Source organism: Geotrypetes seraphini, chromosome 2, assembly GCF_902459505.1.
Source record: "Geotrypetes seraphini chromosome 2, aGeoSer1.1, whole genome shotgun sequence".
Lineage (NCBI taxonomy): Eukaryota > Metazoa > Chordata > Amphibia > Gymnophiona > Dermophiidae > Geotrypetes > Geotrypetes seraphini.
This window is the reverse complement of record NC_047085.1, coordinates 154170127-155323559: the sequence shown is the minus strand read 5'-3', so window position 1 is coordinate 155323559 and position 1153433 is coordinate 154170127. Positions and strand designations below refer to the sequence as shown.

Genomic DNA, 1153433 nt, shown 5'->3' with positions numbered 1-1153433 from the left:
ATTTTTTTTTTTCTTTTGCAAGCGAATTATATTGTATTCAGTAATTCTGTTCAGTTTTTTTGAATTTGCTCAATGCAAGACTTGGAAATTTGGAAAAAAAAGAGTAACTTTTGAACAGGGGTAGCTCTATTAAGTGTATAATGCTGCAAGGTATACCAGAGTGCTTTGTTCATGGAGTTCTGAAGAATGAAGGTCCAGAAATAAGAGTCTTCATCAAGATCTCTAATTGTCTTATATGATCTCTAGTAAAAGTAGGTTTGAGAGGAGGAAAATGATTTAAAAAAAGAAAGATTGTGATTGGTCCGTGAAAAGGTAAAAGAATGGATATCAGAAATACCAGTAAAGATCATCAATGATGTAATTAATAGGAAAGATTATATACTGAAATAGACATACTTCAGATAAAAAGCCAACAAAATCACAGGTGATGGTATCGAAAAGAAGATTGAAATCACCAGAAAGAATAAGAGGAGACGAGTCAAGAAGATATGAAAAAACAACATCATATAAAGCTTGAAGAGAGTTATGAGAAATAGATGGAGGTAAGTAGATCAAAAGTGGTTAGAAGAATGGAATGTGAAAAGACAACCCTTTCGAATAGGGAGACGAATAAGAATGAAGGGGTAATGCGTTTAGGGCCATATTCTACTGATGCCTAAAAAATTGGAGCCAAAAGGATGACGCATAGCGTGATTCTATAAGATGTCTCCAAAGTTAGGCACAGTTTAAAAGAATCATGTGTACCGCCCATGCTTGGGACAAACATTTAGGCCCAACCATTTGGGCCAGTGAAAACCAGGTCTAAATTCCTGAGACTACATTGTGCATAGAATGGGCATTTTTTTTTTTTTTTTTTAAATAAAAGTGTGCCTAACTTTTAGGAATGCCCACAACTTGCCTATACTCATCCCCTGACCTTGCCCCCTTTTGAGATCCACATACTTGAATTTATTTGTAGCACTTTATAGACTATGCATACTTAGAAAGTTGTATGCATAAATTCTATTTAGTGCTAATTACTACTCGTTAATTGCCAATTATTAGCACTGAATGGCGTATTAAACAATTAAGTTGCACATGCAAATTGGCAATACGCACAGATTTGTGTACATAGCTTTGGTTGCATTATACAGAATCTGGCCCTTATTGTGGAAGAGACAATATCAGCAACTCTTGCACCATATTTAGACACACAATTAGAGTGGAAATAGTCACAATATAGAAAACAAAATTGATGACGATAATAAAGGTCTGAATCAGACAGCCAAAGCTCAGTTAGTCCAAATATATGAAACTTCTGATCTACAATAAGATTATGTACCAAATGAGTCTTCTGGCACAAAGTACTTAAATTCAATATGCCAAAAGAGAGAGTTAGAGATGAGTGAGAGACAAAATATAGAAGACAATATAGAAGACAGCTTAGCAGGGCAGCTCAATAAGAAAATGGGATCTTACCTTGAATCCTAGATAGCGTAGGGCCCAGTTGAAACGTCAGGGCAGTCATTGGGCAGGAATATGAAAGCCAGCATCCAGGAATAAGTTACTTAAAATTAAAGTACTAGAAATAGAAAGCCAGAGAGACAAGGTAGGCACCCAAAGGAGCAACGTAAGAGAAGGGCTGTACAGGAGAGCACAATTCAGCACCTAGAACGAAACACAGATATAGTTAGTCGCTCCTGCCCTGTCAGCCTAGGCCTTGTTTTGGTTTTTTTTTAATCTTTATTGAGTTTCCAAAACTAACAAAAATGCAATACAATATCCATACAAATAATAGTAATCATATATGCACTTATAATCAATCAGTATCAATAAAAAAATAAAACCCCCTCACCCAACCCCCATTTCCACCTAGGCCTAATTATCCTTCATATAATTTGCTGTGGAGAAAGTAATTAGTGGAGGGCTAGCACCAGAGACAGGAAATATAGTGGAATGGTTAGGAAGCCAAGGAAAGAAATAGTATTGGCCTAGAATTATAAACACTAATAGCTGCTTTTTACTTTTCCACCCTCTAATTGTCTATTGAAGTAAACCAGTTGAAGGGGCGGATAGCTAAGACTCTAAATAGCTACTGCCCAGCTAATGCTGACGTGGAATTTTCACATTCTATTTTCTTTTACCCTACAAGAGTAGTATCTCTAAACTGGTGTGGTTTATCAGGCTTATCATGTTCCAATCAATCCTGATTAAAACTGAAAGGAAAGTTATCATTCTAGCAAACCTCAAAGCCTAAGACAGCATGGTTTGGTTTCCAGCAGAGCTGCTATACTTGCAGATTATCGAGTAAAGCAAGAAAGTAGATTCCTCACATCGTATGACTTTACAGTTCCATCCCTCCCACCATTTCAGTGCATTGGGAATTTTGTAATATTAGCTAGGTCACAGATAGCATGCAATGAGTCTGCTATATTCAGAGCTGGCATTGGCTTTATCTCCAGATATTCAGAATTTTTCCATCTCCGACTTTTTTTAATGTAAACTTGGATTGTGTGGCTCTGTGATGCAGCTTCTCCTTAGGACATGCTGGGTCAGATAATTGTTACAAACTTCAAGTACCTTAGTATTATGATTGAGTCATCTTTATCACTGGCTGTAGGCTGAAACCTAGGAGTATTAGCGACTTCTGCCTTTTCCCTGTCACACATTTTATTATCTATAAAGGTAATTCTGTAAGCTTGCTCCCAATATTAGATACCAAATGCACATATAGGATATAGAAAACTAGAACTTTCATGTATCATTATGCCAATAATTGGCATTTATGTGTAAGTAAAAATTGTTAGCACGTAACTGTGAGGGGGCATATGCATGGGTGAAACTGGGCAGGACGTGGGTGTGTTGCCAAGCGGCACATACAACTTATAGAATACTATCAGTTGTGTATTGCATAATGCTCTTTGGCACGCTTGCACTAACCATTGACCTGCCATAGTGGGAGTGCCTATATTTTAATGCACCAACATGGCTTTGCACAAGCATTCTGAAGCTGTTATAGAATTGGCGGTAAGCATACCCCATTATGATGCATATATCTTGGCAACAAGTTAAAATAATTTCCCTTTATGTTTGTCCTTGTGTGTGCCACCCAGCCTCCGCCATAACTTCACATGCCTTTTGCCTTCCAACAAAATATGTGCCATCATATTAGGGTTACCAGACGTCCGGGAAGACCTGGATAGACTTTCCAAACCTGGCGGTTTGTCTAGGTTTTGGAAAGCTTCGCTGCGTCTGGAGGGCCTCTGAGCATGCACAGATGATGTCACATGACACGCATCTGCATATGCTCGGAATGCTCGGGTGCCCTCCACACTCAGCAGGAAAGAAGAGATGAGGCTGTGTGGGGGTAGGTCTGAGGGGCAGAATGGGGTGGGGCAGGAGACAGAACAGGGTGGGGCCTTGCTTCCGGGATTTTACCATTTCAAATATGGTAACCCTACACTGGGGAGAGTGTGGTGCAGTGGTTAAAGCTACACCCTCACCACCCTGAGGTTGTGGGTTCAAACCCATGCTACTCCTTGTGACCCTGGGCAAGTCACTAAAGCCCCAGGTACATTAGATAGTTTGTGAGCCTGCTGGGATAGACAGGGAAAAACTGCTTGAGTACCTGAATAAATATATGTAAACCGTTCTGAGCTCCCCTGGGAGAACGGTATAGAAAAGTAAATAAAAATACATCATACCAAACCATATACGGTACTTTTATGCTTGTTGATACTTGTATTTGATAAGAGGCCATTTGCATCTGTACAAGTGAAGACTTTATAAAATTCATTCTAAAATGTTCTATTTTATAGTGGTTCCATTTAGGTCAGTATGCATGCACTTAGGTGTCCCATACAAAATTACTATCTTTTGAGGCAAAATAAAGAATAACATCAGCTGTTTAAATACAGATATTTGGAGATGAGCCGAGGAATTCTTGTGCTATGCATCTGTTCTCCACAGGCTCATTGCTTACCTCTTCTTTGAGGGTTTTATACAGGAGGTCATACTCTCATGCAACTTGTCACACAGTTGGAAGATGAAAGCACTATCAGCCTCAATCTACTGAGGAGCTCTTTGACCGAAACTGCTCCACTAGATATACCCTGGACTGAAAATTATGATCTCCTTCAATGTACGTACATAAAAGAGTAGATACATTCTTTGAGCCACTAAATTATAGCTCATATACATTGGCTTTGCCAAATGGGAAGGAAAGCTCATCTCATTTTCTTTTTTCAAATTTTTATTAAATTTTCAACACAAATACAAAAGGAATCTTAACCAATAAGAAATAAACAACAGTAATAAGAACAAGCAGCTGCATTCCTAGCTGTTACATAGCTCAACTTGTTGTAGAAATTAATATCAAAGTAAAATTATATATAATATGGAGTAATTTCACAAATGTTATAAAAGGGTAGCCTTGTCTAATGGGCTGATCAAGATTGGGAACAACACGTATCTAGAATGCTCCAACCTCTAAGAAATGACGATATGTGATTGTGCCTTAACACAATAATTTCTTCATATTTTCTATAAGCATGTGAATGTATTCCACCATTCATGGTAGGGAAAGTTTTTTTCCCAATAAGTGACAATAATATGCAAGGCTAAAGCAATCATAAAATAAAATAATCTAGAGTAGGTAGGATTTAAATCAAGATTGGGGTCAGACAATCGAAGTATAAGTGTTCTCATTTTTAAAGAGATGGGAAATATTTTTAAAGGGTGTTTTTGAGTTGTGCCATGCAAGCACAGACATGGCCCACTTCTTGTAAATCAGTTAGTTAGCTCTGTCTCTTACCAGCAGTTTAGGAAATTATTGAAAACCTACTTATTTAAGAAATTTTTGTAATTTCTAGATCTTTTTGTTTTTATTGCCACTGTTTCAATTTTTTTTTTATAAACCTCATAGAACTCCTAAGGTACTGCGGTATATAAATACATTTTTATGTTATGTTATGTCAGCAGGAGGAATCAGAGAGCAGTGCCATTTCCTCATTTGCTGGTCGTCTTCTACGGTCAGAACCAAGGAGTGCCCTAATTTGTTGGACAATTAAAATATATTTATATTTCAAGGGGCCCAATGTGTTTGTTTGCCTAGGGCCCCCTATTGGGTTAATCCTGCTCTGCTCATCACCAGGGATAATTATCTCCATAATACTCAGATCTTCTATATACCATCTCAGGAACTGGGTCGCAACCTCCACACGCTGCTGCTTGCGCAGATCAATAAAGCTGTTTGGGAGCCCATTGTGCGCAGACTTTCCTGTATCCTAAAGACATCATGCAAATGCAGATCCATAGCTAATATCCAAATTTGCAGCCATTTCAGACACTTTATCCGTCGGTCTTCTCTAATCAAGGCATCCACCCTGTCAATGTGCTCTTGTGTGCCCAATGTTGATGGGTGACCAGAATGGCCTTTGTCAATTACATCTGTTCTTCCCACTTTAAACCTTTTAACCCACTCATAGACCTTTCGTTGATTTATGGTACTATGTCCATATTGAGTCAACATCCAATGGTGAATTTCCACAGGTTTCACTCCCTCTGCCCAAAGAAAGCGTACTACTGTATGTTGTTCTTCGATGGTACAATCTTGCAATGGAGAGTCCATGTTTCTGACCTCATGGCTGCCACACAACTTAAAAGACCGAGCACTGCACTGTGTGTGGACAAACTATCCAAATGCAATGTATGATTACCTATGTTGCATTTTGCTAGCTCTGTTCTGGTTATGACGCAATTTCATTATTGCCTTTAATTTTTGATTCACCCTCGGACAAACTTAGGACTAGTTGTACTAACCTTGTCAATGTGATTAACAGAAGTTAGGAAGTAGGCACTTTACTTCAATGTCGGAACATGCATTACATAGCGGCTATTAAGATCTAGTAGCACGTGTTAAAACATCAAGGCAGTGGTTCCTAAACTTGTCCTGGGGGAACCCCAGTCAGTCAAGTTTTCAGCAATGTTTGGGTATCACTTAGAGAATGACATGGGGACAAATTTTTCCCCATCCCCGCAAGTTCTTTTCCTGTCCCTGACCCATTCCTTAAAGCTCCGTCCTCATCTGCACAAGCCTCAAACGCTTTAAAATCATAAGTGTTCAAGGCTTGTGCAGTTAAGGCAGAGCTTACAGGGGCTGGGAGAGGGACAGTAACAAAACTCATGGGGACCGGGAAATTGAGTTCCTGTGGAGGCAGGGACAAATTTGTCCCCGTGTCATTCTCTAGAACCACTGCATCAAAAGAATACTAGTAAATCTAACTCTTACTTTACAAGCCTTCCAGGGACAGGGAATTATCTACTGTACCTGAATAAAACTCACCATGAGCTATCAATGAAAAAATATGATATGAAAAAAAATGATAGGCTGAATAGGGAATATAGCAAAACAGGCCTTAAAAAGAAAACTTGATATGCTTTTCATGATCTGCCAGAGATAAAGTAATGTTTGTTTATTTACTATACTATACAGGTTTTATATCCCACAATTTTCAACAAGGATTCAATGCGGCTAACCAAAGTCTATGTACAGCGATTAACAATAGGAACAGTTAATGAGGTAGTTTAGATCAGTTGAGACAGATAGAGTCATCTAGAAGGAGAAGACATATGTCTTTAGTATTATCTGGAAGTGGAAATAAAAAGGAATCTGTCTGAGAGATATCGGGAGGCTATTCCAAATGTATGGCGATTAGACTTTGAAAGTTGACTTGAAAAACTTTTTTCAGCAGACTTGTTGCAGAGATGCGAAGGGGACCTTGAACATTGAAGAAATACAATACAACAGAACCAGAAATACAGAAAATATAACAATCTCAAGCTCCTCATCAAAGATATCAGCAAGAAGAATACACATTACTGAAAGCATTGCCTATTAGCCCTCATAAAATGCAAATCCAGTAATAAATATACAATCTCCAGAATACTCATGAGATCTTCAGACTGATGAGCTGGAAGAAACATCAAGGGGCAATTTTCAGAAGAGCTATACTGTACATACTTTTTAACCAGAATCTTTGCCTCTATTTTAAAAGCAAAGGAACATCTATATACAGTAATGTAACTAATCATTCATACAGAATACAGTGAATCAGCTCAGTGGTTCCACACATTGTTGGATCAGTCTAATATGCCATTATTAACACTGGGCTGAGCTAGATCAACCTTGTATCGCTTTTAAGTTAAAAAAAAAAACTATTCTATTTTTCTTGGCAAATATTCATACAAAGCAGATGTTCTTATCATGATCCTCAAAGACTCTCACATCTATAGCAATCTAAAGTGAACTGGAGGCCAACCCAAAATGTTTTCAGGTGATAAGATTGTGTGCGTATATTCATGGAAGATGTGAATACTCCAAATATGTTACATCATAATCCCTATGAATTCCTTGATAGGTTATGAAAACCTGGTATGGATCAGGTAGAAACTCTTCAAAATTATTACATAGTAACATAGTAGATGACAGCAGATAAAACCGCATAGTCCATCCAAGGATGTAGCCAGACACCCAATTTTGGGTGGGGCTGCTCCCCATTTCTCCCTCTGCCACCCAGGTGTGGCAATTTGATCCCTCCCCACCTCCCTGCCGCTGCCTACCCTTTGAAGAGCAGAATTTCACCAGCACTGAACAGCATGATTGATACATGCTGCTCACGCTGGCCCCAAAGCCTTCCTTCTGACACACTCCACCTCTAGAGAAACAGGAAGTTGTAGCATAAGGAAGGCTATGGGGCTAGCACCAGCAGCTTGGGAATCCCCACCAGCTACATCATAGATGTGCTGCAACTGGGTGGGCCTGATCCCAAAGTGGGTGGGCCTAGGTTCACCCGAGTCCACCCAGTCCATCCAGTCAATGATTCCATCCAGTCTACCCAAAAAGATAAACTCCTAGTAGATCACATGTTAACATATGTATAATTGATCTTGAGCTGCCTTTGCTATTATCAGTATTATAATCAACTGAGAGAGTTTTTCCTCACAGCATTTCTCCTTCATTCACACGTGTGAATGAAGGAGAAATGCTGTGAGGAAAAACTCTCTCAGTTGATTATAATACTAATGTGGGCTTCATTCTAAGTTACTTAATAAATAGTGCTGAAAGTTACATTTTTGCTATTATCAGGGCATAAACCATAGACATATGCCTGGCACTGACTTAATTTTCAACTACTGGAATTAACATTGAAGACCATCTCAGCCCAATCAGATCTACCTAGCCATAATCTGGACACAGAGAGTAAAAGTCTGCTTGGCAGTAACCTTACTTACCTGTTAACTGGATTTGCCACTTAAGCATGGCTATGTTGTTTTGATTCCATTTTCTTTCCATTTAGAAATCCTTTGTGTTTAACCCATGCATTTTTGAATTCCATTTCCATTTTCATCTCCACCATCTGTTGCAGGAGGGCATTCAATGCAACCACCAGCCTCTCCATGAAAAAGTATTTTCTAACATTACTCCTAATGCTAAGAGGTTGGGGGGGTGGTTACCTCAATTCATGTTCTCTAGTTGCTTATCCTTTTCCAAAAAAAGGTTTGTTTCCATATTAATACCTTTCAAACATTTAAATATCTTTATTATATCACCTCTACCTCTCCTTTCTTCCAGGGTTACATATTCAGGTCCTCATACGTCTACTGGTGCAAACCTCTTATCATTTTTTTCACTTTCCTCTGAACTGATTCAAGTCTTTATATCTTTAATAAGAAATAGCTTCCATAACTGAGAACCATACTCCAAGTAGGACCTTACCAATGGCTTGAGTAGGGGCATCAACACTTCCTTTTGTATGCTGCTTATGCAGTCACATTGTTTCACACCGCCTTGAACTCCTCAGACACCATCACCCCAAGGCCATCTCTTGAACTGTGCTTATCATTCTCTGGCCTCCAAACTCATACATCTTTAGATTTCGGCAACCCAAGTGTATCACTCTGCACTTCTTCATATTAAATTTTAATTACCAAACATTAGACCACAGTTACTAGATGAAACTAATATGTTAATTTGAGTTACTTTTTTTAAATTCTTGGATATAAACAGTTGTTTCAACATTACATAAAATAATGTCAAAAGTTAGCCCGAGAGCGAGTCTCGATGGGCCCAGGTAACACGGGGCTGGATGGCCCTCGTGTCGACCCATCGGGATTGGCTCTCGATGGGCAGGAAGGAGGGTCGAGACGAATAGGGGAGGCTCGGGATTGGTGTAAGTGCTGCCCTCTGGGTCTGTGAGCCAGGGATTGGTTGGGGCAGCTGGTGGGGTGGTGTTTTTTCGTGTGTAGGAGAATGGACAGCCGCAGAGGTCGGATCTCGGCTGGACTTCAGCGGCGGTAATCCATCCATTATCAACTTATCGACAGTGCAGTGGCAAAGCATACTGCTCTTCTGCTGTTTCACGACCATCAGCAAAGACCTTGCCCATATTTGTAATGACAGTCTCTTCTGATTCAGATTAAGGATTGAGAAACATAACATAACAGCTCACTTCTATACCGCATAAACATAAATTTCCATGCGGTTTACAAAAGAAGGAATAATCAAAATAAGAATTAATTTCCTAAGAATTTGGCATATAGATATGTTTTTTTTAATGTTTCCTAAATTGCTGAAACAAACTATGATCAGCCGAGTCATTTCAAAATGAACTGAAGTCTGATTAAACCATTTGAATATCGACCCCTCAGCTTTCTCAAGCAATTCTGTATCTCAGTAGAAATTAAGACATGTTACATATTCTAAATTATGTTTTACAATAGCCAGGTATCCATACTTCAACTTTACTATCCTGTTAAGGAAGAATATGAAGGAGGCAATGATTCACTGGGTGGACTGTAGAAGCAAACTGGGTGGTATCTGAAAGAATTGCTAGCATGTAACAAATACCAGCTGCCTATAGTAACATCAAATGGTGCAGATGGTAAAACTTTGAGGTATGGACCTAATCATTGAAGAAGACTTTTGCTTTAGTCCATGTGTAATTAAAATAATATTTTAAATGCCTTAAAGGCTCTGAAAGACTGCACAAAATAAATCTGTTTTAACCAATTTTTTTACAAACAAGGAGTCTGGAAGATAAGAGGACTTCCATGGACAAAGCATTCCATAACTTAACTGTGGCATAGCTAAATGTATACTTCCTAACACTTTCAGTAGTAATAAGCTAAGAAGAGTATCCCCTCATCTAGGTAGCAGCTCAACCCCCTAAAATATGAGTACAAGTCTAACCAAGAAAAATCTTCAAAGACTTCAGCGGATCCAGAACACTGCGACTAGGTTGATCTTCGCAAAAAGCAAATTCGATCATGTTTCCCCGCTTCTGTCAAAACTTCACTGGCTTCCAGTGATTTCTAGGATTCACTTTAAATGTACCTGCCTAATTTTCAAGATCCTACATGGCATTCTTCCTCCATTAATCCCACTATCCTGGAATTCTTCGAGACCTGACATGACCAGATCCGCCCACATACTCAAGCTATTTTTCCCCTCGTTAAAAGGCATCATATATGCAGGTAAATTAGGGAAATCTCTTTTCTTCAAATTCACTGAGCTCTGGAATAACCTCCCTGCCCTGCTGCGGAACCTAGGCTCATTCCAATTATTCCGAAAGCATCTGAAAACCTGGCTTTTCTCCAAAACGTACAGCTATCTATTTAAAATGTAAAGCTAGCTATCCTCTTCATAACCTCTAATTTCTTATTATGTCCTTCCCTCATTTATTGAATTACCTGTAAACCGTGCCGAGCTCTATCTTTATGGAGATGATGTGGTATTCAAACTTAAGGTTTAGTTTAGTTTAGAAGAGCCGATACTATTCAAGGGTTTCAAAGTTAACAGCAGAATCTTAAACTGGATCCTAAAGATCACAGAGAATCAATTAAGCATTTTCTTTCTCCGATCTACTCGTGATTCCTTTCTTTATCATGCCTAACATTCTATTTGCTTTCTTTGCTGCTGCCGTGCATTGTGCTGATGGTTTCAGGGTCCTATCTATCAGTACACCCAGGTCCTTTTCTTTTTCGCTCTTATCCAGAGTTGCACCTGACATTCTATACTTGTGTTCCTTGTTCTTTCTGCCTAAATGCATTACTTTGCACTTTTCCACATTAAACTTCATCTGCCATTTCTCTAACTGACACAAGTCACTGTTCACCATTACAAGTTGTTAATGTTTGTTTCCTTGGATACCAATAAAAGTTTACATCAGTAACATTGGTTTCCACAGCCTTTTGTTTTGAGGACACTGTCCCCTTCACCTCCCTTCCTCACGTAGGAGACAGATCAGTAATTTAGTTTCTTGTCTACCCTCTTTCCCCTCTCTTGCAACCCTCACTTTAACCACACTTTCTATTGGCTTTCTCAACTATCAATCTATTCATTCCAAGTTTCCTCAGATCTTGCTTTCTAAGCTTGACTTTTTCATCCTTACTGAAACTTGATTAAAACTTGGTGAAGAAAGCTCTCTCTTATAACATCTCCCATCTGATATCTCAGCTATTTTAACTCATCCTATATCCAAACATGGTGGTAGCCTACCAATAGTTTATTCAAATTTGCTTCAAATCTCTAAAGTCACAAATTTCCCTTTTTTCATACCCTGAAGCTATGCTAGTTCAATTACATTCCAGAATTCCCTGCTACCTCTTTTACTCATAGTTGTAGCTAATCAACATCTTGCCATCTAAATGAAGAAAATGTATTTGGAAATGCTTACCTTCTTCAGCATACACACACAATAGAAAGTTTGAAGACAGGATTGTGGGGTAGATGTCATTGACACACACTGGTCAGCAGTGTTACAGCCTTGAATGGGAAGATAGTTGGTAGCTTTCCTTCAGCTTAGTTGGATCCAAAGTGCCTCCAGCTTAAAAATGAATGAAGATCATTGCTCTAGGCATCATTGCTGCATATTTCTCAAGTGCCCTCATAAGACTTTAACTGGAAATTTCCTTGTTAATTCATGTGGATTTATAATACCCTAATTGGCAAAAAGTAATTATTTTATTTATTTTATTTATTTTAATGATTTATATTCCACATATCCTATAATTCTAGGTGGATTACAAATTATTCAGGTACTCAAGCATTTTCCCTATCTGTCCTGGCAGGCTCACACTCTATCTAATGTACCTGGGGCACTGGGGGATTAAGTGACTTGCCCAGGGTCACAAGGAACAGTGCGGGATTTGAACCCACAACCCCAGCCATTCAGGGAGTGGTGCGGGGCCAGGCTGGAGCATAAAAAGCTCACTCCTGCCTTGTGCCGCAAGATATGATGATTCAAGTAGATGTCCTGTGTGTTCTGTTGAGGTATGCTGCTTAGTCCTAGGAACTGGTCTTCCTTCTATACCCTGTTTTCTCTCCAGCAGTGGTGTACCAAGGGGGGCAGGGGGTGATCCGACCCGGGTGCATGCCCCAAGGGGGTGCACAGCCGGCCACCCTCCCTATTCTGCCGCTGCTGCCTTTCCTTAACGAGCAGCAGCAGCAGTAAACAGGGGTGTCCAAGGGTCCTCACCGGTGTTGCTGAGCTTCTGGCCGGTTCCCCTGCTGAAAGCCAAGGGCATGCGATCCATGGCTGTGTCGGAAGCATTTGCTCTGATGTCACGACATCAGAGAGAAGGCTTCCGATGCAGCCACGGTTCTGTGAGGTGTAGATGCCCGTGGCTTTCAGCAGGGGAATCGGCCAGACATGCTGGGCAGGGTAGGAGGGAGGGTAGAAATGTTGGGCAGGGAAGGGGGGAGGGTAGAAATGCTGCAAACGCAAGGGGGAGACATGTTGCTGCTGCTGCACATGGAAGGGGGAGGGTAGAAATACTGCAAAGGCAAGAGGGGAGACATGCTGCTGCTGCTGCACAGGGAAGGGGGAGAAATGCTGCACAGGCAAGGGGGAGAGAAATGCTACTGCTGCACAGGCAAGGGGGGAAGAAATGCTGCACAGGCAAGGGGGAAGAAGTGCTGCTGCTGCTGCACAGGGAAGGGGGGAGAGAAATGCTGCTGCTGCTGCACCCAATTGGGGAGAGAGAGGGAAGGAAGACAAGGGAGAGGAAAGAGAGATGCCAAGTCCATGGGAGGGAGGGAAAGGAAAAAAGGAAAGGAGAAACCACACCATGGAGGGGGAGGAAGAGATGCCATGGCATGAGGGAAGGGAAGGAGATAGAGATACCACACCATGGTGTGGAGTGGGAAGGAAGGAAAGAAAGGAGAAGATTAAGAGAGAGATGCCAAAGCATAGGGGAGGGGGTGGAGACAGAAAATTGGAGAGGGGATGAAGCTGAAATGAATCATGTGCAAAGGAGAGAAGGGACCCCAGATATACAGTTTATTGAAGGGACATAGAAAGAGGGAATATGCCATATGGAAGAGAGAGAGGGTGGACAGTAGATAGAAGGGGCAGAGAGAGTGTGGGCAGTAGATGGAAGGGGTAGAGAGAGAGGGCAGAAGCTGGGTGGAAGGGGCAAAGAGAGGGCAGATGTTGCATGGAAGGGAGAGAGGACAAACGCTGTATAGAAAGAAGAGAGCAAAGAGAGGATGATTAAAGCAGAAACGACAAAAGGTAGAAAGATTTTTTGTTGCTTTACTTAGAATCAAGTAGTATTGTAACTGTATTGATAAAAGTTTATAATTAGGAAATGGAAATAAGGTAATTTTTTGGACTAAACCCCTTTCCTCAGGACAGAATACCATAACAGCAATATACTGTACTGTTCTGAAGAAAGATTTGAACTCTGAAAGCTAATTGAAAAATGGATTAGTCCAATAAAATAGTATTTTCTTATTTCTCATTATTTGTTTTATTTTTATTTGTTTATTTGTAAAATGGTGATTGTTATGTATCAGTTTTTTCAAATTTACATCTACTGTCTTTATATTTTGCACAGTATTAGAAGACACGTGTTACTGTTTTTGTGGTGTTGTGGTGTTGCATTGTATGCAGAGTCTGGTTTCTTGTCTACATATTTCCATTTTTAGTTTGTGATTATTCCATATTGAGTGAGGGTGTATCTCTGTTCTGTGTGTATGAAAAGGACATAGTTTTCAGTTGGCATTGACTACAGGATCAATTGACTGTGCGGGATCTGGCTTGTTTAGTTATACAATGAATGTGTTGGTATTCTAGTGCTCACTACAGTGTTTAAGATGTTGGCTTTTCCTAGGTACACTCTTGTTGTGTGATATGTGGATTGTTACTAAAAATAAAAATCATATTTTTAATATAGATGGGTGGGTGTCAAAAAATGATGGGCTCCGGGTGTCACATATGCTAGATACGCCACTGCTCTCCAGCTTGGGTTGGTTCAGTGGCAGCCACTGAACCAACCCAAGCTGGAGAGAAAATAGGGTATTGAAGCAAGATATGATGAGGCAGCCATCCAGCGAGGGAGGGATAGGAGTGTGGAAAGCTCATCCCTGCCGATACACTGCTGAACCACCAGAATTTAAAAAGGTACCAGGGTGTGTAAAAAATTGTTATATTTGCTCCATAAGACGCACAGACATTTCCACCCACTTTTGGGGGGAAAAAAGTGTCTTATGGAGCGAAAAATACATTAAATTCAGCTCAGAGGATTCAGGAGAGGAGTTTATCAGCACACCTGCCTCCATCAACCCTCCTGATGTAGCAATGGAAGAGCTACATCAACCCTGCTGGTAGATGATCTGAACTTCCAAGGGGAGCCGATGCAGCAAGAGCCCAGTGAGAGGAAGGCTGAAATGGGGCTAGAACTCATGGAGTGGGTCTGAGTGATATATGCTGCAACTGCAAGGCAAGAATGACTTTTAAACTATGTTTTCTTGTGGGGTTATTTTTCCCTTTTTCTTTTCTGCTCAGCCGTGCTGGCTGGGGCAGAGAGTGTTGGGGCCACTGAAAGTCGCGCCCTGTTTGAAGAGAAGTTTTTCTTTTTAACTGTGATATATGCTATTGTGGGAATTATAGTATGAGCTAATCACTGAAACTGCACACAAGTGCCTAAACCAAGGAAGGTGAATGAAGGGCATTGTGGGGATTGTGGGTTTGAACTAGTTGCTGGAGTTAGGGTTACCAGATTTTCCATCTGGAAAAACCGGACCCTAAGACCCGCCTCCAAGCCCGCCCAGTCCCACCCATTCCCACCCCGGTTCCGCCCTGTCTCGCCCCCAATCCCGCCCCAGCCCCGCCTCCAATCCCGCCCAAATCCCCGCCTCCAATTCCCGCCCCAGCTGCCTGATCCCATCAGGCAGCATGTCCTTGCATGCACAGATGATACACAATGATGTCACACGCATGTGTGACATCATCTCGTCATATCGGCACATGCGCAGATGTCCTCCTGCACAAAGGAAAGCTTTAAAACCCGGACAATGTGCCGGGTTTTGAAAAGCCGTCCAGACATGTCCTCAAAAGAAGGACATATCCGTAGAAATACGGACGTCTGGTAACCCTAGATGGGGTGATTTTCCTTTTTGAATTTAAATGAAGCATGTTTTCATCTGGAACTGAAAATCCAGCGTAAAAAGGAGAGCAATCCTGATGCGCAGTGTTGATTGACTGATGGTGCATTCTGGCAACAGTAATAATATGAAGAGCAATAAAAAGTTGATGAACTCTGACCTGTCTCTGCTCAGGTTTGTGGAAAATACAGTGACCTGCTGGCGATAGTTCATGAGGACACACTGGCAGCTGCCACAACAGATATACAGTATACATATTCCAACCAAGATTAACAAGTTTTCCAGCCAACACTGATATGAAATAAGAAAAATGTCAAGAAAAGTGTAGAATAACTTGTAAGTTTCATGGCTCCACATCATTCTCTTCATGGCTGGGCTGAGAACTTTTCATCAACCTCTCATATAAGATTGTACATAACATAACATATGTTTCCTTTTTAAATAGTTTTAGATGAATAGTAATTAAATAATAGGTTTCATGAAAATGTTCAGTGTGGGACTATACAGTTTCTTTTGGGCATTCTTTGTTACCTCTTTTCTCTGAAATTATACAATTTGCACTGTGTGGGGGCTCATTTCTACAAATGCATGTGTGCAGTTAGAAAACATACACTTACAGTAATGATTATGGGTCGAGAAAGAGAGGAGCAGCTTGCAAATCTGCTACATTGTATTTCAGAAAGAAAAAAAAAAAGAGAGAGATTTTATCTGCAGGAAAAAAAACCCACCAAGAAAATACACATAAGGGTTCTTTTACTAAGTTGCAGTAAAAATTGGCCTTAGAATGCCCTTATGTGGGTCTTTCCCACACATTAAAGCCATTTTTACCACAGCCCATAAAAATCTGTTTTGGGGTTTTTTGTATTTTTTTTTCCATTAATGGCTGTGTGCTAATGTTGCCCTTAGCATGCATCCATTTTTTTTTTTTTTAAATTACCATGGCAGCACTTACCGCCATTTATTTTGTAGACAGTAAGGGTGCCTGCATTATCCATACACTAACTAGGGGCCCCTTTTACAAAGATGCAGTAGTGAGTACCAACATGGCAAATGCAACGCAGCCCATAGGAATCTAATGTACCTGGGGCACTGAGGGATTAAGTGACTTGCCCAGGGTCACAAGGAGCAGTGCGGGATTTGAACCCACAACCCCAGCCATTCAGGGAGTGGCACGGGGCCAGGCTGGAGCAGGAAAAGCTCACTCCTGCCTTATGCCGCAAGATATGATGATCCAAGGAGATGCCCCTGTGTGTTCTGTTGAGGTATGCTGCTTAGTCCTAGGAACTGGTCTTCCTTCAATACTCTGTTTTCTCTCCAGCTCGGGTTGGTTCAGTGGCAGCTGTCCAGCGAGGGAGAAGTAGGAAGTACGGAAAGCTCATCCCTGCCAATACACTGCTGAACCACCAGAATTTAAAAAGGTACCAGCAGAGCAGGATTAATTCATCGAGGGCCCCTAGGCACACAAGTACACTGTGTGCCCCGCCCCACCCCATCATGCGCCCAGGCGTAAACAGGAAGATGCATCAGAGGGAAGCTTTGGGCAAGCAGCACCACCTGCACAATTATAGTTCCCGTTGCCTTTCTTACCCACGTTGCTTGTTTGTCATATTTTCCGTCGATGGGGGGGCACATTGCCGATCAGGGGGGGGCCCATGTTGCCGATCGATGCTGGAGGGGCTCATCGCCCTTTGGAAAAAACAATGTTAATGCCCTCCTTCATCGGACCCCCCTGACCATTTTGGGCCCTAGGATTCGGAAAAAGCCCAACTATTACATGAATATTTCTGCTCAGTCTTCACCCGAGAAGCGCCAGGGCTCAGCCCTCAGCTACAGACAAGGGTTGGCTCAGTTGACCCGTTTAGTAACTTTGAGTTTACACCCAGCAGTGTCTACGGTGAGCTGTCAAAGCTCAAGGTTAACAAAGCAATGGGGCCGGACAACCTGCACCCCAGGGTGCTTAGGGAGCTGAGTGATGTCTTGGCGGAGCCACTGTCCGCGCTCTTCAACCTCTCCCTTAGTACAGGCAGCGTCCCGTTGGACTGGAGGACGGCTAACGTCATTCCACTCCACAAGAAAGGCTCAAAGATGGAGACAGCAAACTACAGACCAGTGAGTCTAACATCGATAGTGAGCAAACTAATGGAAACTCTAATCAAACACCAATTAGATAAGATCCTGGATGAGGAGAATCTACGGGATCCCCAACAACATGGATTTACTAAGGGGAGATCCTGCCAATCCAACCTGATCAGCTTCTTTGACTGGGTAACGGGGAAGCTGGATATTGGGGAGTCCCTGGACATCGTGTACGGACTTTAGCAAAGCATTTGATAGCGTACCACACCGCAGGTTACTGAGCAAGATGAGTTCTATAGGATTAGGTAACACATTGACGAAATGGGTTGGGAGCTGGCTTGGAGGTAGGCTCCAAAGGGTGGTGGTGAACGGCACCCCCTCCGAAATGACGGAGGTGATTAGTGGAGTACCACAGGGCTCAGTCTTGGGCCCAATCCTATTCAACATCTTTATAAGAGACTTGGCAGAAGGGCTTCGAGGTAAAATAACATTATTCGCCGATGACGCCAAACTGAGTAATGTAGTGGGCAAATGCACAACAGACGAAGATTCAGTGCCCGACAACATGATGCACGACCTACTCCTACTGGAGCGATGGTCTAGGACATGGCAACTCAACTTCAATGCCAAAAAATGCAAAGTTATGCACCTGGGCAGCCAGAATCCATGCAAGTCTTATACCCTTAATGGCGAGATCCTAGCAAAAACGGTAGCAGAACGAGACTTGGGGGTAATCGTCAGTGAGGACATGAAGTCTGCCAATCAAGTGGAGCAGGCTTCGTCCAAGGCAAGACAAATCATGGGCTGCATACGAAGGGGTTTCGTCAGTCGTAAGGCGGAAGTCATTATGCCATTGTATAGATCCATGGTGAGGCCCCACCTGGAATACTGTGTGCAATTCTGGAGGCCGCATTATTGCAAGGATGTGCTGAGACTGGAGTCGGTGCAAAGAATGGCCACCCGGATGGTCTCGGGACTCAAGGATCTACCATACGAAAAACGGCTTGACAAATTACAGCTATACTCGCTCGAGGAGCGCAGAGAGAGGGGGGACATGATCGAGACGTTCAAGTATCTTACGGGCCGCATCGAGGCGGAGGAAGATATCTTCTTTTTCAAGGGTCCCACGACAATAAGAGGGCATCCGTTGAAAATCAGGGGCGGGAAACTACGAGGTGACACCAGGAAATTCTTTTTCACTGAAAGAGTGGTTGATCGCTGGAATAGTCTTCCACTACAGGTGATTGAGGCCAGCAGCGTGCCTGATTTTAAGGCCAAATGGGATCGGCACATGGGATCTATTCACAGGGCAAAGGTAGGGGAGGGACATTAAGGTGGGCAGACTAGATGGGCCGTGGGCCCTTATCTGCCGTCTATTTCTATGTTTCTATGTTTCTATGTGCCTACTTGGCCTATTGGTTAATCCTGCCCTGGGTACCAGGGGGGTGTAAAAAAATTGTTATATTCACTCCATAAGATGCACAGACATTCCCATAGGAATTGAATGGGCTGCATCATATATGCTGTACAGTACAAGAATCACTAGGAGTGGAAATGTCCTAAAAAGATGGTGGACACCATTTGATTCTAAAACATACTTTTTATTCATCCAAAAATAACTCAAAAAAACTCAATGACTCAACATGTACATGTTTCGGCCAAACTGGCCTGCCTCAGGAGTCTGGTGAGTCTTAAAACACAGAGGGCTCCTTTTATCAAGCCGCGCTAATATCGCGCTAATATCAAGCCGCGCTAATATATGCATTAGGTATGCATTAGCACCTAATGTAGCTTAGTAGAAGGACCCCATAAAGCTTTGTGCTTAGTCTCTGTTCCTTCCATCTTGCCTGGAACAAACTGCCCGAATCCCTACACTGGGCTCCATCTCTGGCAGTGTTCAAGTCCAAGTTGAAAGCCCACCTCTTTGAGGGTGCTTTCAATTCCTAACTCTTTTCACCATGGGTCCTGCATCCTCAACCCTGTATGCTATGTCTGTGTGTCCAAGTTAGGTTGTAAGCTCTTCTGTAAAGGGGCCGTCTATTAAATGTCATAATATAGAGCGCTGTGTACACCTTTCAGTGCTATATAAGTGATAAATAGTAGTAGAGAATGGGTCACAATCCATGACTTTTAATTTATGAAATCACAAAATAGTTTACTCCATTGAAAACTTAACACTGATTAGTATTCCCAATGCCCCAATTTCATGATCCAAAATCATTCTTAGTATCACCAGATAGATAAATATATATTTTGATTCATGAGAAGTTAAAATTTTGCAGGAGCAGAATCTATCATTTCTCCTAAAAAGTGAAATACTCGTAAAATTCAGAATCCAGGAAAGAGGATTTTGTTCAACTGTGCTATGGATGGGAAGACTGGATGGGCCATTTGACCTTTATCTGGAATGTGTTGCTAGAGGTTGTGATAAGAGCAGTTAATGTAGTTGGTTTTAAAAAAGGTTTGGACAAGTTCCTAGAGGAAAGTCCATATACTGCTGTTGAGACAGACATGGGAGAAGCCACTGCTTGCTCTGGATTGGTAGCACAAAAAATAAAGTCACCGATTTCTTTAGTCACTCAACAGTAATCTTATTGTGTAAGAGTTACCCCGCATATTTTGTTTGACTTGCTCTGGATTGGTGGCATGGAATGCTGCTACTATTTGGGTTTTTGCCAAGTACTTGTGACTTGGATTGGCCTCCGTGAAGATGGAATACTGGGCTAGATGGACTATTAGTCTGATCCAGTAAGGCCATTGTATTGTTCTTATATTTATATGTTTCTCTGTTTTTAATACTAGTCCTTTATACACTTCACCCCCCCCCCCCTCGTATTCACGGTTTCTGTAACTATGGATTCCCTTATTTGCGATTTTAAACCTAAAATTTCTTTTTTCGGACTATTTTAAGCCTTGTATGTCCGTCCGTCCGAGTCCCCCCCCCCCCCCTCTTAAGCCTTACCTGGTGGTCTAGCGGGTTTTCGGGGCTGGAGCGATCTTCCCACGCTTCTGCCCCATTCAGATCGCTCACAGGAAATGGCTCGAGAGACTATGGGAGCTCAAGGCAGTCATTTCCTGTGAGCAATCTGCACGGGGCAAGAGCGCTCCTGCCTGAAAACCCGCTAGACCACCAGGTAAGGCTTAAGGGGGAGCTTTCAGGGCTTAAAATAGCCAGGGGAAGCAGGGGGTAGGGGCAAACCGACCCAAATATTATTCACGTTTTTTAAATATTTGCGGGCCTAACCACCGCGAATAAGGAGGGGGAAGTGTACACCATCCTATTGCTGTATTTTGAGGTGCTAATGTAGTAGCAGCAAATCCTTACTATAGCATAGTAGATACACTCTTGGGTGTGCAAATACTAGAATGCATAAGAATGAAATCTCAGTGGAATGGTAAAATGAATAGCTCTCGAGTTAGCCCAGCATGAGAAAAATTGTCAGGGGATGGATAAACCCAGAAACTCATTCATTGTGATCACCTATTTTATTTCATATTTTTAATAATGACCATCACTTACCCCTCTTCTATGAAACTGCGCTAGCAGTTTGTAGCGCAGAGAGCCACGCTAAATGGCCCGTGCTGCTTCCGACGCTCATAGGAACTCTGAGCGTCGGGAGCAGCGCGGGCCATTCAGCGCGGCTCACTGCGCTAAAAACTGCTATCGCAGTTTCATAGAAGAGGGGTAAGTGATGGTCATTATTAAAAATATAAAAAATATGAAATAAAATAGGTGATCACAATGAATGAGTTTCTGGGTTTATCCATCCCCTGACAATTTTTCTCATGCTGGGCTAACTCGAGAGCTATTCATTTTACCATTCCACTGAGATTTCATTCTTATGCATTCTAGTATTTGCACACCCAAGAGTGTATCTACTAAGCTATAGTAAGGATTTGCTGCTACTACATGGTAATTGCCAAAATTAACATACAATGACTGCAAAACCTCTATGGTGAGGGCATTCCCAGCATGTTTCCATGTAGCTAGCACAGGAACAATTTCCTACCTTGTGTTAATTGCATGGTGGGTAGCATTCTGCATTTAGTAATACCTATTAAGGAGATCTTAACTGTACCATTTTATCTGCCATATTAAGTTATTGCATGATAACTACCTCCACTATAAGATGCAGCTTTCACCCATTCTCTACACTTTCTTGGCCCCATTCCATATTAGTTCTTAACGTGGAAATTAGGATCTGCTAACCACAAAGGCTCTGTGTTAACCATTAGCATGCATTAATTGTCACCTAAACATTTAGGGCAAGATTCCAGTAAATGGTGCTCAAAAAACAGCACTGAAAAAATCTCTGCAGAGCACTGTCCTATAAACGGTGCTCCGAGTTGGGTACTGTTTATAGAATAACACTTAGGTCTCAATTCAATAAACGTCACCTAAAACATGGGCGCTGAGGAATGCAGCGCATAGCATATGACAATTTTGAGTGGAAGCCACTGCTTGACCTGGATCGGTAGCATGGAATGTTGCTACTCTTTGGGGTTTTGCCAGGTACAGGTACTCATTGACTTACTACCTATGCAATTTATGACTGTTCGACTTTATGACACGTTTATGACAGTTTCCCACACCAGCTGTTAGCAGCGCGTCTCCCGCACTCCAAAGTCTCGCTATGCAGCAATACTACGTAGCGCAAGAGTAAGCCGGCACCAATGACTAGTCGCCTCTTTTCTGGCACCGTGTTCCCATGTGACACTCAGCAGCTAGCGAGAACATGTGCCTAAACACGAAACTTTTTAAACAAATGCACGAGCTCTGCTAGCCAATGAAATGAATGAACGGGGAAGCTGGTCTCGCACTGCCAGCTGGTCCGGGAACTTCTTCCGAAGTTTAAAAGGGGCGCAAAGTAGCTTGTTGTGATCACTCCCTTCAGTATATAAAGGGCGCGCAAGCTATCGAATCCGTTAAACATATGTGTTGGTGATGTGAGAGCGGGAATGTGTGCCTTAGGCAGAGTCTCTTGAGTACAAGGAGAGGTGGTAATGTGCTCTCCTCCTCCACTTAACCTATATATTCATAACATAGGCCGACTTACGTCACGATCAACTTTCGACCTGTCAGTCGGAACCAATTGCGGTCATAAGTCGATGAGTACCTGTACTAGTGACCTGGATTGGCCACCGTGAGAACGGGTTACTGGGCTGATGGACCATTAGTCTGTAGGCTATTCTTATGTCTCAATTCAATAAACGTCACCTAAAACATAGGTGCTGAGGAATTCAAAGTATAGCACATGTCAATTTTGGGTTTGGCATTGTTTATACAATCGCACCAAGTGGTAACTATATTGGACTTCGGCACTGGTAAGTGTCAAAATCTTAGGTGCTTCCTATTTATGCCAGGGTTTTCTTGGCCTAAATACTGGTGTCTAAGACCACTTTAGGTGCCTACACATAAAACACGCCCAAGATCTGCCCATGATCCTCCCCTAAACATACCGTCTTTCTGGTAGTTACCTTGGACTAGGTGCCTACCTGAAAGTTGTAGGCGCCTACCACCCAATTAATTTTAATTTTTGCCAATTATGAGCTCATTATCGGCAATGATTACACTTTATAAACGATTAACCCCGCTTTTACAAAAGCGTGCAAGAGGTTTTTAGCGCCGGCCAGTGCACTGAACGTTCTGTGTTGCTCCGCCAGTCATAGAGTTCCTATGAGCATTGGAGCAGCACAGAGCATTCTGTTTCCCCTTTTCTTTCTCTCATTCGCAACCCTGATTTTGTTCCTGGAGTGGGAGGCCTGGCAGATCTGATGGGATACACAGGGTGTGATACAACTATGGGTGCTGCACTAGCTCTGGGGGGAGGTTTGTTCCCTTCCTTCGCTCAAATGCAGGTGTTGTGGCATCTACCTCCCACCAATGTTTACACTTACCTCCAAATTCATCACTACTATCATTCCTTGTTGCGCGCTCACGGGGACCATTGGGGTTAACATAAGAACATAAGAACTGCCTTCTCCGGATCAGACCTTCGGTCCATCAAGTCCGGCGATCCGCACACGTGGAGGCCCTGCCAGGTGTACACCTGGCGTAATTTATATTCCACCATATCCTTATATGCCTCTCTTAAGGAGATATGCATCTAGTTTGCTCTTGAAGCCTAGGACGGTAGATTCCGCAATAATCTCCTCTGGGAGAGCATTCCAGGTGTCAACCACTCTCTGAGTGAAGCAGAACTTCCTGACATTGGTCCTGAACCTGTCCCCCCTTAGCTTCATTACATGTCCTCTAGTCCGTGTCAAATTGGACAATGTAAATAATCTTCTCTGCTCTATTTTGTCGATTCCTTTCAGTATTTTGAAGGTCTCGATCATATCCCCACGCAGTCTCCTTTTCTCAAGGGAGAACAATCCTAGTGTTATAAGTCTGTCCTCGTATTCCAGTTTCTCCATACCCTTCACCTTGGACTCGATTTTCCTCTCCACCCCCACTGCGACTAATAAAATATCCACTTGGTATGGAGAGGGGAGGGATAGAACTGAGGAGAGGTGCCTAACCGTTCTGGTGGGAGAGTGGACTACTGAACTCGAGCTGGATGTCTCCATCCATGATATCAGGCTCCTTTTCCAAACGCTCTACCTTTATGTGAAAGCGGCGACCCTGCAGGAGACACAATACAAAATTCTGCACCACTCTTACATTACACGAGCCCGGGGACACGTTATGGGGTTATGGCCTGATGATAAATGTCTTAAATGTAAAACCCATAGGGGTACTTTCATTCACTCCTTTTTTGCTTGTTGGAAACTGACTCTTTGGGATTCTGTAAAGCATTGTCTGGATGATCTCCTGCATTGCACAATGCCCTGGAATGCACCTGCTTTGTTATTAGGGGATGTCCAAGACCTTCAACACCATAGCTTGGACTTCCTCTCCCAGAAATTTATTTTACATGCGATTCTTGTGGGGAAAAAGCTTATCCTGAAATATTGGATCTCTGAGGAGGCACCCTCCTACACCCTGTGGGTAGCCATAATGAAGCAGCAAGCCCGCTTTGAGGTGGACACCTACTCGTCCCACCCACAGGAACACTGGAAGTTTTATTGTTCCCTCTGGCAGCAGCTTTTGGACACTGATGCTTAAATGCTACCGACTGTTTTCCTGTGAAGGCTTGAGTGGTTTCCCAGATCTTCCTTTTCCTTTTACTACTGTTCACCTTGCAGAGTTTTCCAGCAGAGAGAGTGTGTCTGTGTGTACGTGTTCATGAGTGTGTGAGAGTATGGTTGTGCCTCGAAGTGTATGGGTGTGTTTTGTCTGGTTCGAGTACGTTGTGTCTGGGTGATGTTTGCTTGTATTGAATTGTTTGGGGATTCTGGTTGTTTTCTCTACATTCAAAATGGACGGGGGGGGGGGGGGGGGGGGGGGGGGTGCTGGATTGCAAGTTGTTTTAACACTTCACTTTGCCCATGATGTGGTTCTGCTGTATCATTCTTGTTCCTTTGTGAGCTCCATCACTGACTGTACCACTCTGCTCCTGTATGATATACTGTTTGCTTTGTTGTCTAGTGTTTGGCTCTTGTTATCCAGTTGCCTCTTGTCTCAATAAACATGATATTAAAAAAAAACACAACTGTGTGCATCTCCCATCCCCCATTCTGCTTCCATGGCCACACCCTCTTTTGAGTTACACTCTATAACATTTGCATGCGGGTCTTTATAGAACAGCACTTAGCAAGATGCATGCGCTAATCCAAATTTGTGCCAATTAACATCAATTGATAGCACCCAATTATTGGTGATAAATGGCTCATTAGCCAATTTAACTGTACGTGCATCTCAGGAGGGTGCTCAATTTTGCATGAGAAAATTTGTGCGCCATTCATGGAATCCGGGGGTTAATGCAGCTTAGAAAACAGTTTGTTTACATAAAGTAGATAGTTCCAAGTCTAATAGATGCTGGCACTGTCATCTCGAAACTGGGACGTTGGATCATTTATTATACTATTGTCCCTTGATACTGAAATTTTGGAAATCTATTTGGATCAAGTAAAAAATTTATTGAAGAATCCAGTGGCATTATCGTATGATACCATTTTATTTGGTACATTAATGAGAGCGAAGAGTCAACTATCTGTGAGAAATAATGAAATTCTTTTTATAATGACAAGGGTTGTCATTCGGCTTATTTTAAAAAATTTGAAAAATTGTGATAGACTAAACTACACATTTTGGTGGGAATCCCTCTGTTATATTTTTAAAATGGAACGGTTCATGGCCATTCAGAAAGGAAGTTACAAGAAATTCATGGATGTTTGGGAGCCATTAACTAAGTACTATAGGGACTGATCTCTTTAAATGTTCTTTTAACATACACATCCAGGGAGGGGGCACGTTTTGGAATTGATTTAAGGGGGATGTTTAGATATTTCTTGTAGGTATCTAGTTATTGATTAACAGGAGGAAGGGTGGGGGAAATAATTTTTTGTTATAAATTCTTGTAAGTTTAACGTGCTTTAATTGTAATATTCTACGTAAATGTATTAATTGTTGTGCACAACTGTAGCTTAAAAGTGAATAAAGAATTTGGGAAAAAAAAAACCAAAAAACAGGTCTCTCAGAATCTCAGAATAAAGGCTTCTATAGTTAACAAACCAATATTAATTATTATTTTAAATGTTAGTAAATTATTTAAGTTGCATGTTAAAAGAATTGCACAACCCCTTACCATACATTACACAAAATATGGTACAGTGAAACAAATGAAAGCAAGAAAAGAAAATAATGCCACCAGTATGTTTTAGCAAAGTCTTTTAAATCATATTTAAATTGTAACATCTTTAGTAAAGAATTATGTCAAAGCCGGCTATAAGCCAACATCTGGCATTGATTGGTAAGACTGTTTTGTAAGCAGTCCATTTCCAAAAGAGCAAACAGATCTAGTCCACACAAGAAAGAATCTGAAAAGATGTACACAGTCTCTGGATGCCAGAAGGATACCCTGGGCCGTGAGTGAAAATTTTCTGTCATTTGATCTCCTAATGCAGCCAGCTGAGATGAGTTATGTTCCTCCCTGCCAAGAACCTCAAATGAATTGCTCAAGCCATTCGCTCATTCCTGCTGAATTGGAAACAAATGTCCTAGCTTGACTGTCAGGCTTTGAAATCAAATTCTTTCCAGCTCTTTTGAGGTTCCTGCAGAGGAAACAAACCCTTTTTTTCCCTGTGTCTGCCACTTTTGTCTCTGGGGATGGACCTTCTTTCCCTGCATTCCCTTGAGATGGCAATCTGTGGTTCCAAAAAGCTGCATTACAGACAAGTCCCATGTGTTACCTATCTTCTGTTTGCTGCTATAGGGATGAGCTATTGCCAGCACACATGTAGTCATCTAATTAGGTCCAGAGAGCTACAGAACAACTAGGCCACGCAAGACGACTTGTCAACTGCTTCCTCTGCATTTCTTAAAGGAAATGTCCCCCAACATTTGCCTATATACTATATTTTCCAAAGTGTGAACCCTGCAGAAAATGTGCTAGGCTGGGATTCTTAGCCATTTTTAGTTCCTACACCCCTTTATCCATCAACAAAACCCTTGCACCCCCTTCCTAAACTATATGTCCACTAGTGATCATTGATAATTACATATGTCACTGTTAGCCAATTGTGCTAAGAGCAATTGTCCTAATAACTGCCTTCACTGTAGGCCGTGAATCTCAAACTGTGTGCCGCAGCCAGATTTGAAGTGTGCCACGAGACACTGGCAAGGAAGAGTCGCTGGCACCAGCTGACTGCCTACAGGATGAGCTTTTCACGGAGAGAGGCACGTCCTGTCGATAGCCAGTGTCTCTCCTTTTCCCTGGCACCTCTACTGCTCTCCATGGCTCTCCTGTTAACACCATCACCACCACCACCACCACCGCCGGCTGAAGGCCCTGTCTGCAAGGTCTTCGCACATGCACAGACATTGACGTGATGATATCACGCATGCGTCATGAAGGTGGTCTACGTACTTCTTGGTGCCCTCGAGTCGCGGCCACCTGTTTAATGTGACGCGGCTGGAAAAAGTTTGCGAGACACTGCAGTAGAGTATGTCTACTAAAGGGGGTTAAGTCCTAAAGTATGGTTAGTACATGTAAAATGCTTACCACTAACCACACATTATTTATAGTTTTGTATTTATCAAGTATTTATTGTTTGGAGAGTGTGTGTCAGGGATGGAGAAAGGCCATAGATATGCTTTTCATAACATGCTGCCAGGTCAATTTTTTTTTTTCCAGTTTACATGCACTAATGTTGACATTAGTCCATAGCCTGAAAAACAAATACCTGAAAATGTCCTATTTTCTGGGTGTGCTGGAAATGAGCTTAGCCTGCAGGAAAGTCCCACGTTAGCATACACTTAAGGGCCAGATTCTATACATGACATCTAACTACAATCCACGTGCAACCCAAATTAGCTTGAATGGCATGGTAATTGATTGCACTCCAACCGTGGAAAGGTAATGACTCCAACAGTCTTGTTTGTCACTTTAATCCATCATGATTATCACTAACATATCATGAATGTTTTTATTTTTTTATTTTTGATGGAGTAAAAAAGACTTTAGTGAACGGGACAGACTGCAATATTGAACTTTAGCGATATCACTGACCCATATCCAGTTTCAATCATTGGTCAAAAAACCTCCCGATTAACATTAAAGCATTGTAAACTGCACCAAAAAAAACGTTTTGTTTTTCATGAATTTTTCTTTTTGTTTTCAGAACTTGACTGCGCTAAATAGAATTACATTTAAAGCCACACATTCCGAAAAAACTTTTATTAGTCATGACAGGGGTTGCCACTCAACATATTACCAATAATTGGAAAAATTACAAGAATCTTAATCACACATTCTGGTGGAATTCATTATGCCATATTTTTAAGATGGAAAGAGCAATAGCGATACAAAAAGGGACATATAATAACTTAGTAAAGATATGGGGGCCATTGGAAAGTATTGCGATAAATAGTCATCAGTTCTTTTCTTTTCCTTTTCTTTTCTTTCTTAGATGTATTTAGCACACTCAAGGGTGGAGTTGGGGAAAAATTTTATAAGATATGTTATAATATGTTATATAACATGTGTATATTCTATTTTAGTTGAAAATGTGATGAAGGGTGGGTGGGTGGGGGTTATTACACTATTAGATTTTATGTGTTAGATATTATAGTGCTATATTGGAATTACTTGTATGATGTATTTTTGTGCACTTGTTGTCTTGATTTGAAAATGAATAGACACCGTGGGTGAAACGGAGACACTCCTTAGGGATATCAGAATAGTGTTGGCTTTTTTCACACTGATTAGGTCAATTAGGTCAATTAATTAAGTTGTGCATACACATCGGCTATGCACACCAGTGTGTGCATACAACCTTAGGTGCTATATACAGAATTTGGGGGTAAGGCCATTTCCTAATGCTCTTTAGTAGACATTCCCCTTTAGAAGATTTCAATAAATTGCCTCAAATATCAAGACCCTTCTTCATATCGCTTGACCTATAACCCCCCCCCAAAATGAATATACACAAACACACTCATACACATATACATGCATATGTATATATAAACACACATATAGTTACATACATATACAATATATAAACACACACACATATACACTAACACAGGAGTAGGGAACTCCGGTCCTCAAGAGCCGTATTCCAGTCAGGTTTTCAGGATTTCCCCAATGAATATGGCATGCACTGCTTTCAATGCATATTCATTGGGGAAATCCTGAAAACCCGACTGGAATACGGCTCTCGAGGACCAGAGTTGCCTACCCCTGCACTAACATATCTATTAAGCTATCTTTTTGGGATGGGCTGTAACATATGGATCTGAAATGTCTGAGTTATCGCCCCTGTATTCCCTGCTTCCCCTTTCACCATTACCCCTTTAATCACCTGTCCCCTTACTTAATTACTTCCAAGCTCATATAACCTCATCATTATTGTAAACAATAAATAGACCACATACACTTTATTGATGGTAATAACCAGGCTGCAGGTTTGTTTATTGGGTCAAGAATAATTAAACACCTCCTGAGCTACAAACATTGCAAAACTTAAATTTGACAAAACTCAAAATCATATTCCCCTGACCCCGCCATGTCAGCAAGAGCCTAGGGTGGGCATGAACCTCCATGCCCCTATTCCAAGTCACCTGTCTCAAGGCATATTCGCTCACCTGAGCTCAGTTCCCCCTAACTGCTCTTCCCCAGATGAGTTTGGGGGTAGGGGAATCAGCATTGACCTCCATGCCCCCCCCTCTCTGGGTCACCTGACCTGTGGCACAGCCCCTCAACTGAGCTCACTACCAAATAATTGCTCATCTTCTGATGAGCCAGAACCTTGTAGCTCAGGATTACCACCGCTGCGACAACCCCAAACTCCCTCCACCCCCCAAAGGAACCTCATATAAGGGGAGGAAGGGAGAGAAAACCGCCTACGAGGAACAGGGAAAGCCTTGTACCTCAGAGGCACACATCCCCTATATCTCCCACCCATCATATTCTGCTTCTTTCCTTACATGCCATCACTTCCTGTTACCCCACATGAAGCTTACCTCCTAACATCTAACACTGCCTGCCCCCCCCCCCCCACACACACACACACACATATCCTTACTACCTCTTCCACCTACCTATGAGCTGTCTCTGCATGGGCGACCAACTTGGTCTATGCAGCCTATTGTTATAGTCGCCCATCAAGACCAGCTCTCGGGCTCTTTTTTATTGCATGTTGTTAACAAACAAACACAAACAGAGTTTTTTCATTCTCTGATAATAGTGTGCACTCTTCCTAAAGAGGATACACTTTTTGTCCCCACTAATACCTGCATATGTGTGATGGTTTGCCATGAGATGGCATGTCCATTCAGCAATATATCAAATAAAGATGAACACGAGCATTTGTGTTCTATCAGGGAAAGAGTGTACCTTCTTCAAGAAGGACATATTCTCTTTGCAATAAGCATGCACTCTTGACAATATTCATCCCTGAAAAAAAAAAAAAAAAAGAAAGAAAACAAGTTGTGATCTGGAGAATAATTTCAGTCAAATCCAACCGTTTACTGCAGAATCTTAGGTCTGAATAGTAAAACAGTGACATGAAGGAGTCCTGTTGCTATATTTTCAGTTCATAACCTCACATCAGCTTAACTTTAATACAGAGGATATTTGAGGGGTCCACTTTGTAATATGATTGGTGTCTGGAATTATTTATATCTGATTCCTGCCTCCAAAGAATCACAGTTGGTTCCTGTTAAAGTCAACAAAAGTTGACTCAGTTCTCCAATATTTAACTTGTACACAGTATCCTTTGCTGACATCTCTGCATGTGTGCTTCATTCCCAAATGTCTGAGGGTTTTTTTTTTGTTTTTTGCATACCATTAAAAGATTTACATCTTTAACCCTTCTTTGCTGCAAATCTAACATTCACCTGCTGAATAAAATAACCAATGTTTTAAATAGTCAGACATTCATATTTTCTTATTTTTGCCCAATATTTATCATTTCCTCCACAGATCAAAATAAATAGTAAATTATTAAGTTTCACAAGTTGCAATTTTGACTCACTAACACAAAATCAGACATTAGCTAACAGACTCATTCATGTTTAGCAAGTAGTAAATATCCAACTTACATAATGACAAAGAGCAAATAGATTTCACCCAGGGTTGATGCCTAGGACAACAGGTAGCTATAGTCAGATTTATCCAATCTGGTCATTTTGGAAGTGATTTTATAAGGGAGGCAACACAGTTATCATGGGTGACTTCAACTATCCAGGAATAGACTGGAACCTAGGCACCTCCGGCTGCGTTAGAGAGACCAAGTTCTTGGATGCTGTAGGCGATTGCTTTCTGGAACAACTTGTCAAGGAAAATACTAGAGGAAATGCAATTCTGGACTTAATTCTAAATGGTCTACGAGGATCAGCACAAGATGTAGAAGTAGAAGGGACGCTGGGAAACAGCGATCACAATATGATCCGCTTCGATCTGGATGCAGGGGAGAAACATCAGTCCAAAATGACAGCCACAGCACTGAACTTCCAAAAAGGGAATTACGAAGGGATGAGACTCATGGTAGGGAAGAAGATTAAGAAGAGGATAAGCACTGTAAAAACGTTTGAGCAAGCTTGGTCCCTTTTTAAGGACATAGTCACCGATGCACAAAATCTATATATACCACGTATCAACAAGGGATCAAAGAGGAAAAAAAACAAAGAATCGCCTCACTGTTGAGGTGAAGGAAGCGATAAGAGACAAGAAAAATTCATTTAAGGAATGAAAAGGGTCAAAAACGGATGAAACCTAGAACAAGCACAAACAACATCAATGCAGGTGCCATAAGGCAATAAAAGGGACCAAAAGAGACTATGAGGAAAAAATAGCCAAGGAGGCGAAGAACTTCAAGCCGTTCTTTCAATATATTAAGGGGAAACGACCCTTGAAGGAAGTGGTGGGACCATTGGATGACAATGGAATAAAGGGAGCGCTAAAGGAGGACAAAGCAATCGCCGACAAACTGTACACATTTTTTGCGTCTGTATTTACCAAAAAAGATGTACATAGCATACCGGAACCCATCAGGCTATATGCTGGAAATGAAGACGAAAAGCTGACAGGATTGACGGTCAGTCTAGAGGAGGTGTGTAGGCAGATTGATAGGCTTAAGAGCTATAAATCCCCAAGACTGGATGGCATCCATCCGAGGGTCATCAAGGAACTGAAAGGGACTATAGCTGAACTGCTTCAACTAATAGCCAATCTGTCGATCAAATCGGGAAAGATTCCAGAAGACTGGAAGGTGGCGAATGTTACGCCAATCTTCAAGAAAGGTTCGAGGGGAGATCCGGGAAACTACAGACTGGTGAGTCTAACCTCGGTACCGGGAAAGATGGTAGAGTCGCTGATAAAGGACCGCATCATTGATCACCTTGATGGACACGGGCTGATGAGGACCAGTCAGCACAGTTTTAGCAAAGGCAGATAATGTTTGACGAACTTGCAGCACTTCTTTGAGGGAGTAAACAGACAGATAGACAAGGGTGACCCAGTCAACATTGTACATCTGGATTTTCAGAAGGCGTTTGACAAGGTTCTGCAAGAATGACTACTTCAGAAAATTGCGAGCCATGGAATCGAGGGTGAGATATTCACGTGGATTAAAAACTGGCTGGATCATAGGAAACAGAGAGTGGGGGTAAATGGACAATACTCGGACTGGAAGAGCGTCACCAGTGGGGTGTCGCAGGGCTCGGTGCTTGGACCCATGCTCTTCAACATCTTTATAAATGATCTAGACATTGGTATGAGTGAGATGATTAAATTTGCGGACAATACAAAGTTATTCAGAGTAGTGAAGACACAGGGGGATTGCGAAGATCTGCAATGTGACATAATCAGGCTTGAGGAATGGGCATCAACATGGCAGATGAGGTTCAACGTGGATAAATGTAAAGTGATGCATGTAGGTAGCAAAAATCTCATGCACGAATACAGGATGTCCGGGGCGGTACTTGGAGAGACCTCCCTAGAAAGAGACTTGGGAGTTATGATCGACAAGTCAATGAAGCCGTCCACGCAATGTGCGGCGGCGGCAAAAAGGGCGAACAGAATGCTAGGAATGATAAAGAAGGGGATCACGAACAGATCAGAGAAGGTTATCATGCCGCTGTACCAGGCCATGGTGCGCCCTCACCTGGAGTACTGCGTCCAGCACTGGTCACCATACATGAAGAAGGACACGGTACTACTCGAAAGGGTCCAGAGAAGGGAGACTAAGATGGTTAAGGAGCTGGAGGAGTTGCCGTACAGTGAAAGATTGGAGAAAATGGGCCTCTTCTCCCTTGAAAAGAGGAGACTGAGAGGGGACATGATCGAAACATTCAAGGTACTGAAGGGAATAGACTTAGTAGATAAGGACAGGTTGTTCACCCTCTCCAAGGTAAGGAGAATGAGAGGGCACTCTCTAAAATTGAAAGGGGATAGATTCCATACGAATGTAAGAAAGTTCTTCTTCACTCAGAGAGTGGTAGAAAACTGGAACGCTCTTCCGGAGTCTGTCATAGGGGAAAACACCCTCCAGGGATTCAAGACAAAGTTAGACAAGTTCCTGCTGAACCAGAACTTACGCAGGTAGGGCTAGTATCAGTTAGGGCACTGGTCTTTGACCAAGGGCCGCCGCGTGAGTGGACTGCTGGGCACGATGGACCACTGGTCTGACCCAACAGTGGCAATTCTTATGTTCTTAAGACTTAAATGCCTTAAAAAGTGTTTTATATGTGTAAATCAGAGAGTACCTATAAGTAACATTTTTAGAAAAGGTACTACTTACATGTATACTGTATACTACAGCATGCAGAGAATTGAAGGTGTTTTGGGACTGCAAGAGAGCAGTGCAAACCCGCAGCACAAAGCTAATTGCCTTCACACTTGATATATCCTGAGCTTGAGTGTTGATTTCCAATGTTTCACATATGTGCTGGACCAATTCAACTCTCCCTTATTGAGCTGAATAATTTCACTAGTGCTGGAATGTCTGACTAACTGACCCCTGACACAAGCATATTGCTGAAACACGTTCTCTCAATAAATTTTGTTCCTTCACACCAATTTTTATGGCTTTTTTTCCTACAGAGATTTATAGGAGACATGTTCTGGACATAATCTAAATCGTCTTTTAACACCCCAGGTCACCTTTGCTGTTTTCTTTGTGGTCCATTAATACTGACATTATTCCATAATTTAGAATGACAACACATATACTGTATATCCCAGGGAATCTCCCCATTGGCACTTACGCCTGACTGCTTTGAATTACAAAACAATTGGGTTCCTGAGCATGATTCTTCAGCAAATTCTTCATAGGCAAGCAGCTTTATATTATGTAACATTTACCTTAAACCTATAAGGAACAACTTTGGGTTTTAAAGGGCTAATTCTATAAAGAGCCAAATCCCAAGCTGATGGTCCCTAAAAATTAAAAATGTTTTTGTTTCTACCTTTGTTGTCTTATTATCTTATTTCTTTATTCTCCATTTTTCTTGTCAGTATTCTAGGTTATTTTCAGGGTCTCCTTTTTATTTCTTCTCTCCTACTGTTGTCTTTCATTCCTCCACTACATGTCTTTGACACTATTTTCTCTTTTTCTCCATTTTTCTCATATCTCTCTCTCTACTCACTCATCACTTTAATCCCTTATTTTCCTGTTTTTGCACCTCCATCTCCATCTTTTTATCTTTCATTCACCATCTAGCTTTCCATCTCTCTCACCCCTTCTCCGGAGTTCCCATTGTCCCCTGTTTGTCTGTCCTATTCCCCTCTATATTTAATCTATTCCTTACCTTAGTCCATCATTTCCATTCTCTGTACTTACTCTCTCATTTTTCATCTGCCTTTCATCTCCTCAACAGCCCTAACTCCGTTCCTTAATCTCAATCCCATTTTTCTGCCTTTTATCCCCATCCAACTTCTCATTATTCCTCTTTCATCTTATTTGCCTCATTTCTATCCTCTCTCACTTTTTAGAGTTTTTTTCATCTTTTTTCTGCTATTTCCCCTTGTCCTTCCATATACTTACTTCTTTAATCCTTCCATGTCCACTTGTCTCTGATTACTGACTTCCAAACAATTTGTAGTTCCTTATTTCCACTCTCTATACTCATAGCCTACTCATCCTTATCCAGCTCCACCCCTCAACCCCTCATCAACCCGTTCTTCCCTGTTGCTCATCTCCTCTGCACCTACAGTCCCTTTCTTACGTTTTACCCCTTAAACAAGCTGTCATTTCCCCTCTCACTTCCTTCAAACACTTTCTCCCTTCCTTTGAATCTTACCCTCTTCATAGCTCTCTGCCTCTTTATTCTTTTTTTCCTCAACACGATTGAAGTGGAGGTGTGGAGTTATTGGGATTGAAAGTGTTGGGGGTGTTGTTGGATTCCACCTGACGATGCAAGATCAAGTACGACAGGTGGTTAAAACTTCTTTTTTTTTCAGATGCATTTGCTTAGTAAATCGAAGTCTATGTTGAGTATAGGTGATTATAGGATTGTGGTGCAGAGTTTTGTTCTATTGAGGATTCTAACTCTCCGTACCTGGGAATTTCAGCTGCTAGCTATTGTTGTTGTTAAGTGCCTTAGACTCGTGTTCGAGTTCTAGCGACTTGATGAATTGTGGATCTAAAAAGAAATTGGTTTTGTGCCAGCTATAGAGCCATACAAATTATTCAGAATTCTGCGTGAGATTGATTATTGAAGTATCCAGATTTTTCAAATATTGCCCCACTATTGAGATCATTGCACTAGCAGCTTTTCTGTCTTCTTCTCCTACTAACCTTTCCTCGGTCTCCCTTTCTGACATTGTTTTATTTTTAATTGTAAACCACTTGATTGATCTGTGAAAAGTGGTATATCAAGTCCCGATAAACAATAAATGATAAATCCAAAAATTCAGTGTCAGAGGCTGGATATGAACCAACATTGAATTTCTAGCCATAACACTGGCTGCGGTCAGTAAAACACTGAGCAGCACCAGCTGAATATCTACTCACCTTACTTTCTAAAATATGGAGTATGTGCCGATTTAGGTATCTACATGCCTAGCACATATCTTTTTGTAGGCACAGACTTTTATACATACTGGCCCATATATCTGCATATGAATATCCCTCCCTCCCCATTTTGTAAAATTGCACACAATGCATACCTTTCAACATATGTATAAATATCTAATTTCTACCCAGTATCACACAACCTTTAATTTGTAAAGTTACTCCCAATGAGAGTTATTTCCTAAAGCTTTCCACCCAGCTAAAGAGGCTATTTAAGCATTGCCCACTCTCCTGCAGCTAAAAGTATAAGTTGCTGGTTCTTGGAGCTTGTGTGGTTGTCAGGGCCTATTCTTTTGATTTCTTTATTTATGCTTTCTGTTTGACATATTCTTTCATGTCAATTTTTCTGGAGTGGCTCAGTGCTTCTATTTTTCATCAGCTCCCCCTTAGCGCCCCAAAGGCTTCTCCTCAGTGCCAACACCTCAGGTTCCTAATAGATAAGCTGGCCCAGCTTTTCATCCTGTTGACACAGCAAAATAAGAATAAAAATGCTCAGTGTCTGTTAGGGGTCTTTGGATGTGCTTAATATTGTTTTGATTCAGCAGGATGCAGAGGCCAGCCCCCTAAGCGGGCTCATTTGCAAAGCAAATCTAGGGAACTCTGGCAGCAGTGTCCACTCATAAACATTTGCATGCATTCCTTAAAGAAATGATGAATGCAAATCTGGGAAAGTTTACTCTCTTAGGATCTAGACAATTGTTTGCAGCCTATGTTCCTGGAGTGGAGTTGCATGGTTTAAAGTGTCACAAGGTGCTTCGGAACAGTTTGTGCCACAGCACAGGCTTTCAGAGAAATATGATCCCTGTCTGGTTGAAGTCTTGAAAGAGTATTGCCTCAGCTGAGAAGACAGAATCTCTCATATTTGGGGAAAATGCTTTTTAGACCTACTGTCAGGCAAAAAAATCTTTCTTTTCAACTCAATAGCCTTTTGTGGCACTTTTTGTATAACAAGAGCGCACCTGTTGATGAGGTCTTTTTCTTCTGTCTATCCATCCATCCCTATGTGTTTGTCTGTGCGCACCTGGATAGAACAAAGACATAGAGCAGGAATTAGGAGCCTCAAGAGTGGCATGCAGCACAGGTCCACTGTTGATTAGACTCAATCAGGGCACTGGTATTTGATCTAAGGGCCACCGCGTGAGTGGTCTGCTGGACATGATGGACCACTGGTCTGACCCAGCAGCGGCAAATCTTATGTTCTTATAGTGGAGATCCCTCACCGTAGTAACAAAGCCCCTCCCCCCAGCTGGTAGGCACCCAAAGCAACCTCTAGATCTCTGTTGGCAGTACCAATCTGAAACGCTAAAAAAAAACCTCCAAATATTTTATTTTGCTGTTTCCTTTTTTTTTTCATGCCTGCTACTGCAGCTGCACCAACTTTTATCAGTATCTATATTTCTATGTAGCAAGTGCAAAGTGATGCATGTGGGAAAGAGGAACCCGAACTATAGCTTTGTGATACAGGGTTCCACATTAGGAGTCACTGCCCAGGAAAAGGATCTGGTGTCATCGTTGAGGATACATTGAATCCTTCAGCTTAATTTGCAGCAGCAGCTAAGAAAGAAAATAGAATGTTAGGAATTATCAGGAAAGGAATGGAAACAAAGATGAAAATGTTATAATGCCTTTATATCGCTCTATGGTATGGCCGCAACTTGAATACTATGTGCAATTTTGGTTTCTGTATCTCAAAAAAGATATAGCGGAATTGTAAGGTACAAAAAGGGCAACGAAAATGATAAAAGGGATGGGACGACTTCCCAATGAGGAAAGGCTAAAGCAGCTAGGACTCTTCAGTGGATGATACCAAAATCTGCAATAGAGTAGACATGCTGGATGGTGTGAATAACATGAAGAAAGACTTGGCGAAACTTGAAGAATGGTCTGAAATTTGGCAGCTAAAATTTAATGCTAAGAAATGCAAGGTCAAGCTTTTGGGCTGCAAAACCTGAGGGGTGAAGAACTTATGTGCACGACAGAAAGGCAGGACTTGGGCGTGATTGTATGTGATGATCTTAAGGTGGCCAAACAGGTTGAAAAGATGATGGCGAAAGCTAGAAGGATGCTAGGTTGCATAGGAAGAGGTATGGCCAGTAGGAAAAAGGAGGTATTGATGCCTCTGTATAAGACTCTGGTGAGACCTCATTTAGAATATTGTGTACAAATCTGGAGGCCGCACCTTTAAAAAGATATAAAAAGGATAAAGTCGGTCCAGAGGAAAGCTACTAAAATGGTGTGCGGTCTTCGTGCTGTGTATGGGAATAGACTTAAAGATCTCAATCTGTATACTTTGGAGGAAAGGCAGGAGAGGGGAGATATGATAGAGTGATTTAAATACCTACATAATATAAATGTGCATGAGTCGAGTCTCTTTAATTTGAAAGGAAACTCTGCAATGAGAGGGCATAGGATGAAGTTAAGAGGCGAGAGGCTCTGGAGTAATCTGAGGAAATACTTTTTTATGGAAAGGGTGGTAGATGTGTGGAACAGTCTCCCGGAAGAGGTGGTAGAAACAGAGACTTTGTCTGAATTCAAGAGGGCCTGGGATAGGAACGTGGAATCTCTGAGAGAGAAAGAGATAATGGTTACTGTGATTGGGCAGACTAGATGGGCCATTTGGCCTTTATCTGTCATAATGTTTCTATGTTTCTATGAGAAGAGACGGCTCAGGGGTGATTGATAGAGGTCTATAAAATACTGAGTGGAGTGGAAAGGGTAGATGTGAATCACTTGTTTATTTTTTCCAAAAATACTAGGACTAGGAGGCATGTGATGAAGCTACTAAGTAGTAGATTTAAACTAGAGAAAATATGTGAAATGGTGTGGTGGCCGTGTTAGTCCACTTTCCAAGGTAGTATAAAGAAATAAAACAAAAAAACAAAGGATACCTTTTTTATTGGACTAACTCAGTGTATTTTATGACCACTGCACCAATGATTTTATGGTAAGAATACTAAAATGGAACTTTAAAACAACCCAAGAACATAAAACCTTTGAAATCAAAATGATAAGGTATTTTGACACCTATCAGACAGGAGTTAACAGAGATCTGGGCTTTCTTTCCCACTATAAAGACATTTAAAACTGTTCTGCCACCTTTCTGTCTCCTGCCCACCCCTCCCTCTTCCTATCCCCAAAATCCTTTCATGTTTTCCTTGAATATACTGATATTTGTCAACATTTGTTTTTTTCTGATTTGAAGAAGGGTTACCTTTGAAAGCTCATCATAAAATGCATTGAATTAGTCCAATAAAGAAAGTATTTCCTTTATTTTTTGTTTTATTTCTTTATACTACTTCACACAACATATAATTAGACTCTGGAATTTGTTGCTGGAGACTGTGGTGAAATCAATTAACTTAGCAGGGTTTAAAAAAGGTGTGGATAAATTCCTAAAAGGGAATTCCATATGTCATTATTGAGATGGCTTTGAGAAATGTATTGCTTATTCCTAGCATAAGCAGCTTAAAATCTGTTTTATTACTTGGGTTCTAGCTAGGTATTTGGGACCTGGGTTGGCCACTGTTGGAAACAGGATGTTGGGCTTGATGGAGCTTCGGTCTGTTCCAGTTCTTATGTTCTTAAGCCCTTTTAAGCTGCAGTAAGCATGAGCTAGTGCTTACCACAGCATAGTAACTGGAGCCTTGAGTGAATAAAAATATATGCATCCAAGATTTTAAAACTGCGGCAGAGAGGTCAAATGTTCAAAGTTGGGAAGCTGAATAATCTTGCATATGCAGGATTTTGGATGAGAGAAAAGTGGTTGGAGAGCGATAGAAGAGCACCAACATTTGTTTCAGTAGGCTCATGGGCCTCCTTCTCCTTTTTCAGGCAAACAAAGTTAAAATCACATACTCAAACTTCCATAGTGCTGTTCTTAATTTAAATATGATCTGAAACACTTGTAGGAAAAAATAGAAGAAACAACACAATTGACAAGGAGATAAGAAAATAGAGTTCATTTTTTTTAGCACTAAGAGCAGGCCAGGGGTGGAGAGTTTGCCTTGTGCTAATCAGTTAGTGCAGCTACATCACCACACGCTAACCAATTAGAGCAGTGGTCTCAAACTCAAACCCTTTGCAGGGCCACATTTTGGATTTGTAGGTACTTGGAGGGCCTCAGAAAATAATAGTTAATTTCTTATTAAAGAAATGACAATTTTGAATGAGGTAAAACTTTTCATAGTTTATAAATCTTTCCTTTTGGCTAAGTCTTAATAATAATATTGTCATTTATAGTTAAAGAGACATATGATCAAGAAACTGTTTTATTTTACTTTTGTGATTATGATAAACATACTGAGGGCCTCAAAATACTACTTGGCAGGCCACATGTGGCCCCCGGGCCGCGAGTTTGAGATCACTGAAGCAGAACTTGCAAGCCCTTAGGCCCTTTTTCTATAAAGAGCGCCTGAAGTTAGATTAGCGTGCTTAGCAGATCTAGGTACCTAACTTACCTCCCCTTTTATAAAGGCGCAGTAGCGGCTGCCACACAGCAAATGTTACAATGTCCATTGAGTCCATGTGGGCATCAGAGCGATTACCGCAGCCTGCTATGATAATTACCTTAGTGAAAGGGGACCTTAATTTTCTTAATTGAAGCCATTAATTGAAAGCAATATAAAAAAAACAATTTAATAACAATTTAAAAAATAATTAGCTGGTAGGTATAGATACTGGGCAGATTTGGAGTGGATTTTGGGCATGGTTTGACTTAGGCGCACTCATTTAGGCCAAGAAAACCCTGGCCTAAATGGCAGTGTGCCTAAGGATTCAATGCCTACTGATGCCTAAGACTGCTTATGATTCTTTAAACGGTACCTAGCGAATGGTTGACAACTGTGCTGAATAGCACCTAGGAGTTAGACGCCGTTTGTAGAATCAGGTCCTTATTGCCTACAAAAGAGGTGGTGGTAAGGCATCATATACTAATGTCCATGGACTAATTGGGAAACTAGCATATGGCCGTTAATAGAAAAAAGGGAAATTAGGGCCATTTTACCGCTGCACTAAAAGTGGCCTCAGCGTGCTGGGGATAATGCTGGCTATTTTTTAGCGCAGCTTAGAAAAAGGACCTCTTAACTCCTCTCCCTTAAACTGAAATAAGAGCGTGTGACCTCACTTTTTAAATGTCCAATGTGCACATTATGCAATTTCATAATGCACCCTAAGTTGTTTAAAATGATGTCCCAAACTTCAAATCCAATAAATCACTTATCAGAAATGAATGCAGAAAAACCTGTTCTTGGTCCAGCTAGGTGCAACATTTTGTTCTCTTCTTCATGGATTTTCCACTCGTTCTACTACTCTAACTCAGGTAAAATTGCTCTTAAAATGTGTTATTTCATGCAGCCCCCCACACAAAATTTTTTAAAGAGCAAAGAAAAAATTTCGTAATATTTACACTAAGGGCTCCTTTTACTAAGCTGCGCTAGTGTTTTTACCACATGCTAACCCCGCGCTACACAAAAAATACTAACGCCAGCTCTGGAGGCGTTAGCCTGTAGTGCACGCGGCAATGTAGCATGTGCGATGTGTGCGCTAAAACCGTTAGCGCAGCTTAGTAAAAGGAACCCAAAGCTTCCAGATTCACATATATGTGAAAATATAGCCTAGAAAAATGGCAGCAAATGAAACATATTAGCATTTTTTTTTCTCTTAATGTTGTCTAGAATTTATTTGGCAGCATATCAGCATTTCTAATGTCTATTGTATTCCCTTTACCCACGCACTTAAATTGCTCCTTATGTTCCTGGAGGAAGCGGGGGTGGGGGGGAGAGAACAGGAGAAGCAAGATAGAAGTTACTTACATCATTACATTTTGGGCAAACACAAGGATCAACCAGCAAAACAAATGGAAAGGAAGTTTTATGTACTAACTCTTGGAAGTGGTGGATTATATTTATTTTTGGATAGTTTTCAAGAGCTTGCTTCTGAATTTATGCAACAGCTCTGGTTACAAGACATAGTCTATTCACTGACAAAACCCACACGCTAAGTAAAAGGACCATCAAATTAGGCTGGCTGTATTGCAAACTAAGCAGTTTCATTCAAACCAGAAAGAAATCCTGCTGTCCAAGTTTTTACTACATGAGACATTTGTTCCTGAAAATTTGATATTTCGGAACATCAGAATCACGTGGACCCCGGACTGCTGTCCTATAATGTAGTTCAAATTTCTGCAGTTGGCTGTGGATCCACTATGCAATCAGTAGAATTGGGGTGTGGCAGTTGCAAGCCATGAACCGTGTCTTGGGTCCTGTCAGTCACAGGCCTATCTCAAGACTTCCGCTTATGGAATAAAGAGACTGTTTCCTTGCAAGCCCAACACTGTGAAGGAACAGAATTTGGGGTTTTGAATTAATAAAGAGTTCTGTTTTACCTTCTATGAATGTGTCTGGTTGTGTTTTCAGCAGCCCACACCCAACCCTTGCATGCACAATTGAAAAATGAAACAAAAAAAAGTCCAACGGATCTGCAGTGAAAATCGATCATGAACAAAAAAAGAACTGCAGCAATGATGTACAAAAGCACAGGAACTTCTTGGTGAGAAGATAGGACCCGACATAGCCAAGGTTTCGAAGACCATTCCTCAGAGGTCCAGAGCTATCAGTTTGTACATTATGTAGCAGAGTTACAGGAGCTTCAAGTTGCCTGTTCCTACCGGTTTTACGCCAGTTGGTTTCAACTTCATATGGTTCTCCTTCATTTGTGATTTCGAACACTCTGGATCCCTGAGGAAGGAGTGTTCTTCGAAACATGGACCTTGTTGGGTCCTGTCTTCTCTCCAAGAAGAATCATTCTGTTGGATCGCTACAATTTATTTACTCCAACAAAGTTCCTGTGCTTTGTACATCATTGCTGAAGTTCTTTTTTTGTTCTTGCACAATTGAAAACCCCCACGTTAGGCATTTAACACAGCTTAGTAAAAGGGCCCCTTAGTCTCTCACTCCCTATATTATTTTTCAGCAATATTTTGCTACATTAAAATCCAAGGTTATGCAGGCATCACCTCATATGCAGATCCTGAACAAAAAGGCTTGTAATAATTTATTTTTTTTGCTGTACAAGAGAGAATACTGTACATGAATGAAAAACAGTTTACAGCCTATGTACATTCATTGCTGCTTCTGAATGCAGACGTGATGTGATTGCTTTTTTCTCTTATTGATGGGTTGGTACAGAGCTTTCTGGTCATAGGGGAATATCCTTCTAGGAAGAGTGGAAAGGATATCAGAGGCAGTCAACCTATTTACTCTGGATCCAGAAACAGTTTTCAGTATGGCCACTAAGGGGCTGATTCTGGAAGCGGGGCCTGCCGCGTGTCAATCACTGATATGATACCTGAAGAGATCATATCATAGGAGAACCTTGTATGGAAGCTGCTGTGGCTTAAGGGGTAAAAGCCTTGTTCTTATCTTCCAAAAGTCATGGGTTTGAATCCCAAGTATGGTCAGCTCCCCAGCACATATTCCTATTTTATTAGTGGCATTTTACCTTCCAGGTGCACCTAGATTATCTTACTATATATATATATATATATAGTAAGATAATCTTCTCTTTTTCTGATTAAAGAGTGCTGCAATGTGCAAAGTCTTGAAAGAGCTGCTTAAGCAAGCAGGGCTCATTATATATATATATATATAATGAGCCCTGCTTGCTTAAGCAGCTCTTTCAAGACTTTGCACATTGCAGCACTCTAACAGCGGTACCTGGAGTGACCCGCTTCCTATAACACTTGACCCCCTCCCCCTTCCAGCATACCTCTTCCCAATCCCAAAGAGACAAATACACCTTAGTTGGTAAACATCTGGCCGCAGCCCTGTTTATTGAATAATAACATATTTTTAAAACAATTTAACATAATTAAATATATATAAGTTAACAGCCAAAATTAACACATTAACAATAACCCCATAACAATGGTATCACCATTGTTACCTGATCCCGAGCTACCATCAGATGTAATTGGCCCCCGACCCCGCCATCCAAGCTAGGGTCCGAGGGGTGGCATGTCCCACACATGCCCCATTATCCAGGGTCTACCGACCCACCAGGCACAGCTCCCAGCCGGCCCACCGCTCATCCCTTGATGAGCCCAGTAGCCAGTAGCTCGGGATACCGCCACAGGCCTGTAACCCGTTACAGGCCCCACCCCACAAGGAACAGAGCTGCGGCTAGGATACCAACACTCGCTCACAACAGGAGGCGAAGTCATCCAATAACAAATCCCAACCTATATCAGACAGATGGACCCGATCCCTGTAAAACAACCCCGAACAAGACACATCCACCCAGTCGTGCCTAATCTGAATACCTCCCCGAGACTCCACCCATCGTCCGACCTGCCTATTAACCTTAACGAGCCCCCTGGTCCACCGCCGAGACGCCAATCGTCTGGGTCTAGGAATAATATCAGACAAGACCAACCGCGCCCTGGGGAACCATCCCTGTGCCACTCCCAAATCCCCAATGACCATATCAATAAGATGTTTGCCACTAAGTGCATCGACATCATTGCCCCCCAGGTGAAGGAGCAATAGATCCGGACGACGAGGACACCACCGAAGATCATTCAGCAGAGGGAGCAACTGGTGCCAGCGCATGCCCCTTTGCCCCCACCAGGAGACAAACACACCGCGACGCCCGAGGCCCAAGTGTCGACCGCCGGGCCGGACCACGGCACGCTCCCCAGCCCAATGGACGAAGGAATGCCCGATAATCCAAACAGACAGGACCCGCTGCACAGCACCTGCAAGGCAAAACCCCGCAAGTAAGACACAGACCACCAATACCCGAAAGTTAGTAAAATGGGAGCCATGCAGTGACCACCCCCCAATACCCCCTGCCAAAACAATCCCCGAACAAGACAACCCACAACATTCCCCCACACCGAACACATGCCCCAACCTGCTCACTATTCCAATCCCCCTAACCGCTAATCAGTACGAGTCGAACCCGATGGGCGAATATAGCCCCGATACGCTTCCGACGACCATCTACCCAGTCGTCGAATGACCGCTTCCGGAACCCCCGCCGCGAACGCACTGGTAGCCGCCCCAATGCGAAATGAGTGAGTGCCGTAACTAGCCGGGTCCTCACCACACACACCCAAAGCTAGACGCAACACCGCCAGGAACTGATAACGCGAGAGAAGTGCACCATCTTCATGCACCAACAACGCCAAGGCAGATGAAGGACGGACCGCCATGTAGGCATCCAGCGATTGGACGGGGCATGATGTACAACCCTCCACCTGATGCAGGATCAACATACGCCCCCTGCCCAGCTGATCCGCCTTAGAACGAGCAATGAATATTCGCAATGTGGGACCGGATATACACACCTGACTACGCAGCAGGCCACGCAGACCCAGTACATCCGACGGGTGGACAAGCAGCTCGCCCACACGCAGCGCTCCAAAAAAGGATAAGGAGAAAGCAGCCCGAAACAAGCAAGCCTCAAAACCAGAGCTCGTCACTCGAGGCAAAACATTGACGAGATTAACCAACAAAGCATGAGTAATAGGCAAACGAGAGTCAGGCACCCGCGGAGCCATCCTACCCCAAGCCGCCAACATCCGACGCGGCAAAAACCCTGACGAAGGGCAAGACCACCCGAGGGCCCTGCAAAAGAATGCGAAGCCCGCAAGATGACCCGCCACCGCGCTCCGAGAGTAACCACGAAGCTGCGACGAGGCCAAGAAATCCGCCAGCTGCAACTCTGACACAGGTCCAGGGATCCATCCCCGAGACTGCAGAAAGCCGGATACCGTTACAAAACCCCTGTTGTACCGGACCCACGTAGACGGAGCTACGGAGCGTTGTAAGAAGTACCAGATCCGTTCCCCACCAGGCTCCACAAATGCTCCGGCATCTGCAATCCCACCATCTGCGCTTCCGGCGCCAGCTGACGAAACTGCAAAAAACGAAAACGAGAAAGAGCGTCAGCAAGTCTGTTTTGCACCCCAGGAACGTGCCGCGCCCAAATGAACAGGTTAAGTCGCAAACAGCGCACGACAAGCTCGCGCATCAACGCAGTCACATGTAAGCATTTCGCCTGTTGACCACTTCTACCACCCCCATATTGTCACACCAAAACACAACTCGCCTGTTTCGCAACCTATCCAGCCATAACTCACAAGCCACCAGCAACGGAAAAAGCTCAAGCAGAGTGACATTACGGGTAAGTCCCGCCTGCCGCCAGGCCTCAGGCCAAGCCACCGCGCACCAATCGCCCTGAAAGTACAGACCGAAACCAACACCCCCCGCCGTGTCAGATTGCAGCTCGAGATCCAAATTAGTAACCTCGGGCCGTTGAATGGGAAACGAACCATTGAAACACTCAAGAAAAAGGGACCACATCCGCAAATCAGCCCGAATCCCAGCCGAAATCCGCACAAAGTGTCTGCGGTCTCGAACACCGGCTGTCGACGCCGCCAAACGACGGGAAAAGGGGCGACCCATAGGCAAAACCCGACAGGCAAAATTAAGAGACCCTAATAGAGACTGTACCAATCGCAAAGTAGGCTTACGAGCACCTCGTACCCGTGACATCAATTCCAACAACTGCCGCACCTTGCCCTGCGGAAGCCGAATAACCATTGCTACGGTGTCGATCTCAATCCCCAGGAATTTGAGGCACGTGGAAGGACTCTCAGACTTATCAGCTGACAACGGAACACCAAATTCTGCAGCCATGTTCTCAAAAGTGGTCTTCAATAGCAAGCAATCATCAGAAGCCGCTCCCCCCACAAAAAGAAAATCATCCAAGTAGTGAACTACCGAGTCCCTCCCCGCACGCCGAACCGTGACCCAGTGCAAAAAGGAACTAAATAATTCAAAAAAGGCGCAGGAAACGGAGCACCCCATCGGCAGGCATCGATCAAAATAAAAGGCACCCTCAAACTTAAAACCCAACAAAGGATACGAAGACGGGTGAACCGGCAACAACCGAAAAGCTGATTCAATGTCCACCTTAGCCAACAAAGCCGAAGGGCCAACCCGACGAATGAGACTGAGGGCACTGTCAAAGGACGCATAACGTACCGAACAGAGATCACGCGGTATGCCGTCATTCACCGAACATCCAGCCGGTCTGGACAAGTTGTGAATCAAACAATATTTTCCCGGCTCCTTTTTAGGTATGATCGCCAGAGGAGAAAGCACCATCACCGGAAACGGGCGATCGAGAAAAGGCCCTGCCACCCGCCCCAGTTCGATTTCCTCCGTCAACTTCCGGCGAACCTCCTCCCGAAGATGAGACACAGAGGAAACGTTGGAAGCCTGAACATTAGCTAAAGGCAGCACACACGGTATCACAAATCCCACGCTAAACCCCCCCAATAGAACATCCGCCGCCCTCGAATCCCGATACTGAGCCAGCCACGGACGCATGGCACCCACCACAACCGGAGTGGGCAACCCACAGGGCCCCGACTCACTTAACCGGAGGAGGAGGCAAGCCGGCTCCCTTCTTGGGGCACTTGATAGCCAGGTGACCCTGGCCGCACAGGGAACAGGCATGTCGAAAACGGCAGTCGGTAAAGGAGCAGGTTGATTTATTAAACTGCCAGCATAGTCCCGGGCCCCCCCCCTGCACCAGCACCCCCGGGCGGCCAAAAGGAACGCCCCCCACCTACCGCCTGCGGAACCTTCTTACCCAAAGTTCCAGGACCCGAACCTCCCGGCTTCGCCATATGGGTGAGCCAGAGATTAATGTCCTGCGTACCCCAGGACATGTGCTGATTCTCCTCCATCTTGTCACGGAACGCTTCGTCGTAATTCAGCCACGCCCAACCCCCGAAGCGCTGGTAAGCATCTAAAACGGAATCCGCGTATGCCAACAAAAGGCCATAATCCTGAGGCCTCTCCTTCCCCCGACACTGGCTAACCGCAAAAACGCGCGCGTCCAGTTGACAATATTACGCGAAACCGCACCCATCTTGAGTTTTCCACTCTCCTTCTTACCCTTCTTCTTCCTACTGCGAACCCGACCTTCCATAAGCGCAAAGACGTCTACACAGGCCCGCCTCCTAATTTTACGTCGCAGGGACCGCAGGACCTTCTCCCACAATTCCGACAACGCCACCAATGCAGGAGCCCCCCCGATCGTCACCCTCATTAACCTGACCCCCACTCGCTACCCGCCTCTGGGACCCAGAAGAGGAAGACGACAAAGAAGAGGAAAAGGATGTTAAAGTAGAGGAAGAGGACGAAGAAGAATCCCTGTCCCTACGGCGCTTCTTACCCTTACCCTTCTTCCTCCCCCGCTTACCCCGGCTATCAACCCCAGCCCCTAGGGCCATGTTACCCATAGTCCGGTCCGCTCCCGTTCCGCGTCCGCCATCCGCAGCAACCACCATAGCAGGACGCTGAGTGGTCCGGGCAGGTTCCTCAACGCTTGTCCGCACGGCTCCAGCACGTCCCTCATGAACTGTTCCAGCAGTAGATGTTCCGGCCATGGCAACACGTCCAGCGGTGACCGCCTGTGGGGAGAAATCCGGACAGGGGCCAGCAACCTGAACAGCAGGAGGGTAAGTTAGCCCCGCAGACCCAGCAGCCCCACTATGGATCTCACCCCCCCTAAAGCCTCCCACAAAACCCGGTCCCCAAGGCGACGAAGTACCCGCGGCCGGAAATGAAGGGGGGGCCGAAGCCCACGGGCCCATAACCCAAGGAGAACCCCACATACCCCACGGGGACCAACCTCCCGCCATACCCCCTTGCGGGCCACTAGCTGCACCAGAAGTAGAAGGGAGAATGGGAGCCCCCTGAAACCCGCTCATACCGCTCACACACCCTAAAGGAGAAGCCCCAAAACCATGCCTGTCCTCAACCAGCACCTCAGACACCTCCCCCGCCTCCTGAGACACAACCCGTGGCTCCGAAGCAGCAACAGGCAAGGCAACTACCTCCGCCCTCCCAGCCGAGGCCCTGCCACGTGAGCGCGACCCAGGAAGTCGGCCCCTACCCCTGCGGGTCGAACCCACGCTCCCTTGAACCACCGGCACATCCCCCACTACCTCCAGCGCAATCGCCGTTCAGGCAGCCGAACGGGAGCGCCTGGGAGGCAAAGCCCTACCCACACTCGCAGCCGCACTTACCGGAGCTGTGTCTCCTTCGTCGAAGGAGTCTCCTGCTAAAAGGGACAGCTCCGCTTGTTCCGCGACTGCTGCAGGAGGTGCACTCGCCATCGAGCCGACAGGATACACGGACAGCAACCAACCCCGCAGCAATCCGGCACGACCCAAACCGGTAGGCCGCACACTCCAGAACAGACCCGACACGAGGTGACCAAAGCTGTCTCGGAGGACCAAAACCGTTAAGGTCCTCCAAGCACGCTTCTTTTAACCCCTCCCACCCACAATCCCCCTCGGCCGCGACAAACCCGTTTGGAGAGGAAGGGAGATCCCTCGACCATGGACCGCCCCCCCCCCCCCCGCCCCACTCTCTTCTTCCTTCTACCTATCCCGACTCCCTTTCGCCTAGCTAGCCCACGGGCGACTCAGCGGGCCACCCAGCCCCGCGTTAGGGTCGCCCGTCGAGACTAGCTCTCGGGTTTAATTATTTAATCAGAAAAAGAGAAGCTTTTTAAGTAAGCAATATAAATATATCTTTTTCATGAGCTGTGCTTATTAATATATATTTTCCTATAATTAACAAATACCATTGCTGTTTGCCAACAAAAATAGAAGATTTTGCATACAATATATCTGTATTCATGTGTCCTGTTTATATAGTGCATTTCTAAATGCATTTTGAGCTTAATAAAGTAAAAATAAAAGTCCCAATAAAGCAATAATAAAAGCTCCATAATGCATTGGAGACATCCAAAGCCCGCCTAAGTCCCGCCACCTAACTCACATCTATCGATTGCCCAAACCACGCTCAAAAGTAGACCTGCTTTAAAATGCCTATAGGACCTGGTTTTACAATTGCTATGTCACTCACTAGCTCATTCTGTGGCACACTGGTTAGACCTATAGCCTTTCACCCTGACGTTGCTGGTTTAAATCCCACTCACTCCCTGTGACAAAAGAGAAATAAAAAAAGATTTTTTTAAATCCAGTTACAAAAATAAACTATAGTGGTGCTAGCATTTCACTGCTTACAATTTTAATGAGAAACAGCATAAAATCATCATTTGGATAACATCATCATAATAAAATATTATAACGTTAAGGAGATTGGGTGGACGTCTAACTTCCGCCTAAAAAGCGATTCTCTAAAGGACTTCTAAAAATGTGGACATTTAACTGATGCTGAGCACGATTCTAGAAAGGATGTCTAACTTTTGTAGTTGGATGCCTAAATAATGCCTAACTTTAGACGTGCTATACAGAATTTGGCCCACAAAGCCCCACCTTTTTGTGACAGCGCAATATTTTAAATGATGCAATTTTATGTAATAATTACAGGATATAGACAAAAATCTCAAATGCTGCACAGGATCCTTAAAAGTCACAAAAAATAGCAGCTGTGCCTAATATCCACCCCTGAGACTACTCTTTACTGCAAACTAAATAGCTCCCACAAATCCACATAAACCTACATATAAATAATAGTGAAAACGTATCCTCAGTGTGAAGGAATAAGCATAAGGAATCAGCAACACCATTCCAACGCTTCACTCAAAAGCTGAAAAAGTGAGACAAGCTCACTTAAAGCTACACACCATCATCGGGTGCGTTATGTGGGCTTAAATTAAATGTGACTTACAAGTGCACCAAAATATATGTGTCTATAACTTGTTAAATTCAATAAGGATCTATTTAGAAATCTTTATCATAAGTTAAATAATTTATGCAGTGAGTAACTCTGAAACGGAACAGCCTCCTTTGAATCAAAAATGAAAGCTTGCAAAAAAAGCACTTGGCTGTTTCTGACAATTTTTAGCAGTTCAGCGTTGTAATAGTTGAAACTACTCCATGTGTTGGTAGACCTCGTAACGTGATTCGACCAGAGCTGGTTTCAGGAGCATAAGAGCTCCTTTCCTCAGGAACCGACACCGAACACAGAGCAATAAAAGACTGCCGCCGACAAAGAACACCAGATTCATCTGGTGTGATATAACATTAGCTGAGCTGATGTCACCTGTTGGTAATATTTATTAAATGCTGGGTGGGTAAAATGGGGGGGGGCAGAGGGTGAGGGGAATATATGAGGTGTTGTCAAGGGTCTGAAGAATAAGGATTGACAAGTTTATAAGAGGAGGTAAGAAAGGGTTAATAGACAGAACTTATAAGAAAGAAAAATGATTAGAGAGGTTTCTAAGGAGATGGGGTGGAGCAGTCATGGGATTGGTTGGATGTTGTGGCAGGCTGGAGTAAATTATGTGAGGAAAGGGGAACAGTAGAGTAGTCTCTTCAGGAAAAGATTATCCCTTCCTCCCTCCCATTTGTGCTGGTGTTATGTTTTGTGTCAGTGTTGTGGGGTGGGGTGGGGGGGGTTGTACAGGTTATATGTCAACTTGGGTGGGTTTGGTGGAATTTATGGGGTTGAGGGAAGGTGGTCGCAGCTTTGGGTGGGGCGGAAAATGGGTTTGGCCTAGTTGGATCTGGGAGATGAGCAGTTAATAAATAAATAAATGTAACACTCGTTTGCAAAACCGCTGCGAGGGGAAGCATGGCCTTGCATCACCATGGATCATGTTTGAGGGGAGGGGAGGGGAAGCATGGCCTTGCATCACCGTGGATCATGTTTCGGGGGAGGGGAGGGGAAGCATGGCCTTGCATCACCATGGGTCACGTTTGGGGGAATATTATAAGTTTAAAGACTTAACGGGAGCTAGTTTCGACACTGAATAGCTTCCTTGGTGTGTGTGAAATATGCATTGGGGGTATGTTGGTTTTTGGACACAAATTGTATTGTAAATGGAGATAATATTCAGATAGATAATAAAGCTGCGACCAAATATTTATTCCAATAAAGTTGTGTTGTGTGATTATTGATTGATAGTGATTAGCTTTCAGTTGAAGGTGATGGGAATGTAAATGCTAATGTTATTTCCAATCAGCTGGCAAGCAGAATGAAACCGAAGTTGGAAGGAGGGGGGTGAACAGAACTCATATAATTTTTATTTCTTCCAAAGTTAAAAATTTGAGCAGTGGAAAAGAAACTAGCACAAGGACAATTTATAGGATAGGAAATAAGAAAGAAAAATTCTATTGGCTTCCATGCATGGACTGCAGAGAATAAAGTTAGATATGACAGGAGAAGATGATGCTTGTTAGACAATGTGATTATTTAAAATCAAATGCAAAAAAAAAAAAAAAAAGCAGATCCTGTATGATTGATAACACATTGGAATAATGTGCACATGCATTTTACTCACACTGTATACCTTTGCACGCATTACACTAGATTTTTAGAAAAAGCTAAATAGGCATTCCAGAAATTTCAGGCACATTCCAGGTTTACCACATCAGATAGGGAACTAAATGGACCAATTAAACTGGAATTTGATATGGTATGAACAAAACCCCTTTTCCTTCTAAGATCCAGCTGTAAACACAGAACAAAGACAGTACATTTTACTGTTTAAATGAGGTTCTCTGAAGTGCCTCCTAATCAAACTTGCTGACATGTCTACCTTATTCAGGTTCTTCCTTTGACTTTTTTCAGATTGATAAATGCAAGTGTGTCTGTCTGGCATTCTAATAATTTAGTCCAATCTTGCTGAAATATGTTATAGCATGTTATCTGATTTAAAAAAAAAAAATCATATCTGTAGGGATGAAAGAAACGAATAGTCAATTCAAAGCAACACACATACACACCTGGTTTCCAAAGTGCTATGTTATCATGTGCTAAGATTTACTGATATGAGGCTCTTATGTTGCCAGCATCACATGCAAGCTGCATAAAAAGGGCTTTCATTTAAAATCCTGGCCCAGTGAACACATAGCTTTGGGTCATATAAATCACTTTGGAGGTCATTTAAGAACTGCATGTGCTGATGTTAGTATGTTACCTATTGCAGGACCCTATTGCATAAAGTGGACTGTATGGTAAATAATGTGAATTAACATTAGCAGAACCTGTTAGTAATGATCCCCTTTATGGCCAATACAGTTTAAACTGCAGCAGGATTCAGGGAAGGGAAAAACAATTATATGGAGAGCAGCAGAATTCACATAAATGAACTGCACACCTATCTTCGTGAGAGCAGAGGAAGTGGAGGAGCAGTCTAAGGGTTAGAGCAGTGGCTTGAGACCCAGATGAGCCTGGTTCAAATCTCACTTAACCTCCTTGAGATCGTGGGCAGATACAAACTTAGACTGAGTCCTCCAGAGACAGAAAGATGCTTAGTGTACCTGAATGCAGACCGCTTTGATAGTTTTCAGGCTTGTGGACTGTCTAAACATATTTCAATAGCTGAATGTATGAGGGTAAATCAAAAAGTAATGGCAAAGTACATTTATGAGGCAACAGCTTTAATAGAAGTGACGGAGCAAATTTGTTTATTTATTCAATTTTCTATACCGTTCTCCCAAGGGATTTCAGAATGGTTTACATTAATTTATTCAGGTACTCAAGCATTTTCCCTGTCTGTTCCGGTGGGATCATAATCTATCCAATGTACCTGGGGCCATGAGGGGATTAAGCGGCTTGACCAGGGTCACAAGGAACAGCATGGGTTTGAACCCACAACCCCAGGGTGCTAAGGTTGTAGCTTTTAACCACTGCGCCACACTCTCACCCGATGTATCACCTTTCCACATAGTCCCCATGCAAAATGACACATTTGTTGTATCATTCAACTAGCTTATGCATTCCTGCAGAGAAGTTTTTCGGCTGCTCCCAAAGCCAGGTGAGCACCACTTCCTTTACTTCATCATGCTTTGTGTTTTGCTCTCCAGGTCGCAGTGATGCACCCACGACCTTGTCACCGGTGACAGTTCTCTCCAGAATACTTGGATCTTCTCTATACCGTCTCAGGAACTGGGACGCATCCTCCACACGCAGTTGCTTGTGCAGATCAGTAAGCTATTTGGAAACCCATCGTGCGCAGACTTTTCCAGTACCCAAGTTGTCATGCATTATGGCAAATACAGATTCATAGCTAATATCCAGATTTGGAGTCAACTGAGACACCGTTATCTGTCGGTCTTCTCTAATCAATGTGCTCTTGTGTGCGCAATGTTGATGGGCGACCTGAATGACTTACATCAGTTACACCTGTTCTTCCCTTTTGTTGATATATGGGCTATGTCCATACTGAGTCAATACCCAGTGGTGAATTTCCACAGGTTTCACTCCCTCTGCCCAAAGAAAGCACAGTACCGCACGTTGTTCATCAATGGTGCAATCTTGCAATGGAAAGTCCATTTTTCTGACCTTGTGGCTGCCACACGACTAAAGGCTCGAGCACTGCATTGTGCGTGGATGAACTATCCAACAAGCAATGTACAAGTGCATATGTTGCATTTCACTAGCTCTGTTCTGGTAATTTAACAATTGCCTTTAATTTTTGATTCGCCCTCATGGATTTAGCTTCATACAGCTAACCACATAAAATGATGAAGTCATCATTCAGTTGAATATCTAAACATTTCTAGACAGAAGTATTTGTGGGACAGCAAGGGGAGTGAGAGAGTCAGGCAAAGTGACATTTCCATACCAGAACCATATTATATCCCTTGTCACACCCGCACTCCTGTAAGGCACAGCGAGCCCACGGGGACGTGACCAAAACCTCAGATCCAGCGTGTCCCTTACTACCAAGGGATCCTTCAGGTCTTAATGCAGGCCCGATATCTGCCTCATGAGCATGCAAGGTAAAAGAGTCCAAGTCAGAAATGGCAAAACAAAAATAGCTTTATTCCAGCCACTGGTCAACTAAACCGAAATACAGGCTTCAGTCTTGCAGTTCAGAAAACATTCATTCCATGAAATCACAAGAAACAAAAACATCAAAATCCCAAAACCAAAGTGTTCAAGTCCGCCAGCCATGGCTTATGTGTAGTCCCCTGCTTCTGGGCTTTAACAGTAAAATATAACTCAGTCCTCTTCACCAGAGCAGCTATACTTTTAGGCATGTAATGTTTTATCACACAATTCTTACAAAAATAAGGTCAGCAGTGCTTGGTTTCTCAATGAACAGGAAAAACAAACAAACTTATAATAGACTGTGCAGTGCAGCAGGTAGAAATCTCACATGGTGTTACTGTGCTATGCCCTGCATACTTTTCCTTGAAAACGTTGCTGCAGTTTCTATGCACAGCTGAGAGGGAAGGCAACGTAATTGCTCAGCTTGGTAACAATCCAGGAAAACATACATACGTTTGCTGGAAACTGACACTGCACTCTTTTAAAGAAAGCCTCCAAGTTTAGTTTTCAAAGAGGGATACTAAACTGACTTCACAGAAGGACAAAAGTTTAGCTGACAGCTCAGAGATATCAACAGCAAAAACCCAACTCTCATGCTCACTCTGTTTCCATGGCTATTGGCTGGGTCTCAGTTCCTACCCGGCTTTCCTGTACCTCCATGGATTCCTCCTCCGGCTGCTCCCAAGGTTTCCAGGTAGGAGACAACTCCTCCGCCTTTACCATGGGCCAGTCTGAGAGTAACTGACTCTCCCCAGGTTTCCACTCTCCTGTTTGCCACCCTCCTGCCTGCTCCTCTCCAGTGTGCCTCCTTCCTCCTCCTGTTCTGAGGAGCCACTCCCCCTCTGAGTAAGTGGGGGAAGGGTTTTCCACACACCAGCCTGCTTCCTATTACTACAGGCAGGTTTCTCTCTAGCACAAATCCGTAAATACAGTACTCAGAACCTATAAAGTAATTTTACTATACCATAACAGCACAAACCTTAGCTATGTAAATATTACACCAGGCTTCAGAGCACCAACACACCTACTACTGGGAAAACAGGGCAAGCTGGACTGAAATAAACCACTACGAGGTATACTAACAAAATCCTTCACCTTGTCACACAGAGTAGCCTAGCGAGGTAGGATGTGCGCTAAGCGGTGTTGCTTCCTTTGCACCCTCCTCACGCCATACTCAAGCCCTCCCTTCCCATACCCATACCTCTTTAAATCTTCACCAGCAAGAGCAGCTTCTCTAGCCTGCTGCTTGCGTCGGCATAGGCTTTTCCTCTAATGTCATTTCCTGGCCCCGCGACCCGGAAGTGATTTCAAGGGGAGCCAGGACGGCGCAAGCAGCAGGCCAGAGTAGTTGCTCACGCTGGTGGATATTTAAAGGGGGCGGGGGAGGGCCTGAGCATGGCATGGGAGAGCGGAGAGATGCCGGTGCTCCCACCAAATTGGTGCCCAGAGCGGTCCATCCCCCCTCCTATTCCCCCCCCCCCCATTTATTAAACCACTGGTCACACACACAGATGATGGACAAACCCTCACCTTATACAGAAGAAGAACATGCAAATCAGAAAAAACATTCAGGGAAAAGCTGAAATGGTATCCCACCACCCCACCTCAAAAGCTAGATTTGAGCAATGCAATCCTGGATAGAGAGAAACAAATACATTTCCTCCTGTACTTTGTAAAATACAAAAAATAGAAGAGATACACATATAGCTGGTTTTCCAATGATAGGGCTTAGGGTGACCCCCTTGAAGCAGATACAAAACAGTAAGCACAATATTCAGTCATAGTGGTCAGTGATTAAGGAAACCATCATCTGCTATAGTTTATAAAATGGATATTCCATGTCGATACCTGATTTTAGGGCCAATCTGGAAGTGTTATCTGATTAGTAGTGATGTTCAGATTGCTAACTAGAAAATAAACCAGGTAATGGATAGCCCTTTACTTTATGGCTATGTTCCCTCTAAGGACTGATGAGACGTGAGCGAAAACTTTTCTGCGTGAACAGAGCAACAGTCCAGTCTCGTTATTCATGCATTTGTGTTAATGCGGATCCAATTATGTTGGGGCGGTAATGTTACTCATTGCCACCTAAAGAGCAAATGGATTGAACAAGGAGGTGGTATAGCAGAGCATCATGCTATAGTGATTTGTTAACTGGATGTTTAGATTAAGTGGCATATGAGCATTCTTTGATTGTCTATATCCAATGAATGATACGTTGCTATGTATCACATAAACTCACGCAATATAAAGGTCTGGTTGGCGTTTTTTTGCCAGTTAGATAGAGGCTGAGCTGAGAATGTCCCTAATGTTTTCGTTAGTGTGTTATATTAATGATAGTGAAGAGTCGAGTTTAGGATAGGGACATTGATTTCATATACTCTGTTTATATACTCACTCTTCCTGATGAAGCGATGATGAAACTCTGACTGGGTTAATAAGGAAGGAAATGAGATGGATTTATTGAAAAAATTGTCAAGCACCAAGTTTTTTATGATCACCATTGGAGTTTTGATTTGTCAAGTCCGCTGGAACCTAAAATTGATGATTCCACCTTTAAAGATAAGCGAGATATTTGGTTATAATTTTTTATTTAAGATCTGGTGGTGGTGTTATGGGACCACATAATGTGCCATAATGGTTCCTGTTGAGTCCTGTGTTTCATTGTATGCGGGGGTAAAAGGGCACTGAGCATGTGATACAATATTAACAATTAATATTTTCTATGACTCATATAATATGTAACATATAAAGGAACAAAGCCTACTTCAAACAGCTTTTATCATACAGTGGTGCTCAGATTCCAAGATGGAAGATGAAAGAACTCAAAAAGGGCAACAGCCCTAAAGAGTCTTAAATGGTATCGATCATTGCACCGGATTGTAAAAGATGTTATGAAGTACTAATAAGTGGTTTGTAAAGTTCATAAATCCAAAGATTGCAAAAAGGTTTATAGTCCAATTTTTAAGCAACTTTAAATGATTGGAGCTTCAATGAAGTAAATAACTTAGCTGAGATATAAAGAGTGCATAGGTGTAACCGGGTCCTGACGCGTTTCGCCGCTATGGCTTCTTCAGAGAACCCACTCGCAATCAATATATTCACTGCTTATTTTCAGTATAAGTCCTGCAACATCAAAAAACAAAGTGCATGGAGATGTTGAAATGGATAACATTAAACTAAACCAAAAAACTTTACCAGACTCTCGACGCTGTCGGCGGGACACCTACTGTTGATTCTGTAATCTTTCAGTTTCCTGTGACGTAAGCGCTCAGCTGAGCACCCGGCATTTATACACTGAAGAAGATGTCAGTCATCTAGTGGAGGAACGCCCACCATTCTACTTCTTTATTCAGGCCAGAGGGAGTAACCGTCCTCCAATGATAGATCCAGCTTTGTTCACGTTTCCATAGCCATGCCATGTTCTCGACAGCCTAGAAAGATTACCTATGCGCAGTCCTCCAGTGGATCTAGTGGAGAAGACCCCAGCACTGATTCAAGTAGCTCAACAATGACAGGTCCAATTCAAACCCGATCTACCACTGTAAATTTTCAAGGGACGGCCTCCCACAAAACAGGAGGTCCTCGGTCCACCAGGGGGAGACGCCCTCCGAAACCCTGAATGTAGGGAATAATGTGTTCAACCTATCCAGTAGGACTTTGACGATGAGTGAGGTTGCTGTTCTTTCCAAAGGGTTGTCATTTGTTCCTTTTACAAATTACAACCCTTTGGACACTAGGATCAGTTTATTTAAACTCATTAGAAAGTGTAACTTAAAACTGTTTTTCCAAGACAAACCTTCTGAGCCCGGCCCCATAGAGTTACATAAAACTTCTACATGGAATCCTCCTGGGCCGTTGGATCCACACTTGCAAGTTTTTCAAAATCTTGTTGAGAAGGACATCTTGAATCTAGAACAGCAACCCTCTCATTGTAGACGTAATATGTCACTTGAGATGATTACAGCTTTAAGGACATTGACCAATGATTCGAACATTGTCATCAAAGCGGCTGACAAGGGAGGGGGTATCGTTGTACAAGACACTATTGCCTATGTGGCTGAAGCCCGCAGGCAACTCAGCGATAGACATTATTATTCAGCTCTGCCCTGTGATCCCACGGTGAGCATTGCTGACCTCATTCATCACATTCTTTTACAGGCTTTAGAACAGGGGACCATCACAGATAGGGAGTATCGGTTCCTTCATCAAAATCATCCCACTATCCCTGTGATATACTTCGTCCCTAAAATACACAAACACCTGACTAAGCCTCCAGGGCGCCCCATTGTTTCTGGCATTGGTTCTGTTCTAGAGCCACTGTCAGACTTTGTAGACTTCTATTTGAAACCCTTAGTATCTGGTGCTAAGTCCTATGTAAAAGACACTACATCCATGTTAGTCTGGCTCCAGGAGCCACATAGTATTCCTCCGGGAGCAGTATTAGTCACGCTTGACATCCAGGCCTTATACACTAATATTCCGCAGAGTAGTGCCATTGAGGTGGTACGCAAACATCTTGACACCCTCCAATTGTCTAAAGCCAGAGTAGATTTTTTAGTCTCTATTGCCAGCATTGCTCTCCAACATAATTACTTCATGTTTGATGCTGATTTTTACCAACAAATACAAGGAACTGCGATGGGGGCCACGATGGCCCCGTCCTTGGCATGTCTCTATGTCACAGATTTCGAGGACACTTTTGTTTATCCATCTACATATTTTCCAGAAATATACACATGGAAACGATATATAGATGATGTTTTTTTGATCTGGATTAACACTTTAGATTTATTTCATCAATTTCTACAGTGGTTGAATACATGCAACTCACATTTGCAATTTACTGCATGCACCTCATACACTCATATAGCTTTTTTGGATATTCACATTACCATCAATGAAGGCACTTTTGTCACTACCATTCACCGCAAGCCCACTGATAGAAACACGTTGTTGCACTATGGGAGTTATCACCCTCGGCATTTGAAGAACAATTTACCAGTGGGCCAATTTTTAAGACTTAGGCGCCTGTGTAGTACTAGAGAAGAATTTAAACTCCGGGCAGATGACATGTGGCAACGGTTCAGTGTACGTGGGTACCCCCACAGCATTATCAAAAAAGCTTACAAACGGGCTTTGTTTGCTCACCGTGATTACTTGTTGCAACCTTCTCTTGACCAACGCGAACCTCGATTGGTGTGCACGTTGCCTTACTCTTATCAAGCATTTCATATTAAAAAAATCATAAACACACATTGGCACATTCTTCAGGCACACCAATGTTTGGGGCAACAACCTCTTTTTGCTTATTCCAGAGGCAAAAACTTAAGGGATTTTGTATCCAAGTCTCACTTTGTTGATACATCAGGTGAAATCCTGATACCTGAGCCCAAAGGACATTTCAAGTGTGGCAATTGCACTATGTGTTCGCATGTTTTGGAAACTTCTTGTATTCACCATCCCCTGCTCCCTAAGCAACACATGTTACAGCAATTTTCGGATTGCGATACCACAGGGGTTGTTTACCTCATTCAGTGCCCATGCAATCTGTTATACATCGGACATACTATCAGAAGCATTAAAACACGAATCATAGAACATCTCAGCAAAATTAGAAGGGGCGATATCAATGCCCCTTTAGTGTCACATTGGCAGGCTATGTCGCACCAGCTTCAAGATTTACAATTCACGGTATTAGAGGTGGCTCATGGCAGTAGGGGAGGTAATACCCAGGCATGGCTATGGAAACGTGAACAAAGCTGGATCTATCATTGGAGGACGGTTACTCCCTCTGGCCTGAATAAAGAAGTAGAATGGTGGGCGTTCCTCCACTAGATGACTGACATCTTCTTCAGTGTATAAATGCCGGGTGCTCAGCTGAGCGCTTACGTCACAGGAAACTGAAAGATTACAGAATCAACAGTAGGTGTCCCGCCGACAGCGTCGAGAGTCTGGTAAAGTTTTTTGGTTTAGTTTAATGTTATCCATTTCAACATCTCCATGCACTTTGTTTTTTGATGTTGCAGGACTTATACTGAAAATAAGCAGTGAATATATTGATTGCGAGTGGGTTCTCTGAAGAAGCCATAGCGGCGAAACGCGTCAGGACCCGGTTACACCTATGCACTCTTTATATCTCAGCTAAGTTATTTACTTCATTGAAGCTCCAATCATTTAAAGTTGCTTAAAAATTGGACTATAAACCTTTTTGCAATCTTTGGATTTATGAACTTTACAAACCACTTATTAGTACTTCATAACATCTTTTACAATCCGGTGCAATGATCGATACCATTTAAGACTCTTTAGGGCTGTTGCCCTTTTTGAGTTCTTTCATCTTCCATCTTGGAATCTGAGCACCACTGTATGATAAAAGCTGTTTGAAGTAGGCTTTGTTCCTTTATATGTTATTTCAGCGTTAATGGCCCTTTAGGAACATTCTTTTTGATATTTACCCAGTTGTTTATATTGGGATTCATATAATATGTATACATAAGTAATAAGAGTTTGAATCATGTGCAAAAGTAGCAGATAAACAACCCTAGATACAGTAGAAAAATGGATGATGGATCACAAACTAAAACTAAACTCAGAAAAAACAAAATTCCTCCTGCTCGAAAAAGCCAAATCTCCTATCATCACAGAACTGATAATCAAAAATACCAAATACCCAATACAACCCGAACTAAAACTACTAGGAGTTACCATAGACAGATGTTGCACAATGCAGTCCCAAATCAACAAGACGACCCAGAAAGCTTTCCTAACCATGAGAAACCTAAGCAAAATCAGAAAATTCTCAACCAAACACAATTCAGACTAGTCGTACAATCACTAGTCTTAGGTCTGCTGGACTATTGCAACTCCCTATATCTTCCTTGTCCAGCCATTATGATAAAGCAACTCCAGACCATACAAAACACCGCCCTCAGACTGATCTACTCACTTAGAAAATATGATCACATAACAACTGCCTTCTTAGACTCCCACTGGCTACCCATACAAGCACGAATTCAATTCAAATTCCACTGCCTATTATTCAAAGCAGTACAAGGCTCTTCCCCATCCTACCTAAACAACCGCTTAAACCAGATCTCCACCACAAGACACAGAAGAACCCCGAATCCTTTTGCCTTCCCTCCACTCAAAGGCACACAACGCAAGAAAATGTTTGACAACCTTCTGGCAACACAAGCAGCAAAACTCAACCATTCCATCTCCAACCTGCTGACAACATCGGACGACTTCAAAACATTCCGTAAAGAAATCAAAACCCTGCTTTTTAAAAAATTCATCCAAAAACCTTAAACCCACTTCACCTACCTCCAGCTAAGTTCACCTACCTCCAGATAATTCACCTACCTCCACTGAATTCATCTACCACCAGATAATCCTCCCCCAAATATTACACCTAATCACCCTCCAAGTAAACAGACCCCTAAAAAAGATTGTAATCTTGCCTACTCTAACTGTATTCCATTTGCTAATATCACACAGCTAGACACTGTCAGTTTACTATCCAACCCGTAAGATCCCCTAGAAAAAAAAAAAAAAAAAAATTGTATCCTCACTGGAAAATGTCCAGTAAAATCCTCTGTAATGTGATCATCACTGGAAATGTCCAGTCAAATCTTTTGTAATCCGCCTTGAACTGCAAGGTATAGGCGGAATAGAAATCCGTAATGTAAACAACACAATTGACAAGGAGATAAGAAAATAGAGTTCATTTTTTTTAGCACTAGGAGCAGGCCAGGGGTGGAGAGTTTGCCTTGTGCTAATCAGTTAGTGCAGCTACATCACCACACGCTAACCAATTAGAGCAGTGGTCTCAAACTCAAACCCTTTGCAGGGCCACATTTTGGATTTGTAGGTTCTTGGAGGGCCGCAGAAAAAATAGTTAATGTCTTATTAAAGAAATGACAATTTTGCATGAGGGAAAACTCTTTATAGTTTATAAATCTTTCCTTTTGGCTAAGTCTTAATAATAATATTGTCATTTATAGCTAAAGAGACATATGATCAAGAAACTGTTTTATTTTACTTTTGTGATTAAGATAAGCATACCGAGGGCCTCAAAATAGTACCTGGTGGGCCGCAAGTTTGAGACCACTACCTTAGAGCATGCGTATTTCATTGATGCTTCTTTTAGTAAGGATTACAAAGAAAAAAACTTGAATATTAGCTATAGCTACAGGTTTTTGCCATTTCAGTGCCCTGACAATAAGAAACATGGCACAGTAGTCAGTCATCTCAGACAGTACTAAAATATTCTTTTGCTTCCCAAATCACTCAAGATTCCATAGAACCCAGCCTCCCATTTCACTGCTGCTCAAGTACCATTCAGGAGGTCTGTGAATGCTTGACTTTTGTGCAGGTAGTACAGTCACACAGGTCTTGATGCCTCTATGAAAACACTGCTTACAGACATGCTTGTCCGCTTAGCAGGTCATGTGTGGCAGCTGCTGCTTCAGCCTGTGCTTCATCCATTCCCATGCTTGCTGATGTGCTCTGCATCTGGTAAGACAATGACAAAGGTCATTAAGAACAGCCAGTGCATGCATGCAAAGGGAATCAAGCCAGCAATGAAGCAAATAGTCACTAGGACCAAATAGCATATACCCCATAGTTCTAAAGGAACTCAAAATTCAAATTGTAGGCTAATTACTTATAATCATTAACTTCTCATTCAAATTTGCTACTGTATGTGAGGGCTGGAGGATGACCTATGTAGCACTCTTTTGCACCAATTGCACTGGCTTTCGATTGGATACAGGATTAAGTTTAAGGTATCATGTCAAGTATATAAGGCTTTATATTGTAATACTCCAAAACAATTAACATCTCTTTTATGTATTCCAGCTAACTTTATTACTATACGGAGTAACTGTAGGTTTTAAATTCAGGGATCCTTTTACAAAGGCGTGCTAGCGGTTTAAAGCACGCGCTAAAATGCCATGCGCGCTAGCCGCTACCGCCTCCTCTTGAGCAGACGGTAGTTTTTCAGATAGCGTGCTCTAATCCGGTGCGTGCACTAAAAACGCTAGTGCACCTTTGCAAAAGGAGCCCTCAGTTTCCAACTGTTTTTAGAGTAATTAGGAAGAGTCACCTGGTACGATCGTTTTCTTATCAGGCAGTTCAGACGTGGAACAGTCTTCTGTTAGAAGTAAGAAATCTGATTTTATATATAATTATTTTTCACAAAGTTTTAAAGACCTACTTTTTTGATAAATGTTATTCTTGATATTTTATCTCTTTGTGCAATAATTTTTAAGTATACTATATGTGCGCCCCTTAATGTGAGGATCTTCTTGTTGTAATCCGCTCTGAATCTGAATTGAAAAACAGAGGAATATAAGACAACTGATTAGATTAGACACTCATTTTTAAGAAGGGCTCCAGTGAGGATCTGTGAAACTGAGATCAGTGACCAGTGTCCAGTGTCAGGCAAAATGTTAGAATCTCTCCTAAAGAGTAAAATAGCTGACTACCGTGTTTCCCCCCAAATAAGAATTATTCCTAAAATAAGCCCTAGCGTGGTTTTTAAAGGTGCTCCTAATATAAGCCCTACCCCCAAAATAAGCCCTAGTTAAGATCGACCCCCGAAGCCCCTTCTGAATTTCCCCAACACTCCCCTGACTCCATCCCTGACACAAGGGCTGCTTCGCGGTCTTCCCCACCGGGGCCGGGCCTTCCCTCTGCAGCATCATTCTATCCGTCCCTCCCATCCCCCTGTGCAGCAGAACCCCAGTGACCAATCCACCATGAGACTGACATACCTCTGTCCGAGGCCTCCCAAAATAGCAGTGGCGGCACACTCTGAACGGGCTGCTTTGTGGCCTTCCCCGCCGGGGCCTTCCCTCTGCCACGTCACTGAAGCTTTTATCCTAAGTTGACACTAAACTAAACCTTAAGTTTGTATACCACATCATCTCCATAAAGATAGAGCTCGGTATGGTTTACAGGTAAATTCAATAAATGAGGGAAGGACATAATAAGAAATTAGACATATACTAGGGTCTAATATTAATATACATAATATAGTTTGCCAGTTACAATTTGCCATAGTTATCCTTACAGTGCAAGGTTTTCAGTACAAGTTTTATCCTAATTTGACACGCAGACAGTTTTCAGGTTAGATCTGCCATAATTACAGTGCAAGATTTTACAGTACAAGTTGTCCTTATGTGACACATACTGGTTCTAGTACCAATATACATTTCAATATACAGTACATTTCACCACCAGCTTGAGCCTCATTCATAAACTAGAGTAGGTTGAGTGCAATCTCACGTTTTGGTGCAAGTCTTCCAATGTAGAGATCATAAGGAAGTCAGAGGAGGACACAAGGTGCTCCTGCAAGAAACAAAATTGTGCAAGCACAACTTGGAGACAATTCGGAAGTGATGTAAATTTCTTTGGTAACTATGGATGAATAGACTACTTCAGTAATTTCTGTTAATGAAAAGGATTTAGCCTAATTAATGCAGAAAATAGAACAGTCTAACAGCCAATATGAAAAGGCTGCAGGAGGAAATTAACAATCAAACCGATGATTTCATCAAAAGAAGACAAGTCAGGAAACTGAGAACTGTAAACTCATGGAGTCCACCCTTTTCAAAGATTTATTGTGTGACAAAGAGCACATATTGACTTTGGCTCAGACACTCAGCATTCATCTCTCCAGCCCCAAGTTCATCCAGTAACCCATGTTTAGAATTATATATGAATTTTGTTTTATATTGCACTGGGGAAAAAGTGTTTGAATTAAAAGATAAAACACTAATTTTTCACAGTTACATCAAGAGATATAACAAGGAAAAGAAAGACAAATTCAAGCATAGAAAAGAAAACTGCATGATCTAGATCCACTTTTTTTTATTTACAATAGTGGGCAAACCTTAATAACGTAGTAGAGCATAAGAATAGCCACATTATAATTAGGGTTATGTTTCTTCTTTCTTTTCCCATTAGATTCCTTGCACATCCAGAGAGGGTAGATGGGTGGGGGGTGGGAAATGTATTTTAAGGAATTAAATATTTCATTATAATACTGAAATCATATCATATGTATTAGTGTTTTAATAATTAGGGTGAAGGGGTGAAAATGATTTTTTAATAGTAATAATTGTATAGTTAACAGTGTGTTTTTGTAAAGTCTTTTTGATTTAACATTTGTATGACGCTATCAAAGTTTAAAAAAAACCAATAAAGATTTACAAAAAAATAAAAAAGAATAGCCACACTGGGTCAGACTGGTGGTCCATCTATTCTAGTGCATTATCCTGTTTCTAACAGTGGCCAATCTAGATCATAACTTCTATCAAGGCTTTCCCTGGTCTCTGTTTCTCTTTCTGTTTATGGTTCATTTTCTAATGTAACCCTTCTTAAATGTATATCTTACCCAGAGGGCTTACTGGGTTCCAGATTCCTGCTCCCATGAGCTACCTGGGAATACCTGGCATGGATTCCTTGTTAGAGCAGAGGATTATTCAACCCCAAGGCCCTTACAACAGATACAAGTCAGACATAGGAGGAGTCAGTGGCGTAGTAAATGGGGGGGAGGCGAGGGGGCGGACCACCCTGGGTGCCATCTTTGTGAAGGGTGCTGGTGTCTCTCCTCCTCTCTGACCCCACCCCCACCCCATGTACCTCTTGCTCAAGCCAATCTCAGCTCCCTTCTGATGTCACTTCCTGGTTGCAGGACCAGTGAATATCTCAAGAAGTACGTGAGGAGCAGGGAGTGCTCAAGCATTGGAGAAGGGAAGGGGGCACATGGCACAGAAATGCCAGGCACCACCACCTCAGGTGTCAACCTCCCTCGCTACGCCACTGGGAGGGGTGTTCCAGAAATTAAACCAGTCACTTTTCAAAGTGATTTAACCGGGCAGGAGAGCCTTCCTGCCTGTTTAAATTGCTTGTGCCTTCCTGTCCACTGATGCTCAGTGGCACTTACTGCCCCTGCAATTTCTGGTCAGCGCTGGAGCAGTCTGAGTAGAATGCATGGACAGAGACTGGAAGGAGCTGGTACTTAATCGATTTAGACTGCTAACTGCTTCTTAAGTGAGTTCATCTCCGAGGTGCTGAACCTCAGGCATTGTGCCGAAGGTGCATACCACTGCTCCTTTGTACACCCCTTTGCGAGCATCTTTGGACTAAGGTGCTATGCTATGGTGTCCAGTTAGCTTGGCAGCTAAAGTTGAGACAGCCTCTATGCTGTTCTAAATTTAGCTGGCAAGCTAACTGGCCATCATAGCGTAGCACCATAGCCCAAAGATGGTAACAAAGGGATGCACAAATGAGCAATGGTATGCACCTTCGGCACAATGCCTGAGGTTCAGCACATCAGAGATGGACTCACTTAAGAAGCTGGGCGAATGATATCATCAACCAGCATCCAGAAATATTTTCCTACCTCTTCCTGTAGTCCAACACAATCGTGTGCAACTGCTATTGCCTGCAACACTGCTGGATGAAAATCAGGTAGGCTGTTAGGAATGGCTGAGTTGTTCTTGCCTCAGAGATGGTCTTGCTATAGAAATTGAGTCTGATATCATCAGCCAGTGTCCATAAGCAGCTTCTCACCTCTCCTCCATAGCCAGTCAGTGTTCAATTAACTTCCAAATAGAAGTATCAGGCTTACTGATGCCCCCTTCCCATAATCATGATCCTCCTCCCTCCCACCTGTGACCTCATGAAGGTCCTACAAAGCTCCCTCAACCCTCCCTACATATCCCTGCACGTTGCACCTCCCCATACCTACCTTATAGATTCCTGGTGGTCTAGTGGAGTCCTATAGACAGGAATGGTGCCCACTCACTCCTGCCCTTCATAACTTCTTTCACAAAATGGCCACCAGGGGATGAGTGAGGAGGACTTGCTCTGACCTTCATGACATCAGAGGGGTGAGGGAAAGGGGATAAGATTGCGATCGAGGGAGGGTGAATCATAATGCACTCACCAATTCCATTCCTTATGTGGTTCCTGGCCGATATTCAGCTGTGGCCTGCATAAGTGTTTTATGCCAGTCCCAGCAATATCAGATGAGATACTTGTAAGTTCTGGTAGCCAGCATGTTTATAATTAGCCCCAGATATTCAATGCTTGTGTACTGGCCCGACATTGTACATACAGAACTAATTCTTCCCATGGTGTTTAAAAAATGCTGGCTGCCATGGGCTAAATATTGATTGCAAAGTCTTTATTGAAAAAAAATATTTTAAATTCAAAAATAATCTCTTGCTCACAGATAATATAGCAGAATTAGAAGATCTCATTTCTCTCTGAGCTTCCTGGAACCCCATGAATCCTGCATCTGGCCCTCTTCCTTCTACCTGTACCTGGCTGCACCCCCTGCCCCGCAGCCCTCTTCAGTGACGTGTCAGTGGCAGCGATCAAGACAGGCTGCCAATGTCGGGGCCTTCCCTTTGCAAGTCCCGCCTTTGCAGAAACAGGAAGTTGAAACAAAGTAGGCGGGTCTCACAGAGAAAAGGCCCCGATGTCAGCAGCCTGCCTTGATCACCGCCACTGACAAGTCGCTGAAGAGGGCCACGGAGCAGGGGTGCGGCTGGGTGCAGGTGGAAGGAAGAGGGCCAGATGGGAAGGCTGCCGGAAGAGGTATGAGCTCCGGAGCACAAAGCTAACCCCGGCTGGGATGATTTCTTTTTCAGGCTACTGCCACCGCCCCTCAAAATGGCAAAAGTGGCAAATTGAAAAATCCACCCGAATGCCCGAAGTAGTCTTCAAAAAGAGGACATGTCTGGGGAAATCTAGACAACTGGTAACCCTAATTCAATGTGATTTACAATCAAGATAATGAGTTAGTCTTTGGGTTACATTAGGATTACAGAAGACATAATAATAGTGAGGAGTTATCAATGTGGGCTATAGTGAAGATGAGCTATTTTACTGTTAACCCAAATTATTAGTAACTAGGTCTCACTTTATAAAATGAGACCTGAGCCAAAATAGCAGAAGTTAATAGTAAAATAACCCATCTTAACGGTAGTTCACATTGACAACTTCTCCCCTAAATCTCTTAAGAAGGGAGAAAAATTCACCAAACCTAATATGCAGGAAGAAAATGTTGCACGTGATTTTCAAATCTAGAAACACTGAATCAATATTTTCAGAAAACCATTGCTTTGTACTTGAAACAGAAGGTATAAAACAATCCAATTCTTGGGACACACCCAGCCAGTCTGATTTTGAGAATATTCATTAGGAATATGCACTCCCTCTTGCCCATGATCTTGTATCCCCCCTTATCTCTCAAGACTCCCACCCCCAGTATACCTTCAACTCCTAAAGTTCAAGGTTCATTTATTCTTAATATACTACTTGACAGACAGACTAGCGAAATTTTTATTGTAAACTGCTTGGGTAGCATGAATTTCAAGTGGTATATCAAGAATAAATGAACTTTGAACTCCTAGAGAGCATTGGAATTGTAACATTGCCTGTGGCCAGGCCAGGAACCATTCCTCTGCCACATGCAGCCTCGTTGAAAACATTAAGTTGAATTAGAGGGGGCAGGTACGGCAGAGGGAGAGCTCCAGGTCAACTGCATGTGTGAATTGCTGCAACTGCCAGGCTGGTACCCTTTGGGATTTTGAAGATAGACTGGGGAAAGAGATTTGAAAGCGGGGATGTCAAACCAGAGATGGAGGGGGAGATGGAAGAGAACAAAAGAGATGCCAGATCAGTGGCGTACCTGGAGCAGAGCACCCCCTCCTTTTACCAGAGCACCCCTCTCCTCCAGTCAGTTTGGTGGAGGTGTGAAGTGGTTGCAGAGCCACAGTCCACATGCACATGGCGTCAACTCTGCCATCCTCTGCCCCGGAACAGGAAGTTGATGTCATAGGGGCAGGGACCGGCAGATCTAACAGCTGCACTCATGTGGAGCACGGCTCCGTGACTGCTCTACATACTGCTCAACTGCCTGTACCTGGAGAGGACTGCCCCCACCATCCCACCCTTGGTATACTAAAGTGCCAGATCTAGGGGGCTGGGGCTAAAGGGAACAGTGATATTGGCACCCTTTATCACCAGCGATCTGAGCCACTGCCTCACCTGGTCCATAGTTTGACCCAGCCCTGGAGTGTGGGCAGTTTTCAAATAGCCTATAAGCATGGATAAATGTCTTTTGGAAACTGCTCTCTTTGGGGTTAATTTTACAGGAGACTGGAGCAGTACTTTATGTGCTCAAGTAGACTCTTAAAAAATTGTTTGGCTATATGCACACACAAAGTAAGTGCATAGAACCATAGGAAGTAAGTTTATAAGGAGCATTGTAGAGTTAGATGGTATGTACAAACAAATGCAGGTATTCTAATCATTCATACACGTATAATCCAGCTATGCACTATTCCGTAAGGACAGACATATCTTCAATAGCGTGAACTTTGCAAGTGAGCATTCACGTGCATTGAGTCAAGAGGGATTGTGGGTGGGGCACTCATTTATATGCCTAACTTTCAGAATACTAAAAGTCACATGCACATGTATTCAATCTAGGAGCAAGCATTTACACTAGCTGCATTTAAAAACATATGCATGAATATACCTGGCTATGTGAGTATCCTACTTTTCTTTGTGGAATAGGGTCCAGATAGGCTCCCCTTTGCTTGCCCTCTTACTATGAGAGTAATTATATAAAGAGGCACCTACTTATAGGCACCCAGACGGTGTCTATCTGGAACCTATTCTAGACAGGAATGTAGGGGCCTACTTTCCTTGAATGCTAGCATTGCAAGGCAAATATGCACATATATTTTAGGCAGGCCCACAGAACTGGTGTAAATGCTAACACCTAAATTGCTGGAAAAAAATAAAATGTAAATTGTAGTATTGTATCATTTGAATACCTCTTCTAATGCAACTTCATATGTCCAGTGGGGCAGCATGTGGCAGAAGGAAGGCTCCAGGGCTGGCCACAGGTTATGTGTGTGAATCGCCACCACTGTCAGCGGTCTCTAGAAGTTCAAGGTTAAAGTTTCATGTATTATTCATATAATACTTGACATTCAGGCTACAATGCCCACACTCTGTCCAGATTTTACTCGTCTGTTTGCTCACCTTCGAATTAAGGGCTCCTTTTACAAAGCCGCACTAGCAGTTTTAATGCAGGCACCGGATTGGCGCGCGCTAGCTGAAAATCTACCACCTGCTCAAAAGGAAGTGGTAGCGGCTAGCACACACAGCAATTTAGCGTGCGCAATTCCGTGTGTTAAGGCCCTAGCGCGGCTTTGTAAAAGGAGCCCTAAGTGTCATCACATTAAGGCACTGTCTTATACAGTAGCACATATGTACACATGTATGTGCTTACACACCATGATTCTGATCATTTATGAGGGTTCTTGGTACCTAAATGTTGATGGCCCTTTTTTAATAGAATTACCTACATAGCCTATTTATTTATTAAATTTTCTATACTGTTCTCCCAGGGGAGCTCAGAACGGTTTACATTAATTTATTCAGGTAGCATTTTCTCTGTCTGTCCCAGTGGGTTCACAATCTATCTAATGTACCTGGGGCAATGGGGTGACTAACAAACTCATTCTAAGAAATATCATTGCGGAAGCGGAATGCACGCCTAACCTGCGTCCAGCCACGAAAGTTGAAAGTACATTGAAAAACTACACTTAGACCAGCTATTCGCTCGTCTACATTTGCTACGCTGTTTAGACGCAATGTAGCATCTAAGTAACACCTTTGTATCACCCACCCTTAACCATGCCCATGTCACACCCACGGCTAGAAATTTAGACATGAGTACTTCTTCAATTTGCGTCTAGCCTCTTCTATCTCCCAATTAACACTTATTAAGGCCCTTAAATCGCTCATTATCCACTTTATTTGGACGTCTAAAGCACACCTAAAGTTAAGCACACTTTACAGAATCTAGGCCTAAGTGACTTGCCAAGGGTCACAAGGAGCAGCCTGGGTTTGAACCCACAACCCTAGGGTGCTGAGGCAGTAGCTTTAACCACTGCGCCACACACTCCCAAACATACATGCAAGCATAAATCTATTCAGGGTTTGAGAATAGGATCCAGTCCTGGGACAACATGGTGAGCAAGCTGGGAGAGGATATTCAGCGGCTAATTGGTTGGTGCACCAATGTAGCTACTTTAACCAATTAATACTGGGCTCACCTACTCTCCATCCCCAAAACACACCCCAGTGCTAAAAATATTTTCCAATTTTTAGCACATAGGAAGCGCATGCTGATCCCAAAACTACTACGAGATTGCCTGTACGCGCCCCATAGTAGTGGTTTTTCACATTTGTACTTACTAGAGCTTAGTAAAAGGGCCCCAAAATGATAAAAGAAAACAACAAACTTTTCTTGGTAATGCATAGAAAGGCTCCAAGAATCCTTAACTGCAATCTCTTTTATTCTTGCCTGTTCTTCATCAACAGTTATAGCAGGTTATTCAGTTTAATATGGCATCCTTTTATGACTTTATTATGTTGGAAAGCTAATACTTTGTTGTTTAACTGCACATTGTCAACAAGCCCTGTCTATAAACTGTGATGGGTTTAAGAATTGGTCTTTTGTTCATTCTTTCTAAAGACTCGTAAGTAAAGAAACAATAGATCCCGCAGGGACTCCACCAAACATTGTTATGCAATGTATAAAACAATATAATAGTGTAATAAATAAGGCTCTGCAATTATGCAATTATTAAAAGTTTGCCAAAGAGAGAGGAAGGAAATATATTTCTTGGCACTGGTATTTGCAGTTTGCTGCTGCAGGATTGAGATGTCAAGTTTAACCTATAAGACACAGTCATGTTACACACTAACAAAAAAGCTATCTGTGCTCATTAAGCCATAAAATTTACCAAACTGGGTGAGACAAAGGTCCATTGAGCTCAGTATCCTTTTTGACAATAGTTAACAATAGCTGCATCTTCCTCTTTTGTGTCCATCCTAGAAAGTCATATTTCTTTACAATTAAGAAGCAGCTTGTGAATTGGCCCTATTAAGATCCTGCACTGTGATCCTTAAACAAGTTTCTAAGTTTTCAAGTTTATTTCAGTCATGATATCCCGCCTATCATAAAATGTCTAAGCGACTTACAATGAAAAAGATAAGGAAGTGTTAAGACAAAATTAGACAGTGAACTACAATTTTAAACAGTAAAGAGGGCAAGGAAAACACAAGAGGTATTGTTCTGCACAACTGGTCATGCTTCTCTAAATATACATTCAGCTTCTCTATAAGCATCAGAAAAGAGAAATGTCTCAAGATCTTTCTTAAACTGATGTAATGATAAACTGGTGGTACATAGGCCTAGATTCTTAAAAAAAACAACAGGCTGCTATCACAGCCATTCTGGTAGCAAATTAAAACAGCAAGTCATTCTCCCCAAAAAGGTTGGTGGAAAGCAGCGAAGCCTTGCTAAATTTGCATGTGCCCATCGCAAAAAGGAAAAAAAAACCCACGACAACAGAGGGAAAGATGTTCAATCTCTCCTGCTGCCAACCAACATCCCCCCCTCAATGATAGAGATGCCCACTCTCTTCCACCACAACAACACCTCCCTGCAGCAGCGACCCCATGCAGCAGTGGGAGAGATGCCCTCTCTCTTGCTGCTGAGCGACTCTCCCCAACAGCAGCAGGATAGATGCCCATTCTCTCCCACTGCCACACAACACCCCTCCCCCTGACGCCTCTCCCCCTTACCTTGAATTAATTGGCTGACCAAAGGGATGCCTACTGCCTGAGACCAGCTGGCCTGCCTCTTCAAAATGGGTCTTCCCCTCCCCAGTGCAACCTGGAATGCACTAGAGCAGGGCCTGGGCTCTGATTGGTCCAGGTTGTTTAAGGCCTCTCCCATAGGAGGGGCTATATACAACCTGGGCCAATCAGAGCCTCAGATCCCTCCCCAGATGCACCGTGAAGGGGCCTAAGGCTCTGATTGGCCCGTATGCCCCATAGGAGGAGTCTTAGGTGTCTGGGCCAATCAGAGCCTTAGGCCCCCTTCCCGGTACAACTGGGGAGGGGAAGGCCCATTTTGAAGAGGTGGGCCAACTAACCACAGGAAGTAGGCATCCATCTGGTCAGCCAACTAATTCAAGATAAGTGGGAGAGGAGTCAGAGGCAGGGGGGTGTTGTGTGGCAGCAGGAGAGAATGGACATCTCTCCTGCTGTGGGGGTGTTGACACTATAGGGGGGTGTTATTTGTGGCAGTAGAGAATGGGCATCCCTCCCGCTGTTGGGGGAGTCGCCACTGCAGGGGGGGGTGTTGTTTGTGGTTGGAGAGAATCAGCATCTCTCCCACTGCTGGAGTGGGGGTCACCAGTGTGGGGTGGTGTTGATTGTGGTGGGAGAGAGTGGGCATCTCTCCCACTGCTGGAGGGGGTGGGGTCACAACTGCGAGAAGGGTTGTTTGTGGCAGGACAGAATGGGCATCTCTCCTGCTGCTGGGGGGTGGTTGCTGCTGCAGGGGGTATTTTTGTGGCAGTGGGAGAGAATCGGCATCTGTATGGCATGGATGAACTGGTATTTACAAATGCATGCAATATGTATGTGTAAATATTGTCATTTACATGTGGGTAGGTTTCTAAAATAATGTCCTTTATCTTAAGTTCTGAGATTAAGTAACAATTTGCTTTATCCACTCTAATAAAACCCTTAGCGCATGCACACTTCATTCTCCATGCGCAGTGATCTGTGGTACCATGCCGCGTCATGCGCAGAAGAAGGAGAGTGCAGCTATTTCGTTAGGCAGTTTCCGCATGCGTAGTAGAGCATGCAGTGGTTTCGTGTGGCGGTTTCCCCATCACAAGGAGCCTGCGGCGGCTTAAAGATTGCTTTCCCTCTGTAACGCTGTGAGCCCAGAACCACTGCAGACCATCACAAAAACCGGGAGACTTCTCCGTGTGCTACAGATTGCCTTCCTTCCACGATGCTGGACAGGGGGAGAAGGGAAGGGGTACTGCTGCACAGGGGGGAGGTAAAAGGAAGGGAGAAGGGCTACTGCTGGACAGGGGGCATAGGGAAGGGGTGCTGCTGGACAGGGGGGAGGTAAAAGGAAGGGAGAAGGGCTACTGCTGGACAGGGGGCACAGGGAAGGGGTGCTGCTAGACAGCGGGGAAGGTAAAAGGAAGGGAGAAGAGGTGCTGCTGGACAGGGGGAGCATGGAAGGGATAAGGGGTATTGCTGGACAAGGGGAGGAGGTAAAAGGAAGAGAGAAGATGGGGGAGGGAAGGAGGTCCAGAAGAGAAGCATGTAGGAGGTCCTGGAAACATAGTTAAAAGCACAGAAAAATAAAGTCACCAGACAACAAAGGTAGGTAAATGATTTTATCAATAATAAGCATGCATACGCACTTGAAACTCCATGCCTTCGAAGAAAGACAGACAGACATGGGGCAAGGGAGAGAGTCAGAAAGAAAGACAGAAAAAAAGAAATGGGAGCAGGAAGAGAGAAAGAAAAAGAGACAGAAAGCAAGAGAAAGAAAGAAAGAAAGAAACGCCTCAGCACCCCATTATGCTAAAAGTTTACACATCTATTCTAGCACCCGTTAATGTAACGGGCTTAAACACTAGTACAACCATAATATTGTAAATGAAACAAAATCACTGCCATTGTTTCCCTCTTCTTACTGACTCTCAAAATTGCCACTGTACACAGAAATGTATTGAGGGACTTTGTTTAACCTGTTCTGCTGAAACTGACTCTAAAATCTTGCCACAAACTAAGCACCCTCAGAACTGCTGAGAGGATAAAATAGCTCAAGAAAAAACAAACAACATCATAAAACAAGAAAAAAGATATCATTGTATTGTTTCTGTGCAAACTCTAGAGCTAATAATGATCATGTCCAAGGCAATGATCTAATTTCTGGCAGTCTGCCTTTTCTGGGTCTTTTTTTTTCTTCTTTTTTTGGATGGAAAATACAAAATAAACTGAATTTTAAAAGGATTCAGTTAAGAAAAAGACATGCCCATCTTAATAATAACACGTTTTAAAGCAATTCCTCTGCTCAGTTCCAACAGGTAATTATGGCTTTTAATTTTTAAAAAATCTTGCCTAACTAGTTTCCACCTTCTTTAATTGCTGGAGAACAATAAAGCTTAGTAAGACATTTTCAGGAAGCCTTATGCTACAATGGATGGTTTACATAAACATTCTCTCCCTTTCAAAAGTAATTTTGGTTCTTTTGTGAATCCTATAAACAGCTGAAGGAAAAAAACCCAAACAAAACAGAGGCAAAAACTGGACAGCAAGGCCTAACTGATTTACATCTAGAAAGCTAATTTTCTCAGAAACAGTCATCATGTTTAGTCACTGGTTACAGAGTACCAAAATGACTGCAAACTGAAACTGAATTGTACTAAATCAGAGCTGTTCTGGAAAAGGAAACCTTATGCCCCCGCAATTCAAATCAAAAAGTGTTCATAGATGTAGTGCCCCTTGCAGTAAGCCAATAAATCAGAAATTTGGAAGTTAAACACTATCCATGGAGTTGCAATTCTGAAGCAGTGTCTGGGAAGTTAAGCCACTTATTTTATAAGCGGTTATTCACATTATAGACATTAGACATTTATATATTTCATAGACATTTTAAATCCTAGTTCTGCAAGTTGGAAAATACATATCTAAAACTGAAAACTGTGCATATGACAAGAGGCAAAGTATGAACATATTTTGAGGTAGAACTAGGGCAGGCCAAAAAAAGAACACCCAAAAGATTAGCATCAGGATTTACAACTCCTGCCTGAGACATCTAGGTTTCCGAAAAGTGCCCATAGAGAGCATAGCTTCACTTGAAGAATTAGTTGAGGTCATTCTCTTAAACAGCAGGGGTTAATTTTGCCCTCAGCCCCACCCTCTAAATACAAAACTGGCGGGGTCACGTGATGTCGAGCTGCTGAGCAGACGTCGGTGGGGTAAGCTCCCGATCCCGTTCCCACCATCAGCTGTTTTTCGACCCCGGAGCGCCGCGATTTCGCCCCTGCATTTCGGCGATTACATCGCTGCCGCGTTTGTGAGGTGTTTGGAGGAGTTCGGGGCTTTATGACCAGCAGGCTGCCCCGCCGGGAGAGAGACCGCGGCCGCGTGGGTGAAGCCAAGATGGCCGACCGCGAGTCTCCACCGCCGCTCCCGGCGCCGACCGCGTGGGTGTCCGAGATTGTGGCAGAGGTGAAGCTGCTGCTGGAGGGATCCCTGACCTCAAAACTACAGCCTATCGTGGATAAATTGGACTCTGTGGACACTCGGCTGGAAACGTTGCAGGGAGAGTTTTCCTCCTACCAGCAGCGTCTCACCACTCTGGAAGATCAAGTGCAGCACTGTGAAGGGGATCACCAGCAAATGCGGGCTCAGCTTGTCGCCATGGAAGCTAAACTTGAGGACCTTGAGAACCGGTCTCGCAGGGGGAACCTGAGATTGATTGGCCTGTCTGAATCTGTGAAGGATGGTGAGCTCCATTCCTTTCTGGAAACCTGGCTGCAGCGTTCTTTAGCACTATCCACAGCGCATGGTCCCCTGAGAATTGAACGCGCGCATCGCTTGGGCCCGCTGGGTGAGCCTGGCTCGAGAGCTCGCACGGTCATACTCAAGTTATTGAACTCAGCCCATAAACAAGAAATTCTGCGAGCTATTCGTACTTCGGGACCCCTGATGTATGACAACTCCAGGGTGCTGTGTTTCCAAGATTATTCTCCTGCTTTGCAAGCCAGACGGAAGGAATTCACCCCCATTTGCTCCCAGCTGTACCAGATGAAAGTTCCTTTTGCTCTGCTGTATCCTGCCCGCTTGCGGATCAGACATGCTGGTCAGACCCGCTTCTTTACTGTGGCGGCTGAAGCTCTACGATTCCTACATTCCATGCAGGCACCAGACCCGGCTCCTTGACTGCTTTGGAGTTCGTTCTTTGTTGTAGGTTGCAATAGTTTGATGCACAGAGCTCTGGGGACTGCCTCAGCTTGTTATCTCCTGGAGGCCTTCGCACCTGCTGGCCTGCTCAGGCGGGGGCCTGATCGTTGCAGTGCCTGCTTTTTGCTGGCCTGACAGCCTTGTTCTGGAGCCTGGGGCGATGGACTGTTCTGGACTTTTGTGGGACATTTCTTTTTCTTCTTTCAGGGACTGTATGGATGGTGGGGGGGGAGAGCTTGTTGGTGTTGAAGGGGATGCTATGTTCTGTATTGGAGGGGGGGGGGGGTACGTCCTTCTTGCAGTTGTTGACCGGTTGGGGGAGTGGTGTGTATGAAGAGGATACGGGTGGGAAGGATTGCATGCGGGGTGGGTGGTTTGGGTGGCACATATGGAGGCTCGCTAGGCCACTATATACTGTTTACGAGCATTCTATTGTTCTGCCCTGTAGTGGTTTATTTTGCTGCCCAACCTGTTATTGGACATCACACGTGTTCTTGGATCGGTTTCTGTATGGGTTGGGTAGGACTCAGGGGGCTTTCATTTTGGATGTGTGGCGGTGGGATTGTTGTGAGGGGCTGGGGGGTGGTTCTTCTTGGTGTGGTTTATTGGGAGGGGGAGTTGGGAGCTGTTCCACAGGACCCTAGGACCACTAGTGGGTCACATGAGGGATGGGGAAGGGGCGGCGGGGGGAGGGGTGGGGGGGTGGATATGCTGGGGGTTTCTTCTGTTCTCTTTCTATTCTTTCCTCTTTCTCTTTCTTCTTCTTTTCTTTTTCTCCTTCCGTATTCCTGGTGCCCTGTGGCTGGCTTTTATCCTTTGGTGGATGCTCGGGTCTAGATTGAGGTTCTGGGAGCTGGTCGCGGGCTGGGACGGCCTTGCTCTCGGTTTTCTTTCTGGATTTTTGCCTGATTTTTGTCTATATCCATTTTCTTATGAAGCCTCTTAGATGTATTTCTTGGAATATAAATGGTGTCACTTCGCCTATTAAACGACATAAGATCTTGAGAGCCCTGAACCGTCAGAGAGCTGATCTGGTCTTTCTGCAGGAGACGCATCTGTCAGCAGCGGAGCATGCTAAACTACAGACCTGGTGGGTGGGTCAGCATTTGGGGGCACCTGCGAGCAATCGTAAGGCCGGGGTTTTGATTTTGATTCGGAAGGGGCTACCCTTTGTTATTCAACAGCAATGGACGGATCCTGGTGGTAGGTACATCATAGCCAAGGTACTATTTAATCATAGGCCCCTGATTCTTTGTAATGTGTATGCTCCTAACACTTATGACTCTCGATTTTTCTCCTCACTTATTCGCCTACTGGGCCAACAGTCGGATGTGCCATTGCTCGTGGGGGGAGATTTTAATTGTGTTCATGATCCCTTGCTGGATAAATCACTTCCTGCTCCCCAGGATCGGATGCAGCCTACTAAAGGTATTTCTTTACTTTGTTCCTCCTTGGACGTTATTGATGTTTGGCGGACGCTTCACCCAGGTGAGCGTGACTACACTCATTTATCTAGAGCCCATGCGTCCTTATCCCGGATTGATTACTGGCTGACCTCTAGCGCTTTGTTTTCTCAGATTGAATCGGCCTCGATTGGTTCCTTTGACGTTTCCGATCATGCCATGCTATTGTTACTCTTGCACTTGGATGTCTCCCCACCGGGTTCTTTCCGTTGGCGATTTCCGCTCCGTTTGTATCAGGACTCGAGATTTCAGGAATTCTTGCTTCAGAAATGGTCTGACTATCAACTACATAATATGGACCATCGGGCTGATTCTACGCTTTTCTGGGAGGCTGCGAAAGCGGTCCTCCGTGGTGAGATTATGGCCTATTCCAGCCATCAACGTCGTGCTCGGGATAGGGAGCTTTTGCAGTTGGAACGTAGGATTGGTAACCTCCGTCGGCTTTATAGTCTATCTCACGCTTCCTCTTTGCGTTCCCAGCTCTTAGCTTCCCAGTGTAAGCTTCAGGAATTGTTGCATGCTAGAACAGTCAAGTCACTTGCTTATTATAGATATCAATTCTTTCGCCATGGGAATCAACGAGGGGCGCTTCTGGCAAAGGTGCTCCGTCGTTCGGCGGGACGTACACATATCTTGCAACTTCGAGCGGCAGGGGGGGGTTTGGTCCGGACGGACGCCGAGATTAATGCAGTGTTTTTTGACTATTATAGGAAGCTTTATTCACAGCAATCTGATTTAATGGACGGCACGGCATATTTGGATGGCCTCTCCCTTCCATGCCTGTCTGATAGGGCGGTAGCTAAACTTAATGCCCCTGTAACGGCAGAGGAGGTGGCAGGCGTCATACAGAAGGGGTCCTTGTTAAAGGCCCCCGGACCGGATGGTTTCCGGATGGAATTTTATAAACTCTTACTTCCTACGGTGGCTCCAGTCTTAGCTGATACCTTCACAGCAGCTATTCAACGGGGTACCCTTCCGGAGTCTCTCACTTCGGCTCAAATAGTTGTGCTATTGAAACCCCATAAGGATGCAGCCCTCTCTTCTTCTTATCGCCCCATCTCGCTGCTGAATGTGGAGGCCAAGTTGTTCGCCAAGGTTTTGGCTAATCGATTGGCTTGTGTTCTTCCTGAGTTGATCGCTTCCCCTCAGGTGGGCTTTGTGCAGGGGCGTACGAGTGTGAAAAACATTAGATCTATATTGGCGTCTTTGGAATTCGTGGAGAGAACCCAACTTTCTTCTCTATTGGTCAGCTTCGATGCTGAGAAGGCCTTCGACCGGGTCTCTTGGAATTTTTTATTCGAGGTTTTAACTCGGTATGGCATTACGGGCTTTTTCCAGGATGCGATTCGGGTGCTTTATCACTCTCCTACAGCTTTTGTGTGGGCCAATGGTCTTTGTTCTCCTTCCTTCCCCATATGTCGTGGCACGCGTCAGGGCTGTCCCCTTTCACCATTGCTTTTTGCTCTGTCGTTAGACCCTTTGATCCGTGATATTCAGCTTAATGGAGCTATTCCGGGTATTCGAATTGGTTCTTCCGAATTTAAGATCTCGGCATTTGCGGACGATCTCCTGGTCCATATCTCGGAACCCGTGGTGTCTCTGTCCAATCTGATGGCCACTTTTCAAGAATATGGAGACTATTCGGGTTTTAAGCTTAACCTTGATAAATCTCTGGCGTTGGCCACATCCTCGGTCTTGCGGGATTCTTGGCCTGGATCCTTTCCCCTTCAATGGGCTTCTTCTTCGTTTCGTTATTTAGGGATTCTGCTGACGCCTCGTACTTCCGAGTTATATCGTGTTAACATTGATTCTTTATTCAGTTCTTCGGCTGAGTGTTTTGCTCGTTGGTCTCCTCTTCCTCTGTCCTTGTCGGGTAGGATCAATTTGTTTAATATGGTTCTTTTTCCAAAATGGCTTTATACTTTGCAGTTGCTCCCTTTATGGCTCTTGAAACGGGATGTTACCAAGTTACATTCTATGCTTTCTAGATTTTGTTGGGGGGGACGGCGACCAAGGGTGGCGCTGCGTTATCTGCTCGGCGCGTGGGGAGGAGGGGGACTGGGGCTACCACATTTTCGGTTATATAATGCTGCCTGTTTGATGCGTTTTTTGGGGGAGTGGCTTTCGGATCGTCGGGATTTTACTCCAAAATGTTATGAGAAAGAATTTTTTTGCACCTTGGCATATTTTGTCTTTGGTGCACGCGCCCCGTTCTGCCTTGCCGGGGGCTCTTCGGGGGAGTTTGTTGTTGCACTCGCTGCGTGTCATATGGTCTTATGTGTTGGACTCCTGGAAGGGTACTCCCTCGACTACTAGATACTTACCTATTCAGGGGAATCTGCAATTCAGCCCGGGCATGGAGACTGCTAGTTTTCGTAAATTGGCATCCCGGGACTTCACGTTACTTACCCATGTTCTTCAGGCAGATGGTTCTTTAATGTCCTGGGATGCTTTGGTCCGGTCGGGTGTTTTCTCTGTGGGAGACTTCCTTGCGTTTCGGCAACTTCAACATTATGTTCGATCCCTCCCCCGAGCCGCTTTGGTTTTTCCTATTGAGAACAAATTTGCGGCGCTGCTGGATCCCTATTTGGAGGATGGGTTTACAGTTTCGGGTCTGTATAAGGATCTCCATCGATTATTGGGTCCGGCTGATCGAGCTGTCCTACACGCCCGTTGGTGCCAGGATCTGGGGATAGCACGAGACGCTTTGGATCTCCCTTCCTTGATTGCAAGACTCCCGGGAGTTTCCGTTAATGCAGATCTACGGGAGTGTCAGTTTAGGGTTCTTCATCGGGGCTATTTTACGAAAAGTCAGTTATATTATTCGGGTTACACGGACTCTCCTTTATGCCCTAAGTGCCTCCAGCAACCCCATTCGTTTATCCATGCCTTCTGGTCTTGTGTGAAAATCAAACGTTTTTGGCGGCAGGTTGTAACATATGTGGAGAGCGTCTTTGGTACTACATTACCTTTTTCTGCCGCTGGTCTCTTGCTGGATAAGTATGAGGCCTTCCGCTTGTCTGATTCGGGTCAGCGGCAGTTTATGAGACGGGTGGGGGTCTTGGGGAAGAAAGTAATTCTATCTGTCTGGATTGGGGAACTTTCTCCATCCTTTTGGGAATGGAGGAACCGTTTGCATGCTCTGCTGCTGCTGGAGTGTAAAGATGCGTCTTATAGCTTACGACGGAGGCGACTCTTTCTTCGGATCTGGGATTCTTACCTTTTTTCACTCTCACCACGGGCTAGAAGTGACATTCTAAATTCCTTGTGACTTTTTCGGAGACCTGGGCTTGTGTTCCATCCTTGAGGGGCGCCAGGTATGCTTCTTTCTCTTTCTTTCTTCTTCTTCTTTGCTCTCTTCCTTCTTTCTTTCTGTGTTGGTGTTCCTTATTGTCTTGGGCAGTGGGCTATCTGAGTCCAAGCCTACTGCACTCACTTTTTCTCGTTTCAGACTAGGGGGTTTGGGGGGGGGGGGTGGTGTGGGTGGGATTGTTGGATCTCCTATTTTGTTTCTGCTGTTTTCCATTGTTACTGTGGTTATGACCTATTGGTCTGTTCTGTGTTATTTGATAATAATAAAAATTGATTCAACATAAATACAAAACTGGCAAGGGATATTGGACTTCATGCCAGCTTAGGAAAACTAAACATTAAAGTTTCTAAAATAGCTAAACATAAACATTTAAGTTCTGCCACATATGTGTGTATATTGGCATTTCAGAACATGCTTCTGCCATACTTAAGTGGTGCATAAATATCAACTTTTTTGTATTTTACGTAGAACAGGTTCTATGTCAGCAGACTCTTTTCTAAAAATATTAGCAGAATTGAGGTGTCCTGACCTGGACATTCCAATTATGATATGTACATCTTTTCTAAAATGATACTCACAGTCACACCTGTTGTGAGGTCAGTGTACGACTTATGCATTATCCTTTAGGGAAGCAGTTTACTCCCAGTTTTCTCATGCTAACTATAAGAAATTCTACTTCTGAAATATCAACAGTAAACTCACCACATTAAAAGGCAACACAGGCATGCAAAGGGCTGAATCTACAATCTCTTCCAATGTTGAAAAAAAATGTGCTAGATTCTAATGCAGGAGCAAAAGCAACATCTGAGGTGACATGCAGCACCTCTACTTTATCTCAGATCACCCTTTTTAGTAGACCTCAACTATTATGTAAATATCATTATAGTAGCCCATTGAATCCCAAACCCCCCACCCCTCCAAGCATTATACGTGGTGGGTCATGGAGACTCAAAATTCCCAACCCCCCCCCAACTCTGCATATATTATACCTGGTAAGAACATAAGAACATAAGCATTGCCTCTGTCGGGTCAGACCAGGGGTCCATCGTGCCCGGCAGTCCGCTCCCGCGGCGGCCCTCCAGGTCCATGACCTGAAAGTTTTCCCTACCTAACCTAAAATGTCCATACCCTATTCGCTCAATGTCCTGTAAGGTAAACCTCTATCTGTACCCTGTTATCCCCTTCGCTTCCAGGAAGTCATCCAGTCCCTTTTTGAACCCCAGAATTGTACTCTGTCTTATCACCTCTCCGGGAAGCGCATTCCAGGTGTCTACCACCCGTTGAGTGAAGAAGAACTTCCTTGCATTCGTTATGAATCTGTCTCCTCTCAGTTTTTCTGAATGACCTCTTGTTTTAGTTGTCCCTGCTAGGCTGAAGATTTGGTGCTGTCACTCAAATAGCAAGGAATAGCAAACCTTTCTTAGCCTGGAGAGTGTGCAAGAAGCATCCGATGGTATGTGCAAACATAAAAGAAAATATAAACATTTTTATATGTAAACAAAAATGTGTAGCAAGCTTATGGCCAGGAAAATGGTGAATGAGCAACGAGGGGAAAAAAAAAGAAAAAAATATATGTGAGTCTTTGCTGGACTATAAATGGAACTCAGGTATTAAAAGTTGAATTAAAAATAACTAAAATTTGTAGAGGCAGATTTAGAACTTTGTCTTAAAACCAAAGGACTTTTTACCCCCTCCCCCTTTTGTTTCCTGTCCTTAGCTCTGGGTATGTTAGCTAAGTTCAGTTTTACTGTTTTTGCTTTGTGTTGTTTCCCCTTTGCTATCATAATGTTTTATTTTTATATAATATAATTAGTTAGATCATAGAGTTAAAAGCCTTACTTATTTTATATTTTCTTTTCGTAAAAGCTACAAAGAATTGCATTGTGTGTGTGTTTAGAAATAAGGACAACAGCCTGACAGAGGCCTCTCTCATCTTTGACTGCTGGGTTTTAGCAAGAGACCCTGTATGCCATGCTAGAGAATGCAGGACTAAATTTGATGTTGAATTTCAAGGTATACTATATTGTGATCTTTTTATATTTTATTGGGTTTTTGCTGTATAATCAAACATTTAAGTTTTATTGAGTTAAGCAAGAAACTGCTGATTATTTAAATCATAAAGTAAACTTAATTGTATCATATAGAACAAACTATACGGATTATCTTATGTGGAATGGAAATGCTTTTGACTAATTGTGTGAAGCTTGGGAAATGATGTCATACAGTCATTTAACAATATATAAGAAGATGAAGTCAGAATAAAGCGGAGGACTCTGGACAGACAGTTACATGGTGAAACTCTCAGTGAGATTTCTTTGTACAAATTATATCTTTATTGGAATTTTATGGAAAGGCTTCATTTGTAATTAGTTGGCCTTTAATAAATATTGAATAACCTAATTGAAAATGGCCGGAAGATCCAAGATGGCGTTTGTCTGAGCTCGACGAGAGGACGCCTGGGAATTCATCAATAATTTACCTTTCTTTTCTTCACATTGAAGAATAACTTTTCCTGGCCATGCCGAAGAGAAGAGGCAGGAGCGCGGCTGGTGCCTCGCGGCGCTCTGGGCCGGCTGCATTCAGCAATATTGATGAACTCCTGCGGTGTATGCAGGACATCACAGCAGTGTCAGTAGATTCCCCGCTGGAGGCGCGGCAACGAGGCGAGGTGCAGGCGGTCTCCTTGGGGCTTGAAACAACACTTAATCCCGACGCTAGAGCACCTCCCCAACAACCTCACACCACTAGCTCTCCGCGGGAGGGGGTGTTGCCAGGAGACAGTGGACACTCTATACCAGAGGCCAGAGTAATAGATCCGGAGAGCAGTAGTTCAGGCTCCCATTTCCTTCAAGAGAGCCTGAACTTGGGAAATGAGGACTTAATAACAACTGGAGCAAGATCATCCCGTACGATACAGAGGCAGGAAGAATTAGCAGCTGGTGAGCAGTTTGAATTAACTTTACAACCTTTCTTGCCACAAAAACCCCATGAAGTCACACTAGATTCCCTTTGGGACTTGATATCTAATTTAGGGAAAACCTTTAACTCTCAGTTCCAACAAATAGAAGGGAAGATTAAAAATCATGATAGTGAAATTGGGAACTTGAAAAAAGAATTAGAGGTCTCAAAATCTTTAACAAATAATTTACAAGAAGATATGGGACTATCAAAGAAACTCCAAGAGACATTGATTAAAGATAATATAAATTTGAGAAAGAAAATTGAATCATTGGAGAATTTTTCTAGAAATAATAACTTGAGATTAACTTTCCAAAAGTCCCTATGATAACACCTAGAGAAATGTTGAAACAATATCTTCAAGAAACATTGGAAATTCCCGAATCGTCATTACCACCTTTTGCACAAGTTTACTACCTTCCGTCTAAGACTCGAGGCATTCAACATATGGCAAACCAAGAACCAATAGACATTTCAGTAGTATTAGAATATTCAGATAGGGAAATGTCTGTTCCAGCTACTTTATTGTTGACACTTGCACTTACCCCCGATAAGAGTTGGCTCATGAAAATGTTTTATAAATATAGGCAAAAAGAATTTCTAGGCTACAAGGTACAAATGTTTCCAGATCTGGCAAGAGAGACCCAAAGGCGCAGAAAATAATTTCTTTTGTTGAAACCTGGTGTTTTGGCTTTGGGGGCAACCTTTTTTCTTAGACACCCTTGCAAATGTGTAATTCATTATAAAACTCAGAAGTATGTTTTCTTTGAACCTCTTCAGCTGACGACTTTCCTCAATAGAATAAATGCCCTTTCTCTCTGATAGCTTATGATTTCATAAAGAATATTTTTCTTGCTTAAAAGAACTCGCTTTTGAATTACATCTTGGATCAAATTGAGGACTTGAGAAGATTTATGTTAATATATTAAAGTTTAAGTTTATTTAGTATTGCTGTTATGGTTAATTTTCTAGTCATGAATCCTCTTTCTGTACAAGTTTATCTTGACTGGATATATGAAAACTTATAAATAAATAAATTAATAGTGAATAAATATTTTTTTAATGGAAATACATATATTTGTACAAATTCTTGATTTGGAATACCTGTGGTGGGTGAGGTTTCAGCCTCCCCAGCTCATACATAGCCTAGTGGGCCTCAATATTCTAATCCCTCAACCTTTAAATATCATACTTGTTGGCCCAGTGAGCCCCAGATCCCTAGTCCTGAAAACATTACAAACTTCATTTTACAAACCCTATTCATATTTGATATGTGCATAGATGATTAAGCAAGATAAACATTTAAGTGCCCATTTAAATCCCCATTTTACAAAGCTTAGATATGCACGTAGCAATTGCAAGTGCATGCAAACAGCAAGGAAGCATATCTGGGTGTGCTATAGGTGGTACAAAGGCCTTGAAAGTTCAGAGACATTTATTCTCCATTTCAGAAGGGGACTAAACCTTTGTGTCCTAAAAAATCAACAGGAGTTATATCTGCTACCAAGCACATTTAGGGTTTGGCAAACTGCTGCTATTAAGAAGAACTCTATTGGAGGGATTGGGGAGTGTTCTCTTAATATTCTCAATAGTTTTTATCCCCTCAAATGCCAAAATGATAAGTTAAACTGATAACTGTGAAAGTGTCAGGATAATAGCACATAACTAATTATGTGCTGTATTTGAACTCATTAAAATACTATTAGAAGGGTTATTAAATGGCTCAAGAAAAGGAGCATCACTATGCGTCTATGTAGACACAAGACAGATGCCTTAAATGTAGGACTGCAAAATGCTGGCCTATATTTCGGGCATCTGACTAGAACTGTAGATGTGATTCTCTTTTGGATGCTAATGCGTGATTAATAAGCAAACAGCGACTGCTTCTTAGGTAGCTGTCAATATTGGCGTCTAAAAGAGAATCAGGCCTATAGTGTATTCTAAAGTAAGGCTCAGATTGTATAAACTCATTCAATTGGCTGAAATTTTCCTATAAGTTATACCCATCTCAACTTTAAAATTGTCTTCCAAAGATGAATACCTCTGTAGTCATTGCTAATCAAGATAGAGGGTAAATAAAAGGCAAAAATATATTTTAAAAAATGGACATTTGTGATATTCAAATGAGTTTATAATGGTGGCATTAATGTTACTATACACTTTTCATACAGCCCTTCTCTGCGAATACAATCTTCTTTGAATATAAAAAATCTGGCCACCTCTGAGACTTCATCTTACTTTCAGTATTAATGACAATCTGATATTTCTTCATGCAGAGAATATAAGAAATGGCATGGTGAGTTAGCTCAAAAGTCCATTAAATCCAGTATCCTACCTTCAACAGTAGCCAATCTGGATCACTAGGAAGTACTTTGCAAATCCCAAAGAATAAGTCCATTGCTTACAGTTCCCTCCCAGGTTTGAGCAGTAATTTTCGGAGGTCTACTTGCCTAATAATTATACATTTCTCCAAACCCTTTTTAAACCTGTCTACCTTTGATGCCTTGACCACATCCCCTGACAATATATTCCACAGCTTGATAGTTCATTGAATGAAAAAAAAATTTACTTTCACCAATATGTTTTAAATTTGCTACCTGTTATTTTGACAGTGTCCTCTAGTCCTGGTACTATTTGAAGGTATAAATAACCATTCCTTATTTACCTTCCTTCATACTGGCCACATAAGCACTATCAGCTTAATGAGTCTGCTTTCTGAATCCACAAACACTAGCTTCAAAATACCTTTAACGAAAATCAAGTCATCAAAATATTTATTCAAGCAAGCTTTTTTGAAATATAAAAAGAATTAGACAATCAAGTCCTTTGAAGGTTTGTAATTGGGTAATAGGATGGTTTTTGGCTGGGCTACCCAGAACTCCCATCCACTAATATTTGATATGAAAATAGAAGTAATATAATTTACTATCATAGGTATGCTGTTATTAAAATAAAGTGAAAGGTAAACATCGGAAGTCAAGTCAGTGTTTTATCAAATTTAGGGACCTATGTACCCCCATTTTGTATCTATGAGGAAAAGCTTCAGTAGGATGCAGGGCAGATTTGCCCTGCATCCTATTCTAGTAAAGCAAAACAGAGAAGCAGAGATCTCTTATGTCTCACAGGCAATTGAAGATAGCACATCGTACAAACACCAGCAATTTATTCTGGCAAACAGTGGATTAAAACAATGAAAAGCCTGGTAAATCATTGTGTCAGGGGCAAAAACTAGAAGAAATAGATAAGACCACCTTTTTCCCTCCAGCATAAAAATTGACCACATGCATATTCAAAATGGGTGTCTCCAGGAAAACCAAGGCAGTTCAGCATAACTCCAGATTATATACAGAATACCCCAATTTGGGTGCAGATCTCAGATCTGTTAACAATCAATAGATGATGTTAATTGACAGTCATTTTGGATTATACCTGGATCTCCCCGTACCCTATTCTACAAAGTATGCACCTAAATTTTATAGCTCAAAAGGGGGTATGGCTGTGGTAGGGACATGGGCAGGTCGGGGGCATTCTCAGGGCTTATGTGTGATATTTTAAAATGGGTCCCTAAGGAGGGAGCCCAGTTACTCCCAAGAAGAAAGTGACATGCTTGTCTTCCTGTGCCTCAAATACAGGAGGCACATAATGAGAAGGCACCACCACCTGCTCTCCTCCCCATGTCACTATAAGGGCATGGAGATAGATAAGCAGTACCCTGTACCAGTGAGTACCACAGTCTAACCACCCAGGAACACTCCAACACTCCTTAGGCCTTAAGCTCCTGGATCAATCAGGGCCTTAGGCCCCTCCCCAGTACATCCCAAGATGCACCAGGAAGGAGCAGGCCCGCCATTTGAGTGAAAGCAGGCCTGTGGTGTCTCGCGCGCGACTGACTATGAACCATAAATAATGCACACTACTTTAAAACAGTACTGTTTAACATTTCTCGGTGCTCCGCATCCAGCAGCATGTACATAGAGAACCTGATTCTACATATGGAACCTATAAAATCAGTGCCAACTAGAATGTCACTTAGTGCGATTCTACAAGGAGTACATACATTTTATAGAATTGTGTGTGTGTCGCATAACCTAGGCATGCCCATTTAGGCCAGCTAAAACCAAGCCTAAATGCATGCGCCTAAGTTGTGCACACATCATGTATATTCTGTAATAATGTGCCTAATTTTTAGGAATGCCCACAATCCACCCACGATCTGTCCCTGGCCACACACCATTTTACAAATTTGCACACTGCAATTGGCGCATGCTTTTTATAGAATCATGCTTTCTGAGTTGTGCGTGGAAGTTTTAATTAGTGCCAATTGGCATCAATTATGAGGTTTTGATTACCAATTATTGGTACTAATTACGCCAATTAATCAAGCTGTGCACGCACAATCTTAGGCACCATATACAGAATTGGGGGGATAAGCTCTTCTATGTTGCTGACTTACAAAAAGTTTATAGAAATCTTAAGGTTAGGTTTAAATATAACTGCATAAGACATTTCATCTTTCTGTGCTGTCATTTATGTTTGATGAATCATAAACACTAATTTCAAAAGATCTGTGGGCACACTTGAAAGTAACCTCCCCTGGCAAAATAAAAAGTAAATCCCTACTTTATTTATATGTATGCTGTAACCACGGTAAAGTCCCTGGAGCCATGTGTTCTCCTTGATGCTGTGGTTACAGAAATGTTGCTGTCCACATTTAAAGTTGGATGCTTTAGTAGAAGAGGATCTGGTGAGAATTTGTATATAGCTCAAGCCACAATCAGAATGTACTTGCAAACAAGTGGCTCTGTAACAGACCTCTCTAATGATACAGTGAGACAGTAAGATGTTAATTCTATAACAGGATGCCCAGTGTAGGCACTGGCTACCGTATCTGTTTTAAACTATACTACTCAATAATTGGGAATCATATAGTCAAAAATCAATTGCAATTTTTTTTTTAATATTCCTGGGTAATAGATCTATATTATTATTAAAAAAAAAATACCTATGTATTATATTTCTCACTTCATACTTGTATCTTTCTTTTTTTTTTTTTTTACTTAAAATTATAAATAATGAAACAACCAAATCTGTAAACTTATAATTTCAGAGCAAAGATTTGGTTGTTTCATTATTAAAATTTAAGGGTCACTTTTACAAAGCCACAGTAGCGATTCTCTCACCGCAAATGCACCAAAGCCCATAGGAATCTTTGGGCAGCAGCAGCAAAGAGGGGAGCCTGCTACCGCCGGCCTGCCCTGGAAGTACCTCTCTGCAAGTCCTGCCTATGCAGGAACATGAAGTTGCTGCAGAGAGGCAGCTTCTAGGGCAGGCCGGCGGTAGCAGGCTCCCCTCGTTGCTGCTGCCGCTGGCTGCCCAAATTACAGTGACCAGCTGGGAAAGCGGTAGGAGGGAGAGTCGGGAGATAGAGAGATTGTGAGGGCAAGCAGCATCGGAGTTTGGAAGAGGGAGGTGTCAATCTGACTCAGGCATGGGAATGCAGATAGACTCTGTAAGGCAGGGAGACTGTGTTAAGTTTCTCTGCCTTACAGAGTCTATCTGCATTCCCATGCCAGAGTCAGATTGATATAATTTTCCATAGGCCTCGCTGACATAAGTAATGCCAACTAAAAATGCTGAATGGTAGCAATAGCTAGGCTGACAGGAGGTTAGGGGACTGGAGAAACAGCATGGAGGGAAGGAGGGGGCTGGAGAAACAGCAGGGAGGGAGAAGGGCTGAAGAAACAGCATGGAGGGAGGAAGGAAGGCTGGAGAAGCAACATGAAGGGGGCTGGAGAAATAACATGGAGGGAGGGAGGGGGCTGAAGAAACAGCAATAGAGGGAAGGAGGCTACAGAGATAGCATGGGGGGAGGGAGCTGATGTGATTCTGCATAGAACACCGGTACCCAATTCTCAACCACTTCATAGGCAGCCGCCGAGACCAGTGTCCTGTACAGAATCAGGCCCTTGGTGCCTAACCCTTGATGCTTATTTATGAAATTGCCTTTTTATTTCTAAGAAAACACCCTCCAAGGATTCAAGACAAAGTTAGAAAAGTTTCTGTTGAACAAGAACGTGCGCTGGTAGGGCTAGTCTCAGTTAGGGTGCTGGTCTTAGACCAGAGGGCCGCTGCGTGAGAGGACTGCTGGTCATGATGGACCACTGGTCTGACTCAGCAGTGGCAATTCTTATGTTCTTATGACTCATATATGGAGTATGGAAATTGGAATACCTACTATTTGAAACTACATTGGTTGCCTATGACTACAAGGATCAAGTTTAAATTAGGCATCACTGCCTTTTAGATCCTAAGTGGGAATGCCCCCACCTACCTAACAGAGTTGGCCACCCTACTCCAGGGCACCTCGAACAGTTATTCCACCAGAAACCATTTCCACTTTAAATTCCCAGCACGCAACAATATAAAGTCTACCAGGCAAATTATTCTATCCACCCAATATAATTAGCAAAATGCTGGAGCCAACTACCGCTTATAATCTTTTGATCACTATCTCTGATTCAGAAAACTTTTAAAAGCATTTCTCTACCAAGACAGTGAGCCAACCCTGAAGTAACTGAATGGCAATTGTAAATGCCCATTTCTAAATTGTCTAATGCAACTCCTGGGATAAAACAAAGCACCAACAATGACCTGCTTGTACTTGTAACTATGTATTTGTAGCTACAACCTAATTGCATTAATAGTTGTACTGCTCTACCAGTGCTAGCAACCATATTGAATGTCTGTGTCAAACAGTCCATTGTAACTTCCTGGTTAACAGACCCAACCTCTTATAATGTAATCCGACCTTGAACTGAATAGGCAAAGGCAGAATAGAAAACCTGATTAACATAACATAAGTGCATCTCAATCATGCCTATGAATCATTGACAAAAGTATGAACTAAAACAATCTACGGAGGATACAACTCTGCATACAAAATAAAAATGCACACATGTTTAATTCAGCTCACTCTTTCCAAAGGGAATTGATTTAACCTTACTTCAGAAGAGCACGGCTCTGACTTCATTTGGTGGGGGGAGAGGGAATGGATCTTGACAAAAATGAAAAGAACACTGATACATTTTTTTCTACCATCAGTAAGGAATGCCATATGGTCTCAAAAAAGGGAGAGCAAGTTTTTCACTTCTGCTGTTTAATTCCATCAAGACCTCCAACCAACTTTTTTGGAGTTACTGCAAATATAGGCTCCAGGGGAGATGATTTGGTATCTTATTTGAAATTGTCTTATTCAACAAAATGTACCAGAAACTCAGGTATGTTCATTAGAGAATGACACGGGGAAAAAATCTGTCCCCGTCACCGCCCCGTCACCGGCCCACCATCCTCTGCACCGCCCCGTCACCGCTGATCCCTTCACCGCCCCGTCACCGTCACCGCCATCCCTTTCACCGCCCCGTCACCGCCACTGCCATCCCATTCACCGCCCCGTCACCGTCCCCGCTACATCCATATAAGCCTTTTTCCTTTCACTCCCTCCTTCCAATTTGAGCCGGGAACACTAGCGATCGCACGGTCCCCGCCGCCACTACCTGCCTGCCCGGTCGATCCTGGTGTTTGGCCGGCTCTCTCCCTTCTCCTCACCTTGGTTTGTGGGTTTTCTTTTTCGGCAACCTGCGCGCTTTCCCAGGGAGCCGCACACGCGCGGCTGCTCAGTGTTCGATCTTCTGCTCTGCTGCAACTTCCTGTTTCCGGTTGCGTCAGAGCAGAAGATCGAGGCTGAGCAGCGGCGGGTGTGCGCGGCTCTCTGGTAGCGTGCGGGTCGCCGAGGAGGAGGATCTGCGGACTGGGGTGAGGAGAGGGGAGAGAGCTGGCTGGACACTGGAATCGATTGGGTGGGCGGGTGTGAGCTGCGGGGACCGCGCGATCCTTCATGCCTCACTGCGGGGGACAAGACCATTCACCGCCCCCGCGGGCGGTGAATGGCCTTGTCCCCGTCGCCGCAGCGACTGCTAGTTTTCTTCCCCATTTTCGGCAGGTGACCCGCGGCTAAAATGCGGTGGCCGCGGGTAAACCGCCACCGTGTCATTCTCTAATGTTCATCTTCCCTACCCCAAGGACCTGTCGTTATAAGACTTTTTTGGACAGGACATTGGAGTATCAGGCAGGGAAGATGAACTCCTGGATGAGCCCATTGATTGCTCAGACTTATTCTTATTTTACATTTAGGAAATTATTAAAAACATGCTTATTTGATAAGCAAGAATATTGTTTTTTTTTTACATATTCACAGTGGCGTTTTTATATTTTAATTTTCAATTTTGTTTAATGTATTTCGATTAATGCTGTATTGACGGTTGTATGTAGTAATGTGTTTTGAAATGGTATTTTCTGCTGACTAGTCTCAGCTTTCTGTTGTGAACTGCCTAGAACTGTTGGTGGGGCGGTATACATGAAAATAAATTATTATTATTATTATAGCTCCAAACAGGTACATCGTTGTAACACTTCTTAGCTTTGCATTAAGTAGCCAGAACTTTGTAATGAAAACTTGTTTGATATTCCCTTTCTGTGCACTTTTTTTCATTATAAGAAGATTTGTGCAGGGGCACTGGAGATAATATGCTGATTCTTCACTTTGTCTAATACCTCCCATACTTGTCTTTTTAATTTTTTTTCTTTGATCTCCCACATCTCATTATGCCACACTGCGCTGGTTAAATAAACCCCCTAAATCTATCTTTTGTGTCCTTCTCGTCCTTTTATTTCCTAAGTCTTTCCTAATCCAAGGGGCTTCCTTTCATCTCTTTAACTGGCGGTTGGGTCACCACTGTTTCCTATCAACAGCTCCTTCCAAATCCCGTATGAAGTTAAAAAGCTTTCAAGTGTCTCTATGATTCTCATTAGATTCCATTCTAATTATATAACACCTGCTAAAAGCCATATTGCTAGCTTCCCCAGATGGCTCACAATTCATTGCAGTGTTAATCAGGTTACAAAAGATTGTGAACACTATCTCTTTTTATGGGATAATCCCAGCCTTCAGATTCTTACTTCTGGATTGTGTCCATTCTACTCAAGATGACTGCATAAAGGGGTGTCCTCTGTTTTGCATTTATAGGGATCCTGCATAGTAAATTCTATCAATAGTATCCTGATCACCAAAAGGGAAAGATTGTGTGCACAGAAAAAGGCTACCTGCTAGTATTTTCAGTTTTCTTAAACTGTACAATACTGTATTGTATATACCAACATTTAATCTAATCTAATCTAGTATTTATGAGTTACTCTATACCTAACTAGGTTCAAGGTGACAAACAAATAATTTTACAAGGCATTTGAACTTGTGTAAGTGCTGGTCGCTTATTTTGTTTGTGTTTTTATGTATTTTTTATTATGTATGTTTACATTGTGAGTCGCCTTGGGAAAGATGTGTTATAAAAAAAAAAAAAAAACCTCAATGAGAATAATAATAATAATAATTTTATTCTTATATACAGCCAAAGCCATGGAAGTTTGAGGTGGTTTACAACAAGAAGCGCTGGACAATCAGCGAAGAGGTCACAATCAAGTCATCAATACAATCTTACATAATGAAAGAAGTGGAAAGCTATATAGTTCTTAAGGTTACTGGTTGAATTAGCAGAGCTGTATAGATTCTTAGTTTACAAAACGATTGAACAAACTCGTTTTTACCAATTTTCCAAAATTGAAGTAGGATGAGGAGAGCGTGATAACGTTACTAAGCCAATCGTTCCATTTGCCTGCCTGGAAATACATCATGTATTGACGAACATGTAGACGGTAATTAAGAGGGAGAAAAATAGAATGAAGAGAGGATGTAAAGGGAGATTTGGGGTGACACTAGAAGTACGGATAACATTGAGTGGAGTTATAACATTCGAAAATTGTTTGACTCACGAAAGCTATATCTGTATTTGTTGGTCATGTATCCCGTCTGTGCTGGTTGCCTATGATTCTGGTTTCTGTTACTGTTTATACCAGAGGATGCTGTTTTTTGTATGTATGCTGTTTTGAGTTGACCTAAATAAAGTTTAAAAAAAAAACAACAAACATTCGTTGAAGATATTGAGCTTTCTGTCATTTGTCAATGGAGTAACATTTACACGAATTCACTTTAACACAAGCATTATATTCACATCTAATCTAATCAGGACTTCTTAATCACACTTTTCCAGTACTGGTTCAAGGAGATTTACATGTAAGAGGCCCATGTAGCGGCATGGGGAAATTTTTACAACATACAACATAGGGAAGCAAAGGGAATACTGTTTCAGAGGGAAAGATACAATACATTACAAAGAAAGATTACATTGTTGAGGGAATTAAGCGAGTAATTTCAGGTTACAGTGTTGCTGGGGGAAGGTTACAGTGTTGCAGGAATGTAGCATGCAAATTACAGTGTGGTGGATGCTGCATTGTCAAGAGGGAGCACAGAGCAAAGAGTTTGTCAAATAGGTAGGTTTTCAGTCTTTTTCTGAAGATGAGATAGTTTGGCTTGGTTCTTATGAGGATGGGAGGGAATTCCAGGTTCTTGTGGGGATGTACATGAAAAGGGTGTTGAAAATGTGCTTGTGTTTCACTCCTTTGGATGAAGGTATGATCAGTTGGTGGATGGTACTTACCATAGTTGAGGCAAAGGAGGAAGAGGAGAATAGGTGGGTGATGTGTTCTTGCATATATATTTTTCATGCATGGTGTAAAATACATGCAAGTTTAAACATGATTCAGACCTGTATAGGTAACCAGTGAAGTGTGTGTTAATATGCAAATACATGTATTTTTTTTTAAGCCGAAGATCAGCCTCATTGCAGTGTTCTGGATCAGTTGGAGCTTGTACATTTGGGTAGAGGATAAGCCTGTGTAAAGGGAGTTGCTATAGTCATGTTGAGTTAGGATTAACATTTGAACCAAGATCACAAAGTGGTTGTTGTAGAAATATGGCATGATCAGTCTCAGTTGCCTTAAGTTGTAGAAAGTTTTTTTTCCCAAAGGTTGGATATTTGGGGTGCATAGGACAGAGTGGAGTCTAGTAGAATTCCTAGCACATTGGAGATCTTTTTGTCATTTAGCGTTGCATTGGAGGGCAGAGTTAGGCGGTGGATGCTGACTGTGTGGTAGTGTGGAACCAGAGAAGCTTGGTCTTGGTATTGTTCAGTTTTAGCTTGTTGGAGGCTGCTCAGGAGTATATTTTTTTCAGTGCCTTTGGACACTTTATTGGCAGATTCTGTGGAGCAGCATAAAAAAAATCTAAGTCTGTTTTGAGCCTAGGGCGCTAGTCATCTAAAGTCCATTCTCAAAAAATACATTCAAAATATATATATATTTTTAGAATCGTCTACTTCTACGTCCAGCAGTTTGATCATCCAAAAAATCATCCAAGCCCAAAATGCCTAGAAAAAGACCTTTTGGATGTGGGAGGGGTCAGCAAAGTGATGGACTGGCCACTCAGACATGGCAACAGAGTAGTGGGGCACCTTACAGGACACTGCTGTGAACTTCACAAAAAGGGTGCCACATAAACAACTCACCACAACTCCCTTATAGGTCATGGTGAGCCACTCCCCCCCCAAAAAAAACACCTCCAAAACCCACTACACACACCTGTCTACCACCCCAATAACTCTTATGGCTGCAGGTGGCACCTATATGTTAGTACTGGAGGGTTTGTGGAGATTTTGATGGATGCACATTTTTCACCATGAATGCAGTAGTTAGAATGGCTTATGGGCCTGGATCTTCCTTTCTATGGTAGACTAGACCAGTGGTGGGCAAACTGCAGCTCTGTAGCCACTTGAGTGCGGCTCGAGGCTCATCTAGAGCAGGGGTGCCCAATCTGCATCCCTTCCCCGTAAAGAGGATGCTGAAATGCCGGGCCAACTAACCTTCACCACCCGACATCAATTCTGACGTCGGAAAGGAAGTTCTGGACCAGCCAATCACTGCCTGGCTGGCCTGGAATTTCCTCTCCGACGTTAGAATTGACGTCGGGTAGCAAAGGTTGGTCGGCCCGGTGCTTCAGCATCCTCTTTATGGGGAAAAGAAGCAGGGAAAGCTTAGAACTTGGCAGCAGCCTATTCCCCGATGGCGGCAGTGGCAGCCTATTCCCTGGTGGTGGTGGCTTGGGGGAGGGCAGGGAGAAAGAAAGAAAGGGGGGACAGGGAGACAGAAAGAAAAAAGGGAGATGGGAGACAGACAGAAAGGGGGCATGGAGAGAGAAAGAAAGACAGAAAAAAAGAGGGCATGGAGAAAGAAAGAAAGAAATGGGGCACGGAGAGAGAGAGAAAGACAGACATACAGAAATAAAGGGGACAAGGAGAGAGAAAGAAAGAAGGGGGCAGGGTGAAAGAAAGAAAAAGTTGGGGGAGGGAATGAGGTCTGGAGGAGAGGAAGCATACAGGAGACTGAAAGAAGGGAAGAAATATTGAATGCACAGTCAGAAGACTGATGAAATTACCAGACAACAAAGGTAGGAAAAATGATTGTATTTTCAATTTAGTGATCAAAATCTGTCCATTTTGAGAATTTATATCTGCTGTCTATATTTTGCACTATGGCCCCCTTTTACTAAACTGTAATAGCAGTTTTTAGTGAAGGGGGCCTTTGAGCATCAAGAGCAGCACAGGACATTCAACCGTTATCGCGATTTAGGAAAAAGGGAGGAGGTATATTTGTCTATTATTTTATAGTTGTTACTGAGGTGACATTGCATAAAGTCATCTGCCTTGACCTCTTTGAAAACCCGTGGAATATAAATGAAAATTAACATTTTCTCTGCGTACAGTGTGCTTTGTATTTTTTAAAATTTTATTGTTGGTAGATCATTTTGACTTGGCCACAAAAGTAAGGGGGAGGAAAGGAGGGAGGGGAGCTGTTGAAAGACATCTAGTAATCCTTGCAGGCTTGACTGTGCGGGGAATTATTTTTGTAAAATCATGTTTTGTTATGTGATTGGCATTATTTAGACTTTAATTTCTGTGAATGAATAGAATGAAAATGATATAAAATTGCTTATATGTTTTTATGTGCGTGCGCTGAAGGGAAGTGGAGAGAGAGTGGGTTGAGGTCGCTGAAGGGAAATGAGGAAGAGCGAGTGGGGAGAAGACACTGATTTATAAATTGACAATTGTACAGAATATTGTTTCTTTTTATACTTTAATATAATAAGTTCAGTATAAAACTATTCGAGGCTTGTGTGGATTTGTGTGGGTTTGCGGGGATGGGGACCAAGCTCGCGGGGACGGAGACAAATTTTTTCCCCATGTCATTCTCTAGGATCTGCCACGAATTGATTTTGACTATGTGTGGGCGAGTGGGGTGTCAGTCGGGTTGACATAGCCATCATAGTGCAAGCGGGCACGGGGTATGGCTCTCAAAAAAAATCTTAATCGTTGTATTGCTGATTTTGGCTCTTTTGACTAATGAGTTTGCCTACCAGTGCACTAGACCATCCCCCAGACTACTTAAGCCACCTCTGTATAGCTCTACTAGGCTTTCCGATGCCAGGTGCTGATGTTCTGGAGGCAGGTATGTACATTTTTATTCTGATATTTATGGTGGGGGGGAGGTCAGTGATCACTGGGGGGAGTGTGTGCGGGTCTGCAGTGGTTATCTGGTCACTTTGAATACCTTCTAGGCACTTAGACCTGTTTTTAAATCACCTACGTCACAACATATAAATTCCGTCTAGAATTCCCAAATAGTGGAAATCAGCTTCTGTGATGTCATCAGCAAAGACATTCTCATCATCAACATCATCGTCATCGTCATCATCATTTGGGTTCTGAACAAAGACAGGCACCTTCAAATTATATTCCCGCCAGATGAAGTCTCCACCTGCTGTAGTGATTTTTATAGTGATTTGTTTTAACTCAGGAGAACCACAAGACTTTCTCTGAAGGTCCAGAAATCCTATGTACGCTCTTCAGTTGTGAGATACGAGAAGCAAGCATATGTTTTCATACATGGATATTTTCAAACCAGAACCTGTTGCCATTTAACTATATTATGCCAATCAGTGGTACTTTGTCTTGCCATATCCATCAAATGAGATGAATTTTGATTTATAGACAGGGAAAAAGTTTAAGTGGAACTGGAGTGGTTGGCCACAGTACAGTGCTGCTTGCACAACAGTGATCTGCATGGTGGTTTCATTTGCATTACAGTAATCCAGTCTTGATGTTATCATGGCACACACAATGTAAGGAGAGAGGCTGCGTAGTTGTCGCAAATGATAGAAGTATATATGGATACAAATCTGAAATTTGCATAAATGCTACCTCTCCGTTCAATATCTGTGTCCTTAACTAAGGGCTCCTTTTACTAAGGTGCGCTAGCATTTTTAGCGCACGCAGATTGGCATGCGCTAACCCCTGTGCTACGCAGCATTGTAGCGTGTGCTACTCTGTGCGTTAATGCCTTAATGCAGCTTAGTAAAAGGAGCCCTAAATGCTAATGTGTCCATTATATTCTATTGACATGTTAGCATTTAGTACACGCAGGGCAGGATTAACCAATAGGCCAAGTAGGCACGAGCCTAGGGCCCGAAATGGTCAGGGAGGCCCGATGAAGGAGGGCATCAACATTGTTTTTTCCAAACGGCGATGGGCCCCTCCAGCATCGATCCCCCAATTGATGGAAAGTAAGACAAGCAAGCAATGCGGGTAAGAAAGGCAACGGGAACTGTAATTGTGCAAGCGGTACTGCTTGCCCAAAGCTTCCCTCTGACGCAGCTTCCTGTTTCCGCCTGGGTGCATGGTGGGGTGGGGCGGGGCAGGGGACCCAGTGTACTTCTGTGCCTAGGGGCCCTCAATGATTTAATCCTGCCCTGAGTGCACGCTAATGTTTAGCATGCGTTAAAATGGCTAGTGCGCCTTAGTAAAAGAGGGGGTAAATTTACTAATCATTTCTATAGTGCTACCAGACGCACGCAGCCCTGTATGTTAAAAATGCAAGAGATAGTCCCTACTTGAAAGCTTACAATCTAATTTTGACAGACAAACAAGACAAAACATGGCATTGTTATTTCTGATCATGCAGTAGTTTCATTATGTTTAGAGGGGTCTTTTTCACTCGCTCGATGCCCTTTGTGGCATTTTAATGCTGCTCTACTCCAGGACTTGACTTTTATAGAGCGGATTATATTGGAGTCGAGGTCTTATTTTGAGCTTAACTTGATGAATGACTATGCGCCACATATTTGGTGGGAAGCATATAAAGCAACAATCACAGATGTAATTATAACATATGCTATTGGAGATGTAAGAAAGCGGAAAGCAGACCCGAAAGCTATGGAAGCAGAACTATGTGAGCTTGAGCAGGCCTGGATGCATACTTTTCAATCTGATGTGTATGTTAAGCTCCAGAAACTGAGATATAATTTTAATACTTTACTAAGGGCTCCTTTTATCATGGTGTGGTAGGGGTTTAACACGTGGAATACCACGCGTTAAACCGCCTGGCGCGCTGGCCGCTAACGCCTCCATTGACGAGGCATTAGTATTTTGGCTTTCCGCGGGGGTTAGCGTGTGATGAAATGTCTGACGCGCTACCCACCATAGCACACCTTGATAAAAGGAGCCCTAAGTAAGGAAGCGGAATGCTCATATGAGCGTCAGAGCAGTTACCGCCGCTACCGGCGCTAAAACCCGCAGTATGCGTTCGCAAAAGAGGGGGTACATGTCTTTAGATTAATTGTTGGGTTGAATTGTATTTTATGAAATTCAATAAAGACATTTAAACTAAAAAAAGGACAAAAGGGGTGAATCAATGCACACTGCTTGGGTTGGGGACTGAAGAGGAAATGGCAAACATATAAGGGTGCTTTGCAAATGGGTTGGCGTTAGGATTTGAAAGCAGCTTCAACAAAGTGGGCTTTTAGCATGGATCTGAATATCGCCAGCCAAAACAGTAATTAGGGTAATATGTCTGTATAGTTTATTATTACTTATGACTCTCTTTCTCTCCACCCCACCCACCCCACCCTCACAGTGACCAGCTTCTTTTGATGTTACTGCACAATAACCTGGAAGCTGGGCCACTGCAGGGCCTTGAGCATCTGCGCATGCTCAAGGCTTGCAGGATGTCACCGTGGGCGTGTGGGCAGGTGGCAGGGGGTAGAGAGATACATGCTGGTTCTTGCAGCTGGAGGGGGAAGAGAATGATAATAATAATAATAACTTTATTCTTTTATACCGCCATAACCAAAAGTTCTAGGCGGTTTACACTAAAAAGAGCTGGACAATCAGTGAAATACAATAATACAGTAAAAAAATGCAAATATTTGTAAAATAGAATGTCAATAGTAATAAACTTATTGAATAAAGTGGTCTTAATTAATTTCCGAAAACTGCAATAGGATAACATAGTTTGCTGAATACATTTACCTAACCAAGATTGTTGCCTACCAGCTTGAAATGCTAGGGTCCTATCTAAGAAGGTCTTATATCTACATCCATTAATTTTTGGATAAGTAAATAAGTAGAAGTTTCTAGTTTCTCTTGATGGTCTATGCAACACAAAATGAGGAGAATGGTAAGCTGATCACTGCAGGGGGAGGGAGGAGGAACAGAAATGTGTGCCGACTCTACTATAAGCCAAGATCCCAATTTTTGGCCTTTTTTTATGCCCACAAATTTCAGCTTATAGTTGAGTAATTTTGGAAGTTATTGAAGTCTTGGATCTTTAAACAAAACCAACTGAATATTCAATCATTTGTGTTATTGAACTAATAACTTATTTGATGTATTATAATTTTCTAATGTACCCAAGAGTGTTAATTTTTGCTTACTGAATGTTGTAAACTTTTCTCAGTTACTAGCTGAAACAGTGAATAAATATTCCTATGTTTTTTTATGATATCATTTGTTGTACCGAAAAAGCTCTAAAAATTCTGGAGAACGAAGAGGTTATGATCACAAGGGGCAACCTCATCCCAAGTGATAAAATTCTGGATCCCAGCAAGCAGAGTATTGTGTAAAAAGACAAAAACGCTATGACAGCATTGATCGCAGAGGTGTCAGTCCCAAGCAATTACGCTGTGAATTGTGTAGAGAGAGAGAAAAGATCCTCAAGTACTCCAAGTATTTTCCCATAATTTGGGGTACCACAGGCTTGATTAAAAGGAAGGTTGCCTTTACATGTTACATCTTATGAACTCCAGAGGGAAGCTATCTTTGGCATAATTCAAGTAGTACAGCAAGCTTTAGCAGTAAATTAGAGAAACAGGTCATTGTCTGCATACCTTGGCTTAGGACTGAGGTTCATTACTGTAATGGTATGTGCAACACTAACCCATTTGCAGACATTCCCCTGGGAGAAAAAATTCAGTTAACATAACAATTTGGGTCATTCTTGGGTGTACAGATTAATTTTGCAGAGCACTGGCAATAACCCTGACATGTTGGAACCTAAAACTAGCCAACTGATACAAAAGAGATGTAACTGAGTACGAACCAGCAGGCAGTGAATTACAAAATGTCATTCACAAACTAGATCAGATCAGGGGTGCTGCCTATATGGGTAAAGCAGAAGGAGGATGGAATTGTTAAGAAATTTATATGGAATTCCTGCAACACAAGAATTGGATTTGCCCAATTATCACTGGACACAGATAAAGAGGGATTGGAAGTAGCTGACCTATGACTTTATAATGTGACATTCATCAATAATTGGGTTCATGAATTCCATATATGTCTGTACAGGTTTTTCCAGGGAGATTATTGATATGCCGGAGTTTCCCATATACATTTTTTAATGTTGTAAGTTTGCAAAAAGTGCAACAGATGAAGTTAGGAAGTAAGTTGCCATTCCTGCAAAAGCATGGTGGAGCATGTGTTGTCGGCTGCAGCCAGCATCAGTGTCAAAGGGCATGCCACTCCACATAGCCTCGTGGGAGCCACTTTTATGAAACTGTGTTTAAGTCCTACCCTGCCAGTTTGTAAAGCACCCATATCCGTTGTCATTCTGTCTTATTACCCTACCCCCTCTACTTCTTAAGTCACTTGTAAATCCCACCTAAGTATCATGTATACATTCACCTTTGTCATCTGTCAAAATTATTGTAAGCTCTTTCAAGCAGGGACCATCTCTTGCATGTTTAATGTACAGTGCTGCATGCATCTGGTAGCACTTTACAAATAATAAATAGTAGCACTAGTAGTAGAAGATCCTGACGACAGATTCCATCTTATTAAGCTGGGGGGGGGGGAGTGTCATTGCAATGGGCACCCAGTTTGACTGGAGCTGAGAGTGATCTGCCTGTCATTACAGGCACTGGAGAAATTCCTAGATGTCAAGGCTGTCAGGGTCTTCTCAGCGATAGCAAAGTGGTGGGACAGGAGATATAAAATAAGGGACAACAACTCAGGAAGTTGCAGCAGAGATTCTTGACTGGTTCAGACTGAGCTGGAAGCCACCAGAGAAAACTGGCAGGTCATAAAAAGGTTCTAAAAATAGTGAAAATGTTCCTTAGACTGATGATTTTAAATAATCATGTAGATATTCGCTCAGCCTTTTCATTTATTTATTATTTTTTCAGTAAACCAAAAAAGAACGAACAGATGTTGAAGCAAAACCACAAAGGGAAGTATTAGGTATGTTTCTGAGTCTCAGATAATCCTACAAAATATCTATCATAAGATCCTTGAATCTCAGCCAGCAATAATACCCTACTCTCAGCTAACTAATATTTCATTGGCAATAATGTACATTTACTCCTCCGTTAGCCTTCAGATTTTAGGTGTACACTGAGATTTTGATAACTATCCTCATCAATAGTGCTCCTCAACATCCCTCCTCCCCCTCCCCATTTGAATCCTGAAAAGCCACATAATTGGACATCCTAACAGGCTAGATTAAGAAGCCTTTTTGCTGTCAGGTTTGGGTGCTGGCCACAGAAACAAACAAATGCTTTCTTTCAGAAATGTCAGGAAGGAAAACGCTTATACGATCATGATGCAGCCAAACCTTTAAAGGGGGTGTGCTCTGGGGCAAACTGGGTGGGGCTTAAAGCTATATGTAGAGCAGTGCTATAATCTAATCATTAGACTATAACTTGAAAAATAGCAGGGATAAACTTATATAAGAATTTAACTATATAACTTTGTGTGTTTTGTTTGACTAATTCATGAAAATAAATGTGCTCATACATTTGTACAGATAATTTTCTATGTAATTTTATGGTGTTAGCTCTCCTTTACAAGTAAATACTGACCTACATATATAGCTGGGTACTGCCACTGAATCTTTCTGATAACCAATCCCTAACCGGCTAGGTTATGGGCAGTCCAAGGGCAGAGTTTAGGCGGAGCCACAACTTAGCTAGTTAGCAACGATGTTCGGTCTACTAACTATGTAGATAAAGCCAGGCAACAGGGTAGAAATGTTGCTAAAACAATTATTTAAATGTGTGAAGTTAAGAACTTTGGCCAGGATTCACTAACCTGCCCGATCAGGCCTGATCCGGGCCCGATCAGGGCAGGTCCGACGAATTCAGGAAACAAAAATATGCAGATAGGGGCGACGGAGGAACGCCCCCCATCTGCCTGCACGGCTCACGAATGCGCGATCAGTGCGCATGCGCAGACCGTGCAGACCCATCCCAGCTGTGACTTTTTAAAAAAATTTTAAACTTTTGTAGCCAGTGGATTTAACCCACTTCAGGTTAAACCCAAGGGCTTGCACAGGCAGTCGGGGCAGTTGTGTTTGGGGCAGGCAGGCATGTTCGGGCCCGACTCTCCTGCTTCCATGTGGCAGTGGCAGCCTCTTCCCTCCTTCCTTCAGTGCGAGCCCATGGGTTTAAAGGGGGGGTTGCACTGCAGCGTGCAGCCCCGCTTTAAACCTGAGGGCTCGCACTGGTGGTAAGGCGGCAGAGCCAAGGGGAGCAGAGAGGATATATCAGCCAAGCATTTGGGACAGGCAAGCCCAGGGTTGCAGGACCATGAGAGCCAGGGCAGGCAGATCGAAACAGGCAGATCAGGGCTGCAGCAGGCGTTCGGGGCTGCAGGAGATTGGGGCTGACAGGGCAGAGAGCAGGGCTTCAATAGCATAGGAGAGTCGGAAGGACGTTTTAGACTGCTCCCCAGCAGTCGCTTCTTCCGTTGATCAGCCAGCCATGAAATTTGTGTAGTGAATCGCGTCGCTTTCCAATTTGCATGCGTTTCTCCTCATTTGCATGGACGGATTCGAAGCGGATCGCAGGAGACGTAAGTGAATCAGGCCATAGGGAAATTTGCTCGTTAAGGGGTTTGCTTAGTGAATCTAGCCCTTTATGTCTGGGGCACAACCATATTGCTTCAATCCCTTAAATCAGTGTTTTTCAACCACACTAGTGTGCCGCGAGATGTTGCCTGGTGTGCCATACGGTCAGGGCCGCCATCAGGGCAGTACCACCAGTCTAGGGAGAGGGGCGGTCCGCCCCACATGGACAGGAGAGAGCTGGACGGGGGACCCGCGGAGTTCAATACATCTCGAGCCGCGAGGCTCGTCTTCTGTTCCTGCCTGCCCTGCAGCTAACATATAGCCGATCGCAAGCGTTCCCCGATGTCAGCGCTGACGTCGGAGGGAGGGCTTAAGCAAAGCATGCCATCCGACATCAGGGCTGACGTCGGAGAATACTTCCGTTCGGCTATTTGTGCGCGGCAGGGCAGGCAGGAAGCAGAAGACAAGCCTCGCGGCTTGAGCTTCGTTTTGCTGAGAAAGTTGCAAAGATGGGCTGGGAGGCAAACACGGAACACAAAAGGGGGGAGGGAGTGCGTTTTGGACACAAGGCATGAACTTGGAAGAGAGGAAGGGAGGGAAAGAGATGCTGAGGTGGGGGAGGGAATGGGTTTTTGGACACAGAAGGCATGGACTTGGGAGAGAGGAAGGGAGGGAAAGAGATGCTGAGGTGGGGGAGGGAATGCGTTTTTTGGACACAGAAGAAATGGACTTGGGAGAGAAGAAGGGAGGGAAAGAGATGCTGAGGTGGGGGAGGGAATGCGTTTTTGGACACAGAAGAAATGGACTTGGGAGAGAGGAAGGGAGGGAAAGAGATGCTGAGGTGGGGGAGGGAATGAGTGTTTGGACACAGAAGGCATGGACTTTGGAGAGAGGAAGGGAGGGAAAGAGATGGTTGTGTACACGGGGAATAGAAGAAAGGAGAATTTTTGGTCATAGGGAGGGAATGAGATACAGATAGTGGCATACCAGGGTGGGGGGGCGGTCTGCCCCACCCCGGGTTTACGTCCCAAGGGGGTGCACAGCTGGCCACCCTCCAGTGTTGTCCCTAGGCCGGCAAACTGCAGCTCTTTAGACACTTGAGTGTCACCGCCGCCAACGGTGTTGTTAGCGGTGGCAGCATTATAAAATACTTTCTTTGTGTTTATTTGATTCCTATTTTACATATATATATATATATATATATTTATATTTTATATATATATATATATAGTCAATATAGGCACAGAGTTAAATTTTTTAACATTTTCTAATGGTGGTGTGCCTCGTGATTTTTTTCATGAAACAAGTGTGCCTTTGCCCAAAAAAGGTTGAAAAACACTGCCTTAAATGATTGGCCAGCTAGTGCAGCTTACTCATCTGGAGCTCAAAGGAAACAGTTTAGGCCATCTGCCACCTCAACTCTTGCAGTACCGATTTCTTAGGAAGAGTGGGCTTATTGTAGAAGATCATCTTTCTGATGCTTTACCCCCAGAAGTGAAGGAAGCACTGAATCAAGATAACACCACCTATGTTAGTGGCATATAAACAGTTTTCAAAAAATAATGGATTTCTAGATTTCCCAATTGCAAATTTAAAGGTATTAGCTCTTACAGATTAACATGTATTAGAAGAAAAGTAAATTTATAAAAATTTAAAAATGTAGATATAACAGTGTTTAAAATATAATTTTCATTTATTTTGAAAGAAAACTATTGTTTGTCCTAAAGTTTTCTTCTCAAGAATAATTAACCTGGATGATGTATCTACTGAATGTTTACAAATTACTAAGTAGATGATTTATTTAATGGGGAAAAAAAAAGTTGGATAGCAAAACGGCTATCCTTACTATATGCAACGAGTTAACCAGGTGCTGGTTAAATTCTGGGTCAGCAGACATATCTGGTTAGAGAGTGACATGGGGGAACAAAGATTCAGCCCCGTCCCCTCATTTTCATCCCTGTCCCCACAGTGAAACACATTTTTCATTACTGTCCCCATAGTCTTAATTTTTTTTCCCTATAGCTCCCCGCTCAGTGGTGTAGTGGGCACAGTCTTCCTTGGGGTGCTGGTACCCCTCCTGCTCTCTGCCCCCTACCCACTCCTAACCCTGCCATGTACGCACCCCTATCCTTCCCCCCGTACTTTTTTAACTTTGGCACAAGCAGCCACGAACTTGCTGCTTGCGTCGGCTTCAGTGCTCTTTATCTCTGAGGTCACTTCCAGGAGGAAGTGACGTCAGAGAGTGCTGAAGCTGAACCGAGCACCAAGTTTGTGGCTGCTTGTGCTGAAGATAAAAAGGTATGGGGAAGGGGCACACGTGCGCAGCAGGGGGGTGGGGAAGGGGGCGAGAGAGAGGCGCCACACCCCCCCCCCCCCCCGCTACGCCACTGTCCCCGCTCAAAGCAGAAAGGTGATTTTATGCAATTTTATGGGCCTGACGCATTGCAAATAAATATTTTAAGCCTAGAGACAGAGAGTGTGTATGTGTGTGTGTAGACCTATGATATTTTAGTCTTACTCTCCCAAAAATGTTAGTTCTTATTCAAACAGGATTTCAACAATATTATTCAACTGAACATTCTTTAATTGGCTTGACATCCTCTGTCCTATATTTCTGGGATCATCACCAACCAGTTCTCCTTATATCCTTAGACTTATCTTCAGCTTTTGACACTATCGATCATCATCTTCTCCTGAGCAGATTAGGATCTTTGGGAATTTCAGAAGTCGCTTTCCAGTGGTTTCAGTCATTCTTCTCTTTTTTTTTTTTTAATCTTTATTCATTTTTAAACTTATAATAAGTGTGATAACATATCCATACAAATCATAAGGTAACATTCAATAACTCCTCTTCAAGTATAATTTCGACAAGCTTTGGGATCCCGCAAGGATCAATTTTATCTTCGCTATTGTTTAACATATTTTTGGCGCCTTTGTTAACCCTTAGTCAGTCAATTGGGTTTATACCATTTGCTTACGCAGATGACGTACATCTCCTGTATCCTTTAGATGTAGAAATTATATCAACTAATGAGAAACTATCTAAAATATCTAAATGGTTACAGGACAACAAATTGGCGCTTAACACATCTAAAACATAGATTATGCTATTTCCAGGAATTAGGAGCCAATATAACCATAAATACAACTACATTTAAGGTAGTCACCAAGGTGAAAATACTCAGGGTCATATTGGACCAAAAGCTTACCACGATCAAATAAGTTCATCGATAGCTGAAATGTTTAGATGCTAAACTAGGTAAAACTGGTTTAACATTGATTGTTAAATGCACTGTGCGTTTTGAGCATATGGGCCTTAGTGCTTTTTTCAGTGTAAAAGCAAACCAATAGCACATGGCTTAGTGCTTTTCTCAGTGTGAAGCAAAACCAAACAGCATAAACAGACAATTTTCATTTCCAAGCAACAAAACAAATCCAGGAAATAAAAAAAAAGAAAACTTCAATCAAGTACAGCCCTCAGAATATCACAAGCAAATAACTTAGGGCTTCTTTTACAAAGCCATGGTAGTGATACTGCCGTGTCAACACACCAAAGTTCATAGGACGTAAAGGGCTTCAGTGTGTTTACCGTGACAGCATCATGACCACAGCTTTGTAAAAGAGTGCTTTTCTCTCAGTCATTTCCAGGAACCTTGAATCCTATATAGGCAATCCTTAATATTAACTTATAGGACATGGCTTATTGCCTTTCAAGTGAGAAATCAAACAGCCCAAACAACAAAAGAATGTCAATGTCCACTATAACTGTTCAAGTTTAGCATTCAGTTTTAGAAATACTCTTGTTTCCAAGCTACTAAACAAACTGGATTATTGCAGATTGATTCTACATAGACATTCAATGCTATCAAAATAACTGACCTCTTTCACACAAACGGACCCTCACCAAGCATGGGATAAGAATCTACAAACTAAAAATAGAAATATGTAGACAAAAGTTAAACTGAACCATCAAGAAGCCAGACTCTGAATACAATGCAACAGAAACAATGACACATATTCCCTAATACTGTGCAAAATATAAAGATAGCAGATATAAATTTAACAAAAACTGACAAATAACAATCACCACTTTACAAACTGATAAAAAGAAATACAACAAAAACTGGAAAATAAGATAATGCCATTTTATTGTACTGATATATTTTTCAATAAGCTTTCAGAGGCCAAAACCTCTTTCCTCAGGTCAGTACAGTGTACTACTGTTACAATATCCTGTCCTGTCCTGAGGAAGATGGTTTTGCTCTCAAAAAGTTAGTTAAAAATGTACTAAAATTAATCCAATAAAAAGATTACCTTATTTCCATTTTCTGTTTACAAATGTTTGAAAATACAGGTACAAATACTATTTTATTCTAAAGCAACAACAAAAATATATTTTCTATTTTTTGTCATCTCTGGTTTCTGCTTTCCTCATTTCTTCACTCTCTTCTTTCCATCCAATGTCTGCCCTCTCTCTCCTTTCCATCCACTATCTGCCCTCTTTCTCTCTGCCCCTTGCATCCACTGACTGCCCTATCTCTCCCTTCCATATGGCATCTTCCCTCTTTATATTCCCCTTCCATAAACTGTCTACCCTCTTCCCTTTCCATCAAGCCTGTTCCCCTTCTCCACTTTACACATAATTCCTATCAGCTTTACCCCCCTCACCATTTTTCTCTCTCCCCTCTCTGTCTATACCCCCTATGCTCTGGCATCTCTCTCTCTCTCTCTCTCTCTTTCTTTCTTACCTTCCCCCCTCCGCCCACCCCCACCCACACATCTCTGTCTCCTTCCCTCATTTCTTTCTGGGATCTCTCTCTTCCCACACTCCATGCTCTGGTAGGCTGGCAGGCAGGCTGGCTAACAGCCATCCCTCCCTCCCTTCCTGATCTGGCATCCCTCCCTGTTCTGGTATCCATCCCTCCTTCTCTTCCTGCTTTGGCATCCTTCCTTCCTCCCTGCCCTGGCATCTCTCCATGCGCTGTCATTTATCCCTCCTTCCTTCCCTTTTCTGGCTTCCTTCCCTCCTTCCGTCTCCTGACATTCTTCCTTTCCTACCTCCTCTGCCATCCATCCCTCCTTCCCTCCCTACTCTGGTATCCATCTCCCCTGAAGAGGCCACTAGACCACCTGGAATGTTAAAAAGGTAGACTTGAGGAGGTCTGTGTTGTGTCCCCATTGCCGCAGTATTACTGTGGCAGCAATTACCATTTCCATGGAACTATTGCAGAACGGTTTACCGCTACTGCAGTAATACTGGACAAGTCAGCCCAGGGTTCCCTGTTACCATGGTAACTGTGGAATTACTACGGTAACAATTACCATGTCGCTCTCTATTGTATATTCAATGTCAAGAGCCACACATGACCTGGCATTGAATATCCAGGTTTAGTTCAGCCCATGGCTGTGAGCGGTTACTGTTGTGGGCTGAAACTTTCTCAGGACAGGGATCAGCCAATCTTGGCTTTACCTCACTGCAATTATGGACTTTGAAGTCCCGATTCAGAACTACAAGCCCATGCATGAAGTGAGGGAAAACTACACAGTTCATTCTGCCTGACCAGCAGAAAATGGAGCCAACTGATTATATGATTCATAGGCCAGCAGAGATTGATGTACTGACATAGACCGAGTCCCAGTCAGCTTCAGGATGCAAATATACCATATTCCCTAGTGTGCTGTACTCTGTGGCCTCTGTATGATTGGATTATAGAGAAAAGGGAAAAATTTGCATAGCTACAAAACATACTAATAACAAGGAAACAGGATGCCTCTGTTTCCAGATCTCAGTATACCTATTCATTCCATATTTATTGCTGTAGTCAACCCACACAGCTTGTGTTATTAAAAAGTTTTAAATTTCTATGGAAATCTTGGGCAATCTTCAAGCACCTCAGGGCAATTTGTGAAAGTAATGGAGACACTTGTGGGTATTTAGTCATCCTGCAGGAACATGCACCTTTCTAAAAGTCTTCAAAGTACAGTACAAAAAAATATATTCTTGAAATAGCAACAAAAACAGAAGGATCCCTGCAACTGGATTTATTTTCAAGTCCACTTTTTCACTCTCCAGAGTGCACAAAGAAGAGTACAGTTAAAATAACCCATCATATGCATACAAAATCATACTAATTAAACAAAACAAACATAAAACAGAACAAAACTAAAATCATAAAACAAGAACATAAGAATTGCCGCTGCTGGGTTAGACCAGCGCCCTAACTGAGACTAGCCCTACCTGAGTACGTTCTGGTTCAGCAGGAACTTGTCTAACTTTGTCTTGAATCCCTGGAGGGTGTTTTCCCCTATGAGAGCATTCCAGTTTTCTACCACTCTCTGGGTGAAGAAGAACTTCCTTACGTTCATACAAAATCTATCCCCTTTCAATTTTAGAAAGTGCCCTCTCGTTCTCCCTAACTTGGAGAGGGTGAACAACCTACCCTTATCTACTAAGTCTATTCCCTTCAGTACCTTGAATGTTTCGATCATGTCCCCTCTCAATTTCCTCTGTTCGAGGGAGAAGAGGCCCAGTTTCTCTAATCTTTCGCTGCACTGCAACTCCTCCAGCCCCTTAACCATCTTAGTCGCTTTTTTCTGGACCCTTTTGAGTAGTACCATGTCCTTCTTCATGTATGGTGATCAGTGCTGGATGCAGTACTCCAGGTGAGGGTGCACCATGGCCCGGTACAGCGGCATGATAACCTTCTCCGATCTGTTCGTGATCCTCTTCATTATCATTCCTAATATTCTGTTCGCCCTTTTCGCCGCTGCAATCACAAAGACACTGACTCGATTCAGTGCAAAGCATAATGACTATTGAGAGCTCCTTCATATAACCTTGACTGGCACTAGGAGGAAAGGTACTGTATTCAAATAAGCACACAGTAAACAGTTTAATGTAACCTTTAATTCCTGTGGCAGATTATTCCTCCATGCAGGAATTGCTTCAAAATACATTTGCATTGAAGTCACACTGAGTGAAAAGCACACAGTGGGGGAATTTTAAAATTCCCTGCTTGACTTGATAGCTGGCTGATGTCTAGTTAACCTGTCCTGTAAATGTCTAGGGTTGAGCCCATGAAAGACGTAATTTCTATAAAGAGCTTCCTAAAGCTAAGCAGTAAACAGCCATGTCATTGGTCTTCTAGTCTTTCACCTGCATAAATAGCAATGACCCAGCTACGTGCTATTCTGTAAATGTACTTACAGCTTCAATAGCACCTATTTTGCACTTGGATGTTCACCTGGGAGGAATCTGGACAGTGTATGGGCAGGGTAACATAAGAACATAAAGAACTGCCATACTGAGACAGACCAAATATCCATCAAGCCCAGTATCCTGTTGCAACCCAGGTCCCAAGTACCTAACTACAGTGGCGTACCTAGGGGGGGGGGGTGGAGGTCCACCCCAGGTGCACGCCCCAAGGGGGTGCACAGGAGAGAGCTGGACGGGGGACCCGCGGAGTTAAATACATCTCGAGCCGCGAGGCTCGTCTTCTGTTCCTACCTGCCCTGCCGCTCACATATAGCCGATCAGAAGTCTTCCCCGATGTCAGCGCTGACGTTGGAGGGAGGGCTTAAGCAAAGCCTGCCCTCCGACATCAGCACTGACGTCGGAGAATACTTCCAGTCGGCTATTTGTGCGAGGCAGGGTAGGCAGGAAACATAAGACAAGCCTCATGGCTCAAGCTCCATTTTGCTGAGAAAGTTGCAAAGATGGGCTGGGAGGCAAACGCAGAACACAAAAGGGGGGAGGGAGTGCGTTTTGGACACAAGGCATGAACTTGGGAGAAAGGAAGGGAGGGAAAGAGATGCTGAGGTGGGGGATGGAATGGGTTTTTGGACACAGAAGGCATGGACTTGGGAGAGAAGAAGGGAGGGAAAGAGATGCTGAGGTGGGGGAGGGAATGGGTTTTTGGACACAGAAGGCATGGACTTGGGAGAGAGGAAGGAAGGGAAAGAGATGCTGAGGTGGGGGAGGGAATGCGTTTTTGGACACAGAAGGCATGGACTTGAGAGAGAGGAAGGGAGGGAAAGAGATGGTTGTGTACACGGGGAATAGAAGAAAGGAGAATTTTTGGTCATAGGGAGGGAGTGAGGTACAGATAGTGGCATACCAAGGTGGGGGAGTGGGAGGGGGGCGATCCGCCCTGAGTTTACGTCCCAAAGGGGTGCACAGCTGGCCACCCTCCAGTGTTCTCCCTAGGCCGGCAAACTGCGGCTCTTTAGCCACTTGAGTGCCATCGCCACCATCGGGAACAGGCCGGTGCCGAGTTCTCCCTGCTTTTCCCTGTGGGGCCGACCAACTCTCACCACCCACGTCAATTCTGATGTCGGAGAGGACGTTCTGGGCCAGCCAATCACTGCCTGGCTGGCCTAGAATGTCCTCTCCGATGTTAGAATTGATGTCGGGTGGTGAGAGTTGGTCGGCCTCGTGGGGAAGAGAAGCAGGGCGAACTCGGCGCTAGCCTGTTCCCGATGGCGGCAGTGGCAGCCTATTCCCCAGTGGCGGTGGCAGCATTTTCTCAATGGTGGTGGCATAGGGGAGGGCAGGGAGAAAGAAAGAAAGGGGGGGACAGGGAGCCAGAAAGAAAGAAAGGGGGCAGGGTGAAACAAAGAAAAATGGGGCACGGAGAGAGAGAGAAAGACAGACATACAGAACGAAAGAGGGTATGGAGAGAGAAAGAAAGAAGGGGGCAGGGTGAAACAAAGAAAGAAATGGGGCACGAAGAGAGAGAGAAAAACAGACATACAGAAAGAAAGGGGGTATGGAGAGAGAGAAAAAGAAAGAAGGGGCAGGGTGAAACAAAGAAAAAGTTTGGGGAGGGAATGAGGTCTGGAGGAGAGGAAGCATACAGGAGGCTGAAAGAAGGGAAGAAATATTGGATGCACAGTCAGAAGAATAAAGTGCAACCAGAGACTGATGAAATTACCAAAGGTAGGAAATATGATTTTATTTTCAATTTAGTGATCAAAATGTGTCTGCTTTGAGAATTTATATATGCTGTCTATATTTTGCACTATGGCCCCCTTTTACTAAACTTCAATCGCAGTTTTTAGCGCAGGGAGCCTATGAGCGTTGAGAGCAGCGTGGGGCATTCAGCGCAGCTTCCTGCGCTAAAAACCGCTATCGCATTTTAGTAAAAAGGGAGGGGGAATATTTGTCTATTTTTGTATAGTTGTTACTGAGGTGACATTGCATAAAGTCATCTGCCTTGACCTCTTTGAAAACCTGTGGAATATAAATGATAATTAACATTTTCTCTGCATTCAGCGTGCTTTGTGTTTTTAAAATTTTATTGTTGGTAGATCATTTTGACTTGGCCACAAAGGTAAGGGGGAGGGAGGGAGGGGAGCTGCTGAAAGACATCTTGCAGGCTTGACTTTGCAGGGAATTATTTTTGTAAAATCATGTTTTGTTATGTGACTGGCATTATTTAGATTTTCATTTCTATGAATGAATAGAATGAAAATGATATAAATTACTTGCTTGTTTTTATGTGCGTGCGCTGAAGGAAAGTGGAGAGAGAGTGGGCTGAGGACGCTGAAGGGAAATGGGGAAGAGGGAGTGGGGAGAAGACGCTGATTTATAAATTGGCAATTGTACAGAATATTGTTTCTTTTTATACTTTAATATAAACAATTCAAGGCTTGTGTGGATGGAATCAGGTGGTTTGCGGGGATGGGGACCGAGCTTACGGGGATTAGTCCAATAAAATGGTATTTTTTTATTTCTCATTATTTGTTTTATTTTTATTTGTTAATTTGTAAAGTGGTGATTGTTATGTATCAGTTTTTTCAAATTTACATCTACTGTCTTTATATTTTGCACTGTATTAGAGGACTTGTGTTACTGTTTTTGTGGTGTTGTATTGTATCCAGGGTCTGGTTTCTTGGCGATTCAGTTTAACTTTTGTCTACATATTTCTATTTTTAGTTTGTGATTATTCCATATTGGGCGAGGGTGTATCTCTGTTCTGTGTGTATGAAAAGAACATAGTTTTCAGTTGGCATTGACTACAGGATCAATTGACTGTGCGGGATCTGGCTTGTTTAGTTTTACAATGTATGTGTTGGTGTTCTAGTGCTCACTGCAGTGTTTAAGATGCTGCCTTTTCCTAGGTACACTCTTGTTGTGCGATATGTGGATTGTTACTAAAAATCATATTTTTCATATAGATGGGGGGGGTGTCAAAAAATGATGGGCCCCAGGTGCCACATACCCTAGGTATGCCACTCCTAACTAGATTCCCAAGTAGTAAAAGATTTTATGCTACTTATTCTAGGAATAAGCAGTGAATTTCCCTAAGCCATCTCAATAATGGCCTATGGACTTTTCCTTTAAGAAATTAGATTACACAAGTTAGACAGTTCTAAATCTAATAGATGCTGGCAATGTATTCACAAATTTTTCAATAAAATGTTGCGGAAAAAAAAAAGAAAATCCTGAAAATCAAGGCATTCTGCTGACATTAAATTGTTATAGATATGATAGATGTGAATTACTGAACTTGTATCGGTACAGTAACATGCTTTAAGAAATGCTATGTATTAATGTTAATATATTTTATGTAAGTACATTGTAAACTGCTTAAATTTGTAGATTTGCGGTATATAAATTTTTTTTTATTAAATTTAAAATGAGAATAGGCTCCAAATAGGCTCCTCTATATAGAATTGCCTTTCGCTTGCCCAAATGGCTACACAAGCTATCTTAAACTAATGACAGCCCCTAGATCTCTGAGATGGCTCCCCAAGATCCATCTGGTAATTTCTTTTTTTTCTGCTATTCTGCCTCTCTACCCAGGTCAGTACAGAAGGGAAAAAATGAATGGTGGGGGGGGGGGGGAAAGAGCCACATGTTTGAAGAACAAAGTATTTCTCAATAGACTAAAGAGAATGCATTTGGAAATGTTCACAGCCTTGATGATACCCCACCACCACAAATGAAATTTGAAAGTGAGCTGGTGGGGATAGATGTCATTGATACACACTGGTCAACAATGTTGTGGCCCCACATGAGAATATATCGGTGGATCTCCTTCAGTTCAATAGAATCCAAAGTGGTCCCAGCTTAAAAATGAATGATATCTTTTTTGGTAACCCAACATAAATTGCCTGTATAACCATTTGAAAATCTTAAAAGCACAAAGATGCAGCTGCCATATTTGCTAAGTACAAGCCATGATTTTCTCATTACCGCAGACATCTAAAGTTAATTTTGAGTCCAAAAGGACACCTAGGCATTTTACTTCATTCTGTACATTAAGAAAAGACCCATTACCTACTGATCTCTTCAAATCTTTTGGACTAGTGACCTGGTAAATCCATAAAACCTTTGTTTTATCAACATTAATGCAGTAAAAGTTGGCCATTTTACTGCACCTTAGTTTTACCACAGGAGCCACTAATCTCTGGTATCTCAGCCTTGTAAGCTGCATTATTCATCCTGCCTAGCAGCATCTAAAAGGGACCAGCGTGTGAAAATAGAAGCTGCCCTCCTCTCCCCTTCTTTCTGAAGATATCCCCTTAACCCCAAACACAAATGTATATAGGGCCAAGCCCCGCCTCCCCCCTTCCCCACTGCAGACAAAAGCCTTTACCTCCCCTATTTCCCTGTAGGCTTGCCAGGTCTACTTAAGCACCCCTGGTAGTCTAGGGGGTTCCAGGCAGGAGTAATACCCAGTTGCTTCTGCCAGTGCCAGTTTGAAAATGGCAATGGCAACCCCTATTGGAAGTCTCACATTACTACAACTACTAGGAGTTATGCTGCCAATAATGCTCAAAGACTGCTTTATTGTTTTCTGGAACATAACACAAATTCCAATATTCATTGCAAACTGCATTATTCTATTTGCATATGAATGAACTGTTTAGCTTGCATTTGCAACTATGTTTCCCAAAGTTACATAAACTAATGTGCTTTATGGTAATATGAAATGTTATTGCTGTTTAATGCATGTTAAGGGGCAAATAATGGATAATATTACCTTATTAAACTTCAATAACTTACCCCTTAACATCAGTTAGAAGTTAGTTACTGTTCCAACACTAAGAATATTTTGTAAGCCGCCTTGAACCGCAAGGTAATGGCGGAATAGAAATCCCTAATGTAATGTAATGTAATGTAATGTAGGACAGACATGAAAGTGCCAAGAAAAGAAACCACATCGCACCTGCTAAAAAAAATTATGGATATCCAAATCATATCACAGGTTTCCCTTATGTCACAGCAGTCCCCAGGTGGCAGCACTTGAAATGAAGGGAGTAAAGCAGCCAGATATGGCAAATCCATGAGTGTACCATTGATCTCCCCTGAGTTTCAGCAAACAGCATTGTGTGTCTGCTCTGTAATCGCCTTACATTTATAGCTTGCTAACAGACTAGATCCATCAGCTCTATGTCATCCCCTGAACAGCAGAGCTAAACAAATAAGGTGCTACAATAAGACTTCACTCAAGAATGCAAGCTGCCCAGATTGTATCATCAGTTTTTCATGTTCTGGAATTAAGAACAAGGCTTTTCAAAAACATAACGAATGTTTGGTGCCAGTGATGGTTTCCGTGTTGAGCATTCAGTTTCTGTCTCTAATTTTCCAAAAGCAGAACATCAGGAAAAGCATAAGAAGCTGTTTGGCCTTCACATTTCTGACCTATTTTGGATACGGTGTGACAAAGACCTATCATGTGGTGCCCAATTTCGAAGGCTGCTGTGACCTGACACTGATTAGAATTTCTCCTCTCTACAGAATTCTTGCATTGCTAGTAAATTTACCAACATGCCAGTGGTTTGTGCCTACACTGTAATAAAGAAAGCAGGCTGTGATATTACCTTTGGGGGCAGGAAAGTTGGCATGGTGAATAAATTTGGGGAGCCTAAATGACACAACAGAGAAAGAATAACGCACAGGTTAGATGCAGAACTCCTACAGGTTGGTTGGGTGTGGAGGAGGTGATAAACAAGCTTCAGAGCTATAAAGAATAATATTGAATTTTAATGTTACAATCAGTCCCCAAAATGGAATGAACATAAAGACTGAATTGCAGAACCCGGGGTAGTAGGTACGCAATGCTCATTGGCTTAGGTTTCTTTTCATGTCATATAGCATTGATCAATCCAGAATGAGCTATAGCATTTGTTTATTTATTGATCAGCAGGTTGACAACAGCTCATAGCAGTGTGCAGGACAGGGGGGCAGAGCAAGTCTATAACTTGATGTCAACACTTATGCTCCACTTACATACATCAGAGGTGCCAAAATTGGCAGGTTCACGCATAAGTGCTCTAGGGTCCTGATTCTATCAAGTCTGCTTAAACCTAGGCACCGATATCAGCACCAATTCTATAAAACGTAGGTGCCCATTATAGAATCATGTTAAGCATTGCCTAAGCATGCATAGGCGGCACTTGGCATCCTACCATTTAGGCATTCCCAATTTATGCCCATAAGAACATAAGAATTGCCACTGCTGGGTCAGACCAGTGGTCCATCCTGCCAAGCAGTCCGCTCACGCGGAAGTCCTTAGGTCAAAGACCAGTGATCTAAATGAGTCCAGCTTCACCTGCGTACGTTCCAATTTAGCAGGAACCTGTCTAAATTTGTCTTGAATCCCTGGAGGGTGTTTTCCCCTATAACAGACTCTGGAAGAGCGTTCCGGTTTTCTACCACTCTCTGGGTGAAGAAGAACTTCCTTACATTTGTGCGGAATCTATCCCCTTTCAACTTTAGAGAGTGCCCTCTCATTCTCCCTACCTTGGAGAAGGTGAACAACCTGTCCTTATCTACTAAGTCTATCCCCTTCAGTACCTTGAATGTTTCGATCATGTCCCCTCTCAGTCTCCTCTTTTCAAGGGAGAAGAGGCCCAGTTTCTCCAATCTCTCACTGTATGGCAACTCTTCCATCCCCTTAACCATTTTAGTCGCTCTTTTCTGGACCCTTTCGAGAAGTACCGTGTCCTAATGTTAGGTGCCAATATCAGAGCCTAACAGCACCTGATTTGCAAAGAGGCACCTAACTGAAGAACATACCCATGATCCGCCTCTAACCACACCACTTTTAATATAGGCACTCTGGGCTAGGTGCCTATTTTTTAATAGAATCAAGATTTTCAAGTTAACTTTCAGTTAAGTCCAATTAAGGCTAATTGTGAGGTGTTGAGTGTCATTATCAGCACTGATTAAGCCTATTGCTCAATTAAAGTAGACACCAATATTGGTACCCAACAATAGATAGACTTTATAGAATCAGGGCCTAGGTGCCTTTCCATAAGGACATGCCAAAATGCTATAGCATGTAATTGCAAAAGGAATTTTTTATTACTATACTGTATTATTTTATAAACCACTTAGTTCTTATTTGTAGTTTAGGCGGAATAGCAAGAGTTTTAATAAACATAAACATGGCTGGAACATGGTTGTGTTTAAATTTTGGCACACTAATTTGGATTTACACTAGCACAGATGTTGAGAGTTGGCGTTCTGCATTCTGCATTGATATGAATTACTGGAGGTACCAAGTTATAGAATTACCCTCTAGGTGGTAATATCCTGTCATGTGGTATGAGTGCCAGAGGTTGGCAAACTCTGACATAAAAACTTGATAGTAACAAAAACAAATACATTTTTCACATTTTTCTTGAGAAAACATGTATCAGTAAGAGATCAGGAACAAAGGTTTTCTACATGGATAAGATCCATATAGAAAAACATAGAGGGACATTTTCAATAGGATATCTAAATCCATTTTGGGAAAACATCCAAAAATCCAGTATAGAAAAATTGCAGACAGACCTTAGGAAATTGGAAGACCGGGCGTCCAAGTGGTAGATGAAATTTAATGTGGACAAATGCAAAGTGATGCACATTGGGAAAAATAACCCAAATCACAGTTACCAGATGCTAGGGTCCAACTCGGGGGTTAGCGCCCAAGAGAAGGATTTGGGTGTCATCGTAGACAATATTATGAAACCTTCTGCCCAATTTTCAGCGGCAGCCAAAAAAGCAAAAAGCAAATGACCTCATCTGGAGTACTGCATTCAATTGTGGTCTGCTTATATCAGGAAAGATATAGCAGTGCAAGAAAAGGTTCAAAGAAGAGTGACCAAGATGATAAAAGGGGTGAAACGCCTCTCGTGTGAGGAAAGACTAAAAAGGTTAGAGCTCTTCAGCTTGGAAATGAGATGGTTAAGGGGAGATATGATTAAAGTTTACAAAATTCTGAGTGGAGTAGAACGGGTACAAGTGGATAGATTTTTCACTCCGTCAAAAATTACAAAGACTAGGGGACACAATGAAGTTACAGGGAAATACTTTTAAAACCAATAGGAAGAAATTTTTTTTCACTCAGAAGATAGTTAAGCTTTGGAACACATTACCTGAGGTTGTGGTAAGAACAGATAGCGTAGCTGGTTTTAAGAAAGGTTTGGACAATTTCCTGGAGGAAAAGTCCATAGTCTGGGGGTTTTCAAAGATGTCAAGGCAGATGACTTTAAAATATGCAATGTCACCTCAGTAACTATAGAAAAATAGACAAATATAATGCAAAATTAGACAGCAGGTATAAATTCTCAAAACGGACACATTTTGATCACTAAATTGAAAATAAAATCATTTTTCCTACCTTTGTTGTCTGGTGATTTCATGATTCTTTCACAATCCAGCCTCATCCCCTTTGGGTCCAGGTGTCTCTCTGTTTTCCCTCTGTTACCCTCCCCAGATCCAGTGTCAGTTCTTCTTTGTACCTTTGTTCCAGATCTCCCTCCTCTGTTATGATCTTACATCTCTCTGCTCTTCCTTAAGGTCTTTCCACCTCTGTCTGCACCTCGCATAGTCCTGCATCTGCCTCCTGTCTTTCCCCTTTGGTCCAGGCCTTTCTCTCTCTAGTCTTTCTTCTGCTTACAACCCCCCCTTTCTCTGCCTCTTTCTTTCCTTCCTTCCTCCCTCCTTCCTATGTACTCCTCACTGTCTTCCAGCCTTTGTCCCACCCCCTCCCCCAAGCCAGCCAGCCAACCTACTTCCTTCCCTTCCTGCCGCACCAAAGCCAGCCTGCCTGTCTGCCTCCCTCCCTCCTGCACTGAAGCCTGGCCTACCATCGATTCAACCCCTTCTCTGCCCCAACCAGCCCCCCACTGCTGCTTTCTGCAACTGAAAGAAAGGAAGGTCCAGGTGCTGGCCCACAAGCCTTCTTCCTGAAGTCAATTCTGACATCAGAGAGGAAGTTCCAGGCTAACCAATCGCTGCCTGGCTGGCCTGGAGCTTCCTTTCCGACATCAGAATTGATGTTGGGAAGAAGGTTTGTGGGCCAGCGCCTGGACCTTCCTCTCCTTCAGTTACAGCAGTGGTGGACCAGGGTGGGGGTTGAATCAGCAGTAGGCCAGGCTTCAGCACTAGAAAGAGAGAGGCAGACAGGCAGGCTAGCTTTGGCGCAGCAGGGAGGGAGGGGAGGTAATCCCCTGTCCCTTTATCCCCATGCACAGCTTTGGAACACTGTCTCTGAAAACGGGAAATTTCGGCGTCCCAAAGCTGTGCGCGGGGACAACAAGACAGGGGATCTAAAAACGGGACGGTCCCATTCAAAATGGGATGTATGGTCACATTAGTAATGAAGCCACAGTATAAATTTTAAGGAAATGCCCCCAGAGTTAACTGTTTTTCAGTTTTAAACTTTTGCCAATTTTCTGGCTGCTTGTAGCTTCTGCTAAAACCCATAACAAACAATCTACTGAATGGTTCTGATCACTCAAGACCAGATTTTCTCTGTTTCATCTGCCGCATTCCCAGCAATGAATACTCCAAAAAGAAATTAAAACTTCTGCCGTTTAGGGAAGCTGCAAGAAATCTAGTCAGTGCCAATCTCCAGGCATAGCTAATCACTTTAGGCCATGTATAAAACCCTACACTTGTGTGTTGAGCATCTAAGCCCTGGAGTTAAGTGGATTGTCCTCTGTTACAGAGAAACATTTATTCCATCGCCAGGACTATAATATGACAACATGGCATGAAGCTGACTGGAGAACCACACACACACACATAGGGTTACCATTTAGCCCAAGAAAAAGGAGGATGGATTGAGACATCTGAGTTTTACTTCTGCATATTGTAATTCTAAACACACTCACTCTCTCTATATATATATTAATATAATATACTCAATAGGATTGCCTCCTACCAGGCCCATATACAGTGACTCCAAATACAGTTTTGAGTAGAGTTACATATGGCTCCAGAAATAGGAGGATGGATCAAGACAACCAGGTTTTACGTCCATTGCTTTTTTCATTATACATTTTTCAGGCAGAACAAAAAAAGTGGAAAATCACTGGACTAAGTGCATAGCTAAGGTGACCATACATCCCATTTTTGGATCCCCTGTCCTGTTGTCCCCACACACAGCTTTGGGAAGCCAAAATGTCCCGTTTTCAGGGACTGCGTCCCAAAGCTATGCGTGGGAACGGGACAGGCGATTACTTCCTGTCCCTACTGCACCAAAAAAAAAAGGTCTCTCTCTAAGCCCGATTTAAACTCCTCCCCCCCCCCCCCCCGGTCTACTGCTGCTGCTGCTCTGCTTACCTCCCTGCTGCTAATCGTGCCCAGAAACCTTCCCGGCGTCAATTCTGACGTCAGAGAGGACGTTCCGGGCCAGCCAGGCAGCGATTGGGGGACGGGATTGATAATTAATAGGTGTCCCCTTTTGATGAAAAAAATAAATGGTCACGTTATATATAGCCAACTTTGTTGGTTGGGTTGAGAACTTTTCAGTGGCCCCCTTGTCCATCTATACCACTCAATCTCTCCTATAGGGCAAAATTTTAGAAGGGTTATAATAAGACCATAAATGCAGTTTTTCAACTTGATTATTCACTTATATTTTTCATAATGGATAAAGTAATATGGGTGCTGCAGTAGTCCAAACAAGCAAAAAAAATAAATCAAAACAAACCATGGACTGTTTTTATTTGACTGTCAGGAATGCCAGAGTAGCACAAATGACAAGGATACATTTTTGAGAAATCAGTTTTCAAGGCAGAATCTTTGGTGGGGTTGAGAGTGTTAGTGAAATTTCTGTGTTGGTGTTCTCCATGACACAAGTGTTTTTTTCTTTTTCCAAAACCATGCTAAAGGTATCATTTTGAGGGGACCACACATCTCTTTTTACAACAGCCAATATTCATCAAAAACGCCATATATTTGCTATATGAAGGTCAAAAATAATTTGGTTAAATCAAGACCACAAGGGTTTTATTTATGTTGTTTTGCTGTTTGTATGAACAGAAAGTCTAGCAGAACAGGGCAAGAGAAGCTCTAGCAAGCAGACCTGGGCCACCTTCACTGACCTCATCAAAGAAGCCTGACAGAGATCTGTAGAATTTTCCGCGGAGTACTACCATTTCACAGCTAGCTGTGCACAGTTCAATCACAGCACTGTCTGCTTTGATCAACATTCTTGCTGCATGCATCTGGATAAAGTTGCACACAGAGGAGCTTAGAAAAGAAGTTGGCCGATAGCCTGTTTCAAGTTTAAAGAATTTAAAAGGAGAAAGCAAATAATCTGTGTGGTATTCATGGTGACGAGAAAGCTGTGCTCAGACACTGGGCCAAAAAAAAGGTTATAAGAACTGTAGAGATATGCTCAAGGAAACAATCTAGGTGCCAAAGTAATATATCTGATCACATTAGGCCACAGCAGTGGCGTACCTAGGGTATGTGGCACCCGGGGCCCATCATTTTTTGACACCCCCCCCCCCCCCCTCATGTAAAATTTTTTTTTTTTTTTTTTTTTTGCAATAACCATGAAATGGAATAAATGGTCAGAATAGAAACAGGCAGTGAAAATTTTCTTTTTTTTTTTTTTTTTTTTTTCCAAAGTATTTTTATTGAGAATGGCAAAAGGTCCAGACAAGCAACCATGGTCTGTACAGAAACTTATACATTATCAAAAAGAACACAGAATGAGAGTAACAGCAACAACAAGCATGAACAAGCCTCTCCCAAGAGAAAATTGCCAATGAGAGGCATAGCAATACACAACAAAAGGCCAAAACTTGGGGCAAGCAAACAAATCCCACCCCAGAACCCACAAGAATAATAAGCCGGACTAGACCCTCAGCCATATTTTATAATGAAAAAAACCCCCACAAGCAACAACACCCAGACCGCTCACCAGACACACCAATCCGCACAACAAGCACCCAAGAAACACCCAGCCACCACCCAGACAAAACTACCAGACACACCTACCCCACCAAGCCCAGACCCAACCCCCCCTCCCCAGAGAGTGCAAGCGCAAAGTGGACCGTGAAAAGGGCAGCTGCAGAAGTGGAAAGCCCCAGATAAGTAGGTTAGCTAAAGAAAGCCCACAGATAGAAGAAATCAGGATAACAGAAGTTCCAACAAATGCTCCCACAGAAAATTTTCTTTTATTGAACCTCATTTATGTAACCATTATTCCAAACATAACATAACATAAATTATGTCTGAATTGTCATGACATCAGAAGTACATATGGAGTAGTTGCAGGTGATGCTTGGGACAGTTCTGATTATGTTAGTTTGGTTTTATGTGTTTTTTTAATAGAAGGGTTTTTATTTCTTTTTTGAAGGTTTTGTAGTCTGTGGTCAAGGTCAATAGGTTATAGAGTTGGGGGTCGAGTGTTGCAGCTCGAATGGCTAGGAGGTTGTCGAACAGTTTTTTTCTTTTGACGTTTTTGGTTGGAGGGTGTGTGAATGGTGCGTGAGTTCTCCTATGTCTGTTTGAAGTGGATTGAATTATTTAGCTGAAGAAATTAGTTACCCCCCCCATTCCACACACATTAATTCTCTTCCATTTTTGTTCCCATTATAAAAAAACACTGATAAGTTCCCAGGAAAAAAATACATTAAAATAAGAAGTGAAAACAAAGGCCCCTACAGATGAGAACATAACATAAGAATAGCCTAACTGGGTCACACCAATGGTCCATCATGCCCAGTAGCCCATTCTCATGGTAGCCAATAGTGCTGCCCGATTCAGAGAAAAATATTTCATTCGATCCGATTCACCCTGTTGAATCGATTTTTCGATTAGATTCACTGTTAATGACACCGCTTTTTAAGTTTAAACAAAGTATAACAATAAATTTCACAACAACAATAAATTTCACAAAGTACTTAAAAAAAAAAAAATCACATTTTTCCATTAAAGCAGTTCTGGAGACATTTGCTTGAACAGTCTTTTTTCCCAGTCCATAAGCAAGCAATATGAAAAAGATTTCCTTAATTATCTACTCAAACATTTTTGCTATTTACTTTCATTGTACCTATACTATTATTCAGTAGAAAAAATGGACTTAACTGTGCAGGAAATGAATCTCCTCATACACCCACCATATAGTGCAAAAATGTGCAAAGGTCTGTTTTTTTTCTTTCGATCACTACATAGCCTAATGCCACACAAGCAGCGCTGTTACAAACATATTCTGAAGGTCAATGCTAAGGTTGACAAAGTTTCCTTCCTTGGACCAGAAGGAGATACTGACAAACCACTGGAAGAGATTCTAAAACAACTACCCAGAAATAACACCCAAAGACCCACTCAGTGTGTGAACCAGTTGAGTGGAGTGGACTAACTGGGGGTGGAAATGGGCCCAGAGTTTGCTCAGCAGAATTTCCCAGACTACCTCTTCCTCTCAACACACTGACATGCTACCACCACCACCAACACTAGGAACACCTCACCGAGTATGCCAGCAATGCTTATAAACTTTATAAAACACATTATTATATTTTCTTATAAAGCATATATTTTAACTGAACTCAGCCTTGCCATTCACAAAAATAGAAAAGTTCCCATTTCAAGCTGTCTCATGTACACTTTTCAAATCTAACATATTGTAATCACAAAACAGAAAATAAAATTATTTTTTCTACCTTTTGTTCTCTGATCAATATTCAAATCTTGTTGGTCCCAGGCTCTTGTTGTCTTGCTTGCCAGGGTCTCCTTTCTCCGTGCTAACCATCCGTCTGCCATCTCTGTTCTCCCCTTCCGTTTCCCTTCCCTCTCCCGGAGATCTGGCATCTTTCCTTTTTTTTGTCTCCATCCACAGATTCACCTTTTCTCAACTCCCCACCACCCCAGGATCCACCATCTCTCCCTTTCTGTTCCCAACTATCCTCCTATCCAGTATCTCTATCCCCCCTCCACACCATCCCCTGTTTCCAAGTTCTCTCCCTTTCTGTTCCTTCCCTCCCTAAATCCCATTATGCACCATCTCTCTCCCACTCCTCTGTTTTTAGACCCATTATTTCTAACCCCCAAAGTCTGGCATATGCATGTATCTTTGAACCCCCCCTTCCCTCTCTCCCTCTGTGTACTTTTACACCAGGACCCCCCTCCCCCGAAGGTCTGTCCCCCCTCCGAAGGGCTACACCCCACCCCTGAAGGACTGCACCCCCCCCCCGAAGGCCTGCACTCCCTTGAAGGTCTGCACCCCCCCGAAGGCCTGTCCCCCCCTTGAAGGCCTGTCCCACCCCCTTGTAGGCCTGTCCCCCCTTTAAGGCCTGCCTGCCTGCCTTTCCCCCCCTTGAAGGCCTGTCTCCCCCTTGAAGGCCTGCACCCCCCCTTGAAGGCCTGTCCCCCCCCCTTGTAGGCCTGTCCCCCCCCTTGTAGGCCTGTCCCCCCCCCCTTGTAGGCCTGTCCCCCCCCTTGAAGGCCTGCCTGCCTTTCCCCCCTTGAAGGCCTGCACCCCCCCTTGAAGGCCTGTCCCCCCCCCTTGTAGGCCTGTCCCCCCCCCCTTGTAGGCCTGTCCCCCCCTTGAAGGCCTGCCTGCCTTTCCCCCCTTGAAGGTCTGCACCCCCCCCGAAGGCCTGTCCCCCCCCTTGAAGGCCTGTCCCACCCCCTTGTAGGCCTGTCCCCCCTTTAAGGCCTGCCTGCCTGCCTTTCCCCCCCTTGAAGGCCTGTCTCCCCCTTGAAGGCCTGCACCCCCCTTGAAGGCCTGCACCCCCCCTTGAAGGCCTGCACCCCCCCTTGAAGGCCTGCCTGCCTTTCCCCCCCTTGAAGGCCTGCACCCCCTTGAAGGTCTGCACCCCCCCAAAGGCCTACACCCCCCCCCCGAAGGTCTGCACCCCCCTGAAGGCCTGCCTGCCCCCCTTGAAGGCCTGCACCCCTTGAATGTCTGCACCCCCCCCCCGAAGGCCTGTCCCCCCTTGAAGGCCTGCCTGCCTGCCTGTCACCCCCTCCCCCTTGAAAGCCTGCTTGCCTGCCCGCCCGCCCCACCCTGAAGGCCTGATGCCCCGACCCACCCCGAAGGACCCGCTCGCCCCCCTGGCCTCCCCGCACCACCTATGAACAGCCGCAGCAGGATCGCGAAGTCAGCGTCGGGTACCAGCCCTAAGGGGGTGTTCCCGGCCTTGCCGTTCAGTCCCCCGCCACCCCCGAAGGACCGCTCGCCCCCCTGGCCTCCCCGCACCACCTATGAACAGCCGCAGCAGGATCGCGAAGTCAGCGTCAGCGATCCCTGCTGCTTCCTGCGCCACGGTCCCGCCCCTCCTCTGACGTCAGAGGAGGGGCGGGATCGCGTCGTAGGAAGCAGCGCAGGGATGCTGACGCTGACTTCGCGATCCTGCTGCGGCTGTTCATAGGTGGTGCGGGGAGGCCAGGGGGGCGAGCGGTCCTTCGGGGGTGGCGGGGGACTGAACGGCAAGGCCGGGAACACCCCCTTAGGGCTGGTACCCGGGGCGGCCCGCCCCCCCCGCCCCCCCCTAGGTACGCCACTGGGCCACAGCACTAGTCTTTAAGCTCTTCGTCTTTTTTAATGCCAGTTTATATTTTTAAAAAATATATATGATATGATATGAAGTTGGAGGGATGGAGGAATTACTTCATTACCAAGAAAATGGGGAATGTTGGGAAAAGCATGTCAGTAGCGATAAACAAAAGAACCATAAAATTCCTGCATGATAAAGACAGTTATAATGGACAGTACTCAATGTAAAGGAGGGAAGGCGAGTAAAAACTAACACTGACTTACAAACTGAGTAGTACCCAGGGCAGGGTTAACCAATAGGCCAAGTAGGCATGTGCCTAGGGCCTGAAATGGTCAGGGGGGCCCGATGAAGGAGGGCATCAACATTGTTTTTTCCAAACAGCGATGGGCCTCTCCAGCATTGATCGGCAATGCGGGCCCCACCCCGATCGGCAATGCAGCCCCCCCCCATCGATGGAAAGTAAGACAAACAAACAACATGTGTAAGAAAGGCAACGGGAACTGTAATTGTGCAAGCGGTGCTACTTGCCCAAAGCTTCCTTCTGACGCAGCTTCCTGTTTCCACCTGGGCGCATGGTGGGGTGGGGTGGGGCGGGGGAGTGAGCCCAGTGTACTTGTGTGCCTAGGGACCCTCTACAAATTAATCCTGCCCTGGTAGTACCTACTATTACTCAGTAGAGTTTGAGCAAGAAGTTTACTGCTCATACCTGCTGCTGTGGTACTGGCAGTGTTGTGCCGATTATTCATCAAAAGTAATTAATTACAGCTACTTTTACTTCTCAACTTAAAGTCATGAATTATGGTAATTAAATTACTCTTCTAGGGAAGTAGTTAATTACTGATTGCGGTTATCAGTTTAGAGCAAGGATGTGCACTAAATGTAATTTACTTAGATTTCAGCAAAGCCTTTGACAAAGTTCCTCATAAGAGGCTCTTAAACAAACTCCGTGGGCTAAAGTTAGGGCCCAAAGTTGTTAATTGGATTACAAGCTGGTTGACGGACAGATGCTAGAGGGTGGTGGTTAATGGAGTTCGCTTGGAGGAGGGAAAGGTACAAGTGGAGTGCCTCAGGGATCGGTGCTGGGACTGATTCTGCTTAATGTGTTTGTGAGTGACATTGCTGAAGGGTTAGAAGGTAAGATTAGCCTTTTTGCGGATGATACCAAGATTTGTAACAGAGTGGACATCCCGGACGGAGTGGAAAACATGAAAAAGGATCTGCAAAAGTTAGAATAGTCTTACGTCTGGCAACTAAAATTCAATGCGGAAAAAGTGCAGAGTGAGGCATTTGGGGGGTAGTAATCTAAGGGAACCATATTATGGTATGCAACCTATGATTGCTAGGAGTGTCCCCAGAGCAGTGCACAGTTCAAGAGCAGACACTACACAAGCAGCTCCATTTAAACCCCAAACTGTCAAGTTGGATGACTTTCCTTCTTTGACCTATAGAGGGAGCGGGAGAGCAGAGGTGCAGATTTCCCATCCCTCACACAGCCCTAGGTTAGTTCCTAGGAAATCCTTTTCACCTGAGGGTTTGGGGCGTAGCTGCAGACTGTTAACCCAGAGAGCTGTTAGAGGGACAGAAGCAGAGACAGAAACAGAGGGAGAAGGAGCAGCTAGAGGAAGGGAAGCGGTGCTCAGGGTTGAGAGCTCTGAATTGCAGCGAGCATATGAAAAGCATGGATCTGACTGAGGCTGGAGCAGAACCGCCTCTCTGCATGTCTGAAGTTCCTCAGGACATGGAGCTGGAGCCAGAGCCATGGAGGTTTGCTGTTTCAGAGGCAAGTAGTTGAAACTGCCTAAGTGAGTGGCTGAAACCTTGCTTATCTAAGCTACTTCATAGTTTTCTTTTTGGTAACCCTGAAGGAGGTGGGGTGCTTGGAGGCACCGGTGAGAACTGTGAAAAACTTGTTTAGAGTTTTTCTGTTTCCCCTGGGTGGGGGAAGGGCTGTTCCAGTCCCAGGCAGTGGGGTTCGCTCTGCGTTTTCGGTGGTAGGATTGAGGGCCTATTCTTGGCAAAGTTATTACCACGTGGAGCATACTGCCTGGCCAGCACATCAGCTGCTGGGAGGGTCAGTGCCGTAGCACTGGCTTAGGCTGAAGATATCAGCACAAGAGACTGTTTTTGCTTTGAAGCTTTACAAGTTATTGGACTGTTAAGTGGCTGGAGAGCCAGCAACAGCTTTGGGAAAGATTTGCCTTATGTGTTTGGAACTGTATTTAACTAACATTCACCCAGAGACTGTTTAACTGCATATTTTGAGTGTTTTGGGGACTATTCTTAATAATTGAACATCCTGACAAGTTGTTTTTTTCTTTTGAAGCTGATTAGTATGGAAACAAGCAAGCTGGCTTGAGTTATTTTGATTTGAAGAATAAACCCAGTTATTTCCTAAAGATTACCTACCTGGTGTGGTGGAGTTCCCTTCTGATAACATTTCTTTTTTCCTTCCTTGTGCTGCCCGCAGTGGCTCACAAGAGTTTTTCCTTGCCACCAGTGTCCTAGGACCCATTGCCCTAAGACTGCCGGTGACAGTATGTGCTGGGAGATGAGAGGCTGATAAGCACTGACAGAGAGAGGGACTTTGGGGTGATTGTGTCTGAGGATCTAAAGCAGTGTTTTTCAACCTTTTTTGGGCAAAGGCACACTTGTTTCATGAAAAAAATCACGAGGCACACCACCATTAGAAAATGTTAAAAAATTTAACTCTGTGCCTATATATAAAGTAATTCTCTTGAATAGGAATCAAATAAACACAAAGAAAGTATTTTATAGTGCTGCCACCGCCAACAACACCGTTGGCGGCGGTGGCACTCAAGTGGCTAAAGAGCCGCAGTTTGCCGGCCTAGGGACAACACTGGAGGGTGGCCAGCTGTGCACCCCCTTGGGACGTAAACCCGTGGTGGGGCAGACCGCCCCCCCCCACCCTGGTATGCCACTATCTGTACCTCACTCCCTCCCTATGACCAAAAATTCTCCTTTCTTCTATTCCCCATGTACACAACCATCTCTTTCCCTCCCTTCCTCTCTCCAAAGTCCATGCCTTCTGTGCCCAAACACTCTTTCCCTCCCCCACCTCAGCATCTCTTTCCCTCCCTTCCTCTCTCCCAAGTCCATTTCTTCTGTGTCCAAAAACGCATTCCCTCCCCCACCTCAGCATCTCTTTTCCTCCCTTCCTCTCTCCCAAGTCCATGCCTTCTGTGTCCAAAAACCCATTCCCTCCCCCACCTCAGCATCTCTTTCCCTCCCTTCCTCTCTCCCAAGTTCATGCCTTGTGTCCAAAACGCACTCCCTCCCCCCCTTTTGTGTTCCGTGTTTGCCTCCCAGCCCATCTTTGCAACTTTCTCAGCAAAACGAAGCTCAAGCCGCTAGGCTTGTCTTCTGCTTCCTGCCTGCCCTGCCGCGCACAAATAGCCGAACGGAAGTATTCTCCGACGTCAGCGCTGACGTCGGAGGGCAGGCTTTGCTTAAGCCCTCCCTCTGAAGTCAGCGCTGACATCGGGGAACGCTAGCGATCGGCTATATGTTAGCTGCAGGGCAGGCAGGAACAGAAGACGAGCCTCGCGGCTCGAGATGTATTGAACTCCGCGGGTCCCCTGTCCAGCTCTCTCCTGTCCACGTGGGGTGGACCGCCCCTCTCCCTAGACTGGTGGTACTGCCCCGATGGCGGCCCTGACCGTACGGCACACCAGGCAACATCTCGCGGCACACTAGTGTGCCGCGGAACAGCGGTTGAAAAACACTGATCTAAAGGCATCTAAACATTGTGATAAGGCTGTGGCTGTAGCCAGAAGGATGCTAGGCTGTATAGAAAGAGGAATAACCAGCAGAAGATGGGAGATGTTGATATCCCTGTATAGGTCGTTGGTGAGGCTGCACTTGGAGTATTGTGTTCAGTTTTGGAGGCCGTATCTGGTGAAGGATATAAAAAGACTTAAAGCGTTCCAGAGTAAGGCAATGAAAATGGCAAGGGGTTTGAACCAAAAGAAGTATGAGAAGAGACTGGAAGTCCTAAACATGTATACTCTGGAGGAGAGGAGGGACAGAGGAGATATGATACAGACGTTTAAATACTTGAAAGGTATTAATATAGAACCAAATCTTTTCCAGAGAAGAGAAAATGGTAAAACTAAAGGGCATAATTAGAGGTTGAAAGGAGGAAGACTCAGGAGCAATGTTAGGAAATTATTTTTCACGGAGAGGGTGGTAGATGCCTGGAATGCCCTTCCGAGGAAAGTGGTGGAGAGTAAAATGGTGATAAAATTCAAAAAAGCGTGGAATAAACATAGAGGGTCTCTAATTAGAAAACGAAGAATGTAAATTAAAGAGCTAAGGCCGATACTGGACAGACTTGCATGGTCTGTGTCCCATAAGTGATGATTTGGTGTAGGATTGGGCTGGGGAGGGCATTGATGGGAAATCCACTAACTTGGAACATGAGGATATTACTGGCCAGACTTTATGGTAGATATCCTGCAACAGGATGGTTGGAAAGGCTGGAGTAAGCTTGTACGGCAACTTCAGCATTTGGAACCTAGGACAATATAAGGTGGACTTTACAGTCTATGACCCAGAAATATCAAAGAAGAGACAAGTTAATTTAATCATGTATTTTTAATGAGTATAACTAATGGATAAAGACCGTTCAGGTCTTTATCTGCCGTCATTTACTATATTACTTTTCCTTTATTTTTGACGACATGAGTGCAGCAGTTATATTCAATTATATAAACATAAAGTCAAACCTCGGTTTGTGAGTAACGCGGTTTACGAGTGTTTTGCAAGACGAGCAAAACATTTTTGCAAATCGTGACTTGCAAACTGAGCGTTGACTCGATTTGCGAGTTCCCCTGCCCGTTAACCGTCATCGCCCCCCGTCCGCAAACACCCGATGAACCGGCATCATCCTCCCCCCAGGCGAATGCCCCCATGCGAACCGGCATCCCACTCCCGCCCGCCCAAACTGAAGGCTTGCCCCCATTTGGCACCGGCACGCAGCACCAACCCAGAGGAGGTGCCAGTGCCTGAAGATCCTGCCTCTTGTTGGACTGGGCCTTGAGCATCTGTGCATGCTCAAGGCCTTCTGGCTCTCACCTCTCTCCAAGATTCTCAGAGAGAACGAGATCCAGAAGGCCTTGAGCATGTGCAGATGCTCAAGGCCCAGTCCAACAAGAGGCAGGATCTTCGGGCACCAGCAGCATCACCTCCTGTGGGTTGGTGCTGCGTGCCGGTGCCAGATGGGGGGAAGCCTTCAGTTTGGGTGGGTGAGAGATGCCAGTTCACATGGGGGGGGGCGTTCAAGAGGGGGGGCGATGCCGGTTCACGGGGGGGTGGCGTTTGCAGGCGGGTGGTGATGCTGGTTCGTGGGGGGGATGTGGAAGTGCACCAGTGGCCTCGGGGGTGGGGAGGTCGTTTGCAGGCGGGGGGTGATGCTGGTTCATGGGGAGGATGTGGAGCAGCACCAGTGCCGGGGGGCTGAAGTGGAACCAATCAAGTGAGTTTCCCTTACTTCTTATGGGGAAACTCGCTTTGATATACGAGTAATTTGGTTTACGAGCATGCTTCTAGAACGAATTATGCTCATAAACCAAGGTTCCATTGTTTAATAAAAACAGCTTTTGTAATAAAAATGCAATTATGTCATGGATGCAACACCACATGAGGGTATATAATAAGAGACAATCATAAGATGATTGTCTATGCTGGAGCACAGTTTAATAAAACCAGAACTACCTACGAGGGGCATACAATAATTTATATACCTGACAATAAAAGAAAGTAGCAAACATGTTGAAACAAGTCTGTGCATGTTGTGACATGTCTCAAGGTTACTCATGCACAGTTGCGGCTCAGTGCGAGTCTAACATTCCAAGAGACAGGATGTCAGGAGAGTCGTTGTGCAAATCAAGAAAGAAACTGCTAGATTTGGAGTACTGTTCAGTGATAACATTTCTCACAAAAGAAGGGAAAAAGCTAAAGGAGATCTATGAATGCATGACCTCAGTTTATGGTGAGTCTGCCCCATCATCCTACAAAGTAAAATTTTGGTGCAAACAGTTTAAGTGGGGTAGAGCAATAATTAGTTAACTGGTAATTTAATTACTTTGAAAAAGTAATTAACTACTGTAATGCAGTACTAGGAACATGATACCACACAACACTGGCTATTGTACAACTATATTAAATTGTAGCTTCAAAGGTTCAAAATAGGTCACAAAGGGGAACTATTTTCCAAATCACGGTTTTGTAAACAGAGGCTCACCAAGAGGTCCTTGGGGTATTCCTGTAACCGAATATCAGCTTGGCCTGGCCAAGTTCAGGATTTAGAAAAATTTTCAAATGGAATGCTGGAATGTGGATAGGGAAGTGCAATATGAGAAGGATTGTTTTGTATTTCATGCGTCTGTATTGAGTTCTGAAGGCTCTTTTCCACCCATTACTTTATCTCCAAATTAAGCTGCAGGATCCCAGAAGTATAACTTTGTAAATATTTGGGCTGCTTGGAGTCATTCAAATAGTTCACTGATAAGTTGGAGTTGATACTAAAGTTGCATTTAGTGCCAGAAGACCACACATGGTAGAAAAGTCCTGTCTTTCCTAGACAAAAGATTTTTAGGCCTTTGTCAGGTGAAGTGGATGGTCTGATTGATCCTTTTCTAAGTCAGCTGTCAAATATTCCCAGAACATATTTGTAAGAACATAAAATGTGTCATCCTGGGTGAGACCACAGAGCCCAGCATCCTGTCTGTGTCATAATAGTCAATATAGGTCACAATAACCCTGCAGGGCTTCTTTTACTAAGGTGCTTTAAGGCCTTAACGCGTGGAATAGCGTGCTCTAAATTGCCATGCGCAATAGACCTTAACACCAGCATTGATCTGGCATTATTCTAGAAGCATACCGCGTGGTGTAGCACGTGGTAATTTCGTGCGTGCGCTAAAACTGCTAGCGCACCTTAGTAAAAGGAGCCCTATGCTTTGTTATTCTCTTCCAGGGAAAGGCAGTGGCTTTCCAAATAAAGTGTGGTTATTAATATTTTCTGGACTTTTCCTCCAGGAATTTTCTAGCCCCTTTTTAAAACCATCTAAGTTAAGCTGTGGAATTTTTTGACAGTAGGTTATCTGTACATTAAGTAAAAGAATTATTTCTCCAGTATGTTTTCAATGTCTCCTACTATTGAACTTCTAAATAAGCATTTCCTATTTATCCATTCCACCCCATTCATGGCTTTATAGACTTTTATCCTAATCTCTCTCAGCCATCTCTTCTGCAACCTGAGGAGCCTTAACCTGTTTAGCCTTTCTTCACAAGGAGAAAGCTGTTCAATCTACTTTATTAATTTTGTGACTCTTTTATGTACCTTATCTACTTCCATGATATCTTTTGGGGATGAGAAGACCAGAATTTTGTACAATATTCAAGGTTTGATCACATCATGGATCAATACCAAGGAATCATGATATTCTCTTTCTCTTTGACCTAGGTGCCGCTGCGTGAGCGGATTGCTGGGCAGGATGGACCACTGGTCTGATCCAGCAGTGGCATTCTTATGTTTCCAAATTATTTATTTTATTTCTAAAATTTATACACCGCCTATTCCTAAGCGGTTAACAGTAAACACATTCACAATACGGTAGTTCCAGACAATATACATAAACACATTTCAATTATAACATATTCCTAATATTCTTTTTATTTTTATATTTTAAATTACATATTCAAAATGCTCTTGTTCAAGCAACACAGATGCACCTTTTACAAAGGTGTGTTAGAGAGCCTTAACGCGCGGAATAGCACGCGTTAAAATGCCATGCACGCTTGTCACTACCACCTCCTTTTGAGCAGGCGGTAGTTTTTTGGGTAGCGCACGCTATAGCATGCGCTAATCCGGTGCATGCGCTAAAAACACTAGCACACCTTTCTAAAAGGAGCCCATAAATTGCATATGAACATATAATATAAACAAAATGTATAAATTGCAAATTACAATTGCATTTATATTCCGTATCCACCTTACAACTCATGGCAGATTACAATAATTTAACCAACATAATATTGGGAAATTGACAGGCCCGGATTCTCTATTGAGTAACGATAGCATAATGATGCCCTATAGAGAATTGCACCTCCATGAAAGATAGGTGCTGGAAATGCAGGCAGTAATATTGCAGGCTGGCCTGAAGGAAATTTTAATTAGACTGAGCAATCCACTTTCTGCCAGTGCTGATAATGAACACCTTTTTACAGTGCTGAAAAGTTCCCAGCCCAACCAAGATGGAAATGGTGTGGAGCCATGAAACTTACAAGTTATTCCACATATTCACCCCTAAGTTCAACACGCTTGACACATCGTGTCTGAAGTTTCTGTAACCCTTCCAAAAAATACTCTTGATATCTGGTCACTGAAATACTGCTCTACTGCTGCAATCACCTCTGAATTGCTTGAAAATTGTCACTAATTCAAGCTCTTTTTAAGGTTTGGAAACAGAAAATAATCAGATGGAGCAAGATCTGGTGAGTAGGGTGGATGGTCTATGCACTGAAACCCCAACTGCATCAAAACATCCATCATTTTCCCAGCCTTGTGAGCAGGTAGGTGCATTGTCTTGCAAAAAAAGAACTCCTTTCTGCAGCTTCCCTCTCCTTTTTTCTTTCAATGCCTCCTTTAATTGGCACAAGAATGTACAGTAGTAGTAACTGTTTAGCCTTTAGAAGAGAGTCAGTCATTACAACATCTTCCTGATCCCAAAACACTGTGGCCATGACCTTTGGGTCTTGAATTTACTTGGCCTTAGAGAAACTGAGTGCTGCCATTGCATGGACCGTTGTTTTGTCTCAGGATCATAGTGGTGTAATCATGTTTCATCAACAGTAACTAGTCATTCCAAAATGTTGGCATCAGCTTGCTGAAGATGCTGCAAAATCAACTTGGGAGTGTCCACTCGACATCATTTCTCATCAGCATTCAAACATTTGAGCACCCACTTGGCTGACAGCTTCTGTATACCCAATTGTTCATGGATTGTACACTCAACACATTCCCTGGATATCTGGGTAGTGTTTAAGCAATTGTTATAGTTGATATTTGCTGATCTGCCAAAATCAGGTCATGGACATGGTCAACAATTTCAGGAGTTGACATCTTTAAGGCCTCCCAGACCTTGCAGTATCTTCGGTCTCAAAATCTAACATAGAGAGCTGCGCTGAATGGCCCGCGCTGCTCCCAACACTCATTGAGTTCCTATGAGCGTCGGGAGCAGCGCGGGCCATTCAGCGTGGCTCCCCACACTAGAAACTGCTAGCGCGGTTTCGTAGAAGAGAAGGTGAAAGTTTGCACATCACTTCTTCACTGTGGAGTATGGTGGGCATTTGTCACTCAATGTTTGCATCATACAGTACAATTATGGATTTCCTTTGGAGTTTTCTTCTGCAGGAATAGGAACTTCATGACGGTTCGGAGTTCCACACTTAAAGATTCCACACTTTTCATTGATATGGTTCATTAATGATCTGAAACAATGTCAAAGCATAGCATGACGGTTCGGAGTTCCACACTTAAAGATTCCACACTTTTCATTGATATGGTTCATTAATGATCTGAAACAATGTCAAAGCATAGCATTACGGTTCTGCAGTTTGGCATTTTTATCATCTTGGTCGCTTTTCTTTGAACTTTTTCTAGCACTTGCTATGTCCTTCTTAGGATAAGGAAACCAGAATTGAACACAATACTCCAGATGAGGTCGCATACAGGCGTATTATAACATTCTTAGTCTTGTTAACCATCCCTTTTTTAATAATTCCTAGCATCTTGTTTGCTTTCTTGGCTGCCGCCACACATTGGGTAACCTGCAATCAGATGGCTGGACACTTTGAAAAGAACCATGGGGATGATGCTGGAGGACCTTACCGGACTAGCACAAAACCAATTTCTTTATAGATCTGTAATTCATCAAGTTGCTAGGATTCGAGCATGAGTCAATGGCACCTAAGAAGAAGGATGTTATGTACTGGTTTAACATTAATATTTAACATGCTCACATAAGAACTTAAGAGTACACATTTTGGGGGGCAGTCAGGCATTTGTACATAGCCCATTTGTATACTTGCTGAGAGGTGTTAACATACATATTAATTTTAACATACTTTTAATACATAGGCCCTACTGACAGAGTTGCTTCAGTAAAGCCAGAATACATTTACCCCCGCTTTTCCAAAAGCATAGCGTGTTTTTTTGGGGGCCAGTTGCGGCAGTAACAGCTCCGACGCTCATAGAATTCCTATGAGCGTAGAAGCTGTTACCGCCGTGGCCAGCGCTAAAAACCATGCTACACTTTTGTAAAAGGAGGGTTTAATTACCACATAGTGACTGGAACTAATATTTCAAGGCTACATTGAATACACAACAGTGACTGGCCATGTCGGTCCTGATATAATAGCAGTACCAAAGAGTAATGATTGTATAGTCATTCATAGTTATCTGATCTCTGAGCTAGTAAGAGTCTTCCTTAACATTTTTCTTTGTCTTATACATGTAATATATCCTGTAAATTTTGAAAAATCACAGTAAGATAAGTTTATTCACATAGCATATTTTTAGTCTTAAAATTTTCATACTACTTTTCAACTTTCCTAATGACCTTTCACCTCACTCACTCCCACACTAATTTATTTGTATGTTAATAAAGCCTGGTCTATGAAAGCCCATATGCCACATTTTCTAACAACCAGTGTGTACAAATGAAAGAGAAGGAGCAAATAACTATAACCACAAACACGGAGCCTATCCAAGTTACTGAAAGGTTTACCAGAGATGGAGTGAAAGCCCTAGAGGTATTTTGTGTGCTACTATTCTAAATCCAAATCTTTGCAAAATGGCATAAATTATAGTATACAACATAGGTTCTGAATCTATGTAATGCATTTTGGCAGACTTCATTTCAGACAACAGCTCCTGAATTTTTTTTAAAAAGATTGTATATTCATATGGAATTGCAAGAGAAAAAATCATATCCTTTCAGATTTACCAGCTTTAGAGAAGCCCATTAACCTTCATTAGTCTCTTGAAACTTTTCTGATTTGACATCTATTGACCCAGAACTCACGTTAATTTTATTCTACCTGAACCAGACTTTTGTTTACTTGTAAAATTCCAATAACCTTTGCTATTCCTGACCTACATTGTAATCCATGTCATTTGTGAGTTAGACCATCTTCTCACAACTGGATTTTATCAGATTTTTTTCCTGATGACCAAGAAGCAGGATGAGTCCAAAATGTGAGGCAGGATTTTATGAATTACAGTGAAGATAAAATGCAACCCTAGGACAGGTACAGAGAGTTTAAATCAGAAGAAAACAAAAGACGTAAATTTAGAATGAATGACTTGTCAGGAGAGCAGTACAATTGGTTCACCATAGTTTTATAAAAACAGAACTTAGGGTTTTGGAGCTAATATGCAGTCCTGTCAGTAAGATGCCAGATCTGAACTCCTCTAAGCCCAGATAGCACTGGTTTTCATTCATAATTGACATGGTTTCAGCAGGCTCAGTAGGTTAAAAATATAGGAAGAAGCAGCATTAGTAGTAGAAATTATTTTTCAGGGCTCGTCATATTGTTCCTTTAGAAAACTAGTTAAGACTAATTTGTTTGATGTATTTTTGACTTGACTTGACCGGTTATAATGCGGCATTTTTGTATTTTCTGTACTTTAATATTTCCTATATAACTTGTATTTTTCACTGATTGTCCAGTTCTTCTTTATGTAAACCGCCTAGAACTGCTGGTGTTGGTAGTATATAAGAATAAAGTTATTGGTAGTAGTATTAGTAGTAATTCCTCCTATGGTCCAGCATATCTGAAATAATTTACATGATTAACACTGATATAAATTGATTCACACTGTAGTGGCAGAACTAGGCTAGAAAATATAAGGACAGTTTGAAAAGTGTGGTAAAAAAAAAAAAAGTTAAATAATTTTTTAAAAGCCAATTATATTTCTCAACATGGTCTCTATCGAGGGCTGTACACTTAGAGCTCCTTTTACTAACCTGCGATAGCGGTTTTAGCGCATACTAAATTGCCATGCGCACTAGATGCTAATGCTAGCATTGAGCTGGTTTTAGTTCTAGCTGCATAGCGTGGGTTTAGCGCACGGGGCAATTCTGCGCATGCTAAAAACGCTATCGCAGCTTAGTAAAAGGAGCCCTTAGTCCAGCAAGTGTCCAGTTTTTCCATCCCGTCGAAAAAATAGGTTTTGTCAAATTGTAAATAATATTTATTTAACTTGTTTTTTTTTACCAAGCTTTTCAAACTGCCCTCATATACTTTAAAATATACTTCTTCGACGGGTGGGACCAAGATGGCTGCTACCCACTGAGTTTTCAAGGAAAAGTTATTTAAAAAGTAAAAGTCACTTCACTATTATGGAAAAAGGACACCTAAATTTTTTTTAAAACCTGATGTTTTTGAAGGAATGTCTTAAGGACTGATTCTTCAACATATCACAGGGTATTCAGTTTCATAGCTAGAATGCCATCTTGTAACCTCCTGCAGAAATACAAGATGATGGACACCTCGTGCAAGTGGATCAGCAGACCAATTCCAAACTCCTACAGTGAGCCAATGCACACAGCGCTTACACACATCACCAATACCCAGCACTCACCACCAACATCTAGAAGCCAATATTACTAACATCCACCACCACATTCAGCAGCCCCCCAACTGACAGAAACCACCATACACATAAACAGAAGCATACAGCCATTACTCAGTGAATCGTACGGAGAGAAGAAAGATTTTCAAGTACCATTAAATGCAGTCTGAGACCACGAAAATGTGACAGAAAGATACAACAATATTTTCCATTATTTGGGGTGCCTCAGGCTTGATAAAAAAAAAGCTAACTTTCAAATGCACCTGGATGAGTTTCCTTTATATGTTAAATTTTATGAACTCCAGAAAGAAGCTGCCTTTGGCACAATACATATACCATGGAGAGCATTAGCAGTAAATTTGAGAGACTGAGATAATATTCTACATGCCAAGGTTTATTCCTTAGTATGTAGAGAATTAAGTCAGTAAGGGAATTACACACACACAAAATCAATTGCACAGGGACAGAACCAGATACACTCACGCTAACGCACACTTTGATAAGCAATGGCATAGAGAGGGAGACACAGAACTTTGGGCAAATGTCAGCACACCTTTGTCGGAGCACTTTTGTCCTGCGCTCAATTGTTACGGTACCGTTTACAACATAATGTAAAATAGATTGGAATAGGAAATGGAACTTCACTATGGGCTAGATTCACTAAGCAAACTGATCATGTACCAATTGGTTTGCGACCCCGACCCATTTCACTAACCTCCTGGCCAGTCCTGTCCGCACCCGATCCGATCCGCGCATGCAAATGAGGGAAATGGCATGCAAATCTAGGAAGACAGCGATTCACCAACATTTTTCAAGCACACCAACTGGGCTGGCCGATCTGAAACCAAGCGACTGATGAGGACCAGTCGCTCACCCCTTTCCTACTCTCTCCCGCGCTGAAATACCAGCCCTGCAGCCCAGAAAAATCCCTACTCTCTGCCGCCCTGCCTGCCTCATGTGTTTAAGCAGCAAACCTGCTTCTCTGTGGGGAAAAGTGCCTCCCCGACTCTCCTACTCTCTGCCGACCTTCCCCACAATGCAGCCCCGCTTTAAAACCACGGGCTCGCACTACAGGGAAGGGCGACAGAAAGCAGGAGAGTCGAGGTGGGTTTTGTGTTCTGGCTAGGGCATCTGCATGGGTCTGCTCTTTGCTGGCCCAGCCTTGCATCCAAGTTGCCTTACCCTATCTTCTTCCATTTTGTCCCTTTTGCCTTGGATCTAGCCTCCTCGATCTCCTCTCTCCCTCCCACGCTTGTGCTGAGAGCCAACGCATGCATGGACCATCTACAGGAAAATAAGATGGTCCGCGCATGCGTCCAGATTGCTCTGCAGTGATCCATCCAGTGACTGTGGGGCGTGCCTCCGATTGCATTAATTTGCATGAGGAGGCTTGCTGAATCGATCGCCCAAGAAGACTCGGCCACTGATCGGCCACGGATTGCCCAACAAAGATAGGCTTTGTGAATCTAGCCCTATGTTTCTAAAAAGAGATAATGGTTACTGCAGATGGGCAGACTAGATGGGCCATTTGGCCTTTACTGCTGTCATGTTTCTCTGTTTCAAATAGGAAAGAAGCAACATAATAAAAAATAAAGAGGATAAGAAAGAAGGTGACAGAGGGAAGCAACACGAAAGACTGAAAACACTGAACAGCTTAGCATGCTATTGTCTGCTGCTTATGTGCTCATTCAGTCAGTGTCCCCTCCTCCAACCAGCTCTTGCAACCTTCATATAAAGTTCTTGCATTCGATGCTAACACTTTTTTTCACTGCTTACAGCTGCATACACCGCACACTTTTTCCCATTCCTCTTAATTTTTACCCCTTCTCAACAATCCCCCATCCCCACCTAGGATAATCACTAAGGCCCTGCACAAGGCCTTTCCCCAGCTTAACTGGATCCTGCCATGGTTTCTGCGCTGGGAGAGGGAAGCTTGGAGAGCTATTAAAACAGGGGTGCCCACACTGTTTTGGCTTGTGAGCTACTTTTAAAATGACCAAGTCAAAATGATCTACCAACAATAAATTTTTTAAAAACACAAAGCACAATGTATGCAGAGAAAATATTAATTATCATTTATATTTGGGGGGTTTTTCAAAGAGGTCAAAATTAGACAAATATACTCCCTCCCATTTTAATAAACCGCGATAGCAGTTTTTAGTGGAGGGAGCTGTGCTGAATGCCCCCTGCTGCTCTCGACGCTCATAGGCTCCCTGCGCTAAAATCCGCTACTTTGGGTTAGTAAAACGGAGCCATAGTGCAAGATATAGACAGCAGATATAAATTATCGAACGGGACATATTTTGATCACTAAATTTAAAATAAAATCATTTTTCCTACCTTTGTTGTCTGGTGATTTCATGAGTCTCTGTTGCACTTTCTTCTTCTGACTATGCATCCAATATTTCTTCCCTTCTTTCTGCCTCCTGCATGCTTCGTCTCCTCCAGACCTCATTTGATTCTCCAACCAACAACTCTGTCCTTCCATGAGTCCAACTTTTTCTTCCTCTCTCTCTGCCTGCCACCTGTCACCCGACACACTCCATTCCCTCCCCCTTTTCCTTTCTCTCTCCCTGCCCCCTCCCCTTTCTTTCTTTCTGTCTCTCTGCCACCCTTTCTTTCTTTTTCTCTCTGTCTCCCTGCCCCCTTTCTTACTTTCTTTCTCTCTGCTGTTTTCCTTTCTGTCTCCCTGCCCCCTTTCTTTCTTTCTGTCTCCCTGCCTCCCTTTCTTTCTTTTTCTCTCTGTCACCCTGACCCCTTTCTTACTTTCTTTCTCTCTGCTGTCTTTCTTTCTGTCTCCATGCCCCCTTTCATTCTGTCTCCCTGTCTGTCTGGCTGTCTCCCCGTTCTGCCTCCCTGTCTTTCTGTCTTCCCTTTCTTTCTCCCCAAGCCACCACTGGGACTGTCATCTGGAAACAGGCCCCCAAGCCACCGCTGACATCTGGAAAAAGGCCACCGCCGACGTCTAGGAACAGGCCCCCAAACCACTACCGCTGCCGTTGCCGTCGAGTTCTCCATTTCCCGATGCCACAACAGGCCAGGAGTCTTCCCCCAACGTCAATTTTGACATTGGAGAGGAAGTTCCAGGCTTGGAACTTCCTCTCCGATGTCAGAATTGACGTGGGGGGGGGGGGGGGAGATTGGCTTGCCCGGCGCTTATGAAGTCGCTGCTGGCCTGTTGTGGTGTCAGAGAACAGGGAGAACACAAAGGCAACGCGAGTCACGATCGACTCACATAGTCTTTGTGATCGACTGGTCAATCGCAATCGACCTTTTGGGTACCCCTGTATTAAAAGCTAAACTATGAAAAATATCTAGACACTTTAGCCATCCTTCTGGCTTCAAGACAGTAAATTTACAAATCTGTAAAGTGCTGAAAAATAAGACAGTTAACAATCCTAGTCTTCTGTCTCCTGAGCACATCTGACTGGGTTCCCCTAAACATTTGGGCCCCAGGCACATGTCTAGTTTGCCTATGCCTGAATCCAACCCAGTTACTTGCTACTAGCTGGGGGTTCAAACTATTTTGGGTAGCATTATCCATGCAGATTAAGCAGGTTTTATAACTGAATGAAATACTGAAGAGAATGCCTATCTTTTTCAAGATCTCTTAGCCCTGAAAGGTATTGGAACAGCTTGTGGTAATTTCCCTGATGCCTTGAAAGATTTTTGTTGAAAGAAAGGAAGCATACAAGAGGCTGAAAGAAGGGAAGAAATATTGGATGCACAGTCAGAAGAATAAAGTGCAACCGGAGACTCATGAAATCACCAGATAACAAAGGTAGGAAAAATGATTTTATTTTCAATTTAGTGATCAAAATGTGTCCATTTTGAGAATTTATATCTGCTGTCTATATTTTGCACTACGGCTCCCCTTTACTAAACCGCAATAGCAGTTTATAGAGCAGGGAGCCTATGAGCATCGAGAGCAGTGCAGGGCATTCAGCGCAGCTTCCTGCGTTAAAAACCACTATAGCGGTTTAGTAAAAAGGGAGGGGGGTATATTTGTCTATTTTTGTATAATTGTTACTGAGGTGACATTGCATATTTAAAGTCATCTGCCTTGACCTCTTTGAAAACCCCCCGGAATATAAATGATAATTAACATTTTTTTTCTGCGTACAGTGTGCTTTGTGGGGTTTTTTTAATTTTATTGTTGGTAGATCATTTTGACTTGGTCATTTTAAGAGTAGCTCGCAAGCCCAAAAAGTGTGGGCACCCCTGATTTAAACAAAGTCATGAAAATTTATCTCTGCAATTCTAAGACTTATTTTATGGGCAAAAAGTTTGGATTTTTCCAGACGTTAATAAAGTAACACAGGAATGAAGAAAGGCGTTTCTTGCTTACAGACAAGAGACTTTGAATTTAGGAGCTTCATTTAGGTTGTTTTATCCTTGTAAATGTTTGATATCTTTAGATGATTTAAGATATGTTTTCTTTATTCCTGAACAACTGAAAGCTTTTATAGATCTTAAGAAGATAGCTTAAGGTTCGAATGTATCTTATCAGATATTTACCCGCTCCTTTCCAAAGCCGCGGTATCGTTATTAGTGCCAGACGCCGTGGTAACAGCTTCGACGCTCATAGAATTCCTATGAACATCAGAGCTGTTACTGCGGCAGCCACTAAAAATGCTAGCGCGGCTTTGTAAAGGAGGGGGTTAGTTTGCTACTGGAGACAGTGCTAAGGCCTTGTTTGTGGTGACAAATTTTCCTTTTTGGATCTCCTTATCCTAGATGGTCAGTCCCTTTTACTTTTGGTGGTCTACTACTCTGCATAGAATTGCAGGATATGTGGAATATAAATTTTTTAAAATAAATAAATAATACTGGATATTATATATTTTTTTCTTTATTAGTAAATTTTGTAGTTTCAATTTATACCTTTTTCTTATCCACATTTCTGTAACAAGTGGATGCTTGTGAACTGTATTTCAAAATTTGATTTTAAAAAAAAGCTACCCTATGGGCTCCTTTTACTAAGGTGCACTAGCGTTTTTAGTGCACGCAGCAGATTAGCACACGCTAACCCCGCACTATGAGGCTGGAACTAATGCTAGCTCAATACTGGCATTAGCGTCTAGCAGGCGCGGCATTATAGCGTGCGCTATTCCTCGCATTAAAGCAAAAACGCAGCTTAGTAAAAGGAGCCTCATGACAGCTTACAACCATGCTAGATTTTAACATTATCGCCCTGCCAGTCCTCTCTGTCCGCTGTTGAAGCTACTGGAGCTGTGGTAGATACTTCTTCAAATCAGAAAAGTCTTTAATTGCTCAGGATCCCAGAAAACAAACATATTTCCACTAAATTTAACTATCTCAGAAATTATTTACCATCTCTTCTTCCAATGACTGGGGGCTTGTGTGGGGAAGTATTTTTGTCTTTTTCTTTTCCTTTATTGTTGATTGCGTACTGTATGTCACTGTATCCTTTGTGATTTGGTTGTATGGTTGAATGTATCTTTACTTGCGTGTCCAATAAAACTGTTTAAACATAAAAGTTTACAGTATGTTAGGATTTCTATCAGAGAGTAGACTATTTGCATTAAAATAGACCTATTATAAATGTGTTTTTTAAAGTCTATTGCTGTACTTAGTTATGGATAATGTAATTAGATACTTACACAGGTCTATGTAGACACCCATACCATACTGTGCTCTTTCGCGGGCATTTCAGCACAATCAACATGGATTTCCTGTTCCACAGTTCTTCAGAGTTCAAACAAGAGTCAGACCAGCCCAGGCTTAATCAGTCACATGCCTTATTGAATTTACTTTTGACTTAAAAAGCATTTTCTTCAAAATGAAATTTACAGTGGTTGTGTCCTATAAGAAGGATAAATTGTGTCAAGTAAATTAGAAAGTACAGGTTAGGATGCATGATCAATAATTTAGTTTGCTAAAAGTTATTCTTGATAGAAGATGGGTTCATCGTGTGCTACTATGATTTTATATCCTAAATCATTACACTTTAATGATTAAAACATATATGAAGTTTGTTGTGAAATAACATACTCGTCTTAGAGAAACAATAGAATCTTTAATTTCTGTTTTCCTATGAACGTTCCTATACTTTTCTTGCCCTCAAGTTTCCAAGTTTATTTTTCATGTAATATACCACACATCTGAGACAATGGAAGTTTATTCCACAACAAAGGGGTTACCACATAAAAATTGTAGCACAAGTACGTTCTAAGGGAAATTGATGAACCATGGGGACACAGAGCCAATCTAAGTATACACATAGTTAAAGTTAGTCTTAATAAAATGTACATCCATGAAAAGTCCAATATTTAGAATAACTCGCTTTTGTGAAATATCTCACTAAACAAGGGTAATTTTATAACAAGGTGCTTAGATAGAAAAGGCATACAGGTGCATATATTGTGCCTATTTTAAACAAACTAAGGCCCATATTCTATAAATGGCGCCTTAAGTTAGGTGCCAGAAGGCACCCTACAGGCACCTAACTTAATTGGTAAAAGCCATTTTAAAATGTCTTAAACATCTTTTTTTTGTTGTTTAAATGTAGGTGCCTAGAAAAATGGCACCTTCATCATGTCTAAGTACGGAGGTATCTTAGAATGCCTAAAGACGAAGTAGGCATGGCCTACATTTCTAGTGCCTACCTTTAATGAAAGCCATGATTCTGTAAATGGCATCATTGTACGGTTGACACACAATCGGTGGCCGTTTGTTAGGCAGCTGCCAATAATGGTGTTGTTTACAAAATCCAGCCTTAAAGGACTAGGCGGATGACAGAACAACCTTTCTTCAGGGATAATATACTCAAACACAATCAATATCCCTTACTAATTTACCCTCCCCCCCTCTTTTACTAAGTTGTGGTAGACGTTTCAACAATGGCCCGGAGCGCTGGCTAAATGCTCTGATGTTGATCTGACACTTCTATGAGCATTGGAGCTACGTCAGAGCATTTAGGGCCACAGTAGAAACCTCTACTATGGCTTAGTAAAAGAGAGCCTTAAGTTTTACTTTCAATTAGTTTGTCAGAAGGTGGGTTTAGCTGGAAAACATCAATGAGCTGTAACCACACTTTCTCATAGATCCATGATAAATGATTTAAAAAAATTTCACCTCTTTAGAATTTTCATTAATCTTTTAAAACCTTCAAATCTTCAAATATTTTAAATATTCAAAAGAAACTTATCTCCATATAAATCAAATGTTCAGGCAACCTTCCACCATGACCCATGTTTCACTATTGCTGTGTCAGGGGTTGGTTCCTGCAAGGCAAAAGCTTCCAATAGATTCAGGGCACGTAAAAATACCTGATATGAGATTGTTCAACACTTAGGGGTTCTTTTACTAAGGTGCGCTAGCCGATTTAGTGTTTAGCGTGTGCTAAATCGGCTAGCGCGCCTTAGTAAAAGAGGAGGTTGGTATCTCACATCATCCAGTAAGGCCTTTACACAATACTTGCCACATGAACATAGATTGATACATTTCAAAAACATTCTGCATCTCCAGATGTTTATGTGAAATCAATTATGCAACGACAACTCCCTTCATTGTCCTCATTATGAAAAGAGGGTTATTCTGGATCTGACAAGTCTTGACATTTCTCAGTGCAATTCCAGTGATTTGGTGTGAACAGGGAAGAAGCAAATCTTCTAGATCAGGAGTAGGGAACTCCGGTCCTCAAGAGCCATATTCCAGTCGGGTTTTCAGGATTTCCCCAATGAATGTGCATGAGATCTATTTGCATGCACTGCTTTCAATGCATATTCATTGGGGAAATCCTGAAAACCCGACTGGAATACGGCTCTCGAGGACCAGAGTTCCTACCCCTGTTCTAGATCCTTCAGGACAGCACTTCCATAATGCCAGTGCATTCACTTTTCATATGAGGGATGATGTTCCAATAAACAAAGGCTTATTGAGTCAAAAATTTGTTCAATAGGGGTGACTTCTGCATTTGGATTTAGCTCAAACCTGATTCTCTGGTAGCTCTAGGTGAGTTAAATTCAGGTACAGTAAGGGTCTGATTCTAAAAAGAGCTTTCCGATTGTAGACAGTGGTAGGTGTCCTACTTCCGTCTAATGGACCAATTGGGACGTACATTTTTTTAACAAATCAATGCAGTGAATGATGCCTACAATGTAGGCATCATTTGCGTGTGTACAGAGGAGTCTAGGCATGCCTAAGGATGCCTAATGCTGGTGTGAATGTGGATTATTATAACCAAGGTTATAATATAAATTAAATACCTGGTCTGTTTTCCTGAGGCACATGGCCATGTGTTGTATCAGATACTCTGGAGTATTTATACTAATGTTCTGCTGTAAAATATTAAACCCGCATTCAGCAGAGGTGCTGTTTAGTCGTTTCCTAATGCAGTGCTATTTGAGTAAAGATATTGATTGGAATGTTACTGTTCCTTCAAGATGACACATGCTGATAGGAAGTGGGATATAGTTCCTGTAGCTTTGATGTTGAAATGTTTTCACAGAACATTGTTTATGGAAATGTCTGTGGTTGAATTCAGTGATTTTGTTTTAAAGCTGAATACTTTGGGTGTTAAAGCAGATTCTAAACTGTAATTAGAATGTGTTGAGAATCTATGTTGATGTAAGAATGCTTCTGATTGGCTGCACAAGTCTGCAGGGACATCAACTGGCTTGAGACAGTTAGACAGACTGAGTTGGCTTTGAAGAAGAGAAATCGGTTCTGGTTTTGTTCTGTGTGTAAATGAGAGTAAGTGAGATAGGTGGTGAGGTATATGAATGAAACTTTAATAGAAATGGTGTGTATGACTAACAGATTTTTGGAACAGATTTGAGGCAAATTGTTATGTGAGAAAGGTGTGTGTTGTTTTAATGTCTGCCTAAGAAAATGGAAAAATTTAAGTGAAGAGAACTCAGTCTGTTACAATAGTTAGTTTAAGGAAAATTTTAAAAATAGTTTAGATAGAATTCTAGTTATAGAAACTATTTTTGTTTCTTTTAAACTTAGTTAGTGGAACAGTTCTTAGGTATCCTGAGCTGACAGGCAAACTTAAGATACTTATATATAGGGAGTGAGGGTATTTTTCCTCTTATTTCTATTTGATTTAGAGAGGTGTAGGGAGAAGAACAGATGAAGGAAAGAAGCCTGAAGATTGAAGAACAAAGATAAGTAAAACTCACCAAAGACAGACGTCATTTTAATTTCTACTAAGAAAACCTTTGCCTACCTGAAGTTAAGACTCTATGGGGCTCATAATCGAAAGAGAAAAACGTCCAAAAACCGGCCTAAATCGGCACTTAGACGAACATTTCTCTAAAACATCCAAGTGACGATAATCAAACCGGGTTTTGGACATATTTCTAAACGACTTAGGCCTTCATAGAGCTGCTCAACGTCCAAAGCTAAACGGGGCGTTTCGGGAGGCCTGTCGAGGGCGGGAGTTGGGCGGGACGTGGGCTGGCTTAGACTTAGTCGTACAGCATGTATAACCGAAAGTTAAACAACAGAGCCTAGAGGAAACTTGGACGTTTTGACTTAGACCATCTAAAACATGGTCTAAGTCACTAAAACCCACCTAAACTCACCAGATAATCACTGAAAAAACATAACACAGACTCCCACACACTACCCCAGTGATCACTAACACCCCCCCACCCCAATAAAATTTTAATCATAACTTGAAATTTCAGCCTCCAGATCATCATCACCTGGCTGCCTAGCATAGGAAAGCCTAGTCGTCCAGCCCAGAGGCAGCTTAAGTCATCTTGGGGGTGGGTTTGTGACCCGTAGAGAGATGGACCCATGCCCATAAGCTCCTGTAATCACTGCATTGTTACTGAAACATGTGCACTCCCCTATACACCCCCAAAACCCTTTTGTACTGGCATATAAGTGGCTCCTGCATCCATAAGGGCTATAGGGGTGGTAGATAAGTGGGTCTAGGGGATTCTGGTTTGGGGGGCTCACCATCACCTATAAGGAAGCTGTAGTGAGGAGAAGCCATGGCACCCTTTTTGTGAAGTTCACAGCAGTGCCCTGTAAGGTACCCCACTATTTAGGTGCCCTGTCTGGGTGTTCTGTCAATCACTTTGCAGACCCCTTCCCACGTCCAACAGGGCTTGTTCTAGACGTTTTTGACTTGGAAGGACATTTGTATGAAAATGGGCTATAAAGATAGATGTTTTAGATCAGATCTGCAGGACGTATAATTTGGACGATTTTCGAAAGTCAAAAGAAGTTGGACGTCTCTTTCGAAAATGTTACTTAGGCACTTTTTGACTTTGGACGACTTGCGAAATGGACGCAAACGGACTTAGACGACCCTTTTGATTATGCCCCTCCACGACTTTAAATTGCATTTATGACCCTGAGAACTGTGAAATAGAAAGAAAGGTTTCTGTACTGTAAAGGAAACACTGTTGTTCAGTCATCAGCATGTAATTGTGATAAATAGTGAATGCTGAAACACATGAGAGTATTAGAATACTGGATCCAGTTAGGCATATGTTATTAAATTATAATGATAAGCACTTTATAACTTATTAAAAGATTTTATTTGCTTTTAAACTTGTTTTTAACCATTTTAAAGACAAATTATTGAATTGGTGCAATAAATTTGTTTTTGCACCTTGCATCTAGTCTGGCTACTCATTATAATGTTTATAACCTTTGTATATTTTATCTGATTTTCAAAACATTTAATCCTAGCCAGTTCTCTTAAAATCCTAGTTAAGAGTGGCTGGTGTTCATTTTTCTTCTGACTTTCCTCCTTTTCTGGCCGGGTGTTGAGCTAAGCCCCTTGGACACCACGACTACAGTTTAGGATCCTCAGCGCTTTGGTACAGAAAAAGGAGGGGGGTTATATTATGCCACAAGTGGCCTTAGGCATCTGTAGGCTCAAGTCAGATACCTTAAACGTAAGCCTGAAAAATACTGTCCAACATTTAAGGCATCTGTACTAAAAATTGGAGCAATTCTGGATGTGGCACCTACCAGTGATTGATACGCGGTAGATGCCCGTTTTGCAGGCACCTACCGAGACAGGCGCCGTTTCCAGAATCAGGGCACAGATATGTATTTTTCTGTCCCTAGAGGCTCACAATCTAAATTTGTACCTGACACAATGAAAATCATAAGGAGCAGCAGTTTGATTTTTGAACCCTTGGCATGATACACATTTCCTAGCAGATGAATTCATTTTCACCCAAATCACAAGGGCTTAAACACATTCTCTTAGCACTGGACAACAAATTTTTCCAAAAGTTTTGCTTCCTTACCACAAACTGGTGATTATGATAGACCCCTTCAAAATAAACACAAATATAATTTCTAACTGACTGTATCACGTAGGAATTTTGAGAAATTGCTGATTTTCGTTTGTACTCAGTGTCCAGTGCATCCCATTGAAGTGTCCAACAATAGTTAGCCAGCATAGATGGATTCCAGTTGCCCTGATATCTTTTTTCCATAGTGGCAATGTCCTGGTGAAACCTTTCACCATGTTCGGCGCTGACTGCACCAAGATTTGCAGGGAAGAAGTCCAAGTATGAATGTAGAAAGTGCATCTTCAGTGACATGTTGCACTTCATGGTTTTGTATTCTCTAAGAAGTTTGTCAACCAGTTGAATATAGTTTGGCGCTTTGTAACTGCCAAGAAAAATTCTCAACGACATCCTTGAATGCTTTCCAGGCGATTTTCTCTGGCTCGACTAACAGATCTTCAAATCTCTCATCATTGATGACGTGTCTGATCTGTGGACTGACAAAAATGCCTTCCTTAATCTTGGCATCAGTTATTCTTGGAAACATCTGTCTTAGATAAAGAAAACCTTTGCCTTCCTTGTTCATCGCTTTTACGAAATTATTCATCAGTTCAAGTTTTATGTGAAGAGGAGGCAAAAATATCTTTGTCAGGTCAACAAGTGGTTCATGTACCACATTTTTCTGTGCTGGAACCAAATTCGTACAGTGTGGCCAGTTCTTTTGAATGTAATGCAACTCCTTAGCACGGCTGTCCCATTCACAAATAAAACAACAGTACTTGGTATATTCAAACTGCAATCCAAGAAGCAGAGCTACTACTTTAAGATCACCGCAGATGTTCCAGTTGTACTTTGTGTACTGGATATGTTTTAATAACAGTTCCATGTTTTCATATGTTTCTTTCGCAGCATAACCAATAGGTATCAATGGGTAGATATTGCCATTTATGTAACAAAATAGCCTTGAGGTTTAACACTGGCAAAATCAATAAAAAGACACAACTTCTGTGGGTCATGCATACAACCCAAAGCTGTGAACAATCCTTCAATGTTGGTGCAGATCAAGAGGTTTTCAACCTGTGCAAAGAAATTTGTTCAAAAGCTTCAAAAGACAGAAATTTCATACCTGGCAAAAGCAAAACCCATCCCTGCAGTCTTGAACCCAATAATTCTGCTTTTGCTTTTGACAAATCCAAGTCACTGACCAGGTTGTCTAATTCTGACTGTGTTATAAAATGAGGCTCAATTCCACCACAAAAGGATTTCAAACAATATCAATAAATACTCACTAAAAAAAAATACTGATATGAATATATATAAAAAAACAAAATATTCAGTAAATAATAATGAATAATAGTGCTCAGTCACGTAAACACCAATTAGCACCAGCAACAGTGAATCAAATAAGGTGTTGTTAGATACATCATAGCACTCCCTTCCTGCCTCCTATAATATATAAAGCAAGTCGCTTAAAAATCAAAAAGAAAGCAATTATCTTGTTAAGATTTTGGCTGTATAATTCAGTAGGAGTGCAAGCTTCGTGAGGGTAGTGCTAGAGTCATAAACAGCTGATTCCATTGTCGGAACTCACCAGAAAGTGAAACTCAGTGTCCAAACTTAATCCAAACTCAGTGTCCAATCTCAAACAGTTCAAAATTCAAACAACATCTACCAGTTTTTCCTTCTCTGCTTACACAGAGTCAAGGATCTCTGCTTCATCCCAACCTGCAGTCTCTACACCTGACAGCTTGGTATCTCTCAACATAACTCCTCTTCAGTTTTCTCAAATCTGTTTTAGACGTTTTGGAAGCTTCTAGAAAGCTTACGACTAGACAATGCTATCACCAAAAATGGACTAGATTTTCGACATGGTGTTTTACTCATCATAAGGAGCCTCAACATTCCTCCTTATTTTCTGTTTTGGACTATCTTTTGTGCTTATCTGATTCTGGCCTCAAGTCTACATCTATACGAGTCCATCTTAGTGCAATTGCGGCTTTTCATCAGCCTATTGAAGGGAAACCCCTTTCTGCTCATCCGGTGGTTTCCAGATTCATGAAAGGACTTTTCAATGTCAAACCTCCTCTCAAACTGCCTCCTGTAGTTTGGGACCTCAATGTTGTCCTTTCTCAACTCATGAAGCCTCCATTTGAACCAATTGATAAGGCTCATCTGAAGTATCTCACTTGGAAAGTGGTCTTTCTCATTGCTCTCACTTCTGCTCGATGAGTCAGTGAGCTACAAGCTTTGGTTACTGATCCACCATTCACTGTGTTTCATCACGACAAGGTGGTTCTTCGTACTCATCCCAAATTCCTACCTAAAGTGGTCTCAGAATTTAATCTCAACCAATCCATCGTACTTCCAGTGTTTTTCCCAAAGCCTCATTCTCACCCTGGAGAATCAGCTCTTCATACTCTGGACTGTAAACGTGCTTTGACCTTCTACTTGGAACGCACCAAACCACACAGAACTGCTCTTCAACTTTTTGTCTCTTTCGATCCAAATAAGTTGGGACATCCAATTTCTAAACGCACCATCTCCAATTGGATGGAGGCTTGTATCGCTTTCTGATATGCCCAGGCTGGATTACCTCTTCACAGTAAAGTCACAGCCCATAAAGTCAGAGCCAATGGCAGCTTCTGTAGCTTTCCTCAGATCTACTCCTATTGAGGAGATTTGCAAGGCTGGTACTTGGTCCTAGGTTCATACATTCACTTCTCACTGTTGTCTGGATACTTTCTCTAGACGGGATGGACAGTTTGGCCAAACAGTATTACAGAATTTATTTTCCTAAAGTTGCCAACACTCCCACTATCCCATTCTGGTTAGGTTGGAGGTCAATCAAAAATAATACAAAAAAGAGAAAGAGTAACCACAAATAACTAGATCCACGAAAGGTTAATCAACTGAGAAAAAACCCTAATTAAGATAGCTAGGATTTACTTATAACATATAAATGAAGGAAAGAATCTCAGAATTGCCACCCCAAGGATCATAATAATATCATCCATATAAGGAAAGATATCTTTCATTGATCCAAAACCTTCATAAATAACCGTGACATAATCTTATCACTATTTAACTAATAAATGTCTTCACTACTCAATGAGTTTAACATATATCTGACCTATTAAACTTATTTGAATTTTTTTCTTTATATCTTTTTTCTTTTTTCTGTTCACTATTTAAAAAACTTAGTCACTATATTTTAATAACAGAACTGTGCAAATAGCAAATCACAGAACTGTGCAAAATAGCATGTCTAAAGTGCAACCAGTAACCTTTTCTGCTTCTCACTGCCACCCTGAGTGGAATTTGCAGCTCTCTTTGCCACTTTCCAGCCCTCTGGCCTGACTTTAGCCGAGGTCAAGAAAAAAGCATGGACTTACATTGGTTCAGCATGTGTCACGTTGGGGAAATTGACTACATCCGATTCACGCAGAAACATGATAGCAAATAAAGACTAAATATCCCATCCAGCTTGCCCATCCACAGCATCTATCTCTACCTAACACAGCCCACATACGTGTCCCACGCCAAATCGTGGTTTCCAGAGCTTTTCGGTTTTCAGAATTTCAGATAAAGGATCTTGTACCTGTAATATCCTATAAGTGATCTACTATGCCTACAACTGTGATACATCCTTAGCACTGCTGACAAATAAAATTGGGTGTGAGTGGGCATGTTTTTGGAAAACTAAACAACAACAAATCATTTAAACTTTAATGGAAAATAGAATTAGTTTTGGAAATCAAATTACACAACATTCACAATAAGATATTACCAAATTAAAACTATGAAAATCTCTACCTTTGGAATGGAATAGTTCTTGTACAACAAAACTGATTTTTACTCATCATTGTCCTAGAACACAAGAAAGGTACCTGGTAGAGTTAGTCACTGAAGTAAAGAAATAAATGGATTTTTGTATTCCCGCCTAAGTCATTCCAAAGTGAATGCTTTATGCAAGCTCATACAAGGCAGTATTGACATTTGCAACCCTCCCACTTAACTAACAAGGGATGAAATACAGCAAAAATACCAATGAGGGTGAAATGGACAGAGTGCATTGTGTTCTTTCAGTTTAGTACAGTGTTTCTCAAACTGCGTACCATGGCACAATGGTGTGCCACAAGAGATTCCAGAATTTTACTTTATTTTAAAAAATTCCCTTTATAGCAGTGGTCTCAAACTCGCAGCCCGGGGACCACATGTGGCCCGCCAGGTACCATTTTGAGGCCCTCGGTATGTTTATCAGAATCACAAAAGTAAAATAAAACAGTTTCTTGATCATGTCTCTTTAGCTATAAATTACAATATTATTATTAAGACTTAGCCAAAAGGAAAGATTTATAAACTATAAAGAGTTTTACCTCATGCAAAATTGTCATTTCTTTAATAAGACATTAACTATTTTTTCTGCGGCCCTCCAAGAACCTACAAATCCAAAATGTGGCCCTGCAAAGGGTTTGAGTTTGAGACCACTGCTTTATAGGTCTGTCACCGTTATGAGGTCTGTATGTGTATGTATACAACCACCCAGACAAGCATCATTCTTTGACGTGATTGGTCCTTGAAAACTAACGGCAAATAATTTATTTTTTTTATGCAGTAGTTAATTCTAAATTGATAAACAAAGCAATTAAGGCTTTGCTACCGTTTGTATCTTCTTATCTTTGTGAACTTGGATTTTCAGCTTTGACAGAAATTAAATCTATAAAAAAAGAGAATGATTGCAGATGGTGGATGATGAAATGTGTGCTTGTTTGTCGAATATCGAGCCACATTTTGAGTTAATTTGCACTCAAAAACAAGCACATCCATCGCATCAATTAGCTATTCTATCTACTTTAGTTTCACCATTGTTACAGTTACTCATATATAGTTTAAAGAACTTTAAGGGCTCTCAAATTTAATTTTGTGTTGGTTTTTCAATTTTATAATTTCAACTATAATGTGCCACAAAAAAACATTTGCTCTGTTTAGTGTGCCAGAGCTAAAAAATAAGTTTGAGAGACACTGACTGGTTTAGTAGAACCATCATGCTAAGCATTGTTGTATCAACAACAAGGCACTTCTTTCCTTCTCTAACGCCACAGAAAATTTGCACCTTTTTCTAAGGGTCTTGAGCAAAGGCAGGGAGAGTCACAGTCTTGTCTACTCGCGCAAACCCTTAGGGCACAATGGTTTACTGTAAATTAAGACTAAGGGCTCCTTTTACAAAGGGGTGCTAGCGTTTTTAACGCACACACAAGATTAGCGCGCACTATAGCGCGTGCTAGCTGAAAAATTACCGCCTGCTTCAAAAGGAGGCGGCAGCGGCTAGCGCACATGTCATTTAGCGTGCGCTAAAACTGCTAGCACACTTTTGCAAAAGGAGCCCTAAAAATAAATAAATAAGGTGATCGTGGCCAGATGCATGTTTTAGTCATTTTCAGTTGATCAGAAGAGTGAAACCCCACATCCCACAAACATTTACTGGCATCAGATTAAGCAACATAATGCAAAAAAAAAAAAAAAAAAAAAGGAGGTTGCTCAAGTTTTTATTTATGCCAATAAACATAAACATGCATTACAGTAAATCCGCAGCGCCATTACCAATGTGATCATCTCATAATGTAAAGATGAACTGCGCCCTTAGAAAGAAGATCTGGGCAAGGAGGGGGAGGGAACAAAAGTATTTTCTTTCCATGCTTTTGTTTCTCTTTCTTTCTGTTCTAACTCTACTCTAGAGGTCTGTGTCTTAATAATTTCCCTCATAGTATACAGAAAACTGTAATGAGTTTTCAGGCAAGAAATGACAGCCAGATATGTGTGGAGCATTCATTTATGGCTTTGCTTACCAAAAATCTGGAATTTATCTACAGCCGTTTTCATGTTGCTGAATAACAGATGTTGCACTTAAAAGTGCTGGAGGACAAAATAGTTTTTGCAGCTAGTTATTAAAGTTGAAGTTAAGCTTCAATGATTTGTTACATTCAAGCAGACTCTTCCAAGAATGTTGATTAAATCTAATGTGATGTTATAATAATGTTCCTGAAATCAATATAAACAATGGACCTCTTTCATTTCGAGACAAAAGAAAGTAAACAGCATCTACAGTTTAATGAATCCAAAACAGATAGATTATCTGTCTATAAAACCTATAACTGCTGAAAAAAATAAGGGTTCATTTGTGTGGGGCATTAAATAAGGTTTTCATATAATTGAGATGGTAGAGACTTAGGGCTCCTTATATCAAGCCGCGCTCACGATTTAACACGCGTAATAAAAAGTCACGCGCGTTAACCCGCTAGCGTGAATTGATAAAAGGAGCCCTTAATCTGAGGCTTGATCAAGATGGTATAAAGGGCTCCTTTTATCAAGCCGCGCTAGCGGGGTTAACACGCGTGACTTTTCATCACGGGTTAACTCCCGCGCTGGCCAATAACTATCACCTGCTCAAGAAGAGGTGGTAGCAGCTAGTGCATCCCACAGTTTAGCGTGCGTTATTACACGCATTAAACTGCTAGCGCAACTTGATAAAAGGAGCCCAAAGTTTCCGAATCACAACTGAATTTGTCTTTTCATGACCTGAAAGGAATCAAAGCTAGACTTGACTCAGTAGGCCAACAGGTTACATTTAAAAGATGGGTTCATTTGAACAATGTACAGTAAACACACACACATGCAATGGAATAGTCTATTTCAGTTCCTTTCATTTCCAAATAAATCCAAGGGGTCCATTTACTATGGTGCGCTAACTGATTTAGCACGCGTTAAATTGAGTAGCATGTGCTAAATCAGTTAGTGTGCCTTAGTAAAAGGACCCCCAAGAAAAGATGTCAGCAAAATGTTCATCTTGTGTTGTTCTTATTTCATTTTGTTTATCATGAATGCCCATGCACCATTATACTGTATATAGTGTTTCAAGATCTTTACCTGTGATTGAATGGTGCCTCCACTTCTCTTGCTTTCTGTTTCCTGTCATAACATATGATGATCCTTTCCTTGCTTTTAATTCCCAACAGTTGTGAAATGCTTTGAGGTATTTGGAAAGGATATCTGGTAAGTAGTCACCTAGGGCTAGATTCACTAAACTCACCTATCCGATCTGATTCGTGGGTGATCCGTGGCCGAGACAACTCCCCCTGGAAAGTTCTCACCCACTAATTACCACCTGGAAAATTGCCTTCTAGGCCTATACCCCCTCAAACCAATTCCCACCCTGAGGTGTCAGATTCCCACCCACATTATTCCCCTCCCACCAATAAATTCCCACCCACGGACCATATAGGTTGTGTGACAGGGCAGAGCCAGGGCCGTATTAATGGGTAGGCCCAGTAGGCACATGCCTAGGGCCCAAAATTGTCAGGGGGGCCTGCTGAAGGAGGGCAAACAGATGACTCCCTTGCCAATTTTTTTCAAACTGCAAACGCCTCCCCCCCCCCCCCCGGCATAGACAGCAACGGGCCCCCTGCCCCACATCAACGGCAGCGCGGCCGGTTCTACTGCAGGAAGGTCCTGCAATGACTGCATCTGCCGGACCATCCCCCTCCGACGTCACTTCTTCCGGAGCAGAGCTGGCAGACATAGTCATCACAGGACCTTCCTGCAGTAGAGGCGGCCGCGTTGCCATCAATGTGGGATGACTAGTACAATCGAGTTTGCTGCAGTTGGTGGACATGCGGGTGAGTATGGATTCCAATGCTAAAGTGACTATAGGGCTTGGCCAGGACAGCCATTCCTGGAATGAGGACGACATCTTACTAACACTGTAGGAACGAGATTGCATCTCTCCACCAAAGATAGACTCTACCCTGATGGGTTGCACAGGAAGGAGCCCTGAAAGGGTGAATCCTAATGTGGTGAGGAAAGTAGTGGAAGAGATAGAGAGTTTGATACGATGCAGGACTAGCCTGAGAGGAACACGACAACCACTTCCAGAGGATCGAGTAGTGGAGGTGAAGACCTTCAGAATGAGGTAGTGAGTAACCTTGCCATTAGTACTGGGATATGGTAGGGGGAAGATGATCTGACTTATTCTGGAGAAGCTCAAGCATTCATAGCACCCCTGGAGCTGGCGCACCTATGATGTGGCTCTTTGGAAAAGAGTCCCCTTAGCAGATACAGCCCCCTCTTATTTCAAGCCAATGTACACTTACCTGACTTTAATAGGGGAGTAAGGTTTGGCTTACCTCATGAGTTGTTTTGTGTTATTTGAAATGTTAAACCTCCAGTGGCGACCTTGGGTGTATTAAGGGGGGGATTTGTTCAGAGATGTTTTGAGGCTGCATAGAAGAAAAACTACACTGGCATTGGTATGGTAATCTTTGTTATTTCTTTTGAATTTTAAAATAAAAGAAATAAAGTGGAAATAAAGAAGAAAATGGGTAAATAAATGGGGGCGGGGAAGGAGGCAGGGCATGGTAGGGGTGGGGCAGGGGGGCCCAGTGGACTTGTGTGCCTAGGGGCCCTCAATGAATTAATCCTGCCCTGGGCAGAGCTAGAGTTGAGTCCACAGAAACTCCTGCAAGAAGACGGACCAGAAGGTGGCCACTGTAATGCCCATTTTTAAAAGGGTTCCAAAGTCCAAAGCATCCAAATGCTGATTTTCAAAACCATCTTTCTGGATGTCTTGTGAGGCATCCTAGCTACTGTGCGTCCAGAACTAAAAGGGAGCATGTTGGAGGCATGTTCTGGTGGCCTTAGACTTGGACATCTTGTGGTAATAATCGAGCCTTTCCCAAGATGTCCTGGATGGAACTTAGACATTGTGAGCTAGACCTGTTTTAAAAGCATGGAAGTGCCAAAAAGGTACCCAAACTGACCAAAAGACCACTGGTGGTCACTGATACCCCTCCTACCCCTGAAAAACCTGAATGAAACAATACATACCTGTCTCTAGAAAAGCAACGCCTAGTATGGTAAAGCCTAGTACAGCATCACACAGGTGTCTTAAGTAACATAGTAAATGACAGCAGATAAAGACTTGAACGGTCCATCCAGTCTGTCCATAAGTTATACTCATTAAAAAAATACATGATTAGATTAACTTGTCTCTTTTGATATTTCTGGGCCATAGACTGTAAAGTCTGGCATTGTCCTAGGTTCCAAATGCTGAAGTTGCTGTCCAAGTTCACTCCAGCCTATCTAACCATCCCATTGTTTGCAGGACATCTACCGTAAAGTCTGGCCAGTAACATCCTCCTGTTCCATATTAGTGGAGTTCACATTGATGCCCACCCCAGTCCATCCTACACCGAATCACCATATATGAAACACAGACTGTGCAGTCCAATACCGGACTTAGTTCTTTACTTTACATTCTTCATTTTCTAATTAGAGATCCTCTATTTTTATCTCACGCTTTTTTGAATTCCATCACTATTTTGCTTCGGAAGGGCATTCCAGACATCTACCACCTTCTCCATGAAGAAGAATTTCCTAACATTGCTTCTAAGTCTTCCTCCCTGTAACCTCAAATTATGCCCTCTAGTTTTACCATTTTTTCTTTTCTAGAAAAGAGTTGGGTCTATATCAATGCCTTTCAAGTATTTAAACATCTGTATCATATCTCCTCTGTCCCTCCTCTCCTCCAGAGTATACATATTTAGGTCTTCCAGTCTCTTCTCATACTTCTTTTGGTTCAAACCTCTTATCATTTTCGTTGCCTTCCTCTGGACCACTTCAAGTCTTTTTATATCCTTTGCCAGATACGGCATCCATAACTGAACACAATACTCCAAGTGCGGCCTCACCAACGGTCTATATATTAACATACATTAGCACCTCCCTTCTTCTGCTGGTTACTCCTCTTTTTATACAGCCTAGCATCCTTCTGCCTGCACTGTTTAGATGCCTTTAGATCCTCAGAAACAATCACCCCAAGGTCCCACTCTCCATCTTTGCTTATCAGCCTCTCACCTCCCAGCACATACAGTTCCCTCGGATTTCTACCCCCCAAATGCATCTTTCTGCACTTCTTCGCATTGAATTTTAGTTGCCAGACACTAGACCATTCTTCTAACTTTTGCAGATCCTTTTTCAAGTTTTCCACTCCCCCCAGGGTGTCCATTCTGTTGCAAATCTTGGTATCATCCACAAAAAGGTTAACCTTACCTTCTAACCCTTCAGCAATGCCACTCACAAACATTGAACAGAATCGGTCCCAGCACCGAGCCTTGAGGCACTCCACTACACACCTGACCCTCCTCCGAGCGAATTCCATTTACCATTACCCTCTGTTGTCTGTCCGTCAACCAGTTTCTAATCCAGTTCACCTCTTTGGGCCCTAACTTCAGCCCATGGAGCTTGTTTAAGAGCCTCCTGTGAAGAACTGTGTCAAAGGCTTTGCTGAAATCTAAGTAAATTATATCTAGCGCACATCCTTGATCCAAGTCTCTGGCCTGGTGAGTGGGCTAGTGAGCCATTGAAAGGAGGCCCAGGCCCATAAGTCACTCTAACCACTACATTTATGGCAGAAAGTGTGAGCCCACCAAAATTCTACTATACTGTCATATAGATGCTACCTGCAGCCATAAGGGCTATTGGGGTGGTAGACAGGTGAGTATAGCAAGTTTGGGGAGAGTTTTGGAAGGCTCAGCATAAATTATAAGGGGTGCATGGCGAGATATATGTCTTGTACCCTTTATATGAAGTTCACAGCACTGGGCCCACTGCTTTATTAGTATGTCTATGTGGCCAGTCCATTACAATGCTGGCTCCTCCCATGTCCAAATGGTCTGGATTTTGACATTTTGAACTTGGACAGTTTTGTTGTTGAAAATGGCAAATAAAGTTGGATGTCCTAAGAGCTGTAGGTCCTGGCAGCCAAGACATCGAAATAGGTGATAAAAAAATATATATATATATTTGGATGTCTTGTGGTATTACCGGTTTCAGAAATGGCTGTTTGTCCTCCTCCAACTTTGGACATCTTGAAGGAAATGTCCAAAGTCAGACTTAGGCGTCCTATCAGAAATGGCCCTCCACATGTTCTTTTGTAAACTTCCAGTATATCTTCCCGGGTTGGGCCCATGTGCCTTAGGCCCCACCCACAGGAGGGATATAAGGCTCCCAGGCCTATTCTGATTGGCCCAGGCGCCTTAGGCCCCACCAGTAGGCGGGGCCTTGGTTAGGCTGGGCCAATCCGGCCCCATTCTTCGGAGGACTGCCTGCCGGACGGACGGGTTTGGCACCCATCTGTCCGACCAACCTAACAAAGGTACGGGGAAGGGGGGTGGGGGTGGGGGGGTCATGGGGTCGGCCGGGGGGTCGCTGGTTGGCTGGGGGGCTGATCGGGGGTTCTGTGGGGGGCAGACATTGGGGGAGGGGGGGTTGTCGAGGGCAGGAGGGCCTGGGATCTCTCCTGCCCATAATGTAGTGGGGGGTGGGGGTAGGGGGGGTCGCCTGGGCCCGATCGAGTCGGGGGGGTAGGGAGTTTGTCTGGGCCAAGAGGGCTTGGGCTCCCTCCTGGCCCGATCGTGTCGGGGGGGTCGCGGCTGCCGCGGGGCAAGAGGGCTTGGGCTCCCTCTTGCCCCGATGTTGTAGGGGGGGGAGTGATCCATCGTGGCAGGAGAGATGCCTCATCTCCCCTACCACGATGCCATCGCTCCTCTACCAGAACTGCCGTGGGCCACGGCAGTTCAGGTAGAGGAGTGATGGCATCGCAGTAGGGTAGATGAGGCATCTCTCCTGCCGCGATGGTTAGGTTGCCGGGCCGCTGAACTATGGCACCAGCAGCCATCAGCTCAGCGGCCCCTTTTTCGGCACTTAGACCTGGTTTTATTTCGTCTAAGTGGAAAAGGTCTTAGTGCCGACTAGGCAAACTTTAACTGTTTTGGTTATAGGTGTTGTACGCCTAGGTGTAGGTCGGCCCACCTCCCGCCCACTGCCCGCCCTTTCCCCTCCTCTAAACACACCTCTTTTCTCTCTGTGCGTTTAGAGGCAGGGGAAAGGCCTAAGTTGGTTTTAGATACGTCTAAAAACCAGCTTTGGTTATGGGTACTTGGACGATCAGGCATTTTGATCGTCCAAGTAGCCACTTAGGACACTTTTTAGACTTTTTTTTTATTATTATTATTACCCCTTAGGTTTTAACAGAGTTCCAAATAATACTATGTTTTATGAGAATGGAATTGAAGCTTCCAATATCATATTGATTTTACCCCATATAGACTTCCAAAAATTGAGTATCAAGGGACAATAGAACAACAGATGATCCAGTGTCCCTATTTCCAGATGACAGTGCCAGCATCTATTAGATTTTGAACTATTTAATTTTTGCAAATGAACTGGGGTCCAAAAAATCCTTTATAACAGAAAAAAACAAGTTTGTCTCATAGATACTGACTTTGTACATCTTATCCTCCAAGTCCAAATCGCTTCCCCATGTCTATGTCAACAGCAGACTATGGACTTTTCCTCCATTAATTTTTTTTTTTTTGTAACCCAGACATGCTAAGTGTTGTTACTACATCCTCTGGCAACGAGTTCCAGAGCCTATTCTCCGAGTGAAAAAAAAAAATTCCTCCTATTTGTTTTAAAAGTATTTCCATATAATTTCATTTAGTGTCACCTGGTCTTTGTACCTTTTTAAGAGTGAAAAATCTACTCACTTTTATCCCATTATACTCATATACCACTCAGGATTTTGTTGACCTGAATCATATCCTTCCTCAGCCGTCTCTTCCAATCTGAAAAGCCCTAACCTCTTTAGTCTTTCCTTATACGAGAGGAGTACCATCCTCTTTGTTATTTTGGTTGCCTTTTAAAACTTTTTTTCTAATTCCAGTATATCTTTTTTGAGATACGGTGACCAGAACTGAATGAGGTACTTAAGGTGAGGTTGCATGATGGAGCAAAACATGAGGAGAGCATGGCATGGTGGTTAGAGCTACAACCTCAGCACCCTGAGGTTGTGGGTTCCAACCCAGCGCTGCTCCTTGTGACCCTGGGCAAGTCACTTAAAATCCTAAACTGCCCCAGGTACATTACATAGATTCACCAAGGACAGATAGAGAAATTCTTGAAGTACCTGTATGTAAACTGCATAATAATATTCTTGGTTTTATTTTCCATCCGTTTCCTAATACTGTAATTCCTAGTATTCTATTTGTTTTTTTGGCATTTCCCCAAACACACACACACTGGGCAAAAGATTTCAGCATATTACCTTTATAGATTCCATGAACTACACCCAGTAGTGCAGTAACGCTTTTGCATAAAGTTACAGCTGCTTTAAGGCTGGTGGAAAAAAAAGTGCTTATACTTTATAAGGATATGCATATATGTTTATAAAGCACATATGCACCTCACAACTACAGGCCAACTCTGACCAGACTCCAGCCCTGGAATGCTTTTACAAACACGACACATAAAAGTACACATACAGTTAAACCTTGGTTTGCGAGCATAATTTGTTCCAGAAGCATGCTTATAATCCAAAGCACTTGTACATCAAAGCAAATTTCCCTATAGGAAATAATGGAAACTCAGACGATTCGTTACACAACCCAAAAACTTTCATACAAAATACTATACATACTCGTATTGCATGACCTTGCTCATTTAGAACAGTCACTACACTCTTACAGCGTCAGAGAGAGAAGAACCATCGGCTCAGTTGTAATGTGTGTACATTGTATGTACTTGTATTGCAAGACATTGCTTGTATATCAAGCTAAAATTTAATAAAATGTTTTGCTTGTCTTGCATAACACTTGCAAACCAAGTTACTTGCAATCCAAGGCTTTACTGTACTTTTGTTGGCACATGTGCTCAAACATGCCTATTCACCCTGTAATTTTATAGTAGCCATTTCCCATATGTAAAATATGGTTTACCTGCTCGAAATGCTTTATAAAATTTCTGTGTCCCAGGAATAGGCAGAAATTGACATTTTTTTTCTTAAATGTGAATGAAGACCACTATAGATAATGTCCATGAACTATAGAACAGAAGGCAAAACACTCACCAAAATGTACAGAGATGAGCACCATGGTGTTAATTTTCAGACTATCCTACCCAACATGCCTGCATACACACTACAAATACACTGACGCCTAGAAAGAGGCATTCTTAATATAATCTGTGATTGCCTATAGTCATACAAGTTTGTTCAATGAGAACTGCTTGAGTGGGAATCTTACGCTTTTGGGAAAAAAATCTCATTTTATATATGAGACTTTTAGCAGTTGAAGGAGTTGAAACAAGAGACGGTAGATGGCTGCCATATGATGTGGTATATTGTTAACACAGCGGTGTTGATTTTGTTTAGGGTTTTCTACCATGATCGTGAAAAGCAGAGGAAAAACACTCTCTCCTATTTTTATAGAACGTAAGATAAGAGAGGGATCACAGATATTCGGTTCTAATACCCAGATTAGAAAGGGACAATGGCTTGCCTGAAAGGGATTTATCCCTTTGCCAGTTAATCCTTTGCCACACAGACTCATTGTCACACTTACGCTCTCTTTAAATGAATAGCAGGCTTCTCTAAGGAACTACTTACTTTTCACAAAGTCCAAGGGAAAAAAAAGCCTTCATAGCAACGCCAACAGAGCTTTTCATTCAGCTGTAAGGATTTGTGATGTACTGCCTTTCCAAGAGGAAAAAAAAAAACTACTTTCCATATAAACTACATCCAAGGCACAAAAAGAGCAGTTACAATATGCTCTGGAGTGTACTATGAGCCCCTACAACTACATAGAAAACATGAGAAGTATATATTTTATGAATGGTTTCATGTGATCCCTGCCCCTTGCCCACTCCAATCCATTTTTTATAGTGGTCCACATGATCATTATAAATCCTACTTTATTTATTTGGTTTTATATTCCGTCATCCCAGGGGAGCTCAGAACTGGTTTCAAGTTTACATACAAGGGCTGTTCAAAAACTATCAGACCTTAATTTTTTTACATAAACAAATAAAGCTAGGGAGGCGTGGTTTGGTGCACGCATGCAGACGACCCTAATGCACATGCTTGAATTTTTTCCCACCTACAGAAGTCATTGGCCGACTGCCGATGAGTGAGGAAGTGTAAATGAGCGCCGTCCAATTTTCATTTTTGACAAAATGACAGAAAAAGTTGAACAGCGTTACTGCATTAAATTTTATGTAAAGCTTGGCAATTCTCAAGTGGAAACGATCCGCAAGATTCAACAGGCCTTCGGGGATGAAGCAATGGGCAGCACACAGATAAAGGAGTGGTACAACCGCTTCAGAGATGGCCACACATCAGTGGAGAGTGAAGCACATTCTGGTAGGCCCTCAACATCCAGAAATGAAATCGTCATTGACCAAGTGAGGACCCTGATCATGTAAGATCGTCGAATCACGATCAGAGAACTTGCAGACAAGGCGAGCATCAGCATTGGATCCATTCATTCCATTTTGACTAAGGATTTGGGCCTCAGGAGAATTTCAGCGAAGTTCGTGCCAAAGCTGCTAACGATCGAGCAGAAGCAACTCCATTTGGAGATAGCACAGGACATGCTGGAGACTGTGAACAATGATCCCAACTTCCTCAGCACAGTGATCACTGGCGATGAGCCCTGGGTTTATGGGTATGACCCTGAAAGGGACCAGATTTCAGTCAAGAGAAGACATCATGCAGAATGTGATGGACCAGTTGCGAGCAATCTCAAAAGAGGCATTCCAGCGCTGCTTCTAACAGTAGCAGAACCATTGGAAGAAGGGTGTGGCGGCCCAAGGGGACTACTTTGAAGGAGATTAGTATAAGATTGTTGTATTGAATACAAGTATTTCTTATGAATAAAGGTCTGATACTTTTTGAACAGCCCTCATACATATGAATATATTTTTTTATACAGGGTGTTGGCAAACATGGCATGGCAGGACATTATCTGACAGAAATGGCAAAACAGTTAAACAAAGCATGGTAAAACATAACATAACATGGTGTGAGACATAGCATGATGACCACTGTATGGCAAAACATGGCATGGCAAACATAGGGCTCCTTTTACTAAGGTGCGTTAGGGCCTTAACACGCCGAATAGCGCACGCTAAATTGCCACGCGTGCTAGACCTTAACGCCAGCATTGAGCTGGCGTTATTCTAGAAGCGTACCACGTGGTGTAGCATGTGGTAATTTTGTGCGTGCACTAAAAACACTAGCGCACCTTAGTAAAAGGAGCCCATAATATGACAAGTGTGGTTAACATAGCATGACCAACCTAGTATTATTCTTCAAAAATTGTAATAATGTTATCAGCCAGTGGTAGGTTTGCCCATAGAAAAGCACATTTAACAATATAGTGGAGAAGCCTCAAGCCATTTGCTACCAGAGCCAGCAATCAAAAAAAGATTTCTAGCCACTTGCTCTTTATCATAGGCAAAAAACCTTCACTTTTAATAATGTAATTTTCAAAAGGAACAGAGCCCACCACTGTGCACAGTGAATAATTTACAAAAATTAAAAAATTCCACTTAGCTTGAAGTGTTGGCATTTCTTATATCTCAGCATTGTCTCCTTGTAGCAGTCTGACCTCTGCTTCCAGCTACTGCAATGCCACTTTTAAAACCACCATCCGCTGCTGTGTGTGCTCCAACAAGGCACTTGTTTAGCCACAAAATGGCTACATCAGGAAGAATTTTTAATCTAGATTCGAAATCATAGCTCCGTGCACTTCCAGCCCCAAGATGAATGCCTAGATATTAAATGCCTTCAGATTTCATATCCGGTGAAATCATTTCCGGTCAAATGACATACTCCATTAGCTGTCTTCTCAAGTCCATCACATAACGCAATCCATCAGCTGTCTTCTCAAATCAACAAAAAGCAAACCATTCTAACCGTTGATTGAATCCCTTGGGCCAAATCATATCATAACAGAATATCAAATGTTGTTCATGCTGATACAGTGCTTTCTTTATATTGCTCCTTCATTGTGTCACAGGAACATGCTCAAGCACAAAACATTTAAACTTTTGTGGCTTCGTTATAGTTGTCTTTTATCTTTATTTTCTGTTGTTTTAGCACACATCCAGGGGAGGGTGGGAGGGGGTATTTCTTTTGTTTGATTTTGTTCCTTGATTGAAAACGCTGGAAGGGAAAGGGGGGTTTTATCCTTTCTGTATTGTTACTGATTGATTATAAGTGCTTATTATGATTATTAATATATGTATATACAGTGCTCCCCTGCGAATTTGCGGTCAGCAGTTCGTGGTCCCGGTCATTCACGGTATTTTCTGACCATGAATGACCAGGCAGGAGAGGGCAGCCAGAGCGCTGGCAAGGGAAGGAAATCACTCGCTGTATGCTCCGACCGCCTCTTCCTGTACTAAAGTCGGGCCTTACCAATCAGGAACTGCATGTCAAATTCCATTAGCTTGAAGTATTGGCATTTCTTATATCTCAGTGTTGTCTCCTTGTAACAGTCTGACCTCTCCTGTCTCCCCTGCCTATAAAACATATTCACAGTTTTTTGAAATTCACGGGGGTTCCTAGAACGGAACCCCCGTGAATTTCAGGGGAATACTGTATATTGTTTTGCACATTTGTTAGCTTTGAAAATTTAATAAAGATTTTTTTTTAAAACCCAAAACATTTAAACTCCTCAAATGAGTGATGTTTTTCAAAACAATGGCAGGTAAATATATCTCTCTATTTTTTTGTGAGCAATATCACAATGGTGTTCAAAGAGTTTTGTTTTTAAACTTCTTGTAGTATGACCTATATAACTTAGCTCACATGAACAGACTATAGCATAAACAGCCCCCACCGTTTCACATGTTGTAAACGATCTTACAGTCGTGTAGGCTTTCTCTAAGGAAGTGCACAATACTGCCTTCCTGCATGATCTCACAAGCTGTACAATGGCAACAACAGTAATGACCCACCCTCTGATCCCCATTACTGGACCACACATCTGATTTGCATAAACAATCACTAAGATTTGTATTGCGTGATAACGCAATTTTGCATTTTAATGATTGAAGTCCTGCTTTTGTTTGTAACATGGGCCAAAGTTGTTTAATTTTCCTGCCCAATTTCTGTGAAACGTGAGAAAATTTCATAATGCATCATCAGACTCCTTAGTCCTGTACTGTAATAACTGATCTTGAGAGTTAAATCTTGCTTTTTTAATAGCTTTAGACACCGCAGCTTTTGGATATTCTCTTTCTTGATATTTTGATTTTAGACTCTTGGCCTGAGTTAAGAACTCATCAATGGAATGACATACTTGAATACTCTAACAACATGTTCCAATCATAGGATTTTGTATATACCGTAGTCAAAAATCCCCCCCCCCCCTCAATGATCTTAATATCTAAGAACACTCTCTGACAGATGCAATTACATTTCAAATTTAATTGAAGGATGACATCCATTCAAATATATCACAAACTCTTCAAACTGTTCTTTCGTAGAGTTCCATATCACAAAGATGTCATCGATGAATCTTTTCCACAGGCCAATGTGAACATAATATTGAGACCCATACACCCACTCTTTTACAAATTTGGCCATGAATAAATTTGCTATAGAGGGTGCAAAAGAAAATTTTTTTTATCAAACAAGAAATAATTATTTGACATGGCCAGGTTAGCCAATGTTGATAAACATTCCATGGGAAATTGATGTACTATTACTACTACAGTCTGATGTGGCCATAAATATCGGATTTATAGTAACAGGCTGTGATTCTAAGCAATTAATAAATTGTGTCATGTCCAATAAAAAGGCAGGAATAGTAGGTATTAAGGGTTGGAAAAAGATATCAATGTACTTACACACCCTCTCAAGAAGGGATCCATGAGCACCCACAATGGGGCACCCTGGAAGGTTCTGGATGTCCTTATGAACTTTTGGTAAAAAAAATATATAATAGGTACTTTGAATTGCGGGAAAGTGAGGAACTTATATTCTGAATTAATTAGTACAAACCCCGAAGATCTTCCCTGATTTAACACCTGGAGTAATTCAGCAAAAATGTCATCTGACGGGTCTCCTTCTAATTGTAAATATGTTGATGTATCTTCCTGGTAGTATTTTATTTTATTCAAAATTACTATACCCCCCCTCCCTTGTCTGCTCTCCATAACATGAAAAAGGAATCTTCCTGCAGACTACACAAAGTCCTATTTTCAAGAGGGGTTAAATTGTTCTTCATTTGATGTTGCATTGTCTCCAATATAGCCAGTTTTTTATATACCAGGGCTTTAAATCCTGCTACAAGAGGATCCATATTTCCCGGGAAAGCCCATGTACTTATATCCTTAAATACAGGCCGATCAAATTTCATTTCACTTTCAAAGAAGAAAGATTTAAGTTGAAGGGTTCTAAAAAATTTTTCCAGATCAGTTATTACCGTAATTGGAAGGGGTCATATTTTTTAGCAGAATAAATGATAAACTTTTATTTAGTATAGACAATTCACTCTCCAGATTTAATACTCCATTCTTACATTCCGATTCGATCTCGTGGTCGGACCCCCTTGATATGCTTGGTTGCCAGTTCGGATCCTTGATATGCTTGGTTGCCGGTTTGTCATCTGTTACCTCTGCGTGCTTGGCCCCTTCTCCCTAAAAAAGACTTTGATGTATTTTTTTACTGGTATCATCACTGCTCCCTGAAGAATCAGAGGTAGCCATGCCTTTATGGGATCTTGTATTATCATCTGCTCTGTCATCTATGCGCATCCATTTATACACAAACCCTTCATTATAATCTTTCTCATCTATCTGAAATTTTTAAAATTTATTAAGACATAATTCTTCTTTAAATTTCTCTACTTTCATCTGCAATTCCTGAAACTGTTGCTGGTAAACTGCTTCTTTTTTTCAGTTCCTTTATTTGATTTTCAACCTGCTGAGCTTCTAATTTTTAATGTGTAGTGTTACAGCTAGTGGATTTCAAGTGCTACCATTTAATCTGATTGCTTTTGTGCTTTGATGTCCCTGTTTCCAGAGCTTATGCCCAAATCAAATTATTATTTATGGTTCTGATGTTAAAGATAATGAAGTATGATGGGGAGAAGTACAAATCCTGATGTGGAGTGTCTAACAATATTTTATTTAAAAGTAAAAGTTGTTTGGATTTGTAAAGGATTAAGCACTCTCTGTGTTCTACAGTCTATCTATTTTCAAAAGGTTTATCCCAGAGGCCAGCCCTGTAGTCAGTGATAATGCTTAATTGTCTATAATGTCTTCTACTTGCTGGTTACCTACAGAGGCCAATTTAGGTGCCTAACTCTCAAATTAGGTGCCACAGACCTTTGAAAATTGACCATTTTTTTGTCTTTGTGATTTCATCCTACTACTTTATGTTTTCAGCTCTGGAGGCATAGAGTGTACACAGCAGTGACAGCTAGAAGCCAAATCTATAACCCATGACTGAAGGGCCCTTGAAGAAGCCCCTGTCCAGCAAATAACTAGTTGCTGCACTGATAATGAATGAAAAGAGAATAGAAGATATTATTATACAGGAGATAATGGGTCTTATTATCAAAGTTTCAGACCTATTCAAATTTGTCTTTTTTGGCAAAGACATTGGAGAAAGCCGTTTTGGTACAGTTAAAATGTTTTTTTTCATCCGCATCAATCAGGTTACAGAAGTAACCATACTACCGAATCTTTGCTGTTGGATATTATTGATGGTACAGTATCTTGGGAAAAATGGGAAAAGACTTGGATGTTTTGTGGATCCAACTTGATTTAACAACCACTTTCAATACTGTTTCTCATTCTAAGTTGCTGTCCAGATTTAGGGAAGTCAGTGTTAGATCTACAGTATTTAAATGGTTCATATCTTATTTTTCTAATTGTTCTTTTTCTGCATATTGAAAAAAATCAATCATCTTCAAAGGGTACATTGAAATGTGGAGTTCTTCAGGGATTTTTGTTATCTCCAGTTCTTTTTAGATTGTACCTCATGCCTTTGGCAAAGCTATTCAACATTGGGGGTATCAGTGAAAAGGATGAAAATGTTATAATGCCCTTGTATTGCTCTATGGTACAGCCACACCTCAAATACTGTGTGCAGTTCTAGTTGCCATATCTCAAAAAAGATATAGCAAAATTAGAAAAGGTTCAAAGAAGGGTAACAAAAATGATAAAAGGGGTGAGTTGACTTCCTTATGAGGAATAGCTAAAGCGGCTAGAGCTCTTCAGCTTGGAGAAGAGACGGCTCATGGGTGATATGATAGAGGTCTATAAAACAATGAGTGGAGTGGAAAGGGTAGATGTGAATCGCTTGTTCATTCTTTCCAAAAATACTAGGACTAGAGGACATGTGATGAAGCTACTAAGTAGTAGATTTAAAACAAACCAGAGAAAATATTTCTTTACACAACGTGTAATTAAACTCTTGAATTCGTTGCCATAGAATGTGGTGAAATCAGTTAGCTTAGCGGGGTTTAAAAAAGGTTTGGATAATTTCCTAAAAGAGAAGTTCATAAGCCATTATTGAGATGGCTTGGGGAAACCCACTGCTTATTCATAGGTTAAAAAGCTTAGAATCTGTTTTGATACTGTTGGAAACTGTATACTGGGCTTGATGGACCTTCGGTCTTTCTCAGTGTGACATTTCTTATGTTCTTATGTTCAGTTTCCATTTTTTGCTGATGACATCCTGTTATCTTTTTACTTGGACGACAATCCAAAATCAGCCATAAGAGATCTTAATAGCAAATTGAGCCAACTAAACAACTGTCTGTCCAAACACAACCTGGTACTTAGGGCTCCTTTTACAAAGATGCGCTAGCAGTTTAATGTGCGTAATAGCGTGTGCTAAACCACCGGATGCACTAGCCACTACTGCCTCCTCTTGAGCAGGCAGTAGTTTTTGGCCAGCGGGGGGGGTTAGCGCATGATGAAAAGTCACGCACGTTAACCCCGCTAGCGCAGCTTTATAAAAGGAGCCCTTAATATTGATAAAACATCTGCAATATGGATCTCCCATAGTCACAAAGTGCTGAGAGCTTCTGCAGAAATTCAAGGCACAAGGTTACAATTTTCATCTAACGTGACTGTTTTGGGTGTGCACTGTGACTCTGACATAGTTTCAGTCGCAAATTAATCATATACAGTCAAGTTTTTATCAATTGCGTATGTTGCGTCAACTAAAACTAATTTTGGAATTGGAAAACCTTACAAAGTTGATGCAAACTTTCATAACATTTAGGTTGGATTACTGCAATATCCTTCTTCTCATCTTAAGGCAAGCCAATGTACATCGTTTGCAGTTGGTTCAAAATACCACTGCTAGACTTTTGACATGCACTAGAACAGGGGTAGGGCACTCCGGTCCTCGAGAACCGTATTCCAGTCAGGCTTTCAGGATTTCCCCAATGAATATGCATGAGATCTATTTGAATGCACTGCTTTCAATGCATATTCGTTGGGGAAATCCTGAAAACCTGACTGGAATACGGTTCTCGAGGACTGGAGTTCCCTACCCCCGCACTAGAAGAACAGACCATATTACTCCAGTGCTTCATAAATTGCACTGGTTGCTTGTGGACCAACACATTAAGGGGTCTTTTACTAAGGCGTGCTAACTGATTTAGCGTGCGCTAACCGATTTAGCACATGCTAATCGATTTTAGTGCACACTAAAGATTAGCGTGGGCTAAATACTAAGGTGCCCATTATATTCTATGGGTGCCTTAGCATGTAGCACACGCTAATCTTTAGTGAGTGTTAAATTGGTTAGCGCGCCTTAGTAAAAGGACCCCTAAGTTTAAATTGCTATGTATGGTGTTCAAAGCTTGGCATCTCCAATGTATTTGGCAAACAAGTTAATCAGATATTGTCCACGGAGATCTTTTATGATCCCCTCAAAAGGAGCTGTTTTTGCTACCTGGTCTTACATAAGAACATAAGAACATAAGAAATGCCTCTGCTGGGTCAGACCCGAGGTCCATCGTGCCCAGCAGTCCGCTCACGCGGCGGCCCAACAGGTCCAGGACCTGTGCAGTAATCTTCTATCTATACCCCTCTATCCCCATTTCCAGTAGGAATTTGTCCAATCCTTTCTTGAACCCCAGTACCGTACTCTGCCTTATAACGTCCTCTGGAAGCGCATTCCAGGTGTCCACCACACGTTGGGTAAAGAAGAACTTCCTAGCATTTGTCTTAGTCAGGTCAAATTAGCTTTGACAAGAAGTCAAGCTTTCTCAAATGTGGGCCCTGTTTTATGGAATTCCTTGTTTGATAAGTTCTTTGATGGCATGTCGTATTTATCTTTCAGGAAACTGTAGAAAACAGTATTGTTTCAGCAACACTATGGAACCAAAATGTTTGAATAGGGTACCATAGATCATTAAAGGGTATTGCAGACCACCAAGGGGATTTCTAATCTGTTGATTTTTAAAATTGTCATTGCTGTAATATGTTGATACACTAAATAAATAAGAAAACATCCACCAAAACAGACCCAGCATAGCAAAATGTATTATTTCATTCCACTAATTGTAGTTCAAAATTTTTTTATTGATTTAGTATTAAAAAAGTACAATAAATTAATGTTCTTTGGAACCCAACTAAGATTAAATATTTGGGTGTTTATGTGGGCCCCACTCTGGAAGACATGGAGCGGTACAACAAAGAATACATCCTAAATACCATCAAAGACTCTACTCAGAAATGGTCACCCCTGGGCCGCCTGGTCACCATTAAGATGATGCTACTTCCCAAAATAAATTATGGGCTCCTTTTACGAAGCCACGGTAGCGGCTTTAACGCGCGCGACTTTTAATCATATGCTACCCACCACGCTAGCCGAAAAACTACCACCTGCTCAAGAGGAGGCGGTAGCGACTAGCGCGGCTGGCGGTTTAGCGCACACTATTACGCTCATTAAACCGCTACCGCGGCTTCGTAAAAGGAGCCCTATATCCTGAGCACGGTCCCTTTTTTGTTTAAACGACGTACGTATCATGACATCGAAAGTTGTTTGAGTGCATTTCTATGGCAAAATAAGCGACCCCGAATTGTGCTACATAAACTGAAGCATTCCACTAATTAACTGCCACAGATAAATAGGGCTAGTATTTATTTATTTAAAAATTTATAGCCCGTTTAAACCTAAGCAATTCACAAAATACATACACAATCTTCAAAAAGACAATACAATACCAAGTAATATACATTCATCTAAAAATTCTCCAGTATGAATAAACAATCGTTCACGAAAAAGCCTCTACAAATAACGTTGTCCTCAACACCTTCTTAAATTTCTGAATATCAGAAAGAACCTAAGTGGTCCAGTTAAATTGTTCCTTAAGAGCAGTCCCGTCACTGAGATTATTGAAGCTCTTATTTTCGCATAGTGCACACTTACCAGCTCTTCACTGACTAACCGTGACATCCCCTCTGGCCTTAAATATCTAGACAGCTGATACAATTTCAGTACCTGAGTCAGATACCAAGGGATCCCTGTGGTGAATCACTTTGAAGATCAGCAAGAGAACTTTGCAAACAACACAATATTTTACTGGTAACCAGTGAAGCTGTTTCATCAGTGATGTTGCTTGATCAAATCTGCTTCCTCCATAAATGAACCGTACTGCTGCATTTTGAATAACCTGTAGGGCCTTACATCTCACAGATGCTATCGCTAAATATAAGACATTACAGTAATCTAATCTTTGGATAATAACTGTGTGAACCACAATTTGAAAATCATAGTTTGGTAACATTGTTTTTAATCTACGAAGCCCTCGCATCTGGAAGAAAGCAGATTTGATCACCACTAACACCTGTTCTTTCATACTTAGCGTGAAATTCAACCAGACCGCCAGTATTTTAAATCATTTATGTATTGAAATTTGTACATTGTTGATTTCAATGTATTGAGGCCACCTAGGACCCATACGGGTATCAATCAGAAGAATAATCCTGCTGCCCTTATACAGTCATAGGCATAAAAGCTTCCCCCAGTATATCATTTTAAAAATTTTGTTAGTGGTATCATAAATTTAACAACTAGTGTCAATAAGTTCATAAGAACAATCATCTCTGGGTAGGTGAAAAGCCACAATCCTCATGGTTCATATTTACTGTAAAACTCAAAAACCTCATTAGAACTCAAACATCTTAAGTATTTAAAAATATTAAACTTTAACGATATAGATGCCTCAGTGAAAACTGTATAAAGTGTGTCTGTTCATAATTTCGCTGCTGCTGCTAAGCTCCGACGCGGCCAGTGTTTTGCAGTGAAAAAATTACCACTACTCAGGGTACCTTCATCGCAGCAAAACATAATCGATCACTCAGACAGCAATAATCAAAAATAATAATAATAATAATAACTTTATTTTTGTATACCACAATACCACAAACAGTTCAGAGCGGTTTACAATGTAAGAGACTGTACATATATAGAAACATAGAAACATAGAAAGATGACGGCAGAAAAGGGCTACAGCCCATCAAGTCTGCCCACTCTACTGACCCACCCCATTAAGTCTGAGTGCATATGACTTAGTTCCTTAGCTCGACCTTCGTAGGGATCCCACGTGGATGTCCCATTTATTCTTAAAGTCGAGCACGCTGGTGGCCTTGATCACCTGCACCGGAAGTCCGTTCCATTGATCCACCACCCTTTCTGTGAAGAAGTACTTCCTGGTGTCACTACTAAATTTCCCTCCTCTAAGTTTAAGCGGGTGCCCCCTTGTGACCGAGGGTCCCTTGGGAACGAATATGTCGTCTTCCAGCTCTACACGACCTGTGACGTGTTTAAATGTCTCAATCATGTCACCCCTTTCCCTGCGTTCCTCTAGAGTATACAGCGAAGATACAATGTAAGGGAATGTACTGTGCAGTTGAGAGCAGTTTACAATGCAGGGGATTGTACATATTCAGCATAGGTGTTAATACAGTGGAAAACAAAGCAGATTTACAATGCAGGCGACTGTACATATACAATCCAGTTAGTGCATGGCAGTTAATAAAAAAAATTAAAAAAAAAAAACATTTTACAGCCAGAGCACAAATGGAAGGGAGTGTAAGGAAGTGTTTAGGCCACTTTTTACTGCAGCTAAGTACAAGGACCCCTTAAGTGTTTTAATTTTGAAGCTGAAGTGTTTTTAATATGTCTCAAAAAGGTTTTCTGTGTGTGATCAAACCTTGGAAAATAGGATCTCTTGTTTCTTCAGAATCCTGAAATTTCCAAGGTATCTGATCTTATTTTATTAAAATGTTATTAACATTAAAAATTAAAAATTCATCACTTAGAATCATTGAATCAAGTCTTTTTTACAAAACTTGTACTTAAATTTGTATATATATGACACAACATTTTTTGGTGAATGTGAAAAGCTCAGACCCACAACCACACTCTAGTGTATAGACACGGGCTAATTGTTAAAGAGACCATCACAGCTGATCACTGTCTCATTCCGCCGCTATCTATCAACTTATACACAGATTATAAATACTTATCTGTGGCAGTGGAGTAACTGGGATCGTCTCACAACTGCTCTGGTCAAATGATCAATATAAAATAAAGATTGCTGCTGTCTCAAAACATCCCTTGACCCTCCCCCAACTCGAGTTTCACGACTTGGAGCTTCATTAGGAGGGAACACTGCAATAAACAAACGAAAGCTAAGAAAACTACACTCAATTGAACTAAACCTACCCACCACGCTAAGGCCCATGAATGAACCTGCCTTCAAATATGTGCAACTCGTAATGTAATGTAATGTAATGTAATTTATTTCTTATATACCGCTATATCCTTTAGGTTCTAAGCGGTTTGAAGAAAATATACATTAAGATTATAAATGAGAAGTAAGAAGGTACTTTAAAAATTCCCTTACTGTCCCGAAGGCTCACAATCTAACTAAAGTACCTGGAAATTAATAAAGAAGAGAAAATAAAGATGGTTGAAAAAAGAAAAATTCTATGTGAACTTATAGGATGGAAATTAAACTGACAGTGAAGAACTGTATGTTATAATGTTATAACATCACTCAATCTGCCTTTAATACCTGAATCTTAAAGTTAATCGACTCACCCTTAGCGAGACATCCACCCGAAATGACTGTTATTGTTAAAAATGCTTTAAAATTGCAAATGTAAATTGTAATTTTACAGTATTTCTTATTATTGTGCATTTTTTGATGTAGGGAAGAGGTTTGTCCACCAATGTCTACTTGATGAAGACATATTATCTTGTGCTTTATCCTTGAAGTCGAGGTCTATAGAGAAAGCAAGCCTGGCTTGATATCAAAGACCTGTTTCACTTGGACTATACAAAGGGTTTATATCATTGGGGGGGGTATTGTTGGGAGACAGCAGACTCGAGAGAGACTTGGGTGTGCTGGTGGATGCATCACTGAAGCCATCTGCACAGTGCGCAGCAGCCTCGAAAAAAGCCAACAGGATGCTGGGAATCATAAAGAAGGGCATAGTAACCAGAACACGGGAAGTCATCATGCCATTGTATCGAGCGATGGTGCGTCCACATCTAGAATACTGCGTTCAGTATTGGTCGCCGCACCTCAAGAAGGACATGGCGGTACTTGAGAGAGTCCAAAGGAGAGCAACGAAATTGGTAAGAGGGCTGGAACACTGCTCATACGCCGAGAGGCTGGATAGGCTGGGGCTCTTCTCTCTGGAGAAAAGGAGGCTCAGGGGAGATATGATAGAGACCTTCAAGATCATGAGGGGCATAGAGAGGGTGGATAGGGACAGATTCTTCAGACTGAAGGGGACAGCAAATACGAGGGGGCATTCTGAGAAACTGAAGGGAGACAGGTTCAAAACAAATGCAAGGAAGTTTTTTTTCACCCAAAGGGTCATGGACACTTGGAATGCGCTACCGGAGGAAGTGATCGGGCAGAGTACGGTACAAGGATTCAAACAGGGATTGGATGGATTCCTGAGGGAAAAAGGGATTGTGGGATACTGAGGGAGGAGCTGGGATGTAACACAAGTATAGGAAGTTAACCAGGTAATGAGTATAAACCAACCAGGTCGTGCATGTGCAAGACCGGAGGGCTAGGACTTCGATAGGAAGGCAGGACTTAAATGGGAAACCAAGGTGGCAAGGGAGCCCCTTCTGATGATTCAGACAGGTCTTGACCTGTTTGGGCCACCGCGGGAGCGGACTGCTGGGCAGGATGGACCTGTGGTCTGACCCGGCAGAGGCACTGCTTATGTTCTTATGTTCTTATGTTCTTATCAATGTGTTTCTGGCTATGGACTGTGCCATTGCTATAGCAATCCCAGTGATGTTGCCAGGGAATTTAATATTCACTTCATAAAATATCATGCACCCGTGGGAAGTCAAAGCAATGCAAGAAATGTGCTGTGATGCATGCACTGGAGTTTCATTCAGACAATGTTTGGTACATAGCCAGCACAGGCAGAATATGATCCCAATCTAATCCAAGCCAAAATATTTGCCATTATATAGACACACATCATTCAACACACTGCATGGACCTGTGCTACGTCAATCGCACCATGATACATCATATCTAGCAACATTTCTTCTCTAGGCTGCATTGTTAGAGAATGATTGCTATACTGTGATATAACAACATATGGCTACACCTACATAGATACTGGGCTAATTCAGGCATTATTTGAATGCTACAATTTAGCCTACTTGACAACATTACCAAAAATAAACCTAAGCTCCTTTTTTAAAATTCAAGAATAAGATGGAGTTAGGGGAAGACATAGAATGAAGGCTACTCTCATGGAGCTTGTTTCTACAAAGGGGTCCTGAAAAGTTCTCAGCTGAACCAACTTTCTAGATTCTGAGCATTATTATGCCACTGTAGCCGAAGAGTGTAATTTTATTTTTCAAAGTGTCAATTTGCAGAATCATAATGCTATGTTTTTGACATTGCTTCAGATCACTGATTGAACCATGTCAACGAAAAGTGTGAAATTTTCAAGTATGGAACTCAGAGCCATCATGAAAAAAACCTCAAAGGAAATCCATGAATGTATGATGTAAATGCCCATCATACTCGACAATGAAGAAGTGGCGTGCAAACTTTTAGCGTGGAGATTTTGAGACCGAAGATGCAGCAAGGTCTGGGAGGCCCCAAACAGTGTCAACTCCTGAAATTGTTGACCATGTACATCAATTGATTTTGGCAGATGGGCGAAAATCAGCTAAAACAATTGCTGAGACATTACAGATATCCAGGGAACTTATGGGTGTATAATCCATGAGCAGCTGGGTATGTAGAAGCTGTCAGCCAAGTGGGTACTCAAATGTTTGAATGCTGACAAAAAACAACATTGAGTGGACATCGGAGTAGGACTTTCTTATTATTTCTCTGCACGCAATTGCACATTGCGTTCTCTCAATTTTCTCCCCATCCTCTATCGGGGGTATGTCAGTGGTATTTGTGACTCATGTGCGATTTGCATGACGGCTTTGCTTGAATGAACCTTGGTGCTCCAATTATTTCATAACTTTGCCACGTCCCACTAGTACCCAGTGGCTTTGGCTTACCACAATAACTCGTTGCCCACTGATGTATCCTCTAACCTAGACTGGCAGGACGGGCTACAATAACCCGGGTATTCCTCATGGCGTATTTCCCTTGGCCTAGCATTGCTAGCTTAGAAAAAAATATGCGACAAGGAGAGTTGAGTATGGGCTATAGACAGTGGGTAAGTGGTGCCTGGGATGATGACGCCCCTCCCCAACCCTCTTCACCTCCCCCTCTGCCGCATGCATGCCCCCTTCCCTTTCCTTGCACTTTTGTTTAACTTCTCCAGTGTGAGCAGCATGCCCACGTCACTGTTGGCTTGCCCTTTAACGTCACTTCCTAAGTGCGGGTCCCAGAAGTGATGCCAGAGAGCACTGATGCCAACGCGGGCAGCAACCTCGCACTGGGGAAGTAAAAAAAAGTACAGGGGAAGGGGTGCCATGCCCTTAGAAAGACCTTGCCCAGGGAGAACCGCCTCCACCCCCTGTACCCCACTTACTATGCCACTGCCCATAGATGCTAGGTTCCTCCCTTTGACTAGTGTATCACCCAAAACTTTGCTCCTTCATGTTCTTAGGGGTCCAGTCTGCACAACTTCCAGAGTCTTCAGAGCGTTCTGAATTATATAGCTCTGACACATCTTCAGATACTTCCAACAGCCGGAAGAGAAGGCACAGGAGACATCAGCGGCGTCATCGGTCACGACATTCAGCATGTTACAGGTGTAGATATGCACTCCTCACAGCAAAATCTTTTAGCAATTCTATCAATTAGACAAATAGTTTATTCATCTACTAGAGACCATTCCTTTGCAGTCATTGGTCTTCAACTTTGGAACGCTCTTCCAAATCACATTCGAATAGAACAAAATCTTGAACACTTTAAAACATTACTAAAAACCTTTCTATTTACAGACACATATGACCAATGAAACTTTAAAGATGCAGGAAACGGTTCAAACTTTGATCAGAAATAACAAGCATATAGATAGCTTTTATTTATAATTTTTAATTCTCTTTCCTTTACTGTTGAAATTGTAGTTCCATCTTTTAATGTCTTTATATATATATATATAGTAATTTTATGTAAATCGCATAGATGTTTTCCGACTGCAGTATATTAAGTGTAAAATAAACTTGGAAATATAGAAAATCGAGCTGCAAAGGTTCATCGTCACCTCGTGGCCGCAATTCTTCTAACACTTTGCATGGGAGGAAGAAAGGCCAGAGAACCGGCTTGAAGCATTCCTTGGTTCAGCTCAGTACACTCACCTTGACAAGCACGGCAAAAGGCTGCCAACAACAATCTACTAGGGAGAGATTGGCTGGTGTGGACCTACAGCAGCCACCCAACAATGTTGCCTACTCATACCAATCTGGCAATAATGCTGCTTTGCCCTGTATATCTCTCCCTTCTGTTTTTATAGGTGACTGAGACCGAGCCAACCTCCCTACCCTATCACAATGTGTCAAGCACTGTAGTATCACCACCAGCCAGCTCACTTGACACGGGACCTGAAACCTCCTCACAGGCCATCATGACACCAGGTGAACCAGATAACAACACGCAGCTTCCGAATGTGGTCATACCACAGGGCCACAATCGATCCAAAAAGCTCAAAAGAGGCAGGAAGCACAGATGCTCTGGATCTTTTTCTGGCTCCTCTACATATGCTGATTCCAGCTCCTCTACTTCCTCACCCCCACCCCCCTCCAGCCCAGTATCTTTCACCCTCTCCTCTTCCTGCATACTCCAATCATCCCTCAGCTTCTGAGTTATGGGAGACAGTACCCAAATCACTTAGGAAAAATGTTTTAAGAAGGGAATAATTTGACATTTTTATGTTACTATAAGGAATGAGAAGGAGGAACAAGGAACATAGGTCTAAGCGGGTGGGGGGGACATTTTACAATCACACAGCAAGCCAGTCTACAGAAACATTCTCAGCTGGGTCCAATCATATGCTCGGCTGATGAGAATAGTGTCCGATAGGCACCCCAAACAGTATGGCCCAATGCTATCCTACCTAGACACAATAATTAGGATATATCAAGAATATGAGGAGTTTGCATAGTTGTCTTATGATGAGTAATTTAGGGACAAAATGGAATCCAAGACCTACAAGTCATGGGGTGTTCTAGGATAGTGCCCTTTGGCTAGACAATGTCTCTGCAAAACCGAGTCAGAGTGCAGGGAAGAACAAGTATAAGGGTTTGAACCATTGAGGCCCCTCTTCTTCTAAAGAAACATGCTGGCATTTTAACAAACACAATATCCACGCACTTAACAATGTCTTGCCAGGATGCATAAATCCACTTCATCACCATTCTTCCCAGGAGCATCCGTCTTTTATAACGGCTTCAGCAGTGTCACTCAATGCTCAAAGTAAACTTTAATTGCATCAAGCTTTATACTGTACCAGCTACTTTATCAGTAAAAACATATTTTAAAAGATAAACATCTCATTTTTAGGTTTCTTGTTTGCCTGACGGGGAGTGTCCAACATGTTTTGCCAAACTGAAGCAACTTTATCAATAAGGTAGGTGAGTTAAGGTGATTGTGGAGAGTGGTGTGGTAAACGGAGATAGAAAAGACAAACAAATGTATAAGTTCTCTGCTAACAGGGGAAGTCCTTGATAAAGCCGCTTCAGTTTGGCGAAACATGTTGGACATACTCTCCCAGTCTGATGGACAGCAAACCTAAAATTGAGATAAATTTATCTTTTAAAATATGCTTCTACTGATAAAGTAGCTGGTACAGTTTAAAAAGTTGTGGTAAAGAGATAGAACACAATTTAGATTGATAAAAGGCTGATGACGAGGTGGGTGTGTAAAGCTTGATGCAATGAAAGTTTACTTTGAGCATTGAGTGACACCGCTGAACCTGTTATAAAAGATGGATGAGTGAATTCATGGGAAGCATGTAAGGTGCGCCAGGGAAGAGTGGTGGTGAAGGGCACCTGTACATTTTGCGACTGCAGATACAAACACACCTGTGCCATCTGTGCAGCAGCACACCCACTCACACAATGCCCCGGGAGCCCCCTAGCAAAACAGGTAATCGCAAAATCAGGAGGGACAGGCCCTAGAGACAGCGACACATGCAAGGTACTGCTAACTCAATTCCAAATTATGGTCGCTGAGTTCGGAGTTCCTTTGGCCCATGACAGATGACGAGACGGTAGGCCCCACGTGAATCCTGTCCTTCCTGGGCATCGAGAATGACACTATCGTCAGTGTCCCGTCTCTCTTTACAGAAAGTTATTGAATTAAAACACTGTATTGATGCCGTCCTAACAACAAAAAACTCAAACTACACCTGATTATAGATGCCGCCAGCTCACACGGCATGGGTGTGTACTTTCAAGGTGCATGGTGTGCTTCTCCATGGCCACAATCCTGGCACGACATCAAACTAGTGAGGAATATTGCCCTACTGGAACTCTTCCTGGTGGTGGTCTTGTTATACTTATGGGGCCACAAGTTAGCAAACAAAAAAGTGGTGTTCTGCTCTGACAATACAGTGGTGGTGTCGGTCATCAACGTCCTCACTTCCAAGTGCCCCGGAGTAGCAGAGCTAGTTAGGGTTTTAGTTTTGCGATGCCTCCAACTCAATGTTACAATTAGAGTGAGGCATATACCAGGAGTTGTTAACACCATAGCTGATACCTTTTAATTTCAATTGGCCTCTTTTCCAGCAGTTCGCCCCGACAGCAGATGAAGAAATGCTACAAGTTCCGGAGAACTTATGAACGATTGGAACAGCCACATAGATGCGCTTATATGTCAATCTTTCACTCCTTCCAATTGGACAACCTACCAACGGTCATTCAAGGTCACAGAAAATTTTTCATTATCCCTGGACTGGGTCCATGGCCCAGTTCCCAGTGATGGCATGCATGCTTTATTGGCTGGGCTTGGTCACAGGGATGGTCCTTCATAACAATTAAAGCACACATTGCTGGTTTCTCATTCTTTTCCAAACTAACAGGCTGGGGCCACCCCAACAATAGTTTTCTAGTAAGGTCACTACTCAAAGGCTGGCAATGGTCCACCCCTCATAGCCCAGATTTCAGAAAACCCATAACACATGACACCTTGACTCAACTGTTCAATGCCCTGCCCTTCATTTGTTCTTCACAATACGAGACCTTACTGTTTAAATCAGCCTTCTCTTTGGCGTTCTTCACAGCATTGGGTGTTGGAGAAGTCATGGCCCAGTCTCAGCTGCAGCCCAATGTGGACAGGCCTTTATACTCAGACTAGAGAATGACATAATGTCTGTTACCTGCGGCTAGCCACAGGTAACCCGCTGGAACAGGGAAAACGATTAACTGGTTGCTGCGGTTACAGGGACAAAGCCATTCACCGCCCCATGGAATGGTGAATGGCCTTGTCCCCACAGTAATAAAAGATCTACCTAGTTGCCTCCCTTCCTTCCCATCCAGATGTGCAGCTTCCCTCACAATCATGTGTCCAGCATCCCCCCTCGCGATCGCGGGTGCAGCAGAAGCCCCCCCTTCACAAGCCTAGCAGCCATCCTCCCTCCCTGTCATGAGTGGAACAGTCCCCCATCCTCATACCCAATGCGATCACCACCAGGGATTCAATTTATAAGCAGGCCCCCCTCCACTGAAGCCGACACGAGGGCTTCCTTCTGATGTCAGAGCTGACATCAGAGGGAAGCCTTTCTGGTCAGCCAGGGATCCCAGTTATCTCAATCGTCCTCCTTCCAGCTTGGCTGATCCTTCTTGTCTTCAGCGCCAGCAACACTTGTTTGCTGGGACAGCATGCAGCAGTTCTTACATGCTGCAAGTGGCTGACCCGGAAGCCGATTGCATTAATAAGTGAAAGGGAAAATCATCAAAATACAACCTGATTGATTTGTTTCCATAACATAGTAAAACATTTCTTGACCTGAGATGACATTGATAATGTTCTTCAAGATGTACGCTAAAATTTTAATGGAAGGCAATAGCAGGTATTCAATTTCATTTAAATTAAATTTTTCTTCTCCATTTTTAGATAAGGAAGCTATAAAAAGCTTAGGCCCTCTTTTATCAAGTCATAAGAACATAAGAATTGCCGCTGCTGGGTCAGACCAATGGTCCATCCTGCCTAGCAGTCCACTCACGCGGCGGCCCCATGGTCAAGACCAGTGCTCCAAATGAGTCCAGTCTCACCAGTTTAGCATGAACTTGTCCAACTTTATCTTGAAACCCTGGAGGGTGTTTTCCCCTATAACAAACTCCGGAAGAGCAGTCCAGTTTTCTACCATTCTCTGGGTGAAGAAGAATTTCCTTACGTTTGAACGGAATCTATCCCCTTTCAACTTTAGAGAGTGTCCTGTTAGGGTTTTGTTTTGTTTTTTTTTACTGCCGGCCACTGCAGTAAAAGCTCTATGAGCATCAGAGCTTTTACCGCAGCAGCCGGCAATAAAATAAACACCCTAACACAGCCTTGATAAAAGAGGGTTTTAGTTTTCTCCCTATTCAGGTTCAGTTTAAATTATGACATCCAACTTTCCACTGTTGTTAATATTCTTTTAATACTTAATAGTTCTAAAGGAGATAGCCGGAATTATTATTGTAATATCAACAGCATAACTAAAATGCTTAGCTCCTAATTTAGAAAGTTTAATGCCTAACAATGGGGTCCTTTTATTAAGGCGCGCTAACTGATTTAGCGTGTACTCAAGATTAGTACACACTAAATGCTAAGATGCCCATAGGAATATAATGGAATGTCTTAGCATTTACTGCCCACTAAATCGGTTAGCGTAAAGGACCCCAAAGAGAGACCTCAAAAACCCCTGAAACCAATGCATACTTTCCCAGGTAGACAAAAGGAATACAAACATCGAAGTAAGATATCATGGACTACCAAATCAACCCCCTCTTTTATGAACGCGTGGCGTGGGTTTTAGTGCCGGCAGCTTATAGGAATTCTATGAGCGACGGAGCAGTTACCGCCGCTGCCGGCACTAAAACCCGCACGATGCTTTGGTAAAAGAGGGGTAAATGCACTGTTTAAATCTAGTTGAATGACTAAAGCTTTTAGTCCTACTTCTACTACTTATCATTTCTATAGTTCTGAAAGGCTTACAAAGCGCTGTACATTTAATATTCAATAGACAGTCCCTGTCCAAAAGAGCTTACAATCTAATCTGGACAGACAGGGCATCTCAGTGTTGGGGAATTTCTTGGAGAAGGAATGATATAATAAGTATCTAACAGTGTGAGTAAAGAGTTGAAAGCAGCTTCAAAGCACTAGAAATGGAGCATGACATATTGACTCTGGCAGTTCTCCATTAAATAAGTGAAGCTAGAACTGAGATAAGTGAGATATTTAGAAGAAATCACTAAGCCAACAATATGAATGCAGAATAAAAATGTGCAGTGAAAATAAATGAAAAAAAATTAAAAGAAAGGAAAAAAAATTGCAAGACAAATATAAGTGAAGGAATAAAACAAGTGTATTCCTTGTATAAAGTTCTGTGACAATCCATTTAGTTAAGTAGAAATGAAAGGTAACAAATAAGTTATGCGATGATCCTCTACTGGACTTCTTTAATCCTAACTTTCTTTTTATCTTCATATAATTTCAAAATAGTAATCACAATTACATCATTGCAACACAAGGAAATATTACTATTACCAGTACATCAAACCACAAATTGAAGAAATTAACTATTTAAAGTTAAACTTTTTGACCACAATAATTGGTCCAAGATTACACTTTTAAGAAATAAGGAAATATATAGTCAAATTATTTTATCAAGATGCCTCCCACTACTAGCTTATTCTAGATATCAGTGGATTATGGTACAGATACTTGGGTCCTTGCTTCTCTTGGCACATGAAATCCGCCCCCACCCCCCTTTTACAAAACCATAAAAGTAGTTTTTAGCATAGGCCACGCATTGAATGCTCTGCGCTGCTCCTGAAACTCATAGAGATCCTATGAATATTGAGAGCAGCGCAGAGCATTCAGCATGCCGGACTGCACTAAAAACCATTTCCGCGGTTTTGTAAAAGGGGGGGAATCAACCAATTGTTGGGTTCAAAAAACATATATGACATATTCTCAAAAAATATCAACAAAAGAAAATATCAATAATAATTTCAGACCCAACATAGGGCTCCTTTTACTAAGGTGCACTAGCGTTTTTAGCGCATGCAGGAAATTACCGCACGCTTCGCTTCTAGAACTAACGCCAGTTCAATACTGGCATTAAGGTCTAGCATGCGCAGCAATGTAGCATGCATTGTTCCTTAGTAAAAGGAGCCCATAGTTTCAAGTTTATTTAGGTCTTGATATACCGCTTTTATAAACAAAGCGGTTTCCAATTTATGCAAATTATGTAAAAGTTTTTTAAAAAATATAAAATAGAGGGAACAAATTCACAATTGCAGTACAGATATAGCATGATACATATGGACAGATAGGGAGGATATATTGCTTAAAATAAAAGAAAGGGGTGGCATAATACAAAAGGAGTAAAGGGGATCTTTAAAATAAGGCTCAATGTCTGAGTTTTTTGAATGAGGAAAGCTAAGTATAAATCTCAAAAGCATCTCTAAAAAGTAATGTTTTGAGATTAGATTTAAAGTTGAAGCTGCTTTCAACTCTTTACTCACACTCACTGTTAGATTTGTACCTTTGGTCGAAGAGCCAAGAATCCCTGATGTCATATCTGGGTATTCCTTATATTTTGGCCAGGTACTAGTGACCTGGATTGGCCACCGTGAGAATAGGCTACTGAGCTTGATGGACCATTGGTCTGACCCAGTAAGGCCATTCTTATGTTCTTATCAGGATAGGGAAAACTGAGAAATGCATAATGCTGCCTAAATATGCCTTTCATACCCCCCCCTCTCTAAACTAAACTCTTCACACATTGAAACAGACCTTAAAAAATGCTGGAAGGAAACCCAGGAATTTCTACCCAGGTGCAGATGTTTCCCCAAGAGCCCTTGGAAGCTCCTTGTTCGTTTTTGGGTTGTTTTTTTTACATTAATTTGCTCATTTTATAATTAATCTGGAAAAAAAACAGCTATTGAAAACTAGTCACAATTGTACTATCCAATAAAAAATGTTTCCTATGATTGTGGTGGATCTTCATTTTCTACAATACTGGCAAACTAACATTTTAGATTGTTTCCTGGATTGCAATGAAAGTGGGGGTTTTAAGTTGTAAATACATTCAGTGTAGCTGTAAAAAGATTTCGTGAAAGAATAGGGTTTCAGAAGATGGGCTCAAGCTACTAGAGCTACCAATTTTCTTTCATCAAAGTCTTGCTGTCCAAGATGCTCTTTGTTGTCAAATGATTTAACAAGGGGATCCTAAAAGCCCTTAAGTTGCTACCTGCAGCATACCACCATGCCTGAGTGCCCTTTCGGCTATAATAAAGATTGCTTTGATGTCTGAAGAAGTTAGTGAAGGATTAGGACAACAAACATATATACTGATGAGTTTGCAGTTATAGAATTATTTTGTCTAAGAACATGTGAGGAAAATAACATCTCTATTTTTCTTTTCAAATTTCCTCTCCTCTTCAAGGTATCAAAGGATCATTTTCAGAGAAACTGTCCATCTCTTTACATGGGTAATTGGCCATTTTGACCCTCTGAGCGTACAAGTTGAATCTATGAGGAACCCTACTTTGTTTAACCATGTTGCCCATTTCCAGCCTCTTATTACTCCATAGATTCATATATTTCTGATAGGATAAGACAAGACATTTCTGGAAGTCCAGCAATAGCTATCCAGTCTCCACGTGTAATGGAAAGAAATCCCTAAACCAAGAAAGATGGCAGCAGTGTGAACACCATAGTTACTCTCAATGGAACCTGTCTCCCCACTGTGAAGTTGGCCAGCAAGAAGGATGTCCACTCCCTCCTGCTGGAACCCCCAAAGCCCTACCCCCAAAATGTCCATGACAATAGGAGTGTCCAATTCCTCCTACTGCCAGCAATACATCCCTCGCCAGGAGGGATGACTACTCCCTCCTGGCACCACCTCTGAGACATCCCCCGGCAGGAGGAATGCCCACTCCCTACTGCCACCACCCCTGAGACATCCCTGGACAGGAGGCATGCCCACTCCCCCATGGGAGTGGGCTAAGGGATCTGTCAATCAGAATCTTAGGCCACTCCCTTTGCATCCCAGAATGCACTGGGAAGGGGAAGGTCCACTATTCTGTGGAGGCAGGCCTGCTGGCAGGAGGGAATGGGCATCCCTCTTGCTGGCCATCAGAGAAAGGTACGGGGGCATTCAGGGAATGAGGGGGGACAGTGGCAGGAGGGAGTGGGCATTCCTCCTTTCCTGAGGATGTCTCAGGGGTGGCAAAAAGAATTGGGCACTCCTCATGCCGTGGACATTTGGGGGAGCATTAGGGGTTCCAGCAGGAGGGAGTGGGCATCCCTCCTTCTGGCCAACTTCGCAGGGGGGACAGGTTCCCTGCCGCAGCCGCTAAAATGATCATGGCAGGGAGATTCCCTTGCTACAATCGGCTTAGCGGCTGTATCTATTTGAAATGTAAACCAGCATTTTGCTGGCCTATATTTCAGGCGCCTATTGTGGCCCTACTTGTCCCCCTAGGATCACAAAAATGCCTACAATGTAGGCTGCCTACCTCAGGGTGTTTTGTTTTATTTTTATACATGCGTCCTGATTGGCTGGTTAGACAGCATAGGATGCCTTCCACCACCTACAATTGGGACGCTGTTTTTAGAATTTACCCCTGTGTGCCTCCAAGCACACATTAATGGCTGCTGGAAAGACATTAATGTCTGCATGGTTTAATAAGAGGAAGCCACCAACATGGATTTAGTCAAGGGAAATCTTGCCTCACCAATTTACTGCATTTCTTTGAAAGGGTGAATGAGCATGTGGATAAAGGTGAGCTGGTTGATATTGTGTATTTGGATTTTCAAAAGGCATTTGACAAAGTACACAAGTCACAGAGAAGAAGCAAATAACCCACGAAAAGCAATTTGGAATTGCTTGGTAGCAGTCATTTGGAGTGCAGCATTGCTATAAGTGTGTCTATTACAAAGCTCTTTATGTGTATGTATGATTTGACACATTGTATGACTTGAATTGAACTCCTGATGAAGGCAATTGGCCGAAACACAGCTTGTGTTGAGTCCATTATATGAAGTCATAATACAGAGCATTTTTATCTAATCACCTCTGTATGTGCCTTGCCTTGATTCCCATTTGACAAAGTACCTCATGAAAGACTTCTGAGGAAATTAGAGAGTCATGGGAATGGAGGTAATGTCCTATTATGGATTAAAAACTGGTTGAAAGACAGAAAATAGAGAGTAGGTTTAAATAGTCAATATTCTCAATGGAAAAGAGTAAATAGTGGTGTTCCCCAGGGGTCTGTGCTGGGACCGCTGCTTTTTAACATATTTATCAATGATCTAGAGATGGAAATAACTAGTGAGATAATTAAATTTGCTGATGACACAAAGTTGTTAAATTGCAAGAGGATTGTGAAAAATTGCAAAAGGACCTTCTAAGACTAGGAGACTGGGCATCAAAATGGCAGATGATATTTAATGTGAGCAAGTGTAAAGTGATGCCTGTGAGAAAGAGGAACCTAAACTATAGCTACATGATGCAGGGTTCATTGCCCAGGAAAAGGATCTAGGTGTCATCGTTGAGGATATGTTGAAACCCTCAGTTCAATTTGCTAGGGCGGCTAAGAAAGCAAATAGAATGTTAGGAATTATCAGGAAAGGAATGAAAGATGAAGATGAAAATGTTATAATGTCCATATATTGCTCTATGGTCCAGCCACACCTTGAATACTGTGTGCAGTTCTGGTCGCCATATCTCATAAAAGATGCAGTGGAATTAGAAAAGGTATAGAGGAGGGCAACAAAAATTATAAAAGGGATGGGATAACTTACCTATGAGGAAAGGCAAAAGCAGCTAGGGCTCTTCAGCTTGGAGAAGAGATGGCTCAGGGGTGATATAATAGAGGTCTATAAAATACCAAGTGGCGTGGAAAGGGTAGATGTGAATCATTTGTTTCTTTTTCCAAAAATACTAGGACTAGGGAGCATGTGATGAAATGCAGACCTCACAGACTTGACGGACTTCGCAGATCTAAAACCGCACGTCCTTAAAAATCTGAGGTCCATGCCACTTGTAGTTAGTTTCTGGCTCTGACAGACCTCGATGACAATTTAGCGCTGACGGATCCGTCTCAGTATAGGGAGGAAAAAGTATTAGGATCCGTCAGCGCTAAAATGTCATTGAGGTCTGTCAGAGCCGCGGACCTCAGATTTTTAAATGTACTGGGGCTGCAGGAAACCAGTTTACAGGATTCATTTTAGAACCGCTCGAGCAACAGTCTCTGGCTCTGACAGACCTCTATGACATTTTAGCGCCGACAGATCCTAATACTTTTCCCTCCCTATACTGAGACGGATCCGTCAGCGCTAAATTGTCATCAAGGTCTGTCAGAGCCAGAAACTAACTACAAGTGGCACGGACCTTAGATTTTTAAGGACGTGTGGTTTTAGATCCGTGAGGTCCATCAGGTCCATCAGGTCTGCGTTTTACCCCTTCCCTGAAGCTACTAAGTAGTAGATTTAAAATAGATTGGAGAAAATATTTCTTCACACAACATGTAATTAAACTCTGAAATTTGTTGCTGGAGAATGTAGTGAGAAATCAGTTAACTTAGCAGGGTTTAAAAAAGGTTTAGATAATTTCCTAAAAGAGAAGTCCATAGGCCATTTTTGAGATGTCTTGGGAAATCCACTGCTTATTCTTAGGATAAGCAGCATAAAATCAGTTTTACTACTTGGGATCTAGCTAGATACTTGGGACTTGACTTGGCCTCTGTTGGAAACAGGATGCTGGGCTTGATGGACCTTTATTCTGTCCCAATATGGCAATTCCTATGTTCTTATATACCGGCATCTAGAAATAGAAAATACTGGTCAACATTTTTGGTCTGTCTAAACCACTCCTTCTCCACACCCTAGCTATGCCTCCTTGCAATCATGTCATGGTGGGGTTCACCACAATTAGATAGTGGTTTTCTTTGATTATTTGCAAATGTAAGTAATCTATACATTTAAAAAACACTATTTACATGTGGGAATGCTTCTACAATGATGTTCATGAGCGCTTATGTGCCTATAGAATAGACTACCTATAGGTGCTGTCCTACCCTATGAACTTAGGCTTTTCCTCCTAGGAAAAAGGCAATTGGTACTGACTGAAACTGATTTCGGTTTCAGGCAGCAAACTAGATCACCAACTCTCCAATCTACTAATCGCGACCCCAGACTACAAAACTTTCAGAAAAGAAATAAAAACCCTGCTATTCCAGAAATCCATGAAGACTAACTAACACCGTATGAAACATTTCAATCCTCTGAAGCAACCCGCTCTACTTTGTAACCCCTCTGGACATGTCCAGAAATCCTCTTCTGTAATCCGCCATGAACCGCAAGGTTATGGCGGAATAAAAATCACTAATGTAATGTAATGTAATTGGATTTTCACTATACAAAACTACTAATGCAGGGAAGCTACAAATCAATAAACAAAAAAAATCCTCCACTCAATTTGAACAAACACTTTGGGCTCCTTTTTACGAAGCCGTGTTAGCGGTTTGACGCGCGTAATAGCGGGCGCTAATTGGCGGCTGCGCTAGCCGCTACTGCCTCCTCTTGAGCAGATGGTAGTTTTTTGGCTAGCGCAGGGGTTAGCACGCACTAAAAATGTGCATGCGCTAAAAACCCTAGCGCGGCTTCATAAAAGGAGTCCCTTATAAATAGAAACACACTGCTTTACAATTCTATTTTAAAAGTGTTTGTTAAAATTGTGTGGGGGATTTTTTTTATTTTTGTTTCTTATAATCTGTCATTTTTTAGCACTGGTTTTCATGGATTTTAACTGAGCCTTGGCATGGACTACACCATTGGCAATAAATATTCAATTACATACATTTTGGATATATTTCTATGATGGTGGTGTCTGGACTCTAAATTTTGCAATAAAGGATAACTGACTGCCCAAAGTATAGCCAGTAATCTTGTGTTGTTTGTGGTACGCCAGTGATATCAGGGTTTCGCTGGTAGCATTGTGCTCTGACTACCCTCTGTAACCATAACAAAAAGACTCCACTAGGAAAAAGAACAAAGAACCTCCTCACTTTTATTATGTACTATAAAAGAACAAAGCAGGAAACTCCAGAGTTGTTCTAAGTGTTTGATGTCCTTGATAAGTAAACAATCAGCGGGGGTTTCTTCAAGTGCTTATTGATTCATTGCCAAACTGTTTCTGTTTACCAAAGTACACAGGAAGTTGCTAAAAGGACCTAACAGTAGCTGGTACCTGAGTGACTTGTCCAAGGTCACAGGCAGCAGAACTTTAAAACCTGGCTTTCCTAAGAGCCAATGCAGAAAGCAATGTGTTAGAACTGTGTGCTGATGGCATGAGCATATCGCCAAAATTTTGCTCATTTATGCAATAAGCTAATCGTATGCAAATTTAAAGTGTAGTACTTGACTGCTAACCATAGCAAGGAGCTTGGTCATATGGGCATGTAGGTCATGCATTAATGGTAGCCATATTAAGGGCACCAGAATTTATTTATTTATTAGGATTTATTGTACCACTTTTTTGAAGGAGCATCATAGGGCTCCTTTTACGAAGGTGCGCCATGGGTTTTACCACACGCACCGGATTAGCACGCGTTAGCCAAAAATCTACCGCCTGCTCAAAAGGAGGCGGTAGTGGCTAGCGCACGTGGCATTTTAGAGCACGCTATTCCGCATGTTAAGGCCCTAGCGCGCCTTTGTGAAGGGAGCCCATAGTTTTATTTTGAGTCCATCAGGACAAATAGGGAAAATAGAGTACCTGAATAGAGAGAAATGTAAACTGCATTATTCCATACTTTGGAAACTGCATTATTCCATACTTTGGAAAATGCGGTATATGAAGCACTAAACCATTCACTCGGGGTGATTTACAGCAAGAGGAAGTCAAGCATAGGCAATAGGCAATTGCAGCAGTTAAAATATTCAAATAACAATAAAAGGTATGGTATAATATGCTGAATTAAAATGTCAAAAACAAAACTCTTGGGAGATTATTCAATTCAAATATGGAATTCCTAGAATGAATCAAAATTCAAAATATCCTGGAAGAAGCAAGATATGGGAAACACGATCGGTATTGAGGAAGCGGCGATTATGGATTGATTATTGGCATTTTTATGACTCTACACATTTTTATTTTTTTTATATTTTTTTCACCACGTTTTTTGGTAACGGAACTTTGATTAAACACGGACATTATCCTGGCAGCATTATATTCCAGAATGGATCATCAGATGCTCAACAGCCTGGAAGAAAGCTTGGAAGAAAAACAGCTATCTTTATAGCTTTGTTGGAGCATTTTCAGAAAGCATACTTATAGATATTAACATCTGATGATTGGTAGGCAGGTGGGTGCTATGAGTTCTAATTAACAACATCATAATACACTGCAGCCAGATGTTTTATGACTGAGCACATTCATATTATATTTATATCTTTAGTTAACAGCACTACAGAACTCCCCCGAGAACTCCTGCGAATCTTGAAAAACCGTGAATACGGTTTTCAGCAGGGGAGACAGGAGAGGGCAGCTTCTGATTGGTGAGGCCCGACTTTAGTGCAGGAAGAGGCAGTCGGAGCATACCGCGAGTGATTTCCTTCACTCGCCGGCACTACGGCTGTTCTTTCCTGCCTCTCCGGCTGCCCGGTCATTCGCGGTCGGAAAATACCGCAAATGACTGGGACCGCGAATTGCCGACCGCGAATGACCGGGGGAGCACTGTATTTTCAGAAAAGCACATATATATATATAACATTTATTTATTTTTTATTTTATGAGCATATTTAGAATTCCAGTATATTTTGAATTTTGATACAATACAATGTCAACACAATAAGCAATAAGACTTTAAAAGACAGCATGGGGTATAAGTCAAGATGGAAAATATAGATAGATAAGACAGAATAACCTGCCCTTATCTACTAAGTCTATTCCCTTCAGTATCGAAACATTCAAGGTATTGAAGGGAATAGACTTAGTAGATAAGGGCAGGTTGTTCACCCTCTCCAAGGTAGGGAGAACGAGAGGGCACTCTCTAAAATTGAAAGGGGATAGATTCCGTACAAATGTAAAGAAGTTCTTCTTCACCCAGAGAGTGGTAGAAAACTGGAACGCTCTTCCGGAGTCTGTCATAGGGGAAAACCTCCTCCAGGGATTCAAGACAAAGCTAGACAAGTTCCTGCTGAACCGGAACGTATGCAAATAAAAGAACATGCCCGAGAACAGAACTTTGAGGCACACCACTGGTAACATCCCTTTCCTCAGAGTGAGATCCATTGACCACTACCCTCTGTTGTCTTCCACTCAACCAGTTCCTGACCCAGACCATCACTTTGGAGCCCATCCCACGGCACTTAGTTTATTTATTAGAGGTCTGTGTGGAACACTGTTAAAGGCTTTGCTAAAATCTAAATACACCACATCTAGCGCACTCCCTCTATCCAATTCTCTGGTCACCGAGTCAAAAAAATTGATCAGATTTGTCTGACAAGACCTATGTCTAGTGAATCCATGCTGCCTCTGACTCTGTAATCCACCAGATTCCAGAAACTATACCGTTCTCTGTTTTAAAAGTGTTTCCATTAATTTTGCTTACCACATTGCTAGAGAATGAATGATAATTTCCTAAAAGTCCATAGACTATTAGTAAGATGAGAAAATCCACTGCTTCAACATATTATGAGAAATTGGAAAAACTATGATAGACTAAGTTATAGTTTTTGGTGGAACTCATTGTGCCATATTTTCAAAATGGAAAGATTAGTAGCCATTCAGCAAGGACATTTAAAAAAGTACAATGATGTTTGGGAGCCATTAACAAAATATTGTATGGATTGATAATAACTAATAATTTGTTTTTTCTCTTTTGTTTATTAAAGTATAGGGTGGGGGAGGGTGGGTTTATTTTAATGATATCTTGAGCTAAAGTGTTATTGATGATTATAAAGGAGGGAAGGTATTTGTTATGAATTAGTCTTTGCTGGATTAGTAAGTGATATTAAAGTGTACGTGATTGTATTTTTGTTGCACTTGTTGAAAGTTTAAAAATGAATAAAGAATTTTTTTTTAAAAAAGAAAATCCACTGCTTCTTTCTAGGATGAGCAGCAGAAAATATGTTTTTACTCTTTTGGGATCTTGCCAGGTATTTGTGACCTGGATTGGCCTCTATTGGAAAAAGGATATTGGGCTGGATGGACCTTCAGTCCATCCCAGTATGGCAATGCTTGTATTCTTATGTACTGGATTGCCACTCTTACATCAACCTTTTCATTCATAAACATGCATAGGATTTGCAGAAGATAGTACTACCAGCCCAATGCTAGAAATATTGAACAGAATTCAGAAAAAGTTTCTACATGTGAAAAAAAAATCACCTTTTCATTTTTTTGAGCATGAAGTAAATTGAAACCCCTCCTTTAAACAACTTCACCTATCTTCCTCCCCATCCTTTAGTAATCTCCAAAACTTCTTCCAGACCAGAACCAAGGTATTCATTTCATTTCTGCCTTTGTTTAAAAGTTTGATGGTATTCCAAGCAGGCCGATTGTTCTCTTGACAACAGCATACTGTATATAAACACAAACTAGAAACAGTCCTCTCTAGTTTGAAATAAACATAGATGTTTAAGTTTAAGTCCTTTCAGTGTATTTTGTTTGGTGCTTTAGTAATACGGAAGCAAAAGAGAGTCAAGTTATGCAAAAGGAATAATTGACAATTATGCCGTTTCATTCAATTGTGAGATGCTTTTCACCCAGACTGAGTTCAGTGCTTTAGTTTAGCTAGATAGTTTCAAAATTCAGAGGTTGAAACCTTTTAATTGTTTTCTCTGATTTTTTTCATACTCCTGTGATTGTCATTGGGGCAATTTTGATACTCCCTACTCCCTACTGCTGTGGGGATTCGTTCTTTCACATCCTTTGGAAAGGACACAGGATAACAAACAAACATAAAAATTTCAAAACGAAAGTGTTGCATGTTCTTTTCGAGGACCAATCTAACTCCATACCCCTAATAGGGAATAGAACCCACACTGAAGACAGCCACACATATATTTCCCCACATATGGAACTCAAGACAATTTTGAAAGGTATGCTGCTGTGATTGTCATGTGTGCATGCATGTGATGTCATCGTGTCACATCCACGCATGCGCAGATGCCCTCCAGATGTGGCCCCAAAGAGATGAGGTTTGTGTGGGACCAGAGTTTGGGGGGGTGGAGCGAGGTAAGGTTGTGGGCGGAATGGAGCGAGGCTCGGGTGGACAGGGTGGGACCAGGAGGTAAAATGGGGTGGGCCACTTGTTCTCTTTTATTAGACCAAATACCTAGTAACCCTATCTAATTCTCTTTTTGAATGCTGTCCCCTTGCTCAAGTGCTCCTTCAGGCAGTGCCCCTACCCCCCACCAGGTCTGCCCACCATCATGTAAATTCTGGCATTTGCTGCCAGTTCTTTTCCTCAGCTTACAGCAGATACTTCACATTTTCCCCCATTCTTCAGGTCTATTCCTCTTCAACAACCCCCAACCCCAGACCACTCACTAGCTCCTCTGATTTTCACCAAAGATGCTGTGCAGAAAAGGGAACATGGGCACATGCTGGATTGGGGGAAGATGATAGAGTTAGAAACTGGAAGGGGTGAGGGAAAGAGGTGGCAAGCTATAGGTAGACACAATGAAAGAGGGAAATTGATGACTCAATAGTAAGAAATAATTTAGACAGAGGAAGAAAATAAATTGAGAAGGAAGACCAGGGAAGAAAAAGAGGAAGGGAAAGGAGAGAGAGATGCCAGAGCAGGGGGGAAGGGGAGGAAATAGATACCAGACCTGGGAGGAGGAAAGGAGGAAGGAGACAGATACCAGATCTGAGTGGAGAAAAAGAGGAGAGAGAGAGATGCTACAATCTGCTGGGAGGAAGAGATGGAAGAAGACAGATGCCACACCATCTGGGGGGGAGCGGAGAGAAGTAGATTGATGCCAGACCAATGGGGGAGGGGAGAGATGGAAGGGAAAGGCAGGCAGTTTCTGGAAGAGGCATAGAAAGAGAGCAGATGCCATATGGAAGAGGCAGAGAGAGGGCAGACAGTGGATGAAAGGAAGAAAATGAGGAAAAGATGAGGAAATCAGAAACCAGACAACAAAGGTAGAAAAAAAATTCTATTTGTTTTATTTATTTATTTTTGCTTTAGGATAAAGTATTATTGTAACTGTGTTAATAATCATTTATTAATAGAAAATGGAAATAAGGTGATCCTGTTTATTGGACTAATTTTAATACATTTTTTACTAATTCAGAGACCATAACTCCTTTCCTTAGGTCAGGACAGGGATACTGTAACAGCAGTGTAGTTTACTGACCTGAAGAAAGAGGTTTTAACCTCTGAAAGCTAATTGAGAAATGTATTAGTCCAATAAAATGACGGGCACTAAATTGTCTTCCCGCCATGTCCCATGCCTCCTACCCAAATGCAAAATATAAATTGGTGGGCTTCCCAAAGCCCTGCCAGCTGAAGATCTCTTCCTCTAGGAAGGAATGGGGGATTTGTTCAGAGATATTTGGAGGTTGCATAGAAGAAAAACTGTACACTGGCACTGGTATGGTAATCTTTATTTGTTTTGAATTTTAAAATAAAAGAAATAAAGCAGTAAATAAGAAAATGGGTAAATAAATGGAGGCAGGGCAGAGGGCAGGGCATAGTGGGGTGGGGCAAGGGGCCCAGTCGACGTGTGCCTAGGGGCCCTCAATGAATTAATCCTGCCCTGGCAGCATACTAACATGAGTGCATAGAACATGCAGGCTTCAGCATCATGATTCAGTCCCTGGCAGCTAAAACAGAGTGGGTGAAGGTCCTCAAAGTGGAACATTCCAGCACATAGAGGATATGACCAGCGAGTTAATACATTATGAAAGAAAAAAGTGGTGGTTGCAGACAAAAATAGCAAAACAATGAAGGCTTTGAAAGTATTTAATTAAAAAAATGAATGTAGAATAAAATACAATGGAAAAACTTCATTATGTGTCCATTTGGCAGAGGATTAGAACGGCCATGTATGTTTCAAGTCTTATAATCAGCTTTGAGCTACGTGAGAGCAATTCTGCCCTTTAACTACCAGAGGACGTCGCCCAGTTGGGTGACTGATTCAGTCCTACCTATTGATGGAAAAAGCAAATTGTACCTCTCTCTGTCTGACAGTATGAATTTGCTTAAACTGGACAAAAGGAACTTCTACTTGTGCAGTAGGTACACTCTGGCAATGCTGGTTTTTTTGTTTTTTTTTTTTAAATCTTTGTATTTTGAGAAATCTGTTCATTAATATAAAGAATGCCATTTACAGTTGTTCCTTACATACAGCAACTGAATCCAGAACATATCTTAATTATAAACAGAGACGTGCTTTGATGTGCTGCACTGCTTATGGAACTGTTTCTTTAAAAGTAGCCGGAAACAGTTCTGGAAAAGAATCACTTTCTAAAACGGTTCCATTCCAGTGGAAAAGGATGGGATAAGAGAAAAGAGGATGCCATGGCCCAACCCTTGAAAGAGACCTGGGAGTGATGGTAGACACATCATTGAAGGCGTCAGCACAGTGCGCAACAGCCTCAAGGAAGGCGAACAGAATGTTGGGCATCATTAAGAAGGGTATCACAACCAGGACGAAGGAAGTAATCCTGCCACTGTATCGTGCAATGGTGCGTCCGCACCTGGAGTACTGTGTCCAGTACTGGTCGCCGTACCTCAAGAAGGACATGGCGGTATTTGAGAGAGTCCAGAGAAGAGCAACTAAGCTAATAAAGGGTATGGAAGACCTCTCATATACTGACAGACTGAAGAAGTTGGGGCTTTTCTCCCTGGAAAAGCGGAGACTTAGAGGAGACATGATAGAAACCTTCAAGATCATAAAGGGCATAGAAAGAGTGGACATAGACAGATTTTTCAAATTACGGGGAACCACAAGCACAAGGGGGCACTCGGAGAAACTGAAAGGGGAAAGGTTTAGAACGCCAGGAAGTTCTTTTTCACTCAGAGGGTGGTGGATACATGGAACGCGCTACCGGAGGATGTGATAAGCAGAAGCACACTACAGGGCTTCAAAGAGGGTCTGGACAGGTACCTGGAGGACAAAGGGATTGAGGGGTACAGATAGGAGTAGAGGTAGGTAATAGGGATTGAATTAGAGGATCAGAGGCAGTTACAAAATTAGTAATGGACACTGTTCAGGCAATTAGGCCTGATGGGCCGCCAAGGGAGCGGACCGCTGGGCAGGATGGACCTCTGGTCTGACTCAGCGGAGGCAACTTCTTATGTTCTTATGTTCTTATGCAGATGTTTCAGCAATTCAGACACAAGCATTTACACTAGCTTTGTGGCTGGCTGCTAGTATTGAATACAGCAGGGACAAAGCCAGAAACCTAAATTTTGGGTGGGCCTGGACCAGTTGGGTGGGCAGAAGATTCCATCTCTCCCTTTCCCACCCAGGTGAGGTGAAGCGATCCGATCTCTTCCCCTTGCTGCTGCCGCCTACCTTTCAAAAAGACAATCTTCACTGGCAGCGAGCACCGTGACTTGATACACGCTACTCATGCTGGCCCCACAGCCTTCCTTCCGACGCCCGCCATCCCTGCAGAAACAGGAAGTTACATCAGAAGGAAGGCTATGGGGCTGGTGCAAGCAGCATGGATCAGCCACACTGCTCACTGTGGCGAAGATTGGCCCTTTAAAGGTACGCAAGAGGAGAAGTTTGGGGGAGTTTTTAGCTAACAGGGCTTCGGGATCCTCCCCAGCTACCTCATAGATGTGCTGCTGCAGGATGGGCCTGAGCCCAAAGTGGGTGGGTCTGGTAACAGTTACCATGGTATAAAGGAAAGCAGGCACTGATTTTCATGGAGGAGTAACCTAGTAGATAGTGCAGCAGCCTCAGGAGCTAGGGAACTGGGTTCGATTTCCACTGCGGCCCCTTGTGACTCTGAGCAAGTCTTTTAACCCTCTATTTACCTGAGCTATAAAATAAGTTCCTGAAAATAACGCGTAAACTGACGGTAACCACAGAAAGGCAGTGTATCACGTTCCTTTCCTCTGCCTCTGGGGTATCATCGTTTTCATTAACTGGATGATGTCTTAGCACGTTCTCATCAGAAAATGCATTAAATGCTGTAGATACTTTCCCAGTGATGAATCACCTCCTACAGATGCTGCACATGTTTGCTAAGAGAATAGTCCGTTGTCAGAGTGGCATGTGATGCTTATGTTCCTTGAATAACCAGGTAGCCACTCTATTGAGCTTAAGGTACTTAGCACTTTCTAAATGCCCATGAAATCAATAATATGCAGAAACAATGAGGTACAGTACTTGACAAAGGGCTCCTTTTACTAAGGTGCGCTAGCATTTTTAGCACACGCACAAGATTAGCGCGCTCTAGCCGAAAAATTACTGCCTGCTTAAAAGGAGGCAGTAGCGGCATTTTAACGTGTGCTATTACGCGCGTTAAGGCCCCAATGCACCTTTATAAAAGGAGGCCAAAGTTTAAAGCACAGGAGAGAGAATCGGGCAATCAAGCTTCGCAGAGTTTACTGTTTCAACCTTGTTGTAGGTTTTCAGTTCTCAGGAACAGAAGCATCTACATGTTCAGGAGTCATAAACGGATGGAGGGAAGTGCATGGAAGCTAGTTTTTTGGAGAGTGATAAGCAGGACCATGAAATCCTATGATTGTTAAAGGCAGTAGGAAGTGCTGTATACCGCCCTCCTATAATCCAATCAAAGAGAGACCAGGAAATTTCATGGTCTGGAAGTCACAGTTACAATGGACTGTGAAATCAGACCTTTTTTTTTTTTTCTCTGTCTAACAAATGTCTAGCCTTATAATAAAATTCCACTCTTCTTTCTCCCCACTGGGACACACTGAGAGATTAAATTAGGAAACTGTGAGCCAGTGTAGGAGAAAACAACTCCGTAGATTATGGGCCAGACAGATCTTCCCAAAGGTCTTTGGTGTTTAGTGGGGATATTTGCATAAAACATCAAATTGGTAAACCAAATTATAAATCCATGAACCTGAGCAAAATAAATAAATTGCATTAGGAAGAGTATTGTGCCTCATTTTTCCTTCTGGATCCTTGGTCATTTGTAAGGTTCAAAACTGAAGCCAAGGTTAACTATATTTTGCATTATGGACAGTTGTGTATTGTGGGTTTCCAGCGCTTGGGTTCCGATATGTATTTGTGCCTAACACATTACCTCTAGCCTCCTGTACCCTCTCTCCCAAGATGGTTCAATCCTAATTCACAGCAGGAGAGACTTGTAGAGTTACCATATGGCTCCAGAAAAAGGAGGACGGATTGAGACATCCGGGTTTTACTTCCATTGCTTTCAGCAGAAGTAAAACCCGGATGTCTTACTCTCAATCCGTCCTCCTTTTTCTGGAGTCATATGGTAACCCTGGGAGAGAGCAACTGACAGTGTAACAGGCCTAGTGCTCCTCTATATCTGCTCTTTTGCTACTGGTACCTCCTCTACCCAACTATAGAATTGCCTCCTAAGCATCTGTCTTTCATAGAAAATTTAGGAGCATTTTTAGTCCTGCAAATTCTTCTCAAATGTTTTCTTCTGTGAATGGTGCTTTATTTCCTGCAGTTTGATAGGTACTTTTACTAGCTGTCCATGATCCTTCTCTGGGACTTTCTTCTGTGAATACTGAATTGAAGTACAAGTTTGTTGTAGCATAAATAACTGAGTGGCCTGGGTGTGGCTCCCAGAGTAATACTATACTATATACAGCTTATATTCCGCCTATTTTGGAAAGAGTATTAGACAGGCTACAGTAAGAAAAACCTCTAACAATCTGAGGGAACATTAAATAATTGAGTACAGTTCAGTACCAACAAAATTCAAAAGTATTAAAACTGTCAAATATGTTGATCATCCCTATTATTTTCTGGATAAAGGTATGTTTTTATAGCTTTATGAAACCATGAATAAGATGGCAACAATCTGATTTGTGATAGGAGATTATTCCAAATTCTAGCACCCATAAAAGTTAATAATTTCTCCAAATGATTTTTAGATTTGATATTTTTCACTGAAGGAAAACCCAGATTTAACTTTTGAACAGACCTTGAAATCAGCCAATTTGTTGGTAATACAATAACAGCGGGACCTGGAGTGACCCGCCTCTAAATAACACATTACCCCCTTCCCAACATACCTTTCACCTATCTCAATGAGACAATACACTTTGTTGGTAAAACCTGGCCGCAGCCCTGTTTATTGAATATTAACATATTCAGATAACATTTACATAAATCAATATGCAAATTAACAGCCATAAATAACACATTAACAATAACCCATAACAATGGTATCACCATTGTGACCTTGATCCCGAGCTACCATTAGATGTAATTGGCCCCCGACCCTGCCGTCTAAGCAAGGGTCCGAGGGGTGGCATGTCCCACACATGCCCCATTATCCAGGGTCATCCGACCCACCAGGCACAGCTCCCAGCCGGCCCACCGCTCATCCCTTGATGAGCCCATTAGCCAGTAGCTCGGGATACCGCCACCCTGACTACCTTACACACCCTAAAACTAGAGGGCGGGCGGGCGGGAAAGCTGCCTCGGAGGACCCAAAACTGTTCGGGTCCTCCGCGAGCCCCGCCTTTTAACCCTTCCCTCCCCCACAATTCCTTTCGGCCGCGACAGCCAATGCGATCCCTTCTTGGTGACCGCCCCCTTTTGGGCCCACTACCCCTACCCCTCCTTCGGCCTAACTAGTCCGATGGGCGATCCGGCGGGCCACCCAGCCCCGCGTTAAGTTCGCCCATCGAGACTAGCTCTTGGGCTTTTTATAACAGCGGGACCTGGAGTGACCCGCCTCTAAATAACACATTACCCCCTTCCCAACATACCTTTCACCTATCTCAATGAGACAATACACTTTGTTGGTAAAACCTGGCCGCAGCCCTGTTTATTGAATATTAACATATTCAGATAACATTTACATAAATCAATATGCAAATTAACAGCCATAAATAACACATTAACAATAACCCATAACAATGGTATCACCATTGTGACCTTGATCCCGAGCTACCATTAGATGTAATTGGCCCCCGACCCTGCCGTCTAAGCAAGGGTCCGAGGGGTGGCATGTCCCACACATGCCCCATTATCCAGGGTCATCCGACCCACCAGGCACAGCTCCCAGCCGGCCCACCGCTCATCCCTTGATGAGCCCATTAGCCAGTAGCTCGGGATACCGCCACAGGCCTGTAACGCGTTACAGGCCCCCCCCCAATAAAAGGAAAACAGGGCTGCGGCCAGACGACCAACACTCGCTCGCAACAGGAGGCAAAGTCGTCCAACAGCAAATCACAACTGCTATCCCATCATGTGGCTCAACGAAGCAGAAGCCCAGCAAGACACAACCCAGGCCAGTTGACCTCCAAGCCCAACCCCAAATCCCCCAGGACCCACCCAGAGGGCGGGACGAAACCCAGAATCGGACCCCCAAGGACGAGACCCAACCCTGCCGAAACCACCCCGTTAACAGGACGGAAAGGACCCTGCTCGCCCCACACCTCCCCCACGGAGGAACCCCCTGAACCGTCCACAAAGCCCAAGCGAGACAAATCAAGTCGACATCCCTGGACATCACCAGGACAGCCCCCTGCCCCTGAATCTCCAGACTGTAACCCAAGGCACCAACCGCCAGCATAGCAGCTTGGAAAAACTGGAGAGAAGGCGCCACATAACACAGCCGCAGGGCAATCCCCACACAGGGAGCGGATGACCCACACCCAGACACACCCCCACTGGCGTCAAGCGTAAAGAGAGCCGATCCGACCGATTGCAACCACGCCAACAAGGTGCCAGGAGAACCTGAAGAACCAGGACTAAGACCCCAAGCCCAACTCGCACTTATACACCAGAGGGGCGACAAGGAATAACACGCCCGCATCCGGCACAAATCCAGCAAAATAGTCTTGACCAAGAAGTCCCCGAAGGAACTGACTGAGACTAACCAAATCCAAAATGGGCCTCTCCCCGACACAGCTCCGCCCGAGCATGCACTGAACAACTCTACTCCAACCCAACGGGGCCACCGAATAAAACCCCCAGGTCCAAAAGGGGATGGCCATAAGCTCAGGACGGGACCCACCACCAGGTACGACCAGAAATTCCCAGAGCAATGCGAGATACTGCAGGACCCCCTAGCCCTGCCTACCCAAAACGACCCAAGACAAGCGACACGAACAGCGGCAATCCAGCCAAAGGAGGAAGGGGGGGGGGAAAGGGTCGCAGACCGAGGCACCTGGACCGCACCCTATAGCACACCGGCCCCCATACCGACTGCGCCCCAAAGAACCAGGACCACCCACTCCTACCGCCACCAGACCAACCGCAAGTCAGCGCACGACCGAAATATGAAACAACCAAGCAGGAGCCAAGCACCAGAGGAACCATGATAGCCACTCCGCCACACCCACCAACCAGCAACGAGCTCACGCAGCACCTGATCCCCAGCCCCTAAGAAACCACCAAACACCTAGTCCAACCACAACCCGCCACCGAGGCACCCTGAAACAGCCTCACGTTGTAGGACAGGGGAATAAAGTCCTTCAGCATCGGAACCAGGGCCCCTCAGCGCCACGCACTGCAGCACCCCCCACGAACCAGGAGCACCCGCTCCATCCGAGACAAGCACCAACCATCCATCACCACCCCTCGCCCTAGGGGAGGGCACTGCAAACCCATGGAACTCAGGCCGACGCCACGCACCACCAGCAGCGTGCAACCAGCACCACCCAGCCCGCACTGGAAGACCCCCAGACTGACCTAGTCCTCCCTAGGAGGTCTCTAAACCATACCCAGTCTCAATCGTGCTCTAAGGAGATCACCAGAACCTCCTCAAGCTCGCCCTATCCTTGTATACCAAAGAACCTACCCCGCTAGCCCCAAGGAAACCATCCAAACCAAGCCAGCATTAGCCCTTCCCGGGAGTCCCCAGAACCGTTGCCCGGATCCTCCCCATCGTTCCGCCCCCCCCCCCGGGGAGTCCACAGAACCACCCCGGTCCTCCCACCTCAGGGGGGCCTCCGAACCCCACCCTGGACCTGTCACCCCACAGAACCACCTCAGTCCAGCAACCCCCGTGGAGTCCACATAATCACCCCAGTCCTGCCCCCCCCGGGGAGACCACAGTACCACCCTGGTCCTGTCCCCCCGCTGGGTGTTCCCCCGAGAAGCCGCAGAACCACCCCGATCCTGCCCTCCCATGGAGGCCACAGAACCACCCTAGTCCTGCAACCCCCGGGGAGTCCACAGAATCACCCCAGTCCAGCCCCCCCCGGGGAGTCCTCAGAACCACCCTGGTCCTGCCGCCCCGGGGAGTCCACAGAACCACCCTGGGTGTTCCCCCCCGGAGAGGCCACAGAACCACCCCGGTCCTGCCCCCCCGGGGAGTCCACAGAACCACCTCGGTCCTGCCCCCCCGGGGAGTCCACAGAACCCTTAGCACTGCCCCCCCGGAGAGACCACAGAACCGCCCGGTCCTGTTCTCCCGGAGGGTCCACAGCACCAGATCAGCCCAATCCCCCCAAGGGGAAGCCAGGCCACCGACCAAGCCACATTTCGCTGCCACAGAACAACTCCATGTTCTGCAGACAGCTGGCAAAAGGGCATGCCACCGTAGCAGTGGCGCCCTCGAAGCAACCACCAGTCTCTCAGCGATCCCAAAACCAGTCTGGAAGAAAGGATGGCGCCGTTCGCCGCAACCAATGTGTCTGCTGACCCCCAGCTGTAAGCCGTGTCCTCCAGGGGCACAGTCACCAACTGCACTAACGGTCCTAGCCGTTGCTCGGCAGCGAAGCAAATAGGAATCTGGGAGGCAGTGGCGCCATCCGAAGCTACCACCAAGTCTTTGGACCCCGTCACCTGCTGGCTCCAACGTATCCAAAATTCCGTCCATGGACCACCAGTGAAGAAGAGACGATCCCCGGAGACCGCCATCACCAGACCTGAAACAAAACCAAAAGAGCAGCAGCAACTGTCCAGGAGCGCCCCAGACCCACCCCCAAGGCATCCACACCCGATAGAACACCCGCCAGTGGCCTCAGCCCCTACTGACCTCTCCACCTCCAGGCCAAGCCCCCCCCCCCCTCAATCCGGACCCCTGCCCCAGGAAAAGGAAAAGAAGGAGAAGGAGCCGACTCACCAGGAGACCGCAAGACCATAAAGAAGAGGGAACAAGGCCCCAGAGCAAGGAGCCACCAGAGTGAACTCCCCCACCTGCCACCAAGGCACCCGCACTCCAACGGAAGGACCCTGCCTCCCGCCGCACAGACACGAAGCCCGCGCATAAGAGCAGCGCCCACGTGCAAGAGCAACGGAGAGGAGCCACATGGCAGGAAACCCCCCCACAGCAGGGGCCGAGGCAGAATCTGTATCCACCACGCCCCAAGCTCCCCCCCCAGTCAGGCACCGGCTGAGGAACCTGATTCAATGAGGTTTGGTTTCGGTTTTATTTCATTTTATTTTACTTCATTTAATTTTATTATATTTATATTTTAGTATAACATATTGGTACAGATGAAAAGGAGGGGCCAACCCCGCCCCACCGCCTCACCACAAGGCCTAGCAGCCGCCCATGAGGCAGTCAAAACAGCAGCCCGGCAACCCTGTGAAGAAACAGGCAGCACACCACGAGCACCCCCACTCCTACCCCCAGTGATCTCGGATCCTTTGCTAAGGTGGCCGGGAGAGAGGCAGCAAGCAAGAGCCCCACTGCACACGCCAAGCGCCGTCCACGTACAACGCTACGAGCGCAGGGGCGCCCCGATCCGTGCCCTCTCGCGCCTGATCCTCTCCCTCTCACCGCCGACGTGACCCAGAGGAGGAAGACGAAGAAGAGGAAGAAGAGGTTGAAGGGGAGGAAGAGGAAGACGAAGAAGAATCTCTGCCCCCCCGTCTCTATTTACCCTTACCCTTTTCTTCTCCTGGTTTCCCCGAACACTAACCCCAGCCCCTAGGGCCATGTTACCCGTGATCCGGTCGTCTCCAGGTCTGTGTCCGCCTCCAGCCGCTCCCGAAGTGGTGCCTTCCGCTGCAGCCGCTGTAGCTGGACGCCGCTGGTCTCGAGCATGCTCTCCGCCACCGATCTGTGGAGTTGCAGCCGTACCTCCGCTGGACTGTCCAGTATCAGAAGTCCCCGCCATCTCGACAGGTCCCGCAGCGACGTCCTGTGGGAAGAAATCCGAACAGGGGCCAGCAACCGGCACAGCAGAAGGGTAGTAAGCCCCGTAGAACCAGCCCCACAAGAGGTCCCCCGCTACCCCCAAGCGCACCCGGTCCCCAAGGATAAGGAGGAAACGGTGGTGGGACTGACACCCAGGGGGTTCCACTCCAGGGCGCGCACCAGGGACCTGTAGACCAGGGAGCCCACCAGCCCGCTGGGCCCGTTGGCCCACCTCCCCCCATTCCTGATGTCGAGGGAGTGCCAGGAACAGCGGCAGACTCGGGCGCATTCCCCCCCAGCCCGATCTCATGGGGAACTCAGGCGCCGCCGCCGGCTCCCTCCTCGGCCCTCTACCCCCCCTGGGAGCGGGCTCATGATGGGCAGGCTCCGGGGCCACCGCCCCCGGATCTCCGACGACCGTGACCCTCCCGGCCGGCAAGGCACCCAAGCTCTGTGCCCCCCACGACGCTCCTCCCCCTTCCCGCGGCAGGGTTCCGGCTCCTGCCCCTGCGGGTAGACCCCGCACCGCGACGTGCAACCGGCGTCACCCCCACTACCTCCAGCGCTATAGCAGCCCGTGCCGATGCACGGGAGCGCCTCGGAGGCAACTGCCGCCCCCCCCCCACAGCTATACTCACCACGAGGTTTTCATCCTCGTCGGGGGAGCCGCCTGCCACGAAGGAAATCTCCACCGGGTCGGCGGCGTCAGCCTGGGAATCCACCGTGCTCGCCGCCGGACACGTGGCAGAGAGAGAAGAGAAAACAGTTTTTTTTTTTTGTTTGTTTTTTTTTTACGCTGATCCGGCCGACAGGCTCCTACGGCGACCCGACACAAGGCAAGCAGAAAGGAAGGCCCCGCCCGCGCTCTCGAACCCGGCCGGTAACTGAAAGCTGCCTCGGAGGACCCAAAACTGTTCGGGTCCTCCGCGAGCCCCGCCTTTTAACCCTTCCCTCCCCCACAATTCCTTTCGGCCGCGACAGCCAATGCGATCCCTTCTTGGTGACCGCCCCCTTTTGGGCCCACTACCCCTACCCCTCCTTCGGCCTAACTAGTCCGATGGGCGATCCGGCGGGCCACCCAGCCCCGCGTTAAGTTCGCCCATCGAGACTAGCTCTTGGGCTTTTTATTCATTCAATAAGATCCTCTGGAATAAGACCAGCGACAGCTTTGAACATTAAGCAACCTTAAAATCCACTTTCTTATGAACTGGGAGCCAATGCAATTTAGCCAATAATGGAGAAGCTCACTCAAATTTACCTTGACAAAAAAATTAACTTGGCAGCCATATTTTGTAAAAGTTGAAGCCAAGTTGAAGCCTTCTCAACAATTTTAATGAAATCAATCCATATAAAGAATTACAAAGACTGAGCAAGATTTATAAAACTATGCTTATTTAGAGATGATCTAACAACTCTAAGTTGTTGCAACTTAAAAAGAATTTTCTTTATCAAATTTTCACATGCACTTTGAAAGTTAAACTAGAATCTAGATAAACCCCCAGTACTTTGAATTTGCTTTCAATTTTTAAATTCCTGAAAAGGAATGGAATTGCAGTTCCCAAACCAAAGAACTTTGCTTTTGCCTTTATTCAGTTTCAAATAATGTTAAGGTGAACTACAACTCATGGTGGAATACGCTATGCCTTATAGTAAAATATGAAAGCGTTATAGCGGAAAAACACAAGGCCAAGAGTTCCTATACTAAAATATGGAGTCCGGTTAACTCCTATTGCAACACAGGCTGACGACATTCGGCTCATGTGCGGAAACATGACTGTCATCATTTAAACCTGGCTCTTACTGTATGGCTCATTCCCAATGTTTATGTAGGTGTATGGCTCCGGTGTCTCTCTGTATTTTGGACATTACATGTATTTTTGGCTGCGTGTTGTGCTGCTATTCTCCTCTTTCTAGATAGGCATGGGTCTGTATCACATTATGTAGATCAGTGGTTCCCAACCCTGTCTTGGAGGAACACCAGGCCAATTGGGTTTTCAGGCTAGCCCTAATGAATATGCATGAAGCAAATTTGCATGCCTATCACTTCCATCATATGCAAATCTCTCTCATGCATATTCATTAGGGCTAGCCTGAAAACCCGATTGGCCTGGTGTTCCTCCAGGACAGGGTTGGGAATCACTGATGTAGATAATTTCATGTGAATCTTGTAGTGTGCATGTTTCTTGCCTTGTTAATGTTTATTGTACTTTATATACCAAACTCAATTTTTTTAAAAATGTTTCAGTTCAAACTGTTTATTGGCATTTAAGTAGTACAATAAACAAGGAGCACAACCAACAAGGTAAGTTCAAGCAGAACAATAGTAATGCAATAACAAATTATTATCTATCAGGATAGCCAAGTACAGCCAGCGCATTACTGAAACTAAAAAAAATATATATACAAAGAGAAAAAAGATGAGAAATCATATCGTAAGCAAAAATAATAATAAATAATAAATGACCGTTCAGCTACAAAATCAAAGATATCAATCAGAATTCTTAAAAAAAATTTTGGAACTAAACAGAAATAATGCTTAGAGGTCCAGTTATGTATAGTACCTCAGTTTCTGCAAGGTCTCATCATTGGAGGCTTGTTCTGGGCATAACAAGAAAATAAAACAAAAACAAAAACTGTGGATACAGATGTTCTGGAGATAATTTATTAAACACTGGCATATAAAACCATGAAAATTCAATTTAAAAAGTACAATGATAAAAAATACTGTGATAAAAATCCAACCGGACCCTACAAAGCCATGTTTCGGCGAACACGCCTTCCTCAGGGGTCCAATGGTTTGCAAACTCACATATAAAGAATTGAACTGAAAACAGTCTATTGTCTTTAAACATGTGAGCAAAGAACACTGCAGACAAGCTGAAGTAGCAAAATAATGTCATCAGCATAAGACAACACATAAATTCTCATTTCAGTTAATATTTTACCCAGCGGACTTATACAGTATATTAAACAAACTTGGCAAGAGTAGAGAACCTGTGGAACCCCGCATTCATATCTCTAGGGCATTGATGCTTCTCCATTCTTCTTGACTCTATAAGTATGATTTTGTTTGTTGTTTGTGTTTTTTTAGAAGTTCACCAGACCTTTTCAATACAACATCTGCAATTCCCAATTAACTAAGGGGCTCATTAAAAAAAAAAAAAAACCCCAGACATCTAAAAAGTGTCATAAAGAGGCAGATGGACTTTTTTATTTTTTTATATAAATCTTTATTCATTTTCAAGACTAATACAAAGTGCCATGAAGCATACAAACATTAATAATCAACATAAGCACTTAAAATCTATAAATAACATTACAGAAGAAAAATATCCCTCCCCTTTCTTCCAACAAGTAAATGAAATAAAAACAATTATGTTGAATTAACAAATGATGTCAACGGCCCCCATACTAATTTAAATACTTTGCTATTCCCCAACATATCCGCATTCATCTTTTCATATCTTTTCAGATGGACTTTTTTCTTGCCAAATCCTTCCAATATGTTATTTTTCGAAACCTATTTTCTAGACGGCTATCTACGCTGTTCATCTGCACCTGTTCACCTTGAGATTGTCTAAATCTCAAGGGGGTGGGGGGTAGAGGCATGCGAAGGGTGGGACTAGGGCAGGCTTATGACTTAGACAATTTCTGCCATAATCAAACATTTAACACATCCAGGGTGCAATTTGGATGTTTGGGGCTAGACCTGTTTTAACAATGAATAAGTGCCAAGAAGGTGCCCAAACTGATCGGATGACCACTGGAGGGATGTAGGCATGTCCACTCCGCACCCCCAGTTGTCACTGACCCCCCCCCCTACTCCCCAAAGATGTAAATGAAAAAGTACATATCTGCCTGTATGACTGCTGCAGATGTTATGTTCAGTTCTAGTAGAGCAGCAAACAGGTCTTTGAAGTAGCCTGGCGGTCAGTGCAGTGGACTGTAGAGAAGGGGACCCAGGCCCGTATTTCACTCTAACTACTACAATTGGGTTCATAGACAGTAACGCGGAAGACAAAGGCGCGTGCCGACAACTGAGCGCAAGATGGAGGCGCGCGCCGAAGAAAAAGACTGTTTTTAGGGGCTGCGACGGGGGGTTTTGTTGGGGAGCCCCCCCCCACTTTACTTAATACATATTGCAGCGGCGTTGTGGGGGGTTTGGGGGGTTGTAACCCCCACATTTTAGTGAAAATGTAACTTTTTCCCTAAAAACAGGGAAAAAGTTAAGTTTTCAGTAAAATGTGGGGGGTTACAACCCCCCAAACCCCCCACAACGTGACACGATCTGTATTAAGTAAATTGGGGGAGTCCCCCCCCACACCCCTCGTCGTAGCCCCTAAAAACAGTCTTTTTCTTCGGCGTGCGCCTCCGCGCTGCGCTCAGTTGTCTGCTCGCGCCTTTGTCCCGGCGCGCTTTTGACCTGACACCCTACAATTGTGGTGGAAGGTGTAAGCCCACCAAAACCCTACTTTACCATCATATATATGACACCTGCAGGCATAAAGACTATTGGTGTGGTGAACAGTTGGGTACAGTAAGTATTTGGTGAGTTTGGGGGGGCTTACCATACAATATAAGGGGGGTTAAGGTGAGATGTGTACCTGGAACCTTTTATGTGAAGTTCACTGCAGTGCCCCCTGTGATGCCCTACTGCTCTGCTGGGATGTCTGTGTGGCCAGTCTATTAAAACTGCTAGGCCCTCCTATGCCCCAATGTCTTGTTTCATGTATTTTTCTTTTGGACATGTTATTTTTTTTGGGGGGGAGGGGTTCAAAAATGGTTCAAAAAGATAGATACCCATCTGAAAAAATGACCATTTTCAATAAAACAGGATAGATTTTTTTCAGTTTTGAAAATGGCCATTTTTTTTGTTCTGGATTTTTCTGCAAGTTTTGCAAAACATCCAAACTCAGATTTGGTCGTCATACCGAAAATGGCCCCCCACATCTGAGCAAAAGATCAGAATGATCAATAGCTTCAAAAGCCATTGAGATATAAAACTGAAGCAAATTTACTTTGAGAACTTCTGCTCAAATTCCTCACTTTGGATGTTATAAGAGTGTTTCCATGCTCTGCATAAATCTAAAACCATGTTGTGTATGGTGCAAGACATCATAATTAGAGAGAAACTCGATCAATTTAATTGTTAACTACAATGTCAATTAATTTAGTCATTTAGTCACGGGGGGGGACAGGGTCATTAGAGTCAATTTTTCTTCAATCAACTTAATTGTCGCTATTTTATTGCACTTGGCATATCACACACGTCTGCGGTTCTGTAACAGCAATAATCCATCCGATTCAGATAAGTACCTGGTGTATTTATTTTGTCATAAAGTTTGGATGGTATATGGGGACAGTGAAAAACTATGATGGTCCCCTATTGAACCTCAGGTGGTGTGATTACACTATTATTCACGGGTTCAGGGTCTGAGTTTTTCATAAATAATTTTGAAATGTTTTTAAAATTATAACTGTGATTATTGTTTTCATATATTACGTTAGTATCACAGAAGAAGATAGTTTTTCTCTCCAATTTTTGGTGAATTAATTTAGTCAGCCATGGAATACTCACCCCTGGCCTGAAGCTTTCTACCAAGGTCATGTCTAACCCGGCTGCATTAATAATAATAATAATAATAACTTTATTCTTATATACCGCCAACAATCTTGCGACTTCTAGGCGGTTTACAGTGAGGTGAAACTGTACAGTCAGTGAATTACAGAGTATAACAGTGACCATCTGATATTAACAACATTAATAATAACAACAGTTTATATACTGCCGGACCGGGAAGTTCCGTGCTATTTACAATGAGTTAGAAAAGTTTCATTAATTGATTGGGACATTCATAGTTTAGAGATTAGAGGTTAACAGTTTGCAAGATCAGATATGGGTGGAATTACGAAGGGGGCTATTGTCCTTGTTCGTTACCTATGTAATTCAAGAACAGGTATGTTTTTAGGTGTCTCCTAAATTCGCTATAGTTATTTGAGTGTGTGATTAGTTTTCCTAGGTCTTTGCCCCATAAGGCATTTACCCCATTAGGTATAAGAATGATACCAGTTAATTCTTCTAAATATATCCCATTTTGCAGAATAGCTTTAATAAAATAAGTGAGCTAAGACAAGGCTCTTACAAAAACAGCTTTTAACACAAAAGCTGGACATACGTCAAGCAAATACATCTTACTAATTAATCTAGGCAATAATTCAGATGTTATTTGTGTAAAAACATTCCAACTGGATTAAAAATTAGTTGACTGACAGAAAACAGAAGGTAATGGTAAATGGCATTCATTCGAATGACAGAAAGGCAAGTGCCTCAGGGCTACGTCCTGGTGCTGATTCTGTACAATCTGTGTGAGTGATATTGCCGAAAGGTGAGAAGAGAAAATCCACTTTTTTGCTGTTAAAATGAGGATCTGCGATAGAGTAGATACCCAAGAGGCAGTACGCAAATTGAGAAGTGATCTACAAAAACTAGAAGACTCATCGGATTATTGGCAGTTAAGTGCAGAGTGATACACTTGGGATGCAGAAACCCAAGGAAGAGGTTTGAAATAATAGAAGAGAATTTGGGGTGATAATATCTGAGAATCACGAAGTGGCAGAAAAATGTGACAAGGTAGTAGCCAAAGCCAGAAGCTTGCTAGGCTGCCTGGGGAGGGGCATACTCAGCAGCAAGGAGGAGGTGATAATGTCCTTGTATAAGGTACTGCTAAAACCTCTCTTGGAATATTATGTTCAGTACTAGAGGCCATATCTAGCTACATAGATAAAGAGGCTAGTCAGTGTGTAAAGGAAAGTGAACATGGAGATGACAGGTCTCCATCAAAAGATATGTGAGAAGAGACTGGAGGACCTAAATATGTGTATTCTAAAGAAAGGAGAGACAGAGGAGATATGGAGGGGCAATTTTGATATGATGTCTTAATCCAAGTTTGGATTTTTGTAGAACACATACAAAAATCCCGTAGCGAACATGACCTTTTCCAAACAGGAAACTGTCTATTTTTTTGTTTCAATAATGGCCATTTCTTAGATGTGGGAGTGCACAATGGGCCTGATTCTAAAAAAAAACCGTACATCTTCCCCTTTATGCCACTTTTTGGACATTTTTCTTTTTTGAAAATGAGTCCCATGGTACACACTTTTAAACTCTTGGCTAATGTATTTTTGTAAGTTCTGAAATACAATAAAGATTATTGAACTAAAAAACAAAAAGAGAACAAGTAAGCTTTTTTCTAGAGCTAGAGGACATGATTTCAGGCTACAAGGATTAAATATTTCTTCAAGGAAAGAGTGATAGACGCATGGAATGCCCTTCTAAAGGACTTGGTGGGGGCACAAATATTGCTGAAATTTAAAAAGGAGTTGAATAAGCATAATGAATCCCTAAATGGCAAAAGAATGGAAACAAAAAAATGGAGCACCTCAATTCAAAATAGCTATAAAATGATTGTTGTGTTTGTCCTAAAAAGCCAAGAGGAAAGTAACCTGCACTGACAACACCCCCACCCCGCTATCAAAAAAGGTACAGGGAAAGTATCCTCCCTTAAATAAAAAGAAAGACAAGGATATAACCTGCAGTGAGCAGGAGATTGGTTGCCTGACAGCCATACTGGGCAGACTGGATGGGGTCATATTGGTCTCTATCTGTTCTCATCTACTATGTTACTATATAAGTTCATTGTGTTGGTATTGTGTAAGAGACAGGCAGTTTGCACAAAAATATTATGATATTAGAACAGAGTTATTCAAGAAGATATTCTGTTCTATTGTTTTGCAAATCTGGAAAGCCTGTCTTCACTCAGAACTCTGTTACGCGTTAGTAACATATAGTAACATAGTAGATGACGGCAGATAAAGACCCGAATGGTCCATCCAGTCTGCCCAACCTGATTCAATTTAAAAATTTTTTTTTTTTTTTTTTTTTTCTTCTTAGCTATTTCTGGGCGAGAATCCAAAGCTTTACCCGGTACTGTGCTTGGGTTCCAACTGCCGAAATCTCTGTTAAGACTTACTCCAGCCCATCTACACCCTCCCAGCCATTGAAGCCCTCCCCTGCCCATCCTCCTCCAAACGGCCATACACAGACACAGACCGTACAAGTCTGCCCAGTAACTGGCCTAGTTCAATCTTTAATATTATTTTCTGATTCTAAATCTTCTGTGTTCATCCCACGCTTCTTTGAACTCAGTCACAGTTTTACTCTCCACCACCTCTCCCGGGAGCGCATTCCAGGCATCCACCACCCTCTCCGTAAAGTAGAATTTCCTAACATTGCCCCTGAATCTACCACCCCTCAACCTCAAATTATGTCCTCTGGTTTTACCATTTTCCTTTCTCTGGAAAAGATTTTGTTCTACGTTAATACCCTTTAAGTATTTGAACGTCTGAATCATATCTCCCCTGTCTCTCCTTTCCTCTAGGGTATACATATTCAGGGCTTCCAGTCTCTCCTCATATGTCTTCTGGTGCAAGCCTCCTATCATTTTCGTCGCCCTCCTCTGGACCGCCTCAAGTCTTCTTACGTCTTTCGCCAGATACGGTCTCCAAAACTGAACACAATACTCCAAGTGGGGCCTCACCAATGACCTGTACAGGGGCATCAACACCTTCTTTCTTCTACTGACTACGCCTCTCTTTATACAGCCCAGAATCCTTCTGGCAGCAGCCACTGCCTTGTCACACTGTTTTTTCGCCTTTAGATCTTCGGACACTATCACCCCGAGGTCCCTCTCCCCGTCCGTGCATATCAGCTTCTCTCCTCCCAGCATATACGGTTCCTTCCTATTATTAATCCCCAAATGCATTACTCTGCATTTCTTTGCATTGAATTTTAGTTGCCAGAGGTTGTGGTAAGAGTGGATAGCGTAACTGGTTTTAAGAAGGGTTTAGACTAATTCCTGGAGGAAAAGTCCATAGTCTGTTATCGAGAAAGACATGGGGCAAGCTGCTGCTTGCCTTGGATCGGTAGCATATAATGTTGCTACTCTTTGGGTTTTGGCCAGGTACAAGTGACCTGGATTGGCCACCATGAAAATGGGCTACTGGGCTTGATGGACCGTTGGTATGACCCAGTAAGTCTATTCTTATGTTCTTAAATTAGAGTACTGAGGATAAATCTTTCCCATAATATACTAGCTATCTAGATTTGTGCATTGATAGGAACCGACATCTGTGAGACTTCATTCATTTCCTATTTGAGGATTCTTTCTCTTAAGAGCCAGAACAACTAGTTATGAAAACCTTTTGGGGCACTAGGGCTATAGCTGCAGTGGATAAGAATGGCACCACGGGCAAATATGTTGAGCGCACAAAGAGTGCCCTTGATAGTGATTCGATAACGTTTGCACAATGTCAAGAGATGGAACCAAGCACTTCATTTTTTAATAAGGGACCAGTCATTGCAGTACAGTGCAGAAACGCCTTTTAAATTCTCAAGCAAAACTTTATTCATACTGTAATTATATATCAGATATGCATTTAGGCTCAACACACTTATTCCACACCATGGAATTACATGTTTATGAGTAAATTGCCTTGGTTACTCAACTGGTTATCCTCTGTTTCTCTGTGGTAAATGCATGCCTTGAGCAGCATGATAACAAAGAAAGGAGGCGATATGACGCAGGATATGCGTATCCACTTAGATGGGTAATGTTTCAGAAATCTTCTACCTATAATCCTTTTACATTTGCTGTTGAAAGGCTCTCTTGGCTGAAAACAAACTATCATGATATGATTCAATCACCCTTTCATATAACAGGGCTACTTTTCTCGCATGTTTTGTGTGGTAGAAATGCAATTAGCTTAAGACCCACAAAACAACTTGTAAGCGTCCCATATGGATGTAATTTAACTGTCTAAGATTACAAACTACTTGTTTTGAAGTGTTTTCTGAATCCATTATAGGCAGGGATACTTTATCTCTAATCAGACATCTAGTTCATCCAGCAAGCCAGCTGCTTTTTATTTTCTTTTTATATTTTTTCCTTTGGTAAGCATAGATCTCCTATACTTACAAAACAGAACCAGCATCTCAAATGTTTATTAAATTCAGATAGCTCTAAGAACAGCCTCTTTGTTTGCCAAGGCCCTATAATATAGATGCTTTCTTTCAGTCTTACAAAACCAAACTGTATAACATTGTAATGGGATGTTTTATAATTAAAGGCTTTGGTTGCTTATAATTAAAGGGACTTGGATCTGCCATTTACAGACTGAAGATTTTTCTTCTTTATGCGCATATTAATTGCAAACTGTTAGGTTCCATTGACTTGCGCTCGAGTCCTAGCAACTTGATGAACATAATCAAGTTTTCTTGAAGCAGATTGCTGGGCCTTTCTCCTGCGCAGTATAAATTCAATGTTGTAGCCGTTGTCGCTTCAAATGCAAGCTTCTTCCTCCAGCACTGCCCATCTGCTGCTGCTGCCCAGATAGGTTAGCCTGACATCTCCGCTGAAACCTGTCCTCCTTGGGAGGCCCTGATGTGGAAGCTCCAGTAGCACGATAAGTTCATGTACACCCCTCCGCCATCCTCACCATGCCCCCCTCTATGCTAAAAAATATTGTAACACGTGGTTTGCATGCGCAGATCCAGGAATTACCATAGGATGCCTGAGCACATCCCACAGTAAGCCATTTAAAGCTACAGTAAGCATGCACTAGAACAGTGGTCTCAAACTCAAACTCTTTGCAGGGCCACATTTTGGATTTGTAGGTACTTGGAGGGCCTCAGAAAAAATAGTTAATATCTTATTAAAAAAACTAATATTTTAGCCCGTTACATTAACGGGTGCTAGCTGTCTGTCTTTCTTTCCCCCCACTTCCCTGTGCAGCAGCCACAGCAGCATTCCCTCCCCCTCCATGTCCCTGTGCATCATTTCCCCCCACCCTACTTCCATGTACAGCAGCATTTTTATCCCCCCCACTTCCCTGTGCAGCAGCCACAGCAGCAGCATTCCCTCCCCCCACACCACTTCTCTGTGCAGCAGTAGCATTTCCCTTACCCCCCTTCCCTTCCTTTCCCGCGGTCCTGCCCTCCCCCACACACACACACTACCCTGTGCAGCAGCAGCATTTCCCGGCCTTCCCTGTGCAGAAGCAGCATTTCCACACACACACACACACTTCCCTGTGCAGCAGCAGAATTTCTCACCCTTCCCTGTGCAGCAGCAGCATTTCCCTGCCTTCCCTGTGCAGAAGCAGCATTTTCCACACACACACACACACACACACACACACACACACACACACACACACACTTTCCTGTGCAGCAGCAGCATTTCCCGGCCTTCCCTGTGCAGAAGCAGCATTTCCCCACCACACACACACACTTCCCTGTGCAGCATCAGCATTTCCCCCCCCCACACACACACACACACTTCCCTGTGCAGCAGCAGCATTTCTCTGCCTTTCCTGTGCAGCAGCAGCATTTTCTGCCGCCCCCTTCCCAGCCACCACGTTGAAATTGATAGAAAAGCGCTGCACCGCGCTACCACTGGCTTCGGCATCTTCTATCCACTGCGGCCAACCCTAGCGAAAACAGGAAGTAGTCAGAGAGGGCGGGCCACAGTGGACAGAAGACGGCAAAGCCAGCGTTAGCACGGTGCAGCGCTTTTCTCTTAATTTAAAAGCGGGTGAGCCGGCCAGAAGGAGGAGGCTTTGGCGGTGATGGTTTTGGCGGTGAGTGAGGGCGGGAGTGGAGGAGTCGCCGGCTGTGCTGTGTGTCTCCAAGTTGCCTGGCCACCGCATCCACACTCCTGCTGGCCACGGACCTACTGATCACAGATCAGAGATCACAGAAGCACGCAGGTAAGTGCGCATGCGCGACTAGGGTTTTATTATATAGGATGACAATTTTGCACAAAGTAAAACTCTTTATAGTTTATAAATCTTTCCTTTTGGCTAAGTCTTAATAATAATATTGTAATGTATAGCTAAAGAGACATATGATCAAGGAACTGTTTTATTTTACTTTTGTGATTATGATAAACATACTGAGGGTCTCAAAATAGTACCTGGCTGGCCCCATGTGCTCCCAGGCCGCGAGAAATTGAGACCACTGCACTAGAACTTACTGCAGATTAGTAAAATAATTACGATGTATGCTCCATCTTACTTATGTGTTCATTCATTTCTTTTTTCTTTTTTTTTTCAAATTATATTTATTAGCAATTGCAAAAGGTAACATTCAACTAAAAGTGAGTCAAATAGTAACAGTGCAAAACAGCAAGGTATCACAGCAAGGGGGAAAAAATGCCAACGATAATAAAAAAAAGAACAAGAAACCCTCGGTTAGATGCCCATCACAATTAGCATTTTAAGTATTAAGGAACTCCCAACCAGGCACAACCAATCCACAGCTAACCGTCCTCAAGTCTCAACATTCGCTCACCATGCACCCAGCCACTCATACCCCCCAGGGAAGAAGCAGCACCGATGTTTCATTTCTAACATTTATATTCCACAAATCTAAACAATATTGGTTCAGTGCAGTTAAGAAAAAACACACGTGAGGTATAAACAGACCAAACAAAATTTTAAAAAGACCTAACACAAAATCCCCAAACAATCAAGACTCAAGAAATGCCATCCAAAACAGACAAGGACCTTTTCACTAAATTCCAATAAACACTAGCATGTGCTTACTGTGATTTAAAAAGGCACTTCCGTGGGACACACTCAGGGGTCCCGCAGTGATCTGAGGGGGGGATGTATGGGGGTGATGAGTAGGCATGCCTTGTAATAATCAGCATGATGACATTGGCATGAACGGACCAATTAGTACAGAATTAGAGCGGGAGCCCTTACCACCTACAAAATAAGTAATGGAAAGGACCCAAGCACTAATTAGCATGTGATCACTAATAGGGGAAAAAAAGTGCCCTCAGTGCACAAGAAAAATAGTGCAGGCCACGTTTTAGTAAAAGGGCCCTATAATTTTTAACTTTCTGCTAAAACATAAAATAATCATCTTTAAGTCAAATCTATGAAAGCCAAAGTCAGGAACAGAAAAAGTGTAGCCATGAGTCATGCTAAGGCATACAGTATGAACCAATAGAACAGCTGATAATTCTGTAATGGATAACTATAACACCCTTGTTCAAGATTGTCGGATAGCCATTGACTTCATATAAACAGGGGCATCATCATACATTGTGCAGAATAACAATATTGATACCTTGAATTTTACTTACCATTTTACCAGCAACCAAGGTAATGATTTCAAATACAGTGTCATCTGATCAAAACACCTACAATCAGGGGCTTAGCCAGAACTCAAATTTTGGGTGGGCCATTGGGCAAACTGAGTGGGCACATATGGTCTTCCCAATCCATCCGCCCCAACCCACCACCCCCGGGGCATCTCAATGTAATAAAAATACCTGAGAAGATGGGGATCCCAAAGCTGCATGGGTCCGCTGGCACAAAGAGCACCTCCAGCCAGTTGTTCTGTCCCTGTGCTGCCACATAAGAACATAAGAATAGCCCTACTGGGTCAGACCAATGGTCCATCAAGCCCAGTAGACCTTTCTCAAGGTAGACAATCCAGGTCACTAGTACTTGGCCAAAACCCAAGGTGTAGCAATATTCCATGCTACCGATACAGGGCAAGCAGTGGCTTCTCCCATGTCTTTCTCAATAACAGACTATGGACTTTTCCTCCAGGAACTTGTCCAAACCTTTCTTAAAACCAGCTACGCTATCCGCTCTTAACACAACCTCTGGCAATGCCTTCCAGAGCTTAACTATTCTCTGAGTGAAAAAAATTTCCTCCTATTGGTTATAAAAGTATTTCCCTGCAACTTCGTGTCCCCTAGTATTTGTAATTTAGTTATATGTATATATTAAAAATCTGTATCATATCTCCAAATCCCTTCTCCAGTCTCTTCTCATACTTTTGACTCAAATCCACTGAGTATTATGGGCTCCTTTTACAAAGCTGTGCTACTGATTAGCGGGTACTGAATGTGAAGAAGCCCATTTTATTCCCAACGGTTTCTTTTTATTCAGTGTGCTGCTAACTGGTAGTGCAGCTTTGTAAAAGGAGCCCTATATGACTTAGAGCTAATGAGATTAAAAATGCTATCAGCTAGAATTTAAAAAAAAAAAAACACTGCACCTATAATTAAAATCTTTCCAGAATGACATAATCAAATGCTTAAATTAAAAACATCTATTTCTCTCCCCTTTCCCATCATCTGGCTTCTTCCTCACTCCTTCCCTGTTTTACTTTCCATATTACTTTTCTTTATGGCTCTTTTCCTTTCTCCAGCTTTTCCTCCCACTTCCATATCACTTCTTTCCAGCCCTGTTCCCTCCTTCAATTATTCACACATTACACCTTCTAGTGCATACAGTCATCGTTTAGCTATCCTGCCAAATTTAAACCAGATTTCACCAATGCCGATGATACATTCTAGTTGAATTCTAATTAAGGGGCCCTAGTTTTACTACATAAGTTTTCTAGAATCTGGGCATAACACATTGTAAAACAGGATTGTACCATGTGCCAAACTCAGATTTAATATAGCATCTTTTTTTTTGGGGGGGGGTTCTATTTTTTTTGCAGGTGGTGATGTTGCTATTAGTGTGTGGTTCCTGCAGAGAGTTCACATGGGAGCACTTACCACCTACTAATTAAGAGGTGCTAAGGGAGGTATTCTATAAATGGCATTTAAAAATGAAATCTTCATTAAGGGCTAGATTCACTAACCTGCCCGATCGTGACCAATCCGGGCAAGTTCGATGGATTCTTCAAGCAATAATATTCTAATGGGAGCGATCGTAGGAATGCCCCCATGCGCTGACACGGATCGCTAGTGTGCAATCCGGATGCATGCACAGACCATCTGCTTTCCCTGTAGATGGTCTGTGCATGCGTTCGTGTTCATTTTCGCTGTGGGTTTTTTGTTTGTTTTTTGGGGGGTGCCCAACTCTCCTGCTACCTACCATCAGTTTTCTTGAAGGGCGATCTCCGGCGGCAGCAGCAGCCTCTTAAAAGGCTAAAAACTCACTGGCCCTGACTCTCCTGCTCTCTGCTGCCTTCCCTGTGGTGCAAGCCCACAGGTTTAAAGCGGGGCTGCACTGCATAGTGCAGCCCCACTTTAAACATGTGGGCTCGCACTGCAGGGAAGGCGGAAGAGACCAGGAGAGTTGGAGCAGCAGAGATCAGTCTGGGCGGCAGAAAGCAGGGGGAGTTTGGGGCGGCAAAGTCAAGGCTGAAAGGCAGGAGAAGGGCAGAGAGCAGAATGGTGCAAGGAGCTAAACAATGCGGCCAACAGCCACTGCTCCCCCCCCCCCCCAAGGGTTTTTGCAGAGTAAAGGCAGCAAGATTGGGGCAGCAGAGAGCAGGGCATGCAAAGAGCAAGGCAGAGAGCAGGGCGGCAATAGAGCTGAAGAGTGGGAAAAGACGATTGTGACTGGTCACCAGCAGTCGCTTCGTGGGATGATCGGCAAGCCCAGTCAGTTTGCAAAATTTTTTTGTGAATCGTGTCCCTGCCTACTTTGTATGCCGTTCCCCTCATTTGCATGCGTGGATCAGAATCGGATCAGCAGAAAGGTAAATGAATCGGGCTGGAGTAAAATCAGGTCACAAAGGGGTCGCAAACCGATCGGTACAGGATCGGTTTGATTTGTGAATCTAGCCCTAAGGCCCAGATTCACTAAAGATAGCGACTCAATCGCTGTTGGCCGATTCCCTGGCCGATTTTCAAACAGCGATTGATTCACTATCAAGTTTGCATGCAAATGATTTGCACGGACTTCTGCTTTTTTAAAATGGGACAGATGTTCTGCGCAACTTAAACATGCACCGTCTGTCCACTAAAAAAGCCTTCAATCACACATACCCCTCGCGAACCACCGTTCCCCCACCCGCCTGAAAAAACCAGCAGGAGGGATGCCCACTCCCTCATGCTCCCAAAGATATCCGCCCACTCCCCGACCTGAGCCACCCGCCCTCCCACCCATAAAAACTGGCAGGAGGGATGCCCACTCCCTCCTGCTCCCAAAGGCGTCCACCCACTCCCTGAAAAAAAATGATAGGAGGGATGCCCCTGCCTTCCTGCTCCTGAAAAAAAAATGGCAGAACTGGGACAATAGGGAAAATACTTAGGAGTACCTGCTTACTTTTCAATATAAACCACTTAAGCAGTATATAAGAAATAAAAATAAGTAAATAAAATTACTGAAAAATTCAGCAATGCATGATTTAGTGCACAGGAAGAGGGAAACTACTGCAAAACCTCTTAAAACAGTTGCACAGTAGCCTATTTTCATGTATTGCTCTCACATTAAGGCAGGGGTAAGGAACTCCGGTCCTCGAGAGTCATATTCCAGTCGGGTTTTCAGGATTTCCCCAATGAATATGCATTGAAAACAGTACATGTAAATAGATCTCATGCATATTCATTGGGGAAATCCTGAAAACCCGACTGGAATACAGCTCTTGAGGACCGGAGTTCCCTACCCCTGCATTAAGGGCTCAGCACCCTTTAGTTAAAAGGGTCCCTAAATTTTGTATTTTAGCCTTATAATTGACTAAAACTGAATTTGCACAATGTCTTCTAGGCAGGTAAGCCAATTCATCTAATTCAGTTCACTATTAAAAAAATATATGAAGGTTGCTTTTATACCTAGTTATAATAATGACTTGGAAAGGGCATGCACTGGTCATTACCAAATGAAACCTACTAAATTCAAGGTCAGTGGGGAAAAAACAGCAATAAATGAATGTCTTTTAAGTGCTGTAACCTAAGCGATAATTTATGCACGTTGACCAGAAGCTTCATGCTTAGGTCACTGTGCTTGATGGTAACCAGACGGTAAGGTCTCATGCCTGTTGTTGTAATCGCTACTGATAATTAGGAAAGACCAAGCCTTATGTTTCCTGTATGCTCTCAATGGCTACAAAGCCATTATCAGTCAAAGGAAAAAGGAGAAGGAAGGAAAGGAGGGTTGAAGAGGAATGATCATTAAAAGCAACCATTTCTTTCTCTCTTTGATCCAAAACTGGTATAATGGACTGTTGATGTTACATCCCCACAGCTCCCAAAAGAGAAACTTCAAACAGACAAGTGGATGTAGCTTTGTGGCATATAAATTGAGTATGCAATTTTTTCCATGAATATACTATAATCATAAGTTACTCATATCTGTACTTATAATAGGTGTTTATATTCAATTTGTCCTCTGATAAAAATATTCCATGCCATTATTCTGCAACAAAAATTATATGTAAAGTAATAGATTTTCCAAATGATATTGCTTACCAATTGAATATGAACTAGGCATGTAATACCTTTCACTAAATCCTGCTTTGATTTGGAAGAAAATAAATCTAAATCAATCCAGGCCATGTATAGTGCATTTAATCCTATTGCAGGCAATTGTGAGCTGTCCTCTTTCACTCCTCCCTTTCCTGCTATCCCCATATTCTCCAGTTCCCACACACCATACCAAACAGATTAAAAGAGTCACAGCTTTATTATGTGCACCAAATAACTTATGACATCAGAACCCAAGCCAGTCCCAATCGAAACTATTCACAGTCAGGCAGTCCAAGTCTTCCCTGCCCTGTCTCCTCCTGGAAAACCAGGTGACACTTCCCTCATCTTCTTGCTATCTCATTGTTGCACATACTCATATGGTTCCTCCCTCCCTGCTGCAGTCCTCTTCACAAAGCTACAAGCAGCAGCTCCTGTACGTAGCCCATGGCTGACCCGGAAGCCTTTCATCTGACATCAACCAGGGGCCATGTTTAGGAACTACAGCCATGGATTTGTGAAAAAGAGTGCAGCTGGGAGGAGAGAGCCGGCCACAGCATGTAAACACCCATGGGAGGGAGGCACAAATTTGGGACACAGCACAGAGGGAAGGAACGACGAGGGGTGCACTGGGACACGGAAGGGAGGAAGAGGGGCACGTTGAGGGTTACCAGACATCCAGATTTCACTGGACACGTCCAGGGGTCCGGATGGCTTTTCAAAACCCAGCACTTTGTCTGGGTTTTGAAAAACTTTCTTTCGTGTAGGAGGGCATCCGCACATGCACTAATGTCCTGCCCGACGAGAGGAGGCAGTGGGGGAACGCAGCTGGGGTGGGATCGGAGGTGGGGCTTGGGCAGGCTTGGGGTTGTGACAGGGCGGAACCGGGGCGTGACGTGGCGGGGTTGGGTGGGACTGGGCAGGCCTGGGGGTGACAGAAAATCTGGTAACCCTAGGCGCATTGGGACAGAAAGGGAGAAGCAGGGTAAGGGACACAGAAGAAAGGAAGGGAGCACAAACTTTGGACAAAGGATGAAAGGAAGGCAGAATGGACACAGGGAACTTGAGACATAAGAGGGAAGAATGGAGAGAGTGAAGGAAAGAGATGCTGAGGTAGGGGAGGGAATAGAAAAGGAGAATTGGGCATGAGTGTCTGAGAGGGAAAGAGAGATGATGCAATGAAGAAAGAAAAGAATTGTTAGGCATAGGGAGGGAGAGAGAAATATTGGATATGGTGGTAGAAGAGGCATGAGATATAAATGCATGGGGATGAGAGGGAGTAATGTTGGATGTGGTAGTGGAGAGGGAACAGTGGGACAGATGAAGAACAGAAGTAAGTGTAAACTAGAGAATGACACGGTGAAAAAATTGGTCCCCGTCACCGCCCCGTCCCCATCTCACCATCCTCTGCACCGCCCCGTCACCGCCATTCCCTTCACCGCCCCGTCACCGCCATTCCCTTCACCGCCCCATCACCGCCACTGCAACCCCATTCACCGCCCCGTCACCGTCACCGCTGCATACATAAAAGCCTCAAACGGGTACGATTTTATATACTTTTCTTTATTTACGTATAAAGGAAACATTCTTTAAAACTTTAAAACTCTTCCTCTAGTTCAGCAGCCAAAGCTCTAATTTATAAAATGACAATTGTATAGAATATTGTTTCTTTTTATACTTGAATAAAATAAGTTCAGTATAAAACTATTTGAGGCTTGTTGAAATGGGATGAGATGGTTTGTTGGGTGGGATGGGGATAGGGCCCGAGCTCACGGAGACAGAGCTCACAGGGATGGGGACCAAGTTCGCGGACAAATATTTTCCCCGTGTCACTCTCTAGTTTACAGCTCAATCAAGGCTGGCTCTGATGGGCTGCAAGTCTCCCCTCCCCCCAGCGATCACGGCAGGAGGGCACCCAACCCCTCCTGTAGACCCCCCCCAACGGCCCTCCCGACAATCGCAGCAGAAGGGTACCCAACCCCTCCTGCCGGTCCTCCCAATGGCCTCCCCTAAGATCGCCGGCAGGAGGGTACCCAACCCCTCCTGCTGGACCCCCCCCCCCCCAACGAACCCTCCCACCCCGGAACCCCCTTAGTCTTACTTTCCAAGTTGGACCGGACGGCTCCTCACACGTTTACACTGTAAACCTCCTAGCTTTTCTTTCTATTTAAACTGCAGTACTTTATTTTGAGGACTCTTTCTTTAATGTTTCATGTTCTTTAATATTTTTATAGACTGTGTACTATACAGGATCCAAGATACATACAATTTCAACTTAAGAACAGTTTAAAAAATGGAACTCATTCTTAACCCGGGGCCTGCCTACACCTTAGGCAGCAGAACGCTGCTTTGTTGGGGGGGGAGGGGCAGGAGCTCTGCCCTGGCACATGTCGCCTAAACAGCTCCCGAGTCTCCCACCAACCTCCTCCTGGCACTTTAGTTAAATCTTCAGCAGCCGCCGCACAGCGTCCACAAGCAGGCCTGCCCCCAGAAGTAGAATGAAGGGTTCCAGAGCAGGCCTGCTGTCTGATGCTGCATGGCAGCTGCACAATGACTGCCCAAAGATTTAAGCAACACCCCGCAAAAAAAATGTGATTGAGAATTTTTGGGGAGGCCATGGCCTGTAATATTTTTAAAATTCAGATCATGCATTACACTTCTCCCTCTGAATCCGCGGTTTCAGTATCCGAGGATTCAGTTATTCACAATTTAAAAAAAAAAAAAAAAAAAATTAAGCTGCATTCCGGACCTTCCTCGCCTTCCTCCACTGCTCACTTCCTAGAGAGAGCTGTGCTGTCCAGAATTCTAAAAGTGACACATACAGCTCAAAATTCTTTAACCTACTGAGACCGGACACAAAGCTATGGGACTGGACAAACTACACCCCAGGGTGCTCAGGGAGTTGAGTGACGTCCTGGCGGAACCGTTATCCGCGCTCTTCAATCTTTCCCTAAGTAAAGGAAAAGTCCCGTTGGATTGGAAAATGGCTAACGTCATTTCACTTCACAAAAAGGGATGCAGGACGGAGGCTGAGAATTATAGACCGGTGAGTCTCACATCGATAGTGAGTAAACTTATGGAAACACTAATCAAACGCCAATTGGATACGATCCTGAACGAGGAGAATCTACGAGATCCCCATCAACATGGTTTTATGAAGGGAAGGTCCTGCCAATCAAATCTGATCAGCTTCTTTGACTGGGTAACAAGAAAGCTGGATATAGGGGAGTCCCTGGACGTCGTGTACTTGGACTTCAGTAAAGCGTTTGATAGCATCCCACACCGCAGGTTATTGAGCAAGATGGGTTCGATGGGACTGGGTGAAACATTAACCGCATGGGTTAGGGATTGGCTTAGAGGTAGACTTCAGAGGGTAGTGGTAAATGGTACCCTCTCCAATTCGACGGAGGTAATTAGCGGAGTGCCTTGGGCTCGATCCTATTTAACATCTTCGTAAGAGATTTGGCTGAGGGGCTTCGAGGTAAAATTACATTATTCGCCGATGACGCCAAACTATGCAACATAGTAGGCAACCACACAACAGATGAAAGCACAATGCCCGACAAAAGCTCAATGCCCGACAGTAACTAAGTTTCAATGCCAAAAAATGCAAGGTCATGCACCTTGGCGGCAAAAATCCATGCAGGACTTACACTCTAAATGGTGAGATCCTAGCAAGGACTGTAGCAGAACGTGACTTGGGGGTGATCATTAGCGAAGACATGAAGACTGCCAATCAAGTGGAGAAAGCTTCATCCAGGGATAGAAAAATCATGGGCTGTATCCGTAGAAGTTTCGTCAGCCCGAGGTCATAATGCCGTTGTACAGATCCATTGTGAGACCCCATCTGGAATACTGTGTACAATTCTGGAGGCCGCATTATCAAAAAGATGTGCGGAGAGTTGAGTCGGTTCAGCGAATGGCCACCAGGATGATCTCAGATCTCAAGGATCTCCCGTATGAGGAACGACTGGATAAGTTGCAGCTGTACTCACTCAAGGAACGCAGAGAGAGGGGAGACATGATCGAGACGTTCAAATATGTCACAGGCCGTATCGAGGTGGAAGAGGTCTCTTTTTCCTTAAAGGACCCACGGCATCAAGAGGGCCTGTTGAAAATCAGGGGTGGGAAATTTCATGGTGACACCAGAAAATATTTCTTCACCGAAAGGGTGGTTGATCGCTGGAATAATCTTCCACAACAGGTAATTGAGGCCAGCAGTGTGCCAGATTTTAAGAAAAGATGGGATTGGCATGTGGGATCTCTTCATGGAGGTAGTTAGGGGGTGGGCCATTAGTGTGGGCAGACTAGATGGGCCGTGGCCCTTTTCTGCCATCATGTTCTATGTTTCTATCTTTTTAAAAAATTTTATTTATAACCTTGGTTACAATAACATTCCTTTCAGCTACAGTGGCACCCTGAGATTGTGGGTTCATATCCTGCACTGCTCCTTGTGACCCTGGGCAAGTCACTTAGGGCAGGATTCACTAAAGTCCCGAAATCTATCCTATTCGTGTCCTATCCGTTTCTGAGTCATTGTAGCCGATCGATTCAGTAAAGCTTGTCCATGCAAATGATCCAATCGTAAACAAGCCACTAGTAGCGCTGAAACATCGATTGACGCACATGCGCACTGTATCCTTGTTGGTTTTGAAGCTGATAACGCATGCGCTAGCTCTTTCGGACTTCACTGCAAAAGAAATGGGGCGCGGTTTAATCTAGCTGGGGGAGGGATAGCTGGCCCTTAAAAGTCACATGATTTAGGATTTTTTTGTTGTTATTTGGCATTGATATTTGAAATGTACAATGCGCAAAGAGAGCACGGAGTTAATCTGTGATTTTCTCGCCATGCGCATTAAAAAGCCAAGATTCACTCCCGCATTCGCTATGCGCATTCCAAAAAAATTTTTAAAATATTTCTAACCCGCTTATTTATGTACATGAAAGTTTATATATATTTAAAAGTTTAGATATATTTTGGATTTTTGTAGGGGAAGATATATATTTTTAATGGCGTTCTTAACATGCATGCGTCAGTTGCTAGTTGCAGAAATAGTCGGCGAGGATGTAAACGACTGGTCCTCAGCAGTCATAACTTTTTGGACAGGAAAAGCCAGTTGGTTTGGACGAAATGGTTTCATGAATTGACGCGTTAAGAAATTTACATGCCTTTTTACTCATTTGCATGCGCAGATCGGATTGGGTGCGGATGGGGTCTGGAGGAAGGTTAGTGAATCGAGCTGGAGTCGGAAAGTGAGCGCAAACTGAGCGGTACACGATCGGTTTGCTTAGTGAATCTAGCCCTTAATTCCCCACTACCCCAACATTAATTAGATTGTGAGCCCACTGGGACAGATAGGGAAAATGCCTGAAGTTCCTACATGTAAACCGCTTTGGGTGTGGTTGTAAAACTGCAAAAAGTCAGTATGCAAGTCCCTATCTCTTTCCCTAGGGTTACCAGACATCCAGATTTCCCCAGACATGTCTTGAGGACTTGTCCAGGGGTCCTGATGACTTTTCAAAACCCGGCGCTTTGTCCAGGTTTAGACGTAAATGCATGCACCTAAATGTGGCACTTTTGCATGTAACTCATGGTGAAAACTTAACAAGAACTACTGCAGAAAGGGACTTGGGAGTTCTCATCCGGGAAGATATGAAAGCTGCTAATCAGGTGGAGAAAGCTTCAGCAAAGGCCTGACAAATGCTGGGTTGCATCAGAAGGAGCTTTATCAGCCGAAAGCCGGAGGTCATACTACCGTTGTACAGATCCATGGTGAGACCTCACCTGGAGTACTGTGTCCAATTTTGGAGGCCACATTATCAAAATGATGTGAAGAGAATGGAGTCGATACAGAGAATGGCCACTAGGATGGTCTCAGGACTTAAAGACATCCCATATGAAGAACGCCTGATCAGACTGCGCTTATATTCTCTCGAGGAGCACAGAGAAAGGGGGGACATGATAGAAACATTTAAATACATCATGGGTCACATCAAAGTGGAGGAGGAAATCTTTTTTCTAAAGGGTCCCACGGCGACAAGAGGGCATCCACTAAAACTTAAGGGAGGAAGATTTCATGGTGACACCAGGAAATACTTCTTCACCGAATGGGTGATTGATCAATGGAATGATCTTCCCCGCCAGGTGGTCGAGGCCAGTAGCGTGCTTGACTTCAAGAGTCGATGGGACAAACAGGTGGGAGTACTACAGAGCTATGCTCAAACGATAGATACTCCAGGAAAGAAGGGTTCTTGAGTATGCAGACTAGTTGGGAGGGAGGGTTCTTGAGTGGGCAGACTTGTTAGGCCGTCGGCCCTTTTCTGCCGTCATATTCTATGTTTCTATTCTATTTTATGTGCCTATGTGCTTCCCCCTGTGAATGCCTTCTTGTATTTGTACTCTAAAGGGTCCTTTTACTAAGGCACGCTAATAGATTTAGCATGCACTAAATGCTATGCAGCCCTTAGTTGGTGTATGCTAATTATTAATGCATGCTAAATCTGTTAATTTAACTTAGTAACAGGATCCCTAAGTGAGTTGTGTGCTTATTTATTTATTTCATTTATTTAAACATTTATTATCCACCTAAAAACTAGGCAGCTTACAATTTTAAAAAAATCCAAAATCACCAACAGACATATACAAAATTCAAAAACCATCAGTTACATCAATAAAATTAACAGAGCATCTTTAAGATTGATCTAATACACAAGTATTCTTGCACAAGACTTCTTAGATTCAATCAGCCCCTAACTTCAATGAAATCATACGTTTCTCGGATCTCAATGTACCCTCCGGGTTGTAAATCTGTAAAAGTTCACTAAATTTTATAATAATGCTGAGCACACAGCAGTAGGCATTTAGGAAAGTAACTGTAACAGTCATGCACTATACTATAATTCAGTGTATCGCAAACTGTTTGCCGCGGCGAAATTCCAAGTGTGCCGCAAGGCTCCAGTGAGGAGGCCGGCGCTGGCTGACTACATGCAGGATGTGCCTCTCGTGGCAAGAGGCACGTCTTGTAGGCAATCAGCCGATACCGGGACCTCTCCTCCTCTCGCCCCCCCCCCCCCCACACACACACACACACACAGAGGTATATTAATAGCAATAGGTTCCCATCTGGAGGATCTCTGCGTATGCACAGACATCGACGTGATGTCATAACACATGCATATGATGTCATCATGTCAATGTCCACACCCTTCAGATGTGGCCACCAGTTTAGGGCTTAAGAGGAGGCAGTAGCAGCTAGCGCATGCGGCATTTAAGTATGCACTAATCCACACGTTAAGGCCCTAATGCGCTTTTCATAAAAGAAGTCCTATATCTAAGCATGGTTTTCAGCCCTTTGGTATTCTATTTAAAAAAAAAAAATAGGTGCCTATTTTTCTTTATAGATAGGCTTAAAATAGGAGCTACAGTAGCTTTAATCAGGGAGCATAGAAACAAGAAGAAAGAAACCCCAAGAGGTAAAAATGAGGTAGAGAGAGGGGAGAGAAGCAGAGGGATCCCAGGTTCCCTTACACACCATGCCTTGAAGGGCCCTGCAGGATCACACTGCCATAGACAATTTGGCTGAACAGGACTGAGACTTGCAGATTGGACTCGGGGATGGGGGGGGTACTTATTCATGCTGCTGGCAGTGGCCCTACAGGACCATTACTCCCAGCAAAAACAAAAATGTGAGCTGGATGAAATCCATCCGAAGATATTGAAGATGCTCAGAGAGAAGAATCCTTGAAGATGGGAGCGGGTCCATGGGACTGGAGAAAAAGTGGATGTGGTCCCTCTTCACAGAAATAGCGGCAGAGAAGTAGACTGATATGGCTCGCTGTGATGCCTGGAAAAGTAATGGAGGCACTGCTGAAGTGAACTTTCTAGAAGCTAGCAGATTGCAACGTTTGAGGCTACATGGTTTTACCAAAGGTAGACCAGATCCATTCAGTGTCCATGTAGACCAAGGTGCTCATTTTCAAAGCGCATAGACACACATGCACGTACAAATTTTACCACAATTTTTTACCCTCAATTTTACCACATTGGCTTTCTCTTCTTCCATTTGCATCTTTGCTTTTCCAGCTTCTTGTAGCTTTATCAGGTATTTTTGCCTGTCTTCCTCTCTTTCTGTGATATCTTGTAATTTATGAAGGCTAACCCTTTTTATCTTACATTTAGAACCAAAGTATCCTTTTTCTTTCCCTCTTATTTATATGTACTTTTCTAACATACTAACACAGCATTTACTGCATCGAGGCCATAGAGAAAAATACCATCAAGGCTATTTAAGGGCTCCTTTTACTAAGGTGCACTAACAGATTTAGCATGGGTTAAATGCTAAGAAGCCCATAGGAATAAAATGGGCTTCTTAACATTTTAACATGTGCTAATAATGGTTATCATGCACTACATCCATTAGTGTACTTTAGTTAAAGGAGCCCTGTCAAAGAAAGAGAGAGAGACTTCCCATATTTTTGTGCTTTTTTGGCTGCTGTTACAGCTAGTTAATTCCCTTCTGAAGTCCTTGCATTGGATACCTCAATGTAATACCTACATGTGGCTCTCAATGGGCCCAGCAGAGCAGATAGCAGACTTGCTTAGATTGAAGCCAGTGGGATTCATAACCAAACAAAAAAACACCAGAATAATATTAAGTAATCTTATTGATTTTGTTTACTTTAATATGCAAAACTCTGCTCATATTGCTGCACATGGTGCGACAATATAAATCCAAGGGCACCTTTTACTAAGGTGCGCTAGAGTTTTTAGCACACGCAGCAGATTAGCGCGTGCTAACTCCGCACTATGTGGCTAGAACTAACATCAGCTCAATGCTTGCGTTAGCATCTAGCGCGGGGGGGGGGGCATTGTAGCACGTGGTATTCTGCACGTTAATGCCCTAGTAAAGCTTAGTAAAAGGAGCCCCAAGTCTTTAAAGGCAGATTTCTAACTAGAAATTTGCTGCCAAATGAACTTTCCCTGCACACTGTATGGAATAAAATCGATGGTCTTTAAAAAAAAAAAAGTGTTAACAATTTAGCCAGCAACCATGCATAATTTTGGTAACACGATATCTTTTTATATATATATATATATATATATATATATATATTTTATTCAAGCAAACAGACAGAACAAATAGAAGGTGTCAAAATACAAAGTAACAAAATACAAAATACAGAGGCATCTTCCAAAGAAGGTAAATGTCACATGCCAACAGTCAAAGCAAACACGTGAAGGGGCATAATCAAAAAAAATGTCTAAGTCCCCTTTTGGCCTAAGGCCCTAAACGTTGAAAGTAGAAGCAGGGAAAATGTCCATTATCGAAAAAAAACGTCCAAAAGGAGGGTTTTTTTTATAATGGCCTGCCTCTGCATTCAGCCGTTTAAACGCCCAGACCACCACTACGTCTAAACTTACACCATATAATCAACCCAAAAAAAAAGCCTAAGTTCAAACGCCCAAAACAAGGGCTTTTAGGCGAAGGAGGGGCCAGTACTTCGCCTAAAAGCTGGATTCTGTAACCGTTGTCTGTCATAAAAAGAACACCGGTTACAGAATCCCCCCACCCCAGCAATGATCAGGCCAGGAGGGAGCCCAAGTCCTCTTGGCCCGGCGACTGCCAACACCCCGACAATGATCAGGCCAGGAGGGAGCCCAAGCCCTCCTGGCCTGGTGACCCCCACCACGGCTGACTATGATCTGGGCAGGAGGGAGCCCAAGCCTTCCTGCTCTTGACGCACCCCCTTCCCATGATTGCCCACCCTAAACCTCCAATAGGTCCCCCACCCTCCGACCCGTGAGACACCCCCCGCCGACCCCCTTGACCCCCCCACCCCCAATCCCCCTCTCCATACCTGTAAAAATAGTTGGATGGATAGACGGGTCCCAAGCCCTTCCGTCCGGCAGGCCCGCCATCCCTCGAATGGCAGGCCTTAGGGCCTGATTGGCCCAGGCGGCTCAAACCCCGCCCACAGGTGGGGCCTGAGGCACCTGGGCCAACCAGAATCAGCCCAATAGCTTTAGGCCCCTCCTGTGGGTGGGGCCTTAGGTACATGGGCCGAGCTGGGGTGGGGGGGTCGAGGGGTTGGCAGGAGGGTCTCATGGGTCAGCGAGTGGGGGGGCCGATCAGGGGTTCAGGGAGGCGGTCGTGGGAGGGGGGTGCATCGAGGGCAGAAGGGCCTGGGATCCCTTCTGCCTGTATCTTAGTGGGGGTGGGGGGTATGGGGGTCACCTGACTAGGAGGGCTTGGGCTCCTTCCTGCCCAGATCGTAGTCGGCCGGGGTGGGGGTTGCCGGGCCCCGAGGGCTTGGGCTCCCTCCTGGCCCGATCATAGTCGCTGGGCCAGGAGGGCTTGGGCTCCCTCTTGGCCCGATCGCTGTCGGGCACCGGGGGGGGGGTCGCCGGGCCAGGAGGGCTTGGGCTCCCTCCTGGCCCAATCATAGTCAGTGGGGTGGGGGCCACCTGGGCAGGAGGGCTTGGGCTCCCTCCTGCCCGATCTTGTCGAGGTGGGGTGATGCATCGCGGCAGGAGAGATTGGCTATTTCTCCTGCCGTGATAACAATCCGAAATGCCACGGTTGACGGTACTTCGGTATTGTTATCGCAGCAGGAGAAATTGGCTATCTCCCCTGCAGCGATGCAATCACCCCTCTACCCGAACTGCCAAAAACCTTGGCAGGAGAGATTGGGCATCTCTCCTGCCACAAGTCACAGCAGTTCGGGTACAGGGGCCATGAGCCATCTCTCCTGCCGCGATGGTTGCTGTGGGGGGGTGTAGGTTGCCGGGCTGCTGAGCTGATCACGGCAGCTGCCATCAGCTCAGCGGGCCCTTTTTCGGCACTTATACCTGTTTTGATTTTGTCTAAGTCAAAACGTATAAGTGCCAACTAGGCAACCTGTCAAAATCTTTGGTTATACCTGCTGTACACTTAGGTCTAGGTCGGCCCACCTCCCACCCTTTCCCCTCCTCTAAAAATGCCTCTTTTTGCTCTATGCGTTTAGAGGCAGGGGAAAGGCCTAAGCTGGTTTTAGATTCATCTAAAACCAGCTTTGGTTATGGGTACTTGGACGATCAGGCTTTTTGATCGTCCAAGTACCCATTTAGGTCACTTTTTAGACTTTTTTTTATTATTATGAGCCCCTTAGGTTCAAAAAGAGAAAACCCCTGACAGCCATAGAATCACCCCCCTCCCCCTCACCACCACCACCACCAATAGGGTCAGCACAGATCAGAAAAGCACCTCCGTGCTCCCAAAAAGGGCACCAAGCACAACATAGTACATGATAAAAGAAGATCCATCAGTCTGCTCATTTTTGGGGTTTCCATATACAACACACCAAAAAGCAAACACTCATACGAAGCCCCCCCCCCCCCCACCTCAGCGACTGGAGGCACTGTAAAGAAAGACCTCACGAAAGATCACGATATCTTTTAAATTAGTCATGTCCTAAATATGGCAACAATAAGCCGCATACACATGTATGGCCATCATTTAAGCTGCTAGAGCAATGCTAATAAATATTTCCTTGTACTTTTTATGTACATGAGTGAGAGGGATAAAGATGAGGAGCAAAGGTTAATGTTCTTTGGGGCCTCTCTGAGTGATGCACATCCTTGATCTTTCGCCTCTTGCACAGTTCAGTCTCACCCAAGCATGCAGGTTTCCATATAATGTTGTGGTGGTGCTGATAGATAATTTCTGCACAGCTGCTTTTGTAATCAAATACTGTTTTAGAATGATTGGCCTTTTTTTTTTTCCTGTTCACCAGCCATCTATGACCTTCCCTTACTTTCTTTTGAAACAGCTGAAGAATGGCATACAGTTGGAAGTCAGATTAATATTTTGTCCCCGTCAGAAAGCAATTTACTGCTACGATTTATTATTTCTATAGCGCCATCAGATGCACGCAGTGCTGTACATTAAACATGCAAGAAGCGGTCTCTGTTTGAAAGAGCTTATAGTCTAATTATGACAGACACACAGGACACAGGGTGGATCAAATTATGCTGCTTCTGAAGAGAAATACAAAGGAATGAAGAAGTAGAGAGGGAAGGGGCTACAGAGGGAATGAGAAACAGAGATGGTGTATTACAAGTTGGAAGAGTTAGGACCTAAATGCAGCTTTGAAAGAGTGGGCCTTGAGCCTGGATTTGAATACCGCCAGAGATGTAGCCTGATGTACTGATTCAGGCAGGTTGTTCCAGGCATACTTCACAGCAAGGCAGAAGGGGGCGGAGTCGGGAGTTGGCAGTAGAGGAGAATGGTACAAACAAGAGAGGCTTACCAAAAGAATGGAGTTACCGAGGCGGGTTGTAGGGAGAGATAAGAGAGGGGAGATATTGAAGACCTGCAGCGTGAGTACACTTGTAGGTCAGTAGGTGGAGTTTGAACAGTATACAGAAGTGGACAGGGAGCCAATGAAGCGACTTGAGGAGAGGGGTAACATGAGCATAACTACCCTGGTGGAATACGTGGCGCACAGCAGAATTCTGAACAAGACTGAAGGGAAGAGAGATGGTTTAGCGCAGGGGTGTCCAATGTCGGTCCTCGAGGGCCGCAATCCAGTCGGGTTTTCAGGATTTCCCCAATGAATATGCATGAGATCTATTAGCATACAATGAAAGCAGTGCATGCAAATAGACCTCATGTATATTCATTGGGGAAATCCTGAAAATCCGACTGGACTGCGGCCCTCGAGGACCGACATTGGACACCCCTGGTTTAGCGGAACACCCATGAGAACCACGTTGCAATAATAAAGGAGAGCACTCTTGGTAGCGTGATCAGAAAGGAAACTCTGGATTTTAGCGATATTGTATAGAAGGAAGTGACAGGTTTTGGCGGTTTTAGGAGGAAAGATAAGGAATCTGTGAATTTAATTCTACAGGTCTTCCTTGCAGAGATAACATATTTGGTGAGGGGTCATAAGAGGCCTGATATAGCATGATTGCATCTTGTTTCATTTTATGCATCTTGCTCAGGAATTTCTACCTACTGATGTAATACACAGAAATTCATGCCATCATTGTCATAAAATAACCAATGCAGGAGAATAGAGTCTGAAAGGGAAGAACTCCTGTTCCTATCCATATAATAAAATATGAAAATCAATATGGATAGAAAGGACATTGGTGCAGAGGATAATGGAGAACACAGAAGGAAGATACCAGATAAGGAAAAAGATCCTGGAAAAGGAAGTAGGTAGATGAGCTGTCCAGAAGGAGAGAAATATCTCTGTTTGACAATGGAGGAGTATGAGTATAAATAAAACTGATGCAGGAAAGTTAAATTGCACATAGAGACTAGAGTAGCTATGAGTACGCTTGTGTGCAATTATCCTGCTCAAGGGGTGTAACCAGCTTGGAAGAGGAGATGGTGATGCCCCTGTACAAATCATTAGTGAGACTTCAGGGCATTAAGAACATAAGAATTGCCACACTGGGACAGAACGAAGGTCCATCAAACCCTGTATCCTGTTTCTAACAGTGGCCAACCCAGGATCCCAAGAACCTAGCTAGATCCCAAGTAGTATAACAGATTTTATGCTGCTTATCATAGGAATAAGCAGTGAATTTCCCTGAGCCATCTTAACATTGGCCTATGGACTTCTCTTTTAGGAAATTATCCAAACCTTTTTTTAAAATCCCGCTAAGCTAACTGATTTCACCACATTCTCCAGCAATGAATTCCAGAGTTTAATTACACGTTGTGTGAAGAAATATTTTCTCCAGTTTGTTTTAAATCTACTACTTAGTAGCTTCATCGTATGGCCCCTAGTCCTAGTATTTTTTGGAAAGAGTGAACAAGCGATTCACATCTACCCTTTCCACTTCACTCAGTATTTTATAGGCCTCTGTCATATCACCCCTGAGCCCTCTCTTCTCCAAGCTGAAGAACCCTAGCCACTTTAGCCGTTCCTCATAGGGAAGGCGTTCCAAACCTTTTATCATTTCCGTCACCCTTGTCTGTACCTTTTCTTATTCTGCTATATCTTTTTTGAGATACGGCAACCAGAACTGCACACAGTATTCAAGTTGCGACCATACCATAGAGCGATACAAGGGGTATTATAACATTTTCATCTTTGTTTTCCATTCCTTTCCTGATAATTCCTAATATTCTTAGCTGCCGCCTCACATGGAGCTAATGATTTCAATGTATCCTGAACAATGACACCTAGATCCTAACATAGATCACGTAGCTATAGTTCAGGTTCCACTTTCCCACGTGCATCACTTTGCACTTGCTTACATTAAACGTCATTTGCCATTTTGACGCCCAAGGTTCTCTTGCAATTTTTCACAATTCTCTTGAGATTATTGAGCATTTAAACCCACACTCTGTTTTCTGTCTTTCATCCAATTCTTAATCCATAAAAGAACATTATCTCCTATCCCATGACTTTCTAATTTCCTCAGAAGTCTTTCATGAGGTACTTTGTCAAATGCCTTTTGAAAATCCAAATACACAATATCAACTGGTTCACCTTTATCCACATGTTCATTCACCCCCTTCAAAGAAATGCAGTATATTGGTGATGCAACCATGTTGGCTTTCTCTCATTAATCCATGCTTAAGTATATGTTCTGTCATTTTGTTATTTATAATGTCTCTACCATTTTGCTCAGCACCAATTTCAGACTTACTGGTCTATAATTTCCCAGATCACCCGTGGAACCTTTTAAAAAAAATCGGCATCATGTTGGCCACCTTCCATTCCTCTGGTACTATGCTGGATTTTAAAGAAAAATTACAAATTACTAACAATAGCTCTGCAAGTTCATTTTTTCAATTCTATCAGCACTCTGGTATGTATACCATCTGTTTCAGGTGATTTGCTACTGTTCAATTTGTCAAATTGACCCATTACATCATCCAATGTTATAGAGATCTGTATGAGTTTCTCTGATTCATCAGAACTGAATACAATTTCTGATACTGGAAACTGCCCCACACCTTCCTCGGTGAAGACCAAAGCAAAGAATTTATTTAATCTCCCCACTATGGCCTTGTCTTCCCTGAGAGTTCCTTTTATCCCTCAGTCATCTAGTGGTCCAATCAATTTGAAAAGACATGAAGGAATTCAGAGGAGAGCAATCAAATGTTATGGAGTCTGAGATGAGATACTTGAAGACAATATACAGTATATACCCTAGAGGAAAGGAGGGACAGGGGAGATATGATACAAACATTAAAATATTTGAAAGGTTTTAATGAACGAACAAACCTTGTCCAAAGATAGGAAAACTGTAGAACCAGATGGCATGAAATAAAACAGAAAGGAGAAAAATTTAAACACATCAAGAAATATTTTTTCTCAGAAAGGCTTGTGGATGCTTGGAATTCCTTCCCAGTGGAGGTGGTAGGAAGAAAAATAGTGAATTATTTCAAAAAGAAAATCTGCAGTGGAATGTACAAGGTGCAGGAATTTATTCAATAAAAATCATAAAAACATGTATAACATACATAAAATCAATCTGGTCCTAGTATTCATGTGGACTGGACCCATCTCCAAGTCTTTAAAGGCATAGGGCAAACAGAGAGGATTTTTATATAGCAAGAGAATTGAATCAATGACTTTCACACTTCAAAAAAACATAGACAGTATGGAGCAGCAGTTACAACCCTAAATTAAGGCACAAAAGGAAAAGGAGCAACCTGTGCTGAGTGGCAGTTACTACCCTACCACCTTACAGAGCAGATGTGATGGACTATGCTAATCTTTATCTACTGCCATTTATTATATTAAAGAATAAAAAAGAGAAAAGGGAATTTGAGAAAAGATAGGAAATGGAGAACAGAATAGATGATATGTGGAAAAGTGGAAAACAGAAAGGGAAAGGAAGAAAAGAAAGAGGAGCATTAAAGGAGAAGATATGAGAGCAAAAGCCTGACAAACAAATAGGATTAGAAGAACAACAGATATGATGGGAAATATAATGGGATCGATTAAATTTACCTTTCTGATAGGAGACTCTTTGTATTATCGGCATGAGAAAATATTAGCAGAGGAATTAGGTGATTCCAGGAAATGTAAGGAGATTTGGGGACCATTGGAATTTTACATAAAAGATCTTTAAATAAGGTTCACATGATCCTGTCAATTTTGAAATCCCAAAGACGCATCCAGGTAAAGAGAAAGAGGGTGGAGATGGGAGGGAGGGAGGCGAAGGGACTTATTGTTTCATATATAGAATATAAGTGTTTTTCAGTATTTATTGTAATGTATTTCATGCACTTTCTGTATGATGTTTATAAAATCAATAAACAGTTGAAACATAAATATAAGAACAATGGATATTAATTTGATTAAAAGGTGTAACTGGCTGTTGATGAGTGAGCTCAAATCCCTACTCTGGTTACTGGTCCCTAAGCATTAACAATCAAACAGATGGTATAGTGGACCACCTGAGATAAAATATTCACTGGTCAGAGCTGACTAGATCCTGGCTAAGCTTCTTTGCAAGGCTTAGTCCCAGGGATTTACTATGCAGATGAATAAAAGTCTTTTATACCTCTAGTGGCAGTGTCACTTTACCGAAAACGATCAGACTGAAACTTTAGGGTTTCTCAGACAAAGGCCTAATTATCTATAATCCAACAATCTAATCCAAAGGCAATTCTCACTGAATAATACACATCTTATCACAAAAGATGATAGCAACAAAACATACATAGCCTTATATTACTTTACTATGACACTTATATCCCACATTCAGCCTCTTGAGTTCAATATGGCTTATAATTGTCAAAAATATCAGAAAAAAAATAGCTAATACAACTTCAGTGTGAACCTATAGATAATGTCAAAAATATAAAAAGATAGCTGCAAGAAATTCATCTTCTAATAATGTAACAATTAAAGAATTGTACTTGAAGAGAATAACCTACTTAATCAACTGTTTGTTTAGTTGCTTACGAAATATGGTATAGTTTTCTTGGATCCTAATTTCCATGGGTAACAAATTCCACTATTTGGTAGATTAATAAGAAAACCAAGCAAAGTAATTTGACTAATATACTATTTTCCTGCAATATTGTAAAATCATGAATTCTCTTGAGTGTAACATTAGTTTCTGGGTGGTAAATTGACTAATTCCTTCATGTAGCTCAAGCAGCATTTAGGTTCACAGTACTACTCTTCAAGCTCAGTGGTGTTTCAAAGGATAACACAACAGAGGGCTGATGTCCCTAGCCCCCTGAGCTGATCCACACCAAATGCTCTGCATCATAGATATTACTCTAAGCTCTGTCTCCACAGCAAATATCAGTTGTTCCCCAGGAAAAAAAAAAGGCATCTTCTAAAGCAGCCACTCCCAATCCAGTCCTCGGGGCATACCTATTCCCATCGGGTTTTCAGGATATCCACAACGACTATGAATGAGCGAGATTTGCATGCACTGCCTCAATTGCATGCAATTCTAATTTGTGAATGTTCATTGTGGATATCCTGAAACCCTGATGGAACTAGGTATGCCCCGAGGACTGGGTTGGGAATGACTGCTCTAAAATGCTCCACATAATCTTCCTAGAAGCAAGGTGGAAAGCCCAGTCGGGGAGATGGATGGAAAACTGCATGTCTGCTTAACTCTGGGAGCTCACCAAAGAAGGTGTTACTCTTCACTTTCCTCCTGCAGTTTGTTGCTAAACTCTTAAACAGAGACTTCTAGAGGTCTTACATTTTTAAAAAAACACTTATAAGGGCCAGATTCTATAAACGGCACCTATCTTAGTAGGCACCTAGAAAAATGGCACCTACCATATATTCAAAATATGACCCGTAAAAATTATTTTTCAGGCCAAATAATATGATCACGTTACCCCTCTTTTAAAAAAGGCATATTGGCTACCTATTTCACATCGAATAACATTTAAAATTCTCTTTCTAACCTTTAATAATAATAATTATTATTATTATTATATTCTTATATACCGCCATACCGAAAAAGTTCTAGGCGGTTCACAACAAGGTGAGCTAATACATGGGATACAGATAAAATACAAATTAGAATAATGGACTTAAAAACAGATAAAGACAGAAAGCATTTACAATATAATGCAGAAAATACCTGAATTGGAGTTGTTGCCTTCCTTCATATTTTAGATAGATTGGGCTCTCATTATCTTTTTTTGATATTTTAAGATCAACGGAACACTAAGAACATAAGGCTTGTTGCACATGAATGAAAATATTGCACATGAATGAAAGGTACTTTTCAATCATTCGCCTGCTGTCATAGATAGACTTCTAATTCCGAATACATCAAAACCTCTTCAGTCCGCCCAAGTATGTGAAAACACATGCTATCTAGGCATGACTTGAAAAAAATGTATAATGCTGGATCTTTTTATTTGTTTTCTTAGAATCACTTGTATATTTGATACGTCGCTTAAAATTGTGGATGCCAAATTTGAGCACATGCCTAATTTGCAAATGCAATTTAATTAGCAAGCCTGATAGTGCCAATCGGGCACTAACAATCAATTATTGTTGTTAGTTGGCAACAAATTGGATTTGTGCGGGCATCTTGCTGAGCTGCTATTCTATAAAGAGTTGCACGTAAATCCTTTAGCATGCTGCTAAAAAGGGGGTGTGGCTGTGAGAGGATCATGGGTAGGTCAGGGGTATTTACTTAAGATGTACCCACTATTATAGAATTTTTGAGATCTGCACCTAATTTACATTACATTACATTAGTGATTTCTATTCCGCCAATACCTTGCGGTTCAAGGCGGATTACATAAAAGTTTTCAGAAATTGCATAAAAGTTTACAGGAATAGCATAAGAGATGTCGTAAGAGTTACATATGAATTACCAAAGAGCTGTCGAGATCTTAAGGTGATAAATGATTGGGTAATAAGAATTACCAGAGAGTTGTCGAGGTCGTAAGGTGGTAAGTGTTGGGTAAATAGAGGCATTTAGCATTAGTTGGGTAGTTGGGGGCATATTAGAGTATATTAAGGGTATAGAGTGGGTAGGTGGGGTTTGGGTAGGAACTGGTCGTATTAGATAGGTTTTATGTATTTTTTGAAGAGTAGGGTTTTAGTATCTTTCTTGAAGATTTGTAGTCTGTGGTCGATGACTTATGGCAGGGTTGGTGTAAATCCTTATGCCTAAAAGTTTGGCAGTATGCATTACCTTATAAATAGTGCCCAACTCAGAACACCATTTATAGAACAGAACTCAGCATTTACTGAATTTAGGGCTCCTTTTACAAAACCGCGCTAGGGCCTTAATGCGCGGAATAGCGCGCGCTACATTGCTGCACGCGCTAGCCGCTACCGCCTCCTTTGGAGCAGGCGGTAGATTTCTGGCTAGCGTGCGCTATAGTGCGCACTAATCCGGTGCGTGCGTTAAAACCGCTAGCGTGGCTTTGTAAAAGGACCCTTAGTCTCAAATGTGCAAGTGCTTTTTTAATATAGGGTCCAATGAGTATTGAAAAGAGGGTTAGAAGATTGGGGGGGTGCTGATGGTATCTTTCACATGCTGGGATGAAGTTACGAAAATGAACCCTATAAAAAATCTGGTGCTTCCTTTATGATTAGTTTCAAAAGACTGCTTAAGGCAATGGTCTTCATTAATTTTTAAGCTGAAGCCACTTTGGATCCAACTGAGCTGAAGGAGGATCACCAACTATCTTCTCATGCAAGGCTGTGACACTGCTGACCAGTGTGTGTGAATGACATGTACCCCATCCACTTTCCTCTTTGTGTCATGAGCTTGGATAGAGAGGCAAAGAGTAGCAGAAAATAGCCACAATGATGAGGATGACCACCCCAGAGGATTTCAGGGCCTTCATTTACCCCCGAGCCCTGCATTGAAGAACATTGGCTTAAGGCATCTACCCGAAGCATCTCTTTAAAGCCAGGCAGCCTTTCACCCTCTCATGAGCAGCACTCTGACAAAGGTAAATAAATACACTTCCTAATTATTATCAACAAAGGAACCATATAGGAATACTGCTGTCATTAGTGTCTGTTTTTCACACAATCCCATGCAAGAAAGCTTCATATAAATGTAAAAACCTACTAGCACCTACCTGTTGCTCATCTAGCAGCTCTGTACACACTTTTTTTTTTTTTTTTTTAAATCAATGGGGCAAAGGATGCCTGCAATGTAGGCATTGTGTGCACACATATGGAGATGTCTAGGCACACCTATGGGCTCCTAAGGCTGGCATAGGGGTGGTTTACACTGGAAGTGGCCTTGGGCATCTGTAGATGTGCCTAGGCACTTCTTGTAGGCATAAGTCAAATGCCTTAAATTTGTATTTCTATTGCAGTGACTATTTTATTAGAAATGTAAGTGTAATTTGCAGAAGGAGGGCAACCCAAGGTCCCTGAGGATCCCTCAGTAACAAAGAAATTTGAAATACATATTACTCTCACAGATATGAGTCATTCTCCAGGAAAGTTCAATAACAGATTTCAGTTTTACTTCTAAATATGGGGAAGAAGTAAAGTCTGGCTCCAGTGTTCCAGAATGAATCAGATACTCCAAGTTTGATCAATTCTTTGGATTTAAGCGCTGAACTTATTGTCTACATGGAACTGGAAGTACTAAGTTGTCTCATTAAGGAACGTTTTCTCATAAATGATTTGTGTATCATAATGGAGGAGAAGACTGGCATACACTTACCAGAGTCACCTTTTGCCACATATGACCTGCACATTACACCTAATTTTTGAAGAAATCTATAGTTGAACCTATGAGCGAACCGTATGTTAACTTCAAGAAGTTATTAAAGACACAGTGGTTTGTGGATGCCTATATGTAATATGGAAGAAAAGTTCCCACGTTACTTTAGGTATATTACATTACATTAGTGATTTCTATTCCGCCATTACCTTGCGGTTCGAGGCGGATTACATCCAAACTAAAACAAGAATTACATTTCAACTTTGAAGTAATAGAATAAACGATGAGATAAAATTTTAAGGGAGAATTATGGGTTTTAGATAATGTTTGGTAACTAGAAAATTAGAGAGTACTAAGGGTTTATAGAGTGTTGGATGTTGGGTTAGGATTGTTGTGCTGGATAGGTTTAACGTGTTTTTTGAAGAGTATGGTTTTAATTTCTTTCTTGAAGGTTTTGTAATCTGTGGATGAAGATAACAGAGTGGTGAGTTGTTTGTCCAACTTAGCTGCTTTGGAGGCTATTAGGTTGTCATAAAGTTTTTTTCATTTGACATTTTTGGATGGTGGGTAATAGAATAGTGAATGTGTTCTTCTGTGTCTGATTGAGGATTGATTTAGTCTGTTATTCCAGTAAGTTGGGCTTTCTCCGTTGATAGCCTTGTAAAGTAAGCAGTAGAATTTGAAGTTCACTCTCGCTTCTATTGGAAGCCAATGCGAGTCATGGTATGCCTCTGTGATATGGTCATATTTTTTTTAGTGAATAGACAAGTCTCAGGGCTGTATTCTGCACCATCTGCAATTGCTTCATCATGGCCGCCATTTAGGGATGTTGTTTTTATGTCTATGTATTTTATGAAAGTTTTTATGAATGTTTAATACTGGAAACCGCTTAGATTTTAGGCGGTATATATATCTGTTAAATAAATGTCCAAAACTCACAGACACAAAATGGATTGAAAATACTTTATAACTAAAGAGTCCCAAATATGTGGAAGAACAAGTCAAGGAATGGCCAGAATCTGAGTCAGAGCCCAACACATAACGCAACACCTTCCCCTGTAAAACTGTACTTCAAACCTTGGTACCTCCCTGGTTTTTATGGGCCATGCAGTAACTCCTTTTTTTAAAGAGTTCTGGAGACTGTCTGTTGATGCTCCATTTGAAATAAAACCAGTAACACCAGAGACACCTGCTGAAGGAGCAGAAGGCAGTAACCACTCAAGATTGGAAATCATGTGCCTGTGGCATTTTGGGCTTTAATTGCATAGCTGCTTTGAAGTCCAAGAAGCCGGACGTGGAAATAGCTCATGTCTGAAATTCTGTGTTGTGGTGGGACAAAGTCTGTAAGCAAGATGATATATCTCCGCTCGTAATCACTTAAATGAAAGAGAAGAAATGAGGCATGAATTCTCTCTAAACAAAAGCATTCACAGCTTCAACCCTGTCCTAAAGAAAGAGAAGAAACGAAGAAAAGGAAAGATAAAAGGGAGAAGAAAGTCTGAAAGAACACACTTAATATGGCAAGGAAAAATCATTTTTCTCCATCACTTTATTATTCTAGTTAGAAATGCAACATTTTGGTTCACCCACAAGGTTTAATAATGAAGATAGTTGATTACAAATACTGAACCTACTTATATAGACCTGGTACCCTTTACATGCAGAGGATTTCACTTAGGGGGATGATTCACTATATCCCCCGGATTCTATATATTGCACCTAAACTTGTGTGGTGAAATTTGGGCACATGCCTGAAATTTGGGCACATGCCCAAGATGCGTACACAGTTGATTAACAAGCCCTTAATAAATGGATGCTAACAACCAATTACTGCAGTTCATTGGCTTTGATTAGACATTGTGCGCGCATTTGGCTGTGTACTATTCTAAAAGGATTAGCACCCAACTTTTCTAGTGCATATCTACAAAAATGGCATGGCCAAAGTGGTGCCAGGTTCATACCAAAATATCGCACGTAGAATTACAGAATTTGGCCTAAGACTGGGAGGAGTGTGTGGCGCAGTGGTTGGAGCTACAGCCTCAGCACCCTGGGGTTGTGGGTTCAAACCCCGCACTGCTCCTTGTGACCCTGGGAAAGTCACTTAATCCTCCATAGCCCCAGGTACGTTACATAGATTGTGAGCCCACCAGGACAGATAGGGAAAATGCTTGAGTACCTGATTGTAAACTGCTTAGATAACTTTGATAGGTGGTATATAAAATCATAATAAAGCTTGAAACTTAATCTGGGCACTGGCATTTACACCTGATTTCATAAGGCGTAAGTTCAGTGCCCAAAAGTTGGGCATAGAATCCTGCCTAAATAAGAACATAAGAATAGGCTTACTGGGTCAGCTCAATAGTCCATCAAGCCCAGTAGCCTATTCTCATGGCGGCCAATTCAGGTCACTAATACCTGGCCAAAACCCAAAGAGTAGCAACATTCCATACTACCGATGAAATTTAAAGTATGTACCATTTATAGAATAGCAATTAGCACTGAATTTTTTGGGAACTTACGTTTCAGTGCCATTAATCAAATTCCCTCCTAGACGTGCAGCTTCCATGTCACTCTTTTTATTTTTACATTGGAGACTCTCCTGGGCATAAAAAAACAAATTTGCCTCCTAATTCTGTAAAAGGTACTAAAAATTGCTTGAGCAATTTTGTTCATGTACCCAGATTGTGCATGCAATCTAATTGAGCAACAAGCTAATTAGCAAGGATAATTGGCTTTTTAACAAGCAATGATTGACATTAATTAAAATCAATTAGGGGCTATGTACATAAATTTAGGGCAGTTTTCAGATCTACAATGGTACAAGGACCATATACAATACATTGTTTACTTGCAAAGACCATGTAATACATGCATGTTATTAATATGTGCAGAAAAACACAGCATTCTTTGTTTTTTATAATTTGCAATAATCATGCTCCATAACAGATTAATATGGATCTAGCTAGTTTCTCTGTTCTAGCCAATCACTGAGTTGAACACAGATTGTTCTATAAGTTTTCCTAGAAATGGGATGTTAGATAATGGCCGATAACTTTCCAGTTTGTCCTGATCAAGGTTGTTCTTTAGGAAAGGGCACACCACTGCTCTTTTAATTTAAATGCTCTTGGTAGATGCCTATTTGAAAGAGAGGAGTTCACAATTTTTAGGATGCCTTCTATGAGGCCCCTGCTTGCCTGCTGCACTATCTTTGATGAACAGGTGCTGAGGGAGCAGGTAGCTGGTCAAAGGTCTCAGGATTTTGTCAAGGCCCCCCTGTGTCACTGGGTTAAAAGAGTCCCAAATGGCTGTGTCAGGAGAGGGGTGTTTGTGAGCTCCTGGTTATCTGACTGCAGACTGCATGGTACTGCCTGTAAATCCTAGCAGAGACTTTTAATTTTGTTGGCAAAGTATGCAGCAAAATCATCACAGTTTAGTTTTGACTGGGCAGGCTGGGCCTGTTGTGGGGGGTTGCAATAGGCTGTTTACTATGCTGAAAAGGTGCTTGGTTGAATTGGGACCCTGTTCAGTGCATTGAGAGAACTATTGTCTTTTGGCTGCTGTTAAGGCTCGGCGGTACTTTGTCATGTTCTTTCTACAAGTTAGCCTGTCCTCATCCAGGCAAAATTTGCAACATCTTCTTTCCAGGTTTCATTCTTTGCACTTAAGGGTCCAAAGATCTGGAGAAAGCCAAGGTGAGCGTTTGTAAGTGGAACATAAGATCTTTTTTTTTAGTGGTGCTGTTTTTTTTTCTAAGGTCTTAGCTAAGTGTGTATTCCAAATATCAACCTGTTCTGGTACTGCAGGTGTCATTTCATCCACATGTCCAGGACCTCTAAGAAATTCTCAGCAGTCAGCTTTTTCTTGTCTCTGATCAGGGCAGGATTAACCAATAGGCCAAGTAGGCACGTGCCTAGGGCCCGAAATGGTCAGGGGGGGCCCGATGAAGGAGGGCATCAACATTGTTTTTTACAAACGGCGATGGGCCCCTCCAGCATCGATTGGCAACGCGGGCCCTGCCCCTGCCCCCGCCCCCCCCCCCTCATCGATGGAAAGTAAGACAAGCAAGCAACGTGGGTAAGAAAGGCAATGGGAACTGTAATTGCGCGATCGGTGCTGCTTGCCCAAAGCTTCCCTCTGACACAGCTTCCTGTTTCCACCTGGGCGCATGGTGGGGTGGGGTGGGACAGGGGACCCAGTGTACTTGTGTGCCTAGGGGCCCTCGATGAATTAATCCTGCCCTGTCTCTGATCTCCTTCCAAACTCCAGGAGGTGTCATTTGTTTCAGGTGGTCACTTAGGGTAGAAGAAACAATATTAGATTTTTAAATCCCTTTCTGTCTAGTTGTCTTTACTCTGATGAATGTTCCTATAAGGAATTGAACTACTGGAATTGCTATCAGGTGTTTGTTTTTTTTTCCTTATTTCATTTAGTTTGTTTATCATACGAAGGCTGGTGTGCTTGGATCATTCTGCACTTTCAGTCTCACCCCCCAGAATATTGCATGAATCTCTTTCTCAGCCAAATTTAGGCACCCCGATGCAGCATGGTTCACACCAATTCTATAATGGCATCTGGGCACCCATATTTCATTATAGAATACTAGTGCAAATAGGCATTGACATGGCAAAATGTACATGCACCTACTTATGGCAAGTCAATGCCTGGCATAATTGGGCATGTGTATCTTAAAGATTTCTAAAAGGTGCTTATGTCGGACGGAGGCACACCCATGTTCTGCTCAAGCTCTGCCCATGTGTACTCCACCCTCACAGATGATGCCACTTACATATGCCCTTATACATTAGTGCTTAGGGTAAAGACACATATAAGGCTAAAGTTGCCAACTGGATCCTGGGTTTAACCCACTGCATGCAGGGATTTATAGTCTTGCTATTCTTAGGGAACAGAATGGGCAAATCAGAACTACAAGCCCTACAAGGAGTGTGTGGCGCAGTGGTTGGATCTACAGCCTCAGCACTCTGGGGTTGTGGGTTCAAACCCCGTGCTGCTCCTTGTGACCCTGGGTAAGTCACTTAATCCTCCATAGCCCCAGGTACATTAGATAGATTGTGAGCCCACTGGGACAGACAGGAAAAATACTTGAGTACCTGATTGTAAAAACCGCTTAGATAACCTTGATAGGCGGTATATAAAATCCTAATAAACTTGAATAAACTTTCCTCCAATGGGGTAAACTCAGGACTGGATCATCCCTGTTGGGCAAATCTGAATCCAGTTGGAAACCTTAATTAAGGCACCATTCATGCACATATGTGGCACCTAAGTGCAAATGCACAATTATAGCATTGTTTCTTGTTTTATGGGATATTTTCTTTTCTTCATGTCAGCTGGTAAAACTAAGCTTTGTTCTTTTGTCTCCACATATCAGTGACCCCCATCAACATTCTTATCAGTGATTATATGTAATAAAGGATTTTTAAAGTCGTATTTTATTTTATTTTGTGCTGCTACAGCTATATTCCAAAATGGTATTTCTCTCCCTAACCAACTGCCCATGTGAAAAAGGTTTTGGACTAAGGGCTCCTTTTACAAAGGCGCGCTAGTGGTTTTAGCGCACACTTAGCGCACGCTAAAATGCCGCACGCACTAGCCGCTACCGCCTCCTTTTAAGCAGGTGGTAATTTTTGGGCTAGCACGCACTAGCGCACCTTTGTAAAAGGAGCCCTAAGCCCTCAAAAAGCTAAACTGAATCAGAGCACATTTACTGGTATCTCACGGATTGCTTCAATAATCAGGTGCAATAAAAACAGGAAAGAGAGAGAAGGGAGACAGATGCCTGAAATGCCCTCCCGAGGGAGGTGATGGAGAGGAAAACGGTGACAGAATTAAAAAAAACAAAAGAAAACATAGGACGAACACAAAGGATCTCTAATTAGAATATGAATGGGCAGACTTTCACAGTCTGAATCTCACAAATGAGATGGTTTGGATAGGCTAGAGTGAGCTTTGATGGCAATTCCAGTAGTTGGAACCTAAGTATAGTACCAGGTGGACTTCTAAGGTCTATGGCCCAGAAATAACAAAGAAAAAAGACATTTTAATTTAATCATGAAATTGTAGAGCACGTAATTTCACGGCAGACTGGATGGTCATTTACTATATTACTATGTAGAATAAGTTGCTCCAAAGTAAGTTAAAAGTCACGCTGAACCTAAAAATCTCCTTATGTCAGCCACTAGTCTCGCCATTCCAATCTTGCAAGATAAAATATATGGTGAAAAAACAGGCTGCCTATTATTTCTGCTGTTTCCTCCAAAAGAAACACAGAAGTTTAAACTGAACACATTACCGGTACAGTATTTTGCCTGCGGGTTCTGTAGTTAATCACTCAGTAATGCTGCCAGATGCTACACTGTGGATAGTCACCGTGGTCCTGATTCTACAAATATCTTTTGGATGCCAAGAGGATATTTACAATGATCTCATTGCACTGATGTGAATAAAAACAAGAAAACACTTCAAGAGTTCGAAAATGGGCAAACTAGGTTGTGGCAAATCTCAGCACTTTTATATAACTTTGATTTCTATGGATTGCAAGCTCTGCTCCCTACTCTCTGGCTTGGAGTATATTAAATCCTCCATTAAACTGCCTCCTCTTTCTTCATCCCGTTTTAATCTTTTCACTAACAAACCCCCTCCTTTACTAAAGCGTAGCATGGGTTTTAGCACCGGCAACGGCAATAACTGCTCCGACGCTCATAGGAATTCTATGAGCATCGGAGCAGTTACCAACGCTGCCCGCACTAAAACCCGCACTACGTGTTAGTAAAAGTGGAGAAAAGTAAAGAGATTGTGTGTTGTCTTTGTCCCTCTTTCAAATCAGAAACCCCTAAACAGAATGGCATGAAAATTGACATGGAAGGGTTGGAAAGGTTATTTATTTTAAAAATTATATACTGTATATATCCAATTACGATTTACATAACACCATTCAGCACTGGTTGCTGTACATAAAGAAGGACACGGTACTACTCGAAAGGGTCAAGAGAAGAGCAACTAAGATGGTTAAAGGGTTGGAGGAGCTGCCGTACAGCGAAAGATTAGAGAAACGGCCTCTTCTCCCTCGAACAGAGGAGATTGAGAGGGGACATGATCAAAACATTCAAGGTACTGAAGGAAATAGACTTAGTAGATAAGAACAGGTTGTTCACCCTCTCCAAGGTAGGGAGAACGAGAAGGCACTCTTTAAAGTTGAAAGGGGATAGATTCCGTACAAACGTAAGGAAGTTCTTCTTCACCCAGAGAGTGGTAGAAAACTGTAACGCTCTTCCGGAGTCTGTCATAGGGGAAAACACCCGGCAGCGGCAATTCTTATGTTCTTATGTACCTACTACACAAATCTTCTGACCGAATGACAACACAAAATCAGAAAACTGATGAATCCAAGGCCTTTAGTTTAAAATGAATATAAGAGTACAGACACACATACATAAGTACAGTAAAACCTTGGTTTATGAGCATAATTCGTTCAAAAAACATGCTTGTTATCCAAAACACTTGTATATCAAAGCGAATTTCCCCATAAGAAATAATGGAAACTCAGATGATTCGTTCCACAACCCAAAAACTTTAATACATAATACTATACGTACTCATATTGCAAGACCCCATTCGTTTAGAACATTCACTACACTCCCACAGTGTCAGAGAGAGAAGAACATCGGCTCAGTTGTGATGATGTGATGCGTGTATACTGTATGTACTTGTATTGCAAGACCTTGCTTGTATATCAAGTTAAAATGTAATAAAATATTTTGCTTGTCGTGCAAAACACTTGCATACCAAGTTACTTGCAATCCAAGGTTTTACTGTATTAAGAAAATTAAGAAATTATATAAATTATGTGTACCAACAAGAAAAGCATGTGTTTGGTTTCTCTCATATATTTAGAAATTATAAAAGCTTAACTTAGCAAGATATGGTCACATAAGCTCCTCAGAATCCTCTCTTATGCTCATATCCTCTGGAATCAGAGCCCCTTCCGTCTTTTTTAATCACATCATAGGTTGCACAATTGTTTCTTTATTTAAACTTGTCTTGTGACAATTCCACTCATCACTAATTCAGTCCTTTCAAGTGCAATACTATATAAAGAAACTCCTTAGTTCTTAAGTATTCTCCATTTCCAAGATGTTACCAACAAGCTCTGATGTAATGCACATTGATTCAGCAAATCAAGGTTACTCTACATTGCAAGAATGCACACACCTTAAGGTCTAATTTACTAAGGGGCTTGATTATTAAAACATAGCAATGCTTTGCAATTACTGTGTATTAGTTGCAAAAAATTAACACACAGTAACTTCAAAGCCTGTACAGTAACTTGAAGGCATGTTCAGCATCTGCCCTAAGTTACTTCACGCTGTTTTAAAAAAAGACATCATCCCCCAGCCCCCTGCTCCACATCAGCATCTCTATCCCTTCTCCCAACCCAGATCAACATGTTCCAACCCTCTCATCCCTAACTGGCATGTTCAGTGCCCCTCCCACCCACTCCTAAAGCCCTGATCAGCACCTCTACTCATTCTCCGCATCCCAGACTCATCCCAGCATTTTCCAGGAGATGTCCCTGATGGGTTAATGACAGGGCAGTAGTGATTCCTGGATGCACCTGCCCCATTGCCAGCCCACATTCAGAATTGCAGATCAGACTCTTAGAGGTGGTCTTGCAATAGTGCTGCTAGGAATCAAGTAGTTTTATGGGTTGCATTATATTTCAGCTCTGCAGGGGAGACCTAGGATAGAGGAAAGTTATCACAAAATATATATGTTTAACCAAAAAAAATCATCACAGCCAATGTTTTGTCTACACCAAACGGTTGAAGATTTAGCACGTCATTTTAAAAGTACAGTTCAAATCATTAGACAACAAATCTGTTCAGTTGGCAGTGGAATTGGACAGAGTATAATGAAGATCCAGACAGTACCTCGATAGTTGCAATTCCACTGGATAAATTATGGAAATTGTTTCCCCCAATCAAAAAAAAAAACAAAAAAAAACAAGATTTTGTTATTACTAAATAAATTTACAAAATTACACTGGGGATTAGATACTTGCCCAGTGTTCCTTATAAAAAAAAAAATCCTCTTCCCCTTTTTTGTCATCTGGCTAATAATCTGGGTGCACAATTTAGTTTTGCTTAGTCAATTTCCAGGTTTTAAAAAAAATAAATAAATAAATAAATAACATCAGGCTAACTCCAAAATATTGGAAGATTATGTGGCTAAGCAGCTAACTGCTTATTTAAAGGTCATTTTTCCGCAGCCACTTTAGTACTGAGACGTTACTTACAGCCTTACTGGAGGAAGGAAAGAAACTTTTGGCAAAGGGCCAAAAGGCCATTATGTTACAATTTGATTTGTCATCGTCATTTGATCTTGTAAATTATTCACTGATATTAAATAAACTGAGTGAGAGGGGTGACCGCATGTTTTGGTTCGGGGTTTTGTCTGGGACATGTTTGCCCTCCGGGTGTATTGCGGTTCCCTTCATACGACGAGCTGCGTCGCACCTGGTCTTTGCCCGCCATGCCCTTTTATGCCTATCTTCAGCTGCGTCACTATTTCGACGATTATCGTCAGCGGAACCCCTCCGGCTCTAGTCTCTTAAAAGTGGACCAACTTTTTCTGTCTATACCTGCACCTCTAAACTCCATGTCTCTTTGGTATGGGATGGCTCGGGAGGAGCGGGGAGACTCTTTGCTCGTTCCATTGGCCTCTCGATGGACGTTGGAGCTGGGCGAGTCCGTTAGTGTTGACCTTCTGAAGGTTTGTTTTGCGGATATTGCTAGGGGGACCAGGACAGCTCAGTTGCAGGAAACCCAGTTTAAGTTACTACATCGTACGTATTTTACTCGGACATGAGGAGCCAGGGCGGGCTTATGGGTATCTGATTTGTGTGTAAAATGCAAGCGATTGCGGGGGACCCTTTTGCATATGTTGCTGGAATGTCCCCAGCTGCATACTTACTGGAATGGGGTGTTGGATTTCCTGGCTGGGATAGTGGGGCAGCCCATTCAGTGGTCCTATCTACTCCTTGCCCTGGGATGCGAGGGAGCGGTGCTTGATCAGGGCCTGGGGACGGACCACTGGCGCTTTCTCTATACTGCGCTGCTGGTGGCTAAGCGGGGGGTGTTCCGACAGTGGATGGACGAGTGTGCCCCTGATGTGCTGAGTTGGCATAGGTCCCTTGATGAGGTGGCCCACTGGGAACTCCGGGGCGCAGGGAGGGGGATGACAACCTCCCAGCGACTATATCGTTCTCTTTGGCAGGCAGCCTTGGAGGGAGTTCCTTCGGTGTGATGGTTTTTGCCCACATTCCTTTTCTTATTTACATTCCCTTTTTCTTTCCCTTTCTTCTTTCCAATCACCTGGGTGGGGTGGGGGGATGGGGGGATTGGGGGTGGGTCTGTGAGTGTGAGTGAGTCTGCGTGGGTGTGCTTGTGAATTGGGGATAGGCTGCGTCTGGGTGCGTTTTAATGTCTGGTCTGTATGTGTGGGGGAGGGGCTCTCTTCCTTTTCTTTTTCTCTGTTTAAAAAACTTACGGAAAATGGTGAACTGGGAGATAATTTTCTTGCCTGTTGCCTTCTGTTTGAGGGCTGATTGTTGGGGATTGGTTCTGGGGCGTGGAGATGGGGCTTTGTCCTCCGCCCCACTACTGGGGCCTCTCTGTTGTTGTTTATCTGTCTCCGATATGCGTGCCATGTTGGCCTGTTGTGTATGTTCATCCTATTTTCTGTTTAATAAAAATTATTTCAAACAAAAAAAAATAAATAAACTGAGTGAGATTGGGGGTGACAGGTTTAGTATTAAACTAGTTCCAATGTTTCTTGTCCAGCAGAATATATACAGTTAAGGTTAAAGATAGTTTATCAAATTCTTTACATAAGAACTGTGTTGCTCCAATCTTTGTTCAATATTTATATAAGATCACTAGGTAGAGCCCTAGAAAATTTGAATGTTGACTACTGCAGCTAAGCAGATATTACTTTACTTGTTCCAATAACCTCTAATACTCGTAAAATAGACTGCACTAGTATTTTAGATATTTTGATACTATGGAGAACTGGACTTCTTCACATTTTTTATAATTAAAGAGAAGACTAAACTTCTCTGGTTAGGAAGGCAGTATCAAGAATGGACGAGGAAAAGTCAGCTATTGCCAGTCTTCTTATTTTTTATGGTAAATCTTTCTTGTTGGAAAATCAATAAACATTAAAGGAGACTATACAATGTCTGCTTCTTTTTAACTTTCTAAACAAATCCAATTCCTAATTGTATCCCTTCCCTGAATTTACCCCAGTACCCCCCCCCCCCCCCCCATAGAACATTAGTATAAAGTGATTTCAGGAACAAATGAAATGTTTACACTGGAAAACCTACCATTATTTGAAATAAAAAGGAGTATCAGCTTACTGTTAGTTACATCACAGTGACATAGACATTAGTAGGAGACATAGCACAAGCTCCAACCAAAGCTGCAAACAATCGCCGAACCCAAGGAAGCACTGCATATAATCTGGGACAGCCTGCCAAAGAGACCAATCCACAACCCTGTTAAGATTAACTGAAGGCCTTTGTTAAAGACACTTTGGGCCAAATTCTATAAATGGACCCTAAGCATGCCTACATTGTAGGAGCTGCTCCATGCAGTTATCAATCAACCACTAGGCGCTGTTTATAGAATTATACCTAGCAGTGCCTAAATGAACTTAGGCATTCTAGAGGTAGGTGCAACGTTTTAGGTGGCCTAATTTATTGGCACCTAACCTGGATGCCTAGCAATGCCTAAGTCTACCACTCTTACTCTCCGCCCCTAACCATGCCTACTTTTCAGGTAGGCATCGTTAGGCATCGGAGGGCACCTGAACTTAGGTGTCGCTGGGCGCCACTCTGAGTTCCACACGGAACTCTTAATTGTTTAATTTTTTTAAAAAAAATTTCAATTAACTTTAATGGTGTAGCCAAATACCACACCGTTTAAGCTAATTACAGCAATGTGGGTTGCACACGGATGTTAGTTAGGCATTACTAGGCATCCTCAATGTCCAGTGTTGCTTAACTTCAGTGCCATTTACAGAATCTGGCCCTTTGAGCATTCACAGTAACTGTGAAATTGTGACGCATTGTTAATTGTATCGTTTGAATGACATTATTTTGATGTGTTTTAGCTCAAACATTTTTAAAACTCAAAAATCGCTACGTAGTAACACTAAAATGTCAATAACATCTACCTAGCTTAAGATAATTAAATGTTGTTAAAAATATTAAGTAAGTATGATGACTAAATAAGTGCGTGAAATTTCTCATTGAAATTCAAAGTGGTTGCTGAGAAAATGGCAAAAGCTCTAGGGGGTTATTTTTTTTGCCTAGCAGGTGCCTATAAGTGATGCCATGAAGCTCTGAAAGAATCAGGAATAACTTTTGTTTACTTTGCTCATGCTAAAAAATCTCTGAATGGCCACCATGTCCTGGAAAAAAATCAGAACAATGCCATAGGATGTCCTTTCACCAGGGTGCCTCTTCTAACATCGGAAAAAACATCCAAGGCTGTAGGCAAAGAGATTTCTGCATCACTGCCTCAGGAAAGGACAGACAAATGTTGTCCATCTCCTTTTGCCTCCAAGACAAAACATGCCCTTGAAAATTATACTCATTGCAAGTTAAATATACAAAAAACTTGTCTTTTATCCTGTATTGTGACTAGAAAATGACTCTTTCAAAAACCGGCACTCCAGTGGGAAGTGATGCATCAAATCTTGCCAAAATTTGCTCACTTTTTCTTCTCCAAGCTAACATAATAGCATCCGTAAGTTGGTGCTGATTTATTCAAAGTGTTAGTATGAAAGCCATACTAATCAGGCGTTATAGACTGGGGTTGACCAAGATGGTTTAGATTTATCTTAATTTGGGAGACTGCAATACACAGCAGATGTTTTGGTCCATCTTTAAAATGAACCTAATTAGATAAAAATTTATATTCCAAGTTCAATGTGAATTCCATGGTAACATTATCAATAAAATAATTATGACATACACACCAACCAAACGGCAATCATAAAAAATATTCCAGTCCATAATTCACAATATTTAAGTATTATAAGACAGCTGTAGAGCCTCCATTGCTAAAATTTGTCTCTAATACCCTCAGTCTCTTGATCAATAAATCCAATCCTGAATTTATGCAAAACATTTTCTAAAAAAATAATATTTAAATATATATATTTTTTTAACTGCAAAATGTCTTTTGCTTTTACCTGATGTCGTTGGATGGATATTCTATGGAGCACATCCTGTTCTGAGAGTTCCCTCCGTGCACAAGCCATAGTGAAAATACAGCAAACTGACCAATCTTACCATATCATAACAACATTAATTCCCAGGACTCAAAGACTAACAATCTTATCTGTGAAAAAAAAAATGCACTGTGGTTAGAGCAGCTGCCTCAGCACCCTAAGGTTGTGAGTTCAATACTCTTTGCAGCTCTTTGTGATGCTGGGCAAGTCACTTAACACTTCATTGCCCCAGGTACAAAATAAGTATCTGTCTAAAATATGTAAACTACTTTGATTGTAACCACACACAGGAAAAAGTGGTATATTTTGTCCCATCACCTTTATCCTTTAATACACCTAGTGAGAAAACAGAGCAGTGAGACTGCTGCAAGATTTTTACACAGACACTACATACTAGCAGAATACCACACCCTGTTTACACACACAAGATACAGACAGACCCTCAACAAATATGAAACAAGGGATCACAGGGGGGGGGAGCGGGAGGGAGGGTAATATCTTTTGTTTTGGTATTATTCCTGATGGTAATGATGGATGGGGGAGGGAATTTTTATCTTTTGTATAGATACTGATTGATTATAAGTGCTTGGTTGATTATCATTATTTGTATATAAATTGTATTGCACTTTTTGTTGGCATTAAAAACTAAATAAAGTTAAAAAAAAAAAAAAAAAAAAAGAAACAAGGGATCACAGATCGGTAATAGAGATATGAAGCCAAAAAGCAGCTGAAGACCTCAAGAAGTCACAGAAACTGAATTAGATATGTACATTTCTAATGATTGAAATTAATTCATTCCAATTAATAAATTCAGAAGGAAATACTTTTTACTACCTTTGTTGTCTGAGCATTTTATTTTTCCATTTGCTGTGGTCGCAGTGTGTCTCCTTGGCTTTTCTCTATTTTGCCTATATCTTTGCAGGGTGTCCTGTCCATTTGACCATAGACAGCGGAATGCTTTTTGGTTTGGGAAGGCCCAAAAGCTCTGCCCTAGACCTCACCCAAGCTCTGCCCCCGGACCTCCAAGCACCACACCAGACCCCCAGACCCATAATAGTACTGATTATAATGCCATTTCTTCCATTCATTCTTCATACACCCATAATATTGTGATATTGTGCTGGGAGGATGAATTTCAAGAAAATGTTGAAATGTATAAGGGAGTGAAATATTATTTTATTTTATAAGGATTAATTATAAGATGTCAGGTGTTTTTGAAAGTTAACTTATGATATGTATTTATTGTACCTGATTTAAGATTTGAAATGAATAAAGATTTCAAAACAAAAAAAAAAAGGAAAATGTTGAAAACGCAACTGTTTGTTAATGCCTTCCTGTGGTAGTTTTGTCGAAACCTGTATATGGAGCTTAAGTTGATTTGTATGAAATCTTGCAAACTACAAAGTTAATATATGGTATATACATTTTTAAATAAATAAATATAAGCACATAATTAAACTACACAAAGCACTCTGTATGCAGAGAAAATTTTAATTAACTATCATTTGTATTCTGCTCTTTTCAGAGAGGTCAAGGCAGATGACTTTAAAATATGTAGTCACCTCAGTAACTGCTAGAAAAAAAACTCCCCTTCAGTGTCATAGAAGTACATCAAGAAGTAATACAAAACCCTGCAAAGGGCATAATAATAGCAATACTGGGTCAGACCATTGGTCCATCTAGCAACACAATATCCTGTCTCCTTTTTTTTAACTATTTAATTTTAATAAACAACATACATTGCACAAACTGAGAAGTGTTGTGAGTTCTTCAATGCCAACTCTTAACACAAATCACTGCAAAAATATGACAGTAGACGGTAGGACAGTGGCCTTCACTAAATTTTAAGCTGGGACCGTTTCAAGTCTAAAAAAGCTGAAGAGCTAACAAATGTCTTCCTTCTTGGGGCGACGACACCAACCAAACTTTCTGGACGTCCATCCCCACCAAAACACCTGGCCTCAGTCTCACATGCAGAAAACAGGGGAAAAAAAACCCACAAACTAAAAGTACTATTGTACACAAATGAAACCCTAATATGCCAGACTCTGTACATGGTACACCATAAAAGAAATGCATTTATTCCTGAACAGTTCAAAATATTAAAACAACAGACGTAAATTTTCAAAATTGACATATTTCAATCAAACTGAAAAAAAAAAAAACATGTTTCCTATCTTTGTTATCTGGCAATTTTCTTTCTTTTTTTTTTTTTAAATAATATTTATTGGTAAAGCAGCCAATACAAGAATAATAACAAAAATAGCGGTACAAGGAAATCCACCAACATTATATACAACCCAGGAAGGGGAACAGGAAATTCAACACGGAACAACAATCTGGAATGAGCAGCAAATACAAGGCCCCCCAGTAGGAAAGAGTATAACAGCAGTCTGCTGATAAATCAAGGATAATGAGGAAGGTCATAAAGAAATCACCGAGAAGTCACCTTCCTGGAGGACCAATCCAGGCTGCAATAACCTGTGTTTTAAATGAGGAACCCAAAACCCCACACGCACTACCAACCATTCCGTCAGACAACATCCAGCAAACCATACCATCCTTCCCACATCAAACATACCCCTGACATATCACATGCACACCAACCACACTGGCTTGAAAGTAAGCAAACAGCGAGGATCCCCCTGGAGCCCCGTAAGGCAGAGTCACAGCCGGACAGCAGAGACAGCCATCTCATCCACTGACAGAGATGCCTGCCACAGGGACACATAAAGCCGTTTATCGCTAGATAAAGCTGAGTGACAAGTTCGAATCTCAAATGCAACTTCCTTCATTTTCTGTAGCCACTGGTGGAAGGAAGCAGGTGTCGACTCTACCCAGTGTTGTAATAAGATCTTTTTCACCAACAGGAGTGCAATGTAAAGGAACTTCCTATGTGGGAGAAGCTCCCTCTGATCCCCCAAAAGCAACAATCTATATTCCCGGGGTACCTGCCGCCCAACCAATCCATCAAGGAAGGGGAGGGCCTGGAGCCAGACAGCGGTATGAGGGCATTCCAGAAACATATGTACTAAGGTGCCATGGGCCTTCTCGCAGTGGGAGCAGGTCGCATCGTCCCAGAGCCTTTCCCTGGGCTTTAGAGATATAAGCGCAGTGGCGGATTTTAAATTGCATCTCTCTGAGGTCAGTAGCCAACCAACAGAGAAATGTTAGCAAAAAGGTCCGAAAATTGGGCTCTATTATAGTCAACGGCCAAATCCCTGGACCACAGACCTGCCACCCACTCTAAATAGGAAGTTGGAGGGGCGAGCTTAAGGACTCTGTATCACGTGGATAAAGTGTTCATCTGGGAAGGAATCAGTAACAGTTGAGCGTCTAATCTGCCAAGGGACCACTGCTCCCCCCACCGGCGTACTATGGAGGAATAATAATGTTGTAGCTGTAGATAGGCCCACAACTGTGTAACAGGGAGTTCCCATCCGGATTGTAGCTAAGAAAAAGTGGGGGAAACCGCCATATCCCCTTCAGAAAGATGCCGCAGACTGACACAGCCCCGAGACAGCTACAGTTGGAACCCGGAAATACCCATCCCTGGGGAAAAGTTCACGTTCCCCACTAGAGGCAGAAAAGGAGATACCTGAGCCTCCTGAGGGGAAGGTTCGCTATTGGTGTCTACCACACATTTATGACCAAAGGGTTTGCAACTAACAAACGACCAAGGAGAGGATATCCACAATAATGAGAAATTATTTATTTCCAGATATTTGACCTTCATCATCTTCATTTCATTCTGTTAGCCTGGACTTCTGTGGATATTTTTCCGCCACATTTTACAATTTGTATAACACATTCTCAAAGACAAGTGCACATAACACAGTGCTTTTAAATAAAAAATATTATATGTACTGTTTTCAGCTTTGTTTATAGAACATTTTCTGCTGTCCATCATTATTTTTAATTATAGCCATTGTTCATGATGACTGTCTGCATATATCAAGCACTGATTGTGTCAGGTTTCTGCAGAATTCTGATATCTTCTGATAATTATCTGCAGAATTCTGATATAATCCACTGTGTCAGGTCTGTTTCAGATGTTGGCTTGCATATTTTCACTTCTGCTATATCACTGTTTACACATTTTCAATGATGTTCATATCCTGGCTATTTCCTGGCCAAGGTTCCATAAGCTGTATTCTTTTCCTAGCCATGCAGTCACAGCTTTTGTTCCATGGCGTGATGCGCCATCCTATTAAAAATGGGAAATGTTCTGATTGTGCATGAAATTTGGGAGTTTCTTTCAGTACATTCAAATAAACAACTCCATTGTTAAGCATAATCCATAACCCTGCTTGACCAGCCCCCAGGTAATCAGTTTTTTTGGAAGAAAATGAGGGAATAGAAAACCTGATCTTGGATCAACTAGTTGTCCACTGTTATGTTCAAATCTGTTTTATTATGAATACAAAACAACAAAGACAACAAAGTCAAAGGAATTAACTTCCAACAATACAAAAGTTGTCGTGTTGTTTTGGTAGAAAAAGAGTAGAACCCCCCCCCGCCCCGCCCCGTCCCCTACCCAAGCAGCAATAAGCCCCCCAAAAAAATCCCCCCCCCTTTCCCATGAAGCGTACAGAAGACAACCAACAAAACTCTAATATGCCAAAGGTCCGTGTTCTGGCGGCCCTTGCCAGCTGTAGTAAGAAGCTCCCCCCCCCCCCCCAACAAGCAAACAAAACAACATAGTTGTCCACTGTTACATGGAGTTAGCTTCACTGTGAATTTAAAATGCCTGGGGCTGTGTCTCACGTTTGATAGAAAAGGGCTATAGCCCACCAAGTCTGCCCATTCCAAGTATCCCCTCCCCTGAATTTATTCCCTTAAAGATCCCACGTGAATATCCCATTTTCTCTTAAAATCCGTCATGCTGCTGGCCTTTATCACCTGGAGTGGGAATCTGTTCCAATGATCCACTACTCTTTCGGTGAAGAAGTACTTCCTGGAGTCGCCATGAAACTTCCCTCCCCTGATCTTCAGCGGATGCCCTCTGGTGGTCGAGGGTCCCATGAGCCAGAAGATATCATCTTCTGACTCGATGCGTCCCGTGATGTACTTATATGTTTCAATCATATCTCCCCGTTCTCTTCTTTCCTCAAGTGAGTACAGCCGCAATTTTTTTAATCTTTCTTCATACGTAACATAGTAACATAGTAGATGACGGCAGATAAAGACCCGAATGGTCCATCCAGTCTGCCCAACCTGATTCAATTTAAATTTTTTTTTTTTTTTTTTTTCTTCTTAGCTATTTCTGGGCGAGAATCCAAAGCTTTACCCGGTACTGTGCTTGAGTTCCAACTGCCAAAATCTCTGTTAAGACTTACTCCAGCCCATCTACACCCTCCCAGCCATTGAAGCCCTCCCCAGCCCATCCTCCACCAAACGGCCATATACAGACACAGACCGTGCAAGTCTGCCCAGTAACTGGCCTAGTTCAATATTTAATATTATTTTCTGATTCTAAATCTTCTGTGTTCATCCCACGCTTCTTTGAACTCAGTCACAGTTTTACTCTCCACCACCTCTCTCGGCAGCGCATTCCAGGCATCCACCACCCTCTCCGTAAAGTAGAATTTCCTAACATTGCCCCTGAATCTACCACCCCTCAACCTCAAATTATGTCCTCTGGTTTTACCATTTTCCTTTCTCTGGAAAAGATTTTGTTCTACGTTAATACCCTTTAAGTATTTGAACGTCTGAATCATATCTCCCCTGTCTCTCCTTTCCTCTAGGGTATACATATTCAGGTCTTCCAGTCTCTCCTCATACGTCTTCTGGCGCAAGCCTCCTATCATTTTCGTCGCCCTCCTCTGGACCGCCTCAAGTCTTCTTATGTCTTTCGCCAGATACGGTCTCCAAAACTGAACACAATACTCCAAGTGGGGCCTCACCAATGACCTGTACAGGGGCATCAACACCTTCTTCCTTCTACTGACTACGCCTCTCTTTATACAGCCCAGAATCCTTCTGGCAGCAGCCACTGCCTTATCACACTGTTTTTTCGCCTTTAGATCTTCGGACACTATCACCCCAAGGTCCCTCTCTCCGTCCGTGCATATCAGCTTCTCTCCTCCCAGCATATACGGTTCCTTCCTATTATTAATCCCCAAATGCATTACTCTGCATTTCTTGATCCTTGAGATCCTTGAGACCCAAGACCATCCTGGTGGCAGTTCGCTGAACCGACTCGATCCTCAGCACGTCCTTTCGGTAGTGTGGTCTCCAAAACTGAACACAGTACTCCAAGTGAGGCCTCACCATGGCTCTGTACAACGGCATCATAACTTCAGGTCTCCTGCTGACGAAACCTCTGCGGATACACCCCATCATTTGTCTTGCCCTGGAGGAAGCCTTCTCCACTTGATTGGCAACCTTCATGTCCTCACTAATGATCACCCCTAGGTCGTGTTCCGCCGTGGTCCTAACCAAGGTCTCACCATTTAGTACATAAGTTCTACGCGGGTTTCTCTTACCCAGGTGCATTATCTTCCATTTTTTAGCATTGAAGCCTAGCTGCCAAGTAGTTGACCATTGTTCCAGCAACAGTAGGTCGTGTGTCATATTATCAGGTAATAAGCTTTTGCCTACTATGTTGCAAAGTTTGGCGTCGTCGGCGTCGTTTGGCGTCGTCGGCATCGTTTGGCGTCGTCTCCTTTCATAGTAACATTGTAGATGATGGCAGGAAAAAAACCTGTATGGTCCAGCTAGTCTGCCCAACAAGGTGGCCAGAACTGTACTTATCACTCTGTGCAGGGTACATTCCTTCATGATTAAACCCTGGCATCACAAACAGGGCAGTCAGTTTAGAAGTCTTATTTCCTACCTACTTGAGTTGCCATAAAAGCCTACTGTTGCTCAGCACTGGCCTTACTTTCCAACTACTGGAGTTACCATTAAAGTGCCATTCCTGCCCATCCTAACACATCAATAGCCTCTATGTCATTTGGATTCTTGCCCAGAAATAGCTAAGAAGAAAAAAATTTTTTAAAAAAATGTTTTTTTAATTGAATCAGGTTGGGCAGACTGGATGGACCATTCGGGTCTTTATCTGCCGTCATCTACTATGTTACTATGAGTTTTATTTTGATTCCATCATCTTTCTATATAGTAGTGTCCTGCAAACTTTCTCGCACTGCGGCACACTAAAGGTAGTGGCTGCAGCTCGAGGCACCCGGAAGTGCGTGGGCAACGCTGTGATGACATCACGTGCATACGTGACATCATCGTGTCAACATTCGCACATGCATGAAGGCCCTTCAGACGAGCCCTGAGATGCTAGTAGGGAGTGCCAGCAGGGAAGAGGGCCAGAGAGAAGGAGAGGCCCTGGCACCAGCCAATTGCCTACAGGACGTGCCTATCTCCGCGAGAGGCACATCCTGTAGGCAGTGCCGGCGTCTCTCCCCCACCCCAGTGTGCCGCAGCACACCTGAAATCTCGGGACGCACACAGTTTGCGATACACTGCTATATAGGTACTGTATCTTCTTTGCACACATTTTTAAATTGTACAGTACATTATGATTCTTTTGAAATATGGGTTCCTTTGTTCAGCTTGATTACATATCTCAAACTTGCTTTCTCTTTTTCAGGATAGTAATGGAAACAGTTAATTAGGTGCATATAAAAAAACTCACTTGGGTCTCTCTAAGCCCAGTTAATTTGTCAATACAGGCAATTTGTCAATACAGGCAGTTAATTTGTCAATACAGAACGAGTTAAGTTTTTAAAGCTTTTCTTAAGTCAGATTTGTATGTAACTCAGAATTTGTAGATTTTAAGAGTTTTGTTGCTTACCTCTGCTCCCAGCTGTCAAAAGAGCCGACTGTCCCTACCAATGCTCCCTCTAAGGCATGACTAGCTCCAAAAAAAGGAATTGCCACAGAAACTTAAAAGAACCCAACAATAAGGCAAAAAATGGTCAAGGGTTCCGTGAGTGATTGCAGGACTGAAGAAACACCAGCATTGTGCACTGTTTTTATGGTGATAGTGTTATTTGATTTAAAACACATCCTTGGTACCCTATGATGGTGTGTAGGTGGGGGCTTGTTAGCCTCTACCTTTTCGCATGAAGCGTTGGAGCTCGCTCCCGTCGCTGTACCTGCGCACTGAGAGTACCTATCACTAATATTTCTTTGATTTCTTGAATTTTTGCCAGTATTGATTATTAATTGTTTGCTGGTGTTTCTTCAGTCCTGCAATCACTCACGGAACCCTTGACCATTTTTTGCCTTATTGTTGGGTTCCCTCTAAGGTACAGCATGCACAACCACACACTGTTCTTAATGTGGTCATGCATCGTTCCTGAATATGCTGCAGGAGAAGTTTAGGAGTCTATACCACTGGAAATACTGCTCAGTGAAATCATATGAAGCCTCATTCTTAAGTATGAGTTGTACTTAAGCCGGGCATTTGTAACTCGGGGACTGCCTGTAGATGCATTTTGAGCAGCTGGGAATTAAAAGCACTACACAGATGGGAGTCACAAGATTTACTTTTTACAATAATACCACTAAAGAATGAGGAGTCACTGTGTTAAACCCTTGGAAGCTGGCACATCAGTAATCATAAAGGCTTCCAGTAAAAGGGTAGTACTGTTATGCTTAGGAGACAACTACAGGATAACTAGTTTTATAAACTTTTAGATTAGGATCCCACTTGTACTATTCAGAATAAAATCTATCAGCTACTTAAATGTGGCTTGCCAGCTACTCTCATTACACAAACATGCTGCTTTACCACAGGGTAGTAACTAGGCCCATCCTTTTGGGTATGGAATGCTTATTGTACCTAAATGTAAGTCACTTTGATCTACATAACTAAATGAGGATGGAGTATAAAAGAGGAAGAAAATGTCCTGGATAAGGAGTGTCTGCTCACAAGCGCTTGTGCTTTACAGTTGGCAGCTTGGACAGGAATAACTGGATAGACTGGGTCTTCTTCAGCCATCATCTATAATGTTCCACAGATCAATTATACCTGAGTGCTGAATTTTATGAACATTAGCAACTTTGATCAATTAATTACATATATCTAAGGGCTTCGTTTTACTAAAGGGTGTTAAGCACTTAAGTCCATATTCTGTAAATGGCCCCGATATTGGCGGCCGCCTTGAAAAATGTCCGCCGATCATGTGTCACTCATGCAACAACACCGTTAACAGAATCACAGCCACGTGAAAGGTAGGCACCAGAAATGCAGGCCAGGGGTTTTAAAGGCCGCGAGGGGCGAGGACATAAAGAAGGGATCCTGGAGGACTTGGTTCCTTCCGAGGTCCTCCAGGGCGGCGTTTCCCACCCGCCCGCCCATGATTTGGTAGGCAGAGGTTGGTAGCTCAGGGGCGGATCTCCCGAGCTACTGGGTCATGGGGTTCATCAGGTGATGAGCGTTGGGACGGCAGGGAGATGTGCCCGGTGGGTCAGGTGACCCAGAAAAGGAGAATGAGGGACATGCCACCCCTCTGACTCTTGCTGTGGTGGCGGGATTGAGGGAATAAAACTCATTCATTTGGTAGCTCAGGAGGAGCTCTTAATATAATGTTAATAAAGTTAATGAAGTTGAAATATGTTATTATGTTTATGGTTAATAAACTGAGCTGCGGCTAAATTTTTACCAACCAAAAGACTGTAGTGTGTTTTTTGGTAAAGCAAAGGGGAGGGTTATGAAAAAGTGGGTTTGGAGTATTTATGCGGACAGCAAGGCCTATCCAGATCCCGATGTTATATGTGCAAATGTTTGTATATTTTTGCTTCCTGTGTTTGCATGCAAGTTTCTTTGATCTTGGCTTTCTTTGATGGACGTGGAGGGTTTTTTTTTTTTTCTTTGACCAATGATCAGGGCAGGATTAATTCATCGAGGGCCCTTTGGCACACAAGTACATTGGGCCCCCTGCCCCGCCACGCCCCTTCATGCGCCCAGGCGGAAACAGGAAGCTGCGTCAGAGGGAAGCTTTGGGTAAGCAGCACCGCTTACAAAATTACAGTTCCCTTTCTTACCCTCGTTGCTTACTTATCTTACTTTCCGTCGCTGGGGGGGCGCGTTGCTGATCGTGGGGGCTGCATTGCCGATCGGTAGGGGCCCATGTTGCCGATCGATGTTGGAGGGGCCCATCGCCGTTTGGAAAAAACAATGTTGATGCCCTCCTTCATTGGGCTCCCCTGACCATTTCAGGCCCTAGGCATGTGCCTACTGGGCCTATTGGTTAATCCTGCCCTGCCAATGATGGTGCTTGCTGTAGGGCCCTATTTGAGATATGTTTGACTTTTTTAAACACCCCCCCCCTTCTACAAAAGCATAGCACGGTTTTTAGCGCCAGCCACGGCAATAACAGTTTCTACGCTCACAGGAATTCTATGAGTGTCGGAGTTGTTACTGCTGCCGCTGGTGCTAAAAACCACGCTACGCTTTTAAAAAAAGGGGGGTTAATGAGGTGCCCAAAAGCTGTCTTTTTCTCCACATGTTTCTTTTTATAATTTTTGTGGTTGCTGGTCAGGCTCATAGTTCTTGCTTACATCTTTTCCAGTAACATATATGTGTGAACCTCGCCTAAATTTGATTGACATGCGGTAGGCACCATTTCCCTACTGATTTAGGCATCATTTATAGAATTAGGGCCTTAATGTGTGGCTAATGCACAGAAACAAAATGCAATCATATTAAGGGATTTTGTTGTAGTTTCCTTGTTTCTGTGTGTTAAAACAAGCATTACTGAATTTTTCTGTTAAGGTGCATGGCATGAGTGGAGAGTGCCGTGAGTATGGAAGCTACCGCACACTAATTGGCTAATGCATGGTTAACATGAGAGGATTTAGGGCCCCTTTTACAAAGCTACGGTGGCGAGTCATGTGCAGCAAATGCAAATGCAATGCAATTCATTGGGGAAATCCTGAAAATCCGACTGGACTGCGGCCCTCGAGGACCGACATTGGACACCCCTGCCTAAGGGCCTCTTTTGCAAAGCTGTTGTAGTGGTTCCCATGCAACAAATGCAATGCAGCCCATTGCATTGGGCTGCATTGCATTTGTTGCATGGGAACCACTACAACAGCTTTGCAAAAGAGGCCCTTAGGCAGGGGTGTCCAATGTCGGTCCTCGAGGGCCGCAGTCCAGTCGGATTTTCAGGATTTCCCCAATGAATATACATGAGGTCTATTTGCATGCACTGCTTTCATTGTATGCTAATAGATCTCATGCATATTCATTGGGGAAATCCTGAAAACTTGACTGGATTGCGGCCCTCGAGGACCAACATTCGACACCCCTGCCCTTAGGGCTCCTTTTACAAAGCCACGCTAGGGCCTTTTACAAAGCCACGCTAGGGCGGAATAGTGCGCGCTAGATTGTCGCATGCGCTATTCCGCGCTACCGCCTCCTTTTGAGCAGGCGGTAGCTGTCCGGCTAGCGCGGCTTTGTAAAAGGACCCCTTAGTGCAGGGGTAGGGAACTCCGGTCCTCGAGAGCCGTATTCCAGTCGGGTTTTCAGGATTTCCCCAATGAATATGCATTGAAAGCAGTGCATGCAAATAGATCTCATGAATATTCATTGGGGAAATCCTGAAAACCTGACTGGAATACGGCTCTCGAGGACCAGAGTTCCCTACCTCTGCCTTAGTGCCTTCTAAGTGCTCTTGCGCTAACTGTGGCCAGGTACCACATGTTAATTGCCACTTTAATGCGGGATCGGCATTAGAAAATTCTAGTTCTGCCCCCACTGGTAGTTACATGAAATTTAAAGCTACCACACAGTATATTCCAGCATTAAGCTACAGTAAGTATAAATTTTACCACAGTTTAGTAAAAAGGCCCCTAAATTTGCTAACCTGAGAGATTTGTACTTTATAAGTACAATAGTATCTCATAATTTACTATTTAAAATTATGCCCTTTGTTTAAAAAAAGAAACCCAGAAAGTAGCAAACTGCATGTCAGGATAACATCTCAAATTAATAGCTTTATTATTAAATACTAGTCTTTAAGCCCGTTACATTAACAGGTGCTAGAATATGTCTGTCTGTCTATCTTTCCTTCTGTCTCTCTCCCTCCCGCTGTCTCTCTCTCTCTCCTTGGCCCCCTTTCTTTGTCTGTCTTTCTGTCCCTCTCCCTGCCCCTGTGTCTTTCTTCCTTTCTGTCTGTCTGTCTCCCTCCTGCTGTCTGTCTGTCATTCTTTCCCTCCATTTCCCTGTGCAGCAGCATTTCCACCCCACTTACCTGTGGAGCAGTAACAGCATTTCCCTCCCCCTCCCCCCCCCCCCCCATTTCCCTGTGCAGCAGCAGCATTTACCTTCCTCTCCAGGTCCCTGTGCAGCAGTAGCAGCATTTCCCCCCACCCCCTTCTCTTATCGCGATCTGGCCTGCTCCGTTCGGCACCTCCCCCGCATTCTAGCCTGCTGCGATCTGGCTGCTCCGTTCGGCTCCTCTCCCTTCCCTTCCCGCGGTCTAGCGTTCCCCGCAGGCATGCAGGCATGCGGGCCCAGTTTCTCCCTCGTGGCTCGTGGCTGGAGTCCTCTTCTTTGTCGCCCCCCCCCCCCTTCCCTTCCCTTGGTCTTGTCTGCTCGTGCCAAATGTTTTTTTTAAGTTTATAAAGGTGCCGCGGCGGATCGTGGCTGGAGTTCTCTCCTTTGTTGCCCCCCCACCACGTTCTGAAGGTTTTTTTAAAGTTTACAGGTACCGCGGAGGCTCCTTTCACGATCCCTGCCAGCGTGGAACCCTTCTTCAACGCTGGTGCGGCTCGTGAGAGGAGGCGACACCGCGGCTTTTAAACCCCGCAATTGGCACAGCACTGGTGCAGAAGACAGTTCTGGAGACTCGCGCATGCGCACTCCTGCTGGCCACGGACATACAGATCATGGAACACGCCGGTAAGAGTGCACATGCGGGCTTAGCATTTTATTATAGTAGATTAGTAATATTTTATTTATTTATTCAATTTAATGTAAAAAGATTTAGGATAAAGAAAAAATACAGGGAAATAATTTTTCTTTGCACCTGGGTCCCAAAGTGTCAGCTACAGAAATATTTCAGCACTGAGCCTCTAGGTTAGCAATTCAGATTAGACTAGAAAACTGAGCCCAAAGAGTAAAGGGAATGGAAATGGAGATAATAGGAACTAGTACACTAGGATGGCTGGAACTTTTCATAATTATTAGGCGTGCTAAACCCTATGGAATCACCTCCTCCTAAACATAGTCAAGGAGTTTGTTTGATTGGGAAGGGGTGGGGGCGCTCAACCACCCACGGAGCTGGATCCTAGGCTAAAGCCTGTTGGGCTGGTATGAAATCCTGTATGGAGCTGCAATAACTCAAGTCAGTAACTTGCTTAGAAACTCCTTGGAGAACGAGCTTGCAGGCAGGCTCATGCATATTTGGGGATAATAACTATCCTGGGTCCAATAAAAAGCCAGGAAAGGGGCTAATTCATTAAGGATTATTTTTCTGCCTGGGCGGGGGGGGGAGCGCTTCCATCTCCAACAACCGGGCGGCGTCGGCCCTTCGGTGGGGGCGGCGCCTTCCCGCCCTCACAGCCAGTATTTCTCCTCCTCCTCTCGAGGCTCCTTATAAACGGCGCTTACGAAGGGAGGGGAAAGCCGAGGACTTTAATTGAAGGGGGGGTGGATTGTATTTGTCGCTTTCGTTAATGGTTTGAGAGGGTGAAACATGAGAAGGAAAGCAGGGCTGGGAGGCTCCTGAGCCCTTCGGGATTTCCCTCACCCCAGCTCTGTCGCCTCCCGGACATGAAGTGATTTCGGTTTGCAGTGGAGGGTTTTGGGCGGGAGGGGGCTCGGTCTCTTCCTCGCGCTTGGGCTGCACTGCTTGTTCCTGAATCGCCTCCTAACGTGCACCGCGTCTGTGGGGGAAAGCGCAGTATAAAGATCGGTTTTCTAAGCGCTTTGGGGGAGGCTTTTTTTTTTTTTTTTTTTTTGGGGGGTGGGGGTTATTTTCAGACTCTGGGAGTAGGATTACTTGAACCTGGAGCAAGCTCGGAAGTTCCAGAGACGGAGATGTGCCTCCTGCGCTACCTGCTCGCGGCGCTCCTCTTGCACGGTGAGTGAGCGCGCAAGTACGCTTTGCTCGCGGTCCTTTTGTAACGCCGTTTCGCCTCGTTTCTCGTTTTCAGTGAAAAGGTGTGGCGAAACGCTTTCTTGCTTCTCTTAGATATACTGATTTTTGCCAACATTTGCTTATTGCTGATCTGAGGAGGAAGGCGTAACCTTCGAAACCTATTCATAAACTACATTACGTTGGTCCAATAAAAAGTATTATATTTTTCCTTTGTGTTTTTGATTCATTTCTACATATCTCCCCACCCCCCACCCCCCTTTTTTGGTGACTGGTGCCAATAAACTGATCAGAATGCCTTGCACAGGGCTCGTGCGCTGCTTTTCTCAGGTGTCCCATTTGTCCCGTCTGCTCTAACTAGATTGTAAGCTCTTTGGGCAGGGACCGTCTACACATGTTGCACAGCGCTGTGTGTGCCTTTCGGCGCTATAGAAAAGATAGCGAGTGTATCATCTTCAGCACTACAATCCCTGGTGAAGTGTGTTCAACTGGGATGGTTGAGTATAATCTGGTACCATTATTGGGATGGCTTGATTGTGTTTCAAGGGGAGCACCTCGACCTTTAAGAAAACAATAGCGGCAGCCCTAGACGAGGAAGATTAAATGTGGAGAGTAAGGAATGGAACAACATAATAGTAAAAGAACATCTCCTTATCATTTAACCTGCTCACTTATGCAGACAATAACTGAATCTGCAGTGGCAGGATAGTAGTAGACACTTCCCTCTCTGCAGCTTCTCTCTTTTGGAGTAAATGCACGTGAAGTGCTGAAGGTCAGGGAGGGCTGGGGAAAGAAGTGAAGGAAGGCTTGAATGAATGAGACTTCTCTCTTTAAGGATCAGGAAAGGCATAATCATCTATGTACAGTTCGCCTCCGGAAGTTTTTCTTGCCAGTGTCTTTAGGAGAATTAATCGACATACCACAGTACTGTACATTGGTGTGATGATGTAACTTACGCCCTAGGTTCAAAATTTCCTCTTATTGACTTTTCAGATCTATCCCTTTTAAAACAGCAGTGTTAGAAATATATTTTGCCAAACGCCAGCTTACCACTTTTTCCCCTCAGCCTTGTTTTGATAGTATTGTAAGCTCTCATTTTTATTGGGGGGGGGGGGGAGGTGGAGATGCAAAGAATGGATAGGCCATATGGTCTTTATTTGTAGTCTTTCTGTATTTGGATGTTGCTTGCATGATCACATATTTTTGCAAATCAAACTTACCTTTTATGACTACTGTCCTGTCCTTTACCTTTTCTATCCTATGGCTCTTTCTTTAAAAAAACATTAACTTTGTAACTTTCTCCCTTTTTTCCTTATGTATTCAAGTTTGTCTATATGTTTGTCCGTCTAACCCATTTTAAGCAGTACGTTGAACTGTATGTTTATTTTATAATTTATTGTAACTCGCTTAGTAAATTATAGATAAGGGATTTATCAAATCTAAATAAACTTGAAACTTGAACTTGAAGCCACACTTCATTTGCTTATGAACATAGGAGCCAACTTTTTCAAATTGATGGGGGTGCTAACCCCGATTGAAACTACCCCATCTTTGGACACGGTTGAGGAGTTTGCTGAATATTGGGGGTGCTCAGGCACCCACAGAGCTGGCTCCTATGCTTGTGATAGCAAAAAGATTGTTAAGAGGTTCTACACGGCAATACAGAAGGTGCTTCTAAGTTTCAATACTAATATATCAAAGAATGAAACTGGCCTTTATCAGAAGTCATGGAAGTTTGACTGGGGTTGTGGAAGGGTTAATACTAGCTGAGCAGACTATAAACAAACCTTATATATCCTTTTGCTTTAAAATACAGTTGTCTACTTTGTGCAAATGTATGTAACACAGTAAATGATGACAGAAAAAGACCCTCACAGTCCGTCCAGTCTGCCCGACAAGGTGGCCAGAGCCTCACCCACCACTCCATGTAGGTCCTGGCCACCCAAATTTGGAATTCTCTGCCAATATATTTAAGGAAAGAAAATGATATTGAGAAATTTAAAATTAACTTAAAAACATTTCTTTTTAAAGATGCATTTGATTAACAAATTCTTCCCTTGAATTTAATAATGCTGCTTTCGACAATTCTTTGAACTCCCATCCTTATGTTTTCCCTACCTACTTTTCTATTATAAATTGTATTTCATTTCCCCTTTTTCCCTTCGTTCATGTTTGTTTTTATTTAATGGTTATATATTAATTAATGTTTTATTGTCAATTTTAAAAATGTAATTTTATCTTATAGTTGTAATTTAAATATTTTCTTTTATGTATGTACATCGCTTTGAAGCAAGATTAAGCGATTAATCAAAAATTTTAATAAACTTGAAACTTGATATGTGGTGTACTGCTGACAGTATTCAACTTACCCGTCAAGATCCTTTCTCCTCCCTCCCAAGTCTCACAGTTCCCCCCCCCCACCACACCCCCACTCACGGTATGTGACAATAAAATAATTAACACACTGGAGTTGTCGGACCTTCGCCGGGGGACAGACCGTACAGGTCAGTCCAGCGTCGGCCTCGGTTCCAACTATTCTTGCCCAAGGTAACACCTCAGACAGCCATGATGCTTAAACAGAAAGGTGGAAATGCAACCCCTGTATCTATCCCATGCCTTTTTGAATTTGTTCCCATTTTTGGACTCCACCACCTCTCTCAGAAGGGCATGCCATGCTTCAACCAATCTCTCTGTGAAAAAAAAAAAAAAAAATTCCTGACATTACTTCTGAGTCTACCTTCAACTTCTATCCATGTCCTCTAGTTCTGCTGCCCCCTATGTCTCTGAAAGAAGTTTGTTTGACTATTAATACATTTTAAGTACTTAGGCCCAAATTCTGTAACCAGCGCCTAAAGTTAGGCACCTATTTCGGAGGCGCCTATCTAAATTGAAGAACAAGCTCAATTAGGCTTTTTAATCATAGGCACCTATCCAGAAAGTGCGATAATGTAACAAGGTGCCTCTAAAAATATAGGCGGCTTTCAAAAAATAGGCGCTATGCATGTTAGGCATGGGCATGGCTAGGTGTTAGGCGCCTTCTTACAGAATCGCTGCTCTTAAGCGTGCTTAAGCGCTCGCATGGGCGCCTAACTTTTAATTGTGCCTTGAGTTGACCTATTTATTGGGTGCCTCCAAACTAGGTGGCCAAATAGGTTCCTCTCGGCGTGATTCACTAAACAGCACCAAATTTTGATTGAATTGCGCTGAACAGTGCCTAAGTAGGCGTCCAACGTTTGGGCGCTTCTTATAGAATTTGCCCTCTAGTCTGTATTGCATCACCTGTCTGTTTTTCCAGCATAAACCTATTCAAGTCCTCCAGTCTCTTCTCATACATTTTATGGCATAAACACTGTCCCATTTTCATTGCCACCTTCTGAGCTGCCTCAAGTCTTTTATACATCCTTGTATAGAGATATGGCCTCCAAAACTGGACACAGTATTCCAAGTGGGGCCTCGCCAATGACTTGTACAGGGGCATCAACATCCCCTTCCTTATGCAGGTTATACTTCTCCCAATGTAGCCTAACATTCTTCGAGCAACAGCCACCACCTTAATGTTTCACCACCTTGACATCTTCAGACATCATCACCACAAGGTCTCTCCTGATCTGTGCATGTCAGTCACTCACCCCCTACAGGGATCTCAAAGTCCCTCCTTGAGGGCCGCAATCCAGTCGGGTTTTCAGGATTTCCCCAATGAATATGTGTTGAAAGCAGTGCATGCACATAGATCTCATGCATATTCATTGGGGAAATCCTGAAAACCTGACTGGATTGCGGCCCTCAAGGAGGGACTTTGAGACCCCTGCTAGCACATATTGGTTTCTTGGATTTCTGCAGCCCAAGTGTATCACTTTGCAAATCTCAACTGCCAAACATTAATTAGACCATTCTTCTACTGTAATTTTGTAAATCCCTTCTTATATTGTCATCCGCAAAAAGGCAAACGTTTCCTTCCAACCCTTTAGCAATGTTGCACACATTGAATAGGATCAGCCCCAGTACAGACCCCTGAGGCACTCCATTATTTACATTTCTATCCTCAGACAACTCCATTAACTACCACCTTCTGCTATCTGTCAGCCAACCAGTTTTCAATTTAATTCACCACTTTGTCTTAATTTTAGCCCACTGAGTTTATTTATGAGCCCCCTTTGAGGGACTGTATCAAAAGCCTTACTAAAATCCAAGAAGACTACATCCAGCGCATGCCCACTATCCAGTTCTTTGGTCACCTAGTCAAAGAAACAAATCAGATTCATTTCGCATGATTTTCTTATGGTGGAGCCATGATGCCCCAGATCAGATTCCAGGAAACTCGCTGTCCTTTCCTTGAGCAACACCTCCATTATCTTTCCAACCTCCGAAGTAAGGCTTACTGGCCTATAGTTCCCCACCTCTTCTTTGCTTTGGTGAAGAGGGACTACACCCGCTGTTCTCCAATCTCGCAGAACTTCCCCAGTTTCTAAGGATCTGTTATACAAATCGTTGAGCGGACCCACCAGAACCCCTCTGAGTACTCTCAAGATTCTGGAATGGATCCCATTCGGTCCCATGGCTTTGTCCATTTTCAATTTTTCAAGTTGTTCATAAACACTTTCTTCCATAAATTATGTATTATCAACTTCAGTTTCAGATGCAGCTTTAACAGCCTATGAAAGTCCTACTTCCAGATTTTCTTTGGTGAGGACACACAGAACAGAAGTATTTAAGCACCTCTGCTTTTCCTTCTTGCTCTCCATAACAGTTCATAATATATTTCAATCTCACAATTCCATTTCTAGTCTTCGTTTCACTAATATACCTGAAAAAGTCTTGTCACCCTTCTTTTGTTTTTAGCCATTTGTTCTAACACTAAAGTCTTTGCCAACCTATTTCTCGTTTTACTACTTTGTTTTATCTGGTAATCTCTTCTGTGTTCTTCTTTTGATTTTATTTTGTCAGCGACTTTTTTGGTGAACTTTATCTGTTTCCTTTTTCTCTTTCTCTTGTTCTTGTTAACTGATTATATAGCTCTCTTCAGTTTGAACCACAGATCCTCCACTGCTCCTATGTCCTCCCAGCCCTTCAGCTCTTTCTTAAGGTACTTCCCCATTTCCTCAAAATCAGCATGCTTAAAATTCAGGATTTTGAGTTTTGTGCAGCCACATTCCTCTTTAGCTCTTACATCAAACCATACAGTGTGGTATTCAGTGTTGGCCAGATGGACACCTACCTGATGCTGGATACACTACCTCCATTTGTGAGCACAAGATATAGCATCATATCTCCACTTGTGGGTTCCATCACCATGTCTCAGCAGTGCACTTTGAAAGGCATCTACAATCTCTTCTGCTTTCTGTTTCCATAAATGACACCTTCCAATCCATATTTGGCAGGTTAAAATCCCTCAACAAAAGCACATCCTCCTTCATTCTTAGCTTTTGGATATATATGACCAAATCTTTGTCTAACTTCTCCGTGTGTTGGAGGTCTGTAGACAATGCTCACATAGATGGATGTTCCATCTTCTCTTTTTAAGACAATCTATATCGCTTCTCTCCCCAGGACCCCTGTATCTCGGCCGCTTTAATATTATTTTTCATATATAAAGCTACCCAGCCACCTTTCTGATCAGCTCTATCTTTCCTAAATAGGGTATAACCTGGTATATTTGCATCGCATTCATAGGAGTCATTGGATATTACAGTATTTACAGCACGGAGATGTGGTTCAGCATCTGGGCTTGCAAATTATAAACTTTTGCTACATAGACTTTGAACGTTTGTGCATATAGCGACTTGTTATCTCTCTCACCCTCTTGTTTCTCCTTCTGCCTAGTCTTCCCATATACCTTTTTGCTGATAAGTGATTTGCTAAGATGGTTTATTTTAATTCTACCTTCACTGCTGTTATTTTCGTGCTATTGGTTTTGGTGGGGGTGACCTTCCACTTAGCATACCCACCTTCTAGTTTAAATGCCTAGAAATATATTGCCTGTATTTCTCCCTAAGGATCCTTTTTCTCGTGTCAGAAAGATGTAGGCTATCATAACAAAACAGCCTTTTGTTTTTCCAGGTATTGCCCCATTCTCCTATGTACTTAAACCTTTTTTTTTTTTTTTGGCATCAGGTTTTTAGCTACTTTTTGAAGTTTTCTGTGTTTCATAGTCTTCCCCCCCCCCCCCCCCCCCCCCCACACACACACACACCCTTTCCATAGGCAGGCAGTATTTCAGAAAAGGTCATAGAGCTTACCAAGGAGCCTCAACCATTCCCATAGCTTCTAGAAAGCTCCTACTAGCATACAGTCTGTGACCAGGTCATTTGTTCCCACATGTATTACAACTCACTCATGGTATCTTTACTCTCTTCTCTAATCGCCTTCAGTATTTGGTTTGTATTTTTTCTAGCTGAGGAGCCTGGAATGCATACTATTTGGTTGGTGGCCCACAGAGTCCGCTTCCAGTGTAATGCCTCGCACCCTGGGCTGCGGTAGAAACCTCTACCATGGCTTAATAAAAAGGGGGGGGGGTATCTGGTCAGCTATGCAGTTAGTATATTTGAAGATTGCTACTAGCAGGATAGCAGTGCCAGTCAGCTCAGCACTAAATTTTCAGTGGGTTTTGTTGTTGGTGGTTGTTTTACCTGTAGCAGCTGTTTAAACACCGACTACCACAGGCTTAGTATTCACTCCTATATTTTTTAAGATGCGCTAATGAATCAAATATACGCTAACAAATGCACATGCCTAATTATTTTGGCAATGCTTCAGCAATTCATTTCAGTAGCTTAATGGATTAAGCAAGGCTGAAGCCGATAGCAAGTGTATGTTACAGGTACAATAAGTCATCTAAGATCCTCCAGGCTCAGAAGTTTGAAGGATTTAGGGAGAAGTGAGAGCAAGGTCACTTGTCAGGCTGGTTATAATTTTTTTTTTTTTTTTTTCTATGGGGTCTCAAAACTTCTACAAATAAAATCTGTAGACAGTTGAGCCTCGTTAAACAAGACCTGCAAGAATGCCAAGGTGAACATTAAAATCCCTATGATCTGGGGGTTTAAAAGTCAGAAAACGGATGGCTTGTAGTTAGAGGGTACAGAGGGAAGGTATAATTACAGGGTTGGACTACCAGGCCCATCTGCTTAGAATTACAGAGCAGTTTTAATCTTTAGTTGAAACATGAAACAAATCGGAGCCAATGAAGAGATCAAAACAGCAGCTGCCAAAAAAAGATGAAATGGAGAAAGCCATCCAGTTTTGATCTACAAAAATACTTTCTGAATTAAGAAAATGCTTGGAGATTTTGAAAATTAAAAAAGTTGCAAACTTGAAAGGCACTGTAACAAAAATGCAGCGGTGCTGAAGTTGTCTTTCTTAACCTCAAACTAGTGTGTTATTTTTTTAATTTTTTTTTTTTCTTTGGATACTACTGTATTTTCTCTCTGTTTCATGGATCTGTTTCTGGGCTCTTGGCTGCTTTTTATACTATAATTGATTTTCTTTTTTGTTATTTAATAATTATATTGTGGTTTGTTTGTGTGATACAGCATTGCACATTTTTGTTTAGTCAAGATCTCTTGAAGTATGTTCGGTTAAATACTTAAAAAAAAAAAAAAATGGAAGTAAATGTATTCTAAAACTCCATATGTTTCTTAAAATTACAGCTTGACTGCATAAAAAGCATCTCTTTTTAATGTTATTGAAAGGAAGCTTTCATAAAATCTGTTGAATGTCATAGGAGGTTTGTAGCTGGAAGTTGTCCATTATCACGATTTTCTTTCTTTCTTTTTATGTAAAAAGCCACAAGGTTTCAGATGTCAAATCCAAAAATCCATTCAACTCCAGAAATGTTTATTCTCTATAACTGATTATGTACTATGAAAACTTATACAGATAAAAATCAAATTGGCAATTTTTTAAAAGTAAAAACTCCATATTATGCAGAGCAATTATTTGTCAGTACATAGCCATAGGAAGGAGACATTGGATATGATTAGAATTTCTATAAAACCTAGGAAGGTAAGGTAGAAAACTTAATAAAATTTATATTCCACCCATCTTATAATGTTAAATGCTGCTTTTTGCCAAGTGTTTATACTATGAATTTTATCTTCTTGGGCAGACCAGCTGGACCGTACAGGTCCTTTATCTGCCATCAAGTACTTGGTATAATGGCACCAGGTGGTATTTTGTAAAGGGCATGCATGTGGGTACATTATAGAAAATGGTATCAAGGTACCAATTATGTGTGAATACTTACACCACGTCAATGGTGGATGAGTTACAGTAGGTGCTAATGTGTTGACACATAGTTGTAAAGTTAAGTATTCTGTAAGTTACACAGTAGAGCTGCCATTGTCTGCCCCTGCTCCACCCATGAGTATACCCCTTTGAACCTTTTGCACTTAGTGGTCCTTTTACTAAGGCACACTAACCAATTTAGCGCTCGCTAAATGCTATTTAGTATACGCTAAATCAATTAGTGCACACTAAATCGGTTGGCACGCCTTAGTAAAAGGATCCCTTAATAAATTGGCCAAGTATGTTGTAGTATTGCAGCTATCAGATGCACAAGAATATGTGCCAGCACAGGTATTTGGTATCTTAACTATAGGAGTTAATTTATATAATTGCTTTTCACATAAATAAAAATATTTAGGAAGTAACTTTGATAAAGTCATTCTCATACATGTGGTACTAAGTGGCCTCTTAAAAAATAGTAACCAGTGTAAAAGTATGTGCTGTGGCTTGAAGACACCTACTTTGCTGGTAGGCATGTACATACATGCATAAATTATCATATTTTGTAATCTATGTACATGGGGAGATTCTATAAAGAGCACTTAAAAATGGATGCCAAAAAAAAATTAGCGCTAAGTGCTATTCTATAAAGAACACGTGCTCTTGACAGACTAGACATAGTGCCGATAACCATGCCTAACACTGGACGCTAGACTTACGCCTGCTGAAACCTGGTGTAAATGCTGGCACCCAGTTTAGGTGTGTACTATTTACCCAGTATTCTATAAAATAGTTGTGTAACTTTCTTGAATGCCCTTCCCATGGCCATGACCCCTTGTGGAATACACACAGAGAGTTAGGCACCCTAACTTGTAGAATAGTGTGCAGCTGGATGCATGCATAAATTTTAATGAGTGTCAATTACAAGCCTGTGCACATTTATCTGCAACAGTGCTGGTACTCTGAATATTTCCTAGTTAACTGTTTAACCAATATGCGTGTACACACCTCAGCAGCATGGCCAGACTTGGGCACCATATATAGTAGCCGGGGGATAGTATAAAATTATAGGCTACTGCTCTAAGGGGTCGTTTTACTAAACTGCAGCAAGTGCCAGTGTACACTTAACGCACATTAAAAAGGCTTGCTGTGTGCTGGCATCCTGAAGTTAATTTGCCATTTTATACGCATAACACAGCACACCAAAAAAGTATTTTGTATTTTCCTCAAAGGGGGCAATTTAGGAGCTGGAGTGTGGGTGCGATAGCATTAATCAGTTAGCATATGAGGCACTGCTGCATGCCAAGTGATTAGTGTGGGGGCCCTTATTGCTTACAAAATAGGTGGTGGTAAAGGCTTATGTAGCTTTTTTTAATATGTGTGTGTGTGTATGTATATATATATATATATATATTTAATAGGTGTGTGTGTGTATGTCTCTCGAGAGACTACGGGAACTCCCCACAGCCATTTCCTAATGGCTATCTGCACGGGGCAGGAGTGTAGGAAGATAGCTCCTGCCCCAAAAACCAGCTAGACCTCCAGGTCAGGCCAGGATGCCGGAGGAAGACAAAAATATGGGATTTTTTTTCCCTCCTCCCCCCCCCCCCCCAAAAAAAAAATAAATTGCGATTATGTGAAATCGCGAGTAGGGAAACCGCAAATGGGGAAGGGGAAGTGTAGATTGCAGTAATCTTGAGGTTATGAGAGCGTTGACAAGGGTCCAGGTAATGTGCTCAGTTAAGGAAGAGAACTTGGGGATGACATATCTAATGCAGGTCAATATTCAGCTGGCGGCAATCGCCATTTCTTTAGGCACTGACTGTGACCAGCAAATTTTAGAACCAGATATTCAGAGCTGGGCCTTATCCAGGCACTGGCATTGAATATCTGGGACTTCAGCAGCGCCTGGGTAAGCCTATTTAGTGCTGTATATGCACAGCTAACTGGGATAAATTAGAACTGTCTTTTGTGCAGTTGTACCTGCCTGGTAACCTATGCAGGCACTGGCACTGAATATTGTGGGTGCCCACATAACTTCTGGCTCCTCCCCAACTCTGCCTCTGGACTAACCAGTGAGTAGTAATGTTCAGTTAAGTGCTGCTGAAAATCTGGGGATGGCCAACTCGCCATGATTTAATAGGGCAGGGGCCTCCTCTGCTCTGTTAAATCATTCTGAATATTGACCCAGTTATTTCCAAGCATGGATTTAGCCATAGGCAACTGCTTCAGGTATAAAATTTTAAAGGTGTTAAAATCCCAAGCCAAAAAGGAGAGCACCGCTTCTTACTTAAGAGCACAGGTTCTTGGCCCAGATCTGGGAAAACACCTAGCCAATCATGTTTTCAGGAGATCCAGGTTCTTTGGATGATGCCACCCACAATATATGAGAATATAATGGCTTCTTGTTCTCGGGGGAATACACTGCTTCTTGTGGTGTCCATCTTTAAATTTATATCATTTACTCCCAAAAGGGAGATAAGTAATAATTTTTATAAGCAATGTGAATGTGGAGCACTGTTCCCGCTAAACCAAGCAGAAGTCCTCCAACTACATTGCTGCCAGTGGGGAGTGGTGCTTCAATAGGAAGATTAGGCACTTACCTTGATAATGCTCTTTCTAGAATAAGTAAATAAGCAGCTAGGTTGGCGTACTATGCATATAAATATCTTCTCAGAAATATCTCAGTCCCACCACTCCACCGCTATGTTGAATTTCAAAAACGTGGGAGATTTACGTGGTAGCTCATCAGAGGTAAATTATTTTTTTTTAAACGCTGTGATAATTCAAACGTGTTCATAAAGATACCTTTTTTTCTTTTTTTTCCAACTACAATAGTGTCAAGAAATTATTACAAAAGTATATACTTAGCTTTTATACACAGCTGAACCTGGGAGTCTGACCCGACATGTTTCGCACACACAGTGCTGTCTCAAGGGTCTCCCGAGGCTGCCGTTGTCATCTGACTCACAAGACAGAATCTGCACTTGTGAGTCGGATGACAACGGCGGCCTCGGGAGACCCTTGAGACAGCACTGTGTGTGCGAAACATGTCGGGTCAGACTCCCAGGTTCAGCTGTGTATAAAAGCTAAGTATATACTTTTGTAATAATTTCTTGACACTATTGTAGTTGAAAAAAAAGAAAAAAAGGCATCTTTATGAACACGTTTGAATTATCACAGCGTTTTAAAAAAATCATTTACCTATGATGAGCTACCACGTAAATCTCCCGCGTTTTAGAAATTCAACATAGCGGTGGAGTGGTGGGGCTGAGGTATTTCTGAGAAGATATTTATATGCATAGTACGCCAACCTAGCTGCTTATTTATTTATCTTGAGAGAGAGGGTTGGTGATAGACCTATAACTATACTGGTATTATATTAAAGCTTTCTAGAATAAGGGCATACAAGTTCTGACATTCCTTAGCAACAGCAGCAGATGAATCCAGAGACCAATGGGATAGCACATATCTGCCATCAGGTGGAGATAGAGAAACTGATTAACAGGTGGGGTGGTCCTATTGGCTGGCACAACTCCTACATCTTCAGTATGCTCTATATCCCAGCAGATGATGGTCGCTATTCAACTAGCTCCTGAATTCTGGCTGTGAATGGAAAATTATTTTCTCCTGTTGAGGTTTCTCTTCAGTGAGATGGCAATTTTATTTCTCCTGTTGAGGTTTCTCTTCAGTGAGACAGGGGTGTTCAGCTGAATGGTGCCGGCTTTAGGGGTTACACCTGCCCCCCCCCCCCCCAGATCCCTCTCCCTCCAATGATAGAGGGTCTGACTGGGTCTCGATTTTTCTTCTTTCCCTTCACTGAAAAAAAAAAAAGAGAGAGTCCACAGTGACTATTAAACAATTCTGCCCTCATAGTTCACTGAATTGGTGAGTCTGATTTTGGGAGGAAACAAAATTGATTCGAATCAATTCATCGAAGTGAATCAATTCGAATTGGCAAATTGGGCAGCACTACTTGATAGTGCACTACTTGATAGTGCACTCTGTATCACTTTAAGTTTTTTTTATGGGTGTGCCCATGTTGCATACATGCCAGGGCCTTCCTACCCAACATCAGCTTGCAGGACATGCAGTTCTTAATTTTTTGCAGAGCTGAAAAGCTGTCTTCAGTTTTCTCTTCAGTGCATCAGACATTTTGATGCTTTTGTGCTTTCTCATCTTGATTTTTCAGTTTTTTGTCATAATTCTTTGTTTTTATCATGTTCCTGTATTTTTCTCTACTACTATTAATTCTATAGCGCTACTAGACGTACGCAGCACTGTACAGTTACAAAAAAGAAAACAGTCCCTGCTCGCAAGAGATTGCAATCTAAACAGCCAAGACAGACAAATAGGATGTCATGGATACAGTTAAGGGGAATGGTTAAACAGCTGGCTGGAGGGCAGAAGAGTAGGGTTAAGAATTGAAGGCTATATCAAAAAGGTGGGTTTTCAGTCTGCTTTTAAACATGGTAAGGGAAGGGGTTTGATGGACAAACTCAGGTAATTTTATTCCAGTCATAGGAGACAGCTGGATGAAAGGAACTAAGGCTGGAATTGGGAGTGGAGGAGAAGGGTAAAGCTAAGAGTAGCTTATCTAAGGAGAGAGAAGTGAGGAGAGATATTGAGGGGCAGTAGAATGAACACACTTGTAGATCAGCAATAAGAGTTTGAACTGTATGCAATGGTGGATAGGGAGCCAGTGAAGTGACAAGGAGAGGGGTGACATGAGCGTGGTGAGGTTGATAGAAGATGAGTTCATGCAGCAGAGTTTTGCACAAATTGCAAGGGGGAGAGGCGACACTGCGGGAGACCAGTTACAAGTAGATTGCAGTAATCTAAGTGAGAGGTTACAAGAGTCTGGGTAATATGCTCAGAGGAAGGGGTGAATTTTGGTGATATTGAAGAGATAGAAGCGACAGGTCTTAGCAGCTTGTTGGATGTGCATAGAAAATGAGAGATCAGAATATAAGATGACTCCAAGGTTGCAAGCATTACATTACATTGATGTCTTTTATCCCACCAATACCTTTCAGTTCTAGGAGGTTTACAACAAGAAATTAGCCTGGGCATTCCCAGGGAGATTACAAGGTTGATAGCTATAGTATGTGTCGGGATCTGGGAATGGTCAATACGGTTTGGTTAGATCATTTGACAAATTTCTTGAATAGTATGGTTTTCAGTTCTTTCCTGAATGTTTTGTAGTTGGCAGGGCAGGTTTAATTCATCGAGGGCCTCTAGGCACCCAAGTACACTGGGCCCCTTGCCCCGCCCCACCCCACCATGCGCTCAGGCAGAAACAGGAAGCTGCATCAGAGGGAAGCTTTGGGCAAGCAGCACGCTTGCACAATTACAGTTCCCGTTGCCTTTCTTACCCGCGTTGCTTGCTTGTCTTACTCTCTGTTGATAGGGTGGGGCCCGCGATCGATGCTGAAGGGGTCCATCGCCGTTTTAAAAAAAACAATGTTGATGCCCTCCATCATAGGCATGTGCCTACTTGGCCTATTGGTTAATCCTGCTCTGGTAGTTGGGTGTCGTGCTCATCAGATTTGAGAGGTTGTGGTCTATTTTTGCTGCTCTGGTGGCTAGTAGGGGAGACTGGAACAATGACAGTATTATTTACTGAGATGGAGAAATGAGGAGGAGGAGCAGAGGGTTTAGGAGGAAAGAGGAGCAGCTCAGTCTTGGACATATTTAATTTCAGATGACAGTAGGACATCCAGGCAGCAATGTCAGCCACACAGGCAGAGACTTCTTCTTGGGCTTTCTCAACTTTAGTTTCATTTGTGCCACTTCAAGCCCTTTTTTTTCCTGCCTGGGAACATAATTTGTTTTTGGGTTTCATTTTTACTTGAGTCCCCTGGGTCATTGAGCCCTTTCACTTAGTGCTGGTCATTTTCTCCTCCATGTTAAAGCGGCTTAAAAGAAAATGCTTTCAATGTAATCAGACCATCTCAGTCTCTGACCCACATAACTGGAGCATCTAGTGTCTAGGTTCTGAACATGGGACATTGAAGGGCAAATTCTATAAATGATTGGAGGTGGCGGTAAGTGTCCTACTGCTGTCTAACTAGCCAATTGGGAAGCACATTTAAAAAATAAAACAAGACACCCCAAGGCAGGCAGCCTAGATTGTAGGCGTTTTTGTGAGCCTAGAGAGACACGTAGGGCCACCTAAGCTTGCCCAAAGGTAAGCGTGAGCATGGTTTTGCCTGGAAGTGGCCTTAGGCAAGCTTAGGCAGCCCTAGGCATCTGAAATGTAAGCAAGCAAACTGCTAGTCTACATTTCAAATAGACGCGGCCCTAAGCTGATCGTTGGCAAGGGAATCTCCATGCCACGATCAGTTTAGGGGCCATGGAAGGGAACCTGTTCCCCCCCCCCCCCCAATGAAGTTGGCTGGCAGGAGGGATATGCACTCCCTCTTGCTGGAACCCCCAACCCCCCCTCCTCCCCCCCTGAATGTCTGTGGCAGGAGGAGTGTCCAATTCTTCCTGCCACCACCAAGACATCCCTGGGCAGGAGGTATGCCTACTCCCTCCTGCTGTTGGCCCCCATCATCCCCAAATTCCCCCTCAAGATCCACCTGCCTCCCCTCCCATGAATGCCCCCCATACCTTTCTCTGCTGGACGGCAAGAGGGAAGCCCACTCCCTCCTGCTGGCAGGTCCACCTCCACAGAATGGCAGGCCTTCCCCTTGCCTAAAGCCCTGATTGGCTTGGGTGCCTAAGGCCCCTCCCATAGAAAAGGCCTTAGGCACCTGGGCCAAACAGAGTCTTAGGCCTCTCTCACAGTGCATTCTGGGATGCACTGAGAGTAGCCTAAGATTCCAATTGACCAGATCCCTTAAGCCACACCCATTCAGGGGGGCTTCATGGGTTCCGGCAGGAGTGAGTGGCCAACTTCACAGGGGGAGACTGGTTCCCTGCTGTGGCCGCTAAACTGATCGCCACAGGGAGATTCCCTTGCGGTGATCAGCTCAATGGTAACGCAATTCTTTAACTGGTACCTGTGACATGGACGCCAGTTAGAGAATCGAGGTGGTTAGGCGTCTGTCTGTCAGGCCAGATGTGATTCTATATATGATGCCTGTGTGTGATTCTTAAAAGCTACTTAGGCGGATGCTGAGACTGGGCGTCCTATACAGAATCTGGCCTGACTGTTCCCTCTGTCTTTGTTTGCAGAAGAGGTCACTTAAAGCCTGAAAACTTCAACAAACCTTTTGGTACTGTATCAGTATCGACATACAGCATGGCGGAGGGCTTGAATTCCAACATCCAGCCTCCTATAACTCCAGCATCAACACCGTATCTAGAGCATTGCACATTGGGTGTTTTACACAGGCAGGATCTAGCTAGATACTTGGGACCTCAGTTGGCCATGGTTGGAAACATGATACTGGGCTTGATGGACCTTCATTCTGTCCTAGTATGGCACCCGTTTTACAAAATCCTTCCACACATAACTGCATGTCAGTTGCTGCATTTTCTGGGACACATTGGCCCGGATTCTGTCTGTCCCGGGCATCCTATACAGAATTGGAACAAAACCCGCCCAAAGTAAACCCGATTCTGTAACCGGACATCCATGTTGCAGACATCGGTTACAGAATCGGGTTTGTTTAGACGTGGCCGCTATACTTAATTGCAGCAAGGGATCTCCCTGCTGCCATTAGTATAGTGGCCGCGGCCATGGCCGCCAGTCTTCCCTCCCCCCCCCCCCCGACGATCGCAGCAGGAGGGTGCCCAACCCCACCTGCAGACGATCGCGGCAAGAGGGTGCTCAACCCCACCTGCCGACAGAACCCACCCACCCTGAAGATCGCCGGCAGGAGGGTACCCAACCCCTCCTGCCGGACTCCCCCATACGAAATGCCCCAACCACCTCCCCAGACCTCCCCCAACGGCCTCCACGAAGATCTCCGGCAGGAGGGTGCCCAACCCCTCTTGCTAACAGAAACCCCCTCCCCCGAAGATCGCCAGCAGAAGGGTGTCCACCCCCTCATGCTGGACCCCCCCAACAAACCCCACCCCCAGAACCCCCCCCCCCTCGGTCTTACCTGTAAGTTGGCCAGACGGGTTTTCGCACCGTCCGGCCAGCAGGCCTGCCTCTGTCCAAATGAGGCGGGCCCACCCCTCCCCTGCCCAACCCACAGGATCCTAGGGCCTGATTGGCCCAGGTGTTTAAAGCCCCTCCCGCTATAGATTTTCTTCCTGGGGTGCAGTGCATTCTCTGGAAACTGTCACATGTCCATTTCTATCCATCCTCAACTACCTTCTTCACCTCTCGAGCTCTGGTTTCAAAACAGGCGTGATCCCGGAGGATTGGAAGATAGCCAATGTTATGCCCATCTTTAAAAAGAGATCGAGTGGTGACCCGGGGAACTACAGACTGGTAAGTCTGACCTCGGTTCTGGGGAAAATGGCGGAAGCGCTGATAAAAGATAGCATCGAGAAGCATCCAGAGAGGCATAAACTTATGATAACAAGCTAACATGGCTTCTGCAAGGGAAGATCATGCCTGACGAACTTATTGCACTTCTTCGAAGGAATTAACAAACGGATGGACAAAGGGGACCCCATAGACATTGTATACTTAAAACTTCCAAAAAACCTTTGACAAGGTACCCCATGAACACCTACTTCGGAAACTAAAGAACCATGGGGTGGAAGGAGACGTACACAGATGGATCAGGAATTGGTTGGCGGGCAGGAAGCAGAAGGTAGGAGTGAAGGGCCACTACTCGGACTGAAGGAAGGTCACGAGTGGTGTTCCGCAGTGGTTGGTGCTATTCAATGTATTTATAAATGATTTAGAAACAGGGACGAAGAGCGAAGTAATAAAATTTGCAGATGACACCAAGCTAGGAATAAAGAGGACTGTGAAGATTTACAAAGGGGCCTGAACAAACTAGGGGAGTGGGCGATGAGATGGCAAATGAAGTTCAATATAGAGAAATGTAAAGTCCTACATGTAGGAAACAGAATCCCGAGGTCCAGCTACAGGATGGGAGGGCTGTTGTTCAGTGAGAGTACCCAAGAAAGGGACTTGGGAGTAATAGTTGACATGACAATGAAGCCGTCAGCACAAATAGAATGCTAGGAATAATCAAGAAGGGTATTACTAGCAGAATGAATAAAGTTATCCTGCCGTTGTATCGGGCATTGGTGTGCCCGTATCTGGAGTACTGCGTCCAATATTGGTCGCAGTACCTAAGGAAGGATATGGCGATACTCGAGAGGGTTCAGAAGAGAGCGACACGTTTGATAAAAGGTATAGAAAACCTTTCATATTCTGAAAGATTAGAGAGACTGGGGCTTTTTTCGCTGGAGAAGCGGAGACTTAGAGGAGATATGATAGAGACTTACAAGATCACGAAGGGCATAGAGAAAGTGGAGAGGGACAGATTCGTCAAACTTTCGACAACTACAAGAATGAGGGCATTTGGAAAAATTAAAAGGGGATAGATTCAGAACCAATGCTAGGAAGTTCTTCACCTGAACGCGCTTCCAGAGGACGTGATAGGGCAGAGTACGGGATTGGAGTTCAAGAAGGAATTGGACAATTTTCTGAAGGAAAAGGGGATAGAAGGGAATAGATAGAGGGCTACTATACAGGTCCTGGACCTGATGGGCTACTATGTGAGCGGACTGCTGGGCATGATGGACCTCTGGTCTGACCCAGCAGAGGGACGGCTTATGTTCTTATGTACATCTCAGTGCTATCAGTGTTCTACACTCTCTTGGACAAGAAACCTCTATCAGTTCATCCCTTAGTTACCAGATTCATGAAAGGACTTTACCACACTAAGCCTCCACCTGCTTCCTGGGATCGTAGCCTGGGATTGTAACATGGTACTATCTGCTCTTATGAAGTCTCTCTTTGAGCCACTCACAACTTGTTCTCTCATACTTGGAAATTTGTTTTTCTTATTGCCCTCATGTCAACATGCTGTGTAAGTGAACTTGTGTCTGATCCTCCCTACACAAGTGAACTCATCCAAAATTCCTGCCCAAAGTTGCCTCAAAATTCCACCTCAAATTGGTCCATAGTATTGACTGTATTCTCTCCAAAGCCACATTCCCATCCTGGAGAAGTAGCTCTTCACATCTTGGACTGCAAGTATGCTGTAGCATACTACCTGGACTGGACTGAACCTCAGAAGATCCTCCCAGATCTTTGTGGCTTTTGACCCTAACAGGTCTAACAGACTTGGAGTTCTTGTTATCAAGAGAACCATCTCTATTTGGCTAGTGGACTGTATCTCTTTTGTGCATACTTAGGCTGGGCTGTTTCTACAGGGCCATGTTACAGCCCACAGTATTTGAGCTATGGCTGCCTCAATAGTTCATTTCTGCTCCACCTCTATTGTGGACATCTGCAAAACGGCTATTTGGTCCTCGATTCATACCTTCACCTCTCTCTACTGCTTAGACCGAAACTCCAGGAGAGACAGTCTGTTTGGACAAGCAGTTCTGCAAAATCTTTCTTTTTTTGCTTCCTGAGCACCAACTTTCCCTCTAACCCTCTTGGATTTTGCTAGGCTCATGTTTATACATCCATTATCTTCATCCAGTGTTATGATCCTGGCAGCTTGGGAGTCCCACATGTGAGAATATAAATGCCTGCTTCTTAGTTGGCTTCTTAGCTTTGTTACTGAACCGTAGGTCCTGTGATCTGACATAAGGCGGGTAAGCACCAGTACTACCTTAAAAAATTTAAAGAGGCAGTGCACTAGGTAGTGTCAATACCAGGTTCCAAGGATGTCACTCACAGGTGAGAATGTCTGCTGTCCTCAGTGAATAGCGAACACCTGCCACAGGTTGCTTTTCTAGTTTCTGATATGCTCTGATACACTGATATGTTATTTTAGTTATAGTGTAGTTATATTGAACATTCAGCTAATACTCGCATATTAGAAAAGATCTCTTTCTTACATAAGAACATAAGAAATTGCCTCCGCTGGGGCAGACCAGAGGTCCATCCTGCCCAGCGGTCCGCTCCCGCGGCGGCCCATCAGGCCCACTGCCTGAACAGTGGTCTCTGACTAATTTTATAATTTACCTCTAATCCTGCCCCTATAACCTTACCTCTACTCCTATCTGTACCCCTCAATCCCTTTGTCCTCTAGGTACCTGTCCAGACCTTCTTTGAAGCCCTGTAGCGTACTTCTGCCTATCGCATCCTCCGGCAGCGCGTTCCATGTATCCACCACCCTCTGGGTGAAAAAGAACTTCCTGGCGTTTGTTCTAAACCTTTCCCCTTTCAATTTCTCCGAGTGCCCCCTTGTACTTGTGGTTCCCCTTAGTTTGAAAAATCTGTCCCTGTCCACTTTTTCTATGCCCTTCATGATCTTGAAGGTTTCTATCATGTCTCCCCTGAGTCGTCGCTTTTCCAGGGAGAAAAGCCCCAGCTTTTTCAGTCTGTCAATATATGAGAGGTCCCCCATACCCTTTATTAGCTTAGTTGCTCTTCTCTGGACTCTCTCAAGTACCGCCATGTCTTTCTTGAGGTACGGCGACCAGTACTGCACACAGTACTCCAGGTGCGGGCACACCATCGCACGATACAGTGGCAGGATGACTTCCTTTGTCCTGGTTGTGATACCTTTCTTAATGATACCCAACATTTTGTTCGCTTTCCTTGAGGCTGTGGCGCACTGCGCCGACGTCTTCAATGTTGTGTCCACCATCACTCCCAGGTCCCTTTCAAGGTTGCTCACCTCTAGCGGCGATCCCCCCATCTTGTAAGTGAACATCGGGTTCTTTTTCCCAATATGCATGACCTTGCATTTCCCTATGTTGAAGCTCATTTGCCACTTTTTGGCCCACTCTTCCAGCTTTGTCAGAGCATTTTGGAGGTCTTTGCAGTCCTCCATGGTTATAACCCTGCTGTATAGTCATCCGCAAATTTAATAACCTCACATTTTGTTCCCGCTTCCAGGTCGTTAATAAATATATTAAACAGGAGTGGTCCCAGCACCGACCCCTGTGGTACTCCGCTCGTGACCCTTTGCCAATCTGAGTAATAGCCCTTTACTCCAACCCTCTGTTTCCTGTCCGCCAGCCAGTTTTTGATCCATCGGTGGACCTCCCCTTGCACCCCGTGGTTCCATAGCTTTCTAAGCAGTCTTTCGTGTGGTACCTTATCGAAAGCTTTTTGGAAGTCAAGGTAAATGATGTCTATGGATTCCCCTCTATCCACCTGGCTGTTCACCCCCTCAAAGAAGTATAATAAGTTCGTGAGGCATGACCTGCCCTTGCAGAAGCCATTTTGGCTCGGCTTTAGCTGCCCATTTTTTTCAATGTGTTCTCAAATGCTGTCTTTAATCAGCGCTTCCATCATCTTTCCCGGGACCGAGGTCAAGCTCACCAGCCTGTAGTTTCCTGGGTCTCCCCTTGAGCCTTTCTTGAAGATGGGCGTGACATTTGCTATTTTCCAGTCCTCTGGGATCTCTCCAGTTTTTAGGGATAGGTTGCATATTTGTCGAAGTGGTTCAGCTAATTCGTTCCTTAGTTCCTTGAGTACCCTTGGGTACAAGTTTACAAGAGCCCACAGCAGTGTTATTTCATGATATTTTATATATGAAGTTTTGACAAAATATAGTTTTGTATTCTGTTTAACACTGGATGTTTTAAGAGTTAATTTTAACAGAGAGAAAATTAATCTGCCTATGCTAATAGGAGACCAAGTTGGTTTTATAAAAGGTCGTCAGTTTTGCATGTTAGAAAAGTTTTAATGGCGATGGTGACTGGTCAGACAAAAGCAATTTCTGCTCTGTTGGCTAGTCTGGATGCAAAAAAAGCTTTTGACCGAGTGGAGTGGTCCTTTCTCTTTTCTGCATTGCCTAAAATAGGAATTTCTGGATGGTTCTTAGATAGTCTTCGAGTTTTGTATGCCAAACCAAGGGCCTCTATTTTGATTAATGGCACTTGTTCATCTCCTTTTACTATTTCTCATGGGACTCGACAGGGATGTCCTCTTTCTCCTTTATTATTTATAATATATCTAGAACCTCTTTTATGTACCTTGAAACGAGATATTCACATTACTGGGATTCGGGTGATAGATCAAGATTTGAAAGTATTAGCTTGTGCGGATGGATGATTTGATGATTATTTTGACTGATCCTGAGAATTCTTTACCACATCTTATTGATGCAATATCTGAATTTGGATTTCATTCTGGGTTTCATCTGAATTATCAGAAATCTGTAGCCCTTCCTCTCAATCAGTTCTTGAAGGAACATTGGAAAGGAAATTTCCCATTAACTTGGGCAAGTGAAGCAGTTACTTACTTAGGGATCATTATTCCACAAGATATTACTGTTTAAATGATCTTAATATTCAACCGTTATTGAATAAAACCAAATCAACCTTATTAATATGGAGACATTTTCCTATCTCTTTAATGGGACGTATTGCTCTTTGTAATATGATAATTCTTCCTCAATGGTTATATGTATATCAAATGTTACCATTGTTGTATTCTAAAGTAGTAGAATGTCAATTAAATAAATTGATACGTGGGTTCCTTTAGATGGGAAAAAGACCACATATTTCATTAAATCAGGTGACTTTGGGACACTAGACAGGGAAGACAATTTTTTACTATTTACAACCTTATTTAGATACATTAACACCACACACTCGCAGTCACATATTATTTAATATTTAATTACAGTTCTAAAATGGGGAAAAAGGGGAGGGAATTGGGTATATTTGCTTTTAGTGATATTGTTTCTTATATATTAACTCTGTAAATTTTGGTTTTCTTGTATTTGAAATGATTTTTTTACTATTTTGTTTTTTACTATTTTGTTACTATTTTGATTTTTTTACTATTTTGTATTTGAAATTTAATAAATATGATTTACATTAACAGAGAAAAACAGCTAGAAGATATAGTATGTGAGCAGATGCAAAAATCCAATCATTTCTTAAATTCTTATTAGATATGTATGCATATGCACCCTAACTGCAGATTTTGTGAAGATATTTTTCTGTTGACATTACATTTGGCCTGGAAATCGGTGACTTTGCTTTTTAAGAAATGTTAGGAGCTGGGTTTACTGCAGTGTGCTACCATGTTAGCATTTGCTAATGCCTTTAATACATGGTATAAGTAAAACAGATTCCATTGAATAAATAAATGTGTTATCATGTTTTTATATTGTAATAGAAAATGCTTATAGAGGATATAATCTCCCTCTTCCATCAAGACCAACATGGTTCACAAATAGAAAAAGCTTCCCAAACTTTTATAACATGAAGCTTTTCTTGCCATCTTTCCAAGCAAGTTTTCTAAATACCTCCCTAATTTTTGTTTTGTAGGGATGGGCGAGAGTTCTTCTGTGCTGCATCTAGACAGTAGATCTTACCCTCGATCTCTAGAGAAAAGTGCATGGAGAGCTTTCAAGGAATCCCAGTGCCACCATATGCTTAAACACCTTCACAATGGAGCCAGAATTACTGTACAGATGCCTCCCAACATAGAGGGACACTGGGTCTCCACTGGGTAAGAATATCCTTTTGACATACTTAGAAGCATAAACTAGCACATGTACTTGTATTTATTTATATTTTTAATTTAAATTTGAATGTGGTTTTTCTCCTCTGACCAAATTATGCCATCTGGAATGCCTCTTTTGATGTGGCTAAGAACACCACACACAAAAAATATTCATGCCTTTTTAGCTGGCGGAAGATCCACTTCAGTGGATTGTGCCATTCTACTCGCATAGTTCCTGCTTTTAACCATTTATATGATCTTGATTATACCCTCTAGAAAATTTTACCTCAATTTACAAAAATTAACAATTTACATTAACCATGAAACATCCCTTACATATCATCTTTGCAATTTGTAAGTCTGGTGCTCCAAAACCTATGTTAAACACCAGGAGGAAAGAAAACGCATTCGGTGGCAAATGTCCTATTAAGTTTTAATTGGCTGATTTTGAATTATTGTATGTATGGTTTTATTTGGCCATTTTACTATTGTTATGTTAACAAAATTGTAAGTTTTATGTTGAACTGTACTTGCTGTATACTGCCTTGAGTGAGTCTCTTCATAAAGGCAGTTAATAAATGGCGGTAATAAACACTTGATTTATTCCTGAGTTAAATATACTCAAATGCAAAGTTAGACAGTTGGAAAGACGTTGGGTAAAAACAAAGGAAGATCTTATTACCTGAAAGGCCTGTAGAAATCATTACAAACAAAAAAAATGCAGTTGGCAAAGAAGCACTTTATTTCTGAGAACATTTGTCAGAGATCTAATCCTAGTACAGGGGTAGGCAATTCCAGACCTCAAGAGCCACAGGCAGGTCAGGTTTTCAAGATATCCACAATGAATATGTATGACATGGATTTGCATGCATTGCCTCATTGAGATGCAAATCTATCTACCAAACATAGCAGTCACTGACAGCATCCTTGAGCCACTGAGGTGCCAGCATCTATGGCTTAGGTAAGTTGCTGCTGCCTGCCAAGCTTGGTAAAAGGGATTTTTGGTCACCTTCAGAGGAAGTCTTCAGCTGACATAGCTTGAGGATTCTCATCAGCGGGAGTATTTTTATTTATTTATTTTTACATTAGAAGCTCTGGCAGAGACCCATTTACAAAGTATATATTCTTCCCAATTAATAATAATAATAACTTTTCTTCTATACCGCCATAGTCGTGAGACTTCTAGGCGGTTCACATTGAAGAGAGCTGGACAGTCAGCGAGTTACAATATGCAGATAGTCAGAGAATTACAATTCAGAATCTTTGCTTATTTGTATATGGATTTCTGCCAGAACCTCTAATTCAGTAGCAAAATTAAATGAAATAAGTACTTCTGAAGTTTATGGGGATGGGAGGGGACAGAGTCTGGAACAGCAATCGCATTGTATTGGACACCTTTCTACTTCAGTGGGGGAACCAGACCTTCTATGCATTTCCTCCAATCCCTCATATAGGGAAAACTACTCAAACTTCACCATGATCAGGGCACAATGATACTTTGTAGCAACCCTTTGGCCACACCAGGTTTGGTTTCAACTAGTGCTGCCTGATTCAGTAAAAAAAAAAAATATTGATTCGATTCAGCCTATTGAATCGTTTTTTGTTTTTTTTTTCAACTCTATTCAATTCGATTTTTCTACCTAATTGGGTGTTTTTATTAAACATCCTGGTGGGTTTATTTTATAGCCTCTTCACCCCCTTTGCCCTCGCCTTCCCACACTGGTGCTGTGGTGTAAACAAAATAAACAAACAAGACTTTTCCTCTCTCTGTTAAATCCTATCTCATGTTTGAGGTCTAACACCACCTCTGGCAGGATACACATTTCAAATCTGACATATTATAATCATAAAATAGAAAATAAAATTATTTTTTCTACCTTTTGTTGTCTGGTCATTATTCAGATCTTGTTGGTCCCAGGCTCTGGTTGTCTTCTGATAACCTGCTTGCCAGGGTCTCCTTTCTTCGTGCTAACCATCCATCTTCCATCTCTGCCCTCCCCTTCCATTTCCCTTCCCTCCCTCGGACGTATGGCATTTTTCCTTTTTTTCGTCTCCATCCCAGATCCACCTTTTCTCAACTACCCTTTCATCCAGCATCTCTCTCTACTTCCCCACCACCCCAGGGTCCACCATCTCTCCATTTTTTCTTCCCAACTACCTTCCTATCCAGTATCTCTATCCCCCCCCACACCATCCCTTGTGTCCAACTTATTTCCCTTTCTGTTCATTCCCTCCCTAACTCCCATTGCCCACCATCTCTCTCCCTCTCCTCTGTTTTAGACCCATTATTTCTTCCCCCCAAAGTCCGGCATATGCATGTCTTTGAACACCCCCCTTCCCTCCCTCCCTCTGTGTACTTCTACACCAGGGCCCCCCCCCCAAAGGCCTGTCCTTCATGAAGGCCTGTACCACCACCCCTAAAGGCCTGTACCACCACCCCTAAAGGCATGCACCATCCCCCTAAAGGCATGCACCATCCCCCTAAAGGCATGCACCATCCCCTTAAAGGCATGCACCCCATCCCCCTAAAGGCATGCACCCCATCCCCCTAAAGGCCTGCACCCCACCCCACCCCACCCCTAAAGGCCTGCACCCCACCCCACCCCTAAAGGCCTGCACTGCACCCCACCCCTAAAGGCCTGCACCCCACCCCTAAAGGCCTACCTGTCCCCCATGAAGGCCTGTACCACCACCCCTGAAGGCATGCACCATCCCCCTGAAGGCTTGTACCACCACCCTTGAAGGCCTGCCCCACCCCGAAGGCCTGCATGTTCCCCCCTAACCTCCCGCGCATCCATTTACCTAATTCCAGCAGTAGAGCAGCCTGCAGAGAGGATCGCCAGTGCTAGGCCTTCGGAGATGTCTTCCCTCTGCCGCGGTCCCGCCTCTCCTCTGACGTCAGAGGCAGGATTGCGGCAGAGGAAACAGCTCTGGAGGCCAATGGCAACCTGCAAGGATCACTAAAGTACCGGCGATCTCTCTGCAGGCTGTTCTGCTGCCGGAATTAGGTAAATGGACACCAGCAGGAGGCCAGGGGGGAAGCCGAACACTAGCACTTCTCGACTGACCCTCCCCCCTCGCCCTCTAAAGCAGGAGCGGCAGCGGCCAGCCAGCAAGACGCAGCGCTGCCGCTCCTGCTTTAGGGGGTGGGGGGGAGGCTCAGTCACCGAATCGGGCAGCACTAGTTTCAACTGCTCCTAGAGCTCTCAATCAGGAAACCATGGAAACTGCAATTGTTTCTAACATTGCTAACTCAGAACAAAGGGTCCCTGCTTCATCCCAACCACCATTCTTTAGCACTAATAGTATGGTTTCTTCACTGAAAAGGTAATTCTTTCTTTCTCTCAGATGCAGTATTTGCCATCATTGAAGCATCTAGGAAACTTTCCAGTCAACGCTGTAATTGCTTCAACTGGACACGCTTCTCTTCATGATGTGCATTACATTCCCTGGATCCTGTCTCATGTCCACTTGTGTCATTCCTTGACTACTTTCTCTACCTCTCTAATGCTGGTCTTAAAACCAATTTGGTTAGAGTTCATCTCGGTGCTATCGGTGCTTTTTCTTCCCACCTGGACAACAAACCTCTTTCTGTGTATTCCTTAGTAGCCCATTTCATGAAAGGCCTATTCCACACACAGCCACCTGCCAAAACTCCTCCTTTAGCTTAGGATCTTAACATGGTTCTCTTTGCTCTTATGAAATCTCCCTTTGAGCTAGTTACATCTTGCTCTCTCAAGCTACTCATTTGGAAAGTTGTTTTCCTCATAGCCCTCATGTCAGCAAATTTCCAAAGTTTATTAAAAAAATTTGGTATTCTGCTTTATGGTAAAAAAAAAAAAACCAACAAAAAACAACCCTCCAATGCAGCTTACAATTCTAAAAATTTGAGGATAAGAAAAGGGATATGTGATTTCAAACAATAACATGAAAGTGAGGGTGACAGGTAGAGCTACAAATGTAAATAGGAAAAGGGGAGAAACCCCCCTCCCCCCCCCCCCCAAGGATAGCTGAATGTCCTCAGTCATTATCAAAAAAGGGTAAGAGACATCGGTGTAGCTTATGAGAAGGCATTATGAATAGGCATCAGTGAAAAGGAATGTCTTAAGTTCTGATTTGAGCCAATCTAGGGATCTTTGTAATCTTAAAGATGTGGAAAGGTTGTTCCAAAGCTGAGGGATGTGTACAGAAAAAAATTGCTTGTCGAATGTTTCATGAATTATGATACGGTATGAAGGAATTACAAGTTGATTTTGATTTATTGATCTGAGAGTTCTGGCAGGAACATTGGGGATAAGGTGTCAAGCAAAATGTCAGTTCACCTGATGAAAGAATTTTAAATGTTAGAAGTATTTTGTAGGAGATTTGGTGTTGTAAAGGGAGCCAATGTTCTTTTTTCACTGAGGGGTGATATGGTCAAATCTGCTTACCATTTGAGTGAACTTCAAGCCCTTGTATTGGATCCTCCTTATACAAGGTTTTATCATGACAGGGTAGTCCTTTGAATACATCCAAAATTCCTCCCTAAAGTAAGCCTCAGAATTCCACCTGTTTTCTTTCCAAAGCTACAGTCCCATCCTGGAGAAGCAACCCTTCACACTTTGGACTGCAAGTGTGCTCTGGCCAGTGGCATACCAAGGGGGGGGGAGGTCTGCCCCGGGTGCACGGCTTCGGGGGGTGCACAGCCGGCAAGGTCCGGGTCCTCCTGCCCTTCCTTTCCCCCAGCCCGCACCACTGCAATCTTACCTCCCCCCCCCTGCCGACAAGAAGTCTTTCTGACGTCAATTCTGACGTCGGAGAGAACGTTCTGGGCCAGCCAGGCAGTGATTGGCTGGCCCACAACATCCTCTCCGACGTCAGAAAGACTTCTTGTCGGCGGGAGGAGGTAAGAATGCAGGCGCGAGCCAGGGGAAAGGAAGGGGAGAAGTGCTTTTTTTTTTCCGCAGCAGGGAAGGAAGGATGTAGGCAAGCAAGCTGGCTGGCTTTAGAGCAGCAGGGAGGGAGGGAGATAGGTAGGTAGGCAGGCAGGCTGGCTTTGGGGGTGGACAAAATCTGGAAGGTAGTGGGGGGACATAAGGAGGCACTGGGGGCACTAAGGACACGGGAAGAGGGCACTGGAGGCATTATGGACACAGGAAGGAGGCACTTGGGGGCACCATGGACACGGGACGGAGGCACTGGGGGCACCATGGACACGGCACTGGGGGCACCATGGACACGGGACGGAGGCACTGGGGGCACCATGGACACGGGACGGAGGCACTGGGGGCACCATGGACACGGGACGGAGGCACTGGGGGCACTATGGACACGGGTCGGAGGCACTAAGGACACGGGAAGGAGGCACTGGGGGCACTAAGGACATGGGAAGGAGGGAGGGAATAGAAAGGGACAATTGTTGGGCCTGAGTGCAGAAAGAAAGAAATGAAAGAAAGGATACACAGTCAATTAATAGATGTCCCCTTTTGATGAAAAAAATAAATGGTCATGTTACCTGTCTGACTTTCTCTGCAGCAGAGTCGGCAGCCGCGCTGAGGTGCAGGAAGGTCCCACGATGACTCGTCTGCTGGCTCTGCTCCGGAAGATGTAAGTTACGTCGGAGGGGGTGGACCCGACAAACGCAGTCATTGCGAGACTTTGCCACAACTCCCTGTGTCTGCCGGGTCCACCCCCTTCGACGAGCAGAGCAAGCAGACGAGTCATTGCAGGACCTTCCAGCATGCGGCCACCGAGTCCGCTCCAGAGCAAGTATGTCGGAGTGGGGTGGACTGGCAACCGGCAGCTACAGTCATCGTGGGACCTTGCTGCATGAAGGAAGAGAAAGGAGCAAGATTGCTGGAATGGAAGAGTGGTGGAGGGAAAGAAAGGGGGCAGGGTGGTATGGAAGGGTGATGCTAATAGAATTGATGTACAGAGAAAGGGGAGAGGCATAAGGGGGAAGGATATTGGAGGGAAAGAAAGGAGGCAGATGCTGATTGAAGAGGGGTGGATGGCGAGAGAAAGGGAAGACATTGGATGGTAGTGGGGAGCCTATGCTGGATGGAAGTGCAGATGGGAGAGATAAGGGAGCAAATGCAGGAAGGAAATGGGAGGAGAGAAAGAGGAGCAGATGCTGGATGGAAGTGGACAGAGAGGAGACTACTAGATGGAAGGGTTGGCGAAAGAGGGTACATGATGGAAGGAGGGGATAAATAAAAGGAGGGCACATGATGGGGAGAAAAGAATTGAGTTAGGGAATCACTGGAGGGGTGAGGGAAAGAGGTAGCAAGCTTTAGGTAGACAGTAAAAAAGGACATTGAGAGGGTAGTTAGAACGTAATCTAGACAGATGCAGAAAAGGAAAATGAGGGAAAAAAGGGAAAGGGATTACAGAGGAAAGGTGTGGGAGAGGGAAGGACAGGAGAGAGATGCCAGGCCAATGGGGGTGAAAGGAGAGATGAAATGGGAGGCATACAGTTTCTGGAAGGAGCATAGAAGGAGAGAAGATGCCATTTAGGGGAAGAGAGATGGCAGACAGTGGATGGAAGGAAGAGTTACAAGAAGATGAGGAAAGCAGAAACCACAGAAGACAACAGATAAAAAAAAAAATTTCTATTTATTTATTGCTTTAGGAGACATGTGTCACTGTTTCTGTGGTGTTGCATTGTATGCAGAGTCCAGCATCTTACTGGTTCAATTTAACCTTTGTCTTTGTATTTCTATTTTATCCCCCCTTTTACAAAACTGTGGAGCAATTTTAGTGCCAGCCATGGTGGTAGCAGCTCTGATGCTCAGAATTCTATGAGCGTCAGAGCTGTTACCACCATGGCTAAAATCCACACTACAGTTTTGTAAAAGAGGGAGGGGTTAGTTTGTGATTACATATTCCATACTAGGCAAAGGTGTTTTCTGTGTGTTCGAAAGACATGGTTTTTTGTTAGGATTGACTGCAGGATTGATCTGTACTAGTCTGGCTTGTTTAGTTTTACAATGGGTGTATTGATGTTGTACTGCTCACTGCGGTATGTAAGATGCTGCCTTTTCCTATGTACTCATGTGTGACATGTGGCTTGTTACTAAAAATCATGTTTTTCGTACAGATGGGGGGGGGGGTGTCAAAAAATGATGGGCCCCAGGTGTCACATATGCTAGGTACGCCACTGGCTCTGGCATACTACCTGAACCACACTAATCCGCATAGAAGGTCCTCCCAGCTCATTGTCATCTTTGATCCTAACTGGAGTTGCTGTTTCCAAAAGAACAATCTCCTTTGCATATACTCGGGCTGGGCTGATGCTGCAAGGCTATGTAACAGCCCACAATGCCTCAGTAACTCATTTTCACTCTGTCTACTTGGTCCTCAATCCACATGTTTACTTCTTACACCTGTTTAGAACACAACTCCACAACTATAGAAGAGACAGTCTATGTGGGCAAGTAGTTCTGCAGAATCAATTCTTTACTTATAGCCAACTTTCCCTCCACCCCTGTATATTCAATGTTAATCCTCTTCCAGAGATGTGATCTGGCAGCTAGGGAGTTCCACATGTGAAAATATCATGCCTACCTGGAGAAAGCAAAGATACCTGTAACTGGCGTTCTTCAAGGACACAAGCATATATGTTCTGACAACCTGGCTCACCTCCCCTAGTTGGCTTCTTAGCTTTGTTACTGAACTGAGGGTCCCACGAGTAGACATCGGGTGGAAAGGCACTGGTACATGCATGGTATGGGCACTGCCCAATGATTTTAAGTAATAGTGCGTTTGGCAGGGTCTATACCAGGTTCCATGGATAATGTCACTCACATGCGAGAGTACATCCATGCTGTCCTCGGAGAACACTTGTTAGAGGTTAGTATCTTTACTATAACTACATGAATTCATAAAGAATGTGACTGGCTAGAGTGGATGGCCCGTTCATGTCTCTATCTGCTATTATCTACTGTGTTACTATACTTGAATATAACTTGCCTTGGAATTACTGTTTCCAAACAGGTGTGAGCTAAAGCCAAATAAATAAAATAAATGTAGATCAATGTGGTCCTCCAGTCAGGAGGAAACATTCCTCTGATGTGTACTGTCACTTTTGAAGTTGTGGTTTGCTCAAAAAAGTATGTAATATTTTTTAACTATGTTGTCATTATGAATTTAAAATTCCTTTGTTAATGCACACTGAGGCAAGGTGTTTTGTGTCGCATACTTTATTATATTTTAGAAGGCCTGGTTTATCATAACATTGGATTTTTCAGCACTTAAGAGCAATGCTTAAATTCATGAATGATTGATTGTACTTTTTTTTTTTATATATTTATATATACAGCTGTGAAGTTCGATCAGGTCCAGAGTTCATCACCAGGTCCTACAGGTTTTACCATAACAACACTTTCAAGGCGTACCAGTTCTATTACGGTGGAAATCGGTGCACAGATCCCACATACACATTGATTATCTGGGGCAAAATCCGTCTTCGCCAAGCATCCTGGATCATTCGTGGGGGTACAGAGGCTGACTACCAACTACATAAGGTGCAGATAATCAGCCACAGCGAGACTATAGCAGAAAAGATGAACCGAGTGGTCAATCAAACATGTCCTGGATTTATAATGGCAGATAATCCCTGGGAACCAGATGTGAGCTATGACCTGTGGAGGGAGGAGAATGGTTGTGAATGTGCCAGAGCTATCAATTTTGCCATGCATGAGCTGCAGCTGATACGAGTAGAGAAGCAATACCTGCATCATAATCTAGACCATCTTATTGAGGAGTTGTTCCTGGGAGACATTCATACTGATGCTACCCAGAGGATGTACTATCGGCCATCCAGTTACCAGCCTCCTTTACAGAATGCTAAGGTAGGAGCATCACTAGGCTTACGCAACACTCTTCTGGAATAGATGGCATGAGGGGGTGCAGATTCTCAGCCCAACCAACCAACTTCCTAAATTCTGAGCAGCATTTTGCCACTGTAGCTGAAAAGTGTTATTTTATTTCATTAAGTGCCAATTTGCAGAAATGAAATTCTGTATTTTGGCATTGTTTCAGATCGTATATTTTTTTTTTTTAAATCTTTATTCATTTTTAAACTTATAATAAGTGTGATAACATATCCATACAAATAACCATAAATATATCACTTAATAATCAACAATGATACATATAATATTCTCTTATCTCCCCCCCCCATTGAACCATATCCACTTCATTCTCTTGGCTGGACTGAGAACTTTTCAGTACTTCCTCTTAAATCATCTGTAATTTCAAGTATTACTCTGTGACATGATGGTGTTCTTCAACTCATAGTTTCAAGTGATGCATGACACGATATTCTTCCAATGTGATTTATTATATATATCTGGGATAACAATTTTGACTGTTGTGTATTAATATATTTAATATTCAGGTTTTAACAACTTATACCTGCTAAAACATAAGATAAAGTCAAAACCACTTCTATTCTGAATATTTTCATTAAAAAATCATTTAGTATAAAATTAAGTTGAATAAAAAGTTATCCTGTGACATCAACCTCATCCTACAGCTTGGCATTACTTTTCACTGTATTTGAATGCTTCAAAAGTCAAAATGTACACAAAGAACTAATGTAACAAAGGAAAGTTAGGCATTATCTAATGTCATCTTGTCTGTCTGATTTCTGCATTACTTTTGCCATCTTTATTATTTGGGGGGGAGGGGCTGTGTCGGGGCAGAAAATGGGTGTGGATTCACTAATCCATTAATGCGCTATTACCACTATGCTAACTGGTTAGTGCATTCATAACACGGGAACCTTGATGCACAAAAGGTTTCCTTGCAAGTTAAGACTGATTTTAACACGTCTTACTTGCAAGGAAATTCTCTCCTGCCGATCCACAAATGGGTTCTCCATGGCTGCTATTGATTATCAGTATCCTATGCTAATGCATTACAAGAAACTTATTACTATTCTAATGAGTACTTCATGAAATGCACAACAAGGAAATGCATTATTTCCCATGCAAACTTTACCAACAGGGTCTGAGTTGTTGTAGCCTTACTTTCTGTCAGTGCCTGAATACTGATTGACTTGGGCACTGTATTCAGGCACTGACAGGAAAGTAAGGCTATGACAGCCCACCCTGCCCACTCCCTCCTGCCTTGGCTGCCACTTTTTCATTGATGTTGACCTATGAAAGACTTTTATAAAGGACCTCCCTCTTTCCTCTTCCCCTCCCTCTTTTATTAAATTATGGAGTTCTACCCCTCCTCCCTCTTGTTTTTTTACCCCCTCTCATTTTAAATTTTGGTTTACTTGTTGTTATTGTATCTTGACTTTTTTGTTTTATCCCCATAGCATATGATATAATTGTAAACCACTCAGATAGTTTTGATGAGCAGTATATCAAATTTTAAATAAACTTAAACTTCAAACTTAAACTTTCCTCCAGGAACTTGTCCAAACCTTTTTTAAAGCCAGCAACATTAACCACTCTTACCACGTCCTCTTGGCAATGTGTTCCAGTGCATAACTATTCTCTGAGTGAAAAAATATTTCCCCCTATTAGTTTTAAAAGTATCTCCCTATAACTTTAAGTGTCCCCTAGTCTTTGTAATTTTTGATGGAGTAAAAAATTGATCCACTAGTACTCATTCTATACCACTCAGGATTTTGTAGACTTCAATCATATCTCCCCTTAACCATCTCTTTTTTCCAAGCTGAAGAGCCTTAACTTCTTTAGTCTTTCCTCATACGAGAAGAGTTCCATCCCCTTTATCTATTGGTCGCTCTTCTTTGAACATTTTTTAGTTCCACAATATCTTTGAGTTAAGGCGACCAGAATTGAACACTACTCCAAGGTGAGGTCGCACCATGGAGCAATACAGAGGCATTATAACATAGTCTTGTTTACCATCCCTTTTCTAATAAGTCCTAGCATCTTGTTTGCTTTTTTAGCTGCTGCTGCACATAAGAACATAAGAAACGCCCTCACCGGATCAGACCGAGGTCCATCTAGTCCGGCGATCCGCACACGCGGCGGCCCATTTAGGTACTCCTTTTTGGAGACCCAGATTTACCGTATCCCTCAATATGATATGCAAGAAGGTGTGCATCCAACTTGCGTTTGAATCCCAGAACAGTAGTCTCTTCCACAACCTCCTCCGGGAGTGCATTCCAAGCACCCACCATGCGCTGTGTGAGACAGAATTTCCTGACATTTGTCCTAAACTTGCTGCCACTCAGTTTCAGTCTATGTCCTCTTGTCCATGTCACATCAGAATATTTCAGTAATGCTTCTTTTTGGTCTATTTTATCAAATCCTTTTAATATTTTAAAAGTCTATCAAATCCCCTCTCAGTCTTCTCTTCTCAAGGGTAAACAGCCCCAGCTTCCTAAGTCGATCTTTGTAGGTCAAATTTTCCATTCCTTTGATAAGTTTCGTGGCTCGCCTCTGCACTTTTTCCAGCAGAGTTATATCCTTTTTAAGGTATGGAGACCAGTGTTGAACACAGTATTCTAAGTGCGGTCGGACCATTGTTCTATAAAGTGGCATTATGACCTCTTCCGTTCTACTCGTAATCCCCTTCTTAATTATGCCCAACATTGGGCAGAAGGTTTCAGTGTATCGTCTACAATGACATCCAGATCTTTTTCTTTGGTGCTAACCCCCAAGGTGGGCCCTATCGTCTGGTAACTATGATTTGGGTTATTCTTCCCAATGTGCATTAAGGGAAAGAGATTTGTATACCACCTTTTTGTAGTTTTACAACCAAAGTCAAAATGGTTTACATGCAGGTACTTCAAGCATTTTCCCTATCTGTCCTAAAGGGCTCATAATCTATCCAATGTACCTAGGGCAGTGGATGATTAAGTGACTTGCCCAGCGTCACAATGACTGCATGAAGTTTGAGCCCACAACCTCAGGGTGCCAAGGCTGTAGCTCTAACCACTATACCACACTCTCCTCCATCACTTTGTATTTGTCCGCATTAAATTTCATCTGCCATTTGGACACCCATTCTTCCAATTTCTTAAGGTCTGCATGCAATTTTTTGCAATCCACTATTTACCCTCTTCCACTGAGAAAAATAAAGAAAGAAAAAAACCCACACACAATCAAGAAGGGAAGGATTTTGTATTCCCCCCACTGCAGGAGCCTAACAAGTCTTCTCTAAATGAATCATTTAAAGGTCTGCTCAAAAAAATGTCTTGAGAGCCTTGTTAAAATTGGGGAGGGATGGGAGATATTTAATAGATTGGGTTAGGGCATTCTAAAACTTTTGCGCAATAAAGAAGGCTGAGTGCCTGGTGATCTCATAATAAGCTTTGGAAGGGGGAGGAAGAAATAGTTGGCTTCCAAGGAACAAATGATTGTTTAGGGAAGTATCAGGTTGGAGAGGTAAAGAGGGGTGCCTAATGTAGCACCTTATGGGCCAAGCATAAGATCTTAAATTGGAAATGGTAAGATAGGCAGCCGATGGAGAGATTTTAAGAGTGGGGTACAGTGGTAGTGTGGTCTTGTATTACAGAGGAACCTTGCTGCCTTATTTTGCAGGGTTTGAAAACATTAATTTGAATTATGTAAGACCCAAATGAATGGCATTACAGTATTCAATATATGAAAAGTCGAAGGCATGCAAAAGTGTGTGAAGGGCATCATGTTCAAGGATGTTTTTAGTGGTCACAAATGTCTGAGCTAGGAAACCTGATTTGAGGACATATGACACATGGTTGTGAAAGGTGAGGGCTCCATTGAGATGGACTCCTAGGTATCTGAAGCAGTCTACAACTGTTACTGTTCTGTCAAAGAGGACTGGGTTGACCGCTAGATGATTTGGCTCTATGGTCAGAATCGGATTATTTAAAATTTTGTAAAAGTTAGAACCAATTCTATAAGAGTACCTTGGTACTAAGATTCTGTTATAGAATATGATAATGGTATCATCACTTGTATTCCAACTCTCACAAACAGGTTCAAAGCAGATAACAAACAACTTTAAGAAATATATCAGTCCAGATAAACCAGAACTCTACAATAACAACTTTTTGAACAAATAAGACTAAAATGTTTGCAAAATAACAAATAAGAATAAATGGATCTCAATCATATGGGAAGTGAACTCCAAGCAGAAACTGCCTGATATGGAAATTAAGTTGAAAGGCTATGGGCTCTTTTTACAAAGGTGCGCTAGCGTTTTTAACGCACGCATCAGATTAGCGCGCACTAGCTGAAAATCTACCGCCTGCTCAAAAGGAGGCGGTAGCGGCTAGCACACGCTGCAATTTAGCGCACGCTATTCCGAACGTTAAGGCCCTAGCACGGCTTTGTAAAAGGACCCCTATATTTTACCCTAACAGGTGGGAAATAAATCAAATAAGAATTCCCAGTCCTTGAAGTTAACAGAGAAAATAAATATTCAGGACTAAGACCAGTAAACAGTTTATAAAGCCAGCACAATAGCTTAACAATTACAGGTGCTCTGATTGGTAACCAATGCAGTCTAATCAGTGAATGTGTTGTGTGATCAATCCTTTTCTGCTTAAAAATTAACTAGTGTAAAGTCAGCATTTGCCATGTCAGTAGCAGACTTAAGTTGGCAAGCCAGGTATACCAAGAGATGTACGTTGTTTAAAGTATTCTATAACTCATGCACTTAACTGAAAGACACATGCAGGGCCCCACTCATACTTTGCCCACGCAAATTTTTTCATGTTAAAGATTAGCCTCACTGCGGTGTTTCGGATGATACTTTATTTTCCAGAACTGTCTGTGTTGTCCTGCTAGATATGCAATGTTTCTAGTAATTGGAATGGTGCCGGATCAAAGAATTTTCTTATAGATCTTAGTTTCCAAAGAATGTTGAAGCCTTTGCGTACGATTTGATCCACTTTGTAATTAGGTGCTATGGCACTTAGGTATTGCATTATAGAATAGTGTCTAGTACGCATAGATGCCTTTCTTGTAGGTAGCACCTACCACTGAACACCACCTTTATAGAACTGTTCCCTCAGTTTGTAATTGTATTTCTGTTAAACAAGGCATATGAGTCCTGACAAGCGTGTTTACTTCCCCCAGTCGCAGAAGGAATCCATACAATTTTTTTTTCTTCAGCTCCACCTTCTTCCTCAGTGGGCTGTACTGCCTCTCCAGTTTTTTTTCCTTCTGCAAGTGAGCTGGAAGTTGTCTTTCTGATCTGCTCGGAGATGTTTATTATTTTTTGGGTTTTTATATGACTTTGAGGCTTGTGGTGCAACTCAGGCACTGCCTGTAGATGCATTTTGAGCAGTTGAGAATTAAAAACATTACACAGATGGGAGTCGCAACATTTACCTAAAGAATGAGGAGTCACTATGTTAAATCCTTGGAAATTGACACATCAGTAATCATGAAGGCTGCCTACCCTGTCTGTCTTGAACAGTATTACTATATCCAAGTCATGATTACCACTAAATCCAAATCAGTCTCTAGATCCAGAACCTTATTTCCCTTACTACTGGCATTAGTATATAATATATAGTACATTGTCCCTTTTTCCCATTTTGTGTAGAGGTTTTTAATGCTTCACTTACCTGAGATCTTAACCACAAGGACCCTTTATCTGCAGTCATTTACTATGTTACTATGACGGTACTGATGCTAAGTATAGGATAGAGATTGGCTTTTGGAGTTGTATAAAGCAATTCATCCAACTACAACGTGGATATTTTCTTAAAACTTCAAATACGCCATTGTGGTTTGCTATCCAGGCTGATCATGTGGTTGCCACAGCAAATTGATAACTGAAGCCGGTAATTATACTTTGGGAAGCATGTGGTTTTACTGATGACCTAAGAACACCAACAATAAAACAAAGCAAATACTATAAATCTTCTTGGTCTGTCTTCAAAGAAGCCTTTTGCTACTCTAGAGGCACATTAAAAAAAAAAAACTTATGGGAGGGTTTTAGGGGAAAAAAAAGGAACTTTATTTGAACTCGCATTTAACAATTAAGAGCAAAGCCTTTCTGATCCTTCTGGGTTGTAAAAAATCACTTGGGGTGCTGGTGAATTTGAAGAATATAGAATTGCTATTTAAAAAAAAATAGGGCCCCTTTATCTGGACCCCTACCTAGGCTGCTGTGAAGGATGTTAACCTATCTTGATTTTAATATTTCTTTGGGTCAGTCTGCCTCAATTGAAGGAGCTAGTTTCATAGATCATATGCAAAATTGTCTTTTTTCCAGCAAAAGGTGTCGTTCCTTGAATATTCTGAGGGACTGGCATTAGCTTGAATATTAAATGTGACTTTTCCTTGGCCTGATCATTCTATTTCTCATTATGGAATTTGAAGTGTTTTCCATCTATATCTGGAGTTCTCAGCCTATTCCTTGACAAACACATACATAGAGCCAGTCATGTTTTCAAGATATCCATGATGAATATGCATGATAAATTTGCATACCCTGCCTTCATTGCATATTCATTGTAGGCATCCTCAAAATTTGATTGGGTGAAGGTGCCTAGAGGACAGGACTAAGGACCACTGAATCGGCGATTGTTGTCCCACCTTTTCTTGAGTGATCAGGTTTCTCTGTGAAATAAAGTTAGGGTCTGCTGATGTGGTCAGCAGGGGTGCCCAAAAGGTCGATCGTAATCGACCAGTAGATCGCGAAGGCAACGTGAGTTGATCGCGTTCTACCTGCTTCCCGACGCAGAGGCGCCAAGCTGACCAGCCTTCCCAACCTGACGTCAATTCTGACATCTGAGAGGAAGCTCCAGGCCAGCCAATCGCTGCCTGGCTGGCTCGGAACTTCCTCTCCGAAGTCAAAACTGACGTCGGGGGTGAAGGCTGGTTGGCCCAGCGCTTCTGCATCGGAAAGCAGGGAGAGCTTGGGGCGGCGGTGGTTTGGGGGCCTGTTCCCCAATAGCGGTGGCAGTGGCTTGGGGGAGGGCAGGGAGACAGAAAGAAAGAAGGGAAACAAAGAAAGAAAGGGGGGAAAGGTAGACAGAAAGAAAGGAGGGCAGGGAGACAGAAAGAAAGGGGAGGGGCAGGGAGAGAGGAAGAAAAAGTTGGCGGAGGGAATGAGGTCTGGAAGCATACAGCAGGCTGAAAGAAGGGAAGAAATATTGGAAGCACAGTCAGAAGAAAGTACAACCAGAGACTCATGAAATCATCAGACAACAAAGGTAGGAAAAATGATTTTATTTTCAATTTAGTGATCAAAATGTGTCCATTTTGCGAATTTATATCTGCTATCTATATTTTGCACTATGGCCCCCTTTTACTAAATTGCAATAGCGTTTTTTAGTGCAGGGAGCCTATGAGCGTTAAGAGTAGTGCAGGGCATTCAGTGCAGCTCCCTGCGCTAAAAAACGCTATCGCAGTTTAGTAAAACAGGAGGGGATATATTTGTCTATTTTTGTATAGTTGTTACTGAGGTGACATTGCATAGAGTCATCTGCCTTGACCTCTTTGAAAAAATCCCGGAATATAAATGATAATTCACATTTTCTCTGCGTACAGTGTGCTTTGTGTTTTTTAAAAATTTTATTGTTGGTAGATCATTTTGACTTGGTCATTTTAAAAGTAGCTCGCAAGCCCAAAAAGTGTGGGCACCCCTGTGGTACAGCATCAAAACAAGTTACTAGGATCAATTTGTCTTCATGAGCAATACGGTATCATCCTGTTCTGCACCTGCTTAAGAAGCAGTTGTACCAGCTAGAATAAAAATAACTATTCAGATACTATACATTTATTTATTAAAGATGGAAGTCAGGCAGATAGACAAGGGTGACCCGGTCAACATTGTATATCTGGATTTTCAGAAGGCATTCAACAAGGTCCTACATGAACAACTACTTTGAAAAATTGCAAGCCCTGGAATCAAGGGTGAAATACTCAAGTGGATTAAAAACTGGCTGGCGGATAGGAAACAGAGAATGGGGGTAAATGGACAATACTCGGACTGGAAAAGCGTTACGAGTGGAGTGCCACAGGGTTCAGTGCTTGGATGGACCCGCGCTTTTCAACATATTTATAAACAACCTGGAAATTGGTATGACGAGTGAGGTGATTAAATTTGCAGATGATACAACGTTATTCAGAGTAGTGAAGACACAGAAGGATTGCAAAGACCAGCAATGTGACATAAACACGCTCGAGAAATGGGCCGCAACATGGCAAATGAGGTTTAACGTGGATAAGTGTAAGGTGATGCATGTTGGTAACAAAAATCTTATACACAAATACAGGATGTTCGGAGCAGTACTCGGAGAGACCCCACAGGAAAGAGACTTGGGAGTACTAGTCGACATGTCAATGAAGCCATCCGTACAATGTGCGGCAGCAGTGAAAAGGGCAACAGAATGCTAGGAATGATTAAGAAGGAGATCACAAACAGATCGGAGAAGGTTATCATGCTGCTGTACCAGGCCATGGTACGCCCCCACCTAGAATACTGCATCCAGCACTGGTCACCATACATGAAGAAGGACACAGTACTAATCAAAAGGGTCCAGAGAAGGGCGACTAAAATGGTTAAGGGGCTGGAGGAGTTGCCATACAGTGAGAGATTAGAAAAACTGGGCCTCTTATCCCTTGAAAAGAAGAGACTGCGAGGGGACATGATCGAAACATTCAAAATACTGAAGGAAATAGACTTAGTAGAGAAAGACAGACTGTTCACCCTCTCCAAGGTAGGGAGAACGAGAGGACACTCTCTAAAGTTGAAAGGGGATAGATTCCGTACAAATGTAAGGAAATTCTTCTTCACCCAGAGAGTGGTAGAAACTGGAATGCTCTTCCAGAGTCTGTTATAGGGGAAAATACCTTCTAGGGTTTCAAGACAAAGTTGGACAAGTTCATGCTAAACTGGTGAGACTGGACTCATTTGGAGCACTGGTCTTGACCTTGGGCCGCCGTGTGAGCGGACTGCTGGGCAGGATGGACCATTGTTCTGGCCCAGCAGCGGTAATTCTTATGTTCTTAACCAATTCCTAATCCACAACTGAACTTTGCTACCTATCCCAAGACACTTTAATTTTCTCAGGAGCCTCTCATGAAGAACTTTATCAAAAGCTTTCTGAAAATCTAGATATACTATATCAACCGGCTCACCTTTATCCACATGTTTATTCACACCTTCAAAGAAGTCAAGCAAATTTATGAAGCAAGATCTCCCTGGGCTGATCCCATGCTGACTCCGTCTCATTAAATCATGTTTGTGTACGTGTTACACAATTTTATTTTTTATAATCATTTCTACCATTTTGCCTGACACTGAAGTGAGGCTTACCAGTCTGTAATTTCCCAGGTCTCCCCTGGAGCCCTTTTTAAAAATCAGCATAACATTGGCCACCCTCCAATCTTCAGGTACTACAGACGATCTTAGCGACAGATTACAGATCACTAACAGCAGGTCAGCAATTTTATTTTTGAGTTCTTTTAATACCCAGGGATGTATACCATCCTGTCCTGGCGATTTATCACTTTTTAACTTGTCGATTTGTACATCTTCCAGATTCACCAAGATTTCTTTCAGTTCCTCCGCATCATCACCCTTTAAAACCATTTCCGGTTCAGGTAGATCTCTTACATCTTCTTCCGTAAAGACCGAAGCAAAGAATTAATTCAGTCTTTACGCTATGGCCTTATCCTCCCCGAGAGCCCCTTTCGCTCCTTGATCGTCCAACGGTCCCACAGATTTCCTCACAGGATTTTTGCTTCTGATGTACCTAAAAAAAATTGCTATTTCTTTTTGCCTCTTTTGCAAGTTTCTCTTCAGATTCTTTCTTAGTTATCTTTATCAAAATTGAAGGCAATTGCTATTCTATTGAAGATAATGCTAAGGGACCCATCTGTTACTACTCAGAATGGTTTTACTGGATGATTTGCATTCTGAGGTCTTGGAAGTAAGTCATTGGTGTGAATTTTCTTATGTTACAGCTGCAAAAGATGAATTTGTGTTTCTGTTCTCTAGATCTTGTTCTATCTAGATTCATTAAGGAGGAAATGAACCTTTGCGTAGTCACGGTAAAATGTTTCAGCTACTGAAGCCTGTCTCAAACTAAAGTATGGAAAATAGTACAGAGTTGAAGCATTACTGTCCTAATTGTAAACTGTGTAGAAAATCTACCTGGTTGTAATATTTCTGGGTCCTATGGAAGGTTGAACCTTTGCTAGTGTTTGATAGGATATAAACTGCAGGCATCTGGATGTGGCTTTGAAAAATAAACAAAATTTTATATACTGCGCAGACCAATAGTGAGTAACTTCACCTCTCTTTTTTGCTGAAAGGAAAGGTGGGAAGCCACATTCAGCAGGAGAGAGCGAGCCAGCAAAGGTGTTGAAGGGAGAAGAAATGGAAAGTGACCAGGGATTTCAGGCAACACTCCTGAGGATGCTGATGCCAGCTTTCCACAGAAATAAGCTGAGTAAATAAAATTACTCTAAACTGCAGAGGCATACCTAATTTCTCCCAATCACAAGGAAAGAGAATCCTGAAAACAGGCTGAGAGATGCCAGCCATCTTATACTGATCAGAGCATATACAAGGAAAAAAAATATCCCTAAAACACACTTTCTTCCTAACAGTTCCAGTAATACTCAGTGTCCTGAAAAATGCTGCTGGACTTTAGGCTATAACAAATGAGTCCACTTCACCAGAACATATTAATTCTTGCCCTCTTTCAGTCTATGTTTTGTATTTTTCACAAAAAACAAAACAAACCAGGGAACAAAAAAAAAAAACATCCAACATGCAACAGCTTCCACCTCTGCAGGTACAAGTAAAGCGATGCCTATTCTGCTGGTGGCGCTGAGCCCAGATGAGCTCAGCCAGGGAGAACTCCAGAACCTGTGCAATCATTTGCTTTTGAAAAGCAAAGCCTTCAGAATTACTTTTTCCCACCCTGATAATAAGCATGCAGGTTCTCTCCCAATACAGGAGTTTCCCAATAATACAGTGAGCACCCTAGCTCACACATACGAGCAGCAAAATGATTCACCTTGAGTTGCTAGCAAAGGTTCACTGCAGTCCAATATACAGTGAACCCTCGATTCTCCAGACCTTGTTTATCCAACCTTCGGATTTAATGGACCACATATTTAGCATCGGCTATATTGATTCATGCATGACTCAAGTGTCTTTGACACAAAGGGGCATGCTTTGCCAATGTTTAAACCAAAATTATTTGTTTTGAGTTTCTTCTAAACTGGTACATCAGTTGAGCTGAGAAGACCAATTAAAAATGGCATGTCATTTCAGATAATGTACCACAGAGGGCCAAAAACTTTACAAATATACTAAAAAGCAAAAACTTTTTTCCCCCCAAAATGTTCCTTTTAGTGAAGAGCAGTTTATATCTTGTATGACTTGTATTTATGCTTATGCATATTGGCCGACATCTACTGCAGTTACCAAATTTTAAACTTTGGTAACATTTTGCTTTCTTACCCAAGCATTGTGGCCCAGTTTCTATAAACTGCATCCCAATTGTAGGCAGTTGTAGGCGTCCTACAGTTGTCTAATTAGCCAATTTGGATGCACGTATTTTTTTAAAAAAATGCTCTCCAGGCAGGCCACTTATATTGGAGGAGCCTCTGGGAGCCTAGGCAGGCCCGCAAGCCCGCCTAAGTTCGTCTAAGGCTAGGCAAACCTAATAGAGCAGGAGCCGCTTACAATATAGGCCAGCAAAATGCTGGCCTATATTGTAAGTAGACGTGGCTTCTATACTTATCGTGGCAAGGGATCTCCCCGCTACAATAAGTATAGCAACCGTGCCGTCATTTTCCCCCCCCCCTCCCCCCGAATGATCGTAGCCGGAGGGTTCCCAACCCCTCCTTCCGGAAGGCCCCCACCCCCGGGCCCCCTACTAACACCCCCTCTCGGACCCTCCCTCACTAACCCCCCCCCCCCCGGACCCTCCCACTACCCGTACTAGTTAGCCAGATGGACAGGTCTTCCTACCATCTGGTCAGCAGGCCAGCCTCCGTCAAAATGAGGCGGGCCTGCCCCTCCCCAGCCCATCCACACTATCCTAAGGCCCGCAAACATCCAGCATGGGGTCGTCCTTGGGCAGGAGGAGTTGGGCTCCCTCCTGCCTCCGCGATCATCGAGGGGTGGGTCGTCTTCAGACAGGAAGGGTTGAGCACCCTCCTGCCACGATCGTTTGGGGGAGGGACTGGTAGCCATAGTTGCTATACTTATTGCAGCAGGAGAACCCGGTTCTGTAACTGGTGTTTATAACATGGACGTCGGTTACAGAATCAGGTTTATTTTAGGCGGGTCTAGGCTCAATTCTGTACCGATACTGAATCCTGGCCTTTATACTCTTTATTTTACTGACTAAGCTCGAAGAGTTTTCACATTTCCATAATTCAGAGCTCAATCATCTAGGAATGTGTATGAACGCTCAGAACCCAAGAGCCTAAACAAAACATACCAATTTCTTAGCCGCTGTAGCCAGGCCTGGAGTGCAAGTGTGCTCACTGCTCTATCCTAATTGATAGTAACATAGTAACATAGTAGATGACGGCAGATAAAGACCCGAATGGTCCATCCAGTCTGCCCAACCTGATTCAATTTAAATTTATTTTTTTATTTTTTTTTTATTTTTTTTTCTTCTTAGCTATTTCTGGGCAAGAATTCAAAGCTTTACCCGGTACTGTGCTTGGGTTCCAACTGCCAAAATCTCTGTTAAGACTTACTCCAGCCCATCTACATTCTCCCAGCCATTGAAGCCCTCCCAAGCCCATCCTCCACCAAACGGCCATACACAGACACAGACCGTGAAAGTCTGCCCAGTACTGGCCTAGTTCAATATTTAATATTATTTTCTGATTCTAAATCTTCTGTGTTCATCCCACGCTTCTTTGAACTCATTCACAGTTTTACTCTCCACCACCTCTCTCGGGAGCACATTCCAGGCATCCACTACCCTCTCCGTAAAGTAGAATTTCCTAAGATTCAGGGGCAATGTTAGGAAATTCTACTTTACGGAGAGGGTAGTGGATGCCTGGAATGCGCTCCCGAGAGGTGGTAGAGAGTAAAACTGTGACTGAGTTCAAAGAAGCGTGGGATGAACACAGAAGATTTAGAATCAGAAAATAATATTAAATATTGAACTAGGCCAGTACTGGGCAGACTTGCACGGTCTGTGTCTGTGTATGGCCGTTTGGTGGAGGATGGGCTGGGGAGGGCTTCAATGGCTGGGAGGGTGTAGATGGGCTGGAGTAAGTCTTAACAGAGATTTCAGCAGTTGGAACCCAAGCACAGTACCGGGTAAAGCTTTGGATTCTTGCCCAGAAATAGCTAAGAAGAAAAAATTTAAAAAAAAAATAAAAAATTTTAATTGAATCAGGTTGGGCAGACTGCATGGACCATTCGGGTCTTTATCTGCCGTCATCTACTATGTTACTATCAATTAGGATAGAGCAGTGAGCACACTTGCACTCCAGGCCTGGCTACAGCGGCTAAGAAATTGGTATGTTTTGTTTAGGCTCTTGGGTTCTGAGCGTTCATACACATTCCTAGAAGATTACGGATAGTGATATCCAATATGATGCTGCGTAAAAATGCACAATACCTTAAGCAAGATGCAGCAAAACCTTTCTACTATAAGCATCCATGATGGATAATCCTATAATTTTCCACAATGGGAAGGAACTAAGGTGTCTTGATTTGTTCACATTCTAGATTTTATCTGCCTATATGTAAAGGGGCATAGATTTTCAACAAACAATGAGAATGGGGAAAAAGAAATCAAAGTAAATTTTCTTCAGATTGTAATTTGACCAGAACTCTCCTTGTTTTCTTTTACTCCCTCTCTTCAGACTTGGATTGTAGATGCAGGAGACTATTCTATAAAGGAATTTAGGTGCCTATTTCCTTTATAGAATACAGACACAGCAGTAAAAATATGAGCATATGTATCTATAATTTAAGCATGAACACTTATGCCAGCAATAGACCTATCATAGGTAAATGCATCTAAGAGTGAGAGAGCTGGCTCCGTTGTCATCATTGTCTTCTAGAAGATACTCTGTTCCATCTAGACATTCATACTACTACAGCACTACTTCATTACAGTCAGCCATCTTCATCATCCTCTAGCCTGCCGATCAGTGTTCCCATGCAAAATAGCAAAAGACACAAGTCTCAGCCCAAAAAAATTGGAACACTGTATCTGGATAACCATAAATCTTACTCAGTAGCTAATAAAAATAATCCCAAATGAGGAAATATAGGCTATATGGTCTTTATCTGCCTTCATTTTTCTATTTAGTCTGCCTAACCATGTCATCTACTATCCCTATCCTCTCCCTTAGAGATCCAACATACTTATCCCAAGCTTTCTTGAATTCAGATAACACTTTTTGTCTTCACCACTTCCACCATGAGGCTGTTCCAAGCATTTAACACGTTTCATGAAGAAGTATTTTCCGAGGTTACTTCTGAATCTATCCCCTTTCACCTTCATTCTATACCTCTCATTCCAGAGTTTCCTTTCAATTGACAGACTCACCTCATGCACATCTATGCCACATTGGTATTTAAACATCTCTGTTATATCTCCCTCTCCACAAAAATACTAGGGGGCATGCAATGAGGCTACTAAGTGGTAGATTCAAAATCACTCAGAGAAAATATTTCTTCACTCAACGTGTAATTAAACTCTGGAATTCATTGCCAGATAATTTTGTAAAAGCAATTAGTTTAGTAGGGTTTAAAAAAGGTTTGGCTAACTTCCTAAAATCAGCCATTATTAAGATGGATAAGGAAATCCATTGTTTATTCCTAGGATAAGCAGCATAACATCTGTTTTACTTCTTGAGATCTTGCCAGGTACTTGTTGATCTGGGTTGGCCACTGTTGGAAACAGGATACTGGGCTTGATGGACCTTTGGAATGTCCCAGTATGATAACTCTTATGTTTCCTTTTGTTTCTCTTGTGTTCGTGGAACATTTTGAGTTTAAGGCAATGACCTTAAATCTGGCACACCCCTGAGGTCTTCTCTAAGGTGATTGTGATATCAACCTTTTTGCATCACGGGGTATAAGAGTTCATCCCTATCTGGAAAATTGGCCGATTAGGACTTCTTTCTTTCAAAATACTGTACAGGCAGTAGTAGTCAGAGTGACAGACATTGGGTTGGATGGTCATGGTCAACTTCTCCAAAAAGGCCAAAATAGGGAGAAATATGCTACAAAACCCTCTATGTAAGAAAATACTTCTCTAACAATGTAACTCAAGAGTGTACATTACAAAACAAAATCATCAAATATACAAAAACAATTTTTTATGAAGTGCTCAGACCAACCACCTACATGCTCAATGGATTCAAGCAACAGTGGCACATGGGACCATCACAGCACTTCAATACATCCCATATGTTTATGTTTATGTTTATTTTATTAATTTGATGAATCGCCTATCCATAATTTACTAAGCGATTTACAATAAGATACATAAGCATTTTAAAAAACATACAAATAATGTTAAGTAAAAAGTAAAAAACAGACTCGTGAACAGACGAAAACAAAAACACATAATGATAAAAGGGGAAAAGTTACATAATAAATGTTTTTTAAAAAGAAGAAAGGGAACATTCAAGGGGAAAACATAAGGAGGGATGACAACTTCAATAATTAAAAGTATTTGTATTAAAGACTAAAAGCATCTTTAAAAAGAAAAGTTTTTAATTTATTTTTAAAGAGACTGAGTTCCTTTTCATCTCTTATGTATTGTGGCAAAGAGTTCCAAGTCTGGGGGACCACAATTGAGAACATATCATGACATCTGGTACCTACCACTTTTAAAGAAGGGACTGCCAGTAATCCTTGTGCTAAAGATCGAAGAGAGCGGGATAAATTATATGGGATAAGCATCCGATTTATAAATGATGGTTCATTTGTGGATAGAGTTTTAAATACCAGCAACAAAATTTTATACGTAATGCGATAAGTAATGGGGAGCCAATGCGACTCGATCAAGTAAGGAGTCACATGGTCATACTGCCCAAAAACTTCAAATAAAGCCAAAGTACTTATCTTTGCCTTATCGGCGGTGTTATTCCATTTCTGCCACTTCTTGCTACCCCTTGTATGATGTTACACCATGCTACACTCCCCCTGTGAAGTACTGTAATAGAGTATGATATGGATAGCATGAGGAAGGACCTAGCAAAGCTTGAAGAATAGTTCAAAATTTGGAAGCTAAGATTGTTAGACAACTTCTCCCAAAGCCATTTAACTCTCACTCAATCCCTCTAATATCTCAGGGTAGTGCTCAATACCTGAATTGAGAAAATAATAATAATAATTTATTTTTATATACCACCTAACCAGCAGCTCATAGCGGTTTACACAATAGGTACTCGGCCTACAATATAATAATAACATCATACATAATAAAATTCTAAGTAACTAATACAAGCATTAAAACTAATGAATAAAGAAAATGCAATATAAACTAAAATAAGTATGGATAAAAAGATAAAAAATACATTATAACTACATGATAATATGAAATTCAATAATGTATATTATATTGTTTAAATAAGTGGCCTTAAGATCTTTTCGAACCTGATAGTAAATATTCCTCCTCGATTCATGGCAGCAGAAAATTGTGGCCCTGATGTGCCAACAGATCAATCCAGAGGCCCATCCTTGCTGTCAGGATCTGTCCATTTTTAGTGTGGTTTGTTTGCAGACACAGTGGGAAAAATTCTTATGGAAGATATGCAGCAACTTTCATTCTGGGACTGAGGGTGAGGTCTTCTAGATCTGTCGGTACTGACCATTACTTATCAAGTACTTATTGGTTCATTGTTTCCTAGCTCATTTGTTCAGAGGCAGGAGATTTTCTCTTTGTATCAGTGCTGCTTTGTGTAAAAATACTGAAGAAGATGCTGCTGCACAGGGTCCTTTATGACAGAGCTCTGTTCCCTCTATCTCCACCTGCTGGTAGATGGACATAATCCACAATTCTCTGGTTTGATCTGTTGGGACTAAAAGAAAAAGATTATCGGGTAAGAACTAATTGTTCCATAGAACCAATAGAGGTGTCTGTTATCAATACATAGCCAGAACCGTAGTGATTTCTGCATAAACATTCCTCACAATCACAATATTTCATATGAATTGTATTATTTTGTATAGCAAATATTTGGGCCACAAGAATTTGCTCAGTTTCACTTTGTCAGCATCTCTCCATAAACAAACCAGCTTTTGTGTTCGGACTATTCACAGATGACTACATTTTATTTTGATCTGGCAAGATTCAGGAAACTGGGATAGTAACAGTTTTAGAAAAAAAAAATTCAATCTCTTTTGGTCATTTATGTATAAGGTGTCACCAGTGTATTCTATGCCAGCCAACTTTTGGAAACTGCCTTTACTGTAAACAGATGAAACCAACGGCCAGAGCGGAGAACATTTTTGTGGTATTACTTTAAACAAACAAGTCCTTTCTTTACCAGCAGGATGTTATATTGCTTCCCAAATCAGACTAACTTAGAAAGAATGGCTACACAAGTTTGGCTTTATACAGACCACACAAGCCTGGAACAATATATATATACATGTGACCATGCCTGCCAAGGTCCCAGTGGGTACAGGAAACGAAGGGGACAAGAAGCCCAAAAAGGGGGTGCCCAGGACCCGGCCCTGACACTATTTATTTAGATCTCCCTGAGCCTGCTAGAAACCCGGAGTCGGGGGTTGGGAAGACTTCACACAGGCCTTCATTGGAACACAGAAGAGCTAGGACCCTGAAGTGTAAAGCCAAGCCTGTTAGTAGGCAGAGTGATGATTATCCAGGTCACCAGTGAGGGAGCCAGAGAGCAGATCAGCTGAGCTCAGACCCAGGTAGAGCAGGGCGTGTCTTCCCCTTTGAAAAGCCAATAGTCCTGAACAAACTGTTAGGGCAGTTAGGGAAAAGGCACAGAGCTCTCCCTAAAGAGGAACCTCCTGGCTCAAGTGGGAGTGATGCCTGTACTCCCATGGAAGTGGATGAAGCAGAGGCCACTTCAGAGGCACTAGCAACTGATCCAGAAGTGCCAATTGCAAGCTGAATTAGTATCTGAGGATTTATGCAGCACTCCTGAACCAATGAAGGTAGGAGTGGTAACCTGCCCCGAATAAGCACAAGGACTGTGAGGTTTTTCTTCTTCTTTGGCTATTGTGGGCTGGGGTTTGCTTTCTGCTCCCAGCCACATTGATTGACTGCCTGGACTGAGTTTTGGTTCATTCTGATTTTGTTTTTATGCACTTTTCTAAAGCTGAGAGTGTTTCATTTTGGGGGAGAAGTTTTTATAAACAAACTTGGGACACTTCTGTCTTACCTAGCCAAGTTCTATTTTAGGCTGGAGGCTTTTGTAGTTTGTGCAAAGAATGTTTGATAAAGTGTTTTTGCTAGGAACTGTATATTGCTCTGAATTATACTTACCTGAACTCTGCTAGGAGCAGACTTGGGAATAGAGTCTTTGGTGGAGGGCAGCTCTGTGAAGAAGTAAAACACAGGGAGAACTGTTTGTATTAGGAGGGAAAATCCTGAATGCTGACAGTTTCCTTCTGGCCATTTTTGTTGTATGCATATTCTGGTATGTTAGAAATTTGATCCATTCTGAACTTTAACTTGACTAGTAAATTTTCTTTTTGTTACCATCCTGGAACTTTGTTGGTGGTTTTTATCTAGTTCCTGTAAGCCCTGCAGGGTGACTTCATTCAGTCACATGCCAGTGTAATTTTTGTCTGTGGCCACTGGAGGCACTGCAGAGTCCCATCCTAAGGCTCTGGTGCTGGCTACAAAGTACTGTATATACATATTTATACATACATACATGCATATATAGTAGTGTCAGTACACAAATTATCATTGAAGGGTATATATGTGAGCTTGTAATAGGATTTTCAACGAGCATTACATATTGACTTGATCTAAAGAAAATTTAAAAAAAGAGATAATCGATATATATATATTGTGCAATGTACTCTGAATTACTATTTGTTAGCAGTCTAAATCGCAGTAAGTTTAGACAGGACTCCAGATTTCAAGGAATGAGCTGGTGGAATGATGTTTTTCTGAGATCAACCTTTCAAATTTGATAGTAACACATATTGTGTTCTACCATACAATAATCTCTACTTTGTCTAAGTTTTTTTCAGCAATGCAATATATTTTTGATAGCCAAAATCAATAGGATATTGAGCAAGCGAGCATTGGGTTCTGAGATCTTGTGTGAGACCCAGTTGTCCAAGTACAATAATTTTGAGATGCAATGGTTTTATTGAGCAAGCGAGCATTGGGTTCTGAGATCTTGTGTGAGACCCAGTTGTCCAAGTACAATAATTTTGAGATGCAATGGTTTGTGAATCTTTAATATGACAGAAATGGTGTTCCAAATCTTATCCCAATATACAGAATTCTGGGGTTGATGTCCAATTAAGTGTCTTTACAGAATGTTCCTGAGAGGTTAGTGCTGCAGTGAGCATAATTTGCAAGTTACCAAAATCTTGTGAGGGGGGTCACAAAGATGAAAGTTTGTTTATAGCATTTAGTAGCATTTAGTACCCTTCCACCATTTCTGAAAGAATGTTATAGGATATCAACTCAATTTTTTTTTTTTAATGGACTACCTGTGGCCTGTTTCACAGACATATCTAAACTCGTTTAGGCATTTTAGTTGGCTGAAAGCTGACATTTCCCTTGAACAGCCCCTTTTGATTCACCATTTTGTGGTTAAAGTTTTGGAAGGAGGCCAATTCTATTTGTTTCAAGTCTGATTTTTGTGGCTTTGGCATTACTCAATCGTTTGTTTTTAATTACTATTTAATTATACCACATAAATAATGAAAGGGTTTATTGCATCCAACGTTTTAGACTGGATAAAACCTGTAGAATTTTGTGGAATGAAGGAGTCCCTTTCTAGGAGGTGCTTCATTTTAAAAATACCTCATACATCACATCGTCTTGAAATTTCATTTTGGCTGTCTGGTTCTGTTGTGGGGAAAAAAAGAAAGAAAAAAATACACACCTTATGAAGCGGGCACCTAAGTTGTTTTGAGTGCCATTAATGTTTCAATGAGCTTTCTGTACAAATGCAGAAAAGCTTAGAGAAACACATTTCTTTAAAGATGCTGTTTAAGCAAGGTGTCTGGTTTCCAAAGTAGTCTGTGATGAGTGATTTTAAAATCAATTTAGTGCAAGTCCCTTTGCTTACCCGGCTGCTGGGAAGGGGTCACACAAAGTGTTTGTAGTGTGGCTGTGAGCCGGGACCAATGCTAGGCTGGCAGGCCATTCAAAGCACCAAAACAGTCCCTAAAAAAATTCAGACCATACTACAAAATGATAAACCAAACTTTCAACTTTATTCTTCTCAACAGATACATGAGACAACTCTCAGAAATAGCTTAGTTGTAGAACTTATAACCTATTTACAAAGTCTCTATTTTCATCAGTTGTTTCAGTTTAGGGTTACCAGATGTCCAGGAAAATTCAGACTTGTCCTCTTTTTTTAGATGCCCGTCCAAGTTTTAGAAAGCCTGAGCTCGGGGCTGCATCTGGCAGGGGGTGGGTGGGCCTTTGAGCATGCGCACAACGTCATTGCATCGTATCTGTGCATGCTCGAGGCCCTTCAGACATAGCATCGAGCTCAGGGAAGACAACAGTTTGTGTGGGGGCGTGACTGGGGATGAAACAGGGCAGGGCCAGGGGATGGGAAGGGGTTGGGCAGAAGAGGACATGACTGGGATGCGGAATGGGGCAGGGCCACGTGTCCTCTTTTTTTATTTTTTACTTAAATTAATAGATATCCTGGGAAAAATCCTCCATTTTGGATAGACCTTGATCTGATCATGAGGATAACCCAAAAGACAAAGTTCCTGCCCAGAGTCAGGGCTTAAGACTCTTCTGGAGTGATGTCACACTTCTGAGACCACCTTCCAGGAAGTCCCAAGAACTATCTTGCCTTCTCACATTGCCCTATGATTGCTGGAAACCAAAGGCAATTTCAAAAGGTACCTAACTGTGTGCATTTACCCAGGTGTGGAGCACTGTAAAACACAGCAGTGATAAATTTTAAACGGCAAACTCAAAACTTCTACACCATTTACTTGCAGTTATGGGGGAATATATGCACTATTCCTTACCTCCAGTGCACAATATTCACCCAGGGCTACATTAGAATTTCAACTAATTTTCAGCTGAGACCTGCGAGGCCATTAGATAGGGAAAAAAGTTCAATTATTTTATTTATTTATTTTTTTAAAAAAGCACGCCTCGTGTTCAGTGTTCTCCCCAGAAATTTTTTCCAGCCGGGTGGCATGAAAAAGTAGCCGGATGGGGTGGGGCGGAATGGGGAAATTTGTTGGTGGGGAAAATTAAATGTATACTATTTTTATTAGTTAATTATTATTTTCCAATGCTCAATATAACTTCCTTTTTTAAGGTTTGACACTTGTGCCAGAACATTTTTACTAAATTTAAGAAGTATCCAATTCTAAAAGTGAATAATTAGATATTCGCCCTCTTTCAAATGGTATAGAGGTTTAAAAAAGGGAAATGCGTTAATGAAGTCATTAGATTCAATCTAGCCATTTATTTCTGCATGAATTTAAACAACTAAAAAAATAAATGGTAAATATAGCTCATCCAGTCATACAAGAAATGGTTGTACAACACCTCTAATAATGTTTTGATCACTAGGTTCCTTCCTGAGGTCTCACTGAGGATATGAAATAGATGCGATCCCCACTTCCAGACCTCTTCCACATAATTTATGGAGAGGTGCTACTGAGCCTTGAAGGAGACCTGTATGATTGCACTACAGCAAAATAAAAAAGTAGCAGATAAAGATCAAAGTGAGAGCTAGGGCAAAACAGTTTAGGTAAAGATGCAGGTAATAATTAGCAATGTTAGTAACAATATTTTATTTGTATTTGCTTAGAATGTCATTTGAAAGCTGCTTGATGTTAATACAACTTTCATTTAATTCTTTATAGAGTGTGTGTGTTGTGGGGGGGGGGACAACACCTATGTCAAAAGTAAAGTTAGAATAGGGTCATTAAATCCAGTGGTGTTCCTAGTATATATGACAGCCAGTGCTAATCATTTTTTAACAACCCCCTCCTCTATATAAAAAAAGATATTTTTAGTAATACCGTATTTTCACGCATATAACGCGCGCGTTATACGCGTTTTTACCTACCGCGCATACCCCTCGCGCGTTATATGCGTGAGCGCGGTATACGAAAGTTTTCAAACATAGTTCCCACCCCGCCCGACGCCCGATTCACCCCCCCAGCAGGACCACTCGCACCCCCACCCCGAACGACCACTCGCACGCGCTCCCACCCGCACCCGCATCCACGATCGGAGCAAGAGGGAGCCCAAGCCCTCTTGCCCGGCCGACTCCCCGACGTCCGATACATCCCCCCCCCCCGGCAGGACCACTCGCACCCCCACCCCGAAGGACCGCCGACTTCCCGACAATATCGGGCCAGAAGGGAGCCCAAACCCTCCTGGCCACGGCGACCCCCTAACCCCACCCCGCACTACATTACGGGCAGGAGGGATCCCAGGCCCTCCTGCCCTCGACGCAAACCCCCCTCCCCCCCAACGACCGTCCCCCCCCAAGAACCTCCGACCACCCCCCCAGCCGACCCGCGACCCCCCTGGCCGACCCCCACGACCCCCCCACCCCCCTTCCCCGTACCTTTGGAAGTTGGCCGGACAGACGGGAGCCAAACCCGCCTGTCCGGCAGGCAGCCAACGAAGGAATGAGGCCGGATTGGCCCATCCGTCCTAAAGCTCCGCCTACTGGTGGGGCCTAAGGCGCGTGGGCCAATCAGAATAGGCCCTGGAGCCTTAGGTCCCACCTGGGGGCGCGGCCTGAGGCACATGGTCGGGTTGGGCCCATGTGCCTCAGGCCGCGCCCCCAGGTGGGACCTAAGGCTCCAGGGCCTATTCTGATTGGCCCACGCGCCTTAGGCCCCACCAGTAGGCGGAGCTTTAGGACGGATGGGCCAATCCGGCCTCATTCCTTCGTTGGCTGCCTGCCGGACAGGCGGGTTTGGCTCCCGTCTGTCCGGCCAACTTCCAAAGGTACGGGGAAGGGGGGTGGGGGGGTCGTGGGGGTCGGCCAGGGGGGTCGCGGGTCGGCTGGGGGGGAGGGGGGTTTGCGTCGAGGGCAGGAGGGCCTGGGATCCCTCCTGCCCGTAATGTAGTGCGGGGTGGGGTTAGGGGGTCGCCGTGGCCAGGAGGGTTTGGGCTCCCTTCTGGCCCAACTACCAAAGGTACGGGGAAGGGGGGTGGGGGGGTCGTGGGGGTCGCCAGGGGGGGTCGCGGGTCGGCTGGGGGAGCGGTCGGAGGTTCTTGGGGGGGGCGGTCGTTGGGGGGGAGGGGGGTTTGCGTCGAGGGCAGGAGGGCCTTGGATCCCTCCTGCCCGTAATGTAGTGCGGGGTGGGGGTAGGGGGTCGCCGTGGCCAGGAGGGTTTGGGCTCCCTCCTGGCCCGATATTGTCGGGGAGTCGGCGGTCCTTCGGGGTGGGGGTGTGAATGGTCCTGCCGGGGGGGGGGATGAATCGGACGTCGGGGGGGGGTGAACGGAGAGTCGGGACAGCGCACGGAGAGGCGGGGCAGTGCACGGAAGTCAGGGGGGTGAACGGAGAGTCGGGACAGCGCACGGAAAGTCAGGGCAGTGCACGGAAGTCAGGGGGGGTGAACGGAGAGTCGGGACAGCGCACGGAAAGTCAGGGCAGTGCATGGAAGTCAGGGGGGGGTGAACGGAGAGTCGGGACAGCGCACGGAGAGGCGGGGCAGTGCACGGAAGTCAGGGGGGTGAACGGAGAGTCGGGACAGCGCACGGAGAGGCGGGGCAGTGCACGGAAGTCAGGGGGGTGAACGGAGAGTCGGGCAGCATGCGCGGTATAATCGTGAGCGCGTTATACCAAAGTTTTTGTGCTTATCATCGTGATTTCTGCGCGCTATACACGTGTGCGCGTTTTATACGGGTGCGTGTTATTTGCGTGAAAATACGGTAATCCATGAGTCACACAACAAGGAAAAGGCAGCATCTTAAACACTGCAGTGAGCACTAGAACACGAACACACGCAATGTAAAACTAAACAAGCCAGATCCTGCACAATCAATTGATCCTGTACATTCGATGCTAACAGAAAGCCATGTCCTTTTCATACACAGATAGATACACCCTCGCCCAATATGGAATAATCACAAACTAAAAATAGAACTATGTAGATAAAAGTTAAACTGAACCAAGAAACCAGACTCTGCCTACAATGCAACACCAAGAGAAACAGTGACACATGTCCCCTAATACTGTGCAAAATATAAAGACAGTAGATGTAAATTTGAAAACTTCTACATAACAATCACCACTTTACAAATTTTTTTTCAGTTCAAACGTTTTATTGAGTTTATAATAAAGCATTAACAAATAGAAATAAAACAAATAATGAGAAATATGAAAATACCATTTTATTGGACTAATCCAATTTTCAATTAGCTTTCAGAGGCCAAATCTTTCTTCAAGACAGTACAGTATACAGCTGTTATGGTATCCTGTCCTGACCTGAGGAAAAGGGTTTAGTCCCCCCAAAACTGCCTTATTTCCATTTCCTATTGATAAATTTTAATCAATACAGTTACAATACTACTTGATTGATTCTACGTAAAGCAACAAAAAAATTTTTTCTATCTTTTGTCATTTCTGCTTTAATCATCTTCTCTTCCCTCTCTTCTTTATATTCAGTGTTTGTCCTCGCTCCCTTACATGCAACATCTGTCCTCTCTGTTTGCCCCTTCCACCCTGCCTCTGCCCTCTCTCTCTACCCCTTGCATCTACTGTCCACCCTCTCTCTGCCCCTTGCATCCACTGTTCATCCTCTCTGCCCTTTTCATCCACTGTCCGCCCTCTCTCTCTGTTCCATATGGCATCTTCCCTCTTTCTATGTCCCTTCAATAAACTCTATATCCTGTGCCCTTTCTCTCCTTTGTACATGATTTATTTCAGCTTCACCCCCTCTCCATTTTTTGTCTGCACCCCTCCCCTATGCTCTGGCATCTCTCTCTTCTCCTTTCCTTCCTTCCCACTCCACCCCCATGGTCTGGCATCTCTATCTCCTTCCCTTCTCTCCCCCCTCTCCAGCATCTGCCTCCTGTCTTTCCCCTTTGGTCTAGGCCTCTCTCTTTCTCTCCGTCTTTCTTCTGTGAGGAGATCATGTTGATCTTGAACATTGAATAATTCTTCCACATTCTCCATATCACTGTACTGTAGTCTGGTCCAGCAGACTGTTTTGGCACTATTACATGGGTAACAGTAAATTCATTATGCATCAGCTTTCCACAGAGAATGCCACAAGTCTCTATTTCTTGTGCTGTGTTTACATCTGCCAGCAGCAGAAACTTGTGAGACAGATCCCTTGGCAATACTACACTTCAGAGCCCTTTGACCATCTGGTTCTGTATGGCTATAGGCCAGCGGTCTCAAACACGCGGCCCACGGGCCGCATGTGGCTCTCCAGGTTTTATTTGCGGCCCGCAGTCTGGAGGCCATCATTCTCTTCCTTTTGGAGCAGCAGCCGGCTCGTTCTCTCAAAGCCGCAAGTTGGCGGCTCCTTGCGCTATCCACTCCTGCATCGGAAGCCTCTCTGATGTCACAACATCAGAGAGGCTTCAGACGCAGGCGCGGATCTCGCAAGGAGCTGCCGCCCGCGGCTTTGAACGAACGAGCCGGCCAGACACGCTGCTGCTCCAGCCCTTCTGCATACTTTGTATACTTTCCTTCCTTTCCCTGTGGCAAACCTTGGAAAAGCCGTCCGTTTGTCAAAGCCTCGAGCCATTTCTAGGCAAACTGGGATGCTTCTCCTGCTCCCGAGCCTTCCTGCCTCTGTGAAGAGAAAAAGGAAACATGTATTTTCACAGCTCGACTTCCCTCAACACCCCTTTCCCCTTCTCGCATCGAGATCTATTCTTGAGAAGCACGCGCAAGAGTGATGCTTCCAGCTGGTGGTTCCTGTCAGTGGGAGAAGCTGGCACGGTCTGTACCCCCACGAGCAGGAGAGCGGAGTGAGAGCCATTTCCAGCCAGACCGGGCCGGCGTGGGAGCCCTGCTCCGCCCCCCCGATCCAGCAGGAGGACTACACAGTTAAAAGAAACAGCGCCGCCATTTCCAGCCAGACCGGGCCGGCGTGGGAGCCCTGCTCCGCCCCCCCGATCCAGCAGGAGGACTACACAGTTAAAAGAAACAGCGCCAACGGCGCACCGCCGTTCGGCGTGCCGACGAAGGCGCACGACAAAGGCGCATGCGCCTTAGTGGGCGCCTTCGTGGAGCACCTGAGAGGAGCACCTGAGAGGAGCAACGGAGAGAAACACCAACGGACCTTAGAGACGTGAATACCTACACCTCGGAGACCTCTCCAACAAACCTCGTGCCTACCTCCACCACAAGGTAAGGAGCGAAAGATCCCCCGCTCCTCCCACTCCAGCCAGAACCCTAAGAAAGAACCACTCCCTCTACCTAACAACCCGAACACGCCAAACCAGACATCAAACATGAAGCCCTCCCGAAATACACACAAAATAGCAGCCATCCTGATAATTCTCCTCATTTCTAGCTGGAATACAACAGCTAACAACCTACCCACCACAACATCAACCGCAAGCACAACCAACTTCCAAATCCCCAACAGAAGAACACTCACTCCAAGCTACCCAAACCAACACACCAACAATCAACAACCCATCACTGTTATCCGGAGAAGAAGATCAACACCCCCGAAAACAAAACCCCCGAAAACAAAACCCCAAACAACTACCACAACACTCATATACCCGGAAACAACTTACATTCCACAGACCAACACGACCTCCCTCACATGTGCCTATGTCAATATCAGATCTCTAGGACCCAAAACAGAAAACATAAAAAACTGGATAACAACAGAAAAACTTGACTGCTTATTCCTCACTGAAACCTGGCTAACCTCAGACACAGACCCTAGAATAAAAGAAGTATGCCCACCGGGATACAAAATAACAGTAACCTGCAGAGAGAAAAAAAGAGGAGGAGGTCTAGCAATAATATTCAAGAACACCATAACTCTAAACATACTCGAGAAAGTATCCACTCCACAATTGGATTTCCTAGCGTGCCAACTCACAAACACAACGCTAAAAAACGCTCTAAACTGCCTGCTCTGCTACATAACACCAGGAAACTGGACCACAGTGAAGCCCGAATTTGAAAACTTCATCTACCAAAACTCACTAACAGCTGACTACAACCTCATACTAGGAGACCTAAACCTACACCTAGAAGATCAAACCTCCACACCAACAAACAACTGTCTATCCTTCCTCAATGCATTATCCTTCAAGATCCTAAACCCACAAACCACTCATGAAAAAGGTCATCAACTGGACATTGCAGCATTCATGACTCACCAACCAACCAATCAAGAAATCCAAACTCCTAACGGAACATGGTCCCCATCCCTATGGTCAGACCACTACGTCTTCAACTTCAACATCAACTGGACCAAAACCAAACACACACCTCAAACAAAAAAAACCACATATACCTCACGCAAACATATCGACCCAACCATCTTCTGGGCAAAGGTAGACGAAACCATCCAAGACTGCGACCCAAAAAATTTCATCTCCCACTGGAAAAATGCATCCACCAACATACTTGATAATCTGGCACCCCTACAAACCAAAACCAGAATCAGAAGGAAATCAGACCAATGGTTTGATAATGAATTACTCCAACTCAAAAGACAGTGTAGAAGATTAGAAAGAAAATGGAGAAAAAAGAATCAAGAACAAACAAAAACCGACTGGAAAAAAATCAACAAACAATACAAAAATCTACTAAAAGACAAGAGGAAAAGTTACTATACCAAGCTCATAGGCACAGAAACACAAGATTCCAAAAAAATCTTCCAAATACTAAAAGAACTAACAGACACCAAACCATACACTACCACCACCAACACACCTCCACCATCACCCACCATCTTAGCAGAACATTTCAAGAATAAAATCACCAACACCAGAGCCACACTCATACTCAACCCATCCAACCAAAATCCAATCACAATCCACCCCACAGGAAAAGAAGCAATCGCAGCAGACAGAACTTGGTCTCAATTCCCAAACATAACATGGCCAGAATTTAACAAATTATACAAAAAATACAGCCATGCCTCCTGTGACCTCAACCATTGCCCCTCATATCTCCTTACCACCTCTAGTATAAAGTTCCGCACCATAATTCTACAATGGATCCAATTCACACTCACAGAGGGCACATTCCCTGACAACCTCAGCGAAATTGTCATCACCCCAATCCAAAAAGACCCAAAGGCACCACAAAACCTCCCTTCCAACTATAGACCTATAGCCTCAATACCGCTATATGTCAAAATTACAGAAGGCCTAGTAGCCAAACTCCTCACCAATTACATAGAGGACCACAACCTACTACACCCCATGCAATCAGGATTCAGAACAAATTTCAGCACAGAGACACTACTAGGCTCCCTCATGGATACCGCCAGACAACAACTTAGTATAGGGAAAAAAATGCTACTCATACAACTGGACCTATCGGCAGCATTTGACCTAGTAGACCACAACATCCTTCTACAGATACTAGATGCAATAGGCATCTCAGACAAAGTATACGCCTGGTTCAAAGGATTCCTAAAACTCAGAACCTACAGTGTAAAATCAAACAAAGAAAAATCAGAATCCTGGTCAAACCCATGCGGCGTACCACAAGGATCTCCACTGTCCCCCACCCTCTTCAATCTATACACTGCCTCTCTAGGAACCCATCTGGATAATCAAGGCATAACATCCTATAGCTATGCAGATGACATCACCATCCTCATCCCATACGATCATTCCAAACCTACCATGACAGAGGAACTTCACCAAACACTGGAAGCGGTCACAACCTGGATGGAAAATCACAAACTTAAACTCAATCAAGACAAAACCAAATTCATCCTCCTAGAAAACGACAGGATCCAAACCACAACCATCCTAGAAATAAACACAACCAAATATCCCATCCAAACAACAATAAAACTACTAGGCATGACCATAGATAGATGCTGCACAATGCAGCCACAAATAAACAAAACAACTCAAAAATCATTCGCAATCATGAGAAACCTGAGACAAGTACGGAAATTCTTTGAAAGCACACAATTCCTACTTATAGTACAATCCCTAGTACTAGGAATACTGGACTACTGTAACATTCTCTTCCTCCCATGTCCGGCAACCACGATAAAACAACTCCAAACAATCCAAAATACAGCCTTAAGACTCGTCTATTCATTGAAAAAACACGACCACATCACTGAAGCCTACATCAACTCACACTGGCTCCCAATCCAAGAAAGAATCCAATTTAAATTTTACTGCATATTATTTAAAACACTACATGGAGACAGCCCATCATACCTGAACAATCGCCTCATCCAAGCAACCAGCACCAGACACAGAAAAACGCACTCCCCATTCATACCCCCCCCATCCAAAGAAGTGAAAAGAACAAAACTACATGACGGCCTCCTAGCCACACAAGCTGCAAGACTGGATAACCAAATCTCCAACCTTCTGATGACCACCCCAGACTATAAGACGTTCAGAAAAGAAATAAAAACCACACTTTTCAAGAAATTCCTAAAACAGAAATAACAACACGACCACTAAAAACCCTCAAGATCTTCATATTACCTCTCTAGCTATTCTCTACAATTCATATAAGTCTGTCATTCAGTAACACTGTAATTCTTTATTCATTGTAATTCTTTATTCATTGTAATTCTGTCCTTAAACTAACCTTTTGTAATCCGCCTTGAACCGCAAGGTAATGGCGGAATAGAAATCCCTGATGTAATGTAATGTAATGTAATGTAATATCGGGCGCGGACCGCAGTGAGATCCGTTTTGGGCCACATGTTGTGCAGGGCTGGACTAAGGCAACTTGTAAGCTTCCTTCCATCGCTGACCTATCTTCCATAGGTCAGCGACAGAGGGAAGCTTACAACTCGCTGCTCTTGCTTGCTTCGGACCTTCCTCGTTGCTGGGTCCTGCCTTCATGGAAACAGAAAGTAGGCAGGACCCGGCAGTGAGGAAGGCCTGAAGCAAGCAAGAGCAAGTTGTAAGCTGACCTGTCTCCTGTTAACGTGTGTGTGCTGGCTTCCCTTCTCTCCCCCTCCCCCCCCCCCCCCCGGGACATGACTTCCAGTTTCAGAGGGAAGAGAAGGGAAGCCGGCATGCACATGTTAGAGCCCTGGAGCATGGGTTCAAGTTGCTTGCTGGCGTTAAAATTTTTTTTTTAAAGTCAGGCTCCTGCGATTCAGGCTGTGCTGAGTCAGCCCGGTAAATCTCCAAGCCGGTGAGAAGGGTTTTTTTGGGTTTTTTTTTAAATGTTAAGCAGCAGCAGGATTGCGATCGAGATGACATCAACTTGGTTTCTGGGTCATACCCATAAACCAGGACTCATCGCCAGTGATCACTGTTCACAGTCTCCAGCATATCCTGTGCAATCTCCAAACGGAGGACATTAATTTGGTAAATGGGAAAATAGGAAAAAATGCCATTTTCTGGTCACGGCACAAGTGGTCATAGCACATCCCTTATGTGGGTCTTTCCCACATGCTAAGGCTGCTTTTGTCACAGCTTAAGTAAAAGGGCCCCTAAGGCAGGTGTAAATGTTTGCATATGCAAAGTAGGTATATGTTATCCCACATCGTCCATTATTTCACAAAGACACATAGGACACAATTTTATATATGGTACCAAAAATATCAACGTTGAAAAGTGCCCAAGTGCCATTCTGTAAATAGCACTTCTAAGTTAGGAGTCGCTTATAGTATAACACTGGTATCTATACCTAACTTCTAGATGCAAGGATTTATACCATCTGAAACCTAGTGTAAATCCCTACATCTAAATTGGGCAGAGATCGGGTGTATTCTGTAATAATGTATGCAAATTCTGAGAACACCCATGACCAACCGAAGCCCAATCCATGGCTATGCCCCCTTTTCAGATCCATGCACTAGAATTTACACCCGCATCTTGATAGAATAGGCCTAGCAAAATGCACATGTAAATTCTAGTTGTTGCCAATTAGCACTTATAATAGTACCCAATCAGTGCTAATTAGTTCATTGTTTAAATTACTTGTAGAAATTGGACACACACCCAAATATCCACATGCAGTTTTGAGCGCCATATATAGAATCTGAGGGATAGGGGGTAATTCAATAAGTGGGTGCCTTCTTAGGCAACCTGATACTGTACAGTGAGAGCTTATTCCACAAAGAGCATTTGGGCGCTCAGATTCTGTTATAGGATACTAATGTAAAGCAGCATCTGTATGCCTAAAATCAGGTGCTTGCAGTTATACCAGCAAGATCCACCCTTTTGAATATGCCCCGTGCATTTACACATCACACCATTTACACAAGTTGTGCAGAATAATGCTTAGCTGCATTGCTGCTACTTGCATTCACCTGTGGCATATAAATGTAGATGTCCATTTGTAGAAGTTCCAATGGGCACCTAAATCGTTTTCTCACTTAATAAGGCACTTTCTCATAACATTACCCTCCATCCATTTGCTGTGATGACCGGAATAACTAAATATGATCTTAGCAGATTAGTATGTTGGAGAGTCCAGGAAAATGCATCATGTATGGGCATGCCTGTCCACAAGGGAAATCATTTCACATGTCGAAGTAACTTCTATGTTGTGTTTACTTTCTGAATTGCTTCACTGTGTTCTGATAGTTAAAATCGAACAACCAAAGGTCTGCTGACCAACATGGAGAGCTCGGTGATACTTTTCCCAGAATGCTTATTCCTGATATGTGATCTCCTGCTCTTAGCCCCTGCATGGCTGTGTTCAGAAACTGCACAAACTCACTCCAGGATGTCATCAGTGAGTCACTGTGATGCTAAAAAATGACAGCTACCTGGAGGATACTTGGCTGGTACTAGACATGGTGTAGTCCAGGGATCTCAAAGTCCCTCCTTGAGGGTCGCAATCCAGTCGGGTTTTCAGGATTTCCCCAATGAATATGCATTGAAAGCAGTGCATGCACATAGATTTCATGTATATTCACTAGGGAAATCCTGAAATCCCAACTGGATTGCGGCCCTCAAGGAGGGACTTTGAGATCCCTGGTGTAGTCCTTACCTGAGGCAAAGAAGCAACAGGTGTGAATATAGGATGTGCCATATTGAATTGCTGATGGGGACCAATTGGAATTGCAAGCACCCAGTAGGATCCTAAAGAGTAGATCCATTCTTTGTTGTTCACTCCCAGACTTTCCCAAGTCGACACGGGCTCTTCCTCTTAGGAATATGTTCTGCCTTTTTAAATCCTAGCTAGGCTAGATTCCAATATGCCACGTAATGATTGCATAAATCTTTTTATTTTATTTTTATTTTTTTTTTTTAATAGTTTGGATTTTAATCACACCTTTACTTCAAGGCAAGTTATATTCAGGCACTGCAGGTACTTCCCTGTTCCTGGAGGACTTGAAGCATATGTAATTTGACCGAAGTCCCAGGGCGCATCAGTGGGAATTTGAACCCTGACCACCCTGGTTGTCGGTCCACTGCTCTAACCACTAGACCACTCCTGTACAAGCTGAAGAGTCCTAACCTATCATCTTCCTTAATAAGGAAGCCATTACATTTTTGTGCCCTTCTCTGTACCTTTTCTAGCTCCACTGTCTTTTAGAGATGGGATGAGTAGAGCTGCACGGAGTACTCAGGATGTGGTTGCATCTTGGACCTATACAGAAGAATAATATCCTTTGTCAGGCTACAAGGAAGTATTTCTCTGGATTAGGCTTATTGGCAAGTGACATATGTAGAGAGTGGAGAAAATACAGTGCTGTGGCATGCATGCCCCCAACATTACACTGTGTATATTTTGCCACTTCAGTACCCAAAACCTGTTAATGTGGTTCAGTCAGTATAGTAGAAAATCTCTACCTAGTAAATATCTGAGATGGTCAGATACCTTGATTCAGAAATAACAACCACAAAGTAATAGGGGAAATACATATAAGAACCTAAGGATAGCCTTATTGGGTCAGACCAATGGTCCATCTAGCCCAGTAGCCCATCCTCACGGTGGCCAACCCAGGTCACTAGTGCCTGGCAAAAACCCAAATAGTAGCACATTCCATGCTACTGATCCAGGGCGCAAGCAGTGTCTTCCCCCATGTCTATTTCAATAACAGACTATGGATTTTTCCTCCAGGAAATTGTCCAAACCTTTTTTTTTTTTAAATCCGGTTACGTTAACTGCTCATACCACAACCTCTGGCAATGTGTTCCAGAACTTTATTTCTCTGAGTGAAAAAATATTACTTCCTACTAGTTTTAAAAGTAATTCCCTGTAACTTTGAGTGTCCCTTAGTCTTTATAATGAGATGCAAAATGAATTTGTCTAGCTCAGCCATTGGACCAGGTGAGGCTCTGGACCAGGGCGCCAAAATCCCTGGCCCCTGAGCTCACTACCAGTGCTTTGCCTGGTCCCCTTCACTCTCTAATGCTAAGGAACTGTCAGGGGGGGGTGTCTGTTGGTTGGGCATAATTCCCTACCAGAGCCCCGGAAAGGTGGTCATCCTAAACACAGGGGCAAAGAGGCCACAGAGCTGTTGGAAATTACACCAGAGGGGACAAGTGGGGGGATGTTTAAGGCGATTTGGAAAATGTTACAAAAACTTGACACCACAACAATGAAGACATCCAGAGAGGTACTTGCTTTGGAAGGGAAAATTGATAAGACCAAAGCAATATGAAGATAAAAAATTCAATAACCCAAATACAAACCGAAGTTCAGTCTCTTCAAAAATATAAGACTTTGCAATTAAAGATAATCTAGCTATACATAGAAAGATTGAGAATTACAACCGAAGATTGAACATATAAGTTTTGAATTTCCCCCAAACTCCTGGGCTTTCCTCTTTTGAAATGTTTAAGTTATTTCATTGAGATATTAAAATATTCCGCTGAATTTATTCCTCCGGTGAACAGGATTTATTATTTACCTATTTCCTCAAAACAAAACCAGGGAGTCATGGAAAGAGAAAATATTCAGCCAGCCCAATTAGATTTGAATAATATTTTGGCTATACTTGAACAATCTATTACAGACTCTTCGGTCAGGACTACTTTGTTGGTCTCCTTTGTTTTCGAACAGGACTTAAAATGCCTTTATGAAACTATATTTTTGATATTCTAAAGAATTATATCATGGTAAAGAATTTGGGTTTATTTGGATATAACAAGAATTACACAAGAAAGAAGACAGTTTCTTTCTATGCAACAAGAGACAAGGGCTTTGGGTGCTACCCATGTAAATGTCTTGTGAAATATGCAAATGTTAAATATGTTTTCTTTATCCCAGAGCAATTGAGAACCTTTCTAGATTGGAAAAAGGGTTAGTTGAACAGTGTTATTGCCTTTCCTTTAAGTTTATTTCCTAAAATGTACTTCTCATTTATTTTTCCTGCTTTACTCCCTCAACATGTTAATGGTGGTCTAAGGAAGGAAATATTTTCTTTCTAATTATTTTTAACTTTAATATTAGTATTCCTACTGTATTTCTATAACAAGAAGTTCTTGTAAATTTCAGTTGAAATGATAAATAAAGTATAAAAAAAAAAAAAGAACAGGCCTGAAAAACAAACCTTGAGGCACGCTGTTAACATCCCTTTCCTCAGAGTGAGCTCCATTGACCACTAACTTCTGTCGCCTTCCACTCAACCAGTTTCTGACCCAGCCCATCACTTTGGGGCCCATACTAATGGCACCCAATTTATTTATTAGATGCCTGAAATCTAAATACACCACATCTAGTGCTCTCCCTCTATCTAGCTCTATGGTCACCCAGTCAAAAAAATTGATTAGATTTGTCTGACAAGACTTGAATCTAGTGCAGGGGTGTCAAAGTCCCTCCTCGAGGGCCGGAATCCAGTCGGGTTTTCTGGATTTCCCCAATGAATATGCATTGAAAGCAGTGCATGCAAATAGATCTCATGCAGATTCATTGGGGGAAATCCTGAAAACCCGACTGGATTCTGGCCCTCGAGGACCGACTTTGACACCTGTGATCTAGTGAATACATGTTGCCTCAGGTCCTATAATCCACTGGAATCCAGAAACGTCACTATTCTGTTTTGAAAGTGTTTCCATTAATTTACTTACCACAGAAGTCAAACTTACTGGCCTATAGTTCCCTACCTCATCCTTACTTCCACTTTTGTGGAGAGGGACCACATCTGTCTTTCTCCAGTCCTCTAATACTGCTCCCGACTCTAGAGAAGCATTGAAAATGTCATCCAGCATTGCTGCCAGAACTTCCCTAAGTTTCTTTAGTACCCTTGGATAAGCACCACAATGTCCATTGCTTTGTCCACATTTAGTTTAGCTAACTCCTCACAGTCCTTTGCTTTCCCACATCCCTGTTTCTGAAATGTTGGCCACTGTATTTGCCCATGCACTCTGAGTAAGATTATCTTTTTCCAAGACATACCTAAACCATAAGCATTGGCCTCTTTCTGTGTTTTAATCCAGAAAGGATTTTTCTGTAGGCCATTTTTAGTATGCTTTCAGAGGAGGAACTCGGAAGTTTTATCTACTTAGACTATGCTATAATTTTGAGTTTGGAAATAGCATATACTGAAGGCATATGGGTGGGAAGCATTTTAAATTTGGTGGCAGAGAGGAAAAGAGTGAAGAAGGGCAAAGGGCAAATGAAAAGTACAAAATACAAATAGAGAAAAAAAACTGAAGAGGGGAAGTTTATAAAATGCAGGCAAAAAGAAAATGCCTGGAAATGAAGGCTAGAAAGCATTTCAAAAGAAAGTGGAAAATAAGCAAACTTAATATAAAGCAGAACTTACTGTAGCATTCAAATGAAAAAGGGAAAATGGCAAAAGATAGTATGTTAAGAGTTCATGTGTTCATGCACATAGGACTTGATACAGAAATTGACCCCTTTGAAATATTTGTGACATATACCACTTTAAGTGAATCTTTTCATAAAGGCAAAGTTACACTACTGCCATTTATTTCCTGGACTCATATTTTCTCTTATATTAGCACTCAGCATTGCCACCAGCTGCTGTAATGTAACATCCTTCACTTCTAAAGTTTGCTAAACCACTTTAACTTCTCTACTACAGAATTCAGAATTCTGGTGAACTTCGCAAGAGGATCCCTGATTGAAGGTCTCTGCGAGGAATGTAATTAAAGATCTTTGTTTTATCTGTGCTGTATATTTAATCTTAATGAGAAGGAAAAAGTGTTCCCCCTCCTGTGTCCCAGAGCATAAAAAAGATCAAAGACAGAGCCTCCATTTCCCCAGAAAATGACACCTGCCAGGCCAGAGAAGCCTTCCTTCAGAGCAAATATATCTGAATTGTGCTCTCTGAAAGAACTTCTGTGGAACACTAGGAACTCGATGGAATAACTCAGATCTGAAATTATTGCTATGAAAACCAGAAAAGCTGCCTTTCGTTCTCATGTTGCTACTCTGGATTCTCAGTCAGATACAGCGGGAGACAAAATATCACAAATTTGAAAGAAACTAAATTCTCAATTGATATCCTTGAACAGGAACCTAAGGCTTTTATGTAACTAAAGTCACAGGAACAACCTACACTTGTTAGTGATACTGCAATGTCCAGAGAGATTGGATTCCCTCAGTTTTGTTAAGCAGTTATTACCTGATTTACTCGGTATACAATTAAAAAATCTTGAAGTGGAGCAGGCACGTGGAGTGAGGTCGCCCCAGAAACCCATGGTGTATGGTAATCTGTATATTGAGGTATAGTCAGATTCAATTCGTTCTTACTGTTGCCAAATCTAGGGCTCCTACTAGACTACAAGGCTCCTATTCAGAGGCAAAAACAGCTTTAGGCCTTTAGCGACAGATTGATGCATATTACATTGCACAACAAAGCCCTCAATTTTGAAGGCCAGAATGCTATGCCAGTGTTTCTGGAGGAACAGTTGAGCTGTATTATGGAAATCTGATAAATCTACAGGATGGGTTCATATCCTATGGTTTTGCTTTTCTCATGAGAGAAATGGAAATGACTTTGGTCTTTGGGTTACATGTGGTATGTTCAAGCTGTATGCTAAAGACTTATAGACTGGCTACCCAGGCTCAAGGACCCTAACTGATGTTGAGTGCTGTTGGCTAAGCATAGGCCTGACTGTTGTCTGGATATCAGTTGATGTGCATATTATGGGAAGGGGATATCTTTAGGATGAGTTTACATATGAGATATGATGTAGCTATGCTAGTAGTCTGGGTGTTTCCATAGACAATGTTGAGGTTGGTGGTAAGAAAAGTCAAGGTAGGAGCGAGTGCTGATGTTATCCACAGTTTAAAGAGAGAAATGCTATTTTGACATTCTGGTACTCCAGAATGTGTGTTAGTTAAAAAATTTTATTTAAATTTAAAACACACATATGGATATTGATGCTATTACTGCAGATAGAAAGATGGGAGTGGACTGTATTCTCCTTCTTGCAATATTAAAATTTCTTCATGAGTAATAGACTACTTAAAAAAAAAAAAAAAAAGTCTCTCAGTTTAAGAAACCCATCCTACACTCTTTCCTGCATACGCTGTTTTCACTCAATCCAAAAATGGGTAAAGTAAAACCAAAATAAAAATTTCCTATTGGCAAGAAAAGAAGAAATTGTGAACTACTCAGATGGCTGGTATATCAAATACCAAATATATTTTCAGTGTAATAGGTATATCTTTCTGGATGGATGGGTAATATCCCAGTGCTCACGATCCATGGAGAAGGAATCCACTCCAGCTTTTAAATTTCTCCCCCTTCACTAGAAGGATCTGCTACCCCCCTTTAGTTTTTCCTTCCACACGCAAGCTGGAAAGAGTCTTTCTGATATGCTCTGTTTCTTACTTTTATTATTTCAGTCTTTTTCTTGGTACAGTACTCCCCCGATATTCACAGGGGTTCCGTTCCAGAGTGGTAGACAGGTGGGTATAGTAGGTTTGGAGGGAGTTTGGAGGGTTCACAATGCACAATAAGGGGGTTATGGTGAAGTGTATACATGGTACCCTTTGTGAAGTTCACAGCAGTGCCCCATTGCTCTGTTAGCTTGTCTGTGTGACCAGTCCATTAAAATTCTGTCCCTTCTCACATACAAATGGGCTTGTTATGGATATTTTGATTTTTGAAAATAGCCACAAAAGCTAGCTGTCCTAAGGGCGAGAACATCTAGACAGGTCATTTTTGAAGAAAAAAAATATATACATCTTGTTGTTTTGAAAATTGGTAGTTTTCCTGACCCAACTTTTAGACATCCTTACAGAAACATCCAAAGTCGGATTTGGACATCCTATTGAAAATACTCTTCCATATGATATAGTATTATTTGGAACAATTTTATTACCCAAAAAACCAATTAATGCAAATCAAAGCAAATTGTTCCTCATCATGACAGGAGTAGCCATGCAATTGATAATGAAAAACTAGAAAAAGTTGGGATAACTTAAATTATACTTTCTGGTGGGAATCCCTATGCCAGATTTATAAGTTTGAAAATATTAATTCTTTACAGTTGGGACATCATAGTAAATTTAAGGAAATTTGGGGCCCATTAACAAAATATTGTAAGATATGCATATGAACTATTATCATTATTATTACCCTTTGTTTCATGAATGAACATTATACATATCCAGGTGGGAGGGGGTTGGGTTAGAGTGGGAAAGGAGGATAAAACAGTTTTATATTTTATTGTTGGAATAGAGTGCAATATGGTATGTTACTTTAACGTTCATGTGTTTGCACTTTGTATTTGATATTAAAAAAATGAATAATTTTAAAGAAAAGAAAACACTCTTCCACATCTCCACCACTAGAATTATAATCCATAACCCTCAAAATATCTTCAAATTGGGACCACCAATGCCCAAGAAGATTTCATTAACAATATGGCTACAAACACATTTGTGAATGACATTTCCTTGGGCATTAGTGCTCCTGATTTGAAGACTGGTATTGTGGATTATAATCTAATTAGGACTTTCCTGAGGCAGCTAGTGGCAAAAAATGGCCCATTTTGGAAAGCCAATAGATGCTTTAATATGTTACAGTTTTGGGTGCTTCTGAAGGCCCCATTATACCAAATCTGTTCAGGATAAGTACATAAAAAATACATGCATATTATGGGCAGTTGTTAATATACAGTTTGCATGACTGACATTTATTTGAGAAGGACCCTATTTAATTTTTAGTGCAATTATTATAAACTACTGTAGGCTGGTATAATTTAAACACTATTATACGCAGACATTTCCCATCAATTTATAAGTACACATTAACACTTTTAATATTTAGTGTATTGTTTAATAGTTTTTCAGTGTGAAATTAGTAGTTAAATCTGTGAGTACATATTTCCTCATGCACATTTTCTTCAACTTTTTTCTATCTTGTTTTATACCTTTGAGCTATAAAGGACAGACATTTAAGTATGTTAATCTTGGACCTGAAGTTGCTAGGTCCCTACTATCTGCTGGGATGTTGTCTAAGGAACTTTATGTATGTTTTACCTTCCAGAATCATGACCATACCTGTATTGCCTGCAGAATCATCTATCGTTCAGATGAACATCATCCTCCTATTCTACCCCCAAAGGCTGACCTTACCATTGGCCTGCACGGAGAGTGGGTGAGCCAACGCTGTGAAGTTCGCCCTGAGGTTCTCTTTCTGACAAGGCACTTCACCTTCCATGACAATAATAATACTTGGGAGGGCCAGTATTATCATTACTCTGATCCCATCTGCAAGCACCCCACCTTCTCCATCTATGCTAAAGGGCGCTACAGCAGAGGCATGCACTCATCTAGGGTGATGGGAGGAACTGAATTTGTGTTCAAAGGTATGGTGTAGTTTTTGCTTCTTAATGGAAAATTAGTCAGTATATTCAAAATAACTATGCAGTCAATAATTGACCCTCAACTCTAACTCCCCTTTCGAATGGAAAAATCCAAATAGCAAAAATGTGTTCCAGATTTTGAGGTGGAAAACAATGCAACATGCTTCTAAAGCACATTTTAAGTCTGGAACAGGAAACTGAGACAGCATATTTTATCATAAATACAATTACAGGGCTGGCTGCGAGTAAAGATTTATATTTTTATTTATTGGGATTTAGTAACCGACTTTATGAAGTAAACTCCATATAGGTCCATGACTTTGCTGTAGTTGTTTTGGTATCATTTTATACATTTTGACTTCCTGAAGATGATTTGGTAGAAATGAAAGCAACTCTACCCTTAACTTGGCACCCAGTTTTGCAGTTTGAAGAAGTCTCATTGCTCCAACAGGCATTAAAAATTGTCCTTTGAAGAAAATTTGATTTGCATATCTGGTTACTAAATTTGTCCAATTAAAATCATGATTTTATTTGCACTTTTATTTCACCTTCTGAAAAGATAACCTGATCAGATAATCAAAACAGTAACAGCATACAGCAGTCCATATAAATAATAAAATCACACAACAATTACTTGGTACCCCTCCCCATCATAGCCCCAATAACAGCACCAGAAAAAAAAACAGGACCCATAAAACCCATCATCATTCTAGAAAAATCAACACGTTCTAGAAAATATTACAGAGCAAAATCTATTACTTAGTTAAATACTATTTTTTTAAAAAAAGGTTTTAACCTGCCTGAAAGATAAAACATTTAACTCCAAGCATATTGCTTTTAGCAGGACATTCCACAATGAGGGTGGCATGAAAAAACATGACTCCTCATTATATTTGTTCTGACCTCTCTCAGCAATTCAAATGCAGATCATAATGACCTGGAGGACAGTAGTCCTAGTTCACAACTTCAAATAGGAGGAGCCTTGGCCATACAACGCTTGATTTGTTAAATATAGTAACTTTTAACTACATACACTTTTGGGATCCAATGGAATTCGTATCATAGATGTAGATATCTCTGCTATCCAAGACTACATGGGTAACTTAATTTTTCAGTTTTCTGGATCTCTTAAGACAGGCCCGGGCACTTAAAATTTGATAAGCCACATGTAATGTGACTAGTATATGAATGCTGTTTATAATATTAGAGGTCAGAATATAGTTACAGAGCTGGTATACTATCTACAGTTCATAGCAGGTCATCATACATGTCCGTCTAGATCCCCATACTTATCTCAATACACTTAAGACATATTACTGTCTTTTTATAATCAGAAGGTTGAATGAAAAGGAATGCCTCAAGCTCCATAATTAATCAACAGGTGACAGCACTGACATGGTGCACATGTTCCCTTGTTCTTTGATCTCTCTCACGCCACCTCCGTTGGCAAAGAAGAGTCTGTGTAAAGGATGTTTTGCTATTTCTTGTGAAATGAAAATATGCTACGAGCATTCATCAGTGTGATTTAACCAATGTGCTAAGATAGAATTTCTGACTATTGAAGGAGTTCCATCAATTGAAACTCTAGTGCGATAGGCACATCATTTTTGAACCTGTGCATTGTGTTCCTCTGATTGTGAGATCTAGTGTAAAGAGCCTCATTTACATTTTTCTGCTCCACCTCCCCTCACTTTGGGCTGGCCTGTAATTCCTCAGTTTTACTCTCTACACACAAGATGGTAGGAGCCTGTCCATGTTGCTTTGTTATCTGGAAGTAACAAATGAGTTTTGATTGCTGGATCATCTCTTTGTGCTGGCGGGTACTAGCCGCTGAGACCAGCCAGCTTCACAAACAACCATTTCTAGATAGATTCATATGGCCATTTCTTTGGCTTATATTGGAAGCGAAAAGTGGCCTCCGCTATCCTCAAAGGCACATTCCACTAGGAGCGTAGCATCCTCCTGGGCGGAGTCCAGAGCAATATTCCATGAAAAAATTTGTAGAGCAGCCACATGGTCCTCCCTCCATATTTTTCACAAAGTTTTATAAGGTGGATGTAGCAGCCAAATTGGATACTGCGTTCAGATCTTCAATGCTTTCAGCAGGCTCATCTGTCCCACCCTAGACTAAAGGGACTGCTTTGGTACATCATACAGGTTCAAGAATGATGTGCCTATTCCACTAGAAGGGATTAAGTACTTAACCTTGATAATGTTCTTTCTAGTAAACAGGCATGCCATTTTTGAAGCCTGTCCTGACAGATGTACACTAGCCTGCTTTCTGTCCCAGACATGTCCATATTTCCGGATATCTTGTTTCTTTCCTCTGTTCAGCAAGGGCGACAGCTTCTTTTTTGAAAAGGTTGCACCTAAGTAGGTGGCTTGTTCGTTTCACCTCTTTGTTATACATGGTCTATGATTATTTCATGTTAAATGTTATATTATGAGTAGAACAGACTTGTTTCTCAGGCAGAATCCCCGTACGCATCACTGTTACGTTTTCTTCTCTAGGGCTGACCGTCTGCTTCAATAGGAACTGAGAAATTACAGGAAAGGCCAGAGTGAGGGGAGGCAGAGCAGAAAAATGTAAATGAGGCTCTCTACATCAGATCTCACGATCAGAGAGGTACACAACCCACAGGTTCAAAAATTATATGCCTATTTACTAGAAAGAACATTATCAAGGTACTGTAAGTACCTAATCTTCCCTACTGCATGTAGTTTGTTTATGGTGATGACTATATTGATGTGAGGAATGTGATTTACTGGGTCACACAATTGTAGATTGGGAAGGGCTGATTTGTGTAATCAAAAATGAAGTGGATGACCTGCAACAACACTGGCTGAGTCTCATACAAGAAAGGTTGACAAACTCTCTTAAAGGACAATCAGAGATCACTCAAAGCATTACATTGTAACCCTGAAAATTTTTAAAGAACAATTCAGAAGAGTTTGGAAGCAGGAGGAGGAAATTTTGTTGCAACATGATAGTGCTCACCCTCAAACATCTCCTAGGTCTAAGGGTTTAGCCTTACTCCATAAAGATACCAACAGTCCATATTTACTATTTGTAGATTATCTGAAACTGTAGTTCCAGCAATCATCAGAACAATTTTGAGTGGTAAAAAGCTTTTCAGATGATATCAAGATGACTTTTGGGCTGGACAAATATGCTAAAGTAACTTTCCTTAAGGGAAAGTAGAGCAAAATTGAAGACATCTCTCTGACTGATGACTGTGAGACAAAGGAACTTCAACAGGAAGGTGTATATTAATATCTAGGAGTGGAGGAAGGAACAACTGTTGAACAGAAATTGCTAAGAGAAAAAAAAAAAAAATCAAGTTTATCATAGGAAACAAAAACAGATATTGATGAGTGTATTATCATCATGGAATAAGATAGTCTATTAATCAACTAGTATTTTCTGCACTTTCATATAACTTTAGTATCGTAAATTGGCCTCTTCTCGTTAAAATCTTTATTAATTTTCAAAGCTAATACAAAGTACCATGAATTATACAGATATTAATAACAAAATAAGCACTTAAATTCCATTAATAACAATGCAAAAGATAAATATCCCTCTCCTCCCTTTCAACAATTTAATCAAGAAATAAACCAAACCCCATCCTGGATGTGTATAAAAATAAACAAAAATTTAAACAAAGACAACTATGTTGAATTAACAAAGGATATCAACGGGCCCCAAACCAAATTAAATAATTTGCTATGCCCCAACATATCTGCATTCATCTTTTAGTATTTGTACCCTAAACATAAACTGGCCCACCAAAACGGAAAGTTGAGGCGATCGCAATTCTTCCAATTGTGTGTTTATCAATCGCATATCTATCCCTGTCATAATCAAGAAGAGACTGCCTTTGTAGCGATCCATGGGAGGTTTCACATATAATTGCCTCATACATTAAAGGGATTGTTGATTCCAATATGAGGTTAATCTGTCCCCATATTGACTTTCAGAAGTTGAGTATCAAAGGACAATAGAACAACAGATGATCCAGTGTCCCTATGTCTAGATGACAATGCCGAGGGATACAATTGTATATAATAGAAAGAAAATTAATTTAGAACGTATTATAAATGATATTTAGTAGTAGGGTTTCATTCATATCACATAGATAGAAACTGTTAACATAATGCAAATTGTGTATAAAATGAAAAATACAAAAAACTGAGAAAAACAAACCTCAGTTGCAAGCGGCCGGGACTACACAAGTACCTAAGCCGCTTGCATTATCACTGGTTTGTAAAAAAACTCCGTACAAGTATATGTGCTTAACTTTCATTCATATGCAACCAAGTTTGTATTTCAATCTTTTCAATATTCTTTTAGTATTATATGTGTCAAAAAGGTGAAAAAAATCCCAAACTATCTAAAATATTAGCTCGGGCAACAGCTCAGCTTCAAAGAATTCAAGCGGTTTCAACAAACGTGGAATCCAGAGCAATAATGTCAGATATAAAAAATCACTCATCTGAAGGTGTAGAAATTAGAGAACCTCTTATCTCTTCTCATATCTGGCTTCTTATCCTGACAGAAAAGTCTTTCTGTTTTGCCCAAATTGGCTACTTCAGGGGATCCATTTAATGTTCAATTTTCACCATGCTTCTCACAGAACAACAGAAGTGGAACTGACTCCTCTCAAAATGGCTCTGGGACTGCGAGACGTGCCCAGCTCGTTCAAAAAGACGAAGGAGCCGGGCGTCGTGACATCATCACCAAAACGTGATGCGTAATAAGCTAAACACCAATGCATATTGAAAATGTCATTTCAAGTAAAGGAATATAACATTCAAAAATAAAGTTATAATGCTGAAATAATTTTCATGTTTAGAAGAATAGTTGCCATTCATAGACAGTATTCAATCCTTGAGGCTCTATTGTCTGAAGCCGATTAACCCATTGTTGCTCTTTCTGACATAATAATCTTCTAATGTCTCCTCTTCTTAGAGATGGAACTAATTTTTCTATCACCCAACATTTCAAATTTATGTTCAAATGGGCAACCATTGGAGCTGTAAGTTTCCATGTGTCTAGACAACTTTTGTGCTCGGTTAGTCTTACAGTAAGGGTGCGTGATGTTTGGCCTATATATAATAGGTCACAAGGACATTGGATCGCATATACGATATTAGAAGATTGACATGTAGAAGTGTGCCGTAGAATATAATTCTTACCATCACTCGGGTTAATGAAATTAGAGATCGTGACCATTACATTACAGTTGGAACAATGTCCACTTGGGGCTGTGTCCCAACATGGTTTCCCTTCCATCATTATCAAATTTTTCTTTAGAAGTATGGCATAACCAGTCATTTAAGTTTCTATTCCTTGACTGAGAAAAGATAAATTTTTTTATTTTCAAAACATGGAAGAGTTTTAAGTAATGGAAGATGTTTTTTATATTTTATAATGACTCGTTGAGACATTTGAGTTTGTTTAATTATACATGGAAGATGGACCTTGGGGAGAGGGACCTTGGGGTGATAGTGTCCACAGATCTAAAGGTGAAAAAACAGTGTGACAAGGCAGTGGCTGCTGCCAGAAGGATGCTGGGCTGTATAAAGAGAGGCGTAGCCAGTAGAAGGAAGAAGGTGTTGATGCCCCTGTACAGGTCATTGGTAAGGCCCCACTTGGAGTATTGTGTTCAGTTTTGGAGACCGTATCTGGTGAAGGACTTAAGAAGACTTGAAGCAGTTCAGAGGAGGGCAATGAAAATAATAGGAGGCTTGCGCCAGAAGACGTATGAGGAGAGCCTGGAAGCCCTGAATATGTATGCCCTAGAGGAAAGGAGGGATAGGGGAGATATGATTCAGACGTTCAAATACTTGAAGGGTATTAACGTAGAACAAAATCTTTTCCAGAGAAAGGAAACTGGTAAAACCAGAGGACATAATTTGAGGTTAGGGGTGGTAGATTCAAAGGCAATGTTAGGAAATTCTACTTTACGGAGAGGGTGGTGGATGCCTGGAATGCGCTCCCGAGAGAGATGGTGGAGAGTAAAACTGTGACTGAGTTCAAAGAAGCGTGGGATGAACACAGAGGATCTAGAATCAGAAAATAATATTAAATATTGAACTAAGGCCAATACTGGGCAGACTTGCACGGTCTGGGTCTGTGTATGGCCGTTTGGTGGAGGATGGGCTGGGGAGGGCATCAGTGGCTGAGAGGGTGAGATGGGCTGGAGTAGGTTTTAACAGAGATTTTGGCAGTTGGAACCCAAGCACAGTACCGGGTAGAGCTTTGGATTCTTGCCCAGAAATAGCTAAGAAAAAAATTAAAAAATTTAAATTGAATCAGGTTGGGCAGACTGGATGGACCATTCGGGTCTTTATCTGCTGCCATCTACTATGTTACTAGATGCTACTTAGTGCATATGTTTTACTGTCATGTTTATATTGTAATTTATGTAAATTATGTCATCTCTGTCTTGTCTTGATTATTATGGATGTACTTTGTAACCAGTTCTGGGCTCCTTTGGGAGGACGGGTTAAAAAAATTGAAGAAATAAATAAATAAATTATCAGATCCCAATGCACAAAAGGTATTGAAATAAGAAAGAAAGAAAGCTTCCAGAATCCAGTTCTGTCTAAACTTGGACAAGCAATCTGATGAATAGAAGAAATGGGTGAAAATCCATCAGTACCAAAAGAGAAGGTAACAACAGAATTTGCAAAGGAAGAAGAAAAAAAAAATCTCTTTAAGGAATTGGATCAGCAGGGGAGGAACAAGTGCCAGTGCATAAGTACAATGGGGAATACAAATTGTTACTCCTACTCCATGAACCATTTGTGGATCAACATTGGATACATGAATGGTTAAGGAGAGAAGAATTGAAACCTAAGGATGAGTAATTGATAGTTACAACAGATTATGGACAAGATGATTTACAGCAAGCATTGAAAAAACTGGTGCAGCAGACATCTGTAGATCTGTAAGAAAGATCTTGGCTGGCTGCAAAGTGTTGATGGTGAAAAGGTATTATATAAAAAGGGAAATTAGGACTTGTATACCGCTTTTTGTTGTCTTACAACCACACTCAAAGTGGTTTACATACAGGTACTTCAAGCATTTTTCCCTGTCACTGTATAATGTACCTGGGGCAGTGGAGGATTAAGTGACTTGCCCAGGGTCCCATGGAACAGCATGAGGTTTGAACCCACAACCTCAGGGTGCTTAGGCTTTGGCTCTAACCACTACACCACAAGGGGGCACATCTCATTCACTGGAAACTCTGTAAGCATTACATCAGTGTGCTGGAAAAGCATTAGGATCATAACCCTAAGAGAGTTATGGAAAATGAAGAGGTTATGATCACTTGAGACATCCCCATCCCAACTGATAAAAAGCTGGATGCCAGAAAGCCAGATATAGTAGAAAAAGAGAAAAATACTGATATGGCGATGTTGGTCCCAAGCAATTTCTCAGTGAATCATGTAGAGAGAGGGAAGATCCTCGAGTACCAAGAAATACAATCAAAGACTAAAAAAATGTGCCGTAAAGATACAGAAATATTTCCCTTAGTGTTAAGTGCCACAGGCTTTATTTAAAGAGAACATCCAACCAAACCAAACCTGGATAAGAAACTCCAGAAAGAAGCTCTCTTTGGCACAATACAAAAATCTTATACACGAATACAGGATGTCTGGTGCAGTACTTGGAGAGACCCCCCAGGAAAGAGACTTCGGAGTACTGGTTGACAAGTTGATGAAGCCGTCTGCATAATGTGCGGCGGCGGCGGCAGAAAGGGCGAACAGAATGATTAAGAAGGGGATCACGAACAGATCAGAGAAGGTTATCATGCCACTGTACCGAGCCATGGTATGCCCCCCCCCCCCCCCCACCTGGAATACTGCGGCCAGCATTGGTCACGGTACTGTTCGAAAGGGTCCAGAGAAGAGCTACTAAAATGGTTAAGGGCTGAAGGAGTTGCCTTACAGTGAGAGATTAGAGAAACTGGGCCTCTTCTCCCTTCAAAAGAGGAGACTGAGAGGGGACATGATTGAAACATTCAAGTTAATGAAAGGAATAGACTTAGTAGATAAAGATAGGTTGTTCACCCTATCCAAGGTAGGGAGAATGAGAGGGCACTCTCTAAAGTTGAAAGGGGATAAATTCCATACAAATGTAAGAAAGTTCTTCTTCACCCAGAGAGAGTGGTAGAAAACTGGAACGCTCTTCCGGAGGCTATTATAGGGGAAAACACCCTCCAGGATTCAAGACAAAGTAAGACAAGTTCCTGCTGAACCAGAAAGTGCGCAGGTAAGATAGACCAGACATGGGCCGGTCCTCAAGGGCTGGAATCTAATCAGGTTTTCAGGATTTCCCCAATGAATATGCATGAGATCTATTTGCATGCACTGTTTTCAATGCATATTCATTGGGGAAATCCTGAAAACCTGATTGGATTCCGGCCCTCGAGGACCGGAGTTGCCCACCCCTGGGCTAGACTCAGTCATTGACCTACAGGCCGCCGCGGGAGCGGACTGCTGGGCACGATGGACCACTGGTTTGACCCAGCAGTGGCAATTCTTATGTTCTTATGTACAAGTACTACAGTGAACATTAGCAGTAAGTTTCAGGCTAATATCATACCCCACATGTGCTGGCTTATGAGTGGAGGTCATTCTTATGGTATGCAGAGAACTAAGCCACTTGGAGAAATTGCTCCCCTGACACAAAACACCACACAGGCAATGATGAAGATGGGTCTCACCATCTTACCCTAGCTGCCAAATAACCTGGACTTCGGGCCTCTTCTATCAAACTGCGCTAACAGTTTTTAGCGCAGAGAGCCACACTGAATGGCCCACGCTGTTCCTGATGCTCATAGTTTGATAGAAGAGACCTTTAGTACTACTACTATAATTTCTATAGCTCTTCGAGCTGCACGCAGCGTTGTACAAAGAGTAAGAAAACAGTCCCTGCTCGAAAGAGCTTACAATCTAAGTACCATGTGATTTCCATCTTTTTCCAAAATTGAAGGAATACCATCAGGGGCATCTGCGTGACTCAAATAAAGATGTGGAAAGGACTGTGAGCAACTGGTTGAAGAGACAAAATGTGCGATTCTTTCTTGAAAGCATTCAGATACTCTTCTATCATTGCAGAAATATGAGTGCAAATGGTGGAGACTATGTAGAAAAGTAAATACATGTAATAAAAGAGCAAGTTTCAAGCATTATTTTCATTTTTTTTTATATTCATTACAATACATTCCTTTAAACAAAAGTTATGGATTACTTTTCATTTAACCTTTGTACATTTTACTTCCAAATCTGGAGCATTCACTCAACTATTTATTAAATTTATATTGGCATTCCATACTGGCAAATTTTTTCTAACCATCCCCTGTTCTATTCAGTGCCCCATGCATGTAACGCTGCGTACATATAGTAGTGCTATAGAAATGATAAGAAGTAGTAGTACTAGTTATCCCAGGACAAGCAGGCAGCTTATTCTCAACATTCCGGAGCCTGGTTTTGGACAGCCTCGTAAGCAGACTTGCTTGTAGAAATGTAGAAGTTTTGAGTCAGCCGCACTGCGCATGTGTGAGTGCCTTCCCGCCCAGCACAGGGTGAGTCTCCTCAGTTCTCAGTTTTACACGGAACCAAGAAGTCTGTACTTTAACACTCTGCGTTGAACTTCATCCGCTTCGTGCCTTCTCTCACCGTGGTTTGTGTTCTTTTTAGTCGCGAATCGCTGTTACTTTTTTATTTTCCTTTTTAAAAAAAAAAGACTTATTTTAATTTTTTTCTTCATTAACTGACTGGCGGGCCAGGCCGTGCGGCCGCAGCCTGCGGGCTTCAACTTCGCAGCGGCTATCTTCCCTCCTATGTCCCGGCCAGTCACAGGCTTCAAGAAGTGTAGCCAGTTCCAGCATGCGATTTTTCTCACGGACCCACACCACTGGTGCCTCAAGTGCCTTGGGCCTGACCATAATCCGAAGTCGTGCGAGCGCTGAGCTATTCTTCAACCTCAAGCCCTTAAACGTCGTCAAGTTTTAGTGGAGAAACTCTTCAGGATTGACTCTTCAATGACACCCTCAACACCTTCCAGCGAAGATCCTCCTGCTTCCACGACTCTTAACCTCGAGCATCATCAGACCATCCTCGTTTGGATCATCTTTAGCCTCGAGTACACCTGCTTTATCTTCCCCTGAGCTCCCCTCAGGACAGATACCTAAACAGAAGGCAGTGGTCCTCAAGCTTTCCAAGACCTCCAAGTCCAAGAACAAATCCACTGCCACCTTGGAGCTTTTAGCCTCAGCAAGTGGTCCGGTTTCAGACACGGATCCACCTTTGCAGGCTTCTCTCCAGACCACGTTGGAGCAGCAATTTATAGTTCTGCCTCGACGCTGCCTCCTGTAATCTAGCCTGGGCAATCAGCAGTCTCCCGTGAGGTCGAGTCCCTGCCTGTACTTCACACTCTATGGAAGGAGAAGAATCTTTGCGAGTGTCTGGTCATAGAAACATAGAAGATGACGGCAGAAAAGGGCTACAGCCCATCAAGTCTGCCCACTCTGCTTACCCACCTCCTGTCTATGCTCTAATGATCCAATTTCCTTATCTTGACCCTCGTAGGGATCCCACATGGGTATCCCATTTATTCTTAAAGTCTGGCACACTGTCTGCCTCGATCACCTGCACTGGAAGCTTGTTCCAATGATCAACCACTCTCTCTGTGAAGAAATACTTTCTGATGTCGCCATGAAATTTTCCGCCCCTGAGTTTGAGCGGGTGCCCTCTTGTGGCCGAGGGTCCCTTGAGAAAGAAAATATCATCTTTCACTTTGATACGTCCCATGAGGTACTTAAATGTTTCGATCATGTCTCCCCTCTCCCTACATTCCTCGAGAGTGTAGAGCTGCAATTTGTTCAGTCTCTCTTCGTACAAGAGACCCTTGAACCCTGAGATCATCCTGGTGGCCATCCGCTGAACCGATTCAATTCTGCGCACATCTTTACTGTAATGTGGCCTCCAGAATTGCACACAGTACTCCAGATGAGGTCTCACCATGGCCCTGTACAATGGCATTATGACTTCAGTGAAAGATAGTCACTCTGGTTCCATCAATAGATTTTCCCCTGTCACTTCCAGTTCCCGGCAGAGTCAATTATTTACAGTTTCTTCAGCAGAGAAGGCAGACACTTTGGTTTCATCAGAGACTTCACCCTGTCACTTCCATCTCACTTTATGTTGAACTATTTATAGTGTCTTGTCAGTTCTCTCCCAAATCTCTCTGGGAGTCGCCCTCGATCTAGGGCTTTGGCAGGAGAGAGGAACAACCAAAAACCAGGATCACACACTCTCCTCCTCTTTTTTTTTTTTGTTTAAATCTATTTTATTCATTTTCACATCAAAGATCACAAAGAACACTTTGATACATGTAACTAAATACATTCAAGAAATTATTATCAAATCATAAATTCCAGTACAATGATTATAGTCCACATTAAAGGAGAGTGAAACCATACACAATCAAGGGTAGTTGAATTAAAGAAAACTAAACTCGATCATATTTGCATATGCCACAAATGTACAGGATTCTTTGGTTAATTACATTAGGTCCTAAGTGGTTGAAATTACAGAGGGGTCAGGAGCCTTAATGGCAGCCTTACCTTCCAAAAAAAATTGCAGTTGTTCTGGATCATAAAAAATATACTTATTTGTTTGATAGGAAATACAACATTTACAAGGAAACCTAAGTTGAAAGGTAGCTCCCAAAGCCAAAACTGACTGACGGAATGTCAGAAATTTTTTCCGTCTAAGCTGCGTCCACTTTGAAACATCAGGAAAAATTGAAAATTCAACATTTTCAGTTCTATAATAGAGGCGGAGAAGAGCTTCTTTATCTTGTAAGAAAACAAAAGTTACTAACAAAGTGGCTCTCGCTGAAATCTCAATCCGTGAAGATTCTAACATCCCAGTGAGGTCTAATTCTCCAGGATGAACAATTGACTTGTCCTTATCCTCTTCAACTATATATAGATAATATAATTTTTGCAATGGTGGCATATTTGTCTCTGGAAATTTTAAAACTGAAGTCAAAAAAGAATGAAAAAGTTATCTCGGTGATAATATTCTAGATACAGGAAAATTTAAAAGTCTCAGGTTTAAATTTCTATTTGCATTTTCTAAGTTTTCAATTTTCCTGATCATTAAGTTTTTTTCTTTCATTTGAGAATTTGATACAAGTTTTATTTCAGAGACTGTCTTCAATATTATCCATTCTAGTTGCTTGTTGTTGAATTTTCCCTTCACAATTTTTAATTTGAATTGCAGTTTGTTGAGTTGAGGAAATAAATTGGGAGCATACCTGGTGAAGGCTCTCCATGGCTCCCCACAACGCCTCCATATCCACCACTTTAGGCTTGATCAGGGGTTTCAGAGGTTGAAGTGGAGAAGGGACTCCATTTCCCACACTCGTTGCTCCCTGAATGCCTCCTCCTCCCTCTGCCGTTTGCTGGTGACCCGGCATAGCTTGAATTACCTCCGGGGTCAAAGGCAGCATCATCGGTTCCAGCGGGGATTCACTCCCCGACATCTCCCGTTGATCCGCGGAACTGCCCGACATCGTCCCGGGACGGGGAGGGATCGCAGGACCCAGCGGGCTCAGTGAGAAGTCACTGTCCAGTTCCGAGGTCTGCCCCCCTCGGAGCACGGATTCGCCCAAACCAAAGGGAACAGCAAAAGCTGTTATTGCTGTCTGGCGTGTCACCGATGAGGCCGAGGATGCCGGGAGATTGCTCCTCTGTTTCCCCCTGCGCTTCGGCATTCCTTCAAGCAAAAACGGTAAGTCAATCTCGGGGAAAAAAGCTTAGAACGCCGCTGGAAGGGGAGCCTCTCACGACACGTCTGTCCCTGACGCCATCTTCACTCTCCTCCTTTTTTATAACCTCCCCCTTCCTCCTAGGAAAAGGGATCTCTAGCTCCTCCCACAATGCTTTTCTAGCCACAGTAAAATTCAGTGACCACCTGAAAAATCCTCCACCGCTACTTTTACAGCAGAGGCATTTTTCAGGGGTGGTCATTTAAGTCTTTCAGATAAAGATGAAGCTACTAATTAGCCATAAAACTACAGCTGTTATTAAAGCAAGATCTAAGAACGCCCTCATTTATGTAATAACAGTTCTTCAGGGACAAGCAGGCATAATATTCTCACATGGGTGATGTCATCCATGGAAACCGGTATGGATATTATCAAGTATACTGTCACTTTAAATCTTTAGGTAGTGCCCATATGGCATTCATGTAGGTGCCTTCTTGCCCAATGTCAGCACATGGGACCATCAGTTCTCTGTTTTCCATGAAGCTGAGCAGCTCTCAGTGTGTCAAACTTTTCAAGTTTTTTTTTTTGTGCATTCCTGGAATTATTTTCTTTTTGTTTGCTTCATTATTCTTCATTCTTCAGTACTTCTACTGAGTTTAATCAATTTCTGTCAATTGAAATTTTGGCCTTTGGACCACTTCAAAAGCCTTTTCCTCTCATGGAGCATCAACGTTTTTCAGTATACTTTTCACTGATGCGCCCCAGATCATTGAGCCTTTTGACTTCAATCAGCCATTTTTCCCTCCATGTCAAAAAAGATACCAAGTGTATTCAGTGTAATCAGACAATTTCCTGCTCTGACCTCCTTAACTGGTGCATTCCCGGTATGGGTCCTGAATGTTAGTACATTTGTTGTGATCTCTGTCTATGTAAGCAAAAGAGATCATTTAAAGCCCAAAAGATCCAGTGTGAAAAACATTTTGCTTATCATTGACATCTACTATAGTAGGGGATTCAAGTCCCGATGCTCAACCGGCATCAATATCGATACCACATGCATCAGCACTGTGTAGGGAGCGTCGACCATCGGGTTCTCTTCAAAGATGAGATTCAACATAATCTTTGTTTATGCTTCTTAGCTTTCTTACATGAAGCATCCCTTGATGCATGAAGTATGGACATTCTTCCCTTCTAGGTTCAGCACAGCTTCTTCCCAGACATCTGATTCCTTGACGCATAGTAAGCATTGACACACAATGAATCACTCTCCATCACTGTAGACCACATCTTCTCTTTATATATCATCAAGGTTTCCCATGCCCAGACAACTAGCACTGCAGACTACCTCCACACCGATGCATCTTCCAGTGCAGACACTGACTCTCCAGGAGATCGGCCTATGCTCAAAACAAGAGTTCTTGGAGATACTGCAGATGCATTCTTCATAGGCTTTTTAAGGTGTTCATTCTTGCTTCATCCAAGGCTGAGGATAAGTTGAAGCATCGATTGAGGATGAAGTTACGCACCCCTGCTTGACGGCGAACATCAGGGTCAGCACAAGACCCATTCCATTCATGCATTGGCAGAGAAGTTATCTTCCAAGTTACAGTATCAATCCCTGCCTCGACACGCCTCTTGACGGCACACCCCCTGATTCACCTAGGAAGGAGTATTTTGAGGAGTTTGACATATCTCCAAACACTCAGACAAGGATCTGCCAGATATCTGCAGAAAAGTGGCAGCCTTCTGATCCTTCTCCTTAAAGGTGAAAGTCTCCCCCAGAAAGCATATCTTTTACTGACTTTGTAAGACAAATGGGTCAAACTCTACCCATTAAAATGGAGACAGAACAACCATGTTCTGAACTTTTTGAGTTCCTTTTCTGAGTTACCTCTAAATGACTATAATCAAAGTCCCTTAACATAAAATCATGAGAGATACCCTATTTAAAAACTGGGAGTACAGGTAGCTCCTAAAAAAAATTGACACAATGTATAGCAGTAGTCTCAAACTCAAACCCTTTGCAGGGCCACATTTTGGATTGGTAGGTACTTGGAGGGCCTCAGAAAATAATAGTTAATGTCTTATTAAAGACATGACAATTTTGTATGAAGTAAAACTCTTTATAGTTTATAAATCTTCCCCCTTCTTTGCAGCGTCCTCCAGCTTCCCCCCTGACCTCCCGGTCTTAGTTTCAGCTAATTACCGCAGCCTGCAGAGAGGATCGCCAGTGCTGTAGCATTCCTTGCAGGCTGCCATCGGCCTCTGCAGCACATTCCCTCTGCCACGGTCCCGCCTCTCCTCTGACGTCAGGGGCAGGATCACAGCAAAGGGAACGTGCTGCTGAGGACGATAGCAGCCTGCAAGGATCGCCACAGCACCGGCAATCCTCTCTGTAGGCTGCGGTAATTATCTGAAGGTGAGAGCGGGAGTCCAGGGGGAAGCTGGAGGACACTGCAAACAGCGGGCAGCACTAGTACAGACCGCGGGCCGCAAAATAGTACCTGGCGGGCTGCATGTGGCCCCTGGGCTGCGAGTTTGAGACCACTGATGAATAGGATTCAAAAGTGTCCAGGTTTTGAGAGAATGCATCTTCAACATCATTCTCTCATTGTAGAATCTGCTTAAAAACATTCAAGCAGGTCCAGGTCTTTTGTGTCTGCTCCTCTACACTACTCAGTACTGGCCAATGTTTTCGGTGCCATTTATAGAATCAGGCCTGTAATGTGTGCTGAGCTAGTATTTTGTAAAGGTCATTCTGTGCGGCGCACCCTTTACAGAATTCTAGCTTAGCACTCATCATTTTGGCACCATTTACAGAATTGTGCCCAAAGGCAAACAATCCTTTGTGAGATTTATGGCATTCAAGAAATCAGATGAACAAATCACCATCCTTTGAACTGTCTTTTCCCCACTTTGGCTCTAGCAATCTTGCATAGTTTATTTATTTATTCAATTTTCTATATCGTTCTCTCAAGGGAGCTTAGAACAGTTTACATGATTTTATTCAGGTACTCAAGCATTTCTCCCTGTCTGTCCCGGTGGGCTCACAAACTATCTAATGTACCTGGGCAATGGGGGGGGATTAAGTGTCTTGCCCAGGGTCACAAGAAGCAGCGTGGGTTTGAACCCACAACCCCAGGGTGCTGAGGCTGTAGCTTTAACCACTATGCCACACACTTCTTTTTCTCTCTGTGCCTATGAGATTTACTTCTATTTTTATCTTGCACTTACCCCCTCTTTTACAAAGCTGTGCTAGCAACTGCCACTGCAGTAACTGCCCCAAAGCCCATAAAGGGCTTCAGGGCTTTTGCCGCATGGAAGCCGCTAACACAGCTTTGTAAAAGAGGGGAATAGCAATATTTTATTCCTATTGCTTTTATTTGAAGCTATCAATGTAGTCATGATATCAGTTGCTAAGTAGAGGATGTTGGGTGCTTTCCATAGTGTTCTGTGCTATCCCCTTCTACTCAGCTTACTCCTCATTAAAATGGACCCTTAAGCATTTTCATATTATTTGTAACTATAATAGGGCAAATATATCTCTTTTTTTTTTTTTTTCCCCCCAACTCTGCTGCATTTTGGCCAGTATATGCCAAAAAAAAGCACTGATTGTTGTTCTTTAATCATTCAAATTTTTAATGATCATCACCAACATTTTCCCATATATTGAAAACATGACTGTAAAGTAGCATTTTATGGTCTCTGTCTTTTAGGGTTTTTAAATTTACATCATAAGATTAATCACGGTTGCAATATTGAATGGCTGTAATGCACAAAACCTGTAAAAATTAATCCAGAAAAAGCATTTCAAATGACATGACACTTGATAAAACTTGTATCTCATACTCATTATACCACAATTATGGCAACAGAAGTAATGATTTAATCTTTCTGCCTCTATTTTGTTCAATAGCTAATGTCCTTAAGGAAGAAAGAAAAAAATCAAAATTATGTTCTCTTTTATCTCATTAGTTAATCACATGAAAGTCACCCCTATGGATGTAGCTACAGCATCCCTGCTGAACGTCTTCAATGGGAATGAATGTGGAGCAGAGGGTTCATGGCTGGTTGGCGTAGAGCAAGATGTTACTCATACCAATGGCTGTGTAGCTCTAGGAATCAAGCTCCCTCATACAGAATATGAACTTTTCAAGATGGAGCAGGATGCCCGGGGTAGATATTTGTTGTACAATGGCCAGAGGCCAAGTGATGGATCTAGCCCTGACAGGCCAGAGAAGAGAGCCACATCTTACCAGATGCCTCTTGTTCAGTGTGCTTCATCTGCACTGAGATCAGAAGGACCACTGGAAGAAAGCGCTCAAGTCCGGTATAAGAATACTGCAGAAAAACAGCACTCTAGTCTTTTTCTTCTCACCCTGTTCCTGGTGTCTATCTGTACTGTTTCAAATTTAAAAATTCTCAGCTAAAGAAAGAAAAAAAGGAAATGATTTAGGGACTTGTAAAAAAAAAAAAAAAAAAGTACTGGGCTACTGCGTGATGGGAGTGCTTTCTCTGGAAGAAAGAACATTTGTTTACTTGATGCACTTGAACGCCTGAGAACTTTTGCCCTTTTTGTCATTTCTCTTCCTCCCTCCTCCCTTTTCCGATCCCTCTTTAAATGAAAGAGGCCTGTTTGATGTTTCTGCTTTGAACTTCCTCCAGTCTGATCTCAGCCTGACATGACTGCACAACAGTAATTGCACTTTAGGATAGCAGACAGTTTTTTTTTTTTTGTTGTTTATAGTGTTGGAACAAAGTTTAGTTAAAAGAAAGATCAATTACATTTTTTTGTCTGTGCCATTTTGCTGTTGTGATCTTCCCTGCTATCTCCAGTCCTCACCTCAACCCAAGCTTAGTTTTTAATCAGTGTTGAATGATCAGGAATTTGTTTTGTACAGTATTGTTTAATACTGTGACCTTGACAATTTTCTTATATTAAAGTGTTGTAGATATGTATATATGAAAGACAAGGATTTATCTAAAACATAATCTTACAAGTTGCAAGCCAAAGAAAAAATACCACCAGTTATTTTTATGAATTAAAAGTTTCTTTAAATTAAAAAAAGTACTGTAATTTAAAATATTTTTACATTGATGTTTTTAACTTACAAAGATATGGTGGAATCTGAGCAGCAATTGTTCCAATTACAAGGAAATTTAACAATTTTTGTCTAATATATGAACATTCAGAAACTGAAAGTTGCATAGGGTATGAAAGGGTTTTTCCACTGCACAAAGCTTTTTTTTTATACCAGAAATTGCATTTTAAGAACAAAGGATCTACAGTTTAAACATCCTTTCCTAAAACCACAAAATAATCTGTTCAGAAAACTTCACATCTACACAGCGAGGAAGGGTTCTAGTGACAAAATTCAGCATTTAAAATCAATGCATTTTAAACCAATATAACTCAAAACTAGTACTTAAATCTTTGGTCTTTTATGGCAGCAACAGCCTACAGGGTGGAGCTCAGCCTAATGGTAATACAAGATATCTAGACAAATTATTTTTAAAAATGTTAGCATGTACTGTTTAATACAGATTATTCATTGAAAGTTCAATAACAGTTAACGGCCAGATGTGGGCTTTTCTCATTTTGTTTCTGAGTCACTAAACATTTTCCCAATAGATACAAAATCAAAGAACCATCGTACAGGCCTTTACTCCCGGATTCTATATAGGTCACACATATTTTGGCATGTAGGGCAGATGTGCACACAAATTAATTAACACTGCTAGTTCCAATTAACTCCAATAATTGATTCATTTGGACTTATGTATGAACCTGCCTATATGCTATTCTATAATGCTGTGTATTCAAAATGTCTCATGTGCAACCCAAATGGGGGCATGGACACAGGAGGGGAATAGGCAGATAAGGGGCATTCTAAAACTATAGGTCAGTGTTATAAGCGCACTGTTGCTTGCCCAACTTGCACACCAGGTCTCAGTAGGCATAAATCCTCACATCCTCCAAACGTTTGCACAGGAAGCCTCACTAAGCACTATTCTATAAAAGGCACTAAGTTTGGAATAATTTTTATAGAATAGCACTTGGTGCAGGTTTTTCCTGCTGCCTAATTTGAGTGTCATTTGTTGAATCTTGCCCTTAACATCTACAGAGCAAATGTTAATGACCTAGGCCCTTAACTTATAAACTACAAAATCAGAACTAAGTCTTATTTGCTAGAGTCATAAAACTGGAAAAGCTCTGTATCCTGAATCATACTGAATTATCATTAATGTTTTGGAAACATAAAATTGGTTTATTCAGATGATGGCGAGAATTATTCACATAGCTGTCTTTTTACCAAAAATATAGTGATGGTTCACCCATGAACACAACTTCACTCAACCAAAATCTGCTGGCGTAAAATAGTTAAATGGCAACCTTGATGGAAACTCATAAAAATGATGAGAATATGCTGCATATTTTTTTTATAGTGAAGAAAGCCTTATTAAAGGATTGCTTCTCCTGTGCTCATGTAGTAACTTGTATTTATGTTTAATATTGGTAAACATCTGTTATCTGTCACATTTTGGTCTAGAGATCATAGAAGAAGCCATCTTATCACTCCATTTATTTGTATTTATTGTTGCAATTTTTATTCTGCCTCATTGAAGCGAATTTCATCCAACATATGCAAATAACATTAAATATAAAACCTGCATTAACAAAAAAACAAACAAAAAACAACCAACATACGTACATGTAAGTGACATAGTGCACTTCAGATTTTAGGTGGGGTATAAGTCTGTTAAATAAATTAATACATATGCGTAGAGAATGTGCATGTCTCTCACTTGTGTACAAAACTTATAAAACACTGAAATTTATTTGGCTGGGTGACCAAACAGATCAAGGGAGAGTGCTAGTTGTGGTGTATATATATTTTACCAAAGCCCTTGGCAAAGTTCCAAATTAAACTGAGCATTAGAGAATGGCATGGGGACAAATTTTTCCCCATCCCCATGGGAACTCATTTTCCCGTCCTGTCCCTGCCCCATTCCTGTAAGATCTGTCCTCATCTGCACAAGGCTCTAACACTTTAAAATCATAAGTGCACTTGAGGCTTCTGCAGTTAAGACAGAGCTTAAAGGAATGGGGCAGGGACAGCAACAATTTACAGGGATGGAACGGAAAAATTGAGTTCCTGCAGGGACGGGGATAAATTTGTCCCTGTGTCATTCTCTACTGAGCATCCACAGTATGGGCCCTAAAGTGATCAACAAGCTTAGAAACTGATGAGCAGAAAACAATGAAAGGAGCTTATTCTGAGGAAAAACAACATTTGAGCAAAGTGCATCCCTTAATACACTAGGCACAGGCCTTAGGCCCCTCCCAGTGCATTCCAGGATGCACCAGGAAAGGGAAGGCCCACCATTTTGAAGAGGCAAGCCTGCCAGCTAAAGGAAATAGGCATCCCTCTAGCTATCCTTCAATTCCAAGGTATGGGGAGAGGGGCAGGAGACTGTCAGGGGTGTTAGAGGACACCAGCAGCAAAAGGGAGTGGGCATCCCCTTCTGCCATCTTTCAATTTAAAGGTACAGGGGTGCAGCAGTTTGTTGGGGAGCTGAGACCACCTATGGTGACTGCATTCATCGCAGGAGGGAGTGAGCATGCCTCCTGCCGTCCTTCAATTTAAAGGTGTGGGGAATATTGGTGGCAGGAGGGAATGAGCATCCCTCCTGCCAAACTAGGGGCATCATATTGGCCCTGAGGGGGGGGATTGAAGGGAGGGAGGAATCAGGGGTCTTTTTTTTCTTAATTTGCCGGGGGGGGGGGTGTTCTGAACTGTCAAGCCTTACTTTACTGTCAGTGCCTGAGCCAATCAATGCTCGGGCACTTACTGGAAAGTAAGACTATCACAGCTCAGACCCTGCCAGAAAATTTTGCTCATAAATATAGTTCAATGAGGTTTGAGAATCACTTTGCGATGATAGAGAATCACCTGGAGTGGTCGTTTACATTTTAATGAGCACATTTTACTACCATTTTAATATTAAAGACCTTGTTATACTACATTTGCATGGCAGAGTTCGAGTCTTCTAGGACAGTGTTTTTCAACCTTTTTACACCTATGGACCGGCAGAAATAAAATAATTATTCTGTGGACCGGCAGTTGAAGAACACTGGGCTAAGTCGTGGGCCAGACCCGGCCCATCTCTACCCAATCTCCACCCCAGACCCTGCCCCCATAATAATACTAATTGCACCTTGCACGTCCCGTGCCTCATCTGGAAGCCTTCCCTCTGACGTTGCAACGTCGGAGAGAAGGCTTCCAGTTCAGGCGCAGGATGCCCGTAGGAGCCACTGCCCATGGCTTTGTGCACTGAATCAGTTAGGAAGAGGGAGCTGGCTCAAAGATAATGCCGCATCAATCGCACCGTGGACCGGCGGTTGAAGAACACTGTTTTGGGCCTGACGCACGTGCTGGCCCTGTGGACCGGCAAGACATTTCTGTGGACCGGCACTGGTCCATGGACCGGTGGTTGAAGAACACTTTTCTAGGAAGCTCAGAAAAAGCATACTTACCGTAACAGGTGTTATCCAGGGACAGCAGGCAGATATTCTCACATGTGGGATGATGTCATTCACAGAGCCCTGATACAGACAGTATTAGAAGTGTACTGTCACTTTAAGTTTTAAGAAATTTAACGACTGACCGCACTTGCACAAGTGCCTTCCCACCCGACGTATACTCGCTGTACCTCAGTTCCATAAGCAAGCTAAGAAGCCGACCAGGGGAGGCGGGTGGGTTATGAAAATATCTGCCTGCTTGTCCTGGATAACACCTGTTATGGTAAGTAACTGTGCTTTATCCCAGGACAAGCAGGCAGCAGATTCTCACATGTGGGACTCCCTAGCTTACTAGAATGGGATGGAGGGAGTGTTGGCCAGTAAGAGAATAAATTTTATAAAACTGCTTAGCTGAAGTGACCATCCCATCTGGAAAGGATTCCAGACTATAGAAAGAGGTGAACCTGTGAACTGAGGACCAAGTAGCTGTCTTACAGATTTCATCTATGGAAGTGGAATGCAAGAAAGCAACTAAAGCTGCCATAGCTCAGACCTTATGCTGTTACACGATCCCCGAGCTGTAGCCCAGCCTGAGCATAGGAGAAGGCAATAAAGGCTGCCAACCATGTGGAACTAGTGCTCTTGGTTACAGACCGACCCAAACTGTGAGGATCCAAGAAGAGGAACAGTTGAGGAGATGTTGTATGTGGCTTAGTCCGTTGAAAATGGTAAGCCATTTACAGTCTTAAGGCAGGGGTAGGGAACTCCGGTCCTCGAGAGCCATATTCCATTTGGGTTTTCAGGATTTCCCCAATGAATATGCATGAGATCTATTTGCATGCACTGCTTTCAATGCATATTCATTGGGGAAATCCTGAAAACCTGACTGGAATACGGCTCTTGAGGCCCGGAGTTCCCTACCCCTGGTCTACGTTAGGAAGAGTTGTTTCACCAGGGTGAGAATGAGGCTTGGGAAGAAAATGGAAGCACAAATATTGATTCAAATGAAATTCCATAACTATATTTGATAGGAATTCAGGATGGGAGCAGAGAACTACCTTATCCTGGTGAAAAGTTTAAAAGGTGGGTCCGACACCAACGTGTGAAGCTCACAAGTGATGAGGATTAAAAAGTATCACTATCAAAGTAAGATAGGCAAGATGAGAAGACAACATTATTGACTGAAATGGAGGCTTCATCAGTTTGGTGAGAAAAACAGTAAGACTCCAAACCACTGGAAGTGGTTTGAGAGATGGTTAGATATTGAAAATCCTTTCCTAACCCTGGGAACATAAGGATGAGCAGTCATCAAATTATTGTTGACTGGCAAGTAGAAAGCTCTAATGGTACTAAGGTGAACTCTGACTGAAGAGATTTTAAGACCTGAAGTGGAGAAGTAAATCCAACATTAAATATATGGAGGAGGATGAAGCATCCTGATGATGAAAGTTACACCACGATGAAAACAGTGTCCCCATCTGTTAATAGTCTTGTAATGTAGATGGTGTACTGGATGTATCCAACATGATTTTGACAGGATCCAAAGATCAGCAATTGCTGAGGCTGTCCCAGGAGGTATCAAGTTGTCAAGTACAATGACTGCAGATTGGGAAACCCAGTAGAAAGGATCTACCTCTAGATCAGGGATCTCAAAGTCCCTCCTTGAGGGCCGCAATCCAGTCGGGTTTTCAGGATTTCCCCAATGAATATGCATTGAAAGCAGTGCATGCACAGAGATCTCATGCATATTCATTGGGGAAATCCTGAAAACCCGACTGGATTGCGGCCCTCAAGGAGGGACTTTGAGACCCCTGCTCTAGATGATGAAGAAAGGATTGTCTGGAACCAAAGTGAGGCAGTGCACAAATAAATTTATCTGAGGAATTCCCCAGAAGAGAGAACCCCCGACATCAGGTTGCAAAAATAAGCATCCACTAATGTGGTGAAGAAATCTTCTTAGCATGTCACCAAAATATTCTACATTCCTTGAATATAGAGAGCTTTTTGTAATATGTTTGGAGCAACTGCTCAGGTTCAATCCTTTTGGTGTCTTGAAAAAGACTCAGAGACCCCGTACTTTCTCCTTAGTGTATAGAAAAGGGAACTTGAAGGGAAGATACTGTAGTGAAAAAACTGCAGAGTAGCGAACATCATTCCGAGTTCCAAGGGGTGCCAGTGGAACTTCTGCTGCTGAGTAGAGCTGCTGTGGACAGGTATGAAGAGTATAGCCTCCACTAAACTTTGACAAAGCAATAAAAATAAAGCAAGAGCTGGAGATTAGTGAGACGTCAGGAACCACTAAGGTGTTCTACAAGGAAGAGAATAACATGGATTGTAGACGCCATGTGAAGTAATAGTAATATCCTTCTATTGGTTATATGGACAGAAGGTAAAAGACTTGATTGCAAAATTGAACTTGTCATTTCTGAGTTAGGATTGAATCATGTCGAGCAGGGCTCCTGTGAAGTTTAGAGCTTGAGAGGGTTTGGAAAAAATAAAACCAAACTACTTCGAACTCTCAGTGCTGAATAAAATAGCATTGATTTGTGGAACCCTTGGGCTCATAAAGCTGGAGTGAAAAATATGAAGCACTTTGTGAATACTCTTGAGAGAGGATGCCAGACTGAAGGGCAGTAAAAAAGTTGATGGGCTATTCAAAATCACAGAAACAGTCCAGGCACAGAAATAAGAGGTATGTGGGTATAAACACTGTGATATCTAGAAAGCATAGCCAATTGTTTTGATCTAAGAATAGTTATAAGATTCCCAGAGATAAAATTTGAACGTTTCTTGAACTAGAAATGTGACAGATTTTGACATGAAATGAGAAATACTTTAATTTTTCTGAGAAGTGGGTACTACCTCCTGAGCCTATAGGTGAAGCATAGCCTCTATGACCTGAAGGAGGGACGTCCTGAGAGTTAAGAGTAGATTCTCATGGTTGATTTAGATGTATGGCGACATCCTTGATGAGAGAACACACAGGTTGGTTGTCATCAAAACCAATGCTGTGGTAAAAATTAAGATGACTTCCGATTGGTAAGGAAGTGGCTAAGGAGAAAAAAACAGCAGCTATGTGTGACTGAAATACAGCAGAAATTTTATTTGTGCTTCTAGTGTGGTAGCAGAAGCAGAAAAAGGCAGAAGCATATCACCGCTGATGTGAATAAGAATATTTAGCAGAGTGCTTTGTATTGGTTCTTTGACATTGAACAGAAGCAGAAGGGAGAACCATGGTTGCCTGGGCCACTGAGGAGCTATCAGGATCATGGTGGCCGATTGTCGCTTGAGCTTGACTAGCATCTTGAGAATGAGAGGAATTGGTGGGAACACAAAAAGGAATTTGTGCGCCTCCTCCAGGAGAAAAGCATCTGCCTCTAGAGTAATATCTGGAACAGAACTGAGGCAGCTTGTGATTGTGGGGGGACAGAAACAGGTCTGAGGAGTCCCCCCACCCATTTTTGAGTGGCTGTCTCTATAGAATCGCCAAAATCCCTTAAACATGGGATTTTGGCTAATCTATTTTGAAGATTAATGTCCATATCAGAGACTCTTAGCCAATCTAGGTATCTCCTAGCCACTGACATGGCAGAATGTTCTAGATGAAAACTCAAAAGCATCATAGGCTGATCCTGTTACATACTTTCTGGTCTGTGAAAGAGCTTAAATATTTTGCTGATATTCTGTAAAATGCTCGACAGAATACATTACTCAAAGTTAAGGAATTTCATCACCAGTTGTTTAAATACAAAGACATGTAAAAACTGGAATTAAGGTTCCTGCTCGCCAGCATAGAATATGATAAATGTAGCATCCAAAATGATCCATTCTAAAGCCATCACGCCCTTGAAGTGCTAAGGCAAAACACTTGCATTGAAATATATATATATATTTTTTTTATTTTTTTTTTTTTGGGGGGGGGAGAGGCTGATTCCACAAGCAATGATTGTTCTGTAAATGGAATCTAGCTGTCTTGGAGCCCCCGCTATGGATAAAAGCATTATGTATGAATTGACTCTTTAAAAATGCCAAGTAAGAGTAATTTGAGGAGCTCTTTGGGAGGGCTCAGTTTAGTCCAAATCGTCAAAGTATTCAGTGTCAGCTTCCAATCGTCAAAGTGGTTAAGTGTCAGCTTCCAATGAGATTGTTTATGTAGGGCTTTCTAAACTGTCCAATATACCTGGTAAAGGCAAGTCCTGGAAAAGATCTTCTGGAAATTTTTGTGGTGACAGTTCTGAAGGTATGTCGGAAGATTCCTAACCAAATAAAGCTAGTGTGACAGATTAAGGAGAACGATGTCCTCGGGAAAGTTTACAACATCTTTGGTATCGATCCGATTAAGTCAATATTGAATATCATTGAGTATTCCTTCTACGCTTCGAAGCATGAGATCGACACGATCGTGGCAAAAGAAAGCGTGGATGTTTCGAGGTAGTAGATCAATGGCTCGAAGAAAGATTTCAATGCAATGAGTGAAAACCTCGATGTGAAGAGCAATGCCTGAATGTAGATTGTCCAGATGGAGATGATAATGCGTCTCAGAAAATCCATGAGAAGTGGCCCGATGGAGAGCTGACATTGGTACTTTGAGGCCTTGTACTGCTATGCTCAGGTTGAATTGGTACTGAGGGATCGATGTGAGCACCCATATGCAGTGCAATTTAAACACTGTATCGATCTCCCTCCTGAAATGATGCACTGGTACCAATGGCTCAGTAGCTAGTACCCACATTTGTTTACCCATTTTCTTCTTTACTTCTTTATTTCCACTTTATTTCTTATATTTTAAAATTCAAAACAAACAACAAAGATTACCATGCCAGTGTACAGTTTTTCTTCTATGCAGCCTCAAAACATCTCTGAACAAATCCCCCCTTAATACACCCAAGGTCGCCACTGGGGGTTTAACATTTCAAACAACACAAAACAACCCATGAGGTAAGTCAAACTTTACTCCCCTATTAAAGTCAGGTAAGTGTACATTGGCTTGAAATAAGAGGGGGCTGTATCTGCCCAGGGTACTCTTTTCCAAAGTGCCACATCATAGGTGCGCCAGCTCCATGGGTGCTATGAATGCTTGAGCTTCCCCAGAATAAGTCAGATCATCTTCCCCCTACCACATCCCAGTACTAATGGTAAGGTTACTCACTACCTCATTCCAAAGGTCTTCACCTCCACTACTCCTCTGGAAGTGGTTGTCGTGTTCCTCTCAGTCTAGTCTTGCATCGTATCAAATTCTCTAGCTCTTCCACTACTTTCCTCAACAACCACATTAGGATTCACCCTTTCAGGGCTCCTTCCTGTGCAGCCCATCAGGGTAGAGTCTGTCTTTGGTGGAGAGATGCAATCTTGTTTCTTCAGAGTTAGCAAGATATCCTCATTCCAGGAATGGCTGCCCTGACCCAGCCCTATAGTCACTTCAGCGTTAGGCTCCATACTCACCCGCATGTCCACCAACTGCAGCAAACTCGATTGTACTAGTCACCCCGCATCGATGGCAATGTGGCCGGCTCTACTGCAGGAAGGTCCTGCGATGACTATGTCTGCTGGCTTTGCTCCGGAAGAAGTGATGTCGGAGGGGAATGGCCCGGCAGACGCAGTCATCGCGGGACCTTCCTGCAGTAGAGCCGGCCGCATTGCTGTCAATAAGGGAGAGGGGCCCATTGCTGTCTATGCCGGGGGGGCCTTTGAAGTTTGAAAAAAAGAATTGGCAAGGGAGGCATCTGTTTGCCCTCCTTCAGCAGGCCCCCCTGACAATTTTGGGCCCTAGGCATGTGCCTACTGGGCCTACCCATTAATCCGGCCCTGACCATGAAAAACATTTGCTCCGTTTAGTATGCCAAAGCTAAAAAGTCTGAGACACAGTGGGTTAGAGGGTCCAAACAAATCAATCTGTGGCCCTGTTCCCAAGCTCACTAGCTGCTGATGCTACGATGGGCAAAATATAGGTATTGGCTCACCCAATTTTACTGTCTTATGAAGGATTACACTATAAGCTGTTCTTGTGTACAATGAAGTTTAGGGCTAGAAAGATCAGAGTTTACTAGTGCACAGTTAGTTCACTGCACAATTGTTGGTACCTTCTTCCTTCCTTTACATTTGTCCATATATGGAAGGCTGGCTTCTAACAGTAGTACCATGAGAGTACTGCTAGGGGTCAGAACCCCATTTTGGAACTCTGAGTCAGATGAAGTGAGATCAGAGGGGGACACTCTTCCCCCAATCCACTAGACATCAGGGATCCCTACCAGGTAAGTGGGGGAGGGGTGTGTGTGGGGAGTTCCAAAGGGTGAGGGCAGAAAAGTTGGGTTTTTCACATTTGGACCAGGCTTGGATTTGGGGGAGGAGCTGGAATGGGGGCTCAGAACACAGGAGTGGGGGAACCAGAAAGAGGATCTGATTTGATTGGCAACCCAGAAGTTATGTGGGTGCCTGCCAATATTCAGTTCCAAACGTCTGAAGTAACCATAGCGGAACAGAAATTTTCAGACAAGTAACCTCTCAAATTCCATTATAAAAGAACATACAAGCACTAACCTCTATCCCCGACTATTCCCACCTGTTCCTACATTAAGCAGCTGAAAGTACAGGTAGCAAAGCCACTCTGGGAGTTGTCGCTTTTATGTTATCACTTACATTACTTCTGACCAGATGAATATCAATAACCTGGCATAAAAATCTGGGCATGTTATATATTCATTAGAAAAAAAAGCATGAGCTTCCTTCACCTATATTTTCTCCTTCTGTAACTCAGAAGGCCTTTTCCTTGGCTCAACACTAAAGCTGACTCAATACCCAGGGTGCAGGACCTGGAGTAGATGTGCTAGAACTGGGAGTCTGAGCTGTTGCTCCATTAACTCTTCCTGACTCACTAAGGTCCAGATACACTAAAGCCAGCGATCGTCACTAAATCTGTTTTAACAGCTTTAGCGACAATCGCATTTGCTGACCTAATGCAGAAAATGGCTCACCGCCTGGTTTTCTACACAATCGATCTGACCATGCAAATAAGCTGATTAGTATTTAAATGCCATGTAAACTAGTAGAGTGATTGATGTTCTAACTTGGCTTCCCAATGCACTAAAAAAAATTATTGCTTTCAGTGATCAAAAAAAAGCAACTGGTCAAAACCAGTCACTTACATAACCTTTTTTTTTTTTTTTTTTTTTTTAATTAGTGCAGATGCTGTGCATGTTTACAGATGCACAATATCTGCCTCATTAGAAAAAAAGCACACATCCCCGATGACAACCCTCCCTGACAAACCAGCACTGGAAACCAACCCACCCCCCAGCGAAAACAGCAGGAAGAATGCCCACTTCCTCCTGCAATACTGACCCCATCTCTCCCCACACAAGTATAAATGGCAGCAGAGATGCCCACTCCCTCTTGCAATGGTAGCAGGAGGAAGTGCGCATCCCTCCTGCCATTTTGCCTCAATGGCAACTCCCCACTCCCCCTCCATGGCATCAAAATGGCAGGAGGGATGCACACTTCCTCCTGCCACCAAAGGCCCACACCCACACCAGGTGCCCCCAAACGTCCCTTACCCTACCCCCTTCCCCTCCCCCCCAAAAAAGGCAGGAGTAATGCCCACGCCCTCCTGCCACTGGAGGTCTCCCGAAACCCCTCCCACACACTTTTTCAGAGAAGTTGGAGCAGGAGGGAAGCAAATTTGCATATTTGCTTTAGGAGAAAAGGGATTTATTATAGAGGCCAGCTGAATAAAACACAATATCCGATATCTCATCATGTATGCATGTCAATGTTTTAAAATATAAATGGAATCATCAGAACTTAAATTATGTCAAGTCTGTTCAAACTTAAATTATGTCAAGTCTGTTTCAGGACTGATTTTATAAATATTTATTAAATAATCTTACAACTTATTCCATTGGGTCCCTTCAAAGTACTCCCCTTCCCTACATACACACTTTTCCCAATGTTGTTTCCACTTGAAACAGTCCTTAAACACATCTTTAGAAATCGCCAAAAGTTGCTGCATTGAATTTTGCTTTATGTCTTTTGTTTTTGCTTTCCTTTCAGCGTGGATTTAAGTTTAGGAGACAAGAAGTCAGCAGGGGTCAAGTCAGGAGAGTAAGGTGGCTGTTGAAGAAGTCATCACATTTTTGCGCATAATTCACAAACGTTGATGCATTCAAAACACCTTCCATGATTCATGACATGCTCCCTGTAAGCCACTTTTAACATTTCATAAATTTCTTTAGCAGTCTTACCCAATTTAAAACAAACTTTACGCTGTAGTTTTGCTCATTGAGGTTGCACATGATGAAAAATAGCCATTCACAAAAACACACTTTCACAAAAACTGCTCTAGCTCAGATGAAAAAAAAGATATCAATAAGTGGAAGAAAGGAGGTTACTCGTGAGTTTCAAGCTACTCAATGCCACCTAGCACTTCTCAAAAGAACATCCTGTTGGCACGCAATTCAAACTGTCCTGAAACTTTCTGAACACAACTTGTATAGTGCATGGCCAGGTTTTATGGCCAGGTTGCCATACTGTAGCAGAATGTGTGCTTTTTTTTTTAAATAGGTATAAATGTTTTGAGAATTCACCAAGTCTGGGAAGGTGATTTAAAAATCTTTTAAATATAAGGGCCCTTTTACCAAGCTGCAGTAAGCACTAATGCATGCTTATAGCAGGTTAAAATCCATTAGCACGGGGCATTTTTCTTTCCAGAGCACACTGATGTGACAGAGATTCTAATAGGACACCTGTACTGACCTCAGACCTTTTGCTCTGTCATGTTCCACCCAGACAGAAAGAAGTTGCATCAGAGGGGGACAGAACACAGCAGAGGAAAAAGTCAGAGGTCAGCATAGACAGTCTATCAGAATCACTGCTCTCTAAAGAAAAATACTTTGAAAGATAGACCGAGGGAGGGAGATGTTGGACAGGGTGGGAAGAAAGAGGAAATGGCAGACCATGAGGGGCCCCTTGGAGCAACTGCCATGTTTGCTCCTCTCCCTCCCCCCCCGCCCCCCCCCCCCCCCAAAAAAAAAAAAAATATGCTAGCTAGAAGAGAATGTGAAACAGGACTGCTCAAGGGAAGAAGCATGAGCCATTCCTTTAGGCCAGGGGTGTCCAATGTCGGTCCTCGAGGGCCGCAATCCAGTCGGGTTTTCAGGATTTCCCCAATGAATATGCATGAGATCTATGTGCATGCACTGCTTTCAATGCATATTCATTGGGGAAATCCTGAAAACCCGACTGGATTGCGGCCCTCGAGGACCGACATTGGACACCCCTGCTTTAGGCAGTAGCAATCCTGCTTGGAGGCATTGGGGGGGGAATGGAATTGCTAACTATAACTAGGACAACCTAACAGTTAAACTAGCTGACACTGTCCTGCTAGATACTTTTATACAGTATGATGTCTTGGCAATAGGACCACTAATTGAGTATTTTATAAAATATCTCTATATGAGCCAATTTTTACTGACATACACTCAGTATACACAAAATTAACTTTGGGAGCCTCTCACTAAGCTGCAATAGGCATATAAAATATAAGGAAACAGTATTATTCAATGGATAAACCAACTATGGAATACAGAGAAATAAAGAGATGACCAGAGAAAAAACCAAACCTACCCAGTAGATGGCGCCTGATTACAACTAATCAAACCAAAAGGATTGCTAAAAAAATGCTTCTGAAAGAAATTCATTATTACAAAATAGAGTGCAAAGATGTCCACTTGATCTTGTCTGTACTCTCAGATATTCTTACCTGGCTCGTGATGTACAGAAATTAATTCTCAAGCACTTGCATATTTTAGAACATTCCTGTATCAAGAACAAAAATCCAGTGACAGCTTTCTCTAGAAACAAGAATTTGAGGGAGAGGCTGGTACCCTCCTACCTAGCACCTATGAGACCTGACAATATGCCAGTACCTGTGGGACATCGCACCTGCGGCAAATGCCTTGTATGCCAGCTTGCCATGGTAATTAGTCACTTTACCCATCCTAGGACTGGACGTGTCTAATATTAGACACAACTCGGACTGCAAGTCTACTTATGTAATATTTGATTGACAAAACAAAGCATATGATACGAACTAGAATTATTGAACACCGCAGCTGTATCAATAGAGGTGTCATGTCCACACCACTGGTAGAGCACTGGAATACAATGGGTCATACTATAGACGACTTACAATTTTTTGTACTCAAGATGGTCAAACACAACATAAGAGTTGGAGATGTTGCCATATGGTTTAAACTCTAAAATAGATTTTACAGGTTATTTTTTTTTTTTTTTAACACATTGGTCCTTTTTTGGTCGTTTCATAGTATTATCATGTTTCAAGACACACTATACATTTTTCCCTCCCCTTTCCTCCCACACCATCGAAAAAGTTGGTCTCTTATTATGGCATTCCTTCAGATACGTTGTAGAAGCATTAACGTGGTTGAAATAAAAATAAAAAAATAAAAAAAATCACCCCTTTTCTAGTAATCCTTTTGGTTTAATTAGGTGTAATCTTGCGCCATCTACTGGGTATTTTTGGTTTTACTCTGTCATCTCTTTTGTATTTCTCTGTATTCCATAGTTGGTTTATCCATTGTATAATACTGTTTCCTTATATTTTATGTTTATCAGAATGCACAAGCACCAGCATGTCCTGTGCGTTGGTGCCGGTGCCAAATGGGGGTAAGGAATGTGATCAGGTGGGTGGGTGGGTGCTTGGGGGATGCCGGATCATGGCGGGGAGAGGGGGGTGCTATGCGAGCAGGGGGTGCCAGATCGCGGGGGGGGGCGCCATGAGCAAGGGGAAAACACGAGCAGGGGGATGGCAGATCACACGGGGGGGGGCCTTCATGAGCGGGGGAAGCAATGCCGGTTCTTGGGGGGTAGAGCAGCGCCACTGGCCTCGGGAGGTGGGGGTGGGTGGAAACTAATCAAGCGAGTTTCCCTTAAATCCTATGGGGAAACTCGCTTTGATATACGAATACTTTGGTTTACGTGCATGCTTCTGGAACGAATTATGCTCGTAAACCAAGGTTACACTGTATATATATATATATATTTATTATTAAATTTATTCTCTTATAGTCATATTATTTATACTTCCCCCTTTGGGTTTATTTATGCTTCTCATATTTATTTAACAGAAAACATTTTTTATGTCCATTTTTATTGTGAATTAATATCTTTGAATTCATAATGTACATTTTCATTTTTAATTGTATAATGTTTGTGGTTTATGGTTCATTTTATTTTGCTGTTCTGTTCTATAGGCTTCTACCATACACCCCTGATGAAGGCTATTTTAGCCAAAACATGGACCGTGTTGGGGTCCAGTATATGTATAAAAAAGGATTTTTCAGCCTACCTCATTTATATGTATATGTTATGGGGTTCATAATCAAAAATCAAAGACGTCTAAAAAACTGCATAAGTCGGAGTTTGGACGTTTTACCCGGCAAAACGTACAAACGACCATAATCAAAAGTCGGCCAGCTGCACATCCTATGCCGCAATACGTCCAGCATAAGTCGTACAATATAGGGGTGTTCCAAAGGTGGGTTTAGGCCCCAAACTTACAAATACGATAACCAAAACTAAATCAGTTTTCTCTGTGCGTTCTAAGTAGCATTTCCACTTAAACCTATTTCCACAACATCTAAGCTGTTCCTGAGTGTGTGTCGTCCTCTGTACAGGTAATGGAAGAGTGTGTAATTTCGTGTGTGTACCCCCTCACTCTGACCATCTCTATCTGAACCTCCCTACTTATTTTCTCACTGCCGTTTGTCTCCCCACATTTCACTGACCTCTGCAAAAACCCCTCTCTAATCCCACTTACTTCCTATCAGCATCACCAGCTCTTTCTTTTCCATCTATTTCATCTTACTCATTCACTATGGTCTCTATCGTGTGGCAGGAGCTGCACAGGAGTGAGTGCTCTGTTTCACCACCTGGCTTAATCCCTGGGGGGAGGGGGGGTGTTGGGTGACTGCCTGGCTGGGGCCTGTTTAGACTCTAATGAGCTCTGCTTTCTTTGGCAGGTGGCAGTGGGCAATGGAAGGGCTCAATGTGTTGGTTGCGGTGGAAATCCTTCTGCAGGAAGAGGAGCGGGAACATGAGAGGCGCCATCACCGAGTCCACCGCAGAAGGATCTTTAGACCTCGCTCCTGCTTCCTTGAGCTGACAGACCAGCAGTGCCTTTGACAAGGCCACCATATAGGATCTCTGCCTCCAATTGCACCCCCTGCTCCAGGCCTGCACTCGGCGCAATTACCTAATCCCTGTGCATTTAAAAATAACAGCAGCCCTCACTTTCCTGGCAACTTAGAGCTTCCAGTCTGTTCTGGCAGCCAACACTAAGCTCACTCAGCCTGCCATTTCAGACTGCCTCACCCAATTTCTTCGTGCCTTCCTAACCTACACCCATGACTACATCTCCCTCCCCACCACTCCCCAAGCCCTACAGGGCAGTATGAGGCAGTTCTACAATGTGGCACAATTCTCCTCCATCATCGGGGTGGTAGACTGCACCCATATTGCCCTCAGACCCCCTAGGGCAGATGAGGCCAGTTACAGGAATAGAAAGGCGTACCACTCAATGAACATGCAGGTGGTGTGCAATGCACAGGGAGAGATCCTGGATGTGAATGCCAGATACCCTGGCTCGACACACAATGCCTACATCCTCCAGCATTCTGGCCTCCACAGGAGAGCAACCCAGGAGGAATTCAATGGAGGTTGGCTTCTTGGTAAGCACCTTAGGGACACAGCTACCCTGTTCCCCCTTCCCCATCCCAACACTCTCTTCCTGCACCTGCAAATCACTGCCACTCATCATTGTTCCCTCTCTCTCTCTGTTTCTCTATCTCTCATAGGTGACAGGGGGTATCCTCAGCGAGTGTATCCACCATCCACCAATTATCCACCAATTATCCACCATCACACTGCAGCTGAGAAGGAACACAATCGTCGTCACAGAGCTACCAAGAGCATCATCGAGCGAACATTTGGCCAGTTAAAAAACTGATTTCGATGCCTGGATCAATCGTGGAGCCAACAGATATACAAGCCTGAGAAGGTGGCTCAGATCTTCATGGCATGCTGCATAACCTTGCAGTACGCAAACGCCAGCCACTGCCAGATCCCCCCCAGCAACACCTTCAGCAGCCACCTGATGCTGACGATGAGGAGCATCCCCCACCCCCACAGCACAGAGCCGAGCAGAGTGCCTTCCAGGAAGGGGTCAACATCAGGCACCATTTAATACAGACCCACTTCCTGTGAAATGGATGCTGTACCCTAGCCACCTGACAGTATAGCAGTTCAGTGCCACTTAACTGTACTGCAAAAACACCCCAAGCTATTGTCAGCTTCAGTGCCCTATAACTGAGGCTTTAAAACCCCACTAACCCTTCCATCAGTCCAGTGCCACTTAACTGGACTGCAAAAACACCTCACGCTATTGTCAGCTTCAACAGATAAGCTGAAGCTGGTAAACAGCACGGACAATAGTCAGCTTCAGTGTAGATAAGCTGAAGCTGGTAAACAGTACGGACGATAGTCAACTTCAGTGTAGATAAGCTGAAGCTGGTAAACAGCACAGACAATAGGTTCTTTTAAACAAACACCTTTATTGCATGGCAACAGGGCCTCACACCTGCCAGGATATTATGAAAAGATGAACACATCTCATGGTCAAAAATAGAATTCTTGAGAATATCATTTAGTAAGACGTGTCTTGTGATAACGAAACAGGGGGGGGGGGGGGTGAGGCTTGAAATTGCTGATATGGTAAATTAAAGGGGCATTTGCGAGAAAAGGATAGGCCTTACGGTAAACTGAACAGATGTATAGCGTGACACAAATGTATAAACCATTAAATGAATTTACAGATGTAATGACGTATAAGAAGAGAACCAATAAAGACGTATCATGTGATTTAGACCAACGTGGTATTGACCACCAAGAAATGTATAAAACCAGGCCTGTAAGCGGAAGTGAACAGAACAGACGTCAGTGGATCCTCAGGCCTGAAGATCACATTCTGTTACTCTATATGCTGAATGATTTATTCTTGTAAGCTGTTAATGATTTGTTAATAAATATACTTATTGATTGATACCAGTATATAGAGTGTGAGGTCTCTATCTCGGTGTAGGCTCCTACAGCAGCCTACTTCAAGGTGTACTCACTGCCCATTAGAGGAGTAGGAGAAGAAGGATGAAAGAGAGGAACATAGCTGTGAGACTGGGGATTAAGACAAGTACATACCAGAAGGCTGTGCAGGTGCGGCAGCTGATGTGTCCTGTGTGCCCACACTATAGGTGAAGGCTGGTGACACAAAGCTGAGCACCAGCTGCTCCATGGGGCTGAGGTCTGCCATGTCAGCATCTGGAGGCCAGTTGCCCACCTTAGCTCAGACCTCCCTTTTAATGGCTCTCCATTTTTTCTTGCAGTCCTCCACATCTCGGTTATGGCAGTGGACTGCATTTAGGCGCTGAGCTATTCCCGTCCAGACTTTGCTCTTGGAGAATGCCCCAAGTCTTTCTCCTTAGGGTGAGAAGAGCTGCTGCTGGTGTGTGTGCAGTGCCCCTCCTGCCCCAGCATTTCTGTCTCAGCCTGGGAGAAGTTTGGCTTTCAGGATAGAGGTTTGACTGGTTTGGGAGCCATGGTGTCAAAGTACCTACACATTTGATAATATAAGGTTAGACGTTTTTATTGACAATTAAGCACATCCAAAAAGTCGTTCGCTGAACATCTTTACATAATACGTCCATCTGGTCGATTATGGACAAATTAGAAAGACATCTAGGCAATTTTCTGCCATCTAAGCCACATTTTGGGTTGGTTTATTGGTACGTTTAAATCCAGGGGGACAGGATACGTCTACATCAGCACTAACTTCCATCTCCTATCTGTTCTGAGACACCTTCCTATCTACTAATGCATTCCTAACTCATTTGCTGGCTCTTACAGATTACATGGTGTGCCTTTTCAAGCCTGTTGCTGTATTCAGGTAAGCAACTATTCCTGCTTCATCTGTGATGTTTTAAATGCTTATAGAAATGTCTGGGGCTCAGGTTGCTGGTTACCCTCTGAAAAACCTTTTTGAAACAGCATTTAGAAGAGCGAAGGGGGGGGGGTTAGGCATTTTGTATAGGGGCCATAACAGGGTAAGGGCAAAGACTGTGAGAGGTTCCTGGAAGAAAAGTACTGTGTCTGCAGTTCACAGTCATGAGGGTAAATCACTGTATTTCCTGGATAGGCAGTATGGAATGATGCTACCATTGCGTTTTTTGCCTGGTACCTATCACTTCTATTAAATTCTGTGATAATAGCATACTGGGATACATGGCCAATTGCTGTGATCCACTGTTGTTATGGGGCTCTTGTACTATGTAAATCCCTCTCTCTCACACACACACCCTGTAATATTGCACATGCAGCTGTAAGATGTCCCAGCAACTGAAAACCTCCTTCCTCTTTTTCAGGATCTGGCTATTGCATTGCAGATACTACAGACACTTGCTACAGAGGAACACCTGCACATCATTCCTGGGGAACACACCTCTTCACTCTCCCCTTCCTCGATCCGTGCCTATGGGGGGGCTCCTTATCCCACAATACCACCTCCTTCCTCCAATGATTGCCTCACCTTACCCCCCTCCCCTGGGATTCTTTCTTTACACATCCTTGATCCTGGCCACATGTGTATGTGTGGCCTTGTTGGCTCGACTGTTATTGCATTTTTGTTTCATTAGGGGGGGGATACCCTCTCAGTTGACACTGGTCTGCTTCCTAGTGCCTCACCTTGCACATGTGTAGCTCTTATGGGATCTAACTGATTGCATATGATAGGCAGCATTGCACAGCAGTCACCGGCTCTTCTTTATATGAGTCCTCAATCATAATATGTCCCTTCAGTCTAGGGTTAGCAGAGGGCTCTAGAAAGAGGAGGAGCTATTCAGACAGTCAGGTGTTACATCCATTGCAAATCATGGAACTCACAAGCCCACATGTCTACATCTCTCCCCTTTTTCTTGAACTGTGACTAACACAACCTCTGTCTCAGGTCCTGCATGCAACATGGTCCTGTTCTCAACCAGATCTTACTTACAAGATGGCCACGTTCCCACTTTCAGTTGGCTGCCTGCCTGCCCTTTTGTTAGGTGCAGGTCAGTGCAATGACATAAAGGGATCAAACATGACACCCAGTTTATAGGTAGTTATCCCAGGACAAGCAGGCAGGTATTCTCACTAGTGGGTGATGTCATCAGACAGAGCCCCGGTACGGACGTCTCACAAGCACGTGTTGCTTGTAGAAACTTAAAGTTTCTAGATGCCCGCACCGCGCATGCGCCGGTGCCTTCCTACCCGGAGATCCGGGCGTGTCTCCTCAGTTCTTTCTTTTCCGCGGAGCTGAGAAGTTCAACTTCTTCATGCGCTTGCTGAATTCAGTTAAATTTGCCTTCCTTGTCCGCGTTTTCGCTTTCTTTTAATTACAGTTAACAGTACTTTTCTTTTTCAGTAAAAAAAAAAAAAAAAAAAAGAAGATTATTTCCTCCGGCGGGTCGAACGGGCCGGCCACGTGGCTCAGGCCCACCGGCTTCGACCTCGCGGCGGAGATTTTCCGGCCTATGTCCCGGCCAATCACCGGGTTTAAAAAGTGCAGCAAGTGCCAACGCGCGATTTCACTCACGGACCCTCACTGGCGCTGTTTGCAGTGTTTGGGCCCTGACCACATCCCGAAATCGTGCAGGCCTTGCTCTACCCTTACGGCACGCTCATTCAAGCGGCGTTGCCTATTGTGGGAATCGATGTTCAAGATGGACGCAGCTAAGGATCCCTCAGCCTCCACTTCATCTGATACCTCCCCGGTTCGGGCGAAACCGGCATCGACCCCTCCTACATCGAGTGTGGTGAAACCGGCATCGCTCACCCCTACACCATCCACGAGCTCGACGTCGGTGCCTGCCCCGGTCTCCTTGGTTCAGGTACCTCTTCCTTCCACAGTGCCACCAATGGTCATCAAAGTGCCGAAAGCTACTAAGCAGAAGCACTCGGCCTCGAAGGAGCGCGATGTCCGTGCAGGAGGACCCCCTTTCGGTGCGGATCCCTCCTTATCGGCTTCGCTACGGTCCGTGCTGGAAGCTCAATTCGTTGAGCTCATGCAGACCATCGGACCCGGGCTCATCGCTGCCATACAGGGTGACCTTCCGGTACCGGTCCAAAGGGGCGGTCCGCCCCCTCCCCCTCCCCCACACCGTTCGACCTCGACAACCGACGAGGACGAACGGGGGAGGGCGGCGATGCCCACGCGGCAAGCCTCGCTTACCGATATGCCGCCATTAGAACCCATTACGCCTCCGCGCCAACATGGGACCAGACCTCCGATCGATACTCGAAGCCCTGGGCATAGTCAGGAAGAGTTCTTCCGTACTCCTTACCAGACTTGGGTAGCATCGCAAGAACCCGCATCGCAAACCCAGTTGCGATCCACCGCTTCCAGCCCTATCCACTTGAGGGCCTCGGGAGACCATGCGATGCACAGACGATCCCGATCCCCGTCCCGCCACCGAGACGGGCACCGATCGAGACACTCATCCTGGCACTCCTCACGCCATTCGGAGGTGTCACCGCAGAAAAAACTGCAACGTAGGGGATACTCCTCATCAGAGGTGTCCCCTCCGGGGGGCCCGGAGTACGAGGAGACATCGGTGCCCGATTCTCCTTGCCACTCCCCGATGTCCATGGACCTGGAGGCCTCCTCCTCCTCCAGCCCGTCCCACAGACCGACGCTGGCGGAACAATTGTCCTTCTCATCATTCCTCCGACAAATGGCGGATGATCTGGATGTGACCCTTGACACGGGCTCCCGATACTCCAAAGAGTATCTGGACACCATGCATTTACCTAACCCTCCAACGGAGTCGCTTCGGCTCCCCTTGCATAAATTACTGGACCAGACCTTCATGCAGTGCTTCGAAACACCGTATTCCATACCGGCGATCCCCAGCAAACTCGATGCTCGATACCGCATCGTGCACCATAAAGGGTTCGAGGGCCCTCAACTCTCCCACCAATCCCTACTGGTCGAGTCCTCCCTTAAACGCTCTCATCCCTCCCAGGTCTACGCCTCTGTACCGCCGGGCCGAGAGGGGAGAACGATGGACAAATTTGGTAGAAAATTCTACCAAAACTCCATGATGGCGTCACGGGTGCTAAACTACAATTTCTTTTTCTCTTCCTATCTGGAGTTCTTCTTGCCGGTACTCCGCAAGTTCACTCCGTTCATAGACAACCAAGCTCGATTCGAGTTCGAGGAAGTGGTAGCCTCCCTCTCCCAATTACGCCTCCAGCTGATGCAATCCTCCTTCGATGCATTCGAACTCTCGGCACGCGCCGCCGCAAGCGCGGTAGCTATGCGTCGCCTGGCATGGCTCCGTACAATCGATATGGATCCCAACCTACAGGACAGACTCGCCAACGTACCATGTGCTGGAGCTGACCTGTTCGATGAGTCTATCGAAACTGTTACCAAGAAGCTGTCGGATCATGAAAAATCTTTTCAATCCATCCTGCGGCCCAAACCCAAACCTCAACAGTCTCGACCTTCCAGGCCACCCCTGATTTACCAGCGGCGTTACATGCCCAGACAAACGCCTGCTGCGAGACAGCCTGCGAAGAGACAACCTCCCCAGAAGTCTCAGCAAAAACCTCAGCCACCGGCTGTACCTAAGGCTCCCCAGCCCTTTTGACGCCCCTCCCGGGAGCATAACCTCGGCCTCTCCCATAGGGGGCCGCCTCCATCTTTTTTACCATCGATGGGAGGCCATAACCACGGACCTATGGGTCTTCACCATCATAAGAGAAGGATACTCTCTTCAATTCCACCGGGTCCCCCCGGACCATCCTCCAAGAGAGTATCCTTCAAGCTCGACGCAGACCACCCTTCTTCTTCAGGAAGTCCAAACCTTACTTCAGCTTCGGGCTGTCGAGCCGGTCCCGTCAGACCAATTGAACCGAGGGTTTTACTCCCGGTACTTCCTCGTCCCGAAGAAAACGGGCGACCTGCGACCCATTTTAGACCTTCGGGCCCTCAACAAGTTCCTGGTCAAAGAGAAGTTTCGCATGTTGACTTTGGCTTCTCTATACCCCCTCCTCGAGCAGAACGACTGGTTATGCTCCCTGGATCTCAAGGAGGCCTACACTCACATCCCCATTCACCCGGCCTCCCGAAAGTTCCTCAGATTTCGGGTGGGAAATCTGCACCTACAGTATCGAGTGCTACCATTCGGCCTATCTTCGTCCCCCAGAGTCTTCACAAAGTGCCTGGTGGTAGTGGCCGCAGCACTCCGGGACAGGGGTCTACAGGTGTTCCCATACCTCGACGACTGGCTCATCAAGGCCCCGTCAGCCCCAGAGGTCACTTCGGCGGCCTTGGCTACAACCTACTTCCTCCAGAATTTGGGCTTCGAGATCAACTTCTCCAAGTCTCATCTACAACCCACCCAGTCCCTCCCCTTCATCGGAGCGGTCCTGGACACCACCCGACTCCGAGCATTCCTGCCTCTGCAACGCATGGAGTCTCTTCTTCATCTCTGCCAGTCGGTGTCTACTCGCCAAACCCTACCGGCGAGACAACTGATGGTGCTCCTGGGCCATATGGCCTCCACAGTACACGTGACACCCTTTGCCAGACTCCACCTCAGGATCCCCCAGTGGACCCTGGCATCACAGTGGAATCAGACGTCCGATCCACTATCCAAACACATCTTAGTCACACCTGCTCTTCGGCAGTCTCTACTTTGGTGGATGACCTCTTCGAATCTATCCAGAGGTTTGCTGATGCACTCTCCCCCCCATCAGAAAGTTCTCACAACCGATTCGTCGAATTATGCATGGGGGGCCCACCTGGAGGGTCTCCGCACCCAAGGATTCTGGACCAGTGCGGAAAGACTACACCAAATCAATCTACTGGAACTCAGAGCCATCTTCAATGCGCTCCAAGCCTTCCAACACCTACTTCACGACATGGTAATCCTCATTTGCACAGACAATCAGGCCGCCATGTATTATATCAACAAGCAAGGAGGCACGGGCTCGGCCCTCCTTTGCCAGGAAGCTCTACGAGTCTGGGACTGGGCGGTGCGCCACAACGCCCTACTCAGAGCAGTATACATCCAGGGGGAGAACAACGTCTTAGCAGACAAACTGAGCCGTCTGCTACAACCGCACGAATGGACTCTCCATTCCAGCCCCCTTCACCAAATCTTCACGCAATGGGGGACGCCTCAGATAGACCTCTTTGCGGCTCCCCACAACTCCAAACTGCCTCAGTTTTGCTCCAGGATCTACACTCCTCATCGCCTCGAGGCAGATGCTTTCCTACTGAACTGGGGGAAACGATTTCTATATGCGTTCCCACCATTCCCGCTGATCCAGAAGACTCTGGTCAAGCTGAAACTCGAACGGGCCACCATGATTCTAATAGCTCCTCGGTGGCCCAGACAACCTTGGTTCTCCCTCCTACTTCAACTCAGCAGCAGGGAACCAGTACCACTTCCAGTGTTTCCTTCACTACTTACTCAACATCAAGGATCACTACTTCATCCCAACCTGCAGTCTCTCCACCTGACAGCTTGGTTCCTCTCAACGTAACCCCTCACCAATTCTCACAAGAAGTGAGGGAGGTCTTGGAAGCTTCCAGGAAGCCCGCCACTCGACAATGCTACTCCCAGAAATGGACCAGATTCTCCTCATGGTGTGTTTCTAAGTCAAAGGAACCTCAGCGAGCTTCCTTATCCTCCGTGCTGGACTATCTCCTACACCTGTCTCAATCTGGGCTCAAGTCCACATCCATACGAGTCCACCTGAGCGCTATTGCGGCGTTCCACCAGCCCCTACAAGGGAAACCCCTCTCGGCCCATCCGGTGGTCGCCAGATTTATGAAAGGACTCTTCCATGTTAACCCTCCTCTCAAACCACCCCCAGTAGTTTGGGACCTCAATGTAGTCCTTTCCCATCTCATGAAGCCCCCGTTTGAACCACTCAACAGGGCCCCTCTTAAGTATCTCACCTGGAAAGTGCTTTTCCTTGTAGCCCTTACGTCCGCTCGCAGAGTCAGCGAACTCCAGGCATTGATGGCGGATCCACCATTCACAGTATTCCATCATGACAAGGTGGTCCTCCGCACTCACCCGAAATTCCTGCCTAAGGTGGTCTCCGAATTTCATCTCAACCAATCCATTGTACTCCCAGTATTCTTCCCTAAGCCCCATTCTCACCACGGAGAATCGGCCCTTCACACTCTAGACTGTAAACGTGCCTTGGCTTTCTACCTGGATCGCACCAAGCCACACAGAACCACTCCTCAACTTTTTGTCTCCTTCGATCCTAACAAGTTGGGAAGACCCGTATCAAAGCGCACCATCTCTAATTGGATGGCGGCTTGTATCTCTTTCTGCTATGCCCAGGCTGGATTATCACTTCCTTGTAAGGTCACAGCCCATAAGGTCAGAGCAATGGCAGCCTCAGTAGCATTCCTCAGATCAACACCAATCGAGGAAATTTGTAAGGCTGCCACCTGGTCCTCGGTTCACACATTCACCTCACATTATTGTCTGGATACCCTCTCCAGACGGAATGGACAGTTTGGCCAAACAGTATTGAAAAATTTATTCTCTTAAGTCGCCAACTCCCCCTCCATCCCACTGAGGTTAGCTTGGAGGTCACCCACTAGTGAGAATACCTGCCTGCTTGTCCTGGGATAAAGCAATGTTACTTACCGTAACAGTTGTTATCCAGGGACAGCAGGCAGCTATTCTCACGTCCCACCCACCTCCCCTGGGTTGGCTTCTCAGGCTAGCTACCTGAACTGAGGAGACACGCCCGGATCTCCGGGTAGGAAGGCACCGGCGCATGCGCGGTGCGGGCATCTAGAAACTTTAAGTTTCTACAAGCAACACGTGCTTGTGAGACGTCCGTACCGGGGCTCTGTCTGATGACATCACCCACTAGTGAGAATAGCTGCCTGCTGTCCCTGGATAACAACTGTTACGGTAAGTAACATTGCTATATCTGATATTTATTTTGTTCTTTTTTGTAGTCAAGAATCAAATATAAATGCATACACCTTTGCCGAGGTAGACATGAATGGTAGAACACCTGGTCACAAAAGACTGTCATAGAACAATAGCCATTCAAATATGTATTCATTATGAGAAAATACAATATCATACTTATGGTAACAACATGGCACACGCCTGTCCAATTGCCCCAACATATCTAACACTGCTCCAACCTGTGCAAAGTAAACGAGCAGTTCTGAGCCTCACATACTTTTTCATTTCTAAGGGTCAGCACATTTCTGTGAGGGCTGTCCTGCTGCAGCTGCTTCTGTCTCCAGAGGTTGTGGCTTCTAATCTCAATGGTGCTCCCTGTACCCCTGGTCTGGTTACATTATCATCCATTGGCCTATAGGTTATAGAAGGTATTTGTGACCTCATAAATGCAGCCTAGCATTCCCACTTTCTCACAGTGTCAGTCTTTATGGCCTCCTCACCACATTCCATCTGATGGTAGGGTCTTTTCATTTCACTGGATACCTCTTTTCCACTAATATGGGGAGGGTACCCTTTATTGCGTTTAACACTGTCCCACCATATGCATGTCTTCCTACCTTAGTCATGGGATTGGAACACACCTTTAGTGCGATTATTGCACACCTTAACCATCACTGTACAGTTTGCATCTGTACATCACATCTCAACACTTGCAATCATTGGCAGAGAATATGGTGACAGCATTGTACACAACAGCCAGTAACATCAAGTAGGTTGATAACTTCCAAGTATGTCCCAATGAGATGCAGTAGGTAAAGTCTCCTGAATATGTGAAGGAGAGACCGTGTGATGTCCTTTCAGTCATTGGGTTTCTGCCAGCTACTTGTGAGCTGTCAGGGACACTGTTGGTAACATGATTGGGGCCTCAATGGCCCATTGGCAGTTGGCCTTCAGTTTAGGCCCTTCACCTCCTATACTGGCTCCTTAAATATGGCAACCAGCTGCCGCAGAAGGCTGACAATCTCCTGCAGGGTCTGCATTGTTTCGCGCCTCCCCTTCTGCAGTTCACTGCGCATTTGGCCCACAATGTTCAGCAGCTCTCCGTATGCCTCAGGAGGGGGAGGGGGAGGAACTATTGGGGCCTCTGGCTGCACATCATGGTGTGGGGCCGGGGCTCCATAACCACCTCCTCATCCCCTTCAAGAGGGGGAATGTCCTGATATAGATCAGGGACCTCCCATGCTCCCTGCTCCACAACCACATGCTCGTGGTCCACCTCCACCACCACCTGTGCCTCCATCTCTGCCACCACCTGTGCTGCATCCTCCACCTCTACCACCTGGGCCTCGTCCTCCACATCAGACACCTCCACAACATCCTCAGGTGGCAGGCTTTCCTCTGATGCAGAGTACCCTTCCACCTTCCAGCCTCTGCCTCCCTGGCTGCCTATAGGCACATTTCATGGACCACCTCCTGGGTGCGCAACCTATGTGCAGTAAGAATATGAAGTTAGGGTTACCATAGCGTGCATTGGTTGCATACTACATACACAATTATGTATAAACCCCCCACCCAACCCATTGAGACAAAGCGTGTATAGGTACACAGGTCAGGCCACTGCATGAACAAATACGTAAACTAATTTCTGTGTAGTTACACTGGTATACATCTAAACAAAAGGTGGCAGGCATATGCAGGTGACACTGAATGGGCTTGATGTATTTGTTGACACAGTGGACTGACAAGTGTCTCATCACCCACATTTTGGGTGGCAATAGGTTGCATACTAGAACAGCTGCCAAGGAAGAGCACATTCACAAGGAGGTGAGCTTTGAGAGATGCCAGACATGACATGGCATAGGATAGAACTTGTCGGGTGCAACTATGAATCACAGATTATGCTTTGAATCGGATAGTATCTCTCTGAACCCCTTATCTGCAATCAACTGCATTTTCAAGGAGGCATACCTGAACAAGGGAAATATGCCTCAGAAACAGCAGGCCTGACATTGGTCTGGAGCTATGAAGGTGAGCTCCAGACCAACATCTGCCTGGCAGCTTCTGAGGCGTATTTCCCTTGTTCAGTTATGCCTCCTTGAAAATGCAGTTGATTGTAGATATGGGGTTCAGAGAATGCACACTCAGTATGCTACCAGCGCCGATATCAACTGTAGAGATATTCATTGAGCTGAAGATTACCTCCCATTCCTCCATTATAGCTTTTTAGCATCTGATAGTTACCTACACGTTTCAGGGTTTCTGGTATGTCTTACAAGGCAGCTGCCATACCTGTGCTACTGACTGTGTTGGGGGGGGCTGCCACTTAGACCAGCTCCGAGGCAGTGTCTGGTGTGCCGGATGAGGCCTGGATTGTCCCAGTTGACCCTGCGCCTCAGGGACTCGAGGTCACGGTACACACCATAACGCCTGCAAGAAGAGCATGGTGTAGAATGGGGGCAGGTGACAGTCCTTTGCATCCCCCCCTTTTCAAACATATGCAGGGTTATGAGGGCATTGAGCACATCACATCTGTCATGTATATTCTGATGAGGTAGGGACATATCCAGAGATGAAACATCTGCCTGCAAAGATATTGTTATCCTTCTTTATCTATCTACTAATCTTATAGCCCGTTACATTAACGGGTGCTAGAATATATATGTGTGTGTCTGTCTTTATTTCTTTCTCTCTCTCTCTCTCTCTCTCCTTAGCCGCTTTCTGTATTTCTGTCTTTCTTTCTCCTCGGCTGTCCACCCATTCTCCCTTCTTTTTACCTTCCCTGTGTCCACCACCACCCCTTCACTGCTCCCCTTATCCAGCAGCAGCCCTTCTCCCTTTTTTTAATCTCCCCCTGTCCATCAGCACCTCTTTCCTGCTTCCCTGTTCAGCAGTAGGCCTCCCTTGCTTTTTCTTCCCCCCTAGCATCTCTTTCCTGCTTCCCCGTCCAGCAGTAGGCCGCCCTTCTTAGCAGGGACCGCCTATTCCATATTAAATGCACAGCACTGTGTATACCTTTCAGTAGTGACCGACAGAAATAATTAGAAGATGGAACAACTGCATCCCCGATATTCTTTCAACCTAACCAACTATTTAATTTCTCCTTAACTATTCCGATGGTATTTCGTCTCAGTGCTCACTTATTATTATAAAGCAGCACATTGTATTCTTGCAATTAACGAATTTCCTTGATCTGTTTTCATATCCTGTGCTTTCATTAGGCAAACACAATTGAGCAGTGTTAAATGCACAATGAAAGGCTGACTCCAGGATGGTTTTGCTCTCACACACACACTCACAGAATCACTCTCCAATCACTCAATCCCACTCAGTAATCAATATATCTAAACTATCCATCACCAAACTCCTACCAATCTCCTAACTCCTCACACAACGCCTACTACACTCACAAGGGTCGCACTTCCACGTGGAGTTTTATATATGGGCAGGGACGTTATTGGGGACAGTGTGACATCAGTAGGACATGTGCCAGGACAACTAATAGATAAGGAGCGCTATACGACTAGCAAGTCGTCCAGCGGATAGCAGCGAAAATATTTGCACATCTTGTTTGGACGATCGTCACTTTAGTCTGTAATTTTAGGCGCTTCTGTATACTGTTTGTGGACGTCTTTATGTTGGATGTCTTTCGTAAGACACACCACCAAAATATATTCCAGTAAATGCTCACTACTATGGAGAAATACAGACAAGAGATAAGGGTATGTAGTTACATGGAGAAAAGACCTCAGTTTCCTCTTAGAGAGGTCACTATGACTGCCGTACTCAACTTAAAGCAGCATAGGAGAAAACATCCCTGGTCAAAAAACTCCACTACATAGTACTAACGAAAGAAAATAGTAGTTAGAATCAAAAAAACTTATCTCTTAATGTCACAGTTCTCCAGGTGAGACAAGAATCCAGTTAGTTAACTTAGGATTATCACGTTAATCTTCATTCAAGCGTGAAAAATTTCTTTCTTAAGACTCCCGACAGGCCCTGTTTCGCTATAAGCTGCATCAGGGGAAGTCTCTAAAAAATGAAATACAAAAACACACATGTAAGTATTCTTCCATTTATCTCAGTATTTTTCAAAGAGGAATAACACATTCCTACTTACATGTAATTTAACTACCGCTCTACAGATTCTCTAAAACAGAATGGCGGCTCGGCGTTGTGGGCAGGGTTTAAAAAGAAGGCTGCATCTCAAGTTTAACCAATCGTTATTGAGGGGGCGGATATCAACAAAAAAAAGAGTTCAAAAAAAGGCACGCCATTCAATTTTGGCATTTAACCCTGTGGGAATAATAGATTTTAGTTTGAACACCCATTTCTGTTCACGCTGCCGCAACAGTGTCTTAAAATCACCCCCTTTCTTGGATGGGACCAGCTGTTCAATGACCCAACATCGCATATCCGTAAAGGAATGATTGGTATCCAAACAATGTTGCACCATAGGAGCTTCTAATTTTCTATTGTTCAAGCATGATCTATGTTCTATTATACGAGTTTTGAACAACCGGGACGTTTGTCCTACATAAAGTTTTTTACAAGGACACTGAATTGCGTAAATAACCCCCCTAGATTCACATGAGGTAGATGTTTTTAATTTATAAACTTTCTGATCTACTGGATTAATGAAGTTGTCACAGTTCAACGACATCGGGCATATCGTACAGTGCCCACATTGTGCATGTCCAGGTCTGCCTTCACCGATTGGAATAGTGATAGAATCTAAAGCACCTACACTGGTAGGACAAATTGTTTCTAACAAGTTTCTATTCCTCGAATATGTAGTCAGAACCTTCCTCTCTCTGAAACAAGAGTGTACAGATAGACAATTCCAATACTTCTTGATGACTTTGCCAAAACACCTAGCCTGTTGTGAGTGACGTAGTACGCAAACCAGTTGGTCATGCTCTGGTTCTGACTCAGAGTACTGCAGTAAATGTTCTCTGTGGTTATACAATGCTCTCTTATAAGATGTTTTAATACATTTCTCAGGATAGCCACGATCCGCTAATTTCTTACTCAAAATCTGCGCTTGAACTTTAAATTCATGTTTGGTTGAACATAATCTCCGATAGCGCAGGAATTGCGAATTGGGTAGGCTTTCTTTCAGGTGCCGAGGATGTGAACTGGAAAAGTCTAAAAAAGTGTTACGATCAGTTGTTTTCCGATGTATTGAAGTGTGGAAAATATTGTCTTTGATATCTATACTTACATCTAAAAAAGAGATGCTCTGTTTATCAAAGGTTGAAGTAAACTTAATTGTAGGAAGGCAAGTATTCAAAAAAGTAACAAACTTATGTAATTCCAACACAGAGTCCTCCCAGATGATGAAAATATCGTCTATATACCGGCACCACAGAGATATCTTTGGAAAAAAAGAAGAATGATATACAAATTTCTCCTCAAAATAAGACATGAAGAGATTAGCCAGGGAAGGAGCACAGGTAGCGCCCATGGCTGTACCATGCAACTGTTGATAATAAATGTCTTGAAACATAAAATAATTCTTCTCAAGGGAAATGGATAATAACTTAACCAAAAACTCAGTTGGTACTTGATGGGGACGTTCTCGATGGTTCAAACAGTCCTCTATAATCTGCAATACTAATTTTTGAGGGATATTCGTATATAAGGATTGAATATCCAAAGTAACCAAAACAGTAGTTGCAGTAGGTTGATGTTGTGCGAGAGTATTCAAAAAGTTGAGTTGTGTCTTGAATGAAAGATTTAATCTGCGGAACCAATGGTTTCAGAAAAAAATCTATATACTGATTTACTCTCTCCAATAGTGAGCCACAAGCCGAAACTATCGGACGTCCCGGTGGAGCTGACATACTTTTATGAATCTTCGGTAGTGCATAAAAGAAAGGAACATTGGGATATAATGGAGTTATCTGAAGAGCGGTAGTTAAATTACATGTAAGTAGGAATGTGTTATTCCTCTTTGAAAAATACTGAGATAAATGGAAGAATACTTACATGTGTGTTTTTGTATTTCATTTTTTAGAGACTTCCCCTGATGCAGCTTATTGCGAAACAGAGCCTGTCGGGAGTCTTAAGAAAGAAATTTTTCACGCTTGAATGAAGATTAACGTGATAATCCTAAGTTAACTAACTGAATTCTTGTCTCACCTGGAGAACTGTGACATTAAGAGATAAGTTTTTTTGATTCTAACTACTATTTTCTTTCGTTAGTACTATGTAGTGGAGTTTTTTGACCAGGGATGTTTTCTCCTATGCTGCTTTAAGTTGAGTACGGCAGTCATAGTGACCTCTCTAAGAGGAAACTGAGGTCTTTTCTCCATGTAACTACATACCCTTATCTCTTGTCTGTATTTCTCCATAGTAGTGAGCATTTACTGGAATATATTTTGGTGGTGTGTCTTATTAATATTCCACTTGCTATTACATATATATTTTTTTGGATGTCTTTCATACCCATAATCGAATGACTTGGACATCTTTCCATTATCGGTATGTTTAATTGGATATCTTATGCCGCCGACGCACAGATCTTATATATGACCTATTGATTATACCCCTCTATATTCATTTACAATGTTCCAATAAATTGTCCTTGCAGTTGCTTGATCGTGTCCCTTCTCCACTCTCCCCCTAAAATTTTGGTGCCACATAAACAGTAGAATCCAGGGGACAAATGCTAACATTGGCTGTACTTACTGCAGCAGAATTTTTTTTCTCTTTATTTATTTATAAATTTTTCAAACAAAAAACTTACAAGAAAAACAAACTTCTTGTTACAGAAATACAGGAAAATATTCTAAGTATGCAACTCACAAATACGAAGTATAACTGAAAAATTCTTCCTTAGACCCCAAATAAAAGGGGGGTTGGCTCAAAAGTAAGAGAAGTACATTTATCAATTAAACTTAAGAGATCAAAAACAAAAGCAATAACGCCAGTTTACTATCTCTGCTAAACACTGCGTCCAACTTCAGGCTATCTTTTTCAGCTCTAGAAAGGTCTTTAATTAGTCAGGAAGAGAAAAGACATATTTAATTTGTGCTTACTTTATAACACTGTGCTGATCATTGAAAGCACCATTAAAAAGCAATTAAATAGCTGGTAGGCACCTACTACTTCAGCATCTACCAGCAAGCAGACATAGTTAAAGGTGGATTTGGGAAGGATTTTGAATGTGATTTGACAGGTGCTGGTAGGCGTTTAACTTAGGGATACTCATGTAGGCCAATATGGTAGTATGCCTAAGGATTTAATGCTTACTAGCACCTAGGGCTGCTTAGGCCCCACTAGGTACAATTCTGTACACGGCACCTAGCAGATTGACAAATTGCGCTGAAAGACATCTAAGAATTAGGCGCCATTTATAGAATCAGGGTCAAAATATTTTCAAATTACTACAACTTATCAAGTTTCTCTTTCTCTGAGTTTCCATTCTCCTCCTCTTTAACCTTGCATCAATCTAATGTAAAAAAAAACAATATTACAATCTGAAATACTTCTGATTTCAAATGGGTAGATTTTCATGAAGTTCCCACACAAAAATACAAATATCCAACACCTCCTTAGAATAAAATCTTTATATACCGAAACGTACAGCAAACATCAGGGAATCATTTAAGGGCTTTTTACTAAGTTCTGATAAGCACTAACACATGCTTACTGCAGATTAAAATGGCTTACTGTGGGGAAGTGCTCTGGCATCCCTTGGTAAAATGTGTACTTTGCACGTGCACAGCATGTCAAATAAATTAAATTTTATTTTCCTGAAATGGGGCATATCTGAAGTAGCAAAAAGGCATGACAGCAAGAATCACTTTGCCACTAATGTGCAGCAAAGTCCTGTGTGCTAAGTTAGCACATGGCCATTAATTCAGGAAATGGAAAAATTGGCCATTTTCCATTGTGGGAAAAAGCACAGTTACTTACCGTAACAGGTGTTATCCAGGGACAGCAGGCAGATATTCTTAACGCATGGGTGACATCACCGACAGAGCCCCGGTACGGACACTTTTAACTAGAAAGTTCTAGTTGACCGTACCACGCATGCGCGGGTGCCTTCCCGCTCGACGGAGGAGAGCGTGGTCCCCAGTTAAGATAAGCCAGCTAAGAAGCCAACCCGGGAAGGAGGGCGGGTCCTAAGAATATCTGCCTGCTGTCCCTGGATAACACCTGTTACGGTAAGTAACTGTGCTTTATCCCAGAACAAGCAGGCAGCATATTCTTAACGCATGGGTGACCTCCAAGCTAACAGAGAGGGAGGAGGGATGGTTGGCCATTAGGAAAATAAATTTTGTAACACAGATTGGCCGAAGTGTCCATCCCGTCTGGAGAAGGCATCCAGACAGTAGTGAGTAGTGAACGTGTGAACTGAGGACCAAGTGGCAGCCTTGCAGATTTCCTCGATGGGCGTGGAACGGAGGAAAACCACAGAAGCAGCCATAGCTCTGACCCTGTGGGCCATGACAGCACCTTCCAGTGAGAGACCGGCCCGAGCATAACAGAACGCAATGCAGGTAGCAAGCCAGTTGGAAAGCGTTCGTTTAGAGACAGGGCGAACTAGACGGTTAGGGTCGAAGGACAGAAAGAGCTGAGGTGAGGAGCGGTGAGCCCTGGTACGGTCAAGGTAGTATGCAAGGGCACGCTTACAGTCCAGCGTGTGCAACGCCTGTTCCCCAGGATGAGAATGGGGCTTAGGGAAAAAGACAGGCAACACAATGGACTGGTTGAGGTGGAAGTCCGAGACCACCTTGGGAAGGAATTTAGGATGGGTACGCAGAACCACCTTGTCATGGTGAAAAACAGTGAAAGGAGGGTCGGCAACCAGTGCATGCATCTCACTAACCCTCCTGGCAGAGGTGATGGCAATGAGGAAAAGCACCTTCCATGTTAGAAGTTTGAGCGAAGTTGTGGCAAGAGGCTCAAAAGGAGGTTTCATGAGAGCTGATAAAACCACATTCAGGTCCCAGACAACAGGAGGAGGCTTCAGAGGTGGTTTGACATTGAAGAGGCCTCTCATGAACCGGGAAACCAAAGGATGAGCCGTAAGCGGTTTTCCGAGGATAGGCTCATGAAACGCAGTGATGGCACTGAGGTGGACTCTGATTGAGGTAGACTTGAGGCCAGCGTCGGAGAGAGAGAGCAAATAGTCCAATACAGTTTCCACCGCCAATGAGGTGGGATCGTGATGACGCAGTAGACACCAAGATGAGAACCTGGTCCACTTCTGATGGTAACATTGGAGGGTGGCCGGTTTCCTAGATGCATCCAAAATGCGACGGACGGGCTGAGACAGATTCTCTGAAGAGGTTAGCCCGAGAGAAACCAAGCTGTCAGGTGGAGCGAAGACAGATTGGGATGTAGTAGAGACTGATGCTGCTGCGTAAGTAGAGTAGGAAACACAGGAAGAGGAATGGGCTCCCTGGAGCTGAGCTGAAGCAGGAGGGAGAACCAGTGTTGGCGAGGCCACCGAGGGGCGATGAGAATCATGGTGGCCCTGTCCCTGCGGAGTTTGGATAACGTCCGCAACATCAGAAGTAGAGGAGGAAAGGCATAGAGGAACCGATCCGTCCAGTCGAGCAGGAATGCGTCTGGGGTCAGACGATGAGGAGAGAAGAGTCTGGAACAGAACTGGGGCAGCTGATGGTTGTGAGGAGCTGCAAAGAGGTCCACCTGTGGAGTGCCCCAGCGAGCAAAGATGGAGTGGAGTGTTGGAGGGTCCAGAGTCCACTCGTGGGGTTGAAGGATGCGGCTGAGATTGTCGGCCAGGGAGTTCTGTTCGCCCTGGATGTATACAGCCTTGAGGAAGAGACTGTGGGTCGTGGCCCAGGTCCATATTCGGAGGGCCTCCTGACAGAGGAGGGGGGATCCGGTGCCGCCTTGCTTGTTTATATAGTACATGGCGACTTGATTGTCCATGCACAGGAGAAGAACCTGAGGGTAGAGAAGGTGCTGGAAGGCCTTGAGAGCATAGAACATGGCTCTGAGTTCCAGGAAATTGATGTGATGTTGACGTTCCTGAGGGGTCCAGAGTCCCTGGGTGCGTAGATCTCCCAGGTGAGCTCCCCACGCATAGGGTGAGGCATCCGTGGTTATGATCATGGAGTGAGGGGGTAGATGAAAGAGTAGACCCCTGGAAAGATTTGAGGAGTTCAACCACCAGTGAAGAGATTGCTGAAGAGACGATGTCACAGAGATGGGATGAGAAAGAAGATCCGTGGTCTGTGACCATTGGTTGGCAAGAGTCCATTGAGGTGTCCTGAGGTGGAGTCGCGCCAGAGGAAGCACATGGACCGTCGAGGCCATGTGGCCCAGGAGGACCATCATCTGCCGAGCTGGGACGGAGTGATGAAGGAGCACCTGACGACAGAGATGGAGCAGGGTCCGTTGTCGGTCGGCGGGAAGAAACGCCCTCATCAGAGTGGTGTCCAGAACTGCTCCAATGAATTGAAGTCGCTATGTGGGAAGTAGGTGCGACTTGGGGTAGTTGATCTCGAACCCCAGTAGATGGAGGAGCGAGATGGTGTGATGAGTGGCTTGTAGCACAAGCGGAGATGTAGGCGCTTTCACCAACCAATCGTCCAAGTAGGGGAACACCTGGAGGTCATGAGACCTGAAGAAGGCCGCCACCACAATAAGGCACTTGGTGAACACCCTGGGTGATGATGCGAGGCCAAAGGGTAGCACTTTGTACCGATAGTGACGGTGCTGTATCTGAAACCGTAGGTAGCGACGTGAAGTCGGATTGATTGGGATGCGAGTGTAGGCCTCTTTGAGGTCCAGGGAACATAGCCAGTCGTGTTGAGAGAGAAGAGGGTAAAGCGTGGCAAGGGAGAGCATTCTGAACTTCTCCTTGACCAGACACTTGTTGAGGTCCCTGAGATCGAGGATGGGACGGAGGTCTCCTGTCTTCTTGGGAACCAGGAAGTAGCGGGAGTAGAATCCCTGACCCCTTTGGTCCGGAGGCACCTCTTCGATGGCATTGAGAAGAAGGAGGGATTGGACCTCCCTCAGGAGGAGGGGGGTTTGGGAGGAGTGAGAAGCAGACTCTACGGGAGGATTGTCTGGTGGAAGAGTCTGGAAGTTGAGAGAGTAGCCGAGGCGAATGATGTTGAGGACCCATTGGTCTGATGTGATGACCTCCCAACGGCTGAGGAAGATTTGGAGGCGACCTCCGATAGGCCGAGGAAGAGGCAATGATGGTGGGAGACTGGCTATGCCCTGGAGGAAAAAGTCAAAAGGGCTGGGAAGGTTTTGACGGAGGAAGAGGCTTGGCAGGTTGGTGAGACTGTGAGCGAGCCTGAGTTTGATGCTGTTGACGAGGTCGGCGAGGCTGCTGTTGAGGCGGGATGAGAGGTCTGGCCGAGAACCTGCGTTGGTAGGAAGACTGCTGTCTGTAGGGGCGAGCAGGCGGGGTCTTCTTTTTAGGCTTCACCAGGGTGTCCCACCTGGTCTCGTGAGCCGAGAGTTTTTGGGTTGTTGAGTCCAGGGACTCCCTGAAGATTTCATCACCAAGACAAGGTGCATTAGCCAGGCGGTCTTGGTGGTTAATGTCGAGGTCAGAAACTCTCAACCAGGCCAGACGCCGCATGGCAACAGCCATGGCAGACGCTCGAGAGGTCAGCTCAAATGAGTCATAAATGGAGCGCACCATGAATTTCCGGAGTTGGAGCAGACTGGAAATTTGTTGTTGAAAAAGAGGTACCTTACGTTCAGGGATGTAGTTTTGTAAGGCGGAGAGTTGTTGCACCAGATGCTTCATGTAGAAGGAGAAGTGAAAGGTGTAATTATTTGCCCTGTTGGCCAGCATTGCATTCTGGAAAAGGCGCTTGCCAAACTTATCCATAGTTTTTCCCTCTCTGCCAGGAGGGGTGGAGGCATAGACACTGGAGCCCTGAGTTTTCTTTAAGGTGGACTCCACCAGGAGAGATTCATGGGGCAATTGAGGCTTGTCAAACCCTGGGATGGGAATGACCCGATACAAGCTATCCAATTTGCGAGGGGCCCCCGGGACAGTGAGGGGGTTCTCCCAGTTCTTATAAAAGTTTCCCGTAGGATGTCATGTACGGGTAACTTGAGGAATTCCTTAGGAGGTTGCTCAAAGTCTAAGGCATCGAGAAAGGCCTGTGACTTTTTAGAGTCGGACTCTAAGGGAATGGAAAGAGCAGCAGACATCTCCCTAAGGAATTTGGTGAACGAGGACTGTTCAGGTTTTGAGACAGTATCAGTCACTGAAGGTTCCTCGTCCGTGGAGGAAGCGTCTTCCTCGGTACCGTGTGGGGATTCTTCCCATAAGTCTGGGTCCCTGATGTCGGGGTGCGCACGGCGGGACATCGGTGTGGAGGGCTCGGCATGGCGGGTTTTGGAGAGAGACTTGCCAGAGCGGACCGAGGCGGTATCGGGTGAGGAAGACCGGTGCCGTACCTGGTACCGAGGAGGATCGGCATCAGAGCGGGTCTGTACCGTAGGTTGGGAAAGATGTGGCTCAGCCGAGAGGACCGGCATGGAAGTGTTGAGCGGTACCGAGGGGGTCGACACCGATGGAACGGTGCGAGGCTCAACCGGTCCCGTACCGGAAGGTGCGGTGCCAGCAACGCCGGCAACAGTTGTTGGAGCTGTTGTTGCAGCTGCTCCTGTAACTGTGTTTGGAGTATGGCCGCGATGCGGTCGTCCAGGGGAGGCACCGGTACCGCTTTTTTCTTCTTCGGTACCATAGGTGCCGCTCTACGCTCCGGCGATGACGAGGCCGATGACGAGGCACTCACCGATATCGGAGCGGAGCGTTTGCGGGGTCGATGCGGTGCCGGGGTTGCCGGTGTCGCAATCGTGGCAGGAGGGCGCTCAAGGGAAGTGGAAGGCTTCTTAGCCGGCTTACCTGGGGCCAGCGACCCCGAAGAAGGATCTGGTGGAGTCGAAGTAGTCGGTGTCGACTTTTGCAGTGCCGTCGACGTCGCGGCAGATTCCATGGCAGATCCAGTACCGAATAGAATATTTTGCTGGATCTGCCTATTTTTTTTTTAAGGTGCGCTTTTTAAGCGTAGCACAGCGGGTGCAGGTGTCCGCCTGATGCTCTGGACCCAAGCACTGCAGGCACCAATTGTGCGGGTCGGTAAGAGAGATCGGGCGTGCACACCGCTGGCACTTCTTAAAGCCTGGTTGAGGGGGCATGAAGGGAAACACGGCCTCCGCAAAATCAAAGTCGGAGGCCTGTATGGTGGCAACAGGCCCCGCCGGGGCCGGCCTGAAAAATAAAAAAAATCCGACAATTTTTTTTTTTTTTTGAAAATAAAATGGAAAGTAACCCGAAGGGAAAAAAGAGAAAAATAACGAAAAATTACGCGAGCGGGAAGGCAGGAATTGATTTTTCAACGGCCGTTGAAAACACATGCGTCTTCTTCGCTCCGCGGAAACGAAGAAACTGGGGACCACGCTCTCCTCCGTCGAGCAGGAAGGCACCCGCGCATGCGCGGTGCGGTCAACTAGAACTTTCTAGTTAAAAGTGTCCGTACCGGGGCTCCGTCGGTGACGTCACCCATGCGTTAAGAATATGCTGCCTGCTTGTCCTGGGATAAGTGAACTTACTACACCATAAACACCTACGTAAGGGGCACGCTAAGGCTACATTTTGCTGCAGTTTAGTAAAAGGACCCCTTAGATACTAAAATAAAATTGAACAGTACATTATTGTGCATAATAGTACAATCAAAACATTTTGAAGTTTTTCAATAGTGTATTTTTCTATTCCCCCCCCCTCCTTATCCTGTAGAACTTTACGTATATGTAATGGCAGATGTTTATGAAACAGAATCGCAACCCCCCCTCCATCTTGAATTAAAGGAAGAAGAGCACACTTCCTGGAGTTAGGCGATATTAATGTGATTTTGTTTGAACCAATTCAATAATTTCTTTCTCTTCATGGGGGGAGTGGATTCCATCCATATTGTAGGTTGAAATTCAGAGCAATGTCCTTAGTAACAACTATAGAAAAATAGACAAATATAGTGCGAAATATGGACAGCAGATATAAATTCTCCAAACTAACACATTTTGATCACTAAATTGAAAATAAAATCATTTTTCCTACCTTTGTCGTCTGGTGGATTTCCTTCTTTCTTTCTTTCCTCAGGCCCAACAATTGTCCCTTCTTCCCTCCCTCCTTCCTATGATCTCTGACCTCTTCCTCACCCCGTTGTGTGGTGATTTCTTTCTTATCTTCCTTCCTCAGGTCCAAAAATTGTCCCTTCCTCCCTCCTATGTTCCCCTCACTGCCTTCCAGCCTCTGTCCTCTTCCCCCCCCCCCCCTCAGGCCCAACAATTATCCCTTCCACCCTCCCTCCTATGTTCCTCTCACTGCCTTCCAGCCTTTGTCCTCTTCCCTCCCCCCTTCCGAACTCAGGCCCAACAATTGTCCCTTCCATCCTCCCTCCTATGTTCCCCTCACTGCCTTCCAGCCTGTCCTCTTCAACTCCCCCCCCAAGCCTGCCCACCCACTGTTTTTTATTTCCTCTCGCTGCTGCCGCTGTGAGAACACGTCCATGATGCAACAGCGACCGGGGGGGGGGGGGGGATTCATCAATGCAGCACTGAGAGTGGCCCAAGAGTGAGGAATGAGCGGGGACCCAGCAGCGCTTCACTCCCTCCAAATGAAACAAATTGCTGGGAAGGGCCAGGCGGGTGCAGCGATTGCATGGTGCCGGCCCAGAAGCTTTACCCCTGACATCAGGGGTAAGGCTTCTGGGCCGGCACCATGCAATCGCTGCACCCACCTGGCCCTTCCCTTCCTCTACTTGCGAGCAACCAGTACGAGCACTGGCAGCAGTGGGCACCGATCTAAGGTAACGGGTGGGGGGGTTTGGGTATTCGCTGCATAGGACGCACCCTTTTCTCCACCCACTTTTTTTGGGGGAAAAAAGTGCGTCTTTTAGAGCAAAACATACGGTACTCCAGTATTAAAGAATTCCAAATAATCAAAAGCATTACCATCTAATTATAAGCCTGTGTCTTAAATACCCATATACAGCATGTGAAGATTATTTTATTTATTTAAAAATGTATAGCCCTTGTATAATATGGTGTTGGTGCCTCAATGGCTGTATGTATTTCAGATGATTCCAGTGTTGCTTTCTGCTCGACACGATAAGGAGCTGGGAAGAAGCTTGGGCCTATATTTATGGAATGGGTAGAGAGCCAGATTACCTCTGGGGGCGGGGGTGGACTTGGGATTGCAGAATCTAAGGATGTTTTCTCAGGCTTGCCAAATGAGACATTTGAATGACTGATTTAGAGGCACGTCTTACTTTTCCGCGACCCAGTCTGAACTCACGTTGTGTGCACCTTACCACTTTAGTTATCTCCTACATACAAGAAGACTTCCGGTGCGACCTTCTCCGATGGGAGATATCTTGTTCAAACCACTGCGCCGGGTCTGGCAGACTCTTTGCAAGGCTAGCTATTCCATCTGTCACGCCTTTCTTGCCCTTCCTGGACAATAAGGATTTTCCTCTGGAACTTCTCAATTCCCTCACTCGGTGTGGCGGACTACCAATACACAATACGTATTCCAGGTGGTAACTTGTCCAGCAGTACCCCTTCTCCTTTCCCTGCTCCCCCTGTCCAGCAGCACTTCTTCTCCTTTTCTTTTACCTCCCTTGTCCAGCACTAACCCTTCCCTGCTCCCTGTCCAGAATTAGCCCTTCTTCCTTCCTTTTACTTCCCCCTGTCCAGTAGTACCCTTTCCCTGCTCCCCCTGTCCTGTAGCCCTTCTTCCTTCCTTTTACCTCCCCTGTCCAGCAGTACCTCTTCCCTGCTCCCCCTGTCCAGCAGTACCCCTTCTCCCTTCCTTTACCTCCCCCCTGTCCATCAGCCGCTAACTTTAGTTTAGCTTTAGCCGCAGTTTCATCAAGCAGCCTTGGGGCTTTTGCTAGGCCAGCCCACCTCACATCATCGAAGTGGACCGGCCTAGCAAAGGCCCCGCGGCTGGTTGATGAAACCGCGGCTGCTGCCGCTGCTGGTCCGAGGATGGAGTCCCGGCAGCATAGGCAGAAGGCAGGATGTCAGGCGGCATTGGCGATCAGAGTAGAAGGCAGGAAAATCAGCTGACGCAGGTACGGGTTATCGGCGGCAGAAGGGGAATTATTCTACTGCGCATACATGGCACACCAGCATAGAGGCATGGAGTTTGAAGTACGCATGTGCGCTAAGGGTTTTATTATGATGGATTACTTCAATATCTGCAGGTGATCGAGATAATTCTTTTTTTTTTTTAATTCTTTATTTATTTTAAAACTTTCAATAAGTGCAATATAAGATAAAATCATTTTACACTTTAACATCACTTAATATTCTACCAAAATCTAATTCACAGCAAATATCTCTCCCCCACATATCCAACAATTATCTTTAAGCATAAGAAACATAAAGTATTCCCACCCCCACCCCCAACTTGTACATGTATGTTCAAAGGGAAAAAACTAATCTTCATTCTTTACAATATTTTGGTATTGGCTCCCAAACATCCTTAGGGTTCCTTTTATCAAGCCGCGCTAGCAGGGTTAATGCACACGACTTTTCATCACGCGCTTAACCCCGCGCTGGCCAAAAACTACCACCTGCTCGACAGTAGCGGCTAGCGGCTTGATAAAAGAAGCCCTTAAATTTGTTTAAATGTCCCTGCTGTATGGCTATTATGCGCTCCATTTTAAAGATGTGGCATAAAGAATTCCACCCAAAATTATAACTCAACTGATCCCAATTTTACCAGTTTTTCATAATATGCTGTATGGCAACCCCTGTCATAATGAGTAAAAGTTTATTATTAGAAGAAGATATTTGGCTCTTAGCTCTCATTGATGTACCAAATAACACAGTATCATACGATAATGCCACCGGATTTTCCAGTAAATTATTCATTTGACCCCAAAATAGATTTCCAAAAACTAAGTATCAATGGACAATAGAATAGTAAATGATCTAATGTCCCAATGTGGGTGATCGAGATAATTCAAAAAGCAAAATCCTTGGCTCCACTCAAATTCAAGGGGCATTACGATGCTCTTTTTTCTTATCTTAGCAAGCAATCAGTTCACACTAGATAACAACTCCTGGCCTACAGACCACAGCTTAAAAAATGGGTGCCAGATTTGGGCTCTTCTGCCCCGCGCAAATGAAAGTCACATCAAAAATCAACACTTTACAGATGCTGAATCATTGGCAAACTATACAGAAGAAAAGATGCCCACTCCTATAAAATCAGTTTAAGATTGGTAATATCTTTTCATTTAATTACTAGAAGCTTCATTGCCAATTTCACAATTTTGCATGTTACTGTTTATGACTGTCTCAATTTATGGTTGAATTAGAATAATGCATATTCAACATATTTTATACATCATTATGGTAATTTAAATGAGAAATATATTTTGCTTTTGACATTTTTTTTTTTAACAGCTGAATGGTTTTTACTAATAAATGAACATTGGAAGATAGTACCCTTTGTTTACAATCAGTTGCATGGAGTGCAGTTTGTAAAGAGCCGCTTTTGTCGCTTTAGGCTACCCATTATGTTGTGACATGTAATAGCAGTATTGCATGTGTTATATATACCTCCTGTTATACTCATGTTATACACTGCTCAAATTCTTACTAGTCTCTTTCTCTTGCCATGATATATTGCTATATAACAGCCTATATCAAAGAAATGCATTATGGGTTCATAATCAAACAAAAATACATCTAAAAACCCACCCAAGTCAGCACTTGGACGATCTAAAAGACAGGTTGTTCAAGTTCTGATAATCAAAACATATTTTTAGATGTATCCAGGGACAATTTATGCCTCTGAATGCCACTGTGCGCCCAGAGCTGAAAGGGGCATTTTTGGAGGAGCACATAGACTTAGTCATACTGAGGGATAATAAAATGTTTTACAAGGCTGCCTGGATGGAACTTATACATTATGACTTAGGCAATCTAAAACCAGGTCTAAATGCCCAGATAACCACTGCAAACACAAGTACAAACCCCCACACACATCCTCAGTGATCACTGACCCCCTCATACCACCATAAAAATCAGAATACAAACATACATGCCTGTCTCTGGAACATCAGCACCTGCTATAGGAAAGCCTAGTAGGGCTGCACAGAAGTCTCTTAAGTAGCCTGGGAGATGGGCTAGTGAACCATAAAGAGGACCCAGGCCAATAAGCTACTCTAATCACATTAATGGTGGAAAATGTGAGCCCACCAAAAAACCTACTCTACTGCCATATAGATGCCACCTGCAGCCATAAGGACTATTGGGGCTGTAGACAGGTGGGCATAGTGGATTTTTGGGGGGAGGGATCAACTTTATATAGGAGTTCTGGTGAGATGTTTATGAGGCACCCTTTTAGTGAAGTTTACAGAAGTGCCCTGTAAGGTGCCCCACTGCTCTGTTGCCATGTGTATGGGTGGCCAGTCCATCACATTGCTGGCTCCTCCCACATCCAAAAGGTCTTGTTCTTGGCGTCTGGGACTTGGACGAATATTTGGACGAGAATGTGGTATAAAGATAGACGTAGTGGCAGTCTGGACTATGAAATGCCTGGACATATAGATGGATGATTTTTTTTATTTTATTTTTTTTAAAGTATACTTTAGACATATTTTTGGAGAATGGAAATTTGTGCCCTGCTGACTTTGGGCGACTAATGGCCTACTTCCAAATTGGACTTCAGATGTATGTTTTGATTATCTCTTAATGTCAAAGGTTTAAATAATAAAATTAAAAGTAATAACTATCAATTATGTCTCTAACTCTAAGTCAGGCATAATATTCCTATAGGAAACATTTAAACGGAGTTGAAGCTGCTATATTGAAACAACAGTAGTCTTTCACTGCTTCCGTTTCTCCTGCTGAAGAAAAAAGAAATGGAGTAATTACCCCTATAAGGAAAATATCTGACTTTAATATTTTGCATAGCTCTTACAATATTCATGGCAAATGGGTTAGTGTAAAATTGGAAATTAGCACACAATTATTACTTAATGTTTATGCACCTAATATAGGACAATCCAGAAGTTTTCAAGAACTTGCTAATCATATTCAAGATTCTGATTCCCACATTATTACTGGAGATGACTTCACCTTAATATTAAATCCAACACTAAATAGGTGCTCTAAAGCTGTGGTTTCCAACCCTGTCCTGGAGGGTCTTCGGGCCAGTCAGGTTTTCAGGATAGCCCTAATGAATATGCATGGAGCAGATTTGCATGCTTGGCACCTCCATTATATGCAGATCGGTGTACCTCATTTGCACATCAATGAAGGGGATCAACGAGAAGACCTTGAAGAGGAAAGTCAATGTCTTGAAGATGATGTTTAATGCCTCAAAGATGAACATTGATGAGAGGATCTGGAACAACTATGCAATAGACGATGACTAGATGGCAAGAGGCATCAAAAGGAATGACAATGCCTCACAGATGATCAAATCTCCACCGAACAGCTGGAACTGGTACCATCAGGCCTCATAACGCTATGCTCAAGCTGGGCCAGTACTGAAGGAGTAGGCTGTGTCATCAGCAGCAGCTTGAGCACTACCCAGCTCCCTCTGGAAATACTCAGTCTTTCCCAAAACAATGGCACCGGTACTGAAGGCTGAACAGCCGATACCAATGGCACAGCAGGTTGCCTCAGTGTGGGTGACCTCAATGAGGAAGCACACCATGGAGATGAGACAATCTGTGAAGCTGAGGAGAGGTGGCATCGTTTGGTCTGCATCAACTAACTCAATGCTATAGAGACATGTGACGCTGATTGGGAAGTCAAAGGCTTCTTAGCAGGCTTTCCCAATGCTGCTATGAACTGCGATGCCTTCGACGGCTGCAAACACTTGGCACCTTCCATGAACGTGCTTTAAAAACTGCTCTAGAGAAAAGTGCAAATTAAGAAAAAGAAAACAATGTGAACCGAGAAACTATCAACCTGAAGAAAGTTGATAACTCAATTTAACACCGTGAGCTGACCCCCCCCCCCCATACACACACACCACTGCCAAGACGGGGGAGTACCTAGATGGAAAGTTTTGGGTTTTTTAACCCCAAACTGAACGAAATGAAATTATGAAAAAAATAAAATATATATAGAAAAAAAAGGACGCGAAGTGGGAAGGCAAATAAAAAACTTGAGTTCAGGAGAAAATGAACTTCATCACTGAGGAAAACGAAGAACTGAAGAACCTCGCGCCTTGGCAGGCGGGAAGGCACTGACGCATATGCAGTGCAGGTAGTCGCTAAGTTTTTCAAACTTAAAGTAACAGTTCACTTCTCAGACTGTCCATTCTGGGCTCTGTGGATGACATTATCCATATGTGCAAATATGCTGCCTGCTTGTCCTAGGATAAAAATTAATATCTTTTAAGCATGAAGGAAACATATTAAAAATTAAAAGAAAAATATACAACATGAAAATCTGCTTATTTCATACCAAAAGCACAAGTTTATGATACAAACTTTCCAGTCATTCAACCACACAAGAAGCTCTTTTTGTAAGACTTTTTAGAGTGGGATCTGCCAGGACAATCCCGCATAAGATTCCAACAAACGTATGCCATCATGTGTGCGTCACATCTTCCCTGTTATCTGCCTTCCATTGTTTTTATGTCTTGGTGAAATCTTTTCACCTTGCTCTTCGCTTAATTTATCAAGGTTCTCTGGAAAGCGATCTTAGTGACTGTGCAGATAATGAACTTTAACACTCGTCTGCCTTCTTGTTGCCAAGAAAGTGAAGACCAAGCACATGATTCAATTTCATTTATTGATGCTATGAAATGTGGATAATTTGTAAGTTGTCTAATCTGTGGACCATCAAAAATTCCTGCCTTCAGTTTTTTCATGGTAAGTCCAGTAACATATGCACAAACCATCTTTATTCAAAGTCTTTACAAATTGTTTCATCAGGCCTAGCTTTATATGTAGTGGTGGTAGTATAATTCTATCGCAGGCTACCAAAGGTTACATAGTAACATAGTAAATAACAGCAGACCTGAATGGTCCATCCAGTCTGCACATTTTATACCCATTAAAAATACATGATTAAATTAATTTGTCCCTTCGTTGATATTTCTGGGCCATAGACTAAAGTCCACCTGGTATTGTCCTAGGTTCCAACTGCTAAAGTTGCCATCTAAGATCGCTCCACCCTATCCATTGATCCCATTGTTTGCAGGTTATCTACTGTAAAGTCTGGCCAGTAACACCCTCATGTTCCAAGTTAGTGAAGTTGCTATTGATGCCCTCCCCAGCCCATCCTGCATCAAATCACTATATATGGGACACAAACTGTACAAGTCTGTCCAATACCAGCCCTAGTTCTTTAATTTATACAATTTGTTTTCTAATTAGAGATCCCAAAGACTGTTGTAAAACATAACACAGCCGGCAGTGGCCACATGGCTGGTGAGGGGGCAACCTTCCAGTGCTTTGGTGCCTCCTCCTATGTTTTGGTTTCTCGCCCAAATTCGGGGCCCTGGAAAAAGCAAACTTGGGTATTTCTGTTAAGGCAGAATGGCCTTGAACTATATGCCAGTATTTTTTGATTATTTTTTTAATTGCATTACTGTTGGTGATATAGGGCATCACACACACTGTATGATTGTCTGTATTTTTACTTCTAGGATGCATGAGCCATGAACGATGACAGTTCTTGGCTCGTTTCCATGCTCGTTTTTATGATCTTACTGGGATACCCTCGATCTAAAATATTTTTATGCATTATGCTAGCCTGCCTATCAAAATCTGCTTCCTCTGAACAAATTTGGCGTAATCTCATAAACTGGCCAATTGGGATGCTATTCCTAAGGGCCCGAGGGTGGAAACTTTGATACTGGAGTAGTGTGTTTCAATCAGACGGTTTCCTGTGTAGGCTGGTAGTAATGGCATTATTCTTCTTATAAAGTACAATATCTAAAAAAGATATTTATTGATGGTCTTTTTTATGAGTAAATTTAATGTGTGGATCTTTCATATTTAATTCATCTAAAAACTCACTTAACTTAGCCATACTACCAGCCCACACGAAGAACACGTCATCGATGAATCTTTTCCAGCATGTTACATAGTGGAAGAGGCTGGAGCTGTACACGAAGGTCTCCTCAAACTGTGTCATGTAGAGACATGCCACCGTGGGGGCTACTGTTGCCCCATAGCGACACCCTTAGTTTGTAAATACAGGGTGTCTTCAAATTTGAAATAATTGTTAGTAATAACCATTTCTACTAAATCTTTCAACATACCTATCTTTGCGATAGGAATGTCAAGTTTGGATAGCTGAGTATTAACTACTGACATAGCTGATGCCTGGGGGACATTCATGTACAGGGCCGTCACGTCTGCAGTAACCATTATGGATTCGTCCTGTAAGGACTGGCTAGACAGTTGTTCTATGATTTGTAAAAAGTGAGACAAGTCTTTTATATATGATTTTGCTTCTGGCACGAATCTTTTCAAAAAACCGTCAATATATTGTGATAATGGCTCCAGAATTGAATCAATGCCGGCTACAATAGGGCAACCGGGGGGTTTTGTATGCGACTTGTGTATTTTAGGAACAAAATAAATTTCCGGAATCCGGGGGTGGTTATTGGTAAGAAACCTTAGCTCTTTAGACGTTAAAATACTTTCAGATTTAGCTTTATGAAGTATTATATCCACTTTACATTTAATGTCCCCTGTGGGGTCCTGATCTAACACTGCATAATATGTTGTATCTGACAGCTGATGTAATGCTTCCTTCTGGTAGTCTACATAATTTTGGATAACAATTCCCCCACCCTTTTCTGCTCATTGAATGATGATTGACTGATCATTCTTCAGATCTTGAATAATTTTACGCTGTTTAAAAGTTACATTAGACCTCATTTTAATGTTCTTCTTTTCTAATGTTTTTACTTCATTCATTACTAGACGTTCAAATGTAGTGACAAGAGGATCAGATATGCCCGGAGGCATCCAAGATGATTGCTTATAGTTTAGTCCTTCAGGAACACTAGGATCCTTAATATTATCCTCTTTGTCTTGAAAAAAATACTTTTAAACATAATGTTCTAAAAAATCTCTGTAAACAGGTATGCATGTCAAAACCATCATATCTTATACTAGGTACAAATGATAGACCCCTTGATAATAAAGTTTCTTTCTGTGTGTTAAGTCTTCGAGATGACAAATTAAATATACCTGTATTAGTAACTGGAGTTATTTCTTGTATTTGGTGAAACTTCTGGTTTCTATCCTGATCGGTTCCTGGATTGTTGGTTCTATAGGTGGAAGTCTTAAAAAAAGAATCTGATAGAGTGCTGAGACCCCCTTGTTTCGTTACCGGATTAGAAAGATTAGTAGTTAATTTCTCATTGTCAGAAGATGATTCGCTAATGGACAAATTGAATCCCACTTTTTTCACATTGTTGATTTTACGTTGACGCTTAGTTACATTTATCCACGGATAAATGTACCCCTTAGTAAAGTCCATCTCATCTCTTCTGAACTTCTTAATTTTGAGTTGTCTTTGCTCTTTTTTGTATTTATCCATCTCTGCTTGATGTTCCTGATACTCCTTCATAAAATCTTCTTCTGTCTCCTGTTGTTTCATCAGCTCCAACTTATTGTCCATTTCACATTGGTGAGATTCTATAATAGGGGCTAATATGTCTATCGTGAGCAGCATTAAGTCTATAGAACACCTGGTCAGGGTTTCATTCCAATTTTTGATATATTCTAAATTGTCTTGAAATCTCGGTTCTTTATACAGTCGCAATCCTCTAGGGACTCTCTTGGCATGACAATATTCAATTAACGCAGCTGAATGGAGCTGGGTTCTGATCAAGGCTTTATGAGAATATCTAATTTCCTCCCATGTGTTGCCCATATCGGGTTCATCAGCCCCAAACAGCCGTGTGCTTGCTAATAATGATGAAATACGATCTTCAGTGAGTCCAGACTTCGATGTCCACCCGAGAGAAGCCATGACTCCCTGGGTAACTCAATTAGCACTGACAATATGGGGAGAAATGCTTATAAATCTGTGATGATTCTTAACTCAAATAATACTAATTATCACAGCTATTCAAATATTAAATAAATATTAGATTATTAGTGAAGCTTTCAGACCAAATACCCATTGATTTAGTGATGTCACCAAACCGAGTACTCTTAGGGACCATCATTATCTTCACTGTCCCTGGACCAACCAGATATACCAAATACTAATGTTATAGTTCATGACATCACTAAATCAACGGGTATTTGGTCTGAAAGCTTCACTAATAATCTAATATTTAATATTTGAATAGCTGTGATAATTAGTATTATTTGAACAAAGATTATTCAACATTTTATACAACATAATAAGTGGATGTCCTTTTCTGATACTGTTAATATAGCATTCCTTTGAAGCAACATTTCAATTAGATAGGCTTACATTACTGTTAAAATTAATATTTCCTGACATTTCAAGGATGCAAGATATTCCAGATCTTTTGTCTTCTGTGCAAATATGCCATAATAAAGGACAAGCTTCTAAGTGGTACAAACTATTACAGCACAAAAAATTTACTCTTTCTACAACATTCATTGAAAAATATTCTCTCTCAAATTTGCAGCTGGGAAAAGTCACCTGGTTTGGATGGCTATTCCACAAAATTTTATAAAGTTTTTAAGCAATACTTGGTCAAACCATTGGCTGCCTTTCTTAATAACCTTGAAGAGGGTACGGTGCTTCCTCATTCCTGGCAACTGGCAGGAATCACATTATTATTGAAACCGGGTAAAGACCCAAAACAGTGCAGCTCCTTTCAGCCTATTTCATTGCTGGGGGTTGACTATAAGGTGTTTATCAAAATTCTGGCCAATTAATTACAACGTTATATGCCCCATTTAGTTAAGGATGGCCAATCGGGATTTGTGCGGGGTCGACAGACCTTTGATAATATTTGCAGGATATGCAATTTGATTTGGCAACCCTGCCAGGGGAGAGGATTCTGCTCTAATTTAGGTACAGATGCCATAAAGGCTTTTGATAGGGTATACTGGCCTTATCTATTCCCCGTCCCGCTCCTGGCACTCTCACACCAACCTCTCTTCTCTCATACTTATATAATTCCACTGGAGTTCCGTTCCTTCCCTAACCATGTAAACCGTGTCGAGCTCCATCTGCGGAGATGATGCGGTATATAAACCCAAGATTTAGATTAGATTAGATTTTGATCTGGCTCCATACTCTTTATAGGGCCCATTTGGCCTGTTTGAAGGTGAATGACTCCTACTCGGAAAGTTTCCAGTTGGGTCGTGGGACGAGGCAAGGTTGTGCTCTAACCCCGGTTCTGTTTGCATTGGTGATGGAGCCTTTGGCCCAATTGGTGTGTCAGACTCCGACTATTCGGGGGTTTGACCTGTGGCACAGTGGAACAAAAAGTTTTGTTTGCAGATGATATCCTGTTTACTCTTTCAGCTCCGCACGAAACCCTACCGGCAGTAGCTAGGCTCCTGGACCTTTATAGCACTGTGTCAGGATTTAAAGTCAATGTCACTAAATCAGAGATTTTTTAGAGCTCTCCTTTACAGATGCAGAGAGGGGGAATATACAAGCTTCCTTTTCTTACCGGTGGGCTTCCAGATCATTATGTTATTTAGAAGTTAACCTCACTAGGAACCTTTCTGGCCTCTATACAGCAAACTATCCTATTCTCATAAAGCAAATAGTTAAATGTTTCCAACGCTCTAATTAATCATCTATCTCCTCATTAGGTCAGATCCATGCTATTAAAATGATTGTACTTCCCAAGTTGTTTTAGTTATTCTCAACCCTACTGATCCCTTTGTCTGCCTCCTTTTTCAAGCACTTGTATAGGAAGCTTTCAAAATATTTGGAATAAAGCGCCCCAGGTCCAGCGGAAAAAACAGGGTGGAATGGGGGGGTGCCACATTTTTCTTATTATCAAGCAGCCCAACTACACTGTCTAGCAACCTGGAAATGGGAAATTCCAAAGGGCTGAATGCACATGGAACTAGCTGCCTTGGGTAGGGCCCCTCTGTGGGTTATTCTTTGGATGCCTGCTCTATTATAAGAGACTTAGCAACTACTGAGAACCCTATTCTGCAACACGTTCTCAATCTCTGGGTTAAACTTCATACACTGGGTGGGCAATTATATTTTTCTGGGACAGCCACACCATATGTTCATTTTGCTCCTGGGGTCTTGGATATTACTTTTCACAGCTGGACGGGAAGGGGATTACTAACTTTGGGGCAGCTTTTCTCCGTGAGAGAGATGGTCTCCTTCTCCTATTTGGAGGAGGAATATGAACTTATGGGGGCGTGATTTCTTTCATTATTGGCAACTGGTGGATTTTTGGAGGAAAAAAAAACACTCTCAGATTTGCAACAGCCCCCTTACAATGCTATACTGCTCTCCATTCCAGTGCCCAGGCAGTATCAGATTGCTTGGGAAAATGCCACTGGCAAATATAGTAAGGGGCAACTGAGATTTCTCTTATGAGTCTGTTGCCAGCAATATGGTTGAGAATGGCTATAAGATGCTTTACCTGTGGTATTATACCCCAGTGTGCTTAAAAGCTATTTTTGGAACGGGCTCCTTTCTCCACAGATGGTGGTCTTGCCCCAAAGTTATATTGTTTTGGGAACAGGTTATGGATTTTGTCTCTGAGGTATTGGGCTTCTCAGTAGACAAATCAATTGAATGCTGCTTGTTGAATGTCGCCCCTCCAGAATTACTGATCTGCCATTGCAAATGAATTACTCAAACAGTGACAGCTAACTGCCTTGTAGTGGTGACCGCCTGAAAAAAAGCAAGCGCTGCCCCTTTTGGATGGTGTCCTTGAGAGAGTTAACCATATAGCTTTGATGTCTAAATTAACTGTCCTTCATAGAAATAGGCTCCCTCATTTCTAGAAAATTTAAGCTCCCTTTCTTGCTTGGAGTGAGAAATTTCAACTTGTGATATTTTAGGACCGTGTTTCTCAACTCGGTCCTGGAGTACCCCCTTGCCAGTTAGGTTTTCAAGATATCCACAATGAATATGCATAAAAGACATTTGCATATAATAGAGGAAATGTATGCTAATCAAGTTTATGCAAATTCAATGTGGATATCCTGAAAACCTGATTGGCAAGGGGGTATTCCAGGACTGAGTTGAAAAACACTGCTTTAGGATTTTCATCACAACCCACACTGCTATTTTGAGATTGTTATAGCTTATGGGGGGGACTTGAGTAGTTGTATGGGGATGCTTTAAGAATTATTCTGTAGACTCTTTCTAGGAGGCATTGTTTAGCCATGTACTGAAGAGTGACATGTACTGAAGAGTGGAACCCATGGTGTTATATTAGTTGTACTTTTATGACTTTTTTGCTATTTCAAGGTGTAACATTGTCTTTTTTTGTATTTTGCTTTATATGGTTCAATAAAATGTATATTTTATTAAAAATGGAATTCAATACTCCACACAACATATAATCAAGAATCATGATCTATATGGAAACTTACATGCCAAACTATCAGATTGGCTTCACTTCTTCAATCCACAAACTTCCTACTGGACTCCTACTAGAAACTTTTAGGTTCCAAAAGTAATATTTTTTGGTCAGATAAAACCGAAGGAACCTTATCACACATGATTTTCCACTGTACTCAACTACAGATTTACTGGGAAAAAATATGGAAAATCTTAGGATCAATACTGCATATTCAAGAACCACTACAATTTAAGATATTAATAGCTGGTACGTCTGCTCTAGACACAATTTCTCCCTACCAAGCCAGACTATTGTCTTCTTTATTACACCTAGCTATTAAACACATCTTACATAAATGGAAAGATTTATCCAAAGTGGAATATAATACCTGGTGGAATGCAGTATATCTTCACGTCAAGTTTGAAAGCATCATTGCTGAAAAGCACAAATTCCTCTCTACATATATTAAAACATGGGTACTAGTTTAAGAATATTGTGAAACTAACCCTTGACTTTAACAAAAGTAATCATTGCTACTATTATAGAGAGACTGTAATTATACAGGGTGCCTAAAAAACACTCCTTAATTTCAAATGGTTACAAAACCAAAATTTATTGGAATATTTTTTCACCTTTGAGGTTACAGTTTCATCAATTCAAAGTTTCATATGGTATCTGTTGATTACATACACTTTGTTGATTATATACACTTGATGTGCACCTTACCTGTTACTCGGCAAACATCGATGCAATAATCGAGCTCGGACCAGACTCTCCGAAACATATAAATAAAATGTCATAGCTTGTAAAAAAAAATACCAAGGTATTCCATTATGTGTGCTACCTGAAACACTGAGGGCTCCTTTTACAAAGCTGCATCAGTGGCTTTATCGCGTGTGACTTTTTATCATGCGCTAACCCCAGCACTAGCCGAAAAACTACTGCCTGCTCAAGAGTAGGTGGTAGCGGCTAGCGCTGCCGGCAAATTAGCGCGTGCTAAACCGCTAATGCGGCTTCGTAAGAGGACCCCTAAAACTTTAAACAAAATTCTATATTTAATAGGAAGCTAGTGTAATTACTGCAAAAGGGGGGTCATATGTCCCAACCTATCACTTCCCAAAAATCATTCATTATGCACTGATGGCTGAAAATCATTTGTGATGTACTGATGGCTGAAAAAAAATCTCATCGTATAAATGTATGCCAGAAACACACAATAAAATGTGAAAATGTTGAAGGTGGTGCAGACCCGCTATAGCCACTAAAGTTGGTATAATTTTTAATCTAGGAGAAAAGACTTAAAAGAGTAAAAGACAGACCAAAGAAACATCTTGTGTGTGCACTCAAATGGAAAATAGTCATTCCTTGTATTTTCACATTTGCCTCTGAACAGACAAATGATGTTAAAGAGGGTACTAAAGACATCAGTTATGACAGCGAACAGTATAGTTATCTATTAAAGAATGCTTTAAAAAAACAACATTTTGTTTACAACACAATTATAAATTAGGTACATCATTTTTTAGAAACATTTAACTGTATTAGTTCAAATCATATAATAGTTAGAAACTTCTTGGAACTGAACTCCACTATGAACCTACAGAACATCTGGCATTCATCTGTGAAGGGTGCCAGTTAAACACAAGTATTAGAATTAGAGTTTAGCTGGGGCCTAGATACTCCCCCACTCCCCATTGTTAAAGTTAACTGATTTACTAAACAAAGACTTAAACGGTAAGATGAGAATAAAGAGCTGGTTTACATGGTTAACAATGCAAGGTATACCAGAGTTACATGGAAATGACAGCTCATCTGTAATATTTGGTAATAGTGATTTTCCTATGGTATTCATTCTACTGTAAAACATACAAATTAAACCCCTCTTGTATTAAAAAAAAACCCTAAACATTTTTCACTATACTTTAAAATGTGTATAACAACTTTATGAAGTACTTATCTATGTATGTTTCTCTTTGGAATTAGAAAACCTGATGTAAAATGGTTTAATCATGTAACACAAAAAAGTATAAGCATCTAAACAAATACAAAATCTTTTTGTTTTACGAAAGACTAGGTTTGTACCTTTTCTAATCTTCTTTCTTGTAAATCTACACTCTATTCCTGGACAAGTGGACAAATGGGTAGTCAATTCCATCTTGCGAGATTTCTTGTAGGAAGCTTCATTTACATATGTTTGACCCTCTCCTCTTACCTCAAGACTGCCCTCTGACTTCTAGTTGATACAAAAGCAGACAGTCATACCTACATAAGACACAGGAAGGATAGTGGTATGGTGATATTCTCCGAGAAAAAAATCTAGTCTGTTCATATCATAAAACTGCAAAATGTTGCATACAACTTATAAACCATAAAACCAGAACAAGGAGAGACAGCCTGAACAAGGTGGGACACATTAGCTAAAACCCCCAGGACAAGATGCGTAATATGATTGCATGTTAATCTTCAAAAGGCTAGTCAAAAAAAAATCAAAGGTCCAACTTACTAGAACTTATTGAGTCAATCAGTGAATCAGCAACTCCCAGGGTGGGTTTCAGGAATAGAGTGTGGATTTACTAGAAAGAAGATTAGCAGAGGTAAGAACCTAACCTTATGTTCTCGTACAATCCCACTCTATTCCTGGAAAAGTGGGACGTAACAGAACAGTACCACAAATTCAGGGTGGGACTGATGAGCTGGCTGCCAGAACTGAAGAACCAAACACAGAATCCTGCTTGGCTGCCACGCCTATCCTGTAAAACTTTGTAAAGATATGCAATGAGGACCAAGCGGCAGCTCTACAAATCCCTTCTGGGAAGGAAGCTATGCCTTGTGTGGAGTGAGCCTTCACCGAAAGAGGAAGCAGCTTTCCGGCTCCTATATAGGCAAATGAAATGGCCATAGAGATCAATCTGTAAATGGTGGCTTTCAAAGCCGGTCGGCCCTTACAGGCTTTACTAACCAGCACGAATAAAAGATCAGACAAAAGAAACCTCTAAATACCTCAGAAAAAGTCTGTGTACATCCAGCAATTTCACCACCTTGTCATGTTTGTTCGAACCCAAGGAAGCAAAGACCAACAACAGCAGCACCTCCTGGCTAATGTGGAAACTTATTTCCACTTTTGAAAGGAAGGAGGGAACAGTGCACAGGATCATGCTAGAATCCATAATCTGCAGATAAGACTCTCTGCAGGACAAGGCCTGAAATTTGGAAACTGAATGCTGATGTAATGGCCACCATGAAGACCGGTTCTTGATGGAGAGGTCCATCAAAGAACCCCTGTCCAATGGTTCATAGGGTGAACTAACAAGTGCATTAAAAGCTAAATTGAGATTCCAAGTCAGAAATGGCTGATGCAGTAGAGGTCGTAGCAGTAACGCACCCTTAAGAAACCTAACTACATCTGGATCAGTGGCCAGCATGCCCCCCGGGGGCATAGAACCGAAGCATGAAAGTTCGGCTATCTGAAAAAGATCCGACTGCAAATCCCTTTTCCAAACCTTTCTGAAGACATTAACCTCATTCTTCCGAGCGCACCCATGATGAAAACACCTCCAAGCCTTTGCATACACTACCACAGTTGACTTCTTGCTGCGCAAGCTGGCAGTTATCACTCCTGTTGAGTAGCCTCTATGCACTAAATCTGTGCACTCAAGAGCTAGGCCACAAGACCAAAGCAGTCTGGATCCTACAGGGCAATGGGACCCTCTGTGAGAAAGTGAGTGGCAGGGAAGTTTGAGCTCCTGCTTCAGCCGAACCAGGTCAGCATATCATGGGTGCCTTGGCCAATCAGGCACCATGAGAATCACCTGACCCTAGTGTCTCTTGATTCTCTGCAGAAGACGGCCTATCATGGACCATGGAGGGAAGTCCTAGAGAAGTCCTCCTTGGGGCTACAGCTGCACCATTGCGTTCAACTCTTCACTTCCTGGTTCGCAACAGCAGCTGAAGATATGAACTGCCTTCTTGGTTAACCACTGATGCTATCAATCGAACATCAGGCATCCCCCATCTCTCTACAATGCATTGGAAGGTTCTCTGGGATAGGGACCATTCTCCTGGATCCAGTTTGACAGCTAAGATAATTCACTTGCACGTTGTCTGCTCCTGCTACATGCCACACTAAAACAGCCAGAAGATGCCTTTCCGTCTCGCAGAATGTCCAGCACCAAGTGATCTGTAGTGATGTCCATCCACTCCACCAGGGATGCCAAGAGTCTCCCTCCAATCTGCGAAAGATTGGCCGAGAGCCTGGCATAACTGCTCTTTTGGGGTGGAAGTAGGGCGTAATGTCCAGTTGGTCAGGAAAGGAGGAAGACTGGCTTTTTGCTACTCATGAGAGAGCAGTGCACTGCCGAGGATTGGCTAGCCTCCAATTTTAGCTCCTGAAGGGATTCCAAAATAATCCCTACCAATGCGGAAGGTTTAGTCTCTACACCGTGGGGTCCTCCCCAAGATCAGGAGCACCTCCTAGATCCAGATCCTGGAGATTCGTAACTGCAGCCAAATCTCCAAGTGTGGAGCTGCCTGCCTGAGTAGTCAAAGGCATGATCACATCATCTGGATCATCTGAATCATCCATCGGCGGATCGTCCCTCAGCTGCACATGACACCTCTGCTAAGGACCCATATCCTGGGAAGGAGGAATCCCCAATGCCATCCAGGGCTGTGGAATCAGTAGATAAATCCTTCAATTTCAACTCCTCAGTTTCTGGAAGCCACGACTCTGACTCCAGGTACCCAAAATTGTCTCTGACTCCAACTCCAAAGCCCTGAGGGCTGTGGAGTTTGTAGATGTATCCTTCGACTCCGACTCCTCAGTTTCTGGTATCCACAACTCTGACTCCAGTACCAAAAATTGCCTATCACAAGCAATGTAAATCACAGAAATGGCCATACGAATCCAACAGGCGATCAAGGACTTGGAAGCCAGCTCACCTGGCCGAGATGGAATAGTCAGGACAAAGAGATGAGCAGACAGCCGAAAGCTATTAGTCTACTCCAAACAGTGGAGCAAAACTCTCTTGACATCCAATTTGTGAAAGATTTGATTCTTTCACACCGATCCTGTCAAGTGAAATGCAGGCAAACGAACTTCCTGGGTGACCTAGAAATCGGAAATCACCTTCAATAGAAAAGGTAATACTGTACAGAGAATCACCCCCGCTTCCGTGAGCTGTAAAAACGGTTCACTGCATGAAAGTTGGAAACTCCAAAACATACTGTGTCAAGACAATGGTGACCAGAAAGCAGCTACTTACCATATCAGGTGTCATCCCAGGACTGCAGGTAGATATTCTCACAGATGGGTGATGTCATCTAAGGAGCCCTGGTACAGACAGCTGCAAAAGTGCATCGGCACTTTAAGAACTTTAGAAAGTTCACGACTGACCACACTGCACATGCGCAGAGTGCCTTCCCACCAGGGGAGATGGGTGAGTTGTGAGAATATCTGCCTGCTGTCCCTGGATAACACCTGTTACGGTAAATAATTGTGCTTTATCCCAGGACAAGCAGGCACCATATTCTCACATAAGGGTGACCTCCAAGCTAACCAGAATAGGTTGGTGGGAAGGTTGGCCTTTAGGAAAACAAATTTTGTAATACTGCTTGGCCAAAGCGCCCATCCCGTCTGGAAAAAGATTACAGACAGACACGAGAGGTAAAAGTATGAACCGAGGATCAAGTAGCAGCTTTACAGATTTCATCAATATGGGTAGAGCGGAGAGAAGTTACTAAAGCTGCCATAGCTCAAACTTTATGGGCTGTGACACGACTCCCCAGTTGCAGCCCAACCTGAGCATAACATAACGAGATGCACCTAGCCAACCAATTGGAAATCGTTCTCTCAGAAACAGGTTGACTCAACATGTTAGGATCAAAGGAGACAAAAAGTTGAAATGTTCTACATGGCTTAGTCCTGTTGAGATAGTAGGCCAATGCCTGCTTACAGTCCAAAGTATGAAGATCCATCTCTTTTGAATGAGAATGAGGCCTAGGAAAAAATACTGGAAGAACAATTGAGTTGAAACTCAGTGACGACTTTAGGAAGGAACTTTGGACGAGTGTGAAACACAACCTTGTCATGGCGGAACACTGAATGGTGGGTCCCACCACTAGCACTTGAAGTTCATTTACTCTTCTGGCAGAAGTGAGAGAAATGAGAAAGACAACTTTCAAAGTAAGGAATTTGAGATGAGCCGTAGACATTGATTCAAATGGAGGCTTCATCAACTTAGCAAGAACCACATTGAGATCCCAAACCACTGGAGGTGGTATAACACTGAAAAGTCTTTTCATGAATCTGGAGATAAGAGGATGAGCAGTAAGAGGTTTACCATCTACTGGTTGATGAAAGGCAGGGATAGCACCAAGATGGACTCTAATGGATGTGGATTGAGGCCAGAGTCAGACAAATGAAGGAGGTAATCCAAAATTGAGGAAACAAGATGGATGCAGGATCCTGGTGACGGAGACACCAAGCAGAAAAACGGGTCCATTTTTGCTGATAACACTGCTGAGTGGCCGGTTTTCTGGAAGCTTCCAATATGAGTCTGACAGGCTGAGAGAGGTGAAGATCAGCTGAGCTCAGCCCAAGAGGTACCAAGCTGTCAGGTGTAAAGACTGAAGATTGGATGTAGAAGAGAACTGTAACGCTGCGTGAGAAGAGAAGGAAAAATTGGCAGAGGTATTGGCTCCTTGATAGTAAGTTAAAGTAGAAGGGAGAACCAAGGCTCTCTGGGCCACTGAGAAGCTATAACTATCATGGTGGCCAACTCCTGCTTGGCTTTGAAAAGTGTCTTGTGCATCCAATCCAGGAAAAATGCAACCATCTCCAGACAATGAGCTGAGTAGTCTGGAACTAAACTGGGGCAACTTCTTGTTGTGGGGAGACACAAACAAATCCACTTGAAGAGTCCCCCACTGAAAGAAAATAGAATGGAGAGCTGCAGAACTGAGCGTCCATTTGTGAGGTTGAAGAACTCTGCTGAGTTTGTCTGCTAAGAAATTCTTTTCCCGTTGAATACAAATTGCTTTGCGAAAGATGTTGCGAGCAATCGCCTAAAACCAGATCTTCTGAGCATCCTGACAGAGGAGAGAACCGATCCCTCCTTGCTTGTTTATATAGTACATGGCGACTTGTCTGTTCGCACTAGGAGGACATGACTGACTACTAGATGCTGAAAAGTTCTGAAAGCATAATAAATCGCTCTGAGTTCCAAGAGATTTAAGTGCAAGCATCGTTCTCAGGGGTCCAGTGACCTTGAGTGCGAAGGCCATCCAGATGAGCTCCTCACGCATAGGTTGACGAATCTGTTGTGAGAACTTTTTGATGAGGAGGCATGTGGAACAACAGGCCTCTGGAAAGATTGGAAGAGTTCATCCACCACTGGAGCGACTGTTGAAGAGAAAAGGTGACAGAAATGAGTTTCAAAAGTTTATTAGGTTTTAATATACTACCTACCAAGATTATTTAAGCGGTTTTGCAATCAGGTACTCAAGTGATGTGAGAGTGGGTCAAAAGCCTAAGACCAATGTGAAGCCAGAGACCACTGAGGTGTCCAGAGGTGCAGCCTCGCAAAGGGAGTCACATGCACTGTGGAAGCCATGTGACCCAGAACCATCAAGCGCCTGGCTGAAACTGACTGAAGCTGGGTGATCTGTTGACAAAATTGAATTAAAGCATCCTGACATTGAGGAAGAAATGTCCTGAGTTGAGTTGTGTCTAGCACAGCTCCGATGAACTGGAGCTTCTGAGAAGGTTGAAATTGTGATTTGGGAAAGTTGATCTTGAACCCCAAATTCTGATGAAATAGTATGGTCTGATTTGTTGCTAATAGTACACCTTGAGACGACGGATCCTTGATGAGCCAGTCATCTAGGTAGGTAAAGACATGAAGGCCCTGAGAGCTCAAGGCCACTGCCGCCACCACCAAAAGGCACTTGGTGAAGACTCTGGGAGAGGATACCAAACCGAAAGTTGGAACTTTGTATTGATAGTGGTGGTCTGCACTTGAAATCTGAGGTACTTCCTGTAAACCGATGAATAGGGATATGAGTATAGGCTTCCTTGAGATCTAGAGAGCACAGCTAATTGTTTTAAGCCATGAGGGGATATAGAGTGGCAACAGATATCATCTGAAAGGTTTCCTCGACAAGAAACTTGTTGAGGGCTCTGAGATCTAAAATGGGTCAGAGACCTTCTGTCTTCTTTGGAACCTTCTCGATGACATTGATGAGGGAAAAGGAATTGATTTCCTGAAGAAGCAGGGATGACTGGTGAGGGTTCAAAGCAGACTCTCTTGGAGGATGATCTGGAGGAAGGAAAGAAAATGAAGAGAGTAACCCTCTCTAATGATCTGAAGAACCCAGAGATCTGAGGTATCAACTCCCAATGATGGAAATAAAGTTGTAGATGACCTCCGATTAGCTGAGAAAGAGGCTGATGTAAAAGAATTGTAACTATGCTCTCGAGTAGCCCGTCAAAAAGACTGGGCTGATTTAGCAGGAGCAGACACCTGAGGTTTCTCGGGGCGTTGTTACTTCTGTTTCTTCTGCTGCTGCCTAGAAGGGGAAGAAGGTTTGGCTGAGAAACACCTCTGATAGGAAAAAGAGGGCTTGAATGGTCTCGCTGTGGAAGGCTTGGGTTTAGATTTAACTAAAGCATCCCACTGTTTTTCATGAGCAGTGAGCTTTTGAGTGGCATTTTCCATTGAGTCCCCCAAAAGCTCATTACATTAAAATACATTTCTAGACCGCAATACCTTCCATATCAACGCGGTTTACATCATCAAAAGATTGTACATCACAGTGAAATACAAGAGAAATATCATCTTCCTTACTTTCCTAAGAATTTTACAAAAAGAGATGTCTTTAATAGTGTTCGGAAATGCATATATGAAATTGAAGCAAACAAAATACTGTACGCAGTTCCATATCCCAACTAGCAGCCTGATATGCAATTGTTCGATGCAAAAATTTTGTGTAAAGACATCCTCGTACTGGAGGGAACACAAACAATGAAGTTATCCTTAGTGGACGAACCACCTTAAAAATGTAAATTGTTCTACTAAATAACCAGGTTCCTGACCATATACAGCTTTATAACCAAACCCTGGTCTCAAAAGGCAACCAATGGAGTTGTTTGTAGTATGGAATAACATGATCCGATTTTTTTCAAATCAAAAATTATGATGCACAGCTGCATTCTGGATTTTGTGCAATCTATGAAAATTTGACTGAAGACCTGCCAAATGAATTGAATTACAGTAGTCCAGTATACTAAGTATCAGAGATTGGACCAGTATTCTAAATGCAATGGGACTAAAAAAAAGACTTAATTGTACGTAACTTCCAAAGAGTGAAGAAATAAATTTTTAACCAAAGAATTTGTAAATGGTTTCATAGTTAAATTCTTATCCAGGTAAACACTCAAAATTTTAATTTCTGGATCGTTAGTGTAGTTTATCCCATCTACAATCAGTTCTTTTTCTATAATTTTATTAGAAGGGGAGGCATAAAAAAATTTTGTTTTTATCGGTATTAAGTTTTAATTTATACTTCCTCATCCAATTATTCACTCATCCCCCAAAAAGGTGATATTTGCTAATCTGTCCTGATGATTAACATCCATGTCAGAAACCCTGAGCCAGGGCAATCTCCTCGTGGCCACAGACATAGAAGCAGCCCTGGAAGACAACTCAAAGGCATCATAAGCAGTCTGAACCATGTACCGCCATAATTGAGTAAATGTGCAAACAGTGTGCTGGATGGAATGATATTTTCGAAAGGCAGGCAATTGTTTCACTAGATCAGTGGTAGGGAACTCCAGTCCTCGAGAGCCATATTCCAGTCGGGTTTTCAGGATTTCCCCAATGAATATGCATTGAAAGCAGTGCATGCAAATAGATCTCATGCATATTCATTGGGGAAATCCTGAAATCCCAACTGGAATACGGCTCTCGAGGACCGGAGTTCCCTACCCCTGCACTAGTTGTTTCAGGTAGCATGTGAAATAGAAGTTGTAATTAATGGCTTGATTTGCCAACATGGAGTTTTGGTTAGGACATCTCACAAACCTGTCCATAGTACGTCCCTCTTGATCTGGCGGGACCGAGGCATAAACTTTGGATAGAGTAGACTTTTTAAATGTGGACTCAACCACTAAAGATTGATGGGTCAGTTGAGGTTTGTCAAAACCTGCACTGGGAATAATCCGGTAGAGAGTCCAGTTTCCTGGGAGCAACAGGAAAGAGAGGGGATTCCCAATTTTTAAGAAGGATTTCTCTCAGGATCCCATGCAAAGGAAGATGGGTAAGTTCTTTAGGAGGCTATCATAGTCCATGGTTTCCAAAAATTCAGCACTATATTTGGAATCTGCCTCCAGCTTGATGGACCGATCTTTACCTGTCTGATGAAGCAAGTGAAGGAAGGTCTCTCCGCAGGGGATGACTCTCTAAGAGGAGTCTTAGATGGAGATTGTGGCTCAGGAGAGTCATAAGCCTCTGTAGTGGAATGAGAAACGTCAATACTGGAATCCATTTGAAGATCAGAGTCAATGAGCAGTGATGGTGATCGATGCTGCTGCTTGGAACGGTGATGGCCCGATGAGGAAGGCGATGCAGGATGTTGGTGTTTCTCTGGCACTTGGGAGCAATATGTTTGGACTTACAAGAACACTTGTTGGAGTGAGAACGTTGAGGAGAAAAAGAATGATATGAACTGGAACGGTGTCTGGATGCATGATGCTTCGATGTATGGCTGGAAGATGACTGGTATCGAGAGCCATGATGGTGCATCGATGAAGCAGTGGAGGTACCAGCATCCCATGTGGCATGACTCTCAGACTGGGCCAGTACTAGAGGAGTCGGTGTCAGGAAAATAAGCTTAAACATATCCCCATACTCCACAAGAGAGCATTGAGCTTCTCTTTGAAAGTAAGCACCGGTACCTGTGGCTTTGTCTCTCATACCAACACTGCTGTGACTCATTCCAGAAAGGATGACTTGGATGATGATGCACCCCTCGATTTGGAAATGAGTTGCATAGGGAGTCTTCGCTTGGTTGGCATAATTGGACTCAATGCCATAATGATCTGCAACCCCATCTGGGAAGCTGGTGGCTTTTTAGCTGGCTTACCAGAAGGAGCAATGACCTGCGGAGTCGACATCAGTGCCTTCAACATCAATGCATGCGATGCATCAGATCCCTCCATGCTGACACCGAACAACTTTTCTTGTTGTTGAATGCAGCTCTTAATGGTGCGCTTCTGAAGAGTGGAACAGCACATGCAGGTTTCGATGCGATGTTCCAAGCCAAGGCACTGTATACATCAGTTGTGGGGGATCAGTGATGGAAATTGTCCTTTGGCACCTTCCACATTTTTAAAATCCCGTTAATGGATGGGACATGGACGAGAAAACCACCTCAGCCAAACTGAACTCAATGGCTGAGGAGAAATAGGCCCCTTCGCCAGAAAACACCTGAAGGCAAAAAAAGGGGAGAAAAACTCTCCCAAGTTCAGTTTTGTTTTTTAATTTAAAAAAAAGGAAAGAAAAGAAATAGAAAACAAAATCAAAGAAATATAAACACGCGAACGGGAAGGCAAGGGCTGAGAAACGAACAAATGTTTAATAGCACGACTTCTTAGCTCCGCAGAAAACTAAGAACTGAGGTGCTGTGTGCCTACGTCAGGCGGTAAGACACTCGCGCATGCTTGGTGTGGTCAGTTGCAAACTTTCTAAAGTTCTTAAAGTGCTGATGCACTTTTGCAGCTGTCTGTACTGGGGCTCTGTGGATGATGTCACCCATATGTGAGAATATGTTGCCTGCTTGCCTTGGGATAAAGATAGACTTGATTGTCAGATCCAGAAGAGAAGCATCCTTCAGTGGCTCGAATGGGGCTTCCACAAGGCCCTGCAGAATGAGTTTAAGATGCCACGTAGGGAAAGAAAAAAGCAAAGGAGGTCGCAAGTGAAGCGCCTCTTTCAGAAACCTAGTCACATCGGGATGAGCAGTAAGCAAATTGGAACCCCTATGTGCTCGGAAGCATGAAAAGCTTGCTAACTGAACATTAAAGGAGGCTACAACTAAATCCATATCCAAGCCCACTGGAAAAAAGACAGAACCATCAGAAAGGGAGCCTGCTCAGGCTCTACCGGGTCCTTGGCACATCACTGTTGGAAAATCTTCCTGGCTTTGTCATAAGAAGCCAAAGTAGAGCGTTTCTTATACTTCAAAAATATTGAAACAACCAAATCAGAATAACCATGCTCCATCAAGGCTGAGTTCTCAAGAGCCATGCCAAAAAACCAAAATGCCGTGTAGTCTCCATGGGCACCAGACCCTGAGTTCACAAAGAAGAGGGTGCTTTCGCTTCTGCTGAATACGGACAAGATCCACATACCACGGAAGACGAGGCCAATCTGGAGCCATTAGGACCAATAGAACAGGAGGCGTCGCTATCCAGCAGATGAATCAACCAACCAGAGGCTACCGAGGGAACACAAAGAAGGTTATAAGCCAGCCAGGACAGAATGAAGGCATCCAGACCTAAACTTCTGCGCACTATTTTTTGACTGAAGTGCCTGAGTTATGAGGTCTTGGCTGAAGCCATCAAGTCCAGCTATGGCAGGCCACAGCGCTGTACGCTAATATGGAATGCTCTTCGCGAGCAGGACCATTCTCCCAGGTCCAGGACTTGTCAACTGAGGAAGTCTGGCTGTATAGTTTTGACTCAGCCCACATGTACTGCAGAGAGAGTCAGATGTTAACACCACCCAGCAAAACAATATGTGAGCTTCCTGGCCCAAGGGAGAGCTTCAAGTGTCCCCTTGATGATTCGCATATGCCATTACAATGGCGTTGGTCGGAGAATGCTCACACCTCTTTCCTCGTCAGAGGGGGTAGGAGAGTGAGAAAACACCAGCCGAACAGCCGAAGGCTCCAGATTCTAGAGTATGGAATCCCGAAGGGATGCAACAGAAACACCATTGTAGGTGGATTTGGCTAATTTTTCTTGGCTAGATAAACTGAAAGAGCATGTTAATAAAACTCCAGGGGGGGGGGGGGGGGGAGAGAGGAACCCTGATCCTAAGGGACAGCCACCTCCTGCGAGTCCTTGTTGGAGCTCTTGGAGGATTTGTGGGCTTTAGATGCGGAATTGTGGCTGTGTTTCGCTGGGGATGTACTAGAGCTACCCCTGGGCCCGCTTTCATCTTTTTGGACTGGCCTCGGATGGACTGAGTGGTAGAACCTCTTGAAGGGGCAGAGGGATCTAAAGAACATACCACTTCACCCCCCTCACTTGCCATAAGGCATTTGGAACATGGATGCTCGCCTGTCAGCCATTCGTCGCAAACAGGACATAAATCCAAAGTATCCTGCCCTGAGGAGTCCATTTGATGTATTTTCATGCAAAAACGAAGCTTATAGAGGAAGAAAAAAAAGCTTTAAATTCAGAGCTGGAAAATCTAAGATGGCTGTCGTGGGAACTAATAAAACTGCCTGGGAAAATTACAATGACCCCTAAAACACGGCGATTTTAGGATTTTGGGGTTGGGGGGGGGGTACCTAGGGCTAACTCCCAAACCACTTACAATTTCATTTTGGAAATCCCCCAAAATCGATCTCACAGGCTGTCAAGCCTGTTATTAACTGTGCCATGCTGTGTGCTAGGAGCTGCAAGATGGAAGCTGAAATAGCTTACATGGAGATCCTCTGCCTTGACAAGCCTTGGAACCTAAACTGACAGTCTTCTGACTGCCTCTCAAGCCAGACTTCCATCTCAGCCAGAAGTGATACACACACAAATGGGTGGAAGAACGCAGTTGGCCCCAATACTGGATGGTATAGGCGAAATAGAAATCCGTAATGTAATGTAATGTAATACACTGCCACGGAACCACACAACCTATTCTCAAACCGACTAGCAGACGAACCTGTGGTGAGCAATGCTCCCAAGGGAACAGTCCCTGAGCCCCAATCTGTAAATGCATGCTGTCCAAGTGGGTGCATTGCAGAGTACCAATCCCCTGGAAGCAGACTTTGCCAGTAGAGTCTGAGATCTTCCACAGAGCTATTCCCACAGGGAACCGCTGCAGTTTGAACACATGAAGCCGCAAAAACGCTGAAGTTAGAGAAAAACCACACATGAGCAGAAAACACTAGCTCCTACTGTCTTACTTGTAGGAAGCCAGTTAAGTCAAAGGGTCAAAAATATGTAAATGAAGCTTCCTACAAGAGATCTCATGAGATGGGATTGATTACCCACTTGTCCAGGAATAGAGTGAGATTGTACAAGAATCATGTTTATACCTTCTATACATCCAAATTTCTCCCTACCCTTGACAAATAACTACAAACATGGCAAACCATTCAAATGAAGACATTAAAGTAATGCGGAATGTAACCAACTGCTCACTACTTCATTTGTCGGGGGAAAATTCTCAAAAACTCACTGGTAAAATCCGGCAAGTCGATGTAATGCCCTTAGTGAGAGTGACTTATTTTATGGGAAATTCTCAGCATCATAGCATGCAAAATATAAAATATATGCATGATATTTGTGCGGAGAATCACCAGTAAAGAACAATTGTTAAGCACAGCTCCTCCCTTCTGTCAAAGCTGCTCTCCCTGTCCAGATCAACTGAGCCACAGCCAGCTCGGCTGATTAACCAGTAGGTAGAGCAGCAGAAAAGTGCCACCTCCCGCCGACAACCCCCCTTGCCTGCTGCTGCCTGGAACCCCCAACACTCTGTACAACCCTGGCAGGAGGAATACACACTTCCTCCCACCGCTTATGATCCCCGACACCCTGAGAACATCCCCGACACTCCCTGCAGGAGGGATGCCCACTCTCTCCCTCCACTGGTGATCCCCGACACCCTGAGAACTCCCACGACACCCCCCAGCAGGAGGGATGCCCATGCCCTCCCACTTCCAGTGATCCCTGACCCCCCCCCAACAGGAGGGATGCCTCTTCCAGGTGCACCCCAAGATACACTAGGAAGGGGAAGGCCCATCATTTTGAAGAGGCAGGTCTGCTGGCCAGACAGAGTAGGCATCCCTACAGCCAGCCTTTGTCACAAAGGTATGGGAGGTATTGGGGGACCCTGGAGGCGACAGGAGTGGGCATCCCTCCTGCCGTTCTTCAATTATGGGGTCTTTTTCTTTAATTTGCAGGGGGGATCTGAGCTAACAAGCCTTACTTTCCTGTTGGTGTCTTAGCCAATTAGTACTCAAGCACTGACCGTAAAGTAAGGCTATGACAGCTCAGATTCTGCCAAAAAATGTTGCTTTCAAATATGATACAACAAGGTCAGGGAATCACCCAGCGATGATAGGAGAAGCCCGAAGTGCTCCTTTAAATATTGATGAGCCCATTTTACTACCATTTTAATATCAATGACCTCATTGTACTACATTTGCATGGCAGAGTCGGAGACTACTAGGAAGCTTGGAAAAGGTCATTCTGATAATCGGCTGGTAAAACACTGGTACACTAAACCAGCTGGAACCTGTTTAGCGACCATCGTTAAGGGCACAGTTAACTTTTGAGAATCCTCCTCTCAGTTAAATGCATTTATTTTTAGTACCAATGCACAACTTATATTCCTTCCAGTTTTTAATTACAACTACCTAAAGCAATGTCATCTGCAAATAACTGGAATAGTCTGCTGTTAAAAAGTAGCAAAATTATCACAAATGCTAATCTTAGAATTCCATTTTAATATTAAAACAGACACAAAAAGTCTACCCGGCAGAAAAAAAAGCTCTTTTAAGAGTTTTATTTGTTTAAATGTCAAATGCCATGGGACAGTATTGTAATGAAGAAAAATTCAGTCAACTGCCTCACAATAGATAATTTGTGGCAAGAATGAAAATCTGCCGTGATACTTCTAAAGGTATAAAGGAGAACATTTATACCTCAAGAGGCACCATTCCACAGAATTCTGAAATTCCTGAATGAGATCAGCAGTCTAAATAAATCATATTTCAAGTTTTAACAGCAACAGATAGAATTTAAAAGGACTAAAATAACATTTACAAGACTCTCAACATTTCCATAAACTCTTATTAAAACCACAGAAAGAAATAAAAAAATTTTTATTTAATGAATTTTCATAAAGGACTCAATGTGCAACTGATACCTGCTATTGATTTAATATACAGTTTTGTCCATTAGCTGAACAGTTTGTTTTATTGTGTTTTCTAACCTTGAGATCATTAAAGGCAAAGTTCATATGATACTGTACACAAAATGGTCACTGAGGACCATTAATACCAATGACTTGGTAGGCAAACAAATCTTTTTTGTGGCCAAGAAAGAAAAGAAATGAAAAGAGCACTGCATGCTTTCCTCTACAAGATGAACTTTCCTAGAAAGAATCCAATGAAAATGGCTGCAATTACAACAAGAAGTGAAGGAAGAGGTTTTGTGCCAGCATCACGGAAACCCAAGACCCGAGCCGCTCCTGACTGGTCTCCCTTCCTCACTTTCAACTTTTCATCCTGTAAACAAAAATGAGACAAAAATTAAATATGCAGTTGTACTTTCAGCTCAAAAGACAACACCAAAACACAGTGGTAGGAAAATCTGATTTATGAAAAAGGAAAGCATTATACCATTAAACTTATGTGTGAACAAATTATACGAGGATGCACAACATATAATATGTTCATATAATGATTCAAAATGTTGCGTGATCGTGGCACCGAGGTACCCCCATCTTCAAACCCAGCATGCACCCAAAAAGAGGGAGAAAAAGCCTCAGACTAATGTAGCAGTATAGAACCCAAACCTCCCTCACAGAACAGCTCAGGTTTAGAAAAGGGCAAAGTCACCCGGAGGCACGTTCAAGGACTTAGCTGACACAAGACAACTTGAACTCCAACACTGTCACGTCTTCTCCAATTTTCCCAACATGCGACCTTGTTTCACCAATGTTTGGCTCATCAGAGGAACAAACAATACAGCCTTGAAAAGTGCAGCTACGCTGAGACCAGCCCTAGAACAAAGGATACAGACAAGAGCACTTAAAGCCCTCTGTTGGAGGTTCTATACTGCTACATTAGTCTAAGGCTTTATCTCCCTCTTTTTGGGTGCATGCTGGGTTTGAAGAGGGGGGTACCTCAGTTCCACGATCACATAACATTTTGAACCATTAAACATATGTAAATAGCCAGACATATGTACTATGAAGTGCAAAACTGCTCTCTGCACCCATATAATCAAAGATCTCAATGTAATGGAGATCATGTAAACCATACTTCAGAAATACAATGTAACCAGATGGCTACTATTCAAAGTACAAACCATATCAAATATTGTCCACAGTTGATTGTTGCACTACTATAAAGGAGTTTAATAAATTTATGAAACATGGGGACTTGTTCCTGGCATAGCTTGGCCAAAGTCTTTGTAAGTAGAGGGTGGGAAAACATACAGAAATCTGTCTCACCAGTCGATGAGGAAGGCATTGAACTCCAGATGACTGGGTGTATAGATTCTGGAACAGAAGATTGGAAGTTTTTGATTGTGTGGGGGGGGGGAAGCAAAAAGGTCTACTTCTGGGTTCCCCCAATCCTGAAATATTTGCTTTATCACAGTCGAGTTGAGTGACCACTCATGAAGTTGTAGGATTCTGTTCAACTTGTCTGCTAAGATATTATGTTTTCCTACTAGGCAGACTGCTTTCAGGAAAATATTGCAAGGAATTATCCAAGACCAGATGTGGATCACTTCTTAGCAGAGCTGGCGAGACCACATACCCACCTTGATTGTTCCTGCAGTACATGGCTACTTGATTGTCTGTACGAATGAGTACTACTTGATTGAGGAAGCAATCTTGGAATGTGCATATAGCAGTTTCTTCCCTCGGACCCAAAAACTGAACCTGAACTTTACGCTTATTTTCAAGAAAAGCATTTAATTGTTTGAGATCAAAGAAAGGATACCTATTTGATTCAAATTGGATTAAACATTTACAAGGAAAACTTAAAAGAAATGCACATACCCACATGCAATGCCCTCAGGGATAATACCTGAGGGCATTGCATCAGGAATTGCTTCCTTTTTTCCTGTTTATCTACACAGACATCTGGAAATACTCATACTTTTCCTCCCAAAAAGCACAGTTACTTACCATAACAGGTCTTAGCCAGGAACATTAGGCAGATATTCTCACATGTGGGTGACATCAACCACCCAATGCAGACAGCTTCACAAGCAGTCTTGCTTGAAGAACTTTTTAGAAAGTTCACGACTGCTGCACCGCGCATGTGCGAGTGCCTTCCTGCCCGACGTAGGGCGCATGTCTCCTTAGCGTCTCCTCAGTACAGATAGCTAAGAAGCCAACCAGGGGAGGTGGATGGGTTGTGAAAATATCTGCCTGCTGTCCCTGGATAACACCTGTTACGGTAAGTAACTGTGCTTTTTGGGAGGAAAAGTATGGGTATTTCTGGATGTCTGTGAAGATAAACAGGAAAAACGGAAGCAATTCCTGATGCTATGCCCTCAGGTAATGGGAGAGACGACCTCCGATGGGAAGAGGAAGGGATAGCATAAGCTGAACAACGGTGAGGTTCTCTAGCAGTGCATCAAAAAGACTGAGTGGACTTCTGCTGAGCAGGGGCCTGAGATTTGAGAATGTTGGTTTCTAGCATACTTCTGGGCATGGGCCCTAGAGGACATTGGTGGTAGAGTGTAGCGTCATTTGTAAGAGGCAGACGAGTGTCTAGGATTGTAGTAGCACCTCGTAGGCTGAGGTTTGGATGACTGCTCATGTTTAGTGATCTTCTGAGTGGCCACCTCAATTTTGTTACCAAAAGGTTCATCCCCCAAACAAGGGATATTTACTAGGCGGTCTTGTACATTGGGGTCTAGATCAGAGACAAGAAGCTATGCTTGCCTGCGCATGGCAATAGATGAAGCTGTTGCCCAGGAGGTTACATCAAAAGCATCAAAGACAGACCTGGCCATGAATTTTTGAATCTCCAGAAGATCATGAGTAGTTTGCTGAAAATCAGGAAGCCGAGTATGAAAGGGATGAACTGTTTAAATATAGAGAGGTGTTGAACCAGTTGTTTGAAGTAAAAAGTCATGCAAAAAATTGTAACTGGGTATACAGCTTGTAAACATGGTATTTTGAAAGAAGCAATGATCAGATCTGTCCAGAGTACGACCCTCTCTGCCAGGAGGAATACTCGCATTGATCCTGGAGCTAGATGATTTTTTCAAAGCAGACTCCACTAGAAGAGATTGATGTAGTTGAGGCTTGTCAAAGCCAGAACAAGATTACACTTTATAAAGGAAGCCCAGTTTTTGCAGTGCTACAGGCACAAGGAGAGGAGACTCCCAATTCTTAAACATGGTATCTTTCATGAGGTTATGAAATAGGAGTTTAAGAAGATCCCCAGGAACTTGGTCGACATCTAGGGCATCAAAAAGATCAGCTTGTGGTTCAGTTTCAGTCTCTGTTTTAACTGGTAGAGCCTAACTCAGCTGTTAAATATATTTAGTAAAAGAAAGACTCTCTGGAGGCGATCTACACCACGGTGGAGAAGATAGATCGGAGTCCAGACCATAATATTCTGGTGCTGAGTAATCTGGATTAGTGTCGGTGTGAGGAGAAAGATCTGAGTCAAAGTCATCAATACCAGGAGACTCCTGGAAGATGTATGACGCTGAGAGGTCTGACGGCTACGGTGCCGATGAGAACATCGGGAAGGACTTTGATGTCTCCTTCGCTGTCGGTCCAAAGAGGAAGTAGTAGTACTGTGGAGTCGCAATCTTGACCTTCGTCGAGGAGACACGGAGCGTGTACCATGGGACCTCGATGAGCCTTGCTCAGGCTGGGCCGGTACCGCTGAAGTCGGTGAAGCAGATAGTACCGACTAACACTGGAACATGGTTGCCAACTCCTTCTAAAGCAGTTCTTGTAGTTGATCCTGAATGGACAAAATATAAAAGCCACATCAAAAATGATAAATCAAGAAGCCTCAACAAAAAGGCTAAAAACGTAATAAAAGCTAATAAATTCTGACTGATACTGCAGCCCGGACTGCCGATCTGGAACAGCGAGTATCTACGGTGGAAGATACAGTGAATTTCCATGAGCTGGGTATTGCTGCCTTACAGGAACTCATGCGTACCCAGTCTGACAAGCTTGAAGACTTGGAAAATAAATCTCATAGAAGTAATCTTCAGTTTCTGGGAATCCCGGAGCTCATTCCGGAGGCACGTTTATTACTTGAACTTGAAAGCTGGCTGGAGGTAGAATTCCCTGGCCCTTCCTCCCTTGGCCCGGCCTGCCTGGAACATGCTCATCGCATTGGAGCCAGACCTGCCCAGGAGTCTAGGCCATGAGTGGTGATTGTTAAATTCCTTAATTATAGGCACAAGCTGGACATTCTTCGCCGTTATCAGGCCAAATGGGACTCGTTGAAGTTTCAAGGCGCCCCTGTTCGGCTCAGCCAGGATTATTCGGTTGCTTTGACTGATCGAAGAAAGGCCTTCTAACCTCTTTGTGCGTAGCTAGTGGATTACAAAGCGCGTTTTATGTTTTTATACAGCACAGTTACTTACCGTAACAGTTGTTATCCAGGGACAGCAGGCAGCTATTCTCAATATATGGGTGATGTCATTCACAGAGCCCGGATGCGGACAGCCTCACAAGCAGACTTGCTTGTAGAAACGTAGACGTTTCGAGTCAGCCGCACCGTGCATGTGTGAGTGCCTTCCTGCTAGAAAGTTGCACAGGGACAGAAATCCCACCCGTCCCCATGAGGAATCCCCTCCGTCCCCGCCCATCCCTATAAACTTCAGAAATAGTTATTTCATTTAATTATGCTACTAAATTAAAGGCTCTGGAAGAGACCCATTTACAAATAAGCAAAGAGACTTTATTAATTTGGAAATATTAATTGGGAAGAATACATACTTTGTAAACGGGTTTCTACCAGAGCCTCTAATGTAAATATAAAATATAAATACTCAGCTGATGAGAACCTCCAAGCTGTCAGCTGAGGACTTCCTTTGCAGTTGGCCGGGGGTCCCTTTTGCCAAGCTTGGCAGGCAGCAGTAGCGTCCCTGAGTCACAGATGCTGGCACCTCAGTGGCTCATGGATGTTGCCAGCGACTGCTATGCTTGGTGGAGGGGAGTTCTGGCTGTCTCTAGAGGAGGTCCTCTGCTGGCGGTGCTTGGGGATTTCCACCAGTCACAGCAAGGGTCAGCAAGTACTTCAACACTGTCGAAATAAAACCAGAAATGTATTTTCTTTTCTTTTGAACACAATACAAAGACATCTGCTATATACATTTCCCAAAGCTAACATATTTAGCGGACCGAGGGAGTGGACCGAGGGAGCCGGAGACCATCCAAGGAGAGGCAGCGTGGGAGCTCTGCTCCGCCCCTCTCCCCGACCAGCGGGGGACCTGGCTCTTCAAAACCGGCAGCAGCAGAGGCGTGCGGCCATTTGCAACAGGCCCCCTCACCTCACCAGCAGACCGAGGGAGCCGGAGACCGTCCAAAGAGAGGCAGCGTGGGAGCTTTGCTCTGCCCATCTCCCCGACTAGCGGGGGGCCCGGCTCTTCAAAACCGGCAGCGCCAACGGTGCGCGGCTGTTCAGCGCGCCGATGAAGGCGCACGACAAAGGCGCTTGCGCCTTCGTGAAGCGCCTGCAGGGAAGCCTGTGAGAAAAACATCAGACCACCATCATCCACACCACTACAAGCCTGGAATTGAACACTGGAGCGACTCCATTCACCAGAGAGGCCTTTTAATCCTCTATCACAGTGAATACGGAGGGAGAAGTGTAAACTACAAAAACCTCTAGAACCTCTGCCTCCACCTCCTATCAGCACCAGACCTGTCAACCCGGCACTTCCTGCCTGTCCTACCTTTGAAGACCTACTCAGGGGCTCACTGACCAAAGACTGATAAGTACCTGCATAGGTATAGGTACCTGCATGCAGTGTTCCCGCTAAGCTGCGTTGGCCTGCGCTCGCGCACAAAATATTACATCGCAGCGCAAAGTTTCTCTTCACAGCGCACACACGCGTCGGTAAGGTAAGGGGACGCATTGGGGGGATTGCACTTCCCCACAATTGCCATGCTTCGGTTCCTCTTCTTCCTTCCTTCCTCCCCCCCCCCCCCCCCCCGCGGGACCCTGCGGCACCATCAACTCTTACTCCCTCTAATGTCGGCCCTGCAGCTCCAGACTTCCTCGCACCTTCCCCCCTCCCCCTTTGGATCGCTATTATTTTAAATGTTATAGCCGCGGAGCTGTATCCATCAGTGGAGATGTCTAACCTCGGCCTGCCCCGGAACTCTTACTGCAACAGTGACTTCCTGTTCCTGCCTAGACGGGCGGCTGCTGCAGTAAGAGTTCCGGGGCAGGCCGAGGTTAGACATCTCCACTGATGGATACAGCTCCGCGGCTATAACATTTAAAATAATAGCGATCCAACGGGGGAGGGGAGAAGGTGCGAGGAAGTCTGGAGCTGCAGGGCCGACATTAGAGGGAGTAAGAGTTGATGGTGCCGCAGGGTCCCGCGGGGGGGGGGGGGGAGGAAGGAAGGAAGAAGAGGAACCGAAGCATGGCAATTGTGGGGAAGTGCAGAGCTGCAGGGAAGAGTGTTGCGGTACCCAGCTGGAGGGAGAAGGAAGATGAGGGAGGGAATTAAAGGAGATGCCAGGGCTTGGAGCGTAGGAGGAAGGTATGCCAGTCTAAGGGAAAAGGAAGGGGGAGATGTGAGAGCATGGAGGGGGAGCGAAAGATGGAAGAAAAGGAAAGGAGAGAGATGCCAGAGAATCAGGGAAGGGGAGATACCAGACTATGAGGAGAGGTGTGGGAGAGGGAAGGCGAGGAGAGAGATGCCAGACCAATGGGGTGAAAGGAGAGATGGAAGGGGGAGGCATACAGTTTCTGGAAGGGGCATAGAAGGAGAGAAGATGCCATATAGGGGAAGAGAGACAGGCAGACAGTGGATGGAAGGAAGAGAGTTACAAGAAGATGAGGAAAGGAGAAACCACAGAAGACAAAGGTAGAAAAAAATTTCTATTTATTTATTGCTTTAGGAGACATGTGTCACTGTTTCTGTGAAGCATTGTATGCAGAGTCCAGCTTCTTGCTGGTTCAATTTAACCTTTGTCTATGTATTTTTATTTTATCCCCCCTTTTACAAAACTGTGAAGCGTTTTTAGCACCAGCCTTGGTGGTAGCAGCTCTGATGCTCAGAATTTTATGAGCATCAGAGCTGTTACCTCCGTAGCTAAAATCCACACTACAGTTTTGTAAAAGAGGGAGGGGTTAGTTTGTGATTACATATTCCTTACTAGGCGAAGGTGTTTTCTGTGTTCTGTGTGTTCGAAAGACATGGTTTTCTGTTAGGATTGACGGTGTAGGATTGATCTGTGCTGGTCTGGCTTGTTTAGTTTTACAATGGGTGTATTGATGTACTGCTCACTGCAATATGTAAGATGCTGCCTTTTCCTAGGTACTCATGTGTGACGTGTGGTTTGTTACTAAAAATCATGTTTTTCTTACAGATGGGGGGGGGTGCCAAAAAATGATGGGCCCCGGATGTTACATATGCTAGGTACGCCACTGTATGTAAAGATACCAGAAAGCTGGCGTAGCAAAAACTTCTAAGTTTTGAGTATTTAACCCTCCCACAATCTCACGGGCACTCGTTTCAAGTTTATTGAGATTTTGATTTAAACGCAATATCAAATATTTTCAATGCGTATAACAAAAATAAATTTGGGGAAATAAATAAAACCATTTGAACCAGTGTTCCCGCTAAGCTGCGCTGGCGTGCGCTGGCGCACAAAATATTACATCGCAGCGCACACGTTTCTCGTCACAGCGCACGATCGGAAGAGGCGTACGGCAGATGGCAGGGCGGCGAGAGGAGAATCGGGCGAGTTGGCTCATAACTTGCTGGCGCCCGATATTTTTGGCTCACGGTGAAAAAAGTTTGCTCACAACACCCGCCCGCTTAGAGGGAACACTGCCTGCATGTATAAGTATCTGCATGTACTTTTTTTCTAATCTGCATGTTTGCCAACTGACTGATAGATTCAGTCAAATACATACATACCTGACCAATCGTCAGGACAATTGAAAAGTATCTGCACATATTGACATCTGCATGTATAAGCATCTGCATGTACTTTTCCTCTAACCTGCATGTTTAGCCAACAGACTGACAAATTCAGTCAAATACGTACATGTCCAACCAATCGTCAGGATTATTGATAAGATTCTGCTGTCTATCCAATTACTATCTCACAACAAAATGGCTTCTGTGAATCAAAACTTAATACTATTTCTCATGCTTTACTGGTCCTGCTACATATACAGGTCAGCCGATGCCCTTTACTCCACACCAATCCCAATCCTCACTAGACCTCGTCTCACCATCTTTGAACCCCAGAGACCTGCCCCCCCGACTCATCCATAACTGCTCCGAAAAGGGCCCTTTACAAATCCCGGTCTTACCCCCCTCACATAAACCTAACAGACCTCATCGTAATCATCAGCGCAAGCTGAGAAAAGTCTCCTTCTCAGCAATAACTGACTCCCCCCACTTTCAAAAGGTCCAAGGTTTCTACCTTAATATCAGATCCATCAAGAACAAGTCCCAACTGGTCAAAGACTGGCTCGAGGAGACCAACCCTGACTTCGTCCTTTTAACAGAAACATGGCTGATCTCTGACAACGACATCATCATACGCGAGTGCCTCCCACCTGGTTTCAAAATCACTTCCCTACCCAGAAGCTGGGGAAGAGGGGGAAGTCTAGCCATCATAGTAAAAGATACTTACAAATCCACCATCATACCTTCGAATTCCTCAGTGAACATGGAAATCCTCTCCTGCAAACTCCTGTCAGACAAATTAGAAGAGGCCTTAATCATCACGCTATTTTACATTCCTCCCAAGAAATGGCCCACTGCCAAGGACACCCTCTTCGAATTCCTTCTCACAAACTCAACTGCTAGCCCCTACAACCTACTGACTGGTGACCTGAACATCCACTTAAGAGCAGGCAGACACCAAAGAATTACTCTCCTTCATCACTTCTCTTGATTTCCTTGTGCCCCCCCCCCCCCCGAAAGAACTCACCTAAAAGGACACCAACTAGATCTAGTTACCTTTTCTCCTAAAGCCCAAGCCCATCCCAAAATGCTCTGGCACCACCACCTGGACTGACACCCTATGGTCGGACCACCGTCTATGCAATTTCCAATTCAACTGGCAAACCAAACGCTCCCCAGCCAAAGCCCTGGAGAAAAAAAGGATTAGGAAAATGGTTGCCACTAGAGGCCTGGTAAACCCAGCGTAATTCTGGTCACATTACGATACCTCACCAGACTCACACTCCCCCTCTATAGACACCTGGACCAACACAAGCACACAGATTCTTAACAAGATGGCCCCCATCAAACTAAGAAGAATGAGAAGCCAAAACCTAGACGGCTGGTTCGACGCCGAGCTAGGATCAGTGAAACGAGAACTAAGAAAACTGGAAAGACAATGGCTGAAATCTGGCGATAACATAGAAAGAACAAACTGGAGACTAAAACTGAAAGAATACAAAAATCTCATAACTACAAAACGCACAAACTTCTACGCAAAAAAAATAGACTATCCCAACACCAACACCAAGAACCTATTTAAACTAGTTAACAATCTATATGATACACCTGTGGCCTTTTCACGCCACACCACAGACTCCCCTCCTTCAGCAGATGCTCTGGCTGAATTCTTTAACAACAAAATCAATGTCTTAAGATCCAACCTACCATCCTCCACATCCAACCATCTGAACTACCCTGTCGCCCAACATACAAACGATCCTAGAGTAGACATGTACTGGAACAACTTCTCTATCCCTACCTGGAATCACTTCAGCAAATTCTTCTCAAAATACGTCGATTCATATTGCAGATAAGACAGCTGCCCACCAAACGACATGAAAGCTGCTCCAGTCCCCTTTAAAGCCTCGTTATACGATTGGCTCTCCTCCCTATTCCTGTCGGGTACATTTCCCGAGGAGTTAGGTCACATACTGATCACACCTGTTGTAAAAAAAAATCTAAGGAATCCATCAAGCTGACATCCAACTACAGGCCCATCGCAAACATTCCCCTCTTTGTAAAACTGATGGAAGGCCTGGTAAACCAGGATTTATTATTTTACCTGGACAAATTCAACATTCTTCACAATAACAATATCAGGCTTTCAATCCGGGTTCAGCACGGAAACGGTTATTGCCTCATTACTGGATTCCCTCCTGAACCTATTCAGCCAAGGCTCTAGTGCACTTATCCTTCAACTAGACTTAAGCAGCGCCTTTGACTTAGTCGATCACACCATCCTAATTGACTGCTTGGAGACAATTGGTCTCTCAGGCAAAGTACTAAAATGGTTCCGAGGCTTTTTGACTAAACGAACGTACCAAGTCTATAGCGACAATATCCAATCCTCCAGCTGGGTCAACCCATGCGGTGTCCCACAGGGTTCCCCCTATCCCCCACTCTGTTCAACATTTACCTAGCCCCATTGGTAAATCTACTGCAAAAAGCAAAAATCAAATTCTACATCTACGCCGACGATATCACTATAATCCTGCCCCTAACAAGCCTGACCCCTGAGACGAAGATCCATCTAGCACTAACTCTAAAACAAATCGAAACATGGATGACAGAGTTCAAACTGAAATTCAACCCCGAAAAAACCAAATTCTTCCTGGCAAGCCCAAATGACAAAATCAAAGATACTACAATAACCCTGAATGGTCAGATCTTCCCTATTGTCGATACCATAAAAATCCTAGGAGTGACACTGGAACGCTACCTCACCCTAGATACGCATTCAGAGCTTCTAATCAGAAAAGGCTTCTCGACACTATGGAAACTTAGAACCATCAGAAAATACTTCGACTCAACATCATTCCGCCTACTGGTGCAATCCTCCATCCTAAACCTACTTGACTATTGCAATATTATTTATCTGGGGTCGCTCAAGAAAACCATTCAAAAACTCCGAATCATACAAAACTCAGCTGTGCGACTGATTTTCGGCCTAAAGAAATGTGACCACATAACCCCCTACTACCAAAAACTCCACTGGTTGCCCCTGGAGGCAAGAGTATTGTTCAAATTCGCATGCTTCTGTTTCAAATCCACTCTCGGTTTGGCCCCTCTGTACCTGGTCTCCCATTTCAAACTAGACTGCTCCACCAGGCCTACACGCAGAATACGCATGTTCAGCCACCCTACAATAAAAACCTGCCGATACAAAAGATTCCTTGACAGAACGCTTGCCTTCCAAGCAAGTCTACAGAACGACTGGCTAAGCAGCACCATCATGCACTCCTCATCCTACCTCAACTTCAGAAAACTAATCAAAACCAAACTGTTCAACCGATATGTGACCAAGAATTCCTAAAGTCTTCACTGCTTATCCCCCCCTGTATGACATTCTATTCTTTGCAAATCGCCTCGATCTACTTCCTATTGACCAAGAATTCCCAAAGCCTTCACTGCTTACCCCACACTGTATGACCTTCTCTTCCTTTTGACTTACTCTTATTGTAAACCCGTCCCTACAATGTTACCGTACTATGTACAAACAGTCATGTACTCAGACTTTGTGTCTTTTGTTTTTTCCTCGCTGTATGTCCAACTCTTCTATATTACACTGTATTGTATTGTACTCAAAGACTTCATTGTTTTTTTAGCTATATGTCCAGCTCTTCTTTATTGTAAACCGCCTCGAACTACCGCCTCAAACTACCTTGGCTTTGGCAGTATATAAACAATAAATTATTATTATTATTTTAGTCAATAAATTTCGTTTTTTACCTTTGTGGTCTAAGAAGGGTTTAATCTACTTATCTCAGGTGTTACAATCTGATGGTACTATGCACTCTTTTCAGACTTTTTTAAGATGGAGAACAAGGATTGGTATCCTTATAGACAATTACAACACTATGTTTGTTGTCTACCCTGAACTGCATTGGTGGAGGACATTCAAAAGAAATTATCTGAATCTCTTTGTTTAACAGCGCAGGTGCCGATTCCACTACGGTTTCATCATCGCTTTTTGCAGGAGTTGGCTGGAGATTTGGACTATGAGAGGCTGGCTACCAGTTGGTCCCATGATCTTCATATTCTGATTTCAGTGGACTTGCTCAAGCGGAGTGTCAAGTTGGGTGCTCCCTTGTTTATTTCTGCAGTTGAAAAAGCACAATTACTTACCGTAACAGGTGTTATCCAGGGACAGCAGGCAGATATTCTCAACATGTGGGTGACATCATCCACGGAGCCCCGTCGCTGACAGCTTTTCCAGCAAACATGATTGGCCAAACTGTCCATCCCATCTGGAGAAAGTATCCAGACAATAGTGAGAAGTGAAGGTATAAACAGAGGACCAAGTAGCAGCCTTAAAAATTTCCTCAATAGGTGTAGATCTGAGGAAAGCTACTGAAGCTGCCATTGCTCTGACTTTATGGGCTGTGACTTTACTGTGAAGGGGAAATTCAGCCTGGGCATAGCAGAAAGAGATAGAGGCCGCCATCTAGTTGGAGATGGTACGCTTAGAAATAGGATGTCACAACTTATTTGGATCAAAGGAGACAAAAAGTTGAGGAGCAGTTCTGTGTGGTTTGAAGCGTTTCAAGTAGAAGGCAAAAGCACAATTACGGTCCAGAGTATGAAGAGCTGATTCTCCAGGATGAGAATGAGGCTTTGGAAAAAACACTGGAAGTATGATGGATTGGTTGAGATGAAATTCTGAGACCACTTTAGGTAGGAATTTCGGATGAGTACGAAGAACCACCTTGTCATGATGGAACACAGTGAATAGTGAGTCAGTAACTAAAGCTTGCAGCTCACTGACTCGTCGAGCAGAAGTGAGGGCAATAAGAAACACAACTTTCCAAGTGAGATACTTCAGATGAGCCTTATCAATTGGTTCAAATGTAGGCTTCATGAGTTGAGTAAGGACAACATTGAGGTCCCAAACCACAGGAGGCTGTTTGAGAGGAGGTTTGACACTGAAAAGTCCTTTCATGAATCTGGAAATCACAGGATGAGCAGAGAGGGGTTTCCCGTCAATAGGCTGATGAAAAGCTGCAAATGCAGAGATGGACTCGTATAGATGTAGATTTGAGGCCAGAATTGGATAAGTGCAAAAGATAGTCCAAAACAGAAGATAAGGAGGAATGCTGAGGCTCCTTATGATGAGAAAAACACCATGTATAAAATCTAGTCCTTTTTTGGTGATAGCATTGTCTAGTTGTAAGCTTTCTAGAAGCTTCTAAAATGTCTCTTACAGATTGAGAAAACTGAAGAGGGGTTATGTTGAGAGGTACCAGGCTGTCAGGTGTAGAAACTGCAGGTTGGGATGAAGCAGAGATCCTTGACTCTGTGTAAGCAGAGAAAAAAAAACTGGTAGAAGGTATGTCTCCCTGCTGCTGAGTTGAAGTAGAAGGGAGTACCAGGGTTGTCTCGGCCACCGAGGAGCGATTAGAATCATGGTGGCATGATCGTTCTTCAATTTGACAAGAGTCTTGAGAATGAGAGAGAATGGAGGAAATGAGTAGAGGAAAAGATTTGTCCATTCCAGAAGAAAAGCATCTGCCTCGAGGCGGTGAGGAAAGTATATCCTGGAGCAGAACTGAGGCAGTTTGTAGTTGTGGGGAGCTGCGAAGAGGTTTATCTGTGGCGTTCCCCACTGTGAAAAAATGTGATGAAGGGACGAGGAATGGAGAGTCCATTCGTGAGGTTGTAGGAAACGACTCCAGTTGTCCGCCAAGCAATTCTTTGCCCCCTTGAATGTAGACAACTTTGAGGAAGGTGTTGTGGCGGATTGCCCAGTTCCAAACCTCCAGAGCTTCTTGACAAAGGGAGGCAGATCCTGTCCCTCCCTGTTTGTTGACATAATACATGGCGACTTGATTGTCCGTGCGAACAAGGACTACTGTGTCGTGAAGGAGATGTTGAAAAGCATGAGGATCACTTTGAGCTCCAACTGATTGATTGAGTCCAGAGGCCATAAGTACGGAGACCATCGAGATGAGTGCCCCAAGCGTAGGTCGAAGAGTCTGTCATGAGGACCTTCTGATGAGGGGGCGGTTGAAAAAGCAAACCCCTGAAATGATTGGAAGAGAGCATCCACCAACGGAGAGACTGCTTCAAAGAAGGAGTGACTATGATGTGTCGGGAAAGAGGATCGCAAACCTGCGTCCATTGAGATGCCAGTGTCCACTGAGGAATTCTGATGTGAAGTCTGGCAAAAGGAGTCACATGTACTGTGGAGGCCATGTGACCCAGAAGAACCATCATGTGTCTGGCTGAGATGGAAGAGCGGGAAGACACTGTGGGACAGAGTTAAAGAAGAGCTTCCAGATGTTGTTGTGTTAGAAATGCTCTGAGTTGGACAGTGTCTAGAACAGCTCCAATGAATTGTAGATTCTGTGAGGGCTGAAGTTGAGATTTGGGAAAGTTGATTTTGAATAACAAACTTTGTAGGAACCAGGTAGTCCGTTGGGTCGCTACATAACCCCTTGAGATGTGGAATCTCTGATGAGCCAATCGTTGAGGTAAGGAAATACCTGAAGACCATGATTTCTTAGAGCTGCTGCTACCACTACCAGGCACTTGATGAACACTCTGGGAGACGAGGCCAGGCCGAAGGGTAGAACTCTGCATTGATAATGCAGATTCCCCACCCGAAATCTGAGGTATAGACGGGAGGCCGGATGAATGGGAATGTGAGTGTAGGCCTCCTTGAGATCCAGAGAGCATAACCAGTTGTTCTGCTTGAGAAGGGGATAAAGGGATGCCAGGGACAACATTCGAAATTTTTCTTTGACTAGAAATTTGTTGAGAGCCCTGAGATCCAGAATGGGTCGCAGATTGCCCGTCTTCTTCGGCACAAGGAAGTAACGGGAGTAAAAACCCCTGTTCTGCTGTTCCAAGGGAACTGGTTCGATGACATGGAGATGAAGCAGAGCTTGAGCTTCCTGAAGAAGGGCAGTCTGGGATGGATTGGAAGGATACTCTCTTGGAGGAAGCTCTGGTGGAACCTGAGTGAAATGGAGAGAGTATCCTTCTCTGATGATGATAAGCACCCAGAGGTCGGATGTAATTATTGTCCATCGGTTGTAAAAATGATGGAGACAACCTCCTATAGGGGGAAAAGGAGTCAGAGACCGAACGGTGGAGGTTATGCTCTGTTGTAAATAGTCAAAAAGGCTGAGAAGCCTTAGGTGCAGCAGAAGGTTGGGATTTCTGTTGCTTCTGAGGTTGCTGTTTTTCAGAGGAGGGCAAGTATAAGGAACCGGCTTTGGAGCAAAACACCTTTGATAGATAACAGCAAGGCATGCAGGCTTGGCAGGAGCTGGTTTTGGTTTAGGTCTGACGATTGAAGCAAATGATTTTTCATGGTCAGATAATTTTTTAGTGGCTGCCTCGATGTACTCGTCAAAGAGGTTGTTGCCTTGACAAGGAAGGTTAGCTAAGTGGTCTTGAAGGTTAGAGTCCATGTCAATGGTACGAAGCCATGCAAGACGACACATAGACACAGAGCAAGCACCCGCTCGGGCAGATAACTCAAAGGCATCATAAGATGATTGCAGGAGATGCACTCGTAACTGAGAGAAAGAAGCAATGACTTCTTGAAACTCAAAATGCATGTGGTTATCCATATAAGCCAAAAATATTGGTAGAAGAGAAAGAAGAAATTCAAAATAAGTGATGAAATAAAAAGTATAACTGAGGACTTTAGAGGACATCATAGCATTCTGGTAGATGCAACGTCCAAATTTGTCCATAGTCTTCCCCTCCCTTCCAGGAGGAACTGTGGCATAGACCTTGGAAGGATGGGATCTCTTCAAGGAGAATTCAACAAGCAGGGATTGATGAGATAACTGTGAGTTATCAAATCCCTTGCGATGCACAGTCTTATACCTAGAGTCCAATTTTCCAGGAACTGTTGGTATGGAAAAGGGAGTCTCCATACATCGAGCAAAAGTCTGGTTCAAAAGCTTATGAAGTGGAAGCTTGAGAGACTCTGCCGGAGGCTGAGGAAGATGCATGACTTCTAGATATTCCTTAGAATATTTGGAGCCAGTATCCAATTGTACATCCAAGTCTACAGCCATCTGTCACAGGAAAGACGAGAAAGATATCTGATCTGGCAATGCTTTGCCTCGAGAAGGACTCGAGGAAGTCGAGGCAGCTTGTGTCGAAGGAGAAGCTTCGGCATGGAAAAAAGCATCAAAGGAACCTGGTGACTTGGACGAGGCAATCGAGACTGGAATATCCTCGAGGTCCGGCATCGGAGACCTCGAATGAGGAGTTGGTGATCTGATCGAGGTTGGAGTAGTTTCAAGTTTCAAGTTTATTTGAATTTGATGTTTCGCTTATTATAATCTAAGCGAATTACATTAAAAATGATTTAACATATAACATTAAGATATATTATACTACATTAAAAAAGGGGCTGCGATAGACTGACAATACGGACGAACTAAGATACATTAGGAAAAAACAAAAGGAGGTTAAAGTTACAAATTGTTGTTTCCCATAGGGAAGAAAGAAAGGTAGTAGTAGGGGGGGTAAAACACTTGGATTGGGGTATGGTTAATAGAGAGGTACCCGATTTTAGATCTTAGAGATTAGAAAAAGAGTGAGAAAATGGTTGTTTTTAGAGATTAAATGAGGTTTTGAAAAGAAATGTTTTTAAATTAGTTTTAAATAAATTAAGATCTTTTATTTCTCTAATATATAAAGGAAGAGTATTCCAGGTAAGAGGTGCCATGACTGAAAAGATGTCATGACGTCTAGTTCCTATTACTTTCAATGAAGGGACCACAAGCAACCCTTGTGAATCAGATCAGAGGAAGCGATTTGAAGTGTGTGGTATTAAAAGCCGATCTATGAATTGTGGTTCATTGGTGGATAATGTTTTAAATACTAATAATGCTATTTTATATGTTATTCGTTGATTGATGGGCAGCCAATGTGATTTTATCAAAAAAGGAGTTACGTGATCATATTTCTTCCCGTTATGAATTATTTTAATAGCGATATTTTGTATTATTTGTAGGCGTCTTTTTTCCTTTTGGGTAATATTTAACAGAAGTGAATTGCAATAATCTAATTTGGATATTATAAGAGAGTGTATTAAGATGTTTAGGGATTGTGGTTCTAAATATTTGGACATTGAGCGGATTAAGCGTAGACGATAAAAACAGCTTTTAACTATATTGCTGATGTGCTCTTGATAAGAAAATTTGTCATCAATTATTACTCCTAATATCTTTAGTGATGTTACTAATTCAATAGTTGTATTGTCTATTGAAAAAGGGGTAGAAAGTTTTAATCCCTGTTTAGACGGGAAGAGTAAAGCCTTTGTTTTTGATATGTTTAAAGCGAGTTTGTTTTGTGTGAGCCAATTTTTGATTTTTTCTAATTTTTGATTAATTTGAATTATTTCGTTGGAATTTTCTGGGTTAACAGGATGAATCAGTTGGATATCGTCTGCATAGGCTTAAGTGGTAAAACCTATAGATTGGCTAAGGTTGAGTAATGGAGATAGAAAGATATTAAATAGCAATGGAGACAAAATTGAACCCTGAGGGATTCCGTAATTGTAAGAAAATGGTTTAGAGTTTGAATTGTTAAAGCGTACCGTAGAATTACGGTCAGATAGAAAGGAAGTGAACCATTGTAGTGATAAGTCACTGACGCCTATTGATTGAAGCCTGTCTAAAACGAGAGAATGATCGATGGTATCAAATGCTGCCGAAAGGTCGAGGGAGAAAAGAATAACTGAATTATGATGATCAAGATTATAGATAATATTAGTTGTAAGACCAATTAACGAATATTCAGTATTATGATATTTCCTAAAACCAGTTTGGTTGGGGTGCAATATGTTTGTAGATTTGACAAAATCTGATAACTGGTTAAATATCACTCTCTCTGTGATTTTCGCTAAGAATGGAATGTTTGCAATAGGACGATAGTTCGTGGGGTCATCAGGACTGATTTTATGGTCCTTTATTATGGGAAGTATAGTAGATGTTTTCCAAGTCTTGGGTATAAACCCGGAGTTGAGACTTTTTTTAATAAAGGAATGTATCAACGGTCCAAAACAAGAAAAATATTTCTTTAATATTACGGGGGGAATAATCTCAGAAGGAGAACTCTTTAAGTTTATTTTTTGGATAATTAGTTTGATTTCTGTTAATGTTGGGATATTGAAGTTGGAACATTTGGCACAGGGGAGTTTATAGTTATTGAACGTTTTAGGGGGGTAATGATTGGGTTAGAGGCGAATTTGTTTCGTATGTTGATAATTTTATTACAGAAGGCATCTGCCAGGTTTTGTGCTGAAAGGCCTGAGCTTTTAATTTCTTGTTGTGAGTTTGAGTTAAAAGATTTTATAATAGAAAATAAAATAGATCAGTTTTTGGCTATTTTAATTTTGTTAGAATAATAAGTTCTTTTAGCTTCATTAGTTTTGGTTTTGTAAAATTGAGAATGTTCTTTGAATGATTTCATATTTTCGATGGTTTTGTTTTTACGCCATTTTCTTTCTAGAGACCTGAGTTGTCTTTTAATCAGTGAGAGTTCTGGCGAATACCAGAGGTTTCAGACTTTTTGGTTAGAGACTGTTTTGTTAATTAAGGGGACTTCTTTGTCCAATAGAAGTTGGATTATTTCATTCCATGAGTTAAGTTGATCTTCAAGAGGGTCTGTCTCTAAGATAGGGGGTCTTGAAAGAAGAAAGGAAGAGACTGAAGAGAGTTCTAATTTTGAATAGTCTCGGTAGGTAATTTTTTTGGGAAAGGAAGTTAATGCTATTTTCTTTTTTAATAGTAAGTTAAATGAGATAAGGTGGTGATCAGACCAAGGGACTGGTGTATTTAGAATATTAGAGTAAGAAAGGTAGTCCGTATTTGAAATAAAAATCATATCCAAGATGTGTCCTGCCAAGTGTGTAGATTCTTGAATGAGAGGTTGTAAGTTTGAGAGGCTTCGAGAGTAGAGCGAGGCTTCGAGGAAGATGGTTTATCCTGCGAACAACGATGCACGGAAGAATGCCTCGATGAAGGCCTCGAACTGTGGTGAGAACTGTGTCTGGAACCAGATCTCGAGGATCGAGGAGATTTCGCCTCGGAGATGTAAGCAGCCGATGCCGATGTATGAAAAGGACTAGAGGCTGTAGATCGAAGCTCCAGAGGCTTGGAGGAGGACTCTTGATGCACTCGCAAATACTCTGCTCCTTGCTGAGAGTGTGAGGATTCTCGTCGATGCACTCGCAAAGAATCTGCTCCTTGCTTTTCATGCTTGGATGGCAGAACCGGCACTCGCAGAGACTCTGCTCCCTGCAAAGATTGTGGAATCTCCGACTGGGACATAGGAAGCGGCTCGACCTCGCGGGAGTCTGCTGAATGCCCAGGCAGGATAAGAGGAAGCAGTTTAGGACCCATAATAGTAAGGTACTGAAGAAACTGCTTCTCTAATATGGTCTGGAAAGAAGCTGGCAAGGATGGATCCGCGTCTGAAACCGGACCACCTGCCTTGGCTGGAGGTTCCTTCGAGGCAAGGTGTGAGTGTGCTTCGACTTAGTAGTCTTGGACACTTTAATCACCACCGGCGGAACCGACTGCTGAGCTATCTGACCTGAGGAAACAGGGGAAGATATAGCAGATGACGTCAAAGCAAGAGCCGCTGCAAACAATGAAGGTCTGATGAGGCTCGAGGTGGAAGCAGGAGGCGCAGAAGGAACCTCGATGGAAGTCAAGGCCGAAGACGCCTTCGAAGTCGAGGGATCAGTAGGAGACTCCATGTCGAAAAGCTTGTCCACCAGAATGCAATGACGCTTGAAAGCACGAGGCTGAAGTGTTTGACAAGGCAGGCACGACCTAGGATGATGTTTCGGCCCAAGGCACTTGAGGCAGCATCCGTGAGGGTCCGTGAAAGAGATCGCGCGCTGACACTTGCTATACCTCTTAAAACCTGTAGCAGGCCGGGACATAGGCAGAAGCACATAGGCAGAAAAATAGTAGCCGCAAAGTCGAAGCTCGCGGGCTGCGGCCGAACGGCCCGTCCCAGAAAACAAACAGAAGACAACAACATTTTTTTTAAACTAAAAGAAAAGAAACAAAATAAAACAGCGATTCGTGAAGAAAACAACACCAACCGCGGTTAAGAGAAGGCAAAAGTGAGCGAAGTTGAACGCAGAGAGTCAAAGATGGACTTCTCGGCTTTGTGGAAAACTAAGAACTGAGGAGACGCGCCCTGTGCTGGGCAGGAAGGCACTCGCGCATGTGCGGTGCGGGCAACTCGAAACTTCAAGTTTATTCAAGCAAGTCTGCTTGTGAGGCGTCCGCATCCGGGCTCCGTCGGATGATGTCACCCATATGTGAGAATACCTGCCTGTTTGTCCTGGGATAATACATCGCCACCTGGTTGTCCGTTTGCACCAGGACCACGCGATCCTGAAGCAAATGGCGAAAGGCCAAAGCATTTTAAATGGCTCGAAGCTCCAGCAGGTTGATGTGACAGCGATGGTTGGCACTCGACCAAAGCCCCTGAGTCCGGAGGCCGTTGAGGTGAACCCCCCAGGCATACGCGGAGGAGTCCGTTGTTAGGACCTTCTGCGGTAGGGGTGCGAGAAAGAGAAAACCTCTTGAAAGATTGGTAGAGAGCATCCACCAGCGGAGCAAACTCTTCAAGGACGGAGTCACCGCAATGTGCCGAGAGGCGGGATCCCGGTCCTGTCTCCACTGGGATGCCAGGGTCCACTGAGGCACTTGGAGGTGAAGTCTGGCAAAAGGAGTCACATGAACGGTGGAGGCCATGTGTCCCAACAGAATCATCATCTGCTTGGCCGAAACCATGGACTGCTGGCACAAGCGAATGAGGGTGGCCTGCAGAGGCGCACCGTGTCCAGCACCGCTCCTATGAACTGCAGAGTTTGAGAGGGACACAACTGGGACTTGGGGAAGTTGACCTCGAAGCCCAGACGCTGAAGGAACGTAATAGTTCGTTGGGTTGCTGAAATAACCTCCTGCTCTGACGGTGCTTTGATGAGCCAGTCGTCAAGGTATGGGAACACATGAAGACCACCGCCACAACCACAAGGTACTTCGTGAAGACTCACGGGGAGGGTGTGAGTCCAAACGGGAGGACTCGATACTGCAGGTGAAGATCTCCCACCCGAAAACGAAGAAACCTGCGAGAGGCCGGATGAATCAGGATGTGAGTGTAGGCCTCCTTTAGATCCAGCTAGCACAACCAGTCCCCCCTCGTCCAACAGGGGATACAACGTGGGAAAAGAGAGCATGCGGAACTTCTCCTTGACCAGGAACTTGTTCAGTACTCTGAGGTCCAGGATAGGGCGAAGGTCCCCGGTCTTTTTGGGGACTAGAAAGTACCAGGAATAGAATCCGGTGCCCCGCTGACACAAGGGGACCTCCTCCACCACCTGGAGCGAAGGAGGGCATGAGCCTCCTGGAGAAGAAGGGGGAGCTGCATCCTGTTGGAAAGACACTGTCTTGGGGGGCATGTCGGGAGGTGCCCTCCGGAAATGAAGGGAATATCCCTCCCTGATGACGGAGAGGACCCAGTGGTCCGAAGTAATCAGTTCCCAGTGGTGACAAAAGGAACTGAGACGGCCCCCGATAGGTAGAGGAGAAGGCTCGAGGACGAAGGGGGGCGGTCTACTCAAACTGGGATAATCAAAAGGACGGCACAGGCTTAGCCGCCGCAAGGGTCTGAGGCTTTTGAGGGGCCCTCTGCTGCTGCTGACGCCTGGGTGGCGGCCTGGAAAAAACCGGCGTGGACTTCTGGGGATAGCGCCGGCGGGGCAACTTGTACAATTTAGGAGGAGCGGGCTTCGCCTTGGATCTGACCAAGGAGGTGAAGGAGCACTCATGTTCGGAGAGGCGTTTGGTGGTTGCCTCGATGGAGTCGTCAAAGAGCTCGTTCCCCAAGCACGGGAGATTCGCCAGACGGTCTTGCAGATTAGGGTCCATGTCAACGATGCAGAGCCAAGCTAGACGGCGCATGGCTATCGCAAAAGCGGAGACCCTCGAGGAAAGTTCAAAGGCATCATAGGTCGCCTGAAACATAAAGGCGAATCTGTGACAGCGTATCCAGAAGCCGGCAAAATTCAGCCTGGCGATGGACCACCAAATCATCCTGAAAAGATGGCAGGGATTTGATGCAATGTTTGAGATAGGATGTAAAATTGAAATTATAATTCAGAACCCTGTTCGCCATCATCGAATTTTGGTACAGGCGCCTGCCAAACTTGTCCATAGTACGGGCTTCCCAGCCCGGCGGGACAGCCGCGTAGACCCTGGAAGGATTAGACTTCTTCAAGGAAGACTCTACAACCAAGGACTGGTTAGAGAGCTGAGCCTTTTCAAATCCCTTACACGGGACCATCCGGTATCGGGATTCCATCTTGGACGGAATGGCAGGGATCGCGTATGGAGTCTCCAAATTCCGGAAGAAAGTCTGCTGCAAAACCGGATTCAAGGGGATGCGAAGGGATTCCTTCGGTGGGTGAGGAAGCTCCATCTCCTCCAAATATTCTCGGGTGTACCTGGACTCGAACTGGAGATCCAGTTGCAGCGCCTTGCCCATATCCATCACGAACCTAGTGAAGGAGGAATCCTTGCCCGCAGAATGCCCTTCAAGAGGCGACGCTGAGCGGGACTTAGGGGCAGCAGAGAACGAGGGGGAAGCCTCCCTCGAGTACTGCACTGGTAAGTCAGTGTCCACAAGAACGGACGTCGAAGAAGACCTGCTGAGAACGAGGGGGAGTCGACGACAAGCTTGCGTTTAGAATGCCTGGAAGGTGAGGAACCAGGAACTGTGGGGTCGAGAGACAAAGACCCGGGGAGCCCGCTCCGGCGAGCCCAGGGAAGAAGAGACCTTCTGACGCGGCAGCGAGGCAGGAGTCTTCGACCTCGAAGCTTCCCGGCTCGGAGACCGGGAAGGCACGGGTGGTCATCGAGGACGAGGGTCAGACAGCAAGAGCAAGACGGCTTGATGGACCCCGTAGTGCGAGGACCCGGAGATCTACCCCGCCTCGGGGATGAGTCTCTGGACCGTTTCACGGACCGCTACCTCGAAGAAGAGGTACGCTTAGGCTGGTGCTTTGAGCGAGGCCGGGCGGCGGGAGAAGTCCGTCTAGAGGAGGTGAGCAGTCACTTGAGGAGAAGCGTCGGAACCGACACACCTTACCTCAAGGGCCCTTGGCGCGACGCTCAGGCTGGTCAACAATGAGCGAAGTCGAGGCCAGGGTAAGCTGAGCCAAAGCAAAGGAGACCTGCGAGGTTACGATAGCCTTAAGCATATCCTCGAACATCGGCACGGCACCGAGACCAAAGGATTTGGACAGACAGGTGCAGCAGTGTGCTCCAACGAGGGCGACCTCAATGTAGAGTATTCCCTGAAAGTGGAGGCACGCTTTGGAGGAGGTCTCGCAGAGACCGGCAGAACCACACTCCCTGCCTGGGTGGCCAGAGACTCAGATGACGGCTTCTTCGGTAGCTGAGCTGAACCTGAAGGAGGAAGAGGAGACTTACCCGAGGCCGAGGTCTTCGAGGCCGGAACTGCCGAGGCCTTCGAGGTCGAGAGAGAATTCCTCGGGCCTGAGGTCTTCGAGGCCGAGACCGAGGCAGAGACCAGGGTCGAGGTCCTATCCCCAGGCTGGTCCATGGCGAAGAGTTCCGCAATCTTGGCCCGCTGTCGACGAAGAGCCCAAGGTTAAAAAGTGGCACAACGCGGGCAAGAAGCTGTAGGGTGATCAACACCGAGACAAAGTATACACCAACAGTGCGGGTCAGTTATCGAGAGCACCCGACCACACTGCGTGCACTTTTTGAACCCGGTAACAGGCCGGGACATAAGGCAGGAAAAAAAGGCGGTGGCCAAGGAAAAAAACGGGGTCCCCCGGTCACGATCGAGGATATTAAAATTTTTTGGGTTTTTTTTGACAAAAACAATAAAGACGCGGGGCACAGCAACTTCCGATCACAAAAAAACAATAAAAGAAGCCGCGGTGCAAGAAAGGCAGAGAAGAGAGACAGGGCTTTCTGGCTCCATGGAAAACTAAGAACTGAGGACCACGTTGAGGAGACGCGCCCCCTAGCTGAGCGGGAAGGCATACACATGCGCGGTGCAGCACTGGCAAACTTCAACATCTTCAATCAAGTTTGCTTGAAAAGCTGTCCGTGACGGGGCTCCGTGGATGACTTCACCCACATGTTGAGAATATGCAGCCTGCTTGTCCTGGGATAAAGTATGTTATTATAAATTTTTGGTTAGGGCTTACTTTGCCCCTCATAGAGCCTACCAGGCACATCTCTGCCCTACGTACTGCTGCTAGAGGTGTGCAGCTTCTCGAGCTACTTTAGGTCATATGTTTTGGTCTTGTCCCAGTATCCAGACTTATTGGAACAGCATTTGTGACCAGATAGCCTCTATGTGGAATTGTACCTGGGTACCTACAGATACCTTCCTTTTCACTCTAAAACTTTCACTAGTCCCAATTCAGCCGGGCTGTGCGGCCTTTGTTCAGAAAGCTATTTTTATAGGACTGAAAACTATTCTTCGGTGTTGGCTGTCTCCTCATCCACCTATATTAGCGCATTGGCATGCTCAACTGATTCACCTAGCGGGGTATGAGCACCTTGCCATTTCTACAATGGATTCTAAACCTGGCAATTTGTTTCTTCGATGCTGGCTGCCCTTTTGTTCTACCTTAACTCCAGCTGCCAGAAGCAGACTTTTGAACTGATGCACTCTTAATGGTTTTGGACATGTGCGCTGCTGTTCCCATGGGGGGGGTGTATTGTTGTCTACATGCTTTGCTATGATGCTTCTGTTATTGTGGTTTTGTATTTGAAAACTTTAATAAAAAAGATTTAAATATAAAAGCTAATAAAAGCTGACAAGACCAATTAATAATACTACCAGATATAGAAGGAAGAAAGGTCAATGGAGGCATAAACCCAAAACTCACTCTAAAGAGAAAGTACCCAATTACTGCTATCAAAAAAGGCCTGTGAGCAGGAAAAGTCAAGTATGCTCAAAAAAACCTAAATAGGATTTGAATTGAGAGACTATCCATATTGACACAGTTGTATAAAGTTACTCAAGTTGTGCAGTTAATATATCCTGCTTACCCCTCAGAGAGGATATTTTTAGATGAAAAATTTTAAATACACGAAGATTTATATCTCACTAAGGTTTTATCACCAGAGCAATATAGCTTAATATATACATTTTATGTTGACATCCATGCCCACAGATTGAGCACACATTTTATTTTATTCCATACCCCATACACTGCTAAGTAATGCAAAGAACTTACTTTTAGTTGCCGATTTTCATCTGTGAGCTTCATTACTTCACTTTGAAGTTTCTTACATTCATCCAGTAGCTTCTTTGCTTCACTTTCATCAGGTCCAATGCTCTTAGGATCCTTATGAAGCACAAATGAGGTATGTTTGCTTATTTCTATTTCATTCTAAAGTATTGAGGAAATGAGAGTTGTATTCTTTAGCTTAATATTTTCTAATGCATAAAACACAAGTGCAAACCCAACCAGATAAAAAAATGTCCAAACACTGCAGGGATTTCAAGGCTGTAACATGATCATCATTAATCATCCCTAAATCAAGGGTTTGCCACTAGGTTTTATACTTATAAGCTTCATTAGTAAGAATATTATTCTGTTTTCGTAAGTGATCACTGATGCAGGAAGACAGTATACAAAAACTGCAATTATTTCTAGCAAATATTATAAAATCCATAAAGCCACAGATGAAAATATCACTGAAAGTTTTTGTATTGTATTAAGCATAAGACAGGTTTTAAAACAAGATCGCTCTGGAAAACTAATACTGAAACCAAAGCATTTAAAAGAGGTTATCACAATTTGGTAGACAACCAAGTAATTAGTAAGATCAAAAATTTTAAAAATATATTTTCAAGCCACAAAGGAAAACAATGCCCTACAGCATATTTTAAGTTGAGCAGAGCACTGGCGAAAATCTCTATTGCAATTTATAACTGAATTTGAAAGTGTGATCTCAGAGAACTAAGTGGCATCCTCAATTAGAAAAATAAATAAAAACATTCCAATAAAAAAAAAATTGATTCTTACTAATGAAGCTTTATTTATACTTATCTGAAACTTCAAACGTATGTCAATCTATACCTTCATTTAAGCTAAAACTGTAAATATAACAAGTCTAAATGAGATATTAAGAAGTACACAAACTAAATACTACAGTCCTATAACTTTTAGCTCCCTGCAACAAACCTGCTTCTTCTGATGTTTGACCTCACTGATGGGTCCCTGGGAGTTCTTCTTGCTATAACTGGTAGGTGTCGAAAAGAAGTTGCTGGTGATTGGAGTGAAATACTTGGCTCCTGGTGTAGGTAAAGCCTAAGGTGGCAGATGAGCCATACCCTCAGGGCCGGGAAAAACACTCAGCTGATTTGTCCTTGCAAGATTTAAGGGAGTGACTAAACCAGCGGCTAAAGGATTGGGTTCTGCAATCTCGCACTGCTACTTAGAAAAACATAAATGTTATGTCAGGCAGTAACATGAACAGATGCAATTGGTGTTACAGCTTTGAATCACAAGGTATTATGACAATGGACAGGTGCAATGGAGTTGATTTCACATACCACAGAAGAATAAAATGTTTTACTTGCTATGACAAATCAGCACAATGTATTGTTTGTAGTCAATGAACAGATTATTTAAATCTATATAAGTCCAATTAATAGTAAATTAAAAACTATAAATGAAAACCAAGTCTATTTTTATAATCGTACAGTCCCTGCCAATTCAGGTTCCATCTGCACACTTCCTTTAATTAGGACAGGTTACTTACTGATTAGCAGATGGCTTCATTTGTAAAATATTTGTTGAAAATACAAGATACAAGTAATATAAATGGAAAATATTGTTATTGTGCATACATTTTTATAGATATGCATATCCATTTAGAGTACATTAACAATTTTACAATATGCATCGCCAATGACAAATTAGTAATTTATCTAGTGCAATTCAAGCCATCATAAAACAGATGGTACCCAGTACTAGCAGAAATTGCATCAAACTTATTTTAGCAGTTATTCATCCACTGAATACATTTGCATGGAATTCATAAATAATTAATTATTAAAGAGAAATATACCCCACACCAGTAAAGAAAACTTGAATGTCTGAAGTACAGTTAAGGTCCCAACTTTAACTTATTCAGAATGATTTCACTTTACATAGATGCTGTAGATAGATGCAGTAGTTTTCAAGTCTTCACACTCTTGTACATTTTTCACATTCTACTGTCTAAATAATACAGTTCAAATTCATTAAACACAGACTGGGGGGGAGAGGCCTAGTCCAATTTGGCCCATTTTTGAAAATGTGACACTTCACTTGAATTTCCCTTACATCATACTATGCTCTTACATTTTCAGAAAGTTATTTTGCCCCAGACATTCTCAACTCCTTTTTATAATTCTTTCCAAATTCCGCTAGCTGGTTTCATATTCTTAATTACTTTTTATTCTTTCCACCATAGTCTTCATATTCTGTCCCAGTAAACCCAAATTGGTTCAGCTTCCAAAAACTGACATGACTTAAAACCCATAAGTTAAATAGAGCACACCTGTGAAGAAGCACAGTAATCAAGCTGATGCCAATATTCCTAGATAAAGAATCAAGCTGTTTGTTTTACGAAGTTAATCTGAACCAATCGTTTAAACAAACCAAAATACACTTAATGAGAGAACTCCAGGATAGCACAGTTACTTACCATAACAGGTATTATCCAGGGATAGCAGGCAGATATTCTCACATGTGAGTGACGTCATACATGGAACCCCAGTATGGACAGCTTTAAAAGTGTATCGCCACTTTAAGAACTTGAGAAAGTTTGCGAACTGCCCGCACTGTGCATGCGCGAGTGCCTTCCCGCCTGATGCCACTCAAGATTCCTCCGTTCGTTAAGCAAGCTAAGAAGCCAACCAGGGAAGGTGGGTGGGTTGTGAGAATATCTGCCTGCTGTCCCTGAATTGTTACGGTAAGTAACTGCTTTATCTCAACACAAGCAGGCAATATATTCTCACATGTGGGACTCCCTAGCTTAGTAGAATGGAATGGAGGGAGAGTTGGCCATTAGGAAAATAAATTTTGCTCCCTCCATATTCGCGGTGGTTAGGGGCGGAACAGACCCGCGAACATGGGAAAACCGCAAATAACTTTTTATACGTTATTTGCAGTTTTTTGTAATAGCCACCATTAATAGTATTGAAATCGTGAATAACAAAAATACAGCTTCTTTCTTCCCGAAGACCCGATGGCAGGGAAGCAATGGAGAAATCGTCTTCTCGCTAGTAAAGCACAAAGAAAAGTCCGCTTGCAAGAGAAGCAGGGGGAAGCCCGGCGAAGGAAATTCCCGGGGCAGAAACTGTGAGCGCACGCTCTTTCACAATTTTAGGCAGCCGCAGGCTTCTTTCTTCAGAATTGGCATTATTTTTACTCTTAATGCATTATATTTTCCTCACGGGATGTAATAGACTACCCTTTGCTCCTCCCGCTTTATAAGTACACAACTAGCTGCAGCACTGCTTCTATCTGTGCACTTTATTTTCATCGAAAAGGGCCCGAGGCGGAACAGCTCACAAGAGCTTGCCACGCTTTTTATTTATTTCGTGTTTTGGGGTGGTTTTTTGCTTTAATTGCAGTTTGGTGAAATCACCGAGTACTTTTGTTTAAGAGCATCTGAAGCTGGATAGTAGCATTTTTCTGTGTGAAAGCTGGTAAGTGACAATTTTTATCAGTACTGTACTTTACTAATGGATGATGTAATTTGCAGGGAGGAGTCAGCATGCCAAAAAACTTCAAATAAGTGAAACCACGAGTGTTGAAACTGCGAATACGGAGGGAGAAGTGTACTGCTTGGCCAAAGTGACCATCCCATCTGGAATAAGATTCCAGACAGTAGTGTGTTGTGAATGTGTGAACTGAGGACCAAATCAGCTTTACAGATTTCATCAATAGAAGTGGCGCAAAGAGATACAAGAGGCCAACCATGTGGAAATTGTTCTCTTGGATACTGGACGTCCCAACTTGTTAGGATCAAATGAGACAAAAAGTTGAAAAGATGTTCTATATGGTTAAGTTTTTTTTTTGTTTTTTTTTTTGCAAATAGTAGGCCAATATTCGTTTGCAGTCCCGAGAGTGAAGAGCCGTTTCCCCAGGTTGAGAGTGAGGCTTAGGAAGAATACTGGAAGTACAATAGATTGATTAAAGTGAAACTCCATGACAACTTTTGGAAGAAGGATGGGTATGAAGCACTACTTTGTCATGGTGGAATACTGTGAAAGGGAGATCCGCCACCAGTACTTAAAGTTCACTGACTCGTCAATGTGAAGTAAGGGAGATGAGAAAGACCACTTTCCAAGTAAGGTACTTCAGATGAACCGCAGACACTGGTTCAAAAGGAGGCTTCATCAAAGCAGCAAGGACCACATTAAGATCCCAAACCACTGGAGGTGGTTTGAGAGGTTGTTTGACATTAAAAAGTCCTTTCATGAATCTGAACACAAGCGGATGAACAGCGAGAGGTTTCCCATCAACTGGCTCGTGGAAAGCATTGATAGCACTGAGGAATTTTAATTGAAGTTGTTTTGAGACCTGAATTGGATAAATGCAGAAGATAGCTCAATACTGAAGAGACAGAGGTGGATTTAGCCTCATGATGATGAAGATCACACCAGGTGGAAAACCGTGTCCATTTTTGCTGGAAACACTGCTGCATGGACGGTTTTCTGGATACTTCCAAGATTAGTCTGACAGGCTGAGAAATATGAAGGTCAGCCGATATTAGACCAAGAGGTACCCAAGCTGTCAAGTATAACGCTGAAAAATTGGGATACAGAAGAGATCCGTGATTCTGTGTGAGAAGAGATGGGAAAATTTGAAGAGGCATTGGTTCCTTCACAATGAGTTGAAGTAGCAGGGAAAACCAGGGCTGTCTAGGCTACCAAGGAGCTATAAGAATCATGGTGGTAGACTACTGCTTGAGCTTGACAAGCATTTTGAGAATGAGAGGAATGGGAGGAAAAGCATAGAGAAGTTTGCAAGTCCAATCCAGTAGAAAAGCATCTGCTTCCAGATGGTGAGGAGAGTACTGCTAGGAGCAAAACTGGAGCAGCTTGTGTTTGTGAAGGGACACAAACAAGGTCTATCTGAGGAGTCCCTTACCGAGAGGAGGACGTGGTGCATGGCTGAAGAACTGAGTGACCACTCGTGTGGTTGAAGAAACCTGCTGAATCTGTCTGCAAGAGAATTCTGTTCCCCTTGAACATATATTGTTTTCAGGAATATATTGAGAACAATGGCCCAGGTCCAAATCTTCTGGGCCCCCTGACAAAGATGGAGGGGCCCCATGCCTCCTTGTTTATGTAATACATCGCGACCTGATTGTCCTTGCAGATAAGGACGGTGTTGGTCACAATGTGCTGAAAAGCTCAGAGCATTATACATTACTCTGAGTTCCAACAGATTTATATGACAAAGGCAGTCCTGGGAAGATTAGTGACCTTGTGTACAAAGACCGTCCAGATGAGCTCCCCAAGCATAAGTGGGCAAGTAAGTGGTCAGAACTTTCTGATGAGGCGGAGTATGTAACAAAAAATTCTCTGGACAGATTTGAAGAGTTCATACATCACTGCAGCGACTACTGAAGCGAAAGAGTGACAATAATTTGTTGAGAGAGTGGGTTAAATGCTCGAGACCCTGAGATGCAAGAGGCCATTAAGGTATCCTGAGATGAAGTCTCAAAAATGGAGTAACATACTGTGGAAGCCATGTGACTCAGGAGTACTATCATTTGTCTGGCTGAGATTGATGGCAGATAAGTGAGTGCAAAGCTGAATCAAATTGTCTTGCCTTTGCTGCGATAGAAATGCCCCGAGATGAATGTTATCGAGCAGAGCTCCTATGAATTATAGAGTCCAAGATGGCTGAAGTCGGGATTTGTGAAAATTGATTTTGAAACCCAACTATTGAAGGAAAAGAATTGTCATGCAAGTCGCTAGTGTCATCCCTTGCGAGGTAGGGTCCTTGATCAGCAAGTCGTTCAGGTAAGGAAAGACTCAAAGGCCATGAGACCGAAGTGCTGCTCCACTACCACCAAGCACTTGGTGAATAATCTGGGAGAGGATGCAAGGCCAAAGGGTAGTACTTTATATTGATAATGGTGATGGGTCATCTGGAAATGGAGGAATCGCCTGGAGGCTGGATGCAATGGAATGTGAGTGTATGTTTCTTTTAGATCTAGAGAGCATATAGCCAGTCTTTGCAATCTAAAAGGAGATATAAACACAACAAAACAAAAACACAAAAACTATAACCAGTCGTGGTACCATAAACCCAACAGAATTCTGGGCTCACTATGAGCTACGCCCCACCACCAACAAAATGCAGGAATTTCCAACAAGATGGGAAAAGTTCAGTAAAGACCTCCTAGACCAAATAGCCCCATACCAAACACACAGAAAGAAAGATAGACCACCAAACGAATGGTTTGACGCAGAACTACTAAACAACAAACAGGAACTAAGAAAATTGGAAAGAATCTGGCAAAAAACAAACAATGAAATAGACAGGAAAAACTGGAAAAAAAAAATGAAAATATACAAAAACCTGATCAAAGAAAAACGCACAATACACTACGCGCAAAAAATTAGTTCAACAAAAATAAACAGTAAAGAATTATTCAAACTGGTAAAAACGTTAACAGACACAACACAAATCCTGAAAAAGGACAATGAGAGCCCCCCCATCCACTCAAATACTAGCTAACTTTTTTAAAAATAAAATCACTGACCTAAGAGCTACTCTTCTCACACCCACAACCAATACACTTCAATACCTTGAACCCCATAATCAGGTTCCCAGAGCAGACATGAACTGGGATCACTTTGAATTCCCAAACTGGCACCAGTTCCTAAGTTTATTCAGCAAATATACCAAATCTAACTGTCTACACGATGAATGTTACTCTAAACTCATGACAGCTGCCCCCCCTGAATTCAAAATGGAACTATTCAATTGGTTAACAATGGCCCTAAAAAATGGAACCTTAAAGAAGGATATGGGACACATACTGATTACTCCTATCCCCAAAAATCAAAAAAACCTCAATAGCTCTAACAACCAATTACAGACCCATAGCAAGCATTCCCCTTTTCACTAAGCTACAGGAAGGATTGGTCAAGAAGAAGTGGGACCATTGGACGATGGAGACAGAAAGGGAGTAGTAAAAGAAGAGAAAGAGATAGCTGACAGGTTAAATGAGTTCTTCACGTCAGTCTTCACGATGGAGAATATAACCAACATTCCGGAACCCGAGGAGATCGTAATAGGAGACCAAGACGATAAGCTGGTCAATTTAGAGGAAAGCCAAGAGGATGTACTCAAGCAGATCGACAGACTAAAGAGTGACAAATCGCCAGGTCCGGACGGCATTCACCCAAGGGTACTCAAGGAACTAAAAGACGAAATAGCGGAGCCACTTCGACAGATATGCAACCTATCCTTAAAAACCGGAGAGATCCCAGAGGATTGGAAAATAGCAAATGTCACGCCCATCTTCAAGAAGGGCGCAAGGGGAGACCCAGGAAACTACAGGCCGGTGAGCCTGACCTCAGTCCCGGGAAAGATGATGGAGGCACTGATTAAAGACAGCATCTGTGAGCACATCGAAAAAAATGGGCAGCTAAAACCGAGTCAACATGGCTTCTGCAAGGGTAGGTCATGCCTTACAAACTTATTGTACTTCTTTGAGGGGGTGAACAGCCAGGTGGATAAAGGGGAATCTATAGACATCATTTACCTTGACTTCCAAAAAGCCTTCAATAAGGTACCACACGAGAGACTGCTTAAAAAGATATGGAACCATGGGGTACAAGGGGAGGTCCACCGATGGATCAAAAACTGGCTGGCAAACAGGAAGCAAAGGGTTGGCGTAAAGGGCCACTACTCAGACTGGAAAGGGGTCACGAGCGGAGTTCCGCAGGGGTCGGTGCTGGGACCGCTCCTGTTCAATATCTACATAAACGACCTAGAGGCGGGAACCAAGTGTGAAGTCATTAAATTTGCAGATGACACCAAACTATACAGCAGGGCTCAAACCAGGGAAGACTGCGAAGATCTCTAAAAGGATCTAACGCAGCTGGAAAAGTGGGCCGAAAAATGGCAAATGAGCTTCAACATAGGGAAATGCAAGGTCATGCACGTGGGGAAAAAGAACCCGATGTTCACATACAAAATGGGGGGAACACCACTAGGGGTCAGTAACCTGGAGAGAGACCTGGGAGACCTGGAGAGAGACGCAACACTGAAGGCATCGGCGCAATGCGCCACAGCCTCAAGGAAAGCAAACAGAATGTTGGGTATCATTAAGAAGGGTATTACGACCAGGTCGAAGGAAGTCATCATGCCGCTGTATCGTGCAATGGTGCGGCCGCATCTGGAGTACTGTGTCCAGTACTGGTCACCGTACCTCAAGAAAGACATGGCGGTACTTGAGGGAGTACAAAGAAGAGCAACTAAACTGATAAAGGGAATGGAAAATCTCCCATATACCGACAGATTGAAGCAGTTGGGACTTTCCTCCCTGGAAAAGCGGAGACTTAGAGGAGACATGATAGAAACCTTCAAGATCCTGAAGGGCATAGAAAAAGTAGACAGGGACAGATTTTTCAAATTAAGGGGCACCACAAGTACAAGTGGGCATTCAGAGAAATTAGGGACATGTTTAGAACAAAAACGCTAGGAAGTTCTTTTTCACTCAGAGGGTGGTGGATACATGGAACGCGCTTCCAGAGGCTGTTGTAGACAAGAAAACATTAAATGGTTTCAAAGAAGGTTTGGATAGATTCCTAGAAGAAAAAGGGATTGAGGGGTATAGATAGGTATAGACCATTACTCAGGCAATGGGCCTGATGGGCCGCTGTGGGAGCGGACTGCTGGGCAGGATGGACCTATGGTCTGCCTCAGCGGAGGCAACTTCTTATGTTTTTAATGGACTACATAGACAAATTTAACATTCTCAGTGAACACCAATCAGGCTTCAGAAAAGGATACAGCACAGAAACTGTCATAGCGTCCATACTAAACCAACTCTATGAACTTTTCAGCAAAGGCAAAAGCGCTCCGATTCTGCAACTAGACCTTAGCAGTGCGTTCGACCTAGTAGACCACAAAATCATGCTACTGTGCCTAGATGCAATAGGAATCTCGGGAAAGGTAATGAAATGGTTTCAAGAATTCCTAACAAACAGATCCTACCGAGTAACCAGCAACGGAAATTACTCCAACACATGGGAAAACCCTTCAGGGGTACCTCAAGGCTCCCCTCTATCACCCACATTATTCAACATCTACCTCGCATCCTTAGGTCACCTTCTACAAAAACTAAACCTAAAACACTACATATACGCAGACGATATAACCATCCTAATCCCCATAACTGACATCACAAATGAAACTAGAGATAAACTCTCACATACTATGATGAAAATCGAAAAATGGACCACCAGTTTCAAACTAAAACTAAACACAGAGAAAACAAAAATCTTCTTGGCAAGCACCAACGACAAAATAACGAAAACTTCACTAAAAATAAACGACCATGAACACCCAATCTCCAAAACCATAAAAATACTGGGTATCACTCTAGATACTCACCTAACCATGACTGACCACACAAGCCTACTGGTGAAGAAATGCTTTTACACGATGTGGAAGCTAAGGACTATCAAAAAATACTTTGACACAACATCCTTTAGATTACTGGTGCAATCGCTGATCCTATCCACCCTAGATTACTGCAACATCGCCTACCTGGGCATCCCCCAAAAAAACAGTACAAAACTTAAGATTAGTGCAAAACACTGCAGTTCGCTTGATCTTCGGACTGAAGAAAAAAGACCACATCAGCCCCTATTATAAAAAATTACACTGGTTACCAATGGAGGTGCGAATACTGTTCAAATTTGCATGCATCTGTTGGCCTAGGGCGTTTAGCTCTTCAATTGTAGAAGTGAACTGCCTTCACAATCTCTGCTGTGGCCATTAGATCCATGTCTGGTTTGCCTCAAGTCTGAACAATGAGGGAAAACACCCTTTGGGGCAGAGACTACTCCTCAGATTCAGAGTCTACCTGCTGAGAAAGTCAGCCTGGAAGTTCTCCACCCCTGCCATGTGGGCAGCGGAGAAAGCTTGCAAGTGAAGTTCTGCCCACCAGAATAACATCCATCCCTCCAGGCAAAGGGGAGCGCTTCTGGTGCCTGTCTGTTTACATACGTCACTGTGGTGGCATTGTCTGAAAACACTCAGACTGCCTCCCCTCTCAGGAAGGATTGCAATTACAGCAAGGCCAACCAAATGGCTCTCAGTTCCAGACAATTTATGGACCACTTGTTTTCCATGGGAACCACCTGTCCTGGAGGGGTGGCATCAGTAGTAAACTAAGCAGGAATTCTGAGAGGCATACCCCTCAACAAGATCTTCTGGAGCCACCAACGCAAGCTGCGCCTTGCCTCCTCAGTCCAGTGGCACTACGTCTGCAGGGAGTGATGCTGCAGAGACCACTTAGAGAGAAGGGATTACCAGAACAAGCGCATATGAACTCTCGCCCAAGGAACATCCTCCAGGGAGGCCACTACTGAGCCTAGGACCTGCAGGTAATGCCAGGCCATGATGCCAAAAAGAGCCAAGATTTCTACAATTTGCTTCCTGAGCTTGTTTGCGTGGTTCAGGAAGAAAAACACAGCCCTGTGCCATATCAAATCAAGGATATTTCAAGCACTGAGTCAGTTGAAGGTGACACTTTTTGAAGTTGACTATCCAACCCAGGCACTAAAGGAGGCTCACCACCTGCTGAAACATATGCTTACCATCATCTAGAGAAGGTTCCCTGATCAGTCAATTATCTAGGAAAGGATACACCTAGACATCCATCCTGCGCAGGTGGGCCGCTACAACCACCATCACCTTGATGAAAGTACAGGGAGCTGTGGGAAAACCAAAAGGAAGCGCCACAAACTGGAAGTGTCACTGCAGAATGTGAAATCTTAGATATTTTCTGGGATCCAGAAAGAAGGGGATATGAAGATATGCCTCCATTAAATCCATAGAGGTTAGCAATTCTCACAGAATCACTGCCACTAAATGAGGAACCTTTAGGGCCTCATTTACTGACTTCAAGTCCAGTCCAAGTCTTCTGTGCTTTTCTTGGGCACAATGAAGTATAAAGAGCATCAGCCTGAGCCCAATTCTTCTTTGGGAACTGGTTCCATGACATTTATGTCTAAGAGTCGTTGCACTGTAACTCAGACTAATCTTCTTCTCTGGCGATCCAGCTGGGAGTCGAGGAACAGATCTGGAGGGGGGGGGGGCCGAGAAACCTCGATCTTATGCCCCTCCCGAATAATGTCCAGAACCCAACGGTCAGATGAAATGTGTTCCCATTCCTTCTAGAAAGCTGACAGCCACCCGCCAATATGAGAACTAATGACCATCTCCTGGCATCATTGGTGGTGCTTGTGCCTATAATGGCCAAATCTCTGTCTGGAACCCTGAAATGGCCTCCAAGATAAGTAACCAGAGGAAAATTGGCAGGATCTCTTAGAGGCAAAAAAAATGTCTCTGCCGCCCCCAGATTTGGATGGTGATCCACCACAATGGCCAAGAGGTCAACTAACCCTTTGCTAAACAACATCTGCCCCTTGAATGGGAATCTGCTAAGAGTGGCCTTGGAGGCTGAGTCGCCCGTCCACTGTCTAATCCAGAGCATCTAGTGGACAGACACAGAGTAAGCCGAAACCTTACTCAGGACTCTAATGTCAAAGAGCATCAGCAATATAATTCATTCCCTCCTTAAACATGAGGGGACAGGAATCCCCAAGCTCTGAGGAGCTAGTCCACAGTCTGATATGACAGGCATGTGCCATGAAGGAGACAGCTGCTGCGACTTTGATACCCAAAGCCAGTGCTTCAAACTGTCTTTTAACTATCATATCCACCTTCTTTAGCATCACTCCACCCTCGCTAGAAAGGGAGATGAACTTGGTCACTTACGCTACTGCAGAATCCACCTTAGGCTGTACAAACAGCTGCTGGAAGTCCTACACCATAAGATAGAGCCTAGACATAGCTTTGGCCACCTTTAGAGAGCCCTCAGATGACTCCCATTTTTCAGTGACTAAGGAGGTGATGTCTGGATGAGCAGGAAAAAAGTTTGTCTGTGCATTAGTGCCACACATAATGGAGCATTGTGAGGTGGAGAGCTGCTGGGCATCGAGCTTCCACATAGAAAGGGTGTCAAAAATAGCATGGGAAATGGAATCTGATTAAAAAAGACAATGTACTGAGGGAACATCAAAGAGATCCACAGCCACTCCTGCCATCTGATCTCCAGACCCTGAAAGGGATATCAAGGCATCTACAGACGCAGAAGAGCCATGTGATAATAGGAGCATGGAAAGAGACTTCCAGTCATCCCAGTTCTGCTTCTATTGATTTGATCCTAGGGGTGTTTTGAGATCTTTTTCCTCTGGTTATATAAATTTTGTGCATTTCACACATGTGAAGTGTTCTATAGCGTTGATGGCCATAGGCAGTGAAATGTTTTCTGGTCCTGTTTAAGTAGGTTTTCCCTAAACGGCTGACAAAGTTGGAAAAAGGTCTTGCATCGGAGGACAACCCTGAACTGGGGAACAGGAAATTCATCTGCCATCATGTGTTTGCGTTTCACCTCATCACTGCTTAGAGCTTCTGAGCAGAATCTCTTCACCTTAGACCAGATCTTTCAGGATTTCGGGGTTTCAAAGGCCTTGGAAGACTGAAGAGGGGCAAGCCCGAAGCTCCATCCCCTTCCCCTTATGGCCCTTGGCACATGGAACACGACCACTCCTCAACAGTAAATCTGTGCAAAACATGCAGGATCTGGGACTAGAATGGTCTGGGGCATCCATGAAATGGGTACTCTAGGCAAATCAAGTGGTTTTTAAGGGAGAAAAAAAATGAAGTAAAAAAAAAAAAAATCACTAAAAATCCAAGATGGCTGCAGTCAGGAAAATCATGCCAAAAACTGGCCTTTGGGGCTAAATCAAAAAATAAAAATAGCAATTAGGGTTTTGGAGGCAGGAGAACCAAAGAAACTCTTAAAAATAAAGTTTTCAGACACCCCCCCCCCCCCCAATTTCCCCTCTAGGGAATAATGGGAGTGTTGACTGTTACTTCTGGTACCCATCAGCTTGTAGCAGCCTTCATGCAGGGAGAGGATTTCTACCTCAGATATTGTCAGAATTCGACCATCAATGGAAATCTGGCTGCCAGATGAATAAACCTCAACCATGGACTCCCATCCCCGAAATTCCTCACACAGTGACAGAGGGGAGAAATTTCACAGCTAGCTCCCTGATACCCAAATGGCTACACAGGAGCCCTACAGCCTGCAATCAAGCCCCTGATTAAATCAGTGGGTGAACAGCTCCCAGGGAAATGGATCCCTAGTCCTTGAAGGGACACAAAAGCAGGCTGGCTTCACAGGTACTTGATGAGATTGGCCTGGGAACAGCAGTCCACCCACACAGGACTGTGTCCTTTCCCTTGCAAAGTAAGCCCAAGAAGGGGACCTTCGAGTACTGAAGCCACAAAGAAACTTAAAAAAACAAAAGATGGAATATACCCCAAAAGAACAAAAAGCAGCACAGCAAATCAGAACACACCTTCTGAGTTTGCTTGCAGAAGGAAAAACTAAATAGGGAGCTGTTCTCTCCACTACAGCAGAGAGGAGTTCAAGATCTTAAAACTGACACCCTTCTACAGTTTTGCGGTTAGTGAGAATCAACAGCTAAAGTATGGACTCCTGTGTAGTAGGTAACAGAACTTTAAACTATTCTGTCACAAATATCCAAGAACTGTGCAATCTTACTATGGAAAGTTTATAGCCACTTATCCTAAATGTCCCTGTAAAAGGGGCTTCTATGAAGTAACAAGTATGCAATCAAGACTTTTAGGTTTCTTATTACTTTTTGAGTATTTCTATAATTAAACATAGTGCTATATAGATCATGGAAACTCACTCCTACTTTAATTAATTTCCAATTGCACTTTTTAGACAGCAGGAAATGAAAAAAATGTACAGTACAAAGGTGAATAAAACTGCTGCAAGGCACTGTATAAAGACAAAAGTATCCAAAACATCTGATGTCAAATATCTTACTTATTGTCAAACATGGGTAGAAATATGCATAAAAACTGCCGATTAAGATTGATAAACTAAAGGCATACCAAATTACTGTAACGGGACTAAAATAATTTAATCAATAATGGATAAACTGTAGGAAAATAACTGATTATTAAAGGAAAGACCTTGATGGACATGCTTAAACTTAAGGTCAACTGAGGAAAAATGGAATGTATTTTGTCATGTTAAGCAAATTCTGCTTTTTCACCTGCAGTGTTTCATCTAATACAGGGGTGTGAAACTCAGGCTTGTGGACCAAATCTGGCCCACAGTGTAATTATATTTGGCCCACGAGAAAATAACCAAATTTCTACTACAGCTGGCCCGCGGGTTGGTCAATGTAGGACAGCTATACTATCTTCACGATGTGTGTTGGTTGTTTTTAGACCTTTCATTTTTATTTATTATTTTTAATCGGGTTTTAATTCATCACATGACCATCGATTTCTTTAGCGTCCAACCTTTTTATTCAGATCTTTGGGCAATTTTTTTGTCCCACCTTTTGCTTATGATTACGGTTGTAATTACAGCACTTGTCATGTGACCTCCTTTTTAAATTGCTGGCGTGTTTTTTAGCAGGTTTTACTTTCGGTTTGCTCAGCTCAGAGCGCTACAGATTATCTCTACTAGGTAAGGGCCACCATGGCTTTATTTCATACTTTTTATTTTTAATAAGCAACTAGGTTATTTTAAATTATCTTAAGTTCCCATAAAATATTAGCTGATGGTTTTTATATTTTCTTCCCCCTCCCTATTCACGGTTTCGGCGTTCGCAATTTTTTTCCCAGCGCCCTCTCTCCCCCCCATCCCGAGAATCGCACGGAGGCAGCCCGCATTGACCAGAACCGTCCCCAGGACTTGAATTGGGGCAAGGAGGGGGCGATTGGAAGAGGAGGGAGGTGAGCAGCCACTCCAAGAGCATGGACCTTACCTGGTGGTCTAGCTGTGACATGGGGCAGAAGCTATCTTCCTACACTCCTGCCCCATGCAGAGCCGTGCTGTGCACCCATGCTGTGAGTTCCGTGGTCTCACTAGACTACAATGGGAACTCACAGCACGGCTCTGCAAGGGGCAGGAGTATAAGAAGTATAAGAAGACCACTAGGTAAGGTCCTGGGGTGGGTCAGTCAGCCCAAATGTTATTCACGAATTTTCCTTATTCGCGGGCTGGCTCTGCCCCTAACCCCTGCGAATACAGAGGGGGGAGTGTAGTCTATCACCACACTGCAACACTTGTTAGTGCAGGACAGCTATACTTTTTTCACGCTCTGCAGCAGAGAGACTTTTTATTTATGCATTTTTAAACCTTTCCGCACGCAAGGTTCTGTTATTTATTTTCACTATTTATATTATATATTTTTTGTTGGGTTTTAGTTTATATGTGCCCGCGATGCTTCTTTGGCCACTTTTGTGTTTACACTCTTTTAGTTCTCTACTTTTGGCTTCCTCAATTGTAGATATTTTTTCAATAAATGTCAAGGTTGGCCCGTGACTTTGTCCAAGTTTTCAATTTTGGCCCACTGTATATTTGAGTTTGACACCCCTGATCTAATATAACATTTTCCGCAGTTTTTCAAAGCTACCTTATGATCTAGGTGTACACAGATTTCCTCAAGTGATTAACTGAGATATGTACTCCTTCACTAAGGGTACCACTTAACACAAAACTTAGAGAACCAGATTCCCAGAAGCAAATGTTATTCTGCCATTAGCAAGATTTGAAAATTCCCTGCATTAAAGTTAATAGTAGTTCTCAACTCACTCCTTGGGACACATCCAGCCATCCAGGTCTTGAGGATGTCTACTTTGAAAAATTGATACAATAGGGAAAATACTTGAGTACCTGATTGTAAACTGCTTAATACACCTTGTTCAAGTGGTATATCAAATCCCAATTCAGAAAAAATGAAGTCAGTGCGTGCAAATGAATCTCATGCATATTCATCATAGATATCCTGAAAATCTAACTAGCTGGGTGTTCTCTGAGGACTGGGCTGAGAGCCAATGGTGTAACACAATGTTCTAGGGATCCAACAAAGAAAATATACAATATATCCAATTACAATTCTTTCCAGACACCACAAAATCTACAATATGCCCCAAGTTTTTAAAGTGGAAGATATATTTCCTGACCACACTGAAATTCTTGATACTGGCAGACAGAGTTTTAAAGGCGTTCAAAATACTGTACTTAATAATTGACCTACTTACCAATTTCTCAAAGTCAACTGGCATGTCAAACATACATCTTAATTTGGAATCCATAAGTTCCTCAGGTTTTGCTTCTTTCCACTATAGAAACAAAATCATATTAACAAAATAAGATTCAAACGTAGAAGACTCCATATTTATTTATTGGGATTTATTAATCGCCTTTATGAAGAAATTCACCCAAGGTGGTGTACAACAGGTATAATTAAACAAAAACTTTACAATTTTGTTAACAGCATACTTCTCCCTCGGTATTCACGGGGGTTAGGGGCAGAGCCAGACCACAAAGTGTGAAAAATCGCAAATAACTTTGTGCCGGCTCTGACCCACCCCCGGACCTTACCTGGTGGTCTCCGCCTCCGATCGCCTCCCTCTGTGCGTGTTGCGGGGGGGCCAGTGCGGGTGCTTCAGTCTTTTCTTTCCCCGCTTCGTGTTGGGCCGGGGGAGCGAAGAGGCGGTGGCAGGAGGATGCAGGAAGGGTGGCCCATATGAGGAGGATTTTCCAAAACACACATGGTACGATATTCAGAAACAAATGGTTAATCATTCTCAGGAGTTTAGAAAGAAAACAAATAAACGAAAGTGCCTTTTCATTCAAGACCTATGTAGGGGAATTATTAGTATCGGACAAGAAAATACTGACTTGAACACTCAGTGCCATCAGTTGTCCAAAGACTTCGATGAGGCAAAAATTAATATATCCATGCTACGAACCCAAATTGTTCAAGCTACAAATTCATTTTTTTCTGTAAATGAAAAATTAGAAGAGGCTAAGGCAGAATTAAAGTATTTAAAGTCAAAATGTGCCTCACAGGGACAGGTTAATGCTGTCTCCTCATAGATTTTGCCTTCGACACCTGTGTCACCTTCACCATATAATCCATGTAGTCAATTTATAGAGAAACAGAACACAGGTTTTGTAGCAGGCCAGAGAAAAGGTAAACTAGCTGCAGGCGCAGAACAGGCAAACGAAGGTGAGGAAAATTCATTACTATGCCAGAGCAATACCAATAGTGCCCCTATAAGTGACACAGCACCAGTAACAGTAGTGCTGCAGGGACATATGAAAGACAGTGACATTGAAAAAATAGTGGAGAAAGTGGGCCCTATGCCTTTTAACATAAATGAATAGTACAAATGGGCTACTGATATACTGATTCACTGGGGTCTAAGGAAATACAAAAGGAACAATGCAGATTTTGATAAGCTTATGCACCTAGCCCTGGGTCCACATTATTATAAATTTGGATCTCTCGCTCATCCATACCAGTTTGTAAAGATGGGCATTGAACAACTATTTCGCTGCACCTCTCTCCAAGTACTTAGAACTCTTTTACCCCTGCCAACCGATACACTAGAGCAATCTGCATATAGATGTGGGTAATACACGCGGTACTTAAAGAGCATGATCACTGGCCCAGTTCACCAGATTATGGCCAAGAGAGAAAATAAAGAATTTCTATTAGAATTATTATCCCCTGAGTTCACTAAACACCTTCTATTTCATATGCTTTGCATCCATTCCCTCTTGGTATGAAGAACGAGACATTTCACAAGCTGCTGAATTTTACAAAACTCCATGCTTACATTGAACAACTTAAGAACTCCTCCAAAGAAGTGAATAATACCGTCACTTTTGAAAATGGACAGATTGCACAAACTGTTGAAAATTTGTTACGAGACGCTCACGTCTCAGTTTGGGAACTATTCTCTGGGTATTCGCCTATTGCAAATCATGTCTTTAATGTTTTAAATCACCCTATCGTTATCTTAATTATTATACAAATTTTGCTATGTAAAGCTTATGATTTTCCTTTGCTGTAAAATGAAACACATGTACATCTGTTTACAACGCCTATCCCACCAAGTTCCCTCTACCTTTTAAGACAGTTATACATGAATTTCCAGTATCTTCTCAGTCACTTGCTAATTTGGTTGATTTGGCATGGCCTATTGTATTGCATACCAGGGTCAGACATAATATATGATCTCATATCCCATTCTCTCATACTCATGGCATCTTGGTACCTTTATGTCTGAACCTCCTGAGAAAGCTTCCTGCATCCCTTATGCTCTGTTCATTCGCTCAAAGACGGGTAAGATATAGCATATTGGGTTTACCCGCCCAGATAACTGTACAACCTAAGACAGAGGTTTGAACTCATAAAGGAAACTACCTTCATAGCTTGGAGATTGTGCAGGACAAGGGGACGTGCTGATATAATATTGGAGGTATGAGAGGCATTTGTGAGGGGCAATCTGGCTGTTTACAAAACAGTTGCAGAAGTGTAGGCCAAATAGAAGGGTCCCGCAAGCTTGCCTTCATTTCAAAGAATAAAATGAAAAAAAAAAAAAGTATGGGAGATGTCAGCCTTAGCATTTTCAGCTGGCCTAACCAATGTCAGCAAAGGCCTAGGGGAGATCATATAATTCATGTCTGATCTTAGGGCATGTCATTGCAAATAGCCTAAATTAAAGGTAACAAAGGATCTTGGTACAGCTAAGAGGTGCTAAAGACAGCTAAGAGGTGCTAAGATGTGTTAATATCTGGTGATTAGGCACAGATAGCTAAGGTTAATCAGAAACCATTGGCAGAGGCATACTGGAAATTACATTTAACTCCAGTCTATAAGGGACAGGTTCGTCCTCTATTCTTCTCCAGTCTCTCACATCACACTCACCTTCCTTATCAATTAAACTAACCATTGCTTCAAACAGTTTACAAAAGATATGGATAATTAATTTCAATAGATTCTATTTTTAGAACAAGTCTCAAATGTAGAAATATGGGAGATTAGAAATCCCCCCCCTCTCTGTCTGGAACATCACCACCTTCTTCTCTGTCTTTCCTCTGAACTCTGTAAGGCAGGTAAACTGTCTTTTCTCTCTCATTAATTGTAATGCTTAATTGTAATCTTTATGAATCTTGCTTTTCTGTAATATTAAGTTTATTTCTGCACAATATATATATTCTTTATGCAAGCACTCTTAGTGGTCTTTGTCAGTAATTTTACTTCCTACTCAATCTTCAACGAGGGTATTGAACACGGGACCTGGCAGATTGTAAGGCCACCTCAACATTACCCCCTCCAAACCTTACATTTGAGAGGCTAAACCTTACAGTAAGCTGCCCAGAAGGCTTGCCCTTGTTGTGGGATAGTAAATTTTAAATAAACCTAGAAACTTGGAAACATTTCTAGATCTTTGCTTATGCTGCCACAGTTGACATTTTTCTATACCTTAAAATTGTGGAGACCACTCCCTCCGAATAGCCTTTACACACCAGTGCCGTAAGAACAAAGTGCTCTGGCTTCTGAAGGGCATTTGGACCGTGCATGAGTAGCCAAAGATAACAGAAAAGTTTGAGACTTTGATCCCTTTGCAGACAGACCACTGCTACTAAAATCACCATCCACTGGTGCTCCATGATCCTGTGCAGAAGAAGGTCTATCATAAGTCATAGAGGGAAGACATGTAGAAGACCTGCCTCTGGATGGGATTGGACTAGGACACCCAGGCCTTTGCTTCACAGCTTGCGTCTTCGACTGAGGAATCAAACCACATTCTTGTTGGTAGCCAATGCCATCAGATCGAATATTAGATATCCCCACCCCCACCAATTCACTATGCAGGTGAAGGTTTCCTGAGACAAGGACCACTCCCTGGGATCCAGGGTCTTCTGGCTGAGGAAATCCACTTGCACATTGTCCACTCCTGCTACATGCACCACCGAGAGTGCCAGAAGATGGGTTTTGGGTTTTTCACCCCCCACCCACTGAAACAGCATTTGGGCTTCCAAGTGCAGACTAGCATTTTAGGGCTGAAAAGATAAGTGCTCTTCTTAAATACATTTGCTGACCACATAGATGCAGTAAAAAACTATTATGCCCGCATTGAATAAGAATAATATTCACGCAAAGACCGATGATGAATATCCAACCCCAGCAAAAGCACAAAAAATTATATAAGAAGTGCTTTGGGTGTTTGAGATCTTGCGATAAATAAGATTGCATATACAGACTGTTCAGACCAAGCACGATTTACATTAGTTGAACAATCTGGTTTTCCTTCTTGTGATTTGGAATTTCACATAGGCTTACCTCCATTGCGTTCTCTGAGAAGACTTGAACCGCTTTGTTCTGTAACACACTCCGAAATTCCTGCAGCGCCAGGTGGATGGCTCAAGTTCCAAACAGCTGATCAGCCACTTCCTTTGGAAAGGGGACCAGTGACCCTGAACTAGACGCTCCTCGCAATGTGCTCCTCAGCTATAAAGCTGGCATCCATCATCAGTGTCACCCAGGAAGATATGCGGAAGGGAACCCCTGTGCTGAAAGATTGTGGTTTCAACAACCAGACTAGACTTGTGTGGGCTTCTGCTGTTCACGGAAGTTGCTGGTGAAGCGCATCTCTCTGCGTGCAACATTAGGAAAGAAGCATCTCCTGGAGCAGATGCTCCCTTGCCCAGGGGACTACAATCATAGTCACAACCACTGATCCTAGAACCTGCAAGTGCTGCCAGGTTGTCAGAATGGGCATGCTCCCAAACTCCTGTATCTGATAAAAAAGGTTTGGACAATTTCCTGGAGGAAAAGTCCATAGTCTGTTATTTAGAAAGACTATGGGGGAAGCCACTGCTTATCCTGGATCAGTAACATGGAATGTTGCTACTCCTTGGATTTTGGCCAGGTACTAGGGATCTGGATTGGCCATCGTGAGAACGGTCTACTGGGCTTGATGGACCATTGGTCTGACCCAGTAAGGCTATTCTTATGTTCTCTCTGCAGGCTTTCAGAAGGAACACTGTCCCCGCAGGAACTCAATTTTCCCACCCCATCCCTGTGAGTTTTGTCACTGTCTCTGTCCCATTCCTGTAAGCTCTGCCTTAACCACACAAGCCTCGAACACTTATGATTTTAAAGTGTTTGAAGCTTCTGCAGATGAGGACAGAGCTTCCATGAATGGGACAGGGACAGGAAAAGAACTCACGGGGACGGGACGGGAAAATGAGTTCCCGCGGGTACATGGAAAAATTTATCCCTGTGTCATTCTCTACTCTAAGCTCTGCACCAGTTCCAGGTGGCTTTTCCGAAAGTTGACCATCCAGCCCAGCTTCTACAGCAGCTGAATTACTTGGTGAACTGCTAGTCTGTCTTTGGATTCAGACTGGGCTCTGATTAGCAAATCCTCCAGGTACGGATGGACTTGAATGCACGTCCTGCATAGGTGAGCTACAATCACCACCATTACCTTGGTGAAGGTTCATGGTGCCATGGCCAGCCCGAAGGGCAGTGCTGCAAACTAGAAGTATTTCTCCAACACATGGAACCACAAATACTTCCTGTGCTCTGGAAAAATGGTAATGTGTAGATAGGCATCCATCAAATCCAGAGAGGTAAGTAATTCCCTTCGCACCACTGACACAGCCACCGACCTTACCACCTCCATTCAGAAATGCGTCATCTTGAGGACCTTATTTATTGCTTTGTGAACTAGAATTGACCTCCAGTCTTCTGAGCCTCTCTTTGGCACAATGAAATATATAGAGTATCTACCAGAGACTGAGTTTTCTTCTAGTATGGGCGCTGTGGCTTCCAGATCTAGCAATCTTTGCACTGTTGCTCTGACACTTTTTCCAGCTTCCCTGCCAGGTAGTCTACCTAAAGGGCTGGGAGGGGATGAAAGAATTTGAGCTTATAACCCCCCCCCATATAATAGCCAGCACTCAACAATCTGTGGTGATCGTCATCCATGCCCCCTAATAGGCCAATAACCTCTCCACAATGCGTGGAGTCTCAGCTGATGGCTCAGCATCATAAATGCTTCTTCCAAGCTGTGATGGAGCAGGATCCTGAAGACTGAGGGTGAAGGCAACCCCAAATCTTTGTCTGGAGTTTTGAAATGATCTCTGGCCTGAAGGCCCTCTTGAGAACTGGCAGTTATCGAAACCTGGCCCCCCAGGGGCTCAAGGTCTGGCAAGGATTTCAGTTTACGATCCTGCACGCTGCTGGCCATAAGATCATCCAAGCCTTTCTCAAAGAGTAACTGTTCTTTAAATCTTGTAATTTCACTGTGTAAGCCCAGACCAATCCTTTTATAATCCGCCTAGAACCGAAAGGTACTGGCGGAATAGAAGACACTAATGTAATGTAATGTAACGTAATGTAATGTAAATGGGAGTTTGCTCAAGGTCACTTTGGAGGAGGAATCCCCTGCCCACTGCCTGACCCATAGCATCCTGCAGGTGGAAATAGAGTAGGCTGACATTTTTCTCACAACTCTGAAAAGGTTATAAAGAGCATCTCCAGACATTAAAAACCGGAGATCTTTGTCAACAAAGATGCATCTCTATCATGATGCAATTTAGAGTGGCAAGCTCAGGTGACAAAAGACGGTAACACAGCTGCTTTCAACCTTGAGACCATGGCCTCAAAGTACCTTTTGTGCACAAAATCCAATATGCGGTCCTGGCTATCAATACCACATCGCCTTCACTGGGAAGGGAGGTATGCTTCGCTACCTGTGCCACCAGTGACTCCACCTTCGGAGGAACATAAAGTTGGTTAAATTCAGCATTCATCAGACAGAGCTTTAACATAGCCTTGGCCACCCAAAGGGGCTCCCTACAGTACCTCCCAATGATCCGTAAGCATTTTAGTAATGTTTTGATGAGAAGGAAAACAGGAGGTCTGTGCTTTAGTGCTGCTCTTAAGCGAGTGGCAGATGACTGAGAAGTCTTTAGCTTTAGTTCCTAGAGGGACTCCGTGATCACCCCATAAATGCTGAAGGCTTAAACAGCCTGCGCACAGTTTGGTCCTCACTGTGATCAGGGGCCCCACCAGATCTGGATCCGGCCCCCACAAAAATGAAGCCACATCTCCTGCTATAGAGAACTTTGACTGGGAGAATAAAGGCAAAAAAATTGAGTAATTTTCATCCCCATCGTCCTCCAACTGAACTTCCCCAACTTGCACGTGGTACTGCTTCTGGGGGACTGCACTCTTGAGGGGAGAAACTCCTGGCACTAGCAGGGCTGCAATCCCTGAGGGCTCCATGAGGCCCTGGTTAATCATGTAAGCTTCAAACATCATATTAATGAATTCAGGGGGTAACCCCTGACCAGGACATTCAGACAGCCCCTATAGACGCTAACTGGCACCTTTCTGGAGTTTTCCAGCTGCATCACAGCTATATGTCTCCAGGGACGCACTTGCGCTGTTCCCTAGCTCAAATTTGGACTTTGCATACTTATTTGCATCCATTTGGAATAAGCTTCCAGTTGAGATTAGAATATCTTCTTCCCTTCAAATTTTTAGAAAATCATTAAAAAACACAACTTTTTCTATATTCTGAAACTTAAACTCAATTTTACCCAACTGTTTGCAAGGTGGATTTGTTTGGTCTCGTATATGGATATTGTATTAGTTGTTAGTTTTTCTATTTCTAACCTTAGTGTGAGCCGAGTCGAGCTTCTGAATTGGAAGATGGCGCAGTATACAAATCTAAGAATTAGATTAGATTTTCCTCTTCCTCAGACAGACTGGGTACTGACCTCCCACCCCCACACACACAAATCCTAAGGGACCAGATAAGGCTAAGATGGCGGCTCCCACTCCTTGGACAGCCATCCACTGCAAATTTGGCATTAATCCAAAGTATCCTGGCCCGAGTTCATCCCACCTGTTTTTAAGCAAAAACAAGGCGTTTTGAGATAGATATAGGTTTTTGTTTTCAAACTGAGAAATCCAAGATGGCCACTGTGGCAGTGATTTTAGTGCCAAAAACAGCTCGGGGGAGCTACATTAAAAAATTTAAAATAATGATTTTAGGATTTTAGAGATGGGGGAATCTAACTAACCCCCCGATTTGGTTTGCCAGGCTGTCAAACCTGTTACTCATTGTGCCATGCTGTGTGCTGGGAGCTGCAAGTGTGGAAGCTACCCTGTTTCCCCGAATATATGACACTGTCTTATATTTTTAAAAACTCCAAAATATGCACAAGGTCTTATTTTCAGGGGGATGTCTTATTTTTCCATGAAGAAGAATACAGTACACATTTATTGCTGAAAAAAAGACATTTATTACCTGTATATGGTACAGGTCATCACAAACCAGAAAAGCTATATCACAAACCAGAAAAACATTTACTGTATAACAGTTTACAGTATGATACATTTACACATTTAATCAATGACAATCAAGTCATCATCTTCTGGAACATCATCATAATAACTCACACCCTGAGGTTCCAGGTCAATTACTTGGGACTCCATTTCTTTCACAATCAGTGGACCAAATCTCTCGTGTTTAGCAATAGCAGTATCCTCAAATGAGTACTTCTTATCAAGGTAGCCTGCTCGTAATGCATGTTCAATGCAACTGTCAGTGATTTTATCCCATGAATTCTTCACCCAAGTCACAACCTCTTGCAGTTTAGGTTTCACAAAGTTTCCACGCTGATTTCTCTCCATTCTATTTTCAATGTAGTCATTAATTTCCATGCGCAGATTGTCTTTGAATGGCTTGTTGATTGCAATATCAAGGGTCTGGAGATAGGCCGTCATTCCCGCAGGAATCATTATTTGATCTATTTTTCTTTCATGAAGAAATGACTTCATATCTTTAGCACGGTGAGTGCTAGCTGCATCCCAGACTAGCAGACCTCTTTGACCTCCTCGCATAACAAGTGGCAGCATTAAATCTACCCACTTTCTTATAACAGCTTGTGTGGCCCAGGCTTTTTCAGTTTCAAGGACAAAAATTCCTGAAACACGTTCAATCTTTTCCTTCTTGCCCTTAGAAATTATTAGAGGTAGGATTTTAGTGCCATCCAGACGAATTGCCAAAATACAGGTCACACGTGCACTTTCATAAGCAGTGGAGGGAATGTACACTGAGGAGGCACCCCGCTGTTCAATTGTTGTTTGAGATGATTGGCCCATAAACACTGCAGTTTCATCCATAGCAATCATGTTGGAAAGCTTGTATTTAGAGAAGTCAATCTCATCAATAAAGGACTTGAATGCAAGTGCTCGCTTAATCACTTGAGCATCTTCCAGCCTAAACAATGTCGTGGATCTTCTTAAAGACAATTCACTTCTCTGAAGGAAATTATCCAGCCAGTGTTGTGATGCTTTGAAATTTTCAAAGGCTATGTTAAACTGTGGCGCCATTGCAAGGGCGAATTCTTGAATATGAGCCCTATTCACAACCAAAGCCTTTGTTCTCCTGTCAACAACCCATTCACAGATCAGATCTTCCAGCTCAGAAAATATTGGTTTCCGACCTGATCCACACTTGCATTTGTTAGAATTTCCCTTTTCCACTTGTTCAACTAGTTTACCATACTCTGCTCGCCACTTGCGGAGCAATCGTATATTCAACATTTTTTCTTTGCAGAAAGCAGCAAGATTTTGGCCCCAAGAATCTTCCACGATTCTCCTCTTGTACTCCACAGAGTAGCTTTTTCTTTTTGTGGCCATGCCTAAGGGTAAAAGAATAAAAAATGGCACTAGGGTATCCTGGGTGGGGGGGGGGTGATCTTTAAAAATGATACAGAGGGCATCAGAGGGGGGAATCAAAATGGCACAAGAGAATCAGGGGGATGGGCGGTTACCATCTTAACAGTATGGAGAGAAAAACGTTAGCTTGCCATGTAAAAGGTAAATAAAAATTGGCATGCAAATCCTTTAAACCAGATTTTTGATTTTACAGTTAACAATCTGGTTTAAAGGATTTGCATGCCAATTTTTATTTACCTTTTACATGGCAAGCTAACGTTTATGGAAATGTGTCTGTAACACGGTAAATGTACACTTGTAAAGTTTGAACTTGAAATCAGCTTTCAAATCTGTTAGAAAACAGCATCGGTACAGATTTGCAGTTTGATTTTAAAATACTAGATGGCAGCATCACTATGTACGGTATCACTACAAGTACCGTATTTTCACGTAGATAACGCGCACCCGTGTAAAACGCGCACACGGGTATAGCGCGCGAAAAACACAAATTTATGTACAGAAATTTTTATATACCGCGCACACCCGTATACCGCGCATGCTGCCCGACTCTCCCGTCGCCGTCCGACTCTCCTTTCGCCCGCCCCGACTCTCCTCTCCCCCTTGAAGTCCTGTCCCCACCCTGAAAGCCTGATGCCCCCCCCCGACGTCCGATTCACCCCCCCGCAGGACCGCTCGCACCCCCACCCCGAAGGACCGCTCGCACGCACTCCCACCCACACCCCCACCCTGAAGGACCGCTCGCACCCCCACAGCTTCCCGACCCCCCCCCATCATGTACAAGCTTATACCGGTGTCCTGCTGCTACCTCTTGGCGGTCCCGACTCCCCGACACGATCGGGGCAAGAGGGAGCTCAAGCCCACTTGCCCCCCCGACTCCCCAACACAATCGGGGCAAGAGGGAGCTCAAGCCCTCTTGCCCCAGCCAACCGCGGCACCCCCGACACGATCGGGGCAAGAGGGAGCTCAAGCCCTCTTGCCCCAACCAACCGCGGCACCCCCGGCACGATCGGGGCAAGAGGGAGCTCAAGCCCTCTTGCCCCGCCGACTCCCCAACTCCCCGACAATATCGGGCCAGGAGGGAGCCCAAGTCCTCCTGGCCCTGGCGACCCCCCCCCCCCCGCTAGTTGTTCGGGCCAGGAGGGAGCCCAAACCCTCCTGGCCACGGCGACCCCCTACCCCCACCCCGCACTACATTACGGGCAGGAGGGATCCCAGGCCCTCCTGCCCTCGACGCAAACCCCCTCCCCCCAACGACCCCCCCCCCCCAAGAACCTCCGACCGCCCCCCCAGCCGACCCGCGACCCCCCTGGCTGACCCCCACGACACCCCCACCCCCCTTCCCCGTACCTTTCTGTAGTTGGCCGGACAGACGGGAGCCAAACCCGCCTGTCCGGCAGGCAGCCAACGATAGAATGAGGCCGGATTGGCCCATCCGTCCCAAAGCTCGCCTACTGGTGGGGCCTAAGGCGCCTGGGCCAATCAGAATAGGCCCGGGAGCCTTAGGTCCCTCCTGGGGGCGGGGCCTTGGGCACATGGTCGGGTTGGGCCCATGTGCCTCAGGCCCCGCCCCCAGGTGGGACCTAAGGCTCCCGGGCCTATTCTGATTGGCCCAGGCGCCTTAGGCCCCACCAGTAGGCGGAGCTTTGGGACGGATGGGCCAATCCGGCCTCATTCCGTCGTTGGCTGCCTGCCGGACAGGCGGGTTTGGTTCCCGTCTGTCCGGCCAACTACAGAAAGGTACGGGGAAGGAGGGTGGGGGTGTCGTGGGGATCGGCCAGGGGGGGTCGTGGGTCGGCTGGGGGGGCGGTCGGAGGTTCTTGGGGGGGGGCGGTCGTTGGAGGGAGGGGGGTTTGCGTCGTGGGCAGGAGGGCCTGGGATCCCTCCTGCCCGTAATGTACCTAGTGCGGGATGGGGGTAGGGGGTGCCGTGGCCAGGAGGGTTTGGGCTCCCTCCTGGCCCGAACAACTAGCGGGGGGGGAGGGGTCGCCAGGGTTAGGAGGACTTGGGCTCCCTCCTGGCCCGATATTGTCGGGGAGTTGGGGAGTCGGCGGGGCAAGAGGGCTTGGGCTCCCTTTTGCCCCGATAGTGTTGGGGAGTCGGGGGGGGGCAAGAGGGCTTGGGTTCCCTCTTGCCCCGATCGTGTCAGGGGTGCCGCGGTTGGCTGGGGCAAGAGGGCTTGAGCTCCCTCTTGCCCCGATCGTGTCGGGACCGCCAAGAGGAAGCAGCAGGACACCGGTAGGAGCTTCTACATGATGGGGGTGGTTGGGAGGCTGTGGGGGTGCTTGCCAAATAGTGCCTTATTTTCGGGGGGGGCCTTATATTTCCCAGGTGGGGAAAAAAAGGGGGGTGTCTTACTAAAGGAGGAGGTCCTATAATGGGGGAAACACGGTAACAGCTTACAGGAAAAACCTCTGCCTCAACAAGCCTGGAATCTGGATTGCTTGTGTCTTCTGACTGCCTCTCAGGCCCGACATACTGGCAAGAGCTCAACCCTCACCAGAACCCGCAAAATGGGGGCAAGAAAGCATTCAGCCCTGATCCTGGACAAAAACTGCAAGGGGCCACACAGCCTGCACTCAAGCCTACTACAGATGAACCTGGGTCTTAACTTCAGCCCACGAAGTTTAAGAGCCTCCTATGAGGAACTGTGTCAAAGGCCTTGCTGAAATCTAAGTAAATTATATCTAGCGCATGTCCTTGATCCAATTCTCTGGTCACCCAGTCAAAGAATTCAATCAGATTTGTTTGGCACGAATTACCTTTAGTAAATCCATTCGATTCTAAGAATTTTACTATCCTTTCCTTCAGCAACGTTTCCATTATTTTTCCAATAAATGAAGTGAGGCTTACTGGCCTATAGTTTCCCGTTTCATCTCTGCAACCACTTTTGTGAAGAGGGACCACATCCGCTCTTCTCCAGTCCCACGGAACCTCTCCAGTCTCTAAAGATTTATTGAACAAATATTTATTTTAAATATTTATGAATCGCTTAAATCTAAGCGATGTACAAAGCATTTACATCCACAATTTCAAACATAAACAGACATTATAAAATGCAGTGAACAAATAAAATAATCTTTCCCACAAAATTTCCTTAATACAGAATTGTTTAAATCTAAAATAAATAATAACCACAGAGCTAGAGAAAGGCGTCCACAAACAACTGTGTTTTTAACAATTTCTTGAAAGACATACAATCTTTGCATAATCTCATTATACCTGGAATTGAATTCCAGAGATTCTTACCGGCAATCGAGAAAACAGATATTCTAGATTTTATATAGCGATTCCCATTTTCTTTTAAACTGATGAGCAACATCCCTCCCTCCCTCAGATCTTAAACATCTTACAGGTTGATAAAACTTCCCAAAAGCTTTGAAAGCAAGTAGGAGAAGAGGAGTACAATATTTGATGCACAACTGATAGAGATTTATAGCAAATTCTCTGCTAAATAGGCAATCAGTGTAGGGCTCTTAAGATTGGAGTAATACGGGCAATCCTATGAATACCCATTATCAATCTAGCCGCTGAATTCATTAGAAGTTGCACAGGTTTATATGTTTTCTTTGATAATCCAAGATACAAAAGACTGCAATAATCAATTCGAGATAGCAATAATGCTTGAACAACAGAGCGAAAATCCACAGGCAGGAGCATCAATTTTAATCTAAGTAAGATATGAATTTGTGCATATCCTCCTTGCACCACTTTAGCTATATGTTTCATAGAGAGCTGAGAATCCAATCATACCTCAAGGTCAAACATCTCAGGTTTTACCAGTAGTTGTGTGCTCATAACTGTAAATAATATCAGACTACCTACAATACCAATATCCTCCACAATCAAAACCAAATTTTTTTCATATTTAGCTGTAGGCCATGCTACCCCATCCACACCGTTATTTCATGCATATAGCTATTCAAATTTAAACCTGTTTTCTACAAATTCCCTATGGGGAAAAAGAACAAGATGTCATCTGCATACAGGCAGTATTCTACTCTTAAGGAACAAAATAACTTTCTCAAAGTAATCATGTATATGTTAAACAACAATGAAGACAGCGCAGAACCAAGAGGCACCCCTTTTTTCATTATTTTTTCTGTGGACAATTCCTGACCATGCTGAACATAAGAATAGCCTTACTGGTCAGACCAATGGTCCATCAAGACCAGTAACCCATTCTCAAGGTGGCCAATCCAGATCACTAGTACCTGGCCAAAACCCAAGGTGTAGCAATATTCTATGCTACCAATACAGGGCAAGCAGTGGCTTCCCCCATGTCTAGCGCACGCTACCTGAAAAACTACCGCCTGCTCAAGAGGCGGCAGTAACTGCTAGCACGCGCTAATCCGTGCGTTAAGACCCTAACACACCTTTGTAAAAGGAGCCCCTAGTCTTTGTAATTTTTGATGTAGCGAAAAATTGATCCACTTGTACCCGTTCCGCTCCACTCAGAATTTTGTAGACTTCATTCATATCTCCCCTCAGCCATCTCTTTTCCAAGCTGAAGAGCCTTAACCGTTTTAGTATTTCCTCATACGAGAGGAGTTCCATCCCTTTTATCATCTTGGTTGCTCTTCTTTGAACCTTTTCAAGTGCCACTATATCTTTCTTGAGATAAGGAGATCAGAATTGAACGCAATATTCCAAATGAGGTCGCATTATTAACATTCTTAGTCTTGTTAACCATCCCTTTTTTTAATAATTCTCAGCATCCTGTTTACTTTTTTGGCCGGCCGCCACACATTGGGCGGAAGGTTTCATCGTATTGTCCTTTTCTTGGGCGCTAACCCCCCAAGGTGGACCCTAGCTTCTGGTAACTGTGATTCAGGTTATTCTTCCCAATGTGCATCACTTTGCATTTGTCCATATTAAATTTCATCTGCCACTTGGATGCCCAGTCTTCCAATTTCCTAAGGTCAGCCTGCAATTTTTCATAATCTGCATGCGTTTTAACAATGTTGAACAGTTTAGTGTCATCTGTAAATTTAATCACCTCACTCATCATTCCAATTTCCAGATCATTTATAAATAAGTTAAATAGCACCGATCCCAGTACAGAGACCCCTGCGGCACTCCACTGTTTACTCTCCTCCATTGAGAAAAATGACCATTTAACCCTACTCTCTGTTTTCTATCTGATAACCAATTCCTTATCCACAAATGAACTTTGCCACTTATCCCACTCATCCCACTTATATTCTCAGGAGCCTCTCATGAGGAACTTTATCAAAAGCTTTCTGAAAATCTAGACACACTATATCAACCAGCTCACCTTTATCCATATATTTATTCACACCTTCAAAGAAATCAAGCAAATTTGTGAAGCAAGATCTCCCTCCACTGAAAGAATGCCCATGTAGATAAGAAACAAACCAAGAATAAACCTCCCCTCTCAAACCAAGACTGAATAGTTTCAACAGTACCAAATCTACATTTACTGTGTCAAAAGCCAGAATCTCTCGGAGCTCCCTCAATAGCTTTGTCCACCTTCAGTTTTTCAAGTTGTTAAGAACATAAGAATTGCCACTGCTGGGTCAGATCGGTGGTCCATTGTGCCCAGCAGTCCGCTCACACGGCGGCCCTCTGGTCAAAGACCAGCACCCTTTCTTCCGTGAACGGTGCGGTATCCACTCCATTCTCAGGTGTAACTTTGCTAACCAGTCGCGGTCATCTTCCATGTTTTTCTTCTGTGAATACCAAACAGAAGTATTTGTTTAGCACATTTGCTTTGTCCTCATAGAGGTAGGTATTGTCAGACAAATCTGATCAATTTCTTTGACTGGGTGACCAGAGAATTGGATAGAGGATGTGCGCTAGATGTGGTGTATTTAGATTTTAGCAAAGCCTTTGACAGTGTTCCACACAGACATCTAATAAATAAACTGAGTACCCTCGGGATGGGTCCCAAAGTGATGGGCTAGGTCAAGAATTGGTTGAGTGGAAGTTGACAGAGGATAGTGATCAATGGATATCGCACTGAGGAAAGGGATATTACCAGTGATGTGCCTCAAGGTTCTGTTCTTGGGCCTGTTCTTTTTAACATTTTTATAAACAATATTGCTGAAGGGTTGTCAGGTAAGATTTGCCTCTTTGCAGATGATACCAAAATCTGCAATAGAGTAGACACACCAGATGGTGTGAATAACATGAAGAAAGACCTGGCGAAGCTTGAAGAATGGTCTGAAATTTAGCAGCTAAAATTTAATGCTAAGAAATGCAAGGTCATGCATTTGGACTGCAAAACCTCGAGGGAACAGTAGAGTTTAGGGGGTGAAGAACATATGTGCATGACAGAAGAGCGGGACTTGGGTGTGATTGTATGTGATGATCTTAAGGTGGCCAAACAGGTTGAAAAGGTGACGGCGAAAGCTAGAAGGATGCTAGGTTGCATAGGGAGAGGTATGGCCAGTAAAAAAATGAGGTATTGATGCCCCTGTATAAGACTTTGGTGAGACCTCATTTAGAATATTGTGTACAATTCTGGAGGCCGCACCTTCAAAAAGATATAAAAAGGATGGAGTCGGTCCAGAGGAAGGCTACTAAAATGGTATAGGGTCTTCATCATAAGGCGTATGGAGACAGATTTAAAGATCTCAATCTGTATACTTTGGAGGAAAGGCAGGAGAGGGGGGATACAATAGACACGTTTAAATACCTACGTAATGTAAATGCGCACGAGTCAAGTCTTTCATTTGAAAGGAAACTCTGCAATGAGGATCTGGGTGTCATTGTAGAAAATATGATGAAACCTTTGATCCATTGTGCTGCAGTGGCAGCCAAAAAGCAAACAGGATGCTAGGAATTATTAAAAAAGGGATGGTTAACAAGACTAATGTCCCTGTATTGCTCCATGGTGCAAATTCATCTGGAGTATTGCGTTTAATTCTGGTCTCCTTACCTCAAGAAAGATATAGCAGCACTAGAAAAGATTCAAATAAGAGTGACCAAGATGATAAAGGGATGGACCTCCTCTCGTATAAGGAAAGACTAAAAAGGTTACGGCTCTTCAGCCTGGAAAAGAGAAGGCTCAGGGGATTTATGATTGAAGTCTACAAAATCATGAATGGAGTAGAACGGGTACAAGTGGATTGATTTTTCACTTTTGTCAAAAATTACAAAGACTAGGGGACACTCAAAGTTACAGAGAAATACTATTAAAACCAATAGGAGGGAAATATATTTTCACTCAGAAAACAGTTAAGCTCTGGAACGCATTGCCAGAGGTTGTGTGGTAAGAGCAGATAGCGTATGAGCGACACACAAATAGAAGATTAGATTAGGTTTTAAGAAGGGTTTGGATCCTCGGTTGAGCTGGCGTCTTTATATGGGTTGGACAGCGTGGATGCCTTTAGCTATTTACAACTTCGCCATTACATCCTGAGTCTTGCTCGGGCACCCTTAAGCGCATCGGTAGCTCAGAGCTTGGGTCAGAGTTTGGCGGTGTGGGAGGACTCAGCTCCGCGTCTTCGCTTCTTTGTCAGTGCCTTGCAGTCTCCTTCGTCTACTGCACAGGCTGATCTGCTGGCTGGGGCATGGAGCGCTGATTTGGGGTGCATTATTATGCCCACTATGATTTCCCACTGTTTGTTTTCTTGCATTTTCTTTCCCATAACATGCTTCATAGAGAGCAGGAATATAAATTTTTACATAGAATGTTTATCTCCCCGCAGAGAGCTCATCGTGCTGATTTTGCTGCACACGCTTGTTGTCCCAAGTGCTCCTTGAGCCCTGCCACATTGGGGCATATATTTTGGGCATGCCCGTTGATCCAGCCTTTTTGGCTAGAAGTGTGGGCTTTTTTGTCCTCCATCTGCACTTTGTTACCTGTATGTACCCCTGCTATTGCTCTTTTTTATGATGGTGATGCCCTTTCATGTTGTTCGGTTGAACAGAGGTTGCTGGTCTCTAAGGCTCTCCTTTTGGCTAAGAGGGCCATCTTGGTCTCTTGGTGGTCACAGCATGCTCCTTCTTTCTCTCAGTGGCATTTATCGCTTTTTGATTTAGCTCTGTTAGAGCGAAGAGTAGCAGGGACACAGGTTGAGAGCCTTTGGATCAAATTTCAAGACGTCTGGGAGGGGTACTGGCTGACTCTTCCGCATCGGGAGCGGAGTTTATTGTTGAATTGCTGAATTTTTCAGTTCTGATGTGCCCCGTGGGTATGAAGGACCACCTCCCCTTTGGTGAGGTTTGCTCCGGTGGGTCTCATTCTGTCTTTTGAGTTTGCCGGGGAGACTAGTTCCTGGTCTCTTCCTTTGACACTTTTCTTCTCCTGGTGTGTTTACCTTTTCTTTTTGTTTTCTTCCTTTCTTTCTCTTGTCTCATCTCTTTTCATTCCTTTCCTACGTTTCTAGTTTCAGCTGCTTAACACATGGGTCTGGGAGGGGGGGGGTGTTTGGGGTGAGTGGGTTGGGACATTTGGACTTTGCCTTTGACCTTGTTTTCTGCTTTTGTTGTTGGTGGGGGAGGGTTGTGGAGGGTTATTATTAAATCCTGTATTGGGCATGTATTGACATTTTACCATCTGCTTTTTGCTGTCTTGTGGTTTTGTGTCTGCTGCCTGCTTCGTTTGGGAAGGCGGGTGACCTTGTATTACAGATGTGTTTCTGTATTTTTCTGGTCACTGTATGATGTTGGTTTTGCCCAATAAAGAAATATTATATTAAAAAAAAATAAGGGTTTGGACAATTTCCTGAAGAAAAAGTCCATAGTTTGTTACTGAGAAAGACATGGGGAAGTCACTGCTTACCCTGGATAGGTAGCATGGATTGTTGCTGCTATTTAGGTTTTGGCCAGGTACTAGGGACCTAGATTGGCCTTGAGAATGGGCTACTGCGCTTGATGCACCATTGGTCTGACCCAGTACGGCCATTCTTATGTGCGCTGCATCACACTGGAATCCACAATATGTATAAAGGAATCCCGGCAAGAGAGAGCCTGAAGCTCCAAAACTCCACGGGCTGAGATAATAGCCTTGATAGTAAAATCCATAAAGAACACCTGCTCCAAAGGCTCATATAGTGGACAAGCCAAAGAGATGAGAACCAGAGTAGCTGAGTCTAAGTGGGACCAAATAGGTGCAACAGAGGCCTAAGTCGCAGAATACCTGCAGGAAACGAGCCACATCCGGATGAGCTGTCAATGAGCCCCTTAAAGAGGGAGAGCCCATACATGAAAGACAAGCAATCTGCACCCACAGTGAAGCTACTGCTAGGCCTTTCATCAGACCATCCTGCAGAAACTCCAGGACATGAGGAATCGATGGAACAGATGGGTCCACTTGACTCAGGGTGCACCAGGCATGGCCACAACTCCAACCTTCATATAGGCCACCCCTGTGAACTTCTGTTTGTTGTGAAGCAACTTGTCAATCACCGCCAAAGAATAGCCCCAGCTAGACAAGGCTGTGCACTTAAGAGCAATGCCATAAGACCAAAGCGGTCCGGATCCTGCAGCGCAATTCGACCCTGCATGAGGAAGCAAAAATGACAAGGTAGCCGGAGTCCTTGATCCTGCTGGAACTGAATCAACTCAGCATACCACGGCCACCTTGGTCAGTCATGTGTAACTAGGAGCGCTAGACCTCCCTGTGGGCCACTATCCACCTAAACAGATGCCTTTCTGACCCTTTTAAAAATATTTTTACTATCTTGATGTAATTTTATTTCCCTGTATCTCTTCTCTTCATGGTTCAAAGTCGGCTTATATTGGTTCATGAACCCCCTCATTTTTATTTAGCATTGTTTTTATTTTATTTTTTCTCTTTTAGTAGTATTTTACTATAAAACTTATTATAAACTGTTTAATTATTTTATGATAGATATATCAAGTAATTAATAAAACTTGGAAGACAGAGGAGACCTTCCCGTGGCCAGAGCTGACCCAGAGCGTCCAAGCCTCACAATGGCAACTGAACAATCAATATGCTTTCCTGTTGGCTGCGGTCACCATGAGATCGAACGGACACCCCCACTGATCTACTAAACAATCGAACGCTCTTTGAGACAGGGACCACTCTCTAGGGTCTAGCATCAGACAACTGAGAAAATATGCTTGAACGTTGTCCACTCCTGCCACGTGCGCTGCTGATAGCATCACAAGGTGTCTCTCTGCCCCCCAGAAGAGAAGCTGAGTCTCTGCGCTCAGAGGACTCCTCGTGTCTCCCTGATGACTGGCGTTTTAAGTCACTGCTGTTGCATTGTCCAGCTCAATGACGGAGATGACTCTCAAAGTGGAGAAGAGCTCCAGGTGATTGATCGAACACTTGCGCTGAGGGCACCCAGTGGTCCTAACAGGGACAGTCATACACACCGCTGAGACTTGCATCCAAAGACAAAATTACCAAATCTGAGATCCAGAGGGGAAGGGACCTGGAAAGCGAAAGGGATCCCAACCACCATGCAAGACTATTCCACGCCACAGTCATCCAGGGTTGGGGTGCATGTAACGGATCCCACGGGGATTCCAGCATGAAAGCAGAGCATTCTGCAGCAGATGCAGATGGGCTCTGGCCCAAAGGATCACAGCGATCGTTACCACCATGGTCCCCAGAACCTGGAGGTACTGCCATGCTGTTGGAACTGGAGTGGCCAGAAGGTCCATGACAATCTGTCGAAGCTTCTACTGACAGGACACAGGCAGGAACATTTTGTTTTGTTCCGTGTGAAATCGAACTCCCAGATATTCCAAATCCTGCATCAGCTAAAGGTGACTCTTCCTGATTACCCAGCCCAAACGCTGCAACAACTGTATCACCTGATGAAAAACCTGACGCCCCTCAGATAATAATAATAATAATAATAATAACTTTATTCTTGTATACCGCATTACCATGGAAGTTCTATGCGGTTAACAGATGAAGAGACTGTACATTTACAGCGAAGTTACATTTGCGGCGATGCTACATTTACAATGAAGTTATTTTTACAGCTAGGTTACATTTGCAATGAAGTTACATTTGCTGTAAGTTACATACAGCGGTGTTACATACAGCAGTGTTACATACGGCGGTGATACATACTGCGGTGTTCGATAAGGCAGAGCAGAGGCATTTAGTATGGGGAGTAATGAAGACGGGATAATTAGTTGGATTGAGTGATCCATTTTGTTAAGCCATTTAGTGGCTAACAAGATTGGAGGAGTCGGAGAGTCTGGTAGCGAGGGAGCTCTGATCAACCAGTCATCAAGATATGGAAGAACTAGGACACCCAGGGTGTAAAGATGGACTACCACCACCATCACTTTGATGAAGGTCCTGGGTGCCGTTGCCATTCCAAAGGGCATCAATCACTGCAAACTGGAAATATTAAGAACTGTAGATACTTCCAGTGGTCCAGGAAAATGGGAGTGGTATATACGCCTCCATCAGATCCAGGGAGGCTAGAAACTCCCCTGGCGCCATTGACGAATCACTGAGTGCACCATCTCCATGTGGAAGCAAGGTACTTTCAGCGCTGCATTGTCCAGAATTGGTCTCCAATTGTCGGATCCTTTCTTTGGAATGATTAAGTATATTGAGCATCTCCCAGAGCCCGAGTCTCACTCTAGTATGAGTTCTATGGCCACAATATCCAGAAGTCTGCAGACTGTGGCCTGCACCTGTTCCACCTTATCAGGGCAGCCCACAGGTAAATCCAGAAAATACTTGATCAGAGAAACTCAAGTTTGTAACCTTCCCCAAAAACCTCCAGGACCCAGTGGTTGGAAGTAATAGCTTGTGCCATTCCACCAGAAAAGCCAACAACTGTTCCCCAATGTGCAGGGGGAGGAGACACCGGCCTGACATCAGAACTGTTTCTTCGCAGAAGCCACCGGAAGACTCTGTGGACAGCTGACGTCGATACCCACCAAAGCATGGTCTGGCAGACGAAGAAGACCATTGCCCCATGGAAGAGACTGAGTACAGACAAGAGCGCCTGAAGGGACAAAAATCAGGAGGTCCCAAACCCTGCAATCTTGCACACTGCCATAAGGTCATCAGACCTTGGCCAAACAACAGCTGTCCCTTAAAGGGCAACCGGTTCAAGGTCACCTAAGAAGTCGCCAAACCACTGCTGGATCCAGAGCATCCTACGAGCCAAAATAGAATAGGTGGAAAGTTTAGCAATGACTTTAAAAATGTCATACAAGGCATCAGCCATATAATCCACTCCAGATTATAAAATTCAAGTCATGAAGCACCAGTGTCAGGATCATGGTGTAGCTTGGAATGGCATGCCCAAGCCACGAAAAGGAGGCTGATGCTGCCTGAACACCAGCAGCCACCAAATCAAACAGACGCTTAAGAACAAAATCCACACTGGGGAGATATGTGCCCTTGGAGACCTGTGCCATCAAGGAATCAACCTTTGGGGAAGAAAAGAACGAGTTAAAGGCATCTGCAAGGGAACAAAACCATGCCACGGTGCAAGCACAGCATGAGACCCTCAGGAGAATGTAAGAATCAAAACAAGGTCAGTATGATCAGGAAGAGAGGTAGCTTGCGGCCTCTGGTCACTCATGAGGGAACATTCTGCAGTGACAGGCAGCTCAGATTGCAGCTTTAATGCCTATAGAGATTCAGAGATCAAATCCACAATAAACATGTGTTTGAAAAATCTGCACACAGTGGGATCCTCCCCTAAATCAGGGGCTCCGCAGTGATTTGGATCCTCAAAAACCACCAGATACGCCACAGTTGCGGCGCCTTCCTGCAAAAGCAGAGGTATGAAAAGCAAATCTAGTGTAACTGCGTACCTGCCGGCACCTCCTAGGGGAAGCAAGTGTAAAGACCCTGGACCACATTCGCAGGGGTACCTGAGCCCAGCACGGAGGCCAGCGGAAGGGAGACAAATGTCAACAAAATCCGGGAGAAACCCATCTTCTGTGGCGGAAGCCAACCCCTGCTCTCCAATTGGGGACTGTTTGGAGGATTTACCAGGTTTATACCCTGAAACGCGCTTGCATATCGTTGTATCATCACCTATGTACTCCCCAGGGCTCCCTGACGTGTTTTGTGGGAGTTAGAAAGCACTAGAAGACCTTCCATGGAGGTTGAAGGCAAAAAATCCAGGCAAGCCTTTCACCCCTCGCGGGCTGCATCGCACATTGAATACGGCTGCGCAACAAACCCATCAACTAGCGAAGCCATCGTAGCAGACAGAAGCTGGTCCGATTTCCCAATTCTAGTCTGGTCGGATATGAACCGACTCTACAATAAATACAGCCATGCTTCCAGTGACCTAAATAATTGCCCCACCTACATATTATCAAACGCCTCCACTACATTCAAAACCAACTTCATGCTATGGATTCAAACCACATTGACAGAAGGCCATTTCCCACAGGACCTAGGAGAGATCTTAATCACTCCAATCATAAAGGATCACAAAGGCCCAATAGATAGCCCCTCCAACTACAGACCTATCGCTTCAATACCATTGTATGTTAAAATAATAGAAGGCCTAGTGGCACAATACCTCACCGAATATCTGGAAAAACATAACCTACTCCACCCCTCACAATCAGGATTCCGAACTAACCATAGCACAGAAACACTATTTGTCACATTACTAGATACAGCCCGACAACACATCAGTAAAGGAAAAAAAATGATATTAATACAATTAGACCTCTCCGCAGCATTTGACCTAGTTGACCACACCTTACTACTACAAATTCTCGACGCCATAGGAATCTCAGGCAAGGTCTACAAATGGTTTCAGGGGTTCCTCAAATCTAGAACCTACAGGGTAAAATACAATGATATAAAATCAGAACCATGGACAAATCCATGCGGAGTTCCACAAGGATCACCTCTCTCACCTACGCTCTTCAACCTCTTTATCTCCTCCCTAGGAGCCACTTTAGATACCCTAGATGTCACATCTTTCAGCTATGCTGATGACATCACCATAATCCTCCCCTTCGACCCATCAGAGACCACCACCACAACAAAGCTAGAAACAACCTTAGACACAGTAGAAAAATGGATGATGGATCACAAACTAAAACTAAATTCTGAAAAAACAAAATTCCTTTTGCTCGAAAAAGCCCAAACTCCTACCATCACTGAACTGAAAATCAAAAATACCAAATACCCAATACAACCCGAACTAAAACTCCTAGGAGTTACGATAGACAGATGTTGCACAATGCAGCCCAAGATCAACAAAACAACCCAGAAAGCTTTTCTAACCATGAGAAATCTCCGTAAAATCAGAAAATTCTTTGACCAAGCACAATTTAGACTAATCGTCCAATCCCTAGTCTTAGGTCTGCTGGATTATTGCAACTCCCTATATCTTCCTTGTCCAGCCACTATGATAAAACAACTCCAGACCATACAAAACACCGCCCTCAGATTGATCTACTCACTCAAAAAATATGATCACATAACAACTGCCTTCTTAGACTCTCACTGGCTACCCATACAAGTACGAATCCAATTCAAATTCTACTGCCTGATATTCAAAGCATTACACGGCTCTTCCCCCTCCTATCTAAACAACCGCTTAAACCAAATCTCCACCTCAAGACACAGAAGAACCTCGAACCCTTTCGCCTTTCCCCCACTCAAAGGCACACATCGCAAGAAAATGTTTGACAACCTTCTGGCAACACAAGCAGCAAAAATCAACCATTCCATCTCCAATCTTATGACAATATCAGACAACTTCAAAACATTCAGAAAAGAAATCAAAACCCTGCTTTTCAAAAAATTCATCCAAATATCTTAACCCCTCCTCTTTTACCTCCAGAAGATTCACCTACCTTCAGATAACCTTCCCCCAAATTACCCACCTTAACACCGTCCAATTAAACAAATACCATAAATAGATTGTAACCTACCCTCTCTAACTGCATTCCATATGTATTTTTCATACAGTTCTTCACTGTCAGTTTAATTTCCATCCTATAAATTCACATAGAATTTTTCTTTTTTCAACCATCTTTATTTTCTCTTCTTTATTAATTTCCAGGTACTTTAGTTAGATTGTGAGCCTTCGGGACAGTAAGGGAATTTTTAAGTACCTTCTTACTTCTCATTTATAATCTTAATGTATATTTTCTTCAAACCGCTTAGAACCTAACGGATGTAGCGGTATATAAGAAATAAATTACATTACATTAAGACAGCCATCCATCGCAAATAGGCATGACTCCATGACATCCTGCTCTGGGGAGGCCATCTATGTGGTTTTCTTTCAAAAATGAAGCTGGCAAGTATAAAAAATAACTGTAAAGTTTTGACAAAAAAATAGCCCAGGTAAACCACAGAGAACCATCAAAAATGGCAATTTTAGGATTTTAGGGGTGGGGGAGGGTCATGGAACAGGCAGGGAAACCATCTAAAAACCACTTTTTAAAGACCCTCCAAAATCTCTGAATCAAGCTGTTAGCTTGTACTCACAGAAACATGTGCTGACAGGAAAACACTGCAGAGTTCAACAGCTCACAGAAACATGTGCTGACAGGAAAATACTGCCGAGCTCAACAGCTCACAGAAACATGTGCTGACAGGAAAATACTGCAGAGCTCAACAACTCACAGGGAGATTCCTCTGCCTCAACTTGCTGGAAAGCTAAACTTTGCATCTTCTGACTGCCCCCAGGCCAGGCTTCCACGACCAGTCACCTCCGCCATCCTCGGACACGCCTGGCTCCGATCCTGGTCGTACCTCCATAGAACCATGCAGCCTGTGCTTAACCTACTAGCGGATGAACCTGAAGTGAGCAAGCTCCCAAGGGAACGGTCTCTGAGACCCAATCAGATGTGGAGGCTGTCCAGGGGGCTTACTGACATGCAGGAACTGCCCAGAAGCAGATTTTTTCCAAAGGTCTGCGATCTCCTGCAGTCAAGGATGTTCCCACAGGGAACATCCACAGCACAAGGGCAAAAACCGTGAATGCAAAATATTGAAATTACGCGAAAATAAACACGTGCAAAAAATATAAGCTCCCAGAGCCTTGCTTGTATGAAGGAAGACTGATGTTTACAGAACCAGTGACAGCGATGGGGTATGAGGGAGAAGGGTTTAAGTCTCTGAAGTTTGAGGCTTCCTACAAAGTCCTGGAGAGTAGACTGAAATAATCCACTGCTCCTGGAATAAATGGGATTGTACAAGAACCAGATAGCACAGTTACTTACCGTAACAGGTGTTATCCAGGGACAGCAGGCAGCTATTCTCACATATGGGTGACGTCATCGACGGAGCCCAGATGCGGATGCCTCACAAGCAGACTTGATTGAAGAAACTCGAACTTTCGAGTTGCCCGCACCGCGCATGCACGAGTGCCTTCCCGCCCAGCACAGGGCGCGTCTCCTCAGTTCAGATAGCTAGCAGAGAAGCCAACCAGGGGAGGTGGGTGGGTTGTGAGAATAGCTGCCTGCTTGTCCCTGGATAACACCTGTTACGGTAAGTAACTGTGGTTTATCCCAGGACAAGCAGGCAGGTATTCTCACATATGGGTGACCTCCAAGCTAACCAGAAAGGGATGGTGGGAGTGTTGGCAATTTAGGAGAATAAATTTTGTAATACTGTTTGGCCAAACTGTCCATCTCGTCTGGAGAAAGTATCCAGACAATAGTGAGAAGTGAAGGTATGAACAGAGGACCAAGTAGCAGCTCTACAAATTTCCTCAATAGGTGTAGATCTGAGGAAAGCTACTGAAGCTGCCATTGCTCTGACTTTATGGGCTGTGACTTTACTGTGAAGGGGTAATCCAGCCTGGGCATAGCAGAAAGAGAAACAAGCCGCCATCCAGTTTGAGATGGTACGCTTAGAAATAGGATGGCCCAACATATTTGGATCGAAGGAAACAAAAAGTTGAGGAGCAGTTCTGTGTGGTTTGGTGCGTTCCAAGTAGAAGGCCAAAGCACATTTACAGTCCAAAGTATGAAGAGCTGATTCTCCAGGGTAAGAATGAGGCTTTGGAAAAAACACTGGAAATACGATGGATTGGTTGAGATGAAATTCTGAGACTACTTTAGGTAGGAATTTCGGATGAGTACGAAGAACAACTTTGTCATTATGGAACACAGTGAAAGGTGGGTCAGTAACTAAAGCTTGCAGCTCACTGACTCGTCGAGCAGTAGCGAGGGCAATGAGAAACACCACTTTCCAAGTGAGATACTTCAGATGAGCCTTATCAATTGGTTCAAATGGAGGCTTCATAAGTTGAGTAAGGACAATATGGAGGTCCCAAACCACAGGAGGCGGTTTGAGAAGAGGTATGACATTGAAAAGTCCTTTCAAGAATCTGGAAACCACTGGATGAGCAGAGAGGGATTTCCTGTCAATGGCTGATGGAAAGCCGCAATTGCACTGAGATGGACTCGTATAGATGTAGACTTGAGTCCAGAATTGGATAAGTGTAAAAGATAGTCCAAAACAGAAGATAAGGAGGAATGCTGAGGCTCCTTATGATGAAAAAAACACCATGTAGAAAATCTAGTCCATTTTTGGTGATAGCATTGTCTAGTTGTAAGCTTTCTAGAAGCTTCTAAAACGTCTCTTACAGATTGAGAAAACTGAAGAGGGGTTATGTTGAGAGGTACCAGGCTGTCAGGTGGAGAGACTGCAGGTTGGGATGAAGCAGAGATCCTTGACTCTGTGTAAGCAGAGAAAGAAAACTGGTAGAAGGTATGGCTCCCTGCTGCTGAGTTGAAGTAGAAGGGAGTACCAGGGTTGTCTCGGCCACTGAGGAGCAATTAGAATCATGGTGGCATGATCGTTCTTCAATTTGACCAGATTCTTCAGAATGAAAGGGAATGGAGGAAATGCATAGAGGAAAAGATTCATCCATTCCAGAAGAAAAAGCATCTGCCTCAAAGCGGTGAGGAAAGTATATCCTGGAGCAGAACTGAGGCAGTTTGTAGTTGTGGGGAGCTGCAAAGAGGTCTATCTGTGGCGTTCCCCACTGTGAAAAAATGTGGCGAAGAGGCGAGGATGGAGAGTCCATTCGTGAGGTTGCAGTAGACGACTCAAGTTGTCCACCAAGCAATTCTTTGCCCCTTGAATGTAGTCAGCTTTGAGGAAGGTGTTGGGAAAGATTGCCCAGTCCCAAACCTCCAGAGCTTCTTGACAAAGGGAGGCAGACCCTGTCCCTCCTTGTTTGTTGACATAATACATGGCGACTTGGTTGTCCGTCCGAACGAGGACTAATGTGTTGTGAAGCAGATGTTGAAAAGCATGGAGAGCTTTGAGGATCTCTCTGAGTTCCAACTGATTGATATGACACTGATGATCTGTACTGGTCCAGAGGCCTTGAGTATGGAGACCATCGAGATGAGCGCCCCAAGCATAGGTCGAAGAGTCTGTCGTGAGGACCTTCTGATGAGGGGTCGTTTGAAAAAGCAAGTCTCTGGAAAGATTGGAAGAGAGCATCCACCAACGGAGAGACTTCTTCAAGGATGGAGTGACTGAAATGTGTTGAGAAGAAGGGTAGCAAACTTGCATCCATTGAGATGCCAGGGTCCACCGAGGAATTCTGAGGTGAAGTCTGGCAAAAGAAGTCACGTGTACTGTGGAAGCCATGTGACCCAGAAGTACCATCATGTGTCTTGCTGAGATGGAAGAGCGGGAAGACACTGTGTGACAGAGTTGAAGAAGAGCTTCCAGACACTGTTGTGGAAGGAATGCTCTGAGTTGGACAGTGTCCAGAACAGTTCCAATGAATTGTAGAGTATTGATAGTGCAGATTCCCCACCCGAAATCTGAGGTATTGACGGGAGGTCGGATGAATGGAAATTTGAGTGTAGGCCTCCTTGAGATCCAGAGAGCATAACCAGTCGTTCTGCTCGAGAAGGGGATAAAGGGATGCCAGGGACAATATTCAAAACTTTTCTTTAGACTAGGAATTTGTTGAGAGCCCTGAGATCCAGAAGAAGTAACGTGAGTAAAACCCCCTGTTCTGCTGTTCCAAGGGGACTGGTTCGATGGCATGGAGACGAAGCAGAGCTTGAAGAAGGGTGGTCTGGGATGGATTGGAAGGATACTCTCTTGGAGGAAGCTCTGGTGGAACCTGAGTGAAATGGAGAGAGTATCCTTCCCTGATGATGGTAAGCACCCAGAGGTCGGATGTAATTATTGTCCATCGGTTGTAAAAATGATGGAGACGACTTCCTATAGGGGGAAAAGGAGTCAGAGACAGAACGGTGGAGGTTATGCTCTGTTGTAAACAGTCAAAAAGGCTGAGAAGCCTTAGGTGCAGCAGAAAGTTAGGGTTGCTTCTGAAACTCAAAATGCATTTGGTTATCCAAATAAGCCAAAACTTTGGTAGAAGAGAAAGAAGAAATTCAAAGTAAGTGATGAAATAAAAATTATAATTGAGGACTTTAGAGGACATCATAGCATTCTGGTAAATGCGACATCCAAATTTGTCCATAGTCTTCCCTTCCCTCCCAGGAGGAACTGTGGCATAGACCTTGGAAGGGTGGGATCTCTTCAAGGAGGATTCAACAAGCAGAGATTGATGAGGTAACTGTGAGTTGTCAAACCCTTTGCGATGCACAGTTTTATACCTAGAGTCCAATTTTCATGAACAGCTGGTATGGAAAAAGATGTTTCCATGCATCGAGCAAAAGTCTGATTCAAAAGCTTATGAAGTGGAAGCTTAAGACACTCTGCCGGAGGTTGAGGAAGATGCATGACTTCTAGATACTCCTTGGAATACTTGGAGCCAGTATCCAATTGAACATCCAAGTCTACAGCCATCTGTTGTAGGAAAGACGAGAAAGATAGCTGATCTGCCAATGCTTTGCCTCGAGAAGGACTCATGGACGTCGAAGCTTGTGTCGAAGAAGAAGCTTTGGCATGGAAAAAGGCATCAAAGGAACCTGGTGACTTGGACGAGGCAATCGAGACTGGAGCATCCTCGAGGTCCGGCATCGGAAACCTCGAACGAGGAATCGGTGGTCTGGTCGAGGTTGGACTAGATCGAGGCTTCGAGAGAGATGGTCTGTCATGAGAAGAACGATGCCTGGAAGGATGCCTCGATGAAGGCCTCGAATGTTGGTGAGAACTGTGTCTGGAACCAGATCTCGAGGATCGAGAAGATTTCGCCTTGGAGACATAGGCAGCCGATGCATGAATAGAACTAGAGGCTGTAGATCGAAGCTTCAGAGGCTTGGTGGAGGAACCTTGATGCACTCTCAAAGTCTCTGCTCCTTGTTTAGAGTGTGAGGATTCTCGAAGCACTCGCAAAGAATCTGCTCCTTGCTTTTTGTGCTTGGGTGGCAGACCAGACACTTGCAGAGACTCTGCTCCCTGCAAAGAGTATGTAAGTTTAGACTGGGGCAAAGGAAGCGGCTCGACCTCGCAGGAGTCTGCTGAATGCCCAGGCTGGATAAGAGGAAGCAGTTTAGGTCCCATGTTAGTAAGGAACTGAATAAACTGCTTCTCTAACATGGTCTGGAAAAAAGCCGGCAAGGATGGATCCGCGTCTGAAACCGGACCACCTGCTTTGGCTGGAGGTTCCTTCGAGGTAGTGTGAGTGTGTTTTGAGTTAGGAGTCTTGGACACTTTAATCACCACCGGCGGAACCGACTGCTGAGCTATCTGACCTGAGGAAACAGAGGAAGATATAGCAGATGACATCGAAGCAAGAACCGCTGCAAATGACGAAGATCTGATGAGGCTCGAGGTGGAAGCAGTAGGCGCAGAAGGAGCCTCGATGGAAGTCGAGGCCGAAGACGCCTTCGAAGTCGAGAGATCAGTAGGAGACTCCATCTCAAAAAGCTTGTCCACCAGAATGCAACGACACTGAAGTGTTTGGCAAGGCAGGCACAACCTAGGATGATGTTTCGGCCCAAGGCACTTGAGGCAGCGTCCGTGAGAGTCCTTAAGAGAGATTGCGCGCTGACACTTGCTACACCTCTTAAAGCCTGTAGCATGCCGGGACATAGACGGAAAAATAGCCGTAGCAAAGTCGAAGCCCTCGGGCTGTGGCCAAGAGGCCTGTTCCGGAAAACGAACGGAAGAAGAAAAAAATATATATATATTTTTTTTTACTAAAAGAAAAGAAATAAAATAAAATAGCGATTCGTGAAAAAAAAAAACCACAAACCGCGGTTGAGAGAAGGCACAAAGTGAACGAAGTTAAACGCAAAGAGTTAAAAACGGACTTCTCGGTTGCGCGGAAAACTGAGAACTGAGGAGACGCGCCCTGTGCTGGGCAGGAAGACACTCACGCATGCGCGGTGCGGTTGACTCTAAACTTCGAGTTTCTTCAAGCAAGTCTGCTTATGAGGCGTCCGCATCCGGGCCCCGTTGATGTCACCCATATGTAAAAATACCTGCCTGCTTGTCCTAGGATAAATACAGTTTTGAATTAAATAAGTTTCATTGTTTCATAACAGCACAGTCCAAAGTAATTCAGATGGACAAAAAAAAAAAAATCTAACAAACTCAAAAAACACAATACGGGGAATAGAATCAGAAGAACAAGGTTAAGCGCTGAAACATGCTCTCCCTTCAGATATACAAATTTGAGGTATACAGGAACCATTTACTTACCACTGCTTCCATATCGGAAGTGTTAGGTGGAGCAAATATAGTTTGTACCATGAACTTGTGTTTACTCTTCTCATTTGGGTCATAGTCAAATGGCTGCAACATTACTGCCAGAAAAAAAGTACCTACAATTAGTTGAGACTCCTTGGCATGCCAATACAGAAGGTAAAGAAAGACTGAAAAGGAGGATTAGATTCTTACCTGGATAATCCTCTTTCCTGTATAAGAGCATATGATTCCTTATGACTGGTTGTACACCTTTACTTGTGAGTCTCTTGCAGAAAGCATCAATCAATTTTTCTCAGTTCTGCCTCCTTGTCCCTCTAGGCAAAGCTCCCTCTCTTCAGTTTGCACCAAAGAATACAATAATCTCTAGAAGAGAAAACAGTAAGAGAGGGGCTTGGGAAACTCCCAGAGCATGGTAACTTTGATCTGCTCTGTAATAGCAAAAACAAAAGTGAATAATTAATGCATCGTAGCATAACAAGGTGGAACCAAAAGCAACCATCTACCTATGTGCAACCTGTACTCACACTTGTAAAGCTCTCCGAAAGGAGATTGCTTGCAAAATTCTGTTAGCTCTGCCTTACAGCCACACAATAATGATCTTCTCACCCTTCTGGCTGCCGCATACCGAATCAAGCCATTGGATCCACCCTCCAGATTGAGTCCTAACATAAGCTTCTTAAACATCTGACAGGGCGGGGCGTAAGGACCTCCTCTTTATCACTGAAACCTGGTTAAGTAAGGATGAGGAAAGTTACTTGGCCTTTTCTTGTCCCCCTGGCTACACGTATCAGTATAATCACCAATTAGTGAAAAAAAGGAGGGGGTCTAGCAGTAATCTATCACTCCAACATATTGGCTGATTTTGAATTTTCATCCAATAATAGTAGCCCCTTGGAATACCTGGAGGTCAGATGGAATAACTCCCCTTCATCAAACTATTTACTAATATATATTCCCCCACCTGTTAACGTCTCGGCACTAACTCACTTGCAATCTGTCATTTTGGATTTTTGTGTTTCCTCAGTCAACCCCGTCATTCTAGGTGACTTTAATATCCACTTTGACGATCCCAGAAATGCTTCCATGTCAGAAGTTCTAACTTTCTTAAAGGAATTGGATCTCTACTCATTAATAACAAGTCCCACCCATATCGCTGGTCATACCTCAGATATAGTATTGACCCAAGCATCTCAAAGAAATAACTTTCAAAAACATTAGCTACTACACACGTCCCATGGAAGACCACTTTTAGTCTCTTTTCAACAATTAAATTCAAATTACCAAAGTAAATTAAAAACTAAAATAATTACCACTAGGAACTATAGTAAGCTAGAAGCTGCAGATATCTCATCTAATTTCTGCCTCTCTTTCTAAACTAAACTAAACTAAATCTTGGGTTTATATACCGCATCACCTCCACAAGTGGAGCTCGACACGGTTTACATGGTTTGGGTATGAACGGAACTCCAATGGAATTATAAGGTAATTCCAGGTCTACTGTAGAAGAAAAAATTTTAGCATGGAATCAGTCCATTGGCAATCTTCTAAATTCTATCGTGCCAGCAATCACCTTCACGATCTCTCCCCGTAAACAAAAAAATCCATGGTACTCTGCAAACCTAAACCTACTAAAAAAACAATTACGTTCTCTTGAACGAAAATGGAGGCGCAATAAAACACTATTCAACTTTAATAAATACAAGGAACATGCCGCATATTACAGATCCGAAATTAATAGAACCAAAAAAAATACTATACCTAATAACTCCTCCACTTTATACGCAATAGTTAAAACTTTAACAACAAAGACAAAAGAAATTAAGAAATCCAATCTTACACCTTCAGCACAAGCCCTCGCCACTTTCTTTATTGACAAAGTCCAGAAAATTAGAGATACATTCCCGCTTTATGCTACTTCTTGTCACTCTGCAGATTACGTACACTCTAATAATTCAACTAATCTGTCCTATTCAAAATGCTCTCATTTCACACTTCCTAGCTTGGAGGAAATAAAAAGATGTATTAACTTGCTTAATTTAAAAGGAACTAGTACAGAGGTCATTCCCCTCTTCCTTTTAAAATGATTTTTCTCCATTTTCGGTCCGTACATCAAAGACCTGGTCAATTCAAGTTTATCATCCGGATCTCTGCCTAAAATTTGGAAACAATCGATTATTTATCCAATTAAGGATCAAAACATTAGTACTCAGGACTTGTCTAATTACCGTCCCATAGCAAACATACCATTCATGGCAAAACTTACTGAAAAAATAGTCTTCCAACAAATCTCCGATTTCATTGAGAAAACTAACGTACTTCATTCTAATCAAACTGGTTTCCATCATTGTCATTCTACAGAACTTTCTTTGCTAGGACTTACTACTAAAATATTATACCATCTTGATCACCATCAGTCAGTACTGCTTATTTCCCTAGATCTCTCCTCTGCTTTCGATACTATAGATCATAGCCTGCTTTTAATGCGACTCCACGAAATTGGTTTGTCTGATCAGGTCATGGACTGGTTTGTTTCCTACTTCACTGATAGATCATCAAGGGTCATTTTTAATGGCACATCGTCTGAATCTTTTTCCACTAAACATGGAATACCGCAGGGATCCATTCTGTCACCATTGCTTTTCAATATCTTCCTGTCGCCCCTTCTGACGGTGGGCCAATCCATAGGCTTTACCACGTTTGCTTAAGCAGACGATGTGCAACTAATCCACCCCATTGATCTCAACAATACAGAAGAGGTAGCTTCCATTAACCATAAATTAGGAAAAATCAAATCATGGTTAGACTTGAATAAACTGTCTCTTAATATCAACAAATCAAAACTCATGATTTTTCCTTTTAAAGAAGGAACAACACTTTAGGCTCCCCTGAAGCTCGAATCGCTCCCCATCAAAATTGTTCCTACTTTAAAACTACTAGGAGTTACTTTTGACAATAAAATTTCTTATCATTTTCACATTAGCACAGTCGTTCAGAAATGCTTCTATCGAATCAGAATGATATGCTCCCTTGCTAAGTTACTTGAACCGGCCTCCTTGAACACATTGATCCACTCTCTAGTAATCTCTTGTATAGACTACTGCAATGCCCTGTATAAGGGCATTACAAAAAAGGAAATTAGACGGCTTCAGATTATACAAAACACAGCTATTAAGATCATTTGTGGCGCAAAGAAATACGATCACGTTTCACTCCTTTTAATTGGCGCACATTGATTACCAGTTGAACACAGAATCAGTTATAAAATCCTACTTTTAACATTCACAACAAAATCAACCAAACAACCATATTTCATCAACAGACATAGAAACATAGAAGATGACGGCAGAAAAGGGCTACAGCCCATCAAGTCTGCCCACTCTGCTTACCCACCCCCTGTCTATGCCCTAATGACCCAATTTCCTTATCTTGACCCTCGTAGGGATCCCACATGGGAATCCCATTTATTCTTAAAGTCTGGCACGCTGTCTGCCTCGATCACCTGCACTGGAAGCTTGTTCCAATGATCAACCACTCTCTCTGTGAAGAAATACTTTCTGGTGTCGCCATGAAATTTTCCACCCCTGAGTTTGAGCCTTTTAATTCCCTATAATACATTAAAATCTCTTCGTTCAGCGTCTCAGAATCTCCTCGATATACCTTCTTTAAAATTGATTAATACGTTGCGCTCCAATAATTTTGCCGTCACTACCCCTACTCTCTGGAATTCGCTGCCTAACCACTTGCGTGGTGAATCCGATTTAAAACAATTGAAATTGAAATTAAAAACATTCTTGTTCCAGGACGCCTTTGGATAACAACTGTCCTTTTAAGGACAAAATTAAAGAAACTGTTACTTTTTACCCTAACCTATTCTACTTTTCTATAACGATTGTAGTTCTTCCCCACTTTCCTATTGTTTAAAGTAAGTCCAAACGTTTTATCCGTGCTTTATTATGATACTTGGATTTTATCCAGTATCCCTTGTTTTTATATGTTTTTATGTAATTTTATATTGTATACCACTTAGAAACCTGATTAAGCGGTTTAAAAAATCTTTTAATAAACTTGAAACTTGATCATATGCTGATATACAGGAAAGAGGATTATCCAAGAACCTAATTCTCCCTTACTGTGCAAACAGCATCCGATTCCTTATGGCTGGGATGTACTAAAGCTTACTGAGCTTACTTTTTTTTATTTATTACAGAAGAACACACTTCATCTTATCCCCCCTGGCACAGCCAATAGCAAAATGTTGGTTACCACCGTCGGAGGAAGATTTTTTTGAACATCCTGCTCTGCAAAGTTAATAAGCAGTACAATCTGGTGCAGCACATAAGATAAGTAGATAGTTATTTCATATGAACTGTGACTGATTTCAAAGTAAAGCAGAGCTGCTTTTCATTATTAAGTTAAGCCAGAGTCTTTAGACGTTTTTTGAACACCTAAGATTGAGAAATACTCACTAACAAGGAGGTTTTTTACAAGCCAGTGAGGTGCTTACCCTTTCTAGTCTTTCAGCAAGATCTGTTCTGGCTGAAGATAGGGATCTGAGGCTTTTTCCTCCTTGTAATAATGACAAATTTGGTATATATTTATTTTTTGGTTTTTGGTTTAATTATTCCAAGAGAATAGAGCAGGTATTTTTGGAGTATTGAAATCGAAACCTTCTCTCCAGCATTTTTTGATAGAACTTACCAAAGCAGTCCCTTAAGCTCAGGGTGGTACAGATGAGCCTGTGACCAGCACTGAGGACATGAAAGTCACGTCCCTCTATGCTGACATGTCCACTCTGTAAAACTTTATACAAGGAATGAAGAGTGGACCATGTAGCTCATTGGGCGGTACTGACCTCAACTCCACCCAAGATGAAGCCACACTTCTAGTGGAATGAACTTTCAATGTGTTTGGTGGCTTGTTTGCCACAGCCCAATGTACACAAAGGAAATCGCCATGCAAATCCCTTGGGAAACAGGCTGGCCTTCTCCTACCAGGCAAGCAAGTCAAGACAAAAAAAAGATTTGAGATGCAAAATTCATTTGTCACCTCTAGATAACGGAGAACTCTCCAAATAATAAACAATGCCGAGACTTTGTCTCATTTCTTCTTGCTCATACTGCCTGATTGACGTGGAATGCCAAAACCACCTTTGGCAAAAATGAGGGCATGGTGTGCAAAATCACCTTTGCATCCGTGAACTAAGAAAAGGCTCTCTGCATGATGGAGCCTGCAGTTCTAACACTCTTCTCGCCAAAATGATTGCTACCAGAAAAAACCATCTTCACTGTAAGATCCATCAGAGACACCTCCGACAAGGGTTCATTCGGAGCCTTACTGAGGGCCCGTAGAACAATGTTGAAGTTCCAAGTAGGAAACTGCTACTAACCGCAGAATGCAATTGCAAGGCTCCCTTCAAAAACCTTATGGCATCCAGACAAGAAACCAAGGACAATTTGACTTATCTGGCTCTAAAGCAGGAGAGACTTTTCACTTGAGCCTTAAGGGATCCTACTGCCAAGCCTTTCTTTAAACCCTCCTGCAGGAATGAGAGAACCGCAACAATAAAAGCCCTAAAAAGTTCTAACTGCTGATCTGTACACCAAGTTGAAAAGTCTTCCACACCTTCGCATAGGCCACCACAGCCTGAACATTGTCCACTCCTGTGTAAGTGGACTTCTTTCTACCCAGCGGAAACTTGGCTGTTGCATTGTCCAAAATCACTGAGACCTCTGAGCCCTCCAGAGGCATCTGGAAGAACTGCAGAGCCAAGCAGATGGCTCTCAATTCCAACCTGTTGGTAGACCAACAGCTCTGCACTGGGTGACCTTCACAATGAGCTCCCCAGCCATAAAGACTGGCATCATTAGGATCACCCAGGATGCAATGTGAAGAGGTAGTCCCCTGGCTAACGACTCCAGATGGAGCTACCAGCTTAGACTCTGATGTGCCTCCATCATCCAACATAATTGCTTCTGGATAGAATCCGTCTGAGGTGACCAACGCATCAATAACGCACTCTACAGAGGACGAAGATGGGCCCTCACCCACAGAATCACCTCTATGGTTGCTACTATCAATCCCAGCACCTGTAGGTAATGTTAATCTATAGGAGCTGGCCTCACCAAAATCCTAAGATCTGGCTTCTGAGCTTCAGTTTGTGTGGCTCTGGAGGAAAAACCTGGCCTTCTGCCATGTTGAACAGAATCCCAAGATACTCTAGCCATTGGGACGGTTCAAGGTGGCTCTTTCTGAAACTGATAATCCACCCTAGATTCTGCAGGGGAGGCACCACCTGTGCCACTGCCCGATGTTATCTCGACTTTGGACGGAGCTCTGATCAGCCAGTCATCCAAATAAGGATGCACCTGAACCCATTTGCACAGATGCGTTGCTACCACAACCATCATTACCTTAAAGGTGTGTGGCGCTATCATCAAATTGAACAGAAGCGCCAAGAATTGGAAATGATGCTCCAAGTCATGAAACCTGAGAAATCTCCTGTGATCAAGGATAATGGGAATATGTAAATAAACAGCTGTCAAACCCAGCAAGGCTAGAAACTCTCCTAGCACAACTGAAGTGATGACCGATCATATGGTTTTCATTCTGAATCTGGGCACTTTGAGCACCACATTGACCGCCTTCAGATCTAGAATAGGTATCCAGTCTTCTAAGTCTTTTTTGGGCACAATAAAGTACATGGAGTATCTCCCTGAGCCGGTGTCTATGTTTAGGACAGGCTCTTTTGCCCTAAGTTTGCACTGTCTTTCATACTTTGGCTGCTTTTTCCAATCTTCCCACCAGAGAATCCAAAAAGAGATCCCTGAGGGGGTGACAAAATTCAAACTTGTACTCATCTCAAATGATGTCCAGCATCCAATGGTCTGAGGTTATTTGCACCCAGGCTTCCCAGAACTCCAACAGTCTTCCCCCTATGGGAGGAAGCTCAGAGACTGACCTGGAGTCATTACGACTTTTTGGAGGCAGCTGCTGAGAGCGAACTGGAAAGCTGGACTCGTCTGGAGCCGCTGAACCTCTGTTTAGAGATTTGAAAAGATCTCTGGTTCACCGACTCCAATCCATAGCACTGTCTTCTGTATGCATGAAAGGAACCATGTTGTAAACTGTCCAATCCTCGTAGCTTGCTGTCTGGCAAGGATTTAGGACAAGTAGCCATAACACTGGTCATCAATCATCTAGCCCCTTGCCAAAACGCATCAGTCCCTTAAAAGGGAATCTGCTCATGGTAGCTTTTGATACTCTCCCACCCACTGCCTGATCCAGAGCATTCTGTAAGTGGAGATGGAATAAGCTGAAACTTTGCTCATGACTGATCATATCGTAAATCACATCTGCCACATAATCCATCCCAGTCAAAAAAGTAAATCAGAGGAACCACAAATTCAATACTTGATGTTTTGTGAGTGATTAAAGAGACTACAGCAAATTTGATAGAAAATCACTCCCATATATTCAATAGTATTTCTTGACCTCAACTGTTCATCTCCTTTGATCCTAAAAGATTGGGCAACCCTGTAACCAAGAGAACTGTTTCCACATGGCTAGTGGTCTGTATTTCTTTCTGCTATGCTCATACTGTGCTGCGGCTCTATGGTTCTGTAATACTGCTTGGCCAAAATGACTATCTCATCTGGAATAGGATTCTAGACAGTAATGAGATGTGAAAGTGTGAATTGAGGACCAAGTAGCTGCTTTATAAATTTCATCAATGGGAGTGGAACGCAAGAAAGTACTGATGCTGCCATAGCTCAGACTTTGTGTGCTGTTACACAACCATAGAGCCGCAGCCCAGTATGAGCATAGCAGAAAGAAATACAGACCACTAGCTATGTGGAAAAAACAGTTCTCTTGGTTACAGGGTTGCCCAATCTGTTAGGATCAAAGGAGATGAACAGTTGAGATCAAGTCCTTTGTGGCTTAGTCCTTTGTATGTAGTAAGCCAAGGCATGTTTACAGTCCAATGTGTTAAGAGCTGCAACAATGAGGCTTTGGGAAGAAAACTGGAAGCACAATGGATTGATTGAGATGAAATTCCATGACTATTTTCGGGAGGAATTTAGGATGGGTGCAGAGTAACTACCACCTTATGTTGAACGGTGAATCTGAAACCAATGCTTGGAGTCCACTCACTTGACAGGCAGAAGTGAGAGAGCTCAAGAAGACCACTTTCCAAGTGAGAAACTTAAGATGAGTAGAAGCCATTAGTGGAAATAAGAGGATGAGAGGCCAAAGATTTATTATTCACAGGAGCATAGAAAGCATTAATAGCACTGAGGTGAACTCTCACCAAGGTGGTTTTCAGCCCAGAATTGGATAAATGGAGAAGATAATCCAATACTTCAGGTAGAGAAGATGATGGAGCATCTTGATGATGGAGAGTACACCAAGTATTGAAGCGTGTAGAAGGATTTCTGGAAGAAGCTAAAATGACTTGTACTGAGTCAGAGAGATTAGAATCTGTTGAAGTCAGGCCAAGCGGTATCAAGCTGTTAGGTGTAGAGATTGTAAACTGGGATGTAAGAGTGACCCTTCGACTCTGAGTGAGCAGAGATGGAAAGATCTGTAAAGGAATTGGATCTGTGGCACTCAGCTGAAGTAGAAGAGAGAACCAAGGTTGCCTGGGCCATCGAAGAGCTATCAGGATTATGGTGGCTGACTCGTTCCTAAGCTTGACCAACATCTTGAGAATGAGAGGGCTTGGTGGAAATGCATAGAGGAACATGTTTGTCAAATCCAGAAGAAAGGCGATGAGGAAGATACTGTCTGGAGAAGAAGTGATACAATTTGTGATTGTGGAGGGGACACAAACAGGTCTGAGGAGCCCCCCCCCCCCATAGTAAGAAAATGTGGTATAATGCTTTGGAGTTGAGAGTCCACTCGTGCGGTCGAAGAAATCTGCTGAGTTTGTCAGCTAGAGTATTCTGTGACCTTTGAATATATATGGCTTTGAGAAATATGTTTCAAGCAATCGCCCATATAGGGAGAAAGCCTGTTCCTCCTTCACTTTTTGATTGTCCATGCAAACCAGGAGGACCTGATTGGAAAAACTGCTCTGAAAGGTTTTTAGAGAATTTCAAATTGCTCTCAGCTCTAATAGGTTGATGCGTAATATCTTCTCTTGAGTAGACTAGCAACCTTGTGTGCAAAGACCATCCAAGTGAGCTCAGCAAGCATACATGAACCTGTGCACTTTCTGATGTGGAGGGATGTGATATAGTTTGGATGGATCCTTCCACCACTAAAGAGACCGATGAAGAGGTGAGGTGACCATAATCTTTTGAGAGACAGATCGAGAGCTTGCGACCATTGAGATGCCAGGGTCCACTGAGCTGATCTGAGATGGAGCCATGCGAAGGGGATAACAAACTGTGGATGCCAGGGTCCACTGAGCTGATCTGAGATGGAGCCATGTGAAGGGGATAACAAACTGTGGATGCCAGGGTCCACTGAGCTGATCTGAAAATGGAGCCATGCGAAGGGGATAAACTGTGGATGCCATGTGACCTAAGAGAGTCGCATCATCTGTCTGCATGAAATGGTTTGTAGACGCGAGACCTGATTGCAAAGTTGAAGCAAAGTGTCTTGTCTTTGTTGGGGTAGAAAAGCCCTTAGGTAAACAGTGTCGAGTAGGGCTCCTATGAATTGCAGTCTTTGAGAGGGTTGAAGTTGAGACTTTAGAAAGCTGACTTCGAACCTAGCTGCTGAAGAAATGTTATCGTTAACTGTGTTAAGGAAAGTATCACTTGATGAGATTCAGCTTTTCTCAGCCAATCGTCCAGATATGGAAACACTTGTAATCCGTGGGTTATGTATGATTGCTGCCATAACCACTAGGCACTTGGTGAATATGCTCAGAGAAGAAGCCAGGACGAATGGCAGAACTTTGTACTGGACGTGTTGATGAGCTATGTGAAAATGCAGAAACTTTTTATGAGCAGGATGTATGGATATGTGTAAGCCTCATTGAGGTCAAAGAATATAGCCATTCATTTCATTCTGGAAGAGGGTATAAAGCCCCTAGAAATAGCATGCAAAACCTTTCTTTGACTAGGTATGTGTTTAAGTCTCGGAGGTCAAGAATTGGTCAAAGACTTCCTGTCTTCTTTGGGATTATAAAATACCTGAAGTAGAACCTCTGATTTTTCTGAGGAGGAACTACTTCTATGGCATTTAGATGAAGCAGAGCTTCTATTTCCTGAAAAAGAGATGTCTGTTGTGATGTGAAAGAGGACTCTCTTGGTGGGCGATTTGGAAGTATGGAGTAAAAGTCCAAAGTAAAAAAAACTGTGGAACCAGATGTTACTGGCTTTATTAAATCAAGTAGTAAATCCACAAGTTCGAAACTGTTGCTCATCCACAACTGAAGTCAAAGTGGATGAACTTAAAGATGGCTGTTAACAGGCTGTAAACAGGTGGCTGTTACCTGCGGTAAGCCGGGGGTAACTGCGGGTAATCCGTCAAAATGGTGGGGAAAAAAAACACAAAAAACCAGTGTTCACCACGGCTATGGGGACAAGGCCATTCACTGCCCCATGGAGCGGTGAATGGCCTTGTCTCCACAGTTAAGGGAGGGAATGTATGCGGTCATCGATCGCACTCCCTCCCTCCTTACTAACGATCGCCGCCACCACCCTATCCAAGCATCCCCCTCCCGCTTTACTGATCGCCACCGCTGCTGACGCCCAATCGCTGCTGTCCCGTCCGAGAATCTCTCTTTGTCCCTCACTGCCCTTACCTTCGTGGCGGACGATTTCTAAATTTCCTACCTACGAGCAGCTGGAGTGTTGGAAGTTGCATGTAGCTGTCGTAAAGGTCATCTCTGATGCAACTGGAAGTTGCATCAGAGACGACCTTTCCTGCAGCCACACGCAACTTCAACGCTCAGGCTGCTCTTAGGAAGGAAATTTAGAAATTGCCTGCCACAAAGGTAAGGGGCAGGGAGGGAGAAAGGGAGGGAAGGTGGGGTGGAGAGGAACAGATGCTGAAAGGAACTGGGGAAGGGAGAGAGAGAGGGAAGGTGGGGTGGAGAGGAAGAGACGCTGAAGGGAACTGGGGAAGGGAGAGAGGGAGGGAAGGTGGGGTGGAGAGGAACAGAAGCTGAAGGGAAATGCGGAAGAGAGAGTGGGGAAAAGACACTGAAAGGAAATGGGGAAGAGAGAGTTTCCAAACTATGGGAGGAGCGGAGGGAAGAAGATGGATACCAGACCAATTTTGGTGGGGTGGGGGTTGGAGGAAAAGATGGAAGGGAGAGACACAGTAACAGAGCATATGGAAGAGACAGAGAAGGCAGACAGTGGATGGAAGGAAATGAATGAGAAGATGACGAAATCAGAAACCAGACAACAAAGGTAGAAAACATTTTCTATTTACCGTATTTTTCACTCCATAAGACGCACCTGACCATAAGACACACCCACATGTAGAGGAGGAAAAACCAAGAAAAAAAATTCTGAACCAAATGGTGTGCCCTGTCCCCCTCTGGTGGTCTAGTGGTAGGCCCGGACAGGGTACATCTAGTGGTGGGCACGTCTAATGGCAGCCAGCCAGCCAGAACCCCCCCCCCCCCCCCCCGCTACCTTTTTAAATCCCTCTCTCCCTTCCTAGGCAGTTGTCTCAGTATTTTTATCATCCCCCCAGGTACCTTGCTAAAACACCTCCCCCCCCCTCCGCAGGTACAATTTTTTTAACCCCCATACCATTTTAAAAATACCCCCTTGCCGCAAGCCCCTTTTTAAAACATTGTCTCTTCTAGGCATAAGATGCAGGTTTTGGAGCAGACTTAGATAGTTGACTAAAGTTTTTGATCTATTCCAGGGCTGCCCAATTCTGGTCCTCGAGATCTACTGGCAGGCCAGGTTTTCAGGATATCCACAATGAATATGCATGAGAGAGATTTGCCTGCACTGCCTTCTTGGTATGTAAATCTCTCATATGCATGTTCATTGTGGATATTCTGAAAACCTGGCCTATCAGTAGATCTTGAGAAACAGAATTGGGCAGCCCTGATCTATTCAAAGAATTCCAGTTCTGCTCATGCTGAGTGAGCTTTTGAGTAATGGCCTCTATCCTATTGCCAAAGAGTTCTTCACTCAGGCATGGAATGTTGGCCAAACGGTCTTGGAGATTAATATCTATGTCAGAGACTCGTAGCCAAGCAAGACTCTCATAGCAACAGACTTTGCCGGTCCTCTGGATGACATTTCAAAAGCATCAAATGCTGTCCTTGCCATATATTTTGTGGTTTGCAGGAGACTGTGAATGGTCTGCTGAAAATCCGTAAGATGTTCTGGGGGAATATACTGTTCCAAGCAAGCCAACTTCTTTACAAGGTGTTTAAAATAAAACGACATGTAGAAGTTGTAATTAAGAACTCTATTGGCCAACAGAGTTTTGGTAGAGACGGCAACCAAATTTTGTCCATAATCTGACCCTCACACCCCAGTGGTGCAGAAGCATAAACCGTGGTGCAGGAGAATTTTTTAAGGGTCAATTCCACAAGAAACGATTGGTGTTGTGGCTTGTCAAATCTAGGGCAAGAAATTATTCTGGACAGCTAATCAATTTTCCTTGGGGCTGCAGTGATAGAAAGAGAAGTCTCCCAATTTTTGAAGAGTGCCTCCTAAGGAGCTTATGCAATTTGAGAAGTTCTTTAGGAGGCTCGTCATAATCCAAGGCATTCAGGAGCTCTGCTCTGGGCTCAGTGTCAGCTGCTAATTTGATAGGCAGAGCCTTGCCCAACTGTCTAAATGTATTTAGTAAATGAAAGACCTTCAGGTGGAGATCTTCTTGGAAGATGAGGAGATGGATCTGAAGGTATGCCATATGACTCAGGAGCAGACAAAGTGGGTTCACACCGAGTCAGTATGGTGACATGAGAGATCAGAATCAACTGCAGCAACTCCTGGTGACTCTCTGTAAGATGAGGCTTGTAGTAGAGAATGATAATGACGAGATGATGCTTTGGTACCGATCCAATGAAGATGATGAAGAGGAGTGACGAGAAGTCCTTTTAGCCCTGGATGTATGGGATCAAAGAGATGGAGAGTGGCGGTGCCTCGATGCAGCACATCAATGCTTCAAATAAGAACATAAGAAATGCCTGCACCAGATCAGACCGTGGGTCCATCTAGTCCGGTGGTCCACACCCGCGGAGACTCATCTAGGTGTTCCCCGACGAGGACCTTGGTCACTCGTATCCCTCAATGTGTCTTGAAAGAAGACTTGTCCTGGTCCTGTCTCCCTTCAGTTTCAGTCCATGACTTCTTGTCCGAGTCACATTTGACAACGTGAATAACGTTGTTTCTTGCTCTATTTTGTCGATTCCTTTTAGTATTTTAAAAGTCTCTATCAGATCCCCGTGCATTCTTCTCTTCTCGAGGGTGAACAATCCCAGTTTTCCGAGGCGTTCATTGTAACTCAAGTTCTCCATATTTTTAACTAGCTTCGTCGCTCTCCTCCGCACCCTCTCCAGTATTGCTATATCCTTCTTTAAAGTAGGGAGACCAGTGTTGGACACAGTATTCCAAGTGTGGTCTGACCATTGCTCTATAGAGCGGCATTATGATATCCTCTGATCTACTCGTGATTCCCTTCTTTTTTCATGCACAACATTGATGCTTTGATGAAGAGCATCGATGTTTCAATGAGGAGCGTCACTGCTGCAATGTCGCAAATCAATGCCTCAATGGAGAGCATAAATGTCTACTGGAGGATCGATAAAAGTAGACCGGCGCTTCAATTGAGATCTGGAATCAGTACCCTGCTCCCTCAAGGTGCTATGCTTAGGCTGGGCCGGTACCAATGAAGTTGATGTAAGCACTGGTGTCAAGTGCAATTTAAATATGTCACCAAACTCCCTCTGGAAAAACTCTTTGAGTTCTTCTTTGAAAAGTTGCCACCAGTACACTTGGCTGAACAGCCGGTACCATTGGTGCAGCAGGGTGTCAAGGGGTGGGTGACCACAATGAGGATGCACATCCTGAAGGAGACAACCTGCAGAGATGGAGTGATAGCATCGATGTTTAGCCTGTATCGAGGGACTCAATGCTGTAGAGGTCTGCAACGCTTACTGGGAAGAGGATGACTTCTTAGTTAGCTTCCCCGATGCTGGAATCTCATCAAATGTTGACGCCGATGTTGGTATTGCCCATACCAAAGGCTCGGATGTTTTCCCAGTGTCCATGGCTGAACCAAACAATTTCTCTTGTTGGATGCAATGAGACTTCAGTGAGCACTTTTGTAAGGTGGAACAACTTATGCAGGTGTTAACTCAATGCTCAGGGCCTATGCACTGCAAACACCAACTATGCGGGTCAGGTGATTGAAATAGGCCACTGACATCAACAGCACTTATTAAAACCGGTAAACTGATTCAACATGGACAGAAAAATTGTGGCGGCAAAATTAAACTCAATGATGCGAAAGAAAAAGAAGCCCATCGAGTAAGAACACGAAGGCCAAAAGGTCCAAGAGAAGAAAAAAAAGATTTTTTTTTACTTTTTCAAAACGAAGAAAAGAAACTAGGAAAAAAATTTAAATGGTTGGGTTAAGGCAACGTAGACTGGACAGAGTCCAGAAAGCACAGTTACTTACCGTAACAGGTGTTATCCAGGGACAGCAGGCAGATATTCTTTACGCATGGGTGACGTCACCGACGGAGCCCACGGTACGGACCTTTTTACTAGAAAGTTCTAGTTGGCCGCACCGCGCGTGCGCGAGTGCCTTCCCGCTCGACGGAGGAGAGCGTGGTCCCCAGTTAGTATAAGCCAGCTAAGAAGCCAACCCGGGGAGGAGGGTGGGACGTAAGAATATCTGCCTGCTGTCCCTGGATAACACCTGTTACGGTAAGTAACTGTGCTTTATCCCAGGACAAGCAGGCAGCATATTCTTTACGCATGGGTGACCTCCAAGCTAACAAAGAGGGAGGAGGGATGGTTGGCCATTAAGAAAATAAATTCTGAAGTACAGATTGGCCGAAGTGCCCATCCCGTCTGGAGAAAGCATCCAGACAGTAGTGAGTAGTGAATGTGTGAACTGAGGACCAGGTGGCCGCCTTGCAGATTTCCTCAATGGGTGTGGAACGGAGGAAAGCAACAGAAGCGGCCATAGCTCTTACCCTGTGGGCCGTGACAGCGCCGTCTAGTGACAGACCGGCCCGAGCGTAACAGAACGCGATGCAAGCTGCAAGCCAGTTGGATAGCGTCCGTTTAGAGACCGGTCGACCCAAACGGTTTGGGTCGAAAGTCAGGAAGAGCTGAGGGGACAAGCGGTGAGCCCTTGTACGATCAAGATAGTAAGCCAGGGCACGCTTGCAGTCAAGACTGTGCAATGCCTGTTCTCCGGGATGTGAATGAGGTTTCGGGAAGAAAACAGGCAACACAATGGACTGGTTAAGGTGAAAAGCTGAGACCACCTTTGGAAGGAACTTTGGATGGGTGCGCAGAACCACCTTGTCATGGTGAAAAATAGTGAACGGTGGATCGGCAACCAGTGCATGAAGCTCACTAACCCTCCTGGCAGAGGTGATGGCAATGAGGAAAAGAACCTTCCATGTCAGAAATTTGAGCGAAGTTGTGGCAAGCGGCTCAAAGGGAGGTTTCATGAGGGCAGATAAAACCACATTCAGGTCCCAGACGACCGGAGGAGGCTTCAGAGGTGGTTTGATGTTGAAGAGGCCCCTCATGAATCGGGAAACCAGAGGGTGAGCCGTGAGAGGTTTTCCTAAGACAGGTTCATGAAAAGCCGTGATGGCACTGAGATGGACTCTGATAGAGGTAGACTTGAGGCCTGCGTTGGACAGGGAGAGCAAGTAGTCCAGAACAGTTTCCACCGCTAAAGAGGTGGGATTGTGATGATGGCGGAGGCACCAAGAGGAGAACCTGGTCCACTTCTGATGGTAACATTGGAGGGTGGTCGGTTTCCTGGAGGCGTCCAAAATGAGACGGACAGGCTGAGACAGATTTCCTGAAGAGGTCAGCCCGAGAGAAACCAAGCTGTCAGGTGGAGCGAAGACAGATTGGGATGTAGTAGAGACTGATGTTGCTGTGTAAGTAGAGTAGGAAACACAGGCAGAGGAATGGGATCCCTGGAGCTGAGCTGAAGCAGGAGGGAGAACCAGTGTTGACGAGGCCACCGGGGAGCTATGAGGATCATGGTGGCTCCGTCCCTGCGGAGTTTGGATAAAGTCCGCAACATCAGAGGTAGAGGAGGAAAGGCATAGAGGAACCGATCCGTCCAGTCGAGAAGGAATGCATCCGGGGCCAGACGATGAGGAGAGAAGAGTCTGGAGCAGAACTGGGGCAGCTGATGGTTGTGAGGAGCTGCGAATAGGTCCACCTGCGGAGTGCCCCAGCGAGCAAAGATGGAGTGGAGCGTGGGAGGGTCCAAAGTCCACTCGTGAGGTTGAAGGATGCGGCTGAGATTGTCGGCCAGGGAGTTGTGTTCGCCCTGGATGTAGACAGCCTTGAGGAAGAGACTGCGGGCCGTGGCCCAGGTCCAAATGCGAAGAGCCTCCTGACAAAGGAGGCGAGATCCGGTGCCGCCCTGTTTGTTGATGTAGTACATGGCAACTTGGTTGTCCGTGCACAGGAGCAGAACCTGAGGGCAAAGAAGGTGCTGGAAGGCCTTGAGAGCATAGAACATGGCTCGTAGTTCCAGGAAATTGATGTGATGAAGACGCTCCTGCGGGGTCCAAAGACCTTGGGTGCGTAGGTCTCCCAGGTGAGCTCCCCATGCATAAGGGGAGGCATCCGTGGTGATGGTCATGGAATGCGGGGGCAGATGAAAAAGAAGGCCCCTGGAAAGATTTGAGGAGTTCAACCACCATTGTAGAGATCGCTGAAGAGACGATGTCACAGAGATGGGATGAGAAAGAAGATTCGAGGTCTGCGACCATTGGTTGGCCAGAGTCCATTGAGGTGTCCTGAGGTGGAGTCGTGCCAGGGGAAGCACATGCACCGTCGAGGCCATGTGGCCCAGGAGGACCATCATCTGTCTGGCAGAAATGGAGTGATGAAGGAGCACCTGACGACACAGGCGGAGCAGGTTCCGCTGACGGTCGGAGGGGAGAAACGCCCTCATTAGTGTGGTGTCGAGAACTGCTCCAATGAACTGAAGGCGCTGCGTGGGAAGCAGATGCGACTTGGGGTAGTTGATCTCGAACCCCAGGAGGTGGAGGAGAGAGATGGTCTGATGAGTGGCTTGTAGTACAAGCGGAGACGTAGGTGCTTTCACCAACCAATCGTCCAAGTAGGGAAACACCTGGAGGTTGTGAGACCTGAGGAAGGCCGCCGCCACAATGAGGCATTTGGTGAACACCCTGGGTGATGAAGCGAGGCCAAAAGGTAGCACTTTGTACTGATAATGGCGATGGTGCACCTGGAATCTTAGGTAGCGACGTGAAGCTGGATTGATTGGTATGTGAGTGTAGGCCTCTTTGAGGTCCAGGGAACATAGCCAGTCGTTCTGAGAGAGATGAGTTGAGGGAGTAGCCGTGGCGGATGATGTTGAGGACCCACTGGTCCGATGTGATGACCTCCCAACGGCTGAGAAAAATGTGGAGCCTGCCTCCGATTGGTTGAGAGAGAGGCAATGAGGGCGGAAGACTGGCTAAGCCCTGGAGAGAGGAGTCAAAAGGGCTGAGAAGGTTTGGCAGGAGGAAGAGGCTTGGCAGGTTGATTAGACTGTGCACGAGCCTGGTTGTGGTGTTGTTGGCGAGCTCGCCTAGGTTGCTGTGAAGGCGGGTTAAGCGGCCTAGCAGAGAACCTGCGCTGGTATGAAGACTGTGGTTTGTAAGGCCGAGCAGGAGGGGCCTTCTTCTTTGGTTTGATGAGAGTATCCCATCTGGTCTCATGGGCGGAGAGTTTTTGTGTGGTGGTATCCAGAGACTCTCCGAACAATTCGTCTCCCATACATGGGGCGTTGGCTAGTCGGTCCTGATGGTTGACATCCAGATCAGAGACCCTGAGCCAGGCCAGGCGGCGCATGGCCACAGCGATGGCAGATGCACGAGAGGTGAGCTCAAAGGAGTCATAGATGGAGCGCACCATAAATTTTCTAAGTTGAAGCAGGCTGGAGATGTGCTGCTGGAATAGTGGGACCTTGTGCTCCGGCATGTACTTTTGCATGGCGGAGAGTTGCATTACCAGATGTTTCAGGTAGAATGAAAAGTGGAAAGAGTAATTGTTTGCCCTGTTGGCAAGCATGGCATTCTGGTAGAGCCGCTTGCCAAACTTGTCCATAGTTTTGCCCTCCCTGCCAGGAGGGGTAGAGGCATATACACTGGAGCCTTGAGTCTTTTTTAAAGTGGACTCAACCAGGAGAGATTCATGGGGTAGCTGGGGTTTATCAAATCCCGGGATTGGAATAACCCTGTAAAGGCTATCCAGTTTACGGGGTGCCCCAGGGACAGTTAATGGGTTTTCCCAATTTTTATAAAAAGTTTCCCGTAGGATGTCATGCACGGGTAACTTCAGGAACTCCTTAGGAGGTTGATCGAAATCTAATGCCTCCAGGAAAGCTTGTGATTTCTTGGAATCAGATTCCAGAGGCAAAGATAAGGCCCCCGATAACTCCCTGAGGAATTTTGAAAAAGAAGATTGCTCAGGTTTAGATGTGGTATCGGGGGCCGAGGGCTCTTCGTCCGACGACGATGCATCCTCCTCGGTACCGAGGGGAGATTCCTCCCAGAGGTCCGGGTCTCTGACATCGGTGTGTGCGTGCCGAGAGACTGGAGTGGAAGGCTCGGTATGATGAGCTTTAGACCGAGACTTGCCTGAGCGTACCGAGACGGTACCGGGGGATGAAGACCTGTGTCTGTCTCGGTCCCGGGAAGAACGGTGCCGGTCAGGTTCGCGGGAAGACCGGTGTTCCGCTCGGTCCCGAGGAGGATCGGATGTCGTCAGAGCGACGGCCTCGGCATGGGCATGGATATGCGGTGCCGAGAGAATGGGCATGGAGGGGTCCATAGGTACCGATGGCGTGGATACCGGTTGGACGGTGTGGGGCTCGGGCCGGTCTGGTACCGAAAGCAGCGGTGCCAGGATAGAGGGCAAGAGCTGTTTAAGTTGCGTTTGGAGTTGTTCCTGCAACTTATCCTGGAGGATGGCCGCAATGCGGTCATCCAGGGGTGGCACCGGAACCACTTTTTTCTGCTTTGGTTCCATGGGTGCCGCTCTACGCTCCGGCGATGAGGAGGCCGATGACGAGGCACTCACCGATATCGGAGCGGAGCGCTTTTTAGTTCGGCGTGGAGCCGAAAGAGCCGGTGTCGCCACCGAGGTGGGAGGGCGCTCAAGGGTGGAAGGCTTCTTAGCCGGCTTACCTGGCGCCGGTGGCGCCGATGTAATGTCAGGCGGTGTCGAGGTGGTCGGTGCCGACTTCGCTGGTGCCGCAGTTGAAGAAGTCGAGTCCATAGTCGGGCCGGTGCCGAACAGCAGACTTTGCTGGATTTGGCGATTCTTCAAAGTGCGTTTTTTAAGAGTGGCACAGCGGGTGCACGAGTCCGCCCGATGCTCCGGTCCCAAACACTGTAAACACCAATTGTGTGGGTCAGTGAGGGAGATCGGGCGTGCACACCGCTGGCACTTCTTAAAACCGGGCTGCGGGGGCATGAATGGAAACACGGCCTCCGCAAAATCAAACCCCGAGGCCTGGATCGTGACAACAGGCCCCGCCGGGGCAAAGACAAAAAAACGAAACAAAAAGAAAATATTTTTTTTTTTTTTTTGGAAATGAAATAAAAAAGAACCCGAAGGTAAATAAAACGAAAAAGAACGCGAGCGGGAAGGCAAAAAGAGGATTTCAATCGGAGTTGAAAAACGCACGTCTTCTTCGCTCCGCGGAAACGAAGAAACTGGGGACCACGCTCTCCTCCGTCGAGCGGGAAGGCACTCGCGCACGCGCGGTGCGGCCAACTAGAACTTTCTAGTAAAAAGGTCCGTACCGTGGGCTCCGTCGGTGACGTCACCCATGCGTAAAGAATATGCTGCCTGCTTGTCCTGGGATAAAAAGCACTTCTTCGCTCTGTGGAAAATGAACTGGCATCGGGCAGGAAGGCACTCATGCATGTGTGGTGCGGGCAGTTGCAAAGTTTCTTAAAACTTAACTGACAGTTCACTTTTAACACTGTCCATACCAGACTCCATGGATAATGTCACCCCATATACGAATATGCTGCCTGCTTGAACTAGGATAATCATTTTTGTAATCTCAGGATGAGAAGGGAAACAGGCAGGTTGGGATTTAGTGCTGCATAACAGTGAAAGATGAGAAGCAGGAACCTAAGGAGACTCTTAATCCAACTCTCAGAATAACCACAATGACCTCCAACAAATCTGCTGGAAACCAAACCAAAAGGAACCCTTGGGACAGCCCTCAAAACTCTCAAAATGGTCAAATTCTGACCCACCCCTGATGTCTCCCTTAAGCAGTAATAGTCTGTCCTTACACAATTGTCACATGCTGTGCCTGTATTTGCTCTCACTGCTGCAAGAAAATGGAGGCAGATTTCCGCCTCATACAAGCAGTAAATGAGTTCAGCACTTGTCTCTTTAGACTGCAACCACGCCAAGCTCAGAACAAGCTTCCACACAACTCTTCAGGGGAGGGGAATGCAATTGACCACCGCCAAACCTCTGTGTCAGTTACAGGATCAGATCAGCCTGTGCTCAAGCGCTGAACTCCTAAGGAACCTTCCCTGAGCTCCAAGTGTTAAGGCAGACCAGCCAGGCAGGTGGACTTTCAGAAGGTTGGCTTCCCCAGCTACAGATTACATGTCTGTATTCTCTCCAGCCAGATCTGCTCCAAGATTACTATGAACCTCTGTAACACCAGGAAGCCTTACATGGGTCAGAATAAACCCCAGAGATAAAAATTTAATGCAGAGCAGAGGAAAAGACTCGCTTTACTTTACAGAAGGTAAAACTGAAAAGAGGGAGCTCTGCCCAGAGGGACAAGGAGGCAGAGCTGAGAAAAATGATTGATGCCTTCTGCAAGAGACTCGCAAGTAAAGGTGTATAACCAGCCATATGGAATTGGATGCTTTTTGCACAGGAAATAAAGTTATACTAATCTAATCCAGTATTTCTGAGTCGCACTATGCCTAAATAGGTTCAAGGAAATTTACAATATAAGGTATTACAAATGTATATGCTACATTATAGCAGTTTGAGGAGAACCAAGTTATGAACAGAGTAACGGAGAAGGGAGTATTGAGAATCCATAACTAGCAAATTCAGGTACAGTATTCTATAGAATGCAACAGTTCTAAGTTATTCATTTCACACACAAGCACAAAACAAACCTTGCAGTGCTATTGAATTTGACAATTTAAAGTCAAGTCCCCTCTTCAAAATCTTGGGGTATTCAGATTCAAACTTGACTATGCAGAATCATGTAGATCACATGATTACATCATTTTTTTCATTTACAAATATTAAGTAAGCATCAGATTTTTGGACAGTGGTGCAGAGCCTGGTGTTGTCTAAATAGATTATTGTAATTCTCTGTATTTGGTAATGGCATTAGCTAAACTCCAGGCTCTACAGATTGCCCAGAATGTAGGGGCACATTTGATTTTGGGGGTTTTGAAATCAGTCCATATTACACCAATTTTGATGATACTTCACTGGTTGTCTGTGGAGAACAGAGTATAATGTTTAAAGTACTGTACTATTATTGATTCTCCAAATAATTTATGCTGCCAGCATATTTTTCTACTATTATAAATATATATCGACCAAAGTGCTCTTTACAATCATAATCTACAAAGTTATATATACAACCAGTTTCAGAATACCATTATGCAGAAACTCGTTCTCGAGTATTTTCTATATCTAGGTCTAAAGGCTTTCTTGTTAATGAAGTGCTGCTATATACCGTATGTTCACGCATATAACGCGCGCGTTATACGCGTTTTTACCTACCGCGCATACCCCTCGCGCGTTATATGCGTGAGCACGGTATACAAAAGTTTTAAAACATAGTTCCCACCCCGCCCGACGCCCGATTCACCCCCCCAGCAGGACCACTCGCACCCCCACCCCGAACGACCGCTCGCACGCGCTCCCACCCGCACCCGCATCCACGATCGGAGCAAGAGGGAGCCCAAGCCCTCTTGCCCGGCCGACTCCCCGACGTCCGATACATCCCCCCCCCCGGCAGGACCACTCGCACCCCCACCCCGAAGGACCGCCGACTTCCCGACAATATCGGGCCAGAAGGGAGCCCAAACCCTCCTGGCCACGGCGACCCCCTAACCCTACCCCGCACTAAATTACGGGCAGGAGGGATTCAAGGCCCTCCTGCCCTCGACGCAAACCCCCCTCCCCCCCCAACGACCGCCCCCCCCCCAAGAACCTCCGACCGCCCCCCCCAGCCGACCCGCGACCCCCCTGGCGATCCCCACGACCCCCCACCCCCCTTCCCCGTACCTTTGGTAGTTGGGCCAGAAGGGAGCCCAAACCCTCCTGGCCACGGCGACCCCCTAACCCCACCCCGCACTACATTACGGGCAGGAGGGATCCCAGGCCCTCCTGCCCTCGACGCAAACCCCCCTCCCCCCCAACGACCGCCCCCCCCCAAGAACCTCCGACCGCCCCCCAGCCGACCCGCGATCCCCCTGGCGACCCCCACGACCCCCCCCCCCCCTTCCCCGTACCTTTGGTAGTTGGCCGGACAGACGGGAGCCAAACCCGCCTGTCCGGCAGGTAGCCAACGAAGGAATGAGGCCGGATTGGCCCATCCATCCTAAAGCTCCGCCTACTGGTGGGGCCTAAGGCGCGTGGGCCAATCAGAATAGGCCCTGGAGCCTTAGGTCCCACCTGGGGGCGCGGCCTGAGGCACATGGGCCCAACCCGACCATGTGCCTCAGGCCGCGCCCCCAGGTGGGACCTAAGGCTCCAGGGCCTATTCTGATTGGCCCACGCGCCTTAGGCCCCACCAGTAGGCGGAGCTTTAGGATGGATGGGCCAATCCGGCCTCATTCCTTCGTTGGCTGCCTGCCGGACAGGCGGGTTTGGCTCCCGTCTGTCCGGCCAACTACCAAAGGTACGGGGAAGGGGGGTGGGGGGGTCGTGGGGGGTCGCCAGGGGGGTCGCGGGTCGGCTGGGGGGGCGGTCGGAGGTTCTTGGGGGGGGCGGTCGTTGGGGGGGAGGGGGGTTTGCGTCGAGGGCAGGAGGGCCTGGGATCCCTCCTGCCCGTAATGTAGTGCGGGGTGGGGTTAGGGGGTCGCCGTGGCCAGGAGGGTTTGGGCTCCCTTCTGGCCCAACTACCAAAGGTACGGGGAAGGGGGGTGGGGCGGTCGTGGGGGTCGCCAGGGGGGTCGCGGGTCAGCTGGGGGGGCGGTCGGAGGTTCTTGGGGGGGGCGGTCGTTGGGGGGAGGGGGGTTTGCGTCGAGGGCAGGAGGGCCTGGGATCCCTCCTGCCCGTAATGTAGTGCGGGGTGGGGTTAGGGGGTCGCCGTGGCCAGGAGGATTTGGGCTCCCTCCTGGCCCGATATTGTTGGGGAGTCGGCGGTCCTTCGGGGGGAGGGATGTATCGGACGTCGGGGGGGGCATCAGGCTTTCAGGATGGGGACAGACCTTCAAGGGGGGACAGTGCACGGAAGTCAGGGGGGGTGAACGGAGAGTCGGGACAGCGCACGGAAAGTCAGGGCGGGCGAAAGGAGCGTCGGGCAGCATGCGCGGTATACCCGTGAGCGCGGTATACCAAAGTTTTTGTACATATCATCGTGATTTCTGCGCGCTATACCCGTGTGCGCGTTTTATACGGGTGCGCGTTATTTGCGTGAAAATACGGTATGTATTCCTGATGCTGGATAAAGAGATTAGGTTCATACCTTGCTAATATCTTTTCCAGTAGATAGATGTGTCATTCTGGACAAGCGGGTAATATCTCTATGGCCATGAGTCTTTGTGGACGGAATCCACTCCTGACTTTTTCTATAAGCCTAATTCACAGAGAGCTCTACTGCTACCTACAGTTAGTCCCCAAGCAAGCAAGAGCTCTTCTGAAATTAGGTGAAGTAGGGAAGAGGGGAAAGTTCCCCAACAAACAAATCTGTTTGGCTCAAACACAGCAACATACAAACTCGGAACAATCAAACAGCAACAATATGCCAACAGAAGCATCAAGGAGTTCAGGTAGTACCCCTACAGATGCTAGTAATGCCCCCGTCATCATGGCCCAAATGGCTGACTGACGAGCAAGCTAGTCATGGAGAAGGCATTCCTGATGACAGTAGGCAGACGCAGGAAAGAAATGACAGGATGGGGGTCCAGAATAACGCACTTCTACTGGAAAAGATATTAGCAAAGTAAGAACCTGATCTCTTTTTCCAGTGCAATAGGTGTGTCATTCTAGACAAGCGGGACGTACAAATGCAGTCCCCAAAATCTAGGGAGGGATGACTGTGCCAGAACATAGCATTGAGGACCCAAAGGCAGAGTCCTCCCCCTTGCTGCCATATCCACTCTGTAAAACTTAGCAAATGTATGCAAAGTAGACCAAGTTGCCGCCCTAGAAATCTGCACTGGAGAGATTGCCGCTAGCTTCCGTCTACGACAAAGCTACACTTCTGGTCAAATGTGCCTTCAAGGAAACAGAGGACTGTTTCCTGCAACAAAGTATGTTAACGAAATGGTCCTTCATATCCACCTGGAAATGGTGGCCTTCGAAGCTGGTGCACCTCACTTAGCTGGATTACTCAGCACAAAAAGATAGTCAGAGAGCCCAAACTCATTGGTGATCTCCATATATTGAAGAAATACTCTTCTTACATCCAACTTCTTTAAAATCTGGTCCTGTTTCTTGGAACCTGTAGACCGGAACACTGGCAATAAAATCTCCCGATTTAAATGAAACGTCAAAACCACTTTCGGCAGGAGGGAAGGAACAGTATATAAAGAGACTAGTGTCCGAGATCTTAAGGAAGGAAGAGCCTAGAGCTCCAAGAACATATCTCACAGAAGTCACAGCTACGAGAAAAACAGTTTTGAGTGTCATATCTATCAGCATAACCTCCTTCAGCAGCTCAAATGGAACTTTGGAAATACCTCACAGAACCACGTTAAGATCCCACAAAGGTAGCGGGGCCTTGACAGGTGGTCTGATGCAGAAAGCACCCCTCATAAATCTGGCTATGTCTAGAGATGCCAGAGTAGATCTGCAGTCACAAGTCCTAAAACGAGAGAGTGTCCTTCAACTTGAACCCACAGGGAAGCTACAACGAATCCCTTGTCAAGGTCACATGGAAGAAAGTCAACACCACAGAAAACATTTTCCTGGGCGCACCAATGCTCGAAAGTCTGCCATACTTTAGCATATGCAGAGATCATTATCGGCTTCTTAGACTTTATGAGAGTGGTAATGACCACTTCCAAGTACCCATTCCACTCTAATGCTTCATGTTCAAGAACCATACCATAAGAGCAAAGCAATCTGGATCTTCCATTTACACAGGACCCTGAGAAGAGAGGTCCGGATGCATCTGCAACCTGAGACCCGTTCAAAGACATACCAGATCTGTGTACCATAGTTCGCGCGGCCAATCTGTAACTACCAGAATAACCCTTCCCTGATGACCTACAATCCTTTGAGCCTATCATGTTCCACAGAGGAGAGACGTATAAAAGTGCGCTCTGTGGTCAAGGCTGGAGCAGAGTGCCCAGACCTTCATTTTTGAGCTTGTATCTTCAACTGAAGAACCTCTCTGCCTTTTTGTTCTTTGCCATAGCCATGAGGTTGAACTGTAGCCGACCCTAGCAGCAAACAATGGCTTGGAATGCTGTCGCTGACAGCGTCCACTCACCCAGATCCAAAGTCTGTCAGCTAAGGAAGTCTGCTTGGACATTGTCCACTTCCGCTATGTGCACTACTGAGAGCACCTGCAGATGTTCCACCCACGTGAAGACATAGATGGGCACTCTTGGTGCCCCCTCAGACAGTTGACATAGGTCAATGCTGTAGAATTATCCAAAAGGACTCTGACAGCCTGGCATTCCAGTCTTCTGCAGTTTCACCAAAGCCAGCCGAATGGGTCAGAGTTCTAGCTGGTTGATCGACCACTTCCTCTGAGTGGGTGACCAACACCCTTGAATCAATCAATGGATGCAATGAGCTCCCCAGCAAAGGAGACTGGTATCTGTCATTACGACTAGCCAAGATGCTATATGAAGGGGCATGCCCTTGGAAATGAACTGAGGGCAGAGCCACCATTCCATGCTGGCCCAGGCCTCCAGCATCCAAGGTAAAAACATTTGTAACAATTCTGTATGTGGAGGCCAGCGCGTGAGGAACACTTGTTGGAGAGGATGCATGTGGGTCTTTGCCCAAGGAACCACATTTATTGTGGCTGCCATTGAACCTAGGACTTGCAGATAGTCCCACGCTGATACAGCTGGCTAGGTCAGGAAGCACGTTATCTGAGTACAAAGCCTCTGAGTGCCTCTGGAAGACACATGAAGCTTGCAGCGGTGTTGAAAAAGACCCCCAGATACTCCAGGGATTGTGTTCTTTAATTCACAATCCAACCTAGATCCTCCAGAACTCTGATCACCTGATCTATCGAGCACCGACCCTCAGATAATGAGGGGGCCCAGATCAGCCAGTCCAGGTAGAAATGCACCTGCAGCCCCATCTTTTGCAGATGGGCTGCCACCACCACTTTGGTGAATGTGCGGGGAGCCAAATGGCAGGGCCGAGAACTGGAACTGGAAATGCTACAGCCTCTCCTAAAAGTTCATGGCAAATGTCCTTACTAGCAGGCAGGATCAACTCTTCATCAATTGTAAAGGGCTTCTTAGCTTTGGCAATGCGGTCAGCCACTAAGAATGATGCTTTCAGTGCAGACACATTTACTGAAGTGGTGGTCTTAAAAAATTGCTTCTGCTCTTCAAATTTATGTTTTTTTTCTTTTGAAAAACTCCCAAAGTGTTGTCTTTTAATGCAGGGTGCTTAGTCTCCATGTGGCGAAGCAGTTTTGAGGGTTTCATGGCTTCATTGGATAGTCATTCACCACATATTATACAAAGCAGGCATAGAGAATGCGAATCACCTGTTACAATGAACCTATAATTTAAATAGGACTCTTGGTATTTTCTTTTAAAATGCAACTCTTTTTGTTGGTAGTCTCATTATCATTGGGTCTTTCCCCCTTTTGAAAGAAGCTTTTCAGTGATGTTTTTATACTCATTTTTGCCAAAAATATATTTAAAATTGTCACTGCCAAAACTCTGCTCCTGTGCCTTAAAGCACTCCCCCTCACAGCTCCACAAACACCGGTTGCAGCCTTCAAGATGGTAGCTGCAGCTGCTAACTGCTGCCTCTCCTGCTGTCACCACCAACCAGAAACCCCGTCTCCCTGTCTTACCTATCTCTGGGTATCTTCTGCCTCTGCCCCACATGCTGCTGCCTTAGATTTTCCTCCTCAGGCTCCACCAGCACTCCTCCAGCCTGACTGGATACTGATTTGCAGAGTGGGTAAAGGTAGGGTGCCCAATAGTGCCAGTATGCTTGTAGTGCAAATAGTACCATGTTTCCTCGAAAATAAAACACTGTCATTAATTTTGGTCCAAAAAATGCACTAGGGCTTATTTTTGGGAGATGTCTTTTTTTTGTGTACAATGATTTATCTCTCACCCATCCCCTTGTGCAGCATCTTTCTATCCCTCCCTCCCATCCTCCCCCCCTGCAGCAGAACCCCGAAAGCAATTTAATTCTGCTGTGTTAAATCTAATCTAAGCATTGTTCTTGTATGCCACATCTTCCCCCTAAAAAGGAGCTTTAAATGGTTACCAAATAAACAAATTACATATCATCCTTACATTTTACAAATTACATTTCTGAAATAAAAAAAAAGTCTTGAGATGCACCAAAACCATGATGACCCTGCCAACCCATCCCCCTGCGCAGCATCTTTCCATCTCTCCCATGCAGCAGAACCTTGCAAGGCCAGCATACCTCTGTTCCAAACAGTGGTGGCAGCAGCACTGAACAGGCTGCTTTGCAGCCTTCCTCGCAGGGGCCTTCCCTCTGCCGCATCACTGATGATGTCAGTGACAGCATCAAAGAAAGGGTTTTTGGGGGGATAATAAATCAGTTATTTAAGCTGCTTTTTTTACACATATAGTGTCACAAGCATAATTTGTTCCAGAAGCATGCTCATATATCAAAGCGAGTTTCCCCATAGAAAGTGAGGGAAACTCGCTTGATTCATTCCACATCCCCAAAAGGCAACCCCCCCCCACCCCGAGGCCACTTGCGCGCTTCCACCCCACCCCCACGAACCAGCATCGCCCCTCCTCCCAAAACCCTTACCGCGATGGGGCACCGGAACACAGCACCAACCCACAGGACATGCCAGTGCCCAAAGAGCCTGCTTCTGCTTCTGCTGGGCCTTGAGCATCTGCACATGCTCAAGGCCTTCTGGATCCCACTCTCTCTAAGATTCTAATGAGATTCTCAGTTTGCGAGGCAAGATTTGCTAGTGTTTTGCTCATCTTGCAAAACACTTGCAATCCGAGGTTTGACTATATATGTTAACAAGGAACATTGATCTTTCTAAGAAATTATAACCTATGTTAGCAGAGGGTTTTTTTAGGATAAGGCTTGGGAAGTGACGAACCAAATCAAAGAATTAGAAATTGAAATATCCTTTGCTATAGTAATTTTCAAATCCACCATCCTGAATCCAGATCTTAACAAGCAGCTTAAGTGCCTATTGATGTTATAACAAATATAGCTCAACACAATTTCTAACTGAAGAAGGAAAAATTATGTTCTTACCTATTAATTTTTTTTCCTTTAGATGCAGCAGATGAATCCAGAGACTAGTAGGATAGCACACATCTACCAGCAGGTGGAGATATAGAAACTGATTAACAGGTGTCCCTCATGGGTTAACTATTCCTGTTCCTCATTGCTTCATGCCCAAGCATCAGAAACCAGTAATATCACTAGTATGAGCAAAAACTTCTTTCCTATAACAAGTACAAATTTGAACTATACAGAATACAACTACCAACCATAACACCAAAACTCAATCTCAAATACACAGAAAAGGGTGGGGCTATGGATTCATCTGCTGCATCTAAAGGAAAGAAAATTAACAGGTAAGAACAAATTTTTTCCTTCCTTAGCAACGGTAGTAGATGAATCCAAAGACTAGTGGGATGTAGCAAAGCAATCCTCAATCTGGGTGGGAAGCAAACGCTGCCTCCACAATGACCTAAGTGCCAAAACCAGCCTCCGCCCGCGCTGCCACATCCAACCAGTAATGCTTTGAAAAGGTATTCTTGGAAGACCACATAGCTACCCAACAAACCTCCTCCAAGGCAAGCCCCTTAGATCCAGCCCGCAATGTCTCCACTGCTTGGGTCGAATGAGCACAAAGACCCTCCGGGAACTGCTTTCCTGCCAGCAAATAAGAGGAAGAAATCATCTCCCTGACCCATCGAACGATGGAAGCTCTGGATGCCGCTAAACCTCTGTTGCGTCCCGCAAACACCTAAAGTCATTTGTAACCTGCAGATAGTGAAGAAGAATCCTACGGACATCGAGCAAAGGCAAGGAATGAAACCGAGACTGATTTATATGAAACGATGAGACCACCTTAGTAAGAAAGGACGGCACGGTCCGAACTGTCACCCCAGAATCCATAAACCTCAAAAAAAGGATCCCTGCATGACAAAGCCTGCAATTCGGATACCCGCCTAGCCGAAGTCATGGCCACCAGAAAAAACATTTTCAGCATCACATCCTTTAATGTCACCTTAGCCAAAGGCTCGAACGGGGCCTTCTGCAATCCCCCAAGCACCAACTTGACTCCACTCCGGACAAAGCCGTTTAACAGGTAGACAAATGCGCTGAACCCCTTTCAGGAACCTAACCACATCAGGCTGAGACAACAGAGAAGAGCACACCACTTTGCCCCTGTAACAAGCAATGGCCACCACTTGCACTTTAAGGGAATTATATGCCAACTCATTGGCTACCCAATTCTGCAGAAAAGAAAGAATGTGAGACAGAGAAACCTAGAAGGGCAAATTACCCTGAGCACCACACCAAGAATTGAATACTCTCCATTCTCTAGCATAAGACGCAGATGTAGATCTCTTTTTGGCCTTTAAGAGAGTCGAAATAACCTGCTCCAAATATCCCTTACTCCTCAACCGTGACCTTTCAAGAGCCAGGCCCGTAAGACCAAAGTGGGATGGATCTTCCATGTTGATCGGACCCCGAGTGAGTAAATCCGGCGTTACCGGGAACTGTAACTTTTTGCCCATCGAAAGATCCATCAGATCTGCATACCATGGATGGCGCAGCTAATCCAGAGCTACCAGGATCACCTTGCCCTGAAAGCAAGCTACGCAATACAGCACCCAACCAATCATCGGCCGGGAGAAACACTTTTAGAAGACAATGCGGAGGCCATGGAAGAGCCAGCATGTCCACCCTCTCTGACCCCAGATCACGGTGCCTGCTGAAGAACACTGGTAGCTTCACATTGCGTGCCGACGCTGTGAGATCCATTTCTGGAAGACCCCACCTTCATACTACAAGCTCAAACGCCGCTGGGGACAGTTCCCACTCCCCGGGATCTAAGAGATGCCTGCTGAGAAAGTCTGCCTGCATGCTTGCCTTTCCTGCAATGTGGGCTGAATCAGCGCCCCGCATGCCAACTGAGGACTGCAGGTACCCCCCCCCCTCCAGTTGATATAAGCTACCACCGTGACACTGTCCTAAAAGACCCTTGTCAGTCGCTACTGAACCAAGGGCTGAAAGGCTCGGAGTGCCGGCCGGATCGCTCTCAATTGCAGAAGGTTAATCAACCACTGAACCTCCTTCAGAGACCACACCCCCTGTGCTGAGGACTGAAGGCACTGAGCCCACGTGTTTGTGGTAACTACGATCCATTCCGGCGACGCCAGGGGCATACCCTGAACAGATTGGTCTTGCTCAGCCACCACTCCATGCTGAACAATGCCGGAGATGTCCACTGTAGATGACGACCGTAATCCTGAGACACTAGGGACCAGTGCGAGAGAAGCGATTGCTGCAACAGCCTCATGTGAAATTGAGCCCAAGGCACCACCACCATCGAGCCGAGAGCCTGAACATAATTCCATACCCTCTGTCTCGGGGACTGTCGAAGGAGACAAACCTGCGACTGCAACTTATCGCCTCAGTCCATGGGCAGAAACACTTTCCCCACTGCCGTGTCAAACCACACCCCCAGATGTTCCAAGGATTGGGAAGGGATCAAAGCGCTCTTTGGAAAGTTGATGATCCACCCCAAAGTCTGAAAAAGTGAGATCACTCTCTGGGTCACAGTCAAACTCTCTTCTCTGGAAAACACCCGAATCAACCAGTCTACGAAATGCCGCCACTACCACCATCACCTTTGAACACGTTCATGGGGCCGTGGCTAGGCCAAAAGGCATCGCCTGAAACTGATAGTGCTGGCCGAGGACAGCAAAGCGGAGATACCGTTGATGCGGAGGCCAGATGGGAATGTGCAAGTAGACCACCTTGAGATCGAGGGCCATAAGAAACTTCCCCAGCTGAACCACCGCAATGACCAATCTCATTGTTTCCATATGGAAATGTCTGATGTGGAAAAATTGTTTGATTCGTTTGAGATCCAGAACCATTCTGATGGATCCCCCTTTCTTGGGTACAATGAAATACCTCATCTGGCCCCTCTGCTCTAGTGGAACTGACACTACTGCCTCGAAATCTAGAAAAACTTGGAGCGCGCTTCTCCCACTTGACCAACCCCACGCATGGGGAGACCAAGAAAGAATGTGACGGAAGAAGAGAATTCTAATTTATACCACTCTCGAATAATGTCCAAGACTCACAGATCTGATGTCATCACGGCTCACTCCACCAGGAAATAAGACAGCCGCCACCCTATAGACCCAGCGGAGGGAGCCGAGATCCTGTCATTGCGAATTACGAACTGCTGGAGTATGGGCTGGCTGAGAGGCCAGGGGTTGAAAAGATGAAAGTAATTCAGCTGTGGAAACTTAGGCTTGGAAGCAAAGGAGGAACCATAAGCAGGAGAGAAATTTGGCTTCCCTAGTCTATATCATTTGGCATCCTGGAAAGGGGCTCACGAAGGTAAGGCTGTCACGGATCCGTAAGGTTTATCTTCCGGTAACCTCCAAGTTTTAGAATCCCCAAAATCTTTCACCAATTTTTCAAAATCCTCACCAAACTATAGTCTACTCTTAAAAGGCAGGCGCACGAGGCGCAGTTTGGAAGCCGCATCCACCGCCAAATGGCATAGCCACAAGGACCTGCGAGCCACCACCAAAAGCGACATCTACTTCACCAAAGCATGAATCACATCATATAAGGAATCCGCCAAATATGCTAAACCTGTTTCAACATCAGGAAGTTCAGAAGAGAGAGACACCCTGGACTCCATCATCCCATCCGCCATCTATTGGACCCATTGCAGACACATGCGACTGTGAAAAAAATAATAAACCACACGAGCTGTGGCGATGAGAAGGCACGGAACAAACTAATTCTCACCCAGAGCGTCGAAACAAGGGCTTCTCTGCTCCGCACAAAACTTAGAACTGAGGAGACAAGCGCCCTACGTCGGGCAGGAGGGCGCATGCGCGGTCACGAATTTTCCAAAAGTTTTTCAAGCAAGTCTGCTTGCGAGACTATCCACATCGGTGCTCCATGGTTGATGTCACCCATATAGTGAGAATATGCTGCCTGCTTGTCCTGGGATAAGAAGAGAGTTCCTCTCTATGGAATAGACGCAGCGCAGTAGGGAATCCTCCATCTCCAAATCCTCAACCAAATCCTCCTTCAGGGACTCCTGAATAGGAAAGGAAAGGCTGGAGTTAGAATGAGGGTCCACCCCCACCCCATCTGAGAGTATCACCCTACGCCTCTTAGCTGCCTGTGAATCCACTTGAGGTTGACTGCCAACTGCTGGAGCATTAGAAGGTCCCCCACCACTAGCCCCTTGCTGTGCAGGCTGAGAGCCTTACAACAGAAAGGCCTTTTACAACAGGACAACGAATTCAGGGGAAAACTGCATGATCTGCCCTCCTATCTGCACTGCCGACACACCGCTCACCACAGGCCCCGCCCCTGCTAACGCGGCAAGTCCGATGACATCATCCAGGCTTCCCTCTATCTCTGCCGCAATCGATGGAGAATGGGGCCACACGTCTTTTGCGTGGGAAATGCCTGTGTCCTCTGTTGCCATATTGATTTCCTCCCCTGCAACGCCTTCATAGCCTGCCGAACAGAGACCCAATGGTGTTCTGAGCTTCCCACAGTGCAAACACCTTTTAACTGCCTCTGCCACCATAAATAGCCATCCAGACCCAAACGGCCTGACGCGAATGGCAAAGAAAAGTACAGTGGTACCTCGGTTTACGAGTGCACCAGTTTGCGAGTGTTTTGCAAGACGAGCAAAAAATTTGCAAAATCGGTGCCTCGGAAACCGAGCATGGCTCAATTTACGAGCACCCCCCCCCCCCCCCCCCACAATCCAGCACCCCTCCCTGTGATCCGGCACCCCCCCCTGCCTCGAACCGGCACCCCCCACCACCACGATCCGACCCCCCCCCCCGACACGATTGGGCACCTCCCCGCCACGATCTGACGACCCCCAGCCACGATTAGGCACCCCCCGCCACGATCCGACCCCCCCGCCACGATTGGGCACCCCCCCGCCACGATCCAACCCCCCCCCAATTGGGCATCCCCCCGCCGCTTCTTACCCTCATCTGGGCACTCTTGAAAATCAATCTTCTCCTCTGCTGGGCCTTGAACATCTGAGCATGCTCAAGGCCTGCGAGTTCTGAACGTGAACGTGAACTCACAGGCCTTGAGCATGCTCAGATGCTCAAGGCCCAGCAGAGGAGAAGGCCGATTTTCAAGAGTGCCCAGATGAGGGTAAGAAGCGGCGGGGGGGTGCCCAATTGTATTGGGGGGGATGTCGGATCGTGGCGGGGGGCGGGGGCGGATCGTGGCGGGGAGGTGCCCAATCGTGTCAGGGGGGGGTCGGATCGTGGCGGGGGGTGCCTGATCGCGGGGGGGGGGGGGGAACGCATCAAAGCGAGTTTCCATTATTTCCTATGGGGAAACTCGCTTTGATAAACGAGCATTTTGGATTACGAGCATGCTCCTTGAACGGATTATGCTCATAATCCAAGGTACCACTGTACTTCACTACAAAACACTCAACTCTAGTTAGACCCGAATAAAATCAACACTCTGCTTACCCAACAGTAGAAAGCTGAGGCAGAAGTGGTAGCTGCAGTCTGTATACACAAAGTATATCACTGCTACACACAAGTCAATCTCTGGTCCTTTTTTTTTTTTTACATGGGAAAGAAAAATCAGAGACTCTACACCACCTCACTTCCACTGAGGGGAGGATGGGGCAGGGACCTAGGGGGACCCAGGTGTAACACCCAGCCAAACACCCCTTGCTCACTGAAAAGCACTTTAAACAAAGAGCCAAAACAGGGCAAACACAGGAAAAAAAATCCATACATGAATTATAAATATGAAAAGATTGCATCTGAAAAATGTAATCAGACTGAAAGAAAATTTGACAGGGCTTAGAGGAGTATCTTCAATGTATATAAATGATTGCCACATGGCAAGCTTGGCAGTGTGATGGTATTTTACAAGCAGAAAATTTTTTAATTTTTATTTCAACTTCCCACCCCCTTCTTGCTTGGGGTTACATTTATTACTTATATTTTTGTTATATCATTGAATATGCATTTTTCTGTTATATTGTTTTCAAAATTTGTAATACAGAGATTGAAATAAAACAAACAAAAAGCTAGACTCTCTGCTGCAGAAGCATCCATTTTACCTGACACTGTTATGGTGGCCCCAGGATCTAAAATTCCACCGTTTGGTCGAACACAGTATCGACGAGGTGCTGTAGTCTTTACTTTGAAACATACTTTCTTCTCTGATGGATTTCGAAGTATAAGATTTGTAACAACTACATCTGTGAAAGGACCTGCCATTAAACAGACAAAATTATCAAACTTTAAAATATTACTATCTGGATGAAAATCTTAAGTTATACTTCTGAAACAATATTCTCCAACTAGTGTGCCGTGCCATCAGACCTAATCATGTGTTATCAGTGGAAAATCGCTGCAGAGGATAATCAAGTTTTAGTTTTGGCACCGAAATTGGCACAAAATCTGAGTTTAGGTTTTGGCCAAAAATGCCAGCACATTTTTAGCTGAAATTCCCTGCACCCACTTCCATGCTATGCCAATGCCGCAAACCCATGGCCAGACAAAACTCTCATCCTCCCAGACCGACCACCAGTTCTGCCCTTCTTGGGCCTATCTTCTAAAAGACCTGGTGGTCTAACATAACATACCATCGTGCTTCTTAACCACGTAACTATAAGTTCTATGAAGTTTACAAAAGATTATAAACTAGAGACAATTTAAGAATGACAGAAAGAAATTATTTAACTAGCAGCATAGACAAATTGATAACCTAGCAGCAATAACAAAGTGAGAAGAGGCGGAGAGAAAATTATAAACTAAAGTCAATTTAAGAACGACAGAAAGAAATTATTTAACCAAGTATTTTGAAAAAAGATAAGTGGCTTCTTCAGAGCAGGAGTGATCTTGAGTCACTCCTGCTCCCACTTAGCTCACAGTAATAACGGCAGCTTCAAATTTCTGCAGGAGGTAGCGGCCACCATTTGGGATTTGGAACCAGCTTGAACAGAAAAGCCAATTCCCAAATGGCGGCTGCTACCTCCCACACAGGGCTCCTTTTACTAAGCTGCGGTAGCATTTTGTTGGGGTTTTTTATCCATGAAAATTTATTAATTTTTTCAAAAGTTGAACAACAAGAAAAAGAAATTAAAATATACAGAGGCATAATGCATTTATAATAATAGTCAACAATTCAGAAAGAAAATTTCAGTAAAAGGTATGAGTTTGAGCATATTCATATATTAAAGTTTGCAGATATTTAGATAAAGGGGACCAACAGGTAGTCGTATATCTAAGCTGGCCTCTACGTTTGGATAATGCTATTTCAAATTTATGTTGTTGTAAGCCTAAATTCCACCAATGCTGAACATGGAGTGAACTTGAGGATTTCCAACTGGAAAGAATCAATTTCTGTGCAATGATCAATAATATATCAAAAAGTTTCTTATTTGAGTCTATTAAACTAATGTGTGGAGATTGCGATTTAAACATTACTATAGAGAATGATAACTTGCAATCTAGGTGAAATATCTTCTTCATTATAGTCCATACATCTAACCAGAATTATTGTACAAACGAGCAATCAAATAGCATATGAATTATGGAGCCTCAATATGATGATTAGTAAAGGTTCAAAAGTCTGAATTGTATTCAGTAGATTTATGAAGAATTCCGCAGAGTCATTGCATATACATTTATCAAAAGAAGTTGAATGTTATGTAGATCAACTTGTACTATTATCCATCTACCATTAGGATCAATAGCTTGGTTAATGATCTTAGTTTGTATCGATGTTGAAAATAATATGGATACACCACCTCTTATATCCATAGAGGGGGAGCCAATCGCCGAGGTGATCCAGATGTTTTATTGTAGCATTATTATATCAGGTGATTTTTGTTTCAAATGGATTAAAACTTTTCTTTTGCTAGGATTATTCAATCCATGAGACAACAGTGACTGGAGATTGTTTAACCGATGTCATATATCTGATGTATTAATATAGTAGGAAATATCAGGAAAGAAGAGTTATCAAATAGATTGTGGTATAGAGAGAGAAATGCAATGTGCCCAAAAAGAAAGAACTAAAAAGAAAAAAACCTCTGTAGCACAAATCAAATCAGAACAGAAGGCATCAAGGACTAAAAACAGTCCAACCAAGAAAAACAAGAAAAATGATTGGTGCCATTAACCAGAAAAACAGAGGTGCACAAGTCTCTTCTCTCAACAAAGAACATTATTAGAAAGAGCAAGTAAGCATAATTTGACATAGGAAAAAAAACCTCTTAAACATTCACTCTAGTTATGTAATCTAAAATGAGCATTGTAATCAAACTAGATTCACAGTAATAAACATATTATGTATGAATGAAGTAACGAAATGAAATCATTCTGCAATAGGACCTACTAAGAATAGGGTAAGAAAGAAAAAAAAAACCTCAAAATAAATAACCAGTTCAATCTGGTATTGTTGCAAAAGATATACAAAGCATATGTTAGCTAATTTTAAAAGGTATATTTAAGACCTACTGGCAACAAAGATTTAAGAAAAGGTAATAATTGTCAAAAAAAATTTTTACTATGAGGTTACCAATTAACATTTTAACAGCATTTTAAGAGACCTATAATCCAGTAGCTAGCCAGATACTGCAATGCTGTCTCGATAAGGCTGGTATATGTACCATAAAATAAGTCACATAGAGTTCTGTTAAAGAAAGAAAGAAAAAAAACAAAAAATTTTTATCACTCTGTGAGCGAGCCTACAATTAAACATATAGTAAGTAGTAAGAAGTCAGGTTAAAGAGCTTATCTGATGCTCTATAGTAGTCATTCGTTGTTTTTTATAATTGTTTTATTGTATTTTTGTTTTGTTTTTTTAATTTTGTGTTAGCTTGAAGTACTATTTAGTAATCAGTCAATGCGCAGAGTCTCACACCTGGAACAATGCAAAGTATGTAGGCACAGTTAGGATCAAAATCTGTAGTAAAGTCACAAATATGGAAATATAGATCCGAGTCCAGCAATGTCATGTTTGTCAAAGTAAACCAAGAAAAGTCTATTATATCCAAAGGTTGAGTCTAAATAATGATAACAGTTAGTCAAGGAAGTAATAGAGTAAAAGGTCTGCCTGAGCCCAGGTTTCAATTATCTCAGTTAGAGCAGCGGTCACAGGACAGCATGATAGCAGAAATCTCTCAGGAAGATGACATTACCCTGCGATTGAACATTGTCCAGAAATGATTGGAGTTGTTCTGGAGAGTCAAAATGCCTTATCGCATTATTAATGGTCACAACCATCCTGGCTGGATATTGCAATCCGTATCTCGCCCCCATAGATTTCAGTCTCGCTCTCAGGTCTAAGAATGATTTTCTTTTCCGTGCGGTTGTCTCAGGTCGGGAACAATAAGAAATTTTTTGTCTGCAAATTTCAGATCTTTTACAGTTTTGGCAGCAGTTAAGATTTGTAGGGTTTGAGGGTATTGCAATAATTTTGCCACGATTGGTCTGTCTTATAAATCCAGCTTTCAAGGAAGATGGCGTTCTGTGAGCACGCTCAAATTGCAATGGAAGATCTGTTGTTATATTTAGTAGTTTTGGCAGGGAGTCAGTAAGAAATTTATTTAAATCCGGACCTTCAACATTTTCCATTAGACCAATTATTCTAATATTGTTCCGACGATTGCGGTTACAAAGATCTTCAAGTTCTTGGTCTAACTTTTTTAAATGCTGTTGTGCTTGTTCCTCAAATTGCGCGAAAGAGAGCACCGCCATGTCTGCTCAATTCTTTAGTGATTCAACACGTGTTATATAGGCTGCAAATGAAGCAGTGAGTGAATTTATTTCACTTTTCATTTCATAGGTAATATCATATTGTTCAGTTATTATTCCCTCTCTATACCTTTTTCCACACTTCCAAAGTCCATATATTTTCTTTTATATTTCTATATTTTAGTTCTAATTCTAAAAATTTTAATTTAATTTAGTTTATCCACTATATTATTGTTGGGATGTACATTTTGCTTTAAAAAGAGTGTGGCCTTAGAGAGATCAATGTATTCTTGTTGGGATGTTTCAAATCTTGTTTTTATCTCTGTCTTTATTTCTACATCTTTACTATTCATTAATTGTTTTTCCCAGGTACTTTAGCTAGATTGTGAGCCTTCGGGACAGTAAGGGAATTTCTAAGTACCTATCTTTACTTATCTTATTTTTATTGTATCCTTAATGTATATTTTCTGTAAACCGCTTCGAACCTAACGGTATAGCGGTATATAAGAAATAAAATTAAATTAAATAAATTAAATTAAATTATTAAGTCCTTTAAAGCACGGAGCTCATCTAGAACTGCATCAAAAGAATCATGTGCAGACTTATTAGTCGATGGCTTCTCTGGAGAAGGAGGATCGTGTTTAGATCTTTTAGACCCAGTAGATTGTGTCGATTGAGTCTCAGATTTAGCAGATTTGTTCGTTGATATATTAGTTATTGATAGAGTCAGAGTAGCTAGCAAAGGATAAAAGTTTAAAATTTGCTCCGTGTCAATGATTTAGAAAAATCAGGCGAGGAGGAGTTTATGCGGCCATCTTGCTCTCCGGCTCAACAGCGCCCCTGCGGTAGCATTTTTAATGTGCACTGAAGATTAGCGCACACTAACCCCCGCGCTACATGGAAAATTCTAACACCAGCTCTATGGAGGTGTTGGTGTCTAGCGCGTGCGGCATTGTAGCACGTGCTAAAACCACTAGCGCAGCTTAGTAAAAGGAGCCCACAGTCTCAAGAGGCTGCTACAGGAGTTCATGGCCACCATTTTCACTACACAGTGGGCGGGAGCAGGAGCACCTCAAGATCACTGCTGCACTGAGGCGGCTACTAAACCTCCAAGACTTTTAAGGCAGGACCTCCAAGGCCCAATTACAGAAGAATTGGTTGGCGGCAAAGGAGGATGAGGTTTTCTATTGAGGGGTCTGGTCTATAAGGAAAGCAGAAGGCTTGCAAGACCTGATAGATGGAGGCTACAAAAATTAATTCCTCTCTTTGTAAAGAGCCATGACCAACAGCATTAAAAAGAGCAGTGGTGCATCCTTTGGTAATTAACTAACTTGAAGAGAATGAAGTGGGGATAGAACTGTACACATCAACCAGGGATATACAAGTAGACAAATATTTATTAAAAGTCAATACAACAGTCTTTAGATCAGGGGTGCCCAAAAGGTTGATTGCGATCGATCAGTAGACCGCAAAGGCAATGCAAGTTAATCGCGGAGCCCATCTCGGGCTCCATGATAGACTCGAGTTACCTTTGCGTTGTCCCTTTCACCGATGCCACAACATGCCAGCAGCGACTACAGAAGCGCAGTGCACGCCAGCCTTCCCCCCCAAAAAAACATCAATTCTGACATTGAAGAGGAAGTTCCGGGCCAGCCAATCGCTGCCTGGCTGGCCCGGAACTTCCTCTCTGACGTCAGAATCAACGTCGGGGGGTACAGTTGCTGGCCTGTTGCAGCGTCGGGAAACAGGAAGAACTCGGCAGCAACAGCGGCATCAGCGGTGGCTTGGGGGCCTGTTCTGAGATGTAGCGGTGGCTTGGGAGCCTGTTTCCAGAGACTGCCCCAGCAGTGACTTGGAGAGACAGGAAGGCAGAACAGGGAGGCAGAAAGACAGAGAGTCAGAACAGGGAGACAGAAAGAAAGAAAGAAAGAAAGGGGGGGTAGGGAGACAGAAAGAAAGACCGACAGTTAGAAACAAAAAAAAAAAGGGGGGCAGGGAGACAGAAAGAAAGGGGGAGGGGGCAAGGAGAGAGGAAGAAAAAGTTGGCGGAGGGGATGGAGTGTGTCAGGTGACAGGGGGCAGGTAGGGAGAGAAGAAGAAAAAGTTGGACTCATGGAAGGACAGAGATGTTGGTTGGGGAATGAAATGAGGTCTGGAGGAGATGAAGCATGCAGGAGGCAGAAAGAAGGGAAGAAATATTGGATGCACAGTCAAAAGAAAGTGCAACCAGAGACTCATGAAATCACCAGACAGCAAAGGTAGGAAAAATGATTTTACAGTATTTTCAATTTAATGATCAGAATGTGTCCATTTTGAGAATTTATATCTGCTGTCTATATTTTTCACTATGGGCCCCTTTTACTAAAACGCAGTAGCGGATTATAGTACAGGAAGCCTATGAGCGTCGAGAGCAGCGTGGGGCATTCAGCGCAGCTCCCTGTGCTTAAAACCGCTATCGTTGTTTAGTAAAAAGGGAGGGGGTATATTTGTCTATTTTTGTATAGTTGTTACTGAGGTGACATTGCATATTTTAAAGTCATCTGCCTTGACCTCTTTGAAAAAACCTCCAAATATAAATGATAATTAACATTTTCTCTGCTTTGTGTTGTTTAGATCATTTTGACTTGGTCCTTTTAAAAGTAGCTCGCAAGCCAAAAAAGTGTGGGCACCCCTGCTTTAGATCAAATATTGAATGCAGATAAGACACGGTCCATATTTCAGCTTTAAAAGTCTGCCTCAGGGGTACAAACACATCTGCCCAGTAGACAGCAGTCATATATTGTCGGTGATTAGGTTTAAAAACAACTTATCCAATTCTCAGGTGCAGTAACACAATGGTAGAAACCCTATTACAATTGAACATTAGTGCAACTCTGTAAGAGTGTGTCTGGGTACACTTCTCCCTCCTTATTCACAGTTTCGGCACCCGCAATTTCAACTATTCGTGTTTTTTTGCGCCAGGACCCAACCCCCTAGGGGAATCGACCTTACCTGGTGGTCTAGCGGTGATGCGGGGCAGGAGCGATCTTCCTACACTCCTGCCCCTTGAAGCCGTCATCGAAAATGGCTGCTGTGAGTGTATTTGATTTCACGGCAGCCATTTTTGATGATGGCTCTGCACGGGGCAGGCAGGAGTGTAGGAAGATCGCTTCTGCCCCGCATCACCGCTAGACCATCAGGTAAGGTCTGGAAAGCAGGAGGGAGGCGGGGGTGGGTCAGAGTCGTCCCAAAATTATTCACAAATTTTCAATATTCGCGGGCCAGCTCTGCCCCTAACAACCGCGAATACAGAGGGAGGAGTGTAGTAATTAACTACCTTGGCCAGGACAAGCTTGAAAAGTAACAGCCAGTATATAAATATGCCATTTCCAGCAAATTTATAGAATCATCTAGCTAGGAGAGAGAAATTCTAAATCTATGTCGATCTGGATTCAGACCCAGTTATGGAACAGAAAGTATCATATCCCTGCTAGATCTTTACAAGAACAGAGACAGAGTATTAGCACTGCTGGATTTTTCAGCAGCTTTTACAGACCATGGTATCATTCTAAAATGCCTGAAAAATTAAAAAAAAGAGTAGCACAGAATTTGCAAATAGATAGTGGAGATCCAGTGGACATAATTTACTTGGACTTCCAAAAAGCGTTTGACAAGGATCCGCACGCAAAGCTTATGAGTAAACTACTAAGTCATGGAATAGGAGGAGAAGTGCACGGATGGATTGGAAATTGGCTAGAGAACAGAACGCAGAGGGTAACCATAAATGGGAAATTCTCGGACTGGGAAAAGGTGACCAGCGGCGTGCCCCAGGGCTCGGTTCTTGGGCCCATCTTGTTCAATATTTTTATAAATGACCTGGAACAGGAAACATCATGCAATATAATCAAGTTTGCAGATGATACAAAACTATGTTGGGTGGTTGGCTCTCAAAGGGACTGTGAGGATCTTCAGAAGGATCTAAATCAGCTGGAAACGTGGGCGATAAAGTGGCAGATGAATTTTAACATAGACAAATGCAAGGTGATGCATCTGGAAAAGAAAAACAAAGAACATGATTACAAGATGTCGGGGGTGACATTAGCCAAATGCGAACAAGAAAGGGATTTGGGGGTGCTGATAGACAGAACCCTAAAGCCATCGGCTCAATGTGCTGCGGCGGCGAAGAAACCAAATAGGATGTTAGGCATGATTAAGAAGGGGATCACGAGTAGGTCGGAAGATGTTATAATGCCACTTTACAGAACAATGGTCAGACCACACTTAGAATACTGTGTCCAACACTGGTCTCCATACCTTAAGAAGGATAAAATTCTGTTGGAGAGGGTGCAGAGGCGAGCCACGAAACTAGTCAAAGGCATGGAGAATTTAAGCTTCAAGGAACGCCTCGGAAAACTGGGACTGTTCACCCTCGAAAAGAGAAGACTGCGTGGGGATCTGATAGACTTTTAAAATATAAAAAGGATTTGACCAAATTGACCAGGAAGCAGCATTACTGACATTTTCAGATGTGACACGGACAAGAGGTCATAGCCTGAAACTGAACGGCAGCAGGTTCAGGACAAATGTCAGGAAGTTCTGTTTCACACAACGAGTGGTGGGCGCTTGGAATGCTCTCCCGGAGGAGGTGGTGGCAGAGAATACTGTTCTGGGTTTCAAACGCAAGTTGGATGCACACCTTCTTGCAAATCATATTGAGGGATACAGGAAATCCGGATCTCCAACAAGGAGCACCTAAATGGGCCTCCGTGTGTGCGGATCACCGGACTAGATGGACCTTGGTCTAATCCGGTGAAGGCATTTCTTATGTTATGTCTGGTTCGGATCTTATCTATCAGAAAAGTAATAGTCCATGACTGGCTGTATCATTGCTACTGTGGATGCTGACCTCGAGATTCCACAAACATAAGAAAGGGATTGGGATTTGTATACCATCTTTTTGTAGTTTTACAACCACATTCAAAGCAGTTTACCTATACTTCAAGCATTTTTCCTAAGAACAGTTAATGGTCTATCTATCCCACTACCCTGTTTCCAACAGTGAATCCAAGTCACAAGTACCTGGCAAAGACCCAAATAGTAGCAACATTCCATGCTACCAACCCCAGGTCAAGCAGTGGTTTCCCCCATGTCTGTCTCAATAGTATACTATGGACTTTCCTCCAGGAACCTGTCCAAACTTCTATTTGTAAACCAGTATGTTAAAGCACAGCTATTTACTGTTAACAGGTGTTATCCGGGGACAGCAGGTAGATATTCTCACATGTGGGTGACATCATCTGCAGAGCCCTGTACGGACAGTGAAAAAGTGTAGCGTCACTAAGCTTCAAAGAAGCTTCCCGAGCGTCTGCACTGCTCATGTGAGTGCCTTCCCGCCCAACCTCAGCTCACGATACCTCAGTTCCATAAGAAAGCTACGAAGCCAACCAGGGGAGCTGGGAGGGTATGTGAGAATATCTACCTGCTGTCCCCAAATAACACCTTCTATACAACTGTGCTTTATCTTAGGACAAGCAGGCAGCATATTCTCACATGTGGGACTCCCTAGCATAACTGAAAATGGGATGGAGGGAGAGTTGGTCTTCAAGAAGCAAATAAGTTTTGAAATACTTCTTGGCCAAATCTACTTTCTTGTCTGGAAAATGTTTCCAGACAATAATGAGATATGAAGTAGAGAATGACACGGGGACAAATTTTTCCCTGTCCCTGTGAGTTCTTTTCCTGTCCCTACCCCATTCCTGCAAGCTCTGGCGTCATCTGCACAAGCCTCAAACACTTTAAAATCATAAGTGTTCGAGGCTTGTGCGGTTAAGGTAGAGCTTACAGGAATGAAGCAGGGCCAAGGACAGCGACAACATGTGTAGGGACGTAACGGGGAAATTGAGTTCCTGCGGAGACAGGGACAAATTTGTCCCCATGTCATTCTCTAATGTGAAGGTACGAAATGAGGACCAAGTAGCTGCTTTGCATATATCAGCAATGAGTAGATTTGAGAAAAGCAAATGAGATTGCCATGGCTCGGGCTTTGTGTACTGTTACACGACCCTCTAGCGGCAACCCAGCCTGAGTATAGCAAAAAGAAATGGAGGCCACTAATCAAGCTGAAGTGGTATGTTTGGTTACAGGAACTTCCACAGTCTGTTAGGATCAAAAGAAATAAACAGTTGAGAAGTCCTGTGTGGTTACATGCATTGTAATTAGTATGCCAAGGAACGTTTACAGTCCAGAGTATGAAGAGCTGTTTCTCCAGGATGGAAATGAGGCTTCAGGAAAAACATAGGAAGTACAATGGCTTAAGATGAAATTCTGTGACCACTTTCAGAAGGAATTTCAGATGAGTCCAAAGAACAAGTTTATCTTGGTGAAAAACTATATATGGAAGGTCAGAAACTAATGCTTGGAGTTCACTAATACAAATCAGGAAGACTACTTTCCAAGTAAGATGCTTGAGAGTAGTAGATGCAAGAGGTTTGAATGGATGTTTCATGAGACTGGTAAGAACTACATTCAAGTCTCAAACAACCGAAGGTGGTTTTAGTAGAGGTTTTGAGTTGAATAGTCCGTTCATAAATCTTGGAAATGAGAGGCTGTGTAGGTTAACTATCAAGGAGAGGATGAAAAGCACTGATAGCACTGACTGAAGAGGTTTTGAGGCCAGAGTCTGAGAAATATAAAAGGTAGTCCAGTATTGCAGACACCAAGGAGATTACAGGATCTAGATGGAGAGCACACCATGAAGCAAATCACGTCCATTTCAAATGATAACACTGCCGAGTAGAAGGTTTCCTAGAGGCAGCTAAGATCACTTGAATGGAGCCGATAGATTGTTGTTTTTTACACTGAAGTTGAAAGGAACCAAGCTGTGAGATGTAACAACTGCAGATTAAGATGTAGAAAGGTCAGAGTTAGTAGAGACGGGAAGATCTATAGTGGAATGAAATCCTTGGTCGACAGTTGAAATAGAAGGGAAAACCAAGGTTGTCTGGGCAACCTTGGAGCTATGTGGATCATGGTGGCTGGTTCCCTCACAATGTCTTGAGAATCAGAGGAATTGGTGGAAAAGCATAGACGAACTTGTGTGACCAATCCAGAAGAAACACATCTGCTTCCAGATGATGTGGGGAGAACTGTCTGGAGCAAAAGTGTGGTAACTTGTGATTGGTGGGAGATGCAAATAGGTCTATTTGTGGTGTCTCCCAGAGGGAAAAAATTTGATGTAGGATTTTGGAACCAAGAGTCCACTTATGTGGTTGAAGAAACCTGCTGAGCTTTTCTGCTAAGCATTCTTTTTGCCCTGAATACAGACAGCCTTGAGAAAAATGTTTTATGGGACTACTCAGTTCCATATGCGGATAGCTTCCAGACAAAAGGGAAGAGACCCTGTGTCTCCCTGTTTGTTGATGAAGTACCTAGCTACTTGATTGTCCATTCTGACAAATAGGATTTGGCTGAGAAGATGATCCTGGAAAGTTTTGTGTGAACTGCGGATAGCTCAGAGTTCTAGCAGATTAATATGAAAGGACAGTTCCTGAAGGGACCAGGTCCCTTGAGTCCAGAATCTGTCGAGTTGCGCTCTCCACGCATACATGGAGGCATCCGTTGTTAGCAATTGATGATATGGAGGTACTTGGAAGAGTAACTCCCTAGATAGATGTGCTGATTGTAACCACCATTGCAGGGAGCAACCGAGATGTGATGAGACTTCAATTGGACAAGAAAGTGGATCCGTTGCTTGAGACCACTGGGATGCTAGAGTTCATTGGACAAGTTTGAGATGAAGCCAAGCAAAAGGCACCACGTGAACTGTAGATGCCATGTGACCTAGAAGTCGCATTATCTGTCTTGCTGAAATCTTCTGAAGAATGGATGCCCGAGTGCATGGTTGAAGTAGCGTGATTTGTCTCTGTTGAGGCAGGAACACTCGCAGATGAGGTGTGTCGATTACTGCTCCTATGAATTCTAGTATTGAGTAGGATGAAGATGTGACTTTGGATAATTGATTTCAAATCTGAGAAGCTTAAGAAGGGTGACTATAGCCTTTAGAGCCACTTGAACTCCTTGTGGTGAAGAATCCTTGATGAGCCAATCATCCAGGTAAGGAAAAACTTGAAAACCTTAAGCAAAGAGAACTGCTGCTACCACCATGAGGCAATTGGTGAATACTCTGGGAGAGAAGGTCAGGCTGAATGGTAGCACTCTATATTGAAAATGAAGATGACCCACGTGAAAATCTAAGAAATTTTCTGTGAGCAGGGTGTATGGGAATGTGCGTATAGGCCTCTCTGAGGTCTAGAGAGCATAGTCACTTGTACCTGTCGAGTAGATGATATAAGGTTACTAGAGATAGCATGCAAAACTTCTGTCAAAATATTCATTGAGAACTCAGAGGTCGAGTATTTGATGAAGGCCTCACGTCTTCTTTGGGATAAGGAAGTATCTGGAATTTTAAAAAAACCCAATTTCTTTGCGATGGGGATACTAGTTCTATTGCATTGAGTTCCAGAAGAGCCTTTATTTCTTGAGGAAGAAGGGAAGTCTGCTGGAAATTTAAAGAGAACTCTCTTGGAGAGTTGTCTGGAGGGTTGTGCAAAAACCACAGGGAGGAACCCTCTTGTATAATTTAGAGGACCCAAGAGTCGGTGGTTAATTAATTAGAGTCCAGTGTTGATGAAAGGATTGAAGTCGATCTCCAATAGGGAGAGATCAATGGAGTTGTGGCAGCTATGCTCTCCAAAAGCACATGAAAAAGGCTGGGTCAGTTTTTGTGACCGAGGTTTTTGAGAGCATGTTCCTTTGCTTCTTCGGTGGAGAAGGCTTAGATGCAGAAGAAGCAGCAGCAGGAAAACGCCTCTTGTATGGTTAAATTTGTTTGAAATAAGACTTGGACAGTTGAGTCTTAGACAACTTAGCAGAGGCTAAGGTTGATATGCTCTGTTCATGTCCTGTTAGCTTTTGAGAGGCCTCCCCTATTTTCTCTCCAAACAATTCCACCCCCCAAACAGGGAATATTGGCTAACCATTCTTGAATTTTGACATCAAGACTCTGAGCCAGGCCAGGGGTCTCATGGTAATGGATATAGCTGATGCTCAATATGTCACATCGAAAGTACCGAATACACAACGAGTCATGAATTTGCACGTTTGAAACAAATTGTGTTACCTCCTAAAATTATTCGAGAAGGTCCAACGGGATGAATTTTCAAAGTATGAAAGAGATTTAATGAGTTGTTTTAAGTAGCAAGGCATACAAAGTATAACTCGGTGCCCTGAAAAGACGCCGACCAAACTTATCAAGAGTGTGGCCTTCCCTGACCAGAGGCGCACTAGCATATACTCGAGTGCTAGAAGACTTCTTCAAGGTGGATTCCACTAGTAGGGACTGGTGCTGTAACTGTAGCCAGTCAAAACCTAGGTAGGATTGAACTCTTATAAATGAATATCCATTCTCCTGAGAGCTATTGGTAAAGTTAAAAGCATCTCCCAGTTTTTAAGCATTGTGTCCTTCATGAGAGGAGAAAGCAGCTTAAGGAGGTCCTTAGGGATTAATCAAAATCCAAGGTTTCCAGAAATTCCACCCTTGGTTCTGTATCTGTTTCCATGCGGACAGGAAGTGCCTTCCATATTTGATTATATATTTAGTGAAGGATAGGCCTTCTGGAGGAGAATGATGCCTAGGTTCAGGAGGTGATGGGTCAGAAGGTATGCCATATGACTCTGGAGCTGATAAGTCAGGCTCTGGCTCAGTGTCATTATGGTGAGAAATGTCAGTATCATACTCAAGCATACCCAATGATTCTCTACAAGATGGTGGAGAGGCAGGAGTGTGATGGTGATTTTGTCAAGAAGGACTCCGATGCCAGTGTCGGTACCGATCCAATGATGAAGAAGATAGGGATTGATGTCTTGAGTGCTTCGAGGAGGATTTACATTGAGAAGTCTGGGATTCGGTACCAATAGACCTTGATGCTGTCTGAGGACTGGCTTTAGCAGGAGGAAAGCGAGATGCAGTACCAAGGGACCTCTATGCACTAAGCTCAGGCTGGGCCAGTACTGAGGGAGACTAACTGCACCGGTGCGCTTGCGTTTGTAAAATCGGAGCAAGCTCTCAGTGTATCAGCTCCTTTAACTGGTCCTGTAGCGATTGCACCATTACAGTTTGTTGCACAGGATGTCGGGGTGACGATGACCCCAATGAGGTGTCATCATAAACAGATCATACTGCATGCACCGATGGGGAACGATGGCATCAATGCTTGGCATGCATCGATTATGGGCTCAATGCTACAGATGCCTGGAAAAACCACTGGTAGAACAATTGACTGATTAAGATGAAATTCAGTGACAACTTTTGGAAGGAACTTTGGCTGTGTACGTAGAACCACCTTGTCATGATGAAAAACTGTGAAGGGTGGATCTGCTACTAGTGCTTGCAAGTCACTGACCCTCCTGTCCGAGGTGAGAGCAATAAGGAAGACAATTTTCCAGGGGAGAAACTTAAGATGAGCTGTGGCCATTGGTTCAAATGGTGGCTTCATCAAAATGGAAAGTACCACACTGAGGTCCCAGACAACAGGAAGGGGCTTGAGAGGTGGTTTAACGTTGAAAAGTCTCTTCATGAATCTGGAGACTAAAGGATGAGCAGTAAGAGGTTTTCCCTCGACTGGCGTGTGAAAAGCTGTATTAGCACAGAGATGGACTCTGACAGATATAGATTTGAGGCCAGAATCAGACAGATGACGCAGATAATCCAACATCAAATCCACTGATAAGAAAGTAGGATCTTGATAATGAAGGAGACACCAGAGAGAACTGAGTCCACTTTTGTTGATAACATTGCTGAGTGGCTGGTTTCCTGGAAACATCCAGAATTTGTCGAACAGTCTGAGAAAGATGCAAGTTAGATGGATTCGGCCGAAACCAAGCTGTCACGTGTAGTGATTGCAGGTTGGGATGCAGAAGAGATTCCCGATTCTGAGTTAGCAGAGTAGGAAATACCGGAAGAGGGATTTGTTCCCTGGAACTGAGTTGAAGTAGAAGGGAGAACTAATGTTGCCTGGGCCACCATGGAGCATTGACAATCATGGTGGCTGCTTCTCGCTTGAGTTTGAACAGAATTCTCAACATGAGAGGGATTGGAGGAAATGCATATAGAAACAGGCCCGTCCAATCCAGGAGAAAGGCATCTGCTTCCATACGTAGAGGAACAAAACTGGGACAACTGGTGATTGTAAGGCGCCGCAAACAAGTCCACCTGTGGAGTGCCCCATTGAGCAAAAATGGACTGGAGAGTTGCAGAGTTGAGAGTCCATTCGTGAGGCTGAAGAATTCTGCTGAGGTTGTCTGCTAGGGAATTCTTCTCCCGTTGAATGTAGACAGCCTTCAAGAAAGGTTGCGAGCTGTTGCCGAAGTCCAGATTTTTTGGGCCTTCTGACACAACAGGAGAGAGCCCGTACCTCCTTGCTTGTTTATGTAATACATTGCTACTTGATTGTCCGTGCGAAGGAGGAGGACTTGAAGGCAGAGAAGATGATGAAAGGCCTTGAGGGCATAAATCATTGCTCTGAGTTCCAGGAAATTGATGTGAAATTTGCACTCCTTGGTAGTCCAAAGACCCTCAGTATGAAGATCGTCCATAGTATAAGGGGATGCGTCCGTCATGACCACCTTGTGATGAGGGGGCAAGTGAAAAAGGAGACCTCAGGATAGATTGGAAGAGGTCATCCACCATCGAAGCGACTGCAGAAGAGATGATGTTACAGATAGATGTTGTGAGGGACGATCATAGAAACATAGAAGATGACGGCAGAAAAGGGCTACAGCCCATCAAGTCTGCCCACTCTGCTTACCCACCCCCTGTCTATGCCCTAATGACCCAATTTCCTTATCTTGACCCTCGTAGGGATCCCACATGGGTATCCCATTTATTCTTAAAGTTTGGCACGCTGTCTGCCTCGATCACCTGCACTGGAAGCTTGTTCCAATGATCAACCACTCTCTCTGTGAAGAAATACTTTCTGGTGTCGCCATGAAATTTTCCGCCCCTGAGTTTCAGCGGGTGCCCTCTTGTGGCCGAGGGTCCCTTGAGAAAGAAAATATAATCTTCCACTTCGACACGTCCCGTGAGGTACTTAAATGTTTCGATCATGTCTCCCCTCTCCCTACGTTCCTCAAGAGTGTAGAGCTGCAATTTGTTCAGTCTCTCTTCGTACGAGAGACCCTTGAGCCCCGAGATCATCCTGGTGTCTGTCCGTTGAACCGATTCAATTCTGCGCACATCTTTACTGTAATGTGGCCTCCAGAATTGCACACAGTACTCCAGATGAGGTCTCACCATGGCCCTGTACAACGGCATTATGACTTCAGGCTTTCGGCTGACGAAACTTCTATTGATACAACCCAATATCTGCCTTGCCTTAGATGAACCTTAGATGCCCTGCCCCGCCCTCCAGCCGACCTCTTTGTTCGTGTTCCGTCAGGGGTCAGGTTCCTGAAGAAGGGATCCTCCCGAAACCAGCGCGTTCGAACCTCTTCTCCTTGCGCGGTTTTTTGCGTTTATCAGTTTGTGAGATAGTTTCAGATAAGTATTGTGTTCATTTGATTTTTGTATGGTGATTTTTTATTTTGTTGTGTGAGTCGGGGGGTCTGGCTGGCAGGGTTTGTTTGGGGGTCGCTCAGGTTGTTTGTGTTGAGTTTAATTTACTCACTTTGATTGTTTGATTTGTTTGATTTAGTGGACTCCGGTCCCTTTAATTTCAGCACACTCAGGGTGCTCAATGATGGTGTGTGGGTGGAGGCTTACCACCTTGACCCAGAAGTGAAGTGTCGGAGCTGAGCTCCTATCACTGAGGGTTCACACTGAGAGCACCCTATATTATATTCACCCCATTTTGGTTTGTTAGTTGCGAGCCAATTTTGGCGTCTTGAGCGTCCCCCACACAAACCTTGATGTGACTAGGTTGCCTTTTTGTGTTTTTTTGCCTTAGATGAAGCCTTCTCCACTTGATTGGCAGTTTTCATGTATGCACTGATGATTACTCCTAAATCTCGTTCTGCTGAAGTCCTAGTTAAAGTTTCTCCGTTCAAGAAGTACGTCCTGCATGGATTTCCGCTTCCGAGGTGCATGACCTTACATTTCTTAGCATTGAAGCCTAGCTGCCAGGTTGAGGACCAACTTTCCAATGTAAGCAGGTCCTGCGCCATATAATTCTGTAAACTGCATTCACTTACTATATTACATAGTTTGGCGTCATCGGTGAATAGTGTTATTTTACCTTGAAGCCCTTGAGTCAGATCCCCTATGAATATGTTGAAAAGGAGTGGACCCAGGACCGAGCCCTGCGGCACTCCACTGGTCACCTCCGATGTTTTAGAGAGGGTACCATTAACCACCACCCTCTGAAGTCTGCCACTCAGCCAATCATTGACCCATGCAGTTAGTGTCTCTCCTAACCCCATCGATTCCATCTTGCTTAGCAGCCTGCGGTGTGGGACACTGTCAAAAGCTTTCCTGAAGTCCAGGTACACGACGTCCAAAGACTCTCCCAAGTCCAACTTTCTTGTTACCCAGTCAAAGAAGCTGATGAGATTGGATTGGCAGGACCTACCTTTGGTGAATCCATGCTGACTGGGATCCCGAAGATTCCCTTCATTCAAGATCGTGTCCAATTTGCTTTTAATTAATGTTTCCATGAGTTTGCACACTATTGATGTGAGACTCACCGGTCTATAATTTGCAGCCTCTGCCCTGCAACCCTTTTTATGCAGAGGAACAACATTAGCTAATTTCCAGTCCAGGGGAACTTTCCCCTTACTTAGGGAGAGATTGAATAGCTCAGCCAACGGTTTCGCCAGGACATCGTTCAATTCTCTGAGCACTCTTGGGTGCAAATTGTTTGGTCCCATGGCTTTGTTCACCTTGAGTCTTGCCAGTTCACTGTAAACTTCACCTGGTGTGAACTCAAAATTCTGAAACGGGTCTTCTGTGCTTTGTGTTTTGTGCTTTGTGTTTTGTGCTTCAACTGAGGACCGTGTTCCGATGCCTCACAGGTGAAGACTGAGCAGAAGTATTCATTCAGTAGTTCGGCTTTATCTGAATCTGCTTCCACGTAACTTCCGTCCTGTCTTCTAAGGCGTACTATTCCGCCTGTGTTCCTTTTTCTGTCACTAATATACCTGAAGAAGGATTTGTCCCCCTTTTTAATGTTTTTTGCCAGAATTTCTTCCACTCGAAGTTTTGCCTCCCTAACTGCCATTTTGACCGCTGTAGACCTGGTCCTATATTCTACTTTTGCCTCTCTTTTCTCCGTGCGCTTGTAGGAGAGAAACGCTTTTTTCTTCTCCTTAATGAGGTGCGAGATCTCCGCGGTGAACCATTGGGGTTTATTGTTTCTTTGTCGTTTATTTACTGATTTTATGAAGCGGCTAGTTGCTTCATGTATGGTTGATTTCAGTGTTAACCACTTAGCTTCTACATCATCGGTCTCCGCTTGGTCCTGCAGCGTCTGATGGACGAAATCTCCCATGCGTGCCAAGTCTGTGCCCCGGAAATATGAGTACCTTTGTTTTCGTGTTTGATCTAGGGAAGCCTTTCCTAAGGTTGAACCATACTATGTTGTGGTCGCTGGAGGTTAGCGTATCTCCTACTGAGACCTCTGAGACGCTTTCCCCGTTGGTGAGTACCAGGTCGAGGATCGCCTGGGTCCTAGTGGGCTCCGTTACTATTTGTTTGAGACGTGCTTCCTTTATGGAGGTTAAGAGCCTCCTGCTACTGTTGGTTGTCGCTGTAAATGAGTTCCAGTCTGCATCAGGCATATTGAAGTCCCCTAGCAATACAGCTTCTCCTCGTAGAGTGATATTCTCTATGTCTTCAATTAATTCTACGTCCATGTCTTCCAGTTGTCTTGGGGGTCTGTATACCACACCTAGATACAGGCATTTTTCTCTGCCTCTTGCCAGGTTTACCCAGAGGGACTCCCCGGTGTACTTGACATCTGTGATCCTGGTGGTTTTGATGTCCTCTTTAATGTATAGAGCTACCCCCCCTCCTAACCTGCCCTCTCTGTCCTGATGAAGTAGATTGTAGCCCGGTATAGCCATATCCCACCCATGTGAGTCCGTGAACCAAGTTTCAGATATTGCCACCACATCTAGGTCGGCATTCCTTATTTCAGCCTCCAATTCTAGAATTTTGTTACCTAAACTGTGTGCATTGACATATATGGCCCTCCATATCTTGTGTTTGCTAAGTCCCTGTGAGGCGTATCCTACCCGAGTCGGTGTGACTCCCAAAGAACTGTTTGCAATGTGGGTACTTACCTTGGACATGGAAGCGGAGTTTCGACTCACCTCATCAGGATAATTCCTTTCTGCACTAAAATGTGAATGGGTACCCTCCCCCGACTTACCTAGTTTAAAGCCCTGTGAAGCAGGCGGGCTAGTCGGTGTCCGAAGACGTTCTTACCCCTACTGGTCAGATGGAGTCCGTCTGGTCCCTGAAGTCCTTGTAGCGCTTCCCCATGGTTTAGGAATCCAATGTTCATATCCCGGCACCATCCCTGTAGCCACTCGTTCGTCCTCAGAATACGTTCATCTCTGGTTCTTCCCTTGCCTCTAACAGGGAGGATCGATGAGAAAACCACCTGCGCTCCTGTCTGCTTCAGCCTCTCACCCAGTGCTCCAAAGTCTCTGGTGATGGTCTCTGGTGTGTTCCTGGCAGTGTCGTTGGTTCCTATGTGGACAAGAAGCATAGGAAAGTTGTCTCGGGGCATGAGTAGTCTATCCAGACTGGCGGTGACATCTCGTATCCGTCGCTTGAGACCACTGAGAAAGGTCCACTGAGGAGTGCGAAGATGTAGCCTTGCCAGTGGTGTCACGTGGACAGTGGAAGCCATGTGGCCTAGAAGAACCATCATGTGCCTGGCAGAGATGGATTGAATAGGAAGCAATTGCCGACAAAGGCAGGTCTTAAGGAAGAAACGCTTTCATGAGAGTGGTGTCTAGGATTGCCCCAATGAACTGCTGACATTGAATTGGAAGAAGATGTGATTTGGGGAAGTTGACTTCGAATCATAGTACCTGAAGAAAAGAAATGGTCTGAGATGTTGCTTGGACCACTTCCTGAGGTGAAACAGCCTTGATCAACCAGTCGTCCAGATAAGGGAAGACTTGAAGGCCGTGTGATCGCAGAGATGCGGCTACTACAATGAGGCACTTCGTGAAGACTCTGGGAGAAGATGCCGGGCCGAAGGGAAGGACCTTGTACTGGTAATGACATCGATTGTTTTGGAAATGGAGGTACTTCCCGGAAGCCGGATGAATTGGAATATGTGTGTAGGCTTGCTTGAGATCCAGAGAGCATAGCCAGTTGTTCTGATTGAGGAGAGGATAAAGTAGGGTAAGAAATAGCATCCTGAATTTCTCCTTGACTAGAAATTTGTTGAGAGCTCTGAGATCCAGGATGGGTCTCAGTCCTCCAGTCTTATTGGGTACTAACGGGAGTCAAATCCCTGTGCCTGCTGATTGAGGGGAACTTCTTCGATGGCAATTCAGCAGGAGAAGGGACTGAACCTCCTGCAGGAGAAGGGATTGAACCTCCTGCAGGATCCAAAACAGACTCTTTTGGAAGATGGTCTGGTGGCAGAGTGTGAAAATTTAGAGTGTAACCCTGATGAATGATGGTGAGGACCCAGAGGTCTGAAGTTATGAGCTCCCAGCAAGCTATGAAAAATTGGATATGGCCTACGATGGGCTGAGGCAAAATCAGAAGAATGGTGACGTTGGCTATGCTCTGAAGAAACACATCAAAAGGGCTGTGTAGACTTTTGGGGAGCAACCTGTTGTTTTTGCTGTTGCTGATGTGGTTGCTGTTGTCTGTCTCCTGGGTTGAGGTGGAGCAGGGGTTGTAGGCTTTGCAGCAAACCTTCTCTAATATGAAGAAGCTGGTCTGAAGGGGCGAGAAGGTGGAGGCTTCTTCTTGGGCTTTACCAGAGTGTCCCATCTGGTCTCATGAGCAGATAACTTCTGGGTAGCCGTGTCCAGAAAAGGTACATTGGCTAACCTGTCCTGATGATTGACATCCAGCTCAGAAACTCAAAACCAGGCTAGACGTCGCATGGCCACTGACATTGCCGCAGCACGTGAGATAAGTTTGAAGGTATCGTAGACTGAATGAACCATGTACTTGCGGAGCTGGAGCAGGTCAGAAATGAAATGCTGAAAAGCAGGAAGCTTATGTTCTGGGAGATATTTTTGGAACGTGGCAACTTGTTTGACTAAATGCTTCATATAAAAGGAGAAGTGAAACGGGTAGTTTTGCCAGACCAGTTGGCTAACATAGCATTTTGGTAAAGGCGTTTGTCAAACCGATCCATAGCTTTGCCCTCTCTGCCAGGGGGTACAGAGGCATACACACTAGCCCCTGAAGATTTCTTAAGGGTTGATTCCACCAGGAGAGATTCATGGGGGAGCTGTGGTTTGTCAAACTCCGAAATAGGGACCACTCTATACAGAGAATCTAGCTTGCAGTAGCCACAAGGATGGTAAGTGGCGTTTCTAGATTTTAGTAGAAGGTTTCCCGTAATATATCATAGAGGGGAAGCTTGAGAAGTTCCTTGGGAGGCTGATCATAGTCCAAGGCACCCATGAACTCTTTAGATATCTTAGAGTCAGCTTCCAAAGGAACGGACAAGGTATCAGACATCTCCCTTAGAAATCTGGAGAAAGATGATTTTTCAGACACCACCGGAGTGGTGAATTGATTCGTCATCTGATGAACCCTCTTCATCAGATAGTACATGATCTTGTTCAGAATCTCCCCAGGTCTGAATCCTGAGTTGTCCGGGAACGGTACCGAGCACTCAGTGTCGAAGACTCGAGATGTTTTAACTTCTTCAGTGCCTTTCCCGACTGCACCGACATCGTCTCAGGTAACGTCTGAGCTGAAGACAACCGGTGCCAGCGACTCATGTCGGCTCCTTAGTGAGATGTGGTGGTACCGATGGAGACTCCTGTACGGGTGCAACCGGTGTTGAAGACTCAAACTGGACTGGCACTGAGGGAGTCAGTGCCGACATGGGCAGAGTTTGAGCCAGCACCAGCAGTTGAAACTGCTCATGTAACTCCTCTTGTAGCAATTCTTTAATCTGTTGCTTAAGAGTAAGCACCAGCACCATTGGCTTTTTTGCCGGTACCTTCGGTGCTGCTTTACGCTCCGGCGATAAGGAGGGCGATGTCGAGACACTCACCGATATCGGAGCAGAGTGTTTCTTGGGTCTCCTCGAGGTCGGCAGGACATGGCTCACTGCTGTCTTGACCTGAGGCCCAGAGGGGGTGGGGGAAGGCTTCTTAGCTGGCTTAACCACTGAAGTATTCGACACCGAAGACGGTTCCCCCCGATGTCAAGTGTTGCAGTGTCGAATTGGCTGGTGCTGCTGACATCGGCAGCGGTGTCGAATCGCTCTCCATTGCAACACCAAAGAGGAGGCACTGCTGAATCAGGCAGTTCTTAAGTGTCCTCTTCTGCAGAGAGGAACAGCGGGAACAGGTTTCAGGACAGTGCTCGGGCCCCAAGCACTGGAGGCACCAGCGATACAGGTCAGTCACAGAGATGGGGCGAGTACAACGTCCACACTTTTTGAAACCTGTCAGCGGGCAGGACATTGAAGGGAAGACGGACTCAGCTAAATCAAAATCCCCGCCGGGCTGAACCAGCGAAAGTGAAAAACAAAAATTGTTACAATTTTTTTTTTTTTTTTAAAGAACTCAACAAATAAAATAAAAACCAAAACTGCCTGAAAAGTCAGAGATCCGCAAGAGCCGGAAGGCAGCAAGAAAGAGTTTCAACTGCTGTTGAAAAAGAGGCGTCTTCTTAGCTCCGCGGAAACTAAGAAACTGAGAGACCACACACCCTACATCGGGCAGGAAGGCACTCGCGCATGCACGGTTCGGGCTATCACAAACTTTCTAAAGTCTTAAAGTGGCGATGCACTTTTAAAGTGGTCTGTACCAGGGCTCCGTCGGTGACGTCACCCATGTGTGAGAATATGCTGCCTGCTTGTCCTGGGATAATGCCAGGTATCCCTGTGAAAGTATCAAAAGTGACTCTGTGGCTCTGGGAGAGGTGAAGCAGCATGGAGCCACAGTAATTGTGAGGGGGTCTCCCAGTTCTTATGAAGAGTTCTTTGAGAGTACCATGTAATGATAAGCGAAGAAGTTCTTTAGAGGTTCATCATAGTCCTCCAAATATTCAGCACTGTAGGCAGAATCAGCTTCTAATTTCACTGGGAGTTCTTTGCCTAATTGCCGAATAAATTTTGTGAAAAAAAGTCTTTCAGGAGGAGATTTCAATCTTTCAGGAGGAGATTTTTGAGGAGATTTTTCAGAAGTATCATAAACCTCTTTAGTGGACTCAGGAACATCATCCGCCGAGTCAGACTAAGTCCAAGTTATAAATGTCTTTAGGCGGAGGATTGCGTCAGGATCAATGGCAACGTCGAGCCTGGTGTCGATCCGATGAAGATGACGATATATGATGTGACTTCCTTATACGCTTTGAAGAGCAGGAAAGAGAGCGATGTTTCCACTTCAAAGCAGCTGAGGATGACCGATGCTGACTGGACTTGTATCGTCCAGACGATGAGGAAGAAAGTGATGCCTCGAAGAACTGGATCGACACCATGATGGAGAACGGGCTCTGCAATGAGACGAGCTGTGTTTGGATGTGGAATGTTTCAAGTTTCAAGTTTATTGAGTTTTTAATATACCGACCATCAACAGGTATCTGGCCGGTTTACAATAAAATTATAAAAAAAGAAAAGAGTCATAAATATAAAAAGCAGATGGGTGAACATCAAAAACATTACTTGACTAATATGAAAGTGAGGATAAAGGGGAAAGGAGGGGAAAAGTTACATATTTTGGAGAAGAAAGGGAGAAAGTGGGAAATCTAGTATCAGTACCGTAGGACCTGGTGGCCTTATGCTCAGGCTGGGCCAGTACTGATGGAGTCAGTGGCCGAGTAAGGAGCTTGAACATGTCACTAACTTGGAAAAGTGCTTCAAGCTTTTCATGGTATGATAGCACAGGTATCTTTTGACGTTCTGCCGGTACCATTGGTGCCATGGCTGGCCTCGGAAAGGGAGGCCTCGAAGAGGATGCACACCTTGATGGAAGAGAGGCCAGATGCAAGAGTGGTCGTTGCTTGGTTGGCATCAAGGGACTCAATGCAAGGTTGACCTTCGAGACCTGTTGGGAAGCTGGTGATTTTTTAGCTGGCTTACCCAATGGTGCGATGTTACCCAACGCTATATGCTATCGACATGGAAGGCTGTGAATTCTTCTTGGTGTCCATGTTGGTGCCAAATAACTTTTCTTGTTGGAGCACCAACTATGCGGATCAGTGATGGAAAATTTATTTATTTATTTTTTAAACAGATCTAAAGTAGAAAAGAAAGTAAATAAAACAAGTAGAAAAAAGAGACATGTGAACGGGAACGCAAAAGGCAAAAATATGAACATTCAAAAAAAACCAAAAAAACAAACACAACTTCTTATCCCCGTGGAAAACTAAAACTGAGGAGCTGACAGCGGCGTCGTGCGGGAAAGCACTCACGCATGCGCGGTGCGGGCAGTTCGCAAATTCTTTCAATTTCTTAAAGTGGCAATGCACTTTTAAAGCTGTCCATACCGGGGCTCCTTGGATGATGTCACCCACATGTGAGAATATGCTGCCTGCTTGTCCTGCGTTAGGATAACACCTGATCTGAAGCAGATAAAAGCTTGTAAATTTAAATCAGGAAGCCAAGATGGCCACCATGGCAGTGATTTTAGCACCAAAGCCATACATTAAAATAAAATAGTGATTCTAGGATTTCTGAGGTGAGGGAACCCAGTACTATATCCCAAGAAACTCACAAAAATAAAAATTTACAGAACCCCCTGAATTGATTTCTCAGGCTGTCAGACTGATACTCACTGTGCAATGTTGTGTGCTGGGAGCTCCTGAAAGAAGTTTAAACAGCTTACAGGGAGCTCTCTGCCTCAACAAATCTTGAATTGGAACTGCTGGTTTCTACTGACTGCCTCTCGGCCCATGTCGCAGTCAGCCCTGATCCTGGATACACTGACACAGAGCCACACAGCCTGCACTCGAATCCACTAGCGGGCAAACCTGGGGTGAGCTATGCTCCCAAGGGAACGGTCTCTGAGCCCCTAAATGCAGGCTGTCCAAGTCACCCCCTGGAAGCAAACTCTAAGAGTCTGTGATCTCCCACAGTCAGAGCTGTCCCCAAAAGGGATTCTTGGGGATGGTCAAAAATATGCAAATGAAGCTTCCTACAAGACATCTTGCAAGATGGGATGGACTATCCATTTGTTCAGGAATAGAGTGGGATTGTAAAAGAGCAGGTCTATTAGAGACTTTAGCAAGGGCAGTTTCCACAGCATGGAGATGGCGAAAGTTCGATTGAAGCAGGTCAAGAATATCTTAAGAAGAAAGTAAGTCCAGGCAGCAGCGGTGAACAGCACTTTCGAGTACCTTGGATAGAAGGAGAGTAGGGAAATGGGGCGATAGTTGAAGGAGGATGCGAGGTCTAGTGAGTGTTTTTTTGAGGAGAGGTGTAACTATAGCAGGTTTGAAATCAGGAACTGTTTTAGTGGAGAGTGATAGGTTGAGGATGTGACAAATGGGAGGATGACAGTGTGAGTAATAGCTCTGAGTAGGTGAGTAGGAATCAGATCAGAGGAACAGGTGGTGAGCAATTTCATCTTCAGTGACTTCAGAAAAGGAGGAAAAGGTAGAAGGGTTGAAGGGAGGATGGCAGAGTAAACAGATGGAAGGAGTGGGGGGAGTGACTTGGTTGAGAACTCAAGGTAGATCTTGTGAATCTTGTCATTGAAGAACTCTACAATAAAAAAGAGAACAAAAATAGCCTAATAATTTGCCCTGTCAAAAATCACTCTATCCAATATTACGGGGCTTCAACTTGAAATGAACATTTAAAAAGAAACGTAAATAATAGAGAAAACACCACCAATGTGCTGAAACACTTACATGGTCCTGCGGTATATAAATTATTATTATTACTAGTCTTTAAGCCCGTTACATTAACGGGCACTAGAGCAGATGTCTGTCTGGGTTTTTTTCTTTGTCTGTCTCTCCTTGGACGCTGTCTGTCATTCATTCTGTCTGTGTCTCTCCCTGGCCCCCCTGCCTACCTGTATTTCTCTGTTGCGCCATGCCTGCCTGTCTGTCTCTCCGTGGCCCCCTTCTGTCTCCCCCCTCCCAGAGCAAAGCATGATTGTTTTCTGCCCCTCAGCACACCCCTTTCCCTCTCCCCCTGTTGTGCCATGCCTGCATGCTCCATGGCCCTCTTCTGTTCCCCCCCGATGATTGATGTCTGCCCCCAGCACACACCTCCCCCCACAGCAGCCCCCTTTCCCTCTCCCCCTGGTCCCCTGTTGTGCAATGGCTGCCTGCCCTGTGCCTGTTATACCATGCCTGCGTGCTCCCTGGCCTCCTTCTGTTCCCCCTGATGATTGCTGTCTGCCCCCTTCCCCCCAAAGCAGCCCCCTTTCCCTCTCCCCCTGGTCCCCTGTTGTGCAATGCCTGCCTGTCTCGTGCCTGTTTTGCCATGCTTGCGTGCTCCGTGGCTCCCCTGTTTCCCCCTGATGATTGCTGTCTGCCTCCCTCCCCTGCGTGCTCTGTGGCCCCCTTCAGTTCCCCCCGATGATTGCTGTCTGCCCCCCTCCCCCCTCCCCCTGGTCCCCTGTTGTGCAATGCCTGCCTGCCCCATGGCCCCCTTCCGTTTCCACCCCCTCCCATTCTTACCCTCCCTCCATTCCTCCAGCTGGGGCTGCATCGTTCACCTCTCGGCTCAGATCGTCGAGCAGGTTCTCCTGCTTCATGGCGGTGGGCGGGGCTGCAGAAAGACGTGCGTGTGTGGCGGCAGCGGCAACCCCAACTCCTTCTTCAGCTACAGCGGCTGTCGAACCTCAGCAGGCCACTTTGAAGAGGAGTGGCAGCGGGAGGGAGGAGTCGCTGGCGTCTTCTGCACAGTCACGCTCTTCCAGCTAGTGCAGGCGTCGTGAGACTGACACATAAGCACACCTCACGCCAACAGGAATCACGATCTTTGAAAAGCGCATGCGCGCTTAGCCTTTTATTATTATTGATTATTATTGTATAACACTGTGCAACAGAGGTTTGGGGGCATAAAATGAAATGGTTGCTCTATAGTGATTTGGGGTCACTGAATTCAAAACTGACCTTAATTTTTCAGTGTAACCCACTGATTTTTGGCAAAACAGCATTATAAAACAAAAATTAACATTTTTGCTATATTTTCTAATGCTTGGAGTAAATATTATAACAATCTGAAATATTAAAACAGCTTGCCTCAAATTAGATTTTTAAGTTAAAGTATTAATTTTAATGATGATGTAATAATGTGCTATATAATTGAATTATGGATGAGGAGGCGGAGCTGAAATATGCAGTTCTCTGTAGGCCTATTGCATCAGCAATGCGCTGTATTGCATCAGCAATTTTCAAGCTTCATCAGCACAGTTAAAATTAAATCGTTGATTCTGTATCAGGGTTTTGCTTCTTAGTTAAATCGGCACAATGTGTTACATTATGATTTCTCATGCTATAATATTTGCAATTTGCTCAAAAACTATATGTGATAGGAGAGAACTGAGGCTATTTTCATACACAGGTCGTCAAATTCTATAAATTAAACCTCATTTTCTTCTTGCCCCAGAAAAAAAAGTTAAAATTTGCTGCGCAGTGTAATTAGTGAATGAAGTGCTCAGTGCATGCATATCCAGTGTTCTCCCTAGGGCCTTTCAGCTGGGCGGTCCGCCCGGGTAATTTAGATGACCGCCCAGCTAAATTCTGCTGCCTCCGCTGCTGCTCAACATAAAAAAAAAAAAAGCCGGCTTGAAGATTTCACCTTAGCCCGTAGCGAACTTATGCTCCGGGGCTTTAACGTGTGTGTGCCGGCTTCCCTTCTCTTCCCTCCGAAACCGGAAGTTATGTCGGGGGGGGGGGAAGAGAAAGGAAGCCGGCACGCATATGTTAGATCCCCGAAGCATAAATTCGCTACGGGCTAAGGCGGGAGACAGGTCAGTGAAGTTTTCCGTTTGCTCTTCTTGCTGCCGGATCCTGCCTACTTTCAGTTTCCTCGAAGGCAGGACCCGGCAGCATTTCCCCCAATCGATTGTGATCTTGGGCCGATCAGCCTTCTTCTCCGACGGCAGAATTGACATCGGGGAGAGGAATGCTGGTCGGCCCGAAGTAGGGAGAGGTTGGTGGGGGCGGCGGCCAGCGGCTTTGGGGCCTGTTCCCCGATGGCAGTGACATTGGCAGTGGCTTGGGGGAGGGCAAGGAGAAAGAAAGTAAGAGGGCAGGAAGAGAAACAGAAAAAAAGAAAGGGGGCATGAAGAGAGAAAGAAAGAAAGGGCAGGAAGAGAGGAAGAAAAAGTTGGGGGGAGGGGAATGAGGTCAGGAGGAGAGGAAGCATACAGGCTGAAAGAAGGGAAGAAAGATTGGATGCACAGTCAGAAGAAGAAAGTGCAACCAGAGACTCATGAAATCACCAGACAATAAGGTAGGAAAAATGAGTTTATTTTAAATTTACTGATCAAAATGTGTTTGAATTTATATCTGCTGTCTATATTTTACACTATGGTCCCCTTTTACTAAACCGTAATAGCGTTTTTTAGCGCAGGGAGCCTATGAGCGTCAAGAGCAGCGCTGGGCATTCAGCGCAGCAAACTGCTATCGTGGTTTAGTAAAAAGGGAGGGGTATATTTGTCTATTTTTGTATGGTTGTTAGTGAGGTGATAGTGCATAGAGTCATCTGCTTTGACCTCTTTGAGAAAACCCCGGAATAGGAATGATTATTAACATTTTCTCTGCGTACAGTGTGCTTTGTGGTTTTTAAAAAATATTTTATTGTTAGTAGATCATTTTGACTTGGTCATTTTAAAAGTAGCTCGCAAGCCCAAAAAATAGCCAATGGTAGACTTCAGAGGGTGGTGGTTAAAGATACCCTCTCTAAAACGTCAGAAGTGACAAGTGGAGTACCGCTCCTTTTCAACTTATTCATAGGGGACCTGACTCAGGGGCTTCAAGGTAAAATAACACTATTCGCCGACAACGCCAAACTATTTAACATAGTGAGCGGCTCTGATTTACACGATAGTATGACGCAGGACCTGTTTTTGTTGGAACGTTGGTCATCTACCTGACAGCTGGGCTTCAACGCCAAGAAATGCAAGGTATCCATATTCAAGTTTCATCACGGTGCTCTGGTTTTGGCTCCAGTATTTGTCACTTCCGTTCACCAGGTCTGGCTATCCGTTACCGTCTCATATTTTAAAGACTCACTCGTTATAATTAGCGGTGATTTACACGTCTCTTCGTAATGGACATGTCCGATTTTAGCATTTGGATCTTAGTACTATGGGTTTGGTCTTTTCTGGTTTCCTTTCTATAGTATGCTTTTCGTCTGGAGTCTTTTGAGTTTAGAATTACATTTTATGATGTATTTTTGTGGTTATAATTGTATGACATGTCTAAATTGGTCAAGTTATCCATTCTTTCTATTATTTTTTGTCCCCTCAAACAGTGGCAGACTGCCCCGGGTGCCAGCCCTAGAGGGGTATACAGCCGGCTGGATCCAGAACCTTCCAAGCTGCTCTAAATGGCACCTGCACCTCAGCACGGCTGCCGTACTTATTCTGAAGCAGAGTCAGCAGCCGCACTGAAGTGCAGGAAGGTCCCACGATGACTGCATTTGCCGCCTCTGCCTCCGGAATTGCGGAATCTTGCTGTAATTCCCTGTGTCTGCCAGCCCACCCCCTCCAACGTCACTTACATCTTCCAGAGGCAGAGGCAACAGAAGCAGTCATCATGGGACCTTGCTGGTTTGGAGGGAGAGAGGAGTATAGAAGGGTGGTGGAGGGAGAAAAAGGAGGTCAGGGTGGTAAGGAAGGGTGGTGGAGGGAGAGAAAGGGGGGGCAGATGCTGATGGAATTGGTAGGGAATTGGCAGGGAAAGGAGAGAGAGACATAAGGGGGAAGGATACTAGATGAATTGGGTTGGAGGGAAAGAAAGGGGGCAGATGCTGATGGAAGTGGGGGGAAGGGAGAGGAGAGAGTGAAATGGCAGACCATGGGGGTGTGGGAGAGGGAAGGGAAGAAGCGGAGAGAGATGCCAGACCATTGAAGGAGGGAAGGGAAGAAGATGGATGCCAGAATAATAGGGGTGTAGGGAGAGATGGAAGGAGAATACAAGGAGAGAAGATGCCATATAGAAGGGGCAGAGAGAGGGTAGACAGTGGATGAAAGGAAGAGAGTGTCAAGACTATGAGGAAAGCTGAAACCAGAGAAGACAACGTAGAAAAAAATTATATTTATTTATTTTTTTGCTTTAGGGGAGATGCATCGCTGTTTCTGTGGTGTTGCATTGTATACAGAGTCCAGCTTCTTGGTAGTTCAATTTAACCTTTGTCTACGTTTTTCTGTTTTATCCCCCCTTTTACAAAACTGTAGAGCGTTTTTTTTAGCACTGGCCATGGTGGTAATTGCTCAGAATTCTATGAGTGTCTGAACTGTTACCACCATAGCTAAAAACCACATTACAGTTTTGTAAAAGGGAGAGGGGTTAGTTTGTGATTACATATTCCATACTAGGCGAAGGTGTGTTCGAAAGACATGGTTTTCAGTTAGGATTGACTGTGTAGGATTGATCTGTACTAGTCTGGCTTGCTTAGTTTTACAATGGGTGTATTGATGTACTGCTCACTGCAATATGTAAGATGCTGCCTTTTCCTAGGCACACTCTTGTGTGATGTGTGGATTGTTACTAAAAATCATGTTTTTCATACAAATGGGGGGGTGTAAAATAATGATGGGCCTCGGGTGTCACATATGCTAGGTACACCACTGCCTTCATAGTTTATATCTAATCCACAAGCCTGCTTTTAGGACCTACAGGGTATGTATCCCTCTGATTCATGACAATTTCACTTCTCATATTATCTTATCCATTCTTTTTATTATACAACTGCCCAGATAAACATCATTCTTTGATGTGATTGGACCTTGAAAATTAGGGCATCAGTGTTCTCCCCAGAAATTTTTTCCAGCCATGAAAAAACATTTGCTGCATTTAGTGTGCCACAAAAAACATTTGCTCCGTTTAGTGTGCCGGAGTTAAAAAAGTTTGAGAGACGCTGCTCTATACCATTTGAAAGAGGGCAAATATCTAATTATTCTAGAATTGGATACTTCTTAAATTTAATATATATATTATGGAACAAGTGTCAAACCTTAAGAAAGGCAGTCAAATTGAGCATTGGAAAATAACTAATAATAATTAACTAATACAAATAGTACACATTTAGGGCTCCTTTTACTAAGCTGCGATAGCGGTTTTACCGCGCGCTTAGCTCGCGTAGAATTGCCGCACATGCTAGACGGTTAGTTCTAGCCGTGTAGCGTGGCAATTCTGCACGCGCTAAAAACGCTATTGCAGCTTAGTAAAAGGAGCCCTTAATTTTCCCCACCACCAAATTTCCCTGTCCCGCCCCACCCGGCTACTTTTTCATGCCACCCGGCTGGAAAAAATTTCTGGGGAGAACACTGCATATCCATAGTTCAAGATTTTTCTTATTCCTGTTTCCTTTGCTCCAGCAAATAGTGCTCAAATACTGGGTAGAAATACATCCAACCAAATCTTATACAGTCAACGGCTTTCCCCAACTTCATCAGGAGAAGCCAACCGCCCTACATAAAATACCATAATGTTCCCTACATGTATAGAAGTTCCATCTTCTCTCTTTAAGCTGATCTATACGCTTCCTCTGATTCCCAGGACCCCTGTATTTCAGCTGCTTTAATATTGTTTTACACATATAGTGCACCTCCTTCACCCTTTTGGCCCTCTATGCTTTCAAAAAAGGCTATACCCTGGTATGATTACATCATTGAACCATTATGTCTCTCTGATAGCAACGATATCCAAATCAGCTTCTATCATCGGGGCTTGCAGATCCTGAACTTTATTAGCTAAACTACGAGCATTCATGCAAATTGCTTTTCAGCAATATTTTACTATTAGCTCCTGTATAGTTGCATACTGTTAACTTCTGCTGTTGCATTTTTTTTTGGGGGGGCAACTTTTTGATTCTACCTGCTTCCCTTTGTCACCTCCACACTCTAGTTCAGGGGTGTCAAACTCAATCACATTAAAGGGCTGAAATCCAAACACAGGCTAAGTCGCGGACCAGACCCCCCCACCCCCACCCCAATCTCTGCCCCAGACCCTGCCCCCATAATAGTACTAATTTTAAACACCATTTTTCCCCATTCATTTTTCATATATACACACAATATAATTTTATTAACACATAATGGTTAACCACAAAATTAAACTAAACAAAGCATACTATATGCTTCTCAACAATCATTCCTACCAGAACACAGATAACTCCTATCCAAATACATGACCAAAAACTAAGGGCTCCTTTTATGAAGGCGCGTTATGGCCTTAATGTAATGTAATGTAATGTAATTTATTTCTTATATACCGCTATATCCTTTAGGTTCTAAGCGGTTTGAAGAAAATATACATTAAGATTATAAATGAGAAGTAAGAAGGTACTTAAAAAATTCCCTTACTGTCCCGCAGAATAGCTTGCGCTAAAATGCCAAGCGCACTAGCCGCTACCGCCTCTTCTTGAGCAGGTGGTAGTTTTTCAGCTAGCGTGCACTAATCCGGTGCGTGCGCTAAAAACCCTAGCGCACCTTCGTAAAAGGAGCCCTAAAAGTACTAATATATAAAAAAGAAACCCTAAGATTCAAGACTCTGCATGCAGTACAACCCCCAGAGAAAAAGAAACAAATGTATTTTTTTCTGAGCAGTGCAAAAGATAGACAGCAGATCAAAATTCCCAAAATTGACACAATTCACACACTAAATTTAAAATAAAATTATTCCCCCTACCTTTGTTGTCTCCCTCCCTCCATGCTGTGCCTCCCTCCGGTGAGCGTCATATCTTCTGGCTGGCTCTACCTGGCCGTTTTATGTGGCCCACGGTCCGATGCTCCGCAGTGTTACCTTGTGGCCAGCTCCCTCCTCCTCACAGCCGCAGTGTGCATGAAGCCACGTGCAGCAGCTCCTCGTGCATCCTGCGCCTGAACCGGAAGCTCTCTCTCTGACGTCGCAACGTCAGAGGGAATGCTTCTGGATGAGGCATGGGATGCGCAAGGAGCTTTTGCATGCAGCTTTGTGCACACTGCGTCTGTGAGGAGGAGGGAGCTGGCCACAAGATAACACTGGGGGTATCAGACCATGGGCCGCATAAAATGACCAGGCGGGCCAAATTCACCCCACAGGCCTTAAGTTTGACACCTGTGCTCTAGTTTAAACACCTAGTAACATACTGTCAATTTCATAGCAAGTAAACTCCTTTCTACCATAGAAAGATGTATGCCATCCCTTGTGAAGTAGCGACACCGATACATTCATACGCACTGGTTACTGTACATTTTAAGTTCACTACTATCCCCTGAGAAAGGCGACGTTGTCGCCGAAACTTGGATCCTAGTTGGGACTTTGTTTTAACATTTTTAGGATTTCATCATTGTTTCATGGTGTAAACCATCAATAAAAGACATTGTGACCACAAGGAAAAATTATGTTCTTACCTGTTAATTTTCTTTCCTTTAGTCACAGCAGATGAATCCAGAGACTAGTGGGATTACGTCCATCAACCAGCAAGTGGAGATAGAGAGAACTGAGTTGTCCTCAGCCTTCTTGGATGCACAGACTCCTGGCCAATCAGTATAGGTCATCTCAGAGCATCAAAAAACAAAACTCAACCATAAGAAACTCCTTTCCCACACATATGAAACACAAAAAAACAATACTCAAAGAACCCAAAGGGCAACTCCAGCACAAAAAACAGTGCCAAACCACGCACAGAGCCACGAATACCAAAACAGGGCGGGGCTCTGGATTCATCTGCTGTGACTAAAGGAAAGAAAATTAACAGGTAAGAACATAATTTTTCTTTCCTTGTCACCAACAGCAGATGAATCCAGAGACTAGTGGGATGTAGCAAAGCAATCTTAACGTAGGGAGGGAAACAAACATCACCGCAACACTGCCAACCTACCGATGCTCATGGTAAAAGAAGCTCCACACCCAGACCAAGCCCCCAAAATGTCAGGTTTGTTAGTGGCCCCCACAATATTAGGTGGTAGGGGTTAAGTGAGAGGCGCCCTGACAAACGCCCGGTCCCAGGTTCAGTTCCCTCACAGATGACTCACCAGGAAGTAGAATCAAAGAGGCACAGCCAGAGGTGATTTCATAAAGAATATATTATAGGAATAGTCTTACAGAAAAGCAATATTCTGAAGCATTACAATAATTAAGCATTACAATTAATGAGAAAGCAAAGCAGTTTCCCTGCCTTACAGAGTTCAGAGACAAAGAGTCTGAAGTTCTAGGGAGAGCCAGAGAGAGAGAGAGAGAGAGCCAAGACCCCTCTCCTCCAGAGATAGATAGATAGATTGATAGAGCAGAGAGGAGGCTTTTATACCTTGGAATCTTATTCTGAATATAGAAACTATTGTATGTCCCAGTATCTTTCTGTTTAGAATTTGTAAACTGTTTGAAACAATGGTTAATTTAATTGATAAAGGAGGGTGTGATACTTGCAGGCATGGAGATGGGATTAGTCTCTGGCTTCTTTGTCCCATTCAAGCAGCCTATCTTCTTGATCTGTGCACCTGGACCCATTGTCCTAAGCACCCTCTTAATCAGACATTAACACCTTTTAGCTAGTCATGATTCAATCAGGGCTACTTAAAACAGTTTCCCTGCCCTCAGGGTCTACCTGCATTCACATGCCAGAGTCAGATTGATATAATTTCCCATAGGCCTTCGCTGACATAAGTAATGCCAACTAAAAATGCTGAATGGTAGCGATAGCTATGCTGACATGTATATACAGAAAACAACCAAAAAATGAAGAAAACCGCCCCTCCAATGCCCGATCTGCAGCAGCAGATCAAGGAAAGGAAAGAGTGAAGAAACCCCACAAGCAGTCAGGGGTTAAGCTCAGAATATATGTGAGCAGGCGGAAACAGGAGCTAATAGCACAATGCTGAGGAAACCACAGCTGCCGAGACCCACTATGAACAGGAGTGTAGAGGACCAAACTGAGGTGACATTTAAGGACTCCCAAACAACTACGGATGAATGAATCCACTATGCCCGCAAGGCCCCGAGTCCACCAGAAAGCCATGACATTCATGAAAAAGCTCACTATAAAAGACTCCCATCCCCTTGCAAGGGTGTAGGGCATGGAGTGTGGAAACACAAAGAGAGAAGGGTCACAACCCAAAGTAGAGCCATCTCAAAGTAGTAAACCAAGAGCCCTCCGAAAAGAGTCAAACTGCGGAACCATGAAAGAAGAAATCCTCACCAAAGAGAGGAAAGGACTCACACACCCACACATAGAAAGCTACAGAAGAGGCATGGATGAAGCCAGGCTCCCCCCTCTAGAAGCTGAGGCCCACCAAAGGGCGCCAAGTCAGACTTCAGAAATCACAAAGAAAGCCAGAAGAAAATAGGGGAACCAAATCAACGGAAACGTGAATAGTCAAAACCACTGGAGAGAAACAAACACAGTTCCAAGGAGAGCTGTACAGACTAACTAGATCATATGCGTCGTGAGAGTATAGAATATAGTCCACCTACCTGGGCTATGCTGCAAAAAAAAAAAAAAAAACAGCCCAGCAAGGAAGGGACCACATGCAGACAGAGAAACCTCGCTCTTCAGAGGAAACCAACAAATGAGACAAACTAGAGATAAAGAGAAAGTCTGGAAGAACCTCCCTCACCACAGAATGGGCTACAGAAAACAACGTAAGAGAAACAGGTAAGCGAATACCAAGGTCAACTGACCCAGACCCCAGAGAAAAGGGAGAGTCAGCTAGACCCAGCTAGCCTCACGGACCAGAAATCCATAAAATGAAGAAAGAAAGATGAGTCCACCAGGAAGGCGTGGAAAGAATAAACGGAGGCCACCCGCTGTAGAAGAGTGAACAAGATCAACCTTGTCCCCTGCAGTGGCCGTCAGCACCATGCAGGCCATTCCCATGTTGATTGCAACATCCCCACAGATGATGCCCAAAGCGACAGTGATGGCGGCGATTGCCCCTGGAGAGAGACAGAGAACATAGTCAGACCCAAGCAATACGCCAGACCACCTGAGAGTGCCCACACCAAAGAGCCATCACAAAACTCATAGAGGAGCATGCTGTCCAAACCAGGCAGGCCACCAAGGGCAAGCCTCAAGCAATAATGAAGAAAATTTGAGCAAAACGCATGAACCCATATTTAATGTGAGGAATAAATTTGAAAAACAGAGTATAATGGCAAACCAGACCAGTAGGGTAAGACAGTAAGAAACAAATAGCTACAGCCACTGAATGGAGCAACAGCCAGAGCGACCGCCTCCCCGACCAACCGTGTCTAGGGCGTGCAAGCCAGCCACAAGAGAGGAGAAGCCAAATCTTACATGCACCCCTCATAACAGGTATCCCAGCGCCAGCCGGCACAGCAGGAATCCTTAAAACGGAATACAGGAGACAAAAAGAGAATCCTCTTCTTACCCCAAAAGAGCAGCACAGGAGACTCATCCGCAAGAGAAACCCCTTCGCATCAGAAAAGGGAGAAAGGAGGTACCATACCTAGTGTGGCACAGGAGACTCTACCCATAGGAAAAGGAGGAACGGGAAAATGGTTTCCAGACAGTGGGCCAAAAAGTGCACTGCTCGCCACTAAGTCCCCGTTGCACCACATGTGCACCAGGGTAGATAAACACCAATGGCCGCTGAAGAACTGGCTAGGAGACAAACCAGCCATAAACTGCAGCCGTTCAAGCCCCAGGCACACAAACAGAGAAATAAGTCAGCCAGAAAGAAAAACCGCAACCACAGAAAAAAGGGAAGGCTAGGCACAACCAAAGCACCAAACCCCAAGGGAAGGAGAGAAAGGAGATACCAAGATAATAACCAAACCTTAACCAAACCCCAAGAGGTGAAAAAAATGCCAGACTATCATGCATGAACATGCCACTAGCCAGAATCAAAGAAAGACAGAGGCCTGTGACAATGCGAGAGAAGAGAAATAATCTCGGTGTCCTCTATAGGGGAACAATGACCTCTAGAAAACTGCCAAAGGACAGGAGGGAGAATTTTATTTTATTTATTTATTTTTCTATCTCAAGGAAGGGGAGGGAGACAGAACACCCCAAAGCCTAGCGGCACCCGGCAAAGGAAGTTGAAATCGTTGAGGCAACATGCAAACGAGGCATAGAGTTGTACGAGGGTACACTGAAACAGGTACCTTCAATGTCCCCTCTCCCATGATGACAGGGTCTGGTCTCATCACGGAGTCACCCCACCTGTGCCAGGCAGCCAGATCAACCGCCCATTCAGTTAGGCGACTTCGGTATACTGGCATGTCTACAGCTGGAGGCCGTGATATAGCTGTGCCAAGCTGATAGGCTAGCCTGAAAAGGCTCTAGAACCCAAAAGTCCATATAGGAGCCTCCAGAGAAAGGGTGAAATGCTGAAAATAAAGAACATGAAACCAGCACACAGGGACATCTCGTGCACCACCCCAAAACCCAAAGGAAAATAGGCTGGAAACATAAAGAAGCCCATAGGCAAATGAGAGACACCGTCAATCGTGTGAAAAGGACTAAAGGGGAGAGTATTCGGCAAGGCGACAAAAGCCATAGATATGGAATGCGAGCTCACACAACGTAAAACAGAATCTAAACGGGTGCAACTGCAGAAACAGGACCTCAGCGTGCCCCAAATAAATGTGGACAAAGGCTTCCACCAAAGTCCCCAAGGACTACGCAACTGAAAGAAAAGAGGAAAAAACATAGGACCCTCCTAACAGTGCCACAAGCAACAAATACCAAAGGGAAGGCCCAACCCATAGCATAGGCACAAGCAGCCTCGCCGGCGTCAAGCAACAAGTGTTACGCCAGTAAGAGGAAGCCATATACCTCGCACTTGAACAAGGCAGCCCTGCCAACAACCGCAAGGACAGTGAAATAGCCATGTCCCCAGAAGCAGCCAGAAATGCGCTAGGTAGAAAGCCCTGAAATATAGCAACCACAGGTGGAAACCGGCCCATTGATCATTTTAACAGAAAAAGGCAAATCAGCAAACCGAGCACCGCAACGCATTTAGCGGAAAGACATGGCACCGTGGTCCTGGCACCATAACCTATACCAAACGGCGCCCCTACTAACGCACCCTACGTCAGGACAACTCGGCCACTTACTGCCATCAGCCCCAGTTTCAACCGCCAAAACCAAAAGAAAGCGGGCCAACCAAGGCCAGACTAGGCAAAGGTCTTCCCATAAGACCGGAATTATAGCAGGTCCCTGCCCATATTATGATACTCACATTACCATAAAAAATCAGCCACAGGCTCACACAGCCCACCGAAAAGGAGTGGAGCGGAGCAACAAAAGGGCAGAGCACGCCATGCCCACAAAGAAATATCCCCAGCCACCGGTGAACCCACACACAGAGACCTGGAAATGGCACCTGACCTCCACAGGAGAAAGAAAATATATCACCCTCGCTTTCAAAACAGTGAAGAATAATAAAAGTCAAAATCAAACTTCCATCCCGGTATAAAATACAGGGAGGGCATAAACAGCAGAAGCAACTCTCCACCGAAGAAGAAAACCAGCTATATGACAGGAAAACTATGTGGCGTGTTCAGGGCACATAGGCACAACCGCTGCTGCAGCGCGCCGAAGACTAACTATCGGCAGAGAAGACTTGAAGACCGTCGGCTCCCTAGAACACCCAATCCAGCGTCTCGACTACTGCACGTCAAGTACGCCAAGAAAGGCGAACTTCCACAGCAACCCGGCAGGAACACTATATCGGAAAGCAGCCTGAACACCTCAGTGAACAGCGGACTAAACATACTCCATGTGGCCGTCGCAGGCAAACCAAAATGGCTGCCAACACCTGAGGGAAAAAGCGGCTGCCGCTCACCCGCATGGGAAAAGTCCACATACCTCTCCCGCTGAAACTCTCTATAGAGGAGCGAAGACAGCCCATCTGAGCGCCTGAATTACGGCGGAGCTGGGTCAACCAAGCCCCTTGCCAGCACCTGCAAGAGCCCAAAACGCTACCGCACTGAAAACCGGACCCCGCAAAAGGAAAGAAACACTCACCCGACATCAACAACGAAGGGCAACCGAAGGAGCAGGAACATATGCTGGCAGAAGCAAGGGAGCTCAAGCTCTTGAGGATGAAAACCGCTGTGGAAAGCCGGTACTCCTCACAAGTGATTTCATGGTTGTTTCTTGGGTTTTTTTTACATGGGAAAGGAGAAGTAACCAAGTCACAACGGCAAATAGGGAAAGGGACCTGCGGTGAACAGGTGTATCCCAGAAGAGGGTAAGGCAGGGACCTGGTGGGGGCCCAGGTGTAACCCCTAAAGCTGGCACTGCTCAGCCAGACACCTCTCATCTTGAAATATCCAGGCCTGGACTGAAATCCACAAGCAGAAGCCAGGATCTGTGAAGAACACATCCATCAGCCTGCGGGAGATAGAGAATACTGGTTGGCCAGGAGGCTGTGCATCCAAGAAGGCTGAGGACAACTCAGTTCTCTCTATCTCCACCTGCTGGTTGATGGATGTAATCCCACTAGTCTCTGGATTCATCTGCTGTTGGTGACAAGGAAGTTGGATTTGACATCTCCAGTGCCTCTTTTTGCTGTTTGCTCATCCCTACAATATAGCCTTTTGTTTTTCCATATAATGCTCCATCATCCTATGTATCTAACGCCTTCTTGCTGACACCAGGATTTGAGCCACTTATTGAAATTATGAACTGAAAGGAAGCACAAAGCACACCCAGAACCCTGGGCTATGGTCTTCCAAGGGTGAAACTAAGTTTCTTTTCATTAGTCAGTGACACTATTCTAATCAGATAAAACAAATTTCTTCTTCATTTCAGCTTTAACTCCCACTGCTCTGAACCAATGGAATTTACAAAACATACATATTGAATGGGGGAAGACAAGGAACCCCCATCCCACCCCAAACAATAGCTCTGTCAAGTCTGAACAGATTTCAAGCAACACATCCAATCTGTAGTGCTTAGCAAAGGAATGAGGCAATGACCCTGAAGATATCCTCAGTGGATACAGCCCAGGCCTCCCCCCCAGAATGCAGCCTGAGCCCCGGCAGACTGGGCTTTGAGCTCTCGAGGCATTGGACAATTCTTGCAGATGGAATCAGTAACTGCCTTAATCCACCTCACAATAGAGACCTTCAAGGCCAACTGTCCCTTCCACGGGCTTTTAGGAGTACAAGGAGGTGTCCAAGATACAAAACTCGTTTGTCCGATTGAAGTACTTCAGCAGCATCCTCCGATCCTCGAGCAACCATCCCTACACTACAAAGGACAAACAAACCTTCTGATTCACATGGAATAGAGATACCACCTTTGGAATAAAAGAATGTTACTGTGCGCAAGGACACAGAATCCTCTAAGGAGATGGTGGGGATTCCGACAAAACAGGGCCTGCAATTCTGAAACCCTCCTAGCCGAGGTGATGGCCACCAAAAATACCATCTTGAGGGCAAGATCCTCTAACAACACCCAGAGGAACAGACAAGTCCCAAGTAGGAAAGGAAGGACAAAGATGGGAGGCACCTGTCACTCCCTTCAGACACTAAGCCACCTTTCTATGCAAAGCCGGAAAGATGCCACTGGCATCACCACAGACCCAATGCTGCTTGAGGCCTTGTCTTTGCCTGCAACATAGATCACTGAAAGAGAAGACCACCATCTGACTCCTGGTTCTGCCCTGCTTGTACACTGCAGCCATGACATTGGCTAACATCACTTAGGCTGCTTTTCCTTCCAGAAGTGACTGGAACGGTGATCCGTCAAATGCGCGCAGGACAATGGTGCGCCAACTCTTCCGCCCTGACATCTGAGTGCAGGAGAAATGTGTGCCATCCACTAGCCGCCCCTATGCCTTCCCGTTAGCGCTCTGAGGAAGGGTTTGGGGGGAACCCTCTCAACACACTCGCACTCTTGTTGAAGGGGGGGGTAACCCCTCCCACTACACTTAATACTCCCGCTCTCTTCCTGAAGCCTTCCCATTTCCACTCTGAGGGGTGGTGTGGAGGGAAATACACCTCCCCCCACCCACTGCAATCCTGCTCTCGTTCAGGGGGATGCTGAAGTTGAAGATTGCTGTTCACCCCCCCCACACAAACACACTACACTTACAACCCTGAAAACTCTGCTCCCTTCATGCGTGCACTTGTCTGTGCGTGCATTTGACAGAGCAGAATTGTCGAGGCACAATTGTCTTGCGCTTTATTGACGGTGTACCGTCTGGAACTCCTACAGGGCCAGAAATATCACCCAAGTATCTAGGCTTCCTAGCTTCCTAACCGAGTAGACTTGCCATCTATGGAGACCAGAATCCACTTGTTTGCTCTTCCATCCTTGAAGGGCTGTATCTACAAGAGATTCCTCAATAGAACATTATCATTCCAAGCAGGCAAATGGAATAAATGTTTAACCAACTTTATCTCAAATATACTTTCTTATCAAACTTTTAAGTCGTCAATAAAAATTAATCTCTTTGATAAATTCCTCTGACTCCATTTCTGCCTTGATGTACTTCTAAAACACTTCCAGGAAAAATTTGATTAGTCTTATGCTAATGTAATTTTGAAAGTTTTTTTGTAATATCGCTGTCTATATACAGTCGCTTCCTCTATAAACCGCTCTGAACTGTTTGTGGTATTGCGATATATTTAAAGTAATAATAATAATAATAAAAGAGGTCCAGAGGAATCCCTTTCAAGAGGTTTACTATACTGTCCCACCAGTCCACACTGATCTTTGCTCTGGGCCTAAGTGGGAGAGAACAATAGAAGTCCTGAGAGACCAGCAGGACAAGGCCCACTGTAGAGAGCACAAAATATCCCTCACCCACAACACTACCTCCAGTTTCACAATCATACAGCCAAGGATCTGAAAATAGTTCCAGACAGTGGAGACAAACTCACATAACCAGTGCCTCTGCGTCCACAGCTTCTCCATCCACTCCTCTGGAAGGAAACCAGATTCCCAGGTACTCCAGAACCCAAGACAGAGTGAGGTCAATTCACAGCCCAGCCCAAAGACTTTAGGAGAAAAATGACTTGATAGTGGCCTCACTGGCCTCTGCCACTGGATCTGCCCAAATCAGCCAGAGAACCCAAATTCCCCCAGTATTGAAGATACATAGCCACCACCACCATCACTTTGTAGAACATGTATGTTATCATAGCCAGGCCAAAGGGCAAGACCCAAAATTGAAAATTCTGCCCAGCACACAAAAGTGCAGATATTTCCTGCGATGAATCATAATGGAAAGGTAGAGTAAAGCCTCCGTGAGGTTCAGGGAAGTCAAAAACTCCCTTAGCCACACCAACGCACCCCACAAAAAAGGCCAGAATTGCTGCTCTAACTTGTCATGAAGCTTCTTTTTTTTTTGCCTTTTTTTTAATTATTGAAAATTTAATGCCATTAAAAACATTATCTTATACATTCATAGATTGAACAATGCAGTAATTGATTACATAGTTTAATTCAAAATATCCCAGCTCAACCATCCTCCTGGTGAAAGGATATGTACAGGAGATCCATTAAAGTTATAATTCAATAGAGTTATCTTTTTGGGAACCAATCCAACTTTCATATGCACCCCAGACAGTATTATAGTTATGTATCTGATTTCTCTGAAGAGCAGTCAATTTTGACATTTGTTGTATATATTGAACTTTAACCAATAATACTCGGGGTGTTGGTAGATCTGGTTGTTTCCAAGCAGATGCCAAGACAAGTCGGCCTGCTGTCATTATCAAATTTATCCATTTCTGATGTTTAAGAAGCAGGGCAGTTGGTCCCGTATTCAACAGGCAACACTCCATTGTCTTAGGGATCCCTCTCTCGAGGGAGAGTGTGGCACAGTGGTTAAAGCTACAGCCTCAGCTCCTTGTGACCCTGGGCAAGTCACTTAATCCCTCCATTGCCCCAGGTACATTAGGTAGATTATGAACCCGCTGGAACAGACAGGGGAAAATGCTTAAGCACTTGAATAAATTCATGTAAACCGTTCTGAGCTCCCTTGGGAGAACGGTATAGAAAATTGAATAAATTAAAAATAAATAAATAAAAAATAATACTGCCTCAATAAAAGAAATTACTTGATCCCAATATGTCAGTGCTTTAATGCAGTACCACCAAATATGTTCAAAAGTACATATTTCTGCACAACTTCTCCATTTATCCAATCCTTTCCCAAAATCGCAGTCGAGCTAGTGTATAATACCAACAATAAAACATTTTATATCCATTCTCTATCATATTGCTTGCTATAGTGCCATATAGGAGAGATTGCAATATTATAGACCATTCTTTTATTAGTGTAACATTTACCAATAATCTTTTCTGAGCAGCATCTGTATTTTGAAGGAGTGGGGGGGGTGAAGATGCTCCAATTGTGCGTTATATAATCTAGTAATACTACCCCTCCTACTTTCTTATCATAGCCATCCCTAAATTTGAGCAGTGACTAATTCTCTAAAAACCGCTTTTCTAATGAAACTTTCAATTTGTCTATAGTAAAAAAGTTACTTCGTAAAAGGTCATATTCTTCCCTTAGTGCTTCAATGGGAACAATTTTCCCGTCCTCTATCAGCTGGCCCAATGTTTTAAGACCTTTCTTTACCCAGAGATGGAAGGCCACATCAACCTCTCCTGGAGCTAATTTAGGCATATGTATAATTGCTACCCCCATAAAATAGTTCTTATCTCCATAACATCGCCTTCGTACCTGGATCCACAGTTCAAAAGTGCGACGTAGTATAGGATTAGACATCTTAGCTATTAGAGAGAGATGTGAAAGTTGGAACCAGGGTATCGCTCACAATGGAGGCGTGCCTAATAACTCCTGCTCCATACACACCCATGATTTTTCCCCTATCCTATTTCCAATTAATTAAATAATGTAATTGGGCCGCTTGATAATATTAAAACTGTGGGACTGCCATTCCTTCCAATTGCCTAGGTTGATACATCATTGTCCGAGATATTCTTCGAGTCCTATATTGCCAAATAAAAGTGAAAATCTTCTGTTCTAATTATAAAAAAAAAAAAATTTAGGTAGAGGGATCGGTAGAGCTGATAAAAAAATACAACATCCTCGGAAGCACCACCATCTTTATTGTTTGTATCCTACCTAGCAAAGAGATATTAAGATGTTTCCACCTCTCCATATCCTGCCAGATCTCTTTCAAAAGGGGAAGATAATCAGCAGCATATAGCTGTTCTACTTGTTTAGTTAAATTAATCCCTAAATGTCGTAATGATTGTTGTGCCCATTTAAAAGAATAGTTACTAGAAATCCATCTGTGGTCTAAATCTGACAGGGTAAGATCCAAAATTTCTGACTTAAGAAATATTTATCAGAAATCCCGATAACTGTCCAAAGCCATAAGAGCTTCCACTATAGCTTTCGAGGTGGAAGGATCTCGTATTGTAAAGAGAATATCATCTGCAAATAATATTTTTGTCTCCAACCCACCATACCTGAAATATTTGAAGCTTGTCATACCAGTTGTGCAAGAGGCTCCATAACTAGTGCAAAAAGCACAGGTGACAAAGCACAACCTTGCTGGGTCCCCCTCCCCAAAGCGATGCATTCAGTATATCTTCCATTAATATTAATTGAGGCCAAAGGACCTTATATAACAGTCGAAACCAATATAGGAAAATTCCAGATATCTCCATCTTTTCTAATACTTGGAACAGATAAGGCTAATAAATCCTATCAAATGCCTTCTCAGCGTCAATACCCAAAATAAGAATCGAGTTGCACCTATCAGCTACTTGCTCCAATATATGACAGACTCGTCGTATATTATCAAACGTCTGACGACCTCGTACAAATCCAGATTGATCATCAACTACTGGATGAGGCATATACATTTGAAAACGTTTGGCTAAAATCTTAGTAAACAATTTATAATCCACATCCAATAGTGAGAAGGGTCTATAGGAAGAACAGGATATCGGATCTTTACCTGGTTTTAATAACAAAGTTATGCCAGCTAAATGCCACGAATAAGGCAATTCTTGTCTATCTACCAAGGTATTTTTTTAAAAATGCAGCAAAGGAGGTATCAGAGTCATTCGAAATGTCTTATAAAATTTGGCTGTAAAACCATCTAATCCTGGCGATTTTCCCACCAGCATGTCTTTAATGACCCATGTTAATTCTTCTACTGTAATGGGGAGGGAAAGTTCCATTGCTTCCCCAGGGGTAAGACTAGGTAAATATATAGGATCTAGGTACGAACGGATATCCGCTTGTTTCACTACATTCTCAGGTTCATATAGCTGATGGTAGTAATTAATAAGAGTCTGCTGAATATGATCTGAAGTGGTACAGTCCCCAGTCGGGTCCTGTACACAAGTGATAACATTACGAAGCTGTCTTTTTTTTCAGCTTATGGGCCAATATTCTACCCGCTCTATTATTTGTTTAAAAATATTCCTGGCGTAACCATTGGAGTCTAATACTAATTATCTTCAGATCTAACACCTGAAGATCTAATTTGTTATTGTAATTTTGCTTCTTTCTCAGGGGGTAAGCTCTCACCTTTGCAATTCCATTCTAACATATAGATCTGATTTCGCAGGTTCCCAATTTTTAGCATACGTACCCTATGGACATAAGTCCCCAAGCCAATAATTTTACCCCGCATAACCACTTTTAGACATTCCCAAAGGGTTTCTGGAGGAGTATCTCCTATATCATTAAATTATTAAATTGTAAATATTCTCCTAGATCTTTACTCAATTGTTGCACATGAATTGGATATAGTGGGAGACTATCACCTAGTCGCCAATATTTCCTACCAGATTGGGTAGATTGTATTGATACAGATTGGAGCATGATCAGATCATACCCTGGTCTCTATAGTAGAGGAACTAACAACCTCCATCAGATCTTTCCCAACCAGCCAGAGATCGATTCTAGAATATGAAGAATGTACATCAGAATAAAAAGTATAATTAATCTCTGTCAGGTGTTGATGTCTCCATAGATCAATAAGGTCCCATGACTCCATAAAATGACATAATTGGAATTGCTCAGCTTTACCATAATGCACATCAATAAATTTTCCCTTCTGCATGTTGTGTCAATATATCCCCTATTTTATTATAAAAAGAACCTCGATTCACATTGGGGGCATACAGATTTAATAAAGTATATACGGTAATTGATCCCCCATAAGTATTTTTAAAAGCAAGAATCACCCTTCTTTATCATGGACCACCTCTTTAACATTAACAGACACATGATTAGCAAATACAGTAGCAACTCCATTAGTTTTGGTTTTAAGTTTGTTAGATGCAAAATAAATTTCTTTATAGCGAGCATGATGAAAAAATCTTTCATGGGTTGGTATTAAATGCGTTTCTTGTACAAAACCAATTGTCATTTTAACTCTACCAGCCTCCTGAAAGTAAAGTTGTCGGTTTACACTGAGAATTTAGTCCTCGAACATTCTGGGACATAAATACTCGTTCAGCCATATAATAAACATAAAATTATCCATAAACTCACTCCTTAATGTATATTTTCCCACTCGTTCTTTAAACCTACATATAACTTTTCACCAATCAAAATTCAAACATACCTCCCTCTGCACACAATTTCCCACCCGTTTGACCCCCAATCCCCTCATCCCTACCCAACCAAATCCTTCTCATCCCTTACCACTAGAGACAGATCCGATCTCCAGTTGAAAAACCAGGAGTCAGGTCCACTTCCAGATGCCAGGGTTGGAGAGGGTTAACCCTATCCTGAATACTCCACAACTTTATTAATTATCTACTCCATTTTAAGTCTTTTTCCCTTAAGTCTAACAAAACTTATCAATGTCTCTATTTATACTAATATTCTTATTCTGCTTGTCTCTGAAGGCACTTTGGTTGATCAGTTCTATGCCATCTCTGGTTTAACAATCCCGTTGTTAGAGATTGTATTTGTTCCAATTGTTGTTTTTCACTCTCATTAGCCCAGAGTTTAGCCTTTATGAGTAGCTGTTGGGCCTCTGTAGCTGAAGTTACTTTATATTTATTTTCGAATGTAAAAGAGATTCCAAATGGGTAATGCCTGAGGAAGCCGTGTCCGCAAAAATACAGACCGTGTAGGGTCCGGTTGAATTTTTATCACTGTATTTTTTATCATTGTACTTTTTTAATTGAATTTTCATATTTTTATATGTCAGTGTATAATAAATTATCTCCAGAACATCTGTATCCACAGTTTTTTGCTTTCATCGGTGGCTAGTTTTATTAGCCATATTTCCAAAATATAATTCACTTTAAAAGTAACTAAACAAAACAGAAATCTGTTAGTTTTTTTTTCCTTTCCCAGATCAGCTTAGTCTAAACCCACTTTTGTAGCATATTATTCTTATACTTGGTTCAATACAAATATTTAGTTTAGTTTTTCAACTCCAAAATTTTTCACCTCTCACTGAGCATTCTCCTAGTGCCTTCCCTAGGTCATAACATAAAGAAGCTCTAGCATTTATTATTGGGTACAAGATCTCAAACCTTAAGGCCTCCAGGATTTCCCCAGCTTCAGTCAGCGAGCATAGGGCTTCTCCTGATCCCCTCCACTGAAAAGCCGCTAGAAAATACCGCCAGAGATCCACCATCACAGTACGTATCCAGCGCTACCGCTCACAGCCTCAAAGCAGATTCTCAGGCTCTCAGGGGCCAGACCACTCCTCCACCTCTGTTCTCCTCCTCGTCTCAAACGGAGCCCAGCAAGATCCGCCAAAGGGAATGTTTTCTCCTCCACAACTCGCTCTTGCGGCTGGAGGTCCACAAGATAGCCCTTCCTCTTCGTTCTGGCAAAACTCGCCGCGGGCACAGGGTATTCGCCTCCGCAGTTCGCACTCTCCCCCTCACAGCACATAGAATCACGGCAAAGGCATCTCAGAGGCCACTTTCCTGTGCTTCAATGTGGCTAGCGCTCAGTGGGTAGCATGCCGACTTGCTCCTCGTTAACATGGAGTCCGGGTGAATTTACTCGCTAACCAGACATTCCGGAAACTGAAGTCCAAACCTGCACCATGCTGCTCCGCTCCTGGACTGTGTCCGTCATGAAGCTCTTTAAGGACCAGCAATCCACGCATCCCGGTAATGGCACAGTGGTCACCTTTGTGACTGTAATAACCATGGTATCCAACCTTAGGGAATTTCTAGTACCTGTTGATCTCCCTCGAAGTAGAGGTATAAAGGCGATCAAGAGCCTGACACACTGAAAGGGAGCATAAGGATATAAGGATTCTCCCACTCTGTCAGCATCATGCAGACAAAGGCCTTGTTCAGGGAAAAATGCTCTGGTGGCCCACATACACACACCCTTCCACAGGATCTGCAGACAAAATATTGAGCATGGACACAGCCCTAATAACCTCATCTATGAGACAGGTCACATGGGACCATTCATTTATGTCTTCCAAACAAGGGGGGGGGGTCCTCCAAATCTGAGTCCACAGGGGACTGGTATCCCATGAGGACCTTTTGGAGCCACAAATGGCGAGGATTTTCCTTCCAGCATAGCCTTAATCCTGTAGTATCAGCTAAAAAGTCTTATTCCCTATAGACTGACAAGGGCAATTTAGACCAAATTTAGCACCTGGGAGCTGCATAGGGAGCCCATGGGGACACACCCAAACTGAGAGAATAGGCAAGAGGGTTAGGGGACTCATCAGGCAAGATCATGTAGAACCAAGCAGTAGTCTCACCCAGTGGCACTAAGGAATGTGACTGGGAGCTGTCGAGCAAAGCTCTGTGCTTAGCTAAGTACTGTGAGAGACCAAAAACCTGGGAACAGTCATTAGGCTCAACCATGCTCTGCAGCCACAGCGGCGAGCTAGGCCAGGAACAGGAGTACCAACAGCCAACCTAACATCTGCTGGAAGGAAGAGAAAAATACTAGATTGTTCTAGGGAGCACAACTGCTTATACAGTGATGTCACTGGTAGAATTCAGTTTTCTCTACCTCCCATCTGCTGGTAGAAAGGGATAACAATCCATGAGCACAGATCAATGGAAGCCAACAACAGCCATACTGGATCACACTGATGGTCCATATTAGCCCAGCATCCTGCTTCTAACAGCAGACATTCCAGGTCACAAGAACAGTATCAATATGATAGGAAAGAAAGAGATAAAAGAAAAACATTAAAATTAGTATAACAAGGGTATAGAACAAAAAAAAAAAAGGTCTCATAATCGATACAAAAGGAGAAAATCTTTATGCAAAAACACTACAGATGCAGAACATCAAAGCCTAATGATCTGCACCGCTCTTTGGTAATCTTCCAAAGGTCTTAAAAAAAAAAAAAAAAAAACAACAACAGGTCTTCAGAAAAACTCTAAAAATATGGGTACGAGATGGTTCCAGACAATAAGAGAGAAACCAGAACAATAGTGCAATGCAATAAAAAGCCCTGTGCCAAGTTGAATCTAATTGTGCTCAAAAGACAGAAGAAATATGAAAACGGTAGTTAGGCAGGGAGAAAGAACATCTAATAGGAATATAGACATAAAAGAAAAGGTAAGGAGGAATACCCCCATATGCAACACTTTATAAATCAGTTGGGAATCTTGATTTGTAGTCTATAATGGAGAGGAAACCTAGAAATTTATAACCCAATTTTCACCACCATTGCATTTTTTATGCCTCCCCCACCTCTCAATTTATTTCCCTTTTATGCATTTGAGAGAAACATCTTTAAAGAGACACCCTGACAATAAACAGTTACTGTGTGTGATGCTTACCCAGGAACCAGCCTTCACCTTTCTTACCCTCTGAAACTGCACCCAAGGGACAGACTTGAAACTATAAAAATATGGTAGCTCCCTGGAAACTGAGACCACATTCAGGATTTTATTTTGTTCATCAGACAACCTGAACATTCAATCAGTTTCAGTGTTTTTTATTACCAAATGCCATTTCTTTATCAGATAAGATCAATAAAGATGTAATCTATTGTACCCAACATTCTGCAAATCAGCAACACTGAAAAATTAAGATTTCATTTCCTGCCACTGTGCTTGCTGCTGAAAGTACTATATATAGACCTAGACATTTTTTTTCAAGGCTTGCAAGTACGGTACCTAGTTAAAATGTCAGGAAAACGATACTTGGTCCATTTCAAAAGCTACTTTAACAGACTTCCTTTTGTCATACAAGGACAAGGATAAAATTGTCCACATGCACAAATGGTATACATACATCACATAATTCTTGGGTAATTCCGCCAGTGTTGTCCTTGTTCAAAAATATGTTGTCTTGCTTGTACGCGAGGCCTCATGTTGACAGTTTCAGCCTGTGCTGCTTGGTACTCCTTTCTCCCCCTTTTGTGTGCCTGGTTGCTCTGTTTTCTCCTTTATTCACTGTTTTCTCCATTTTCTCTCTTTCTTTTCTTTTCTATCCTAATCCACCCTCCTCATACAGACTTTATGATCAGAAGCAGTTGCAGGTAACTCATACTTAAACAAAACATTTCTATTACTGGCACCTCTTTACACAGAGCTCAGCAGTCTGGAGCAATTTTACTCCACCTTGAATTACCGTATTTTTCACTCATAACACGCAAATTTTCTCCACCCAAAAGTGAGTGGAAATCTTGGTGCATCTTTCTGTGTAATTTTTATATTGAACTGAAATATAATGTGGTATATGTGTTACCGTATGTCTTATATTGTGCCACAGTTGTACTTCAAATAGAAATAATTTATTAACAACAAAAAATAAAAAGGTACAGAGGGATATGATTTAAAAGGTATGGGGAGTGTTTAAAAGGGTATGGAAAAATTATTTTCTTACCTGTTAATTTTCTTTCCCTTAGACAGCAGATGAATCCAGAGACCAATGGGATAGCCCACATCTACCAGCAGGCGGAGATAGAGAAACTGATTAACAGGTGGTCCTATTGGCTGGCACTCCTCCTGTTTATCCAGTATAGCTCCTTGCCCAAGCATCCATAACCATCAATAGGCATAACAGGTAAAAAACTTCTTTCCCATAATAAATTTCAAAATGCAATAATACAGAAAACAACCTGCCATAATAACAAACTGCGAAAGTTGCAAAAGAAAATACCGAGAGACAATATCCAGAAAGGGTGGGGCTCTGGATTCATCTGCTGCGTCTAAGGGAAAGAAAATTAACAGGTAAGAACATAATTTTTCCTTCCCTAGCAACAGCAGCAGATGAATCCAGAGACCAATGGGATGTAGCAAAGCAATCCTCAATCTGGGTGGGAAGCAAACGCCGCCTCCGCAACAACCGAAGCACAAAACGCCCCTACCGCATGCGCCCCCACATCCAAGCAGAAACGCGGAGAGAAAGCAGGAAGACCAATTAGCTGCGAGACAAATCTCCTCCAAGAAAAAAACCTCTGAGCCGAGCCCAAGAAGTAGCCATCGCTCTGGTGGAATGGTCATGAAGTTCTTTCGCCAACCGCTTCCCTGCCAGCAAGGAAGCATAAAGAATGTCCTCCTGGACCCATCGAGCGATGGAGGCTTTGGACACCGCCATACGTTTGAGGCGTCCCTTGAAGAATACAAAAAGGAGATATAAACAACCAAAAGTCATTAGAAACCGAGCTCACGGAGAATGCTACGTACGTACCAAAAAATGCAGTGAATAAAAGCACTGCTCCCAATTTCTCCTCCCAGGAAGAAGGAAGGAAAAGCGAGCGTGACATAAAAGAAAGGATGACACCCCCCTGGAAAGAAATAGTGGTACCATCCGAACTGATACCCCATATTTCGAAAATCAAAAATAGGATTCCCCGCTGAACAAGGCCTGCAACATAGAAAACTGCAGAACTGAAGCTTTGGCCACAAGAAACACCATGTTCAACGGCACAGCCCTTTAGAGTCCTAAAAGACAAGGATGAAATGAAGCCTTCGGGAAACTGTGAAGAAGTACGTGAAGATTGTACTCCAAACCGGGCTTTCTAAGAGGTGCATGAATATACTGCACTCTGTTTAGGAACTGAACTATATGAAGCTGAGAAGTAAGCGAAGAGCAATATACTTAGCCCTTGTAACAAGCCAAGAATGGCACTAGAAGCCGAAGGGAATTGAACGCTAAGCCCTCGGCAATACACTCGTGCCAAAAAGGAACTCTGGAGTGGTTCAAACGTTAAGAAGCACCCAAGAAAGGAAAAACCTCCAAAAGGAAGCAGAAGCCACAGGAGAAGACGTCCGCAGCACCTGGATAAAAGAAGAAACAACCTGCTTCGCATTACCCTTATACGTCAGCCAAGACTTTTCAAAAAGCTAGGTCGTAATACTAAAGTAGTACAAATATCTATATTGATTGGACCCTAGGCGAGCAAAGCCGGAGATACCAGTAAACTTCTTAGTCCGGCTGTCGAAAGACTCATCAAATCCGCATAGTAAGGATGGCGCCGCCAATCCAGAGATTCTACAAATACTGTGCCCGGAAAGCGAGCTCGAGATGGCAAAACCAAGCCATCATCAGCCAGCGGAAAACACAGAAAAAAAGAAGGCAGAGGCGAGAAAGGAGCCACGCAGAAACCCCCTCTAACTCCCACTCTCTGGGCCCGCCGAAGAAGCTAGGAAGCTTAGAATTGAGAGACGAGGCCATGAGGTCTAGGTCCAGGAGATCTCATGTCCATAAAGAGAGAGTTAGTACGCCTGAGTCACAAATCTCAATATCCAGGACAGAAGATTATACTATTACTAATATGCACATTTTCCAGAGTGTACACAGCGCTGTACACTGTAACATACAAGAAATGGGTCATGCTCAGATTCCGCGGAGAGAAAGTCTATCCAAACTCTTATCCTGATCCATAAAAGGATCTGCCAACAGAAGATGAAGATGAGAGTCCACCCATTGAAGCAGACCAACTTCACCTGCCAACTGAGTACAACACCTACTGCTCAAGCTGTAGAGAAATACCCCCATCCTAATACTGACCAAAAGGACCCTCAGCGGCATTCCGGAAGATTGATCTGAAGCTCCAGAAAGGTAGCCCGACCCTGCTCAAGAGTAGAAGAATGAACAAGTACCGAGTCGCCTCTGAACACCAGACTCCTGGAGCTGAGGATGGAAGCCACCGAGCCCCCCAACCCGACAGCCCGGGATGGTCGGTGGTCATGAGCTAGTCCAGCAAAGACTGAGGCATGCCTTTGAAAAGAGAAATCTCGCTGAGCCACCAAATCATACACAGCGATGCATGAGGAGCCTACCAAATAATTGGAGCCCTGAGATACCGGGAACCACCGGAACAAAAGCGACTACTCTAGCGGAAGAAGGGGAAAGCAAGCCGAAGTTCCCTGTGGAGTCAGCAATATGGATCCTAGAAACTGTACAGAATCCCATACTCTTGGTCATGGTAAGCGAAGAAGAATGCCAATCTGAGACCGAGACCCCACGCCCAAGTCTCCGGAAAGAAACACATGTCTCTCCTATATGAATAAAAACAGCACCCCGATAAATAGTATAAATAGTACAGGAGAAGAGTGTGCCGCAAATTCGAAGATGCACGTGTAAAGAACTGAGGAAAAGATACCACCCGTGTCAGTCAAATGGCCCGACTGGAAGTCGTCCAAATCAAGCAGGCAGTCAAGAAGAAATTAGATGAATCGCCTGGTAGCGCCAACACAGTACCACCGCCCACTTCATCTAAAACGTTCGTGAAGCCTTGGGTAGGCGAAATGGAATGTGCCAAAACCGAAAGTGCTGCTCCAAGAGAGGCAGGCAAACCTAGTGCCGATTCGGAGTCCATAGTGAAAATGTAAATATACTCCCAGGTTGCCTGCAGAAATGTGTAACCCTGAGAAACTAATTCAGCAGAATGTGATCCAGCCTGCCCAATGCCTCCGTCTTGGCCACCATGCAGTAAGTGGTTCCCTAAGAACTACAAGAACCGTCCTGAGGACCAGTAACACTTCAAAGAGAAACACAAAACATAGACACTCCATGAACGAACAGGAAACCTGAGGAGGATGCAAAGGTGCAAGCATCCTGAAAAATGTTCAAAGCCCCCTGACCTGACAGTATAGCGACTACTCCCTCATGAGAAAACCTGATGAGGCCTTGGAAGAAGTCAAGATCCCCTCAGAATGAAGTGCAAAAGGTCAGTAAACGACAGGATGAGCACTGTAGGAACTTTAAGAAGAAAGAAATTCTCCTAGGAAAAAATCAAGGAAAAAAAAATCAAGGTTCGTAATGTAACCCATGAAAACAGTACTAACTTCATGCAACATGAGCGAAATACGTATGGCCTTTAAAGGGAACACGTACTAGATGCAATCAAGATGCTGTATCTACCGCCCTTTGGAAAACAACAGCATCTTAACAGGTAACAGACAAAAGCGTCGTGACCCGCCCATATGCAGCTCCCTGTCCACGAGAAAGCTGAAAGAGCTGACAGCGGAAGAAATGACCCCCACAAAGTGCAGCTGCGGTCATAAAACGAGCTGGGCACCAATCACAATTTCAGCAAAGAAGAAAGCAACACTCCTGGTACATGGCAGCCAGGGGGAAAGGAACCCTCGAATAACCAATCGAACAGGGGGGGGGGGGGCTACATACCATATGACAGGAGAAGATGGTAGCCACATAAGTCTATGTAGTATTGCGTAAAACACAGGACCTGGCATCGCGCCAGAAACCAAACAAAATCTAGTCCTGCCTGTGGGAAAAGGCCAGGTGCCACCAGGCCACTCAACTCCACCCGCAGAGTGCAGCCCAACAGGAAATCCAGCATTCTAGGACCACGAATCATTGCTATAGCGCCACCAGACACCAGCAGCGTGGCCCCAAGGAGCAAAGAAGAGGAAAATAGACAAGCATATAATCCTCACCATACAGGGGCCCCAGGAGATAGGAGGACAGCCCCGAACCAAGACCCGGGTATCCTCCTGCCACTGACCTCCCTCAGCGGCAAGTTGATTGCTGCTGCCCCCGTGCAGGAACAATCCGCAACCGAGGAGCCAAGCACTGAAATGTGCACTATTTTCCAGCGCCCTCAGGCCACTCAGAATGTCTCCCATATGAGAAAAAGTAGCTATGGCCAAACAGCAGCCACGGGAGTGAGTCCAACTGCCGCATTATCGGCAACTGCAACCCGCAGACACAGCTAGGATTAGAAACAGGGAGACCACAGTATGCTACGAGAGAAGGTCGTTGAAACAGTCTCCCAGAACGTCGCGGCAACCCCGCTAGCATTGGAGCACAAGCGCGAGTCTCCAGCTCGCCGAAAAACACCGGCGGCACAAACATCAACCATCGCGTCAACTCCAGCACAGCCGCGACACCCGCTGTGGAAATGGCAGCCTCAGGGAACAGGCCGCAAATGCGCGAACTCTCCCGCCCACGCCTGAAAACAAGCTCACATCTCCCGCACGCGGGAAGGCACCAGCCCATTCACAGTGCCCAAATACATATCTGGAGACCGCCATATCAAAATAAAACAAAGTTTAGCGTTAGAGAAATAAATAAGCCATTCGGGGACCCATGCGACCGCACAGCTGCAGGTTCCATAGACTTTCAAAACATAATACTAACAACCAAACCCACAGATCAAAGACAACTGCAAAACTAAACTCACAGCTCCAACACCACGAGAAAGGGATATAACCCGCATTCGTAATTTAAAGAAGACATGCTCACAACCAGGCTGACAGGGTTGGTAGACGCTGTTAGACACTGGTTGAGCACCCCTGACAGGGCACCATCAAACATAGCAAATATGGTCTCTTTTTTTTTTTGTAAGGGAAAGAAGAAAAAATAGAGACCCAACTATATCTTCTATCACTGGAGGGAGGGTGAGGCAGGGACCTGGAGGGGCCTAGGTGTAACCCCCAAAGCCGGCACCATTCAGCCGGACAGCCCTGTCTCACTGAAGAGAAAACCTCAACAGGAGAAATATCAATGTTGGCCCACTGAAGAGAAACCTCAACAGGGGAAAATAAAGTTCCAGTCACAGCCAGAATCCAGGAGCTAGTTGAATAGCGACTATCACCTGCTGGGAGATAGAGCATACTGGATAAACAGGAGGAGTGCCAGCCAATAGGACCACCTGTTAATCAGTTTCTCTATCTCCACCTGCTGGTAGATGTGGGCTATTCCATTGGTCTCTGGATTCATCTGCTGCTGTTGCTAGGGAAGGGGGATGATTTAAGGTACTGGGAAGCTACATGGGGGGCATGGAGGATGATTTAAGATACAGGGATGATTTAAGGTACTGGGGGGGTACATGAGAGGTATGAGACCTGCCTGCCTGCCTTGTCCATGCCTACCCTTTGGCCTGGCCTACCACTAGACCACCAGAGGGGGGGACAAAGTACAGAGCTTGGCAGAGACGGGGGACAGGATGCAGAGCCTAGAATGGAGTGTGGGGTTAGGTGCAGGGCCTGGCAGAGAGAATTTGATTCAGAATGGTTTTTCTTGTTTTCCTCCTCTAAATCTAGGGTGCGTCTTATGGTCAGGTGTGTCTTATGGAGCAAAAAAATATGGTACATGCTATATTCACAGTGCTAAGGAACCTTTTACAAAGCCTTCCAACCTTCTACACACTTTCTTACATCTGGGTGAATGGCAAATGGCCTAATTTCCATGCCATTACAATAATCGGAACACACCACCATGCAATATTAAGCAAAGCACTGTCTGCACAGCATTGCTCATATGCTAAACCCCTTTCTACATTTTGCACTTGTGATTGTAGAGAATATTATGCTCAAACATCACACTAAACCCTGCATTAACATCTGAACATTTTGCTGCATTTGACCCCTTGATGTGCTATTTCCAACTTGTTTCCTAGGATTGCTAGCGATTACTTATAAAATTGCCATATATTTCCACCATCTCCTATTAATACAATAGATTTCAGAAGAAATTATGCCCCATGCACAGCAATGTTGTTACAAGTCATCATAGTCACTATAAAATGTGATTTACACTTTTGGCAACTACAGCAAAATTATCTACTATAATAAAACGCTAAGCGCACATGCGCACTCCTACCTGCGTGATCCGTAGGTCCCTGGCCAGCAGGAGTGCGCATGCGCGCTTAGCTGTGCCAATGATCGGCACAGAAATTGTAAAGCGCGGGCCTCCCTGCTCTCCAGCTCCTCCAGGCATCGAAGTGGCAGTCCTCTATCCAGTCCACCGAAGCAGCTCTTCTGTCTGCCCTCCCCTTCAAAAAAGCCTCCTGAGGATTACGGTCGGCTGTAGCAAACCTCGCAGACCGCTCTGCAGCTCGGTAGCATGTTCCCTCTAAAGCACCGGATTGCGTCAGAGGGAACGTGCTACCAAGGTGCATAGCGCCTGCGAGGTTCGCTACAGCCGGCCGCAATCCTCAGCAGGCTTTTTTGAAGAGGAGGGCAGACACGAACGACCAGGAAGCCAGATGCTGGACAGGGAAAACAGGCAAGGGGTGCTGCTGGACAGGGGGAGCAGGGAAGAGGTGTTGCTGGACAGGGGGGAGGAGGTAACAGGAAAGGAGGCCTACTGCTGGACAGGGGAAGCAGTGAAGGGGTGCTGCTGGACAGGGGGAGACGTAAAACTAAGGGAGAAGGGCTGCTGCTGGACAGGGGGAGCAGGTAAGGGGTGCTGCTGGACACGGGGGAGGTAAAAGGAAGGAAGGGCTACTGCTGAACAGGGGGAGCAAGCAAAGGGTGGTGGTGGACAGCCAAGGAAAGAGACAGAAAGAAAGAAAGACAGCGGCCAAGGAGAGAAAAAGAGAAAGAAAGACAGACACACATATATTCTAGCACCCGTTAATGTAACGGGCTTAAACACTAGTGTTATATATTTTCATACAGTTTGCACATAAGGATGTTGTAAGATCTCATTTAGAATATTGTGTACAATTCTAGAAACCGCGCCTTCAAGAAGATATAAACACGATGGAGTTAGTCCAGAGAAAGACTACTAAAATGGTTAGTGGTCTTTGTCATATGGTGTATGGGGACAGACAAAGATCTCAATATGTATACTTTGGAGGAAAGGCGGGAGAGGAAGATATGATAGACATTTAAATACCTACCTGGCATAAATGTGCATGAGGCGAGTCTCCTTTATTTGAAAGGAAGCTCCAAAATGAGAGGGCATAGGATGAAGGTTCAGGAATCTAAGAAAATACTTTTTTTTACAGAAAGGGTGGTAGATGTGTGGAATAGTCTCCCAATATAGGTGGTGGAGACAAAGACTGTGTCTGAATTCCAAGAAAGCATGGGACAGGCATGTGGAATCTCAGGGAGAGGAGGAAATAGTGGATGTTGTGGATGGGCAGACTGAATGGGTCATTTAGCCTTTATCTGCCATCATATGTCTATGGTTCTATAAAAGCAGTCCCCTGAAAGAGTCCAATATAGTATATTAATTACTCAATGAATACAGTGATCCACTGTACAATTAAATTAATTTTATCAGGGCAAAGATGATTTAAATCACTAACCAGGAAAATTCTATTTAAACATTTTCTATTAAAAACTTAATTTGTTCTTTACTTTATAACAGAGGTGTCAAACTCAAATCACATAAGGGGCCGAAATATAAAACACAGACTAAGTAAGGGGTGTCAAAGTCCCTCCTCAAGGGCCGCAATCTATACGGGTTTTCAGGATTTCCCGAATGAATACGCATGAGATCTATTTGCATGTACTGCTTTCATTGTATGTTAATAGATCTCATGCATATTAATTCGGGAAATCCTGAAAACCCGACTGGATTGCAGCCCTTGAGGACCAACTTTGGGCTAAGTCGTGGGCCGGATTTTTTATTAAGATACTTACCCCCTCCTTTGCTGACACACAGCAAGGGCCCCAGCGCCGGTGGCGGCTCTGATGCTCACAGGACTTCTGTGAGCATCGGATCATTCACCGCCACCAAAACCCATGCTGCGTGCCAGGAAAGGAGGGGGTTAGTCTTCATACAACCTCTCCAACTCCATGCCAGCTACAAAAACAAATAAGACTTTTCCTCTCTTTTAGGTCCTAGCTCACGCTTGCTGTCTCTAACACCAATTCTGGCAGGATACACATTTCAAATTTGACATATTGTTATCACAAAATAGAAAATAAAATTATTTTCTCTACCTTTTGTTGTCTAGTCATTTTGCTTTTAATTCCAATTTCTCTTTCTGATTTTGTCTATCTTGTAATTCTCTTTCCAGTGTCTGCTATCCATTTTTTTTCTCTTCTCTCTTGCTCCAGTCTCCGTCTCCAACATATTGATTTTTCCCTTTCAACTTTTCTCTTTTCTTTTCTGTCTCTGTCCACTCAAATCTCACCCTCTTTCTCATCCTTCTCCTTTTTAAATTTTCAGCTACCTATCAATTTTCCATCTTCTCTTATTCTGCTGTTCTCCCATTGCCCATCTCACTCCTTTCCCAGCCTCCTATTTCCTTCTATCTCTCCTCCTCTCTCCTCTTGGTCCAACATTTTGCTCTCTCTCTTATCTGTTGTTCTTCTTCTCTCCCCCCTTGATGCTGAACAATGAGATGGAAGGGGGGAAGAAAAAAAAAAAAGAGTTGCTGCATCTCTCTCTCCTCCTTCCACACCCAGGCCTAACATTTCTCCCTCCCTTCCATCTCCAGATCCAACTTCTCTCCCTTTCTCGTCCCAACTGTCCCCATCCCATCTCTCCCTCTGTCTGCCTGCCTTCCTCCCTCCCCCCAGGTCCACAATTTCTCCCTTTCTCTTCCCAACGGTTCTTCCTTCAAGTATCTTTTTCCTTCTTCCTCCACACTACCCTAGGTCCAACCTCTCTCCCTTCATTTCGCTCTCCTCACAGCCCAGCTTGCCTTTCCCTCCAGCGCCGGTCCCTCTCTGCTCACAGCCCAGCATGCCTTTCCCTCTGGCGCCGGTCCGATGTTGCCACCAACCCAAGGAATCTGCCGGCCTCAGCAAGTCGGCAGTGTTGTGCATGGCTTCCCCTCCTGTTTCTCACCTACCGTGGTCTGTCTCCAATGACGTGCAACTTCCTGTTTCCACCCAGGTGGACCGCAGCAGATGGAAGGCAGAAGGGGGAGCCACGGCCAACACTGCCGAATCGCTGTCAAAGCCAGCAGACTTTCCGGCATGACGGCGACATCGGACCTGCGCAGGAGGGAGGATATGTTGGGCTCTGAGAAGGGGAAGTTCGGGAGCATTGTTGTGGGCCACATAAAAAGGCCAGGCAGGCCTTGTGCTTGACACATGTGCTTTATAGCCTTAACACATTCTTCATCAGTATACTGTTTCATTCTAGGAAAATATGTACGTGTATTCCATTTTCAGATTTTCAACAAAAGGACTGTACTACATAAAATGATCAAATCCTTCAAAGTAGATACAAACTCATAAAGAGGCAAACCAGTTCCAGTTCAATTAGGGCCCCCTTTTTATCAATCTGTGCTAGAGGTATTTAGCACAAGCTGACACTGTAAATGCTCCAACGCTCATAGAATTCCTATGATCATCGAAGCACTTACCTCCAATGCCAATGCTAAAAACCTCTAGCAATAGTAGTTAACTCAAATATACATTACATTACATTAGTGATTTCTATTCCGCCTGTGCCTTGCGGTTCTAGGCGGATTACAAATTATAAGAGATCTGGACATTACCGAGAGAATTGCGTAACAACGATTATCTAGAGAAATTACATAACAGTGATTCATGTACTTTACATGGTGTGGTAGAGGATTCAATTGTAAGAATTACATAGCAGAGAATCAAGTGATAACAGGATACAGTAGAGAATATCAGTATATACGGGTTACAGACTAGAAGTTACCTAATAATGATGTAAGAAGTTTGTTGGATAGTGAGGTAAATGCTTATATAGGAGTCAGAATATGTTTGGAAGGACAGGTTCTAGGAGATGACTAATGTGTTATTCAATAGAGGGAGAGCTTGTGCAAAAGGGGAGGATATTAGTTGGTAAGGACGTGTTTTTTGAATAGAAATGTTTTGATTTCTCTTCGAAACACTTTGATGTCTGTTGTGTTGATCATTAGTTTGGTGATGGTGGGGTCAATTTTCGCTGCCTGTGTCGCTAGAAGGTTCCATTATGAGGGGGGAAGGTGAATAGGTTTTGAGTTCTTCTTGATCTGGATGAGTGGTAGCGGTATAGGCGGTTGTTTAGGTAACAGGGGGCAGTTCCATGGGTTACTTTAAATAGTAGACAATAGAACTTGAATTGAGTTCTTGCTTTTATCGGAAGCCAGTGAGAGTCTACATAGGCGGGAGTGATGTGGTCAAATTTGCTGAGATAGTAGATGAGTCTGATGGCTGTGTTCTGAACGGTCTGTAGTTCTTTTATCATGTTGTTTGGGCATGGTAGGTATAGGCTGTTGCAGTAATCCAAGGTACTGAGTGTGAGGGATTGTACAATGATCTTGTAGTGTTCATTGGTAAAGAACTTTCTTATTTTTCTTAGGTTTCGCATGGTGAAGAATGCCTTCTGTATGACTTTGTGTATCTGTGTCTGCATAGTGCAGCGTCTGTCTAATTGTATTCCTAGAATTTTGAGAGTGCTCTGTATGGGATATTTGATTGCGTTTACTTCCAGTTCTGTTATAGATGGCTTTTGTTCCTTCTCTAGTAGTAGGAATTTGGTTTTCTCCGCATTCAGTTTCAGCTTATGGTTCATCATCCATTTTTCTACTGTTTCCAGTGTTGTTTTTAGGTGTCCATTGGAGCTGGGGTCTTGGATGTCAAATGGGAGAATGATGGTTATGTCATCTGCGTAGCTGAAAGAAGTTATATTTAGGGTGTCTAGGGCAGTGCCTAAGGAAGCTATGAAGAGGTTGAATAGTATGGGCAATAGTGGGGATCCTTGTGGTACTCCGCAGGGGTTTGTCCAGGGTTCGGATAAAATATCTTTTGACTTAACTCTATATGATCTTGTTTGAAGGAATCCTTGGAACCAGTTGTGAACTTTACCAGTTATTCCTTTGGCATCTAGTGTCTGGAGAAGTATATCCAATACTTCTACTAAGTCAAATGCTGCTGAAAGGTCGAGTTGGATGATTAGTAACTTGTTTCCTTTGCTGAGGTGCTGTCGGGCTATATCAAGTAAAGATACCAGTAATGTTTCTGTGCTGTGATTAGCTCTGAAACCAGATTGAGTTGTAAATGTAAATAATGAATTTTGGGGTGGTTTGTTGTTGTTTTTTTAGTGAAAAGGGCACATAGAGCCAAGTAACCAAGAGAAACAAAAGTTTTGCAAAATGCAGCTATCCTTTGCATGTTTTCCTACTTTTTCATAACATGGAAAAATTTTTCCTGCTTTTTCATTTCTCATGATTTCAAAGAGAGGTTAAAAAAAAAATCCTTCTACATCTGCAAATAAAGTTACTACTGTTAAATCCTGGATTACCATTTCAGTGGTCTTTATGTATTACTATTGGTACTAAATAAGGATGATTGCTGGATGCCCATGATTCACAAACTCCTTTTCTTCAGCAGTTAAAGAACCAATACTGAGTACTGAGAATATTAGCAAGAAAATGAGCCGTTTACCATCCAATTTTTAAATGCCTGTAATTTAACAGTATCATTACCTATTTCTCTTTTCAAGATCTCAGACAACTCCTTCCAATCTTAAAGAGCATCCAATATAAGAGCTATTCTTCTCCATTGTTCAGTTACAGAAGTAGCTTTACGATATCCCAGGGGAATTCAGAGCAAAATTTGGGGGAAAAAAAGTCTGAAAAAGTCTGCATATTTTTGTCAAAAAACAACCATCATTGTCTGAGTAATAATTCATTCAAAATGGAATAAGAGTTATTCAGAAATCATTAGATTTATTCTTTGCTGCTAACTTCTTTTCCTCATATCCTGCTAGACTAGTCCAGATGAGTGGGCTATGCTCCCCAACCAACAGATGGAAGCAGAGAAATAATATCAAACTTTCAGTGACAACACCTGTATAAAGAATTGAGCAGGCTTGCAAAACTGAGAGGAAATGTAGTGTGTTCCTCCTCCTCCTACAGAGAGGGGAAATTCCAGTAAGAAAAACCTAGCCTTTTACTTCAATTCTCCCAGTACTTACCAGACACTACAACAAGGAGGCTCTGAACCAGCAAGTCTGCTTTCAACAGCAACAATTTTTTTTAAGCCTAAGCCTCATATGCATTCTGGGCTTCAAACTCCAGATAGGTTGCCTCACTCTTGTCACCCCCCTCACCCAACAACTGTGACCTCTGAAGACTAAGGGCAACTGCATGAGAACCCTCAACCTTAAAGGTCTCAGCCTTTAGCCCCCCCCCCCCCCACCACTAGGTTCACGTAAGCCACTGAAGTGGCAGCACAGAAGCACTCAAGTTTAAAAGGTGCTAAAACAACTAGAAAGTTAACAGGGAGAGGAACAGCTCCCCAGAAATCCAAAAGGAACTTTGCCACCACCAGAATCTAGTCTACAACATGGCTGCTGTTCCCACCAAGAGGAGGGTTGAAATGTCAATATGACCCAGACTGCACAGAGCTTCCCTGCAATTTACAAGGCTTCTGTTCAGAGTAGAGCATTTCCTAGCAAACATGGGCAAAAAAGCTGCCAGAAAAGAATGGGCTACTACCCACACTAAATGTATGGCAGCCCCCCAAGGCAATCAACAACATTCTATCACAGCTGTCCGCACTGCTCCTCCCTCCCTACTTCTACTGAGTGCACCATGCAACCACAAAGCACTTGCCAGAGCTCACACTGTCTGCCCTGAGCTACAGGCATCCCAATCTGCCTGCTGTCAGGCTGGCAGGCAAGGAATCTAAAATCACCAACCTACCCCCAAACCAAGGAGAAGAGTCAGACTCTGGCAAGGGCTCTGTGGGATCATGCTGCTACAAAGATGATTGCCCTGCCCCACCCCCCCACACTGGGGCCTGTAGGTCAGTCCGGGAGGGGAGGAAGACTACTGGAAGCAACCCTGTGGGATAACAGTGCCAGACATCCAATTCCTTCACCAGGACCCTTTGAACCACTGCCAGACAAGTACCACAGAGAAGGCCTCCCTCACATTAAATCAGGGAAAAGGTTCATAAACCAATGCCAGAGTACTCCAGCTGGCCAGAGTTTCAATTAAGAAGCAGAAGCCAGATCTGCACCCCTGGAAGTCAGACCCAAAGAAAAAATTATTGCTACATCATCTGCTGGAGCAAAGAATATTAATGAGTTCCAGGATTGCACCACTCCTTATAGTTATGACATCACTGAAAACTCTGTATTCTCTGCCTCCATCTGATGGTTTGAGAGCACAATCAAAATTTGTCAGGTCTAGGAGGAAGATAATGAAGTTGAATTGGAACAGTTTTTGCAGTACTTGCTTGAGTACTAAAAAGAGCAAATTAAGGCCTGTCTCTTCCTTACCAGGCTTTAAACTGCTCACAACTTGCCCCTTCATAGGTTTGATTCCTCCACTTGTACTTGATCCTCCAGCTTGCTCTCCCATTTCCCCCATTTTGATGACCCTGGTGTTTTCATCCTACCACATTAGTTACTTATGCTCAACTCCTCCTGCTCACTTTTACCCCTTTTCTAGGCTCAACCTTCCCCATTCTCAAACTCTCTTTCCCAGACTCAAAACACTCATTTCCCTCTTAACCTCCCCAACTGTTCCTGGTTCTCCCTTTGACTCAAGGTATAACCAGTCTCCTTCAAAGCTAGGCTCACCTATTAACTTTTTCTCCAATGCCTTGGTTTGATTCCCAAGTCTTCTCCAAACTGCAGATTCACAGGTTAACTAAGGCTCCCTCTGCCCATCAGCTACATGGCACAAACATGATGCTACCTCTCTTCTTCAGCCATGCAGGCCAACCTTCACTAATTGTGATGCATAAATAGGGAATTCTGCACTGCACAGCTGAGGGGATTCCTATGAAGCACTTTAGGATGGTCAGCATATGTTCATTTTTTCTCTAACTCATTGTTCAAAACTGTCTGACAGTTTTGTCTAGTTACAATATCCTCCTTAAAGATCCATTCTTGATCTAGCACTCAATATAGTTCATTATCAAGTTCAATCAAATGTCTTGTTAGAGAGAGTTCATTTAGCTTTCTTCAGAGTAGCTGTCGCAAAGTAGTTATTGTTGAAGTATTTCTCAATTTCAACATTAGCATATGGCTGCAGTGCCCAGAACAAAGCCTGTTAGTATGGGGTTTTTCTTCTAAACCTCCTCTAATCTTAGATACATTTGAAGTATTACAAAGGAGACTAATCTGTGTGCAAGAAACAGTGAAATTTGATATTACCTGCTAATTTCTTTTCTTTAAATCCTACTAGACCAGTCCAGAAAAGTGTGCTGCTCTTCCCAATCAGCAGATGGAGGCAGAAACACCAACTTAAAAAAAAAATTCTGTTTCCAATAGTAGCCAATCCAGGTCACAAGAACCTGGCAAGATCGCAAAAGAGTAAAAAGCAATTTACAGACCTCTATCATATCCCTCAGCAATCTCTTCTCCAAGCTGAAAAGGCCCTAGCCGCCTTTTCTCATAGGGACATCAACCCTTCCCCATTATTATTTTCATCAACCTTCTCTGTAGACCTTTTCTAATTCTGACATCTTTTTTGAGATGCGGTAACCAGAATTGCACACAGTATTCGAGGGGCGATCGCACCATGGCTTGATATAAAGGTATTATAAACAGTCTCATTTTTGTTTTCCATTCCTTTCCTGGTAATTCCCAACACTATTTGCTTTCTTAGTCACTACTGCATACCAAGTAGAGGGTTTCAACAATAACTAGATCCTTTTCCTGGGCTGTGACTACTAATGTGGAATATTGTATTGTATAGCTATAGTTCAGGTTCCTCTTTCCCACATGTATCACTTTGCACTTGCAATTTGATATCCAACACCACCACCAGTAGAAGAACTGGCGCAGTCCTGGAGCTTGCCATCATACTGCCAAAGCAGATACTTGATCATCTAACCCAGAGATTCTCAACACACGATACACATACCCCTAGGGGTACACAGCACTGCATGGGTCTCCCACCCTCCTTCCTCATCAACCTGCTGGTGGAGCCACTCGCTACTACAGCAATTAATTTTGCAGTCTTGGTCCCTGCTTTTCTTGCACTGCTCAGTTGCTTCAAAGGGTAAGCGGCAGCAAATCCTACATGATGCCTGCCGCTAATCCGGAAGCTTCTCCTCTGCTGGTGGGACTAGGCAGAGGACAACAAGGGCCCAATTTACTAAACTTGCCAACTAGATCGTTGTCGGGCGATTCTTGGCTGATTTTTACTGAGCAACCGATTCGCAACCGATTCTACATGCAAATGATCTGATCAAATGCACGCCCTATAGCGATCCCACGAATCGCTGCAAGAGCAATTGAAACGCATGCGCAGAATATCCTTGTATGTTATTGATGCAATTTAAGCATGTGCTTTCTCTTCGCACTAGTGGGTGGGTGGGGTTTATTCCCGCACGTCATTGATGGATGTTGAATGTGCTGCCCACAAAGCATAAGCGATCTCTTTTCCCTGGAGAAGAGGAGACTTAGAGGGGATATGATAGAGACTTATAAGATCATGAAGGGCATAGAGAGAGTAGAGAGGGACAGATTCTTCGAACTTTCGAAAAATAAGAGAACAAGAGGGCATTCGGAAAAGTTGAAAGGGGACAGATTCAAAACAAATGCTAGGAAGTTCTTCTTTACCCAACGTGTGGTGGACACCTGGAATGCGCTTCCAGAGGACGTTATAAGGCAGAGTACGGTACTGGGGTTCAAGAAAGGATTGGACAAATTTCTACTGGAAATGGGGATAGAGGGGTATAGATAGAAGATTACTGCACAGGTCCTGGACCTGTTGGGCCGCCGCGTGAGCGGACTGCTGGGCAAGATGGACCTCGGGTCTGACCCAGCAGAGGCATTTCTTATGTTCTTATGTTCTTATGTAAAGGGGGAGGGGTGGCTGAAGTTTACTTTTGCTGGCCATTCTAGTTAGATATTTTTAAATAGGAATGATTTGTGACAGACGCAGTGAATTAGATTTTTGTGTAGCCAGACTATGGACATTTATCAAACAGAGCATGCTTTAAACCCACGGGTTAAAATCACGGGCTCGCAATGCGCTTTTTACAGAAAATATAAAAGAGGAATGAATTCTTGCACATGAATGAATTCTTACCTATGTGTAAAGTTATTTTAGTTTTATTTTTAATTTTAATGGTTGTTTTATATAGGATTGTAACCTCGATACTGATATTTCTGGGCAGGAGAGTCAGCAAGGATAGTAAGCGACTGGTCCTCTGCAGTTGCTTCTTTTCAGATCAGCAAACCCAATCGGTGTTTCTTCTTCTGCTTAATGAATCAATTGCTTCCTACTTTTGCATGCCATTCCCCTCATTTGCATGGATGGATCAGATCAGATAAGAGATTGATCAGGAAGCTGTTTAGTGAATTGGGTCGGGGAACGATTGCAAAATCAGTAAAACTGTTTTTTTGATCGTTGGTACAGGATCGGAAGGTTTAGTGAGGGAGGTAGGGAAGTGGGAAGGGAAAAGGGGAGTTATCAAACCTCCGGGGGGGGGGGGGGGGCACATGGATGGAGATGAATCTCAGGGGACCAAAAAAAAAAAGTGGGAAAAAAGGGAGAAGCTGAAGTAAAAGAGCGAGGAAAAGAGATGCTGGGACAGGGGAGCTGAAAGAGAAATGAGTGGGAAAAATGCTAAATCCACAAATGGAGAGGAAAAAAAAAAAAAAAAGAGATGTTTGCCCTGGGATGAGGAAGAAGGGAACAGAGCCAGGGCCACAGGGGGAGGAATGGGAACACAGTGAGAGAGAGAGAAAAAGAAAAGAGAGAGAATACTGTCAGGAAAGAAGAGAGTGAAGTGGATGATTAAAGCAGAAACAACAAAAGGTAGTGCTTTAGTATAGTGCTTTAGTGTAGCTGTATTGATAAATGTTCTTAAATAAAAAGATTACTTTATTTCCATTTTCTATTAGATTAATTTTAATATTTATTTATTTTTTTTTACTAACCAGGTCAGACAGGATACTGTACTGACCTGAAGAATGAGATTCGTTTTAATGATGATCACTCAGGAATCTGGAATAATTCATCTGGTGGTCTTCAGGGCTCACCATTGTCCCCACTGCTTTTCAATATTTATATGTCCTCTCTGGGTTCTCGGTTATTTCACTTGGGGATAAACTGTTTAGTTATGCGAATATTACGATCATCTTCCCCTTTGCTGATTCCCTTTCAGAAGTAGCTCTTATGGTAACAGAAGTACGGTAATAGGATAAAATGGAACAGTGGATGATCGAGTTTAAATTAAAACTAAGCAAAAAAAAAAAAAGTTCTTTATTCCTTCTCAAAGTCCATGTGATAGTGATACATCTTTGATCATAAATAAGCATAGCTATCCTGTTCAGTTGTCCATTAAGATATTGGAGGTGATATTGGATCAGGGCCTAACTATGAGGAATCAGGCGAACTCTTTGGTTAGGAAGGGATTTTTACCCCCTGGAAGCTTCGATCCATTACTTACTTTGATGTTTCATCGTACAGGCTTTTGGTGCAATCTCTTATACTTAGTCAACTTGATTACTGCTATAATGCTTACTTGGCAGTATCTAAGAGAAATATGCAACAACTACACATAATTCAAAATGCCACAGTTAGATTGATTTTAGGACTGAAGTATGACCATATAACGCCTTTTTTCAGGAATTGCACTGGTTGCCGATGGAGGCATGGGTGAAGTTTAAATTTGGTTGTTTTTGTTACAGGGTTCTATTTAGTTTCGCTCCTAAATATTTATCTGATTTTTTTTCTTTTGCAACTAACAAGCACATGAGAAGTTCACATTTGAATTCTGTCTTTCCATCTGTAAAAGGCTGTAAACTTAAAAAAAAAAAAATTGCCAACATTTTTTGTCTTACCAGGCAGCTTTATGGGGCAAGGATTTGGATCGTTTGATCATATCCTCCAGCTCTTATTTAGAATTTAGAAGGCATTTGAAAACATATTTATTTGTTAAATATTTGGGTAACTAATTTTTCCATTAAAATTGTACATCTTCCTTTTTGTAAACTGCATAGAACTTCACGGTCCTGCGGTATATAAGCTGACTTTTATGTTATGGCATCTGAAAGCTAATTTAAAATGGATTAGTCCAATAAATTGGTATTTTCTTATTTTCCATTTCTGTTTTATTTCTATTTGTTAATTTGTAAAGTGGTGATTTGTTATTTCAGTTTTTTCAAATTTACATCTGCTATCTTTATATTTTGTACAGTATTAAGGAACATGTGTTAATGTATTGTATGCAGAGTCTGGCTTTTTGGCTGTTTAGTTTAACTTTTGTATATATTTCTATCTTTAGTATGTGATTATTTATTCCATACTGGGCGAGGGTATATCTGTGTTCTATGTGTATGAAAAGGACATGGTTTTCTGTTAGCACTAACTGTGCAGGATCGATTAATACAGATAATCTGGCTTGTTTAATTTTACAATAAAACTTGATTCAACTTTAAACTTAACTGTGTCATTGAAACAAAGCAAATCGAATAGAAAAATGGATTCAATAGGCTGAATTGAATCAAAAAGTTTTTTCCTGAATCAAGCAGCTCTAGGTCAGACTAATGGTTTACCTAGCCCAGTCTCCTGTTTCCAACAGTGGCCAATCCAGGTCACAGTGCTTGACAGAAATACAAATAGTTGCAACATGCCATGCTTCTGATCCAGGGCAAGCAGTGGCTTTCCCCATGTCTGTCTTGTCCAAACCTTTCTTAAACCTAGCTACACTAACTGATGTAAGCGCCTACTCTGACAAGTTCTAGAGCTTAACTATTCTATTAGTGAAAAAAAATATTTCCTCCTATTGGTGAAAAATTGATTCAATCATACCTTTTCTACACCACTCACTATTTTGTAGACCTCAATCATATCTTCCTTTAACAGTCTCTTTTCCAAACTGAAGAGCTCCATCCTCTACTTTTTCCTCATACTAGAGCATAATAACATAGCAAATGATGGCAAAGACCTGAACGGTCCATCCAGTCTTCCCCTTAGTTATACCCATTAAAAATACGTGATTAAACTAACTTGTCTCTTCTTTGATATTTCTGGGTCATAAACTGTAAATCCACCTGGTATTGTCCTAGGTTCCAAATGCTGAAGTTGACGTTAAAGCCCACTCCAGCCTATCCAACCATCCTGTTTGCAGGATATCTATCATAAATTCTGGCCAGTAACATCCTCATGTTCCAAGTTAGTGGAGTTCCCATTGATGCCCTCCCCAGCCCAATCCTACACTAAATCAGAGCAGTTCCAAATTGACAAGTTAAAGAGTGATAAATCACCTGGACCAGATAGTATATATCCCAGGGTACTGAAAGAACTCAAACATGAAATTGCTGAGCTGTTAGTGATCTGTAATCTGTCGCTAAAATAATCTGTAGAGCCTGAAGATTGGAGGGTGGCCAATGTTACGCCGATTTTTAAAAAAGGTTCCAGGGGACATCCGGGGAATTACAGACCGGTAAGCCTGACCTCAGTGCCAGTCAAAATAGTGGAAACAATTATAAAAAATAAAATTGTGGAACAAGTAGACAAACATGATTTAATGAGACAGAGTCAGCATGGGTTTAGTTGAGGGAGGTCTTGCCTCACCAATCTGCTTAACTTCTTTGAAGGTGTAAATAAACATGTGGATAAAGGCGAGCTGGTTGATGTAGTGTACCTAAATATCCAGACAAAGATCATCATGAGAGGCTCCTGAGAAAATTAAAGAGTCATGGGTTAGGAGGCAATGTTGAATTGTGGATTAAGAATTGGTTATCAGACAGAAAACAAAGGATACGGTTAAATGGCCTTTTTTTCTCAATGGAGAAGGGTAAATAGTGGTGTAACACAGTGCTATTTATTTATAAATGAACTGGAAATTGGAACTACAAATGAGGTTATTAAATTTGCAGATGATACTAAACTGTTCAAAGTTGTTAAAATGCATGCAGACTGAAAAACTGCAGGAAGACCTAAGGAAATTGGAAGACTGGGCGTCCAAATGGCAGATGAAATTTAATGTGGACAAATGCAAAGCGATGCACATTGGGAAGAATAATCCAAATCACAGTTAACAGATGCTATGGTCCACCTTGGAAGTCAGCGCAGATAATACACTGAAACCATCCACTCAATATGCGGCAGCAGCCAAAAATGCAATCATGATGCTAAGTATTATTAGAAAAGAGATGGTAAACAAGACTAAGGGCTAGGTTCACTAAAGATAGCAACAATTGCTGTTGAGCAATTCTCTGGCCGATTCTCCAACAGCGATTGATTCACTATCAAGTTTATATGCAAATGATTTGCACGGAGGTACAAATGATTTGCATGCAAACGCAACCAATTCAATCGCTCAGTGAATAACTGACACATGCGTGGAGCCCTAACAGCAGTGACAGGGAAAGCAGCCTCCTATCACTGTTAGGGCTTCTAGTTTTGTTTTTAAATGGCACATATGTTGTACCTGTGTTAAACATGCACCATCTATCCCATTAAAAAAAGCTCCCCCCCTCGCGCGAGCATCCCTGAGCCATTGGCCTCCCCCCTTGAACCCCAAAAAGATGGCAGGAGGAATGCCCACTCCTTCCTGCCATCCCGATTGACTCCCCACCCTGCAGCAAAACAGCAGGAGGGATGCCCACTCCCTCTTATCAGGAAAGACCTTCCCCTACCCTCTCCCCTAAGAAAAAGGCAGGAGGGATGCCCTCCCCTTCCAGGGCCCCATGCCCCATATCTTAAAAGTTAGGCACAAGCGGTACTGAAAACACCTCTTGCTCCTCCTCTCTTGCTGACAATATTGGGCCTTAGGCCCCTCCCTGGTGTATCATGCGATGTACAGGGAGGGGCCTAAGGCCCTTATTGGCTCAGGTGTAGTGTCAATCGCTGACTTTAGTGAATCTAGCCCTAAGAATGTTATAATGCCTCTGTATCACTCAATGGTGTGACCTCATCTGTGCCTAGTTTCTTATCTCAAAAAAGATATAGTAACACTAGAAAAGGTTCAAAGGAAAGCGACCAAGATGAGGGGATGGAACTCCTCTCGTATGAGGAAAGACTAAAGAGGTTAGGGCTCTTCAGCTTGGAAAAGAGACCTGAGGGGAGATATGATTGATTGAAGTCTACAAAATACTGAGTGGTGTAGAACGGGTATAAGTGGATTGATTTTTTACTGCATCAAGATTTACAAAGACTAGGGGACACTCAATGAAGTTACAGAGTAATACTTTTAAAACCAATACAAGGAAATATTTTTTCACTCAGAGAATAGTTAAGCTCTGGAATGCATTACCAGAGGATGTGGTAAGAGTGGGTAATTACATACATGGATAGAAGCAGCTGCTTACCCTGGATCGGTGGCATGGAATGCATAAAATTTGCCAGGTACTTGTGACTTGGATTGGTCTCCGTGAAGACAGGATACTGGGCTAGATGTATCATTGGTAAGTCCCAGTAAGGCTGTTATATTAAATTATTCAAAATGTTACTACAAAACTACTCCTGCTAATATTCAAAGTGATTTAAGCAGCCAGGAGTTGCACTGGTACTAGCAATATTCAGTGCCAGGGCCCACATAGTTAAGCAAGCTAATGTAGGACAGCTCAAAAGCTGATAATGGTATCTGTTTCTTATTCTCTATGCAACCCCACCCTCTATACCTCTTCATCCCTTTACAACCCCTTGGTGAACAGTATATATTAATCCACCTTGTGTCCTGTGTCTCTGTCATAATTAGACTAAGCTCCTCTGAGCAGGGACCATCTCTTGCATATTTAATGTTCAGCGCTGTGTGCATCTGGTAGCACTATAGAAATAAAATGCACAATACAATACAGTTAAAAATATTCTTATATTCTGCAAAAGCCTATCAAGGTTCTAAGAGAATAACAATAAGAGGAAAACCAAGCAGACCTTGGGTAGTGCAATGTTACATTAGATTGAGTTACACAGCAAACAAAGACTCACTAAAAAAAACAAAGCCTATTTACCACAAATGAAAACTCTTCTATGACAAAATTCTCAATTAAAGCCAAGTTGCTGCATCCATTCCAATTAAAAGAGATCTCTCTCAGGAAATTTTTAAACCTTTCCTAAATGATAAGAACATAAGAAGTTGCCTCCGCTGGGGTAGACCAGAGGTCCATCCTGCCCAGCGGTCCGCTCCCACGGCGGCCCATCAGGCCCACTGCCTGAACAGTAGTCTCTGACTAATTTTATAATTTACCTCTAATCCTGTCCCTATAACCTTACCTCTACTCCTATCTGTACCCCTCAATCCCTTTGTCCTCTAGGTACCTGTCCAGACCTTCTTTGAAGCCCTGTAGCGTACTTCTGCCTATCACATCCTCCGGCAGCGGATATCCAAAGGAAACATATTTCATGCTGAGACTGACCGATAACATAAGTTTTAGAACACTTTCATTTTGGAGTAGGGTAGGATAATGTAATAACATTGAATTCCAGAGACTTACCACCTCCTTTACTAAAGCGTAGCATGGGTTTTAGTGCTAGCATCGGCGGTAGCTGCTCTGACGCTCATAGAATTCCTATGAGCGTCGGAGCAGTTACCGCCACTACTGGTGCTAAAACCCGTACTATGCATTAGTAAAGGAGGGGGTTATTTTGGGTCACAAAACATATTTGTCATGTTAAATTATCAGGTGCTAAACCATGCAATATTTTAAAAATCATAATACACTTTAAAATTAATTTTAGCCTCTATAGGAAGTCAATGTAATTGAATGAACGATAGAGTAACTCTCATATATATGAATGGAGAAAATCAATCTGGCTAACATATTTTGGAAAATTTGAAGGTTTTTTTGTAAATTCTTTTGACAGCTTGCATAAGTACATTATAATAACCTAAAAATGACAGAACAATATATTGTACCACTAACCGAAAAACTGAGAAATCTAATATCCCTTGAATTCATCTGTGTTCTTAAGGATAGAAATGATCTCTTAACTAGTACATTAATCCGTGAATCCAAAAAAGCTAATTAAACCTATCTCTCTACACTACAACTGTACCTGTTGCCTTCAAACACACTGTAGTTATACCGCTCCTGAAAAAAAAAAAACCAATCACTGGACCTTACCTGCTTCTCCAATTATCACCCCATCTCCCTTCTCCCCTTCTTATCCAAACTACTAGAACAAGCTGTCCATCACCATTGTCTTGACTTGCTGCCATTAATTGTCTTGACTTTCTTTCAACTTGAGATATCCTTGACCCTCTTCAAACGGGCTTACACCCCCTTCACGCTATAGAAACTGCCCTTACTAAAAAGTCTCCAATGACCTGGAAGCTCTGGAATGAAAGGGCAAAGGATGAAGTTAAGAGGTGATAGGCTCAAGAGTAATCTAAGGAAATACTTTTTTTTACAGAAAGGGTGGTAGATGCATGGAACAGTCTCCCGATAAAGGTGGTGGAGACAGAGACTGTGTCTGATTTTAAGAAAGAATGGGATAGTCCCATGGGATCTCTTAGAGAGAGGAAGAAATAATGGTTACTAAGGATGGACAGACTGGATGGGCTATTTGGCCTTTATCTGCCATCATGTTTCTATGAATTCTAACCCATCCTCATCCTCCTTAATCTATCTGCGGCATTCGACACCATATATCAGTGTTTCTCAACTCGGTCCTGGAGTACCCCCTTGCCAGTCAGATTTTCAGGATATCCATAATGAATTTACATAAACTTGATTTGCATACACTTCCTCCATTATAAGCAAATTTCTTTCATGCATATTAATTGTGGATATGCCTGAAATCCTGACCTGCAAGGGGGTATTCCAGGACTGAGTTGAGAAACACTGCCATAGATCACCGCCTACTTATTGATACACTGTCTTCGCATGAGTTTCAGGGCTCTGTTATTTTATGGTTTTCTTCTCATCTTTCCGTCGCACCTTTAGTGTAAGCTCTGGAGCAGGGGTGCCCAATACGTCGATCGCGATCGACAGGTCGCTCACTCAGGCGAACCCAGTCGATCGCAGAGCGGGTTCCCTTTCCTTCTCTTTTTTTCCCCTCCTGACTAGCCCACTCCTGAATTCTGCTGCTGCCGCCATTACTCAACATTTAAAAAAAAAAACCGGCTTGAAGAACTTATGCTCTGGGGGCTAACGTGTGCTTGTACCGGCTTCCCTTCTCTTCCCTCTGAAACCGGAAGTTATGTCCGGGGGGGGGGAGAGAGAAGGGAAGCCGACACGCACATGTTAGAGCCCCGTTCGCGGGCTAAAGCGGGAGACAGGTCAGTTAAGCTTGCGATTTGCTCTTCTTGCTGCCAGGTCCTGCCTACTTTCTGTTTCCTCAAAGGCAGGACCCGGCAGCATTTTTTCCAATAGGTCGATCTTGGGCCATCAGCCTTCCTCTCCCCGACGTCAATTCTGCTGCCGGAGAGGAAGTTCTGGCCAACGGAACTTCCTCTCCGACAGCAGAATTAACGTCGGGGAGAGGAATGCTGGTGGGCCCGAAGCAGGGAGAGCTTGGCTGGCGGCCTGTTATCCGATGGCAGTGGCAGTGGCTTGGGGGAGGGCAGGGAGGGAGAAAGAGGGCAGGCAGGGAGACAGAAGGAAAGAAAAGAAACAGAAAAAAAGAAAGGGGCCATGAAGAGAGAAAGAAAGAGAGGGCAGGGAGAGAGGAAGAAAATGTTGTGGGGGGGGGGGGAATGAGGTCAGGAGGAGAGGAAGCATACAGGCTAAAAGAAGGGAAGAAAGATTGGATGCACAGTCAGAAGAAGAAAGTGCAACCAGAGAAATCACCAGACAAGGTAGGAAAAATGATTTTATTTTAAATTTAGTGATCAAAATGTATGTGAATTTATATCTGCTGTCTATATTTTACACTAAGGTCCCCTTTTACTAAACCGCAATAGAGGTTTTTAGCGCAGGGAGCCTATGAGCGTCGAGAGCAGGGCAGGAGCGATCTTCCTATGCTCCTGCCCCGTGCAGAGTAGTCATCCAAATGGCTGCCATGACTTCCTGTTGAGCTCCCCAAGCATACATGGATATGCCCATGGTGAGCACTTCTGATGTGGGAAGATGTGAAATAACAAACCTCTGGAGAAATTTGTTGGATTCATCCACCACTGAAGAGACTGGCGAAGAGGTGAGGCGACTGATCCATCGAGACAAGGGATCGAGGGCTTGAGACCATTGAGATGCTAGGGTCCACTGATCTGAAGTTGTGCAAAGGGGGTGACATGAACTGTGGATGCCATGTGACCTATAAGTTACATCATTTGTCTTGCTGAGATGTAGAATGAGACATGACTGCAAAGATGAAGTAAAGTGCCTTGTCTTTGTTGAGGTAGAAAAAGCTCATAGAAGAGTGGTGTCAAGTAGGGCTCTTATGAATTCCAGCACTTGAGAGAATTGAAGTTGCGACTTGGGAAAGCTGACTACTGCTTGAGGAGATGGAGCTTTTATCAGTCGTCCAGTTATGGAACTCTTGACACCTGTGGGTACAGACGGTTGCTGCCACCACCACTAGGCAGGTGAACACTCTTGGAGAAGCTAGGCCAAATGGTAGAACTTTGTACTGGAAGTGTTGATAAGCTATCTGAAAACGCAGAAATTTTCTGTGATTGGGATGTATGAATATGTTTATATAGGCCTCTGAAGTATAGAGAACACAGCCAATCGTTTTATTCTAGAAGTGGGTATAGGGTCCCTAGAGATATCATTCAAAAAACATTTCTTTCACTAGATATTTGTTTAAGGCTTGGAGGTCAAGAATTGGACAAAGACTTCCAGTCTTCTTTGAAATTAGGAAATACATAGAGTAGAACCTCTGATTTTTCTGAGAAAGGGGAACTACTTCTATGGCATTTAGTTGAAGTAGAGCTTTTATTTCCTGAAGAAGGGACATCTATTGAAATGTGAAAGAGGACCCTGGTGGAGGGTGGTCTGGAAGAATGAGGACCCAGATGTCCATGGTGATGAAAGTCTAGCGCCGATGATACAACATAAGTCAACCTCTGATGGATTGTGGAAGAGGCCGAGGAGGAATTTTGGCTATGCTCTCTAAAAGCATGTCAAAAAGACTGCGATGGCTTCTGAGGCCTCTGTTTCTGCCTCTTCTGTGGTGGAGGATTAGAAGAGGATGTTATTGGATGCTGCCTCTTATAGGAAAAAGGCACAAATCTTCAAGGCAGCTTAGATGGTTGAGCCTTAGCCTTAGATCCCGTGAAGTATTCCAACTCTTCCCATGCTGAGTAAGTCTTTGAGTAGCATCTTCCACTTTGTTCTTTATTGAGACAAGGAATGTTTGCCAACCGGTCTTGAAGATTAATATCCATGTCCGAGACTCGCAACCATGCAAGACGTCTCAAAGCAATAGACATTGCTGATGCTCTAGATGTTATCTCAAACGCCGTTCTTGCCATAAATTTCCACATTTGAAGTAGACTGAGAAGTCTGTTGAAATTCTGGTAGGCGGTCAGATGGAATATACTGCTCAAAATCAGCCAACTTCTTTATGAGCTATTTAAGGTTAAAAAAAAAAAAAGCCCTGTAGAAGTTGCAATTGAGAACTCAATTAGCTAACAGAGAGTTCTGGTAAAGACAACTTCCAAACCTATCCATAGTACGATCCTCACGTCCTGGTGTACAGTGGCATAGACCCTGGAGCTGGAGGATTTTTTAACAGTTGATTTAACGAGCAACTACAGTTTATCAAATCCTGGACAAGCTTATATTCAATAAAGAGTCAATATTTCTAGGAGCTAAGGTAATAGAGAGAGGGATTTCCCAGTTCTTAAAGAGCGCATCTTTGAGAAGATTGTGCAGAGGCAAGCTAAGAAGCTTTTTGGGAAGCTCATCGAAATCTAAAGCATCAATGAGATCTGCTCTGGGCTCAGTATCCGACTCCAATTTGACAGGCAGAGCTTTTCCCATCTGCCCAATATACTTGGTAAATAAAAATCCCTCTAGAGGAGATCTTCGTCTGGGAGGATGAGGAGATGATCTGATGGGATGCCATAAGACTCTGGAGCAGATAATATAGGCTTAAACTCAGTATCAATATTATGTTGAAACAGGTCAGAATCGACATCCAGCACCCCAGAAGATTCTCTGTAGAACAAAAGATTTTCTAAGAAGAGGAGTCTGATGAGTGCGAGAGCGTCGAGAAGAGCTTCTTCGACGACTTCAGTTTCAATCCAATTGTGAATGCAATGATGAGCAACATTGATGCAATGGAAAGTTGGTACCGTGTAATGGTCTCTTGGAGCTAGAATGGGCAGCAGTACCATGTGATGTCGATGTTTAGCGATGTTGCAATGCAGAGCGCCGATGCTGCGATGCAGACCTGTTACTGGTACTATGTGGCCTCTATGTGCTAAGCTCAGGCTGGGGAGTCGATGCAAGCACAGGTGTTGAATGCAATTTAAATAAGTCACCGAGCTCCCTCTGGAAGAACTCTTTCAGTTCTTCTCTGAAGACTGTTACCGAATTGCTCATCCCGCTCCCCAACCTTTTTATTTCTATTGTAATCCATTGATTTCCTCTTTCCCCATGTTCTCAATTGTCTTTCTTCATGTTTTGACTAGTACTCTTGTTGCTGATTTTGTTTTTACCCTAATTTTATTTTTTTATTATTGTAAACCACTTAAGATTTGCCTCTTTGTTTTATATTTGCGGTATTTTAAATAAATTGAACTTGACTTGCACCAGTATCCTTGGCTCAACAGCTGGTACCATCGGTGCTGCAGGGTATCGAGGGTTGGGAGACCTCAATGAGGATGCATGCCCTGTAGAAGACACCGCCTGCACTGAAGGAGATCAATGGTGTCAACTCTTGGCCTTTATTGAGGGACTCAATGCAGTAGAGGCCTGCTACACTTGTTGGGAAGGGGATGGCTTCTTAGCAGGCTTGCCCAATGGAGGAAAGATCAAACTATAAGATTATGCAGACAAGCCCTTCTTTCTGATAACAAAGCCTTTCTTCTGAGCACAGCTGGCTAAATAAGGAGGGGGCATTATTTTGGCCTAATGTTCAGTGAACCACCAGAAGTTTAACCCCTTCTTTTACTAAGGTGCACTATGCTTTTTAGCACATGGTAAATATTAGCGCGCACTAATCATGCGCTAAATGTCAATGTGTGCATGTTATCCTATGGACACGTTAACGATTAGTGCACGCGTTGATTTAGCGCATGCTAAAAAGCTTAGCACACCTTTGTAAAAGAGGGTCTAAGTAAACAGCCCTGCTGGTAACTCCCTCACTAAAAATTATTTATTCAAGGAGGGATTTGATCTTTTCTGTTACAGCTCCCCAAATTTAGAACTATTCCTCTCAATATAAGAGAAGAAAAATTACCTACTAAATTTAAAGTCCTACTAAAAAGCTGGTTGTTTAAGGACGCCTTTAACTGACCCTTTTCATAATCACATTATCTTATTCCCTGGAATTTATCTGGACAAGGAACACTGTTAAGTAGAAATTAAGTGGGTACCGTTCCCCAACCTTTTGTTTCCTTACCCTTCCTTTTTATTTATTTTAGAATTGTATTTAATCCGTTTTTCCCCCCTCCTCTTCATCAGTGTTTTTACGTCATAATTGTCTTTAATGTCCTGTTTGTTGGAAATTTTTTATTTTTCTATTTTTAATTTTGTAAATCGAATTGGATTTGGATACTGCGATTATATCAAATATTTTAAATAAACTTGAAACTTGAAAACTTGAAACTTTGTTGGTTAAACAATTATAACTAAGTTTGTGTTTCCTGGGTATCTGCAACTTTCCTGTCATGATTATTGAATTCCTTTCCTTTTTTTAAAAAAAAATTGTTTTTTGCTGTACATTACCCCCAATTTGTTTAATGAAAAAGGTGATTTATCAAGTTCACAATAAATAAATAAACATAAAATGACTGAGACAATAAGCATGAGGGGCTGATGAAGGTTAGGAATCACTTTGGCACAAACACATGCTGGAGGTTGTTGTGGGGAGGAGAGATATATTTCTGTTGCCAAATAGCCACAGTTGGGACTATGGCAAGGGATTAGGAGTGGACTGGAAGCATCATATTTTAACAGTTTTATAATTAATAATAATAGTAATTTTATTTTTAATATACCGCCAAAGCCATAGTAATTTGAGGTGGTTTACAATAAGAAGAGCTAGACAGTCAGCGAAGAAAATAACATGAAGTCTTTGAATACATGAATATTTGTAGGGAGGGAGAGAGACATGTAAGTAGAATACAGGGGTAAGGCTTTAAGAGTTCTTGGTTACAAATCAGATTGTTACGGTTCTAATCTAATACGATATCTCAAAATGTAAACTGGCTCAACATTTATGATGTTAAAACCATGGTCCCCTGGCGTACGCCACTGAGAAACAGCACCGATATTGGTACCACAGTTACCAATGGCTCAGATTTATCACTGGAGTGTATGGCTGAGCCAAACAGCTTTTCCTGCTGGATACGACGAGCATTTCTGTAGTGTAGAACGAGTACAAGTGTCTACTTGATACTCAGGCCTTACTGTATGTACCAACTGTGCAGGTCAGTGATTGAAGTAGGGCGCTGGCACAGACAGCACTTTTTGAAACTGTTCAAAGGTTTAGGCATGGATGGAAAAATAACAGCAGCGAATTCAAAAGACTCAATGGGATCACTGAGGACAAAATATTATTGAAGTAGAAAAGAGAGGACCCAAAAGCCCGACTGAGGCAACAACAAAAAATTTTATTTTCTTTACACACTAACAATAAAAACAAAGAAAGAAATAAAGCTGAAGGGCAAAAAAGAGAAACGTTGATGGGAAAGCAACACGATTTTGGACAGAATCCAAAAAAATAGCACTTCGCTCTGCAGAAAACAAAGAACTGAGGTACCGTGAGCCAACATCGAGCGAGAAGGCACTCATGCATTCCTGGTGCAGGCAGTCACGAAGTTTCTAAAAACTTAAAGTGGCAATGACTTTTAACACTGTCCGTACCAGTCTCTGTGGATGATGTCACCCACCCAAATGTGTCACCCAATTGTCCTAGAATAATCTGCTGTATGAGAATTGCTAGCATGGCTTTCTAAAAAGAGACCCAAGTGAGGACATCAGAATATTAAACAAAGTAGGTGATGGGGGGCCCCAAATTCCACTCGCTATGCTTTGGACAAGGTATCATGAAATTTCACCTTGTATGATCTACAGGTTAAAAAGCCTTTAAATCAGTAGAACATGCTATCAGTATTCCCCAGGCTACTTAAAATTGATTTTTTTAAAAAGATTATCAGCCAGATCGAATGTCTATGAAAGATCAAACTATAAGATTCTGCAGACAAGCCCTTTTTCCTAATAACAAAGCCTTTCTTCTGACCACAGCCGGCTAAATAAAGAGTGGGACGTTATTTTGGTCTAATGTTCAGTGAACCACCAGAAGTCTAAGTAAACAGCCCAGCTCTTTGTTGATTAAGCAACTGCAACTAAGGGGTCTTTTTACTAAGGCGTGCTAGTGCGTCTTAGTGCGTGCTAAATACTAAACGTGCCAACACGTCCATTATATCCTATGGACATATTCGCATGCATTATCATTTAGCACGCCTTAGTAAAAGGACCCCTAAGTTTGTGTTTCCTGGGTTTTCTGCAACTTTCCTGACATGATTATTGAATAACTTTTTTTTTTTTTTTAAACACTGCCCCAATTTGTTTAATGAAAAAGATGATTTATCAAGTTCACAATAAATAAACATAAAATGACAGACAATAAGCATGATGGGACTGATGAAGGTTAGGAGTCACTTTGGCACAAACACATGCTGGAGACTGTGGTGTATGTGGTGGGGAAGAGAGATAACTTTCTGTTGCCAGGTAGCCTCAGTTGGGGCTATGGCAAGGGATTAGGACAGTGGGGTGGAAACATCATATTCATCTCATCCGTCCTTATAAGGTAGAACATTGGACTATGCACTCCAAACTAAACCTGAATCCCGAAAAAAACAAGATCTTCTTGGCAAGTCCCAATAACAAGATCGTGAACACCTCCTTGAGACTAAATGGATCAGATTACCCAATTAATAATAATAATAATAACTTTATTTTTCTATACCGCCATAATCTTGCGACTTCTAGGCGGTTCACAGAGAAGAATAGCTGTACAGTCAGCGAATTACAACATATAGATAGAGAAGGGGTCTCAGAACGATCAGTGATTACATGATGCAAATTGGCAAGAAGAATGATATACATAGGTTTCATATAATTTTAACATGTTACACTGAAATGGTTGGAAAAACCAGTGAATAGCAAAATACAAATGAGAGGAAGACATTGAAGAGTCAGAGAATACGGAATACCAAGTACCGTTAATGGGGAAAAAGTGGAATCAGTATGATGAGCGGTAGCTTTGAAAGGGGGGGTGGAAGTCTATGACAGGTCTAAATGGGCTGCTTGAGTGCGTTCTTGCATTCTATAAGCTGTGCACATAAGTAGATGCCACATCCATATCCCTCCCATGCTCTGTGCATGTGTGTGCCCCTTCCAATTATACCCTATAGCCAATGGAGTAGTTGGGACTCAGCAGACCCTAGGCAGGAGGCCTGAATAAACATAAAACTTTCAAGTATTATTATTTTAATTAATATTTAATTTCAATAGAGTAATCTGAGAGGCTACCAGGGTTCAACTATGGCAGAATTCCCATACATTTTCTGCATATCCCACAACCAAAATCCTTGGCATCACCCTGGACCGAAGCCTGACGTTTGAAGATCACACTAATGCTCAAGTCAAAAAATGCTTTCTCACTCTATGGAAACTTCGTACCATTAAACAATACTTCGATTTCTTTTCCTTTCGACTGCTGGTTCAATCCCTGATCTTAAGTACCTTAGACTACTGCAATATTATATACTTGGGATCTCTCAAGAAAACCATCAAACGACAGAGTCATCCAAAATACTGCAGTCCGTCTCATTTATGGCCTCAAGAAATCAGACCATGTAAGCCCATATTACAAAAAAACTACACTGGCTGCCTGTGGAAGCAAGGGTCATTTTTAAGTTTGCTTGCCTATGCTTCAAAACCATGACAGGTTCATCCCCATCCTATCTGTCTCACCAATTCGAATTCCCAGGCACATCTAATACACGCAGTACCTACTTGTTCGCGCTTCCATCCCTAAAGGGCTGCACCTACAAGAAATACCTCAATAGAACACTATCATTCCAAGCAGGCAAATGGAGCAAATGTTTAACCAACTTCATCTCAAATGCACTTTCGTACCAAACGTTTAGGAAGTCAATAAAAACTTCTCTTTGACAAAATTCTCTGACCCCACTTCAACCTGATGTACTTCCAAAACACTTCCAGATAAACCTGACTAAACTTAGCATGCCAATGTAATTTCGAAAGTACTCTGTAATGTTGCTGTCTGTATAGTCTCTTCCCTTGTAAACAGCTTAGAACTGTTTGTGGTATGGCAGTATATAAAAAGAAAGTTATTATTATTATATTGACAGCTTTATCAGATTAAGGTTCCAATCTAATACAATATCTCAAAATGTAAATGGGTAAAGAACAATTTCAACATTTATTATGTTAAAACCATGGTCCCCTGGAACACTCCACTGAGAAAACTCATCAAGTATTATTCTCTATTTTAACAAGTTCCCAATCTGCAAGAGGGCATTGCCTTCTATCCCATGACTTCTTAAATTTTCTGAGAAGTCTCTCATAATAAGGTACTTAGTCAGGCATTCTGAAAATTCAGGTATACTGTATCAATTGTATTCACTGGCCCAACTTTTTCTACATGTTTATTCAGGCCTTCACAATAATCTAACAGCTGGCAAGGTAAGAATTCCCTTGGCTACATTCCATGTTGGCTTTGTCACATTAAACTACCATATGTATAAGTTAAATTACCGGTAATTCATCCAAAGCACTTTTATCTCCATTTCTACCATTTTGCTAGGCATGGACATCAGGCTCAGTAGTCTGTATTTCCTGATTCACTCCTGAAACATCTCAAAACACAGGTGATGAAACAATAGGCTAGACCTCTAAAACCAATCTCAGTTATCACAAAGTACTCTTTTCTTGCTATCAACTTTTCAGTAACAAAGTTAGCAGCAAAAAGAAACATTCTGGTAAATTAAGGTTTACACATAGCCATTCATCACCTTTCCTAAATTCTTAAAATTCCTTTTACACTAAGTTTTGAATAATGTCACCATCATTTTCTTTTCCTAAGTGTCTGTGGCATTTTGAAATCTGATACTATATAATTACTTTATTCATGAACAGGGCAACCTGGTACAACTTATTTAAACAGCATGGAAATTATGTTCCTGTGTATTAGGACTAAAAGTAACTAAACTGCCAAAATCTGACTATAACACCATATATACTCAAATATAAACCAAGATTTTTGGGCCAAAAAATGGCCCATACGGGGTCTCAGTTTATATTCGAGTCATCTAGCTATCCACCCTTGGCTCCTCCTATACCTGCTACAGGCCTTCTTTGAGCCCTGATGGTCCAGCAGTGAGCTGGGACAGAAGCAACCCCTCCCGTCTCCTGTCCTGACTGACCATGCACTACCCCACCTCCTGGACCCTGCAAAGGCCTACGCTGTACACCCTGGTGATCCAGCAGTGGTGAACCAGGGCTGGAACAATCCTCCTATGCTCCTGCCCCATGCAGAGCTGCTAATGAAAATGGCTGTCACAGGAACTCGCAGCAGCCATTTTCTTTTAGCGGCTCTGCACAGGGCAGAAGTGTAGGATTGTTCCCGATTCACCATTGGACCACCAGGGTGTGCAAAGTAGGCCTTTGCTGGGTCCAGGAGGCAGGTGGGGTGGTACAGTGGCAGCCAGGACAAGAGAAAGGAAAGGTTGCTCCTGTCCTGGTTCACCACCAGGGCTCAAAGCAAGCTCGGGGGAGGTCTGCAACAGGTTGAGGAGTGGTCAGGGTACAGAGTCAACTGGGATAGTACAAGAGAAGGATCGCTCCTGTCCCAGCACACCGCTGGCCAACCAGGGCTCAAGGGAGGGGGTTAGAGCCAGACGGAATAGGACAAGGAGAGATTGCTCCTGTCCCAGCTCACCACTGGACCAACAATACTTATACAGTACTTGAATATAAATCCGGGAAGGGGTAAAATGCAGACCTCACGGACCTGACGGATCTTGTGGATCTAAACCCATACGGCCTTAAAAATCTGAGGTCCGTGTCGGTCCGTGTCCGTGGCGCTTGTAGTTTCTGTCGCTGACAGACCTTGATAAGATTTTAGCGCCGATGGATCCGTCTCAGCATAGGAAGGGAAAAGTGTTAGGATCCGTCAGCGCTAAAATCTCTTCGAGGTCTGTCAGACCCAGAGACTAGTGCTGGAGCGGCAGAGCACAGCACTAGTCTCTGGCTCTGACAGACCTCGAAGAGATTTTAGCGCTGACGGATCCTGACACTTTTCCCTCCCTATGCTGAGACGGATCCGTCAGTGCTAAAACCTCATCAAGGTCTGTCAGCGACAAAAACTACAAGCGCCACGGACACAGACCGACATGGACCTCAGATTTTTAAGGCCGTACGGGTTTAGATCCACGAGGTCCGTCAGGTCCGTGAGGTATGCATTTTACCCCTTCCCTATAAATCCTCAGTTTATACTTGAGCCAACCTTTTTACTCTTTTTGGGGAGAAAAAAAAGGTTGCCTCGGTTTATATTTGAGTATATGCGGTAATAAAGGCTGTCCAGATAAAAGCTGGGTCAGAGAGGCCCTCTCTGAGTCTGCATACCCTTCCCAGAGTTTGAACATTCAGTGGTCCTATGAAACCGCCTGCTTGATCTCTCCCTCCAAGAAAAGAACAGGTCTCTTGCCAGACCACAAGCAGAAAAAGACATAAAAAATAGATAGATATACACACACACAACAAAAAGGTAGATAGCTTCTCAATGCACCCTCTTCCCGGCTCCAGTCCAGATTAGCTCCTGTCTGCTGCAGGAAAAGGAAGCCCAGTTGGAACCTGCTCTATGCACGGAAAAGCTGATCCATGCACTTTCCCGGAGCGCAAGGCCCTGCCAGGGTTGGACAAGAGTGAAGAGGGCGTCTATGCTTCCATGGTTAGGAAAAATGACAGACGACTATACTCAGGAGACTTCTCTTGAACTGTACTACACGAACACAATAACAGAATGCAGTCTGTCCCCTCACGGCGTCACAAGAGCAACAATACCAATATTAGCACCATTAAGTTTAGTACCGCCAGCCTTAACAAGAGCTGGACACATTAATATGATAATAGGGATATCTTGCTGGGACAGTTGCAGGAGTCTTCGCCCTCCTCTGGAATCAGTACCTCCCCCAGTCACCCTATCAACGGAGGGCTCAGGGAAGGTGCTTGCAAATGCCAGACAGACAGGACAGCTGCAGAACACCAGCGGAGAACCAGCTCCATCAGCTAAGAAGGGGCACGGAACTCTCAAAATGGCGTAGCGGAGGCCAGGACACCTGAAGCCCGCCACCGCCAGCTGACACCGGGGAGAGAAGGAGGCGGCGGCGACGACCGAGCTACGGAGCCAGGGGAGGGAAGGCCACAACCACTGTCGCTCCCTGGTCGCACACGTGTCCGGTCTTCTCCCCTGCCTCCACTCTCCCCGCTGGGTCAGAGCACCGTTGCAGCTGGCAGGAGCCGGGCTCTCTGCCCGCCCGGCGGCGAACCTACCACCCCTTACCTCTGAATTTGAGTTCGTTGGGCGGGTCGAGGATGAGGATCTGTTTATTCGCTGCCATGGCGCTGGAGGCTGGTGGCGCTGCCGCAGAGAGGGGGTGGGGTGGGCTGGGGGGAGGGGAGGGGGAGGGCAAAGGAAGGGGAGCGGGGCGCAGGCGGGGAACGGGAGGGAGGGAAAGTGGGTGTGCCACAGCTGTTGGCTCAGCGGCGGTGGGGCGGGGAGAGGAGAGGGGGGAGGCGGCTCCCTCCGAGGCTGGGCTTCCTCCGGTATCTTTCGCTCCCCGCCAGGCCACAACTGACTCACTCATCACCACACAACCGCGGCGACGCGCAATGCCCGGCACGCAGTCTCCATGACGTGACCGTGCGCGCGCCGTGCCCGGCCGAAATCTGCCCACCCCCTCACGTGCAGCCGGCTGCGCCGATCCGTTACGCTACTCGCGCTCTCGGCGGCTGACTATTTCTGTCCGCGTGCCGATGAGTACCGTAGTCAGGGCAACGGAGGCAGGCATATGTTATGATGAACCCATTTGTTGCCACTACACTAAAAGGCCGATGTAGCAAGCTGTTAATTCGCATTCCAGTGTTGAAACTCAGCTTCTCATGTTGTAACCAAATGGCATTGAAATAATTTGCGCACAAAAAATACGTGTAAACATTGGAGGCCACGTGTTGATATTTAAACAACGGGAAATAATTTTAGAGCAACTTGGTGGGGTTTTATGCACATACATTACCAGCATGTGCATGGCTGTACATGTATTGCTATTCTGCACATAAATATTATTGGAATGTCCAAACCCATCATCCTGGGTTTGTGGACAACGCTTTCAGCGAGTCCCACACTACCCCTTCCTTTTTAATTTTCAACATTGTGTATATATATATATACATGTACTTCTTATTTATAAAGCATAATATTGTGAATTTTTCTGCAACTTAACTATTTGCTTAAAATATTTTTAAACAGGAATATAGAATTAATTTCTTAGTTTCACTAATGTATGAATACTATGGCTGCCAACTTATCGGATGTTAGGATTGTGTCTTGGAATGTTCATGAGCTTAGACATCCTGATAAAAGGGAAACAAAACTTTATGTCTGTTAAAAAGATCAATTGCTAAAACCATATTTTTACATGAGACGCAATTCAGTGCTGTTATAGCTACTGTTAAAAAAAAATTAAAAAAGTAACTAGTTACCATTACTGGTTACATGGAATAAAAAGTAACTAGTTACTGATTTCAGTTACTCTTCACTAAATGTGTAGTTACTTTACTAGTTACTAAAAGAATTACGCCCCCCCCCCCCCCTTTACAAATCTGTGATAGTGGTTTTTAGCACAGGCCAGCACACTGAATGTTTTGCCCTGCTCCCAACACTCATAGAGTTCCTATGAGCATCAGGAGCAGTGCAGAGCATTCAGCGCGCCAGCCTGCACTAAAAACCGCTATCCCCTTTTACAAAGCCGCACTAACAGCTGCTGCTGCTGAGGTAATCGCTCCGATGTCCATAGGGAATTAATGGACATCAGTGTGTAAAAGGGGAGGGTTAACTAGGTAGTTAATAGTTACTTTATTAATTATAACTATAAGAACATTACAACTGAGTACTTTATTATCAGATGAGTTATTGGCTGAGCATTAAAAGCATTTCAAAATTCTCATCAGTTAAATTGTTCCTGCGTGGTATAAGAATCTGTCTACTAATACTGAAGAGTCTCTCCAGTAGTGTGCTTGATGGAAGGCGTGTATTCAGAATAAACACGTCTTCCACAGTTGGATAGTGCTGGAGACTGGATATATCACGTGCAGCATCATTCATGAAGAGGTTTAGTTCCGACTGCACAGCATTGTCCTGGCACAGCTGACTCTCCTCCTGGCCAGCGTCTCTCTTCTTCTCCCCGCACCTCCTGGATCCCTGTAACGGCAGGGTCATGGCCAGACTGGCCTCCGTGCATGCGCGGATGTTGACACGATGATTTCATGCATGTATGTGATGTCATCATGTCAACTTACGGGTGCCTTCCGGCCCTGGCACTAGTTTAATGTGCCAACGGCCAGAAAAGTTTGCGAGACATTGCATTAGATCATCAATAAGTAGGCTGACAAATTTGAGCGAAGGCCTGATGGAGGTAAAATGTACATGCAGGGAAGATATTGGTTGGTAGAAGAACTCCCATGAAGCACTGGTCTTCAACCTAGAGTATGTCCAGTGCCATATCTATTGGCTTCCCTTACAAGTGGAGGTTCGAGATACTTGGCCGGGACCCTTCCCCATGGAATGGGCCTCCTCGTTCTTGCATTATTTAGGTATACTTATACCTCAGGACTTGACTGCACTTTACTCCCTTAATATGCTTCTGCTGCTTACGAAAACAGGACAGAGGGTGCAGGCATGGCGCTCTTACCCATTGACCCTTCTTGGTAGAATTACTTTGTACAATATGATGGCGATACCCCAGTGGCTTTACCTCCTTCAAACCTTACCCTTGCTCATATAGCACCGTCACCTAAGGTTACTAAATAGATCTTTGCTTATGTTCTTGTGGGTAGGTAAACGCTCTAGGATTCCTTTACACACCCTCACACTTCCTACTGATCAGGGGGGCCTAGGTTTATTGCATTTGGGAAGACTTAATATGGCTTGTCAATTTAGTCGTGAATGATTGGTTCTGCAGGACTAATCATTTTTCAGCCACAGGGGTAGAATGCCTTGCTTATGCCCCTTTTCATTTTAGTTACTTACTACATGTTAAGTGCTTCCCTATACGTGCTCAATCTTATGGGGACTTGTTTTTCTATCCAGTGTGCAAAGTTTGGAAACAATTATGTATACAACTGGCTATTCGATTTGATGTGACACCCTGTTTGCCTTTTGCGGATAATGGGGACTTTGTCCCTGACATGAGTCCAGGGTTGCCTTCTCTGTGGTCTAGGAAGGGCTTGAATTATTTGTCTCAAGTGTTGCATTCTGATGGTACGATGCAATCATTTCAGATGTTAACAGGCTCCTTAAACCTGGTGGCTGGGGATTGGTTCTCTTATAGATAACTGCAGCATTATGTTCATTCCCTCCGCAGCATATCTTTGTCGGAAGATATTCAAGAGAAACTGTCAGAATCCCTCTGTTTGACTGCGCAGGTACCCATACCGTTGCGTTTTCATCACCACTTTTTGCAGGAGCTGGCTGGTGATCTGGATTATAAGACTGGCGACCAAATGGACTCAGGATCTACAGCTGCAAACTTCTGGTGCCATAATGAAGCGGAGTGTTAAGCTGGGAGCCAAACTATTGGTCTCTGCAGCGGAAAGAGAGCAGTACTATAAATTATCCCAGGACAAGCAGGCAGCATATTCTCACTGATGGGTGACGGTACCGTGAGAGCCCCGGTACGGACATTTTAGAGTGAATTGCACTCTAAGAACTTAGAAAGTTCTGGCTAGCCTGCACCGTGCATGCGCGATTGCCTTCCCGCCTGATGTAGGCGCATGGTACCTCAGTTTCTTAGTTTCCGCGGAGCTAAGAAGTCGTGTTTCAACTTCTGTTGAACTTTTTTCGATGCCTTCCCGCTCACGTGGCTTTTTTTTCTTGACTTTTTTGTCTCTTTTCGATTTTCTTTTATTTGTCTATTCTTTTATTTTTTTTTTTTTTTAAACTTGTATTTTTTTTTTTTTTGCTTTTTTTCTGACCGCAGCCCAGCGGGGCCTGTTGCCACAATTCAAGCCTCGACCTTTGATTTTGCTGAGGCCGTCTTTCCCTTCATGTCCCGTCCACAATCAGGTTTCAAAAAGTGCCAACGATGTGCTTGCCCTATATCCCTTAAGGATCCACATCGCTGGTGCCCCCAGTGTTTGGGTCCAGACCACAGGGCTGATTCCTGCACCCATTCTTCTCTTCAGAAGCGGTCCCTCAAAAACTGTCAGATTCAGCAGCGACTATTGTTCGGCTCCGGTATGGAGGATGATTCAACACCGGCTCCAATGTCAGCGTACACACCAAAATCGGCGTCACATCAGTCGAGTAGGTAAGCCGGCTAAGAAGCCTTCCCCTACACCTTCGAGCCCTCAGGTCACTTCAGCAGTGAGCCAAGTCCTGCAGACCTCGAGGCGTCCCAAGAAATGCTTGGCTCCCATTGAGGTGAGTGCCTCATCATCGGCCTCCTCATCTCTGCAGCGCAGAGCAACACCAAAAGTACCAGCGAAAAAGCAAGCGGTACCGGTGCAGTCTCTGGACGACAAAATTAAAGCAATATTGCAAGTCCAATTACGGGAGCAGTTACAATTCATACTCCCTGCCTTGTTGATACCGGCTCCCCCGGTGCCGGTCCGGTCTGAGCCTTTGGTATTGGCATCGACCCTTACGGCACCGGTTCGCTCCGACTCTTGGGTGCTGACGCCGGCCCTTTCAGTTCCGGTGCGGTCTGAGCCTGTCTCCTCAGTACTGACCTTTGCAGAACCGGTGTCTATGGTTGTTCCACCTCAGCAAAGGGTTGTTTCTGTGCCGCCAGGCCAGAGGTCGATGTCGGAGCCAGTTCGACATCATTCTTCCCATACTTCCCCAGATGTGATGTCGGTCAGATCGGGGAAATCAGTGTGGAAGACCAGACATATTGAGTCCTCAACTCCGGATTCTCGGGGTGGATTACCACCGGTGCAGGACCCATATCTCTGGGATGATTCTGAAGAGCCTCTTGTGACAGATGATGAGGCTTCTTCTGATGAAGATCCTTCTTCTCAAGAGCCTGTTCCTAAACCAGAACAGACTTCTTTTTCAAAGTTTTTGAGGGAAATGTCAGAGACACTTTCTGTCCCTCTAGAGTCTGATTCAAAGAAATCTAAAGCATTTTTAGATGCATTGGATTTTGATCAGCCTCCTAAGGAGTTCCTCAAGCTCCCCCTTTATGACATTTTACAGGAGACTTTTTATAAAAATCTTGAAACTCCTTTGACAGTCCCTGGTGCTCCTTGTAAGCTTGATGCCCTTTATAGAGTAATTCCTATTCCGGGTTTTGACAAGCCTCAACTTCTCATTGAATCACTCCTGGTGGAGTCCACTCTGAAGAAGTCTGCTGAGGCCAGTGTATATGCTTCTGTTCCTCCTGGCAGAGATGGTAAGGCAGAGAGGGTAAGGTATCAAAATGCTATGCTTGCCAACCGGTTTGGTAATTATGCTTTCCATTTTTCCTTTTATCTCAAGCACTTGGTTCAGCAAGTGTCTGCCCTTCAGAAGTATCTTCCTGAGCGCAAGGTAACTCTTCTGCAACAGTATACTTCCAGTTTGTTACAACTGCGGAAGTTTTGGGTACGCTCAATCTACGACACCTTTGAGCTTACATCTCGAGCTACTGCCATGGCTGTGGCTATGAGGCGCTTAGCTTGGCTTCAGGTATCTGAGCTGGATGTTAACCATCAAGATCACCTAGCCAATGCTCCTTGTTTGGGCGATGAACTTTTTGGGGAATCCTTACATACTACTACCCAAAAGTTATTGGCTCATGAAACCAGGTGGGATACTTTGATTAAAAACAAGAAGAAGCCTCCACCTGCTCATCCTTTCAGACCACAGTCTTCTTATCAGAGGCGTTTTACTGCTCGACCTCTGCAGACCTCTCAGCCTCAACCTCGTAGATCAAGGCAACAACAGCAGCAGCAACCATGCCAGCAGCAGCAGCAGAATAAGCAAGCTGCGCAACCCAAAGCTGCACAGCCTTTCTGACATGTTTCTATGGGGCGTAGCCAGTCTTCTCATTTCTCAGCCTTGCCCTCAGCCCATCGGGGGTCGTCTTCAGTTATTCATCAATCGTTGGGAACTCATCACCTCAGACCTTTGGGTCCTCAACATCATTCGTCAGCGTTACTCTCTCAATTTTCAGACTCTTCCACCAGACAGTCCTCCAAAAGAGTCTGCTTTGAACCCTGCACAGTCCTCCCTTCTTTTGCAGGAGATACAATCCCTTCTTCTGCTGAATGCCATCAAGGAAGTTCCTCTCGATCAGCGGGATGCAAATTTTACTCCCGTTATTTCTTGGTTCCCAATAAGACCGGAGACTTGGATCTCAGAGAGCTCAACAAATTTCTGTTGAAGGAGAAGTTCAGAATGTTGTCTCTTGTGCTTCTTTATCCTCTCCTCAATCAGGATGACTGGCTATGCTCTCTAGATCTCAAGTAAGCCTACACACATATACCTATTCATCCAGCTTCCAGGAAATACCTCAGATTTCAAATCAATCGGTGTCATTACCAATACAAGGTACTCCCCTTCGGCCTGGCATCTTCTCACAGAGTATTTACGAAGTGCCTGATTGTAGTGGCCGCATCTCTCCATTCTCACTGCCTCCAAGTCTTTCCTTACCTGGACAAGTGATCCAAGCAACATCTCAGACCATTTATTTTCATCAGCTTCTGGGATTCGAGGTCAATTTCCCCAAATCGCATCTCATTCCGACTCATAATCTTCAGTTCATTGGGGCAATCCTCATGAGAGAGTTCCTCCCACCGGATCGTCTTCAGATTCTCATCCGTCTCTGCCAACAAGTGCTTCCAGTTCAGACCATCTCTGCCAGACACATGATGGTTCTTCTGGGCCATATGGCTTCCACAGTTCATGTCATGCCATTGGCAAGACTCCATCTGCGTACTCCTCAGTGGACTCTGGCTTCTCAGTGGTCTCAGGCGATGGATCGTCTTTCACAGCACATATCTGTGACATTGTCTCTTCTGCAGTCGCTTCAATGGTTGACATCCTCCAATCTTTCCAGAGGTCTTCTTTTTCATTTGCCTCATCTCAAAATCATCACGAAAGATGCGTCTCCTTATGCATGGTGGGCACACATAGACGATCTGCAGACTCAGGATCTTTGGACTGCCAGGGAGCGAAAGTTTTACATCAATTTCCTAGAACTCAGAGCGATGTTTTATGCCCTCAAGGCATTTCAACATCTTCTCTGTCCTCAAGTCCTCCTCCTTTGCATGGACAATCAAGTAGCAATGTACTACATCAACAAGCAAGGAGGCACAGGTTCTCTCCTGTTGTGTCAGGAGGCCCAAAAAATTTGGACTTGGGCGACAGCTCGCAATCTGTTTTTGAAGGCTGTCTATATTCAAGGAGAGAAAAATTCACTAGCAGACAACCTCAGCAGAATCCTTCATCCTCACGAATAGACTTTCGACTCTGTACCTCTTTAGTCCATATTTGCTCAATGGGGCACTCCACAGGTGGACTTATTTGCAGCCCCTCACGATCACTAGTTGCCCCAGTTTTGCTCCAGACTTTACTCTCCTCTCTGTCTGGTGGCGGATGCTTTTCTTCTGGATTGGACGGGTCGTTTTCTATATGCCTTCCCTCCACTTCCTCTCATGTTGAGAACTCTGTTCAAGCTCAAAAGGGAAGTAGCCACCATGATTCTCATTGCTCCACAGTGGCCCGGACAACATTGGTTCTCCCTTCTACTTAAACTCAGTTCCAGGGAACCCATACGTCTGCCAATATTTCCTACTCTACGTCCTCAGAATCAGGAATCACTTCTACATCCCAACCTGCAGTCTCTACACCTGACAACTTGGTTTCTCTCGGGCTGAGTTCCTCTCAATTTAACCTCTCTCAGCCTGTCCGTCAAATTATTGATGCCTCCAGGAAACTGGCCACACAGCAATGTTATAAACAGAAGTGGACTCGGTTCTCTTCCTGGTGTTTTCTTCATCCTTCCCCCCTTTCTCTCCCCCCTTCTACACATAAGTTCATGTAATCCTTTTTCTTCTTCTCTACCCACTATTTTAAGTTCTTGTAAACCGTGTCGAGCTCCATTCTCATGGAGATGATGCGGTATATAAACTTAAGGTTTAGATTAGATTAGATTAGATTAGATCATCATGATCCAAGTTCCTTGGCAATGGAATTGGTGTTGGATTATCTCCTTTCTCTGTCTGACTCTGGTCTTAAATCTACATCCATTAGAGTCCATCTCAGTGCTATTACTGCTTATCATGAACCAGTGCAGGAAAAACCTCTTACTGCTCATCCTTTGGTCTCCAGATTCATGAAGGGGCTTTTCAATGTGAAACCACCTCTCAAGCCTCCTCCTGTCATCTGGGACCTTAATGTGGTTCTTTCCAGTTTGATGAAGCCATCGTTTGAACCAATGGCCACAGCTCATCTCAAGTTTCTTACATGGAAAGTGGTCTTTCTTATTGCTCTCACTTCTGCCAGGAGGGTCAGTGAGTTACAAGCACTAGTAGCAGATCCACCTTTCACAGTTTTCCATCATGATAAGGTGGTTCTGTGTACACATCCAAAGTTTCTTCCAAAAGTTGTCTCTGACTTTCATCTCAATCAGTCGATTGTCTTACCAGTTTTTTTCCCTAAGCCTCATTCTCATCCTGGAGAAGCGGCTTTGCATACTTTGGATTGTAAACGAGCTTTGGCTTACTACCTTGATCGTACTAAGTCTCACAGAACTTCTCCCCAACTCTTCATCTCTTTTGATCCAAACAAGTTGGGGAATCCTGTTTCCAAGAGAATGATTTCTAACTGGCTTGCCGCCTGCATCTTGTTCTGCTATGCTCAGACCGGACTGGCACTGGAGACCCGTGTCACATCCCATAAAGTTAGAGCTATGGCAGCTTCTGTGGCTTTCCTCAGATCTACTTCTATTGAGGAAATCTGTAAAGCTGCCACCTGGTCCTCAGTTCATACCTTCACTTCTCATTACTGTCTGGAGTCTTTCTCCAGGCGGGATGGGCACTTCGGACAATCTGTATTACAAAATTTATTTTCCTAATGGCCAACTTTCCCACCATCCCATTCTGTTAGCTTGGAGGTCACCCATCAGTGAGAATATGATGCCTGCTTGTCCTGGGATAAAGCACAGTTACTTACCATAACAGGTGTTATCCAGGGACAGCAGGCAGATATTCTCACAACCCACCCTCCTCCCCGGGTTGGCTTCTTAGCTGGCTTATCTTAATTGAGGGACCATGCGCCTGTCGGGCGGGAAGGCACTCGCGCATTTGCGGTGTGGGCTAGCCAGAACTTTCTAAGTTCTTAGAGTGCAATTCACTCTAAAATGTCCTTACAGAGGCTCTGTCGGTGCCGTCACCTATCAGTGAGAATATCTGCCTGCTGTCCCTGGATAACACCTGTTACGGTAAGTAACTGTGCTTTCCTGGTTCGAGCTTATTTTGCACCTAACAGAGCCTACAAAGCACATATTAGCCCTACGGACAGTTGCCCTAAATGTGCTGCCTCCAGAGCCACTTTGGGCCATATGTTTTGTTTATGTCCAGGCATTCAGGCATACTGGAGACGCCTCTGTTTCCAGATCAGATCTTTGTGGAACTGCACTTGGGTGTCCACGAATAAATTTATTTTTACCTTGAAACTTTTGTTGGTCCCTGTTCGACCAGGCACTGCTGCCTTTGTTCAAAAAGTTATTTTTATGGGACTCAAAACTATCCTTCAATGCTGGCTGACTCCGCATACTCCCACGGTGGCGCATTGGCAGACCCAAATGATTCAATTGGCAGGGTATGAGCGCCAGGCTATCTCTGATATGGATTCTAAGCAAGGCACATTGTTTCTTCGATGTTGGTTGCCTTTATGTTCTACTTTGACACCCACTGCTAGAAGCAGACTTTTGAACTGACATGCTCAACTTGATTTAGACTTTGGAGTAGCTGTGCTATCAGTTTTTAGCGCAGTTTAATAGAAGAGGCCCTATATGTTTTTAAATGGTGACAAAATGTAAAATTTTGTATTTCACACAACTGGGTGATGGTTGTATAGCTAGGAGTCCCTAAAACTTGCATAAGAGGAGCCACCTACAATATTTTAAATCATTGATAGGGCCATATACCTCCCCCCCCCAACCATCTCATTCCTGAATCTGCTGATCAGGAAAGGTTAGAGAAAGGTCTACGTCCAGTATATTTTATGACTTAAATGCTGGGGAAGATGGAGCAAGCTTCATAGCCTGTAATAATATTTCTATATTTTTCAAAAGTTTTAAACCTTATCACATTCCTGGAACTATGCCCTCTACCTCCTGCCTTTTCTCAACCTTTTCTTCCTGCTTCTCACTCCTTTCTCGCTGGATCAGCTGTCTTGGCAGTGACTATACTGGCTTCACAAGGATATTCAGAATCAAAGGCTGGCACTTCCTCTTCTTCCTACTGAATTTGTGCATTGCATGGTCAGTAGGGAGAAAGTGCTCATGGTTCTGGTACAGTCACTGACAGAATAGTGAGCAGCAACAGAATGATTTCCCACCACTCCTCCCACTGCCACTGAGACAGATGTGGCCCAGGGGCTGTAGCTTAGGGACTGCTGTTCTATGGTGAAGAGTTCAGTCTGTGAGAGCATATATTAATAGCTGAGACACAGAGCGTGCTGTGTGCAGCTGTGCAGCAAGGAGCAGAGAACCAAAATGTTTCCTGGAAGCAGGGCAGTAGAAGAAAGTCTGGTGAACTGAGAACCCTTGGGAGATATATGCAATTCTGCAAAAGATTTCAAGTCTGGGAATAACACCGAAATGTGACTAGTAAAGGGGATCTTCCTACATTAAGGAAATTGGCCTATCCTTGTAAATTACTTATAAGAGGGAAGAAATTTAGAGTAAAAGGAGAGGGATCCCAAGCTCTGAAAGAATGTCAGGAATAGAAACATGGAAACATGATGGCAGTAAAAGCCAAATGGCCCATCCAGTCTACCCATCCACAGCATCCACTAATTCCTCCTCTCCTAAGAGATCTCATGTGCCTGTCTCATGCCTTCTTCAATTGAGACACAGTCTTTGTCTCCACTATCTCTACCAGGAGACTGTTCCACGCATCTAACACCCTTACTGTAAAAAATGTATTTCCATAGATTAATCCTGAGCCTATCAACTCTTAACTTCATCCTACGTATGTCCTCTCATTCCAGAGCTTTCTTTCAAATGAAAGAGATATGCCTCATGGGCATTTATGCCACGTAGGTATTTAAACATCTCTATCATATCTCCCCTCTCCTGCCTTTCCTCCAAAGTATACATATTGAGATCTTTAAGTCTGATCCTCTGCACCTTATGACGTAGACCATCAGCCATTTTAGTAGCTTTCCTCTGAACCTACTCTATCCTGTTTATATTTTTTTGAAGGTGCGGTCTCCAGAATTATTGGCCATACCTCTCCTTATGCACCCTAGCATCCTTGTAGCTTTCACCGCCGCCTTTTCAATCTGTTTTGCCACCATAAGATCATCACATACTATCACACCCAAGACCTGCTCCTCTTTCATGCACAAAGTTCTTCACCCCTTAAACTGTACTACTCCTTTGGGTTTTTGTAGCCCAAATGCATGACCTTGCATTTCTTAGCATTAAATCTTAGCTGCCAAATTTCAGACCATTGTTCAAGCTTCACTAGGTCTTTCCTCATGTTATTCACACCATCAAGGGTGTCTACTCTATTGCAAATTTTAGTATCATCTGTAAAGAGTTAAATCTTACCAGTCAGCCTTTCAGCAATATCACATACATAAATATAAAAAACAAAATAGGCCCAGGAACTGAACCTTGAGGCACACCACTGGTAACATCCCTTTCCTCAGAGATCTCCATTGACCACTACCCTGTGTCGCCTTCCACTCAACCAGTTCCTGACCCAGTTCATCACTTTGGGGCACTCAGTTTATTAATTAGACACCTCTGTGGAACACTGTCAAAGGCTTTGCTAAATCTCTACCTGGCAGCAGCTCATGCAATTCTAGTAGCTCCGGGGGGCTGTGTGTCTAATTTTCATGGCTCCAGGCGCTTTCAGCGGTACTCAGCAGGAACCGCCTCTCAGAGTCAGGAATCCAGACGGAGAAGCTCAGGTCCCAGGCGAAGCCTCCAGTTTCATTCCACTTCAGCCTTCATGAAAGCACCATGACGCCGGGTCCAGAGCAATTCCTCTGAGGACAAGTGGACGGCTCTCAGATTAGGTGGCAGCCTGGACAATGATTGAGCATTGAGAGTGGTTACAAGCTTGAATTTTCCTCAGCCTTTCACAGATTGGTTGGTGCACTCCCTGGTGGCGTGTCCAGAGAAAGTAAGCTCGCAGCAGCTACAGCTCAGAGGCTGTTAGAATTTATGTCTTAGAGTTGGTCCTATCCATTGATTCAAGTGCAGGCACATTCTCCATATACTCTGGTGTGCCCTACAGGGCTCAGAAAAATGGAAGTCCTCAGTGAATCCTACGATACATGGAGACAGTATGATCAGTCATAGCAGCAGCAGCTCCAGGGCAGTGTCTGGTCTCCCTGGATTTGACAAGAGCTCTATCTGCTCATTCACATATTACCAGGCCACAGAGAGTTCCTGAGATTTCATGTCTTGGAAAGCTTACCAATTCTTGGTCTTTCCCTTTGGACTGGCATCAGCATCTTGCTAAAGTGATTATGGTGGTATCTGCCCACCTGTGAAAGAACTTCATCATTCCCAGAAGGGGAACAAGTAGTGGATCTTGTGGTCAGGGTTCTGCAGAGCCAGGGTTGGATAATGACAGAGCCAACTAATGCAATCACAATCTCTAGAATGCCTGGGGGGAGAGGGGAGGTTTTGACATGGTAGATGTTCATGTCTATCTATCTCAGGCACACAGACCAAAGCCTTGCTCTCAGATAATGAGCCTACTGGCCATTCCAGCTCCGTCCAAGTGGCACTAATTTTAAGTACTAGGTTCCAGGATGGCTACACTAGAAGAGGTTCCATGGGCAAAGGCTTGCATGCGTCTTCTCCAGAACATGTTCCTATCTTGGTGATCAAGCAATTTGAGTCTTCTCGGGCAATGCTACAGTGGTGGCACCAAGAGTGTACAGCTGAGTCTGAAAACTCACTTACTGTTCAGGTGGGCAGAGCTTCATCCTCAGGCTCTATCAGCAGCACATGTAGTGGGAATGGACAATCTCCAAGCTATTTTCCTCAGCAGTCAAAACACTGAATCTGGGTGAGTGAACACTGTCTGCAGCAGTCTTCCAAGCCATTGGTCATCACTGATAGTGACAGCAAAACATAAGAAGGCAGCCAGACTCTTCAGTCAAAGATCTAAGCCTGGAAGCACAGGTCTGGACACTCTGGTCCAGCCATGGCTGAAAAACAAGCTCTTAAACCATGATAGGCTGGATTCTCCAGGACTGCAAGCCAACCGAGTGCAGTCCTTCTACTGACCACCATGGTATGCAGACCTAGTGCATCTTCAGACAGGCACAAGTTTCAGCCTATGAGTACTACTGGATCTTCTTCTCAGGGACCAGTTGATGGAGTAGAATGGGTACAAGTGAATCAATTTTTAACTCCGTCAAAAATTACAAAGACTAGGGAACACTCAATGAAGTTACAGGGAAATACTTTTAAAACCAACAGGAGAAAATATTTTTTTTCACTCAGAAAATAGTTAAGCTCTGGAATGCGTTGCCAGAGGTTGTGGTAAGAGTGGATAGTGTAGCTGGTTTTAAGAAAGGTTTGGACAATTTCCTGGAGGAAAAGGCCATAGTCTGTTATTGAGAAAGACACGGGAAAGCCACTGCTTGCGCTGGATTGGTAGCATGGAATGTTGCTACTTCTTGGGGTTTGGTCAGATACTAGGGACCTGGATTGGCCACCGTGAGAATGGGCTATTGGGCTTGATGGACCATTGGTCTGATCCAGTAAGGCTATTCTTATGTTCCTATAGAAGTTCCGCATTGCTTTGCTCTTACACGTGTAATGTTAGTGCATAAATTATTCTCAGAAGTAGTGTATGTTACCCTGCTTAGGTCCAATTAGCCATCAATGGTCTCTGCCTATGTTAAGGCATGGAAATCTTTCCAGCACTGGTGTATCATGGGAATGGAAGAATCTTTCTTTGCTCTGGACTTGTAATGTTGGCCTTCATCCAGGCTAGCCTTGACAGGGTTCTCTTAGAGCACAAGTAGCGTGACTCTCTTGTTTTAAGGCTCGTGACTGAAAGCTATATTGGCATGTCATCCAGACATAACCAGATTCCTAAAGGGAGCTCTGTGTCTCAGAACCCGGTAAACCTCCATTCCCTTCATGGGACTTTTACCTGGTTTTGCAGGTTCTCAGCCAAGTTCCTAGCCGCTGATGGAATAATCTTTGATGGACCAGACGCTCAAGATGGTTTTTCTTGTGACCGCTACCTTAGCAAGAATGGTCTCAGAACTTCAGGACCTTTCTTGCAGGGAACCTCTCCTTAAATTCACTGAAGCTGGAGTTTCTTTGTGCATCATCCCATCAATTTTTGCTGAAGGTTCTTTTGAAGTTCCATGCCAATCAGGAAGCTGGGAAGAATCTTCTGCTATGATATGGCTAAGCTGATTCTCCCCATCTTCAGCCCTTGTGAATTCTTCTAGCACCTTAATCTAAGCCTCAATGGTGGCTACTTCCTTCTCTTGTTGGAGCACCTTCAAGCAATATCTAGCTCCGCCTTTTTGCAGGCTGTGGTGGCTTCTGCCTCTGCCTCTGCCTCTTCTAACTCTGCCTTTCTGCTTGCAATATCAGCAGTAGCCACAGCCTCTGCTTTTTTACTTCTGCTTTCCTGTATCCAGCAGCAGCAGCCAGAACCTTTTCAGGTGCTACCTCTGCCATTGCCTTTTTCTGTTCTTTTAGTCTTAATTTCTGTGTTTCTGTAGCTGCTTTTTGTTGACTATACAGAACCTTTGTTTTCACAGATTCTGCCTCCATTCACAATTTATTAGCCATGGAGAACATAAGAACATAAGAATTGCTGCTGCTGGGTCAGACCAGTGGTCCATCGTGCCCAACAGTCTGCTCACGCAGCGGCCCTCTGGTCAAAGATCAGCGCCCTGAGACTAGCCCTACCTGCGTATATTATGGTTCAACAGGAACTTGTCTAACTTTGTCTTGAATCCCTGGAGAGTGTTTTCCCCTTATACAGACTCCGGAAGAGCGTTCCAGTTTTCAACCACTCTCTGGGTGAAGCAGAACTTCCTTACGTTCGTACGGAATCTGTCCCCTTTCAATTTTAGAGAGTGTCCTCTCGTTCTCCCTACCTTGGAGAGGGTGAACAACTTGTCCTTATCTACTAAGTCTATTCCCGTAGAGAACCTGCTGGAATGGCTTCTCCTATGTCATCTGGAGGTTCTGCTAGTCCTAGAACTCCTTACAGAGCACTTAGAACTGCCTGAATATTGGGATTCAGTGTCCCTTGCTGGAGGTTCTGTGTATCGCTCTGTCTCTTTAAGAGCCTTTGGTACCTTGGTCTGTTGTGCCTGATATATAGCCCTTTGTGTCTCATACTGTGCTAGACTATCCTGTGTCTGCATTCTATTCACATACAAACAGGATTCTGTGGATTTTCTTTGATATTTCTCATAAACAGCTTGGTAACTGACTGGCTTGGCTTGGAGATTTGAGGTTCACAGAACAAGAAGCAACCAATACGTCCACTTTGCTCTCTACAGCAAAACCTCTAAGTGATTCCATCGATTAGACAAATTGTGTATTCATCCACTCGAGATCTTTCTTTTGCAGTCACTGGTCCCCAACTCTGGAATGCCCTTCCAAATTACATTCGAACAGAACACAATCTTGAACGTTTTTAAACCATTACTAAAAACCTTCCTATATATAGGCACATTTAACTAATGATGGGCTAATGAGCTGTACGGAGACCATTCTGAAACAAGGAATGCAAAATCAGCTAACCCTTCATCTTTTGACTTTTTTGCCTTTTCTATTGATATTTTAGTTCTACCTTTATCTATATTACTTTAACTATTAGTTTTATTTGTAAACCACATAGATGTTCTTCCATTGTGGTATATCAGGTGTTAAAATAAAGTTGGAAACTTGGCTCCTTCCCGTACGTTGCATTTGAGTCAGGCCTCTCTGCTTTTAGGTGCCAGCAGTAAAAGAGGCTCATCTTACTAGGATCATGCTGCCTTTTATTATTTAGATATTTTGTGGAATAATGTTCCCCAGGAGTTAAGGGAAGAATTGTCTGTTGTTTGGTTCAGAAAGCATTTGAACGCTTATTATTTTTGGTTGGCTTTTGGGAATGAAATGTATTAGATTATTAGAGTGACGAATGATGAAATCTGTGAAGGCAGAGAATACGTACATTGAATAAATATATTGAAATTTAGGGCTCCTTTTACGAAGCTGTGTTAGGGCATTAATGGGCAGAATAGCGCGCACTACATTGCCCCCACGCACTAGACAATAACGCCAGCATTGAGCTGGTGTTAGTTCTAGCCGCGTAGCGCGCGGTAATATCCTGCATGCGCTAAAAATGCTAACGCATCTTAGTAAAAGGAGCCCTTAGGGTATGTTTTTATGGAATGGGCTTTGGGCTTATATTTATGTAGTTCCTTTCTGAGGTTTCATTGTTTTTATTATGTAAACCACTGAATGAGTTTGGTCTTAAAGGTGTAATAAAGTGTAATAAACTGTAAACTGTATTTAAACATGTGTGTGCAAATCAGCTGTGTAAAATCAGCAGAATCTGTGAGTCAGTGTGTAAAACTGAGGGGATGTACTTTACACAGAATTTAAAATAGTGCAGGATGCCCATTACTCTGAATTTCCCAACTTATGCATGCATGTCCCAAAGCTCATAATGTTCAGGAGTTTGCTGGAAATACAACATACACTTACTGTAATGACTAGAAATTTTAAGCAGTAAACAGTTTACTCATAACACGCCTTTATTCCAGCAACTACATAAGTGCCAGATAAGGAAGATATCTAAACATTTATTAATATTATTAATCAGTGTAGGTTAATTACACAACAATCCAGATTCCAGGCAAAATCTTTTTCAACATAATTTGTAAAATGTACAAAATAGGAAGTATAAAGCACTATTATACTGCAGTTTCTTATACATATATGTTGCAGGTGGGGCCAGCCCAGTCAAAGCTTCTTATAAAAACCCAAAAAGGATAATATTAACTACAGCTCCTATCATATGTTACATAGACAGCTGACCATTGGAAAGAGTTCAAATAATTCAGGCCAGAACATAACAATAAGTCAACAGTAAGTGGGAAGACATGGAATAGGAGTGAAGTTGCTTTATTTAATTTGCTTATCTTGTCTAGTTATATTATCATGGTACCCTAAAGAGCAACACAGAGACAAGCGGCAGATCACTAGATGGATGGATGATGCTATTTTGTGCTGCATTCTGAAAGCTTTTCTGTGACAAAAAAAATCAGATGGACCTAGTTTATCAAAGCTAAGCATAAGATTAATTGTCTTTTAAGCACATGCACATTTGTTTCATTCATAGTAATAAATTTAGGCAAGAAATTAATAGCTTGTGTCAATATTACGCCATTTCATGTTTTATAATGGCAAGTCTAATACATACATTATATTGCTAATATGCTTTTGATCAAAAGTTCATGATGAAGAAATGATATCCTAGAATGTATACAGTATATGCAGCATGAGAGTAATTCCATAAGGAATGTGCCAACATTTAGGTACCAAAAATGCACATAAATTACCAGAATACTAGCACATATACACATACATGACAATATTCTGGCTATGTGCTGTTCTGTAACAAGGCACTTAAATACAATGGTGCATAGTTGGAATGTAGGTGGAACCTGGGCAGAGTGTTGGTGGAAAGCACAGTTATGCAGATAAATTATAGGCATTCTAGATGCAATCAGCTCTATGGCAAGAGTGTTTTTGCCCTGCTATGCTATTATTCTATAAAGCAGATGTCCTCAAATCCATTCCTTGAGGTCCACAACCCAGCTTGGTTTTCAGGATTTCCACAATGAATATGTAAGACATTCGTATGCATTCACTGCTTCCATTGCATGAAAATAGATCTCATACATATTCATTATGGAAATCCTGAAAACCAAGCTGGCTTGTGGACCTTAAGGGCTGGACTTAGGACTGGACCTTAAGGATCTGTGTTATATAGAAAAGGAGGCATCTTTACCAAAGGGTTAATTCAATGAGGAGCTGGTATGTAAATGAAGGTATTCATCATTTATACACATCAATAATGTTATAGAATATTGACCAGAAGGAAAAGTCCATGCCATGATTTGATAATGCACATGGGTGCTAAAATTTCATAATGATTGGGGGTGCCAAACATAATACAAATCACTCCTCCCCAGACACAAAGAAGGACCTTAACACTGGGGATTCTCAGCACCCACTGGCATTCATAGAGTCAGCTCCTATGATAGTGGGTGATTTGTCAGTGGGTATCTGCATAGGCAAAGTTGAGATAGAGCACCTAGGCATGGCATGCATGGAAATTATATAATATTCTAATATGCATGCGTAAGTGCTAACATCTAGGTGTGGGCTATTACACAAACCATAGAGCTTATGTCAGCCATTGTGCTTTAAATGTAGGCACTTTCTTAACCGCTTGCATTAATAAAACAAAGAAGGCTAGGTGCCTAACTTTTCTCCATAGAATGGGCATCATAACCAGTGCCTTTCTGGGATGCCCTGTTACATTCCATGTGTAAGTTGGCACATACATCAGCCTGACCAATCCATTGACAAATACATGACCTTAGTAAAATAAAACAAAATATAAAAGTTTGCTGAAACTAAAAAAACAGGAAAGCATAAGTTACGCAGACTGCAGCTATTGGTCAATCTGATGCCCCAGCATTTACTGTATCAATAAATAATACAGTGGCAGTTTAACATAGAAACATAGAAACATAGAAAGATGACGGCAGAAAAGGGCCAAGGCCCATCAAGTCTGCCCACTATAGACCCTCCCCTTAAGATTAGCTAGTGTTTTGCCCTGACCCTCTTAGGGATCCCACATGGGCGTCCCATTTATTCTTAAAATCTGGCACGCTGCTTGCCTCGATCACCTGCACTGGAAGCCCGTTCCACCGATCAATCACTCGCTCCGTGAAGAAATACTTCCTGGTGTCGCCGTGAAATTTTCCGCCCCTGAGTTTGAGCGGGTGCCCTCTGTGGTTTAGGCTTCAGTCTAATTATTGGCTGTCAATAGGGAAAGGGATTGGGACTTGCATACTGCCTTTTTGCAGTTATACAACCACACTCAAAGTGGTTTACATACAGGTACTTCAAGCATTTTCTCTATCTAGCCCGGTGGGCTCACAATCTGTCTAATGTACCTGGGGCAGTGGAGGATTACCATAAGTGATTTGCCCAGGGTCACAAGGAGCAGTGTGGGGTTTGAACCCACAACTTCAGGGTGCTGAGGCTGAAGCTCTAACCATTACGACACACTCTCTTCCAATAGCTAATTGAAAAGGTAAATGCCACTCATAATACTAGGCAGTAGGGTTAGAGAAATTATTCACCCTGCAAAAATCAAATGCTTTCCTGTTGAGGTCCCTTGCCAAACCTAGGCCAAAAAGTAGGAAAAAAGAAACCACTAGAACTGAGAAATCTCAATAACCAAGTTGGATAATTACCTGCTCGAACTAAGTGAAGGCCATAGCAGAGATCCAAGATAGCTGACAGATCTTCCAGACCTCTAAATAAACAATTGCATTTTTAATCCTTTGTGCCCTGTATATGGCTATTCAGTTTAGGAAGGGCTGGAAAGGGCTTCAACGGGAATTCCAGTAATTTGGAATATGAGGACGGTGCTGGGCAGACTTTTATGGTCTGTTTCCTGCAAATGATGAGATGGTTTGGATAGGCTGGAGTGAGCTTCGATGGCAACTCCAGTACTTGGAACATAAGCTGCCGAGCTTCGACAGTAACTCCAGTAGCTGGAGCTTAAGTACTGGATGGACTTCTACAGCCTATGACCCAGTCATATCAAAGAAAAAGATGATTAAATTTAATCATGAATTTATAATGAGTGTAACTATTGGGCAGACTGGATGGAACATTCAGGTCTTTATCTGTCGTCATTTACTATGTTACTATGTTGTTTCGTGTTAATAAATCAAGTGTAGGCCACCTTGTATCAAGCTGTAGTAGAGTGTTTTAGTGCAGGCCAGTAAGGTAAATGCTCCGACACTAATAGGAATTGAATGAGAATCGGAGCATTTACCTCGCTGGCCTACGCTACAACCCTCTACTGCACCTTGCTAAAAGGGAGTCTTAATGATAAACAGCCTAAGGAAAAGTGTCATTCCCTACCCTATTTTGCAGAACTTTAAATATCTTACAAAAAATCATAATCATCAGCTTAAAATTTAAAAATGTGTTTATAAGCCATCTAGAAAAATACACATTCTCTAGTAATTACTACTGCATGGCAGTTTGTTTCCCTTTGGATTCTGAAAGATGACGTTTCAGAAAAAAAGGTTCTCTCCCATTTTCCATTATGGACTTACACAAACTCAAGCAAGATCATATGTAATCTTAAAGAACGAATATGATCTTCACATTCTTGGTTTAAACAGAATACAATTTAGGCTTCGTTCTCTAACTCATTCCTGTAATACAGAAATCAAAATAGATATACCACTAATGAAATACAGGCATAAACACATTCCTCTTTCCTGGAAAACATTTAGCTAATTAATTGCTGATTTAAAACTAATCATTCAAATTATTATTTATTTGGTCCAAGCAGTCTCTTTTATTGATCAAGTATTTATTGCTTCTGATTAATGACTTGGGGGCAGAGGAACACTTTTTTTGTTGGAGGGTCCAACAAACTGAGCTCTGTCTATGTCCCCAATCTCTGTAGTTGCTGATGCTGTGTGTTGAGTAAAATATTGGTGGGGCCATGATCCTAGTGGCCCACCCCCTTCTATTGCTTGTGAATTGACTAACTGGCAAATTCTAACCAACCACATCCCAATCAGCAGTACATAAATATGTTGTATGGAAACATTTCAATAAAGATATTGAACTGAAATAAAAAGAATGGGTTTGCATATAAATTGACTAACCTCAATTGCATAATACCTCTAATACAGCTTTTTCAGATTTGTTTCGGGAAGATGTCATTAAAAAAAATTCTATAAATCACTTGTAGCAGAAAGTACAAAATCTGTTGCAAGCTGGAGAAAAATGAAATATGAACAGATCTGTTTTGACCCCCCCCCCCCAATTAAAGCAAATGTGCTTACTGATGCAATTTAGTTGGTTTGTCTGCTTCCATCATTAACCCTATGAAACTACATGGATCTTCAAAAGCACGTGTTTGATCTTATAAAGTTCATGTTTCTAGTAAGATAACTGGCATGCATTCATTTCTCTTTTCCTACTAAAGAAAGAAAATTGTAAGTTTTCCTTTCAACAGTGATTCAATAGCTTGCACAGCAAAGAGCTTTTGTACCACAAATTCAGTGACCTTCTGTGGAAAAAAACACATCCATCAATACTTTTTGTTACACATATGTATTTTCTGAACGTATTCCTCCCAAGCAGTATCTTATTAACAACATGAAGTCTCTACACTCTTTGAATAATCAAAAGGTTGTTTTGTATGTGTGGGGGGGGGGTGTTTCAAGTATAGTCAGCCAGGTTCAGTTGGGTCAGCAACACCGCCTACTTGTCTGTGATGTTTGTTTGGCAAGCTTAATTGTTCCAGTATTGCCATTTTCATGAGAATTCAAGGGTGGAATCTGTCGACCTGAAAAACATGACGATTGTACAGAATTTATTTTCTAAAGAAACAAAGTCTATCAGTGAATATTCATAAAGATTTATAAACACTATACCAATCATAACTAGATATGCAAATCTAATTCTCATAATACTTATTCTCAGTGGAGTAGTAAGGTGGGTGGGGGGGGGGGTCTACCCTGGGCAGCATGTTGATGGGGGTGCCAGCACCCCTCCTCCTCTCTGCCCCCCCACTCCATCCCTCACCATGCGCATGCGCCCCCTTCCCTTCCCCTGCACCTCTAGTTGTTCACCGCTGCAAGCAACAACTTCAGCATGCTCCTCGCAACCACGTCATCTCTCCCACTGACATCACTTCTGGGTGCCGCGCACAGGAAATGATATCAGAGGGAGAGCAGACGGGTCGTGAGGAGCACATTGAAGTTCTTGTTGCTCGCGGTGGTGAACTAGAGGTACGGGAGAAGGGGGGGCGCGCACACGGCAGAGGGTATCGGGGAAGGTACAGGGGCACAGGCGGGGAAGGGGGGCGCCTTTCACCCTTGCTACGCCACTGGATGTTCACTTCAATAGAAGGTGATAACTATTCAAGTACAGTATGCTCCTGACCATCAAAGGTCAGATAAAGTAGTTAAGGGCCAATGCAGAAATTCATCACAGGCCTACCCATGTGGCTACAGAGGGTTGCACTTAGGTTGTATGTACCAAGCAATACAGAGAGGGATTGAATGAGGGTGTCAATGGCTGCACAGAATGCATAGCCAAAGTGGCAAAGTGAGGAAAGTTTGAATGCAGGATAGTGTTGCCCAGCTTTGCTGCATCATATGCCCCTTGATGCATTCTTCCCAGCCTCCCTGGCTTCACAATGTCCCCCTTCCTCCTCCCCATATCTCTTCAAATCTTCACCAGCAATAAACAGGTTCTTCTACCTGCTGCTCATGCCAGCTGAACTTTCCTTCTACCATCACTTCCTGGTCCCGTGAACAGGAAGTGACATCAGAGGAGGGATAAGACTGGAAAGAAGAGCGAGTAAGACGAGCCTGCCCTCTTCTGGCAAAGGTTTGACAAGGTGCGGTGAGTGCATTTTAGAGATCCCCTCCCATCACCAGGGGGAAAAGGACAGGTACCAGTGCCCCCACCCTGCTTACTATGCCACTGCATGGTTCTATGTCATTAAAATGCAGCCAAAAATCATTTAGCATTCTACAAAAATGCAGAGAGGTAAACAGGGGATTTTGACTCATGGTTACCGTTACAATTTTTTTGCCAGATCTGGAATTCTGTACAAGGGTTTACAGAGAGGATTTCAGGCCGATTTTTCTGATTTAATTGCCATTTTATCTTGTTTTGCAATCTGAAGAAAGCCCTTGCAAGATTGTAATTGAAACAACAATAATAGTCTCCACTTGAAAATGTATTTTAATCAAGCCTATGACAACCAAAATAATGGGAAATATTTCTGCATCCTCCTGTCATATTTTCTTGTTCTCCAATTGCATTTCTTAGTACTTGAGGATCTCTCTCCACACCATTCACAGAATAATCTCTTAGCACTTACACCTCTATTATTAATGCAGTTCTTCTGGGTTTCTCTTTCACCACTATGGCCTAGATCAGTGGTCTCAAACTCAAACCCTTAGTGGGGCCAAATTTTGGATAGGTAGGTACTTGGAGGGCCGCAGAAAAAATAGTTAATGTCTTATTAAAGAAATGACAACTTTGCATGAGGTAAAACTCTTTACAGTTTGTAAATCTTTCCTTTAACAGTTAAAGGAAAGATTTATAAACTATAAAGAGTTTTACCTTAAGCAAATTGTCATTAACTATTTTTTCTGCGGCCCTCCAAGTACCCTATTTTTTCTGCAGCCCTCACATTTAAAGTTTAATATCTTTCCTTTCTCAAAACTGACACATTTCAATCACTATATTGAAAATAAAATCATTTTCCCTACCTTTGTTGGCTGGTGACTTTATTTTTCTGTGCTTTTAACTATGTTTTCAGGGCATTCTTGTCCTTTGACTGTTTTTCTTTCCGTCTTCACTTTCTGCCTTGCATCCATCTTTGAGTGAGAAACTGACTATGTTTATAAATGCCAATGGTAAGAGAGCAAATGCCATCCAAAAATTGCTCAGAAAAAGTGAAACTCTGAAGGGAGGTGGATACCTTCCCTTGGTAAAAGAGTTTACCATCCAATCATTGCATTGCTTTAAAAGACATCACTCTCTAACCAGGTAGAACTTCAATTGTATAACAAAGATACTTAATCGACAAAAAACATGTTCAATATATATGAGAAACATATATATTTTGTCGATTAAGTATCTTTGTTATACAATTGAAGTTCTACCTGGTTAGAGAGTGATGTCTTTTAAAGCAATGCAATGATTGGATGGTAAACTCTTTTACCAAGGGAAGGTATCCACCTCCCTTCAGAGTTTCACTTTTTCTGAGCAATTTTTGGATGGCATTTTCTCTCTTACCATTGGCATTTATAAACATAGTCAGTTTCTCACTCATTATTACATTTACTTCACTGACTAGTGTATATATATTTCCCTGTAAGCCTTTTTGACGTAGTTGCATCCATCTTTGGCATTAACTTAATATTCAATTTTTCTGTTTTCTTTTCAAAATCTACATTTCCATGTCTTACCTTCCCTTTTATCTCTCTCTTCTTCCGTCCCTATTTCCATGGTCTGACATCTCTTTCTTTCTTTTCTCTCCCTCCTTCCTTTCCCCTGGTCTGGCATCTGTCTCCTTCCCTCCCCCAACTTTTTATTTCTTTTACCCTGCCCCCTTTTTTCTTTCTCTCTCTCTCCATGCCCCCTTTCTTTCTATATGTCTGTCTTACTCTCTCTCTCCGTGCCCCCTTTCTTTCTTTTTTTTCTTTCTCCATGCCTTTTCTTTCTTTCTTTCTTTCTTTCTCCATGCCCCTTTCTGTCTGTGTCCCGTCTCCCTTCTTTCTTTCTTTCTTTCTGTCTCCCTGTCCCCCCTTTCTTTCTTTATTTCTCCCTGCCCTCCCCCAAGCCACCATCAGAGAACAGGCCGGCACCGAGTTCTTAGTTCTCCCTACTTATCTTCCCCAGCACGGGGCTGACCAATTCTCACCACCCGACGTCAATTCTAATGTCGGAGAGGAAGTTCCAGTCCAGCCAGGCAGCGATTGGCTGGCCCAGAACTTCCTCTTCGACGTTAGAATTGACGTCGGGTATTGAGAATTGGTCTGCTCCGCGCTGGGGAAGATAAGCAGGGAGAGCTAAGAACTCGGTGCCAGCCTGTTCCCTGATTGCGGCGGTGTTAGCCTATTCCCCGATGGTGGCTGTGGTTGCCTATTCACCGGCTGTGACTTGGGGGAGGGCAGTGAGAAGGGAAGCATGTTGGGGACCCCTGCTTTAGGCGAGCCGTGAGCCACACTTTTCATTAAGTGGTGATAAATACTTTAAAATCTCTATTTAATGTACCTGGGGCAGTGGGGGATTAAGTGTCTTGCCCAGGGTCACAAGGAGCAGTCTGGGATATCAATGTTAGTTTCCTTGTAGTGATTTATGCTTTATTGTTGCTCTTTCCTCCACTCCCAAATATTCATACACACTTTCCTTTTCAAGTTTATCTCACATAAGGATGTTTTTAGTTTTGATCAATTTACCTAAAAGGAAAGTTGCCTTAGCACATCTGTCCAGAACAAAACTATTTATTTATTTAATTCATTTTCTATCCCGTTGCCCCCAAAGAGCTCAGAACGGGTTACAGGTTAAACATACATAATTTCAGTACAAGTTTACAATACAGGTTTTTATCCTAACTTGATACCTGCTAGGGTCTAATACAGTGTACCGCAAACTTTCTTGAGCTGTGGCACACTAAACGTAGTGGTTGTGGCTTAAGGCAACCGCATATGAGAGAAGGCCTTCCATACAGGCCCTGACATGCCAGTGGGGGGTGCCAGAAGGGAAGAAGGCCAGAGAGAAGGAGAGGCACTGATGTCAGCTGATTGCCTATAGGCAGTCAGTGCTGGCGCCTCTACTCCTCTCCAGTGTGCCACAGCACACCTGAGATCTCATGGGGCACACACTTTGCGATACTCTGGTCTAATATTAATATATATAATACTATATACAGTTTACTGGTTACAATTTGCCATAGTTATCCTTACATTGCAAGTTTTATCCTAATTTGGCACACAGATAGTTTAAGAACATAAGAAGTTGCCTCCGCTGGGTCAGACCAGAGGTCCATCGTGCCCAGCAGTCCACTCCCGCGGCGGCCCATCAGGTCCATGACCTGTAAGGTGATCGGCGTCTAAGCCCTTTTAATCCCCTTATCCTTCTCTGTAAGCCCTTCCATAACTTATCTCTACCTCTATCTGTATCCCTCAACCCCCGCGTCCTTCAGGAATTTATCCAATCCTTCCTTGAAGCCCGGTAGGGTACTCTGTCCTATTACAACCTCTGGAAGCGCGTTCCAGGTGTCCACCACCCTTTGAGTGAAAAAGAATTTCCTAGCATTGGTTCTAAACCTGTCCCCTTTCAATTTCTCCGAGTGCCCCCTTGTCCTTGTGGTTCCCAATAGGCTGAAGAATCTGTCCCTTTCTACCTTACAGGTTAGATTTGCCAAGCTTAGGACAAGTATATTGAATCTCTAAGTGAGAGGAAAGGATAGTAGATGGCATGGATAGGCCATATGGTTCTTATCTGCTTTCATTTTGCTATGTTTCTATACCTGGTTATTCAATGCCAGGATCCACAAATGCCCCAGAATAGAATATATGGAGTTAGTTTAGCCTGTAGTTTATCAGCAGCTTACCACCACAGGTTGGCTATTGGGCCCTAAGTGAAAAATTAAGGGCTCCTTTTACTAAGGTGCACTAGCGTTTTTAGCACACGCACGAAATTACCGCGCACTAAACCGCGTGGTATGCTTCTAGAATAATGCCAGCTTAATGCTGGCGTTAAGGTCTAGCATGCGTAGCAATTTAGCGTGCGCTATTCCACGTGTTAAGGCCCTAACGCAGCTTAGTAAAAGGAGCCCTAAGTATAAATTTAGGGCTCCTTTTACTAAGCTGCGATAGCGTTTTTAGCGCGTGCAGCATTTTAGCGTGCGCTATGCGGCTAGAACTAACACCAGCTCAATGCTGGCATTAGCGTCTAGCGTGCGCGTGTTAAAACTGCTATCGCAGCTTAGTAAAAGGAGCTCTTAGGCACTCAGCTCTAGTAAATTTTCAAAGAGGCTGATTCAAGAGCATAACTCAAAGCTAACAGTGGAGACTGTGTGGCTTAGTGGTTACAGGTATAGCCTTAGTACCCTGAGATTGTGGGTCCAAACCCTAAGCTGCTCCTTGTGACCCTGGATATGTCACTTAATCCCCTATTGCCCCAGGAACATTAGATAGGGAAAAATGCTTGAGTACCTGAATGTGGTCTCACATAGAAACTTACTGATAGTGAAGAATAAAAGTGTTACAAATAAAAAAAATATGTCCTTTAAATATTGGACTTGAGATAAAAACAAGAAACGAAAGGTTACTTACTGATTCCTTGAAAGAGTTCCTCAACATTAATGGCATTCTTAGCACTGGTTTCAACAACAATTGCACTAATAGATTCAGCATATTCTCTGGCATCCTTCACAGTTACCTCCCTGAAAAGAATAAATAATCCATACAGAAATCAGTGCAAGTGCTTTAGAAGATTCATTGCTACTCAAATACTCTTTTGTGCTGTGATACTCCACTGCCTTCCTGCAGATACAGCTGGTTCCTTATCATTATCTCATAAACATATTTAAAAATGCAAATCACATTCCATCTTCTTCTAGGGCTTCAGTCAGAAAATACAATAATATTTATAACTGCTGCCTCTCTGCCTCAGTTTCTCTCTGTCTGATTTAGACATCACGAATGGAACAGAAAAGCTTTATTCTTCGTATTAGTGTACCTTTAAATCCACCATCTTTAAAAGAAAATATATTTTTCCTTATTTTCTTCCATGAAAGTAAAATTAGCAAGGTACACAATGATGTCATTTAACAGACATTCTATATCAGACAGAATTGCTTTGGCAGTTTAAGAAAGTCAAACACCAGTCAAAAGAAGAGGAGATATGACTTTAGATCTACAAAATCCTGAATGGTATAGAATGGATAAAAGTTCTTACGTTCTTATGATTTTTTTTTACTCTTCCAAAACTTACAGACTAGAGGACACTCAATGAAGTTACTTGGAAATACTTTCAAAACAAAAAGGAGTAAAAAAAAAAAATTTCACTCAATGAATAGTTAAGCTCTGGAACTTGTTGCCAGGGGATGTGGTAAACAGTGGTTAGCGTATCTGGGTTTAAAAAGGGTTTGGACAAGTTCTTGGAGTTAAAATCCATAGTCTTATATTGAGACAGACATGGGGGAAGCCACTGCTTGCCCCGGGATTGGTGGCATGGAATGTTTCTATTATTTGGGCTTCTGCCAGGTCCTTGTGACCTGGATTGGCCACTGTGGAAACAGAATACAGGGCTAGATGGACCATTGGTCTGGCCAAGAATGGCTATTCTTACGTTCTTAAGTACTGTCTTTAACATCAAAAACTCAAGATTTCACCTGTACAAGTAGCACTTTCAAGTCAAAGGGGAGGAGGGGGTCAAAGACAGTTGTCACAACACTGGTGGCCAACGGGCAGTACTGAGGATGAAGAAGCCCCACCATGGGGTTACCAGATGTCCAGATTTATCCGGACATGTCCTCTTTTTAGAGGACTGTCAGGGTGTCTGGATGGATTTTACAAACCCAGCACTTTGTCCGGGTTTTGCACAACCCTGGCTCTGCCAGAGCTCGGGTCCTTGTCTTGAGGGCCTCCGAACATGTGCGGACCTGAGAACTTGTGTCCCTGCCATCACAAAGGCAGAGATAGCAAGGAAACTTGGTAAAACCACCTTGGAGTCCCATTAGGAATGCCAAAAAACAATGAAAACTGCAAGATAGCAGCTGTACAAAGAAGCAGGCTAAATTTATTAAACCAAAATCATGAATGCGGTTAATGTTACCACCTTAAACCAAACCAAAGGACCCGACACAGTCCGTGTTTCGGTAAACACGCCTTCATTAGGAGTCCCAGGTGGATAAGGTATCAGATAAAACTGCAGACAAAAAAAGCTCAGCCTGTGCGCAAAAGCAGCAATAATAAGACGATCTCTTGGATACTCCGCCATAACGAATGCCACCATTTTGAAATCTCCAAAGACCTCCCAGCCATGCTCATCATATTTCAAGGCATTTAGTAAGGTCTTGATGCTGTTCTAGTCCTCTTTGAGATGCACTGAGTGAGCCAGTGGAAGAAACAAGTACTTGTTCCCATTATGAAACAGCAAGGCTTTGATGCTCCTGGATGAGCTCTCAATGAAGACGCCACTCTTTTAGGTTACAGGCGATTCCAATTACCTCAAACAGACTGGTCACACTGTGGCAGAATCTGAGCCCAAGTTCATGGGTGAAGAAGGTGGAAAAAGCTTGGTGATGCTTCCTCTGATCTATGACTTGCACACTTTCATCAAGCAAGTTCCACTGCTTGAGCCTAGAAGTCAAAAGCTCAGCACTGGTCTTGGTGATACCAAGATCGCTGATCAAGTCATTGAGGTCTTTTTAGTTTGGATAGTATGGGTTTCTCTCATCAGTTGCACCACTGATATTGTCAACTGGATCTACGTCTCCTTCATTCTCCTCCTCCCCCCTCCCCTAGACAAGGGTGACCCGGTCAACATCGTATATCTAGATTTTCAGAAGGCATTCAACAAGGTTCCGCATGAACGTCTACTTAAAAAAATTGCAAGACATGGAATCAAGGGTGATATACTCATGTGGATTAAAAACTAGTTGGCGGATAGGAAACAGAGAGTGGGGGGTGAATGGACAATACTAGGACTGGAAAAGTGTCATGAGTGGAGTGCCACAGGGTTCGGTGCTCGGGCCTGTGCTCTTCAACATATTTATAAACGACCTAGAAATTGGCACGATGAGTGAGGTGATTAAATTTGCAGACGATACAAAGTTATTTAGAGTAATGAGGACACAGAAGGATTGCGAACTTGCAAAGACTTACAAAGAGACATAAATACACTTGAGGAATGGGTAAGTGCAAGGTAATGCACGAATACAGGGATGTCCAGTGCTATACTTGGAGAGAGCCCCCAGGAAAGAGACTTGGAAGTACTTGTAGACAAGTTGATGAAACCATCCGCGCAATGTGCGGCGGTGGCAAAAAGGGGATCATGAACAGATCGGAAAAGGTTATCATGCCGTTATACTGGGCCGTGGTACACTCTCACCTGGCATACTGCGTCCAACACTGGTCGCCATACATGAAAAAGGACTTGGGTATGATAATGTGCGATAATCTTAAGGTGGTCAAACAGATTGAAAAGATGACGGCGAAAGCTAGATGGTTGCTTGGGTGCATAGGGAGAGGTATGGCTAGTAGGAAAAAGGAGGTATTGATGTCCCTGTTTAAGACTCTGGTGAGACCTCATTTAGAATACTGTGTAAAATTCTGGAAACGCACCTTCAAAAACATATAAACAGAATGGAGTCGGTCCAGAGGAAGGCTACTGAATTGATCAGTGGTCTACGTCATAAGGCATATAGGGACAGACACAAAGATTTCAATATGTATATTTTGGAGAAAAAGCAGGCGAGGGGAGATATGATAGAAACGTTTAAATACCTACGTGACATAAATACACACGAGGCCATTCTCTTTCAATAAAGGGAAACTTCAGAGTGAGAGGGCATGGGTTAAATTTAAGAGGTGATAGGGTCAGGAGTAATCTAAAGAAATACTTTTTTTCCAGAAATGGTGGTAGAAACATGGAATAGTCATCCTAGTAGAGGTGCTGGAGTCAAAGACTGTGTCTGAATTCAAGAAAGCATGGGACAGGCATGTGGAATCTCTTAGAGAGAGAAGGAGATAGTGGATGCTGTAGATGGGCAGACTGGATGGGCCATTTGGCCTTTATCTGCCTCCATGTTTCTAGGTCTGCCCATCTAATTAAAGAGCTCATAATATGTGTTTTTTGTTTAATAATTTTTTTATTGAGTATAGAAGCAATCATAGTCAAACTGATCCACAGTAAAGGAAACAGATGCATGCTTTTACATAAAGAATGAAGCCTGGAATACAACACCATAGAGTAAACAGGTAATAAAAACTGAACATGGAGGGAGGATAAAACCCCCTCAAAAGAGAATGACATGAAAAATTCCAATCACTCCGAGCCATTTCTTCCTTGCCCGCAGGGATGAGCATTTGGGTGAATCTCTTCATAAAGGTGGTTAATAAATCCAAATAAATCCAAACATACATACAAGGCAACATTATCACCCCTTTAAAGAACATAAACAACATAAAACTGTATTTATAGTCCACTGAGCCTTACCTATACATAGTGGCTTACAAAAGAATCAAGCTGTACAAAATCAGCAAAAATATAAATCTGACATCATTAAGTACAGTACTACATAAATATACAATCACTGATTCCCCAGAAATGTAGTAAATAAAACTGTTTTTAACATGCACCTAAAATTTAAATAAGATGCATTTTTGCACCTAAAATTTAAATAAGCTGCATTGTTTATAGCTCAAAAATTTCTTGTGTATACTACCTTGTAGTTCTGGGGATTCATGAATCTTAATGGCTAGAGTTACCATATGGCTCCAGAAAAAAAAGAGGACGGATTGACATATCTGAGTTTTACTTTCATTGAAAGTAATGAAAGTAAAACCCGAATGTCTCAATCCGTCCTTTTTCTCCAGGGAAAGATGAACAACAGAGGCAATATTGGGCAATCCCATTGGGTGCCTATCAGCTAGGGAAAGGATCCAGTCCTGCTCTTATTAATAAGCAATTGAGCAGTTGGTACTCTCTATAAATTGACAATCCATTGCTGAAAGGAGCTCACCAATCCAAATTTCTGCAAAGCTTAAAAAAGATAATCTCAAATGACTTTATCAAAGGCTTTTTTGGCCTAGACTGACCAGGAAATTGTCCCCTCCCTTAGGGCTCCTTTTATCAAGGTGCAGTAGGCGGTTAACGCATGGAATACTGCGCGTTCAACCGCCTACCGTGCTAGTCGCTAGCACCTCCATTGACGAGGCATTAGTTTTATGGCTTGCCGCAGGGGTTAGCGTGTGATGAAATGTCCGACGTGCTAACCCCCGTAGCGCACCTTGATAAAAGGAGCCCTTAGTTCTTCCCTCTTGTAGAGCCACTATAATCTTCAAAAATAAGCAAAGCAGCCAGGTACAAAGCCCACCTGATCAGTATGAACCAATTAATTACAGAACCCAAGGTAATATGGATTCACTAGAGATATATCTTGTCAGACTAATCTGATCAATTTATTTGACTGGGTGATCAGAGAATTAAGCAGTATTGCTGAAGGGATGTCTGGTAAGAACTGTATCTTTGCAGATGATACCAAATTCTGCAATAGAGTAGACACCCCTTATGGTGTGGAGAACATGAGGATGGACCTGGTGAAGCTTGAAGAATGGTCTGAAATTTGGCAACTAAGATTTAGTGCTAAGAATTGCAAAGTCGTGTATTTGGGTCGCAAAAACACAGTACAGTTTAGAGCAGTGGGAGGCTTTGATGACCCACCACTGCCCCAAAGCTTCTCCTCTGACGCAAACCACCCAGGCAGAAACAGAGAGTGCATCAGAAGAGAAGCTTTAGGGCAGTCATGCAGGACTTGGTGAGAACGTTGCCGCATCCAGACACCTCAGAAAGAGAAAACTATGAAGAGCACCCATGAAGGTAAGGGGAAGGGAAGAAGGTGGCCCATGAGGGGAAGAGGTTGAGTGGCGCTGAAAGGAAGTGGAGGGAGAGGGGGGAAGGGTAACAGATGCTGAAGGGAAGTGAGGAGGGGGGAGAGAGAGAAGCAGACCTTGAAGGGAAGTATGTACAATATAGTTTACCCAAGGGGTGCGCTATTGAATCATTCACTGAAAAAGTGGGCTCTGATTCAAAAAAGGTTGGGAACCTGTGGTTTAGAGCAGTGTTTTTTAACCCCTGGTCCATGGACTAGTGCCGGTCCGCAGAAATTTTCTGCTGGTCCACAGGGCCAGCATGTCCATTGGGCCCAAGACAGCATTCTTCAGCCACTGGTCTACGGTGCGATCAACGTGGCTTTCTGGGCCGGCTCCCTGAGTGCTACAGTGCACAAAGCTGTGGGAAAAGGCTCCTACACGAGGCCTGCGCCTGAACCGGAAGCCTTCTCTCTGACATCGCAACGTCAGAGGGAAGGCTTTCAGATGAGGCGCGGGACGCACACGAGAAGCCGCTGCCCACAGCTTTGTGCAATGCAGCACTCAGGGAGCTGTCCCGAAGACGCTGCGTTGATCGCACAGTGGACCGGCCCAAAGATAACACCGGGAGACAGGCCAGAAGGCAAGGCACATGGAGGGAGAGAGACAACAACGGTAGGGGAAATGCTTTTAATTTTTTTTATTTAGTGATTTATTTGTCTGTTCAGGAAGAAATGCATTTGTTTCTTTTCCTCTGGGGTTGTACTGCTTGCAGAGTCTTGCATCTTAGGGTTTGTTTGTAAATATTAGTACTTTTAGTTTTTGGCCCTGCATTTGCATGGGGTTATCTGTTTTCTGGTAGGAATGAATGTTAAAAAGCATAGTGTGCTTTGTGTATTTTCATTCTGTGGTTAAACATTATGTGTTGTTAATACAATTATATTATGTGTATATATGAAAAATGAATGGAAAAAATGGTGTTACAATTAGTACTATTATGGGGGTGGGGTCTGGGGCGGAGATTGAGTGGAGATGGGCATGACTTAGCCCAGTATTCTTCAACTGCTGGTCCATGGACCGGTGCTGATCCACAAAATAATTATTTTATTTCCACCGGTCCATAGGTGTCAAAAGGTTGAAGAACACTGGTTTAGAGGGTGAAGAACTTTTGTGCACAAAGAGCGGGACTTGGGTGAGACAGTATGTGATGATCTTAAGGTAGCCACTTATGTGAAAGAAAGCCCACTGACACATCCTCACTGCCTCAAGACACAAGGGGTAGGAGTCTGTACTTCCCTACTTGTTCACATAAAACATTGTAACCTGATTGTTGGTTTGAATAAGAACAATTTGGTTCTGCAGCCGATCTTTGAAAGCCTTTAGAGCAGTGTCTCAAACTTTTTCGAGCCGGGGCACACTAAAGTTAGTGGCCACAGCTTGCACCCAGAAGTGCGCGGACGTCGCCATGATATCATCACGCTGACATCCACGCACACGCAGAGGCCCTCCAGACAGCCCTGCAATGCCAGTAGGGTGTGCCAGCAGGGAAGTCTAACAAATATCAACTGAGTACCCCCAACCACAGACCTCCCAAACTCCACCCTAGACCCACCTAAGCTCTTCCCCAGATCTCACCCCCTTTACTAATTGTAATGTAATTTTTCCATTAATTTTTCATATAAACACAATATACACAGCAGATATAAATTCTCAAAACTGACACATTTCAATCACTATATATAAAATAATTTCCCTACCTTTGTTGTCTGGGGACTTTATTTTTCTGTGCTTTTAACTATGTTTCCAGGGTCTTCTTATCCATTGACTGTTTTTCTCTCCGTCTTCACTTTCTGCCTTGCATCCATCTTTGGCATTAACTTAACATTCAATATTTCCATTTTTTCTTTCTTCTCAAAATCTACTACCTCTCTCTCTCTCCTTCCCTCTCTCTCTTTCCCTCTACCCCCCTCCCCACCCCCCCCCCCCAGTGGTCCAACGACATTTCTCTTCTTCCTTTCCCCCCTTCCCAGTCTGGCATCTTTCTTTACTACTACTACTATTATTATTATTTCTATAGCGCTACTAAACCCCCGCCTTCCCTTCTATTCCCTTTTCTGATATCTCTCCCCTCCTTTAGTTATCTATCCCCCCCCCTCCGTGTAACATATCTCTATCCCTTCCTCCTTTCTGCCCTCTGCAGTCCATCTTCCTTCCCTTCCTCCTTTCTGGCTCCCCTCCCAGTCCAACATTTCTCCCTCCTTTCCACCAGTCCAATATTTTTTTCTATCTTCCTCCTGCATGCTTCTCCTCTGGTTCTCCTTCCCTCCCCCAACCAACATCTCTCTTTCCCTCTCCCTCCATGAGTCCAACTTTTCACTCTCTGCCCTCTCTCCCTTCCCCAGAATGTAACATTTCTCCTTCCCTCCTTTCTGTCCTCCTCATCCATCTCTACCTCTCCTTGAGTCCAATACTTTCTCCCTCCTGCACACTTTCTCTCTCTGTCCTTGCCTCTTCCCTCAAGTGGCATCTCCCCTTCCCACCCCTAACCCAACATGCACTCTCCCCATGCACCATCTCACCCTCCCCTCCAATGTGTAGCACCTTTCCTTTCCCTTCCTTTCTGCCAGGTCCAGCAGCACCTTTTCTCCCTTCCTTTTACCTCACTCCTGTCCAGTAGTACCTCTTCCCTCCTCCCCCTGTCCAGCAGTACCTTCTCCCTTCTCTGCTCCCCATGTCCAGCAGTACCCCTTCTCCCTTCCCTGTCCAGCATTACCACTTCTCCCTTCCCTTCTCCCCTCCTGTCCAGCATTACCACTTCCCCTTTCCCTGCTCCCAATGTTCAGCAATACCCCTTCTCCCTTCCCTGTCCAGCAATACCTCTCCTGTCACTGCTAGCGGCAGCTCACTGTGTGCTTAACTTTGGCACACAGCTGCCACTAGCAGTAGTTTAGCACAGTTTCATCAGGCAGGCTCAGGGCCTTTGCTAGGCCAGACCACTTCAATGATGCGATGTGGGTCGGCCTAGCAAAGGCCCTGAGGCTGCCTGATGAAACCAGGCTAAACTACTGCTAGTGGCAGCTGTGTGCCGAAGTTAAAAGCACACAGAGATGCCACTTCTGGTCCGAGGATGCGGAGATGAGGAAGGCAGGAGTCCTGGTAGATACACGCAACATGATGGTAGAAGTCAGCTGACACAGGCGCCGGAGCCTCTCTTCCTGCCCTGTGAGCAGTGGCACACTTAAAATCCCAAAAGGCACACTAGTGTGCCGCAGCACACAGTTTGCAATACACTGCTTTAGAGCAATCTATATAGCCCTAAGCTCTAGTTCTTTTATGCTTGTAAAAGAGAGACTTTACACATGGGGAAAATTTTTCCCCAAAATTACATCCATGGGTATAATAAAACTCTATTAATCTCCAAGCAAAAAAACAAAAAACCTTAAGATATCAGTAAAACACTATATGCTAAAAGAAATGTCATAATTAAGTATTCTGCATGTTCTTGTTGGCACTAAATATTAGTTTTATCACACATAAAGAGACTAGCATATGAGAATCATTCATGTGCCACTCAGAGCATCGTTTATACAAAGGTTTTTCAAAAAGTTTCCGCACGTTCATATTTTCATGAGAAATGGTTGGGGGTGGGAGAAATGGTAAGAGGGCATGTCAGAGAATGTCATGTGACTAGTCAGTCTGGTGAGCCAGCTCACCTTGCAGGTAGCGAAGTAATTTGCTTTTGAGATATTTAATAGTGTTTAAAAAAAATAATAAAAGTGCAGAAACTTTTTGAAGATCCCTCATATGTATATAAGGCCAAATCAATCTTTCTTTATCATTATTATTAGATACAAATAGAAAAGAACTCCATAAATTAAAAGTAAAGACCATGCATTTCCAAGACCAATCATACCAAAATTACACACAAACAGCTAATACAGACTAAAAGCTAAAGAAAATAAATGAGTTTTTTAATCTTTTCTATTTAATACCCAGCCTCAGCTTCTCGCCAATGAGATACAGCAATCCCAGCCCTCCTTCCCTTTTAATGCAATCCAAAAAACCACAGCAGCAATGCTGAGATAAATGTAGCCTTAGAAAATGTTACAGCAATGTTAGTGGGGGAAAAAACAAGGTGATGTTGCCAGATCCTTTCATCTGCACGGCCTGAAGAGGAAGCTAAGCTCGCAGCTGTACAGTACTGTATTGTGCACTGAATAACAGTGTCGCAGCTGCTCTACGATTCTCGGGTCAGCGGACCAATTGAGGCAAATAAACTAGTGCCTTAGCCACAGGCCTGCAGTCTTCTGAAAGCCTAATCATACTATCAAAAAGGAGTACTTGGTGGAGAAGCATACACAAAAATTTTGATCTGGGTCATTTTTGTTTTATGTAACCCCTCCTTTTATCAAGCTGTGCGAGAGGTTTTTAGCGCAGGCAGTGAGGCAAGTGCTCTGACACTCATAGGAATTCTCTGAGCGTTGGAGCATTTACTGCGCCAGCCCATGCTAAAAAAACCTCTAGCGCAGCTTGATAAAAAGAGCTGTAAATTTGCACTCACAAATTCATTTTCAGATCTCCAAAACCTATTTGCTTCATTCAGTTCCATTATAATCAGTAGGGGAAGCAACACTTGTTCTTTAAAGAGGTAATTTTATAAGGAGGTGCCTAGTTAAACACACCTCGTATGTGAAAGGAATTTTGTAAAGACAAGTAGGCATCTACTGGCCTTTTCAAAATACTATCGTTGGTGGCAGGTGCAGACATTTATACTAGCCCTACAGTAGGTATAAACATCTGCACCAATATTTATCAAGTACATACATAAATTATAGTATTTTATAATCTATGCACATATTTATGCACTCTACTCACAATTCCCCCGATATTCAGCTAGTGGTAAGCAGCGTGTTTTTACACCCTGATCGCCACCAGTTAAATTACCCGAGTTTATCCGCCAAGCCCCTTCCCTTACCTTGTTTAAAAGCAGACTGAAAACCCACCTTTTTGATATAGCCGTCAATCCATAACCCTACTCCCCACTGCCCACCAACCCAGCCAGCAGATTAACTGTTCCCCTTAAATGTATCCATGACATCCTGTTCGTCTGTCTTGTCTAATTAGATTTTAAACTCTTTTGAGCAGGTACTGTCTTCTTTGCACTGTGCGCATCTGGTAGTGCTTTAGAAATAATTAATAATAGTAGTAGTAGTAAATTATTTAGTGCCTGGTCACTCAGAGCTTATGCAGTCCAGCCAATATTCAGCTAGGGGCACATAAAAGTTACGCAGCCCTGGCTGAATACTGGGCCAGATGAATAAAAAAAAAATTTTTAATAAAATTTAAAAATACTCCCCCTGATTCCTCTTGTGCCTCCCCCCAACTCCTTTGAATATGTTTCCCCTCTGGTTATAACAAGCCCCCTTCAAAGACTCACCCCCATCCCTACTGTCTAGGTAGGTGCCCCTGGGCCTTCCTTTGTCCCCGATGGCCTAGCGGGGGTCTGCAGGGGCAGAAGCACTGCTCCCTCGCTCCTGCCCCTTGCTGCAGCTTTGCAAAATGGCTACCACAACTTCTCACTGCAGCTCATGGCACTTGTAGTATTTCCTGTAGTAATGTGAGCTGCAGCGAGAGGTCACAGCAGCCGTTTTGCAGAGCTATGGCAAGGGGCAGGAGGAGACTGGGGCAGCCTACCTAGACAGTGGGGGGTAGGGTCTTCGGAGAGGCATGTCACGGCCAGGGGAGAGGCATGACCGAGGAGGTTGACAGGATTTTGGTTTTTATTATATATTTTTTTTTTTAAGTCATGTGAATGCTGGCACGATTAATTCAAGAGTGTGTGGGATAGGCATGTGGGATTTCTTAAGAGAGAGGAAGAGATAACGGTTACTGTGGATGGGCAGACTGGATGGGATATTTGGCCTTTTTCTGCCATCATGTTTCTATGATATTCAATGCTGGCACCCACATAGCTAAGTGGGCATATTTAGAACTGTTCAAAAGCTGATCTAAGGGGATAAAGTTCCACTGAATATCACTTTTTAGGCAGCCGGAAATATTTAAGTGATCAGAAGAGTTTTCTGCCTGCTTAAATTGCTCTGAATATCGGTACCACTTTGCCCAATCTCCACATCATGTTCATCCACCAACAGAATGCAGGCCAACATTTCAAAGTGCAAAGTTTTTGCACCAATTTACAAGCATTATGATACTATGACATGGGCATATACATTATATCTTAAAGTATGTGCTCTCTTATAACACTATTCTTTATAGGGAAAACCTCCATTTTAGAGTCCAAAAAATTGCTTCTCCCAGTGACATTAATGTATCCTGGTTGGAGTGTGCTTGGGCTAGAAATATTTAGACCCTGGATGCCCTGGGGCAGAACCTCTGTAAAGGGACAAATGTGTTTTAATGGGTTAGAATCAGCATAGGTTCAGCCAAGGGAAGTCCTGTTTCACCAATTTGCTGCATTTCTTTGAAAGTGCAAATATAGGTGAGCCAGTTGATGTGGAGGGGCATTTTCAATAGGACATCTGACTTTGGATGTTTCCCATAAGACGTCCAAAGTCCGACAACCCTTTTCAAAACTGCTCCTGGTCCTAATCAACCTTAGTGCGAAACTCTTTTTTTTTTTTTTTTAATCACCCACTTTGACGTCTTGGCCATGACATCCATCTTTATTCACTATTTTCAACCACAAAAACGCCCGAGTAAACCATCTAAATCCAGACCATTTGGATATAGGAGAGGCAAGCATTGTAATGGACTGGCTCACAACAACAAATGAAAACCAGGCACGTGATTCGATTTCATTCATTGATGCTATGAAATGTGGGTCATTTACAAGTTGTCTGATCTGTGGACCATCAAAAATTCCTGCCTTCAGTGTTTCCATGGTAAGTCCTGATAACATATGCGCTATGGGGTTCATAATCTAAAAACCCACCCAAGTCAGCACTTGGACGATCTAAAAGACAGGTCGTCCAAGTGCCGATAATCAAAACGGGTTTTTAGACATATCCAGAGACTTTTTAGGCCTCTGCATCCCACTGTGCGCCCAGAGCTGAAAGGGGCATTTTTGGAGGAGTGGTTAGGGTAGGATGTGGGCCGACCTAGACTTGGTCGTACTGCAGGGATAATCGAAACTTTGACAAAGCTGCCTAGATGGAACTTATACGTTGTGACTTAGGCGATCTAAAACTACATATAAGTGCCCAAAAGGTATTTAAAGTGACCAGATAACCACTGCAGGGACAAAGTAAAGACTCCAACATGCACCCTCCATGTTCACTGATCCTGTTGCATCCCCACAAAATTCAGAATAAAAACGTACATACAGTACTTGCCTCCTGAACATCAGCACTTGCCATAGGAAAATCTAGTAGAGCTGCACAGAGGTGTCTTAAGTAGTCTGGGTGTGGGTGGGCTATGGAAAATGTGTGCCCACCAAAACCCTACTGTACTACCATATAGGTACAACCTGCAGCAGACCTATCCTAAAGAAACCCACCCTCGACAAACAAACCAAGTAATTACAGACCAATCTCCAACCTACCATTCATCTCTAAGATGCTGGCGAAAATGGTACTCTCTCAATTACAAACCTTTACAGATCAACATGAAGCCCTCTCTGCTTACCAATCTGGCTTCAGGTCATTCCATAGCACTGAAACAGTCTTAACATTATCGATGCCTGCTGGAAACTTCTGGACTACTCGCCACGCAAGCAGTGAAACTAGACAGCTACATCTCCAATTTACTAATCTCAGCACCAAACTACAAAACAAGGGACAAGGGAAACAATGTGCTACTCGACCTTACTGCAGCATTTGAGACTATTGACCACCCTCTCCTACTAACCAGACCTGGTTCTCTATATTTGGACTAGAGATCTGTCTGCCTGGACATCCACTTATCGAGATGTGACCCTCTGACATTAAGCATGTACCCCAGCTTGATCGCTCTATTGTTGACCTCCTTATTGTTATGCCCTTTGCTCTGCTACTGTGTCCACTCCTATGTGTTGGTGCTGTGTTTCTTCTCTGTTTATCTGCAACTACGGATGTTGACTTGTAACCCATCCTAAGCTTTCTGGGAGGATGGGATATAAATCAAAATAAATAAATAAAAAATTCATCCTATTGAATCAGAAATATAGTATTGAATGAATATATACAAATTCTACTTATTTTCCAGCAACAAACATCATCTTTTCAAGATGTTTGAGCCACCACTAGATTAACAGAAGGAGGGGGGGGATGTCATTTTTTTTTTTTTTACATTTCTTGGGGGAGGAAGTCCCAGTTTGTTTGTTTTTTCTTTTTCAATCTATTTCATTTTGTTTTGCTTTCAGTTTTAGCACATATGAATTTGCAAACTGTACAAGTTAAATATGAAACAAAACAAATTTTAAATAAATTACTGGGAATAAAACAAGCCTGTTTTTGTTGTATTTTTTGTTTTGTTTCAAAAAAAAAAAATACTCCTCCCTAATCTAATGGATCATTTGTATTCCACCAACTCTCAATAAGGCCCAAAGCCTTACAGTAGCAACTCTAGAGAGCATTTTCCCACATCTATTGTCATAAAAGGGGAGATTCAGCTGCTATTCAGTGTGTTTGGAAATATTCAAGTTATTTGAAAGAGCTAGAAAAAAGATATATTGAAGCATCAGAAAGATGATAGCATTCGTTAACAGGAACATCCCCATCCTCTCTCCAAGGATTTTTTCACTCATTAGACAAGCAATTTTTATTTGGCTCACAGATGCCTCCACCCAAAATAAATTAATTCTTGCTCAGAAATAAGCCTGCATGACTTGCATCTTTTTCATTTATTTTATTTAAGTTCATGGAACTATAATATAAAATGAGAAGGAAAATATTTATTTATTTATTTCTTCCATTTGTGCGTCGCACATACCTATACAAGCTCTAGGCGACATTACAGAGGAAGGGGTTAGAAGAGAGTAGGGAGGACTATGGAGGGCAGGAAGGAGTGCAGAGAAGAGAAGCATGTAGAATATTTCATAGAAATTCCTAACTTTACAGATAGGAGCACCACCTATGTAAATGATATGTAAATGAATTAAAGTAATATGTAAAAAGGAATAGAAGGGAGGAACCATTAAACAATAGAATTCAGTTAATAAAATAAAAACAATAGGGGTAAAAACAATGGAATAAAATTTAAAATAATTCATAAACTGGAAGAAAAAATTGAAAAACAAAATCAAATAAGTCTAGCAGAAGTCCAATTTCCTGAAGCAGCTCTGTTGCCTCAGCAAATTTTAAATAATCCCAACGGCAAAAGTCCAGACGGGACAGATATCAGCTCGGACTTTCCAGCTGCTGCAACCCCGACTCATCGCTTCCAGGCAGAAGATGCACAGAGATAGAACAATCCAGCCCCGGGCCGCACTGCTCTCAGTGGGCGGCGGATGCTCATGGGCAGCTCCCGAAGAATACAAAACTCTGCCTCCATCGGACAACCTGGAAGAGGAGTCCACAGCACGGTCCCACTCCACGGATCCGGAGACAACACCAGCTCTTCCCCAATGAGAGAGCAGATGCCGCTCCATCCTAGGCAACAACCAGCAGCGACCCACCATGCCTCTACTGGTCCCGCCTCCAGCAACGATCTCCCCACAGTAATCTCCAGTTCCAGGCCTTTAGGTTAGCAGACAGTTATGCTGTGATTCTATAACTGTCAAACTCCTCTTATCCAAGATGTTTTCTGACTCGCCCGAGAGAAAATTAAAAGAAAAAAGTACAGAACCCTGTAAAACTATGAATAAGGTAGATGAAAAGAACAAAATAAAGTAGAAACTAACAAAATAAAACTAAATAGAACTAAAAACTTATACTATAAGAGAGAGACACTGAAGCCCAGGTCTTACTCAGGCAACATTCTAGAATATGCTAGAACAGAAATATTGATAGAAAAATCCCATTTTGAAACAATTTCTTGCCCTTGAAAAGACAATGATGCTACCATCAGATCACATTAGTGTACTTATTTTATTTTATTTTTTTTTTTGGGGGGGGTTGCCAAAATCACACATTTCCTCTATTTTGGCTGCAAATGATATGAAGAGCACTTCATTCTTTCTGTTTGAAAGGATATCCAACAAAAGTCGCTTCTGATGTTGCATGGAAGGAATGAGCAGCATCCAGTACACATGACCTTAAGTTTGTGGGTGTTTTTCTGAAATCTTCTAGCCACAATTCCATCATGTAGGGCCTGTGGTATCCAACTTCAGGCTGTGACAAACACCACCATCTGTGAAATGCAAAGATCAACTGTCATCTACTAAGAACTCATTCCAAGCAGAAAGTCAACATTTTCCCAAAACATGCCTATCACCTAAACTTAAATACCTAGCATTTATCGAGCACACCACTTGGATGTGAAAATCCCCCAAATATGCCCATGAAAATTGTTTAGCAATAAGTAACCAATCTTGCCTTCAAAACAGGAAAAACCTTAGTAGAAAGGTATCATGAAAAGCAACCTATGCCCCTAAAATGCTATGGTGCTCATTTTCAAAAAAGATACATGTCCAAGAAAGGATAAACTAGGACATCCAAGTGCTGAATTTCAAAACATACTTTCTAGATGTCTTGCTAGGCATTTTGTCTGCTGTGCATCCAAAGTTCAAGGGGGAGCATTGGAGGAGTGTTAGGGGTAGGCTTTGGGTATACTTAGTACTTGGACATCTTTCAATGATAATAATTTAACATTTCCCAAGACTTAGATGTCTGGAGCTAGACCTGTTTTAAAAGCATCTAAGTGCTAAAAAGAAACTCAAACTGGACAGATGACCACAAGAGAGATTAAGCAATGATCCCCCCAAAATCTCCCAATGGTCACTGACCCCCCTCCCACTCCATAGAGATCTAAATGAAACAGTAAATACCTATCTCTAGAACAGCAGTACCTGGTATGGGACAACCTAGTACAGCAGCGCACAGGTGTTTTAAGTAACCTGGTAAGTGGGCTAGTGAGCCATAGAGAGGAGGACCGAGGACCATTAAGACATTCTAACCACTATATTTATGATGATTATGTAGGCCATCAAAACACTACTATATTGCCATATAGGTGCCACCTGGAGCCACATGGGCTATTGGGGTGTTAGACAGGTGGGTGTAGTGGGTTTTGGGGGAGTTTTGAAGGGCTCAACACACATTATAAGGAGGTTATAGTGAAATATGTACCCAACACCCTTTATGTGAAGTTCACAGAAGTGTTCTTTAAGGTGCCCCACTGCTTTGCTGGCATGTCTGTGTGGCCAGTGAAGTATAAATGGTGGCCCCTCCTAAGTCCAAATGGCTTGGGTTTGGATGTCGTTAAACCAGATGCAGATTGTGTAGATATTACCAAAGGAAGTTAAAAAACGTCCAGGATCTAAGAATACAACAGAAGAAAGCAGAGAGGGTCCACAGATTATATTAAAAGGGAGAAAATTTAGCACAGGTGCCACAGATTCAGTGAGGAATCTAAAAGGTCATAGCTTTCTCTGGAAGCAGTACCCTGTATTTCAAACCTGAGCTACCCTGCCTCCTATAAGACCTAGTACCCAAAGCATAGTTCTACTGGGATTAATACAAGTGTGAGGAGGGGTGGATGCCTCTGTTCATTGAATATTTCAGAGGTTTCAAGGTGCAGGGAGCTGCTTTGCCTCTTGAGGTCTTGAGAGCAGGGAGGCTATCATGCACACTATCTGGATTCCTCCCACTGCCAAGAGCAGGAAGCTACCGATTTTGGTTTACGTATTTAATCATTTTGATGCAACTCATCCATTACCTTCCACTTGGCGTACTGCTGCAGTGATGTTGATTTATAAAGGGTAAAGATCCATCTTCTTGTGCGGCATATAGGCCCATCTCGCTGCTCAACATTGATTGTAAAATCTTTACTAAGGTTTTGGCTTTGAGATTACAGCCCTATATGCCACAATTAGTGCATGTCAATCAGGCAGGTTTTATTTCCCGACGACAACCATTTGATAATATTAAATCAGCTTTACACTTGATGTGGCATGTTCGTCGGGAGGGTTCCCCTGCTTTAATCTTATCCCTCAATGCTGAAAAAGCGTTTGATCAGATAAGTTGGGTGTATTTGTTTACTGTTTTGCGTAAAATGGGTATTGACCAGCGTTTTTATGGTTGCCGTATGACGCCCCTCTTATTACCAGCTATCACTTTGGCACATGGGACACGCCAAGTCTGTCCTCAATCTCCACTGCTCTTTGCGCTCTCTATGGAACCTTTTGCAAGTCGGATTCGTCTTCAGGGGGAGATTCAGGGGATTTGTTTGGGTGCCCATCAACATAAAATTTTATTATATGCAGATGATATCTTGCTTCTTTTGCATGACCCGGAAAGGTCCTTTCCGGTTGTTGTTAGCGAATTGGATGCTTTTGGCCCCCTTTCGGGTTTTAAGGTAAATATGGCCAAATTGGAAATTTTAAATATCACTTTGCAGACGGCGGCCATGCGGCGCTTGCAGTCTGCCTTTCCTTTTACTTGGGCCGCTCATTTTATTACCTACTTGGGAGTGAATCTTACTGCAGATCCTACCCATTTGTATAGATATAATTTTCCAGAGCGCTTACATGCCTTGTTTGCTGATCTTGAGTGTTGGGAGGGCCTGAACCTTAGCTGGATAGGCTGCATTTAGGTTATTAAAATGATGCTTTTGCCTCAAATGTTATATGTTTTTCTGGCTTTTCCCATTCTCTTACCTGATGATTTTTTTCATCTTATCACGTAAGGTTTTTACATTCATCTGGTGTTCGCTGGAGTATTTTATATAAGCCTAAATTGGAAGGGGGTATGGGGATCCCCAATTTTCGGTTTTTCCATCAGGCAGCTTTACTGCAGGAAGTGGTCATGTGGGTCACTTATGAAAATAGGCCATGGATTCATATTGAACAGCACTTTCTTCCACAGGTCTCTTTATGGATGCTACCTTGGATGCCGAGTGCTTGTCTGCATTTGGCCTTGAAAACGCCTAATTCGTATTTACAGGCTGTTCTACAATGTTGGTATGCAGTTCGCAGACAGATGCTTCCGGAGCGCAAGTTTTTTACTCTTATGGCTATAGTAGCTTTGCCTGCCGGTTCGCCAGGTCAGGAGGACTCTGTTCGCCATGCCTGGATTCTGACAGGCCTCCGAACGTTAGGACAACTTTGGGAAAATCAATCTATGCGTTCTTTTGATATTTTGCAAGAGAAATATGGCTTAGCGGATAGGGATTCCTTCTTGTATATGCGCTTGCTGACCTAGCTTTACAAGTGGGCTTTTTGGGAGCTCTCGGGTGACACTTGTCTTGAATAAGCTCTTCGGGAGGGGGCAGGGAAAGGGGGAGTCTCTCGCTTGTATCGGGCTTTATTGAAAAGCTAATCCCCTATTGACCCTTATAGATTGGCCTGGGAATGAGATTTGCCGGCCGGACGTAGTTTGCCTAGTAGGGATGCTCTGTATCGAAAGTTGTTGAAATTGACTTTATCCATTCATTTTATAGAAAATGGCTATAAAATGTATTACAGGTGGTATTATACCCCTGAGCGGCTGTTTTCTATTTTTTGGGTGGGCTCTGATCATTGTTGGCGCAACTGTGGGCAGAGGGGGTATTTCCTACACATATGGTGGACTTGTAGGGGAGTCCGTTTGTATTGGCAGCGGACGGCCTGTATTTTAGTTCACATTTTACAGAAAGATTGCTGTGTTTTAATGGATTGCTGCTTGCTTAATGTGGGAGTTCCTGGTCTCACTCTCCATGAGCAGAAACTGGCGGCCTATGTGTTTACGGCCAATCGTTTGGCTCTGGCACAGTGTTGATGTTCCCCCACTATTCCTGCTTTACAAACTGTTTACTCTCATTTGGATTATTTACAATTGATGTCTAAATTGACGGCATTGAGACATAATACACTTGTATCTTACTCTAAAATTTGGGAACCTTATATACAATGGAGGCAGCAGTCTATGTAATTTTTGAAGGGGAGATGGGATATTACTATATTTGTATATTCGTATCGTTCCTTTTGTTGTGTATGGGGGAGTTACATATATACCAATTGGTGAACTTCTCTTGTGCTATGCTGTGATTTGTCTAAACTTGTGTCCATACACCTGCCTTTTTGGCTATTTTTCTTGATTTGGTGGGTGGAGGGGTTGGGGTGGGGAGAGGAGTTTCTCAGAGTTGTGTTTCTGAGCATTGTACTGAAGAGTATCTGTACAAAGTTTGCTGTATTGTATTGGTGGGGAGGGAGTCTGTTGGGGTGATTGTTATGTGCAGTTTTGGCTTATGTACATGCCTTTTTATATCAATAAAATCTTTTGAAATGTCAAAAAAGCAAACAAATTAGATTTGTTGCCTTTAGGATAGCTTCTTTCAGTTTCGTCCACTGCTTTTCTACTTCATTCAGTTGTTCCCATCCAACTAACTCTTCCTTGAAGTATTCCTCCATCTTGACAAAGTTAGTTCTTTTGAAGTCTAGAACCTTCAGTCTTGAGTAAATCCTCTCATCCTACATTTTGATATTGAACCTCACCATTCTGTGATCACTAGATGCTAAATGATCATCCACGGTAATCTCAGGAACACTTTCCCCATTTGTAAGCACCAAGTTCAAAATAGTTCTATCCCGCAGGGGTTCCATTACTAATTGCCGGAACAATTCTTCCTGTAGTGAATTCAAGATCTCCTTGCTTCTAGACAATCTCACAGCTGGGCTGGTCCAATCAATGTTCAGCATATTAAAATTACCTATCAGTAGTACTTCCTCTTTCCTAGATATCTTGTGAATGTCTTCAATTAAATCTTTGTCCATTTCTTCTGCTTTTAAATTATGTTTTGCAATTAACGTGGAGGGGCATAATAAAAACAAACAAACGTTTAAGTCCCCTTTTGGCCTAGGCCCTAAACACTGAAAGTAGAAGAAGGGAAAATGTCCATTCTCAAAAAAAAACCCATCGAAAATGAGGGTTTCTTTTAGAATGGCCTATCTCTACGTTCAGCTGTTTAAACGCCCAGACCACCACTACATCTACACTTAAAGACACATTACCAACCAAAATACAGCCTAAGTCCCAAACACCCAAAACCAGGCCTTTTAGGCAAAGGAGGAGCCAGTCCTTCGTCTAAAAGCTGGATTTTGTAACTGGTGTCTGTCAAAAACAACACCGGTTACAGAATCTACTCACCCCACCCCCCAGCAACGATCACAGCAGGAGAGATAGCCAATCTCTCCTGTCGCGATCCACCCCGCCTCCCCATGATCGAGCAGGAGGGAGCTCAACCCCTCCTGCCCCAACGCAGCCCCGCGATCGGCTCAGGCAGGAGGGAGTCCAACCCCTCTTGCCCTGGCAAAACCCCCTTCCTGCCCTGGTGAACCCCCTCCCCCAATACCATCCCCGATACCCCCGGATCAAGTCGGGGGAAGGGGGTAGCTGGGGCAGGAGAGCCTGGGATCCCTTCTGCACATATCAGTTCGGTGGGGAGTGGATCGCAGCAGGAGAGATTGGCTATCTCTTCTGCCACAATAGCGATCACCCCTCTACCTAAACTGCCATAAGTCGTAGAAGGAGAGATTGAGCATCTCTCCTGCTGTGGATTGCAGCAGTTCGGGTAGAGGGGTGATCGCCATCTCTCCTACCGCGATGGTTGCGGTGAGCAGACAGCTGGGGCCGCTGAGCTAATCGTGGCAGCCGTGATCAGCTCAGTGGCCCCTTTTTCGGCACTTATACCTCTTTTGACCAACCTAAACTTTTGGTTATACTTCCTGTACGCCTATGTATAGGTCGGCCCACCTCCCGCTCTTTCCCCTCCTCTAAAAATGCCTCATTTTGCTCTATGCGTTTAGAGGCAGGGGAAAGACCTAAGCTGGTTTTAGATAAGTCTAAAACCAGCTTTGGTTATGGGTACTTGGATGATGAGGCTTTTTGATCATCCAAGTACCCATTTAGGCCACTTTGTAGACTTTTTTTTTTTTTTTAAATTTTTATGGAGCCCCATAGGCACTCGTAGGGCACCTACCGGCACCTAAGTTAAGGCACCATTTATAGACTATGGGCCTTGATGTTGTGATCATTCTCATCAGTACAGGAGACCCAGGAGTGGTGAATGGACTTAGTTCACAAACAGTTTCTCTACAGGGCATGTTCCCTCAGGTCCTAAGGAAGGTAGAGCAAGGTCTTCCACCTATAGCAACCACTTGCTTTTCAGGCTGAATCCTCCAGTGCTATTAGTCACCAAGTTTTTCTTGCCAGAGCCCAAAAACCAAGAAGAGAACCAGAAAGTGGAGGAATCTCAATGGAGATACAAGCATAGGTAGGGTTTCAGATTTCCTCTTTAAAAAAAAGGGGGTCACGTGATGCAGCCTACCTGATAGGACGCGTGCTGGCGGAGCTCCCTCAGATCCCCCGTAAAATCGGCGATTATATCCTGCTTTCCTCCCCACCGAGCGGCTGCCCTGCCGAGTAAAAGTGAGTCTTGCATTCCGCTGCGGCTGCGGCATTTTAATCGGGTCCCATTGCTTGGAATGCCTGTGAAACAGGCTCGGGCAGCTAAAGAAAGGCCGGCCCTGACCCCGACCAAGATGGCGATGGAGTCCGCCACTTTCACGGTCCCCGCAGGGGACTGGGTGCAGGAGATCACGCGGTCGGTGTCGGCTGCGCTGGAGGACCGTCTTAATAAGCTACAATCGGGAATGGAGGAGATGCATGAAAAATTTGATTCTCATGCGCGCCGGATTGCCGACATGGAGCAGCGGATTTCTGGGCAGGAAGATGTCTGTAGTGGCCTGGATGCCCGAGTGATCACGCTACAAAAGGAAACAGAGGCCCTGAAAGCACAGCTGGACGAGCAGGAGAACAGGAGCCGTCGGAACAATCTTAGGCTGGTGGGGCTTCCAGAGGCGGTCGCGGATGCGGAGTTGTATCACATTTTCTCCAACTGGCTGCCAGATCAGCTGCAGCTGCAAGAGTCTGGTATGGCCTTCACTTGTGAGCGTGCCCACCGGATTGGGTCCATGCAGCAAGCGGAGAACAGGAGACCACGCACCGCCATTGCCCGCTATGTCAACTGGCGTGAGAAGGAGTCCATTCTACAGGCATATCGCAGGGCAGGACCTCTGGAATACAAGGGAGTGAAGATTCTTCTCTTCAATGATTACTCTGTCAGAGTGGTGGTGCAGCGCAAGTTGATGTCACCTTTCTGCTCGGTGCTGCATTCCAAAGGCATCCAGTTCGCCCTCGTTTTTCCTGCTAAGCTGCGAGTTTGGAGGGATGGCAAATCATTCACCTTGCAAGACGCAGATGAGGCCCGCCACTTTGTGGACAAACTTTGAGGCTGCTGGTTTTCTCCAGGCATAACTGGTCACGTGGACTGGGCTGACTATTGCAGGACCTGTAGCATTCCCTACTGACAAATCTTGCACAGGGAAGACTCCAGAGTGTACCCCTGACAGGACACTGGGATTCCCGGACTGGAGTCTTTGTGTTCTCTTCCAGGGCCCAGTAAGGACCTTTCTGATTCTGCAGGTCTCTTGTGACTCAGTTTTGTCTTTCTATGTCCACCCGTTTGGTGGGGCACAGTGTTTTTGTTGCTGAGTTCTTTTTTCTCTTTTTGGATGTGGAGGGGAGGTGGGGGGCTCCCTGGCGAGCGGGGTGGGAGGTGTGTCTTTGGGTGGTGCAGGGCTGGGGAAGGGAGCTACCGCTGAGGAAGGTCTTGGGTTGGGGGGAGTGTGTGGGGGGGTTTTGGGGTTGTATGGCTGGGTGTGCATGGGTAGGGTGGTGGTTTGTATGGATGTGGATGTATGGTATGACTGGTCCTAGATGGGGGAGTGGCACCTATCTTTTCTCTACCCAGGGACTTAGCTGGGAGGTCCCGCTGGGGTGGCTGAACTTCTATAATGATCAATTCTCTGAGTATTGGCCTTTTGACACTGGCTGATTTAAAGATGGTTACTCTTAACGTTGCTGGCCTTCGGTCACCTATAAAGAGATCGAGAGCACTGGCCTCCTTACAAAAAATGAGTGCCGATGTAGCATATCTCCAGGAGACTCACATGTCACAATTGGAACATTCTAAATTACGTAGAAGCTGGGTGGGTGAGGTATATTCCTCCTCCTTTGGGGGTAGGCGGCGAGGGGTGGCGATCCTTCTTAGCAAACAGTTACCTTTTCAGTTTCACAAGCTGGTTCAAGACCGCGAGGGGAGATTTGTTATGGTCTTGGGGGAGCTTTGGGGTAAGAAGCTGATGCTCTGCAATATCTATGCTCCGAACGTATACACTCACAACTTTTTCTCTACTCTCCTCTTTAAACTGTCAGAATATACCGAATACCATCTTATCTTGGGCGGGGACTTTAATATCACTGCTAATCCGAGCTTCGACTGTAAGCCACCCCGAGTGTCGCCTCGTGATCAGGCCGCAAGAGGGGTCAACTTCCTACTTAGCCACTTAGACATCGTGGATATATGGCGCACCTTACACCCTTCTGATAGGGACTTCACTTTCTTTTCGCACGCTCATAACACATACGCGCACCTAGATTATCTTCTCCTAGATCGCCGGCTGTTTCCCGCAGCAATTCGAGCAGACATCTTGGAGAGCACCGTTTCTGATCACGCTCCAGTGGGGGTGACCCTCTCTTTTTCATCTGGGATTCGGGGAAAGTCCTGGAAGCTGTCTCCTCAATTGTATACGGATAAGGCATTCCGGGAATATCTTAGAGCGCGGTGGGTGGATTATCAAATGACTAATCAGAATGATGATGTGAGCCCCAGTACGTACTGGTATGCCTCTAAAGCGGTGATGAGAGGGCACGTTATAGCATACACGGCTCATAAGAGGAAAGAGCGGGATGGGAAGATATTGCAACTTACGAGTGACATGCGTATTCTCAGGCAGCGCCATATTCAGTCGATGTCTGACTCTGACAAACGAGAACTTCAGTCTCTGAAGGAACAGATAGAGGGGCTGCTTAATGATCGTATGCGGACTTCTTTGTATTTTCACAGATATCAACTGTATCGCTGGGGGAGCAAAGCGGGGAAACTATTAGCTAATTTGGTGCGACCACCAAAAAAAAGGCAAGTTATTACATCCATTAAGGATGCCCGGGGTACTGAATACACTACAGCTCAGCAGATAGAACAATTTGTCTCTTTCTACTCTAAGCTATACGAAGCTCGTCCTTTGGACCGAAAGGCCTTGCTGTCCTTTTTCTCTGATCTTCAGATTCCGGGGCTTGAGGACTCGCAGCTCCAAGCCTTAAACGCTCCGCTTACAAGGGAGGAAATTTTGCGGGGTATCCGCTCCCTTACCTTGGCGAAGGCGCCGGGCCCTGACGGTTTAGGCCCGGAATATTATAGGATTCTTCAGGATTTGGTGGCTGAGCCTTTGTGCGCCCTGTATAATGGAGTGTCAGTGGGCGAGACCGAGTTTCCCGATAACCTTGCCCATGTGGTTTTACTGCCGAAACCGGGCAAGGACCATGCATTGGTGAGTTCGTATCGGCCCATCTCGCTCTTAGACCAGGACATAAAGCTGTTGGCGGCTACCCTAGCGCGTAGGCTGAATTCTGTTTTACCAGACCTTATTCACCATGATCAGGTGGGTTTTGTTCCCGGCTGATATGCTTCCATGAATTTGATGAAAGTGCTGGGAGCCATTCGGATCCATGCGGGATGCGGGGGCCACTCAGCTATCGCGGGATTGGACATGGAAAAGGCGTTTGACAGCATTTCCTGGGAATATCTTTTCTGGACTTTGGAGCGATACGGATTTCAAGGCTCCTTTCTGGCTTGGGTGAAGGCGTTGTATGTGGACCCGCAGGCACGCTTATTAATCAATGGCAGTTTGACGGCCCGTTTTGGCCTTCAACGAGGCACTCGGCAGGGCTGTCCCCTGTCCCCTTTACTATTTTTGTTGGCCATGGAACCATTAGCCATCAAAATTAGAGGGTGTAATCATTTCCGGGGGGTGAGAGTAGGGGGCCACGAGTGCAAAATCAGCTTGTTTGCGGATGATATCCTTTTGTATTTAGATCAGGCTTCCATTCATCTGGATCCAGCTCTTGCGGTGGTGAGAGCCTTTGGGTTGCTTTCTGGCCTTCAGGTGAACTGCTCTAAGTCGGAACTTTTACTGCTGTCTGGGGGCCCGCCGGAGCCATGGCACGCGCTCTTGACTATTCCGCCCACGACGGTGCCTATGAGGTATCTGGGTGTCTTCTTAAGCACACAGCCTTCTGTCCTCTATGCGGAAAATGTTATGCGTCCGCTGGAGGAGATTCACAAGCTATGTCAGCGTTGAAAGGATTTGCCGTTGGGCCTGATGGGCCGGATAGCGCTAGTCAAAATGGTCATGCTTCCGAAACTGTTATACTCTTTACAGACCATCCCGATCTGGTTGTGTCGCAAAGAGGAACTTAAGTTCAAATCGATTATCTCTAAGTTTATCTGGCGCTCCAAGGCTCCGCGAATTAGTATGGCAAAATTGATGTTGGATAAGTCTTATGGTGGGCTGAATGTCCCCGACATTCGTTTCTACAATGTGGCCGCGCTTCTGCGCTGGATACATGAGGGATACTCGGGATGCGAACGATATTCTCCGCAGGGATGGGTGGAGGGTTGGACTCATCCTTTTCAATTCATGAATATGCTCCACTCCCAATCCGATCCCTCTCACCGGTACAGAGTTCAGATGCAATTCATGTGGCCTTTACGGCAGGCCTGGCGATGGTGGAGGCACAGACAGGGGCTTAGCCCCACGGTGTCTCCCTTTCTTCGTTTCTTGGGAAATTCCAACTTTCAACCGGGCTGGGGAAATTCTGCATTTCAGGGTTGGGCGTCTCGGGGCTGTATGGTCATGGCGCAGTTGCTTGAGTTGGATTCCCGGACTTTTCCCTCTTTCTCCCAGGTTCAGCGAACATGGGACCTCCCCAATCACTTTCTGTTTTCCTACTTTCAGGTCCGCCATTATTGGGAGGCAGAAAGGAACCGATGCCCCGGAGCATGGTCGCTCGGGAGGCTAGACGCTCAATTTCTCTCCACCCCGGCCTCTATGAATAAGCTTTCACATTGGTATAAAATATTGAAGATATCGAGTCCCACTGACGCTATATCCAGAGTAAGAGAGGTTTGGCAGAGTGATCTGGGTGTATCTATTGAGGAGCATCAGTTTCAGGAGTGTTTTGCCACCCTTTTTGCATTCACTAAAGCTGTCGAATACCAGGACACTCAATTTAAGATTCTGCACCGATATTACTTAACTCGACAGCGGGGAGCCAGCTTGGGACTCTGGGAAGATGCCTCTTGTGTTAAATGCAAATGCCAGTCAGGTACGTACCTCCACTCTTTTCTGGAATGCTCTAAACTTACCCTCTGGAGGGAGATGCTGGCTGTGTTGGAGGCTATCCTTCAACGGTCGGTGGAATGGGACTATGGGGTTTTACTTCTAGGGTTGCAGGAGCCGCTTATTGAACAGGGTTTGTCTGTCCCCCAGCGGCGCTTCCTTTATAATGTATTCCTAGTGATTAAGAAAGCAATTCTTTCCAGTTGGATTTCTGAGGCCCCCCCTCCCATTGCACTATGGCATGCCAAATTGCGGGACATGGCCACTTTTGAACGCCAATGGTATGCGGGATCTTCCAACTGTGATAAAAGATATTATGTGGCATTGTGGGACAGCTTGTTGCGCTCGATCTCTGCTCTGGAGCCAGTACCCGGTGACAACTAATTTTGAGCTTCTGGCCCCGAGGTGTAGACCCCCTTTTGGGGGTTCTCGGGAGTCCTCTGCCTACCTGGGTGACCTTTTCTCTATTTCTCCTTCTATTTTCCGTCTGTAGGCCTATTTCTTTTTCTATACTCATTGACAGCTCTTCTATCTAGGACTGGGGGGGAGGGGGGCGGCTTGCTTGTTTGTGTGTGTGTGGGGGGGGTTAGTGTGAAAGGGAGATGTGCCTGTTGTTGTCATGTGTGTGCTTGGTGTGCATGGGCTTTGAGTCGGGCTTGAGGAATGTCTATTTAGATATTTTGGGGGGTAAGTAACAAAAGGTGAAGTTGGCACTGCCTTATGGCGGGGAATTTCCTTGTATTTTTGTTCACGGATCCCTCTCGACACCCTGATGTCTCTGGTCTGGTTTGCTTTTACCAGCTGTTTTTATATCCCTTATGTTATTTGCATGCAGATTATGGTATTGTTGCCGCCTGAATGTATGTGCTGCTTCACTGCTAATAAACATATATTTAAAAATAAAAAAAATAAAAAAAAGGGGACACCTGGACCTACCCCGCCCCATTCTGCCTCCAGCTCCACTCCATTCTGCCCCCACATAAACCTCCCTGAACTCGGGGCCGCATCTAGAGGGCCTCTGTGCATTTACGGACTTTGATGTGATGACATCACACCCATGTGTGTGAAGTCATCATGCTGATGTCCGCACATGCGCAGAGGCCCTCCAGATGCAGCCCAAGCTCAGAGACTTCCAAAACCCAGACACACTGCCGGGTTTTGGAAATCATAACATAACATACCAGCAGATTTCTAGACCGCATAGCCATGAGTTCAATGCGGTTAACAAAAGATTATACTAAGGGAAAAAAAACAAAGAATGTTATAAAAAATACGAGGGTATCTAATTAATCAAAAATTTAGAGAAGAGAAAGGTTTTCAACAACTGTCTCAAATGTTCATATGAAATAGATCTAACTAATAGTAGTCGGAAATCTTTATCATAATACACTGCCTGATAAGCGACAGTGTGTTCATGATATTTCTTACTTTTACAATCCTTGACTGAAGGAAACGTAAACAGAGCATGTGACTTCCTACTATTCTTCTGCAACACAATATCAAACCTGTCAACAAGGTATCTTGGGGCAAGTCCGAAGGCTACTTTATAGTATAAACATCCCAACTTAAAGATTACCCAAGCCTCTACCGGAAGCCAATGAAGTTCAGGGTAGCAAGGCGTCACATGATCAAACTTCCTCAGGCCATAAATCAATGATGTCCCAGATATTTTGTTAATTGCATTTGCCCCAGCCCCTCCATGATCTTTACAAAAAAAGGAATGGACGCTATCGGTCGGTAATTTGATGGCAAAGAGATTGATTTTTTATTATTTTTGATGATTGGGGTAATGATTATATTGACCTCTTCTTGAGGGAAAATGCCATTATCTAAGGAATTGGTTATCCATTCTAACACTTTTAGTTTGAATCCTGGAGGTGCACAGGACATAAGATTGGCAGGACAGGAATCCAACATGCAGTAAGATTTAGAATATCTGCAAAAAAGTTTAGTAAAATCTACCTAATCTGGGTTATCATAAGTGGACCATATTAAATCTGCAGGAACCTCATCCTGGATCCTGCCCAAACAGTCTCTGATGTTCCCTGGGCATGACAGACAGTCCTCTAAAAAGAGGACTTGTCCAGGTTTTCCCAGATGTCTGGTAACCCTAAGCACAGGGCACTTAATGATGAAACATAGAAACATAGAAACATAGAAAGATGACGGCAGAAAAGGGCCACAGCCCATCAAGTCTGCCCACCCTACTGACCCACCCCATTAGGTCTGAATGCTGATGACCTAGTTCCTTAACTCTCGTAGGGATCCCACATGGATGTCCCATTTATTCTTAAAGTCGAGCACGCTGGTGGCCTCGACCACCTGCACTGGAAGTCTGTTCCAGTGATCTACCACCCTTTCTGTGAAAAAATACTTTCTGGTGTCGCCATTAAATTTCCCTCCTCTGAGTTTGAGCGGGTGCCCCCTTGTGACCGAGGGTCCCTTGGGAAAGAATAAGTCGTTTTCCACTTCGACACGACCTGTGATGTACTTAAACGTCTCAATCATGTCATCCCTTTCCCTACGCTCCTCTAGAGTGTAGAGCTGTAACTTGCCCAGTCTTTCTTCGTATGAGAGACCCTTGAGTCCGGAGACCATCCTAGTGGCCATCCGCTGGACCGACTCAGCCCGAAGCACATCTTTATGGTAATGTGGCCTCCAGAATTGCACACAGTATTCCAGGTGAGGTCTCACCATGGTTCTGTAAAGTGGCATTATGACTTCAGGTTTGCGGCTAATGAAACTTCTTTTGATACATCCCATCATTTGCCTTGCCTTAGATGAGGCCTTCTCAACTTGTTTGGCAGCCTTCATGTCTGCACTGATGATTATTCCTAAGTCCCGTTCCTCTGAAGTCTTAGCCAGTGTTTCTCCATTCAAGGTATAAGTTCTGCATGGATTTCTGGTACCAAGATGCATGACCTTACATTTCTTAGCGTTGAAGCCCAGCTGCCACGTCGAGGACCAGTTTTCCAACGTGATCAGATCCTGCGTCATATTATCCTTGAGAATGCTTTCACTTACTATATTACACAGTTTTGCGTCGTCGGCGAACAGTGCTACTTTACCCTGAAGCCCTCGGGTCAAGTCACTTATGAATATGTTGAAAAGGGATGGTCCCAGGACTGAGCCCTGCGACACTCCGCTAGTCACCTCCGATGTCTCAGAGAGGGTGCCGTTGACCACCACCCTCTGAAGTCTTCCACTCAGCCAATCGTTGACCCATGCACTGTCAAAAGCTTTACTGAAATCCAAGTACACTATGTCCAGAGACTCTCCCGAGTCTAACTTTCCAGTCACCCAATCAAAGAAGCTGATCAGATTGGATTGGCATGACCTACCCCTAGTGAATCCATGTTGACAGGGATCCCTTAGGTTCCCCTCATCCAAAATCATGTCTAGTTACCTTTAAGTAAAGTTTCCATGAGTTTACATACTACTGATGTGAGACTTACTGGTCTGAAATTCGCAGCCTCTGCTCTGCAACCTTTTTTGTGCAGTAAAGCAGTTGTAAAACCATGGTCCAGAAGGGACTGGAGCATGATCAAGAAGTGTATAACAAGATGAGTAGGATCCAGCAAGAAGCAGGCAGCCAAAGCAGAAAATAATACCAAGTAAGGCAGATCAAGTTCCTGCAAGGAAATCAAAGAATGTCTGGGTTGATATAGAAGTCTAGAAAGGAATAATATGGCCTACGGCAGGAAACGAAAACAAAAACTCTATGGAAATGGTGATGTTCAAGATGCAGGCTTTATTTAAAAATATACAAATTCATAATCCACATAAAATAAATCTAGGACCCAAACCATTTGGAAATATGGACCCAACACGGTCTGTGTTTCGACAATGTTGTCTTCCTCAGGGGTCCCTAAAAGTCGTGATATAAAACACGTGGATAAAAACTGAAATAATAGTGAATCGTAACTCTGCGAGGATGAGGTTTGGATCCTAGATATATTTTATGTGGATTATGAATTTGTATATTTTTAAATAAAGTCTGCATCTTGAACATCACCATCTCCACAGAATTTTCGCTTTCGCTGGATTTGCATTATCTGTGGGACTAAGAGTCAATCTCTTGCTTGTTTTCCTCCGGAAGGAAACAGCATCAATAGTGTGAACAGGCACAGCCAGCTTGATTGGTGAGGCACAATGACACCAGATGATAGGAGGACTGAAGTTCACTATAGTAAAACTGTCCCATGAGCTAAGGCTCCTACAGGCTGGCAGCAGAGCCCCTCCCCACACACACACACAACATTTGTACTCGGTAATCCTCCTCTCTAGTATCTGGGGTGTAAAAGGGCATGTGTGCTTTTTAGGAAATAGGTTTGATAAGCAGATAGAAGTACTTAGGTGATGAGAGAAATGGGTAGAAAATAAGAGGATCCTTTCATCAATCACACTAATACCTTCAGAGAAACCCTCAGGCTCAGAAATGTCAGTATGTCTTAGATATTAGTATGGTTTGTAAAGAAAGGTACCTTCTAGACCAGGGGTGTCCAACCTTTTGGCTTTGTTGGGTCGCATTGGCCGAAAAAAATGTTTCTGGGGCCGCGCAAACGCTACAGCAAGACAGAGGAAGGAGCCGGCAAGACGGTAAATACCCAGGGGCAGCAGAGGAAAACACTGCATCGCCCACGACAGGGGCTGCACAAAATACTTCACGGGGCCACAGGTTGGACACCCCTGTTCTAGACAGACCTACTCATATAACATTCTAATTAGTTTTTGGGGTTTTTTTGCCACAATCACAGCCCCTTGACTATGATACAGTTGCTTCTACAGTGCTGGTACATGTAGAAAAATGCTTACTTGCAGTACTCCTTTCAACTGTATGACTGCTCCCAAAAATACTAAGGAGCTCTAGGTCCAACTCCTGCAAAGACACTAATAAGTTCAGTTATATCCAACAGTTTGAAAAGTCTTTGAACTGTCGGATCCTCTCCCTGGTCTAGGGCTACCATTGATTCCTAGCTATCTGCCCTGAAATGCAAACCAGAATCCTCCAAGGAGGAAGATTTCTTGAAGAGTAATGGCATAGTATCTGAACCCAAATCATCCCAGTCCTTTTTGGACTAGACCTCTGGTTCCTGAGGAGGTAACTCTCTCTGTGTACCTCCCTGTAGCCACCCTGACACTCCTTTGTATTTTTGGTAGGCTGCATACATCAGGGTCACAAATTCTAGTTCAAAGACCTGGCCCGGATCCTCCAGGGACCTGGCCCAGATCCTCCATGGACCTCTGCCGGTCTGATCTTCACCTCCTTTCAGGGCCAAGTCCATACAGCAGTGCTTCACCAGTAACACATAGTCGCTATTTAGGGGCTCCAATGGGATTTTGAGACCTAGCTCTTGTGCTTTCTACGACATGTCCTACAGAGGAACCAAAAGGAGGCTAAGTCCTTGACTCCCCCCTGCGCAGCATGCAGTACATGGACTCAGGCCCCCTATTCAGCACAAACTTTGCATGATATAGGGGTCCAACCACCTGAGGAGTCCATTACAACCGATTTAAACCAGAATTCACGGTTTTTGAGGCAGATAGAGGCTTTTAAAATAAAAATCGAGAAATCTAAGATGGCTACCATGGTAGCTTAAAAACGTCCTGTGGGAACAAAACTAAAAGTTTAAAAATGCTAAAAATAGGATTTTAGAGGTTGGGAACCCTTGGGATAACACCAAAAACCTTCAGTTTTGCCAATTTCTGACCCACCCCAATTTTCCCCATAGACAGTAATGAGCTGTACTCACAGACTTGCCATGTGCTGTGCCTGTATCAGCTTCTCACTGCAGTTGTAAATGGAGGGGTCCTGAGGAGGACTAGTAAAGGATGAGATAGAACCTGTGGATTAAGAAGACACCATAAGCATTTCATCATGAAACCTCTGCTTCCATTTGGAGAAGGTGTTTACATAGACGGGTTCCTTGCAAATTTTCCTATTCATGTGGAGCTAAAGTATATGTATACTATAGCTGTGTAATGTATACTCAGGCTTTGCACTTACCAGGCTGACATTTCCTAGCTTCTATCTTGGATTCGGCAAAGGCATGAGTTGCCAAGGAATAAAATACCCCTGTATAGTACCTCTACTATGCCTCCCTCTTGTTGGATAAGGAATATGACTATTGGGCAGATTGAATGGATCATACAGGTCTTTATCTTCTGTTTGCTCCTATGTTACTTGTGCTCTCAATTTTGCCACTTGTTTCTCTACCTCAATGTTACTCTACCTCAATGTTACTGTTTACAATAGAAAAGCAAGTATTTTGATATGTTATGTCTTCTTTTTTTCTGGATTGTCTTTTTTAAATCAAAAATAAATGTAATAGCTGTAAAAGGCAGTAAATACAAAATCAATGTTTGTGAATACTTACCGTCAACTGCAGGAAAGATGAGACCTTGTCCCCCGTCAAGCCCTCAAATTCCCTGGAATGTAAGGTAGGCTTCAAGGTTTCCTTCTTTCTGTATTCATTGGTGGATTGCAGGTAGCATTTGAAAGCTTCAATATCCTTTTAGAGTCAGTCTGAATGCTGGTATGGTCCCAGCTGATGCAGAACAGCAGTTTTTTTCCTGAGGTATTATGATCCCTACAGCCTATTCCGTTTCTTTTGTCCTTTTCTTAGTACAACAGAAAGAGAACAGGGGTACATGGTACATTTTATCAATGGGAAGATAGCTTTATAATGTGCCTTTACAAAATAGTTTCTAGAACTAGCCCCAAAAGCACAAGTGCCTATGCACAAACTTATGCTTACTTCAAAGAAAGTATAAATGTTTGTGTGTACTCGGCACATATATCCAATATTTAATGAAATACAGATCAAAATTTGTAACAGGTGTACCACTTGTGGAAAATAAGAGTGATCCTACAAAAAACCATTCTTCAATTTAGAAATATTGGTCAGGTAAAGCTATTTATCACCACAGAATAGTGTCTATCCTTTAATAATCATAATGATAACTGAACTCACACAGATTGCCCTGATCAAAAGTTTACATATGCTTGAATGCTTGGGCTGATAATATACACTCAAGTTCACACACAAGTTGAGATGGCAATAAAGGGTAATTATCCACTCCCATGCCTTGTTTGATTGTAACTAGTGTCTATGTATAAATACTCAGTGAGTTTCTTAGTTTTTGAGAAACCCTTGTGCATTTCATCCAGGGCTGCACTGACTTTGCTGGTTACTGTAGCATGGGGAAAGCAAAAAAAACTGTCAAAGGATCTGTGAGCAAAAGTAGTTCAACTTTATAAATCAGGAGGAGGATATAAAAAGATATCCAAAGATAAATTGCCAATCAGTACTGTTCAAACTCTGATCAAGAAGTGGAAAATTATGGATTATTTTAATACTAAGCCATAGTTAGGTAGACCAAGACAATCAAAACATGGTCAGGAAGACCAAGACAGCCAAAAAATGTACAGGATCTGGAGGCTTTTTACCAAAAAGAATGGGCAGCTTTCCAGTTGGCCCAGACGCCTAAGGCCCCTCCTGTGGGAGGGGCCTTAGGCACCTGGCCCAATCAGGCCCTAAGACCTGCCATTCGGTGGACAGGCTTGGGACCTGTCTGGCCAACTTATTTTTGGTAAAGGGGGTTCGGAGGTGGGTGTAGCAGGGTCGGCGGTGGGTGTCGCAGGGTCAGCAGTTGGGGGGGTTCATCGTGGGTAGGAGGGCCTGTGATCCCTCCTGCCCATATCTTAATGGGGGTGGGGGTTAGGGGGTCGCCGGGGCAGGAGGGGTTGGGCTCCCTCCTACCCAGATCACATCACGGGTTGGGGGGTTGCATGAGCAGGAGGGGTTGGGCTCTTTCCTGCCCGGATCACATCATGGGTTGGGGGGTTGCCTGGGCAGGAGGGGTTGGGCAATCTCCTACCTGGATCACATCGTGGATTGGGGGATCACCTGGGCAGGAGGGGTTGGACTCCCTCCTGCCCGGATTGCATCGCGTGTTGGGGAGGGATGCCTGGGAAGGAGGGTTTGGTCTCCCTCATGTCCAGATCGCTTCGGTGGGGGAGGATGGATTGCGGCAGGAGAGATTGGCTATCTCTCCTGCCGCAATAGCAATCTGAAGTGCCAGGAACCACGGCACTTAGGGGTGAGGATTACGGCAAAAGATCTCCAGCCCTAATGCTTAGGTGTTCCCTGGGAGGGCAGAAAATATATTATTGAACACTAACTTAGCTTGGTATTAGTGTGCCTAACATTTAGGTGCCCCCAGCTACACGAGCCACAGGGCGGGCATAAGAGCGAGAATCTAAATGCCGCAGGGATGAGAGTTAGCTTACAGTTTTCTGTAAGTTAAAACATGTCAAGTGCAAACTCCACCCCTATGTACGTTTCCCCTTGCAAATATGCACTATAAAAGTTAAGCAGATATTTTGGGAGAAGCACCCTGCTAGCACTAAAGCTGGTTGTGCACACATGCCCATGTAAGCGCTAGGATTTTAGCAATTTATGCACCAAATGGGGGTAAAAATGCAGGTGCCTAGATTGCAGAATTGCCTGTAAACAAACCAAAGGGGATTTTATACATTACCTAATATCAGAAAGATCACATTTGTTCCCAGCAATAGCCATCACAATGTTTTCAGGGCCATGTTCCTTTAATTCTTTTACCCATTTCTTCAAAGTATGGAATGAATCCTAAACCCAAAGAAATAAATAGTTAAACACATCTTGCAGGACCTCATAGAAGCGATATCATATTTGATCAGCCTTGCATGATGATCTGAACCCAAAGCTTTAACTCCAGAGCCCTGGTTTAGGTCCCTGCCCACCATTCATTGTTTGACCTTAAGTGACAACCTTCCTGTGCTAAACTTGAATTGTATGATCTTTGCATAAGCCGTGCCTCTGCTGGGTCAGACCTGAGGTCCATCATGCCCAGCAACAAATGCTGCAATCATGAGTGACTTCATGCAGTGTTTTTTACACTCATAGTGCTACATAAATAATAAGATTGCTCCATCGATGTACATAGCCTTGCATAACATCAGTGACATCATCCATTTCTGGTGTCTACAATTTTCAAAACAAGATGTGGAAAGCCCAGCCTCTGGAGCAAATCAAGAGAAATATTTGCCAAAAAGACAGCCTTCAGCAGACTGTGTATTATAGCTGTTGTAGCTTTGCCTCAGTTCCCTGCTGCATTAAACCTTAGTAACAGACTTGAGATTAAAAGGCTGAGCTCCTCAATTTAGGCTCCTAAGTTAGGCTTCTAGATTTGTGTCCTTGTTTTCAGCCAAACTTAGGAGTCTAAGGTGCTTATTTTAATAGCACCATTCACGATTGGACATCCATAAACTAGTACTCAGAAGTCTATCATCCACACTAGGGATAGAGAAAGTATATGTATAAAATGTGGTTGTACCACAGAAAAGCAATATATCAAATCCCTGACTCTACCTCATTTGCCTTCTGTCACTGCTGCTTCAGCCCTGCTCCTTTCTCTGGAGATATTTGCTGACCTCACAACTCTGTTCAAGCACCTTCTTCTCATCTATTTTGCCAGCGATTGGGGGCTGTTTTTAAAGCGGTCGACACCATTATAGAGTCTGGGCCATAGCCTTTAATAAAGTACAGGTCAGTCACTTTGCAATGGATAATCATCCTCCTTTCACACATGAAGAAAACTCAGCACGCTATCAAGGAAGAGCAGAAACCAGCAAGTGTTAAGGGTGATAGCTCGTTATATTAATGCAGTCTTCTTCTGAGCCAGCATGACAATCCTGTCCTCAGAAAGCACGTAATTTTGCCTTCAGTCAAAGATATGGAATGTAAGCAAACCACGGCAAACATCCATTAGAGCACATTCTGTAACTAGATTTCATCTGCTTCCCCTCTCTGCCCCCTTAATTGTACTCTGGAGTTTTGAGGTCATTAAAGGCTATTGTAGCAAAATCCCTGCCACGATCACATGACCAAGCTCCTGTTAGATCACATATTGCTAGAGATAATTTATTTAGGTTCTGCTTGCTATTTGTTTATGTCAGATAGATATAAATGTTGAGGAAAGGCAATAAACAAATAGTCACATTTTGAGAGAGAACATCACTAAAAAAATATACATCATATATTCTGAAGGGTAAAAATAAAACTACCAACAACATTACTCCAACCAAAAAGTCTGTTTAATCTAGTAGAGACCTACTGTTCATTTAAACAGAATGTTTTTACTTTAACTCAGTGGATACTCTGTACTAAAAAAATAAACATTTTTGAAACAGGGTGGTTTTGTCTGAATGAAGCGAGTAAATTGGATATGTAGGGGAAAAAATTTTCTTTTATGCTCTTTACTTCCAGTCCCTGAGGGTTGCCAGGAGGTCAGGGTTAAAGGACCCCTCTAATAAAAATACAGTACATATGTGAAAATAAAACAAAACAAAAAGAATCCAAGTGATACTTTTTTTTTTGACTAACTAGAGCATGGGAGCATGGGACTAACTAGAGGTTAGCTTTGGGACAACATTTCAGAAAACCAGAACACTGCATCAATGATTTTATGGTGAGAATATTAAAAAGAAATTTTAAGACAATCCAAGAACATAATACCTTTGAGATCGAAATGATAAAACATTTTGAAACCCACCAGACATAACGTAAGACATTGGCTTTTTCTCGCATTACAAAACATAATTTTTACTGCACTGACACCTTCCTCTCCCCTTTCCTGTAAAACTCATTTGAATACTTTGATGTTTTACTCTTATATACTGATAGCTATCTTCATTTGCTTATCTCCGATCTGAAGAAGGATTCCTTCGAAACCTAATCTAACCATGCTCTAGTTAGTCCAATAAAAAAGGTATCACTTGGATTCTTTTTGGGTTTGTTTGCTTTTTAAATTTCTACATATTATCATTACAAGTGGACTAACATGGCTGCCACACAATTTCTCTCATGAATATACATGAAAGATCTGCATACAATGGGAAGTAGCAAGCATGTAAACTAGAGAATAAACATAAGAATAGCCTTACTGGGTCAGACCAATGGTCCATCTAGCCCAGACGTCTGCCCTCACAGTGGCCATTCCAGGACACTAGTACCTTGCAAAACCCAAATAGTAGCAATATTCCATGCTACCAAACCAGGACAAGCAGTAGCTTCTCCCATGTCTGTCTCAATAACAGACTATGAACTTTATTTACCTCCAGAAAATTGTCCAAATCTTTCTTAAAACCAGTTATGTTAATTGCTCTTACCACAACCTCTGGCAATGCATTCCAGAGCTTCACTATTCTTTACTTTGCTAGTGAAAAAATATTTCCTCCTATTGGTTTTAAAAGTATTTTCTTGTAACTTCATCAAGTGTCCCCCTAGTCTTTGTAATTTTTGACAGAGTAAAAAAAAATCGATCCACTTGTACCCGTTCTACACCACTCAGGATTTTGAAGACTTCAATCATATCTTACCTCAGCCATCTCTTTTCCAAGCTGAAGAGCCCTATCCTTTTTAGTCTTTCCTCATACAAGAGGAGTTCCATCCCCTTTATCATCTTGGTTGCTCTTCTTTGAACCTTCCACTATATCTTTCTTGAGATAAGGCGACCAGAATTGAACGCAATACTCAAGGTGAGGTCGCACTATGGAGCAACAGAGGCATTATAACATTCTTAGTCTTGTTAACAATCCCTTTTTTAATAATTCCTAGCATTTTGTTTGGTTTTTGGCTGCTGCTGCACATTAGACGGAAGGTTTCATCGTATTGTCTGACACCCAGAACTCCTTCTTGGGCACTAACCCCAAAGGTGGACCCTAGCATCTAATAACTATGACTTGGGTTATTCTTCCCAATGTGCATCACTTTGTATTTCTCTACATTAAATTTCATCTGCCATTTGGATGCCCAGTCTTCCAATTTCCTAAGGTTTGCTTGCAATTTTTCACAATCTGCATGCATTTTAACAACTTTGAACAGTTTAATGACATCTGCAAATTTATTTATTTAATTTGATTTCTATCATGCAGGTCAGAACAGATTACAAGTCAACAATCACAGTGGATTACATTGGAGCACAAATGACAATACAGCAACTTAAGCACAAGTTTGGAAGAACAATGATTTGATGGTATTTAAGGGGACTATATTGGCTAGAAGAGTTGACACTGTAGAAGCTTAAGCCCTAGCTTTGAAGTGTGGTGTCTTATGGTCTGCTTGGGAGGGGGGTATTCGGATTCCTTGGGGGAGAACAGGGAAAGGATCTAAGGGACTGACAATTAGTGGAGGATGGTAAGGAGGAGTCAGAGGGATTGATAGTGGCTGAATTATTAGTTGAAGAAGAGGGTCTTTACCACTCTCTGGAAGGTCATCAATGAGTTCTGTGATCTGATTTTTGGGGGGAGTTGGTTCCACAGTTGAGGGATGAAGTGGATGTAGGAGCATCTGCAGCCAGTTTCTGACAAGAGAGACCTTCTCGGGGGGATGCACAGGCTCTGTTTCAGAGCTGAGGCGGGCAGGTGGGAGTGTACAGAGGAAGTTTGGATCCTACATAGGCTGTGGTGGTGATGTGGACTCTTTTATGTGCTATTACAAGGGCCTTGAATATGCAGCGTTTTGTTGATCAGCAGCCAGTGCTCTGCGCGGAGGGCTGGGGAGATGGGGTCGTGGTAATTGAGATTGTATAGGAGGCGGATTGCTGCATTTTGGACTCGCTGGAGGCACTTGAGATCCTTTTTGGCAACTCCATTAAATATGGAGTTGCAGTAATCCATTCTGGAGAGAACGTAGGCATAGAGTTGTGTTAGGTCCAGTTTGGAGATGTACTCCACTATGTACTCCATTATTTACCCTTCTCCACTGAGAAAAATGGCCATTTATCCCTACCCTCTGTTTTCTATCTGATAACCAGTTTGATAACTTTGCCTCCTATCCCATGACTCTTTAATTTTCTCAGGAGCTTCTCATGAGAAACTTTGTCAAAAGCATTCAGAAAATCTAGATATACTATATGAACTGGCTCACCTTTATCCACATGCTTATTCACACTTTCAAAGAAGTCCAACAGATTGGTGAGGCAAGATCTCCATCGGCTAAACCCATGCTGACTGTCCCATTAAATCAAGTTTGTCTACGTGTTCCACAATTTTTATTTTTTTTTTATAATGGTTTCCACTATTTTGACCATCCAGTCTGTAAATTCTGTCCCTGTCCTATCCATACAAACTCTGTCCCCATCTGCACAAGCCTCAAACACTTTAAAATAATAAGGATAGAGCTTGCAGGGATGGGAGAGGGACAGAATTTGTGGGGACAGGACAGGGATGGAGATATATCCAGCAGGGACAGAGACAAATTTGTCCCCGTGTCATTCTCTAAATTGCAAATCTCTTTCATGAATGATCATTAAGGGTACCCTGAAAATCTGATCTATTGGTGACCCTTAAGAACAGGGACAGAAGACAAGGGCCCTATGGCCTCATTTTGTAGTCTTCTATTCTGCTCAGATCAGTCAAAGGAAAAACCTGCTCCTTCCATCTCCTGGATATGCTATGAGCCTATATCCAGGACCGGATTAATCAATAGGCCCAGTAGGCACGTGCCTAGGGCCAGAAACTGTGAGGGGGCCCACTGAAGGAGGACAATTCACCTTGCAATTTTTTTAAACAGCAACGGCCCCCTCCCGACATCAATGGCAATGGGCCCCCTCCCGACAACGGGCTCCCCCTCCGCAGCAATGTCAATGCCCCCCCCACCACAGCAATGGCAACGGACGGGGCCCCCCCACCAGCAGCAATGGCAACGTGGCCGGATCTGTTACAGGAAGGTCCCACGATGACTGCTTCTGCCAGTCCATCCCCCTCCGACATTACTTACTTGCTCCGGAAGATGTGACGTTGGAGGGGGATGGACCAGCAGAAGCAGTCATCGCGGGACCTTCCTGTAACAGATTTGGCCACGTTACTGTTGCTGCGGGGGGAGCCCGTTGCTGTTGCTGTGGTGGGGGCCCTGTTGCCATTGCTGCGGGGGGGGGACCATTGCTGTTGCTGCGGGGGGGGCGTTGCCGTTGCTGCAGGGGAGGGGCGTTGCCATGGGGGTTAACCCGTTGCCGTCAGCTGCTATAATGCTGCTTTCAGGCAAAGGAGCTTAGCGGGCAGAACCGGCAGCTGCAATGTTTGGAGGGGGAGAGAGAAAGGAGCATGGAAGGGTGGTGGAGGGAGAGAAAGGGGGCAGGGTGGTATGGGAGGGTGGTGGAAGGAGAGAAAGGGGCTGATGGAATTGGTGTGCAGGGGAAGGGGAGAGATATAAGGGGAAGGATACAGGATGGAATCGGGTTGAAGGGAAAGAAAGGGGGCAGATGCTGATGGAATTGGGGTGCAAAGAAAGGGGAGAGAGACATAAGGCGGAAGGATCCTGGATGGAACTGGATTGGAGGAAGAGAAAGGGAGAGGAGAAAGTGAAATGCCTGACAATGGGGGTGTGGGAGAGGAAAGGGGAGGAGAGGAAAGGAGAGAGATGCCAGACCATTGGAGGAGGGAAGGGAAGATGATGGATGTCACACCAATGGGGGGGAAGAAGAGATGGAAGGGAGAGGCAGACAATTTCTGGAAGAGGCACAGAAGGACAGAAGATGAAAGGAAGAGAGTGACAAGAAGATGAGGAGAGCAGAAACCAGAGAAGACAAAGGTAGAAAAAAAAATTTATATTTATTTATTTTTTTGCTTTAGGGAACATGTATTGCTGTTTCTGTGGTGTTGCATTGTATGCAGAGTCCAGCTTCTTGGTGGTTTTATTTAACCTTTGTCTAGGTATTTCTATTTTATCCCCCCTTTTACAAAACTGTAGAGCATTTTTTAGCGCTGGCCGTGGCTAAAAACCATACTACAGTTTGTAAAAGGGGGAGAGGTTAGTTTGTGATTACATATTCCATACTAGGTGAAGGTGTTTTCTGTGTTCTGTTTGTATGAAAGACATGTTTTTTTGTTAGCGTTGACTAGCCTTGTTTGGCGAAATGCATCAGGCATGGGTCTTGGGAGCACCTTGAATTAACCTGATTTGAATCTCCTTATTTTCTGCTAATCTTCTTTTGTTTCATGTTGGATTCTTTGGTGGACTGCTTGCCTTGTTGTTTTGTTGCAAGTTAACATACATGGAGTGGAACGTACTAGAGGAGTTACAGATTTGGTTGTATATATATATGGGTTACCGTTGGTTGATGTAGAGTGAGGCAGTTGAGAGGCGTTGTAAACTTGGTTATTAATATAGACTTATATTTTGGATAGTATTACTGCTTTACAAATATTTGTACACTTTTCTATATGCATGGAAAGGGTTCAGAGTTAAAGTCCTGGGTAAGTAGGTGGGAAGGAGGGTTTGTTCAGAGATGTTTGGGGGGTGCATAGAAGAGAAACTGTGCACTGGTATGCTAATCTTTGTTTGTTTTGAATAAAAAAAAAAAAATACAAGTGGAAATAAAGAAGTAAATAAGAAAACTGATAAATGGGGGGGGGTATGGGTGGGGTAGGGGCGGGGCATGGGCATGGTTGGGCGGGGAAGGGCCAGTGGGGCCCAGTGTACCTGGGTGCCTAGGGGCCCTCGAAGAATTAATCCTGCCCTGCCTATATCATCTCTAATTAAAAGTACAGGGCTAAAAAGTAAACATTAAAAAAGAGTGTCTTGAGCAGGATGTTTTACCTGTTTAGTGATATCATACACTATGACTGCAGCTGCAGAACCTCTGTAATACATTGGCGCCAGTGAATGGAACTGTTAAAAAAACAAAAAAATCTCAGTTACACAAATATCCCAGTACTAAGTGAAGAAAACAAGCATAAGTTGAGGGTGACATCAAGCATGATACGAACCACTGAAAAACAGTGGTCAGTCATAGGCAGCAGCACTCTCATGTGGATCCTGTCCCTAGGAATGTTCAGGCATATCAGCTGCCATTTGTCTGATTCGATGCTTCATATTCTCTCAGGCTCTTCAATTCCCACTTTCAAAATCCACCATTTTGAGACTCTAAATCTCAAACCTTGGTTTTCTCCGATTGTAGCCTTATTGATTTTAATCATTTTTTTCACCAAAATAAATGTCCAGGCACTTCCTATTTGTCTTGTCTCTGTATTCCTAGATTATAAGCTCTGTAAAACAGAGACTGTATCTTAAGTGTACCCGTGGTGTACCATGTGTGGGGCGAGAGGGGCGGTCTGCCCAAGTACACGCTCTAAGGGGGTGCATAGCCGGCTGGCACACTGAGTCTGGAACCTCCCACCCTACTCTGCTGCTTTCCTGAACCAGCAGCAGTGGCAGTAAACTTTTAAATTAGTCATTGCGGGATCTTCCTGCACCTCCCCATGGCTGCTGGTCCATCCTCTCAGACTTCACTTCCTTGTTCCGGAGCACAGCCAGCAGCTGCAGGAAGGTGCAGTAAGGTTCCACGATGCCTGAATTTAAGGGCTTCTTTTACAAAAGGTGCACTAGCGGTTTTAGCGCGCGCTAGCCGCTACTGCCTCCTTTTAAGCAGGCAGTAATTTTTCGGCTAGCGCACCCTATAGCGCACGCTAATCTTGTGCGTGCACTAAAAACGCTAGTGCACCTTAGTAAAAGGAGCCCTAAGTTTACAGCCACTGCTGCTGAGGTACACAGCCAGCACACCGGATCCAGAACCTCCTACCCTACTCTGCTGCTGCTTTCCTGAACCATAGCGCCTCCCAATGAAGGAGGGGGAGTCCTCCAAAATGGAACTCTGTTGAACATGTTGTCTACTGCCATGCTATTGAATTGATCGCCCAAAGATAAGTACTGTTTATTAGCAACCTTTGGATAAATGCTGAATTAGAACTAAAAATAAAATTTTTATGAACGGGATAGTGTTGTGGACACTGCAGGATATACTTTTTTGATTTTTACATATCACTATTACACATTTTTATTTAAAGCACTTATACCGTGAGGTCCAGGGATGTTTCACAATAATTTTATTTATTTAAAAATTTATATACTGCATAAAAACCATGTGGTTTACAAAATTACATGCATACATATTTAAGAAATGCTAAACATGTTTCAAGAAGACAAACACAAAAAGACATTAACCAACGATAAGTTACCCTTTTGGGTGAATGACTATCAACAACTCTTTTCTCACAGGGGTTCCTGTGCAGAGTTGTGAAAACTGAGGACCCTCGGTATCACTTAGGGGTTCTTTTATCAAGCTGCAGTAGGGGTTTAACGTGCATTAAACTGCCTGCCGCACTAGCCACTAGTGCCTGCATTGAGCAGACGTTAGTTTTTTAGCCGGCCGCAGGGGTTAGCGTGTGATGAAATGTCCGACAGGCTAACCCCGCTAGCATGGCTTGATAAAAGGACCCCTTAGTTATTATCATTATATAACAGGTTGTGCAACGTGTTTAGTTGAATAAAAGAATTTCCCTCATGATATTGAAATAATTTTTCATCTTGTATTGCTTTCCTGAACCAGCAGCAGTAAACTTTACATTCAGTTATCGCGGGACCTTCCTGCACCTCCCCATGGCTGCTGGTCCACCCCCTCCGACATCACTTCCTTGTTCTGGAGCAGAGCCAGCAGATGCGAGATGCGAGGTGCTGAAAGATCCCACGAAGACTGAATTTAAGTTTAAAGCCACTGTTGCTGGTTTGAGAAGAATACAGCAGCAGTGGGGAGGTGAGGGGGCAAGATACTGGATGGCATTGAGGTGGAAGGAGGGAAAAGGGAGTGGAGACTGGTATGGAAGTGGGGTGAAGGGACAGAGAAGGGGGCAGATGCTGATGGAAGTGGGGTGAAGGGAGAAAAAAGGGGCAGATACTGATGGAAAAGGGGTGGATGGAGAGAGAGAAATGGCAGACATTTGATGTTAGTGGGGAGGGAGAGCCTATGCTGGATGGAAGTGGGGAGGAGAGTGAGAAAGAAGGGAGCAATGTAAGTGGAGAAAGGGGGCAAATGGATGAAAATGGACATAGAGAAGATGCTGGATAGAAGGGGTATAGAAAGAGGGGATGTGATGGAAGGAGGGGATAAATAAAAAAGGGTGCATGCTGGATTGGGGGGAAAAGGATAAAGTTACTGAAATACTGAAGGGGTGAGGGAAAGATGAGACAAGCTGTAGGTAGACATAGTGAAAAGGGAAATTGAGGACTGGGTAACAAGAATTTAATCTAGACAGATGCATTGAGGACTGGGTAACAAGAATTTAATCTAGATAGATACAGAAAATAAATTGATAAGGAAGATGAAGGAAGAAAAGAAAAGGAGTGAAATGCCAGACCATTGGGGAGGGGGAGGGAATAATAATAATAATAATTTATTTTTGGTCGGGGAGAGTTCCAAGATGGCGGCAGCTTACCTTCGGCGTCTCTGAGGTCAATCTAAGCAGGAACAATTTTTCTTGTTTCCCAGTGTTTCCTCATTGTGGCGAGTATGCCACATTCAAAGCAAAAGGGAGCTGTTCGTACTGAGCCCTCTGCAGCACGAACTTCTACTCCCTCACAACGCTCCATGTTCGAGTTCGTCGGAGTTGATTCCCCGACTATCGGTGGAGAGTCCGGCGGTTCCCCAGCTGGAAGAGAGGCTGGGGCTTTGGACTGGGAGGTTTCTCTCTACTCCCCCCCCCCCCCAATGTCTGAGCCACCGCCGCCCCTGGCGTTCACCGCGGCTGAGCCAGGTGTATCTCCCAATGTGACTTCTTTGAGGGAGACCCCGGCAGCATGGGCTGTAGCTGCGCAGGAACTGCTGGAGGGAGGAGAAATCATGGGGATAGCTCCTCAAGAAAGAAAACCTGCAGCGGTACCGTTAGAGAGCATTTGGGAGGCTCTCATGAAGATCAATACTACAGTTTCCAATTCTTCTAGAGAAATTGCAGCGCTTGTGAGTACAGTTAATGATATAAAATCAAAATGTTTCCTAATAGTGCGCAGTTTCCAGAGGACAATAAAACATCTCTTAACCAGAGAATCTGTATAGGCCTTAAAAGATAAGGACCGATCTAAAATAACCCCTAAAATTTTCAGCATAGGAGATATCGTATAAGATTGACCATTTAAAAGTAAAGTTGTTTCAGTAATTTTTTCATTAGGACTAGCTAGAAAGAATTTTGATTTGCCCGGATTTAATTTCAATCTAAATATAGATGTCCAAATTTCCAAGCTATATAATTTAACACTTCTGAAGTGAGTTCGGTTAAAGGGATGAGTATTGAAATGTCATCTCCGTAAACATAAAATTTTACCTGTAAACTATGTAATAAATAACATAAAGGTGCTAAGTAAACATTAAGGGCTCCTTTAATCAAGCCACGCGTTAACCCCCATGCTGGCCTAAAAACTACCGCCTGCTCAAGGGAGATGTTAACGGCTAGCGCGGCCAGCGGTTTAGCGCGCGGTATTACGCGTGTTGAACCGCTAGCACGGCTTGATAAAAGGATCCCTAAATAAAGTTGGAGAAAGTGGTGAACCCTGAGGTAGAAGGGAAGGGAAGAAGATGGATGCAAGACCAATGGGGGCTGAGGGAAAGATGAAAGGGGGAGGCAGACTGTTTCTGGAAGGGGCATAGAAGGAGAGAAGATGCCATATAGAAGGGGCAAAGAGAGGGCAGACAGTGGATGGAAGGAAGAGAGTGATGAGAAGATGAGGAAAGCAGAAACCAGAAAAACCAAAAATAGAAATTTTTTTTTTGCTTTAGGATAAAGTAGTATTGTAGTTGTGTTGATAAATATTTATATACAGAAAATGTAAATAAAGGTGATCTTTTTATTGGACTAATTTTAATACATTCTTGACTAATTCAGAGATCAAAACCCCCTTCCTAAGGTCAGGACAGGATACTGTAACAGCAATATACTTTAATGACCTGAGAAAAGAGGTTTTGGCCTATGAAAGCTAATTGAAAAATGTATTAGTCCAATAAAATTGTATCTTATTTTCCATTTTTGTTTTATTTTTCCCTCTGTCGGCTCCCTTTAATGAAGCTGCGACAATATTAGCTCCGACGCTCATAAGAATTCTATGGGTGCCGGAGCTTTTACTGTCACGGCCGGCGATAAAAAAGGCTAATGTGGCTTCATAAAAGGGAGGGTTTATCGCCAGCCATGGTAGTAAAAGTTCCGATACTCATAGAATTCATATGAGTGTCGGATCTTTTACCGCCGTGGCCTACAATAAAAAACCCTAACGCAGCTTCATAAAAGGGGGGGTAGGTATGTGTTAATTTGTAAAGCGATGATTGCTATTTCTCTGTTTTTTCAAATTTATATCTTCTAATTTTGTATTTTGCACAATATTAGAGGATATGCATCTCTGTTTCTGTTCTGTGGTGTAGCATCGTATGCAGAGAGAGAACAAGTGGGGAGTGGGATAGAGCACGTCAAAATAAGTACAGAAGCACATGAATAAAAACACATGTATAAAAATCCTATGGACACAATGTTCTTATATTGAAAGGATCCAGCCAATAACCCGACACAGTCTGTGTTTCGGCCCTCAGTTGGAGGCCTGCCTTGGGGGGGGGGGGCTGTTGGTCCACTAGGTGTCACTCCAGTGCTGGGAATGCAAACTTTAAAAAAATGTTTAAAAAGACTAAGGGCTAGATTAACTAACCTCATGGATCTTTTGTTCTCTCTGCCCATAGCAGGTCAGTTGCTGCTTTTCCTACAACTGACATGAACTTGAATGTGAAAAAGAACAGAACATGACTTGCAGAGCGGAAGTAGCTCAGTGGCTGGAAAAACAGTTCAAACCCTACAACAGTCCTCATGATTTTGGGCAAGTCACTTCATCCTCCATTGCCTCAGGTACAAACTTAGGTTATAAGTCCCCAGGAATAGATAAATACATACTATACCTAAATATATATCTCCCCTTGAGTTGTAACTGAAAAAGATACATACGAGTCACTTCTTTTCCCACAATAAATGAGAGGGGGTGACTGAGTTCTGAAAGACTTGGAAGAATCAGGAGTGCTAGCAAAGAGAGCTGCAAATAGACTAAATGTCAGGTAAAGAATGCATGAAGGACAACACAGTATGCATCTGTGGGAAGAAAGGAGCAAATTTATTGACTTGTTGACTCAGATAAATGCAGAGTTCTGATCTATAAGGAATAAAAGACAAGCAAGGATCAAAAGATATCACAGAGGTTCCTTGCAGAGATAGAGAAAGATAAAGTCATGTGACAACTCTAATACCTAGAATACTGTAAAAATTGTAGAAATGCCTCTGCATTCAAAAGTGAAAAAGAAAAGAAAAAGCTTACTTCTGTTTTCTGCTAACTGACCTATAAATATGGTGGTGGGGGAGGGGGAGGAATAAAATATTCTGTGAGCTCCACACAAAAAACCCCCCAAAAACCAAATCCTCTACACATCTGGCATTCAAGTCCGAGTTTAAGCCCTAAATGACCAAGGCCCATGAAAAGATCTGGATAAAATGAGGTCAATACCATGATAAAAAATCTTGACAACTGATAGGCTCTGCAGGTCTTCATATTTAAGAGCAAGGTTCGTTCCTACTGTGGTATGTATAAAACAACCCCTTTCAGAGATGCTTGTCCAGCACTGTTCCCTATAAGCCAGTGGTCTCAAATTCGTGGCCTGCCAAGTACTATTTTGAGGCCCTCAGTATGCTACCATTGTTCTGCAACGTTGCCCACCTCACTGCTGTAACCTTACGCAAGCGCTTTCCTGCGTCTGTATGCGATTGTCCACTCCACGTCACAATTATGTACAGACGCAGGAAAGCACTTGCGTGAGGTTACAGCAGTGAGGCGGCCCTCCAAGTATCTACAAATCCAAAATGTGGCCTTGCAAAGGGTTTCAGTTTGAGACCGCTGCTGTAAGCCGAGAGGGAGTCCTCCATCTACATTCCTGTCAGTGGGGGATGCTGTTTCACCACCACATTTTCAATAGTGAGGGAAAGGCAAGTTCTACAGGACTCCAGGAACCTGCCTGCCCCTAGAGATTGAAAACACAATATTGAAGCACCAGCCTCTACTGGTAACAATGCAATTGGAGGACACCTGCTCAGCTTAACAGTGTTGACCAGTAAGATAGGGCAAACAAAACAGAGAGAAAATGCTCCACAACTTCAAATACTAACAAATGAACAGTGGAGATGTTCAAAGGTCCAGGTGTGCAACTTTATTTCAAAACTCTGCCTAATTGTGTGATGGCTCGACACACATATGTTTCAGCCTAACTGTTGAAGAAATGCTATCGTCAGGTTTGTTGCAGACAGAACTGCCTGAGGTGATAACACTTTTATTAACCAATCATCTATATATGGGAAAACTTAGAGCCCATGATCTTGTAGAGTTGCTGCTACCACTACAAAGCACTTGGTGAAAACTCTTAGAGAAGATGCCAGGCCAAATGGAGGAACCTTGTACTGAAAGTGAAAATGAGCCAAATGAAAATTGAAGGAACATTCTGTGAACAGTGTGTATGGGTATGTATGTGTACACCCAGAGCATAGCCAATCATTTCAATCCAGAAAGGGGTAGAGGGTCCCAAGGGATAACATGCAAAACTTTTCCTTGACCAGATATTTAAGTTTCAGAGGTCGAGACTTGGATGAAGACCTCCCATCCTCTTTGGAATTAGGAAATACCTGATTTTTCTGGTGAAGGAGGAACTACTTCTATGACATTTAGTTGATGCAAAGCTTTGACTTCCTGAAGAAGGGAGTCTGTTGTGATGTGAAAGAGGCTTCTTGGAGGGTGATTTGGATGGAGTGTTTCAAAGTGAAGAGAATAACCTCTGTGATGACTTTTAGGACCCAAGCATCTGTTTTAATGAGAGCCCAGTGAGGATGGTAAATTTGCAGTCATAGAAACATAGAAACATAGAAAATGACGGCAGAAAAGGGCCACAGCCCATCAAGTCTGCCCACTCTAATGACCCACCCCCTAACTTCCTCCATGAAGAGATCCCACATGCCTATCCCATTTTTTCTTAAAATCGGGCATGCTGCTGGCCTCAATTATCTGTAGTGGAAGATCATTCCAGTGATCAACCACCCTTTCAGTGAATAAGTACTTCCTGATGTCACCATGAAATTTCCCACCTCTGATTTTCAACGGATGCCCTCTTGTTGCTGTGGGTCCTATAAGAGCAAAGATATCTTCTTCCACCTCGATACGGCCCATGACATATTTGAACGTCTCAATCATGTCTCCCCTCTCTGCGTTCCTCGAGTGAGTATAGCTGCAACTTACCCAGTCGTTCCTCATACAGAAGATCCTTGAGTCCTGAGACCATCCTGGTGGCCAATCGCTGAACCGACTCAACTCTCAGCACATCTTTTTGGTAATGTGGCCTCCAGAATTGTACACAATATTCCAGATGAGGTCTCACCATGGATCTGTACAACGGCATTATGACTTCAGGCTTTCAGCTGACGAAACTTCTACGGATATAACCCATGATTTGTCTAGCCTTCTCGACCTCCAATAGGCTGGGGAGGAGGTTGTGTAGGAGGTAAGTTGACTATACTCTTTAAAAGGACATCAAAAAGATTGTTGATTTTTGAGGGGTAGCTGACGGATTTTTGAGCACGTTGCTGTTGTTTGCCTCTTATGCAGTGGTGGTGGTTTGGAGGAAGAGGATATAGCAGGAAACCGCCTCTTCTAAGCATAAGCAGATTGTTTTGGAGCCGACTTAGATGATTGGGATTTAGTTTTGGATCTATTCAATGAATTCCAGTTTTGCTCATGTTGAGTGAGCTTTTGGGTAGCCACCTCTACCCTCTCACCAAAATGCTCTTCTCCCAAACACGGAATATTGGCTAGTCAATCTTGTAAATTGATGTCCTTGTCAGAGACTCATAGCCAAGCTAAACGTTACATTGTCACAGACATAGCTGATGCCCTGGATGACATTTCAATGGCATCAAATGCCATCCGGGCCATATATTTGCAAGTCTGAAAAGGTCTGAGTAGTCTGCAGATACTCCTCCAGACATTCTGTGGGATGCCGAAACATGCTACATCTGTTAACCATGCATTCTCCCTGGAAATGCCCAGGCCAATTCTTGTTGTAAACCACCTAGAACTGAAAGGTATTGGCAGGATAGAAGACACCAATGTAATGTAATGTATTGTTTGAACTCAGCCAACATTTTTACCAGATGTTTAAAGTATAATAACAAAATTATAGTTTAAGACTCTTCTGGCCAACATCGAATTTTGGTAGAGCTAACGTCCAAATTTGTCCATGGTCCGACCATCATGACCTGGTGGTGCAGCAGCATAGACCCTGGTGCTAGAAACTTCTTGAGGGTGGACTCTACCAGCAGCGATTGGTGTAGAAGCTGCATCTTGTCAAACCCAGGACAGTAGATGATTATGTAGAGAGAGTCAATTTTCCTGGGGGCTGCAATAACCGTGAGAGGAGTTTCCAAGTTATGAAACAAAACTTCTTTTAGGAGACTATGTAAAGGCTTGAGAAGTTCCTCCAGTGGCTCATCATAGTCTAAGCTAAGGCATCTAATAGCTCTGCCATGGGCTCAGTGTCTGCTTCTAGCTTGACCAGTAAAGCCTGTCCCAACTGTCTCACATACTTAATAATAAAGAGAGTCCTTCTAGAGGAGACCTTCTTGGAGGAGGAGGAGGATCCGATGGTATTCCATAGGACTCTGGAGCAGACAAGGTGGCTTCACACTCAGAATCAGTAGGGTGCTGAGATTGGTCAGAATCAACCACTTGAACCTCAGAAGATTCTCTGAATGATGATGAATGAGGAGAAGAATGGTGAGATTGGCAAGTTGATGATCTTCAATGCCTTCGGTACCTCTCTGATGAGGGGGAAGAAGAACGATTATAAGGTCTCTTAGTCCCAGTAGCATGGGATTGATGCAGAGCATCTAGTCGAAGAAGAATGACGATGCATTGAAGAAACATGGTGCTGCCTCAAGGAAGAACGACGATGCTTCAATGAAGAGTGATACTCAGAGGCAGGGGATAGATGTCTTGATGAAGAGCGTCGATGCACACTAGGCGATCAATGCCTCGATGGAGATCTGGTACCCTGTGGCCTTGATGTGCTATTCTGAGACTGGGCCAGTACCAAGGGAGTGGAAGTTAATAGAAACTGAAACCCTACTCTTCAAAAAACACATAAAACCTGTTTAACACAAGTTCCTTCCTTAACTCCACCTACCACACACTCCACCCATATCTAATCTAAAATGTTTCTTATTACCCAACATGTTGTTCCTTAAGTTCTTGACAATTCTTATGTAATTCTTAAGTTCTCGACAATTCTTATGTAATGCTTACGACAATTCTTATGTAATGTTACAATCCTTGTAACCTCCTGACAACTCTTGTGTAATCCGCCTTAAACCACAAGGTAGTGGCGGAATAGAAATCACTAATGTAATGTAACATAGAAACATAGAAGATGACGGCAGAAAAGGGCTACAGCCCATCAAGTCTGCCCACTCTGCTTACCCACCCCCTGTCTATGCCCTAATGACCCAATTTTCTTATCTTGACCGTCGTAGGGATCCAACATGGGTATTCCATTTATTCTTAAAGTCTGCTGTCTGCTTCGATCACTTGCACTAGAAGCTTGTTCCAATGATCAACCACTCTCTCTGTGAAGAAATACTTTCTGGTGTTGCCATGAAATTTTCCGCCCCTGAGTTTGAGCGGGTGCCCTCTTGTGGCCGAGGGTCCCTTGAGAAAGAAAATATCATCTTCCACTTCGACACGTCCCATGAGGTACTTAAATGTTTCGATCATGTCTCCCCTCTCCCTACGTTCCTCGAGAGTGTAGAGCTGCAATTTGTTCAGTTTCTCTTCATACGAGAGACCCTTGAGCCCCGAGATCATCCTGGTGACCGTCCGCTGAATTGATTCAATTCTGCGCACATCTTTACTGTAATGTGGCCTCCAGAATTGCACACAGTACCCCAGATGAGGTCTCACCATGGCCCTGTACAAAGGCATTATAACTTCAGGCTTTCGGCTGACGAAACTTCTATTGATACAACCCAATATCTGCCTTGCCTTAGATGAAGCCTTCTCCACTTGATTGGCAGTTTTCATGTCTGCACTGATGATTACTCCTAAATCTCGTTCTGCTGAAGTACTAGTTAAAGTTTCTCCGTTCAAGAAGTACATCCTGCATGGATTTCCGCTTCCGAGGTGCATGACCTTACATTGCTGAGCATTGAAGCCTAGCTGCCAGGTTGAGGACCAACTTTCCAATGTAAGCAGGTCCTGCGACATATAATTCTGTAAACTGCATTCACTTACTATATTACATAGTTTGGCGTCATCGGCAAATAGTGTTATTTTACCTTGAAGCCCTTGAATCAGATCCCCTATGAATATGTTGAAAAGGAGTGGACCCAGGACTGAGCCCTGCGGCACTCCACTGGTCACCTCCGATGTTTTAGACAGGGTACCATTAACCACCACCCTTTGAAGTCTGCCACTCAGCCAATCATTGACCCATGCAGTTAGTGTCCCCATCGATTCCATCTTGCTTAGCAGCCTGCGGTGTGGGACACTGTCAAAAGCTTTACTGAAGTCCAGGTACACAACGTCCAAAGACTCTCCCAAGTCCAACTTTCTTGTTACCCAGTCAAAGAAGCTGATGAGATTGGATTGGCAGGACCTACCCTTGGTGAATCCATGCTGACTGGGATCCCGAAGATTCCCTTCATTCAAGATTGTGTCCAATTTGCTTTTAATTAGTGTTTCCATGAGTTTGCACACTATTGATGTGAGACTCACTGGTCTATAATTCGCAGCCTCTGCCCTTCAACCCTTTTTATGCAGAGGAACGACATTAGCTAATTTCCAGTCCTAGGGAACTTTCCCCTTACTTAGGGAGAGATTGAATAGCTCAGCCAACGGTTTCGCCAGGACATCGCTCAATTCTCTGAGCACCTTTGGGTGCAAATTGTCTGGTCCCATGGCTTTGTTCACCTTGAGTCTTGCCAGTTCACTGTAAACTTCACCTGATGTGAACTCAAAATTCTGAAACGGGTCTTCTGTGCTTTGTGTTGCCTTCAACTGCGGACCGTGTCCCGGTGCCTCACAGGTGAAGACTGAGCAGAAGTACTACGGTATTCATTCAGTAGTTCGGCTTTATCGGAATCTGCTTCCACGTAGCTTCCGTCCGGTCTTCTAAGGCGTACTATCCCGCCTGGTGTTCCTTTTTCTGTCACTAATATACCTGAAGAAGGATTTGTCCCCCTTTTTAATGTTTTTTGCCAGAATTTCTTCTACTCGAAGTTTTGCCTCCCTAACTGCCATTTTGACCGCTGTAGACCTGATCCTATATTCTACCTTTGCCTCTCTTTTCTCCGTGCGCTTGTAGGAGAGAAACACTTTTTTCTTCTCCTTAATGAGGTGCGAGATCTCCGCGGTGAACCATTGGGGTTTATTGTTTCTTTGTCGTTTATTTACTGATTTTATGAAGCAGCTAGTTGCTTCATGTATGGTTGATTTTAGTGTTAATGTAATGTAATAGCAGTGCAGCAAGCAAGCTCAGGATGTCTCCAAGCTCTCTCCGAAAGAATTAATTGAGTTGCTCTTTGAAGAGCTGCACCGGTGCCCTTGGCTCAAGCGCCGGTATCATCAGTGTGGCAGGGTCTCTTGGGGTGGGTGACCACAGCGAGGATGCACGCCCTGAAGGAAACAGCCACTGCGGAGATGGCAAGCAATGATGTCACTTTTTAACCTGCATCAAGGGACTCGATGTGGAAGAGGCTTGTGACGTTGGCTGGGAAGAGGATGGCTTCTTAGCTGGCATCTGCGATCCAGGATGTCATCCGATGCCGATGTAGATGCAGGTACTACCGGTACCACCGGGTCAGAATGCTTATTGGCATCCATCACCGACCCGAAAAGCTTCTCTTTTTGGAGGCACCTTGCTTTTAAAGAATACTTCTGTAGGATAGAGTAGTGCAGGCAGGATTCCACATGATGTTCTGGGCCTAAGCAAGTAAATACCAGCTATGCAGGTCAGTTAAGGATATAGGCTGCTAACACTGACAGCACTTTTTAAAATCCGTCAAAGGCTTTGACATGGACAGGAAAATTAAACTCAATGTTTAAACGTAGATTCTGAGAAAAAGAAAAGAAATTCAAAGGCTAGAAACCTCGAAAAATACTTCACGCAACAGTAGAAACCACCCCCTAAAGAGACAAAAGCCCGCCGTGAGAGAACGAAAAAAACCCTCTCTTTGAAGAAAAAGAACAAAAAGGCCAATTAGACCAAAATAAAGTGTAAAAGAATGGCTGAAAGACGAGAATACAGTAGGTCAAAGGCATGCAAACCGGACAAAGTCCAGAACACAACTTCTTCGCTCCATGGAGAACGAAGAACTGAAGTACCATATGTCGACATCAAGCAGGAAGGCACTCATGCATGCGCGGTGCAGACAGCCGCAAAGTTTTTTAAAACTTAAAAGTGATGGTTCACTTTTAAAACTGCCCATACCGGGCTCCGTGGATGACATCAGTCACATGTGAGAATATGCTGCCTGCTTCTCCTAGGATAATTTGGATTATATTTGGCCTCATGACTGCCCAGGTTACAAGTTCTGGTCAGGTGAAGGACTTTGGGACCCTTCCCAATGCAGGTATTTATTTTTAGTCTTAGGGGGGCACAAAGCAGGAAAGTAGTGGTTGCATATAGAGAAAGGAAAAAGAACAGTGGGGGAAATGTAAAATTTTAGACTTACATAAAATGTTGAATATCATTTCCCAGAGGATAAGCAAGATTGCAAGTCATCAACTGGTTGGTCTAATTTAATGGCACTTCAGCATGGAAGAAACTTCACAAGTTAAAACTTCTAGAAACTATAGGGACTCACCACATGTGCATCAGTTGTGCCTTGCATCATGATACAGGCATGGATCAGTCTTTGTTTTTCCATGTGCAGCTCTTAGAAAAATGTCCTTATGTATATTTTTAGATTTATTTGCAGTATGTTGAGCCATCCCTTAGACTTTTCAGCTGATTTCATTAAGCTTTTTTCTTTTTTATTTGTTTGCCATCACTAACCTTTTTTGGTGATTGGCGAGTTGGTCAGCTATTTTCTGAGTTAAAATTTAGTTAATTTAATTGTGGCTATTTTTTTTCAATGGCCCAGAAAAATAAGCTTCCAATGGCTTTAAAAAAGATGCAGGCTGCCGATGTTGAGCATATACAAATGCTTAAGGCCCTGCACCAGATCAAGGCCTACCGGTTCCCACCTTCTCTTGAGAATCTCGTAGGGGGCGGGAGCCAACAGGCACATGCTCAAGGCCCTGCAAAGGATTAACATATAGCCGATCGGCGGCACCAATGGGTAAGTGCAATGCTGTACGTGGGTGTATGTAGGATAGTGGTTCTGGGGAGGGGGGAGTGCATGGAGTTCAGCGGCTCCAGGGGGGCCTGCACTGTGGATAGCAGCTCCAGGGAGGAAGCATGTATTGTGGATAGCGGCTCGTGGGGGGGGGAGAGAGGTATATGCAGAATAGTGTGCCACTAGCGCTCTCTTATGACTTGGGAAAACTGGACAAGCATGTGATAAACTCCCAACACCAGATTCCTATAGCTCCGAGTAGTCAGGAAAAACAAAATAAGTGTCAGAATAGCAAATAAACTTGTCAGAATGGTCCAAGGCTTGGCTTAAACAGTTTACTTTATTCTTTAAACAAGAAAAAGACCACCATCAGCAGGATATAGTCAGTGGCTTCCAATCCATTAAATTATGCACAACTGCTTCAGCTCAGCAGAAAGGCAACCCCCCCCCCAAAAAAAAACAACCCACCCCAATGTTCAGTGTTTCCAGCGCTGCATCTTCAAAAGGGAAAAATCTTAACTTGGCAATCCACAACAGTAAGGAATCACTCCCCCTTTAAATATCAGCTTTCAATCCACTTAGCACAGTTCCTAGAAATACTTCTCCAGGCACAAAATCCATTAGCATTTTATTCTTGGAACTTCACACTGCTTCACATTATAATACGTATAACTTCACTTCTTCATCTAGCCTTCATAATGCTCCTGGTGCTGCAGGCTATGAAATAGAGAATGACACGGGGAAAAATTTGTCCCCGTGAGCTCATCCCCATTCCTGTCCCGACCCGCAAGCTCAGTCCCCATCCCTGTCCCAACCCCCTAAGCTCAGTCCCCACCCCATCCCCGCGAGCTCGGACCCCATCCCTGCAAACCATCTGTTCCCATCCGCATAAACCATCTTCCTTCTGTGTTCCTATTTTCCCCATTTCTAATATCTCCACTCTGTATCTGTATACTCCCTCCTGTGGTCGGCACTTCTCCCCCTGTATCCATATACCATTCCCATGTATCTCCCCTTTATGTTTCTGTCCCTATGCCCCCCATGAACATAATCCCCCCATGTATCTCCCCTTTATATTTATGTCCCTATGCCCACCTATACATAATTCTCCCCCATGTATCTCATTTTTATGTGTCTGTCCCTAAGCCCCCATGCACATAATTTCTCATCTGTTTCTGTTACCTTCCTGTGTCCAGATTTCCCCTCTCTTCCTCTTCCACACCAATGTGTCTCTCTCCTCTCCAACCCCATCTAGCTTCTTTCCCTCTTTCTCCCTCTGCTTCTATCATCTGGCTCACCTGCCTGTCCTCCCCTTTCTCTTTCCTGCTGTGGGTTCAATATTTGTCTCCTTCTTCATCCATTTGGCCCATCATCTCTTTCCCTTTCACTCCCTCTTTCCTACTGTGAGGGAACACGAACAGTCACAGATCACGCAGTCCAGCAGCCCCCCTCCCACCCAATCGCCACATCCCACAAACTCCATCCCTCCCCTTACCTCTCCTTATGTGCCAAATTTAATTGTTCTTCTCCCAGCGGCACACTTTCAACAAGTCTCGTGCACGGCTGCTTTAGTTGAATCTTCTCTTCTGACGCAACTTCCTGTTTCCGGTTGCGTAAGAGGAGAAGATTCAACTGAAGTAGCCACATGCGACTTGTTGAAAGTGTGCTGCTGGGAGAAGAACAATTAAATTCGTTACATAAGGTGAGGGAGGGAGGGAGATGGCAGGACACGGCGATCGGGCAGGAGGGGGCTCCTGGACCGTGCAATCCGTGACCACACATGTTCCCTTCACTGCTGAGACAAGACCATTCACCGCTCCACAAGGTGAATGGCCTTGTCCCTGTCCCTGCGGCAACTACTATTTTTTCAATCCCCGTTTCGGTGGGTTACCTGCAGCTAGCCGCAGGTATCAGCCACCATGTCATTCTCTAATATGAAACAGCACCCAGGTTGGGGAAAAAGGTGTGGTCAGTATCCCTAGGTCTGAATTATATCAGAGAACACACCCTCCCTCCCCCTCTCTGGAGCTCTAGGGCTTAAGGCTTAAAAGCCACACGGACTTTTCTAAGCAGTAGAAAAAAAACACTCCTTGTGCTTTAAAAGGACAGACCACTTCATAAACTCTCTCTGACCTGCTCATACTGTCCATTGGCTCCTTTGCTTCCTCCACGTTTGGAGCCTCAGCCTCCCAGTCCATTGTAACCTATGAGTCAAAACCCTCCTCAAGTGAGGATCCTTCATAATCATCTGCAGTGACCAAAGCTTCCTCCCATCTCCTCCAAGCCCAGGGGCTGCTGAGCATTCAGTTCATCCACTCCTAACGAAGATAAGTCCCCAGTTTCTGGGATATGCTGGGAGCTTTGGGTCCACCAGCTTCTGTTTCCGAGCTAATGTTCTGTTTTGCTTTCTTCAAAGCTACTTATGAAGTCTGCTCTGGCTCTGTCTCTGCCCCAAATATTTGACAACCCAGGTGGAAACAAGCAGAGTACTCTTGATGAAGGACTCCTGGGGCATGTGATCCTTGGCGCAGATGATTTGACAAGCTCCTGCTCTAGCTTCATTACGGATAGACAGAAATTTGCACCTACCTTCTGTTGTAAGGACTAATTTAGCAAGAAATCAATTGTTCACCTTGAATCCTTTATCCTGAAGTTCTTTTTTTTATGAATAAGTTCATTATTTCTCTGCAATGTTTCCATATTGAGGTTTGGAAAAATGTTGATATTCAGACCCTCAAATTGACATAATCGGAATTGAAATGGAAATTAACTCCAATACTGGGCAAAAAGGCAAGAATCTAATCTAATCTAATCTAAACCTTAAGTTTATATACCGCATCATCTCCATGAGAATGGAGCTCGACACGGTTTACAAGAACTTAAAATAGTGGGTAGAGAAGAAGAAAAAGGATTACATGAACTTATGTGTAGAAGGGGGGAGAGAAAGGGGGGGAAGGATAGAGCTACAATTTGCTGAAAAGCCAGGTTTTCAGTTGTTTGCGGAATAACTGAAGGGAGCTCAGGTTCCGCAGTGGGGTGGTGAGGTCGTTCCAAAGACCTGTGATTTTGAAGAGAAGGGATTTTCCCAGTTTGCCTGAATAGTGGATGCCGCGTGAAGAGGGGAAGGCTAGTTTAAGCCTTTGGGCAGTTCTGGAGGAGTCGGGACTGGAGGAGTTGAAAGACAGTGGGATAAGAGGAGGCAGGATTCCGTGAATGATCTTGAAAGCCAGGCAGGAACATTTGAAATGGATTCTGGAGATTATTGGGAGCCAATGAAGTTTGGCAAGGAGTGGGGAGGCATGGTCAGACTTGCGTTTTGAGAAGATCAGTTAGGCTGCAGTATTCTGGATTAGCTGGAGTCTTAGAATACTTTTTTTTGATAGATTTAAGTAGATGGCGTTGCAGTAATCTAGTTTGGAGAGAATGATGGATTGGACAAGGATGGCAAAGTGTTGTTGGCTGAAGTAGGATCTAGCTTTCCTCAGCATGTGAAGGCTGAAAAAGCATGATTTTGCCAAGGTGGTCATTGAGGGAGAGAGAGGGAGAATCGATAGTGATACCAAGGACCTTGCATAGAACTCGAGCTGTAGTGTATCGCCTGTGGGTAGTGTGAAAAGTGTGGGCAGGTGTTCGAATTTTGGGCCGAGCCAGAGTAGTTTTGTTTTAGATTCGTTTAGTTTCATCTGTACCGAGAGGGACCAGGCACGGAGTCTCATTATGCAAGCTGTAATGTTTTCGTGGAGGTTGGTGAGGTTCTGGTCAGTCTCAAGGAGGACAAGGATGTCATCTGCATAAGTGTAGATTGTTTCCAGGGGGGATAGTTGAAAGAGTTTCAGGGAGGACATGTAGATGTTAAAGAGAATAGGGGAAAGGGGTGATCCTTGAGGGACACCGCAAGATGGAGTCCAAGGAGTGGACATGGTGCCATTTGTGTTGACGGTGTAGGAACGGGAGCGTAAGAAGTTTGAGAACCACATTAGGACGGTGGAGTCGATTCCAATCTCGGAAAGTTGGTAAAGTAGTATGTCGTGATGGACGACATCAAAAGCAGCGGAAAGATCGAATTGTAGTAGGACAGCGAATTTGTTACGTGAGTGTAGTTGTTGTACCTTTGAAATTAGGGAAACTAGGAGGGATTCAGTGCTAAAGCAGGGTCTGAAGCCATGTTGGTAGGGGTGAAGAATGGAGAATCTCTCGAGATAGGAGGAGAGCTGGGTAGCAACTATGGTTTCTAGAAGTTTGGTAAGTAGAGGGATATTTGCTATGGGACGGTAGTTTGATGGTAGGGAGGGGTCGAGATCGGCTTTTTTCAGAATAGGTGACAAGGCAATGTGGCCCATTTTTGTGGAGAACAAGCCTGATAGTAGAGCAGTTAATGAGTCTCATAAGGGAGGAGATGGCCTGTGCAGGAATGTTTTCATAAAGGTGGGATGGGAAAGGATCTAAGATGCATTTGCAGGATTTCAGTCTGAGGCAGAGTTTAGAGATCTGGGGTTCAGATATGGGTTCAAATGTCGTCCAGGATCTATCCGCTGGGATAGGGTTTGAGTCATTGGGAGGAAGAGAATTGTAAGAGACTGTTGAGGGGAAAGAGCTCCTTATGGTGGAAATCTTTTCATTGAAAAATTTGGCTAAGTCGTTTGCGGAAGGAGGGGAGAGGAGAGAGGTGGAATCGTTTTTTGAGGTTAAGTTTCGCCAGATGTAGAACAGAGTACTATTTTGATTTTTTGATCTGGTGTTTTTATCTCCATAGAAATTCTTTCTTGCTTTTTTTAGTATTGTGTTATAGCACTTGATGTTGTCTCGCCAGGATTGTTTGTCTGAGGGGGATTTCGATTTTTTCCATTTCCGTTCCAGGGCTCGACAATTCTGTTTTAGTTCCCTGTGATATGGAAGGTACCAGGGGGCTTTGTGGGAGTGGGAGATAGATTTTGTAGATAAAGGGGCCAGAGCATGGTAGGTAGTCCCAGAAAGGGTAACCCAATTATGCCAGTTGGACTCTGGGTCTGTGTGTTTAGGAGAAGGGGGAAGTTGGTTAAGAAATTGGGTCCAGAACAATTCGCTCGTGATTTTTTTGCAGTAGGTGATAGATTTTGTGGGCCGGGGTGGAGTACCTAGATGAGACATGAAGATGGGGAGGCAGAAAGAGCCTAGAAGGTGGTCAGACCACGGGACAAGGTCCCAGCGGGCCTCTTCGGCAGAAGTTTTGTGCTCAGTCAGGTCGAGGAAGATGATGATGTCTAGTTTATGTCCTTTATCATGGGTAGGTATGGGTGGAGGAGTGGTGAAGCCAAGGGAGGTGAGGAAGTCTTTGAATTCAGTTGTGTCCATGCTGGTGTTATCATCAAGAAGATGTAGTGAATAAGGTCAGAGGAGTTTAGAAGTGTATACCAGCTGAAGCGAGTACTCAAAAGCCTTATGACCATCCCTTCCCTTTATTTTGCAGAGAAGATGTACCTGTTTGGGTTTTTTTGTTTGTTTGTTTTAATAAAAACTGGTACATGCCCTGCTTGCCTGACCAGAAAGCTTTAAGTACTATGGCCATTACTCCCAACAGCCTGGTCCCTTATGGAATGTGTAAACTACTTTGGTATCTAGAAAATCTGTAGCTCTCACAACATTTTAAAAAATGGAATGCACTTAAAAATGTTCCTGAAATTTAATTTTGTGTTGCACATACATACTGGTTGCATGCATCACTCAAAGATGAATAGAGGTGGTTGTGTTGCTAATGATGACACAACTTTGTTTAGAATCTTTAATAACATAACAAACTTGGGCCCTCTTTTAATCAAGCCACAGTAGCAAGTGCCGGTAGCAAATGCACTGAAGCCCATTCAATCCCTATGGGCTTCAGTGCATTTAGGGGTCCTTTTAGCCAATTTAGTGTGTGCTAAAAATTAGCATGCGCTAAACACTAACACGTTCATTATATCCTATGGACACATTAGCGTTTAGCGCACGCTAATTCAGCTACCACACCTTAGTTAAAGGACCCCTTAATGCGCTAGCCCATGCTATTCAGTTTGATAAAAGAGACCCTTAGCTAACTAGCATTAGGATTTATGTTTTCAATCAGGCCGTGGTAGAAACCTCTACAGTAGCTTAATAAAAAAAGAGGGACAATAAAGCATCAGATTAACACGTCTCAATGGCCACGAATTTGGTCTTGGAGGATGAGATGTACAGTGTCGGCATCTATGAGATAATTTTGTTTTTTCTTATTACATAGAGCTTTTTGGACCCCTGTTCGCTTACATAAATTAGATAGTTCCAAGTTGAATAGATGTTGGCACTGTCATCTTGAGGTAGGGACTTTGGATCATTTGTTATACTATTGTCCCTTGATATTGCAGTTTTGGAGGTCTATTTGGGACCAAGTAAATAAATTATTAGAGAATCCAGTGGCTTTATCGTATGATACTATTTTATTCGGTACACTTATGAGAGCTAAGAATCAATTATCTGTGAGCAATAACAAGCTACTTTTTATAATGCAACTCATTTTAAGAAATTGGAAAAACTGGGATAGGTTGAACTATACATTCTGGTGGGAATCTCTGTTACACCTTTAAAATGGAGCGTTGCATTGCCATACAGAAGGGACGCTACAGGAATTTTCTGGATGTTTAGGAGCCATTGGCTAAATTATGTAAGGAGGAATAAATGAGTTTATTTCATAGACATGTAAACATACACATCCATGGAGGGTGGGGGTGGGGGGAGGAAATGGAATTGGAATTTGATTTAGGGATTTCATGAATAGTTTTGTAAAGGTTTTATTTTAATTATATATCAGGTGGGAGGGTGAGGATAATATAATTGTACGTTGAAGTCTGTAAGCTCCATTGTGCTTGTTTTGAATTATCCATATTTGTGAATCATTTGTTGCACAATTGTAGTTGAAAACTTAAAGAAGTGGTTTAAAAAAAAAAAAAAAAAAATAGGGACAAAATTCCTAACTAAATTGATAATAAAGACCTGAATTTTTAATTTATAACCCCTAGAATCAGAAGTCCTAATCTTTTTTTTTTTTTTTTTTTTTTTGTGTGACAGTGATCATAGTCAGACCAGACTCTACAATTAGTAAAATTCCAGATCTATCTACATAGCTTTTCAGATTCTGATTCTTTCCTTACAGTCTTTTCTTTCTGAGTGCATATTTATGAATTTTCAAATATATGATTCAAGGCCTCCAACAAAGTTTGGATAGGGTTACCAGATTTTCCTGAAGGAAAATCCAGACCCATGGCCACACCCCCAGGCCCGCCCAGTTCCTTGTCCCATATATGCTGAAGTTTTACGAGCAGCTAATATTGCAAGGATCTGCTTCCGGAACTTTTACAGAAGCAACTTTTATTCTCATCCCCAAATTGGGAAAGGATCCTCTCTCCAAGTCACTAATTACAGACTGTTCTCCATGATCAATGTGGATGCTAAGATTTATGCCAAGATACTCGCGACAAGGCTACAATGTATTACCCCCATCTGATTGCCACGGATCAAACTGGGTTTATTAATGGTAGGCATTCGTTCCATAATTCCCATACATTATTGAACATAATAGCAGCATGTCAATCTTCAGTATGTAAACTTGCACTCATAGGTCTTGACGCCTGGCGACGTTTACGGCGAACTGACAAGACTCAAGGTGAACAAAGCCATGGGACCGGACAATCTGCACCCCAGAGTGCTCAGGGAGCTGTGTGATGTCCTGGCGGAGCCATTATCCGTGCTCTTTAATCTCTCCCTAAGTAAGGGGAAAGTCCCCTTGGATTGGAAAACAGCTAACGTCGTGCCACTGCACAAAAAGGGCTGCAGGGCAGAGGCTGCGAATTATAGACTGGTGAGTCTCACATCAGTAGTGTGTAAACTCATGGAAACACTAATCAAACGTAAATTAGACACAATCCTGGACAAGGAGAATCTAAGGGACCCCAGTCAACATGGATTCACCAAGGGTAGGTCCTGCCAATCCAATCTCATCAGCTTTTTTGACTGGGTAACAAAAAAACTGGACTTGGGAGAATCGCTGGACGTCGTATACCTGGACTTCAGTAAAGCTTTTCATAGCGTCCCACATCGTAGACTGTTAAGTAAGATGAAATCGTTGGGGTTAGGCGAAATACTAACTGCATGGGTCACTGATTGGCTGAGTGGTAGACTTCAGAGGGTGGTGGTTAATGGTACCATCTCTAAAACATCGGAGGTGACCAGTGGAGTACCGCAGGGCTCAGTCTTGGGCCCGCTCCTTTTCAACATATTCATAGGGTACCTGACGACGCCAAACTATGCAATATAGTAAGCAATTGCAATTTGCCCGATAGTATGACGCAGGACCTGCTTTTGTTGAACAATTGGTCCTCGACCTGGCAGCTGGGCTTCAACGCTAAGAAATGTAAGGTCATGCACCTCAGCGGCAGAAATCCATGCAGAACATACAGCTTGCAGGGTGAAACCTTGGCTAGGTCATCAACAGAACGAGATTTAGGAGTGATCATTAGTGCAGACATGAAAACTGCCAATCAAGTGGAAAAGGCGTCATCTAAGGCAAGCCAGATGTTGGGTTGTATCCGTAGAAGTTTTGTCAGTCGGAAGCCTGAAGTCATAATGCCATTGTACAGAGCCATGGTGAGATCTCATCTAGAATACTGTGTGCAATTCTGGAGGCCACATTACCGTAAAGATGTGCTGAGAGTCGAGTCAGTTCAACGGATGGCCTCCAAGATGGTCTCGGGACTCAAGGATCTCTCGTACCAAGAGAGGCTGAACGAATTGCAGCTATATTCCCTCGAGGAGCGTAGGGAGAGGGGAGACATGATTGAGATGTTTAAATATATCACTGGACGTATAGAAGTGGAAGAGGATATTTTCTGTCTTAAAGGACCCACGACTACTAGAGGGCATCTGCTCAAAATCAGAGGCGGTAAATTTCATGGTGACACCAGGAAGTATTTCTTCACCAAAAGAGTGGTTGACCATTGGAACGGGCTTCTGTTGCAGGTGATAAAGGCCAACAGTGTGCCGGATTTTAAGAGTAAATGGGATGCCCATGTGGGATCCCTAAGAGGGTCAAGTTAAGGAGTAGGGTCGTTAGGAGTGGGATCTCTAGGAAAATAGGCCTAGGTGGGTGGGTCTGTTAGGTGGGCAGGCTTGATGGGCTATGGCCCTTTTCTGCCGTCATTTTCTATGTTTCTATGTTTGACATGAGTGGAATGGCCTTTCATTTATGCTATCCTATGCAAATTTAATCTACCCACCTACCCATCTATCAGCATGATAATGGTACTATACTCTGATCCAAGTACAAGGCTATATATTAATGACCACCTCTCCAACATCTTTAAACCTTCCAGAGGCACTCGTCAAGGATTCCCTTTATCCCCGCTACTTTTTAATTTAGCATTGGAACCACTATTGGTGGCCATCAGATCTCAACCAGTCATTCATGGTTTCAAATACAAAGATGATGAAATTAAGCTCTCTGCCAATGCAATGATGTTATGCTTTATGGAACACCAGAATCTATCCCTCATATCATCAAAGTAATTGAGCAATATGCTCTTGTGTCTGGAAACAAATTGAATACCACCAAGACAGAATTAATGCCTATCAACTGCAACGATGACAAGCAAAATATTGACTCCTATGGTTTTGTTTGGAATGCAAATAAATTGAAATTCTCATAGGTCCAACATTAAGGGACACTGAAAGACTAAACTCTGAATTCCTATTAGCCTTGTTAAAAGATCTAACACATAGATTGTCACCACTTAAAATCACCTGGTGGGGCAGACTTGCTACAATCAAAATGATGATCCAACCCAAAATTAACTACGTGTTAAGCATGCTCCCCTATCTTTTCCACAAGAAAATATACCGTAATATTGAGCAAACTTTGAGCAAATTTTTGTGGAACAACAAACAACCACGAATTGCAATGTAAAAACTGAAAAACGATAGGTCAAGGGGGGAGTCAATTTCCTGGATTTCTTTAAATATCATCAGGCGTTTATAATGCAGCAGGGCTCCTTATGGATTCTCAATAAAACCATAACTAATTCCCCATCGTGGCTGGATTTGGAAAAAAGCTTACTTGGGTCCAATATGCTCGCATACACTCTGTTAATATTCTCTCCTCCAATACAACAAAAACAACTGAATAGCCTTCTCCGATCAACCAATACGGTATTAAAACAATTCGACACTGCTATGAAAATTAAATGGAAAGACACCTCATTGATTTATTTATGGAACAATGGCACCTTCAAAATCCAAAACTCTACCCTGAACTGGCCTACATAGCAAAATTGTAAGATTTACACACTACAAAATCTCCTTAATCAAAACAGCTGGATAACATTTGAGGAAATATGCAACAAATATAGTCTACCAGATAACCAGCTATCTAGATGGCATCAATTAAAACAATGTATTAATTCTGTATACCCAGATACGCAAAAACTAAAGCCTACACTTGATCTCCTTTTTCAGAGTACTATTATTGCTCCGCTCAAAGGTGTGGTCTCAAAATGGTATAGTTTACTGCGTCAAGGGCCATCTGAGTCTACATCACAAATGATGAGTGCTTGACACTCTGAATTAGGTATCTCTGCAGATGATGATATTTGGCATGAGGTGTGGATCAGAATGTTCAAATCAATTCACTCGGCAAAAGATTGGTAAATTTTCACATAAAGGCTCCAATTTATGCTGGTCCTTGGGGATATCAATACCCCATATGTGGGTATTCTACCCCATATGATATTTCATTGTCCTCATCTCACAGAATATTGGGGTAAGGTTTGGAACACCATTTCCGCCATATTAAAGATTCACGAACCATTGCATCTCAAAATTATTGTACTTGAACAACTGGGTCTCATACAAGATCTCTCAGAATCCAATGCTCGCTTGCTCAATATCCTATTGTTTTTGGCTATCAAAAATATATTGCATTCCTGGAAAAACTTAGACAAAGTAGAGTTCATGGTATGGTGGAACACAGTATGTATTAGTACCAAATTTGAAAGGATGATCGCAGAAAAACATCATTCCACCAGCTCATTCCTTAAAATCTGGAGGCCTGTCCAAACTTACTGCGATTTATACCTCTGACAAATAGTAATTCAGAGTATGCTGCACAATATACGTATATATTGATCAAATTTTTTTTCCTTTAGATCAAGTCAATATGTCCTTTAGATCAAGTCAATGCTCGTTGAAAATCCTATTAGAAGTTCACATATATACCCTTCAATGATAATCTGTATACTGATCCTACTATATATGCATGTGTGTGTGTATATATATATATATATATATATATATATGTGTGTATATATATATATATATATATATATATATGTGTATATATATATATATATATATATATATATATATATATATATGTGTATATATATATATATATATATATATATATATATATATATATATATATATGTATACATACATGTATATTTATTTATTTATTCATTTATTTGTTTGGTAAAATTTTTATTTTTTTATTTTTTATTATTGTTTAGCTTGGTTTTGTTTTGCTTTGTATATATCACTCATGATTTGTATAGTAGGATTGTTTTATTGATGTTTTATCTTAGATAATATCTGTGTTTCCTGTATACCTTGCTAATTATCATATAAAATTAATCAAAATATTGGAAAAAATATATATAAGAACCTTTCTTTCTAGTTAATAAGCACCGTTCAATTTGTTCCTGCTTATACCATAGGCTGTCTATTAAATTGTTCTATTGTGTATTGATATTGTAACGTAGCACACTATGTCATACTTTATATTATTATTTGAATATTTTTACTGCTGTAATTGCCTGTTGCTTATGTTTGACTTTGTCCTGCTGTACACCGCCTTGAGTGAATCCCTCCAAAAAGGTGGTAAATAAATCCTAATTAATAAATCCTAATAGGTCCCCTTGATTCATCCTAATTTGTCCCGGCAGCCAGTTTCTGCTAGAATATCTTGAAATTTTGCGTCTCTAAAGATTTACAGCCTCTTTTACAAAGCCACACTAGCGGCTGCTCTGTGCTAATGGCCCCAAAGCCCATAGAGATTTAAAGGGCTTCAGGGCTGTTGCCGTGCGGCAGCCACTAGCGCGGCTTTGTAAAAGAGGCCGTTAGTTACCAGTTTAATAGTGTTCACATATGTTACCTCGAAACTGATACAGTCTTCTCAACAGGCTTTGTGCAACTTGCAAACTTGACCAATCTCAGTCAAAGATTGGGTTGTCATCTAGAAGAACTGTATAATTTTGTTATATGGACCTATATATAGATATAAATAACAGTGTCACTTAAATTAAGAGAAACCCTTATCTTTTAAGAAAGCTTTAAAAATATGGCTCTTTGTTCAGAATCACAATAATTTGGAGGCATATTTTCAAAGCACATAGACTTACAAAGTTAGACTTCGTAAGTCTAATTTAAGTGCTTTGAAAATAGTAACAGTGCCAGAGCTTCACCTGCTACTGCATACAAGTTTCACTCCATCATGATCAAATACTGGCATAATAAATAAAACCCTGGAGCTCAGCTTGGTCATTTTACTTTTTTACTGATTTAATCCTTGTAGAGATAGGAATGGTTCTATAAAGTGGATACTTGTAAACTGGTTTTATATTTTATATATTTTATAGCTGTGCACTGCTTTGTAACCTTATTTATTTATTTAATTTGTTTTCTATCCTGTCCTCCCCAAAGAGCCCAGGATGGTTACAGGTCAACATACACAATATACAACTTGATGTACGAGTTGGTATAATAAGTGAGTAAATCAAATCAGATCAGTTCTAAAGCACAGATAGCAGGCCTCAAACCAGATAAAACAAGAAAAAGGTCACACCTGTCTCTCTTTCTGCAGATATAAAAATGTTGAACTAAAAAGCATTAACATCTAGGTCTCCAAGTTTAACTGAAAATCTGAAGAATTCCCAAATCCCAGACTACCTTTGTTGGGGCTATTTGTAAATTCTTAACATATGGAAAAATGTGTTAATGGAATTCTTTTATGAGTTCTCCAAAGCAGCCTTCGACACAATTGACCACCAACTCCTATTGCATCGACTTGGTCACCACAAAGGTCACCTCCTTCCTCCACCAAAGAACACAATCTGTACTACTAAGCCCAAGCAAATCTGATCGCAAACCCATCAAATATGGAGTCCCCCAAGGTGCCCTATTGTCCCCACTCCTATTCAACATTAGGCCAATCATAGATGTTGTTCATAAACATAAAATCAAAATCCACTCTTATGCTGATGACCTCCAGCTACTGCTCCCTCTAGGTGAAAACCGATCTTCCCAGGTGTCTAATCTCCAACACTGCCTCTCTGACTTAAAGAACTGGATGACCGCCAACAAATTCCAGCTGAATACCTCAAAAAACAAACTCCTCTGGATCAGGAAAAGAACCACCTTCACCCGCCCAACACTAACCTGGGAATCAACCTCCCTAACAGCAAAAAACCATGGAAGGAACGCTTTGGGGTGATACTGGATGGCCACTTATCCCTCTCAGCCCACATCTCACAGGTAGTCTCCACCTCCTTCTATTACCTAAGACAACTCCAAAGGATTAAACCTTACCTCTCCAAACCTGACTTAACCCAACTCATCTATGCCTATGTACTCTCGATTAGATTATTGCAACTCATTATTCAACGGCATCACCGCAAAGGAACTCAAGCAGCTCCAAAGGGTCCAAAATGCAGTAATTTGACTCCTATACAGCCTCAACTACCATGACCCCACCTCTCCGGTTCTCCAAGCAGAACACTGGCTATCTATCAGGAAACGCTGCATTTTCAAAGCTCTAATAATTGCTCACAAAATATTCCACAACATAACCCCCACATACATAGCTTCCAAACTACAACAGTACATCCCCAATTGCCCCCTCCGCTCAGCTGCGGAAAGACAACTGTGTATCCTACAAGGAAAATCTCTCCAGATGGAAACGGCCGGGAAACGCTCATACAGTCATTTCATCCCTCAGCTCTGGAACCAGTTGCCTAATCAAATAAGATCTCAGAACTCACCCTCTTAGAGGCAGTTGCCTAATCAAATAAGATCTCAGAACTCACCCTCTTAGAGGCATGTCACTCTATTTTCATCACCTTTTCACTATATCAGTTGACAGGGATGAAGTGCACGCTCTTTTGGGTGACACAATACACTCTAGCCCTGTGACACACAGATTCTCTTTTTTTCTGCTCTTGAGAGTTCAGTTTTATTTTCTACATAGACTCTGACAGACTACCTCTCCCTTACTCTTCCCTCCTCTGAGCCCCTCAGTCTCTGTGAATTTCCAACACTCTTCCCCCTGTGTACCCTTTACCCTTGACTAGTCATGACCCTCATCTCTGTAAAATATCTGCATTGTAAACTGTCTGCACCTGTTGTTAAATGTCTGCACTGTGAATGTTCTTATGTAACCCGTTCTGAGCTTTGGGGAGGATGGGCTAGAAATCGAAATCAATAAATAAACTCTAAACAAACTTCAACCTACAAAAAATCTAAACAATTAAATCCTATATTTTATTCATTTGCTTGTTTATTTAATCAAATTTATAGCCTACATTATTCAAGACCTAAGAAATTGGAGCACATCTAATTTGAAAGCCTGGGGCCCAGTGGATGGGGGGGGGGGTGCGGTGACTTTGGGGAGGCTGCCATGTGTTAGGTTTGTGTTCACTTGTGGAGGCCTCTAGGGAGGGAAGGGTTGATTTTATTGAAGCCTGTCAGGAAATGGTTGATAATGGGGGGTGGAAGATTGCTAAGGGGGGGTGGGGTGATTGCAGGGAGGTAGTCTGCCTTCACAGGACCAATGACTTTAGAATTTAGCGCTTCTCTTACAGCAGGCATTTATTCATACCTTGGAGCAGCTCTAAATCGTACAATCCAGGTTTCCCACTGCAAAAATGGATTTTCTATGTGACAGAAAATGCACTTCTATATTACCGGTTCATAGTCAGTCGTGCGCGAGACACCAGCACGCTGACAATTCAGCGCAAGACACCAGCGCGCCACAGAAAAACTTAGTTTTAAAGAGCTCCGAAACAGGGTGTGAGTGGGGAACCCCCCACTTTACTGCACAGTTTTCGCGCTGCTGTTGAGGGGGGGTTGGGGGTTGGAACCCTCCATTATAGAGAAAACTGAACTTTTTCCGATTTTTTTCAGGAAAAGTTCCATTTTCTCTATAATGTGGGGGTTTGCACCCCCACACCCCACCAATGGCAGAGTGAACACTATGCAGTAAAGTGGGGGGCTCCCCCCCCACACCCCCCATCGGAGCTCTTTAAAACTAAGTTTTACCGCGGCGCACTTGTGTCTTGCGCTGAATTGTCAGCGCTTGATTGTTGGCACACTGGTGTCTGGTGCGCGATTGTCCCGTCACCATATTACCATCCTACCGAGACCACTCCTTCCCACTCTTCCCATGCTTCCTTGATATTTAAATATAATAAGCTTCCACACATCTGAATGGCCCATTTTGAAATAGAATTTAAATGTTTGAGCCTCTCCAAACATTTAAAGGCTGACATTATAATAATAATTTATTTTTTTATATACCACCAAACCATCAGTTCGTGGCAGTTTACACAATAGTATTACACTAGGGAATAGAAATACAAAGTCATAAAACAATTTTTAAAATAGGATAAAACACAATTCAGAATAAAAACACTAGGGAAAAGATACAACCTTGCAAAACTTGTAGAAGATAGTGATTACACAGTACAATTAATTACAATATAGTAAATAGATATTACACAATACAGTTGATTGTACGAATAATCATCATAAATTGATTCAAAGCTTGATACCTTAATAAATTTAAAAAATAAAATCAATTTTGTATTTCATATTTTTTTGAATAGATAAGTTTTAAGATCTTTCTGGAATTGATAATAGGTGAGGGATGGAGAGATAAGGGTGTTCAAACATGAATTCATTACTCCTACCTGGAATGCCAAGGTCCTATCCAATAATTTTTTATAACAGCATGCTTTGAGGGGAAAGAGGACCAACCTGAGAGCGATAAGTTGGTGCTAAACCAAATAAAATTTTAAAACACATACAACCAAATTTAAATAACACTCTGGCTTCAAACAGCAACTAGTGAAGCTTTTGATAATATAAACTGATATGATCATGTTTTCTTAAATTAAAATCAAACGAATTGCTGTATTTTGTATTATTCTCAATCGACTGATTGTTTTTTTGTAGGAACCTAAGTAAATGATATTACAATAATCTAATATGGAAAAGAATTGACGATTGAACCAAAATTTTAAAGGATATAAAATCAAAATATTTCCTAATGGTACGCAACTTCCAAAGGGTAGTAAAGCATCTCTTGACTAGTAAATCTGTGTGAGCTTTAAAAGATAAAGAACGGTCTAATGTAACGCCTAATACTTTTAAGGTAGAAACTATGGGATAATTTTGACCATTTAAGAAGAGCGTTGTTTCAGTAAGGCTAGCAAGGAAAAAAACTTTGTTTTGTCCGGGTTGAGTTTCAGTTTAAATGTGGAAGTCCAGTTTTCCATTTGTGTATGAATGAAAGCAATTTGATTCAACACTTCTGTTGTAAAAGCAGTTAAAGGAATGAGTATTGTTATATCATCTACGTAAACGTAAAATTTTACTTGGAAACTGTATAATACAAAACCCAATGATGCTAAATAAACATTAAATAGAGTTGGTGAGAGTGGTGAACCCTGAGGGACACCACTTTCATTTGTCCACTTAGTGGAATATTTTCTAGCACTAACTACCTGGTATGACCTATTTTTCAGAAAGAATTGGAACCAATTCCATACCCTTCCTGAGATCCCAATGGAATCCAAACAAGTTAGTAATATTTCATGGTTTACCATATCAAAAGCACTACTCATGTCCAACTGAAGGATTAATGCACTGGAACCCAATTTGAATAAACTATGAATGTGATCTATTAATGAGGCTAGTACCATTTCTGTGCTAAATCTTGATCAGAAGCCTAATTGAAAGCTTTGAAAAATTTCAAATTTATCTAAATAATCCACTAGTTGTGCATTTACTAAACCTTCTATCAACTTGGTAAATAGTGGAATAGAAGCAACCGGCCTAAAATTGGAAATATTAGTAATGGGTTCTTTCGGATCCTTTATAATAGGAGTAATCAAAATCTGGCCTATTTCCCTTGGAAAGATCCTGCTTCTAGTAAAGATACAATCCATTTGAAAAGTTTAGTTTTTAAAGTGAACGATGCATTTCTCATTAGATTTGAAGGACAGTCATCAAGTTGGCAATTTGATTTGGTATATTTAGTGAATAATTTACAAAATATTGACCAATCAGGAAGTTTAAATTAGTTCCATGACATAACAGTTCTGATTCCATCATATAGTTGAATTGTAGGAAATTCAAAGTTTACATTCTGGGTCAGATTTAAATCTTTTCTCAATTTGTTAATTTTAGTTTCAAAATACTGTGCTAGAACATCTGATGAAGGTAAATTCTCCGACCTAGGTCTAGTTTTAGATTCAACAATGAAAATATTCTTAACCAATTTGAATAATTCTTTACTTTTTTTGTTTGATTTTCCCACTTTTTGAGCATAGTGTTTAGTTCATTTTTCCTTAATCAGGTTCTTATAGTTCTTTATCTCTAGCCTCCATATGGTCCTTATAGTCTTATCTTCTAATCTTCCTGACTTTCTACACATGTGGATGCTTCTAAAATAACCACCTTCCTGCCAAAGTTTATTCTCTGACTGGTATTTTCTAAACGATAATAAAAGGATGTATTCTTCATTACAAACGACTTAACCAGTTGAACACTATTAAGGGCGTCCAAAAAAACCAGCATAAATTGGCATTTGGTTGTCCTAGTGCTGATTTTCAAACCATCTTTCTGGACATCTTGCAAGGTATCCTAACCACTGTGCATTCAAAACAAAAGGGGGCCATGTTGGAGGCATGTTCTGGGCACGCTTAGACTTGGATGTCTTGTAGTAATAATTGAACCTTTCCCAAGACGTCCTGGACAGAACTTAAACGTTCAGAGCTAGACCTGTTTTAAAAGTGTCTGTGTCAAAAAGGTACCCAAACCAACTAGATGACCACTGGGAGGAATTAAGTTATGAAACCCCACACTCCACAGTGGTCACTAACCCTCTCCCATCCAACAAAGATCTGAATGAAACAGTACATACCTGTCTCTAGAACTGCAACACCTGGTATGGGAAAGCTTAATAGAGCTGCACACAGGTTTCTTAAGTAGCCTGGTGGATGGTCTAGTGAACCATAGAGAGGAAGACTCAGGCCCATAAGCCACTCTAACCACTACATTTATGGTGGAAAGTGTGAGGCCACCAAAACCCTAATATACTACTATATAGGTGCCACCAGCAGCCATAAGGGCTATTGGGGTTTAGTAGGTTTTAGGGGAGTTTGGGAGGGCTCAGCATAAATTACACAGGTCAACACATAATTTTCATCAGAGTTAATGTTGGGTGGTTTTTGTAGTATTTTTCATGCTGATTTCAAATCTGTGTGTAGTTTTTCACTAGCACGTCACATTTTTGTAATGAGGCTCATATATAATTATAAGCGTTAATTGGGCGTTATATAAGCATAATTTGCTTCTTTTGTAATACAATCTATATCTAGAGATTTTACCAGGGGTTTGTGGCATAAAAAAGGTTAAGAACCCCTGCTTCAGGGGCAGCTCAAGGCTATCTGCTGCCTGAGGTGAGGGATGAGCTGCCTCCATTCCCCCAAGCATCCAAAATGGGGGTGGGGCAAGGGCTGCCCCAGCTATTAGGTAAGACTAAGCTGCTGCCTATGGCAGGAGCTTCTTAAAGGGTAGTAGCTTCAGTAAGACAGTAAATGATAGCCGAGCCTCATGTATCACTCCATGTAGACCCAGGTCACCCATGTTTAAAGCAAAACAGTAGTTCCTTTCAGACAAACTCAAAGAACCATGTTTCTCACCACACATAATTTAACCTGCTTTTCTACAAAAACACAAGTGATGCATGATCAAACAACAAGGAGCAAAATGAGAGCGAGCAAAAGAAAAGCTTAGTTTAACACTCCATAATAAAATTACCGTAGTTATATGGGAACTGATATTCCACCTCTCCACAACGTGCAGATCAGAACTAGAACATTTCTTCATGGAAGTCGCCATACAAAAAAAAAAATCCTGATTTTCATGTTATCTGAACAATAGCAACACAAAGCTCTCCATTACCAGGCATATTGTAAAAATCTGAAAAAGGATTCTATATTTTGTACTGAACACAGTGTAAAAATACGTCTAGAATTTTTTTTTTAAATTGTCTATCTGAACATCCAGGGTATTGTTCATCCAGACTGCCAGGACATCTATATTTATACCACTTTTTTGACTAAAATTTCGACCAAGTCACAAATGCCTAGAACAAGACCATTTGGATGTGGGAGGGACCAATCTTGTAATGGATTGGCCACCCAGACATGGCAACAGAGCAGTGGGGCACCTTACAAGGTAATGCTGTGAACTTCACAAAAAGGGGTGCCAGATAACATCTCACCAGAACTCCCTTATAACTTATGATGAGCTCCCCAAAACATCCCCAAAAACCACTATACCCACCTGCCTACAACCCCAATAGCCCTTTATGGCTGCAGGTGGCACCTATATGGCAGCAGAGTAGGATTTTGGGGAGCTTTGGTGGGTGCACATGTTCCACCATAAATATAGTGGTTAATGGGCCTGGGTCCTCCTCTCTATGGTTCATTAGCCCACCACTCAGGCTATTTAAGACACCTGTGTTACTTGAAGGAAGTCTTAGAAATTACCAAGGAACTATTTACGCCATTCACTTGAGTGTATTACTTGCCCACTAAAAGGGAAGAAAAATCAAAAGAAGATGATCAACAATTGCTTAATATTTCTACGGTCTTGGAACTTTCAGATCGGGAAGTAGCAAAGCCAGCAACACTTCTTCTTACAGTTGCCTTAGCACCCGATAAGAATTGGTTATTGAGACTTTTCTTTAAAAATAAACAGAAATAATTTCTTGGGTACAAGATACAAATGTTCCCAGATCTGTCATGAGATACACATAAACGTCGACGTGAATTTCTACTTTTAAAGCCAGGAGTTATTGCTCTTGGGGCAACCTTTTTTCTTTGGCACCCATGCAAATGTGTGATATTGCATCAAATGCAAAAATATGTATTCTTTGATCCTAGCCAACTTACAATCTTCTTGTCAATGGCTTCCCTGAAAAAAGGAGGGGAAATATGAGTACTCTTTGACTCCTATCTCAGCCTATATAATCTTTAGTTCTCTATTTTATAGTCCCTTAATACAGTGTTTTTCAACCTTTTTTGGGCAAAGGCACACTTGTTTCATGAAAAAAATCACGAGGCACACCACCATTAGAAAATGTTAAAAAATTTAACTCTCTGCCTATATTGACTATATATAAAGTAATTCTCTTGAATAGGAATCAAATAAACACAAAGAAAGTATTTTATAATTACTTTATTACGAAATAAAAATTATAAAAATTATAAAATACTTTATTCAGTGCGAAACCTGGGCCTGTTTGGCTGAACACAAAGCTGATATTCTGGCTGGAATCGAAGAAAGACACACACGTAGCTCTTCGTCAACAGCTCTCAGTCTCTCTCTGTATTTGGTTTTTATAGCATACAAAAATAGACAAATATACCCTCCATCCTTTTTATTAAACCACAATAGCAGTTTTTAGCGCAGGGAGCTGCGCTGAATGTCCAGCGCTGCTCTTGACGCTCATAGGCTCCCTGCGCTAAAAACCACTATTGCGGTTTAGTAAAAGGTGACCATATTGTAAAATATAGACAGCAGATATAAATTCAGAACTGTGCATAGTAAGTGAAGGGAAGTTTTCATCTCTGGGAATTTACCCAGTTAACTATTAAGTTATTTGGGCAAATTCCTTTGAAAACTGTGGTAATACTGCCTCCACTTTGCTAAATTTAAAATAAAATCATTTTTCCTACCTTGTCTGGTGATTTCTGGTTGCACTTTCTTCTTCTGACTGTGCATCCAATCTTTCTTCCCTTCTATCAGCCTTTATGCTTTCTCTCCTCCACACCTCATTCCCTCCCCCAACTTTTTCTTCCTCTCTCCCTGACCTTTCTTTCTTTTTTTCTGTTTCTCTTCTTTCCTTCTGTTTCCCTGCCTGCCCCCTTTCTTTCTTTCTCCCTGCCGTTCCCCAAGCCACTGCCGCTGCCGCTGCCATCGGGGAACAGGACCCACCAATGGATAACAGGCCCCAAAGCCGACGCCGACGCATGCTCTCCCTGACGTCAATTCTGCAATTGGAGAGGAAGTTCCGCCCAGCCAGGCAGCGATTGGCTGGCCCGAACTTCCTCTCTGACTGCAGAATTGACGTCGGAGAGAAGAAGACTTATCGGCTCGATGAAATATGGAATCTGATTTTGGAGTATAAGATGAATGTATAAGATTAGATCGCCAAGACAAAGTGAGTCCTGGGTGATCGACTCACTTTGCCTTGGCGAGCTACTGGCGCCCCTGCCTCGGGCCCCCTGTCAGCTCCGGGCCCGGCGGCCCTGCGGCACACCAGGCAACATCTCGCGGCACACTAGTGTGCCGCGGAACAGCGGTTGAAAAACACTGCCTTAATATATATTCTCGCTGATTCTACATCTTGGTTTCTTTATTTATGAGGACTTGAATTAAAGTTAAGCTATATATACATATATTTTCTGTTAAGATAGCAGATAATAATCTGTTTTGTTTTGTATTTTGTATTGTATTTTATTTTCTGCTTAACTTTATCTTTCTGTACAAGTGGATACTTGATATGTTATTGAAAAATGATAAATAATTAATTAAGACACCTATGTGCAGCACTGCTTGGCTTTCCTATACTAGGTGCCTATGTTCTGGAGACAGGTATGCACTTTTTTTCCTGATCTTTGTGGGGGTGTGAGGGGGGGTCAGTGAATACTGGGGGAGTGTGTGAGGGTCTTTACTTTGTCTCTGCAGTGATTATCTGGTCACTTTGGATACCTTTTTGGCACGTATACCTGTTTTTACATCGTCTAACTCATGACGTTTAAGTTTCGTCCAGGATATCTAGTAAAACAATCAAGTATCCCTAAAGGACAACTAAGTCTAGGTTGGCCCCCCATCCTGCCCACATACTGCTCTAACCACAACTCCAGATATGCCCCTTTCAGCTCTGAGTGCACAGTGATATTCTGAGGCATAAAAAGTCCCACAGCACATCCAGAAAGTTGGTTTGATTATCGGCACTTGGAAATTCGGTCTTTTAGGTTGTCCAAGTGCCGACTTGGGCGGGTTTTTAGACATGTTTAAGTTTTGATTATGAGACCCATTATGATTAGGAGTACCAGATTCCTGGAAAACAAACAGAATTATCAATTTGTTTCCCAAGCGCATCCCTCGCTTCCCATTCACAGGCTACAATTTGTTCATCTTCTCTCAACTATTTTAATAGTTACCCCTTTTGGGGGGGAGCAAATATACCCCATTTTTCATCTCTCTCTCTATGAGATATATCCTTATGTAACAGAGGAATTAAAGGTGTTGTCTACATTATAATACACTGAAGGTACCTGACTTTAAACTTTTACAACAAGAGTGTCAAACCTGAGAAAAGCAGAATGTAGTAGCAAATAAAAACAGATGTATTTTCTGTTGCTTAATAAAATAGATTTGACTTAAAAACAGAACTTCAGAGATTTCAGAAGAGTGTTTTGAGTAAAATAAAATTAAGCTTATGAACTTCTATTCATTTCCCCAGTTTATAAAAGCAGAAGTTTTTTAGACTTACACGCTCTTGCCCAGCAGTGTCCCAGATCAGAAACTTATGAAGTTCATTTCCACAGGGTACAGTTTTAGTCATGAAGGACGCACTGAAATCAAATGCAACATCAAGTTAAAAACAGGAAAACTCAAATTCCACAGCAATTAATATGAGACTTGTTTTCCTCCAGTCCCATCACCAAATCTGTGCAGCACCTTCTTTAGGAGGGGTTCAATTGCACCTTTTGAAGCTCTGTGCTGTCATGGTAACTGTACCCCCACATCATCATCATCTTCTCTACTATGGGTGCACCTGTGGAACAGGAGCTGAAGTAGTGAGCACATGGAGTCTTTTTCTTTCTTTAACTTCACCTCAGTTCTTCTCCTCTCTGCATATATATTTATTAACTGCCTTTTCATGAAGAGATTCACCCAAAGCGGTTCATCTGATAACTTTCACACTTTACCACCCTCTTCATCCAGTCACCATCAACACACTTTGGAATTTCCAGGCTATTGACTATTATGTACTCTCTTCCACTGTTATCACAGTCCGTTGATGAGACACTTTTTCTGCCTCTGTTCTTTTACTCCCCTGTCATTTAAGGGATACAAAACTTCAGCGTTGGCTAACCTCTAAAATTTGTTCCCTATGTCTCTTTGCCTGCTCTGCAGAGTGCCTCTGGCTAAAATCCCATGTTCATCCTTACCTTCTTCTGTTTCATTGTTAGACTTGATAAGCCAGAGTCTATACCCATCTTGCCTCCATTCCTACTTGTCTCTTTTCCAAGCTCAATTCCCTTTTCAAAGTTCCTCCATCTCTAACCTCCTCTTCACACTCTGCTCAGATTATGATTAATTATTTCCATGGCAAGATTCATAAGATTAATCTTGAGCTCTTCATTGAATTACCTATATCTCTCCTTTCCCTGTTTTCTTCCTTAATCCTGCTACCCTTTCATCCCTTTTCTAAAATTAAGTGGAGCAAACCGCATATCTGTAAACTCATCAGCTGTTCTACTTATCTAATTTCTAGCCAGCAACTCTGCTTTTTCTCCCATTGCTGTTATCCCTTCTATGTTTAATACAATGGAAAACAGAGGTGATAGCATAGAAAGATTGATTAGTAGAAGATGTAGGGAATCCTAATTTTCCCAACACTTCTTGTGAGATGAGAGACACACAAAAAGCAAATAAAAAGGTGCCTAACTAATGCTTATTTTAACACAGTCACTCTCGTATAAAATTACCCCCATTCTCTCTTCAACTATTACAAGTTACAACAATCAACTGTCTAAATGTCAGCTGGGACCCACATAAGACATTCATTCTGTTTTCCCCCTGTTCTGATCCCACTGCCACCCTCTGGAATGAAAATAACCTCCCCCTGGTCCAATCCCCTTATCCCCCTACTACCAAAGATACAATGCAGGCCCAGGCTTCCACCTTCGCCGGCCCCATTCTTCCCCCAGGCCTACTTTGCAGTATTCTTGGTGTTCCTGTGGTGATTGATGCCACTTGTTCCTGCCCAGTTCCAAGGCTGCTAAAAAATGGTTTCCACAACCTCTAACAGCAACTTCACAGTACTTCATGTACTATAGTACTTGAAATACTCATGGTACTTCAAGTATCAAAAGACTGCCTTAGGGGTCATAGCAGCCATTTTCTAGTAGCTTCAGACCAGGGATTCTGCAAGTAGGCTCAGGGGAGAAGGGAGCCAGTGGAGGTGGGTGCCCCAGTCTATTTTGAATCTTTGGTAGTGGGAACATGAGGAGATTGGGCTGGGGAGTATTTCCATTTCAGGGAGGCATCTGGAGCTGCTATCTTTAAGTAACTGGGCATCGGACAATATTCAGACTGGCGCCTGGTTACCTTCACAACATGTCAGGACAGCCTTTTTCCTATCCTAATTTTATGCTAGTTCTTAGCAGGTTAGAAAGCTGAATATCACTACCATAGTAACCAGCTAGGAGACTGCTCCAACTCTACCTCTGGCCCACCCCTAACCTTGTTGGTTAGGAGTAGGCCATTAAGTGGCGATATTTCATCGGCACTGTCCAGTTAAGTGCCACTGGTTATTGCTGCTTAGCTCTGGACAAGCGATTTAAATAGCCAGGAGCTTCTCCTGACCATTTAAATTGCTTTGAATATCATGCCCAAATTTTTAGGATAGGTGTATCTATGTGAAAGCTAGAAAACATAATGTTTCTCCATTAAATTTATGAATCTAATCCAAAACTGAAAAGAAAATTGAAGAAAACTCTAAAAAAAAATAACACACTCATCAACCTTTACATACAATAGTTTCTCAACTCATAAGAACCTAAGAATTGCCATACTGGGACAAACTGAAAATCCATCAAGCCCAGTATCCTGTTTCCAACAATAGCCAACCCAGGTCCCAAGTACCTAGCTAGATCCTCCCCTAGCATCATGGACTTCCTCCTCATAAACTAGTTTGTACAAATTTTATTCTTCTATTTTGAAAACTAAGAACGTTATTCTCAAAAGAACTCACAGTCTGTCAATTTACTTCCAAATCAAGTCTAGGAAGGTGCAAGGCTCAGAGTGATTCAGCCCCAGCAGAATCTTGATGTGATATTGATATTGAAGAGCAAGAGAGGGGTCCTGAAATTGAAGAGTAAGGACCATATATCTTCTGGCTTGACACATATGACTCTGCAGAGTAAGGGTGGTAGAGCATAGTTGGAGGTTGAATAAAAAAGCTGCAATCAAGGAATTTTAACATATAAGAAAGAGTCAAAATGGTCATCAACATGGAAATTGAAATTCTCATATTTAAGGAAAGGAGGAGATAGTTTAAGAAAGGAGGAAAACCAGGAGTCAGAATCAATGAGAAAGAAAGTGACTTCTTAGGGAATTGATACATCACAATTACCTAGAGAGGTTGTAGAGTGGATAGGTAGGTGGAGAGGTCCTTAAAAAGAAGAAAAGCAATGAAGGGGGTGGGGTGCAAGAAGGAATTTAAACCTACAGGAATGGAAAAGCAGCAGCTTGGCATCACCACTGCGGGATGAGGCGAATGAGAGAAAAGGTAAACTTCATGACAGAAGCCATCAGCTGAAGCCTTAGGAAAAGTCTCAGGTAAAGTAAGAGAGACATGTAGATTAAAGAAGAGAAGTATACTTGTTGGAAATAGTGCAGATATTCCACAGGTAGCATAAGATAGGGAAAGAAGAAGGAGAAAGAAAAGGAATATGAATAAGATTGGAAGGGTTAAGGTTTGATGAGCATAGATGGTGTGAGTTGTCATGGACAGTCAGAATTAGGATTGTAATGACCAGCTGAAAGGGGGGGAGGGAAGAGAAGGAGGAGAGAACACAAGGAAAAGAGAGGTATTCTGAGGAGGAGGAGGAGATGATTAAATAAAAAAGTTAAGAAAACTTTGAAGCTCAAAAGCAGAGGAAAGGATTTGAGAAAAAAAACAGTTGGTGAGCTGAAAAATGTAGAGCAAGGGTGTACAACATTTGCCCTCAAGAGCCACAATCTAAGATTTATCAATTTTGACAGTATACATTTGGTCTATTTGCTTAAATTGCCTCCACTATATGAAACAGAGCTCATATATTCATTGTGGAAATCCTGAAAACCTGACTGGGTTGTAGCCTTCATGGACTGAGTTTTTGCACTCCTCAAATAGCATGGGCTTGAGGTTTGCTGTAGTTTGAACTAAGAAATGAGACTGAGAAGAGTTAGCAACAGGAAATGAAATTGTGTCAGAGCCCTAGGAAATACAATAAAAAGAGAAGCGAAAAATCCTAAGATGAGGTGATGATTCAGCATGCCTTCTAACAACTAGCTGGAGGGAGCATGGGGTCTTAACAGTGAAAGCCTAATTGGGTCATGGCGGACCTATGAGTCACCAGAAGATGCTAGGACCTGCAACCTCCACAGCACCTGTCAAAGTAGCTGGATGAATACAGCCCCAAAGGATGGATATAGCCCCAAAATCTCTACCTCTCTCACTTTCCCAGAATTTCACATCACTGAAAAAGTTAGATAATTGTGCCCTCCCTCCCCCTTAGCATATACCAATGGAGATTCCCCAGCCCTCTCGATGATTTCAAATGTTCCATGGGACCCTTATTATGAAATGTTTGGGGACACCTGCAGCTGAATATCAACACAATCCAAATATTGCCACCAGCAGACTGATCTATCTGGATAATCAGTAGCAACCACCATTTAGATACCATGCTGATTATCTGGATATTTTTACCCACATTGGCTGACTTAAAAAAAACATACTGACCACCATGGGCTTAATATCAGTGGGGGGGTGCTTTTTTGATATAGATTCACCCATTTTGTCCTGCACTGACATCAGGCTCACCGGTTTATAGTTTCTTACAAATACTGTATGATCATATTGTGATCACTGCTCCATGAAGCAATCATTTACATCACCTAGAAATTTTAATTTCATAGCATACCCCAATGAGCGCATTTACTAGATCATTATTAAGATAATTGAAATTTGCCATTAGTGTTCTGTTTTCATTATCCTTCCTAATTTCTGTTAGCATTTCATTGTCTGACTCTTTATCTTGTCCAATTGGACAGTAATATAACCCCATCATTATGCTCCTCCCTATCAAGCATGTTTAATTTTTCATTTAAAATAATTTGACCATGTAACCTCTTATTACCGCAAATTATATGGCTTCCATTTGAAAGCGAAGATTATTTTTCAATTTGGTTGCTTATGTTACAAGGTGCTCCATGGTCCAGAATATTTAGTAGATATTTTTCATTTTAATAATTCCTAGCATTTCTTACATAATTTCACTTTTTTGAGTATCCTTTAGTAAAGGGCATGTAACAGCCATAGCCCGGTTACTGAAACAAGATTTATTTATTTTATTTATTTGTTTGCTCAATTATTTAGCCCGTCCTCCCAAAGGAGCCCAGAATGGGTTACAAAGTACATCCACAATATAATCGAGAAAGGACAAAGATTACATAATTTACAATATAGACATGACAGAAAAAAACCATATACATTAAGCAGCTTTGGTGAGAGTAGATGGCGTAGGTGCATTGACTCTGACTGAGATTTCTGGGTGAATGTCCTTAAGGTGCTGGGTTTGTGAAGAGGAAGGTTTTCACACCCTTCCTGAAGCTCCAAAGTCCATCTATTGTTCTAACAGATGGCGAGATGGTATGCCTGGATATGAAATGTGAGTAGGAGCGTTTGCGGGCTGTTTCAGTTTTGAGGGCGTGGCCAGGAGGTATGGTCACCCAAGTTCTAACATGCAATCTGGGAAGATAGGAGAATAAGCTGTTTTCTTACGCAGAATTAGGGATCTGGTTTTCCTCACAGATCGCCCTTCACAGAAACCCGCTGCTTTCCCAAAATACACTGCCCCTCTCAGTTTAGTTTAGTCAGGCCAGAGTTCTGGGTGACAGTCCTTCACATCCAGCCAGAAGCACAATTTATGCAACCCCGCCTCAGAGTTTTAAAATGGAGCATTTTTACTTATTCCTGTGTAAGCAAAAAAAAAAAACCCCTTCAGTTCAGAAGATTCCTACCTCAGTTGGGAATGTTACAGTTCTCTCCTAGTCTTCCATGTCCATCCATCACTCTGGGACCCCTGGTTCTGATCCTGGCTCTTCCTTTTAAACTAGAGTTACCAGATTTTCCATTTGGAAAATCCGGACCCTTAGACCCACCCTCAGGCTCGCCCAGTTCCATCCATCCCTGCCCTGGTACGCCCCAATCCCACCCCAAGTCCCTCCCTAGCCCTGTCCCCGCTGCCTGCTCTCGTTGGGAGCGCATCCACACATGCATGGATGTGACGTGATGACATCACATGCACGCACTCCTGCCCGACAGTGATTTGTTACAAGCTTTTCAAAACCCAGACAAAATGCCGGGTTTTGAAAAGCCATCATATCAGGCTGCTCATTGGGAACTACAGTTACATTCTTTAATAAGGTTATTTACATTTTAGGAATCTAAGGAAAACTTATTTGTTTAGGAAGTTTTTAGAATAATGTTATTGATATTATCATTTTGATACTGTTATTCATGACTAAAGCCTTGATGCACAAAACGTTTCTTTGTAAGACTGGTTTTAACCAGTAATGTGTTGTGTTGTGTTGTGTTGTGTTGTGTTGTAAAAATTCCACATTGCATTTTGTTTCCTTCAGAATTTTTATCCTGTTTGGCTGTCTGCCATCCATAACATAAAACAGTGATCCCCAAACCTGTCCTGGAGGACCACTAGCCAGTCTGGTTTTCAGGATAGCCCTAATGAATATGCATGGAGCAGATTTGCATGCCTGCCACCTCCATTATATGTAAATCTTTCTCATGCATATTCATTAGGGCTATAAGGTAAACCCGACTGGCTGGTGGTCCTCCAGGCAGGATTGGGGACCACTGACATAAAATACCACCTCTCCACCAATTTAATGCATCTTGTCATTTTGATATAAATTGTACCTTGATGTCACAGTGTTCTATTGGTTGCCTTCCTTCTGCCAATAACTATTTTCATTCCATCCTATTTTCTAAACTTCTGGCATTCACTTACAAGCAATTTAACCCTTTCGTGGCCCACACTATTTTAATGCACATAAACGCGTGTTATTTCCATTGCTATATGACAACAAGGGACATGAAGGAGTTAAAGTAAGCTTTTTATTTGTATGTACAACCTTTGTAGCATTTGACTGGGGATAATTTGGAATAACTTATTTCTGTCCATTCTCTAGATAATATTGGGCTACTTCAGCTTTTATCATAGCATCTTGATCAGGATATTCTAATTTCCACATTTTGCCAGTATTTCTTAAGCTCCTGAGTGACTACTGATTTTCCAGCCTCTCTAAAAGAACAGCAAGACTGCAAGCTCATGGTTATAATATGATAAACATAAAATACAAGGGACGTTGTTTCTTCAAAGGTATAACAATTCAAAAAATAATCAACTTATTTCCACGTAAATAAACAACCATATACTTTCATAGTCACACAGTGACTCTAGATTTCTAAGTGAACGCTCAGACCCATAACCAAACTCTAGTGAAAAGTCACGGAGTTAGTTATAATAGAGACCATCACAGCAAGTTCACTGTCTCTGCCACCTGCTAATAACTTACAAGAAAAAGATAGATAACTTATCTGAATGCAGGATGGGTCAGCTTCATAATACAGAATTTTATAGGGAAATTGATCTGGATCCAACTTCAGCTATTAAGAAAGTTATTGATCAGTTACTGATTACAGCTAAAAATGAGTCAGTCATCTCTAGCAAAGAATATAATTGTTTATCTCGAGAGTTCCTAGAAGTTCCCTATATTTATTTTATACCCCAAATACATAAGTCTGATACGCATCCCCCCGGGTGCCCGATAGTAGCGGGGGTAGGGTCGATTCTGGAGCCTCTGTCCCGTTATGTGGATAGTTTTATCCAACAGTTGGTATCCCAGGCCAAATCTTATGTTAGAGATTCATCTCATTTCCTTCAAGCATTGGATACAGTGAGGTTAAATAAAGAAGCACAGTTTTAGTAACGGCCGACGTAGCGGCTCTGTATACCAATGTGTCGCAGAATGCGGCTTTAAGGATAGTACATCAGGCATTAAATATGTTAGATTTATCTACCCAGAAAAAAGATTTTGTATCCGAACTGGCTGAGATAGTGATTGGTCACAATTATTTCAGTTTTGAAGATAAATTTTTCATTCAAATCAAGGGAGTGGCAATGGGCGCGACAGTAGCGCCTTCCGTTGCTTGTCTCTATATGACTGAATATGAAGAACAGCTGGTATATAAATCCACAGGGTTTAGGAAGGTGAGCCTGTGGAGGAGGTTTATTGACGATATTTTTTTTTTGTCTAGGGGGGCAATCGGGAAGAATTGGAGCTTTTTCAGGTGGAACTTATTCAAATGGATCCCAACATTAAGCTCACTTTTAATATTGACAGTTATAGTGCTCCTTTTTTGCACATAAATGTCAAGAAACAGCTGGACGGATCCACAGTACAGTTTTCCACTTCCCTTTTCAAAAAACCCTCCGATCGTAATATGATCTTACATTACAGAAGTTTCCACCCTAAACCCTTATGTGACAGTATTCCTATTGGCCAATTCCTTAAGCTGAAGAGGGTTTGCTCCGATGATGTTGATTTTCAGGAGCAGGCCAGGATGATGTATGATAAATTCATGGAGCGTGGGTACCCGTCTTGGATAGTCAAGCGAGCCTGGAAAAGAGCCCACTGTTGCCAGCGGGAGTGGTTATTTCAACCCAAGCGGTGTCAAGATGACCATGATTTAGTGTGTGTATTGCCTTTCTCCAACCTTAGTTATAATATTCAGCAGATTATTGTCAAACATTGGTCAGTGCTTCAGGTACATGCAGGTTTTCAAAAAATACCTCGGTTTGCGTTTACTTGCAGCCGTAACACAAGGGTGTTAGAGATGATAAGGACTTGGTTCCTCATACCCAAAGTACTGCCAGCATGTCTTGAGCACTGACCATTTGACAATACCTGGTACTAAAGGAAAAAGGTTTTTTCTAAAAACTGGCATCGACTGGACTTCTCAGGCCATGGTATATTGTATTATATGCCCGTGTGGTAAATATTACATAGGTCAGACAAGTCAGTCATTAAGGTTCGCATTGCTGAACATCTCAGCAATATTCGGTGCCAGCGGAATACAGCTCCCTTGGTCAGTCATTGGTTGGAGGCGGGCCACACCATTGAACAGGTCCAATATACAGTATTAATTAAAGCTTGGAAAAAAACAGGAAACGTGTCTCAGTACCTGTTACAGCAGGAACATCGATTCATCTACAATTGGCAAACTTTAACTCCAGCGGGCTTAAATAATGAAATAGATTGGTTTCAGATTTAAAGTTTGTTGAAATTCTGTGACATCAATGAAGCTCCGCCCCCCAGTGTCTGACATCATGGTCGACCCTGGTTGGCTGGAGCTTCAAATTCTCGGCCTGCTCCGGGTTTCGACATCGCTAGAGTTGCTTGTCAGCTGGGTGAAGGAGTGTCCGGTCCCTGGTAATAGTATTCAAAAGGTTTTGAAACATTTAGTGTGAATGTATTTATTAGTTTTGGGTTTCTAGTTCACCCTGACCCTGTTGTCACACTAGAAGGTGGTTAGAATGTTATTGTTTTTCCTTTGCAGTGCCCCTCCTGAGGAAGCCAATCGTGAAATCTGGGTTGGGGGGTTTAACAGCTTATGGCAGTTGCAATGTGTTAGTACTTTAAATATGTACTAGGAGCAGTGAAAGAGCAACAGCAGTGCCATCCTGCATTCAGATAAGTTATCTATCTTTTCCTCGTATGTTATTAGCAGGTGGCAGAGACAGTGAACTTGCTGTGATGGTCTCTATTATAACTGACTCCGTGACTTTTCATTAGAGTTTGGTTATGGGTCTGAGCATTCACTTAGAAATCTAGAGTCACTGTGTGACTATGAAAGTATATGGTTGTTTATTTACGTGGAAATAAGGTGATTATTTTTTGAATTATAATATAATAAAACCAGGACTGTCTCAGGCTATCCCATATGCAGTGTGTTGTATAGAAACAAAGTAAATGTAATTAATGTACTTAAGTAAAAAATTTGATACTTTTACTGAAGTAATAATTTTCCAACTTTTATTACTTATGCCTAGTTATACAGTAAAACCTTGGATTGCAAGTAACTTGGTTTGCAAGTGTTTTGCAAGACAAGCAAAACATTTAATTAAATTTTAACTTGATATACAAGCAATGGTAGACACATCATTGAAGGCGTCGGCGCAGTGCGCCACAGCCTCAAGGAAGGCAAACAGAATGTTGGGCATCATTAAGAAGGGTATCACGACCAGGACGAAGGAAGTCATCCTGCCACTGTATCGTGCAATGGTGCGCCCGCACCTGGAGTACTGTGTCCAGTACTGGTCGCCGTACCTCAAGAAGGACATGGCTGTACTTGAGAGAGTCCAGAGAAGAGCAACTAAGCTAATAAAGGGTATGGAAGACCTCTCATATAACGACAGATTGAAGAAGCTGGGGCTTTTCTCCCTGGAAAAGCGGAGACTTAGAGGAGACATGATAGAAACCTTCAAGATCATGAAGGGCATAGAAAGAGTAGACAGGGACAGATTTTTCAAATTACGGGGAACCACAAGTACAAGGGGGCACTCAGAGAAATTGAAAGGGGAAAGGTTTAGAACAAACGCCAGGAAGTTCTTTTTCACTCAGAGAGTGGTGGATACATGGAACGCGCTACCGGAGGATGTGATAAGCAGGAGCACGCTACAGAGCTTCAAAGAGGGTCTGGACAGGTACCTGGAGGACAAAGGGATTGAGGGGTACAGATAGGAGTAGAAGTAGGTATTAGGGATAGGATTAGAGGATTAGAGGCAGTTACAAAATTAGTCAGTGACACTGTTCAGGCAATTAGGCCTGATGGGCCGCCGCGAGAGCGGACCGCTGGGCAGGATGGACCTCTGGTCTCTGGCCTCTGGCCTCCAGCGGAGGCAACTTCTTATGTTCTTATGTTGTTCAATATCTTGCAATACAAGTACAAACAGTATACATGCGTCACATCATCTCAACTGAGCCGATGGTTCTTCTCTCTCTGACACTGCAAGAGTGTAGTGATTATTCTAAACAAGCAAAGTCTTGCAATATGAGTACATATAGTAGTATTTTGTATTAAAGTTTTGGGGTTGTGGAATGAATCGTCTTGAGTTTTCATTATTTCCCATGGGGAAATTTGTTTTGATATATGAGTGCTTTGGATTACAAGCATGCTTCTGAAACGAATTATGCTCGTAAACCAAGGTTTTACTGTATTTAATGTTTATATTCATAAGTAAAAGTGGAAGGCAGATGCAAATGACAGTTCCTCAGTAAACCAAATGAAACAGCAAAACTGAGAACAAGATTTTGCTGTTGCAAACCTCATCATGCAAACAGTGGATCATTTCATTTAAAATTTTTCTATTAAGTGGATATAGCCTATGGGACCAATTTTCCAAAAATGCAGCTATCCAAAAAAAAAAAAACAAAAAAAAAAAACCCAGCCTAAAAACTGCACTTGGATATTTTAATTGCCAAAATGTCCAAGTACCAATTACAAAACAAAGTTTTTAGATGTCTTGCAGGGCATTCACCCTTCAAACATTTAAATGTTAAGGGGACATCTTAAGGGGTGTGTTTTGGGTGAGATTTGGGTGGGCTTAGGACTTGGAGGTCTTGCAGGGATAATCAAACCTTTTCCAAGACATCCAAGGTGTCTTGGAAAAGGCATCTAAGTGCCAAAAAGGTACCCAGATTGACCAAATGACCACTGGAGGGATTAAGACATGCTCCTCCCCACACTCCCCCAGGGGTTACTAACAGGGCTGTGGAGTTGGTAGATAAATGTTCCGACTCCGACTCCTCAGTTTTTTGTACTTCAGACTCTGACTCTGACTCCAGGCCCGAAATTTCCTCCGACTCCGACTCCTCGACTCCGACTCTACAGCCCTGGTCACTAACCCCCTCCCACTCCCCAAACAGTACTTACCAGCCTCTATGACAGCAGCAGATATTATAGGACATCCTAGCAGAGCAGCAAGCAGGTATCTGGAGAAGCCTGATGGGTGGTGTAGTAAACCATAGAGAGGAGTATTCAGGCCTATATCTCATTCTACGCAGTACATTTGTGGTGGAAAGTTTGAGCTCACCTAAAACTTACTGTACTGCCATATAAGTGACACCTGCAGCCATAAGGACTATTGGGGTGGTAGACAGGTGGATATAGAAGGTTTTGGGGGAGTTTGGGAGGGCTCACCATACACTAAAAGGGGGTTCTGATGAAATATGTATATGGCACCCTTTATATGAAGTTTACAGGACAGGACTAGAACTGAACTAGAAATAAAAACCACCAAATATCCTATACAGACCACTCTCAAACTCCTTGGAGTAACAGTAGATAGATGCTGCACTCTTCAGGTGCAAATCAACAAAATCACACAAAAAGCATTCTTTACCATGCGCAACCTTCGCAAAATTAGAAAATTCTTCGGCAAAGAACAATACAGACTCATAGTTCAATCCCTAGTCCTAAGTCTACTGGACTATTGCAATATCCTCTACCTTCCTTGTCCCACCTACCTAATAAAACAACTACAGACTGTCCAGAACACTGCCCTCAGACTGATCTATTCCCTTCGAAAATTTGACCACATCACCAACGCCTTCCTAGATTCACACTGGCTTCCAATACAAGCCCGCATCCAATTTAAGCTATATTGCATATTATTCAAAACATTAAACGGAACGGCACCCTCTCACTTAAACAACCGCCTAAGTAGGAACCTCTATTCCAGACAAAGGAGAACCCAGTCCCCTTTCTCCTACCCCCCTTATAAAGGAACTAAGCGCAAAAAGATGTACGACAACCTACTAGCAACACATGCAGCTAAATTGGACCCCTCCATCACCAACCTACTGACAGCTTCAACTGACCTCAAAGCTTTTCGAAAAGAAATCAAAACCATACTATTCAAGAAATTTATCCTAATTTCCTAACCCCACTCTTCTCCCCTCTCTCCCCTTCTTAGGATCCTCCCTTCAAAATGTGATTTAGACCTAACGCCTTTAACTGTATTCCTCTTCCTGAAAACGTCCAGCTATCGTTTAAATGTATTAGGCCCAACGCCGTTAATTGTATTCCTATTCCTGGAAATGTCCAGTTATCTTTTTGTTGTAATCCGCTTAGAACTGCAAGGTACAGGCGGAATAGAAGTCATTAATGTAATGTAATGTAATGTAATGTAATGTACAGCAGTGCCCCCTAAGTTTCCTCACTGCCCTGTTGGTGGCTTTGTGGCCAGTCCATTAAGGTGCTGTTCCCTCCCATGTCCAAACGGGCTTGATTTGGACATTTTTAAATTTGGACATTTTGATTTTTGAAAATGGTCCCCAAAAAAAAAAAAAAGTTAAGACATCCTAAGGACCAAATCATTTAGATGGGCCATTTTTGAAAAATAAAATTTGGATGTCTAGCAGTTTTGAAACTGGACATTTCCCCGCCCTGATTTTCGGACATCTTCTGGGAAACGTCCAAAGTCAGATTTAGATGCACTATCAAAACTACCTCATTATTATTTATTTATTTAAAAATTTATATACCGTACATTAACTATGTGGTTTACAAAATTACATACAAATCAACTTAAGCTCCATATACAGAACAGTAGGGATGTCTGTGTTTGAACTGGTTAGATGATCTGGGTCATTTTAAAGCGGAAATAAAGCTGAAGCTGGTAGCAATTCTTGATGAATAGACATTGTAGTTGAGATACTTTTACTTTTTATTCAAAATGTATTATTTTAGGCACTGAGGGCCAGATTCTACAAACAGCGCTGGCATCAGTGGCCACCTAAAACAGCCAACAATTGCACGTCAGTCACGCACTGGTGCTGTCTGTAGAATTGCACACTTCATAAAAGGTAGGCGCCAGAAATGTAAGTCAGGGCTTTCAAGGCCTACATTTCTGGTGCCTGGCTTTCATGTTAATCGCAGCTAGAGGCATCTTATGATTCCTAATGCCACTTCCGACGTTAGCCACGCCTACAGTGGTGTTAGGTGTCGTAAAGCGCCTCTGTAGCTGTGATGAAGGTACCTTTTTTAAGGTGCCATTAGGTGCCTACATTTTTTTCTTTAAACGCTATTTTTTTTTTTTTTAAACAGTGTTTTGCACTTAAGTTAGGCACTATTAGGGTACCTACCGGTGCCTAACTTAAGGCACCATTTATAGAATATGGGCCTTACTTTTTTACTTTTACTTGAGTAAATTTTTAATTTGTTTTTCACTATACTTTTTACTTTTACTTAAGTACTTTAAACAACATTGCCCATATGATATATAATTCTGGTCACTTTAAGTCATATAAATCACATACATATGATTTGCTAAATAAAACAAAGTCTGTTCAGTGAGATAACAAGCTCATTTAATGCAGTATGAATACAGTATGCCACGTACTTACCCTATAGTGGGGCTGATATTGTGATCAAAATGATCCTGGACAAATCGACAAACTATACTTGATTTCCCAACCCCTGTATCCTGCAAAATAAAACAAGGAAATATGGAAAACCATATATCTACCAATATGAACAGAAACTGGATATTTCATTCATATATGATTTAAAAGATATTATAAATTTTTAAGCAGACCAGTACATGACATCCCCATTGTGAATAGCTCATCCAACTGCTTCTACAAGGTATCAATTGTTCCTGGACTGATGGATCTTTGCTCCTTTAGACAGCTGATTCTTTTTTCCTCCCAGCTCAACAGAGCAGTCGTTTCAAAATCTGCCCAAAAGGACTTTCAGCCAATTAAGCTTTCAGTATATTCATAATGAATTTGGATGAGAGAGGTCTTGCAGACTGCCTCCATTACATACAAACATCTTGTACCTATTTATTATATAATCCACAATATAATGGGACAATTATACAATATGAATAGTCTCAGTGAGTTCAATATTTCAATACAAACAAAGAAGCTAAAATGTACTTACCGGGTACACATAATTTCTTATAAGTTTTATTAAATAATCATGAATTTAACACTCATAAATAGCTCAAATCATCATACCACAATCCACAATATCTCAATGAAAACCCTCCCCCCACACTCATAAAAGCAATGACTAAAGTTTATAAGAGTCTTTTGAAGATGCAATGTTTAAACTCCAATCTCAGATCTGACTGAAAGCAAATCCACTTTTCCCTTCTTTTGTTTAAACACTTTCACCAAACTTCAAAACTCCAAAACTCAGCACTGCCACAGTGGGTTGGTATCTCCTTTTCAAAGTATTATCAGTCATGCCCAACACAAGACTGTTTCGCTCCATATGCTAAATATCATACCCTTACTTGACAAAATATACCCTATAACTTCATTCAAATTTTTATTATATTATTACCTTGATATTGGTTTATGGCAGCATACAGGAAAGGATATCCAAACCAGGTCCTCAAAGCGGGAGCAGTCAAACACCAAATTCAATGCGTACCATCACTAGATCACATGCTCATTTATCCCTATTCATTCATGTGCACTTAATTATAATAAATTCCACTCTACCTCCTTATTGAGTCCAACAGGTTCTATAGTACCCCACCAGTAAATTAAATGTTGTTCTTTTCTTATCAGGATTTCAGAAACATTACCTCCTCTTGACAGCTGAACTTTAATAAGGACCACAAATTTTGACTCCTCAACCTTATGCTTATTATCAATCCAATGGGCTACCAAAGGCAACTAAATGTTTTCTAACCACAGATTACTTAGATGTTGAGCTATACGGTATTTAATTTTTCTCTTAGTTTATCCCACGTACCATTTCCTGCATGGGCAATTAATGCCATAAACCACCTGATTGGTATCACAATCAAAACATCCATGTAAATGAAATAACTTAGTACTATTGGGAATTGAAATTGTATTCACTTGTAGGCAGTGTCTACAATATTCACAATTGCCACACAAGAATTGGCCACAATGATCATTTTGCACCACTCTATCCAAAGGAGAACCTGCCAAAATCTCACGTAAGTTCTTTCCATAGGTATACGCAAATCTGGGCATTTCATGTAATTGCTCATGAAGAGTCAAAATGTGTGTGGCGCGGTGGTTGAAGCTACAGCCTCCGCACCCAGGGGTTATGGGTTCAGATCCCACACTGCTCCTTGTGACCCTGGGCAAATCACTTAATCCTTTATAGCCCCAGGTACGTTAAGATAAATTGTGAGCCCACCGGGACAGATAGGGAAAATGCTTGAATACCTGATTGTAAAACCGCTTAGATTACCTTGATAGGCAGTATATAAAATCCTAATAAACTTGAAACTTTGTAATCTGCTGAGCCTGAGCTGAATATGCACACGTAACCCTACTGTTTTCATTTTCTTTTTCAGATCGTAACATCAACCAGTCCCTATGAGTGTTTCTGGTAAGCTTAAATGCTCTGTTGACAATTTTATATGGGTACCCCCTTTGTTTGAACCTACTTTTCATCATCTGGGATTGCCGAGAAAACGCCACTGGATCAGTACAGAGTCTCTTAACTTTTATGAATTGTACTGATCCAGTGTTTTCTCCTATGAGAGGGGCCTTAAACAACCTGGCCAATCAGAGCCTCAGGCCCCTCCCCGGTGCATCCCAGGGAGGGGAAGGCCCATTTTGAAGAGGCGGGCCAGCTGGGATAGAGCACAGTTACTTTTCTGTAACAGGTGTTATCTGAGAACAGCAGGCAGTTATTCTCACAACCCTCCTGCCTCTCCTCATTGGCTTCTTTGTGAGCTACTTGAACTGCAGGGCTCATGGGACACAGAAAGAAGTAGGGGAGCTGATGTGAACTCACTGAAGATTCCTAAAGTGGCAGCATACTTTGGAGTGTCCACACCAAGGCTCCGTAGGATGGTGTCACCCACACGTGAGAATAACTGCCTGCTGTCCTCGGATAACACCTGTTACAGAAAAGTAACTGTGCTTTGTCTTCCATCCCAGAATCCACAGTCCAGACACTGCAATTAATCTTAATTTTGTGGACTCTGAGGGTGTGCCCTTGGTTTTGTAGGGAGCGCTCTGCAATTAAGGAGATACAAGTACATATATGTTTTTTGGACCTAGAAAACATTTTTTGGAAAGTATATACACTGGTTTGAAAAGTGACTGAATATCCCAGTTAAATAAATTCAGGGTAACCTGATAGTTTTCAGCTGTTTCCCTCTTGGAGATAAAACAGCCAGGGATGAATCATTCTTTATATTTTCCTTGGACATCACTAATTAAGGAAGTGCTTTTCCTATCTTTTTTATTACTATTTTTTATTTATATACTCGTGCTCATATTTATTAAAATATAGACATCCAATCTATAGAAAATTTGTTGAAAATAGCACTGAAATTAAGGGATCCTTTTACTAAGCTGCAATAGCATTTTAGCGTGCGTTAAACCTGCGCTATGCGGCTTGAACTAACGCCAGCTCAATGCTGGCATTAGCATCTAATGTGTGCGGCAATTTAGCGCACGCTAAAACCGCTATCGCAGCTTAGTAAAAGTAGCCCTAAAAATCAAACACATACTTAAAACAGAAGTTCCTTCATACTGAGAGCATCCAATTCATAAATCCAAGGAGCAATATTTTGGGCAAGTATTTTTAAATGCCAACCAAACATGTCTGAATTTAATCCAGATATGTAGCACTGATATTCAGGTAGTGACTGAATATCCTGATTCAACGTTGACTGCTGGCATTATCCAGATAGAGTGAAACTCACACTCAACTGGATAACTTTAAATTGAATCCCAACTCCATCTATGAATCACCCCAGCAATATTCAAATAGAGCCAAGGCGGTCTCTAAGGATATGTAGGAGAATTATCTGTCTTAACACAGCTGCAGACAAGGGAAAGCACGGAAGACCCATTTCGAAATTTCGAGTTTACGCCCAGCAGTGTCTACTATGAGCTATCAAGACTCAAGGTGAACAAAGCTCTGGGACCAGACAAACTACACCCTAGGGTGCTCAGGGAGTTGAGTGATGTCCTGGCAGAACCGTTATCCGCACTCTTCAATCTTTCCCTAAGTAATGGAAGAGTCCCGTTGGACTGGAAAATGGCTAACGTCATCCCGCTCCACAAAAAGGGATGCAAGACGGAGGCTGCGAACTACAGACCGGTGAGTCTCACATCAATAGTGAGCAAACTAATGGGAACTCTAATCAAACGTCAATTGGACACGATCCTGTCCAAGGAGTATCTACGAGATTCCCATCAACACGGATTTACAAAGGGAAGGTCCTGCCAAACCAATCTGATCAGCTTCTTTGACTGGGTAACAAGAAAGCTGGATACGGGGGAATCCCTAGACATCGTGTACTTGGACTTCAGCAAAGCATGAACAAGATGAGTTTGATGGGATTAGGCAACACATTAACTGCATGGGTTAAGGACTGGCTTAGTGGTAGACTTCAAAGGGTGGTGGTAAACGGCACCCCCCTCTGAAACAACAGAGGTGATCAGCAGAGTGCTGCAGGGCTTGGTCTTGGGCACGATCCTATTCAACATCTTCGTAAGTGACTTGGCTAAGGGTCTTCGAGGTAAAATTACGTTATTCGCCGATGACGCCAAACTATGCAACATAGTGGGCAAGAGCACAACAGACAAAAGCACAGTGCCTGACAAAGGCTCAATATCCGACAGTATGACACATGATCTGCTCCTACTGGAGCATTGGTCAAGGACCTGGCAACTAAGTTTCAATGCCAAAAAATGCAAGATCATGCACCTTGGCAGCAAAAATCCATGCATGTCTTACACCCTGAATGGTGAGACCCTAGCAAGGACTGTAGCAGAAAGAGACTTGGGGGTGATCATTAGTGAAGACATGAAGTCTTTCAATCAAGTGGAGAAAGCTTCATCCAAAGCTAGACAAATCATGGGTTGTATCCGTAGGAGCTTCATCAGACGTAAGCCCAAGGTCATAATGCCTTTGTACAGATCCATGGTAGGACCCCATCTGGAATACTGTGTACAATTCTGGAGGCCACATTACTACAAAGATGTGCGGAGAGTTGAGTCGGTTCAGAGAATGGCCACCCGGATGGTCTCAAGACTCAAGGATCTCCCGTATGGGGAACAGCTGGATAAGTTGCAGCTATACTCACTCGAGGAACGCAGAGAGAGGGGGGACATGATCGAGATGTTCAAATATGTCACGGGCCTTATCGAGGTGGAGGAAGATATCTTTTTTCTTAAAGGTCCCACGGCAACAAGAGGGCATCCGTTGAAACTCAGGGGTGGGAAATTTCATGGTGACACCAGAAAATATTTCTTCACCGAAAGAGTGGTTGATCGCTGGAATAGTCTTCCACTAGAGGTAATTGAGGCCAGCAGCGTGTCAGATTTTAAGAAAAAATGGGATTGGCACGTGGGATCTCTTCACGGAGGGAGTTAGGGGGTGGGACATTGGTATGGGCAGACTAGATGGGCTGTGGCCCTTTTCTGCCGTCAGTTTCTATGTTTCTATACAAATTGAACATTTTGCAGGTCTTTTTGTCAATTTTGGACAAATTGCTCAGCAAGCTTAACCAGTTCCAGGACCAGTGTTTTCTCCTTGTAAAGCACCTTCGGTTGCATGGAACAGAGCATAGCATATTGTATATCCAGTTGCTTTAGCTCATGCTTAACAAGGAAGTTCTACCTCCAAAGACAAGATTCTTGTTTTCATGGAAGGATATTTCATCTATCAATCACATTGCATCATGAATTCATGTCTTGTCATCAAATTAATGTGATTACAGTCAGCTGGCCACTGCCATTTGCAAAAGCCAGTAAAATAGCCCTGCACCACTGTCGATCATTGGGCTCCAACTGCAAGAATGAAGGGATCCATTTAGAAAAAATTTAAACTGGGTTTCTACCCTTCACCTTTTCAGGAAAGCCTAGAATCTGCAGGCTGTTCCTTTAAGATCTACGGTATTCTTAGTCCATCTTGTTTTTCAGACGTTTCTGCGAGTGTCTTCATTTATCAGTTTTCTGAGTTGAAGCAGTAGGGGCATCTTCCAATATTCTAGCTCTAGCCTTAATGTCATCCACCAGATACAAGGTAATATGACTTGTTTCGCGCAATTCCTTTGTGCTCAGAGAAATGCTGGAGTTTGAGTTCACTATGTGAACAAACAACCCACTGTGGCAGTGGCTGTTGTTCTCAATCACTGCACAAATATTTTTTCTTTTTCTGTGCTAGTTTTTTAAGTTTATCGGTAAAACCTACCCCATAAATATATATACGCCAATCCAATGTTTATATATTTTAAAGATTTTACTTAGCTGTAGATGCGAGTTTCTGACGCGTTTAACCGATTGGCTGCTTCAGAGATACCTGGTTCAAATTTAAATTGTTTTGCTCACAGGATCACTGCTTCATATATTTGCAAAGTTTGTAAAAGGAGTATATATATAAGAACATAAGAATTGCCACTGCTGAGTCAGACCAGTGGTCCATCATGCCCAGCAGTCCGCTCATGCGGCGGCCTTCTGGTCTAAGACCAGCACCCTAACTGAAACTAGCCCTAACAGCGCACGTTCTTGTTCAGCAGGAACTTGTCTAACTTTGTCTTGAATCCCTGGAGGGTGTTTTCCTCTATAACAGCCTCTGGAAGGGTGTTCCAGCTTTCTACCACTCTCTGGGTGAAGAAGAACTTCCTTACGTTTGTACGGAATCTATCCCCTTTCAACTTTAGAGAGTGCCCTCTTTTTCTCCCTACCTTGGAGTTTCAAGTTTATTATTATTATTAAGTTTTTCAAGTTTCAAGTTTATTAAAAATTTGTTTGACCGCTTAATCCAACTTCTAAGCGGTTAACATAATAAAATTACACAAAAATAAATTAAACATATTAAAACAGTGGAGACAAATGACTTACTCAAAACATACTGCAACAGTAGGGCAGATGGGGAGGAACTACAATAAGTATAGGATAGATAAGTCATAAGGCTAAAACAGTAGATTAGGTAAAAATTGAAAAAAAGGAAAAGAAAGAAGAGTGGCAGTTTAACAAAAGGTGTCTCAGAATAGAAATGTTTTTAATGCTATTTTAAATTGTTTTATATCTAATTCATTGCGGAGATTTATAGGCAGTAAATTCCAAAGAGAAGGGGCAGTGACAGCAAAGTTGTTGGTACGTAAAGTATTTATTGATTTTAATGATGGTATAACTAAAAGATTTTGAGAAGTGGAACGTAGGGATTTAGTTGTTACATACGGGATTAAAAGACTGTTAATGAAATCAGGTTGGTTATTCATTTTAGTGGTAAATGTTAAAAATATAATTTTATAATTGATTCTGTATTCGATTGGCAGCCAATGAGCATCAACTAAAAGTGGGGTGACATGATCATATTTCTTTGCCCCGCTAATGATTTTAATAGCGGTATTTTGAATGATCTGTAATCGCCTGATCTCCTTTTTTGTGATTCCCTTATAGAGGGCATTACAGTAATCTAAACATGAAATAACCAATGAATGAATTAAAGTTTTCAATGCGGCAGCTTCCAGTAAATTAGAAAGGGAACGAATCATTCTTAATCTATAAAAACATTTCTGGACGACTGTGCTGATATGGGAATGATATGAAAATTTGCTGTCTAGAGTAACGCCTAAAAGTTTTAAAGTTGAAACAGTTTTAATGGGAGTAGATTCAAATTTCAATGGAGCCAGAAGTGTTGTACCTTCTTTTAACGGAAAGATCATTAGTTTGGTTTTATTGATATTCAATGAAAGTTTATTGACGTCCAACCATGATTTAATTTTTTCCAATTTTTGATTAATGAGGGCAATTTCTTCCTTATTATTTAAGTCGATAGAATGAAGAAGTTGGACATCATCCGCGTAGGCAAATGTAGAGAAACCAATAGATTGTGAAACTGTCAGAAGAGGCGATAAAAAAATATTGAAAAGTAAAGGAGATAGTATAGATCCTTGCGGGATTCCGTATTTGCAAGACATGTATTCAGATGAAGTGTTATTGAAAACTACTTTAGAAGATCTATCTTTGAAATAAGATGTGAACCAATTCAAAACCTGATCAGAAACGGTAAAGTATTTTGGTGGTGAGTCCTAACAGGGAATATTCAGTTGAATGACAATGACGGAAGCCGGTTTGATTAGGGTGAAGAACATTGGTTTTCTCAACGACATCCGAAAGTTGTCGGAAAACTATTTTTTCTGTTAATTTGGCCATGAATGGTATATTTGCTATGGGGCGATAATTGGAAAGTTCTAGTGTGCTAATGGCTTTTTTTTATAATTGGATGAATAATTGATTGTTTCCAGGTTTTGGGTAAAGATCCGGAGGACAAACTTGAGTTAACTAACTCCTTGATAAATGGTCCAAAGATAGAAAAAAAAATTTTTAATAGGAAAGGAGGAATTACTTCATTACTGGTTCCTTTTATATTAAGTGTGTTAATATATTTTTGTATTTCCTCCAAGCTAGGAAGGGTGAAATACGAACATCTAGAGAAGGACAAAGTAGTTGCTCCAATAGGGTCTATACTGTCATTGGAGAAATTTGTGATTGGGTTATTTGGAATTTTGTCTCTTATTTTTTGTACTTTGTTGATGAAAAATTCAGCGAGAGCCTTTGCTGAAGGAAAAGAACTAAGATTATTTGATTCATTTTTCTGTGTAGTTAGAGATTTGACTATTGCATATAAGGCCGAAGAGTTTTTAGCTTTAGTGATTTGCTTGGTATAATAATCTTTTTTTGATTTGTTGATTTCAGATTTATAATATAGAGCGTGTTCTTTGTATTTATTGTGGTTGGATGCTGTTTTATTGTGTCTCCATTGTCGTTCTAGGCAACGCAATTGTCTTTTGATTAAAATTAAGTTTGAAGAATACCAGGGATTTTTTTGTTTACGTGGGGAAATAGTAAAAGTAACTACCGGAGCCACAGAGTTGAGCAGATTGATAATAGAGTGATTCCATAGTTGTACTTGTTCATCTATGGGTAAATTGTCTAACTGTTCTAGTGATAAGTGAAAATTAGACGATATATCGTTAGCTTTCAACTTGTTATATTTCCTAGTAGTTATTGTTTTTGGTTTTAGAATACTATGATGTTTTGAAATAAGTGTTTGGAATGAAATTAAGAAATGATCCGACCATGGAACAGGTGTAATTAAAGGTTCTGAAAACTTATTACTTTGGGAAGAGGAGATTATAGCCATGTCCAAGGTATGGCCGGCTATATGAGTTGGGCCAGTTATTAACGGACTTAATTTTAGATCATTTAGAAAAGTAAGAAGTTCTGAAGTGAGAGTATTGTTGGAGTCTTCAAAATGAATGTTGAAGTCCCCTAAAATGATCGGATTAACTGAAGTAACACAGAAATCCATAATTATGGATCGAAGATGGGTCAATACTGAGACGTTAATGGGTGGAGGATTGTATACAAGTAAAAAGTTCAATGAAGGAGAAGATTTATATTTAATTTCCAAATATTCTAATGGATTGGTGTTGTTTGCAGAAAATTCAAAATCAGCTAAGATGAGGAGAGGGTGAACAACCTGTCCTTATCTACTAAGTCTATCCCCTTCAGTACCTTGAATGTTTCGATCATGTCCCCTCTCAATCTCCTCTGTTCGAGAGAGAAGAGGCCCAGTTTCTCTAATCTTTCACTGTACGGCAGCTCCTCCAGCCCCTTAACCATCTTAGTCGCTCTTCTCTGGACCCTTTTGAGTAGTACCATGTCCTTCTTCAGGAACGGCGACCAGTGCTGAATGCAGTACTCCAGGTGAGGGCGTACCATGGCCCGGTACAGCGGCATGATAACCTTCTCTGATCTGTTCATGATCTCCTTCCTTATCATTCCTAGCATTCTGTTTGCCTTTTTTGCTGCCGCCGCACATTGTGTGGACGGCTTCATCGACTTATCGATCAGAACTCCCAAGTCCCTTTCCTGGGAAGTCTCTCCAAGTACCACCCCGGACATCCTGGATTCGTGCATGAGATTTTTGTTGCCGACATGCATATTTATGGGATAGTTTTCACCGATAAACTTAAAAAGCAAGCACAGAAAAAGAAAAAAATTTGTGCAGTGATTGAGAACAAGAGCCACTGCCATAGTGGGTTGTTTGTTCACATATGGACTCAAACTCTAGCGTTTCTCTGAGCACAAAGGAATCAAGCAAAAAAAGTCATGTTACCTTGGGCTAGATTCACAAATGCCGTGGCTGGGGGCCTGATTCACGAATCGCCCTCATGCAAATGAGGGCAATTGGAATCACGCCCCCAACCAACTGCACAAATTGCTCTCTAGCGATCCTGACGTATGCACAGACGTAGGTGGTCTGCTCATGCGCTGGCCCTCTGTGCCCAGCAGAGCTACTGGAAAGAAAATTCTTTACTTTTGTTTTTTACATTTTATCGCAAGTTATTTTTTACTTTATTGCGAGCCCGTGGTTTTAACCCGCGGGTTAAAACCATGGGCTCGCACTGCGAGGAAGGCAAGAAGAGTTGAGACAGAAGCAGGGCGGCAATCGGGGCAGAGAGCAGGGCAGTCAGAAAGGGCCTGAACTTATTTTTTTGATCGGACAGCCCAGTCGGTGTCCCTCATTTTTTTTAGTGAATCGCTGCCTGTCTATATTTGCATGCGCGAATTGGACGCGGATCAGATCTGGAGTAAGTTTAGTGAATCGGGTCGGGGTTGCTAAGTGGTCGGGACTTGATCGGTGGGCTAAGTGAATCTAGCCCCTTATATCTGGTGCATATTTATTTATTTCTCATAAGGAATCTTTAGCACTAGATTTAGTAATATAATTTATCTCATTCTCTGTTTGGGCTTCATGTCATCAAGCTATTAGGTTATGACTTTGATAAGGTTGTGCAGCTAATTTTGGTTATTCAACTATTAATTCCACCAACTGTGAGTGTAATTTTATAGATATTATAGTTTCTAGCAATGAAGATACAGTACTTGACATGACTCATTGTCTGGTGACTAATTCATCTCAGAGACCACCTTTTTTAAAAAAAAGCATTTAATTTTTTTAACCAGATCACTGACAGTCTGATATATCCATTGAATAGATCATTCCAGCTGCTCTTTAAACAGTCTTTAAGGGGTATCTGCAGCTGTATATCACAGTTGAAAACAAATTAGTTCTTGATACGCTTTTACTATAAGCTGCTGTTCTCCACTCCTTATCAGTGCATTATGAGGCATCTCCTCTGCTCATTTTATTTTAAACTGTATTGTATCACTTCCAAAAAGTACTCTAATAAAATATATCACTTTATATTTTTGTAAACTTTATATTTTTTGTAAGGGAGTACAGAGTGTCAATAAGAAATAAATTTAAGCACATCATTGCCAGCTCAGAGTCTCAGTTTATTCAATTTAGAACAGCCAGTGAAAACAGTACATACAACACATGGTACTGCAATATTGTCTTCAACATTACAATCAGGCTGTGTGCATATTTATATGGTTTTCAGACAAAGGAACATCTGTGAGTTTTAATTACAACAGAAAGGCTACTATCATATCAACCCATTCTTTTCACATACATTATTCCTTTCTGATGCATTCAGTGGCCTTGAATAAGGTCAACTGCCTTTAGACTAGAGGCTTTTTCTTTATTTTCCTAATATTTATGGCTCACAAATGGACACTGGACCTAAACTCACATTTACAACAGGCATCTGGAGGGGTAGGGTTTTCAGATTCTACAGGACCCAGGGTTATGGGTCCTGCAGAAAGAACAGTTTCTATATAGCAGGGATTCTCAAAAAGCTGGCCTGTTCTATCTTCTTTATCTTTCCTTAAGGCAGTGTCCTGCAAACTTTTCGGCACCGAAGCACACTAAACCAGGTGCTGTGGCTGGATAGCATCTGGAAGTGCGTGGATGTCGACATGATGACATCACGCACATGCGTGACATCATCAAGTCGACGTCTACACATGCGCGGAGGCCCTCAGGCCACGACCCTGAACATGTCCCTTTGCCGGTGGGGAAGGAGAGGTGCATACACGTCCTGTAAACAGTCAGCCAGCGCCTCCCCTCCTTGCCAGTGTCTCACGGCACACCTGGAATCTACTGCAGCACATAATTTTCGATACACTGCCTTAAGGGAAGGAGGCTGGACTCAAGGGTGGAGTTCTCCAACCTACCAGGAGAGATGCAAAAGGATCCTAAGTGGGAGAGAACAAGAGATGAATCTGAGTTAAGAGGGGAATGAACATCAAACTTGTTGATTTCTTGGATGTTATATGTTTTTATTTCAAGAGGTGGGTTTTCAGTCTACAACAGAGGAAGGCAACAAACAAGAGAGCCTACTTCTGGAATTCTCAGGAGTGCAGTAAAGCTTCCTGTCAGACAGACATGGGGAAGCCACTGCTTGCCCGGGGATCGAAAGAATGGAATGTTGCTACTACAACTGCCTTGGGTGAATTTCATTAAAGGTGGTAATAAATCCCAATAAATAAAATAAATATTTGGGTTTCTGCCAGGTTCTTGTGTTCTGGATTGGCTACTGTTGGAAACAGGATACTGGGCTACCTTGACTATTGGTCTGACCCAGTAAGGCTATTCTTATGTTCGGCAAAGATTCAACTTCTTACATCATGGAGGAGTGTCTCAGCCAAGGAGGGGGTACCAAGGAGGGGGTGGGGGGGTGGTCTGCCCCGGGTGCATGCCTTAAGGGGGGTGCACAGCCGGCCAGGTCCGGCAAGATTGCATTGGGGCCATCTGCAGCGTCTGGACTGCAAAGGCGATGAGCGTCATCGGGCAGCCCCCCATGACACAATTTATGATCGGCAATGTGCCCCCCCCTGCGATGACACTTAAGATCAGCAACGGGCTTCCTTCTACCCCCCCCCCCCCGGCATCAACAGAACTTCAGATCGGCAACGCGGTGCTCAGTCAAAAGCTTCCCTCTGACTGAACTGCCTGGGCGGAAACAGGAAACTGAGTCAGAGGGAAGCTTTGGACTGAGCACTACATTGCCGATCTGAAGTTCTGTTGCCGATCTTAAGTGTCATCGCAGGGGCGGGGGTGAGGGGGGGGCGTTGCCGATCTTGTTGCCAAAATCGGAAAGGTGAGAGGAAGGGAGAGAGATGGGCCTGTGGTGGATGGAGAGATTGAGAAAAGGGGGCAGATGATGGAAGTGGGGAGAAGGGGGAGAGAAAAGAGAAGAGGACGGATGATGGAAGTGGAGAGAATGAGGAGAGAGTAGAGGGCAGATGATGGAAGTGGGGAGAAGGGGGAGAGAGAAGAGAGATGATGGAAGTGGGGAGAAGGAGGAGAGAGAAGAGGGCAGATGATGGAAGTGGAGACAAGGGGGAGAGAGAAGAGGGCAAATGATGGAAGTGGAGTGAAGGGGTAGATGATGGAAGTGGGGTGAGAGAAGAGGGCAGATGATGGAAGTGGGGAGAAGGGAGAGCACATAATGGAAGTGGAGAAAGAGAACACATACTGGATGGAAGAAGGGATAAAGAAAAAGGACATATGCTGGATGGGGGAAGAAGCTAGAGTTAGTGAGATAGTAAAGGGGTGAAGGAAAGGGGTGGCATGCTGTGGGTAGACACAGTGAAAAAAGGGAAACTGAGGACTGCATAGTAAGAAAGAATTTAATTTAAACGGAGGCAGAAAATAAAGAAGGAAGACCAGAGAAGGAAAGGGAAGAGAGAGAGGAGAGAGAGATGCCAGAGAATGGGGAAGGAGACAGAGATATGGAGGAAATGAGAAGAGAGAGATGCTAAAAACCACAGGGGGGAGGGAAAGAGAGATGAAAGGAGAAAGATGCCAGACCATGAGGAAACAGAGGGAAGATGATGGATGCCAGACCAAAGGGGGGGGGGTCTAGAGGAGAGATGGCAGAGGGAGACAGACAGTTTCTGGAAGGGGCAGACAGTGGATGGAACGGGCAGATGCTGGATTGAAGAGACAGGGCAGACGCTGGAAGGAAAATAGTGAAAAGAAGATAAAAGCAGAAACCAGAGACAACAGAAGGTAGAAAAAAATCATTTTATTTCTATTTTGTCATTAGAATATATCAGATTTGAAATATATATCCTGCTAGAGACATAACTGGGGATTGCAAAGCCCAGGCAGTGCTTCTTTAGCTAGATGGAAGGGGTAGAGAAAGAGGGCACATGATGGAAGGAGGGGATAAATAAAAGGAGGGCACATGATGGGGGAAAAAGGATTGAGTTAGGGAAATACTGGAGGGGGTGAGAGAAAGAGGTGGCGAGCTGTAGGTAGACAGTAAAAAAGGAAATTGATGAGAGGATAGTAAGAACGTAATCTAGATGGATGCAGAAAATAAACCAAAAAGGAAAATGAGGGAAGAAAGGGATTGCAGAAGAGAGGTGTGGGAGAGGGAAGGAGATGAGAGAGATGCCAGACCAATGGGGGGTGAAAGAGAGATGGAAGGGGGAGACATACAGTTTCTGGAAGGGGCATAGAAGGAGAGAAGATGCCATATAGGGGCAGAGAGACGGCAGACAGTGGATGGAAGGAAGAGAGTAACAAGAAGATGAGGAAAGCAGAAACCAGAGAAGACAAAGGTAGAACAAACATTTTCTATTTATTTATTGCTTTAGGAGACATGTGTCACTGTTTCTGTGGTGTTGCATTGTATGTACAGTCCAGATTCTTGCTGGTTCAATTTAACCTTTGTCTATGTAATTCTATTTTATCCCCCCTTTTACAAAACTGTGGAGCATTTAGCCCCAGCCATGGTGGTAGCAGCTCTGATGCTCAGAATTCTATAAGCATCAGAGCTGTTATCAACCTGGCTAAAATCCACACTACAGTTTTGTAAAAGAGGGAGGGGTTTGTTTGTGATTACATATTCCATACTAGGTGAAGGTGTTTTCTGTGTTCTGTGTGTTCGAAAGACATGGTTTTTTTGTTAGGATTGATGGCAGGATTGATCTGTACTAATCTGGCTTGTTTAGTTTTACAATGGGTGTATTGATGTTGTACTACTCACTGCAGTATGTAAGATGCTGCCTTTTCCTAGGTACTCATGTGTGACATGTGGCTTGTTACTAAAAATCATGTTTTTCATACAGATAGGGGGGGTGTCAAAAAATGATGGGCCCCGGGTGTCACATATGCTAGGTACGCCACTGGTCTCAGCACCTGTGCACAGATGCTGATTCAGGAAATGTCGCAGTGGTGAGGATCTGTAAAACTATGTTAGGAATTTGAACAGAGGCCCCTTCGTGTTACTGTCAACTGACTGAACTTTTTGAACAATGGTGATTTTTTTTTTCTGTTTAGGTACAGCTATCATCATATTTAAATATACATCATCATTTACCCTTTAAAGTAATTTAGTAAACTTTCTCTTTGCAGCAATTCCAATCTGTGTCCATGTGGTTCATCTGTCAAGATTCTTAAAGGATTAAGCCTAAGAACCCTGAAAAATTAATTTTGCTCTCTTGGGAGGTCAGAAATAGTTCAGCAGCTCCCTGACATGCTCCTAAATTGTTGAAAATGATAAGGTTACATGCAAGACAATGCGAAAGTTAGAGGGAAAGAAAAGCAGGTCTAGTAAAAGCAGAATTGGTACGTTTGCAAGCCTGGAAAAATGGGCCAGCTGAAAAATATGCCTAAACTTGAGAAGGAATTGGTTCTAATTTGGAAATGGGGTGAGATTAGAACTGAATAGCCAAGCTGTTGGGAATAGCAGAATAGATGGAATCAGTCTTTACTGCTGAAAAATCTGTACAAGCTAGGACCTGCCCACCAGGGGATGCAATATCCTCTCGCACCAAGGATGTGTCTCCAGGGGATTCTGCTCAGGAGGGAAGGGTTAGGACAGCTTTTGTAGTTTGTAGTTCGATCATTAGGCATGTAGATAGCTGGGTGGCTGGTGGGCATGAGGATTACCTAGTCACTTGCCTGTCTAGTGCAAAGGTGGCAGACTCACATGTCACATAGATAGGATTTTAGTTAGTGCTGGGGAGGAGTCAGCTGACTTGGTACATGTAGGTACCAATAATGTAGGAAAATGTGGGAGAGAGGTTCTGGAAACCAAATTTAGGCTCTTATGTAGAAAGCTGAAATCCAGATCCTCCAGGGTAGCATTTTCAGAAATGCTCCCAGTTCCACACGCAGAACCCAAGAGGCAGGCAGAGCTCTGAAGTCTCAATGCGTGGTTGAGATGATGGTGCAGGGATGAGGGATTTAGCTTTGTTAGGAAACCTTCTGGGAAAGGGGGAGCTTGTTATGAAAGGATAGACACCATCTTAACTGGGATGGAACCAGGCTGCTGGCACTAACATTTAAAAAGGAGACAGAGCAGCTTTTAAACTGATATGGGGGGGGGGGGGAGCCGAGAGTTTCAAAGGAGTAGATGGTTCAGTGTGAGGTATCCTTGAAGGATACTATTGAAACAGAATATTTAGAAAGTCCCAGTAGAGAGGTTTCAATAATGGTGAAACAAAGCCAGGGGTGTTAAAGAGGAAGGTAGAGTAAAAGACTCAAATTTTCCTTATCTTCTCAGCAGCCTGTAGATACAAGGAAAAAACACAATTTGAATTGTTTGTACACAAATGCTAAAAGCCTAAAAAATAAAATAGGAGAGTTATGAGTATATAGCACTAAATTATAAGGTAGATATAATAGGCATCTCAGAGACCTGGTGGAAGGAGGGCAATCAATGGGACATTGTATTACCTGGATACAAACTATATCGCAAGGATAGAGTAGGTCAAATTGGAGGGGGGGGGGGGGTTGCTCTATGTTAAAGGGGGAATTGAATCTAACAAAATAAACATTCTGCATGACATAGATAGCAGGAATTCATATGGATAGAAACTCCATGTGTGAATGGATGGAATATTTTATTTATTTGCTCAATTATTTAACCCGTCCTCCCAAAGGAGCTCAGAATGGGTTACAAAGTACATCCACAATATAATCGAGACATGACAAAGATTACATAATTTACAATATAGACATGACAAAAAAACATATCCACTCTGTTGAGAGTAGGTGGTATAGGTGCGTTGACTCTGAATGGCATTTCTGGGTGTATGCCCTTAAGGCGCTGGGTTTGTGAAGAAGATGGTTTTCACAGCCTTCTTGAAGCTCCAGAGTCCATCTAGTGTTCTAACAGATGGGGGGATGGTGTGCCATAGTCTGTAAATGAAATGTGAGTAGGAGCGTTTGCGGGCTGTTTCAGTTTTGAGGGAGCGGCCAGAAGGTGTGGTCAGTTATTTTTCTCCTTAGGACCTCAGTGGTCACTTTGGGAAGTAGATTTGTAGTTTAGTTGTCATGTAGTGTGGAATCGTACCCTTTGGAGGCAGAAAGAGAGTTTTGGTAGGCAGGCCCACTAGTAGTGTGTTGCAATAGTCTAAGCGAGATAGTACAAAAGCGTACAGTAGTTGGGCAAATTCGGATTCTGAGAAGTATGCATGTATGGTTTTTAACAGGCGGAGGTAGTAGAAGGAGGAAGATACTAGTTTGGATACGTGAATTGGATACTTGATCTGTCATTGATAAGTTTGAGTCGAGAGTTACTCCTAGGCTACGGACGTAATCCTTGGGTGTAAGGGTGTTTGTACCCCAGGAAAAGGATGGACGGGGGAATACATAAAGATCTTTGTGGATATAGAGAAGTTCTGTCTTAGACTCATTTAACTGTAAAGTGTTCCCGGTCATCCAAGTCTTTATTTCAGTTAAGCAAGACTGGAGATTTTTGATTTGTGTGTCTCAGTGTCAGCCTAGTGGGAGGTAGAGTTATAAGTCATCTGCGAAAGATTGGATTCTGATTCAATGTTTTTCCACTATGTCCGGTACTGGTTTGACATAGAGGTTGAAGAGGAGTGGTGATAGTAAGGCTTCCTGAGGCACTCCTTAGTGGAGTGGTTTGGGTTCAGATAAGGATTTCCCTAGTAGAACTCTCTGGGATCTGTTTTTCAGGAATGAGGAGAACCATCAAAGTGTGTTGTCACGGATTCCAATGCTATTTAGCCTGGACCGGAAGAGAGAGTGGTCGATGGTGTTGAAGGTGGCACTGAGGTCTAATAGTACCAGCAGTGCATCATTTCCTTCATCTAGGATTTTCCAGCAATCATTTAAGATGTCCAGGAGCACTGTTTCTGTGCTGTGGTGTTTCCTGAAGCCTGATTGGAAGCTGGAGAGGGTGCCTTTTGTCTCCATGAAGTCTTACAATTGCGGGAGTACTGTCTTTTCCAATATTTTTGAGATGAATGTGAGGTTTGAGACAGGTCTGAAGCTGCTTAGGTTGTCTGGGTCCATGGTTATTTTTTTTCAGGAGTGGTTTTACTATAGCTGATTTCCAACTCTGTGGAACTATACCTGTCATAAGGGACTCGTTTATTAGGGGTAGGATGAATTCCAGGACTACCTCATTTGTATCCAGGAGTGTAGTGGAAGGACATGGGTCCAGGATCGAGGTCATGGGGCATATAGAGTTGATTATAGTTTTAAGGTCATTGAGGGAGATTGGTTTGACACTATTCAAGGTTTCTGTCTGGTGTGGATTGTCGACTTGAGTGGTCTCTGGGATGTTTGGGAGTGTTTTGGCCTCTGAGTCCAGATTTGTGCTGTCTCTGATATTTTGTCATGGAAGAAGGTGGATAGGGATTCACTGTCTAGGTTCGTTTGCTGGGAATGAGAATAGATTTTTCGTTATCGAGAAGATGGCCTTCAATCTGTTTGGGACCTTGGATAGTAGAGTGGTGAAATGTGCTTTTTTTGCTTCATGTGTGGTTAACTTGTAGTTTTGCAGAAGGTTTTTCCAGGTGGCTTTGTCCTAGGCGCTGAGAGTTTTGCGCTAAGCTTTTTCAGCTTTTCTGACTGTTCTTTTTTGTACTCTCAGGTCTTCTGTAAACCAGGGTGAAGAGAATGGTCATGAGTTAGGTTTGGTCATCTTGACTTTTGCTAGGTTCTCGTAAAGTGTTTTGATGCCTAGATGCCAGGTCAGTGCCTTCTCTTCTATGGAACAAGACGTGGAATTTGTGCTTAGTTGTAGTTTGGAGATGCTGCAGGAAAATGTGGCTGGGTTTACTGATTTGGGGTCGAATGCGATTGATTCCTACGAGTTCATTTGGTCTGCTGCCTCTTTGACTTTAGTGTGCAGACTGAACGTGATTATATGGTGGTCAGTCCAGGGGACCATGATGTTTGTCGGTGAGGATGATTTCTGATCAGTTTGTGGATCTTCTGGGAGAAAGATTAGGTCCAGTGTGTTTCCAGAGGAGTGAGCGGGAGAGGTGACTTGTTGAGTGAGTCCCAAATCTGACAGTGTTTTGATGAAATCTCATGGAGCGCCCGTGACTTCTGGGAAGTCTGCGAAGTTGAGGTCACCTAGGTCTATGATTTGTTTATGATTTACAGACAGATTGCTTATAATGGTTAGCTGTTCTTCGAGAGGACACATAGGGGAGGAGGGTGCTCTGTAGACTAGTATGACCATGATTTTTTTGTCATGGCCTACTGAGAAAACGAGGCATTCTAGGTCTGGTAGTGTTATGGATTGTATTTGGCGTGGATTTAACTTGGATTTGGCGATCGCTGCCACCCCTCCTCCTCTCTTGTTGGGGCAGGGTGCCAGTGCTTTGTAGCATTGAGGGCATGTATGTGTCAGTCTTGATTTTTATAAGGTTGTGGGTATTGATTGTTCTGGGCTTCACACAGCAGCAGCTTCTTAGGTCTTCATTTTGGCTCTGGCCCATGATGATGGGTATATGGTATGCTATCATGGGAAGTAAGAGTGTGATGGCTAGAATGTGGCTTGAAGTATTGGCTTGAGTGAGAATGTTAAGATCAAGTCTGGGCATGGTTTTGATCTGGTACTTCTTGGGATCACTGGAGCCCAGAGCCCTTTAAAGGGCTAAAGAGAAGCTGGGCTGACTCTGGGGAAGGAAGGGTTATACTAAGTCCCCTAGAACAGAATGAGCAGACAGATGAAGAAATGTTTTCAGAGATTAGGAAAGCTGGAAAATTGGGCAACAGTATAATAATGGGTGAATATAAATACACACTCAGCTTAATCAAGGTGTTGATTTTTGAGCTCTCTCCTTCTAGCCAAAAACACATACAAAACCAGCCGCAAAAACCACATAAATAATAAGTGGGGGAAAAGACCTCAGTTAAGCTTCATAGGTCTAAAAAAACCTCCACTCCTTTTAAAGTATGGATTTAGATTTGTTAGGAACTGGACAACCTTCTGGGAAAGGGGGAGCTTGTTCCGAAAGGATAGACTCCACCTTAACTGGGATGGAACCAGACTGCTGGTGCTAACTTTTATAAAGGAGATAGAGCAGCTTTTAAACCGAGTTGTGGGGGAAAGCCAACAGTTGCCCAGGAGCGGATGGTTCGGTGTGAGGAATCCTTGGAGGATACTATTGAAATAGGATATTTAGGGAATCCTGGTAGAGAGGTTCAAATAATGGTGAAAGAAAGCCAGGAGAGTTTAAGAGGAAGGCAGAGTAAAAGACTCAAATTTTCCCTGTCTTCTCAGCAGCCTGTATAATAATGGTGATTTCAATTACCCCCACCATTGACTGGTTAAATGTTACATCAGCAAGTGTTAGGCAGGTAAAATTCCTTGATGTCATAAATGACTGCTTCTTGGAGCATCTGGTCTGGCAACTGACAAGAGGAGGAGCTATTTTAGATTTGATCCTTAGTGGCATAGTAAAGGAGGTAACTGTGTTGGGTCTGCTGGGAAACAGTGATCATAACATGATCAAATTTGAGCTGATACCCGGAGTGACATCGCAAAAGAAATCTACTGTAGCGGCGTTTAATTTTCAAAAGGGCAACTGATAAAATTAGGAAAATGGTTAAAAAAAAAAAAAAGCTAAAATGAACAGTTGCAAAGGTTAGGACTGTAAACCAGGCATGGATGTTTTTTTAAAAAACCCATCAAGGAATCCCAGACCAGATGCATTCCACGTATCAGAAAAGGTGGAAAGAAGAGAAAACGAGAGCCAGCATGATTAAAAGGTGAAGTGAAAGAGGCTATTAGAACCAAAAAAAACATCCTTTAAAGAATGGAAAAAGGACCCGAATGAAGAAAATAAGAATCATAAGCACTGGCAAGTTAGATACAAAGCATTGATAAAGAAAGCTAAGAAAGAATATGAAGAGAAACTTCCCAAGGAGGCAAACACTCATAACAATTTTTTTTAGGTACATCAGAAACAGAAAACCTGTGAGGGAATCTATGGGACCACTGGATGATCAAGGAAAAAAAAGGTGCTCAGGGAGGATAAGACCATAGCGGAGAGAGTGAATGATTTCTTTGCATTGGTCATTATGGAAGAAGATGTAAGAGATCTACCTAAACTGAAAATGGTTTTCAAGGGTGATGATATGGAGGAACTGAAAGAAATCTCAGTGAATCTGAAAGATGTACTAAGCCAAATTGACAAGTTATAAAGTGATAAATTAGCTGGACCAGATGGTATCCCAGGAAACTAAAAGAACTCAAACTTTAGATTGCTGACCTGCTGTGATATGTAACCTGTCACTAAAATCATCTGTAGTACCTGAAGATTGGAGGGCGGCTAATGTTACGCTAATTTTTAAAAAGGGTTCCAGGGGAGATCCAGGAAATTACAGACCGGTAAGTGCTTAATTTTGAAAGCTATACTATATTCTTGTTTTGAATATCTGAAAATTGGCATTTACTTGGACATACAAATCCCAATTTTATAAAGGCAGGATACAGATGTCCAACACTGTAGAACATTCATATGGCAGGGGGCCTAGTTTGGGCAAGATTAGTGAAGGCTCCAAATCTGGACATTCAGCTTGTCCTGCTCAATAAGAGCACCTTTCTGTAGATGTAGGAAGAGTAGGTCTGCAATGCTAGAAACAAAAAGATGTAGGACGAGTGCAGTACTGCAGCGCGGGAAACAAAAAGTGATGGATCCCAATGGGGGGTGGGGGATGATATTCATCACAGGCTCCGCGGGCCACCATTTGCTCATGGTCTTGCAATGAAGACCACTGCCTTAATCCCTCCAATGGACAGCTGTTCAGAGCACCTTTCTGTGACCTAGATGTGTCTGTACCAGCCAGGCCTAAATAACATCCATCTTTTAAGAAATGTATATACAGAAGGGGGAAGGGTTGTCCATTTCTGAAAAGATGGATGTAGTTATTTAGGCCTGGCTGGTACAAACACAGATTGAAGTCTACAAAATCCTGAGTGGTATAGAAAGGATACAAGCGGATCAATTTTTTACTCCATCAAAAGTTACAAAGACTAGGGGGACACTCGATGTTACAGAGAAATACTTCTAAAACCAATAGGATGAAATATTTTTTCACTCAGAGAATAGTTGAGCTCTGGAACACATTGCCTGAGGATGTGGTAAGAGCAGTTAATGTAACTAGTAAAAGGCTTGGACAAGTTCCTGGAGAAAAAGTTCATGGTCTGCTACTGAGATAATGGGGGAAGCCACTGCTTGCCCTGGATCAATAGCATGCTGCTATTTGTGTTTTTGCCTGGTACTTTTGACCTGGGTTGTCCACTGTAAAATTGGGATGTTGGGCTAGATAGACCATTGGTCTGACCCAATATGGCTATTCTTATGTTCTTAGGTTCTCTAATATTTATTACTTGCAATCTAAAATTATTAAGGAGACAGAAGAAGTCATGGCTCATGTTGTGTTAGAATCTATTCCTGAATTTGATCTTTTAAAATTTTTCAGTATCCCAAGACACAATTTCAGATCAGAGCTTGGTAAGCTTCCGGTGTTAAGGAAGCTTACCAAGCTTTAAAAATAAAGATTTCCTCTTTCGTAGGCAGAAGCTCCAGATATTTCCTGATGTGGCTAGATCAACCTAATTAAGGTGTAGGTCTTTTCTTCAAATGAGAACACAGACACTTGTGATAGGGAATATATTTTACTTTAAGCTCCCATATAAGTGTCTAGTGAGATATCGGAATAATGATTTTATGGGTCCCTTTTATTAAGCTGTGGTAAGCACTAGCACAAGAACTTCCCATATGCTAAAAGATGAACTTAATTTTTTAGTGCTAGGGCGGGTCAGGGGTGGAGCGTAGGCATGTTGTATACTAATCAGTTAGCACAGCTACACAGAAACATAGAAAAATGAAGGCAGATGTAGTCTAGTCTAGTCTGCCTATCCATGCCAAGTTACATTGTCACACACCAACCGATTAGCACATGAGCCCTTATCACCTACACAATAGGTGGTGATAGGGGCTCACACGCTACTAGGAAAATTAGTACGTGACCATTAATGCAGAAAATAGGGCGTGCTGAGGGCACCTGTTACTGCAGTTTGGCAAAAGGGCTCCTATAGCACAGTTACTTACCGTAACAGGTGTTATCCAGGGACAGCAGGCATATATTCTCACATGTGGGTGACGTCATCTATGGAGCCCCAATGCGGAAGCATTTTCAAGCAAACTTGATTGAAGATTTAAGTTTGCTCTGCTGCTCCACGCATGCGTGCCTTCCTGCTCCACTAGGGGGTGCATCCCCTCGTGGTCTCCAGTTCACTTAACTAGCAAAGAAGCCAACCTCGGGGAGGTGGGCGGGTTGTGAGAATATATGCCTGCTGTCCCTGGATAACACCTGTTACGGTAAGTAACTGTGCTTTATCCCAGGACAAGCAGGCATGATATTCTCACATGTGGGTGACCTCCAAGCTAACTGAAAAGGGATGGAGGGAAGTTGGCAATTTAAGCAAAGAGATTTCGTAAAACCGATTGGCCGAACCGGCCATCGCTCCTGGATAGTGAGTCCAGACAGTAGTGGGAGGTGAAGGTATGAACCGAAGACCACGTGGCAGCCTTGCAGATTTCCTCAATAGGTGTGGACCTGAGGAAAGCTACGGAGGCTGCCATCGCTCGGACTTTGTGTCCCGTTACTCGACCATGCAGCGCGAGACCAGCCTGAGCGTAGCAAAAGGAGATGCAATCGGCCAACCAGTTGGACAAGGTGCGTTTGGAAACTGGGTGACCTAACCGGTTTGGGTCGAAGGACAAAAACAGTTGTGGGACTTTCCGGTGTGGCTGAGTGCGTTGGAGGTAAAAGGCCAACGCTCTCTTGCAGTCAAGAGTGTGGAGCGCCACTTCTCCGGGGTGAGAGTGGGGCTTGGGAAAAAACACAGGCAAGACAATGGACTGATTGAGATGGAAATCAGACACTACTTTAGGCAAGAACTTTGGATGGGTGCGGAGTACCACCTTGTCGTGATGGAATACCGTGAAGGGTGGGTCCGCTACCAGAGCTTGTAACTCACTAACCCGCCGGGCGGAAGTGAGCGCGAGTAGGAAAATTACCTTCCAAGTGAGGAATTTTGGATGGCATTTGTCTAGGGGCTCAAATGGAGGTTTCATTAGTTGAGCCAGAACCACGTTAAGGTCCGAAACCACCAGGGGAGGTTTGAGAGGGGGATGGACGTTCAGAAGACCCTTCATGAAGCGAGAGACTAAGGGATGGAGCGAGAGGGCTTTCCCTTCCAGGGGCTGATGAAAGGCCGCAATTGCACTGAGGTGTACTCGAATGGAGTTGGTCTTTAGGCCGGAATGAGATAATTGAAGTAAATAGTCCAGGACCAGAGGGACGGGGACCGACACCGGGTCCTGGCTGTGGGAGGAGCACCAGGTTGAGAATCTGGTCCATTTTTGGGAGTAGCAGGTTCTCGTCGAGGTCTTTCTAGAGGCCTCCAATATAGAAACATAGAAACATAGAAATAGATGGCAGATAAGGGCCCACAGCTCATCTAGTCTGCCCACCTTAATGTCCCTCCCCTACCTTTGCCCTGTGAATAGATCCCATGTGCCGATCCCATTTGGCCTTAAAATCAGGCACGCTGCTGGCCTCAATCACCTGTAGTGGAAGACTATTCCAGCGATCAACCACTCTTTCAGTGAAAAATAATTTCCTGGTGTCACCTCGTAGTTTCCCGCCCCTGATTTTCAACGGATGCCCTCTTGTTGTCGTGGGACCCTTAAAAAAGAAGATATCTTCCTCCGCCTCGATGCGGCCCGTAAGATACTTGAACGTCTCGATCATGTCCCCCCTCTCTCTGCGCTCCTCGAGCGAGTATAGCTGTAATTTGTCAAGCCGTTTTTCGTATGATAGATCCTTGAGTCCCGAGACCATCCAGGTGGCCATTGTTTGCACCGACTCCAGTCTCAGCACATCCTTGCGATAATGCGGCCTCCAGAATTGCACACAGTATTCCAGGTGGGGCCTCATCATGGATCTATACAATGGCATAATGACTTCCGCCTTACGACTGACGAAACCCCTTCGTATGCAGCCCATGATTTGTCTTGATTGATATATCTCCTTGACTGATTGAGACACGGGGAGAGCGGTCAGGGGGAGAGAAACCAAGCATTCAGATGAAGAGATTGAAGATTGGGATGTAACAGCGAACCCTGACCCTGTGATAGTAGAGAGGGAAACAGAGGCAGAGGCAGTGGATCTCTGACACTGAGTTGAAGTAGAAGGGAAAACCATGGCTGGCGTGGCCAGCGAGGGGCAATCAGGATCAGGGTGGCTTGTACTGTTTTCAGGTGGACAAGCGTCCACAGTATCAGAAGAAACGGCGGGAATGCGTACAGGAACCTTCCGTCCCAGTCGAGGAGGAAGGCGTCGGCCTCGAGCCGGTCCGGGGAGTACATCCGGGAGCAGAAGAGAGTCAGCTTGTGGTTGTGGGGGGATGCGAATAGATCTATTTGAGGCGTCCCCCACTTTTCGAACACCTGTCGTAGGGTCTGAGAGTGTAGTGACCACTCGTGTGGCTGGAGGAGGCGGCTGAGTCTGTCCGCCAGACAGTTTTGTTCTCCTTGTATGTACACCGCTCGAAGGAAGGTGTTGTTGGAGATTGCCCATTTCCAGAGGCGCAGGGCTTCCCGGCAAAGGGGCCAGGACCCTGTTCCCCCTTGTTTGTTTACGTAGTACATTGCTACCTGGTTGTCGGTTAGGATGAGAACCACTCGACGGTCTGCTGCTGACCACATCCCTTGGGTGCGTAGGCCGTCTAGATGGGCTCCCCAAGCGTACTCCGATGAGTCCGTGGTGAGTATCTTGCTGTGGGGTGGGGTGAGGAAGAGCAAACCTTTGGAAAGATTTGAAGAGTCGGCCCACCAGCGGAGCGATCGTTGCAAAGAAGGCGTCACTGTCACGGGGCGGTCGATCGGGTCCCGGTCTTGACGCCATTGAGAGGCCAGGGTTCATTGAGAAATTCTCAGATGGAGGCGGGCGAAGGGTGTGACGTGGATGGTGGAGGCCATGTGGCCCAGAAGAGTCATCATCTGCCGAGCTGATACTGAGGTCAGCAGGGAAAACCTTCGACTCAGACTTACTAACGCCTCTAGATGCGGAGGGGGGAGGAAGGAACGGAGGCGAACCGTGTCCAGCGTGGCCCCGATGAACTGTAGGGACTGGGAGGGGCGTAGTTGGGATTTTGGGAAGTTTATCTCGAACCCCAGACTTTGTAGGTAGGTAATAGTCTGTTGGGTCGCTGAGATAACCGCTTCCCTGGACGGGGCTTTGATCAGCCAGTCGTCCAGGTAGGGGAATACCTGGAGGCCCTGGGAGCGTAAGGTTGCTGCGACTACCACGAGGCACTTGGTGAAAACCCGAGGTGACGATGCTAGGCCGAAGGGGAGGACACGGTATTGTAGGTGCCAGTCCCCTACCTGAAAACGCAAGAACTTGCGGTGAGCGGGGTGCACTGGGACATGTGTGTACGCCTCCTTGAGATCGAGGGAGCAGAGCCAGTCGCCCTCGTCGATCAGGGGGTAGAGTGTCGGTAGGGAGAGCATCCGAAATTTTTCCCGTACCAGAAATTTGTTGAGGCGTCTCAAGTCTAGTATTGGGCGTAGGTCTCCCGTTTTTTTCGGTACCAGGAAGTAACGGGAGTAGAAGCCCTTCCCCCGTTGGTCGGGGGGAACCTCCTCCACTGCTCTCAGGCGAAGCAGGTCTCGGGCTTCGGAGAGGAGTAGGGGTAGCTGTGTCCGGTTGGGAGGGCAATTCCTTGGGGGGTTGTCCGGAGGAATGGCCCGAAAGTTGAGAGAGTATCCTGATGAGATCACGCCAAGGACCCATGTGTCCGACGTGACTTGTTCCCAGCGAGGGTAAAAGGCTTTGAACTGACCCACGATGGGAAGGAGGCCTGGGACTATGGCGGAGGGGGCCCGCCCCCTTCCGCGTATCCCGTCAAAAGGACGGGGGTGATTTGGTAGTCGCAGGCGGTTGGGACCTGGGCATGGCCCAGTGATGGGCTTGCGGACGCCTGGGTGGGGGCCGCGAGAAGGCAGGGGTGGATTTTTGTGGGTAGCGGCGCGGAGGGGCCCTATACGGCCTGGACGCGGGCGGTTTGGGCTTTTGTCAGACAAGGGAGGCAAACGAGCGTTCATGTTCGGAGAGGCGTTTTGTAGCCGCCTCGATAGTATCATCGAACAGTTCTTTTCCCACGCAGGGAAGGTTAGCCAACCGGTCCTGTAAGTTGGGGGTCCATGTCGACCAGGCGTAGCCAAGCTAGTCGGCGCATAGCGATAGCAAAGGCTGCCTCTCTGGAGGAGAGTTCGAAGCCATCGTAGGCCGCGTGGAATAGATGGAGGCGTAGGTTGGAGAGGGATTCCAAGAGCAGGCTAAACGCTCCTTGGCGGGAGGCCGGTAGGTCAGTCTCAAAGGCTCTCAGTAGTCCAATGAGGTGTTTGAGGTAGGATGTGAAGGTGAAAGTGTAGCTTTGCATCCTAGAGGCCATCATCGCATTTTGGTATAGTCTCCTGCCGAACTTGTCTAGGGTTCGGCCTTCTCGGCCTGGGGGGACCGCCGCTGAGACCCGGGAGGGGTGGGCCTTTTTTAGGGAGGATTCTACTAACAGCAACTGGTGGGAGAGCTGCGGTTGTTCAAATCCCGGAAAGGGTACTGTGCGGTACTTGGCCTCCATTTTGGAGGGCACGGCTGTGACCATATAGGGGGTCTCCAGGTTCCTGAAGAGAGCCTGTTGGAGTATTGGGTTAGGCGGCAAGCGAAGGGACTCTCTGGGCAGTGATGGCATATCCAGTTCCGCTAGGTATTCTTTAGAGTATCTGGAGTCGGACTGGAGGTCTAAATTCAAAGCGTGGCCCATGTCCTGGACAAAGCGCGAGAAGGATGGTCGGGATGTTCCCGAGGCCCCGTGCGGGGTCGGTGAACGAGACCTCCGTCGGGTGGAGAAGGAAGGGGAGGCTTCCCTCGAGTAGCGAGGTTCCTGCTCCGATCCAAGCTCCGAGGCCGGGGAAGCACTGTGAAAGTGTTCCGGGGTCGTGGTGTTCCGGGGTCGTGGATCTCCGGCGTCTCGAGGAGCCCCTCGGAGACGATGCTGGGGTTCGGGGTACCGATCGATGTCGGATCGGTGACCTCGACCCGAACTCCCTCCGTGAAAGCCCGAGACCTCGGATCGGAGCCCCGGTCCGAGGGGGAGTTCGGAGGATGCGTGGGTTGGAGAGTGATAACTCTGCCACCCTCAGCGGTCCCGTACGAGGTGTAGGTGAACGGCCTCGTAGAGTGGGAGAACCCCGGGCCTTCTTAGAGGTACGGCGGTTCGAGGTTTCTGTCGGTTTGGCCCGACGTTTTGCCCTGTGGCGGTCTGTGGAGGGAGAGCGCCTCGGGTGCCTCGGCGAGGAGTCCGAGGAGGATGAGATGCGGCGAAGTTTGCGCACTTTTCCCCGAGGTGGCTCGACGCGAGGCTCAGGCTGGTCTGGCACATGCGGGGTCGAGGTCGAGGCAGAGGCCGGTTGTAGATGGGCCATTGCAGCGGACAGCTCCGACGAGATCATTGCTCGGAGTAGGTCCTGGAAGACGGGCACGGACAGCATCGAAGGCATGTCCCCTGCCTCGGTGCACTCCACCGGGGGCGACCTCGTATCAGAGTATTCCCGTGTAGTGGAGGCACGGCCCGAAGGCTTGGAGGGCTTCGTCGGGGCTGTAAGCATGGGACTTCCGCCATGCGTCGCCGGTGTCCCCGAGGTTGGTTTCTTCACTGGTACAGAACCTGAAGAGGGAAGAGGGGACTTACCCGGAGCCGAGGCTTTCTGTTGTCCCGAGGACTTCGGAGTCGAGTCTCGAGGCGATGCCGAGGTATTCGGGGCCGAGGTCAAGGCCGAGGCCGGGGCCGACCTCGAGGCCGAGGTAGAGGGTTGGTCTGGGGCGAAAAGATCCGCCATGTGGGCTTTCCTTTGACGGAGGGCCCGGTTCTGGAAAGTAGCGCACTGGGGGCAGGAGTCGGTGGGATGAGCGGCCCCCAGGCAGAGGATGCACCGGCGATGCGGGTCTGTGATGGAAAGAAGCCGCTCGCACCGGGTGCACTTTTTAAAGCCGGTCAAAGGCCGGGACATAGAATCGAAAGTGGCCGCGGCTCGAGTAGCCACGCGGCCACGGGGACCCGGAAGCCTCCGGGTCGATCAAACGAAGCAGGAATCAAGTTGAAGAAGGTAAAACTTTTGCGCACAGCGACTTAAACGATGAAAAAACAAGAAAATCGCGGTGCTAGAAGGCAGTTGGGGCAGAGCCTGAAAAAACACGACTTCTAGGCTCAGCGGAAAATTTTGAACTGGAGACCACGAGGGGATGCACCCCCTAGTGGAGCAGGAAGGCACGCATGTGTGGAGCAGCAGAGCAAACTTAAATCTTCAATCAAGTTTGCTTGAAAATGCTTCCACATCGGGGCTCCGCAGATGACGTCACCCACATGTGAGAATATCATGCCTGCTTGTCCTGGGATAAACTGTATTTGTATTGATTCTTTATAATTAGATAAATGTCTAGCAGATAATTTTAATTTAATGTGGTGTCTTATATACCGCTAAATCACCCAAAGGATTCAAAGCAGTTTAAGATGGACAAAGATGATTCTATTTGATGAATGATTTTGTTGGGAATTAGTATTTAATAATAATAATAATAGTTTTATTTATTCCATCATATCTTTCAGTTCAAGATGGTTTACAACAAGAGAGGTTGCATGAATGAAGCAAAGTTACATCATGAACATGAAGTAGGAGGAAACAAACAAGCGTGTAACGTAGTTATATATAACAGGAGGTAGGAGCATGCCAGAAGATGTAGAGGAATTGTTTAGGGAAGTTAAACAAATTTGTGAAATAAATGAGTTTTCAGTAATCTTCTATATGATTGGTCTAAAAACTCAACTGTTCCTAAAGTATCTAGACAACTGACCCACTCTTCTTCTTTCTCCTCCATAGTGATTCCTCTGTCCTATTAATCTCTTTCTCCTCAACAACGCATTTCCGGTCCTATTAACTCTCCTCTTCCCCCCTCTTAAATTCAATCAATTTGTACCTCACTTAATCTATTGTAAACCGCATAGAACTTAACGGTATTGCGGTATATAAACTGTTATTATTATTGGTATGACAATGAGTTAAGGAGTAAGTCACGTATTGTTCCAGATTCCTGCTTGGAAGGAAAATGTCTTGTCGAGGAATCTTTTGAATTGGCATCCTTTGGAAATCGGAAAGGCGAATAGTAATGTTCTGTGTGAGAAGCAGAGCTTAAACTGCGCTATGTAACTGAAGCCTTTTTAACCTTGACTGTGAGCCCACTAGAGAAGACTGAAGACATTCAGCCATGCCAGCAACATGAACCCTGTGTAATTCAAGATGTATCAGGAAAGCTTCAAGACAAAAGGTGAGTTTTTTTTAAGTCAAGATATGGCATATTTGCAAGAGATTTGTACAAGCTGAATACTATGGACTCAGTCCACATGAAATAATTGGCAGGTGGTCACATGAATTGTTGGCAGTTGGGTACCTGTGTGCAAAAGGTTGCGCTATGCTCCTACCTGGTAGACATTGATAGAATTCTCTAGCACTGTAATCATATGGTTCTGCAAATGAATGAGCAGCCAGCTTCATAAGGACAGCATTTTTTTTTTTTTTTTTTGCTGGTTTGTCTGTCTTTGATGGGCAGGCTTGATGGACCATATAGAAACATATAGGTCTTTATCTGCTGTCATTTACTATGTTATATACAGCTCAGTGAAAGGATCAAGCATATCCTCCTGTTCCAATACACCCCCAAGCACAAAGAGGACAGAAGCTGCAGGAAACAGAAGTGTTAAGAATCCTGATCCCGAGGGCACACCTGTCAGAAGTATGGTACCAAATATGCTTGCCATGTTGGATAACACCCCTTGATGTCAGACAGGAATCAGGAACTGCATGTGCAGAAAAGCCCTGTCTATAGTGTACATGAACTAGCCAGCACTCAAAACCACCTCAGTGACTTAGGGCTCCTTTTACTAAACCGCAGAAGAGCTTCTTACCACGGGCCCACAAGGTAAATGCTCCGACGCTCATTCAATTCCTATGAGTGTCGGAGCATTTACCCCACCGACCCGCATTAAGAAACTCTTCCTCAGTTTAGTAAAACCCAACGTTAATTTGTAGGACATTATTAATAATAATAATACAATTGTGTATAGCTCCAAGAAAAAGAGAGGGAGATGTTACAAATTTACCATAAATTTCTGGTGATGCCCCCTAGTAGCTCATTGGAAAACAGTAAACAATAACAATTTCCTGACTGTTGTCACCTTTAACTTGTAGTTGAAATTTAGCATGGTTCCTGTGCACCAGTTGCATTTAGTGTTTTTTATTTCTAACTCTGAAAGAGGAGGGTTTCACCATTCTTCTCTTGGGTCCAGAAAAGAGGTAAGTTGTGACATCAGCTGACCTCTTAGGTCTTCAAGGGTCAGTTGGTGGATGTAAGATAATAGACATTGAGTGATAGGGTAGAAAAGGTATAGGCAAAAGGTATAGGCCTTGCACTTATACAGTTTGTGAAGTGCCAGCCTGGGCACTACAAAGATGTGAAAGAGTCAGGGATTCTCTCTCAATAATGATGATATTATGCCACCATGCAGCAAGGGGTGCTAGTCAGAGAGAGAAGGAACTACAACCCCCAGGATGAACTAGGCTCAACAGCTTAGGGCTGAGCTACCTGAGTAGAACAGCTGCTGGGTCACAGGGGCAGGACCCAGGCAGACATGAGTATATCTGTTCCAATTTTGAAAGGCATTCAGGGAGATCCCTGGAAGAGAATGGAACTCCCTAGCTTTCCCTTAGATGTGGCTGAGACAGAAGCTCAGGGGAAGCTAACTCCACCTGAGCTGAGAGACTGTACAAGGTGAAACAGTTAATGACAGCTTGGCTGAGGGTATCTGAGTTGTATGTGTGGACCAGCTTTGTTACCTATGGAGGCCCCAGAGGGAACATAGGAGCTAGGGAAGCTGAATGGAAGAACTGACCTGTTTTGCTGATAGAATCTGCTGGAGGTAAGAATCTCCTACATGGAAAACTCGACCTTTATTCTAATGCCTGACCAGAGCAGTGATTGAATGCTGCATAAAACTGTTTCTTGGAACTGTGATAAAGACTGTGTTTGGGGCATGGCAAGATCTACTGAGAATATAAACTGAAATTAGTGAGAAACTTGAAAAGCATAGCTGTTTCTTTGGAAAAGAAACCATTAAGGGCAATTGTTTAATAAATAGTTCTTTTTGTTCTGAACACTACACAGTGTGATATGTGTGTTTATATAAATCCTTTCCTGAGCACCGTGCCCTGTTCTGTCACAAAGGGCAATTCTGGAGTTCTTTTCTATATTTATGGATTTTAGTTTTGCAAACCGCTCAGATCAGGCTATGGTGAGCAGTATATCAAGTTTTTAATAAACATACTGTAAATATACAGAATGCTAGCACATTTACAGGTAAATGTATACTTATGAGGGCTATTAAGTACTATTCTGTAAGGACACATTAAGTGGCATAGCATGTAAATGGAAGGTGGCATTCATGTGGGTAGGGCTGCCACTTACATGGGTAACTTACAAACTACCTCATTAATACAGCCACAGTTATTTCTAGGCCTATGGCTGCTGTAACTGCAGCCGCACATGTAAATGAACCAATCCTGGGTTATGATATTATTCTATAACTGAATCCATGCACCAGAAGCCACTAAAGAATAAGCACTACTGTGTGGCACTGAACCACATAAGAAGGTGCCCACTTATAGAATTGCCTCCTAAAAGCCTTGTGATGCCATGAACTGGGTTACTCAGTTGTGAACCTCAAGGGTACATCACCCCTCCTCAACTGGATTCTTGTCAACAGTTACAGAAGCAGCTTAAATAGGCCAGGAGCTACAAAGGTGAACTGGTAACCCAACAGATTTGTGGACTATGGCCAGCTGACCAACTACTACTACTATTATTTCTATAGCACTACCAGACAAACGTAGTGCTGTATATTAAACACGCAAGAGACTATCCCTGCTCAAAAGAACTTACAATCTAATTATGACAGACATTCAGGACAAATAGTGAATTTATGTATGCTTAGTTATGGAATTACAGAGGGAATGATGAGGTAGAGAGGGCAAGGGACTACAGAGAGAATGGCAATCAATTTTTTTTTGCTTTGCCAGTTGGTAAGGTTAGGATTTAAAAGCAGTTTTGAAGAAGTGGGCCTTAAGCCTGGATTTGAATACCACCAGAGATGGAGCCTGATGTATCGACTCAGGCAGTTTGTTCCAGGTGTGTGGCGCAGCAAGGCACAGAGTCGGGAGCTGGCAATAGAGGAGAAGGAAACAGACAAGAGAGACTTACCTGATGATCGGAGTTCCCAGGGCGGAGTATAGAGAGAGATAAGAAAGGAGAGATACTAAGGAACTGCAGAGTGGATACACTTGTAGTTCATTAAGAAGAGTTTGAACTATATGTGGAAACGGACAAGGAGCCAGTGAAGCGACTTGAGGAGGTGGGTAACGTGAGCATAATGACCCTGGTGGAATATAAGCCATGCAGCATACAATGAGCTAGACCTAAGGGGGAAAATGAAAGAGGATAAATCGGATGCACAAATATGTAAAAAAAAATGGTGTACATACTTGCTTCTATTGGACATGATTTTATATTAGTCCGTGTAAGAAAACTTTTATATGTTAGATTATGTTGTATGACAAACACTGTTAAAAGCCATGATCAATTGTAGCCAGCACCCACCCATGTGAGGGGTTCTTTACTTCTTTACCTAAGGAAACAGTGTGTTGTCTGGGTCACCACTATGTAGCTAACCAAAATCATGCCAATGGCAGAGACTTGGTCCTTCCCCATCCCTTGTTCTCCTCTTTGCTTCTCTCCCTGCTGGCAAGAGGAAACCACACTTATCTGCATTCCCTTTCCAGTCACACAGTTCACATTCCAGTGTGATAGAAACCACACAGCAGATCTTGCAAGAACAGCAAAAGATCTATGGGAGGCACATGGTTCCTAGTACAGTCAGCATTTAAACCACACAGGGAGGAAAAACACTGTTAAGCACTCTTTTCTCCTGCTGACAGGAGGAGGAGAATAGGAGCAGCCAGGAGGGAAACTGGAGTGGGTCAGCTCAGCAGTCCCACCTAGGCCCCACTAAAGAGGAAAAGAATCAAAGTGAAACAGACTAAGATACCCAGGCCAGACCAAATGGGGGAAGGGTGACTACTGGGTTTCTTTCTTCTATCCTATGCCCTGTCCGGAAGAAGGATGTACTCAGGCCCAAAGTCCCATTCACTCTCCTTTTCACCTCCAAGTTACCACACTTCCCAAAAATGACAACAAAAGTTATTTTATAGCAAAAGAATCCTGGAAAATCATCTATAAAAGCAGTATCATATCACACTCAGTTATATAATGTAAACATTCAATTATTATATGGCTGTACACGGAATCTAGATTTTAAAAAATTAAAGGAATACTTTCAAAATCAACCTGGGCATCGCTAACAAAATATATATAACATTAGTCATATTGTTAGTGAGGGGAAAGAGCAATTCAGCATTACTATGTACAATTTTGGGGAGATGCTTTCTCCCCTCCCCTCCCCCCCCCAATGCCCACTACAAACCAGGCCTAGGATAGCTACAAAATAATGTGACGTCATTTTGCATAAACAGAGAGTGATCTAGGGAGGAAAAAACAAAATCTGAAGTTGTTCCTTAGCACAACTGCCAACATTTTTGGCTTTTGGGCTTTACGAGTATGGTTGTTTTTTGTTCATTCAAGGAGTCCTTTTCAGGCTGCTACTGTTATCCTAAAATATTTCCAAAGAATACTGGGGTCCTTTTCCTTACTCTAGCTCCACAATCACTCCAGGAGAAAGAGAAAATCAGTCCCGGGAACAAAAGAAAATAGGGATCCCCTGACAAAAGGAAAGCGTGTATTCTAAGCCGGCCGGACAGCAGGAAAAAAAAAAACCTCCCACAAAACTCCAGACTCTCCCAGTATCATAGTAAAGAGGAAACAAGACCCAACCCCAGGCAAGCAAAATCACTTTCCACCACCCGAATCACACGCAGCACTCTACAACTTTATCTGCCTTTTGTGTCCTCTACTTTTTCTCTTTTAGAAGAGATGAAAAAAAGCTTAGATCCAACTCCTTTCTGTTACTTACCCCAAGCAGACACACTTTCAACTCTCTTATAGCCATCATCTATCTATTCGTAAAAATTCGACATCATTTGAAGGATGAACTGCTGAGTCTCTAATTCCCAAGGCTGTGTACTATGCAATACTCTGGACAAGGAGAAGAGGTCTGATTTCTCAAAACAAACGGAAACCAGCTGGAACTATTTATGGGCAGTTTAGTCACATGGAGTGCAGACTATTCATTTGATGCTTTCTTGTCCAAAAAAAAAAAAAAACCCACCCCACAGCTTCCAGTTCAGCCTATTTAAAGATACATGATGTGGAATAAAAGTACATTATTGTTTGATTAAAAGTAAAAGTAGCGCCTAGTCTGTCACCATCAGGTACAGAAGTCTGAAATCTTTTATATAAATTAAATCTCAGTTTTAAAAAAGTCCAGCATTATAGAATTTGTAAAGAAAATTGAGCCTGGAGTGGGAAGTGGGGAGAGGAACTGAGATTAAAGAATTAGGCCACCTCTGTCACTCTGATTTTCCACCTTCTTTCTCCAGTGCTTCCAAGTTGCCCAGTACCAGGACAGAGGTTTCCGGTCACTCATAAAAAATAGCTACAGTATATTAGGTTGGACTGGCCCATCTAGCAGCCCAATATTGTTTCCAACAGTAGCCAATCCAGGTCACAAGTACTTGGCAAAAACCCAGATAATAGTGACATTCCATGCTACCAATCCCAGGGCAAGGAGTGACTTACCCCATGCCTTTTTCAAAAGCAGACTATGGACTTTTCCTCCAGCAACTTGTCCAAATCTTTTTTAAACCCAGATACGCTAACCACTGTTACCACATCCTCTGGCAATGAGTTCCAAAGCTAACTATTCTTTGAGTGAAAAAAATATTTCTTCCTATTTGATTTATATTTCCATGTAACTTTATTGAGTGTCCCCTAGTCTTTGTAATATTTTAAAGACTAAAAAAAAACAACATCGATTCACTTACACCCATTCTACACTACTCAGGATTTTGTAGATCTCAATCAGATTCCCCCTTTAAAAACCATCTCTTTTTTTCAAACAGAAGAGCCCTACGAGTGCTGAAAAGTTCTCAGCCCAACCAACTAACTAAATTCTAAGCATTATTTTGTTGTTTTATTTTGCAAAGTGCTAATTTGCAGAATCGTAATGCTATGTTTTTGACATTGTTTCAGATTACTGATTGAACCACATCAATGAAAAGTGTGGAATTTTTAAGTGTGGAACTCCAAACCATCATTAAGTGCCTATTCCTGCAGAAGAAAACTCCAAAGGAAATCCATGAATATATGTTGCAAACATTTTTTCATAATTTTTTAATATATATTTTATTTATGATTATGCAAATACAGTAAAACCTTAGTTTGTGAGCATAATTCGTTCTGAAAACATGCTTGTAATCCAAAATACTCATATATCAAAACAAATTTCCCCATAAGAAATAATGGAAACTCAGACGATTCGTTCCACAGCCCAAAAACTTTAATACAAAATACTGTATGTATTTGTATTGCAAAACCTCACTTGTTTAGAATAGTCACTATATTCCCGCATGGTCAGAGAGAGAAGAACCATCGGCTCATTTGCATCCTTAGTAGAAAATGTGTGCTTTTATCTTATATTCCCAAATATGTATATTTAGTTTTGTTGGAGGTAAATTATTTAAGTTTGCTTTAATTATTGCCTGACCCAAGAGATTATTAATTCTGAGGGACTTAAAGTAAAAATGATATGGTTTTATAATTCTGTTTGGAGTTAAAGTATATTAATTTTATGGATTTAAAAGTGAATTTCTGATGTGGTCTTTGAGCCAGCACAGCCATCTATCTGTTCAGAAAAGTGTTAAATGCACCCATTCAATGGAGAACAAAAAAGACAGCCAGGGTGGATACCAGTGATACTACACCATAATAGAAGGTGTATCAGTAGAATAGGATGTAGGCCAGCATCTCTTCACACCAAATTCATCTCTTGCCTACTCCAGTCTGCAAGAACAATAGAAGCTCATCACACCATTTTAAGCTGCTCAAAGAAGATTCAATCAGGAACAGAGAAAAAGGCTGGACTGCTATGCATCATGGGTCCAGAAAATTTAATCATGGCATCCACCTAGGATTCTATTTTTAGAACAGGTCTCAACCCTATAAATATGAGGTGAAATCCTTTCTCACAACGCTCTCTCTCTTTCTCTGGAACCAGCCCTGGATCAAGCTGCAACACCCTGATCACCATGCTGCAACATCATTCTCTCTCTGCAACCATGTGCTTCTAGACCATGTGCTTGTCCCTACCATGCGACCTCTTCTCCATTTTAAGGACTATTCACATCATGAGTAACTTTTTGAATCCAGATAAATTGATCCTGCTGCTTTAATAATAATTTTGTCTAGTGTATCCTATTATCTGTGCTTACAAATCCTATCTGTAACTGCTTTACCTGCTTTATTTTAATTTTATGCTTAATCTTGCTTGGTGAGAAATAAAATTCTAGTTTGTTTGCAAATGCTTTGAATCCTGGTCTTTTTAACTTAATACATTATTATTATAGAGCTAAATTCTAATCAAGCAAGCTAATTTTCCCCATATTGATATTTCTTTAAAAGTTATATCCCTCTCTTTGAGAGGGTGTATAGTTTATTGGTTGAGTTCCATCCATTTAATAATTTTGTAACACCAGAAGCAGGTGTTGGATCTATGAATCGCTTGATGATCTGCTGCTGTGGAGTGGAAGTTTGGCTGACAGAAATTCCAGCCTTCACCACTCCTTTCTGCTTTGTGTAAGGCATAATTAAAAAAAGTAAAAAAGATAGTGTTCAACCTTCGAGATGACTGTGTTTCTGCTCATGTCGCCATCTTGACTCCATCCACCTATGTTGCAGACATTAAGTGACAAATGTCCATCATACTCTACAGTGAAAAAGTGGTGTGCAATCTTTCAGCATGGAGGTCGAGACTGAAGATGCAGCAAGTTCTGGGAGGCCTCAAAGGTGTCAACTCCTGAAATTGTTGACCATATCCATGACCTGATTTTGGCAAATTGGCAACTATTTGCTAAAAGAATTGCTGAGACACTACAGATATCTAGGGAATGTATTGCATGTATAATCCACAAGCAGCGGATATGTAGAAGCTGTCAGCCAAGTGGGTGCCCAAATGTCTGAATGCTGACAAGAAACAACATCGGGTAGACACTTCCAAATTAATTTTGCAGCATTTTCAGTGAGCTGATGCCAACGTTTTGGAATGACTAGTTATTGTTGAAGAAACATGGTTATACCACTATGATCCTGAGACAAAATAACAGTCCATGCAATGGCAGCACTCGGGTTCTCTAAGGCCAAAGAAATTCAAGACCCAAAAGTTAGCAGGAAAGATTATGGCCACAGTGTTTTGGGATCAAGAAGGTGTTGTAATGACTATCTTCCAAGGGGTCAAACAGTTAATGCAGAATACTACTGTAACTTGCTGTGCCGATTAAAGGAGGTATTGAAAGAAAAAAGGAGAGGGAAGCTATGGAAAGGAGTTCTCTTTTTGCTAGACAATGCACCTGCTCACAAGACTGGCAAAACGATGGATGTTTTGATGCAGTTGCAGTTTCAGTGAATTGACCATCCACCCTACTCACCAGATCTTGCTCCATATGACTATTTTCTGTTTCCAAACCTTAAAAAGAGTTTGAAAGGGTGACAATTTTCAAATGATTTGGAGGTGATTGCAGCAATGGAGCAATATTTCAGTGACCAGACATCAGAGTAATTTTTGAAGGGTTATAGAAACTTCAGACATGATGTGCCAAGTGTGTTGAACTTAGGGGTGAAAGTGGGGAAGTGACGTCACTGACCTGAATGGATGGCTGAGTATGTTGCTCCGTATGCCTCCCGATTAAATTGTTTCCCATCAGAGGTTAATCGGGGCAAAACTGACCTCAAAAGACACAGATTAGATAAAGGAAGAGTTATCTTTGTGACCGGTGGCAACAGATGTTTATCTCACGACGCAAAACACTTTGCTTACACGACACAAAACACTTTGCTTACTCTTCCAGCAGACAGGAGGGCTCCAAAATGGCAGCTCGAGAGGCTCAATAGGAAGCAGTTGTGGGGCCCAACATAGGCCCGAGTATGAACCTCGCTCCCCGAATATGAACCTTGCTCCACTAACCCCAACTGGACCCGATGGAAGAGGTCTGAGTGATATTGCTCGAGATTCGCACAGATATTAAGTCCAAGAGGAGCTCACCATTCTGGCGGAAAATCTCAGAGGAGAAATATCAGAATTGGGCCAGCGGGTGAGCGATGCAGAAGAGCAGCATGAACATGTGGAGCTGACTGACTCTCGTTCGAAGGACCTGATGACGCATCAAAGTTTTGTCCTCAACAAACTGGAGGATTTAGAAAATAAAAGCTGCCGGCTAACCTACGGATCTGTGGGGTCCCAAAGCTTGTAGACTATACGAACTGTGCACGGATAGTACAAGCAATAGCAAGTAAACTATTGTCAGATGCCTCCACGACTGTTCCCCCAGAGGAAGTACGATTAGAACTAGTACATTGGGTTATGTCTGCCCCACAAGGTAATAAACCTCCCGACGACATAGCATGCTTTACAGAATATAAGCTCAAAGAAGTGATTATGAAGACCACCTTCAATGGGTCTTGTATGATTTCAAAATCTATCAGGATTTAGCCTCAGTCACCTTGCACAGGCGAGCAGAATTTAAGCTTTTTGCAGTACCAAAAGGAAAAAATAAAATAAAATACAGATGGTGCCACCCATTTGCGCTGCTTTTCTATTTAGAGGGAAAGCTATATACTGTGCGCTCTTCGGAGTAGGCCGCCTGGATATTTCCTGCTGAGAGATTTTTGCCTGAGACTATACCATCGGGGGAGCGGCAGATGAGATCTCATCTGGCAAGTTCCCGGATTCCAAAATTCCAGATGGCAGCGGGTGGCGCGAATGGGAGGTCGGCTGACCCGATAGTCCACTGGAGAAAAGCCACTGGGGAGGCTTCCTGCAACTGAAATAGCAAGTCAACGTGACTTCAGGAGAGGACTTGATTTTTTTTTTTCCCAAATATATTTTATTGCTTTTTAAAGGAAACACAAACTCACAGAAATGCAAAGGTGTACAACAATGTAGAGTGAATACCAATATCCATCCCAACTTCACCATATACCAGATCTGTCCCCCCCTTCCCACCCTCAATCCCCAATCCCTACTGAAACAAAACACACATTCAATCCAGTGCAGTCCCTTCAGATAAATTCAAACATTCAATATATGACTACGTGCTCTAGGCGTTAAAGTGTCCCAAAAAGGTGTCCAACAAGTGCAAAATGACCGTCCCTGAGCAGTGTCCAAAGATGGAAAACAGAGCCTCTCCATAGAAGCTTGGTGAATCATTAACGTATGCCAGCGAGAGAGTGTCGGAGAATCTGCAGTAATCCAGCAGAGCAAAATCGCCTTTTTCCCCAACAATACCGCTCTTGACAGAAAGCTTCGAAATCCCTTCGGTGCAGACAGGGGAACACAATCCAATGTAAATAGCATTATCGGAGCTAGTGTAAAGTTGTAAGTCCACATGGTTTGAATATGCACGTTGAGCTGATGCCAAAAGGCAGTAATCCTGGTACAAGACCAGAACTGGTGACCCAAAGTAGAGGGTGATTGGAGACATTTGAGACATTGGTCAGATGAGCACATTTTAGCACGAAATTGGTAGGAAGTAGACCTGTAGAGCCTGTGCAGAAATTTGTAATTGAGTTCAAACAAAAGCACGTTATGAGTCACCCGGGCCGCTCGAAATGTCCCCCTGCGGATCATAGAAGCAGTCACCTCACAAGGAAAGTCCTGAGTCCATCGGAAAGCTATATAGTCATAAGATGGTTCACCCAATTGTTCCTGAAGGTGACGATGATGAAATCGCAATGGAATTGGTACCTGAGCTGATAAACTCAACGCCTCAGAGAGGGATTCCATACAACGATCAGTGAGGGAAGCACGCGGCAAGGAGTTCACATAAGAAGAAAGCTGAAGGTAAGAAAGCCAGTCTGTGGGCCTCCAACCATGGTCGCGTTGAAGTTCCTCAAACGTTTTCAGGGAACCCGAGGAATGGACCAGTTGAAACACATATTGATTAGAGCATGAAGTCCACACCCCAGATGACACTGGGTCCAGTCCCGCTTTGAATGCTCCGTTGCCCCGTAAAGGTAAGTAAGGAGTCACTGGAACGAGATCTGAAGTTGATGACACAGTACTTTCCAAAGACGTCTCAAAGGCATGAGGAAGAGATCCCGTGCAGAGGAAGTCCGCTTTGGTAAAGTAGGAACATGAAGCAAATAACTAAAATGGTAAGGTGCACAAAGTAAAAGTTCCTGAGCAGAGGCAGAAAAATGTCCAGTGCCTCGAAACCAATCATTCAAATGTCTCATCTGACACGCCCAAGACAGCAACCTAAGATTGCGGAGACCAAATCCACCTCGATCCCAAGGGCGGGCCAGATGAGACAAGGATAAACGAGCTCTCCTCCCATTCCACAAAAACTTTTGTAAACTCTTCCCAAGCAATTTATCATGCTGAGCAGACTGTAAAACAGGGATCATTTGGAATACATAGAGCCATTGAAGCACCAGCACCATGTTGTACAATGCTATTTTACCCATTAAAGATAGTGGATAGACCCTCCAATTCTTCAATTTTTGAACCGTTGTTAGAATCAGAGGGTCTATGTTGAGGGAGTACAATTGAGTGGGATCTGAAGAAATCAATATACCCAGGTATGTAATGTGACCTGTCGCCCATACTAGAGGAAAGGTACCCCGCCATTGCGTCCGCACCTCCGGGGTCAAGGGCAATACCATTGATTTTGATTTATTCAGCATCATACCTGAGTACATACTAAATTCGTCTAGCATGTCTAATGCCCTGGGGAGAGAGGTATTAAGAGATCCTAAAGTTAATAATAGATCGTTAGCATAAGCCAATACTCGTAGTTGGGAATCCCCCTCTGGCATGCCCTGCAAGACATCATCCCGTAGGATGGTACGCAGTAAGGGGTCTAAATACAGTAAGAAAAGCAAAGGGCTGCCTTGACGCGTACCACACGCTATCTTAAATATAGGTGAACGGGTACCATTTACCAAAAGAGGACTTGATTTTTGACGACTTTTCATGGTAATAGCTGCAAGAGAGGGGATAAGGCCAGGAGTTTTGCTGGCCACCCCCAGTAGTGGATTGGGCGCATAAGAATGCCCATTTTGGCTGATATTTCTTTATGTTTATAGATATAGTTCAATGTGGTCAATGTGTTTTCATTGGTTATGAGATTGGGAAAACGTTAGTAGAGAATGTGTTCTCTTTTTTTGCATGATGGGAGGCATGGGGATGAGTCATTTCTCCCTTGAAAGGTGGGCCTTGATAACTAAGGGGCCCAGTGATACAGATGGGATGGGGGAGGAAAGGGAGAACAGGTGAGTGTGAGGTTGGCGGAGGATGGGGAACTGGAGGAGATGGAGAGGCTGGGGGTCTATGAAGGGCTGGGGTCAGAAGGTCTTCTTTTCTTGGTGGGTAGGATGGCTTTGCCTGGGGGGGTAAGATGGCTCCTCTTTTAGTGAAGGGGTTTAGTTAAATGGTCCAACTTAGGGGCAACCTGAACTTCCTGACTCTTAATGTCGGGAGTTTAAATGTAGCGACCAAGCGGCATCTCCTGTTTAAGGAACTCATGCGTCTCAAGGCTACAATAGTTTTTATCCAAGAAATGCACTTCCTAGTTAAACATGAACATCTTCTACATCATGTAAAGTTTCTAGAGATCTATTTGGCATTTAATAGATTGAACAAAAAAATGAGGAGAGTGGGGATTTTGTTAGAAAATACGATACCATACCAGATCCTTCAGGTAGAGTGGGACCCAGAGGGGCGATGTCTCCTGTTATAGTTAAGTTGGGTGAAATAGTTTATACATTGGCCAATATATATACCCCAAACGAGGGTCAGAGGGATTTCTATGACTGTTGGGAGTCCCTCTTACAGAGAACAGCACAGGGGATACTTTTAATAGGAGGGGACTTCAATTTGACCCTCAACCCTGTGCAGGATAATTCCTCTGCAAAAGTGCTCTATGCACTAAAGGATAGGGACCGCCTTCAGCCTCTTCTACGCCACTGGGGCTTAACTGATTTATGGCTCTATAAACACCCTGATAATGACTATACTTATTTCTCCCCTCTGCATGGATCTTACTCTGGGACAGATCTATGGCTGGGAGAGGCTTCTGTCCTCCATAGTTTGCAATCTTGCTGAATAGCTAGTAGCTTTTATTCGGATCATGCCCCGGTCCTTTTCATCTTTAGAGGAGGACTAGAACAGAGACTTAGACCTCCTTGGTGTCTTAGTTATGCCTTACTTTCGTGGTATGAATAATGCTTAGGTCGTCCCTTTTATTATTTTTTTAACCTGCTTTGATCTGTATTAAGCCTATGTGTTATATTAAATTTGTAATAAACAAAAGGAGGGGACACGCAGGTATAACCTAACCTTCTCTACGAGTCACTAACCTTCCGAATTTGAATTCAACCTCACGGTGCAAGTTAGAGGTACATAAATTTGCCGGGAGTAAGTCTGGTACGTCTCCTGATCACTCGGCTGGCCCTTCGAGTGGAGGTAAGATGACAGCGGCTGAAGATGGAGAGGCTGCACCACGTGGCGGTAATTCAGCAAAAGTATCAGAGGATGGGGTTTCAACTGTGTCTGCTCTGGAGAGTCTTATGGAGCTGATGAGAGCCATTAAAATGGAGCTGCAGTCATTCCAGGCAGATATCACCCAGGAAGTACAAGATCTGTGGAATGAAATGGTGGAGCTCAGTAATAAGCAGGATGAGATGGCAGACCAGATGAACACAGTGGCGGAGGACCTGATTGATGCTCAGCAACAGTTGGTAGGGTTGAGCATATTGGATGAGGTCCTCTGGGATAAGATAGAGGACCTCAAGAACAGATCCCACCATTTTAATTTGCAGCAGCAAGTGACCAGTGATATATGTATGGACCTATTGCAGTTGGCATGTAGTGGAGGGAATGTGCCTCCAGAGCTTGGACTGGAGCGGGCGCATCGGGCATTGGGACGCCCACCTAACAAATGAAAGATTAGGTTTTTTACCTCTGCTAATCTTCCTTCTTGTAGATCTCCTCTGGAGGCTGAACTAGTGGGTAGTGCATCTCTTCCAGCCTTGGCTGCAGAACTTAAAAATAAAATCAACCCCCTCTGCGAGGTCACCTATGCGGCCACTCCCCTTGAAGTTCAGCAGGTAGCAAAGCCAGGAGTATCTAATACAAAAAGGAAATACAAGAAAAAGAGAGGGGGGAGTAGGGACTCCCGCTACAAATCAATGCTGCTCATGATAACCAAATACATAATCAACAACCGCCAAAAAAAAGGCCAAGTAAGGATAATAAGAAATTGAAACATTTCACACCTGCAAAACTGAGGAACAGGTCACTAAAGAAGACACAGCCTAAAGAGCAAAAGGGGCACCACCACCCCAGGAACCTTAAAACCCCATAAGCTTATATAAAAAGACACTCAGGGAAATTTTAGTGAGACTGGTCAAAGAGAGAAAGCCAACTTAACAGTTACTGGCAGGCGACCTGCAAATTGGACAAACCAGATGGGCGGGAGTTCAGCCTCCAGAGGAAATCTACAAGAAGAAAGATTAGCAGAGGTAAAAAACCTAATCTTTAATTCTTGTACAATTCCTCTGGAGGCTGAACTAGCGGGAAATATCAAAGCAGTCCCATATCTCGGAGGGGACCAATGAGCCCACCACCAGAACAGAAAGGCCAAAGGCTGCATCACCCATAGCTGTCACATCAAGCCGGTAAAATCCGGAAAAAGTATGAAGGGAAACCCACATGACCGCCCAACAAATCTCCTCAGGCGAGACCACATGAGAGTGAGCTCACGAGGATGCCCTTCCTCTGGTAGAGTGAGCGCTCATCCCAAGTGGAGGCTGCTTCCCCGCCGCCACATGGGCTGCAGAAATGCCCGCACGTATCCAATGCGAGAAGGGGAGAGTGTGGCGCAGTGGTTAAAGCTACAGCCTCATCACCCTGAGGAAGTAGGTTCAAACCCATGCTGCTCCTTGTGACCCTGGATAAGTCACTTAATCCCCCCATTGCCCCAGGTACATTAGATAGATTGTGAGCCCATCTTGACAGACATGGAAAATGCTTGAGTACCTGAATAAATTAATGTAAACCGTTCTGAGCTCACTTGGGAGAACGGTATAGAAAATTGAATAAATAAATAAAGATAGCTTTGGAAGCAGGCCGACCCCGGCACACGGGGCCCACCAGGACAAACAGATGGTCCAACAGATAGAAATCGTTAGTAGCTTCAAGGTATCTCAAAAGGAGACGCCACACCTCCAGAGACCGCAAAACACAGGTCTTAGACTTGGAACCCGACAGAACAAAAGTGGGTAGCCGAACACCTGATTGATGTGGACTGCTGACCCCATGTGCAGAAGAAGAGAAGACACGGTCCTCAAAACAACCGCAGACTCCATGATGCAGAGAAAAGGATCCCTGCATGATATAGCTCTGACAGACCCTGAGCAGAAGCGACCATAACAAGGAAAGCGGTCTTGACAGCAAAATTTCTCGGAGAAATCCCATCCAGGGGTTCATAGATCAGATGAGCCAGTGAGTGGAGAACGAGACTCGGATCCCACGGAGGACAAGGCAATCGCAAGGGAGGCCGCAGCCTCCCTGCCCCCCCCCCATAAGAAGCGTACAAAATCTTGGGGAAGATGCCAAAAAAACCCCGAGCGAAGAGGGACCCGAACACGACAGTCCCGCAATGGGGACCCAGAAGAAGAAACCGCCAGACCCTTCCTGAGGCCAGCCCACAGGAAGGCCAGAACATGCGCCACCGAGGGGGGAGTGACAAGATGGCGGCAGTGAGTGAGTCGCAGTGAAGCGGTGTAAGAAGATCGGGACGTTTGCCGGACGTTTGAAGGAGCTTTTTTCCTCTTACCTCTCTTTTGAGTGCAATGCCGCCGAAAAGGAAAGGGGTGTTGAGGGCTGTTCCCTCGCCAGCCCTCTCTTTGACACCCATGCAGCAAACTATCCAGCAAACGGTAGAACGCTTCTTTACGACTCAATCGACGGCAACCTGAGTTATCGGAGGAGGTGACCCGGTTTTGGGAGAAGGTGGTGGAGAGCTTTTCTCCCTTTCGGGGAGTGAAATATCTCTGTCCCTTCCGGATCCTTTCGTCCCCGGGTGTCCTGCTACAGCCGGGACTCAGCAGCGGGAGAAACATGACCCCGGAAGGGAAATCATGGGACTGCCCGGTGAGGGCGCTGGACCGGAACGAGCAAGTGCAGGGAAGCTGAAAGAACCAACAATCAGCATATCTACACCTACACCATCGGAGGCTTCCTTGGGAGATATCTGGGTGCTTCTGCAACGTATGGAGGCTTCTATGGCTAAAAATACTGAGGAGGTAACAAATATCAACTTTAAAATTGATATTTTGACTAAATCTATTGACTCAGTTAAACTGGATTTCTCAAACCAAAACAAACAGATACAGGGGGATATACAACAGCTTCAAATGTTTAAAACAGCAATAATTAAAGATAATTCCTCTATACATAGGAAATTAGAGCAATTTGAAAATTATAATAGGAGATTGAATCTTCGTATATTGAATTTCCCAATTTCATCTGTTACTCCGCCTATTGATTTCTTCAAAAGATATTTGATTGAAAATTTGGGAATTTCTCCTGAAAATATTCCTCCTTTAAATAAGATTTATTATTTGCCAAACAAAAAATTTCCTCAGGAAAAAAATGCTGAACAAGAGAAAAATAATGGACAAGAGGAACAGATTGACTTTGCCAATGTTACTGCTCTTTTGGAACAAACCTTGAACCCAGATACTGCAAGATCTACACTTCTAATATCTTTTGTTTTTGAGTAAGATTTAAATATGATCTTAAGATTATACTTTAAAAATTCTCAAAAATTATTTGGGGCACAACGTATTTGGATTTATCCGGATGTCTCTAAAGTGACTCAGGAGCGAACAGTGGCGTACCTAGGGGGGGGCGGGGGGGCGGGCCGCCCCGGGTACCAGCCCTAAGGGGGTGTTCCCGGCCTTGCCGTTCAGTCCCCCGCCACCCCCGAAGGACCGCTCGCCCCACTGACCTTCCTGCACCACCTGTGAAGCAGCCCGCAGCAGGATCGCGAAGTCAGCGTCAGCATCCCTGCGCTGCTTCCTGCGCTGCGATCCCGCCCCTCCTCTGACGTCAGAGGAGGGGCGGGACCGTGGCGCAGGAAGCAGCGCAGGGATCGCTGACGCTGACTTTGCGATCCTGCTGCGGCTGCTTCATAGGTGGTGCGGGGAGGCCAGGGGGGCGAGCGGTCCTTCGGGGTGGGTCGGGGCATCAGGCCTTCAGGGTGGGGCGGGCGGGCAGGCAAGCAGGCTTTCAAGGGGGAGGGGGTGACAGGCAGGCAGGCAGGCCTTCAAGGGGGGGACAGGCCTACAAGGGGGGGAGAAGCTACAAGGGGGTGGTACAAGCCTTCAAGTGGGGGACAGGCCTTCGGGGGGGGGGGTGCAGACCTTCAAGGGAGTGCAGGCCTTCGAGGGGGGTGGTGCAGGCCTTCAAGGGGGTGCAGGCCTTCAAGGGGGGACAGGCCTTCAAGGGGGGAAAGGCAGGCAGGCAGGCCTTCAAGGGGGGACAGGCCTACAAGGGGGGGGAGAAGCTACAAGGGGGTGGGACAGGCCTTCAAGTGGGGGACAGGCCTTCGGGGGGGTGCAGGCCTTCGGGGGGTGCAGACCTTCAAGGGGGGGACAGGCAGGCAGGCCTTCAAGGGGGGGACAGGCCTACAAGGGGAAGGGACAGGCCTTCAAAGGGGGTGCAGGCCTTCAAGGTGGGACAGGCAGACCTTTAAGGGGGGACAGGCCTTTGGGGGGGGACCATGATTTAGAAGTACACGGAGGGAAGGGGGTGTTCAAAGAGACATGCATATGCCAAACTTTGGGGGGGGGGAAGAAATAATGGGTCTGAAAATAGAGGAGAGGGAGAGAGATGATGGACCATGGGATTTAGGGAGGGAAGGAACAGAAAGGGAGAGAAATTGGACACAAGGGATGGTGTGGAGGATGGATAGAGATACTGGATAGGAGGGTAATTAGGAAAAGAAACGGAGAGATGGTGGACTCTGGGATGGTGGGGAAGGAGGGAGAGATGCCGGATGAAAGGGTATTTAAGAAAAGGTGGATCTGTGGAGGGAGATGAAAAAAAGGAAAGATACCAGACTTCCTGGGAAGGGAAGGGAAATGGAAAGGGAGGACAGAGTTGGCAGATGGATGGTTAGCATGCAGAAAGAAGGAGACCCTGGCAAGCAAGTTATCAGAAGAAAACCAGAGCCTTGGACCAACAAGATTTGAAATATAACCAGACAACAAAAGGTAGAAAAATTAATTTTATTTTCTGTTTTGTGATTATAATATGTCAGATTTGAAATGTGTATCCTGCCAGAGCTGGTGTTGGACTGCAAACGTGAGCTAGGATTTAACAGAAAGAGGAAAAGTCCTTTTTGTTTCTTTATTTTATTTACACCACAGCGCCAGTGTGGTTAGGAGAAGCCAAAGGGGGTGAAAAAGCTATAAAACCCACCAGGAGTTTTGAAAAAAATCACCCAACTGGGCAGGAAAATCGAATTGAAAAACCAATTCAATAGGGCTGAATCGAATCAAAATTTTTTTTTCCTGTATCTGGCAGCATTAGTTTGCGCTACTGTCTTAGACTTTAGGACCTGGGATTGGGGAGAGATGGCATCCTCAGTACTTTATAATGCAAGTGAAACGAGGATTTGGTCAGACTTTTGAAGGGTCTGCAGAAAAAAAATATTGTATAGGCCGGGGACATGAGACAGCAGGAAATGGGAACTTTTCTTCCTTCTATTTTTGTGAATGGAAAGGCTGAGGATGTCAGAGAGGTCATTTAAAATATGTGCTTTATAAGAAAATATAATAATGTGTTTTATAAAGTTTATAGCATAGCTGGCCTACCCAGTGAGGTGTTCCTAGTGGTGATGGTGGCAGCGTGTCAATGTGTTGAGAGGAAGAGGTGGTCTGGGAAATTCTGCTGAGCAAACTCCGGGCCCATTTCCACCCCCCAGTTAGTCCACTCCACTCAACTGATTCACACACTGAGTGGGTCTTTGGGTGTTGTTTTGGGATCTCTTCCAGTGGTTTATCTCCTTCTGGTCCAAGGAAGGAAACTTTGTTATCCTTAGCATTGACCTACAGAATATGTTTGTAACAGCGCTGCTTGTGTGGCATTAGGCTATGTAGTGATCGAAAGAAAAAAACAGACCTTTGCACATTTTTGCACTATATGGTGGGTGTATGAGGAGATTCACATTTCCTGCACAGCTAAGTCCATGTGAAGTTACCTTGTGCTGTATTTGACATCTAGCAAGGTCTCTGTTTGAAAGGAAAGATCTAAACTTAAAAATGAAGTGGCCAGAAGTTATGGTAAAAGCAGATAGTGTAGCTGGTTTTAAGAAAGATTTGGACAAATTCCTGGAGGAAAAGTCCATAATCTGTTATTAAGACATGGGGGAAGTGTCTGCTTGCCCTGGATCGGTAGCATGGAATGTTGCTACTCTTTGGGTTTTGACCAGGTATTAGTGTCCTGGATTGGCTACCATGAGAATGGGCTACTGGGCATGATGGACCATTGGTCTGACCCAGTTAGGCTATTCTTATGTTATGTTCTCATCTGTAGGGGCCTTTGTTTTCACTTCTTATTTTAATGTATTTTTTTTCTGGGAACTTATCAGTGTTTTTTATAATGGGAACAAAAATGGAAGAGAATTAATGTGTGTGGAATGGGGGGTAACTAATTTCTTCAGCTAAATAATTCAATCCACTTCAAACAGACATAGGAGAACTTGTGCACCATTCACACACCCTCCAACCAAAAACGTCAAAAGAAAAAAACTGTTCGACAACCTCCTAGCCATTCGAGCTGCAACACTCGACCCCCAACTCTACAACCAATTGATATCAACCACAGACTGCAAAACCTTCAAAAAGAAATAAAAACCCTTCTATTCAAAAAACACATAAAACCGAACTAACACAATCAGAACTGTCCCAAGCATCACCTGCAACTACTCCATATGTACTTCTAATGTCATGACAATTTAGACATAATTTATGTTATGTTATGTTTGGAATAATGGTTACATATATGAGGTTCAATAAAAGAAAATTTTCACTGCCTGTTTCTATTCTGACCATTTATTCCATTTCATGGTTATTGCAAAAAAAAAAAAAAAAAAAAAATTTTTTTACATGGGGGGGGGGGGGGGGGGCGTCAAAAAATGATGGGCCCCGGGTGCCACATATCCTAGGTACGCCACTGGGAGCGAAGGAAAGAATTTCTTTCCCTACGACAAGAAACTCTTAAATTGGGTGCTACATTTCTTCTAGCTTACCCCTGTAAATGTTTGGTAAGGTATTTGGGAGTCAAATATGTTTTCTTCTTTTCAGAACATTTAAAGGAGTTTCTAAAAGTTAAAAAGATTACTAAGAGTTAAAGGATCACCAAGGTATGATGTAGAAAAGGATAAAATAAATTGAAGGGTAGCCGTGCCTCATTAAGCCTTTTCCTTTAAATTAAATTCTTAAATTTATGTCTCCAACTTGTATATGATTATCACACCCCCCCTTTTTTAGTAGTCTAAGGAAGGGATAAAAATGTATTTCTTTAATTTTCAATTTGAATTGTTTTGTTCAAATTTGATATATTAGGTTGGTGGAATCTGTTTTCTTTTTCTTTCTCTGTATTTCATGGAACAAGATTATGCTTGTGAATTGTTGTTTTGAAAAAATTTAAATAAAAAAAAAAAAAAAAAAAAGAACATGCACCACCAGCGGGGCCAAAGTATCCATGTGAACTCCTGAACTCCAGGCTGAAAAGCACCTCTAGGTCTTCACGGAGGCCAACCCCATCAAATTCCTGTCGCTGTGAAGAAAATTGGCGATGACAGCAGAAAAGAAGCTACCCACCTCAATCCCACTGTATTCCGGCTCCACTCTGCAGCTCGAATTCTCCAGCAAGGTCCTGGGCATCATCATTGATTCTACATTGTCCTTCAATGACCACCTCAACTCCCTGGTAAAAAAATGCTTTTTCAGCCTACACATGCTGAGGAAAGTAAGATCCTGTTTCCATCAAAAACATTTTGCCATTCTCGTCCAATCCATCATCCTCTCCAGACCGGATTATTGCAATTCTATCTTCATAAGCCTAACAAAAAAAAACTTCACAGATTCCAACAGATTCAGAATGCTGCTGCCAAGCTTATCTTTGCAAAAAGTAAATTTGATCATGTCTCACCGCTCCTATCCACGCTTCATTGGCTTCCGATAATTTCCAGAGTCCACTTCAAATGCATCTGCCTAACTTTCAAGATCCTCCACGGCATCCTTCCTCCATTTATTCCACTTTCTTAAAACTCCTCAAATCTTAATACCACCAGACCTACCCAAAAATTGAAACTATCCTTCCCCTCATTAAAAGGCATTTCCCATCCAGGAAAGCTGGGGACTTCCCTCCCCTTCAGATTCACCGAGCTCTGGAACAACCTTACCTCCCCTCTTCGGAACCTGAGTTCTCTCCAACTTTTCCGTAAACATCTGAAAACCTGGCTTTTCTCAAAAATGTAACACTCCCTCCTCCTCTGATATTCTAGTCCTTTAAACTTTCTTCTTTCCTCCGATCTTCATCCTTTCCTTGGAGTTCCTTTCTCATCCCAATTCCTGTAAACCGTGCCGAGCTCCACGACTATGGAGATGGTGCGGTATACAAACCTAAGGTTTAGTTTAGTTCTCAAGGTCATGCATACAGCACCAGGCCACAAGACCAAGCCGCCTGGAACTTGAAGGGCTATCGGGCCCTGCGTGATCAATCTCCGATGGCAAGGAAGATGCAGCCCTCTCACTGGGAAACTGACAGGGTTGATGATCAGTTCGGGAGATCAATGCGAATCTAGAGGTTAAGATCTCGGCATTTGCGGACAACTTGCTTGTCCATTTAACCTCCCCGCGGACTTCTTCCCGACTCATGTCGCTTTTCAAGGAGTATGGTGATTTCTCTGGCTTTCAGCTCAATTATAATAAATCATTGCCATTGGCTACTGCAAACTCTGTTCGTCAGGAGTGGCCGGGGATGTTTTCATTACGTTGGGTGGACGGCTCATTCAAGTATTGGGTATCCTGCTTACACGACGTGTGGGTTCGCTCTATCAAGCTAATGTTGATGCTTTGTTGGCCTCTACGACTATTAGTTTTGTGCAGTGGATGCACCTGCCTCTTTTCTTCTACGGTAGGGCTCAATTGTATAAGATGGTTGTTTTTCCACGATGGCTGTACATGCTACAGCTTCTGCCTCTCTGTATTCGGCGCTTGGAACTTCAACAGTTACATCGGCAGTTGACTCGTTTTCTTTGCCAAGGTAAGAAGTCTCAGATCTCGCTTACTTATTTGCTTGGCCCTTGGCGGCCCGGCGGGCTGGGACTTACGGACGTCTGCATGTATAACTTGGCTTGCCTGCTCCGTTTCTTGGGGAATTAGTGCTTACTGAGTGATGATTATCTTTCTTGGGACTTTGAATCTGCTCTATTTCATCCTTGGCACCTGTTTTCTTTATTCCAGTTACCCGGCCGCCTCTTGCCATCTGCAGTCTGTTCTAGTGTTCTTCTTCGCTCTTGGCGTTTTTGCTGGAGGGCCTTGGTTGTGTTGTTGGGGGGGGGGTGACCCTCAGGTTTCGGATCAGTTGTCTATTTGAGAGAATCTGCAGTTCCTACCTGGCAGCGATAACCTCATCTTTAAGCGTTGGTCTGGGGAGGGCTTGATTCTTCTTGAACATTTATTGGAATCAGACGGTGCTATAAAATCCTGGGCTACTCTTCCTCTGCTCCATCCCTTGGGGGTGGGCAGTTTATTTGTGTACAAACAAATTCACCACTATGTGGAGTCCTTGGCTCACTCTGGCCTACAGTTTTGTCTGGGTCACCAGATTAGTCTCTTTTTCGCTCAGTTTCATGATTGTGGCCTGACGGTGTCTGCATTGCATGGAGCTGTACGGAGTTTCTGTCCTCGGAAATCTTATGAGACTTTGGGGCATCGCTGGGGACGAGATCTGGGTATACCTGTCGAGTCCTTGAATTTTCCCTCCCTTATTAATCGTATCTCCTCTATCTCTATTAGCACCAAATTGAGGGAATGCCCATTTCGGGTAATTTATCGAGCATACTTTTCCCAGGAGCAGGTGCACAAAGCAGGGGGTATTTCTTCCCTGCCCTGTCCTAAATGTCAACAGGGTTGTAATTCCTTTTTCCACGCTTTTTGGGGTTGCCCTCATGTAAAAGTTTTCTGGAGGGCTGTACTCTGCTTTATGGAACGGCTTTTTTGCCAATCTCTCCCTATGTCACCAGTAGGTTTACTTTTGGATCAGTATGAATCTTTGAGGGTGTCTGCTCAGGGACATCAGATGTTGATTCGGAAGGCTACTGTTTGCGTAAGAAGATCATACTTAGTGTCTGGATGCAACCGACCACACCTGCTTACTGGGCTTGGCGGAACCACTTTCATAATTTGATACTCTTGGAGCAACACCATGCCTGCTTGTCTTTCAAGCGGAAAAAAGTTTTTTGCAGATCTGGGACTCTTACATTCAATCGCTCTCCCCTAGGGCCAGAAGTTTGGTCTTAAACTCATTCTAGGTTATGATACCGCTTGTCCTTGGATGCTTCCCCGGGGTGCTTGGTATGGCGTTTGGCTGTGTGTGGCTGGCTAGTATGGATGTTGTGCAGTGTGCTTGTCTTCAGATATTCCCTTGGGTGGTAGGTATGGTGTATGGAAGTGTATGGATGGTAGGTGTGACTGTGGTGGTGTGCGTTCATAGGCAGTTTGAGAGTTGGGGTGGCGGTTTCTGGGGGGTGGGGATCAGGGGGTAACCTCTGTTACATGTTTGCTGAGTGGCATAAGAACACAGTTTGCTCAGCCTAATTCCTGGTTTGCTCTGTCCTAGGTATTTGTGGGGGGTTGGTTTGGATAGGGCTTGTTGGGGGGTAGATGGGGCATGGGACGAGGGACTGGGGGGGAATTGGGTCAGGGGAGGTGAAAAACAAACCTACCTATTGTTGTACTTCTTGTTTTCTTTGGTTTATTGTGCTACTTGTTTCCTGTGTTTGCTTGTTTGTTGTACAACAATAAAAAATGATTTACACTAAAAACTGGTTGGCGGATAGGAAAGAGAGAGTGAGGGTAAATGGACGATACTCGGACGGGAAAAGCTTCACGAGTGGAGTGCCACAGGGTTCGGTGCTTGGACCCATGCTCTTCAATATATTTATAAATGACCTGGAAATTGGTACGACGAGTGAGGTGATTAAATTTGCAGACGATATGAAGTTATTCATAGTGAAGACGCAGGAGGATTGCAAAGACCTGCAACGTGACATAAACACACTCAAGAAATGGGCTGCGACATGGCGAATGAGGTTTAACGTGGATAAGTATAAGGTGATGCATGTCGGTAATAAAAATCTTATACACTAATACAGGATGGCCAGTGCAGTATTTGGAGAGACCTCCCAGGAAACAGACTTGGGAGTACTGGTTGACAAGTCAATGAAGCCGTCTATGCAATGTGCGGCTGCAGTGGCAAAAAGGGCAAACAGAATGCTAGGAATGATTAAGAAGGGGATCACGAACAGATCAGAGAAAGTTATCATGCCGCTATACCGGGCCATGGAACGCCCTCACCTGGAATACTGCGTCTAGCACTGGTCGCCGTACATGAAGAAGGACATGGTACTACTCAAAAGGGTCCAGTGAAGAGCGACTAAAATGGTTAAGGGGCTGGAGGAGTTGCTGTACAGTGAGAGATTAGAGAAACTGGGCCTCTTGTCCCTTGAAAAGAGGAGACTGGTCGAAACATTCATGATAATGAAGGGAATAGACTTAGTAGATAGAGACAGGTTGTTCACCCTCTCCAAGGTAGAGAGAACGAGAGGGCACCCTCTAAAGTTAAAAGGGGATCGATTCTGTACAAACATAAGAAGTTCTTCTTCACCCAGAGAGTGGTGGAAAACTGGAACACTCTTCCGGAGGCTGTCATAGGAGAAAACACCCTCCAGGGATTCAAGATAAAGTTAGACAAGTTTCTGCTGAACCAGAACGTACACAGGTAAAGTTAGTCTCAATTAGGATACTATTCTTTGAATAAAGGGTCACTGCGTGAGCGGACTGCTGGGCACGATGGACCACTGGTCTGACCCAGCAGCGGCAATTCTTATGTTCCACCAAAGAGGGAACTCTGATCAGCCAGTCGTCGAGGTACTGATGGACCTGCACATCCAGTGATCGCAGATGGACAGCCATCACCACCATGACTGTGGCAAATGATCTGGGCGCCGACACCAACCCAACGGGCAGGACCATGAACTGGAAGTGCCTCCCGAGAACATGAAACCTCAGGAACCTCAGATGATCCGGAAAAAAAAAAAATTGAGATGTGGAGGTATGTTTTCGAGAGGTCCAAGGAAGCCAAAAACTCCCTGGGTGCCACTGCTGCCACCATTGAATGAACCGTTTCCAGCTGGAAACACAGAACTTGCAGGAAGGCGTTCACTGCCTTCAGGTCCAGAATTAGTCTGCAATCTTCAGAGTCCTTCATTGGCATGAAGTAAATCGCGTATCTCCCGGTGCCCCAGTCTTTCTTTGGGAACCTGCTCACCATGGCTCGTACCTGGCTGGCCCTGTCTAGAATTCCCACAGGAGGGGACAGGAAGAATTCCGGCGGAGGCTGGAAAAACTGTAGTCAAAGACCTTTCCTGAGCACGGCGAGGACTCACTGGGCCGAGATTACCATTTGCCATATGGTCTGAAACCAGGTTCCGTGTTCACAGTGGCACAAAAATAAGGATGGGCAGGTGGCTAGTCTTGAAGAGCCGGTGAAAGGTCACTCAGACACAATAATCAGCGACTTGAAGAAAGCAACAGGGTTTATTCAGCATATATGCGACTCCCGAGCACCAAGCTGGTAGCTTCAGAAGTGCCGAAACCAGGAAGTTACAGAGATATTTATTCATTTTTCTGGCTATACAACTGAATTCTAGAAAAAACTTTTCACGTGTTACTTTTCTTAACAATCATTGGTCCTAAGCTCACACTAGCAGGTCACTTATAAGCCCTGCAGTCTTTCTGTTACATGTCCAGGAGGGCGGAATACAATATCGTGTATGCTGAGATAACCATAAGAAGCTAAAATGCCCAAGCTAAAACACCTAGTTCAGGCTAGAACATCAGATAAGTAAGGTCTGCAGCTAAACATAATTCAGCATATTATTAAAGAGAAAACTTAGTTCAATACTCAGGAAAACCAGTCCCAGACTCCTTCACTGGCACACCACCTGGCGATCCACAAGGTCTCGGAACCCATTGGTCTGGGTATCATCCAGATCCGCTAAGTTAGCCACCTCTGCTAATTCCGCTGAAGAAACAGGCAACAGCAACGGCACAGACACCGAAGCAGAAGCAAGGACGGGGACGAGCTGCCTGCTTTCTGGTACCCCAGTAAAAGAACAAATCGTCATGCTGGCATCCGAAGGTGGAAAAGACTGTTGGAATGGAGTCTGAGTGGGAGAAACAGGCAAAGCCCCTTTTACTCCTGCTTTTTTTTTGGGGGGGAGGGGTTGTTGGGGGTTTTTTTACAGGCAGATACCTCAGAGCCCCAAAATCTGGGGAAAAACAGTCACCGGGGACTGGAACTGCTTTGTGCATCTCAGATCTCACAGGATTAGCAGACTGAGGAGACTTTTTCCTGGAACTGCGCTTGCGTTTCGCATAAATGCCATCCGCGCCCAGTTTAGGTGCCCCAGACGGAACAATCATGACTCCGGTGGAATTAAAGGGCGTTAGAGCCTCTCAGGAGGATCTGTGGGATCTGCACACATCTCACAACCCCCCTCGCAGTTCGCGGTGCATGAGATACAAAGCCATGAATCTGGCCGCCATCCGTTGCATGTAAGGCATGAATCCATGCCTTCCTATCCTGAGGTAGTCATCTGTGAAGTTTGGAGCAAAAACGAAGCTTCTAAGTCCCAAAAATATACTTTTAAAAACTTTGAAGAAAATCTAAGATGGCCGCATTAAAAACACCCAGGAAAAACGTGAAAAATGGTGATTTTACTATTTTACAGGTGGGGGGGGGGAACCAGGGCATGCAGGGAAACCCTTTAAAACCCCGATTTGAGCACCCCCCAAAATCGGCAAACTCTGTGACTCACAGACACCATAGAGACGTGCTGCAATGCATTTCAATAGCAGCCAGCAATACACAGTGCAAGCATAGGGCATTATCTCAGGAGCTGATTAAATTGGATTTTGCAGATCTTCTGGCTGCCTCACCTTCCCTGTCACCTCAGATCACGACCACCAGGACCCCTCAGGGAAATCAGGGAAGACACACGGCGCAGTTCCGATCCCGGCATACCTCCTTGGAACCGCAGCAGCCTGCACTCTACCCCTTTGTGGCCGAACCAGGGGAGAGATGGTTCCCGATCCTGGAGATTCGATCCAATCTGCAGGCTGTCCAGAGGGCAGTTTCAGGCTTAAAGAGCACACTCCAGAAGCAGACAAACTTTAAAATGTCTGCGATCTCCCGCTGAAAGATCACTCGCACAGAGTTGATCGGCAGCACGTGGGCAAACCCGTGGTACTGAAGAAAATAAAAGACTATGAATTGAGAAATAAAATCACGAGCAGAAAACTAGAAGTTCTCAGCAAGGCTGCAAAAACAAACTGAACTTCAAGGGGAATGGCTGCACAGATGACCTTGCAGAGGGGGTTGGTTTTATTTTTAAGTTCTGCAGCCAAGGCTGTTTAGATGCACTACCAGCTATTCAGCCTCCAGAGGGATTGTACAAGAATAAGCCCAGGGACATAGTGTTATGTCTACGAAGCTTCCGCTTGAAGGAAGAAATTTTCATATGGTCCGTCAGCAGGGCAGTTATACATGGAAAAGGATCTGTGTGGATATCTATCAGGATTTGGAGGCAGCAATGCTGAGGAAACGAAGAGACATACAAGGGGTCACCAAGTACCTGCAGCAGGAAGGCCACCAGTATCGGTGGCAACACCCAATTGCATTAGTGCTGACGGTGTGGAGGGGGGGGTCACCAGGCGGGTGACAACCCCCAAAGAAGCTTGGGCCACGTTGCGCTCTTTGAAAGCAGAAAATCTATCAAAGGAGAATGGCATGGAGGCAGGTGCAGTATCAATGGACAAGAATGGGCCTCAGTGAAAGCGGCAGCGGAGGGAGCGAAAGGAGCGGCAGCCGAGTCCAGAGCTGGAGCAGCAGTTGTCATCTTGAATTTGGTTCCGGATTCTATACTGGGACTGTGTCTTTGACTGGCATTGAAGTTGCATGCAGTGGTTTGACATGTAGCCTTGTGAGTGTGTGAATGTGATGGTGGGGGGTGACTACTGAGCAAATAAAGGGTTTGTCTGGTTTGTTGAAATTTTTGTGCAACATTTGAGTTCATTGCTGTTTGGCAGGTATTACACCCAGGAGATAGAGATTTCACCCATCTCTCTAGCGCACATGCAATGCAGTCTCACATAGGCTATTTGTTTGTGACAGACAGAGAATTTATTTAATGCTATTTCAAAAGCAGCAATACTGTCTCAGATCATGCTTGGATAGTGGTGACTTGGGAGGTGGGTGGTGCTGAGGGGCTACGAGGAGGTCGACCTTTTCCCTCTCATTGGTTGTGATCTGAAATTTTTGGATAAATTGTGGGCTAGTTGGTGGGACTATGTAATTCATAATACCCCCATGTGGATCAACCAGATCTTTATTGGGAAGCGGCAAAAGCTGTGCTTCAGGGCAACAATCAGTTACAGTAGTCATGTAAAGAGGATGCATAATAGGGAAATTCTTCAACTCGAGCAGGAATTGCAGGTTGCACGCAGGAGATATGGGACGACCTGGAGCCCTGACCACTACGCGGCATTGTTGGAATTACAGGTAGCGCTAAATGAAAAACTGTACCAATGGGCGAGTAAATATCTTATGTATTATAAGTACCATTTTTATCAGCACGGCAATAAGGGGGGTAAATTGTTAGCCCGTCTCGTTCATCGTAGAGAGGGGCCGATGAGAATTTTACACTTACGGGATGAACAGGGGAAGCGGATACATTCAGATAAGGATATTTTCAAGGGTTTTATGCACGACTGAATGAGGCTCCAGCTGAGTCAGGGCTTCCAGTGGATGATTATCTGGCAGGTATACCCAAACCTAAGTTGACACCAGAGGAGGTAGCTCAGCTTAATATGCAGATTAGTACAGAGGAGGTCTTATGGGCTATACAACAGAGCCCTTCACTGAAAGCTCCAGGGCCAGATTGACTCCGTATTGAATTTTATAAACTTATGGGGGAAGATATAGTGGAGCCCTTGACGAGACTGTATAATGTGGAGGCTATGCCTACGGATCTGAATGAGGCAAGTATTTTGGTTCTTCCAAAACCTGGCTGGGATCATATGTTGTCACCCTATATTGCTATTAAATGTAAAGGTCAAGCTATTGGCAAAAATTTTGGCGAATCGAATGGCAAGGGTGCTCCCTCAGTTGACAAGTGTGGTTTGTACATGGTAGAACCTTGGTGAAGAATTTTGAGGAAAATTATTTTTTCCTTGAAGCAGAGTCGGCATGGAAGGGTTCCTTCTCTATTGGTAAGCTTTGACGCTGACAAAGCTTTTGTGTTGGGACTTTTGTTTGCGACCTTGCGAGCCTATGGTTTTGCGGGGTTTTTCGTGTCGGCCATACGAGCACTATATGCATCCCCTACTGCAAAGATTTTTGTGAACAATGGTACTTTTGACTATTTTCTTATCCTCCAGGGATGCCTGCTGTCCCATTGCTCTTTGTGCTGACGCTGGATCCCCTGATATAGGACATCCATAACATGCAGTCCAAGGGGATTTGGGTGGGTCCAGAGGAATTTAAGTTGGCTGCGTTTGCGGACGATTTGTTAGTCCATTTAGTGGCTCCTCGGGCTTCCCTGGCAGATCTCTTGGAGATTTTTACAGAATATGGTACTTATGCGGTTTTGCAGATTAAAAGATAAATCGGAGGCCCTTCCTTCTTCAGAGACGGTTAGGTAGCTTTGGGGGTCAAGGTTTGCCCTTAAATGGGCGGATGGGGTGTTTAAATATCTGAGTATTCAGTTGGGGATGGATATGCAATTGCTCTATGCAAATAATATTCCGCTTTTACATCAGTGGACGGCAAAGGTGATGGATGACTGGAAAATGTTGCTAATCTCCTTGATGGGATGCATTAGCTTGATTTGTATGATGGTGTTGCCCAAATGGTTATATGTCTTGCAGACTCTTCCTTTGAAGTTGCAGGTCTGGGATATCAGAGTTTTAGAAGGGCATTTCTTGAGATTTTGCTGGGTGGGCAAGAAGCTAAAAATTAAATTGGACACATTGAAAGGTGGGTGGAAAACGGGAGGTTTGGACTTGCCTGATCTTCAGCTGTAAAATTATGCTTGTCTTCTCCGTCACATAGGGGACTGGATCTTCTCCTCCTCTCGTTACATGCTGGTGCAGTTGGAAAGAGCATATTATGCCCCATACCATTTCTATTCTTTGTTACACTTGTTTGTAAGCACATGCCAAGGAGGTTGAGGGATAGTGTGTTCTTGCAGCCTTTGCAGGGGGCTTGGAGGTAGCTGGTTAGACTTATGGGGGGAGACTCAAGGGTAACAGATTTATTGCCTTTGTGTGGGAATGTTTTCTTCCAGCGGGGAATGGAGAACAAAGCGTTTCTGGATTGGGAGTTACAAGAGGATGGGGAGTTCTTGCCTTTTGAAGTCATTCAAGATAGGGTGGGATCTCGGTTGGGCAACAGGTTTGCTTAGTGCCAGTTATGTCACTATTGGGCCTCTTTGGAGAAATTGCGCTTGAATACACATATGGGGGATACTTTGTGCCAGCTGTTTGCTCCGGAGGGTGAGGGCATGTATTCTGTGTCCACTATTTATAAGTTATAGAGTGGGTTGATACCTAGTAGGGATCTCAGTGGTTATAGCACTCGTTGGGGGACTAATTTGGCCCTTGATCTGTTGCAGTGGGACCTCCATGGGAATATAAGGGGAATTCCAGCACTGGCACAATGTGCATGGTTGTGGGAATGCTACTATAGAGTGTTGTTGAGAGGATATGTTACTCAGCATCAACTGTATTGTAGCGGGGAAATAGCTACTGACTTATGTCTGAAATGTGGTGGAGCTAGTAATACGCTAGAGCATGCCTTTTGGGACTGTCTGCGAATTAGACAATATTGGAACCGAGTGGTGGTTTTTATGCAACGGGTAACCAGGAAGACTATTGAGGGAACAGTCTTTCAGTTGGTCTTAGATGTCCCATGTGTATTTGGGGCTCTGACAGCTGCTCCAACTCTGCTGTGTCGCAAAATGAGTTTGGTGGCATGTAAGTGCATACTGCAGTGCTGGCTGTCCACTGACATTCCCTCTTATTGGCACTGGTGTAATTTGCTCCATCAATTGGCAAGTTGGGAGGCACGGGATGTTTGTGGGAAGTGGAAGGGGAGAAAGCTCTATTTGAAAATTTGGGGGCCTTATTTGGAGCAGTTGCATTCATGAGGACATAGTATTTTACTTAACATAGTAACATAGTAAATGACGGCAGATAAAGACCTGAATGGTCCATCCAGTCTGTCCAATAGTTACATGCATTATAAATTCATGATCTTAGTGCTGGCTTTGCTTAATGAGCTATAATGGGCATTGTGTAAGATTGTGGGACCTTGCTCAAAGATTTACTATCGAGAAGGGGAGGGGAGATCTGGGAGGGGAGATAACAGTATAGGGCAGGGCTGCCCAAGTCCGGTCCTCGAGATCTACTGGCAGGCCAGGTTTTCTGGATATCCGCAATGAATATGCATGAGAGTGATTTGCCTGCACTGCCTTGTGCATGTTCATTGCGGATATCCAGAAAACCTGGCCTGCCAGTAGATCTCGAGGACCGGACTTGGGCAGCCCTGGTATAGGGTGTTGGGAATGGAAAGCAGTTTTCTAGTAGGTGCCTGAGGGAGCTGTGGGATGGTGTTTGGGTGGTAGGGAGGTGTTATATATCTTTGGTTGAGTTCTTTGCTATATAAAGGTCGTGTTAACTAGTAATTTTGTATAGAAAGGGGAGATGCCTGGGGAAGGGAAGGGGTTTTGTTTCTTGTATGTAACTTTTGGGTGCCTGGGAGTTGACATTGTTCTATTGTTCCCAGTAATGTGGTGTGCTGTCAACATTTTTAAAATTGTTGACGGTAAAGTTCAGGGACTATAAGGAACCAGGTCCCTGGATTGCTTGTCAGTTGGCAGCCTGAAAAAGACTTTTATCTATCTCCTGGTAGTCTGTAAGGGTAGAGTTTCAGGGGTGGGAGTGGGTAGTTGGGGAACAATAATATTGAAAAATTGTTGATGAGTAGACCTTTCTTGTTATTTGTCCTGCTGTTGTATTCTGGTTGTATTACACATTGTCTGCTGGGATGCTGTTGTGTGGGGACTATGATAGCACAATGAAAGAAAAGCAATTTGACACTATTGAAGACATAAAGCAAAATTAGATGCAGCAACTTTTGGCAATTCCTGAAGATGCGTTTAAGGACTGTTTCCAGAAGTGGAAATGACGATGGGAAAAGTGTATATGTAGGGAAGAGAAGTACTTTGAAGGGGACCCAATGGAATAAGTTGTAAGATTGTTTAATACATTTTTATAAAATCAGTCCTGGAATTATTTTAGGTCCATATGGATGAGCTACTTCAAAGGGGTGTCACTCTGACACTATAGCCTAGATCAGGGGTCAGCAACCTTTTTAAAGCAAGGAGCCATTTTTTCCTAAATGTTTGACCCAAGATTTACAAAGAGCCGCAATGGGTAGACAAGGGGGTTTGAGATATGATGATGTCAGCGGATGTTGCCCAATCCGGTCCCAAGCTCAGGCAGAGCTGGGGCCTTTATTATCTGCTCTTCCCAATCCAGAAGAAGTCTCCAATGGCTCAGGAAACCTCCGTTTTGCTCTTCCCAGCCCTTCTTTCTCCTTAAGCGGCCGATGCACAAAACTATCACTGGTTTCTTAGTTGCAACACTCTGAACCACATCTCCCACTGTTCAAGATCCCTCATATTTTTCACATCTTCCAGTAAGACGCTGCTGCTTTCAGCGCGATACCGCGCTGCTGAGACGTGCGCTGTTGGCTGTGCCGGTCCTCTGCCCCGGAACAAGAATTGACTTAAGAGGGGGGCAGAGGACCGGCACAGCCAACAGCGCGCGCCTCAGCCGAGCGTACCACGTCGGAAGCAGCAGCGTCATTCTGGAAGATGTGAAAAAATAAGAGGAATTTTGAACAGTGTGAGGTCGTCAGAAGCACTGTTCTGAGCTGCATCCACGTGGCGAAAGAGCCACATGTGGCTCGCGAGCCGCAGGTTGCCGACCCCTGGCCTAGATTCACTAACCTACCCGATTCGCGGCAGGCCGACTGGTCCACAATGGGTCAGCATGCAAATGGGGATGATCAGAGGAATGCCCCCCACCGACCACATGGATTGCTAGTAAGCAATCCTGAAGCATGCGCAGACTATCTTCTTTGCCTGTAGATGGTCTGCGCATGCTTACCAGAGCTACAAACTTTTTTTATTTGGGATGCATTTGAAACCGCCACTGTTGAGCTGCCTGAGCGTGCGATGGGGTTTGGGAGGGGTGCCCGCAAGCAGAGCAGGGAGGATTTTTCGCAAGCTGAAACTTTTTGCGAGCCTGTTTACTTTCCCGTGTCCCAGGCTAGCCTGCCCTTCCCTGCAGTGTGAGCCTGTGGTTTTAACCCGTGGGTTTAAAGTGGGGCTGCACTGCGGGGAAGGGCAGGCTAGCATGGGACACTGGAGAGTAAAACGCATTTCTGCCTCAGTGTCTCCGAGAATCTCATTAGAATCTTGGAGAGAGCGGGAGCCAGATGGCCTTGAGCATGCTCAGATGCTCAAGGCCCAGCAGAAGCAGCGGCAGGCTCTTTGGGCACTGGCATGTCCCAGTTGGTGCTGCGTGCCAGTGCCCCATCGCGGTAAGGGCACGGGATGGGGCACTGGGCAGGGGGGGGGGGGGGTGATGCCGGTTCGCGGGGGTGGGGTGGAAACGCGCCAGTGGCCTCTTGGGAGAGAGTCTTTTGGGTATGTGGAATGAATCAAGCAAGTTTCCCTTACTTTGAATGGGGAAACTCGCTTTGATATACAAGCACTTTGGTTTACGAGCATGCTTCTGGAACAAATTATGCTCGCAAACTAAGGTTCCACTGTACTGTATAATGCTGTTATTTCCATACTTTGCACTGTATTATTATTCCACACTTTCTTAGCTGTGTTGCACAGTGCTGTGCCCTACAGTAAAGAGAGAAAAAAATGAAAAGAAGTGATAGGGGATAAGGGGAGAGAAATGGGATCAGTGGAGGTTGTGGAAGGGAAAGGCAACTTTTGTTTCTTTTTTCTTCAGTTTGCAACCTAGGAGGAGAGAGTTGTTGAAGTGAAATAAGATTCCGAGGAAGGGGGGTAATGAATAATGAAGGAAAAGAGAGATAACAGTGAAGAGAAGTGAATGGAATGGAAAGACTTGACAGATGGCTGCAGAGCTGGATGGTTGATAGGAAAAGACAAGAGAGAATGGAGGTGTCAGTATGAGAGAAAGTACTTTCCTTCTTTTGTACTGCAGCAGCATCACACCACTTGTAGCCTGCCTGACTAGAAGTGATAAGGCACAAACCAGTGCCAATTTTATCAGCTGAGGTTTGCTTGCTGAAAGATTAAGAGCCATTGTTTTACATACCTAACATTTATGTAGGAGAATGATGTGGGGAAGAAAGTAGCTGATTGTCTTCTAAAAACAGATGTGATTATATACTGCATACAAGGTGCTCCTACTTTATAACTGAGCTGCAACCCCAAGGAAACCTGCACTTTTTGGAAACAAACATTCTTTTTCAAACACATTGAAAATGAACAGAAAAAAATATAGATAGATAAATATTTTATTAATACTCTTTTTGTAGTATGTTGGTAATATTAAAGTGAGTTTGCTTGTTTTTTTACAAAAATTATTATCTGGATATGTTTACATAATCATTTTGGTTTGGTAAACTAAAAGAGCAACTGACTCAAATCTAGCTGCCTGCTCTGCTACTGTTATGTGCTGGTGAAGCAGTTGTTGCTCTTTGATGCATTATCGATTACTAGTAAAATGGCCAGAAAAGCTCAGTTAATTATCTCTTCTAGTATATAGGGCTAATCAACTAACTAAAACAATGAGAAGCAGCAGAAAATCTTCTGAAAATGCTGGCTATGCCAAGGACATATACACTGGAGATAAGTGCTGTCTTCCCCAACTTAAATGCTGAGGACACGGTCCATGAACTAATGAAAGATTTAGCTGCCAAATATTTGGTCAGTCTTGATTCAAATTGAACCAAGTGCTTGAGAAAGTTGCTCAACTTGTTTAGTCAAAGAAATTACAATTTAAAACATATATTCTGCTACTTCCCAAAATAGTTCAGTGCAGATTACAATATAAAACACATATAGTAAAATGCAAAACAGATTAAGTAAAAAAAATAACTATCTTCCACAAGAGAATAACATTTTTAAAAGAGGAACTATTGGGGGAGGTCATATGATGCAGTGAGCAGAGGCTGATGTGTTTGTGCCCATCACATCTATCTTCATCTGCCTCCTAGTCATGATAGTTTTACCTTTTAATTATCTCTGGAACACCCGCATCAGTTTATGGACAGATTCTTACAAAAATCATGAGAATCGGTGGCGACAAAAATTGAAAGATAAGGAGAAATTGACTGGCAGAAAACAAGATGGTGGACAGTGCTGTAACATCGACTTTATCTCTTTCAGGGCTGGATTCTCAAAAGTTACCGTATCCTTAATGATGATTGCTAAACCGATCCCAGCCAGTTTAGTGTGCCAGTATTGAATTTTTAGCAGAGCAGTTCACTGTAGCCTTTTCCAAGCAGTCTCTGACTCTGTCATGCAATTGTAGTACGAGGTCATTAATATTAAAACGGTAGTAAAATGAGCTCATTAATATTTAAAGGAGCACTCCGAGCGATTCTCTTAACAATTTTAAGGGAGGATCTGAGGTGTAGCTTTACTTTCTGATCAATGCCTGAGCGCTGATTGGCTTAGGCACTGACAGGAAAGTAAGGCTTGACAGCTCAGATACCCCCTCCCTAGCAAATTAAAACAAAGACCCCCCTGACTCCTCCCACTGATCCCCCCAGGATTGTTTGATGCTCCTTATGATGCTGGCTTACCCTGCCCCCACCTTTAAATTCAAGGACAGTAGGAGAGATGCCCACTCCCACCGCAGGGTTCCCCTGACAGCCCCAGCACCTCCCCACGCACCTTTAAAATTCAAGAATGGCAGGAGGGATTCCCACTCCTTCCCACTGCTGGGGTCCCCCACCCTCAAAACCCCTTGCCCTTTTAAATTCAGGGATTGCATGAGGAATGCTCACTCTCCTGTTGCCAGAGTCCCTCCCCAACTTCTGCCCCCCATACATTTATAACAAAGGCTAGCCAGAGGGATGCCTACTCCCTCCTGCCAGCAGGCCCGCTTCTACAAAATGGCAGGCCTTTGCCATTCTGGCGCATCCTGGGATGCACCAGGGAGAAGACTAAGCCTCTTATTGGTCCAGGTGCCTAAGACATTTACCATAGGAGAGGCCTTAGGTGTCTGGGCCAATCAGGACCTTAGACACCATCCCGATGCATCCTGGGATGTACCTGGGAGGGGCCTGAGGCTCTGATTGGCCCAGGCACCTAAGGCCTCTCCGAAAGGCCTTAGGCGTCTGGGACAATCAGGGCATTAGACCTCTTCCAGGTGCATTCTGGGAAGCACTGGGACGTGACAGGCCTGACATTTTGAAGAGGCAGGCCTTGGGGATTATCGGGAAGAGGGGGTGGAGGACCCCAGCAGTGGGAAGGAGTGGGTATCCCATATCATGTGGAGACTTTAAAGCACAGTGTCTCCAAAATGGTGCCAAAAGTTTTATAATAATACATATTGTGATGAAGAAGGTAAGGAGGAGGAAAAGGTCCATAGTCCCTAGAATAAGGGACCAAATGCTCTACTGGGGTGGAGGGGGCACTCACCCAAGGTTTACAGAATAGCATGACTAAATCCCTTGGCCTCACATCAGCAGGGTAGGTCTTAGCAACTGTAGCACCCTGTGTAGATCAGTTCATTGGGACCCCCTGCTGGCCCTTACCTGACCCCTGCTGACAATAATTTTTTGTTTTATACATTTTTTATTTATGAAATTTAAAATAAAGACAAATCAAGAAAAACTTGAACAGAAAAACTGTCATTGTGTTTTTTTGTGCAAAATTCACAGTTGTTCTTCTGGTCATTGGTCACCAACCAAGGAACAAACTTTGCCACAACACAAGACATCCCTAACTTCTCTGTTAGAATGTTATGGCATGAATCAATGGAGATGTTGCATTCCTCTGACAATTCTCTAACAGTTAATCACTGATTAGTACGCACAAGAGCCCTCATCAGTTGATGTTGATGGTTTTCCAGTTTGCGAATCATCTTCCACTGATTCACGACCACTTTTGAAGCGTGAATACCATTCAAAACACATTCCATGACTCATAACATTACATAAAAATAAACTTCTAGACCGCATAACCTTGCAGACCAATGCGGTTTATAAAAGATTACATCAGCTTACAACCATGCGATCATCACGGAATTTAATTACCCAAAAATCTAGCGAATAAATAAGTTTTCAAAACGCCTTCTAAATTCTGGATATGAGAAGGACATAAGAGATAATTGTTTGAATTATTTGTCCCAACTTGCAGCCTGAAATTAAAGTATGCATTCATGGAATCTTTTGAACTTACAACCCCTCACTGACTCATGACATGTTCCCCATAAGCCACTTTCAACATTTCATAAGTTTCTGTAGTGGTCTTACCCAATTTAAAACTGGACTGTACGCTGTAGCGCTGCTCTTTGAGGTCACAGATGATGAAAAATAGCCTATCATAAAAACACTTTCATATAAAATGCTGTAGCTCGGAAACGAAAACAGTTATCAAGCTACTTAACGCCACCTAGCATATCTCAAAAGAACTTCCCATTGGCACGCAATTCAAACTGTCCTAGAACTTTTTTAACAGACCTCATAAGTGGGAGCAGGGTTTTTAGCAACTGTGCTGACTAAATCATACTATACAGCTACAGCTCACTGTATAGTGTATAGTGTTTATTTCAGGTTTTTGTGTTGAAAGCAAAGACTCCTCTGAGATATATTGACCACTATAAGAGGTTCCTATTCAGCCAACCCCTAATTCTGTAATCTTGGTGTCACCAGCCAGACCCTGAATTGATTGAACAGTTTCTTTAATAAATGAAGCATAACAAATTTACACTCAGATGGATTCAATGCAATTCAAGCCTGTTATATATCTTCTTACTCTACCAGCATATCAGGGTTACACTGGGAGTGTCCACCGTTCTCCAGACTTAGAAATAAACCTAAGCTGTGTTAGATCGTTAGAACTAAAGGGTGAAAAAAACTAGTGGGAGAATAATGCTATACTCAGGTTTTCATATACTCATGTGCTCTGCAATATGGCCACTGCTCTCTCCCAGACTGGAGGAGGCGGGCTTATGCTCTGTGGAAGCAGCCTAGCTCTCAGGGAAAGCAAAGCCCTCTGGGAATTTAAGTCCACAGAGCACACATTACTTATACATCTATTACAAACACTTTAGTTTTTATACAAGAAACTGAGCAAATGCCCACCTAACATGGGAGCAGAACAGCACCTTTAAAATTTAACACCCTAAGCCGATGCCCTTGCTCAAATCCAGGCCTGGAGGGAAGAAAGTGCTGGAAATGGAAAGAAAGGAGAAGACAGCAGATGCACTGAGTAGCTAGTGAGACGGTTTCAGCAAAGGCAGATCTTGTTTGATGAACTTGCTGCACTTTTTCGAGGGAGAAAACAGGCAGATAGACAAGAGCGACCCAGTCGACATTGTATATCTGGATTTTCAGAAGGCGTTCAACAAGGTTCCACATGAACGTCTACTTCAGAAAATTGCAAACCATCGAATCGGTGAAATATTCACGTGGATTAAAACTGGCTGGAGCATAGGAAATAGAGAGTGGGGGTTAATAAACAATACTTGGACTGGAGCGTCACCAGAGGTGTGGTGCTTGGACGACGTGTGAGGTGATTAAATCTGTGGACGATACAAAGTTATTCACAGTAGTGAAGACACAGGGGGATTGTGAAGATCTGCAATGTGACATAATCAAGCTCAAGAAATGGGCATCAACATGGCAAATGAGGTTCAACGTGGATAAGTATAAAGTGATGCATGTCGGTAACAAAAATCTCATGCACAAATACAGGATGTCTGGGGCGGTACTTGGAGAGACCTCCCAGGAAAGAGACTTGAGAGTTCTAATCTATAAGTCGATGAAGCCGTCCATGCAATGCGTGGTGGCAGTGAAAAGGGCAAACAGAATGCTAGGAATGATTAAGAAGGGGATCACGAATAGATCAGAGAAGGTTATCATGCTGCTGTACTGGGCCATGGTGCGCCCTCACCTGGAGTACTTCGTCCAGCACTGGTCACCGTACATGAAGAAGGACACGGTACTACTTGAAAGGGTCCAGAGAAGAGCGACTAAAATGGTTAAGGGGCTGGAGGAGTTGCCGTACAGTGAGAGATTAGAGAAACTGGGCCTCTTCTCCCTTGAAAAGAGGAGACTGAGAGGGGACATGATCGAAACATTCAAGATACCCAAAAAGCATTCTTCACAATGCGCAACTTAAGAAAAATAAGAAAATTCTTCGACAAAGAACACTACAGGATCATTGTTCAATCCCTGGTACTAGGACTTGTGGACTACTGCAATATCCTATATCTACCATGTCCTACAAAAATGATCAAAAAACTACAGACCATTCAGAACACAGCTCTCAGACTAATCTATTCCCTCGAAAAATATGACCACATAACTAACGCCTACCTAGACTCACATTGGCTACCGATTAGAGCCAGAATCCAATTCAAACTATACTGTCTAATCTTCAAAGTACTCAACGGTACAGCACCTGCCTATCTAATCGATCGTCTAAACCGTAACCTTCCACCCAGAATAAGAAGAACACTGACACCATTCTCATACCCACCACTCAACGGCACTCATCGCAAAAAGCTTTATGATAACCTCATAGCAACACATGCAGCAAAACTCGAACCCTCCATAACCAGATTGTTAACCTCAACATCTGACTTCAAAGCATTCCGTAAAGAAATCAAAACACTACTTTTCAAAAAGCATATTCAAAACACCTAATCACTCTCCTCTTCCACGTACACCGACCAGGTTTACCCACTCCCTGGCACCATACCCTCAACCGACCAAAAAAAAAAAAAAATCATATTACCTACCAACGCCTGGAAAAGATTTGATATGTAATGTAATATAACTACTTTCATCCAATGTTACTAAGACTATACTCATTCTGTTACTATGTCTTACCCTAAATGTCATGTACCCTCCTGGAAATGTCCAGCTTCTTCTTATGTAATCCGCTTTGAACCGCAAGGTACAAGCGGAATAGAAATCACTAATGTAATGTAATGTAAGATACTAAAGGGAATAGACTTAGTAGATAAAGACAGGTTGTTCACACTCTCCAAGGTAGGGAGAACGAGAGGGCACTCTCTAAAGTTGGAAGGGGATAGATTCTGTACAAACGTAAGTAAGTTCTTCTTCACCCAGAGAGTGGTAGAAAACTGGAACGCTCTTCTGGAGTCTGTTATAGGGGAAAACACCCTCCAGGGATTCAAGACAAAGTTGGACAAGTTCCTGCTAAACTGGAACGTACGCAGGTAAAGCTGCACTCATTAAGAGCACTGGCCTTTGACCTAAGGGCCGCCGTGTGAGCGGACTGCTGGGCACGATGGACCACTAGTCTGACCCAGCAGCGGCAATTCTTGTTCTTGCAATAGTGTGGGGACAAAACAAGTGTTCTCTTCCTTGTTTCCTCAGTTCATAAGCATGAGGCCATCTTTGACCCTTCTCTTTCTCTGTACATAACCAAAAGATTGCTAAACTGTCTTTTTTAAAAAAAAATAAGATCACCAAATTTGTTCCTTTCTAAGCACACTGACAAAACCCTTTTGTGTTACGCCCCTTCCAGATTCAGAACACTAGGGCCCTGATTCTGCAAAGTGCTCCCGATTGTAGGCAGCTGCAGGCGTCCTACAGCTGTCTAATCAGCCAATCGGGAGACACTTTTTAAAAAAAAAATAAAATAAAATGCTCCCCAGGCAGGCCGCCTATATTGAAGGCGCCTCCAGGGAGCCTAGAGGCCCGCAAGCCCGCCTAAGGCTAGGCGGTAGCCTTAAGCGAACCTAGGCGGCCCTATGCGTCTCCCTAGCAGAACGGGAGACACTTACAATGTAGGCTAGCAAAATGCTAGCCTACATGGTTAGTAGATGCTATAGGAGAGGCCTTAGGCGCTTGGGCCAATTAGGCCCTAGGATCCTATGGGTTGGGCAGGGGAGGGGCAGGCCCGCCTCATTTGGATGGAGGCGGGCCTGCTGGCCGGACATGCGAGGAGCCGTCCGGTACAACTTGCTGGTAAGCCCAAGGGGGTGTTCCGGGGTGGGGGGGGTCATTAGGGAGGAGTCTGGCAGGAGGGATTGGGCACCCTCCAGCCAACAATCTTAGGGGGGGCCGGCAGGAGGGGTTGGGTACCCTCCTGTCACGATCTTCGGGAGGGCCGTTGGGGGGGTCGGCAGGAGGGGTTGGGTACTCTCCTGGCACGATCTTTGGGAGGGCCATTGGGGAGGTCGGCAGGAGGGTTTGGGTACCCTCCTGCTGTGATTGTTGGGGGGGCGGGTTCTGTCGGCAGGAAGGGTTAAGCACCTTCCTGCCGGCGATCGTCGGGGGGGCGGTTTGTCGGCAGGTAGGGTTGAGCACCTTCCTGCCGGTGATTGTCGGGGGGGGGGGGTCTGTCGGCAGAAAGGGTTGAGCACCTTCCTGCAGGCGATCTTCGGGGGGGCCGTTGGGGGGGTCCTGGGAGGGAGGCTGGGCATATTAAATCCGATTCTGTAACCGGTGTCTGCAACATGGACGTTGGTTACAGAATCAGTTTAACTTTGGGCGGGTGTAGGCCCGATTCTGTATAGGACGCCCGGGACCGGCGTCCTATACAGAATCAGGGCCTAGGTGTTCAATCCCTTCCTGCAATCCAGGAGTTGCAGAAATTCAAACACTTTTCTGAGCATGTGCTCCTCCTACCTTAGAGTTAGAGCTCCCTACTGTTTCAATTGCTGTAAGCAATCCATGCAGAAGTCTGCATCTTTTTCTTTTTTTTCGCTTAAAGTTTGTCTTTTTTAGTGGCTTGAGTGTCATGAGACCCCTTTGCAGTAGTCCTGTCAGAGGAAAGGGCGCAGACCCACATAGTTGGACTGCTGCTTCACAGAGAAACTTCAGTAGACCTGTGGAGCCAGCCTGTGTGCCACCCTTCTTGGACTCGGGATCAATTCCCCTGGGAGCTCACTTGTCCTGACCTTATCAAGGGTTTAAGCACAGGCTGTATGCGACCTAAGTATAAGTACCTCCAGGATTCAGGGTGCAGGCTGCATTTCCAGCCCCCAGTAGTATGGAGTGGTTTTGTGGGGGCGGAGGTTACAGTCGGAGTCCATCCGACTGAAAAAATGAAGATCTTCAAGTTTGGTCATTTGGAGCAGTTTCTGAGGCAGAAAATCCTTTCCTCCATTCAGCTGCAATATAACAGAGCTGACAGGCAGGCACTCCACAAACCGTAAGTATACCTCCATTATTTCCTATGGGAACCTATGGGGATGGTCTGTGGAATGCGGTAAAACTTGTTTTTCAGAGTTCCTAAGGGTAGGGTTCAGGTCTCTCCCCTCCCCAAATCACTATTTTTTATTTTCAGATTTTTATTTTTGCCACAAATTTGCTGATGGTGGCCATCTTGCATTTTTATCAATCTTTTTTCAAAGTTTAATTTCTGTCTTGAAATCTCTCGATTTTGTTAAAAAAACATTTGGGATGGACTCCTAAGACCCTAATCTGTTTAATGTGTGCATTGATTGTGCCAGATTTGCACCAGATCAGTGAATGTGTACTGTGGGAGAGAGCGGGAGCTTCGGGCTTCACCTCCTCCAGGGCTAGGGAGCAGGCCTGAGTCCGTGGTTTCGGAAAAAAAAGTCTCACCCAGAGGATGTTCTGGAGTCTGGCACCAACCGCCTGTGTTCTGAGTTAGATGCAGCAACTTTTTAAGAATTTCTTTGTTCATCATTTTATTGCTGATGTTTTGAAAGAGCTCAAATTGGAATCTCTGCCTTTCATATCAGTGTTTGGTCATGGACTGTTCTAATGTGCTGTCCTCCTTTTTTCCATCCCATCCACAGCTTCTTGGTCTGGTTATGGAACAATGGGATACCACAAAAAGCTCTTTTCGGCTCTCTAAAGTTATGTCTAAGCTTTATCCGCTGGCTCCTGATGTTCAGCAGTTATTTTAGCAACCTAAGGTGGATACCGCCGTGGCGCAGGTTATCAGGCGCACGGCCTTCTCTAGAAATGAAGTGGTGTTTGTAGACTTCATATTGAAAAAGCTTTTTGAAGTGGCTTCTTCAGGTATAAAGGCAGTGGAACAGCTTCCTTTGCAGCAGGTGCTTGTTACACGAGATTGTGCAGTGTGTCTTCTGCGGAAATGGATGCCTGTCCCCAGCTAGTGATGGTCTGTGTGGATTATGTGCTGAGATATTAGTAAGATCTCAGCTTATACGATGTCTGCACGCTGGACTTTGGATTCATCATTGGGCTAGGACATTGCCTCCAAGGCCACTTTAAGCAGCCTCTCTTTCAAAGGTCAGCTTCTTTTTCGGAAAGGGCTTGATGACCTCATGTCCAGTGTCTTTGATCACTGCCCTCCCTGTGAAGAAGTCTCATTGGACTTTGGGAGGGGACAGTAGTAATTTTCGTCCCTCCCAGATTTTGCCAGGGATCCTCAGGCTCTTTCTGCCTTCAAAGAAGGTCTGGACAGGTACCTAGAGGACAAAGGAATTGAGGGGTACAGATAGGAGTAGAGGTAAGGTTATAGGGACAGGATTAGAGGTAAATTATAAAATTAGTCAGAGACCACTGTTCAGGCAGTGGGCCTGATGGGCCGCCGCGGGAGCGGACCGCTGGGCAGGATGGACCTCTGGTCTGCCCCAGCGGAGGCAACTTCTTATGTTCTTATATTCCCAGGGATATTGTCATCATTCCAATTCCAATTCCAAATATCCTCAGGCATCCTGATCCTGGGCAGCTACTGCTCCTAAAAAGCCCCAATGGCGCAAAAGTCAGGCAGGGCTTACTCATATCAGGTGCCAGCTCTCTCTGTTTTACCGTGAGTGCATTCACCACCTTTAGATTCAGAATAGGCCTCCAATCTTTTGAGCCTTTCTTTGGAACAATGTAGATCGAGTATCTCCCCGAGCCCAAGTCATCCACTGGAACGGACTATATAGCTGCCAGATCTAGCTGCCTGTGGACCATAGCCCGCACACGCTGGTCTCTCTCTGGCTGTCCTGTGGGCAAAGCCAGGAACAAATCCAACGGAGGCTGATAAAAGTCCAATTTAAGGCTGTCTTCGAGGACTTCCAGGACCCACCGGTCCGAGGTCACCTTCTGCCATTCTGTCTGGAAGGCCGAAAGTTGCCCCCCGACCTGAGGGAGAGGTGCCATTGGCCTGGCCTCAGAACTACTTTTTAGAGGGGGGAGGACGTTTGTTGGAAGATTGTTGTCTTGCCGGACCTCTAAAGTGAGGTCTAGAAGGAACACGGAATCTTTGGCCCAAGGCCGGGGGCCCGGCCTACTGGTGAGGGCACCAGTAGGGATGAAAATTTGGCTGTCCCGAACCCCGTGTTGGGCGAGGCTTTGAGCCTAGAAGGATCTTTGGTTTACAGTCCTGCACACTGGCCAAAAGGTCATCCAGACCCTGGCTAAACAACAGCATACCTTTAAAGGGTAGTCTGCTCAGTGTGGCCTTGGAAGAAGAAATCCAGACCACTGACGAATCCAAAGCATTCGTCTAGCTGACACAAAATAAGCTCCCAGCTTAGCAAACACCTTCATCATGTCAAAGGGTGTCCGTCAAATAATTCACCCCAGAGATCAGAAAATCTAGGTCCCAGAGGACCACATCCTCAGGATCATGGCAGAGCTTGGAGTGACATGCACGGGCGACAAAGCCGGTGGCCACCGTAGCTCTCGCCCCTGCTGCTGCGGAATCGAAGAGGCACTTAAGGATGAAATCCACTTGCCTGTCCTGAACACCGTTTAGGACTACCCCTCCATCAGAGGGTAAGGAAGTACACTTAGTGACCTGCGCCACAGCTGAATCCACTTTCGGTGGAGTCAAGCATTTGGAGAACTCCAGGGCCATGGGATACAACCTTGCCATGGCCCTAGCGCATTTGAGGGGAGTCTCTGGGGACTCCCAGACTTCAGAAAGGATTCTTGCCAAATCCTCATGATCTGGAAAGGAGGCGTACAATGGATGCTGATCACTCATTATGGAACATTCCACCTGTTCTGGTTGATCTGAATTCAGGTTCAACTTTCTCAGAGACTCAGCAATAATATCCATCAAGTGGCTAGTCTTAAACAGCCTGCGTATGGCTGGGTCATCCCCAAGATCGTGGGACCCACTCTCAGCAGGATCACGAAGATCCGAGAGATTAGCCACATCAGCGGACGCTGCTGAGGAGACTTTCAACAGCAAAGGTATAGACACTGAAGCAGAAGCGATGGCGGGGACTGCCTGCCTGCTATCCTGGGTCCCTGAGAGAGAACAAAGAGACATGCTGGAATCCAGAGGTTGGGAAGAACCCATCTGCTGCGCTGGATTCTGCGTTGAAGAAACAGGCATGCCCTTTTTTAACCAGGAACGCCTGATACATCATATTAACAAATTCTGGGGGAAAATATTCTCCGGCGGCCAGAGCCGCCCTGCGTGCATCTGATTTAGAATGTTTAATGACTTATGTGACTTATCTCCGGAACTACGCTTGCATTTCGCTGAGGCGGCAATCTTACCCTTTAATGGGTCACCGGATGCGCCTGTAGTGTCGCCAGCAGAAACAGAAGTGAAGGGGGACTCTCCAGAGGCAGGAAGAGCCAAAGCCACGCCAGCCTCACCCCCCCTCATGAGCTGTGGCGCACGCGAAACACAGCTTCGAATCTGACAGCCATCCGCTGCAAACGAGGCATGAATCCATGCCATCCTGTCCTGAGAAGCCATCTGAGAAGTTTGAAGAAAAAACAAAGCTAATTACAAAAAACATACTTTTGAAAGTTTTAATGAAAATCCAAGATTGTCACCGCGGGTGCCTATTTTGCCCTAAAACAGCCCAGGAAAAACACAGGGAACCTGGGAAAATGGAGATTATGCAATTTTACAGGCATAGAGGGGGGGGGGCTAGGACATGCAGGGAAACCTCCCAAAAATCCCTTTCTAGGACCCCCCCCAAATTGCCAAACCAGCATGCACAAAGAAACTCACAGAGTCATGTGCTGCATAGAACAGAATAGCAGGCAAGCTTAAAACACAGCAAGCAAGGAGATCAATACCTCAGGAGTTGAGAAAAAGCAATGTTACTTACTGTAACAGTTGTTATCCAGGGACAGCAGGCAGCTATTCTCACTAGTGGGTGACGTCATCCAACGGAGCCTCGATGCGGACGTCTCACAAGCATACTTGCTTGTAGAAACTTTAGAAGTTTCCAGTCGTCCGCACCGCGCATGCGCGAGTGCCTTCCCGTCCGATGCACCGGGCGCGTCTCCTCAGTTCAGATAGCTAGCAGAGAAGCCAACCCAGGGGAGGCAGGTGGGACGTGAGAATAGCTGCCTGCTGTCCCTGGATAACAACTGTTACAGTAAGTAACATTGCTTTATCCCAGGACAAGCAGGCAGGTATTCTCACTAGCGGGTGACCTCCAAGCTAACCACAATGGGATGGAGGGAGAGTTGGCAACTTAGGAGAATAAATTCTGTAACACAGTTTGGCCAAACTGTCCATCCCATCTGGAGAAAGTATCCAGACAATAATGAGAAGGGAAGTTATGAACCGAGGACCAAGTGACAGCATTACAAATTTCCTCAATCGGTGTCGATCTGAGGAAAGCTACAGAAGCTGCCATCGCTCTGACCTTATGGCTGTGAGTTTTCTGTCAAGGGGCAATCCAGAAAGAGATACAAGCCGCCATTCAGTTGGAGATGGTATGCTTAAAGATAGTACGTCCCAACTTGTTCGGATCAAAGGAGATGAAAAGTTGAGGAACAGTTCTGTGTGGTTTGGTGCGTGCCAGGTAGAAAGCCAAAGCACGTTTACAGTCCAGAGTGTGAAGAGCTGATTCTCCAGGATGAGAATGAGGCTTTGGAAAAAACACTGGAAGAACAATGGATTGATTGAGATGAAATTCCGAGACCACTTTAGGAAGGAATTTAGGATGAGGGCGTAGCACCACCTTGTCATGATGGAACACTGTGAAAGGTGGATCCGCAACCAAAGCTTGAAGCTCACTATCTCGACGAGCTCACGTTCCAAGTGAGATACTTGAGATGAGCCTTGTTAAGAGGCTCAAATGGAGGTTTCATAAGCTGAGAAAGAACAACATTGAGGTCCCAAACCACTGGAGGCGGTTTGAGAGGAGGATTGACATGGAAAAGTCCTTCCATGAATCTGGAAACCACAGGATAAGCAGAGAGAGGGTTCCCTTGAAGAGGCTGATGAAAACCAGCAATTGCACTCAGATGGACTCGGATCGATGTAGACTTGAAGCCAGAATGAGATAGGTGCAAAAGATAGTCCAAAACAGAGGACAAGGAGGCATGTTGAGGCTCCTTATGCCGAGAAAAACACCAAGTAGAAAATCTAGTCGATTTTTGGGAATAGTATTGTCTAGTAGCGGGCTTCCGTGAAGCTTCCAAAACATCCCGCACAGGTTGTGAAAATTGAAGGGGAGTTACGTTGAGAGGAACCAAGCTGTCAGGCGCAGCGACTGCAGGTTGGGATGAAGCAGAGACCCCTGATGCTATGTAAGCAGAGAGGGAAATACTGGCAGAAGAAAGGGCTCCCTGCTGCTGAGTTGAAGTAGAAGGAAGAACCAAGGTTGTCTGGGCCACCGAGGAGCAATCAGAATCATGGTGGCATGATCCGACTTGAGCTTGACTAGAATCTTTTGAATGAGAGGAAACGGAGGAAACACATCTCGCCGAGATGGATGGGTGAGAGGACACGGAGTGACAAAGACGAAGCAGAGCATCCAGGCGTTGCGGAGGCAGGAACGCCCTGAGTTGAGTCGTATCCAGAACAGCTCCGATGAAGGGAAGAGTCTGGGAGGGTTGCAGATGGGATTTTGGAAAGTTGATCTCAAACCCCAGACTCTGCAGGAACCAGATTGTCCTCTGTGTCGCCTGGACGACACCCTGAGATATGGAATCCTGGATGAGCCAGTTGTCGCGGTAGGGAAACACCTGAAGACCATGGTTCCAGAGTGCTGCGGCCACTACAACCAGGCACTTGGTGAAGACTCTGGGTGACGAGGCCAGGCCGAAAGGAAGCACTCGGTATTGAAGATGAAGATGTCCCACCCGAAATCTGAGGAATTGACGGGAGGCCGGATGAATGGGAATGTGAGTGTAGGCCTCCTTGAGATCCAGAGAACATAACCAGTCGTTCTGCTCGAGGAGGGGATAGAGAGAAGCTAGGGTTAACATTCGAAACTTCTCTTTGACCAGAAACTTGTTGAGCATCCTGAGGTCCAAAATAGGACACAGATCGCCCGTCTTCTTCGGAACAAGGAAGTACCTGGAGTAAAAACCCTTGTTCTGTTGGTCCAAAGGGACTGGCTCGACGGCTCGGAGCCGGAGCAAAGCTTCTTGAAGAAGAAGGGCAGTCTGGGTTAAGTTGGAAGGATATTCTCTAGGAGGTTGTTCCGGAGGAACTTGATGGAACTGAAGAGAGTATCCCTCCCTTACGATGGAAAGGACCCAGAGATCGGTGGTAACAGCCGTCCATCGATGGTAAAAATGATGTAGACGACCCCCCTATGGGAAAAAGAGGGAAGGGCAGAACGGTGGAAGTTATGCTCTCTACGAGACAGTCAAAAAGGCTGAGGAACCTTGGGGACGGTAGAAGGCTGAGGCTTCTGCTGGTGCTGTCTCTTAACAGGCTGACGGATGGTAGGCGCCTGTTTCGGTGGATAACGCCGCTGACAGATCAAAGGCGGGCGTGAGGAATGAGTAGGAGCAGGCTTGGGCTTCGGACGTAGAATGGACTGGAATGATATCTCATGGTCCGACAGCTTCTTGGTGGCCGCCTCGACGGACTTGTCAAAGAGATCGGCTCCCGCACACGAGACGTTGGCAAGCCGGCCCTGGAGATTCCAGTCCATATCAATGGATCGCAGCCACGCCAGGCGTCGCATGGCCACCGAACAAGCGGCAGCCCTCGCAGTGAGTTCAAAGGCTTCGTAAGACGACTGCATCATCTGCAGGCGACGTTGGGACAACGAGGCCAGAACCTCCTGGTCTTCGAAGCGAGCCTGAGAGTCCACATAGGGCAGAAATTTCTGCAGGATTGAGAGAAAAAACTCGAAGTAGGTGCGAAATGAAAACTATAGTTGAGGACCCATCGAGTGCTGGTAGATGCGCCTACCAAATCTGTCCATGGTCTTGCCCTCCCGGCCAGGTGGAACGGTCGCATAGACCTGGGAGGGGTGAGACCGCTTCAAGGAGGACTCAGCCAAGAGCGACTGATGAAAAAGCTGGACACCATCGAAGCCCTTATGGTGCACCGTGCGGTACCTGGCATCCAACTTCCCGGGCACAGCCGGAATGGCGTAAGGTGTCTCAAAACATCTCATGAAGGTCTGGTCGAGGAGCTTATGCAGAGGAAGCTTGAGAGACTCAGCAGGAGGTTGAGGGAGATGCATCGTCTCCAGATACTCCTTGGAGAACTTGGAACCCGAGTCCAGGTTAATGTCCAGATCAACAACCATCTGCCGAAGGAAAGAGGAGAATGACAGCTGGTCAGCCAGCGCAGGGCCTCGAGAAGGACTCGAAGAAGTCGAGGCCTCAGGCTCCACCGAGACTGGGGATCGGCAGGGGGAGAAATATCCCACTGTGTCCTCGAGCTCCGGCAGAGGAGGCGAGGACGAATCCAGCGGAGAATACTGCTTGCGACGAGGCGAGGCATGCTTCGAGGAATGCCTCGATGAACGCCTCGAACGATGACCAGAACTGGAAGCAGACCTCGACCGTCGAGGCGCGTCCAGCGAGTGGATAGGACTGGAAGCGGGGGATCGAAGCAGAGATGGTTGGACAGAAGCACCTCGAGGCACCCGCCAAGCCTCGAGGCTCGACATCGAGGGCAACGGGTCTGGTTGAGGCCCTCGCAAAGACTCTGCTCCTTGCATCGAGGGAAACGGATCCAACGGAGGCACTCGCAAAGACTCTGCTCTTTGCATCGAGTGAATCGGTTCCAAGAGAGGCATGGGCAAAGATTCTGCTCCTTGCAATGCATGCTTTGATGCCAGACCAGACACTCGCAGAGACTCTGCTCCCTGCAGCGAGAGTGTACATCGAGGGGGCACCGGAGGCAGCTCGACCTTGCGGGAGGCCTCCGCTTGCCCAGGCTGGATTTGGGAGAGAAGCTTCGGCCCCATAGTAGTGAAGAGCTCGATGAAATGCTTCTCCATCAAGGTCTGGAACGAAGCCGGCAAGGAGGGATCCGCATCTGCAATGGGACCTCCTGCATGGACTTCGCGGTCCCTGGCGCCGAGGTGCTTGGACTTAGAAGTCTTGGCCACCTTGAGCACCACCGGGGGAATGGACTGCTGAGCTACCTGACCTGAAGAGACAGAGGAAGGCACCGCAGCAGGCGTCGGAGTCGAAGCCGGCACAAACGAAGCAGGCTTGAGGAGACTCGAGGCCGCAGAGGTGGAAGCCGGAAGAGTCGAGGCGGAAGTCGAAGGCGAGGTGCTCTTCGATGAGGACTGCTCCATTGACGCCTCCATGCTGAACAGTGACTCCCACAGAAGCAGCGATGCTTGAAAGCACGTGCAGTAAGTGTGGAGCAAGGCCGGCACGATTTCGGAAGGTGTTGAGGCCCGAGACACTGCAGAGAGCGTCGATGAGGGTCTGGCAGCGAAATCACGCGCTGGCACTTGACACATTTTTTTTTTTAAACCAGTAATAGGCCGGGACATAGGCTGAAAAAGCTCCGCCGCAAGATCAAAGCCGCGGGGCCACAGCCACGAGGCCTGCTCAGTTGAACCGACGGAAGAAATTTAAATTTTTTTTTTTTTTTGAAAAACAATAAAATACGATGAAAAATCAACGATTATGAGTGAAATAACCCAAAACCGCGGATCTAGAAGGCACAAGTGAAGGAACTTCGCGCAGAGAGTCGAAGACGGACTTCTCTGCTCCGCGGAAAAGTAAGAACTGAGGAGACGTGCCCGGTGCATCGGGCGGGAAGGCACTCGCGCATGCATGGAGCGGGCAACTGGAAACTTCTAAAGTTTCTACAAGCAAGTATGCTTGTGAGACGTCCGCATCGGGGCTCCATTGGATGACGTCACCCACTAGTGAGAATACCTGCCGCTTGTCCTGGGATAACTGGATTTCAGGTCTTCTGACCACCTCTCAGCACAATCAGGGAAGATACGCAGTCCACTCCAGTTCCGATCTTAGTCGCGCCTCCATGGAACCGCACAGTCTGCACTCAACCCCTTAGCGGATGAACCCAGGGTGAGATAGCTCCTGATCCCAGAGCCTGAACTGACCTGCAGGCTGTCCAGAGGGTTTACTGCAGCGGCAGGGAACTCCCCGGATGCAATTTTAGACAGAAAAGTCTGCGATCTCCAACCGAAGGATGTCTCCACAGGGTGAATCTGCAGCATTAGGGCAAGACTCGCGCTAATTATCAAATTAAGAGACTAGAATATAGCAAAATAAATACACGAGCAGAAGAGATGAGTCCCCCACAGCAAGGCTGTAGGAAACAAAACTGATCTTGAAGGGGAGTGTCCCAGGAGATATCTACAGGAGGGGTTAGACTTTGTTTTGAGTTCCCTACAGTTCAGGGCTGGAAGGGATTGAACAAGAATGCTGTATTTGGTGTATGCCACAAATATATAGAGCCTCCTGATTATAAAAGAATGTTAGACTCCTGTCCTCCATATTCCGCGGGGATACGGAAAAGTTAATTTCTCATGAACAGCAGGTTGTGCCCCTGAAGAAAGATACGAAACAGGGTACTCTGTATGCAATCAGCCAAGGCACCCCCTCTAAGGAAACATTTTAACTCTTGCGGACACGCAAAGATAAGTTTCTGTCTATATTTATTTGTTGAACTATGGTGGAAACTTTCTTTCATAAGGACCTAAGGGTCTTAGCGATTTTACATTGAAGATTTTTTGCATATAGCACTTTTGAAACATATTTTATTAAAATAAAACACTAAATAATAAGACTGAATTTTAAAATATTCATATATTGGGTGATGGTATGTGATGTTTGTGGGCAAACCCTGTAGTGCGTAGGGTGCACATTTATTGTGGATATACCCAGGTGATATACCGCCAGCCATGGCGGTAACAGCTCCAACGCTCATAGAATTCCTTCAAGCGTCGGAGCTGTTACCGCTGTGGCTAGCGCTAAAAACTGCACTACAGTTTTGTAAAACGGGGAGGGGGCAGGAGATAGGACTGACTTTTATGTTGTCCTATATATGCAGTTAATCTGGCCAGTTAAGTGCTGAATATTAGCACTTAACTGGTCAAATACAGAAACCATCCCAGGAACACCTTTTAAGTTTGGCTTAACAGACTAGTCATTTTCAGCAGTTTCTGGCCAATTAAATTTCTTGAATATCAATCCCAAAATATATTTTTCTATAATATGTGCATTCTTTACATGTGCAGCAACAACAACAAAAGAGGGGGAAAAATATAAAAAATTTTGGCTATTCAGCCCTACTAGAACTTCTGCTGTTGTCTGTTGATGAGAGTGCAGGGCAATATGTTATGGGAGAGTTTTTTTGGGGGGAGGAGGAATTATATACCAGGGTACTGTGCATGGTTGGGATTTTTTTTTGTTGTTTTGAGGGGGGTAGCATGCCAGTGAGAGAGTAGGGGATTATGTATGTGACTGTGTAATTATTTTTTTTTTGTAGGGGGATGAATCAGTGAGAGAGCAAGATGGTGTGTATTTGTGCGCGCAGCTGTGTATTGTTTTGGCTTTGTGTGTGTGAGACTGTTTATTGTTTTGTGTGTGTGTGACTGTGTATTGTTTAGATGTATCCAAGTGCCAACGAGTGAAGCAGTGTGTGTGTGTGTGTTTGTGTAAGGCGGGGTGGGAGAGGCTCTTTTCGCTGGGCTGGGTGTGAGTGATTCAGAAACTCTTCGCCGGGCCCGGGCTCTGACACAGCAGCGGCACCAGCCGCCGGGGAGGGGCGCAACAAGATGGCGGGTAGGTAGAGTCGAGATGGGCTGCAGGGCCTCTGGGGCAGGGCGAGCGGCGGCCGTGTTTCACTTTATTCCGTTGCTGTGAGGCCGCGTCCCGGTGTGTGTGATGTGTTGCGGCGCTCTGTTTACAGGCCTCGGGTGTGTATGATGTGGTACGGCGCCGTGTGACAGGCCCGGTCTTATGTGTGTGTCTGAGTTAACTGGCGCCGTTTCCAGGACTCGTTCGCTCTTTCTCTCACGAGTCTCTCTTCTCTTCACAGATGCGGCGCTCCTGCTCCAGGACGAGTTGCCGGAGGAGGCGGATGCGTGTAAGTGGCTCTTCGTTTCTCCGTCGGGGCCTGCAGGCGTGGCCCAGGGCGCCGGCCCCGCCGATGGAAGCCGCCTCTCTTCCTCCGTCTCACGGCCTGGTCCTTTGCAACCCTGTTAAGGAGAGGCGGCGGCGAGGGCACTCTGAGGCCACGGGAAACCCAGGGAGTCATAATGACACTGAAACCTAATAGGGAAATAGTTGAAAGGATCTCCTTCTTTTGGCCCCCTCCTCCTCCTCCCTCTTAAAGAAAGGGGTGGCTGCTTGTTCGCGGCGCACGCTTTGAGCTGTTTTGTGGAGAAACTGGAGGTTTTAAGTTGCAGCTTGCATGCTCTCTATCCCCCCCACCGCCGCGCCTGTATTTTTCTGACTCTTTAAACTCTGTGCTCTGCTGGTGAGTTAGGGGTGCCTTTTTTTTTTTTTGTTGTTGCAAGAGTATACTTGTAAGTTTCTCAAGGATTCGCGTAAAAGAAAACACAAGAGAGGCTGACGGATTTTGTAGTTCGCCCACCAAGCTGGTGATATACTTCGCCTTACTAAGCTTTTTCTGTAGGAGTAAGTTGGAGGGTCGTAAAGGAGAATGAATGCTTCGCTTTAGGGGAGGGAATTGTATTTGATTTGTCTTCTGTTTGGTTAGATTTCACAGACGTGTGTTATTTTGATGGTGACTTGTAACTTCCATTTATTTTAAGCAAAAGATTCGTTATTGTAATGGAGTAGTTATGGAACGTGTATGTTCAAAAGTAGAAGTAGTAGCACTATCAGGCGATTTTTAGGAACCAGAAAGGCATAATGAACTTCAGTCTTTACAGTAAGTGCTGCAAGAAAGTCTAGGTTGTAGGACAGGCAAGTACAGTAATGCAAATTGATTTTTTTTTTAAATCGATGTACACAAATACATTGCAAATATTCCTTGTGGAAATCCTGAATCTATGAATCAGGGATATTTCTTCTTGCTGGTCCATTTCTCCCCTGTGGTGCTTAATATATTTCATCACTCTCCATGGTGCTTCTTGTCCTTTTCCTACTTCTCTCTAGTCTATATCAACATTTTTCCTAGTTTAAAAATCCAAAAACATTACTGGGAGACTGGCAACATAGGGGTAGCATGAGACTCCATGGCTCTATAGCTCTTCACCTTTCTTTCTTGTGCTCCTTGTCCAGTAAGAGGTGGGGGTGGGGAAGAAACAGCTGCAGAGCTCAAGTTTTCTTTACTCTGCTGACTTCATGTCTTTAGCAGCCTGGTGGAGAAAGGAAGTATCCTGTGGCTGTGGTAGAGAGCTTGGCTTTGACTACTAACCATAGTCACTTCTCCTCATTTTCCTACAGTAAGGCGATATGCTGATAAGATACAAGGGACTGTTAAAAAGTTCTTAACCCAACCAACAAAGTTGGGGCAGCCTCCATTGAGGGCTATACACTTAGTCATTTTCCACTTTTTTCATTCTGTTATTTTTTGGCGGAATGAAAAAAGTAGAAAATCCCTGGACTAAGTGTATAGCCCTCAATGGAGACTGCCCCAGTTTTGTTGATTAGGCTGAGACAGCTTTACTTCCAGATTGGTGCACCAATCTTGTAGTTTTTGGTACTAGACCAGTTTCTGGCTCTTGGCCAGAGAAAATATTTTTTTCTTACTTTATTTTTCACTTTTTTTGTATTTCTTTTATTTTGCAAAATTGGTTGGCTTTCTGATTTTCTGTTTTGGGGTTTTTTTTTCCAAGTTTAGCATGTCTCTACCACGGCTTTGTAAAAGTCAGTGTAAGTTACATTGATCAGCTCTACAAAGTAATATTCCTTCTGTGATTTTTTAAATCATCGAAAATTTATTATCCAGGAAAAAAACTTAAGATCTCAATATAAACATTTGTTAGACGCCCTACAGTTCAACAGGTTCATCTAGATTAGAGTAATTGTTCTTAACCAGTATGTCACCAGAAATTTGACACTAAACTTATGCTTTCCTTATCAACCATATATGCATGTCAGGTTGGGGGGAGTTGATAACTTAGAAGTCAGGTACTTGAAATCTCCTTAACTTGTTAGTCCTTGTGTCACAACAGAAGAAAGTTGAGAACTGCTGATCTTTTCTAGAGAGAGGTCGTGGCAGGTTTTTTTGTTGTTGTTGCTGGTCCAATTATGTGGAATGATCTTCTGTGTTATCTTAGACAATTATCATCATTCCTTCAATTTAGGTAACAGATGAAAATGTATTTATTTCAGAAGGCATTCTGTTGAAGAACTTAAGGCTAGTATTTTAAAAAAATTATTATTGTACAATCCCACATTATTCCGGGACCAGTGAGTTATTTCACTCTACTTGCCAGGACTCTGTAGGAAGCCTCAAAATTTCAGAGACTTAAACCCCTTCCCTTCATACCTCATCACTGTGCCAGTGCCTCAGTACCTCAGTCATTCTTCCTACAAGCCAGGCTGTAAAAGCTGATCTTTTCTGCTCGTGTTTAATTTTGCGTTTTTAGTAGTTTGTGTTCGTTGTTTTTGCCTTCGTGCTTTGTAGGTTCTCAGCAGGGACATCCTTGACTGCGGGAGATCACGGACCTTTGGAGAATGTCTGCTTCTAGGGGGTTCCCTGCTTATCAGACAGCCTCTTGAACAGCCTGCACATCAGAACTTGGCTCAGGGACTGTTCCCTTGGGAGCTAGCTCACCCCAGGTTCGTCCGCTAGTGGGCAGAGTACAGGCTGAGTGGTTCCGTGGAGGTACGCCCCTGGATCGGAGCCAGACTGTGTTCCTCTACCAGGCCTCTACACAGCGTGTCCGAGGGTGGCGGAGGTCTCCGGCTGTGGTGAGGCAGTCAAAAGATTTGAAATCCAGATTTCCAGTTCACTGAGGCAAAGGATCTCCCTGTGAGCTGTTTTCAGCTCTATCTGCAGGGTCTCTCATTCAGCACATGTCACATTGGGTACAGACTGACAGCCTGAATCAGTGATTAGGGGGGGTGTCTTAATAAGGAGGTCTCCCTGTTTGTCCTACTCCTCCCCACCTCTAAAATTCCCAAATCGTTGTTTTTTATAGGATTCCTGTGATTTTCCCGGTTCAAAATCGGCACCCGTAGTGGCCATCTTAGATTTTTCCCAATTGGAATGTAAACACATTTTTCATACTTCTAAGCTACCTACCATCGATTCCTCGGGTTCTTGAGTTTCTGCAGGATGGCATGAAGAAGGGGCTAGTGGTAGCTTTGCTCCGAGTACAGATTTCCGGTCTTTTGTGTAAGGACCTTCCTTCTCTGAAGGGCTCATTGGCAGCCCATCCGGATGTATTTCGTTTTCTGCAGGGCACTCTGCGTCCCTTACGTCTTTCATGTCTAACCTGGAATCTTAATCTGGTTCTTTGCTCTCTGACTTGTCTGCTGTTTGAGTCTCTGGAGCAGGCGTGTCTGATGGATCTCACGATCAAGAGGCCCAAAGGAGCTCGGAGCTACAGGCTCTTTCATGCAGGGGATCCCCTTCTGCGTATTACGGATTCCGTTGTGATGCTGCATACTGTTTCTCCTTTTCTTCCAAAAGTGGTTTCTGCTTTCCATGTGACTCGGAAAGCCCGGCTTCCTACTTTTTGCTTCCTCTGGTTCAAGGGAGTAGGACCAGGTGTTGTGGTCTTTGGATGTGCGCAGAATTTGTTGCGATATCTGGAGGTCATTTACCTTGACTTCCAAAAAGCTTTCAACAAGGTACCACACGAAAGACTGCTAAGGAAGTTATGGAACCACGGGGTGCAAGGGGAGGTCCACCGATGGATCAAAAACTGGCTGGCGGACAGGAAACAGAGGGTTGGAGTAAAGGGCCATTACTCAGACTGGCAATGGGTCACGAGCGGAGTTCTGCAAGGGTCAGTGCTGGGACCGCTCCTGTTCAATATATTTATTAACGACCTGGAGGCGGGAACAAAATGTGAGGTTATCAAATTTGTGGACGACACCAAACTATACAGCAGGGTTGAAAACACGGAGGACTGCAAAGACCTCCAAAAAGATCTGACAGCGCTGGAAGAGTGGGCCAAAAAGTGGCCAATGAGCTTCAACATAGGGAAATGCAAGGTCATGCATGTAGGGAAAAAGAACCCGATGTTCACCTACAAAATGGGGGTATCACCGCTAGGGGTGAGTAACCTTGAAAGAGACCTGGGAGTGATGGTAGACACATCATTGAAGGCATCGGCGCAGTGCGCCACAGCCTCAAGGAAGGCAAATAAAATGTTGGGCATCATTAAGAAGGGTATCATGTCCAGGACGAAGGAAGTCATCCTGCCACTGTACCGTGCAATGGTGCGCCCGCACCTGGAGTACTGTGTCCAGTACTGGTCGCCGTACCTCAAAAAGGACATGGTGGTACTTGAGAGAGTCCAGAGAAGAGCAACTAAGCTAATAAAGGGTATGGAGGACCTCTCATATACTGACAGACTGAAGAAGCTGGGGCTTTTCTCCCTGGAAAAGCAGAGACGTAGAGGGGACATGATAGAAACCTTCAAGATCATGAAGGGCATAGAAAGAGTGGACAGGAACAGATTTTTTAAGTTATGGGGAACCACAAGTACAAGGGGGCACTCAGAGAAATTGAAAGGGGGAAGGTTTAGAACAAACGCCAGAAAGTTCTTTTTCACCCAGAGGGTGGTGGATACATGGAACGCGCTACCGGAGGATGTGATAAGCAGGAGCACGCTGTAGGGCTTCAAAGAAGGTTTGGATAGGTACCTGGAGATCAAAGGGATTGAGGGGTACAGGTCATAGGGATAGGATTAGAGGACTAGAGGCAGTTACGAAATTAGTCAGGGACACTGTTCAGGCAATTAGGCCTGATGGGCCGCCGCGGATGCGGACCGCTGGGCAAGATGGACCTCTGGTCTGCCTCAGCGGAGGCAACTTCTTATGTTCTTATATTCTTATGTCACCAATGGGTTTTGCCTTTCTGACCACCTCTTTGTACTGGCGGGTCCTGCCTACAAAGGTTGGCCAATTTCTAAGGCTATCATTGCTAGGTGGATTTGCATGGCCATTCTGCACCTCCCCCACTCCACCCCCGCAGTGCAGGCTCTTTCAACCAGAGTTGTTTCATCCCCCATGGGCAGAGTCATCGGCTGTTTCTCTAGATGAGATTTGCAGGGCTGCTACCTGGTCCTCCTTACATACATTCACCAAGTTCTACAGGATTAATGTGGCAGCCAAGCAGGGTGCTGCTTTTGGTGCCTCTGTTCTGGCAGTGGGCTCATCAATCCCACCCTGAATTTTCAGGCCTGCTCTGTTATGTCCCACTGGTCTCAGAATAAAGTGGGATTGTTCAAAAATGAAAGATTAGGTTCTTACCTTTGCTAATCTTCTTTCTTGTAAATCCACACTTTATTCTTGGAACCCGCCCTATTCTTTGATCTGCTTTTACAAGTACTGGTAAGCTGGATTTCTGACCAGCCTATATAAGAGTGCCATCAGAATGGGTTTAGCACTTAGTTTGGGAGGGTCCCTGTTTCAGGTGCTCCCTTCTGACAGTGCAGGCTCTGTCTCCCTATAGCACTGTTTTGTCATTCAGGTTTATAATGTTTCCCAACCTGTTCTCTCGTTTTGCATTGTTGCTGTTTGCATTTGTTGATATGAGCATAATTGATTAACTTGTCGGGGAGTTCTCCCTGTTCCCCTATCTCTTGTTCTCTACAGATGTTCTTGGCTGCTTTTTGACTGATTGAGGTACTGAGGCACTGTCATAGTGATGAGGTATGAGGAGGAGGGGTTTAAGTCTCTGAAATTTTGAGGCTTCCTACAAAGTCCTAGTGGGTAGAGGAAAATAACCCACTGGCCTTGAAATAAAGTGTGGATTTACAAGAAAGAAGATTAGCAATGGTAAGAACCTAATCTTTCGCTGTATGCTGTTAGGTTGTATTTTGTTTTATGTATTGTATTTATTTTGTTTTATTGGTTTAATTGGAATTGTAGAAACCTGGTGGACAGAGGAAAATCAATGGGATGTAGCGCTGCCGGGGTACAAGCTCTATAGGAGGGACAGGACCCACAAAAAGGGGGGAGGCATAGCACTATATATAAAGGACACTATCCACTCAGTCGGGATGGATATGGCAACGAAGGCAGAGGGGCTGGAATCGCTATGGGTCAAATTACCGGGAAACAAGGACGCGGGCACAAAACTGGGGCTGTACTATCGACCACCTGGTGCGCCAGAGGGAGTCGGACACGACTTGGAAGAGGAATTGAGACAGGAGTGCAGGACTGGAAGTGTAACAGTGATGGGGGACTTCAACTACCCAGGGATAGACTGGAGTACGGGTCACTCCAACTGCACTAGGGAGACAGGATTTGTAGAAGCTGTGAAGGACTGCTTTATGGAGCAACTAGTCAAAGAACCGACGCGAGGGGGTACTACTCTTGACCTCATCCTAAACGGATTAGGGGGGCCTGCAAGAGGGGCAGAAGTGGGAGGACCACTAGGCAATAGTGACCACAACACGATCAGATTCACATTAGAAAGAGGGACACCCATAGTTAGGAGGACCGCAACAACTGCACTGAACTTCAAGAAAGGGAACTATGTTGCTATGAGGGAAATGGTGGGGAGAAAGCTCAGAAACATCTTTAGGATGGAGACTGTGGAAAGCACCTGGACCCTATTCAGGGACACCCTGCAAGAAGCACAGAGAATGTATGTCCCCAATTTCAGGAAAGGCTGCAAGAACAAGCGATCAAAAGACCCGGTTTGGATGTCAATAGAAGTAAAGAGGGCGATAAAGGACAAAAAAGTATCCTTCCGGAGATGGAAAAAGGATCCAACAGAGGAAAATCACCAGGCGCACAAGAAATGCCAAAAGGAATGCCACCGGGAGGTTAGAAAAGCAAAGGGGAAATACGAAGAGGGGCTGGCCAGGGAGGCGAAAAACTTCAAGGCATTCTTCAGTTACGTAAAGGGGAAGCGACCAGCGAGAGAGGAAGTGGGGCCGTTGGACGATGGGGACAGGAAGGGAGTGGTTAAGGAGGATAAAGAGGTAGCTGAGAGGTTGAACACGTTCTTCTCGTCGGTTTTCACGAGCGAAGACACATCTAATATACCGGACTCGGAGGAGCTCATGAGTGGGGAACAGGCTGAGAAACTAGAGCACATAGAGGTAAGTAAGGAGGATGCCCTCAAACAGATAGACAGGTTAAAATGTGACAAATCACCGGGCCCGGACGGGATCCACCCAAGGGTTCTGAAGGAACTAAGACAGGAAATAGCGGGCACAATCCAGCATGTTTGCAACCTATCCTTGAAAACTGGTGAGGTACCAGAGGACTGGAAATTGGCAAATGTCACACCCATCTTCAAGAAGGGATCGAGGGGTGACCCCGGGAACTACAGGCCGGTGAGCCTAACTTCAATTATAGGGAAGATGGTGGAAGCTATGATCAAGGACGCCATTTGCGAGCACATCGAGAGGAATGGCCTACTGAGAACAAGCCAGCATGGATTCTGCAAGGGAAGGTCGTGCCTAACGAACCTTCTGTACTTCTTTGACGGAATAAGCAGTCGGGTGGACAATGGGGAGCCCATAGACATCATTTACCTCGATTTTCAGAAGGCTTTCGACAAGGTGCCACATGAAAGGCTACTTAAGAAGCTGTGGAACCACGGGGTGGGAGGGGATGTGCACAGATGGATCAAACACTGGTTGTTGGGTAGACTGCAGAGGGTTGGAGTAAAGGGTCAATTTTCTGACTGGCGGGGAGTCACGAGCGGTGTGCCACAGGGATCGGTGCTGGGGCCGTTGCTTTTTAACATATTCATAAATGACCTGGAAAAGGAGGCAAAGTGTGAGGTTATAAAATTCGCAGACGATACCAAACTGTGCGGCAGAGTTAGGACCAGGGAGGAGTGTGAGGACCTACAAAGGGACCTGGACAAGCTGGAAGACTGGGCAAACAAATGGCAAATGCGCTTCAACGTGGACAAATGCAAGGTCATGCATATAGGGAAAAAGAACCCGTTGTTCAGCTACAAATTGGGGGGGGTATTGTTGGGAGACAGCAGACTCGAGAGAGACTTGGGTGTGTTGGTGGATGCATCACTGAAGCCATCTGCACAGTGCACAGCAGCCTCGAAAAAAGCCAACAGGATGCTGGGCATCATAAAGAAGGGCATAACAACCAGAACACGGGAAGTCATCATGCCATTGTATCGAGCGATGGTGCGTCCGCATCTGGAATACTGCGTTCAGTATTGGTCGCCACACCTCAAGAAGGACATGGCGGTACTTGAGAGAGTCCAAAGGAGAGCAACGAGAATGGTAAGAGGGCTGGAACACTGCTCATACGCCGAGAGGCTGGAAAGGCTGGGGCTCTTCTCTCTGGAGAAAAGGAGGCTCAGGGGAGATATGATAGAGACCTTCAAGATCATGAGGGGCATAGAGAGGGTGGATAGGGACAGATTCTTCAGACTAAAGGGGACAGCAAATACAAGGGGGCATTCTGAGAAACTGAAGGGAGATAGGTTCAAAACAAATGCAAGGAAGTTTTTTTTCACCCAGAGGGTCGTGGACACTTGGAATGCACTACCAGAGGAAGTGATCAAGCAGAGTACGGTCCAGGGATTCAAACAGGGATTGGACGGATTCCTGACGGATAAAGGGATCGTGGGATACTGAGGGAGGAGCTGGGATTTAACACAAGTATAGAATGTTAACCAGGTAATGAGTATAAACCAACCAGGTCGTGCATGCGCAAGACTGGAGGGCTAGGACTTCGATAGGAAGGCAGGACTTAAACGAGATACCAAGGTGGCAAGGGAGCCCCTTCTAGTGATTCAGACAGGTCGTGACCTGTTTGGGCCGCCGCGGGAGCGGACTGCTGGGCAGAATGGACCTATGGTCTGACCGGCAGAGGCACTGCTTATGTTCTTATGTTCTTATGTTTGTTTGGCTTTCATTTTAGTATTTTATTGTAACCTGCTTAGATTTCTGGATAATGTGGGTTATAAGCTTGATAAATGAAAAAAAAATTGTAAGGAGTTCTTGATCCAGTCCTTAGGACACACCTAGTCAGCCAAGTTTTCAGGATACCCACAGTGAATATATATGCGGCAGTTTTGCATGCACTGCCTCACTTGTATGCAAATCTATTTCATGCATATTCATTGTGGATATCTTGAAAACCTGACTAACTGTGTCCCAAAGACTGGGTTGAGAGTCCCTGATATATAGGTAGAGATATAGATCAGTGTTTCTCAACTCGGTCTTTGCAGGTCAGGTTTTCAGGATATCAGCAATAAATATGCTTGAAAGAAATATACATATAATGGAGGCGGTGTATGCAAATCAAGTTTATGCATATTCATTCTGGATATCCTGAGTATCTGACTGGCAAGGAGGTACTACTCCAGGACCGAATTGAGAAACACTGATATAGATAAAGTGTATATTTTAAACAGTGTTTAATCCTGTTTTATAATGATTATATTATTGTATTATCAGGTCAAAGTGCCAAGGCATTGTTTCCCCTACCCTTTTCCAATATTGTACAGATTTTCATTTTCAAACAAAAGGCTGAGACAGAAGCAATCATTGGTTCATAATTCAGACCCTGCACTTAGATCTTAGTTACAGGGTTGAAAAGAGATGAAAATGTATTGTACAAATTGTGGCTTCTTGTTAATATAACTGTACTTATACAGTAGACTCTTTGTTAAAAAGAATAGGAAGATCTCTTCAGTCAATCAGCACTTTACTTGTTTTATGCATCATTTTGAATATGTTCAAGCGTTACAGTGATGGAGTATATGTATGACCAATTGTATACCCAAATAAACAAACGCCCTCAGCCAGTTTCAAGGGAAACTGAGTTCCCCACTACCTTCTCACTTCTGGGGATGAGGAAAGTGCCACCGATTTTCTCTAAATTCAGTTTAAAACCTAGCCTGCATAGTCTCCATATTCCTTAAACACCTCAAAAAGATGGGATAATGAGTCTTCTGGATTTGCTAGGTGGATCAGGAGATCGTCTGAAAACACTGTCAATTTTAAATATTCCTTGGCCCACCTGCATTCCCTGGATTTCCGGCATAGGGTAAATATCTCTAATAAGGGAATCCAGCGTTAACACAAATAAAGAGTGGTGAAAGGGGGCTGCCTTGTCTATTATTTCTACCTACAGGGAAGCCCTCCGATTTTTGATTATTAATTGTTATTTTAGCCTATGGCAAGGGAGTTCAAGGTCCTTATCGCAGAAACAAAAAAAATCTATCAAATCCATATTGTGCCAGAGTTTCATCAGAGCTGATCAATACTGAATGGATATCATGGTGGGCTCTATGCTCTAATGACACAAGTATCTTTTTAAATATTTTTTTTGCTATTATCCTTCCCTTCACAAAACCCATTTGTGATTCATGTATATTATCAGGTAATACTCTTGCTAATCTGATGGCCATGACTTTGGCAAGCAGCTTCATTCAGTATTCAACAATGATGTGGGTCTATTTGACTCCGCAAGCTCCAAAACTCTTTGGCTTTGGAAGCACTAGGATCCTTGACCATATTTAACGAGTTGGGCATTGCCTCTGCGTTTACCATGACATTAAATAGTTTAGTAAGAAGTACTACTATCACTTCCCTTAGAATCTTATAAAATTCTGCTCAAAATCTCTCCTCTCCTGGTACTTTTAATAGCGGGCTCTGTGTTATTGCCCAATAAACTTCATCATTAGTGACAGGGGCATTCAAATGTTTTCTGTACCCCAGTGTTATATGAGGTAAACATTGTGGTAAACAGTATAGCAATCCTTGTAGTCCCCCTCCTACAGGGACTTTTTATAATATTGATTAAAAAAAATCACAAATGCCCTGATCTGTGGTGGTCCTTGTCCCGTATGTGTTTCTCAAGGTTAGGATGCATTTTGGCCCTGTCTTGGCTGACACCAATCTGGCCAAGAGCCATCCCCCTGTATTTCCATGCCTGTATGAACAATATTTATAATATTCTAGGGATTTTTATGTACTCTTAAAACTCTTTGCCTCTTAAAACTGCTGTAGCTGCTTCCCAAAAGGTTACAGGATCTTTCTCATGTTGTGAATTTTATAGTCCTTCCGGTACAAAAAAAAGTCCAATAGGAAATCAGCCCATGGAAACAACAAGATTCAAAACAGGAGTGGGATCGTACAATGGCCTTTTATTGATCCTCTTGGCTTTTCTTCATTTGGAAAGGCCATTGTCCCATCTCACTCCTGTTCTGACTTTGATAGTCCTTCCAACATGTGAGCAATTGCTCCTGTAATCGAGGATTCCCATAAAACGCTAAGGGAAATACCCACAATCTTCTCCCACTCCCAGTCTGTCCCCCTTTCCACCATATATATATACCCATGCATGATCAGATACAGTTTAAGACCCTATTTCCGCTTGGCTAATGGAATTAAACATACTCTTGGTCACTAAAATACACTAAAATACACAGTCGTTGCAAGACTGTGTATTGTGGACCTGCAATATGTGAGTATAGTCTTTCATCCACATGTAAAACTCTCCAAATATCCACAAGAACTAATGCCGCACTGAACCTGTGTAGTTCCCATTCTCCTGCAACTCTTATCAGGACCCACTCTACCTGTACCACTCTACCTGCATTAAATTTCCCTCCTAAGATTATTGGATATTGACTATACGCTAACAAATGTGTGAACTAATTTTATTATACCGGTATAACTTTTTACATCACACTTTTTACATCACACTACAAAACACAATTTCCCGCTTTGCGATCATCTCCTGACAGAACACAAATCATCCTTGGTGCCAGAGGTTTTTAGCGCAGGCTGGTGAGGTAAATGCTCCGATGCTCAGGTATTCTATGAATGTTGGTGCATTTACCTCACTGGCCCACATTATAAACTTCTACTGCCGTTCAGTAAAAGGAGTCTTATATTTGGTCCATTATCCCTTTTTGAAAAGTACCACCCCCCTCCTTTTAGTTGGCGCAGATGCTACTATGCATTCTTCCCCCCTACTGTTTCAATTTTGCATGCTCCTTACCATTTAAGTGTGTTTATTGTAAAAATACTATATGCACCTTGTGCCTCTGCATTTGGTTTAAAAAAAAAAAAAAATTAATATTCAAAATATAAACCAATATTATTCCTAACTGAACTCTTCTTCCAATGCAATAGGTGAGACATTCTAGACCAGGGGTATCAAAGTCCCTCCTCGAAGGCCGCAATCCAGTCTGGTTTTCAGGATTTCCCCAATGAATATGCATTGGATCTATTTGCAAGCACTGCTTTCATTGTATGCTAATAGATCTCATGCATATTCATTGGGGAAATCCTTTAAATCTGACTGCATTGCAGCCCTGGAGTACCGACTTCGACACCTGTGTTCTAGACAGTAGGGTTATTTCCCTTTAGTTGCATTGTTGCAGAAGAAATCCACACCTAATTTTTCACTCTGCCTCAATAGTACTTCACTGATCAGTTTAGCACTCTCTACAATTTTTCCTTCTGCACAGGTGGATACAGTTGTGTGTGTTCCTGGACCTGTTGCTCACCAATGGTGATAGTGTCACAAAGATTTTGGTAGGTGAGGCTTTGGCCTCCAGTGACCACAACATGGTGTGGTTTCACCTCAGGAAGGGAGTCACTAGGTCAATACATCGACAAAGGTCCTTAACTTTAAGGGAGCTAACTTCTAAAGCATGGGAGATTATGTCTATGAGGCACTGCAAATCCGGGACAAAACAGACAGTGTGGAGGTAATGTGGTTGGCTCTGAAATCTACCCTGCAGGAAGCAATCAACCTCTACATAAAGACTGTGAGTAAATGACGGAGAAATAATAGACCCCAATGGCTCTCCGCGGAGATCTCGGAACTAGTTAAGCAGAAGAAAAAAGCATTTGTATCCTACAAACAATGACCGGAAGCTAAAGAAGCTAAAAAAGCCTATCTGGTGAAATCTAGAACTGTTAAAACAGCAGTCAGGAATGCCAAACTCCGGATGGAAGAGAATATAGCTAGGCATGTAAACAAAGGGGATAAATCCTTTTTCAGGTATGTTAGTGACAGAAAAAGGAATACAGACGGGATTGTGTGCCTAAGGAAACCTGACGGTAGACTCAGACAAAGTCGAACTACTCAATGGATACTTCTACTCGGTCTTTACCTGTGAGGCGCCGGGATCCGAACCGCAGCCGTAAACAAGGGAGTGCTTGGAGGACCCGTTCCGGGATTTTGAATTTATCGCGAGCAATATATACCATGAGCTATCGAGGCTAAAAGTGAACAAAGCAATGGGGCCGGATAATCTGCACCCCAGAGTACTTCGGGAACTGAGAGATGTCCTGGCAGAACCGTTATCTGCGCTTTTCAATCTTTCCCTAAACAAGGGAAAAGTCCCCTTGGACTGGAAAACTGCTAACGTCATTCTGCTCCACAAAAAGGGATGCAGGTCAGAGGCTGAAAATTACAGACCGGTGAGTCTCGCATCAATAGTGTGTGAACTTATGGAAACGTTGATTAAAAACAGATTGGATACGATTCTGTATGACGAGAAGCTGAGGGACCCTCAGCAGCATGGGTTCACGAAGGGAAGTTCTTGTCAATCCAATCTGATAAACTTCTTTGACTGGGTAACGAAACAACTGGACAGGGGGGAATCCTTGGATATCGTGTATTTAGACTTCAGTAAGGCTTTTGATAGTGTCCCACACCTTAGGTTATTAAACAAGATGAAAGCGATGGGATTAGGAGAAACTTTGACTGCATGGGTTAAAGACTGGCTCAGTGGTAGACTTCAGAGGGTGGTGGTAAATGGTATCCCCTCAGAAACGTCGGCTGTGACAAGTGGAGTGCCGCAGGGCTCGGTCTTGGGTCCGATACTGTTTAATATCTTTGTACGGGACCTGCCTCAGGGACTTCGAGGTAAAATTACACTATTCGCCGATGACGCTAAGCTATGCAACGTGGTTGACAACACAACCGTGCCCGACACTATGAGGCAGGACCTACTTTTACTGGAACAAAGGTCTAAAACTTGGCAACTGAGCTTTAATGTCAAAAAGTGTAAGGTTATGCACCTTGGTAAACTAAACTAAACTAAACCTTAAGTTTGTATACCGCATCATCTCCACAAAAGTAGAGCTCAACACGGTTTACAGGAATTGATATAGAAAGGAACTCCAATGAAGAGGTGAAGGACTTAGTAAAGAGGAAGATAGAGGGACTTAGCATATCAAAGAGGGGGGGAGTAGTTACATTTTAGAAAAAAGCCAGATTTTCAAATGTTTTCGGAAGCGTTGGAGGGAGGTCGTACTCCAAAGCGGGGCAGAAAAGCTGTTCCACAGCTCGGTGACCCTGAAGAGGAGGGATGTCACTAGTTTTCCTGTGTGGGATATGCCTTTTAAAGAGGGGAAGGATAGTTTGAATTTTTGTGTAGATCTGGTGGAGTTAGATTCGAGGAGATCCAAGATAGTGGGAAAAGAGGAGGAAGGATACCGTGTAGAGACTTGAAGGCTAGACAGGCACATTTGTAGTGAACCCTAAGGATTACTGGGAGCCAGTGAAGCTTAGACAGAAGCGGGGAGATGTGGTCGAATTTGCTTTTTGCGAAGATTAGTTTTGTCGCGGTGTTCTGAATCCGCTGAAGTCTAAGAAGGCTTTTCTTTGTTAGGCTTAAGTAGATGGAGTTACAGTAATCTAATCTGGAAAGAATGATGGATTGGACGAGGACGGCAAAGTGTTGTTGATGGAAGTAGGATCTCACTTTCCTTAACATGTGGAGATTGAAGAAGCATTTTTTTACTAAGGAGTTGAGGTGATCGTTGAAGGATAGTGTAGAGTCAATGATGATTCCCAGAACTTTGCTTGAGTGCTCAAGCTTCAATGTGGTGCCAGAGGATAGTGGGATGAGGGTGGGTAGCTGATCTAAATCTGGGCTGAGCCAAAGTAGTTTTGTTTTGGTCTCGTTTAGTTTCATTTGTACAGTGAGAGCCCAGGATTGGAGGTTCGCTATACATGAAGAAATGTTCTCGGAGATGTTAGTGAGGTTGGAGTCGGTGTCGAGGAGGACGTCATCGGCGTAAGTGTAAAGTGTTTCCAAGGGGGATAGTTGGAGGAGTTTCAGGGAGGTCATATACACATTGAAGAGAATTGGGGATAGAGGAGAACTCTGAGGAACTCCGCAAATTGGTTTCCAAGGGGAGGATGAGGTGCCATTCATGTTAACAGAGTAGTAGTGGGAGCTTAGGAATTTTGAGAACCAGTCTAAGACTATGGAGTTTATGCCAATTTCAGAGAGTTGGAGAATTAGTATGTCATGATGGACAATGTCGAAAGCTGCAGAAAGGTCGAATTGAAGAAGGACAGGGAACTTGTTGCAGGAGTGAAGTTGTTGGACCTTTGAGATTAATGAGGCCAGTAGGGATTCGGTGCTGAAGTTGGGTCTGAAGTCATGTTGGTAGGGTAGGAGAATGGAGAATCTCTCGAGATAGGATGAGAGTTGGGTGGCTATGATGGACTCCAGCATCTTGGTCAGGAGAGGAATATTTGCTATTGGGCGATAGCTGGAGGGTGTTGAGAGGTCTAGATCGGCTTTTTTCAGTAGAGGGGATAAGGCAATGTGTCTCATTTCTGCCGAGAATAGGCCTGAAAGTAGGGCGGAATTTATAAGTTTGGTGAGAGATGAGATGGCTTGTGTGGGAATTTTCTCGTATAGGTAGGAGGGGAAAGGATCCAAGGTACAGTTGCAGGATTTTAGCTTGAGGCAGAGTTTGGAGACCAGGGAATCGGATATGAGCTCGAATGCGGACCAGGATCTGTCGGCTGGGATATGGTTGGCGATGATTAGGGTAGGGTTGGAGACGGTGAGCACCAGGGAGTTATAAGAGGGTGCTGGTGGGAAAGAGCATCATAAGGAAGTGACTTTCTCATTGAAAAATTTTGCTAGATCCTCGGCAGATGGAGAAGAGGGGAGTGTGGTGGAATCATGTTTAGAGGATATGGAGCGCCAAATGTTGAACAGTGTATTACTTGGTTGTTGGATCTGGAGATTTTGTTACCGTAGTAGTTCTTCCTTGATTTTTTTAGTTCAATGTTGTAGAGCTTAATATTAACCCTCCAGGACTGTCTGTCTGTGGGGGATTTAGATTTTTTCCATTTGCGTTCCAGTATTCGACATTTCTGCTTCAGTTCTCTGTGATAAGGAAAGTACCAGGGGGCCTTGCGGGAGTAGGAAACAGTTTTAGTGGATAGTGGTGCGAGGGAGTGGTAGATGGTCTCAGAGAGGGTGGTTCAATTGTGCCAGTTGGATTCAGGGTTTGGAGGGTTAGGGCTGGTGGAAATTAGGTTGAGGAATTTGGTCTAGAACAAATCGCTAGTGATTTTTTTCCGGAGGTTAATGGAGTTGGAGGAACGAGGGGGGGACCCGAGGTAAGACATGAAAATGGGGAGGCAGAAAGCCCCTAAAAAGTGGTCGGACCAAGGGACATGTTCCCAGCGAGTGTCATCAACTGAAGTTTTGTAATCGGTGAGATCGAGGAAATTGATGATGTCTAGCATATGCCCCTTTTCATGGGTTGGGGAGTGAGCCGGGGGGGGGGGGAAGCCTAAAGAAGTGAAGAAGTTGAGATCGGTTGCATCCTTGTTGGTGGTGTTGTTTAGGTGGAGATTAATATCCCCAGTGATTAGTAATCTTTGAAATTTGAGGAAGGCGTTTGTAATGGTCTCAAGGACGAGTTCAGAGGATTTGTTCCAGGGGGGATGGTGGGAGATATAATAGCAGGATACCTAGTGGGTGAGGATGGAGCTCGTCATTGACAGAGACTAGCATATATTCTAGAGAGGCATGGCTACCCTTTTCGAGAAGCTGGATGTCGAAGAATGATTTGTGGAGGAGTGCCAAGCCACCTCCTTTTCGGTTAATTCTGGGGGAGAAGAGGCCTTGGTACCCGTGAGAACAGAGTTCGTTTTGGGAGAATGTGTCGTCTTTTGCGATCCATGATTCTGTAATGAATAGGAATCCGGGGTTAAGATCTTCAAGTAGGTCCTTCAAAATTTGGGTTTTGTTGCATGCAGAACTGGCGTTACAATAGAGAGAAGGGACTGGGGTGAGGGAGTCAGAGGCATGGTTGGGAAGGTTGGCAGGGGGAATGGGCTTTAAGGAGGCATGATTGATTCTTCGTTTTTTTTTTGGTTTTTTTGAAGTGATGATTTCTGGTGCGCAATAGCGTGGGGATATTGATAGGGCAGATAGGACTAACATTTATGGGGTCGAGTAAGTTGGGAGAGGGAGGATTCAGGCAGAGGGAGATATTGGAGGATGAGCAGAGAAGAAGAAGAATCCATGGAAGTGGTTTCATGGTGGGGTTGGAGAAGCCTTTGGAGGGATAGGGGCTGTAATGAAGGAAAGACTTGGTAGTTGGGCAGAACTAAAAGAATTAAATGGAATCTGGAGAACCTTAGGAGTTGGGCAGAACTTAAACAATTGAGTAGAATCTGGTGAACCTAGCAGACTTAAGCAATTGAATAGAGTCTGGTGAACTTTAGCAGAACTTAAACAGTTAAATAGAAACTGGTGATCCTTAGTGTAGCTTAGACAATTAAATAGGATCCGGTGATCCTTAGCAGTACTTGAACAGATAGTTGGGAAACTGGTGATCCTTAGCGGAACTTAAACAATTAATAGGATCCGGTGATCCTTAGCAGTACTTAAACAGTTAGATAGGAACCGATGATCCTTAACGGAGCTTAAACAATTAGATAGGATCTGGAGATCTTTAGCAGAACTTAACAATTAAATAGGATCTGGTGATCCTTAGCAGAACTTAGGCAGTTAAATAGGGTCTGGTGATCCTTAGCAGAACTTAAACAATTAAATAGGATCTGGTGATCCTTAGCAGAACTTAAACAGTTAAATAGGATCTGGTGATCCTTAGCGGAGCTTAAACAATTAAATAGGATCTGGAGATTCTTAGTGGTTGGGCAGGGCTTGAGCGATTACATAGAATCATGTAAAAAAGTTTGAACATTGTGTCTAATCAGGATAAAACTTATCAAATATGTCTAGCTGGTGTCTAATAGAATTGTAAGAGAGAAAGGGTTGAATATTAGGTTTGTGAGGGAGAGCCTCAGCAGGGCTGGTCTAAGTTCTTCTAGCGGCGTCAGGTGGAGAAAAGAGGGACAAGATGGAGGGAAGCTTCCTCCTTCCTCTGCCTTGTGGGGACGCGAGGGAGCAAAAATGTTCGGCGGTCCTGAGGTGAGCTGAAGAAGAGCAGGATGCTGAAGCGGGCAAAAGTCAAGCCCAAGCGATCCTGAAGTCGGGAGGCTCTCGGGAGACGAAGGTGCTCTGAGATAGAGCTGCAGCAGGGCTGGTCTTTTTTCTTCTGGCGGCGTCGGGCGGAGGAAGGAGAGACAAGATGGAGGGAAGCTTCCTCCTTCCTCTGCCTTGTGGGGTCGCGAGGGAGCAAAAACTTTCGGCGGCCCTGAGATGAGCTGAAGAGGAGCAGGACGCTGAAGCGGGCAAAAGTCAAGCCCAAGCGATCCTGAAGTCGGGAGGCTCTCGGGAGACGAAGGTGCTCTGAGATAGAGCTGCAGCAGGGCTGGTCTTTTTTCTTTTGGCGGCGTCGGGCAGAGGAAGGAGAGACAAGATGGAGGGAAGCTTCCTCCTTCCTCTGCCTTGTGGGGTCGCGAGGGAGCAAAAACTTTCGGCGGCCCTGAGGTGAGCTGAAGAGGAGCAGGACGCTGAAGCGGGCAAAAGTCAAACCCAAGCGATCCTGAAGTCCGGAGGCTCTCGGGAGACGAAGGTGCTCTGAGATAGAGCCGCAGCAGGGCTGGTCTTTTTTCTTCTGGCGTCGTCTGGCGGAGGAAGGAGGGACAAGATGGAGGGAAGCTTCCTCCTTCCTCTGCCTTGTGGGTTAGTGAGGGAGCAAAAACTTTCGGCGGCCCTGAGGTGAGCTGAAGAGGAGCAGGACGCTGAAGCGGGCAAAAGTCACGCCCAAGCGATCCTGAAGTCGGGAGGCTCTCGGGAGACGAAGGTAACCCCAGCAGAACATACACCCTGAATGGGGAAACCTTAACAAGAACTGTCGAAGAACAGGACCTGGGTGGAATCATTAGCGAAGATATGAAGGCGGCCACTCAGGTGGAGAAAGCTTTGGCCAAGGCTAGAAGAATGCTGGGTTGCGTCCGAAGAAGTTTTGTCAGCCAAAAGCCTGAAGTCATAATGCCGTTGTACAGGTCCATGGTGAGACCTCATCTGGAGTAATGTATTCAGTTTTGGAGGCCACGTTGTCAAAAAGACGTGAAGAGAATGGAATTTGTCCAGCGAATGGCCACCAAGATGGTCTCAGGACTCAAGGATCTCCCATATGAAGAGCGTCTAAGCAGGCTGCAGCTATATTCTCTCGAAGAACACAGAGAGAGGGGAGGCAAGATAGATGTTCAAATATCTTTTACAGACCTTATCGAGGTGGAGGAAGATATCCTTTTTCTTACGGGTCCCACGGCAACAAGAGGACATCCGCTCAAACTCAAGGGTGGGAGATTTCATGGTGATATCAGGAAGTACTTCTTCACCGAAAGGGTGGTTGATCGTTGGAATGGCCTTCCACGTTAGGTAGTTGAGGCCAGCAACGTGCTCGACTTCAAGAAGCGATGGGATAAACACGTGGGTTCACTTCGGCGAATTGCTTAGGGGAGTGTTCTTTTAAGGGGAGGGTTCTTTTGAGTGGACAGACATGTTGGACCAACGGCCCTTTTCTGCCATCATATTCTATGTTTTTATGTTTCTATGTTCTGCTCTCACCATTTTTATTGTTTTAATTTGATGTAATTTAGTACTGGGAGCAATTTTAAAACTCTGCCTGCTTGAGAATTCACAGACTTTGGTCTGTAGCTGACAAGCCGATCCCTCTGGGTACCTGTTTGCCAGCCTGGTTAGTTTTTTCTGGAGCTCATGGCTGTCCCTGAGGTGGTCTCATCTTCTGTTAATCAGGGGTCAAGCACAGACTGTTAGGCACCCTTAGGAGGCTCAGCGGTGTCTCACAGGGTGCCGGCTGCGTCGTCGTGCTTCCCGATGGTCCGTGAGGGTGAAAATATAATCGGACATTGGAGTCTGACTGGCAGTCTGAAGATCAGCTTTGTAGGAACATGCTCAGCTTTGTGGCAGTGATTATTTTCACCCAGCTACTATGAGAGAGCTGAATGTAAGCTTCCAGCACTTCTAACTGATCCTGTCAGACCACAGTGAGTACACAGGCTGACACCCTGTGAGAGACATCGGGGGAGGTGTGAAAAGTGGGGGTTTGAGTGTTTCTAAATGTTCCCCCTCCTGAAAAATCCTAAAATCGCCTTTTTTAAAGTTTGGGAAATGTTACGATTTTGGTGCGAATTTTGTGACTGTAGCCATCTTGGATTTTTAGCGATTTTATTTTCTAAAGCTCCTTGCTTCTTCAAATCTGCAAATTTTGCCTGTAAACTTACTAGGATGGAGTCCTTGAGCTCTCCTCTTCTGAATTCTTGCCAGGATTGCACAAATTTAGCGCTTTTAGAGTGTTTTTGCACCATGTGGCACAGCTAGGGGGAGGGCGCAGCATCCTGCTTAGCCTATTCCCTGCTGAAGCAGGTGACCAAATGTTCAGCTAGCCCGGCGAGGCAGCCTTCATGATTTTCGGGGCTCGGCAAGGCTGGTAATTCATCTGCCAGGCTACGGACCCTGCGCAGCCTCTGAAAAGCTCAGTTTTGTACCTTAATTTGACCTATGCCCCTGGAGTCTGACACCTTTTCACCATTTTTGAAATTTTTGCGCTCTGGATTTCAGACTATTGTTTTCCCTCTGCAATCCCAATCCAGTCCCTCAGTGGCATTACTCCTTTGGATACACTTCCTGCTGTGATCTGGAGGATCCAGGTGTGGATGATTTGCTTGTTGGCCCCTTATTTACAGGTGCAGTGTTTTCCGGAATGGGAGATAGGAACTATGTGCTGGATCTGTGGATCCTTCTGGAGGTTTGGGAGCCTGTAAATGCTCTCACAAGCCTGCACCTTTTATGGCTTTGCAAGACCTTTACAGGAGGTCTTTCTTGTCTCTCAGCCGGCTCCAGCCACTTCTTCCTCCAGGCTTTGTGGTGTATATTCGGTACCTTCCCCTGGTACCCTGCTGTGGGTTCTGGTCTTGGAGCAGTCTAATTCTCCTGAAAATGCTCTGACATTTGCTAGAACTATGCCATGCTTGGATTTTATGGCAAGAAGTGTCCCCAGCTTTGGTTCAGCCCAGGGCGGATTTTTGGTAGCTCAGGTGGCAAAATGTCCCTTTTCCCCTAAGGTGTGTGACGCAACTGCTTTGGTAACGTTTTGTGTCACTCGCACATGTTACACTTCAGAGCACGTTCTGGAAAGTGCCTCATTTCCTCAGTGGTTCCCTCTTCAATTTTGTTTGTCAGGCATAATTTATATGTCGGATGCATTGCATGCCCTACCTATGCGAATTTGACTAAGGCAGTGGTCTCAAACTCAAACCTTTTGCGGGGCCACATTTTGGATTTGTAGGTACTTGGAGGGCTGCAGAAAAAATAGTTAATGTCTTATTAAAGAAATGACAATTTTGCATGAGGTAAAACTCTTTATAGTTTATAAAACTTTCCTTAACAGTTAAAAGGAAAGATATATAAACTATAAAGAGTTTTACCTCATGCAAAATTGTCATTTCTTTAATAAGACATTAACTATTTTTTCTGCGGCCCTTCAAGTACTCTATTTTTTCTGCAGCCCTCACATTTAAAGTTTAATATCTTTTCTTTCTCAAAACTGTCACATTTCAATCACTATATTGAAAATAAAATAATTTTCCCTACCTTTGTTGTTTGGTGACTTTATTTTTCTGTGCTTTCAACTATGTTTCCAGGGCCTTCTTGCCTTTAACTGTTTTTCTCTCCGTCTTCACTTTCTGCCTTGCATCCATCTTTGGCATTAACTTAATGTTCAATTTTTCTGCTTTCTTTTCAAAATCTACGTTTCCATGTCTTACCTTCCCTTCCTATCTCTCTCTTCTTCCGTCCTATTTCCATGGTCTGGCATCTCTTTCCTTCCTTTCTCTCCCTCCCTCCTTCCTTCCTTTCCCCTGGTCTGGCATCTGTCTCCTTCCCTTCCCCCATGCCCTGGCATCTCTCCCTCCCCCTCCCCCTCCATGGCCTGATATCTCCTTTCCATTCCTCCCTCCATGAACTTGGCTTCTTCTCTTGTTCCTCTCCCTTCTTCTTCCTTCCCTCTCTTTCCCAATTGGATGCAGCAGCAACAGAAGCAGCATTTCCCTTCCCCCTTTTCTGTGCAGCAGAGACATTTCTCTTCCCATTTCCCTCCCTCTCCCTTTCCCTGTACAGCAGCAGCAGCAGCATTTCCCTAGGGTCCCTCTTTGCTATGTAGCAGAAGCATTTCTCTTTCCCCTCCCTTTCCGTTCTTTTCCTTGTGGAGCAGCAGCGTGTCTGGCTGGCTCGTTCCGTTCAAAGCCGCGGGTGGCGGCTCCTTGTGAGATCCGTGCCTACGTCTGAAGCCTCTCTGATGTTGTGACATCAGAGAGGCTTCCGATGCAGGAGTGGATAGCGTGAGGAGCCGCCAACCCGCGGAACGAGCCGGCCAGACACTCTGCTGGTCCAAAAGGAAGGGAAAGGGGAAGAGAAATGCTGTTGATCGCGTTCAGACTGCGGTCCGCAAATAACATCTGGAGAGCCACATGCGGCCCGTGAGCTGCGTGTTTGAGACCGCTGGACTAAGGTGTCAGAATAATCCATCTCTACCTGCTGTTTCCACTTTCAAGGCTCCATTGGCTGCGCTGCCTTTTCAGGAGCTGTGATTTGTTTGACAGAGGTTTGCATACCTTCATGAATTGTAGACTGGACTGTCACCCTACAACTTAGCCTGATAGCAAACCTGGCCCTCCTCGGGTTTTGGTTGTTTTGATTTCTTGGCACCCAGCGCTTCCAGCCATGTGCAAGTGACATGTTCTATGTGTTTTCTCGGGACTACCAATGCTGGTATGGTGGCTACAGACATCCTAGCCTTTCGACTTCAGTGCGGCGCCTCCTGATGCTCAGGCACAATGGCACCAGGTCCACAGAAGCCCCTCTGCTGATTGGGGGTCGTCTCAAAACATTTCTGCCTGTCTGGATGCTCGTTACACCCGACTGGTGGGTCTTGGAGTTTATTTGGTCAGGTTCCAAACTGGACTTTGCTCGACCTCTGGCAGATTGGTTAGTGGGCTCTGCTCAGATTGCCCGGACAAAGCATTTAGGATTGCAACCACTATTCAGCACTTGCTAGATTTTCAGACTATGGACCCAGTATCGTCTGACCTCTCGGGCTCAGGCAGATACTCCCTATACTTTCTCGTGCTAAAGAAAGGCTCTGCAGAATGGAGGCCTCCTTCGGGATCTTCAGCATGTGATTACAGCTCTCAAGATTCACCGATTTCGAATGGAGACCGTGCATTCATTCATTGCAGCAGTGGCTCCAGGACAGTTTCTTGCCTCTCTGGATTTTACAGGGACGTGCTTGCGCATCCCCATTTTTCCATTCCACCGCTGAGTTTTGCGGATTCAGATTGGACTGTCTTTTTCAGTTTTCAGCCCGGCATTTTGGAATGGCTTCAGCATGCCAGATCTTCACTAAGGTGATGGCAGTGGTTGCAACTTACCTGTAGCAGATGGATCTCCAGTTGCTCCCTTATTTAGAGAGCTAGCTGCTCAGAGCTCCCTCATTGGCCGAGGGATTCTGCACATTGCAGCGGGTGCTCCAGGTGCTGGAAGACCTGAATTGGATTGTCAGTCAACACATGAAAAAAAAGACAGGCCAAAAATGTACCATCTGATGCCTACCCACTTGCTTGGATACCTTGGGAGTTCCAGGCTCCATCAGATGATATCATTCACTTGTAAGTATTCTGCTATATTTACAGATCCTACCATTAAAAGTAAGTAACTTTGCTGTGGTTTTGGTTGAGTTGTATTTTTTTTTTTTTGCTGTACTGATCATTTGTTTCTAAAGTAGTATTTAAGCCAGTGTTCTTCAACCACCGGTCCGCAGAAATTTCCTGCTGGTCCACAGGGCAGGCACGTGCATCGGACCCCAGACAGTACTCTTCAGCCGCTGGTCCATGGTGCGATCGATGTGGTGTTGTCTTTGGGCTGGCTCCCTCTTCCTCAGTTCTGCAGTGCACAAAGCCGTGGGCAGAGGCTCCTAATCCTATGTTCGTCCTGTGCCTGAACCGGAAGCTTTCTCTCTGACGTCACAACATCAGAGGGAAGGCTTCCAGATGAGGCACGGGACACTACCTACGGCTTTGTGCACTGCAGCACTGAGGAAGAAGAAGCTGGCCTGAAGATAACACCGAGGGGGGGAGGGGGGGCAGGCCAGAAGGCAAGACACAGCATGGAGGAAGGGAGACAAAAACGGTAGGGGGAATGATTTTATTTTTTTAATTTAGTGATTGATTTACATCTGCTGTCTGTTTAGGAAGAAACACATTTGTTTCTATTTCTCTGGGGGTTGTATTGCATGCAGAATCTTGCATCTTAGGGTTTCTTTGTATATATTAGTACTTTTAGTTTTTGGTCCCGTATTTGCATGGGGTTATCTGTGTTCTGGTAGGAATGAATATTGAGAAGTATACAGTGTGCTTTGTGTAGTTTAATTTTGTGGTTAACCATTATGTGTTGTTAATACAATTATATTGTGTGTGTGTGTGTGTGTATATATATATATATAAGAAAAATCAATGGAAAAAATGGTGTTACAATTAGTACTATTATGGGGGCGGTGTCTGGGGCGGAGATTGGGTGGAGATAGGCACCACTTAGTCCAGTGTTCTTCAACCGCTGGTCCACAAAATAATTATTTTATTTCCGCCGGTCCATAGGTATCAAAAGGTTGAACGCTGATTTAAGCTATAGATGTTTTTCCTTTTTTGAAGGACAATATTCTGTGTAAAGGCACAAGAATGCAAACAATTTTTGATGTTTGTTGTGGTGTCTATAAGGAGTATTTTTTATGTCTCTCATAGTTGGTGTGGATGACTACAGCTCAGAGTCTGATGTGATTATACCTTCAGCCCTGGACTTTGTCTCACAAGATGAAATGTTGACGCCTCTGGGAAGACTAGACAAGTACGCTGCAAGTGAGAATATTTTCAACAGGTATGTGCTTTCAGCATTCTGCTAATGTGTCCATAGTGATTCCCTTCTCAAAGGTACAGTTCACAAGCATGACTAGCTGCTGGCAAAATAATTTGCTGCATGTTATCCAGCAATTATTTAAAGAAGAGTTCTGCCCAGTCTTGATTTCTAATTTTACTGCGACGTGAACATTATAGTTGCCTATTGCACAGGGGTCTGATGTTTGGAAGTAATGTCCATTTAAAAAAAAGTCCTTTCATATAATAATTTTCAAAGTGTTGGTTATAATTGATTCCTTGCCTCCCCAGGAATAGCTTCTGATATCACTGCAAACAATTTATTTATGCAATGAAGTAAATGTCTTGGTGCATAAAACTGAAGACAGATACTGTCCATGTGGTTCAGAAAAGGTGAAAGGTTTCCAGGTTGATTCCTGAGTTTGGTCTGCCCCATAGGTTGGCCAGGGCTAGGGATTGGAGAATGACATGGGGAAAAATATTGTCACTAAACTCTTCACCTAGGGATAAGGGTCAGATAACTCCAATATTCACTCAACACAAAACCCTATATGGAAAAAGATACACACTCCGCAACACTAAAAGGCTTTCCATACATACTACTCATCCATACAGCAAAAACATAAAGCAACAGGCAGATGAAAAAAGAAAAAAAGAAGTGGAGAAAAAGCCTCAGTTCTGCTTCATATGGCAAAAAAAACTCCACTTTTTAAAAATAAACACACCTGCATATAAGCAAACACTAGGAGAAAAGCACTGTAATAGCCTACAGAGTGCTGTCAACAGCAAGCTGGGGCAAACAGCCCCAAATCGTGATATTGTGGGCAAGGGAGCACTGCAGTAATACGGACCAGGATCTTGCAAAAGAAGCAAATGAAAAAAAACCACTTAGCTGCTACTATCATCCAGGTGCTTTTCAATCCACAATTTCACTTCCTGGGCAAAAACAGCCAATGAACTCAACGGGGAACCTTTCGTTTCGCGTTGTCTTGCTGCGTCAGGGGTATCGGTTTCACTGCTGCATCTGCATACTTTCCAGACCCACCATGCCTCTCAGGCTCTCATTCCACTTCACAAATCACTTCTGGCGAAGTGGAATGAGAGCCTGAGAGGCATGGTGGGTCCGGAAAGTATGCAGATGCAGCAGTGTTATTATTTTTATTATTAAAACTCCAGCTTCCAAGCCACCTCCACGTCGTTACCCTCAAAAGTCTACTCCGGCTTCTTCCAGGCCTCCGCCTAGAAGACAACCACAGCAATAGCGTCGACAAAAATCCCAGGCTCCTGCTGCAGCTAAGCCGGTGCAATCTTTTTGACAATCTGGTCTGAGCATAACGTCCACCTGCATCCATCAGACTTCTCTTCTTCCCATAGGAGGTTGGCTCCATCATTTTTACCAACAATGGGAGCAAATTACATCAGACCTATGGGTTCTCACCTTATTCACTTAAATTTCTTCAAGTTCCACCAGATCTCCCTCCAAGAGAGTTTCCTTCCAGCATGTTGCAACTTCCCCTTCTTCTTCAGGAAGATCAAGCCCTTCTTTGCCTCCGAGCTGTCGAGGAAATTCCCTTGAACCAACGGGACACGGGATTTTATTCCCATTATTTTCTAGGCCCAAAGAAGATGGGGGATTTGCGATCTATTCTGGACCTCAGAGCCTCAATAAATTTCTTGTCAAAGAAAAGTTTCGGATGCTCTCTCTTCCAACACTGTACCCCCTGATGAATCAAGGGGATTGGTTATGCTCTCTAGATCTCAAGGAGACTTATATTCGTATCCCAATTCATCCAGCCTCTCGCAGATTCCTGAGATTTCAGGTGGGGAATCTCCATCTTCAATACCAAGTCATCTCCTTCGATCCAAATAAGTTGGGGCATCCTATTTCCAAGCGAAACATCTCCAACTGGATGGCTGCTTGCATCTCTTTCTGCTATGCTCAGGCTGGTCTCCCTCTGCAGGGTCGAGTCACGGGTCATAAAGTAAGAGCTATAGCAGTGTGTGTAGCTTTCTTCAGATCAACTCCTATTGAGGAAATCTGCAAGGCTGCCATTTGGTCCTCGGTTCATACATTACATCTCATTATTGTCTGGATATTTTCTCCAGACAGAATGGCCATTTTGGCCAGGCAGTTTTACAACATTTATTCTCCTAATTTGCCAACACTCCCACCATCCCATTCTGGCAGATGAGGTTCAACGTGGATAAGTGCAAAGTGATGCATATCGGTAACAAAAATCTCATGCACGAATACAGGATGTCCGGGGCGGTACTTGGAGAGACCTCCCAGGAAAGAGACTTGGGAGTTCTGATCGACAAGTCGATGAAGCCGTCCATGTAATGTGCAGCGGCAGCGAAAAGGGCGAACAGAATGCTAGGAATGATTAAGAAGGGGATCACGAACAGATTGGAGGAGGTTATCATGCTGCTGTACCGGGCCATGGTGCGCCCTCACCAGGAGTACTGTGTCCAGCACTGGTCGCCGTACATGAAGAAGGAAACGGTACAATTCAAAAAGGTCCAGAGAAGAGCGACCAAGATGGTTAAGGGGCTGGAGGAGTTGCCATACAGCGAAAGATTAGAGAAACTGGGTCTCTTCTCCCTCGAACAGAGGAGATTGAGAGGGGACATGATCGAAACATTCAAGGTACTGAAGGGAATAGACTTAGTAGATAAGGACAGGTGGTTCACCCTCTCCAAGCTCAATGCCCTACAGTATGATGCAAGACCTACTCCTACTGGAGCATTGGTCAAAAGACTTGGCAACTAAATTTCAATGCCAAAAAATGCAAGGTCATGCACCTAGGCAGCAAAAATCCATGTAGGACTTACACCCTATATGGTGAGATCCTAGCAAAGACTGTAGCAGAACGAGACTTGGGAGTGATCATTAGCGAAGACATGAAGACTGCCAATCAAATGGAGAAAGCTTCATGCAAGGCTAGACAAATCTGGGTTGTATCTGTAGAAGTTTCGTCAGCCGTAAGCCCGAGGTCATAATGCCGTTATACAGATCCATGGTGAGACCCCATCTGGAATAATGTGTACAATTCTGGAGACCACATTACCAAAAGGATATGCAGAGAATTGAGTCGGTTCAGCGAATGGCCACCAGGATGGTCTCAGGACTCGAGGATCTCCTGTATGAGGAACAGCTGGGTAAGTTGCAGCTTTACTCACTCGAGGAACGCAGAGAGAGGGGAGACATGATCGAGATGTTTAAATATATCACGGGCCGTATCGAGGTGGAAGAAGATATCTTCTTTCTTAAAATACCCACGTCAACAAGAGGGCATCCGCTGAAAATCAGGGGTGGGAAATTTCATGGCAACACCAGAAAATATTTCTTCACCGAAAGGGTGGTTGACCGCTGGAATAATCTTCCACTACAGGTGCCAGATTTTAAGAAAAGATGGGATTGGCATGTGGGATCTCTTCATGGAGGAAGTTAGGGGGTGGGTCACTAGTGTGGGCAGACTAGATGGGCCGTGGCCCTTTTCTGCTGTCATTTTCTATGTTTCTAAGGTAGGGAGAACGAGATGGCACTCTCTAAAATTGAAAGGGGATAGATTCCGTACGAAAATAAGGAAGTATTTCTTCACCCAGAGAGTGGTAGAAAACTGGAACGCTCTCCGGAGTCTGTCATAGGGGAAAACATCCTCCAGGGATTCAAAACGAAGTTAGACAAGTTCCTGCTGAACCAGAACGTACACAGGTAGGGCTAGTCTCAGTTAGGGTGCTGGTCTTTTTACCAGAGGGCCGCCGTGTGAGCGGACTGCTGGGCACGATGGACCACTGGTCTGCCCCAACAGCGGCAATTCTTATGTTCTTATGTTGATTTAGAAATAGGCTTGCGAATGTTAGCTTGGCCATTTTCCTATCATTCACCCATTCTTTACATGTTTGGTTGATTCATACATGCAGCTGTCATGCTATATTTAAAAACTGAGCCCAACACAGAATTTTTTCCCTTTTTTCAAATAAGATTTTTAGGAATCTAGATGTGTAAAATGAGTAATTTATTGGATTCATAGATATCTTTATAAATATATTTGTATTCATCAACTAGACAAATGGTGGCTCGAAGTCTGCTGGACCTGCTGAAGGAAGTCAGCGATGATGAGAGAGATTGTATTGCTGTTTTGGAACGAGTCAACAGACTGGCAGATGATTCAGGTTTGTGTGTTGTAGTATAATTAATTGAGCTGTATGTTTGTAAGGCATATTTACATTTTTGCCCTTATAGATTTTTAAGGTCTTTTTTAGAATCACAATTTCTAAAACTACCATCTGCAATATCAATAGATGCTGGCATTGTAATCTGGATGTAGGGACTTTGGATCATCTTTTGTATTACTATCCTCATATCTTAGCCTTTTGGAATTCAATCTGGGATCAAATAAATTGTTTATTGGAAAACCATGTAGCGTTATCTTACGCTACTGTGATATTTGGAATGTCTATGAGAAAAAAGAGTCAGATATCATCGTGTAATAATAAACTTTTATTGATCATGACTGGAGTTGCCATCCAACATATTACTAATAACTGGAAAGACCACAGTAGGCTTAATTTTAATTTCTGGTGGAATTCGTTATGTCACATATATAGAATGGAAAGATCACTGGCGGTACAGAATGGAAATGATAAAAATTTTATAAAAATATGGGAGCCATTAACATCTTTTTGTCATGATTAAATGCCATTTTTCTATTAATTATATACCACTTAGTGTTGAGTGGGGGGAGGGTTTCAATTGGAGGGTTTATGATCTTATAATGAATAATGGGCTTAGAGCAGTGGTCTCAAACTCGCGGCCCGGGGGCCACATGTGGCCCGCCAGGTCCTATTTTGAGGCCCTTGGTATATTTATCATAATCAGAAAAGTAAAATAAAACCATTTTGATCATATGTCTCTTTACCTATAAATTACAATATTATTATTAAGACTTAGCCAAAAGGAAAGATTTATAAACTATAAAAAGTTTTACCTCATGCAAAATTGTCATTTCTTTAATAAGAAGAAATTAACTATTCTTTCTGCGGCCCTCCAAGTACCTACAAATCCAAAATGTGGCCCTGCAAAGGGTTTGAGTTTGAGACCACTGGCTTAGAGGGAGGGTGGGAGGATGGTTGCATTTATATTTATAGGATACAATGATAAGATGTTCAAGTGGTCTAATAGTGTTTATTATGAATTTTTGTACACTTGATAAAAGTTTAAAAATGAAGAAAGAATTAAAAAAATATATATATATCTTTTATAAAAATAAGTCTTGGGGTATACTTGGGGAGGTGTGGCTTCTAATGCTGTTGCATTTCTGTAGTGGTATGAGATACTGTTGTATCAGCAGGTCAAAATTAATATAAATAAGGACCTATTTTAAAAAATATATTTAAACATCAGTGTTCATCTACAGTAACATAATACAGTAATTTGTACAGTGTTCACTCTTTCTGCTACTCTGTTCCTCAGGGCATCCAGCTGAGCTTTCTTTGGTACTGGGCCCTCACTAAGACATCTAAGAACTGCCCTACCTTGTAAACCCTCAGGGCAAAGTCATAGACTTTCTCATTTTACAAAAATGCTTTGTTATTTCTCTGTGTAAAATGGCACTGAAATCATTAATGCTTTTATTTGCATAATGGTTGATACTGAATTTGAAATGTTACCGTGTGCTACTTTTGAAATTTGCAATCCAAGTAAAGGAGTATATTAAATATTTTTGTACTTCATTCATGTGATTTTCCAAATGGGGTAAATTTTTTAATAGTTTTCAAATGGATATTTCCTTAAATCTGTTTTGTTTAAATTATTTGAACTATATATACTGTAAAATTAGTCTTTATTATTAAATTGAGATTTGTGAACTAGTCCATGTCTTTATAGCAGAGCTGTCCACAGGAGTGGGTCAAAAACGCTATGGCTTAGATGGTCAATGATCAGGTCCTCGACTCTTGCCTTGCTTTGTGTTCTGAGACATCAGAGAAAGAGAGAGTGATGAGAATATCCACATGCAAGCCTGTGATTTTCCTGAAATGCTGTGTATGACAGTGTTGGAAATACAAATATTTATCTTCTAATCATATGGTCAAAACAGGGCTGGAATGTGTTAAAATTTATATAGCACAGCCCATAAGGAAGGGAGGAGAACGAAGGGAAGCTGAGAAAGGATGCATCATAGGAGACATTCTTCAAAAGATAATCTCTCCTCAAAAAAAGGAAGAGGTTTGGAGGTGTAGTTAAGGAAATAACAAACAATGTTTGTTCTAGTGCAATGTGTCTAGTGGTTCTGAGCGCTAGGAGGCTGTCCCCTGCATAGCTGCTCACGTCCCTGATTTATCAGGAGCTTGAGCGCAAGTTGTTTGGCTCCTTCCTGGCTTGGCTGGGATTTATGGTGGGTCGGCTGCATTGTCCTCTCCTCCTTCTCAGCATGAGATTTTCCAGGGGTTGGGGCTTAGGTCAACCTTGCTCTGATTGGCAGCCCAAAGACCAAGTTCGTCCGGCGAACCTGTGAGGCAGAGTTCTTCTCCTTTTTTAACCCAGCTGTATTCCTGAGCTTAAGCAGGTAGGCACATGGCACAGCGAGTAAGGCTTTTGTAGCCTATGGGGGAAAGGGTTGTCTCCAAAAGTGAATTTTGAAGATTTCTGCAGCCAGAGCCAAGGTTCCCCACCTCTAAAATCCATTGCACTGCATTTTTTGTACTTCAGGGACATCCCCCATATGCCATTTGTGGCACAATTTTATTGGCGGTGGCCATCTTGGATTTTTACCAGTCTTCTTTTCTAAAGCCTCTATCTGCCTCAGAACATCTCAGTTGTACTTAAAATTGACAAGAATGGACCCCTCAAGCCTTCCTACCCCTATTCATGCCAGGTTTGCACTGGATGTCTGGTCGAGGAGCGCCCATATCTCATTTGTGACAGAGTGCTTGGGTGAGGGGCAGGAGTCTTGGGCTCAGCCTCCTCTGAGTCCTTCAGGGTTGGGGATCCGCAGGAAGTGTGTTCCCAAGAAAAGAGAGTCTGCGCTAAGCTCCTGATAAATCAGTTATGTGAGCAGGTATTCAGGGGACGGCCCCCTAGCGTTCAGGACCACTAGACACATCTACAAGAGAGATTATCGAGGTAAGAACCTAATAAATGGCACAATCGTGTAATAAGTAAAGAAAGATTAATGTGCTATTTTACTGTAAAGCACATTTAATTAACTGCAATTCATGTTATTTAATAATGAGATGCAAGCATGCAAATGCATGCAAATACCCTCATTATGAAAATCAAATAACACTCTTTGCATTGAATTTTACAAGCTGTGTTATTCATAGAAAAGTAACATCATTTTTGAAGTAACATTTTTTTTCCTTTCCTGGGAGCAAGGTCTACTAATATATGACCCTGTGCTCTTGGAGCCATCTTAAAAGGACTGGAGGTATTGTACTTGCCATGCCCCCTCCAAGCATCTCTTCCCCAGGCCATCTCCCAGACCTATTGCCCTTGCTTGCAGTGGGAGGCAGGAGTGGTCCCCATTCATTCCTAACTTCAGGCTTCTGAGCTCACAACAATGTCAATTGACCCTTAGTGATAGTCTGGAGGTGCTACTGCTTGGGGATCAAGCTGCCAAATAAGGAGCATGCGTGCCTAAGGATAGTATCACTAGAGGTCAATCAACATCATTTTATACCCAGTGGCCCAGGGTGAAGGAGCAAATGTTGGTCTCTCCTGTCCCCCACCACTAGACAGCAGGGAATTGTGGTGATAGGGCATAGGGGTCTCCTCCAGGAAGGAATTTATTTATTAAAAAAGTTTATATACCGCATATTAGTGCTGCCCGATTCAAGAAAAAATTTTGATTCGATTCGATTTTCCTGCCCAATTGAGTGTTTTTTTAAAACATCCTGGTGGGTTTATTTTATAGCCTCTTCACCCCCTTTGCCTTTTCCTAACCACACTGGCGCTGTGGTGTAAACAAAATAAACAAACAGAAAATACTTTTCCTCTCTCTGTTAAATCCTAGCTCACATTTGCAGTCTAACACCAGCTCTGGCAGGATACACGTTTCAAATTTTACATATTGTAATCACAAAACAGAAATTTTTTTTTTTTTTTTAACTACCTTTTGTTGTCTGGTCATTATTTAAATCTTGTTGGTCCCAGGTTCTGGTTGTCTTCTGATAACTTGCTTGCCAGGGTCTCCTTTCCGTGCTAACCATCCATCTGCCATCTCTGTCCTCCCCTTCCGTTTCCCTTCCCTCCCCTGGAGGTCTGGCATCTTTCCTTTTTTTCATCTCTATTTACAGATCCATCTTTTCTCAACTACCCTTTCATCCAGCATCTCTCCATACTTCCCCACCACCCTAGGGTCCACCATCTCTCCCTTTCTGTATCTTTCATCCCTAAATCCCATTGTCCACCATCTCTCTCTCCTCTGTTTTTAGACCCCTTATTTCTTCCCCCCAAAGTCCGGCATATGCACGTCTCTTTGAACCCTCCCTCCGTGTACTTCTACACCAGGACCCCCTCCCCTGAACGTCTAAACCCCCCTGAAGGCCAGCCTGTCCCCCCCTGAAGGCTTGCCTGTCCCTTCTTGAAGGCCTGTATCCCCCCCTGGAAGGCTGCACCCCCCGAAGGCATGTACCACCCCCCCGGAAGGCTTGCACCTGCTCCCCCATGAAGGACTACACCCCCCCTCCCCCCCGGAAGGCCTGCGTGTTCAATTTACCTAATTTCAGCAGCCTGCCCTGCATAAGATTGCTGGCTCTAGCGATCTTTGCAAACTGCCATACGTCATCCAAGTTGTCTTCTCCTGCTGCGGTCCCTCCCCTTCTCTGACATCAGAGGAGGGGCGGGACCGAGGCAGAGAGAAGACAACTCGGACGATGTATGGCAGCTTGCAAAGATCGCTAGAGCCAGCAATCTTATGCAGGACTGGCTGCTGAAATTATGTAAATTGATGCGGGGAAGCCAGACACCAGCAGGGAAGCCACTTCCCAACTGACCCTCACCACACGCCCTCTATACCAGGAGCGGCAGGCCAGCAAGAGGCAGCGCTGCCGCTCCTGCTTTAGGGACGAGGGGGGAGGGTCAGTCAACGAGTCGGGAGGCCGATTTTTTTTGTCGTAAATAGATTTGAATCGATTCACCCAAAATGAATTGGTGAATCGATTCAAATCGTAAATCGGGCAGCACTACTGCATATATCCTATGCGGTTCACATAAAAATTTGACTATACAAGCATAATAATCATAAAGGCAAGTCCTACATAAAGTGAAATAACATCAGAGTGTGGAGCTGTCATGAAGGGGAGTGTCTTTGCTTCTGGATATTAAGAACTAGGCACAAGAAGTACTATACCGTATTTTCACGCAAATAACGCGCACCCGTATAAAACGCGCACACGGGTATAGCGCGCAGAAATCACGATGATATGTACAAAAACTTTGGTATACCGCGCTCACGGGTATACCGCGCATGCTGCCCGACGCTCCTTTCGCCCGCCCTGACTTTCCGTGCGCTGTCCCGACTCTCCGTTCACCCCCCCTGACTTCCGTGCACTGTCCCCCCTTGAAGGTCTGTCCCCATCCTGAAAGCCTGATGCCCCCCCCGACGTCCGATACATCCCTCCCTCCGAAGGACCGCCGACTCCCCAACAATATCGGGCCAGGAGGGAGCCCAAATCCTCCTGGCCACGGCGACCCCCTAACCCCACCCCGCACTACATTACGGGCAGGAGGGATCCCAGGCCCTCCTGCCCTCGACGCAAACCTCCCTCCCCCCAACGACCGCCCCCCCCAAGAACCTCCGACCGCCCCCCCAGCCGACCCGCGACCCCCCTGGCGACCCCCACGACCCCCCCACCCCCCTTACCTTTGGTAGTTGGGCCAGAAGGGAGCCCAAACCCTCCTGGCCACGGCGACCCCCTAACCCCACCCCGCACTACATTACGGGCAGGAGGGATCCCAGGCCCTCCTGCCCTCGACGCAAACCCCCCTCCCCCCCAACGCCCGCCCCCCCCAAGAACCTCCGACCGCCCCCCCAGCCGACCCGCGACCCCCCACCCCCCTTCCCCGTACCTTTGGTAGTTGGCCGGACAGACGGGAGCCAAACCCGCCTGTCCGGCAGGCAGCCAACGAAGGAATGAGGCCGGATTGGCCCATCCATCCTAAAGCTCCGCCTACTGGTGGGGCCTAAGGCGCGTGGGCCAATCAGAATAGGCCCTGGAGCCTTAGGTCCCACCTGGGGGCGCGGCCTGAGGCACATGGTCGGGCCCATGTGCCTCAGGCCGCGCCCCCAGGTGGGACCTAAGGCTCCAGGGCCTATTCTGATTGGCCCACGCGCCTTAGGCCCCACCAGTAGGCGGAGCTTTAGGATGGATGGGCCAATCCGGCCTCATTCCTTCGTTGGCTGCCTGCCGGACAGGCGGGTTTGGCTCCCGTCTGTCCGGCCAACTACCAAAGGTACGGGGAAGGGGGGTGGGGGGGTCGTGGGGGTCGCCAGGGGGATCGCGGGTCGGCTGGGGGGCGGTCGGAGGTTCTTGGGGGGGACGGTCGTTGGGGGGGAGGGGGGTTTGCGTCGAGGGCAGGAGGGCCTGGGATCCCTCCTGCCCGTAATGTAGTGCGGGGTGGGGTTAGGGGGTCGCCGTGGCCAGGAGGGTTTGGGCTCCCTTCTGGCCCGATATTGTCGGGAAGTCGGCGGTCCTTCGGGGTGGGGGTGCGAATGGTCCTGCCGGGGGGGGGGGATGTATCGGACGTCGGGGAGTCGGCCGGGCAAGAGGGCTTGGGCTCCCTCTTGCTCCGATCGTGGATGCGGGTGCGGGTGGGAGCGCTTGCGAGCGGTCGTTCGGGGTGGGGGTGCGAGCGGTCCTGCTGGGGGGGTGAATCGGGCGTCGGGCGGGGTGGGAACTATGTTTTAAAACTTTTGTATACCGCGCTCACGCATATAACGCGCGAGGGGTATGCGCGGTAGGTAAAAACGCGTATAACGCGCGCGTTATATGCGTGAAAATACGGTACCTCTGTCTCCTTTATTTACTGGATTTGATGCTCTTTGCACTACGGAACCAGAGCAGTTTACAAGTATGTTCCATAATCAAATAAAAGTCAATTAAGTAATTCTTATAAACCAGGGGTGCCCAATACGTCGATCGCGATCGACCGGTAGCTCAGGAAGGCAACGTGAGTCGATCACAGAGCCCATCCCAGGCTCCGTGATAGACTCGCGTTGCCTTCAAAATCTACCGGCCGATCAGCCTTCCTCTCCCCGAATGCCAGATGAAGACAGCTTCCCTCCCTTCCACTCACCACTGCCCTCTTGCCCACAAGCAAATTGAACTCAGGCTGCGGGGCTTTAACACTGCGTGCGCTGGCTTCCCTTCTTCGAAACAGGAAGTTATGTCATTCCTGTTTCAGAAGGAAGCCGGCGCGCAGTGTTAGAGTTCGCCCCCCCCTGCCTGGGTTCAGTTCCTCTAACAACGCGTGCAAACTCCAGCCTTGGGGCATGACACTCTGGTAGCTGGCTGCAGCCGCAGATGCGTCCCGCAAGGCCACAGCGGCAAGTATTTGGACTGCCGAAGGGGCAGGACGCGGCAGCCATGCTCTGAGCGTCGCCTTCCCTCCCCCATGGAACGTTTCCGTTCGTGTCCGCCCCCGAGGAGAGCACCGCCGAATATAAATGGGTGAGTACCGTTCGCCCCACATATTTTTCTGTCACCTTCTCCCGCTCCAGCATCCCCAGAGCCAAAGAAGGCAAGTGGCTGCATCCGTTCCTTCACTGGGGCTTCTCCAGAAGGCAGGGCAAGTAGGGATTAAAAATAAAACAAAAAATATTATAATGCATCTATATTGCTTGGCCATTAGCCGGCAAGTCTGAGAGGCCCAAACCGGACATTATAACTGTGGGGTGATGCCGCCCTTTACCTCCAGCCTGTCTACCAAACATGCACAGTAAATGCCAAGGGCTTCCAAGAGAAGGGAAGGAAAAGAGAAACCAGACCATGGAAGGAGAGAGAAGGAAAGGAGACAGATGCCAGACCAGGGGCAAGGAAGGAGAGAAAATGCCAGATAATGGAGGGGGGAGGGAGAGATAGAAGAGAAGGAGAGGAAAAAAGATGCCAGGGAATGGGGGGAGGGACGGGAAATTAAGAAGACAGATGCCAGACCAGAGAGTAAGGAAGGAGCGGAGATGCCAGAGCATGGCAGGGGAGGAAGAGATAGAAGGAAAGGAGAGAGATGCCAGGCCATGGGATTGAGTAGGAAGGAAAGGAGGCATGAAGAGAGAGAGAGAAAGAAAGGGCAGGGAGAGAGCAAGAAAAAGTTTAGGGAGGGAATGAGGTCTGGAGGAGAGGAAGCATACAGGCTGAAAGAAGGGAAGAAATATTGGATGCACAGTCAGAAGAAGAAAGTGCAACCAGACTCATGAAATCACCAGACAACAAGGTAGGAAAAATTATTTTATTTTAAATTTAGTGATCAAAATTTGTCTGAATTTATATCTGCTGTCTATATTTTGCACTATGGCCCCCCCTTTTACTAAACCACAATAGCGGATTTTAGCGCAGGGAGCCAATGAGCATCGAGAGCTGCACTGGGCTTCAGCGCAGCTCACTGCGCTAATAACTGCTATTGTGGTTTAGTAAAAAGGGAAGGGGGGTATATTTGTCTATTTTTGTATGGTTTTTACTGAAGTGACAGTGCATAGAGTCATCTGCCTTGACCTCTTTGAAAAAAACCTGGAATAGGAATGATAATTAACATTTTCTCAGCGTACAGTGTGCTTTGTTTTTTTTTTAAATTTTTTTTATTTTATTGTTGGTAGATCATTTTGCCTTGGTCATTTTAAGCAGGTGTCCTCCAGCTGCATTGCTACCACTAGGGGGTGGAATATTTTCAGTCGCTAAGGACAGGTATGTTCCCTGGAGTCCTGCAGAACTTGCCTGTCCCTCACAATTGAAAAATGTGACAGTAAAACAGCACCCTCTATTGGTGAGACTGTGGGTGGAGGACTCCTGCTCAGCTTAGAGGGAACAGTGGTGGGCACCCCTGTTATAAACCATCTGAAAACAAATACATAGCCAGAGAAAGTATAACATAGAAACATAGAAAGGTGACGGCAGAAAAGGGCCACAGCCCATCAAGTCTGCCCACTCTACTGACCCACCCCATTAAGTCTGAGTGCTGATGACTTAGTTCCTTAGCTCGACCCTCGTAGGGATCCCACGTGGATATCCCATCTATTTTTAAAGTCGAGCACGTTGGCGGCCTTGATCACCTGCATCGGAAGTTTGTTCCAATGATCCACCACCCTTTCCGTGAAGAAGTACTTCCTGGCGTCACCACTAAATTTCCCTCCTCTGAGTTTAAGCGGGTGCCCCCTTGTGACCGAGGGTCCCATGGGAAAGAATATGTCATTTTCCATCTCGACACGACCTGTGACGTATTTAAATGTCTCAATCATGTCACCCCTTTCCCTTTGCTCCTCTAGAGTATAGAGCTGCAATTTGCCCAGTCTTTCTTCGTATGAGAGACCCTTGAGTCCGGAGACCATTCTAGTGGCCATACGCTGGACCGACTCGGCTCGAAGCACATCTTTACGGTAATGCGGCCTCCAGAATTGCACACAGTATAACAAACATAGGACAAAATAATACATACTTAAATGAAAGTATTTACATAAAATTCCCAGAGCCAGTGTGGAAGAAGCAGCATTCAGCATGGAAAATCCTATAATGTGTTTGTTTAACAATTTTTTTTTATTGATGACAACAATGAAAACAGAACAAACAACTGGAAACAATACAATATACATGATGTCATCCAAAACGGTTTTTTGTGTTAATGGACCCAACCCCCCCTTCCCAAGAACTCAAAGCTCCCCCCCTCGGCCCAAAGAACAGGAAACCAGAGAGAAACCCAGATACACCCCCCGAGCTAACCAGAAAAGGACAATAAAAGCCAAATCAACTGAGTAGTAGCAGTCAAGACCTACAATTGGGTTAGCTGTACTAACAACACCCACCCAGCCTTCTAAACCAGGTAAAAAAAAAAAAAAGAAAATAGAAGGTATTCCAGGACTCTTGGCTCTTATGAGCCCTGGAGAAGCTAGTAGACGGGCTCCAAAATGTGGCTACCCAACCCATAATGAGGAAGCGACCATTGCTGTACAACCAGCTAAGAGAAACCATAAAATTTGAAATGGCCAGGAGTGAAAGTAAAGAAACCCTCTTACCCTCCCACCCCAAAAACAACAAATACTGTTTAATGACAACAATAACTAGTCAAAAAAAAAAAGAAGAAGAAAGAAAAAGAGGAAAGTAGAGAAAGTCGCATCTCCTGTGTGTAACCCAGACCCCACCTGATTATTTGCCAAGCAGGACCAGTCAAAGAACATTTAAGATATCACTGCGAGCCCTAAGACTCAAAGACTGAATATAGGGAAGCCAGATGGATAAAAACTGCTTCGTCCTCCTTGAGGTAGTGCGAGCCAATTTATGTTCTAGCAATAAAAGCATGTGGAGACTATTTCGCCAAGCCCAAAAAGATGGAAGGGAATCGCCCACCCACACCGATAATAATTCTTTCTTCCCCAACAGACTCACTTTCTGGAGAAACATTCTATGACCCCGTTGAGGGAGACAAAAAGCCTCATATTTGTCTAATAGGAGCTTGGTGGCCGACAATGGGATGGTCTGATGCAATATGCTGGCAACGTGTTCAAGGATCTTTCTCCAAAAAATCTGAATCTTGGGACAGGTCCAAAAAGCATGAATAAAGGAGTGGGTCCCCAGGGTGCATTTCTGGCATAAGGGAGAATCACTGTAACCCGAGTGATGCACTCGTTCTTTAGTAAAATATGCCCTATGCAAAACTCGAAATTGAGATTCCCTAAGATCGGCATTGTCTGAGATCTCTGGTATACATCTGATCAATTGCGAAAAATCCAGAGAAGTCTCCAAGATACCCATCTCAACACGCCATCTAGCTCGTAGGCCATCCCGGTCCATCCTGGCAATCATATCCTGTCTGACACTGCACCCAGCCCCCTTCCCTCACTTCCCCTATCAGGCACTGCACCCAGCCCCCTTCCTTCCTTCCATCCATGTGCCACCATCTCCTTCCTCTCCCTTCCATCCATGTGCCCCCGTTCCTCTTCTCTCTGTCCCCCCTTCTCCATCAGCAGCGGCAGCCTTAACAGCTGGCTGATCTTGCCAGCGTCAAGCCTTCCTCAGCCGGGTCCTGTCTTCACAAAAACAGGAAGAAGGCAGGACCGGCAGAGAGGAAGGCTTGACGCTGGCAAGAGCAGCCAGCTGTAAAGGCTGCTGGCTGCTGCGGGGAAGAAGATCGTCAGCCTTCAGCGCATTCTTATGGGCTGCACCTGGGGTGGGCAGCCCTCCTCCATCTTTGTTACGTCACTGAACTGTGACTTACCTGCTGTCGTCCTCTCCTCCATGGCGGGTCCGTACTCCAGACTGCCCTTGTGATCTTTTTTTTAAGGTTTTCCCACCATCTCTCCTCTGGCTTTGGCTGCGTTGACTCAATATGCAGTACACAGTGTCTGCACATGAGGTGGGTGGGACAAGAAGAAAAAGGTCGAAGAGAGTGGAGAATCCAGATTTATGCACAGCATGCGCCAATCAGGTGACTTGGCATATACTGTGCTTGTCTCCGCTTAGTTGATTGCTGCAGTGGGGTCCGGAGCTGATCTTTAATTTTCAGGATGCTGGAGAAAAACAAGATGGTGATCTGAGTGGACGTGTGTGTCTAAGCTCCCGCTCTAGAGGCTTAACTTTACCTTAAAAACTCTTTATTTACATACCGTTTCAATGCCTAAGAGAAGGGGAAGGCAGAGGAATATCCCTTTTCCTCTGACAGTGACTTCGACACCGCGTCAGACTGCAATTACAGCCTTTGCAGTCCCGATGACATTGAGTTGTCCACAGCTGAGCCCCAGGAGCAGCCCAGCATGGAAAGTGAGATTTCGCTAAGCTCTTTGGGACCTGACTCTCCCCCTCCTCCGGGAGAAGCAACTGAAATCGGCCTTCGTTTGGAGGGACCTTGGGAGCAGCCGAGAGAAGAGGAGACATCGTTGCCTGTGATCCTGGAGAGGATTGCAGAGGGAGGAGGAGCACTGGAGTCGAGCGGTGGTGAGTTTGGGGGAAGTGAGACCCGGGAAGGAGAATGGGATCCCGGGCTACCTCAGCTCAAGCCGCTCATGAAACCGGCAGTGGTTACTCTGGACTCATTATAGGAAGCTATAGAAAATCTTCAAACAGTATGTTTGAGTTTCATATCTCTCATGGCTGATGTTTCAACTAAAGTTAAAAAATTAGAAATACAAGTTGGGGATATTCAAAAATCTATAATAGAGATTAAAACTGTAAATAAACAGCAAGCAATGGATAAAGCTTTTCTGCTTCGCAAAATTGAAAATTTGGAAAATCAAAATCGGAGTTTAAATATAAGGATTTTAAATTTTCCAATGTCTAAATTTAAAACTCCTAGAGAGATTTTCAAGGACTTTTTAATTTCTATATTAAAAATTACAGAAGTGAATATACTACCTTTTCAAAAGATTTATTATTTAAAAAGAACAATAAAAGAAATTGATATAACAACGGAACAAGAATTATCAGCATTTTTGGAATCATCAAATCTTGAACTGTCTGAACGATAGTTTCCTTAATATTTCATCAGGATAAAGAAATGATCTTGAAACTTTATTACAATTTGAAACAAGTTTCTTTTTTGGGAGAAAGAATATATATATATATACAGTGGTGCCTCACACAACGAACTTAATCCGTTCCAGGAGCAAGTTTGTTATGTGAAACGTTCGTTGTGTGAAACGCGTTTTCCCATAAGAATACATGTAAAACAAAATGATTCGTTCTGCAGCCCTGTTTTCCCATAAGAATACATGTAAAACAAAATAATTCGTTCTGCAGCCCTACATTTCCCTCCCTCCACCTCACCTTATATGCAGAGTTTGCCAGCTTTCTTTTTCACCCAGCCGCACGCTTTCAAAAAGCTGTGCACGCGCAGCTGCTGAAGTTGATCAATGTTCTCCTCTCCTGCAACTTCCGGTTTCCGGTTGCGTCAGAGGAGAAGATTGAACAACAGAGCATGCGCGCATGTGCTGCTCTTTGAAAGTGTGTGGCTGGCCGAAAAAGAAAGCCGGAAAACTCGGCATCTAAGGTAAGGTGGAGGGAGATGATGGAACACTGCATTCAGACAGGAGGGTGCTGCTGTTCCCGGCTCACATTAGGAAGCGGCGAGAGTAGTTCCGCCCCCCCCCCCCGGGCCCCTCGGGCGACTTCGTTGTGTGAAACGAAGTTCGTTATAGGGAGCAAGACAAAAAGTTCGTTATGCGCAGCGTTCGCTGTGCGAGGCGTCCGTTATGCGAGGCACCACTGTATATATATATATGCGGATGTTTCTAAATGGACTCCGTCAAGAAGGAAAGAATTTCTTACGTATCGGGACAAAGTTTTTTCTCTCCAACTTTTCCGTAAACATCTGAAAACCTGGCTTTTCTCAAAAATGTAACACTCCCTCCTCCTTTGATATCCTAGTCCTCTAAACATTCTTCTTTCCTCCGATCTTCATCCTTTCCTTGGAGTTCCTTTCTCATCCCAATTCCTGTAAACCGTGCCGAGCTCTACGACTATGGAGATGGTGCGGTATACAAACCTAAGGTTTAGTTTAGTTTAGTTTAGGTGCCTCCTTTCAGCTAAGATTTCCCTGCAATTATGTTTCTTTTTAGAAGGGAAAGGAGTTTCGTTTGCCCCCCAGTGATTTCTGGAATAATTCAAGTCTGTTATTGATGCCATCGGTCTCACTTTAATTTCCTTTTATTATTATGATCTGTTCTCTTTTCTGGAAGAGTTCTTTTTTTGTTTCTCTCCTCCTCAATTTGAGGACTATGTTTAAGTTAAATATTGCTTTTTGGTTTATTTCTGTTTCACTCAATAGATGATTGGATGTATTAATATAGTTTATTACCTGTTAAGCACAATTCTGTACTTAATTGAAAAATCAAATAATAATAATAAAAATTTTTTTTCGGAATGCTGGCCGCTGCCGCTGCGCTCCCCCTCCCACCAAATGGTGAAACTCGGACAAAGAGGACAAAAATAAAAATCTGCCTGGACTTTCTAACCAAGTGCCAAAAAGAGGACATGTGCTGGTCATTGGAGGGGTGTACAGATGCAGTGCTGGACATCGGGGGAGGGTGGAGGATAGCAGTGCCGGCCATTGAGGGAAGGGGTCACGAGCGGAGTTCCGCAGGGGTCGGTGCTGGGACCGCTCCTGTTCAATATCTACATAAACGACCTAGAGGCGGGAACCAAGTGTGAGGTTATTAAATTTGCAGATGACACCAAACTATACAGCAGGGCTCAAACCAGGGGAGACTGCGAAAATCTCCAAAAGGATCTAACGCAGCTGGAAAAGTGGGCCGAAAAATGGCAAATGAGCTTCAACATAGGGAAATGCAAGGTCATGCACGTGGGGAAAAAGAACCCGATGTTCACATACAGAATGGGGGGAACACCGCTAGGGGTCAGTAACCTGGAGAGAGACCTGGGAGTGATGGTAGACGCAACACTGAAGGCATCAGCGCAGTGCGCTACAGCCTCAAAGAAAGCTAACAGAATGTTGGGTATCATTAAGAAGGGTATTACGACCAGGACGAAGGAAGTCATCATGCCGCTGTATCGTGCAATGGTGCGGCCGCATCTGGAGTACTGTGTCCAGTACTGGTCGCCGTACCTCAAGAAGGACATGGCAGTACTTGAGGGAGTACAGAGAAGAGCAACTAAACTGATAAAGGGAATGGAAAATCTCCCATATACCGACAGGTTGAAGCAGTTGGGACTTTTCTCACTGGAAAAGCGGAGACTTAGAGGAGACATGATAGAAACCTTCAAGATCCTGAAGGGCATAGAAAAAGTAGACAGGGACAGATTTTTCAAATTAAGGACCACCACAAGTACAAGGGGGCACTCGGAGAAATTGAAAGGGGACAGGTTTAGAACAAACGCTAGGAAGTTCTTTTTCACTCAGAGGGTGGTGGATACATGGAACGTGCTTCCAGAGGCTGTTGTAGACAAGAAAACATTAAATGGTTTCAAAGAAAGTTTGGATAGATTCCTAGAAGAAAAAGGGATTGAAGGGTATAGATAGGTATAGACCACTACTCAGGCAATGGGCCTGATGGGCCGCCGCGGGAGCGGACCGCTGGGCAGGATGGACCTATGGTCTGCCTCAGCGGAGGCAACTTCTTATGTTCTTATGTTCTTATGTAACAGTTTTGCTCATTGGGTGGGGAGGGGAGTTAAAAAGCACCATCATTGGAAGGTGACTCGAATATAAACCGAGACCCCCATTTTTGGGCCATTTTTTTGGCCCCAGAGTCTCAGTTTATATTCGAGTATATACAGTAAGCGTTTTTCACACACCATTAGACAACAAGTCCTTAGCAGTACATTCTTTGATTTCTAGATTCATGAAGGCCTTTACAATACCAAGCCACCTGTGAAACCTCTTCCAGCAGCTTGAGACCTTAATGTGGTGCTTTCCATACTTATAAGGCCTCTATTTGAACTTCTCCACTTCATCTTTCAAGCACTTCACTTGGAAAGTGGTCTTCCTCATTGCTTTTACATGAGCACGCTGAGTCAGTGAACTCCAGGCACTAGTAGCAGATCCACCTTATACTACATTTTATCCTGACAAGGTGTGTCTTCAAACTCATCTGAAATTCCTCCCAAAAGTTGTTTCGGAGTTTCATCTCAACCAGGCTATCAATCTTCTGGTATTTTTTCTAAAGCCACATGCTCACCCTAGTGAAAAAGCACTTCACACACTGGACTGCAAACATGTTCTAACTTGCTCCTTGGATAGAACCAAGCCTCACAGAACTACTCGGCTATTTCTGCCATTTGACCCAAACAAGCTGGGTCTCCTATAACCAAAAAAACAGTCTCCACTTGAATTGCGGACTGTATCTTGTTCTGCTATGCTCGGACTGGTCTGATGCTAGAGGGTCATGTTACCGCACTTAAGGTACAAGCAATGGCAACTTCAATAACCAATCTACGCTTTGCTCCTCCTATTGAGGACATTGTAAAGCAGTCACCTGGTCCTTAGCTCATATATTCATGACCCACTATTGTTTGGAAAATCTTTCTGGACAGAATAGTCGGTTTGGCCACAAAATTCTCCAAAATTTAATCTCTAACTAGAAGCCAATTGCCCTCCAACTCTCTTTGTTAGCTGGTGAGTCCCCACATGTGAGAAAATGCTGCCTGCTTGTCCTGGGATAAAGCACAGTTACTTAGCTATAACAGGTGTTATCCAAGGACAGCAGGCAGATATTCTCACAACCTGCCCACATCCCCTTATTGACTTGGTTGAGAGATATATAATTCACTTAATGCAGTTCACTAAAAGGATAGCAAAGGGCAAACTCTGTGGCAGCTGCCACAGAATTGTAACAAATTGTGTCCCTGAATATAAGCTGATGTCTTGAAGGAGGAAACGCTTACTGAGCATTATCTTGCAATCTTGTGACTTCCTTTGGCAATATGTACCTAACCACCAGTTACATTCCTCACAGAATGCTTTACCGGCAGTTCCTGTATTTCCTTCAGATTCGCTAACAATGATGAGGTTTTGTGCCTTTTGGTGTAGTGGCCACTTGGCTGTGGTATATGTTGCCTTTAAGCACATTTCCATTTGTTTTGAAAAATGCTATACTGTGTATGATAAAAAGGCTTTATTTCCAAAGTATCATCATCTTGTTTAGTCAATGCTTATGTTTATTCAATTAGATATGTGCTAGCTCAGTCTCTCAGTTATTGTAAATCTCTTTCAAATCTTGTGTGAATGATCCAGAGAAAGCTGTATTTCAGTAGAGAAAGAACTGGGAATCCATCAAACAAAACTTTCTTGGGAAGTAAGAGTTTGATATAGTTTGTTAATTTTTGCCAGGATTGGCTATGTTAGAGCAAAATCCATCCACTAAATATACCTTTACCTGGAGTACCTCATCATGATGCATCTTTACTGACAACCCTAATTGTCACATCATCTGCCAAGATTACAGGATTTTCATACTTTTTCCTCTGCTGTGTTAGTAGGGCATGCATATAACACACATTTTTCTCAAGTAATACTTTTGTCCTGAGCCGTTTGACCTTGTTTTATTTGCGTACAGAGCCAACAGTGCGAGCAGAACTTATGGAGCAGGTGCCTCATATCGCAATGTTTTGTCAAGAGAACAGGCCTTCGATTCCATTTGCCTTTTCCAAATACTTGCTGCCTATTGTGGTGAGATACCTCGCTGACCAAAACAACCAGGTGAGAATAATACTGTAGTGCTCAGCTCATGCAGCTATGCTTTCTCCTGGTTTTTTAGCACCGGAATGCTACTGAGGCTAAGATCTATTCATTGATTTGATGATAGAGAAATGCTTGTTATATAGCACTGTAAATTGTCACAATCGATCTTAGATTCTTTGCATTCAGTGCTTTGTCTTCCCTTATGTTACCAGTATGAGCTTTGTTCTTGAAATATTGCACTAAATATACAGCCAGAACAACCAGGTGAGAATAATACTGTAGTGCTCAGCTCATGCAGCTATGCTTTCTTCTGGTTCTTTAGCCCTGGAATGCTACTGAGGCTAAGATATATTCATTGATTTGATGATGGAGAAATGCTTGTTATATAGCCCTGTGAATAGTCACAGTCAGTCTTAGATTCTTTGTATTAAGTGCTTTGTCTTCGCTTATGTTACCAGTATGAGCTTTGTTCTTGAAATATTGCACTAAATATAGTTGCCAATGTAGTTGCCAATCAGCAGAGCCCATGTCTTATAAGTCCAGTAAGCAGATGAACTATTTTGAATGCTGGTTTTTATCAGCAGACAGCCATGTGGCAGAAATATCTCAGACAAATTTATTCTACTGATTCTGAGCTTGACTGAGAAAACAATAAGAAAAATTAAAGAAATTGAGTATTTTTTAAAGTTCTGTTTTCATGTTCTTGTATTTATCTGTAATTATTTGGATACCACAGCAATTGATATAACAGTGCTTTGTTTCAGTGTGTTGCACATTGTTCTTATACCCCCAAGATGGATAAATGAAGTCACTAGAATAGATTGTTCTGTTTCTGGCTGACAGCTTTAGGAAGATTATTATAGTTCTTTACCCCATGCCTAAGAAAGGCATAGTGATAGATTACATGATTTGTCGCGTTCCTAGTTGGCAGAAGTTTCTTCCACAAATATGCTAACAATGTCTTAAGGGTCTCTGCTCCATTTAGATTTGAATTTTAGATTTAATAACATAAAAATTGCCATACTAGGATAGACCGAAGATCCATTAAGTCCAGTATGTTTCCAACAGTGATCCCAAGGTCCCAGTAGTAAAACAGATTTTATGCTGCTTATCCTAGGAATAAGCTGTGGATTTCCCCAAGCCATCTCAATCATGGCATATGAACTTCTCTTCTAGAAAATTATCCAAATCTTTTCCAGTGCAGTAGGTGAGATATTCTAGACAGTAGAGTTATTTCCCCATAGCTATGTGCTGCTGCTGCAGAAGGAATTCGCTCCAGATTTTTTTTATTCTGCCTCTGTTGTACTTCACTGGGCTCTCTAGCTCCACCATCAGTTCTTTCTTTCTACACGTGTACATGCAGGAGTGTTTATTCTGCTCTCCCCATTTTATTATTTTTAACTTGATGTAATTTTGTCCTCTTTTCAGGTAATTTAATACTTTGGAGCGATTTTGAAGCTCTGCCTGCTTGAAAATTCACAGACTTCAGTCTGTAGCTGACAGGCCGATCCCACTGGGTACCTGTTAGCTAGCCTGCATAGTTTTCTCTGGAGCTCAGGGCCATCCCTGAGGTGGTCTCACCTACTGTTAATCAGGGGTTGAGCGTAGGCCGTTAGGCACCCTTAGGAGGCTTGGTGGTGTCTCAGCTCGTTGTGGTGTGCATCCGTTGGTCCGCATGGGTGGAGGTGTAGTCAGACATTGGAATCTGACTTGCAGTGCAAAGATCAGCTTTGGAGAAGCATTCTCAGCATTGTGGCAGTGAATTTTCTCATCCAACTACTGTGAGAGAGCTGAAAGCAGGTTGCAGCACAGATCCTGTCAGGTCACAGTAAGTACACAGGCTGACAGCCTGTGATAGACATTGGGGGAAGTTGGAAAAGTGGGGTTATGAGTGTTTCTGAGTGTTCCCTTGTGTTCCCCCTCCTGAAAAATCCTAAAATTGCCATTTTTACAGTTTGGAAAGTGTGTAAAATAGCAAGATTTTGGCATGAAATTTTTGATGGCAGCTATCTTGGATTTTTAGGGATTTTATTTTTTTTTCTAAAGTTCCCTGCTTCTTCAAAACTGCAAATTTTGCCTGGAAACCTGCTGGGATTGAGTCCTTAGGTTCTCCTCATGTGGATTCTTGCCAGGATTGCGCAAATGTAGCACTTTTAGAGTGTACTTGCACCATGTGCCGGGAAGCACAGCTGGGTGGTTGGGGGGGGTGCTACAAGCATCCAACTTAGCTTCTCCTCTACTGAAGCTGTGACTAAATGCTTAGCTAACCTGTCAGGGCAGCCATCGTTGTTTTCGGGCTCGGCATGGCTAGTACTACCGTCAACCAGGCTGCGGACCCTCCACAGCCTAAGAAACATAAATGCAAGTCATGTAAGGATGACTTTATGCCTCAGGAGCCAGACACTTTTTCTAAATTTATGAAATTTTTGTGGTCAGAGTTTCACAACTGCGCTTTAGTGGTGTGGTGTCTTTGGGCACATCCTTGCTTCAGCCTGCTGAGGCTTTTGCACTACCTGAGCCTGATCTGGGGCACCTGGATGCTGGTGCTTCCCTTACTGATCCCATGTTAGCAGGTACAGCGCTTCCCGGAACGGAAGATCAGGGGCTGTGTGCTGGATCTGTTGATCCCTCTGGGGTCTTGGATCCTATTGTCTTGCCCTTATTTAAGTTCGTGGCTTTGCTTGATCTTATTTCTGAGTTGTTGCAGCCTGCTCTGTCCACTTCTTCCTCCTGGCTATGTGGTGTGTGCTTCAGTCAGCTCCCTTTCCCTGGCACCCTTATATGAGTGTTCTGGCCCGGATCAGTTTGACTCTCCAGAGGGCTCTCTGAAAATTGCTGGAGCTATGTCCCGCTTGTATCCTATGGCAAAGGAGTGTCAACAGCTTTTGGGTCAGCCCAGGATGGATTTTTTTGGTGCCTTAGGTAACTAAACGCATCTCTCTCTTCAGTGAGGGTGGTGGTGTGTTAAAGGATATGCAGGACCGCTGGGTGAATATGGTCCTCAGGGAACATTTTAATGCAGCTATTTTAGGTAACAGGGCTGCTTTGGCAACGTCTTTTGTCGCATGTGCCTGTCTCTCTCTACTCCGCACCCTGGAGAGTGAGGCAGTGGATCCCCCCTCCTCAACTTCTCATGTCTGGGATGGATTATAGGGTAGATGCATTATATGACTTCATGAGAGTTTTGGCGAAGGTGTCGGTGTACTCCATCTCTGCTCACCAAATGCTCTGGGTTTGACAATGGGCTGATGATTCCACTTCCAAGGCTACATTGGCTAGGTTTCCTTTTAAGAGGCAGTTATTGTTTGGCAAAGGTTTGGATGACCTTATGGATTCTGTGATGTACCATCACCCTAAGACTCTGCCTGATAGTAGACCCAGACCCTCCAGGGGTTCTGGTCGCTCTAATTTTCGTGGCTTATGCAAATGCCATGTCGCAGAGATTTTTACAGGGCTCCCGACAATACTATACTGGCTATAGGTGGTCCCAGCCTTTCACCTCCCATTCTGCTCCCTCTGTCAGAAAGGCTCAATGAAACCAGGCTGAGGGATGCCTCTCTGTGGATAGGGGGTGTTTCTTCCTGCCTGGATGTGTATTACATCTGACCAGTGGGTCTCGGGCATTATTCGGTAGGGCTACAAACTGGAATTTGCTTGACCTCTTATCAGATTGGTTCGTGAACTCTCCTTCAGGTTGCCTGGACAAAAGCGCTCAGGGTTCAAGCCACTGTTCAGCATTTGCTGGATATTCAAGCTATAGAGCTAGTGTCTCCCGAACTCTCGGGCTCAGGCAGATACTCCATATATTTTATTGTGCCCAAAAAAGTTCTTCTGCAAGTGAACTGAGAAGGTGTGTTCTGATCTGCTCTGCTTGCTTTTTATTAATTTGGGTCATTGGTTAATTTCCTGCATTGCTTTAGTGCTTGGAGGTCCCCTTCTTGGGCTTACTCCAATGGGGAAGGTCGCAGTCCCATGAGGGCATGCTGCTGCTTGGAGTCCAATCTCTGAGTACCTGTAGAGCCAGGCTGCTTTGTGGTCCATTGAGGGCTCAGGGTCCATGCCCCTGGAGCTTGCTCATCTGTTGGTTTATTAGAAGCTTGAGTGTAGGCTGTGGAGCCTCTGTATAATAACCCTCTGGGTAGCAGGGAGCCAGCTTTGTATAATCTCCCTCCGACTCACCGCCTTGATTTTTGGAGTCTTCGGTCAGGGTCCCTTTGGCTAGCAGCCAGAATATTTCTGGTGGTGGATTCATTTCCAGCAGTTTTCTGAGGCAGACATCCTTTCTCAACAGGCAGGCTCCTGTCAAAATGAGTATTCCCATTATTCCCTATGGAGGAAAATAAAGGGGTTAGTTAGGTTCCCCCACCTCTAAAACACCCTTTTCAATTATTTTTGTTTTTTCAGGAAAGCTGCCACAGGCCGTTTTGGTGTGATTTTACTGGTGGTGTCCATCTTGGATTTTTATCATTCTTTTTTACAAAAGCTTTTTTTTCTGCCTCAAAAACACTCATTTTGCTCAGGGATCATCTGCAATGGATTCCCTAGGCCAGTCTGTCCATTTCATGCCTTTTTTGTACATCTTTAATGGCAGACGAGCGACTGTGTTCCACGTGCTGCGAGACATGGGATAAAGGGGCGGGAGCTTCGGGCTCTGCCTCCTTAGAGTCCTCCAGGGCAGGAGAACATAAGAATAGCCTTACTGGGTTAGACCAATAATCCATCAGGCTCAGTAGCCCATTCTCACGGTGGCCAATCCAGGCCAGAACCCAAGGAGAAGCAATATTCCATGCTACCGATCCAGGGCAAGCAGTGGCTTCCCCCATGTCTTTCTCAATAACAACTATGGACTTTTCCTCCAGGAGGGGCCAGTATTATGATGGACTGGCCACCCAGACAAGGCAATAGAGCAGTGGACAATTATTACACGATAACTGGAACAGAGCTAGTGAAATGCAACATATGTACTCATACATTGCCTGTTGGATAGTTCATCCATGCACAGCTCAGCACTTGGCCTTTAGATGTGTGGCAGCCACAAAGTCAAATGTAATGTAATTTATTTGTAATTTATTTCTTATATACCGCTATATCCGTTAGGTTCTAAGCGGTTTACAGAAAATATACATTAAGATTAGAAATAAGAAAGGTACTTGAAAAATTCCCTTACTGTCCCGAAGGCTCACAATCTAACTAAAGTACCTGGAGGGTAATAGAGAAGTGAAAAGTAGAGTTAGAGGAAAAATAAAAATAAAATAAACATTTTAACAAGACAGCATTGATCTAAATACTTTGGAAGGTAGAAGAGAGGAGAGAAAGGAATAGAAGCAGAAGGGGGAGCCGTTGAACAGTAGAATTCTGGAGAAATTTAAATTGCAAGATTGCACTATCGAAGAACAACATGTAGTAGTGCGCTTTCTTTGGGCAGAGGGAGTGAAACCTGTGGAAATTCACTGTCCGATATTGACTCAGTTATGGATATGGCACCATGAATCAATGAAAGGTTTATGAGTGATAAAAAGGTTTAAAGTGAGAAGAACAGGTGTGACTGATGAAGGTTGTTCTGGTCACCCATCATCGTGCACAGAAGAGCACATTTGCAGGACGGATGCCTTGATTAAAGAAGACTGATGGATAATGGTGTCTCAATTGGCTGCAAATTTGGATATTGGCTGTGGATCTGCATTTGCCAAAATACATGATGATTTGGGATACAGGAAAGTCTGCACACGATGGGTTTCCAAACAGCTTACTGCAGCCCAGCATCTTAATGGCAACAGCCACCGCCTTGTCACACTGATTCTTCACCTTAAGATCTTCGGACACTATCACCCCAAGGTCCCTCTCCCCATCCGTGCATATCAGCCTCTCACCTCCCACCACATATGGCTCCTTCCAATTACTACCGTATTTTCACATAGATAACGCGCACCGTGTAAAACTCGCACACGGGTATAGCGCGCGAAAAACAAAAAATTATGTACAGAAATTTTTATATACCACGCACACCCGTATACCGCGCATGCTGCCCGACTCTCCTTTTGCCCGCCCCGACTCTCCTTTCGCCCGCCCCGACTCTCCTCTCCCCCTTGAAGTCCTGTCCCCACCCTGAAAGCCTGATGCCCCCCCCCGACGTCCGATTCACCCCCCCCCCCGCAGGACCGCTCGCACCCCCACCCCGAAGGACCGCTCGCACGCACCCGCACCCCCACCCCGAAGGACCGCTCGCACGCACTCCCACCCGCACACGCACCCCCACCCTGAAGGACCGCTCGCACCCCACAGCCTCCCGACCCTCCCATCATGTAGAAGCTCCTACCGGTGTCCTGCTGCTTCCTCTTGGTGGTCCCGACTCCCCGACACGATCGGGGCAAGAGGGAGCTCAAGCCCTCTTGCCCCAGCCAACCGCGGCACCCCCGACACGATCGGGGCAAGAGGGAGCTCAAGCCCTCTTGTCCCAGCCAACCGCGGCACCCCCGACACGATCAGGGCAAGAGGTAGCTCTTGTCCCAGCCAACCGCGGCACCCCCGATACGATCGGGGCAAAAGGGAGCCCAAGCCCTCTTGCCCCGCCGACTCCCCAACTCCCCGACAATATCGGGCCAGGAGGGAGCCCAAGTCCTCCTGGCCCAGGCGACCCCCCCCCGCTAGTTGTTCGGGCCAGGAGGGAGCCCAAACTCTCCTGGTCACGGCGACCCCCTACCCCCACCCCGCACTACATTACGGGAAGGAGGGATCCCAGGCCCTCCTGCCCTCGACGCAAACCCCCCTCCCCCCACCGACCGCCCCCTCCAAGAACCTCCAGCCGCCCCCACCAGCCGACCCGCGACCCCCCTGGCCGACCCCCACAACACCCCCACCCCCCTTCACCGTACCTTTGTGTAGTTGGCCGGACAGACGGGAGCCAAACCCGCCTGTCCGGCAGGCAGCCAACGACGGAATGAGGCCGGATTGGCCCATCCGTCCCAAAGCCCCGCCCCCAGGTGGGACCTAAGGCTCCCGGGCCTATTCTGATTGGCCCAGGCGCCTTAGGCCCCACCAGTAGGCGGAGCTTTGGGACGGATGGGCCAATCCGGCCTCATTCCGTCGTTGGCTGCCTGCCGGACAGGCGAGTTTGACTCCCGTCTGCCGGCCAACTACACAAAGGTACGGGAAGGGGATGGGGGTGTCGTGGGGGTCGGCCAGGGGGGTCGCGGGTCAGCTGGGGGGCGGTCAGAGGTTCTTGGGGGGGGCGGTCGCTGGGGGGAGGGGGGTTTGCGTCGAGGGCAGGAGGGCCTGGGATCCCTCCTGCCCGTAATGTGGTGCGGGGTGGGGGTAGGGGGTCGCCGTGGCCAGGAGGGTTTGGGCTTCCTCCTGGCCCGAACAACTAGCAGGGGGGGGGGTCGCCAGGGCCAGGAGGACTTGGGCTCCCTTTTGCCCCGATCGTGTCGGGGGGGGGCAAGAGGATTTGAGCTCCCTCTTGCCCCGATCGTGTCGGGGGTGCCGCGGTTGGCTGGGGCAAGAGGGCTTGAGCTCCCTCTTGCCCCGATCGTGTCGGGTGTCGGGACCGCCAAGAGGAAGCAGCAGGACACCGGTAGGAGCTTCTACATGATGGGGGGGATCGGGAGGCTGTAGGGGTGTGAGCGGTCCTTCAGGGTGGGGGTGCGGGTGGGAGTGCGTGCGAGCGGTCCTTCGGGGTGGGGGTGCAAGCGGTCCTGCGGGGGGGGGGGTGAATCGGACGTCGGGGGGGGGAAACTATGTAAAAAAAATTTTGTACAACGCGCTCACGTGTATAACACGCAAGGGTATGCGCGGTACGTAAAAACCACGTATAACGCGCGCGTTATATGCGAGAAAATACGGTAATCCCCAAATGCATTACTCTTGCATTTCTTTGCATTGAATTTTAGTTGCCAGATAGTAGACCTTTCTCTAACTTTTGCAGATCCTTTTTCATGTTTTCCACTCCCAGTTGCATACCAAGGGGGGGGGGTGGTCCACCCTGGGTGCACACTCAAAGGGGGTTCACAGCCGGCTAGGTCCGGAAGCAACTGCACTGCTGAAAACGGCACCTCAGCGCTGCTGCCGTATTTATTCCAGAGCAGAGTTGGCAGCTGCGCTGAAGAGCACGAAGGTCCCGCGCTGATTACTTTTTCTGCGGCTGCTGTGGAAGAGGTAAGTGACATCGGAGGGGGGGTGGACCGGCAGCCGCAGTCATCACGGGACCTTGCCTTTGCCGGCCCAACCCCCCTCCGACATCGGAGGGGGGTGGACCGGCAGCCGCAGTCATCACGGGACCTTGCTTTTGCCGGCCCAAGCCCCCTCCGACATCACTTACCTCTTCCGAAGCAGCGGCAGCAAAAGTAATCATTGTGGGACCTTGCTGATTTCGATGGAGAGAGAAAGAAGCATAGTAGGGTGATGGAAGGAGAAAAGGGGGTCAGGGTGTTATGGAAGCATGGTGAAGGGTGAGAAAGGGGTTTAGGGTGGTATTGAAGGGTGAGAAAGGGGGTCAGGGTGGTATGGAAGCGTGGTTTTGGGTTTTTTTTGCTTTCAGGGAGATGCATTGCTGTTTCTGTGATGTTGCATTGTATGCAGAGTCCAGCTTTTTGGTGCTTCAGTTTAATTTTTGTCTTTGTATTTTTATTCTATCTCCCCATTTACAAAACTGTAAAGTGTTTTCTAGCGTTGGCATCTGAGCTGTTACCACCATGGCTAAAAACCACACTACAGTTTTGTAAAAGGGGGAGGGGTTAGTTTGTGATTACATACTAAGCGAAGGTGTTTTCTGTGTTCTGTGTGTTCGAAAAGACATGATTTTCTGTTAGGATTGACAATGTAGGATTGATCTGTACTAGTCTGACTTGTTTAGTTTTACAATGAGGTTATTGACGTACTGCTCACTGCAGTATGTAAGATGCTGCCTTTTCCTAGGTACACTCTTGTGTGATGTGTGGATTGTTACTAAAAATCATGTTTTTCATACAGATGGGGGGGGTGTCAAAAAATGATGGTCCCCGGGTACCACATATGCTAGGTACGCTACTGTCCACTCCTTCCTCGGTATCTACTCTGTTACAGATCTTGGTATCATCTGCAAAAAGGCAAACTTTTTCTTCTAACCCTTCAGCAATGTCACTCGCAAACATATTGAACAGGATCGGTCCCAGCACCGAACCCCGAGGAACTCCACTACTCAACTTTCCTTCCTCTGAGCGACTTCCATTAACCACCACCCTCTGGCATCTGTCCGACAACCAATTTCTAATCCAGTTCACCACTTTGGGTCCTAACTTCAGCCCATCAAATTTGTTTAAGAGCCTCCTATGAGGAACCGTGTCAAAGGCTTTGCTGAAATCTAAGTAAATTACATCTAGCATATGTTCTTGATCCAGTTCTGTGGTCACCCAATCAAAAAATTCAATCAGGTTTGTTTGGCACGATTTACCTTTAGTAAAGCCATATTGCCTCAGGTCCTGTAACCCATTAGATTCAAGGAAGTACACTATCCTTTCTTTCAGCAACACTTCCATTATTTTTCCAACAACCGAAGTGAGGATTACCGGCCTGTAGTTTCCCGCTTCATCTCTGTGACCACTTTTGTGTATAGAGATCACATCCGCTCTTCTCCAATCCTCAGGAACCACTCCCATTTCCAGAGATTTGTTGAACAAGTCTCTAATAGGACCTGTCAGAACCTCTCTGAGCTCGCTCAGTATCCTGGGATGGATCCCATCCGGTCCCATCGCTTTGTCCAACTTCAGTTTTTCAAGTTGTTCATAAACACTTTCCTCCATGAATTGCACAGAATCTACTCCATTTTCTTGTGTTACTTTGCCAGACAATCTCGGTCCTTCTCCAGGATTTTCTTCCATGAACACAGAACAGAAGTATTTGTTTAGCACGTTTGCTTTTTTCCTCATTACGCTCCACATATTGGTTTATAGTATCTTTTAGTGTCGCGATTCCATTTTTCATCTTCCTCCTTTCACGAATATATCTGAAAATATTTTTGTCATTCTTTTCTACATTTTTAGCCTTATTATACAACTAAATAAAATTATTTCAGTGTGGATTACAGAAAGGACTAGATAATTTCTAGGAATTATAATAGCACCCATAACCTTTAAAACAAGTCAAAGTAAATTTACCCAAATGTAGATTCTTAGTATATTTTTCAAGAGATAAGAATACATATCTTTAAAACCTGTTTAAATTTAAAAAAAAAAAAAAAAGTTTAAATGCTTCCTAAACCTTGAGTAAGAGGGTTCTGGACTAATTTTGGATGGTAATGCGTTCCAACATATTGCACCCTGAAATCAACATATTTTAAACATCTCAGAATTTTCCAGTAGTTTTTATCTTGGAGCACAGATGTTAATTGTGCATTAGAGGTCTGCACGGGGATCGTGGGAATAGCACAGTTACTTACCGTAACAGGTGTTATCCAGGGACAGCAGGCAGATATTCTTAACGTATGGGTGACGTCACCGACGGAGCCCCGGTACGGACCTTTTTAACTAGAAAGTTCTAGTTGGCCGCACCGCGCATGCGCGAGTGCCTTCCCGCCCGACGGAGGAGTGCGTGGTCTCCAGTTAGGATAAGCCAGCTAAGAAGCCAACCCGGGGAGGTGGGTGGGTCGTAAGAATATCTGCCTGCTGTCCCTGGATAACATCTGTTACGGTAAGTAACTGTGCTTTATCCCAGGACAAGCAGGCAGCATATTCTTAACGTATGGGTGACCTCTAAGCTAACAGAGAGGGAGGAAGGATGGTTGGCCATTAGGAAAATAAATTTTGTAACACAGATTGACCAAAGTGTCCATCCCGTCTGGAGAAGGCATCCAGACAGTAGTGAGTAGTGAATGTGTGAACTGAAGACCAAGTGGCCGCCTTGCAGATTTCCTCAATAGGCGTGGAACGGAGGAAAGCCACAGAAGCAGCCATAGCCCTGACTCTATGGGCCGTGACAGCTCCTTCCAGTGACAGGCCGGCCCGAGCATAACAGAACGCAATACAGGCAGCAAGCCAATTGGACAGCGTTCGTTTAGATACAGGGTGACCCAGACGGTTAGGATCGAAGGTCAGAAAGAGTTGAGGAGAGGAGCGGTGAGCCCTGGTACGGTCAAGGTAGTACGCCAGGGCACGCTTACAATCCAGCGTGTGAAGAGCCTGTTCCCCAGGATGAGAATGGGGTTTTGGGAAGAAGACAGGTAGCACGATGGACTGATTGAGGTGAAAGGCTGAAACCACCTTAGGAAGGAATTTAGGATGGGTACGCAGAACCACCTTGTCATGGTGAAAAACAGTGAACGGTGGATCGGCGACCAGTGCATGTAGCTCACTAACCCTCCTGGCAGAGGTGATGGCAATGAGGAAAAGCACCTTCCATGTGAGAAGTTTGAGCGAGGTAGTAGCAAGAGGCTCAAAAGGAGGTTTCATGAGGGCGGACAAAACCACATTGAGGTCCCAGACGACCGGGGGAGGCTGAAGAGGTGGTTTGATATTGAAGAGGCCTCTCATGAACCGGGAAACCAGAGGATGAGCCGTGAGGGGTTTTCCGAGGATAGGCTCGTGAAAAGCAGTGATGGCACTGAGGTGGACTCTTATCGAGGTAGACTTGAGACCAGCGTTAGACAGAGAGAGCAAATAGTCCAGTACGGTTTCCACCGCCAATGAGGTGGGATTGTGATGATGCAGGAGGCACCAAGAGGAGAACCGGGTCCATTTCTGATGGTAACATTGGAGTGTGGAGGGTTTCCTGGAGGCATCCAAAATGCGACGGACAGGCTGAGACAGGTTTTCTGGAGAGGTCAGCCCGAGAGAAACCAAGCTGTCAGGTGGAGGGAAGACAGATTGGGATGTAGCAGAGACTGATGTTGCTGCGTAAGCAGAGAAGGAAATACAGGAAGAGGAATGGGCTCCCTGGAGCTGAGTTGAAGCAGGAGGGAGAACCAGTGTTGTCTGGGCCACCGAGGGGCGATGAGAATCATGGTGGCCCTGTCCTTGCGGAGTTTGAACAGGGTCCGCAACATCAGAGGAAGTGGAGGGAAGGCATAGAGGAACCGATCCGTCCAGTCGAGTAGGAATGCATCCGGGGCCAGACGATGTGGAGAGAAGAGTCTGGAACAGAACTGGGGCAGCTGATGGTTGTGAGGAGCTGCAAAGAGGTCCACCTGCGGAGTGCCCCAGCGAGCAAAGATGGAGTGGAGAGTGGGAGGATCCAGGTCCACTCGTGAGGTTGAAGGATGCGGCTGAGCTGGTCGGCCAGGGAGTTCTGTTCGCCCTGGATATAGACAGCTTTGAGATAAAGATTGTGGGCTGTGGCCCAGGTCCAAATTCGGAGGGCCTCCTGACAAAGGAGACGAGATCCGGTGCCGCCTTGCTTGTTGATGTAGTACATGGCGACCTGGTTGTCCGTGCACAGGAGAAGAACCTGAGGATAGAGAAGGTGCTGGAAGGCCTTGAGAGCATAAAACATGGCTCTGAGTTCCAGGAAATTGATGTGATGTTGACGCTCCTGAGGGGTCCAGAGTCCCTGGGTGCGTAGATCCCCTATGTGAGCCCCCCATGCATAGGGGGAGGCATCTGTGGTGATGATCATGGAATGAGGGGGTGGATGAAAAAGGAGGCCCCTGGAAAGATTTGAGGAGTTCAACCACCATTGAAGAGATCGCTGAAGAGACGATGTCACAGAGATGGGATGAGAAAGAGGATCCCTGGTCTGTGACCATTGGTTGGCGAGGGTCCATTGCGGTATCCTCAGGTGGAGTCGCGCCAGAGGAACCACATGGACTGTCGAGGCCATGTGACCCAGAAGAATCATCATCTGGCGAGCAGGGATGGATGGTTGGAGGAGCACCTGTCGACAGAGGTGAAGTAGTGTCCGGTGCCGGTCGGCAGGAAGGAACGCTCTCATGAAGTTTGTATCGAGAAGTGCTCCGATGAACTGAAGGCGCTGCGTGGGAAGCAGATGCGACTTGGGATAATTGATCTCGAACCCCAAGAGATGGAGGAAAGAGATGGTGTGGTGAGTTGATTGCAGCACAAGTGGAGAGGTTGTTGCTTTCACCAACCAATCGTCCAAGTAGGGGAACACCTGTAGGTTGTGGGACCTGAGACAGGCCGCTACCACAATCAGGCCCTTGGTGAACACCCTGGGTGATGATGCGAGACCAAAGGGTAGCACTTTGTACTGATAGTGGTGATTCAGTATCTGGAATCGGAGGTAGCGACGTGAAGCCTGATGGATTGGGATGTGAGTGTAGGCCTCCTTGAGGTCCAGGGAACATAGCCAGTCGTGTTGAGACAGAAGAGGATAAAGTGTGGCAAGGGAGAGCATCCTGAACTTTTCCTTGACCAAACACTTGTTGAGGTTCCTGAGGTCGAGGATAGGACGAAGATCCCCTGTTTTCTTGGGTACCAAGAAATAGCGGGAGTAAAATCCCTGACCTCTTTGGTCTGGTGGAACTTCTTCGATGGCATTGAGAAGGAGGAGGGATTGGACCTCCCTGAGGAGGAGTGGAGTTTGGGAGGAGTGAGAAGCAGACTCTACGGGAGGATGGTCTGCAGGAAGAGTCTGGAACCTTAGTGAGTATCCGTGACGGATGATGTTTAGAACCCACAGGTCTGATGTGATGGCCTCCCAGCGTCGTAGAAAGATGGTGAGGCGGCCCCCGATAGGTTGAGGCAGAGGCAGCGAGGGTTGGAGACTGGCTATGCCCTGGTGAAAGGAGTCAAAAGGGCTGAGGAGGCTTAGTTTGAGGGAGAGGCTTGGCCGTCTGGTGAGATTGCGAGCGAGCCTGACAGTGTTGTTGTTGTTGTTGTTGGCGAAGCCGACGAGATTGCTGTTGAGGAGGATTAAGTGGCCTAGCAGAAAAACGACGTTGGTAAGAGGACTGAGGTCTGTATGGTCGTGTTGGCGGAGTCTTCTTTTTAGGCTTAATGAGGGTGTCCCATCTCGTCTCATGAGCCGAAAGTTTTCGTGTCGTAGTATCCAGAGACTCCCCAAAAAGTTCATCACCAAGACAGGGCGCGTTGGCAAGGCGGTCTTGGTGGTTCACATCAAGGTCAGACACCCTCAGCCAGGCAAGGCGTCGCATGGCCACTGCCAGAGCAGAGGCTCGGGAGGAGAGCTCGAAAGAGTCATAGATTGAGCGTACCATGAATTTCCTAAGCTGAAGGAGGGTGGAAATTTGTTGCTGAAATAATGGAACCTTGCGTTCAGGGATATACTTTTGCAGAGCAGAAAGTTGTTGTACCAGATATTTCATGTAAAAAGAAAAATGAAATGAGTAATTGTTGGCTCTGCTAGCCAGCATGGCATTCTGGTACAGGCGCTTTCCAAATTTGTCCATTGTTTTACCCTCTCTGCCAGGAGGGGTGGAGGCATAGACACTGGAACCATGAGATTTTTTGAGAGTGGATTCTACCAGGAGGCTCTCATGTGGCAATTGGGGTTTATCAAATCCCGGGATAGGGATGACCCGGTATAAACTGTCCAGTTTCTTAGGGGCACCTGGAACAGTAAGGGGATTCTCCAAATTTTTATAAAATGTTTCCCGTAGAATATCATGGACGGGTAGTTTGAGAAACTCCTTGGGGGGTTGATCGAAGTCCAAGGCTTCTAGAAAGGCCTGGGACTTCTTTGAGTCGGACTCAAGTGGGATGGAGAGAGCCGCAGACATCTCCCGAAGGAATTTCGTAAATGAGGACTGCTCGGGTTTGGAGGTGGATTCAGCCATGGAGGGTTCCTCATCAGTGGAAGAGGCATCCTCCTCGGTACCGAGTGGGGATTGCTCCCATAAGTCTGGGTCCCTGATGGCCGGCTCAGTATGGCGGGTTTTAGAAAGGGACTTGCCAGATCTCATGGATACGGTGCCGGGAGATGAAGACCGGTGCCGATCTCTGTCCCGGGAGGAGTGGTGCCGATCCCGGTCCCGAGACGATCGATGTCGATCCTGGGGCCGGGAGGGGTCCTCCGCCGCGCAAGTCTGAAGTGTAGGCTGGGCAGATAAGACCGGCATGGAAGTGTTCATCGGTACCGAGGGGGTGGCCACTGGCGGAGTGGTGCGAGGCTCGGGCCGGACCGGTACCGGAAGGAGTGGTGCCAGCAGGGTCGGAAGCAGTTCCTGAAGCTGGTGCTGTAGCTGCTCCTGCAATTTGTTCTGGAGGATGGCCGAGATACGGTCCTCCAATGGGGGCACCGGTACCGTTTTACTTTTCTTCGGTACCATAGGTGCTGCTCTACGCTCCGGCGATGAGGAGGCCGATGAAGAGGCACTCACCGTTATCGGAGCGGAGCGCTTACGGGACTTGCGGGACGTCGGAAGGATCGGTGTCACCGCCGTGGCTGGAGGGCGCTCGAGGGAAGTGGAAGGCTTCTTAGCCGGCTTACCTGGCGCTATCGACCCCGCAGAAGGATCAGGTGGTGTCGATGTTGACGGTGCCGATTTCGGCGGTGCCGTCGACGTCGGGGTCGGATCCATAGCAGAACCGGTGCCGAAGAGGAGATTCTGCTGGATTTGTCTATTTTTAAGTGTGCGTTTTTGGAGAGTCGCGCAGCGGGTGCAGGTGTCAGCCCGATGTTCCGGACCCAAGCACTGTAGGCACCAGTTGTGGGAAATCGGGCGTGCACACCGCTGGCACTTCTTAAAACCCGGCTGGGGGGGCATGAAGGGAAATACGGCCTCCGCGAAATCAAAGCCGGAGGCTTGTATGATGGCAACAGGCCCCGCCGGGGCCGGTTGAAAAATAAAGGAAAAAACAAAGTTTTTTTTTTTTTTTTTTTTTTTACCAATTAGAAAGAAAACAGAAACCCGAAGGGAAAAAGAGAAAAAAATCAGAAAATAACGCGAGCGGGAAGGCAAAAAAGAAGTGTTCAACGGCCGTTGAAACCACATGCGTCTTCTTCGCTCCGCGGAAACGAAGAAACTGGAGACCACGCACTCCTCCGTCGGGCGGGAAGGCACTCGCACATGCGCGGTGCGGCCAACTAGAACTTTCTAGTTAAAAAGGTCCGTACCGGGGCTCCGTCGGTGACGTCACCCATACGTTAAGAATATGCTGCCTGCTTGTCCTGGGATAACCCCCCTAACCCACGGGACTCCCACTGGGACACCCCTCTAGCCAACAGGACTCCCACGGGGATGGAAGGCTTTGATAGCAGGGTTCGTCCATATAATATAATGGACACATCAGCCATAGTAAAAGAAGGGGTTTATAAGTTAATTACCTGAACAGAAAACAAAAAAAAGGGTTCCACCAAAGAGATTGCACAAGGAAAATAGCAGCGCAAACACAAAAGAAACTGTGGAATTGATGATCCTGTCAGAAGTAATTGTTGCTTTTTATGGGGACGGGCGGGGATGGAGGTAATTCCTTGTGGGGACGGAGAGGATTCTGGTGGGGACGGAGAGGATCCTGGCGGGGACGGGAAGGGATGGGTGGGATTTCTGTCCCTGCGCAATTCTCTATTGTGCATAAAGTTTGACAGTTCTCTCTGACTGGGTGCCCACTCCTTAAATTTGATTCAGTGATTAATTTCAGCACTGTCCCCCACCAAAGAAGACAGTACCAGTACCGTATTCTAATGAAACTAACATGGTCCAAATAAAATCCAGGGTGATAGGAAGTGGTAGGGGGATCAGTCTAGGAAAAAAAGATCAAGAACAGAAAAGAGGATAAATTTGAGCTATAGACAAATTTTTGGAAATTGTCAGCTTGTCCCCACAACTAAGTAACCCAAGGGGCTGGATGACCTCATGACTAGCGTTGCGGGCTGCCATCCTAAGTCTCTCCTGGATGGCAAACCTCACCATCTCCCTTGGGGGGGGGGGGTGTCGCAGTACTTTTCATCTCTCACGCAGGTTTTGCCAGAATTCTATGGGCTGATCCTCCCAGAGATATTCCCAAGGATATGGGCAACACTATAGCAACCCTAGACACCAGCAGGCTTTGGGTTCTCGCACTAGCCTCTCTTCCAAGAAGTCCCAATGATGCCAGGACTTCAGCTGCGCCTCCATGCATTGGAGGCCAGTTGTTGGAGTTTCACCAGGAATGGGAATGTATCTCCTCGGAGTAATGGGTACTGGACATCATATGGGAGGGACACAGAGAGACTTCTTTTGTCTCCCCCGGATTCATTTCTGGATTCTACAGCCTACAAGCTGGAAAAGGCATCAAAGGTCGAATGACACTGCAGCAACTCTGTTCAGAGGACTGGAAACCCATTCTGGATCTCAAGGTGGTCAGTGCTTTTCGTAAATTCCTAAAAACTTTGTTCTCGCAATTTTTAAATGGTTTAACTACAGCCTCAACGAAATGATAATATTATAGTTATTTTTCTTATGCTTTTCTTATGTACTTTAGTTTTTAATTAGTACTTCCTTAGCAAAGCAGCAGATGAATCCAGAGACCAATGGGATAGCTCACTTCTACCAGCAGGTGGAGATAGAGAAACTGATTAACAGGTGTACTTATTTGCTGGCACTCCTCCTGTCTCATCAGTATCTCTGGCTCCAAGCAGGTGGAAGTCGCTATTCAACTAGCTCCTGGATTCTGGCTGTGGCTGGAACTTTATTACCTCCTGTTGAGTTTTTTCTCTTCAGTGAGACAGGGGTGTCTGGCTAATCGGTGCCGGCTTTAGAGGTTACACTTGGGCCCCCCCTTGTCCCTGCCTCACCCTCCCTCCAATGATAGAGGGTCTGCCCTGGTCCCTATTTTTCTTCTTTCCCATTTAAAAAAAAAAAAAAAGGGGCCTACACAGCTGACTTTTTTGCCCTGCTCGTGCTGGGCAGCAGGTGTTGCCGGCATCTACCGGCACTATCCAGTAGATTGTGAGTATGTGTTTTATTCTACTGGTCTCTGAACTTTGTGGTTGTGTGAGAGCTGTGGGTTTTTGACTATGGCAGTTTTGTTTTGTGGTGAAATATGTTTTTGTATGAGCTTGCTTCAGTGAGGTTGGTGGCCTCTGTATTCCTGCGCATAACTAAGGAGCGCTTCTTTTTCTTACCCTAGCGCTTGTGCTGTGGGGTTGGTAGTTTCTGGGACATTGTTTCTTGATACTGCCACGGCCCGTGGGTAAATGTAACTGTGTGGCTCTCGATATGGCCGCAAATTGTGAGGACGGCTCCGGGAGCTGAATCGTTCTATAGCGCGGGTGGTGCGAGCTTGTGCTCCCCTACTGTTGGAAGCCATGCGCCTTTTCCCCTTTCCTCCCCGAGGTGTGTTTTGCATTTTTTATACGCTTCGGCTATGGGCTCCGAGCCGGGGTGAGCGGCAATGTTCTCGGAGCCGGCCTATTTTGGCGCGAAATGGTCCGAGTTTGGGTCGCCAGCACTGCAATACTCGGTGAGTTATTCTGGGCGGCTGCCTTTCTCAGCATGGGCCTCGCCGTCTGCTTTGCGGAGCGGTGTGCTGCGGTTTTGGCTATAAGCTCCCGGTCTGTTTTGTACAGCGCTGTTGGGGGAGCCAGCCGGTTTTGATTCTGGCAGGAAAGTGCCCGCGCTTGGGCCCCCAGCGCCGCGGGGTTCATTGACTCAAGTCCTACAGCTAACTTAAGCGTGTACCGCGGCTTATTTTTGTTTGAAATCAGCTGTTCCCCGTGTTGCAGTGCTCCATTTGCTGTGGTGTTGTCCACATGCTTCTCTTAACAAGAAAAAAAAAAAGGTTGTTGTTGGGGGCTGTCCATTTATATCCCTAGGCACTTCCACATTAAGTTGCTGCCCTGAGTTTGGCTGCCTACACTTGGTTTTTGCTGCCTTAGGGGTTAGCGAACAGCAAGGTGGAGTAGGTGTCAAGGGCGTGCCAGTGTATCATTCATGTGGTTCATTTCTTCACTCGGGGTTCCGATAACATGAGGCGATGTTGGAGGTTTCCTTAGGCCTTCTGCCTGGGTGCTGCGTCCGCCTGCTTGGGCTCTTGACTTGTTTCTGCGGAGTAGTTGCAGGAATTCCGAGTGGAGGGTCTCTCTTGAGGCCTGATGGTTCTTTTCTTCTTGCTGTGGGCCAGCTTGTCTGTGAAAACCTGGTGGCGCAAGGGTTGTGTGCTGGGTTAGTAACAAGGAGCTGAGGTTCAAGCCCCAGCTAAGGAGTAGAGCTGATATGGCTCCAAAAGAAGAGGCGAAGGTTCAAGTCTATTTAAAAAAAAAAAAAAAGCTAGACGGCCTTCCACTCTAGAAGCATGGTCTAGTGGCGGCTGATCCCTAAGGGTAAGATCCTCTGCTTGCGAGGTCGTAGGGTAGCTGGCACTGTATGCCCAATGAATTCTCCCCTTACGCTCTCTTTTGGAGTGGAAACCTGGTCTGTTTTCGGCCAGGTACAGCTCGTTTCTCTGGAGAGGCGTATGCTGCTTCTGGATTACGCCTGGTGCGCCTTGTCTTTCCTTTGCTTGCGTAAAGCTCAGGCAGGTTGCTGAATGTCCTCATGCTCCCCTTCACATCGCAAGACGGTGTTCTTTTTCCAGGTTGACAGTTTTCTCATGAAGGAGTAGTCGCTTTACTGTCATGTCAGGGAGCTGTGAACTTATTTCAGGATGCTTGCACCTTTGCATCCTCCTCACGTTTCCAGAGTCTCTCTGTTTTGCGTTTCTCTTTGAAGGGTGGCTGGTCCTCGGGACAGTTCTTGTAGTTCTTAGGGTACCACTTATTAGTGGGTGGCCAAGATGGGGGCTTTGGGCAGGCTGGATTCCATTCGGCTGCATTAGTTTCTCAGGGTTACCCATTTCTGCAGTCAACTTGGGAAGATATTTACATTTTCTCTATGGACTCTGAGTCTGCACTAGGTTGGCCTGCCTCTCTTGGAGCAGCGCTTTCGGTTTGGGGCACATTCCATTTCACCTACCCAAGGGTTCGTTGGCACTGCCAGGCGATTTGTCTGATTTATGCTTGACTGCCTGCTTGATTCGGACGACTTCCAGTCGGGTCTTTTGACTGACACGAAGCGGGTGGTTTCTTTTCCTCAATTCTTTACAGGCGCATCTTCATATTTGCAGTGCTCTTTTTTCCTATACTAGTTATAGGTATATCGGGTCGAGGCTGTTATTCTTATAGGAGAGACTTGTATTTCTTTCCAGAGCCTTGAGTGTGGTCTCGATCTCAGATTGGCGTTCTTCGCTTACCATGGCTAAGAGTAGGGGATTCTGTTCAGGTTCTAGCATCCATATTGCTGACCCCTCTGGGAACCTCGGCTTGCTTTCCCTTCTAACGCTCAGCAGCTGCTTTTATTCCAGTGGTTCTCGGTATCTCTGGGCTCCTATTAGTTGCTAGGCTTCTCCTGCATAGCTTTGTATGATTTAGGGGCTCAGAAAGATTGTCTTTCCAGGGCATGCCTCGGTCTTTCCTGGACTAGCTTATGACCACCGGCTATTCCGGCCTGTCGGGTTGGGGGGGCTCGGTGGCTTCCATCCTCAGCTTCAGGAGTCTGGTCTTCAGAGGCGACTAAGTTCTGGTTCCTTCTTCTACTCTTGAGCATGGTCAGGCTTCCTTTCTGGAGCTTCAGACCATTCTTCCGGAATGCCGCTGAGGGCCCTTTCAGTCAGTATTATGATGGGGGCGTTTCTCTGCAGCTTGGGCAGTAGGTGATGTACTCAGTTGCCAGGTACAGGGGTTGTTCTACTTCGATGGGTGGACCCTCATCTTTCTATTCGGTTGACCGATCATTTTTCAGGTCAGGAAAAGAGTTTGGTTAGCCTTTCTCTCTGCGAAATCTGAGCATAGCTCATTTATTGGATGTTACTGTGTACAGCACTGCGTACGCTCTAGAAGTGTAGACGTTAGTTATAGTGATATCTTCTACATCCTGGTTATTGGGAATTTTGGCTCAGGTGTTCCACTTTTTTTTGTGGTGGAAATAAGATCTCCTGGAACTTGACCTCATGGCCTCATCTCACAATTCCATGCTTCCTAGCTTCTTAGGCGGGCACAGGGAGTGGGAGTTAAAGGGGGTAACAGTGTGGCTTCTTTCTTACAGCCATACCACCCTGAATGTGCCCGATCCCGTCTGATCTCAGAAGCCAACCTGGATAGGGCATGTTTAGTACCTGGATGGATGACCACCTGGGAATACCAGGTGCTGTAGGCTTTAAAAAAAAAAAAAGATCCTCTGGTTTTTCTTTTTCACTGTTTTCCCCTGGCTGATGATAGCTTGGATTTGCCATCTCAAGCTCGCTTTAGGGGTACAGTATTGGTACAATCTCTGGCTTGGCTGCGCCATCCTTGCTATGTGGATCTGTTGAGCCTTTCGACAGCCGGACTAAGAAGTTTCCTTTTATCTCCGACTTTGCTCTCCTTGATTGAGATCAACATGGATATTCATACTACTTTGGTATTACGACCTAGCTTTTGAGCAGTCTTGACTGGCGTGTGACGGTAATGCGAAGCAGGTTGTTTCTTCTCTTATCCAGGTGCTACAGACGTCTTCTCCTGTGGCTTCTGCTTCCTTTTGGAGGTGTTTCCTTTCTTGAATACTTCTCAACAGTTGCACCCTTCCTGAGTTCCTTTTTAGCACAGGTATATTGCCAATGGCATAGCGTTCAATTCCCTTCAGCTTCAATTACCATTCTTGGCTTGTTACAGGAACTAGGTATATGGCCCTTCGCTGACTTCTCAGCTTCCTGTAGGTCAGTTCCTAAAGAGAAGGTGGTATATTCATGCACCTCTTAGAAAGCCCGGTTTGGTGTAATTCATTCACGTACTTCTTCTAAGTTACCGATGGCTTCATTTTAGCCTTATCCTTTGGGGCTCTAAAGAGCTGTGCGGTGGTCCATGGGATTCCTTGTGGTCCTGGCTTCAGCGTTGCAGTTGCGATGTTGCAGGCCTTGTTCAACGGGGATTCCTATTCCTTCTTTCCGTCATATGGGGTGTCAGTTCGGATGGTACCACTATTTCTTTCTATGGGGGTGTCATCCTTTCTTTTGCATCATGCTCGCTTTTCCTTCCTTCTTCCTGGAAGGAGATAGTGGAAGCAGTACTTTTATTCACTGCATTTTTTGAAACGTATGTAGCGTTCTCCGGGAGATCGGTTTCTAACAACTGTTAGTGGTTTATATCTCCTTTTTGGGATTCTTCAAGGAACGCCTCAGGCGTATGGCGGCGTCCGAGGCCTACCTCGCTCAATGGTCCAGGAGGACATTCTTTATACTTGCCTGCTGGCAGGGGAGCGGGTGGCGATTGATCTTCATGACCATTCCGCTGGAGCGATGGCTGCTTCTTGGGCTCGGCCCAGAGGGTTTTTGCCTTGGAGGAGATTTGTCTCACGGCTAACTGGTCTTCCGAGAGTACCTTCTCTCCGCGTTTCTGCATGGATGTGCGGGCACATGCGATAGGGGTTTTTTTGATGCTTCGGTCGTTGCGAAGGCGGCGTTTGCTTCCCACCCAAATTAAGGATTGCTTTGCTACATCCCATTGGTCTCTGGATTCATCTGCTGCTTTGCTAAGGAAGGTAAAATTATGTTCTTACCTGTTAATTTTCTTTCCTTTAGAAGCAGCAGATGAATCCAGAGCCCCACCCTTTCTGGTATCTGGTTGTCAGTTTTTCGTGTACGGCTTTTAGTGATTGGGTGTTGTTCATGATTGTATTCTGTATCGTTGCTGTTCGCGAGGTGTTCTGGGAAAGAAGTTTTTTACATGCTATACCTACTGATGGTTAAATGTGCTTGGGCAAGGAGCTATACTGATGAGACAGGAGGAGTGCCAGCAAATAAGTACACCTGTTAATCAGTTTCTCTATCTCCACCTGCTGGTAGAAGTGAGCTATCCCATTGGTCTCTGGATTCATCTGCTGCTTCTAAAGGAAAGAAAATTAACAGGTAAGAACATAATTTTACCTTCCTTCTCCTATGTTTTCTGCTATGTACTCTAGTCTTAATTATATGTGAACCAAGTCGAGCTCCACTGGGAGATGACCCGGTTTATAAACCAAAGATTAGATTAGATTAGATTTTCTGAAGATTCCGTGCTTTTGAATGGAGACACTGATGGTCATCACAGCAGTGATTCTGGGGGAATTTCTAGCATCTTTAGCTCTGACAGTAGCTTATCTTCATATTCCTATCTTCCTAGGGCATCGGAAGTATCTGAGCTTTTATGTTCAGCAACATTTCCAGTTTGGAGCACTCCCCTTTAGACTGGCGACGGTCCCCCTGCACCTTCACCAAAGTGATGGTGGTAGTGGCTGCTTACCTCCGCAGAATGGGGGTCCAAGTTGATCCCTATTTAGACAACTGGCTGTGATCAGGGCTCCGTCCTTGCTGGAGTGTGAGCAGGCAGTGGAAACAGTGGTGTTTCTTCTGCAGAGCCTGGGCTGGATTGTCCATTTCAAGAAGAACCAGCAAACAGAAGCTCCAGAAGCAGATTATGGATTTTGTAGCGCTCCTGAACTGGTGTTCAGAGCTCTCCAAAACACCCTGGAAGGAAAAGCAGTAAGGGTGTTTTCTGACGCCACAGCAGTGGTGTACATGAATTGGCAGGGGGACACTAGAAGTGCTCATTTGAGTCAGGAGGCTCAGATGTTGTTCCGGTGGGCAAAAGTGCACCTTCAAGCTATCTCCGCGCACACGTGGCTGGAGTGAAAAATGTGCAAGCAGACTTTCTCATTCATCAAGCCCTGAACCTAGGTGAGTAGTGTGTCTCGCAGAGGATGTTTTGTCTCGTAGTGCGTCATTGGGGTAAACCAAAGATTGACTTGATAGCTTCAGCCAAGAACTCAGAAGTCAAGCGTTTCTTCGGTTGAAGAGCTGAGCCAGGAAGTTTAGGTCTAGACCCGTTGGTTTAGCCCTGGCCATCTCAGGAACTCCTTTCCGACTTCCCACCTTGACTCAACCCATCATGGGGCAATCTGCAGGATTGTGACTCATCCGGGCCTGGTGATCTACTGGCTCTAGACAAGGGGTGTCAAACTCAAATCACATAAGGGGCCGTAATCTAAAACACAGGCTAAGTCGCAGGCCGGATTTTTTATTAAGATACTTTGCTGATGCACAGTGTGGGCCCCAGCGGCTGCTCCGACGCTCACATGACTTCTGTGAGTGTCGGATCAATTGCCACTGCCAAAACCCACATTGCGTGCCAGCAAAGGAGAGGATTAGTCTTAGTAGAAATATATGGATACAATCTCTCCAACCCCACGTCGGCTACAAAATAAATAAAAAATACTTTTCCTCTCTTTTAGGTCTTAGTTCATGCTTGCTGTCTAACACCAGCTGTGGTAGGATGCACATTTCAAATCTGACATATTGTAATCACAAAATAGAAAATAAAATTATTTTTTCTATCTTTTGTTGTCTGGTCATTTTGCTTTTAGTTCCAGTTTCTCTTTCTGATCTTGTCTATCTTCTAATTCTCTTTCCAGTGTCTGCTGTCCATTTTTTTTCTCTCCTCTTCTCTCTTGCTCCAGTTCCTGCCTCCAACATATTGATTTTTCCCTTTCAACTTTCTCCTTTTTTCTTTTCTGCCTCTGTCCACTCAAATCTCACCCTCTTTCTCATCCTTCTCCTTTTTAAATTTTCAGCTACCTATCAATTTTCCATCTCTTATTCTGTATCTCTCCCATTTCCCATCTCACTCCTTTCTCAGCCTTCTATTTCCTCCTTTTTCCTTCTATCTCTCCTCCTCTCTCCTCTTGGTCCAACATTTTGCTCCCTCTCTTTTCTGTTGTTCTTCTTCCCTCCCCCTTTGATGCTGAACAATGAGATAGACGGAAAGAAAAGGGATGCTGCATCTCTCTCTCCCTTCTACCCCCAGGCCTAACATTTCTCCCTCCCTTCCATCTCATCCAACGTCTCTCCCTTTCTCTTCCCAACTGCCCCCTATCCCATCTCTCCCCCTGTCTGCCTGCTTCCCTTCCTCCTCCCAGGTCCACCATTTCTCCCTTTCTCTTCCCAAGGGTTCTCCCTTCAAGTATCTTTTTTTCTCTTTCTCCACACTACTCCAGGTCCAACCTCCCTTCATCTTGCTTTCTTCACAGCCCAGCTTGCCTTTCCCTCCAGCGCCGGTCCCTCTCTCCTCACAGCCCAGCGCCTTTCCCTCCAGCGCCGGTCCTTCTCTCCTCACAACCCAGCATACCTTTCCCTCCAGCACCGGTCCCTCTCTCCTCACAGCCTGGCATCTTTCCTTCCAGCGATTTGGCAGTGTTGTACGTGGCTCCCCCTCCTGCTTTTCGCCTGCCGAGGTCTGTCTCCAGTGATGCGCAACTGCCTGTTTCCGCCCTGGTGGACCACGGCAGACACAAGGCAGGAGGAGGAGCCATGGACAACACTGCTGAAGCCAGCAGACTTTCCGGCGTGATGGCGTGGTTGGACTGGTGCAGGAAGAAGGACACGCTGGGCTGTGAGAAAGGGAAGTTTGGGAGCATTGCCGCGGGCCACATAAAAAGGCCAGGCAGAAATTTCCTGCCGGTCCACAGGGCCAGCACGTACATCAGGCCCAGGTGCGATTGATGCAGCGTTATCTTTGAGCCAGCTCCCTCTTCCTAACTGATTCAGTGCACAAAGCCACGGGCAGTGGCTCTTACGAGCATCCTGCACCTGAACTGGAAGCCTTCTCTCTGACGTTGCAACATCAGAGGGAAGGCTTCCTGATGAGACACGGGACATGCAAGGTGCAATTAGTACTATTATGGGGGCGGGGTCTGGGGTGGAGATTAGGTAGAGATGGGCGGGGTCTGGCCCACGACTTAGCCCCGAGTTCTTCAACCGCCGGTCCATGGACCTATGTCGGTCCACAGAATAATTATTTTATTACTGCCGGTCCATAGGTGTAAAAAGGTTGAAAAACACTGCTCTAGACACTGCCATCCATGGAATGCAGATCTCATGTCTTCAGCAGGACAAGAAGTTCAAGCTCCCTCTTCATCACGACCTTCTCAAACAGAGACCAGTTTCTGTGGAGAACCCTGAGCACTTTGTTGTTATGGTATGGCTCTTGTGTGCAAGGCCTTGATTCAGGAGGGGCTACTCTGACATGGTCATTGCCACTCTTTTGAGGGCCAAGAAGCCATCTATTATGGCAGTTTACGCTAAGGCTTGAAAGGATTTTCCAGCAGTGGCATGCTAGAGTCCAGGTAGAGCTGGTGGTCTTGGCCTTCCTCCAGGGAAGGGCATGGTGGTGGCTTCCCTCAAGGTATAGGTGGCAGGCCTTTCCTGTTTAGAGCATACAGGGGTTCCTGTTTGCTTTTGGATTCAGCTGTAGAGAGCTCTGTATTCCTCTGCTAAGTAGGAGGAGCAGAAAACAATGTGTGTGGTTTTCTGCAAGACCCGGTTTATCAGATACAGATTGAACACCTGTACAGACTCCTGTGTGGATTTACAAAATGAAGATTATGGTAAGAACCTAATCTTCCATTAGGCTGGGTCACTTGTGTGCTGCTGGTATCTGCTTTTTTTTTTTTCCTGCCTTGCAGTTACTGGGATAAAAATTACATTCCCTTGGCAGCTTTGATATTGAGAGGAGCTATAGTCACGGATTGAACTGAGGAGGATTGGAGAGTAGTACTATTTCCATTCTTCTCCAAAACTTTAAAAAAGAAAAAACACAAGAGAGGTGGTATATCAAATCCTTTCCTTCCTTACTCTGCATATGCCTCTTTCTCTCCCTCCTTCCATCTAGCTTGTGACTCCCTTCCTCCATCCAGCATGTATTTTCTTCAGTTAACCCTCCATTAGCCCAGGTACAAAAAATAGTTGGCTGAGCCCACTGGGGACAGAAATAGTATAAGTAATATGTAAACCTCTTTGACTGTAGCACACAAAGCCAGTATATCAAATCCTTCCCCCCTTCCTTTCAGTGTCTGCTCCCTCTTTTCTCCCTACTTCATCCCATCACTCTGGCATCCAACCTCTCCAATCCAGCATCTGCTACTATTCCCCACCCCCACCCAAACTCCCTTGCCACCTCTGCTGCATACCCAGATTAGCAGAAGCAGCAACAAAAGAAAATACAGCCATTGCGGGCTGCAACATACAAACTCGCAACTGCTTCCTCTACCCTGGAGTAAAAAGTGACATCGGAAGGGGTGAAACGTGCAGCTGTGGGTTTGTACAGTGCAGCTCCATGATGGCTGCGTTTTGTCTGGGAAAGCAACAGCAATGACAGAAGGTGGATGAGTCAGGTCTTAAAATAAGCTGCAGCTCCCCTGTGAGTTTGCTGTGGCGCACAATTTGGGAACCGCTGCTCTATTCCTTGCCTAATAAGTCCTAACATTTTATTTGCTTTTTTTTTCTCTGCCGCCACTCACTAAATAGAAGGGAAAGCAAAAGGAAATGTTTATTTCCATGAAGATTTATTTAAAGAGTCTCCGAGACTTGATCTCGATTGCTTTAATCTTTTACCTACGTCACAAAGCTCATTTGTTTATTACCTTTTTTTTTTTCTAGGTGAGAAAGACAAGTCAGGCAGCATTGCTAGTGCTTTTAGAGCAGGAGCTCATTGAGAGGTATGACGTGGAGACCAAAGTTTGCCCCGTTTTGATAGACCTGACTGCTCCAGACAGCAATGATGATGTGAAGACAGAAGCTGTGGCTGTGAGTAGCAGATAGTTACATTACATAGTAAATGACGGCAGATAAAGACCCTAATGGTCCATCTAGTCTGCCCAATTCTACATGCTCCATAAAAATCAAATCATTTAATTAAAATTGTCCTTTTTCTTAGATATTTCTGGGCCAGAGACCCAGAGCCCTGCCCGGTAGTGTGGTTAGGTTCTATCTACTGGAGTTTCCATCAAAGCTTACCCCAGCCCATTTTAACCATTTCAGCCATTATCAGCCAGATAAATTATAACTGGTTTCACAAGCTAGGCTTTCTTTAATGTTTCCTTAATGATACCAGCTATATAGTATGGAATGACACTTAAGATTTCATCAAGGGGTGCTAACTGATTTAGGATTAGATTCACTAACAATAGCAACTCAATTGCTGTTGGCCGATTTTCCAACAGCAATTGATTCACTATTAAGTTTGCATGCAAATGATTTGCACAGCAGTTGGGTTTTAGGATCTTAAAACCCGATGCAAAAAAGCCAGGCAAATGTAAGTGGGTTTTACTAATTTGCATGGCCGGTTCGGAAAATGGGCGATCGAGGGGAAAAACACATGATGGGTTGTTTTGTGAATCGGGTTGGTTAGCGGCGATCATTGCTAAACCTGTGAAAATAGGTTTAGCGACAATCACTGACTTTAGCGAATCTGGACCTTAGTGTGTGCTAAATGCTTAGATGCCATAGGAATATAATGGGTATCTTAGCATTTAGCGCATACTAAATCGGTTAGCACCCTTTGATGAATTCCCTCCTTAGTGTTTTGATGTTTCATATTTTTCAATATATTAGGAAAAAACGTTAACCTGCTTCTACATAAGGGATAGAACTGATCGATGAAAAATATACCATGACATTGCCACTGCTTTAATTTGTTCTGTTATACTGATTGCAGTATTAAATTATAGGTTGATCGGTAATTTTGTATGATAACAGAATTACAATCCTTGTCACTATGAGACTTTGTAGTTAAATGGGGGTTATCATAGTTAGACTGTGGGGCTCATTATCAAAAGAGAAAAATGTCCAAAAAATGGCATAAAATGTCCAAAATGCCATTTCAAAACACATTTTTTAGATTGTTTTCTATGCTGTTTGTCTAACGTGTCTAAATTTTGAGGGAGCATGTTGGAGGCTTGTTTTGGATGGGATTAAGATTGATTCAATTAAATAATTGTATGGAAAGGGAGGGGGGAAGAAGGGTTTAGATATATATACCTTTGTTATGATCTTGATAGATTTATCAAGTGATGTTAGTAAATCTATGTATTACTTATATTGTGCACTTGCTGAAAGTTTAAAAATGAATAAAGAATTATAAAAAAAAAAAAAAAAAAAAAAAGATTGACTTATGATTTATACGGTTTTTCTGTAATAATGGAACATTACAGAAAATGTGTAGGGCACATGTGTCAAACACAAGGACTGTGGGCCAAATCCAGCCTGCCTGGCCGATTTATGCAACCCGCAGTGACTGTGCCAGACACTACACTCTCCTTGAGTCCCAACTCCCCCACTTACCAACTCCCCACCACTGAAATTTAAAATCTTCGGACAGCCGATGCGAAGCCAGCCTCCTGCCATCGGCCTACCCCGGAAGTGTTCTTTCTGCAGTATCCTGCCTAAGTGGGAAAAGGAAGTGCCGCAGAAATAACACTTTCGGGGCATGCCAACGGCGAGAGGCTGACTTCGTGTCGGCTGCCTGAAAATTTTAAATTTCAGCAGCAGGATAGGTGGGGGAGTCGGGAACTGGGGACTGTTGTACCATAGGATCCAGCTGAGAGGGGAGGATTAGGGTTGGGAATGAGGTAAGGACATTCTGCACAGGCTGCAGGAGGTTGGGAAAGCAAGAAGGACAGAGGCTGCATGGGCTGGGGGTTAGGAAGGGAGGGAAAGAGAGATGCTGCCGGTGGGTGAGGGAAGAGATAAAGAAAATTTTTGGACATAGGTGTGTGGAGTGAGAGGGAAAAAGAGATGGTATACATGAGGAAGAGGGAGAATTATTTAACATGATAGTGGTGGAGAGGAGGGAGGGAGAAATGTTGCACTGGGAGGGAGAAGAGATAAAAAAAGAGAGATGTCAGATTCCGGAGAAGGTGATGGAAGGAGGGAAGAGAGAGAGAGAGAGATGTCAGACCACTGGAATAGGAAGGAGGGAAGAGAGAGAGAGAGATGTCAGACCACTGGAATAGGAAGGAGGGAAGAGAGAGAGAGAGATGTCAGACCACTGGAATAGGAAGGAGGGAAGAGAGAGAGAGATGTCAGACCACTGGATTAGGAAGGAGGGAAAAGAGAGAGATGTCAGTCCACTGGGATAGGAAGGAGAGAGATGCCAGACCATGGAATGAAAGGGAAGGAGGGGAGCGAGAGATGCCAGACTGCAGGAAGGAAAGATGCCAGATCGCAGAAGGAGAGAGATGTTAAACCTCAGGAAGAGGGAGGGAAGGAGAGAGAGATGCCAGATCATGGGAGAGGAGAGAGATTCTAGGCTATGGGGAGGAGAGAAATGTAAGACCATATATGGGGGAGGGGGAAAGACAGAGTTGTCTGACAATGGGAGAGGGATGAGATGGTACACAGGGATGGAGGGGAAGGGAAGACAGAGGGAGGAGATGGTGCACAGCAATGAGTGTGGCAGAGAAGAGATAAGAAGAAATGCTTCTAATGGCTAGATGGGAATAGGGGAGAAGAAAGAGGGAGAAGATGGTACATATGGATAGATGGGAAGTGAAGACATGGAAAAGTAGATGGATTTTGAGAAGAAAGCAGAAAAATGGAAGAAAGTTGAATGTTAAAAGTTAATGCTACAGATGGATGGATGTCAGAAAGTAAAAGAGAGAAAAACAGCAAATGGATAACTGGATACACAGTTAAGAGCACAGATAGAAAGAAGTGCAGCCAGAGACTGGGAAAAGATGGTTTGAAAAACAAAATCACCAGATAACAAAGTTAGGACACATTATTTTATACTTCTCCCTCCATATTCGTGGTTCCGTACCTGTAGTCTCGCTTATTCGCGATTTTTCGGCCACTTACTCTGCCCCCCCCAAAACCGTCATCACTTAATGTTTTTTCCTTTTACTTTTCTGGACAGTACCGATAAAAAAAAGTTTATCACTTACCATTACTGTACTGTAACTTTGAAAATAGCTGCTGCCTTGCTTTCTCACACAAATTCGCTGCTTCCATGTTTCCCAATGTGCACTGAGAAAAACTCTGCTTCTCAGCATCCCTAGAGAGATAAGCTTCCCAGCATGCATGAAATCACTGCTTGCATGCCCTGAAATCGCTGGTTGGCTGCCTAGAAATCACTGCTTGCTTGCCTGGCCTAAAATCGCTGCTTGCTTGCCTGGCCTGAAATCGCTGGTCGGCTGCCCAGAAATCGCTGCTTGCTTGCCTGCCCTGAAATCGCTGAGAATTTCTATAGTAGTAATAGTGGCATCTTATTTCAATCGTAGTAATAGTGGCAGCTTAATTCAAAAACCGCGAATAACAGTTGATACGTTATTCGCGGTTTGAATAGTAAAAACGATGTCACTTTCCAAAAACCGCGAATAACATATAGAAAAGTTATTCGTGGTTTTTTCATATTCGCACCCATTGCCGGAATGCATCCATCGCAAATACAGAGGGAGAAGTGTATTTTCAATTTAGTGATTGAATTGTGTCAGTTTTGAGAATTTAAATTTGCTGTCTATATTTTGCACTGTTCAGGAAGAAATGAATTTGTTTCTATTTCTCTGGGGTTGTACTGCATGCAGAGTCTTGCATCTTAGGGTTTTTGCATTGGGGGTTATCTGTGTTCTGGTAGGAATGAATGTTGAGAAGCACAGTGTGCTTTGTGTATTTAAATTTTGTAGTTAACCATTAAGTGTTGTTAATAAGATTATGTTGTGTGTATACAGTATATGAAAAATGAATGGAAAAAATGGTATTTCAATTTTTTTAAAAAAATCTTTATTCATTTTTACATCTTACAACAAGTGTATCAATGGTATTACAATTAGTACTATTATGGGAGTGGGGTGGGATGGAGATTGGGCGGAGACTGGAGCAGAGCTTTTGCCCCCCCCCACACACACACACAAAAAAAAATGTGTTCCACATCCTATGCCTAGAATGGCTATTTGAATAAAGTTGGGATTAACTATGGTAACATCTATGAGGTGAAAATAATTCATCTATGAGGTGAATCGCTGGAATGGTGTCTCAGGGTGAGGAAGAATCTAACTTCTACTAGGACTAAGTATCTTAATAAAAAATTTGGCCCGGGACTTAGCCTATGTTTTAGATTTCGGCCCCCTTATGTGATTGAATTTGACATCCCTGGTCTAGGGTTAAACTTGGACATTTGAGACTAAACCTGTTTCAATAATGAATAAGTGCCTAAAAGGTGGCCCCACTGATCAGATGATTACTGGAGGCATGAAGGCATGGTCTTCCCTTACTCCCCCCATGGTTAATGATCTCCTCCCACCCCCTACCCCCACTAGCAAAGATGTAAATGAAATAATACATACCAGCCTGTATAACGGCTTCAGTTGTTATGACAAGTCCTAGTAGAACAGCAAAAAGTTGAAGTAGCCTGATAGTCAGTGCATTGGCCTGCAGAGAAGAGGACCTGGGACCATATCCCAATCTAACTAGTACATTTGTGAACCTACCAGAAACATACTGTACTGTCACATAAATGACACCTGCAGGCATAAGAGCGAGTCACCTATGTGTCAGTACAGTATGTTTTGGAGGGCTCACCACCATACAATGTAAGGAGGTTATGGTGAAGCTTGCACCTGGGATCTTTTATATATTTTCTTGTGCTGGTCCAAATGCATGGAATGCCAGTCCATTGTATATTAGAAAGCAAAAAGATGTGATTGTTTTTAAGAGGTTCTTGAAGAGACATCTCTTTTGCGAAATGAAGCTTAGATGTTGAGCAATTTCAATGGGTAAATTGTATGATATGTTGATGAAATTTATACTTGTGTGTCTTTATGGCTGTTTGTAATACTTATTGTGAATTTGGTATTGTAACCCACCTTGTTAAAGGGGGGATATAACTAAATAAACCATAACGTTCACTGCAGTGCCTCTTAGGGTGCTGCACTGCTCTTCTGGGATGTCTGTGTGACCAGTCTGGACAAGTGAGTTGTGAACCTATCCTCTCCAGACAGGCTTATAGGGAGACATAAATATTCAGAGTCTTCAGTTCCTCCCCTCTCATCCCAGAGAATCAAGTTTCAAGTTTATTTAAAATTTCTCATACTGCCTAATCAGACTTTTAAGCAGTGTACAAACTCATAAAAACATTGACTAAAATACAAACCTAAAATGACAAGGTATCTCTAGAGATGACTACTACATTCAAAGACATTAAAAACTATGACAAACAGGAACAGAAGGTAAGAAGGCAAGAACTACAATATTCAAAGTAAAAGAGGACCGTAGAGGGAAAAAAACAGTAGGAGGGGTTGCTGAAGGTAAAATCATTTTAAATTGCCCTTACAAGAGCAGTTAGGTCTCAAAGGGGTCAAGACATAGAAATGTTTTCAGCTTTGTCTTGAATTGACTAAGGATTGATTCATCTCGTAAATAAGCAGTCACTGTAAAGATTGTGTTTATGTACTTTAATGACGGGATAGAAAGGAGATTCTGAGCCAACGATCAGAGAGTCTTAGAGAGGTTATATGGAATAAGTAGTCTATCAATGAATTCTGGCTGATTATTTTGTCGGGTAGTTTGAATGTTAGCAAAAGGATTTTATAGGTAATTCTATGTTCTACCGGTAACCAGTGTGCTTTGTGTAAGAGAGGAGTAACATGATCGTATTTTTTTGCATTAAATATAATTTTTACTGCAGTATTCTGTTCTATCTGGAGTCTTAGTTCTTTTTTTATTATGCCTTTGTAGAGGGCATTGCAGTAATCTATGCAGGAAATCACAAGGGAGTGGATCTGGATGTTCAGAGAGGAGGGTTCTAGTAATTTGGAGAGAGATCTAATCATTTGCAGCAGATAAAAACAGCACTGGACCACTGTACTGATATGAAGATGATAGTTGAATTTGCTGTCAAAAGTGATTCCTAGCAATTTTAATGAAGGTACGACATTGATGGATAGAGATTTGAATTGTAGAGGAGCCTGTAAGGACAGTCTTTCTTTGATGGGAAAAATCATTAATTTGGACTTTTCGATGTTCAAGGACAGCATATTAGAATCGAGCCAAGATTTAATTTTTTCCCTTATTTTTGGTTTATGATTATTACCTCATTTGGGTTATTTAAGTCTATTGGATAAATTAGTTGGACATTGTCCGCATAAGCGAACATCATGAAACCAATAGATTGACTTAATGTTAATAGAGGGGGCCAAGAAGATATTGAAAAGTAGAGGAGATAAAATTGAACCCTGTGGGATGCCATATTCAATCATGAAAGAGTCTGAGGATGTTGCATTAAAGACTACCTTGGACCGTTCTGTAAAGAATGATGAGAACCAGTCCATGACATGATCTGTGATACCGATTTCGCTAAGATGTGACAAAAGGAGCTTATGATCTATCGTGTCAAATGCTGAAGAGAGGTCTAAGGAGATAAGCAGAACTGACTGGTGGTGATCAAGATGATAAAGTATTTTTGTGGTTAAATCAATAAGTGAAAGTTTTGTGGAGTGGTTTTGATGGAATCCAGTTTGATTTGGGTGTAAAACTTTGGTTTGCTCGGTGAAATCTGAGATTTGGCGAAAGACAATTTTCTTGGTAAGCTTTGCCAAAAAAGGGATGTTCGCTATGGGTCGGTAATGTGAAACTTCTTGTACATTGATTTTGTGGTCTTTGATTATTGGGTGAATGATTGCCTGTTTCCATGTTTTGGGTAATGTTCTGGAAGTTAGACTTGTACAGACCAGATTTAGGATGTCAGGGCCAAAGATTGAAAAAAAAAAAAAAAGTTTCAGAAAGAATGGTGGAATAATTTCTGATGTACCTTTTATATTTAGCGAGTTCAGACATCTCTGGATATCCTGAAGAGTCAGTAGAGTAAATCTCGAGCATTTGGAAAAAGGAAGATTTATGGACGCAGTCGTATCGACTAAATCCCCAGAGCCGGGAGAAGTGGAATTTGTGCTGATGACGCTTGTTTGTGAGATAGAACCTCTAATTCTTTGGATTTTATTGATTAAATGAGAGGCTATGGTTTGAGCTGAGGGTAATTGGACAGTCAGATTTGATTCTATCTTTTGTGTGGTTAGTGATTTTGCTACTGCATATAACACGGAGGTGTGTTTGGCATTTTTTATTTGTTTGGAATAATATTCTTTTTTTGCTCTATTGATTTCTGATTTGTAGTAGATGGCTTGTTCCTTAAGTTTATTTAGATTGGATAATGTTTTGTTATTCTGCCATTTTCGAGAGAGAGAGCGCAGTTGTTTTTTTAATGAGTCTAAACGTATACCAAGGGTTTTTTAAATTTACGTGGGGAAATGGTGTAAGTGACAGTAGGCATTAGAGAATCTAAAAGTTAGGTTATGGAAGCTTTCCATGAGGCAGTTTTCTCCTCAATGGAGGATTCAGACATTTCCTCTAATTTGGATTCAAAGTTAGAAGAGATGGACGCCTCTTCTAGCTTTGAGTAGTCGTGAGAAATAACTGTCTTGGGACTAAGGTTTGATGATTGTGTCTTGGTAAGCTGGGAGAAAAAAAAATAAGAAAGTGATCAGACCGAGGAAGCTGTTTAATAGCCATAACCTAGAAACGGTTGTTCTGTGATACTGGCACAAAGACCATGTCAAGGGTGTTTTGGACTAGTTATCAAAGGAAGAAGATTCAAAAATCTTTCAGAAGGGTCAGAAGTTCAGAGGTGGCAGCATTATTAAGATCGTCAAAATATATATTAAAATTACCTAAGATGATGGGGTTAGGGGAAGAGATATAGAACTCAAAGATGGCAGACTGAAGATGTATAAGAGTTTGGAGGAAGAAGATAAGAGTAGTAAATAATCTGAGGAGGAGTTGATCTTTAATTTAAACTGGATAGATTCCAGGAAACTGTTACCAGGAGAATATTCCAGTTTCGAAATTAAAGATTCACGGTGGATTATTGCTAGACCCCCCCCCCCTCCTTTTTTGCCTTTTCGGTGGTTATACTGGTAAGAGTAGCCTGGGTAACAGGAGTAAGTAAGATAGCTTTCCTCACCCTCTGCTAACCATGTTTCAGTAATACAAAGTATATCAAATTTTACTCAGTAATGCGAAAGAGTGAAATCTCCGATGGACAAGGCCAAGCAGCCTGTTTAGAGGTCTTATTTTTGGGGAAACACGGTAAATGATTATTAATATTTTCTCTGCGTACAGTGTGCTTTGTGTTTTTTTAATTTTGTGGTTACCATTATATATTAATAAGATTATATTGTGTGTATATGAAAAATGGATGGAAGAGATTGCATTACAATTAGTACTATTATGGGGGTGGAGTTGGGGGCGGAGCATGGGTGGGATACTCGGTTGGTATTTGTTAGGCTTAGGGGGTACTTGGCTTGAAAAGGTTGAGAAACACTGGCCTAGACAACCCTGGTTTTCCCTTCTAGTTCAACTCAGTATGAGGGAACCAATACATCTTCAAATTTTCCCATCTCTCACGGAATCACGCATCTCTTCTGCATCCCAATCTTCCAGCGTAGCACCTGACAGTTTGGTACCTCTCGGCTGACCTTCATCTTTTTCAGCCTGTCAGATTAATCTTGGAAGCATCAAGAAAACAGTCTATGCAGCAGTACTACCAGCAAAAATGGACACAGTTTTCTGTTTGGTGTGCTCTTCATAATCATGAGGCTAAATCCACCTCTATCTTCAGCATTGGAGTATCTTCTACATTTATCCAATTCAGATTTCAAAACCACTTTGATTTGAGTTCATCTCAGTTCTATCAATGATTTTCACAGACCAGTTGATGGTAAAACTCTCACTACTCATCCTCTTGTGTCCAGATTCATGAAAGGACTTTTCAGTGGTTCTTGCTGCACTGATGAAGCCTCCTTTTGAACCAATGTCTAAGGCTCATCTCAAGTACCTTACTTGGAAAGTGGTCTTTCTCATCTCCCTTACTTCAACTCATCAAGTCAGTGAACTTCAAGCACTTGGTGGTGGATCTCCCTTTCATAGTATTCCACCATGACAAAGTGGTGCTTTGCACCCATCCCAAGTTTCTTCCAAAGGTTGTCATAGAATTTTACATTAATCAATCTATTGTAATCCAAGTATTTTTTCCTAAGCCTCATTCTCACCCTGGGGAAACGGCTCTTCACACTCTGGACTGTAAACAAGCATTAGCTTACTATTTGCAGAAAACTCAACTTTTCCTCTCCTTTGATCCTAATAAGTTTGGACGTCCAGTATTCAAGAGAACGATTTCCACATGGTTGGTCTCTTGTATCTCCTTCTGTTATGTTCAGGCTGGGCTTCAACTGGGGAGTTGTGTCACAGTCCACAAAGTCTGAGCTATGGCAGCTTCAGTTGCATTTCTTCGCTCGACTCCTATTGATGAAATCTGTAAAGCTTCTACTTGGTCCTCAGTTCATACATTTACATCACATTACTGTCTGGAATCCTATTCCATACAGGATTGTCACTTCGGCCAAGCAGATTGCAAAATTTATTTTCCTAATGTCCAATTCTTCCTCCGTCCCTTTTTAGTAAGCTAGGGAGTCCCACATTTTGAGAATATTCTGCCTGCTTGTCCTGGGAAAAAGCACAGTTACTTACCGTAACAGGTATTATCCCAGGACAAGCAGGCAGGTATTCTCACTAGTGGGTGATGTCATCCAACGGAGCCCCGATGCGGATGTCTGACAAGCATACTTGCTTGTAGAAACTTTCGAAGTTTCCAGTTGCCCGCACCGCGCATGCGCGAGTGCCTTCCCGCCCGATGCACCGGGTGTGTCTCCTCAGTTCTTACTTTTCCGCGGAGCCGAGAAGTCCGTCTTCGACTCTCTGCGCAAAGTAACTTCCCTTGTGCCTTCTAGGTCCGCGGTTTTGGGTTCTTTTACCTCAGAATCGTTGATTATCGTCGTATTTTATTGTTTTTCAAAAAAACAAAACATTTTTTCCTTCCGTTCGACCGGGCAGGCCACGTGGCTGCAGCCCCGCGGCTTCGACCTAGCGGTGGAGCTTTTTCGGCCTATGTCCCAGCCTATCACCGGTTTTAAGAAGTGTGTCAAGTGCCAGCTCGCGATTTCGCTGACGGACCCTCATCGACGCTGTCTGCAGTGTCTCAGGCCTCAACACCTTCTGAAATCGTGCCGGCCTTGCTCCACACTTACAGCACGTGCATTCAAGCATCGCTGTTTCCTGTGGGAAATCACTGTTCAGCATGGAGGCTTCGTCGGAGCTGACCTCATCGAAGAGCGCCATGCCTTCGACTTCCGCCTCGACTCTTCCACCTCTGCGGCTCTGAGTCTCCTCAAGCCTGCTTCGTTTGTGCCGGCTTTGCCGCCGGCTGCGGGGCCTTCCTCCGCCTCCTCAAGTCAGGTAGCTAAGCAGCCCATTCCCCCTATGGTGCTCAAGGTGCCCAAGGCTTCTAAGTCCAAGCACCTGGGTGGCAGGGACCCCGATGTCCATGCAGGAGATCCCATCTCGGATGCGGATCCCTCCTTGCCGGCGTCGTTCCAGTCCTTTCTGGAGAAACAGTTCATCGAGCTCTTTACTACCATGGGGCCGAAACTTCTTTCCCAAATCCAGCCTGGGCACGCGGGGGCCTCCCGCGAGGTCAAGCCGCCTCCGGTGCCTCCTCGTCGTACACTCTCGCTGCAGGGAGCCGAGTCTCTGCGAGTGTCTGGTCTGGCATCGATGCATGCATCGCAAGGAGCAAGTTTTTGCCCATGCCTTCCTTGGAACCGATTCCCTTGATGCAAGGAGCAGAGTCTTTGCGGATGCCCCCGTTGGAACCGATTCCCTCGATGCCGGGAGCCGAGTCTCTGCGAGGGTCTCCTCCGGACCCGATGCCCTCGATGCCGAGCCTCAAGGCTTGGCGAGTGCCTCGAGGTGTGTCTACTCAGCCTCCTCTGCTTCGATTCACCGCCTCCAGTCCCATTCAATCCCTGGAAGCCTCGTCGGTGCCTCGCTCGCCTCAACGTTCGAGGCCGACTTCCAGGCACAGTTCGGGTTGTCGCTCGAGGCATTCATCAAGCCGTGATTCGCCTTGACAGAAGCAGCCTTTCATTGAATATTTACCTCAGGAGTTGTCACCTCCTCCTATGCCGGAGCTCGAAGACACCTTGGGATCTTTTTCTCCCTGCTGATCCCCAGCCTCGTTGGACCCGGAGACCTCATCGTCCTCGAGTTCTTCTCGAGGCCCGGCGCTGGCTGACCAGCTGTCGTTTTCCTCTTTCCTGCGACAGATGGCTGTAGATTTGGGCATTACCCTGGACACAGGGTCCAAATTTTCAAAGGAATATTTGGAGACAATGCATCTCCCTCAACTACCTGCGGAGTCCCACCGGCTTCCTTTGCATAAGCTGCTGGACCAGACCTTCATGCGCTGCTTTGAGACTCCTTACTCCATCCCAGCTGTTCTGGGTAAATTGGATGCCAGATACCGCACGGTTCACCACAAGGGATTCGATGGGGCTCAGCTCTCTCATCAGTCTCTGCTGGTGGAATCTTCCCTGAAGCGGTCTCGCCCTTCCCAGGTCTATGCCACCGTTCCATCTGGCCGGGAGGGCAAGACCATGGACAGATTTGGCAGGCGCATCTACCAGAACTCGATGATGTCCTCTCGAGTGTCCTCAATTACAGTTTTCATTTTGCCACCTACTTTGAGTTTTTCCTCTCCATTCTGCAAAAGTTTCTGCCATATTTGGACTCCCAAGCTCGCTTCGAATACTCGGAGGTTCTGGCTTCATTATCCCAACTAAGGCTCCAGATGATGCAGTCTTCTTACGACGCTTTTGAGCTCTCGGCGAGGGCTGCTGCTTGTTCGGTGGCCATGCGACGCCTGGCGTGGCTTTGAACTATCGATATGGACCTGAATCTTCAGGACAGGCTGGCTAACATTCCATGTGCTGGAGCCGACCTCTTCGATGAGTCCATCGAGGCGGCGACCAAGAAACTGTCGGACCATGAGAAATCTTTCCAGTCCATTCTCCGTCCGAAGCCCAAGCCTGCTCCTCCTCGTCCATCACGCCCACCTATGATCTATCGGCGGCGTTACCCACCGAAACAGGCACCTACCATCCGTCAGCCTGTTAAGAGACAGCACACGCCGAAGCAGCAGCAAAAATCTTCCACTTCTGCTGTGCCCAAGGCCCCTTTTTGACTGTCTCGTAGAGAGCATAACTACCATTGTTCTGCCCTCCCCTGTTTTTCCCATCGGAGGTCGTCTCCATCATTTTTACCATCGATGGATGACTGTCACCACCGACCTCTGGGTCCTTTCCATCGTAAGGGAGGGATACTCTCTTCATTTCCGTCAAGTTCCTCCGGATCATCATCCAAGAGAGTATCCTTCCAACTTAACCCAGACCGCCCTTCTTCTTCAGGAAGCTCAGGCTTTGCTCCGGCTTCGGGCTGTTGAGCCGGTCCCTTTGGACCAATAGAACAAGGGTTTTTACTCCCGGTACTTCCTTGTTACGAAGAAGACGGGCGATCTGCGTCCTATTTTGGACCTCAGGGTGCTCAACAAGTTTCTGGTCAAAGAGAAGTTTCACATGTTGACTCTGGCTTCTCTCTATCCCCTCCTCGAGCAGAACGACTGGTTATGCTCTCTGGATCTCAAGGAGGCCTACACTCATATTCCCATCCATCCGGCCTCCCGACAATACCTCAGATTTCGGGTGGGACATCTTCATCTTCAATACCGAGTGCTTCCTTTCGGCCTGGCTTCGTCTCCCAGGGTCTTCACCAAGTGCCTGGTTGTAGTGACCGCAGCACTCGGGAACCACGGTCTGCAGATGTTTCCCTACCTCGACGACTGGCTCATCAAGGATTACACGTCTCAGGGAGTCGTCCAGGCGACCCAAGGACGATCTGGTTCCTGCAGAGTCTGGGGTTCGAGATCAACTCCCCAAAATCCCATCTGCAAACTTCCCAGACTCTTCCCTTCATTGGAGCGGTTCTGGATACTATTCAACTCAGGGCATTCCTTCCTCCACAACGCCTAGATGCCCTTCTTCGTCTTTGTCACTCAGTGTCCTCTCACCCGTCATCTCGGCTAGCCACATGGCCTCTACAGTACATGTGACTCCTTTTGCCAGACTTCACCTATGGATTCCTCAGTGGACCCAGGCATCTCAATGGACACAGGTGTCCGACCCTCTGTCTCGCCACATTCAGGTCACTCCTGCTCTGACAGTCTCGTCGCTGGTGGATGCTCTCTTCCAATCTCTCCAGAGGTTTGCTGTTTCGCATGCCTCCCCATCAAAAGGTTCTCACGACCAACTCCTCCATCTATGCTTGGGGGGCTCATCTGGATGGTCTGCGCACTCAGGGCTATTGGACCAGTGCGGACCGCCTATGTCACATCAATCTACTGGAACTCAGAGCGATTTTCAATGCTCTCAATGCTTTTCAGCATCTCCTTCACGACATGGTGGTTCTCATTCACACGGACAACCAAGTCACCATGTATTATGTCAACAAACAGGGAGGCACGGGATCTGCCTCCCTCTGTCAGGAAGCTCTGAAAGTTTGGGATTGGGCAATTCGCCACAACACCTTCCTCAAAGCTGTCTACATTCAGGGGGCGGACAATGCCTTGGCGGACAACTTGAGTCGTCTCTGCAGCCTCACAAATGGACTCTCCATTCCACGCCCCTTCATCACATCTTCTCTCTGTGGGGTACGCCTCAGATAGACCTCTTTGCGGCCCCCCACAACTTCAAATTGCCTCAGTTCTGCTCCAGGATCTACACTCCTCACCGCCTCGAGGCAGATGCTTTTCTTCTGGACTGGAGGAATCTCTTTCTGTATGCATTTCCTCCGTTTCTTCTCATTCAAAAGACTCTGGTCAAGCTGAAGTCTGACCGGGCTACCATGATGCTGATTGCTCCTCGGTGGCCCAGACAACCCTGGTACTCCCTTCTACTTCAGCTGAGCAGCAGGGAGCCCTTCCTTCTACCAGTGTTTCCATCTCTGCTTACGCAGCATCAGGGATCTCTGCTTCATCCCAACCTGCAGTCGCTGCACCTGACAGCTTGGTTCCTTTCAACGTAACCTCCCTTCAGTTTTCCCAAGCTGTGAGGGATGTTTTAGAAGCTTCACGGAAACCTGCTACCAGACAATGCTATTCCCAAAAATGGACTAGATTTTCTGCATGGTGTTTTTCTCATCATAAGGAGCCTCAACATGCCTCCTTATCCTCTGTGTTGGACTATCTTTTGCACTTATCTCATTCTGCCCTCAAGTCTGCATCGATCCGAGTCCATTTGAGTGCAATTGCTGCTTTCCATCAGCCTCTTCAAGGGAAACCTCTTTCTGTTCATCCTGTGGTTTCCAAATTCATGAAAGGACTTTTTCATGTCAACCCTCCCCTCAAACCGCCTCCCATGGTTTGGGACCTCAATGTTGTTCTTTCTCAGCTTATGAAGCCTCCTTTTGAACCTCTTGACCAGGTTCCTCTGAAGTATCTCACTTGGAAAGTGGTGTTTCTCATTGCCCTCACTTCTGCTCGTCGAGTCAGTGAGCTTCAAGCTTTGGTTGCAGATCCTCCTTTTACAGTATTTCATCATGACAAGGTGGTCCTTCGCACCCATCCCAAATTCCTCCCCAAAGTGGTCTCGGAATTTCATCTCAATCAATCCATTGTTCTTCCAGTGTTTTTTCCAAAGCCTCATTCTCACCCTGGAGAATCTACTCTTCATACTCTAGACTTAAGCGTGCTTTAGCTTTCTACCTAGAACGCACCAAGCCACACAGAACTGCTCCTCAACTTTTCATCTCCTTTGATCCGAACAAGTTGGGAAGCCCTATCTCTAAGCGCACCATCTCCAACTGGATGGCGGCTTGAATCTCTTCCTGCTATGCCCAGGCTGGATTATCCCTTCCCTGTAAGGTCACAGCCCATAAGGTCAGAGCAATGGTAGCCTCTGTAGCCTTCCTTAGATCGACACCGATTGAGGAGATTGTAAGGCTGCTACTTGGTCCTTGGTTCATACCTTCACTTCTTATTATTGTCTGGATACTTTCTCCAGACGGGATGGTCTCTCCTGTCTTGGACTGAAGCCCCTGATTTCTTGAGAGGCGCGCTCTGGATATGGCCTCTGCTTCGGGCGCTTTGTCTGATGTGAGCTCTTAACTTGCAATATCTGGCTCATCCACCTTATGAGCTGATGGAGCACATTTCTCTTATAGAGCTGACCATCATGACAATTTTCCTTGTGGCCATTACTTCAGCCTGCAGGGTTTCTGAGTTTTAGGCTTTTTCTTGACAGGATTCCTTCTTCTAGATTACAGACTCTGGTGTTTCCTTGCGCACGGTTCCATCCTTTCTGCCTACGGTAGTTTTGGCCTTTCACTTTAACCAAGAGGTTAGGCTTCTAGCTTTTGTGCCCTCCGGTTCTAGAGAGCAAAACTGGGTTTTGTGGTCCATGTATATGTGCAGGACTCTATTCCGGTACCTGGAAGTCACAAATGAGTTTCAGATCTCCAACCATCTGTCCAAGTGGGTTCTGCCCGCCTGCTTCCAAGGCGACCATCTCCAGATGGATTTGCGTGATCATTTCGTCTGCCTATGTTGCAGTGGGGAAGACACCCCCCCTCTCTCACTGAGAGCTCATTCTACCTGAGGCGTTTCTTCTTCTTGGGCGGAGTCATTGATGATCTCCTTGGAGGAGATCTGTAGGGCGGCTAACTGGTCCTCTTGCATACCTTCACCGGATTTTACCAGATTGATGTGGCGGTCAAGCAGGATTCTGCTTTTGGTTCCTCCATTTTGGTGGCTGGCTCATCAGCCCCACTCTAGTTTTTGGGATTGCTCTGTTATGTCTCACTCCAGGAATAGAGTGGGATTGTACAAGAATGAAAGATTAGGTTCATACTTCTGCTAATCTTTTTTTCTTGTAAATCTACACTCTATTCCTGGAACCCACCCTGGAACCTGCTGATTCACAGATCCTCTGCCTTGAAAAGTACTGGTAAGTTGAATTGCTGTTTTTTCTGACTAACTCTTTGAAGATTACCACTTTGACGGTATGTTGCACTTTTCTTGAGGCTTCTAGTCCAAGCATTCCCTTTTGTAGATGCAAACTGTGTCTCCTACTAGCACTATTTTGTTCAGGTTCTACTGTTTTATTGCCTGTTTGCAATTATTCATGATCATTTAATGTTCATGTTCTGAGCAGAATAGATTGATGTGCCAGGGAGTTTCCCCATTCCCCTCCTTTTGTTCTTTTCCTTCCAGTTGTTGCTGTTTGCTTTTGTACTAAACTGATTCTCTTGGAGGCAGTGCTGAGATGAGAGGGGAGGAGCTGAAGACTGAATATTTATGTCTCCCCCCCCCTATAAGCCTGTTTGACAAGGATAGGTTCACAACCCACTTGTCTAGGAATAGAGTGTGAATTTACAAGAAAAATAGATTAGCAGAGGTAAGAACCTAATCTTTCGTTTTCTCTGTTTTTGGACAATTTTCCAAAATGTTTAAACTTGGATTTATCAAACAAATAGTGGCACCAATTAGCTGAATACTACCCCTAACTGGGTCTTTAATACACCTCCTTAGATCTTAAAGTCTCAAATTCTGAATGATGACTTCTTATTTATGTATTCCATCGAAGCTCCTCAGTGAGCCACACTTAAACTCTCAACAAGAGAGCCTGTGTGGTGACTATCCTCATCAGAGCTTAGACATATTGAAAATGCCCCTTCACATTTACTGCTTTGTGAAAATGGAGAGGGTCTCAAAAACTTCCTCAATTGAAAATTAAAGTTTACATCTTTTTGAAATCAAATTTAATTACTTTGGGTTGCATATTTCTAGAGAGTAAATTTCATATCAATATAAGGTAAATAATCTTTAAAAAAATAAGTAATCGTAGATGACTCTTTATGGCTATTTACCGTATATATTTGAATATAGGATGAGATTTTTGGGCCAAAATAATGGCCCAAAAATGGGGGTCTCGTCCTATATACGGGTCATCACCCAACCCCTGCCCAAACTTGATGCAGGCCTCTGGTAGGCCTGGACAGGAGGTATCCCTCCCATCCCGGCCGATACTAACAATTATTTTCCCCCCCTCTCCCTGCATACCTTTTCTCGCATCCCTGGTGGTCCAGCAGTATATGAGCAGGAGCAAACTTTCTGCGCTGCGCCCCTCCTTCCAATCTCACAGCCAGCAGCACACTGGCATGCAGGAGTGAGCTTCTTGAGCTCCTGCCCGGCCTTGCGCCGCTTGCTGAATGGCTGCCGCCAGTTATTGCAGGACTCGCAAGAATTGGTGGCAGCCATTCAGCGAGAGGTGCAGGGCTGGGAGCTTGAGAAGCTCGCTCCTGTGTGCCGGTGCATCGCTGGCTGCAAATTCGGAAGGAGGGGCTCAGCGTAGGGCAGGAGTGTGGAAAGTTTGCTCCTCCCCATACACTGCTGGACCATCAGGGATGTGAGAAAAGGTGCACGGGGGGGGGGAATTGTTAGCATCAGCTGAGAGGGGAGATGGGAAGGATCCCTCCTATCCCTGCCTACCACTAGACCACCAAAGGGGACAGGGCAGGGAGGGGGGATGGGGTACAGAGCCTAGCAAGTAGTGAGGGGGGGCTGGGTTCAGAGCCTGTTAGGGAGGGGGTCTGGCTGCATAGTCTGGTTGGGCAGGTAGGGAAAGGGGCTGGGTTCAGAACCTTGCAGGGCAGGGAGGGAAGGGGGCTGGGTGCAGAACCTGGCAGGGAAGGGCATGAGGGAGGGGACACTGGGTGCAGATCCTGGCAGGGCATAGCACTTGAATATTAAGCCCCCGTCTTAAATTTGAGTCAACCATTTTTCCTCCTTTTTGGGGGAAAAATGGGGGTCTTGACTTATATTTGAGTATAGTTCAGTCAGAGCTTAAAATCTTATTTGTTTATAAGCACTTCAGTTCCACTAATCCTAATATTTGTTCCAGTGCAATAGGTGAGCCATTCTAGACCAGGGATCTCAAAGTCCTTCCTTGAGGGCTGCAATCCATTTGGGTTTTCAGGATTTCCCCAATGAATATGCATAAGATCTAGGTGCATGCACTGCTTTCAATGTATATTCATTGGGGAAATCCTGAAAACCCGACTGGATTGCAGCCCTCAAGGAGGGACTTTGAGATCCCTGTTCTAGGCCATAGGATTTGTTCTCTTTACCCGCATGGGCTGCAGAAGAGATCCACTCTAGATTTTCCACTCCGCCTCTAGTGCACTTCATAGGCTAGCTTAGCTACTACTACTATTTATTATTTCTATAGCGCTGAGAGGCATACGCATCGCTGAACATTTTAACATACAATAGACAGTCCCTGTTCAGAAGAGCTTACAATCTAATTTAGACAGAACATTTCAGGGTTGAGGAGGTTATAGTGGTATAGATATCTGACAGCAGTGAGGGGGAGTTAAGAGTTGAAAGCAGTTTCAAAAAAGTGGGCCTTCAGCTTGGATTTGAACACTGCCAGGTACAGAGCACGGCGTATTGATTCAGGCGACCTGTTCCAGGCATATGGCGCCGCAAGAAAGAAGGGACGGAGTCTGGAGTTGGCAGTGGAAGAGAAGGGTACAGATAAGAGGGGCTTGCCCAATGAGCAGAGATCACGGAGGGGAGCATGGGGGAGATGAGTGAGGAGAGATATTGGGGGGCTTCAGAGCTCCTCCCATCAGTCTTTCTCTTCTGCATGTGGCTGCAAAGTGTTTTGGTTCTGCTCTCTCACATTTATTATTTTTAATTCGGTGTAGTTTTGTCCTCTTTTGTGGTTCTTTCACGTTTCCAGCTAACTTGAAGAGCTGGTTCAGCCTCCCCTTCACAGAAGCAGGTGATTACATGCTTAGCTACCTGTTGGGGTGGCCATTTTTGCCTTCAGAGCTTGATTCTGTGGCTCCAAGTTTCAAGCTGGGGATCCGGCTGCTGATCTGTCTCCCCTGCACAGTCTCTGTCCAACGTTGCCTCCTCAGAAATTTCAGCATCTGCGACAGCTCCATCAGTTTCTTCTTTGCAGCCAGTTCAGGGGGTGGCTGCAGTGAATCCAGTCCTCAATGAGCACTTTGTTGTTAGGGCTGTGATGCTCGGATTGGAGGATCCGGATTTGAATTCTGGATCCGCAGATCCCTTAGGGGCTCTAGATCCTGGTGCTGATCAGATTGTGGTGCTTTTGTTTAACTTTGCGGTGCTGCTGGATCTGATTGCTCTGTTTTTGCAGGGCTTAAACTTGGATGCCAAGCCGCCTCCTTTTACTTCTGTTACGTCTCCCTGGCTTTGCAGCCTGCGCTTGCAGTCTTAGACCTTTCCGGGGCATCCGGATATCAATCTCATAGTTATGAAACAGTTTGACTTTCTGGATGGGCTTTTCTGGAATGCTAGCGATATCTCCCATCTGTACCCTCTGGCGCAGGAGTGACAGCAACGGTTGGAGCGGCCCTAGGTGATTCTCGGGGCGCTCAGGTGGCCCGACACATGTCACAGTTTTTGACTTGGCCAAATTAGGAGTTAAAATGCTGTGGCGATGTCCTTTGGGCCATGTTTGCTTAGCTTGCTATGTTTACTAGAGACTTAGGTGGTAGAGCATCCTCCTCAGCTTCTGATGGCTGGGATGGACATCATGACGGATAGTTCTATGACCTTTTGAGAGGGCTGGCTTCAGGGTCAGCGTATTCTATGTCAGCCCTCCGAATGCTTTGGGTTCAGCAGAAGGCAGGTGATATGTTCTCCATGGCAACTTTAGCCCGACTGCCTTTCAAGGGGCAGTTGCTGTTGGGCAGTTGGCTGGATGCCCTCATGACTTTGATGATGGATCGTAATCCTCAGATGCTGCTGGATGGTATAGCACCCCCCTTTTTGGGGATCCCAAAGGATTTTTTGTGCCTACAGACCACATTCTTCTTCCTTGTCGTGGAGATCCTTTCAGGATTCCAGGGGCTGGTTTGCGAACTGCAGGCGCTCTCAGCCTGCCTCTGCCCGAGCTGCCCCCCCCCTAAAAAAAAAATGACACCAGGGAGCTGAGGACCTCTCTGCGGATAGGGGGTCGGATCTTGGAGAGTCTGTAGACTTGTATGCACTTTGTGGCAGACAAGTGGGTCTTGGAATTTCTTTGGTCAGGCTACAAGCTGGAATTTGCCCAACCCCTGTTAGATTGGTTTGTTGCTTCTCCTGCAAGGAGACTGGACGCAGCGTGCATAGTCCAGGCTACTGTTCAGCACTTCCTGGATTTTAGAGCAATAGAACTGGTGCCAAGCACCCTTTTGGGCTCAGGCAGAAACTCCTTTATACTTGATCGTACCAAAGAATGCATCAGTAGATTGGAGACCTCTTCTGGATATAATGTAACTGTAGATGGCTCTCATGTTTCCTTGATTCCGGATGGAGACCATGAAAATGGTCTTTGCATCAGTGACTCCGGGGGAGTTTCTGGCCTCCCTGGATTTTATGGAGGCGTATTTAGATTCCCATATTTTTTTCCAGCTCACCGCTACTTTCTGAGATTTCATGTGTGGGATCAGCATCATCAGTTTTCGGCTCTGCCATGTGGTCTGATGACAGCGCCCTGGACCTTCACCACTGGTGGCAGTTGGGGCGGCTAATTGGAGGAGGATAAGGTTGCAAGTTAACCCATATCTGGACAAATGGTTGCTCAGAGTGCCCTCATTGGAAGCGGGGTGCACCATGGTGAAACAGGTATTCTGGGTTCTGGAGGACCTGGGCTGGATTGTCAACTTCATCTTCAGCAAAAGCCATCTGTCGCCGACACAGTCATTGGATTTCCGGGGGAGGGGAGGTGCTGTTTGATATGGTGTATACTTGCCCAAGGCTCGGAAACAGAAGCTGTGTTCGCAGATTTTGGAGTTCTTAAAAAAAACAAACAACAAACTACACAAGTTGGCGTCTTCGGCTCATGACTACCTACAGGTTCTGGGCTCCATAGTGGTCCGCTGGAGGTGGTTTCTTGGGTGAGGGTGCAAATGCGTCCTCTTCAGCAGGCCGGGCTCTCTCGCTGGGTGCCCACTGGGATGCCTTATAGCCATGAAGTTGCCATGGATTTTGGAGGCTTTAGTCGCTCTGCCAGGCTGTTCCATTGCACATTGCCTCCTGGATGGTGGTAACCGCGGATGCCAGCCTTCAGGGCTGGTGGGGCTCGCTGCCCCCATCTAACTGGACTCCGTTACAGAGGAAGTGATCCATCATTCAGCTGGTGCTCTGGGCTATTCGTCTAGCCCTAATAGACTTGCTGAGGTTTCTGGAGGGACTAGCGGAGTCACACCTTCTTTTCCTTTGGTCAAAACGTCATCTTCCGACGCTGACAATGGCACATGTGGCCCGAGTGGACTATATTCAAGTGGACTTCATCAGCTGTCAGACTCTAGACACCGGAGAGTAGACCCTGTCGCCTCAGGCGCTTCAGGCGATTGTGAGGATCTGAAGTCAGCTCCGCATCAACTTCATGGCTGTGGCCGGAAAAAAAAAAGAGTGCCAAGCTTCTTCAGCCGCAGATTCGAGCCCAGAAGTGAGGAGCTCAAGTACAGCGGTGGCCCCCAGATGTTCTTCGTTAAGTCTTTCTGCCTGGGCCGAGGTCCTTCGGTGACTGCGTCCTTCTAGTGGCTCCAGACTGGCCTCAGAAACTGTGGTGTGCGGCTCTGATGCATTTGCGGGTTTGGTACGGTTTGCACCTGAGCATCTACCCCCGACCTTCTCGCTTGGGCTTGGTTGTCATGGAAGTTCCGGATCACTTTATTCTTCCAGCTTGGCTCTTGAGCATGCGGCCTTAGATCATACAGGCAATTTGGCTCTTGTGTTTGATCCACAGCTAAAATCTTAGAAGTCATCTAAGGTGTCTGCCTATGTTAAGATGTGAGAAACTTTTCTTCTTTGAGGTGACCAGATTCCGGGGGGCCTTTGTTCGGCTCCAGGGTCACAGGTCCTTCCCTTTCTCTGAACTGCTGTAGATAAAGTCCTCACGGTGGCATATCTTTGTGCCCTGGGGATCGGTCGGTCCTGTTTTCCATCTTGGGATAGTTGTTTCTAGTTAACGTCGCATCCGGTTATTGTTCATTTCTGAAAGGGGCTCTTTGGCCCATCCGTTAAGCTTCTGTTCCCAGTCTGGGACCTTGACATGGTGCTGCTGGGCCTTGTCAGAGCTCCTTTTGAGCCTCTTCTGGATGCGTTTCTTCTGGACTTAGCTCTCATGTCTGTTTTCTGATCGCCATCACTTCTGCCCGTTGGGTTTCTAATCTGCGGGCGTTGTCTTGTGAGGAACCCTTTCTCCGCATTTCAGAGATAATCTACGGATAGTTCCTTCCTTTTTGCAGACGGTAGTTTCAGCTTTCCTGTCATTCGGGAAGTGTGTTTGCCTGTTTTTCAGCCGATGAGTTCCAAACATCAGGATTGGCTTCTGAGGAAACTAGGCATGCGCAGGATACTACTGCATTCTGTGAAGGGCACTGACAAGTTTAGTCTTTCTGGCCCTCTGTTTGTGCTGACTTGTTCATTGAAGCGTGATGTTCCCGCTTCTAAGCAGAAACAAACAAAATACAGTGGAGATATGAAGAAATGCTGGTGTACAGTTCAACAATCATAAGTCTGTGTGATGGCGTAACACGCACGTGTTTCGGCCAATATGGCCTGCCTCAGGAGCCTTATTCAGAATATTCAGTTACTTGAGTGGTATAGACTACTATCACTGAAACACCTCATTCAAGTATTATGAATTCTAATGAAGATACCTGACAGGTCTCTCTACACACACGAACAGCTAAATGGATCAGCTCTGTATATTAGCTGTTCGTGTGTGTAGAGAGACTTGCCAGTTATCTTCATTAAAATTCATAATACTTGAATGAGGTGTTTCATTGTTAGTAGTCTACACCACTGGTTCTCAACCTTGTCCTGGAGGACCACCAGGCCAATCGGGTTTTCAGGCTAGTCCTAATGAATATGCATGAGAGAGATTTGCATATAATGGAAGTGAGAGGCATGCAAATCTGTTCCATGCATATTCATTAGGGCTATCCTGAAAACCTGATTGGCCTGGTGGTCCTCCAGGACAGGGTTGGGAACCACTGGTCTACACCACTCAAGTAACTGAAGCTCCTGAGGCAGGCCATATTGGCCGAAACTCGTACGTGTTGAGCCATCGCACCGACTTTTATGATTGTTGAATAAACTGCACACCAACATTTCTTCATATCTCCACTGTGTTTTGTTTGTTTCTGTTTGGATTGTGGAGAACTCTCTTCCGGTTTGTCTTACCGTCTCCGCTTCTAAGGCCACGATCTCCAGGTTGATCTGTAGAGCCATTTCATACACCAATATTCTTTCAGGGAAAGAGTCCCCTGTTTCTGTTCAGGCACATTTCACCAGGAGTGTGGCTTCTTCGTCATCCGAAGCTAGATCGTTTCCTCCTGAGGATTCCACACTAACTATGGAACTTCAAATCTCTAATATTTGGAAAAAGTGCCTCTTCACCATGAGGCAACTAAGACTCATCAGACCATACTTTCATCAGCATCACTTTGCTCTGATTGTACAGTCGATGATCCTACCACAGCTGGACTACTGTAACTCTGCCTACATGTTAATCAACAGCACACTGATCCATAAAATGCAACTCATACAAAACACAGCTGTTAGACTAATTTTCAACCTGAAAAATATGACTCGATATCAGCCTTCATCAAGCAACTACACTGGTTACCAATCCCATCACGAATAAAATTTAAAACTTCATGCATCTTATACCAAATAATTCACACACACTCAGCAGCTCCATTGATCCAACTCTTCTCAAAGGCATGGTCTACCTCCCACAGAACCCTTAACAGGATACTACTAAACCTTCCTACAACAAAGAATCTCCAATACAAGCAAATTTTTCACTCCATGCTTACCTTCTAGGAGTGAAATCCTGGAATGACCTCACTGAAACGACCAGAACAGAACCCAACTACACCACATTCCAGAAAAAACTGAAAACCAAACTCTTTGACACCTGAACATCTCAGATCTTCCCCTGCCCAAATGTTCCCCCTTTTATAACATAACATAATTCTATACCGCCACAATCAGACGATTTCTCAGCAGTTTACATTAAAGAGAGCTGGACAATCAGCGAAGTACAAAATACAAATAGCAAAAGTACAAATTTCTTAAGGATAGTCAGAGTAGTATTATTGTAATTAGTGTAACTTCTCTTTAGGAAATAAATCTATCAAATAGTACAGTCTTAATTTCTGAAATGCACCGTAGGTCAACCTGGCTCCACTGATGTAATTACCTAACCAGGACTGCTGTTTACTTGCTTGGAACATAAAAGTCCTATCCAGAAAAGATCTGTATCTACAACCAGTAATCTTTAGATAGGCAAATAAATTACAATTTCTGGTAATCCTCATGGGGCTGTATAGCACTAAATGAGACAACAGATAGGTTCCCCTTCTCTCTCCACTCCTCTCACTTCTCTTTGTAAGTCTTCTTGAGCCTGCTTAGATATGTGTGATGCAGAAATAGAAGATTAGATTAGGAGTTTTGCAGGGTGGTGACATGGTTGTCTCTTCCCACGTTTGCCAGATTCTACAGAGTGGATGATGCTGCCTGACAGAACTCAGCTTTTGGCTCAGCTTTTGGGTTCTCGGTCTTGAAGGCCGGCACAGCAAGCCCACCCTGACTAGTTGGGGGTCTGCTTTTGTATGTCCCTATGGTCTAGAATGTCTCACCTATTGCATTGGAAAAGGAGATTATAGCCTTACCCTGGTAAGCTCTTTTCCAGTAGATAGGTGAGACATTCTAGACACCCGTCCTGTCCTTGCTGTGCCTGCTTGCAGATTTCAGAGTTCAGGTCCAATGTCTATCTCATGCTTCTCCTATCTGTTTTGTGAAGACCGGTCAGCCCTTTGAGGCTAGGGAGAGTTTTGTGAATATGTTCTCCATGTTATGGGAATAGTTCCTGAGCTTCTTTGAAGCCTATGTTGACGGTTAATAGTACTGTTTGCTTTGAGCAGAACACTTGTTTAGCCTGTCGTTGCAGGTGCCTATACTTCACAGATGGTAGTGCCTTTCTATGTTTGTGTACTGACTGATGGGACGAGCTAAGCTAGCCTGTGAAGTGCACTAGAGGCGGAGTGTAAAACATGGAGAGGATCTCTTCTGCAGCCCATGTGGGTAAAGGGAAATAACCCTATGGTCTAGAACAAGGGTAGGCAATTCCAGTCCTCGAGAGCCGTAGCCAGATCAGGTTTTCAGGATTTTCACAATAAATATGCGTGAGATAGATTTGCATCTTAAGGAGGCAGTGCATGCAAATCCATCTCATACATATTCATTGTGGATATCCTGAAAACCTGACCTGACTCCGGCTCTCGAGGACCGGAATTGCCTACCCTGTTCTAGAATGTCTTGCCTATCTACTGGAAAAGAGCTTACCAGGGTAAGTAGAAATGAACAAATGACAAAAGGAGATTATGTAATCTGAAAAAAGGCATTTCTTTTTAAAGTTAATGAAAACATATTTTTTTAGTCTAATAAAAAAGGTATCATCTTATTCTCTTTTCTTGTTTTATTTCTATTTATTCATTTATCCTAAGAAAATACACAAAATATAACCCTTTGTCTAAGATGTAAATAAGCCCAGACCAGTAGTTTCATTTTTTTACCCTACACAGCTGGGAAAATAAACACTTTCAGCATTTTCATTTTCTCTTCACATTTAGATAATGTGCAAGATGGCTCCTATGGTGGGTAAGGACATCACAGAGAGACTCATTCTTCCACGGTTCTGTGAGATGTGCTGCGACTGCAGAATGTTCCATGTTCGTAAGGTGCGATTGACTTTGCTTTGGAGCACAGTGTAATAATGTTTTGCTGAACTTGCAAAGTTTGGGGACATGGGTTGGTCCATTGGTCTTAGACTTCCTAATACCTTATCTGGTTCCAAATCATCTTTAAACTAGAGTTACTGAAATATGTAAAATTCTCTTTACAACTTGTGTCATATTGCACTGAGCTGTACCGCTTCTGTTTCATGAGGCATGTGCTCCAGTTTGTTTCTTTTGAATGGGTATTTTATTTCAGAAAGTGGCTACCTTTTTCAGTCCTTTTGTACTTATTATGCAGTTCTGATCCAAGATGATGTCCTTTGTATAAAGTTGAAGGCTATGGGAATAAAATGTTATATGAAAAGCTCTTATACATCAAGATATTCATCATCCTCCAAGGACAAGCAGGTCATATTATTCTCACATGTGAGTGACATCCATGAGCCCTGGTGCAGATGATAATACAGTGTAGAGGCATGGATTAGGGGGCATGCATTGAAGCTAAATGACAGATTTAAAACAAACCAGAGAACATATTTATTCGCTCAATGTGTAATTAAACTCTGGAATTCGTTACCAGAGAATTTTGTAAAAGTAGTTGGCTTAGCAGGGTTTAAAATTTTTTTTTTTTTTTTTTTTTTTGATAACTTCTTAAAAGAAAAGTCTTTTAACCATTATTAAGATGGAGTTGGGGAAATCCATTGCTTATTTCTAGTATATGCAGCATAAAATCTGTTTTACTCTGGGATCTTGCCAGGTACTTCTCACTTGGGTTGGCCACTGTTAGAAACAGGATACTGGGCTTGATAAAACTTCAGTCTGTCCTAGTATGGCAGCTTTTATGTTCTTATACAAGCCTACACTATTCCTGGACAAGTGGGTTATACATCCCATGTTGCGAGACTACTTGTAGGAATCCTCATTTATGTAATTTTTCAGACCCCTCTCCTCTTACCTCAGGACTGCCCTCTGGTCTCCAGTTGCTTTCCTACATGCGAGTCAGTAGGAGCTCGTCTTTTCTGCGTGTGTTTCATTTTTCCTTTTACTAAGTATTTTTTACACGCTTCGTGTCTTTGTGCTACAGAGATTCTCTGCAGGGACAGCTCTGGCTGTGGGGGATCGTAGACTTTGTGGGAAAAGTCTGTTTCCAGGGGGTTGGCAGTCTTGCATTGCACCTCCTGGACAGCCTGCACTTTCAGATCAAGGGCTCAGGGTTCATTCCCTTGGGAGCTGGCTCACCCCAGGTTCGTCCTCTAGTGCATTTGAGCGCAGGCTGTGTGGCGCCAACTGCGTTCCTCCACCAGGTCGTGTGTGTGGTGTGTTCCGAGGGTGGCGGAGATCCACGGCCATTGGTGTTGGGCCAGAGGGGCAGTTAGAAGACCAGCAGTCCAATTTGCAAGGCTTGTTGAGGTAGATGATCTTCCTGTAAGCTGTTTCAGCTTCCAGCACAGGTTTCAGGTAGCATAGTGAATGCAGGGCTGACAGCCTGTCACAGCAATTTGGGGTCTTCTAAAATAGTTTATGCTTTAACAAGCAGGCAACATATTCTCTCGTATGTGGGTAACGTCATTCACGAAGCCTGGTACGGACAGTGCTAAAAGTGTAGTCACTTAACTTCTTAAGAAGCTTCGAGACTGCCTGCATTGTGCATGTGTGAATGCCTTCTCACCCGTTGTCAGCATGCGGTTCCTCAGTTCTTTGTTTTCCATGGAGTGAAGAAGTTGTTTTATTGGACTCTGTCCAAATCGAGTTGCCTTCTCAGTCAATGTACTTTTTGCTTTTTGGCTCTGTTTTCTTTTATTTTCATTCTACTTTAGTAATCTTTTCTTCGGTCTCTTTTTTTCTTTTTTAAAAAAAATCAAATTTCCTCATTATTTTTGTTTTCTTAGTTGGTTCTTCTGCATTTTTTCTCACTGGTTTTCCTTCTTGCTGGGTAACTATTGCGTTTCTCGATCTTGCCGTTGAGATTTTTCCTCACATGTTGAGGCTTTTTAGTGGGTTCAGAAAGTGAACTCGTTGCCAATGGCCCATCTCCATCAGTGACCCACACAGCTGGTGCATTCAGTGTCTGGGGCTGGAGCATTGAATAGACACTTTCATCCGCTATTCTACTATACAAAAACACTCTTAAGCCTCTACGTATCCAGCAAAAGAAGCTGTTTGGACTGTCCATGGCCTCTGGAGACAGATCGATGCCATCAGAGACAGATCGGCTGATGGTACCGGCTTTGACACCTCCCTCGATGTCGGACATCGTTCCTGCATCAGGTAAACCTGCTAAGAAGCAATCCTTCACAACCAGTAATGCAGACATCTTCCGCATTGAGTCCCTCGATGCATGCTAAGCGTTGATGCCATCATCAATCTCCTGTGCAAGCTTGTCTCCTTTGGGGTGTACTTCCTCATCTACTGGCTGTTGAGCCAATGGCACCAGTGCAGTCCTTTCAGGACCAAATGAAGAAGTTCTTTTGGAGGGAGCTCAGTGACCTCTTTAAGCTGCATGTGTATTTCTGCGTCTCAATGGCCACGAATTTGGTCTTGCAGAATGAGATGTACAGTGTCTGCATCTATGAGACAACCTTAGTTCTTTTTGTTACATAGAGCATTCTGAACCCCAGTTAGATTACAAAAGTTGGCTAGCTCTATGTCTAATAGATGCACTGTAATCTGGAAGCAGGGACTCTGGATCACTTAATATTCTATTGTCCCTGCATCATGGTATTTTGGAAATCAATTTGGTCTCAAATTAACTGTTTATTAGAGAACCATGTAGCGCTATCATATGATGCAATTCTATTTGGGACATCAATAAGAATAAAAAGTCAAATTTCATCAAGCAATAACAAACTTTTATTGATAATGACAGGAGTCGCCATTCAACATATCACCAAGAATTGGAAAAATTATACTAGACTCAATTATACCTTCTGGTGGAATTCATTGTGCCATATATACAAGATGGAAAGAACAATAATTTTAAAAAGATTTGGGGACCAATGATAACTTACTGTAATGATTAGATGCCTTTTTACATTGAAAGTACATTTATAATTAGGGGAAGGGGGTGGTATATAGTTATATTAAAGGTTTAATCAATATTTATGAATGTAATGTTTTTATGATATTTTTGATTACAATATCTGTGGGAAAGGTGGATGGTGAAGGGAATAAATTTATGTATTTAAGATGATAATAGGAAGAAATTCAAGTGATGTGTATAAGTTCAATTGATGTAATATTGTGTACTTGATATATGATGAAAAAATGAATAAAGAATTTGAAAAAAAAACTAAGCTGTATGTGGCACCATTGCTTATATTGACTCCTGTGGTAGTGGCATTGATGGACTTCGAGATCCCACGGTACCGATGCTTGTTCTTCTACATCCAAGCGAGCATCGCACAGTACCGATTTACGTTCATCTTGACGTAAATCAAGATCTAGACATTCTCAACGTTGATCTTTGTCATCTTCATCGGACCAGTACCGATGTCATTGAAGGAGCTCTTCTCTATGCTTTCACAGTCATCCTACTCCTCAGACTAGGAAGCATCTTTCTCCTTCCTATAGAGAATCTCCTAGAGCTGCAGATGTTGATTCTGATCTTTCTGTACAAAACACTGATTCTGATCTTGAACTCATATTATCTATTCCAGAGTTGTATGGCATCCCATCAGATCCATCTCCTCCACCATTGAGACTCTGATCTCTTCCAGAAGGATTTTCTTTCACTCAGGCAGATGGAGTCAGACATTGAACCCAGAGCAGAACTCTTTTAGGTGTTAGATTTTGACACACTTCCTAAAATGCTTCTCAAATTGTCTCTTCACAATCTACTTAAGGAAGCTCTGTTTAAAAACTGGGAGACTCCTGTCGCCTTTCCCATAGCTCCAAGAAAGATTGACATTCTCTACAGAATACAATCTTGTCCCAGCTTTGAGTAGCTACAATTGCCACATCAGTCTTTGCTGGTTGAATCCACTCTTAAAAAATCCTCCAGCACAAGAATATATGCTATACTACCACCATGCTACACCATGGATATGTTTGTGTGTCGCCTCTTCCAGAACTCTATGTTGACTAGCAGAGTTCTCAGCTACAGCTTCTATATGTCATTCTAAAACAACTCATAAAGAAATTGGCTGATTTTTGAACAATATATCTCAGCTGAGCATCTTCCAGAATTCTAAGAGAATACTCATAACCTACTTCAGACCAAAAAGTTTATAGCACGATCAGCTTTCGATGCATTTGATGTGACATCCAGAGCATTGGCTATGGCTATTGCTATGAGAGGTCTTGCATGGTTGTGAATCTCTGACATGGCCATTAACTTTCAAGATATTCCCTATCTTGGTGAAGAACTCTTTGGGGACAAAGTTTAGGATGCCGCCCATATGCAACATGAACAAAACTGAAACACCTTAACAGGCTCCAAGGCTAAGACTCAGCTGTCTAAGTCTTCCCAGAGACCTGCTTCCTCTTCCTATAAGAGGTGTTGTGCAACCACCTTGTCCTCTTCCAAGCCTCCACCACAGAAGAGGCAGAAATTACAGAAGCCTCAAAAGCTTCAGACTTCAGCTCTTCAGAAACCAACTCCATCTTTTTGACATGATTCTAGAGATCACAGCCGCAATACCCCCACCTCCCTGCCCCATTGGAGGCCGGCTTCTTTTATATCATCATTGCTGGACTCTCATTACCACAGACACTTGGGTTCTCAAAGTCATACAGGAGGGTTACTCTCTTCATTTTATCATCATTCCTCCAAACAACCCTCCAAGAGAGTCCTCTTTCACATCTCAACAAATCTCCCTTCTTCTTCAGGAAATCAAATCTCTTCTTTAGCTAAATGCCATAGAGTCGGTACCCCCTTCCCAGAAAAATCAGGGGTTCTACTTCAGGTATTTCCTAATTCCAAAGAATACGGGAAGTCTTCATCCCTTTCTCAACTTCTGAGCTTTCAATAAATATTTAGTCAAAGCGAAGTTTTTTGCATGCTATCCCTGTGGTCTTATACCTATTTTTAGAGCGAAACAATTGGCTGTGTTCTTTAGACCTCAGAGGCCTACACACATGTTCCTATCCATCCGGACCACAGACAGTTTCTTCGTTTTCATGTAGGTCATTGTCATTTTCAATACAAAGTTCTACCATTTGACCTCACTTAATTTTCAAGAGTATTCACAAAGTGCCTAGTGGTGGTAACAGCAATCCTGCACTACCACAGGTTTCAAGTGTTTTCTTATCTAGACTGGTGGTTCCCAACCCTGTCCAGGAGGACCACAAGTCAGTCAGGTTTTCAGGATAGCCTTAATGAATATGCATGAGAGAGATTTGCATGTAATGGAGTGACAGGTATGCAAATCTGTTCCATTCATATTCATTAAGGTTATCCTGAAAACTTGACTGGCTGGTGGTCCTCCAGGACAGAGTTGGGAACAACTGATCTAGACGATTGGTTGATAAAAGCTACATTGCCACAAGCAGTGCACTCAGCTACACAAGTGACCAGAGTTTTTCTCCAGCTTCTGGGCTTCGAAGTCAACTTTCCAAAGTCTCATCTTCAACCCACTCAAGTGTTGGAATTCATAGGAGCTTTCCTACCCCAACAAAGACAAAACACCTTTCTTCAACTTTGCACTTATGTGTCCTCTCTACAAAACATCTAGGCAAGAAACATGATGTGTCTCATGGGTCATATGGCATCCACAGTTCATGTAACTCCCTTCACTCGACTTCATCTCAGCTCAGCGTAATCTGGCATCTCAGTGGTCTCAGGCCACTGATTCTTTATCCCAACGGATCAAAGTCACCTCACCTCTCCAGTGGTAGTTGAATCCGGCAAATCTCCAGTGGTGCTTGAATCCAGCAAATCTCTCCAGGGGTTTGCTATTTTACATCAGAAAATTCTCAACGGACTCCATGTATGCATGGGGAGCTCACCTGAACGTCCTCCTTACTCAAGGACACTAGTCTGCTTGAGAAAAGACGCTTCATATCAACCTGTTAGAATTGCGGGCAATTTGCAATGCCCTTGAGACATTTCAGGATCGTCTTTTCAACCAAGTCCTCCTTGTTTGAACAGACAATCAAGTGGCCATGCACTACATCAACAAGCAGGGGGGAATGGGCTCTCTTCCTCTGTCAAGAAGCTGAACACATTTAGAATTGAACAATTCCTCAAAACATATTTCTCTAAGCCATATATGTCCAAGGCAAATAGAACGCCCTAGCTGACAAGCTCAGCAGGTTTCTTCAGCTGCATGAGTGGACTCTCAACTCCAAAGTCTTTCTAATTTGGGGGACTCCTCAGATATCTCTCAACCATAAAGTTACTTCTTTTCTGTTTCAGACAGTACTCACCTCATCTGAAAGTGGATGCATTTCTTCTGGATTGGTCACACAAGTTCCTGTATGTATTTCCGCCAATCCTTCTGGTTCTGAAGATGTTGGTCAATCTCAAACAAGAGTCAGCCACCATGATCCTAATAGTTCCTCAGTGGCCCAGACAGCCTTGGTTTTCCCTTCTACTTCAACTGTGTCAAAGATCCAGTTCCATTACAGATCTTTCCATTTCTGCTCACTCAGAGAGTCAAAGATCTCTTTAAAATCACAGTCTGCAATCTCTGCACCTAACAGCTTGGTACCTCTCAACTTGACTTAGTAACATAATAATAATAATAACTTTATTCTTCTATACCGCCACAATCAAATGACTTCTAGGCGGTTCACATCGAAGATGGCTGGACAATCAGCGAATTACAACAAATTACAGAATGCAAGAAGAGCGGGTACAACTTATTACATAAAAAATAGATACAACTTATTACATAAGAAATAGATAAAAGGAAAATATGAATCTTAAGTATGTGGTATAGAGCTCATGTATGCAACCCAAGGAATAAAGCTGATCAATCTGCACAATTTAGAATAGAGCTGGACAATGAGGCGAATTGCAGAATGAAGCGAATTACAGAATAAAGCGAATTACTGGATAAGTGAATTACAGAATAAAACTGGACAGTCAGCGAATTACCGGATGCAAGTAGTGAGGGTACAACTTATTAACAAGAAATAGTTAAAAGGGAAATATGAATCTTAAGTATGTAATTTAGGTCTCATGGATGCAACCCAAGGAATAACGCTGGCAATCAGCGAATTGCAAAATGCAGAAAGTGAGGGAACACATATTACACAGAATTTGACAGAGAGAACCATATTTGTCTCATAGATGCAGACGCCGTACATCTCATCCTCCAAGTCCAAATTCGTGACCATTGAGACGCAGTAATCTGATGCTTTATCTCAATGCTCCAAATGTCAAGAAGACCAATCCCTGGTTTCTTATTCAAAAATCCAGATATTAATTTATACCACTGAGCGGCCTGGTGTCCCAGGCTGGCGTCTAAAGTCTTGATTTCCAGCTGGATTAAAATGGCCATTATCCCAGGACAAGCAGGCAGGTATTCTCACTAGTGGGTGATGTCATCCGACAGAGCCCCGATACGGACATCTTGCAAGCATGTCTTGCTTGAAGAAACTCAGAAGTTTCGAGATGCCCGCACCGCGCATGCGCCAGTGCCTTCCCGCCCGATGTACCGGGCGTGTCTCCTCAGTTCTTTTCTTTCCGCGGAGCTGAGAAGTTTCTCTTTATTCTGCGCTGACTGAATTTCAGTTTTTTGCCTTCTTTAACCCGCGTTTTTTGTTTCTTTGACTTTATTTCACTTTTAATTTATATTTTCTAAAAAAAAAAAAAGTTAAAATTATTTCTTCCGGCGGTTCGGCCGGGCCGGCCTCGTGGCTGCGGCCTAGCGCCTTCGACCTTGCAGCGTCGATTTTCCGGCCTATGTCCCGGCCAATCACCGGTTTTAAAAAGTGCAGCAAGTGCCAGCGTGCGATTTCGTTGACGGACCCGCATCGACGCTGCCTTCAGTGTCTTGGTCCAGAACACGTTCCGAAATCGTGCCGGCCTTGTTCCAAGCTCACTGCGCGCTCGTTTAAACGGCGCTGCTTGCTCTGGGAGTCGATGTTCAAGATGGAGACTGCCAAGGACATCTCTGCTTCTACGTCTGTTGAGGTTTCGCCGGTCCGTTCGAAACCTGCATCGACGACTCCTGCATCGAGCATCGTGAAGCCAGCATCGTTCGCACCGGCTTCAGCATCGAGTTCAGCATCGGCGCCTGAGTCCGTCTCCTCGGTTCAGGTACCGCCTTCCGCTGTCCCTCCCGTGGTCATCAAAGTGCCTAAAGCTAGTAAGCAGAAGCACTTGGCCACGAAGGAACGCGAAGACCGTGCAGGAGGACCCCCTTTCGGTGCGGATCCCTCCATATCGGCTTCGCTACGATCCCTGCTAGAAGCTCAGTTTGTCGAGCTTATGCAGACTATGGGACCCCGGCTTATTGCCACCATTCAGGGTGACATTCCAGCCCCGATTCCAGGGGGTGGTCCGCCCCCTCCCCCTCCCCCTCGTCGTTCGATCTCCCTGCTCGACGAGGGGGATCGGCGGAGGGCGGCGGAATCCTCCAAGAGGGCTTCCCTTCCTGATATGCCGCCTTTGGAGCCCATCACACCTCCACGACAACAGGGTACTAGATCGGCCCCTGATAATCGGAGTCCTGGGCATACTGCATCGCAGGAGGAGTTCTTCCGCACTCCATACCAGACTTGGGTGGCGCTGCGTGAGTCCGCATCTCTGCCACCTTTGCGATCCACTGCATCTAGTCCTATCCATTCCTTCGAGACTTCGAGGGATCGATCGATGCATAGAAGATCTCGTTCCCCGTCCCATCATCGGGAGGGGCATCGATCTCGGCACTCTTCTCGACACTCCTCACGTCATTCGGAGGTGTCTCCGCAAAAGAAGATGCAGCGTTTGGGATACTCCTCGTCGGATTTATCCCAGCCGGAGGGACCAGAGTATGAGGAACCATCTACCTCCTATTCTCCATGCCGCTCCCAGCTCTCCCTGGAACCGGAGGCTTCCACTTCTTCTAGTCCGTCTCGCCGGCCGGCCTTGGCGGACCAACTGTCTTTTTCATCCTTTCTCCGACAGATGGCGGATGACTTGGATGTGACTTTGGACACTGGGTCTCGATATTCTAAAGAGTATCTGGACACCATGCATTTGCCTCATCCTCCGGCGGAGACGCTTCGGCTTCCTCTGCATAAACTGCTGGACCAGACTTTCATGCGTTGTTTTGAGACACCGTATTCTATACCCGCAGTTCCCAGTAAGCTGGATGCTCGATACCGCATCGTTCACCACAAGGGGTTTGAGGGAGCTCAACTTTCTCATCAGTCCCTTCTGGTCGAGTCCTCTCTCAAGCGTTCTCATCCCTCCCAAGTCTACGCTTCCGTGCCTCCGGGCAGGGAGGGGAGAACGATGGATAAGTTTGGTAGACGTATCTATCAGAACTCGATGATGGCGACTCGAGTGCTCAATTACAACTTTTTCTTCTCTTCATATTTGGATTTCTTCTTGCCGGTACTTCGCAAGTTCATCCCTTTCATCGATGCTCAGGCTTGTTTCGAGTTTGAAGAGGTGGTGGCGACCCTGTCCCAGTTACGACTGCAGCTGATGCAATCCTCCTACGATGCCTTCGAGCTCTCGGCACGTGCTGCGGCCTGTTCGGTCGCCATGCGTCGCCTGGCATGGCTTCGTACCATTGATATGGATCCGAACCTCCAAGACAGACTTGCAAATGTGCCTTGTGCGGGAGCGGATCTGTTCGATGAGTCTATCGAGACTGTTACTAAAAAGCTTTCGGACCATGAGAAGTCCTTTCAGTCTATTCTGCGACCTAAGCCGAAGCCTCAGCAGTCTCGTCCCTCTAGACCGCCTCTAATCTACCAGCGGCGTTATCAACCGAGGCAGACTCCTCCTGCGAGACAGCCTGCGAAGAGACAGCCTCCCCAGAAGACTCAGCAGAAGCCTCAGATGCCGGCTGCACCCAAGGCTACTCAGCCTTTTTGACTCTCTTCCAGGGAGCATAACCGACGTTCTGTCTTCCCCCGTTTTTCCCATAGGGGGTCGTCTCCATCATTTTTGTCATCGATGGGAGACAATCACCACAGACCTTTGGGTCCTTACCATCGTAAGAGAGGGATACTCTCTTCATTTCCAGCGGTTCCCCCCGGACCACCCTCCAAGAGAGTATCCTTCCAACTTAACGCAGACCGCTCTTCTCCTCCAGGAGGCTCAGGCTTTGCTTCGACTTCGGGCCGTCGAGCCGGTCCCGTTGGATCAGCAAAACCGAGGGTTTTACTCCCGGTACTTCCTGGTCCCGAAGAAGACGGGCGATCTGCGGCCCATTTTGGACCTTCGAGTCCTCAACAAGTTTTTGGTCAAGGAGCGGTTCCGTATGCTGACCCTTGCCTCTCTCTATCCCCTCCTCGAGCAGAACGATTGGTTATGCTCTCTGGACCTCAAGGAGGCCTACACTCACATCCCGATTCATCCGGCCTCCCGCAAGTTCCTCAGATTTCGGGTGGGACATCTACATCTGCAGTATCGAGTGCTTCCATTCGGCCTTTCTTCGTCGCCCAGAGTCTTCACGAAGTGTCTGGTGGTGGTGGCCGCTGCACTCCGAAACATGGGTCTCCAGGTGTTTCCATACCTCGACGACTGGCTCATCAAGGCACCGTCGGCTCCAGAGGTCATTTCGGCGACCTTGACTACAATTTGTTTCCTGCAGAACTTGGGCTTCGAGATCAACTTTCCCAAGTCACATCTTCAGCCCACCCAGTCTCTCCCCTTTATTGGGGCGGTCCTGGATACCATTCAACTTCGAGCATTCCTTCCTCCTCAACGCATGGATGCTCTCCTTCTACTCTGCCAGTCGGTGTCTTCTCGCCAATCCATCTCAGCGAGACACATGATGGTCCTCTTGGGCCACATGGCATCTACAGTTCATGTGACGCCTTTTGCCAGACTTCATCTCAGAATTCCTCAATGGACCCTGGCATCTCAGTGGACTCAGGTGTCCGACCCGTTGTCCCGTCACATTGTAGTCACTCCTGCTCTACGGCAGTCTCTTCTCTGGTGGATGACCTCTTCGAATCTATCCAGAGGTTTGCTGTTTCACTCTCCTCCCCACCAGAAAGTTCTCACGACCGATTCATCGAACTATGCGTGGGGGGCTCATCTGGATGGTCTTCGCACTCAGGGGTTCTGGACCAGTGCGGAACGACTTCATCAGATCAATCTTCTGGAGCTCAGAGCCATCTTCAGTGCTCTCCAAGCTTTTCAACAACTGCTTCACGACATGGTGGTCCTTATTCGCACCGACAATCAGGTCGCCATGTATTATGTCAACAAACAAGGGGGCACGGGCTCGGCCCCTCTTTGCCAGGAAGCTCTTCGAGTCTGGAATTGGGCGGTCCGTCACAACACCTTCCTCAGAGCTATCTACATTCAGGGGAAAGACAACGTCTTGGCAAACAAATTGAGTCGTCTTCTCCAGCCTCACGAATGGACCCTCCATTCCGACCCCCTTCATCAGATCTTTGCACAGTGGGGGACGCCTCAGATAGACCTCTTTGCACCCCCCCACAACTTCAAACTGCCTCAATTTTGCTCCAGGATCTACACTCCTCATCGCCTCGAGGCAGACGCTTTTCTACTGGATTGGGGGAATCGCTTCCTATATGCGTTTCCTCCATTTCCTCTCATTCAAAAGACTCTGGTCAAGTTGAGATCAGACCATGCCACCATGATTCTGATTGCTCCTCGGTGGCCCAGACAACCTTGGTTCTCCCTTCTACTTCAACTCAGCAGCAGGGAGCCAGTACTTCTTCCAGTGTTTCCTTCACTACTCACTCAACATCAAGGTTCACTACTTCATCCCAACCTGCAGTCCCTCCACCTGACAGCTTGGTTCCTTTCAACATAACTCCTCACCAGTTTTCTCAAGCAGTGAGGGAGGTCTTGGAGGCTTCCAGGAAGCCTGCTACTCGACAATGCTATTCCCAAAAATGGACTAGATTCTCTTCCTGGTGTATTTCCAATACCACGGAACCTCAACGAGCTTCCCTTTCTTCTGTATTGGACTATCTTCTACACCTATCTCAGTCTGGTCTCAAGTCTACCTCCATCCGAGTCCACCTGAGTGCTATTGCGGCTTTCCATCAGCCTCTACAGGGGAAACCTTTGTCTGCTCATCCTGTGGTTTCCAGATTTATGAAAGGTCTTTTTCATGTCAATCCTCCTATCAAACCTCCTCCTGTGGTTTGGGATCTCAATGTTGTCCTGTCTCATCTCATGAAGCCTCCGTTTGAACCTCTCAACAAGGCTCCACTTAAGTATCTCACCTGGAAGGTGGTTTTTCTGGTGGCCCTCACGTCTGCTCGCCGGGTCAGTGAGCTTCAGGCCCTAGTGGCGGATCCACCGTTCACTGTATTCCATCATGACAAGGTGGTTCTTCATACTCATCCAAAATTCCTGCCTAAAGTGGTCTCTGAATTTCACATCAACCAATCCATCGTGCTTCCAGTGTTCTTTCCAAAGCCTCATTCTCATCCTGGGGAATCTGCTTTGCACACTCTGGACTGTAAACGTGCTTTAGCTTTCTACTTGGATCGCACAAAGCCACACAGAACTGCTCCTCAACTTTTCGTCTCCTTTGATCCAAACAAGTTGGGACACCCTGTATCGAAGCGCACCATCTCTAACTGGATGGCGGCTTGTATTTCTTCCTGCTATGCCCAGGCTGGATTATCCCTTCCCTGTAAGGTCACAGCCCATAAGGTCAGAGCAATGGCAGCCTCTGTAGCCTTCCTCAGATCGACACCGATTGAGGAGATATGTAAGGCTGCCACTTGGTCCTCGGTTCACACATTCACCTCTCATTATTGTCTGGATACTTTCTCCAGATGGGATGGACAGTTTGGCCAAACAGTGTTACAAAATTTGTTCTCTTAAATTGCCAACTCTCCCACCATCCCATTGGGGTTAGCTTGGAGGACACCCACTAGTGAGAATACCTGCCTGCTTGTCCTGGGATAAAGCAATGTTACTTACCGTAACAGTTGTTATCCAGGGACGGCAGGCAGCTATTCTCACGTCCCACCCACCTCCCCTGGGTTGGCTTCTCAGGCTAGCTACCTGAACTGAGGAGACACGCCCGGTACATCGGGCGGGAAGGCACTGGCGCATGCGCGGTGCGGGCATCTCGAAACTTCTGAGTTTCTTCAAGCAAGACATGCTTGCAAGATGTCCGTATCGGGGCTCTGTCGGATGACATCACCCACTAGTGAGAATAGCTGCCTGCTGTCCCTGGATAACAACTGTTACGGTAAGTAACATTGCTTTTTCTCCATGTATATGGGCTACGGTAAGCAGCCGTTGATCACATTGAAAGCACATTCCACTGGGGTCACATGATGCATCTACCTTGAACGGACATGTGCTGTTGAGCTCTGCGACTCACAATCTCTAAAAACCAGCTTTATTATCTGCAAACTGCTGCCCTACTGGGTTCGCTGATGCCGGAGACTAGCTCTAGCACAGTGGACCGGAGTGAACTACTTTTGCCGGCGGCTCAGGCACGGTATGCCTGTAAGATCAACGAAGACGCCAAAGAGTAAGCCTGCCTTCTCTGTGCCTAAAACGGTGGCGGTGCCGGCTCCAGCTCCGACACACTGGGGAGAATGTGCCCAAGAGATCTCCCGCATGGTAACCGCGGCCCTGGAAGATTGCCTGATGGCAGATAAAGACCTGAACAGTCCATCCAGTCTGCCCATTAGTTATTCTCATTAAAAATACATGATTAAGTTAAATTGTCTCTTCTTTGATATTTCTGTGCCATAGACTAAAGTCCACCTAGTAATGTCCTATGTTCCAACTGCTGTCCAAGCTTACTCCATCTTATCCAACCATCCCGTTTGCAGAATATCTACAGTAAAGTCTGGCCACTAACATTCTCATGTTCCAAGTTAGTGGATTTCCCATTGATGCTCTCCCCAGGCCATCCTACACCAAATCACCACATATGGGACACAAACTGTTCAAGTTTGTCTAATACTGGCCTTATTTTTTTAATTTATATCATTTTTATTTTCTAATTAGAGATCGTTTGTGTTTATCCCATGCTTTTTTGAATTCCATCACTATTTTCTTCTCCACCACCTCCCTCAGGAGGGCATTCCAGCCATCCACCACCCTCTCTGTGAAAAATAATTTCCTAACATTACGAAACCTTCCTCCCTGCAACCTCAAGTTATGCCCTCTAGTTTTACAATTTTCCCTTCTCTGGAAAAGATTTGGTTCTATATTAATATCTTTCAAGTATTTTAAACATCTGTATCATATCTCACCTCTAGAGTAGACATGTATACTCCTCTAGAGTATACATGTTTAGGTCTTTCAGTCTCTTCTCGTACTTCTTTTTGGTTCAGACCCCTTACAATTTTCATCACCTTCCTCTGGACCGCTTCAAGTCTTTTTATATCCTTCACCAGATACAGCCTCCAAAATTGAACATAATACTCCATAATACTGTTTTATTGTTGAAAGGAGAATAGTAAGCATTGATAGCACCAAGGTAAACTCTAACTAAAGTGGTCTTAAGCTCAGAGTTGGATAAATGGAGAAGGAAGTCCAATACTGAAGAAAGGATTGAATTGATGGAGATTACACCACAAAATGAAGCGTGTCCATTTGAGTTGATAGCATTGCTAAGCAGGTGGCTTTCTGGAAGCAGCTATGATGGCTTGTACTGAGTCAGAAAGATTACAATCTGCTGAGGTCAGATACCTTCACCAGATACGGCATCCAAAACTGAACACAATACTCCAAGTGTTTCCTCATCAATGATCTATACAGGGGCATCAACACCTCTCTTCTTCTGCTGGTTATGCCTCTTTCTATACAGTCTAGCATCCTGGCTACAGCCACCACCTTATCACACTGTTTAGATGCTTTTAGATTCTCAGACACCCCAAGGTCTCTCTCTCCATCTGTACTTATCATCCTCTCACCACCTAGCACATATGGTTCCCTCGGATTTCTACCCCCTAGGGAACCATATGTACACTTTTACCACTGTCTGTACCAGGCTCTGTGGATGATTCTCACCCATGTGAGAATATCTGCCTGCTGTTTCCGGATAACACCTGTTACGGTAAGTATCTGTGCTTTTTGGGTAGTTTGGGAGGTAGCCCTAGTTCCCCCCTCACCCACCCCTAAAATTTCCACTTTTTTTTTTTTTTTTTTGGGGGGGGGGGGTTACCTGTGCTTTTTCTGAGCTGTTTTTCTTTGAAAATTGTTACTGCAGTGGCCATCTTGGATTTTCCCTATTTGACTTTAAAGTTATTTTTGGCCTCTTCAAGCTTCATTTTTGCAAGAAAACCACTCAGATGAACTCCTCAGGGCAGGATACTTCAGATTCATGCCCTGTTTGCGGTGAATGGCTGTCCGGTGAGCAGCCATATTCCACGTGTTACGTGGCACAGGAGGGGGTGAGATTTTGTTGGCCTTGGTTCCCTTGACTCCTTTAGGGGGTCTTTTTGCTCACTTCAGCCATGTCCAGTTCAAAAAGTCAAAATTAGCTCCCGGGAACAGCCTGCTTGCAGCCCCAGAGAAACACAGCCACTATTCAGCGTCAAAGGCAAATCCTCCAAAAGCACCAAAAAGAGTTCCCAGGAAGTGGCTTCAGCTGCTCCGGACAAGGGGTTTATTAACATGCTCTTCCAGGCTTATCTAGCCAAGAAAGGTGCCAACTGCGCCTCCTGTAGCATACTCTCTGGCTTCAGGAATTCCCCCTTCCAATCACATGGGTCTTAAATCCAGAGTCCCTGAGTTGCACAGGGATGATTCACTGGCTGATGATACGGATGATCAAGACAAAAATGCTATTGTTTATGCAGGCAGGCACTACCACTTTGGGGGATGTAGTGGCACTCACAGATCTCCAAGATCTAGACCCAGGAGAGGCTCCAGATCTGGGTGAGGACTGAGCAGCATGAAGCTGCAGTCTTCATCCTTTTCTGATCATCCGGATATAGCCAAGATGCTCCTGGATCACTGGGGGTGCCGGAGGGTCCTCTGAGAGTCACTAGAGCCATGTCCAAGCTCTATCCGATGGCATATGTGTTTAATCAGCATTTTGTGTCCCTGAAAGTGGATTCCTTGGTGGCAGAGGTTACCAAGAGCACTTCTCTCCCTAATGGAGGGGTTGTGCTGAAGGAAACACAGGATTAATAGGATTAATTTTGTCCTCAAACAGCTCTTCAACTCTGTGGCCTCCGGGCTGAAAGCAGCCTCTAACTTGGTAGCCAGAGCTTGCCACTCAAAGCTTTGCCATGATCTGGACACTATAATGCTCCAGGATTTCCCCTTTTTAATTTCAGGCGTGGATTACGTAGTGGATGCCTTGTATGATCTCTTCAGAGTGATAAGCAAGCTCTCGTCATACTCTGTATCGGCATGTAGGATGCTATGGATCCAACAGTGGTCCAGTGACTCATCCTTCATGGTGACCCTGAGTAAATTACCTTTTAAAGGGCAATTACTGTTTGGTAAAAGTCTGGGCGACCTTATGGCTAGTGTGCAGGACCGTAAACCCAAGTCCTTGCCTGACAGCAGGCCCCGGTCCTCTCAAAGTCCAAGACACACTAGCTTTCATCACTCTAGATTAGGGGTCTCAAAGTCCCTCCTTGAGGGCCGCAATCCAGTGGGGTTTTCAGGATTTCCCCAATGAATATGCATGAGATCTATGTGCACTGCTTTCAATGCATATTCATTGGGGAAATCCTGAAAACCCCACTGGATTGCAGCCCTCAAGGAGTGACTTTGAGATCCCTGCTCTAGATGTTCCCATCAGTACTATGGAGGCTCCTCACAGCAGAGATCGTATTAGTCAGTGAAATAGAGGTTTGGTGGATCCTGGCGTCCACAGTCTACGGGGAGCAGTCCTGTGTTTACCCATAAGAAGCAATTCCGACACCAGGTTCTCAGCTGCTCCTCCGTAGATCTGGGGGTGCTTTCAGTCTTCCTTGAAGAATGGATGGATATCGCCTCTTATCGCTGGGTCCTGGATATTCTGTGGGATGGCTACAAACTTGAGTTTTATCGGCCTCTTTCATAGCTCTTTCTGGACTCCCCAGCAGGGAGACCAGACAAGGCAGCTTGGGTGGAGGCCATGGTCCAATAGAAGCTGAATATTACGGCCTTAGAACCCTTCCCAGAGCCTGACTCTGTCTCCGGCAGATACTTGATATACTTCAACGTATTTTTCATGCTGATTTCAAATCTGTGTTTAGTTTTTCACTAGCACGTCACATTTTTGTCAATTGGGCCATATATCATGCATTTATAGGATAAACATATAAGGTTTAACGACAGTTGTCTTTGTTTTTTTATGCTACAGACATTATTTACGGTGATTAATATCAGTCTTTATCATGCCAAGACATTGTACTAATCAGATAAGTTTCTGTCACGTCTGTGGTTCATTCACGATGAAAGCACGTCGCCCAATTATCGTAGATCTGAAGAAGGTATACAAATTTTACTTTGGCTGCCCATTGGGTGACCAGGATAAGTCTTGGGCTCCACATATCATCTGTACCAGTTGTTCCAATGGACTTCGTGACTGGCTCAATCGACAAAAGACAGCGGTGTCATTTGCAATCCCAATGGTATGGAGGGAACTGCGAGACCATATTAAAGATTGCTATTTTTGCCTTGTGAACTCAAATGAATTCTCAGCTAAAACTAAGCACAAAATTATATATCCTACTCTGGATTCTGCTATTAGGCCTGTTCCTCATGATGACTCACTGCCTGTCCCTCCACAAGATGGATTTGCTTCTGTGGCACATGATGAGGAATGTGATGATGATGCAGCATCTGGTCACAATTCAGAATTGTCTGATTCTGATTATGTGAATGATGAAGATTCAGAACCAGAGACCTTTACACAAGCTGAGCTGAATGATCTAAATCTTTCAAAAGAAAAAGCAGAACTTCTTGCCTCAAGGCTTAAGCAAAAGCACTTGCAAAAGATGCTAATATAACTCATTACAGAAAAAGGAATTATAACGTAACAACATTCTTCACTGTAAATGGCTCATTGTGCTTTTGTCATGATATCAACGGGCTCTTCAACAGTTTGTTACAAGTGCATTGTCCAGATGAATGGCATGTCTTCATTGATTCTTCACAGAGAAGCTTGAAGGCAATGTTACTGCACAACGGAAATTCCAAACCAAGTATACCAATTGCCCATTCTGCTCATCTGATGGAGTCTTATGAGAATATGAAGAATTTACTAGAAGCAATCAGTTATAAAACACACCAATGGAACATCTATGGTGATCTGAAGGTCATTGGCATGCTAACAGGAATACAAGGAGGATTCACTAAATACTGCTGTTTCCTGTGCTTGTGGGATAGCAGGTCTAAAGCTGAACATTATGTCAAGCGTGTCTGGCAGCTGAGGGATACCTATAACCCAGGGGCAAGCAGTGTGAAATTTATGCCAAATTCTTCTACCTCTTCATATCAAGCTGGGGTTGATGAAGAACCTGGTAAAGACCTTGGGTAAAGCAAACTTACCAGGTTCTCAATATTTTGTTAAGAAATTTCCAAAAATCAGCACTGCAAAACTGAAGGAAGGGATATTTATAGGCCCACAGATCAAGTCCATTATGCAGGATGAAGATTTTAAGTAATCACTCTCAGCAGCTGAGCTTGAAGCTTGGGTGGCATTCAAGTGGTTAGTGGAAAACATTCTGGGCAATCATAAGTCTCCTTCATACAAGGAAAGAGTTCAGAATCTCCTTGACTCATATCAGAAACTTGGCTGTTGCATGTCATTAAAAATACACTTTTTGCACTCGCATCTTGACTTTTTTCTGGACAATTTTGGTATAGTGAGTGATGAGCAAAGAGGATGTTTTCACCGGGACATTGTTAATAGAGCGTTGCTACCAAGGTTTCTGTAATGAGAGTATGATGGCTGACTACTGCTGGATGTTGTGCCATGACAGTCCAGACACAACTCACAAAAATAAATCATACTCTAAGCATTTTTGAAGAAATATTGGTTGCTAAATGACATAGTCCAGTATAATTATGCTATGCTGTGTGCTTATTTGACTTTGGACCGAAGATACTGCAACATTTCTTTAAGTTTATGCTTCAATTAAAATTCTATATACTAAAACACTATAACTAATATTAGTAATAACTTTAAAAGTTTACGTGACTGAATAAAACTAATAACAGATCTGAAATCAGCATGAAAAACTGATTTGGAAAAATGTGCTGTGTTGTCAGATTCAGAAAAAAAAATTTTGTTGCTTTGTATTATTACTGTGTAACCTAGTTTGTTAGCCTCCCTAATTTCTGATAACATTTCAGCATCTGTCTGTTCTGAAATATCAGAAATTAGACAGCCAAGACAGGCACAGCCTCAGGAGTCCCATCAGGACTATTTTGCAGAGTTTGACATAGATCAGTCATGGGAGTCTGAGGAAGAACTAGTCTACCTCTTGGAGAGAAGGGACCATATAGCATAGCCTTGGACCTCTCTCCACCTAATGAGAGGAGGAAGTCTCCAACTGAGCCTCTTTCCTTCATCCATTTGTCAAGGAAATAGTGAATGCCATACCATTTAAGTTGGACTCTGAGGATGATCCTAGGACTGAGAAAATGATTAGCTGTGCTCTCTGGACTTGAAAAATGAATATACTCACATCCAGAAGTACCTGATATTCCTAGTAGAGAAATACCATTATCAGTACTATGTCCTGCCAGTTTGCCATTCACATCCAGAGTCTTTAGAAAATGTTTTTCAGTAGTCGCAAGATTGCTACGCTGGATGGGAGTGCATATGTTTCTCTACCTAGACAATTGTCTAGTCAAAAGTGCATTGCTGGAGAGTGCTTAAAAATCAATGCAGAGAACTATCTGGGTGCTGGAGCTGCTAGAGTTTGTAATAAATTATAGAAGACCTGATAACAGATGAATTTCACCTAGAACAGTATTCACACTATGAAATCTATTGAAGTAGGATATTCAAATCCGTTTTGAAAATATCTCAAAATAGGAAAAAGACCTCAGAGACCCAAAGACAGGAAATGGTAATGGCTCTACCTGTCCATATGCTTGGGTCAAAATCTCATTCATAGGTCTAAAATACTTCTTTCAAACTCAAATTCTTTAATTCAATAATTTTTTAACTTTTGTATTTTTATTTTGTTTTCTTTTATTTCTATAATTTTATAAACATGCACTTATATATCTTAAGACCCAATGGTCTGTTTCACCATATTAAGGCTTCAATAGATTTCAGTGTGAATACTGTTCTGTTTGTAATAAATTACCCAAAGAACCATCTCCAACTTGTTCAGCAGTTGGAGTACATAGGAGCCCTGTTAGACACAGTGTGTGCTTGAGCCTTTGTCCCTCAAGATTGAGAGCTTAGAATTTCAGTTCTTGAATCTGTCTGAGGTTGTCCCCAGAATCTTGCTGGCTTTCAGGAAAGATTCTATTAAGCGGTGTGTTACATGTTCAAATGGAGGAGGTTTGCTTTCTGGTGTGAGGACAAGGATATAGATCTACTTGTCCTACACACAAAATTCTTGAATACCTCCTATACTTTTCGGAGGCAGGTTTAAAGTCCTATTCTATAAGGGTTCATCTTTCTGCAATCAGTGCTTATCACCCTGTAGGAGGAAAGCCCATCTCTGTACAGCCTCTAGTTGTTTGATTCATGAGAGGTTTGATGTTGACAAAACACCCTTTCAGACCTCTCACTGTTTCATAGGATCTCAACATCATCCTTACCCAGCCGATGAGAGCTTCTTTTGATCCTCTTGACTTGTGTCATCTGAAGTACCTGATTGTGGAAGATCAATCATTCTGTCAGCATTCTTCTCCAAACTGCATGCTCATCTTGGCAAAAGTGCACTACAAACCTTGGACTGCAAGCAAGCCTTAGACTAAAGCCCGTAGACAGTCCACCCAGTTTTCTGTTTCTTTTGATCCCAACAGGATGTGGATAGCCATTGGTAAGCGCACTTTATCTCATTGGCTAGCAGATTTGTATCTTCTCTTACTCCTAGGCTGGGCTGACTTTTGAGGGCCATGGCTATGTTAGTAGTCTACTTTAGGTCAGCCTTCATTGAGGAGATATGTAAGGCTGCAGCGTGGTCTTCAGTCCATATATTCACATCTCATATTGTCTTGAGTAGAATATTCATTGCAACAAGTTGATTTGGCCAGATTGTCCTGCAGAATTTGTTTGGTGTCTATAATCAAACTGCCCCCTCCTAGGTTCTTCTTTTATTCTTTTCCAGGTTGCACCTCCACACTCAGCTTGTATATGGTTTAAGGTGAATTGTATTTCTTTCCATTGTGATACACTGTTGTCTTAGAATTGTTTTCGGTGAGCCTGGTAGTTAGGAATTCCCAAGTATTAAAGATACATCTGTCCTGCTTGTCCTAGGAGACAGTGAAGTTACTTACTTGTAGCAGGACTGGTATCCTTACACCCCTCCCACCTTCCATTGGAGTAGAATTCTCTTTTAGCTATTTTATGTTACCGAGGGTTCTACGCTTGTGCATTGGGTGAGAAGGCACATGCATACATAGTAACATAGTAGATGACGGCAGATAAAGACCCGAATGGTCCATCCAGTCTGCCCAACCTGATTCAATTTAAATTTTTTTTTTTTTTTTTTTTTCCTTCTTAGCTATTTCTGGGCGAGAATCCAAAGCTTTTCCCGGTACTGTGCTTGGGTTCCAACTGCCGAAATCTCTGTTAAGACTTACTCCAGCCCATCTACACCCTCCCAGCCATTGAAGCCCTCCCCTGCCCATCCTCCTCCAAACGGCCATGCACAGACACAGACCGTACAAGTCTGCCCAGTAACTGGCCTAGTTCAATCTTTAATATTATTTTCTGATTCTAAATCTTCTGTGTTCATCCCACGCTTCTTTGAACTCAGTCACAGTTTTACTCTCCACCACCTCTCTCGGGAGCGCATTCCAGGCATCCACCACCCTCTCCGTAAAGTAGAATTTCCTAACATTGCCCCTGAATCTACCACCCCTCAACCTCAAATTATGTCCTCTGGTTTTACCATTTTCCTTTCTCTGGAAAAGATTTTGTTCTACGTTAATACCCTTTAAGTATTTGAACGTCTGAATCATATCTCCCCTGTCTCTCCTTTCCTCTAGGGTATACATATTCAGGGCTTCCAGTCTCTCCTCATACGTCTTCTGGCGCAAGCCTCCTATCATTTTCGTCGCCCTCCTCTGGACCGCCTCAAGTCTTCTTACGTCTTTCGCCAGATACGGTCTCCAAAACTGAACACAATACTCCAAGTGGGGCCTCACCAATGACCTGTACAGGGGCATCAACACCTTCTTCCTTCTACTGACTACGCCTCTCTTTATACAGCCCAGAATCCTTCTGGCAGCAGCCACTGCCTTGTCACACTGTTTTTTCGCCTAGTGGAACTGCTTCCAATAGCATCTTAAAGATATAATGCTTTGTCCACACCGGGTTCCCATCAGGATGACATCCCCCAAGTATAAGGATACCTGTCCTGCTGTCCTCTGAGAATACCTGCTTATGAGTAAGTAACTGTTGTCTGGTTTATCCTGCTCTTCGTTGAGAACAACCCTCATTACAAGTAGCAGCTTCCATACCCTTGAGGAAAACAGAGCCAGCCTGGAGCTTTCAGTCCCTGGATTTGGGGAACTTACTTTGTGAAAGGCAGAGTTACAGATGCAATGTAGTAAAATCAAACCAGATCCTTATGTACTTGATAGCCTAGAGCCATCTGGTTAATGCTTTTCTGACTCGCCCTAGAATAAGCTTAAACAATAGGAACATCAATTTTTAGTCTGTGGGTTGTGAATATCTGATCGAGAGATCCTGTGTAGAGAGCCTCATTTACATTTTTCTGCTCCGCTTCAACTCACCCTTGGCTCACCTGTAATTCCTCGTTTTTTCTCTCTACACGTGAGAGGGTAGGAGCCTGTCTGTTCTGCTCATGTTTATTTTTCCTTAAATTTTGGGATTTTATCCGATCGTGAGGCTTTTTGGTTCTTCAGAGGATCCTAGTTATGGGACATCTCTGGCTGTGAGAAGACACAGACTCTGAGGGTAAAATTCTGCAGCCAAGAGACAGCCTGCTTTGCAGGGCACCTGCTTGACCAGCCTGCATTAACAGTCCAGGAGCTCAGGAATAGTTCCTTTGGGAGCAAGACTCACTTTAGATTTTTTTCTGCAGAGAGTTTGAGCGCAGGCTGAGTGGCCTGGTGGGGGATTTGAGATCTTAGTGAGGCTAGTAGGACTGAGGGGCAGTCCAAAGAAGCAAGCTGTCCAGTTTTTCCAGGCTTGTCTGAGGTAGAAGTCATCCAATTTCTCTGGCTTCAGTTTCAGCCCAAGCAGTTCCCAGCACCTGTAATAGTTTATGAGAAAATTTGGGGAGGGGGATCCTGTTCCCTAAGTTTTTTGATTCCTTATTTAGCTCCCACAGGCCGTTTTTGACACTAAAATTGCTGCAGTGGATTTCCCAATTTTAGAATAAAAGTCCTCTGCCTCAAAATGTCTTGATTTGGCTTAAAATCGTTATAGATGGACTCCTCAGGCCAGGATACACATGCCAGATTTGCGCTAGATGCCTAAACGAGGACTGTTTGTGTCTCATGTGCTGTGTGGCACAAGAGGGGGGAGCCACTGGAGCCTCTGGAGGTATGGGGTTCCAGAAGGCTCAAGATCCAGGTCAGAAATTCTGGTTGGAGTTGGGAAATAGTGAAAGTGTGTCCCTGGTGAAGCATAGCTGCGCATCTGATGTTAAACCCCAGAGAGGAACACAGGGCACTCTGGGCACACAGGGTACGCAGGGCACTCTGGGCACGCAGGGCACTCTGGGCATCCTGGTCAGGATTTTGCTCCAGAATTTATTAGTATGATCAACAAAGCATACTTAACAATACAAAACACAGCCCTAAGATTCATCTATTCACTGAAAAAATACGACCACGTCACAGAGGCATTCCACGACTCACACTGGCTCCCAATACAGGCAAGAATACACTTCAAATTCCATTGCCTACTATTTAAAGCTATAAACAGAGAAGCCCAACCTACTGGAACAACTGACTAGTTCAATCCACCTCAACCAGACACAGGAGAATCCACACACTATTTACACACCCACCAACCAAAAATGTCAAACGAAGAAAACTGTATGACAACCTTACTGGCCACCAGAGCAGCAAAACTGGACAGACAATTCACCAATTTGCTGTCTTCAACCACAGATTACAAAACCTTCAAAAGAGAAACAAAAACCCTACTCTTCAAAAAATACATAAAACCTATATAACACATCCAGATCTGTTCCCAAGCTTCACCTACAATATTATCTAGCCAACCTAGAATGCTCAAACTAACCCTCTGTATTTCCTAATGCCATGTTCAAACTAACCCTTTATATTTCCTATTCTAAGGTAATCCGCCTATGTACTTAGCAATATTACGACAATTCTTATGTAATCCGCCTTGAACCGCAAGGTAATGGCGGAATAGAAATCATGAATGTAATTAAATTACAGCAGTTGCAGCGATAGTAGCACCACGGGTTCCTCACCGCGAGAGTGCAGTTTTCCCACAGCAGAGCCATGCACAAGAGATGGGGATTCGGTCATAAGAAGACTGGGATGAAGTGGATTCTGTCTATGCCTTTACTTTCCCAATCTAGGTCCTCAATGGTAGGAGATTCTGCATCACACCTGGGAGGCTCAGGTTCCGATGAAGTGGCAGCCCTGGATCTCTGAGAGGCCCCGACTGGGTGCAAGCTGTTTAAGCCAACAGCGCTTTTGGAGATAAATACCGAGTCTTTCCAAGAATTAAAGATAGAGCCTCCACAGACCTCCATTATTCAGTGCTTGCTTATGAGCAACACTAAGGCTCAGACCACATGCTTTCCCTTCCATCCAGATATTACTAAGATGTTGACAGACCATTCACCTTCAGGTGGCTAAGACCATGATAAAAATTTACCCGATGGATGCTGATTTTCATCAGCTATTTCTTCTGTCATTGGTGGTACAGGTTACCAAGCATACCTCCCTTCCTAGTGAAGGGAGTGGTGTTGAAAGATGCACAGCACCGCAGGCTGGCGTTTGTCCTTAAGAGGCAATTAGAAGCTGTGGAGTTGGATTTGAAGGCGGCAGCAGTGGCATTGTATGTTGCATGTGCTTGCACTTGAAGTTATGTTGTGCTCTGGGAGCGGGTGCCGATGCAGATACCCAATTCCATTTGTTAGGAGTGGAATATGTGGTAGATGCTCTATATGATCTGTTCAGGGTCCTGTGCAAGGTTTCTGCCCATAGACAGACAGTGGAAGGGAGATTCCTCCTCTAAAGCTGCTCTGATCAAATTGCCTTTTAAAGGTCAATTATCTTTAGTGAAGATCTTGATGATCTAATGGCCAACGTGCAGGATCGTAAACTAAAGATTTTACCAGAGAGCAAACCAAGGGCCCCTAGGGGGGTCAGGCCAAGGTAATTTATGTGGTTCTGGATGTTTACTCAAGAGGACTTTTGGTCCAGAGATCGTTTCAAGGCTCGAGACAAATTTGGGGGTGCAAGCATCCTCAGTCATCAGGAACCCCTCCCCCCTTCCATGGCAGCTCCCAAGAAGCAGTTCTAAAGCCAGGTCAGAAGCTATACCTCCAAGGACAGGAGGGGAGGTTGTCTGCTTATTAGGAGGCGTGGGTGAGGGTCACCTCAGACCGCTGGGTACTGGAAATTATTCAGGAGGGGTACAAACTTGACTTCTTTTGTCCCCTTCCGAACCTCTGTAGATTCTGCAGTGGGAAAACCAGAGAAGGCAGTCAGAGTCCAAGCGACAGTAAAGAGGCTACTATATCTAGCAAGCATAGAGCCTGTCCTGAACAAAGAATCGTACTTTGGTGGATACTCCATATACTTTAATGCAACACTAAAAAAGCTAGGAAAAATTTTTACGGTGATAAAATTATCAGATCCAACAATCAAAATAGTATTTTGTTTAACATCTGACATTCTCTAACTTCTATCAATGACTTGTCAATACACCCTTCTTCAACAGTAGCGAATGACTTAGCGGAATTTGTAATGAAAAGGTTGCTGCTATAAGAGACTAGTTTCCATCATCAGTTTCTTATAATTCTCTGGTGTTGGGTGATACTAATCCAATTGCAATTCCAGCAGATAGAATCTGGACAGCCTTTGAGTATGTATCTGAGGCCCAGGTCTCATATCTGTGTCATAAATTAAGATCCTGCAAATAAATTAAGATCCTGCAAATAAATTAAGATCCTGCAAATGTGTTTTGGATCCATTCCCAAATCCAAAAATGTCACTCCAAGACAAAAGCACCACACAACCAAGAAAGCTAGCTTATTTCTTAAGTGAAAGAAAAGCCTCAGACAAACGGAGAGGTGTATCCACACTCTTCCACCCAAGCATCATAGGCAATAAAACTTTCACACAAGTTTAAAGTTAGTAGGTGGGAGCAAAAAAAAACAAACAGCCGAGAATGATTAATGGTAAAAACCACTGAATACAAACAGGCCAGGCCGACAATTGTTTCGTGGCCGGTAACCACCAAATCCAGGCTATCAGTACACAGATCCTAACTGCTGCTTTTGTCTTGGAGTGATATTTTTGGATTTTTGTATTACACTTCCCTCCATTCCTCCCTGGTTTTTTTTTATCCATTCCCTTCATTTTTATATGAGAAAATGCCTACTCAGGCCATTTCATCTCTTACCAAACTTATTAACTCTCCCTATCATCTGGTCTTTTCTCTGCAGAAATGGGTCACATTGTTTTGACCTCATTACTGAAGAAAGCTGACTTAGACCCATCATTACCGTCTAGCTATTGATCTATAGCGAATATTCCTCTACTGACTAAAATGTTAGTCTATTATATCTGCTTAGCTTTCATCATATTTGGAGAGATTTTCCATTCTCTTATCTTGCTAACATGGATTCAGACCAAATTTTAGTACCAAATCTCTATTGTTCTCATTAATCTCAAAAGTTCAGCAATTGCACTCACGTAATAAGTTTGCAATTTTGTTATAATTCGATCTGTCGGCAGTCTTCGATGCCATTCACCACGATATTCTGATTTACCAACTTTCTGAGATAGGTATTTGATTCCATAGTCTTAGACTGGTTTTTGAAATTCCTATGATTTTGCTCATATACTGTAAATATAAATGACACTATGTCACCCTCTTGGAAGCCACTATACAGAGTCTCCTATCCTTTTTAACATTTACATGTCTTACTTTGAAGCTTTTCCGTTTATCTCCCTGTGAAACACTATATACGTATGCAGATGACATCTTTGTTCTCCTTGAGATAGACTCGAATCTCACTAACCTCGTCGAGAACATAATAGATTGTATAATGAAACTCTAGTCTTGGGCCCTTACTGTACAAATGAAGCTGAATGAGTCCAAAACAAAATTACTTTGGCTTGGTACAAAATTAGAGCAGCTACATATTGCCTTCAGGATCCTCACTGCAGATTGAATTCTCAAGTAAAGTACTGCAAAAGTTCCAAAGCTGGTGTGTGAGATCGCTGCTGTGAGCCTGGTTTGGATATTTTCTCCAATCTAGTTGCCTTTTGAATTAACAATATGATGAATATACAGCAGACGGAGCCTCAACCCTATTAGCTCCTGAAGACGTCTTAAATGGTGAAACACGGTCTCGTGTTGAGCAAGTGACATTATCGCACACAATTTGCACAGATTGTGTGAAACAGCAACTTTATCCGCAATTTGGACGGATTGTGGAGGCTAGCATACAGCAATTATCGAACAGAATATATAGGAAGTTGAATGATTTGCATCACAACGTGGACATTTCAAGTATTTCTTTATTAAAAGATGGACTCTTATTAAGTTCTTTTAAATTATTGCATGAATTGTAGGGGGGTTCTGTATATTAGAATGTGTTTTATTTGTATTTATAAGATAAAATTGATAAATTATTAAGTATATAATAAAATAATTATATTGTAAATTTATTGTAAGAATAGCTTTCTACATAATAAATACTATCTAATCAATTGATGATTAGTGAAACTATTGAATTGATGTGATAAGTCCTAAGTTTATTTGAATCATGGTTCATGATAGGCATAGACCTGCAGAGAATGATGTCACACCTGGGGCTGGTAGTGTTTGTTGCACCGGACTGGCCAAGGCATCTGTGGTATGTAAACTTCAGACTACTGGTCATCTAAAAAGGGGCCTGTCATCTGGAGTTGCTATCACAGGGTCCATTCAACCTAGAAGATCCAGCGTGCTTTGGTCTTATGGCATGGCTCTTGAGCATGCAGCCTTAGCGAGCAAGAGCTATTCAGAAGTGGTTATTGCCACTCACCTAAAGTCTAAGAAGCAGACAGCATTGGCTGCCTATGTGAAGGCCTGGAAGTGCTTCCAGGGCTAGTTTGCTTAGAAGAGTGAGGACTCAGTCACAACTCTGATTTCATTGGTTCTAGCATTCCTTCAAGAGGGGCTTGAAAAAGGCCTAGCTGTTGGCTCCCTCAAAGTACAGGTAGCAGGTCTTTCATGCTTCAGATCCCAGATTAATAAAGAGACATTGACCTCTCACCCAGATGTGTCCAGATTTTTGAAGGGAACATTACGTCTGCATCCTCCAGTATGTCAACCTTTTCCAATGTGGAGTCTTAATCTCATTCTGTGGGCTCTCACTAAAGCTCCATATATGAGCCTTTAGAGATGGCATCAGTGATGGATCTGAGAATTAAAACAGCATTTTTAGTGGTAGTCGCATCAATACATCAGGTGTCTGAACTGCAGGCTTTATCTTGCAGAGAACCTTTTCTCAGATTTTCAGAGACTAGGGTATTACTGCCTATAGTCCACCCTCTTTTTTGCCAAAAGTAGTCTCGAGTTTTCATGTTGGCCAGGAAGTACGAATGCCTGCCTTTACACCAGGCCTGCACAACTCAAAAATGATCCGGTGCCGAAATAAAGTCGGAAAATATAGCGAGGGCCGCAGGTATTGGCCACAGCTCGAGGCACCCTGAAGTGTGCAGACATTGCTGTGATGATATCATGCGCATGCGTGACATCATCACGTTGACATGTGCGCATGCACTTAAGCCTTCCAGATGGGTCCTGAGATGCCAGTAGGGGGTGCCAGCAGGAAAGAGGGCAGGAGAGGAGAGGCACTGGCGGCGGCTGATAGCCTACAGCAGTGTTTCTCAACTACTTCAAGCTAAGTACAACAACCACAGACTTCCCAATCTCCGCCCTAAACCCACCCAAGCTGTGCCTCAGATCCTGCCCCCTTTACTAATTGTAATGCAATTTTTTTTTCTTTCATTTTTCATATACACACAGCAGATATAAATTCTCAAAGCTGACACATTTCGATCACTAAATTGAAAATAAAATAATTTTTCCTACCTTTGTTGTCTGGTGATTTAATTAGTTTCTGGTTGGACTTCCTTCTGACTGTGCAACCAACATTTCTTTCACAATCTAGCCCCATCCCCTTTGGGTCCAGGTCTCTTATCTCTTTTCCCTCTGCTTACCTTCCCCAGATCCAGTGTCAGTTCTCCTTTGTACCTACCACCACCTTTGTTCTAGATCTCCCTCTCTCTCCCTCCTCTGTTATGATCTTCCATCTCTCTGTTCTTCCTCAGGGTCTCTCCCACTCTGTCTACACCTCCCATAGTCCAACATCTGCCTTCTGTCTTTCTTCTGCTTACAAACCCCCCCCCCCTCCCAGCATTTGTTCTCCTTTCTTCCAAGTCTTTCTCTGCTTCTCTCTCTCTCTCTCCTTCCTTCCTCCCTCCCTCCCTCTCTGGTCCAGAATCTTTCACCTCTCTGCAGTCTGTCTCTCTTTCATAAGAACATAAGAATAGCCTTACTGGGTCAGACCAATGGTCCATCAAGCCCAGTATTCCATTCTCATGGTGGCCAATCCAGGTTACTAGTACCTGGCCAAAACCTAAGGTGTAGCAATATTCCATGCTACTGATACAGGGCAAGCAGTGGCTTCCCCCGTGTCTTTCTCAATAACAGACTATGGACATTTCCTCCAGGAACTTGTCCAAACCTTTCTTAAAACCAGCTGCCCTATCCGCTCTTACCACATCCTCTGGCAACACGTTCCAGAGCTTAACTATTCTCTCAGTGAAAAAAAAATTTCCTCCAATTGGTTTTAAAAGTATTTCCATGTAACTTCGAGTGTCCTCCTAGTCTTTGTAATTTTTGATGGAGTGAAAAATCGATCCACTTGTACCCGTTCTACTCCACTCAGGATTTTGTAACTTCAATCATATCTCCGCTCAACTGTCTCTTTTCCAAGCTGAAGAGCCCTAACCATTTTTGTCTTTCCTCATACGAGAGGAGTTCCATCTCCTTTACCATCTTGATCGTTCTTCTTTGAACCTTTTCTAGCACCACTATATCTTTCTTGAGATAAGGAGACCAGAATTGAATGCAGTAATCCAGATGAGGTCGCACCATGAAGCGATACAGGGTCATTATAACATTTTTAGTCTTGTTATCCATCCCTTTTAAAATAATTCCTAGCATCCTATTTGCTTTTTTTGGCTGCCGCCGCCGCACATTGGATAGAAGATTTCATCGTATTGTCTACGATGACACCCAGATCCTTTTCATGGGCACTAATCCCTAGAGTGGACCCCTAGCATCCGGTAACTATGATTCAGGTTATTCTTCCCAATATGCATCACTTTGTATTTGTCCACATTAAATTTCATCTGCCATTTGGACACCCAGTCTTCCAATTTCCTAAGATCCACTTGCAATTTTTCACAATCCGCATGTGTTTCAACAACTTTGAACAGTTTAGTATCATCTGAAAATTTAATCACCTCACTCGTCTTTCCAGTTTCCAGATCATTTATACACCCCCTCAAGTCCAACATCTGCCCTGCTCTTTTCTGCCTCCCCTTTGTTTCAGGTTTCTCCCTCTCTCTCTCTCTTCCTTCTAACATTTTGGGTCCTCCCACCTTTAATCCAGGTCTTTCTTCTCTCTCACTCTCTTTGTCTTCCCCCTCCCTAGGGCCTTGCATCTCTCTCTCTCTTTGGTTCAGGGTGTTTCCCCTCTCTACCTCCTCTAGTCCAGCATCTGCCTTGTCTTTAAGTCTATTTTTGAGCCCCCTCCTCAAGGTCCTTTTCTGTCTGTCTGTCTGTCTCCCCCCCCCTTCCCGGTGTCCTGCTCCAACGACAGGCAGGGCCTTACCTCCGCTGCTTCCCGCACCTAGCAAGAGAGGTCATCTTCCGCAGTCCGCCACTAAAATAATTACGGCAGCCTGCAGAGCAAACTTAGCAGGCTGCCATTGGCCTCCGAACTGTGTTCCCTCTGCTGCGGTCCCGCCCCTCCTGTGACATCAGGGGCGGGACCGCAGCAGAGGAAACAAGTGCAGAGAGGGGGCACCCGCTCAAACTCAGAGGAGGGAAATTTAATGGTGACACCAGGAAGTATTTCTTCACAGAAAGGGTAGTAGATCACTGGAACAAACTTCCGGTGCAGGTGGTCAAGGCCACCAGCGTGCTCGACTTTAAAAATAAATGGAACATCCACGTGGGATCCCTACAGGGGTCGAGCTAAGGAACTGGGTCATTAGCACTCAGACTTGATGGGGTGGGTCAGAAGAGTGGGCAGACTTGATGGGCTATAGCCCTTTTCTGCCGTCATCTTTCTATGTTCTATGTTTCTATGTTCGCTCTGCAGGCTGCTGTAATTAGCTTGTTGGTCTTCGAAAGCGGCGGCGCTTTTAAAGATGAGACTAGGAGGGAAGAGCAGGAGTAGGAGAGCGGAGTGAGAACTGGGCTGCAGTGAGAGCCGTTTTGGGCCTCATGTTGTGCAGGGCTGCTTTACACCCTTAGGGTCCAAGAAGAGTGACAAAGCTCTGAAATTGCTGGATGTTTGCAGAGTGTTGCTTGGTTATCTGGAAGAGATCATCTCTTTGTGCTGGCGGGTATTAGCTGCTGGGGCTGGCTGGCTTCAAAAGTGAACATTTCTAGATGGATTCATATAGCCATTTCTTCAGCTTATATTGGAAGTAGAAAGTGTTCTTCTGTATCTTTAAAGACACATTCCACTAGGATCGTAGCATCCTCCTTGTGTGGAGTCTAGGACTGTTTCCCCTAAAGAAATTTGTAGAGTAGCCACGTGGACTTCCCTCCATACTTTCACAAAGTTTTATAGAGTGGACATGGCTAAATTGGATACCACGTTTGGATCTTTAGTACGTTTAGCAGGCTCATCTGTCCCTCCCTAGCTTCTGGGGACTGCCTTGGTATATCCCACATGTTCAAGACTGATGTTCCCATTGAACTAGTAAGGGAAGATTAGTTACTTACCTTGATAATCTTCTTTCTAGTAAATAGGAACATCAGTCTTGAACATGTGGGATGTCTGTCAGATGTTCATTAACCTTCTTACTGTCTCAGTCATGTCAGTATTACTGGATATCTTGTTTCTTTCCTCTGTCCAGCAAGGTCAAGAATAGGGGAGACCACTGCTATTTGTTATAGACAAGGGGTATCTTTCAGAACTCCAACTGTTAGTGCAGGTTGCACAAAGGTAGATGGCTTGTTTGTTCTATCTTGTTATGTTATAAATGGTTCATGATTATTTTGTGTTAAATATGATATGAGCAAAACAGACTTCTTTTCTCGAAGAGAGTCCCTGTACACCTCCCTATTATGTCTCTTCTCTATCTGCTTTGATACGATCTGAAGAATTACATGACAGTCCAGAGTGAAGGGAGGCAGAGCAGAAAAATGTAAATGGTGCTCTCTAATCAGTATCTTGTGATCAGAGGTTCACAACCTATAGATTCAAGACTTATGTTCCTATTTACAAGAAAGAAGATTATCAAGGTAAGTACCTAATCTTCCCTTAACTTCCACATGTTTTTGGAGTCCTCTTTAGGTCTTTGGTTCTCCAAGCTGAATAAGTCATATCTTTAATTTTTTTCCATAGGTAGTATACGACTCTCTGTTGCTATATTTTAATGGGATTTACACATGAATAGGCAATCAGGAATTTTTTCCATAGGTAGTATACGACTCTCTGTTGCTATATTTTAATGGGATTTACACATGAATAGGCAATCAGGAATTGTTTAGCCTATCTTTGGCCTACTGGCTGAGTTGTTCTCCTTTCAGTTTGTTTCTGTGCCGTAAAGAAGCTCACTCAGCAGGGTTAAAGCTGTTCTCACATTCAGGATTTTGAAAATGCACTTATCACTCAGGTCAAACATTTTCTCAGCTAGTAGGCTTGGGAATCAGTAGAGTTGAAAAAAAGATTTAGCTAAGATTATGGCCTGCACACAAAACATAGGAGCAGGGGAATATGGCAGAAATATTTTCTGGGGGAGGTGGCTGAAGTGTCTTAAGGCATTTTAAGGTAGAGGAGGAGAGGGAAGAAGGGAGAGAAAGGTAAGTCTACCAATGTGGTTCCCTTCTCACTACTCAAGTGTACCTTTCTGAGTAGAGGGAAGGGAACCCCATTGGGTTTGAAGGGGTGGGGTAGGTATGGGAGGGAGTAGCGGAGAGATGACATGACCGACCGTGCGTGCAGGTGAAAGTTTGCTCTTTTAAACGCAATTAATGATTATTGGGCAGCCTTAATTGAGACTTGAATCAAGGCTAGCTAGAATTTTGATAGCTGTGTTTTAAATAGAGCAGATTTTCCCCAGGTATCAGGAAAGCAGCCGTTACAAATGCGTGCTTTGAGAGGAGGGGAGTAAATATAAAACAATAATAATTCTAAAATATTGTCTGCCTTAATCTATAGGTTTGTGCAGCCAATTTTGGAGATATATGTAGTGTGGTTGGACAGGAAGCCACCGAGGAAATGCTGGTGAGTGCTAAGTGCCTGTTTTGGAATAATGCTATATTTAATAAAAAGTGCTAGATTCATACCCTCAGTGTTTCTGAAGCTATTTGTAGGGTATCTCCCCCCTCCCCCTATCTCACTAAGCCAGTCTGGCTTCAGAATATACACAATGAATATTCATATCCACTAAATGCAAAACTATCTCATGTATAGCTCCCCATCTGCCAGATTATATATTAATAATACTTTTTCGGAATGTTCCTTCTGGAGAGGGGAGTTAGACAAGGATGTCCTTTGCTGTTTGATATTGTTCTGGAACCCTTCTTGTTGGCTATTCAACAGGTATATGAGATACAGAGTATTCCCTATGCAGGTCGGGAATATAAGATCTCTGCGTATGCAGATGATATCTTTCTTCATTTGAAGAATTCTGAATCTACCATTCCACATTTACTGGAATTCATTGAATGATTTGGTAAATTTTCTGGTTATAAAATAAATTGGAGTAAATACGAGGTTCTGAGGCTAAATGTACATTGTAAAAAAGGATTATTTGAGTCATTCTCATCCCTTTGGAAGGAATAGGGGATAAAATATTTAGGCATTATGATACAAAAAAAACTCTAGAAGACACAATGACAATAAATGAAAAATCTTTATTGCTGAATGTCAAAGAAATGTGTGCACTAAACAAACAAAAAGTTTTCCCAAACCCTAGAAAGGGAGGAGGGGCAGAGGCATCCGAACCAAAAGAACACCTGGAACGAATAATTAGTGATGTGAGTGGAAAGATGAGAAGGTCAGAAATGTGTGAGCATTTACATCTTTCTTGGTGTGAGAGAGTACAAACTGTCAAGATGATGATATTGCCTGTGGTTTGCTACCAAATGGGGATGTTGCCAGTCTATTTTCAGGGGTCCTTTTATAAGAAACTAAATAGAGTTATCACTAACTTTATTTGGCTGGGTAAAACTGCTAGAATAGCTCTAGTAGCTTTGCAAATACCAATTCCGGAGGGTGGGGTAAATTTCCCAAATTTTTCAGATACCATCATGCGGCAGGGTATGTACTAGATCCTTCCTGAGCTCATGAAATATCTTCTTGATTGGCTGTACTTAGAATGGCAACTTATGTCCCCTTTATGGTTGTTTCATGTGTTGAGTATCAAGTTACCCAGATATGTTAAGGACATTAGTATTTTATTTGACACTTGGAAAACCTTGAAATTTATTAACAAACTAACAGATATTCCAGTAAAGGAATCTACTTATCAATCCTTATGGTTAAATTCCAAGATTCAAATTAGCGAGTCTAAGATCTTCTGGAAGCACTGGATGCAGGCAGCATACGTACACTAGATGATGTTTATCAAATGGGAGAATGCTTGATTTTTCATGACTGCAACAATCTTTTGGCATTGCAAAGTCTCAAATTTACAAGTGGTTGCAGTTGAAGCAGGCCATTCAGAAGGGGTTCCCTGATTGGCGTAATCTAAAAAATTATTATAGCTTGCAGGTCCTGTGCTTCCAGATGGATTTCCTAGGGCACCAGGCCGCTCAGTGGTATAAATTAATATCCGATTATATAAATAAGAAATCAAAAACTAGTCTTGGAGACATTTGGAGCATTGAGATAAAGTAGCAAATTTCTGCTACTCAATGGCCACGAATTTGGACTTGGAGGATGAGATGTACAGCGTCAGCATCTATGAGACAAACATGTTTTTTCTTGTTACATAGATCTTTTTGGACCCCAGTTAGGTTACAAAAGTTAGACAGTTCTAAATCTAATAAATGCTGGCACTGTCATCTTGATTTAGGGACACTGGATCATCTGCTGTTCTATTGTCCTTTGATACTCGATTTTTGGAATTTAATATGGGGACAAATTAATGCTATACTTGAGTTATCAATTCCATTGACACATGATGTAGTCATATGTGGGAGGATGTTATATCTGAAGCCCTCATTGGACAGATATAAATGTCGGTTTTTCCTTATTATGACTGGGATAGCCATGCAAATGGTTACTCGCAATTGGAAGAATTGGGATTGCCTTAGCTTTACTTTTTGGTGGGTGAATCTATGCTTAAGTTATAGGTATGAAAAAATGAATGCGGATATGCTGGGGTATACTAAGAGATTCAAATTAATTTGGGGCCCATTGATGTCTTTTGTGGATTCATTATAGTTGTCTTTTTCTTTATTTCTGTTGGTATAATACACACACACCCAGGGGAGGAAGGGCAGGAGGGGGTATGGTTTTATTCCCTTATGAAATGTTGGTTGGGTGGGTTTTTTTATGGTTGTATAGATACTGATTATAAATGCATATATGATTACTATGTCCGGGGCGGTACTTGGAGAGACCTCCCAAGAAAGGGACTTGGGAGTTCTGATCGACAAGTCGATGAAGCCGTCCATGCAATGTGTGGCGGCAGCAAAAAGGGCAAACAGAATGCTAGGAATGATAAAGAAGGGGATCACGAACAGATCAGAGAAGGTTATCATGCCGCTGTACTGGGCCATGGTGCGCCCTCACCCGGAGTACTGCGTCCAGCACTGGTCACCGTAAATGAAGAAGGACACGGTACTGCTCGAAAGGGTCCAGAGAAGAGCGACTAAGATGGTTAAGGGGTTGGAGGAGCTGACGTACAGCGAAAGATTAGAGAAACTGGGCCTCTTCTCCCTTGAACAGAGGAGATTGAGAGGGGACATAATCGAAACATTCAAGGTACTGAAGGGGATAGACTTAGTAGATAAGGACAGGTTGTTCACCCTCTTCAAGGTAGGGAGAACGAGAGGGCACTCTCTAAAATTGGAAGGGGATAGATTCCATACAAACGTAAGGAAGTTCTTCACCCAGAGAGTGGTAGAAAGCTGGAACGCTCTTCCGGAGGCTGTTATAGAGGAAAACACCCTCCAGGGATTCAAGACAAAGTTAGACAAGTTCCTGCTGAACAAGAACGTGCGCTGTTAGGGCTAGTTTCAGTTAGGGTGCTGGTCTTTGACCAGAGGGCCGCCGCGTGAGCGGACTGCTGGACATGATCGACCACTGGTCTGACCCAGCAGCGGCAATTCTTATGTTCTTATTTGTATAGATATTGTATTGTATTTTTGTTAGATTTGAAAAACTCAATAAAGATTTTTTTTTTTTTTTTTTTAAACACCTACTATCTCATGCATATTCACTATGTATATTCTGACTAAAGTAGACTTGGTAGAAGGGGTACTCCTAGATGAACTTGAGAATAATTGCTCCAGAGCAGTGCTTGTCTACTATCTCCTAGAGCAGTGTCTTGCAACCTTTGTGATGCCGCAGCACACTAAACGTGGTTGCCGTGACTCGAGAGCATCCAGAAGGTCGCGGACATTGATGCGATGACATCACATATATGCGTGACATCATCATGATGTCTGCGCATGCGTGAAGGCCCTCCAGACAGGGCCCTGAGCTGCCAGGTCTGCCTGAGGCAGACAGGGCCTTGAGCTGCCAGTGGAAGGTGCTAGAAGGGAAGAGGCATGGAGAGGAAAGGTGCTGGTGCCAGCTGACTGCCTACAGGATATGCCTCTAGTGAGAGGCATGTCCTGTAGGCAGTCAGCCGGCACCTCTTCGTCTCCCCAGCATCTCGGCACACAGTTTGCCAGATACACTGTCCTAAAGGATGGAAGCACACTTAGGTTTTCAGGACTACCACAGTAAATATTCATAAGCTAAGTTTGAATATTCTGGAGGCCTGTTGTACAAATATACAGATGTATTTCATACGTATACATTGTGATGGTTTTGAAAACCCAACTGAAGAGGTATTCCTCCAGGCGAAGGTCAAGAAGTATTGCTTTAGTGAACATTTGGTTTGAAACAAGATTGTTTGGGATATGGGGGCAGGGGAGACTAGGAAACAGCAATTGTAGACTGTCCAGATATTTGTTTGATGGTTGGTATATCAAACTATAAATAAACTTGGAAATTTGGAAACAGAGCTACTACACAGGTCATAAATTTCATTGAGTGGAAATGAAGCAGGTTCAGTTTAGTCTGTAGGTCAAGGAATTTGAAATTAATAGCTAGCCAGGAAAAAAAAAAGTTCCAATGGTGTGGTTAAATAAAATGGCAGAATTAACTGAGACTTTGCTCAAATCAAGTCCCTAAGTATCGAGTCCAATGTAGAACCTTATTTATATTCAGTTTTTTTGGCTTCTGTTCTAAAATTCTGGAGCAGTTTGGCATATGAGCGTTTTCTTTGTCATTTCCCTTATGAACTAGGAATGAAAAGAAACTAGGTATAATTGAGTTTTTGTGTTTCTTCTCTACAGCTGCCAAGGTTTTTCCAGCTTTGCTCTGATAACGTATGGGGAGTCAGAAAGGCTTGTGCTGAATGCTTCATGGCTGTTTCCTGTGCAACATCACAGGAGCTCCGTCGGACAAAACTATCAACACTTTTTATTAATCTGATCAGTGACCCTTCTAGATGGGTGAGACGTTTTTCTCTTTGTTCTTTTGGGCTAGAATATTCATATTTGTAATTCCATATTTATCCTCACAACATCATCTTAGATTATACTGAAATGAAGAAATTGAGCCCTTCTAGCAAATATCTCCAATTTATTTATTTCTAAAATTTATAGACCTAAGTAGTTAACAGTAAAAACATTCACAGTAGTTCCAGACAAAATACATTTAAAAAATCTTCAGTTACAGCACAATCAAATATTAGCAGCATCCCTATAAAAAAAACAATGAACGTGTGTTATATTGTTTGTTCAGTAAAAAATTCCAAAGTTTCCAGTGGTGTCCAGCAATCAGCTACTGATTGATAGACTGCAGTATATCATGTGACATACAACATATTTGTAGAAGATTGGAAATGCCTTGACTAGGAAACCTTCTTAATACATTTATAGGTTAATTTTGCTCATTTCTAGGTGATCATGAAATGTAATCTTGTTCAAAGTAATTGGCCACTTTGTTAAATGAACAGGGTTATACTTGCCCATTGCAAAAGTACCCCCAAACTTCTGGAATTATAGTGATCTTTGAAGAGTGTTATAGGGAAGACAATTTCCTGTTGTTCATCTTTTTTCCCCCCGTTAAATGGCAAATGAATGGTCAATATGTCATTTTAGATTTCCATGTTTTAACTCTGTTTCAGCATATTTTTCAGTGTAATGTCTCCAAATAGGTTAATTTTGCATTTAAGAATAAATCTCAATCCTAACATATCTTTAGCAATACGGCTGGGACAGTTTCTGTATTTTTCTGCCACACTTTCTTGGTGTCTAATTGCATTTGTTGATACTTGAAGATCTTGTTCTCCACATAGTACAGAATAGTTGTTAGGTACTGAAACTTCTATTAATAATGCTGTTCTTGTGCTTTTTTCCTTTACCACAATTTCCAATTTCATGCATCAAGCTTTTTATTGGTGTGAATAAGAATGTCCCAGATGGTGATAACTTCTTCATTGTGCAAAAATTTAGTAGGGCCTTGATCCCAGTGTTTTTTTCTGGAACAGCAATGTTATGGTGTTTATATAGTTTCCATTGAATGAGACATGCAAACTTATTGTGCCTTTCTATATACAGGCATTTTGACACCACACTGAGTGTGACACGAAGAAACAGGAGATATAGCCTTCTCAAAATGGAAAGCAAAAAACAACAGTGAAGGTGACCTCTGGTGCGCAGTTGCTTTATTATATAATTAAGACTCAACACAATTGTGTTTCAACTTAAAGGGCCTGCCTCAGGAGTCTAAAGAGTGAAATGATATAAATTTGTTCAACTGACATAAATAACATGAATATTATGCATTGTCAATGGTATAAAACATCAGTATTGATGGTGTAAAACATAGTGTAAAATCTGAGATGAATATAATATATATGGGAAGTCAAAAGTAACATAAATATTATATATTATTTAGCAGGATAAAACATGATATTAAGACTGAGATGTATAGGAAGTGACATCATCAGAAAAGATGGCAGCATAGTTTCTCTGCTCCGTCTTTGGCCATAGCAAAACCTAATATTGCATGCAGTAGCAGCAGTTCCTGACTCCCTGTTTCGTGCTATTACGAGTACCTGTTCCCGGCTGGATCAGATGGCGTCAAGGAGTAAAACGGACACTGATCGAGGACAGGTGAAAACCATGGAGAAAGCGGGGACCACTGGGAAGCGGGGACCACATGGTGCTGGTCCTTTGGAAGATGTTGGAATGGGTCCATCCCATTCCCCAGTGGCCCCGATGTTGATGGAGACCGACCCGAGTCGAGGAAGTAAAAACAGCGATCACATCCATTACCTCTAATACCAGGGAGGCGATTCAAGATCTCAAAATGGACCTCCAATAGATGGGCACCCAAGTGGAGTGGGTGGAGGCCTGGATGTATGCAGTCGAGGAGGTGGTGGCCGGTGCACAAAAGGGCCTGGAGGACACACGCTCGGAGCTGGAGATCCTGACGGGTAAGTTGAAGGACCTAGAAAACTGCACCCCCATAACAACTTGTAGGTGCGGGGGCTGCTAGAGTCCACAGATTTCAAAGATGCGAAGGAGGCAGTGACGAGATTGGCCCGTTGGTTACTGAAAAATAACTTGTTGAATCCCCAGGTGGAGAGAGCTCACCGGGCGCTGGGCCCTCATTAGCAGGACTGCCCCAAGGATATTGTGGCCTGTTTTTAGAGCTTTGCCCTGAAGAAACGCTTGTTACAGAGGGCCCAGGCCTTGGGTATAGTAGAGTGGAATGGAGTTCATTTGGAATTGTTCCAGGACCTGGCCACGGCTAAGCTGGAGCGGTTCAGAGCTTTTCTGGAGGTGACCAAGGCCATGACTTAGGTGAATTTGAAGTATCGCTGGACTTTTCCATTTGGCCTGGTGGTCACTTATCAATGGAGTCCATACTAGAGCAACTACCTTGTCGGCGACCAAGGAGATGCAACAGAAAGCCGAAGTAAAGTGTTTGCCCAGTTCGGAGGTGGATTAGAGGGGAGGAGATGTGCACCAGTGGCTGGCGGCGTTCAGATGGCAAGGAGTGGGCGCGTTGAGGATGAAGGGACTCAGACCCTAAGACCTGAACTTTTGTTTGAACTTTTTGGGGAGACATTGCATGCTTATGTGTTATCCTGGTTGGGGGGGAGGGTCTTGGGGGCTGGTTGGATTGCTGGGGAGAGATTTTCTGCTGGGGGGAGTATGAGTGCTGTGGATTGGCATGGGTGTCGGAGTCAGTGGGGGTTGAGGCTGTGGTGTGTTCGGAGGGTTTGATACGAGTGTGTGGGTGGGTTTTTTTTCCGAGCTTCATTATTGTTTTCGCCAACAAGTAGCTGTTAAGCTGAAGCTGTTGCTCATTTAATAAGCTTTTATGCTTTTATTTACTTTGATAAAAGCGTAAAAGCCTATTAAATGAGCAACGGCTTCAGCTCAACAGCTACTTGATGGCGAAAATAACGAAGCTCTGAAAAAAACAATACAGCGCTTCTCAGGATAAGTACCGCTTTATTAAATCAATAATAAAAACGATTGATTGTCATCACAAATGTTTGAATCAAGCTCTTCATCAGTCTGTCAATTCCTTTCAAATAATCTGTTTGGTGTAACAAGAGTGAGAATTAATTGATTGAGAAGGATAGGTTAAGACAGAAATAGGAAATAGAGGAACCTGCCTTTTTAGAGAAGCATAGAAACATAGAAGATGACGGCAGAAAAGGGCTACAGCCCATCAAGTCTGCCCACTCTGCTTACCCACCCCCTGTCTATGCCCTAATGACCCAGTTTTCTTATCTTGATCCTCGTAGGGATCCCACATGGGTATCCCATTTATTCTTAAAGTCGGTCAAGCTGTCTGCCTTGATCACCTGCACTGGAAGCTTGTTCCAATGATCAACCACTCTCTCTGTGAAGAAATACTTTCTGGTGTTGTCATGAAATTTTCCGCCCCTGAGTTTGAGCGGGTGCCCTTTTTGAAAATATTTACTCAATAAAGAAAGTTGATATTAAAAATATGGTCATTCAATAATTAGTTTATATGTATTATTATTATTTGTACTTCAACCAATTTAACATACTACTGATTTGTTTTCAAAATATGTAATTGTTTGACACAAATGTCATTTTTTATTTATTTAATTTCTTATATATTAATGTTCATAATGCATACCATCTCGGTCTTATATCATGTTTATATACTGCTAAATAATATATATTTGTTATTATAGACTTCCCATATTTATGGCAGTTGATCTTTTATTATATTTATCTCTGATTTTACAATGTTTTACTCCATCAACACTGTACAATACTGATGTTATCCTTAGACAAGCAGGTAGCATATTCTCACATGTGGGTGACGTCATCCACAGAGTCCTGGTACAAACAGTGGAAAGTGTAGTATCACTTCAAGCTTTTAGACTGTCCGAAGCACACATGTGTGAGTGCCTTCCCGCCCAATGCCAGCTTGTGAGGTTGTCAGTTTTTCGTTTTCCGCGGAGTGAAGAAGACCTATCTTTTGTTTTTCCGTCGACTTGCCTTCCCATTTATATTTTATTTAAATCTTTTTAAGTATTTCAAGTTTCTTTTCTTTTACTTAGTGGCCTTCACACAAATTTCCATCTTGACTTCCTTCATGATCGTTGATGGATTTTCGGCTTTGTTTGTACTCCAACCTGGCTTGCCCTCTTCGACTGTATCTGGCTCCGGAACTATAGATTGGAAGAAGGAAAACACTATTGATTAATGTTAAAGTTTTTCTTTTCTTGTATATTTCTCCATATAGGTCTGGAGTCGGACTTCCAGTGACTGGGACTAACTGGTACCGAAGAACATAAAAATTGCCGCTGCTGGGTCAGACCAGTGATCCATCCTGCCCAGCAGTCCGCTCACGCGGCGGCCCCCAGGTCAAAGACCAGTGCACTAAATGAGTCCAGCCTCACCTGCGTACGTCCCAGTTTAGCAAGAACTTCCAGCTCTCCACCACTCTCTGGGTGAAGAAGAACTTCCTTACATTTGTACAGAATCTATCCCCTTTCAACTTTAGAGAATGCCCTCTCATTCTCCCTACCTTGGAGGGTGTGAATAGTCTGTCTTTGTCTACTAAGTCTATTCCCTTCAGTATCTTGAATGTTTCGATCATGTCTCCTCTTTTCAAGGGAGAAGAGGCCCAGTTTCTTCAATCTCTCACTGTATGGCAACTCCTCCAGCTCCTTAACCATTTTAGTCGCTCTCCTCTGGACCCTTTCAAGTAGTACCGTGTCCTTCTTCATGTATGGCAACCAGTGCTGGACGCAATACTCCAGGTGAAGGCGCACTATGGCCCGGTACAGCAGCATGATAACCTCCTCCGATCTGTTCGTGATCCCCTTCTTTATCATTCCTAGCATTCTGTTCGCCCTTTTTGCCGCCGCAGCACATTGTGCAGACAGCTTCCATCAGTTGTATATTAGCATCAAGTTTCCTTGATAGACGCAGATGCATTGCAGTGGACAGAGCCCTGCCATTAAGCATCGAACCCACTTGATGCATGGCCTTTGGGGTGATGCATGGCCTTTGGGGTGATCATTTCTGAAGTGCATTGTCTTTTCAGGCACTCACGCCTTGACGCCTGTGGCAGTTTTAATACCATTGATGTTGCATGATCATGGTGCTTCCTTATCGATGATACATCACTGCTGATTAAGACTTGTTGCTGTTCTACATTGGTAGAACTCCACCCTGCAGTACCGTTGATACTCGCTCAGTCAGGTATCGGTACATGATTTGAGATTGCAGGAAGTTCACTTTTTCTATAGATTAATCTCTACTTCAGTGTCAGCAACTTCATCAGTGCCAGTTAGCCTGAGCATAGTACTCATAAGGTGCAGGGTACTGCTTTGGAGTCTATCCTTAAACGTCACACTACTAAGTATTGACGTTCTTTAAGTCATCGTCAATATCATCTTTAGAGCACCAGTATGTATCCAAGGGTACAATACTGTAGCATTTGCACCGATGGTACCAGTCCTAGATCCAGGGATTTTACATTATATTAGTGATTTTTATTCCAACATTACCTTGCGGTTCAAGACGGATTACAGAAGAGGATATCTGGACATATCTAGAGGTGTTACAGAGTAGAGCGGGTTGCTTCAGAGGATTGTAATGTTTCATACAGTGTTAGTTAGTCTTCATGGATTTCTTGAATAGCAGGGTTTTTATTTCTTTTCTGAAAGTTTTGTCTGGGGTCTCAATTAGTAGATTGGACAGTTGGTGGTCTAGTTTTTCTGCCTGTATGGCTAGAAGGCCATCGTACAGTTTTTTCTGTTTGATGTCTCTAATTGGAGGGTATGTGAATGATGTCTGGGTTCTCCTGTGTCTGGTTGTGGTAGTTTGGATTAGGCGATTGTTCAAGAAGACTGGGCTGTCACCATTTATGGATTTAAATAATAGACAGTAGATTTTAAATAGTATTCTTGCTTGAATTGGGAGCCAGCATGAGTCGAGGTATGCCTTGGTGATGTGGTCATGTATTCTTAGTGAATAGATTAGTCTCAGGGCTATGTTTTGGATTGTTTGTAGTTGTTTTATCATTGTTGCGGGGCAGGGGAGATATAGGATGTTGCAGTAGTCAAGGAGACCTATGACTAGGGACTGGACCATGAGCTGGAATTGTTTTCAGTTGAAGAATTTTAAAACGTGCCTTAGGTTTCTCATGACCGCAAATGATTTCTGTATTGTTTTGTTGATTTGTGGTTGCATGGTGCAGCATCTGTCTATCGTCATTCCCAGAAGTTTTTAGAGTGGGTTGAATGGGGTATGTAATTGAGTTTATTACTAGGTTTGTTATGGTTGGGGTTTTACTTTTTTCGAGAAGTATGAATTTTGTTTTGTCTGGGTTCAGTTTTAGTTTGTGGTCTTTCATTCATGTTGCCTTTCATCCATGGGTATACATCATTGAAGAATAACTTCACAATGACACCAGTGTCATCCTTCTGTGCAGGCTGTGTTCCTTACTGGGGGTACATCCTCTTTGAGGTCTCCTGCCCGTCGACACCCTGCAGCACCATTGATACCCAAGCATCTCTGGAATTTGATGTTTTTCACAGTTGCATCGCTACATTATCTTGGCGCGTCATTCTAGGTCCAAAAGACATCAATGTTTTGTTCCTGTTGACAGTGATCTTCCCCATATGACTTCGATCATCTTCGAAGCATCAACACCCTTCTTCACATCGAGATTCTACATTGACATCAATAGTTTGACATCGGGATACCATGAGGCTTCATCTATGTCTCTGAAACCTGCTCAGTCTTTTTGACCTGCTTCTTGAGACTGATTTGTTTGGTACTGGTCCTGCTTAAACATAGCATTTTGGGGCTACAAGGTACCAAATCCAGTTTTTTATTGAGGCATCGATCCACATTGCCTTTTCATATTACTTCAGGAATCACCTTTTCATATTACTTCAGGAATCCACCAGGAGTATAGAGCCTGTAAGGTGGTTTGTTCCTTTTGTCTGGACATTTCAACATGAACAACATGGCATTTTTTCTACATTATAAGGTCTAGTGGGGGAATCTAACATAGGTGTGTAAAGCCTGTTAAGATAGATTCCCTTCCATGTCAAAAAAACCCAAAACAAACAAAAAACTTTCACAGACTAGAAAGTATATAACAAGGTTAGCTTATGATGCTTTTGAGATGTCATCCAGAGCATCTGCTATGTTGCTGGCTATGAGATGTCTGGATTGACTAAGAGTCTCTGATATGGACTTCAATCTCCAGGCTAGATTAGCCAGTATTCCATGTTTAGTAAATTACTTTTTGGCGATTCCATTGAGGGGGCCACACAAAAATTGACACAACAAGAAAAGAATTGGAATTCTTAGAACAAAGGCTAAGCCTCAAACTTCACAGCAGTCTGCTAAGCCTTCCTATTCGTTTCAGAGGCGATATACTTCTAAACCTTCTGCTTCTAGGCCACGACCGCAAAAGAAGCAAAAACAACCAATCAAGTGGAAAGTTGGCGAATGCTTTACTGCTTTATCCTCTAAGCAGGATCAACCAGGTTTTATTTATTTATTTTTACTGAAGCACGCCTCCCACTGTACCATCAATGTTCATACAGTACTTTTCAAGATGCTCATACAATTACCTTGAGTATCTCTCCCTACTTGTGTTTTTCCTATTGTTTAATGGACATTCTGTGTCACCTGATAGACCGGTACAGTTCTTCACTGATGGGTTATATCTAACTATGACCAGCAGGTGGAGACTGAGACCAAAAACTTGGTTGTAGTGTATAGGCTGAGACTCCCCCTCCCAACTCAGTCTTCTCAGTCTCCAAGCAGGTATGAGTAGAAACCTTCTGGTTTCCTCTTGTTAGGGCTGTTGGAATTTGTTTTAGGACTCCTGGTCCCCTTTTTAGTGCCGGATGAAGCTTGGATGGGTCCTGCATGGATATCCGTCCGACCTAGGGGGTGTCAAACCCGGCAGGTCTCGTGCTGGGTACCTCCCACAAATTCCTCCACCTCCCCAAGTTTTTGTAGAGGTGCCTCAGCTGGCAGCCTGGCCACCGATACCAGTCAGGCTTCCGGCTTCGAGAGCCAGTGGAATCTGTTCTAAAAAAAGAACCAAACCCAAATCCTGAGGATGTGCCAGTCTAAAGGGCTATTTCCCTTTAAATTTGCTGTATTTTACTGTATTTCAACTAACAGGCACTTATTTTACAGCTAGGAAGCATTTTCAGCACAATGGGCACTATGCAGACAAAAAAGTGCTCATTGTGCTCTAGACGTAAGGCACTCATGGCTGGTCTGTGCAAGTGTTATACAGGCCAGAGTGGTGGGGGAGCTGCATCGGGTGCCAGTGGCCAGGGAACCCCACCGCAAGTGCCTCACAAGTTGGCAGCTGATCGTGGGGAAGCCTTTCCCAATGCCCATGCGGGAGGTTTCCCAGCCACTGACAGTCAGGGTAAAAAGGATTCCCTTATCGCTGAAGCAGCTGGGGACTCCCTTAGCTGCTGCCGGCTTTTCTGCTTTATTGGCTGGGACATTTCAGGTTTTCCAGACGCCACAGGCCTCTGGAGCTCCGATTTTGACGGTGTAAGCTCCATTTTTGGCGGGAAGCACCTCCATTTTTTCTTTAGCCTCAGGTGACCTTCCCCCTGTATTGGAAAGATGGGCAGGTTCAGCTGGGTCCCCTGCTGTGGCAGGGAGTCCCTTGGGGCCACCAGGGGGTTTTCCCCCTGATTTTGTGTTAGCCTTGTCCAAGGCTTATTTGCTTGTGGCTGGAGGTCCCGCTTCCACTTGGGGGGTTTTGCCCTCGATGTCCGTTTGCGGTTTGGCCCCACACAGGACCCGTTTTGTCCCCTTCTACTCCTCTCTCATCCAAGCAGCCCTGGGTCTCTTGGAATGATGTTTTTTCTCAGGAGGAGCAGGAGTTTATTGATGGTGACCTGGACCTTTGGGGTGACCACCAGGATCCTCTAGGGGGAATGGATTCCACCAGCAAGGGGTTTTCTTTCCAGTCAGTTGGCAAGGACGCATCCATGGTACGCATTTTTCACCGGGACGAGCTCCATGAGCTTATTCTTCAGGTCTCCTCAGCGCTGCATTTTGAGGACACCATATTGGAGCCCCTGTGTGTTGTGGACCCCTTGCTTCGGGGGATCCACTCTGTCTCCCGCTCTTTCTTTATGCATCAGGATATTGTTCTCGCTCAGTGGCAGGTGCCTGAGGCCCCCTTTTGCTTTACATGTTCCATGGCCCGCCTGTATCCCATCCCAGAGGGGGATCAGGACACCTTGAAGTCGCCTGTGGTAGACGCGGTGGTCTCGGCTATTGCTAAGCGGCATGCTATGCCTGTAGAGTGCAGCTGTGCTTTGAGGGACTCTGAGGAGCGTAAGTTGGAGTCCCTCCTTAAGCAAAGCTTTGTTTTTGCCCTGGTGGCCCAGGTGGCGATGGTCCAGGCTGGTTGCTCGGGTGGTTTTTCGGTGGGCCGAGCGGGTCCTTGACCGGGAGTCTGATAACTGGGAGTTAGAAGAGGAAGAAGTATCCAAAATAGAGATGGGGCTTCTTATCTCTCAGATGCAATGTATGACCTGTTTTGAGCTTCGGCCAAATCTAGGGCTTTTGGGATGGCTGCCCGTTGTACCTTGTGGCTTCGAGCATGGTCGGCGGATGCAGCCTCCAAATCTAAGCTGACAAAATTTCCCTTTAGGGGGCTTTCTTGTTTGGTGAGGAGTTGGACAAGTTGGTTCAGCTCTAACTGATTCTAAGGTGCCTTGCTTGCCTGAAAACAGGGCTAGGCCACTGGCGCGGGGTGGTGCTGCTTGTGGGCACGAGCGTGATTTCCGCCGGCTCCGCTCTGGTCGAGGGGCCACTTCCTTCTTGGCCTCTGGGGCTTCCAGGGGCCGTTTATTTCAGTTCATGAAGTCCTTTCGGGGGACCCACTGGGAAACTGGGAATTCTGCCGCTGGTTCCCCCACTGCCCATCCTGCCCAATGACTCCTTGCCAGCGCCCCCTCTGGTTCCAGTCGGTGCAAAATGGGCAGAGATCACGTCCGATCAGTGGGTATTGGAGGTGATAAGGGATGGTTAGGCTCTAGAGTTTACCAGATCATTTTGTCGCTTCTCCTCAGATGGCGTGGAAGCAGCAGGCCCTCCATAGATGGCTAGATCGCAAAGCAATGATTCCTTTGCCCCCTCAGGAGTGTTAACACCGATAGGTACTCGATTTACTTTGTGGTGCCCAGGAAAGAAGGGACCTTTCGGCCCATCTTAGATTTGAAAGGGGTCAACAAGGCTCTGAGTTCCATCTTTTTGCATGGAGACACTGCAGTCTGTTATTCTGGCGGTTCAGCCTGGGGAGTATCTGACTTTTCTGGATCTGACAGAGGCTTATTTGCATGTTCCAATTCGGGCCTCCCATCAGCGCTTCCTTCGCTTTGTGATTTTGGGTCGGCACTACCAGTTTTGTTCTCTTCCATTTGGCCTGGCCATGGCTCCCAGGATGTTCACCAAAGTTATGATGGTCGTGGCGGCAGTTTTGCACAAGAAGGGCATTCTGGTTCACCCCTATCTGGATGACTGGTTGATTCGAGCGAAGTCGTTCCAGGAGAGCACCTGGATTACTGCTTGGGTAGTGGAATTCCAGCAGTCGCTGGGATGGGTTGTCAACCTTTCTAAGAACCAGTTGACCCCGTCTCAGCGCCTGGAGTAACTTGGGGCTCTGTTAAACACCTCCTTAGGGAAGGTCTTCCTCCCAGAGGCCCAGGTAAGCAAATTGAAGTCTCAGATTCACCTCCTTATGGTGTCCCGATTTCCTCGGGTGCAGGATTTCCTCTAAGTCTTAGGGTCAATGACAGCTTCCCTAGACGTGGTGAGATGTCGGACCCACATGCGTCCTCTTCAGTATTCTCTGCTTCGGAGGTGGTCGCCCCAGAGACACAGTCTGGATCATCCTGCTCTTCTGAGGGGCTTGGCTCGTTGCAGTCTTTGTTGGTGGCTCCAGACCTCTCATCTAGTCCAAGGGGTGAATCTGGATCAGCCACAGTGGACGGTGCTTCTCACGGATGCCAGTCTTCTTGGTTGGGGAGCTCAGTGTCTAGGTCACTCAGCTCAGGACATCTGGTCCACGGAGGAGGTGTCCTGGTTGATCAATGTTCTGGAGACCAGAGCCATCAACCAGGACACCTCCTCCGTGGACCAGATGCCCTGAGCTGAGTGACCTAGACACTGAGCTCCCCAACCAAGAAGACTGGCATCCGTGAGAAGCATCGTCCACTGTGGCTGTTACCCTTCTGATCCTTCTTGACGGGCAAGTCAGTCTGGGTTCTTTCGGACAATGCCAAAGCAGTGGCCTATGTCAATCGTCAGGGGGCACCAAGGGCACTCTGGTGGCTCTGCTCATGGTCTGGGCAGAGTCTCATCTTTGGGACATCTTGGCTTCCAACATAGCAGGAGTGGAGAATGTTCAGGTGGACTTCCTAAGTCGTAATGTTCTAAATCCCGGAGAGTAGTGTCTTGTCACACAGCCTTCCAGTTAATAGTGAAGACTTGTGGGCAGCCCCTCATGGACCTGATGGCCACGAGTATCAACGCCAAAACACTCTGCTTCTTCAGACATCGCAGAGGCGGTCAGGCCGAGGAGGTAGATACTCTGGTTCAACCATGTCCACCGGAGGGTCTGTTGTATGTGTTCCCTCAGTGACCATTAGTAGGCAGAGTTGTTCTCCACATTGTTCGACATCCAGGCCTCGTGATCTTGGTGGCCCCGGATTGGCCCAGGCATCCATGATATGCGGACTTGTTGAGGCATCTTGTGGCGGATCCTCTGCCTCTCTCGATCGACCTTCTGACTCGGGGCCCCATTCCAATGTTCGATCTGGGTCCCTTTTGTCTTACGGCTTGGCTCTTGAAAGGGAACGCCTTATGTGCGGGTTTGGCATATATTTGAGGACTGGTGCAGGGTGCAAGCACTTCCTTGCCTAACATCTTGGAATTCTTGCAGGATAGCCTAAACTGGGATCTGGCTTGGTCTTCTCTCAGAGTTCATCTTGCGGCCCTGTCAGCCTTTCGTGGGTTGTTACGAAGTCAGCGTCTGACTGCCATTCCTGATGTCATTCGCTTTTTGTGAGCGGCCAAATTGCTCAAGCCTCCCGTCTGTTCCATTTTGGGATCTTAATCTTGTCTTGTCCATGCTGGTGTGCCCACCGTTTCAGCCTTTGGGTGCCTGCTCATTGAAGGACCTTAAGGCGATCTTTCTGGTGGCTATTATATCTGCTAAACGTGTTTCTGAGTTGCAGGCTTTCTCTTGTAGGTCTCCCTTTCTGGAGTTTTCTAGGGAGCGGGTTGTCTTGCGGCTTGTTCCTTTGTTTCTGCCAAAAGTGGTCTTGCCTTTTCACGTCAACCAGTCGGTGGTCTTCCCGGTGTTGGGTAGTCAGGAGGGATCTTCTGAGCAGAGTTAGATGTCTGTCGGTTCCTTCGCTCTTATGTGCAGTGGACCCAGGAGTTCATGAAATCAGATCATCTCTTTGTCCTCTTAGCGGGTCTTCGTAAGGGTGATGGCGCTTCTAAGGCTACTATTGCTTGGTGGATTAAGGAGACTATTGCTTCCGCATATCTTCTTCAGAAAAAGCCTGTTCCGGAATTCCACAAGGCTTAGTTCACTCGGGGTCAGACAGCTTCTTGGGCTGAGTCTTCTCTTGTGCCTCCAGTGGATATTTGTAAGGCTGCAGTTTGTTCTTTCTTGCATTCCTTTGTCAGACACTACCGTGTGAACGTTCAGGAGTGTCGGGATGCGGTGTTCGGTGAGCGTGTTCTGGTGTCGTAGACACTACTGTGTGGACGTTCAGGCATGTCGGGAAGCAGTGTTCAGTGAGCGTGCTCTGGTGTCGGCCCTTTTGGGGGTCCCACCCATGATGGGTACTGCTTTGGTATGTCCCATCAGTGAAGAACTGTACCGGTCTTTCAGGCGACACAGAAGGAAAAATTAGGTTCTTACCTGCTAATTTTATTTCCATTAGCCTGTAGACTGTATTTCTGCGGTGACTGCGTGTTTTGTTTGCATGAAGATATTGCTTTTTCTGCAAGTTCTAGTATTTTTCTAGGGCCGGGGAGTTATAAGAACAGTGGCTATGGCTCAGCTGGCATAGCTTGTAAGCTGTGGAGACATTTTCACTGCAGGGTTCTAGTTCTATACATTTTCCAACAGTGTTCCTATATGCTTGTTGTTTTATACTCTTGTTCGGAGTGTTGTTACTGTTACATGTTAGTTTTGCTTGGCTATTCGGCAGACTGAGTTGGGAGAGGGAGCCTCAGCCTATATAGTACAACCAAGTTTTTGGTCTCAGTCTCCACCTGCTGGTCATAGTGAGATATAACACATCAGTGAAGAACTGTAGCGGTCTATAGGCTAACAGAAAGAAAATTAGCAGGTAAGAACCTAATTTCTCCTTATCCACAACACCCTTTACTCCATCTTCTTTTTTAATCTAAAGGAACCTGGAGGTTTGGGAGTGTTTGTAGGAGAGGAGAAGGCCACTACATCCTTTTTAGGATGTTTTTTAAATTACTCCAGTTTATATCAAACTCCAGTTTCTCACTTGAAGTTTCATGATCTGAAGTCAGAAGGTTGTACGCTCGAACATCAGTGCACACTACCAAAATTATAATAGATTATGATTATAATTCTGAACCTGTTTCTGCTATGCATTTTACACAGGTCACACTATCTTTCAGTTTCATTTTCCATCTCTAGAGGGAGAAAATGAACATGCTTGGGTACAATGAGCATATGCAAGTTTTATAGCATCGCATAGTATCATTGACCATCGTTCCACTACTGACACTAAGCCGTACCTTTGTCACAGGTCCTTGGGTTTTTATATCAATCTTCTCTGCAGTATGCTGGGATCTCGTCTAACTTTGGTTATATGTTGTGACCTCTAAAGTACTTCTAGGTCACCTCCTTTTTCTCTCTCTTATTGATAGTTCATTCGTTTCTGATGTGGTGCAGTCATCTATTTTGTAGGACTTATTCCTGTTTTATTCCTTATTGGAAGACTCAGAACTTCTCCATGGTGACATCGAAATCCTGTAATCTTGTTCCACCCTCAGAATCGTTTTAACTTGCCTTGAGGTCAATTAAAAAAAATATCTGATCTCTTGCTAGAACCATTTCTTTATGGTCTAGCAGGGTTACTTTTCTACTTGTTTTTACCTAGCAAGGAGAAGTTTGGGGCAGAGTGGTTGGTCTGATGTCGTCTTTCTGCCATCATGCTTCTAGAACACAATATATGAAATTGATATAGGTGTATGAGGTTTTGAGCTCTGTTTCTGTAGAACATATAGTAATGTGTATTTCGACCTGCTTGTAATTCTTTCACTGGAGTTGGGTGCTGGAAATGTTCTTGCGCATATCTCTGATTTCTATTTCTAAAATCCACACTAAAAACCTTGCTATCCTAGGACAAGCAGGCAGCATATTCTCACATGTGGGGTGATATCATCCACAGAGCCCCAGTATGGACAGTATTAAAAAGTGTATTGTCACTTTAAATTTTAAGAAACTTCATGACTGCCCTTACCGCACATATGCGCGATTGCCTTCCCGCCTGATGTAGGTTCACGGTACCTCAGTTCTTCATTTTACATGGAGCAAAGTACTTTTGACTGGACTCTGTTCAGTCTGCATTGTCTTCCTGCTTTCGTGTTTTTCTTACTTTTCTTTTTACCTTCAGTATTGTTCTTACCTTCTTTCTACCTCTAAAACAAAACAAAAAACAACCCATTACAAATATACATTTTCGCCTTTTTTCTTGAAACTTGGGCTTTGGCCTCGGGGTTTTCCCTTGGCGGGTCTCTTTGTTTAGTTTTAAACATTGAGTTTAATCTTGCTGACAACTTTTTCCATCCATGTCAAAACTGACGATGGGTTTTAAAAAGTGCTGTAGGTGCCAGTGGCCTATTTCTGTAGTTGGTGTCTACAGTGTTTTGGCCCTGAGCATCGAGTTGAATTTTGTGCTCGGTGTTCCACCCTACAAAAGCACTCCATCAAGGCCCATCGCATTCAAGAGGACAGTGCTGTGGAGTCGGAGTCGAGGAGTCGGAGGAAATTTCGGGTACCTGGAGTCGGAGTTGGAGTTGCCAAACAATGCACCGACTCCGACTAAATTTAGATCGGAATTAAAAAAAAGCAAGTTTAAATGTCCCAATTCACAAAAAGTTATAATTAATGACTTCTCTACTGTAAGAATAAAGACCAATGCATGCAGTGCCTCATGTAACCACAAAACGAACACGTGCTTCACTATATGGCACGCAACGCACAATTCGGAGCACCAATACTTATAAATGTATTCTCCCTTGTTGTTGTTTACAATTTATTTCCAACGTTCAACAAGGTTTTCAATACCTCGTTGGTAGAAATCACCTGGAGTAGACTCGAAAAATTCATCCAACCAAGCTCTCCCACCATACACACAACATCTTTTTACGCGGATGAAGATCTTGTTTCACGCGCAGGGTCGTTTGTTTACCGGGGCTAAGCCATTCCTTACGCTGCTTCATATTGATGTACAGGCACCATTTTTCGTCACCAGTAACGATTCGGTAAAGAAATCGTTCCTTGTGTCCATGAGTTGAACGGTGACGAGCAAGCAAACCAGCGGAGATTGTGGCTCGTTAATTTTTATTGTCGTCACTTAAAGCAGTAGTTTCTGTGGTAATGACATGTATGTTGCCTTTCTTTCCTTCAAGGAATGTATAAAATACATTTGCATATTAATACAGAGGAGTCTGGGAGTCGGAGTCAGAAGTACAAAAAACTGAGGAGTCGGGGAGTCGGAGTCGGAGTCAGAAGTACAAAAAACTGAGGAGTCGGAGTCGGAACATTTATCTACCTACTTCACAGCCCTGCAAGAGGAGAAGCTCTTTGGCTTGGCCAAGGACACTTCCAAATCTTCTGAGCCATCGTCATCAAAAACTCCTGTATCGATGTCGATTTCTGAAGAACGTATAGCATCAAGGAAACCAGCTAAGAAGCCTTCCACTTCCCAACAAGCGTCGAAGGTCTCGACAGCATCGAGTCTCTTGTTGCAGACCAAACACTGATGCCATTGTTCTCCAGCTTTGCAGGTTGTCTCTCCTTCACGATATGCATTCTCATTGAGGTCAACTGCTTTGAGACAACCTGCTGCACCAATGGTACCAACTACTGAGACATAGGTACTGGTGCATACTTTCAGGGAGAAACTCAACATCTTCTTCCAGAGGGAGATCTGTACTATGTTTAAATTGCACTGTATGCGGGTGCTCACATTGCCCAGCCTGAGCATAGCACTATGAGGCCTCAAGGTACCAATGTCAGCTCTCCATCAAAGCATCAGGCTACTTCTTATGGATCTTCTGAGAGGCTTCGTCATTCCCCATTTAGACAACAATCTACCTCCAGGCATTGATATTTGCATCGGGGTTCTAGCTCATCTCATCGACATCTTCCATTGAGACATCGATCCACTACCTCGAAGAATTGACACTCTTCTTTACTACAACGTTCGACGCCAAGGCATCATAAGTCTTCATCGTGTCAATCTCATGCTTTGAAGCGAAAAAGGGATACTCATCGATCCTTGTCATCGGCTTCATCGGATTGGTACCGAAGAGGTCATAAATTTTCCCAACGACACATTTCTCCAGGATTTTTCTACGATTCATTATCTGATTCAAAGTATGCACTAGCTTTATCTGACTATGAGTCTTATGGCATACTTTGGGATGTAAGCCACGTTTTTATAGAGTACTACAGCTGGTCGCAGAAAGAGAACCGCCAAAGCACTGATTAAGTTAAGTGTTAAGGAGTTACATTGAGATATAACTTGCAGCGTTTTATTTGGCGGAGTGGGACTGTGTATGAATTGATCCCTTCAGTGTCCCTTGCTGTGTTTTATTACACGTTGCACTGGGTTTGGGTTTGAGCATTCACTTATTTAACACAAATATTTTTTGTTATAAGTTTTTAAAACTTTTTTTCTGTGATTTATTTTGGATACCCTTAGAACCGTCACCATGGAAAATGCCTCCCAGGAGATCTTCTCCAGGACTTTCTGTTACCAGATATATTAGACAGCTGGGCAAAGCCCTACTTATCTCACTGGAAGCTGTCATGGAATTTCATCGGAATCAATCTATTGTGCTTCCAGTTTTCTTTTCCAAGCCTTTTTTCTTACCCTGGAGAAACAGCTCTTTATACTCTGGACTGTAAACGAACCTTTGCTTCTTACTTACTATGGACGAAACCACATAGACCATCTCCTCAATTGTTCATCTCCTTTGATCCTAATACTTTGGGCTGGCCTGTAATCAAGAGGACTATTTCAACCTGGTTAGTGGCATGTATTGCCTTCTGCTATGCTCAGGCTGGGCTGCAGTTCAGGGGTTGTGTAAGAGCATATAAGGTCTGAGCTATAGCAGCTTCAGTTGCATTCTTACGTTCCACTCCCATAGCTTAAATCTGCAAAGCAGCTGCTTGGTTCTCAGTTCACACGTTCAAGTCTCACTACTGACTGGAATCTTTTTCTAGATGGAATGGTCACTTTGGCCAAGCAGTATTACAAAATTTATTTTCTTAATGGCCAGTTCTCCCTCCATCCCATTGCAGTAAGCTTGGGAGTCCCACATGTGAGAATATGCTGCCTGTTTGTCCTAGGATAAAGCACAGTTACTTACCGTAACAGGTGTTATCCAGGACAGCAGGCAGATATTCTCACAACCCACCCACCTCCTGTGTTTGGCTTCTTAGCTTGCTTACGGAACTGAGGTACTGTGAGCCTATGTCAGGTGGGAAGGCACTCTTACATGCACGGTGCGGTCAGTCGCAAAGGAGGTTATTTTCTCCACAGTAAGCCACTATGTCGTTTTAATTTTATACTTCATAGCATTTGCTTTTCTTTCCTTCTAGGATAGTTCCTCCTTTTTATCCTCTAGACCAGTGGTTCTCAACCCTGTCCTGAGGGACCCCCAGCCAGCTGGGTTTTCAAGATATCTCTAATGAATATGCATAAGACATATTTGCATGCCTGTCTCCTCCATTATATGCAAATCTTTCTCGTGCATATTCATTAGGGATATCCTGAAAACCCAACTGGCTAGGGGTCCCCTAGGATAGGGGAGAACCACTGCTCTAGACTATTCTTTTTATAAGAACCATGCTTTTGTTGCTTATGAAATTTCTTTCCTTTCTCATTTGTATCTTTCCGAGACCTGGTTGGTTTCACCTGTTCATTTAGTCTGTTACTCCATATGGGTGCATTTACTAGTACTCCTTTCTTATTTGATTCTTGAATCTTTTTGGCCTCTAGGAGGTCGTTTATTATTTTCTCAACATCCATACATATGAGTTTTCTCAAAATTCACCTTTTATCTCTAGTAGAGCATAATAATAATAATAACAACTACTTTATTTCTTCTATACCGCCATAATCTTACGACTTCTAGGTGGTTCACAGTGAAGAGAGCTGGACAGTCAGTGAATTACAGAATACAAATGGTGAGGATGATATAGTACAGTCAGTGAATTACAGATTACAATTAGTAAAATACAATACGATACAATACAGTTAGTACAGTACACGTATTTCTCAAGTTATCAGCATGGAGTTAATCGTTTAGAACTGGTAACTGATTAGGAGATAAATCTGTTGAATAGTGCTGTCTTAATTCCTTTCCGAAATGCGACATAGGTCAGCCTAGCTCTGTTGATGTAGTTGCCTAGCCAGGTCTGCTATTTGCTAGCTTGAGACTTGAAAACTCTGTCCATAAAGGACCTGTATTTGCAATCAGTGATCCTTGGGTAGGCAAAAAGATTGGAGTTTCTGGTTGTCCTACTGGGAATGTGTAGCTCGAAATGTGGTAAGAGATAGGTAGGGGCCATTCCCCCACACCAGTTTAAAGCATAGGCAAGAGAACTTGAACATTATTCATGCCTCCATTGGTAACCACTGTAGCAGTTTGTAGTAGGGGCTAACATGCTCGCTTTTCTTTAAGCAGACGGCCGTGTTCTGCACTATTCTTAATTTTTTTACAGTTTTTTAAGGTAAACCCACATAAATGATGTTGCAGTAGTCCAGTGTGGAAAGGACCAATGAATGAACCAGAAGTCTAAAAGTTAGAGGGTCGAAATATTTTTTAATGGTCTTCAATTTCCATAGTGCATAAAAGCACTTTTTTGCCGCAAGGTTTGTGTGTTCGATCATGGTCAGGTGGGTGTCTAATGTGACTACTAGTATTTTTATGGCTTTTGTTATTGGGTAATAGTGACCATTTAGGTGTAAAGATGTTCTGGCAATTTTATCCTTTGGGTTTGCCAGGAAAATTTTTGTCTTTTCTGTATTTAATTTCAATTTAAAATTGATTGTCCACTGTTCGATTTTGGTCATGATATGGGTAATGTGTTCTAAAGTTTCATTGGTCACGTTATTCAGAGGAATTAAAATAGAGATATCATCAGCATATATGTAGTATTTTAGGTTTAACTTTTGTAATAGATGACCTAAAGATGAAATGTAAATATTAAACAAGGTGGGAGATAGTGGAGAGCCTTGGGGCACCCCCGAAGGATTTTCCCAAGAGCTGGAGTATTTCCCATCGCAGACTACTTGAATATGATCTTTTGGTCAAAAAACCCTGAAACCAGTTCAGAATTCTTCCTGAGAGCCCCAATGCGTCCAAGCAAAGTAGCATTATTTCATGATCCACTAGGTCAAAAGCACTGCTGAAATCTAGTTGTAAGATCAGAACACTAGTACCTTTGCTAAAGAGACCGTAAAGGTAATTGAGTATTGAAGCTAACACTGTGCTGTATCCTTTTCTGAATCCTGATTGGTGTTCACTAAGGATGTTGAATTTGTCTAGGTAATTCACTAGTTCCATATTGACCAGTAGTTTTGTGAATAAGTGGATACTTGCTATGGGCCTATAATTGGACTTCAGTGCAATAGAGTTTTTCTGGTCTTTAGGGATGGGTGTGATCAGAATGTGTCCCATTTCCTCATGATATGTCCCTCTGATGAGAGTGGTTGTTATCCAGTTAAACAAATCCCTTTTAAATTCAGGTACTGCCACTTTCATGATCTTGGATGGGCATTCGTCTAGCAAGCAGTTTGATTTGGTATATTTGTTAAACAAAGTGAGGAATTGATGCCAATTAGGGAGCTCAAAATGATCCCAGAGCATGTCCACTCTAGGCATCCTTTCATGTGGTCTGAACTGGAATTCGAATTCGGGTGTGGGTGTAGGTATTGTTGCTTTTAAGTCTAAGATTTTGTTGTTGAAGTAGCTGGCCAGGGTATCAACCAATAGTATGCATTCATTATTCTTTTTCAGAACCTGTGTTGTATCTGTTAACCTATTTACCAGTTTAAACAGTTCTCTGCTATTTATTTTAGTTGTTCCTATTTTCTAAGCGTAGTGTTTTGAACACTTTTCTTTTATCAGAGTTTTGTATTTTTTCATTTTTTCTTTCCAGTTTCTTTTATCTTCCTGTTTATTTGTTTTAAGCCATGTTCTTTCTAGTTTTCTCAATTCCTGTTTAATAACTAGTAGCTCGGAATCGAACCACTCTTTTGATACCCTCTCTTTCTTTTCGTATGTTTGAATAGGTGCTATTTGGTTTAATACTTCCTTGCTGAACTTTCCCCATTCTGCAAGGAAGTCCTGTTCTTCCTCAATTTTGGGATGTAATTCGTAATGTGCCCAGAATTCAATTGGATTTATAATGTCTCTACTGGTGACTGTTTTCTTCTTTGTGTTTTTGCATATGGGTTTTGCAAAAGATTGTTTCTTTTTCCAGTGTAAATCAAAATTGCAAATATAATGGTCTGACCTTATGCATTTCTCCCATGCTCCTATACAATATTGGATCTTTGGTTCAGGGATGTCTTTGTGCATGGAGTTCCTCTATTATTTTTTTCCATAAGGTTCCTTCCCTTGCCTTCACACTCTTGGATCAGATATTAGGTCATGGTTTTGCGAGGCAACTTGAATTTTTCTGAGTTTTTGGAACCCAACTCTCCCTCCATCCCTGAACTAAAGCTAGGGGGTCCCACATGTGAGAATATGCTGCCTGCTTGTCTAAGGATAAAGCACAGTTACTTACTCTAACAGATGTTATCCTGGGACAGCAGGCAGATATTCTCACAACCCCCCACCCCTAGTTGGCTTCTGCACTTGGGCATAGAACTGACTATCTCACGAGCTGGCGTCAGACGGGAAGGCACTTGCTGGTGCGGACAGTCTAAAATCTTGTTAAAGCTTAAAGTGATACTATACTTTCCACTGTCTGTACTGGGGCTGTGTGGATGACATCACCCAGATGTGAGAATTATCTGCCTGCTGTCCCAGGATAACACCTGTTATGGTAAGTAACTCTGCTTTTTATACCATTGACAATGCATAATATTCATATTATTTATGTCAGTTGAACAAATTTGTTATTTTACTCTTTAGACTCCTGAGGCAGGCCCTTTAGGCCGAAACACAATCGTGTCGAGTCTTGATTATATAATAAAGCAGTTGAACACCAGAGGTCCATTTCCACCAGAGGTCTATTTCCAGGATCTGAAGTGTGTCCATTTCCAGTTCAGTACCCCAAAATCTGTATCTATTTTTATCCTAGGACAAGCAGGCAGCATATTCTCACATGTGGGTGACATCATTCATGGAGCCCATATGGCCAGTGGTAGAAGTGTGCTTACATTTTAAGTTTTCAGAAACTTTGTGACTGCCTGCACCGCGTGTGGGCAAGTGCCTTCCCAGTACCTCAGTTCTTCGTTTTCCATGGAGTGAAGAAGTGCTTTTTCTAGACTGTCCATCGTGTGTTGCCTTCCTGTCAACAATTTTTTCCCTTTGAGGCTTTTGGCTAGTTTTTTGCTGTTAGTTTCTTTCTTTTTTTTTTTTTTGGTCTATGAAAAATAAAAAAATATATATATATTTTTCTCTTTTTTTCATTGTGCCTCAGTTGTGCCTTTAGGCCCGCTCTTTTTTGTCATCGGTGGTATTTTTTTCTTGACTTCATTACTTCATTGTCATCATTGAGTTTAACCTCGCTGACGAGATTCTCCTGTCCATGTCGAAATCTTCAAGAGGGTTCAAAAATTGCTGTCGGTGCCAGCACCCTATCTATCACTGACCAGCACAGTTGGTGTTTGCAATGTTTGGGCCCTGAGCATCGGGTAGACAGCTGTACTCGTTATTCTACCTTACAGAAAAGCTCATTGAAGGCTTGTCGCATTCAGCAGGAGAAGCTGTTTGGCTCAACGAGCAACTCCGGTGCTCAATCTGAGCCGTTGGTACCAGCATGAATGTCAGATATGATTCTTGCATTGAGCAAGTCTGCTAAGAAGCCATGCTCATTCCAGCAAGCGTTGCAGGCCTCTACCTCATCGAGTCCCTTGATACAGGCCAAAAGTTGACGCCATTGTTCTCCATCAGTGCAGGCTGAATCTCCTTCAGGGCATGCATCTTCTTCAAGGTCACCCACCCCTCGTCACCGTGCTGTACCAATGGTACCGGCTGTTGAGCCAAGTGTACTGGTGCAGATTTTCAGGGAACAACTCAATGAGTTTTTCAGGAGGAAGGTCAGTGACATGTTCAAATTGTACTCGACACCAGACCAGTGCTTGCATCGAACCCCTCAGTACCAGCCCAGCCTGAGCACAGCACTTCGAGGCCACGCCCAAAATATAGAACTCTCTACCAGCATTTATTAAGGAAGAAAAATCACTAATTAAATTTAAAGGATTGTTAAAATGCTGGCTGTATAAGGATGCCTTTGAGACATAATCATTGCAGGGTATTCCCTTGATCCTGCACTTTGCAGAAATTTCTGGTTCCTTTATGTCAGGCCTCGAGAAATTAAAGCACTTTTAGTTTCTTTTTGCTTTTTAAAAAAAAATTATTACCTTCCCATTGTTCTTACCTTTTATGTCTTCCTTACTATGCTTATTGTAGTTCCCCCCCCCACTTCCCTCATGTATCAATTTATAATGTCCACGAGTTTGTTGTATTTAATAATTGGGACCCAGTTTTTAATTGTAAATCACTTTGAATTTATGATATTGCAATACATCAAAATTTTTATAAAACTTGATTCCAGGACTTCAAGATGCCAGTCTCCTTCCTATCGGCCATCTTCATCTCGACATCGATACAAATCAAGACATCAACATTTTCCATCGCAGCATCGGTCCTCTTCATCGAGACATCAACATTCTGCATCGAAGCCTTGACATTCTGCATCAAAGCATCAACGTATATCACATATTTCCAAGTTCAAAAGATCCTCACGTTCTTTGTCCTCATCTACACCGACGTCATCAGGTCAGGTCTTCCCAGCATTCTCACTGATCCCATCCAAAATCATCATCATACAGAGAATCCCCTGGAGTTCAAGAAGTTGATTCTGACTTCTCATGTCATACTGATTCTGAATGTGAGCCTACATTATAGATTCCTGAATCATATGGTATCCCTTCAGAGCTGTCTCATCCTCCTGCTAGAAGAAGATCTCCTCTTGAGGGACTTTTCCTTTACCAAATGTACTAGACAGTTGGGGAAAGATCTGTCAGTCAAATTGGAGGCTGACATTGAACCCAGAATGGAACTTTTGGATGCATTGGACTTTGATGAACCCCCAGAAGAGCTTCTTAAGTTTATACAATCTGCTCAAAGAAGCTCTCTATAAAAATTTTGAGACTCCTCTTTCTATTACTATAGCTCCAAGAAAGATTGACTTTCTCTACATAATAATATGTCCTGGCTTTGACAAACCGCAACTCCCACATCAATTGTTGCTTGTGGAATCGACTCTTAAAAAGTATTTTTATCTTTTAATCTTGTCTAAGGTTGTAAGCTCTTTTGACTCTACAGCGCTGCATATGTCTGGTAGCACTATAGAAATAATTAATAGTAGTAGTAGAGTTTATGCCACTGCACCACCAGGACATGAGGGGCATACTATTTGGCCATCGTCTGTACCAGAATTCGTATGTTAGCCAACCGATGTCTAAATTACAACCTCTACATGTCTTTATATCTCATCAAGAAGTTGGCAGATTTTGAGTAACACATTCCATTAGACCGCTTACCTAATTTTCAGCAGACTACTCAGTTTCCTTCAGACCTGAAAATATATGGCAAGGACGGCATTTGATGCTTTTGAAATGTCATCCAGAGCATCTGCCATGTATGTTGCTATGAGACATCTTTTTTAGCTAAGAGTCTCTGATATGGATATTAATCTACAAGATTGTTTAGCCAACATCCCTTGTCTTGGGGCGGAACTCTTCGACGAGCTAACTCTGCCGCACAGTTTGGTATCGTCTGCAAATTTTATAACCTCGCACATGACCTGGAAAAGGAGGCAAAGTGCGATGTTATAAAATTTGCAGACGATACCAAACTGTGCGGCAGAGTTAGCTCCAGGGAGGAGTGTGAGGACCTGCAAAAGGACCTAGACAAGCTGGAAGACTGGGCAAACAAATGGCAAATGCGCTTCAATGTGGAAAAATGCAAGATCATGCATATAGGGAAAAAGAACCCGCTGTTCAACTACAAATTGGGGGGGGCATTGTTGGGAGACAGCAGTCTTGAGAGAGACTTGGGGGTGCTGGTGGATGCATCACTGAAGCCATCTGCACAGTGCGCAGAAGCCTCGAAAAAAGCCAACAGGATGCTGGGCATCATAAAGAGGGGCATATCAACCAGGACGCAGGAAGTCATCATGCCATTGTATCGAGCGATGGTGCGTCCACATCTGGAATACTGCGTTCAATATTGGTCGACGTACCTCAAGAAGGACATGGCAGTACTTGAGAGAGTCCAAAGGAGAGCAACGAAACTGGTAAGAGGGCTGGAACACTGCCCTTACGCCGAAAGGTTGGATAGGCTGGGGCTTTTCTCTCTGGAAAATAGGAGGCTCAGGGGAGATATGATAGAGACCTTCAAGATCATGAGGGGCATAGAGAGGGTGGATAGGGACAGATTCTTCAGGCTGAAGGGGACAACAGGTACGAGGGGGGCATTCGGAGAAACTGAAGGGAGATAGGTTCAAAACAAATGCAAGGAAGTTTTTTTTCACCCAAAGGGTCGTGGACACTTAGAATGCGCTACCGGAGGAAGTGATCAGGCAGAGTACGGTACAAGGATTCAAACAGAGAATGGACGGATTCCTGAGGGATAAAGGGATCGTGGGATACTGAGAAAGCTAACCAGAAAATAAGTATAGAAACCCAACCAGGTCGTGCATGTGCAAGACCTGAGGGTTAGGACTTCGATGGGAAGATAGGACTCAATAGGAAACCAAGGTGGCAAGGGGGCCCCTTCTGGTGATTCAGACAGGTCGTGACGTGTTTGGGCCGCTGCGGGAGCGGACTGCTGGGCAGGATGGACCTATGGTCTGACCCGGCGGAGGCACTGCTTATGTTCTTATGACAGAAGCTGCTACTCAATAGGTTACCCAGCAGGAGCAGATTTGGAACTCTTTGAACAGACCTAAGACTAAGAGTCAATTAAGCCTCCTCAGAAATCTACTTTTTAGTTTTATAAGAGGCGATAACTACCACATCCTCTTCTAAGCCTCCACCGTAGAAGAGACAAAGGCAACAGAAACCTCAGAAGCCCCAGTTTTTGGCTCCTCAAAAGCCAGCTCAGTCTTTTTGCTGTTTTTCTCGAGAGCATAACCACAATACCTCCCTCTCAGCCTCTTTCCCAACCCATCAGAGGTCATCTTCAATTATAGCATCAATGTTCTCTTATCATGATAGACTCCTGTGTCCTCAAAGTAATCGCTCCACTTTTTAATCATTCCACCAAACTACCCTCTAAGAAAGTCCTCTTTTAAATCTCAATAGATGTCCCTCCTTCTTCAGGAAATTGAAGTTCTACTTCAACTAAACACCATCGAAGTAGTTCTCCCTTGTCAGAAAAGTCAGGGGTTCTACTCCAGTACTTCCTAATTCCAAAGAAGACAGGAGGTCTTCATCCAATTCTCGATCTCCGAGCCTTAAACAAGTATCTAGTCAAAGAAAAGTTTTACATGCTATCTTTAGGGACCCTATACCCATTTCTAGAACAAAATGATTGGCTTTGCTTTCTAGACCTCAAGGAGACTTATACATACATCCATTCATCCCGATCATAGAAAGTTTTTACGTTTTCGAATAGCTCAACAACACTTTCAGTATAAAGTTCTTCCTTTCAACCTAGAGTATTCCTTTCGGGCAAGAGTATTCATCAAGAGCCTAGTGGTTGTGGCAGCAACCCTGTGTACTCGGGGGTTTCAAGTTTTTCCATATCTGGATGACTGGCTGATAAAAGCTACATCGCCTCCAGCAGTCTACTCGGCAACACAGTTGACAATAACTTTTCTCCAGCTTATGGGGTTCGAAGTCAACTTCCTCAAGTCACAGCTTCAACCCTCTTACCTGCTTCAACCCTCTCAGCTGCTGCAATTCATAGGAGCCCTACTTGATACCAAGCTTCAGCAAGACAGATGATGTGACTCATTGGCCACATGGCATCCACAGTTCATGTTACCCCCTTTGCACATCTTCATCTCAGATCAACTCAGTGGACAGTAGCATCTCAATGGTCTGAAGCTTTTGATACTTTTTCGCGAGAAATCAAGTTTCAAGTTTAATAAAATTTAGATCAAATAGCAATTTCAAAAAAAATTAAAAGCGATGTACAATATAAAATGGGAAAGACAGACAAAATAATTAAGAACAATAACATAGATGATCACAACTACCGTATTTTCACGCAGATAACGCGCACCCGTGTATAACGCGCACACGGGTATAACGCGCAGAAACCACGATTTTATGTATAAAACCTTTTGTATACCGCACTCACGGGTATAACGCGCATGCAGCCCGACTGTCCTTTCGCCCGCCCCGACTCTCCTCTGGCCACCCCGACTCTCCTTTCGCCCGCCCCGACTCTCCTCTGGCCACCCCGACTCTCCTTTCGCCCTCCCCGACTCTCCTCTGGCCACCCCGACTCTCCTTTCGCCCGCCCCGACTCTCCTCTGGCCACCCCGACTCTCCTTTCGCCCTCCCCGACTCTCCGTGCGCTGTCCCGACTCTCCGTTCACCCTCCCTGACTTTCCGTGCACTGCCCCGACTCTCCGTGCGCTGTCCCGACTCTCCGTTCACCCTCCCTGACTTTCCGTGCACTGCCCCGCCTCTCCGTGCGCTGTCCCGACTCTCCGTTCACCCTCCCTGACTTTCCGTGCACTGCCCCGCCTCTCCGTGCGCTGTCCCGACTCTCCGTTCACCCTCCCTGACTTTCCGTGCACTGCCCCGACTCTCCGTGCGCTGTCCCGACTCTCCGTTCACCCTCCCTGACTTTCCGTGCACTGCCCCGCCTCTCCGTGCCCTGTCCCGACTCTCCGTTCACCCTCCCTGACTTTCCGTGCACTGCCCCGCCTCTCCGTGCGCTGTCCCGACTCTCCGTTCACCCGCCCTGACTTTCCGTGCACTGTCCCGACTCTCCTTTCGCCCGCCCTGCCCTGCTCCCAGCTCTGTAAGCATGCGCAATGGTCTGAGCATTCTTGCCGCTTAGTTTTCACCAAGGCTGTTTTTCTGGTGGTGTGCTTTTCACCACGTGGCTGTGGCCCCCCTCTATCTGGCCTTGTAATTTGCCCAGTGAATACTGTTTTGACTATACAACAGCATCTCAGCCTTTGGGTAAGCCTATAAAAGATTAATGCTGCATGTAGAGCCCACATTTTAATTTGATCTCTTCAGATTGGTATTCTGCATTTATCTACCCGGTAGTAGAGTTTATCAATTAAATTTAAATGTACCGCCATAATGGCAGGAATAAGACGAAAGTCATATACAGTGAACTTTAAGCTTCAAGTCGTTGCGAAAGCTGAGGAAATAGGCAACCGGGCCGCAGCGAGAGAGTTCGATGTTGGAGAAACATCGGTGCGTGAATGGAGAAAAGATAAGAAGGAACTGGAGAAATGCAATCCGCGCAAACGGGCACGTCGTGGGGCCAAACCAAAATGGCCTCAGCTGGAGGATGACTTGAAGCAGTGGATTCTGGCGAGAAGGGAGCAAAATCAATCAGTCTCTACTGTTGCGATTCAGATGAAGGCAAAACTACTTGCCAATGGAAGAGGAATACCCGACTTCAAAGCTGGCTTCACATGGATCTCAAAATTTATGAAAAGGAACGGACTATCGGTTAGAATGAGAACAACTGTTGGCCAGCGACTTCCAGATGACTGGCAGCAAAAATTGATTGATTTCCGTGACTTTGTCGCCAAAGAAATATCTGTACTTGGCATCACTGCAAAGGACGTCATCAACATGGATGAAATTCCAATGGCATTCGACATTCCAGCAACAAGAACCATAGCCCCCACAGGTACTAAATCTATTGCCATCACCACAACTGGGCATGAAAGAACGTGTTTTACAGTCGTTCTTGGTTGCTCAGCTAGCGGGGTTAAGTTAAAGCCCATGCTCATTTTCAAAAGGGTCACTATGCCCCTTGAAAAGCTGCCCACCAGTGTGGTTGTGCACTGCAACAAGAAGGGATGGATGGACTGCGACGTAATGAGATTGTGGGTAGATAAATGCTTTAGGGCAAGACCGGGTGGATTCTTTGCAAAAGAATTTGTTTATGCATGGAGGACTCACTTAGGCAGTCTCTGGATGCAAGGTCAATGGTTTGCTCATAAAAAGACATTCCACATCAACCTCTTAGAGCTGCAAGCAATTCAGAATGCTCTTAAAACCTTTCAAGATTCTTTCCAACCAAGTCCTTCTTGTTCTAACCTCCTTGTTTAACCCACAGGACTCCCACGGGGACCCCCCTCTAGCCAATGGGACTCCCAAGGGGATGGAAGGCTTTGGAAGTAGAGTTCGTCCATATAATATAATGGACATGTCAGCCTTAGTAAAAGAGGGGGTTTATAAGTTAATTACCTGAACAGAAAACAAGAAAAGGGTTCCACTAAAGAGATTCTGGAAAACAGCAGCGCAAACACAAAAGAAACTGTGGAATTGATGATCCTGTCAGAAGTAATTGCTGCTTTTTATGGGGATGGGCGGGGAGGAGGTAATTCCTTGCGGGGATGGGTGGGGACAGAGAGGATCCTCATGGGGACGAGTGGGGGCGGAGAGGATCCTGGCGGGGATGGGTGGGGACGGAGAGGATCCTGGCGGGGACAGGCAGGGATGGGTGGGATTTCTGTCCCCACGCAACTCTCTAGTCAAGAAGCCAAGCACATTTGGAACTTGGCAATTCCTCAAAAGATATTCCTCGAAGCCATATATGTTCAAGGGAAACAGAATACTCTAGCAAATGAGCTCAGCAGATTTCTTCGACCACATGAGTGGATTTTCAACTCCAAACTTACACCACATCTACTCACTCCGGGGGACTCCTCAGATAGACCTTTTTGTGTCTCCCCATAACTACAAATTGCCTCATTTCTGCACCAGACATTGCCTCAATTCTGCTCTCGTTATCTCAAAACAGATGTCTTTCTGCCTTTCTTCTGGATTGGATGAACAAGTTCCTCTATGCATTTCCGCCAATCCCCTCTCATTCTCAAGACTTTGATCAAGCTCAAGTGTGAATCAGCCACCACGATCCTGATAGTTCTTCGGTGGCCCAGACAGTCTTGGTCCTTGAAAACCAAGGATCCAATTCCTATACAGATCTTTCCATCTCTGCTCATCCAGAGACGAGGATCTCTTTTACAGCCCAATCTGCAATCTCTGCACCTAACAGCTTGGTATCTCTTGGTCTGACGTCAACAGATTTTAATCTTTCTGATTCAGTACAAGCCGTTATAGCTGCTTCCAGAAAACTTTCTACTCAACAATGTGACACGCTTCAATTCATGGTATAATTTCCATGACCAAAATGCTTCCTCCTCTTTTCTTCCTTCAGTGTTGAATTATCTTCTCCGTTTATCCAATTCTGGACTAAAAACTATTTCGGTCAGAGTTCACCTATTAGTGCTTTCCATGTTCCTGTCAAAAATAAACCTCTGGCCACTTATTCGCTTGAGAAATGGGCATCGACATGGCAAATGAAATTCAATGTAGATAAGTGTAAAGTGATGCATGTCGGTAACAAAAATCTCATGCACGAATACAGGATGTCCAGGGAGACCTCCCAGGAAAGAGACTTGGGAGTTCTGATCGACAAGTCGATGAAGCCATCTGCGCAATGTGCGGCGGTGGTGAAAAGGGCGAACAGAATGCTAGGAATGATTAAGAAGGGGATCACAAACAGATCAGAGAAGGTTATCATGCTGCTGTACCAGGCCATGGTATGCCCCCACCTGGAGTACTGTGTCCAGCACTAGTCGCCATACACGAAGAAGGAGTCATTATCGATAAGGATCTCACATTCCATGATCACATCAGTTCGGTTGTTAAAATCTGTTTCTTCAAACTTCGTCTTATTCGTTCATTAACTTCGATTCTAGGGACAGATGCAATCAAAATTTTGGTTCATTCCTTAGTCATTTCCCACTTAGATTACTGCAACTCTCTTTATAACGGCCTCCCCCAAAAAGAAATCCGACGCCTACAATTAATACAAAATACAGCAATAAAACTCATTTACAAAATAGGCAAATATGATCATGTTACCCCGCTTCTGAAAGAGGCACATTGGCTCCCTATCACACATTGTATCACCTATAAAATCATCTTGCTTACCTTCAAAATAAAACTCTCACACCAGTCTTTATATCTTGATAAGGTTCTCATTCCTCAATGCTCCTCACATACTCTGAGGTCAACAGATCAAAAACTCTTACGAATCCCTTCCATAAAAGATTTCTATTACACCCGGAAAATAAATTTTGCAGTAGTCACCCCAACGCTGTGGAATGCCCTGCCACAACAACTCCGAAATGAACAACATCTAGATAAATTCAAGATTAGCCTGAAGACTTTTTTATTCCGTGACGCTTTCGCCTGTGCTTAGAGCTATCTTTTTTTTTTTTTTTACTTTTTTCTTCTTTTCTTCCTCTTCTCTCTTTCTTTTCTCTCTCCTTCACTCTTCTGTTCCTCTCTTATTTAACCAATCGCTTTAAAAAAGTGACCCCCACCCAATATGTTTTACCCCACTCCCACTTTCTCCTTCTCTTCTCAAAACATGTAACTTTTCCCCTCCTTTCCCTTTCACCCTCACTTTCATGTCTGTCCAGTTAATGTTTTTGATGTTCACTCATATCATCTTTAAATATTTATGACTTTTTTCTCTCTTTTAAAATTTTATTGTTAACCGGCCAGGTACCTATTGATGGTCAGTATATTAAAAAGATAATAAACTTGAAACTTGACACGGTACTACTCGAAAGAGTCCAGAGAAGAGCGACTAAAATGGTTAAGGGGCTGAAGGAGTTGCCGTACAGTGAGGGATTGGAGAAACTGGGCCTCTTCTCCCTTGAAAAGAGGAGACTGAGAAGGGACATGATTGAAGCGTTCAAGATACTGAAGGGAATAGACTTAGTAGATAAAGACAGACTGTTCACCCTCTCCAAGGTAGGGAGAACAAGAGGGCACTCTCTAAAGTTGAAAGGGGATAGATTTCGTACAAACGTAAGGAAATTCTTCTTCACCCACAGAGTGGTGTAAAACTGGAACGCTCTTCCAGAGTCTGTTATAGGGGAAAACACCCTCCAGGGTTTCAAGACAAAGTTGGACAAGTTCCTGCTGAATTGGAACGTACGCAGGTGAGGCTGGACTCATTTAGAGCACTGGTCTTTGACCTGAGTGCCGCCGCTTGAGCGAACTGTTGGGCAGGATGGATCACTGGTCTGGCCCAGCAGTGGCAATTCTTATGTTCTTAAACTTCCGCTCAAGCTGCCTCCAGTTGTCTAGGATCTTAAAATAGTCTTAGCCAGACTGATGAAGCCACTTTTATGAACCACTAGCATCTACTCATTTTACGTTTCTAATTTGGAAAGTGGTCTTTTTGATCTCTATCACTTCCGCTCATCGAGTAAGTGAATTTCAAGCATTGGTCTCTGACCCACCATTCACAGTATTTCATTATGACAACGTGATTCTCAGGACACATCCTAAATTCCTCCCAAAGATAGTCACAGAATTTCACCTCACTCTATTTTGCTTCCAGTTTTCTTCCCAAAGTCTCATTCTCATCTTAGAGAAACAGCTCTACACACTTTGGACTGTAAGCATGCCTTGGCTTACTACATACAGAGGACTAAACCACACAGGACTTCACCTCAGCTGTTCATCTCTTTTGATCCTAACAGATTGGGCCTATTTGTCACTAAGCGAACTATTTTCACATAGTTAGCGGCCTGTATTTCCTTCTGCTATGCTCGGGCTGGCCTGTAGCTTGAGGGATGCATTACAGCACAGAAGGTCCAAGCTATGGCAGCATCAGTAGCTTTCTTACTTTCCACTCCCATTGGTGAAATTTGCAAAGCAGCTACTTGGTCCTCAGTTCATACATTCATATCTCACTATTGTCTAGAATCCTATTCCAGATGAGATGGTCGTTTCGGTTAAACAGTATTACAGAATTTATTTTCCTCTTAATGGCTAACTCTCCCTCTATCCCATTACAGTAAGCTAGAGAGTCCCACATGTGAGAATATGCTGCCAGTTTGTCCTATGATAAAGCACAGTTACTTACTGTAACATGTTATCTTGGGACAGCAGGCAGATATTCTCATATCCCTTCCACCTCCCCTGGTCGGCTTCTTAGCTTGCTTATGGAACTGAGGTACCGCGAACCGGTGTCAGTTGAGAAGGCACTTGCGCATGCGTGGTGCAGGCAGTCACGAAGTTTCTGAAAACTTAAAGTGCAAGTACACTTTTACCACTGTTCATACTGGGCTCCGTGGATGACGTCACCCATGTGAGAATATCTGCCTCTGTCCTTGGATAACACCTGTTACGGTAAGTAACTGTGCTTTATCAGCAATGAACTGTCTTGTGGACAAATGCAAAGTGGTGCACATTGGAAAGAATAATCCAAATCATAGTTATCGGCAGTGGCGTACCACGGGGAGGGGGGTTAGGGTTAGGGGGTGCACAGCTGGCCACCCTCCCTATTCTGCCACTGCTGCCTTTCCTTAACCAGCAGCAGCGGCAGTAAACAGGGGTGTCCGCAGGTGCTCACTGGCGTTGCTCAGCTTCTGGCCGGCTCCCCTGCTGAAAGCCCTGGGTGTCCGCTCCTTGCGTGATCCGCGGCTGCGTCGGAAGCGTTCTCTCTGATGTCACGATGTCAGAGAGAAGGCTTCTGACGCAGCCGCAGATTGGTGAGGTGTAGACCCTCGCAGCTTTCAGCAGGAGAACTGGCTAGACATGTTGCTCAGGGGAAGGGGGGAGGGTAGAAATACTGCACAGGAATGGGGGAGAAATGCTGCAAAGGCAAGGGGGAGAGACATGCGACATGCTGCTGCTGCACAGGGAAGGGGGGGAGAAATGCTGCACAGGCAAAGGGGAGAGAAATGCTGCTGCTGCATAGGGAAAGGGGGGAGAAATGCTGCTGCTGCACAGGGAAGGGGGAGAGAAATGCTGCTGCTGCAGCACCCAATTGGGGAGAGAGAGGGAAGGAGGGAGAAGGAAGACAAGGGAGAGGAACCCGAGATGCCAAGTCCATGGGAGGGAGGGAAAGGAAAGATACCAGACCATGGAGGGGGAGGGAGAGATGCTATGGCATGAGGGAAGAGAAGGAGATAGAGATACCACACTATGGTGTGGAGTGGGAAGGAAGGAAGAAAGGAAAGGAGAAGAGAAAGAGAGAGATGCCAAAGCATAGGGGAGGGGGTGGAGACAGAAAAATGGAGAGGGGGTGAAGCTGAAATGAATCATGTGCAAAGGAGAGAAGGGACCCAAGATATACAGTTTATTGAAGGGACATAGAAAGAGGGAAGATGCCATATGGAAGAGAGATAGGGTGGACAGTATTTGGAATGGGCAGACTTGGTGGGCTATAGCCCTTTTCTGCCGTCTTTTTCTATGTTTCTATGTTTCTAGATGGAAGGGGCAGAGAGAGTGTGGGCAGTAGATGGAAGTGATAGAGAGAGAGGGCAGAAAATGGGTGGAAGGGGCAAAGAGAGGGCAGATGTTGCATGGAAGAGAGAGAGGACAAACGCTGTATAGAAAGAAGAGAGCAAAGAGAAGATGATTAAAGCAGAAACGACAAAAGATAGAAAGATTTTTTTGTTGCTTTACTTAGAATCAAGTAGTATTGTAACTGTATTGATAAAAGTTTATAAATAGGAAATGGAAATAAGGCAATTTTTTTGGACTAAACCCCTTTCCTCAGGATAGGATACCATAACAGCAGTATACTGTACTATTCTGAAGAGAGATTTGGCCTCTGAAAGCTAATTGAAATAAATGGTATTTTCTTATTTCTCATTATTTGTTTTATTTTTATTTGTTAATTTGTAAAGTGTATCAGTTTTTTCAAATTTACATCTACTGTCTTTATATTTTGCACAGTATTAGGGGACATGGGTCACTGTTTTTGTGGTGTTGTGGTGTTGCATTGTATGCAGAGTCTGGTTTCTTGGCGGTTCAGTTTAACTTTTGTCTACATATTTCTATTTTTAGTTTGTTGATTATTCCATATTGGGCGAGGGTGTATCTCTGTTCTGTGTGTATGAAAAGGACATAGTTTTCAGTTGGCATTGACTGTGCAGGATCAATTGACTGTGCGGGATCTTGCTTCTTTAATTTTACAATGTATGTGTTGGTGTTCTAGTGCTCACTGCAGTGTTTAAGATGCTGCCTTTTCCTAGGTACACTCTTGTTGTGCGATATGTGGATTGTTACTAAAAATCATATTTTTGATGTAGATGGGGGGTCAAAAAATGATGGGCCCCAGGTGTCACATATGCTAGGTATGCCACTGGTTATCGGATGCTAGGGTCCACCTTGGGGGTCAGCACTCAAGAAAAAGATCTGGGTGTCATCGTAGACAATATGCTGAAACCTGCCCAATGTGTGGTGGCAGCCAAAAAAGCAATCAAGATGCTAGGAATTATAGAAAAGGGATGGTAAACAAGACTAAGAATGTTATAATGCCTCTCAATGGTGCGACCTCATAAGAACATAAGAATTGCCGCTGCTGGGTCAGACCAGTGGTCCATCATGCCCTGCAGTCTGCGGCGGCCCTCTAGTGAAAGACCAGCGCTCCAACCGAGACTAGCCCTACCATCGCACACTCTTGCTCACCAGGAACTTGTCTAACATAATCTTGAATCCTTGGAGGGTATTTTCTCCTATGACAGACTCCGGAAGAGCGTTCCAGTTTTCCTACCTTGGAGAGGGTGAACAACCTGTCCTTATCTACTAAGTCTATCCCCTTCAGTACCTTGAATGTTTCGATCATGTCCCCTCTCAATCTCCTCTGTTCAAGGGAGAAGAGGCCCAGTTTCTCTAATCTTTCGCTGTACGCCAGTTCCTCCAACCCCTTAACCATCTTAGTCGCTCTTTTCTGGACCCTTTCGAGTACTACCATGTCCTTCTTCATGTATGGCGACCAGTGCTGGATGCAGTATTCCAGGTGAAGGGCACACCATGGCCTGGTACAGCAGCATGATAACCTTCTCCAATCTGTTCGTGATCCCCTTCTTTATCATTCCTAGCATTCTTTTTGCCGCCGCCGCACATTGCGCAGACGGCTTCATTGAGTTGTCGATCAGAATTCCCAAGTCCCTTTCCTGGGAGGTCTCTCCAAGTACCTCCCCGGACATCCTGTATTCGTACATGAGATTTTTGTTATCGACATGCATCACTTTGCATTTATCCACATCTTGAGTATTGTGTTCAGTTCTGGTCTCCTTATCTCAAAAAAGAAATAGCAGCACTAAAAATGGTTCAAAGAAGAGTGGCCAAGATGATAAAGGGGATGGAACTCCACTTGTATGAGGAAAGGCTAAAGTGGTTAAGGCTCTTCAGCTAGGAAAAGAGACGGGTGAGGGGGAGTTATGATTGAAGTCTACAAAATCCTGAGTGGTGTAGAACGGGTACAAGTAGATTGATTTTTTTATTGCATCAAGATTTACAACGACTAGGGGACACTTAATGAAGTTACAGAGTAATACTTTTAAAATCAATAGGAGGAAATATTTTTTCAGAATAGTTAAGCTGTGGAACACGTTGCCAGAGGATGTGGTAAGAGCAGTTAATGTAGCTAGTTTTAAAAAAGGCTTGGACAAGTTCCTAGAGAAAAAGTCCACTCTGCTATTGAGACAGTCATGGGGAAAGGCAGTGCTTGCCCTGGGTCGGTAGCATGGAATGCTGCTACTATTTGGGTTTTTGCCAGGTACTTGTGAATTGGATTGGCCTCGTGACAACAGGATACTGGGTTAGATGGACCATTGGTCTAACCCAATAAGGCTATTCTTATGTTCTTATATTGTCTGTAGTCCACTATCTTGTGTTGTAGTTCTTGTTTCATCTTTTAGATTTAAATTTGCCTCTCTTTAACCATTCTTGTGTCACATTCTTGATCCACTTGTGGTTTCTGGAGTAGCTCTCTTTTTTTTTTTTTTTTTTTTGCTGTAGTCTGTCTCTAAGTGTTTGTCTATGCATCTGTATTTTTTTTTTCAAAAACATTTTATTGAACAGCCAAGTAGAAACCAAGACAGTATTTTAGTGCTGCCCGATTCGAATCGATTTACTTTGTAGAAAAATTGGACTCACCGATTCAGTGAGTCCTGACTTTCTTCCCAGTCTCTTAAAGCAGCAGCAGCGGTAATGGTGGCCGGTGGGAAAAGGCAGAGCTTTAAACAGGCAGTTTCTGGCTTGCCCTGCTAGGGCTTCCCTCTTCCGTGTCACTGATGACTTCACTGATGGCGCAGCAGAGGGAAGCCCCATTGAGGCAGGCCAGAAGCTGCCTGTTTAGAGCGCTGCCTTTTCCTGGCAGCCACCATCGCTGCTGCTGCTGCTGCTTTGGGAAGCCCGATGGGATGGGATGAGGTCGATCGGTCGGTGCTACACAAATCTATAGGAGGGAGGAAAGCTAATGCTCAGGTGGATGGGAGGGATGAATGAAAAGCTGCACAGGGGGTTAGGAGGGAGTAAAGCTGCTACACATGCGGTGAAAGAAGAGCAAAGGAGAGAGGAAGAATTATTGGACATGGGGTGAAGGGAGAGATGCAACAGGGTGAGGGGTGAGAGGGAGAAATCCTGCAAATGGTGGAGGGGAAGGAGACATGAATGGAGAAGAGAGAGGGAGAAATGTTGGACATAGGGTGGAGGGCAGCGAGAGAGAAAGAAATGTTGCACATGATAATATAGGGTGAGAGAGGGAGAGATGCTGCATGGAGGGAAATAGAGAGGTTTGACCCAGGGCACAAGGCAGGGAGAGAGAGATGGTAGACAGTAGGAAAGAGATGTTGGATATGGCACTGGAAGGGAAGGTACTTAGATGGAAGATGGATGGTGAGCACGGAGAAAGAAGAAAACGTCAAATGGGCAGGAGACTCTGGTGAACGTATTGATAGAAGAAAAACAGAAACCAAAGTTTGGGACGACCATGATCAGAATAATAAAATGACCAGACAATAAAAGGTAGAAAAAATAATGCTGTTTTCTATTTTGTGATTACAATATGTCAGATTTGACATGTATATCCTGCCAGAGCTGGTGTTAGAGTGTGCACTTGAGCTAGGACCTAACGGAGAAAGGAAAAGTCTTTTTTGTTTGTTTTGTTTACACCACAGTGCCAGCACATGGGGTTGGAGAGGACAAATGGGGGTGAAGAGGCTACAAAATAAACCCATCAGGGCATTTGAAAAAAATGCCCAATTGGGTGGGAAAAGTGAGTCGAATCAAAAAATCAATTAAATGGGCTAAATCAAATCAAAAACTTTTCCCTGAATTGGGCAGCACTACAGTATATGTATTTGATTTTTTAGGTTTTTGTTGAGGAAAAGCAAGCTTTTTATTTTGTACTGTGTTTTTATTATTTGTTCACCTCTTTGAATGATTGTTCTTCAAAAAAGTGGTTTATAAGTGGTTTGAAATAAATAATTCTTTAAAATAATATTCTCTGAGGACAAACAGACATGGTATTCTCACATCTGGGTGATGTCATCCACAGAACCCAGCACAGACAGTCAAAAAATGTACTGTCACCTTAAAGCCTTAAGACCAGCCCATAATGTGTACAAGCTGTTAACTTCACCTGACGTTGGCTTGCGGGACTTGCAGTTCTAAATTTTCCATGGAGTTGAGTTAGTCTCTCTAAGCACGTCAAACTTTTTATTTTATTTGTGTCTTTTCTGTTCTTTTTTTTTTCCTTCAGTTTTTGGCAGATTTTGTTTTCTTCCTCTTTTATCAATAATTTTAATTTTTTCCCAACTTTGGGATTTTAGGGCCTTTTGGCTCACTTCAGCTCTTTCCCATCTCTAAGTGTCAACTCTTTTTCGGTATACCATCTACTCGACCTCCCCGGACCAATGAGCCCCTTGACATTGCATAAGCAGTTTTTCCATTGATGTCCAAGGCTCCTAGTGGCTTCAAGTGGTGTACTCAATGTCAGGTACAGACCCAAATAACTGGTGTGTTCAGTGTCTGAGTCCTGAACATTGAAACATGCTCTCACATGCATAAGAGGGTGCTTAAAGCTAGGAAGTTGCAATTTGAGAACCATTTTGGTAGCACTTGGAGAACATCGAGTATGGCTGAAGACTCCAACCTCGATGCACAGCCATGTACTACTACAGCATCAATACCAGCACTGTTGATGATTTGCTCCACTTCTTCATTGTCAGCGCTACCATCAGGGGAGCCTCATAAATAGGCTAAGAAGACAAATGTGTCTCCCTGTCAAAGCATGCATCGGCATTGTCTTAAGCATCATCTACATCAGGGCTGCCCAAGTCCAGTCCTCAAGATCTACTGGCAGGCCAGGTTTTCTGGATATTGTGACAGGGAAGCTCCTGTCATGGTTAAAAAGACTGCTAGCCCAGTCAAAAGTGCAGAGGTTTGCCCTACTTAAACATTTAGTTTGGTGTGCTCATGACTGCTGTGGTGAGAGTGAACACCATGGTGAGATCAAAAGAGCTGTCTGAGGCCTTCAGAAAGAAGATTATAGCAGCTTATTAGTCTGGTAAGGGATTTAAAAAGATCTCAAAAGAATTTGACATTAGCCATTCCACAGTCCGGAAAATAGTGTACAAGTGGAGGACTTTCCAAACAACTGCCCACATGCCCAGGTCTGGCTATTCAAGCTGCCAAGATCTGGCTGTCCAAAGCAGACCTCGAGATGCTAAAAGAAGTCTCCAAAAACCCTAAAATGTCATCACAGAACCTACAGCAGGCTCTTGCTACTGTTGATGTGAAAGTGCATGTTCCTACAATCAGAAAGACTACACAAATTTAACTTGCATGCGAGGTATGCAAGAAGGAAACCTTTGCTCTCTAAGAGAGATATCAAGGCCAGGCTAAAGTTTGCCAGAGAGAACATAGACAAACCCCAGGACTTCTGGAATAGTGTTCTATGGACAGATGAGTCTAAAATTGAATTATTTGGACACCAGAAAGAGGACATGTTTGCCGTACACCAAATACAGTATTCCAGGAAAAGAACCTCATAATAACTGTGAAGCATGGAGGTGGAAGTGTCTTGGTTTGGGGATGCTTTGCTGTAACAGGACCTGGCCAGCTTACCATCATAGAATCCACCATGAATTCTACCGTGTATCAGAGGGTGCTTGAGGAACATGTGAGACAATCTGTAAGAAAATTAAAGCTGAAGCAGAACTGGACCCTGCAACACGGAAATAACCCAAAATATACCAGTAAATCCACCAAGGACTGGCTGAAAACTAAGAAATGGAGAGTCCTGGAGTAGCCGAGTCAAAGCCCTGATCTTAATCCCATTGAAATGCTGTGGGGCGATTTGAAACGATTGCTGTGGGGCGATTTGTACATGCAAGAAACCCCTCAAACATCTCACAGCTGAAAGAATTCTGCATTGTGGAGCGGGTCAAACTTTCCTCAGACGGATGTCAGAGACTGGTAGATGGCTACAAGAATTGTCTCACTGCAGTTATTTCAGCCAAAGGGGGGTTAACACTAACTTTTAGGGTATAGGGTGTCCTAATTTATTCCTCAGTTAGAATACACATTTTTGTTGATATCTTTTTTCATGAGTAAATCAAGGAATTTTTTTGTTGTCTATCTGCAATTACATCACTTTCTTTTACAGAGATAAATAAAAAAAAAATTGACATCGATATGTGAACATTTCTTAAGAAAGAACTAAATATTTCATGGGGTGTCCTAATTTTTTCACATGACTGTATATGCAGACTGGAACCACGTCGAGTTGCAGGCTTTTGACTACATATTGAGAGCATCCTTTTTGGTTTTTTAACAAGTACTTTGGCGCCATCTACTGACCTTTATTTATACACCCCCGAGGAAGGCTTTTTAAGCCGAAACACGGACCATGTTGGGGTCCAGTTCAAAAAGGATTGAAATACTCTTTGTTGGGCTTGCATCATTTCTTGTATATGTTAGCTATTTATATGTTTTATCAATAAATTTATTTTTCTGAAGTTGGTCGACTGTGTCCCTTCCCCACTCTTTTTCTGTTTTTTTCCACTCCCATCAAGGACATCTGTAAAGCAGCCACCTGGTCCTCAATCCTTACCTTCACATCCCACTATTGTTTGGAGAATCATGCCAGACAGGATAGTTGATTCAGCTAAGCAATTCTATAAAATTTATTTTCTACTTAGATGCCAACTTCCCTCCAACCTTGTTGATTTTGCCAGGCTCATGGTAGTTGTCAATAACTCTCTTCTCAGAGGCATGATCCTGGCAGCTAGAGAGTCCCACATGTGAGAATATACTGCCTGCTTGTCCTTGGATAAAGCATAGTTTCTCACCTATAACAGTTGTTTTCTGAGGACAGTAGGAAGATAATCTCACAACTCTCCCACCTCCCCTAGTTGGCTTCTTAGTTTTGCTAATGAGCTGATGGTCCTGCGAGCCGACAATGGGCAGGAAGTCACCGGCACATGTGCGGTACGGGCGTTCTTCAAAAGTCTTAGTGACAGTACACTTTTTGACTGTATCAGGCTCTGTGGATAACATACCTCCACCCACATGTGAGAATATCTGTCTACTGTCCTCATATAACACCTGCTACAGGTGAGTAACTATGCTTTTATTGCTTTGTTAAAGACATACTTATTGTGGCCAAAGTAAATTCACAAACTTTAGATCTGACCAGGATTCAAGACTATCTTTTAAGTATCAATCAGTGGTTAAAGACACATAGGTTAATCCTGAATATTGATAAATACACCTCATATTGGTTCACCAATTTGGGGCTTCAACCCAAAATTACTCTTTCTCTAGCTGGGAACCCTATTCTGTTGGTAAGTAAATTCAAATATTTGGGGATTATCCTCAATTATTAGCTTTCTTTTAATGATCAGATTTCAGAAATTACCAAAAAATGATTTTATACCTTAAGGTCATTATGCACTGTTAGACAATACTTTGAAGAATCAGCATTTCTTACACTTATTCATGCATTTTTAGTATCAAAGTTAGACTATTGCAACATTGCTTATGCAGGCACTTCTAAGATTAAGGTATTTACAAACATTACAAAATACAGCTCTGAAGATGTTAGGAAATAATACAAAATTTGATAATTTTACTCCCCTTTATATACACTATCATTGGTTGCTGATTACTTACAGAATTACAGTATATTCAAAATGTTGACATTAACTCATAAGGCATTGTATTGTCAAATAGCTGACTTTTTACACGTTTTCACAATCTCATATATACCAATGAGAATGCTTAGATTGTTGCAAGATCAGAGATTAGTGATATCTGCAATTTATATTTAAAAAAAGCCAGGTGGGGTGGGGGGTCAACAAGATCCAGGGCTCTTTATTACTCAGTGCCAGCATGGAATCAATTGCCTAAATTGATTAGATTATAGGAAAATTATACAAGATATAAAATATTTTTTCAAACAAGTATTCAATATATAGAATTTATAAGATGATCACATCTATTGATACATGTCTAGGGCACCGCTGATCGCTGATTGGTTCAGAGGGATATAGTAGAGACACTTTTGCACGTTAAAAATTTTAGCTTGATATGTATAGCTTGAGGTCTTTTCTATTAATTTTATGGAGTTCCTTTCCTTTATATTTTGAATGTAACTGCTTAGATCTGTTGTAAGTTAGTAGACAATCAAATTATAATAAACATTAGTGATATAATACAAGAAATTGAGAGGTGTTTTTTAAGGACCAATGAAAGAGATTTGAACCTATGTTATATTGAGACGACTTTTAGTCTCAATGTAAGGTATCTGAGGTCCTTTTTCCTCTCTTTAGAAAAAGTAAAACAAGTTAAAATAAAAAGTGGATAAATGTATAAGGATTCATTTTGAACCAGTATTGTTGACTAAGTGCTTTTTTGGGTATGTATTGGGCAGGCAAAATTGTTCAAGGAAATGGCTTTGAAAATTGCCCTTCCCAAGGTCATTGTCTATTTTACCAGAGCTACCTGTAACTTAATGTACAGTACCTAGATTTAGTTCTCATTTTTGCACTGAAGTTTACTTCAGCTATAGGAAAAAGCAGTCATTGACCTGCCAGAGAGAGAGAGAGAAGAACAAAACAAGTGATTGGCATAGTAAACGTAAGATTACATTATTTTTGCAGTCTTCCATTGTGGTTATTCAGTATCTATTAGGATTGCAGACCTCATTATTCCCAAGGTGAACTTTAGGAAGAAAGAACGTTCATTCTAGATACAGTTAGAAATACAGTTGTATAAGCTATGGTACAAAATTGTCTATAAGCCCAAGTGATTAGTAGCTGATCAAGGATTAGAGAGCCTAAGATGCTGGACTTAATTGCTCTTCTGTTTTTTGGAGATCATAAATAGTCTTCTAGTTTATAGAAAAATAATATTTTAAAAGCTGTATTTCATTACTGATTTGTCTTGGACTTCTTGTTAGGTGCGCCAAGCTGCCTTTCAATCTCTGGGACCTTTTATATCCACATTTGCAAACCCATCTAGCTCTATCCAGTATTTTAAGGAGGAAGATGGTAGGCCTACAGAGGATGGTAAACCAGCAGGAGATTGTAATAGGTATGGATGCTTAAAGTTTATTTTTGCTTTTTTATAAACTGTTTTTGCTTAAATAACCCCAAAATGTGGTTTTAATATTTAAAAGGATAAAAATTTTTTATGTACAAAAGTTGCTTCTTCAATTGCCTAGCATATATGCAGCTAAATCTGTGTGCATAAATTTGTCTGACCGGGCTGAAGATGTTGTTGGGTATGTGGTTTTGGTGAGGTTTGGACTTAGGCATGTATGAGTATTTTATAAAATATTTGCATAAGCTCATAAAATAAAATGGCAAATTTGTGAATGCCTATGAATATGTGTGTGTAGATATATATAGTCTTTGAGGTAACTTCAAAGGGAAAATACAGTATGTGCATACTGTCCCTTTTGTGCATACAACGACCATAAAATGTAGGTGGTCTGTTGTAAGATTACCATTTTTACTTGGTATGAGCAATATAGTTTCTCAAAAAGTGAGAAAAAAATATTGCACATTAGCAGAATATCTTGCTTTAAAAACTGGTTTCACATTAAATACTATAATTTCCATTTCTTTGACTTTCAGCAGTGAAAAGATCAGAAACTCAGGGGATGTCAGAGTGGATGCCTCCGGGGATGTCAGAGTGGATGCCTCCGGGGTTGTCAGAGTGGATGCCTCCGGGGTTGTCAGAGTGGATGCCTCCGGGGATGTCTTGCCAGAAGATATCAGCGACAGTGAGATTGAAGATCCTTTTGTAGACAGCAGTGATGTTAATTTAACAGTGGAATTGGAAACTCAGACAGAGGATGAAATAACTGGTAGATTTTGGAAGGAAACTGATATCCAGCCTGCTAAGTCTTTAGAATGTACTACATCCCTGGAGCCCTGCAATGAAGTAGTTGATGAAAATGAACTTGAGCCTAATGTTTCTAGCACAGAGGCTCATAGGAGATCTAGCTTCAGTTCACAGACAGACTCTGTTTCTGAGCATGAGTTATACAACTCCTTCCATTATTGGAGGACTCCTATTCCTGAGATAGATATTGATTTGGAATTGCTGCAGGCACAGGTGGTACCTGAAGTAAAATGTAGCCCCAAGAGTCAGCAGAGGACACAGGACATTACTCCATCACCTGTTTCCAACATCACCATGGCTACAAGGAAGGAATTAGAAGAAATGCTAGAAAATTTAGAACCTCACATAGATGACCCAGACATTAAAGGTATTTATTTATAAATATTTATTTATTACAAGCTCTTGATATACTACTATAGATGCCTGTGGTAAAAACAAAGAAGTTTATAGCATTGCAAAAAAGGGAGAAATTAGAGAGGGAAAGGGGCAAAATAAAGAGGAAGATGGATTAAGGAGAAAGCAGGACGGGGAGAAAAGAGGAGGGAGAGAAGAAAGGAAAGTATAACCTGAAGGTCATCCAAAGGCTAATTGAAATAGCCAGATTTTAGCCATTTCATGAATTTGAGGTAACATGCTTAGTTGATTGTAGAGTGGGAGAGAGTTCAAAGGTTTGGACTCAAATATAGTCATAAGAGGGGTACCTGTGGGGTTTTCAAGTTTAATTTTCAAAGACAAGGTTTGGACTAGCAGGAAGAGCAGATGTTTTGTACCCATTTGAGAATGACACGGGGACAAATTTTTCTCCATCCCCGCTGGAACTCATTTTCCCATCCCAGCAAGTTCTTTTCCTGTAAGCTCTCTCTTCATCTGCACAAGTCTCAAACACTTTAAAATCATAAGTGTCCGAGGCTTGTGTGGTTAAGGCAGAGCTTACAGGAATGAGACAGGGACAGCAACAAAACTTGCAGGGATGGGACGGGGAAATTGACTTCCTGCGGGGACAGGGAAAAATTTGTCCTTGTGTCATTCTCTAGAACCAGTGTTAAGATAAAAGTATATGCAGAGATTTCAAAGTGAAATTCCTAATTACATTTTCCCTCTGCTGTAATCTCACACTTTTTTTTCTTACAAATGTATCCATACTGTGAACAGTGTGCATATTTATAGCTATAAGGAATGGAGGAGCCAGTTTTCAGAGGCCTGTTGTACATGGGTAACTTGTTTTATCCCAGGACAGGCAGGCCTATATTCTCACAGATGGGTGACATCACCACGGAGCCCTCGGTACGGACCACTTTAAGAACTTAGAAAGTTCTTGAATCCCTACCGCGCATGCGCGAGTGCCTTCCCGCCCGCCGTAGGCGCACGGTCCGTCAGTTATTTAGTTTCTGCGGAGCTAGTCAGTTGGCTCTTTTTGCTTGTGCGTTTTCAACTGCCTTCTCGCTCGCGCGGTTTCATTTTCTTGATCTTTTGTGATCGTACTTTGTTGTTTTTTGTTATATTTTATTTTATTTAGTTGTCGTTAGTAAAAAAAAAAAAAAAAAAATTTACGTTTTCGCTTTCGCGAACTTGGCCCTGCGGGGCCTTTTATCAGACTCAACCTTCGACTTTCGATTTGGCTGAGGCTGTTTTTTCCTCTATGTCACGTCCATCGACAGGATTTAAAAAGTGTGAATGCTGTGCTCATCCGATTTCTATTATGGACCCTCATCGTTGATGTCTTCATTGCCTCGGGCTGGATCATCGGGCAGAGACTTGCACACGCTGTTCCACTTTATAGAAAAGGACATTGAAAAATCATCGGCTTCAACAACAATTATTATTCGGTACCGGCATGGAGGGTGATTCGCATCGACCCAGGTAGCGGAGGCTATGCCGAAGTCTTCATCCCAGCACTCAACATCGCAGGATTCTCCGTTGGTGTCAGTGAGTAAGCTGGCTAAGAAGCCTTCCCCTTCCTTTTCAGGGTCTCAGGTCACTAGTGCAGTGAGTCAAGTCCTGCCAACCTCGAGACGTCCCAAGAAACGCTCCGCTTCAATAGAGGTGAGTGCCTCGTCATCAGCCTCCTCGTCTCCGGAGCGTCGAGCGGCACCAAAGGTACCAGTGAAGAAACAAGTGGTACCGGTGCAGTCTCTCGAAGACAAAATTGCTTCAGTGGTTAAAGAGCAATTGCGAGAGCACTTAAGGGAGCAGTTACAATTACTGCTTCCTGTTATGTCGACACCGGCTACTCCAGTCTGAGCCCATGGTAACGGCATCGACTTTGTCATCGTCTCGATCAGCATCGATGCGAGCAGGGTTTCATACCCCGATGCCGACGAAGAAGGATTCCTTGGTACTGAGCAGACTTTCTTCTGGCGCGGTGTTGGATTCGGTTCGACATCGATCAGTGGTGTCACCAGAGTCAGTGTCGATGTCGCTTAAGTCAAGCAAGTCTGTTAGAAAGACTAAACATGTTGAACCCTCGACACCGGTTTCATCTGTTCCTCTGTTATTATCATTCCTATTCCGGGGTTTTTTCAAAGAGGTCAAAGCAGATGACTCTATGCATTGTCACCTCAGTAACAACCATACAAAAATAGACAAATATACCCCTCTCCCGTTTTACTAAACCACGATAGCAGTTTTTAGTGCAGGGAGCTGCGCTGAATGTCTAGCGCTGCTCTCGACGCTCATAGGCTCCCTGTGCTAAAAACCTCTATTGCGGTTTAGTAAAAGGGGACCATAGTGTAAAATATAGACAGCTGATATAAATTCAGACACATTTTGATCACTAAATTGAAAATAAAATCATTTTCCCTACCTTTGTTGTCTGGTGATTTCATGAGTCTCTGGTTGCACTTTCTTCTTCTGACTGTGCATCCAATCTTTCTTCCCTTCTTTCAGCCTGTATGCTTCCTCTCCTCCAGACCTCATTCCTTCCCCCAACTTTTTCTTCCTCTCTCCCTGCCCTTTCTTTCTCTCTGCCTCCCTTTCCTTTTTTCTCTCTTCATGCCCCCTTTCTTTTTTTCTGTTTCTCTTCTTTCCTTCTGTCTCCCTGCCTGCTCCCTTTCTTTCTTTCTCCCTGCCCTCCCCCAAGCCACTGCCACTGCCGGCAAATTAGAAGAGCAAATGGTAGGTCAATTTATGCCACTGTATTGTTCTTGAATTGCTGAAGGAGAATGATACCTTAATATCAGATATTAGTCCCTTGTAGACAATACAAGCAGTCTCGAACAGTGTTCTTTTTTTCACTGGCAACCAGTGGAGTTATCGCAGCAATGGGCTGGCCTGCTCAAATTGGTGTACTTGAAAGATTAGTCTGGCTGCAGTGTTATAGAGCAGTTGTAATTGTTTGAATTCATTCTGTGATACCAGAATATAGAGAGTTGCAAAAGTCCAAATAGGGGAGCCTGTGCAACTATCTTGAAACTATTCTGGGTTAAAACATAACTTATCGATCTAAGTTGTCTTAGCCTGAAGAAAAACATATCTGAATTTTGGAGATCAGATTAACTCAGTATTTAGAAAAACATCAAAAACTTTAGATTTTTATTTTTTAAGTTTCTCTCCCGAGACTAACATCAGTCTCTATGAGGAAGGGAATTGTAGTCACCAAAACAAAGGCTCTCTTTTTGTTTAGTTTAAGGAAGCCGCCACCAATGGATAACAGGCCCCAAAGCCGACACCGACGCCGCCCCAAGCTCTCCCTGCTTCGGGGCCGACCAGCATTCCTCTCCCCGATGTCAATTCTGCCGTCGGGGAGAGGAAGGCTGATCGGCCCAAGATCGCGATGGACCTGTTGGGGAAATGCTGCCGGGTCCTGCCTTTGCAGAAACTGAAAGTAGGAAGGACCCGGCAGCAAGAAGAGCAAATGGAAAGCTTCACTGACCTGTCTCCCGCCTTAGCCCGTAGCGAACGCTTGCTTCAGGGCTCTCAACATGTGTGTGCCGGCTTCCCTTCTCTCTCCCCCCCCTCCCCCCCCGGACATAACTTCCAGTTTCGGAGTGAAGAGAAGGGAAGCCGGCACACACACGTCAGAGCCCCGGAGCATAAGTTCGCTACAGGCTGAAATCTCCAAGCCGTTTTTTGTTTTGTGTTTTTTTTTTTTTTATGTTCAGCAGCGGTGGCGGCAGCAGCAGCAGCAGATAATAGCCGGGTGATCATCTAAATTAGCCGGATGGACCGCCCGGGTAAAAGGCCCTAGGGAGAACACTGTATTGTATACTGTAAAGTTTTAGCAGTATATAAAGTTTTAATTAAACAGGCCTGCATAACAGTAAAAAGAAAAAAAAAGTTTACCTCAGCAGGCTTGCAGTGAATAAGGTACAGTATTTATCATCAGTGGTCCTCCTAAAAAAAAAGTTTCCTCGTATTTTATATTAAATTGTGCTGCATCCGTAAAGCATATGAGGTTACATAACAGCCTTCAAAGAATTCACATATCATCTTAATGCAGAAATTCCTTATTCTGCTAAACCAGTCCAGAGTGATCGGTTTTATCACCTTATGAGCAGATGAGAGGCAGATAATCTGAATTGTTTCAGTGTTATAACTCATGAAATCTGACACAAAATACACAAAAGGAAATTTAGTTACCATAGTATTAGACTTCCACTAGTGTTCTGGCAGATGTTTGATATAACTGTATATGTCTTTTGATTCTTGGTTTTCACTATTGTATTCATCAGTGTTCCCCTCAAGCCTTTACCACCTTTAACATAAGTTTTAATTATTTTTCTTGAGCATAATGGGTGTGCAGTCCCAAAAGCTAAGTTATGCCCTTAATAGATCTATTGAATTGCCTTATTTTCATTTGTTTTTCTTACTTCCCTCTGATGGACTAGAATCTGTTTTTAGTTATTTAAAATATGATTGAGGATGCTCAGTACAATCCAAGAATAAAACAATACAAACATTAAAAATTGGAGTCAGCCAAACAGCTCAAGTGGCAGATGTTTACTACCATGCGGAGGATCCAAATTGAATTTTTGGCTGCAGCTTTTACTTTTCAGGCCAACCAAAACTAAGGATGCTGCAGAAACATTTTTTGCCCTTAGGGAACGGTCTCTCCAATATTGGTCAACAGCAACACTTAACAACCATATTTGTCATATTACATAGATCACTGCTGTTTGTGGCTCCTGACAAAGGCTTGTTACTGCAATAGGTGGGATTGTCTAGTTCAGTGGTCTCAAACTCAAACCCTTTTTGGGGCCACATTTTGGATTTGTAGGTACTTGGAGGGCCGCAGAAAAAATAGTTAATGTCTTATTAAAGAAATGACAATTTTGCATGAGGTAAAACTCTTTATAGTTTATAAAACTTTCCTTTAACAGTTAAAAGAAAAGATATATAAACTATAAAGAGTTTTACCTTATGCAAAATTGTCATTTCTTTAATAAGATATTAACTATTTTTTCTGCGGCCCTCCAAGTACTCTATTTTTTTCTGCAGCCCTCACATTTAAAGTTTAATATCTTTTCTTTCTCAAAACTGACACATTTCAATCACTATATTGAAAATAAAATCATTTTCCCTACCTTTGTTGGCTGGTGACTTTATTTTTCTGTGCTTTTAACTATGTTTCCAGGGCCTTCTTGTCCTCTGACTGTTTTTCTCTCTGTCTTCACTTTCTGCCTTGCATTCATCTTTGGTATTAACTTAATATTCAATTTTTCTGCTTTCTTTTCAAAATCTACGTTTCCATGTCTTAACTTCCCTTCCTATCTCTCTCTTTTTCCGTCCTATTTCCATAGTCTGACATCTCTTTCCTTCCTTTCTCCTGGTCTGGCATCTGTCTCCTTCCCTCCCCCCATGCCCTGGAATCTCTCCCTCCCCCTCCCCCTCCATGGTCTGGTATCTCCTTTCCTTCCCTCCCTCCCTCCCATGAACTTGGCATCTCTTGTTCCTCTCCTCTCCCTTGTGTTCCTTCTCCTTCCTTCCCTCTCTTTCCCCAATTGGGTGCAGCAGCAACAGAAGCAGCATTTCCCTTCCCCTTTCCTGTGCAGTAGAAGCATTTCTTTTCCTCTTTCCCTCCCCCTCCCTTTCCCTGTGCAGCAGCAGCAGCATTTCCCTTCCCCCTTTCCTGTGCAGCAGAGGCATTTCTCTTCCCCCCTTCCCTCCTTCTCCCTTTCCCTGTGCAGCAGCAGCAGCATTTCCCTAGGGTCCCCCTTTCCTATGCAGAAGAAGCATTTCTCTTTCCCCTCCCCTTCCTTGTGAAGCAACAGCATGTCTGGCCGGCTCCCTTGATCAGTAGATCGTTCCGTTCAAAGCCGCGAGTGGCTGCTCCTCGGAGATCCGCACCTGCGTCAGAAGCCTCTCTGATGTTGTGATGTCAGAGAGGCTTCCGATGCAGGAGTGGATAGCGTGAGGAGCCGCCACTCGCTGCTTTGAACGGAACGATCGACTGAGCAAGGGAGCCGGCCAGACATGCTGCTGCTCCACATGGAAGGGAAGGTGGAAGAGAAATGTTGGTGTGGATGGTGCGAAGAGCCGCCGCCAGCCACAGCTTTGACCGGAACAATCAACTGCAGCAAGGGAGCAGTTGATCATCGCGTCCAGACCACGGGCTGCAAAATAGCACCTGGAGGGCCGCGAGTTTGAGACCGCTGGTCTAGTTCTACTTGATTTGGAATGCCAAAGGAACAAGTGGAACCTAGCAGGTACACTAAAATAAGATTGACATTTGGATTGTAGAGGCCTGCTGCAAAATGTTAACAATTGTGACATAGGTGTACACCCTAAACCTTTAACTCTGTATTAGAAAATAATATTGCTCTTTCTTCTCTATGCAATTAATTCATTTTTTTTAATTTTTTTTTTAAATATAGCACAAGTGGATGTACTTTCTGCTGCACTCAGAGCCTCCAACATGGACACTCAGGAAGATGGGACAGCAGCAGGTCTAAATAGGAAAAGAATGTACCATAGTGAACTAACCCATGAAGCCCGGCTGCACTGTGCACTAATTCAGGATGATTTTGTGCCTTTAATAAGTGATCCTAATGAGGTAACATGTTGAGAAGTTTCTGGGCAGTTTTTATGTAATAATCTGATACTACAACAAGTGGGGAAGATATATAAGTGGCTCACAGAATATTTTTCAAACCCTTCTTTCTGTATGTGTATGTTTACGAGAAAAGGGAATTATGTGACTGGACCAATACCAAGCATTCTGTTTTAGGAAAGAAAAATAAAACGTAACATTAAACTATTAGATGTCACTGAAAACAGATTTGGGAAAATGGAGTTTGCAGTTTTACAGGTTTTAGTTGGCAGTACACAGAGCAGCCATGAAGAAATCTATACAATTCAGTCACTAGGTTTCACAGTAAAATTTACAACAAAGAAAATTGAAACACATATTTGAATCACCTAAGAGGCAGCTGATCAGGACTAGGGTGTTAGAGGCAAAAAGCATAAGAACATGCCTCATGGCATTATTTTCAGGCCGCGTGTGTGTGCGCGCGTGTGGTGTGTGTGTCTGTGTCCAGGAGAGGTTGTTGAAAGGAGCAATTCCTAACAGTTGTGTTTCAGTATAATGCTTATGAGAAGCTGGAACAGCTCCCATACAACTGCATTGGGCCAATTTTGGGGGGAGCTTATTTCTCTCGATCCCATAGCCTGATCTGCTTATTTTTAAACTTGATGTGTCTTTTAACCATTTTCCCATACACCAAATTTGGTCCTTTTCCGTTAGATTTTGGAGATGTATTTTTCCCCCAGACCTGCTTAATCCTTTATGTATAATTTTCCCCCCCACATTGTTGGGTTGGAAAGAATAAAAGTAGCAATAATAGTAGTGCACTGAAGCTATGTTAGTCCTGATTTTCCAAAAAGCTCAGATGCATATATATATCTCCAGGCTATTCACATGCAAAAACTGTCACAGCCATTTCAAGAGACTGGATGGTACCCATGGTAGATGGAAAGTGATTTTATGATAGGACATATCTATGTGAGACCTCCAGAAAGGTACGTGTTTCCAGTGCAGTAGGTGTTATTTTGGACAAGTGGGTAATTTCCCCATGACCATAAGCTCTGCAGAAGGAATCCACTCTAGATTTTTTCTGTAACCTCTTCACTGGGAGCTTTACAGCCATCTAAAGTTTTTTCCTTTTGCCTGAAGGGGGTTTTCTGTTCTGCTCTGCTCTCTTTCTTTATTTTATTCTGTTTTTCAGTTAATTTTTGACAGTTTTAGTGCTTGTAGCTTACCAATTTCAGAGTCAGCTCTACCTGCGTGGAGAAAACTTAGTTCTGCTGCTGACAGGCCAGTTCATTAAGGTACCTGTTGGTCAGACTGCAAAAGTATTTTTGGAGCTCAGGGCCATCCTCGCTTACCGTCCCTCACCTACTGCTTAGTAGGGGTTTGAGTGCAGACTGTTAGGCATCCGTAAGAGGCTCAACAGGGTGCCAGCTACATTTTTACCTCCCCCTCTTCTTGTAGCACATCCGTCAGTCCGCATGGGTGGAGGTTCAGTCAGATGTCAGGTCTGACAGGCAACCCAAAGATCAGAATTGGAAAGGGCTTTCAGCATGAGGCACTGATTTATTTTCCTTTTCCAGCTACTGTACAGAGCTTAGTTAGGCTGCAGCACTTTTCCAGCACAGGACACGATGAGTAAGGCTTTTACAGCCTATGAGGTAAATCAGGAGGGGGGAGGGGTCTGAAATTTCAATTTTTGGTGGTTTCTGCATGTTCCCCTCTCCTGAAAAATCCTAAATGTGCCGTTTTTTGACCTTTGGGGGTTTTTTCAGCAATTTTTGACACCAAAATCTGGCAGTGGCCATCTTGAATTTTTAGTGATCTTTTTTCCAAACGTGCCCTACAGCTCAAATCTATTATTTTTTTTCCTCAAAACTTGTTGGAATGGAGTCCTTGTGCTCTTTTACCACTAATCCATGCCAGAATTGTGCAAATTCAGCACCTCGGGAGCATCTATGTGCCACGTGCCATGCTGTACTGGAAGGAGAGGCAGGAGCCATGTGTTTTAGCCTCTCCTTTGCTTTCTCGGCTTGATGATAGGGTGGCTATTTCTCTTCTCAGGTCCCGGAAACAGTGACCGTCCTGCGCAAACCCACGGAAGCCAAAGAGCCTAAGAAACGCAATTTAAGAGCCCTCGCAGAGCGACTCTACACTCCATGGTACGCCTTTTTCTTCTGAATTCATCAAATTAATGTGGAAAGCCTTTAAGGAGAGTTATTTTCCCAAAGTGTAGACTTCTTGCGCTTCAAACTTTGCATGTTAGGCTACAGCCCCTCAGGATATCTGTCTTGCATCTAGCATTGCCCAGCCCATTGGAAACCTGTTTGTAGGGGATATAGATGATGGCTCTCTCATTGTGCCCTTATTGTCCATGGATGCACCTCCCATATTGGGGGAAGCTGATCTGCAGGCTGGTGCCTTTGATCCTATTATAGCCTTGGATCCTGGGGATGATCCCATGGTCCTGCACTTAAGCCCTTGGCCCTGCCATATCTGATTTCTGAGTCTTTGCATGAACTGAATTTAAACTCTCTGCCAGTTTCTTCTACTTCCTTCTTTATGAGTCGAGTGAAGGTTCAATCTTGTACATTTCCCTGGCATCCGGACATTAATGTCTTAGTCATGGAGTTGTGGTATTCTCAAGATGGCGAGAGCCATGTCTTGCTTGTTTCCTATGGTACAGGAGTGCCAGCATCTCTTTATTCAGCCTAAAGTGGATTCTTTTTTTGTAAAAGTTATTAAGCGCACCTCTCTTCTGAGTGAGGGCGGTGTGGTGCTCAAAAATATGCAGGACTGCCGTGTTGATGTAGTTCTCAAGAGACTGTTTGAGGCGTTGACTTTGGAAGTCAAAGCAGCCTCAGCAGCGTCCTTTGTGACGTGCCTGCCTTTCTAGGCTACATACTTTGGAGCGTGAAGGTGATGAACTAGTACTTCAGCTCCTTTTATTGGGAGTGGATTATGTAACTATGATTTCTTTGATATTATTCAGGTCACGGGTAAGGCATCAGTTTATTCTATTTCTGCTTACTGGAGATTCTACCTCTAAAGCTACTCTCAGCAGACTCCCATTTAAGGAGCAGTTGTTTTTTGGTGAAGGTCTGGTCGATCTCATGAATTGTGTGGTGGACTGTTGTCCCAAGACTCTGCCTGACAGCAGATCCAGAGGTTCAGGGCACTCTACTTTTCATGGCTCCCGTTGGTCTCGGCAGTATTCCAGTTCCACATTACAAAGGTTTTCAGGATCCAGACCTCGGCACCATGTGCTACACCCTCCGCCAAGAAATCACAATGATGCCAGGTCAGAGGAGGTCCCCCATATAATTGGGGGCTGTCTCTTGGCATTTCTCCCGGCCTGGGTTCAGATTTCATCCGACTGTTGGGTCCTGGAAATCAGACTGGCTACAAGCTGGAATTTGTCAAACTTCTAATGGATTGGTTTGTGGACTCTTACGCATGGCGGCCGGCAAAGGTGGTCAAGGTACAAGCAACTATGAGGTTACTAGATATATGCAGGCCATAGAACCTGTGCCGCCCAAAGACTCAGGCTCCGGCATATACTCCATATACTTTAATGTGCCAAAGTGCGGAACTCTGAGCACTGCATTTACATAAGGTTCTATATTTTTAATATGATCTTTAACAAATAACGCTACTCCCCCTCCTTTTCTTCCTACCCTGTCTTTGCTGAACAGATTATAGGGTTATAGAAAAAATCCGGAGTGGATTCTTTCTGTAGAGCTCTCTGCGATGGATAAATTACCTGCTAGACCATAACGACACACTTATCTATTGGAAAAGACATTAGCAAGGTAAGAACCTCATCTCATTTTATAAAGACAATCAGAATAATTTGCATAGATATTCAGTAAACACCATGCATCTGGCAAAAGGAGCTATCCTAAGACTACCCTTGGTAATCATTTATTGGCCCAGTATGCAAATTAATATCTACATAAATATGATGAAATAAACTTTAAAAATGTGGATAAAGTTTTTTCCTCCCCCCCAAAGATGTTCCTGAAATTGCTGGGTGCTAACGATCTAGTGTGCACTAAACACTAAGTTGCCCCATGGAATATAACGGGCTTCTTAGTATTTAGCATGCACTAATGCGGTTAGTGTATGTTAAATCGGCTAGTGCCTATTTATGAATTCCTCCTTTAATCCATTCAGTATTACAGACTGCAGCATATAAATCCAGTTTCTAGTGCGATAGACACTCCATTCCTGAACCTGCGAGTAGTCGATCCTTTCTCGTGAGAATTTTTGTAGTGAGCTTCATTAGCATTCTTTTGCTCCATCTCCCATCCTTCTAGGCTGTCCTCCTGTCCTCAGAGCGTAGATCCACAATGACAAAAACTGAGATTCTGGCGTGTCCCCTATAACAAAGGGTATCTTCAGAACTTTTAGTCAGCCCTAGGTGAATGCCTAGGCTTGGGAAACAAGGGTAAATATTGGCTCCAAGTTATTACCACTCAGACAACGTTCTTCAATAAAGAATCAAAGTTTTATTCTGAACTTGGTGGTCCCAAAAAGGTGAAACATAAAAGGCAAATATTGGCAAAACAAATGCAGTTGTAAAAGGCAAACTCAAAATACACAAGCAAAAATCCCATACAGGTTATCTTGCCAGAGTTCTTGCACTCTGATTCAGCAATATATTTTATAATGGTATTCAAACATAACTCAAACTTCCTCTCAGCAGTATTTGTTAGAGGCATGAAACATAGATAACTTCCAGCAGTCAGGTAAAGGTCCAAACAAACTTGTGTCACAGACAATGTTAGAAACTTTGTTTGGCAGCAAGCCACAGCACAGCCTTGCAAAGAATCCCTGGTCTCTTCAGCTACCTCCAGGAAGACAAGGCAGTTGTGTGAGATTAGGTGATTAGCTACCAACAAACGGTAGCCACAGTATGGTTGCAAAACTCCAAACAAACTCATTCATACAGTTCTCAGGTTCTATAACTTCAACCTTTACTTTTAGGGAAAAAAAACCAGTTGCCAGCATTCAGGTAAGTAAATTTCTGAAACCAAACTAATAGTTAGCTCCAAAGACAAACAGTAAATTCTTCAGGCATTTCTTGCACAAAAGGAAAGGCAAAAACACCCCACACTCACTACTTTCCAGCTACTCACTGCCTGGTTCAATTTGTGTCCATAAGATATGTCTGGTTCTCAAGTATGGGACCAGCAACTTGTACCTCCATGCTTTCCACACAATCAGGAATCTGGAAGTCTGAGGTGGGGAGGATTTCTTCCACCTTCTGCAAGGGCCAATCTGGCACTTCTGGCTCTGCTTCCTGGCTCCACGGTTCCTGCACTGCCTTGGGCTGCAGAAGTGAATCCCCTTGGTCACTTGCTCCTCCCCCTGCTGCTTGCTTCAGCCTGCTCTTAAACAGCTCAGAACCAATCCCCTTCAGCCTGTAGAGGGGGATGGGCTTTGGTTCCAAAGCAGCCTTTCCCTGCCTGGCTTTTCTAGGTGCAGCTAGTTTCTCCGTGGCTTTTCTAGCTACCTTATAGACTGGAGGCTGCTATTGCCAGTCTGCCTGCCTTTGCTCCAGATCACTATTGCTCTGATCATAGGGGCAAGGGAGGTCAGTTGGTGCCCAGAATCAATCTGGTCAGCTCTTCTGCACCGGATCCTGTTAGGGGCAAAACTAGTGCTGGTACTAGGTTTGTCACAGCACAAGACATGCCGGTTCCTGCTCTCTCCGAGAATCTCAGAGAGAGCAGGAACTAAGGCCTTGAGCATGCGCAGATGCTCAAGGCCCAGCGAAAAGGACGACAGATCTTCAGGCACTGGCATGTCCTGTGCGTTGGTGCCGGTGCCGGGTGCCAGATGGGGGGTAAGTGATGTGTTCGGGTGGGTGATGGGTATGGGGAGGATGTCGGACCGCGGCGGGGGAGGAGCGACGTGAGCAGGGGGGGGCAAGATCGCAGGGGGAGGCGCTCGTACATCGAGGCAAGCTCGGTTTCTGAGGCGCCAATTTTGCAAATGTTTTTACTCGTTTTGCAAAACACTCGCAAACCGGTGCACTCATAAATTGAGGTACTGCTGTATTCTATAAAATATGTGCATGTACATTGCAACTCTGTGTCACCCAAACCATGTCCCTGGGAATGCACATGCACAGATTGCATAAATGTAGGTGCACACTTCATGTACATTTTGGGGCTGATTCTGAAAATGGCACCTATCTCCTAGGTGCCATTCGGCATGGTTGTTGGTGAACTAGGTGTCAGTAGGCACCAGTAAACATCATAATGTTAGGCACTAATATAAAATCCTGGCCTAATTTACTTGTGCCTAAGTCATATCATGCCTAGTCTCTGCCCCTAACCACACCCACTTTCAGGTAGGTGGTGTTGGGCACCGATAGGCTCTCAACCTAGGTGTCACTAGGTGCTGCTCTTTATTCCATGTGCAATTTCAATTAGTTTAAAATTGGTTTTTAATTAACATTTAATGGCATTTTCAATTAAAGTCATTTAAGAAATTTTGAGTTGTGTGCAAAATTCGGCTAGGTATCACCAATGTAGACACCGTTTATAGAATCAGTCCCTTTATGTTCTTTTATGGGGTGGCTTTCATGAAAGTGTGCTATAGGCTTTTCACACAGAAAAAAGCTTTATAAAATTACTCCCTGATTTTCCAAACTCTAGGAGCTTATATGAACATAAATTTATCTGACTTATTATATCTGTGTGAATCCTTTCTACTGCAAAACAGATATAAATTATTTGTAGGTAAAGAGTTATGAAGTAGTTTGTGAATTTGCAAAATTCAAACTTGACCAAAGGTACCTTCTTTAATATGCAGTTTTTGAACATCAAATCATGTTCAGACATATCATGAAATGTTATATAATTATGCTGCACTTGGTGAAGGAATACAATCAATCCAGGGACCCTAATAGGAAAAATAAAACTGAAAACTGACTTTTAGGAAAATACCTGTTGTTTGCCTGTGGTGAGCAATTTACAATCTGCCATAGTGATGTAATCTACACCAGAGTAATCCTCAAGATGCTTGCTTGCAAACTTCTGCCATTATCTGGCCTGATGTTTCCTGAAATTGTATTGCAAAATGTGTTCTGTCAAAGATCATCATTACTTGTATTACATATTAAATGCTTATTTGAAGGAGAATTAGCAGATCTTTCTAGCCTGTAAAATCTGACAAATATAGCAGAAGTGATTTAAAGTAAAACAGTGATTGTGTGAAACTCAGATAGTGAAGAACCTATTATAGAGCTCTGAAATTTATCAAAGGATATTCTATGTCATCTTAAATACTGCTCGATGAAATGCTGTCCAATGACCTAATTTATTATTTAGGTAAGGTTCCCAATATAGCTTTTTCTTTCTCTGTCTAGAGGGAGAAAGATCTGAGAAACATCTTATATAATTTGTCTTTTTTATTCAGAGGTGTTGGGATGGATATAAAAAACATTATTTCAGGTGAATTTTTCTTTCTTATTAGAGTGTGGAATCTGCACTTCGCTATATTCACAGTGAATCAGATTTGAGTACTAATAGTAGCAGCCCTGATGATGGAAAAAAATCTAAAATACAGGTAAAATTATAAGATCTCTATACTGTACCCAAAATTGATGTTTTCTACGGTTAATGGTTACTTACCGTATTTTTTGCTCCATAAGATACACCCTAGATTTAGAGTAGGAAAACAAGAAAAAAAACATTCTGAACCAAATTGAGTAGTAATATATACCAGGCTCTGCACCCAGCCTCCCTCACTCCTTCCAGACTCTGCACCCGGCCTCCCTCAGTCTTTCCAGGCTCTGCACCTTGTCCTCCCTCCCTGTCAGGCTCTGCAACTGTTTCTTTTTCATTTTTCATATACACACAATACACACAGCAGATAAAAATTCTCAAAACTGACACATTTTGATTACTAAATTAAAAATAAAATCATTTTTTTCCTACCTTTGTTGTCTGGTGATTTCATGAGTCTCCTTCCTTTCTTCACTCAAGCCTAACAATTGTCCCTTTCTATTCCCTCCCTCCCATGTCCCGAGTTCATGCCCCCTCCCCCTCACTGCCTTCCAGCCTTTTTTCTTTGCCCTCCCTCCCCTTCACTGCCTTCCAGCCTTTGTCCTTCATCCTCCCTTCCATGTCCCGAGTTCGTACTCCCTCCCCCTCACTGCCTTCCAGCCTTTGTTCTTCGTCCTCCCTCCCTCCCTGCCACACCAAAGCCTGCCCTCCTCCCCCTCACTGCCTTCCAGCCTTTGTCCTTCCTCCTCCCTCCCTCCCTGCCGTGCTGAAGCCTACCTACCCGCCACCGATTCCTCTGCCTCTGGTCCACTGCAACTCCGGGAAGGGAAGGGCCACCATGCAGCAATTGCACGCTGCCGGCCCACAAGCCTTCCCACAACATTGGAGAGAAGGTCCAGGCCAGCCAATTGGCTGGCCCGGACCTTCTCTCCGATGTCAGAACTGATGTCGGGTTAAGGTTTGTGGGCCGGTGACATGCAATCACTGCACACTGGCCCTTACCTTTCTGGAGTTGCTGCGCAGTGGCGGCGAGTAGGGAGCAGCGGCGGCAGGCAGGTGGGGTGGGCAGTGGTCAGCCTGCATACCCCCAGCAAGCAGGACATTAAAAAAGGTACCACAGGGTGGGTGGGGGAGTTAAAAAAAATTATCTTCGTTGCATAAGACACACTGACATTTCCACCCACTTTTGGGTGGAAAAAGTGCATCTTATGGAGCGAAAAATACGGTATCTTATATTTACTTGCATCTTCCCCGTCTACCCTGGATTCTGTACGTGTGGTGAATTATCCCTTTCTGTGAAGTAGCTTGCAGAGAAGAAATACTTTCAACTTTGAACACCTCCTCTTTAGAGGCGGAGTCCTAGTCTAGAGCTCATTTTTTTCTTCAAGTGAACTGTGCAGAAGGGTCTGATCTGCTCTGCTTAGTTTTTGCTTTCTTGCATTTAAAGTTCATTTTTTTTCAGAGGCTTCAGTGCCCTGAGACCCAATTCTTGGGGATTCCCTGCCTGGGAAGGGACGCAGACCCACTGTACCAGTCTGCAGGGCAAGTTTTTGGGTGGACCTGGAGAGCCAGCTTGCTGTGTTTTCTTCTGGGTTCAGCTCCCTGGGAGCTGGCTTGCTTCCTGAGTTGCTCAGTGGCTTGAGTGTAGGCTGTGGGTGTCCTGAGTATGAATCCTTGGGGTATCGGCACCAGCTGTGTGTTTTCCTACCTCCATGTGTGTGTGTGTGGGGGGGGGGGGATTGGGGTTGGTCCGTCCAGCTTGCAGCCCAAAGATTCTGTGGTCTGCAAGGGTTATAGGAAGTATCTGAGGCAGAAAAGTCCTTTCCTCCATTCAGCTGTATTGAACAAGCTATAGGCAGGCACAAACTGAAAATTGAGTAAAACCCCATTTATACCTTTGGGACAGTTGGGGTGGGTAAGAAAATCCCAATTTTGAGGGTTTCTGGGGTTAGGGTTCAGGTCCCTCACTTCCAAAACTCCCATTTCTGTGTTTTTGCACTTTAAAAAAAATCTCCATAGGCTGATTTTGGTGCGATTTTTACTGGCGGCAACCATCTTGGATTTCAAACAATCTTTTTTTCTAAAAGCCTTTTTATCTTCCTAGAAATCCCTTGTTTTAGCTCCCAATCAACTGGGATGGACTCCTCAAGGGGTGATGATGCAAATTCTTGTGGAATATGTGCCAAGTTACCAGTGGAAGAGCATCTGTGTACTGCATGCTGTAACGTACACGAGGGAGTGGTATGAGCCTCAGGCTGAGCCTCGTCATTATCCTCCAGGGCTCGTGAACTGCTCTGGGTCTGGGAAATGGGTAAAAAATATTACCTGGGACCTTTTTCTCACGAGGTGAAGTGAAAGTGTTTGGTGTCTGGAGACTACAAATGCTCAGCTGGATGACTTGCAGGCTTCATTTACTTCCCCTACACTAGGCATCTCCCCAGAATTTGTTAATCTTATGTAGAGAGCCTTTATGACACGTTCAGCTCAAGGGGCGCAGCTTATGTGTGCGCAGCCTTCAGCCCAGGGAGCATCTTCTCCGGTGCCTGCTTCTTGTATAAGCGCTAATACAAAAAACTATTGGGAAAATCAATTCAAATCAGCTTCTCTATATATTACTATATCTTACTCAAAAAAGCTGTATAGAAAATATTGTCACTTATTTAACAAATTTTTATACATAATCATTGCACCATGTTCTATAAATAATTCAGATATCCATTTATAAATACTTGTAAAGTATATGGAATTAGATTAGAGTTCCCCTTCCTAATTGTAATGACTAATATAAATGTTCTGTGAAATGTACTGTTCTCACAGTATTTCAAACCTCAGTCTTCTTTGTATCTCCTTGAATTCAGATAATCTTGTTTGCTGTGAAATGTTGTAATTGAATGCTGGCTATCATGTTTCCAGAATCCATTGGTGACAAAGAGGGTATTTCAATATTTCAGTTAACTTGTAATTGTCCAGCTCACTTGTAATTGTCTAGCTCAGTGATGGCTAACCTTTTTGAGCCCGAGTGCCCAAACTGCCGCACAAAACCAAAGAATTTCCTCAAAGTGCCAGCACGTCAATTAAACCTTAATAACAAGATTTTAGTATCTAAAAACTCTTTATAAAGTTGCCTGAACTATGTAACATCATTTTTAAAGGTTGGAATCTTTGTATTGTCAGAGAATCAATTTGATTCACAATCCTTTGGTTTTCATTTCAATTTATAATGTTTTAATGATTTCATTCATGGGCCGAATACACACATACTTTTCTCTGTCGCCGCACTCTTTGACCAAAAGATTTGTAAGCCTGCAACCACGTCAAGGTAGACTCTTTCAGCAGCTCCCCTCCCTCCCCCTTACCTTTGTGGCCAAGTCAAAATGATCTACCAACAATAAAATTTTTAAAACACAAAGAACGCTGTACGCAGAGAAAATGTTAATTATCATTTATATTCCGCGGGTTTTCAAAGAGGTCAAGGCAGATGACTTTATGCAATGTCACCTCAGTAACAACTATACAAAAATAGACAAATATTCCCCCTCCCTTTTTACTAAACCGCGATAGCGGTTTTTAGCGCAGGGACCTGCGCTGAATGCCCCACGCTGCTCTTGAAGCTCATAGGCTCCCTGCGCTAAAAAATGCTATTGCGGTTTAGTAAAAGGGGGCCATAGTGCAAAATATAGACAGCATATATAAATTCTCAAAGCAGACACATTTTGATCACTAAATTGAAAATAAAATCATTTTCCTACCTTTGGTAATTTCATCAGTCTCTGGTTGCACTTTATTCTTCTGACTGTGCATCCAATATTTCTTCCCTTTTTTCAGCCTCCTGTATGCTTTCTCTCCTCCAGAACTCATTCCCTCCCCAAACTTTTTTTTGTTTCACCCTGCCCCCTTCTTTCTTTTTCTCTCTCTCCATACCCCCTTTCATTTTGTATGTCTGTCTTTCTCTCTCTCTCCGTGCCCCATTTTTCTTTGTTTCACCCAGCCCTCTTTCTTTTTTTTTTTTTTTTTGGCTCCCTGTCCCCCCCCTTTCTTTCTCCTTGCCCTCCCCTATGCCACCACCATTGGGAAAATGCTGCCACCGCCACTGGGGAATAGGCTGCCACTGCCGCTATCGGGAACAGGCCGGCGCCGAGTTCGCCCTGCTTCTCTTCCCCACGGGGCCGACCAACTCTCGCCACTCGACTGGCTGGCCCAGAACGTCCTCTCCGACATCAGAATTGACGCGTGTGGCGAGAGTTGGTCGGCCCCACAGGGAAAAGCAGGGAGAACTTGGCACCGGCCTGTTCCCAATGGCGGCGGTGGCACTCAAGTGGCTAAAGAGATGCAGTTTGCCAGCCCAGGGAGAACACTGGAGGGTGGCCAGCTGTGCACCCCCTTGGGTGTAAAACCGGGGCAGACCGCCCCCACCCCCACCTTGGTATGCCACTGCCTGTACCTCACTCCCTCCCTATGACCAAAAATTCTCCTTTCTTCTATTCCCCGTGTACACAACCATCTCTTTCCCTCCCTTCCTCTCTCCCAAGTCCTTGCCTTCTGTGTCCAAAAACACATTCTCTCCCCCACCTCAGCATCTCTTTCCCTCCCTTCCTCTCTCCCAAGTTCATGCCTTCTGTGTCCAAAAACCCATTCCCTCCCCCACCTCAGCATCTATTTCCCTCCCTTCCTCTCTCCCAAGTCCATGCCTTCTGTGTCCAAAAACCCATTCCCTCCCCCACCTCAGCATCTCTTTCCCTCCCTTCCTTTCTCCCAAGTTCATGCCTTGTGTCCAAAACGCACTCCCTCCCCCTTTTGTGTTCCCCGTTTGTCTCCCAGCCCATCTTAGCAACTTTCTCAGCAAAATGTAGCTCGAGCCGCGTAGGCTTGTCTTCTATTTCCTGCCTGTCCCGCCGCGCACACATAGCCGATCGGAAATCTTACCCGACTTCAGCGCTGACGTCAGAGGGCGGGCTTTGCTTAAGCCCTCCCTCCGATGTCAGCGCTGACGTCGGGGAAGATTTCCGATCGGCTGTGTGAGCGGCAGGGCAGTCGGAGTAGAAGACGAGCCTCGCGGCTCGAGTTATATTTAACCTCGCGGGTCCCCCATCGTCCCCGTTCAGCTCTCTCTCCTGTGCACCCCCTGGTAGTACTGCCCTGATGGCGGCCCTGCGCGTGCCAGCTGCAAGGCCTTCGCGTGCCACAGTTGGCACGCGTGCCATAGGTTCGCCATCGCTGGTCTAGCTCAACACAAGACTGTGTTTCACCATCAGGAGCTGAGATCAAAATTGTTTTCTTTTTCTGTATTGTTACCTATAATTCCAATAAAAAGATTTGAACTAAAAAAAAAAAAAGATTAAATGCTCTCAAATACCTTAATACATCATACTAAAAATGAACAGATGCCAAGGGCAGGATACAAATCACCATATTTTGTCACATTGTTCCTCTTATTCATTGTTCTGGCAACAAGTTGGCCCATGGCTCCAGCGACCTTTCGTATCTCAGTGGATCAGATGGCATGCCGCTTTTGTCCCAGGATTCTAATTCTGGCCTGAATGACTCCAGTTCCCTATTTGAGCCTGGCAGCCAGAGGGCCTCCCTGGCTCCCAACCAGGGAGACGATCCTCTTATTCACCACCTTTTCAGGTTGGTCTCTGTCCTCCACTTTTATTTCTGATGTGGTGTCGGAGTTAAAGCTGGAGTCACAGCCCTCCACTTCCAAATGCATGGTCATGAGTGGCATTAATGACCACACCTTTCTTTTTGACTCATCCAGATATTACTGCCCTGGTCACAGAACAGTGGGAGACCCCGGAAGGGTCTTTGCAGGTTACTAAGGCCATGACCAAACTTTATCCCACAGTGCTGGAGTTCCAGCACCTCTTTGCCCAGCTAAAGGAAGTGTATTGCTCTCCCAAGCGAGGCTGGTGTCATACTGAAGGATGTGCAGCACCACAGGATGTACTTGATGTTTAAGAAACTGTTTTAAACCCTGGCTCTGGGGTCAGGGCTGCTTCTTTTGCTTTGAGGGCCTGCCACATCAGATTGTGCTGGCCCTTTCAGCAGAGAAGGATTAATACCCTCATCTCGTATGGGAAGGTGTGGATTATGTGGCAGATGCTCTCCACAACCTTATCAAAGTCATGAGCAAGGAGTTTGCTTATTCAGTTTCGGCTTGCTGGATGCTCTAGATCCAGCAGTGGGATACCTTGAGTAAGGCTAACTTGAGCAAAATGCCCTTTAAGGGGCAGATGCTTTTTGGTAAGGGCCTTGATGATCTTATGGCCAGTGTGGCGGATCGCCGTCCTAAGTCCCTGCTGGAGAGCAGGACTTGCTGGCCGCCTGGCAGTAGTAGGGATACTTTTAAGTTCCTCCTGCCACTCTCGACAGTACTACCAGGGTTCAGTGGCACAGAGGCCGATCCAAGATTACTGGCAGCATTTCAGCAACTCCAAGCACCAGCAGACTGCTGGTTCCTTTCTCAACCCATCCTCTAAAAGATCCAATGACGCCAGGCTGCCGGCCTCACTCCCACATATTGGGGGGCAGTTATTGCCATTTCTGAGGGAGTGAGAGAAAAGCTCCTTGGATCAATGGATGCTGTTTATTACCCAAGAGGGTCACAAGATCGAGTTTTATCACCCTCCCATGGATTTGAACCTCAACTCTCCTTCCAGACGGCCGGAAAAGGAGATCAGGATCCGAACTACTCTCCAGAGACTTTTAGACATTCGGACCATAGAACCTGTCCCCCATCTCCGACTCGGGTTCAGGCAGATACTCCAGATACTTCATCATGCCAAGGAAAGACACAGAGGACTGAAGGATTATTTTGGATCTAACGCAGCGAATGCGTTTCTGAGAGTCCCGTGTTTCTACACGGAGACAACCCCCTCAGTCATCGCGGCTATGGCTCCGGGAGAATTTTGGCCTCTCTAGACTTCTTGTAAACATATTTGCATGTACCCATTTCTCCGGACCACAGAAAATATCTGCGATGCCACATCCTTCAACATCATTTCCAGCTTGCGGCTCTCCTGTTCAGACAGGTGACAGCCACCCCCCCCACCCACACACACATTCACTAAAGTTATGGTGGTGGTGGCAGCTCACCTCTGGCACATGGGGAGTCTCTGACAACTGACTAATCAGGACCCCATCCAGACAGTAGCATGAGCTAATGATGCATCAAGCAGTGGACCAGCTCCAGCATTTGGTCTCGATTATCAACGTCAGGAAGAGCCATCTGGAAACCACCCAGAGGTTGGAGTACCTGGGCACAGAGAATGACACGGGGGGACAGATTTTTCCCTGTCCCCGCTGGAACTCATTTTCCCATCCCGTCTCCACAAGTTCTTTTTCTGTCCCTGCCCCATTCCTGCAAGCTCCATCCTCAACTAAACAAGCCTCAAACACTTTAAAATCATAAGTGTTCGAGGCTTGTGCGGTTAAGGCAGAGCTTACAGGAATGGGATGGGGACAGCGACAAAACTCATGGGGACGGGGAAATTGAGTCCCCTGTCATTTTCTACCTGGGCATTCTTTTTCACATGGCTTGCAGCTGAGTGTTTCTTTCTGAGCTGCACAAATGGAAGCTCCAGAGTCGGATCTGTTCTTTCTTGGACTTGCAATCTCGGACTGCATGGTATTACCTTCAGGTCGACATTGCATATCTGGATTTTCAGAAGGTGTTCAAAAAGGTTCCACATGAACAACTACTTCAGAAAATTGTGAGCCATGGAATCAAGGGTGAAATACTCACTTGGATTAAAAACTGGCTGGAGCATAGGAAACAGAGAGTGGGGGTAAATGGACAATACTCGGACTGGAAGAGCATCACCGCAGGGCTCGGAGCTTGGACCCATGCTCTTCAACATCTTTATAAACGATCTGGACATTGGTACGACGAGTGAGGTGATTAAATTTGCTGACGATATGAAGTTATTCAGAGTAGTGAAGACACAGGGGGAATGTGAAGATCTGCAACATGACATAATCAAGCTCGAGAAATGGGCATCAATATGGCAAATGAGGTTCAACATGGATAAGTGATATATGTCGGTAACAAAAATCTCATGCACGAATACAGGATGTCAAAGGCGGTACTTGGAGAAACCTCCAAGGAAAGAGACTTGGGAGTTCTGATTAACAAGTCGAAGCCGTCTGCGCAATGCACAGCGGCGGCAAAAAGGACAAAGAGAATGCTAGGATTGATAAAGAAGGGGATCACGAACAGATCGGAGAAGGTTTTCATGCCGCTATACCTGGCCATGGTGCGCCCTCACCTGGAGTACTGCATCTAGCACTGGTCGCCATACATGAAGAAGGACACGGTACTACTGGAAAGGGTCCAGAGAAGAGCGACTAAAATGGTTAAGGGGCTGGAGGATTTTCCTACAGTGAGAGATTGGAGAAACTGAGCCACTTCTCCCTTGAAAAGAGGAGACTGAGAGGGGACATGATCGAAACATTCAAAATACTGAAGGGAATAGACTTAGTAGATAAAGACAGATTGTTCACCCTCTCCAAGGTAGGGAGAACGAGAGGGCACTCTCTAAAGTTGAAAGGGGATAGATTCCGTACAAACGTAAGGAAGTTCTTCTTCACCCAGAGAGTGGTAGAAAACTGGAATGCTCTTCCAGAGTGTGTTATAGGGGAAAACACCCTCCAGGGTTTCAAGACAAAGTAAGACAAGTTCCTGCTAAACTGGTGAGGCTGGACTCATTTAGAGCACTGGTCTTTGACCTGTGGGCCGCCGCGTGAGCGGACTGCTGGGCACGATAGACCACTGGTCTGACCCAGCAGCGGCAATTCTTATGTTCTTATGTGATGGACTCCATGGCAGCCATTCTGGAGCTGGTCCCCTGGGTCAGAGCCCATATACAACCGCTACAGGACTCTCTTCTGTCCCAGTGGTCTCCGCAGAAACATCCTCTTCTGCTGCAGTTCCCTTAGACCAGAGCTGCAAAGCTCAGCCTCTGTTAGTGGCTTCAGCATGCACCCTTTTCGAAGGGCATGCTTCATCGGATCTTAGAATGGATGACTTTCATGACCGATGCCAGCCTCTTCGGCTGGGGAGCTCATTGCGGGCATTGCTCTGTTCAGGGCCAGTGAACTCCCCATCAAAAGAATTGGTCCATCAATCGTCTGGAGCTAATCTAATCTAATCTAATTCTTAGGTTTGTATACCGCATCTTCTCCATGTTCGTGGAGCTCGGCACGGTTTACAGGAGAAGTAATAGGATGGAACTACAATAAAGGGTTAGAGGTCGAAGAATGAGGAATATTTAGAGGACTAGGGAAGCCAGATATGAAGAGATTTTGAGGACTTGGGATACCAAAGTTGGAGAGAGGCTTACATTTTTGAGAAAAGCCAGGTTTTCAGATGCTTGCGGAAAACTTGGAGAGAGCTCAAGTTCCGAAGAGGGGAGGCAAGGCTGTTCCAGAGCTCAGTGATTCTGAAGGGGAGGGAGGTCCCCTGCTTTCCTGAATGGGTAATGCCTTTTAGTGAGGGGAAGGAAAGTTTTAATTTGTGGGGGGGTCTAGTGGAGTTAGGGTTTGAAGAATTCCAAGTAAGAGGGATAAAGGGAGGGAGGATACCGTGGAGGATCTTGAAAGCTAGACAGGCACATTTGAAGTGGACCCTGGCAATTATCGGAAGCCAGTGATGTTTGGACAGGAGTGGAGAAACATGGTCGAATTTACTTTTAGCGAAGATGAGCTTGGCTGCGGCATTCTGAATCCGCTGAAGTCTATGAAGGCTTTTCTTAGTTAGGCTCAAAACAATTCGTCTACCCTGGAGGCTCTGGACAGCGCCTTAGAAGGAAAAGCTGCTTGAGTGTTCTTCAGCAGTGGAGTACATGAACAGGCAAGGAGGCACAAGGACTGCCTCCTTGCATCTGGGAGCTCAGATGCTCTTTCGGTGTGCAGAAGTCCACCTTCAGGCTCTTTCGTGGCTGAAATGGAAAATGTTCAGGCCGACTTTATCAGTCGACATTTCCTGGACCAGTGGGGAATGGCCGCTCTCACGCAGGGCATTTGATCTAATTGTGCAGCGCTGGGGCAAAACAGTGATGGATTTGATGGCTTCTGCCAAGGACATGAAGGCTAGACGCTTCTTCAGTCAAAGAACAGAGTAGGGAAGCTTGGGATTGGATGAGTTGGTTTAATCTTGGCCACCAGTCAGTCTCCTTTACATCTTCCCTCCTTGGCCTGTGATGGACAGTCATCTGTCAGATTGCATCTCATCCGGACCTTGTGATCCTGGTACCCTTCGTATGTGGACCTGGTCCGTGTTCAGCAGAACTAAGGTCTCAGGCTGCCTCTTCATTGGGGCCTTTTCAGTCAGGGGCCAGTCCCATGGAGAATCCACAACAGTTTGGTCTTATGGCATGGCTCTTGAGTGCTTGGCGCTGATTCACAAAGGCTATTCTGACATGGTTATTGCCTCACTGCTTCGAGCTAAGAAGCCCTCTATTACGGTGTCCTATGCAAAGGCCTGGCAGGCTTTTCAGCAATGGTATGCTAATGACCAGGTGGAGCCACTCAGACCCCCATTTCAGTCATTCTGGCTTTTCTTCAACTCGTGCTGAAGAAAGGTCTGGCTGTGGCTTCTCTTAAGATGCCAGTTGGCTGAGCTCTCTTGCTTCCTGACTCATGATCGCATGTCTTTGCTAATGGCTCACCCTGATGTGATCAGATTCCTCCGGGGAGCTCTCAGGTTGAGGCCTCCTCTGCGACTTCCCTTTCCGATGTGGAACCTTAACTTTGTTCTGAAGGGTCTCACTAAGGCTCCGTATGAGCCCCTCAAGGATGCTCTTCTGTTGGACCTCAGAGTTAAGACTGTGTTTCTCAGGGTGATTGTTTCGGCGCAGTGAATCTCAAAGCTGCCAGCTCTTTCCTGCAGAGAATCTTTCCTCAGAATCATGGATGAGGGCACCACTCTCCATGCTGTTCTCTCCTTTCTTCCAAAGGTGGTATTGGATTTCTACATCAACCACGAGGTTTGTCTGTCTCCTTTTCAGTCCACAGGATCTGACAAGCAAGATAAAGTTTTGAAGAAGCTGGACATCCACAGGGTTTTGCTTCAGTACTTGGAATGGACAAATGACTTTTGCCTTTCTGACCATCTGTTCGTGCTTACCAGCCACTACCAACTTGGCAGGCCAGCTTCTAAGGCCAATGTTGCTTGATGGATTTGCAAGGCGATCTCTTCGGCATATATTGCATGCAGTAAACAGGCACCAGTCTCTCTCAAGGCGCACTCAACTATGAGTGTCATCCCTTTCTGGGCAGAATCTCGGGCAGTTGATCCCGCAGAGATCTGTCGGGTAGCTACTTGGTCTATTCTTCTTACCTTTTCCAGATTTTCCAGAGTGAATGTAGCAGCTTGGGAGGATGCTGCTTTTGGGCACTCAGTCTTCTACCCACTAGATGTCAGCCAGTGCTTTGGTATGTCACCACACGTACAGAATCAAGAGTATATGTAACTGAATGAAATATTAGGTTCTTACGTGGATAATCTTCTTTCAGTTAATCTACTACGGATTCTGTAAGGCCCACCCTCTGTATCGCCTGCTTTCTGCCTTGTATATTTTTGTGTTCCAGGCCTGGAGTTCCTCTCCTGTCAGCCAAATGATTTCATGCCAAGAAACCTGGTATGTATAAGTGTACACGTCTCCCTCTGAATCCACGGTTTCAGTATCCGCGGATTCGGTTATTCGTGATTTTTTTATTTTTATTATTATTATTATTTTTTTTTAAAAGCTAATTCCAGACCTTCCCTGCCTCCCTCCCGGCATCTCAGACCTTACCTGGTGGTCTAGCGGGCTTTCGGGGCAGGAGCGATCTTCCTACACTTCTGCCCCGTGCAGATCATTCATTGAAAAAGGCTGCCGTGAGTTCCTGTCGTAGTCTTGAGAGACTACAGGAACTCACAGCAGCCATTTGCTGTGAGTGATCTGCACGAGGCAGTAGCGTAGGAAGATCACTCCTGCCCTGAAAGTCCGCTAGACCACCAGGTAAGGTCTGGGATGCCGGGAGGGAGGCGGGAAGGTCCAGAATGAAGCAGGGGTGGGTCAGAGCTTGCTGAAAAGTTATTTGCAGTTTTTCACACTTTGCGGTCCGGCTCTGTACCTAACCCCTGTGCATACGGATGGAGAAGTGTATTCCTCAGCCTCTGGCTTCCTGGACCGGATGGTATACATCCCATAGTCCTCATAGAATTTAAAAATGAACTTGCAGAGCTATTGTTAGTAAGTTGTACTTTTTCTCTAAAATCCAGCATAGTACTGGAAGACTGGAGGTGGCCAATGTGACGTAGATTTTTCCAAGTTTCCAAGTTTATTTAAGATTAGAAGTATTTAGGGAGTAGTTTGTACATTTCTTTGAGTTGTTAAGGATTATTTAGGGAGTAGTTTGTACATTTCTTTGAGTTAAGGATATTGGAAGTTCATATGTAGCAGTTGCAGGTGATGCTTGGGACATTTCTGATTGTGTTAGTTCGGTTTTATGTATTTTATGAATAGAAGGGTTTTTATTTCTTTTTTGAAAGTTTTGTAGTCTGTGGTCATGGTCAATAGGTTGTAGAGTTGTGGGTCGAGTTTTGCAGCTCGAGTGGCTAGGAGGGTGTCGTACAGTTTTTTTTTCTTTTGACGTTTTTGGTTGGAGGGTGTGTGAATGGTGCGTGGGTTCTCCTGTGTCTGGTTGAGGTGGATTGAACTAGTCAATTGTTCCAATAGGCTGGGCTGTCTCCATTTATTGTTTTAAATAGTAGGCAATAAAATTTGAAGTGTATTCTCGCTTGTATTGGGAGCCAGTGTGAGTCGTGATATGCCTCTGTGATGTGGGCAAATTTCTTCAGTGAGTAGACCAGTCTTATAAATAAGCATAGATTAATGAGAGAAAGCCAACATGGATTTAGTCAAGGGAAATCTTTCCTCACCAAGCTACGGCATTTCTTTGAAGGGGTGAATGAACATGTGGATAAAGGTGAGCCAGTTGATATTGTGTATTTGGATTTTCAAAAGGTATTTGACAAATTACCTCATGAAAGACTTCTGAGGAAATTAGAAAGTCATGTAATAGGAGGTAATGTCCTATTATGGATTAAGAACTGGTTGAAAGACAAAAAACAGAGAGTAGGTTTAAATGGTCAATATTCTGAATGGAGAAGGGTAAATAGGGTTCCTCAGTGGTCTGTGCTGGGACTGCTGCTTTTTAACATATTTATCAATGATCTAGAGATGGGAATAACTACAGTAGTGAGATAATTAAATTTGCTGATGACACAAAGTTGTTCAAAGTTGTTAAATTGCAAGAGGACCTTGGGAGGCTGGGCAAATAGCAGATGACATTTAATGTGAGCAAATGCAAAGTGATAACATTTGAGAAAGAGGAACCCAAACTATAGCTATGTGATGCAGGGTTCTATGTTAGGATTCATTGTCTACGAAAAGGATCTAGGTGTCATTGTTGAGGATACATTGAAACCATCGGCTTAATGTGTGACGGCAGCTAAGAAAGCAAATAGAATGTTAGGAATTATCAGGAAAGGAATGGAAAACTAAGATGAAAATATTATAATGCCCTTGTATCACTCTATGGTGCAATAACACTTCAAATGTGCAGTTCTGGTTGCAGTATCTTAAAAAAGATATAGCGGAATTAGAAAAGGTACAGGGAAGGGTGATGCAAATTATAAAAGGGATAGGACGACTTCCCTTTGAGGAAAAGCTAAAGTGGCTGGGGCTTTTCAGCTTAGAGAAGAGATGGCTCAGGGGTGATAAGATAACGGTCTATAAAATACTGAGTGGAGTGAAAAGGGTAGATGTGAATCGCTTGATCACTCTTTCCAAAAATTCTAGAATTAGGGGACATGTGATGGAGCTACCAAGTAGTAGATTTAAAACAAACCAGAGAAAATGTTTCTTCATGCAAGTGATTAAACTCTGAAATTCATTACCAGAGAATGTGGTGAGATCGGTTAGCTTAGCAGGGTTTAAAAAAAGATTTGGATAATTTCCTAAAAGAGAAGTCCATATACCTTTATTGAGATGGCTTGGGGAAATCCACTGCTTATTCCTAGGATAAGCCGCATAAAATCTGTTTACTACTTGGGATCTAGCTAGGTACTTAGGACCTGGGTTTGTCACTGTTGGAAACAGGATACTGGGCTTGATGGACTTTCGGTCTGTCTCAATATGTAAATTCTTATGTTCTTAATGTTAGTACCAGTTGCACATAGCTGGTTATTTCTCTGTGGTTGTGTTTCAGTTGTCATGATGATTTCTTCTAATTATTGTTTTCTAAGTTGCAGAGCAGACCATAATTGCTTGCTGTTGCAGGAAGTTTCTTTGTTCCCCTCTTTTTTGTTTTTTGTTCCAGTCGAGCTCAATTGCTTTGGGACTAAACTGAGCTGTAGACTGGGCTCTGCCTCCATATGGGAGGTGCTCAAAGTTGTAAGTATTTCCTTTCTGCAAGCCAGTTTGCAGGAAGGGATAAATCACCACACATACAGAATCTGTAGTAGATTAGCTGAAAGAAGATTATCCAGGTAAGAACCTAATCTTTTATTCTGCTATTACCTAATAGTGTTCTAAATGGATAACATTAAGATAGCCAAATCATTTATCTAGGAAAATTAACTTATTTTAAAATACAATACTGAGTATACATTGTCTTCTCTGAGAACAAACAGGCATAATATTCTCAAGTAGGTGACCATCCAAGATGGTGCCCAGGGCAGACCTCCCTGGGCACCATCTTGGCAGGGCGCCAGCACATCTCCTCCTCTACACCCACTCACCTCTTCAAATCTTCACCAACATCGAGCAGCATCTCTTACCATCTACTCATGCTGGCCTCAACTCTCTTTCTGATGTCACTTCCTGGTTGCTGCTCGCTACCAGCAAAGATTTGAAGAGGTATGTGGGGGGTGAGCATGCACAGCGGGTGCGATGGGGAAGAGTGTAGAGGGGACACACGGCAGGGAAGAATGCAGGGGGTGGGGGGGGTCGCATCAATGCCAGACACCACTACCCCAGGTGTCTCCTTCCCTCACTATGCTGCTGACATCAACAGAACCCGGTATAGACACTGCCAAATGCACAGACACTTTAAATCTTTAGGCAGTGCCTGCACCATGTAGGTGCCTTCCTGCCCAATGTCTGCAAGCGGGTCCATTAGTTTTGTGGAGCCAAGAAGCAGTGTCTTTGGTATCTCCTCAGCATGTCAAACTTTGAAGTCTTTTTTTGTGCCTTCCCATTGTTGTTTTCTTGTTATTTTCTTCATAATACTTCATATTTATTGATTTTCAGTATTTTTTTTTTTCAAGTTTGATTAAATTCTGTCAATTTTTCAATTTTTGGCCTTTGAGACCCTTTTAAGTCCTAGGAAGCATCACTTTAAAAAAAATATATTTCTTACTCAAGTTCCCCAGGCTATCAGTCCTTTAGACTTTGCTGCTAAGCAGTTTCAAGAAATGTACTCAGGATCATTTCAGGTTCTGATCCACCATAATTGGTGTGTTCAGTGTCTAGATCACTGGAAGCCCAATAAATCCAATGCGATAAACTTTTGGGTTCTGCATTGAGCAAGGCAGGAGATTCGGGGTCTGATGCTCCATCTACCCTGACATCAGTATCAACACCTTGTGCACCGATGCCACATAAAGAGCATCAAACATTGGGATCTCTTCAGAGACATGAAACATAGAAACATGATTTCAGATAAAGGTCAAATAGCCCATGCAGTCTGCCCATCCATAGCATCCACTATATCCATCTCTCCCTAAGAGATACCACGTGCCTTTCCCAAACCTCCTTAAACTCAGACACAGTGTTTGTCTCCACCACCTCTACCAGGAGACTATTCCACGCATCTACCACCCTATGTGTAAAAAAAAAAAAAATTTCTTAGAATACTCCTGGAACTTTCATCTCTTAGCTTAATCCTATGCTCTCTCATTCCAGAGCCTCCTTTCAAATTAAAGAGTCGCCACATGTGCTTTTATGTCAATAGGTATTTAAACGTCTCTATCATATCTCTTTGTCTGTCCCTATATGACTTATGATGAAGACCACCAACCATTTTAGCAGCCTTCCTCTGAACCAACTTCATCTTGTTTATATCTTTTTGAAGGTGTGGTCTCCAGAATTATACACAATATTCTAAATGAGATCTCACCAGAGTTAGCATCCTGCTAACCTTCACCATTGCCTTTTCAATCTGTTTGGCCATCTTAAGATCACCCAAGTCCCATTCCTCTTTCATGCACAAAAGTTCTTCCCCCCTCTAAACTGTACCATTCCATTGAATTTTTGCAGCCCAAATGCATGACCTTGCATTTCTTAGCATTAAATCTTATCTGCCAAATTTCAGACCTTCTTTAAGCTTCGCTAGTTCCTTCCTCATATTCACACCATCAGGAGGCACACCAGTCATGGTTCTCTGTGAAGCACATCTCTGTGATTGCCACTAAATCCAATTCAGCCTCTTCCATCACAGCCTCTAGATCCAGAACCTTGTTTCCCATACTTCAAGCATTGGTATATAATGTTTTTCAGACATCATCTTCATTCATGCCTCTTACATCAGTAGACACGTCGCATGAGAAAGCTAAGGAGCATAATAAATATTCCTCCCTTTCTAGGTTTGGCATGGCATCTTCCCAGACATCCACCTTCTTGACGCATAGTTAGTGTTGATACACTGTGGATCATTTACCATTGATGCAGATCATGTCTACCCCAAGACATGCCTTGACATCAAGGCTTTCCCATGCTAAGACAACTAGTACTGAAGACTGCTTCCACACCAATGTCTTCTGATGCTGACACTAACTATTCAGGAGATTTGGCTATATTTAAATTAACTTTTGGGGCTACTACAGGTGCAGTCTTCACAGGCTTTAAAGGCATCTCTGCCTGCCTCAGCCTAGCTGAGGATACATAAATGCATCAATTAAGGACGAGGTCGTGCACCCCCGCCCAACCTTAAGCATTGGGGTCAACATGGACCATTCCACACATGCATCATAATTGGAAGAGGATTTATCTCCTGGGTCAGAGCATTGATTCCTGTCTTGATGCACAGTCGATGTTCCTCCTGACGTATACTCCCTTTTTCACCTAGGAGAGAGTATTTTGAGGAGTCTGACTCAAATAACTTCAATCACTCTAATGAGGATCTGCCAGACTTGTAAGCAGAAGAATCCTATGGCATACCTTCTGATTCTTCTCCACCTCAAAGGCGCAAGTTTCCATCAGAAAACATATTACATTGTTTATTAACCTATTCCGCCTTTGCCTTGCAGTTCTAGGTGGATTACAGTAAAGATAAAACTGGCATCATTATTAGAGATAGGATTCCATGTTGTTTGACAGTATTGTGAGGCTTTAAAGGGTTTTAAAGGTTTGATGCCTGCACTGCTGAGAGAGTGAGACGAATGGAAACCTTCCCTGCGAAGTATGCATTCTATTAAGAGGGATTTGGAACGTGGCTGTTTTGGGATTGTCTGTCTCCTGATCTCCTGAAGAAGCTCAGGGCGAAAGGGCCCCGTCGAGATCAGAGTTATTCAGAAGCTAAATTCCTGTTTTGACTTAGTTTGAAAATTGAGATTTATTGCATACTTGATAAGTTTGATACGGGGTTGGGGGGGGGTGGACAAATGGTTGACAAGATAACCCATTGAATGGAACAGCATTGGCTGTTCTGTTGTGAATTGGAAAGGAGAGTCGGGTCCTTCTACCCTCCTAATTTATTTTTAAAGTACTGTATTTTTGAGAAATTTTCCTGCCACCACATTTTGTGTGTTTGAAGTATTTATGAAGTTCATTCAAAACAGATTTTGATTGATAATTTTGATACTTTTTTTTAAATTCTTTATTCATTTTCAACATTTTCAATAAGTGCAATACAAATTAAATACATTTTATATTTAAGACATTACTTAATAATCTTTCAAGAAACAAATCAATCTATATCCCTCCCCCCACCCTATCCCAAAACTATTATAAATTTTAATTTAATAATCAAATCTTCAAAAAGCTCATTATGATATACATTTCATATCCATAAGAGATAATAAGCACTAATAAAGAAACCCATACATTAATTTTACAAGAATTCAGAGAATCATTTAAAAATAAATCCACCCTCCCTCCCTCTCCCTGGATGTGCACATAATATATCAATAAAACTCAAATCTACAATAAATCAACAAAAGACGTCAATGGACCCCATATTAACTTGAAAATTTTTATATTTCCTAACGATTCTGCAATCATTTTTTCATATTTGTATATCAAGCATAAATTTGCCCACCAGAATGTAAAGTTAAGAAGGTCCCAATTTTTCCAATTACGCATGATCAACTGTACAGCAGTACCTGTCATAATTAGGAACAGTCAACCTTTATATTTATCTAACGGATCCTTAATATGCAACACAGTTCCACAAATAACTACTTTATAAGATAAAGAGATTTTAGATTCTAAGATATTATTAATGTCCCCAAATTGACTTCCAAAAAATCAGTATCCTAGGACAATAAAATAGTAAAATATCTAGATGACAGTGCCAACATCTATTAGACTTAGAGTTATCCAACTTATTAATCTAACCGGGGTCCAAAAAAAACCATGTTTGTCTCGTAGATGCTGACACTGTACACCTCATCCTCCAAGACCAAATACGTGGCCATCGAGATGCAGAAATATACTGTCCAATCTCGATGCTCCAAATATCTCTAAGAGCATTTTTAGGTTTCTTATTCATAAAATCAGATATCAATTTATACCACCTGGCGGCCTGATGACCCATCATATCTGCCTGAAAACAAAGGAACTGCAAGGTATAATAATTTTTTTTTTAAATAAATTCTTTATTCATTTTCAAAATTACATTAAATGAATATATATATTCAAACACATTAACAATAAATATATCATTTTACCTTCTTTCATTTGTACAGTACATAAATTTTTATCCCTCCCCCTTCCCACCCCTCCCTACCATATATTCCATAATCTTATAAAAAAAAACAACATATTAATAAAATATCCCTCACCCTACCCAAATTAATTGATACATTAAAGGGAAACATTTTCAACTAATCCTTACAAAATTCTGCTAATGGCTTCCAAACATCCTGAAATTTCTTGAAATACCCTCTTTGTACTGCAATAAATCTTTCCATTTTATAAATATGGCACAAAGAGTTCCACCAAAAACTGTAATTTAGTCTCTTCCAATCCTTCCAATTATATGTAATTTGCTGAATGACTACCCCAGTCATAAGTAACAATTTATTGTTGTTCGCAGAAATTTTTTAAAACTCGCCATTCAGGGATAATTTTGATACTTTTGAAATGAATATATAACCGCTCTACTTTTTTGGTGTTTATTTTTTGATGACAGTTTAGTGGAGTAGTTTGTCTTTTTTTGTTGCTGAATATTCAAGCCATAGAATCAGTTCTGTTAGAACGCTCAGGCAGATGCTCAATATAGTGTGACATATCCAAGTAAGATTCTGATGACTGGAGGCCCATTCTGGATCTCAGAGTCTCAGAATTGCAAGCTTTGTCGTGCAGAGAACTGTTTTATCATGCAAATGGGAGTGACCTTGCATACAGTACCTTCCTTTTTGCCAAAAGTTGTTTCAGCATTTCACATCAACCAGAAAGTCAGGCTACCAGCCTTTCAACCTTCAGGTTCTAAGAAGAAAGACAAAGCTTTCATGCTGCTGGATGTCTACAAAGTTCTCTTGGGTTACCTGGAAGTGACTGAGTTTCATCTATCGGACCATCGTCTGTGGCAAACAACCACTGTTTTCATTGAAAGACATTCAACCAGAGTAGCAGCCGCCTCTTGGACGGAATTGAGAGTGGTACCTCTGGAATAGATATGTAGATCTGTGACATGGTCTTCCTTACTTACTTTAGCTAAACTCTATAGGGTGGATGTGGCAGCACAGGAGGATTCCACTTTTGTATGCTCAGTACTGAAAGCAAGGCTTCTCTCTCCAACCCCGGACTTTGGGGACTGCTTAGGTACATCCCTAAGGATCAACATACCATTTCTATTGCACTGGAAAAAAGAGATTACCTTTATAATTTTTCCAATAGATGGGAATAGCATGCTGAACTCCCTGCCCAATAATTTCTGATGTGCCTGTTTCTGCCTTATGCCTCATGGTCCTCTCCATAGCTAAAAATTTTCTGCCAGTCAGACTATGGGTTCAGAACAGTTTGTAAATAGAATCTAAAGAGATAAATGAGCTCCACTAATATTCAAGCTGTTGCTTTTATTTGTTCTTTCTCACGTGGAATGTCGTTTTCTTTGTAGCTCTCACATCAGCACTCCGTGTGAGTGAACTTCAGGCTCTTGTTTCGGATTCTTCCTACTCAAAATTCTATCATGGCAGGGTAGAAAGACCACCCATCTCTTTATAGCTTTTGACTCTAACAGACTAGGAGTAACTGTTTCCAAAAGATCCATCTCTATTTGGCTAGCAGACTGAACATAAGAATAGCCTTACCAAATAGTATCTGCCCCTGAAAGGGGAGCATGCTCAGCGTGGCTATAGAGGCAGAATCTCCTGCCCAATGTCTGATCCAGAGCATCTGCTGAAGGGAGATAGCAAAGACTGTCTTGCTCAAAACTCTGAGATCATATAGAGCATCCACTATATATAATTGCCAGGACCAATTGGGGATCCTCATCGTCCTCTGGGACCGATGCTTGAGATAGTCGTGTGTGGCAAGCACATGCCACAAAGGAAGTTACAATGGCTGCCTTAATCTGCAAGGCTAAAGTTTTAAATTGCCTCTTGAGGAACAAATCATAATAACATAAGAATAGCCATACTAGGTCAGACCAATGGTCCATCAAGCCTAGTAACCTGTTCTCACGTTGTCCAATCCAGGTCACTAGTACCTGTCCAAAACTCATGGAATAGCAATATTGAATGCTACCGATCCAGGGCAAGCAGAGGCTTCCCCTATGTCTTAATAACAGACTATGGACTTTTCCTCCAGGAAATTGTCCAAACCTTTCTTAAAACCAGCTATGCTATCCACCCTTACCACAACCTCTGGCAACGCGTTCCAGAGCATAACTATTCTCTGAGTGAAAAAATATTTCCTTCTATTGGTTTTAAAAAGTATTTCCCTGTAACTTTGAATATTCCCTAGTCCAGGGGTCCCCAAAGTCCCTCCTTGAGGGACGAATCCAGTCGGGTTTTCAGGATTTCCCCAATGAATATGCATGAGATCTATGTGTATGTACTGCTTTCAATGCATATTCATTAGGGAAATCCTGAAAACCTGACTGGATTTGGCCCTCAAGGAGGGACTTTGGGGACCCCTGCCCTAGTCTTTGTAATTTTTGATGAAGTGAAAAATTGATCCTCTTGTATCCGTTCTACACTACTCAGGATTTTGTAGACTTCAATCATATCTCCCCTCAGGTGTCTCTTTTTCAAGCTGAAGAGCTCTTAACCTTTATAGTTTTTCCTCATACAAGAGGAATTCCAACCCCTTTATCATCTTGGTCACTCTTCTTTGAACTTTTTCTAGTGCCACTATATGTTTCTGGAGATAAGGAGACCAGAATTGAACGCAATACTCCAGGTGAGGTCACACCATGGAGCAATACAGGGGCATTATAAAATTCTTAGTCTTGTTAACCATCTCTTAATAATTCCTAGCATCCTGTTTGCTTTTTGGCCGCTGCCGTATGTTGAGTGGAAGTTTCATTGTATTTTCTACAATAACACCCAGATCCTTTTTTTGGACAATAATCTCCAAGGTGGACCCTAGCATCCAGTAACTGTGATTTCGATTATTCTTCCCAATGTGCATCACTTTGCATTTGTTCACATTAAATTTAATCTGCCACTTGGATGCCCAGTCTTCCAATTTCCTAAAGTCTCCCTGCAATTTTTCACAATCTGCATGCATTTTGACAACTTTGAACAGTGTAGTGTCATCTGCAAATTTAATCATCTCACTCGTCATCCCAGTTTCCATATCATTTATAAATAAGTTAAATAGCACCGGTCCCAGTACAGATCCCTGCGGCACTCCACTGTTTATTCTCCTCCATTGAGATAAATGACCATTTAACCCTACCCTCTGTTTTCTATCCGATAACTAATTCCTAATCCACAACTGAACTTTGCCACCTATCCCATGACTCTTTAATTTTCTCAGGAGCCTCTCATGAGGAATTTTATCAAAAGCTTTCTGAAAATCTAGATACGCTACATGAATCAGCTCACCTTTATCCACATGTTAATTCACACCTTTAAAGAAGTCAAGCATCTCCTTCATGATGTAAGGCCATGTGACAGCACATGGTATACGGGCTATGGCTGCCTCAGTAGCCCATTTCCATTCTGCATCTGTTGAGGACATCTGCAAAGCAACTACTTGGAACTCAGTCCATACCTTTACTTCTCATTATTGTTTGGAACACAACTCCAGAAGAGTCAGTTGGTTTGAACAAGTAGTTCTGCAGAATCTTTTCTCTATCTGAGCACCAACTTTTTCTCCAACCCTGTTAATTTTCACCAGGCTCCTGCTAATTCAATGTTTAATCTCTTCCAGAAACATGATCCTAGGAGCTTGGGAGTCCCACATGTGAGAATGTTATTTGTGCTTGTCCTCTGAGAAAGCGAAAACATTTACCTGTGTTCTCTGAGGACAGCAGGCATATATTCTTACAACCCACCCATACACAGTTTTTCAACATGATAAAGTGGTTCTTCTAACTCATCCCAGGTTTCTTCTGAAAGTAGTCACGGATTTTCATCTCAGTCAATCAATTTTACGACCTGATTTCTTCCCAAAACGTCATTCTCACCCTGGTGAAACTGCGCTTCACACTTTGGACTGTAAACGTGCTTTGGCTTATGTAGCGTGAACTAAGCCATACAGAACTTCACCTCAACTGATCATCTCTTTTGACCATAAGAAGCTGGGAATACCTGTAATCAAATGGACTATTTCCTCATGGTTAGCGACCTGCATCTCCTTTTGTTATGCTCAGGCTGGGCTGCTGCTTGAGGGTCATGTTACAGCACAGAAAGTCAGAGCGATGGCAGCATCAGTAGCTTTTTGCATTCTAGCCCCATTGAGGATATTTGTAGAGCAGCTACTTGGTCCTCAATTCACATCTCGCTACTGTCTGGAGACTTATTCCAGAGGAGATGGTCGATTTGGCCAAGCAGTTTTACAAAATTTGTTTTATACTTAAGGGCCAACTTTCCCTCCATCCCTTTGTGATTAAGCTAGGGAGTCTTACATGTGAGAATATGTTACCTGCTTGTCCTAGGATAAAGCACAGTTACTTACCGTAGCAGGTATTATCCAGGTACAGCAGGCAGATATTCTCATATCCCTTCCACCTCCCCTGGTTGGCTTTTTAGCTTGTTTATAGAACTGAGGTACAGCGAGTCGGCGTTGGGCAAGAAGGCTATCACGCTTGCATAGTGCAGGCAGTCTTGAAGCATCTTAAAAGCATAGTAACAGTACACTTTTAGCACTGTCTGTATCAGGCTCTATGGATGAAATCACTCACATGTAAGAATATCTATCTATTGTCCCTGGTTAACACCCGTTACGGTAAGTAACTGCTTTCCCTACCTGAAAAGATAACTACTTATGAAATACAGTTTTATTATCAACTAGTGTTTAAGTCTGTTACATTAACGGGTGCTAGAATAGATTAGTCTGATCCAGTATGGCTATTCTTCTTATGTCTTACCCCCTATATTCAGGCTCCCATTTCCCATTTTACCTTCCCTATTTCTACCTTTTTACACCAACTTAAAAATCTGTCCCCTTTCTCTGTCCTTCACCTCCATAGAACTCCCTCTCCATTCTCCCTTTCCCCATCAACCTTTGCTTCTGCATCTTCACTTATTCTTCCAGCTACTATCTTCAGCCCCTTTCTCTCACATGTCCCCTTTTGTAGCTCCTTTCTCCCACCTCCCCCTTTTTTCATCCCCAGCTTCCTTCTCTCACACATTCCCTTTTTATAGACCCAACCCTAACCTCCTTCTCATACCTGCTCTTGTCTTCCTTTTGAGCCCCCCAATCCAGACCCCTTCTTTCACAACTCACCTTTTGCAGTCCTAAGCTCCAGCCCTCTTCTCCAAACTCTCTTCTTTTAACAGCCTCCTACATAAAGCCTCCTTCCCTCACATGTCCCCTTTTTTCAACCCCAGATCCAAACCCCTTTTTAGCCCCCTTCTCCCATATTTTCCCTTTCTGCCTCCAGCCCCAGCTCCCTTTTCTCACATGTCCCTTTTACAGCCTTCTTCTTTTTAGCCCCCAGCTTCAGTCCCAATCCTTTTCTCTCACATGTCCCTTTTGCAGCCTCCTTCTCACACATATCCCCTTTTCTGCCTTAGTCCCTTATCTTACACATCCCCATTGTCAGCTTGTGCGGCGGCAGGTGCTGCTGACCACCAGCCATAACTCTGTTACAAAATATCCTTGGACAGTTGGGAATGATCTCCCCCTTTTCTGGGCATCTGATCTTGCTTCAGGGGAGTTTACTTGGGGGGGGTCACAGCCGCAGGCATTGGGAGAAGTTTTTGTTGTTGCTAGGGGGGGAGGGAGATCGAGAGCGCCGCTGATCTGTTGCATGCAGGTGGCATCCGGCTCCCCTGGAGCTGGTTACTCCGAGCGATCCTGCACCCGAACTGATTCCCCACTTAACCTCCCTTACGCGGGGTCCTTCTTTTGGCCCCAGGGAGGGGGAGCGACGTCTGCCGTGCGCACGATGGTTTGTGATTTGTTTTGTGTGCTGCTTTTTTTTCCGTTATTATTTGTGCGTGTCTGATCCTGCCTCAGATTCTAATCGTCCTTTGCAGCCTGACCTCCAGCCATCTTTGATTTCTGACTTCCTAAAATAATTTCGGTTAGCTAATGTGGCTGAAATATTGCGAAGGGCCCTTGCTTATAAGCTAAGCAAAGGTTCTATTATACTGCGCAAGCAGAGGCACGGAGTTTCAATCCTAGTGCGCATGTGCTAACTAAGGATTTTATTATTATAGACTAGTAAAAATTTGATCTTTTCTTCATTAAGCTGGAAATATTCCTCATCTAAGTACTTTGTTATTTGAGGTATAATGTCAAAAGTAGAGTCAAGAGTAAATCGAATGGTGACATCATCTGCATATATAATATATAAACCTGAAAACCAGCTTTATCTAATAGCATTCCTAGAGAAGACAACAGTACATTTAATAGAACAAGAGACAGGGGATATCCTTGTGGAACCCCGCTACCAAGGAATCCAGCAGTTCGAAAGTATCTCATTCATCTTGATCATGTAAGGTCTATGTGAAAGGAAGCCCCTAAACCAATTCAATTTCTTACCAGTTATTCCTATACTATCTAACTTTTTAATAATAATGTCAAACAGTAAAAACAAAGCAAGAAGACCCAATGTTCCACAGGAAAAGGAACAATCCAAAGAAAAACAAACTTTGGAAAACACAATGTTCTGGACTCTTCTTTTATTTCTTCAAATGTGTTTTCAAGCAAAATAAACCTTGTCCATGTAGATTATATACAAAGGTAAAACGGACCCGACACGGGCCGTGTTTTGGCTAACAAGCCTTCCTCAAGGATCCATTAGATATATGATATATGTATAAAGTAGTGGAGGTAAATTTCCAAGTCTTGAGAAAACAAAACATTGAATAAAGTCGATAGCTGGGTGCTGGGGCACAGAACAACTTCTCTATACATATATCATATTCCATCGGACCCTTGAGGAAGGCTTTTTAACCGAAACACAGCCCATGTCGGGTCCGTTTTACCTTTGTATATGATCTACGTGGACAAGGTTTATGTTGCTTGAAAACATATTTGAAGAAATAAAAGGAAAATGTAGAAAAATAATTGTACTATTTGTGAGAGTGCTTGGGGAATTTTGAGATACCTTTTAGATGTTGCTAAGTAACAATTGTTATACATATTATGTAATACATACATTTTTAGTTATTATTGTACATGAATTTAGAATGATATATTGTATTTACAGTGATACATGAAAGAAAATTAAGTGTATATTTTTTGAGATTGTTTAAATTTCTGTGTTACACTTGTTGTAGTATGAAAAATGAATAAAAAATCTAAAACAGATGTTGCTAAGTACTATCTATCTCTTGTTTCCAAGGATGTTGTGCCTCAAGCTTTGTTGGATCAGTATTTATCCATGACTGATCCCTCTCGTGCACAGACTGTTGATACCGAAATAGCCAAACACTGTGCCTACAGTCTTCCTGGTGTGGCTCTTACACTGGGTAGGCAGAACTGGCACTGCCTGAAAGACACCTACGAGACACTAGCTTCTGATATGCAGGTATGTTAACACATTGGATATGTTAAGTGACGCTGTAAATAAATTAAATGCAAATTATTTTCATGTTGCAGATGTGTGGTCATAATGAGAGATGTTTTGATAAACCAGTACCAAAACAGAATTTGTGCTCCAGTTTTCTACAGAGAAATAACTTATATGAAATCAGTATATGTTTGTTTGTCTGTTCCTACTTCCTCCCTTAAATGTATTGCCACTGTAATTTTTGAACTGTTCATTTGAGGTCTTTTAAAATTCTTCCATAGATTTTGGAGCACTTTATGATGCCCAGCTCATGCTTCTTATGTGCCTGCAGGGCCCATGTAACTTAGAATCCCTATACAGAGATGAGCCAATTCAATTGAAATATCTGGGAGATCATATCCACATTCTTAAAATAAGATAACTGTTCTTGAACATTTACTGCTATTGGCTAGTGTCTGTAGTCAGAAGAGCGCTAAGTATCTCAAAATGTTCACTCATCTCTTTGTCACAAGAAGTGACATTGAAATCAGACTATTCTGTTCTTGAAATCTATAGATTAAATTGCATATTGGATACAGAAAAGGCACATGACATATTTGCTGAGTTATGATGACATCACTGCCTAGTGCCAACTCTGAACATCAGAGACAAATAGGGGACACGGTTGTCGTTTTCTTTCTCTTTAAACAAGACATGACATAGTATTCTTGGACACATTGCTTGTCAACATTTCACACTGTGCCATCTTCTGAAGAATAACAGAAACACAAGAAAAACCAAATGCTATTGTTTTGCTTCAGAGGTTTTCAATTTTAAAAATAGTTTCCCATCTGTCTCAAAGTTTCAGCATATGTACCATGTTAATATTTAGGTTTAGATTTATTTCCATTTTATAAGTTGACTTTGTCCTGGGCAGAGTATAAAAAACCCCATACATAATCATAAAAACAAGTAAATCATATAACAAACATAATGCAACATATAATCACCAAATTCCTCCAATTCTGTTAGTCCCATACTTATTTGTAAAAGTAAAAATAGCATGTTTGATCTCCATAAACCAAAAACATGTCTGTAAAAAGTTCTCAGAGTCCTGTGTCTGCAACAACAAATGCTGACGTAGCAAGCTTTTATAGACACTTAAGACACAAACATCTTTTTGTTTTTGAAATGTCACTGGGAATTTATTCCATTCTAGGCTCAGTAAAAGAACAGATACTCTTCCATGTGCGTTCCAGTCGAGTCTGCTGGATTTAAGGCACTTCCGACAAGCATACATCCTCTGAGCTAAGAGTACTCCGGGGCACATATTAATGTAAGGTCTGTGATAGAAGGATGAGTCCAGATGCAAACTAGAGAATGACACGGGGAAAAAATCTGTCCCCGTCACCGGCCCACCATCCTCTGCACCGCCCCGTCACCGCCGTTCCCTTCACCGCCCCGTCACCGTCACCGCCATCCCTTTCACCGCCCCGTCACCGCCACTGCCATCCCATTCACCGCCCCGTCACCGTCCCCGCTGCATCCATATAAGCCTTAGTACTGTAATATTTAGCTTATTCCTTTCTTATAAATCAAAGTTCCTGCTGCTGAACTAGAGAAAGAGATGTTCAGCTGGCAGGGCTTTGTTTATAAATTTTTATCAACACAACTAATATACTATTTTATCCTAAAGCAAAAAATAAATAAATAAATATAATTTTTTTTTCTACCTTTGTTGTCTGGTTTCTGCTTTCCACATCTTCTCATTCAATTCCTTTCTCTGCGTCTTCCATTTGCTGTTACTGTGCCTCTCCCTTAACCCCCCCCCCCCAATTGGTCTAGCACCCATCTTCTTCCCTCCGCTCCCGCATAGTCTGGCATCTGTCTTCTTCCCACTCTGTCTTCCACATTTCCCTTGGGGGTCTGTTCCTCTCCACCCTCCTTCAATGTCTGTTCTATTCCTTTCCACCACCACCCTTCCCTCCCTCCTTTACCATCTGTTTCTTTCTACTACCCTTCAGCTCCTCTCGCGTGTCCTATCTACCTTCCTTCCTCTTATTTTCATGGCACGTTACAATGTAATTTGTGCAAGCCACTGGAGCCTGCAAGCTCGGTCCCTGTCCCATCCCCACAAACCATCTCGCTTCTGTGCTCCTATTTTCTCCATTTCTAATATCTCCCCTATGTATCTGTCATTGCCCCCCCTGTGTCCATATACCATCCCCATGGCATGTCCCCTTTATGTCTCTGTCCCTATGCCCCATGCACATAATTTCCCCTCTTTCTGTTACCTTCCTGTGTCCAGATTTCCCCTATCTTCCTCTTCCATACCAGTGTGTCTCTTCTTTTCAACCCCATCTAGCTTTTTTCCCTCTTTCTTCCCCCCCCCCTACTTCTAGCATCTGGCTCACCTGCCAGTCCTTCCCTTTCTTTCCTGCTGTGGGTTTTTCTTTCCAACTTCATCCCCTTGGCCCAGAATCCTTTTCCCTTTCACTCCCTCCTTCCAATTTGAGCCGGGAACACTAGCGATTGCACGGTCCCCGCAGCCACTACCTGCCTGCCCAATCGATCCTAGTGTTTAGCCAGCTCTCTCCCTTCTCCTCACCTTAGTTTATAGGTTTTCTTTTTCGGCGACCTGCACGCTTTCCCAAAGAGCCGCGCACGCGCGGCTGCTCAGTGTTCAATCTTCTGCAACTTCCTGTTTCCGGTTGCGTCAGAGCAGAAGATCGAAACTGAGCAGCGGGTGCGCAGCTCTCTGATAGCGTGCGGGTCGCCGAAAAAGAAAATCTACAAACTAAGGTGAGGAGAAGGGAGAGAGCTGGCTAAACACTAGATTGGGCAGGCGGGTGTGAGCTGCGGGGACCGCGCGATCCTTCATGCCTCACTGCGGGGACAAGACCATTCACCGCCCCGCGGGCGGTGAATGGCCTTGTCCCCGTCGCCGCAGCGACTGCTAGTTTTCTTCCCCGTTTTCGGCGGGTGACCCGCGGCTAAAATGCGGTGGCCGCGGGTAAACCGCCACCGTGTCATTCTCTAATGCAAACTCTAATGAATTAGCAACTGCAGTTTGAATCTAATCTGATCTGCAGTAGACAGCCAACACAATTTCTTCAGATAAGAAGATACATGATCATATTCAGACAAGCCATATAAAAGGTGAATTGTAAAATTTTGAACAATTTACAATACTAATATTTATTTTTAAAATTTATATTCTGCACATTCCACAGTTTATGGTAGATTACAGTTAAAACATACATAATTAAGATTTAAATAAAACAAAACATAATTAGATTTGCAACATAACATATTCTTCTGTATAAAACAATGAGCCCTTTTTAATTTCACAAGCTGGGTTCTAACAAATTCTCCTGCACAGAAATAAGGAACCATCATGAATATACCTTTTGAAACAAATAGATCTCAAGTTGTTTTCTAAAAAGCATAAGAGAATCAGTTTTACTTAGGTTTAAAAGTAGTGAGCTCCATAATTTTGGCCCAATAATCTGAAAGGAATGAACTTAGACCAAGCAAGTTAACCATGTGAAAGCTGGGAACATTAAGTAAGTGCTTGCCCTCAGATTGGAGTTTAACCTCAATACGTAGGACAGAATAGAGGGAATTGGCTATTAATAGCCTTAAAAACTAAGGTCAATACCTTAAACTGGATTCTCATATCAGTTGGTAACCAGTAAAGAGATTTAATTACAGGAAATAGATCAAATTTTGAGGCATGTGAAATTAAGCCTGCTGCAGAACTTTGAGTACCATATTTTCACATAGATAACGCGCACCCGTGTAAAACGCGCACACGGGTATAGCGTGCGGGGAACACAAATTTATGTAATAAAATGTTAATATAGCGCACACACGTGTATACCGCGCATGCTAAAACCTCCTCCCGCCTACTCCGAACCGGCATCCTCCCCTCCCCGCTCGCGTCACCCCTCCCCCGCGATCCTATATCCCCCCCAGCACCGCAAGTACAACTCTTACCCGATTGGGTACCGGCACCAGCACCAATGCACAGCACGTGCCAGTGCCAGTGCCCAAAGATCCTCCCTCGTTGGTTTGGGCTGGGCTGGGCCGGGCGGTGCGAGAGAGATCCTCCTTCTTCCTCTGCCGAGCTGGACTAGGCTTTGAGCATTTGCGCATGCTCAAAGCCTTCTGGTCTCGCTCTCTCCGAGATTATCTCGGAGAGAGCGAGACCAGAAGGCTTTGAGCATGCGCAAATGCTCAAAGCCTAGTCCAGCTCGGCAGAGGAAGAAGGAGGATCTCTCTCGCACCGCCCAGCCCAGCCCAAGCCAAACCAACGAGGGAGGATCTTCGGGCACTGGCACTGGCACATGCTGTGCATTGTGCTGGTACCGGTGCCCAATTGGGTAAGAGTTGTATTTGCGGTGCTGGGGGGGGATGGTGAAGCGAGTGGGGGGGGGGAGAATGCCGGATCAGAATGTAAAAAAAAATTGTAAAACGCGCATGGTTATGCACGGTTTGTAAAATCGTGTATAACGCGTGCGTTATATGCGTGAAAATACGGTAATCTGTAATGATTACCGTAATGTAATGTAATGTAATGTAATGTAATGTAATGATAGGAAGGCATACCAATATGTAACAAGTTGCAATAATCAAAATGTAGTAATATGAAGTTCTTGTACAATCCCACTTTATTCTGGGAAAAGCTGGGTGTTATGTTCCTTGGGCAGCCAAGGTCTGTAGGAACCTCACGTGTTAGAAGTTCTGGCTCCACCCACCATCTCTCTGCTGCTGGGCATGCTCCCTGGACATCAGTTTTGTATTCCTATAAACCAAGCTGTAGGAGCTCATCTCTTCTGCTCATGTTACATTTCTGAATTTTAGTGCATTATTTTAATCATTTTTCGAGGGTTTGCCCTTGTCCCTGTGGAAATACCCTGCGGAGACATCCTTTCGACAGGAGATTGCAGACTTTGAAATAAAGTCTGCCTCTGGGGGGTTACCTGCCAATTCAGTAAGCCCCCCGGACAGCCTGCACGTCAAATCGGGGATCCGGGATCGGGAGCTAGTTCGCCCCAGGTTCGTCCGCTAGTGGGTAGAGCGCAGGCTGCACGGTTTCCGTGGAGGCGCGCCCAGGATTGGAACCGGACTGGGTACCTTTCCTGAGTGGTCCGGAGGTGTTGGATTTCACTGGGCAGGTGGTCCAGAGGTGTTTGGTTGCCGGGCAGGTGGTCCGGAGGTGGCCGGCCAGGTGAGGCAGTCAGAAGATTTGTAATCCAGTTTTCTAGCTTCCTGAGACTTGAGCTTTCCTTGCACGCTGCTTCAGTATTGCTGTATTTACAGCACAGAACACAGTGAGTAGCTGCTTGCCTGTTTGGTTTAGCGATTTTGGGGATCATAAAAAGGGGTTACTGGGTGGTTTCCCTGCATGCCCTCCCCGCCTTCCCCTCATCTCTAAAATTTCAAAATCATTGTTTTCCAGGGATTCCTGTGTTTTTCCCAGGCTCTTTTAGGGCAAAATCGGTACCTGCAGCGGCCATCTTGGATTTTGCAAACTTTTTAAAACTATATTTTTTGCACTTAGGAACTTCGTTTCTGTTCCAACCTCTCAGATGGCCTCCTCAGGACATGATGGCATGGATTCATGCCTTGTTTGTGGCAGATGGCTGTCAGTTTCGCAGCCATGTTCCATGTGCACCTTGGCCCACAAGGAGGGCACGAATTTAATACCTTCCTTCTCTGAAGAGGTCCTTCTTGGATCTCCTGCTGCAAATGCCACGAAAATGTCATCTGCATATATCGAGAGTTTATATGTGTCATCACTAATATTGACTCTTTTAATAAGGGGGTTTCCATAATGTCTATTGCTAAGGGTTCTAGAGTAATATTGAATAATAGGGGGGATCAAGGTTTCAAGGTTTATTAAATATTTGATGAATCGCTATATCTTTATACAAAGCGATGTACATTAAAATACAATTAGTTAAGATAAAAACATACAATAAATATATAAACATAAGATATTAGACAAGACCAACAACAATTGGGAGGAAAGGGAGGTTAAAGTTACATATCTTATAATAAGAAACACATTTAAGGGTAAAACATTGAGGAGGTAGTAAAATTCTTGAAACGAAAAATTTTTATTTAAAAGAAAAAATTTTTTATGTATTAAAAATCTTTTTAAAAAGATAAGTTTTAAGAGATTTCTTAAAAGAGGGAATGTCTTTTTCATTTTTTATGTAATGGGGCAATGAATTCCACCATTGGGGGCCAACGACCGAAAACATATCTAATCTACGAGTGCCTATAATTTTTAAAGATGGAATAACTAATAAGTTTTGGGAAGATGATCTGAGTGTGCGTGCGGAACTATAGGGAATTAGCATCTTAGAAATGCACTGAGGTTCTTTGAAAATCAAGTTTTTATAGATAAGTAATAGAACTTTAAACTGTATACGCTGGCAAATTGGAAGCCAGTGTGCGTCTTTGAAGAGTGGAGTAACATGATCAAATTTCCTGGCATCATAGATTAGTTTTATAGCCGTGTTTTGAACAATTTGCAGTTGTCGTTTTTCCTTTTGAGTAGTATTAAGCAACAAAGAGTTGCAATAATCCAGTTTTGATATAACCAAGGAATGAATTAAAATATTGCGAGATTTGGATTCAAGAAATTTAGAAAAAGATCGAATTAGACGTAATTTGTAGAAGCAGACTTTAACTATATTATTAATGTGATCTTTAAATTCTAATCTTTCATCAATTATTACACCTAAGATTTTCGTTTTAGGAACGATTTCGATTGGTTTATTATTAAGGAGGAAAGGAGAATTAAGTCTGATATCTCTTTTCCAGTTAAAAATCATAGCTTTTGTTTTATTTATATTTAATGATAATTTATTATTGTTAAGCCAATTATGAACTTGTTCAAGTTTTGCATTTAAAGATTTGATGTCTTCTTGATTTTCGGGATTAAATGGGTGAATTAATTGTATATCGTCTGCGTATGAAAAAGCAGTGAAACTAATAGACTGGCACAGATTCAGTAATGGTGCAAGATAAATGTTGAATAACAGGGGTGATAGGATAGATCCTTGAGGGATGCCAAAGGATGTCGTATATTCTTCTGATAATTCCTTATTGAATTTAACAAGAGAAGTTCGATTATTAAGATAAGATGTAAACCAATTAAGGACTTGATCACGAAAGCCTATTGATTCTAATCTCCTAAGAAGTAAATCATGATCTATTGTATCAAATGCTGCAGAAATATCCAGAGAAAACAAGACTACGGATCTGTGATGATCCGGAAAATAGTGAATGTTGTTTGTTAAGCCAATTAGGGAGTGTTCTGTGTTATGGTACTTACGGAAACCTGTCTGATTGGGATGTAATACATTGGTCGATTCAATAAAATCGGAAACCTGATTAAATATAAATTTTTCAATCAGTTTTGCTAAGAATGAGATATTAGCAATTGGACGATAATTTAAAGGGTCATTTCTACTGATTTTGTGATCTTTAAGTAAAGGAATAATAGTAGCAGTTTTCCAAAGCAATGGAACTGTAGCGGATTGTAAACTTTTTAGAATAATGGAATGAATAAATGGACCGAAGAGATGAAATAATTTTTTTAAGTAAAATGGGTGCAGAATTTCAAATCCAGAACTCTTTAGATTTATTTGTGACATGAGAGATTTAATATCATTAAGTGATGGGAGTTTGAAATTTGAACATTTGGCAGTAAAAATATGATCTTCAGGATGTTCTATGGAGTGATTATTACTTATATTGGAGTTAAAAGTATTTCGAATATTGTAGATTTTTTGATTAAAAGCATCTGCTAAGTCTTGCGCTTTTAGAAGCGGTGCCTGGTTTGTTGAATTATTTGTATTTTGAGATGTGATAGATTTTAAAATGTTAAATAGAACTGCAGAATTTTTAGCTTTATGAATTTTGTCTGTATAAAATTTTTTCTTGGACTGATTAATTTTTAATTTGTATATGGCCGCTTGTTCTTTAAAGTTTAGAAGATTCTTATGAGTCTTGGAATGGCGCCATTTTCGTTCTAGGGCTCTAAGTTGTTTTTTTATAAGATGTAATTCGGGCGTAAACCATGGGTTAGATAATTTTCGTGCTGATATAGATTTTGAGATTATTGGAGCCTTAATATCTAGAAAAGAGGTAAGAGAGGAATTCCAATGTAGAAGGTGATCATCAATCAAGGTTGGCATGTCTTCAATGGTTGAAATGTCGAAAAAAGGTGTTATGTCAGTATCATCTATGTTAGTAAGATCACGATATGAAATTATTTTAGGTTCAGTTTGCTTTTTATGAGATTTTAAACTAGAAAAGGCTAAGTTAATAGAAATAAAATAGTGGTCGGACCAGGGTACTGAGTTAATTAATGGAGTGGAACAATTAATATAGTGAGAATTGGGGGCAAAAATCATATCCAAAGTATGATTTGCTGAATGAGTTGGGCCTTCAATTTTTGGAACTAAGTTTAATGAACAAAGCATATTTAATATTTCTTGATTATTGATGTCAGAGACATTGTCAAAATGTATGTTAAAATCTCCCAGAACTAGGGGGTATGATGAAGATGAACAAAAATCAAAAATAATATCTTGAAGTAATGTAATTTTATTTTGACATACTGGTGGAGGAACATATAACAGCAAAAAATTGAAGTTGAAATTAGAGTTAAGTTTAAGCTCAAGATATTCGATAGCGGAATTTCCATGAGATTGATCATTGAGATTAATTAGATTGGATTGAAAAATTACGGCAAGGCCACCTCCTTTACGATTTAAGCGATGATTATAAAAATAGTTGTAATTTGGGGGGCAGCAGTATGATAGATATGCTTCCTCACCATCAGAGAGCCAAGTTTCAGTAATAAAAAGTATATGTAATCGTTGAGTAGTAATAGAATCTTTTAATAGATGATATTTACTCTTGATAGATCGAGCATTGATAAGGCCAATTTTTAAGTTACTGTTTTTTGGTGATTCACTAAGAGGGGAAAAAATGGGAATTTCTAAAAGACAAGGCTTGTGTTGCATTAAGGATCTATGTTTAGGAGGACGAGGCCCCCAAATGGTAGGAATATTATTGTTAGATGAAATTGCAGACATGTTAAAAGTTGAGTCAACGTTAGAAAACGGAAATAATAGACCAATGAAAAAGCAAAGACTAAAAATTGCTAAAAAAGTGATATGCTGAAAATAAATGATGCGCATAAGAACATGAATTAGGGCTGTATTCATGTAACAAGTCGCACCCTCAGTTTGCGCACGAAGGAGCGCACCAAGGAGCACGAAGGCGCGCGCCGCTGCGGCATGCGCCGCAGGGAGCCCGATTATATAGGACATCAGCTGACCTGAAGAGGGAGGGTCCGGCGCGCCGCCGCTATGCGGCGGCGGTGGAAGATAATGGACAACCTTGTTTTGTTCTTCTTTTAAGGGGAAAAAAGGTAGATAAAGATCTGTTAACAAATATAGAAGCTTGTGGATTATTATACAGAACTTTAATCATGTTGATAATTTTTAGTTGAAACCAAATTAAGTTAAAATATAGAAGAGAGAGTCCCATTCAATTCTGTCAAAAGCTCTCTCAGCATCAAGAGAAACAGAAGCGAATCAGATGAAGAAGCATATTCCCCAAAAGTCTAGAAGTTATCATTAGGGAGTCTATTAGCAGTAAAAAAATTTGATCTTTATGAATTATGTTTAGAAGAATATTCTTCAACCTAGTGACTATGATTTTTGCATAAATTTTATTGTCAGTATTTATTAGTGAGATTGGTCTGAAATTTTCAACTTTAGTATGGTCTTTATCTGGTTTGGGAATGGCAATGATAATGGATCTAAAAAAGAACCTCTACAAGAATTATCAGCAATAATGGACTGAAAAAGATAGCTTAGCTTGGAAACTAATAAATCAGAAAAAGCTTGATAGAATTCTACATTAAATCCATCATTGCCAGGAGCCTTGCCATGTGGTAAATCTTTAATAGCTTGAAAAATGATATCCAGATTAGAGAATGACACGGGGAAAAATTCTGTCCCCGTCACCGCCCCGTTCCTGGACCACCATCCTCTGCACCGCCCCGTCCTCGCTGTCCCTTTCACCGCCCCGTCCCTATCTCTGCTGTCCCCTTCACCGCACCATCACCGCCCTGCTGTCTCTTTCACCGCCCCGGCCCCATCCCCGTATTCAGCGTCTTCTCCTCTCCACCCCCCCACCCCCAGCACCCTTCACGCGGACCAGCAGCTCCCTCCCGCCGGCCAGCCGTGCATTTCCCTTACCTTTTCTTCTTAAAATGGAGATTTCTATAAGGCTAAGAGCTGTATTACAGCCGGAGTCTTGAAGTCGCATCGGGTTGCCTGCTAGAAGTCTCCTCCGATGCAACTGGAAACAGGAAGTTGCGTCAGAGGAGACTTTTACCAGCAGGCAACGCAACGCGACTTCAAGGCTCCGGCTGTAATACAGCTCGTAGCCTTATAGAAATCGCCATTTTAAGAAGAAAAGGTAAGGGAAAAGGAGGGAGGGAGATACATGGACGGCCGGCGGGAGAGAGTGGGCTGCCGGTTCGAACGCTCGGTCACCGCGCGTTCAAGATTGTTCACCACCCCGTGCTACCATTCATCGCTCCACGGGGCGGTGAATGGCCTTGTCCCCGAACTTGCGGAGACCATTTTTTTAGGTCACCATTTTGGCGGGTTACCCGTGGCTAAACGCGGCTAGCCGCGGGTAACCGCCACCGTGTCATTCTCTAATCCAGATCTAATAAGGAATTTTGTTCTGGTGAGACTAAGGGATGAGGGAGATTTTTTAATAATTCTTGAAAAATGGATGCAGACAAAGTGATTTCCAATGAGTTAAAGTATTTTTATAAAAACCCGGAAATTGAGAGTCAATATCTGAATCTGAGTGATGAGATTGATTTTGCAAGTCAACTATTAGGGACACACTGTTTCTGTTGCCTTTGGATTTTAGATATTGTGTGACTAGCCTTGTTGTTTTCTACATAGAATCTTGAATTTTGTAGGTTCATAAGATAAAGAGCATCATTAGTTAATGTAGTATTAAATTAATATTTAAGGGACTGGAGTTCAGTAAGTACCTGTGATGTATATGTGCATGAGTCGATTCTCTTTCATTTGAAAGGAAGCTCTGAAATGAGAGGGCATGGGATGAAGTTAAGAGGTGAATGGCTCAAGAGTAATCTAAGGAAATACTTTTTTACAGAAAGGGTGGTAGATGCGTGGAACAGTCTCCCAAAGAGGTGGTGGAGACAGAGACTGTGTCTGAAATCAAGAAAGCCTGGGACAGGCATGTGGGAACTCTTAGAGAGAGGAAGAGATAATGGTTACAGCGGAGGGGAAGACTGGATTAGAGAGTTGCGCGGGGACAGAAATCCCACCCGTCCCCGCCAAAGTCCCACCCGTCCCCACCCGTCCCCGTGAGGAATCCCTCCGTCCCCACCCGTCCCCGCGAGGAATCCCCTCCGTCCCCACCCGTCCCCGCAAGGAATCCCCTCCGTCCCCGCCCGTCCATATAAACTTCAGAAATAGTTATTTCATTTAATTATGCTACTGAATTAAAGGCTCTGGTAGAAACCATTTACAAATAAGCAAAAAGACTTTATTAATTTGAAAATATTAATTGAGAAGAATACATACTTTGCAAATGGGTTACTACCAGAGCCTCTAATGTTTATACATTTTTATCAACACAACTAATATACTACTTTATCCTGAAGCAAAATAAAAAAAAAGAAATATAATTCTTTTCCTACCTTTGTTGCCTGGTTTCTGCTTTCCTCATGTTCTCATTCAATTCCTTCCATCCACTGTCTCTCTTCCTTCTGCATCTTCCATTTGCTCTGTTACTGTGCCTTTCCCTTTCTTCCCCCTTCCAAATTGGTCTGGCACCCATCTTCTTCTCTCCGCTCCCCCCATAGTCTGGCATCTGTCTTCTTCCCTGCCAGCGTCTTCTCCCTACTCTCTCTTCCCCATTTCCTTTCAGCGTCCTTCTCCCCCCATCTTCCCCATGTCCTGTCAGCGTCCTTCTCCCCCCTCTGTCTTCCACATGTGCTTTCAGTGTCCTTCTCCCCCCTCTGCTTCCCCATGTCCTTTCAGCGTCCTTCTCCCTCTCTGTCTTCCCCATGGCCTTTCAGCGTCCTTCTCCACCCCCACCCCGTCTTCCCCATGTCCTTTCAGCGTCCTTCTCCACCCCTTTGTCTTCCCCATGTGCTTTCAGCATCCTTCTCCCCCCTCTGTCTTCCACAAGTGCTTTCAGAGTCCTTCCCCCCCCCGCCCGTCCCATGGCCTTTCAGCGTCCTTCTCCACCCCTTTATCTTCCCCATGTCCTTTCAGCGTCCTTCTCCACCCCTTTGTCTTCCCCATGTGCTTTCAGCATCCTTCTCCCCCCTCTGTCTTCCACAAGTGCTTTCAGAGTCCTTCCCCCCCCCCCCCGCCCTTCCCATGGCCTTTCAGCGTCCTTCTCCACCCCTTTGTATTCCCCCATGTGCTTTCAGCGTCCTTCTCCCTCCTCTGTCTTCAAGTGCTTTCAGCGTCCTTCTCCCCCCCTCCTTCTCTACCGCCCCGGGTGCAGCACAGCCGGCCAGGTCCCCTTACTTTTGTGGCACTTCCCCGACCGACTGACAACAGCCCCGGTCCGACAAACCTCCCTGCCCTTAACTGCGAATCTAAATTACCTTATTACAGCTGCTGTAAGAAGATAATTTAGATTCGCGGCTACAGGGCAGGGAGGATTGTCGGACCGGGGCTGTTGTCGGTCGGTCGGGGAAGTGCCACAAAAGTAAGGGGACCTGGCCGGCTGTGCTGCAACTGGGGCGGGGTGTGGCGGGGCGGACCGCCCCGTCCCTTGGTAGCCACTCGAACCGCGAGGCTACTCTCCTCCTTACCTGCACTGCCTGCAGCACAGAGCCAAACGGAAGTCTTCCCGACTCAGTCGCGCGGCTCTTCTCTCTACCTTCTCTGCTTGCAGCACAGAGCCGAACGGAAGTCTTCCCGACGTCAGCGCTGACGTCGGAGGGAGGGAGGGAGGGCTTTTCCCTCCCCTCCGACGTCAGCGCTGACGTCGGGAAGACTTCCGTTCGGCTCTGTGCTGCAAGCAGAGAAGGTAGAGAGAAGAGCCGCGCGACTGAGTACATCCAGCCCCGCAGGAACCCCGCGACCCTCGGAGGCGTCCCCACGGGATCCCTGCGACCCTAGGGGGCGTCCCCACGGGATCCCCGCGACCCTAGGGGCGTCCCCACGGGATCCCCGTGACCCAAAGGGGGAACCCGCGGGATGCCCGCGGGTCCCGCGGGATTCCCGTCGTCCCCGTTCCCGTGCAGCTCTCTAGACTGGATGAGCCATTTGGCTTTTATTTCAGTTTATTTCAGTTTTGGAGACCGTATCTGGCGAAGGACGTAAGAAGACTTGAAGCAGTCCAGAGGAGGGCGACAAAAATGATAGGAGGCTTGCACCAGAAGACATATGAGGAAAGACTAGAAGCCCTGAATACGTATACCTTAGAGGAAAGGAGGGACAGGGGAGATATGATTCAGAGGTTCAAATACAAAATCTTTTCCAGAGAAAGGAAAATGGTAAAACCAGAGGACATAATTTGAAGTTGAGGAGTGGTAGATTCAAGAGCAATGTTAGGAAATTCTACTTTACGGAGAGGGTGGTGGATGCATGGAATACACTCCTGAGAGAGGTGGTGGAGAGGAAAATGATGACTGAGTTCAAAGAAGCGTGGGATGAACACAGAGGATCTAGAATCAGAAAATAATATTAAATATTGAACTAAGGCCAGAACTGGGCATGTGTCTGTGTCTGTATATGGCCATTTGGGGGAGGATGGGCTGGAGAAGGCTTCAATGACTGGGAGAGTGTAGATGGGCTGGAGTAGGTTTTGACGGAGATTTCGGCAGTTGGAACCCAAGCACAGTACCGGGTAGAGCTTTGGATTCTTGCCCAGAAATAGTTAAAGAACATAAGAACATAAGCAGTGCCTCCGCTGGGTCAGACCATAGGTCCATCCTGCCCAGCAGTCCGCTCCCGCGGCGGCCCAAACAGGTCACGACCTGTCTAAATCACCAGAAGGGGCCCCCATGCCTCCTTGGTTTCCTAATTGAGTCCTATCTTACTATTAAAGTCCTAGCCCTCCGGTCTTGCACCTGCACGACCTGGTTGGGTTTCTACATTTATTTTCTGGTTAGCTTTCTCAATATCCCACAATCCCTTTATCCCTCAGGAATCCATCCAGTCTCTGTTTGAATCCCTGTACCGTACTCTGCCTGATCACTTCCTCCGGTAGCGCATTCCAAGTGTCCACGACCCTCTGGGTGAAAAAAAACTTCCTTGCATTCGTTTTAAACCTATCTCCCTTCAGTTTTTCCGAATGCCCCCTCGTACCTGTTGTCCCCTTCAGCCTGAAGAATCTGTCCCTATCCACCCTCTCTATGCCCCTCATGATCTTGAAGGTCTCTATCATATCACCCCTGAGCCTCCTTTTTTCCAGAGAGAAGAGCCCCAGCCTATCCAACCTCTCAGCATATGGGTAGTGTTCCAGCCCTCTTACCAGTTTCGTTGCTCTCCTTTGGACTCTCTCAAGTACCTCCATGTCTTTCTTGAGGTACGGCGACCAATATTGAACGCAGTATTCCAGATGCGGACGCACCATCGCTCGATACAGTGGCATGATGACTTCCCGCGTCCTGGTAGTTATGCCCCTCTTTATGATGCCCAGCATTCTGTTGGCTTTTTTTGAGGCCGCTGCGCACTGTGCAGATGGCTTCAGTGATGCATCCACCAGCACACCCAAGTCTCTCTCAAGATTGCTTTCTCCCAACAATGCCCCCCCAATTTGTAGTTGAACAACGGGTTCTTTTTCCCTATATGCATAACCTTGCATTTTTCCACATTAAAGCGCATTTGCCATTTGTTTGCCCAGTCTTCCAGCTTGTCTAGGTCCCTTTGCAGGTCCTCACACTCCTCCCTGGAGCCAACTCTACCGCACAGTTTGGTATCGTCTGCAAATTTTATAACCTCGCACTTTGCCTCCTTTTCCAGGTCATTGATAAATATGTTGAAGAGTAACGGCCCCAGCACCGATCCCTGCGGCACACCGCTCGTGACTCCCCGCCAGTCAGAATATTGGCCCTTTACTCCGACCCTCTGCAGTCTACCCGACAACCAGTGCTCGATCCATCTGTGCACATCCCCTCCCACCCCGTGGTTCCACAGTTTCCTAAGCAGCCTTTCATGTGGTACCTTGTCAAAAGCCTTTTGAAAATCGAGGTAAATGATGTCGATGGGTTCCCCATTGTCCACCCGACTGCTTATTCCCTCAAAGAAGTACAGAAGGTTCGTTAGGCACGACCTTCCCTTACAGAATCCGTGCTGGCTTGTTCTCAGTAGGCCATTTCTCTCAATGTGCTCGCAAATGCCATCCTTTATCATAGCTTCCACCATCTTCCCTATAATTGAAGTCAGGCTCACCGGCCTGTAGTTCCCGGGGTCACCTCTCGATCCCTTCTTGAAGATAGGTGTGACATTCGCCAATTTCCAGTCCTCCGGTACCTCTCCAGCTTTCAAGGATAGGTTACAAACATGCTGGATTGTGCCTGCTATTTCTTGTTTTAGTTCCTTCAGAACCCTTGGGTGGATCCCATCCGGACCCGGTGATTTGCCGCATTTTAACCTGTCTATCTGTTTGAGGACATCCTCCTTACTTACCTCTATGTGCTCCAATTTTTCAGCCTGTTCCCCACTCATGAGCTCCTCTGAGTCCGGTATATTAGATGTGTTTTCTCTCGTGAAAACCGACGAGAAGAACGTGTTCAACCTCTCAGCTACCTCTTTATCCTCCTTAATCACTCCCTTCCTATCCCCATCGTCCAACGGCCCCACCTCCTCTCTCACTGGTCGTTTCCCCTTTACGTAACTGAAGAATGCCTTGAAGTTTTTTGCTTCCCTGGCCAGCCCCTCTTCGTATTTCCCTTTTGCTTTTCTAACCTCTCGGTGGCATTCTTTTTGGCATTTCCTGTGCGCCTGGTGATTTTCCTCCGTTGGATCCTTTTTCCATCTCCGGAAAGATACTTTTTTGTCATTTATTACCTTCTTTACTTCTGCTGAGATCCAAGTCGGGTCCTTTGACCGCTTGTTCTTGCAGCCTTTCCTGAAACTGGGGACGTATGTTTTTTGTGCTTCCTGCAGGGTGTCCCTGAATAGGGTCCAGGCGCTTTCTACAGTCTCCATCCTAAAGATGTTTCTGAGCTTCCTCCCCACCATTTCCCTCATAGCAACATAGTTCCCTTTCTTGAAGTTGAGCGCAGTTGTTGCGGTTCTCCTTACTATGGGTGTCCCCCTTTCTAATGTGAATCTGATCGCATTGTGGTCGCTGTTGCCTAGTGGTCCTCCCACTTCTACCCCTCTGGCAGGCCCCCCTAATCCGTTCAGGATGAGGTCAAGGGTAGCACTCCCCCGCGTCGGTTCCCTGACCAGTTGCTCCATGAAGCAGTCCCTCACAGCTTCTACAAATCCTGTTTCCCTAGTGCAGTTGGAGTGACCCGTACTCCAGTTAAGAAGGAAAAAATTTTTTTTTTAATTTAAATTGAATCAGGTTGGGCAGACTGGATGGACCATTTGGGTCTTTATCTGCCATCATATACTATGTTACTATTTAATTTGTTTCCTATCCCGTTGTCCCCAAAGAGCTCAGAACGGGTTACAGGTTAGACATACATAGTATACAGTTAACAGGTTATGATTTGTCATAATTTCAGTACAAGTTTGTTACAAGTTATTATCCTAACTTGATGCATACTGCCCTGGAAGTGGAGATGATAAAAGCATCCCAGGGAGAGGAAGGACTAAAGCTTGAAATCCCACAAATTGCTGGATCCATGACCACTAGGAGGCTTAAGGTAGTGGTGGTTGGCGATTTCCTTCTGAGGAGTACAAATCTGCCATCATGTTTCTATGTTTCTGTAATCTCTTTATAACGGAATTAGAAAAGGTACAGAGAAGGGCGACAAAAATGATAAAAGGGATGGGACGACTTCCCTATGAGGAAAGGCTAAACCAGTTAGGGCTCTTCACCCTGGCTCGGGGAGATATGTTAGAGGTCTATAAAATAGTGAGTGGAGTGGAATGAGTAGATATGCTTCTAAAAATACTAGACTAGGACTAGGGAACTTGCGATGAAACTACTAAGTAGTAAATTTAAAATAAACTAGAGAAAATATTTCTAATTCAACGGATAATTAAACTCTAGAATTTGATGCCAAAGAATGTAGTGAAAGCGGTTAGCTTAGCAGAGTATATGAAAGGTTTGGATGATTTCCTAAAAGTGAAGTCCATGAGCTGTTAAGGTGGCTTGGGGGAAATCTACTGCTTATTCCTAGGATAAGCAGCATAAAATCTGTTTTTCTCCTTGGGATCTTGCTGGGTACCCTAATATCTGGATTGAAATCACAAAATAATTCTGTAGCAGCATTTAATTTTCAGAAGGGCAAATATGATAAGATGGGGAAAATTAAAAAAAAACAACTAAAAAGAAGCTTAAAAGGATCTTCTGGAAAGGTTAGGACTTTAAATCAGGCATGTATGTTTTTAAAAATACTGTCTTTGAACCCCAGACCATGTATTCTACATGTTAACAAAGGTGGAAAGAAGAACAAATGACAGCCATGATAGTACAGTAAAATCCCAATTTAACCAGTACTCAAGCAACCGTCACTCTCATGCAACCAGCAAAAAAAGTCACTGACAATGCGATGCGTCAGAGGAAAGGCCTTGTCGTGGCTGGCCACAAGCAGTCTGTTTCCAGTGCTGCCTCTGCTGGCTGGCTGCCACTGTTGCTTTGGGTTCAGGAGACCAGATCCCAGGGGGAGGGGGTGGTAGACCAGAAGTGTGGGGGGAGGGGAGATGGATGGATGCTGGACCCATAAGTAGGGAGGAGGGGAGAGAAAGTAACCCAGATCGGAAAGGAAGATGGGAAGAGAGGAACAGATTCTGGACCTACAAGTGGGGGTGGGGGAATGATAGAGGACGAGAGTGAGTCAGGAAGAAGATAACTATTTTTAGAGTAACTCTCAAGCAACCAGAAACGACAATTATCTGGCATCTGTCATTCCCTAGGGCTGCCGGATAACTGAGAGTCTACTGTACAAAGGTGAAGTGAAAGAGGCTATTCGAGCCAAAACAACATCCTTCAAAGAATGGAAAAAGGATCTGAATGAAAAAAATAAGAAGCAACATAAGCACTGGCAAGTTAGGTGCAAAGCATTGATAAAGAAAGCTGAAAGAGGATTTGAAAAGAAACTTGCCACCGAGGCAAAAACGCACAGCAACAACTTTTTCAGATACATCAGAAGCAGAAGCCTGTGAAGGAATCCAGAAGACAATTAAATCATAAAGGAGCAAAGGGACACTGAAGGAGGACAAGGCCTTAGCAGAGAGACTGAATTATTTTCATCAGTCTTTACAAAAGAAGATGCAACCTATCGCTATAATCATTTGTAGTATCTGAAGATTGGAGGGTGGCTAATGTTACACTGATTTTTAAAAAGGGTTCTAGGAGTAATCTGGGAAATTACAGACCGGTAAGTCTGACCTCAGTGCCTGGCAAAATAATGTTGATCTGTTGATAAAATCATCTGTAATAACCGAAGATAGGACGACCAATGTGGTGGCTGATTTTTTAAAAAGGAATCCAGGGGTGATCTGGGAGATTATAGACCAGTATGCTGGACAAGATAGAGGTAACTATTGTAAAGAATAAAATTACAGAACACTTAGACAAACATAATTTAATGGGACATAGTTCCCATGGGTTTGATCAAGGGAAGTCTTGCCTCACCAATTTGCTTCATTTCTTTGAAGGTGTGAACAAACGTGGTTAAAGAGAGCCAGTTGACGTATATCTAGATTTTCAGAAAGCTTTCAACAAAGTTCCTCATGAGAGACTCTTGACAAAATTAAAAAGTCATGGGATAGGAGGCAATGATCTGTTGTGGATTAGAAATTGGTTATTGGACAGAAAACAGAGGGTAAGGATAATTGCCCATTTTCTCAGTGCAGCAGGGTGAATAGTTGAGTGGTACAGGAATCTGTACTGGGATCAGTGGTTTTTAACATATTTATAAATGATCTGGAGATCAGAATAACAAGTGAGGTGATTAAATTTGCAGTTGACACAAAACTATCCAAAGTTGTTAGAACACTTGTGGACTGTGAAGAATTGCAGGAAGACCATAGGAAATTAAAAGACTAACTAAGCATCCAAATGGCAGATGAAATTTAATGTGGACAAATGTAAAGAGATGCACATTGGGAAGAATAATCCAAATCATAGTTACCAGATGCTAGGGCCAACCATAGTGGTCAGCACCTAAGAAAAAGATCTAGGTTTCATCATAATCGGTACACTACAATCTTCTTCCAAAAAAGCAAACAGGATATTAGGAATTCTTAGGAAAGGGATGGTAAATAAGACTAAGAATATTATTCTTTTTTTAAAATTTATTCTTTATTGAATTTCAGATTTTTATGCTAACAATCATATTGAAAACAACAGTATCCACAGTAATATAAATCTTGAAGAAATAAAAAAGGAAATTAAATATTCTTTCAACTGTTTGTTAGTCCACAATAACTGGAGAAGGAGTTTACAATAAGTCAGAGACTATTTGACTTCATCATTATATAGGCAACAAAGACAACCTGAAATAAACCCCAAATTTAACTATGAGCATTATTCTAGTCTATTGGGGGGGGGGGTACTTGCTATCACCACCTCATTATCTACAATAAACCTGGATAACTGTATAGAATCAAAGAAAATGTACCTAATTTCTTTGACAGTAACCAAACATTTACATAGGAATCTTAATACAAAAGTGGCTCCCAATTTTAGAACCGGGGGGTCTCAAAAGCAAAAATTGTTTTTTTTTCTTTTTTTGTGTTATTCTGGATACAATCTAATTTTTTGATTCAGAAATACTCGTATTACATCTTTATACTTAAAGATTTTTAGAAGCCATTCTCTATCTGAATCTAAGGCTAGTTGAACAAAGAGTGTAGCAATACTAATCTGATCTGACTCTGATGTCTCTAATAAATTCATCAAGTCCAATATATCTATTAAATGTTCTTCTTGTTGGTCTTCTGGAGTTTTCTTCTTTCCCATAGGAATATAATACATTTTTGAAATAGAAGGAAAATAATTTTGTGGGACTTTCAGAACCTCCAAAAGATATCGTTTAAACATATCTAACGCTGAAATAGTAGGTGATTTAGGAAAGTTAGCCAATCTTAAGTCTTATCTTCTTGTTATATTTTCCAACACTTCCATCTTGAAATTAATATTCCCATTCTCCTTTATTAGGAGCTGGTTTTGTGCTCTCAAAATTTTGAGCTTTTTCTCCTGATCCAATTATTTTTTTCTAATTTGCCCACTCTCTGTTGTAGCATTAATATCTCAGATAGTATCCCAGAACAAAGAGCTGTTAACCTTTGCAGTTGAGTTCCCAGAGATAATTGTAGATTTGAAATAGCTTCCCAGATTGAGTTTAAATCAATGACTGGTGGGTTTTGCAAAGGGGTTACTGAGTATTTAAATTACATTTCTTTGAGTTTCACAGTACCTAGAGGTGAATTTACCAGCGGCGACTTATGCACCCCCTGTGCCAATTTCAAGACTTCTTTCGGCAGCAGTGATGTTAATGAAGCAGTTGATACCTTCCTCACTGCAAGTTCTTCTTCCCCCTCATCTTCGCAGCTCTTGGAGGCAACCGCTAAACTCCCCTCGCTCCCCGTGTCTTGCTACACCGGTTGGGGGAGTGGCTGCGCCGACATTTTGTGCTCTTCCGGCGAAAGGCTGGCCGCCTTGAAAGAAAGAAGTATGAGGACTCTCTGACATGCCTCCACTTTGCTCTGAGGGCTTCTCATACGGTTCTCCTATAGATCCCTGTTCCAAGAACGTGTCCATCAGGCCAGGTAATTGTAATTGTGACCCAGGTTCTGAAGGAAAAACCTGGAGCTTTGATTTTCTTTTGACCATAATAATGGTTAGAGGCTCGATAGCATTCAGTCGAACGCCTTCAGGCCACCCTCTTAGTTAGACTCCTCCTCAGACTAAGAATATTATAATGCCTTTGCATCACTTGGTATGACCTCACTTTGAGTATTGTATTTAATTCTGGTCACTATCTCAAAAGCACTTAGGTTACTATAGTACTTTGTGTGTCTAAGTGCTTTGAAAATGAGCCCCATAGTATAATTAGAAAAAGTTCAAAAAAGTAGCCAAAATGATAAAGAAAATAGAACTCCTCATATGAGGAAAGGCTAAAATAGTTAGGGCTCTTCAGCTCTGAAAAGAGACAGCTAAGGAAAGGGATATGATTGAGGCCTACAAAATACTGAGGTATAGAATGGGTAAAAGTGAATAGATTTTTTACTCTTTCAAAAATTACAAAGACTAAGGAACATTCAATTAAGATACATGAAAATACCTTTAAAACGAATTGAAGGAAATATTTTTTCTCTGAGTAAATAGTTAGGCTATGAAATTTGTTGCAATAGGATGTAGTAACAGCAGTTGGTGAAGCTAGGTTTAAAGAGGTTTGGGACAACTTCTTGGAGGAACTGTCCATATTCTGCTGTTGAGAGAAACAAGGAGGAAGCCACTGCTTGTCCTGAGATCGGTAGCAGACAGTATTGCTACTTTATCAGTTTCTGCCAGGTCCTTGTGTCCTGGATTGGCAACCATAGCTCATGTATTATATTGTAACACCATTACTATAGCTTACATATCGTAGCTCATGTATTGTAACACCATTCTGAAGCTCATGTGCCGTAACACCTTGGAGAAGCTCATGTAAACCACTCTGAATTGACTCCTTGGTCATTGGTAGTGGTATAGAAGCTTTTAATACACAATAAACTGTGAGAAACAAGATACTGGATAGATAGACAATTGGTGTAACCCAGTATTGCTATTCTTATGTTCTTATGAAGAGGCTTTTTTAATGAGCTATGTTCAGAAAGATTTTTTTTTAATGTAGTCTTTCAGGGATTTTTTTTTTGTTAGTGGTGGCTGAAGTTTTTCTGTTTTCAAGTTCAAGTTTCAAGTTTTATTGATTTTGATAAATCGCCTATTTTGTACTAAGCGAGCAACAATTAAAAAGAAATACTATACATAGTTTTAAAAGAGGTACATAAAAACTTCAGACAGACAATACTGACAAACTTGAGAAACAATGGGAAGGGATAAAGTAGGTTAAAGTTACATATTGCGTTTCTCAGAGGAGAAGAAATGGAAAATATGAAAGAGGAAAAAACATTAGGGTTGGGGGTTTAAAAAGTCATATTAAGAGAAGTTGAGAAAAAAAGAAATAGAAATTATTTAAAATTGCTGAAAAAAAAAAAAAAAAAAAGATTAAAAAATAATATTAAGTGAGAAGGTTTTAAATATTAAAAGAAGTTTTAAAAAGGAAAGTTTTTAGATTAGATTTAAATAAGTTCAGGTCTTTGGTTTCTCTAATGTATAAAGGAAGGGCATTCCAAGTAAGGGGAGCCATGACTGAGAATATGTCGTGACGTCTGGTTCCGATGATCTTTAGAGAAGGTACAGTAAGTGTTCCTAAAGCAGTTGATCTTAATGCTCGGGACGAGCTATATGGAATTAATAGTTGATCTATAAATAAAGGTTCATTATTGAGTAGAGCTTTGAAAGTTAGAAGTGATATTTTATAGGTTATTCGTTGATTAATCGGGAGCCAGTGTGAGTCTATTAAAAAGGGTGTTACGTGATCGTATTTTTTGCCATTATGAATGATTTTAACTGCAGTATTTTGTATTATTTGTAGACGTTTTTTTTCTTTTTGTGTAATGTTTAATAAGAGTGAATTACAATAGTCTAATTTGGACATGACCAAAGAGTGTATTAAAATATTCAAATCCTTTTAGCAGAGTTATCATAGCAAATATTAAAAGAGCCTACTACAATGACTAATCTTTGTAGTTTTTGCTTGGGGTTATTGTTTTTTTTCAGCAGTCGCTTGGACCTGGCTTTCTAAAGTTGCTAGCATGAACTGGAAATTGTAATACATTGCTTAAATTTAAAATTATTGATTTAGTACAACTCGGTGTTGTCCAAGGGCGCAAACTGGATCCAGATTTGCAGGATAGGTTGATCCAGTTCTGTGTTTACCCCATTGCATGAAGGGGCTTGTAGTTCTGATTTCCTCATTGCATTCCCTAAGAAAAGCAAGACAACTCCCAGCATGCACTAGGGTGAACTAGAACTGGATCAAACTTGCCCTGTGAATCTAGATCCAGTTGGCAGCCTTAGTTTTGTCTACAATTTTTCCCTTCTTCCTTTATTCCAAAACAGAACAGCCACTATATTATGTTTCTAACATGATGACCATCAGACATTTATTACCTGTGGAATCTAAATTTGACCATGCTACTTCTGTCTTGTGTAAAAGTTCTATATTTATTACTGTTGCTTTTATCTCTGCAGTGGAAGGTGCGGAGGACACTAGCGTTCTCCATCCATGAACTTGCTGTCATCCTTGGAGACTCACTCACAGCTGCAGATTTGGTTCCCATCTTCAATGGGTTTTTAAAGGATCTTGATGAAGTTAGAATAGGTGTCTTAAAACACCTCTATGACTTCCTGAAGGTAATTTGCACACACACTTCTACTTTACTATCATTGATTTCATTATTTAAAATCATTTAAAATTATTTAAAACTACAAATTAAGCTCTTGATAAATGATAAAATAGTACATGCAGACCCAGTGACGATTTGCCACTTAAACTCAGAACAGTAATACGTTTGAGTTCTGAGTGGTGACGCTGAGGGTCTAAGAAGACTGTAAATAAAGGCTGCTATTTGAAACAAGGAAGAAGTTCCTGTTTCTATGAAACCAGTTTATATGAGGTAGCCGTTTGATATTTTCATGCTATATATCTGATTAATTGATTTCGTTATTGGCATGAGTTTGTGATTTTGCCTAGGGTAGAAGATAACATATCTAAAAGATCGGTTGGCTTTAAATAACATTACCTTACTACTTTGGGAGTGTTTTTGCAGCAATATATGCTGACTGAGAATTCTAAATGGCTTTATGACCCCTTCATGAGTTTTGTTTGGATAACAAAACTTTGAAATTTCTAACTGTTTCCCTTTCAGCATTATTTAATATCTGGCAAAATCACTGGACTCATTATAGAGATGAATTAGTCAGACATTTTGAGATTGTTGTTCTGTTCAAATGCTAGTCTGGCTAAAGATATTTTAAGATAGTACCAGAACAAGGACATTTTAAGAAATATCAGCTGTCTGCAGTTTTGTCATTTCTTTAAATCCCATTATTGTGTAATGCATTTATCAATCTTTGGAGCTGATGTGAATGTCTCTACCCAAGATTTGGGAACTTTTGTACATAATCATGTTTATTTGACAGATTTTGATCAGGGATGACTGCTCTGTTCTAGAGAGGTATTGTAAATTAATTTATATTTTGGAAGGATTGAGAATTCTTTAATAGGAAAAGCAGGGGGTCATAACCTTTTTGAATGGATAAATGCCATTAATAGAGAATTTAAAGCTTCCTACTCAAGCCGATCAGGCTTTATTTTGGCATCAAAATGGACATTCTGTTAAGATATCTGGAATACCGCCATATGATGTACATTCTCACAAGCTGATGCTGCATGTATTTCAGTAAAATGATAAGAACATAAGAGCTGCCCAGTATCCTGTTTCCAACAGTGGCCACATCAAGTCACAAGTATCTGGCAAGATCTCAGAGTAACCTACAAAGAATCCACTCTTTGAAATCACAATCTAAATTCATTCAAATGTTATGTCAATGTGATCAAAATAAACCAATATCAATTCATAATGTATATAATATAAATGTATTTAAGACTTTATTTTTAACATCAATTCATTAAAAAGCAAACATACAAACATGCACCTGAACAAGAAAACAATATATTAAAAAATATATATTGAAAAAAGGCAAAGGAGTCCACTAAATTGGACTTGGAGAATTGGAAGGTTTTGTGGAAGACTGGATGAATTGTTTGTTCACTTTTTCATGTTTTTGAACACCGCTGGATCACTTCATTGGATTTTTGCACTTGCACTTTATCTACTTTGATGACTTTGGAATCAGTTTTCACATGAACTCTTGTATTTATGATTTTTGTGTGACTTTTCTTCTGCTGGATGGCTCAGGACTCTAACTCGTCTTCTTGGTTTGGCTATTGAGGCTATTTGAGCTGAAGTTTGGGCCAACTCGAGTTAAGTGATTTATGAACAATATGATTATATAATGAATTTAGTGGACTCCTTTGCCTTTTTTCAATATATATTTTTTAATATATTATTTTCTTGTTCAGGTGCATGTTTATATGTTTGCTTTTTAACGAATTGATGATGTTAGAAATAAAGTCTTAAATACATTTATATTATATACATTATGAATTGATATTGGTTTATTTTGATCACATTGATATAACATTTGAATGAATTTAGATTGTGATTTCAAAGAGTGGATTCTTTGTGGGTTATATTTCATTATATTTGAATCCTTTTTTGTTTTTGAATATAATTTCTCTCAGTGGTTTTGGTTGTTTGAATTAAGATCTCAGAGTAAAACATATTTTATGCTTCGTGTCCTAGGAATAAGCAGTAGGTTTCTCCAAATTCATCTTAATAATGACTTATGGACTTCTCTTTGAATAAGTTATCCAAACCTTTTTTAAACCCTGCTATGCTATTTACTTTCACAATATTCTCTAGCAAGGAATTCGAGTTTAGTTACACATTGAGTCTTAGCATTTTTGGAAATAGTAAACTTTTGACTCACATCTACCCGCTCCACTCCATTCAGTATTTTATAGACCTCTATCTTATCTCCCCTGAGCCGCCTCTTCTCCAGGCTTTAGCCTTTCCTCAAAGGAAAGTTGTCTTATCCCTTTTATATTTTTTGTAGCCCTTCTCTGTACCTTTTCTAACTCCACTGTATCTTTTTTGAGATGTGGCGACCAGAATTGCACACAGTATTCAAGGTGCGGTCTCACCATGGAGCAATATAAAGGCATTATAACATTCTCATTTTTGTTTTCTATTTCTTTCCTGATAATTCTATTACTACTACTTATCATTTCCATAGTGCTACTAGACATACACAACACTGTACATCAAAACATAGAGGAGACAGTCCCTGCTTAAAAGAGTTTACAACCTAGTCAAGACTGACAAATGGGGCAAAAAGGCGCTCAGCTGGGGAAGCCCCAGCAGGGAGAGAAGGAAGGGAGCTTTCAGAACATCCCTCTTCTTCCCATTGGAGTGAAACACCATGTGGCCTTGAGTTGAGGCCAGTTTGAAAAAGTTAAAGGGCAGCTCATAGGCCACAGGAGGAGCGGAGTGTTGGGCCAGCATGGGAGGCGTGCTCCTGCGTCGTAACATCTTGGAGAAGCTCATGTAAACATCTCTGACTTGACTTCCCATTCATTAGAATTGACATCCTTGACGTCCCTCCCAGAGCAGTGCCACTTTGAAAAACTTAAAGGGCAGCTTCTCTGCCACCAGGAGCTGCCCCTACAAGAGATCATCGGGCTGCAGGAGGAGTGGAATGTCAGGCCGGTGTGGGAGATGCGCTTCGCCTCCCAATGACCCTCCCAGAGCAATGCCACTTTAAAAAAGTTAAGGGGCAACTCCACTGCCACCAGGAGCTGCCCCAATGAGAGATCATTGGGCCGGAGAAGGAGTGGAGTGGTGTGGGAGGTGAGCTCCGCCCACCAACATCCCTCCCAGAGTGGCGTGACTTAAGGCAACACACCTAATGGCACGTCCTTTACGCAGTGACTGAGCGCAACAAGGAACTTCAGGATAAAATAAGGTAACTGCTCACTGCCTACTTGCCAGCTCTCCTACCTTAACAGTATTCAGAATGTTGGCCCTCCAACCTAAACTGGTAAAACATTCCTACTTTTAACAGCTTAGCACAATATTTATTTATTTATTCAATGTTCTATACCATTCTCCCAGGGAGCTCAGAATGGTTTACATGAATTTATTCAGGTACTCAAGCATTTTTCACTGTCTGTCTCAGTGGGCTCACAATCTCTCTAATGTACCTGGGGCAATGGGAGGATTAAGTGACTTGCCCAGGGTCACAAGGAGTAGCGTGGGTTTGAACCCACAACCTCAGGGTGCTGAGGCTATAGAATTAACCACTGCGCCACAAATTAACAGATTACTAACAGCGGGTAGTTTAAGACTATCAAAAGAACGGCTTGCTGCTATTATGCCACCAGTTAATGGGCCAGATGCACTAAAGTCAGCAATCATCTATCATCACTAAACCAGTTTTGACTGGTTTAGCGACAATCGCCTTTATCAACCTGATGCAGAAAATGGTTCTTAGTGTGGTTTCTGCACGATCACTCATTCTCCAATCTGACCATGCAAATAAGTTCATTAATATTGAAATGCCATGTAAAGTAGCAGAGCAATTAATGCTCTAACATGGCTTCCTGATGCTCAAAAAAAGTGATCGCTTTTAGCAATAAAAAAAAGCGACTTGTCAACACCAGTCTCTTACCTGTCTAACGATTTATTTATTCATTTTTATATATTGTTCTCCCAGGAGAGCTCAGAATGGTTTACATGAGTTTATTCAGGTACTTAAGCATTTTCCCCTGTCTGTCCCAGTGGGCTCCCAATATATCTAATGTACCTGGGGCAATGGGGGGATTAAGTGAATTGCCCAGGGTCACAAAGAGCAGTAGGGATGTCCACTGTCTTCTGCTGACCCTATCCCCTGCATGAGAAAAAAATGGCAGGAGGGATGCCCACACTCTACTGCCATGCTGATCCCCCCCCCCTCCCGCAAGAGAAAATTGACTGGAGGAATTGTGACTCCTCATTCCCCTCCATGAGAGAAAATTGGCAGGAGATATGTTCATGCCATCCTGCCACTGGATGCTCCCCCAAACACTGCCCCCCACCCCCATAGTACTTTTTCCCAAAGATGAAAGTAGGAGGAAAGCACGGTCCATCCAACTTTGAAGGTTCACCGATCCAAAATGGCAGGCCTTCCCTCCTTGGTGCATTATGTGATACACGGAAAGAGGCCTTGTGAAGGATCTTAAGCTCCTTCCTCTGTATCCAGAGTGATGCACAGGGGCCTAAGGCAGCACATGTCCATCACTTTGCTGACCCCTCCCATGTCCAAAAGGTCTTTTTCTAGGCATTTTGTGCTTGGACGATTTTTTGGATGAGAATGGGGTATAAAGATAGATGACTTAACGGTCTAGACCAGGGGTGTCAAAGTCGGTCCTCGAGGGCCGCAATCCAGTCAAGTTTTCAGAATTTCCCCAATGAATGTGCATGAGATCTGTTTGCATGCACTGCTTTCATTGTATGCTAATAGATTTCATGCATATTCATTGGGGAAATCCTGAAAACCCGACTGGATTGCGACCCTCTAAGACCAACTTTGACACTTGTGGTCTAGACCAGTGGTTCCCAACCCTGTCCTGGTGGACCACCAGGCCAATCAGGTTTTCAGGATAGCCCTAATGAATATGCATGGAGCAGATTTGCATGCCTATCACTTCCATTATATGCAAATCTCTCTCATGCATATTTATTAGGGCTAGCTTGAAAACCTGATTGGCCTGGTGGTCCTCCAGGACAGGGTTGAGAACCACTGGTCTAGACGATCAAACAGCTGGATGTAGAAGTAGACAATTCTTGAAAAAAAAAATATTTTGGACGTCTTTTTCGAGAATGGACTTTGGATGACTAGCGCCTTAGGCCCAAAACAGACTTAGACGTTTTTTTTATTATTATGCTGCTCCTTATGTTTTGGTAAAGGCTCAACAAGATCAACGCCAACAGGAGAGGGCCCGAAACACACAAAAAGGAAAACCGGTCAACAGATACACACCATCCAGCATGCGCAAAAGAAAAACACATCATGGAGAGGAGGCCTATTACCACAAGATCAAAGAACAAGAAGGGATTCAGATTGCAGACCTAAATGAGGAGCACACATTGGACTTCCTAATGATAACAGAATCTTGGCTCACAGACAACAGTAGAGTTGTCATAAGCGAAACGTGCCCACCAGACTACCGCATCATGCTCCAAAATAGAATAGGTAGGAGGAGGGAGTGCAGCAGTCAAACACAAATCAAACATGGGATTCCAGCAAATGAAAATGACCCAACCAGTAGGAGCAGAATGTATACTTCTTAAAGTAGGAAACTCAAGCACAGTGGGTATAATGCTGTTATATGTCATTCCTGACTTAGACGCACAAGATTGGCAAAACATTGTGAACCTTATCGCAGAAGTCAACCTAAAAATCTCCTTTTTCTGGATATGCAGTGACTTTAACCTTCATGTAGACAACCCAGAATGTCAAAAAGACCAACAGATAGTCCAACAACTAGAAGGCCTAGGACTACACCAAACAGTGAAGGAAACCCCCCACACTAAAGGACACACTTTAGAAGTACTGTTTAGCAGGGAGAAAGATATAGGGGACTGCAACCCCACAGCTATGAAAGTGTTATGAACCACCTAATACGCTTTGGGATAAGACAGCCAGAAAATAGGAACAACAAAAAAACATTCAGAATGACACCTAGAATAGGGAGAGGCTTCATAGACAGCACCAAAATCAAAAACAGACTAAAGACACACCTCAGAGGTGTAGAAACCAAGAACACAGACCATACAACAGATTGTCTCAATTTGTTCAAGCCAAGGGTAAGACTATGTTAACTCTAATTAAATCCTGGTGCCTGTGGCTCAGGGTGACTAAAGTAGGGAAAATCCTGTTATAAATCCTGTGTTTTAGGGTAGCTCTGATAGAACCTACATTTTTGTTTAAAATACTGTGTTTTAGGTGGTATAGAGCCTATATTTCTGTCTTACTAGTATTCAGCCATTGTTTTCTGCTGATTAGGTGGAGAAGGGAGGGGCTCTGTTTTACTTCTAAGGTTAATTGCATTATCTTTGGGACATTGCTGTGAACAAGGCTGCCCTGTGAACTTCTAAAAGCTAAGTTACTCAGCATTTCATATTCTGCTCTTTTCACTGGTTTTCAGCATTATATCTGCTTAATTTCTCTTCTCCTCCCTGTTTCTTACTAAAAAAAATATTAAAAAACAAAAAAATAAACCCTTCTCTTTCCTCTGTTAAATCTTATTTCCTCTTTCCCTTTCCCTTCATAGGAATAAGGGTAAGACTTATAGTCCCACCAACCCCAGGGACCACTATTCATATATAGAGACCCATATAATCAGGACTTCACAACCAATCAAGATGACCTTTATTCTATGCAATCACTGTGGTGCTTTAATTCCAAGACATACTATTTGGAGGCTTAAGGCTTGCCCCATCTGTCTTCAACTTGCCAGTATTAAGGAGGAGCTCTGCAAACTTAAACAGGAATTGAATACAATTAAAGCAGCTTCCATCACTCCACAAAATCATACCAAGTTACCACCTCTACCTCAAAGAATAAAACAGCCCAGGAATAAATGGGTCACAGTAGGCTCAGGAAGACTGCGACATGTAACACAGAAACATCCACCTTCACTAATATTATCTCTACAGAATTCCTTCGCTCCACTAGTGCACTGCGTTACTCAGGAAAACAGAAGGGAGGTGGGACTGGAACCAATGAAGGTAACTCAAGAGAACAAGTGCACCCTAAGTTCAAATAAAAAAGCCAAAAACAGAAAACTATTACTGTTGGGGGATTCCATCATCAGAGGCATTAACCTTGGAACACAGGGCGAGGAGACCAAAATAGTGAAATGTCTTCCAGGATCCTCAGCTACCAGGAGTTCCAGGCAAATACTGACTATAATTAAGGAAGAAACTAAGGATTTTAACACTGATGTTGTTATCCATCTGGGAACAAATGACCTGGCCAACAACTCCACACTTGCAGCACAGAAAGCTTTTCGGGAGCTTGGTGAGGACATGAAACCTTTTGTAAAGACTTTAGCTTTTTCTGAAATACTGCCTGCATATGGAAAGGGAGAGCAAAGAGTGAAAAACACAGAGAACTTTAATAGATGGCTCAGAGCCTGGTGTCATCAAGAAGGCTTCAGGTACATAGGAGGATGGGGAAATACATGGAAGGACAAGAAGCTATATTGCACTGATGGGCTACATATTACTACAGCAGGAAAAAGAAACCTTGCAGAGAAATTTAGACAATATTTTTCTAGGCATTTAAACTAGAAGGTGGGAGTGGTGTATGTACGAAGGACAATTATAGAGACCACCCCCGGCAAGATTGCAACATAAACAATATCAGCAACTCATTTCTTAGTATTGCAACGGAAAGTGAAACGAAACAAAAATCCATATGAAAAAGGAGATTACCGCTGAAAACTAGCTACAAAGCGATGACCACAAATGCTCGCAGTCTAAGCAACAAAGTTCATGATCTGCAAGCCCAGATATTAGAGGCAGATCTAGATATAGTTGCTATCGCAGAGACATGGTTTAGTGAATCACATGGATGGGATGCAAACATACCGGGATATAATCTTTTTAGGAAGGACAGAGATGGTCATAAAGGTGGAGGAGTAGCTCTCTATGTAAAGATCAATATCCAAGCGACCGAAATGCAAGGGACCTGGGGAGAGGAAGAAGCGATATGGATTGCTCTGAAAAGAGAAGATGGAACTTCTGTCTACGTGGGTGTAGTCTACAGACCTCCGACTCAATCGCAGCAAATTGATAAGGATCTGATAGTGGATATCCAAAAGTTTGGAAGGAAAGAGGAGGTTCTGCTGTTGGGAGATTTCAACCTGCCGGATGCAGACTGGAATGTTCCGTCTGCGGAATCGGAAAGAAGTAGGGAGATTGTGGATGCCTTTCAAGAGGCTCTGCTCAGACAAATGGTGACGGAACCCACAAGGGAAAAAGCGATATTGGATCTGGTCCTCATAAATGGAGAGAATATCTCTAATGTTCGAGTGGGTGCTCACCTGGGTAGTAGCGATCATCAAATGGTTTGGTTTGATATAACGGCTAAAGTGGAGAGCGGCCGCACGATTCTTAAAGTCCTAGATTTCAAACGTACGGACTTTAATGCAATGGGAAATTACCTGAGGAAAGAGCTGTTAGGATGGGAGGACATAAGAGAAGTGGAAAGACAGTGGTCTAAGCTGAAAGGAGCGATAAAAATGGCTACGGACCTTTATGTGAAGAAAATCAATAAAAACAAGAGAAAAAGGAAGCCGATATGGTTCTCCAACCTAGTGGCTGAGAAAATAAAGGCGAAAGAGTTGGCGTTCATGAAATATAAAAAAAACCAAGAAGAGGAGAGCAGAAAGGACTACAGGGTGAAACTGAAAGAAGCCAAGAGAGAGATACGTTTGGCGAAGGCACAGGTGGAAGAACAAATGGCTAAAAATGTAAAAAAGGGAGATAAAAATTTTTTCAGATATATTAGTGAAAGGAGGAAGATAAAAAATGGAATTGCTAGGCTAAAAGATGCTGGGAACAAATATGTGGAGAGTGATGAGGAGAAAGCAAATGTGCTAAACAAATACTTCTGTTCTGTGTTCACAGAAGAAAATCCTGGAGAAGGACCGAGATTGTCTGGCAAAGTTACACGAGAAAATGGAGTAGATTCTGCGCCGTTCATGGAGGAGGGTGTTTATGAGCAACTTGAAAAACTGAAGGTGGACAAAGCGATGGGACCAGACGGGATCCATCCCAGGATACTAAGGGAGCTCAGAGAGGTTCTGGTGAGTCCTATTAAAGACTTGTTCAATAAATCTCTGGAGACTGGAGTGATTCCTGGGGATTGGAGGAGAGCGGATGTGGTCCCTATTCATAAAAGTGTTCACAGGGATGAAGCAGGAAACTACAGGCCGGTGAGCCTCACTTCAGTTGTTGGAAAAATAATGGAAGTGTTGCTGAAAGAAAGGATAGTGTACTTCCTTGAATCTAATGGGTTACAGGATCCGAGGCAACATGGCTTTACAAAAGGTAAATCGTGCCAAACGAACCTGATTGAATTTTTTGATTGGGTGACCAGAGAGCTGGATCGAGGACATATGCTAGATGTAATTTACTTGGATTTCAGCAAAGCTTTTGATACAGTTCCTCATAGGAGGCTGTTGAACATAAGAATATAACATAAGAACATAAGCAGTGCCTCCGCCGGGTCAGACCATAGGTCCATCCTGCCCAGCAGTCCGCTCCCGCGGCGGCCCAAACAGGTCACGACCTGTCTGAATCACCAGAAGGGGCTCCCTTGCCACCTTGGTTTCTCATTGAAGTCCTATCTTCCCATCGAAGTCCTAACCCTCCGGTCTTGCACATGCACGACCTGATTGGGTTTCTATACTTATTACCTGGTTAGCTTTCTATACTTGTGTTACATCCCAGCACCTCTCTCAGTATCCCACGATCCCTTTATCCCTCAGAAATCCGTCCAATCCCTGTTTGAATCCCTGTACCGTACTCTGCCTGATCACTTCCTCCGGTAGCGCATTCCAAGTGTCCACGACCCTTTGTGTGAAAAAAAACTTCCTTGCATTTGTTTTGAACCTATCTCCCTTCAGTTTCTCCGAATGCCCCCTTGTACCTGTTGTCCCCTTCAGCCTGAAGAATCTGTCCTTATCCACACTCTCTATGCCCCTCATGATCTTGAAGGTCTCTATCATATCTCCCCTGAGCCTCCTTTTTTCCAGAGAGAAGAGCCCCAGCCTATCCAACCTCTCGGCGTATGGGCAGTGTTCCAGCCCTCTTACCAGTTTCGTTGCTCTCCTTTGGACTCTCTCAAGTACTGCCATGTCCTTCTTGAGGTACGGTGACCAATATTGAACGCAGTATTCCAGATGTGGACGCACCATCGCTCGATACAATGGCATGATGACTTCCGCGTCCTGGTTGTTATGCCCCTCTTTATGATGCCCAGCATCCTGTTGGCTTTTTTCGAAGCTGCTGCGCACTGTGCAGATGGCTTCAGTGAAGCATCCACCAGCACACCCAAGTCTCTCTCAAGACTGCTGTCTCCCAACAATGCACCCCCCAATTTGTAGTTGAACAACGGGTTCTTTTTCCCTATATGCATGACCTTGCATTTTCCACGTTAAAGCGCATTTGCCATTTGTTTGCCCAGTCTTCCAGTTTGTCCAGGTCCCTTTGAAGGGCTGAAGTTAGGACCCAAAGTGGTGAACTGGGTCAGAAACTGGCTGTCGGACAGACGCCAGAGGGTGGTGGTTAATGGAAGTCACTCGAAGGAAGGAAAGGTGACTAGTGTAGTCCCTCAGGGTTCGGTGCTGGGGCCAATCCTGTTCAATATGTATGTGAGTGACATTGCTGAAGGGTTAGAAGGAAAAGTGTGCCTTTTTGCAGATGATACCAAGATTTGTAACACAGTAGACACCGAAGAGGGAGTGGAAAATATGAAAAAGGATCTGCAAAAGATAGAGGAATGGTCTAATGCCTGGCAACTAAAATTCAATGCAAAGAAATGCAGAGTAATGCATTTGGGGATTAATAATAGGAAGGAATCGTATATGCTGGGAGGAGAGAAGCTGATATGCACGGATGGGGAGAGGGACCTTGGGGTGATAGTGTCCGAAGATCTAAAGGCGAAAAAACAGTGTGACAAGGCAGTGGCTGCTGCCAGAAGGATTCTGGGCTGTATAAAGAGAGGCGTAGTCAGTAGAAGGAAGAAGATGTTGATGCCCCTGTACAGGTCATTGGTGAGGCCCCACTTGGAGTATTGTGTTCAGTTTTGGAGACCGTATCTGGCGAAAGACGTAAGAAGACTTGAGGCGGTCCAGAGGAGGGCGACGAAAATGATAGGAGGCTTGCGCCAGAAGACGTATGAGGAGAGACTGGAAGCCCTGAATAAGTATACCCTAGAGGAAAGGAGAGACAGGGGAGATATGATTCAGACGTTCAAATACTTGAAGGGTATTAACGTAGAACAAAATCTTTTCCAGAGAAAGGAAAATGGTAAAACCAGAGGACATAATTTGAGGTTGAGGGGTGGTAGATTCAGGTGCAATGTTAGGAAATTCTACTTTACGGAGAGGGTAGTGGATGCCTGGAATGCGCTCCCGAGAGAGGTGGTGGAGAGTAAAACTGTGACTGAGTTCAACGAAGCGTGGGATGAACACAGAAGATTTAGAATCAGAAAATAATATTAAATATTGAACTAGGCCAGTTACTGGGCAGACTTGCATGGTCTGTGTCTGTGTATGGCCGTTTGGTGGAGGATGGGCAGGGGAGGGCTTCAATGGCTGGGAGGGTGTAGATGAGCTGGAGTAAGTCTTAACAGAGATTTTGGCAGTTGGAACCCAAGCACAGTACCGGGTAAAGCTTTGGATTCTTGCCCAGAAATAGCTAAGAAGAAAAATTACAAAAAAAAAAATTAAATTGAATCAGGTTGGGCAGACTGGATGGACCATTCGGGTCTTTATCTGCCGTCATCTACTATGTTACTATGTACCCCCTAAGTCTAACAAATATCAACCGAGTACCCCCGCCCAAGCTCCGTCCCAGTCCTGATCAAACGCAACCCCTGTCCCCACCTCCATAATAACAGTACTAATTGTAATGCAATTTCTTCCATCCATTTTTTCATATACACACAATATAATCTTATTAATACATAATGGTAACCAAAAAATTTAAAAAACACAAAGCACACTGTATGCAGAGAAAATGTTAATTTATCATTTACTAGTCTTTAAGCCCGTTACATTAACAGGTGCTAGAATTGACGTGTGTGTCTGTCTTTCTCTTTCTCTCCTTGGCCGCTTTCTGTCTGTTTCTCTTTCTTTCTGTCTCTCTCTTTCCTCGGCTGTCCACCACCACCCTTTCCTGCTCCCCCTGTCCAGCAGTAGCCCTTCTCCAAGCTGCCTGGGCTCCCAGCACACTGCCTGCAGCTTGCGCCCAGCCCCGCTGGCTCGTAGCTCACCAGCCAGAATCTGGCAAACCTCGCTGGCACCCACTCGCTTCTACTGCCCTGATTTCCTCTGCCACGGATGATGTCATCAGGGATGCAGCAGAGAAAATCAGGGCAGTAGAAGGCCGTGAAGCAGCATGTTTAGAGTGCTGCGGATGCTGCTGGAGCCAGGAGGTTTGTGGTCATCTCGCGGTGGGAGGGTCAACGGGGGTTCGGATGCGCCGGGGGGGCTATGATGACGAGCTGCCTTACACAAAAACAGAACCCTAAGCGCGCATGCGCACTCCTACCTGCCAGGGACCTACTGATCACGGAACACGCAAGTAGGAGTGCGCAAACATGCTTAGGGTTTTATTACTATAGATATTCATTTTTTTTTCCCAAAGAGGTCAAGGTAGAAAAATGAACAAATATAGTGCAAAATATAGACAGCAGATATAAATTTTCAAAACTGACACATTTCGATCACTAAATTGAAAGTATAATCATTTTTCCTACCTTTTTTGTCTGGTAATTTCATGAGTCTCTGGTTGCACTTCCATCTGACTGTTCATCCAATATTTTTCTTTCTGCCTCCTGCATACTTCTTCTCCTCTGGACCTCATTCCCTTCCCCAACCAACATCTCTCTTCCACCCCCATTAGAAACGTCTCTCTCTCTCTTTCTCACTGTCCTTCTCTCATTCCCTTCCTTGCTGCAAAGGGAGTGGGGAAAGAGAGAGAGAGATCAAGGGTCCATCTCTCCCACTCCCTCTACTGCCACATCCAACATTTCTCCCTCCTTTCCACCAGTCCAACATTTCATTCTCTTTACCTCCTGCATGCTTCCTCTCCTCCAGATGCATAAAATCCCATCATATATAGATACACACAAACATAACATGCAGAGGGCTTGAAAAGGATTCCATGAGACATGCTTTGCATGCTCTCCCCACTTGCTTTTGTATTGTTGGTGGCAGGGCACTAACTATAACTTGTAAAGATGCAAGGAAACTGATGATGTGTGTGAAATGTTGGTTTTAGAGTCTATCTCAAAACACAAAATTGTTCTTTCAGAGGTTCACATTTAAGACATAGAATCAAAGACCAGAATTGGCAGAGTATATAAAAGCTTTCTGCCAGGATAGCTTGTAATGAGTGAACTATGTTGGTGAATAGATTTAACAAAATCGTGCATGTTTTCGACTGTAGGAGCAGATACTTCATTTGCATAAAGTTTTGATTATGACCTGCACACCTAAGTTCAGATAAATTTTTATGTTTCTTTTTTTCCAGCTTCTCCATCTTGACAGACGGCGAGAGTATCTCTATCAGTTACAGGAGTTCCTGGTGACAGACAACAGTAGGAACTGGCGTTTTAGAGCAGAACTGGCTGAGTGAGTATTCACCCTTTGCTTAGAGATTTTCATTTGCTTCAGAAGTATTTTCTTGTTTTCATGGTTAAGTGTTTGTTTTGGGGGTTTTTATTCAGGGGGAGGGGTTGCAACTAAAGAGTAAATGGTAGTGCTGCCCGATTCACGATTCGAATCAATTCAATTTTAAGAAAAATCAGCCTCCCGATTCAATGGCCGATTCTTCCCCCCGTGCCTTCCTAAAGCAGGAGCGGCAGCGCTGCCTCTTGCTGCTGTCCTCTGCCGCTCCGGCTTGAGGGGGGAAGGTCATTCGGAAAGGCGTGAATGTTTCCCCTGCTTCCTCGCTCTTACCGGCTTAAGTTAATATGGCAGCCTGCAGGATCGCTGATGCTATAACGATCCCTGCAGATGCCCGTCATCCTCAGTGGCACGTTCTTTCTGCTACAGTCCCGCCCCTCATCTGACATCAGAGGAAACGTACCGCTGAGGATAAGGCAGCTGCAGGAATCGCTATAGCACCAGCAATCCTGCAGGCTGCCATATTAGCTTAAGGTAAACGGGGGAAGCTGGGGGGAGCAGGCCTTGGGCGGCAGGAGGGCAGGCCTTCACAGGGGGAGCAGGCCTTCATGGCGGGGAGGCAGGCCTGTGCAGAGGAAGGAGTAAGAGAGGGGAGGGGAGATGCCAGACCTGGGGTGAAGGGAAGAGAGAGACCAAACCAAAAAGAGGGGGAGGAAAGCAGAGGAGAGGTGCTGGACTAATGGAGAGAGAGAGAGAGAGAGAAATGCAAGACCACAATGGGAAGAGTACAAGAGGGACAGATACTGCTCCAAAGTAGGTGGGCAGGGTGAAGGATGGCAGGAGAGATAGCAGGAGAAAGCCTGTACCTGGGGAAGGGGATACAGGAGATAAGGAAGAGAGAACGAAGAAGCTGAATATGGGAAGAGATAAGATGCTGGGCATGGAGGGAGCATAGGAACAGGGACACAAGGGGGACAGTACTGAAGAGGAGAATAGGGACAGGGACACAGAAGAGAGATGCTGGATGAAAGGGTAGTTGAGAAAAAGAGAGATGGTGGATCTGTGGATGGTTGGGTCCATTGCTGCAGCTGCGGGGGGATGGAGATGAACAAAAGGAAAGATGCCAGACCTCCGCAGGATGAAAGGGAAACAGAAGGGGAGGACAGAGATGGAAGATGGATGATTAGCAAGAAGAAAGAAGGAGAGCCTGATCAGAAGACAACCAGACCAACATGATTTGAAAAATGACCAGACAACAAAAGATAGGAAAAATAATTTTATTTTCTGTTTTGTGATTACTATATATCAGATTTGAAATGTGTATCCTTCCAGAGCTGGTGTTGGACCGTGAATGTGAGCTAGGATTTAACAGAAAGAGGAAAAGTATTTTTTTGTTTGTTTATTTTGTTTACACCACGGGACCAGTGTGGGTAGGAGAGGGCAAAGGGGGTGAAGAGGCTATAAAATAAACCCACCAGGATGTTTGGAAAAAACCACCCAATTGGGCAGGAAAATCGAATCGAAAAATCGATTCAATAGGCTGAATCGAATCGAAATGTTTTTTCCTGAATCGAGCAGGATTAGTTCATGGACAGAACTAATGCCTTCCAAATGGTATCACTAGTTTCTGCAAGGAAGAATTGGATTTATTGTGAAATCACTCATTCATTCCCTTTCCAAGAAAGAGGTAGCTGTGTTGCTGGCAGGAGTTAAGAGACCATGTCATGACATTGCTGTAGTTTCTGAAAGTTAAAAGAGCAATACAAAGAGGTAATGGACTTGTAAAATAAATATCAGCCCTCTAGTAACTTCCTATTTTGCTTTATTACTTTTGTGTCTTTGCATAGCATATTTGGCATGGGTCTTGTCTCATATGAGCTTAGTGGATAGCACTTGATTGGGTTTAGGAGCATACTAAAAGAAGTAGTAAGGTGGAAACAATAGAGTAGGGTAAGGTTTAAAAATAATAAGAGAGAGAAATGGAGAAAGAGCACCTCAGGCACCAACTTGGTGGGGGCACCAACATCTCACCCCCCCATTGTTGATTGGGGGAGGGGTTCTTAAATACATTGTCCTCCCCCAACCTCTTCTAGCCAGCAGTGGATAACAGCTGCTTTCTACTGTTCACGTTGGCCTCAGCCCTCCCTTTCACATCACTTCCTGTTTGCGGGATATGAGCAGTGGGTAAAAGATCCTGCTCTCTACTGGTGAAGGCTAGAAGAGGTACCGGGGGGTGGGGAAGAGTGCATCTAAGAATCACTTCCCTACACGCTGCTGGAAAGCATGCGACAATGCTGAGCACTTCCACCCCAGGCACAAACTTTCCTCACTAAACTACTGTGCATTTTCATTGTGGAAATCTTGAAAGCCCAACTGATTTGTGGCCCTAGAGGACCACGACTGTCTATTCGTGACCTATCAAGGTAGCACAAAACACTTTGAAGTTTAAAAAAAAAAAGTCGTTTGCCAGCTTTTCTCAGCACACCGATGGATAGGGATCCAATAGTTTTCTAACATTTTGGCTCACATAGGTTGTTATAATTTGTCTCTTTGTTTTAGCCAGTTAATTTGAAATGCTTTTGTTCTTTTATATCTTTATTGTTACCTCAATGAAATTTAGTAGAATTTGTCTGAAACTGGCATTATCTGAAGACAAGCAGGCAGCATATTATCACATATGGGTGACGTCATCCACGGAACCCTGGCACGGCCAGTCAAAAAGTATACAGACACTTGAAAACTTTAAGACTGCCCATACCTTGCTTGTGCTGGTTCCTTCCTGCCCGATGTTAGTTTGTAGGACTATCCATTTTCCACAGAGTTGAGAAACTGCTGCTTAGAATGTTTCTAAGCGCGTTAAACTTTATAGTTTTTTGTGCCTTCCTGTTTATTTTTTTCTTCAGTTTAGTCATATTTTTCTGTTTAATTTCTTTTTCATCTATTCGGTTTAAAAATTTTGGATTTTTTACTGAATTTTTCTTTCGGACCTTTGGGCTCTCTTCAGCCTGTTTTCAGACCAGGAGCATTGAGCATTTTCCAGCTTACCATTTACTTCCTGGACCATAGAGTCCTTTGACCTCATGTCAATGGTTTATCCTTCTATGTTCAAGGCTCTTAGGAACTTCAAGCAGTGAATTCAATCCTACAGGAACATTTCAGGAACAGACCCACAACTGGTGTGTCCAGTGCCTAGGTCCTGAACATGAGACATTTCCTGCACACTGCTCTAAATTGTAGAGAAGGTCGCTTAAAGCCAGGAAGTTGCAATATGAAAAACTTTTCAGCTTAACTTTGTGTATATCAAGAATGGCTGGAGACACTGACACCACTACTCAATATCCACCAGAAAGTCTGTCTTTTTACTAATTTTATCAGACAGATGGGGCTAACATTTGACACTGTTGTACATCAGATCCTCTTGCTAAGGTTATGGGTTATTAGTGGTATGATACTGCAGTAGTTTACCTCTTTTCTATCTGGAAGAATGTTCTGTGTTGGCAATGTTGATATGCGGAGTTCCCCAAGAGTCTGCATTACCACTGTTTCATTCAATATCTTTATTTATTTATTTTTTAAATCTTTATTCATTTTTAATTCTTACATCAAGTGAATTATAAATAATAAAACAATTTTCACAAATCACTTGTAATTACAATCATATATTCTTATAAAATAAAAATAAATACCCCCCTCTTTATCAATATTCCCATGACCATATAATACATATTCCCCATCCCAACCCAAATATAAACTAACCATGTGCTTAAGATATCTGATCATTAGAGTAAATAGTCAACGGTCCCCATATTTTTTTAAAATTATGAAAATTTCCTTGTTGTAACGCTATCATCTTTTCTATCTTATATATGTGGCAAACTGAATTCCACCAAAATGTATAATTTAACTTAATATAATCTTTCCAATTTTGAGTAATTTGTTGCATGGCGACCCCTGTCAATATTAATAATAACTTGTTATTATTTGCAGAAATCGGACTCTGAACTCTCATTGCTGTACCAAATAATATAGTGTCATTAGACAGTCCTACATGATTTTCTAATAATTTATTAATTTGGGGCCAAATTAGTTTCCAAAAGGCATTTATTTTATCTAAATAAGGAAATATAGGAGATGGCGTCGGGGAAGCAAAACAAAAATGATTTTGCAGTGTCGGGAAGCAGTAAAAGAGCGAAGACAGAACAAGAGATGGCTTTAAAGAGTGGAGATGTGGAAGTAATAAAGGAAATTAAATAAATTTTATCGACTATAGTAAAAAAGGTTGCTGAACTGACGGATGAAGTTTTAACTTTAAATAAAAAGATGGATCTGATGGAAATAAAATCAAAAAACTTAGAAGAAAGAATGATAATGGTGGAGGAAGAAGTATGCCATAATAAAACGGAAAGGAAAAAATTGAGTTACTTACTAGAGAGCTGGAAGATTGCTCAAACCGCGAAAGGAGGAGTAATTTACATTTGCTTGGCTTGCCGGAAGGGGCGGAAAAAGGAAATGCTGTCTCTTTTATTGAAAATCTGTTACCTAAAATACTTCCGCTTAAAACAAAGTTCCCTGTAGAGGTAGAGAGAGCGCATAGAGTGCCGGCAAGAAGATCAAAAAAACAGAAGGGTCCACGGCCACTGATTTTTAAACTATTGCGACACCAACAGGTCATTGAAGTATTTCAGCTGGCAAAACAAAATAAAGGTCTAAAATATCAAGATGCCTACATTCATTTTGTTCCGGATTTCGCAAAAAACACTGTTGTTAAAAGGAAAAAAAAAAGTGTTTCATTCAATATCTATCTGCTTGCATTATGTAGTGAATTGCAAGAGCTCGGGGTTAGCTAAAGCTCTATGCTGATGATATCCAGTTTCTGTTGCCAGTAAAAGGTTCCTTGCCAGAGGCTGTTGAATGGGTTAAGCACTGTTTTCGTGTGATCAAGGAATGGATGGATTCCAACCATTTGAAATTGAATAAGGACAAAACTGAAGTACTATGTATTGGCTGACAAAAGCAACTTGATTCATTTCCTTCGGCGATAACTCTGAATAATACAGTAATCTCGGTTTCCACTACAAGTAAATATCTGGGAGTTATTTTGGATTATACCTTGTCTTTTAAACCTCAGATAAGATCAGTGGTATTTCAAGCCTTTTTTAAACTGAGGTTGCTTCAAAAACTAAGGGATTTTCTTCCGGCAGAGGACTTTCGCACAGTGATAAGAACAATATTGACTCCTGCATTCGATTATTGCAATGCCCTTTGGTTTGCCAAAGTATGTGATTCGGGCATTGCAATTGGTACAAAATGCTGCGGCACAATTAATTGTTGGGGCTGCTAAATTTGATCATATAACTCCAATTCTAGTAAATCTCCATTGGTTACCTGTTTCTGCTTGAATTGCGGTAGCTTTGTTTGATCTATAAGCTGTGACATACTCAACAGCCGGCAGTGATGAGCAGTCTTTTTAATTCATATCAGCCAAGTCAGATGTTACGTTCTGATGAGTAATTCTGTTTAGAGATGCCATCTTTGAAGCAGGTGAGACTAGAATGTCACTGCCACTCCACGTTAGCAGTTTAGGGCATGTTGTGGAACATCTTGCCGCTTGAATCAAAGAGAACTCCATTCTTAGTAAGCTTCAGGAAATTGATTAAAATAGTACTGTTTGAGTGATACTATTCAGTTTAACCTGTTGCTGGTATTATAGTTTTAAGATGAAGCTGCTTTTATGTTCATTTAAGGTCTTTGTTTTACTGAGAAGTATTTTTAATTATGAGTGTTTTCTTGTGTTTCGCACAGAATTGCAGGATGTTGTGAGTAAAAATATTTTAAAATTAAATCAGAAAAACAGGGAGCTCAACTAAGATGGTGGCTGGTTGCTTATGCTGAGATGCCACAGAGTTGCTGGTTAAAATTTTTCCTTACCATTTTCCGATGGTTAAGAGGAAATCCAAGGTCCGGGTCGTCCCGAAGAAACCTAATGCACCAGTGGGCCCGATGGACGTCTTTCTCGAGCGTGGAGCTCGAACAAGAGAACTGGAGAACTCCTCGGCTGTGGGAGGCGCGCAGGCTGAAGCATCAGTCCTCTCTATCGAGGGAACTACTCTATCTCTGGAGGAGTGGAGTCCTCCGAGTCGCCCTGGGGCACTAGAGGGAAAGATGGAGGAGGAAACGGCCCAGAGCATTCTCTCTCCTGACCAACAGGGCATGGTAGCTGACTCTGGAGGAGGAGCAGAGAAGCCTTTGAGACAGTCATCTGAGAATTCGGAAAGTGAGAAGCAGCATATTTTTTCAAGCTGAAAGCGACTCCTGCTGAGGTCATAGGTACTTTGATTCAACCAGTGGGCCTTGGAACAGAGCTTGTACCCATGGAAAGATCCAAAGTTTTTAATATGGAAACACTTTGGGAAGCAATATCTAATTTCAACTCTTCCTGGGGACTCAAATGTAGCATCTTACACCGCGTTACACAACAGTTGTTTCAGAAAATTTGGATCTAAAAAATAGAGAATCTAGTCTGGAAAATAAAGTGGATGGACATGAGACCAGATTAAAAACTGTTGAATCCCAGGCCTTAACTTGGGTGAAGGATAGTGGGAATCTTCATTTCAAAGTAGAAATGCTGGAGAATACAACCAGGAGATGTAATCTTCAGATTATAAATTTTCCTAAGCTATCACTTATATTAGCACATGATACATTTAAGAAATATTTAACTGAAATTTTGAAAGTTCCTGAGTCCTCCTATCCATCCCTCTCTAAAATTTACTATTTACCAAATAGAGTTAAGGATCAAAATCCAAACCAGCAGAATTTATCTGCTGTTAGTTTGGATTTAACTAATTTCTTAGAGAGAGCTGATAGTGAGGCACCGGCAACTGCTACGCTGCTTGTACAATTTGCTATTGATTCAGAAAGGGAATGGATGCTTACGCTTTTTTTTTTTTTTTAAATATAAAGATATTCCATTTATGTCAAATGTAGTGAGAATGTATCCAGACATGTCACGATCTACCCATAAGAGAAGAAAACAGTTTCTTATTTTAAGAATCTCGGAGAGAACGGGAACCTGAAAGCCTTGAGCATGCGCAGATGCTCAAGGCCCATCACGAAGGAGGCAGATCTTTGGGCACCAGCATGTCCTGTGCGTTGGTGCTGGTGGTAAGAAATGTGATCGGGTAGGTGGGTAGATGCCTGGGGGATGCCGGATCGCAGCGGGGAGGGGGTGCGACGTGAGCAGGGGGCTCACCGGATCGCGGGGGGGGGGGGGAAACAAGCAGGGGGGATGGCGGATCACCTAGGGGGGGAGCAATGCCGGTTCTTGGGGGGGGGGAGCAGCGCTGCTGGCCTCAGGGGGGTGGGAATGTATCAAAGCGAGTTTCCATTATTTCCTATGGGGAAACTCGCTTTGATATACGAGTATTTTGGTTTACGAGCATGGTTGTGGAACGAATTATGCTCGTAAACCAAGGTACCACTGTATTTTAGTTTTGCCAGGTTCATGGTAGTTAATATTAACCCTTTTCTTAGAGGCATGATCCTGACAGCTTGGGAGTCCCAGATGTGAGAATATTATGCCTGCTTGTCCTCAGAGAAAGCAAAGTTACTCATCTGTAGCAGGTGTTCTCCGAGGACAGCAGGCATATAATTTCACAACCCTTCCTCATCGGGAAGGCACCATCATGCGTGCAGTACAGGTGGTCCTAAAGATTTAAAGTGCTAGTACACATTTTTACTTTGCCAGGTTCTGTGGATGATATTACCCAGATGTGAGAATGTATGCCTGCTGTCCTCAGAGAACAGCTGTCACAGGTGAGTAACTTTGCTTGATCCAATCTACCTGTAAATAAAATATGTGCCATCTAATTTTAGATTAGGATTATGGCCATAACAGTGTAACATATTTTTCCAGTGCAATATGTGAGACATTCTAGACAGATGTGTTATTTCCCCATAGCCACATTCTGCTGCAGAAGGAATCCACTCTTGAATTTTTCACTCTGCCTCTGTTGTACTTCACTGGGCTCTCTAGCTCTACCTACAGTTTTTTCCTTCTGCAAGTTTGCCTGCAGGAGTGTTTGTTCAACTCCCCCATTTTATTATTTTTAATTTGATGTAATTTCATCCTTTTTTCAGGTAATTTGTTGTTTGGAGCGATTTTGAAGCTCTGCCTGCTTAAGAATTCACAGACACTGGTCTGTAGCTGATAGGCCAATCCCACTGGGTACCTGTTAGCCAACCTGCATAGTTTTCTCTGGAGCTCAGGGTCGAGTGCTGGCTGTCGGGCACCCTTAGGAGGCTTGGTGATGTTTTGCAGGGTGCTGACTGCATCTTCACACCTCCGCTCATCCCAGTGTGCATCTGTTGGTCTGCAGAGGTGGAAGTGTAGTCAGACATGGGAGTCTGATTGGCAGCCTGAAGATCAGCTTTGCAGAAGCATTCCTAGCTTTGTGGCAGTGAATTTTCTCATCCATCTACTGTGAGAGAGCTGAAAGCAGGTTGCAGGTCCTTTCAGGTCACAGTGAGTACATTGAGAGAAATAGGGGGAAGTTAGAAAAATGGAGGTTTGATTGTTTCTGGATGTTCCCCTGTGTTCCCCCTCCTGAAAAATCCTAAAATTGCTGTTTTTAGAGTTTGGGAGTACAAATGCAAGTCATCTAAGGGGTGACTCTATTCTCCAGGAGCCAAACACTTGTTCTAAATTTATGAAATTTTTGTGGTCCAAGTTTCAGAACAAGTGTTCTTCTCCTGAGTAGTCTCAATCTGTCTCTGCAGTGTATCTTAGTGGTGTTGTGCCTTTGGGCATATCCTCAGCCTGCTGCGGCTTTTGCGCTACCTGATCCTGATCTGAAGGACCCTGTATTACTATTTTAAAAGGCAATAAAAGGTCTTCGGTCACTTTCCTCACTGGGAAGAATGCCAGGAGATCAAAATAGTATACAAATTAAGTTTTATTACATAAATACAATATTTCTAGCCATAATCGTTGATTAAGTACAGAGTTTGAATCAATACGTTACCGGTTATTGCATCATCACTCCGTCGGGGGACCACGATCAGGAGGCTTACTCAAAAAATGTCATCACACAGCTCGTCAGCAGTGGAAAAAAAAAGTCCCTCCTTTTCTTTCTGGGAAGGCACTATTTATACACATCCCCTCCTTGTGGATTGAGCTAACTGAATGCCGGGGGGATGTTTACCAATCAGTATGTGTTAGAAACTCCTAGCCTGCCTCGTGAGCTGACTACCCATCCCCTTCTTGTGGAGGATGTTTACCAATTTGACTACACATCCCCTCCTTATGGATTGAGCTAACTGAATGCTTGTGGATTGAGCTAACTGAATGCTTGTGGATTGAGCTAACTGAATTCCGGGGGGGGGGGGATGTTTACCAATTAGTATGTGTTAGAAACTCCTAGCCTGCCTCGTGATTACGACTTGTTTTCATAGTACCTGTTCTTTTAACGTCTGCCCCGGATCCAAGGCAGTGTCATTCAATATTAATAATTCTCTCATACCATCCGTTTCACATTCGTATCACATTCGGTCCTTATTGAGTGATACTGCCATAGGATACCATCGTGGGCCGTGTTGATTTACAGCATAGTCCATAAACCACATAACAATTCCACAAGGACAGAACAAGTACTATTATGGTTAGTATAATTAAAGGGTGAATACAATATTCCTTATGGACTGATTTATCATACGGGATCCTAGTATTATAGCTTTTAACTTTCCCAACTTTAAATCCCAATTTGGAACGGAAAAGAACAACTCCCAGAATACATTTGTTCTAAATCCTATATCAGGTGTTAAAACATAAGTTTGATTCTGCCAAAGAAGTGTTGACATATTGTGTAAGCATCCTGCAAAGGGTACTATCATTTTTGGTTTGTCCTTACAATGTGGAGTCACAAAATGTTAAATCATGAGTTTGGTTATTCATATCAATCATTTGTCCGTTAAATTTAGGTGCCCAGAAAAATTGCTTCTGAGGTTCCCCTAGTATGAGGGGTAACACTACATATTTACACATAAACATTCCTATGCAGTGAGTATCATTACATTGTACTTCTGGTGCTTGAAATTGTATCCAAAAGGTTTTTGGTATAGTTTTATTAAACACGGTCCTCCATATCTGCTCATTTCCAGTATAAATTTCCGTGGCATTAGTACATACTACATAAGACCTATTTACAGTAATATTCATTGGTGTTCCATTATATGTAGTACAATTGTTTGTAACAAAATACCTCTGGGTCGAACTGTTCCATGTCATAAATTCTTCTGTTTGACAACACATGACTAGCACTTCTGCAGTTATATTCAAGGTAGTGTTTAGTCCCTCATATAATACGTATTGGGCGATTGGTCTAGTGTATTCATTGCTTTTAATTTCTGTAATCCATGTACGGTTTTTTATTGTCACATTTGCAATGATACATCTGGAGTTAGCACTGTAAGTGAAGTTATCTTGCTTCCGATTCATTGAAGAATGCTTCCATCTCCATGACGTAACGACCCCTTCTTTAATTGTAATACGTCGCCCGGGGGCAGCGCCTCTTACCCCATACCATATTCCAAGGATTCCAAGGCACACGTATATCTGCAAGTTTCAGAAAACATTATTACTCTCTCAAATAACATTTCTCCTGAGGGACATATTCCCATTTTTCCACTCCTGGTTTCATTACAAGGAGAGCCTTATCTTTCTCGATTGCAATCACCTCCGCTGGTTCCGGAGGTCCTTTAGGATTGCTAATCCAGATTTTGGCTCCTACGTTTACGGTATTTGTAGCTCCAAACCCCCCCTCCCCTCTTACAGTCAACTGAGAAGGAGGGGTTATTTCCCTAATTGGCACGATATAGATTGGTATCAATAACAATTGAGCTACTCGTTCCCCCTTCGCAATTATTACATCATTATCTCCTAAATTTATCAATATGACTTTAACCTCCCCTTGATAATCAGCATCAATTACTCACCCTAAAGTGATAATTCCTCTTATAGCAAGACTGGAACGGGTAGCTAATTGCCCATAATGCCCTGTGGAAATTTTTACTCCTACTCCGGTAGGAATAACTTTTACCGATTGGGGATTTATAACCAATGTATCCAGACTGTACATATCTAATCCCGCAGCCAATGGCGTGGCCCGGTAAGGGATATTGGCTTCAAGGTATATTTTCCAATATTCCATGGCAGCTATGGACAGTTTCCCAATCGTCAAATTGGGGGTTACATTATCCCTCCACTGCCCATATTTGTCATCTGTAGTTAGTTTTTTAAGGGCCTCTTTCAAAAGTCCATTCATCCGTTCAATTAATCCCGCTGCCTGGGGATAATAGGGCATGTGATATACCCATTCAATATTATTTTCCTTAGCATATTCTTTTATCTGCCCTCCCGTAAAATGTGATCCATTATCAGTTTGTATTTGTAAGGGCATACCATAATACTGAATAATCATGTCTAAAGTCCTTAGAGTGCTCCATTGTGATGCAGAAGCACAAGGGAATGCTAGTAATAATCTACAGCAGTACACATATATTTACATTTACAACTTTCGGGTAACGGTCCTATGAAATCCATTTGCCAAATCTGGGCTGGCAAATCGCCCCCTGCTTATGTGCCCCATTACCTTATGTGGTACTTCCCGTTCTTGATATGTTGACACACCGGACATTTTCCGATCACATGTTTGATCACATCTATCGTCAAAGGAATCCCTCGTTCCTGAGCCCACCTGTAAGTAGCTTTTTCTCCAAGATGTCCACTTTTCTGATGTGCCCAAATGGCTGTACCTTCCAACCATTCTTCCACCTTAGGAATTTCATTAGTAGTTGTTACAGAAATGGTAGCTGCAGCATCTGCTTGGGAATTAAACAATCGTTCCATTGAATCAACAGGCATATGTGCATCTACATGAAATACTGACACTATTGTCTCTTGTACAATTTTTTCTATGTCTTGCCACAATTCTTTACCCCACAGTTAACCAATTATGGGACTTCCACCCCATTAACCATGTAGCAAGACCATTAGCGACCAACCAGGAGTCAGTAAAAAGATGACATTCCCCTCCTCTTTCTTTCCTTAAAGCAGTGACTACCGCCATCAATTCAGCGTATTGACTGCTCATTCCTTTTCCCTCCATCACCAGGGTAGTATCAGTTTTAGGGTTATAGGCCACACTTTTCCATTTCCGCTCTCCCCCCACATATTTGGCAGACCCATCTGTGAACCAAGCATGTTTTTTGTTGTTCTGACGTGAGATTATCAAATCCCACTCCCCATTTTACTGGGGATTCATGAGCATATACTGGCTTTATGATTTCCAGCTCTCCGTTAGGAATATTAGCTATTTTTTCATGCAAAGTAGCTACCCCATGCTCACCTATTTTAGCTCTTTGGGAAATGTACCATTTCCATTTAATAATACTTTGTTCCTGAGCATATCCTACTCTATTTGACTTGGGATCAGACATTACCCATTGCATAATTGGAATTTGTGGTCGCAATAGTACTGTATGACCTAATGTTATTTGTTCTGTCTCAGCCAGCGCCCAATAACATGCTAAAAGTTGTTTTTCGAAGGGAATATATTTTTCACCTGCTTCCGGGAATTTCCTGTTCCAGAATCCTAATGGTACCCGTTTCCCACTTTGTTTTTGCCATAATGACCAATTAGCATGCATTTGATTAATAGATACATGTAATTCCACTTCCCCTTCTCTAATGGGCCACAAATCTACAGCTGTCTGTATGGCTAGTTTAGCATTTCCAAAAGCAACCTGCTGTTCTTCTCCCCACATAAACTCATATTTTTTACGAGTTACCTTGTATAATGGGCTCAGTAGTTGACTCAAATGTGGAATATGTTGTCTCCAAAACCCAAATAAACCAATGTATGATTGCATCTCCTGCTTATTCTTTGGAGTAGGAAAATCTAATATTTTTCGTTTTGCTTTCTCTGTGATTTCCCCATATCCTCTATTCCACTGGATTCCTAAAAATTTTACCGATGTTGCCGGTCCTTGTATTTTTGTTGGATTTATTTCCCATCCCTTCTTTTTCATATGGTCAATTAATAAATCCAACTGCCCTTGCACCTCTTCCTTCGTTGTTCCCTGTATCAATATGTCGTCAACATAATGAGAAATTTGTATAGATGTGAATTTCTGAAATTCATCTAAATGTTCCGCTACTATTTGAGGACAAATGGTAGGACTATGTAACCATCCCTGTGGTAGCCTAGTAAAAGTAAATTGCCTCCCTTGCCATGGGAATGCAAATTGAGATTGGGCACGTTCAAACAAACCCGAAACCTTACTTACAGGAATATACATTAACATTTTATAACATTTCCAATATTCTTTTATCGTTCTTAAAAAAACTTATTTCAGACAATTTATCTATGTATCAATTGAGCTGCTGAAAAGTCCGCGGCCAGCCTAAAAACAGTGCTGAAAATTAGTCCCTGCTTGTCACTACAACAAAAGGCAAGGAGGGGCTCTCCTCCCCCTCTTCTGCCCGATTCCCACTTAAAATATCCCTTATAATCAGGTCATAATTCATAGCACATCCTTCCTTAACACGTCTCACAAAGCTTTCTTCCACATTCTTGTACGTTCGTTCTACAGACTATCTCCCTGCTTTTAACCATCTCTTTTAAATATCACTTTCCAATCCCTTCTGATCTTACATTTCTTTTCTTTCACCATTCTTACAACTTTTAAAAATATAAAGAAACAAGGGAAAAAAAAAATTCAGGCTACATCAGGCAAACAGCTCCTAAATTACCTCCATTGTTCTTAACAGCATAGATCTACCCTGCAAAAACTCTTTCAAACTTAAATCAACATACGCAAACTTTCTTTGTTTCCTGAACAGCAAAACAACTTTCATTTAACTTCAAGTACCTTATATCGGCTGATCGGAACTCCAAATAGCATAAGGCTGGTAAAGTTTTATCCATAAACCCTTTGGTTCCTTGCTTACACTATTAATTTCATTACAAGTTCCTATATTTCCTTTTTCCTCCCCCTTCCCCCTCCCCTCTGCCTGGTAGTGAACAAAGGAGAAACTCAAAAAGCCCGCCGTCAAGCTCACATGATAGCATCGAAGGAGGAAAAAGGTGGGGGTGAAAATCCCTCCCTTTGCAGTTCGCTCTTTCAAACAAAGGAACTTTTACTCCAACATCCTATTTACTCAACCACGCCTTTTCTTATATTTTGTGGCAGCAATATGAACTGCAGATTCCTCAGCTATCTTTTGATAGTGATCTAACTTATCTCTTCAAAGTTTACCACTACATTCCTGCATAAGACAACGCCTCTCTACTTCCACCTGCGCCTGTTCTGCTTTAACTTGTTCCTGAACTGCTGTTTGCAACCGCATGTGCACTATACGGTATGCAGAAGTTAATACCCAGCTCCTTCGAGCCAAAGCAACTACATCACCCGATTTATCGGGGCATTTTTTTTTTTTCTAAACTACATCACCCGATTTATCGGGGCATTTTTCTAAACTACATCACCCGATTTATCGGGGCATTTTTCTAAACTACATCACCCGATTTATCGGGGCATTTTTCTAAACTTGTACAAGATCAAGTGGTTCTGCCCTTCCCAGAACCCAGAGCAACTACATCACCTGATTTATCGGGGCATTTTTCTAAACTTGTACAAGATCAAGTGGTTCTGCCCTTCCCAGAACCCAGAGCAACTACATCACCCGATTTATCGGGGCATTTTTCTAAAGCTTGTACAAGATCAAGTGGTTCTGTCCTTCCCAGAACCTTTTCCCATGACTCTGCTAATCCATGATTATTGGCTAGTTCTTGTGCTATCAAATTATACGGTGCCTCAGTCCAGCTGGGCACCTCTAGGTTCTTTTGAGGATTTCTCTCTCTTCCTGAACATTCCTGTATCACAAGAGCGCTCAGGTTTTCTTTAGAGAAATCCTGCCGACTACGCCAATTAATGTATTACTATTTAAAAAGGCAATAAAAGGCCTTCGGTCACTTTCCTCACTGGGAAGAATGCCAGGAGATCAAAATAGTATACAAATTAAGTTTTATTACATAAATACAATATTTCTAGCCATAATCATTGATTAAGTACAGAGTTTGAATCAATACGTTACCGGTTATTGCATCATCACTCCGTCGGGGGACCACGATCAGGAGGCTTACTCAAAAAATGTCATCACACAGCTCGTCAGCAGTGGAAAAAAAAAAGTCCCTCCTTTTCTTTCTGGGAAGGCACTATTTATACACATCCCCTCCTTGTGGATTGAGCTAACTGAATGCCGGGGGGATGTTTACCAATCAGTATGTGTTAGAAACTCCTAGCCTGCCTCGTGAGCTGATTTCCCATCCCCTCCTTGTGGAGGATGTTTACCAATCTGACTACACATCCCCTCCTTGTGGATTGAGGTAACTGAATGCCGGGGGGATGTTTACCAATCAGTATGTGTTAGAAACTCCTAGCCTGCCTCGTGAGCTGACTACCCATCCCCTTCTTGTAGAGGATGTTTACCAATCTGACTACACATCCCCTCCTTATGGATTGAGCTAACTGAATGCTTGTGGATTGAGCTAACTGAATGCTGGGGGGGGGGGGGGGATGTTTACCAATTAGTATGTGTTAGAAACTCCTAGCCTGCCTCGTGATTACGACTTGTTTTCATAGTACCTGTTCTTTTAACGTCTGCCCCGGATCCAAGGCAGTGCCATTCAATATTAATAATTCTCTCATACCATCCGTTTCACATTTGTATCACAGACCCGGATGCTGATTTTTCCTTTACTGATCCCTTGTTTGTAGGTACAGCGCTTCCCGGGGCAGGAGATCAGAATCTGCGGATCCCTCTGGGGTCTTGGATTCTGGGGATGATCCTATAGTCCTGCGCTTATTTAAGTTTCCAGCTCTTCCAGACCTTATTACTGAGTCTTTGCAGGAATTGAACTTAGTCACTCAGCAGGCTCTGTCCACTTCTTCCTCCTGGCTTTGTAGTGTGCGCTCACAGTCTGCAGTTTTTCCCTGGCACCCTGGTATGAGCATTCTGGTCTCAGAGCAGTTTGACTCTCTAGAGGGTGTGCTGAAAATTGCTAGAGCTATATCCCGCTTATAACCTCTGGCACAAGAGTGTCAGCAGATTTTGGGTCAGCCCAGGGTGGATTCTTTGGTGGCACAGGTGACTAAGCACACCTCTCTCCCCAGTGAGGGTGGTGTTGTGTTAAAAGATATGCAGGACTACCGTGTGGATGTGGTCCTCAGGAAACTTTTTGATGCAGCTACTTTAGGTATCAAGATTGCTTCGGCGACGTCTTTTGTTGCATGCATCTGTCTCTTGACTGCACACCAATGGCGAGTGAGGCGATGGATCCCCCCTTCTCAACTTCTGATGGCTGGGACGGATTACATGGCTGATTGTATGACCTCACCAAAGTTTTGGAAAAGGTGTCAGTCAGCGTACTCTGTTTCTACCCGCTGAATGCTCTGGGTCAGACAATTGGCTGGTGATTCCATTTCCAAGGCTGCGTTGGCTAGGCTGCCTTTCAAGGGGCAGTTATTGTTTGGCAAAGGTCTGGACGACCTTATGGATTCTGTGATGGACCATTGCCCTAAGATTCTGCCTGATAGTAGACCCAGACCTTCCAGGGGTTCTGGTCATTCTAATTTTCATGGCTCACGGTGCTCCAGACCGTAAACAAATGCCACATCTCAGAGATTTTTACAGGGCTTCTGACGATGGTATGCTGCCTACAGGCATTCCCAGCCCTCCACCTCCCATTTTGCACCCTCTGCCAGAAAGGCTCAATGATGCCAGGCTGAGGGGTGCCCCTCTACTGATATAAGGCTGGCTCTCAGCGTTTCTTCCTGCCTGGATGCACATTAACGTCTAACCAGTGAGTCTTGGACATTGTTCAGTCATGCTACAAGCTGGAATTTGCCCAACCTCTGACAAATTGGTTCGTGGACTCTCCTTCAGGTCGCCCAGACAAAGCACTCAGGGTTCAGGTCACCGTTCAGCACTTACTTGGATATTCAAGGTATAAAGCCGGTACCATCCAACTTCTTGGGCTCAGACAGATATTCCATATACATTTTATCATGCCAAAGAGAGGCTCAGAAGATTGGAGGCCTATTCTGGATCTTATGCATGTGAATGCGGCTCTCAAGATTCCCCATTTCCGAATGGAGACCGTGTATGTGGTCATTGCAGCAGTGGCTCCAGGAGAGTTTGTTGCCTCTCTGGATCTCACAGAGGCGTATTTGCACATTCTCATTTTTCCGGCCCACCACAAATTTTTTGCAGTTTCATGTTCTGGAACTGTATTACCAGTTCTTGGCCCTGCCCTTTGGGCTGGCGACAGTGCCCTGGACCTTCACCAAGGTGATGGTGGTAGTGGTGGTTTAACTGTGAAAGATGGGTCTCCAGGTTCACCCTTACATGGACAACTGGCTGATCAGAGCTCACTGAGAGACATCACAGGGTGGAGCGGGTGCTCCAGATGCTGGAGGACCTGGCTGGATTGTCAGTTTCAGGAAGAGCTATCTGATGCCCATGTAGTCGCTGGGATACCTGGGAGTCCTCTTCGACATGGCAGCGGGCCACATCTATCTACCAGAAGCCCTCAGGCAGAAGCTGTATGCCCAGATTTCTTTCCTTCTGGAGCAGCCAGCTCCTTCGGTATTGAATTATCTTCAAATTCTAGGATCCATATTTGGGCTAGAGTGTACATGCATCCTTATCAACATGTTTTGCTCTCTCACTGGACTCTGGAAGCCTGAGCAATCATGGACTGGTGGCTTTTCCTGCAATCGCTCCACAGGGTATACCTCTACACATTGCTTCCTGGATCATGGTGATGACGAATGCCAACCTTTGGAGCTGGATAGCCCATTGTAATCATTGACCTGTTCAAGGGTTTTTGATACCCTTGCAATGAAAATAGGCAATCAACTGGTTGGAGCTCAAAGCCATTCGACTGGCTCTAATAAGATTGTAGAAGACTCTGGAAGGCCAAGTGGTCAGGGTCTTCTCCGACAATGTGACGGCAGTAGCCTATGTCAATCGCCAGGGAGAGACCAAAAGCATTCATCTGACTCAGGAAGCCAGCCTCCTTTTTCTTTGGGCATAATGTCATCTGCTAACGCTGACGGCATCGCATGTGGTGGGAGTAGACAACGTTCAAGCAGACTTTCTCAGCAGACAGACTCTGGATCTGGGCGAGTGGGCCCTGTCCCTAGAGGCGTTCCAAGCAATACTAAGGCGCTGGGAGTGGCCCTGCTTTGACCTCATGGCCAAGGCAAGAAACAAGAAAGTTGATCACTTAAGTCAAAGATCAGAGCCTGACAGCGTAGGGCTTAATGCTCTTGTGCAGCCATGATTCTCCTGTATGTTTTTCCTCCTTGGCCGATTGGCTGGGTCATTCAGAGGATTGCAATCGCAGCTCATCTGGGCCACATCATTCTGGTGGCTCCAGATTGGCCTTGCAGACTGTGGTATGCAGATCTTATGCGTCTGCGCAGGGGTTGCAGCCTTTGGTTGAGCGCTTATCTGGACATTCTCATGCAGGGTCCAGTCTCCATGAAGAATCTGAGGCACTTTGCATGGCTCTTACGGCATGGCTTTTGAGTGTGCAGCCTTAGAGCATAAAGGATATTCTGCCCTGGTTGTTGATACTCTTCTAAAATCTAAGAAGTCATCCACGGTGTTGGCTTATGTTAAGGTGTGGAAGGCCTTCCAACATTGGTGGGCCCTTATTCAGCTCTGATCTTGCTGATTCTTGTTTTTCTTCAGGCTGGATTGGATAAAGGCCTTACTGTGGCTTCTCTTTGGGTCCAAGTGGCCGGGCTCTCCTATATTAGATACTGGGAGCGTTGGTCTTCCTTGGTGTCTCATTCTGATGTAGCTAGATTCTTGAAGGGGTTCTTTGTGTCAGACCGCCAGTTAAGCATCCTTTTCCTTCCTGGGACTTTAACTTGGTGTTGTCTAGCCTTACCAAGGCTCCTTTTGAGCCTCTTTGAGATGCTTCCCTCTTGGACTTGATGCTGAAGACCATTTTTCTGGTTACCATTACTTCAGTGCTTCGTGTGTCAGAACTACAGGCTTTGTCTTGCAGAGACCCTTTCCTCCTTATTTTGGAGGCGGGGGTTTCCCTTCAGACAGTTTCTTCCTTCCTGCCAAAGGTAGTTTTGGCTTTCCATATTAATCAAGAAGTGTGTTTGCCTGCCTTTCAGTCAACAGGTTCCAAGACACAGGACTGCCTGTTGAAGAAACTTGATGTGTGCAGAGTTCTTCTGCGTTATCTGGAGGTCACTAACAAGTTTCTTGTCTCTGACTATATGTTTGTGCTGACTCATTCAGTTAAGCAGGGCGCTTCCGCTTTCAAGACTATGATTTTCAGATAGATCCATAGGGCCATTATGTCAGCTTACATCCTTGCAGGGAAATAGTCCCCTGTTTGTCAAGGCACATTCTACAAGGAATGTGGCTTCTTCATGGGCCAAAGCTAGATCTGTCTCCTCTGAGGAGCTTTGCAGGGCAGCAATGTGGCTCTGTTCACACTTTTGCCAAGTTCTACAGAATTGACGTGGCAGCAAGACGGGACTCCATTTTTGGGTCCTCAGTCTTAAGGGTTGGCGCAGCAAGCCCACTCTAGCTTTATGGGGCTCCTTTTGTACCATCTGTCTAGAATGTCTTACCTATTGCACTGGAAAAAGAGATTATGTACTAAGCTCTTTTCCAGTAGATAAGTAAGACATTCTAGACTCCCTCCCTTTCCTTCGCCTGCTTGCTGTTTTCAGTCTGTTTATTCTTCTTCAAGCTGGTTCTTTGATGCCTGTCAGCCCTTGACGGCTGGGAAGAATTTGAATATATGTTTCAATTTATTGGGGATTAGTTTCTGAACTCCTTAGAAGCCTGTGTTGATGGTTAATAGTATTACATAAGAACATAAGAACATAAGCAGTGCCTCCGCCGGGTCAGACCATAGGTCCATCCTGCCCAGCAGTCCGCTCCCGCGGTGGCCCAAACAGGTCACGACCTGTCTGTATCACCAGAAGGGGCTCCCTTGCCACCTTGGTTTCTCATTGAAGTCCTATCTTCCCATCGTAGTCCTAACCCTCCGGTCTTGCAAATGCACGACCTGGTTTGGTTTCTATACTCATTACCTGGTTAGCTTTCTATACTTGTGTTACATCCCAGCTCCTCCCTCAGTATCCCACAATCCCTTTATCCTTCAGGAATCCGTCCAATCCCTGTTTGAATCCCTGTACCATACTCTGCCTGATCACTTCCTCCGGTAGCGCATTCCAAGTGTCCACGACCCTTTGGGTGAAAAAAAACTTCCTTGCGTTTGTTTTGAACCTATCTCCCTTCAGTTTCTCCGAATGCCCCCTCGTATTTGCTGTCCCCTTCAGTCTGAAGAATCTGTCCCTATCCACCCTCTCTATGCCCCTCATGATCTTGAAGGTCTCTATCATATCTCCCCTGAGCCTCCTTTTTTCCAGAGAGAAGAGCCCCAGCCTATCCAACCTCTCGGCGTATGGGCAGTGTTCCAGCCCTTTTACCATTTTTGTTGCTCTCCTTTGGACTCTCTCAAGTACCGCCATGTCCTTCTTGAAGTGCGGCGACCAATCCCCGTTGTTCTCTAGATGAAGAGGTCAATACATCATAAAGCCATACATCATACATCATACATCATAAAGCCAACAGGACTCCAGATGTGGACGCACCATCGCTCGATACAATGGCATGATGACTTCCCGTGTTCTGGTTGTTATGCCCTTCTTTATGATGCCAAGCATCCTGTTGGCTTTTTTCGAGGCTGCTGCGCACTGTGCAGATGGCTTCAGTGATGCATCCACCAGCACACCCAAGTCTCTCTCAAGTCTGCTGTCTCCCAACAATACCCCCCCAATTTGTAGTTGTTTGGTTACTTTGTGAGCAGAGCAATTTGTTTAAGCCTTTTGCTACAGGTGCCTCTACTTCACTTGTATTGGGGGTTCTATGTGCTTTGGTGCAAACTGTAAGTGGAGTTAGAGCCCAGTGAAGTACAACAGAGGCAGAGTAAAAAAAAGTCTGGAGTGGATTCCTTCTGCGGCAGTATGCAGCTATGGGGAAATAACCCATCTGTCTAGAATGTCTCATCTATCTACTGGAAAAGAGCTTACCAGGGTAAGTATATAATCTCTTTTTCTTTTAGTTTTAGCCTTTTTTGGAGGGGGTAGGGGCACAATATTTATCATAAATGAGATAATTGGTGTGTTTCATTATTATTTCTTCTTCATTTCAGGCAACTGATTCTGCTTCTAGACCTCTATACTGCTAGAGACATATATGATTATTTACGTCCTATTTCTCTGAGTCTTTGTGCAGATAAAGTTTCCTCTGTTCGCTGGATTTCCTACAAACTGGTGAGATTGAAATTGATTACATATGTTCTATATATAAACTATAGTTGCATTATTTTTATGTTTTGTTTTAAAAAGAAATAGAGGGCAATAATTGTGTAACCTGATCACATTTGCAGGTTAGTGAGATGGTGAAGAAATTGAACATGGCTTCAACACCAGCATTTGCCTTGGATCTGATGAATGAACTTGTTGAAAGATTTTGTTGCAGCCCAAAATGGTCTGGCCGGCAAACATTTGTCTTCATTTGCCAGGTGAGTAAAATTAGATGTTTTAAAAAGTGTAAGTCTGAGGTGTGTAGATACAGTTTGACGACCAGTACTCCCAAGTCTCTTTCCTGGGGGGGGGGAGGGGGGTGTCTCCAAATATCGCACCGGACATCCTGTATTGCTCACTCTTCTTTGAACTTTTCTAATTCTGCTATATCTTTGTGAAGAGGTTGTTTTATATTGCTTGTGAAATGAAAGAATACAGTGTGCACTCAGTGCATGTCAAGTACAGTGGAACGTGGTTTACGAGCATAATTTGTTCCAGAAGCATGCTCGTAAACCAAATTACTCATATCAAAGCGAGTTTTCCCATAGAAAGTAAAGGAAACTCGTTTGATTGGTTCCACCTCCTCCACCCCCCCCCCCCCCCCCGTGGCCACCGGCGCTGCTCCACCCCACCCATCCCCAAAAGACTCGCCTACCCTCGAGGCCACTGGTGTGTTTCCACATCCCCCCCCACAAACCGGCATCGCCAGCCCAAACTGAAGCCTTACCCCTATCTGGCACCAGCACGCAGCACCAACCCAAAGGAGGTGCAGGTGCCCGAAGATCCTGCCTCTTGCCAGACTGGGCCTTGAGCATCTGCGCATGCTCAAGGCCTTCTGGCTCACATGAGAAATGTTGACAAACTAGTAAAAAACCATTGGAGGTGACCCAAAACATTACATTGCAACCTTGAAAACTTGAAAAAATGATTGAAAAGAGTTCAGAAGCACATAAACATTTTGTTACAAAATGACAACACTAGACCTTGCATAGCGAGAAACACCAAAGAGGTAATCGTGAAGATTGATCTCAATCTTACCCCATTCGTCATACACACCAGACTTAATATCATGCAATTTTCATATTTAATTTAAAAAAAATTGAAGGAATATTTTCAGAGGCATGTTAAACTCAAATGAAGAGGTTGACCGACTTTGAAGAGATAAGATGTGCAGTTCTTTTGTGATAGCTTTCAAAAACTTGACATTGGCAGAAATGTGTGGCAAATAGTTGCAACTAAATAGAAAAAAATAGACATAATAAGAGAGCAAGTTTCAAGCATTATTTTTGTTTTGTTCATTGCAACATCTTCATTTAAACAAAAGTTAATAGAGGTGGTAGCATTACTTTTCATTTAATCCTCTTATAACACCTCAGAATGTAGAATGTTGATGTTTGTTTTATCAGAAGAACTGATTGAAATAAATTACTGTCATAAGTAGTCAGAACAATTTAGCAAGTTTTCTATAAATAAGTGCATCACATAATCAAACGCTATTAGGAAAATGTAGAATGAAACACCAGATAGCCATACTACAAGTTTCTTGCTTTCTAAACCTAAAGAAGATTGTTTTATGTTGATTGCACTGGTAAAATATATGTATTCTTTGATTTTGAAAGAGAGGAATTACAAAATGCAATGTAGTGATTTTTATTTTGTGAGAGTCCTATGATTCTATCTTGCCGTGGAAAAGAGCCAAAAATAAAAATTTATGAAACCAGTTTGGTGGATCTGTAAAGCAGAGGGTCTTTCTTCCAAATTGAAAGTTTTTTTTCTTTTTTTAATTTGGTAGTCATGCATCTATTATATAATCTTTTTATTTCTGTTTACTAGGCTGTCCTTGAGGATGACTGCCTTCCCATGGACCAATTTGCTGCACATCTGATGCCTCATTTATTACATTTAGCATCTGATAGAATTCCGAATGTTAGAGTTCTACTTGCAAAAACTTTAAAGCAAACCCTTTTAGAAAAAGGTTAGTAAAACTAACACATTTTGCATTTTCTATACAAAAAATAATATATTCTGTAGCAAAAAAACAATATACATTCATTATATGAATGGTGGTGTAGCCAGAACTATTTCGGGTGGGCCCTTCCAGTCCGTCCCCGTCCCCCCACACACACACACTTTAGCTTAGTATTTCCGCTCTTCATCCCCAGTGACCAGCATCTGCTCCCTCTCTGAATCCTCACCTCCCCAGTATACCTCAGAGGCATCCCAGCAACCATAACAATTCATCTTCACTGCCTGTGCCAGTCCCCACAAGCTTCTCTCTGCTGCGTCCTGCCAGTGAGGAAATAGAAAATAGCACCAATAAAGGCAGATGCAGCAGAGGGATGCCTCTGGGGACAGGTGCAGACTGCAAAAATAAATAGCAGTGACTGCCAAATGATAATATCTGAGGAACACCTGGGAGGGATGGGAGGATTTGAAGAGAGGGCAAATGCTGAGCTCCCAGAGGAAGAGAGGGGAGTGAGGTGCCATTGCTGGAGGGGCCTGCGCCTATACAGACCTACCTATGACTATATCACCATATTATATCTAATATGCCTTTCAACATCACTTATGGTACTGTGTACCAACAGATATGTAGAAGCTTGCACTTTTAGTAAAGCATCTGCCCTGCCATAATTAAGTTATACTAGAAATGAAACACCTGACCAGTTCTCAGCTCAGAACAGTGCTTCTCAACCCTCTCCTACAGGTATACCTGGCCAGTTGAGTTTTCAAGATTACCACAATGAATATGTATGAAACAAATTGTGGTAATCTTGAAAACTCAATTGGCTAGGTGTATTTCCAGGAGATGATTAAGAGAAGCACTGACATGGAGTCAGTGGCATACGTAGCATATGTGACATCTTCTTTCCTTCTGTTCCCCTTCCAGAAACTTTATGCCTCCCCTTCCATCTCTCCCTTCACCCCATTGGTCTGGCATCCATCTTCTTCCCTTCCCTCCTCCAATGGTTTGGTATCTCCCTCCTCTCCTCTTCTTCCCTTCCCTTCCCTCTCCCACACCCCCATGGTCTGGCATTTCACTCTCCCCTCTCCTTTCTTCCCCCCCCACTTCCATGAGCATCTGCCCCCTTTCTTTCCCTCCAACCCAATTCCCCCTTATGTCTCTCTCCCCTTTCCCTGCACACCAATTCCATGAGCATCTGCCCCTTTCTTTCCCTCCAACCCAATTCCATCCAGTATCCTTCCCCCTTGCATCTCTCTCTCCTTTCCCTGCATAGCAATTCCATAAGCATCTGCCCCCTTTCTTTCCTTCCACCACCCTTCCATACCACTCTGCCCATTTCTCTCCCTCTGCCACAATTTTATACCACTCTGACCCCCCCTTTCTCTCCCTCCACCACCCTTCTATGCTCCTCTCTCCCTCCAAACCAGCAAGGTCCCTCGATGACTGCTTCTGCTGCCTCTGCTCCGGAAGACGTAAGTGACGTCAGAGGGGGTGGGCCGGCAAATGCAGGGAGTTGCGGCAAAGTCCTGCAATGACTGCAGCTGCCGGTCCACCCCCCTACAATGTCACTTATGTCTTCCGTAGCAGAGCTGGCAGATGCAGTCATCGCGAGACCTTCCTGCACTTCAGCGTGGCTGCCAACTCTGCTTCGGAATAAGAACAGCAGCCACTCTGAGGTACAGGTGCCGTTTAGAGCAGCGCGGGAGGTTCTGGACCTGGCTGGCTGTGTATCCCCCTTAGGGCTAGCACCCAGGGTGGTCCACACCCCCCGCCCCAACCTTGGTACGCCACTGGATGGAGTACTGCAAATCTTTTGGTGATGAATATTGAAATCTTGGGCTGAGCCACAGCATATTTTTTATGTAGCCTCAGCAATCCCAAATGACACAGTCATGCTAGTCTGTGGACAAAAGCATGTATCTGGGAAGCCAAGTATGTTAAGAAAGCATATTGTGCATGACATCATCCATGGAGCCTGGTATGGACAGTGTTAAAGTATACTGTCACTTTAAAAATATTCAAAGTCTCGAGACTGCTCATACCACATATACTGGTGCCTTCCCACACGACTATGGCTCATGGGACCATCAGTTCTTAGTTTTCTACAGAGCTAAGAAGCTGTGTTTCTTGGAATCTCTCCAAGTGCATCAGATTTTTTCACTTTTTTGCTTTCCCATTTCTGTTTTTCTTCAGTAATTTGGGGGGGGGGGGTTGTATTTTTTGTATTTGGGATTTTTTTTTTTGTGTGTGTGTGTTTTTTTCCCAGAAAATTTAGTTTTATTTTTCAAATGTTTTCAATTTGGGCCTTTTGGTCCCATGTAGCCTGATTTAGGCCAAATGTGTCGAGCCTTTCTCAGTTTGATTTTCATCCGACCTCCCAGGTACCACTGAGTTCTTTGATCTAGCTGCGGTGGAATTTCCCTCCATGTCCAGGGCTTTGAGTGGATTTAAGCAGTGCACTCTGTATAATTGGACCATTTCTATCACTGATTCATACAATTTGTGTCTTCAGTGCATCCCCAACACTGGCCAAATTCTTGTACAGTAGCAGCCCATTAGAGCTCACCAACTCCAGTTTGATAAACTTTTTGGTTTGACATATGAAATACCAGCTATGTCTGCTGCTTCAGACACCAGTGCGCTGCTTCAGGCCTTGACGTCAGCTGCAGTACCATTGATGTCTACTCTTCGCATGACATCCTCACCTTCACAGCCTTCATCGGGAGAAGTACACAAAAAAGCTAAGAGGCAAAAGCATCCTTCTCCCGCCAGGCATACCTCTGTGTCATCTCAAATGTCCACACCATCAGTGCATTTGAAGTAAAGAACACTGAGACCTGATCTCCATCTCTTAACTGGTGTCTCCTCTGAGGCATGCCTCGACATTCAGGTCACAAATGCCTCGACACCAAGGACAGCCTGTCCTCTTTATACCGCTTACTACTCTGGTACTGGCGCTCTCCTTACAGGATCAGATCCAACAAATCCTGCAAAAGGAGTTGCCTGAAATGCTGCACAAGCAACTGATACAGCTACCTGTCTCCACACCTTCAGTACCAATCCAGTTCGAGCAAAGCTCTCAGCTACCATCTAGAGCCAGATCTCTGACTCCACATTGATACCAATCGGTACCTAGAAAATCATCCAGGGAGCAGAGTTCTTCATCATGCTCCAGGCACTCTAGATCCCGCCACTAACGTTCCATACGAAGAACATCTCAAAGCATTTCTCTAGACAGTCCTCCATGTTCCACTTCACAACATCTTTCTCACAAGCAATCACCTTGACATCCATCCAGGCATTCTTCATTCCCAAGATATGACATTGATCATTATGATTCTGATCTGTCCATTCACTCCTCAGATCATAGAGACCACTCTGATGGGGACTCCTTATGGCATCCCTTCAGACCCTTCTCCTCGAAGGAGATAACCACCAGAAAATCTGTCTTTTTACCAGATTTATAAAACAGATGGGCAATTCTTATCAATAAAAATGGAATCTGAGGCTGATCCCAGGGCTGAACTTATGAATGCTTTAGATTATGAAGAATGGCCAAAGGACTGTCTCAACTTGATGAAGGAAGTTATGCTTAAAAACTGGGAGACGCCTATTAATTCCAGTAGCTCCCAGAAAACTTGACATTTTCTACCAAGTCCAGTCCTGTCCAGGGTTTAACAGACCACAACTTCATCAGTCCCTTCTAGTTGAGTCAGCATTAAAAATATCTAATAATTCAAGGACTTATGCCAGCAATCCGCCATAGAGAAAGGAAAATCCTGGATAAATTTGACCATAAAATCTTCCAGAGCCCCGTTAACAAGCAGAATCCTGAGCTATAATTTTTATATGACTTTCTGTATGAAGTCTCTCCTACAAAAACTACCTGCATTCGAGCAGTACCTTCCATCGGATCATTTGGACTTTCAAAATATTGTACATGACCTCTTTGAAACCAGAAAATATATGGGAAGATCTGTTTTTGATGCCTTGAACCTCGGCAGTTTCTATTGACATAAAAAGGAAGGCATTGCTCCATATCTCCAACCTCAATGCTAATATCCAAGAGAGGTTAGCCAACATTCCCTGTTTGGGAGATGATATCTTTGGTGACAAAATTGAGGAAGCAACTCAAAAAAATTAAGACTTGAGGGCTCTATGACCACTCTATCCTCCTCAAAAGCCTCTAAACCTCAGCTAAGAGGTTTTATACCCCAAGGAGATCTACACTAAGTGAAGATATTCTACATCTACCACCTCTACTTGAGCTCCACAGCAGACGCGGCTGAGGCAGCAAAGATCTCAAAAATTGCAACCCCAATCTCAGCAGAAATCTCAACCATCATTTTGACTCCATTCTAGAGAGCTTAGCCAGAATCCCACAACCCTCGTCACAGACTCTTCCTATAAGGGGTCATCTCGTGCATTTCTATCATTGCTGCGCTCACATTAGAACAGATCGTTGGGTCCTCAGCGTAGTAAGACAGGGATATGCCCTTCAGTTCCAGAAAAAAACCTCCAAATCATCCTCCAAGAGAGTTGTCTTTCAGTTCCCATAACAAAGCTATCTTTCACCAAGAGCTCTTGACTCTCCTCTAACTTAATGCATCAAACAGGTAAATCTTCAGGAGAGGGTCCGAGGGCGCTACTCAAGATATTTCCTCATATAACCCCCCCCACCCCCTTGAGATCTCAACAAATATCTAATGAAGGAAAAGGTTTGAATTCTCTTTCTGAGGTCCCTTTTACTACTGTCACAGAAGAACGACTGGCTTTGCTCTCTAGATCTCAAAGAAGCTTATACACATATTCCTGTCATATGACACACACAAAATACATACGTTATCCCAGGACAAGCAGGCAGCATATTCTTGACTGATGGGTGACGGCACCGACGGAGCCCCGGTACGGACAATTTTAGAGTGATTGCACTCTAAGAACTTTAGAAAGTTCTAGCTCGGCCGCACCGCGCACGCGCGAGTGCCTTCCCGCCCGACAGAGGCGCGCGGTCCCTCAGTTTCTTAGTTTCCGCGGAGCTAAGAAGACGCGTTTTCAACGGCTGTTGAAACTTTTTTCTCTTTGCCTTCCCGCTCGCGTAAACTTTTGATTATTATTAATCTTATTTCTTTTCTTTTTCTATTTGTAAAAAAAAAAAAACAAAAAACTTCATTTTTTCTTTAATTTAATCTTTCCCCGGCGGGGCCTTCTGCCACCATCGAAGCCTCGGCCTTCGATTTGGCTGAAGCCGTTTTTCCTTTCATGCCCCCTCAACCGGGTTTTAAAAAGTGCCAGCGGTGTGCTCGGCCTATATCTCTCACGGACCCACACAACTGGTGTTTACAGTGTTTGGGTCCTGAGCATCAGGCCTCCACTTGCACCCGCTGTGCCACTCTAAAAAAACGGACATTAAAAAATCGCCAAATCCAGCAGCGATTGTTGTTCGGTGCCGAGATGTCCGACCCCGTTCCATCGACTCCAGCTTCGGCACCGATTCAGTCGGCACCCTCTTCTTCGACGCCGCGTGATTCCGCACCGGCGTCTCACCAGTCAGGTAAGCCGGCTAAGAAGCCTTCCCCGCTGGAGCGTCCTCCGGTCTCGAGTGCAGTGAGTCCAATCCTGCCGACTGGGAGACGCCAGCGGAAGCGTTCCGCCCCTATAGAGGTGAGTCCCTCGACATCGGGCTCCTCATCTCCGGGGCGTCGAACGGCACCGCAGGTACCGCAGAAGAAAAAGGCGGTACCGGTGCCATCCCTCGATGACCGCATCACGGCCATCCTTCAGGTGCAGCTTAAGGACCAATTGAAACAGCTCCTTCCTGCTATCCTGGCTCCGAACCTTCCGGTGCCGGTCCGCACCGAGCTACCGGTACCGATTGTGGAACAGCCTGTGTTACCTGCTTCCACTACTTCGGTACCGCTTCAACTAACTTCATCGGTATCGATGCCAGTTCTTGCACCGGAGCCGAGAGCTCACCATCAATCGGTGCAGACTTCGGCACCGGTGCGACCGATAACATCTCCTGACTCGATATCGATGAGGTCGGGTAAGTCGTTACACAAAACCCGACACTTACAATCATCGACACCTGAGTCTCGGGACCATACTTCCCATGTCAGGGATCCTGATCTGTGGGGAGACTCAGAGGAACCCTTTCTTTCTGAAGGCGAATGTTCCTCAGAGGAGGAGGATTCAACTGTCCCTGACCCATCCTCCAAACAAGTCACTTCCTCTTTCTCCTGCTTTTTAAAAGAGATGTGTGACTCCTTATCCATTCCTTTGGAAGCTGAATCCAAAAAGTCCAAAGCTTTTTTGGATGCCCTTGATTTTGACCAGCCTCCAAAGGAATTTTTGAAACTCCCTCTTCATGACATCTTGAGGGAGACTTTCTATAAGAATTTAGAGACTCCTTTAACTGTCCCAGGGGCCCCACGTAAACTGGATTCTCTATATAAGGTAATTCCCATTCCTGGGTTCGACAAACCTCAACTTCCACACGAATCCTTGACTGTCGAATCCACCCTTAAAAAATCTTCAGGAGCCAGTGTATATGCATCGGTACCTCCTGGCAGAGAAGGTAGAGCCATGGATAAATTTGGTAAGAGGCTCTACCAAAATGCTATGTTAGCAAATAGAGCTAGCAATTATGCTTTTCATTTTTCTTTTTATTTGAAGCATCTCCTTACCACCATGGCTTCATTCGAAAAGTACCTTCCTTCACGAAAACATCACTCCTTCCATACCTGCTTGTCGTCTCTTTTTCAATTACGTAAGTTCATGGTTAGATCCATATATGACACCTTTGAACTTACATCCAGAGCGACAGCAATGTCGGTAGCTATGCGTCGCCTGGCCTGGCTTCGGGTATCCGACCTTGATGTTAATCATCAGGATCGGTTAGCCAACGCCCCTTGCCTAGGGGATGAGCTCTTTGGGGAATCCATGGACTCAACCACACAAAAGCTCTCTGCTCATGAGACACGCTGGGATACCCTGCTTAAAAATAAAAAGAAGCCTCCTCCGCCAAAACCATATAGGCAGCAGTCGGCCTATCAACGCCGCTTCACAGCTCGGCCATTACCTACCACTGCTCAGCAACCCAGGCGTCAAAGGCAGCAACAACGTCAGCCTCCCAGACAGCAGCCACAGCAGCAACCTGTGAAACCACCTCCTCAGCAGAAGTCACAGCCCTTTTGACTTCATTCTCCACAGTATAGCCAGTATTCCTATTCCTGCTCTCCTGCCTCAACCTATAGGAGGTCGACTTTCTCTGTTCCTCAGCCGATGGGAAGTTATCACTTCGGACCAATGGGTCCTCAACATCATCCAACACGGCTACTCTCTCAACTTTCAGACTCTTCCATCCCAAAACCTGCCAAAAGAGTCTGCTTTGAACAGTCCTCAATCTGCCCTCCTCATTCAGGAAGTTCAATCCCTCCTTCTTCTAAACGCTATAGAAGAAGTTCCTCAAGATCAAAAAGGGCAGGGATTCTACTCCCGTTATTTTCTAGTCCCCAAAAAAACAGGAGATCTCAGACCGATTTTGGATCTCCGCGATCTCAACAAACACCTGGTAAAAGAAAAATTCAAGATGCTTTCTTTAGCCATCCTTTATCCTCTTCTCAATCAAAACGACTGGCTATGCTCCCTCGATCTCAAAGAGGCATACACTCACATACCGATCCATGTAACCTCAAGACAGTATCTCCGTTTCATGATCAATCATTGTCATTATCAATACAAGGTGCTGCCCTTCGGCCTTGCCTCCTCTCCAAGGGTCTTCACCAAGTGTCTCATTGTGGTAGCGGCATTTCTACGCTCTCACCACCTTCAGGTCTTCCCTTACCTGGACGACTGGTTAATCAAGGCCACATCCGCTCAAGCAGTTCTACTGGCCACCAACCAAACCATCTTGTTTCTACGAATTCTGGGGTTCGAGATCAATCTACCCAAATCTCATCTCATCCCCACTCAGAGACTTCAATTCATTGGAGCGATCCTGGACACACTCCTCATGAGAGCTTTCCTACCATCCAATCGTCTTCAGACCCTTCAGTCTCTTTGTCAGCAGGTGCTTTCACTGCCTTCCATCTCAGCCAGGCAAATGATGGTACTCTTGGGGCACATGGCATCTACAGTTCATGTCACGCCCCTTGCACGTCTTCACCTGCGCACTCCTCAATGGACCCTTGCTACTCAGTGGTCCCAAGCGACAGATCCTTGCTCACGACACATATCTGTGACATCATCTCTTCGTCAGTCTCTTCAATGGTGGTTGGTATCCTCAAATCTATCCAGAGGTCTTCTGTTCCATCAGCCTCCTCATCAACTAGTCATCACCACCGACGCCTCTCTTTATGCATGGGGAGCTCACTTGAACGAGTTCCAGACTCAAGGTCTTTGGACAGCCCAGGAAAAGAAGCATCAAATCAATTTCCTGGAACTCAGAGCGATGTTTTATGCCCTCAAGGCCTTCCAACATCTTCTCTTTCCTCAGGTCCTTCTGTTGTGCACAGACAATCAGGTTGCGATGTACTACATCAACAAGCAGGGTGGGACAGGCTCTCGCCTTTTATGCCAAGAAGCCCAAAAGATCTGGAATTGGGCCATAGATCACCATCTCTTCCTGAAAGCTATCTACATTCAGGGAGCACAGAATTCTTTAGCGGACAAACTCAGCAGAATTCTCCAGCCTCACGAGTGGACACTCGATCCTGTAACTCTGCAGTCTATCTTCACTCAATGGGGCACTCCTCAGATAGACCTCTTTGCAGCTCCTCACAATCACCAGCTGCCCCTATTCTGCTCCAGACTTTACTCTCCTCACCGTCTGGCAGCGGATGCTTTTCTCCTAGACTGGTCGAATCTGTTCCTGTACGCCTTCCCTCCTCTGCCTCTAATGTTGAGAACCTTATTCAAGCTCAAGAGGGAACGAGCCACAATGATTCTGATTGCTCCGAGGTGGCCCAGGCAACATTGGTTCTCCCTTCTACTTCAACTCAGTTCCAGGGAACCTTTTCTTCTTCCTCTGTTTCCTTCTCTGCTTACGCAACAGCAGGAAACCCTTCTACATCCCAACCTCCAGTCTCTACACCTGACAGCTTGGTATCTCTCGGGCTGACATCTCATGATACTCTTTTATCTCAGCCTGTTCGTTCCATTCTGAATGCCTCCAGGAAACCAACCACTCTGCAATGTTACCATCAGAAGTGGACGAGATTTTCCTCCTGGTGTCTTCTTCATCATCTTGATCCAACTTCTCTGGCAGTGGAGACATTGTTGGATTATTTGCTTTCTTTGTCTGACTCTGGCCTTAAGTCCTCTTCCATCAGAGTCCACCTCAGTGCCATTGCAGCTTTTCATGAGCCAGTCCATGGAAAACTTCTCTCAGCTCATCCCCTGGTATCCAGGTTCATGCGAGGGCTTTTCAATGTGAAACCACCTCTTAAAGCCCCTCCTGTTATCTGGGATCTCAATGTAGTTCTTTCCGCCTTAATGAAGCCTCCATTTGAACCTTTGGCTACTTCTCCTTTCAAGTTTCTCACTTGGAAAGTGCTTTTCCTTATTGCTCTTACCTCTGCCAGGAGGGTCAGTGAGCTTCATGCACTGGTCGCAGATCCACCTTTTACGGTTTTTCACCATGACAAGGTGGTTTTGCGTACACATCCAAAGTTTCTCCCTAAGGTTGTCTCTGAATTCCATCTCAACCAATCCATTGTTCTACCTGTTTTCTTTCCAAAACCTCATTCTCATTCTGGAGAACAAGCTTTACATACTTTGGATTGTAAAAGGGCTCTGGCTTACTATCTAGAGCGTACGAAACCTCACAGATCAGTTCCCCAATTTTTTCTGTCCTTTGATCCAAATAAATTGGGACGTCCCGTTTCTAAACGTACGTTGTCTAATTGGCTGGCAGCGTGTATTTCATTCTGTTATGCTCAGACCGGACTGACACTGGAAGGTTCTGTCACGGCCCATAGAGTCAGAGCAATGGCAGCTTCTGTAGCTTTCCTCCGTTCCACTCCTATTGAGGAAATCTGCAAGGCTGCTACTTGGTCCTCAGTTCACACTTTTACATCTCATTATTGTCTGGATGCTTTCTCCAGACGGGATGGACACTTCGGCCAATCTGTTTTGCAAAATTTGTTTTCCTAATGGCCAACCTTCCCTCCATCCCTCTTTTTGTTAGCTTGGAGGTCACCCATCAGTCAAGAATATGCTGCCTGCTTGTCCTGGGATAAAGCACAGTTACTTACCGTAACAGGTGTTATCCAGGGACAGCAGGCAGATATTCTTGCGTCCCACCCACCTCCCCGGGTTGGCTTCTTAGCTGGCTTATACTAACTGAGGGACCGCGCGCCTCTGTCGGGCGGGAAGGCACTCGCGCGTGCGCGGTGCGGCCGAGCTAGAACTTTCTAAAGTTCTTAGAGTGCAATCACTCTAAAATTGTCCGTACCGGGGCTCCGTCGGTGCCGTCACCCATCAGTCAAGAATATCTGCCTGCTGTCCCTGGATAACACCTGTTACGGTAAGTAACTGTGCTTTTTCGAATAGCAACACACCATCTAGGATTTGCAGTCAACTATCAGAAATCCCATCTACAGACTACTCAAACTCTAGAGTTCATAGGAGCTCTCCTAGATACAACTTTTTCAAGCATTTCTACCACAACAGAGGCTCGACAATCTGGTTTATATCTGTTGAAAATCTCTTCTCTTATGCCTCACCGCAAGTCAGATGATGCGGCTTCTAGGACACATGGCTTCCACAGTGCATGTAGTTCCATTTGCTCTCCTCCATCTCAGGATCCCTCAATGGATGCTCTCAACTCAGCGATTACAAACCACACTTCAAATCTTTCCAACACTTCTGACACAGAATGAAGACTCTCTTCTTCATCCCAATCTACACTCATTAACTCTCATAGCATGATATCTCTCTCTCTCTCAGTAACTAGGTACTTTTTCCACTCTCTACCCCAATATCAGCCATCATAGAGCCTTCCAGAAAACCTTCTACATAATGTTGCTATCGCTTTAAATGGACTTACTTCACACTCTTTAGATTCCTTAACTTGTCCTCTCCCATCGGTTTGGAATTACCTGTTACACATCTCGGATTCTGGCCTCAAGTCTACTTCATTCCATATTTATTTAAAATTATTTATAACCCGCCTATCCACAAATCTGTTGCAGCTTTTCATGCATTAACAGTGCATCCTCCAGTTTCTAAATTCATGAAGGGCCTTTTACATACCAAGCCACCAATCAAACCTTCTCCAGTTGCTTGGGATCTTAATGTTATACTTTCAACCCTGATGAAGCCTCCCTTTGAACCACTTGCGACTAGAGAGTTGAGTGGGGAAAGAAATCCCACCCGACCCCGCCAGATTTCCCTCCGTCTCCACCCGTCCCCATGAAGAATCCCCGCCCGTTCCCATGAAGAATCCCCGCCCGTTCCCCCCTAAAACTTGCCTGGCCCCATAAAAAGCAGCAATTACTTCTGACAGGATCATCAATTCCACAGTTTCTTTTGTGTTTGCGCTGCTGTTTTCCTTGTGGAATCTTTTTGGTGGAACCCTTTTTTTGTTTTCTGTTCAGGTAATTAACTTATAAACCCCCCTCTTTTCCTAAGGGGTGCTTGCCGATTTAGCGCGACTAAATGCTAACGTGTCCATCAGGATCATCGATTCCACAGTTTCTTTCATGTTTTAACTGACTGCAGGCTGCCAAATCCTGCCTCTCCGAAGCACCTCCTCCTGCCCGTTGGCTGTCAAATCCTCCTGCCTCTGAACACATATTGGATAATGGGTGTGAAGGGGAGGACAACAGGGAGGGTGGAAGGAAGGAAAGATGGGGTCAGGAGGAAAGAGATGGGACAGAAAGATGTTGCGGGTGAAGGGGAAGAAATAAGAAAATGTAAAGCTACTAGAGAAAAAGTGAGGAGAGAAGTGGAAATGGTAGAACTGTGTGGTTATTGGGGGAATAAAAAGGACATGTGTGAGAGGAAGAAAGCGAACACAGGTGGTAGAAATGTGGTAATGGGGAATAGGAGACCAAGTAAAAGTGAGACAGGATATGGGAGAATTAGAGCATGAGAGAAAGAGACAGAAAGTTGATAAGCACCTCCTCCTGCCCGCTGTGCTCACTGCTGCTCCATCCTCGGCTCAGGTCTGAAAACAAAATCACTTGATTCCTTGTCTCCTGCCTCCTCGGGTCAGTCTCTTCGAGTCTCACCAGTATCGGGGCCTTCGGTGTTCTGGGCAGATCAGTAAATACATCCTCTGTCTTGCCGACCAATCAGCAAGCAAGGCTTTCAGCTGTGTGTGTGCTGAGCTCACTGCTCAGCATGGCTGTTTCTGCCGCGGCACCGGACTGGTATCTCAGCTGCATCACCGGAATTTAGGTAGGCATCAGGAAGTGGAACCCCGTTTCCATCCCCGTGGGCCGGGGGGGGGGGGTCCCTGTGGGAGTCCCGTAAACGGGGGGGATCCCTGTTCCCGTACAGACCTTTGCTTGTGACTTCATCGTTCAAGTGTCTCACTTGGAAAGTAATCTTAGTCTGCATCACATCTGCACACCGAGTCAGTGAATTTCAAGCACTTGTTTCAGACCCACCTTAAACAATTTTCTACTATGACAGAATGGTTCTTTTAATGATTCTTTGCACTTATCCCAAGTTTCTCTCAAAGGTTGTCTCAGAATTTCATCTGAACTAGTCTATAGTCCTTCCTGTCTTTTTTTTCTCATTCTGGTGAATCTGCACTTCTCACATTGGACTGTAAACAAACTCTGGCTTATTATTTGGATCACACCAAAGCTCACAGGACTTCTACTCATCTATTTCTATCATTCAATCCAAACAGGACCATCTCCACCTGGCTGGAGTCTATATCTCCTTTTGCTGTGCTTGGGCTGGACTGTCACTCAAAGGTTGGGTCACTGCACATAGAGCAATGGCAACTTCAGTAGCTCACCTATGCTCCACTACCATTGAGGATGTCTGTAAAGCAGCCACTTGGTCCTCTGTTCATACATTAACATCCCACCACTGTTTGGAGAATCATTCTAGATGGGATAGTTGGGTTGGCCAAGCAGTTCTATAAAATTTATTTTCTACTTAGAAGCCAACTTACCCTCCAGCCCATTTTTAGTTTTAGCTATGGAGTTCCACATGCGAGTGTATGCTGCCTGCTTGTCCCCTAGGATAAAACACAGTTACTTACCTATAACAGGTGTTATCCAAAGACATCAGGAAGATATTCCCACAACCCTCCCACCTCCCCTAGTTGACTTCTTAGGCTTTTTTTTATTGAACTGATGGTCCTGCGAGCTGACATCGGGTAGGAAGGCACTGGCGTGTGTGCAGTACGGGCAGTCTCAAGACTTGGAATATTTTTAAAGTGATAGTATGTACTGGGACCATGGATGACATCACCACACATGAGAATATCTGCCTGCTGTCCTTGAATAATACTTGTTATAGGTACTGTGCTTTGTCAGCCTTCATTCCTGAAACGTTTATTCTCACAATCATTTTATTTCTATGAGATATTCTAAACCTGCATTTGAAAGCACTTCCTTTATAATATGCAAAGCAGTTTACAGGCAGGTTTTAGGGTAACTCATTTGTAAAGTTCTGGTACAAATCAGTGGAGCAATTGCTTGAGTAAGTGAAATTTTTAAAAACTGAAAACTTTTAATATAACCTCTTAATGAGCTTGGGGTAAGTGGACATTTCTAGAATTTAAGAACTAAATCATTTGAAGGAGCTGAAAATTAAACCATACCCGAGGCCTTGTATTACTTATGTGTACTAATTTGGGGGATAACAGTTAAACTGTAAATTCCTTTATAAAAATAGTTTTAGATCTTAAAAGAAAAAGCTGTACTTAGCTAGTTTCCGTAGAGTAAACTTGAATTTTCTGTAAGAGAGATTATCCCAGGACAAGCAGGCAGCATATTCTTAACGCATGGGTGATGTCACCGACGGAGCCCCGATACGGACATTTTAACTAGAAAGTTCTAGTTGGCTGCACCGCGCATGCGCAAGTGCTTTCCCGCCCGACGGAGGAGTTCGTGGTCCCCAGTTTCTTCGTTTCCGCGGAGCGAAGAAGACGCATGTGTTTTCAACGGCTGTTGAAAAACTATTTTTTGCCTTCCCGCTCGCGTATTTTTTTCTTGTTCTTTGATTCTTTTTTTCCTTTCGGATTCCTTTGCTTTTATTTCAAAAAAAAAAACTCGTCCAGTTTTCTTATTTTTTCGGCCCGGCCCCGGCGGGGCCTACTGCCACCATACAGGCCTCCGGCTTCGATTTTGCGGAGGCCGTGTTTCCCTTCATGCCCCCTCAACCGGGCTTTAAGAAGTGCCAGCGGTGTGCACGCCCGATCTCTCTCACCGACCCGCACAATTGGTGCCTGCAGTGCTTGGGTCCGGAGCATCGGGCTGACACCTGCACCCGCTGTGCGACTCTTAAAAAGCGCACATTAAAAAATAGGCAGATCCAGCAAAATCTTCTCTTCGGCACCGGATCTGCCATGGAACCTGCCGCGACGTCGACAGCATCTCAAAAGTCGGCACCGACTACTTCGACACCGCCAGATCCTTCTTCGGGGTCGCTGGCCCCAGGTAAGCCGGCTAAGTAGCCTTCCACTTCCCTTGAGCGCCCTCCTGCCACAGTTGTGACGCCGGTCCTCCCGGCACCGCACCGACCCCGCAAACGCTCCGCTCCGATATCGGTGAGTGCCTCGTCATCGGCCTCCTCATCGCCGGAGCGTAGAGCGGCACCTATGGTACCGAAAAAGAAAAAAGCGGTACCGGTACCTCCCCTGGACGACCGCATCGCGGCCATACTCCAGACCCAGTTACAGGAGCAGCTGCAGCAACAACTCCAACAACTGTTGCCGGCACTGCTGGCCTCACACCTTCCGGTGCAAGACCGGTCCGAGCCTCGCACGATCCCATCGGTGTCGACCCCCTCGGTACCGCTTAACACCTCCATGCCGGTGCTCTCGGCTGAACCGCACCATTCCCAACCTGCGGTACAGGCCCATTCCGATGCCGACCCCTCCCGGTACCAGGAACGGCACCGGTCTTCCTCTCCCGGTACCACCTCGGTCCGCTCCGGCAAGTCTCTCTCCAAGACCCGCCATGCCGAACCCTCCACACCGATGACCCGCCGTGCACACCCCGACATCAGGGACCCTGACTTATGGGAAGAATCCCCGCACGGTACCGAGGAAGACGCTTCCTCGACGGACGAGGAACCCTCCTCGATTGACACCGGTTCAAAGCCCGAACAGTCCTCTTTTACCAAGTTCCTCAGGGAGATGTCGGCTGCTCTTTCCATTCCTTTAGAGTCCGACTCTAAAAAGTCCCAGGCTTTTCTCGATGCCCTAGACTTTGAGCAACCTCCCAAGGAATTTCTTAAGTTACCCGTCCATGACATCCTACGGGAAACTTTTTACAAAAATTGGGAGAACCCCCTCACTGTCCCCGGGGCCCCTCGCAAACTGGATAGCTTATACCGGGTCATTCCAATCCCAGGGTTTGACAAGCCTCAATTGCCCCATGAATCTCTCCTGGTGGAGTCCAGCTTAAAGAAAACTCAGGGCTCCAGTGTCTATGCCTCCACCCCTCCTGGCAGAGAGGGCAAAACGATGGATAAATTTGGCAAGCGCCTGTTCCAGAATGCAATGCTGGCCAACAGGGCAAATAATTACACCTTTCACTTCTCCTTCTAAATGAAGCATCTGGTGCAACAACTCTCCTCCTTGCAAAAATACATTCCTGAACGTAAGGTCCCTCTTTTCTAACAGCAAATTTCCAGTCTGCTCCAACTTCGTAAATTCATGGTACGCTACATTTATGACTCATTTGAGCTGACCTCTAGAGCATCTGCCATGGCTGTTGCCATGCGGCGTCTGGCCTGGCTGAGAGTTTCTGACCTCGACATTAACCACCAAGACTGCCTGGCTAACGCACCTTGTCTTGGTGACGAACTCTTCGGGGAATCCCTGGACTCAACCACCCAGAAACTCTCAGCACACGAGACTAGGTGGGACACTCTGGTCAAACCCAAAAAGAAGACTCCGCCTGCTCGCCCCTACAGACAGCAGTCCTCCCACCAACGCAGGTTCTCGGCCAGACCTCTCAACCCGCCTCAGCAACAACCTCGCCGTCCTCGTCACCAGCATCAACCTCAGGCTCGTTCCCAGTCTCATCAGCCTGCCAAACCTCTCCCTCCGTCAAAACCATCTCAACCCTCTTGACTCCTTTCTCCAGGGCATAGCCAGTCTCCCACCATCATTGCCTCTTCCTCAGCCTATCGGAGGACGCCTCCAACTCTTCCTCAGCCGTTGGGAGGTCATCACATCCGACCAATGGGTCCTCAACATCATTTGCCACGGCTACTCTCTCAACTTCCAGACTCTTCCACCAGACAATCCTCCCATAGAGTCTGCTTCTCACTCCTCCCAATCCCTCCTCCTCCTGAGGGAGGTTCAATCCCTCCTTCTTCTCAATGCCATCGAAGAGGTACCCTCAGATCAAAGGGGTCAGGGATTCTACTCCCGCTACTTCCTGGTTCCCAAGAAGACAGGAGACCTCCGTCCCATCCTCGATCTCCGGGACCTCAACAAGTGTCTGGTCAAGGAAAAATTCAGAATGCTCTCCCTTGCCACGCTTTACCCTCTTCTCTCTCAACACGACTGGCTATGTTCCCTAGACCTCAAAGAGGCCTACATTCACATTCCAATCAATACGACTTCACGTCGCTACCTCCGGTTTCAGATACAGCACCATCACTACCAGTACAAAGTGCTACCCTTTGGCCTCGCATCATTGCCCAGGGTGTTCACCAAGTGCCTTATTGTAGTGGCGGCCTTCCTCAGGTCTCACAACCTCCAGGTGTTCCCCTACTTGGACGATTGGTTGGTGAAAGCACCTACGTCTCCGCTTGTGCTACAAGCCACTCAACACACCATCTCTTTCCTCCATCTCCTGGGGTTCGAGATCAACTACCCCAAGTCACACCTGCTTCCCATGCAGCGACTTCAGTTCATTGGTGCGGTTCTCGACACAACTCTGATGAGGGCGTTTCTCCCCTCCGACCGACAACGGACCCTGCTCCACCTCTGTCGTCAAGTGCTCCTTCATCACTCCGTCCCAGCTCGGCAGATGATGGTCCTCCTGGGCCACATGGCCTCGAAGGTCCATGTGCTTCCTCTGGCGCGACTCCACCTCAGGACACCTCAATGGACTCTAGCCAACCAATGGTCGCAGACCACGGTTCCTCTTTCTCATCCCATCTCTGTGACATCGTCTCTTCAGCAATCTCTTCAATGGTGGTTGAACTCCTCCAATCTTTCCAGGGGTCTACTCTTTCATCTACCCCCTCACTCCATGATCATAACCACAGATGCCTCCCCCTATGCGTGGGGAGCTCACCTGGGAGATCTTCGCACCCAGGGACTCTGGACCCCTCAAGAGCGTCAACATCACATCAATTTCCTGGAACTCAGGGCCATGTTCTATGCCCTCAAGGCCTTCCAACACCTTCTCTACCCTCAGGTTCTTCTCCTGTGCACAGACAACCAAGTCGCCATGTACTACATAAACAAGCAAGGCGGCACCGGATCTCCCCTCCTCTGTCAGGAGGCCATCCGCATCTGGACCTGGGCCACGGCCCACAGTCTCTTCCTCAAGGCTGTCTACATCCAGGGCGAACAGAACTCCCTGGCCGACAATCTCAGCCGCATCCTTCAACCTCACGAGTGGACTCTGGATCCTCCCACACTCCGCTCCATCTTTGCTCGGTGGGGCACTCCTCAGGTGGACCTATTTGCAGCTCCTCACAACCATCAGCTGCCCCTTTTCTGTTCCAGACTCTTCTCTCTTCATCGTCTGGCCCCGGATGCATTCCTACTCAACTGGACGGATCGGTTCCTCTATGCCTTTCCTCCACTACCTCTGATGTTGCGGACGTTATTCAAACTCCGCAGGGACAGAGCCACCATGATTCTCATCGCCCCACGGTGGCCCCGCCAACATTGGTTCTCCCTCCTGCTCCAGCTAAGCTCCAGAGAACCCATTCCTCTTCCTGTGTTTCCTACTCTACTTACACAGCAGCATCAGTCTCTACTGCATCCCAATCTGTCCTCGCTCCACCTGACAGCTTGGTTTCTCTCGGGCTGACCTCTCCAGAGAATCTGTCTCAGCCTGTCCGTCGTATTCTGGATGCCTCCAGGAAACCAGCCACCCTCCAATGTTACCATCAGAAGTGGACCCGGTTCTCCTCTTGGTGTCTACTACATCACCACGATCCCACCTCATTGGCGGTGGAAACTGTACTGGACTATTTGCTCTCTCTATCCGACGCTGGCCTCAAGTCTACCTCAATCAGAATCCACCTCAGTGCCATCACTGCGTTTCATGAGCCTATCCTCGGAAAACCTCTCACGGCTCACCCCCTGGTTTCCCGGTTCATGAGGGGCCTCTTCAATGTCAAACCACCTCTGAAGCCTCCTCCAGTCGTCTGGGACCTGAATGTGGTTTTATCTGCCCTCATGAAACCCCCTTTTGAGCCTCTTGTCACAACTTCGCTCAAATTTCTTACCTGGAAGGTGCTTTTCCTTATTGCCATCACCTCTGCCAGGAGGGTTAGTGAGCTGCATGCACTGGTTGCCGACCCACCTTTCACTGTTTTTCACCATCCTAAATTCCTTCCCAAAGTGGTCTCGGAATTTCACCTCAACCAGTCCATTGTATTGCCTGTCTTTTTCCCTAAGCCTCATTCTCATCCTGGAGAACAGGCGTTGCACACGCTGGACTGTAAGCGTGCCCTTGCATACTACCTTGACCGTACCAGGGCTCACCGCTCGTCCCCTCAGCTCTTTTTGACCTTCGATCCTAACCGTCTAGGTCGTCCTATCTCTAAACGGACGCTTTCCAACTGGCTTGCTGCCTGCATTGCGTTCTGTTATGCTCGGGCCAGTCTCTCACTGGAAGGTGCTGTCACGGCCCACAGGATCAGAGCTATGGCTGCTTCTGTGGCTTTCCTCCGTTCCACGCCCATCGAGGAAATCTGGAAGGCTGTCACTTGGTCCTCAGTTCACACGTTCACTTCTCACTACTGTCTGGATACCTTCTCCAGACGGGATGGACACTTCGGTCAATCTGTGTTACACAATTTATTTTCCTAATGGCCAACCATCCCTCCTCCCTCTCTGTTAGCTTGGAGGTCACCCATGCGTTAAGAATATGCTGCCTGCTTGTCCTGGGATAAAGCACAGTTACTTACCGTAACAGGTGTTATCCAGGGACAGCAGACAGATATTCTTACATCCCACCCTCCTCCCCGGGTTGGCTTCATAGCTGGCTTATCTTAACTGGGGACCACGCACTCCTCCGTCGGGCGGGAAGGCACTCGCGCATGCGCGGTGCGGCCAACTAGAACTTTCTAGTTAAAATGTCCGTACCGGGGCTCCGTCGGTGACGTCACCCAAGCGTTAAGAATATCTGCCTGCTGTCCCTGGATAACACCTGTTATGGTAAGTAACTGTGCTTTCTCTGGCAGGCAGAGTCTGAATTTCCTCCTGCCCACCCCACACCAACTCACCCCAAGCTCATTTTCTTTACTTATAGTTTTAATTTAAATAGTCAACTATCCTACTTAGTACAACAGGTGAACAAGTTATTACATTTCATTACACTTCTCCCTCCGTATCCACAGGGGTTAGGGGCAGAGCCGGCCCACAAATTTTAAAAAAACGTGAATAATATTTGGGCCTGTTCTGCCCCTAACCCCTGCTTCCCTTCGGCTGTTTTAAGCCCTGTAAGCCCCCCCCCCTTAAGCCTTACCTGGTGGTCTAGCAGGTTTTCAGGGCAGGAGCGAGAGATTACGGGAGCTCAAGGCAGCCATTTCCTATGAGCGATCTGCATGGGGCAGGAGCGTGGGAAGATCGCTCCTGCCCCGAAAACCCGCTGGACCATCAGGTAAGGCTTAAGGGGGGGATTACAGGGCTTAAAATAGCCTGAAAAATTAAAATGACTTTTTTGTTTTAAAATCACGAATAACCAAATCCGCAGATGCTGAAACCCGGAGTCGGAGGGGGAAGTGTACTTGCTGAGACTCAAACACTAAATAAAGCATACAAATTATTTTAAGGCTCTCTATACCAGTCTTAATAGGATTTAAGGCTCTCTATACCTAGTACCTTAATAGGATTTAATTAATCATCTCTATAATAAGATGCAGAGAGTAGTCCAGCAGCAAGAGGGGAACTATCAAGCCTTTTCAACCACAGTGTCATTCTCTTATTATCTCCCAGTTGACAAGAAATTATATGTGTGCTCGCTGCAAAGAACTCCTGGCTCTCGGAGAACAAGTTGCAGCTAAAGGTTAGAGTTGCAGACTTGGAGGCGTTGAGGGAGGTACATAGAGGAGACCTTGTAAAGAAGTACCACCTCCAGTCTGGCAGCCCTTGTGCTGCCTTGGAGGAGGGAGGTCTTCTAAAAGGAGAACATCACTATGGTGATACAGGAAATGATCCTGTAACCAGGACTTGCCCACTAGGAGATGCAGATTTAATATCCTCTTGCACCAAGAATCTACCTTCAGGGGCTTCTGCCCAGAAGGGAGGAATTAAGAAGCCATTCTAGTGGGAGATTCAATCATTAGGCAAGTAGATAGCTGGGTGGTTGGTGGGCCTGAGGATCACCTGGTCACTTACTTGCCAGGCACAATAAAACGATGCTGAACAATTTCCACTAACCAGTCAGTGGCGTACCAAGCCGGGGGGCGGAGGGACGGTCCACCTCAGGTGCACACTATAAGGGTGTGCATAGCCGGCACACCAGATCCGTAACCTCCCGCCCTCCTCTGCCTGCTGCTGCTTTCCTGAACCAGCAGCAGCGGCAATAAACTCAATGCAGTCATTGCGGGACCTTCCTGCACCTCCCTGTGGCTGCCGGTCCACCCCCTCTGATGTCACTTCTTTGTTCCGGAGCAGAGCCGGCAGCCGCGGGAAGGTCCCACAATGACCGAATTAAGTTTACAGCCGCTGCTGCTGCGGTGCACAGCTAGCACACCAGATACAGAACCTCCTGCCCTATTCTGCCGCTGCTGCTTTCCTGAACCAGCAGCAGCAGCAGTAAACTTTAAATTCAGTCATCACAGGACCTTCCTGCACCTCCCTGTGATTGCCGGTACACCCCCTCCGACATCACTTCTTTGTTCGGGAGCAGAGGTGCAGCAAGGTCCCGTGATGATTACATTTACAGTCGCTGCTACTAGTATATAGTAGCTGTGGGGAGGTGATGGGGTAAGATACTGGTTGGCAATGGGGTGGAGGGAGAGAGAAGGGAGCAAGATACTGGTATGGAAGGGTGGTGGAAGGAGAGAAAGGGGACAGATGCTGATGGAAATGAGGTGAGGGGAAGAGAAAGGGCAGATGCTGATGGAAGAGGGGGGTGGATGGAGAGAGAGAAAGAGTAGACATTGGATGTTAGTGGGGAGGAGAGAGGGAGAGCCTATGCTGGATGGAGGTGGAGATGGGAGAGAAGGGAGCAGATGCTGGATGGGGATGGGAGTAGATGCTAGATGGAAGTGGGTAGGAGAGAGAGAAAAAGGGGAGCAGATTTAGGAAGGAAGTGGGGCAGTGAAAGGGGAAATTGAGGAATGGATACTAAGAATTTAATCTAGACAGATGCAGAAAATAAATTGAGAAGGAAGAAGAAGAAAGGGAAGGGAGAGGAGAGAGTGAAATGCCAGACCATGGGGGTATGGGAGAGGGAAGGGGAGGAGAGAAGAGAGATGCCTGACAATTGGGGAAGGGGAGGAAAGAAGATGGATGCCAGACCAATGAGGGTGGAGAGAGAGATGGAAAGAGAAGGCAGATGGATTTTGGAAGGGGCATAGAAGGAGAGAAGCTGCCATATAGAAGGGGCAGACAGTGGATGGAAGGAAGAGAGTAATGAAAAGATGAGGAAAGCAAAAACCAGAGAAAACAAAGGTAGAAAAATGTTTTCTATTTATTTTTTTGCTTCAATACTACTTTAGTGTTGATAAATATTTATAAATAGAAAATGGATATAAGGTGATCTTTTTATTGGACTAATTGTAATATATTTTTGACTAATTCAGAGACCAAAACCCCCTTCTTCAGGTCAGGACTGGATACCATAACAGCAGTATACTTTACTGACCTGAGAGAAGAGGTCTTGGCTAGAGAATGACACGGGAACAAATTTTTCCCCATGGGAACTCATTTTCCCGTCCTGTCTCCACGAGTTCTTTTCCTGTCCCTGCCCCGTTCCTGCAAGCTCCATCCTCATCTGCACAAGCCTCAATCACTTTAAATTCCTAAGTGTTCGAGGCTTGTGCAGTTAAGGGAGAGCTTACAGGAATGGGGCAGGGATAGTGATAAAACTTGCGGAGACGGGACAGGGAAATTGAGTTCCTGCGGGGATGGGGACAAATTTGTCCATAAGAACATAAGAATTGCCACTGCTGGGTCAGACCAGTGGTCCATCGTGCCCAGCAGTCTGTTCACGTGGCGGCCCTTAGGTCAAAGACCAGTGCCCTAACTGAGACCAGCCCTACCTGCGTACATTCCGGTTCAGCAGGAACTTGTCTAACTTTGTCTTGAATCCCTGGAGGGTGTTTCCCTTATAATAGCCTCTGGAAGAGTGTTCCAGTTTTCAACCTCTCTGGGTGAAGAAGAACTTCCTTACGTTTGTACGGAATCGATCCCCTTTTAACTTTAGAGAGTGCCCTCTCGTTCTCTCTACCTTGGAGAGGGTGAACAACCTGTCTTTATCTACTAAGTCTATTCCCTTCATTATCTTGAATGTTTCAATCATGTCCTCTCTGTCTCCTCTTTTTAAGGGAGAAGAGGCCCAGTTTTCTCTAATCTCTCATTGTACAGCAACTCCTCCAGTCCCGTAACCTTAGTCACCCTTCTCTGGACCCTTCATGTACGGCGACCAGTGGTGAATGCAGTATTCCAGGTGGGGGTGTACCATGGCCCAGTACAGCGGCATGATAACCTTCTCTGACCTGTTTGTGATCCTCTTAATCATTCCCAGCATTCTGTTCGCCCTTTTGCTGCTGCCGCGTATTGCACGGACGGCTTCATTGACTTGTCGACAAGTACTCCAAAGTCTCTTTCCTGGGGGTCTCTCCGAGTACTGCACCGTGTCATTCTGTAGTTTTGGTCTTTGAAAGCTAATTGTAAAATGCATTAGTCCAATAAATTGGTATTATCTTATTTTCTATTTTTGTTTTATTCCCCCCTATCCCGCCCTTTTGGCCTCCTTTTACAAAGCCGCGGCAATATTAGCTCTGACGCTCATAGGAATTCTGTGAGCGCTGGAGCTTATACGCCATGACCGGTAATAAAAAAGCCTAATGTGGCTTCATAAAAGGGGAGATTTATGAAGCTACATTTAGGGTTTTTTTAAAATCACTGGCTGCAGAGGTAAAAGCTCTGATGCTCATAGAATTCATATGAGCGTTGGTGCTTTTATCACCACAGCCTGCAATAAAAAACCCTAACACACCTTCATAGAAGGGGGGGAGTGTTATTTGTTTATTTGTAAAGTGATAGTTGCTATTTCTCTGTTTTTTTCAAATTTACATCTGCTATCTTATATTTTGCACTATATTAGGAGATATGCATCTCTGTTTCTGTGTAATGTTGCATTACAAGCAGAGTCCAGTTTCTTAGTGATTCAGTTCAACTTTTATCTACAAATTTCTATTTTACCTCCCTTTACTAAACCGCCCATGGCAATAACAGCTCTGATGCTTAGTGGAATTCTATGAGCATCAGAGCTGTTACCACTGTGGCTGGTGCTAAAAGCCACACTCTGGTTTTGTGAAGGGTGTGGGGGGGGGAGTGTTGGTTTATGATTACATATTCCATAATGGGCGTAGGTGTTTTCTGTGTTGTGTGTATAAAACACATGGTTCTCTGTTAGCATTGACTGTGCAGGATTAATCTGTACTACTCTGGCTTATTTAGTTTTATAATGAGTGTACTGTATTGTGTTACTACTCACTGCAGTCTAAAAGATGCTGCTTTTTCCTAGGTATACTCTTGTTGTGCGATGTGTGGATTGTTATTAAAAATCATGTTTTTCTTTTTTTTTATCTTTATTGATTTTCCAAACTATCAAAGTGCAATAAACAATTGGATGTACATATAATAATGTTAGAAAAAGTATCCAAATGACTAATCAAGAAAAACATAAATATATAGGTTCCTTCAATAACCTTTCCTACATTAATCTCTGTAAAAATCAAAGATATCCCCAACCCTCCCACCCACTCCTTGGATATGTAAGTTATAATCAGAAGTTTTTCATATAGATGAGAAGGTGTAAAAAAATGATGGGGCCCAGGTATCATATATTCTAGGTACGCCACTGTAACTAATAGTCATGTTCTTTTATAAGAAATTTTATTTAATGTAGAGTTTTCTTCTTTCAGTAACACTTGTAGAATTCTGAATCACAGATTCTACTTCTTTATAAAACATTTCATTTTTATCTCATTCACAGAATACTTTTTAAATTCTGCCAACTCTCATCAAGAAGCTGTAGAACAAACTATTATGGCTTTACAAATGGATTATGACAACGATGTCAAGTATTTTGCAAGTATTCATCCTGCCAGCACCAAAATAGCAGATGATGCCATGAGCACTGCCTCTTCTACTTATTAAGTAGTTTCTGAATGTTACTACTATTACAATTAAAAACAGAATCCTCAAATGTTCCAAATATGAACGGTCTGTGATGACCACTGCGCCAACAGCAGACATCTCTTGCCTGACTGGTAACAGGTCAACGTTTCAAATGCCTGATGTCAGGGATTTTAAGAGTCAAGGAAGTGTGTTGCTGAATTCTCTCAACTTGACTTTGCAAACAAAAATAGCTCAGAGGATTATTTTTACCACCGAAGCCTTAAATCTTCTGTCTTCCTCAATTTTAGAAACTTGAATGGGTGGAGGAGTAATTTTCATTATAGGAAAGCTGTTCTTTCTAGAGGCCTACACCACTGTTCTCTCCCAAGGATATCTTTCAAGTTTTGTTCTTAAAGGTAGATAATAAATAAAGAACGGTTGATTGCCTGCAAGGCAACACTTGTACCACAGTGCATCAGAGGACTTCCAGTATTAGATATGAAAGATTTCTAGCCAGACAGAGAGTTTACCAGTGCTGCGTGCAGTGTGTAACTTTTGTCATACCTTTAAGTGTGAATAGTTCTTGAAGTGTGTAAATGAAAGTGGGTGGGGGGGCATTGAAATGTTGATTTCTTATAAGGGCTCAGTGCTAGCACTACATTAGATTCTTGATCTTATTCCTTAAATGCAGCATATTGCTGTACATGTTCGCCAACAATTTTGTGAGTACCCGTGTCCTAATTTTTTTCGTGCTGGTCATGACCTAAAGGAAACTTATTAGCACATGTACTTTGTCAGGTATTTTTAACTTGATCATGATCAGCTCTGAGGTGCATCATTTTTCTTCATATACTGTACATATATCTCTGACCACTCTCGGGAGTGGGGCAGCCTTTAATCATGTTGTTTAAAGCTTTGTTGTGACACAAGTTAACTACTTGTTCAAATAAAATTTATTAATAAGATTTTACAACCTTTATTCTTTTTTTTGAGGGGGAGAATGGGATTGATTAAAAAGAAATGTTTTTGAAGAGAGTACTCTGGAATTATAATGGTCTTTTTTATACTTTGCACCTTTTCATAATGAAACAACTTTTAAAAATAGAAGTGAAGACAAGAGAAATTAATTCAGTACTTTTATTGATAAATGCAACTACTCATTATTTGAATTTTGAGTTCTTATAAAAATCAAGTTAGGTTTAATTATTAGTTTGTAAAGTAACCTCAAGGTTTGATGTTGTTGAGATCCTTGATAAAGACCCTTTTTTTGTTATGCATTAACTTAGGTACCCTCAGAAGAATTTTTGTTCTTCTGACTCTGTGCTGCCCTCTTATAGAAATTGTAGGCATGAGTAAGACTAGAACACAAGACCAAGGATATTCTGGCCTAGATTCACTAAACCCTATGACAAAGATATCCATCCATTATTAATTAAATCTACGTCTTATGAACATTTTAGAAAACTGCTGAAAACTTTTCTTTTTTCTAAATTTCTGATCAACTAGATTTCTGTATATCATATTATTCCTGTATTTTTTCATAGCATAAATCTTTTGTTAATTGCATTGAACTTATGGCTATGCGGTCTAAAAATCTGCTATTATGTTATGTAAACCCCCCTTACCTTTCCAATCCGTGGCCGAGTCTTCCCGGGCGACCGATTCAGTAAGCCTCTACATGCAAATTAACTTGATCGGAGACACGCCCCACAATGACTGCATGGATCGCTGCAGAGCGATCCAGATGCATGCTCAGACCATCTTCTTTGCTTGTAGATCAGCGGTCTCAAACACGCGGCCCGCGGGCCACATGTGGCTCTCTAAGTTTTATTTGCGGCCCACAGTCTGGACTGGATCATTCCCTTCCTTTTGGAGCAGCAGCGGGTCTAGCCGGTTCGTTCCGTTCAAAGACGCGGGTTGGCGGCTCCTTGCGCTATACACTCCTGCATCGGAAGCCTCTCTGACATCACAACATCAGAGAGGCTTCAGACGCAGGCGCGGATCTCGCAAGGAGCCGCCACCCGCGGCTTTGAATGGAATGAGCCGGCGAGACACGCTGCTGCTCCAGTGGCATACCAAGGGGGGGGGGGCAGTCCGCACAACTGGTCACCCTCCACTGTTCTTCCTAGAGTGCGGCTCGTCTAGAGCAGGGGTGCCCAACTGCTTCCCTTCCCTTCTCACCGCTGCCATCGGGGAACAGGCCGGCACCATGCTCTTTGATCTCCCTGCTTCTCTCGCCGCCCGACCTCAATTCTGACGTCGAGAGGACGTTCTGGCTAGCCAATCGCTGCCTGGCTGCCCGGAACGTCCTTTCCGACGTTAGAATTGACATCGGGCGGCGAGAGAAGCAGGGAGATAAAAGAGCATGGTGCCGGCCTGTTCCCCGATGACATCGGGCAGCAGCCTATTCCCCGGCGGCAGTGGCATGGGGGAGGGCAGGAAGGAAGAAAGAAAGAAGGGGGGGGGGCAGGGAGTCAGAAGGAAAAAAGAAAGAAGGGGTGACAGGGAGCCAGAAACAAAACAAAAAATGGGACAAGGAATCAGAGAAAGACAGACATAGAAAAAGAAAGAAAAAGTTGGGGGAGGGAATGAGGTCTGGAGGAGAGGAAGCATACAGGAGGCTGAAAGAAGAGAAGAAATATTGGATGCACAGTCAGAAGAATAAAGTGCAATAAGAGACTGATGAAATTACCAAACAAAGGTAGGAAAATGATTTTATTTTCAATTTAGTAATTGAAATGTGCCAGTTTTGAGAAAGAAAAGATATTAAACTTTAAATGTGAGTGCTGCAGAAAAAATAGAGTACTTGGAGAGCCGCAGAAAAAATAGTTAATGTCTTATTAAAGAAATGACAATTTTGCATAAGGTAAAACTGTTAAAGGAAAGTTTTATAAACTATAAAGAGTTTAACCTCATGCAAAATTGTCATTTCTTTAATAAGACATGAACTATTTTTTTCTGCGGCCCTCCAAGTACCTACAAATCCAAAATGTGGCCCCGCAAAGGGTTTGAGTTTGAGACCACTGCGGTAGATGGTCTGCGCATGCGCTTACTCTCATGAAGAAAGCACTTGACTCTTCCAACCCTGTCCATCGAAAATTTATCTGCAGAAGCAAGTGGGGAGTTCTTTTCTGGATTTTACGTTCCTTTGCTTTACTACTTGTGATGCCATAAGTACATGCACAATATGGGTGTATGCTTCTGTCGAGGAGCTCAAAATTCTGCAGTCGACTAGGGGAAGAGATCTGCACTTAAAAAAAAAAAAAAAGCCCAGTTCTGCTTGTACTACGCACAACGCTGTTGCTTCATGCTTTTTGTCTGTGTAAACTGGAGGCGACAGCAAGTGAATGTTTTAGCAATCTAGCTCGAGCAGCCCCAGCAGTAATGGAAAGACAGGCAGGAAACAAATCTTCCGGCATTAGAAGCCACAAGAAAAAATCAGTGACACATGCCCATGGTTTTAACCCGCAGGTTTGAAGCGGAGCTGCACTGTGACGTGTTCTGGAACAGAGCAGAATACGCCGTAATGCAGCCCCGCTTTGAACACGCACGTTAAAACCACGGGCTCGCACTGCAGGGGAGGGCAGCAGAGAGCAGTAGAGTCCTTCCCTGCAGTGCGAGCCGGGAGAATCGGGGAGGCAGAGAGCAGCGCGGCAGAGAGCAGGTCAGTCGGCAAAGACGTGAGCGACTGGTCCTCAGCAGTCACTCGCGTTTGGATCGGCCAGCCCAGTCAGTGTGTTTAGTGAATCGCTGCCTTCCTATTTTGCATGCCATTTCCCCTCATTTGCATGTGCGGATTAGGATCAGATTGGGAGGAAAGTTAGTGAATCAGGTCGGGGTTGCAAATTGGTCGGGACACGATCAGTGGGCTTAGTGAATCTAGGCCTCTGTTTCTACATTGTAGGAAAGGTAAGTTGGCTGATAAACAGGCAAACATAATATACCCATGCTTATTGTTCTGGGTTTCTTCCTGTTGGTTGGTTGAGTTGTGATGGCAAAGTGGTGTTTCTTGTGATGCTACTGAGTGAAATGCTCTGTGGATCCTTCTTCTTTTCCAAGAGGAACAGATAAGGAGGAGCTCTCCACCACAGCTCTCACAATCTTCCTCTCTGTTAATGAATGGATAAGTTCTCACAACTGTACTTCCAGAAGCTGAGGAAAGGTTGCAATGTTATAAAATATGTTTTTCTGCTTCAAGGAGCTGAGGGAATCAGTTGTGTCTAAGAAAGTGTAGGCGATGGATTTTTGTTTAAAAAGCAGGTAAGTTAAAACAAAATTATTGTGCATACTTCAACATGAGTATCAGAATGTATATTATGGTAACACTTTTCTGTAGTAATACAACCAAAATTACTGTTGAGCGATGTTCTAGACCAGGGGTGCCCAACGCGTCGATCGCGATCGACCAGTAGCTCAGGAAGGCAACTCGAGTCGATCGCACTCGTGTTGCCGTCCTGATCTACGGGCCGATCAGCCTTCCTCTCCAGTGTTCTCCCTAGGGCCTTTTAGCTGGGCGGTCCGCCCAGCTGTCATCTGCCGCTGCTGAACATTAAAAAAAAACCGGCTTGGAGATTTCAGCCTCTAGCGAACTTATGCTCCGGGCTCTAACGTGTGCGTGCAGGCTTCTCTTCTCTTCCCTCCGAAACCGGAAGTTATGTCCGGGGAGGGGGGGGGGAGAAGGGAAGCCTGCACGCACATGTTGAGAGCCCTGAAGCAAGCGTTCGCTACGGGCTAATGCGGGAGACAGGTTAGTGAAGCATTTGTTCTTGTTCCTGCCGGGTCCTGCCTACTTTCTGTTTCCGCGAAGGCAGGACCCGGCAGCATTTCCCCCAATAGGTTGATCACGATCTTGGGCTGATCAGCCTTCCTCTTCCCGACGGCAGAATTGACGTCGGAGAGAGGAATGCTGGTTGGCCGAAGCAGGGAGAGCTTGGGGCCTGTTATTGCTGGCGTTTGGGTCCTGGTCCCCGATGGTAATGGCAGTGGCAGTGGCTTGGGGGAGGGCAGGGAGAAAGAAAGAAAAAGGGCAGGCAGGGAGACAGAAGGAAAGAAGATAAACAGAAAAAAATGAAAAGGAGGCAGAGAGAAAGAAAGGGCAGGGAAGAGGAAGGAAAAGTTGGGGGGAAGGAATGAGGTCTGGAGGAGAAGAAGCATACAGGCTAAAAGAAGGGAAGAAAGATTGTATGCACAGTCAGAAGAAGAAAGTGCAACCAAAGACTCATGAAATCACCAGACAAGGTAGGGAAAATGATTTTATTTTAAATTTAGTGATCAAAATGTGTCTGAATTTATATCTGCTGTCTATATTTTACACTAAGTTCCCCTTTTACTAAACCGCAATAGAGGTTTTTAGCGCAGGGAGCCTATGAGTGTCGAGAGCAGCGCTGGACATTCAGCGCAGCTCCCTGCGCTAAAAACTGCTATCGTGGTTTAGTAAAAAGGGAGGGGGTATATTTGTCTATTTTTGTATGGTTGTTACTGAGGTGATAGTGCTTAGAGTCATCTGCTTTGACCTCTTTGAAAAACCCTGGAATAGGAATGATGATTAACATTTTCTATGTATACAGTGTGCTTTGTGTTTTTTTTAAATTTTATTGTTGGTAGATCATTTTGACTTGGTCATTTAAAAAGTAGCTCACAAGCCCAAAAAGTGTGGGCACCCCTGTTCTAGACAGTAATTAAATCAAAATGTTCTTCACTAAATTAGTATCATAATCTCTACATTTTGTAAAGAACAGAAGGAAAAGCCTCAAGCCCATAGTGGCACTAACATTCAGTACTCTCATACTTTTCTAATTGCTGATATTAAAACCACCTGCTTGTGTGGATATTTTCTTCAAAACCTTAAATTATTTAAAAGGAAAACTCAAAGATTGAACTTTTAGAGTTTAAATGGCAGTGTGCATGCCCTTAGAGTCGATTCTGACGGTAGCCAGCCTTTTTCAATGTCATCACTGCTGCATCAGGGAAATTGGGCATTCATTACACATTTAACTGCTTCCAATTCTGTGAACACCTTCTGTTCTTTACATAAATGTAGAGATTAGTGAAGTAAATTTTGGTTTAATTGGTAGTACCATTTTTCTCCATTTAGTTTTGTATGGATTCAGCTTATTCGGTGTAAGAATATTTCTTCACAGGTAAATTTAGCACATTTTTTAAGGCTTTTTTCACTTCAGGCAAAAATAACACCTGTTGTTGACAGGCAGTCTGTCAATCCATATGCATAACTTTGTAATGATGGTGAAGAGAGAGCCTGCAAAGACTTCCAGCCCTGCTTGTAAGATTAAGATTAAGATTAATATTTAGATTTGTAGTAAGAATTAGGTTATAAAGACAATCACACAATCTAGGAATACTCTGCTTAGGACAGAAATTTCCTGAGTTGCAGTTTTCTGAGCATGTAAATATCTAGGGAATTGTGAACCTACAGAACTCTCTAGCTGTAACCAAAGCCTTGTCTCAGTGATTGTACTCCATGAACAATGCCAAGGTGGAATATACAGTATATTTATTAGAGAATAACTACTGCTGATATTTATTTTAGTATTTATAGACCACTTATAGCTTATAGTGGTTTATATTCAGAAATGCAGGTATTTCTCCCTATCTATCCCAGCAGGCACACAATCTAACTAATGTACCTGGGGCAATGGTGTGTTAAGTGTCTTGCCCTTGGTGCATGCAAACATACAATGAATACTCAAGACTACACAAGGTATATAGCAGTGCATAATACAAAAATAGATAACTGAATAAATATTCTGTTAAAGTGCTAAAAATAATTCTTGAGTAAGAATACTTGCAACCAAATATAACCAGTTAGTAAACCATGACCTCATCTAATAACGCTGACTTTAGCAGAGACAACCAATTCTACCGCTCCCCAACTCGAGGAATAACGTCCTGGAGCTCACCCTGGCAGTGTCTTAGTAGTCTTCTGGATGCACAATGGATTCTCTCTTTCAGCCCACTCTGTGAATACATACAGCTGGCTTAGTAAATAGAAAGCCTCAACCTTCAGCCAGCACCAAAGACCAATTGGCTTGTGCTCTTTTCATTTACCCTTCAGTGAAGGGATGTAAGTTTAAAAGATATCACGAATGTACACTGTCTTACTAAGCCGCCCTCTGGGACAAAAATTTTAAACAAATATTCTTTCTATCCATGTCATATTTGGATTTTAGAAGGCATTTGAAGACTTATTTGTTCTCTAGATTTCTGGGTAATTAATTTCTTCAGAGTTTCATTTGTGACTTAGTCTAATCTTTTATAAACCGCATAGATCCTCATAGATCCTTAGGAGGGGCCTTAGGCGACTGAACCAATCAGGGCCTTTGGCCTTTCCCCGTGCATCACATGATTTACCAGGGTGGGAAAGGTGCATTTGGGGAGACTGTGGCTCAGGGGTTGTATTTGATGGGGGGGGGGGGGGGGTCATTGGGGAGGGCCAGTGGTGAGGGACATTTTTTTTTAAGGGACAGATATTTTCCGTGTGTAACACACAAAATATCTGTACCATTGAAAAAAAATCAGGCAGACCTGTTGGTACAACGAGCAAGGTGATTAAATTTGCAGACGATACGAAGTTATTCACATTAGTGAAGACACAGAAGGATTGTGAAGACCTGCAACATGACATAAACATGCTCGAGAAATGGGCTGTGACATGGCAAATGAGGTTTAACGTGGATAAGTGTAAGGTTGTGCATGTCGGTAACAAAAATCTTATACACGAATACAGATGTCCGGTGCAGTACTCGGAGAGACCCCCCAGGAAAGAGACTTGGGAGTACTAGTCGATGAAGCCATCCTTGCAATGCACGGTGTCGGCGAAAAGGGCAAATAGAATGCTAGGAATGATTAAGAAGGGGATCACGAACAGATTGGAGAAGGGTTATCGTGCCACTGTACCGGGCCATGGTATGCCCCCACCTAGAATACTGTTTCCAGCACTGGTCGCTGTACTTAAAGAAAGACACAGTACTACTCAAAAGGGTCCAGAAAAGAGTGGCTAAAATGGTTAAGGGGCTGGAGGATAGTATGGCACACGACCTCCTCCTACTGGAGAATTGGTCCAGGACCTGGCAACTAAACTTCAATGCCAAAAAATGCAAGGTCATGCACCTTGGCAACAAAAATCCATGTAAGACTTACACTCTTAATGGTGAGATCCTAGAGAGAACTGTAGCGGAACGAGACTTAGGGGTAATCATCAGTGAGGACATGAAGACTGCAACTCAGGTGGAGAAAGCTTCATCTAAAGCCAGACAAATCATGGGTTGCATACGAAGGAGTTTCGTTAGCCGTAAGCCCGAAGTCATAATGCCATTATATAGGTCCATGGTGAGACCCCATCTGGAATACTGTGTACAATTCTGGAGACCACATTACCGCAAAGATGTGCTGAGACTTGAATCGGTCCAGCGAATGGCCACACGGATGGTCACGGGGCTCAGGGATCTCCCGTATGAGGAACGGCTGAATAAATTGCAGCTCTACTCCCTAGAGGAACGCAGGGAGAGGGGGGACATGATCGAGACATTCAAGTACCTCACGCGCCGTATCGAGGTGGGGGAGGATATCTTCTTCTTCAAGGAACCCACGTCAACACGAGGGCATCCATGGAAAATCAGGGGAGGGACATTGCATAGCGACACCAGGAAGTACTTCTTCACCGAGAGGGTAGTGGATCGATGGAATGGTCTTCCGATGCAGGTGATTGAGGCCAGCAGTGTGCCTGATTTTAAAGCTAAATGGGATCGAAAGGTGGGATCTCTTCGCAAAGGGAGGTAGGGGAGGGTCATTGGTGTGGGCAGACTTGATGGGCCTTGGCCCTTATCTGCCGTCACTTTCTATGTTTCTATGAGAAGCTCTCGTACAGTGAGAGATTAGAGAAACTCAGGACCTTGAAAAGAGGAGACAGAGGAGACATGATTGAAACGTTCAAGATAATGAAGGGAATAGTCTTAGTAGATAAAGACAGGTTTTTCACCATCTCCAAAGTAGGGAGAACGAAGGGCACTCTCTAAAGTTAAAAGGGGATAGATTCCATACAAACGTAAGGAGAGGAAGACTGATCGGCCCGATAGATCGCCAAGGCAAAGTGAGTGCTGGATGATTGACTCACTTTGCCTTGGCAAGCTACCGGTCGATCGCGATCGACCTATTGGGCACCCCTGATATAGAGTATCCACTATATAATTCAAGTTTAAAGTTTATTTATTCATTTGATGAATCGCCTATTAAAATTGCTAGGCGATGTACAAAATCCAAGTAGAGAATAATACAGAGAAACTTAACATTTTAACAATATAATTACATAAAATACAGACATGAAGTGGGAGGGAAAAAATTAAAAGTTACAATCTTAAATTTGGTAGAAAAAGGAAAAAACAAAAGGTAAGGGGTTATTAATCCAAAGCACAGTTAGAGGCTTCCCTAAAGCATGTAAAAGTTTCAGATATTAAAAGCGTCATTAAATAGATAAGTTTTTAAAAAATTTTTAAATGTTGCGATGTCGTTTTCAGTTCTTATATATTGAGGAAGGGCGTTCCACCATTGTGGTCCCATCACTGTGAACATATCCGATCTCCTTGTACCTATGATTTTCAAAGAGGGTACTGCAAGCAGATTTTGACCAGATGATCGAAGTGGATGTTGAGTACTGTGTGGGATTAGAGATCTAGAAATAAATTGTGGTTCGTTAGATGCTAATGTTTTGAAAATAAGTAAGGAGCAATTGGGGATCCTCATCGTCCTCTGGTACCGATGCCTGAGATAGTCGTGTGTGGCAAGCACATGCCACAAAGAAAGTTACAGTTGCTGTTTTAATCGGAGTCAGGTCAAAAGCGCGCCGGGACAAAGGCGTACCCAGACAATTGAGCACAGCGCCGCTCAAAATTACTGTTTTTAGGCCTCCGACGGGAGGCGTGGGAGGGGAACCCCCCCACTTTACTTAATAGACATCGCGCCGCGTTGTGGGGGCGTTGTGGGGGGACGTGGGGGGTTGTAACCCCCCACATTTTACTCAAAACTTAACTTTTTCCCTGTTTTTAGGGAAAAAAGTTAAGTTTACAGTAAAATGTGGAGGGTTACAACCCCCCAAACCCCCCATAACGCCAGCGCGATGTCTATTAAGTAAAGTGGGGGGGTTCTCCAACAAAAACCCCCGTCGGATACCCCTAAAAACTGTAATTTTGAGCGGCGCGCGCCTCCATCTTGCACTCAGTTGTCGGCGCGCGCCTTTGTCTTTCGCGCCGTTGTCTATGAACCGTTTTGATCTGCAAGGCTAAAGCTTTAAATTGCCTCTTGAGGAGCAAGTCGTAAGAACATAAGAATAGACAGGTCAGACCAATGCTCCATCAAGCCCAGTAGCCTGTTCTCAGGGTGGCCAATCCAGGTCACTAGTACCTGGCCAAAACCCAAGGAACAGCAATATTGAATGCTACCGATCCAGGGCAAGGAGTGGCTTCCCCCCATGCTTTTCTCAATAACAGACTATTGGCCTTTTCCTCCAGGAACTTGTCCAAATCTTTCTTAAAACCAGCTATGCTATCCGCTTTTACCACAACGTCAGGCAATGCATTCCAGAGCTTAACTATTCTCCGAGTAAAAAAAATTCTGTTCATTTTAAAAGTATTTCCCTTTAACTTCATCGAATGTCCCATAGTCTTTGTAATTTTTGATGGAGTGAAAAATCGATCTACTTGTACCCATTCTATTCCACTCAGGATTTTGTAGACTTCAATCATATCTCCTCTCAGCCGTCTCTTTTCCAAGCTGAATAGCCCTAACCTTTTTAGTCTTTCTTCATATAAGAGGAGTTCCATCCCTTTTATCATCTTGGTTGCTCTTCTTAGAACCTTTTCTAGTGCCGCAATATCTTTCTTGAGATGAGTCCAGAATTGAACGCAATGCTCCAGGTGAGGTCGCACCATGGAGCAATACAGGGGCATTATAGCATTCTTAGTCTTGTTAACCATCCCTTTTTTAATAACTCTTAGCATCTTGCTTGCTATTTTGGTCGCCGCTGCACATTGGCAGAAGGTTTCATCGTATTGTCTACGATGACACCCAAATTCTTTTCTTGGGAACTAACCCCCAAGGTGGACCCTAACATTCAGTAACTGTGATTCGAGTTATTCTTCTCAATTGCATATGAGTACCAACGGCTATCCACTGCTGTTTCCTTTTTATCAGTTGTTATCCTTCAAGTCTCTAGTTCTGATACTTGTTAGGACCCCTGAGGAAGAAGTGTTTCTTCAAAACACAGACTGTGTCGGGTCCAGTCTTATCAATCCTTTAGGAAATAAACTGTTATATAGTAAATAGTAGATGACGGCAGATGTAGACCCGAATGGTCCATCCAGTCTGCCCAACCTAATTCAATTTTAAAAATGTTTTAATTTTTTTCTTCTTAGCTATTTCTGGGCAAGAATCCAAAACTCTACCCGGTACTGTGCTTGGGTTTCAACTGCCGAAATCTCCGTTAAAATCTACTCCAGCCCATCTACACTCTCCCAGCCATTGAAGCCCTCCCCAGCCCATCCTCCACCAAACGGCCATATACAGACACAGACCATGCATGTCTGCCCAGTACTGGCCTTAGTTCAATTTTTAATATTATTTTCTGATTCTAGATCCTCTGTGTTCATCCCACGCTTCTTTGAACTCAGTCACAGTTTTACTCGCCACCACCTCTCTCGGGAGCGCATTCCAGGCATCCACCACCCTCTCCGTAAAGTAGAATTTCCTAACATTGCCTTTGAATCTACCACCCCTCAACCTCAAATTATGTCCTCTGGTTTTACCATTTTCCTTTCTCTGGAAAAGATTTTGTTCTACATTAATACCCTTCAAGTATTTGAACGTCTGAATCATATCTCCCCTGTCTCTCCTTTCCTCTAGGGTATACATATTCAGGGCTTCCAGTCTCTCCTCATACGTCTTCTGGCGCAAGCCTCCTATCATTTTCGTCGCCCTCCTCTGGACCGCTTCAAGTCTTCTTACGTCCTTTGCCAGATACGGTCTCCAAAACTGAACACAACACTCCAAGTGGGGCCTTACCAATGACCTGTACAGGGGCATCAACACCTTCTTCATTCTACTGGCTATGCCTCTCTTTATACAGCCCAGCATCCTTCTGACAGTAGCCACTGCCTTGTCACACTGTTTTTTCGCCTTTAGATCTTCGGACACTATCACCCCAAGGTCCCTTTTTCCGTCCGTGCATATCAGCTTCTCTTCTTCCAGCATATACAGTTCCTTCCGATTATTAATCCCCAAATGCATTACTCTGCATTTCTTTGCATTGAATTTTAGATGCCAGGCATTAGACCATTCCTTTAACTTTTGAAGATCCTTTTTCATATTTTCCACTCCCTCTTCGGTGTCTACTCTGTTACAAATCTTGGTATCATCTGCAAAAAGGCACACTTTTCCTTCTAACCCTTCAGCAATGTCACTCACAAACATATTGAACAAGATTGGCCCGAGCACCGAACCCTGAGGGACTCCACTATTCACCTTCCTTCCTCTGAGCGACTTCCATTAACCACCACCCTCTGGTGTCTGTCCGACAGCCAGTTTCTAACCCAGTTCACCACTTTGGGTCCTGCTTCATCCCTGTGACCACTTTTATGAATAGGGACCACATCCGCTCTCTTCCAATCCCCAGGAATCACTCCCATCTCCAGATATTTGTTGAACAAGTCTTTAATAAGACTCGCCAGAAACTCTCTGAGCTCCTTTAGTATCCTGGGATGGATCCCATCGCTTTGTCCACCTTCAGTTTT

The 1153433-nt window shown here is 43.9% G+C and overlaps 4 protein-coding genes and 1 pseudogene across 17 annotated transcripts; 3 read left to right on the top strand and 2 right to left on the bottom strand.

Moving 5' to 3' along the window:
* The first annotated feature begins 275335 nt into the window (after window positions 1-275335).
* On the top strand, window positions 275336-366666 carry APCDD1 (APC down-regulated 1). The gene is made up of 5 exons (XM_033934211.1): window positions 275336-275474; window positions 298041-298224; window positions 306518-307049; window positions 346834-347155; window positions 363921-366666. Exons 1-5 carry the CDS (start codon window positions 275432-275434, stop codon window positions 364373-364375), a joined length of 1536 nt encoding a protein of 511 aa, XP_033790102.1. The 5' UTR covers window positions 275336-275431; the 3' UTR covers window positions 364376-366666.
* Window positions 366667-433783: 67117 nt separating this feature from the next.
* Window positions 433784-628542, bottom strand: VAPA (VAMP associated protein A). 5 transcript variants are annotated; one of them, XR_004538374.1, is made up of 7 exons: window positions 628100-628542; window positions 541539-541691; window positions 506649-506752; window positions 475632-475712; window positions 460401-460649; window positions 459447-459557; window positions 434517-434535 (listed from the first exon to the last, which is right to left on the bottom strand). XR_004538374.1 is itself a non-coding variant. In XM_033934077.1 (6 exons), exons 1-6 carry the CDS (start codon window positions 628401-628403, stop codon window positions 434386-434388), a joined length of 903 nt encoding a protein of 300 aa, XP_033789968.1. In that variant the 5' UTR covers window positions 628404-628530; the 3' UTR covers window positions 433784-434385. The 5 variants fall into 5 exon arrangements, 3 of the variants coding, with proteins under 3 accessions (XP_033789968.1, XP_033789966.1, XP_033789969.1); XM_033934077.1 differs by lacking the exon at window positions 460401-460649 and having other exon boundaries at window positions 433784-434535; window positions 628100-628530; XM_033934075.1 differs by lacking the exon at window positions 460401-460649 and having other exon boundaries at window positions 433784-434535; window positions 459447-459602; window positions 628100-628526.
* Window positions 628543-649105: 20563 nt separating this feature from the next.
* On the bottom strand, window positions 649106-787486 carry RAB31 (RAB31, member RAS oncogene family). 4 transcript variants are annotated; one of them, XM_033934072.1, is made up of 8 exons: window positions 787016-787206; window positions 786820-786902; window positions 747946-748025; window positions 733952-734033; window positions 697442-697513; window positions 690345-690451; window positions 655163-655272; window positions 649106-649644 (listed from the first exon to the last, which is right to left on the bottom strand). In XM_033934072.1, exons 2-8 carry the CDS (start codon window positions 786874-786876, stop codon window positions 649547-649549), a joined length of 606 nt encoding a protein of 201 aa, XP_033789963.1. In that variant the 5' UTR covers window positions 786877-786902; window positions 787016-787206; the 3' UTR covers window positions 649106-649546. The 4 variants fall into 4 exon arrangements, with proteins under 4 accessions (XP_033789963.1, XP_033789965.1, XP_033789962.1 ...); XM_033934074.1 differs by lacking the exons at window positions 786820-786902; window positions 787016-787206 and adding an exon at window positions 787218-787486; XM_033934071.1 differs by having other exon boundaries at window positions 786820-787205.
* A 34-nt stretch (window positions 787487-787520) lies between these two features.
* Window positions 787521-1141606, top strand: PPP4R1 (protein phosphatase 4 regulatory subunit 1). Of its 7 annotated transcripts, none has more exons than XM_033934064.1 (20): window positions 787521-787551; window positions 831997-832044; window positions 857061-857193; window positions 861259-861365; window positions 878402-878544; window positions 905871-906017; window positions 931875-931982; window positions 965823-965888; window positions 970181-970339; window positions 1013378-1013511; window positions 1014060-1014694; window positions 1021140-1021318; window positions 1028780-1028872; window positions 1054990-1055175; window positions 1078675-1078836; window positions 1092420-1092520; window positions 1113832-1113952; window positions 1114069-1114203; window positions 1115819-1115960; window positions 1140512-1141606. In XM_033934064.1, exons 1-20 carry the CDS (start codon window positions 787536-787538, stop codon window positions 1140673-1140675), a joined length of 2979 nt encoding a protein of 992 aa, XP_033789955.1. In that variant the 5' UTR covers window positions 787521-787535; the 3' UTR covers window positions 1140676-1141606. The 7 variants fall into 7 exon arrangements, with proteins under 7 accessions (XP_033789955.1, XP_033789954.1, XP_033789959.1 ...); XM_033934063.1 differs by having other exon boundaries at window positions 1014057-1014694; XM_033934068.1 differs by lacking the exon at window positions 787521-787551 and adding an exon at window positions 831381-831411 and having other exon boundaries at window positions 1014057-1014694.
* On the top strand, window positions 899463-899581 carry LOC117356122 (annotated as a pseudogene).
* Window positions 1141607-1153433: the final 11827 nt, after the last annotated feature.

Excerpts from the sequence above, each read along its gene's own strand:
- APCDD1 (XM_033934211.1), top strand. The coding sequence starts at position 275,432 with ATGTGCCTCCTGCGCTACCTGCTCGCGGCGCTCCTCTTGCACG. Across the intron at positions 307,050-346,833 it reads CTCCTTTACAGAATGCTAAG|AATCATGACCATACCTGTAT; the intron begins GTAGGAGCATCA and ends TTTACCTTCCAG. Across the intron at positions 347,156-363,920 it reads AACTGAATTTGTGTTCAAAG|TTAATCACATGAAAGTCACC; the intron begins GTATGGTGTAGT and ends TTATCTCATTAG.
- RAB31 (XM_033934072.1), bottom strand. The coding sequence starts at position 786,876 with ATGGGAAACAATTTAATCGGGAGGCATACGGAGCAACATACTCAGCCA. Across the intron at positions 697,514-733,951 it reads ACACTGCTGGGCAAGAGCGT|TTCCATTCACTGGCGCCAAT; the intron begins GTAAGTCTAAAA and ends TTTTTTTAACAG. Across the intron at positions 649,645-655,162 it reads GGAACTCTTTCAAGGAATCA|GTCGACAGATTCCACCCTTG; the intron begins GTAAGTAACCTT and ends CATGTTTTTCAG.
- VAPA (XM_033934075.1), bottom strand. The coding sequence starts at position 628,403 with ATGAGTGAGTCAGTTGTGGCCTGGCGGGGAGCGAAAGATACCGGAGGA. Across the intron at positions 506,753-541,538 it reads GGCCACCATAACAGTGTCAG|TAATGTTGCAGCCATTTGAC; the intron begins GTAAAATGGATG and ends TTTTTCTGGCAG. Across the intron at positions 459,603-475,631 it reads CAGTTGACTTTGAGAAATTG|AATGAAATAGAAATAAGCAA; the intron begins GTAAGTAGGTCA and ends TCAATACTTTAG.
- PPP4R1 (XM_033934063.1), top strand. Across the intron at positions 970,340-1,013,377 it reads TCAGTGACCCTTCTAGATGG|GTGCGCCAAGCTGCCTTTCA; the intron begins GTGAGACGTTTT and ends ACTTCTTGTTAG. Across the intron at positions 1,113,953-1,114,068 it reads GCTGGATTTCCTACAAACTG|GTTAGTGAGATGGTGAAGAA; the intron begins GTGAGATTGAAA and ends TCACATTTGCAG.